The sequence below is a fragment of the Dermacentor albipictus genome, chromosome 4 (genome assembly GCF_038994185.2).
Source record: "Dermacentor albipictus isolate Rhodes 1998 colony chromosome 4, USDA_Dalb.pri_finalv2, whole genome shotgun sequence".
Taxonomy (NCBI): Eukaryota; Metazoa; Arthropoda; class Arachnida; order Ixodida; family Ixodidae; genus Dermacentor; species Dermacentor albipictus.
In genome coordinates this window covers 11,739,726-12,810,892 of record NC_091824.1, presented here as the reverse complement: position 1 = coordinate 12,810,892, position 1,071,167 = coordinate 11,739,726, and the positions used below count along the sequence as shown (strand labels likewise).

Sequence of the window (1,071,167 nt, the reverse complement as noted above, 5' to 3'; positions counted from 1 at the left end):
GTGCTCGCCCAGGAGGTTCCCTCTTAACAGGCTGTTTTCGAGGTCTGTTTGGCCGTGTGAGGTACTTTGGGCAATTCCGGAAATAAGGCGGGAACTGCGTCTTTAGTCAGTGCAGGCCTCTTTTCGGCGTTAAGCAGCCATTTTCCATTGAGCTTCGCGTAATATGTCCGGGATATCACGTCCTCTGAAAAATGCTTGGCGCAGACATGGTCGGTAGGTGTCAAAGTCCGGTCTGCCCTCGGAATCGCACAAGCCACTGCTCCAAACGAACATTATCGGACGGAGCTTTTAATAGGGGCACACGCTCCGTGCAAGTCCGGTAGCGCGAATTGCAGTTCGGGACGGAACGCTTTCTTCCCATTGCAAACACGTCTAAAAAAAAAAAAAAAGAAGACGCGCTGCTACTTTCGTCTGTGCAATGCCCATCAGAGCTCAGCCTCTATGGCAATTAAAGCTAAACACAACGTCATCAAGCACGGGAATAAAAAAAGAACGTGTTCAAAGTTCCAAGGAAGTGCAGCCGCACCAGCAAAAACTGCGAGGTAGCCCAGCACGCGCGTAGCAGCTCGCCACGATTTGGGACCGCATTTCACAGCGACCTCTACGTCGGCTGTGACCACGCCCACTCTCCTGGCTCGCTACCCCCGAACATACTTCTTACACCGTGGGCATGTGAAACGCGTCCTCGGGCTCCCTCTTCCCGCGCCCGGGCCGACGAGCCGCCGCCGCCAGCGCAATCAAGCAGGCCGCCATTTTTTAGAGCGCAGCTCTTTGGCGTCCGTTCCTGGGTTTCGCGTCGTCGTCGGCGTCGTCGTCGGCGTTGTCGGCGTTGTCGTCGGCCTCGTAACCAGCTCACCGACGAATCTGCTGCTCCGCCGCCGCGCATGCGCGCTGTCGGCTCTCCGGGCGAGGGAGGATGATGGAAGGGAGGAGGAGAGACTGTGGAGGAGTGCTGGCTACACCACGGCCGGACTCGAGCGGCAGCGGCGCGCGCGCCGCTGCCGCTCGAGTCCGGCCGTGGCTACACAAATGGCTCTTTGGCGTCCGTTCCTGGGTTTCGCGTCGTCGTCGGCCTCGTAACCAGCTCGCCGACGAATCTGCTAACACCCTGTTGATCTGCTCCGCCGCCGCGCATGCGCGCTGTCGGCTCTCCGGGCGAGAGGATGATGGAAGGGAGGAGGAGAGACAGTGGAGGAGGGCTGGCTACACAAATGGCTCTTTGGCGTCCGTTCCTGGGTTTCGCGTCGGCGTTGTCATCGGCCTCGCAACCAGCTCCGCCCCCCTTTCATCCCCCAGCGCTAGCAGCGACCGACTGATACCGCTTTCGTGAGTCCGCTACCGCACTCACGAAAGACGTCGTGCACTTCCTGCAACTCGCATTAACCGTACATCGATCCACACCGATGTTAGTAGTGGGGGACTTTAATGTTGACATAAAGACAAACAGCAATTTCCTAACACTTATGCGGGAGAACATCCCGTTCCTCTCGCTCGTAACGCGTCCCACGGCTGTGACAACCTCGCGAGGCACTTGTATAGATCTCGTCTTTGAGAATCAAGCATTGGTGTACCAAGTCGAACATATATCAGTCTATTTCTCCGACCACAAAGCTTCCTTCATGACTGTCAAGAACTGTTAGTGGAGTCTTTGTTAAAGGAATACGTGTGAAAAATAAAAAAAAATTCTGCGATAGCGCATACATGTGTTGCTCGATTTCTTTGCCTCAATCTATCGAAAAGGTGAAACAGCTTATTTGCTGCGCTCAAATTTCGCATTAGGAAGTAACGTAATCGTCGGTAATTTTTTTCTCTTCCAAACGGAACGGGGCACTCACCGGTTATTCCACGAATATGGCGGGTTTGTTCGGCATAATTAGGCATATTGAGTGCGTAAACGTCACTTTGACGTGGCAGTTTTTGAGCATGCCTGACGTCGCTTGAAAGGCAGGAAAAGTGGGCGCGGCCTAAAAAATTTAACCAATGAGCGAGCGGTGTCGGCCATTTTGGAATAGAAACTGAAGGGGATAGTTTTACGTTATACCGACCCTGAACCTGGCAATGTTTAACGCTAGAATGTTATCTAGTCAGGCGAGTCTAGCAGTGCTATTGGAGGAATTAGCGGGCAGTAAATGGGATATAATAGGGCTCAGTGAGCTTAAGAGGACAAAAGAAGCATCATCATCATCAGCCTGGTTACGTCCACTGCAGGGCAAAGGCCTCCCTCATACTTCTCTAACTACCCCGGTCATGTGCTAATTGTGGCCATGTTGTCACTGTAAACTTCTCAATCTCATCCACCCACCTAACTTTCTGCCGCCCCCTGCTACGCTTCCCTTCCCTTGGAATATCCAGTCTGCAACCCTTAATGGCCATCGGTTATCTTCCCTTCTCATTACATGCCCTGCCCATATTCATTTCTTTTTCTTAATTTCAACTAAGATATCATTAACTCGCGTTTGTTCCCTCACCCAATCTGCTATTTTATTATGTCTTAACGTTACACCCATTATCCTTCTTTCCAAAGCTCGTTGCGTCGTCCTCAATTTAAGTAGAGCCCTTTTCGTAAGCCTCCAGGTTTCTGCCTCGTACGTGAGTACTGGTAAGACACAGCTGTTATACACTTTTCTCTTGGGGGATGATCGCAACCTGCTGTTCATGATCTGAGAATGCCTGCCAAACGCACCCCAGCCCATTCTTATTCTCATTATTTCAGTCTCATGATCCGGATCCGCGGTCACTACCTGCCCGAAGTAGATGTATTCCCTTACCACTTCCAGTGCCTCACTGCCTATTGTAAATTGCTGTTCTCTTCCGAGACTGTTAAACATTACTTTAGTTTCCTGCAGATTAATTTTTAGACCCACCGTTCCGCTTTGCCTCTTCAGGTCAGTGAGCATGCGTTGCAATTGGTCACCTGAGTTACTAAGCAAGGCAATATCATCAGCGAATCGCAAGTTACTAAGGTACTGACACGTGTACTTGTCTTTATCGGGGGACAAGTTTTGTCGCCTAACAAATGTTATCGCACAGCGCGGAACGCGCCTGCATGTATCCGAAGTTTCTGGAAAGTTATCGATGTTTCTATCCGCTGTATGTTGTCGCAGAACCTTATGTTATCTGATTTCATCGCGTGACGCGAATGGTGTAGAACTTTGTGGAAGACGTGCGGGCCCAAGCGATTAGTCTGGAACATTCGACGACTGATCTATAAAAGCCGACGCGCTCGACCGGCTGATCAGATTTTCGACGATCGCCGAGCGTGTTCGCCGCTATCGTTGTGCTATAAGTGTAGCCTGTTTTGTGGGCACAGGTTCGCCCAATAAAAGTTAGTTTTGTCGTTCACAGTATTGCTACTGTGTTACTCAACGTCACCACCACGCGACATCTGGTGGAGGTGCTTTACGTTCATGCACCGGACGCCCCCGACAAGCCGTAATTCAAGCCCGGACCGCAAAGACAACACCAGCACCGTCCCGGAACATCGAGCAAGCCGCCGGCTACAGCAGCTGCCCCCGGAACACGGAATTCTACCAGAGATGACCAAGAAGATCGTCAGAGAAGTACGTCCAGAGACGACCAAGAAGACAGCCCCAATAGCAGCCGGAGCAGCCCCAATAGTTCTGCAGCAGCCCAGGGAGCCACCGAGGTTCCGCGGTTCCACATTTGAGGACCCGGAAAGCTGGCTGGAGACGTATGAGAGGGTCGCTACGTTTAACAGTTGGGACACCGACGACAAGCTGCGGCATGTCTATTTCGCATTGGAAGACGCCGCCAGGACCTGGTTCGAGAATCCAGAAGCCACCTTAACGACGTGGGACCTTTTCCGAAGTGGCTTCTTGCAAACGTTTACAAGCGTCGTGCGAAAAGAGCGAGCCCAAGCTCTACTAGAAACCAGAGTGCAGCTATCAAACGAGACGATCGCGATCTTCACGGAGGAGATGGCCCGTCTTTTCCGGCACGCCGACCCGGAAATGTCGGAGGAGAAAAAAGTCCGCTTCCTGATGCGGGGCGTCAAGCAAGAACTTTTCACCGGACTTATTCGTAACCCGCCGAAGACCGTAGCTGAGTTTTCTGCAGAGGCATCGACGATCGAGAAAATTCTGGAGATGCGCACCCGGCAATATAACCGCCAGGGGCTCACGCCGCAGTACGCCATCCAACGACTGGATTCCGAAGACCTTCAAGAGACCACCAGGGCCAATGCGCGCGAAGAACTGCGCAAGGTCCTGCCTTCGTCGCAGCCTCAAGTGGCCTCGATCGCCGACACCGTGAAAGATTAGGTTCAGCGATCACTTAGAGTTCCTGAGGTGCAACCTCAGTTATCGCAGCCCCAGCCAGGAGCGATGACCTAATTAAGCCGCCGTCGCACGCCGTCAAGGCCCCCCTCCGCGACCGCACCAGGGCCCTGTAACGCCGCAATTCCGTCGTCCGCCGCCGCCGCCGCCACCAGCACGCCCACCCGTCGCCCAGCGCACCTACGCGAGGAAGACGGATATTTGGCGAGCCCTCGACCACCGCCCGCTCTGCTATCACTGCGGAGAAGCTGGCCATGTGTATTGTCAATGTCCATACCGGGAGATGGGACTCCGAGGGTTCGCCGTTAACGCGCCGCGACCACAGATTGGCGAACGACCTCGCGATATCACCGACTACCTCGCCGCCACTCAGTGGAGCCCTCGACGACCATCCCGTTCGCCGTCACCTGGCCGCTCCCTGTCGCCGCAGCGCCGACCATACACCGGCCCAGCCCGAGGCCGCTCTGCGAGCCCATATCCAGAAAACTAAAAGCAGCAACCGATGGAGGTGCGGTTGCTGTTCGTCGAACTGACGAAGATCCTCCGCCGCCGACATAGACGACGCAGAGACCATCTCGACGACATAATAACGACACGCCGCCGTCCCGACGAAGTCAGGAAGCCAAGACTACACCGACGAAAGATGACTTGACGACGCGATGTTCCAGCTTAAGTTCAACACGACGCAGCCGTGATCCGACGCCAAGACCCAGCTGCAACGCCAGACAAAGAACCACCGACCTCGACGTGCTTCTCGAAGGCCACACAGTCACTGCCTTAGTCGACACCGGGGCCGATTACTCCGTAATGAGTGGGCACATCGCCGCCCAGTTGAAGAAGGTTAAGACTGCATGGGTGGGCCCCCAAATTCGGACCGCTGGAGGACATCTCATTACACCATCTGGAATCTGCACGGCAAGAATTACAGTTCATGACCGGACTTACCCTGCCACCTTCGTTATCCTGCAACAGTGTTCACGAGACGTCATTTTTGGCATGGACTCCCTGAACGAACACGGCGCAATCATCGACCTGAAGTCGAAATCGATAACGCTTTCGCAAGATCAAGCGATACCATCGGAGACCTTTCGTGGTCACCACACCTTGAGTGTGCTCGAAGATCAAGTGAGCATCCCGCCGCTCTCCAGCATTCTTATTTCCGTCGGCACCGAAACACCCGCTGACGTAGAGGGCGTCATCGAGGGCGACCAGCATCTACTACTCGACCGTGAAATTTCCGTCGCAAGAGAGATCGCTCGACACCGCGGAGGGAAAGCGGTAGTGATGCTAAACAACTTCAGCCAAGAGTTGGACAAGGTTTTAGCAGGGTTGAAGCGGCAGACCTGTCTCGTTTACTTGGATCACGTCGTTGTCATCGCCGGAAATTTCGACGATCACCTTAGGCAGCTTGCAACAGTACTAGAGGCCATCAAATCATCAGGGCTCACTCTGAAGCCGGAAAAGTGCCGCTTCGCTTACGATGAGCTTCTGTTCCTAGGCCACGTCATCAGCAAATCCGGAGTACGCACCGACCAGCAGAAAACAGCTGCCATCGCAAAGTTCCTGCAGCCCACCGACAAGAAGGCAGTGCGTAGATTCCTTGGCATGTGTGCCTACTAGAGGCGCTTTGTCAAGGACTTTTCACGCATCGCTGAGCCGCTAACGCATCTAACCAAATCTGATGTCGAGTTCAAGTGGCAAACGCCGCAGGCCGACGCATTTCAAGAACTAAAACGACGCATGCAGTCGCCGCCGGTACTTGCACATTTCGACGAAGACGCCGGTGCCGAAATACACACTGACGCCAGTAGCCTAGGTCTCGGTGCCGTCCTAGCCCATAAGAGAGACAGCCATGAACGGTTCATATCTTATGCTAGCCGGTCGCTGTCAAAAGCGGAAGGCAATTATTCTACGACTGAAAAGGAATGCCTCGCCATCATTTGGGCAACAGCAAAATTCCGCCCTTACAGATATGGCAGGCCATTCAAAGTCGTCAGCGACCATCACGCGTTGTTTTGGCTAGCTAACTTAAAGGGACACTAAAGGTTACTATTAAGTGAACGTGGACTGTTGAAATACCATCCCAGAAACCTCGAAATGCTTGTTTCGTGCCAAGGAGAGACTTATACTTTAAGAGAAAATGCGTTCTGAAGCGTCCGCGGCGTACCTCTAGCGCAGTTCTAATCGCCCGCCCTCCGATCGAGGAGTACTGACATCATGGTCTCATAGTGACGTTGTGCCATCGGTGAGTAGAACGGCGTCCGCAGACGGCGCTACGGCTTTTCTGTGCAAAACGCAAACGCGCGGCCAGAAAGAGAGCCAAGACGTACAGAGCCGACAGCAGAGCGAAAGCAGGAGTTTGGTGGCTAGCGGAAGGAGAATCGCGCGACCATAAGCTGGTACTTTATTCTATGACGCAACCTTGGATGCTCGTCGCAACGGACCCTGACAATGACAGATTGGCTCGCGATGCTGGGCTCAACTTCAGCGATTTGAGCACTGACGAGCGCGACCTGCTGCTGAGGGCTCCCCCTGCCGGCGTCGTTGCGTACTACGACGGCGACCTCAACACCGGCTCTCTGCAGCGGGAAAGCAACGAGGGCTTCCCACAACATAACAAGGACGTGGCATTCTCACTGCTTGTTCGAAATGAAAGTTTCGCGAGCCAGCAGAACCCGCACAGCACGACGCGATAACGAAACTACTGAAACTCCAAAGCGTGCGCGGCGCAGAGTCGAGCGAAAGCGAAACCTTTCGACAACCCATACTACTGTAGGGTAACGTCAAAATGTTATTTTTTCTTAGAATCGAGTAGACGTAGACAAGTGGCATTTTCCTCCGTCTTATAATCAAATGAAATGATATTTTTAATACGAGTAGTTGAGTATTAGTAACACAAATTATGAGGAGTGCTTTCGTCATCGGGATAGTTAGGAATGTCGCTGGGGGATCTCAAATCGTGTCATACATTTATCTCAATTTCTCGGTTACTAAAGCTCTGTTCGCGAATATATTGACGCCTTAGACGTTCTAGAAAATTGCTCTACCACTTTACCTTGACTTTCTGGTAACCTTTAGTGTCCCTTTAAAGGACCCTTCAGGACGGCTGGCGCGGTGGAGCCTCAGACTACAAGAATACGACATCACTGTAACCTACAAGTCCGGACGAAAACACTCAGACGCCGATTGCCTATCACGCGCCCCCATTGACCCGCCGCCGCAAGATGACGAGAATAACGACGCCTTCCTTAGAATGATAAGCGCGGAATACTTCTCCGAAAAGCAACGATCAGACCCGGAGCTAAAACGCCTTACTGAGCATTTGGAAGGGAAGATCGACGTTGCCCCAAGCACATTTAAGCGATGACTGTCTTCGTTCTCGCTTCAAAACAACGTACTCGTAAGGAAGAACCCTCCAGTGTCTGCCAAGGACGACCTTGTTGTTCTGTCGGCGCTGCGTCCAGAAGTAATGCATGCCCTACATGATGATCCGACCGCTGGGCACCTCGGTTTCTCCCGGACGCTATCGAGGATACAAGAAAGGTATTACTGGCCGCGCCTAACCGCTGATGTCGCTCGTTGCGTCAAGACATGTCGCGACTGTCAGCGACTCAACACACCAGCGACAAGGCCAGCGGGATTACTACAGCCGATCAAGCCTCCTTACCGACCTTTTCAGCAGATCGGGATGTACTTATTGGGACCATTTCCGACATCAGCTTCCGGAAATAAGTGGATCGTCGTGGCGACGGACTATTTCACCCACTTCGCTGAAACTAAAGCTCTACCTAAAAGCAGCGCAGCCGAAGTGGCGAAATTTTTCGTCGAGAACATCCTGCTGCGACGTGGTGCTCCAGAAGTCCTCATCACCGACAGAGGAATGGCTTTTACAGCAGAGCTCACCCAAGCCACTCTGCAATACAGCCAGACAAGCCACAGGAGGACAACTGCCTACAATCCGCAGACGAATGGTCTCACGGGGCGCCTGAACAAGACCCTCGCCGACATGCTAGCAATGTACGTAAACGTCGAGCACAAGACGTAGGACGCGGTCCTGCCGTACGTACCCTTTGCTTACAACACGGTGGTGCAAGGAACAACACAGATCACGCCGTTTAAGCTGGTTTACGGCAGGAACCCGACGACGACGCTCGACGCCATGCTGCCGCACGTCACTGACGAAGAGAATGTTGACGTCGCTAGCTATCTCCAGCGCGCCGAAGAAGCCCGACAGCTCGCCCGCCTAAGGATCAAGAGCCAGCAGAGGACCGACAGCCGACACTACAACCTCCGACGACGCTTCGTCGAGTACCAGCCCGGTGACCGTGTTTGGGTTTGGACCCCGATACGCCGACGAGGACTCAGTGAGAAACTACTTCGACGCTATTTCGGACCCTACAAGGTCATTCGACGTATTGGCGCACTGTACTATGAGGTCGTGCCAGACGGCATTTCGCATTCACTGCGGCGCCGCGCACGATCTGAAGTAGTCCACGTGGTGCGTCCTAAACCCTTTTTTGGACGCTGACGAACTTTCCTTATGTTTTCTTTGCTACGAGTGCTTCTTTATTACTTTCGTTTGTTGGCAGCATCGGGTCGATGCTTTTTAAGAGGGGGGTATTGACACGTGTACTTGTCTTTATCGGGGGACATGTTTCGCCGCCTAACAAATGTTATCGCACAGCGCGGAACGCGCTTGCATGTATCCGAATTTTCTTTAAAGTTATCGATGCTTCTATCCGCTGTATGTTGTCGCGGAACCTTATGTTATCTGATTTCATCGCGTGACGCGAATGGTGTAGAACTTTGTGGAAGACACGCGGGTCCAAGTGATTAGTCTGGAACATTCGACGACTGCTGTGTAAAAGCCGACGCGCTCGACTCGCTGATCAGATTTTCGACGATCGCCGAGCGTGTTCGCCGCTACCGTTGTGCTATAAGTGTAGCCTGTTTTGTGGGCACAGGTTCGCGCAATAAAAGTTAGTTTTGTCGTTCACAGTATTGCTACTGTGTTATTCAACGTCACCACCACGTGACAGTATTCTACGTTAACTCTTATCCCCAATTCTTCCTAATCCAGATCTCTGAATACCTCCTGTAAACACGCTGTGAATAGCATTGGAGAGATCCTATCTCCCTGCCTGACGGCTTTCTTTATTGGGATTTTCTTGGTTTCTTTATGGAGGACTACGGTGGCTGTGGAGCCGCTATAGATATCTTCCAGTATTTTTACATGCGGCTCGTCTACATCTTGATTCCGTAATGCCTCCATGACTGCTGAGTTTTCCACTGAATCAAACGCTGTCTCGTAATCAATGAAAGCTATATGTAAGGGTTGGTTATATTCCGCACTTTCTCTATCACCTGATTGATAGTGTGAATATGGTCTATTGTTGAGTAGCCTTTACGAAATCCTGCCTGGTCCTTTGGTTGACGGAAGTCTAAGGTGTTCCTGATTTTATTTGCGATTACCTTAGTAAATACTTTGTAGGCAACGGACAGTAAGCTGATCGGTCTATAATTTTTCAGGTCTTTAGCAGCCCCTTTCTTATGGATTAAGATTATGTTGGCGCGCGAGATTAATATTAAGATTCCGGTGCGCGCGAGGTCATGAGGCATTGAGTATACAGGGTGGCCAATTTTTCTAAAACAATCTGCCCACCATCCTTCAACAAATCTGCTGTTACCTGATCCTCCCCAGCTGCCTTCCCCCTTTGCATAGCTCCCAAGGCTTTCTTTACTTCTTCCGGCGTTACTAGAGGGATGTCAAATTCCTCTAGACTATTCTCTCTTCCATTAGCGTCGTGGGTGCCACTGGTACTGTATGAATCTCTATAGAACTCCTCAGCCACTTGAACCATCTCATCCATATTAGTAAGGATATTGCCGGCTTTGTCTCTTAACGCATACATGTGATTCTTGCCTATTCCTAGTTTCCTCTTTACTGCTTTTAGGCTTCCTCCATTCCTGAGAGCATATTCAATTATATACATATTATACTTCCTTATGTCAGCTGTCTTACACTTGTTAACTTCTAAAGTTCTGACACTTCTATTCTAGCTGTAGGGTTAGAGGCTGTCATGCATTGGCGTTTCTTAATCAGATATTTCGTCTCCTGCGATAGCTTACTAGTATCCTGTCTAACGGAGTTACCACCTACTTCTATTGCAAACTCCTGAATGATGCCCATAAGATTGTCGTTCATTGCTTCTACACGAAGACCCTCTTCCTGAGTTAAAGCCGCATACCTGTTCTGTAGTTTGATCCGGAATTCCTCTATTTTCCCTCTTACCGCTAACTCATTGATCGGCTTCTTATCTACCAGTTCCCTCCTTAGGTCTAAGCTAATTTGAGCTCTTAACCATCCTATGGTCACTGCATCGTACCTTGCTGAGCACGTCCACATGTTGTATGATGCCAGGGTTAGCGCAGAGTGTGAAGTTATTTCATTTCTAGTCTCGCCGTTCATGCTCCTCGACGTCCACTTTCGGGTATCCCGCTTGCAGAATAAGGTATTCATTGTCGAAACCCGCAGTAACTAAATCGCCGAGGAAAGCAAAACATTTCGCTTTTTCGGGAATTTCGTTAGCGCGAGAATGAGGCAGAAAAGACAGGGAAGGGAATTGGCTTGCAAAAAAAAAAAGCAATTTATTGCCAAAAGTCAGTCAGATTACTTTGCTGAGCCTTGCCTTGCAGCAATTTTACTGCTCTCGACTCGCACTGGAAGAAGTGGTCCATTGCCACGTTGTCATCATGCTCATCGAAAAGTGAACGAATTACGTCGAAGGCATTCAACACATCCCGCGGGTTCGCAGTCCTCTCATGATTAGGTGTCTGGTGGTCGTCGGCGCCTTGGCAAACGCTACTTATCATGACCTCATCAGTCATCTCTTCATGCACCAGAACACCTTCATCCACAGGAACAAACTCATCCATGCTGAGGCCATCCGGAGCACCATCTGTCACGGCAGAAAGCTCATCCCATGCGTGGGCCAGCGATGGCGGCACTGCGCCGCCAGCACTGTCATCGAGTGCGCCGTCAGCACTGTCAACTAGCGCACCTTCAGGCGAATCTTCTTGCGATGCAACTGGATCAGCGCATGATGCTTGCCGAGTGGCAATAAAGCCGGCATGTTTAAAACAATTAGCTATCACGGCTGACGTGGTCGCAACCCATGCGGCGGCCACCATCTCAAGCGCCATGAACATGTTCAGTACGGTTGGACGCTTCAATTGGAGGTTCAGCAGCAGGCGCTGAATCAGCCTCTCCCTGTAGGCGCACTTGACGCTACGAATGACGCCTTGATCAAGCGGCTGCAGCACGGAAGTGCAGTTCGGTGAAAAAAAACCAAGCGCACATTTCCCAATTCCACGTCATCGACATGATGGGCACTGCAATTGTCCAAAAAAAGGCAGACCGATCTGCCTGCCTTCCGCATGTCCGTATCGAAGGCCTCGAGCCAGCTGCCAAATATGGCCCGGGTCATCCATGCCTTCAGATTCGCGGTATATTGTACGGGCAGCCCACGATTTCCTATTGAAGCAGCGGGGCTTCTTACTTCTGCTGATTACAAGCAGTGGCCGTTTATCTGTGCCGTACATGTTAGTGCACAACAAAATTGTTACACGCCGCTTGCTGTGTTTTCCCCCACGGCATTTCTGGCCTTTTAAGTCCAGGGTCTTCGATGGCAGCATCTCGTAGAATAAGGCCGTCTCATCTGCGTTATACATGTCCGAGGGCTTGTACTAGTCCAATACTTCTTTGTTGGTCAGCAGCCACGACGACGTTGTCACAGGGTCGACGGCTGCTGCCTCCGCGTAAATGACTTTGGCCACTATGTCGTGGCAGGCTTTGAAACGGCTCAACCAGCCAGGGCTAGCCTTAAAATCAGCGTGCCCGAGAACGCACGCGAAGTCCAGCGCTTTCTGCTGAAGAACTGTGCCAGACAGCGGCACTTTGTTGGCACGCTGTTCACAAAAGCATGCAGACACCGCCTTGTCTACGTCTGGAAATACCGCAGCGCTCACCGTTTTGTTCTTCGCACTCACACCATTTCCGAGCGCGCCGAGAATGGAGGCCTTGTTTTTCAGAATCGTAGATATCGAATTGCACGCAATTCCAAATAACTCGCCGATATCCAGAAGAAGACGAAGAAGTTCCGGCAGAGCACGCTCATTCACATGGGCTACGCCGACTATCGACGTTTTAGCCGAAAACTCGTCAACTGCACCAGACTAGACTATCTTATCGGGTTCCACTCGACAAACGCTCCGTTTCAAGACCAAGTTCAAGTCCGTGAGGGAATTTTTCATCATTCCACGCGACTTTGAAAATTCGAAGCGGCGGAAGCCCCGTTAATTAGGCCTCGATAGGCTTAGCGCGTGAGCCACCGGCTCACCACTTAATAACCGGATCGCTTCTGCCGAGCGTACGAGATGGCTACATCAGAGGACATGGACCTCCAAATAACACCCCCGCATCCGGTTAACAACGCGGACGAAAACGGGGACATAAGAATAATTTCCGAAGCGGCGACTAGCAAAAGCCAAGAGATCGCCGTCCACAATCAGGCGATGGACGGCTGGCAGTTAGTTCAGTTGCGGCGACAGCGAGAGGCTGTCAAGCGCAACGACAGGGAAACGGCTTCCAACAACAAGAATAACATAAACGGACAGCCATCAGCAGGCGGCGCGAAAGGAGACGGGCAAATCGGTCGTTGCAACATGCGCCCGAGGAAGGGGAAGCCTCTGCCACCATTACCGAAGAATGACATCAAGATAATACTTAAGCCCCAAAAAGGACTAATGCTTGAGGAATATCTGAGAACAGAAATACGAAGAACAGAAATGCGAACAGAAATACTACAAGCGATTATTCGGCCGCCGTGACGATAATCACAGGAAACGGACCGAACCAACGAACAATCACTGGAGGATTTCATACTGCGAATCCGAGAGGGAACAAATATCATCATCTTCTCCACACCTTCACTGGAAGTGGCGGACGTCATTCGTCGAATCACGTGCATGGAGCTGCGAGGCAAGCCACACCCCTTCAACGTGTACGTAGCGGATCCAGATGATAGTCAGGACAGCTGCGCGTCAGGACCCAAGGAGTCACCATCGAAAGGGCCCGAATGCTAGGAAGCTCTAATACCGCTCTCCTCACCTTCTCGGGAGGCACGCGCCCCAAATGCTTGTACTACATGGGAGTAAAGATGCGGTGTACGGAGTACAGGCCAACAATCCAAATGTGCCTGAAGTGCATGCAAGAGGGACACCGCTCGGACGTTTGTCCGAGCCCCAAGAACATATGCCGTGGCTGCGGACTCGAAAATCCACCCCCACAAGCACACGAATGTGAAGTGAAGTGCGCCGTCTGCAGGGCGGCGGGGCACGAGACGCGTCGGTGCCCGAACAAACTGATTGCCGCCAAGCGCGTGAAGACGACTCGCCAGTCTCGATCGCGGGAGCGGTCGGGACAGAACACCAAAAAGGCACCGGGGCGCTGGTTCGAGTCCATGGAAGAGGAGGACTTCTACCGGCACCGATCGCGATCCAGATCTCCGCACGGAAGCAGAGCGAAGAGCAATACCCCGTCGAAGGACCCCTCCAGCTCTAGGGCTTCGCAGCGGTCAAATTCGCCACTGCCTAAAAAACAGCAGGTGAGCTGGGCGAGGGTTGTTTCTCCCACTGCTCCAAAACAGAATACTGGTGAAAATGATAAACGCATTCGAAAATTGGAAAAGGAAATTTGCGCGACTAAGAGAACAGCTTTCAGGAGAAGAACGCAAACGACAATCACTTGAGAAACAAGTGTCAGAGTTAGAGGCGCGCTTCAATAGCACAATACAACAGCTGGAAACGCTGCGTCAGTCTGAAGAAATTGCCAAAACGAAAGCGGCGGCAGGTATAAACTCCGTCTCCGCGCAGTCTCTGACAACCCAAATCTCAAATAACGCGCAGATAACGGCAACGCAGATCCAGACAATGATCTCGGAAAACTTGAAAATATTTATGCATGAAATGATGACGTTAGTTACCCAAAGGCTAACGGAATTTCAACAACTATGCACGAAGAACTTAGAGAAACACAAGGTATTCGCAGCGGAACAGCTTAAGACAGTCTCGAAGGCTGTTCCCACCAAAAAATGCGCAATTGCGATAGGAGCGGGTTTGGCAAAAACTAAAATAAGCCACTGCATAACAGAATCCGACGGCTCGGACACGGAAACGTCATGGGCTTAAAATAAGAGTGGGCAACATGGCTAATCACGCTAAAAAATCACAACGAATACAAAATTCAGACCAATTAGAGATATGGCAATGGAACTGCCGCTCCTTCTCCAGGAAAGCAGCAGTGTTCCACCAGTTTGTCAAAAACTCCGGAATCGCTCCGGACGTGATATGTCTGCAGGTAGTCGGGGACAACCCGGCCAAACTGCAGGAATACTACACACTGAGCGATCCTCAAAATTCGAAGGTCGCCACGCTGGTGAGCAAGCGATAAGCGCTCAATTATTAACACTTCCGCAAACTGAGGGAGAGACTAATTCCATATAGTTATCAGTGTGATGCCAAAGAAACGAAGTAAGGCACCCACACTAATTACAAATCTGTACAGTCTTCCCAAAAGCAAAGGGGACGACCTACCCCACATTATCTCAGCAACAAAAGATTTAGCGGGCACCAGGGATAAGGCGGTGATAGTGGGTGACTTTAATGCACCCCACATACTATGGGGATACGCGAAAACGTCGCCCAAAGGGTTCCTACTCGAGCGCGCCGCAAAGGCCTTGGGCTTACGGGCAATCAATGAGATCGGCACACCGACGCGCACGGGTAACAGCGTCAGCAGAGACACGGCGCCCGACCGTGCCTTTACAATTAACATCAGAGACGCACAATGGGTTTCCTTTGATGAAAATTTGGGAAGCGATCACGACATAATCCGAGTAGCGCTCTCCACGCCTAACATCTAGGACAATGCATCGCTCTCTTGGCAGAGCAAGCCCAAGGCCATGCCAACGAGCTCGCCAAAAACGAGTGGGCGACGTTCTGTGGAACCCTGTCATGAACTCACGGAACGACCAGTACGTGGCGAATACTACGAAGCATGCTAGACCCGATGAGCACGCGTACTGAGAATAACAAGAAGCTCCAAATTATAGCAGACAACTTCGAGGGTACAGACCAAGATTTCGTCCATGCGCTTCAGAAAAAGTACATAGGACCGTCACCTGCCACGGGATCGTCGTACGCGAGTAGACAATACGCGGGGGAGGCGAATCCTAAATTAGGCGAAGATATAACGTACGCGGAAGTGTATGAGGCAGCACAATCCGCAGTTAAAAACTCGGCACCGGGCCCAGACTCGATCACAAATGCAATGATTCGAAACATGGATTCGGTAGCCCTAGCGAAAATCACGAACATATTTAATAGCGAGTGCTGGGCCAAGGGAGACTTGCCCCAAGAGTGGAAATTGGCTAAAATAATCATGATCCCCAAACCAAAAAAGAATCCCTCCATTGATACACTACGGCCGGTGTCGCTCACGTCCTGCCTAGGTATGCTCTATGAAAGGGTTATCCATAGCAGATTGCAGCAATACCTGGAAGAGCGGAGCTGGTTCCCGCACTCCATGATAGGATTTCGCACGTGTTTATCTTGCCAGGATGCGTTCCTCCTACTTAGAGACGAAATTCGAACTAATATACCGTACGGCGACGAGAGACTAGTCCTAGCACTAGACCTTAAAGGAGCCTTCGACAACGTCTCTCACGCCGCAATATTGGAGGAACTCGAACTCGCGGGTTGTGGTGAGCGCACATACAATTACTTAAGAGCGTTTCTTTCCAACCGCGAGGCGAGCATCAGTATTGGCCAAATCACTTCGGATTTATTTAAAATGCCTGACAAAGGAACACCTCAAGGAGCTATATTATCTCCTCTTCTCTTCAACATGACGATGTGTCGCCTCGCGCGCGATCTGGATCGGATACCCGACCTAGGTTACACGCTCTACGCAGACGACATCACGCTGTGGACGAGCAGATGTTCACTAGGGGATAAGGAATATACGCTCCAAAGCGCAGTATTAGCGGTGGAGAAGTTTCCTAGATGGAGTGGCCTGAAGTGCACACCCGAAAAATGTGAGGTCATCCAGATACACGCAAAAGGCTACAAATCCAGAGGATTAACATCGTGGTTGAGGGCCAATCAGTCCGAGAGGTACCCACGATGCGAGTCCTGGGTTTGTGGCTTCATAGCGACGGGAGAGCAGTACAGACACTCAAGACCCTCAAATTCACAGCCCACAACATAGCCCAAATGGTACGTCGCGTGATGTATCGAAAAGTGGGAATGCGAGAAGACGATACCCTAAGGCTCGTACAGGCCTTAGTGGTTAGTCGAATCACGTATGGCTTACCGTACCAAATCCTGAACAGGGAGGAGGAAAAGCAGGCTAACGCAATAACCCGAACCGCTTTCAAAGCTACTCTGGGCCTGCCGGCCTGCCTTCAACGGAGCGCATGTTAGCTTCGGGAGTGCACAATACTTTCGACGAACTGAGGCAGGCCACCCTGATGCGACAGAGGGAGCGCCGCAGCTTCACAAAAACTGGTAGGGCAATATTGGCTAGACTCGATATCCCAGCATACCCCATTTATCTCACAGAGCAGGCCGTACCTCTCCCTCCTTCGATGAGATCCAAAATTACAGTAGCCCCAGTTCCAAAGAATATGCATCCCGAGTACAACAAAGAAAGGCGCAAAGCACGCGCACAAGACATTCAATCAGCGTACTCTAATAACCACAGGTACAACACGTACTACACGGACGCTGCTGTGTATGCAGAGGCGACCGGGCAGCGCTACCAAAGGAGGTACGCCCTGGCAGTCGTGAACGCGATCAGCCAACAGCAAATTACCGCGTCAGCCACGGCGGGATCCCCCAGCTCGGCTGAAATATTAGCAGTGGTGATCGCACTCGCTCACGCGGAGCGTTCGCAAAGGGACTCAGTCGTGGTCACGGACTCCCAGGAGACATGTCGCATGTTTCTCAAGGGGCACGTGACTGCGGCTAGCCTCGCGATAATCCCCAAATTTTTCAACCACCATCATCGCCTACACTGGTGCCCGGGCCACGCGGGGATACAGGGGAACGAAAAGGCTAACGCGTTAGCTCGAGGGTTCATTAACCGAGCGACGACGTCCTATTCTAACCCCAACCACCCACACTATCCCTCACAATATTCCACCAATTTAAATGCCAAATACATCCTTGCTCATCAGCGTGGAGTCCGCAGAAAATACCCGCCGCCTCACCCACAACTTAACGGGGAAGAGGCCGCCGATTGGCGTAAAATACAGACCGGGGTGTTCCCCCATTTAAAATTGCTAAACGCAATGTATCCCACTCGTTATAGGGCCAACTGTCCTTGGTGCAGTGGCATACCTACTGTTACGTTTCGCCTACGACGCGCGATATGGCCGGCGCGGATGCAACGGACGCCGGGGCTTCGTTCATAGCGGCGGACATTTTGGCCCGTTCGGAGCTGCCGCAGAGCCTCCCCGCCGAGCGCGTCCAGGCGTGTTTCAGTGCCACGTGTCTTCGTGTGTGCGTGTGTGTGTGTGTGCCCACGCTTGTCAAAGCGCGGCAGCCGGGGAGAGGAGCTCCCCCAGTGTGAAGCGAGGAGGTCTGACCGGCGCCGGCCCGGCTGATGCGTCACCTCCTTGTCCCAACGTGTCTCTCAGCGTGTCTGTGCCCCACCGTCACGTGACCTAGTCCCGTGACCTTTCCTCTTGCCCTCAACCCCGAGATTATAAGAGCAGCTGCCCCCGGACGCCAGGAGAGAGGCTCCGAATTCTTCCGTCGAGAAGCGTGCTCTCCCGTCTCTCCACTTCGGTCGACCTGGCCGGCCGCTCTTTTGCGATGCTAGAATAAACAAGTTGTTCTGTTAGCAGTCGACTCATGCTTTGCCAGGACCTTCGGATGCTTCCAGTTGTGCCCCAGGCCGCCAGGCCAACGCTACCCTTGGGGCTTGCGACCCAGTTGCAATAACGGGTGTCAACACTGAGGTTCCAACAACCGGTGCCATCGGTAGGATCCCAACAGCTGGTGGCAGCGCTGAGATTCCAATAACTGGTGCCATCGGTGAGGTTTCAACAGCTGGTTGCCAGCGGTGAGATCGCGACAACGGAGGCCAGCAGCGAAGATATGCGGTTGACTGTATGCTGAGCAGCACAACGACCATCCGGGAGCAGTGCAACGAGCCCTGTGTGATGACTGGTTGCCTGCAGCGGAACGACTGCGCCGAATTCTTGGCTGCGAGGTTTGGTGAGTGCGGGACTTTCTTCTTCTGAGTTTTGCCAGGCTTTTGTTAGTGTCAGAAACAGAGCTGGTAATTGTGGTTGTCATTGCTGCCGGGTTAGTTTGCGGCAAGACAATAGTAGGCAGTAGAGAAAGCAGCATTCAGAGCAGCCATGGATTTGAAGTCGTTGCGCAAACCGAAATTGTTGGAGCTTGCAAGAGAGTTGGGTCTGGATGTCTCAGACAAACTCAGAAAACCAGAACTGCTGAGGGCTATTCTTGAGTTAGAAGCTGAGGATGACGAGCTGTCGGAATGCCTTGAGACCATTGAGGAGAGGGCTAAAAGACAGGAGCGCGAACTAAAAGAACAAAAAGAGAAAGAAAAAGAGGAGCGCGACCGTCAACACGCTTTGGAAATGAAGCGTCTCGAGGTAGAGATGGAACGCGCTCGTAATGGAAGTCAGGCACACGGTGCAGGAGAACGAGTATTGTTCAAAATGACTGACTTGATGCGGCCGTTTAAGCTTGGGGAGGACATTGGTTTGTTCCTGGTTAACTTTGAGCGAACGTGCGAGAAGCAGGGGTTCTCTCGGGAAACGTGGCCACAGCGCTTGCTCACTTTGTTACCCGGTGAGGCGGTCAACGTAGTCGCTCGCTTGGAGAGAGAGGAGGCAGAGGATTTCGACCAAGTGAAATCGAGTCTGCTAAAAAAGTACAGGCTGTCCGCGGAAGCGTTCCGTCGGAAGTTTCGAGAAAATGAGAAGGGCAAAAGTGAGTCATATACAGAGTTTGCCTACAGGCTAATGTCAAACGTGCAGGAGTGGCTCAAAGAAGAGAAAGCGTTTGGTGACCACGAGAAAGTTCTGCAGTGTTTCGGGCTAGAACAGTTTTATAGTCGGTTACCTGAGAACGTGTGGTACTGGGTCTTGGATAGGCCAGACGTTAGTACGGTGGCTAGAGCCGCTGAGCTAGCCGAAGAGTTGGTGACGCGTCGGGCTCGCGGAGCTAAGGACGGTCAAAAGGGTGAATTTGGCTCCAAGTTTGAGAGGCCGAAGTTCACGCCCATGAGAGCAAAGGGGGACACACGTAGTGCGGATGCGAGTGAAAGCAGTCCGACCGAACGTAAGGAGACGGCGGCAGCCGAAGCCGAACGCAGAAAGCGGTTCGAGACTAGGCAAGCGCGCGTGTGTTATACGTGCCAGAAGCCGGGTCACTTTTCGGCGCACTGTCCGGAAACAAAAACAAAAGTCGTGTTTTTGTCATTATGCAGCACTGACGAGAACATGAAGCTTTTCGAGCCTTACATGCGAGACCTCCTCGTGAACGGGAAAGAGTGCCGAGTGCTTCGCGATTCCGCAGCTACGATGGATGTAGTTCACCCCTCTTACGTAGAACCCGATATGTTCACGGGCGAGTGCGCATGGATCAAACAAGCCGTGGAAGCTCATAGCGTGTGTCTGCCCGTAGCAAAAGTGCTCATTGAAGGTCCTTTCGGAGCACTTGAGACGGAGGCGGCATTGTCATCTATGCTGCCCCCCCAGTACCCGTACCTATTTTCGAACAGGTCCGATCACCTCCTGCGCGAGAAGGGGCTTTTGTTTGGTGAGGCTAGCGTTCAGGCCTTAACCAGATCGAGAGTTCGGGAGCTCGCTGCAAAGGCGGTAGTTGCGGGGCCGACGTTGTCGAACAATGAAAAAGGGTCGGAGGCGCAGCAAGCTGATATTCTGAGCAAGTCCGAACTGAATACAATTGAGCCTGTAGCGTTGAAGGCACCACATACTGGAGAGGAAATGCCCGATGCGGGAAAGTTAGAAGAGCTATCTGCAGATTTGCTCATCGCGTCTACGTCAGACGGACTTAATAGGTTGCTAAAAGTCAGCCGGGCGGCTTTGATAGCCGAGTAAAAAAAGGATGGCAGCCTAGAAAACATACGCTGCATTGTCAAGGAAGGTATCGCCAAGAAAAGTGCTTGTTTTGTGGAAAGAGGTGGGGTCCTGTACCGGAAGTATCTAGACCGCAGGGGAGGGGAGTTCGATCAGCTGATCGTGCCTCAGTGCTACCGTCAGGATCTGTTGCGCTTGTCGCATGGAGGTTCGTAGTCCGGACACCTAGGAGTTAAGAAAACTAAGGACCGTCTGTTGCAAGCGTACTATTGGCCAGGGTGTTTTCGGGACGCAGACCACTTTGTGAAGACATGTGACACCTGTCAGCGGGTGGGCAAACCAGGGGACAAATCGAGGGCGCCGTTGAAGTTGGTACCTATCATTACGGAGCCTTTTAGACGGCTCGTTATTGATACAGTGGGACCTCTGCCGGTAACAGCCACGGGGTACAGACACATTTTGACTGTGATCTGCCCAGCGACAAAGTTCCCTGACGCAGTGCCGCTTAAAGAACTCAGCTCAGTTGAGATAGTCAATGCACTACTGTCCATATTTGCGCGAGTTGGTTTTCCTGCGGAAATCCAATCAGATCAGGGCACAGTGTTTACTAGCGCTTTGACGACAGCCTTTCTCGAAAGGTGCGGGGTAAAGCTGCTACACAGCTCAGTGTACTACCCCCAGTCGAATTCCGTTGAGAAGCTCCACTCCGTCATGAAGCGCGTGTTGAGAGCATTGTGGTTTGAACAACAAACTGACTGGGAGTTGTTTCTGCCTGGGGTGATGTTTGCATTGAGGACCGCGCCGCATGCGGCTACGGGGTTTTCGCCAGCTGAGCGGGTGTACGGTCGATCGCTGCGATCTCCGCTTCGCATACTTCGAGACGGATCACTGCCCTCTCCAATGGCTGCAGACCATCTCTTTCACAAATGGCCGCCTCCTGCGCTGGAGCCTCGCTTTGCAACAATATTCATTTGAGGTGCGTTACAAAAAGGGGAGTATCAACGGTAACGCCGATGGCTTAAGTCGAAGCCCCTAACGTGGGAATCAGCCTCAAAATTGTTTGTTATTGATGTTTTTCTTCCTGACGCAGGATTTTTAACGTATTGCTTTTGTGTAGTGTTTCAAAGTGATGATATGCTTTCTAGTGCAATTTTCCAATTTGTGGACGCGTTCTGAGTGCTGCTATACTACTGTAAGGAACTAGGCAGTAGTATAAAAGGGGAAAGAGCCTGGCAGGGCTTAGTGAGGGTTGTGCCGTGCTTGCTGACTGAGCGGCTGAGTTTCGGCGCAGTTCTAACGCTTGCTGGGAACGAGAACAAAAATGGCAACTCTCCCGAAGTCACTTTGCAGTGTCCTATGTGAACCTGAACGTGAGAACGAGGCCTTCTCGGTGCGCTGCGCTCAAGAAACGCCGAGGGACGACCGACTTCGGTTATGAGCATCATCGAGCGACATCCCTCCGGACAGCGGATGCAGTCCCCTGACCATCGGGATCTCCTTCCCCCGGCGGGGCGGTCTGTTACGTTTCGCCTATGACGCGCGCTGTAGCCAGCGCGGATTCAACGGACGCCGGGGCTTCGTTCATAGCGGCGGACATTTTGGCCCGTTCGGAGCTGCCGCAGAGCCTCCCCGCCGAGCGCGTCCAGGCGTGTTTCAGTGCCAAGTGTCTTCGTGTGTGCGTGTGTGTGTGTGTGCCCACGCTTGTCAAAGCGCGGCAGCCGGGGAGAGGAGCTCCCCCATTGTGAAGCGAGGAGGTCTGACCGGCGCCGGCCCGGCTGATGCGTCACCTCCTTGTCCCAACGTGTCTCTCAGCGTGTCTGTGCCCCACCGTCACGTGACCTAGTCCCGTGACCTTCCCTCTTGCCCTCAACCCCGAGAGTATAAGAGCAGCTGCCCCCGGACGCCAGGAGAGAGGCTCCAAATTCTTCCGTCGAGAAGCGTGCTCTCCCGTCTCTCCACTTCGGTCGACCTGGCCGGCCGCTCTTTTGCGATGCTAGAATAAACAAGTTGTTCTGTTAGCAGTCGACTCATGCTTTGCCAGGACCTTCGGATGCTTCCAGTTGTGCCCCAGGCCGCCAGGCCAAGGCTACCCTTGGGGCTTGCGACCCAGTTGCAATAACGGGTGTCAACACTGAGGTTCCAACAACCGGTGCCATCGGTGGGATCCCAACAGCTGGTGGCAGCGCTGAGATTCCAATAACTGGTGCCATCGGTGAGGTTCCAACACTACCCTAATACACATAACCTGGGAGTACGCTAAGCACCCTCATAGGCCAAATACTAGTAGGACAATGGAGGACAATGGAGCAGTGGGAGGCACAGCTCGCCCGCTCCGACCTGGCAGGACAAAAGTCCTTAATTAGCCAGGTCAGACAGGCGGCAGAGGCCTGTGGGGCCCTGGACTGAGTGGCTCCGACCACCCCTCCTTCTAATCTTTACAATTGCAATAAAGTTTCTTTCTCTCTCTCTCGCCGATATCCATTTTCTGCCTGCCCTTTTCAGCTTGGGCAATATTTGCAGCCTTATCCTGCAGTGTCATGAATTTCCTCTTTTTGGCTGGAGGCGGCATCTTAGCAGGCTGTCAAAGCAAATGGTCTGATTGGCACACAGACACACGATTGACGCACTCTAGCACCAACGACACTGAGCACACGACCATGTGCGGCGGTACACAAAGCTCACTGATAAAGCGTCATCCGGGTTATCGGAGCCTTCACGTCTAGTAGATGTCGATTTGGCTGCCACGCACGCAGGCGCTTCACTCCGCATTTAGCGCATGCTGTGATGGCACACAGGAATAAATAATATGTTCTCATTGCGAGATCACCTACGGTTCTTATCTTTCTTTATTTGTATCATTTAAATACTAATAATTGCATTTTTGGCCCGGACACTGCGCAGTCACCCGTTGCGACGGGCGAATGACCACCATCATCATCATCGCTGTCGCTTGCCACGAGGCTGTGCGAGGCTTTTCTTATTGTAAACAGTGATGGCGGCGGCCACGCAAGTGTGCTGTGGCGGTAGTTAATGCAATTTAAGCGCACAACGAATGCATTTGAGCAGTTTCCGGACACAATTAGTGTTACGTGAGTAGATTATTTGCGGACTGTCGCTTCAGAAAATTTCGGTAATCAGGGATTGCTATAAATTGGATTGGATTGTAAAACTTTATTTGTCCAACAGATGTAGGGAAGGCTTTAAGCCTTCCCACCTAGACGACGGCCAGGAGTCCTTGGATCCTAGCGGCGGTTTCGGCCAGTTGGACGGTCTTCAGTTGAATCTCCGGATCGGAGCTGAGTAATAAGGTCTCCCATTGTTCTAAAGACTTTATTCTTCCCTCAGAGGGAGCCTGTGGGCATTCCCACAGAATGTGATTCAGATTAGCCCTGGCTTTACATAGCTTACACTGGCTGGAGTACTGACCCGGGTAGTAGAGGCTGCACGACACCGGGCTTGGAAACGAGTTGGTTTGCAGGCGACGCCAAGTGGAGGCCTGGCTCTTGTTTAAGGATGCATCAGCCGGAGGATATTTAACCCGCCCTAGTCTGTAGTGTTGTGTGATCTCTCTGCAGCACACTAAGCGGCCTCGCCCCGTGAAGCCTTCGGCTAGCCCACCAGCTCGGAATGTAAGTCCTCGAGCTAATTCGTGGGCCGCCTCGTTCCCAGCGAGGGAGGCGTGTGCAGGTGCCCAGATTATTTCAATTTTCCTGCTATCTCTGCAGGTCTTCAGGATTCTGTTCACCTCGGGAGAAATTCTGCCTCTGACAAAGTTCATCACCGCAACCTTGGAGTCGCTGACTATAATTTTGGCTAAAGTACTTGCAATTGCAAGTGCTAGGGCAGATTCTTCTCCAATCTGAGAGCAATCCGTTGGAACTGTGCCACTGGCTATCAAGCTAGTTTCAGCGCTCGCTACAGCTAGGGCCATGCGGCCGTTGCCATAGTCTGCAGCCTCAACGTAGAGCACGTACTTCGAGTTTTTCAAACGCTTTTCAAGAGCCTCGGCCCGTTTCTCTCTGCGTTCCTTGTGATGGATTGGGTGCATGTTTTGAGGTAGTGGTGGGATTATTAGTCGGTTCCGCACGCTTCGCGGCAGGTCGACTTTGATGCCTTCCTGCCCCTCATAGTTTATGCCTAGCCTAGCTAGGATGTTCCTGCCCGTAGGGCTTCCCGCAAGTCTCTCATACTGCGAGATCCTCACTGCTTCAATAATCTCCTCAAGAGTGTTGTGGAGCCCTAGAGCTAAAAGCTTTTCATATGCAGTGCGGATGGGAAGCCCCAGCGCCTGTTTTATACTTTTAGGTATGATGCCCTCAATCTTCTTCTTCTCTAATGACCTAAAACTGAGGAAGGGAGCAACATAAGCTATTTTACCTGTCACAAAAGCCTGGACTAGCCTAACTAGATTCGCTTCTCTCATCCCGGACCGCCTGTTGGCGATCCTGCGGATCAGCCTCATGGTCTGCAGTGCGCAGCCGTCTAGTTTCCTTATTGTTTCGCCATTAAAGCTGTTGGCCTGAATCAAAAGTCCCAGAACTCTAATTTTGTCCACTTTTGGAATGGGGATCCCCCCAGCTGTGAGAGAGGTTTGCGGTTCCTCCTTACTGGCCCTGCCTTTCGGCTGGTATAGAAGCAGTTCCGATTTTTGCGGTGAACATTTAAGTCCCCTAGGTCCGACGTAACCTTCAACTGCCTGGATAACCCTTTGGAGGGTTTCCTCTATTTGGGCATCGCTTCCCCTAGCTATCCACAACGTAATGTCATCAGCGTATATGCTGTGATTTAGTCCTTCAATAGCTTCCAGTCTTTCAGGGAGTTTGATCATGGCCACATTGAAAAGAAAGGGCGAGAGCACAGAGCCCTGTGGGGTCCCTTTGCTGCCTAATTTAATGTCATCCGATTGGCATTCTCCAATCTGTATTTTTGCTTCTCGGTCTGACAAGAAGTCCCTAATGTAATTGTAGGTTCGTACGCCTACTCCCAAGTCCTGAAGGTTCTCAAGAATGGCTTTATGTGTGACGTTATCAAAGGCCTTCGCTAGGTCAAGCCCTAGGATTGCCTTTGCATTCCCCGTTTCCGCATCAATGATTTGGTGCTTTAGTTGCAGCATCACGTCTTGGGTGGAGAGCCTGGGCCTAAAGCCCACCATCGAATGCGGATAGAGGCCATTATCCTTCATGTAGTTATTGAGCCGCGTTTGAATAACGTGCTCCAAAAGCTTGCCTGCACAGGAGGTTAGAGAGTTTGCTATAAAAAAAGTTTCGTTGTCGCGAGATAGGAAATGCATTGACTCTTATGGCTGTTCGCCGGGAATCCGAAAATATTTCGTTGCGGTGAGAATTTCGTTCCCTCGGGATTTCGTTACCGCGGGTTTCGGCTGTATCCGCATATTATTCTGTTCTGCAAACTCTACTAATAACTCTCCCCTGCTATTCCTATAGCCTATGCCATATTCCCCCACTGAATTGTCTCCAGGCTGCTTCTTGCCTACCCTGGCATTGAAGTCGCCCATCAGTATAGTGTATTTTGTTTTGACTTTACCCATCGCCGATTCCACGTCTTCATAAACGCTTTCGACTTCCTGGTCATCATGACTGGATGTGGGGGCGTAGACCTGTACGACCTTCAATTTGTACCTCTTATTAAGTTTCACAAGACCTGCCACCCTCTCGTTAATGCTACAGAATTCCTGTATGTTACCGGCTATATCGTTATTAATCAGGAATCCGACTCCTAGTTCCCGTCTCTCCGCTAAGCCCCGGGAGCACAGGACGTGCCATTTGCCCTACTGAGGGCGTAGCCAGGCTGATGATGATGATGATGATGCATCCATTGCCATACCGTGGTCGTCGTGCCGTCGTCGTCACGCCATTCCCGTCACACAGGCTTCATGATAAAATTGTCGTCACGCCACGGTCATCGTACATTTATTCTCCTCACACCGTTGTGATAGGCATGGTCGTCACACAGTCGTCGTCATGCATTCCCTGTCCAACCGTCGTCCTAACACCATCGTGGTTGTTTTCTCGTGGTCATGACGACTCTGGTATCCGACTGTCGTCATGACACCGTCGTCACGCCATCGTCGTCACCGTTACAGCATGTTGTCATTGCGTTGTCGGGATGCCGCCGCGATTGTTCCATCGGCATCATTCTCACTTCGATACGACCTCTCGTCATACCGTTGTCACGCCATCGGAGTCACACAGTCATCGTCTTACAAATGTCATGATGCCGTCGTCGTCACGCTGCCGCCTTACCATCGTCATCATTTCAGCACCGTCATCCCATTGTTGTCCTGCCATTGTCGTCATATCGCCTTCGTCGATACATCGACGTCATTCCTTCTTTACCCGCCGTGGTTGCTCAGTTGCTATGGTGTTAGGCTGCTGAGCACAAGGTCGCGGGATCGAATCCCGGCCACGGCGGCCGCATTTCGATGTGGGCGAAATGCGAAAACACCCGTGCACTTAGATTTAGGTGCACGTTAAAGAACCCCAGGTGGTCGAAATTTCCGGAGTCCTCCACTATGGCGTGCCTCATAATCAGAAAGTGGTTTTGGCACGTAAAACCCCATAATTAATTTTTTTATTCCTTCTTTATCATTCTATCGTAAGCAAGCTATCGTCATTCAATCGTGCTAATGCCGCAGTTGTCATCGTTACCATCGGTTGTCATCGTCGTCAGAGAGTCGGTATTATGCAACCGTTGTTATACTGTCGCCATGCTGTCGTAATCGTACCACCACTGTCATCCAATTCTCGCCATACCGTTGTCGTCACGCGATCGTCGTCAAGCAATTATCCTTACGTTGCTGTCGTCGCGATGACGTCATTACACCATTGTTGTTGCTATTATGTCGCTACTATTACACCGCTTTTTTCGTTATTCTATCATCGTCACAGCGTCGGCGTCGCACTGCCGTCATCCCGCCGTGCTCATGGCGACCTTGGCAAGCAAGCGCAATGGCAAAATGGAACGATAGCGGAAAATTAATAAATAAAGCTGTGCTTAAGGCGCTGGGCAGTGGGCATAGTGCTGGTGAAAGAGAAGACGGCGAGAATTGCTTGGCTTCCCCGTTTCGCCATAGTACCTCCCTAGAAGAGATTGCCGAAGGCTTAGAAAATCGGTTTATGGCCAGGCTTCCGGCTATTCATTCTACATTAGATCCTTGGGATGGCTTTACTCCTAGTTTCCTAAGCTGAACTAAATGAGACTGCACTAAGTTTACCGAATTCAGCCCCTGGCCCTGATGGTGTGACAAATGCAATGTTAAAAATATTGTTACAGGAATCGCCTAACGTTCTTTTAGACCTGGTGAATTATTCAATTAAATATGCTTGGATTCCGTTGCACTGGAAGCTCACCAATGTAATATTGATACTTAAGAAACAAGAAGGAAGGTATGTATCGGAGAACATTAGGCCCATTGCGCTTACATCAAACGTTTGGTTTGTTTCAGATTGGTTTCAGGGCCGGCTGCTCCATCTGGCATGCCCACGTGGACTTAGAAAGCCGAATACATGCTCGACGTCATAAGCAATACGCTGCCTTGGTGACGCTCGATATCGCTAAAGCATACGACACTGTGGAGCACACTGTATTGATCAATGGGTTAACTTCCTGTGGTGTCCCTGGGTATATAATAGCGTGGATTCAGTCATTCTTAGGTGAAAGAGAATTCTATTGCTACGAAAGCGGCGTTTCTTCTTCTAAACACAAACAAACGAGAGGCGTACCGCAAGGCTCCGTTCTTCCCCGGTGCTTTTTAATATTCTCATGAGCACACTACCTTGTCATCAAGAAATAACTACTTATTTTATGCAGACGATATTGCGTTTTTTGCATCTGAAAACGACATCCACACACTATACCAATGACTGCAAACATACCTTTATGCTCTGGAGAGGTGGTTAGATGTTAGTCACTTCACACTCAATGCCAGCAAATGTGCTGTTCCGGTTTTTCCGATACGTGACATAGTGCACATTTCATTGTCTTACCAGCTTCAAGACATACCACAGGTGGAATCTGTTAAATACCTCGGAATTATTTATAACACCTCTCTCAACTGGTGCTCACACATAGATCCTGTGACAGGAAAAGGTAGCCGTGCAATTGGCATATTGCGTAGGCTGAGCAGTCGTCGAATAGGATTAAAAAGAGATACACACCTAATGATATATCGTATGTACGTTCGCCCTGTATTAGAATTTGGTTGCGTGCTCTTCTCTGGAGCTCCAGCCTACATGTCCCGTCCTCTAATCCTCTTAGAAAGAGAAGTATTACGTATGTGTTTAGGTCTTCCTAAATTTGTTGCAAATTCTATTCTTTGTCTAGAATCCCGTGTTCCTCCACTTTCGTGCAGGTTCCGGCTTTTTACGGTGCCGACGTTCTTAAGGATTTATGAATCACCGCTGTGTCATCCCCAAACAATCTTTACTTCACAACCTGCATTGCTTTTCGGTGTCATCTGGCCGCGACTACATACTCCGCAAATTAAATTCGTGCAAAAATTACTTGACTCTCTGGGCGTGCTTATAGGCGATGTACTTCCTATTCCCGACAGAGCTGTTGCAACGGATATTCAATTCGATGACATTTTCCCTAATAATGCAAAATTACTTCCACACCGTATTATAGACGGTATATTACAAGATCATCTGAAAAACCTTCAAACAAACGTTACAAACGTTGTAATTGCTACAGATGCTTCACAATGTGAAGAAAAGACAGGTGTAGGAATATTTTCCCCGATTCTCGATTGGACATTTTCTCTTCAGCTGCCGGATTTCATACCCATCTTTTTAGCCGAATTCATGGCCATGGTGCTGGCATTAAGCAAATTAGGACGGTCAATTACGTCAGCCGTGATAGTCACTGATTCGTTATCATTGTGCTCATCCCTTACTGCTTCTAGTGATTCTCGCGTGATGAGGACATTTCATTTATTAGTACCTGGTTACTTGAGAAGCGTGCGTTTGATTTGGGTGCCTGGCCATAAAGGACTAATCATTAATGAAATTGCAGACTCTTTAGCCAAGGTATCGATAAGTGGTCCGATTCTCCCTTGCTGCCCTTTGACTGCTTATGTTACTGCTGCTAGATTTCGCAGGAGTGCCATACAGACAGTATCAGGCACCGCAAAAACAAACTCTGTGGATTACGGACATCTCCTACACCTTTAACAGGGATAGGTGGGATAGTTGGTGGTCGATGTTGGAATGCATCATGTAACCGCGTGGTTACATGATGAATTCCAATACCTCCTACACCCTTCCGCTTCGCCACAGAATGAGCATAATGGTGAGGGGACCAGACCAGACCTGTGGAGGTAGAAGTTCAATGTAGGTATACGGCAGCGCAGCTTCGTGATGGACACTTCAATTTTCTGTGTTCGGCAAAAATCTCTGTTCCAAGGGTGTAGGAGATATTGGAATGCATCATGTAACCGCGCGACGCTGCCGACATCTCTGTTTTAATGCCAGAGATAAAGCAGTTCATCCGTCAGGAAGTCGCACGCCAACTCTCTCTGTTGAATGGCACACCCGAGCCGTCGACAAGCTCGGCTTCTTCGCTTCATCGCGTCATTCAGACGCAAGTTGCCGCGGCGCTGCCATCTGCCCCTCCTCCGCAGCCTGCGGCTGCACCGCTACCTTACGCTGACGTTGTCGCCCGGCGTTGCGCTCCTTCGGCTCCTGATGCCTACCGGGACACCGGCACCTTCCATGTGCTGCCGCCACCTTCGCGTCCGATTGCCGTCGCTTACTCGGCCGCTGGGGCCCCGTCGTCAACCCGTGGCGCTCACCTGATGACCGGCCAATATGCTATTGCTGCCATTTTCCGGGAAACGTAGCACGATCCTGCCGCCGTCGCAGCCACTGTTTGCATGACAGGGGCGCTTCAAGCTACACGCCTACTCGACCTCCGCGTCAGAACCCATCTAACCTTCCTCCGGACTCATCCTACAGTCGCAACCTCTTCGATTCCCGCCGGTCGCCATCCCCACGTCGCCGATCCATTTTCCCGATGATTCGCCGACCCAGCCCAGCCCGAGAGGAAAACTAACAGTCGCAGTTCCAGAGGCAAAAACTGCGTTTACGTCGAACATTTCAAGGCCTCATTCTGCCACGGCGAACGAAATTGAACTGTCCGTAGACGGCGTCCCCGTACACGCACTTATCGACACTGGAGCCGCCGTTTCTATTATTAGTGAGAAGCTTTGTCGCAATTTGAACAAAGTGACCATTCCCCTTACCTCTCTTTCTCTGCTTACGGCAACTTCGCATCGCATTCAGCCTTCAGCGTCGTGCACAGCCCGGGTCGTCATTCAAAGCGTTATGTATGTTATCAAAATTGTGGTCCTATCTCGTTCCTCGCACGACGTTATTCTTGGATAGAATTTCCCATCTGTCAATCAAGCTTTTATCGACTGCGCTCGTGCCGAACTTACGTTATCAGTGCCGTGCTTTGACTCTGACGACCATTATTCTCCTTATGTTATTGCCGCCTCTAGCCTGTTTCACATGATGCGATTTTCGTCGCACCGGAAGTTCGATTTCCGTCGTTTGCGATGAAAATCGCAGTCGCAGTGCCGACCCCCCGATTTTCGGCTGCGACCAACCGGTTGGTCGCACAGTCGCACCATCGCACCGATCGCTGCGATTTTCCGTCAAAATTGCGCGGAGAGCTGTCAACGGAGCTATTTCGCCGGTTTGTTTTGGAAAGTGGCGTCTCGCCCGACAAGTGCAATGCGCGGAGACGTGGATCGTCGAATTCGGTACGTACGCGAAGGGAGAATAAAAAAAAAACTTGTACCGCAGATTGCATTCTCCGATTTCTATGCGTTTGTTGGCACGCTACACAGCAAATGAAGTGCATTTTCACGTTTGCTTCGTACGCCTTTGCGAGTTGTCAGTGCTAGCTAGAGATGTTCGATCCCCAGCAGACGACGAGGTCGCTACAATGTTTTGTTGAGTAGCATGGAAAAATCGCGCTTACGGAGCAGCTTGAATTATTTCAACCTAAGCAAGGGCAAATGACAAGACAGCAAAGTACCCGAAATTTCAACGTTGCGCTGAACGCGGTACCTTTCAGTTGCATTTTCTTGTCGGTTTTCAAGCATGAATTTCCCCATGCATCTTGAAAGCCTATCTTGCCTCTTATTAAATTTGACAGAGCAAAAGTGTAGGCTATCGTAATGAACTTGCTACGATAGCATTAAATCCGTGGCTCGAATAAAATATTACATGCACGTTAAGTTGCACCTCTTCTCTGAAGAATTTTTTTTTTCTTGCACAAAAACCAATAAACATCGACTATGTTGCGGACTTTGTATCCTTATTGCATCTGTATGAACACTTGCTCTGCAAGGTAATTAACTGTACAGTTAGTAGATTAAGTAAATTGCTTGCTATAGTGGCACAGTGACAACGTACCCCCCTGCACAATCATGTAGAACTTGTGCAACAATGCAAAAAGCAGGCAAACGGACTGTTCTTGTGGGGATAAAACAGTATAAAACGACACGCTGAAGAAAAGTAAATCAAAACTGTGCAGTGAAGTCAGCCAGTACAAGCAGTTCTTGCACGTTCACAGCTGATCAAATGTGCAGAAACATTCATGCCTTACATGTTTCTAGTAAGTTTCTAATAAGTTTGTGATCACATATATTAGTGTGTAAACCCATATAACGATATCCGCTGCGATTACTATCTTTATAAGTAATGAAATACCATGCTACTTGCAAGAACATGCATCACCCGAGGATCTTAGAACAAATTTCTGCATTTCAACAATACACAATATGTGGTTTATTCAATAAAGGACCACAAACTGGGCTTTTTTTGCAATGACAAATTTATTCCAAACTTTACTTGCATACAGGCAAGAAAAAAAATTATAGACAGAAATAGTGTTCTTCAATTTGTTCACCTGCCACTGTGTATATAGCATTCTGCTGCTAACACAAGGTGAGGGGTTGATTTGCCAGCCATGGAAGTCGCATTTCGATGGGAGTCATAGGTGAAAAAAAAAGCTCTTGCACTTAGATTTAGTTCATCACCTTTTATTGAACCCTTAGACTTCAAAATACTATTGCATAGGGGGGCATGCTTATGCAAAATCTAACACCAATAAAAAAGCAATAGCAAGCAGAGGGAAGAATTGTCAAACAACCATCTTTCGTGATAATTCGAGTGTGTAAATATTCATTGCATCAATATGTATTATTCAACAGCACTGCACAAATAAGCATGATCAGGTATAGCAAGTACTGTGCCAGGAAGCTGGTTCTACAGATGTATAAAATGTCAAGGCATGAATGCTCATACTACGTCGCACACATAGCACAAAGAAAACCTTTTTCAAGTGTTGTCCCTTCTGGCAGATATGAGTGGGCCATAAGCAGCAGAAACTTTATCGCAGGACATTATGTGATACCGCTTATGAAAGAGTGAAGAGGCCTTTAACTGCAGTACCTTATGCTGCTCTAATGAGAGGAACAATGGGCAAAAACATTTCTGGTACAGCACTTAAACAGTAACTTTCTGCAAGACAGGAAATTCCAGGTCAGAGTTGGAGGTACATTTGGCCCACACACACCAACAACACGGGCATACTACAAGAAACACTACAGCCTATGGCGTATTACAGTCTATGTGAAAGCTGTCTTATACAGAAATCAAGAATGATGCAACAAGCCCTCGACAACACAGCAGACTTTCTTGGCCAGTCTGGCCTCTCACTTTCTGATAAGTCAGCTCATATCGACGTCGGAAAAAAAGAAAGACTAGAATCAAGAACTACCCCAGATTGCACATTGTGATCCACATAGCTGGACAAGTATGCCCGCAAGTCAACGTCCACAAATCCTCAGCAAGTGTAAGCCCATGACGGCAGAGCCAGCACGTGGGTGAAACAATTATGCAATGCCTGGACGAAATAATGGGGGTGGATGAGTGGATACTATAGAAAATCGCAGATGCTTTGCTTGTGTCCAAGGTATGGTACGGTATGAATTACCTGCAGCACACAAAAAAGACAACTCATCGAATACAGGCATCGGGTAGTAATAACAGGTCTTTCCAACTGTACCATGCTTGAAGACCTCTATGAGAAAGAGCTAACGAACAAGCACCTAGATAAAGTAGAGTCGCAGCCTGCAGCACAAATTCTTTGTCTCAAGAGCTCAGAACCTCGTCCCAAGATACTATGCCAACTAGCATATGAGATGCAAAGACGACTACCCCTCCCTTCAGAAACACAACCTCGGGAGTACCTGAACTTGAAACACAACAGGCCCATACCATGGAATATGGGGGAAACAATTAGGCCAGGAGACTATATGCAACTGCCAAAACCACAGGGGAGGTTGCTAATCATGAAGATGCAAGCAAACATAAGGCACATATAGTACACTGATCTGGCAATAGCAGTGTAACAGTAGTATGACACTACATAAAACTAAACCCCATATAAGTGAGTACCATTCCAGGTCATCCTACACCTAGAAAAGCTGAACTGAAAGCAATCAAAGCAGCACTTGTAGTGCAGATTACACCCTGCACAACACCCTGCATGGATTCACCAGAAACGGTCTGGGCCTGCACATCACACAAGATTGTCAGGAAAATCGGGAGATTGACACGCGACTTGCAAGCACATGGCCAGAAATTAAATTACAGGATACATAGCCACGCAAATATTCCAGGACACAAGCGGGCTTATAAGCCTGACATAATAACTGAAAACTAGAGTTTGTGCGTATTCATTATTAACTAAAGTGCAACAGATAGACAACAGACAAGAACGAAGCGCTCTGTGTGTTCACTTCGTTCCTGTCCATTGCATTTCTGTTGCACTATAGTTAATGAATTCATAAGGCTGTACAGGAGAAGAATGACACCTCTGCCCAAGGGCCCGATCTCACATCCAAATCCACATGTGTGCACACACACGCACACAAGTGTTGCAAGAGTGCATAGCATGAAGCAGTATCAACAGGATGACACTAGATATGGATGAGGACTAACTTTCAACTGAGGTTCATTTGTAAAAATGTGGCGAGTTATACAAATTACCAGAAAAAGAAAGGACGACGAGCAAAACGAGAACAAGGTGAAAGCAGTAGCCAACGTCTCGACTAGTGGACTTGTCTTCTTCAAGGTCCACGTTTGGAAACGTTGGCTCCTACTTTCACCTTGCTCTCATGTTGCTCATCGTCTTGAATTTCCATCTCCTACCTTCCCCGAGTTTTCCCCAGAAAAAGAAAGACATCTTTGAAAGATAGATAAAAATTGGTGCTTGATGCAGCCAAACATAAATAAAAATGCTACAGAAAGAAAACAGAGAAAAATTCCAAGTGCAGGAAAAAATAATTACAATTGCCAATCCTGCATGCCAGCACCTTTCAAGAAACACTGTTGTTATTCCAATAGACAGACTGACAGCTTGCTTATGCAAGCACATTCTTCCAGTTCCATGCCATTGGGAAAAAAATGAGTTTCCTGGAAGGTAGCCACATGCACTTTTGGTGATCACAATGTTTTTTTCCCTGGACTTGTATATCTATATGTATTTTCTCCCTTTCCTGCTTTTATGTTTGGTTTCATCAAGCACTAGTCTTTATCAGGTTTTATTGTTGTACTACTTTGTGGTAACCTTTATAGATCATTGCATTTTCACAATAAACCTTTTAATTAGAAGTTAGCATAACCTGTTCTTACTGCTTCACACTGTACGTTCTTGCTAGATTGGCCAAATAAAAGATTTTATAAGGTCTCGTGAGGGCCATTAAAGTGACTTGTTGCAGTCTAAAAAAAAACGAATAGCCTGGCAGAAAGGTGTTCATTCTTTTTACAGTTAAGCTGTGTATGCCTAGGCGAAACACTCATGGTCCGATCCCAAAAACCCTAGTGTAGGGGTATGAGCCATTGGTTAAGGGGGTGTGAGCCATTGCATTCGTCTTCCATGATGGACGGAGACATTTCGTGTTGGGTAGACATAGAAATGCTTATGCATTTCAAACATACATTTATCTGCGTATTATTGCAGGGAAGAGACACAGAGAGGGATGGGGTTAAGACAAGATCATGATGTCATTATTATCTCGCAGCGAAGGTGTGGTGGGCCACTGGCTAGACCGATAGTGACGTCGTTTCTCTCTAGAGGCAGAGTGCGCGTGCAGCAGTCTCTCTCCGACTTCCCAAGAGGTTCGAAAATGTGTCCCTGTATTTAATTAAATGAAATGTGCAGCCCCGGTGTGTCACTTCATAACTACAGTGCATAACTGAGTCATAAACATTATTGACGCATTACAAAACACAAGTGCATAACATAATCCAGAAAGACTTTGATGGACCCGCTGGATTAACACAATGAACCACTCATTGCACTTTCCATGATGGTGATCTTGCAAAGTGCAATGTGTGGCATTCCAAACAAAGAATGTGATAAACCCAAGCCAAACATGTGCATAACCTCATTAAGAAACACAGACATAACCAATAAAATAGAAAGACTTGAATAAACCATTGGAATTAACTCAGTGATAAACACCGGGGCCGCACATTTCAGCTTCGCAGGTTTACCGTCTGTACAGGGTGCATGGGCAGTAACTTTTTCTGTTATTGTTTGTTAAGTATTGTATAATGTTGTGCCAGTAAAACATGTTGGGCTAGTTGGTGCAATGTATTGGTACTGCTTTTTTTCTTAATGTTGTGCCCTTCTTCCTTTTGTAACAACTTTTTTATTCCTCCTTGCATAATACTCCAACCTTGCAGCCTGCGAGGTATATAAATAAATAAGTACATAAGCACGTCATTCATTCATCTGCATACACCTCGCACCATTCCTTGCTCAACAAATGTCACTGTGTTGATGTCTCGCAGCATGCATCTACATTAACTGTCATTTGCGTTTCGGTATGGTTTGTGAACAGTGCAATGCATAAGAGAGAGAGAGCAAATGATAAATGAAAGGTAGGGAGGTTAACCAGGACTGAGCCCGGTTGGCTACCCTACACTGGGGAAAGGGAAAACGGGGACGGAAAGATTAAAGAAAGAAGAGAAAGTCCACCAGGGATATCGTTCAGTCACTCAGTCCGGATTACAGACCCCGACTCAATGCTGTATCTTTCAAATATCGCAGCAGCGCTTTTGTGGCCTTATGTAGCTGCGATATGCGAGGCCATGGTCCCAAGATCTTGTTCAAGGTGAGTGGTTTGCTATCTAACTGGTTGAGAGCTGTGCAGAGATCTTGTCTTTCATTTTCAAATGATGGGCAGTAGCACAGTAGATGGTCTATAGTTTCTTCGACACCGCAGGCATTATAAAGATTACATGACATTAAGGTTGTGACTTATGCGGTGCATAAGCAAACCTTGCAAAAGATGACATGTTGGATTGTTGAAAATAAGACAAATTGTATATATCGCAGTTACTTTAACCGCATTTAATTGACCACTTGACAAAAACTTTACTTCGCATAGATTCCAACACGTACACGGAATCTGCAGTTTTTTTTTTTGCTTATTAATGTAGTTGTTACTGCATGGCCACATTGTAGATTTGAAAAGAAAGTTAAACAAATTTGTTTGTTGCAACATAACAATATGTGTAGATAACTGCGATTGTAACACCAGAACTTGATACAAACATGCACACTATAGGATGCAAGGAAATGCTCAGGACAAACTCCAGAATGTTTGCATCCTGATACTTATGAAAGTGAACGGTTTCATTCCATGGCTGTCAAATGAGGGAGAGAGAAAACTTAATTGTGTTCGTGGTACAAAAACGCATTGATAGGCTTAGACATATAGTCATTGCTTAAAACTTTCGAAATGAATAATTATAGCTTGCTATCGACATTGAAGCAGCCTTTCGACAGCAAGAAAAGGAATCAGTTTTTCCAGCTCTGAACATTGAATTGCAGGAAATGCTAGCAGGCATAAAATTCTGCCAATATAATCTGTTTAGGAATACCAAATTCGAATAAACATTGAGACTTGCATTTGTACTTTCTCTGGCTGAGCAATCTAGTTTGAAATGACTCCCATAAGCATGTCATAACAATGTTTATCTAATACAGGTTAAATGCATGCCTAGCTTGAGAAATCTGGATGATTGCTGTAAAAACAGTGAAGAAACTATAATATCTAATAACATTAATAATATAAGAATAATATTTATTTCCACAAAACAGGCTAACCGTGAGAGAAGTGCGAGGCTGAGCAGAAAGCTGAAAAATTCTACGGCAAGTGCGAATGCCGCAGGCCTACGATCCTGCTTTATGAATGGCGCGTATTGATATGGTCTTCTTGTTAGGAGTTCCGAGTATACTGCCAGCGCGAGACACAGAACAACAAAGTGGACGAGAAGCGTGTCCTTTAGAATGATATGTTACAACGTACAGGTTTCTACAAAAGTGACGGTAACTGCTCGAAACATTTGATGCGTCGGCTTTTGTGCCTTTAGAAATATTTAGAGAGGGCTCCCATATATATATTCGCAGCGCAAGCACGGCGATGGACGAACCAGGATAGCGCTAAGGTTGAATTTCACAACACAATTTTCATTCCACGTCGTAATCACACAGATCATTTGAGGCTTCGTTCAGTGGCACACGCGTGCTTTCGGGTTGGTGCTTCTTGTTGCGTTTGGCGTAAGAATATGGCTAGTAGCAGGCACCACATATGCGCAATCACGGGCAATATACACGCATCATTTGTTCAGAAGCTGACGCTGAGCACGGGTAGCGCGAGGATCTTGTTGGGCTGACACGACGACTTCGTGGCAGCGGAATTCCGAATACTGCATATGCGGTGAGGGTAGCAATACGAGCTGGTCGATAGGTCATCTTGGAGATTGTTGTAGCGCAGGCAGAACGAAACGGTCATAGAAGGCAGATGAGACAACACACGGCGCAGAACCACCTGCGAACAGCTGTTTACGTGCGCCATGTCGCACTGAACTACAGAAACCGCCGTCGCGCACTCCAAGACAAATCTTAACTAACGTTTTTAAATTAGTAAACGTACATATGATTTGCTTCTAATCAAGAAAAGTCAAGAATATTATACTGTAAACGTTTTATTCATTACAATAAAAGAATTATGCAGCGTGTGCCACAAAACCTGGCAGTAAGCAACCCTGGGCGTCGCACCAGTCGCATTGTTGAAATCGCAATCATGTGAAATGAGCCCTCTAAAAATCGCATTGCGACGCGTGCGACAGCACCGATTTTCGTCGTTGCAGTCGCAGCATGTGAAACAGCCTTCTGACATCCATATCGCACTTTTCTCCGCCGCTCTGGTCCCTGTGTCATGTAACTCTGCTGCGAACTCACCTTTTCTGTTTACGCCGTCGGCCACTTGTGCGCGCTGCCGGAACTTTCTGCTTCCGTTTGCTGTCGTAACTTTTTGCGAAGGTTCTGCTGCCCTTTACGTGTGCAATCCGTCTGCCTGCCCATCATCCTTACTCCGCGGCGAGTTCCTGGTTACCTCTGAAGCCTTCGATTGCGTTATCCCGGCCACCATGTTTGGTGATACGGCATCACTTCCGATTTGTGCCGTCACTCCTCCCGTCGCGACCGATGCCCCTGTAGACGTCTTCGCTCGTGTCGTCGACGCAGAACTCATACCTGCCCAGCACACAGAAATCATCAAGCTCCTCCAGCGTTTTCGTGCCTCATTTGACATTGACCAATCATCCTTGGGCCGAGCGTCCGCAGTCGTTCACCCTATCGACACCGGTCAACAAACACCAATGCGCCAGCGTCCGTATCGTGTATCGGCTGCTAAAGACCGTATCATCGACCAGCACGTTGATGACATGCCGGAGCGTGGCATCATCCAGCCCTTTAACAGTCCCTGGGCATCTCCGGTTGTCCTCGTTAAAAAAAATGGCTTCATTCGGTTCTGCGTGGACTATCACCGCCTTAACCAAATAACGCGAAAAGATGTCTATTCTCTGCCGCGCATCCACGATGCCTTGGACAGTCTACAGAAAGCACGGTAGAGGCCGATCGCCAAAAGACAGCCTTTGTAACTCCTGATGGGCTATATTAATTTACCTTCATGCCGTTCGGCTTCTGCAACGCGCCTGCCACTTTCGCGCGAATGATGGACACCGTTCTTCGAGGGCCGAAGTGGAAAACGTGCCTCTGTTATTTAGATGACATTGTGGTTTTTCCCACTGACTTTGCGTCGCACCTCAGCCGCCTCGTGCAAGCTCTTGCGTGCCTCTCCACTGCAGGACTGCAACTAAATTTGAATAAATGCCACTTCGGCTCTCGCACGCTTACTATTCTCAGCCATGTAGTTTCAAAAGACGGTATCCTCCCGGACGCCACGAAACTTAGCGCCGTATCTGAGTTTCCTAAACCAACCACCATGAAAGAGCTTCGCAGCTTCATCAACCTGTGGTCATATTTCCGACGCTTCGGCCGTAACTTTGCCTCTATCATCGCCCCCTTGACGCAGCTTCTCACCGGCAGTTCTGACCTATTAGCCTGGTCTCCTGCATGCGGCGACGAATTCCAAGAACTGCGACGCGTTCTCAGCTCTCCTCCGGTACTGCGACACTTCGATCCCTCTGCTCCAACTGAGATTCATACGGACGCTAGTGGTGTCGGACTCCGCGCTGTTCTTGCACAACGCAAGGATGGCTTTGAAGAGTACGTCGTCGCCTATGCCAGCCGCACCTTTACCAAAGCCGAGGCGAACTAAGGAATTAGCGAAGAAGGAATTAATGTCTGGCCATCATCTGGGCTATCGGAAAATTTCTTCCTTGTGTGTACGGGCGTCCATTTGACATCGTGACCGACCATCATGCCCTATGCTAGTTATCTTCACTAAAAGACCCAACTGGTCGGCTCGCCCGTTGGCCATTGCGCCTACAAGAATACGACATCCACCTTCTTTATCGCTCAGGCCGAAAGCATTTAGACGCAGACGCTCTATCTCGGTCACCCCTGCCCTCTGGTCCTGTCCACTCGTCTATTTCCTCCTGTGGTGCCTTCGCCCTCAATATTTCCGACATGCCATCAGAGCAGCGCAAGAACCCATGAATCTCTTCGCTTATTGACTTCCTGTCTAGCCAGTCGCTAGTGCCGGTCTCTCGGGCGCTCCGTCGTCAAGTCGCGCACTTCATAATTCGGGATAACTTGCTGTACCACCGCAACTACAATTCGAGCGGCCGCAAGTGGTTGCTTGTTATACCCCGACACCTCCGCTCTGACATCTGCACCACGTTCTACGACGACCCACAATGCGGCCACGCTGGTGTATTAAAGACATACTCTGGCCTCCAGTTCCAGTACTACTAGCGCGGTATGTACCGTTTCGTTCGCCGTATGTCCGGTCATGCCACATATGCCAACGACGCAAGAGGCCAACTCGCCTCCGGCCCTTGCAACCCTTACCATGCCCCGCGCGCGCGTTCGATCGCGTCGGCGTTGACCTATACGGTCCGCTTCCCAACACTCCAAGCGGCAACCGCTGGGCTATCGACCACCTCACGCGGTACTCTGAAGCTTCAGCCCTAGCATCTGCCACAGCAAAGGACGTCGCCAGTTGTATCCTTCAATACCTCATTTTACGCCATGGAGCACCTCGAGAATTACTGAGCGACCGCGGTCACGTTTTCCTCTCCTACGTCATTTCAGCATTGGTAAAGGAGTGTCGCATCATCCACCGCACTACCAAGGCATATCATCCTCAAACTAATGGGAATACAGAACGTTTCAACCGCACCCTTGGCGACATGTTGGCCATGTATGTTTCATCTGACCTATCGAATTGGGATTGCATTCTGCCTTTCGTCACCTACGCTTACAATACCCTCACGCAAAATACCACTGGGTTCTCCCCCTTTTTTTTCCTTTACGGACACGAACCTTCATGTACTGTTGACACGATTCTACCTTACCGGCCGGATGCTTCGGAGTGGACGACTGTTTCTTGAGCGGCTGCTTACGCCGAAAAATGTCGCCAGCTCGCTCGTTCGTTCACATGCCAGGACCAGTGGCGCCAAAAGCATCGCCACCATTCATTCACTACGGCTACGTGCTTTGCTCCTGGCTCGCTGGTCTGGTTGCGTGTGCCCTCTACTCCTCCAGGCCTTCCCTCCAAGCTGCTCTCCAACTACCACGGTCCTTAACGGGTACTGAAACAAACATCCGCGGTCAACTACCTCATCGAGCCAATTGAAACGCTTTCCGACCAGCGTCGTCGGGGCTAGGAAATTGTCCACGTCTCCCGGCTCAAGCAGTGCTATGACCCCTCTGTGTTCTCCGACCCTTAGGTCTCCAGGATGGCTACTCTTTCGGTGCGGAGTGATTGTACTGAAGGCAGTGGGCAGTGTGCATAGTGCTGGTGAAAAAGAAGACGACGAGCTTTGCTTGGCTTTCCCGTTTCGCCATAGTACCGACCTGTTTAAGCCTACCACTACAACCTAGAACTAGTGCTGCTAGGCAACCCCCCCCCCCCCCCCCCATTGTAAAGCATTTATTACAGCGAAGCTGTTAGTCTCTGTCTGAGATTTATCGCGGAGCGTCCTCACAAACAAAGCACACCTTTAGCGAATACAATAATAAGTCTCGCTTTCGTCCGGATGACGAATAACTGAATGCCATAGCAAATGAGTAAACACCTATACGAAGTAACGATAGTACAATTATCGTCCGTTAAACATTCAGTTACTAACTAATTATAGAATAGAATTTAAGACAGGAAAGGCAGAGAGGTCGACCTGAGCTAGTAAGCTCTAGTCTGTTACTCTGCACTGGGTAAGAGGGAAGGGGAGTGAAAGTACTGGGATGAATGATGACGATAAGAGAAGTGGTGAGTGCTTATGTATATGAGACAGTTGCCTTGCTTGAGCGGCTCGTCGAGCTTGGTGTGCTGCAGAAACTTCAACAACACTTTAGTTGCACGCATTGAAGTTGCAGTGTCAGGCCACGGGCCGAGGATAGCTTCCTCCGACAGTGGTTGTCTGACAGCGCTGGCTAAGAAACTTTCTAACGTCCTTCGCTCCAGCAGTTAGACACTCAGTTAGGCACTGTTGCGTACCCCGGGGTAGTGTATCGTACTGCTGCCGAGTTGTAGCAGCGCCTGCCTATCGAAGCTCGACCGACGTTACTATTGGGTAGCGTGGCGTTGCCGGCGGGCTGCAGGCATCCGGTAGACCATGGCGACCAAGCGAGGATGAGACGATTTCTAGAGCGAAACTTGCATGGTTTATTGAAAGGTTGATGAAAGATGATGATAATGAAGTGATCAAAAGTACATTTCGGAGCCACTTAAATAGGCTCTCTACAATCGTGGGAGGGATCTTGCTTCCGTCAGCGTCACATGACCGGCACAGAAAGAGGGCCCCTCCTCCTCTGGTTATACCGAGTCTGCTGCGAGAAGGGCCTCCCACTTCCTGGAATTGTAGACGCTTGTCCGTCTCTTTTGCGCGTTGCTGGTTTGTGGAAGTTCTCCTGTAGAGTTTGGCCGTTCGAGGAAGGGGTCCCTCTAAAGTCGCACACACAAAAGAGGCCTGTAAACACTGCGGGGCCTCCGCGAGACCGACAGACACTCGAAATGGTCATGGCGAATTAGGAAGTCACGCTTCATTTTGTCGAGGCCTGGTGGATGAAGGTCGGGTGAGAGAAAGTCCTTTCTGCACGAGGTGCGGCATGCCAACCGTGGCAGGAGAAGTCACGCCTCATTTCGACGAAGAAGGTCGGGTGAAATTCTTCTCTGCACGTGATGCCAGACGCCAACCGTAACAGCATCTCCGGCGGGGGAGGAAGATTCTGACACGTAGGGGCCAGCAGCCGCTGTGCGAGGGATCGGCGTTTCAGCAGCAGAATTCCCCTTAGAGGTGATGAACCCTTAGTTCGTAGCTGGTAGATTCCTGGGAGTGGTCATCAGTCCTCGTGGCACTCTTGTGACTATTCTCCCCGGTCCTGCAATTGGTCGTGCAAGCATGTCTGGCAACTTTTCGTCTCCTGCGTGGGCAAGCAATCACTCCAGAAGAGTGCCGGACCCACAACCACAAAGCAGCAAGCACAAAGCCACCCTCCTCCAAGACACACCCGGCTTTTAAAAAAATAAAGAAAACCTGCTACACCTTTCCCATTCCTTATGCGCGTCCTCCCCCCCTGAACACTAAAAACAGCCATTTCTTGAAAGCGTTAAGACGTGGTTATTAAAATCAGCTAACAATCGACTACGCTTCGGAAAAAAAACGTATGAACGAACGTAAAAATGTCATGGAAACCCGAGTGAGCATCAGGCTTTCGTTACTCTAGGGGCAACGACTCAAACCGTTGGCATTGCAGTTAAGCTTACCCTTCTTGTAGCGAATATCTAAGGTGTACTGTTGAAGAGCCAAGCTCCAGCGCAAAAGACGACCGTTTTTCGTAGACGTGGAGTGCAGCCATGTGAGGGGACAATGATCAGCCTCTATGGCGAACCTTCAACCAGCGATATAGCAAGCTAGCTTCTGCACCGCCCATACTACGCAGGCGCATACCTTTCCTGATGCACTGTATGCTTCCTCACGAACTGAACGCTTTCTACTGGCGTACGGTACAGGGTGCTCATTCTCGTCGTCTCTCTTTTGACAGAGCACCACCCCCATACCCTTGTCGCTGGCATCACACTGAAGAATGAATGGCTTAGAGTAGTCGGGCGCGTTCAACACTGGCTGACTCGTTAGTGCTTTCTTCAGCATACTAAAACCCTTTTCTTTTGCGTCATCCCACTTTAGCGTTTGTGGTTTGGTTTTTTTCTGAGAGCATCCGTTAAAGAACTCGCAATCTCGGAATACCGCGGGATAATAACCTGCCAAGCCAAGGAATGATCTGATGTCCCGTTTGGTGCGTGGTTCCGGGAAGTTGTCTATTGCGGTCAGTTTAAACTCGAAAGGCCGACGATGACCTTGCCCAATTACATGACCTAGATAAGATACTTCCTCGTGCTCTAATTGGAATTTGAGAGCCTTAACAGTTACGTTGGCCTCTCGTAGACGACGCATCACGGTTCGCATGTGTTGCATATGGTCCGCCCATGATGAAGAAAAGATTGCTATGTCATCGAGAGACGGAAGTGCAAAGTCCTCCATTCCTCGTAGCACCTGGTCCATAAGGCCAGAGAAGCAATATGGCGCATTCTTCAATCCAAAGCTCAGGACTTTCGGCCGAAAAGTTCCCATCGGGGAAATAAACGCCGCAAGCATGCTTGCCCTCTCGCTCAACGGAACCTGCCAGTACCCTCTGACTAAATCGAGCGTAGAGATGAAATTAGCACTGCCCACTTTCTCAAGCCTTTCTTCGATATGCGGTATTGAATAAGTCTGGTCCTGCGTGATTAAATTGAGCCTGCGGTAGTCGATACATGGTCGCGGCTCCTTTCCGGGGACCTCAACTAAGAAAAGAGACGAGGTATAATCACTCTCTCCTGGCTTGATTACACCTAGCTCTTACATCTTGTTTATTTCAGCGGCCATGACTTCACGCTGACGAGGTGAAACGCGATAAGCTTTCGAACGAATTGGGTCCGATGAGGTTAACTCGATGTCGTGAACGATTGCAGTGGTCCTGCCCAGTGTGTCTGAAAATACGCCTTTAAATTCAAACACGAGTTCCCTCAGTTCTGCCCTTTGATTGGGATTCAACTCCGCCTGTTCTACTAACTTGTCAATGGTCTCATGAATGTCTTTTGCCTCCGTCACTGCTGTTAACTCTGGAAAGTCGACAGGCATCTCCTCAGGTTGGTTAAGGGACATGTTCACAATGGCTTCCCTCTGCCGGTAGGGTTTAAGTAGGTTGCTGTCCTTCGTTTTCCCGGTACCGTGATTACGTAGTTTGTATCAGATAAGTTCTGAATTACGTCCATCGGTCCTTCCCAGTGAACCTGTGGTTTGTTTTTCAATGAGAGTTTCAGAATCATTACCCTTTCCCCAACTTCAGAGCGTCGCGTTTGAGCCTTCCTGTCACAGTAATGCTTAGCATTGCTTTGGGCCTTGCGCATTTCCTGCCTTGCTAATTCTTGAGATGTGTGCCATCGGTCTAACAGCCCTAGCACGTATGCCACAACCGAAGGGTCATCCGCCTGGCCTTCCTAGGCTTCTCGAACAATGCGAAGAGGGGACCGAAGGCAGCGACCGTAAACGAGCTCTGAAGGTGAAAAACCTGTTGACCCGTGCGGCGCAGTTCGAAGCACGAACATTGCTGCATGCCAAGCAAACCTCCAAAAGGCTTTAAGCTCATAAGAAAGGGCTCGCAAAAGCCGTTTCATGACTGAGTGAACTTTCTATACCGTGTTTGACTGCGGGTGGTACATCGAGCTATTAATAATTTTAATACCGCACATTTACAGAAACATCGAGGTCAGTGTGATCGCAAGGACGGGTCCTTGATCTAACTGGATTTCTGCGGGAAACCACTCTCGCGCGAAGATAGCCAAAAGCGCATTGACGATCTCCACCGAGCTTAGTTCTTTGAGGGGCGCCGCCTCTGGGAATTTCGTTGCGGAGCGTTGTACAGTGAGAATACGCCGATAGCCAGACTGTGTTGCAGGAAGTGGTCCCACTATGTCTATTATGAGCCTGCGAAACGGCTCCGTGATAATGGGAACAAGTTTCATTGGCGCTTTAGCCTTATTTCCGGGCTTGCCTATGCGTTGACATGTGTCGTAGCTTCTCACGAATGCATCCACATCCTGAAAGCAGCCGGGCCAGTAAAATTCTTGCAGTAAGTGGTCCTTCGTTTTCCGAATGCTCAGATGCCCTGTCCAAAAGCCACCGTGGACCAGGTGTAGGGGCTGCTCACGATAGGGATGCGGCACAACGAGTTGGTCGATTTTCACTCCCTTTCGACTGGTGTACTGTCTATAGAGAACGCCGGCCCCTTTTAGGAATTTTACGTTCTGTTTGGGCACACCTTCTTTCGCATCCAGCCTTAGGTTACTCAGGGTAGAATCTTCTTCCTGCTCAGCAATCAATGTAGCAGGGCTTACGTTCAATAACTTTTGCCTGCATTCTGTCTCGCGAGACATTTCAGGCTCCACTGATTTCCTGACCTTTTCTTTAGCTGGTGTACTTTCCGCATTGTCCCCTATAGGGCTGTCCTGTTTAGTGCTAGGTGACGAATCCTCAATCAAACCTGTTTCCTTCACCACTGGACATTCGTACACTGCCTTGGCCGCGAGCTCCCTTGGCTTGGAACGAGTTAAGGCTTGCACTATCCCATCACTAAAACCGATTCACCTACGTCGCAGCAAATACTCAGATTTGTTAAAAACAAATATGGATACTGAGGCGGGAGATGTGCCGAGGCGGTAGCTTCAGTGTCCAGTACTCCCAAAGGGCCTTCGATACGAATCTTGGTCACAGGGAGACATACACTGGAGGTTTCCACCACTTGCCTTATCCAAGCACATTCTCCCGTGAACTGGCCTTCCACTACCTACGACGGGTGCACCACGTCCATTGTGGCTGCCGAGTCGCGAAGCACTCTACGTGGTTTGCCGTTTACCACGAGGTCTCGAATGTACGGTTCTAGTAATTTCAGATTGTTCTCGTTACTAGTTAGTGACATCAACACAAGTTCAGGATTTTTGCATCCCACGGCGATATACCCTGTTTGCTGGCAGTTGTAGCAAACTATTGGTTTCTTGGCTTCGAAAGCTTTTTTCTTTTGCCTTTCTGCCCACTGTTTGGCTGACTCCTCCCTTCCTTTGCTGTTCTCGTCACTACTTTTCCCCGAATTTGACCTTTGCTTTGATTTATACTGATTCGATTTCGACCATGGCTCAGGCTTGTCGGGTCTGTATTTATTCATCTCCTTAAGAGCTTCGTTGCCTTCGAACGCCCGGCGAGTTACGTACTCATCAGCGAGATTTGCCGCTCTCGTGATAGTGTCTACGCATGGTCTACTCTGAACCCAATACATTATGTTTATTGGCAGCCGGCGGTAGAGCTGTTCTAAAACAACGCACTGCATTGTCTTTTCGGCGTCACCGAGTGCACCCTCTTCTCTGAGCCATTCCTTCAGGTTTACCTCCAGGGTGTACGCAAAATCTGAGTATGACTCACTTTTGGTTTTGCTTCCGCTGACAATCTCTACCTTTTAAGCAGCTTCACTCTGACTTCATCGAAGTCCTCTGCTTCCTCTTTCCCCATGCGGGCAATGATATCAGCTACCTCACATGGCAGCAACGTAAGCAAGCGTTGCGGCCACGTGTTTCTCGCGAATTTTGCCTTCTCACACGTGCGCTCAAACTGTACCAGAAAAAGACCTATGTCCCCTCCTACTGCGTAGGGTGCCATCAAGTATGTTATTCTGCGCTCGCTTTCACGTGCCTCTGTGCTAGATCTTTCAGTATTTTGAGCTTTCAGAAGCTCAATCTCTAGGCGCGTCATTTCGAGGTTGCGCTCTTCTTTGGCCTCACGTGCGGCCCGCTCGCGTTCCTCTTTGGTGTCATGGTGCTTACGCTCTTCTTTTTCCTCTAGACGCTTACGTTCTGCCTCTTTCTCAATGCTCTCTAGGCATTCCTTCAGTTCATCGTCGTCTGTCTCGATCACTTCGATCGCCTCAATGATCTCAGGCTAATTGATTCGGCAATTTAGAGGCCCAACTCTCTGGCCAAGCTCAACAATTCCGGCTTCTTTAGTGCCTTCAAGTTCATGGCTGCCCTTAGTGCTGCTAACTCTTTACTTTATAACAACCTTGACGTACTTAGAGCTTCCGTCAACGGTTAAAGAAAAAATCACTGCACTGTACTTTCCAAAAAATACGTAAAACTAAGTGATACCTTAGTGGAGAAAAGCCGTGCACTCACCGTATGCAGTCATAAATCCAGACACCTTCCTTCCGAGCGTTGTCACCAGGACGAAGAGGCTACGGTCTTGTAGTTGTCCAAGTTGGTGTCTCCAGGGTTGCGTATCCCAATCGCTGCCAGCCAATTTGTTGCGTACTCCAGGGTAGCGTATCGCACTGCTGCCGAGTTGTAGCGACGCGTACCTATCGAAGCTCGACCAACCTTACTATTAGGTAGCGTGGCGTTGTCGGCGGGCTGCAGGCCTCCGGAAGACCATGGCGACCAGGCAAGGATGAGACGATTTCTAGTGCGAAATTTGCACGGTTTATTCAAAGGTTGGTGAAAGATGATGAGAATGAAGTGATCAAAAGTACATTTCGGAGCCCCTAAATAGACTCTCTACAATCGTGGGAGGGATCTTGCTTCCATCGACGTCACGTGACCGGCACAGAAAGAGAGCCCCTCCTCCTCTGGTTATACCGAGCCTGCTGCAAGGAGGAGGGCGTCCTGCCTCCTGGAATTGTCGACGCTTGTCCGTCTCTTTTGCGCGTTGCTGGTAAGTGGAAGTTCTCTTGTAGAGTTTGGCCGTTCGAGGAAGGGGTCCCTGTAAAGTCACACACACACACACACACACACACACACACACACACACACACACACACACACACACACACACACACACACACACGCACACACACACACACACACACAGACACACACAAAAGAGGCCTGTAAACACTGCGGGCTTCCGCCAGACCAGCACACACTCGAAATGGTCATGGCGAATTAGGAAGTCAGGCTTCATTTCGACGAGGCCTGGTGGATGAAGGTCGGGTTAGAGAAATTCCTTTCTGCACGAGGTGCGGGATGCCAACCGTGGCAGGAGAAGTCACGCCTCATTTCGACGAAGAAGGGCGGGTGAGAGAAGGTCGGGTGAAATTCCTTTCTGCACGTGGTGCCAGACGCCAACCGTAACAGCACTCATTTAGGCACGCTCCAACACGTCATTGGAGTATGCGATTTCATCTAGGCAATACCCCCACCTCTTACCTGCCCCACTAACCTACCCCATCCCTCATCCACCCTTATGGAGCGATAGGAGACCTTGCTAACCAGCCCCGCCCTGGAAGACCACCTCGTCCTGATCACCAGGGGCCAGGCGGCTAGGGAAGCATATGGGTCCCGTGAAGGGGGAACCACTTCCATAGACGGCGTCTAAGATGTTGAGCTCGGCTCAATAAAGTTCTCTATCTATCTATCTATCTATCTATCTATCTATCTATCTATCTATCTATCTATCTATCTATCTATCTATCTATCTATCTATCTATCTATCTATCTATCTATCTATCTATCTATATATATATATATATATATATATATATATATATATATATATATATATATATATATTATAAAGGAGGTTTATTGGGGTTCGTAGCGACCGCCGGTTCTACGATGCACCGAGAGCACAGTCCCCGAGCTCGATCTTCTGCTGCGCGCTTGATGCTGCCGATGCTGCTGACCCAGTGTGCACGTTTGTTATCTTCCTTACAATGGCCCCGCGGAAATAAAGGAGCCATCCTGGTGACTTAGTTTTCTGGAAGGGTGGTAGAATGGTGATACGGCTTGAGACGCTCAACATGAATGCCTTCGCGGCTACGACGTCACATGTCGGACGGTGGCGTTAGCGGCTCAATCAGGTAATTCACGGGTGATGTTCTCTCGAGAACGCGGTATGGCCCGTCGTACTTCGGAAGGAGTTTTGAAGCTAGCCCAGGCGTGCGGTGGGGCACTAACAACCAGACGAGAGTGCCCGGGAGAAAAGTTGGAGTCGAGTTCTAGGCATCGTGAACGGCTTTTTGACGGTTCTGGTCGTCCGAAGTGAATCGACGGGCCAGCTGGCGACATTTCTCGGCGTGTCTGGCGGCTTCCGAGATCGGCAGGCATTCGGATGGGTCTGGCCGGTAGGGCAGAATGGTGTCGATTGTGTGCGAAGGATGACGGCCGTAAAGAAGGTAAAAGGGTGAGAATCCGGTAGTGGCCTGAGTCGCGGTGTTGTAGGCATAGGTGACAAACGGAAGAACGAGGTCCCAATTAGAGTGATCAGGTGAAACATACATGGCGAGCATCTCACCAAGAGTTCGATTAAAGCGTTCCGTGGTACCGTTAGTCTGTGGGTGATAAGCAGTGCATTTACGATGAACGATAGCGCATTCAGCAAGCAGTTGTTCGATGACTTCGGATAAGAAGGCGCGGCCTCAGTCGCTTAAAAGTTCACGTAGACCACCATGACGAAGGACAAAACGGTGAAGTATGAAATTGGCGACCTCCTGCGCTGTAGCATTTGGTAGAGCAGCGGTCTCCGAATAACGGGTTCGGTGGTCTACCGCAACGATTATCCACCTGTTGCCGGTAGGAGTCAACGGAAGCGGCCCGTAGGGATCTATGCCCACGCGATCAAAGGGTCGGGATGGGCATTGTAAAGGCTGGAGTTCACCGGCGGAGTTGTGCGGTGGCACTTTCCGGCGTTGGCACTCATTCCCCGCCAGTAATAGCTGTGTCGAAGTCTTTCGTAGGTCTTGAAGACTCCCGCATGGCCACACTGAGGGTCGACGTGGAACGAGGAGTAGAGCTCTGCTAGCAAGATTCTCGGAATGACGAGTAACCAGGTGCGTCCTTCTGGGGCATAGTTGCGTCGATACAGTAGCTGGTCGCGAATCGCAAAATGAGGCACTTGGCGCCGAAGCGTACGTGACGCTGGAACTTTCGACGTATCCGAGAGAAGGTCGAGCAGAGATGCACTCCAGGGATCATTACGCTGTGCAGCAGCGATAGTGTCAACGTCCAGAGAGGATAATGTGCACTCGCAGGGGGAGTCGTGACTGGCCTTCGGGGGAAGCGGTGATCGGGATAGCGCGTCAGCGTCGGAGTGCTTTCGCCCAGAACGGCACACCACGCGGATGTCGTATTCTTAGATTCGCAATGCCCAGCGGGCAAGGCGGCCCGATGGATCTTTGAGCGTCGACAGCCAACATAGTGCGTGGTGGTCGGTCACTACGTCAAAAGATCGGCCGTATAAATATGGGCGAAACTTGCCAATCGCCCACACCATGGCCAAACACTCCTTTTCTGTAACGCTGTAATTGGTCTCCGCCTTGGTTAACATGCGACTCGCGTATGCGACGACGTATTCTGTGTGGCCAGGTTGACGCTGTGCCAACACAGCGCCAAGGCCTACACCGCTTGCATCGGTATGGATTTCGGTTGGCGCTTGTGGGTCAAAATGGCGAGGAACGGGTGGCGTCGTGAGAAGAGGGCGCAAGGTTGTGAAGGCGTCGTCACACTCTGGAGACCATGATGAGAGATCTCTAGCGCCACCAAGTAGCTGCGTGAGAGGCAATATAATTGACGCAAAGTTTCGAACGAATCGCTGGAAGTAAGAGCAGAGGCCGATAAAACTGCGTAGCTCTTTCATAGTAGTAGGTTTTGGGAACGCAGTAACAGCACGTTGCTTCTCGGGATCCGGGCGAATGCCCTCCTTTGACACAACATGGCCTAAAATTGTTAGCTGACGAACAGCAAATCTACACTTCTTCAAGTTAAGTTGCAACCCGGCGTTGGTCAAGCAAGTGAGTACGTGCTGGAGGCGGAGCAGGTGTGTTGGGAAATCAGGGGCGAACACCACAATGTCGTCAAGATAGCAAAGACATATTTTCCATTTGAGGCCACGCAGAACATTATCCATCATTCTTTCGAACGTAGCAGGTGCGTTGCAAAGTCCGAAAGGCATGAAGGTGAATTCATACAAGCCGTCTGGTGTAAAAAAAGGCAGTTTTCGGGCGATCGGCTTCTGCCATCGGAACCTGCCAGTAGCCTGACCGCAAATGCAGAGAAGAAAAGAACTCGGCTCCCTGCAAACAGTCCAGAGCATCATCGATGCGTGGTAATGGGTAGACGTCCTTCAGCGTGATCTTGTTCAACCACCGAAAGTCAACACAGAAGCGGATGGAACCGTCTTTCTTTGTGACGAGGACCACGGGAGAGGCCCATGGGCTTTGGGAAGGTTGAATGACGCCTCGACGGAGCATGTCATCGACCTGGTCTGCAATGACGCGACGTTCCGTAGCGGACACGCGATATGGTCTTTGTCGCAGGGGTGAGTGAGTGCCAGTGTCGATGTAATGCTTGACTGTCGATGCACGGCCAAGAGAGGTTTGCGCAACGTCGAAAGAAAGGCGGAAGTGCTGAAGGACTGCGACAAGTTGAGATCGCTGCGAAGGCATCAGATCTTCGGCGATGAATGGGCTGAACACACTAGTTGATGTTCAGTCTGGTACAGAGAGGGCACTCAGTTCATGGGTGGCAGTAGAAGACACTTCGTCGAGGACGGAGAGAATTCGTGTTGAATCGACCGACTCGACGTAGCCAAGGCATTCGCGGCGGAGCAGTGATAGCGGCGATGAAAGATGATTGTAAATGGGCATCGTGCTCACACCGGCGGCAAGGTCAAGAGCTGCAAAGGGCAAAGGAAGCGCCTTTCGGGTAACAAAGTGATGAGAGGGCATGAAGAAGACCGTCCCATCGGATATGGTACTACAGAAGACTGGTACGAATGCTGACGAGCACGGGGGGATACAGGTGTCTTCATTCACGACAATTTTAGCGGCAGGATGAGCATCGACCGAGGCCAGGTCAGCAAGATGGAAAAGTTCAATCTCAGCCTGAGCGCAATTGATGATGGCATTGTGGCGTGACAGAAAATCCCATCCTAGAATAACGGCGTGGGAGCACGATGAAAGAACTATGAATTCAATCGTGTACAAAATGTCCTGTATGATCACACGGGCAGTACAAGCAGCGGTAGGGTGAATGGGTTGAGCACTCGCCGTTCGGAGCGACAATCCAGACAGAGACGTCGTCACTTTACGAAGTGAACGGCAAAACCTGGCATCCATAACTGAAATAGCGGCACCGGTATCGACTAAGGCGACTGTAGCGACATCTTCAATAAGCACATCAATGACATTGGCAGGTAAAACAGGAGGACTTCGGCATGTCGACACTTGCGCAGTTCTTGCCTCAGGAACTGCGTCGTCTAGTTTCCCTCTTCGTAAGAGACGGGTCGTCGACGCATAGGGGAAAGCGATCGACGACGTGGGGAGGGTGACCGGAGGCGTTCGAAGCGAGAACGGCGATCAGTCTGGGAGCGAGCTGGTGATGGGTCGAAAGGTCCGTAAGGCGCACTTGAATCAGGCGGCACATAGGGCGCTCGGCGATCGTCATCGAACGCCTGCGAGCGGCGGCGGCAGAACCTTGCGACATGACCAGGACACCTACATGCGAAGCATATAGGGCGATTGTCCGGCGTACGCCATGGGTTAGCGACGGCAGTGGTGGTCCAGGGGACGGGAGGTGGAGGGCGGTGAACAGGCTGCTGGAAGCGACGCACGGGCACAGTGCGAGGGGCCATTGCAGGAACCGTAGCATAAGTGATTGGTGTAGCCACGACATCCTGCTGGTGAACAGCCGGCAGCGCTTCCGCGACCTCTTCATGGATCACGTTACGGATGTGAGACGGCAAAGTGCTGGCAGACTCCTGAGTGACGGACACCAGAGATAGATGTCGTGCGACTTCGTCGCGGACGAAATCCTTGATTTGCGTTATCAGGGAGGCTTGTTCTGGGCCGGTGGTAAGGCTGCAGAGTGATGCCGCATTTGGTGTGGGATGTCGCCTTGTCTGAGCTCGCTGCTTACGCAATTCATCATAGCTCTGGCACAAGCTGATGACGTCGCCAACAGTGCGCGGGTCCTTGGCCAGAAGCATTTGGAACGCGTCATATTCGATTCCCTTCATGACGTGCTTGATCTTTTCCGCTTCCGTCATAGCAGCGTTCACGCGCCTGCACAAATCGAGAACGTCTTCTATATAGCTGGGGAATGTCTCGCCTGTGTCCTGTGCGCGTGTACGCAAACGCTGCTCGGCTCGGAGTTTCCTAACGGCGGGTCGGTCAAATACTTCTGTAATCGAAGTCTTGAGCGCCGACCACGTTCGGATATCCCTTTTATGATTTCTGAACCAGACACTGGCCACGCCCGCGAGATAGAATGACGCGTAAGCCAGCTTGTCCGAGTCATTCCATTTGTTGTGAACGCTCACCCGTTCGTAGGACGACAGCCACTCTTCAACGTCATTGTCGTCGGTTCCGCTGAAGATGGGAGGCTCCCGCTGGCGAACGGTGCCAGCGCAAGGGACGGGTGGCGATGGAAAAGTCTGCTGGTCGGCGTCCGGCATGGCAGAGGGTAGCGTCCGAGAACGGAGTTCCAGGATGGTAGAGTGGAACGTTACCCAGCACAGCTCCACCACTTATAAAGGAGGCTTATTGGGGTTCGTAGCGACCGCCGGTTCTACGATGCACCGAGCACAGTCCCCGAGCTCGAGCTTCTGCTGCGCGCTTGATGCTGCCGATGCTGCTGACCCAGTGTGCACGTTCGTTATCTTCCTTACAATATATATATATATATATATATATATATATATATATATATATATATATATATATATATATATATATATATATATATATATATATATATATATATATATATATATATATATATATGCTGGGCTATCGCACAGTATGTGTTCCAGTGTTTCAGGCATCTGGCAATGTTCACAATCAGGGCGGTTCGATTGGCCGATGTGGTTCGCGTAGCGACGGGTGAAAGCAACGCCCAGCCGAATCCTGTGTAGCAATGACGTTTTGCTCCGTGTCATTTTCGGGGGCAAACAGAATTTACCGTCTGGGTCTATCATATGTAGGCGTCTGTGAATGTTGTCATCGTGGGCTCTGTATGCCTTTGTAAGGTCCTGCATGAGTGCCTTGATCGTGGAGTTGGTGTCAAGTCGCGGGTAGGCAATCCATACTCCACCAGAGGAAGAGAAGGCCCATCTTGCCTCACTGTAAGCGAGTTCATTGCCAATCACACCACAATGAGTAGGCACCCATTGAAAAGTGATCACGTGGCCACTTAACTCGGCACTGTGATGAAGTTCGCTGATTTCTATCACGAGCAGGTAGTATGGTCCTTTCTTTAAAACGCATTTTAGCGCCTGTAGCGCTGATTTGGCATCGCAGAATACCGTACATTTATTAGATGTCTGCGTTCTCATAAAACGGACAGCCTCCCGTTATCGAGACGGGACAAGTTTCGTGGCGGCAGTTACTAACCACCGAGGCAACCACCTCACGAGCGTCACCGTGAACACGGCACATGCCGAAGCGGCAGAGTAAGCGGCCATAGCACTGGCCCTCACACAAACCAAAGCGACATACGTGATCTGCGATTCGCAAACGGCAGTTCGCAATTTCGCAAATGGGCGCATCTCGCAAGAGGCGCATCGCATACTCCAGCGACATCCCATACACCAGGGAGAGGCCGTCTTCCATAACCGAAGGCATTTGCTATGAATTCCGGCACACACTGGATTGAGCACCTCCAAAGAAGCGGCTCACCGCGTTGCTCGAGGCCTCACACACCGACCATCGTCGGAGGAAGAGCCCACGCGGGGTACTGCAACCGTCCGGGCGTGGGAGGATCGTATGACCAGGTTCCACGACATCACGACATACTATCAGTTACAAAGACGCGCATACCCATTCCCTCACGTTAGGTGACACATGACGCAAGCAGTACATTTCAGACAATTACAAAAGGATTCTTGCAGAAACCCAGACTCATGCACGCCGTGTATCCAGACATATACACTACAAACAGATGCACATCGTGTGGCGAGGTTGCCACACTTAATCCCATGTTATGGGAATGTCAGCACTTAACAAGTCGGGCAATGCCGACCCCTCCGTCTCTTCTACCACCAGCCTCCGCTCGCGCTGGAAGACCGCACTGTTCAGCTCGAACCTGACAGCACAACTCTGAGCCGTCCAGCGAGCCGAGGAAGCCGCTTCGAGACAAGGTCTCGGAACCGCGTCCGCGGCGGGTGCCCGGACTCACTAAAAAGATGCCGGACTCAAATCTCACTGATTTGAAAATAAAGTTTACGCACTCTCTCTACCGTATTCCCGCAAGTTCTGCAGCCGTAGATGTCGATTTGTGGTCTAATTGAAATCGCCGAGTAATTCCAAGTTGTGGGATGACAAATGCGGCCGTTGTGGCAGATGGCGTGACCGAACCATCGATATCTACTTGTACAGTCCACCTATATAATGTAAATATATGGGACAAGGTGAGCTGTTTCAAGGCAATAGAGGAAACGTGGGATTTCTTCATAATTCCGGGTATCTGAAGCCTCACTAGTGATCTTCGCAATATCCACTGTGGTGTCTCGGGTATGTTGGTGGCCTGGAACCTTGCAGGTATAATGCTTGCGTGACGTGCAATTGCTTTAGAAAAACCACAGTCAAGGTCGATTCTTGGAAGTGTTGACAGAGGCTAGTGTGAGTGTCTGGTCAGCAGGCGAAGGTAGGTTCGCACAGGTTCACAAGACCTGTGTATGTCGATTGGACAAGCCCGTGCTTCCGCTATTGTGCCCTTAGTTGACGTGCAGCATGGCCAGCCAAGGCATATCCGCAGTGCTTGTGCCTGAAGGCTCTCCAGCGTGCTTATGCAAGGTGATACCATGTTAAAAAGCACAGGCATGCTGTAGCGTATGTAGCCCACAAAAAGTGCCTGGTACACTTGGAGCAAACTTCGCTCAGAGGTGCCCCATCTCAGTCCAGATATTACACGAAGAACGTGTATGTAGTTGGTCAGTTTAGCTCTAAGCGCAGTATTATGTTTGGTCCAAGAAAGGCTGCGGCCTATTATCACGTCAAGAAATCTGTGGTGGATGACTAAAGGGAGCGCCGTTCCGTCGACAATGATTGGATATGGTGACATTGATATGCGCGTGAATGCCAACACTGCCCACTTAGTTGCTGAGAGTTGCGGGCCTCCACGGCGCAAGTACTTCGCCGTGATGGTAGCCGCACGTTGAAGCCTTGCACGCACTTGTGGACCTGTGACCCCAGATGACCAGATACAGATATCATCCGCGTACGTGCTGATATGCGTTGTTTCAGGTAGCTCGTTTGCAAGGCCCACCAGTATGACATTGAACAATGTTGGGCTAAGGACGCCACCCTGCGGAACACCCCTGCGAACATCATGTCTATCAGTCTCGCCATCCGAAGTGCACATGAAAATGGTGCAGCCACTGAAGTAACTGTGCTGCCATGCATACATCCGGCCACCAACTCCAATATCCTCAGGCGCCCGAACAATCAAATGGTGAAAGACGTTGTCGTAGGCGCCTTTAATATCCAGAAATATTGCACATACCAGACGACGACGTCTCTTTTCCTGTTCAACAGAAATGCTAGGTCGATCACACCGTCATTGGACGATCGGCCTCTTCTCAATCCATTGATAAAATAAAGAAGCCCACCACTTTTCTCGAGTAGCCATTCCATTCTGCTCAGCACCATCCGCTCCATCCCTTTACCGACGCAGCTTGCCAAGGCCCATAATGTGAGAGATCATCTGGGCGTTTCCCGGGTTTTAGCAAAGCCACAAGACGACTGCACTTCCAGTAGCCAGGCACAGTTGCTCTGTCCCACGTAAAGTAGTAGAGCGTCAGGAGAATTTCTCGAGCTTCGATCATGACAAATCGCAGAGTATGTAATTCCATTTGATCCTGGAAGATGACCGGCGGGAAGTAGATCTTACAGCGTCGAGCTCGTGCATAGTAAAAGGCGCATCCAGACGGTGATTACTAGATGGTGGAAACGTCAGCCGTTATTGCGTTGGTATACCGCTAGAGGAACTCACAAGTATTTGCAGAAGTGATCGGCGACCTCACCTTCACGCCAGCCTTGCCGTATGGCCACAGCGCTGAACGGGTGCAGGTGTTGTGGAGGCGATCGAAGACTTCGCACAATTTTCCAAATTCTAGAGAGAGGTTTTCGCTTATCAAGAGAACCACAGAATGATCGCCAGCATTGTTTGTCGAGCTTGTCAATGTGGCGCAGGACATGACGCTGAGCCTAGTGTGATGCAGCGACATCTAATGTTGATTTGGTCCTTCTGTATTTCTGTTCTGCTCGACGCCGGCCGTACCACGCGAAGTCGCTCGTACTGGTCATCAATAGGTGATCGATGTGAAGGTGCGCTGAGGTGTTTTGTTGTGTCGCATAATGTTATCGCGATGCGATCTTCAAAATAGGATGGGGATTGGATGGCTTGATATGCGGTGTTCACAGATTCTCGAAATGTTGGCCAATCGATAGAACGCACAGTGTGCGGAGCTGCGGGATGTAACCATTTCAACTGAATACATGTTGTTAGATGGTAACTTCCATGGGTGTCGAGATCAGTACACCATCGTGTAGCATACAGCAGGCTCTTTGAAACAAATGCTATGTCAAGACAACTGCTTTAGTAAGAGCATCGAAGGTATTCATATTTAAAACAGCGCCAAAAAACACGGACAAGGGAGGACACAGGACGAGCGCTGTTTTTTTTTGGCATTTATCATCGCTACCTAAAACTATTTTCGGCGCCCGAGTGCCGACCGCAATTAAAAAAAAAAAAGAAAACGTGCCAATTACTCCGCGTTCTGTTACGCGAGGCAGACGGCAAGATGAATGGTATGTTGCACTTCAGTTTCTTTTTTTCTATCAGAGTACTTCCCGTAATTCCGACTACAGGGCGCCGGATGGGCCCGATATGTTTTATTTGTTTGAAACGGCAAGCAGGAAGCTTGCATATGTTTCTCCGTCTGCGCTTCGCAAGACCTACCGATGAATATATATATATATAATAATAATATATATATATATATATATATATATATATATATATATATATATATATATATATATATATATATATATATATATATATATATATATATATATATATATATATATATATATATATGCGCAAAAACGCACACGAGGCATACACACTGCTTGAAGAACAAGAAAAATATTTGTCCTCCAAAGGGAACTGTACAATAACATCTTATATAGAATGAAAGCCGACACTGCAGCCGCAATGCACGCGCAGTCACCGAGCAGCATTAAAAATCAATAAAATGAAATAAAGAATAGAAAGAAGTGGAGTACATTCCTAAGGCATAAATACATGTCATATCCAATTATAAACGCCATTTGAGCGGTCTGATCGCAAACACTACCGCGCGAAGCAGTACGAACAACCCCGCCGAGCAGAATCGGCAGCAGTTTTTAACGGCACGACCTTGATGCAGCCCTATGGATGGATGGATGTCGATGCATTTTATCAGCTACCCCTTTGGAGCGGGGTGGTGGGTCGCGCCACCAAGGTCTTGCTATTATACTGCCTAATGTCCTATCTAGGTTAAACAATAAAAAAGAAAAAAGAAACGCTAGGAACTCCCACAACCAAATTTTCTGGTCCCCTACTGTGCTTTTGTACGTCTCCGTTTTTTGTCGTTTCCTGACTTTTCTTCCACCAGTCCTCCAATCGCCTCTTACTAATCCCTATTGTGGACATGTTTACTTTTCCACTGCTCTCGCTGAACCCAGGGGCTTCAAGGAGGCCAGTGGTGCCTAAATCTACCGCTGGGTAGACGTCGTCACACTCTAATAAAATAAGCTCTATCGTTTCCTAGCTTTACCGCAGCAAGCACATGCTTCTTCTTCATTCTTATATCTCGCCTTATAGGTGCGTGTTCTAAGGCATCCCGATTTTGCTTCGAAAAGTAATGAGCTTCCCTTTGAGTTATCATAAATTGTTTCTTTCCTGATTTCATTTTTTCCTCTTGAGTAGTTACTCATGGCAGGTTTATTTTCCATTTCCGCCACCCATGAGATTAGTTCGACCGCTCTGACTTTCCACTTGACGTTCATTGTTGCTGTGTTGTCCACCCTACAGGCCACATACTTGCTGGTAAGCTTCCTAGTTCTTTTCCTCTACTGTGAATCAATGTTTTTTCTGTACAGATACCTCAACACTCACCGAGCCCATTTACTTTCTTCCATATTCCTCAGTCGTTCTTCATACTCAATTTTACTGCGAGCTTCCCTTGGCCCCATCCACTTCGATTGCAGCGCCGCCACAGCATTTTTCGCCGTCGCGCGCCTCACCGCAAAGCATGCGCCGCCCCAGCCGCTTGTTCCACTGAACCGTATTCTATTGCATTCGCACATACAGCATACAGCGCGCGACGACAATGTTATTCGCCCTTGGACTTTTTATGGAACATTACGGTGAGGGTGACGACGGCAGAAGTGCCCTGGAGTGCCCACATAATTGATATCGCACTAAAACCTAACGAAAAACATAACTCCGGTTATTTGGCGTTTTACTGATGCGTACGCTGCGTCGTGATACTGCATCCACTACTGTTCGCCGCCGTGGTCAGCCCATGTCAAGCAGCAGAGTCGTGCATTAAGTTCTTGCGGCGTCAGTTTACTGTCTGGGTCCTTCGACATAGAAAAGTTATTTTCAACGAGACCTTTATGCTTTTAATTTCTCCCGTCCCGTAGCGCCACGAACATTCGGCTTTGTGCTTACTTTCTTTCTGCGATTTCATGTGACCGCTATACTATTTGTGTCCCGAACTACAGTAATATCGCATGATCGGCACTAACCCAACAAGTACAGCAGAAGAAAAACTACCGTGCATTGTTCTCCTACGCTACATTGAAGAAAATTCAAAATAATTCTTATTCTTTTTTCAGATCGTCGAGATCTCAAAAATTTGAAGCAAACACTTTATAGAACAATATATGCTTAGTATATTATTCAGGTTAAAAAAAATAAATGGTGGGGCATTACGTATCAAGACCACTATCTGATTATGCGGCTCGCCGTAGTGAGGGAATCCGGAAAATTTCGACCGCATGGGGTCCTCCAACGTGCACCAAAATTTAAGTACACGGCTGTTTTCGCATTTCGCCCTCATCGAAATGCGGCCGCCGTGGCTGGGATTTGGTCCCGCAGCCTTGTGCATAGCAGTCCAACACCTTAGCCACTAAGCAACCGCGGTGGGTATTTTATTCAGTGTTTCCTCTACTTTTGTGGAGTTACATATCGCTATAAAATGCGACATCCTTAAGCGCGCCTGTATTCTTGGTGCAGACGACCGTACTGAAGACGTAAAATATCAAGTTTCACATGCCGCGTGGTCTTAACATACCTGTGCTTGGAGAATTGAGCCAGCGATTGCGCGGGCGCCACGTGCTCTAAAGCAACCTTCGGTGTTCGTAGATGTGGTGCTTCCCTCGGCTAGGCCTGACGTCGCTCACTCCGCCCGGAACGAGCCGCACGAACGGCTGATCCAATCGATGGCTTGCAGCACAGAGAAACAAGCAAGCTTCGCGTACGACTGCGCGCTCCGACTCGTACCACGCCTTAAAACAGTTCCTGAAGTCGACGCGAGCAGCCTCGTATTGGAATATATTTATTTCGCACGCGAAAGACTGGGGGCCGCACAACGCTGTGTACCTAGAATAATCGATGTGACCGCCTGCTTCGAGAATTATAGATGAATACGCGGGCTCCGCATTCACGAAATGTGCCTCACCTTTGTTAGTGGCGTTCGTAGCGCGGCTGAAAACCGTCACCTTCCATGGTTGCTCGCTGACCATGGTGTTCTCCTGCCGAGCACAATGCCGTGGGTTCAATTTCCGGTGACCGAGAGGCAGAGACGCTCGTGTGCTGCGGTTTGTGCGCACGTTATGGAATCCCAGTAGCCAAAGTTGTTCACTACAACATAGTCCGCGGCATTAAAAAAAAAAAACTCCATCAGCAAGCGAATCATTAAAAATATTTCGCCAAATATTTGCTTTTTAATTATTATTCGGGGGTTGCTCTCAGTGTCGCAATCCACAAAGTTTTCATTGCCGTAGTGTCTCGCGCTGGCTCCCACATCAGCGCATATCTGTACCGGCGATCAAGATAACGTCGTGCAGATATCGACTCATGATGGACTACGTGCAGTGCAACCAAAGCAGGCCTTGTCAACCAATCAGGATAATGCACGCTACACGGTGCATTGATCCCCCACGGTGTAGTCTGTTCTTGAGAGCAGACAACGTAAACGGGGCGTTCCGAAATCAGCCCTAAACATTATTGTTATGGGTCGCGTGAATTACAACAAAATAGTTTTGTTGTTTGATGTAGTGTTGCAGCTATAAAGAAAGTAACGCGCTGCTCTCTGAAGACCATTAAAGTAAAAATTTTCCAGTCTTGCGTTATTAGAGCGTGTACACTACATGGGACTCTCGGCACCTGATCTAAACGAACCCTTCACCGTGTCAGAGATTGTCAGAGATTGTTGACATGTTCTCTTGATCTAAATGGCAGATCAGCCCCGGGACCCGACGGAGGAACAAACTCCTCAGGAACCTAGACGATAGGGCAATCGAGATAGTCACGGCCGAAATCAGTGAGGTATGGGAAAGCTGGACAGGTCCCGGTAGATTGTGTAACATTCGCGGTGCTGGTTGCGTTCTACGTCGGAATTTGCAGATAAGATTGCCCCGCTTGCCGCGATATATTTTATTTTGCCCACCCCTGATTGGCTGTTCAGCGCTCAGAAGCGCGTCGCTGAAGAAATAAACGTCATTGCCGTCCTGGCGCTGCGAGGGTCGTCTGTTCCTTGGACCGATCGTCCTGCCGCCCTCGGAGTCTAGCCGTCGAATACGTCACAGCTGGTGGCAGCGGACAGCGGATGGAGCGCACGTTGGCGGTGGCCTTGGCATCCCGTTTGGTGAGAGTACGGCCTACTTGACTTAATTGGGAGCATTAGCGACATTTACTTGGTAGTCGAGGCACCTTGACTTTGATAAATACTAGTACGTGTAAGAGTAGCACTTGTTATCAGTGAACGTCATATCGTTAACGAAACCCAACCTAATATTGCTAGCTGAAGAGTTAGGTATACCTGTGCAGAAGTCGATGGGCAAACCTGCAATTATTGAAGCAATATCGAAATGCGGAGCGAACGACGACGAAGTCGAGGAACGTTGGAAGACAATTTCCCAACAGCTAAAAGAAACAGAGATAGAACTGAAGTTAAAAGAGATGCAGCTGCCTAGCCTTGAACCAACTGACAATTTCGACATGCGCGGATACATGGAACCTTTCAGGGCGGGTAGCCACATCATCTTGTACCTTGTCAACTTTGAGAGGACGTGTACTAGAGCAGCGCTTGCAGAGGAGACCTGGTCGCAACGCCTCTTGTCATTGCTTCCAAACGAAGCAGCGGACGTAATCGCGAGAATGCCAGATGAAGATGCGCGTGATTACAATAAAGTAAAGCTATAGCTGAGGCGAAGGTACAGCTTGTCTACAGAAGCCTTAAGCATGAAGTTTCGTAACACGAGGCGTATAGTCAAGGGGAGTCATTCTCGGAATTCGCCTATAAATCCATGAGCTTGTTGGAAGAATGGCTTAAAAGTACCAACGCATACGAGAACAAGCAACGTCTGATTGAAGTGTTCGCGCTAGAGCAATTCTATGCGTCTTTTCCGGAGCAAATGCGCCTGTGGATTCAGGACACTTCAAACGTGGATACGTTGCAAACAGCAGCTACTTTGGCTGACGAGCACTGTTCCTGCAGAATGGAAACTTCAGAAGTGCAAAAGAAACCGTCGGGATCATTCACGAAGTTGAAGAAAGGAGCGAGAGTAAGCAACCAAGGGAAATCCGACAACCTTCCCGCCCACGTGCACGCGGTCAACTCGAGTGAACCAAAAAGTTCCAAGTTTGAGGAAAAACGACCCTTAGTCAGTCACAAATGCAAACAACCGGGCCATATCGCAGTAGGGTGCCGACAAGCAACTGTGTCCGTTAATTTGCTAACTGAAGAGAGCGATTTAATTTAATTCTTACGAAGATTGCGAAGATTTCGAAGGGCTTCAAAGGTTTCATGAAGAGCAGACTCGCGTGACTTATCTGCATAACCTTGGCGTCAAGAAAACCAATATAGAGCGCTTCTGAAAACTGCTATAAATACAAAAACTTCCGCAAGAAATGGTACTCCGTTATACCCAGCGCATCTTGTCTTCGACAAATACAGGCATTACTAGTGACAGGCTAAATGAAACGTCTGTTCATGTAGACTTCTTGAGCCTTGAAGTAAGAAGCCGGGAACAGGCTATAATGATGACTTCTGGCAAGAGAGAACAAGCCTCAACCGCAAAACGACAGTCTAGTGAGCATTTCCATGGTTTTGTATCTATGTTAACCGGGAAATTGACTCCAGAGAGTTGTATACTATGCGGAGACAAAGATCACTCGGTGGATGTCTGTCCAACGGAACTAACATTAGACTAGAAAAAAATAGAAACTACACAAATTAGGATGCTGTTTCCGCTGCGCTAGACAATTTCATAAAGCTAAGGAATGCCGAAACTGCAAGAGACTATAAGCTGTGCGAAATGCAGAGGGGCGACATATCACCACTATGTGTGACCCAAAATGGAAGCAGAAGAATACAGAAACGCAGACAACTGTTTCCAGCTTGTCAACAGACTCGCTAAAGTACACAGTTCTTCTGCAGACCGCCCAAGTTCGGGCTCTGGGCACTGAAAGTAAATGTATTGTAAGAATGTTTACTGATGGTGGCAGTCAACGCAGCTTCAACACGGAAGAATTGTCTAGGAAGCTGAAAGCTTGCGTTAGCCGAAGAGCAGCACTGTGTTAGCCGAATAGCAGCTCACCATCCGTTTCAACACCGCGGAAATATTATCGGGAAGTATAAGTCACGCTGCATAGCCAGTACGACTCAAACTCACTTGAAGTAGAGGCTATAGAAGTTCCCGAAATATGCAATGACTTGTCACCCTTGACAGAGACAAATGTACTTGCAAAGTTGAGGAGCAAGAACTTACGTTTGACTGACGTCAACGCAGTTCAGGTCTCGCCTGAGCCTGGAATAGGCGTGCTTATAGGTTCAGACAATTACTGGCAGCTCGTCAGCGGAAGAATTCATCGACTGGACGACTGCTTGACCGCCATCGAAACTATAATAGGATGGACATTTCATGGAGATACCAGAAGTCCACCTAAGTTCTACAAGCCGGAACCTGTAAGGAACTTCAACATAGGCCTAACGGAAACAAATGTTTCCCAGCAACAGAGGTCTTTCTGGGAAGTAGAAAATCTGAGGGTGGCTAACGAAAATAGACTCTCGAAAGATCACGAATACGTCCTGAATAACTTCGTGGAATCAACTATTAGAAACAATGGTCCCTATCAAGTTGAACTGCCGTGGCGCAGCAAATGGTCCCAACTTAAAATGACCGGGATGTGGCGTTAAAGAGGCTGGAGTCTGCAGAGAACGCTGCGTCGAGAACCAGAGTTTCAGAAGGAATATGACACTGCCATTAGGAGCTACTATAACAAAGACTACGCTGAGAAGGTCACAATGGACCGTACTATTGAACATATCACGTACCATATGCCACACCGAGCAGTAGTCCGACGCGACAGAACTACGACTAAAGTACAGGTGGTATTCGACGCCTCCCCTCGTGCTTCGGGCTCACCTTCACTCAGCGACGTCTTGTGGACAGGACCGAATTAGAACCCCAACATCCTCTACTTACTGCTGAAGTTCCGCAGCTTCAAGATTGGAATTTCCACCGTGATCGAAAAAGCGTTTCTTCAAGTGTCGCTGGCTGAACACGATCGCGATGCGTTTCGTTACTTCCGGTTTGGAGAAGGGTCTTCCAATATTGAAGAACTGCGCATGACAAGGGTTCCTTTTGGCGCCTGCAGCAGTCCCTTTCTCCTTGCTGCAACTCGGCGACACCACTTCCAACTGGTAGAAGACAAATACCCTTCTACTGCCAAACTACTGAAAGATAATTTCTACGTAGATGACTTGGTCATCGGAGCACGGAAGAAAGAAGCGCAGCCAGTCGTTAGCGATTGCTTCAGTATCTTGAAAGAGGCAGGAATCTAACAATGTGGACGACAAATGATGGACGCTTACGAAACTTTTACAATAGTAGAGACTTAAAGGTACAGTTCGATTTATAAAACGAAAGGAAGATTCTTGGTCTCGTTTGGGATACCGACAAAGACATCTTAAAGCTATCACTAACGAAGATGCTTGAATCACTGAGCGAACAAAAGGTTACGAAGAGGCAGATCTTAAGCTTCGCCTCACTCATGTACGATCCTTTTGGATTCTTAACACCGTTCGTACTGGTAGTCAAGTTATTTATACAAAGGCTGTGCTTAGAGAAATACGCCTGGGACGCACCACTTCCTGAGTCCCTTCTTATAGAGTGGACAGCGTGGACTAAAGGCCTCAGAACTTTTAATCAGCTAGAAGTTAGACATTTTAGTCAAACACACCCGGACAAGAATGTGCAGGTTACCATCAAGGCCTTTAGTGACGCTAGCCCAGTTGCGTACGGCGCCGTGTTTTACCTTCAGACACGAGACTGCAAGGGAGCCGCAACAGTTCAGCTACTGCTAGCCAAGTCGAGTGTCACACCTCTACAAAAGATAACTGTGCCACGATTAGAACTGATGGGAGACCTCGTTGCAGACGTGCCCTAAATCTAGAGGGCATTGAAACAGTTATGTAGACAGATTCTATGATCGTGATTCTTTCGCTACGCCGTTCAGCGAAACGCTGGGGAAAGTTAGTAGCAAACCGAGTTACAGAGATACTCTCCCTAACTGATATGAACATGTGGAGACATTGTCCGGGTGATCAAAATCCAGCCGATTTACTGTCTAGAGGATCCACTGCGGAGCATTGATTGATCGATTGAAAACATCTTTATTTGCAGGATATTCATATAACTCGTGGGTGGGCCGCCTATTCCGGTAGCCCACTGGTTACTGCTGCTGCGCTGGCCCTCCCCACCAGTCAGCGCTGACGGTCAGGATCATCGCTGAGCAGAATAGCCTCCCACTGCTCTTTTGAGGGATTTGGAATGGGGTCAACTATGGGATTAAATTGGCAAGCCCACACCATGTGGTGGAGGTTAGCTACCTCTCCACAGTGTGGGCATTGCGGGGAGTATAGTGTAGGGTACCACTGGTGTAACTTAGCTGGCGTTGGGTATCTATTAGTTTGTAGTCTCCTAAGAGTGTTCTCTTCCAACTTGTTGAGGGATTTATGTGGTGTTGGGTACTCCTTCCTGGCTGTTCTGTATGGTGCGAAATTTTCAGCATGCACTGCTAAAGCCGTTAGGTCCCAGCACTCTTCACGGTCATCAGGGGGAGACGCCCGGTATAGAAGAGCTCGGGCATGCCTGTGAGCGGCTTCGTTTCCTCCTGGTAGTTCCAGGTGACCGGGAAATCAGATGACTGAGGCTTGGCTGGGTGGATGCTTAGTCAGCAATGACAACCCTGACCTGTGAATTAATCCATTATTGAAGTTGCGACAGGCGTTCTGGGAGTCAGTGAGCACATCGGCGTTGGGGTTAGATGCTATAGCTAATGCAATAGCTGCTTCCTCTGCGTGAGTGGGGTTGCACGTTTTCATCGAGGCGCAATTCACCATCAATCCTGAAGGCGTTGAGACCACAATGGTCACCACTCCATTCTTTGGCCCTGCGGCGTCCACATAGAGGGTGTTAGCTCATGGCTCTAGGAGTACATAATACCCTCAAAGAGATGTGGGAAGCACAATACCTTTCACAACTCAATAGGCTCGCACTCACAAAACCAGGTAGAGATCTGCTCGAAAAGATCCATATTGTTCTGCCCTATACGATAGATCAAAGGGAAGAGGTACCACGTGATGTGAGGAGACGCATCAACGTGTACCCCATTCCGCGGAACATGCATCCCGCATATAACATCGAAAGGAGAAAAGCAAGAGGGGAAGCCCTGCAGAAGAAATGGGACGAGCAACCTAACACCCACTGCCGAGCAACTATTACGAAGTTCAATTTGGTGGAAAGGACCAAACTTTCTCTACACTGAGACGACATTCGACGAGCCCTGCTACACCGAGGATACAGTCGAAATAGAAGAAACTGCCTGTACAACAGCAGCAATTCAGGATACTGTCGGCCTAGAAGAGGAAACTGCGTGTTTTAAAGCAGCTGCTCGACCAGTGCTTACAATTGTAAACATCAACGACTACAGCTCTTATAACCGACTGATGCGTATAACTGCGTGGATACAACGATTTGCTAGAAATTGCAGGTACACAGACGCCAGAAAGAAGGGACCTTTAGACGCAACTGAAGTACAAGGGGCTGAACTTTATAGGATACGTCGAACACAAGATAACGTGTTTGTACCGGATGTCAGCAGAATGGACATTACACTCCAGCGGTTCAGTCCATATCACGATGAATTAGGGCTTCTTCGCTTGGGAGGTCGTCTTCAGTTCAGCAACCTCCGGGAAAGTTCCAAGCACCCCAATCTGCTTCCTGCTTCAGACACATTCACAAAGTTGTTCAGTTCAGTTCAGTTCAGTTTTATTTCCTTAAAGACCCCTTTGCTAGGGGTATTACATAAGGGGTGGGTACAGTTGAATATACAAAAATAAACACAGGTATACAGAAAAAATTGTACATGGAAGCTACATTTTCGCAAGTGCAAAACAACAGAAATAATAACACTTGAGAAAGCAAGTTAATGATTAGCCAACAAGGACACATTTTCCAGAAACGATGTCGGGCAAGTGATTGCAGCTACGTGGTGGGGAAGGGCGTTCCAATCTGATGCTGTGCGGGAAAAAAAAGACGAGGAAAATGTAGTTGTGTGGGAGCGTGGGCGTAAGACTTGTAATGGGTGCCCAGTTCGTAGAGATATGCGTGCTGGTGGTGTGATATATGGCTCGTGAAATAAGGTACTGTAAAAAAACTTATGAAAGAGGCAAAGGCTAGCAGTAGCACGGCGACGTGCAAGGGGCTGTAAATCAGATTTTGCTTTTAAGGATGATACGCTTACGTCGTATGAGTATGAGGAATGGATGTATCTGACGACGCGGTTTTGAAAGGACTAGAGCTCGTTAACTAGATAGACTTGATATGGATTCCAGATGGGTGATGCGTATTCGACTTTCGGTCTGATAAGGGATTTGAAAGCTAGTAGTTTGACGTTCTGCGGGGCGCCACGCAAGTGTCGTCTCATGAAGCCAAAAGTTCTGTTAGCTGATGAAAGTATGTTGGAAATATGCGTACCCCAACTGAGATCACGAGAAAGTGTGACGCCCAAGTACTTAAATGATTCTACTGATTCTAAGGGAACGTTTACTATGGTATAAGAGGACAGGAAAGGGTTACGGCGACGGGTAAAAGACATATGTTTACATTTGTTGGGATTAAGAGTCATCAGCCAATTTTCACTCCAAGACTGCACGTTGTTAAGACTTTGTTGCAAGGTGTTTTCGTCAGTAGCATTAGAAACTGGATGGTAAATCACGCAGTCATCGGCGAAAATTCGTATCTTACAAGACACGTGTTGGGGTAAATCGTTAATATAAATTAAAAAAAAGAAGAGGACCGAGAACTGATCCCTGAGGGACTCCAGAAGTTACAGGGAGAAGAGTGGATGATTTGTCATTTACAGAAACGAATTGGTAGCGATCAGTCAGGAATGCTTCGAGCCATTTGAGTACGTCACTGTGTAAGTTCAAAGAAGAAAGCTTTAGTAGTAAGTGGCGGTGAGAAACTTTGTCAAAGGCCTTTTCGTAGTCCAGAAAAATAGCGTCAGTTTGTTGGTTAGAGTCAAGGTTTACATGTAAGTCGTGTAGAAATAGAGCTAGTTGCGTTTCGGTAGAAAAACCCTTGCGGAACCCATGCTGTGCCGAATGAAAAAATTGATTCGCGTCCAAATGATTTATGATCAGGGAGTAGATGACGTGTTCCATGATTTTGCAAGGGAAACTAGTTAGAGAGATGGGTCGATAATTTAGCGGTGTGTTCTTATTACGAGACTTGTAGATGGGAATGACCTTCCCCACCTTCCAGTCGTGAGGCATGGAACCTGTAGAAAGTGACTGCGAGAATATAAGACACAAAAATGATGAAGAAATATATTTTGTATTTTTTAGTAGTTTAGAGTTTATACCATCTATACATGCTGAGGATGAAAGTTTAAGTTTTTCAATTATGCGCAAAACACCATCAGGATAAAACACCACGCTCGGCATGCTAGAAACTATGTTGCAGGGGACATTAGTCAATGGCACGTTATTATCATTAGAAAATACTGACGAAAATGCGTTGTTAAATATGAGTGGGCACTCAGTTTCAGGCATGATTTCACCCATATCATCAACAAGAGTTACAGTGCGTGTGTTACTTGTGTTAATAACTTTCCAAAATTTCTTGGGGTTGTCTGTTAACATTTTAGGTAAGTCATTATTGAAAAGTGGTCAAGAAGGAACACCAACGACATTTTTAGAGTTCTTTATTGGGCATAATAATACGGTTACAAATGGGGATTATACATAGATACAGATGGAGGTCCCATAGTCAACAGACTGTACAGGGAACCTCCCATTACAAATGAGTAGGATATGTAAATACAAAGCATCTATATGCAAACAAGCAATACACTACATTAAGTTAGTCACTAGCTAACGCTGTAAAGTATTTGTGACGTTCCGGCGAAGAAGAAGAAGACAGAAGAGACATATATTGGGGGTACAGGGGCCCCTGTCAGGCGCTGTGCGCCTTTTGCCCCTGCACCTTTCTTGAAAGTGTATTCAAGATGAAATAAACATTCATTCATTCATTCAAGAACAGGAGGGGAAGAGGAAGAGAAAGAAGTGATCAAGATGGATACCTGTAAATAAATGAGTGTATTTTAACTCGTACTTTATATTTGGCGTAGCCGATCACGTGGCTTGAAGTGACCTTGCAAGAAGAACAGATGGGCAGACGACCGCGAAGACCTACCAGCTTGATGGCGAAGATCCAGTGCTTCTTCAGGAATCAGCGACTTCATTGGAACTGCTTCGCATCATCACTGACAAGAGTCAACTGAACGAAGCGGCCTTCGTTGAGAAAGGTGTGGCAAGTAAGAGCAGAATCGATGCTTCTATGTCTGAATTTGAGGTTATGTTTCCGGGACATTCAAGGATAGATTCCAAGAACGAGATTGAGCACACGAATAACACCTTGTTGCAAGCGCTGTTTCAGCAGCAGACCACGCAGTATGAACAACAGCGGGTGATTCTCGAAGCAGTTAGCGACTCACTAAGAGCACAGAAAGCACATCAAGAAGAGTTCAAGCCCGATAGTTTTGATGGGGTGTCTAATGCCGCCACCTTGTGGCTCAGATTTTATGAATACGCATGTGCGCAAAACCACTGGACGTCATTGGACGACATAGTGTGTAACATGCGCCGTTTTTTATCTGGTAATGCCAGAAAATGGTGGGACATGCGAATCGCAAGTCAATGCCGTGATTCATGGCACAAGTGGAAAGATAGTTTTCTTTCTGCTTTTGAGCGAAATCCGGTTGACAGAGGGGACGACGCAATAGCTTTCACACACAGAGAAGGGACAGTCATGGATTATTTTTTCGAGAGGAGGCGTTCACTCTACATTGCCGACCCTAATCTACCGGACTCTGCAATCGTTCCCTGTGTGATGACCCTAATATGGGGGCAGAGGTTCGTGTACTCAATGGTTCTGATGGTTCTCTTAGGCGGAGCCTCCGAGAATCCAATTGAGGACAAAGCCGTTCGTTTCGAACACACACACAAACGTTTAATGGAACTAAAGAAGGCTAAAAAATAAATAGAAGAAAATAGCAAACATAAAAGAAACTCTCACACATCAAGACACACATTTGGGGCTAGTATGGAGCTGAGTAGTGCGCCAGTCCGGGCTTGCCCCGACGGCAGGGACACACAACAGTCTCGACGCGGCGACGCGGCAACAAGCTGGCGAAAGGAGGGGCGCCGGTCTCACCAGAGGTCGCGGTGTAAGTTGACCGACCGGGCGATCGGAGCGCGCCAGCTCTGGCTAGGCGAGGTAAAGCGGGCGGCTTGGTGGCAGGAGTAGACGTCGGCAGCGTTCTGGCCGGGCAGCTGGGTGTAGAGCTCGGGCCCGTAGCCCGACTGCTCTTGCCCTGCCCACGGGCACAGAAGCTCGAACGCCGGCCTCGGGCAGCAGGCGGCACGACAGACGGGGGCGGCGTTCTGGCCGGGCAGCTGGCGTAGAACTCGGGCCCGTAGCCCGACTGCTCTCGTGCTGCCCACGGGCGCAGAAGCTCACCGGCCTTGAGGAGCTGGCGGCACGCTCAGGTAGACGGACGACGCACAGGAACAAGTTGGCAGGAGGCCCCGGTCGGGTGAAGTCCTGGTGGCTCGGGTCCGGAACCCGACGGCCCGTCTTCAACGCCCGCTCCGGTGGTTGACCTCCTCCTGCCGTCGCTTCCTGGGACTCTCCTGGCGTCTCCCATTTCTGCCAGCGCACCACGCTTTTTCTTCTTTCTGGCTGATTAGGCATTCTCGGATTGGCTGCCTGACGCCCCGTGGTCTTTTCTAATTGGTTGCTTTTCTTCTTTTTGTTGTTTTCCATGCACCGCGCGTTCTCGTACCGGACGCTCTTCGGCGTCGTTGTTTTCCTTCTTCCAGCACGGAATCCGCCACGGCGCGCGCACTCCTTGTCGTCTGCTCCTGAGATATGCTTTTGTTGAGCTGAGAAGACGACGAAGTTAGATTTGGCAGTATAAATGTGTAGTCTGTTTAGTCGACACCAGGTTACAATATTAGCCGCGTCGTGGTTAAGCTGACAAATTACTGAATCAATACTTTTGTCTGAGGAGAAGATGGTAGTGTCGTCAGCGTAAAGGATACAGTCAGAGGACTTTAGGTACTGTGGGAGGTCAATTATGTACAGTCGACCAAAAAAGTTTACGGACCACTGGATCTCAGAAAATTCAAAATATACGAGCAGCCTTTAAAAGCAGCCAGTAAAATTGTGCATCACAATGTTGTTCGCATATGCCACAAAAGGCTGGAAATGGGAATAACAGTCTGTGTTTTGAGACTGAGGAGATATTCAGCTTTTTGTCAGATCTCTTGGTCCGTAAACTTTTTTGGTCGACTGTACATTAAAAACAAAAGAGGTGCTAATATAGATCCTTGGGGTGCACCAATGTTAGTTGTTTTAGGGCGCAAGTAAGTGCTGGATATTGATACAGTATATGCTCTATCTTTCAAATAGTTACGTAATAATTGCAGTGCCGGGCCAGTTATACCAATAGAGTCTAATTTAGCAAAAAGGATATTATGAACAAGTGAATCGAACGCTTTAGAAAGGTCAATAAATAATGCGCCAGAAGAATTTCCAGTGTCAATTGCCTGCCGAATCTTGTCTGTTAAAAATATTAATGCCAAATCAGTTGAGTAACCCTCCCTAAACCCAAATTGGTTTGGTGATAGGATACGAAATAAGCGCGTTACGATTATTTTTTCGATAGTTTTACTAAAGAATGAAAGTATAGCAATAAGGCGGTAGTTAGATGTTAGTCACTTATCTCCCTTCTTGAAAACAGGGATTATTTTGACTTTCTTCAAAGGCAGGATGTTTTTTCAAGCTGCACTTGCAGCTTTTGTTCCCTGTCTCCCCCAATCTGTTGGAAATAAAGATATATTCAATTCAATTCAAAAACTTGGATAGATTCCTGTTTTAAAGATAAGGTTCACTATGTGACAGAATATTTCAGATATTAGGTACGCTATCATATTTATGAGAGATGGGCTGAAGTTATCGAGACCAGGCCCTCTATTTTTTAGACTGGAAATGACTGTGACTATGCCTTCAGGTGTTGCGGAATGAAGGAAAAAGCTGTAAGGCACATGGGGGTAAGTCTCGGTCAATGAATCGTCGCACCCTTTATTATCTGCACTGAAGAAATTCATGAAGGAGTTTGCAATGTCCAAGGAATTATCAAGGAGAAGATCCCCCGATTGTATCATAGTTATTTCGGAATTATGATTGGATCGACCTAAAAAAGAGTTTAATACTTTCCATTGCTTTTTGACATCATTACCTGTAGACTTAATTTCATTTTCATAATACATCGTTTTAGCCTGTTTAATTTTCCTAGTAAGTTAGAATATTTATTATATCTTCCGTGAAGTGCAGTGTTAACCCTTTGAGGGTCGATTTTTTTCGCCATATGCGACCACCCAGGGTCGATTTTTTTATTGCACATTTAAATTCTTCAGAGGGACCTATCTCGAAAAAAAATTTACCGTAATTTTTCTACAGTGACCGTAAAGGGAGAAAAAGATGTTTTGCGTTGGCATATATGTACTCTTTACTCATGAAAAACAATAAAAAATAGCAAATAAAGTTATAAGAAAACAAAAAATTGGCGCATTGTTATACACAATGTCCACACGAGAAAAATACACAAGAGGAACGCGCCCATGAAAATTTTTTGCAAGTCTCAAATGTTCCTCTTGCACTAATATTTCTTCAGCGTGTGGTAGTCCTTGAAGCATGGGTCCACACAGAGCGATTTGTTGCACTCAGCGCACATGTACCTTGTGTCCTTGCGATATTTTTGCTGCCGAGCGGTGTTGGCGCATACGTGGCACCTCCTCTGGGTACTGCTTGCCTGAGCAGCCGTGGGAGGGTACTTCTGAATAAAGTGCCAAAAAAGGAAACGCATGCACGGCGGCATCCTTCGTATGCGGACCCCTGTGAGCAACAAACGAGCGAGTAACAGGCGGTCACCCTTTGAGTCGAGAGAGCCAACAGTTTTGCGAGCGAAAGAAGCCGAAACCGCCTGCGGAACAAAACCAAAACTAACCGCCGCGCGCCCGCGAGAGCGCCAATGCGCCAGCGGTAGCAGACGCTCCGGAGCAAAACAACAACTATACAACGAAAACCGAAAGAGAGAGACGCGAGAAAAAAATTGCATGTATTCCCACATAGTGGCAGCACATGCCAGGCAAGAAAAAGTTAGGAAATCGGCGCGTGTTTTAAACGTACAGACGGAGCCGTAAATATACGGCTTCGACCATTTTCGGACCTGTTCGCGGCGCCGTATATTTACGGAAACGACCCTCAAAGGGTTAAATGGCTGTTTTTTTTTTCTGTAAAGGTTATAATTTTTTCCTTGAGCAATTTAGCAAACTGGTGGATAACCATGGGTTACGGGGAGCTGAAAACGTTTTTTTTTCAATTCAGTAGTGCCGTGGAATCTGAAATAGCATTAGAAATTATTTGTGAGAATGTGCTATAGGCAGTTTCAGGGTTATCACGTACCATTATTGGGGACCAGTCTAATGCGGCAATTATTTCAATAAAAATTGATGAATTAAACTTTTTTTCAGGTGACGCTTGCATCGGTAGTACTAGCAGTAGAAGTCAAGCGCACGAATGCTGGCTAATTATCGGGTATTGAAGCTTCGACAACACCACAGTCAGGGTTAGTAAGAAGATTGGATACTATGTCGATAAGCGTGCCCTGTTTATTCGTGGGACAACGAGTTGGAAGAGTAATTGGCTTTTCATATCCGAACCCATTTAAGCAGCTAATTTAATCATTAAGTAGTGGGTTGGATGTATCTAAAAGGTTAACATTAATATCGCCCTTGATAATGACATTTTTCTGTTCGAATGTTAAAATACGCAGTAAATTACCTAGGGCTAAGCAAAACGCGCTTCCAGATGATGAGGGTAAACGATAGATGCAGCCAACTATTAGGTTTTTCTTATCTTGTGGAAAGAATGTAGCGTTAAATTCGTCCCAGACAGATTCACAGTTCGCCACGTTGAGTGTCAAGTCAGATCGCATATGAAAACGCAACTCTGAGGACACAAAAATAGCAGCAGCACCATGATTACTGTTATCATAGTGGCAGTATTCGGATGAGTAGGAAGGAAAGCTATACAAGTTATTGTGAGATGCGGAGAGCCAGGTTTCACTAACGCAAATAACAGAGGAATTATGATGGGTAGATGACAAAAAATTCGTGGCGCCATCCATGTTTTTTTTTTTTCAGACTTCACACATTGAAATGGATCAGTGAATGGCAGTGCGATGAAAAATAAGCCTCAAGTTCTTCAGGTAAGAAGTACGAAGCCATTGGACACAGCTTCAAGATTGAAAGTTGGAAGGCTTATGCAAAGTTAGGTAATGATAGATAGATCGGAATCAGAAGCGATGCGAAATACCCGACTATCGGGAGATTTCCGCACTTTGATATGACAATTTTCTGTCCAGATGAACTGCCTACCTTTTTCCTTATTTAAGGCAAGTGTCCTTGAGAACAAACGCTTGTTGTCTGGCGATAGATGCTCATTGACGAATATCGCCTGCGAGTGCTTTCCTGAAAACCTGTACTTCGGGTATTCAGTCGGGCCCTTCGCGCCTTCTTCATGAATTCAGATTTTTTTTTTATTTTTTTGCTCGAGAGCAAAACCGCACGATTATATTCTTTTGACCAGACTGCTGGTACGCGATGAACTGTGTCGACATCTATGGCTAATACCCGTGACACACGGGCAACTCGGACCTCCTTCAAACTTCCTTCCCTTAAACGACCGCAAGGGAGTTTCACCTCAAAGGAGTTAGCTCCCTGTCGCACGGCCTATAAGCGAACATTTGAAAGCTGCCGCTGGGGGCCCATTAGGCGCTGCTCACCTCGTACGCAGTCATGAAAGAAACACGTTATATATTGCTAAAAAGTCTTGGAAAAGACGTGAATCCCTCATTCCGCATGCGCGAGACGTGCGATCGCGTTGACCAAAACAACAAAAATTGGCGAAGTCAGGGCAAACGCAGCAGCCATTCCGAGAACGCCCGGTTCGAGAGTCGAATGTTGCTGCTCAACTCAAATATATTTGTCAGTGCTCAAATACTATATTATATGCAATAAAAACCGTTATAATTGCTGGTAAAAGTGAAATTAATAAAAATGAGGGTGATTTCTTGATTTGAAATTCAAGCACGCTGGGAACAGGAGTACTCCCTTCAGTCTGCAAGGGAGGAACTTCCTTAAAGTTGCTTTGCTAAAGGACTGCCGTGTGACACGGCACGCATCTCCCTCTAGATAAAGACGTTCTTGGTTGAAGGGAGTTAAAAGGACTTTAGCCGCGTCCGCGTGACAGGGGTATAAGACTGTACAGTTTATTTTGCCGCCGATGGCAGTCAGGATTGCGGTACAATCTTCCCCCTGGGTACAGGACACCCCCTTTATTTCCAAGCTATTTAATCTTGAGTATTGCTCAAGGTCAGCGACTTTCCTTTGAAGGGCCTCGTTTTCCGCTTTCAGAACGCGGCTTACCGCAGATAACTCAAGCTGTTGAGACCGGGTTGACTCGACTGCTTCGTTTAGAAGCTCTAGGCTGTCATCCATGCGACCAACTTCAGTCCTCATCGCACCGAAGTCTAAGCCTGTGTCCTGAAGCTTAGTTTGTATGCTAATAACAAGCCAGTCGACTAATTCATTCAACCGATGTTTGAATATAGCTTCGAGCTCGTCCATTCGCTTACAATGTTCTGCATTTGTGGGCATTACGAGGATGGCTAAATAGTTAACACAATGTGAGCACAAAAGCAGAGAAGAACGATAGCAGCAACAGTAGCAGCAGTAATTGCAGAAATTGACAAATTCTAAAAAAATACATCGAGAGTAATAAAAGCAACCGACCTGTGAAACCAAGGAAGTTTGCTTAGATGCGTGCTTGAGAATGCAACTGCTGCTGCTACAACAGCGATGCCCTCGCCGGGACGGCTTTTATGGCCGGAATCCGGACTGCGTCGAGTGCAGCTCAGGGGTGGTTTCAGCGGAGTGCGCGCCGAGACCAGCAGGGTAGTCAGTGCCGCGCACGCACGTGTAAGATCCAAGGATGATCAGCCACGTAGTCACCGAAGCTATCGAGGGGACAGCTGATGCAGCTAGCCTGTGAAACCAAAGAAGCTTGCTTAGATGCGTGCTTGAGAATGCAACTGCTGCTGCTACAACACGCTGGACTCCGTTTTCTGAGTCCAGCGTGTCCAAAAGTACAAAAGAAGTATTGATGAGGTTCATTTCTTGTATAGTGGGCCCTTCTTTTTGTGTTTCACCTTCCTCTTCCACCATCGCCCTTCTACGGAGTCACATTGTTCATGCAACATATGCCAGGCAAGACGCTTCGCCTTTTGCATCCGGAAAGGACTCGTCCCTAATGTAGTAAGTGCCCTCTTCGACCCTATGAAACCAGTGTGGGGGCATGTGAAAAGACTTTGCAGAATAAGTCGCTCACAACTGTGGCCATAAGTCCGACTTTTTTAGGACTGGTTGCGTCTTCTGTGTCTTGAAGACCATCCTGACTGGCTCGCGATTAAGAAGCTCGCATATTTGAAGCGCCTAGCGGCACAGCTAGCTCATGGAGTGCAGGTGGAGGTGCATCTTGAAAGTTGCTCCGGTGTACAGGAGACAAGAATATGACGCAAGGTGGAAGCAACGTCAGCGTCACGGGGGACGTCCATATGCCAGAGAAGATTATGCGTCTTCTGCAGAAAGGCCCTAAATTTGGGGTCCAAGCTGATGTTCCTCCGCATGATCTCATTGCAATGAATCGAAATGTGGCCGATAAGGCAAAAAATAATCGGGACTGCTGCCTTCTTGAAGGTGTTGACTGTCTGCGAAAATTTGCTCCAAGAACCTCGGACTTGCACTGCACTAGATTGTTTAATGATGTAGTATCTTTTTTTTTAAGAGCAACGACCTGATGCTTACGCAAGCTGAAAAAGAGGGTGGGTTCGCCGTTTTACTCAAGGGAATTTACTATGAAAACGATTTAGTAGCGGTTAATGAGAACTTTGTCCCCGTGAAGAAAAGTGAAGTGCGTGTTGAAACCAAGTTCGTCGAGTTTTGTAAGCAATTAGACCTAGGCAAGCTTGCCAGGGACATATTTATTAGCAAAGTGAAGCGCTTGGGAATGTTTTTCCCAACCAAGACACAAGCCCGAAGTTCCGTTTAGGAGTATTGTTAGTGAAGAGGGATCGTGGCAGAAGTGTTATAGCCAGTTTTTGCTAAAGAACCTCAAGACGCTTGTTGTGAGCGACCCATTTCTCGCAAAAAAACAAAAAAGAAATCTGCCACAGTAGCACAGTTTTTAGAGGGAAATGATCATGTTAGTTTCGGTTTCCCGGTAGACGTGCAGGAGTTGTTTTTTTCTGTTCCACACAATCAACTGCTAGTGTGTGTCAAAGAGTCCATTGAAGATAACGGGGACGTATCCTTTCAGAACACCGTCGGTTTCTCCGCTGATAATTTTCTATATTTATTGCAGTTTTATTTGAACTCTACTTTTATTGTATTTCATGAGGAGCCGTTTTTGCAGCGCGATGGCGCCTGCATACGGTCTTGCGTAGTGACATTTTTCTGGCCAAAGTGGATGGCACACTAGAACAACTGTTTAATGGGGTGCCGGTTTTAAAATACTTTATGTATGTTGATGATTTTTTACTGCTTATAAAAGAGCCGCCCGCTTTCACCTACCCCTCTACTGTATGCGAAGTTTTATCTATTTTTAGCAAACATGGACGTAGGTAGCGTTTCACCCATGAACTCCCGGACCTTTCAGTTTTACAGCTTTTAAGCCTAAAAATCACGTTCTGTGATGGACACGTTTGCTGGGGCTACGGCGTATACATATACGGGCTAAGAAGGAGTTGCTGCCCTTTGACTCGGCACACTACAAGAAAATTAAGAGAGTGGTGTTGTGTATGGGCTCGGCTCTCCAAAAATTGTCCTCGTCAGATTAAGTCCAGTCTTAATAATCAGGTAAGTCGTCTTTTGGCTGCAGGGTTCCCCTTCTCGGTCTTGACTGCCGTTTCAGCAACCCTCCTTCAAACATTCAAGGGTGTATCAGGAAGTACAACGGCTCAGAATCAACGGAAGGCACGAAAGCTTGAGGGGGTCCCTTACATCCATAAGCTTTCCCACAACCTTAATAAGGTGGCAAGTAGGCACGGCGTGCCAATTTGTTTCTTTGCCCCAAATAAGCTGCGAAAGTTGTGTCCACGTATCTGTAACCCCAGAAAACGTATATTCCAGGAGAACCGCCAACTGCCGTTAGTGAAATGTTCCACTGGAGAGGTGTATTGTATTCCCATGTCATGCGGGATGTTTTACGTCGGCGAAACTTGTCGCTGTGTCAGTGACCGCTTAGAGGAACACGCTCAAAAACTGAAAAAAATAAGCTAGGTGTTAAATACGCACATTTAGTTGCGTACGTTAGCAAGTGTGCGGATTTTGTGGCCCGGTTAAAAGAGATGACGATTCTAGGAAAAAATTGTGACAAGAGCACGCGCATCAGGTAAGGAGCCTACCACATGGGAAACTTCGGTAGCAGGTGCCCTTTCGCACCCCTTGCTTTGTTCTCTTTGATGCTGGATTTGATCTTCTGAATGGCGGGGGTTCAAATTGCAAATAAAAATAATTGTTTGCGTTTTGTTGCGCTTGGTCGGCTATATTGTGCTTGCGTTCCCGTACAAAAAAAATTATTGAGAAGGCATTGAAATATTGTTGGTCAATGTTGAGTTTTTTATTGTGGAATTATTGCGAGTATGTTGGAGAATTGTTGGGTTGAGTGTTGAGCACTCTTGAATATTGGCCACTGAAATCGAATTGAAACACCATTGGGTACCTCAATGTTGAATAATTGTTAAGGTACCATTGAAAGTCCATTGTGCTTAAACGGCCCATTGTGTTCGTTTTGTTGAATGGTTGTTGAGTTACCATTTATTCTGCGTTGAACTAACGTTGTGGTAGTTTTGTTGACGTGTTGTTGAGTTATTATTGCCACAGCATTGAAAAGCATATCGTGGCACAGTTGAGATGCCATTGAGATTTCAGAAGTCGCCATTGAAATATGATTGACGTTTCGTTGGGCTAGTGTATTTTTATTCATATATTGAAATTGCTTCGCTGTTCACACTTGCATGCCCCGGTGCCTGCTCATAACTTTCCCAAACACAAACAAAATCAAAGGAGACTGATCAACTTGAAGTACCTTTATATACACTAAAGATGTTTGCACATGAAACATTATTACAGTACATAAGGCACCACTACATTGAACCTGGAGACACACGCTAGTACCTACAGCACTCTAGCAGTGTAAATACATCTGAAAAAACCTATACATATGAATCCAATCAAAACGATCATTGTGCTCTTCACTTTCGACTTAAGTTTATGACTAGGAGGCAAAGCGACTCAAAAGGCAAGGCTTAAGCATACCCTTGTAACAACCAACTTTAATAATAATATTTGGGGTTTTACGTGCCAAAACCACTTTCTGATTATGAGGCACGCCGTAGTGGAGGACTCCGGAAATTTTGACCACCTGGGGTTCTTTAACGTGCACCTAAATCTAAGCACACGGGTGTTTTCGCATTTCGCCCCCATCTAAATGCGGCCGCCGTGGCCGGGATTCAATCCCGCGACCTCGTGCTCAGCAGCCCAAAACAACCAACTTTGAACACATGAACACTTGGAGCTGCTTGCATGTGAATACACAAAACACATCTGAATATGTTACATTAAAATGTTGCGCACACTAACACATCACAGGAAGAGCTACGGCTGACTGTGAGAAGGCAAAATGACCAACTTGAAACAAATGACTTCACGTAAATATATGCAACCTTTAGCACACGTCTTTCACCGCGATTAAAATTTAATGAAGTACCAAAGTAGACTTGCCTGAGCTTTGTCCTCGAGAGATATATATTTTCATGTTGCCCAATTATTTCATAAAATAACATCACTCACCTTAGCTATTATTTGACGAGACATCATTTAGAAAGTTGTCGGGCATGATGAACACCAGAATCGTGTTTCTGACAAGCCAGGATTGCTTTCTTCAGAAATAAACTTGTAAAGCTTTTGTGTAACGAAAGCAGCTTATCTCCCCGGCACAAGTCAAGAACAAACCGTACACCATTTGATTATGTTAATTTGGGGTACAGAGGAGTTCGTTAGTGGCATTTCCTCAATTTAGTGAGCTCATTTTCAGGTAATCTTTCTGGACTTGCACAAAGCTAATTAAAGCCCTTTTTGGGGCCTTTTTTCCTATACCCAGCAACTAAGTGCTACCTCAGTCAATAAAGAGATAAGGAAAGGCTAATACCTTGAACGATAAGAGAAAAAATAATTATTTAGCACAGAAAATTGGTAGTAACACATGGCTAACACAATTCCAAACAGCCAAATAAATGGTCACCTGCACTTTCAGTATCAAGCACCCCAGAAATAGTCTTACAGTATGAGAAAAGGTTCCAATGACTCGACAGCCCGATTGCTGAGACAGTGAAAAACGCAAATAAATCATATACGAAACACCAATTACCTCAATTTCGCAGATAAAATGTTATTAAAATAGCACCAGAATTTTGCTGCATAAAATAAAGGTTGTATAAAAATTGGGACAAAGCAGTAACTGCAAGACAGAGGGAGCTACAGCGCACCCATGTTGAAAAAGATTACAAGGAAAATGATATATATGCATATTTAAGTTTACAATTTTCGCTCCAACATATAGAAAAAGAACGCATGCACTTAGAGCATAAAAAGGTTCATGTGCCTGGAGAATGCAGCGCAGTACAAAGAAGCGTCATGAGAACCGAAAAGTAGATCTTACTATGAATGCTTGCACCGTACAATCAGGTATGTGCCATGTCATGCCTTGAATGGATGAAATTCATAAATCTTACACACAGAGGAAGTTACCATCACTCTTATTGGCTTCCTCAGGGGACTCCTTGAAATTGAACTAGAAAAATGTACTCACTGTCAAAAACAAAGAGAAGATAAGACCCTATAGCGTTCTTCCTGAAATAAACAGCGCAAATAACTTCACGTATCAATTCTATGGACACTTTGCCAATTCGGTGTACATTTATATTTCACAACCACCCAAACAGAGACGAGAAGGATGAATTAAGGTAGGAACACACATGAACGCTGACTCAAGTAGAAGTTTATTCGTGAAGACGAAGATTTTAAACACACTGGCCAACTTCACAAAGAAAAAGCCATGGATGCGCAGCATACACAGCCCGGCACAACAAAAAAGGACCGAAATACGTCCTGTAGAATAAACATGTGCGTCAAAAACTAACAAAAACATGAAAACTGAAAGGTTTCTCCTCTAAGCGATAGTAACGAGAAGTACTGTAGCAACTCTTTCCCGCTAAGGGTCACAGAAATATTGCTTATGAATATTTCTTCGTGATCAATAAATAATGCTTCCATAAGTCCTTTTGTGCTCTGGTCTTTGTGATGAAACAATCGTTCTTTCTGCTCTATACCGCAACACCATAGGAGTTCCAGAGGCAATATTTATTGATCACAAACGAAACAATTGCGTAACCAAGTTATCTGTTGCCCTTAGTGGGAAAAAGTTGCTCTCAAAAGAGTATTTCCCGTTAGTTAGTATCACTTATCGGACAAATCTTTCGCTTTTTCAATAGATTTGACCGATAGTTCTCGTTTTTCACGCACGTTTATTCTACATGACATGGCTTTTTCATATTTTTTTCTTGTCGCACGTGGCTGTTTCTGCCACGCACGCACGGATTTTTACCTTTGCCAAGTTGACCAGTGTGTTTAATACCTTTGTCATCAAAAGCAAACATTTAGTATATATGTATATATATATATATATATATATATATATATATATATATATATATATATATATATATATATATATATCAAAACGTTTATTTAAAAGAGAAAAAAAATGCAGAAAGCGAGTGGGTGGAGCCCCTAGTCCAGGGCCCCACTGGCTTGAGCGGTCCGCCGTGCTTGGTTGAGGAGTGCTAGTTGCATCTCCCGATCCTCGCTGGCGAGCCAAGTCTCCCACTGCTCCCTTCCGGAAAGTTTGCCAGTTATTATTGGTGTATTAATTTTGGGTGGCCTGTTATGGCAGTCCCACGTAATGTGGGCGAGAGTTGGCCGGCCTCCGCACCAAGGACAGCGAGCGCTGTACAGCGTTGGGTGAATGGCATTTTTCAAATAAAGGTTTGGAAATGTGTGCGTCTGTATTCGGCGCCAGTCATAAGAGTCCTGCCTGGATAGGTCAGGGTGTGGTGGACTGTACTTTCTTCGCTCGCGCCGCTGGTGCTCAAGGATTTCTCGTGGTAAAAAGGGGTTTTCGTCAGAGTGGTCGGCCGCTCGGTTGACAAAAGCACGAGCTGCGCCGTCCGCTCTCTCATTGCCCTCGAGTCCTGCGGGACCCGGGCACCAGACGATCATGTGTTTCTGCGTTAGGTTGGATCCTAATAGGTGAGTGGTGCTGTGTGGTAGCCTCCCGGTGAGGAATAGTCTACATGCGACTTGGGAATCTGTAAGAGTTATCGACGATTGTCCCAGAGCGTCCTTAGTTTTAATAGCTAGCGCGATGGCTGAAGCTTCTGCGGTATTCGCAGATGCAACTCTAGCCGTGGCACAAGTCACAAGCCCTTGATTTGCAGCCGCTCCTACCACTGCGAGGGCGTATTTGTCAGCACCACATCGAGCGACATCTGTGTATACTGTATCCGGGTTTCCATCGAATTGCTGCATTAACTTTCGAGCTCGAGCATTTCTACGTCCCTGGTGGTATTTTGGACTCATGTTCTTAGGGATTGGGGCTACTACGATCCTTTCACGAAGGACTCTGGTCAGAGATTCGAGTTCTTCTCCCGCATACTGTGGATGAGTAGGGTAACCCACGCGGCAAAGTAATTTTCTGCCAGAGGTGGTTAAGCTAAGCCGCTCCCGTTGAGATATGAGCGTCGCTGCCCGTAGCTCCTCGTAGTTATTGTGAATCCCGAGGGCCAGCAGGCGTTCAGTAGAGGTTCCCTGTGGTAGGCCGAGAGCCGCTTTGTACGACGTTCTAATCAACGCATCTAGGGCCTTTAGTTCTGTTTTCGTGGGGTCCTGGAAAGGGAGGCTATATGTGAGACGACTTAGCACAAAAGCCTGAACGAGCCGGATCGTCTCTGTTTCCTTGAAACCTTTTCGGTGATAAGTTACTCTACGGATCATACGAGAGATCTGTTTCACCGTAGTCCTAAGGGTTTTAATGGTGTGGTCTACTCGTTTGTTGCTTTGCAGCCACAGTCCGAGGATTCGCATTTTTTGGACTTCCTTTATCTGGCTGTCTCCTAGAAAGAGGTTCACCGGCTCGTGAGTTTGACGGCCTCGCCCTCGTATCCTGATAAATTCTGATTTATCGGGAGCGCAGCTCATTCCACTGCTGCGAGCGAAGGTTTCAACAACGGTCGCTGCTTCTTGCAGGATTTCTTCTTTTTGTCCTAACGAGCCGCTGGTTGCCCATAGGGTAATATCGTCTGCATATATCGCGTACCCTAGCCCAGGTATGACGTCGAGTGTTTTAGCTAAGCGTCTCATACCGATATTGAAAAGAAGGGGGGAGAGTATCGCCCCTTGCGGTGTACCTCTATTAGGCATGGGAAAAGGGTCTGAGCACGTAGTGCCAATGCCTATTGTCGCGATGCGAGAGGTCAGGAAAGAGCGGGTGTAATCATAGATTCTTTGTCCACAACCGATGTCACTTAGCTCAGATAAGATAAGTTCATGTGAAATAGTGTCAAATGCGCTTTTTAAATCAAGAGCCAGGACGAGATGTTCCGCACCAACCGTGGTGTTGCATAGAACTTCTTCGCGAAGTAGCAGGAAAACATCTTGTGTCGACAGATGCTGGCGAAAGCCGAATATGTTAGTGGGAAATAGGTTGCGGTCTTCAATGTAAGACGTGAGACGTGTGTGGATCACCTTCTCAAATAATTTGCCAAGACAGGAGGTTAGTGATATCGGTAGAGCTTGCGCTCGTGTGTGCTCCTACCTATTTCGTCGTCCGCCTCTGTTCGTGCTGCTGTTTACAGTACCCACGTATCACTTGGTTAGGCTGGTAAACATTCTCATAAACAAAAGTAAATGCCTCCCCTCAAAAGGTAGCCCATCCTTTACAACTAAACGCCAGAGCAAATCGAAAGTAAGCCTTCACAGCGTCCATGCAGCAGCTAGTACACCACAGAGTAACACAAAAAATAGTTGAAAATCCCACTTGATGGAGATTGGCAACAGAGATGCGAGGTTGCTAGTGAATCAGCCACATATCAACGGGTGTCTCTTGCACGACGCCAAGGTGCTTTTGGCGTAGAACACTTTAGCATCTGGGAATTTACTGCATACGTAACCTGTGAGAAGGGAATGTGGACAGAAAATGAGATTGCGCGGATTAAGAATCTGCCACACACTGCACATAACTTCGCACGAAATAGAAGTACACACTATACTGGCAAGTAAAAATTTGCGACTCTTTACGAGTGCCGTCGAGAAAAGGAAGGAATGGGTTGCTACGGTAAATGTTAGCTAAAACACGCAGCGATGTTTCACAGTGGGGAAAATATTCCCCGCTCTCTCGCAGAACCAAAGACTACGCGACAGTGCATAGCCAATACCAAACAGATATCGAATCTTTGGGTAGAAGTCCAGTAGAAGGGATGACCTAAACATACGCCGAGAGCGATGCGAGCGTGAGCGTGCCTGTACGAGTGAGAACATGTACCGCTTCTTTAAAGCTAGTCGCGCTCCGGCGTGGCTCCGATCATCTCGCGCGATTTATGTGCAGAATGTCGCGTACACGCCCTTGCGCGTTTTGCGCGGTAGCGTCCGCGCAGTGAGCTAGCTTCGTGCACGCGTCATTCTTCACCGCGCAAACGGTGCTCGAGTGCGACGCTTAGCTCGAGGCGACAACGCGCCGATTGGCGCTCCTTTCGCTTCTGGAAACAACGCATATTCGGATCGGTCCAACTCAAAGAGGCAGCAGAGAACGGTGGCATGTTTCGGTTATCGCTTATGAAAATTGTACAGTACGCCTTCAACGGCAAACCGCCGCGCTAGATAAAGATGCTCACTGCGGTAGTTTTGGCGGTGATAGACGATAAGGTGAGCCCGTCGGCGGCTGTGTTCTTTGACCACGTCACCACACCTCTGTTCATTTGCGCTGTGTATCCGTGTACAGTCACCGCGCGGAAGCTGTGACTAATCGGTTGGCCGCTCTCCGAAAATCCCAGAGAGGGGAAATATATTTCGCGGTGCGCCGCATCATTAGGCGCAACCTAAATCGAGGCGCGCTTAACCGCCACGGCACAAAAGGTGATCACACTAACCGTATGGTATACGATGAGCCACTACGAAAAAAAAAATCCGATGTTCCACGTGCCAAACCAACGATCTGATTATGAGGCACGTCGTATGGGGACTCCGTATTAATTTTGACTTCCTGGAAATGTTTACGTGCATACAATGCACAATGCACGAGCGTTTTTGCATTCCGCTCCTTTGGAATGCGGCCGCTGCAGGGATCGTATCCACGACTTCGATCCCCAAATTGCCACGGAGGCCGCCATAGTTACGAAATGCGTAAGCGTGAAGTGCAACACTGCCTTCCGGTACGAGTGTGGTACAAGCGTAGCACAGCTGCACACCTGCTGCACGATTATTTGTCGCGGTTCTCCTAAACTCGTAGTGCCTGCCTAAATACCTTGAAAGGCAGCGCGCCTCTCACGTATCGGAACGCGATAACAAGCGCTTGGACGGCATACGTGAGCCCCCATAAAAGATGACGTGGCTACTGTACAAAATTATCACTGCGCAGAGAAGCCGATCCTTATGTTCCAATTGTGTTCTCTCATACAAATGAAGGAAACGTTATTAGACATGAACAAATGAAGCAATGCAATTTTACGCACATGGGGCGCCACTGCCTCTTCGCCTACCATTGTTTCAAACGAAGTGACGGCGGCAGCGAGAGTTACTATCGCGCGCATTTGCTCCGGGGCATGCGGTTTGCTTCAAGAAAGTGAACGGAGTGCTTAACATGTCACGCTCGTCAATATCAAAATAGAAAAGAAGGCTACGTGCCCAAGAAAAAGAGATCACTTACCTATCTTCAGAAGTGCGGCTGCGACTGTTTCGGGGTGCCTTCTCTCCAACAGGCATCATGGCCTCTGCCGCGCAACTCATCAAAACCGTCAGGCTCGCACATCAGTAGAAGACTAGTTGTTGGGTGAGCCAACCACTTCACCGGATAAACGTCCCACTTATCGTCGTTAAAGCATTTCACTAAAATGTGCGTCATGATGTCCGAAAAGAAATTACTTTCATCAAGAAGCACGAGGCTTGAACCACCGCACAACTGCAACCGAATAACTGAGTCCGAAAGCCGTTCACAGCTTCACATGGCTTCACTATCGTATTCAGTTATAAAAACCTTTCAAACACAAAATAACGGCACTTAAGAACCACTAATTAATTAGCAATAATTTTTCATCAACTAACCTTCATGAATTATTAAGAACTACCTAATATATAGCGTAAACAATAAATACTACGGCCAAAAAATGCGGCTACGAAACTAGCGGTAACCATGTGTACTGTTGCAAAAGTGTGCGCAAAACGAAGCTCGGTTGCGCCCGTTTGCTCGCACACATACACACCCGAACGCTACCTTAACGTTTGTTGCGCCACCTAGAAATAAAAATTACTACTAGTTTTGCTATTTTTACAAAAATAAAGTTTTTAAAATAGTTTGTAGCGCTTTTGCAGATGACCAGGTGACAAGTAAGGTGCAATAAGAGTCCGTTACCTGTATTTCTTTCATTTCCCTTTGGTGTTCTTAACTGAACATACGAGACCTGCAGGCTTGGGAGAGGACGACCCTGCTGCTTGCAAGGCGAGAAACGGGAGCAGCCGCAGATACAGCGATTAGCTGTGATACTGTTGCGGCTGTTGCTGAATCTGAAGCTCTTTGAAGTCAATGGTTATAGCGGCTGCGCGCTGCGATCTCAAAGCGCGTTCATTCTTTGATCTCTAGTACCACGGATATTGGACAAAAACTATATTTGCTTTACGGACAGAGGGTACCTCGCAGGAAATTCGAAGACCTCACCCGTCTATGTTTGTAGCGTGTGCGCGCTTGCATCCTACGGTTCCCACAGTGCGTCCGATGCTCGGAGGTAGCGTCGTCGCCTGTCGGCACCTGTCTTATCGCCGGCCGCGCTGCCGCCGTGTCACTTTTGGGGAACTCCACATGCGCTTAGTCACCGTGTTGGCAAGTGAATTTCGCATTCTTCTGCTCCCCGAAACGTGCTCATTTCGGATCGTACAAATGGTTATGTCATCTAGTGTATGTTAAAACGACGATGGCATTTGTACACCGGCGAAGAAATAAATCGTTATGAACTTGGCGGTCATGAATCTAGTCTAACGTTGCAGTTTTTACGTAGCGAAAATGGCTACGAAAGTGGGGCGGTCCCGGAGATAGGCGCTTCAAAGCGCCAGCTGTAGCGACAGCACCAGGAAGTGGCACGCGGCGCACACGCCAAGCATTTCAGAGCTTACTGGCTCTCGAATGAGAGGAGTATGCGCGCGCTCGTGGCCTATTGGTTAGAGTACCGGGCTCGACAGCCGACGTTCGATTCCACCCCATCGGTCACACATATTTTTTATTAATGAAAGCGAGGCGATAGAAGAACCTACCTGCCGCAAAGTGACAGGAATGAGGTTGGAACGCATGGCAAAACATGTTTGGAAGGTCTTCATATGCGAGTCCTAATTATTGTATACTGGACTAAACTGCTACACAACAAAATAACAACTAGAAAAATCAACACAAATTACCCAATAAATTGTTTATTGAGAACACTCAACGGTAATATTGTTGTGCAAGTGTTGAGTGAACTCAATTGCTCTTGAGAATTTGTTGAAGTCAGTTGTTTCAACGATTCCCCAACAGTATATCAATGGTTAATCAACACTCATTTTTGTACGGGTTGTTGGCACGCTATCACCCTTGACACGTTGCCACATCCAGTACGCGGCACGTAGAGGAAGACGAAGATCTCGGGCACTGCGAAAGAGAAGAAGAGGTCTCTGCGCGATCGTTTTTCTGCTCCAACTAAAGTGACCTGCCCTTCTTTATCAGTTCTGCTGCTTGTGAATTGTGACAATATTTTCTCCTTTCATTTCCCTTGCTTCACTCTGGCATATATAAGGTGTGATATCCTTACCACTAAAAAGAGTTATTAGTCTGCGCTTGTGTGTACGTGTAGGCCTTCTTGTGGTCGTCTGCTTGCGCTGTTACCCATTTGTCTCAAGATGAACGAACTCGCCCAAAAAGAAATGTTGATGAAGTTCACTTCTTATACAGTGGGCTATGGGCGGAGAGTTCTCATTTTTACGGGATGGGCTGGGGCCCCGACCAGCTTTCCGAACCCAATATATATATATATATTTAAACATATTGTGGTAGACAAAGGTGGTGATTCGGTATGAAGCGGTACCAGCGAAAGAGGTTCGGTGTCAGTAAAGCATGTCACAGTAGAGCCCTGGGAGAGCACAACTGGGGAAGAAGTAGGGTTATGAACAGCGACTGAGGCTCTACCGTCCTGAAACCGTACTAGGCTAGGAGCAAGGCTAAGCCCACCAGAAATGCAGTAACCACTCGGTGCAAGGAACACATCACCATTAATAATAGTGTCGGAAGTCAGCGTCAGAATATGCTCAGTGCCCGCGGGAATGAAACAGTCGGTAGACGTGACAAAACGCAGGCTGTGATCATTGAGAGAGGACGAAGATTCAGTGTCTGTCATATGAATAGTTCGCTGACGGCAAGAGATTAAAGCTGAGGCGGAGGACAGGAAGTCCCATCCCAAAATCATCGCGTAAGGGCACGAAGACAGCACGACGACCTGAATGTGGTGGAGGATGCCATCAATGAAAACGCGCGCAGTGCAAACACTGGAGGGCTGAACAAGAACTGCATTAGCACAACGAAGGGGAGGGCCATTATACGGTGTCTTCACTTTTCGCAATCGAGAACACAAGTCAGCACTAATAACGGAAAGCGATGCACCTGTGTCAACCAAGGCTTCGATTCGGACACCTTCAACAAACACCAAAAGTACATTTGACGGGCGCTCCGGAGGCGTTTCACGTTGTCCAAAAGATGCAGCTTTCCCTTTTGAAGCTGCACCATTTAGTTTTCCGGGCGGTGATCGGAGGACGAAGTAGCCGGTCGTAGAGTGGAAGAAGAGCGCCGCATCGGTGATGGAGAGCGACGACGCGGGAAACGCGATGAACTGGCAGTGTTGAAGTCCTGTGGAGATGGGGAACGTGGTGGATAATAAACGTAGTCAGAACGCCGACGTCGTGGTACAGGGCCAGAAAACTGATCCCTTTCAAAGCCGTCATAGCCACGTCTTTCATCTTGCTGACGGCGTCGGCAAAACCTGGAAATGTGGCCACGGATGCCGCAGTAGTAACGAACCGGTCGAGGTGGGCTCCATGCGTTATAAGACGGAACAGGCGATGGTCTTGCAGTGATAGGATTCAGGGACATGTGCGGTGCAGGTGCCTGTTGTGGTGGCTGCTGGGGGAGTGGCGCTATAGAGGCAACCTGAGCGTACGTTGGCGTATGGATAGGGTGCGGGCTCGTGATTTGCGGGCAGTTCACGGCAGCTAGCTCTTCCCTCACGATATGGCGTAGGCCGCCACCAGGAGGCGTCAGATGGACCTCAGGAGGGTTTGACGAAGCTTGGGCGTGCAGTTCCTCACGGATGATGGAGCGGATCAAAGCACGTAGCTCGCTGTCGTTGGACGCCTTGAAATCAGATGTGTCAGGGTGTAAGCGGAGCATATGAAGGTCATCGAGACGCTGACACGTACTGATGATGTCGGCGACCGTAGTGGGATTCAGCACTACAAGAGCATTGAATGCCGCAGTTCCAATACCCTTGAGCAGGTGGCGTACACGGTCACTCTCTGCCATCGAGGTGTTCACGCGGCGGCAGAGGGCGAGGACGTCCTCTATGTACGAAGTGTAGGACTCGCCTGAGTGCTGGACACGCTCAGCAAGCTTCTTCTTAGCGATATCGGAGCGGACAGACGAGTTTGCGAAAATCTGGCGTAGCTGGTTTTTAAAGATCCTCCAGTTGACCAAATCGAGCTCATGATTGTAAAACCATGTTTTCGCAACTCCGGTTAGGTAGAAGGCGACGTGAGCAAGTTTTGCTGATTCGTTCCAGTGGTTAAAGTCACTCACGCGCTCGTATAGCTCCAACCAGTCTTCAACGTCGTCACCTGGAAGCCCAGCAAATACCGGTGGATCCTTCTGAGGGGTGGTGACTGTCCAAGAAGGGGTTCCCGCAGGAGTCGGCAAGGTGGATGTCGTGGTACTGGTCTGCTGGTCTTGCGACATGGTCAAGTGCAGTTGGTAGAGGCGGCGACCCGAGCGGAGCTCCAGGGATGTAGCGTAGGTGAAGCTGGAGAGAGACCGGGAGCGAGAGGGCGAAGGGACCGGACAGCACACTCCACCACTTGTGAGACGAGGTTTAGGCAGCCAGTCTCTTCTTTATTCTCCCGAGACCGAGCCCCACCACCAGGCCCCAAAACGGTGATGATGAGTATGTACAGGTGAGAATATAAAGCGTATGAATAATGCTCACAATATATATATATTTAAACTATTTAAACGATGTATTTACACGATGCGTATAAAACAGCAGCCGAGAATCCCAAGAAGCTGTTGCCACCTCGTCGTCTTCACCGTCGACGACCTTGTTCTCTTTTGTCACCCTAACACGACCCCCGGCAGAAAAAGCACCGGCAGATGTGGCTGTCGGTAAGGGCATAGTGAGGCTTAAGCCGAGAGACGTTTACAACGTCAGGTGATGTGGAACCGGGTGGCATGTCGGAGGTCACGGGGATTATGTCGTGACATTGGTCACTTGACGTAGAACACGGTAAGGGCCTTTGTAGCACGGAAGAAGTTTCTCGGAGAGCCCCACTCGGCGCCAAGGAGAGAGCCTGGTGAAAAATATATGTCACGATGGCGGCGATTGTAAGCGTGCCGTTGATATTCCTGCGATGCCAACAGACGGGTACGGGCAAGCTGGCGCGCATGGTGAGCGTGGGCGATGGCGTCGCGGGCTTACTCGGTCCTCGAATCCTGCATCAAGGGGAGTGAAACGTCCAATGGTAATACCATTGGACACGGCTAGCGTACGCGATACGTTCATGGCCGTGTTGAACTTGTGCCAAGACGGCACCGATTCCGTGGCTACTGCCATCGTTGCGCACCTCTGTAGGGGCTGAAGCAGCGAAGTGTCCTAGAATCGGTGGGGTGGTGAGAATGGTGGTAAGGCGAGAAGAGGCGGCGGCCTGAGAGGATCCCCATAAAAATGGCACATTTTTCTTCAGGAGATGTGTGAGAGAGCGTGCTATGGTAGCAAGATCTTTAACAAAGCGGCGGAAGTAAGAGAAAAGGTCCACGAAACTTTCGACATCTTTTGCAGACCGCGGAACAGGGAACTCTTTCACGGCGTGGATTTTCTCTGGGTCCGGTCGGATGCCAGTCGCATTGACGACATGTCCAAGAACAGTAATCTCACGGTGGCCGAAGTTACATTTCTTGGAGTTGAGCTGTAGACCGGCCTTGCGAAAAACGGCAAGTACAGCTGAAAGGCGCTCAATGTGTGTGCTGAATGAGCGTGAGAACACAATAACATCATCTAGGTAGCAGAGACAAGTCGACCACTTGAATTCTTGGAGTAATGAATCCATCATACGTTCAAATGTAGCCGGAGCGTTACATAGCCGAAAAGGCATATCTTTGAATTGGTAAAGACCACCAGGCGTTATAAAGGCGGTCTTTTCACGACCTAGATCATTGACAGCGATTTGCCAATATCCGGACCGCAGGTCGATGGATGAAAAATACTGTGCCCCGTAGAGGCAATCGATGGCGTCATCGATACGAGGTAGTGGGTAGACGTCCTTCTTCGTTATGCGGTTGAGGTGGCGGTAATCGACGCGAAATCTACATGAACCGACCTTTTTAACCAGCACGACAGGGGACGCCCAGGGACTTGACGATGGCTCGATGATGTCTTTCGCTATCATCTTGTCTACTTCCATCTTGATGACGTGACGCTCCGAAGCTGAAACTTGGTAGGGTTACCGAAGGATGGGTGGCTTATCGCCTGTATGTATACGAAGTTTGACAAGTGACGTCTGGCCTAAGGGTCGGTTGTTGAGGTCAAATATATCCTTGTAGGAAAGCAATAGACTGCAGGGCTGTTCAGTGTACGCAGGAGTCAGATTTGGGGTGATCATTTTCCTAATGTCGTTGTCAGCACATTTGGCAGACCGGAAAGGCTCACAGGAAGCGTCGATGGCAAAAGTCTCAACGCAACAATACTTCGAAAACAGTGATTGTAGCCAGGGTGATATCTGTAGGTAGAATTTGCTTAGCGAGCCCGAAATTCACCACAGGGAGATACATGCGATTGTCTGTGACCCTCATTATTGTATGCGGAACAGAAACGTTGTGGGTGAGAACGATGGCAGTTATGGGAGCGGAGATGTAATCACCACCGGGAACTGGCATAAAAGGCGACATTTCGATGTATGTCAAGACCTGTGGTGGAACATGAACAAATCCGGCGGTATTAGGCGAATTTCGTGTGGTGTCGGAGGAACGTCCAGTAGAGGCAGGCCAAGACACACAGTACTGGAGGAACAATCGATGAGCACTGAATGGGCGGAGAGGAAGCCTAGGCCTAGTATGAGGTCATGGGGGCACTGGTAAAGCACAGTGAAAAGAAGGACAGTATGGCGGCCGGAAATGCTCACACTTGCACTACACATTCCGACCACGGTCGCCGTGCTACCGTCGGCGATTCGTACGAACCGAGTAACGGCAGGCGTAACAATTTTCTTTAAATGGCGGCGCATAGGCGGCTGGTCATAATCGATATGTGTGCTCCGGTATCTATGAGTGCTGTAACGGGTATGCCATCCACGTGGACGTCAAGAAGGTTATGTCTCGTAAACAGCGTCAAAGGAGGATTCTGCGGCGAATCCGACATTGCAGCACCACTTCGAGGTGCCGCATTGCCTAGTTTACTTGCTGGGACGGTCCTGGGTAGGTCGGCGACGGTGAGCGGTGAAGCTGGGGCGGCCGTGGCTGGCGACGTTGAGGCGAGGGCGAGCAAGCATAGCGGCGAGTCAAGGTAGTGGCGTCAGAAGCGTCGTAGAAGGGTGAGGAACTTCGGGGCAAACTTGAATTCAGGAAGGTGTTTCCAGGAGGGGACGGCCAACGGCTGTGGCAGTGATGGGGAACGTGACCGATTCGGCCGCAGCAGCAACAGATCGGCCTGTCGTCAGGTGTACGCCAGTCCGATGGATTCCTGGTAGTGAAGGGATAACGGACAATGTGAGGTGGACTGCGATAGGACCGAGGCATAAAAGCAGGGCAGGTGTCAGGGCGATTCAAGGAGCAGGTGCTGGGAAGATTGGTCGGTACAGGAAGAGGTCGCTGCAGTACTTGAAAGCCGTGCAAACTGATTCTATATACGGCGACATTTCGCTTGCTCGAAACGGCGGCATTCCTTCATGATGGCGTCGACAGCCGGTAAGTTTCTACAGACCAAAAGGTTGAATGCGTCGTCCGCGATGGCTTTGATAATGTGTCCAACCTTGTCCGCCTCTGGCATGGACGTGTCGATTTTATGACAGAGGACTGGGACGTCCTGAATGTAGGAGACATACGACTCGGTAGCAGTTTGAGCGCGCGTAGCGAGTTGTTGCTTGGCGACTAGTTGTCAACTGGTCGGATTACCAAAAACGTCGGACAGCTTTTCTTTGAACAAGTCCCAGCTGGTTAGCTCTTCCTCGGGTGTGTAAAACCACGTTCGCGGTGTTCCGTTGAGGTAGAACACGACATTGGCCAGCATTATGGTCGGATCCACCTGCTCACCTTGCTGACACGCTCATACATCTTCAATCATTCTTCTACGTCAACACCATCGAGGCCGGTGAACTTGCCGGGGTCTTGTGGCTGAGGTAGAGCAATGTAGTGGGTATGCGTAGGAGGAGTAAATTTTTAATGGAGAGAAAGGAGGAGAGGTCGGCCTGGAGAGCGTGTCTCTAGCCTGCTACTCCTCACTGGGGAATGGGGAAGTGGGAAATACAGGGAAAGGTAGGTGGCGGATGATTATGATATGGTACAATGAGATACTATATACACGTTGTCCAATATGCGGATGCGCACTGGAGACGCAATACACTAAGACTAATCTTGTCCATACAAAAAGTAATCTTGCCACAAAAAGTTTTGCGCAAACACATTTCGCACTGACTACACTTCTCACAGCTTCTAGAGGCGATCGTCTAAACCAGTCTCACTTAAAAAGTTCAAAAGTGCTTTTATGGCACGTTGGGCACAGTCAACACTCCTCCACGCGCCCAAAAGCTTTTCTTCTGAAAAGGGGCGGGAGTCCAAGCTGTCAACTGTAGATTTGAGTTTTCTTCGTTCGGCCGCATATTGAGGGCACACGCAAAGTACGTGAGCTATTGTCTCGAGAGTGTGACAGACGCTACATTCAGGGTCCCGTGTTTGTCCAATCTTGTGAAGGTATCGGTTGGTGTATGCCACACCCAGCCGTAATCGATGAATGAGCGTTTCTTGGCTTCTCCGCAACCGAAGTGGATGCCGGAATTGTAATCCAGCGTCCAGTCTATGGAGGCGCTCTTGTCGATACTCGGGGTTGTCCCAATGTTGTGCCGTAGAAGTTTTAAGGGAGGTATGGAGCAAGGCGTTAATGTCATACCGGGAAAAATGAATGTTTACAATAGTTCCGTCAGTGTGCGCCTGTTTTGCTTCTGCGTCAGCCTGTTCGTTTCCAGCTATTCCACAATGGCCAGGAATCCACTGCAGCACGATGGTATGTCCGGAATGAGACGCCTCAGCAAGCAGATACATGATGTCATAAACCAGGGGACTATATGCGGTTCTGTCACTCATATAATTGCTGATGAGTTGCAGTGCTGGTTTTGAGTCGCAGAACACTGTCCACTTCTCGGGGCTTTGTTGCAGTATGCAGCGAACTGCTTCTCGAACTCCGGTCAACTCAGCTGCTGTAGACGACGTCCTGTGTCCTATCTTGAACCGTTGTGCGATCCCCATTCCTGGCACAGTGTAGGCCGCTGCGGATGAGGTCTGTGTCACCGAACCATCTGTAAAAATATGTTCGTAATATCCATACATGTAAGCAATGTATGATAGCGCGAAATGCTTGAGGCCAGCAAGCGGCATCTTCGACTTCTTCGTTATTCCAGGGATTGAGAGCCTCACCATTGGCTTTGCCATCGTCCAGAGTGGAACTTCGGGTATGTCATACGGTTCGAAGTCCGACGGCAATAAGTCTTGCTGCGACAACACGGCTTCTGAGTAGGCGGCGACAGGCCGTACGCGTGTGACGTTCGTGAGTGGATGGTTCCTGTGTCTAGTCAGTACCCTTAGATGCACTCGCAATGGCTCATGTTGCAGATAAACTCGAGCTGGGCATGCACGTGCCTCTGCAATAGTGCCCCAAGTAGATGCACATCGTGGTAGTCCTAGGCAAATTCTCAGTGCGCGAGCCTGAGCACTTTCAAGTGTGCGTACAGCAGTTGTACTAACCCGAGAAAGTACAGGCGCACTGTAGCGGAAGTAGCCAACAAAAAGTGCCTGGTAGAGCTGCAGAAGAGATGACTTGGATGGCCCCCATGATTTGCCAGACATATGTCGAATGATCTGAGTAAAGCTGTCTAGTTTTTTTCTTAATCCTGAGAGGTGCTTCGACCAAGATAAGTCACGGTCGATGATAACTCCGAGAAACTTGTATTCGGTTACTGAAGGTATAATCTTCCCATCAATCATAATGGGGTAGCAGGCCATTGACTTTCGTGTAAATGCCATGGTTGCACTTTTTTCCGGTGAAAGCTGCAGTCCGCGACTGTTTAGGTATGTCGACGTAATTATGGGTATGGGTATGCGTAGTCGGCATTGCAGCTGCGGACGCGGTGCCTTCCACTGGAAGCATGTTCCCAGGCAGGGTGAGACGTCCACTGCGGAGCTGCGTGGCGAAGACGCGTACCCCGCACGTTCACCAAAATGTCACGGGTATAAAACTATTTACACGATGTATTTACACGATACGTATATAAACAGCAGCCGAGAATTCGAAGACGCTTGTCTTGTCTTGTCTTGTGGCCTCGAGAGCGGCGCGTACCCACTATGGGGGATTGGCCAAGAAGCAGGCGGTTTTCCGTATGGTTAGAAGTAGAGACAATCTAGATTTGTATAGTGGAGCGTGGGACGATAGTACTGTAAATTAGAAGTTTAATTTATTATTGGTAGGAATTTTAATAAAATAAGTAAACGTGAAGAACTTAAATAATATAAATTGTGGATAATTTTAGAAATTCAGCAAGGCACTCTTTTTGTGTCTCTGATGAAATTGTTAACTGCTAGAAAAGCATCCCTGTGGCTGGATCCCAGTGAAGTCGCCCCAAAAGAAAGTATGGGTGGCGAGGATAGCGAAAGGTTAAGTTTAGTAAATGAGTATTCTAATAGTTTTCTTTGTCTTAGAAAGCGGCGGCACGAGAGAAAGTAATGTTCGACAGTTTCAGGCTCACTGCAAAAAGAACATAGAGGGGACACTGCGAGACCAGACCTGTGTAAATAAAAATTTAGAGGAGGTATGCGACATCTCAATTTTGTAAAGGAAACTTCCAATTGCCTTGAAGGACACCAATTAGTATTCCATGGGAAGCCAAGATGGTGGAAATCAGAAGAGGGTGTTAGCATGGATATTGCAGAGTTTTGAGATAAAGCGAAATTTCTGTACCTAGCCGCGGTGACATAAGCCAATGTCGGCAAAACAGATATGATTGGGCCGTTCAGGGAAGCTCGTGCGAGAGAATCAGCCATTTCATTCAAATGCAACCCATGATGTCCGGGTACCCAAAGCAAACGTACTTTTCGTAAGTACGGAGGCACCATGGAACGAAATGTTCTTTGAATTGCTGAATTTAAAGATGCAGTTAGTGCAGTGCATACCGAAAGCGAGTCGGTCACAATAACAGCTAATGGGTCATTTTGGGGCAGTTTTCGTAATGCTAGTGTTATCGCTAATAATTCTGCCTGAAATATAGGCGTGAAGTCGGGAAGGCGAAGGGAGTAAGACCACTGAAGAGATTCAGAGAAGATCCCCACTCCTGCCTTTTCGTTGCACACAGAAGCGTCCGTAGCTATTACATTGTAAGTGGTTAGCTGGTGTAGGTGGCCGTTTAAGATATTAATTAAATCTCGTCTTGGTAATAGCTTAGCATTGCTGTTGCATTGCTTGCACGCTGTTGCCACCTCGTCGTCTTCACAATCGACAACCTTGTCCTCTTTTTCCACCGTAACAATATATATAATTTCTTGCACTTGAAGAAACTTCGTGTGACCTCGAAGAATTCAGCGCTGAAGTGACAGCGTTATATGTTGTTAGAAATGGTCTGCAGAGGTGCCGACATGCAAAGTTTTCCCAGCCAGCTGCAGCAGCGGGGTTGGCGTTTTCTAGGAACCGACCGTCATTCTCCAGCCGAACGGCGCCACTAGGTCTACTGTGGAGACTTGCTTTGAAAGGACGACAAGGCGTCATTCCGCAGCCTCTTGGCGTCACGATGCCTGCTGCGGTGACTGACTGTGTGAGGAGGACAATACGCCGAGTCAGCAACTCTTCGTCGCCGGAATGCCGAGACGAGGTCGGCGAAGCAGGCTTTGTTAGTGAACTCGCCATCACCGACCTGCTTTGTCGGGAGCGGGGGAGTGCCCGAAGGAATGTATTTGGCGGCACCGTTTCACGCGCCTTTCAAGACACAAGACAATGGAGAACCACGGCGGCCACTCTGCGGGGGTCAGCTCGGGGATTAAGAGGCGCCTCCTTAGTGGAAGACCCAGTTCTGCGAAGACCGTCCCGCCTCGGTGGGGGCAGTGAAACCTGTGCAGAAGTGTGCGTGTAAGCCCTCCCCCTCAAAGGCGGCTCGGCTACGATGCCTCTGGTCGAACGTTTTCCCTCATCTAGGGATCTAGGCAGGACAGAGTGTATTTAAGAAGCTGTTGCGCGGCTCCTCGGGGTGCTTCCTCTCGCAGTCATGAACTGCAACGTCCTTATGCAGATACTGTAAATAAACCCATATTCCTCGTTCTCAATGAGAACAAGTCTCTCACTTCAACAGCGTCCTCAGCGTGGATGAGTTGGACGACGGCATGGGCCAGCTACCATCTATTTCATGCCCGACTGCAAACATTACGATGTGTATGTACAAGACCTCATAGCAGGAGACGTCTCATTTTCACAGCCTGAGTGCTCTCGGTGGTGTAATCTTCCTTCGTGCAATTGTCGCATACTTGGCTATCACTAACAGTGCTTCGCCTTTCCGGCGAAGCTGCAGCCCCTCTCTCTTTCTGTTTCCTTTTTTTTCAGTGAGTCCGAGTATAAGCGATCCTGCGCATGACTCCTGTTGATTTCGATTTCGTGTGAATCCGGTTCAACCTCATTTCGGTTACTGAGTGAATTATACAGGGTGCCCCAACTATCATGCGCCAAGACTTAAAAATAGAGCAGTTGCATTACTCGAAGTAAACCTGGTGCTGTTGTTTCCAGTATAGTGAAAAAGCCACCTATAATTATTTGGCTACTGAAAATTAACTCGGTAATTGCAACTAATTATCTAACTCGAGAAGTACTGTCCTAATTTTCGAAGTGTCAATGAGGCATTTGTAGGCAACCCAAATGACACCTACTGCGATGTTTTCAGCGACGTACTAATTGCGAATATCTTTTTAAGTCTGACAAAGAAACCTCACGATGTATGAAAAATACTGCGTGACTGCGCTCCCACCCGCATCATAAAGCAGCGCCCTTCAATAAGTTGATTGAAAGCAACTGCATTGCCTGTCACAAACCCGACAGTGCATCAGCTTGATATTGCTACGGAAGGAGCACCAACAGCAGGTTTCGCGGTTTCGCAGCTATCCCTTCCTCTCATTTCTACGTCCCACTTATTATCCGTCTCTCAAGGCCGACGGATCATATTGATAACAAATCGCCTTGATAACGTGGCCGAAGCGCCGCTCTGACCACGCACGAAATGACAAAAGTAATGCAATAGGCATAGAATGCTTCAATATCCCGGCTTGGCTCGCACCGCATCGAGATAGTGCGCGCGAAACTATATCTTGCGTCAGAAACTTGCTTCAAATCAAAGCGAAATTAAAGTCACTGTTTTATTCTTCATGAAAGTGTATGTATGTGTTGCAAAAACAGGCTTGCGTCAGAAAATAAAACCGAAATAAACAGACCGGGGAACGAGAGAGAGAGAGAGAATAAACATTTTTATTAGGTAAATGCAGCTTTGGAGAGGCGTCCTCATTCCAGAATGCCTTGAGCTCGGGCCGCGTCCTGGGCCCTCGCAATCAGCCGTTGCTGATCCTCGAGGTCGGAGCTGGCCAAGGCTCTCTCCGAAAGCTCGTTAGTGGAGTAAGGTTTCGGAGGATTTAATGGTGCCGCTCTGCAGCCCCCTACTATGTGTCTGAGGGACCCGGGCTCTGCGCAGAAGCGGCATTGCGGAGAGAATTGTGTAGGTGCTGTGAGGTGATTTCTGGTTGGGTGGGGGAATGTATTAACCTGTAGAGCTCGGAGGAATCGCTCCTGCTCTCTAGGTAGTGCCTTGTGTGGGGGTGCATATTGTTACGAACTTGTACCGCTGCACCACGATTACGACTTTGTGGTCCCGTAGCGCTCGTCACCCGTTTTGTGACAGAGCGTTGGTAGCGAAGACTCCGAGCCAGGCGTCGATGAGAATAACGAAAGGGATTTTATACATTATATACAGGTCATTGTACAGGACAAGATCGGATCGGCACTGGGGCCGAGAGCTCACACAAACGCGACTGTTCCCGCACGGCGACGTCCGGCGAAAATGCGTGACACATCTCACCCCAGTCGGGAGCGACACTCTCTCCCGGTGGGTCGGCGGATCCTGTTTTCGAGGCGGCCTCCTCGCCGCTTTATAATCCCCGAGAACCATTGTCACTCAAACGGCCCAATACAAAGTCAGCACACGACGGTCGTCCGAGGGGTCCAACCAGCGACCGCGCTGGCCACCCGGTTCAAAGTTCGCGCGCGCGGAGACCTCCATGCAAAAGGAGGTGCGGCGCCGGGCTGTCTGGCACACGCTGACACGTCTAAACACGTCGCCTGCCGATGCTTCTCCCGCAGGACACCGCTGCCTGACGGCTCAGCATCTTGACTTGTGAAGGGAGAATTAGGGCGCTCGCAGGATAGATTCTGCATCTTGCAGATTCGGAATCCGGGCTTGTGGTAATGGCACAACAGCATCCCCGCCCTCAGATAAGGCGCCGGGAAGACGAGCTGCCTCCACGTGGCTCGGATGCCGGGCGCGCACGTTCGTCAGGCTCGTCCAAGTTCACGTCCAGTGTCGGGACGCCAGGTAACTTCACGTGCCCAGGTCCGACTCGCCAGGACAGGAGCTCTGCTCACCGCGTCGTCGCCAAGGCACCTTGACCAGCTCCGCTCGGGTCGTTCCTAAGACCTTGCTTCTCGCCACTGGTCCCGCTTGGTCGTTCTGCAGCTTGCAAAACCGACCGGCAAAAGGCAACACCCAACACGAACAAGTGCCCTCTGTCTCCCGTCAAACACCAGACAAGGCCATAATCCAAATCAACCTAACTAAATAGCTATCCCCCTTTTGCTCCCGCTGCAACAGGAGGCAGGTGTACGATCTAGTACACAAGGCTCAAACAACCAGTTTTCAAATTAACAACGCAACAAAATAGAAACAATTATTAATCAGCAATAGTAATTACAAATAGAATGGTCCCCTTGAAATCACTTGGACCGAAAACATACTTCTGAGGAAGCAAATGAGGTCATTCATTTTTCCCGGCGATATTTTCGCGGAATCCGAAGCTGCTTATATTTGCGACCCTGCTTATCCGTGTAGCGGCGGTACAATAAGCCAGATTCCTTGCCAAATGAAACCCTCTTTTTTTTCACTCCCCGTTTGACACTCTTCCTCAGATCGGCTAGTGAACAATCTTCCTGTTGCTCGCGAATCCGAGTTTCCCTTTCAACTGCAGCCTGCTCCTGCCAGCTGGCGGAAACCGGAGCGAGTGTGGAGCCCGCGTCGCCTAATTGCGGCGTCGCGTCTATATCGCGGCTAGCACTGCACGCGTCACTCCCACTCACTTCCAGGACCCGCTCGTCTAGGCCAGCCTCCGAGCTCTGCCTCTCCCGTGACTGCTCGCAACTCAAGTTACCTTGATCGGTCCGTGTGCCGCACCGCTGTTCGCTCACCGACGCAAAGTCAAGTTCCCTCGACAGCGGGCGCGCTTTGGATCTCGTGAGGGCCATGTACGCCACGTCGGCAAAGAATGATTTGCCCTGATCCCTCAGCAGCTGCTCCGAGCTATTTGAGAAGAGGTAGGAAAATTGCTCCGGGAGGGCGGCTGACACAGCGGCTTCGGTGTTAAGTTTCCCAAACTCTCCTTCAATGATAACCGTTGCGATCGGTAAACAGACACTCTCCTTCTCGGCCACTTGCCGTATCCTAACGCCCTCTCCAGTAAAATCACTCGAGGAGACGAAAGACGGGTGAACAACGTCCATAGTTGCTGCAGAGTCCCGCAGTGCTCGGCACTTCTTGCCGTTTACCTTAATTTCCTGCACATAGGGCTCCAATAGACGTATGTTTTTGTGAGTTTCCTGTATCGTTGCAAAAGCAATTCTCTCTGGGCAGCTTGCAGCGATGTGCCCTTGCTTTTTGCAATTGTAGCAGGTTAACGGTTTCCGTTTTTCAAAAGAACGCGTCATTTCGTTTCGCTGTTTCGGACCATCGTCATCATTCTGAGATGCATTCTGTCCTTCCCTTACAGTTTCTTTGGTAAGGGATTCGTCGTCCCGAAACTCGCGACGCGTGATTTGCTTCCGTTCGTCGGGCTTCCCGGAAAACCAATCTCTCCTATCAGCTTTTTCTACGCGCACTGCCTTGCTGTGCAAGCTGCGGCGTGTGTAATACTCTTCCGCTAACTCTGCTGCCTTGTTTAGCTTAACATCCTTTAGCCTATCTTGCAGCCAGAGCCGGACATCCTCATCAATGCAACGGTAGAACTGCTCCAACGCGATGCATTCGACAATTTTGTCGCGGTCGTCGTAAACCTCTTCGCCCTTCAGCCATTCCACCAGGTCGGCTTTTAGACGAAACGCGAAGTCAACATTCGACTCCTTGCCCTTTTTTGCATACCGGAACCTCTGCCGGAAAGCTTCGGGCGACAATTTGTACTTCCGCAGTAGCGCTTCCTTCACATCACTGTAGCTCTCGAACGCCTCTTTCGATAAGCAAGTTATTACGTCTGATGCCTCCCCAGGAAGCAAGGCTAACAGATTCTGTGCCCAAAGGGATCGCTCAATGCTATTCCGTTCGCACACGTGCTCAAATTTCACGAGGTATTTGGCCATATCCTCTCCGACGACAAAGGGTGGAAGTTGATCGCGTATTCTTGGAACGTTAGAAGTGAGACTAGGCGCCGGCGATCTATTTCGGGTTTCCAACTCTTTCATTTTAAGCTCGTGCTCACGTCGCTCCTTCTCTTTCCTTTCCTCCTCGCAACGTTCCTTCTCCTCCCTTTCCCGACGTTCATTGATATCCGCCCAGGCCTCTGCGGCTTCCTCAGCCGTTACGTCCCCAGTCCTCATGACCTCAAGGATCGCATTCTTTCTTTTAGTTGAGCCCAACTCAATGCCCAACTCCTCACAAATTTGGAGAAGTTCCTTGACCTTGTACTTCTCCATCGTTCACACTGTCCTCCTGCTGTTTACCCTTTTTGAATATACCTGCCGTACGCTACTATAACACTACTAGTAAGACATATGCAAGTATTTCACACACTGCCCCGTTTTACCCCTTCAGCATCCCCTGGTTTTCAAAACACTCTTACTAGGCTTGAAACACACAAGGTTATCACAATGCAACACCAAATCCTTCCCTAAGCTACTATAACCTGTGTCAGAGAAAGTCTGGTGTTTGAGGTAAACTTCAGGCACTCACCGCGCCGAGGTAGCTGATGCCGGTCAATCCCGTAGCTGCCATCCAGTGTTACGAACTTGTACCGCTGCACCACGATTACGACTTTGTGGTCCCGTAGCGCTCGTCACCCGTTTTGTGACAGAGCGTTGGTAGCGAAGACTCCGAGCCAGGCGTCGATGAGAATAACGAAAGGGATTTTATACATTATATACAGGTCATTGTACAGGACAAGATCGGATCGGCACTGGGTCCGAGAGCTCACACAAACGCGACTGTTCCCGCACGGCGACGTCCGGCGAAAATGCGTGACACATCTCACCCCAGTCGGGAGCGACACTTTCTCCCGGTGGGTCGGCGGATCCTGTTTTCGAGGCGGCCTCCTCGCCGCTTTATAATCCCCGAGAACCATTGTCACTCAAACGGCCCAATACAAAGTCAGCACACGACGGTCGTCCGAGGGGTCCAACCAGCGACCGCGCTGGCCACCCGGTTCAAAGTTCGCGCGCGTGGAGACCTTCATGCAAAAGGAGGTGCGGCGCCGGGCTGTCTGGCACACGCTGACACGTCTAAACACGTCGCCTGCCGATGCTTCTCCCGCAGGACACCGCTGCCTGACGGCTCGGCATCTTGACTTGTGAAGGGAGAATTAGGGCGCTCGCAGGATAGATTCTGCATCTTGCAGATTCGGAATCCGGGCTTGTGGTAATGGCACAACAATATGTTCTGCGGGTCATCTTGTAGTGTTGTGTGATGTCTTGGTAAGAGACTAGAGGGTGCATGCGCTCAGGTTCAGGTTCCTCGGTGTCGGCTCGGTGGGTCAGATCTCGAGCCACGTGGTTGGCGACCTCGTTGCTAGGAACGCCTTGTTGAGCTGGCGCCCAGATGATCATGACTGATCTCGTTGACGGCTTTTGATTGGTGATCCGGAGCGTAGTGGTATGAATTCTGCCGCTAGAAAAGTTGCGGCACGCCTGTTGGGAGTCGGTCACTATGACTTCAACCTCTGTTTGGGAGAGCGCGAGGGCTTTGGCCGCTTCCTCGGCTTGGAGGGGATTGTTTCGTGTGAGCGAAATGCTGCTCCGATGTTCTGTGTTGACGACTACGGTGGCTGTTGTGGCTGCGCGTCTGAGGTAAGAAGCCGCGTCCGTGTAGAGGGTAAAGTTCCGTATCGCTTGTGTATGGCCAGGGCGCGGGCCTCCCTTCGCTCTGCGTGGTGCACTGGGTGCATATTGCGAGGTAGAGGACGTACGGTGATGTTTCTCCGGATGGCATGGGGTAAGCTCACAGTCTGAGGCGGCGGATGGCTCAGAGGGGCAGAGAGCCCCAGGCGTAAGAGAATGGACCTCCCTGCTTCCGTAATCGCCAGCCTTGTTCGCTGACTGGATAAATGTGCCTCGATCAGCTCCTCGGCAGTGTTGTGCACACCTAGTCGTAGTAGGCGTTCTGTGGACGTACTGATTGGCAGGCCCATCACCTGCTTATATGCCTTTCTGATCATTGTGTCGATTTTCTTGAGTTCCGTCTCGTTGAGTAGTGCGTATGGAATAGCGTAAGTTATTCGAGACCCGACGAAGGCTTGGACAAGCCGAAGCGTGTCCGCCTCCCCCATGCCTCTTGTCTTGGTTGTTATTCGTCGGATCATGTGCGTAACTCGGGCTGTTGTATTCTTAAGCTTTTGAATTATTATTGTATTGGTGCGATCCGACTGGAAAACCATACCCAATATCTTTACGCTCTGAGACGGAACGATCGTGTGTCCCTCCAGTTGTATGTTGATAGTGGGCGAGTCGGATGTGTGCTTCTTTCGCGGTGAGACCAGGAGTAGCTCCGACTTTTGGGGGGCGCAGCTGAGCCCGCATGACTTAGCATAGTCGCTCACCACATCTGCAGCTTCCTGCAAGTGGTTCTCCATTTCCCCGATAGACCCTGTGGACGACCAGATGGTAGTGTCGTCGGCATATAGGCCATGCCGGATCCCTGGGATGTTATCGAGGAGCGGCGGTAGGCCTATTAGGGCGATATTGAAAAGGAGAGAGGTAACACTGCGCCCTGTGGTGTGCCGCGCCCGCCCAGTAGGAAGGGGTTTGTGGCTTTGTCCCTGACCTTTAGGAAGGCTTTTCTGAGAGGAAATCTCTGATATAGGAGTACGTCCTGGCCCCACAGCCCAGCGCGTTTAGCCTCTGTGATTGCTGTGTGCTTGACGTTATCGAACGCCCCTTTAAGATCTAAGGCGAGGATAGCCGTGGGGGAGTTGCATGTCGCTGGTACAATCACCTCCTCTTTCAGCTAAAGTAGGATGTCTTGAGTTGAGAGGTGGGGACGGAATCCTATCATCGTTGTTGGAAGTTTCCCCAAGTCCTCCAGGAATGGTTGTAACCAGTGGCGTAGCAACAGGGGGGGGCGGGGGGCCGTGGGCCCCGGGTGCAAGGGGCCAGTGAGGGGGGGGGGTGTCATATACGTCTGAAGACACCCCTCTTTCCGCCGGCTACACCCGGGGAGGGGGGTGACAGAAGACCTATGGGCCCCGGGTGCCAGACGACCTAGCTACGCCACTGGTTGTAACTGATTGAGAACGATGTGCTCTAGGAGCTTTCCTACACACGAAGTGAGGGAGATCGGTCGTAGGTTCTCAATGGCTGGTGGCTTGCCTGGCTTCGGTATCAGACGAACCTAGACGAAGTATGGAGGTTTCCTTTCCTCCATACTTCGTTAAGATGAGCGGTAAGCTCTAGTAGCGAGGGGCTGTCAAGATTTACAAGTGCCTTATTGGTAATTTGGTCCATTCCTGGGGCTGTGTGGCGTCTCAAGCCCATTATCGCCGCTGTTACCTCATGTAGATGAATGTCCTCATCTAGGAGCTCGTTAGGGGTGCTGCTGTAGGGTGGCAGAGGCTCCGATGGCTGTGTGAGGAAGTACTGGGCTTTGAGAGTCAAAAGGAGGTCCGCCTCGTTTCCAGGAAATTGGTGAATTACTCGGGCCATATTGTGGTGGGATTCCGTTTTGCTGCTGGCCGTGTTGATTAGATACCTCAATAACTTCCACGTCTTGGAAGACTCAGTCTTCCTCTCAAGCTGTCGCAGAGGGATAGCTAATTCTCTCGGCATAGCGTGGTAGCGTATTCTGCAGCCTCTTGTGTGAGTAGTGCTATTCGCCTCTTGAGCTTGCGATTTAAGCTTTGCCTTTTTCAACGCTTCAGCAGGCTACGCCGGGCTTCCCACATGTGGAGCAAGCGAGCGTCGATGCTTGGAGTGGTAGTGGATGTTTGAAGCATTTTGGTGTGCGTATTCACATTCTTGTGAAGCTGAGTGATCCAGTCCTTAATTGACTGAAGCTGTTGGCTCTGTTCGTTCGCAGCTCTTTCTTCTCTTATCTCCCACAGCTTGGTCCAATCCGTGAGGCGAGCCGTGCCTATCCTGGCTTTGTATTGGAGCCCATGGAGACTGGTGGCTAGCAGCGCGTGGTCGCTGCCTAGGTACTCCTCCAGATTGGCCCCGCAAGCTTGGGGGCTACTTCTGGTGAGGGTTAAGTCGGGGTTCGTGTCTCTTTGAACACTTGTGCCGAGCCTCGTGCTATTCTTTGGATCGTTGACGAGTGTAAGATCCATGTCCTCAATAACTTTGTGAAGCATGTTTTTCCCTTGGGGTTGGTGTACGTATAACCCCAGAAGGGGTGGGCTGCATTAAAGTCGCCCACAAATAAAAGCGGATGGTTGCCTGCTGCGTGCGTGGCTTGCTCCAAAGCCAGTTTGAGGACCAATGGCGCGCTTTTCGGCTGATAGTAGACGTTTAGAACAAACATGGGACCCTTCTTCTTTGTTGCCTGTGGGATACTTTCGAGCAGAATGGCAAGCGGTTCGGATTGCTGGAGATGGTGTTGAACGGCACTAGCTTCTTACTGACCAAGGTGTGAAGGCTGCTACCTATATCGGTGCCATAAGTGACGCATTCGGGTAGGCGGACGTGTCTGTTCGTTTCTTGCAGTGCGATGATTTCAGGTGGTCTTGTTGATGTAGCGATGTTTTGTATCAGTGATCCATACTTGTTCTTGTAGCCCCGGCAATTCCACTGCCACACCGTGGTTTCGCCTGGGGAGCCCCCGCGCTTACTGCATATATGTTGAGGCGGAGCCATCTTGGTTATCAAGGGGTGGTGATGCGTGCACAAGATGGGGTTCAGGGGAGCCCAGAGAATCTGGCAATTCTGGTAGGGTCTGATGAGCTGTTTTCTTGGGGCGCCGGCTTTGACGAGCTTCCAGTGCTAGTATGCGTTCCTCTGGTCTCATGATGCGTTCCGCCAACTGAGTGTTAGAGTGCTGTTGTTGAGTTGCGAATTGTTGTTGTGCCGCTGACTGTTGTATAGCTGTGAGTTGTTTCTACATGGTAGCTTGTAGGGATGTAAGGCTCTGAATAGCTTTTGCTACTACCTCTTCTACCTTCTGGAGAGTGGCATATTGGACGGGTATGACTCCCTGCGGTGCAGTGGGCTGCACGGTTGCTCCTTGCGGTGTCGGGTTTGAAGTGACCGTGTGAACTGGCTGCTCTTCCCGTTTCCGCTTCTCCGGAGGTGGGGTTGAAGTGTTTTGTGTGGGGGTAGTGCTATTTCTTCCAAGCAATTCATCTTTAAGTGCTATGAATTCTGCGTGTACGCTAGTGATTTCTGATTTAAGTTTTGCGTTTTCTTCAGTGAGACGCCTAATCTGGGCATGTGTCTGTGCCAGCTCTGTGTCAACAGGGGGGGGGGGGGGAGGGGACGAGCTTTGGGAGGGAAAACCTGTGCCCAGCTCACCTGCTGCGTGACCTGCGCTGCTCCCTTGCTTCCCATCCTGCCGCTTGCGGAACGACCACGGCTCGAGGTCCTGCCATGGGATAGCGTCCGTCGTCGCGATGAGGTCCTACGCCTGGAACCGGAACCGGAACGCGGCCTGGAACTGCTCCTCCCCTGGACAGCTCCGCGTCGTTTCGGGGACCGCGACTTGCGGGATGCTGAGTGCTCGCCACGCGGCCTCGGAGACGAGGAGCCTGCTCTCAGGGTCTGCTACGGTTTCCGGTGGTTGACGGGCGGCAGGAACCTGTTGGGGCAGGCTTTCGTTGCTGTCGGGTGATTCCCGCCGCACAGAGAGCACCGAGGGGGGCACTCGTGCTGCTCCGTTGCCAGCGAAGTGCCGCGGGCAGACGTCCTCTCTATGGCCTGTCTCGTTGCAGGTTCGGCAATGTGGCACGGTTCTCTTGTAGAGGTAGCACCGCAGAAGAAGGCCGGAAAATTCGATGTAATATGGTACTGTTTTTCCCAAGAATGTGATCACCATGATGGTTGTGTTTCCCAGTCTTCTACATGTTAGCGCCTCGTATCCGGGAGATTGAATGCGTTTAAGTAACATTTCGGACTTGGCGTCGTGATCGATGTTGTATATTACCCCTTTGCAAAAGTTATCGGGGGAAATTCCGTATGATGCAATATCATATGTTGTTGCATCAATTGTAATTTTTTTGCGTTTTGCTTAGTGCTGAGGCCGTAGCTTCTGAGGCAGTGCTCAGAACAAGGATGTTTTGGTCTTCGTCGATGCGTATTTTGAATCCGGTGGAGCCGATTTGTAGCTTTGCCTCATTTGTGATGGCGTCCACTAACAACCCTGGGCTCACCTTGTTTAGCTGCAGGCCGTTCCGTGGATGAATCGCCAACTTGTAATCATCGGCAGGAAAGGGAGGGGGAGGGGGGGTTGTCGGGGCATGCGCATCGCCGGTCGGCTGTGGCGGAGAATGGGCTTCCGTGGCGTTCGGGAAAGTTGGGCGTGGTCGAGTATGTCTGCAGCCGACGGCGACGGGCACGACTGGTAACATTGATCCAAGGCTCGTTGTCTTCATCGTTCTCGTCAGCATCCCAAAGGAGTCCTTGGGATTCGCGAATTTCCATGTCCTCGTCCTCCGGGGCCCCGGTAGATGATTGGTGGGCTTTGTCGGCATTGAGCAGCGCGCTCGCCATCTGCAGCGGTGCGGCGGCCGAAGCCTTTGCTAGGCCTCGCCACCAGCGAAGTGGGTCTAGCGGGGCGGCCCCGCTTCGAAACTTGATGTGGCCGTAAAATGCAAAATATAGCACTTACACCTTCAAGTTTGGTGCTGACGTGCTCTGGCTGACTTCAGGCACACGATGATTACGTAGAATGTGGATGCGGAGGTGATTTCGCCGAAAATGTAGCTTCTGTGCGGAGCAGATGTGGAGCCAATCCGACCCGTCGCCACACTTCGTCGTCAGACCGGGAAACGACCAACGTGTATCTTGATTGCCAACTCGGCTTATTCAGAAGCTGTATATTGACTTACATGAACGGGCATCGGTTTTGCCTATTCTCTACACGTAGACCGGGAAACGACCAACGTGTAGAGAATAGGCAAAACCGATGCCCGTTCATGTAAGTCAATATACAGCTTCTGAATCAGCCGAGTCGGCAATCAAGATATCTACACAAAAAAAATCAGATTTCAGTGTGCGCTTATTATCCATGAATTCGCAAGCTCGTAAGCACCAGCTGCTGCCTAGAGGACGTGGTCTAATAGGTCTCCTTTTGCGGCTACGCAGTTCTGTGTCCGTTTTGTCACATCGTTAGTGGCTTTCCTGATGACCGACGCCGGCAAACATCCGTTATCCTTGTCTTGAGCTGATCTGACGTCTGTATCGATCATGTAAGCACGATCTTTCACATAACCACAAAGAAGGAAATCGAGTGGAGAGAGGTCAGGTGAACTAGCCGGCCAATCTACCTGCCCGTGCCTTCCGATCTATTACGCATGAAAAGTCGCATTCAGCCAGTTTCGTGCTCGGCTGCTGCTGGGCGCTGGCGCGCCATCTTTACGCTACCCCAGAAGTAGAAGACGTGACCGCGGGACCTAGCTGAGAAACTCATCCACAACTTCTTCAAGGATTTCGGCTACGAAACGCTGTCCAGTCAGTGTGGGATCGAAGGTGGGGCCCATTATAGCACCGGGGTAATTTTTCACACCACACATTCAACGCCCTCTGGTACTGTGCCTTGTGCACTTTACCCAGTATGGATTGGAGTCACTGAAATGTGTGCATTATGCAAATTGGCCGTTTATGCAAAATATGACTTCCTCCGTGCCCATGATATTGCTCAAAAAGTTCGGTGACTCATCCGCTTTTGTGAGGAAACAATTCAAGAAATGTGCATGATTTTATAGGTCCCTATCTTCCAAGCATTGGTGCTGGTTAAGGTGGTACGAGTGAAAGGCCGAGTGATTTAGAATATTCCAAACTGATGACTTGGAAATTGATAACTGGGCAGCCACGTGCTTGCACGCTAGCATCAGGGTTTGAGGCCATGAATGCTAGAACATCCGTGCGTAGGCTTGGACTAAAAGATGGAGTCCTCCGCCGCTGTTTCTTGAAGCTGGCGGTTTGTCTCAGGTTTTCGTAATTCCTGATCATAAGTTAACTGAGTAATACTTGTTGGGGGGCTAGTTGGTGCATGTTTCCAGAAGAGGGTTGTAGCGCCGAAATAAGACAACACATTGCAAGCGATAAGGGACAAGCGGTGGGGTCTACATGGAAGTGTGGTCTACCGCCACACTTCCATGACTGATATATGTTTGCGACCTTCCTCTCGTTGCCATTTGAAGATCCCAAGGCAAGGGCCATGTTTACCGTCCGCTCATTAGAGAAATACATGGCGAATGGGACGAAACAAAACGCACCGCTAAACCTTTGCACTGACGTTGTCAATTCGCTTTTGTTGTGATAGATTTTGTGGCAAAAAAAATCCGTACATTTTCTCTACGCTAAGACAGCAGCTATCACAGCTTGTTTCCAGCTAACGCCAAACGCGACGTGTTACTTTCGTTCTCCATAACCCAGAGGGAGCCTGTTCGGGGCGCTGGTCCTGGTCGGATACAGTCACGTGGTATTCTCCATATTTTGCAGTGTTTATTTATCAGTCGGGAAAAAAAATTGTAAGCAATTAGTACCTCGCTGAAAATACTACAGTTACATGTCCCTTGGCTGTGCCTTCAAATGCCTCTTTGACACTTTGATAGTTAGGACAGTACGTCTCGAGTTAGATAAATAATGACGACTACCTAATTCTATCTCCGTAACAAGAAATTACTGGCAGCTACTCCACTGTACTGTAAAAAATTTGCACTAGGTTTCCTTCGAGTAACGCATTGCTCTTTTTTTTAAATCTTGGTGCGTGATAGTCAATTGGGACACCCTGAATATATCTATGACCTTTGCGTGCAACCGACGATGTTGTCATATGTAATAAATGTTGTAAGTTATTAGAAATGCTCTTTTGTCATGAGTCGTTAGCATTGCTTACTAGAAAGAGAAGCAATACACAACCTTCACGTGCATTTCACATGCCATTGATAAAACTCTGCCGAAGAGGTCACTGATGGCTATAGTTTTTTTTTTTTTTAATGGTCAAAAAAGCCCGCAAGGCAATTTGAAGCGCGGTGAACATACGAGCAACATATTCATTCTCTAGGCATAGGCTATCTATACCTTTAAAAATAATTTTTAATTGGCCAGCTCCATCTCTTTCAAAAATGTAATAAACCTTGTCCTGTGTGTATACTTAAATATATTGTGCATTGTGTATTGCGGTTACAGTGGAAATTTAAAACAATGTTCAAGTGAGAAAATACGTATGAGGTATATAGCCAGTGGTCTAGCTAGGTCGTTTGGCACCCGGGGCCCGTAGGTCTTCTGTCACTCCCTCACCCCCCTCCGGGTGTAGTCGAGGAAGGCGAGGATATCGACAATTTCCTGGTTTTAGCAGCAGTACAGCCGCCTTGGATACCGCGCGCGTCCCCCTCTCCTTCGCTTTCTTTCCCAGAGATCGCGAATGTAGCAAGTGTACACGCTGTTTTTTAGGCGCCAAACAACACGGGGTGCTGCACTGATAACTTGTGATAAGCGCATGTGTGCACATCTTCTGTCAGACTGTATAGCTTGGCAGCCAATAGAAATGCGGCATCGTGGAAAATATGGCTCACGTCACGAGTAACAAAAATACCTTTGTAAAGCTTTAATTGTTGTTACTCGTGACTTGAGCCATATTTTCCACGATGCCGCATTTTAGCAGCAATATTGCATTTGCAAAATTGAAGCTCGACATTTATACCTTGCCCAACAACAACTTCACAAAAATCATCGTAAGGAACTATGGCGCGCAGTATTTTGGCTGTGGGCAGCCCTGAACGAAAACGAAAATTATATTGTGTGTCAGTGACACTGATCTCCCCACACTATTAGGAAACGCCACCTGCCTCCCTGCTTCGCGGGTGCCAATGCTATGACAATTACGAGTTCTCTTCATTCGTATCACTATAGCCTTGTTTTTATTTGCAGCTATACGGACAAACGTGATTATCCGAGCTGCGGTACCACCAAAAGATTGGGAACAGAATAGAGCACGCTTCGCGTCGATTCTCGGCCTCACCATAAAAAAAAAATGAAAAGGCCGCGATGAATCCCGTGTCAGCGAAAGCTTGCACTACTGTTGGTCTGCACTCGCAATGGAGAGGATTGAGGGATCAACGTCACTGGTCCACTATTTCATATTTCTTTCGCTGCTGCCATACTGGGCGCCACCCGCAGTGCCAAAGCACTGTAGGCTGTAGCACCCAAAACGATATTTCAAAGAAGTTTTGTTGAGTTATAATAACATGACTTTGGGTCCTCAATTCTCGAATTGAAGTGCTTCCTCTATAAGTACTAATTAAGGGATTATTCAGGATGTGGTTATTACTTATCTGCCGTATTTTTCACGCTACCGAGTTCCTAGTACTCACAAAGACACACAACTTCATAGAATATCGGGAAATATCCTCACAGACTTCACCATATTTTTAATAAAATTCCGTGCAGCTGACACAGACACTGTAATTGTGACATGAAGTCACACAACAAAAAAAAATGATAAAGAAACCGTTATCTAGGACTAGTAGAAAGATCTTTTATTCAACACCGTGAAGCTGATCAAAAACTAATACAATGATTCAAGATTGATAATTAGAACATTGTATACATATTGCCGACACACACAGCATCGTGGGACATCGAGCTTTTTGCACTAAAGTAACGACCGCTAAGGACACATTTTCTTCAGAAGTTCTTTTTCCGTCACTTCGCTTCTGCAAACTCATTTATTACGGTAGTAAAGTTTATATTTTTTACATATTCTTTTTCTATATGGTCAGTATTGCCAAGTTTGACAGCCTTCCATCACTCATGGTGGAGCGCAGATACGTTTTGATCAGCTTTACCTTGGAAAAGTTCCTTTTGCATGATGCAACTGAGACGCAAATCGTGAGGAACAAGCGAAAGATAACGGTAAGATTAGCGAGGGACTCAAATAAGTTCCATTTAGCGATAAATTCCAGGAACTGTTGTGCGGTCAATGTCCCCGTGACATCAAGGTGATTTCTAGCGCCCTTGAGGTGCCGATAACTTTAACGAGCGCTCTGAGAAGCACAATGCGATTCCACTCTTCACGGAGACCGAAGAGTCGCGAGATCGCCAGCGTGTCTCAAACTAGCACGAAAGCAGCGGGCATGCATGTCCGAGAATCACGCTGTGCTTGCACAATTACCGCATTGAATTTCACCATGCGCCTTCTGCGGCGAAGCGTTCGCTGAACAGCAACAACAAAAAAAGTTTTCTGAAACTTTCGAGGTAGGCAGGAAAGCGTGAAACATAACGCCAGGTTTCGCAGCGGCTCCTCGGAGCGAGCGGGAGAGGAAAGTAAAAGCGAGCCGAACATCGCGGCGGGAGGAGGGGGGGGGGCGGGACGACTACAGCCTGTCGAGTCATACACCGCCAAACTCTTCGGGCTCACCGAGTCTGAAGACGATCCATAGAATCCCATTCGCGACTTCTCACGGCCGCACCTATGTATGCAACATCGTTCTCAACGAACGCTTCGCCGTAAACGCGAGGGCCGGGCGCGCTCGTTGAACGCCCTCGTGCTGCTGTCTTTGTTCATCTTCGCTGCGCGTTCTGAACGGAAGAGGGGCCCAAGAACGCCTCACAACGCCCGACTGTATGTTTAGTGACACCCGCTCCCAGCATGAACGCCCGGCACGAGCGCACCCCACATGAAACGTAGCGATAAGGCGAGTAGTTTGGCGACCATTTTGCGAATTAAGTTTTTAGCCCGAACATACGTGGAATTATTTCGTGGGGTGTTGATAGAGCTGCTGTAGACAATTCTGCGGCGCAATGCATCGGGTACATGAGCTCGGGCTACTGGATACTGGAGCATTCTTTTCATTTGCGCCCAGTCAAGCCGGCGGAAAGAGAGGTGTCTTCAGACGTATGTGACACCCCTCCCCCCCACTGGCCCCTTGCGGCCGAGAGCTGTGAGCTCTCGGCCCCCGTGCCGATCCGATCTTGTCCTGTATAATGACCTCTATATAATCCATAAAGTCCCTTTCGTTATTCTCATCGACGCCTGACTCGGAGTCTTCGCTACCAACGCTCTGTCACGAAACGGGTGACGAGCGCTACGGGACCACCTCAAAGTCGTAATAGTGGTGGCAGCGGTGCAAAGTCATAACACTACGCCACTGTAATATAGCCGCCGCTAATGCTTCTAATGCGCGCGTCCTCCTATTGCCAGGATTTGGATAAATAAAGCGGATGTATAAATTAAAAGCCGTGCACGTCCGCGCCACCAATGATGCAGTAAGCTTTTAGCCCAGTATTGCAAGTGAAAAGGTCGAGGAAAGACAAAATAAAGCTCAAATGATGTAGGTGAGAAACCTCTCGTAATGGCACTTTAGGTGCGTGTGTGTGTGCTTGGTGGGGGGAGGGGGGCTCAGCCCCCCCCCCCCCCCACTCGGTAAGCTCCGGAGGGTGCTTAGGTCCCAGAGCCCCCCCCCGTAATCGGCGCCTATGCGTCTGGTGGTTCCAAAAGACTTGCGAGACGACATTCTTTTCGCTTCCCATGACGAGCCTACATATGGCCATTTAGGCTCCTCACGAACCCTTGCCAGAGCATGCGAGATGTATTACAGGTCCGGGCTAACCACGCGCCTCATAAGCGATTCGACCAAGTCCAAGTCGGCTAGGACATTCTTGGGCCTTTTACTCTGTCAACCGACGGCAAGAAGAGGGCGATTTTCGCGACGGGCTATTTAACCCGCTATGGCGAGACAGAGGCGCTACCACGAGCCGCGGCTTCTGAGGTAGCGCAGTTCTTCATGTACCACATTGTATTGCATCCTGGTGCGCCGCCCACTTATATGTATATATATATATATATATTTATCTTGTAGTGAAGAGGAATATGCCCCGCACCTCCACCAGAATCTAATAGGAATACAGCACAAGAGAGCAGCAGGCAGCGTGACTCAACCAGAGCAGCTCAGGCAGCTCAAGAGGACTGCGCGGCGCCGCAGCCACATCGCCAGTCGCCCTGGGAGACGCGAGCTCGAGATTTCCTGAGCTGCTCTGGTTGAGACACGCTGCATGCTGCTCTCTTGTGCTGTATTCCTATTAGATTCTGGTGGAGGTGCTACCGTTTTCGAACCTTCGTCAGGTCATCCAGGAGCAAGTGTGCGCAGCTCTCCCTTCTGCCCGCGAGACTCCGCCTGTGCCGACTCCAGTTGCTTTTCCCGAGGGGACTGTACCTCTCAGCTATGCCGAGGCTCTCGCGCGGCCACCACCTCCGACCTTTGCGCCATCCCCATCGGTCGTTCCACTGCGTCCAGCTCCTCACTTCGTTCAGCCGCGGTACAACCGTGGACAGTGGCGTACTCCTGACAACCGGCCAATATGTTTTGCGTGTGGTGTACCTGGCCACGTTGCACGATTTTGTCGTCGCCGCGCAACGTCCTACCGCCGTAACTTCGACGCCGCACCATACGTTTCCCCATACCCGTCATCCTCCGCGTCTCAGAACCCCGGCCAGATGTCTTCCTACTCGAACCACCGCCATCTTGTTGACCACCGTTCGCCATCGGCTCGACGCCGCTCGCTTTCACCGATGAGCCGTCGTCCTTCTTCGCCGAAACGGGAAAACTAATCGTCGCAGTTCCAGAGGCAAGAACTGCGTCACCTACGAACAGACCAAGGCCTCTCCCTTCTCCGACTAATGTTATATTGACGCATATGTGGACGGCGTCACTGCACTCGCGCTCGTTGACACTGGTGCCGCAGTTTCAGTTATTAGTGCCAAACTTTGCCGTTCGCTCCGAAAAGTCACGACGCCACTGTCCAGCGTGTCACTTCGTACTGCCAGTGCAGACCGCATCACGCCTGCAGCTGCGTGTACTGCTCGCGTTGTGATCAACGGCCTCTTCTACATCGTCGAATTTTGGTGCTGTGTTCTTGTTCCCACGATCTTATTTTGGGCTGGGACTTCCTTTCCGCTATAAGGCCGTCATCGACTGTTCTCGTGCTGAAGTGGAATTTCAAACGCTGTGTAATGCCCCACTCCTTGACGCTCGTGAACCTTAAGATAAAGTATTTGATGCCGAAGATTCCACCGTACTCCTCTGCCCTTGCCACAGTGTCATGCAACACTGTTGCTAATGCCAGCGCACTTTTTACGCCATCTGCAATTTTCGCCCGTCGCAAATGTTCCTCACTGCCTTTCGCTCTTTTGGACGTTCATGCCGGCGTCAGCAGATTGCTTGTCGCCAACCGATTATCCTGTCCTGTCACTTTGCTTCGTGGGGAGTGCGTTGGCCGTGCCCAGTGTGTCGACCCTGCTGCCGTCATTGACATGCCAACTGGTTCCATCGCCGCTCATGAGGTCGCCGGAGTGGCCTGTAACCCCTCGCAGGAGCCGACTTCGCCCGATGTGTTACATAGCTCCATCGCCGACACGTTGACTGTTTCTCAACGCGCCCAGCTTCTACTACGCCTTCTCGACAAGTTCCGCTCGTCTTTCGACTGCCAGCATGTTCCCATGGGCCGCACGTCAACTGTTTGTCATCGCATCGATACGGGTACCAGGGCGCCACTGCGACAAAGACCATATCGCGTATACGTGACAGAGCGCCGTGTTATCGACAACCAAGTAGCTGACATGCTCAAGCGCGGCGTCATTCAGCCTTCGGACAGCCCCTGGGCATCTCCCGTTGTTCTTGTTAAGAAGAAGGATGGATCGATACGATTCTGTGTCGATTACCGTCGTCTTAACAAAATAACTCGTAATGTTTACCCTCTTCCGATAATTGACGACGCCCTTGAGTGTCTCCAAGGCGCGGAGTTCTTCTAAGTCCCCATGGCACCCGAAGACCAACCTAAAACGGCCTTTGTAACACCAGATGGCCTATATGAATTTCGTGTCATGCCTTTCGGGCTTTGCAACGCCCCGCAGCATTTGAGCGTATGATGAACAAGCTTTTGCGTGGTCTCAAGTGGAAAACGTCTCTGTGCTACTTAGAAGATGTGGTTATTTTTCCGCCCGATTTTCCCACCCATCTCTGTAGGCTGGAGGAAGTGTTGCAGTGCCTAACTGCGGCCGGCCTTCAGCTCAACCTGAAGAAATGCCACTTTGGCGCAAGTCAGCTCACCATCCTTGACCATGTATTATCTAAACATGGTATTCTTCCTGACGTCGCCAAGCTCCGTGCAGTTGCTGATTTTCCCAAACCTTTCTCCGTAAGAGAACTTCGCAGCTTCCTTGGCCTGTGTTTTTACTTTCGCCACTTCATTCGGAGTTTTGCATCCATCCCCGCTCCCTTGAATCAGCTTCTACGGAACTACTCGAACGACTGCGCCTGGTCGTCCGCTTGTGAGGATGCCTTCCAAGAGTTGCGTCGTCTACTGACCTCGCCGCCTATACTGCATCACTTCGACCCGACAGCTCCGACCGAAGTAGACACAGACGCCAGCGGTGTTGGACTCGGCGCTGTGCTCGCGCAGCGCAAATCTGGATTCGACGAGTACGTCATTGCATACGCAAGCCGCACCCTCACCAAAGCCGAGAATAATTATTCCGTTACGGAGACGGCATGTTTGGCCATAATCTGGGCACTAGGTAAATTTCGGCCCTACCTCTATGACCGCCCCTTCGACGTGATTACAGACCACTATGCACTTTGTTGGCTGTCCACGTTGAAGGACCCCTCAGGTCGATTAGCTCGCTGGGCTTTGCGGTTGCAAGATTTCAACGTGCGCGTTGTCTACAGGTCTGGCCGCCGCCACACCGATGCCGACGCGCTTTCCAGTTCGCCCGCGTCAACCGAAAGCGATGCCTGCCTCTCTGCCGTTGACCAAGTACTTTCGTTCCCAGCAGGCTGCGACATGGCTTCGCAGCAACGCATGGGTTCCTGGATTAGTGCTCTTATCCGCTTCCTTTCAAACCCGTCGACTGTTCCTTCACCTTCTCGAGCTTTGCGCCGTCAAGCATCTCACTTCGAAATTCGGGATGGACTACTCTATCGCCGGAATTACGTCTCTGGCACCCGCAAGGGGTTGCTGGTCATGCCTCGACATCTTCGTGGTGAAATATGTTCTGCCTTCCACACTGACCCGCAGTGTGCACATGCGGGTGTCTTCAGGACGCACACCCGGCTTCGCTCCAGGTTTTATTGGCGTGGCATGTACACCTTTGTGTGTCAGTACATTCGGTCATGCCCTCAGTGCCAACGCCGCAAGGTTCCTGCTCAGCATGTCTCTCGTCCACTCCAGCGAATCCCGTGTCCAGCCAGGCCTTTCGATCGCATTGGCATTCACCTGTATGGACCCCTTCCGAGCACGGCTTCCGGGAACCGCTGGATAATCGTCGCCATCGACCATTTGACGCGATACGCTGAAACAGCGCCGCTCTGCCTGCTGCCACCGCTCGCGATATAGCATCCTTCCTCCTGAAAAACTGTATTCTCCGTCACGGTGCACCTCGCGAACTTTTAAGTGATAGAGGAGGTGTCTTCCTCTCCCAAGTCGTAAACGCGCTCCTTGCTGAATGTCGCATCGTTCATCGCACCACTACCGCCTACCATCCTCAATCTAATGGTCTGACGGAAAGATTTAACCGCACCCTTGGCGACATGCTCTCCAAATAAGTCGCCTCTGATCACACTGATTCAGACCTCATTTTGTCATTCATCACGTTCGCCTACAACACTGCACCACAGGCGACCACAAATTTCTCCCCATTCTTCCTCTTGTATGTGCGCGATCCTTCGACTACCCTCGACACCATTCTTCCGTACAGACCCGACTCATCCGAATGTACACCCCTCTCTGAAGCTGCCCGCCGCGCAGAAAAATGCCGTCAGCTCGCCCGTTCCTTTACAGCTGTCGACCAATGGAGCCAAAAATCTAGACTTGACGATGATGACCCGCATTGTCACTTTCTTCCTGACTCCCTTGTGTGGCTTTGGGTTCCCGCCGTTCCTGCTGGACTCTCATCCAAGCTTGTATTCAAATACAAAGGAACCTACTGTGTTGTAGCGCAGACATCGCCTGTGAACTATATTGTCGAGCCTGTCCCGCCACCTACGGACGAACACTGTCGCGGTCGTGAAACCGTCCACGTACAACGCCTGAAGCCGTATTACGACCTCATGATTCTATGTTCATCATGAGTCGCCAGGATGGCTCCTTTTCCTATGGGGGGCAATTGTAGTGAAGAGTAATGCCCGGCGCTGCAGCCACATCGCCAGTCACCCAGGGAGGCGCGAGCACGAGATTGCCTGAGCTGCTCTGGTGTATCGCGACGACGCCTGCCCGTCCTGCGGCCAGACCTCCACTCTACCTCACATGCTCTGGGAGTGTGGGTCGACATACCCCAAGTTCATCAAGGAGGAGTGGGACTCGCTTCTACGTAGCCCCGCTCTAGAAAAGCAAATCCTGGCCGTCCGGCGTGCCCGCGACCGGGCCGGTGGGCTAGACCTGCCGGTCCCGACTTGGGACTAGCCGGGTGCGCGACGAGTTCACGTCCTCGCCGGACATGCAATAAAGTTTCTTCACTCATCAAGAATCTCCTTCTCTCTCTCTCTCACTCACGCTGACTGAGATGGCGTGGAAGAATTTAAGCCGGCGTCCTCAGCTTCAACTTCTTCTTCTTCAGCGCCCGCCTCTTGCCGAGCGCGCGTTCCAGTCCCAACTTCTTCCTCAGCGCTGGCTCGTGACACCTAGTGGCATTATTTCCCCCGCGCCAAAAGAAAGGCATCGACCCGATGCTTACTAAACTAGAAAGTAGAAGTGTGCAAGTCGTGTGAGATCGGATTGGCGCCGCCTTAACGCGCGAAATAGGGCTTGAGGCGAATAACATGCACTATCTCTGAGTGGTGCTGTCGACGCCGAGGCGACGCGGCACCGTCGGGAATGACCTCATTGTTCACTTCACTAACGCGGCGTATCACTTTGTAGGGTCCAAAGTATCTACTAAGGAGCTTCTCAGACAACCCCTGGCGACGGACTGGAGTTGGTCACCTGGCTGGTACTCGACTTGCCGATGTCGAAGGTTCTAGCGTCGTGCGTCTGTACTCTGCTGCTTCGTGATGTGTATGCGCGCGAGTTGACGAGCTTCCTCTGCGTGTTGAGTGAGTTGCTGGGCGTCGGCAGTGAGTGATGCGTCGGTGTCGTGCGGGAGCATAGCGTCTAGCGTGGTCTGGACCTCGCGCCCGTAGACTAGACGGAGCGGTGTAAATCGTGTGGTTTCCTGAATGGCGGTGTTGTACGCGAATGTAACGTACGGCAGGACTTGATCCCATGTTTTATGCTGGACATCCACATACATAGACAGCATGTCAGCAATGGTTTTGTGTAGCCGTTCCGTCAGTCTGTTGGTCTGCGGATGATAGGCAGTCAGTCGCCTTGCGATGCTGCGTGCAGCTCAGCTCGAATATGTCCTCTATCAGTTGGGCTGTAAAGACAGTGCCTCTGTCAGTGATGACATGTGATGGGGCACCATGTCTGAGGACTATGTGATCTATAAAGAACTTGGAAACTTCGTAGGCCGTGCCACGTTGTAAAGCTTTCGTCTCGGCGTAGCGTGTTAGTTAGTCCGTGGCGACTATAATCCACTTGTTTTCTCTGGCTGACAAGGAAAAGGGCCCCAGAAGATCCATGCCGATTTGATCAATCGGCGCGCTAGGTGGTGCGATGGGTTGGCGTAGCCCCCCGGGCTTCAAAGACGGCGATTTCCTGCGTTGACACTCACGGCAGCTTTGCACGTAACGCTTCACCGTGGTAGAAAGTCTGGGCCAGTAGTACGTCTGGCGTACTCTTGCAAGAGTGCGTGAAAATCCTAAGTGTCCAGACGTGGGCTCATCATGGCAGGCTAGGAGAATGTCATCACGGAAGGTGGCAGGTACGACCAATAGATACTCTTTGTCGCTGGCACTCGAGTTTTTCTTGTAGAGGACACCCTTTCGGAGGCAGAAGGTCGAGAAATGCGAGAAATGTGTCGTGGGATTGTAGCATTCTTGCCTTCTAGGTGATCGATGAGAGGGCGTATTTCGGCGTCCCCGCGCTGCCGTATGATCAAGTCAGATGCCGTGAGGGCCCCAAGGAATGCGCTGTCTTCGTCCATATCGTTATCGCAAGTTTTGACGGGAGCGCGCGACAACGCGTCCGCATCTTCGTGTTTGTGGCCCGATTTGTAGACGATGGTAACATCGAACTCCTGCAGACGGAGACTCCATCGAGCAAGTCGCCCGGACGGGTCTCGTAAGTTGGCTAACGAACACAGGGAATGGTGGTCTGTCACCACCTTGAAAGGGCGACCGTAGAGATAAGGCCGAAATTTCATGATGGCCCACACAGCCGCTATATACACTGTAAACGGAAATAACTGCGAAGTGGGAGTATAATGCTTGTCCTCTATAGCGACCCCCCGGTTCGGAGTTTATTATGCTCCGTATGATCGGAGTAGAATTTTTACTCCGTGCGAGCGGAATTTTTGCGCGGAATTATGGGAGTTTATTTTTCAGTCTTTTCTTTATTTTTTGCTTTGCAATGGACGGAGTTTTTTCGAGGTGCAACGGGAGTATAAAAAGAGGCATCGCGTGAGTTTGCGCGAACATCTTTACATGCAGAGGCTGCAGGTCAAATTTCTAAATACGCGCACGAGACCGCGTCAATTTCGACGAAACAAGTCAATGAAACACATATATCATGACATACATAAACATCTCAGAAATACCCAATGCAGAAATTTGAAAGACATTCTATGTACACGCGATACTCAAGAAGCAACGGTGCCAGTATATATAGCCACGATACTGTGGGCCTCAAAACCGCCTAGGGAGCAGCTGTGCTATTTTCAGAATTACGACTCACATGCTCGTTCATACGAGATCTCCCTCGCTGAAATTAACAGAATACCTTAATCAACACAAAACTGTTAATTCAAAATAGTGTGAGAAAAAAGTTAATGGCGTAATTTTTTAAAATTATCATGCCATTCTGTGAGTGCTGAAGCGACTTCGCACACTGCCGGCGTTCGCGGCCAAAAGGTAGTGCGTTAGTTACAGTAAGCAAGTAAAATGTAAGTGCGTGTGCTTCATAGCAAAATTAAATTTTTGCGATATAGTGGTAGCGTAGCAAGAAATTATTACGTGTGAGCATGACCCGCAGCAGCCGACGTAACACCAAAAAATGCGCAGTCATACGTTTTATAACCGCACTACTTGCTCTGCGTCCAAGCAATCTCTCTCGGCTGTGAAAAGGAGCAACATTGCTGATCCGACGAGTGAATACTTAAACTCGGAGCCAGCAGGCATGCGTCTAAATCAGTGTCTCGGATAGAGCGTAATGTTAATTCAATATCGGAAGCAACGACGTGACCAAAATCTATATGCGCGTTAACAATTCGATTCACATCGCTCCATAAGAAGCTTTATTTACAGTACGCATACTTATGTCCTACCGTTTTTCTTCGGGCGAGGATATCCGTTCCCAGATACATAAAAACAGTTGCTTGCACTCCGATCTTTCTCACTGGCAACAAAGCACCGCAACGAACTTGGGGTACGCCATTCATGCGCGACTAGCATGGATGTCGTCGCTCGAACAGTGGCTGCTGTTGCCACTGCTACGCGGTCCTCTCAAACATTACACCGGACGTTGTCAGCATGTATTCACAAGGACATACAAGTCGCATTTCACGTTCTGAAGAACACAAGCCAGGGTCACGCAGCACGGAAACACAGTCAGAACCTCAGCCGACATCACGAGCCAGTGAGCAGCTTCGAGGTATACCCACAGAACACCTATACAAACTTAGAGAAGGGAAACTGTACCTTCCACAGTGCTACGGAAATAAGCGTAGCGGTGGCGTCATGAACTAAAGTATGTGACCACGGGTGGCGCTGTACAACAGGAAACGGAAACGGGGTTTTGCACACGCTTTACTAGCTGTTCTGTGGCTTTACTGGGTTTCTGGCTTCTGCGCCTCGATCGTGCTCCCGCCAGTTTAGTTGCTATGTAGCAAACGTAGCGCCTATATTAAGTAGGCGCTACGTTTGCCACACAGCAACCAAACTGGCGGGAGCACGATCGAGGCGCAGAATACATGTAGCGCTGAGTCATATCGAGTTAAGGCACACTCTGAACTGACTTTTAAGGGCATCCCGAGCTGTTTTTCGTTTATTACGCCGCCGTTACGCCGAGTTGTGCCGCCGCGCTCCAGCTTTTGCATTTCGTGTAGGGCTACTGACAAAATGCGGTTTCCAGGTGGCACGATGGCCTCGACTGGAATAAACGCACACGACACCAAAGATTGAGTAAGCCTGAAAATATTTTATTTGCATTTTACAAGTACAACAAAAAGCACACGTCTACGCATCCACACAAACGCGGTTACATAGTCAAGAACATAGGCAAGAAATGGCTCATTAATAAGGGTAGCACAAACGCACAAGAAAGAAGACCTAAGCTACAAAACGTACGGTCGGCTGCTAAGTAGAATAATTTCCCTGTCACCGCGTGTCACTTTTATACAGCATCTTTACAGCACTACCAGGCCGGGTAGTTTGGCGGAAAGAACGCAACAGCTTACGGCCGTCAGCTGCCTCTGTCATAATTATCCTAATCTCCGCATCAACGTCGTCCAAGTCCGCATACAGGCATCTGTATCTGAACCATATATGTGCCAGCTTAATACATGTGTAGTGAAATTATGACAACCACTGCGTCTTATCAAACGTATTGGTTTTGCAAATGCGCATTACAGCTGACGGAACGACATACTGTAAGTGAAGCACAAGAGAACAAGGACAAAAGGAGGATACAACACTTGAAGAAATGAAGAATTAGTAGGCGTACAGCAAACAAGCGATGACGGAGAACACACAATGATCGGGTGTTCTGTGACATCGCTTTGCGTATTTACGGTGTTATGGAGATCAACGGCATAAAAACGTACCTTCAAGCGTACTCCCTCAACCTCCGCCGCATTCATCATGATAATCAACGCCTAAACAAAATGAGGCACTATTTTTTGCCAAGAGTAGACCTTTTTACAGCAAGTTTATGTAATGACTCGCAGACGAAACCAGCATGCTTTCGAAAAAGTTTTACCGCCGTAGTATTCGAACCATAGAGTTTCTCACTACATTACCTAGAGGGAAATCTGGCGCTGCTGCGCTGTGGTATGCATGGGAATGCCGGTATATTGTGGATTCGGATTGGCATCGTTCTCGTAGAGACAGGACGGCTTGAAGACGCGCTCGGCGAGTACCGTTCCGTCTGTCACAATGATTCATTTTCTACTAGAACAGCACGCAAAAAGATGTTTTAGCTTTATTATTACGCGAAAACATGTTTTGTTTAACTATGAGAACTTCTTATTGTGTGTACGACTACATGTTGCGTAAAAAGTATCAGCGGGCCGCTAAAGTTGGAGGACAGACGACAAGGTTCGCGCTCGCTTTGAAACAATTGGTCGTCTGTTCTTGCTTTTCTTCGCTTGGTCATGCATTGTGGGTGAGTAAAGATGTAATATGCGTGAATTGAAACATTTTATGAAGATTTTAGTTTGAGAACGCGTTATTTGCGTAGCCATATCCACGTTTTAGACGAAGCCTCTTACAACACCAGCCAACACGAGCCTCGCAGACACATATACCGTCATTCCCATGACGGCACGGTGCCCCCTTAAGAAACTCCCATAGACGGTGGCGCCAGATTACCCTCTAGGTGTTATAGTGAGAAACTCTATGATTCGAACGCCAACGGCCAGGAAACACATCGATGCCAATAGGCTGTCGGCTGTCGGTGGTTAATCAAGTACAAAAACCTTGACGCTATGACTAAAAAGCAGCTTCAACAATCAAATTTTAAAAAAATCAACTGCCTATTTGCCTGAGGTAACAAAACATCTTTAGACACCTCGATTGTTTATGTCAATGGTTTGTGTAAAGTAAAAAATTCACCATGTTTAGCGCCCCTAGCAGAGAAAGCACAAATTAAAGTATTCGACCAAATTACAGTAACTCCACTTGCGCGCTTACGCTGAAACGCGCCTCGATTGATTTTTCGCCCTCTGTGGCCATTTGTTGAACTTGAGAGTGTACGGGGCCTGGTATACCTAAGCCTTTTTCCGCACTTGAAAACGTTGCTCTCGCAATCATCGTTGTCAGCAAAGTGATCACAGCTAACGTACTTGAAGCTGAGCTACAGTGAGCTTCAGGCATGCCTATAACACTTTCTAGAAGGAAATACTGGAAACAAACTCACGAAACGCTGTCACGGAACGACACTTCACAGATGTAAACAAACCGTCAGCCATGAGCACTACCCGCTACGCCAAAAGAGCCCGATCCACGGAGGAAGGAAACTAAGGAGAGGCCCTACCCCCTCCGCGCGCTAGGAGAAAAGTGTGGCGGAAATGACGTAGTAGGTTCTCATTTTTTTGCTGCTTTTTTATTTTTCTTGCTGTATGGCCACGCCTTTTGGGCCACAATGGCGGCGTTGTCCTGATTTTGAGCGCTCACACGTGTTGCTCTGCTGGTATGTTTCGTGCCGTGGCAAAGGCGCTGTGTGGGCGGGTTTGCGTTAGTCATCGTGTCTTGTTGCGCTGTGTTACCTGCAGCGTGCTCTGCCGGATGTTGCGCGAGCGCGAGCGCTCCGCGCGCGAAACCACGCGCAGCGCGGCGTGGTTTCGCGAAAGATGTAAACAAGAGAGGAGGGTGGCACAAAAGGCGGAGCATCGCCATGAGCAACGCCAACTTCCGGCTTCACTTTTGCTTCACAAAGAGTGACGTCAGGGCCTCTCCTTAGTTTCCTTCCTCCGTGGCCCGATCGCTGGCAAGGCGCACAGCCTCATGGGAAGCGCCACGTGAGCAACCAGTTTCGGCGGAGGGGAGTTCTTTAAAACTCCCTGTCGGAGTTTCACGGGAGAACAAGATTTTGAAGCTGAGTAAAATCGCGTCATGTCGCCTTAATACTCCTGCAGCTAGCCAGCGGAGTGAAACGAGGGAATGGCGCTGTTTTGCTCCCATACATCGGAGTAAATATTTCAGGAGGGGAGGTTTTAGGGCACATCACCTGTTAAAAACTCCCAGGTGGGTTTATTTTCGTTTGCAGTGTCTAGACACTCTTTCTCGGAGGTGGAGTAGTTGATTTCAGCGCGTGAAAGGGTGCGACTGGCGTAAGCGATGACTCGTTCGACGCCTTCCTGGTGTTGAACGAGAACAGCGCCAAGACCGATGTTGCTTGCGTCGGTATGCACCTCTGTGTCAGCGTCCTCGTAAAAGTGAGCGAGGACAGGTGATTCCTGCAGACGTTGCCGTAACTCGGTGAAAGCTACGTCCTGCTCATCCGTCAAAACGAAGGGTGTGTCTTCTCGCGTGAGGCGTATGAGTGGTTCGGCGATGCGCGAGAAATTAGCGATGAAGCGACGATAGTACGCACACAGACCGAGAAAGCGGCGTACTGCTTTCTTGTCATGAGGAGTCGGGAAAGCAGCAACAGCAGATGCTTTGTCTGGGTCAGGCTGGACGCCGTTGGCGTTCACGACATGCCCGACAAACTTCAGCTCTTCGTAACCGAAGTGACACTTTTCTGGCTTTAGTGTGAGATTAGCCGAGCGGAGCGCCTCAAGTACCGCTTCTAAACGCTTCAGATGTTCTTCGAAAGTCGCCGCAAATGCGACGACGTCATCTAAGTATACTAAACAGCTGTGCCACTTCAGACCCGTCAGAACAGTGTCCATCATTCTCTGGAATGTGGCCGGTGCAGAACACAGGCCGAATGGAAGTACTTTAAATTCGTACAGTCCATCCGGGGTAACAAAGGCATTTTTTTCGCGATCTCGTTCGTCAACTTCGATTTGCCAATATCCGCTCTTCATATCTATGGATGAAAAATACCTGATTCGCCGTAGTCGATCTAACGAATCTTCGATTCGCGGAATCGGATAAACGTCTTTTTTTGTGACGTTATTCAACTTTCTATAGTGAACGCAGAATCTAAGCGTTCCGTCTTTCTTTTTGACGAGGACCACCGGTGACGACCAAGGGCTTTGGGATGGTTGTATGACGTCATCGTCGAGCATTTCTTTCACTTGTGCATTAATCACGTTGCGCTCTTTCGCCGATACACGATAAGGCGGTTGTCGTATGAGACGAGAGTCGTCATACGTGATTATTCGGTGTCGCGTGATGGGCGTCTGGCGTACCTTAGAAGAAGATGCGAAGCACTCCTTGAACCGAACGAGCAACTCGCGCAGCGCTTTCTGCTTTTCCTCCGAAAGGCCTGAATTGATGTCGATATTGCTGAGTGTCTGAGCTGGGTTCTCCTTCGTCATAGACGCAAAGCATTCAGCAACGTCGGCAATGGGTTCAGTGAAAGCGATAGTAGTACGATGAAATAGGTGCCGATGTTCCTGGCTGAAATTCGTCACGAGGAGCGCCGAAAGTCCACCTCGAAGCATAATGAGACTGCGGGCTGCACATACAACATGAGTCAGCATAAGAGAGGAATTGCCCTCTGCAACAGCTTCGCCGTCACGTAGGTCGTCGCATACGACAATTACCAGGACACTTGCGCGTCGTGGTACATTTACACTGTCGGCGTAAACCCGAAGCGCGTTACGTCGGCAGTTGTCGCGGCTGTTCGCTGCTCTTTCTGTCGAAAAAGTCACTGTGCGCTCCCGGAGGTCTATAATGGCACCATACTCTCGCAGAAAGTCGACGCCCAAGATGAGGTCCCGAGAACAATCGCGGAGTATAAGGCAGCTGGCTGGAAACGTGGACCCACGAATTTGAACTCTGACCATGCACATGGCCAACGGTGTTGCGATATGCCCGCCAGCAGTACGAATTTGCGTTCCAGACCAAGGCGTGATAACTTTTCTAAGTTCCGTCGCTAGCTTTCCGCTCAAGATTGAGTAGTCGGGCCCCGTGTCCAATAAAGCACTAACGTGGCGGCTGTCGAGTACAACAGATATGTCTAGAGAGAGTCTATCGCTGAGTTCGGCTGCTGTCGTCGTCGAATCGTGCGGAATAGACCGTGCTCGCGTCGATGGGAGGTCTTTGGAAGGGCGATTATCAGCGGCCTCGCCCGCGAAGGTCGCTGTTCTTAGTTTTCCCGGCGAGGGCTTGGCGATCGTCCCTGCGCTGCCACTGGAGGGCTTCTAGGAACTGGGGAAGAACGCCTAGGGGACGGCGAGCGCGACTGCCGCCGCGGGAACGGTGGCATACTCTGCTGGTTCAGGTATTCTTCTATCGCCCTAGGTCTTTCGCCATATCTGGGCCTTGCTGAATCCGCGGAAAAACCTTGCAGTCCGAGGCGGCGGTATGGGCATTCGCGGTATACCTGACCGGCTTCTCCTCAGTGATAGCACAGAGGCCGGGTGCGCCAAACATCAAATTTCATTTCGAGGGGGCGCCGATCCTCCATAAGTTGGATCGGTTGCACTGATGGAAGCGGCGGGACGTATGACGCGGCGTAAGACGTGGCGGGATCGAAATGGGTCGGAGCAGGGGCAGGGACTCGCCTCAAAACTTTCGCATACGACGGCCGCTGATAGTGTGCTGTCACAGGCGGCGCATGTCTGCTTGGAACGGGACCTTGGATCGCTTGCTGCACTTCATTCCTCACAAGGGCAGAAATGGAACCTAGCGTGGGCTGAGGCGTGCAGGTGAGCCAATGAAGCTCGTCGCGCACCACAGAGCGGATAAGGTCTCGGAGAGCGTCCACGTTTCCAAAGACAACCGCGTCCGTCAGGGAAGAAGCGTTCGCGTGCCTGTCATACGGAGCTGAGCGTTGGTCCGAAGATGAAGTTGCGTTCAATTGCCTTTCATATAGAGCTGAGCGCTGGTGTAACATCTTTTCCATCGTGGTGGCTTCGGTTACGAATTCAGCCACGGTCTTCGGCGGGCTTCGAACAAGGCCAGCAAATAGCTGTTCCTTAACTCCCCGGATTAGATTGCGCAGCTTCTTTTCCTCGGACATGGTTGGGTCCACCCGACGGAAGAGGCGCGTCATATCCTCGACGTACGACGTCACGTTCTCGTTCGGCAGATGTATGCGGGATTGGAGCGCCCGTTCGGCTCGTTCGCGGCGATCAGCATTGGTGAAGGTCTCCAGCAAGGCATGACGGAACTCGAGCCACGATTTGATGAGCCCGTCTCGGTTCTCCTACCAAGTGCGGGCACCGTCCTCCAAGCTGAAGTAGACGTTCCTTAACTTCGCCGCGTCGCTCCACTCGTTTATCTCGGCAACGCGCTCAAACTGGACTAACCAGTCTTCTATATCCTCGAAGATATCCCCGTGGAACACTTTCGGCACTCAGAGATTCTGCAGCAGATACTGAGTTGCCGTTGTGGCCGTACCTTGCCTAATGGTCGGTAGGGACGTCGACGTTCCTTCCATATCGGTGTGTGGGGGCGTCGATGTTGTTGCGGAGAGATTATCAAGGTCTGTAGGCAACCCTCGGATTCTCCTGCTTGCCCGGTGAACAGGTGTGTTCACTAGTAGAGGACTGGTAGTCCTGCTACCAGGAGGGGTTTGTGGCATCGGAGGAACCGTACCCCGCACCTCCACCAGGTTTGTCACGAAAAGACAATGGAAGATGAACCCGGCGTCGGCGAAGCAGACAGTTTTACAAGATGGCGTGCAAAAATTCAAGCCGGCGTCCTCAGGTTCTACTTCTTCTTCAGCGCCCGCCTCTTGCCGAGCGCTCGTTCCAGTCCCAACTTCTTCCTCAGCGCTGGCTCGTGACACCTAGTGGCAATATATATATAAATATATATATTGTAGCGAGATATAAGCTATTATTTGTCATCTGTACATGATCATCATCATGTGGGGCTCATATGGGGTTCTTCTTCATCATCGCTTGTGGGGCTGGCTCTCGAGTGTGCTCCTTGCTGTGGGCGTGGTCGGTTCGCCTAACCTTTTGACGCGGAATAAAAGCCGTGATTACTGCTGCCTCACAAGTGGTGGAGTGTGCTCTTCGGTCCCCCGTCTTCTGACTCCCCGCTCAACCTCCTGGAGCTTCGATCGGGTCGCCGATTGTGCCAGCTGTCCGCCAACATGTCGCAGGACGAGCCCACAGGCACTTCTACTTCCACCATCTCGGCCTCGACTACCCCAGCCGCTCCGTATTGGGTTGTCAGTGGGCACCAGCGTGATCCCCATCTGTTTGCTGGACTTCGCGGTGAAGACGTCGAGGATTGGCTGGACGACTATGACCGAGTGAGTTCGGCTAACCGTTGGGACGATGCGTCCAAGCTGCGTCACGTCGCCTTTTATCTGACAGGCGTAGCGAAGACTTGGTTTTTCAACCATGAGGTTGATTTCACGAACTGGGGTGCTTTCACACAGCAGCTCCGCCAAATCTTCGGCACACCGGCTGTTCGTTCTGCCCTCGCAAAAAAGACGCTCGACACTCGCCAGCAACAACCCGGTGAATCTTATACGTCGTACATCGAGGATGTGCTTGCTCTTTGTCGACGCGTGCACACGGCCATGACGGAATCAGACAGGGTTCGCCACATCCTCAAAGGCATCGGCGCTATTGCTTTCAATGCTTTAGCCATCCAGAACCCCACTACCGTCGCTGATATCGTCGCTACTTGCCAGCGCCTTGACGAACTGGAATCAGTACGGTTGCAGCCGGACACCACTGCAAACACTAGCGCCAACGACCCTACGTTACGAGCAATGATACGCGCAATTATTCGAGAAGAGCTCCAGTATCTTGGCTTAGCATCAGGACCTATGCCTTCTCATGCCTCCGATACGAATCTGCGAGATGTCATCAAGGAGGAATCGGCATGCATGGCTGGTGCAGCGTACACGGACCCTCTAACACCTAGGGCCCCATCGACGTACGCACAAGTGGCCGCAGCTACTCCAGTCATCGTCCCACCGATGCCTCCAAAACCAACACCGGCTCACATCGCTTCCATGACTACCAGCGCACCTACCCAAACCAGCTATCCGCAGTGGCGTCCTCCTCGTCCCATCTGCTACTACTGCGGCTATCGCGGCCACATAGCGCGTTTTTGCCGCAAGCGCCAGCAAGACGAGCGTCGCGGCTATGACGTATACGAACAGGATGACTTTTCGCACGGAGCTACTTTCCAACGTCTAGGGAGCTTCCATGACCAACGCCGTCCTTATGGTCCACCGCGCGGACGCTCTCCATCGCCTACTGTAGCATCCGAGACGGCTTACCGTCCTGCGAGACGCCGCTCGCCGTCACCCCTTCGCCGCTCTACGTCCCCACTGAGACCTGCTTCTCAATTCGCCGAGCGTCGTCCGGAAAACTAAATTATGCAGCTTTTGGAGGAAAAGCTGCATCGAACGACAGGACAGAAATTCCTCCATCGCGTCCGTACAATGTGATATTGGTTGTAGTAGAAGGTGTACAAGTAGAAGCTTTAATAGACACTGGTGCTAGTGTTTCAGTCATTCACCGTGATTTGTGTTCGCGACTTCGGAAAGTTACGACCCCCTATGAAGGACCTACGCTACTCGCTGCTCAAGGGGCCTCCATTCGACCTATCGCGATGTGCACAGCTCGTATTTCCATCGATGGACTTCTACATCACGTACAATTTGCAGTGCTAAGTTCGTGTGCCCAGCAGCTCATATTGGGATGGGATTTTCTTTCTATGGCCTCCGCCTCCATCTGCTGTGGACAACGCGTTCTCCATATGACCGACACGACCTATTCACTTCATGCAGATGACACACCCCTTCACTTCCTTGCTGCAGAAGATACCGCGTTACCTCCTCGCCATCAAAGCATCGTTACTATCACGTCTGATGTGATTGACTGCGGCGACGTGCTCGTCTTACCATCTGCACGCTGTCTTGCAAGAGGGATAGCCTTTGCATCAGGGCTCGTTAGGTTTGATGATGGCTCTGCGCTTCTCTACGCTACAAACCCGACATCCGAAAAGATTCTCATCCCTAAAGGCACTACATTGGCTTGCGCCACTGCATCAGAGTCTATATCTGTTATTTCCTTTAAACCAGCTTCCTCTGAAGGTCCTTGTACCAGACGGGCCGCATCTCCTTCAGCTCTTGCAGCTGCCATCAGTTCCGACCTGACACCTTCGCAGTCACAACAATTGCTTGCTTTGCTCCAAAAACATGAAGCTTCCTTTGACGCGCATTCATCTTCGTTGGGAAAGACTTCGATTACGACGCATCGGATAGAGACAGATGGTACATCCATCGTGCGCCGTAGACCATATCGCGTATCGCTAGCCGAGAGGAAAGTCATTGACGAGAACGTCACCGACATGCTCCAACGCAACATAATACGCCCCTCTGCTAGCCCTTGGTCTTCCCCCGTTGTTTTGGTTCGCAAAAAAGACGGCTCTGTTCGATTTTGTGTCGACTACCGAGCACTTAACAAGATCACACGCAAGGATGTATACCCTATGCCGCGAACAGACGATGCCTTGGATTCCCTGCAGGGTGCCGAGTACTTCTCCAGCATCGATCTGCGTTCCGGCTACTGGCAGATACCTATGCATGAGGACGATAAGGAGAAAACAGCGTTTTCAACACCAGATGGGCTCTACGAGTTTAATGTCATGCCATTCGGCCTTTGCAATGCGCCCGCAACGTTCGAGCGCATGATTGACACCGTTCTTCGTGGCCTAAAGTGGAAGACTTGCCTGTGCTATCTCGACGATATTGTTGTTTTCTCGTCAACCTTCTCTCAGCACCTGCAACGTCTGGATGAAGTTCTCACGTGCCTTGCCAACGCTGGACTTCAGCTAAACACCAAGAAATGTCATTTTGCGAGCAAGACGATCAAAGTTCTAGGTCACATTGTGAGCGAAGATGGCATTCGTCCTGATCCTGACAAGGTTTCCGCAGTTCAGCACTTCCCTCGTCCCGAAAAGACCAAAGATTTGCGTAGTTTCTTAGGCCTCGCTTCCTATTTTCGGCGATTCATACGGGGCTTCGCCTCCATAGCGTCACCTCTGCACAAATTACTGGGTTCTAATGTTCCCTTTGTGTGGTCTCCCGAATGTGAATCTGCGTTCACCCATCTGAAGCAAGCTCTTACATCTGAACCAGTACTACGCCATTTTGATGAAGCTGCTCCTACCCTCCTGCATACGGATGCTAGTGGTCACGGAATTGGTGGCATTCTCCTACAGCGAGACGACACTTTAGGTGAGAGGGTCGTCGCATACGCAAGTCGCGTTCTGACAAACGCCGAAAAGAATTACACCATCACGGAGCAGGAATGTCTAGCTATCATTTGGTCTGTGCAGAAGTTTCGACCTTATCTTCACGGCCGCCACTTTACGGTCGTTACAGACCATCATGCATTATGCTGGCTTTCGACGCTGAAGACCTTGTCTGGACGACTTGGTCGGTGGATTCTTCGTTTGCAAGAATACGACTTTACCATTACCTACAAGTGCGGGAAAAAACACCAAGATGCAGACGCGCTTTCTCGCTGTCCGCTTCCTACGACACCATGCAATGGAGCTCCAACTACCATCCGTGACAAGCTTTCGCTCAATCCCTCCTCAGATGCTTTCTTGTTGGCCACTGTCGACGAGATGCCTCCACACGACAACAAATCCTTCCAATTTCATCAACTTGCCGACTCTTACTGTCGGCGCATCATTGACCACCTTCAAAGAGCTTCGCGCCCGCCTTCGTCGGCAGCTGACGCAATTTAATATTAACAACCGCGTCCTATACCGTCATGTCTATCACCCTGACGGTCAACGCTGGGTTCCTGTTCTGCCACGCTCTCTACGTGCTCATGTCCTTCGGGCTTCTCACGACGACATGTCTGCTGGTCACCTTGGTTTCCAGAAAACCTATGACCGCATCAAAGGGCGCTTCTACTGGCCTGGATTGTCCGCCAGTGTAGCGAGGTATGTCGCTTCCTGCGCTCTATGTCAGCGTCGAAAGCTCCCTACATCAGCTCCAAGCGGACAACTGCAACCGGTTCCATGTCCGTCGCAACCATTTGAGGTCGTTGGAGTTGACCTATATGGCCCTCTTCCTGTGACTCTCACCGGTAAACGATGGATTGTGACAGCCGTTGATCACTTGACACGCTACGCCGAAACAACTTGTGTGAGTTCTGCCTCAGCCTCTGAAGTTGCTGCATTCGTACTTCAATCCTTAATACTGCGTCACGGTGCTCCTCGCGTCCTCCTGAGCGACCGTGGAAAAGCATTCCTCTCGCAACTACTAGACGAAGTACTCAGAGCCTCCGGAACCACCCACAAGACTACCTCCAGTTACCATCCGCAAAGCAACGGCCTCACAGAGCGATTTCATCGCACGCTGTCAGACATGTTAGCCATGTACATTGACCCGGATCACAGAAACTGGGACGCAATTTTACCATTCGTGACCTTTGCATATAATACCGCCGTTCAACGCACGACCGGTTACTCGCCATTCTACCTTGTCTATGGTCGTTCGCCTTCTTCCTGTCTTGACGTCTCTTTCTTCGCGCCAACTGTCCATCAATGTCCTTCCTCCTGCGAAGAATATGTGTCCCGCATTCTGCGTTGTCGCCAGCTCGCCCGCATCAACACCGAAGCACGGCAACAGGACCGCAAGCAGCATTACGACGCCTCTCATCGCGTCGTGTGCTTCCGCCCTGGCGAGGAAGTGCTACTCCGGACACCAGTTCGTACTCCTGGCTTGTGTGACAAGTTTCAGCTTCGGTTCATCGGCCCCTACAAAGTCATGGAGCAGACTTCTCCAGTGAACTATCGCGTGGAACCAGTTATTGTTCCAAATGACCGCCGCTGCCGTGCCGCTGAGATTGTCCACGTTTCCCGTATGAAACCTTTCACGAGACGTTCACCGCCCCTTTGAGTTGCGGCCAGGATGGCCGCTCTCGCGCGAGGGGACATTAGGGTAGCGAGATATAAGCTATTATTTGTCATCTGTACATGATCATCATCATGTGGGGCTCATATGAGGTTCTTCTTCATCATCGCTTGTGGGGCTGGCTCTCGAGTGTGCTCCTTGCTGTGGGCGTGGTCGGTTCGCCTAACCTTTTGACGCGGAATAAAATCCGTGATTTTAGCCCACCGGCCCGGTCGCGGGCACGCCGGACGGCCAGGATTTGCTTTTCTAGAGCGGGGCTACGTAGAAGTGAGTCCCACTCCTCCTTGATGAACTTGGGGTATGTCGACCCGCACTCCCAGAGCATGTGAGGTAGAGTGGAGGTCTGGCCGCAGGACGGGGAGGCGTCGTCGCGATACACGTCGGGGTAAGCCTCGTGGAGAGCGGACAGACACGGATATGTGCTGGTCTGTAGGAGCCTAAGCAAAACGGCTTGCGCCCTATTCAACTTGGGGTGAGGGGGTGGAAAGGCCCTTCTGGACATGTAGAAATATTTAATAATCTCGTTGTGAGTAGCGGGAGCGTCCCTGTGACCGTACAGAGGAGGAGTCAGTGATCCTTATAGAGGAAGCGCGGTCGGTGAGGTCACGCGCAGCCTCGTGGGCAGACTCATTGAGGTTCGGGGGAGCACCCTCGATCGATCCTACGTGAGCGGGAAATCAGTGAATTCAATGGTTTGTGAGAGCATGTGGACTCGAGCCGCTAAGAAGGCGAACAGCTTCCTTGGCGATGCAACCCTTTGGAAACGCCCTAACTGCCGTTTTGGAATCACTATAGATTTCGGGCCCACGACCGTCTAGCAGGGCGAGGGCGATGGCGACTTGCTCGGCGACTCCGGGGTCTGAAGTGCGAATCGGGGCGCTATTGGAAATGTTTCCGCTCGAGTCGACCACAACGACGGCAAAGGTCTTCCCGTCACTGTATTCCGCAGCGTCGACGAAGCTTGCGCTAATGTGTCGCTTGATCTGTTTGAGGATGGCTGCTGCTCTGGCCTTGCGTCTGCCCTCGTTGTGGACGGGATGGACGTTTCGGGGCACAGGGGCCACTACGAACTTGTCTCAAATGCACCTAGGGATCGGGGTACTGTCCATCGAGAATTCCGCAGGGTGGTAACCCAGCTCTTCGAGGGTGCGTTTACCTTCCGCTGTGGTGGCCAGGCGACTGAGTTGCGTGCATTCTTGGGCTTCGGCAATCTCCTCGGCGGTGTTATGTACCCCCAGCTTCAAGAGATCCTCGGTATGGGTCCTGATGGGTAGCCCGAGAGCCCTCTTGACTATTTTGCGGATAAGAACGTTGAGCTTGTCTCGCTCCGCTCTGAGCCAGTTGTGCATAGAAATCGTGTTCGTGAGGTGGCAGAGTACGAAGGCATTGATCAGCCTGAGAAGACTGCTTTCCTTCATGCCTCGATGCCGGTTTGTGATTCTGCGAACGAGGCGGAAAGCGTTATCCGTCTTTGCGATAATCTTGCGGAGAGCAGTTCCGTTTCCACCGTTGAATTCGACAAACATGCCCAGGACCCGAATAACGTCGACCCTGGGTATCACCCCCCCCCCCCCCCCCGTCACAAGTGCGAAGTCTGATGCTGCTTTCAGAGACTGGCTGCCAATCTTTGGGTCTGCCTCCCTTCTGTTTTCTGTAGAGTAGCAGCTCCGACTTGGCGGGGGAGCATCGAAGTCCGGTGGGGCGGAGATACTCCTCGATCACCTCAATCGCCTCCTGCATGGCTTCTTCGACTCTGCCCTCGCAGCCGCGGGAGCACCATATGGTGATGTCATCGGTGTAAATGGTGTGCTTGACATCCTCGACGCGCGCCAACCTCTCGGAAAGACCAATCATACAGATGTTAAACAATGTTGGGGATATGACGGCGCCCTGAGGAGTGCCCCGCCCTCCGAGGGGCACATCTTCGGAGCGGAAGTCTCCAATGCGAAGCTTGGCCTTCCTGTCAGTTAGAAAAGAGCTGACGTAGTTGTGGAATCTGGAACCGAGACCGAGGTCTGAAATGGTCTTGACGATGAAGGTGTGGAGCACGTTGTCGAAAGCCTTGTCGAGGTCCAGACTGAGCAGAGGCTTGACGTCTCTGGAACGGCCATCCACAATCTGATGCTTGATTAGTTTCATGGCATCCTGCGTTGAGAGTCCGGCACGGAAGCCGATCATGTTGTACGTGTAAACCTCGTTGTCTTCGAGGTACCCGTTAAGCCTGTTGAGGACGACGCGCTCCATAACCTTGCCGACGCAGGAGGTCAGAGAAATCGGCCTCAAGTTTTCGATGTTCGGGGCCTTGCCAGGCTTGGGAATGAGCACCGTGAGGTGCTCATTGAGCAATGAGGCCGTCTTCCATTCTGCAGGTACAATGCCGCTCTTCCAGGACTCGTTTATCTTGTCGGTCAGAAAGACAATCGACGTGTCGTCGAGGTTTCTCATCATTCTGTCGGTGACTCCGTCCGGACCCGGCGCGAAGATGGCCTGTCTGACCTCGGCAATGGAGAAGTCTTCATCCAGCTCGGGGCGTGGAGGGCCTCGGTAGTCCGGGAGTTGGGTCGACGGATCTCCGTCGCGACGGACAGGCAGGTACTTCTGTATGAGCTTTGCGGCGAGTTCATCGACCGTGTTAGACCTGGTGGCTTCGTGAAGGGCCCAGGCCAACGTATGCCTCTGATTTGACTTCGAGCCGCTTTCATCGAGAAGGTGCTTCAGCATACCCCAGGATTTGCCGTTGCGCATCTGTCCGTCGATGGATTCGCAGAGCTCGTCCCACTGCTGCTGGCATAGCGCTTTGCAGTGGTCTTCGGTGACCTTGTTGAGCTCCGAAATCTTCTTTCGGAGTCTGCGATTGAGCCTTTGACCCTTCCATCGGCGGAGCATGGCGGTTTTGGCCTCGATCAAGTGGGCGAGTCTGCTGTCCATCCGCTCGACGTCGAGATCTGTTTCCACTTTCTTGGTGGCCGCGGAAGCGTCGTTCCGGATACCTTCACACCATTCTTCGAGAGTGGCGGGTGCCCTGGCTCTCCCGGGTTCGTCACGAATCTTGCGAAAATGGTCCCAATCGAGGAACGTGAATTCATTGACCCTACTCCGAGACACATTGAAGTTGGTCTCGAGAATTTAGGTGTCACTGCCGAACTCCATGGCGGTGTTCTCTCAACCCACGTCCTCGACGTTTCTCACGAAGGCGAGGTCGGGTGTCGGGTGTAGTCCTGTGTGATGGAGTTGCCAATGCGCGTAGGAAAATTCTTGTCAGTGACTAGAGTGAGGTCCATCTCGTCGGCGTCTTGCCACAGGTTTCGCCCCTTGGTAGTGTCGTAGACGTAACCCCAGATGCCATACGGTGCGTTGAAGTCGCCGACGACGACGAAGGGTCGAGGGCCGGCCAAGTCGGTCGCCTTCTTGAGAATGGTCTTGAACTGCTGGCGCGAGTCTCTGGGGTTGCTATATACATTGAGGACGAACACGCTGTTTCTGCGCTGATTCCGTTGCGGAACGTCGAGCAGGATCTCAACCATGACATATTCGATTCTACACCTCGCCAGCTTGAGGTCGTGGGTGATATGAGTTAGCCGTTTATCGATCAAGGTGACCATACTCATCTGACCATACTACACTCCAAAATGATCTTAACAGTGTTTTAGAATGGTGCAGCAATTCGCTGATGACCCTTAACGCCAAAAAATGTAAATTCGTGTCCTTCTCCCGCCGTCGCAACCCTTCCTTCTTCCCATATGAAATAAATACCACACCATTAGAATCGGTACAATCCTATAAATATCTAGGTATAACCCTGTCTCACGATTTGTCTTGGCGCGCACATGCCACTAGCATTATCTCTGCAGCTAACAAAACCTTAGGTTTTCTAAAACGGAACCTACGACATTACTCGCATATAACGGAACCTACGGCAATTACTCGCATATAAGTCAATTGTCAGGCCGAAACTGGAATACGCGTCAGCTATCTGGAACCCGCATCAAGCATATCTCACCGACGCATTAGAATCAGTTCAAAATCGTGCTGTTAGATTCATTCATACCTCATATTCATACAACGTCAGCGTTTCATCACTGAAATCAGAATCGGGCTTGTCACTACTTTCATGTCGACGTCGCATTTCCAGTCTTTCCCTGTACCACAAGTTCTTCTTTTCTTCCCTTAATCAAGAGCTTTACATAACAGCAGCAGCACGCATATCTCATCGCACCAGCCATCCACTTCAAGTGGCACGCCCACGCGCACGGACAACCACCTTCGCAGCCTGCTTTTTCTTCCGTACCGCCACAGACTGGAATGGCCTTCCCGCCAACATCGCTAATACGACTTGTCCATCTTCGTTCACACAACTTGTAACCGACCATTTTGTTAAATAATTATTTATGACGATGTTTTGCTATCTTATAAAAACCCACCCCTTATGTAATGCCCCTACGGGGGACCTTTAAGGTAATAAACTGAACTGAACTGAACTGAACTGAACGTGCAAATCCCTCGCCCCCCTGGCCGGCCCGACACGGCCCTGTATCCCTGGAGCGAGGCGGCGGAGATTAATGTTTCCTGGGGAGCAATGACCTGAGGTTTCGCAGAGAAAGACCTGAAAAACTGCTGCAGAGGGGCTTTTTTGATAGAATACCCTCTGCAGTTCCATTGCCAAATGCGAAAACTCTCTTTGGATCTATCCATTATGGCTGACCTGACGGACTACCACCTAACGGGGCAGTTAGGCCTGCGCAAAGAATGGGTCCTCCTGTCGCCGCGCTGGTGGGATAATGAAGTGTAGCTTCCTTTAGTATGGCGGGAACGGTTAGCAGTTGTACGACGGAGGCGGATGAAGCCATTCGCGCCTCAATGGCGTCGATGCGATCTGCGAGAGCTCCGAGGCCCCTGTTGGGGTCCCCGAGCATAACCTGAATTTGGCGAACGTTATCACTGAGGCAAGCGACGCTAGCGGGAAGGAAGAAAGGAAGGAAGGAAGAAGCGTTACAGGAAGGAAGAAGCATTCGTCTATTTACAGATGGCTTTTAATGGCTGAGCCAACAGGCGTAGAGCATCGATACTGCTAAACACTCCTTCGATGACTCCAAGACTGCCATCAGCGTCGTCTTCTTTACACATTACCGACTGTGACATCACCTCCGTCGGAAAAAGCACCTTATTGGTGCTGCTCTTCGGCCTGAGAAAGGTAGGGTTTGAGGCGGCTGACGTGGATGATGTCAGAGAGAGGTGAAGGCACCGTGGCATCGAGCGGAGACACTTCATATGTGACAGGGGTCATCTGGCGAAGGATGCAGTAAGGGCCATAGTACCGCGAGAGGAATTTCTCCGAAAGACCAGCATGCCGAGCTGGATACCATACTAGCACAAGAGCGCCTGGTTCGTAGTTCACGTCGTGATGGCGCTGGTCGTAACGGTACTTCTGGCGTGTCTGGGAAGCAGACAGACGAATGCGGGCAATCTGGCGTGCTTGGGTCGCTGTGGCTATTACATCCCGAGCGTACTCTGTCGGCGAGTCGAGCGTGGTCGAGAGGAGTGTCTCGAAAGGCAAAGTCGGCTCACGGCCGAAGAGGAGATGGGAGGGTGAATAGCCAGCTGTGTCGTGGCGCGAGGAATTGTAGGCAAACGTGACAAATGGTAGAGCAATGTCCCAGTCGCGATGATCGGAGGAAACGTACATTGCGAGCATGTCCGTTAATGTGCGGTTCAGGCGTTCGGTAAGACCGTTAGTTTGAGGATGGTAAGCGGTAGTAAGTTTATGTTTAGTAGCACATGATAGAAGTAGGTCGTCTATGACTTTGGCAAGAAAGTATCTGCCGCGATGGGTGAGAAGTTGACGAGGTGCATCGTGGTGTAAGATTACGCCGTGAAGCAAGAAATCAGTGACGTCTGTAGTGCAGCTGGTCGGTAGGGCTCTGGTAATGGCATAGCGAGTTGTATAGTGCGTAGCAACGGCAATAAACCGTATTTCCGGCCTTGGATATAGGGAATGGCCCGAGGAGATCAAGGCCAACGCGAAAAAAAGGGTCGGCCGGTATATCCAAAGGCTGCAGCAGTCCGGCAGGAGGCACAGCTGGTCTTTTTCGGCGTCGACACGACTCACACGCGGCAACATAGCGCCGGACGGAGCGGTTGAGACGGGGCCAGAAAAACCGTCGCCGAATTCGGTCATAGGTCCGCGTGACGCCAAGGTGTCCAGCGGTGGGAACGTCATGCAGCTGCTGCAGTACAATCTGTTGCAGATGAGACGGAATGACGGTTAGGAGCTCGGGCCCGTCGGGGTGCATGTTGCGGCGATACAGGATGCCATTTTGTAGTACGAACATGTGAAGGGATGGGTCAGACGGAGCAGAGAGCAGGCGTTCGATAATGGGGCGTAACGACTCATCGCGTCGTTGTTCAGTGCCAATGTCTTGCAAGGCTGAGAGCGAAAGAACGCAGATCGGTGCGACATCCACTAAACCGTGCGGTACATCGACGGGATGACGAGACAGGCAGTCGGCGTCCTGATGTAGACGACCCGACTTGTAGACCACAGTGTATGTGTATTCTTGCAGCCGTATGGCCCAGCGACCGAGGCGTCCGGTGGGATCCTTGAGGGAGGAAAGCCAACAGAGGGCGTGGTGGTCGGGTGTAACTGTAAATGGTCGACCATATATGTAGGGTCGGAACTTGCCCACCGCCCAAATAAGGGCGAGGCACTCGCGCTCAGTAATCGAGTAATTGCGCTCGGCTGGAGGGAGGAGGCGGCTGGCGTAGGCGATAACGCGGTCGCGCCGACATTGGCGTTGAGCTAAACTGCGCCGATGCCGTAGCCACTGGCGTCAGTGCGGACTTCTGTCGGAGCGGAGGGGTCAAAATGGGCGAGAACAGGAGGTGTGGTAAGCATTGTGATGAGCTGCGAGAAAGCAGACGCTTGTTCAGAGCCTCAACAGAAAGGAACGTCTTTCTTCAGGAGGTCAGTAAGGGGACGGGCAACATGGGCGAAATTTTCGACAAACCTGCGGAAGTAAGGGCAAAGGCTCATAAAGCTGCGAACATCTTTGGCACAAGTTGGTACGGGGAAATTCTGCACCACATGAACTTTAGAGGGGTCGGGGCGAATGCCTGACGAATCGACTAGGTGTCCGAGCATGGTTATTTGACGGTGACCGAAGTGGCACTTGGATGAGTTCAGCTCCTAGCCAGCGGTGCGAAAAACAGAAAGAACAGATGAAACTCTTTCAAGATGAGTCGCAAAAGTTGAAGAGAATACGATGACGTCATCCAAGTAGCACAAACAGATGAACCATTTCAAACCACGCAAGAGCATGTCCATCATCCGTTCAAAGGTCGCCGGGGCATTGCACAAGCCAAATGGCATTACTCGGAACTGATATAGGCCGTCTGGTGTGACGAATGCGGTCTTTTCACGGTCCATTTCATCCACGGCAATTTGCCAATATCCAGAGCGAAGGTCTATAGATGAAAAATAAGTGGCACCGTGGAGACAATCCAGAGCATCGTCAATACGGGGAAGTGGATATACATCTTTCTTGGTGATCGTGTTTAGATGACGATAGTCAACGCAGAATCGCCAGCTGTTATCCTTCTTTTTGACGAGAACCACAGGGGACGCCCACGGGCTGGAAGAGTGTTCAATAATTCCTTTGGCAAGCATCTTGTCAACCTCGCTCTGGATAACTTGTCGCTCAGAGGGCGACACCCGGTATCGGCGTTCGCGAACAGGTGCTGCATCGCCGGTATTTATCCGATGCTTCACGACCGTAGTTTGACGCAAAGGGCGATCATTCAGATCGAAAATGTCGGAGTAGGACTCGAGGAGGCCACGGAGCTGTGCGGCTTGTTGGGTTGAAAGGTCCGCTGCAATCATCTTTGTAAAGTCGTCGGTCGGGACTGATGCAGAAGGCGCAGAATGAGCAGTGGTCGAAGACGGCGCAACAGATAGAGCAGAAATATGGCACTCGTGCGTTGGTGACAACGTGGCAAGAGACATGCCTCGAGGAACTACTTGCGGGCACTGTCCGAAATTTAGGATGGGAAGACATGTCTGATTGTCCGCAACAGAATCGATGGTGTGTGGGAAGGAGACATTGTGAGAAAGCAGGACTGACGTCGCGGGAGTAAAGACATAGTCTACGTCAGGTATATAGAGGTGGGCTGGCTAAACAGGGATGAAGCTTGCTGCAATAGATGGCAGGCGTATAAAATCCGCGGAACAAAGCTGAGCTGGAGCTTGAGCAGGAAGGTCAATGGGAACAGGCATGGGTAGGTCAAGTTGTACAACACCGGCGGAACAGTCAATCAGAGCAGAATGGGAAGACAAAAAGTTGAGTCCTAGGATCACATTGTGAGGGCAACGTTTAAGCACACTAAACAAAACGGACATGTGGCGACCGGCGACACTGACACGAGCAGTACACATTCCAAGCACAGCCGGAGTTCCACCATCGGCGACCGGGAGCAGTCGAGTCGGAGCAGGAGTAAGTACTTTCTTCAAGCGCGTTCGAAGCTCCGCACTCATGATGGAAATTTGGGCTCCAGTGTCGATGAGTGCTGTAACGGGCAAACCATCCACGTTCACGTCCAGAAGGTTCCGATTCGTAGGCAGGGTCAGCAGAGGAATTTCAGGCGGGTGTTCTAGAGCAGCGTCACCTCCAGGAGCTACCCCAGTTAGTTTCCCGTCGGAGAGCGGTGTAGGGGTTGTGGGACGGACTTCGGGATGAAAATCAAAACTTGGGAGTATTTATTCTACATTATTTACAAGGAGGTGAGCGACAAGTAACATTTGTACAGTCATTACGGGCCGGCAGCAACTCGGACGCTGCGGCCCGCGGTAAGAAGTTCGAGAGAGGTGAATCAGGGAATCAGGGACTGTCCCAGAATGCTCAGGTCTCTCTGGAAGGCTTCTTATAAACCCTTCGAGCACTGCAAGTCACGTCATGTTTGACCAATGGGAGAGTCCACTCCGATGACGCCACTTTCAGCCAATGGTAGGCGCCCGTGTCGCGGTGTCACACCTGGCGGCTCTGTGCGGTCTTGCCTCGCAGACTGGCAATGCACTTCTAACGAGGAGAAGGGGAGGGCTGCTCATGCTCCATTGTCGGAGGCCCACCTGCTAATCCCGGCGGCGCACGAACTTGTTGGCACGTGAACTTGTTGCCTTAAACTTGTTTGCTCGGCCGCTCCTCTGGAATGTGCTTTCCTGCTTCGGCATTCCTCAATTAGCTGTGCTGCAATCCGATGTGGTCTGGGGAACTCGAAGTAATCGCAGGAAACAGCTCCATATCTAACAGCTCGTCCTCGCCCCGGTTGTTCTGAATGGCCGGTGAACTCAATTCGCTGGCCATGAGGAACGCTGAAAGAAGCTGCAGGGTACTGGGGTCAAGCCTCGTTTGACAACCCTCGGGATCCTGGGCCCTGGAGAACATACGTCAAACAAACCAAACAACACAGCGCTGCACCACGCGTAAGCGCAGGCTCTTCACCCCTGACTCGCCAGGCTATTACTGAGTCAAAATCAACCCTGATCTTTTAGTTCCCCAATTTGGCAAAACAGTTGTAACCACCCTTCCAAACAGCTATGCATTTCTCCTCGATTGCCGACAAGACCAGACTACTATTGTTGTTGCAAACAAAAGGGTCGTTGACGATGCAAACAACAAATGAAAACAGCCGAACATAACTTAAGTGGTCTAACTGCACGAACAGCATGTTTCCAATCTATCGCAGTGGCGTACTTATCGCACGTATTGGTGCCACTGAACAATCTGGTCAACCTCACAAGCACGTAATCACAAGCGCACTAGCCTTGTGGTCTCTATTCAGAACGCATACTTGTGTCGTAGGCAAACTTTTCATTTATGCTTACTCACGTTTCTTTCCGAAAGTGCTACAGGACACGTGACATAAACGGACAATTAAACTTGCGGGACTTACACACTCCGCAGAACTCTTAAAATGATGCGTCTTCTACTAACTCTTTCCACGCACGTTCACTAAAGAAGTCAGAATACGGCTGCCCTCAACACACACGAGCAACCCAGTCATAAATCTGCTTCCTTCCGTCCACACAGGACACGCGCTAATGGAACTAAGAACGCTTCTCAGTGCAAATCATGCACTCACTCAAATCTACGCGCTTAACCTTACAAAATTCAAAAACGCTTAAAAAGAAAGAAGGTTAAATAACACACACGCTTTATCATAGGCCTTTCGACGATAACCTTGACCTTCAGGTTACTCACACACACACAAAAAAAGCCTATCTACTTATTAATGAGCATCTCGCGAGACTACAAGTTTACACAAACGCGTCTTTCAAATCTCGAGCTTCTTAAACGAAAACACAAAGCTCAAACCTTACACATTGAAAGAAATCCTAGTCTCAAATCGCGAAATCTTTCCGATGCTCAAAAATAAAACAAAATAACATTTCACTTCTACGGAAGCTCTCTTGGCTTCCCGTTCCCGATTGCTTACGACTGACTCATACTTTGAGTCGAACCCGTGGTGGGCGTGGTCTGAAAGCTACTCTGGCTGCCGGGAGACAACAAAAGGGCTGATTCACTATCAGCTCCCCCAAGACGTTACGGTCTCCTGCCAATTTGCGTCCCCGCGCCCCGCTTTCAACACAAACTCGATTGACCGCGTCGCTACTCCCCACCTGGTCTCGTCCTGCCACCTTGCGTTTCTTCGAACTGCACGCTGAGCTATGAAAAGAACTACGGAACGACGAGGTGTTTAACAGCCTCGTGCCCTTTGTCCGCGTCCGTGCAGAACATTCTTCGCGGTCCCCCTTTGACCGGTGGCTCGAACGTTCTGGATGCGTCAACATCGTCCTAGACGACCGCACCTTCTTCCTCGCGCCCTGCCCTTTTGGGTTTCTCGCCATTTTTGGCGGCGCTACATTAATTACCGACTTTCGGTCTTTACTGCGCTTCTTTTTACGGCGCTTTCTCTTTGCACTCGCTTTCATGTCGCCTCGTGCCTCGTGCTGGCCGGTACACATTTCGTCGGCCCGGATCGGTCTCTTACCCGCACAGTCTGAGTGATTTACATTTAAGTCAACACTCTCTCTGCCTCGACTGGCGGACAGCTCAACCGACTCTGGAACAATGCAGCAGGCTTTACTCGAGTAAGACAACTCGCACTCTTGCGAACTGCCCTCTACTACATTGCCCAGCTCACGCTGTGCATCGGCACACAGCCCGTCGGTATCGATCGCTGTCTCACGCGCGCAGTCCGAATGATTAACAACGGAATCATCCCTATCTAGGCTATCTAGACTGGCGGAGAGCCGCACCGATCCCTGAACAATGCAGTTGTCCTCTCGTGGACTACGGAGCTCGCCATCCCGAGAACTACTCTCAACTGCATCGCTCAGTTCGCACTTCATTTCTGCACGCACATCTGGCTCTACATGGGTGCTCGCTTCTGTCTGGTCAGCAGTACCCTTTTCTTCGCTAGCAACCTCGCTAACATTACCAGCGACGCACACGCTCGGTAACTGTGCCAATTTGTTCGCAGCTGGCCTAGCTGTCTCTACAGCCATCTGTTGGCACAGCACCTCGTCGCTTTCACTACGGCCTTTAACGGCCTCTGTTCCCACTAAGGCATCGTTAGCAGCTAGCCTTTTCCCTTTACTTACGAATCTGCAGCTAATCTCACAAGCACTACTCTTCTCGTCGGCTTCTGGCGAAAATCCGCTCGGTGCTGCCTCATTCTTTCGCTCTGTACTACGTACAGAATTCTCAGACAGCCGTTCTCTCTGTGCCAATAACTGATCACAATACTGTATCTCTTTGATCAGTGCTGCCTTCTCTCTCTCATACTTTTCGTCTCGCTCACGTTCGCGTTCATTCTCACGTCCGTGACGCTCACACCTAAGAGTAAGTTCTTGAAGCTCATGCTTCCGTTCATTCTAGCGTTCTTTACGCATACGCTTACTCCTAAGCTCACGACGCTCTCGCAAACGTACACGACGCACACGCTCCCGTGGCTCCTGTATCACTTCCCAAGCAAGCTCAATGCTTTTGTCATCATTGCCACTATCATTAATCGCCTTTATGATAGCTGGCGTTTCCATCCGTTCGTCCGCCTCAACTCCCAAATCGTCGCACACCAACAACAAATCTAACCTCGTCAACCTTCTAAGATCCATGGCAGCTGCCCCGACAGGTGGTTAAAACTGTTTTCCTTAATTAATTTGTGCAAAGACACAATGCAACAAACTCCCGATTCCCAGAACTATCAAAATTGAACACACAACCTTTGAGTCTGGCGAATCATAAGGAAAAAAAACCACGCGCTCACTTACGGTTGCAGCACCCTGCCATCCGGTTCATTCGTCCGCTGTCCCCGGTTCCTCCGGACTCCCTGGGTCGAAGGCTCGCTCCTTCTTCGCTACTCCCAGTTTCTTCGGACCTCTTTCGACGAAGGCTCTCTCTTCTTCGCTCTTCCCGGTTCCTTATGATCTTTCTCGACGAAGGTTGATCCGTAGCGCTGCCACCAGCTGATGCATTCGGAGGCGATCCTACCGCTGCCAACCAGATGTAGGGTTTGGAGGACGGGACTTCGGGATGAAAATCAAAACTTGGGAGTATTTATTCTACATTATTTACAAGGAGGTGAGCGACAAGTAACATTTGTACAGTCATTACGGGCCGGCAGCAACTCGGACGCTGCGGCCCGCGGTAAGAAGTTCGAGAGAGGTGAATCAGGGAATCAGGGACTGTCCCAGAATGCTCAGGTCTCTCTGGAAGGCTTCTTATAAACCCTTCGAGCACTGCAAGTCACGTCATGTTTGACCAATGGGAGAGTCCGCTCCGATGACGCCACTTTCAGCCAATGGTAGGCGCCCGTGTCGCGGTGTCACACCTGGCGGCTCTGTGCGGTCTTGCCTCGCAGACTGGCAATGCACTTCTAACGAGGAGAAGGGGAGGGCTGCTCATGCTCCATTGTCGGAGGCCCACCTGCTAATCCCGGCGGCGCACGAACTTGTTGGCACGTGAACTTGTTGCCTTAAACTTGTTTGCTCGGCCGCTCCTCTGGAATGTGCTTTCCTGCTTCGGCATTCCTCAATTAGCTGTGCTGCAATCCGATGTGGTCTGGGGAACTCGAAGTAATCGCAGGAAACAGCTCCATATCTAACAGCGGCGACGGTAAGCTGGGGATGGAGAGCGACGCAGCTGGGGCGTACGGGAGCGGCGACTGTGTGGTGATGGCGACCGGCTGGTCGCAGTGGCTCGAGCCTTGTCAGGTGCGTCTTCGACCTCGGTGGAGAGTGATGGCGGGCGAGGATTCAGTGGGGAGCGGCGGTAGGCGGGAAAGCTTGGTCGAGAGTGGGCTGGCCAGGAACTTCGACAGGGACGAGAGATGTGGCCCACACGTCCACAGTAAAAGCAGATGGGTCTATCGTCATGGGTGCGCCATTCGGCCGGGTTGCGATAGCTCGGATATGGACCGTATTGGCTCCGGTGAACAGGGGCAGAGGCAGCAGACGAAGCAAAGTCAGGACGGCTGGCGGAGCAGATGGATGGAAGACCTACATTGGCAAGTTCTTGGCGAATGACCGACTGAATGAGGGACACAAGCGGCCGGTAATCGTCAAAGCACTGCGTGACTGGCGTGGAAGGAGACGCTGCTTCCATTTCTCGCCGAACGATACGTACGACGTTCTCGCAGGAGGTGGACTCACGCGGTGGACAAATGTCTTCGCACGTCGACGAAGCTGCGGCATTAGGTAGACGCGTAAACTGTCGAACTATGCGGCGACTCTTCGCGTCTTCAAAGCGGCGACATTCGTTATCTCATTGACCGTTGTGATGTTCTTATAAACAAGCAGGTTAAACGCGTCGTCCGCGATGCCTTTTAAGACGTGGCTGACCTTGTCTGCCTCTGCCATATTGTTATCTACTTTGCGGCAAAGAGCGAGGACGTCCTGGATATACGCCACGTAAGATTCAGTGGACGTCTGTACACGGGTCCCAAGGTCCTTCTTCGCAGCACGTTTGCGGCCGACGGGTTCGCCGAACAAATCTCTCAGCTTCTGTTTACACTGGTCCCAACCCGTAATCTCTTCTTCATGTGTTTCGAACCAAACCCGTGCTGTTTTCTTGAGGCAGAATATTATATTAGCCAGCATAAGCGTGTTATCCTACCTGTTGTGTGCGCTGACCCGTTCATAATTCTGTAACCAGTCATCAACGTCAACGTTGTCAATCCCGGAAAACATGCCAGGGTCGCGAGGCTGGGCCAGGATGACCGTCGGTGGCGACGACGGGGCCGCGGTTGAACTCTCTCCTTCGGATGACATGGCGGCCAGGTTACGTCCGCTGCGAAGCTCCGTCTTGTTCAAGTGAGTACCCCGCACCTCCATGAATGATGTTACGGGAAGGAAGAAGCGTTCGTCTATTTACAGATGGCTTTTAATGGCTGAGCCAACAAGCGTAGAGCATCGATACTGCTAAACACTTCTTCGTCGTCTCCAAGATCACCATCAGCGTCGTCTTCTTTCCACATTACCGACTGTGACAATATATATAATCACAGACCCAGGGATGGCGCTCACAGAACAGCTCACGGACGACAATTTTCAATTGAGCAACTAGGCATCGAAAGAACACTGCTTACCACCCGCAGACCAACGGACTTACGGAGCGCTTAAACAAGACCATTACGTACATGATCTCCATGTACAGCTACGTCCAGCACAATACATGGGATTCACTTCAGTTTATTACCTGAAAGACCCCGGTTAGGGGGTATTACATAAGGGCTGGGTTTACAAATAAAGGTAATTATATCTTGCCTTACGAGACCTTCGCGTATAGTACCGCCGTTCAGGGAACGGCGCGCGTTACACCAGTTTGTCTGAATCGTCTCCTTTACGGTGGCGAAGTTCAGACGATGCCGGACGCTATGCTGCCGTGTCAAGACGACGAGCGCCTAAGTACTGACGCCGAAGAATTCGCTCAGCGTTCTGAGGAAGCTCGCCAGCTTGCGCGGCTGCACGTCGGTCAGCAGCAGCACGCAGATGCACAGCGTTATAACATCCACCGCAGACAAGTATGCTACAACACCGGCGACCAAGCGTGGATGTGGCTAGTTCCTGTTCGCCGCCATGGCCTCATAGTGAAAAGTTGCTCAGCCGGTATATTTGGCCCATACAAAGTGCTGCGCTGCATTAGTAATGTGAACTACGAAGTCTTTCTGGACAGTGCGAGTGAAACACGACGTACGACCTAGTCCGGACATCGTTCACGCTATACGCATGAAACAATATGGTGCGCGTTCGTGATTATTTTTTTCTTCATTTCTTTATGTTCGCGCTCATGTGCACCGTCTGCACTTCACGCTTCACCTCTGCCGCACTCGTGTCTTTCCTGTGGCTGTCACTGCGTTCTTTGCGCCAGCATCTGCCGTGGCCAGGTTTTGTTTCCCTTACAGCGCTTCCTAACCATCGAGCCAATTCTCCTCTTGGGGAAGGGGGGAAATGCCACCTGCAGTAGTGTGGACAGTGCAAAGGAAGAGGCAGGAAGGACAAGAAGGAAGAAGTGCGCGTTGTAAAGTTTGGAGTCGGGCATGAATTAGATGGTAGCTGGCCCATGCCGTCGTCCAACTCATCCACGCTGAGGACGTTGTTAAAGTGAGAGACTTGTTCTCATCGAGAACCAAGAATATGGCTTTATTTACAGTATCTACATAAGGACGTTGCAGTTCATCAGTCTAGCATGACTGCGAGAGAAAGCACCCTGAGGAGCCGCGCAACAGCTCCTCAAATACACTCTGTCCTCTAGATCCCTAGGTGAAGGAAAACGTTCGATCAGAGTCAGCGTAGCCGAGCCGCCTTTGAGGGGGAGGGCTTACACGATTGTGATACGATTGTGAGCCACGGATACGATTACACGGATACGATTGTGAGCCACTCACAATCTAAAGGATGTCGCCACTAGATACCAAATTCCGGTAGTGTTTTCCGCTCCTCAGAAACTGTCAATGTTGTGCAGCCGTATTTCTAAAACAAGTAAAAAACCTGATTGTGAAAAGAACCACGTGAAGTTTGTAGATTGCAGCGTCGGTGTGGTTTATAAGATTCCCTTGTCATGTGGCAAAGTGTATGTAGGGCAGTCAGGCCGCTGTGTTAACGAGCGCCTTAGAGAACATGAGCGATCCATACCAACAGGCACAGGTTTCCATTTGGCTCTGCATTGTAAAACATGCAAGTGCAAACCCATGTTTCGTGATACCACGATTTTGAAGATGAGCCGTGACACCACCGCCCGAGAGTTATCGGAAGCATTTTTCATTCAGTCATTGGGGTCACAGTGCATTAGTGTGCCTTCCTTAACTTTGTACAGCGCTGAATTTGTTTTTTTGGATTCTGTCGCATGAGTGCGCTCTTGGGATCGGATGTTGTTGGTGGCTCCACCGCATGGTGCTCACTGCGCATGCTCCTCTGGTTTGAACGGTGTATAAAGGAGTGACGCAATAAAATGATGTCAGTTGAGAGTAGCGCCTTGTCCTGTCGTCTTTCTTGTGTGTGTCGTTTTGCGCTAAACAAAGTATTCATGGATTTGCACCAACTAGCCCGCCAACGCATTGTGCAAAGCCTGGTTCGCCGACCTCGTTCCGGCATTCCGGCGACGAAGAGTTGCTGACTCGGCGTATTGTCCTCCTCACACAGTCAGTCGCCGCAGCAGACATCGTGAGGCCAAGATACTTTCTTCCTTTCTTTCTTTCTTTCTTTTTTTCTTTCTTTCTTCCTTTCTTTCTTTCTTTTCTTTATTTGTTTCCATTGCTAAAATACAATGACGAGGGCTAATATAAAAGCTGGGCAGCTTGAGGTACCCTTAGCCCCCGTATTACATGGTGGTAGTGAGTAGCGCAATCAACGGTACGCAAAGAACATTATATATAAATATTAAGTACAATCATTAATCAATTCAAGAAAAATTTCTATAGCGGAACAAACAAAAAAGGAACAAAGAAATGGGATAATGACAAATAAAAGCAATGCAGATAGTGCACACCACCACATTACGTACACTTGGGAATACGTAAATAAAAGTGAAAATCGCGTACACTTGACGATGCATAATTAAAGGTGAAAAGATACGATGGTCGATTAATATTGGAATAATTAGGAGAAAGAAAAGGACGAGCAAAAATTATGTCATTAGAAACATTTAACAACACACACATGTGAATACAGGTGAAAAAGAAATTACGCTTGATTCATTATTTAGGAGAAGGTTCTGATAAGTAACGACAGTTCTGACCGTGTTATGTTAATGATGTCAATGCCAGCGTCACGTAATGAATTAAGCAGTCTGGGTAATTTATTTTTCGTCATTTGCGAACCATAGTTCGTTCTTGAAGGGGGTATAGACCAATATTCTCCGTGACGGGTGATATAGGTAGCTCTATGTATTTGCAGACAAGTAAGTTCATTAAATGAATCTGCGGAATGACGCCTTGTCGTCCTTTCAAAGCAAGTCTCCACAGTAGACCTAGTGGCGCCGTTCGGCTGGAGACAGACGGTCGGTTCCTAGAAAACGCCAACCGCGCTGCTGCAGCTGGCTGGGAAAACTTTGCATGTCGGCGCCTCTGCAGGCCGTTCCGAACAGCGTGCTGCCCCGGCCCGCTCTACAGCCTGGCCCCCCCACCGCAGTTGTGTTTCGGGAGCCAGTTGTCCTCATTAGACGTCACCAGTCCTCTTTGAAAACACGTGACAATATATGACTGGAAGCACGTTCCACTCCGCGATAATCCCGCGCAAGTAACCAAGCACGTATGTAGTCAAGCACTCAGTTAAAATAAATTATAAAGAGAAGAAGGAAGAACCTTTAGAAAACAGTGTAAAGAAAACAGTACACAACATCCGATGAAATGGCAAGGGGTTCCTGAATAAAATGAAAAATTATAGAAAAAAAAGACGGTCACAAATTCACGAGGGTTGCAATGTTTTGCCATTCTAAACTGGTAAAAAGAGGAATTGCGAAAATGTGTTTTCCTAACGCACTTACTAAATCATGCCATCATTGCACTGACGAAACATGCACACAACAGGCCCTGCGGCTACATGAAGCAGGTTATCCCAATCATGTACTGGCATCAGTTGCAGAGGGAATATTTAGGCAAGTGCAGCAATCAGGGACTGCTGAACGAGGGGAAGGAAATAGTAACCGAGAGAAAAAAACCTAAAAAAATTGCCTGCCGAGGTAACACTGATGTGGTTTTTTCAGTACCCAACAAACTAATCAGCCTGTGCAAGAAAACAAGACCAGAAAAGGAGGAAAGTTCCCCTAGGTGCCAAGTTAAACACAGGGAGAAGTTTAGAGAATGTATTGTGTATCGCATACCCTTATCGTGTGGGAAGTATTACGTCGGACAGATGCATTAATGATAGACTGCGCGAACACAAAAATAAAATCGACAAACTTGTATCAGATCGGTTTCTCTCCCTACATTGTAAGCAACATAAGTGCTCCCCTCTCTTCGAATCAACAATCATTACCGGTAGAAATAAGTGCGACCTCACTAGACTTATAATAGAAGCTGAGCAGATTGATGCCCTTGGGGATTCATGTATCCCCAAACCGTCATTGGCTCTCTGAAAAGGAGCCGAAATTCTTGCGTATGGCTTAACATATCACTTACATGATGTTTCGCTCTGATTGTTTATCTGTTCACGTGGCTATTCTGGCTCATGTTGGCTAAGTGTATAAGTACGAGCTGGTTTTCGATAATAAACATTGTTGGAAGTTAGCGCTGTGTGTCTTCTTTTGTCCCGTCTTTTAATCGTGCTACCGTACTCCCCTTGAAGACGATCACAATGCCGTTGAAAGTGCGTCCCCGATGTGATGCAATTGGCGAAATGCAATTATTTGCATCTTCTCAGTTTCAAATGTCCTAGCTTATCTTTCTTTGCTGTCCTTCCATTACTGAGCGACTTCGTGAAAAACCGGAGATGCAGAAGAGGTTGGAAACCCACCCGCGCCAAGCGCTCGCGGTCCATGCAGGCAGTCAAGCAGACGAGATATGAGCGCGTAAATACTTGGATAAAGCTCCAAAAGTAGCGTCACCCTTGTAGATATTTCCGCCATCCCGCTTTCCCCGAAGTTTCCTCCTCCACGCCCCCTGTCGCCCCAGCCTCCTCCGCTCCCCCATTGGCCAATCTATGTCACGTGGAAGCAGGCAGCGCGTATTTGTATATTTTTTTTCTTTCCAGCGTGGAAGCAGGCGCCGTGCTTTTGTACATATTTTTTCCAGCACGCTCCGGCCGCCATTCTTGGCCCTGCGCACGGAGGAAGGAAACTAAGGAGAGGTCCTAACGTCACTCTTTGTGAAGCTAAAGTGAAGCCGGAAGTTGGCGTTGCTCATGGCGTTACTCTGCCTATAGGGCCAGCTCTCCTCTCTTGTTTACATTTCTCGCGAAACCACGCCGCGCTGCGCGCAACCGTGCTGCCCGGACCCGCGCGCTCAAGCAATCGTTAGCACGTTAGCATGATTCCGTGAAAGAGGGCAACATTTCCCGCGGACATTCCTTCGTCCGTAGCCACTGCCGTGGCGCGGTACATTGCGTACAGCGTTGCATGCGCGTTCGTTTCACAAAGTTTAGTTCCTACTGCCCCTACTGGCCACAGCAACATCCAGTAGAGCACGGTCCAGATAACGCAGCGCAACAAATCACGGAGACCAACGCAAACCTGCCCGCATGGCGCCTTTGCCACGGTACGAAACCTACGGAGCAACAAGTGTGAGCGCACAGAACAATAACAAAGCCGCCATTGTGGCCCGAAAGGCGGGGCCACTACACCAAAGAAATAAAAAACAGCAAAACAAAGGGGAACCTACTACGTCATTTTCTCCACACTTTTCTCCTAGCGCGCGGAGGTGGTAGGGCCTCTCCTCAGTTTCCTTCCTCCATGGCGCAAACGGACTGATCGATGCGTTAGCGGAACAAATCGAGGCGTTAGGGACGAGAGCTTAATTGTGATGCCTTGCTGCTGCGCCTTCGGTTGCCGCAACTGACACAGCCATGGCAAAAGCCTTCTTTCTTTATCATCCGGCGAGGGCAACGCACAAAAAAGTGTGGATACATAGGATCGGGCGGGCTGACTTCGAGGAAGTGGCAAAATACGCACGGCTTTGTGAAGTGTCACGGTTCCTCACAACCTCTTCCTTTGAGTCTAGTTCACGCCTGCCGCTTCGAAAAAGTATATGCGTTCATGCTGTGCGTGCTTTTAGCGTGTTTAAGTTGACTTTTTTTCGAATGTGCTCTCATAGCATGGAAGCTAAGATAACAAAACCGGAGCTACTCTCGTGCAGTAGATCTCGAAACGTGCACCGGAAGACGAAGGCGTGAGGATGAACTCTGAAGGCGTGGATGTCCTGAACAAATGTAAGCTTCAAAGTTCGAAGTTACCAGTGAAACATGTTGGATAAATAAAGTTGAAACATAAACAGTTGAAAATGCACTGTCTGTCCTACCTGCTGACAAAGAACGAGGCTTTGCATTCGTTTCACATGGTGACTACAACAAAAAAGCTAATGAAGCAATAACAGCCCTGTTCAATGAACACAAAGAAGTTTCACTGGCGAAAGTTAAGAGCGGAGCTGTTGCGATGTACCGGGACATGGACCTAGATAAAGTATTGAAAGCAATAGGGAATAGCAAGAATGACAGTCTCGATGTATTTTTTAGCGCGAAAACAGACAACGAAGGTGTCCCGTTCAGGGTAATCGTATCGGAGAAAGGCACGTGGCAAAAATCCATTGCAGTCTATTTATTATGCAATCTTAACCTACTCGAGATTAAAGATCCGTTCATCACGAAAAGTTCCGAGGAAGTTTTAGCCTTTGTAGAGGCCAACTGTAACGCGAGACTAAATGCCTTCTCAGCAAATGCGAAGGACCTCTATTATTCTTTGCCGCAAAATTAATTGTTCAGTTGTGTTCAGTCATGTATAGATGAATTTGGGGCTGTAAGATTTAGTACGAAAGCAAGTACAACCATTGAATATATTTTATAACTTTTAGACTTGTACATGAAGTCAACGTTTGTGCAAAGAAATGACATTCCGCACCTTCAAAAACCAGCGGTCTGCATAGGATGCTGCTTAACGCCTGTTTTAAGCAACCTGTACTTAGTCAAGACGATGAGCAAAACGTGAACAAGGTGAATGCAGGAGCCAACGTTTCGACAAGTGGACTTGTCTTCTTCAAGGCGACAAATACTTTCCTCGCCACAGTAGGTGGGGTTCTTCTAAAGGGCAGGGGGTGTGAGGGAGGGCGCGGAAACGAGGGAGAGTGTGTTAGCGTGTCGAATTAGTAAAGGAACGCTGTGTACAAGGTCAAAGCCAGGACCCCCCCCCCCCTCCCCTCACCCCAGTCTGTCAATACACGCGCGTTAGCCGGCGTGTCAAGGGCGTCTGACACGCCGGCTGACATAAAAAAAAGAGGAAGGAAAAGGAAAAAGGGGGGGGGGATACGCCAAGAAATCAAACTAAGTGTTGTTGCCTATAGCTTGAGGTTTAGCATAGCGAATAGATTCTAAAGCTCCCTTCGAAACGTTTATGCCTATTGGTTGCAATGTCTTGAACTTATGGATAAGGTATGATCCTCTGTATTTTCTTTCTCGTTCAGAACGGAAATTTGACTGTAAGATGTGGAGTTTAAGTTCATCAGAGCTATGACCTGGTTGGTTGAAATGCTCGGCGACGGCTTTGGGAAGCTTTTTAGCTGTGTCCGCGCGATGTCCGTTTAATCTGACGTTCATTGATTGTCCTGTTTCACCGATATATTGTTTCTTACAGAAGGAACATTCAAGCATATAAATCATATCCGAACTTGTGCAAGTGAAGCTAGATTTGACTTCATGTGTATAATTATTTGCGGTGCTTTTAATTTTAATGTCAGTTTGAAGGTGCCTGCAGGTTTTGCACCTAGGGCGACAACATGCTTTTATTATGGGGGAATGCTGCTGGCTGACTTTTGCGTGCACTAACATGTCTTTAAAGTTCTTGTTTCGGCGATAGGTAACCGTGGGTACATCCGGGAACGCTTTTCGCAGACGCTCGTTACTTGATAATATTGGGTGGTATTTTGTTAGGATGTTGTTTGTGTTTGGGAATGCATTAGAATATCTTGTTATAAAGGCCGGCGGCCTGTCAGATTCTAATGTGGGCTGTCTCTTCGCCAATTCCGACTGTCTCTCCAATCTTGACGCGGTATCATAAGCTCTATCGAGAGCAACTTGGGGATAGTTCCTTTCTGCTAGTGTTGATCTGAGGTCATTTAGGTGGTGGAGATAATCGTGGTCTTCGCTGCAGATTCTTCTTATACGTTTCGCTTGTCCGACAAAAATTCCTTGCTTACAATGTCGCGGGTGATGACTGTTGTAGTCTAAATATTGCTGGCTATCTGTAGGCTTCCGGTAAAGTGTCGTTCTCAGTTTTCCGTTTTCTATGTAGACCGTCGTGTCCAGGAAGTTGACCTGACTAGGAGAATGGTGAGCAGTATATTTAATACTCGGGTGAAAGCGATTGAAATGGCTAATTAAGTCGGTTAAGGCACTTGTGCCGTGTTCCCATATTATAAATATGTCGTCAATGTAACGAAGATAGGTGTGGGGTTTTAAAGGGTAGGATTTCAGCAGGTCTGCTTCAAGCTGTCCCATGAAAATGTTCGCATACGTGGGAGCGAATGGCGTATCCATGCTAGTGCCGAAAATTTGCAGGTAGTGTATAGAATCGAATTCGAAATAGTTGAGCGTGAGAACTAACCTAAGGAGCGATAAGTAAACTTCAGGAGCGTGCGCTTGGGGATTGATTGCGAGGGATCTAGAAACGGCTTCAGTTTCTTCACTCATGGGAATGTTGGTGTAAAGGGCAGAAACATCCAAAGTGACTAGAATAGCGCGGTCGGAAAGGATTTGGTTGGCGTTGATGCCGTCGATAATTCGAAGGAAGTGCGGCGTGTCTTGAACGAAAGATGGGAGGGTGGTGGGTATGTTTGACAGGTGGTGATTTAAGAATTTAGATAGTGACTCAGTAGGTGTGTTGTTATTAGACACAATAGGCCGACCTGGTTTTTCTGCTGTAAATATTTCTTCGACCGGAACTTTATGTATTTTAGGAAGAAGATAAAAGCGGCCTGCTGTTTTGTTTTTGGGCATCATGAAGCGATATTCAGATATCGTGATTAGGGGACGTATTCTGAAACGTTCGCCGCGGCGAAGTTTCGCACTGGCCACGCCTCCGCCGTTGCGGCGCGCTCTGAATGGCTGCTTTGACAAAACTGGAAATTCAGGTGGCGCAAGTGCATTTCCGGTTTTGTCAAAGCAGCCATTCAGCACGCGCCGCAACGGCGGAGGCGTGGCCAGTGCGAAACTTCGCCGCGGCGAACGTTTCAGAATACGTCCCCAGTTCCCTGGACCGGAGCTCCGCTATTGTGCTTAACACAATATTGCTGTAATCTGAGGTTGGGTTAGAGTCAAGTTTTCTGTAATGGGTGTGGTTGTTCAGTTGTTTAGAGGCCTCATTCTTGTACTTTTCTATAGGCCAGATTACGATACTGCCGCCTTTGTCTGCTGGTTTTATTACAATATCATTCCTTTTCGCAAGTTCTTTAAGGATTTGGTGTTGAGCGGGGGTCAAATTTTTTTGCGTTTCCGGCAATGCCGCGTTGACTCTAGAATTTCCTTTGATATCAGTTTTAAGTATAAATCGAGGTCTGGGCACTGTTCGTTTTCCGGTGTCCACGTGCTAGGTGGTCTAAGAGAGTCTCTATCTTCTTTTCCTTAATCTGGTCTACCGAAAAAGAATTCCTTGATGCGCATGCGTCGTGAAAACTCTGTTATATCTTTGTGGAGTTCGTATTCGTTTACTGCGTTGTTCGTCGGAGAAAACGTTAGACCACGTTTCAGGAGATCAACTTCTTCGGGGCTTAGACTCTGGGATATGTCTACTACATTGCTGCAGTGCTCTGGATGCTTGCCTGTAGGACTGTCGGTGGAGCTATACGTGCTGCAGGGGTTACATTAGTTTCTTTGGGTGGATCTGCAGCTCTAATATCTTTTCGCTGGTGTTTATCTAGTAATTTTTCCTCCTTAGTTTGGACGAATTGATTAGGTTCTCTTCTTTCCGTTTCAGTTAACTTTATGCTGTCGAGTTGATCCGAGATTATCCTAAGTTGTTCTTTGCAGTGTTCTTCGAGAATGTCGATAAGGGAGAGCGATGCATTTTCTAGGACAGCATTCCACTTTAATAATAGCCTGGGGGGTAAAGAACCAAGGGCGCATCTAACCTTAATTCTTAGACCTCTTGGGATTTTCCTCTGTTTAATGCAGCTAGTGTAAGTTTTTAGGTGAAATCTGTAATTTGTTTGTTTGGCGACGTGTTTGCGGGATTGGAGGAAAGTGCGAGATTTGTTGTTGCGTGTGCTATCCCTAGTGCGTGGTAGTCATTTCTGTTTGGTTCGGGCAGACCTTCGGGGCGAAAAATCTTCAGGTGGTGTCTTTTTACGCTTAATTTTCTTGTCGAGGCCTGCACCGATGTCTGTCTGCGTATCGGTACGTATCGTATCGTGTATCGTATCGGTACAGAGGTGACAGAGGAAAATCCCAAGAGGTCTAAGAATTAAGGTTAGATGCGCCCTTGGTTCTTTACCCCCCAGGCTATTATTAAAGTGGAATGCTGTCCTAGAAAATGCATCGCTCTCCCTTATCGACATTCTCGAAGAACACTGCAAAGAACAACTTAGGATAATCTCGGATCAACTCGACAGCACAAAGTTAACTCATTATCTCATTAACTCATTATCTCATTAATCTCATTAACGAGTATACCTTGCAAAATTCTTGAACACATCATATCATCAGCAATAATTAAGTACCTCAGTCAGCAGAACTTTTTTTTTGGAAACCAGCACGGATTCTTGAGTGGCCGTTCCTGCGAGTCACAGTTATTTGAACTCGTGGCCGACCTGCACGACGCTATACACCATTTAATGAGAATTGATGCCGTATCCATCGACTTTGCCAAAGCGTTCGACAAAGTTGCTCACAATCGTCTTATATTTAAACTTGGAAATCTAAACATAAACAATAATGTCTTGAACTGGATAGTTAACTTTTTAACTAACAGACAGCAGTTCGTGTCTCCGAATGAATTTTGCTCCGCACTAACCCATGTAAAGTGTGGTGTGCCTCAAGGTTCGGTGCTCGGGCCGATCCTCTTCCTTATTTACATTAATGACATAAGCAGCAACCTCACTTCTACAATTAGACTATTTGCGGACGACTGTGCTATTTACAGAAAGATTACTGACCCTCATGATACTAATGCTTTGCAATCAGATCTTGACAAAATCGCTAAGTGGTGCGAACAATGGCATATGGAAATAAACGTTTCAAAAACTAAACTTGTAACATTTACGACGGCTAGAGTCACGGAACCCATCTTTTATTCTATCGGTAACGTGGCCATTGAAAAAAATGGCTGTGGCTTAGGTAAGGTTAAGCCCAGGATGCGAAGCATACTAGCCTTTATTTTAGTTGTTGAACCACTGTTTAGCTTGGTGAACTGCTGTTGCTTGGCTATATTTGGTTCGGCTAGACGAAGAAACAACTCATGCGTTACTCTGCTTCGCCTTGGACGCCCCGCATTGGACGCGGTGAGCGTCGAGCAACGCAGCGTTCGGCGCGGCAACGAAATGTGCGCCTGAGCAAGCGACGCACGCCTGAGCCTTAGAAACAGCTCGTTTCTAAGGCAACACCGCATTCACTAGAGGCGCTTTTGTACCGCTTTGAAGCGTCGTACTCGTGGCTCAGTGGTAGCGTCTCCGTCTCACACTCCGGAGACCCTGGTTCGATTCCCACCCAGCCCATCTTGCAAGAGTTGAGCCAAAGCCACTTCTCCTCTGTCGTGACGTCACGGTGTCACGTGGTTTCAAGGCGACACCGCCGCGCCTGAGGAGCTGGGTTGAGCCCTCGTAATATGCTTCGCATAAAAGTTCCTGCAATCAAATACCTAGGTGTCCACATTACTTCTGATTTGACATGGCACAAACACATTGAATATATAACCGACAAAGCATCCAAAACCCTCGGTTTCATTAGGCGTAACTTGTACTTTGCAAATCAGGCAACCAAACTCTTAGCTTACACAACTTTAGTCAGATCTCAACTAGAATATGCCAGTTTCATCTGGAACCCGCATCAAGCTTATCTTGCCGATAAACTGGAATCGGTTCAAAATAAGGCTTCTAGGTTTATCACAAGGACATACGCTCGCTACTCCAGCATCACAGATATTAAATCATCTCTAAATTTAAGCTCACTTGAAAAGCGAAGACTTGTCACCCTGCTATGTCACTTTCACAAGCTTTATCACAATCCTTCAACGTTCACAGAATCTCATATCAAACCAGCACATCGCATTTTCCCCCGATTAGACCACTGCCTCAAAGTGCAACCCAAGATGGCACACACCAAACTTATGCGTCATTCACCATTGTTCCTTGCCATTTATCATTGGAATAAACTACCTGCAGAAATCGTTTCCGAAAATAATTACGACGCATTTGTAAACAAACCGAAGTGCTTATTCTGTGCTGGTACCTAATAGATTATCATAAGTGTATTTTTTTTTTCAATGTTTTGAGCATTGTGGTCCACTTGTGTACATCTTCTCAAACACTTGCTTTTTTATGTTCCCTGTTTTCCTGAGCGCATGTTTGTTTATGCTTTTCTATTTGTTCATTGTCTTACGCAATATGATCACTTTATTGTACTTTTTAACCCCCTATGTAATGCCTGTAAAGGGCCTTTAGGGTATGTGAATAAAAAAAAAACGGAAACGGAAAGAAGAGAACCTAATCAATTCGTCCAAACTAAGGAGGAAAAATTACTAGATAAACACCAGCGAAAAGATATTAGAGCTGCAGATCCACCCAAAGAAACTAATGTAACCCCTGCAGCGCGTAGCTCCACCGACAGTCCTACAGGCAAGCATCCAGAGCACTGCAGCAATGTAGTAGACATATCCCAGAGTCTAAGCCCCGAAGAAGTTGATCTCCTGAAACGCGGTCTAACGTTTTCTCCGACGAACAACGCAGTAAACGAATACGAACTCCACAAAGATATAACAGAGTTTTCACGACGCATGCGCATCAAGGAATTCTTTTTCGGTAGACCATATGTAGGAAAAGAAGATAGACACTCTCTTAGACCACCTAGCACGTGGACACCGGAAAACGAACAGTGCCCAGACCTCGATTTATACTTAAAACTGATATCAAAGGAAATTCTAGAGTCAACGCGGCATTGCCGGAAACGCAAAAAAATTTGACCCCCGCTCAACACCAAATCCTTAAAGAACTTGCGAAAAGGAATGATATTGTAATAAAACCAGCAGACAAAGGCGCCAGTATCGTAATCTGGCCTATAGAAAAGTACAAGAATGAGGCCTCTAAACAACTGAACAACCACACCCATTACAGAAAACTTGACTCTAACCCAACCTCAGATTACAGCAATATTGTGTTAAGCACAATAGCGGAGCTCCGGTCCAGGGAACTAATCACGCAATCTGAATATCGCTTCATGATGCCCAAAAACAAAACAGCAGGCCGCTTTTATCTTCTTCCTAAAATAGATAAAGTTCCGGTCGAAGAAATATTTACAGCAGAAAAACCAGGTCGGCCTATTGTGTCTAATAACAACACACCTACTGAGTCACTATCTAAATTCTTAAATCACCACCTGTCAAACATACCCACCACCCTCCCATCTTTCGTTCAAGACACGCCGCACTTCCTTCGAATTATCGACGGCATCAACGCCAACCAAATCCTTTCCGACCGCGCTATTCTAGTCACTTTGGATGTTTCTGCCCTTTACACCAACATTCCCATGAGTGAAGAAACTGAAGCCGTTTCTAGATCCCTCGCAATCAATCCCCAAGCGCACGCTCCTGAAGTTTACTTATCGCTCCTTAGGTTAGTTCTCACGCTCAACTATTTCGAATTCGATTCTATACACTACCTGCAAATTTTCGGCACTAGCATGGATACGCCATTCGCTCCCACGTATGCGAACATTTTCATGGGACAGCTTGAAGCAGACCTGCTGAAATCCTACCCTTTAAAACCCCACACCTATCTTCGTTACATTGACGACATATTTATAATATGGGAACACGGCACAAGTGCCTTAACCGACTTAATTAGCCATTTCAATCGCTTTCACCCGAGTATTAAATTTACTGCTCACCATTCTCCTAGTCAGGTCAACTTCCTGGACACGACGGTCTACATAGAAAACGGAAAACTGAGAACGACACTTTACCGGAAGCCTACAGATAGCCAGCAATATTTAGACTACAACAGTCATCACCCGCGACATTGTAAGCAAGGAATTTTTGTCGGACAAGCGAAACGTATAAGAAGAATCTGCAGCGAAGACCACGATTATCTCCACCACCTAAATGACCTCAGATCAACACTAGCAGAAAGGAACTATCCCCAAGTTGCTCTCGATAGAGCTTATGATACCGCGTCAAGATTGGAGAGACAGTCGGAATTGGCGAAGAGACAGCCCACATTAGAATCTGACAGGCCGCCGGCCTTTATAACAAGATATTCTAATGCATTCCCAAACACAAACAACATCCTAACAAAATACCACCCAATATTATCAAGTAACGAGCGTCTGCGAAAAGCGTTCCCGGATGTACCCACGGTTACCTATCGCCGAAACAAGAACTTTAAAGACATGTTAGTGCACGCAAAAGTCAGCCAGCAGCATTCCCCCATAATAAAAGCATGTTGTCGCCCTAGGTGCAAAACCTGCAGGCACCTTCAAACTGACATCAAAATTAAAAGCACCGCAAATAATTATACACATGAAGTCAAATCTAGCTTTACTTGCACAAGTTCGGATATGATTTATATGCTTGAATGTTCCTTCTGTAAGAAACAATATATCGGTGAAACAGGACAATCAATGAACGTCAGATTAAACGGACATCGCGCGGACACAGCTAAAAAGCTTCCCAAAGCCGTCGCCGAGCATTTCAACCAACCAGGTCATAGCTCTGATGAACTTAAACTCCACATCTTACAGTCAAATTTCCGTTCTGAACGAGAAAGAAAATACAGAGGATCATACCTTATCCATAAGTTCAAGACATTGCAACCAATAGGCATAAACGTTTCGAAGGGAGCTTTAGAATCTATTCGCTATGCTAAACCTCAAGCTATAGGCAACAACACTTAGTTTGATTTCTTGGCGTATCCCCCCCCCCTTTTTCCTTTTCCTTCCTCTTTTTTTTATGTCAGCCGGCGTGTCAGACGCCCTTGACACGCCGGCTAATGCGCGTGTATTGACAGACTGGGGTGAGGGGAGGGGGGGTCCTGGCTTTGACCTTGTACACAGCGTTCCTTTACTAATTCGACACGCTAACACACTCTCCCTCGTTTCCGCGCCCTCCCGCCTCACACCCCCTGCCCTTTAGAAGAACCCCACCTACTGTGGCGAGGAAAGCATTTGTCGCCTTGAAGAAGACAAGTCCACTTGTCGAAACGTTGGCTCCTGCATTCACCTTGTTCACGTTTTGCTCATCGTCTTGAATTGCCATCTCCCGCATTCCCCGTCTTTTCTCTGTACTTAGCCAAGCTAGACAGAGACCTGTGCTCACGCATCAATGATACGAAAGTTGTTAAAATACTTAGATTTGTTGATGAAATTTTAGTGTTTGTCAATGTTAAGCTAGAAAACTTTGACAGAGAGTGTTCAGCTGTTAGTAATACTATACGCGAGTGTCTTTGTCCACTGGAAGTTACGTTCGAAGTGCCCATATATATAACGAAAGATTAAGTTTCTTGATCTTAAATTTACCTAGGTGATGATCTAACTTGCTGGTGTTACAGTCCCAGGACAAATAAACCGTTGTTGTCATATCATTCAGCTCATTCTAAACTGGTAAAATAGGAATTGCGAAAATATGGTTTACTAACGCACTTACTAAATCATGTCATCATTGCACTGACGAAACATTCACACAACAGGCCATGCGGCTACATGAAGCAGGTTATCCCAATCGTGTTCTAGCTGGCATCAGTTGCAGAGGGAATACTTAGGCAAGTGCAGCAATCGGGGATTTCTGAACGTGCGGAAGGAAATGGTAACCGAGAGAAAAAAAGACCAACAGTGATAATCCGCCGGTTGTCGCACAACCTAGAGAAAATTGCCCGCCGAGGTAACACTGATGTGTTTTTTTCTGCACCTGACGAACTAATACGCGAACTAATACTAATACAGCCTGTGCAGGAAAACAAGACCGGAAAAGAAAGTAGGTGCTCCTAGCTGCCAAGTTAAGAAGTTTAGAAATTGTAAGACATCAATTATATATCGTATACTCTTATAGAGTGGGAAGTATTACGTCGGACAGTCGGGCAGATGCAAAGATGTTTCGCTCTGATTGTTTATTTGTTCACGTGACTGTGACTCATGTTGGCTGAGTGTATAAGTACGACCTGGTTTTCGATAATAAATATTGTTGGAAGTTAGCGCTGTCTGTGTCCCTGTGAGCCTTCTTTTGTCCCGTCTTTTAATCGCGCTACCGTACAACCCTTGAAGATGCTCTCTTTGTTTCATGTAGTATCACCTTGCGGCGAAAGTGTACGCATCTGCAGCTGGCCTGTGCCATTAACGTTTTTAACGTCCCGAAGTGACTAAAGCTTTGGGTGAGGTCGTAGTGGATGGCTCCAGATAACTTTATTTAGGTCGCCTGGGGTTGTTTAACGTACACTTTGATCGTAGTTGCACGGGGGCCGGTAAATTCCTCGTTAGCGTTTCGCAATTCTCGCGCTGTAGCGCTGCGCCAGAAGTTCGCGCCTCGGCGTGATTGTATCTGTTTATCAGATTTTATTTCGGAGTTGTAACAACGTGTCATTATTTCGTATTATTGTCGGCGCCTTGACCCGCCGTGGTTGCTCAGTGGCTATGGTGTTGGGCTGCTGCGCACGAGGTCGCGAGATCGAATCCCTGCCACGGCGGTTGCATTTCGATGGGGGCGAAATGCGAAAACACCCGTGTACTTAGACTTAGGTGCACGTTAAAGAACCCCAGGTGGTCGAAATTTTCGGAGTCCTCCACTACGGCGTGCCTCATAATCAGAAAGTGGTTTTGGCACGTAAAACCCCAAAATTTAATTTTTTTTGTCGGCGCCTTCAGGGCATCAAAGGTGCAACGGGAACACTTGTAATATATATATATATATATATATATATATATATATATATATATATATGTTGTAAGCACTATTAACGTACTTCGTCGTTTTCATTTGTACATAACCATCATCATCTTCCCAGTTCTACTTAGCTGGGGCGTTGCCTTTTTTGGAATAAACAGCGCTGGACAGCTTGATCGGTCTCGGTATTATAAAGTGGTGGAGATACGTCAAGACCCCGACGTCCTATCGCGTTCCCGTCCTCCCTGGAGCTCCGTTCCGGTCGCCGCCTGCGCCCAGCTACCCCTACAACAATGGACACTTCCAACCCCAGCCCTTCCGGCGCCTCTAACCTTACCACACAGACGAGCCCGCCTGCGGCGCCTTCTTGGACTGTGACGAGCCCTCAGCGAGATCCCCCTGTCCTTGCGGGACTCCGCGGTGATGACGTCGACGATTGGATCGACCACTACGACTGCGTGAGTTCTTGCAACAAGTGGAACGACGCCCAGAAATTGAGGCACGTCGCCTTCTACTTGACCGGTGTTGCAAAGACCTGGTATTTTAACGACGACTCCGACACCAAGGATTGGTCCACGTTTACCTCCAAGCTGCGGCAAATCTCCGCTTCCTCGTCTGGCCCTGCAGAAGTCGCCAAACAGAAGCTGGGAACGCGCCGCTAACTTCCACAAGAGTCTTACACCTCATACATAGAGGATGTCTTGGCTCTGTGCCGCCGTGCGAATCCTAGCATGACGGAAGCCGAACTCGTTCGCCACATCTTAAAAGGAATTGGGTCTGTCGCGTTCAACGCCTTAATCGTGCAAAATCAGGCTTCTGTCCAAGACATCACTTCAACGTGTCAACGCCTAGACGAGCTGCAGTCTATTCGTCTTCCACATGACAGCAGCGATCCTCAGGTTCCCCATTCTCCAGATCTACGTGCTCTTATCCGCACCATCATCCGCGAAGAGCTTCAACTACAAGACCGTAGGCGTCCACCTGCTGCTTGCGCCCCAAACCCCACCTTCGATTTGCGCGAGGTCGTAAAGCAAGAGTTGACAGCGATGACTACACCCACGACGCATCTTGCTCCGGTAGCGCGCCCCACACCTACCTACGCAGATGTTGCTTCGCTACCCACCCCTACCGTGACCTCCGTGCCTACTGACGTCCGTGCCTATGACCATTTGGCTTCGATGGGAACCAGAGCACTTGCTGCGCCGTCCTACCCTCCGTGGCGTCCACCTCGTCCGGTTTGTTTTTACTGTGGTATACGCGGCCATCCATCTCGCTTCTGCCGCCGTCGCCAGCAGGATGAAAGACGAGGCTATGCTGAGCACGAGAGAGACCGCACTCGGCGATCAGACGCCTACTATCCCGGATTGTACTCGTTCCCTCAACAGCATTCTCCGTCTCCTCCAGTTGCTGCCAATCTGCCTCATAGTTCCCGTTCGGCCAGACGTCGTTCTCCATCGCCTTACCGGCGCTCTACATCACCGCTTCGCCCCACTTCCCATCTTGTCGACCAGCACTCGGAAAACTATCTGCTCCTGTTTTTGGAGGGGAAACTGCTTCTTATCGGTCTTCACAAATTCCTTCTGTTCGCCCGGCTAAAATGCTTTCTGTAACTGTCGAAGGTGTTCCCGCGTCAGCTCTCATCGATACAGGTGCCGCCGTTTCTGTTCTTCGGAGTGATCTGTGTTCCCGGCTCCGTAAAGTAAAAACGCCTTATCTTGGACCTATTTTGCATGGTGCTAATAATGCATTCATTCACCCCGACGGACAGTGCACTGCTCGTGTTCTCATCGACGGCATACGCCACCACATTGAGTTTATCATCCTTCCAACGTGTATCCATGAACTTATGCTGGGTTGGGACTTCCTACATTCTGCTTCAGCCGTCATTTCATGTAGAGAGGATGTTGTCCACATCACGGATATAGAGCTTGCACCTGTTACGGACTCTTCACTTTCATGCGTGAACTTGGCCATCGCTGCAGACTACGTCCTGCGTCCTGGTCACGACGACGTTGTAGCCGTAACATCCAGTCAGATCGCCGACGGAGACGCCCTAGTCGCCCCTTCTTCCCGCTGTATTTCTCGCGGAATTCTCATTGCCACCTGTCTCGTCCGGTTTTCCCGTGGCCGCGCCCTTCTGTCTGCTTCCAACACGACCCCAGATCCTGTGATGCTACCCAAAGGGATGACTGTGGCAACCCTCGTCGACACTCAACCAACCTCTATAGTCGCGCTTTGCCCTTCTTCATCGCCAGCACCAACCTCAGGTTTGGATGATTCGTTCCCTCCTCCAGCCGTTCTTGGGTCTGACCTAACAGCCGCGCAATCCGAAGCCTTAATGGTGGTCTTGGCAAAGCACAAAGCCTGCTTCGATAGCTGTTCCCCTGTATTGAGCCAAACTCCTGCGGCTACACACCACATCGAAACCGATGGTTCCGCTATAATACGACGACGCCCCTATCGTGTATCGCCGTCCGAACGAAAGGTCATTGAACAACAGGTTGCTGACATGCTTGCGCGGAAGATAATACCACCTTCACCTAGCCCATGGGCTTCTCCCGTGGTCCTGGTAAAGAAAAATGATGGCTCTGTTCGCTTTTGCGTCGATTATCGAGCGCTCAATAAGATCACACGCAAGGACGTATATCCAATACCTCGAATTGACGGCGCTTTGGACACACTACAAAGGGCGGAATATTTCTCCAGCCTTGATCTTCGATCAGGATATTGGCAAATTCCGATGAACGAGACTGACAAAGAGAAGACCGCATTCGCTACACCGGATGGACTTTATGAATTTAACGTGATGCCTTTCGGCCTTTGTAATGCTCCTGCCACATTTGAGCGCATGATAGACAACGTACTTTGGGGTCTAAAATGGAAGACATGCCTCTGTTATCTGGACGATATTGTCATCTTTTCGTCTGACTTCAGCCAACATTGCCACCTATCGCTGCCTCAAGCAAGATCTTATGCCATATTTTTCAACAATCCCTAGCATCTGGAAAGTTACCCACCGATTGGTTAATAGGAAAAATAATACCAATTCACAAATCTGGAGATGTTCATACACCTGACAACTATCGGCCCATATCTTTAACCTGCATATGTTGTAAAATGCTCGAGCACATAATCACTTCCCACGTGTACAGCCACCTAGAAGCTCACAATTTCTTTTTTTCTAATCAGCATGGTTTTAGGAAGGGATTTTCTTGTGACACGCAATTGTTCGAACTAATGACTGACTTGCACTTTAACATGGACTGCAACCTTCAAACTGACTGTATCTTTCTTGACTTTTCTAAAGCTTTTGACCGAGTGCCCCACTGTCGCCTAATTTCTAAATTATCTGCCTTACGACTTGGTTCTTTAACATTATCCTGGATTCGTAATTTTGTTTCTTTTCGAGAACAGTTTACTGTTGTTAACAATTTCTCTTCCCCGCCTTCTTCTGTTAGCTCTGGTGTGCCACAAGGCAGCGTCCTCGGCCCCTTACTCTTCTTAATCTACATTAACGACTTACCCACCCAGATTACTTCCTGCATGCGCCTTTTTGCCGATGACTGTATAATCTACCGTCCTATTCACACGACTGACGATCACTTGAAACTTCAAGCAAATCTTAACCTTATCGCTAACTGGTGTAACAAATGGCTCATGACACTAAACTTCACAAAGTGCGAGGTGATGTGCTTCAGCCGAAAATGTGTAAATTCTAAATATTCGTATCATCTTAATAACACTATGCTTTCTCACACTTCATCATATAAGTACCTTGGTGTTGTTCTTGCAGAGAATCTTTCATGGGCCCCACACATCACTTCTACATGCGCCAAAGCATCACGTTCTCTGGGCTATCTACGACGCAATTTGCGAAATGCCCCGCCAAACATTCGAAAACTCGCTTTCCAAACATTCATTTTGCCACAGTTAGAATTCGCCTCCCCAATTTGGTCCCCTCATCAAAATTACCTAATAAATATGACGGAAATGATACAAAACAGAGCAGCCCGGTTCATATCGCGTAACTACAGTATAAACTCGAGCATTACAAAAATTAAACTAGACCTACTGTTGCCGCCATTAGATATCCGCCGCAACATCGCTCTTCTGTGCTTATTCCACAAATATATTTACACTAATAAACGAACCCGGTTGCAACTACAAATACCCCACTCTTTTTCACGCAGATTACATAACCAGTTTAGTTTCATGCGCATATACGGTAAAACAAATGCATTTAATTCATCGGCACTACCACGTGCCATCCGTCTCTGGAATGACCTCCCTGATAACAAAGCCTCCATATCTAATCTCGACACGTTCCGCTCTCAGTTACTCATGCTTTTCCCATCTAATACCATTCACGAGTGACCAATCTAGTGTAAGTTATCGTGCATTTTTTGCCATGTTGTATATCATTTTCATAAACTGTATTCCTTTGCTCTGTTAACAGTAACAAGTGTTCGTGTGCCTTCATATATTGCTTTGTATTCCTATTGCCTTCAATATTGTGTAACATGTCAATCTTTTGATAGCACTGTTCCTATTGGAAATTTGTACTTTTTATATATTTTACTGTTTAATGTGCCCCCCTTACTTTATGCCCTTCCATAGGGCCTGTAAGGTTCTTTTGAATAAATAAAAAAAACATCTTCATCGATTAGACGAAGTTCTCAAGTGTCTTGCAAATGCTGGTCTCCAGATCAATACAAAAAAAATGCAAATTTGCAAGCAAGACGATAAAAGTATTGGGTCACGTCGTCTCGAAAGATGCCATCCAGCCAGACCCCGAAAAGATTAGTGCCGTTCTACACTTTCCTCGCCCCCAGCAACAGAAAGATCTACACAGTTTCCTCGGCTTGGCGTCATATTTTCGTAGATTTATACGCAACTTCGCAGCAATAGCAGCTCCTCTACGCCAGCTACTAGTTACCGGTGCCTCTTTCACGTGGACTAGCGACTGCGAGTCGGCTTTTTAAGCTCTTAAGCAGCATCTTACTTCCGGAACATTGCTTCGCCACTTCGATAATCGAGCCCTACCATACTCCATACTGACGCAAGCGCACAAGGTATTGGCGCAGTACTTCTGCAACGTAATACAGCATCTAAAGAGCAAGTCATAGCATATGCCAGCCGAACACTTTCTCCAGCTGAGCGGAACTACACCATTACAGAGCGAGAGTGCCTGGCTATCGTTTGGTCGATTCAGAAATTTCGCCCATACCTTTACGGCCGCCACTTCACCACCGTCACCGACCATCATGCTCTGTGTTGGCTGTCATCAATGAAAAACATGTCAGGACGCTTAGGACGCTGGATACTCCGCTTGCAGGAATATGACTTTACTATAACGTACAAGTCTAGAAAAAGTCATCGTGATTCAGACGCATTGTCTCGCTGCCCACTCTCGCTCTCTGCCGGTAACGCGCCGTCGTCTTCCCTACCAAGTCATTCCGATGCTACGCCTGCCTCACACCAGCTCTCGATAACGCCCATGGACCAAGTTACACTTTCATCATGCTCTGATTTCGTCTCGCTTCAGCGGGCCGACTCTTACTGTCGAGCTCTCATGGATCACCTTAGTGGGTTCGCCGAACCACCCAACAGCCGCTTGCGACGCCAACTTCGACAATTCCGCCTTCAAGATGGCGTGCTACACCGTTACGTTTATCACCCAACAGGTCACCGGTGGGTCCCAGTTCTACCTCGCTGCCTTCGCGTGTGGGTATTAGAGGCACTTTACGACGACGTATCGGCTGGCCACTTAGGCTTCCACAAGACTTACGACCGCATAAAGACCCGCTGCTTCTGGCCTGGCCTATCTACAACGGTGGCCAAATACATTGCCTCTTGTGCGTCATGTCAGCACCACAAACGCTCGACATCCCCTCCTGCCGGTGTAGTAAACACAAAAATGCCGCGGATAAGCCGCGGTGCTGCCAGCGCGGAACAGAGCCGACCGCAGTCGACCGTAGCCAGCCGGCCGCCGATAGAGGGCCGGCGCACAAAGAATAAAGATCAGTTGGCACTGAGACTCCAAGCCCCACGCCTCGTCTCTGCTTTCCTCGCGCGTGCCAATAATTGGTGACCCGGACGTGATCGCCATGAATCAGCCAAGCGACGCCGACAGCCCCAGGGTAGCCGTACTTGATGTCAAGCTACCTCCGTTTTGGACTGGCGACCCGGAACTTTGGTTCGTGCAAGTTGAGTCGCAGTTCGCTGCACGCCGCATCACTGCTGACGGCACCGAATACCACCACGTGGTGGGCAACCTCCCGCCTGCGACGGCCAGCGAGGTGCTGGACCTACTGCTAACGCCACCCGCAGAGAACGCCTACCAGATGCTAAAAGAGACATTAGAGACTTTTAGCTTGTACGCTATTCCGGTAAACGGGAGCGGTTTGGGCGGATTACCGGTTGTTCGGGGCGTAAACGTGAGCGGTGAAGCCGCCTGGTGTTGTAGAGCTCAACCAGACAAACGCATAGCTAAAACTGCAGTAACTCACCATATCCTGCTTCGCCACTCGTGCAAATTTTTGGCAGCGGCGTAATTGTGAACACGATTACGCCACTGTCGAAAATTTACGCCAGCAGCTAAGCAGAATATAGTAATTTGCTCTGTGTTTGCTTTTAGCTTTGCTATTAGCTTTGCGCCACCAGCTGGCGCCACCAATCTGGCCGCTCACGTTGACGCCCCCGCTAAACCGGAAACCACCCGCGCTTACCCGAATACCGGACACGCTAGGCTGCGTTCACACTTGGTGTCGGAGCAGGCGGAAGCTAAATAAAGGCTGCGTTCACACTTGGTGTCGGAGCAGGCGGAAGCGGAAAAAACTTGACAAAATCCGCCCGCCTAGGCGGAGAAACGGGCGGAAAACCAGGCGGCGAAAAAATCGGTCTCGGACCGATTTTTTCGCCCAGGCGGAGCGGAAAGACGTTCCGCTTTACCGGAAGCTGCAATCGCATGTAAACATCCGGTCGTAAAGTTTAACATGTTCCATTGCTCATTGCCTATTTTTAGAAAAAGCAACTAGCCAAAGCTATCGAAACTGTGTCTCGTTTATCTTCCGTGGTGGACGAATCTATTGATTCGCCGTGTCACATCGACAGAGCCCGAGCGTCTCCAACAGCTACTGCGGCAGGCCGAACTTGGCGACCGCCGACCCAGCCATTTGCTACGCCACATGCAACAACTGGCCGGCGACGCGACAGCAAGCGACGGTCGTTTGGTGCGGGAACTGTTCCTGCAAAGGCTTCCCACAAGTGTACGGATAGGCCTCACGGCGTCGGGCGAGAAAGACCTTGCCAAGATGGCCGAGCTCGCCGACAAACTCATGGCTGTCGCAGTGCCCACAGTCGCGTCGGTGCACGCAGACGCACCGTCCGCCAATTCCTTGCAAGATATGCGATAGGAAATTTCTCGCCTCGCAGACACCGTCGCAGCGCTGCACTCGAGCGGAAACCAGTGACCACGACAGCGTACCGCATCACAACAACAACAACGTAGGGTGTGCTGGTACCACCGCAAATTCGGCAACGCTGCACGGAACTGTGTGTCGCCCTGTGAAAATTCGGGAAACGCCCCGGGCCAGCACTGAGGGTGACCAGTGCCCCCGCCCCGCCGGACAGTCGCCCATCGGTTTTCTTTCTGACCGATCGGGAAAGAGGTGCTCGTTTCCTACTCGACACAGGGGCGGAAGTTAGTGTCGTGCCGGCGTCGCCAGCCGACCGCAAACGACCGTGCGCAGCACCGTTGCAAGCTGTCAACAATACGACGATACCGACGTACGGGCAACGCTCCCTCTCGCTGGACCTGGGCCTCATGAGGACGTTTCGGTGGATTTTCGTCGTGGCTGACGTAAAATTTGCCATCCTGGGAGCGCACTTTTTGCGCAACTTCGGACTGCTTGTCGATGTCCGCAACCGGCGTTTACAGGACCCCATGTCACAAGCAGAAGTGCGCGGGAAGCCATCCAGGCATCCACCCCTCAGCCCCACATTCGTAGCACCGCCTGGCGCTACACGATTCACCGGCATCCTCGGCGATTTCCCCGAACTGACGCGGCCACCACAGGCCAGCGCGGCCGTTAAACACAATGTATGCCACCACATTGTCACCACAGGCCCACCAGTTTACGCACGCCCACGTCGCCTGTCCCCGCAAAAGCTGCAAGCAGCTCGACAGGAATTCGACCACATGCTCGAGCTCGGCATAATCCGCCCGTCCGCTAGTCCGTGGGCGTCTCCACTGCACATGGTGCCGAAGTCTACACGAGGAGACTGGCGACCCTGCGGCGACTATCGAGCCCTCAATCAAGCAACCGTGCCCGACCGCTATCCGATACCTCACATTCATGATGTCACGTCCAGCCTACATGGTGCGGCGATTTTCTCCAAGGTCGACCTCGTGCGGGCGTACCACCAGATCCCCGTGGCTCCAGAGGATGTAGCGAAGACGGCGATAACCATGCATGCCGTTCGGCCTGCGAAACTCCGGACAGACATTCCAGCGTTTTATCAACGGCGTTTTGCATGGCCTAGACTTCTGCCATGCATACATCGACGACCTACTCATCGCAAGCACTTCACCGGACGAGCATGAGGTGCATCTGCGATCCGTGTTTCAGCGCCTGGCGGAGCATGGCATCCTGGCGAACACGAACAAGTGCGAGCTGGGTGCCGAGAAGCTGACTTTTCTTGGCCATGTTGTTTCAAGCTCTGGCATTCAACCTCATCCAGACAAGGTTAAAGCTGTCGAGAAGTTTACACGACCCACCACTAAGCGCCAGCTCCGCGAGTTCCTTGGCCTTGTAAATCACTACCGACGTTTCGTACCTCGGTGCGCGGCCGTTCTACACCCTCTCCACCTCCTGCTGTCGACACACGAAGGTGCTGCTAGGGAGTTGCTGTGGACGGACGACGCCGAAGCGGCTTTTCAAGAGATCAAGAGACACCTCGCCGACGCCACACTTCTCGCTAACCCGCAACCGGGAGTCCCACAGTGCGTAGTGGTCGACGCCTCGGACGCAGCTGCGGGTGCTGTCCTTCAACAACTCAACAAAGGAGTATGGCAACCGATCGCTTTCTTTTCTCGGAAACTGACACCCACCGAGCAGCGTTGCAGCACTTTCGGACGCGAGCTGTTGGCCGTCTACGCAGCAATCCGGCACTTTCGTCATTACTTAGAAGGGACGGAATTCTTTGTAATGACTGATCACAAGCCTCTCACCTACGCCTTACGCTCCCTCAAATCTGATGGCGGCACGCACACAGCCCGCGAGCTGCGACAGATGTCCTACATATCGGAATTCACCACGGACATTCACCACATAAAATGAGTAGACAACGCTGTCGCCGATGCTCTGTCGCGCAACCCAGTAAATGCCATCACTCACACGGGAATAGACCACGCAAAAGTGGCGGCCGCTCAACGCGACGATGACGAACTGCGCCGTTTGCAGAAAACATCGACGTCACTCATCCTACAGTGGTTTCCTTTGCCCGGAGCAGGAGACATTTGTTGCGATACATCTACAAGTAGCCCTCGACCATTCGTGCCTGCTTGCCTCCGTCGGGAGGTGTACGCTTCGTTACACGAGCTTTCACACCCAGGAATCCGGGCGACCCAGAAGCTGCTCACGGCACGTTTCGTATGGCTTGGCATCAATCGCGATTCCCGACAGTGGACTCGCGAGTGTCTTAGGTGTCAACGGTCCAAGGTTCAGCGTCACACGGTGACACCGTTTGAGACTTTTCCAGGGCCAGATGCTCGATTCGACCACATCCATATGGACATAGTCGGACCATTGGCACCTTGCCAGGGCCAAACGTACTTGCTCACTTTGGTCGACCATTTCACGCGGTGGGCAGAAGCTATCCCGATTCCCGACATGACAGCCGAAACTGTTGCTCGCGCTTTTGTCAACCACTGGCTATGTCGTTTTGGTGCACCTTCCTCCATTACAACGGACAGAGGAAGCCAATTTGAGTCTGCGTTGTCCGCCGGTCTGACGAAAGTCATCGGCGCCTCACGCATTGGGACTACGGCCTACCACCCGATGAGCAATGGAATGGTCGAGAGGTTTCACCGGCAGCTGAAAGCAGCACTTATGGCAAGTGAACATGACTCTTGGGTGGAAGCATTGCCTATCGTGCTCTTGGGCATACGCACAGCGTGCAAGGCACATATCGGCTGCAGCGCTGCGGAACTTGTCTATGGCACGACGCTACGTCTGCCCGGTGATTTCTTCGCATCTGGCCAACAGCAAGCTCGCATTTCCGCCAGCGACTACACATCTCGCCTCCGTGACATCATGAACAGGCTTCGAGCTACACCTCCACGACAGCCCACAGAGAGGAGGACACACGTGAGCAACGAGCTTGAGTCATGTAGTCACGTCTTTCTGCGTAACGATGCTGTACGACGACCACTACAAGCACCGTACGATGGGCCATTCAAGGTTCTCCGTCGTGGGCGGAAGACGTTCACTATCGAAATGCGGGGGCGGCGGGAAGTTGTCTCGTTGGGCAGACTTAAACCTGCGTACATGGAAACGCAGTCCATGACACCCACCTCCACCCCATCGCCTGGAACCCATACAAAAGAGCCAGGGGCGTAGCCAGGGGGGGGGGGGGCTTATGGGGCTTCAGCCCCCCCCCCCAAATTTTTTCGTGCTGTCCATGCACCGCCGACCAAAGTGACCCCCGGCGCCGGAAATCACTCTGAATTTTGTCTAGAATGTCTTTTTGACGCTCGAAAAGACATTTAACCGCGAAGATTGCGAACTCGGGCTGGATTTCGTGGCAACGCCCATACACCGGCAGTCACATAACGCCAAGCAGTCCCATCCGAGCACAATGTTTCAAGGGCGCTTTGATGGTGAGCGGGCTCGCCGCGGCATCTCACTGAGGCCACGGAATCTATGGAGCGCATGGATATCAACTGCGAAACTTTATGGTTATGAATCTCATAAGCTCTTAATGTGAAATGTGCATTGACATTTCCAAAGTTGTGCTTTAAATTTTCAATTGCGGAACTTTGTGGGTTTAATGTTGTTATAAACATTTGACGCCAAAGGTCCATTGACTTTTCTAAAGTCTTACATCGGAACATACAACGAGAGAAGCCAAATCAACACACTAGCAGACGAGTTGACAAAGCACGCAGCGAGGTCCAATGAGACGATGTGTTGGGGTGGTTCATTTGTGCCGTCATGTCACATAAAATAATATCAACACTTTTTTAACCTACGCCAGAACAACCATGTCAAGACACTAAAGCCAGCCAAAGTAACTACGTTCTTATTTATTTTTTCTACTTTGACTTTTATTCGCCGAGAACACATTGAGCCTCTTTAATTTTTTTTTTTTTTTTGTTCTCGCTACCCTACCCGCGGGCTGCTAGAGCGAGCCAGAGCGCATATGTTTTTCTCGTATGGCCCCGACCACCGCGCGGTGCACTTCGGTGGGCGTTCGGTTTGCTCTGGCCGAGTGGATATTCACCTGACAGAGTTTTGGAAGCTTTGTGGCTAGCAGACGAGAAAAAAAAACAATGGTCTCTCGCCGCCATCACTGCGGGGACTCGAAGGATTGCACCTCGTTCCTTGAGCGGAACCTTTCCGGAAAGTCTTGTTTCGACGGTGTAGGATACTGAGCAATATGCGTACGGTTCTCAGTGGGCCAATCGTCTCATGTTTTCTTCGGTATTAATTCTGTAGCCCCATTAGGTTCCCGATGTAGGCATTCGATTCTGGCCAACATACTTTCCCATGCGTTTTTTTTTTTTTCCATTTCGGTGCCTCCGCCCCACAGAAAAAAAATACATTGTTGCGGCGCAGCGAATTGTCGCATGGTGAAAGTTCGATTTTGATACTTCTTTTGCGGAAAGTAATGGGCGACGGGACGCTTCCGTTGCCGAATACGTTTATTGTATTATTGCGAAAACAGTTATATGGACACTCCTGGCGCATTCCTGCCGTCGCCGTCACCCTCATGTTTCGTATATAGTCCAAGGGTGATAAAATCGTGACCACGCGCTGCATGCAGTATGTGCGAGTGAAAGCGTAGGGGGGGAGGTGGAATGGGTGAGCCGACCATGGTGGCTCAGTCTTGTGTGTGCAAAGGAGAAAAGCGGGGAGCAAGCGCGCCGCCTTCCGTCGCGCGCAATACATCGGGGGGAGTGGATGGAATGGGGGCGGAATCTAGGATTCTGTGAATCTATGATTGTGAAACATGTTTATTTGCCTTGTCTGACGCATTACATACAGTTACTTTTTCTTACATACATAGACTCATTCGAGACTTATACGTATACTTAAATATCTTGTTGCGATGTTTTGTGTATACATGCAGTGAACTATGTTTCCAGTGACACTTTTTTGTCCTTTATCAAGCCGTATTTTCACATTTGTACATCCCATTGTATCTTTGCATTTCTAATGTACGAGGGCGAGTCAAATGAAAGTGCGCCTACCCTAACCACGAAATAATGGTTCGGTTTATTATCTGCGAGGCATGTGCGTAGGAGAACGGCATGTCTCATTTACAAAAGTGACACGCAGGTGTGAAGATAAATGTTCTTTAATGCTCTCATACACTGGGTTGAATATGGTTGCGTCACATAATGGACACTTCAATAGTTGAACAGCTCGGTGTCGCGAAGTTTTTGACAGCTAAAGGTGTTTCCGAAACAGAAATTAATCGCCGTATGACTGCCGTTTACGTTGAACACGGCATTTCATTGACCACTGTGAAGCGTTGGAGCAAACGGTTTAAAGGACGTTGTAAAGACATTCCAAGACCGGGCCAAAACCATCGTGCAATCACCCCCCACACAATTTCAAAGGGTCATGAGCTGATGAAACATGAACGGAGGATAAGCATCGATGAACTGGCAGACCGTCTGAACATCAGTCACGGTTCGGTTCACGCCTTAATTCATGAGCTTCTCGGTTATCGGCTCTTTGGTGCGCAATGGATCCCCAAGATTTTGATCCATAGCGAGAAGACGGAGAAGTTTCGCGCTGCCCCAAGTAACCACGGATATCCGGGCGACGTCCGACGGACGTCCTTTCTGGATATTCGGGATGTCCGTGGGATATCCATGAATGTCCGACGTACGTCCGAGGGACGTCCCTGGGGAATCCAAAGGTAATCGCTTTGGCATCCGTAGTACGTCCGACGCGGACATCCAGCATGGACATTCAGGGGACGTTCAGGATATATATATATATATATATATATATATATATATATATATATATATATATATATATATATATATGTGTGTGTGTGTGTGTGTGTGTGTGTGTGTGTGTGTGTGTGTGTCTTCCCGGGGATATTCCAGATATACACATGCCTTGAAGCGACAGTAGTGGCCGGGACACATTCAAGCACCGGACCATTATATATACATATATTACATTGGTCTAATGCTTGAATGCATTCTTGTTTTAAATAAACGAGAAATGAACTTACACCAACTTCCAAATACAATTAAACGTTTATTGTCACCTTATACATATACATAAAAAGACCAATAAGCAGATATATGCGTACTGTTCAAAGAACAAATAAATACACGGATAAAGAAGAAAACTTGCAATTTCAATAGCACAACACAAGGTAGAGAACAGCAGAACAAAAAATACTTATTGCCCACCCTGCTTTGACATTTGTGTTTGCAGCATGGAATAAAAAGAAAGAGCAAAAATACATCAATTAGCATTATTAAGCAGCGAATGCAACAGAAATGACATGAAGGAATTAATCTTGACTACATCACTTCACTAGCACTCTGCGACACGGGCACAAAAAATGACATTAACTGGCTAATGCCTTAAACTTTAATGTCATTCGCGGGGTGCCACACGGACATGCTTAATGGTATTGCAGCTTAAATGTTATTCGCGACGTAGTGCGTTCTCGTAAGTCAACTTGCCGTCAAATGCGTACTCTCGTTCCCAATGTCTCCACATTCTGACGTAGCTAAACGAACTATTAGTGAACAACAATCAATATATTCTTCACTTTCTTTAAACAATAGCTCTTTCTCGTGGCGTAGTGCGTTCTTACAATTATTAAAACTCACTTGGCCATCGAATGCGTACTCTCGTTTACAATGTCCCCGCCGTGGCCGTAGTGACCATATTCTCACGATATTAAACAAACTTGTAGATAAAAACAACTAATATATTCTTCACTTTTTTAAAAGGAGCTTTTTATTTTTCGTAGAGATCAGCAGGCGATCTTGCTGCTACTGACGGCTACAGCTCTGATCATGAGCGCATTAGCCAGGAGAAGCTCTTTGCCAGGAGAATCAAAAGGGCGCCAATGAAGAGTCCGCGGTAGCTAAAGAAAAATGTAGACTCCGGGGTCCTGCTTACCAGAAAACCCGCATTGACTTGTGCGTACACCTCTCCTAAGGGATCCTGTTCCGTTCTCACAGCGAAGTGAACCATCCGAAGCGTCACGTAGAGTATATCCATCAGGGAAACAAGGCACATTGTCCTTAGTGAGCGTAGTGTCACAACCACCGTCCTGAACTTCCGATGTCGCCTCGGTGCAGCGACCAACATCACAAGGCGTACGAATGTTTGCAGGGACAGCCCGACCGCACATGTTAATGCATGCGTGCGGGGTATACGCGCCACTGCACAGTTCTAGACTTGCGAATTCTCGAGCTGTTGACTGCTGGCTGCCGGTGCGAGATCCGAAGTCCTCGAATATCGTCTTTGTTTCCAGCGACGCTCTTTTTTCGCGCGTGCGGCTTCTCCCGCAGTCTAGGCATCCTGGCACCTGTGAAGAAAACACATTTCAATACCCAAACGAATTAAAAAAGAAATCGATGTAGCTGTCATACCTTGGTAGCTGAGTAGGAGACTTCGGCAGGCACGGAAGGTGACAAACGCTGCTCCGCTGCCCTAAAACGATCGCAGAATGAAAAAATGGCGTGGCGACGATGGCTAGAGCTTGGATTGGATTGGATGACTGCAGCGTTCTGCTTTGCCAAGGTTCTAACACTTCCACGTGCATCTACGCAAACATAAATAGGTTTTTTAAATATTCTATTATTACACAGTTAAATATTTACTTATTCTGGGAATATTCGGTAACTGATTTTCGAGTTTTTTTAGTTTCTGCTAAAGCTGTCGGCGCCAGAATAACATAGCCTTTGAGATTACTGTCAATGCATGGCGGCTCTGACGCATTATAGCTTTCGTAATCGCTTTCAACGCATGCAGCCACCAAAAGCGTAGCCTTTGAGATTTGTTTTTGTTACCTATAATGATATTATTGTATGCACAATTGAACACTGCAGACAACTTCCTGTTTTAAGAAACCAGCCAAAAACAGGCGCACACAGGAAACATACGAGAAGACAGGAAAGAGGCTGGAAGAGGCCTGTCTTGTGTATGTTTCCTGTGTCCGTCTTTTTTTTTTGCTGGTTTTTTTCTTAATACAATGCACCAACTAGCCCAACAACGTGTTTTACTTCCTGTTCCAATGATAAACCTGAACCTACATGTTAGGAGGTCGGGACCAAAACTCTATGATCAGGAACTTTTCATAATGAGGGGTAACTTGAGTGCTTGGCTCTAGGTCGAATAAGTGGCTTCAAATGGGCGCTTATATATTCTGCTAGTCATCCACAAGCATTTTTTTAAAGCAAACTACAAATTGTTTGTATGACCCACCGATAGAAAAAAAAATCGTATTTTAATACTGCGATGTTAAAGTGGGCAGAATTTATATCAAGTTGGAAATATATTTATTTTGCTTTGAAAAAAGAATGAACTGTGTCCGATAGAGAACAAAAATAAACAAATATAATATGATCAAACTAAAATTTCCGGCAATATATTTATGCTAGTTTATATTTAACTCACTAGTGTATATCCTGGGCATGCCTATTTATGGACAGCCAGCGGACGTTCAAAATGGGATGTCCCATGGACATCCCGGTGGGATGTCCTTCGGACATCCAAACAGGATATGGACTTTTCCTGTACGTCCCACGGACGTCCGTGTTGGATATCCGGATGGATGGACGTTGGGACTTATGGTGGACGTCCCACGGATATCCGTGGTTACTTGGGGCCTTGACTCATCTGATCGGGTATCACAATGAGGATGACGACTTCATGTTCGCAATTGTGATCGGGGACGAACCTTGGTGCCACTACTACGAGCCTGAAACACGACGGCAAAGCTTACAGTGGAAACATTCGAATTTACCACGTCCAAAGAATGCAAAGGCCATCATTTCCGCTGGAAAGGTGTTGTTGACTTTTCTTTCGGTTATCAGGGTCCATTACTGAATTTGCTAAATCTTGAGAGGCTATCAATTGTTTCCGATATTGTGAAACGCCAGAACTGCAGCGTGTCGCAATCAAGAACGAACAACGTGGAAAATTGACGAATGGGGTCATCTTGTTCCACGACAATGCCTGTCCCCACGTCGCTTATGTGGTTAATACAAAACTGGCAAAGTTCAAGTGGGAAGCGCTGCAGCATCCACCATACAGCTCAGACCTGTCACCTTGCGACTTCTACATTTTGGGGCAACCGAAAAAACAGCTCAAGGGAACCAGATACAGACTTTTTGAAGCAGCAACCCAAGGAGTTTTATAAGACGGGAATCACGCGACTCGTTAGTCAATGGGACAAATGTCTAAATTCTCATGAAGACTACTTTTAAAAGAAGTACCCCGTTGTTGGCTCACATTCATTTGACTTGCCTTCGTATATCTTGCAGAATTCCTGCTTTTTATACGTGCCCTCTGTTGCGACTGATTCCGGTGCAATTACTCACGATACATGACCGGTGACAACTGTTTCTGCGTAATACATTAAAACAAATTACAGCCTCATTGAAATTTTTCACTGGCCATTGCATATATACAAGAATGTAAGCACGGTTCTTGAATGACAAAGTTTCATTAACATATTTGTCCTCAACTTGTTCAGTTCATTGCCTTTTAATTTTTCATATCAGTGGCATGCACTGCTTTCCTGGTTTCGAACTGATATAGTTCTAAAGTTCGTGTGATATTTTCTTTACTTAAATATACAAAAATATGGAAGCAGTGAAATCAGTTATTTTGGGCAATATTTTTGGCACATACGAGTATATTCTTTTATGAAAAAATACATATTTTATTGTTTTGACTGTGCGTAGCGTTCAAGAATTCGTTTGCAGCATCTTTGGCAATGACAATGCAGTTATTATTCATGGATTTGATCCCTTGACAAATTGTTTAAGAGGAAGCTTTAGCTCGGGCCCAAGCCGACGCGGCCTATTCAAATACTTGTAAAACGCAGAAACCCTTTTCTTTGATAACCCTGCTAATCGCTTTTATTGAAATTCGTTGCATTTGAGAGAGAAAGTTAAATCCTAGTTCTGTTGGAAACACAACTTCGATTTAGGGCCTGAATGTTGTTTAAAATATTTTGAAAAATTCGAAAGCTTGAAAATATAGAAGCACGACGTTTACAAACTAATAGCTATGCATGAATAACAGACATTGTGGTTCTGTAAACGGCATCTATTATAACACTCAAAGCGGACAAGTTTGCTATGTCAATTTGTATCTTACGTGAATTGGTTACGTTGTGTACAAGGGTTCTGCACAAGCCGTATTTCCACAATACTAAATTTTTTTGAGATTCATGTGTAACATATCCATTTTGTCCGCTGTAGGTGTACTATTAGATGCAATTCACAGAATTGTGATGTCATTTTTCATTGTTGAGTCACGGAGTTTTAAACTTGATATTTTCGTTTTCTGAAAATTTTCGATTTGGCCAATTTTTAATGAATAATTGACCACCTAAATAACAAATTTGAAACCAGTAGACACTAGAATTAAACTTTTTCTTTTAAATGCAACAACAAAATTTCTGGCTACGCCACTGGCCCCATATATATATATATATATATATATATATATATATATATATATATATATATATATACACACACACACACACACACATGAGGCCAGTGGCGTAGCCCCCCCCCCCCCCGAACAAAATTTCTGGCTACGCCACTGAAAAGTGCCTCTTCCCAGGGCAGCGGTTTCCACCAGGGCGGAAAACGCAGCCACGCCTGATACTCGCACCTACCACACGCGCAGTGGCTGACGTCTAAATGCGCCAAATCGCCTCAACCTCTAATCACACGAGTGTTTTGTCGTGTTGGTTCCGTTCGTGTTCTCACTAGGGGGGGAGTGCTGTAGTGAACACAAAAATGCCGCGGATAAGCCGCGGTGCTGCCAGCGCGGAACAGAGCCGACCGCAGTCGACCGTAGCCAGCCGGCCGGCGATAGAGGGCCGGCCCACAAAGAATAAAGATCAAGGGCTCTATTCTGGACACGCATGGCGGCTGCACGGCCGCCATTACCCGCCATGTTTACTCTCTGGTTGGCTGTCGAGAGGTCACGTGTTTTGAAATTTGTGCCGGGAAGCGGAAGTATTGCAACATGCAATTTTGCGTTTTCATCAAGATGACGAAACGTGACGTGGAGCTGCAAATGTTACGGACTAATACATTTTTTTGGTCCTTGGCAGATATATTGTGATGTTAGCGCTTCAAAAAGAATGTGAGCGGTTGCGTGCAGAAGCCAGTGCAATGCATCTGCAATTGCGCGTATATGTGGTGGCGATTCAAGATATGCGCCATGCGAGCTCGCTGATTGGCTGAAGGAATATCTCATGAGGAGCGTCACAGGAAGGGCTGTTTCGTAAACGTCATTTTGACGATGCGTGACGTTGCGCTGGGCCGCCATTGCTGAGATTTTCCGCCATAATTGTTGCTGCGACGAGCCGCGCGAACAAACGAAACGAATAGAAACGTAAACGAATAGCGCCCTTGGGGCGCTATTCTGGACATTCCGCCATTTTCTTCGGTGCGTGACGTAGGCGCGACGCAAACAAAATGGCGCTGGTGGCCCAGTTTTGCTTACGTAACGTGACGCCAACTTGACGTTTCGCCTAAGAAACTGAAATGAAGACACTGAATGTAGCGTTATCGGTAAAGCAAAACAGTTTTCCTCCGCAGTAAAAATAAAGCAGCTATCTCAAAGCGTATGATTGTTCCGTCGAAAACGCTTCGCGCTTCCGTCGTCTGCTGCGTACAAGCCGTCGTCTACTTCAATAGCTAGGATGCGTGTCCCCGGAAAATGGAATGAGTCATCGCATGTTGGCGCCAACGCGCTTGTTTTCTTTCTTGAGACAACATACGCGACCTACCAGTGGTGATGCGCGCACGTTCTAGGCCACGTTATCGCTATTTCGTGAAAAGCAAGTGACTCAGCCCGACTCGGCTGGCTGAGAAACGGCCGAATATCACCGATAACGTTGCGCGTGCCAGAGATATCGACTAGAGCGACGCAAGCGCCAGCGCTGCCATCTCTTGTTCATTTTGCTGGTTACTCGCACCACGGGAGGAAACTTCAAGGCGCCGCCTTGCGTACATTTCTTTTTATAAATTAGAAAGAGGCCGTTGTCATAACTTTTGATTGTGCGAAAAGGCATTAATCTTGATTACAATACAAATGCAGCAGTGAAAAGTGGACAACATTGCCGAAAGTTTGCTATGTTCAACCAATATTATTTCGTATAAACGCGTTCTTTTAAAAAATGATGGCCCCAAACACAAATGCCAACACCACCCGAGAGAGATGCAAATACTATGAGCACGCGTTATGAACAAAAGATTTTCGTGGTGCCAAACGACGGGGAAAATGTGGCGATAAGCATTCCTCTCGGCTGCCATTGCATATGGCTGCCCATTAGCATAATTCGCGCGGCTCGTCGCAGCAAGAATTATGGCGGAAAATCTCAGCTATGGCGGCCCAGCGCAACGTCACGCATCGTCAAAATGACGTTTACGAAACAGCCCTTCCTGTGACGCTCCTCACGAGATATTCCTTCAGGAAATCAGCAAGCTGGCATGGCGCATATCTTGGATCGCCACCACATATTCGCGCAATTGTAGATGCATTGCACTGGCTTCTGCACGCTACCGCTCACTTTCTTTTTGAAGCGCTAACATCACAATATATCTGCCAAGGACCAAAAAAATGTATTAGTCCATAAAATTTGCAGCTCCACGTCACGTTTCGTCATCTTGATGAAAACGCAAAATTGCATTTTGCAATACTTCCGCTTCCCGGCACAAATTTCAAAACACGTGACCTTTTGACAGCCAATCAGAGAGTAAACATGGCGGATAATGGCGGCCGTGCAGCCGCCATGCGTGTCCAGAATAGAGCCCCAGTTGGCACTGAGACTCCAAGCCCCACGCCTCGTGTCTGCTTTCCTCGCGCGTGCCAATACCAGTTTACTACAACCTCTCCCTTGCCCGGACGCACCTTTTGAATTTGTTGGTATTGATTTATATGGTCCCTTGCCGTTGACACCCTCCGGTCACCGTTGGATTAATAATTGTCACCTCGGTCGACCATTTAGCAAGATATGCCGAGACTGCCCCTCTGCGATCCGGCACCGCTTCTGAGGTCGCCGACTTTTTCTTGCGCTCCATCGTCTTGCGCCACGGGGCTCCTCGTGTTCTTCTCAGTGACCGTGGCAAGGCGTTCATTTCACAAATTCTCCAGGAAGTTCTTCGGGCCACTAATACCGTCCACAAATCTACTTGCAAACCAATGGCCTTATTGAGCGCAAACCAATGGCCTTATTGAGCGCTTCCACCGTACGCTGTCTGACATGATTTCCATGTACATCCGTACTGGCCACACTGACTGGGATAAAATTCTTCCTTTTGTGACATTCGCATATAAAACTGCTATTCAACGGACTACCGGCTACAGCCCTTTCTTCCTTGTGTATGGACGATCTCCTTCCACCATATTCGAACAGAGAACTCTTTTTCGCACGTTCTTCGCCTAACGCGTCGCTTCCAGAAGAATTTGCTGCCCGAGTTGCACATTGCCGTCAAATCGCCCTGCAAAGCACAGAAGCTACCCAAGCTGAGCGCAAGCGTTACTGCGACAACAAACGCCGTGACCCACGTCTTCACCCTGGAAACCAAGTCCTGCTTTGGACTCCAGTCCGCACCCCAGGCCTCAGTGAGAAGTTGCTTCCACGCTACATTGGTCCATACACCGTCGTGCAGCAAACATCTGCAGTGAACTATCTCGTCCGCCCAGTACACTCCGTCACTGACCGGCGCCGATTTTGTTCACGTCTCGCGGATCAAGCCCTTCACTCCCCGCTTCGACAATCTCTAACCTGCGGCCAGGCTGGCTGCTTCCATGACGGGGGCAAGTTAGTGTAAGCACTATTAACGTACTTCGTCGTTTTCATTTGTACATAGCCCATATCATCATCTTCCCTGTTCTTCAACTTCTTCGCGCGTGAGCTGGGGCATTGCCTTTTTTGGAATAAATAGCGCTGGACAGCTTGATCGGTCTCAGTATATATATATATATATATATATATATATATATATATATATATATATATATATATATATATATATATATATATATATATATATATATCGTCGCGATCAAAAAAGCACCCCGCAACGAAAAAGGCGCCCCGAGACTGGTGCAACATACCGCGCCCGTGCGAGCCCAGGTGAAAATAATTTCCATTCCCAGCTGGATTATGAAACCGGAAATGTTTCCCAGCTGGGAAAATTCCAGCTGGAAGCGACGCAATTTCCAGCTGGAAAGAATTTTATTCCCAGCTGGAAAGCATGCAGATTCCAGCTGAAAACCATATGATTTCCAGCTGGAAAGCGTGCAGATTCCATCTGCAAACCACATAATTTCCAGCTAGAATCTGCTGCATTCCCAGCTGCGACCAGTAGACATTCCAGCTGGAAATGGAAGAATCTACCAGCTGGAAGGCTCAGTGGTTCCAGCTGGAGCAAGAAAATGTTCCTGCTACATTTCCAGCTTTAAACCATTGACCAGCCGCTTTGGTGTTGAGTCATGCCCAAGTGAAATCCCAGGGTGTAAGTTCGCATAAAGCAGGATACAAACTGGCCAGAGCTCGCATGGATCTTAGCTCGCTGTCGCAAGTCACAGTTAGTTGCTAATGTGATTGGCCGCAGGACCAGCCGGTCCAGTGAAAATACACACAGCCAACGCAGCACAGTGCTGAAACTTTAAATCATTTATTTGAACACCTGCACCAAGGTTCACGGAAGCATATCTTGCATCTCCCTCAAGATGTGGAATTCACTTGCGCATCTCCTTGTACACCATCTGAAAGACATATTCAAACAGAGTGAGTGAAATTTAAAACAATCATGACGTTAATCCACACAGTTCTAGTAAACAGTGACCTTTACCAAAATCAGATGGATTGTATCAACAGCTTTTGGACAGTACCACAATTACGGAACACCAATGAGGAATCTCTCCACGGGCCTCTTGCATTGTGCCTCTATCCCGGCTGCTGCCGGACGTGTCCTCAATATTGGAGGCATGAGCAGCGGCTACTCGCACGTTTTGTGTGCAGGATTATAATGGCCGAGAAAGGCTACAAAGGACCGCAGGCCGGCTGATAAGGATTACCATTTGTACTGCTTATACGTTAACATTTTTATGCGCCCGATTAAGTAAATGGGTGTCGCATGCGTCATATGCACTGTATGTGAACCTACGAAACCACGTACACATACTTTCGCGCTGTCAAAGCCTGAAACTCTGGTAATTACGCGCGTGTTTGAGCACACCGTGTGCATATGCGTCGCGTTTCAGCAACACGAACTCTCAACGTGCGCCTCCACGCCTCAAATAATGGTCCTTTTCTTTATATTTTCCGCAATTCCAACACGACATTGTCAAGGCCAGTTACCGACTGACGAAGCAAGATCTCGATTGAAAAAACTGCTCCGCAGGGCTCGAACGAACATTTCCTCTGATTCCATCCGGTAGCGTGTTAGCCGTCGTCTGCACGGCAGGGCCAGCCCGGGCGGCGCCGCCGTCGAGGCCACGCCGAGCGGAGGAGGAGGGAAGTGGTTGGCGCTACTTTTGGAGATTGAAGGGTTTTACACTTGGACTGCTCGCAGCGCTCTCTACGCTTTCATTTAGCAAGCGTTCTGCCCACTAAAACATCTAAAACGTGAATTTGTCCAAATGCACGCTCCAGTTATGAAGCCCTCTGAAAAAAAAAATTGTTTGTAAAGGCTATGTTCTTTATGATTTCTTGCGGTGAAAGCTATTGCAAGAGCCGAAAACACGTCATAGACTTCGGGTTTTGTACACCACTTTTTAGGCGGATTATGCTCGCAGAACATAGCCTTCGAGATTTGTTTTTTGTAATTCGGAGGCAACCATCTCTCGAGCGTAACTTTGCACACTATAAGCCAAGCTATTCTATTATTTAGGGCGCTCGAGTTCCAGAGTTTAGAGGTTGAGGACCTCAATTTAACGAAAAAAAAAATAAGCAATAAAGAAAAGTCGGAAATATTGTCTACTCCTGAGGCCGATTTCTTGAAATTACTTGTTGAAACTCTTACGCTCGTGTTGTTTCTAAAAGGAAAGTCCCCAAGAAAAGGAAAAGATGTTTGTCTGTGTCTGGTCACGCGATGAAGTGGCGGAACTCTAGCAAAGGAAAGATTAGCGACAGCACTTTCCTTCTTTCCATTTATCAGGGTTGGTGCGGTGGACTGGCTTGCTAGCTGTGCGGACGGTGGAGTTGTTTTTGCCAGCGCTACGTGTGCTTCGTGTCTGCGGTCATGGCAAGTGGTATGCCCATAGTGCTGTTCTGTGCGTCGTAGTGCCCTATCCTGGAGCAGCGGTCCGTGGCTTGTGCATAAAATAAACGTGAACGATGGAATAGTGTGGAATTGGATACCACTGTGCATGGTTCTGTTAGGATAACAGCTGACGAGGCTCGAAGTGTTTATGGACATGTTTATTGACGATCAGTCTGGTGTTAGGCACATATCTGTTATAATGATCGTGAACGTTACTATATCTTCTACCTTGTCGCCTTTAGTGGGAAGCAAAGTAATTCAGAAAGCGTTGAATGATAAGAGCTAAACCAACCAATTCGTGGCAGGCGAGTTTTCCGCGAGTTTCCGCTGCCCCTAGAACAGCAGGATCGGCACGTTCAGCGGTGTTCATAATGCGCCAACTTATTCATTAGTTTCGGTTGATTTTGTGGCATTCAGGAGCGCTTAGCTGTTAACGTCATGGTATTTGCAGTGAACCCGTACAGTGACTGCGTGAGAACTCTTGGTGTGGATGGCAAGGAATACCGGTATCACAGTCTTCCCGACCTAGGGGATGCCCGTTATGGTGAGTCAATTCAGCACTTGCTCGTTCAGTCCATTCCATGTACATGCGCCTAAGTGAATGCAGTATTTACAGTCACTCTTGAGTGCAGAAAAAGATAGCCATCTGGCTGGGACATCCCCGTGGAAGAGGTACCAAATGTTATCAGTGTGCTCGCGCCACTGCCATTGTACAAACTAATGATCTGTTCTGGAGAAGCGTTTGCCAGCAGCTGCCTGGTTGACCTCTGATATGCTGTAATGAGGGAGGTATATTTTACAACAATTGTTAAAGCGGGTTTTATAGCAAAGCAACTGCATAACTGCAACCTGCATAATAGAAATAAGAACAGAACACCGACCAAAATGTGGTTGTCTAAAAAATGTTTATAAAAAAATTGGGTTGTCTATAAAAATTGTTCAGACAACCCCATTTTAGTCGATGTTCTGTTTTAATTTCTATTATGCGTTACTTCCCGGCCAGACAAGATTTCGTCAAACTCCTGATTTCGAAGCAACTGCCTGCCGTGAATCGAGAGCGTGCTTTTTGTTTACTTCAGTGTCTTGTAATCAAGGGTTCGATGAAAGTTCGTCTGGTCAGGCATGGAAATGAAGGGAATCACGCTCACTGACCAAGTCTGATGAATAATGTGACGTTTCGGAACCACGTACGGCTTCCTTGTTCACTGAGTTGGACAGCAAATCGTCGTCACTTATATAGCCAGCACGGGACGTAACGAATGTGCGTTAATGGCAGGCATAGTCCCTGGTGTCCGGTTCATCGTAGCTGCCGTCGATTGAATAATTAGAAATTCTAGCAGTCGTCGGGATGACATGTTCTTTTCTTCGTGTTCATCGTGCACATAATGCGAAAATGTGGGATTGTTCCCCACCTGCGGCGAGTTGTTTTCTTCATCCACTTTCATTTCCATTAATTTATCATTTCTTTAATTCAATTAGTACAAGTAATTTCCCCTATCTTGTCCTTAATGTCTTTGTTTGTTGGCTTCCTTTGATATGATTAATAAAAAATCGGGCTCCTCAGTTAACCCCCATCATTCTCGTTTAAAGCTGTAGTGTGAGGTTCTTGCATTGAAGCTAGAAAAATAGTTCTAGCACTTTGTGTTTTCTGACAATAGCAGAATTACCCATACAGCTTCGCTTGCACTTCTCAGAACGGCATTTGAAGCATACATCATAGTTGTAATCTGTGGCAGCAATATCCTCAAGTACACCTCTTGTGTGCACCACGCCATTCCCTGCATACAGACGACAACACGTGCAGGAGCACCATTCTACTGAGTGCATTGCCATTTTTGCATCTTGATGTGGAGAAGTTGTGAACTACAGTCAGTTGGCACACCTGCTCCTCTAGCTACCATAGCTAAGCAGTGCACCTCATTAGTGAAAGCAAGTGCAATGTAATTGCTTGTGACAAACATATTTTTGAACAACAGCAGCAGTAAAATAAACTGAGGCAAGTGTTTACAGCAAACTGTTGTTGTCATGACTGACCTGTCATCAGTGCTTTAAGTCATTCTCATGCGGCAGTTTAATAGTGACGCTGGCTTCGCTCCGTATATTATCACATTATTTTTCACCTCAGCCTCATGTAAATGTCCTCCCTGGGGAATTTCGGGTCTGGCAACACTTCTAGCACCTCTCAGGATGACGGCCAAATAAATAACAAACAAGTTTTTATGTTAGTGTACAGTATACAGAATGTGAATTCTGCACATTGCGAACATTCTCAGGCAGCAGCTGAAGCAAGTTCCTCTGTAGTAGTAAAACAACCACACACTTCTAGAGAACGCTTCATAAGCCAGAATGAAATGCAGATGGTGAGGCTGCCCTGGACACTAGCTTATATTGTTCATCATAGATTTTAACACCACTTTGTTGAGTATAGTGAATGTAGCATTGCAATAACAGCTCTAACGATGTGCGTTAAACAAGGCATATAAGACAGACATGACTGTCAAATCACGTTTGTTTGAAGTATGAAATACACATGACAGGAAGCCACATGCTTAATGCATGCACCTTCCCATTTTATATGTTGAAATCTATACGAATAAATGCCATTTGGCACCTCTGTTGTTTGCCTTGCCCACCTGTTGTACCGTTGATACCAAGATGCCATGGAGAAAGGAAAGCAACAAGGAAGGAGCATCACAGGATAAAATTGAAGCCAGGAAAAGCTTTCCCAGCAAGTGATCATGTCGCAGTAGTTTTTATTGTCTCTTACGGCCATGGCCAGTACACTTTTCTGAAGTGACAGTGGCTGCAGTGGCAACATATAGCATCTGCATTCGCACATTTAAATGTAAAAGATAAACATATATGTTACAAGAAATGGCCAAAGTTGCACAAGTGCACCAAGAGAAAATGTGCAGAGTGGTTGGCAAAGTAGCTTAATTAGTTTACTTCGATGGCAACCTGCGAGACAGCAAACACTGTTTTCCGAGTGCAGCATCACATTTGGGGCCGAGAGAAAAAGCGAAGGGTTGGCTTGCAAGAGCTGCCTGCATGATGTAATGCTTCCACCTAATGTCTTCCTTTTCATTGCTGTTAACTATACCTTTAACAAAAATGAATTCTATTTCATATTCATGCCTAAGCTGGGCCTCTCTGCAGGCATGCTCTCAGTTATCACCATGTCATAGGCATAAAATCTTGTGTAATAGTTTACAGACAAAAAAAACTTGTTTGCAGATGGCGTTGCAGAGCACGAAAGGGGCCGTTTAAGAAATATCCTTAGTTTATTGTATGCGTGGTATTGGCTACTTACGGGTCTTGTGAAATTTGTATGAGTGCACAGGTAAAATGTAGTACATAAATGGCAGTAGTTTTGGGGGACTGTATGTGTGAATTCCCTTCTTGAAAGGTTGGGCAGCCTTTCAGTGTTGTGGGAGTATGCAAACTATCAGAGCACGTGCAGCTGCTGTAAAGCTTTTAAAATTGAAAAGTTGTATTCAGGGGCCTTCACTTTCTGTGAGGTGTTCTGTACAAACCATCAAATAATACAAAGAGGTAGTCAGTCTGTTGTTTATATTTGCTTTCCGGACACTGCACATGCTAAGCACGAGGACGCAGGGGTGGTTGCACGGTAGTTACTTCTGAGATACAAACTTGAATGTGTTGTCTCTGCTACCATCTTCTGTGGCTTCATTTCTTCATTTCAGGTTGCTTGTTTTTTTAAAAAACACCATCTCCTATCGTTCATGTGGTGGAATGGTATCAAACCATAAAATATGCATAGACTTAAATTCTCCACTGTTTGAGAAATGATAGGATGGAGAGTAGGGGTCGTACAGATGCTGCGCAAACAAGCGCAGCTACCCTTATCCTGCACTATCTCGTGCCCTCAGGGCTATCGCAGGACTTGTACTGCTGATGAGCCCCTGTCTGCTTGCTCATCTTTGTTTCTCAGCAGTTGTCATACGAAGTACAAGCAAAGCCTTCGTGGGAGTTCAGTGGCTGTTGCATTTGGAGTATGATGTTGCATGTTGAGTTTCCCAGTTGCTGCATTCAAATGGAGATGGAGTGCAAGGATGCTGGTGAACCAGGCATTATGTGCATGTTAACAGTGTTCGTATAACTCCGTTAGGGAGGAGGATGGAAAAACGTACATACAGTAGGACGGGCGCTCAACCTCCAACTGGTGTTTATTTCAGACAGCTGCTTATTTAGCACCAGAAATAAAATTCTAAGGCCTCTAGATTGGCATCTCTCACTGTTCCCACATTGCTTTTGGATGTTAAATCTTATAAATTAAATCAAGTGGGGCGTGGCTTGCTATAGCTGCATTGTGAGGCCATGTGTGCCTGCCAAAGTAACATTGCCTCTCCGATACCTGTGCTGCACAGGGGCACATAAATTAACACTAAGTGCACAGGGCCTGAAGAGCAAGCATTGCCTCATACGCTTCTACCTGAACTGGCGGGAGAGAAGAGATTGTTTTGTTTGGTATCCACTGAACCCATTTTGATTAGGTTTGCTGCACCTAAACGGTCTGCCAAATATTTGGAACAGCTTTTTTTTATTTATACAATTGTTTTTTTTAAACGAAAATTCCCAGAAGTTGGAAAGAGATTGAAGCATAATATTGGCATCTGTTTCAGTAAAGTATAGAAACAGTGATGCAAATAATTAAAGTGCATATACCCTATACCACAATAAACACCACAAGCTTGTCAGCGGAATAATGGTGATGCATCTTTCTATGCTCTTTATAGTCTCTGAGATCAGCGTTTACAACAGATCAGTGCCATGGACATACAAAAACAAATACGGTGGTGCTCAATACTCGTAGAGCGGCATCATCTTGTCTGGGACTGAGAAAAGCATGTACCTAATTGATATCATTTGCTGACACCATTCAATCAACTTATCTTTTGACCCGCTGTGGTTGCTTAGTGGCTATGGTGTTAGGTTGCTAAGCATGGAGGTCATAGGATCGAATCCTGGCCATGGGGGCCGCATTTCTATGGGGGAGAAATGCAAAAACGCCCGTGTACTTAGATTTAGGTGCACGTTAAAGAACCCTAGGTGGTCCAAATTTCCGGAGTCTCCTATTATGGTATGCCTCATAATAAAATCAGGGTTTTGGCAAGTAAAACCCCATAATTAAATTTTTTTTTAAAACTTATGTTTCACCTGTAGGCTTTGCTCTGTACCGGTACACAAATAGAAATAAGTGAGTAAAGCAGTCGATAATTTCTCATTAACTTTATTAAATCTGGCAGCAAACATTTGCACAACATGTATACACAATCACAAGCATTTCAAGGTTTCTTCGTTGTCATTGTATGGAATTTATTTCAACAAAGATGTCTGTAACAGGGAACTCCTCTTGCACATCACTTATAATTAATCTGTTCTCACTTGCCAAACTTACTGTCATTCTACTGTAAAGGGAGGGCTGAGTGCTAGAACATTGTGCATAGCAATTTTCTGGTTTTAGTGAAAAAAAAAAACTGAAATAAGTTTCAAAAAGTTCAATTTCAAGCAGCAGCATCACAAGGAAGACATGTGGCATATTTGAACTTGGTTGCCCTGGATACCGGAGAAGGAGTTGCCCTTTGCAGTGCCTTTGGATTACAAAACTTGTCTGGTCAATATCATTTGCCTTGAGTTGTCTTGTCTGACGGGCAACCAAGCTGATGCTGGACGGAACCATTGCAGGCCGTTTGCCATTTGCGGTGCGCGTACTGCTCGAGTCTGCGGTGCGTCACTGTGATGGCTTCCAAGTCAAGAAGCGGGATGTGGAGGCACTACTGGACTGGCAGTCTCTGCAGGGTAAAGATGTCGAGATAGCCTTCAAGCCAGCACGGGTGCTTCTCCAGGATTTTACGTGAGTGAAGTGTGGCTCAGTAAATCTTGTTGGTTCAAAATGCATAGGAAGAAGATAACGTGCGATTCAGACAAGAGGGCAGAGATATGGACTAGCACAAACTTTCTACAGGTTTAATTTCCATTTGACTCATCTATTTAAACACACAACCAAAGAATGCATGCATGGATGAAAAGGAGCGGTCAAAGGGTCACACCAAATGTATATGATCTCTAGGCCAAAAGCATGAACCACAACAAACAATAAGCAGTAGAACTGAAAATGGCACCATCTGATACATCATCGTTGACTTTAGCAAAAAAATTTTTCTTTTCTGAAAAGCCATCAAATGGTGAGTGACGCATTTGTCCCTCATTCTGTGAATATCAATTGCTTCTAAGATTTCACCAGTGAGCTTGATTCCTTCACAGTGCATTGGTCTTTTCAGCATGGCCATAAATGCGCCTTGCACAGCAAAGAATTTCAGTTGCAGAGAATCACTGCTTATGTGTGTATGTGATTTAGCATTTGTCCATGACTGACCAAGTGTGCTGCTGCCATTGAATCGACAATGGGAGGCACGATTTGTTGTGAAAACGTTCTTCTTTGACTGAAGGTGCACCTGATTTGCCACAACCTTCATCAAACTGCAGAGGTCACGAAGCCCTCGCCACTCTGGGGTTTCATGGTAGTGCTTCTCACAGCTGTCTGCTCCTGTTAAGCAATGCTGGCAGTGTCGCTAGGAACTGCCAAGTTCCTCTGAGCTTCTTAAGGGTTGCATCGAGAAAGGTTGATTGAAAAGATGCAAAGAGTGCCAGTGTTACCATGTAAAGTTTTATCTTGAAATGAGCTGCTTAAAAGGTACACTAAGGGAAAATATTAAGTCGAGCTAGATTGATAGGTTATTCGTCTAGAAGTCTATCGTCATTTTCTGTGTGCCACTATATACCATTTTGTTGAATAGATAATTTAAACCACCTGAGCCAAAACGGTCAAGTTGACGTAATGTCCACGTGGCCTCCCTGTATGCCACTGCCTGTGAATTAGCCAGTGCTGACGTCACATTAGAGGTACCACAGCCCACAACAGTGACGCCACTCCGATTTTCGATTTTTGCCATTTTCTAACTTAAGAAAGCTTAATTCTCGCAACAAATGACAAATTCGTTATCGGGGAAGCCTAATCTTCCAGTCTCGCTCGACCTAATGTTTTGCTATTGAGCTCTTCCACATCAATGTGTGCTTGTCGTAATGCTACTTAGGAACTTGTCTGTCGTGTGACTCAATCTAGTAGTACCTCGTAATTGCATCTGTCCAATATGGCAAAGGGCGAAAAGGGACACAATATTTAATGCAGTCGCAATTTCGGCAGAAACCAGGGACGGAAACATCACTAATGCCTAGCCTGCTCAGCAGTTTTATGTGATGAGTGGTTCATGAGGTGGTGTGGCATGGGTGGCTGTTTCAATGAGCCATGCAATAGGCCACATTCACACGAATGCAGCACATCACCATATTCCAGCACTCTGTATTCATGTGCAGTGTTTCATTCTGGCGTCTTTGCCAGATCAAGATCTGGCAGCGTGGGCTGCCATCGTGGGAATGATGGGTCGTACGTGAATTGACCCAAGCTTCATCCTTTTGGCTTTGAACAGCCTTCTGGTTCGTTATACAGTTGACTCCCATTAATTTGACCACTGTGGAACAGCGAGGTTTAGTTGAATTATCCGAAAATCAAGTTGACAAATGGCAGCAAAGTGAACGAATCCAATAATCTTTTTAATTCCTTGAAGTAGATAGTTTGTAATGCCTTGTTGCTTCTTGCTTTTGAAGTGGAACTAACCACCAGGGCGCCAACGTGTCTAAACATTGCCTCTGCTTTGGACTGCCATCATGTTGCTGACAATGATGCCGTAGGTCAGTGGTGCACAGACCTCAACACTGTCGTTGGTGCTGACAAAATCGTCAGAAGAGAGAAGCAGTGGCGTGGTCAGCTGAATTTTTTGTTTTCAACCTTTTTGTAGCTGCTACGCATGTGAGGTGGTGCCAATGGGCTCGTATTACCCAAAGCAACACACAAATTAGGTGAGCTTTCATTTTGTAACAGTGTTTGGTTTCTTGCCAGGACTTTTCAGTATGTTCAAATTGAGCAAGAAGGCAAATTAATGGGAGCCAAGTGTATTTTCATGAAGCTAACTTGTTATCGCAAATTCCACGTTTAGCTTTATAATGGGGCTCTGAAACACTTTTCTAACTAATCACAGAATGGCCTCGCTATTATAGAACTTCACCTCATGAATCTCCGGCTGCAACCATTTTTTGAATCCTTCAAGTATAATTGAACTGATGTGCAGATTTCTCTTTTTGTCCTTTCTAGCGCGCTGGAAGCTACACAGGGCCCAGTCTAAAAGTTAGACATTTTCGTTTATTTTTTTCTCTGCGACGCTAGTTCTATGTTCAGGTGTGCACATAGAGAAAGCGATGCAAGATGGACGCTCAGGCTGCCTTGTGCCACCACGCTCCCCTGTAGTTATGTCATCCATGGAAACCATTCGGAGCACACGGTTATCAGTGGCCAGAGGACTTGTCGCGGTATTTCGTAGCGGCCACGTTATCTACACTACGCAGCACGTCGGTGCAGTCTCGCTACTCGCAGTGGACACAGCTATACACACACGGCTGTGTGTAGACCGGAAGTGTAAATGTGAAATACGTTTTTGTTCTTTTTGAGATGGCAGACAGATATATCTTCTATTTATTCAACTCAAGATTACAAATAACAGTATTACCGAGAATAGTATTCTTGCGATCATGAAAATTGCCAATACTGGTTGGTTGGCTGTTTGTGACGTAGCTGCTGACAATGCTGCAAGAAAGAGAGCAAGCAGTTTGTCACCGTTTTTGACAGGAAATTATATTGACACATGTAATTGTTTGTCTTTTCCGGGTGACCGCTTTTCACCCTCTAACAAATGTTATCGCGCAGTGCAGGATGCGCCTATGTATTGGAAGTTCCTCGAATGTTATCGATGGTTCTTTTTACTGTTTGGTGTCACCGAACCTTGTGTAATCTGATTTCATGTATGCGCGACGCGAATGGTGTAGAACTTTCTGGAAGATGCGCGGGCACCAGTGATTACTCTGGAACCTTCGCCAACTGACGTATAAAAGCCGACGCGCTTGATTCGCAGATCAGATTTTCGCTGATTGCCGACTGTGTTCGCCGCTTTCGTTGAGATTTGAGTGTAGCCTGTTTTTGTGGGCACAGATTCACCCAATAAAGTTAATTTTGCCATTCACAGTTTTCTTGCTGTGTCCTCAACTGGCACTACCACGTGACAATATATTCCCTGCTGCCATGCAGTTGAATAAGATTTGGCCAGCATGTTCACAATAGCCTCATCTACTGATTTCCAACATTTTCTTGCTGTGTTCAACAAGTGTTTCAGGGCTCCTTTCCTTTCTAGCACTGAACTGTTTTCAAAACATAGTGTGCCATAGCGAACCAGGTTTTTAAACCCACAATTTTTCTGACTGGCCCAGTTGCAGGGAAGATCGTTTTCGGTGCGCACTTGAGGTCGATAGAGCAGGTTGAGCGGGGAGGAAAAGAAAGTAAAAACAAACAAAAAGAAACTACTGGAAATATCACAACAGCTCGGTAGACGCGAATTAGAAGCTTTACCAACAGTCGGCATCATTCAACTTCGTTTTGTGATTGGTTGAGCACGTAGTGTTGGCTGTGTATGTTCATACGACTTTATTGTTGCTGTGGTGGACCCTTTTCGTGTGTGCGTGGGCCTAAACAGTGGGTACAAATGTTCGGATTGTACATACAGATGTTTCCTTTCGTGCAGTGGTGCTGATGGTGCAGATGGTGCAAAGCCTGCTCTTGCTACCAAGTGCAGTGAACATCTCGTTTAAGACATTCTTATACGCGTGGTTTATCACGTTAATGAAGCGATAAAGTTTATCCAGTGTTCCATATTTTAAACCAGTGTGTCTGAACCATGCCTGCGTTTCTGCAGTCCTGGATTTTCCCATTTTTGCGCCTACATGTTCTTACCGATATATGACGATACAAATTAATAATTCACAGTTGAGTAACATTACGAACTTGCTGCTTCTAATTATTCTATAATGTTACTATTTTCGTGCTAGACTTGTCTGGTTATGCAGAATAGCATTGAAACTACTTCAGCTCACATTTCTAGGTGAATGGAATTTTTATTGTTACTGATAGTGTCTAAGAACTGCATACCACATAATTATATTAGTGCTTCCTGCAAAAGTGAAATGCTAGTCTGCTTGTCTTATGTAAGCCTTGACAGGCTCGGCACTTATCTTGAAGTCTGGCCGGGAACATTCCTATTATTTTGATGTGCAGTCTGGCTGTACAATTTTTTTTTTTTTCCTAACTGGAGTTCTACTTTCTTTTTGGCAAAAGTATAGCTACATACCAGTCACTACCAGTGCTTGTCTGCGCATTGGAAATACACGAGAACAGCCTGCTTCTGTCGCAACTTAAATATAATTTTGTTTGACATATTTAACCATCATTTAATTGTTGCAGCCATTACACAAACAAAGTGCATAGTTCAGCTTCTTAAAGTGCATAATTTGGTTTTAAACACCAGAGAAACTTTATCACTTTATTAACATGATTGACCGCACAAATAAGAATGTCCGAACGAGATGTTCGCTAGACTCACAAGCATGAGAAGTCTTTGCGCTAGAAGCACCACTGGATAAAGTTCGCTTCGCCACAGTAGAGTTGGTTATGCGATGAAGCATATGAAAAGTGGAAAGGTTCAACTATAAGAAAAAGATATGCGACAGACTCAACTGTAGACTCAACCAAACCAGCTAAATGATTCGCCCAAGCTAATACAGTAGCAACCAGAACAGCTCACAGTCAATGCACTTGACGCTCAAGCCAACCATGTGCGACATCAAATCTGCAGGGCACGAGTGTGTGGGCTTGGGCGCAAAGCGGCTTCTCAAGAGGCAAACTGACGTCACGGTTGATAATTTCACTTATACGCAACCATGTTTGTGAGCCAATACTCCGAGTTCTGTGGTCTCCACATGACATACAAAATGACATCGATTGACATATATTGGTACCGGCACAACATGATTAGCTTAGAGAGAGAAATCACTTTATTTTATAATAAAAAAATGCATCGATGCCCTCGGTCCAGGGGCATTGCTTGCGGCATGCTTCAGCACTAGACCAATAAAGTCCGCAAGGAATCGTTGGCCATGGAGGGTGGTTGTGGCGGTCAGCCTCTCGGCGGAAAGATAGGTGGGAGTGATGAGGGTTTGGGTAAGGGGTTAGTTTTGGATGGCATTGCCATACGATGTGCGGTGTGTTGGGAGGATACAACTCACAGTGGCTACAGCGAGGGAGGTCTTCAGCAAGTAGGCCTTGCAGGAGGTGCTTCTGTGCTAGAGTGAGCAGGGTGTGTTCGTCTGAGCTTGTTGGATGAGCGTGCCCCGTTTGAAAGTGAAAGTGAAAGTTTATTTTCTTTTCAACGAAAAGAGGGCACCAAGACAAAAGGCAAGAGCCTGAGAAGGTCCTGGTCCCCTGTAGAATAGCTGGCATTGTGCGCGAGCTCTTCACAACAAATTCACAATTAATTTCTCAAGCGTTGTAAAAAGCATGACGCAGTAAGTTAACATGCATCAAATTTGTACTAGAAAAAAATTAATCGGATATGCAACTTATCGTATGAGTGATATAAAGATACATAATCTTTTTACAAACATAATAATGTCAGCCCTAAAACACAGAAACAATATCACAAAGCTTACAACATGTGCGTCATAGAAAAAACATTTGAAAGGTAGTAAAATAAATACAAATAAATACAAAGTCTGTCGACTAAATAAATATCTCATTCCGTATGTTTCAATAAGTATCTTTTAATTGTAGATTTAAAACTTTTTTGTGGAAGGTAATATTCAGTTTCAAAGAGAAATTGATTTATTACTGTGGGAAATTGGTAGCTTAGTGTTTGCTTGCCATAATTGGTCCATGTGGTTGGAACAAGCTTACGTTTCGTCCAAAAAGCATAATGGCTGCTGGAATTATCTGGACAATAAAAGAACAATGGATGATGATGTATGTACTTAAATTATTACTTCCTTTACTTTAAGGATGCCATTGTCACAATCCGCCCGCGTTCGTGAACAAGGGAGGGCTAGAGGCACCCTCCGTTAGACGGACACTCTGCAGCGTGGTGGTGATGAACGATGACTGAGCGCTGAGCAGCAGTGCTCGCCGGTGTTTATTGCTGCAGTGAAAAATGTTGCCTAACTGAGCCTGGCAGGCCACCGAGCCTGGCGGGCCAACGAAGGTTATGCCTGAAGGGGCGTCACATGCTTGCTACAGCCATGTTTATGAAATAGCGGTGACGTAAGTAAATCTGAAGGTCTGCCATGAAACCCCTCAACAGTACGCAAAGCGCGTTTCTGAAGTGAAATTAGCTTAAGGTAATTTCTGGACGTCGTAGTTCCCCAAACAAGGATACAGTATGATAACCTTGAATACAGAAGTGCGTAATACATGGATATCTTTAACCAGGGGGGCAACAAATGAGATATCTTATACAAACAACCTATTGTTTTACTTAGATCAGACATTAATTTGGTGGTGTGAAAATTCCAAGAAAGATTCTCATTGAACCAAGCACCAAGAAATTTCTGGTTTGAAACACGCTTTAATTCAGTATGCATATAGAAACTTTTCAGAGTGATACTTTCTACTGTACTAATAGGATGAAAAATAATGTAGCTTGTCTTTGATAAATTAAGGCTTAGCCTCTTGATCAATGACTGGTTACATAGCTTTCTTAAATATGCATTTGCCGTAGCCTCCATTTAGGACAAGGAGTGGGAGGAGGAGGAATAAGCTTTATTAGTAGAAATGAGCCGACAGTAAAATCGTCCGAGGTGGGCGGCGTCCCTAGTCCAGGATGCCGTGGGCCTGAGCTGATAGCTTGGCCCTGCTCATCAGGCGATCCTGGTCTTCAGGGCTCGAGCTTGTCAGCTGGGCCTCCCACTGCTCGACCGTTGGTCCGGTGATGGGCGGTGTCGATGGGTTTTGTTGACATTCCCATACCATGTGGTAGAGGGTACTGGGCGTAGAGCAGAAGGCGCATTTGTGAGTATAGCTCGTAGGATACATGGCGTGTAGCAGGGTGCCGTGCGGGAATGTGCCGGTCTGTAGTCTTCGGAAGATCACCGCCTCTTCTCTTGTCAGCTTGGGATGCGGGGGTGGATAGATCCTCCTACCTAGGAGTGGGATGAAAAGAATATATTCGTATCGTCAGCATACATGACCGGATTAGGCGATTCGGATATGCTAGCGATATCATTTACGTATACTAAAAACAATAACTGCCCTAATATTGATCCTTGAGGAACACCATGCTGAATTCCCAATTTCTCTGAGGGTATGCCATTAACTTGAACATACTGCAATCTGTTATTTCAATAATTCTTTAGCAAGTCAGATGCAATACTACGTATGCCATAACTGTTAAGCTTGCGTAGCAGGGTGTTGTGATGAACGCAATCGAATGCCTTTGGGAAATCTAAGAAAAAAAACCAAGAGTGACACACTGTTTCATTTCGATATTGTTAAGAATTTTTTTCTTTTACTGCTAAAAGTGCCTGCTCTGTTGATTTGTTTTTCAGAAATCCATACTGCAAGTAAGTAATATCATTGAACTTATGGTTGGCATGTAAACCTCTACGCAACTAAGATGTCGATCAGTCTCGTATTCGTGCAGCCCTTGACTTGACCTTTACCATGATTACGCTGAATTCTCATACGATGAGTCATTGTTCCTCCGGGCAAAAGCTATTTTGTCTTGCTCTTATAATCCTGGCCACTGGTATACTATATAAAGCTATATATAAAGTTAAGTGCAGATGTATCTCAAGCTTCCTTGAGAGACCTCTGCACACTGTTAATTGGGAAGCTCACCACAACATCGCGTTAGACTGCTCGTGAGCTAATTCCACAATGTACAATGAGCTTTTGCTAATGGAATAAGTCAGACATCACAACAGTTCACAATGCATTCAATGAATTAAAGGCGCAAAAGCAAAAAATGTGCCGTTATATATTCTTTTCCCATTATAAGCTGAAATAAAAATCCTTGTTTTCTGTCGAAACTATATAGATGGACACACTGCAATGAACGTGCTCTGGGCGGACGTTTCGTACTCTTTATTTTGCAATCGTACTGACGAAGTTATTGAGGTACAATCATGGCGCCATGTAAGCACAGCACTGGTATGACCGCCTGCATTGGCAGCAAAGGCTGCCCTCGCCACTTGTGTTGCCTCTCCATGCAAAGGGCAATCCGTCCTACGCATTGCTTTATTTTAAGGGCCTGTTTTAAAACACCCACTCCGTGAAACGTCACATGGTGGTTGTTGAATCAAGTGACTTCTGGTTAGCAATTGTCATTTTCTTCTCTTCCCTTCCCTTTCTCTCGACCTCAAGTATGCACTGAAAACCGTCTCCCCAATTATAGGACTGCTGCAGCATAGCCCCAGGTGGGGCCAGTGTCAAACGGCATTTGAAAATTCAGGCACTCTAAAGTGATTTTCTTGACCTTTTTAGACAAAACTCGCATGTGGCGCTTCAGAAAGTTGCTCTCGGTAAATGGCAGAGCTATCTGCTTTTCTCATTATAGGGTGATTTGCTGTTTGGCTGCTAGGGCAATCAGCAAAGAAATTTGGAATAGTGTTGGGGCTTTGTGGTGCAGAATTTGGCAAGCACAGTCACCATGTTGCAATGTTGTGACCTGCTAAGCTAGCGGTGGCTTATGAGCAGCATGTTTGCCTTTGTAACTAAAAATGCATTAGAAGAACTTTGTGCTATAATCACAGACTCCTGGCTGCATTTGCAGGCTGCCAGTGGTGCACAGTCACATCGTTTGTTAACACTTTGTGGACAACTACAGGCAATGCAACACAAAAATGTTGTCTTGCAGAGTTCTGGTGTTGGGCACGAACTTTCTGGATAATTGTCTTCTGCCAACGCCAAATGACATGCCACAGGTCTGATTTGTTGGGTTAGAGGATTATCTGATGGGGAAGACAGTCTGGTGCACGACTAAATTTTTTTTGAAGCCTGGTCAGAAGAGAAAGGCCAATGCAAGGTCCTCGGCTTGAGTGGTACCAGACCGGTATTGTAGAGGAAGTGCAATGTACACTCGCGTGCGACATGACTGCAACATGGTGCCATAGGTTGAAGGCACTCCAATACTACACCGCAGTGCTGACATATGATGAATTGGTTTCATAAATGCAAGTAATCGGAATGATGTTTACTTCTCCAGTGTTTTGGTATGTTGGCACTGGCATGCAGTCTTGGAGACCCTTCAACCATGGGCACAGTGTTGCAGCTCATACTGCATGCGGTTGTACACTTTTGTTTTATGCTCAGTGAGAACTGATTGTGCAAGTTCAAAACAGAGTGCAGGTGGCTAAGGGCGAAGCTCGTTTCTAGTATTCTGCCTTGTGTTGCCTCATTATTGCTGAAAGATTTTCCACAAAATACATTTTCTCGTACAATGAAAATGCTTATTCTAGGGGGATTTTGCATGTTTAGATGAAAAATAAGCTTTTCCTTCTCATATTGATATGTCTGGTCCTTAAAAGGTTAACTGTGCCTTCCCCACATTGCAACAACAACAGCGTACTGCTTAGAATATACTGACTAGTGTGTTAAGCACTGGTGTGCTGGCATGGAGTATGATGAATGCCAGTGGTGTGGGACACAACAGTGCGTGAGGGTTCCCTCAATCCATACACTTCTGGCTGACTTGGCAAGCAGACACTTGTAAACAACAACAGTATCTTTAACGCCAAGGTCCTGTGACATGCATTGTACAAAATTAGAGCCTTGCAGCGCCCCTTCACATACTCCCAAAATGTCAATTAGCTGAGAGATCACCAAGAGAAGTATGCAAAACTGCCGACACCTTAACTTGACTGCACAGGTGCAGTAGCTACAGCTAGGATAGTGCAGCAGGTGTTTACAGGCCACATTAGCCAGGCAATTGAGTTCCTAAAGCAGCCTATTGAAAAGGAAAGTTCATATTGTGTTTGGGCTTGTGTGATGGCCTTGCTTCCCTTCTGGTAATGTACTCTCAGGTACTTATTGTCATCTTACAGCTACATAAGTCTGTGGCTGTAATACCAATGGAAGCAAGCAGAGCTTGAAAAGGGCCTAGTTTGTGTGGCTTCATCGTTCTGTTGCGCTGTGGCAGGGAACCTGTCTTGTGTTCTTTGTTTTACACTAACTTCGTGTGTCACCGTGCCTGCCACAGCATAACAGAACAGCGTAGTATCAATGGCTGTACTCGTTGAGTTGGCCAGAATAGATTGGGGAGCTAGTTAGGTTACATCACTGATTTTTAGCGCACAAAAGCAGGACACAAAGATGCAGTGGTGTTGTAGGTGCACCTCGCCTTAGGTGCACTGTGTATTTGTGGTTAGTGAACCACAGGATGCATAGTTCTTTCCAGAGCTGCCAGGGTGTATGTTTCTTGAATCTTCCACAACTAGTGCACCCCTAAACTTGCACAATCAAGGAATGTTGTCTGTAGTGTGAAGTAGCTTATGGGAAACGGGCGCACATTTACCAAGGCTCTTGTTGCTGTCGCAGGGGTGTTCCAGCAGTGGTGGACTTTGCTGCCATGCGCGATGCTGTGCAACGGCTGGGAGGGGACCCCTGCAAGATCAACCCGCTCTGTCCCTCAGACTTGGTTGTGGACCACTCCATCCAAGTGGACTTCTCTCGCATGTGAGGGGCACGCCTTAGTCGGGTGCACATATGCGAGGCGCTCAGAGTGTTTTGCATGTGCCAGGGTAGGAAGCACGGCTGCACTTAGAGTGAGCAGAATGTTTTGCTCCGTCGACTGGCAGTAGCTGTGCAGTTTGTTGGCTTCATGTGTATGTATGCTGTAAGCCTGATGCGTACAGTAGGGAACCTGTTTGTCGGCCTGACATGCATGAGAGCAGGCCCAACTTTTGCAATGAGGAAGGGGGGGCCTCTGAATGGCGCCTGTTTCCAGCCTCTTGTGCCAGGCGCCCAACCCGGGGGGAGGAGGAGGAGGAGGCCCGCGGCCCCGCCTGCAGCACACCGTCTGCCCTTTTCATGGCCGCCCGGCTGTCGGGTGCGTCTTTCGCTGGGGCCCACATAAACTGACATGCAGGGCAGTGTTCCATGTCTCCCTGCCGGTGGGTGAGTCCCATAAGGGCACACAGCATCATTCGAGGAACAAGAGTTCTTGTTAGCCCAGCTGGTCCGTCTTGAAAGATTCAGCTTAAAGGAACATTAAAGGAAAATTTTAAGCGGAGCTAGATTTATGGATTATTTGTCTAAATGTCTGCCATCGTTTTCTGTGTACAAACATATAACTTTTTTCTTTTGGAAATTGCCACGCCCCGCTGCTGCTCCTCAGTTTGAACAGCCCTTGCAAAACGGACAAGTTGACGTGGTGTCCCTCTATGCCACTCTCTCTGAATTTGCCAGCGCTGTCGTCACATGAGTGGTACCATAGTTCACAACTGGTGGTGCCACTCTGATGTTTCTTTTTCGTAATTTTCTCATTACAGAAGCCGTATATGTGCAACAAATGATGAATTGATTATCACTAAAGCCTGATGTTTTAGTCTAGTTTGACTTTATATTTTCCTTTAGTGTTTACTTTTTGAGAGACAACTCTAGACAACAAAATCGGGATTTTCTTTGTAAATCGAAATGCCCTGCTGTCCAGGTGTCACATCCTGCCAACCTATTACACGCATTTCCTACATTATGCATATTGAAAGAGTACAAAAACGCTACAGCATAGACAGCTTATAACACAAGTCACCATAGGCGCGAGTGTCTGCGCTATAAGCGGCACCCCACTATAACCAAAACGGCATTTTTCAAAGGCAGTACACGTGTAAAACATGTAGACCAAGCAGCTTTCGAGATTCAAAGCATGCGACTGGGTTGTTTGCATCCATTTATATTTATGAACGTTGGAAGGTTAACATTCGAGAACATCTGGTCTTCGCATAAAGCAGACGAATGAGCACAGAGAAAAAAAGAAAGCCTGCCTATTATTCCTATTAGCCTAATAGAAAGGCTATTAGAAAGCCTATTATTCATATTTCCCCACCCCACTGTTCCACCAACTCCACAGAACTAATCTAGAACAGCAACCAAATTCCATGCACCATATGGTTCCTCGTTAAATTTTTCGAACTGATCCAAGTGCGTGTTGTCGAAAACATGGCGACTGCGAACCAAACTGCTGCCATTTGAGCGTTGTATGTGCCACCCGTGCTGCAACCGTCATTGTCGAGGTGGTTCCTTTGCTCTCCAAGTGCCCTCCGCTGTCAGCCACTGTGAAGTGTTTTGTTGCCTCAGCAGCAGACTGCAATTTTGGTTGCAGATTATTGGCGAGGCAGCATTGGTTAAGCCTAGCTGACGAGTGAGTCGTGCAGCATGCCGTTGCAAAAAGTTCACGCTTATGAAGTGCAGTTTGGGTTCGTGGGCGAACCAAAACCGCAAAGGCTAAAGCTAAGGCTAAATAGGCTAAAGCGAAGGTCCACCACACAGGCTAAAGCCAATAAATTGTTTATACAGCTATCTTATTGATCAAAAATAGTTTTCAAAGTTGGAGTAATAAGTTATGTTGCATTAATTGACTGACATGTCACTTAATTACAAGTGTACCAAGGTATTGAATTATCACGGGAAGAATGATGCCAATTTTGTTTAAATCCTTTCCTGGAAACATCTTCAAAACTTCTGTAATGCAGAGGCACCTCACAAAAAAAAACAAAGCTGAGAAAATCACATTAAAAGTTTTGAAAATGTTGCAAATTTTATTTGTTGACCTTATAATTAAAAGAAAGATTTTAAAATGAAGCCCAGCTTTTGCTGATCACAATGGAACTGAATTTATTGAAACCTGTTTAGGAAAACTTGAGGTACAGCAAATTATTTCTTGTTTTGTATGTCTAAAAGTGGGCCAATTCCCTGCTCTTGTGTCACAGCATTTGTTTTCAAGGTGCAAAAATGGCACCTGCGCTGCATGACTCGCCACAGTCGATGGTACATGCACGAGACCCACATCGTGTTCAACACATAAGCTGCGGACACACTCCGGTGCTGTTCGCATTTCCAAGTGTTGTGAATGTGCTGTCTTAGCTAATAGTGACATTATAGATGTACCTAGTCTCAAAACAGGGTCTAGACTTCAAGAACTCGCATTGCCGCAGAAAGTTGTGGGAACAAGCGCTGGTGCATTGTATGGTTTGCTAAGTAAATTGGCAAGTGCACGACCTCTGCATTGTTGGATAGTACGTGACTCCATGACACAAGGCTTTGCTTTGCTACAGCTAAACTGCCGACGCGATATGGGATTGCACGACGTGTTGATAACTTCTATGGTCCGGTCAGCCGCAATCCAATCACCTGCTCACATGCCAGCTCGTCTAATCCTTGCGACAAGTGCTTCCTCTTTCTCGCCGTGTGAACAGATAGTTTTTGCGCTTTGCTTTCCCTACGTGAGTCCTGTTTCATGCTTCTTAAAACGAGCGCCAAATAACTACTGCTTGCAATCGCAGTGTGATGAACAAAGAAACGAAGGATCAACTTCGAAGAAGGCCTAGCTTTCAAGCATGCTGCCCGAAGCGTCCTTGCACCGTTGCTGTAGCAACAACTAATCATAAGATGCCTCAGCGTGCTGGCATGCTGAGCCAAATGGCAGAGCCGCTTGCATCGCAAACCTTGTCAAAGTAGCATGCTCTGCAAGAACATTTGAAGCTGTTCTGTTTCTGTGAGCTCTCTAAAGACAAAGGGTTAGACAAACATACTGCCGAGCTATGCCTCTAAACGCTGAACAAGAGGCTAAATTTAGCTCTGAATGCATCATGCTCGGTGCTTCAACAGCACCATCTGTGTACATTGTGGGGATGCGCGACCCTCGCGCCTCTCCTGATGTTTTTCCCGCATAGCGCGTCTCCTGTAGTGCGGCTTCGCCGCGCACGCAGCGGTCGGAGTGGTACAGGCGCAGTGCGAGAGATGGCGCTAGTGTTGCGCTGCTGCGGGGTTACTTGGGTGCGGGAGAGACAAGGCACTCTCTCTTTGGGGTTCGAGACAGCAAGCGGGACGGACGTGCCGTGCCGCACGTGCAGCGACCCTCTTTCCCGGCGGGTCGGCGCACGGCGGGGACGTCTCCCGCGTGCGCGCCGACCCATGCTTCTGCGAGACCGCCTCGCGTGGCCGCCTTCAAACGCACCACCGCTGGCGTGACCGAACACGCGAACGACCAGGCGTTGGGATCCAGCATGGGGCGAACATATTCGCTCGCTTCCGGTCGCGGTGAGTCAGACTTCTAGATTTGTCTCGCGCCCATCGGCATGTTTTGTGGATAGCAACTCGGCTAGCAGGCATTGATGTATGAAAGGTGCAATAAATGCCCTTGTGATTGTTTGCACTACTGTATTGTTGTTCTTTTGTCCCAAGAGCACGGAGGAGAACCCCCACATCACCCCACAACGTAACCCTTTGCATAATTAAGTAGTGGCTCCTTTCCTTTACACAGCGATACCAAAGCAGGGCCCTTGGGTAGTACAGTTGCAGATACATAAGTGACCATAGTACAATGCTTTCGTAACATGCGGTTCAAGCAAGCTAGTCGCTATGCTGGCCAAACCAAAACACATTTCACGTCAAGAATTGTCTATATTGGTTGACGTTTTCTCAAGTGACATTACGCTTTGTCGTGCTTACACATTTTTTTTCGATTCAGGATGAAGCCAAACATGTCACTAGTTTATGACATCATATACTAGCCTATAGCTGCCTGCTCGTAGCCACTTAAGTAGCTGCACATGTGTCAGGCGGTTCCCGACCACAGTGCACGGCCGCATTTAGAAGGCAAGCAAGGCTTGCCTTCTAAATGAAGTTCCCAATTTCGAAAAATCTGTCGTTCTTCGAACACTATTTTTTATTTGAGTAAAGGAGAACAAAATGATCTTACACCATTGGGCGTGCCATGCATCCAGACAGATTATTTCGTTACTCTGCTTATTAACGTAAAAACAAAACACATTGATACGTTTATCAGGAAGAGCTTTTTTTTTTGTTTCACATCTACTGGCATGTTAGGTGGCCCCATTTTTTCCAGGAAGCCTCTCAGACCTCCTTTCATTGCACTTTCAAAATACTTGAGGGTATGCACAAAAACATAGCGCGCATCCTAAATAAATGTGCACTGTGGCGCGACTGCATGCGACATCATTCTTGGCCTCCATTGTGTCATTGGTCAAGCGTGCTCTCACTAAACCGAATCATTCTTGATGACTATAAGTTGCTGTATTCAAATGCACTTACACCTTGTAATTCAGAAAGGTTTTCGGGTTTTCAGAAATGTAGAATGTGCAGAATACCAAGTTGTTCATATGAGTATTTACAACGGCAGAGGTAATCACCCTGAGTTTGACAGCACAATAGCTGGTAGGAGAAACACAGTATATTGGCCAAGTCTAATTTAGCCTAAATAGTAAAGTTACCGGTTTTGTAGTTTTTTAGTTTTGTGTAAAATCAACATTTAGTGCTCCAGGACTATGTGCCCATTTGATTCCAACTCCATTCCGTAATTTCGGGCATCCATTCCATTCCCATTTCACATGCCTGACTGGTGTCGTCATTCCATTCCTATTCAGTTCCCTAGTGCCTAAAAATATTGAATCATACCCAAATCATTCTAACTTTAGATTTGCCACTCTGCAACTAGGGCTTTTAGCATGACCTACTGGTTGGGGCAGACTCCGGATTAATTTTGACACTCTAGTGTTGTCTAATGTGCACCTAAATATAAGGGCAATAGAATTTTTATATCACTACCGTTGAAATGCGGCTGCTGCGGTCAAGATCGAAGCCACGACGTCAAGCAATGCCATAGCCTCAAAGCTACCGTAGTGGGCACAAAAGTGTTGATCTGACATGTGACTGCTTCCGTAGTGTCACCTAGACCCTATGGTCCTTTTTCCGTTTGCACGCCCTGTATCAGTTGTCAAATTTGCAAGGATGTTTATTTTGCAGAAATAGGAGAAACATGCCATACCGTACTTTCACTTTGCCTGCAACTACATTCGTATTTCCTTGCTTTCGTTGTCGCCTTATGACTAGGCTTCGCTAGTTTTCCTTTTGAAGAAGCACCGGCAATGTGTCTGAAGACCATGCCGGTGACGTATAAAAATGTAAATATCGCTATTGCTGCTCAAGTGAGGAAGCCATTGCGACCCGTCAGAAACTGTCTTATTAAGCGGATTTTAATTAACCGTGTGTTGTGTCTGTGGAAAACCAACCAAACATCCCCATATTATTCGGTATATCCCAGAATTCGGCTCTACTGAGTTTATCACTGGATTTTACTGTTAGTTCTTGTAGCATACAGAATCGGTAGCACTAAAGGTGCTGAAAATGGCACTGGGCCCTAAAACAATGTTGTCAGGCTGGCTCATCTGCTTGGTCGGTCGTTTTCCAAGTAAAGTGCAGTTTATTGAAGCACTATCTGCAGGATTTGCCTCCTCTAGACGGCGTACTGGCCTTGGATGCAATGGCTTAACAAAGGGCGCCAATCCCGGTTATGGCAGTATAATCAGTATAAATGATGGCAGTATAAATAATGGCCACGTGATGGGGGTTTCTGTGTCCTACAGTCTTCACTGGCAGGCAGGTAAATACTGTGCTGCAACACAGTGTGCAAAACACAACAATTAGCATGGCAGTTATTTAACCGTTTCACGAAAGCTTCCCTTTTTAGATGCCAACATCATGTGGCTTGGATCCGCATAACTTTTCCATTTTAGTACTAGAGCATTCTTAGGACAAATATCTTTGAAATGTATATTCTGAAATTTCATTAGTTATTTCGTAGGTCTTTCAATATTCTTTAATTCAAGTTCCCACAGAAGTGGTAGCTTAGAAGTTTTTGTCTATTAATATTTTTTTTGCAAATTATGTTTTTGGAAATGACAATTAGTTTTCTCCATTCATAAGGCTTCACTATCTGCTAAAGCAATGTTTGTGGCAACTAATTATTTTTTTTTAATCACTGAAAGGTGGTAATTTTCTCGTGGCAGTGAAAAAGTTGGGCTTTTTAGTGATGCAACATGCATTTTATGGTGTGGAGCAAATGAGGAAAGCCCATTGTCAAAGTGGCTTGTACGGTCTGCCAGAGCGGCACCATATGCATAATGGGACCCAGGTGTTGCCATAGAGGGATGGAAACGGTAGAGTAGGGAATTGTGTGATTCTACTCTGTGTGGGTAAAAAGGGTGACATATTAATAGAGAGCACAGTTCTTATGCTCTTCCTCCCTTACCTGTCGTGCTGTGGACTAACAACCATTCAAGTTTATTGTTTTTTGTCTAGATATTTTATACAGCCCCCCAAAAAACAACAATGAAAAAGGAGGAGAAGGGTTGACATTGGGTTGGGAACACATGAGAGAAATATCGCAACACGTGATATTATTATTAATATGTTTTTTCGTGCAATAACAGTGATGGCATGCTGTATAAGAAGGGCTCCGAATATTTCTTGGGCACCTTGCTTTGAGTATTTTTGCACAATCTGAAACCTACGAAAACCTTGCTGACATTTGCAGCGACAAGAGGACGAAGAGATTGGCCACCTAGTGAACCTCTCAATGAGTTGGCTTTCTTTTCGTGTGTGCTTTGTCTAAGTGCCATTCTTTTGAAGTCTGAATCATGTTGCACCATCTAGCCCATGTTTTTGTCTTATTGACAAAGCAACAGTTCCTGTGGTTGGGGCCACTAAGGCACATTGTGGCATTGCGCATAGTATTGTGTAAATTTAAATTACGAAAAGCACTTATAATGTATATGGGAGGGATGGAAGTGCTGCGCCAATTGCGCCAAACTGCTCCGTGAAGCAAATCCTGCTACATGCTGTGCAAAATTATCGTTTATGGCAGGTATTGCACCAGGCCTGCACCGATCCGCACTTGCTCTGAATTGGGAACACATATTTTGCACACGCATGAAGGCGCCGTGCATCAAGCCACCCCCTCACCCTCGCACGCTTTCCATCCCAGCTACAGCATAGAGACCTAACCATGTTTGCAAATGGAAGGCACCGTCGATGTGTTCTTTAGTATTGTAGGGCCTATATTGCCATTGCATAGGTTCTGCCCACATTCGGCGCCCCCGCTTGAGCTTTTGGGGGTGGGGGGGTTGAAGTGCCGAAGCCACGATTTCATTATCAGGTTGTGAGGCACGTGGTAGTACGGAACTCCATACTAATTTTTACTACCTGTGCGTCTTTGACATGCACTCACTGCACGTTCTTGCATTTTGCACCCATCGATGTACGACCGAACAAGACGGTAGGCATATCTCTCTGACTACTACAATAATGATGACCGACAGCGCCTGCGACCTGGCCGCAGCTCGTCATAGTGTACTTATTTTCGACAACACGATTAATGTGGACTTAAATGAACTGGTTTTCTTGGTTTTGTCGGTGCAAATAGCAAACGAAATGTAGTACATATACACCCGAGCCGCCTCATTGATCAGTGTTTGCTCTCTGTCTGTGAGACGAAATGTCGGATCATTGCTGCTGATCATGCCAGTGGTTTAGTAATAGGCGCTGCTTTACGAAACACTCGCGCATTTGATCTAATGTTCTATTAAGTACTACGTTATGCAAAAAACAAACTGTAGCAGATTTCTGTGTCGCCGTGAGCGGCAATGGAAGTGATCGCCTGGGCTGGGTGATATGGGACTGGCGAGGTACTGGCCCTACGGTGATTCCGGTTGTGTATAGGCCCGCGTAATCCTAGCTGTTTGTCGCAGCCATGTGATCAACTAACTCTGTACTAACTGTACATCTTACTTCGCTCGCGGAAATTCATTAACACATATTTATTATTTATTTTCATAAATAAATATAGAAATGTATATAAATATAAGGAACACATATAGGCGCGTTGATAACATACACACTGCAATTTATGTAGCTTTGACCGTGCTGCCTGTGTACGTCAACGTGTGATAGGCTATCTACACTGCAGGTGGCTCAATTCCTTGAGATGAAAATAAATTATTTATTAAATTTTTTACTGAAATGTAGAATTAATGGTGAATTAGGATTAAGTTTAGGCTTTTCTTCATCTTCTTATATAACAACAATAAAAGGGAACAGCAAGTTGGAGAAGAAATACTTGCGTCTTAGTTAATACGTATTCAGTGCAACGTTTCAGAAAGTACTAACTTATACAGAGCTTCCTCTTTGCACCAGAGCAGTAAGTTGGTGCTCTAAAGCATTCTTTTCTTTCTCCAAACTGCATTTTTTTCTGCCCCAAAAGCTGCTCCAAAAGACCAAGTGCCACTTACAACACCGATACAGTGAACTACCCCTATCATTTGGGTGCAGAAATCTGGAATTAAATACCCAACTTTATCAAAAAGCTTTCAGATATTGTACCATCATTAAAATGTACTTTAAAGCATACATATAAGATTACCTATGTTTGTTTTTTGCTTTAGAGTGCAATTCATGCCAACTTTTATGTTGTGGGCCCATAACTAGCCAGCTAAAGATCCAGATGATACTGTTAGCCATATTGTATAACACTGAATGCGGTATGGGTGCAAGCTAGTTGGTATGGTACTTTCCTAGTGAAACAGCTCTAGAAAAACACGAATGGGAGAACCTGACTGCCTTTTGTTGGCTGTCGGTGCCCATCCTTGTGTTCTTCTCTCACCCATGTTTTTCTGGTGCTGTTTTACTATGAATGCGTAATGCTGGCTGTGTTCCAGTGCCCGCCGTAGACAGCAAAGTGGATGGCTAAGCAGACACCAGCCATTTCAAGTTTCGTTACAATTCTGAAAAAGCCGGCAAGGAGGACGGAGGCTGTCTAAACAAGATTGCGGCTGAGCAGAAGGCTTTCAAACTCAACAGGAAGGTTGTATGCACTCAGAAAAACTTAGTCACGCTTTCTTATGTGCTTAACATAATAAGCTATGTTGCGTTGTGTTGTGCAAAGAGCTCAAACACAGAGAAAATAGCGTGCATTGCAGATAAACAATACTAGCCTAAACATAGATTCCAGAATAACGGAACAATGATATCAGCTGTGGTTGGCCACCCATAGACAAAGTGTAAAGAAAATTCAGTTTAACGGAATTCATTTTTGGGGGGAACTTCGGGTAAACGAAACTTGAACCATAACTGCCACTTGCTTTACTGCCACCTGCTTTACAACTGCTGCACACCCCGTATCCCTGAAATTACGATTGCATCACAGGTCAGTGTGCAGCTCTCGCCATCTAGGGGCACACGGAAGTGCACAGCATGCAAGAATTTGCCGATGCGCGGGCGGCATCGAGGCACCGTATGCAAGTGCTTCTCTGATGTAACTTTTTCTTTTCGAAATTTTCGGCTGCCAAGTTGGGGGTATGACTCTTATGCGAGTCTGTACAGTACATATTACTGTTCCAGTGAACGTTACTGTTTTGGACCAGGCAGCAACAGAGGCAGCTGGAAGTCTACAGTGCTCTTTCGAACGCGAGAACTGTGCAGAATTATTGCCAATTCTTTCGCACATCAAGACAACTTCTCACAATAGAAGCTACATTATTAGAAGGGGGCCGCAGTAAAGTCTAATTTTTTATGTCGGAACACTCGGATATTTTTCAAATAAAATGATTGTTGGTAATTTTCGCATCCTTCGCTTTAATGGAACCTGGGATAAATAGAACACATTTTGCTGTCTGTTCGAGTTCAGTTTAAGCGGAGTCGACTGCATCTGCTTTTCTGACCTTTTTCTTGTTGCCATGAGCTGGCATCCTATCGCAGAGACTCCTTTCCGTCGGTTCCAGACGCTTTCATTACTCTGACTTGAAGCTTTCTTCTTAGCTGTCAATGTAGACTGTCTCCAATGCTGGTGAGATTTGGAACACACCTACTATGAAAGAATAAATTCCTTTTATGCAGTACACTGTGTGCCCTTATGAAACTCATCCAGTAGAACCCCCTCTCCCCCCTCATTGCAATTGACTAGCATTGCAGTATTGTGAGCTGTGATGAAAGAAGTGAGCAGGGTACTAGTGTCCTTTGTCTTTGCAGGGCCGACGCTCTCCAGAAGAACCAAGACCTGGAGTTCGAACGTAACAAGGAGCGCTTTCTCTTTCTCAAGGTATGCTCATCTTGCACCTGCCTTGCTGATATTTTTGCATTAGACACAGTTCGCTTCAAAGGGGGCAATAAAGAGAAAAATTGGTTAAATTCTTCTATGAGGTTGAGCTATTTGGTGCGGCATTAGACACGAACAACAGGATAGACACACGCAAACCTATGTGTCTCTATTATGTTGTCCGAAATCGATAATGTAACAGAATCTTGTCGGGTTGAGAGGCAGATTTATATTAGGAACAATAAACAGAATGCCGACCAAAATGGTGTTGTCAAAGGAGTGTGAAGTTTTGGCTTCCACACAGAAAGAGCCTCGTTCACTCATTGCCTTCTTCCCCGAAAAATTCGCAGTTATGCCCGAATGGCGAAGCACCGATTGTGATAGCAAATTAGTAGATAGCTGTATGAAGTAAGGGTAGTAGTTTTATTGGCCGTATAAACTTGTAAACATTCGCTTACTAATTAAATTAACAATGATAGAATGTGTAATTGTGACTCAATGAGGATGTAGAAAGAAACAGACACACGGAAACAGCGCTTCTTTCTATGTCCTTGCTTAGTCGCGCTTACTTATTCTATCATGCATTCAAACCAACTAGCCCATCAATGCGTTTTAACTAAACCAGCACGATGTCACGCGCGGACAGGTAAACATGAACACATTTCGATAAGTGACAGCGCAAACTGTCTGTGAAAACGATCGATTTAGGAATCACGGCAGCAGCTACGAGCCAATTGACCGTGCATCTGCTGCTTCCACGTGAATGAAATGTCGAAAGCACAGTGCATACGAAGCTCTCGGCACTGTGCATGCTCTGCAAACATTGTAGATTGTTTTCAAAATGAGGCTCGCGCCGGTACGCACTTTGGCCACGTCACAGATTGCTTTCAAGATACACGAGCGCCGTCAACACATCCCTACGGTGTCCACCAAAGGTGTCTATTATGGCATCTGCGATTTGTGTGGCCAACGCCGTAGTAGACGCCACAATGTCTCCACTCTGTACGGAGCGGCAGGTGAGGAGGACATCGAGACATCCTAGCAGCCTCCGGAGAACGCCCCTCTTTTCTCGCCTGACCCCATTGCCTCGCGCGCCACAAGAGAGGGCATGCATCCAGGCCGTGTTCCTCGCTCGCGTGCGCTAGATTGAACTGCGTTCGACGGCTCACCCTCACATGCTTTCACTCATACGGAACTTCACGGCGACAGCGACGCCGATGGCAGAAATGCGCCTGGAGTGTCCATATAATTGCTATCGCAATAAAAGCCTTGTTCACAAGAAGTTGACGTTTTGGCTTCCACACAGAAATCTTGCTCACTCATTACTTTGTTCCTAAAATGGCCTTGTTCACAAAATGTAAACAAGGCTTCCATGTGTAAGCCGAAACCCCTTTGACAACACCATTTTCGTTGGCGTTCTGTTTATTATGTTTTGAATATGTTGTGTTGTCTGGGTCTGATGCACTGGGAAAGCATTGATAGCCTTCTACAATTTCAAAAATGCCACTCTTACTGTTCTTGCTTGGCAAGTCAGAGGGGATGCTAGAAAAAGATAGGCAGTGATGCTGCCTCTGCACCACCTTGCCATGATGCCAACAGAGTCTGCTTGGGCCCAGTGAATTTTTTGTTGGTAAGGAAGTACTACAGTTGAACCAGACTATATTGAACCCGTTTACATCTAAATATTCTGTATATCGAACAATTTCTGAGCACGGTATAGTCACAATGAGTATATGCAGCAAAAATTACGCTTACATCGAACAAAAATACCAGTGGCTCCTGATATATTGAACGACAAGCGCCGCAAAAGTGCCTCCTGAAGTTGGCTTTCCCTCGCGGCGGCGATGAAACCTGGCGGCACGGCTCCATGCAACCACTCTCCCTTCTGTGACTGTGCTGCGTCGAGCGACCCATTGACACCCCCCTGAAAAAATGATCCTGGTCCGCGCACAGCGCTTGCTCAGACAGCCACTTGGAGGCTCTTGTGCCCTCGTCCTTCAAGATGGCGCAAGTGTCAGTTGTCTCGCTGCTTTTCTGGTTCATTGTGATTGCGCCTTGTGGGCCTTCTCTCGCAGTGTTGCCGTGATGAAGCAGGAGAACTTTCCTTTCGCCGTGATGCTTGAAATTATAGATCGGGTCAAATGCAGTGAGAAGTCAGATGACCTCGCAGCGTGCAAGATTCCGGGAGCACTCTTGGCACGATCTTGAAGAATAAGGGAGAGATTAGGGCTAAGCGGACAAATTTGTGACCTGGTGCCCGTGGCGCCCGACGCGTACGCATGGCCATGTACAAGTGCTTCATCTGAAATTGCTTCAGATGTGCCGGCTTCCGCGGGCTGGTGGTGACTGAAAATTCTGATGAGTGCGACGAAGCCGTTCCCGGTGTTGCCGAAGTTTGGAGCGAGCTGTCAGAATTTCCGGAAGTCATTGAGGGGGCAACGGCCGACGAGTTTGTGAGTACAGATGATGGTGTTGCGACCATGGGAGAGCCCAAAGACGAAGACTACCTTGCCGACATCGTACCGAGCATAAGTGAAAGCGGGCACAATGAGGAAAGCAATGATGTTCGTTTGCCCATATCCTCCGAGGTGATTGGTGCACGCGCCCAAGTCTGGTGCTTCTGCGGGAATGTGGAAGGTTGCGGCCTCGTCTGCTGCAACTCTTTACACAATATAGTGAAGTGAGTGTGTCACAGGCAGCGAGATTGTCCAAGCAGAAGAAAATACAGGGCTATTTTGTGCAAAGCTATGCTAGTTTCATCAATAAAGCGATGTTATGAATTTTATGTGCTTTTATGACATCCAATTCTTTAGCAGGCTTATATCGAATTTATGCCCTATATCGAACTGATAGGCATTTTTTTGCAAGTTTGATGTAGCCAGGTTTGACTACTTTGTATTCTGAAAGAGTGAAAGACTGGACTTAGCAAATTTTGAACACTATCAAGCACCACTCATCTCGAAGGTGGTGCAGTGCCTCTGTAAGAAATTTCTGGTGTGCATAATTGAAAAGTCCTCTACAGCTGGTGCTCCTATTTGTGCAGCATGTCTTGAGCATGTTAAAGCAGTTGAAAAGGATTAGTTACTGACAGCTTACTGCTTGTTTCTCCTGCCGACACAAATGGTTGTAGCCAGTGGCTGCATTTGCAATTTCTCTCTCTACCCAGTGGGGATCTCAGGCACTGCAGAACATGCGCATTGTGCCACCCGGTTCGGGAATTGTACATCAGGTGAACCTCGAGTTCCTGGGACGTGTTGTGTTCCACAGCGATGGCTGGCTGTACCCAGACAGCCTTGTGGGAGCTGATTCACACACGACTATGATCAATGGCCTCGGCGTACTGGGATGGGGTGAGTGGTGACTCTGCACTGGTGCTGCTGCAGCGCACCAGCTGGAACAACTGCACGCTGGTCCTTGTTGTTGCAACAGACCAAATATTGTAATGGTAGCACCAGCTACTCCTCTGGTCGTAGGTGAGCCCCAGAGTTCATAGAAGTCACTCATAGAAATCTTCTTTGTGCTTTTTTTCACACACGATAGGAAGATTCTGCACTTTGCATTTGCATTCATCAAGGTGAAACAGTGTAGGTGACAAGACAGATGAAAAAGACAAGATAATGCGCACTGTCTTGCCTGTTTTACCTGTTTTGTCGTCTTCGCTGTTTTGCCATGTTGAACGAAATCAACTAGCGCAGATTCTCGGAACTCTTTTGCATTTGCATTCATGTTTGTGCTGCCAGATGAAGGTATTGTGTTCATAACATCTCTGCGTCCCACAGGCGGCTGTTGCCACTGCACGGTTGTTAACTTCTGTCTTGTCACCCCTCCCCATCTCTGTGTCGCTTCACAAGTGTACCACAGAACCCAACGATTTGGAAAAAAAAAAATTATTATTTCATTGCATGCATGCACAAATGTACATGCACAGACAACAGCTGCATTTTGCATACTTGGGAGGAAGTGCACCATTGGTTTGAAGAAACATCTGCATTTATTGTATTTATTGCACTTATTTTTTATTTTCCACTTAGTTTTTAATGTTGCACTTATCTTTCTTATTATACAGGTGCAGTTGCTGACTGATAATTTCGACATGCTCAGTTATTCACGCAGCTTCACAGCGCTGCCACTGGCTTCATAGATGTAATATTGTTATGGAGCAACCAACAGTGGCGCCAGTCAAAAGACGACGATTTGATGTGTAGAGGTGGAATCGGTCTCAACAGTCATCTTGTTTATTCATTGTTGTCTCTCTTGTAAATATTGTAAATACATCTTTATACCGTATTTACACGATTGTAAGTCGACCCCCCATATCGCTGGACCGGAAAAAAAAAATTAGAGAGCATACCCGAGGGCGCATTCGATAATGAAAATTTATTAGTAGCTGACATGGTCACTCGACTACTCGTCTTCACTAGTGCTGCCATGGTCATCGTTGCTGCGGTCTCACAGCGCATAGTGGTCCAGCGAAATTTCAAATTTGGCAAACGACCGCACCAGGACATCTTGCAGAACAGCAGCCCACGCCAAATGCACCCAACCACACGCAGCCATCAGGGAGGCTCTTTTGACAGGTCCGGTTGGCGTAATTTCGCAGTCTTCTGCCGCCAGCCACTCGTTGTACTCGCGGCGGAGCAGTACCTTAAAATTAAGGCGAAGGTTTGTTTCATGACCACGTCGCACTTCAATGGCAGGGGCCGATCACGCATTTCAGTGATGTACGCCGCAAGCTTAGCCTACAGCTCCGGAAAGCGTCCAGACTTCGGCACGTGGGAAATTTCTCACTTGCCGTCACAGGGTGAAAATTATGCTTCGCTGCAGTCGCCACTCTCGCACCACCCGTTTAGAAACATCGAAATTGCGGCCCGCTGCGCAGCGATTTGTTTCTTCGGCGTAAAGGATGGCAGCCCTCTTGAACGCTGCTGTGAACGAGTGCCGAACGATAAGTGGGCCTGCAGCACTCATGACGACTGGGGAAGCATAGAAGTAGCACGTAGCCGGCAGTCAAGTGGAACGCGTCAAAAAGTTGGTCAAACCAATACCAATGCCTTTAAACAGAGAAAGAGAAACCCGCGAGCGGTGTCTGCTCTTCCGTGAACTACCGATACTCCCCACAAGCGCCGCCGTTCTGAGGGTGCCGCCGCAAATGGGAACAGCGGCGCTTCCATCAACTATCGACACCCCCCCATGAGTGTTGCATGCACTGCAAGACTCTCAAAAATGTTTAAAAACTCTTCCGAAAAGCAAACAAACATGCAGGATAGCGAAAAGATACGGGTAGGGCCATAGAGCAAACATAAAATTGTAACTACATACGTTGTAGCTCTTGTTGGTATCGCTTTTTTTTGCCGGGGCCATGTTTTGGTTTCAATTGTAAGTCGACCCCCCAACTTCAGACTTTCAAATTTAAAAAAAGGGGTCGACTTACAATCGTGTAAATACGGTATGTGACTTCTGCAACATAACAGATTGTTGAGAGAGGCGGAGTAGCCGTGATAAACAACACCAGAGCTCCGCAGTGGTGATCACCTCGGACTGGACAACATGACAGACAAAACAGGGACTAGACGTGGCGCGTCCCACATCAATGCCTTCAACCCTGACAGTTGTGCTGGCTCAGCCGCAGGATCCAGAAATGTTCTGGGGGCACCCACCACCTTGATGTGGAAGATTGGATCGCCAGCATCAGAGCACATATGAGTGTATAAGCGCCCACAACAAATGGCATCCAACAATTATGTTGGCTAACTTGATCTTCTACCTACAAGACACGGCGAAGGTGTGGTATGACAACTACGAGGAAAAGCTTCACGACTGGGAGACGTGCAAACAGAAGAAGCTGAGGGACTTGTTTGGCTGTCCCACGCGGCGGAAGAGCTCTGCTAAGAAATAACTAGCAACTCGCACCCAGACATCCACAGAATCATACGTCTCTTACATCCAGGACGTGCTGGCTCTGTGCTGTAAGGCTGACAGCGATATGGCTGTGTCAGACAAGGTTGGGCACGTACTGAAGAGGATCGCTAACGATGCTTTCAACCTGCTCATGTCCAAGAATTGTGAGACAGTACAGGACACCATAATAGAGTGTCAACGCTTTGAGCAGGCCAAGAGCCGCCGCATTTGCAACGCCGTTCGCACGTCTACCGAACATAGTTGTGACATCCTCTTGTGAGGACAGGCTAGGAGTGCAGCAACCATCATCATCAGATGACCTGATATGAATCACGTGGCGAGAACTTGAAGCCATGGCACCTGCAGCCCTTTTTCCCACCCCAGTGAGCCGGACAACTTGCCTACAGCACCATTTCTGCAGGCAATAGTCTGCGAAGAACTCGCTAATCTTGGAGTTCATTCTGTAAGTGCTGTTGCTGTTTCACAGCTGTTTCATATTCCAGATGCGTCAACTGGTCCGTGGTATTCTACATGCTACCGAAATCCAGCCGAGTGGTGAATCGCAGATGATCAGCTAATATGTTTTGCCTGCTGGCGTGTCAGTCACGATGTGCGTACAGTGCAGTCCACTTATAACAATATCAAGAAGAACAAAAAATCTGATCGTTTAACCGATCATCGCTATGTCTAGACTGCCATAAAAAAAATTTTAAAAAGAAGCTGCCAAACATATCTTTGCAGCTCCGAAACCGAATTTACCACCTACGATAAAAAAAATTGACGTTGTAGAAAGAAGGCTGTGAAAAATGAAATGTTTATTTATACATCCAAACATTGTGTCAAGCATTAGGCGTGCTGAAATAGTCAGAAATCTGCACTTGCTTTCGAGTGCTGGTGGGACGTGCTGCGCGGTAGTGGTGGCAGATACGAACTTGCGTAGACAAACTTTTCGCCTCGTTTTGGTTAAGGGAAACTTAGCAAAGCAAATTTCAGGATTATCCTGCATGGAAAATGCCGCTCAAAAGGGAGAATTTCGATCATTATATCCAACATGCGGTGAATAAAATATAGTCATATATGCTTTTTTTTCTCATAGTCCTAATGCATAAGTTGATACTCTGAAGTCAACTCATCGTTATAGCTGATATATTGTTATAACTGGTATCGTTATAAGTGGGCTGGACTGTACTGTCACATTTACCTATTGTAGTGGTCACATTGTAATGACCGTACTGTCTCCTCCCTTCTGCGACTGCCATTCACCAGTAATTATCGTCCCAAACAGAGCGAGCGTCGTTACCAGCTTCCATTGGTACTGCAACAGCCAAACAGTGACGCTTGTGCTCCTTGGAACTGTCCCTCGTCATCATTCCGATGTCACCAGTCCCATTTGCCACCCGCTCATTGAGCATCGTCCCTATCGCCACAGGCTCGTCGCCCACCATCCCCGACGTAGCCCCCAATGCCCATCTCCGGAAAACTAAGTGATGCAGCTCCCGGAGGTGACGCTGCATTGACGACTCGACCGCAAAACCCTCTGATCACTTTACTGACCAAACAGAACTTGATGGACGTTTTAGTCGATGGCGTCAGTGTCCCAGGACTCATTGACACTGGCACGCACGTATCTGTGATGAGTGCCAAATTGCGCCGATGCCTGAACAAAGTTCTCACACCTGCTGCATCATGCACCCTCTGCGTCGCCAACGGAGGCACGCTATTGTGCTTGATATGTTCACTGCTTGCGTTGGCATTGCGAGGCTCCTAATGACTGTTTTGTTTGCCGTTTTAGAACAATGTGCTTGCGACATTATAATACTCGGCTTAGAGTTTTTATTGTCCCATTCAGCACTCTTTCATTGCGTGTCTAGTGTCATTCAGTTTGAACTGCCCCACGGCTGCTATAGTCCACCAGTCACACAACCACGGTTATGCTGTCCCGAAGACATCCACCTGTCGCCTCAAGCCACTACGTACGTCACTCTACTGCCGTTCCCGTCTGTTCCTGACAGTGTCTATGTGCTATGTCCCACCGCTGACATACTGCTTGAAAGAAATTTGGCTGTTCCCCATACACTGCTAACTGTTACAGGCCATCAGACTTCGCTCCCCCTCCTGAATTTTAACTGCTCGACTCAGATACTTCCCAGAGTCATGTCTTTGGGTGACATCTTGCCTGTGAACGATTGTGCGGTATCGGCTCTTGATGCCAAAATTCCGTCGCCCTCTACAGCAGCCTCCAATTCACCAACTCTCACAGACGAACTTAGCAAGATGATTGCACATGACCGTCTTCCGGCACAAGCTGCTGACCTCTGCCGTCTCTTGGAAACTTACCGCTACATTGTTCACTTTGACGGCCGCCCTTTAGCCCAGACATCGGGGGTCACCCATCGTGTTTACACCAGAGACGCCAATGCGATACCCCGCCAGCCATACCGTGTTTCACAGTCTGGACAACAAGTGATACAACGAGAAGTTGATGAGATGTTGAATAAAGGCGTTATTGAGCCATCATGCAGTCCGTAGGCATCCCTGATTGCCCTTGTCGAGAAGGACGGCACTTGGCACATTTGTGTGGATTACAGACACCTCAGCGAAATCACACGTAAGGATGTCTACCCCTTGCTGCATATTGATGATGCTTTGGACTGCTTGCACGGAGCAGAGTACTTTTCATTGATCGACCTCCGATCAGGCTATTGGCAAATCTCAGTAGATAACACAGACCGTGAAAAAACTGCCTTCGTAACACCTGACGGCCTCTACCAATTCAAGGTTATGCCGTTCAGCCTTTGTGATGCCCGAATGATGCCCGAATAATGCCCGGACGAATGATGGACTCCTTACTTCGTGGCTATAAATGGTCCACATGTCTGTGTTATCTAGATGGTGTCATAGTCTTTTCACCAACTTTCACGAGCCATCTAATGTGTCCATTGGCTTTTCTTGCTGTTTTTCAATGCGCTGGCCTGCAATTGAAGTCATCCAAGTGCCACTTTGGATGTCGTCAAATTACCATTCTTGGCCATCTCGTCAGTGCCATTGGCATTCAACCCGACCCTTACAAGATTTGCGCTGTCCAGAACTTTCCTGTTCCGTCTTCCACTGCAGATGTAAAAAGCTTTGTTGGGCTATGCTTGTATTTCCGTCGTTTACAGAGAATTCCGCCGAAACTGCTCGCCCGCTCACCGACTTACTTAAGGAGGACGTTGCTTTCACAGGAGGCCTTGCTCAAATGAAAGCCTTCTCCGCCCTCGTACGCTTGCTCACGGCTCCCCCATTGCTGGCTCATTATGATCCATCTCCGCCACTGAACTTCACACGGATGCGAGTGGTCATGGAATTGGGGCTGTACTTGTTCAACGGCAGTGTAACGCAGAGCATGTAATTGCATATGCCAGTTGCCTCCTGGCACCCGCTGAGAGGTTTTATGCATTGTCGTCTCTCTTGTAAATATTGTAAATACATCCTTATGTGGGGCTTCTGCAATATAACTATATGTAAGGACATCTTGCAACAGGCTGCTGATATTTTGTCTACACAACCGTGTGTTATTTCAGCTGCTGAGTCGAGCAGGAAGAGCAATATTTTCACCTTGGTACGTTGCTGGCCATGTCGCTGGTGCCTCCTGCTAATCCTAATTTAGTGAAGCCTGGCTGATCTAGTAGTTGTCAACCTCACTTAACTCGTGACAAGCCAAGCCACTAATCATAGTTTGCTTCTTGCACTATGTACTGAAACAAAGAGACAGAAAAACGCGGGCAAACGAAGGACACCGCTACAGGTGCATAGGCTTAATGTATAAGGACCACCAAAATTTCTGGTCTACGTTTCCTGGTCTCCATGTTTCCATACATGGAGCGCAGAGAAAAGATGAACAGCCACCAACTATAGTTCCTTTCACTATCCTTTTCGAGCCACTAAATTTGAAAGGCTGCCTTTGCAGTTGGACGGTGTTCTGTCCATTATGTTTCTGATATGTTGTGTTTTCTGTGTCTAATGACAACGTAAGAAAACATAGTTTAAACGTAAGAAATTACTTCACCCTCGGCTGCCAAGAGTGCCGATGCACACCTTTGTTTACTGATTACTTTTCGGATACAGATAAGGACGTGTGTAAAATTATAGAAGCACAGGCTGTTAGATGGAATGGGGAAACATGTGTTAGCACCGTGTCTGTGGACCTGCTTGATAATTAGAGGTCGTTTTCGGAAAGAGCAGTATGACAGTTTGACCTGGAGTGGTTTGTGGGAGCATAGATGCATTCATTTTCCAGAGAATACATTTTTCAAGTTAGCGCATCATGGTGTACCTGTCTGCTTGCACAAAAAATGTTGTCCAACTTTGCAGTTTGTCATGCGAGTTCCACACGGCCAGCATTTGTTAAATAGCGACACAGTCCCGGGTGGCTCCTTCGATTGCTGTTATGAATGTTTGTCGCTCACAGTCATCAAGCAGCTTTGAGTGGCTGCACCCTCAATGTCTGCACTGACGGCTCAAGTGAGGGAAGTGTCACACGGCTGTTGTGAAGAAACAAGCAATCGTTCAGCTATTGGTGTGCAGTCAACCTTGGTTTTACTTGACATGGTATGGAGATTTGGCACATGGATCAAATGTACTTTGGCCTGTCTGTCTGCAGCCGCAGCACAGCGACAGTCGTTGAAATGTGGACTGACCAGGTCACAGGCAAGCATACGAGCACGCAGCAGCACAACGCATTGACAAGCTTTGTTGGCCACTAGTCAAATAAAATCACTTACTTTTTTTTGCAAATCTGATATTCCAGACTCCCAATTCTGGTTTTTAGGCAGCCCCTGTCGTGTCAGAGTTACTAGTCAGCGACTGCATTACAATTACAAATGCACTAATATACTATCAAAGGAAAGCTTAGTGGATCAGCAGGCTTAACAGTATTCCTGATGATGTCACATGGAAAGCCTATCAGATCACTCCCTCAAGCTATATGTAGATTAGGCAGAGGTGGGTGAAATAGCGTGGAGTGGTTTAAGCACTAGGAAATAAGTGACACGGTTTGTGCAGAGCACTTAAATTTGGCCTTTGTTGACCATAAGGACCTGCCCCGTTGACTCGGTGTTTGCACATAATTGTCACAATTGTTTTAGAGTCCATCTAAATAGGAGTGCCAAGTATGCGGGACTTTCCTGGCTGAATTACTGGCACATTCACACTCAAGTTTTGCACTGAGGTGTCACTTTGTGGTGGATGCAGTTTAATACTATGTTTGGGTGCATTAGTTGCTTGTTTCATTTAGAATAAATGGGATGTACACTCTGTCCGTGCTGGCACCAGACAAAACGGCAGAAATTGCCAGAACAGAGCAGTGATGCCATCTCTCACTGAAACAACAAAACAAAGCACACTGCATTTCACTCTCACAGTGACAGATAGCACAACTGTTCTGTTTTCAGAAACTGCATTTTGTCATCTGCATCGCAACAGATTGGCATGTACTTCAATTTCATTTTGGGTGAAGCAGGGAGTTCGGGGGGGGGGGGGGGGAGCATATTACTCTGAAACATCTGATTAGGGTGGTTTTCTGGACCGGTTGGTGCATGATGACAGTGTGATGGTTCCAGCAAGTAGAGATGGGGCCACTTAGAAACCAACTTTGTCTTGTGCATTTCTTCCTACTAAGTGTTCGCATCTCTACGTGCTGGAAACATCACACTGTCTTTCAAACATAGTCATAAAACTACATGCACTGCAAGATGCCACTTTTGTGTGAAATTTGAGCTCAATCTAACCAGGAGAGTCGTACATACCTGGTGCCCCTACTTAATGCAACATTTGGCAGTCATGCTTCGAGGTCAGTTTGCCAAGCTCTCCTGGAGCTGCTCAGATGCGTGCCATTCGTTGCTCAGGTGTGGGTGGCATTGAGGCTGAGGCTGTGATGCTGGGCCAGGCGACCAGCATGCTGCTACCTCCCGTGGTGGGCTACCGGCTAACCGGCCAGTTGCCAGCTGGGGCCACTTCAACAGACTTGGTGCTCACCATCACCAAGCACCTGCGCCAGGTGGGCGTTGTAGGCAAGTTTGTCGAGTTCTTTGGGCCGGGCGTGGCCCAGCTGTCCATCGCTGACCGTGCCACCGTGTCCAATATGTGCCCCGAGTACGGGGCCACCGTCGGCTTCTTCCCTGTTGATGCCAAGACCCTGGAGTACCTGCGACAGACAGGTACGTGTGCTGTGCTGGAAGTGCACTTATGGACCACACCCAACTGGACATCTCTTGCCTCTTAGACTGCATTCATAAGGCTGTGCAAGGCTGCTTTAAAGCTGTATTGCAATGATAATTGAGCCAGCTAGTGGTAATCGGGCTTCATTGTCACCTTTTGAGCCCATTTATGCTTGCTGTAAAAGCTTAGGTGATGTGTTGCATGATATTTGAAGTGCTGCCAGAATGCTCTGAAATGGCCAATCAAATATGCCTATACATTTCCTTGCAACGCTACCTACAAGAAAGAGGTCGCGGGATTGAATCTCGGCCACGGTGGCCACATTTTGATGGGGGTGAAATGTGAAACCACCTGTGTACTTAGCTTTAGGTGCACGTTAAAGAACCCCTGGAGGTCCAAATTTCCGGAGTCGCCCACTACGGCATGCCTCATAATCAGATCATAGTTTTGACACGTAAAACACCCTAATTTAATATCTTTTTTTACCTCCACAAAAATCTGGTGTCACTGGTCTCTGCAGGAATGTGTGAATATGGCTTTTGTCTAAAACATTACTTGACCTAAGACATAATCGTTGCTGTGCAGTTAAGCCTTTGTGAAATGTTTTGGTCGTTTCAGAGTACATTTCAGTGTAATGTTTGCTCACATAGAGTAGAACTACTGAATGAAAAAACATCAGCTTACATGGAGAGGTTTATACTGCATGAAAGGACGAGGACACAAAAACATGGTAAACACAGGCGCTGCGTCTTTCTGTCCTTGTCCTTTCATGCGCTGTAAGCCTCATCATGTCATGCCAACATGCCCAAAACGCTTAGTTAATTAACTTAAAATTGGAACCAATACACACAGAGCTTTCATGCTTGCCTTCTCGTGTTTGCTCCAAGCTTAGTAACCTCCTGGTACTCTTAACATTTGATACAACAAGGCTAAACTATTGCGACCTGTCTTCATGATGCACTAAAGAAAAAATGCCATTGCAAAGCCCTCGCTCTTTGCATTCTCCTGCATGAAGCAGCCCTGGATTGCCACATTCTTGAAGGCACTGTCTACAGCTCAGAACATGTCCTTGCATTGTGGATAGAATGAGAAGATGATGTGTCACATTAGCAAAAGTAATACTCCTGTCACACGGCAAATCTAATGTCATTTACAATGAATGGCATTCACTCATAATGCCATTTGTTTGCTGTCACATGGTATAACGTAATGAAATTAGTTGAAAATGACATTTCCAAATGCATGAGTTCACCAAACTCATTCGCGCTTGTTTTGGAACTGAATGTGTATCTTCGACACCAGGAGCCTACTGGTCAGCTTCACAAACAGTACGAGGTTTTTGTTGTTTAACAAAAAATAACTAGTGTTCTGTTGATTTTATTACTTTGTGGGAAGAGCTGCACAAAGCCACGGTTTATGGTGCAGCGAGATATCGGGGGCGGCTGACACCGCGGCTGCTCAGGTCGAGCGCGCTGGCGTGTTCTGTTCTTGCACTACCTGCGTGTAGAAGTAAACGAGAAGAAAGAGGTTAACCGAGGGGCCCGATTTTTATTAGTCATATCATAAGAAGCCAACAAATACTGACACCAAGGACAACATAGGGAAAATTACTTGTGCTTAAGAAATGAAATCAAGAAACGATAAATTAATGTAAATGAAAGTTGAGAAAAAAACTTGCCGCAGGTGGGGAACGATCCCACAACTTCCCATTTTGCGAAGGTTGTGGGATGCATGTAGAAGTGATGCACGTAGGAGTTGTGCTTGAGCTGAAGAAACTAAATGGCAGAGCTGGCTCCTGTAAAACTTTGGTAGGCCATGCATCCAAAGAAGGTGTGAGCATAGAAGATCGGAAGGCTCGCCTGCTGCTGCTTACAGTGAAATCTCGAATTCCGATAGCATCAGGATTGCTGTGGTCGCTGAATGCATTGCAAAGGTTGTGCTTGTGGTGCCTCCGTGGCTGCGAGAGTGAAATTTGCGCCTAGTAAGGCCAGTGGGATAGCCTCTGTGTCGGTGATGAGTGAGGTGCCCCCGAACGCAAAGTGGACAGCTTGCGGGAACGTCCAAGCAAGGAGAGTGGTGGCCCACAGAATAGCTGAAAGCACTGACGGTTGTCCCAGTGTATTCCTTGGAAAGAGTCGCTGCGCAGCTGCCTTTTAGCTGGAGAGGAGGTTCCCAAACCAAATAGAGGTCTGATGCTGGGGCCGGCATGTGCTGACGGTTGGCACGGGTGGACGCAGGCAGTGTGGGGCGACAGGACGTGGAATGACGCGACGGTTCCAATGGTGAGAGCTGTTGTGAGTGAGCACTTGAGGTGACATTGTGAGCAAGGACGGCTGCCCACAAGTTCGCATAGAAGTTGGGCCTGGGGGATGACATCCTGAGCCTGGAACGCAGCCGGAGCCTGAAACCTTGTTGAGAAAGAAATGGCTGTGCAGCTGGGTGAACCAGATGTCTTGTGTGTTGATGTAGAATACCCGGACACCCTACAACCATAAGACGCCGGCCAGACTGCGTGAGGCCACGTCACCGTCCTTGGTAGAGTCGGTGCACTGGTGCTGGCATGGCTGGGCTCGGTCGTCCAGTGTCACTAATTTGTGGGAAGGGCTGCGCGATGAGGTAGCTGCCGTAGCCATGATTTATTTAGGCTAGCCAGCCGTGGTGCAGTGGGATCTCGGGAGTGGCCAACACTGCAGCCGCTCAAGCTGAGTGCACTAGCGTGTTCTATTTTCACTCTACCCACATGTGAGCCCTCTCCTCCTTCGCTGGCTTTGGAGGTGGTAGTCATGCTACTTTAACCTAATTATTACTTTGATGACGTTAATTACAGAAAGCTACTCTCAATCCAGTGACTTGATGGCCTCTTTGGCTTTGGCTGTGGTAGTCATGTTTGTTCGCACTGGAGCATTGGCTGCGGCCACTTCAATTGACTTGACGTAAATGCACGTGCGTGTTTTGCTTTGGCACACTCTGACGATGTGTATATTAGGAGCCTACATTCACATCAGAGCTGTGGTCACAAGCAACTGCCGTTATCGTTCCTCGTCAGCAGAGCTAGCAGACGTTGTGCTTTCTGCCGTGTTACAGTGTACTAGAAGGGGGTTGTGGGCTTATTCACCGGCGGAGGTTATGCGGTGCGGCGGCTCCACGAACGTCGACGGTGTGTGCTTCTCTGATAGGCTGAGTGGTGGCACTGGCGTTGGCTTCAGTGGAGCGTAAGAGCGGCGGTGCAGCGGCCTGTGCTACGCTCGAACACATACGCCCAAGTTGCTGAGCTGTGTTGGTTTGCTGTGGACATTGTCGCGTGCGTTTTAAATGCCTAAGCATTTCTATGCCTACCCAATGAGAAACTTGCCCGTTACGTAGGACAACAAATGGATTATACCCACGTAAGATAGAGGCTAAAGCGCTCAGCATAGTGAAGCAAACAGTCCATACATTCATTAAAATCGCCCATACGACACACGCAACAGCATACGTTTCAATAAAGAACAAGCTCAAAACAAGCGTCTAAACCATCAATAAAGCATTGCTTACCCGCCTCAGCAAATGTAATGCTGGTTTTGCAACAGCTTTGCTAAATTAACCCTAATTCAGCTTTACACCAAAGGTCGTGCGTTCGACTCCCACCAAATGTAGAGGGTTCGAGTACCTTAATTGACTATATCTTAATTAAATGTGGCTTATTAACTTCAACATCAATGGGCGCAGGTTTCAGTGCCATAATGAACTCTCTTAATTAAATTTGCCTTATCATGTTCGCTGTCGAAAATGATAAGCGAAGGACCGATGAGGTTTGGTAAGGGTTTATACTGGTCGGATCAAGTTCCATAACATCAATAATGATGCCGGGCTGTGTGGAGATGAGCAAGTGGCACAATTCTTTCTCATGCTTCGACAACTACCAGAGGGGTTTCTGCGCGGAATTTTTTTTTTCCTGCAGTGTCTTTTTCGCACAGAGTATGCACGAGATGAGTATGCTTTTCAGTGACTGAGCCATGCCGTGACATCGACAAAACCCTTATATTGCTGTACATCATCATTGCCATTGTCATCATCATCAGCTGTCATCCACTGCTGGACGAAGGCCTCTCCCTGCGATCTCCAATTGCCCCTGTCCTGCGCCAACAGATTCCAAATAGCGTCCGCGAATTTCCTTATTTCATTGCCCCACCTAGTCTTCTGGCTAGTTCCTCGACTGCACTTCCCTTCTCTTGGTACCTATTCTGTAACCTTAATGATCATAAGCAAAACAAAAGTGTAACTGCATAATGATGATTAATAATAAATGCAGAAGGCTACTGTCACACGTGAAACAGCTCAAGTGAAACATGGAAACATTTAAGCCATGCAATTTTATTTTGGCTAAGCAGAGTAGATCGCCATAGCCACTGATCCACCACGGTGTGTGAAATGCAACTTGAACTCGCTGCTGAACACTTAATCGCTTTACAGTGGTATTCTTTCAAAATACTATCATAATTAATTTAGTGGAAATTAGTTGACTATTACTGATGAAAATGAAAGGTAAGCCTGTGAAGTCATTTGAAAGGTCTTTGAAGCAATTTTCTGGGGGTCCGCAAAACCCACTCTAGTAAAATAGATCAGTAAATCAGAGTAAGTAGATCAGAAATAAATCAGCAAAACACTGATTTCTTTTTTTTTCTTTCTTATTTTTTTTTCTGGCGGGCGTGGTCACCTCAAGCCATGAGGTATTCTAGTTGGGGACTGTAGAAATGTTTCCCCTTCTCCATAAAATGGCTGTAAAGCTTTTGCTTCGCTTTTCTACTACATATTCATGCGGGTACGCTTTTTTCAGGCTTGCATACTTGAAAAGCAAATACAGAAACAGGTTGAATGTGGCTGCAGATATGCAACCTTGCTTAAGCGTGACCACACCACTTATTGACAAGCAGTCCAGATTTCTTATATTTTTTTTTTATTTACAGATACTGCAGGCTCTTCTCGGGTCAATGCAGGAGTGGATACTTAAAATACAAACAAGAAAAGTAAATTTAAACTAACTTGACATAATTGCAAAAATATAATACATAAAAACGTGGAAAAACATGGTAATACACTGGACATAGATGACATAAATGAATGCTCGAGCAAGGAAATACTGTATCATCAACTCAGAGTGTACTCCACTATTGGACTCAAATTTCAACAAAAGTTGATATTACTAATACATTGAACAAATGATTCCAACGAGGCGGAGTTCACTGCCTCCTCAGATAACGTATTCCAATAATAAATTAGGAAATAAAGAGAACTTGTGACACTTTTGTTTGACGATTCCTTTCCGGGTAGCAAAAGAAAGTCCCAGGGTCTCTTATGTTATCCCGAAGACGACTTGAAGGCGAAAGCCCAAGTGCCGATGCATTAAAGGGCGCCTCAGCAGGTCACATAGCAAATTTTGTTTATACGCTGGAAGCTGTTACGTGCCTTTTAGTGAGTGTTCTACTGCAATTTTTCTAATTGTTTCATTAATAGCCTACACAGAAATATTTCAGTGTCACAAACCCACTATCTCAGGCCGCTGCCAAGAGAGACACTCTCGCCACTTGCCCCGCCTAACTTGAGCAGGTGAAATACCTTCCCTGCGTTCTCCCATACCGAAGCTTGAGTATTACGTGATGCATACTTCACGGGCACTGCACTAATTTTTTTTCCCCTCTCGATTTATTGCTGCGCGGCACACTTCTGTGGACGATGTCAGATGTGTGCTGTTGCATTGGTCTCATTTCGCGCAGCACGCAATTTTGTGCGTTGTGCACAGGAACACCTATCTAGCGGTATTGGTCAGTGCTACAGGAATACTGAGGCAGAACAAGCAGATCACAGAGCATGATCACGTGCTGGAACACGGTAGAAAATGACATACCGTAAAAACCCGCATATAATACGAATCTGCATATAGTACGAGGTGAAATTTTTGGGACTTGAAATGGAAAAAAAAGTTTTATCTGCGTATAATATGAGTTAAGAAAACTCGAGGAAAACATTTAGTATTTAAATTGCACTTCGCATTTCAATCACTGTCTTCCTCAGCTGTGCTCTCTTAGGACGGTTCTTTGTTGGACATATCTTCCCAGAGGTATTCATCCTTTGTGCCATCGAGTGTGTTCGAGATGCCACACTTCTTGAATGCGCGACGCACAAGGTCCTCTGGTATGCTGGCCCATGCGTCCACAATCCACTTGCATAGTGTGGCTGGCAAAACCCATGTCAGCCGCCCAGTCGGTGTCCTTGAACGGCTTGGCTTGTTTGTGCAAACATCTAAAGGCTGCAGCTGAGATGTCATCCCACCCAGGATAACAATGAGTTCAATGAAGGATTCGTGCAACAGCCTCTTCACTCAGTCCGCCAAATGGCAACGAAATACGTCCAGCACAAGGATGGATGGGAACAACAACAGTGTGCCAGGCCGCCTACACCAGACGGACTTTATCCAGTCAAGCACAAGATTCTCATTCATCCAGCCTTTCTCATGGCATTTCATGACCACATTTTTTTGGCAGCTCCTCACCTTTAGGCACTGTCTTGCACTTGAAGACGACATAGGGCGGAAGCTTGCGTCCATCGGCCATGCATGACAACATGGCATTAACTCGCGTTTTCTCGTTGCCAGTGAACCGGACATAAACTTGTTTAGATGCCCTTTTCATGCACGGTGAGGGGCGATGGCACATCAAGATAAACCGGCGTTTGGTCAGCATTGCCGATTTGCCCTAGCTGGAAGTTCTTGGACTTGCGCAGCGAAATAACGTGGTGCTGGAAAGCCACAAGCAGCTGTTCGAACGATTCGGGCAGCTTTTTCGAAATCGAAGTTCGGCGGCATAAGGAAAAACCAGCACAGCGCATGTAGCGATAAATACAGTGCCTGCTCACTTTGAAGGCGTAACTCGGTAGCCCTTTTTCTCTTTCAAGCTCCTTAGCTTTTGCCTGCATAAGCTCCGCGCTCACAGCTAGCTGCGTGGCTTGCTGTTCGCATACAAACTCTGTCAGGGCAAGTTCGATTTCCGCTGCACGTGAAAAGGGCTTCCTTCTGTCGACGCCATCCGCGAATGCTTCCCTCGTTTACCCCAGACTGCCTCCCGGCCACACTGTTGCCGATGTCCTGTGCGGCTAAAATAACCTTTCTCTTGAAAGCAGCCGAGTACTGTTTTCGTAGTCTGGACATCTTGGTCCTTCAATGCAGAATAAAAAATATGCACTTCACGAAGCGTGGTTTGCACGTGTGCTGCCAAGCTGCGCGCTCAACAAGAAAGAAACGATGCTGTAGTCACACAGCAATAAGGAAACCAAACCGTAGCCACGTAGCAATAACGAAGTCAAGCCATAGCCACATAGCAATAACGAAACCAAAACTTCTAGCCCAAATTTCTGACGGAAATTTTCATTTGGATCCGCATATAGGCGAAAATTTGGGACGCTAATAACAGGAAAAAAAAGCCCACGTTTTACACGCGGGTTTTTACGGTATTTTCAGTTTTTGCATGCGCGACTGCACGTGAGAACAGGCAGACGAAACGGAAGTGCATCTCTCTTCCTGTGGTGCAAAGTAAAACAAAAAACACGCACATATTCCGTTTCTGTGTTTTATTATTTCTCTAAACTGCAATTTGTCTATTGGAGCAACAAATCACACAAATAGCAGATGTTGCCTTGAATAATTCTCGAAGTCACGTGTCACCACGAGCGACGTCACACTGCGGACACAACTACATAGGCCTAGGGACACGACTATGTCACCGTCCAGCTTAGAGCACAGTCACCACAAGAGAAAGGGAAAACGGCATTTGGATTGAAATTTTAGACCTTTCTGCGGTGCGTAGCTATGCAATTCTTTGCAAACACGATCGTTAGCACGCATTGTATGCTCTGCGCTTGTCAGCTCAATGTGGCCAGACCTGGTGAGGGGGCTCTTTAACAACTATGTCTTCTTTAAAGCTGCCACAGGCAGCATCAGGTTAGGTCAATATGTGCAACATGTCTGAAATTTCTCGCATGCACAAATTTTAGTTATTTCTTTTTCTTTGAAAGTTGCACAGCCTATGTCTTAGTGCAGCTGCCATCCTTGTTTTTGCTCCAGGACGAGATGAGCAAACCCTGCGTTATGCGGAGGCCTACCTGTTGGCCAACCAGATGCTTCGAAATTACTCGGATGCTTCCCAGGACCCTGTTTACTCACAGGTAAGTTCCGTGCCGTGTTGCCATTTGATATGAGTGTGCAAATATAGTACATATTGAGACTGAATCAAATACAAATCAAATAATGCCAGAAGCAAATTGAAGTAATTAACAGTATTTTTCACAATTTGTATAACACAATGTTCACACCCTAGTGCAGTCACACCTCATTACCACGAAATTACATAGTTATCTGAAATTCATTATAAGCAGACATGCAGATATTGGTGAAAAGAAGATAAAAGCTCTCGATCAGTTCTGTATAGGAAACATTAAGAGAAGTGCCTCATTATTCAAAAGCCTAGCGCAAAATAGCAGGGACAAAGACAGAGAAGACGACAGGACGAGCGCTCGTCCTGTCGTCTTCTCTGTCTTTGTCCCTGCTATTTTGCGCTAGGCTTTTGAATAATGATGACACACCAACTAGCCCAGCTTTATGCCTTGCGCTTAGAAGTGCCTCCAATGGGTCTCCTGCGAATTTCAATGACCCATGAGCTTCTTGCCGAATTCACATGAGGCACAAAAACTATAATATATATTTGTATTTACTCAATTCTAAGCACCCCCTTTTTTTCACGACCACAATACCTAAAGGGGCATTCTTAGATTCGAAAAATCTAAAATGACCCCCCCCCCCCCTTCGCATTCTTCTCGCGGCGATATCTCCATAAGATGGGCACGACTAATAACATTTTATTTGGTGAACATTCAAAAGAAAAATGCCTTGGTGCAGACAGTGAACCGACCACTTGTGTCTGATACTTAGTCACTCTCAATGTCACTCGAATCCGCCACTCTCAGTATCCCACAGCAGGTCGTCTTCCATTCCGTCGAAGTGGTTTGTAATTGAACGCTTCTTCAGTGACTTGGCCACAATGTCGACTTAGACCCGCTTCCACGCGTCCGAAATCCACCTTGTGATGGTTGACAGGGGACCCTTCCTGCAGCTTTCCCGTCGGCATCATCTTCTGGTTAGGGTTCTGCACCCACTATTCGTACTTCTGTCGAAGATTAGCTTTAAAAGGTTTGTTGACTGAAACATTGACGGCATTCAGTACTGGCATCATGTCGCCTGGAATCACAACCAAGTCGCATTTGCTATTCTGAAGCTTCGGGGTAAGATGGCCACAAAATGGGTCCAACAGAAGCGTAGACTACGTACCTGTAGGTCTGCCGAGCAATGCTCCTGGGCGCTGCTGCCCCAAGGCTTGAATCTACTCTAATATCAGCTCGGCTGTCATCCACCCTTTTTGCTGGACTCTTACGATGACTTATTTAGGAAAACATTCATGTTTGGTATGTTTTTCCCTTTGAGGATGATGTATGGCGGAAACTTTCGGCTGTCAGCTGTTATGTACAGCATCACTGTGACACGCTGCTTCTCGTACCCTGTCATTTTCATGTTCACTTCGCGGGCTGCTACTTCATTAACTGTACACGCCCTTGGCATGTTGAAAGTCAAAATACACCGGTGTCTCATTGGCGTTGCCGATCTGGCCGAGCTCGTAGCTGTGTTCCCTGCGGAGCTATTTCACATACCGCTAAAAAGTGGAAAGTTTTTTTTGGAAATCGGCTGGCGGCTTCTGGCATATTGTTGTCCGGCATCTCAAAGAAAATCCGTTTCTTCTTATCATAAGCTCCACCCAGCCCTGCCCTGCGCAGAACACCGTGCGGGAAATCAGCATTCTTGTTGTGATCTCCTTCGCTTTCATCTGGTTTGCATTGGCAGGGACAGTGAAGCCCCTGCTGCATCGTTTGCTGCAAACAAACTTCCAGACTTCTTCAATTTGCAGATGTCAGCCCTTGTGCGGTCCCGTGAACTTCCTATGTGTTGCGGCGCTTTTGTTAATCTGGTCCCTCTGCTTCCTCCACCTGATAATGCAGGCGTGGTGCACACCGAATTCTGAGGTGGCACTGTGGTTGCCATTATCTCGGCAAACACAATTACAGTTTGCTTGAACTTCAAGCTGTAGACAGCCCTCCTCAAATACATTCCGACTTCAGTTAGGCCTGTCAAACAACTCACACCAAAAAAAGCAACATGCGTCCTCAGTGCCCGTGAAATCTGCCGAGCGCCACTGATATCAGGCCCACGTAACAATATGCTCATGGAGTTATGGAGTCGCTTTAGGACATTTTTTGGCGTCCTGTGCTGCCATCTGTCGTGTAGTGTCGGCTCCAACGGCTGCGGCTTGGCAACAGAGTGAGCAAGTGTGCTTGGCGGACTCGGCTATGTGCTCTTCTTTGCAAAAAAAGGTGGTGCTTAGATATGCATGCAAACTTTTCTCCAATTTTATTTGTGGAAGTATGGGGGCGCTCAGAATTGTGAAAATACGATGCATACATGTGTTCTCTACTGCCGTGATTACACAACTGTGCAATCAGTCGGTGTCATTGTGCAGGATTAGATTGTTGACTTGCCGACTGTGTTTCAACGAAACCAAGCTGCTGACCAAAACATGCATGCTGGCAACAGACTTTTCAGACACGGAGGGTACCACACCTGGATCCGTACTTTGCTACTACGGCTGTTAGTCTAGCATGTGTAACTGATTTCACGTTTGATCAGTGATAAGGTCTACTAGTGCGAAAATGTTGGTAGTGAGCTTCTCACGGCGGCTTGTGACCAGCCAGTCCACCAGCTGCACTGCTTAGTACACTAGGCTTAACCAACAGCACTGCTCCATTGGGAGTCTGCAACGGAAGTTGCAGTTTCGTGCCCAGTCGACGTGGCGGCAACTTTGTTCAAGGCTGCCATGTTTGCAGCAACACACGCATGCTTCGTGCTCAAAACACTATGAGGCATCCGAAATTTCGATTATTGCTATTAGTACGTGGTGATGCCACAGGAATTGTGCAGGTCTGAAAAGTCGGGGGTCTGAAAATTGTTTGGCAATGTATTTGACATTTTTGCTACCAGAATAGTGTGAGGCACAGACAAACAAAATAGGCTTCCCTACAACCAATACCGGGTCGGAACCCACATTTTCAATTTCGTTATAGCAGGAGAATACGCCATTGAATTTAAGGCTGACCAACTAAATTTTATATTTGCTTAGTTATGTCTGCTAAGGGTGTGCAAATATTTGAAACTTCCGAATAACTAATCAAATAGTGTACTATTTGATTCAAAGACTGAATCAAATAGTCACTAGTCATAAACGCAAATATTTTTGGAATATTTCAAACCATCAACTATGCCCAAATAACCATAAAATTAGTGCAAAAATATGGTAAATGGTAAATTTTCACCCCTGTGGGTATAATAAAGATAAAAAGCATAAGAACCTGCGTAGTGGAGCAGGCTACATCACTACAGGCCATACATCGATGATTCTCACTCTCTGAAGAGCCCTGTGCATGTGAGGAAACTCATTGTTTGCTCCTAATGCTCCATTTGTGCTTTTAATAAACAACGCATCATAAAGTACTATATAACGACAGCAACTTGTTAACTTTAAGAATACCGGGATATGAACATAATTTTATTATAATTGCGATACTGGCAGTGGCGTAGCCAGAAATTTAGTTCGGGGGGGGGGGGGGGGGGGCTCACATTGTAGCTCGGCCTCCTCCTCAAGAGAAAGCTTTAGCTCGGATGCTCCTTTGTAAATACACATTGAATGAGAATTCGTTTTTCGCGGCAACCACTGCACCTAATTTGACGAGGTTTGTTGGATTTAATATAAAAACTTAAGTTCTACTGACTTTTGGTTTTGAGTTTTTCATTTATGTTGTAAATTCCTTATTAAACATTGCAATACTGAAATTTTCAGAAAACTAACCTATCAAGTTTAAAACTCTGTAACCCAAGAATGAAAAATAATATCGTAATTCTGTGCATTGCATGTAATAGTACATCTACAGCGGACAAAATTGATATGTCACCCATGAATCTCAAGAACTTTAGTATTATGGAAATAGGGCTTTTGCAGAACCATTGTACACAACGTAAGAAACTCGCGTAAGATACAAATTGACATACCAAATTTGTCCGCTTTGACTGTTAGAATACATGCCGTTTACAGAACCGCGATGTCTGTTCTTGATGCAGAACTATTAGTTCTTAAACGTCGTGCTTCTTTTTTTCGAAGTTTCGATTTTTTCAAGATATTTAAACAAAATCCAGACCCTAAATCATAATTCTGCTTCCAGCAGACACTAGAATTTAACTTTCTTTATCAAGTGCAACAAATTTCAATGAAAGCGATCGAGGAGATATCTCAGAAAAGCGTTTCTACGTTTTACATGTACTTGAATAGGCCGCGTCGGAGTTGGGCCCGAGCTAAACCTTCCTCTTAAACAATTTGTCGAGGGATCAAAGACACGAATAATCACTGCATTGCCATTGCCGAAGATGCTGGAAACGAATTCTTGAACGCTACACACTGTCGAAACAAGCAAAATGTGTATTTTTTTCATAACAGAATATACTCATATGTCCCAAAAATTGTGCCCGAAATAACTGATATCAATGCTTCCATGTTTTTTGTCTGTCTAATAAGTAAAGAAAATATCGCACGAACTTTAGAACCAGATCAGTTCGAAACCATCAAAGCAGTGCGTGCCACTGATATGAAAAATGCAAAGGTCATGAAGAACAAGTTGAGGAAAAATGTGCTAATGAAACTGTCATTCAAGAACCTTGTTCACATTCTCGTACATATGCAACGGCCATAGAAAAATCTCAATGACGCTGTCATTTGTTGGAATGTATTACGCAGGAGCAGCTGTCACCGGTCGTATATCGTGAGTAATTGCACTGAAATTATAGTCGCAACAGAGAGCACGTATAAAAAGCATGAGTTCTGCAAAATATACGAGGGCGAGTCAAATGAAAATTAGTCAATGGGAATACATGACAGACGGGGTACTTTATTTAAAACTAGTCTCTACGAGCATTTAGACATTTGTCCCATTGACTAACGAGTCGCGTAATTTCCGTCTCATAAAGCTCCTTGGGTTGCTGCTTCAAAAAGCCTGCAACTGACTCTCACGTCATCATCCGACACGAATCTGGTTCCCTTGAGCGGTTTTTTCAGTTGCCCCAAAATGTGGAAGTTGCAAGGCGACAGGTCTGAGCTGTGTGGCGGATGTTGCAGTGTTTCTTACTTGAACTTTGCCAGTTTTATATTAACCACATCAGCGACGTGGGGATGGGCATTATCGTGGAACAAGATGACCCCATTCGTCAGTTTTCCCCGTCGTTTGTTCTTGATTGCGACTCGCTACCGATCCGGCGTTTCACAATATTGGAAATAATTGATATTCTCTCAAGATTTAGCAAATTCTGTCAGTAATGGCCCCCGACGATCGAAAAAAGAACTCAACACCTTTCTGGCAGAAATGACGGCCTTTACTTTCTTTGGGGGCGTTTAATTCGAATGCTTCCACTGTAAGCTTTGCCGTCGTGTTTCAGGCTCGTAGTAGTGGCCCCATGGTTCGTCCCCAATCACAATTGCAGATAATAAGTCGTCACCCTCATTATGATACCGAATAAGATGAGACAAGGCAGCGCCGCACTTCTCCGTCTTCTGGCAGTGGTTCAAAATCTTGGACATCCATTGCAGACACAAGAGCCGATAACCGAGATGTTCAGGAATTATGGCGTAAACCGAACCATGATTGATGTCCACACGCTCTGCCAGTTCATCGATGCTTATCGAGCTTGATAAAGGGCAAAAAAGTGTCACTAGAAACAAAGTTCTCTGCAGGTATACACAAAACTTGGCAACAATATATTTAATGGCGTTTTTCACTGGTCGATCTGGAGTGGCTGCCGAAATCCTCGAGCGAGCGCTCGGGTTTCACAAATCCAAATCAGCCAGCGGAGCGCAAAAACGCTCCACGGAGGATCATACATGAAGTCTGCGTACGCGTGACAAAAACCGGTTGCGGAAACCATGCCCAACTTCCGCTCTGTACGTTTCCACGGCAACTAAAGTACTGTATTTACACGATTGTAAGTCGACTCGAATGTAAGTCGACCCCCCCCATGTCGCGTGACCGGGGAAAAAAAAAAAAATAAGAGCATACCCGAGGGCACATTCGATAACGAAAATTTATTAGTTGCTGACATGGTCACTGGACTACTCGTCTTCACTAGTGCTGCCATCGTTATTGTTGCTGCGGTCCCACAGCGCGTCGGGGTCCAGCGAAATTTTAAATTTGGCAAACGACCGCACCAGGACATCTTGCAGAACAGCAGCCCACGCCAAATGCACCCAACCACATGCAGCGGTCAGGGAGGCTCCTTTGACAGGTCCAGTTGGCGTCATTTCGCAGTCTTCTGCCGCCAGCCACTCGTTGTACTCGAGGCGGAGCAGAACCTTAAATTAAGGTGAAGGTCCGGGCTTGTTTCATGACCACGTCGCACTTCACTGGCAGGGACCGATCACGCATTTCAGCGACGTACGCTGCAAGCTTAGCCTACAGCTCCGGAAAGCGTTCAGACTTTGGCACGTGGGAAATTTCTCACTTGTCACAGGTGAAAATTTCGCTTCGCTGCAGTCGCCACTCTCGCACCACCCATTTAGAAACATCGAAATTGCGGCCCGCTGTGCAGTGATTTGTTTCTTCAGCGTAAGGGATGGCAGCCCTCTTGAACGCTGCTGTGAGCGAGTGCCGAACGATTAGTGGGCCTGGAGCACTCATGACGACTGGGGAAGCATAGAAGTAGCACGTAGCCGGCAGTCAAGTGGAACGCGTCAAACCAATACCAATGCCTTCAAACAGAGAAAGAGCAACCAGCGAGCGGTGACTGCTCTTCCATGAACTACCGATACTCCCCGCAAGCGCCGCCGTTCTGAGGGTGCCGCCGTAAATGGGAACAGCAGCGCTTCCATCAACTATCGACACCCCCCCATGAGCGTTGCATGCACTGTAAAACTCTCAAAAATGTTGAAGAACCCTTCCGAAAAGCGAACAAACACGCGGGATAGCGAAAAGATACGGGTATACGGCCATAGAGCAAACATAAATTCTAACTACGTTGTAGATCCCGTTGGTATTGCTTTTTTTTACGGGGCCATGTTTCGGTTTCGATTGTAAGTCGACCCCCAAACTTCAGACTTTCAAATTTTAAAAAAGGGGTCGACTTACAATCGTGTAAACACGGTAGCCGTCCCCCGTGCGTAATTTGACCGCGGCAGTCGCAGAGTTCGTCATTTCCATATCGCACGTGCAAGGATTGTGCATGGACAACGTTCATAGAAGGCTTCGTACAGCACATGCGTCACTTTGTAATCGCTGTCATCCGAGCTCTCATCGCTAAAGGCGAGTTCTGCAGAAGCACCGAACGCGGCCATTTTGCGAAGCAACACACGGAAGTGACGCGATCTACTCCGCCCGAATCCGCGCCTCGGTGGCGGAGCAAGTGAGAGCGATCCGGCGCGAAGCGAGTTGATCCGAAACGAATAGTGGAAAACGCGAACACGCTTCAGATCGACCAGTGCAATTCGGATTTGTTGTCGCAAAGCAAAAAATCCTGCCCTGAATCGACCAGGGAAAAACGCCATAAGTATACGTTTAAGTCTCCAATAAATCTACCTATCTAAGAAAAAATTACAGTATATAATGCGTAAAACAAGGCAAATAAACATGTTGTGCAATCACAGATTCACAGAACTCTAGATCCCGCCCCGATGTATCGCGCATGACGGAAGGCGGCGTGCTTGCTCCCCGCTGTTCTCCTTTGCGCACACAAGACTGAACCACCATCATCTGCTCACACATTCCACGCCCCTCTCCCCTACTCTTTCACTCGCACGTGCAGCACGTGGCGCACGGTCACGATGATACCGCCCTTAGGCTTTATACAAAACATGAGGGCGACTGTGACGGCAGGAATGCGCCTGGAATGCGCCTTGAGTGTCCATATAATTGCTATCGCAATAATATAAGAGTATCAACAACTGAAGCGTCCCGTGGCTCATTACTTTCCGCAAAAGAAGTAACAAAATCGAAATTTCACCATGCAACAATTCGCTGCGCCACAACAAGACATATTTTTTTTTTACATTTGGGAGGCGGGGGCACCAAAATGAGAAAACGCAAAGTATGTTGGCCACAATCAAATGCCTACTTTGGGCACCTAATGTGGCTACCGAATGAATATCGAAGAAACCGTGAGACGCTTGGTCCACCGAGAACCATACTGACATGTGTACTTATCTTTATCGGGCGACCACGTTTCGCCGCCTAACAAAAGTTATGTCACAGCGCGGGACGCGCCTGCATGTATCCGAAGTTTCTGGAAAGTTATCGATGCTTCTATCCGCTGTCTGTTGTCGCCGAACCTTATGTTATCTGATTTCATCGCTTGATGCGAATGGTGTAGAACTTTCTAGAAGGCACAGGGGTCCCAACGATTAGTCTGGAACATTCGACGATTGATGTATAAAAGCCGACGCGCTTGACCCGTTGATCAGATTTTCGACGATCGCCGACCGTGTTCGCCGCTATCGTTGTGCTATAATTGTAGCCTGTTTTTGTGGGCACAGGTTCGCCCAATAAAAGTTAGTTTTGTCTTTCACAGTACTGCGTATTGCTACTGTGTTCTTCAACATCACTACCACATGACATCTGGTGGAGGTGCTTAACGTTCATGTACCGGACGCCCCCGACAAGCCGTAATTCAAGCCCGGACCGCAAAGAGAACACAAACGTAGTCCCGAACCATCGAGCAAGCCGCCGTCTTCAACAGCTGCCCCCGCAGCACAGACTTCTACCTGAGAAGACCAAGAAGATTGTGGCCAAGGCAACCCCAATGGCAGCCCCAGCCAGAAGCGATGACCTACACCGCCGTCACCCGCCGTCAAGGTCCCCCTCCACGACTTCGCCAGGGCCCTGTAACGCCGCAATTCCGTCGACCACTGCCGCCGCCGCCAGCACGCCCATCCGTCGCCCAGCGCAGCTACCTGAGGAAGACAGACGTTTGGCGCGCTCCTGACCACCGCCTGCTCTGCTACCACTGCGGAGACGCCGGCCATGTGTACCGCCGATTCCCATACCGCGACTTGGGACTGAGAGGGTTCGCCGTCAACGTGCTGCGTCTGCAGCTTGGGGAGTGCCCACGTGACATCGCCGATAACCTGGCCGCCACTCAGTACAACTCTCAACGACCGTCCCGTTCGCTGTCACCAGGCTGCTACCTGTCGCCGCAGCGCCGTCCATACACTGGCCCTGCCCAGGGCAGGTCAGCGAGCCCATATCCAGAAAACTAAAAGCAGCAACCGATGGAGGTGCGGTTGCTGTTCGTCGAACTGACGAAGATCCTCCGCCACCGAAGAAGACGACGAAGAAACCATCCCGACGACCTAATGACGACACGCCGCCGTCCCGACGAAGTCGGGAAGCCAAGACTACACCGACGAAAGACGACTTGACGACGCGACGTTCCAGCTTCAGTTCAACACGACGCAGCCGTGATCCGACGCCAAGACCCAACTGCAACTCCAGACAAAGAACCACCGACCTCGACGTACTTCTCAACGGCCACGCAGTCACTGCCTTAGTCGACACAGGGGCCGATTACTCCGTAATGAGTGGACACATCGCCGCCCAGTTGAAGAAAGTTAAGACCGCATGGGAAGGCCCTCAGATTCGAACCGCTGGAGGACACCTCATCACGCCGACTGGGATCTGCACGACAAGAATAACCATTCATGACCGAACTTACCCTGCCACCTTCGTTATCCTCCAACAGTGTTCACGAGACGTCATTCTCGGTATGGACTTCCTGAACCAACACGGCGCAATCATCGACCTCAAGTCGAAGTCAATAACACTGTCGGAAGATAAAGTGATACCTCCGGAGAGCCCTCGTAGTCACACCGCCTTGAATGTGCTCGAAGATCAAGTGAGCATCCCGCCTTGCTCCAGCATTGTTATTTCGGTCGGCACCAAAACACCCGCTGATGTAGAAGGCGTCATCGAAGGCGACCAATGTCTACTGCTAGACCGTGAAATTTGCGTCGCAAGAGGGATCGCTCGACTGCATGGAGGGAAAACTGAAGTGTTGCTGACAAACTTCAGCCAGGAATTCAAGCACATCAACAAGGGCACGACGATCGCGTACATCGAGGAAATTCTGGAAACCAGTAATGCGTTTGTCCTCTCGGATTCCGCCGCATCTGCGCCGACGACCATGGTTCCCGAACCAGACTACGACATTAATCCAAGTCTCTCCGTGATTAAGCAACAGCAGCTCAGAAGTCTGCTCCGACGATACAAAGACTGTTTTTCTACGTCATCGAGGATTTGACAAACACCAGTCGCCAAGCATCGCATAATCTCCGAGGAGTGCACTCGACCACTCCGCCAGAGCCCTTACCGATTTTCCCCGCGAGAACGTGAAGCTATAAGAGAACAAGTCGACGAAATGCTGCGCGGCAAGATCATCCAGCCATCGAAAAGCCCCTGGGCATCCCCTGTTGTCCTGGTAAAGAAAAAAGACGGAACCCTACATTTCTGCGTTGATTATCGCCGACTGAACAAGATCACGAAGAAGGACGTATACCCCCTCCTATGGATAGACGACGCATTGGATCGGCTTTGCAACGCTAAATACTTCTCGTCGATGGACCTCAAGTCTGGCTATTGGCAAATAGAAGTCAATGAAAGAGATCGCAAGAAGATCGCCTTCATCACCCCAGACGGCCTCTACGAGTTCAAGGTTGTGCCATTTGGACTGTGCTCGGCGCCTGCAACGTTCCAGCATGTGATGGACACGGTTTTAGCAGGATTGAAGTGGCAGACCTGTCTCGTTTACTTGGATTACGTCGTTGTCTTCGTCGGAAATATTGACGATCACCTTAGGCGGCTTGCAAGAGTACTTGAGGCCATAAGTCATCAGGGCTCACTCTGAAGCCAGAAAGGTGCCGCTTCGCTTACGATGAGCTTCTGTTCCTAGGCCACGCCATCAGCAAGTCTGGAGTCCGCCCCGACCCGCAAAAGACAGCTGCCATCGCAAAGTTCGCGCAGCCCATCAACAAGAAGGCAGTGCGTAGATTTCTTGGCATGTGTGCCTACTACAGGCGATTTGTCAAGGACTTTTCACGGATCGCTGAACCGCTGACACAGCTGACTAAATGTGAAGTCGAGTTCAACTGGGAAACACCGCAGGCCGACACATTTCAAGAACTCAAACGACGCATGCAGTCGCCGCCGGTACTTGCGCACTTCGACGAGCACGCCGATACCGAAATCCACACTGACACCAGTAGCCTAGGCCTCGCTGTCGTCCTAGTCCAGAGAAAAAATGGACATGAACACGTGATAGCTTACGCTAGCCAGTTGTTGTCAAAAGCAGAAGGCAATTATTCTACAACGGAAAAGGAATGCCTCGCCATCGTTTGGGCTACAGCGAAATTTCGCCCTTACGTATATGGCAGGCCATTCAAAGTGGTCAGCGACCATCACGCGTTGTGTTGGCTAGCTAACTTAAAGGACCCTTCAGGACGGCTGGCACGGTAGAGCCTCAGACTACAAGAATACGACATCACTGTAACATACAAGTCTGGACGAAAACACTCAGATGCCGATTGCCTATCACGTGCCCCCATTGACCCACCGCTGCAAGATGACGAGGATGACGACGCTTTCCTTGGAATGATAAGCACGGAAGACTTCTCCGAACAACAACGAGGGGACCCGGAGCTAAAAGCCCTAGTCGAGTATTTGGAAGGGCACACTGACGTTCTCCTTAGAGCATTTAAGCGTGGATTGTCTTCGCTCACGCTTCAAAACAACCTACTCGTGAAGAAGAACTTCTCACCAGTCCGCGCCAACTACCTTCTTGTTGTTCTGTCGGCGCTGCGTCCAGAAGTACTGCACGCCCTACGTGACGATCCGACCTCTGGGCATCTCGGTTTCTCCCGGACGCTATCGAGGATACAAGAAAGGTATTACTGGCCACACCTAACCGCCGATGTCGCCCGTTACGTCAGGACATGCCGAGACTGTCAGTGACGCAAGACACCTCCGACAAGGCCAGCGGGATTACCACAGCCAATCAATCCTCCTTATCGACCTTTTCAGCAGATCGGGATGGACTTGTTGGGACTGTTTCCGACATCAACTTCCGGAAATAAGTGGATTGTCGTGGCGACGGACTATCTCACCTGCTTCGCTGAAACTAAAGCTCTAACGAAAGGCAGCGCAGCCGAAGTGGCAAAATTTTTCGTCGAGAACATCCTGCTGCGACATGGTGCTCCAGAAGTCCTCATCACCGACAGAGGAACGACTTTTACAGTAGAGCTCACGCAAGCCATTCTGCAATACAGCCAGACAAGTCACAGGAGGACAACTGCCTACCATCCGCAGACGAATGGTCTCACGGAGTGCCTGAACAAGACCCTCACCGACATGCTAGCAATGTACGTCAACGTTGAGCACAAGACGTGGGATGCGGTCCTGCCGTACGTAACATTCGCTTACAACACGGCGGTGCAATAAACAACACAGATCACGCCATTTAAGCTAGTCTATGGCAGGAACCCGATGACGACGCTCGACGCCATGCTGTGATGCCTGTATCTTCCAGACAATCAAGCCTTTTTTTTGGGAGATGTGGGGTTCTCCTCCGTGCTCTTGGGACAAAGGAACGACAATACAGTAGTGCAAACAATCACAAGGGCATTTATTGCACCTTTCATAGATCAATGCCTGCTAGCTGAGTTGCTATCCACAAAACATGCCGAAGGGCGCGCGACAAATCTAGAAGTCCGACTTACCGCGACCGCATAGCGAGTGAATATGTTCGCCCCATGCTGGATCCCAATGCCTGGTCCTTCGCGTGTACAGTCACGTGAACGGTGGCGCGTTCGAAGGCGGCCACGCGAGACGGTCTCGCAGAAGCATCGGTCGGCGTGCACACGGGACGTCCACGCCGTTCCCCGACTCGCCGGGAAAGAGTAAGCACCTTGTCTCCCGGCGCCCAAGTAACCCCGCCTGTCGGCGGCGTTAGCAGCGCAACACTTGTGCCCTCTCCCGCACTGCGCTTCAACCACATCGACCGCCGCGGGCATCACGCAGGCCACGCGGCAAAGCCGGATTACAGGAGACGCGCTATGCGAGAAAAACATCAGGGGACGCGCGAGAGTCGCACCTCCCCACATCCCACCAACCTTAAATCACTACATATTCCGGCGAAACATGTGACACGGTCAAACATTAACCCGTGCTTCGCTTACAAGATAGTACATGCAACAGTGGCCGCACTGAGGAAATGTCCACACGCTGTCCATAGCATGCGAGCCGACATTGTCCCTACGTACACCGCTGGCATCCGCCGGTCACAGCAGCAGCTTTGTAGACTCGACGGCACGATTCCAGGCCAGGACTCTGGAGACGACGACGCAGTGGTTGGTACGAGCAAGCGTCGCTCGCGCTGACGCGCCCTGCTGGGAAGAGCCGCCGTAGCTGTCGGTGACCGCCGGCTCTTTTGTCCGCCGAAGTTGCTGCGCCGAACTGGCCACAGCATCACCATCGCACGAGATGGCTCAATTGTAGTCCGGGGCAGCAGCGCAGCCGATGTGCAGGTGACGGCAAACCAGGGGTGACTCCGCTCATCTGCATACACTCAACACACTCGGCAAACACTACAGTAGTGCAAGGGAAAGGAAGTCTGCATGCGCATCGCCCACGTGGTACGATGTTCTACTCGGCTAGCAAAAGATTGGGCAGCTACTCAGATGCTAAGTTCACGTGAACGAAGCTCGCTTCCTTGAGTCGAACGAGTAATTTCAATTGGTGCGAGGCGAAATAGAATGAGGGAAGCAACTTGCAACACCTCAACGCCACGGTCCACCAGGTTGTGTCCTTCCACGTGTGACAGGCAGCTTCGTAAAGCCTTAGGCCTAAAGCGTCGCTACCCTGACAACAACCGGCATCCAAATACAACACCCAAACAACATGAGCGCAGAACATGCAGCCGCGAGGAGACGTCAGCACTGTGAGGTGGTCCTACTCCGCTCGGTGCACACAGCATCCGAGTTGACGGCGCCCACCGTCCCAGACGGTGTCGGAGCGCCCGGTGCCAGGCCGCAATACCAGTCACCCGTAGTGGCACCCGTGGCCTGCGGCCACCTGGCTCCCAGAGCCGCGACTTCATCAGAGTCAAAGCGATAGAAGAAGCTATTTACATAAGAAATTCGGACCACCCACGAGGCTTCCATGCTCACTCGCTTCAGGCTTGCCAATGCTTCGCGGACGCTCTCGCTATCTCAGGATGCAGACCACGTGGCTCGCGTACCGACGAATGCCATTAAAAAAAAAACACTTGCGAAAAGGCTTAGCATGTTGACATGTTCAAACACACTACAGCCACCATTGCCTCGCTCAAGAAAGCATGCCGCCAACGCTAGCGATGAAAATCCGCGCTAGCCGTACGCTTCGGTTCAAACAAAGGTCTCAAACGAAGCAAAACTGTTAAAACTATCGTCCACGCAGGCCACGCGGCAAAGCCGGATTACAGGAGACACGCTATCCGGGAAAACCATCAGGGGACGCGGGAGAGTTGCGCATCCCCACACTTTCAGGGAAGCATGTCTTACCCACCCCATGGCATCTGCAACTGGCCTGACTCCTTATGCTGTACCTTTGCTTCATTGGGCCAATACCCATGAACAGCTCCAGGAACCACTGCTAAACATTGTTTAGCAAGTAGGGGTGTGCAAATATTTGCAACTTTCGAATAACGAATCGAATAGTGTGCTGTTTGATTTGGCGTTTGAATTGAATAGTCACTGTTCTTACGAGGGGCGTTCAATAAAGGTTTACCTTACCCACTTCCTGTGGACAGAGAGCAACGAAACTTTGCAGATTAATTAGTCCTCTACATAGGTGCCATCCAGGGACACACAATTCTCCTATCTTTTTATGCAACTGTAAACACCTCGTTTGTAGAAGTCGACAGGTTGCTCCAAAAGCCATGTTGTGACTTCAGAAATCAGTCTCATCATCTGGAAAATGCTTGCCCTTCAAATATTACTTCATTGTTCGAAAGAGGTGGAAGTCCGATGCTGTGAGGTCAGGTGAATAAGGGGGATGCGGTAGAATTTCAAAGCCGCAGCAGCATGCTTCTATCTGGGCAACATGTGAGTTGTGAACTGGGGCATTGTCTTGCAAAAGGTGGACACCTTTGGTGAGAATGCCACGTCTCTTGCTTTTGATGGCCTCCCGCAATTTCCGCAGCAGTGAAGCATAGTATGCCCCAGTAATCATGGCACCCTTTGCTAAGAACTCCATTGGGACTACTCCGTGCTGTTCCCAAAAGACTGTGAGCATGACATTGCCCACTGAGGGCTGGGCGCTTGCCTTCTTTGGAGGCGGTGAGTCCAAGTGCTTCCATTGCATCGACTGGACTTTAGTCTCCGGATCTTAGTGATGGACCCAGCTTTCATCCTGTGTAATCAGTCTGTTGAAAAAGTCCTCCTGGTTTTCATGGCTCATGGTCAAAAGAGCCTGGGAGCATTCCGCTCGTTCCTGCTTTTGGAAAGGTGTGAGCAGCCAGGGAACCCAGCGAGCGGATACCTTACGCATATGAAGACGGTCCTGAATTATTTTTTTTCCACGGACCCCACAGTAATCTTGACATTTTGGGCTAGATCTCGAACGATTATGCGGCGATTTTTCAAAATGGTGGCCTCCACTTGCTGGATGGTGTGTTCATCGATAGCGAAGTGGGATCGCCCTGCAGTTGGAGCCGTTTCCACTGTAGTTCAACCACATCTCAATTGACGATGCCAGTTCTTGACTACCTCATATGATGGGAAATTCTCCCCTTAAATCTCTTTTATCTCATCGAACCCTTGGAGTGCGGCCTTTCAAGTACAGGAACTTGATGACTGCTCTGTATTCCACTGCATCCATTATCACACCTCACACCACTTCAGCACCTGTAAAAGAAAGACCGTTATTAGTTCAGAGTTGCACATTGGCACGTGACCTATAGTGACTTATGTCATTACACATGCGCAGTTTCAGCATCCTGCAATAAATAGAAGTGAGTCAGGGGAAATCTTTATTGAACACCCCTCGTAAATGCAATTATTTTCTGAATACTTTTGAAGTATTTCAAAATGTCAACTGCGCCCAATTAAACATAAAATTGGAGTAAAAGTACGATGAAATTTTTATCCCTGTGGACGTAGTTTATATATATATATATATATATATATATATATATATATATATATATATATATATATATATATATGCACAAAGCATGAGAGGCTGCATCGCTTAGGTAGCCATACTTTACAGACTATACAGTAATCATTAGCACTCTCTGAAGGGTCCTGTGCCTGCAAAGAAGCTACTTGTTTGCTCCTAATGCTTTATTTCTGCTTGCAATAAACAATGCTTCATAACATACCATGTGTAATGAAGAAGAAGAGCACAAGGACAAGGCCAGCCAAATCGTCTGTTCCATGCCTGCAGTGCAACCAGTGGGCCAGCCGGATCGCCAGTGCTTAGCACAAGTGTGAGCTGTTTGGGCAACCAGCTGTTCCTGCTCTGCGTCACCGGCCTTCTCGGTTACGAACAGACGCTATCTGAACTCTTCAATATACCCCATTACACGTGTAGTAGCACAAACTTAATAACTTTAGGAATGCTAGTGTGTCAACACCGCTTTATACTAATTGTGATAGCGGCTGTTCATCATTCAAAAACTATTCAAAAACTGTTCGATATTCGATTCAATTTAACTTGCTTCAGGCACTATTCAATTCGTATTCGATTCGGTCTCAAAACTCACGATTCGCACACCCCTGTTAGCAAGGCCTCGTTCACTGTCCTCACTCTGTCCACCAGTCCAAAAAATGATTTTCATGCCATGCAAAACACTGGCTGGGAGCACATTTCCAATGTCGGCTGTTTCACTTCCACCATAGCTGCACTTTTGTTGGCTGTGGCTGCTACTTCATTCTCGGCCCTTGAAACAGTCTGCACAGGAGCAGGTTATGCTCCCCATTGTCTACTCTCAAGATCACTAGTTGACCTGCTATGTATCGTAGTTGGTAACCCCCAGTCAGGATGCTCAATGTGGATATCCTGTGAATATCCGCAACACACCGAAATCTCTGTCTTCCATCTGATTGATGTCTCAATATAATGAACATGGATGTGCAGTGAAACAGCATGGAAACTTTCCTCACTGTCGCGTTTTCCCGGCTGCTACATCGCATTTTAGTTCTCTTGTCCTAAAATTGTCTCCTGTGTTCCAATTTGATACATCGCCATTCTGTAATGTTCCCGCATGTTACGTTGGACTGGAAAGCAGTGGTCATGTAAATTTAGCGTCACAGAGGCACATTCTCTTGCACGTTGCTACGAAGACAATAAATGTACTATACCTACTCATGGTTAAGCCATGAGTAGCCATCCCTGCCCGTTGTCCCACCCTGAAATGCCAGAAGTACACGATCGTTAGTCCATCTAATAACTGTACTGTAATAACTATACTGTAATAAATGTACTGTAATAATATCTAATAAGTGTACTGGCAGTCATTCAGAGCCACTTCTGATGTTGCTGTGGCAATTTGTTACCTTCCTCACTGTTGTGTTTTCCCAGCTGTTACGTTTCTTTTTTTCTACAGTTCCTTGTTAAATGTCTAAACGGGGTTCGACTCTATATATCGATATCCACATGTAATGAATAGATGATTATAACGAATATTTGATATTACAAAAATATTTTTGTGTTGGATGTGACTTCATTATAACAAAGTTTGACTGTATTCAGTTTACACTTAGTTCCTGTTATTCATCTTCAGCTTGCACTGTACAACTTGCGTGTCACACTGCCCCTGAATGTGATGCATGCTGTGCTTAAGTACTTTGTATCCCAGAAGGAGTTGCGCTTTAACCATGGTAACTGAACAATCGTTCTTTTGTTTTGGTGCAGTTTGCTGCTTTTTTATTAAGGACTCAACTTAAGGAGGAAATGTGGTGCCTTTTTATTAAAGACTCAACTGAAAGAGGAAACAACTTCACACTGATTTTTTTGTTGTTGTGTAAAGTGGCGTGAAAACAAAGACCAAACTGCAGCTTTATAGGGCTAAGTGAGTTGGGAAGTGCTTGTGACTGGCGCAGAAAACACTATGAGTCGAGAAAAAGGAATGGACATGTAGAGGCTCTTCCTTCCTGCGTTTTTACACCATTCGCATGAGTGCAGAATGATATCTTGCCAGCTCGGTGTACTGAACCCTTGTGGAGGAATCGTTGAACTCGTCCCGTGTGCTGCCACTCTGTGTCCTGTTTGTGCAGGTGGTTGAACTGGACCTGGCCACCGTGGTTCCCTCGCTCAGCGGACCCAAGAGGCCTCAGGATCGGGTTGCCATGGAGACCATGCAGCAGGACTTCCAGCAGTGCCTCTCCACGAAGGTGTGCACTCCTCCTTGGCTGCTATGTCCAGGCACAGCTTGGAGTTGAACTATGGGCTTAGCATTGTGTAAATAAGAATCATGGCACCATCTGTCATTGTTTAGGGAAGACCTGGCGCATGCCTTGTTTCAGCATTGCAGTCAAGTGTGTCGCCACCATTCAGGAATTGCCACAAATGAGACATACTTGATATTTTTCTGAATGAAATGAGCTAGTAATGTGTATCCAGAAGTGTTCCGAATTTAGACAAGCTGTCAGTTAGCCAGAAGAGTCACATACTCCTGGCACCCCTATTCTTTCTTTTCGTGAAACTGCTAAGTTGTGCTACTTTTCCAAGTCGATGACAACTTTCCAATTTATGTAACAGCCTACGCCTTGCAGATTTCCACAGAATATATTGTGCTTTTGCGTGTTCTGACAGTTACAATATTAAATTAATAATTTGATTTTGCCCTACCGCCTACTTGCCTCTGGTTTAGCTCATTTGGTAGATTGAATGCTTCAGACTAGAATGAGTTCAATTACAGGTTTAAGACAAATGATTTTTCAACTGACAAATGTTCCTGAGAATCCAGATTTGATTGTCTTTGTAGGGTCAGGCTTCTTTCAAAGTGATGACTGTAAATGTGGACAGCTTCCTCTGGCAATGAAGCAACGAGAAGATCCATGCTTCTGCACATGTTTTACTGCACCAAGTAGTTCGGTGGAGTTGGACAGCGCTTTCAGTTTCTTGGAACAGTTGCTAAATTGGTGCAGCTTCCGCTTGCGACGGTTTCACATTTGTTCACACACAGAGGAGAAAAGTAGGAAAATAAATCAAGTTTAACAGTAAATTGTGCATTTTGTTTGAGTTTGCTGTTGTAAATAAGGCATTTACATTTTCTTTTCTCCAGTTTAAGCTAATGTGGATATAAAAGTGGGTCATTTTTTCAGGAACATTCCCACTTTATTTGCTGTTTGCCTCTGTAGGTTTCCCTTCATTGCAACAAAGAGTGGTCTGTGAGTGTAGTATGTTGCTTTCTTTAGTTAGCTATCATGGTGGTGGGATAAGCTGAGAAAAGAATAGGAATGGAGTTTAGTCGACCCTTGATGCTGACGGGATCAACGGAACTAGTAGAATTATCCGGCGGAACAATGAACATTAAACAACAGACTGAAAAAATGCCGGGACTCTCCGCCAAGATCCTTCAGTACTTTTCATTTTGTCATGAAACTTCCCCCAAAAGCTTCATATAGGGACAAAAGGTGACACCATAGGCGCTGGTATAAGTAGGTGAACAATCTCCCGCTTCAGATGGTCGGGCTGCGTGATCATACAAATCTTTCACGAGGAAAGGTGCCTCTCATGTTTATTACAGCATGTTTGTAGAGTGAGCGTGCAACGGGGAACTTTTGCAATGCATTTGTGTTTAAATTATACACGGCACCATTTTATGATTGACATCGTCCCCTCCCCCGCTAGTAGCCTTCCTTGTACAAACTGTTTCTTCCGGTGTCTGTATTTGCACTTTGTCTAATTAGTTGAATACATCAGTTACATCTGGTTAGCTGGATCCGCGTGTTAGTGATTAGTTGATTAGTAAGTTAATTATATTTGCTTATGATAGATTAGTGAATCATTTTGTTATTCCAGCTACATAACTTAGTTTATCAGTTGGTTAGCTTTGTTTGATTTGTTAATTTGTTTTGTTAATTACTTTGTGATTAGATTATGGTTGAGTTGGTTTTGTTACTGTATCTTGTTATGGTACTTATATTGAGTTAGTTAATGTAGTTGTTAGATTAGTTGGTTACTTCAACTAATTATTAGCTTGATAATTAGTTTACTAATTACCTATTTGGTTAGTCAGTTGGTTAGCTTTGTTTAGTAATTAGTTGGGATTATAATTTGTTGACAATTAATTTAGTATAATTAGTAATGGCTTAACAATAATTAGTAATACATTCAATAAATTCAAGATAATTTTAGTAATCAGTTGGTTTTGTTAGTTTGAAGCGGAGGTTTTCTTATTCACGATTTCATGAAAGTGTGATGTTAATTTGCTCTGTAGTCAGTTTCTAAAAATGGGCTACCCCATGTTTGCAATTTGAATTGTGTGTTAAGCCATTGTTGCGAATGCAATTGAACCTGGAAATGAAACAAGGCGTTGTAGTTGTTTGGAAATTGTTAACGTTTAAGTTTCTGAACAGCTTACACATACAGGGCAGTGATTTGCACATTTTTTCGACGATATTCACACACCAATGAAGGCAATCGACCCTTGTACAATAGCAAGCATATGCTTAGAATGCTTGGGGCGTCTGTTTGGCGTCCGCTCTAGTCCACTTTCTATTTGCGTCGGTGCCACGGTGCATCCACTGCAGGCACTATATGAAGCTCGCCCACAGCGTTACGGGGAAGTTTCATGACCAGATGAAAAGTATTGAAAAACTCCCAACGCCACTTATTAAACTTAAAATCAGCTTTTTAAAGTTAGCTTTGCCGCATCACAATTGTGTTTTGCAGTGAAACATATTAAGGAGGAGGAGGTGACGTTACAGGATATAGCATGTGTTTCTTAATTTATATACGCATATGAGCCATCTCCAGTCACAGTACAAGCACTGAGATGCCTAATAAGTTTACTGGCAGGCCCTCAGTTTTATATATACCCTCGCTCTTTTATTCGCTCCAAATTTTTCTTCGACTTTCCAAGTTTCTTCATCTTGCCGCCTTCCTTTTTGCTAGCTTCCCCACAACACAGATGGGTTTTCTCCACTTCTCAGTGTGCAGTGTGTGCAAGTGTGTGTAATTAAGGCACACATACTAGGCTCCATAAAGAAAGGGTCAGGTGGGGAGACACAATCTCTCCAATGCTATTCACTGCATGCTTGGAAGAAGCACTCAAGCTATTAAACTGGGGAAGGCTTTGGAGTAAGGATCGACGGCGAATATTTCAGCAACCGTTGGTTTGCCGATGACATTGTTCCATACAGCAACAATGCAGACGAGTTACAACAAATGATTGAGGACCTTAACAGAGAAAGTGCAAGAGTTGGGCTGAAGATTAATATGCAGAAGACAAAAATAACGATGAATAACCAGGCAAGGGAACAAGAGTTCAGGATCACCAGTCAGCCTCTAGAGTCTGTGAAGGAGTACATTTACTTCGGTCTATTAATTACAGGGAACCCTGATCAAGAGAAGGAAATTCATAGAATAAAAATGGGTTGGATCGCATACGGCAAACATCGTCAGCTCCTGACTAGAAGCACATCGTTATCATTGAAAAGGAACGTGTACAATCAGTGCATTTTACCGGTGCTGACATATGGGGCAGAAACTTAGAGACTGACAAAGAAGCTTGCGAAAAAGTTAAGGAACGCACAAAGAGCAATGGATCAAAGAATGCTTGACATAACCTTGAGAAACAAAAAGAGAGCGGTTTGGAGCAGAGAGAAAACGGGTATAGCTGATACTTTAATTGACATGAAGAGAAAAAAATGACCCTGGGCAGGTCATGTAATGCACAGATTAGATGACCGTTGGACCATTAGTGTTACAGAATGGGTACCAAGAGAAGAAAAACGCAGTAGAAGATGGCAGAAGACTAGGATGTTCGATGAAATTAGGAAATTCGCGGGTGCTAGTTGGAATTGGTTGGCACAGAACAGGGGTAATTGGAGATTGCAGGGAGAGGCCTTCATCCTGCAGTGCACATAAAATAGGCTTATGATCATGATGACCAGGCCTCATTAACGATCTCACATACAAGACATGCATAGTGGGCGAAATGAGGACTGAAATTGCCACAGAAGTGTCAGAAGCAGCTTTTAATAGCTGCCAGTATGCTTATTTAGCATCTAGGTGCTTTTAATGTGACCAGAGACGGCACACACACGCGTGTGTAGTTAAGGAACACATACTTTGTCCCGTGACAGTGGCCCCTTGAATTTTTGATATGCTTCACCGCATAACAACGCTGTATTGCAGTGAAGCTGATTAGTCATGTTTGAATTATTCGGCGAAGGCCAGCTTTGAAATTCAAACAACGAAAGTCTGGGCCATAGAAATGTATGGGTACATGCCAGGATCTTCAGTCTGGAACAAATAACTGAAAAATCGAATTAGCTGGAGCCGAATTAATGGAAGTCAACTGTGTCAGCTCAAGAAGCATTGCACAAGTGTGGGGAATGCAGCCTGTTGGGGCACAAATCGCAACAAGGTGCACATGGTATGAGGAGTCTTTACCAGCTGACTTGCCAAAGTTTACACCACAGCTTCAACTTAATCACCGAATGGGAAGTTTTCACAAAATTGCACTCACCTGCACTATCAAGCCATGCAGTGAGCACTGAAATTAGAAATCCTTGCAGTACTAGTTGACGTGTTATTTGCCCTTTGCAAACCATTCAGTGGTGCCTGCGCAACTTCCTGTCATGTCTGTAGCCAGGATGCCTAATAGGAATGCACTTATTCTGTGGCACACTAAAGTGTGCTTAAGTGTAATATGCTGACACAGGGCAACATTATTTATCCAGGCATAAGTCACTGCAATTCTCTTTCACAAGAATTGGCAAGAAAGTGTCATCATGGGCTTGACCGCCGCATTGTTCTTTATCATGTTTTTCGTGTTTGTCGAACTTTTGTTGTAGGAGTCTTTAGAGCTGTTCCTTTTTATGTATGGAAGACTTCCATCGACATTGAAAGTTGGTTTGGGAAATAGAGGCTGTCAAGGTAGGTGTGGTGGTATCTAAGAAGACAAAGTTAGTGCTTGCTTCCACATTTTCTTCTATAAATGCAGTTGTCATGCTTTTGTTGAGGTGTTTGTGTTCCTGGCTGAAGTTTGTCAGGATCACCTTCGCTTCTCTTCCATGCAACCGAGTGAATCCCCTTGCAATGCAAATTTAACAGTCGAGCAGCAGGTGTCAGTTGCATTCGACGACGCCATCTACATCTGAGGGACATTTGGTGCCAACAGAAATGGCGACGCTGGAGCAAGGACGGATGCTGACTTGATCTTCGGGTACATTTATGACGCAGTAACTGAGGGTCCTATCCCGTGGTATCGCTTGGTCAGTGAACAGCGTTGTTGACTTGGATCTTGGATTACTGTGCCTTGTTGGCTTAGGAAGTCCACACTAAGGATAACATCCTGCAAGCAATGTGACAACTTTACGAAGCTTGCAGGATTTGTCTGGTTATGAACCATGATTCTTGGTGTGCAGGCTTCAGCCGGTATTATTAACTTATCTCCAGCTATCCGTATTTCAGAGCCTTGCTATTCAGTCTTTTATTTCCTCAGTTAAGTGGTGAATGGTCCACTGACGGCAAGGTAGTCGGCACCTGTGTCGACTAGAGCAGTGGCTTTGTGGCCATTGATAAGCATATCGAAGTTGGTAATTCTTGGTTTTGCATTACAGTCTGGTCATCAGATCACAGCTTTGTCGCATTGTCCCACTGCTGTTACATGGCGTTGTCAGGTCTTCTTTAGGTGGCACAGTTTTGCCTTTGAGGCTTTGTTGTTGTGACATCAAGAGGGAACTTGAAGCAGCAGTGACGGATCTTTGGCATTTGAAGAACATAAACCGCACCTCTGTTGGTTGCTGCTTTCAGTTTTCCGGCCACAGGTTGGGTTAGTGTACGATCGGCACTACAACGACATGCATCATCCTAGTGATGGTGAATGGGAACTAGGTCAAGATCTCCACTTAGTTGCTTCCAAGTAGTCGGTGATGTCTCAGGGTCATTCCTCTTGTCGCAGGCACAGCGCATTTGAGATGAATCCTCGTAGTCCCATTTGGTAGTGCAGGCAATGGTGAAAGATGTGGCCAACTTCCTCACACTGATAGCAGAGTGGGCCGCAGTCAGAGGTACGCCAAACATCTGCGTTCCTTGGGGTGTTGCGTGATTTGATGGGCGGGCATGCTGGCGGTAGCAACTGCCACCAATAAAATTGCTGTGTTACGCGACCTTGGTGCATGCGTAGAGCAGAAACGGGACAGCGGTGGTGGCATATGTCATCGCTTGTGGCTCAGGCTGCAGTTATGGAACTTCCAGAGGCTGATAGATTTCTCGGCAGATGATGTCAGAAATTGATGCAACCTGGAACTGGGATGTTTCAAAAATGTTTTCTAGTTATTCACCGACAACCTGTCTTACAGCCTCCCGCAGGTCTTTGGAGCAGATTGCTTAAATTTCTGCGCAGCCTGGCATCGTGTGGCACTTGAATTGTCTAGTGCATGTTTCAAGCATCATCTCGGTTGTCGTGGCCTTGGACAGAAAGGTTGCTACGGTCTGGGAGGGTTGCACATCAGTCCAGCGAAGAGTTTTTGCACTTGAGAAAATGAACTTTCTTCTCAGGATATTTCTGGGTCAGCACAGCAGATAAGATGGGTCATCTCTTCTGTAAGGATGGCGATGCTCTTCTTGGGCAGCTGTACTTGGGTTTGTCACTGAAGTTTGGCCCTTTCTCTTGTGATGTTTGTGGAGATTTTTAGTAATGCACAGTAGAACAGGTCCAATGTCATTAGCGAGGACTCTTGATTTTCAAACCAAGTCCCGGTGGCATCTTCTAATGCAATATAGATGTGGCGCAGCTTGTCTTCAGAGTTACACGTGTAGGTTGACACTCCTTCAAACATTTTGAGCCAGGTCTTAGGGTCATCCGATGAAGCTCCGCAGAAGGCAGGTGGCTCCCTGAGTTGTTGAGTTGTGATCATTAATGGCGACGCTGGAGGTGTTGTTATCACCGTTGAACTTTTCATGTCTATTTGGAGAGGGGCCCGTACTCTGGCAGCAGTCCTTAAAGCTTGTGGCTAGCTCATTGGTACGTTGCGACATCAGTGTTATTCACAGCTTTGGCTTGGGGGGGGTGTCAGGTGGACAACAAAGAGGCACCTCCAACAGATGTCGCATTCTAGTGACAGTGAAGAATACCACTGCCAGAAATGCTAGCTGAGGATTTAACTCTTTATAAAGTGAACTTGTGCCCAGCAAAGTAAACAACACACAACACACAATGATGGCAGTTAGCACAGTAGTCGATTGTTGGAATCTGATGTATGGGTCAAATGCATGGGCTAATTATGCATTACTCATCATACACAACAGCATAACCGCTGGTGCCTGTGTACTTTTAGAATCTACAAAACTATCTAGTTCACATACGCAATTCGATTAGACAAAGATTATTTGGCTATAGAATTGGTGACAAAGTTGTGGTACAGGAAGGCATGCCTTGCGCCGAGCGATAACTTCGTAACAGTGGTCAGTTGACAAAAAAGGGTCACTGGAATAAGGTAAACACTGTGTGCATATCAATATTAATGAGCTATGTTTTCTACATGATGAAATGTGACGAAAAGTAAGGCATTGGTAAGCTCAAAATCTTCCTTTACAGTTGTTAATATATGATATCAGATCATTGCACAGTAAAACCTCGTTAAACCGTACCCGCTTAAACAGTAGTTTTGTTTTATAAGTAGTGAAGTCAAATCCCGACTCGGTGGCGACTGAACATAATGTGTTTTGTATCCACATAAACCGTACCAGCTTATTGCGTACGTGTCGGTTAACACATAGTGTTTCCACTTTTCATTGTGCGAAAACGGCAGTGCGTCGTCTCCAGTGGGCGGTCTGGCAGAAAAACAAGCTTCAGAGATCAAAACAACAGCCTCCAAGTGCCCTGTGCGTTTGCGCGTGAAGCTGCATCATCATTTCGGCGGCGTGCCAGAGTGTGTTGTGGCATTACGTACGAGGACTCGCGTCATGCCGAAGCTCGGATAAAAAAGACGCTGGGTGTTTAGCATAGAAGAAAAATTGGAGATCATTCGTGCTATTGAATGTGACTCAAAGAAGTCGGTGCTGGCATGCGACAAGGATCTGCTGTTGACTACGGTGTGTGGCATTTGGAGTGCAAAGTTGCTCAGCAGCACTGCTGCGACCGGGAAGAGATGTCGGCTACGAGGTTCAACTTTTCACCATTGTTGCCTCTGTTGTTGCCGAAGTGTCAGCTAGCAACAATGATGAGGACGGCACAGAAAGTGACAGCATGGGCGATTCAGGCCCAACAGTGGCAGAAGCTGCGCATTACGTCAGGCTCGTGAATGCAATCGTTGCGACGAGAACAGCACCCTGCAATGAAAAAGATGCCTCGCGACTTCTGCAGTGCTACCGCATGTGTGTACAGAGAATACGTAACGCCAACGAGGAATCTGCCATGCGGGTGTTTGCCGAGAAGAAAGGCGGCTGGCTGAAAAGCTGCCTCGCAGCTTCAGTAACTTTGAGGCCACTGTTATTGCTGCTACGCCGCCGTGGCATCAAACGAAAATAACACTTCAGTCGAGCGAAATAAATAAAAACTGCATGTTTTTTTCCTCTTTCATCACACTCTCTCTGAGTTCTGTTTTTGACAGGTAAGTGGTCGATCTCATGCTATTTCTGTTAAACAGTACTACCATTTAGTACATACTTTTTCTGAGCTCCGGCCAACTACGGTTTAACAAAGTTTCACTGTACTGTAAATGGTGAAATGGCGAGCGAGTTGCAGAATTAGTTTTATGACTGCTGCTGAAGCCTTCCCCTCATTTTGATGCCTGATCAATTCGCAGAACGCACAGTGATGGTGTTGTTCTGTCTTGCAGGTTGGCTTCAAAGGTTACGGCTTGAAGCCCGAGCAGATGGCCGCCAAGGCTGCCTTCACCCACGAAGGGCAGCAGCACACCCTGCAGCATGGCTCAGTCGTCATAGCGGCCATCACCAGTTGCACCAACACCAGCAACCCATCGGTCATGCTAGGCGCTGGTCAGTACGGGCATGCTCACATGCAACTTTGCACAGAAAACATGGGACAAGGATGCGCTTTTGCAACCATACCTTATGGAACAAAAGAAGCCCAATCTTATACATACATTCGACTTTCATTAATCCGACCCTGATGGGACCAACGAAATTGATCAAATTATCCAGCAGGTTGAATTAAACAAGATGCAAAAAAAAAATACAAAACACCGCAGATTCATTCGGCAGTATTTGCACAATCCTAACTTACCCTTCAGTTAAATACACACCCACTTTATAGGTGTCAAAAGTAAAAAACTAACATAGAAATGAGTGTAATGCTCCTAAGCAAAGTAGAAATTTGACATGCGTTCGTTTTTTCAGTAATAAAAATGGGCAAGGGTCAATATGTGCTGCACTATGGCTGCCAGTGTTCGAAAGTCAGCTTCGCCGCAATACATTCTTGTTATATGGTAAAGCATATGAATGCCACAATGGCAGTTTTGGTATCGTGTCCAATTGCATCGCACAGGAAATTTCTGGCTCAATTTTCTTAAGAAAAATAAAGATGAGTGTTATAATCACATAAATACCATAATCAGACATTGCGTGCTTTCGTTATTGCTTGAAAATCTTCCTAGGGCAGGCCGGAAATAGGCATTTGCAACGAGAGATGATGGGTGTTCCACTCTTTGATTGACCCCTAATATGTGTTCATTTTTCTTGCTAGAAAATTGGGTGCATGCGAGTTCTTACTTTGTTTAGGAGCTTTACTGTCATTTATATGTTAGTTTTCTACTTTCGACACATAGAAAGTTGTTGAGCATGTAATTGGGGGCGTTTAAGGATCGGGCAAGCACTGCTAAATGAATCAACATAGTGTTCTGGCATTCTTTCTGCACCTTGTTTAATTCGACTTGCCAGACAATTCAATCAATTTTGTCAGTTCCATCAGGGTTCAATCAACGGAAGTCAACTATAGTAACGAGGATCTGCACAGAGAAGTTTGTCCTGTCTGTTGCACTGTTTGATTCCATTCTAAACATACACCAACCAGCCCAGTTCAGCACACTGTTTCTGTGCTACCTCCATGTGGTGTTATGCAGTGCATAAAAGCATATCAGTGTTCTCTTGGGCTGTTTCCACAGTGGATAATTTCTTGATCAGTGGAATGCTCACTAGCTTAAGCATTGCTGTTGGCACGAACTTTGCAGCTTCTCCTGTTATGCTTTCCGCTTGTGCTGTTCACTGTAGACATCAGCATTTCGAGCAAGTGTGCCACACACACGGTGCACACAACGCTTTTTGGGTTTCGTGCATACGTTTCCGCATTATGTTTTTGCCACTCCTGTAACACCTGAAACCCACCTTTTTTTTTTCTAATGAGTAAAGATGTTCTCAGGCCTGGTGCTTGGCTTCTCATGGGGGTTCGCATCTCGAAAGGCTGCCCAGTAGAGATTTGCCAAGTTGCCTCTGGGCGCCTCTTGTCCAGCCACAGGCGGCCTTGTTGAAGAGCATCCACCGCAGCTGTGGGAGGCAAGTGCTGCCCCTGAGGACCTACCGGCAAAATAGGTACAAGCCATCTGGTGCTCTCCTGATCTGGTGCTAGGCCATTATGGGACCACAACGCTTGGAAGGGCGTGCTTGTTCCCAACCCAAAGGCGTCCCCACCTCAATAGGTCCATTTGAGCGCCACATGGGAAATTGCCGCCATGAGAGTGGCCCAAACCTCCTCTTATTTTCTTTCTTTCTTTTCTTTTTTTTGTGCTCACAATGGTTTTGATGGGAATTTGGGGCACAGGCTCCTTTCCCAAGTGTATCACTTCTGAAGAAAGCCAAACGCCAGGCTGGGGTGCACTTGTGCCCATCTGAACCAGTGGATGCTCGGCAGCGGTGGGAATCGAACCCACAACCTCCCGCAGCCAAGGCAGCCTCAGCTTTTGTCAACTTGTACATCCTGTTGGCATGAAACCCCTTTTCTTTTTCTGAGATATGGACACTCAAACAGGCGTTTCAGCACCGCTGCCTTCATTCGTGTTGTCACAGTATTGACGGCACATGCGGGGTCTGCACATAGAAGATTAGATCTCCACACACAAGCAATGAGTTTGGCTGCAAAAACAAAGAAGCCAAGTGGACAACACTCTGTTCACTTGGCTTGGCAGCAGAGCCAAGGCTGCATTCTGTTCTCGCCTACTCGCATGAGCATTGTGCAGATGCACATGCTGCCATTCCCACTGAGCAGCTGTGCGCAGAATGTCACAATGGGAGGCGTCTGCATCCCTTACGGCATGGATTTTTACTTTCATGTGAAAAAGTTAGACAGGCTTGAAAAGTGTGTACTAGCATTAGACACACAGATACACATGTCTAATGCCTTTTCTGTGTGTATGCGACCTTGTGTATTTGCTGGTACTCCTTTTTGAAGTTCATCATGCACGAACTGGCCCAAGAGCTTGCACTTAACTTAGACAGGCCTTTGTTTAGGCCAGATATGCCTAAACCAATCTCACTTTTCTAAAGAAACTCTTGGTTCCAAATTTCTGAGCAGAAATTATTGCATATTGTATATGATAACACAGCATGCAGTTAGGTATATTTTCTTGACCATGCAAAAAACATTAGGGATGTGCGAATACTTGAATATCACCAAATCAAACCAAATAGTGAATGTTCAAGGGATTCAAACCGCAAATCAAATACAGTCGCTCACCGATAAATCGGACACCGATAATCCGGACATGCTCGGTAATTTGGACAGCTTCGCGGCACCGCCATTTGCCCCATAGACTTAAATGTCTAAAAACAACTGATATTTCGGACAGCCTCCAGCCCTACATTCGATTATCCCAACTCCATCTGTGGCTGTAGTGTAAGCCGACTGTGCCTCCATTATCCCCTCTGGCAATTTCAAGACATCAAGTATGGCCTTAGAGATTACACGCTAGATGGAAATCTCTGAGGCCTTGCCTAGTTTGCTGCTCTAAGCCTCTGAAATTTAACTGCAAATGCCAATCTTGGAGGCTTTGCCTGAATTGTGAGGTCGCATCAACATCACAATCATCGCATCCTTTTTCGGCACCCCCACCCATGGCCCGTTATTGCCATTCTGTTTGTTCATGAAGTAGACACGAGACACTAAACACACTGAAGTGGACATGGGACACGGACACTAAACACAGGACACAGTATGGCAGAACGCCATCTGCAAGGCAAACTCGAACATACAGGGTGTGAGCCTGGGCAAGTTGGTGTTCCATGCTGAAGTGACTAGTGCAAGACTGAACATGGGACACTAAAAAGGTGACAAGGACAAGCGCTAACTTCCAACTGGTGTTTACTACAAAAGGCATGGATATATACTCTCGCGCACTTGATCATAATCAGTTACAATCGTGCAAGTCAACATGGTGATCCCAAATAAACATGAATTCGCCAAGGCCTAATGCGGCCTCCCACATACGAAACCCAAGTATGCAATTTTTTAATAGTCAATGCTAGGGATGGTTTGCTAATGTAGTTGCCTTCTGCGATAGCCGCTCCCTCAATGACGAGTCTGGTGCTTTCTTGCGCGTTGCTTGCTATTATTTCTGTTTTTTCAAAGATTGGATGACATTTTGCATTGCGAGCAATGTATTTCAAGGAAACCCTCTCTCCCTTTTTGCACTTTCTGATTATGTTCCTGTAGTCTCACATTTAGGCACCTTCTTGTTTGTCTGACGTGACACTGCCCGCAGCAAAGAGGTAGGCTACACCCTACTCCTCTCGAGCAATCGCCAAAACTCTTTCTGTGCGCAATGTTGCGTGATGTTGATTGTTTGATTGTCTGCTGACAGGGCTGGTTTTGGCGCATAACTGAGATAACTTGTGGGTCGCAGAAAAAAATGACAAACTGTCACCCTTTGGCCTATATTCTTTAGTTTATGCAAGATAGCGTGAATGTATGGGATGACCGCTAAATTCCTGCAAATAGTATCATGTGGGCCAGGAGGGGTATCACAAAATTGCAACTTCTTATGTATTGTCTCTGAAACTGAAACAATAAGGCAGCTGGGACAGCCAACAGCCTCCACACGAACTATCTGCGAGCTAAAGCTCTCTTGTACTGAGTGGTAACAGGATTAATGTACTTTGGCCCTGTGGGACTCGGAATGTTTTCACCATGTGCCGTTTGCATTCGTTGTTTACGGCCATACGGATGCACCTACCGTCTGGGTTATCAAGACGTGAACAGACCGTGCTGTACCGTCTATGGCTGGGCGTTGTGTTTATGAACTCATATGCTTTCATTATTGGAATGGTCATTAGCCCCATGTGCAACACATGCAACAGCGATGAGACACCCGCACATATTATCTGTGTCTGCCTGCGATATAGTGCCCGGAGACATGTGAGGCGCAGAGTACTGGATCAGTTGGACAATCGTCCACTTTCAAAACTGAAAGCATTGGGTTATTTAATAATGGGTTACTTGCATTATTAAGGTTCCTGCTGTCTACGGGGCTAAACGGTAGGCTTTAAGAACTCCACCCCCTACCGCTCTGTAGTGTATGCGGTTTGTTCGTGCTCGTCTTCCTTTCTCTCCAACTTCCCCTTCCCCTCTCTTTCTCTTCTTGTGCCCCTCACCCCTTTCCCCCGTGCAGGGTAGCCAACCGGAACTACCTCAGGTTAACCTCCCTGCCTTTCTATGCATCCTTTTCTCTCTCTCTCAGCAAGGCGTTTTTTAAGCATGCCTGAACAATGTCATGTTTGACCAATTTATTATAGGGTGATAAAAAAAGGCAGCAGGGTTTTTTTTAGTATGGGGCTCATATTTCCAAGAGACATGCTCGCCTAAAAAAAAAAAAAACTCAAATCAAGAAACTTTAGGGCACCATTCTCAGGATGTTCTTGTGTGAGAGTGAGCGGTTCCAAGCATTCGCTAAACAGTGCCAGTGCCTGCTGGAGGGATGAATAAAAGCCGGCATCATTACAGTCTAACAGAATAAGGTAATTATCAACAAACTGAAAACATTTTACTACATGTGTACCAGATAAAAGAGCTTCAACCTTCCTATCTAAATTTGCCAAAAGCAGATCACTCAGAATAGGGGCAATGCCTGAACCTATACACATGCTGCTTTTTTGCAGATAAACTTTTCCATTCCATTCAGCAAAAGTGGAGTTAAGGTAAATTGCTAGAACATAAAAAAAAAGAACGTTGACTGTGACGCCACACTCATTCTGGAACGCCGCAGCTCCAAATTAAAAAATGGCTTCTTCAACGATGCCCGTGAGCACATGATCTGGAATGGAATACAGTCAACGACCAATTTTTCGGACCCTCTAGGGAACGTAAAAACGTCCGAAAATTCAGGCAGTCCGAAAAAATGAATGCATGCAAAAAAACGCACCCTTTTTCTTTTTTTCTCAGATCTAGAGGTAGAGGGTGAAGTAACAGGCTTCCGAAACCCTGCCACAGCATCAGTGAAGTGGCTATAAAAAGAGGCGTTCAAAAACTCTGTATGCAGACGACTTGCTGTATGCAAAACTATGTATGCAGCCGGTTTATTATGTACATGTGCATCGTCGAGCAGCCGGTGTTATTGCTGCAGTGGCTTGAAGAACTTGTTGATTGTTGTTTTGACGGCGTTCTGGTTGCATTCGATCATATTCGCCTCGATCTGAGCAAGGGTCATATCAGCACTGTACACCGATAAGAGTCAACAGTGCTCGCGTCAACTCGGCGCTTGTAGGCGGCGCAGGCACTGGCTCCTCATTTTCAACATCGGAGTCTTCTGAATCCCCCACAACCTGACGGACTATTCCCTCGTCAGTGAGTTCTGCGGAGAAGTTGAGCTCATTGTCAGCGTCAACAAACTGTTAAAAAGTTATTTCCGTGGGTATGGAAACCCCAGCAGAGCGGAGGTCGTTGATCACGTCGTCCGACGGTACTACTGCTTTCCGCGCTTCGATGCCATCGGCGAGGACGACGAAGACGGAGTGGCCGCCATCGAAGACGAGCGAAATCCTCAAGTTGCGAACAGTGGAGTTCGCTGACGAGCGTCGAAGCACCTAGGCCTAGCGTCGCAGAGCATATTTGACACAACAGCACAACCACACACCACGCTAGCCAAAACGTGGCCTGTGCAAACAAACAAACAAAATGGCGCCGCTCCGGAAACTCCGCCGAAGGCGGAAGTGCGGCGATGAACATAGCCAGCGTGGCCAGACCAAATCAGTGTGTGACGGCTAGATTCGGCTAGTTGTGGTTCAGAGCGGTGATATGCTTCGGCTGCAAGTCGATTTCCTTCACAAGGGCGCTGTGCGAGGAGCCAAAAGTCCTTCCGTCCGTCAAAAAGTCCGGAAAATTGGACGGCGGGGGGTTCGAGCGTCCGAAACTTCAGATGTCCTTATACATTGATTCTATGGGGTTCGTGACGGTGCCGCGAAGACGTCCGAAATATCAGGCATGTCCGAAAATTTGGGCGTCCGAAAATTCAGTCGTTGACTGTAGTATAAATCTTTAATATCAACAAAGAAACCCTTATACGGAACATTGATGTTCTCCTTAAGATGATGAATTATCTGAGATGAATTATTAACTAAGAATGGGTCATTAATCTGGTGCACTTTTAGGTAACACTGGAGCAGCAGCCAATCGACTTTTCATCTCGGGTAATTTAGCATCTTAAGGAGAACGTCAATTGTTCCGTATAAGGGTTTCTCTGTTGATATTAAAGACTTATATTGCAGTCGAACACACTTATAACGATTTTAACAATATATCAATTATAACAATCAATGAAAAGCTGCTGCACCGTCGACTTTTGTATGTTTTCCATGGTGAAATAACCTGATTACTACAATGCCCCGATGCCACAGTATAGGTTATAACGATGAAGTCTGGCTGCAGGGTGTCCGAGCCAAAAGGTAGTGAAATGCAAAAACCTTGAAAAGAAAAAAAGAAAATGAGAAATTCGAGCTGCTCCACGATGAGCCGCTGCTTCAGCAGCTGCTGCGTGCTAATTTTGCAGCTATCTCCACGCGGCTCTTTCTCATTGCCTTTCCACCCCTACCAACACAAATGGGCTGCGCCCATAGCTCTATGCCGCCCCACCCTTCGAAACACCGATAGACTGCGCCAACAGCACTGCAAGCAGATTGCTTGCATCTTTCTTGCTGGCTTCTCATTCAGTGCAGTTCTGCGAACAGCTTAATCGCTCGTGTTTGTTTTGGTGGTTGTGTCGAAGTCGTTCCTGACTACGCGGTTTCTCAACTTCGCTTGACTCGCCGCCGAAATGGATGCTGGCTGATACGCCCGCTGATCATCAGCACTGCACGACGTTGCTGGTGAAAAGAAAGTGCACAACTATAGATTTTGAAACTAAGTGCTTCGAACTGATGAGACGACCGTCGCGAGCATGCTTTCATCGGATAGCAACGGCGACGATGGCAGCGATGATGCGGTAATGCAGGCGGCCTCAACGTTGCCCTCACAGGAGGCCCCCCTCCGGGGCTTCATTTTCATGAGAAACCTTCCGCTGCACTACGTGGAGCGCTTGGATGCCTTGAAGAAAGATGTTGGCAAGCTTTGCGTAAAGCATGCATGGCTGACATCACCATGTTGACTTGCACGATTGTAGCTGATTGTGATAAAGTGTGCGAGAGTATATATACATACCTTTGGTAATAAGCACCAGTTGGACGTTAGCGCTTGTCCTTGTCACCTTTTTAGTGTCCCATGTTCAGTCTTGCACTAGTCACTTCAGCATGGAATACCAACTTGCCCACGCTCACACCCTGTTTGCTCGAGTTTGCCTTGCAGATGACGTTCTACCATACTGTGCTTGTTTGTTTAGTTTGCATTCCAGGCAGCGCTCTGCTGGCTCCAAGAAGTCTTTCTCATGAAGTTATAGATAGGCCGCATCAAATGGCACCAACGGTGCCCTCGCACTCTGATATTGAGTCTTGAGTCGCAGCCCGAATGAGCCCAACTCCGCAACTGAAGAGGCTAAACCATTGCCTACCACGAGCTCAAATGCAAACATCATTGATGACCTGCTGAGCTGCGGTATGTCGATTCCTGCCGCCGTTATATTTGAAGACTTTGCAGACGTTGACAGCGTGGTTTCGCTGCATGCCGAACTGAACGATGACGAAATATTTGAGCAAGTTCTCCCGCCATCAAACAGCGACTCTGATTCGGATGATGATGTGCTGCATGCATCGGGGCTTTCCACATGCGGATGATCTGGCTCAAGCCTTCGTAGTCCTTGCATCGGCATACAGCGAAACTGAAACCTGGCAGAAATACAGGCGGACTTGCTTGCATGTAAGTGGAAGTGCATGCAGCAATGAGTTGACCACTTGCTCAGCACAATGCGTTGGCGGGCTAGTTGCTGCGAATCCATGAATACTTTGTTTAGCGCAAAACGACAAACACAAGAAAGATGCCTTGTCCTGTCGTCTTTCTTGTGTTTGTCGTTTTGCGCTAAACAAAGTATTCATGAATGACCACTTGCTCCTTGCACAGGGGCCTTAAAACGTAAATAAAGCAATTTTTTTATACATTCATTTTTTTTTTACCTTCGATATTTTGGATTTATTTACGTTCCCAGTGGAGTCCGAATCATCGGTAGTCGACTGTATCTGCTATTGGATTTTTCAAATATTCACTATGTTCAGTGTAGAGAACCATGCAGCGCCACATGTCGCGTGGTCCATGGTGCACCTCGTGCTCAGTGCTGCCCAAGCGTGCACTTCACATCCTTTTCGGTGCAAAAGGAACACCGAATGCACCATGGACAGGCTGCCCCAGGCTGATGTGGTAGCAGACTTTGTCGCTGCGAGCGCTCTCTGGTGTCGGCCCGATGCGGGAATCGTGCACACAAAGCACCCAAATGCCGCAATTCGCAGAATGGCGTCACATTGGTTAGGGCCATCCTTGTCGATACAAGGTTTGTCCGGGGCGACCGGACCGATCAAAATAATGTGACCCGAACAAAGGGGGCATGGCAACAAAAGCGATGCATGTTTTGGAAAGTCCGAAAATCTGGCGGATTAGCCAGCGATAGGCACACAGATAACCGTCAATCACTGATGAACATCCCACACGAACACATTAGCAGCAAGCATTCCATGATGGCTTGCGGCCCGTTACCACATCAGCCAGTAGCGCATTTTCGTCACAACCTCAATGCCTAGGCCATTACGCCTAATTGGGACTCCCATCAGGCGTTGGTGACTAACGTTGCAGTTTGGTGCTGAATTAATGCAGATGTGTTCCATAAATACTTCGTTTAGCACAAAACAACGGACACAAGAAAGGCGACAATTGTGTCCGTTGTTTTGCGCTAAATGAAGTATTTATGGATCTGCACCAACTAGCCCGCCAACACATTGTGCAGATGTGTTCCCGACAGCTGCGCAACACTCAGGATGCCAACAAATCGCCTTGCAAACGTTAAGTGAGTCAACTGGGGGATAACAAAATTGCTAACGGCCGCCATTTTTGCGACTGGCTCGACAGGCCTCTCGTTCCCAATGCCTTTTATAGATGCACGTCAGTCTCTTTTTGTAGCTTCGAGCAACCCATCAGAAGACTAGCTTGGCATTTACACGATGAGCACAAAAGTGTCGTGGCCTGTTGCCTACAATATTTTGCGGACGGCAGATGCCCACAAGGGGAGAGAAGAGTTAGGGGGAACCTTGCGTTAGCTTGCTGTGACCCTCCAAATTTCAGAATATTCAACCAGTGGCAAATCATGCTGAACCTGACAATTAAATGGTGCAGACAGCTCCTGCTCTTAACTGTCGGAATCGGCTACACGGGGAGCAGTGATCGAGTCACGTAATGTGCAGTTCTTTCGTCTGTCACGCATATTGATCTTACTACCATAACTCAACTGCCATAAAGTTGGTTTAACCCTTCTGTATTTTAGAAACTGGAACAAAAAGCTTTCTGTGCAATAAATAAAAGATTGCTGCAAGATACAGGTTAACTATTAAACTGATGACCTCATTGGTATTCAATACAACACAACGTCACTAATTCATTAGTTTCATAGGAAAAAATGCCCTTGATTCTATTCAACAGAAATTCTCTTGATAAAAAAAGATATTTTCTGGACCCTCATGTACTATGACTGAGCTGTAATCAGTGCTGGCATCCTAATTTGGTGTTCCTTTAATAAGAGAAGAGTGTATATATTATCTGGCATCCTAATTGGTGGTCCTTTAATAAGAGAAGAGTGTATACATTATATATGTTTCTTGATTTCTATGTACCTAAGTTGCTGATAGCGTGCCATTATTCTCATTTACGTTCTTGATAATATTCTTGTTATGCAATGCTGGAAAACTCCCCAACATGTGAAGAACCATATTTTCTTGCTGAAAATTTCTAAGCATAACATTTTGTGAAACGTTTTCAGATATTCTATATTCCGTTTGATATTTGGCTTTTATTTCTTGATTTGATTCAATATTCGATTCGAAACGTGCTATTCGGTAATTCGCACACCCCTAAAAGAAAACATCCGAATGGCAGAAAAATTGCAAAATATATCATAACCATTACACATTGCTTTTTAGAGATGGAGCTTTTTTCTTAAAGCTTTAGCTAGTACAAGTTTCATTAAAATTTGATAATAAATTGACAATAAATTTTGCTGCAAAGTTCATATTTACGCTGGGAAACATATCTCTTCATTCCTCCACAAGACACCTATAACAGCATGGCGTATCTTATATGATACAGTAAAATATGCTTGCCTCACAGAACTATGTGAATGTATTTCTTAATTGAAACATTCAGTAGGCTAATAAAGTGTAAGCAAATACCCTGATATATTTTTGCACTTTTTTGAAACGTGTAAATTATAGAAATAACCTGTTTATGCATGAACATTTTGCACATTGTGTGGGAAGCTCCGCCATAAATTTTTTAAGGAGAAATAACTCAAACATCATATCCAGTCCTAAGTCGCTATGTATTTCATTGATAGACAGAACACAGATGCAAGGTGAATATGTATGTAGGGTTTCCTGTCATTTCGATTCTGTTATGCTTGATGTTCCATGCGTATTGCTTTACTTGCACAAATATAACGCACACCTTTTTTTTTTTCTGGAGAGATGAGTCCGGAAATTATATGTGTGTTACAGTCGAATATGAAATGAAAGCCGGGCTCACAGCGTTGGCAAGAGCCTACCACCAGAGCCATTAGACGCAGTGTCATCCTCATCATATGACGGTGCCAGAGCACGTTTTCTTGAAACTTGTGGTGGGCTCATTTTGTGCTCAACTACGATAACTTTCCGAGATACTATCTCTTTTGCAAGATTTTACGCAACTCGGCACCAGATGCATTGGCGCATGCGGCAAATGGCACTGTAAGGGAGGAGGAGTGGACACTGCCGCAGCAACTGCAGGTACTTCCCTTTGTCGCCATCTTGTTGACGGCTACTCCCACGGACGGTGAGCCGGCCGCACATGCAATCTCGCTGGCGTCCTTGGCCATACCATCCATTGCCAGCGCTGCCTTCACGGTGTTGTCCAGCAAGGGGTCGGGAAGCTTCAGGAGTAGTGTCTGCATGGCAGAGTTGTTTATGGTGCAGACGAAACGGTCCCGGAGCAGCAAGTCCAGCTGGTCCCCAATGGCGCAGGCACTCTTTAACCCTTGTGGGAGATATGGGGTTCTCCTCCGTACTCTTGGCACAAAGGAACGACAACACAGTAGTGCAAACAATCACAAGGGCATTTATTGCACCTTTCATAGATCAATGCCTGCTAGCCGAGTTGCTATCCACAAAACATGCCGATGGGCGCGCGACAAATCTAGAAGTCCGACTCACCGCGACCGGAAGCAAGCGAATATGTTCGCCCCATGCTGGATCCCAATGCCTGGTCGTTCGCGTGTTCCGTCACGCCAACGGTGGTGCGTTCGAAGGCGGCCACGCGAGGCGGTCTCGCAGAAGCATGGGTCGGTGCGCACGCGGGAGACGTCCCCGCCGTGCGCCGACCCGCCGGGAAAGAGGGTCGCTGCACGTGTGGCACGGCACGTCCGTCCCGCTTGCTGTCTCGAACCCAAAGAGGGCAAGCGCCTTCCTTTCGGCGCCCAAGTAACCTCGCGGCGTTAGCAGCGCAACACTCGCGCCATCTCTCGCACTGCGCTTCAACCACTTCGACCGCGCAGGCGTCACGCAGGCCACGCGGCGAAGCGGGAGTACAGGAGACGCGCTATGTGGGAAAAACATCAGGGGAGGCGCGAGGGTCGCGCATCCCCACATCCCCCCAACCTTAAATCACTTCTTATTCCGGCGAAACATGTGACACGGTCTAACATTAACCCATGCTTCGCGAACACGATAGTGCAACAGTGGTCGTGCCGAAGAAATGTCTACACGCTGTCCATAACAGGCGAGCCGACTGTCCATGGGTGCACCGCTGGCGTCCGCCGGTCACAGGAGCGGCTTTGCAGCCTCGACGGCACGATCCCAGGCCAGGACTCCGGAGACGATGACGCAGTAGTCGGTACGAGCAAGCGTCGCTCGCGCCGACGCGCCCTGCTGGCAAGAGCCGCCGTAGCTGTCGGTGGCCGCCGGCTCTTTTGTCCGCCGCCGAGGGTTGTGAACTGGATACAGGAGGCCGCCGAAGTCGCCGCGCCGAACTGGCCACAGCATCACCATCGCCCGGGGTGGCTCGATCGTAGTCCGGAGCAGCAGCGCAGACGATGTGCAGGTGACAGCAAGCCAGGGGTGACTCCAATCACGCTGCGTACACTCAAAACACTCGGCAAACACTAAAGTAGTACAAGGGAGAGGAAGCCTGCATGCGCATCGCCCACGTGGTACGATGTTCGACTCGGCTAGCAAAAAGATCGGGCAGCTACTCAGATGCTAAGTTCACGTGAACGAGGCTCGCTTTCTTGAGTCGAAGGAGTAGTTTCAATTCGTGCGAGGCTAAATAGAATGAGGGAAGCAAATTGCAACACCTCAACGCCACGGTCCACCAGGTTGTGTCCCTCCACGTGCGACAGGCAGCTTCGTAAAGCCTTAGGCCTAAAGCATCGCTACCCTGACAACAACCGGCATCCAAAAACAACAGCCAAAATGAGCGCAAAACAGGCAGCCGCGAAGAGACGTCAGCTCTGTGAGGTGGTCCTACTCCGCTCGGTGCACACAGCATCCGAGTTGACGGCGCCCACCGTCCCAGACGGTGTCGGAGCGCCCGGTGCCAGGCCGCAATACCAGTCAGCCCGTAGTGGCACCCGTGGCCCGCGGCCACCCGGCTCCCAGAGCCGCGACTTCATCAGAGTCAAAGAGATAGGAGAAGCTATTTACATAAAAAATTCGGACCACCCCCGAGGCTTCCGTACTCACTCGCTTCAGGCTTGGCAATGCTCCGCGGGCGCTGAATCTCGCTCTCCCAGGATGCAGACCACATGGCTCTCGTACCGACAAATGTCATTTAAAAAAAAAAACACTTGCGAAAAGGCTTAGCATGTTGACATGTTCAAACACACTACAGTCACCATCACCTCGCTCAAGAAAGCACGCCGCCAACGCTAGCGATCAAAATTCACGCTAGGCCTACGCTTCGGTTCGAACAAAGGTGTCGAACGAAGCAAAACTTAAAACTATCGTCCGATGCCCCAAGAGCCCCTCGTTGGGCGCCAGATGTGGGAGATATGGGGTTCTCCTCCGTACTCTTGGGACAAAGGAACGACAACACCGTAGTGCAAACAATCACAAGGGCATTTATTGCACCTTTCATAGATCAATACCTGCTAGCCGAGTTGCTATCCACAAAACATGCCGATGGGCGCGCGACAAATCTAGAAGTCCGACTCACCGCGACCGGAAGCGAGTGAATATGTTCGCCCCATGCTGTATCCCAACTCCTGGTCGTTCGCGTGTTCGGTCACGCCAACGGTGGTGCGTTCGAAGGCGGCCACGCGAGGCGGTCTCGCAGAAGCATGGGTCGGCGCGCACGCGGGAGACGTCCCCGCCGTGCGCCGACCCGCCGGGAAAGAGGGTCGCTGCACGTGCGGCACGGCACGTCCGTCTCGCTTGCTGTCTCGAACCCAAAGAGGGCAAGCGCCTTCCTTTCGGCGCCCAAGTAACCTCGCGGCGTTAGCAGCGCAACACTCGCGCCATCTCTCGCACTGCGCTTCAACCACTTTCGACCGCGGCGTCACGCAGGCCACGCGGCGAAGCGGGAGTACAGGAGACGCGCTATGCGGGAAAAACATCAGGGGAGGCACGAGAGTCGCGCATCCCCACACCCTCATAATGCGGTGATGAACTGCCCAAGGGTCTCTTTTTCCCAGCGGCTCCGGTTGTTGAAGTGAAATCGCTCCATTTGTGTGGACGGCGATGGGCTCAAATGCGAGCGCAGTATGGTGAGCAGCTGACTCAGCGTCTTAACATGCAGTGTGACTGGCTTGAGAACGTCGAGCAGGAGACTGAAGGTGCGGGCCCCACAGCTAGCCAGGTGGCCTTAGGTGTGTCATTTGCCCGGAAGAACATGTAGACTTGCTTCTCGTAGACTGGCCAGGTAGGCATATCATTCTTGAATGGCTCAAGCTTTCCATACAGCGGCATGGCGGCAGCAACGGGGGGGGCATTGTTCCGCCGCTCGCAGCGGTGGTGTGGGTTGCCAGTGTCACGATCTGCCTGGGTTCGTGAGCGAGGAGGGGCTTGAGGCACCCACCTTTAGAGAGTTGCTCCGCAGCATGGTGGTGGTGGTGAACGATGACTGACTGCAAGCAGCTGTGCTTGGCGGTATTTATTTGGTGCGGTGACCAATGTTGCCTACCGAGCCTGGCTGGCCACTGAGCCTGGCAGGCCAACAAAGGTTATGCCCGAGAGGGCATCAGATGCTCATCGCACACCTGGCACTGAAATGGCACCTGACCAGCCCAATGCAGGCCATGCCGGATTTTTCAAAATCATGAGATATGTCTTGGCATGGTTTGTTTGACTGGGCATGAAGGCTGACATATCAAAGTGTGTGCAGTGCAGTGCTGTCTGTCAGCACGCAACAGCTCGATGCCAGTAGCCCGAGAACCTCAGCTCCCATGGAAGAGCTCAGGGTGTCTACCAACCGGAAAAACCGGGAATTCTTTGGGAATTTGAATAGCCTGGAATTACTCAGGGAAAACTCGGAATTTATGCTTTTATCCGGGAAAATTAGCTGCAACTTTATTGAGAAGGAACGAAAGTTGTGGTAATGTTGGCTCCAGTAACGGAGGAATCCCAACGAATCGCCAGTAACGCCGTGTCATCGGTACGAAGTATTGCCAGAGTAGTTAACGACCAATTTTCCAGGCGCCCGATTTTTCGGACAAGCCCGATAATTCGCACGGCTTTGCGGCAACACCACGTACTCCATATAGTCAATGTATATTGCCCTGACTGCAGGTCTGGAATGAAATTAATCAAAGCCACCACCGCCACCATATTGATTATCTCGCCGCCTCGAACCAGCACTCTCGCACGCAGATGCGCTGGCAGCCGTAGCCACCACCGCGGCTACGTTAGGCCTAGCTGCTTCTATGTTCGCTATTAAGCTTGACTTTGAATGGCCTGCCATATAGGTAAAGGTGGAATTTTGCTGTAGCCCAAATGATGGCAAGGCATTCCTTTTTGGTCATAGAATAATTTCTATCGGCTCTTGACAACGAGCAGTTAGCGTTAGCTATCACCCGTTCAAGTCCCTCTTTCCTCTGGACAAGGAAGCAGAGGCTAAGGCTACTGTTGTCAGTGTTGATTTCTGTATCGGCACCCTCGTCGAAGTGTGCAAGTACCAGTGGCGACTACATGCGTCGTTTGAGTTCTTGAAATGCGTTGGCCTGCGGCAGTGGCGTAGCCAGAAATTTCGTTCGGGGGAGGGGGGCTCACGTTGGAGCTTGGCCTGCTCCTTACGGAATTTGTAGAGGAATCAAATACATGAATAATAACTGCATTGCCGTTGCGAAAGATGCTGCAAAGGAATTCCTGGACGCTACGCACTGTGAAGACAAGCAAAATATGTATTTTTTCTTTAAAGAATATATTCGTATGTTCCAAGAATTGTGCCATTAACTGATATCAGTGCTCCCCCTTTTATTTATCTATTTAACAAGTAAAGAACATATCACACGAACTTTAGAACTATACCAGTTTGAACTCAGCGAAGTAGTGCATGCCGCTGATATGATAAATGTAAAGGCCGTGAAATGAACGAGCTGAGGACAAATATTTTAATGAAACTTTGCCATTGAAGAACCTTGTTTACATTTTTTTACATATGCAACGGCCAGGAAAAAATCTCAAGGACGCTGTCCTTTGTTTCACTGTATTGCGCAGGAGCAGCTGTCACCAGTCGTGTATTGTGATTGCACCGAAATTATAGTTGCAACAGAGATCAAATATAAAAAGCAGTAGTTCTGCAAAATATACGTTAGAAATGCGAAGATAGAATGGAATACACAAATGCGAAGATAAAGCTTGATAAAGGGTAAAAAAGTGTCACTGAAAACAAAGTTCACAGCATGTATCCGCAAAACCTCGTAATAAGATATTTAAATATACGTGTAAGTCTCCAATAAATCTATGTATGTAAGCAAAAGTTGCTGTATACAGGGTGTCTCAGCTTACATTAGCCAGAGTTTAAAAATATGTGGATGCACTCTAAGACAACGCAACTAAATGCATGTTGCTTGCTTTTCTATGTAGTGTGTCATGCTATTTTTTGTACTTTTGGTTAATTAGATTTTTAGTGGAGAATAATTAACGGATTTCTGAAGTAACGAAGCTAGAAAGAAAATTCCAATTAGAATGTTTTAGAGTGGTTTGCAAAACGTCCGAGTAAACAGTTTCTGTCTTTCTATCCATTAAGTATTAGTGTATTTCAGCTTACTGCTAATGCCCGCGAAATACTAAACACCACGTGACTGCCCACTTGCACGTCGTGATTGCACTGCTCCCAAGCATTCTGCGCACAAATAGCCATTGGTGCACTGACGCCTAAAAGGTGACAGGGCGGCGACATAGGTGTTGGCTGTCCCATTTACACCAGCGATGTGCTCCCCTCGCGACAGTTAGTTATAGCGATAAGCAAACGGAGTGGTTATCACTTGTACTCCCAAAAGCAACAAGACCATCACTTCACATAGCTGTAAGGAAATGTAATTGTAGCAAGTATGTGACGCCCACTCGGACATAATCTTGGTTCGCCCGCCAAGCTCGGCGACCTGCTAAAGCTCGGCAGGCAACATTGGTCACCGCACCACAATAAACACGACAAGCACGGCTGCTCGCCGGTCAGTCATCGTTCAGCACCACCACGCTGCGGAGCGTCCATCTATCGGAGGGTGCCACAAGCCCCTTTTTGTTCATGACCCAGGGTGGATCGTGACACTGGCAACGAGGATGGGATCCTCGTGACACTAGGTTTGTTCGATTCAGAAAAAGGTGCACGGCATCTCAAACGAAAAAGTGCAGGGGGTGCCGGGCTGCACCCACTCGCTGCAAGGTTCAAGGGTTCAGTGCACCACAGCGGCACCTTGCCTTGCACCCCATTCAATCGAGCATGGAGGTGCAGGGTGCACTGCTGCACCTCGGGGAATCGAGGGTTTAGGTGCAGTGCACCGTGAATAGGTGCAGAAGGTGCAGAGAAACTTGGCTGAATCGAATAGACGTACTGGCGATGAGGATGGCGACGACTACCCGCGGATTGTCCCACGGTGCCGCGAGCGGCGAAACACCGCTCCCCGTTGCTGCCGCCATGCCGTTGTACGGAAGGCTCAAGCCGTTCAAGGGAGATGGGTCCGCCTGGCAAATTTACGAGGAGCAAGTCCACGGGTTCTTCCGGGCAAACGACACACCCGAGGCCAAACAACGGGACATTTTTCTCGCCAGCTGCGGGACCTGCGTCTTCAGCCTCTTGCTCGACCTTCTCAAGCCAGCCACGCCGCACGTTAAGACGCTGGGTGAGCTGCTTGCCATACTGCGCTCGCATATTAATCCAGCACCGTCCACACTAATGGAGCGTTTCTGCTTCAACAACCGGAGCCGCCGGGAAGGAGAGACCCTTGGACAATTCGTTGCTGCGCTACGAGGGTTAGCGAGTGTCTGCGCCTTCGGGGATCAACTGGACTCGCTGCTCCGGGGCCGTTTCGTCTGCGGCATCAACAACCCCGCCATGCAGACGCGACTCCTGGAGCTTCCCGACCCGTCGCTGGACGCCGCCGTGAAGGCAGCGCTGGCAATGGAAGCTGCCGCCAAGGACGCCGGCGAGATTTCCCGTGCGACTGGCTCACCGTCGGTGGAAGCGGCGGTCAACAAGTTCGCGACAAAGGGCAGTAACTGTGGTCGCTGTGGTGGTGCCCACTCCCCTTCACAGTGCCAGTTCTCTCAAGCACAATGCTTTGCGTGCGGGAAAACTGGGCACCTGGCTCGTGTATGCCGAAGGCGGAGGACGAACAGCAAGCAGCAGCCTGATTCAAGCCCAGGTACAACACAGGCCCGCGGCCAGGGTAGCCGTATGCGGCGGAGGCGTGTAGCAGCAGGCTCAAGTTCTTCCGCGGCCAGGCTCCACGTGGTGGCCAAGAACCCGCCGATTTTCGACATGTGGCACACAGGCTTTGTACCGTCGTCTGTGCCACTGTACATGCTGGCCCTCCAAGGGGAAGAAACCCCTGGTGCAGATGGGGAGCCAGTGATAGACACTGGTCCGGTGCCAGACCTGAATGAGGCAGTACAACAAGCCAACATAGATCTGCAGACAGAGAACAAAAATCTGCATGCGCTGGTCACCTCATTGCACGAGAAGAACCACAAGCTCACCTTCAAGTTGTCAGAGCACCAGGACCAGGTGGACTAGCTGCAGAGCAAGAATGACGAACTGCGCAACCGAGGAGAAGAGCTGGAGTACGAGCTGAGCAAGGTGCGCGCGCGTGAGGAGAAGCTTGACTGTAACCTGGCCGACTGCCTGCAGCGCATCAAGAGCTTCCAGGTAGACGGCTTCGACACTTTGCCCCTGGTTGCCTCTGGCGGGGCTCTGGCGGTGGTGGCGGAGAAGCTTCCCTGCGCTTGGAGGACCTGCCGATGCCAGCTCCCGCTGTTCCTCGAGCTTGCTCTGCAGGTCCTCCAAGCGCAGGGAGCCTTCTCCGCCACCACCGCCAGAGCCCCGCCAGAGGCAACCAGGGGCAAAGTGTCGATGCCGTCCATCTGGAAGCTCTTGATGCGCTGCAGGCAGTCGGCCGGGTTACAGTCGAGCTTCTCCTCACGCGCGCGCACCTTGCTCAGCTCGTACTCGAGCTCCTCCCCTCGGTTGCGCAGTTCGTCATTCTTGCTCTGCAGCGAGTCCACCTGGTCCTGGTGCTCCGACAACTTGAGGGTGAGCTTGTAGTTCTTCTCGTGCAATAAGGTGACCAGCGCATGCAGATTTTTGTTCTCTGTCTGCAGCTCTATGTTGGCTTGCCGTACTGCCTCATTCAGGTCTGGCACCGGACCAGTGTCCATCACTGGCTCCCCATCTGCACCAGGGGTTTCTTCCCCTTGGAGAGCCAGCATGTACGGCGGCACAGACGATGGTACAAAGCCTGTGTGCCACACGTCGAAAATTCCCTAAAAAAAAGAACTCAGTTTTCAGAAGGCAGAAAATGGTAGAATAACATATCTTAAATGGTCAGACGCCATCTTTCACTGCATTTACACTTATTTTTCATGCGCTTTCCCAGCAAGTACTCGAAGAGGTCACCTTCTGCAGCGACACAACACTGGGATCTTCTGAAAAGGCTTGCTGTCGATGCCTTGAGCACCGTCGGTGAAATGCTGTGGCAGACTTCAATTATCTTCTCCTGCAAGGCTTCTGGAGAAGATTGCCGTCATGTATACGTAATCCTTAATATAGCCCCACAAGAAAAAGTCAAGAGGGTTGAGGTCGGGTGACCTCGCTGGCCACAGGACAAGCCCGTTTCTCCCTTACCATTGCCCTGGGAAGGATGACATCAAGCCATGCTCGTGTTTGACTGCAGGTGTGGGCTGGCGCCCCATCGGGCTGATACCACGTAGCGTCAAGCCCGGCTAGTGGCATGTTGCAGCAGAACTCTTCAACCGTCCCTTTGAGGCACTTACTTACATACCTATTGCTGGTCAGATTGTTAAAAAACACTGGGCCAATGACGGTGCTGTCATATATTCTGCACCAAACGTTAAAAGACCGCTGATATTGGTGGCGGGATATTACTAGCCAGTGGGGTTTTTGCTCACTCCAATAGTGTGCGTTGTGGATATTTACTTGGCAATTTACGGTTGTTAGCTTAAATCGAACAGCCAATGCTTGCGTTGCTGCCCTGTCTTTCTTTAAGCAGCAGCGCACTTGTGGCTATTTGTGCGCAGAATGCTTGGGAGCAGTGCAATCACAACGCGCAACGGGTATGTCACGTTGAATTAGTTTTTTTTTTGTATTTCACGGGTACCCGCAGCAAGCTGAAAAACACTAATACCTAATAGATAGAAAAACAGAAGCTGTTTATTCGAACATTTTGTAAACTGCTCTGCAACTTTCTAATTGGAATTCTTTTCTAGCTTCGTCGCTTCAGAAATAGGTTAACTAATCTTGACTAAGCATCTAGTTAAACAAAATACAAAAAATACCACGATACACTGCATATAAAAGGGAGCAACACGCATTTGGTCGCGTCGTCTTAAAGTGCATCGGCATATTTTTAACCTGGATAAAGTTAGCTGAAGCACCTTGTATAGTGCGTCAAACAACGCAAATAAACATTATGCGCAATCAGAGATTCACAGATTACAGAATCCTAAGCCCCCCCCCCCCCCCCCCATCTCCCTCCACTCACTCCGATGCACTGCGCGTGATGGAGGGCGGTGCACTTCCTTCCCGCTTTTCTCCATTGCGCACACAGGACTGACCCTCCATCGTCAGCTCACCTCATCCCCCCCTACGCTTTCACTCATAAAGGATGCGGCGTGCGGTGGTGATGTTATTGCCCTTGGACTTCATACGGAACATGACGGCGACGACAGGAATGCGCCTTGAGTGTCCATATCATTACTATCGTAATAATATAGTAAGCGTATCCGGCAACTGTAGAGTGCCGTGGCCCATTCCTTTCTGCAAAAGAAGTAACAAAATCGAGCTTTCACCATGCTATGATTCGCTGTGCCACAACAAGATCTTTTTCTTCTTTTTGTGGGGTCGGTCCACAGAAATTTTTTTAAAAAGACGCAAAGGAAAGCATGTTGGGCACAATCTAATGCCTGCTTTGGGCTTCTAATGAGGCTACCGAAGGCATATCGAAGAAAACGTGAGATGCTTGGTCCACAGAGAACCATATACATGCTGCTCGTTATCATCCTACACTGGTGAGACAAAAGACACTCTGGAGAGGTTGCGATAAGATCGAAATGAAGGTGATGCCACCCACCGTAATTGCTCAGTTGCTATGCTGTTGGGCTGCTGAGCTGCTGAGCATGAGGTCGCGGGATCGAATCCCTGCCACGGCGGCCGCATTTTGATGGGGGCAAAATGCGAAAACGCCTGTGTACTTAGATTTAGGTGCACGTTAAAGAACCCCAGGTAGTCGAAATTTCCGGAGTCCTCCATTACGGCATGCCTCATAATCAGAAAGTGGTTTTGCCATGTTAAATCCAATAATCAATTAAGTAAGGTGATGCCCTCAAGTGAACGTGTTGCAATCCGTCGAGATCCCGCAGTCGTGGCTGCGAGCGACCATTGCTTCTTTTTCTCGTCGGCTAGCCAGAAAGTGTCCAAAACTTTGCGAGGCCAAAATCCACTCGGCCAGAGAAAAACGATTGCGCACCGAAGTGCGCTGCATGGTTGTCAGGACAACACGTGAAAAACACATTACCTCTGGCTGGCTCTGGCAGCCCGCGGTTGGTGAGAACAAGAAAACTGAAGAGGCTCAATGTGTCCTCGTGAATAAAAGTCAAAGTAGAAAAAATAAATAAGAACGTAGTTACCTTTGCTGGCTTTATATAGTGTCTCGACATGGATGCTTTGGCGCAGGTGAAAAAAATGTTGATATTCTTTTCTGTGACATAACGGCACAAATGAACCATCACAACGCTTTGTCTCATCGGACCTTGCTGCGTGCTTTGTCAACTTGTCTGATAGTGTGTTGATTTGATTTGGCTTGTCTCGTTGTAGGGTTCGATGTACGACTTTAGAAAAGTCAATGCACCTTTGGCGTCAAATGTTTATGACAACGTTATACCCACAAAGATCCGGAATTGAAAATCTAAAGCATGACATTGAAAATGTCAATGCACCTTTCGCATCAAACGTTTATGTGATCTTTATACCCATAAAGTTTCGGAATTGAAATCCATGCTCTCCGTAGATTCCGCGAGATGCCGTGACGAGCCCGCTCGCCATCAAAACGCCCTTGAAACTTTGTTCTCAGATGGGGCTCTTTGCATTATGTGACTCCAGGTGCATGGGGGTTTCCACAATATCCAGCCCGAGTTCACAATCTTTGCACCGAAATGTCTTTTTGAGCAGGAAAAATAGATTCTAGACAAAATCCAGAGTGATTTCCGGTGCCGGGGGTTGTTTTGTTCATCAGTATATGACAGCACGAGCAAATTTCGGGAGGGGGGAGGGGGGCGGTGGCTGAAGCCCCATAAGACCCCCCCCCCCCCCGGCTATGCTCCTGGCCTGCAGTGTTTCCCTTCAAACTCGACATCACATTTAGTTAGATGTGTCAGCAGCTCAGTGATGCATGAAAAGTCCTTGACAAAGCGCCTGTAGTAGGTGCACATGCCAAGAAATCTACGCACTGCCTTCTTGTCGGGGCTGCTGGGGCTTTGCGATAGTGGCTGTCTTCTGTGGGTCGGGGCGGACTCCAGATGTGCTGATGATGTGGCCCAGGAACAGAAGCTCATCATAAGCGAAACGGCACTTTTCCCACTTCATAGTGAGCCCGAAAGACTTGATGGCCTCTAGTACTATCGCAAGCCGCTTAAAGTGATTGTAGAAATTTCTGGGGAAGACGATGACGTCATCCAAGTAAACAAGACCGGTCTGCCACTTCAATCCTGCTAAAACCATGTCCATCGCATGCTGGAATATTGCAGACGCCGAGCGTAGTCCAAATGGTATAACCTTGAACTAATAGAAGCTGTTTGGCATGATGAAGGCGATCTTTTCGCGATCTCTCTCGTCACCTTCTACTTGCCAGTAGCCAGACTTGAGGTCCATCAATGAGAAGTATTTAGCGTTGCAGAGCCGATCCAATGTGTCATCTATCCATGGGAGGGGGTATACGTCCTTCGTGATCTTATTCAGTCGACGATAATCGACGCAGAAACGTAGGGTTTTGTCCTTTTTCTTCAACAAGACTACAGGAGATGCCCATGGACTTTTCGACGGCTGGATGATGTCGTCATGCAGCATTTCTTCGACTTGTTGCCTTAATAGCTTCACGTTCTGGGCTCTGGCGGTCGAGCGCGCTCTTCAGTTATTATGCAATACTTTGCGACTGGTGTTAGTCGAATCCTCGATGACTTCGAAAAGCAATCTTTGTATTGTTGGAGCAGACTTCTGAGCTGTCGGTACTTAATGATGGGGAGACTTGGATTTATGTCAAAGTCTGGTTCGGGAATTATGGTCATCGGGGTTGATGTGGCAGAATTCGAGAGGCTAAATACATTGCTGGTTTCCGCAATTTCTTCAGTGTACGCAATCGTCCTGCCCTCGTTGATGTGCTTGAACTGCTGGTTGAAGCATCACTTTTGCTTTCTCTCCAAGGAGTCGAGCCATCCCTCTCACGACGCAAATTTCAATAGACGTTGGTCACCCTCAATGACGCCTTCTACGTCAGCGAGTGTTTCAGTGCCGACTGAAATAACAATGCTGGAGTGAGGCGGGATGCTCACTTGATCTTCGAGCACACTCAAGGCGTGGCGACTACGAGGGCTCTCTGGCGGTATCGCTTGATCTTCCGACAGCGTTATTGACTTAGACTTCAGGTCGATGATTGCACCGTGTTGGTTCAGGAAGTCCATGCCAAGAACGATGTTTCATGAGCACTGTTCGAGGATAACGAAGGTGGCAGAGTAAGTCCAGTCATAACTGGTAATTCTTGCCATGCAGATTCCAGTCGGCACTATGAGGTGCCCTCCAGTGGTCTGAATTTGAGGGCCTTCCCATGCAGTCTTAGCTTTCTTCAACTGGGTGGCGATGGGTCCACTCATGACGGAGTAGTTGGCTCCTGTGTCCACTAAGGCAGTGACTGCATGGCCGTCGAGAAGCATGTCGAGGTCGGTGGTTCTTTGTCTTGTGTTGCAATTAGGTCTTGTCTTTGAATCATGGCTGCATCGTGTTGACCTGAAGCTGGAACATCACGCTGCCAGGTCGTCTTTCAGCGGTGTATTCTTGACTTTCAAGCTTCACTGGGATGGTGTCGTCTTGTTGGTACGTCGTCCAGCTAGATCTTGAAGTGTTGTCTGCGGCGGTGGTGGATCTTTGTCATTTTGATGTACAGCAACCGTACTTTCATGTGTTGCTGCTTTTAGTTTTCAGTATATGGACTTGCGGACCAGCCCCGGACTGGGCCAGTGTATGGTCAGTGCCGCGGTGACAGGTAGCAGCCTGGTGATGGCGAACGGGACAGTCGTCTGCGATGTCACGTGGGCACTCCCCAAGCTGTGGACGCAGCGTGTTCACAGCGAAGCCTCGCAGTCCCAAGTTACGGTATGGGCATCGGCGATACACATGGCCGGCTTCTCCTTAGCGGTAGCAGAGCGGGCAGTGGTCGGAGGCGTGCCAAATGTCTGTCTTTCTCAGTGCATTTCACTGGCCGGCAGGTGGGTGGTTTCTGCAGTTCCACACGAACGACAGGTCTGATGGTCTCTCGCATGTTGTCGGTGCTGAGCACTTAAGCATTGGTGTAGTTTCAGTGGTTGTATTGCCTTGTCCCCATATCAAGCATCTCCTCAATGGTTGTGACTTTGGAGATAAATTCAGCAACAGTCTTAGGTGGGTTGTGTATCAATCCGGCAAAGCGCTCTTGCTTTTCACCCCTCGTCAAGATGCAAACTTTTTTCTCTTCTGACATTTCTGGGTCGACATGCAAGAAAAGACGGGCCATCTTCACCATGAAGATCGCGATAGTCTCATTGGGCAGCTGTACTCGGGTTTCTAGGAGAGCTTGGGCTCACTCTTTGCATACGACGCTTGTGAATGTCTGTGGGAAGCCGCTCTGGAACAGGTTCCACATCATGAAGGTGGCTTCTAAATTCTCAAACCACATCCTGGTGGTGTCTTCCAACACAAAAAAGGATATGTTGCAGCTTGTTGCTGTTCCAGCTGTTAAATGTAGCAACCCTCTCATACATCTCCAGCCACCTTTCCGGGTCCTCAAATGTTGAACCACGGAACGTCGGTGGCTACCTGGGCTGCTGTAGCATGATCAGTGTTGGTGACACTGGGGCTGTCATTGTAGCTGCTGTCGTGGCCATGCACTTCCTGGTCTCAGACAAAAGTTCGTGCTCCGGGGGCAGTTCTTGCAGCCTGTACCTGGCTCGCTGGTCCTTAGAGATGGTGTTGTCTTCGTGGCTTGGGCTGGGCTCACGGCGTTGCGGGGGCGTTTGGTACATGAACACACTAGCACCTTCACCAGATGTCACATAGTAGTGACGGTGAATAATACAGCGGCAAGTCTATGAATGATGAAACTAACTATTATTGGGCAAACTTGTGCCCACAATACAAAGTTACACTCAAAGAACAGCGATAGTGGCTAACACGGTTGGGGACATTGAAGTCGAGCCCAGTGTGGCTTTGCCAGGCCTGATGAATGTATTAGGTTGTATAGAAATAATAAAAGAGTTTATTATTATTATTATTATTATTATTATTATTATTATTATTATTATTATTATTATTATTATTATTATTATTACAGTCAACGACCGATTTTTCGGACCCTCTAGGGAATGTAAAAAGGTCCGAAAATTCAGGCAGTCCGAAAAAATGAATGCATGCAAAAAACTGCACCTTTTTTTCTTTTTTTCTCAGATCTAGAGGTAAAGGGCGAAGTACCAATCTTCCGAAACCCTGCCATAGCATCAATGAAGGTGTTATAAAAAGAGGCTTTCAAAAACTCTGTAGGCAGCCGACTGCCGGTATATTATGTACATGTGCATCGTCGGGCAGCCAGTAATATTGCTGCAGTGGCTTGAAGAACTTGTTGATTGTTGTTTGGACGGCGTTCCGGTTGCATGCGATCATAGTCGCCTCGATCTGAGCAAGGGTCATGTCAGCACTGTACACCGATGAAAAAGTCAAAGTGCTCGTGTCAACTCGGCGCTTGTAGGCGGCGCAGGCATTGACTCCTCATTTTCAACATCGGAGTCTTCTGAATCCCCCACAACCTAACGGACTATTCTTTCGTCAGTCAGTTCTGTGCAGAAGTTTAGCTCGTTGTCAACCTCAACAAACTGTTCAAAAGTTATTTCCGTGGGTACGGTACTGCTTTCTGCGCTTTGATGCCATCGGCGAGGACGACGAAGACGGGAGTGGGGGGCCATCGAAGGCAAGCGAAATCCTTTAGTTGTGAACAGTGGAGTTCGCTGACGAGCGTCGAAGCACCTAGGCCTAGCGTCGCAGAGCACACTTGACACAACAGCACAACCACACACCACACCAGCCAGAATGTGGCCTGCGCAAACAAACGAAATAGCGCCGCTCCGGAAACTCCGCCGGAAGCGGAAGTGCGGCCATTCGCGGCGATGAACATAGCCAGTGTGGCCAGACCAAATCGGTGTGTGACGGCTAGATTCGGCTAGTTGTGGTTCAAAGCGGTGATATGCTTCAGCTACAAGTCGATTTCCTTCGCAAGGGCGCTGCGCGAGGAGCCAAAGGACCTTCCGTCGCGTCAAAAAGTCCGGAAAATTGGACGGCGGGGGGGTTCGAGCGTCCGAAACTTCAAATGTCCTTATACATTGATTCTATGGGGCTCGTGGCGGTGCCGCGAATACATCCGAAATATCAGGCATGTCCGAAAATTTGGGCGTCCGAAAATTCAGTCATTGACTGTATTATTATTATCTGATCTGTGGGTCAAGCGCGTCGGCTTTTATACGAGTCATAGAAACTTCCAGAGTAATCGCTTATGCTCGCGTGTCTTCCAGAAAGTTCTACGCAATTCGCATCGCACATGCAATCAGATAACACAAGCTTTGGTGACAACAGACAGCAGATAGAACCATCAGTAACATTCGAGAAACTTCTGATACATGTGGGCGCCTCCCGCGCTGAGCGATAACATTTAGACGGTGAAAAGCAGTCTTCCTATAAAGTTAAACAAGCACACATGTCAATATGTTATCGACGGATATAAGCGCTGACAGGAAAGTGTCAAGGAGATCAGGTCCACATGATGAAATGTGTAATATTCTTTTTTTCCCCCATGCAGGGCTTCTGGCGAAAAAAGCCGTGGAGCGGGGCCTGACTGTTGCACCTTACATCAAGACCAGCTTGTCGCCAGGCAGTGGGGTGGTCACCTACTACCTGCAGGAGTCGGGTGTTGTCCCCTACCTGGAAAAGCTAGGTTTCAGTGTGGTCGGCTACGGCTGTATGACCTGCATTGGCAACAGTGGGCCCCTACCCGAACCAGTGGTGGAGGCCATTGAAAAGGTTCTCAGCCTTATTTCCTCACCTGGCATTGCGCATGGTCCTTTGTTGCTCATTGCTATTCCGATATTCCTGGCTATGCCTGTGGGCAGGCAGCTAGTGTTATAAAAACATATAAAGTAGAAATTGGCACATTGAACTGATACGCAGTTAAACGTCAATGTAGAGAACCTTGATACAGTTAAACCTAAATATAACGAACTTCAATATAATAAAATTCTTGATATAACGAAGTATTTAACTTTTCATAGCCTCTTGTGCATAGAACACCATGTATTTAGAACCTCAGTATAACAAAGTGTATTTGTATGCAATTTAAACATAACGAAGTATTGCTTCCGCCACAAAAGTATGTCGAGACAATAAATGGAAACTTCCGTGGCCGCCGATGGTCAAATGATCAAATTATAAGCGTCTGCTTGGAAATGTGCTTCTCAAGTTGCCCGCGGCAAGACAAGAGCGACAGGGGCAGTGGAGCCGCATCATGTTCCATAAAAATCCAAGTGTGATAAGATCCTATCACAGCTTGTGCACTTTGTACTTTAGGTGCGAGTAAAAAGTGTACGAGGGTGAGACAAGAAAGATGGTGTGGCTTCACGAGTGCCACCTTCCCGCACGAGCAAAAGGCAAGAGAGGAACGGAAGCTCGCTTGCAGTAACACAATCAAGCATGCGTGAGGGGTTGGGGGGTAAGTTGGCGCTTCACTTTTTCTGGCTCGTGTCTTGGCTGTGGCTTTGAATGGCTGTAAGCGCAGCTGAGCCCATTTGCAGCCGTGCACCCTGCTTTAGAGGTAATCTGCCGCGTGTGCAAAGAATGGGAATGCCGAGGTGGCATGGCATACTGTTAGATGTCTTCCAGCGCATTTAGTGTTGGAGGTCGTGTAATATTGAGTTTCGGTGACTAGACGGAGCGAGAGGCAGACGATGCGTTAGCCCCCCCCCCGCTGCTGGCGCTTTTCATGATAGTGTCGTTCCAATGCGGGCGATGCTATCAGCCGCGGGGGCGGAGTGCACGCAATAGCATGGCTGGTCTCGATTGCTTAAGGGGGATGCCGCTTTCGCATTGCGAAAAATGAACAAACAGTAGATTTTTTGAAAATAACATTTTCAGTTTCTATAACTCTTTTTCTATCTGATTCCGGAATATCGTCACTGTAAACCACGTAGAAGTGCTCTAAAAAATTGTTTTAATCAGCCAAGGGTGCGAAAAATTTCTTGGAAATCAAGAAAAAACAGTTTTTCAAGCCACAATATCTCCAATACAGCGAAACTGAGCGCCGCCATTTTAGTCTCATTGGAAAGCGCATTTCTATGTCTTCAAAATTTGGAATTAAGCTGTCTCCTCCATACAGAAACAAGCACACGAAAAGTAAATGATTGAAGGTCGTGCCAGAGTCTGCGATTGGCTGCGCCTGCCACGTAACTCCAGCGCGGTTCACCATTGGTCCGGCGCTTGCGTTGTCTATTTGGCTCATTAAACCTTGCGAATCTGGATGTTTCCACTCGCCGTAGTCTCAATGTGTCAAAACAGTGCTACGCAGACATTGGGGTAGCGTGGCCAATCCCTACATTTGTGGATGTCTCAGACCAGCGGCTAAGCATATCGAGCATCGGTGATGTGGACATTGCGACCAATATTTGCACGCGGAATCCTCGGACACATGGCTAACCCTATCAGCACTCCCAAGTCATCTGCCCATTGCCATGGGCAGATGACTTGGAAGGCTGCTGAGACTCGGAGCCTTCATTCAGTAACGTGATCGATTCTACCAAAAGAAAAAAAATGCCTCACTGATTGTACTGGGGACTGCTATCAATGAGGCAGCCTGCAGGTACAACATTGGAACTATATTCATGTCCACACAGAGTCCTGAACCTTACTTGGTTTGAAACCCGGGCACCATGCTCTTTGTAGAGCAGCAGCAAAGAACGCCATACAAAAAAAAAGGGGGTGTGGGGAACGAAGGCACACCAGACCAGAGGCCACACGTACAACAAGCCCCACATCACGCAAAACACCCAAAAGACTGCTAATTTGGGGCCTTTTAGAGAACTGAAGCGAAGGTGAAACTTTAAGAGCTGTTTTCTCAAAACTGTTTTTTGCCTTTGTGCACAGTTTCCGGACCTAATTCCTTTGTTACCGCTTAGCATATTTTGACTCCATCTTTTTTTGTCACGTTGCTTGGGCTACAGCGCAGGTCGTGGCAGTCTTGCTTTCTTATCTTGAATTTTTATAAATTTATGACATGGCTACTTGTCTACCTTGGAAGTGTGTTTGATGTGAACGTAAAAAAAAAAACTAAGAGAATTTGTAGTAAAACACTTTGTGGGGCTAGTTGTTACATAGCTTTCAATAGATGAAGCGCCAGTAGTGAAGGCACACTCAAAAGGAACAAGGACAGGACAAGGTGCCTTGTCCTGTCTTTGTTCCTTCCTAGTGTGTCGTCACAATTGGCGCTTCATCTATTGAAAAAAAATATATTTTTTGTCGCGAGAAAATAAATAGCGAGACTGTCACGACGTTCAGGACGCATTTAGCTATGCAGTCAATATGCAACAAGCCTTCTATTGCATGTTTTAACCTCCCAGGCCCATCAGAAAGTTTGAGGGAGAAAAATTCTGCTCAATAAAATTCAGTAGAATGTTCTCAAGGTATTGCTCTGAAGAAACTTTTATGGAAGTATCGGGGAGACATTCTAAACATTTGTGCCAATTTTCATCAAAATCCATGAAGAAATAAGGAAGTTGATTTTCAAAGCAATGCCTTCCCTTAGTTCGTACCACTGATGTGATGTGTGTCGAGGTGGCATGAAACCATGTCATTCGTCGCTGACTCCCAAATTCATGAAAATAAATTGTTTTCTCATTCAAATTTGCTTTTTTCGATTGCCCAATAATTCGAAAAACTCTGCGGCCCCTTGTAAGAAAAATCTATTGGTAACTGTACTTGCATAAAAGGTCAAATTTCAATACAGTAAAACCTCGTTAAACCATGCCCACTTAAATGGTAGTTTCGTTTTAAAAGTAGTAAAGTCAAATCCCTGACTCGGCGTCCATTGAACATAGTGTGTTTTGTTTCCGCATAAACCGTACCAGCTTATTGCATATGTATCAGTTAACACGTACTGTTTCCACTCTTCGTCGTGCCATCATGGCCTTGTGTCGTCAATTGAGCGGCCCAGCGGAACAACGAGCTTCAGAGATCAAATCAACATCCTCCAAGCACCCTGTGTGTTTGCGCGTAAAGCCACATCAACATAATTTTGGTGCTGTACTGCTGTGCCAGAGAGCGTTGTGGTGTCGTGCAAGCTAGGACTCGCGTCATGCTGAAGCTCAGATAAAAAAAACGTCGGGTGGTCAGCATAGAAGAAAAAATTGGACGTCTTTTGTGCTATTGAACGTGATACGAAGAAGTCTGCGCTGGTACGCGACAGGGATCCACCGTTGACTACGGTGTGTGGCATTTGGAATGCGAAGAAGTTGCTCGACAGTGTGGCTGTGACTGCAAAAACATGTTGGCTACAAGGTTCGACTTTTCTCCATTAATGCCTTTGTTGCCAAAGTGTTTCCTAATGACAGTAATGAGGACGATACGGAAAGCAACAACACTTAAAGCGACAACACGGCCGATTCAGGCCCGGCAGTGGCAGAAGCTGCGCGCGAACTGCACGGAGAAGCCTATCTCGTCAAGACGGACATCCTAATCCTTGCGTTTCCTAGCAAAGGCTGTGACCAAGGGCTTGGGGTTCTGATCAATTCACCCTGTTGGGTTGGCCTGTGGGTGATGCATGTTTGTCTTGCGGTGCTTAATGCCAAAAATGGCACACGCACCCACGAACACCTTCGCCATGAAGTAGAGCATATTGTCCGCTATCAGCTCTACTGGAAAGCCTAAACGGTGAAAGAGAAGGGAAGGGAAGGTTGCCTTCTAAAAAGAGGACTGTGGCTTGAGTGACTTCAACACCAATGATTAAGTGGTGCCCAGAGAGTTCCTTCTTCACCTTGAGGAAGAGGTGAAAGTGACAATGCAAAATCCATAAAGTACGAGGGACAATAAAACATAAAATCTGCACCAAAGAATGGTAGCCATCGCTGGATAAGTCTGGTGTGAAGGCAAGTTGTCTTGATGGAGAATGCCCCATTTGAAAAAGGCATTCCACATCATCTAGCCTTGATGGTGTCCACAGGCAGTAAATCAGGATAGCATAGTATTTGGCGATCGTCAACCCCTGCTGAAGAAAATTCCAGAAGACAGTAGCCATTACTTTGTGTTCTGGCAGAACACATCAATGTTCAGATCAAAGAACGAACGAGCCAATCACTCCACTTCTATGGAATGCATTCAATATGGAACAACTTGAATCAAAAGTTTCATGGGGCCCATTTAAAGGGTACTTACGAGGCTCCGTTGGAAATTTTGGTTATGCACTAGGAGTTGCAAAGTGCAATCGAAAGAGCATTCCAGAGCAAGAATTTTCAGAAAAGGTTTTTCTTTTAGCTGAGATAGAAGCAAATTAAATGGCTGGCTACCCTCTTCCAGCAGCAGATGTCCTCTCCTTTTGTCTTCTCATGACTACTGAGGGCCCTCCATCGGTCATGATCACTGCCTTGATTTTCTGTCTCAATTGTTTGCGTCCTGCACAGTGCATTTACAGAGGGGGTTCTGCATGGTCCGTGTTGAACTTATTAGAAAAATTAAGAATAGAGGGTTGCAATGAAATAGCATCATTGGCACGACAAATCCATGAGATTCAAAAGGCATTTGATTGCGTTGGGCGTGCATTATGAAACCCAATTTTGAGCTAAGCAACTGTTTTTTGAGATGCATAGTCCAGTGCATATTCGGAACTCTGAGCACTTATCCCTCCATGCTGTGGTGTGCTGACGACCCTGTGGGTGGGTGCAGGGTGACCTGGTGGCGGTGGGCATCCTCTCCGGAAACCGCAACTTCGAGGGCCGCGTGCACCCCAACACGCGAGCCAACTACCTGGCCTCCCCGCTCCTGGTGGTGGCATACGCCATTGCGGGCACCGTCGACATTGACCTCAACAGGGAGCCCCTTGGTATGTATGGCCAGCCACTAGGATTACTCCTCTAGCTATGCTATTGCCCACGTTTTCACTGAAGGCACGTACAACTCAAATGTGGGTTATGGACAACATATTGTGGCCTCAGGGGCAAACAGTGCAAAAGATCTTCATCCCGTTTTTTGTGCAGCCTGATTCTATTGGTGGTGCACCAAGGGGACATGTCAGCGCTCTTAGTACAGTCACCGACCAAGTAAATATGTAAACAAAAGTACATTTCAAAGCCTCCTTTACCACAACTTATAGTGAATCGTCACTGGTTGGTTGCCTATATTTAATGCGTTAGGAGTATACTTTGGGTGCTTCGGTGATGTAGTAGTAAAGGGGGGGTGTCATATTTGTATGAAGACCCTCTTTTTCCGAAGGCTTGACTGGGCGTAAATGGTAGAGAATGCTCTGGTAAACAGCAGCCTCAGCTTGTGTGCCCGATGTACCAGATTTGCAGTGCCGCAGAATTGCCGGCTGCAGCTTTATCAACATCCTACACAATTGCGCGAATGTGCGGACTAAAAAATTTAATTCGCTAAGTGGTTGCTAAAATATACAGTCGAACCTCGATATATCGAACAGCGCGGTGATCGCAAAATAGTTCGATATAGCCAGAATTCGATATATAAAATCACGTAGAAAACGCGTCAAAAACTAGCACAAATCAATCAATGAACTAATCGTGGCGCAATAGATACTCACATGAAGCTTCTAACAAAGTATTTATTTAGTTCGCTGAAAGTACTGAAGCAGCGTAGCCTGCTTCATATTGGCAACCGCGTGCTTGACCACGGCGTCCTCAACATAGTCCAAACGGTCCACAAGAGACAGTCCAGTGCCTTCTATTGCGCCGCAGTAACGGCGTACAACGGCCAAAGCAGCTACAGCCTCAGTTGCAGTTTCAGCGCTCGCTGGATCAGCCTCGGCAGCGTCTTCGTTTGGCCGCTCAGCAGTCACTTCTGCCGCGATCTCCACGTCTGTTAGCTCCGCCACTGTTCCGGTGCTGTCGTCACCGCCAGCGAAGTCCGCAATGCACATGATGTGTGGCTCAGCACCGACAAAGCGCTGGCACCGACAACTGGCTCCACGGCCGCCTCGATCACGCGCGCACGGCGGGGGCAAGCCTCGCCGTGCGCGCGTGATCGAGGCGGCTTGCCCCGCCGTGCGCGCATAGGTACGCGCGTGATCGAGGCGGCCGTGCTGGCTCCAAGCCGCCGCATGTGTACGCCGCTACGTTTAAATGGCGCCCTCGGCGCAACCGATGTGGGCAGCTGTCGTACGCAGCAGTCTGGAACGCCGATCGCGCCGCCGCTATCTTCGAGAGTGTTGTGGGAAAGCTCGCCTCCTGTCAACAGAGCGCACTTGGTCTGGGGCGGCGGAGTTCGATATATCCATTTTACATCCGGCCCCGTTCGAAATAAAGAATTAAAAATGCATGCGATTTTCCATGTGATATAGAAATTGTTCGATATACGCAATAATTCGATATATCCGTGTTCGATATACAGTCGCCGACCGTTTATTCGGACCTCACGGGGACTGCGAAAATATCCGAATAAACAGGTGTCCGAAAAAGCAGATTAAGAAAAAAAAAATGAAATCCTTTATTTCCACGCACTTATTTGGGCTCGGCAGTAAGCTTGAAGAAATCGTGAATGCGCCGTTGCATGCTGTTCTGTTTACGCGCAATCAGAAAAGCCTGAATCTCGGAGAGGGTCGTACGGTCACTATAGGCGGCTGAAAGCACAGTCACTGCTTGTACACGATCCGCATGCGACGGCAGCGTAGCACATGGTGCGTCAACTTCCGACTCGGTCATCGTCCGGCGGTGCAGCAGAAACCTGACAAATGATCTCGCCGTCGTCGAATTCTGCGCATGTCAGTACAGCAGTGTCACCACCTGTGAAATTGTCAATTAGACGGTGTCCGGAATCCAATGCAACCACTGCGCAAGTCTCGGCAGAACATTTTCCGCGTCGGTAGGGAGCACTTCGGAAGGCGACAAATCTTGGGCCTCTCGGCTCCCACTTGCCGGCATTCCGCAGCGCAGTCTGCGCGGGCACTGTCGGCGCCATTAGAGACTTGACGCGATGTTTCCGTATGCCGCATTGGATCACCGAAACCTCGACACAGCGGACAAAGCAAACACCACCGTGCCAACACCAGTCACACAAACAAAAAAACGCGGCCTGCTCGCTGCGTCGTGTGCGAAGAAACAAATCAGCTGCTGGATTGTCTTGACATGGCTTGTTAAGCTGAAACCGGAACTGCTGCAGAGCCACTCTATCGAACCAGCAGAAACGATGATGATGAGCGGGGATTTCCAGTAGCGCCACTTCGTGGGGCAGCCATGGGGCAGCAAGGAAGCTCCGTTCAAAACAAAAATGGCGTTCAGCAAGTCGAACCATGCACCGGTCAGTCGGTGCACGGTGCTCTCGACCGAGTTGGCTCAAGGAGAGTCCGAAAAATCAGACGAGAGGTTGCAAGGTGTCCGAACTTTCGGCAGTTGTTATACATTATGGTCTATGGGGAGAATGGCGGTGCCGCGAAGCTGACCGAATAATCGGGCATGTCCGAATTTTTGGAGTCCGGAAAATCGGTCGGCGACTGTATCGAGGTTTGACTGTATTTGCCTTAGCAGAACGCTTCATGTGCAGTGTGCTCGTGGGGTTCACTCATGCTCATGCTTCGCTAAACATGCAGTCTAGCAATGTGGCTCTTGGGTCCCTCTTCTGTACAGTCCGTGCAATCTTAAAATAGGATATGTTAAATAACTGCTTACCACATTTACACAATTGGAAGTAGACATATTTTTTAAAGTTTGAAAATCTGAAGTGGGCGGGTCGACTTACAACCGAAACCAAAACATGACGCCTCCAAAAAAGCAAGACCAATGAGATAGCAGGGGAGCTGCAATGTAGTTACAATTTTATGCTTGCTGTATGGTCCTGCCCGTAGCTTTTCACTATCCCGCGCGTTTGTTCGCTTTTTGGAAGGGTTTTTTAACATTCTTTAGAGTTTTACAGTGCACACAACACTCATGGAAGGTTGCCAATAGCTGATGGAAGTGCCGCTGTTGCATTCGTCGCGGCACCCTCAGAACAGAAGCGCCTGCGGCCAGTATCGATAGTTCATGGAAGACCAGACACCGCTCATGTGTTTCTCTTTCCCTGTAGCTCATAGTTCGATGCGTTCGACTTGGCTGCCAGCTACATGCTACTTCCATGCTTCCTCAGTCGTCATGAGTGTTCCAGGCTCTCTAAACATACGGCGCTTGTTCACAGCAGTGTTCAAGAGGGCTGCCATCCTTTATGCCGAAGAAACGAATCACTGTGCAGTGGGCTGCAAGTTCGATGTTTCTGAATGGGTGGTGCGAGTGGCAACTGCAGCGAAGCGAAATTTCAGCCTGTGACGGCAAGCGAAGAATTTCCCACAGACCGAAGTCTGGACACTTTCCGGAGCTGTAAGCCAAGCTTGCGGCATACGTCACTGAAATGCGTGATCGGTCCCTGCCAGTGAAGTGCGACATGGTCGTGAAACAAGCCTGTATCTTTGCCTTTTAAGGACCTGCTCCGCCGTGAGTACAGTGAGTGGCTGGCGGCAGAAGACCGCGAACTTACGCCAACTGGACGTGTCAAAAGAGCCTCCTTGACGGCTGCGTGTGGTTGGTTCCATTCGGCATGGGCTGCTGTTCCACAAGATCTCGTGGTGCGGTAGTTTGCCAAATGTGGAATTTCGCTTGGAATTTTGCTGGACGATGATGTGCTGTGGGACCGTAGCAGTGGTGACAATGGCAGCACTAGGGAGAACGGTGGCACAAGTGAAGACGAGTAGTCCAGTCACCATGCCAGCTACCAATAAATTTTTGTTATCGAATGCGCCCTCGGGTATTGTCACATGCGATATGGGGGGGGGGGGGGGGGGTTGACTTACAATCATGTAAATACAGTAATTAGCAATTATAGAGGAAACGCTGCAATTCTGGAATTGAGGACCCAAAGTCCCCAAACTAGACCTATGGGCCTATGGGCCCTGGGTCTAGTTAGGGGCCCATAGGCCCATAGGCCAGATGATCTAGCTACGCCACTGGGACACTTTCATCTATCTTTTTGTATGTTTCTGTGTATCAACGTACAGTTGAAACCCGATTATACGACTTTGAGGGGACCACGCGAAACCGCCATGTAATAAAAAACTAAGAATATATGCGCTGACACTCAGTCTTGCCAAAAAAAAAGGGCACAGATCACCTGAATATGCCTGCGGCACAAGCCTCCACTGTTCTAAGGACAAACCTGCACTGCTCCAAGGAAGGTAGAATAAATTATTTAAAAAAAAATTACAGCCAAGCATTTCATTGGAGGAGGTGTGAGCGATTAGTCTCACCTTAAAAAAAAGATTGGGGATCTTTTCTGGACGTTTGCTCAGCCACGATTCATCAGCTTCCTCTCGAGATGTGCACTATCTGGCAGCAAGTCACTGACATCATCGCATGCACAAACAAACCACCAAAGTTGTCAACGCTTCGTAACACGTCCTAACAATTGTAACAATCACAAGGGCATTTATTGCACTTTTCATAGATCAATGCCTGCTAGCCGAGTTGCTATCGACAAAACATGCCGATGGGTGCGCGACAAATCGCAGCAGTCCGACTCACCACGGCCGGATAACGAGCGAATATGTTCTCCCCATGCTGGACACCAACGCCTGTTCGTTTGCGCATACAGTCACGTGAATGGTGCCGCATTCGAATGATTGCTGTTTGTCCATTCTGGGGTAGGCCTCGTGAGACGGTCTCGCAGAAGCAAGGATGGGCGCACGCACAGAACGTCCGTGCCGCTTGCCGACCCCGGGCCAAAGAGAAAGAGCCTTCGCCTTTTTGCGCCCAAGTAAACCCGCCGTTAGGTGGTGTTAGCAGAGCAACACTCGCGCCATGTCTCGTGCTACCCTGCAAGCATACCGACCGCAGCATTAAAGCCACGCGGCGAAGCCGGATTGCAGGAGGTGGGAGCTATGCGAGAAAACGACATATCAGGGGACACGTGAGAGTCGCGCATCCCCACAGCTCATATTGCAAGATTTGCAACTTCATCTCAAGTAACACAGCATTGCACTTTGTGGCACCATCTTCTATCAACTGGGCTGACCGCTGCTGCTTCCGCAGTGAATTTCTGTGCTCGCTGAGAAGGGGACAGAGGGCAGGTGCCGCATCGCTTCTCACTTTTTTTTTCTCATGACGCATGGCTTGATCGTAGGCAAAATGGATGCGAAATGGCTGGTGGCATCTTCTGGCACGCTGCGTCAACGAGCTATTCTCTCTGTGGCTTTTGCAATAAGCACGCGGGCAGGATGCAGCAGAAGGCAAAATTTTGATTATTATATTCGATATGCGGTGAATAACGTATCATTATACAGTAAAACCTAGGTGATATGATCACGGCTGGTACGAATTTCGGGATAGTGTGAATTCGTACAATTCCCCAGCTGAAGCATGCTGTATACTGTCACGTGGTAGTGACAGTGAAGAAAGCAGCCAAACTGGGGAAGACGAAACTAGCGTTTTATTGGGCGAACCTGTGCCCTCAAAAACAGGCTACACTCAATGCTCAACGAAAGTGGCGAACACGTCGGCGATTGTCAAAAATCTGATAAGCGGGTCAAGTGCTTTGGCTTTTATACATGAGTCGTCGAATGTTCCAGAGTAATCGCTAAGACCCGTGTGTCTTTTACAAAGTTCTACACTATTCGCGCTGCGCATACATGCAATCAGATTACACAAGGTTTGGGGACAGACAGTGGATGGAGCCATCGATAACATTCCAGAAACTTCCGATACATGCAAGTTTCATCCTGTGCTGTGCGATAACATTTGTTAGGCAGTGAAACGTGTCGCCCGATAAAGACAAACAAGTAGACGTGTCAATACTATGAACCACATTTAGGATGTCCCAAACGCTCTCCCGCACTGGTTTGGGTGATACGAATGTGAGAGGCGCGACAGCCAAGCATGCAGTGGTGAGACAGCAGGCGGACCGTCTACATGTTCGCAGTGCGGGGATAGGCCTGCAGAAGGCGGCCGATAACACAGCAGCAACTGCGCGCTCTGTGCGGAGCGGAAGCATTCTGGCCAATGAGGGAGTTGCGATGGCCGCGACCGCCGGCAGCAGAGTGGCGAGGAGGCTGCTTTGAGCACGATGAGGCGGGTTGGTAGGCGGACAGTTTGTATGTTTGCAGCACAGGGGGAGGCCAGCAGAAGGCAGCCGATAATACAGTGGCAACTGCATGTACTGTACGGAAGGGAAACGGTTCGGCACTGGTGTCTCTCCCACATAACGCTGCTCGTGAGGCTCGCACTGTGCTGTATCCAACATTCTTGTGGAGCCAATTTTGTGAAGTTTGCGTACAACTTCGCGAATTCGCAGGTCAACTTGGCAAAGAAGAAAACCTGGAAAGACATCCGGGGCTTCTTCCATTGTGAATAAAGTCCTAGAAATTAGTTTCTACCTCTTTGACATGCTACTTCAATTTGTTTTTTGGTGATACAAATTTTGCATGATATGAATATTCTACATGGCCCTTGAGGTTCGTATCGCCAAGGTTTTGTTGTAAATGTTTTTTTTTTTTCTCATAGCCCTAATGTATAAGTCGACACTCTTAAGTCAACTCATCGTTATATGTAGTATCGCTATAAGTGGACTGCACTATAAAATGCTTTGATCTCTTAAGCAGAATACGGCCATGTCCTGCTAGTAGTAAAATATATCACAAGCTCTTGAATAAAAAATGGCGGCTGTACTTGCAGTTTCAAAATGATCAGCAATCGGAACCGGGTGCCGTTTCAAGACAGCTATACGACGTCACATTTCATTTTAGATGGAAGTTTCTAACAAAAAGTTGTGGCTAGGCATGGAAACACATTGGGAACAAAAATGACAATGAAAATCTGGTTTTCTGACCAAATTGCTGCCATATCGTAATTGCTGATGCCACTTTTAGTGTGGTTATTTCTTGACCATCATTAAGGGCAAGTCCATATATAGTGAACTACCAATATAATGACCACTTCTCACAGAACTGTGGTTTACGTTATAAACATATTGCACTGTAGTAGATTTCCAATCTAATATTGAATCAAATCAGGCAATAAAAAAAGCTGAATGTTAGGGTTCTGCAAATACTCGAATATTCTAATCGAATAGCAAACATTCAAATAATTCCAATCATAAATTGAATAATTAATATAATATTTTTCGAATATCGGTATCTTTGGTGAATCACCCCACTGTGGTCGGTTCCCTGACACATGCAGTGTTCCAACAGTGCACAATCTATATTGGTCCAGGTAGACTGGCCTGATCGAAATGGTCAGCACTAATCGAACAGAGGGAACAACCAAAGCAGTGCGTGGGGAAAGCACGGAACCATGTGTGGAAATTGGCCGATTAGCCACCGGAAGGCATGGTGATCGCATCGAACACACGAATTCAGTGTTCAGGCTTGCAGATTCGCACAGCTTGGACATTTTTACCCTGTAATAGTTGGGGTCGGGCATGAAATACAGTAAAACCTGATTAAACCGTACCCGCTTAAACAGTAGTTTCATTTAAAAAGTAGTAAAGTCAAATCCCCAACTCGGCAGCCATTGAACATAATGTGTATTGTATCCGCATAAACCGTACCAGCTTATTGCGTACGCATCAGTTAAAACGTAGCGTCTCAACTTTTCGTCGCGCAAAACACGGCGGTGCGTTATTTCCATCGGGCGGCCCGGCAGAACAACAAGCCTCAGTGATCGGAACAACGGTCTCCAAGCGCCCTGTGCGTTTGCGCGTGAAGCCACATCAACATCAGCATCATTTTGACGCCGTGCCAGAGTACGTTATGGCGTCGTGCAAGCGAGGACTCGCGTCATTCCGAAGCTCGAATAAAAAAGACGCTGGGTTGCTCAGCATAGAAGAAAAATTAGACATCGTCCGTGCTATCGAACGTGACATGAAAAAGTCAACGCTGGCACGCGACAAGGATCTGCTGTTCACTACGGTGTATGGCATTTGAAATGCAAAGAAGTTGCTCGGCAGCGCTGCTGCAACCCGAAGACATGTCGGCTACGAGGTTCGACTTTTCGCCATCGTTGCCTCTGTTGTTGCCAAAGTGTCGCCTAACAACAGGGATAAGGACGACATGGAAAGTGACAGCACGAGTGATTCAGGCCCGACAGTAGCAGAAGCTACGCATTACGTCAGCCTAATTAATGCAAACGTCGCGACGAGAACAGGGGCGCGATAATGTAATTCTATTCCAAACCAAAAGTATTCCAGACTCCGGCACCCAGCAGTGAAAATGTGCCCCCGGGACTTCTGCAGCACTACTGCACAAGTGCCCAGAGAATATGCAACGCCAATGAGGAATCTGCCATGCGAGTGTTTGCCGAGAAGAGGGGGCTGGCTGAAAAGCTGGCACGCAGCATCAGTAAGTTTGAGGCCACTGTTGTCGTGCTAGGCCGCCGCGGCATCAAACGAAAGTAACACTTTTGTCGCGCGAAGTGAATAAATACTGCATGTTTTTTTCCCCTTTCATTGCACTTTCTCTGAGTTCTGTTTTCGACACGTAAGTGGGCGATCTAATGCTATTTCGGTTAAACAGTACTACCGTTTAGTACGTAGTTTTTCCGAGCTCCGGCCAACTACGGTTTAACGAGGTTTCACTGTAGATGGTAGCTGGCCCATGCCGTCGTACAACTCATCCACACTGAGGACATTGCTGAAAGGAGGGACTTGTTCTCATCGAGAACGAGGAATATGGGATTTATTTACAGTATCTACATGAGAACGTTACAGTTCATCAGTCTAGCATGACTGAAAAGAGAATGCACCCTGAACAGTCGATGACGGCTGCTTAAATACGCTCTGTCCTCTGTACATTCCTAGGTGAGGGAGGACGGCCGTTCAACCGTCGACCAATTCGGAGCGTCCAAAGTCATCGTAGGCGACCCGCCTTTGAGGGGGAGGGTTTACACACTCGCTTCCACACAGGTTTCACTAACTACACCGAGGCGAAAGACTTTTCGCAGACACTAGTCTTGCCATGAGCAGGTGCCTCTTGGTCCCAGAGTTGACTCGGCTGACAGTGGCCGCTGCGTCTCTTCATTGACTGACGACTTCTAAGACCCGTGAGACGGCGCCGCAAAGCACCCTCTTCCAAGAGTTCCACCACTTCAAACAAACTGTGACGTTGACAGCAAACCCTCTAATACCTGGTCCGCCGACTGCATGTATACATCCCAGCGCTGTTCGGTTGAGGACTGTCGTATTGTCGTCCTTACGAAGCAAGTCGTTGCAGCAGACATGGTGGCGCTGATGGCCTGTTTACTCGGCACATTGTTGTTTTCACAAAGTGAGTCATCGCAGTGGGCCGGGCAGGTTTCGTCGGTCGCTTTTCCTCTAGTTCGCCAACCCTTGCAGGCTGTTCGTAACAACCCACATGCGAGCACACAGACAAACTTGGCATGCATGCTCACGGTAGTTGGTTGCCCATGGACCCGAACACCACTTTGTGAGCTACCCATAGGAACATAGTGTATTTACCCAATTCTAAGCGAACCACCATAAGACCAAAGCCAGAAAAATAAAAGAAAGAAAAACTTGCTCGAATTAGGCTGAACAGAAAAGTTTGGACAGCATTCACAAAAAGAAAGCAGCATTTTTTTTTTAATATAAACATGCCGAACTCATTCTATGTCATCATCGCTACTGTGGTCCGCTAAATGCCATCCTTGCTGCGGTGCACACAAAAAGCATCTCCCGTTGCCCCCTCCAATGACGGATGTTTTTCTCATTGATGCCGAAGTCCTACCCAGCTTGGACGTTTGATGGTGCCTCTGCAGCTAGCAGAACTTTTCATTTGAAAGTGGCCCTGTAGTGGCATCACCTGTTTGGTGCCATTACGATAACACCACACCGCACACCGATACGACACAGGCTAAAATGGCAATGTCGCTCATGTGCTTCAATTGGTTACTGGCGCGGCTAGTAGTGGCTACAATACTGACTTTTCTAGGTGGCGCTAGCTATGCACAACATTATCAATTTCTGTTAAAAACTGGCACATTTTATAAAATCCTCAAATCTAAGTCGACCCTAGAGTTTGGCATATTGTTCCGGTGAAGTGTGTGGGGACGCGCGAGAGTTTTTCCCGCATAGCACGTCTCCTGTACTCCCGCTTCACCGCGTGGCCTGCATGACGCCCGCGCCGTCGATGTGGTTGAAGCGCAGTGCGAGAGATGGCGTGAGTGTTGCGCTGCTAACGCCGCCGACAGGCGAGGTTACCTGGGCGCTGAAAGGAAGGCGCTTGCTCTCTTTGGGTTCGGGGAGCAAGCAGCACGGACGTGCCGTGCCGCGCGTGCAGCGACCCTCTTTCCCGGCGGGTCGGCGAACAGCGCGGACATTCCGCGCGCGCGGCGACCAATGCTTCTGCGAGACCGCCTCGCGTGGCCGCCTTCGAACGCGCCACGATTCGCGTGACCATACACGCGAACGACCAGGCGTTGGGATCCAGCATGGGGCGAACATATTCGCTCGCTTCTGGTCGCGGTGAGTCGGACTGCTAGATTTGTCGCGAGCCCTTCGGCATGTTTTGTGGATAGCAACTCGGCTAGCAGGCATTGATCTATGAAAGGTGCAATAAATGCCCTTGTGATTGTTTGCACTATTGTGTTCTCGTTCCTTTCTCCCAAGAGCACAGAGGAGAACCCCTCATCACCCCACAAGTGAAGGAAGAAGTTGGATTGGACGAGAGGAAGACGAAGTCTGGCACTTGCCTGAACGCCATTAACCTCAGTTGTAAATATACATTATTTTACATTCGTGGGCCTGCTTTCTTCCTGCAACATTTTGGTGGAAGGTGCGGGGTACAATCACGGAACTTCGCAGCGGACGTCATCTACCTGCCGCCACAATGGCAAATCAACTGACACAAGCGACAATTCCTCAGCAGCCCGTGCCAACGGTCATCCTCGCTCACCCGCGGGACCCGGGGACATTTTGTGGCACGGACAACGCCGACGTCGAGGACTGGCTTATGATGTACGAGCGAGTGTGCGACAACAACAGGTGGGATCCAACAACGATGCTTGCAAACGTGATATTTTATCTAAGAGGAACTGCGAAGGAATGGTACGACCCACACGAAGCTGACCTAACGAGCTGGGATGTCTGCAAAGAAAAAATGCGAGACCTGTTTGGCAGACCTGTCGGTCGTCAGCTGGCAGCAAAAAAAGAACTTCCGTGCCGCGCTCAGACGTCCACCAAATCCTATGTCGTGTACATACAGGATGTGCTGGCCCTCTGTCGCAAGGCTGATGACAACATGATCGAGGCAGACAAGATTGGTCACATACTTAAAGGTATTGCAGACGATGCCTTCAATCTCCTAATGTGTAAGGATTGTGCGACTGTGGATGCAATTGTAAAGGAGTGCCGGCGCTTCGAACAAGCGAAGGGCCGCCACGTCGCTCAAACTTTCGACCGGCTGCCCAATACTGCCGCGACATCTTGCGAAGACCCGCCGCGGTTCGTTCAGCCCGCAGGACCGGAAGAAATCACGCGCGTCGTTCGCCGTGAGCTTGAGGCCATGGCTCCGGCTCCAGTTCGTCCCGACTGTCGGGAAAGCGTGCCCGCTATCTTTCTTATACAAGCGGTCGTTCGGTAGGAAATAGCAAGTTTGGGCATTCCATCTCTCTGCTCGGTCCGCCATACAAACACCTACCAGATTTCTCCGGCCGCTCGCTCCCAGACGCAAAGCTTTCCGTCACGCCGTTGCAACCCAGCTGACTGGCGCACAGCAGATGATAAACCCATCTGCTTTAATTGTTCCGGTATTGGACACATCGCCCGTCATTGCCGTAACCATTGGTCGTCGCCTCCTTGGTGGTCGTCTCTGAGTCACTACCGCCAAGTACCAGACAATCGTACTTTCTCGCCCTATACGCCGTCTAGGAACATCAACGCCGACAGTGCTCCACCAAGATCTAGCCGTTCCTCGTCTCCGCAAGGTCGTAGGTCCCGTTCGCCTCTCGTTCACCGCTCTTCGTCCCCTTCTGCAACCGGTCGCTTCGCTTCGGGAAACTAGGCGGTGCAGCTCTCGGAGGTGAAGCTGCATCTACGACCCGGCCCACAAATCCTCTGTTGACCCTGCCTACATGTGGAAACCTACTGGACATTGAAGTTGATGGTGTTCCTGTTAGATCTCTCGTTGATACAGGAGCGCAGCTTTCAGTTATGAGCGCTGCTCTCCGCCGAAGGCTCAAGAAGGTTCTGACACCCGCCGTACTGGGCACTGTGCGAGTCGCCGATGGGAGTACTTCACCTGTCCGTAGAATGTGCACAGCACGTGTGACCATTGGGGGCCATTATACCGTTGTTCTATTTATCGTCCTTGAACACTGTCCGCACGACCTAATTCTCGGCCTCGACTTCCTTTCCAAACACTCTGCCCAAATTGACTGCTCCACAGGTGTTGTACAGTTGGATCTGCCACTTCCTGCTGACGCACCAACTTCCGCTTCACACCGCTTATGTTCAGCTGAGTTTGCCAGGCTGTCTCCACAAGCAGCTACAAATGTCCTCCTGACGTCCTGTCCTCCTGTACCTGACGACGAGTACGTCGTGTCGCCGCTTACTGACGTGGTTTTGTCGCGCAATATCGCCCTGCCGAACACCTTCGTCCGGATCCGCGAAAACTGCGCTCGCGTGCCCATCCTCAATTTTGGATTTTTGTCGCATGTGCTGCCACACGGTATCGCCATAGCGCATATCACTCCTTGGGCAGAATTTGAGGTTTCTTCTTTGACCTCTGAATCCTTCCTCAGTACCAACGGACCTTTGTCACCCACTCCTCCGTCCTCGACGCCTACGGACGATGTTTCTAAGATGATCGCCCCAGACGTTCCTTCCGAGCAAACAGCAGCTCTTCTTCACCTCCTGTCATCTTATCGGGACATCTTTGATTTGGACGACTGTCCACTTGGTCAGACATCTCTTGTCACGCATCCCATCAACACCGGTGACGCCAGCCCCATTTATAGGCGGCCATATCGTGTCTCCGCAACAGAAAGGGCCATCATACAAAAGGAGGTAGACAGTATGATGGACAAGGACATCATTGAACCTTCCAGTAGCCCGTGGGCATCACCAGTTGTCTTAGTAAAGAAGAAAGACAACTCGTGGCGCTTCTGCGTTGACTACCGTCACCTCAACAGAATAACAAAGAAGGATGTTTATCCCCTGCCTCGCATTGATGACGCTCTTGACTGCCTTCACGGATCCCAATATTTTTGATCAATTGACCTCCGCTCCGGCTATTGGCAGATTGGCGTCGATGAGATGGACCGCGAGAAAACCGTCTTCGTCACTCCGGATGGTCTGTACCAATTTAAAGTCATGCCCTTTGGATTATGCAATGCGCCAGCTACATTCGAGCGCATGATGGACTCTCTCTTGCGCGGCTTGAAGTGGTCTACATGCCTCTGTTACCTCGACGATGTGATTGTGTTTTCGCCGAACTTTGAGAGCCATCTGCGGCGTCTCACAACCATACTCTCCGTGTTTCGCAGGGCTGGCCTTCAGCTAAACTCCTCCAAGTGCCATTTTGGTCGCCGTGAAATGAACATGCTCGGCCATCTCGTAAACGCCGCCGGAATCCAACCTGATCCACAGAAAGTTCACGCCGTGCGAAATTTTCCTGTACCTTGTTCAACCAACGATGTCCGTAGTTTTCTGGGCTTATGCTCTTATTTCCAGCATTTTGTGAAAAATTTTGCTGACATAGCTCACCCTCTCACTGACCTTCTTAAGAAAGACGTCTCTTTCTCTTGGGGACCACTGCAGGAGAAAGCGTTCTCCACCCTGATTGAGCGGCTTACAACTTCCCCAATTCTGTCACACTTTGACCTTTCTGCGCCCACTGAAGTATGAACTGACGCGAGTGGTCATGGCATCGGCGCTGTCCTCGCTCAGCGTCAGCAGGGCCAAGACCATGTCATCGCTTACGCTAGCCGCCTTCTTTCCACGCCCGAGCAAAATTATTCCATTACTGAGAGAGAATGTCTCGCGCTCGTATGGGCGGTCGTGAAATTTCGGCCGTACCTTTTCGGTCGGAGCTTCTGCGTCGTAACCGATCATCATACCCTCTGCTGGCTCTCATCTTTGAAGGACCCCACTGGACGACTTGCACGTTGGGCCTTGCGTCTACAAGAATATACATTTTCTATTATGTATAAGTCAGGGCGCCTGCATAAAGATGCTGACTGCCTGTCCCGCAATCCAGTGGATCCACCGGACGATACTGATGCAGACTCGGACATCAGTGTTCTATCCCTCTCCGGCTTCCTCCATATTGGCGACGAGCAGCGCAATGATCCTGTTCTTCAAACGCTTATGGAACGCCTAAGCTCATCGCCCAATGACCCGTCCCTCCGGATGTTCACCTTCCGCGATGGAACTTTATATCGTCGTAGCGTTCGTCCTGACGGCCCGGAGCTCCTCCTAGTCGTTTCAAGCACCTTCGACTAGCCGTGCTCCAGCAACTTCACGACGCTCCTACTGCTGGACATCTAGGCATCACTCGAACATACGACCGCCTGCGGCAACGCTTCTTCTGGCCCGGCATTTATCGCTCTGTGCGCCGTTATGTCACTTCTTGCGACCTGTGTCAGCGCCGGAAGACGCCTGCTATGCCTCCCGCTGGTTTCCTGCAACCAATTGACACCCCTACAGAGCCCTTCTTCTGTGTGGGCCTAGACCTCCTTGGCCCCTTTCCATTTTCCATCAAAGGAAACAAATGGATTGCTGTAGCAACCGATTACGCCACGAGATATGCCATCGCACGAGCGCTACCAACCAGCTGCGCTACAGATGTCGCCGACTTCTTACTATACGACGTCATCCTGCACCATGGCACCCCTCACCAGTTGCTGACGGATCGCGGCCGCTACTTTCTATCGAAGGTCGTCGATGATCTGCTCCGCTCCTGTTCTACACGACACCAGATTGCTACCGTGTATCACCCTCAAACAAACGGCCTCACCGAGCGACTCAACCGCACGCTAACTGAAATGCTGGCCATGTACGTTTCCGATGATCACCGTGACTGGGACGTCGCTTCACCATACATCACTTTCGCATACAACTCGTCCCGTCACGATACTGCCGGATTTTCACCATTTTACCTGTTGTATGGCCGCGACCCCACCTTGCCCTTTGACACGTTCCTACCTTCCGCAGTACAATCACCCAGCACTGATTACGCTCGCGATGCTATTGACTTAGCCGCCCAGGCCCAAGAAGTCGCCCATCATCGCCTCACAGTCTCGCAGGCTTCTCAAAAGCGATGCTACGACCTTTGGCACCGAGACTCCCATTTTTCACCTGGTTCCCTTGTCCTTCTCTGGACGCCTTCACGTCGCGTCGGTTTGTCCGAAAAACTACTTTCCCGTTATTCTGGACCGTACCAGATCTTACGCCAACTGTCCGACGTGACATACGAGATCGCCCCAGTCGGTCAGCCTTCAGTGCATTCCAACGTCACCAGCGATGTTGTTCACGTCGCCAGGCTGAAGCCCTATGTCCCCCCATTAAGTGAGGCTCCATAACTTGCACCGGGACGGAGCTACTCCGCCGGGAGGGTGATGTTACGGTGAAGTGAAGGAAGAAGTTGGATTGGATGAGAGGAAGACGAAGTCTGGCACTTGCCTGAACGCCATTAACCTCAGTTGTAAATATACATTATTTTACATTCGTGGGCCTGCTTTCTTCCTGCAACAATATGATTATTTGAAAAAGCTATCGGCCTAGATTCGAATAAATCTGTTATTAATGACAAGCTTTCCACGACAGTTTGTGGCTCTTTATCCCATTAGACAGTTTTAGTTTAACGTTAGAGTAATAGCAGGGTTAAGAGAAAGAGTGTTGCTGTTCCGCAAACGAACTTTGCAGAAAGTGAGTTTTAGTAAAATGTGATAGCTTAGTTCATGTGCAGAATGCTATTCCATTACGCTTTCACTTTCTCATCTATCCTATCTATTTGCCAAGCCTTGTGTGTGTGTCCAAAAAGTGTGAGAGGCAGTGCAATGAAAGCCGGGAGCATGTTGTGTTTGTACTTTCCATATCTGCCGATTCATGGTGAATTCAGTACAAGCAGTACAAACTGTTGACCATAGCCTCCGAGTTCTTCCAATCTCGGAAGCCATATGCCATCGCACCTATCTCCTGACTTCACCAACAGGTGATGCTGCCATCTCAGAGATTTCTCTCATTAGGCCTCAAGGCATTTGAAACAGTTAGCAACCTTGAAAAATCAACAATACTATCCATAATACTCCATCGTCAAAGTGGTTTGAGACTAAGCAAAAGCCATTAACACTGTCATTTGCTAAGAACGAAGCAAATTCTGCAAAAGCAATGCCAAATTCAGTTCAAAGTGGGTAGCTGGGACCGCCGCCATACTTTACATAAACTACGTAAACCACGCAAAGATGGTAACATTCAATCTGAGAAATGGCATGTGTACATTAAACGCTATGGGTCGAATAAAATTCAGTCAAATAGGATTGGTGCTTTTCTCCCTCTGAAGCTGAAGAAATAGCAAAGTCATCCTAAACACCAATGGGGTTTCAGTAATAGTGGGCCATGCAATGCTTAATGGCAATCTACTATAGTTAGAAAGTATTGCTTTCCAGTTTTCTTCTGGGAAACAGGAGGGTTCTTTCATCTTTATGGCAAGTGGTTTCTATGTGTTAGCGTCAGCATGTTAAGGCTCATCTGTGCGACAGACAAAAGTGAGGAATGCACATCATGTCACTCGGCATTGCTCTGCACAGTCATTGGCGCCACACGCGTTAACTGCGGTGGCCACTAACGGTAGAGAGCTCTTAAATCTGGAGGCCCAATGCCAGTTCGCATGCCAGCTAATGGATTAGTTTTGCGTGTTCGGTGTAATAGGGGGCTTGGCGGAATGCAGTGGAAGGTTTAAGAGTTTTTTATTGAAAGTATTTGAATACAGGAAAGTATATGGTAAGTATTAGTACAGAAGGAGGTCCCAGAGTTTAAACTGCCAAGGGGACCTCCTGTGCTATATACAAAAAAACATAATAAAATACAGACAGCCACTGGTGTTGCAGAGCAGTGAAACAGTATTAGCAAAGATAAATTAATATAATGAGAACACATAACTTCAGTAGAACATCATTATACAGAGAAATATACATAAGACAAATTAAGTACTTGATGGTTATACATAATGTAAAGTGTAAAAAACAAAGCACAGTTCGTTGTCAATAGAGGTTACATATTACTAACAGGCTGTTGACCACAAGTGAATTTTCAATGCTTTATGAAATGAGTGTTCTGGATGCACGCACCTGATGTTCATGGGCAATTCCCGAAATGAGCGCTGTCTGCTTCCTGTAATTTGTGCGTACTTTAGGTAATAACATATTATTTTGTTACGAGAATCTTGCAATGTTACGGTTGAGTAGTTGGGGGGCAGAAATATTATTACTGACAGTACCTTAATGTCGGATGCAATAAATTAAAAGGCCAAGGTTTAGTTGTAACGAGTAAGGGAGGGGAAGGATTTTCCGACTTTGGTAAAGTGGGAGGGCAGATGCCAAGTGTGGACTAAATGTAATCAGGCGTACTGCTTGGTTTTGTAAGTGATGAATCCATGATATGTGTGTTTCATACGTGTTTCCCCATGAAGTGAGGCAATATATCAGGTGACTGTGTATAAATACGTAATGCAGCGACTGTAAGATATGCTGCTGAAAGTATTGTCGAGATTTGATTAATACACGTAAACCAAAACCAATTTTTTTAACAAGGGATGTGGTATGTTTGTTAAATTTCAAATGAGAGTCAAGAACAACGCCAAGAAATGTGGTCGTATCAGATGGATAAATTATGTGGTTATCTAGATTAAGACTCGGAACTAAATAGGTTTGCTTAAGATGAATATGAAAAAATAATGAAGCATGTCTTTGTAGCTTTTATTTGCAGCGCATTGTCAAGACACCAAGACGCAATTTTTCTAAGGTCTTTGTTTAGTCGTGTTGGTAAATTACTAAGGTCTTTATCTCCAGCAAATATACTTGAATCATCAGTGTAAAGTACTGTATGCATTCTGAATTGTTAAGGCAATTAGGCAAGTCATTAATATACCAAAGAAAAAGAAGAGGGCCTAAAATGGATCCTTGCAGAACACAGTGATTAGTAGTTATTGGCTGTGATATGGGCATCAGCGAATTGGACAACCTGGGTACGGTCAAGTAGATAACTCTGTAAAAGGGTTAGAGCATGTCCAGTGATACCCAGTGATTCTAACTTAGAAAGAAGTATGGTGTGGTTAATTGTATCAAATGCCTTAGTAAAATCAATAAATAACGCCACGGCCCAGCACCCATTGTTAATGAAGTTTTTAATGTGGTCAGTGAATTCTATTAGAGCAAGTTCCGGGGAAAATTAGGGTGGAAACCAAATTGATGCGCTGTCAAAAGGTTAAATTTTTCAGAGTACTTCATGAGGCGGTCAGCAAAGAGTTTCTCGATTAGTTTATTAAAACATGGTAAGATTGTTATCAGGTGATAGTTACCTAATACGCTTGGATCTCCTTTTTTAAAAACAGGCACAACTTTTCCTTGTTTTTGTACGTAGGGAAAAATACTTCTGCTAAGTGTATTACTTATTAGGGCAGCAAGGACACCCGATAGCTCATGGGCGACCAGTTTAATTTTAGATGGGTGAATGAGGTCTAACCCTGGGCCAGTGCATTTCAGACCACATAAAACACGTAAAACCTCTGGTGATGTAGGTTGTAAATGAAATGATTGGGAGCAGCGAGGATAGTGCGAAATATGAGTTGATTGGTTTGAGGTCACCGTTGAAAAAAACTTGTTGAATGCGTTAGCTATATCAGGAGGGTTAGTGAACGCCGGCCAGCATCATTAGGGTAAGTTCATTTGCCACAGGTCGTTGTTTAGGCATGTTAAAAAATTCTCTTATTAGTTCCTAATTTTTTTCGATTATTGTTCCCATTTTAATAACCTGGTTTTGGTAATAACCTCGTTTAGCGGCTTTTAAAATTCTAGATAATGTTCGAGAATATTTTTTGAAGCGATTTTCCAAAGGCAGATTAAATGGTCGCAATTTAACTTTTTTATGTAAGTTATCCTTTTACGAATACACCGCAGTAAGTTATTTGTGATCCATGGTTTTCTGGAGGCCAAGTATCGTTTGTAAGTAAGAGAAAATGTCAAGCATGAGCTAATTGTTTCCGTTATTTTAGCACAGAAATTGTTAAAAGCTGCTTCAACATTCGGTTCATGATGAAAACGTTCAAGTCAATTTGTGAAATTCTCTGTTGAAACAACTTGGCGTCGAAGAAATTTGTTTTTGAAGTTTTTACCTTGCATTGGTTGTGCGATTCAACCAACAAGAAAATGGGGTAATGGTCCGTGATATCAAAGATAACAACGGCAGCAATCTGAGGTGAAATGTTGTTTGTTAGAACATGATGGATGAGAGTACCAGGGCTGTGTGACATGCAGCGTATAGGTGATTGTAACAGTGATTCCATTCCATGGCCAATAAAGCAGTTTGTGTATTCTGCGCAACAGCTGTTCGTGATATCTGTAATGTCTATGTTTATATCACCAATGATAATTAAATTTTTGTTTTCACGATTCAGGCGGAATAAAATGTTATCGAGTTCTGCTCAGAAACTCATGTATGATGACGAAGGGGAACGATAAATGGATGCAATGATAGTGTTTTTGTCAGACGGAAAAGAAGCGCGGTCAAACTTAACCCACATGGATTTGACTTTATCAAGTTTAAATGTAATTTCAAAGCGGCATTTGTAGGAAAGCTGTTTTGAGATGAAAATGGCAGAACCACCATGGCGGTCACTATTTCGGTGGTTGTATTCCGGTTGTAAACCTCATTAAGGGAAAATGAGACATCCACCCAATCGTAAAAATTGTCACAAAGGAAACCCATAAGGGTTCCTCGAAAGAAAAGCCTTGCAGTTGAAAAAAAATTCGTCCTTGTCCGAGACTCGTACCCGGGGCTATCGCCTTTCCGGGGAAGCCGCTCTACCATTTGAGCTAACCAGGCGGCTAGCAGATGGCAGGGCGAAGTGGAATTTGTCAACAACTTGAAGCAAAGGCAAGAGTTTGATGTAATAGTTCTGCAAAAACTCGCAAGGTGGGGAGAAATAATTAAGGGAAAATGAGGGGGTACAAAGGAAATCCATATGGGATTGAGGAACCTGTATGGGTTTCCTTTGTAGCAATTGTTACGATTGGGTGGATGTCTCATTTTCCCTTAATTAATTACTTCTCTCCACCCTGCAGGTTTCCGCAAAACTATTGCGTCAAACAGTAAAACTTTGTTAAACTGTACCCACTTAAACAGTAGTTTTGTTTTAAACCTGCAAACTCGAACTTAGCAGGGCAATGTCATGTCACTGGGCTGCCACAGCAAGTAACATCAATGATTAAATTTGAACAGACTGTAATTATGGCGACAATGTTGCAAATATAGCCACATATTCTGGTGTCCCTCTTCCAAGCAAATGAAGGCCAGTCAGGAAGAGAGATCCGTGTTAGTTTTCTTTATCTTTTCTCTTTCAGTGCATTGGTGATTTAAAAATGTAGCAGTTTGCATGATTTTTGATACGTTTTGCTACAGTCTGCAGCAATACTGCATCAGGAGGACCAAACGAGTGTAGACTGGCAAACTGTTCTTTATGAACTATTTCTCTTTACTTGGCAGAAAAAAATTATTAGTGGAGAAATTAGGGGTCAAAGTTCTTTATGTATTCATTTATTGTCCACTGGTTCCTGAGATTCAATACATAAGTGTTAGTCACAATTTAAAAAGTAATTTCTTGTGCTTGGGTTGTTTGGGCACATGAAAAATTCTCAATACCTTCTAGGCAGGGCTCTGGTTCAGTTGAAATGCAATGTAGTCCTCCTTCTCTCAGGAACAATTAACTAACCTTGACCAGACTGTCAAAATCCAGGACATCATGACAAACCAGTACAGCATTGCAGCTTGCCCCCTCCCCCCTTTCCTCTTGCTCGCATGGGAAGACTGTGCTCATCAAGCCACCATCCTTCTCAGCTCAGCCTTGCATGCTTTTGCTCGAAGCCAAAGCATTACGGGTGTGGGAACCTGATTAGGATCTCATTGCCCTTGGACATTATACATGGCATGATGCTGTTCCATTTCAGTGGCCGCTGCTGCATATGAATCGATGAGTGTGTGTTTGCAAGCAGCTGTTTGTAATTGAACCATTTGACCATCTGCATCCACGGAAGTTTCCATTTATTCACTATTCAGTATTTCCATTTACTCAGTATTTGGGGTGACAGTGAAATTCTGTTGTATTGAAATCCTGCATAAGCACACTTCATTGTGGTGAGCATCTAAGTACATGGTGTTCTATGGTAAAAAGGTTATAATAAGTTAGATACTTTGTTATATCGAGGTGACATAGCGTTAAGAGGGTAGGCCAACGTGCTGGTGTTGCGGTGGTTTTTTTCCACTCCAGAAAAACTAGCAAAGCTTTGCAAGTTTGCTTCGCAAGCCAGGCGTGGCCATTGTACTGTGAAACACAAGAAGGGTTTAGTGCCCTGCATCAGTGGTGTGTTGTTTGTTGTGGGAGTATGTGGGACAGGCTGGAAGGGGCTTAAATAATCGTCTTAGAGAGCATCATAACAATGTGTACAACACGGTACAGGTACCCTACTTTGAAGAATAGTGAAGTGTTGGCTAAACATAGTTCACAGCTGACATGTGAAATCAGATTTCATTAGGAAGTCTGATAGCTCATGCGTCAGTTCTCCTTCGATTGCACTTTCATTTCGGGAAATGGCGTATCTTGACAAGGTTTGAGTGGCAAGCATTCTGTGTGCTGTGTAAGTCTATGGCTATCATTGTCAGCATTGCAAATGATATTCCAGGTTTTTTGCCGATCATTCACATATTGCGCATGGTAACGCTCTATATATTTGTTCTTTCATGGCTTCATTAATAAAATGTTGTAAGTCAGTGCTGTGTGCGTGTCGCTCTCTCATGTTCTTGCCTTTTTTGCACTGTGTCGTTTTTCCAGTTATATCGAGGATTTCGTCGTACTAAAGTTTTTTATATAGAGGTTTAACTGCATTCGTAAAAGAGCTGAGCTCCCTGAATCACAATTCTGCTTCCAACAGTTGTTAAAATTTAAGTTTCTTGCATTTCATTCAATTCAGTGCTTGTCTGATGAGAGAATTTATGTATTTCTCCGGTATCTGAACCGGTAAAACTGAGGTGGCCTAGAGGTAAAGCCTCCTTATAAGAAAATGAATGCAATGGCTCTGTGCCAACTCTTATTGTGCACCTGATAATCTCTTGCTGGATAGTTAGCAATGAATCGGTTCCCTGGTAGGATAGTTGTAGACAAGTGCTGGGTGCAATGCAATGGCGTGCCATGATGCAAAGTTAAGTCACTTTAGCTTACACTAAAGAGGATGAAGACGAAAGCCTGCGCACTCATGAGACAGTCATTAAATTACATGACAATCTCATTTGAATGCATTGTTACTTCCTGTTACTTGCTTTCTCCCATCAAAGGTTGTGGGTTTGAGTGACTTAGCTCTACATTAATTAACTGTGCCTGAATTAACTTTGCCCAAATTAACACCAAAAGTCATGGGTTCAACTCCCACCAATGTTTGTGAATTCAATTCGCATCAATTTTGGTGCCATAATGCCGAATGGTCAATTTTTAGACCTATGAGCCATTTAATTTAAGGCTTTCGCATTAAAACAGTGTTCCATGAACTATATCGGGCCCCTTAATATTATGACTAATTGGTGATTTCTGTTGGCAATGCACAGGGCACGGTCCGGATGGCAAGCCTGTTCACCTGAGGGACATCTGGCCTTCACGGGAAGAGATTCAGGTCAGTTCAAACAGTGTGAATGCTGCATCACTTGCATACAAGAAATCTGTCTTGCAAAAATACAGTACTACGCCTCTGCATCGGGCTGCACAATGAGTGAGCGCGAAGTACACTTGCAGCCTCAGCCATCGCAAAATTTGAAGCAGGTATTATGTCATGTTATCCGCTGTGCTTTAGTAGTAAAAAAACTGCGAAATTTATTTGGTTGATGACTTTAAATGTTCTGTAGCTCGTTATGTGTGTGTTCTGAGTGGGGGTGCACTTTGTCATGCTGAACAGCATGGAAGTTCACCATGCGATGGGCTTTCATTATTTCGAACCTTAATTCTGCAAAGGAATCCGGATATATTGAACTTGAAGCACCTGTCCTTGTCCATTTTGTTAATTTGTGCTAATGTACCATAATAACGCAAGGCCAATAGCCCAGCAGTCACTCCTCCTGAATATGAAGGGCATCGCGAAATAGTTCAATAATTTGAAATATGAAATATGCCTATGTGAAGATTATCTGAAAACTCTCTTCATCTCGGAATGTAGTATGTGAAAATGAAATGTAGATATCAAAAGCAGGAATTTACCGATCTCATACCCGGGCCACTCAGTGAAAAGATCAAGTGTCATCCATTTTTTTGTGCAAGATGTGTATTGGCCTTTCACATTCTTGAAGAAGCATGGCGATCCTCTTTTCGACAGCGAACTGCCGCAGGTAGTATGCTTCACTGCACAGTGCTTAGCTCTTCGTTATCAGTATGCTTCGCCACATTTTATGGCTGAAATGCGGTGAAGCTTATTAAGCAAATTATTAAGCAAATTTGGTATTATGGTGTGTAAATAAGACCCTTGCTGCACGATCACTCCATATTTTATGACAGAAACCTTGCTTATTTTTCCTCCATGGCATTTAGTGCCCTTCATATTCAATGCCTTGACAGCATGTACCAAAACAGTGCCGCTTCATCGACATGAATATTTCCAGTGATGCGAGATGGGTTGATTGTTGGGCTAGTTCGTTTTCCATAATTGAAGTAGTAACTTAACGCTATAAAAACTACAGATACAAGAAAGGTGGACAAAGACAAGCGCTATACTCATAACTGCTGAATGTAAGGATAGAATCGTACATATATATCCTCTTGTCACGCATGCGCATACCAAGCAAAAGAACAGACACATGTGCATGAAAGGCAGTTGTGCAAGAAGTCAAATTCAGCGTCAAGTAATGAGATAGAAGACTCACTATCTCTATTCTTCTTAATAAAAAAGGCCTCAAGTGCAAGCCTAGAAGAGGCATTGCCGCTCGAGCCCAGAATGGTAGTCTTAGAATATCGAGCGTCACACCCACATGGGGCAACATGAGCCACCATATGTGTGCACTTATCCTCCTTTTCCTTTAATTTTTGCGAATGCTCCCATAAATGGTCATTCACGCAACGCTCGGTTTGTCCGATGTACAGCTGCCCACAAGGGTGCAAGATAATTGCATATGCAACCCCTCTGAAGTACTTTACAGAGGGCTTCTCAGGCCTTGTGCGGCAGCCTCACCTGCTCCAACAGAAAACTCAAGAGCACAGCTTCGAAAGCTTGTTGGGTGCGGAAAAAACCAGAGGAATACCATGATAGTTAACAACCTTTTTAATGTTGTGTGACGTGTTGTGCATATAAAGTATAACCTCCAGTCTCACCTTTGGTCATTCAACCTCCGCTCTTGCCCTAAGTTGGACCGATTTGGACGCCTTTTGGCAGCTGGCTTGCCTTTGATGGTCGTCAACGCTGTAGTAGAGTCTCTACATGCTCCAAGCTTCATTTTTTTTTGCAGTAATGACTCTGCTCGTTGTCTTGTGAACGTGGCGACGCCGCAACAGAAGGGAGCCCACCAACCTGTTTATGACCAGTGGCAACGACTTTGTCGTCTTGATATGGCATGACTTGCATTAAAAATGCAGGACGAAGAATGTAAACATAGTGCCGATCTGTCAGCAGGCAAAGGAAAAAGCATGCAGAGTGAAGCAGCGGCGGAGGCCCAGTCCGGCCTCGGCAACTTCGCTGCTTCGGTGGCAGTAAGTAGCAGAGGTAATTAGCGCCATCTAGCAAACTGGCAGGAAAGCAAATCCACTTCCCTCCCGCCCTTCCCCGTAACTACGCTCCCCTCACCTTCCCTCTCAACTCTCTCATCTTCGATGGTCTCCATGTGTGCGTGCCAGCGCCGCCTGTGCCACTGGCCCGGTGCCAGCTTAGCCTGCTTACTGAAGTTTTGTTTTCTGCCGTTACAGTCGAACCTGGCTGTATCGAAACCATTTAAATCGAATTATTCATCATGTCGAACAATTTCTGAACACGGTATAGTAACAATAAGTATATATAGCAAAAGTTACACTTACATCGAACAAAAATAACATCGACTCCCAATATACCAAACGTCAAGGGGCGGAAAAGTGCCCCCAGAAGTTGGCTTTCCCTCGTTTTCGTGGGGAAGCCCGGCGGCGCGGCTCCATCAAACTGCTCTCCCCACCGAGCGAGCCGTCGACACCCCCTGCAAAAAAAATCCTGGCTCACCCACAGCGCTTGCTCAGACAGCCAGAGGCTCTTGTGCCCTCGTCGTGCAAGATGGCGCAAGCATGAGTTGTCTCACTGCTTTTCGGGTTCCTTGTGTTGGCGTCTTGTGGGCCTTCTCCCAAAGGGTTGCCGTGATGAAGCGACAGAATTCCCTGTGAAGCTCGAAATCATAAATCGGGTCAAACGCGGTGAGAAGTCGAATGCCCCGCAGTGTGCAAGTTTCAGAGGTGCACTCTCAGCACGATCTTGAAGAATAAGGGAAAGATTAGGGCTAAGCGGACAAGCTCGTGACCCGGTGCCCGTGGTGCCTGACGCGTATGCACGGCCAAGGGGTTCATCCAAAATTGCTTCAGATGTGGCGACTTCCGCGTACCCGGTGATGACTGTAAATTCTGATGAGTGCGACGAAGCCGCTGCTGGTGTTGCCGAAATTTGGCGTGAGCCGTCAGAATTTCTGGAAGCTATTGATGAATCAACGGTCCATGAGTTTGTGAGTGCAGATGACGGTGTCGCGACCACAGGAGAGTCCGAAAACGATGACTGCATTGCCGACATCGTAGCGAGCACAAGTGAAAGTGGGCACAATGAGGAAAGCAACGACGGTCCTTTGTCCACGTCCTCCGAGGTGATTGGTGTGCTCGCACTAGTCCAGTGCTTCTGCGTGAATGTGGAAGGCTGCGGCCTCAGCTGCTCCAACTCCTTACATAATGTAGAGAAGTATGTGCGTTGCAGGTGGCGTAACTGCCCAAGCAGAAGCAAATACAGGACTATTTCATGCGAAACTAAGCTGTTTCATAAATGACGTGATTTTATAAAGGGCATGTGCTTTTATGACATCCAATTCTTTAGCAGGCTTATATGAAATTACGCTCTATATCGAACTGAGAGGTATTTTCTTGTGAGTTCGATATAGCCGGGTTCGACTGTATCGGGAAGCGAGTGTTGGCCAGCGTGGGCAGTTTCATGGTCCTCACTCGCTGTGTACTTGCGCTCAACTTGCACACATTGCACAACTTGTACCGTTCATGCATCGTGCTATGGGGCACGAATACTTCAAGAACAAGTCCTTCTTTGACTTCGAACTTCTTTCAATTCGAACCTATTTTTGGGCGCCTTCGTCTTCAAATTATCGAGATTCGATTCGACATTACCTGGATTGGATTGTAGCAAGTTTTTGGTTCTCTTTGAGTTGTAACTATTGTGATTCAGCTGTCTGTGTATGTGGTGCGAGCAGCAAGTTGTGGGCATAGGGAAACATGGTTGCCCAAATACAGCCTTTATTCTTCCACACTTTTTAGCCACTGTCCATTTGTGCTCTATTACACGCGTTCTTTTACGAAAGTGCATAATGCTTCCACAAGCCAGTGGCTCCACACGGCATCTTGCATAACTCACCGCTCTCAGTGGTATTGTGGCATGCATCCTGCACATCTGCAAAAAGTACCTGTAGAGAGCTGGCCACATTTTCATTAGGCTCTTGACCTTGCTTATCACATTGCAATGCTGTCTTACAGACTGACAGGGGTCGATGTCCAGCAACGCACGCTGATGGCCGCTTCGGTGTCTTCTTAAGTTTGACGAGCCCATATGGGTCAGCGTGCAGTGACCATCTGCCAAAGCCGATGTGGAGAGAAACACCTTCCACCTCAAGGAAATCCTGCCCAAGGACAACATTGTGACACAGCTCTGGCAAAAGAAGAAAACGCTTCTTCCTGGACCTACCTTGCCAACGAATATGACAGCGAACCGATTGTGCAGTTTGTGACCAGCCCTGAGCAAGCCTCAGGGTTCGTGCTTCTTCACTGGAAGTGGCTCTCGCGCATTTGCCGCTGCGATGGCACGGCTACCTATTAAGCTCACGCTTGCCCCAGTGTCCATGAGTGCATAAAGGACACTGTTACCAATCAACAGTTAAAGCAGTGGTTCTTTATTCCCGGCTGTTACGAGCACTTGCAAGGACATCGCGTAGCCGTCGGCTGGAAAAGCGGCTACGCTTGTCCATTTCCAAGGCAATCTGCTTGCAGGTGTCCCGGGGAATCGCTGTGAAAACAGCGGAGTTGTTTGGCTCGAATCGTGGGATACCTTGCATTGCTTGAACCTCAAATTTCTGAGGCACTCTCCCAAGTTGTTGAAGTGCCGAAGTGTAGTTGCCCCGTGTGTTTGTACGAGCGAGTACAAACACACGGGTTGTACGAGTTTGTGCCATTCACATGAACGAACGGCACAGGTGAGGGGTCACTGTGTCCATGTAATCCCTCATACCACATCACGCCGACAGCAGCGCCAGCTTTTTTACGTGGATCTCGTCCCCATTACCAGCCACGAGTCTGCCTCTCCATTGTGGTCCCGGAGGTCGAAGCCAACAGTCATTGTACGATCGAAGAAGGCAGGAGAGGCCGCACGACTGGCTGGGTGGCACTAGACGATTCTTGGTCCTTCATGTTAGGTCCGGTCGGACAAGCCCTCACTTGTCAAGTACGTTCCTTATTTCGGGAATCCTCGGTGCACACACACACGCAGTCTGTGTTTTGTCCCACTGCACCGCACGCGGCTTGCTCCGTCGATTACTTCACTGACTCAGTTGTCGCACGCTCCCCGCATACCGACCGCGCTCACACGCCTTCCGTGTTCTCCCTCCCCGCCACACACTGTTGCCTGCAGTCCTGCACCTGCCACTCTACACAGATGCCTACTGTCTCATGCCTGCAACTCTATGCCACCCGGAATCGACTTGGTATCCTCACACCTCTTGCAGTGGACATGGCTATGTTACTGCCGCAGAATTGCCGATATTAACAATATTATTCATTACTGATCTGGAAGAAACTGTTTCAGTGCACATAATGGATTCACGCGAAGAAAAAAAATCTCTTTCGGTGTGTTCAGCTTGCTCCACCGACCGCCATCTTTGTTTTGGTGTCCCGCATACAGCGGCAGCCATGGAGTTTCATACATTAATTACTAGAGGGAACTCTAGCGCTAGCGTCTACGGGAGCTGCAATGGGAGCAGTTGTGCCAGCATTGGAATTATGGGAAGTAGATGGGTTCGCCTGAACTTCGTCCTTTTGGCTTCAAATGGCTTTGTGACTTTGTAAACTCGTCATTTTCAATGATGTACTGCCTAATTAATAATTAAATAACATTATTAAAATTGTCTGATGAGAAGATTCGAACACATGAACTCTAGCACAGATGCCTGATGAACCATTAAGCCACGGATGCATGTATCAACAAGCGAATGAAACGCCCTTATGAATTTATCGCGGGCATGCCAGTGCCTTGAGACGCTTGGCATGTTTCAATTTCGCCACCTGGACAAGCTCAATCGTTGCAATTAATGGCAATTGTGCATGTTCGCGGTGTCTTCTGCACTTCGAAAAGTATAGATTGTGCTGAAATTTACGACAATAATATTTATATATCGTAATATACAAAGCCACAAGAATGTCTGAATCCACAAACACGAAAATCAGACAAATCGATGTATTTCCCATCATTCCCATGGTGGTACAATGACTGCAGTGCCAGAGTTCCCTCTAGTAATTATTGTATGAAAGTCTATATCCAGCAGCCACCTGTCTGTTGACTTGTTGTCAACCCGCAGCAAATGCGGGATGAAAAATAATGTTTTTTCTTTTCGCTGAAAATTTTACCTGCGTAATGATTGCACCCGCTGAATTTGCGTCAATTTTTTTTACAAAGAAGTGTGATCATGATGTGAGTAAATACAGTGTCTTACATGTTTGTTTCTTTATTAGGTTGTTGCCGTGTTAACGATGCGGCATTTGTATGCTATATTTACTCTTGTAAGGCTAGCACTTCTTTTCTTCTAAATTTTTTTTGGGTGTGTGCCTTACGTGAGGCAGACTTATGGGGCAGACTTATGAGGCAGACTTATGGCAACTCACTGAAGCCACGAACTGTGCTTGCACTGATGTGCCAATAAATGCAGCCACTGGTGGCCGACTGTGAATGCATTTACACCCACCAACCGATTTTACGGTCACAGACTTGGGCCATCTTGTAGCAGCTTGCAGGAATTGCGAGTATGCACATGACTAGTGAAACTTTCTTTCAAAATTTTGTATGTACCTTACCGCTCTTATCGTGGTGCTGAGTTGGACCGATTATGTATACAAATAAATAAATAAATAAATAAATAATGAACCTATTTGAAAAATTCTTTTGGTAAGCACACCCTAGGCACAATGCCTTTCAACTCCTCATGTATAACCAAAGTTTGCCATGGGGCCTGATGAAAGGCCCTTTAAGAGGGACTGCTTGAAAGCAAGGTTCTGACCTGGAAGGCAGTATTATTACAGAAATTGTTGAATATGGGTGAAAAAAAAAAATTTAGTATAGAGCATACAATTCAATAAACCATATATAATTATATATATACTCAAACCCGCATATATTGAACTCGCAAGGAAACTGGAATTAGTTCGTTATATCATTTTATTCGACATAGAATGTATAAAGAAATTAACAGCATACAAAATGCACCTCATTAAATAGTGCTATTGACTTTCTAAATACATGTACCGCAGGCATATTAGTGCGAGAAATAGTTGCTTATCTTCTTCCGCTTTTTCAGTTTGAAAGTATTGTATACACTTTTCAACTTTGTCGAATGACTCAGAACAGCTGAACCCACAGCCTTCTATAGACGCGTAGTGGTGGAGAACAACACTCAAAGCATGAAGTGCATCGGAACACGTGAGTGGGTCGGAACTCGTTGGGTCCTCACAGTTACTTTCACCAGCGAGATCCCTAGCCAGGTCAGCGACAGTGTCTGCGTCAGCGACATTTCCGGTAGTCGCAATATGGTCGTCAACGGAGGCGAAGTCTGTATCCGCAGTCTCATCACAAATGGCACCCGGGAACTCGGGACAGCTGGCTTAACAAATCATCAAGTTCCTCGAGTGGTTCATCGCAATTTTCTTAAGAGTTTGCACCAGCCTCGCCGGAAACACCGAGCCCACAATGACTTTGATGTCGTTCCACAATGTATTCAACATTGTTATTGTGCCCAGGAGGTCAATTTTCAACTCCCGGCCAGTACGAAGGTTTAGCAATAGTCATTGCACAAGGCGCTTTCTGTAGCCTGCCTTCAGTGCATGAATGACATCTTGGTCTAAAGGCTGCAACATCGACGTTGGGTTTGGCGGCAGGAAACGAAGTTCGATGTTGCTGACGCTGACCTTACAAGGGTGAGCAGAACAGTTGTCAGGGAGTAAGACATTCCTACTTTTGTTTGTCTGGTAGTTGTCCCAGGACTTCAGCTACTTGCCAAAAAAGTTTGCTTATCATCTAAGGTTTCCCATTAGACGTGTAGATCACCTGAACCGAAAGTGCATTCTTTAGGCATCGTGGTGATTTTCTCTTTCCAATCACGAGTAGACGAAGCTTGGTCGATCCATCGACGTTGTTGGTGAGCAACGCGCCAGCGTTTTGTTTGGGAGCATTTGCCAGAGCAAAGCAGTCTCATCTGCATTAAATACCATATTTACACAATTGTAACTCACCCCCCATTTCGCGTGTGAAGGGAAAAAAAAAATAAGCATACCCGAGGATGCATTCCGTGACGAAAATTTATTAGTAGCTGGCATGGTCGCTAGACTACTTGTCTGCACTTGTGCCATCGTTCTCACTAGCGCTTCCATCGTCCTCGCTGCTGTGGTCCCACAGCGTGTCATCGTTGAATGTTGAAAAACCCTTCTGAAAAACGAACAAACACGCAGGAGAGTGAAAACTACAGGGAGGGACGTAGAGCAAACATAAAATTGTAACTATGTTGTAGGTCCCCTGATATCTCATTGGTCTCGCTTTTTTGGGGGTGCCATGTTTTGGTTTCGATTGGAAGTCGACCCCCACTTTAGATTTTCAAATTAAAAAACATAGGTCGACTTACAGTCGTCCAAATATGGTATATCGTGGGGATGGTGCCTTGTTGTGATGTCGCTCCAATTTTCTTCAGTCCACTTGGGCATGCTGTTGACTTTACTGCATGGCTTTCACTGGTGACAGCCCGGCCGACATTGCTGTTGCGTTTTTTGAAATGCTGCAGCCAACTTGAGCTGCCTTTGAAGTCGGGTCTGTTGAGAATGAAAGCGAGATCCTTCACTTTCTGTTCAATCATGGAACCAGAAACGGGGATGTTTCGTGACTTAACATCAAGGAACCACTTAAACACTGCTACACTGCTGCCTCCACGTCTTCATATGCAACCGTGTGGACTTGTCGGGCACCGGTGGCACCTGGCCTTTTGTCCGCCACAGCCCTAAAGTCATCCTTATTTTTTAATATCATACTCAGCATGCTTCTTGGGATGTTGTACGCTACGGGGACATCCGTCTTCTTTTCTCCGTGTTGAACTCTTCTGATAATCTCTATCTTTGCGGATATTGTCAGGTTCTGACGTTTCATGGCAGCCATTTTATAAGGAGCGGATGAGCACCGTGTTCCGAGTATGCAACAATGCACACAACCTTGTAACTGTACACTGAGGCAGTTGAGGCGACTGCATCATGGAGGAAGGAAAGCGTAGGAAAGGCCCCGACCAGCACGAACGGAGAAAGTATGGCAGAAGTCGTGTGCTTTTTATCGCAAAGGAGCCCTGGCAATGGTACTCCAAGTGTCAACGTTGCTGTAGCAACCGTGTTCCTGACCCTCTCGCTGCTGCTCTTGGCCTGGGAGAAAGTGTGAAGATTTTTCAGCCCGTGTCTTTCTTGCAGCACATTTTGTTCGCGAGACAAGCTGACTTTGGAGCGTGGTGCGTAAGCTTAAAAGTTGTGATTAGGGTCTATGAGTTTGTCAGCCAGTAACAGAGACACTCAAGTAATTACGGCGTGGGCCTTCGTTGTCTTCAACGTGCCACGGAAAAACACAGGCATGCGGCTGCTTCACTAAAACTGTTACAGAAGTTTCGTTCACTTTCTATTGACATGCGTAAGCAGCCCACACTTCTGGTAGCTCGTAGCAATGCAAGTTCAAAGCTCGTGCCTATATACTCGATCAAGCTGATTGGAGGCGCCAAGAGAGATGGCACACCCCCATGGCTGAATTTCTTACTTCAAAAACGTGACATCAAGGCCTCTCATATTTTTTTTCTTTCCTCCATGCAATCGCATGCAGGTGCACATGGCTGTGAGTGAGACAGAGAGAGAGAAAGGGGTCGGATGACTTTTTCTGGCAGGTGGCTGTCTAAGGGAGCGAGAGCAGCACCGCACACGTGTATTCGGGCTAAACCACTTTGTCTGGTAGGAGAGGTGTGGCAGCTCGCCTCGTTGTCACATGGAAAAGCCAACTTCTGGGTCAGTTTTGCGTTACTTGAAGTTCGATATATTGAGAGCGGCTGTTATTTTTGTTCAATTTATTCATACTTTTTGTTATATATTCTTATTGTAACTTTACGGTGTTCAGAAATTGTTCGATATAAAGAAGAATTCAATGTAAAAGGGCTCGATATAGTTGGGTTCGACTGTATAATATTGTCTGAAGCTCACTAATGTCAGCTTGCCTAGTGCTTGTTTTAAATGTCATGATTTTTTTCTATGTTACAAGTCCCAGAAATGTTATAAATAAATTAATTTTTTGCCTAAATTAAAAGTCTGCACCTAATGTCAGCACACTTTTCTTTTTTATAATAATAATAATCTTTATTCAGTATAGTTAAAACAGTATACAAAACGGAAGCGCCGAAGCCACAAGAGGGCTTGTGCGGCGACAACCGGCAGCCGCGGCAATCTACTCGCCACACCAGAACTCCATCAGAAGCTGGTTGTGCATTTGGCACAACCATCACACATTATCAAAGATGCACTAATAACATCAGTACATATTAAAGGTTCTCTAACGCTTGAACAGCAACTCTCATTGTTTTGCGGGTGGACAAAGAAAATACATCGTCCGGTAGTTCATTGAAGATAGCAGGAACATAATAGCGTCTTGTTGCTTTACCGTAGTGAGTACGCACTCTTGGTTTAAGATAACGAGGAACATGTCTCAACGTTACCGGTTTCGTATTTATGCGCCTGTATGCACTGCTCCAAAAATATTTAAGTACTACGATTTCTTTAAAAAGATTCTCAAAAGAAGGCAAACAAGCTGTTCTAAAGACACTGCTGGGAAAATTCTCCTGTGGCATGTAGAGGACGCTTGTAGCGATGTTTTTCAATATCCTAATAACTCGACATTTCCATGTGAAAGAGCAATTAAAAAAACAACACATACCGTATCTTAAAACACTATACCCCAGAGCCTGGGCGATTAGTTTTCTGATAGAAAAAGGCATCATGGTTTTTAAATTAAACAACAAACATGCAACACTTCTAAGTTTCTCACAAATGTGGGTCAAATGAGTATTCCATGTCAGATCACTGTGTATGTGCACACCAAGATACTTAACCGACTGGACGCTAGCTATAGGTTGACAAGAGCACAAAGAGGAATATGAAGGGTGTAAATATATGGAAGCGACGCTTGGTACATCTTGGTGCGGGTTACGAAAACAGATAAGTCTGGATTTGGTGCTATTTATTTGTATTAAGTTTGAGGCAAACCAATCACTAACTTTAATAGCGTCCTTTTGAAGGTTAGCCAGGGCACATGAAAACTCAGGGTTGCTTGACACTAGTAAAGTGTCATCGGCATAAAGGAATACGGTGGATGCTTTCATGTGGTCACATATATCATTCACATATAAGTTGAACAACAAAGGAGATAAGATAGACCCTTGCGGGACACCGCACACCAGACTTACCGCGTCACTGCAGATAGGCCCAAACATGACTACTTGTGAGCGATTGTGAAGATAGTTTTTAATTAGTGACAAAAAAGGACCCCTAAATCCACATGAATACAGTTTAGAGATTAAAATTTGATGATTTACTGTGTTGAAAGCTTTTTTTACGTCCAAAAAAAGCCCAAATGCCACCTCATTGTTTTCCAGGCTTTGGTGCAGTAAATCAGAGAGATTTTCTAATAGTACCTGTGTTCCAGACCCACTAACAGATCCGTACTGATTCACACTCATTAGGTCATGTTTAGCAACAAATGCATTCATCACAGAAAGTACGTGTTTTTCTAAAATCTGGGATATGCAGGAAAGAACAGAAATAGGGTGGTAGTTGGCAATATCATTCTTTTTCCCACTTTTGTACAGAGGAACAACACGAGCACTCTTCAGTGAATCTGGCCATGTACCAGTTGCAATTATGCCGTTTAAAATAAATAGCAGAACATGTTTCAGAGCTGTAATGTTTATTATCAGATCAGCTATGAAAATGTTGTCAAGTCCGGCGGATTTATTACGTTTCAGACTAGACAAAATGCTGAAAAGATCAGATTCTGTCATAAGAGGAAGGAAGGCTGATGGCGATACACTGTTTTTAATCTTTGTCGAGCTCAAAGTTTGTACTGCGACTCGTTGCTCAGCCGAAAATACGTTATTGAACTCATTAGCCAAAATACGCGACACTACACCAAAATTATGCTCCACTGTTTCTTGGACGGACAAGCGTATGTTACCACGTAACTGGTTTATCAGAGACCAAGTGTTCCTTACGTCGCGACGAGTGTTGTGAAACTGCTGTGCAAAGAACTTCCTCTTTGATAAGCGGATAAGTGCAGTTACCTTATTTCTGATGCAACAATATTCTGCTCGAAGTTTGTCATTTTTTGGCACCCTGCGGCATCGAGACCAGAAAGTGTCCTTTTCTTTGATAGCAGCCAGGATTTCCGCAGTCAGCCACTGGCAGTCAATTTTACGTTTCTTCCCAACCAAAGTTTTTTTGCACACTTTCTTTATTTCGCCTAATATCCTGACCAAGCTATCGTATGCAGTGTCGTTAGTGTTATGATGAGTAAATAAATCCCAATCATATTCAGTGACATGATTATCGAACTTTTTTTGGTCTAGAATGGTCACAACACACCTGGTAGAGTTAGCGTGCTGCATAGAGTCTGTTTTCATAAGGCGACACGCAATGTAATAGTGATCTGCCAGTTTCTGTCTGATTACAGCTCCGGACACTGAAGAAATGTCCGACGCACGGACGTTAGCGTGGTCAATGCAAGTAGTTGTAATGCGATTATTAAGAAATTCTTCTCTAGTAGGATCGGCGACATGTGGTTCAATGCCAAATTCTGCGAATACTGTTAAGTAACTTTCAGTGCCATGGTGATCACCCTTCATCAAATCGATATTGATGTCCCCTATCATGCACACGTTTTTAGCAACAAAGTTGGTTTTCAGTATAGTTTGTAATTCTTCAATAAATCCCAACACATTTTGACTAGGAGGTCGGTACATAGCAAGCAGATAAAATGAAATACCACGACAGGATACTTCAAAGGCCATGACCTCCGCTGTGCCGAAGGAAACGGTAACCTCGGAGATCATCAATGATTCCTTGAAGTATACCGCAATGCCACCACCCCTGCTGTTGTTGCATGTAATAAAATAGGCATTGTAACCGGGAAGCCTAAATACATCGGTTAGAGTGTCGGTAATGTTAATTTCCGTTAATACAAACACGTCAACAAAGTCACTGAGAGCACAGGCTGTAACCGCAAATTGATCCCAGTGTTTCCTGATGCTCCGAATATTAATGTGAAGAATGGTACAAGAACAACGCAACGCTGGCTGAAAGGTCTTAACAAAGGAGTCGAAATCTGGAAACGACATACTCTTTTGCGAGGAACTACAAATCTTAGGCCATCTTATCAATGTCGCTTACAGACGAGATATTTAGAGCAGTAGCACCCTCGGTCTTCCTCGCAAATATTTTCCCATTTCGCACCCAGACAAATTTAAATCCCTTTGCTTTGCCTTGAACCCTAGCCCTCCAAAATAGTTCACTGTTCGCACGAGTCAGGTTCTCACTGAAAAAAATGTCAGGAATCTGTTTGTTTTCGGCCAACGCCCTGAGTCGAGCCCTTGCCTGCAGCCATTTGTCTCGCAAGTCTGGTGACGTGAATCTAGCCAATACCACCGGTATTTTTCCCTGGCCTCCTGATAAGCGGTGAACAGCACATACCTGTTCCGCCGTATGGTCATGCAAATTGAGCTTCACAGCCAGGTCCGACAAGACCGCCGGCAAGTCCTCATTTGCCGTGACCGGTAATCCGCTTATTTCCAGGTTAGCTCTGCCAGTATACTGTTCACTGTCATTTAGTTGCGATTGTAAGTGACTGATCCGTTTTGCCTGCTCAGATACAGTTTCCTCAAGGCAAACCACTTTCTGATCAAGTCTCATGCTGCTTGCGAGTTGCTATTGCACTGTTCAAGAAGCTTGTCGTATTGTGACGACATGAACGTGACTGATGCTTTTAACTCAACACTTGTGGTGTGCAGGGACTGACAAGTGAGCGTCAGCTTATCAACGTGTATTGGTATCAGTGCAAGACTGTCAATTACGTCTTTTAGACCAAGGATAGCTGTCAGCTTGTCTTCGAGGGAAGATAACCTTGCCAATATGCCTGAAGAGCTGTCCTGCGACAGCTTCCCAGAAGCGACAGTGGCTCTAGAGTCTCCGCGACATGTACGACAACACCATTTCTCACGTTTCGCAGACCCCATTGACGTGTATGTCGACTCAGCAATACCAGAACAGTGCTGCCCAAAATGATGAGACAAACTGCATTCCGCACAAGTAATGCTACACCCATCTTCAAGAATCGCATTGCATAAACCACACTCTGCACTGCTATCAGTCATAGTACCGGATCAAACACTGTACGAAAAAACGCCTTGCAGTCAGCGGGGGGAAAAAGCCTATATATATGTATATATATATGCAGCTCACCTGCCAACAGACAGAGTAACATTCAGAGCACTGCAACAGATTGCCGCTGACTGCAGGGTTGAAGTGGCTCGCGTAGCCTTTTGTAGCTGCTGCAGGCTCCAGTAGCGCCTTCCGGTGGGGACTTTCTTGTCCTTTGCTCGCGTGGTTCCCCTGGTATGAAGCGGTGAACAGAAACGGCCTGATGGGCAGCCGGTTTAAATGCCGGTTTAACCGGGCAGGTTAACCGGTTTAACCGGGTTAACCGGGTTTAACCGGTTTAAACCGGGCAGCCGGTTTAAATGCAACAAACCCCAAAATTTTCTCTATGGACACTAAATAAAATTATTTTTCTACTCCCATTATTAGGTGAGATATTCTGAGGGAACACGTGCTGTTAAGGAAAAAACAAAGTAACAGTAAAGGCGTAACTCACTTATTTTACATTGCGGCCACCCAAGTTTCCAACCATCATCACACCGTGTTGTGAAAAATGAAAAGCACTAATGCTCCTTTTTTGTATGTGCGTGTTTGTCATAACGAAAAGAGCAAGTTATCAGGCAAGTGCTGTGCTTGTGATGTGCTGTTAACATGCAGGACTGACTGCCCTGCTTTTGTGTGTGATGTGTGGCAACGCATGTGTCTGCAGGCAGTGGAGAGCGAGCATGTGCTGCCACGGATGTTCAAGGAGGTGTACTCCAGGGTGGAGGTAAGCGCAGTATTTTCCTTCAGAAGAGCAGGGTTTCAAACACTTTTCGTTGCTTTATGTGCTGTCAGTGGTATGTCATGCCCTTGCTGGTAATCAATCAGCTTCTACGGCAATGCAGACTAGTGGTACAAACACGCAACTTTTTTTGTCAAGCATTCGAAATTTAAGCAGGTTGTGCACAGTTGCAGTTTCTACATAAATTTCTACACCGACCACACAGAATATTAGTGCCGTTTAACAGTGAGAGGGGCGGGATAAGCAACAGCAAGTGCACAAAGCTCTCTCTGGTGTGAGCATTGTCTGGTATGCTGCTCCTGTCAGGAGGACACACGAGTGCTGTTTGTAAAAAGCCAGTGCAAGTATAGCTCTAGGTGAAGATGTCTCATCTGCCAATGCACTTTCCAATTTTTCTTCATATTACTGGAATCTGTAAATGTGCCGGGGCATACACAAAAGAAGAAAAACGAAAAATGAAATTTATAAGCATGTGTGATGTACTATTGTGTTTAAAGTGGCCCTGAACCACTTTTCATCGAAGTTGAGAGATCCATTTGAAGTTGAAATAGACTATTTCAGAAATACTTTCCCGCAAAAGGTACTTCATTGCATTCAGAAGAGGCAGAGTTATCGGCAATCAAACGTCCCCTATGCGGTGCTTCAGCCCCTTTCTCAATGCCTTGCACTGTGAAGGTTACGATGGAGTGGGGCGTGCCCACAACGCTCTGCGTACTGAATGTCACCATGATGCGTAGTTCAAATTTGATTTTGATTCTTCATGTAGACGTCACTACAGTAAAACCTCTTTAATACGTACCTGCTTAATGTGTAATTGCAGCTTAAACGTACAGTCAATGACCGATTTTTCGGACTCTCTAGGGAACGTAAAAACGTCCGAAAATTCAGGCAATCTGGAAAAATGAATGCATGCAAACAACTCACTTTCTTTTTTTCTCGGATCTAAAGGTAACGGGCGAAGTACCAGGTTTCCGAAACCCTGCGAGAGCATCAGTGAAGTGGCTACAAAAAAAACGCATTCAAAAACTAATAAACCATAATAAACCGCCGACTGCCGGTTTATTATGTACATGTGCATCGTCGGGCAGCCGGTTTTATTGCTGCAGTGGCTTGAAGAACTTGTTGATTGTTGTTTGGACGGCGTTCCGGTTGCATGCGATCAAATTCACCTCGATCTGAGCAAGGGTCACGTCAGCACTGTACACCGATGAAAGAGTCAACAGTGCTCGCGTCAACTCGGCGCTTGTAGGCGGCACAGACATTGGCTCCTCATTTTCAACATCGGAGTCTTCTGAATCCCCCACAACCTGACTCCTTGCTCCATGCCGAACTCCTTGCTCACGTCAGCCTGCGATGGGCCGCTTACAACTTGCCTAATAATAGCAGATTTCTTCTCCATCGTTAACCGACGGTACTGCTTTCCGCGCTTCGATGCCATCGGCGAGGACGACGAAGACAGAGTGGGGGCCATCGAAGGCAAGCGAAATCCTCAAGTTGCGAGCAGTGAAGTTGCGAACAGTGGAGTTCGCAGATGAGCGTCGCAGAGCACACTTGACACAACAGCACAACCACACACCACGCTAGCCAAAACGTTGCCTACGCAAATAAATGAAATGGCGCCGCTCCGGAAACTCCGCTGGAGGCGGAAGCGGAAGTGCGGCGATGAACAAAGCCAGCGTGGCCAGACCAAATCGGTGTGTGACGGCTAGATTTGGCTAGTTGTGGTTCAAAGCGGTGATATGCTTCAACTGCAAGTCGATTTCCTGCGCAAAGGGGCTGCGCGAGGAGCTAAAGGACCTTCCGTCGCGTCAAAAAGTCCGGAAAATTGGACGGCGGGGGGATTCGAGCGTCCGAAACTTCAGATGTCCTTATACATTTGATTCTATGGGGCTCGTGGCGGTGCCGCGAAGACGTCCGAAACATCAGGCATGTCCGAAAATTTGGGCGTCCGAAAATTCAGTCATTGACTGTAGTCGCGAGGATTCTCCCACCCAGCCCCCATTGAACCCCACGTATTGGCTGACCGCTTAAGCCCCAGTCGCTCATTGCCCACCAAACGGTTAGCGCATACTATTTTCTTTCTTGTTCTACATGCACAGGCACAAAATTGGCAGAATCTCATGTGTGCAGACATTTGAGTGTCGAGTTGCGACACCCAGACAACAGCCACCAGCAATAGTGACGTTTAAACATGGCCACCATGACGTAGTTTCTGCTCATACAGCTGTTGCCAATTGCAGCGTACAAAAGCATGACCTTTGAGATTCGCTTCCGGTAACGCAAATAAGCTGTTGGTAGGGGTGTGAATTTGCATTCGCTGTCGAACCCACTTCAGTCCAATTCATGTAGTAGCCGCACAGAAGCAGATTTTTTTTTAATGCATAGGAATTTTTATGCTTACCCAACGAGAAAAATGTATCTCCACCTTTCTGTTCCGTAAGACGAGCGCTTTCAAGATAAAGTCCACAGCAGGGAGTGACTGTACCAGACTGTACCATCACGCTGCCTGTCGCTTCAACGCGAACAAGGCGGCGAGAACACAGCACTAACGAAGCTTTCGGCACAAACTGCACCCTGCCCCTTTTGTAGGTCGCTTTCAAAATATGGGCCCACATGTCTCTCTTCAGCGCGCAGTGGCAGAAATGCAGTGCATGGACCTATTAGCAGTCGGTACTTTCTGCCCGCATCGCAGATCGTTTTCAAGGCACGGTCCGCGTGGCTGTGCCATATGCGCAGGCACTGCCGGTGTACGTTTGATCACGGTTCTTAATGGTTTGACGCGGATGGATAAGGCGCTAATGAACGATAATGGCTTATAATGATCGGAACGTCATCAGCGCACCGAGCGCTGCCACCTGCAGTACTTTGCTTCCGTTACCTTGCGGCACTGTGCGCACCAGTTCGTGTCACTGTAGCACTTTCTTTGTTTGTACTGGCCACTCCAAGTTTCATAACATTGATAATGACATCGGGCTGCATGGAGATGAGCAAGTGGCACAATGCTTACGCATATTTGTACAACTCCCAGAGAAGTTCCTGCATGAATTTTTTTTCTTCATTCCGCCAGTGTGTTTGCAGTCGTAGTGCTGTCGTGGTGTTCAACAATCTTTGCTGCAGTGTGTGGTGTTTATGTTATCGAGAAGTCGACGTTATTACATGCGCGGAGTTTTCAGATAGCGACATTGTTGCCGCCGTCGTACCTCAGGTCGGCCACTTCAACCCTGCTAGCACCGTGTCCATGACACGCTGGAATGTTGCAGGCCCCGAGCACAGTCCTATTGGCATGACCTCGAACTCGTAGAGGCCTTCTGGCATGATGAAGGTGTTCTTTTCACGATCTTTCTCGTTGACTTCTATTTGCCAGTAGCCAGACTTGAGATCCAACGGCGATAAATATTTAGCGTTGCAGAGCTGATCCAATGCATCGTCTCTCCGTGGGAGGGGGTGTACATCCTTAGTGATCTTGGTCAGTCGATGATAATCAACACAAAATGTAGGCTTCCATCCTTTTTCTTCACTAAGACAACAGGAGATGCCCACGGGCTTTTAGACAGCTGGATGATGTGGTCATGTAGCATTTTGTCGACTTGTCTTATAGCTTCACATTCTTGCGTCGAAACTCGGTAAGGGCTCTGGTGGAGTGGTCGAGTGCACTCTTCGGTTGTTATGCAGTGCTTTGCGACTGGTGTTTGTCGAATCCTCGATGATGTCGAAAGGCAGTGTTTGTGTTGTTGCAGAAGATTTTTGAGCTGTTGCTGTTTAGTCAGGGGGAGACTTGGATTCATGTCAAAGTCAGGTTCAAGAACTATGGTCGTTGGGGTAGATACGGCAGAATGCGACAGGACAAACGCATTGCTGGTTTCCACAATTTTCTTGATATATGCGTTCCTCTTGCCCTTGTTGATGTGCTTGAACTCCTGGCTGAAGTTTGTCAGCATCACTTTCGCTTTTCCTTTGTGCAGTCGATCCCTCTTGTGACGTAAATTTCACAATTGAGCAGTAGACGCTGGTCACCCTCGATGACACCTTCTACGTCTGCAGGTGTTTTGGTGCCGACGGAAATGACTATGCTGGAGCGGGGCGGTATGCTGACTTGATCTTCGAGCACACTCAAGGTGTGGTGACTATGACAGCCCTCTGGTGGTATCGCTTGATCTTCCGGCAGCGTTACTGACTTCGACCTCAGGTCGATGATTGCGCCTTGTTGGTTCAGGAAGTCCATGCCGAGAATGACATCTCGTAAACACTCTTGGAGGATAACGAAGGTGGCAGGGTAGGTCCGGTCTTGAACTGTAATTCTTACCGTGCAGGTTTCAATCGGCATTATTAGGTGTCCTCCAGCGGTCCGAATTTGAGGGCCTTCCCATGCAGTCTTAACCTTTTTCAACTGGCTGGCGATGTGTCCACTCATGATGGCGTAATCGGCTCCTGTGTCCACTAACGCGGTGACTGCATGGCCTTCGAGAAGCACGTCGAGGTTGGTGCTTCTTTGTCTTGCGTTACAGTTAGCTGTTGTTGGCGGCGGAGGATCTTTGTCACTTTGACGAACAGAAACTGCACCTCCAGCAGTTGCTGCTTTTAGTTTTCCGAATATGGGCTCGCAGAGCGGCCCCGGCTGGGCCAGTGTATGTATGGCACTGTGGCGGCAGGTAGCGGCCTGGTGATGGCGAACGGGATGGTCGTCGAGAACTCCACTGAGTGGCGGCGAGGTAGTCGGCAATGTCACGTGGGCGCTCCCCAAGCTGTGGATGCGGCCTGTTGACGGCGAACCCTCAGAGTCCCAAGTTGCGGTATGGGCATCGGCGCTACACGTGGCCGGCTTCTCCGCAGTGATAGCAGAGCGGGCGGTAGTCGGGGTCTCGCCAAATGTCCGTCTTCCTCGCGTAGCTGCCCTGGGCGAGGGGTGGGTGTGCCAGCAGCGGGGGGGGGGGGGGTGGGGGGGTGGGGGGGCAGTGGACAACGTAATTGCGGCTTTACAGGCCCCTGGCATGATCGCGCAGGGGTCCTTGACGGCAAGCGACGGCACCGTAGGTCATCATTTCCGGCTGGGGCTATGGCGATGACGGTTGCACTTCAGTAACCCCCAAGTGATTGCTGAACTTCCTCTTTGACAATGTCGGCGATTGAAGCCACTTGAGCCTGCGACCTAGGGAAGAGCTTCTGAAGTTTCTCACGAACAACCACTCTGATGGTCTCTTGCTTGTCTTCACTGCCGAGTGATTGAACATCAGTGTAGTTTTGGCGATTATGCTGCCATGTCCGCATATCGAGTGTCTTCTCAATGGTTGTTGCTTCGGAAACAAATTCAGCAACAGTCCTGGGCGTGTTGCATATCATTCTGGCGAAGAGTTCCTGTTTTACCCCACGCTTTAGGAAGTGAATTTTCTTCTCCTTGGGCATATCGGGGTCGGTGTGGCGAAACAGGCACATCATCTCCTCAGTGAAGATCGCTGTGGTCTCGTTGGGTAATTTTACTCGGGCTTTTAGCATAGCCTCGGCCTTTCCTTGTGCACTGTGCTCGTAAAAGTCCACAGGAATCCGCTACAGAATAGGTCCCATGTTGTCAGGGTTGACTTCCGGTTCTCTAACCACGTTCTGGCAGCGTCTTCTAAGATGAAGTATGCATGCCCAGTCTTCGGAGTCCCAGTTGTTGAAAGACACGATTCGTTCGTAGGTGTCTAGCCAGGATTCTGGGTCTTCAGTCGATGATCCATGGAAAGATGGTGGGACCCGAAGTTTTTGCAGCAGAATGGGGCATGCTGGGGCAGTCATTAGAGTTGTCTTGGCCACGCTTTTCTTGGTCTTCTCAGGTTGAAGTCCGTGCTCTGAGTGCAGGTGTTGCAGTCGGCGGCTTGCTCAATATTCTGGGACTATGTTGGTGTTGTCTTTGCGGTCTGGGCTTGGATCACGGCTTGTTGGGGGTGTCCGGTACAAGAACAAACCAGCACCTCCGCCAGATGTCACATCGTAGTGACGGTCAAGGGCACAGCAACAAAACTATGAATGGAAAAAATAACTTTATTGGGCGAACCTGTGCCCACAAAAACAGGCTACACTCAACACTCAACGAAAGCAGTGAACACAGTCAGCGATCGTCGAAAATCTTATCTGCGGGTCAAGCGCGTCGGCTTTTATACATCAGTTGTCGAATGTTCCAGAGTAATCGCCGGGACCCGTGTGTCTTCCACAAACTTCTACACTAATCACGTTGCGCATACATGCAATCAGATTACACAAGCTTCGGTGACAGACAGCGGATGGAACCACCGATAACATTCCAGAAACTTCCGACAATGAAACGCGGTCCTCCGATAAAGATAAACAAGTACAAGTACACTTGTCAATATTGACATGTATACTTATTTATCTTTTCCAGGTGACCGCTTGTCACCGCTTAAAAAATGTCATCACACAGTGCAGGATGCGCCTGCATGTATTGGGAAGTTTCTTAAATGTTATTGATGGTTCCATCCGCTGTCTGTTATCACCAAAGCTTGCGTAATTTGATTGCATGTATGTGCAACAGGAATTGTGTAGTACTTTCTGGAAGACACGTTGGCACCAGCGATTACTTTGGAACCTTCGATGACTTATGGGTAAAAGCCAAGGTGCTTACCCGTTAATCAGATTTTTGCCGATCGCCAACTATGTTCACCACTATCGTTGTTCCTTGAGTGTAGCCTGTTTTTGAGCTTACAGGTTCGCCCGATAAAAAGCAACTTTGTCATTCATAGTTTTGCTGCTTTCTTCACTGTCATTACTACGTGACATCTGGTGGAGGTGCTTTGCGTTCGTGCACCAGATGCCCCCAACAAGCTGTAATCCAAGCCCAAACTCTGAAGACAACACCAACATCACCAAGGACCAGTGAGGGGGCCGCAGGCTGCAAGGATTGCCCCCGAAGCATGGACTTATGCCTGAGATGACCAGGAAGATTGTGGCCAAGTAAACAACCACAATGGCCCTGGTGCCTTACCCCTACCTACATGGCAGGCCATTCAAAGTCATCAGCGGCCATCACAGGTGTTGGCTAGCAAATTTGAAGGACCCTTGAGGATTCCTGGTGCAGGGGAGCCTCAGACTGGAAGAATATGACATCACTGTAATCGTACTAGTCTGGAAGAAAACGCTCTGATGCTGACTGCCTGTCTCGCGTTCCCATGGACCTGCTGCCCCGAGATGACCAAGACGAGGACTACATTTTAGGTACATAAAGTGCAGACGACTTTGACAAGCAGTACGAGTGGACCCTGGACCCTTAGCTCAGAAGCCCCGCTGAGTACTTGCAAGTGAAGACCGACTTTGTGTTGAGGGTATTTAGGTGCAGATTATCTTCGTTTTTCTTACAAAATGACGTCCTGGTGAAAAAGAACTTTGTGCTAGCCCTTCTCGTTGTGCCCACAGCACTCCAGTCAGAAGTCCTGCACGCCCTGCACGATGATAAGACAGCCGGGCATTTTGGGTTTTCCGGTATGCAAGAATACAAGAGAACTACTATTGGCTGCGCGTGACCACCGACATCGCCCGTTACTTCAAGACATGTCGAGACTGCCAGCCATGCAAGACACCACCAGCAAGGCCGGCGAGATTACTACAGCCGGTCGAGCCTGCTTGCAACCGTTTCAGCAGATCAGGATGGATTTGTTGGGGCTCTTTTCGATGTCAACATGTGGCAATAAATGGAGTGTCTACCGACTATATGTTATCCACTATGCCGAAACGAAAGCTCTGCCTAAAGGTATATATAGTGCAACCGAAGTTGCTAAATGCTTCGTCGACATTTTGCTGCGACATGATGCCCCGGAACTACTCATCACCAACAGAGGAACGGCCTTTGCTGCTGAGCTCACCCAAGTCATTTTGCAATTTACAGCACATTTACATGATCTTAAGAACATGTTCAGATATGTTTCCCAGGTATTACTTTTTTTCTCACAGTCCCATGTAAAACATATTAGGGGGGATTCTACTGATAATCGTATTCCCACAAGTTGTTTAAATCAGCTGTCCAAAAATCCAACACTTCTCACTGCAAATTAATCATGGTTTCACTGATACGAACACAGGCATTGTTGCGGATATGAGAATGCTCTGAGCAATTCTCACGCGTACACATCAAGACATCCTGATATCAAGGAGCATTTGTGTTTGTGCTGGTAGTGTGGAGCTGCTCATACTTTCTTCATGTGCTATGTACTACGAAAAGACGAACAGAAAAGAATGCATGGACGATTTGTGCATTTTCTTTCTTCTTTTTTTTACTCTTCTATTTCAAGCTGATCCTCACCTTTTATGTGTATATATGTGACTTCACACTATTAACCCAGTTGTGAGGTTCCTCACCACTTGTTTGTCCATTTTTTTCCCTGTGCCCATCTTCTCGTGCTACATAGTGCCATAAGAAAGTGTGAACAGCCACCAACTTTAACCTTTTCCATCGCCCTTTCGAACTCCCTGTGTTACAGACTGGCAGCAAACACTGGCAGACCTTGGATGCACCCAAGTCCCTCCTCTACCCCTGGGACTGCAATTCTACCTACATTAAATGCCCACCATTCTTTGAGACAATGGTAAGCACAATCCTGGCAACCATGGCTGACTGCTGTCCTTATTGCTAGAGAAGTGCACATGGGTTACAGCTCGAGCATGTCCTGCTCGGAATCTTTCAGGGAAAATTGTCATTCAGGTTGCAGTTGACCTCCATTAATTTAACTTTGGCAGGATATGCCCGATTGACTGGAATTACTCATGAGTGCTTGAGCTCTATCTACAGGGGCTCCACAGCCACCATGATTCTTCATGAGAGAAGTAGGAAAGATTGAGGATATTAGTCAGCAAGGTCTAAGGCTATCAGTGATGCTACCGCTGTGCCAGTTGCGCCGAACTGCGCCAAGAGGCTAACTGGTATATTCTTCTACATTTCAGCAAAATATGGGAAATCTGCATCCACTCTGTGCCAAAAGGGTTGCTTGCGCTTTCAAAAAAACGGGACTGTGCCCTCAAGCGCCATTTTACCACACCGCCTAAGTGGAATGGCATGGACCAGTGGCTGCATTAGCTCCATGGCATGCTAAGTCAAGGGATCATACTGATCATAAGAAGCCAACAAACAAAGGCGCCAAAGACAACACAGGGGAAATTACTTTTACGTACTAGTAATCAAATTAAAGGAACGATCAATTAGTGGAAATGAAAGTGGATGCAAAAACAATTCCGCAGGTGGGGAACGATCCTACATCTTCGCATTATGCATGCAATGCACTACCAATTGAGCTCCCGTGGCGCCCTTTGCCCATTTACTTTCTGGGGTATTTATGTGTTACTACTAGAACTAACCCTGAAAGTGTTAGCCAGCGCCACCACTCACAAACAGGTGTCACGAATACATGATCTTTTTGGGTGAAGGCAACTGGTCAATAAACCCACATATGCTACCTGAAGGCATCAATGTTGCCGCATTCGAGACCCTTGTTATGTAATGAACGAAAAGAAAGGGGGTTAACTGAAGGGCCTGATTTTTATTAATTATATCACAACAAGCCAACAAACAAAGACAACACAGGGGAAATTACTTGTACTTACTAATTGAATTAAAGAAATTATAACTTAATGGAAATGAAAGTGGATGAAGAAACAACTTGCCACAGGCGGGGAACGATCCCACGTCTTTGCATTACGCGTGCGATGCTCTACCAATTGAGCTACTGCGGCACCGTTTGCCCATCCACTTTCTGGGGTATTTATGTGTTACTGCTGGAACTAACCATGGTAGTATTAGCCAGTGCCACCACTCACAAACCTTGGCGGAAAATGTGCAACTCCCTTTCTGCTGCCGCAGCCATCACGAGTACTTGGTCTTTTGGGTGAAGGAAAAAAGTGAGTAAACCCACATATGCCGCCTGAAGGCATCAGTGTTGCTGGATTTGAGACCCTCGTTATGTAATGAATGAGAAGAAACTGAGTTGAGTGTTTGGATTTAAGAACCAGTGACCACTTACTGCTTTTGCATTCATTGCCCACTGTATAAAAGCTCCATACAATATAGCTTGCAATTGCATTCATAAACCTGCTCTGAAAGTCCATTTTACTGCTCCAGAATGCATTTTTAGCTGCTCCGAAATGGGTTGGGCTTGTAGCATCGCTGAGGGTTATGGATTATACGCAAAAGACTGGATTGATGTTCGCTACTCTGGCCAGGTAACAAAAATCTGGGATCAATAGTTCCTTCAGGCAGTGCAGAAGTACATTTATTTGGGCCAAATTGTCACAGGGGTCGCAATCGTAAAAAGAAGTTCTCCAGATTTATAAACATGTCGCAGTTTCAGCTGAAAGATGAAACATTGATTGAGATAGTAAATTAGTAGACAGCTATACAAAGTAAGGATAGTGGTTTTATCATCCATATAAACTTGTAGAAGAAGAAGAAACGTTAGCAAAGAATACTCCGGCAGTTCTTCATGTGGCGGCCTCAGGTGATGGCTCGAAGTTCTTGGACTCGAGTGGCATCTTCAGCTTGCCAGAGCATGCAGGCAAATTCGAACACATCACACTCAATGACCGCTGACACTCGCTGTCAAAACACTGGCATGGGGAAGTGCAGCAGCAGCAGTCAGCGAAGTGGCCTTCGTGCTGTCTATTGCTTCAACACAAGCTGAGTGGCGACAACATCGCACACACAAAGGTATGAGCCATCGGCGCACTTAAACTATGTCCCTACGCAGATCACTTTCAAAATACGGCCTGCACCAACTGCACATGGCCGCGCAATACACAGTTGCTGCCAGAGTACAACACTGCCACCCCCTCCTCCTCATCCTCCAACGCCTTGTGCATGATGGAAGGTGGCGCGCTTCCTCCCCGCTTTACTCTTTGTACGTGTTAGATTGGGCTGCGATTGTCAGCTCGCCTCATGCGCTTTCACTCACAAATACAGCATACGGTGCGCGGTGATGGTGTTATCGGCCTTGGACTCTACAGGGAACATCACGGTGACAATGGCAAAAGGGTGCCTGGAGTGTCTACATAATTGCTATCGCAATAAGATCGATTTAACCAGATATGATTGCCAAGACAAGAATGGCAGCTGAAGGGAATCCCTGTAGATTACAAAATCTGTGCTTTCTACCACTAAGCAAAACCTTGTTAATTCGAATTTCATGGGACCGAAAAAAACGTCACAATTCAGTGAATGCCAAGTTATCGCGGGTATCAAGAAAACAAACAAATGCCTACTTTGTCACCTTGCTTTCCTGTACTGAATGAATAGCAATTCCAGTTTCTGTTTTGCACGAAAGCAGTGGGCAGTGTAAAAGCTGCAATTCTCATTGTGTCGTGACTGATTAATGCTCACAGAGGCAAAGGCTTCACGACTTCCTCCACAGCACAGCCGCCGTGTGTGTTCGTATCCCAGACATGCTTTTCACTTGCTAACACACATCCTGATTATATTTTCATCATTGAGCTGTTTATCAGGTGATCGTTCAATTGTGATCGTCAACACTGCGGATAAAACCGTGGTCTCTATTGATGCAGTCATAGATAGCGACCACACATTTCTGAAGGCAAGTGGAAGATGCGCGCACTGGGAGAAAACTTAACTACTGCTCATCAACACCGCTGGGGACAAATCTGGGACCGCTATTCATGGATGGTGCCAGAGTCCTTCAATGCCTTTTTTTTTTTTTTTGTCATGAAACTCCACCTGCAGTTTCATATAGGTAGAGAAGCTGCCGCTAGGGTTGCCGCTGTCAACGTGGGGGCATTCCATGTCCGCGCCCACTGCGCTCTGCTGAAACTGCTTATACCGGTTTAAGGCAAATGTTTGTCTTGCATCGAACTTCTAATATTCCATCACTCATAATTTGCCTGACATACAATGTGGTTGTTGCATCCAGGTGTGAAAAAGTGACTTTCGCGTACCTTTGCAAGATATCAAGGCTACGATGGAGCCAGTCATGCTGACACAGCTATATTGAATGTGCGTGTTGCAGTGCAGTTCCTTATCTCAGGCAGGGGAGCAAAAGATTATTTATTTAAGCATAGACTGTTTACTTGGGCTCATGACCCTGTGCAAGCCTAAGAAACTCGCCAGCTTGCAAATTTAAGCCTCACAGCAAGACTTGAGGCAGGCAGCGCCAATTGCGCTAGTTATTTGCAACCAGACCGTCTATGCCATGGAAGTCTGCCACTGCTGCATTACAAAATAGAAAAGCTATAGATTTCCCGTGTTTACAGTTCATAAAACCTAACTTCACTCTGCTGCAGCCTATCACACAGAGCTTCAGCAAGATTTCAAAGGGGGAACAACAAAGCTTTCGTAAGGTAACTTCCCTGTGTCACGTGAATACACGATTTCTCTAGGATCTAACCTAGTCGTAACTCCGAGTTTGCAACTACCTTCTGTACAATTCCAACGTGTAACTTTGGCAAGTTCATGTTACGTAGGCATTGCACGAGCAAAAGTGCGTTTCAGTTTACATCACGCAGCTATGCAAGGGCACCTGTGGAGCTCTCATTTTCACATCGATTGCGCTTTCACAAATGTCTGACCTTCTGGCACAAGTCTCACCACCACCTGCACTCCAATTTGACGTGCTTTATATTGACAGCATGTGTTGCTACAACGGACTACGCTTGCACAGTGTGATGCAATGGATTGTGTAATGAAGACTGCGCCGGGGAGACTTGATTAAATGAAACGAAGCCATGTTTCATGTCAGCAGAGTCCTTCAATGCTTTTGAGGGGCTCTGATGTCACTAATCTAAACAAAAATAAGCACGCCTCTTCACAAGCATGAAACTGCTGCATTGCCAATTTATTCAGAATGTGAACCACATAACATGTGGCAAAATACCCCAAAAGCTGAGGAGACATTAACGCCCATTGCGTCAACAAACTTCAGTATAATGGCATATTTCAATATATACCTTCACGAGCATGATATTGTTGCGCAACCAATTTATAGTAAATAAGGCAAGAATGCAAAATACATAATATGATGAAAAGCACTTCAATAAACAGCAAGATGTGAAAGACAACCTGTAAAGTAAATTAGTATATATATACAAGGCCAGCAGATAAAACGAGTAGACTACTGTTAAAAACAATGCAAGCTCTAATGAAGTACAATTTAAAAGTACAAAAATGAACATGGTTGACATATTAGTGAAGGAAAATTGTAAAGAATGCTTATTTTTTACAACAGCAAACAAGACAACAATGCAAAGTACATAATATGCTGGAAAGCACCTGAAAAACCAACAAGCAACGAAAGGCACATTTTACTAACGCCAGAAAACTATCTACAAGGTCAGCCATGAAGTAAGCAAACTACTGTTAAAAATAATGTGAGGTGTAATGTAGTACAAATTAAAAATACAAAAATGAGCATGGTTGACGTATTAGTGAATGAATATAATAAAGAATGCTTTTTTTTACAAGAGCGAACAATTATCTAGTGCATAGAAAAAAAGCAGTGAAAAAGAAACTGCTGCTTGTTTGCATGGCTGAAGCTGTTGAGGAAGCAAATCACTTTCTTTCCCCCATTGGCTGGGAATGTTGCATGCTTACTTACCTGTGCAAGTTTGTTCTTTTCCCTTGTAAATAAGTGCAGACCGCACTTGAGAAAAAAATTCACAACTTCAGCTGTGGTGCTTACATAGTGGGAGCCACAGCCTATAGTTGCTGCTGATGTCTCGTTATCCAGCAGAACTCTCTCCACAATTTTTGTGTAGATGTCCGCACAAGCCACTCTATTCACACTAAATTCATCAACGTAGCTCTCCACAATCTGCAGGAAATGCAGTTAGCATGACGGCACCTGAAGGAAACCTCTTGACATGGCTAGTATTAGGTGGCTTGCGTGCCAAGACGAGTCTTTCAGAGTTTCCATGCAGCTAAGGCAGCTCATGGTCAGGAACTTTTTGGTCACATATCCAGTTACTGTCACATATCCCGTGAGGTAGTCCAGTATGTATTCTTTGGGAGAGAGCACTTGGCTTGAAACAAAGGCACCCTTAACGCTGTCTGATGGCTCCAATAAAACGTCGAAAAGGACTGCCAGGGCATCAACCTTAAATGCACATTTCTCGTTTTAATGCTTCAGTATTGTTTTTGAGAGCATGGGGGCGTGAGTGGTTAACACTGAGTGAATGTGAGTGATACACACACGTGAGTGGCTAACATGTGAAAGCTCTGAGCTAATTGGTTGTTTATGACTGATATATTGAAAGCAAAATACTGGACAAACGGGAACACATAAACCGCCAAGTGTTTGCCACCTCCTTGTTCTCTGGTGTTCTAGCTGTCTGTTAGAAGACTCTTCCTTTTCAAAGAGGCTCTGAAGCTTGAAGAGAAGCTGTGGCCCATCACCATCAACAAAACCATGTTTGGGTGGTCGCTCCAAGTTGTTTACATATAGAACACAGTAGATGAATAAGAAAAATTGGATGGTAATCTGCTGTCGATTGTCAGCAATGTGCCTCACTATCCCAGAGAAGCGATGGAAGAAAAACCAATTTATAATAAACACATTAGCTTGAAATGTAAATACAGTTACCTCCAAGAAATCTTGTACAAAGTTTCCTACGAGCACATAGTGGAAACCAGAGCTCAGGAGGCTCTCGACTAGTGCTACTGTACTGTGCAGCATTACTCTAAGCGATGCACGCATTGGCTTGGTCGGAGGACATGCCTGGCTCTGCGCAGGCAACGACTCAGTGTACTTCGTCCAGCCAACCTATATTCTCCTTCAATATCTGAAATTCAATAATATTTTCAGCATCATCAAAAGGAGTGCTATTAATACAGTAATGATTTGTATCAGTTACTTACAGCAATGTGCTTGCCCTCATTGTATTTTACATGCCCTGGCATGCTAGAATTAAGGCTGTCAAACAGCTTGTTCATGCATCTTATGAAGTCTGACGTCACGGTTGAGTGATGTGGCTTCTTGTATGCCTCATGTTTGCTGTGAACTCCATGGCTGCAGCAATGCTTTCTCTAAACAACTGTAAAATGCACAGAATAATTTTTAGGCCACAACGCTTCCCTGGATTCAGTGACACAAACTTACAGAGGTTGTGGGAACGTATTTTGTTTACAACATAAACATTAGCTGAGATGATTTGCCTGGACAGCAAGCCACACACTCATATTTTGAAATGCATTAGGGCCAATGTGCACTTTAGTCAGCTTGTACACGGCGCAAAGCCCAGCCTGCTCCTCTTCATCCTATAGCAGGGCAGAATAGTGGCAGTGAAAAGCGTCTTGGCTTTGGGGCAGCTGTTACAAAAACAAAAATATATTTTGCGCAAGAAAATAATTAATCTACAGCACAAGCAGTGCACATGTGAGCACTTGATTGCTTACCAGAAACTCGCCAATCTTCTGCAGATTGTTCCGAATGCACTTGAATATATGTGGAGGGCCTATCACCACGTAACCAAATCTTGACGGATCTCACGGGTGTTGGCACGTGTTCTTGGTGCTGTTTGTGTTGCCGCTGATACCTGAAGAGAAATTATGGTTGTTAGCTCAGTTGTTTCACTATACAACTGAAAGCTGCAGGTATAATACTTATATATTTAATCACGGACCTCATAACTGATTGATTTGATGTGGAATTGTGACGTGTGATGGCATCCACCACAACATGAGCATTTGTGAGGTGCACAATGCACTGAAGCAGCACTTTTGCTACTATTGAGCCCGGTGCAGCATCAGACTCACAGAAACGACATCAGACCCAAGAAAGGGCCGGAACAAAAACATGAGCTTGTTGTTGCCATCCTTTTCATGGTTCGCTGGTCTCATGTGTCTCGTATGCTCAGAAAAATCCACCTTCTCCTACAGGGACATGTCGGATTTTCTCACGTGAACACTTTCCCTCACACTCATTTCATCAAACATGAGTACACCTGCAAAAATTGTTTGTTTAGTTACTGTAGTATAATGTCGCCCCCTGTCAGATCTCTGTGTCATCGTACATGCATGTTCTATAGTTTAGCTAGATGGCGCACCCCCCTTCTGTCATGTGACGAGCTTGGACCAATCAGGGGGTGTCATCTGGCGTGTGAAGCCTTTATTAGTAATAAACGACCACGGGTCGGCTGAGTCTTCGTTCCGGTTTTCATCGGGAGCAGTTAGCTCCGTGTCTCCTTCACTGCGTCGGCGCTCGACGCGCGTTCGCTGGCCGGGGGCCCCCACTTGCCTGCCGCTGCCGACACAACAGTTACCCTGCTTATTTGAGAACAGAACAATTGTAAGTTAATGTCCAATGGTGTCTAACCTTGGCATTCTCTTTCAGGAACTCCTTGTAGTTTTTTTTGCAAGACAGCAAATGAGCTTGCATCAAAGCAGAAATCGACCTTGAAGCTTCTCAGGTAGCCAGCCACACAGAGTGAAAGGGTTGGGAAGGGGAAGGAAACTATTTTCTTGTAAGAAAGTGTAAACAGCTGTCTACCTTAAGAAGTAAGCAATTGTATAGCCACTCCTTTTTGTACCTGGGGAAGAAGTAGAGCATGCGTTTTGCATTCATAGGCATGCTGATAAATGTGCAAGTGCGATGCAATTCACGTCCAATGGCTAGCTTGGCCACCAAATGTATGTGTGGATGGGGAGCAACATGCTGCATCACCCATGCACACACATGCCGAGCTTTAAAAATATAAGCATAAAGTAAACAACAAAAAGGATTGCCGTCTACTGTAGGCTAAAAAAATGCCGCCGTGCAAGTACTGCTCATTAGCTTTACACTCCCCATCATTGTAGATGCGCGTGCACAGAGCAGATGTGCTACGGAGGTGACCGATTACAACATGACGGACCACCTGCCGTGGTGAGCTGCAGGCACTTACCAGAGGCCACCAACAATCAGAGTTACATTCAATGCAGTGCTAACATCACAAGCAACAACTAAAGGTTTTGTCTCTCGTACAGTCGAATACTACTACTAAGCATCCTACACCACGGAAGACTTACTGTTTTTTTTTACGTTTATCAGAATGCTTGCACGCATGCAAATTCAATGCAAAAAGAAAATGCAATGCCTGAATGAATGCAATGCAATTACCACAATTCATATAAACTTGTGCATGATGACATGTAAATGACTCCTAATTACAACTCCTTGCTTTAAATAGGCATGCACATTCCTCAGAGGGTTGAGACAGCAAAGTATTGCAAGTAGACGAATATGCCCATTCCAGATACAGCATAGATCACTTATAGCATAAGTCGCTGGAATCGCGAATATCCACACTATAAGCAGTACTGCGCCATAACCAAAACAACAGTGTTCAAAGGCTGCACATGTGCTAAACATGTAGATCAAGCAGCCGCGCGTATGTGAGAATCAAAGCATGCGACCGGTAGTTTTTCATTCGTTTAAATTTAAGAACGTTGGAAGGTTAATGTCCAGGTACCCGCAATCATAGCATCAAGAAGCCAAAGTAATGATAATTAAACAAAAAAACTGCAACCGAAATTTTAAACACACTACAGTATCTCGTCCGATTTTTTGGTCTGACTGGCATATGCACCTTGTCGAAAACATGGCGACTGCAGACCAAGTTGCCGCCATTTGAGTGTCGCCCGTGCCCTCATTTTCATTATCAAGGTTGTTTCTCCACTTTCAATGTGCCATACCGTCACTGCAACGCTTTTGTTGAATTGGCACCAAACCACAACTGTGGTCGCCGAAGAGGCATGCTGTTTAGGCCTAGCCGGTGAGACTGTCTGGCCGCGTGTGGGGCGGCATGCCGTCATGGGAAGTTCGTCCTTGATATATTCGTGCCCGTAGACAATTGCATAAGGATTGCACACCTAGATTGGGCTGCTGCGATTTTTTTTTTAATTAGTTTGCTCGCTCCTCATCTCATGCTCCTCCTCCACATCACTCTTTCCTCTTTCCATCACCCTCTTTCCCATCGGCCTGCGCACCTAGTTGAGAAGCAGGCTCACTACTGTGCTTGTGAGCGAGATTTTCTCGTGGAAGCTGCCTTATAACTGGTATTCCATCTCATGCGGCTGCACTGTAATTGGTACGTATATACATGGAGTTCTATGGGAGGGCAAATGGGAGTCAGAAAAGGCCACATTGTAGCCACTTCTGCGCTATAAATGGTTACATTATAAGTGGTCTAAGCTGTAGCATCCCAAGCTGACTAGGCCGATGCACTAGACACCTTTTTTTTTTCCCCAGGAGCTTTGGTCATATCCAAGTCCTTCAAAAGCATTGACCGACACAGATCGCAAGAGGAGGTCATTATGAGTAATACAGCATTTGCACGCATCTCAGTAGCTTACCTGACAGCTTTTGGAGACTTCGTGTTTGCTTTCATCAGGCACTGATTTAATATCAGCTTTTTGCAAGCAGACAACTTCCAAATGTTCTGATCCTATCCTTTTTGTTTGCTTACTAACATGGTCATCTTCGCGAGCTTCATCTGGTACTGGCGGAGTTGCTGCATTGTGCTCTGGAGCTGGCCCTTCACTGCCTGCAACTCTGAAAAGGAACAAACGACTTGTTCTGTTTGGCAGGCTACGTCCTCGCACACTTAGATGCCCACTTTCGCATCTACGGAACAATGCAAAACTCAGTTTAAGTACACCTTAGGCATGCAAAGTACACCTTAGGCATGCAAAGTACACCTTAGGCATGCATGGTCGTGCAAAGCTGTTTAGCTTGCCTTTATTGCCAGCCACGGTTGCATCGGATGTTTCCCTGCTTGAACAGGGTGGAATTTCTTCTCCTGCAGCGTCAGGTGATTATAAACGACACCTTTTTGCTGCTGGCTTAATCCTCGCTGACCGGGATCGCAGCTTCGGCTTGCTCAAGTACACTGGCAGCCCTTTGAAAAACCTACAGCTACGGGCTACAGCTTAGCCTTCTTGCATTGCAAGGACACAGCGTCTCCTTTCATTACAAACTCGTCGCTTCGAACAAAGCCCGTTGCGTCAAAATGTTTTTTTGCACGCTCGGATATGTCGAGAGTAAAAGGTAAAGCTGGCAGCTTCCTGTTGTGGTATTGCACATTTCCATTTCTCCCGCTTATGAGCATAACTACGTAGACAAAACAACGCAATGTTTTTGCTCATACCTCAGTAGCCGAAGCGACAACCTGGTACACAGCAAATTTTAAGCATCGTCACTCATGTGAGCCATACCTGTGTCCTCGTACGCAATGCTCAAAGCCGCCAAATCTACAAGTTATATGAAATGAGGACAACTGACTGCTGATGCCGCCAGATTCCTTGGGCACCCATCTCTCCTGCACAGCACGCAGCTTTTGTCTAGGCCCCACCGTGCTCCCATCGCCGCCATTCAGCAGCTACGCAAGCTCTTCCATAGCATTACGGCAGAATTTTGTGACCAAAAAAGCATTGAAGGACTCTGATGGTGGCCACGAAGCTTTTAAGGCATGCAGCCGACGTGCACACCGAGTGAAAACAAAACTACTGTTCGCTGCAACCGCTGCAGACAAAACCATGGTCTCTATCGACGCGGTCATGGATGGCGACCCCGCTGTTCTGAACGTAGCGGCCGACATATGTACAAGATGAAAGCAGAACTGCTCGCTACAGCTGCTGCATGCACTGGCGTACACATTTTACACGGAGTGCCTAAAAGTGTCACTTAATGATCTGAAGAACCTACCCTAAAGACTCGATAGGTTTGTACAAAATCGTCTAATTTTCAGGGTCCCTTTACCCCTTTCAGGGTCGATCTTTTTTTGCCATATGCGACCGCTCAGGGTCGATGTTTTTTATTGCAGATTCCACTTCTTCTGAGGGACCTATTTAGCAAAAAAATTACCGTAATTTTTCTGGGTGACCGTAAAGTGAGAAAAAAATATTTTGCGTTGGTTTATATGTACTCTTTATTCATGAATAACAACAATAAAGAAAGGAAATAAACTTATAAAAATTAAAAATTTGATGCATTGTTATAGCTCAAGGCTTAGAATATGTGCACACAAGAATATTTTGCAAGTCTGTTATGTTCCTGCTCTTACATTTATATCCATAGCGTAATTGAACTGCGTAGGTGAGCGCACTCAAGAAAACTGTGTGGTTGTGTGCCCCATCAAAAAAAGCAAAATGTGAAAAAATTCCGCTTATCTTCATCTTATCGCCAACCATATGCAATTAGATATCGCGAGTCTCAAAAAGAAAAAAGGAAACGTATGCACGGCGGCGTCCTTCCTATGCTCATCCCTGTGAGCACTAAACGAGCGAGAAGCAGGCGGCCGCGCTTCGAGCAATTATAAAGAGATAGCCATCAGTTTTGCAAGTGCAAGAAGCCGAAACTGCTTGCGGAACAAAACCCAAACCTCCGCCCGCCCGCACCAATGCGCGAGCGGTAGTATATAGATGTGCCGGAGCAAACTAGCTCTAAAACAAACCATGCAACGAAAACCAAGAGAGGGAGGCGTGAGAAAAAAAATTACCTGTATTCCCACATAGTGGCAGTACATGCCTGGAAAAAAAAATCTGGAAAATTGCATGCTTTTTAAACGTACAGACGACGCCATAAATATATGGCATCAACCATTTTGAACTTGTTTGCGGTGCCGTATATTTACATCATTGACCCTGAAAGGGTTAAGGAAACATCTGTAGGCAGCAGCATTGACTTAAGGCTTCTCGGAATGACCGCGATGTCCATGCGCAGTTCCTTCAGCTAGACCCAGACGCTCTTGCCAAAATGCGTATAAGCTGTCCAGCAAAAGGAGGCTAGGAAGGTGAAGTACCCCCAGTCATTGTCCCCGTGCAGTTACTTAGTCAAGCATGTGAGTTCCGTGGTCATGCAATGTCTTCTTTAGATCTCAAGCGTGTCAAGTGTGTCAATCAAGCGTGACAAGCGCCTTGTCCTGTCGTCTTTCTTATGTCTGTGGTTTTGTACTAAACAAAGTATTCATGGATTCGCACCAACTAGCCCGCCAACACATTGTGTCAATCTTAATTGTAAAGGTTGCCATCAGTGGGGTCATCTGCCTGAAAATCGGAAACAGGGGCAGCTTTTGTCCACCTGATGTCACCTCAAACATAATGTCACTCTTTGCTTCTCAGTGCCAGTCGCCTTTATTTAGATGCTCCATGTGCCCTTTTGAGCTGTCCTGCTCCATGGCATATCAGTGTTCAGTGTCACTTGATCAACATTCTCAATTTGCAAGAACACAATATTCTTATCTTGCCAGATTCTTAATATGAATTGGAGAGAGTCCAAAATTTTTTCTTGGTATGTGGAAGGCAGCGGTTGACACAGCGTCTTCTTTCTTCAAAAAGAAAGCTCATGCCACCACTTGAAGCTCTTCGTTGTCCCCTTGCTGCTCTCCTTGAAGTTCTCAGCCAAGATGTCATGCTTTTTTGGGAGTGGACAAGCGCCTTTTTATATTGTTCTAGTTGCTACAACACAGTCATTGTTCCAAATGTTTTTCATTTGTTCAAGAACTGCTTCCCCAATCTGCTGTTAGTGGCTAATCCTCAGTGCAAAAATGTGCTTCAATGAAACTATTGTAATCAATGTGCCTTCCTTTTCGTGGGTGTCCTATTTGCGGCAAACATGTCCTTCAGTCTCAAGAAGGCTTGGCATGTCTCATTGACAGCCTTCAGTTTCTCATGTTGTCATCCCCGATAGTGAATGTGTGCCTCATTGACACCATAGCGCCTTCCAGATGCACAGTTGCCATTTTCTGAGGCGCTGTCAAGAGCTTTGAGCTTGAGGAAGGTGGTGTAGCTTACCTAGCACCCCATTGTGCGGAAATGCCAGAAGTTTGATTACACTGTGCATGTGCCCTTGTGACCGATGGGAATGGCAATTAAATCATTAAGGAGAGTACCGGCTTTTTACAGAGGGCACTAGGTAGTACTGGAAAACACCTGACCGCTATCGTCATCATCATCATCATAAATTGAAACCAAACCCGGCAGACCAATACTTGTTGGTGCAGTTGTTATGCCAAATCAAAAATTGATTATTTTCAGTGAACATTTCAGGGGTGTGTCCATTTGCAACTGTGTTCATTATGCGAGTAAATAGAGTGTAAGGAGCATGGCTTAAGTATAATGTAAAGTGCTTTCTAAAGTTAGCAGTTTCACCAAAAAGTCACAGGCCTGTGCAGCACGCACACCACAGTCACAGCATAAGCTGGAAAAGTGGCTCTATAGGAGCTCCATTTTTGGTACCAAACACAACAGGGTCCTCACGGCGAAGTTTCTTTGCATCGTTTTTTACGAGAACAATCTGAACTGTCCGCCCAGCGTAAAGTAAGCTGTGGCTTAAGCCACAACACATCAAGCTCTGCACAGCAGTCTCGTTAGCCCAACTATAGCTCTACAATTCATGTCTTCAGCAGAGGTTCGTACCTTGCAAAGAGGCGGCATAACGTGAACCGAAGAGTAAACACAAGCATCCAGACTACATGGCACACATGTTGCATCCCTTGACCTGTGGCATGATGCCATGCTGTTAATGATGATGACGATGATGATTTATTGGCCTCCCCTTCGAAACGGAGTGGTGACAAATGGTCACCTAGACTACTTGAGTTAACCAGGTGCAGCTACATGCCACATGCAACTGCTATGTGCAACTACATGCAAACTGCTGCATGTTGGGACACCTCATAAAGTACAATGCAACTGCAATGCATTGCTTGCATGTATTGACGCTATGTGGCATGCATGTCACATCGTATGACAAATGGCACGATACAATGCTGATGATGATGATTTAATGGCATTCTCTTTGAAATGGGACGGTGACAGTCACCTAGCCTGCTTGATTTATTCAGGTATGCTATAGTACGGGTTTTTGATTCTAGCATTTTCATATACATCTCCTTAACCTTCTTTTTCTTGTGCAAAGATCTATGCAACTGCTACATGGCATGCCACCTGGTGTATTAATATTGGCACGCGCTAGTTACGCTAGATGTCGAGGAAGAAGTGTGCGTGGTAGCTGCTGCGAAAACGAACTGTAAACGGCCGTTCGCTTAAACTGACTGACTGGTTTTTCCTCTCGTGACAAACTGGTGGACGTGCTGGGTACGCATCCATCGTATGCCTACAGGTCCTCAACCAGAAGCTACCGACGCCAGTACCTCGGGGACGGCAGAAATCTATCGAAGCAGCCGTCGCCTCCAAGGTCTTCCACCGCAATACAGCCCCCTGGCAAGCTCCGTGAGGAAGATGTCAACAACTACCGCACGCCAAACCGAGGGGATCCCAAATGCTGCCGTACCATGCATTCTCAACGCGCCTCGCACGCCTAACCCGTTCCATGGCGACGCCTTTGAAGGCGTTGAAGACTGGTTGGACCATTTCGACCGGGTCGCCGCCTTTAGCGACTGGGCCGATCGCCGTAAGTTGAAGAACGTCTACTTTTCCCTTTTAGACGCGGCGAGAATATGGTACGAGAACCACGCAGCCTAATTTACCAGCTGGCAGGAGTTTTACCAACTGCTTTGCGAATCATTCAGCACTCCCGAAAGGAAAGAAAGAGCCGAACAGGCACTGTCTTCGAGGTTCCAAATGCCAAACGAAACCGTCGCCATGTTCGTCGAAGACATGACGCGATTGTTCCGTCGGGCCGATCCACTAATGCCAGAAGACAAGAAGGTGCGTCTCTTAATGCGAGGCGTAAAGGAACAGCTTTTCGCGGGCCTCGTGCGCAATCCTCCTACAACAGTCTCTCAGTTCGTTCGTGAGGCAACAGTCATGGAACGTATGCTTCGGCAGCGGCTCTCGCAGTATGAACGCCAGACCACCATGACTGCTGCATGCTCTCTCGTACCTGCAAATGATGACAGGGAGTCCCTTACCGAGCTAATACGACAAATCGTTTGAGAAGAACTGCAGAAGTCCTATGCATCAGCTCCGGCACCTCCCAGTGCCGCGGTTCTTACGGATGTCATTCGGGAAAAAATCGGCAAAGTGGTTCATCCCTCGCCACCAACACGACCCGAACCTCCCACGTTCTCGTACGCGGATGCTCTTCGGGCTTCCGCGCCATCGACGGGCCGTTTTTCGCAGCCGCCTGCTGGGATTTCTCGACGCTCCCCAAGTCCGATCCACCGCACGAATCCGCAAGCACCTTTTCATCCTGGTCCGCGCAAATCTACAGTATGGCACACCCCCGACAACAGTCCATTGTGCTATCACTGCGGGGAGGCTTGTCACATGTATCGCGACTGCCAATACCGACGGATTGGTCTGCGGGGATACCATCCGGACGCCCGTTGCCCGCGCTATGGCGAACGCCCGCACGACATCGAGCAATACTTAGAAAGTAACCGGCTTCCTCCTGCCCAACAGCGAAGACAGTCACGGTCGCCTTCACCTCGTCGGTACGCTTCACCAAACCGTGCTCGACCCGCCTTTGATTCCGCTGGAGTCAACGGTGGAAGCCCGCGCCGGGGAAACTGAAAACGGCGACCTCCGAGGGTGAGGCCGCTGTCATGCGAACCGTCAAATATCCTCCGCTGACGCCATCCCCTCGCGACGTACCGCTGACACCTTCATTCGAAACTGCAAAAAGAACTTCTGCTGCTATTACTGCTTCAATTGACGGTTATACGGTAACTGCACTTGTCGATACGGGAGCTGACTACTCGGTTATGAGTGCCTCACTGGCCACTCGGCTACGCAAGGTGCTGACAGCGTGGCACGGCCCACATCTGATTACGGCCGGAGGACACCTCGTGTCACCCATTGGACGATGCACCGCCAGACTTGCACAGGGTGTCTACCAACCGGGAAAACCGGGAAAACCGGGAATTCTCAGGGAATTTGAACAGTCTGGAAAAACTCAGGGAAAACTCAGGGAATTTGTGCTTCCATCAGGGAAAATTAGCTGTAACTTTATTGAAAGGGAACGAAAGTCGTGTAATGCTGGCTCCAGTAGCAGAGGAATCGCAACGAATCATTATTGACGCCGTGTCATCGGCACGATGTATTGCCAGAGTAGTTAACGACCGATTTTCTAGACGCCCGATTTTTCGGACATGCCCGATAATTTGCACGGTTTTGCGGCACCACCACGTACTCCATATAGTCAATGTATATTGCCCCGACTGCAGGTCTGAAATGGCATTAATCAAAGCCGCCACCGCCGCTATTTTGATTATCTCGCCGCCTCGAACCGGCACTCTCGCAGGCAAATCCGCAAATCCGTAACCACCACCGCGGCAACGTCAGGCCTAGCTGCTTCTATGTTCGCTATTAAGCTTCTTGCCGTGCGGTGCCGTGTTTTTCATTGAAAGAATTCGCCGCTGTCTGCAATGGCACCGACTCCGCCTTTGTAATCCTCGCGATTGGCTTCAAAGCTCGCAGAGCACAGCGCGTTGCGTAATGCCAGTCACCAAAAGTTAGTTTCGCCTCAGTGCAGTAGTGCTAGGCAGTGAAGCAAAACAAGGGTGGGAAGGAGCAATTGTCACGGGACACAGTATGCATTCCTTAATTACACATGCGTGCACGTCGTCTTCTGTCACAGTACAAGCCCTGATATGCCTAAAAAGCGTACTGGCAGGCCTTCAGAGCTTTTTGAGACGTGCCTGTGGCAATTTTAGCCCTTAAAGGCAGGTAAAGACATGCATTAATTTTTTTCAGACTGCCCGTTTTTTTCAATTTTTTTTTTGCGGCCCCTCGGAAGTCCAAGAAATCAAATGTTGACTGTACAACTGACCAAGAGGATGCTTCAGATGATCCATGTGGTGAAAGCGTGGTAGAAGGAGGTTGAGAACAGAAAGGACCGACGCACTGAGGAATTAACGGGAAAGGAAGGGCGCCGCCACCTTTTTTGAAGAAGCTTGAGCTAAAAAAACTAAGTGATGGCTGATGCTGAGACACAGGTGTCCCTCATCCAAACCAAAATAAATTGTCTACGCAGTGAAACCCAACACTGAGATGTTGTGTACGGGCTGAGAGTATGTCAGGACAGTTGAGGTTGACTTCCCAGCTGCTGAGAGAGAACCTTAGTTGTGACAAAGTTCAGGAGCTCATACAGATGAGCTTGCTATCAGTTGATAGAAATAGCTGATATTAAAAAAATGTTTACTTATGTATGCATCTCCTTTTCATTCGTATTTGAAAATGTTCGACTCAATTTGGAATGGGCTTTACCATTTCTTTTGCTGTGCATTTTACTAACACCTTCCTTCTGTTTTCTTTTTAAATAAAATATATATTACTCCTTACTATTCAAACTGGATTAAGTTATTTTTTTGTTTCAGCATGCTTACTAGAGAGTGACAGCATCGGGCAACGTGGTGTCAGCCTGTCTTGACATAAAACAAAGATCTGACTCATTCAGGGAATTTCACAAAGGTGCTCAGGGAAAACCTGGAAAACTCAGGGAATTTGGAAATGTCAACTTGGTAGACACCCTGTTGCAATTTCTACTTCGACTTTCGTAGCGTCTTTCCTTGTGCTGCCCAAGTGTTCTCGGCTAGTTATACTGGGCATGGATTTTCTCCAGGAGTATGGGGCGATCATTAACCTTCGTGACTTGTTCGTGACTTTTTCTAACTACGTTTCTTCGGATTCGAGTGTGGAGGATGAACATCACCGCGCGGCTTTACGCGTGGTCGATGACTGCGTGACGTTACCGCCTCGAAGTAGCATCTTCATCCTCGTTGAATGCCCCCAAGAACAACTAGGAATAGGCATTGCCGAAGGTAACCTCACCATATTGCTGGATCGCGAAGTCGGCGTCGCACGAGGTCTCGTAGAGCTCCAACATAGGCAAACCACGATTCTCGTTACCAACTTCAGTGGCGAATACAAGCACTTTGCGAGGCATACCACCATGGCCTACTTTGAAACGGTGGCCGATTCCAACGCCTGTGCTTCGGTAACGACAATCTCGATTCCGGAACCCAGCGATGTAGACTTGACCAGTCACATCAACGTCAACCCACAGCTAGACCAAAATGAGAAGCAGAGGCTCCTCACTCTGCTATCATCATTTAGCGACTGTTTTGCCACCACGTCGAAGGTCAAACAGACTCCTTTAATCAAACACAGAATCATCACTGAACCGACCATCCAACCTGTTCGCCAACACGCTTATCGCGTGTCGCAAAGAGAACAGGATGCTATTCGTCATCAAGTTAAACAAATGCTCGACGATGATGTCATTCAACCATCGAAAAGTCCTTGGTCTTCACCTGTTGTATTAGTTAAAAAGAAAGACGGTTCACTACGATTCTGTGTCGATTACCGCAAACTGAACAAGGTCACGAAAAAAGACGTTTACCCACTTCCTCGAATTGACGACTCCTTGGATCGCGTGCGACATGCCCGTTACTTGTCTTCAATGGATCTGCGTAGTGGGTACTGGCAAATTGAAGTTGACGAACGGGACCAGGAAAAAACGGCGTTTATAACACCCGACGGTCTCTATCAATTTAAGGTCCTCCCTTTTGGATTGTGTTCCACTCCAGCCACATTTCAACGCATGATGGACACAGTTTTATCTGACCTCAAGTGGAACTCGTGTTTAGTCTACTTAGACGATGTAGTTGTTTTTTCCACCACGTTTGAACAACACATCCAGCGGCTTGAGGCGGCTCTTCAAGCTATCCGCACCGCCGGCCTCTCCCTGAAGCCCGAAAAATGTCACTTGGGCTACGAGGAGCTCAAATTTCTAGGTCATATTGTCAGCAGCACCGGTGTGCGCCCCGACCCTGACAAAGCCATGGCAGTCGCTCTGTTCCCGATACCGAAGACAAAACACGATGTCCGCCGATTTTTAGGGCTTTGCGCGTATTACCGCCGTTTTGTACCCAATTTTTTTTAAATTGCCGAACCTTTGCAACGACTCATCAAGAACGACGTCACATTTGTTTGGGGCCCGGCACAATCCGATGCCTTCCACGACCTTCAGCAACGTCTACAGACACCACCGATCCTTGGTCACTTTGACACCGAGGCTGACACAGAAGTGCATACTGATGCTAGTAACGTTGGTCTCGGAGCGACACTCGTACAGTTTCAAGCTGGTGTTGAGCGCGTTATTGCGTATGCCAGCCGAACCTTGTCTGCTGCTGAAAAAAACTACTCAGCAGTTCTTGACTGACTCAATAAAGTTCTTGACTGACTGAGCAACTGAAAAAGAATGTCTGGCAGTCATACGGGCTATCCAGAAGTTCCGCCCATACCTGTACGGACGCCCCTTCCGTGTCGTCAGCGACCACCACTCTCTCTGCTGGCTGGCGAATATCAAAGATCCTTCAGGCCGTCTCGCAAGATGAAGCCTTCGGTTGCAGGAATTTGATGTGACCATCGTCTATAAGTCTGGCCAGAAACACACTGACGCCGACTGTCTCTCCCGCGCCCCCGTCGAACCCGCACCACTAGATACTGACGACGATTCGGGTTTTCTTTGTACTCTTCCGTCTTTAAACCTTGCTCAACAGCAACACCAAGATTCCGAGCTCCAGCCCTTGATTGAATACCTTGAAGGAAGCCGCCCACAACCCCCACGGCAGTTCGCGCGTCACTTGTCATCTTTCTGCCTACGTGGCGACATCCTATACAAGCGGAACTTTCACCCTACGCAACCGTTTTCCTGCTCGTTTTCCCCGCTACTCTCCGCGACGACGTTCTACGTGCATGCCACGACGAACCAACGTCCGGGCATCTTGGTTTCACACGTACTCTCGCGAGGATCAAGCAGAAGTACTATTGGCGAAAACTCACAAAACCCGTGAAGCAGTACGTCAGAAGTTGTCGAGATTGCCAGCGTCACAAAGTTCCACCACTGAAACCAGCCGGACTGCTTCAGCCTGTCCGACCTCCTTGCTCACGTTTTGAACTAGTTGGGATGGATCTACTCGGCCCATTTCCCAAGTCTTCGGCTGATAACTGCTGGATCGTCGTCGCCACCGATTACCTCACTCGATACTGCGAAACACAAGCCGTTCAGCGAGCTACTGCATCAGATGTTGCTAACTTCTTCATCAAAAATATCGTCCTTCGACATGGTGCTCCCGCTGTCGTCATCACAGACCGTGGTATGGCCTTCACTGCCCAGTTGGTCCGAGATATGCTGCAGCTGAGCGGGACAACGCACCGTACGGCAACTGCGTATCACCCACAGACTAACGGTTTAACTGAGCGTTTCAACAAAACGATTGTGGATATGCTTTCCATGTATGTTGCCACGGACCATAAAAATTGGGACGAACTGCTCCCGTATGTGACATTCGCGTACAACACTGCCCCACAAGAAACCACCGGGTTTCCTCCTTTTCGTCTGGTCTACGGACGCGACGTCACCACTGTGCTCGACGTGATGCTCCTGCCAACTTCGTCGCTACCTACCGCACCAGATACAGACGCCTTTGTTCAGCGTGCCGAAGCAGCGCGGCACCTTGCGTGGCAACGAATTGTATCCCGACAAAGTCAAGATGCTCGTCGATACAACATATGCCATCGGGACGTCACATACAACTCGAGAGATCTTGTATGGGTTTGGACCCCTATACGTCAAAGAGGCCGGTCAGAAAAATTATTGCGCCGATACTTTGCACCCTACATAGTTTTGCGTCATCTAAGTCCTGTCAACTACGAAGTTGTTCCAGCCGACAGTTCGCACCACTCCCGTAGACCACGTTCCTCTGACATTGTTCACGTTACCAGGATGAAGCCCTACCATTCGCGCCGACTCTCATCCACAAACTTTGTGATGCGGCCCCTGTCGTCTCGTCCGTTGTCTTTCTCATTTCTTTTATTTTTTCCTTGTGGCATTTAACATCTCCCCAACTTTATTTATTTACTTATTTGGTTTTTCTTTTTTTTTTTAATGAGGGAGGGGTAATGGCACACGCTAGTTACGCTAGATGTCGAGGAAGAAGTGTGCGTGGTAGCTGCTGCGAAAACGAACTGTAAACGGCCGTTCGCTTAGAACTGACTGACTGGCTTTTCCTCTCGTGACAATATGCAACTCCAATATAAAGTGTGCGCATAATGATGCTATGCGGCGTGCATTGCGTGACAAGTAGCACACCACGATGCTAATGAAGATGAGGATTTATTGGCATCCCCTTTGATACAAAGCAGTGACAAACAGTCACCTAGCCTGCTAGTGATGATGATTATTATTATTTATTTGCATTCCCTTTGAAATGCGGCTGGGACATAGTCACCTAGCCAGCTTGATTTATTCAGGTACACAATATACAGTAAAAGCTCATTAATTCCCAACTTGTTAATTCGAAATTTCGGATAATTCGCAGTAGCTGCTGCGGTCCGTCCAGCAGTGTAGTGAAAGCAATATTCAACATATCCCGCTAATTCACAATGAAATCCACACTGTCACCAATAATTCGAACTCCGCGCCATCGTGGATTGGGAGAGTGCTAATGCGTGGGAGCATGTTGGTGATGCTGGTGTGGCCGTACAGGCCCCGCGGCTTTGCTTTGTTTAGGCCTGACTGGAGAGAGATGTGTTTGCACCTGACCAGGCATGACCAACACCTCTGTTGCCAGTCGCTTCTCCCCCGTGAGGTTCCATCCAAAGCTCAAGGGCGATAAAATCGCCGCCGTGTGCCGTATGCACGAGCGAAAGTGTGCGAGGGTGAACTGGCGCACGTGGCTCAATCTTTTATGCGCGAGCAAGGAGCCCTCTTTTGTTGCATGCGAGGCATGGGGTTGAGGCGGAGGGAGGGAAGAGGGGGGGGGGGGAAGGAGGGGTTGATGTTCTTTCCCGGTGGCTGCTGTTTATGGCATGGCCATGTGAGTACTGTATCTTGAAAGCAATCTGTGACGTGGCCAAACTGCGCACCCGTGTAAGCCTCACCTTCAAAGCGATCTGTGGTGTTCGCAGAGTGCGTGTATGGCCAGTAGCTTCGTATGCGATGTGCTTTCTACGTTTCGTTTGCACTGAAGCGATAGCTGGTACAAAGGTCAATTGGCTCGCTGCTACTGCCACGATTCCTCACTCCAGCGTTTTTCGGCGAGTCCCCGCGGTCATCGAGCGAGATGTGTTCATGTTTACCTGTGCGCGCATGACACCAGACTTGTTAATTTAGTTAGTAAGCGAATGTTTACAAGTTGTTACGGCCGATAAAACAACTACCTTTACTTCGTATAACTCTCTACTAATTTGCTATCACAATGAATGCTTCGTTTTTCAGGCGAAACCGCGACACTTCCGTTTTTCTCCACGCCAGTAGGCGCGACGAATGCACGGATGGAGCTAGAGCCATCTCGATGTCGGGCACATCGACCTGCGTTGGCTCCATCCGGTTATATTGGCTGCGCCAGAGATTCGAACTACAGACAGTGTTGTTCACGCCAACGTGACGTAGCATGTGTGTGCGCATGCTCACACCGCATCGGGACTATATATGCGCTTTAACTGAGTGATTCTTTTTCTCTGACTTTCATTAGTTAGAATTTTGTATAATTCGAGTTTTTGTAGCATCCTCGTGGAATTCGAATTAATGAGCTTTTACTGTATACAGAGTGTGTCTGGAAAGTAATGCAATTTTGTCCATAGAAAAACGTTTATTCAAGATATTGTTACAAACGTTTAGAATTCTTCGAACTAGTCTCCTGTGACATCTGCACATTTTTGCCAGCGACTCTGCCATGCACTGTATGCATCCTGCAAGGCGACAACGGGAACCTCTTTTAGGGCCTATGTCACTGCAGTTTGCATGGCTTCAGCAGCCTCAAAACGGGCTCCTTTCAGGGCACTCTTGATTCTCTGGAAAATAAAAAAGTCTGCTGGAGGCAGGTCAGGACTAAAGGGGGGCTGAGACGGTGTGACCAAGTTGTGCATGGCCAGGAACTCCCGTACGCGCAGAGAAGTATGGCTGGGAGCGTTGTCATGGTGCAACTGCCAGATGTCGGCAATATCCTTTCGCGCTCGGAGGACCCTTTTTCTCCATCTCTTGAGCACATCGACGTAGTGGGCAGCGTTGACTGTCTGCCCTTGGGGTATGAATTCTTCGTGAACCACACCCTTGGCGTCGAAAAAGACAGTTAACATTGTTTTCACTTTCGACTTGCTCATTCTTGCCTTCTTGGGGTGAGGGGACTCCGAGGTGTGCCACTTGGAACTATGACGCTTCATCTCAGGATTGTTCTCAAATACCCATGTTTCATCACCGGTAATGACACTGTCCAAAATATAAGGTTCAATTTGCATGCATTCCAGAAGTCCGCTCACGATCCCCACTCAGTTGTTCTTGTAGCCGTCAGTCAACAGTTTGGTTGGGCATCAGCTTGGCACACTTTCCGCAAGTTCAAATGGTCGCTTACAGTGTTGTGCATGGTGGAATATTGAGAATCTGTGCTATCATCCACACACTCATTCGACGGTTGGTGTTCAAAACATCATGAACACGAGATACATTTTCGTCACTTTTGCTCGTTGATGGCCGTCCAGAGTGGGATTCATCATCCACGCCTTCTCGGTCCTCTTTAAACGCCTTCAGCCACCTTGAAACTTGAGAATATGACAAAGCAGAATTCCCATAGGCTTGCTGAATCATTTGGTAGGTATTGGCAGGACTCTTATCGAATTTAGCACAGAACTAGATCGCGCACCGTAGTTCGCATGCGAATGCTATCGCACGTTGTGACAGAGCACTATGAGGTGGGTCATGGAAACAGCGATCCTGACCCTCCCAGAGTTTGGAGCAGGCTGCGATAGGCAATGATGAAAAACTAAGAATTCCCGTACCTAACCCACCCAATCCGATCATGGTATGTCCAATAGCAGCGCCGGAAAAAAAATAATGGCATTACTTTCCAGACACAGCCTGTATATTTTTTAGCAGATTTGTGTACATTGTCTTAAACTTGTTTTTCTTCCACAAACGTTCTCTAACTACCTTGTGATGCTACCTGTGCATCACCTACATGGCGTGCCACCTGGTGTAATAATATGCAAATGTAATGCAAAATGTGCATATATTGATGCTATGCGGCACGCATGTCGCATCGCATGTCTCCTCGCGTGCTAGGGCACGTTTATGGGGCATTCTTCCCCCTGCAAGCTAACAAGCATTGGTGTGGCTCAATGGTGGAGTAGCTGACTTGTGCACAGTGGTCCTGGGTTTGATCCCAGTGGGAATTGAATATTTCTTTTCTCATTCTTGATGATAGCTGCTACGGACACCACTGGCAGTGGCAGTAGACACCATCGTCAAACGAAACGGCTATTGGAATGAGCCCATAACAGCCAATGCTGTAAAATGTGTACTCATGCCAGTATGGTGCATAAAGGTTTGAATATTGTGCCCAAACTATTAGTGTTACAGTCTTTGGGATTCACACCCTGTTATCTTAGACATGCACGATCACAGTCTACACAGTGACAACCACATATGAGTGTCTGAGTACTTTCAAGTTGTTTCTTACATTGTACACGGCTGTGATGCATGAAGAGTGTTAAATGCTCGTGGACGATGATCGTGTCTATGCTTAAGTTGATGTTAAAGAGGAACTGCGCTTTCTTCATTGCAGGAGCGTGACCCACAACCAACGCTGTCAATAGAAGGGGCTTATGTGCTGCTCAACTTGGGTGATTCTGTCACCACAGACCACATCTCGCCAGCTGGTAGCATTGCTCGCAACAGCCCGGCAGCTCGCTACTTGGCTGCCCGTGGGTATGTAGGCTCGCTAGTTCACCTCCATACTGCGCACAGATCCTACCGTTCAGTACAGTCAAACCTGTTTGCATTTACCTCACAAGAAAAAGCTTCCACTAGTTAGATGTGGCCTGTAATTTGACGTACAAGTGTAATAAAATATGACTACTAAATGCACATATGGCTAATTTCTTATGTGCAGTGACACTCTGTTAATTCTGTTACTTCAATTAACTCTGTTAACTCATATCTGTGAAAATCGGGAAGAAGTGGGAATTAAAACGAGTTTTGAGACAAGCAAAAAAAAAAATGAGTTAGGGAAGACTTCAGACAAAAAGCTACAAAAAAGTATCTTGAGAACACCTGAAGCCTACTGGCCGCTCTAGACCATGTGGAGCGTTTCCAAAATGACACCAATAATATCCTCGCTCAATCACTTCCACATGACTCAGGCACCGAACACATAGGGCATCTATAGGCAATAACGTTAGTTGGCACTGTGCCTAGACAGCATGCTTGGCACTGAGTCGGACAACAATTCTAGTGGAAATTGTGAATCCCGTCATCCGTGGAGTTCATAACCAGTTCTGAACATGCAAAAAGTTGGCGCTACTAATTTCTGCAGTGTAATGAATTCCAGACAACTGTCATGCCTTTAGCAGATGCCTGCGAGTTACGTGCTGTTTATGTCTCACTGTTGCACGAGCAGTAAACAAGCATTCTTATCAAGCTGCGATTTCACTTTAACTCTATTTGCTGCGGGCTTGCATGAGTGCCTGTTCACCTTTTTTGGGAGCACCGTGAAAGAACTGATTATGCCGACTCATAAGCACCAGTCGTCTTGTTCAACGTCATGATTAGTATGCGATGTAATTGCATTGATGTGTAATGGACAGCATCTTAAATGAGAGTGGGGAAATAAAGAAGGACTATATTTCCAGTTCAACACTCTTAACACAAGGCCACAAAAATGTGGAAATGAATAGACGAGCAAGTGCGTGCAAGCAATGGAAAGAGAAGTTCTTGTTTTGTTTGTTCATTTTTTTTGTTTTTCTTCATGGTAACATTCAGCAATCCGATAACTTCTCCAAGAGCCGGTGCTTGGGAAGGCTCGTTAGCATCGGTGTCGGCGCTGTCATCTCACATGGTTGCATCAGCGGTCGCTTCACTCTCAAAGTCTGAGTAGCACGTTTGTTGATCATTTTCAAATTTCAGATGCTCGGCAAAGCCGGGTGCTCGGGAGGGCTTATTAGTATTGGCGTCGCCGCTGTCATCGCACATGGTCACATCAGCGGTCGCTTCACTCTCAAAGTCTGAATAGCACGTTTGTTGATCATTTTCAAATTTCAGATGCTCGGCAAAGCCGGGTGCTCGGAAGGGCTTATTAGTATCGGCGTCGCCGCTGTCATCGCACATGGTCACATCAGCGGTCGCTTCACTCTCAAAGTCTGAGTAGCACGTTTGTTGATCATTTTCAAGTTTCAGATACTCGGCAAAGCCGGGTGCTCGGGAGGGCTCATTAGTATCGGCGTCGGCGCTGTCATCACACATGGTCGCATCAACGGTCGATTCACTCTCAGATTCTGAGTAGCACGTTTGTTGATCATTTTCAAGTTTCAGATACGCGGCAAAAGCCGACTGCACCCGATTCGCTATCCTCTGCGCAGAGTGCATTGATGCAGTCGCGATACTCTGCTCCTTCTTCATCAAGTGCACATGAATTGTGAGCATCAGCATTGACGGTGCTTTCCTGTGAGAAGCCATGGTGTTGGGCTGCTGAGCACAAGGTCGCATGATCGAATCCCGGCCACGGCGGCCGCATTTCGTTGGGGGCGAAATGCGAAAACACTCGTGTGCTTAGATTTAGGTGCACGTTAAAGAACCCCAGGGGATCAAAATTGCCGGAGTCCTCCACTACGGCGTGCCTCATAATCAGAAAGTGGTTTTGGCACGTAAAACCCCATAACTTTTTTTTCCTGCGAGAATCCAGCGTGTTCAAAACACCGCATGATCAAAGTGGGTTCGACTTGCTTCCATGCATACACAATAAGACATGTGGCCCCGAGGAAGTCGATGGCGTACTCCTTGCCATTGTCGTAGCAAAGGAGCATGCGCTTCAGCAGGTTATGGCGATAAATCTTCCTTGTGTGGTGAATAACACGTTGGTCCATTGGCTGCGAGATCGACGTGGTGTTCAGAGGAAGAAATACCATCCTGATAGCTTTCAGATGTGGGATGTCGCCATGCGCCGGGCAATTATCAACAATGAAGAGTACATTCCTGCCTGTGGCTGCTAACTTGCGGTCAAGCTGCCGAATGTAATCTTCAAATATTGTGCTTGTGACTCGGGCTTTCTTGTTGTGCCGGTAGATAAACTCTTCCCTTGAGGGCAGCCGTGCATCTTTAAAGCAGTGAGGCTTCCCACTCTTTCCATCTACGAGTAGCGGCAGCTTGTGTTTACTGCACATGTTCATGCCGAACAGAACGGTAATTCTTTCTTTGCCCTGCTTTCGACCCTTGACCACGGTGTCCTTCGCTGTGAACGTTTTTGTGGGCAGCATCTTGTTAAAAGGGCTGCCTCGTCAAGGTTGTACACATCGTCTGCGCCGTACTCGCTAAGCAACGGAGCCAACGTGTGTTTCTTCCAGTTGTCGACGACACTCTCGTTAGCGCTGCCGCTCTCGCCACAGACGGCTGCGAAAGTCAAATTATCGCGCTCTTGAAAACGGCTGAACCATCCATTGCTGCACTTGAACTCTTCGTGCCCGAGTTGTAGAGACAAGTCGTTGGCCTTCTCCCGCAGTACGATTCCATTGACGGGTAGGTGGGCTGCGTTTGCTCTATGCAGCCAGCGAAGTAAGGCTGATTCCACATCTTGGTAAATGGGAACTCGTACTCACGACTGCTTCAAGAATATATCTTGCTGTAGGCTTCTAGTACCTTCGACTTGTTCTTCAATATTGTGGACAACGTCAAGAGGGGCACGCTGTGCCTTTCAGCCTACTCGATCTTGGAACACATGTTCTTACCCGCTTCTTGGATCAAGCAGAACTTCTGCTGCAGCGTTAAAGTCTTATACTTTGCCATAGTCGCTCACTGAAACTTCTGCACAGTTCAGAAAAAAAAAACGCCATGCTAGCTGCAACACCCCTAACCATACATAAAGAAACAGCGCAGACCAGCATTGCGCGCACACACGTCGTTGGCGTGCAACACACACTGTCGTTGTGTGTTGCACGCCTCAAACCATGTCACTCTCCTGTCATCACCGATATTTAGATGCACCGGGATGGTGCTTCTGCCGCCGGGGATAATGATAAATGCATATTGCATGTTTCTTGTGGACAATGCTTGCGGGCACTCCGACGAAGACGATGAACACTCTCTGGCTCTCGAGCTGTCGGCTGAACTGACCAATGCTGCTGTTATCCTTTGCAAATAGTCTCCAGTTGTTAATCCTTCGTTGCATAACAATATCATAGTCTCTGACACATCAAAGAAGACAGTTGCACTACAAGTTTGCAGAATAGTTACGGGCAACTTATCTAGAAGCCTTCGTTTTCGCTCCTTGCAGACGGGACAGTGTGGCAGGAAAACTGTCACGAAGTTGTAACTGCGTGAACGAAATACAAAACTACTATCGGGTGATTTGTCGCCATTGTATAAAATTTTAGACCTTTCTTTAAACATGCTAGATTTCCATTTTAGTACATTTCAAAAAGATGTATGCCTGTGTTGCATCCTAAAATTAAGCTGCGATTTGTTCCCAAAAAGGGAACATGGCGCAAAATAGGACATCGTCTCACAAATATTGCGGCAGAAAAATTTTTCCAATGCTTCAGCTACAAGTAGAGTTGTATACCCGGCTTTCTCCCTCCTTGATCTCTGCTAGCGCGCTGGAACCTACGCAGCTGAGAAGCCCCAGTCAAAAGTTGGGTGTTACGTCAGCTCATCGTGGCACCCCATGGTGGCCGTGGTAGACAACACTACGCAGCACATCGCTGCCACCTCAGAGGCCACACGGAGGTGGCAGCGATGTGCTGCGTAGTGTGCGCAGCCACTCAGAGGTGCGTGTAGCCGCACCTGCAGCTACACGCATTGCAAAGATGAAATGATCTTCCCGTCTTTTTCAGATCACAGGCATATATATATTTCATTCATTCAACTAAAAATTTGCAGTTGTGTATTACCAAGAATGCTCTCACGATTGCGAAATCAGCCCATAGGATCGGTGGGCCAGCTGCTTTCGATGATGCTACATGGCGACATTGCGAATGCAAGAGCAAGCGATTTTTCATTGTATTTGACAGTAGATTGTAAATTCTCCACTGCATGCGGTACAGTAACATAGTTGGCTCACATGTTCACAGCAGCCTCTACGACAGATTGGCAATGTTTCCTTACTATGTTCACAGTGTGTTGGGGCACTTGTAAATTTTGAGTTGGAATTACTGATGAGGAACAACTCGTGCTGTGCACCTTTTAGATTGTAATGTGTGTGAGAATTGGAAGCAAATGTTGGGAGTTAAAGATTCGAGTGAAGAAGTTTAATCAACATTTAAGTTATGAATTGGTTTGCGAAGTCTATCTGGGCATCATTCGCAGGCTTACCCCTCGAGAATTCAATTCGTATGGTGCTCGCCGAGGGAATGATGATGTCATGGCTCGGGGCACATTTGCCAACATCCGTTTGGTGAACAAGTTCTTGGACAAGCCTGGCCCGAGGACCATTCATCTGCCATCTGGTGACGAGGTAAGCGCATGAACCAGTAAAAGGTAAACATGTGTTGAGGAATGTAAACAGCTGGAGTGCTGGTGTGGATGGCACATGTTGTCTTCCATTTTTCATTTTAACATGGCGAAATACTAACAGCAGGTCCTTGAACCTTGACTGCACAAAATGAGAACTGGTGGTTTGCTATTGCACTCCTTCTGGTGCCTGCTTTACTGGTTGCCTACTATGGCAAGTACAGTGCAGTCCACTTACAACGATATCAAGAAGAACGAAAATTCTGATCGTTATGGCCAATCATTGCTATATCTGAGCTGCCTTAAAAAAAAAAAATATGCCGAACATACCTCTGTAGCTCCGAAACTAAATGTGCCACTTGCGCTAAAAAATAGGTGCTGTGAAAAATAAAGCATCTATTTATACCTGTAAACAAGCGTATAAAGGGTTAGGCATGCTCAAATAGTAGAAATCCGCACTCGCTATCGCAGGAGTTTCAGGCTCACAACTGCAGTGTCCCGCTGCTGTGCGAACGCTAGCAGCATTAATTAAGCTTGCATGAAATCAGTAAGCGACTCAATCGATGACAGTACACTTTGCTTGAACATCACGGTCGGTGTCTAAGACGAGTCATTGTCAAATCTTGTCACCCCCTTTGCACAATGCCACCGTCGGTTCCAACAATCGCCCCATTGGAGATCTCTTTGCATATCTTCACTCAAGCTTTTTCATCTAAGCACCTCCTGTTTTATCGTCATTAGCAACCTGCTCCCAGAGCATCGGTAATGTCAGCAGCATCCACTGTGTTGGTTCGAGAGGTTTTGCACAGGCACACAAAGCCCGCCTTTTCCATTGATTGGCATGGCCCCTGGTTGCGGATGTCATGATTGCGGCACTCCTGTGTGAGCTCATACTTTGAGTCTTGCAAAATTTGCAGCTTTGTCTCAAGCGCTACAAAATTGCACTCTGTCGGTGCCATCTTCTATCAACCGGGCTGTCTGCTGCTGCTTCCGTGGTGCACTTCCGCACTCGCTGAGAGGGGGACAAAAGACAAATGCCGCTTGCTTCTAGCTTTTTCTTTTCTCTCCTCTCTCCTCATGCGTAGTTCGATCCAGCGTTACTAGAACCAACTCAGTTTTGCCACTCCGCATATTGGCTTGCGCAAGCATGTGGCCCAAGCGTTGGTCGCAAAAATTAACAATGCTGTGATCGAGTCCGGCTATTGGTTGGCCACGTCAGCTGCTGCTGCAGCCCAACAGCTTGGTATTGCACACACTCATCTGTGTCAATTTATTACTCTGCTGAAAAGCTATACTGCCTTCGTAATTAGACCTAACGGTTTTCAACATGACTTACAGCTTCGCAAGCGCAGTACGAAACCCAAAGACAATGTGATCGCTTCAATTTCAATGACTGTGCTATATTGCGAAGGTACCCCAACATGAATTGCGACTGGATGTGTCCGCCAGATAAAGCAGTTCATAATCAATTGTGTGGGAGGGGGATAGAAGCAGGATGGCTAATGAGGGAATAAGCAAAAAAAGAAAACTGCTGGACTGCATGAAAACAGTTTAAAATTATTGTTTATCGCACCATCTGCAAATGGAGAGAAGCCTTACATCCTATATAAGCTATGCATTTCCTTGGAGAAAGTTAGTCGTACCGTATTTACTCGCATAATGATCGCACTTTTCTGTCAAAAAAAATTGACGCAAATTGAGGGGCGCGATCATTACGTGGGTTAAATTTCCTGCAGAAAGAAAAAAAAAAAACTTTTTCATCTCGCATTTGCTGTGGGATGACAACAGGTCAACAAATAGGCGGCTGCCGCTGTATGTAGTGCGGGACACCCAAAAAAAATGGAGGCCGGTAGAGCAAGCCGAACGCGATTTTTTTTTCTTCTCGCGAGTACATTACATGCATTGAAACAGTTTCTTCCGTATCAGTAATGAATAATATCGTTAATATCGGCAAGTTTGCGGCAATAACGTAGCCATGTCCACTTTGAGGGGACAGAAACAGATGGCCGCACTTAGCTGCCAGTGACATAGGAACACGTAGTGGGCATGCTGCGGAAACTGTGGCATTTGTCTTCACTACTACAGCACGTTTCCACTAAGGGCGGGCGAATAGTTTAGCTGTGTTACAAGTGTCGGCATCTGAATAGGGTACACTTCTAACATATGAGTGTGAACGTGGCTGCCATCATTGCAGCTTGCGATTTGTTGCGTGCCCACGAGTGCAGACGAGAAGAATCGAAAGGCACCTTTTTTGTTGTTGTTGTTGACCACAACCATTATAAAACCTACACATAATAAAGGCAAGTTTAGTTGTAGCTTGTTTTTGTCATGGAAGTGTGGAAAGTGATGAAAGGAATGAAATGAGGCATCTGCTAAAGAATGTTTGGTGCATGCAGACCACTTGGTTTGTCTTGAAGAGTCGTTCGCGTAGCATTCAACAGATGGTAAGCGTGATCATTATTAGCTAGACTTGGCACACGACATATCGCTGCGGCAAGTTTGGCGTGCGATCATTACACGGGAAATTTAAAAAATTGAATTTTGACGACAAAATTTAGGGGTGCGATCATTATGCGAGTAAATACGGTATTGCATGCTGGCCCACTTAAAAAAAAAATTTCAGCTGGCTTCATTCAATTTTCAAGTTAGCTCACCCCCAATTTTCAAGTTGGCCCACCTCCAAATTTTAAGTTTGCTTACCCCCAAATTTAAGTTGGCTCACACACAAATTTACGTTGGACTACCCCCAAATTTCAAGTTGGCCCAGCCCTACTATAAGCTTCCCCATGCATTTTCTATGGAGCCCTATGTATCCCTGTGAGTATTCTATGTGATCACTTTTATTAGTTTTTTGGTCAAATTGTTCCTTATCGCTTATAAAGCTGCCAATCATCTACATTGATATAATTTTAAGGATTAAATGTCTTAGCAACTTACGCATTTTTGTGCGGATGCACGGCATTACACCTTTCATGCGATGGACCTGTGGTACTTGCCGAAGAATGCTTACATGTTAAAAGTGGCACTTGGCTGACGACTTGCAGCCTCTTTTTCATCCCGGAGCAAAACATGCCTGCATATTGCATGCTCAACACAAGCCAGGCTTTGCACTTCCGCAGACCAGCATGAGCTCTGAAACCTCCACACAAACTTCCACAGGACGCAAATGCACAGTAACAAAATAGCCAAATGGGATTCAGCCCCCGTGAGTGAGGTGTGCAACTGGAAGCACTGCCAGTAGTGCGACTAAATCACGGTGCCGTTAGTTGTTGTGAACGCCACGTGGCCCATGTTTTCAGCGGAGCCGTGAAACTGAGTCGGTTCTAGTAACGTTGGCTTGATTGGGGGCGACGCGGATGTGAGGAGGCTGTCATCATCTTTTGGCACACTGCGCCAACTAGCGATGCTCTCCATGGCTTTCGCAGTCGGCACACGGGCGGGACGCACTGCGTGATTAATGGTGGCAGGTATCAACTGGCGTAGGCAAAGGTTTTACCCCGTCTTCGAATCATTTGTTTAAGGGAAACTTAGTAATGCAAATTTCACAATTATTCTGCATGGAAAACAGCGTCCGGAAGAGAAAATTTTGATCGTTACATCCAATATGCAGTGAGTAACGTATCATTATGTATAAGGTTTTTCTCATAGCCCTAATGTATAAGCTGACACTCTTAAGTCGGCTCATCCTTATAACCGATATATCGTTATATGTGGTATCGCTATAAGTTGACTGCACTGTCACAACAGTTCTTTTGTGCCGAGTAGAGGTTATGGAATGCTGGTGCACTCACTAGTTTTATTTTTTGAGGTTGACAGCAAAAATGTTGAGCCATTTTGTACCTCGTGGCTCCTCCAGAATTACCCATTTGGAGGAAATCGGCACTTGCCTTTTCCTGTCCTCTTCATCAGTCTTCATCTTTCTCTCTCGCTTTCAATATTTCCTGTCTTCTACTCACTTTCTTTTACTTCTCATTTTCTTGGCGGCAAGGGTTAACCATGTGTGAATAGCCAACCTTGGGTAATACCGTATTTGGTTATAGTGGTGTCGTACCGCTGGCATAGGCAGAACCTGTCTCTTCAAGGTCCTACAGCTTTGGGCTCCATGGTGGGTGGCGCTGCTGCTGAAAATTCAGTGTGCATCTATGGCAAGTTGTTTCCCCCCACTTCCTGATCACCCTCAGAAACGAGGGCGCACAGAAGAAGTGTTCAAGTTTTTTGGCGGTCAAAGTGAGAATTTTGCACGATTTCATGTCATACACTCCAAGAAAACAGAAAAGGCAGTGAGAATGATACCCCTTTTCTGGTTTCAATATCACTAACTGAAGCTCTTGGCCACGGCTTTAAGGTTTCCAAGTTAGCAAGGCAAGACCTCCTTCTGGAATTCCACAATAAGAAGCAATATGGAAGGCTGCCAAATCTTGTGTCTTTTGGGGATGTTCCAGTGAGTGTGACCGCACATCGTACCATGAACACCAGCCATGGTGTCATATCCAATAGTGATCTGATTGATCTGACAGAAACTGAACTACTTGAGGTCTGGAGTGAGCAGAATACGATCAGTGCAAAACGATCCAAATGAGGCGTTATGATAGAGACAAACCAAGCCTCTTATTCCGACATTCGGTTCAAGTGTGCTGCCTGAGACAATCGAGGCAGGCTATGTCAAGATCAAGGTCATGCCATATATTCCATATCCCCTCAGATGCTTCAAATGCCAAAGCTTAAGCCACAGTCGGAGGCAGAATGCCAGATACTCGGTACGCATTTGCTGCTTGCGGTCGGCTACACGAGCCTGTTCTTGTGCCCGGGCTGCAGCATCGGCACGGCGTAGACGAGCTTATTCCCAGTTCTGCTTGCGGCGTTACTGATCGAAAGCTGCCAGCTCCTCAGAAGTATGTATGGCGTGTGGCCTACTCGTTTTGGAGCCTTCAGCCACAGTTCTCAGAGCTGCAGAGGCCAACTGACCTGTGCCAAATGTAGGGACCATGAACATCCATCTGAATCATGTGAGAACGCTCCACACTGTGTGAATTCCGATGAGGAGCACGCCGCATACTCGTGGTCCTGTCCTTGGAAAAAAAAAAAAAATAGGGGCAATGAAAGTCAGAGAATATCTCATTTAAGGAGGCATGAAGGTGGGTATCCTTCCTGCCAAACCTTTGCCTAAGTGGCGCGCGCGTCAGTGGGCAGTGCCACAATGGCCTTCGGCGACTGTCCAGTTAACACACAGTGAGTCGGCGGCGACGCCTTCCGCCCCTTGGTGGCTGCAGCCAGCGCTGCTCCGCCATCCCAGAAGAAGAGATCACCGACTTCTGGCCTGGTGGCCTCAAAGGTGTTGTCTCTCTAGACAAAGTGTTCATGTCAAGCAAACCGCTTGCAAGAGTGCGTGTCCAGCACTTCACAAGGGGTGATGGGCATAACCAAGCAGGTGGTGCTGCCAGCGCCTAAGGAGTGGCAAGATTCTTGCAGTTGCTTCAAAAAAGAAAAACCTTGCATAACAAGGCCCGAAAGGGGCTCTGTAAGTTAAGTTAGCCTTCTTTTATTGGACACATGGCAAAAACATGTTCTGCAATATGCATACACAGATACTACAGTGTGTTGCAGCTAGGGTGGCGTTCAGGGTATGGAATCCACCAAGTCCATCGACTACTACGTGAGGTTGTAAAAAATGAAGGAAAAAGGGTTTATTTAGCTTAGTTATATGGCTGCACTATGGAAGCCCACTCCATGCAAGAGCAAGTTAAACGTCCAAGTTCACATCAGGACCCTCTGTCCTCACTCTTAGAAAGTGTCTGCTTTTAATACTGTCGTCTTCCCTAGGCGAGTCGACTAGGGAATCTGAAGACTGTCCAGCAGCAAATAACCCTCGTCAACACTGTCTAAGAGACTGGTTTGGAATCTGTGGCGAGAAAGCAACTGGCGACTCCCTGTTCATCATCGTCGTCCCCCCTTATTTTCTTTGCTCAGGCTGCCTGGTAAAGGGCAGGGTGAGGGCCTTTGGTGGAACCCTGCAACAGTCGGTGTCCACTGCTGCATTGACGTCTGGATAAGTACTTAAGGACGAGTGGTGATTTGACTCGTCACAAATGTCTAATTAATTGTGCCTTTCAGTTAGTTCTCCTGGTTCCCTCCTTTTCATCCTCTGCTCAGGTTTCCAGGTAATGGTGGGGTGAGCACCCTTCGTAGGATCCTTCAGCCATCGGTGTCCACGCTGCATTGACGTCTGGATAGGAGGGGTGATGGTTTGACACAAGGCAAATGTCCAGTTGACGCCTTTTTGGTGTTGAGACGTAACAAGTGGAAGGTTAGAGGACTACTTCGTAACCACGACGGCATCACAGAACTCGTACATAAATTTAATCCGAAGGTGCTATGTGTCCAAGAAACACTTAAAAAGCCTACACAGTCGAACTTTCTAATGCAATGTGCCATTTTCCCTAAAGACCGTGATAATGCTTCTGCCTCGTTCAGTGGTGTAGCTATAGCTGTAAATAAGTCTGTTGCTTGCCAACAGTTTGCCTTTCAAACGCCCCTTTAGGCTGTATCTGTGCAAGCAGTTTTGTTTAGTAAGCTCATAACCATTTTCTCTATTTATGTAATGCCTAATTATCAACTTAGTAAAAGAAATTTTACAGCCTCATTGACCAACTCCCAGAAGCCTAAATGATCACTGGCGATCTTAATGCCCATCGCACTCTTTGGCGAGGCTCCCGGTGCAATACGAGAGGCCGGCAAATAAAGAGCTGTATCATCTCGTACATGCCTCTTCGATAAAAAGGAGCCCATGTGTTACAGCGTCCGACATAATTCATATTCAATAGATTTAGCAATGGCAGGGTGTCTACCAACCGGGAAAACCGGGAAAACCGGGAATTCTCAGGGAATTTGAACAGTCTGGAAAAACTCAGGGAAAACTCAGGGAATTTGTGCTTCTATCAGGGAAAATTAGCTGTAACTTTATTGAAAGGGAACGAAAGTCGTGTTAATGCTGGCTCCAGTAACAGAGGAATCGCAACGAATCGTCATTGACGCCGTGTCATTGGCACGATGTATTGCCAGAGTAGTTAACGACCAATTTTCTAGACGCCCGATTTTTCGGACACGCCCGATAATTTGTACGGTTTTGCGGCACCACCACGTACTCCATATAGTCAACGTATATTGCCCTGACTGCAGGTCTGAAATGGCATTAATCAAAGCCGCCACCGCCGCTATTTTGATTATCTCGCCGCCTCGAACCGGCACTCTCGCAGGCAGATCCGCTGGCAGCCGTAACCACCACCGTGGCAACGTTAGGCCTAGCTGTTTCTATGTTCGCTATTAAGCTTCTTGCCGTGCGGTGCCGTGTTTTTCATTGAAAGGATTCGCCGCTATCACCAATGGCACCGACTCCGCCTTTGTAATCCTCGTGATTGGCCTTGAAGCTCGCAGAGCACAGCGCGTTGCGTAATGCCAGTCTCCGAAAGTTCGCTTCGCCTCAGTACACTATAGTTAGGCGGTGAAGCATAACAAGCGTGGGAAGGGGGCAATTGTCACGGGAAACAGTATGTATTCCTTAATTACACATGCGTGCACCCCGTCTCCTGTCACAGTACAAGCCCTGATATGCCTAATAAGCGTACTGGCAGGCCTTCAGAGCTTTTTCAGACGTGCCTGTGGTAATTTTAGCCCTTAAAGGCAGTTAAAGACATGCATTAATTTTTTTCAGACTGCCCTTTTTTTTCAATTTTTTTTGCGGCCCCTCGGAAGTCCGAAAAATCAAATGTTGACTGTACAACTGACCAAGAGGATGCTTCAGATGATCCATGTGGTGAAAGCGTGGTAGAAGGAGGATGAGAACAGAAAGGACCGACGCACTGAGGAATTAACGGGAAAAGAAGGGTGCCGCCGCCTTTTTGAAGGAGCTTGAGCTAAAAAAACTAAGTGTTGGCTGACGCTGAGACACAAGTGTCCCTCATCCAAACTAAAATAAATTGTTTAAGCAGTGAAACCCAACACTGAGATGTTGTGTACGGGCTGAGAGTATGTCAGGACAGTTGAGGTTGACTTCCCAGCTGCTGAGAGAGAACCTTAGTTGTGACAAAGTTCAGGACCTCATACAGATGAGCTTGCTATCAGTTGATAGAAATAGCTGATATTAGAAAATATTTACTTATGTATGCATCTCCTTTTCATTCATATTTGAAAATGTTCGACTCAATTTAGAATGGGCTTTACCATTTCTTTCGCTGTGCATTTTACTAAAACCTTCCTTCTGTTTTCTTTTTAAATAAAATAGATATTACTCCTTACTATTCAAACTGGATTAAGTAATTTTTTGTTTCAGCATGCTTACTAGAGAGTGACAGCACCGGCCAACGTGGTGTCAGCCTGTCTTGACATAAAACAACGTTCTGGCTCATTCAGGGAATTTCGCAAAGGTGCTCAGGGAAAACCTGGAAAACTCAGGGAATTTGGAAATGTCAACTTGGTAGACACCTTGAATGGGCCCTGTGGCCATCTTTCCTTATTTAGAATGGAGCATAACAAATTTCATTGTAAGTGACCACTTCCCTGTAACAATAAAGCTGATACAGCAATACTAATGCCCTCCAAATGTTCCTCAGTGGAAACTATCATTGGCTGACTGGCATCATCTTAAAGAACGACATTTAGTTGCAGTTACTAAATTAACGACATTTAGTTGCAGTTACTAAATTTGGATTCCAAACTGCTTGCATGGCTCGAATGTTTCTTACTAAATCGTTCCCAGTTTGTCTCTACTAATAACACTGACTCTCCTACGAGTCCTGTTTCCTCAGGAGTACCACAAGGATCGGTGCTTGGCCCTCTCCTCTTTCTAATCTACATTAACGACTTACCTTCCTGCGTCTCTTCCCATATCAACTTGTTTGCAGATGACTGTGTAATATTTCGAGAAATAACTAGTCCTAACGATACTACTATTCTACAGTCTGATCTTGATTCTGTGTCCGCTTGGTGTAAGACTTGGTGCATGGAATTAAACACTAAAAAATGCAAAGTCATGCGTGTAACTAGATCTACTAATGCAAATATTTCATATCATCTTGATAACTTTCCTTTAGAAGTAGTATCGTCATATAGATATCTAGGCGTCACTATATCATCAAAACTAACCTGGAATGATCACATTGAATCCATAATTGCCAGCGCCAACAAAACACTTGCATATCTTCGCCGAAATTTCTCACGCACTCCTCAGGCTCTTAAACTTTAACTTTATAAAACACTGATTCGTTCGAAGGTGGAATACGCCGCCTCTATTTGGGACACTTTCCATGACAATCTAATCTACTCACTCGAAATGGTTCAAAATAACTCTGCACGTTTTATTATGTCTAATTATGCTCGAACTGCAAGTGTGACTAATATGAAATCGAGCCTTGAACTACCATCACTAGCATCTCGCCGTAAGTTTTATCGCTTGTGTCTTTTTCACCGCATATTTCAGCATCGTTCTCTACACGATGATTTCGTCTTTCCTCCCCAGTACGTATCACCACGCATTGACCACCGACATAAAGTAGCCGTTCCTTTTTGCAGGACTTCTACTTTTCAATATTCATTTTTTCCCAGGACTTGTGAAGAGTGGAACCACCTACCAACCACTACTGCAGAAATTACAGACCATCAACATTTCAAAAATGCTTTAACAGTAACTTATTAGTTTTTTACCTCATGTTATTTCTCGTTTTTTCTCTTGTTTGCTTGTGCTTGCCTGTATCATCTACTCATTTTACATTGTTTTGTAGTTTGGTGATTTGTATTGATTTGATTTGTTAATTAGAGTATTTGTATTTGCATTGGTACATTATATAACTCCATGTATAAGTATCTTTTCACAGAAATGATTTTTTTTTTTTGCCACTCCCTTCTGTAATGCTTCGGCCCTGAGGGTACAATAAATGAAATGAAATGAAATGAAATTATTTATCCCAAGATTTTATCAGTGAATTCAGCATAGATGATGCAGTTGCATATTTTACAGCTTTTATAATAGACGCAGGAGTAGAATGTACCCTGCAGAGGAATGGTAACAATGACTGTAGGCAGGCACGTAAGAAACAAAATAAAGCATGGGACATTCTCTATCAGTATCCTAATACGTAGAACCTAATTGCTTTCAAGCACATTAAATCGCAGGTAAGGAGGACGTGAAGGCAAGCAAGGAGGGCAAGCTGGGAGAGGTTTCTCTCCGGCATTAATTCATACACACAGGAAGCTAAAGTTTGGGATGGACTGAGAAGGCTGAAGGGGCTGCAAATCTATCCATTGCCCTTGGGTAATATAGGAAGTTGGACGTGGAAACAGTGGGAAGGACCAGGCCAACGCTCTTGGTGAGCCCTACGAGTGCATTTCTTGTTCTGTGCACTATTCATTGTATTTTCTGAAAGACAAGCAAATGGAGGAATGGAAGCCACTCAGCCGTAAATGTAGCTCAAGCTAACCTTTCAAGCAGCCTCTCTGTATTGCTGAGCTGAAAGCTTCCCTAATTGCAGGTCAGAACTCTGCTCCGGGTCCCGACAGAGTTATGTACGAGATGATAAAACACCTTCACAGATACATGCAAACTACATTACTCGCACTCTTTTATAGTCTCTGTACACCTAGGCACATTCTATCTTCATGGTAAGAAGCTATTGTCATCCCTGTGTTGATACAGGGTAAAGATCCCACCTCAGTAGCAAGCTATTGTCTGACAGTGCTAACAAGTTGCCTTTGCAAGTTGTTTGAAAAAATGATAAATTGTTGCCTTCTACATTACCTTGAATCAAACAGAATTCTAGATCCACACCAATGTGGATTTAGATAAGGCCGGTCAACGACCGATTATCTCATGCATGTCGAGGCTAATATTCTGGATGCTTGTGTCCATAAACAAATAATTTTATAGATATTTCTTGACATGAATAAAACCTACGACACCACATGGCATTATGGAATCCTCCGAGACCTGTCATGAATGGGTATCAGGGAAAACATGCTGAATGTTCTGGAGAGTTACCTCTCAAAGACTACTTTCCACGTAAAAATAGGCAACACACTCTCGCGTCCATTTATGCAGTAAACTGGGGTACGCCAGGCGGGCGTCCTCAGCTGTACGCTTTTTATTGTCAACATGAACACATTTCGTTATTCACTACCCCAACCATTTTCTATTCTGTTTACTTAAACAATGTACAGATATGTTTTAAGTGTAGCCTTGCAGTCTGCGAGAGGCAAGTTCAGCTGGGGCTGAAGAAATTATCTAAATGGGCAGGCGAAAATGGGGTCAAGGTCAATCCACATAAAAGCTTGTCCTTTTTTTCAAGAAAGAGAGGATGGCTTTCTGATCCCACTATCGCGCTGGAAGTACAGGACATACCTGTGAATAAAGAAAATAAATTCTTGGGTGTCATACTCAGTTCAAAACTGAGTATGACACTGAGTTTCATCCCCCACATCAAATACCTCAAGGCGAAGTGCTTGAATACAATTAATGTAGTGAAAATTATCTCACACACTAATTGGGGCAGTGACAGAAAATGCTTATCAAATCTATCTCTAGGCAAGTCTTATACGATTGCCTTTAGGCTACAGGGTTGTCGTGTATCAGTTTGGTACACCGAGTGCCCTAAAAATGCTTGATCCTGTTCATAATTTAGGCATATGCCTGGCCACGGGAGCTTTCAAAACTAGCCCAGTACAAAGTCTATACGTAGCATTCAATGAATCGTCACTCTATCTGCAAAGGTCTTTGTCCAATTTTATGTATTTCACGGAAGTACACTCTAACCATGAACATCCTTGTAACAAAGCCATAAATGACACGATTTGTACCGCACTTTTCCATCTTCCAACCGTGAGAGAACCCTTTTCACTGCTTGTGAGGAAGCTCAGCAAAGCTGTGGCTGCCCCACTTCTTGAAAACCCAGTAATGGCTCTATCCAAGCCAGTACCACCGTGGCTGTGGCAGCTAATAGATTGTGACGCATATTTTGTAGAAGTTACAAAGAACGCCCCATATAAAGCCAACAGACAACGAAGCCAAGAAAAGCATTGGGGAAATTAGCTGTAGTTGAAATTGAAATGTAGAAAGTAATGAAGGAAGGGAAATGAAAGGGAACGAAATGATAATGTGTCGCCGGTGGGAGCCAGTCCCACAACCTCCGCATTACGCTTGCGTTGCGCCACCAATTGTGCTACGGCGATGGCCATCAAACCGTCCACCATCTTGGGCATTTATGTTTACTAGATCTAGGAGTGTTAGCCAGCACCACTCAGAATTGCCAAGGTGTGCAGTTGTGGAACATCCTTTTTTCACCCGATGGCATCACGTGTTACGTGACTTGCTCAACTTTATTCAGTCTTCTGCATTTTGTACTCTTCTCATCAACATATCATAATACGACGGTTACCTGGCCACAGAGGCCTTGAGGGCAATATGCTTGCTGACCATATAACCACATCAGTAACTGCAAAACCAAGTAGATAATTCTTCCATAGTTGTCCTTGTCAAAGACTTAAAGCCCTTCCTATGCAAAAAACTGAGGGGCCATTGGCAACATACATGAGGCACTGAAATATTTAATAAACCTCACATTATCAAGCCAAATGTAGGAAACTTGCCACCAATAACAAAAATTAGAGGACACTTAAGCTGCGCCTTCAAGAGTGGAACGCGACAGCTTCCCGTCAACCCGCCAAGGGGTGTAAGACAATGCGCTACGCCGCAGCGATCACTTACGAGGCGCCCTGCATCGGACTTTGCGCCCACCTATCACGCGGTGAGCGTCAAGCAACGCAGCGTTCGGCGCGGCAACGAAACGTGCGCCTGAGCAAACGGAACGAACCAAAGAACTCGGTGTCTCGGAGGGGGAAACGATCTATGCCAGCCAAACGCCGTGATCGGCACGGGCAGAGAGATAGATAGATAGTAATCTAAAGAAAGGAACGGCGCTTGATTCTGCAACCCGTGTGGGAGCACGGCGAAGCGTCGTCAGGGGAGAGGGAGTCGGGGCCCAGCGCGCCTGGCACCGGTCCGCGCACAGCCCCAATGCGCGCGTGGCGCGCCACCTGTCGGGGCAGCACCGTACATTGAGAGGAGGGGGTCTTCTGGGTTTGCCGCAAGATGGCTCTGCATGTGCGGTAAGCACAGAAAAAATGTAGCAGAAACGTACTTCGCTACTTGTCGCGTGGTTGGTGCCGCGCGGGGCACGAGCATGCAGGGATGGACCGAAACGTGCGGCCGCTTGACGAAAAGGGAATGCCCCTTCTTTATTGGGCCCGAACATATTGACACGTGTACTTATCTTTATCGGGCGACACGTTTTGCCGCCTAGCAAATGTTATCGCACAGTGCGGGACGTGCCTGCATTTATCCGAAGTTTCTGGAAAGTTGTCGATGCTTCTATCCGCTGTCTGTTGTCACCGAACCTTGTGTTATCTGATATCATCGCTTGACGCGAACGATGTAGAACTTTGAGAAGGCATGCGGATCCCAACAATTAGTCTGGAACATTTGACGACTGCTGTATAAAAGCAGACGCGCTTGACCCGCTGATCACATTTTCGACGATCGCCGACCGTGTTCGCCGCTACCTTTGTGATAAAAGTGTAGCCTGTTTTGTGGGCACAGGTCCGCCCAATAAAAGTTTGTTTTGTCGTTCACAGTATTGCTACTGTGTTCTTCAGCGTCACCACCACGTGACATCTGGTGGAGGTGCTTTTTGTTCATGTACCAAATGCCCCCGACAAGGCGTGATCCAAGCCCGGACCGCAAAGAGAACACTAACGCAGTATCGGACCATCGAGCAAGCCGCCGCCGGAGCACGGACTTCTACCTGAGAAGACCAAGAAGATTGTAATCAAGGCAACCCGAATGGCAGCCCCAGCTTCCCCCATCGTGCTGCAGCAGCCCACGGAACCACCGACGTTCCCCGGTTCCACATTTCAGGATCAGGAAAACTGGCCGGAAACGTATGAGAGGGTCCCTACAATTAACAGCTGGGCAAGCGACGGCAAGCTGCGACATGTCTATTTCGAATTGGAGGACGCAGCCAGGACGAGGTTCGAGAATCGGGAAGCCAGCTTAACGACGTGGGACCTGTTCCGAAGCGGCTTCTTTCAAACGTTTACAAGCGTCGTACGTAAAGAGCGAGCCCAAGCACTACTGGAAACCAGAGCGCAGCTGCCAAATGAGACGATCGCGACCTTCACGGAGGAGATGCACCATCTTTTCCGGCACGCCGACCCGGAAATGTCGGAGCAGAAAACAGTCCGCTTCCTGATGCGGGGCGTCAAGCAAGAACTTTTCGCCGGACTTATTTGTAGCCCACCGAAGACTGTGGCTGACTTTTCTGCAGAGGCGTCAACGATCGAGAAAATTCTGGAGATGCGCAGCCGGCAATATAACCGCCAGGGGCTCACGCAGCAGTACGCCATCCAAGGACTGGGTTCCGACAACCTGCAAGAGACCATCAGGGCCATTGAGCGCGAAGAACTGCGCAAGGTCCTGCCTTCGTCGAGTACCAGCCTGGCGACCGTGTTTGTGTATGGACCCCGATACGCCGACGAAGACTCAGTGAGAAACTACTCCGACGCTATTTCGGACCCTACAAGGTCATCCGACGTATTGGCGCTCTGGACTATGAGGTCGTGCCAGACGGCATTTCGCATTCACAGCGGCGCCACGCACGATCTGAAGTGGTCCACGTGGTGCGCCTTAAACCGTTTTACGGACGCTGACGAACTTCGTCATTTTTGTTCTTTTCTTTGCTACGAGTGCTTTTGTTTATTACTTTTGTTTGTTTGCAGCATCGGGTCGATGCTTTTAAGAGGGGGGTAACGACACGTGTACGTTTCTTTATCGGGTGACACGTTTTGCCGCCTAGCAAATGTTATCGCACAGCGCGGGACGCAACTGCATTTATCCGAAGTTTCTGGAAAGTTGTCGATGCTTCTATCCGCTGTCTGTTGTCACCGAACCTTGTGTTATCTGATATCATCGCTTGACGCGAATGATGTAGAACTTTGTAGAAGGCATGCGGATCCCAACGATTAGTCTGGAACATTCGACGACTGCTGTATAAAAGCAGACGCGCTTGACCCGCTGATCAGATTTTCGACGATCGCCGACCGTGTTCGCTGCTACCTTTGTGATAAAAGTGTAGCCTGTTTTGTGGGCACAGGTCCGCCCAATAAAAGTTAGTTTTGTCGTTCACAGTATTGCTACTGTGTTCTTCAGCGTCACCACCACGTGACAATATATAGACAGACATACACAGGTCACAGGGGGCGCCACACTCTGGTGGCAGCCTAACAAACGCGGCTGAACTGTGGCGACCTCTACATCTCCCCCCTTGAAGCATTGGAGGTTAGACGGGAGAGATTCAGGAAGCCAAACACGTCAAAAGTTTCACAAGTTCAAACGGCGCGGCGGAACAATAGGCCGGCCGTAAGGTGTTCGTGTCACACCGTCACTGAGGTCCCTGGCTGCACGGGACTGTTGCACAGACTGTCCGAGGGGGACCGTTGATTCCACGATGTTGGCAGGCCGAGGCTCCTGACAGCGAACTTGCTGCAGTGGTGGTGGTTCCTCTCCGGAGGCAGTAGGCCCAAAAGGCACTAGGTGACGCCGGTTGCACTGTAGGGTGCCACCTCGCTCCGTTTCGACCACGTAGCTTCTTGGTCTTTGCCCCGGACTGAGGACCGTAGCCTGCACTTGATCAGGTCGCACCCAGACACGCTGACCTGTTTGGAGTGGCAGCAAGCCTTGAGCTCCATGATGCCTGTTGTAGTTGTCGGCCTGCTTCTGCTTGTAAGTCGCATCCTTGGCGACGACTTCTTTCATTGGGGGCCAGTTGGGACCTAGCTGGGAGCCTTGCTTTGGGACTCTGGTTCTGAGTTGACGTCCCATCGACAGCTGGGCTGGACTAAAGCCATTGACTCCTGGAGTATCCCTATAGCTGAGCAGAGCCAGATAAGGATCCTTTGACTTGCGAAACAGGTCCTTGATAGTACGCACCATCCTCTCCGCCTCTCCGTTCGATTGAGCATAGTGTGGACTGCTGGTCCTGTGGTTAAAGCCGTATGACGCTGCAAACGCCGTGAACTCTTGCGACGATAACGGTGGGCCGTTGACTGACCTGACTTCTTACGGGATTCCATGACGGGCAAAGATGGATTTGAGAGCGTCAATGACTGTCTGAGCTGTCGTGCTCCTTAGGGTCACCACCTCAGGGAACCTTGAGTAATAGTCCACCACCAGGATGAACGTCTGGCCGTTGAGGTGGAACAAGTCCATTCCAAGGAATTCCCAGGGATGTCCAGGTAGGGCTGTGGAGAGCAGGAGCTCGGCAAAGTTCACGCGGGTGGAAGCGCACTGTTCACAGTTGGCAACGAGAGAGGCGATGTCTGTCGAGATACCGGGCCACCAAACTGACTCCCGAGCTAGGGCTTTGGTCCTGTTGATGCCTTGATGACCTTCATGCAACAGCGTCAAGACCGCTGGCCGAAGGGACGATGGGATGACTAACCGGGCGCCTTTCAACAGAACACCGTCGCAGACAGAGAGCTCGTCTGCCACTGAGGCGTACTTTGTGAGGTGCAGTGGTATCGTGGTCTTTTTAGGCCAACCATTCTGGCAGTAGGAAGTGAGGGCTTTGCACTCGCCATCGGACTCTTGTGCCTGTCGCACGTCTTTAGGGCTGAGTGGCAAGACTTCCGACGTGCAGCCGACTACCTGTGCTGCAAAAAGTTCGATAGTGTCTAGAGGAGTGGGTGGCTTGTAGGTGATGCGCGACAACGTATCAGCTGTGGCTAGCAGCTTTCCTGGCACGTGCAGCATACGGAACTGGTATCGCATGGTCTTCAGCCGTAGCCTCTAAATACGAGGCGGCAACACGTCCAGTTTCATCTTGCCCAGAAGCGAAACGAGTGGCAGGTGGTCAGTCTCGACGTCGAAGGGGATGCCACGGACGAACTCGTCGAACCTTTGGATAGCCCACGTCGTTGCCAAAGCTTCTTTTTCAGTCTGGCTGTAACGCTGCTCGGTATCGGTCATTGACCTCGAAGCGAATGTGACTGGGCGGCGCTCTCCTGAGGGTTGCGTCTGTAGCAAAACTGCGCTGAGTCCGAATGAGCTTGCGTCTGCAGACACCGTAGTGGCGTACGACGGGTGGTACTTGGCCATGCACCTGTCTGACGTCAAGAGTTCCTTGATTTTCTCGAATGCTGCCTTTTGCTCGTGCTGCCACACCCAACTTGCAGACTTGTTCAGTAAGGCTCTGATGGGAGCCATGATGTCCGAGATGTGTGGCAAGAACCTGGCAAGATGGTTCACCATTCCGAGCAGCCTTCTAACGCCACCGACGTCTGTTGGGGCTTCCATGGCTTTGACTGCTTCGACCTTGCCCGGATCTGGCCTGATGCCCTGTGCTAAGACGACAACTCCGAGGAAGGAGACCTCGGGTACCCCAAAACGACACTTGTCCTGGTTCAATGTGGTACCTGCTTTTGCAAGGCGAGATAGCACCTGGCTCAGTCTGGCGTCATGTTCCTGGCGGGTGCATCCAAAAACCAAAATATCAACTATCATATTGGCGACTCCTTCTTGGCCCTCCAGGATTCTTGACATCTGCTTTTGGAAATACTCTGGTGCGGAGGTGATGCCAAAGGGGAGCCGGCAGAAGCAGTATCGGCCATATGGGGTGATGAATGTCGTAAGCTCTTGGGAGTCTTCAGAGAGCTTCACCTGGTGGAAGCTTGCGGTCGCGTCCAGCTTCGTAAAAACTGTTGCATCGCCGAGGAGGCCAAGGACTTGCTCGACAGTTGGCAGAATATGTCTTTCACGAAGGACGACCTTGTTGAGTTGTGTTAAGTCGACGCAGAGGCGGTAGGAACCATCGCCGCTCTGGACGATGACGAGACCCGAGCACCATGGTGTTGGCTTGTCGACCCTACGGATCACGCCTGTGCTTTCCAATTTGTCCAGCTTGCGACGGACGATCTCGAGCAGCGGGATGGGGATCCTGCGAGGTACGCTTAGCGAGAAAGGTACGGCATCAGGTTTCAACCGGATGGTGTACTCGACCTTGAGAGTGCCCAATCCATTGAAGAGCTTGGCGTGCAGCGTCGCTTTTGAAGTCTTGAGTTGATCAAGAAACCGAACTACTTGGAGGGCTTGGAGCGCTGGCAGTCCCAGAAGAGGCACAGTGAGAGACTGGATCACGTAGAGGCGCTGACAGCTTGTTTTCTCTTGCCACTGAAGTCGTGCCACATACGAGCCCAGCACGCGCACTGGCTGTCCTCCCGGGCCAGTGAGCAGAGTGTCGACTTGATCGAGTTTGGCAGGCAAGGTAGGAAAGTTGCTGGGAACAGCAGATACTTCGACTCCGGAGTCGACTTTGAACTGCGCTGTGTAATCGTCAACGGTTACGTCGACGAACTTTGCTGAGGCGGGCGTCGCGACGGCGTGCAGGTGAACGGAGCTGAGCTTGTACTGCTTGAACTTCCGCGAGCGGCATACTTTGGCAAAGTGGCCTTTCTTTTTGCAGGAGTTGCAGGTGGAGCGACGGGCCGGGCAGTCTGAACGTCGATGAGGCACGCGGCCGCAGAATTCACATGTGGACGGCTCGCGTGAGCGCTCTGCTAGCGTCTGCGGCGAACGAGGCTTAGCGGCGGAGCGGCGGCGAGAGGGGAACTTGCTAGCTTTTGCGGCGTTGAGGTTGAGCTCGCGGGAGTGCTCGGTGCGGTTCTGGGGCAACGCCTTTTCCCTGTCGGCGTCTTCGGATTGACGGGCTTGTGTCCAGGCGTCCTGTAGTGTCAACTTCGCGTTCCGGCACAGCTGGTCCGAGAGACTGGAGTCGCGGAGGCCAACGATGAACCGGTCACGTACGAGCCTTTTCTCAACAGCAGCTGACGGATAGTTACAGCGCTTAACCATCCTGCGCAGTTCTGCGTAGTACGTGTCGACGCTTTCGTCGGGCAGCTGAACACGTCTGTGGAACCGTGATGATTCGTAAAGCTCGTTTGCCGGGTGCACGAAGTGCTCAGTGAAGCGGGTGGCAACAACTTGGTATGAAGCGAGCGACTGGGCGTCGAGCGAGAAGGTCTCGAGAAGCAGGCGGGCCTCCGGGCCCATGCAGTACAATAGCGAGCGTACCTGCATGTCTTCCGACGCTTTCGTCAGACCTGAAACCGCTGCGTAGTCTTCGTAGCGGTTGAGCCATGTCGCCCACGTTGGCGGGTTCGCGAAGTCGAACGGTGCCGGCGGCTAAAGTTGACGCCGTACAGTTTCGGCGGCTCGCCAGGCTCGAGGGACATCTTGGTGCCTTCCTATGAGGTGAGGGCTAAGGCAGGGGGGCGTTATCCGGCCACTTCCGACACCATGTCGCGTGGTTGGTGCCGTGCGGGGCACAAGCACGCAGGGACGGACCGAAATGTGCGGCCACTTGCCTGGACGAAAAGGGAATGCCCCTTCTTTATTGGGCCTGAACATATATAGACAGACATACACAGGTCACAGGGGCCGCCACACTCTGGTGGCAGCCTAACAAACGGGGTGAACTTTGGCAACCTCTGTCGTAAATGTAAATGGGACTTCTGTAAGTTACATGCTCATAATTACCGATATACACCGCAGTATAACTTTCTACGGCACGTTTCTAAGGCAACACCGCATTCACTAGAAGTGCTTTTGTACCACTTTCAAGCATCGAACTCGTGGCTGAGTGGTAGCGTCTCCGTCTCACACTCCGGAGACCCTGGTTCGATTCCCACCCAGCCCATCCTCGAAGTTGCTTTTTATTTGTGAAGTGCCTGCCGTGATTTATCGCTCACGGCCGATGCCGCAGACGCCGACGACACCGGCTTTTCTGCGACATGAGCTCCTTAACGCTATCGCGTTAAAAATACAACAAACTGAGGTTACTTTTTGCCGTCTTAGGATAGGCAACACGTATGGCACACACCTACCGGTGACGGTCCTCCTGTCTGCAATAAATGGGGTGATACGCTAATGGTCCTTCACGTTATGCTAGAGTTTTGGGAAGTAGAAGCCCAAAACAAAAAAGTATTTTTCTCCAGCATACGAACAACTTCTTCTCCATCTGGCAATGTTTCAGGGCATTGAAGAACTTTTTGACTATAGCTAGTTTTAAAGTGTTCACGAGATATTAGTACCTTGAATGTTATGAGCCCAAGGTATACGTAGCACATCCTCTCAATAGAGGCTGCAGCTGCTGTGATGGCATTCTAGAGCACATGCCTCCCAGCCCTTGCATTCAAGGGCTCGCAGGTGAGGTACAAGTGCTACTGTTACTCGCACATTTATTACATCACCCTTTACAATATAACTTTTATGCTCATAGTATAAACCACTAGTCATTGTCATTATTTTAATACCTGTACATGTTATGCACTTTACAGCGACAAATATTTAGGCTCTCTGCAGCCAAGTTGCACCTCCCATTCGCAATTTATACTTACAACTCTGACGTTTTTCACATTATACCATCGACAATCCATTTGTTATCTTTTGCTTGGCACTCTTTGGCCATACTGGCCCTTGCATCAATAAAATCCATAGATCTTCATCAAAATACTTGCAAGTACAAAGGTTTCTCCCATCCGGTGAATACTTTTAGCAAGGTGTGGTCTGCATCTTGACACTGAAGAGACGACGATGGAAGAGTGGCTCAAGCTTGATTTCGTGCTGCTCTTCACCTTTTGCCACAGCATTTGTAAATGTGTCGGTGTAGCTCTAATACACCTCAACAGTACTATTCACCATATTTCTACATGAATTCCTGTCCTGCACCTGTCTTTCCACACAGCCTGTTTTCATGTGTTCTTGCCCATGCAGATGGACATCTTTGATGCGGCCGAGCGTTACAAAAAAGAGGGGGCCCCTCCACTCATGGTGCTAGCCGGCAAAGAGTACGGCTCTGGCTCCTCTCGGGATTGGGCAGCCAAGGGACCCTACCTGTTGGTGAGTGGCTTTGCTCCGTGATAGAAACCATGTGCGCTCTCTGATGACTCTGATGTAGAATTCATATGTTGCACAAGTACAGTAGGCCCTCATTCATTAGTTCAGTAAAAGAACAGAAGAAAAAAACATACAAACTGGGAAAATGTGCGATCCTAAGCCACTACAAAGGTTCAGGCTCAACTGTAGTTGACATCTAAGTAATGCAAAGCATTGCGCACATTGTTGCGCACATTGTTGTAGCCCGAGCGGCCCGACACATTAGTAACATCATGGGGAGGGCTAGTGGGCTCATCTTTAAAGCTATACTCAAAAAGTGCAGCTGAAACGAGGACATAGAGAAACAAATACCACAGAAGCATGGCCCATTTGTTGTTTTTACAGCGTTGGCAAGCTTACGTTCGCACTCCTCGAATTCGGCCTGGTGAGCAGCTTTTTGGAGCCAAACATTTTGGCAGGAGGATTTGATGTGCCCGCTTGGCGTGAATTGTTGTGGATGGTCCTTAACCCGTTAAGGAATAGACATATAAATACCCAGAAAAAATGTTAATTTTCTATCCAAATATGCAAAAAAAAATCAAGAATAAGCATAATCGACAAAAAGAAAAAAATATTTTGCGGAAACTTTTCAGCAGTCAGGGGGGTTGAGGGCAAAAAACTGGAAGTGGACTTCATCCCAAGCCACCTAAGGCTTCGTTTTCAATTTGTAGGGACAGGTCTCATCATATGTGAACCACAGGTGTAGAGTTCAATTGCTTTACATCTTATGTGACACCACTGCAGCTGGATGTCTTGCATTGGCCTGTCTCCTCTGACCTTGCTTTCAAGAGACATTGAGTCACATGCCACACGTCTTCCTTGTTGTTGCTCTAAACCAACCAATGACGCTTCCTGCCTGTCATTCAGTGTTGGCCAAACACATTTAGCTAGAAAATTCGTACGCAATACTGAAACTCGGCAAGAAAAAAATAACTTTTTCTGGTATGTTGCCTGTACACAACGCTCGTCAATAAAGGGTTAGACATGTGTTCTTTTTGTGTGCATTCCTCGAATGCAGCCTGGTCAGCACCTTTTTCAATCGGGGATGTTTTGGTGGGAAGATTTGATGTGCCCGCTCGGCATGAATCGTTGCAGCTGTTAAGGCTCAAGTGACCCGAGGCATGTGTTGCTGTCTTTAACGCTTTGGCAAACATACGCTCGCACTCCTCAAATTTGGCCTGGTCAGCAGCTTTTTCGAATGGGACATTTTGGCAGGAAAATTTGACTTGCCCGCTCAGCCTGAATCGTACAGCAGGAGACACTGACGTGTATTGAGCTGATTGGACTCCAGCAAAGCATCATGCTAACATCACACTGCCTGCAGCAAGGGACGGCAACACATTTAGATTATCGCCCTATTAAAAAGCCCCTCACTTAGTCCAGATATTTTGAGCTGAAAAGAGCAGTGCATACAATGCATGTTAAAGATTGTGCTGCAAAGTATTGCACCACTACGCACCGCGAAATGAGATGGAATTTCAAACCAAACACTGTGTGCCCTTCTCCTTGTAGGTGCCGCTCTCCCAGCCAGAGAGTCGACGTCAATTGCACAAGTGCGCTTACGTAAATTGCAGTGCTGTGATGCCACTCACAGTGACAACATAGCACTGCAGTTACGCAACTAGAGAATTATTCAAGGCAACATCAGCTATTTGTTCGATCTATTCCTTCAGTAGACAATTTAAAGTTCACAAAAATTATAATATCAACATACCGAATGTCTACGAGTCTTTGTCTTACTTCGTACCATAGCAAGAGGGACGTACTTCCCTTTCATCTCCTTGTTCTCACGTGCACAGAAAAGGAAACTATCTGCCATTTTCTACTGGGTTCCAGTGCGTAATCGTGCTCTTATGGTAAAACACAGAGAAGGAATTTTGCTTGCGGAAGCTAGACGGGACCAAGTGGAGAGATCGTCTATGTTGGCGGTGACGCTTGCCTTCTGAAATCATGGATTCACAGCGCTTCACATAATTATCTCTCTTCATTATTTTTATGCTCATGCAAGCAGTTTACTTGGGTTAATAACACTTCATCTCCGTTTTCTGACGTTGCGTCTGGTATTCCTCAAGGTAGCGTTCTGTGTCCTTTATTATTGCTTATCTGCATTAATGACCTTACATCTCATGCAACATCCATTTGTTTGCCAACGATTGCATAATATACTGTAAAATTATGACTCGCGCAAATCATCTGGTACTACAACAGGATCTTGACAAAATCACATTCTGGTGCTCGCATGGCAAAGGACCATTAACATTGACAAATGCAAACTAATCACGTTCAGCCAAAAGCAGTCAAACTCAACTTACGTGTACTATGTTAACAATAACTGTATGTTTGTAATGCCCAGCTACAAGTACCTTGGCTTAACTTCACTTCTAATCTTTTCTGGTCAACACATATTAAAAAAATTACTGCAACGGCATCATGCACACTAGGATACCTCAGTGTTTAAAGACAGCGCTAAAGATGTAAACCAGACAGCAGAGTAGAGGATGGCACACGCACAGCACTGACTTACAACCGGCGAATTTAACGCCCCGCACACAGTTTGGGGATACCAAACCTGCACTAGGAAAGGCAATGCGCCACATTCAGCGACAAGTGACTTAGAACTTACACTCATCACTGACCCAGATAGGCCCACGCGTATCAGCAACAGTGTAAGCAGAAATACCACACCCGACTTATGCTTCGTCAAAAATGCCAATGGGGCCCTTTGGGATAACACCGAAACTAGTCTTGGGAGCGATCACTATCTTGTTGTTATCACTATCCCTTCCAAAGGGCATAAAAGGAAAATGAAGCTAATTCCACATACCAAATGGGACACATCCCGATACGTAAGAAACCGCAAACAGCTCACTGATATAGCAGACCTCACTGCGTGGACGAATGAGCTTATCCAGGACGTGGACAATGCCACCACCATGGCACCGATAGAAGAGGAAGGCCTCGTGCCAGACTCAAAACTCCTAGGTCTATGGGAAAAGCATCAAGACCTTCAGCAGAGATGGCTAAAGAATAAGATCTACCGCACGCTGCGCTACAAACTCGCCGCCCTAGAGAAAGAGATTCAGGACTACTCTAGCGAGCTCAGCACTATGCAGTGGAACCAATTATGCGACAACATGAATGGCCAGTTGAGCAAAAAGAACCCCTGGACCCTGCTTAAACACATGCTAGATCCACAACACTCTAAAAGTGCTGCTCATAAAAGGATTCAGAAAATCGTACACAGTTTCCCGGGAACAGACTCGGAATTCGTAAACCTCTTGATCGGGCAATATCTTAATACAGAACGGGAGCCGGGTGCATATATTGAGTACAGAGGAGACGAAAACACAACTTTAGACGAAGACATCACCGAGGCCGAAGTATGCGCCGCTCTCAGCTGCCTACGCACGACATCATTAGCCGGTAAAGATAAGATCACCAACGAAATGCTCAGGAATCTAGATGACCCTACCATAACAATGATCACCAAGCTTTTTAATCAGCACTGGCAAAACGGTACTATCCCGCAAGAGTGGAAGCACACTAGCATGGTCTTCATTCCTAAACCGGGCAAGTCACTCAGTCTAGAGAACCTCAGACCCATATCCCTTACATCTTGTCTTGGTAAGGCTATGGAGCATGTGGTTTTCAATAGGCTGGTTGACTATGCCGAAACCAACAACCTCTTTCCACAGACAATGATCGGCTTTCGACCCAAACTGTGCAACCAAGACATACTGTGGCAAGTACAAAATGATATCCTTAACCCAGCGCCTATACGCGCAACTCAAACAGTGTTAGCATTAGACATACACAAAGCGTTTGACAATGTCTCACATCGAGCCATTCTAGAAAACGTATCCAACATGAACGTAGGTAAGAGAACATTTACCTATATTACCACATTTCTCAAGGGACGTACTGCCACCATAAACATAGGCGATATTGAAAGTAAAACCATAGAGCTCAGCACTAGAGGTACACCACAGGGAGCAGTACTTTCTCCTTTCCTCTTTAATACAGTCAAACCTCGATATAACGAACACGCATATAACGAATTATTGAATATATCGAACTCTTCCGAAATATTTTTGTCAAACACATGTATTTTTAACTTCCTATAGCGAACGCGGTTTGGCATAAAACGGATATAACGAACTTCGCGACGCCAAGCCCTACCTCACTTTAATAGCAGGCGGCAGGCTTCGTTGCACTACAAGTGTGTTATGCGGCGCAGCAAACGTTCAGGACAACCTCGCAGGCACTGACAGCGCCGCAGATGCCACGTCGTCATCGAGAGTTGACAGCCAAAGAAATCGTCCGCATCTCACAACCGCTGACACCGCCGCTTCAGCAGCGGCGGCAGCGGCGTGATCAAATGTTGCTTTTGCGTTTTAGTGTTAGCAGTGGCGTGGCCCTTGAAGACATGCCCACCAACGGCCATGTTGGTGTTGGTGACATGCCCGCAACAATGACTGTAGAAGACTTCGTAGGTGGCGACGACATCTCAGCGACCACGGCTGTACTGACGGACGCCGAAATCGCTGCGGAAGTCTCAGAACATCCCGCATGCAAAGCTCAGGCTGACCCTGTAGACGATGAGAACATTCCGACTTCACAAGAAGCACTTGCTGCGTTGGATTTACTGCGCCGCCACTGCAATGCTATTGAGGGCAGTGGGTTTGCCCTTGTTGAGTGTTTGAAAACTGTGGAACAGGGCGTGATACCGAATGCGATGAACACCAAGAAGCAGGCCGCGATAACGCAGTTCTTTGTGCGTAAATAAATTAACGTGACCCAAGTAAGCGTCGTTCGAGTTGCTGTGCCTTCTCTGATTGAATTTTGCTCCTCTTGCATGTATTTTTTACGAAATTTTATATTACGAATTATGGATATAGCGAACTAATTTCCGACTTTTTAACTGTTCGTTATAACGAGGTTTCACTGTACCACCATGAGTAGCTTATCCCAACAGCTCAAAGAGATTCCTCATATCAGGCACGCCATCTACGCCGATGACGTAACGATCTGGACGTGTGCTGGGTCGGATGGAGAAATTTCAGAATCACTGCAGGCAGCGGCTGACGCAGTGCAGAAACACGCTCGCAACAATGGCCTCAGCTGTTCGCCGAAAAAATCAGAATTGCTTATAGTCCAGAACAAAAATCCCGCAAATCCGGCTGCCAATATGCCCACACACATTCAGGTGCAGGTAGCTGGACAACCAGTCCCGCCCGTTCCTAAAATCAGAGTGTTAGGATTGTGGATCCAGCAAAACACACACAAACAAGAAGCCGTAGCACAACTCCAAACCACAGCTAGGCAATTACAGAACCTTCTCAAGAGGGTCTCCAACTGACGGCACGGAGTTAAGGAGAAAGATGCCTGCAGGCTAATGCCCCGTTCACACTGAGACATTCGGCGTTTGGAGCGGCGCCCAGTTCGGCGGAACCCAGTTCGGCGGCGGCGAGATCCGCCGGAATAGCCCCTTCCGCGCCGATCGCTCCCGTACCGATTTTTGCGGCAGCTGCCGCCGGATTGCCTCGCCGCCGCGCGGCGCTGACCAATCGGGGAGCGCGAAACAGAACTTCCAAAGATGGCGGCCGAGTCTCGCGTCATGTCGCAGTCGTCGCAGTCATCAAAGTCCGCCGCGACATCCACATCCGAAATGCTGATCGAACTGGTGCGCAACCACCCAGTCCTCTACGATAAGCGCCACTTGAAGCACAAAGACAACGTGCAGAAGGACGACTTGTTGCACAACATCGGTCGCGAGATTGGTGGGCGAACCCACCAACGCCGCTGCCGCCGTCTCATCGGCGAATGCTTCTGCGCGTCATGCATCGCCAGAAAGATGCTTGCCAACAGGCCGAGCAGTACTCCCTCTTCTTGCTCGGGGTTCATCATTGTCTTTCCAAGCAATGGTGGAGACGCGCAACATAAACACACGAACTCGACGCGAGCGGAGACAACTGCTGCGCAATTTCGAGCCGCGCGAACATCCGGGACATTCCGCGCTTGATTGGAGGTTAGCATTTTATGGGGCAGATGGCGCTGTATGTCTTTCCGGCGGCGCGGTCCGCAAGCAGTGTGAACTACGCGATTTTCGGCGGCAGGAGAATTCCATTCGCTGTAGACGCCGGATTCCTCAGTGTGAACGTACCATAATCCAGGCTTTTTTTCTGAGCCGAGTGGCGTATGTCTGCCCTTACCTGCATCTCAGGAAGAGGGATTTGGAACGGATTAACGGTCTAATCCGAACGTTATTCAAACAGGCTTTTGGGCTACCAAAATGGACTAATACAGAGGCACTCTTGAGTCTAGGCGTGCATAATAACGTTGAGGAAATCATAGAGGCCCACAAATGGGCTCAAACAGTTCAATTATCCGGCACACACGCGGGACAGCAGATCCTCGACCCCTTAGGGTATCGCCCCCCCCTTAGACATCCCGCAACGACAGCAGATACCTAACGCTATCCGGACCAAGATCATTATCCCCCCGCTTCCAAAAAACATGAGCACTGAAAACAGCGGTAGACGCAAAGCTAGGGCGGCAGCACTCTGGCAATGCTACAAAAATCAACCCGTCATATACGTGGATGCTGCTCGCACCAGTGATGATCGACACTCCATAGCCGTCACTAATGGCGATGGACACACCATCAGCTGTGCGACGGTAAACACATCTTTCATTGTGGAGCCGGAAGAGGCCGCCATCGCCATGGGCACCTCCATTCCGGGCACCAAGATTATTATATCCTACTCAAAAACAGCGATTCGTAACTACACCTCAGGTTTCATTTCCCTCGAGCATTTAGAATTATCAACAAAAATCTTAATCAATTGAAGTTGGTGTGGGTACCCGCTCATGCGGGCAACCCTGGCAATGAGGCCGCCCACCTAGCCGCCCGAGCAGCTAGTAACCGGGAGGTGGGCTTGCCCGACGGGGTTGACTGACACGAAGGTATCCGCACCTATAACGAAATGACCGTTTCTTACCGCGAATACAGGTGAATATATCCATCCCCGCACGAGACACTAACAAGAATACAGGCCACTAACCTCAGGAGAGTACAGACTAGATCTGTACTTAGTCCAAAAAGGCTAGCTGCAATGACCGGTGGTGAATATCCACCAAGCTGCAAACATTGTAGCTGCCCCCTGGCGGACCAAGCTCGCATCTTGTGGGGGTGCCAAAAGAACCCTCCCCCGAGAGAACTCTTTAGGCGAGCTCCCACACATGACGAGTGGGAGACGACGACAAAAACTTCCAGCCCACAAGACCAGATACGGTTGGCGGAATGGGCTGATAGCGTCGCGGCAAAGCAGACGCCACGCTAGTCCACACCGCTGGGAAGGAAAACTCCACTCAAACTTCACAATAAAAGTTTTCTCTCTCTCTCTACAACCGGCATTTGTAAGCCAGCACCGTGTGTGCCCCTTCCTTTAGTCTGTGGTCCTGCGTGCGTCTCTAGCGCTGTTTTTAAACATTATGGAAAACCACCAGCTCACCAAATCTGCCGTGCTTCTTCAGGATGCCTCAAACGTAATCTTCATGCAGCACCTGCCATAACTCAGAAACTAGCATACCAGACACTTATTGGTCCACAACTCTAATATGCATCATCTGTCTGGTCACCTCACCAAGTCTATCTAATCAACTTACTGGAATCTGTGCAACACCACGCTGCACGTTTCATCACTCAAGACTATAACCGACACTCCATTGCGACTAACATGAAGACTTTATTATCACTACAATTCTTGGAATAATGCAGGAAGTTAGCCATTCTCTGTGTATTGCTTAAGATAGTCTACAGTGAGCACGCAAATATTATGCCACTATCAAAATCACATCACATATCTCGCAGGCTTCATAATCAACATGCATTTCCACGTGCAATTGGTCAATGGAATGACCTCCCTGATGATGTCGTCTGTATTCAGGACCATGTGGCACTTAGAAATAAAATACTAATCATCTGTGACGGTTTTTGCTAACTATATTGTCACATAGTAGGGACAATGAAGAAAGCAGCAAAACTAGGAATTACGAAACTAGCGCTTTATTGGGTGATCTTGTGTGCTCAAAAACAAGCTGCACTCAAAGAACTGTGACAGCGGCGAACACAATCAGCGATCAGCGAAAATCTGATCGGCAGGTCAAGCGCGTTGGCTTTTCAGTTATCGAAGTCATTACAGGTTCCAGAATAATTGCTGGTGCCCGCGTGTCTTGCAGAAAGTTTTATACCATTCACATCATGCATACATAAAATCAGATTGCACAAGGTTCGGTGACAACAGACGGCAAAAAGAACCACCAATAACATTAGAGAAATTTCCGATATGTGTGGGCGCGTCCCGCGCTGAGCAATAACATTTGTTAGACGATGATCTCGCAGCAGGAGAACTCATTGCACTGTTACATAGCGCACACAGTTCACAGGTTCATAGTAGACAGTCGACAGAATGCCCACAGTTCACACAGTAAGAAAAAGAAAAACACGCACTTGTATATAAGCAATAACAAAAGCTAGGTAGGTTAATACACATATAAGCTTGAAGAACTAAGAAACTCTGCTTAGGTAGTCCGCTCCAATATTGTCACTGCCTTTGATGTATTAGACAGTGACGTCATATTCCATAATCAATAAACTCCAGCGCAATAATCTGTTGTTCGCATGCTTGGCGAAATTAATGTATGAGAGAGTGGTTCATGGTCCATTTGCAGCAAGAAGAGCTTGCCATAGAGAAAAACATGAAACTTTTGGATTGCCCAGACAAGAGCGAGGCCTTCCCAATCTATGCAGGGGCGTAGCCAGAGGGGGCTTATGAGGCTTCAGCCCCCCCCCCCCCCACCCCCAAATCTTTTCGTGCTGTCCATGCACTGCCAACTAAAACAATCCCCGGCGCCAGAAATCATTCTAGATTTCGTCTAGAATGTATTTATCACGCTCAAAAAGACGTTTCAGCACGCACATTGCGAACTTGGGCTGGATTTCGAGGCCACGCCCATGCATGGGAAGTCGCATAACTCTAGGAGCCCCGTCTGAGCACAAAGTTTCAAGGGCATTTTGATGGCGAGCGGGCTCGTCGCGGCATCTCGTTGAGGCCATGGAATCTACGGAGCGCATGGATTTAAATTCCCAGACTTTATGGGTATAATCATACCTTGCTGGTGAAGCAGCGCACTGACATGGACACAGTGAAGACACACAAGAAAAGACACTCACTGCTGGAAAGCGAGTGTCGTCTTTTCTTGTGTCTTCACTGTGTCTGTGTCAGCGCGCTCCTTCACCAGTTAGGTATGATGATCACTCACCAACTAGCCCAACTTTCCACTTTATGGGTATAAAGTTCTTGTAAACTTTTTATGCGAAAGATGCACTGACATAATTGCAATCTTTGCGCATAATTGCAAAGGCTGATGAGCTGATTAAACAAAGTCGTGCTTTAGATTTTCAATTACAGGACTCTGCCTTTATTGTTGTTATAAACATTTGACGCCAAAGGTGCATTGACTTTTCTAAAGTACATCAGAACATACAGTGAGACATGCCAAATCAACACACTATCAGACAAATTGACAAAGCACGCAGCGAGCTCCAATGAGACGAAGCGTTGTGGCGGTTCATTTGTGCTGTCATGTCACAGAAAAGAATATCAACATTTTCATTCACCTCCATCAAAGCATCAATGTCACGACACTAAAGCCAGCAAAGGTAATGGAAGTTCTTATCTATTTTTTTTTTTACTTTTATTTGCGACGACACAGTGAGCGTCTTCAATTTTCTTGTTCCTACTACCCGCGGGCTGCCAGTGCCAGCCAGAGTGCATGTGTTTTTCTCGTGTTGCCCCTACCACCGCGCGGCACGTTCGATGCACATTCGTTTTTCTCTAGCCAAGTGTATTTTAGCCTGGCAGAGTCTTGGACACTTTCTGGCTAGCAGACGAGAAAAAGAAATAATAGTTGCTCGCCGCCATCACTGTGGGGACTCGACAGATTGCAACGCGTTCGCTTGAGCGCAACCTCTCCGGAAAGTCTTGTCTCGCCAGTGTAGGATACCGAGCAACATGCGTATGGTTCTCTGTGAACCAAGTGTCTCACTTTTTCTTCCATATTCCGTGTGTAGCCACATAGGTGCCCAAAGTAGGCATTTGATTGTGGCCAACATGCTTTCCCTTGCGTTTCTTCATTTCGGTTCCCCCACCGCACAAAAGAAAAAAAAGAAGACGTTGCAGCGCAGCGCATTGTCGCATGATGAAAGTTCGAGTTTGTTGATTCCTCATTTGCAGAAAGCAATGGGCTCCAGGACGCTTCATTTGCTGCATACTCGTATTATATTATTGCGATAGCAATCGTATGGACGCTGCAGGCGCATTCCTGCCATCACCCTCATGTTCTGTATAACGTCCAAGGGCCATAACCTTGTGACCGCGCGCCGCATGCTGTATGTGCAAATGAAAACGGTGGGGGAGAAGGCATGGGTAAGCTGATGGTGGTGGTTCAGTATTGTGTGTGCAAGGGAGGAAAGCGGGGAGGAAGCGCGCCGCCTTCCATCGCGCGTGATAGGTCAGGGGGAGTTGACGGAGGGCTGGCGAGCGATAGGATTTTGTGATCTCTGAATCTGTGATTGCACAACATGTTTATTTGCCTTGTTTGGCGCATTATATGCAGTGACTTTTTCTTAGATACGTAGTTTTATGGGAGGCTTATACTTATATTTAAGTATCTTCTTGTGAGGTTTTGTGTATACGTGCAGCGAACTTTGTTTCCAGTGGCACTTTTTTGCCCTTTATCAAGCTGTATCTTCGCATTTCTAATGTACGAGGCCAAGTCAAATGAAAGTGAGATAACCAACACCGCTCAATAATGGTTATCCGTGAGGCATGCAGGTAGCACACAGGCATCTATCATTTACGAAAGTGACACGCAGATGTGAGAATAAATGTTCGTTAAGGCTTTCATACACTGGGTTGAATATGGTTGCGTGACGTAATGGACGCTCCTAAAGTAGAACAGCGTGGTGTCGTGCCAATTTGACAGCTGAAGACGTTTCCAAAAATGAAATCAGCGGCCGTATGGATGCCGCGTACGTTTAAAATTGCATTCCATTGGCCACAGTGAAGCGTTGGAGGAAACGGCTCAAAGAAGGAAGTAATAGTTGCAAAGACGATCCAAGACCCGGTTAAAGCCACTGTGCAATCACCCCCAACATAATTGCAAATGTTGATGAGCTGATTAAACATGGAGAGGATATTCATCGATGAATAGGCAGGGCGTGTGAACATCAGTCACGGTTCAGTTCACAACATAATTCGTGATTATCTCGGTTATCGGCTTATGTGTGGGCAATGGTTGCCGAAGATATTGAACTGCTGCCAGAAGACAGAGAGGTTCGGCACTGCCTTGACGTATCTGATCCGGTATCAAAATGAGGGTGACGACTTCTTGTCTGCACTTGTGACCAGAGACGGATCGTGGCACCACTACTACGAGCCTGAAACATGATGGCGAAGCTTACTGTGGAAACATTCGAATTGATCACCCCCAAAGAAAGCAATGGCCGTTATTTCTGCCGGAAAGGTGTTGATTTTTTTAGATTGTCAGGGGCCATTACTGATCGAATTTGCTAAACCTAGAGAGACTATCAATCATTTCCGATATTGTGAAACGTCGGATCGGCTGCGTGTCGCAATCAATAGAGACTTTTGGCGTGTCCGCTATTCCGGCACACCGGGGCGGTTTGGGCGGATTACTGGATGGTCGGGGGTGTAAACGTGAGCTGCCGAAACGGTGCAGCCGCCTAGTGTTGTAGAGCTCAATCAGGCAAACACAGAACTAAAATTGTAGTAACTTACATTATTCTGCTCTGCTGCTCGTGCAAATTTTCAACAGCGGCGTAATTGTGTTCACAATTACACCTCTGTCGAAAACTTACACCCCAACTAAGAAGAATATAGCAATCGGCTCTATGTTTAGGTGGTTGAGCTTTGCACCACCAGCTGGCGCCACCAATCTGGCCGCTCACGTTTACGCTCCCGACCATCCGGTAATCCGCCCAAACCGCCCCGGTTTGCCGGAATACCGGACATGCTAAATGTCTCTAATAACAAACGACGTAGAAAATTGATGAATGGGGTCATCTTGCTCCACGACAATGCCCGTCTCAACGTCGTTGATGGGGTTAACATAAAACAGGCGAAGTTCAAACGGGAAACGCTGCGACATCCACCATGCTCCCCAAACTTGTCGCCTTGCGACTTCCACATTTTGGGGCAATTGAAAAAACAGCTCAAGGGAACTAGACTCGTGTCAGACAATGACGTGAAAGAGTCAGTTTTGGACTTTTTCAAGAAGCAACCCAAGGAGCTTTATGAGGCGAGAATCACGCGACTCGTTAGTCAGCAGGACAAATCTCTAAAGGCTCAAGGAGACTACTTTTAAATGAAGTACCCCATTAGTCATATTTACGCATTGGCTCACTTTCATTTGACTCACCTTCGTATATTCTGCTGAACTCCTGCTTTTTTATATGTGCTCTCTGTTGCGACTATAATTTCGGTGCCATTACAACACACGACCGGTGACAACTGCTGTGCATTACATTAAAACAAATGACAGCATCATTAAGATTCTTCCCTGGCCTTTGCATAAGTACAAAAGCGTAAACAAGGTTCTTGACTGACATGGTTTCATTACCATATTTGTCCTCAACTTGTTCATTTCATGGCCCTTACATTTTGTTCTCATATCAGCGGCATGTACTGCTTTGCTGGTTTCAAACTGATATATTTCTAAAGTTGGTGTGATATTTTATTTACTTATTAAATAGACAAAAACATTGAAGCATTGATATCAGTTATTTTGGGCACAATTTTTGGGACATATGAGTATATTCTTTTATGAAAAAATCATACTTTACTTGTCTTGACAGTGCGTAGCGTTTAAGAATTTGTTTGCAGCATCTTTGGCAATGACAATGCAGTTATTATTCATGTATTTGATCCCTCGACAAATTCTATAAGGAGGAGGCCGAGCTGCATCGTGAGCCCCCCCCCCAAACAAAATTTCTGGCTACGCCACTAGTTCTGTGGTAGAGTAACGTGCTTCTCTAGGCAGCAGCTTCAACTTGCGTACGCAACCAGGTGCAGAACAGCTCCATGGCGTCGTAGAAGGGCAGTTCAGAGGCTTGTCAATGACGCATCTGTACATAGGACAAACGGCTGTTCTAAATCCAGAGACCGAAGAATAGGCTGATCAGAGAGTAAGCGCCATAGTTTGTCAAATGCTTCCTAGTGATGCGGCTCCCAGACCAGTTTTTTGGGCACACGCTTGCGGGTCAGTTCTGTGAGGGGTGCTGATACTTTTGAATAATTTGGCACGAAGTCTCAGTAGTATCTAGTAAGGCCCAAAAATGAGCGAACTTTTTTTTTTTTTTTCACAGCTTCAATTTTCTCGAGGGTCTCGATCTGCAGGCGTGGGGCACCGTGGCCTACAATATGCCCTAAAAATTTCAAGGAGGTAAAGCCAACTTCACTTTTGGAGACAGGCGTTTTCGACTTGCTGGAAGAAACCCCTAAGAGTGTGAACATGTTGTTCCCATGTTTCCGTGGCAATTAAAGTGTTGTCGAAGTAGTGGTTGATATTGGATATACATACCGTGCATTACTTTTCTCATAAGCCTTGTGAAAACAGCTGGAGCCGTCTTAATACTAAGCGGCATAAATCGGAACTGATGAAGCCCCGACGAAGATTGAAAGGCTCTCATGTGTTTGCAACCGGACTGCATTGGCACTTGCCAATACCCTTTCGTAAAGTTGAACTTTGAAAAGTACTGACTCTTACCCAGCTTGGCAAACATCATGTCTACTCGTGGTTTTGGTTCGTTGTCCATTATGACCACTCGATTTAGTTGTCTAAAATCAATGCACAAGCACATACTGCCGTCTTTTTTCTTCACTACCACCACCATTGACTGGTAGGCAGAGTTCGACGGTTCAATGATCTCTTGCTTTAGCATTTCTTGCACTTCATCTTCGACGGCATTTTTGATTGCAAAAGGCACCGGATATGGCCGGACATGCATCGGCGTGTCCGTTATCACTCTTAGCTGGCATTCTACGAGGTGGGTGTTTCCAGATATGTCCGAGAATATGTCTTGGAATGTAGACAATGGGCGCTATAACGCAAAGCTATTCCAAACTTTTCTATTCCAATTCAGCAATCAGCCCACCGCGATTGGTCAAAAACTTTTTTGGACCACCCCCACTTCACCTGTCTGTCACGCGACGTCACGAAAACCGCAATAGCTCCCCATCTGATATGACATGTATACACTGATTATGCATAATTTGACTGCACAAAACAAAAATAGTTATTTCTGATTCGACGCCTTTTCACTATTAGCCCTCGGCTATTGGTCAGAAGTTTTCGGGCTGCACCCACTTCACCTGCCTCTCACGTGACATCACAAAACCGCAAAGTCTACCGCGTCAAAGTGACATGTATGCGATAAAGATGCATTGCTATGCCGAACAAAACTGAATTTTCTTTTGAATAGCCGCAGGCTGCCCCGTTCCGAAAGGAATAAAAGATGGCTGCCGCCGATCGCTCCGCCACTGGCTACCCGCCCCTGCCGGAGAGCATGGGTTTATTTGCATGTAATAAAACATTTTTCGTGGTCGTGTAACGTTTTCGAGAACGTTTGGCACGTTTACAACCTCGTTCTGCCAACTCTTCTTTGCTGAGGATCCGTTTTAGCGTCATTCTTAAGCTTCCATTGCATGCCGCCGCGATTGTCGACGAGCCACCGCAAGCTAAGTAAGAGAAAATGGACCAATCACAGATACCGGCACCACCCTCTTCATCCAGTTATCGATATTCAGTGCAGTGGCTCGGCCCCATCGAATCCTTCTCCACTTGAGCATGCTCCTCACCTCTTGTGAGCCAATTAAACAAAACAAGCAGCTCAGTGCAGGCAATGTTATTCGTTTTTCAAGCGAACAAAAGTGACCTCCTATGAACGAGGGGAGCATTTGATTGGTTTGTTCAGACAACCCTGTGGGTGACCGCCCGATGCTTGCGTCGGCGGTTACACAAATTTGACGTCAGGAGATTGGAATAAAAACATATTGGAATAGTTTTACATTATACGGTCCAATGTTTCCTTTGCTTCTACGGCTTGCTCGGCAAGCAATTCAGTGGCAATTTTTATGTCCCGGAAAGTTTCTTTCTGCTTCAGTACAATAAATGGCGGGTCGTTCCCTTCATCTTCACGGGTGTTGACAGCTACAGCGGCTTGGTGATCAGCTGACAAAAAGGGACATCTTCCCTCATATTTTTTAAGCAAGTTTATATGAAAAGCACTTAGGTATTCGCGTGCCCAAGTCAACAATGTAATCAAGGTCGCTTGTGTTCTCAAGAACGGTGAACAGTCCCTTCCACGTTAGGACTAACTTGTTGTTCTCGGATGGTAGCAACAGTAATACTTTGTCTCCGACGGCAATGTGGCGTGCCTTTGCCTTGCAATCATAATATTGTTCTTCTGTAACTTTTGCTTTTGGAAGCTCCTCGTGGGTGAGTTGACATGTCTGCTGCAGCCGTTCTTGCAGCTCTACTACGTAACTGTACGTCGTTTTTGTCTCTTCGTCCAGATGTTTCCTTGACCACAGCTCCTTGAGGATGGTCTTAGGTCCACGTATGTAACGGCCATAAAAAAGATCAAAAGGCGAGAAGCCCAAGCTTGTCTGTGGGACTTCTCTGTATGCGAATAGCAATGGGGCCAAGTATCGATCCCAATTTTTGAGGCTTTCTTGGCTCATTCGCCAAATCATTTGTTTCAACATTCCATTGAAACTCTTCACTAAACCATTTCCTATTGGGTGGTATGGCGTAGCCAGTAGTTGCCAGAACGAAAGCAGCCGGCTTAACCCTTTCATGAGTTGCAAGGTGAATTGTGTACCTCAGTTGGTAACTATTTCTCATGGAATTCCAATGCGGGAAAACATTGTAAGCAACGCCTCGGTAATCCTTTCCGTGTCACTGCTTGGCAAAGCAACTGCATCTGGGTATGCGTTGCAAAGTCCACCATAGTTAGAACAAATCGGTTACCATTAGTGGAAGTAGGGGACAGTGGTTTTATGGTATCAGTAGCAACCCACTACAAAGGAGTGCTGATTATCGGCATGTTTCCAAGAGGTACATTTCCTACTAGATGTTTTGGGACGGTTCTCTCACAGATGTCGCATGATATCACGAACGGAATGACATCTGCTTGAGCGCCAGGCCAGTAGAATTATTCTGAGATCCTGTCGGCCATTGTCTTTGTCCCTTGGTGACCAGAGAGAATTCCTTCATGGCTATCTTCAGGACTGATCCCAGCATGTCTCTCAGAGCAGCAAGCTGTTCCACTTCCATTTTTGTCGCAGATTTATAACGCCGAAAGAGAATATCATTGAGGAGCATAAATGCGACAGTCGCAGAATGCATGGTTTTGGTCTTGCCTACGTCTGCGAAGCAAACGCCGAGTGTTCAATCATCCTTGTGCAGCTTTGCCAATGCATCAGGACTGATATCTAGCGGGTTTACAAGGGCTACTGGCAGCCTTGTAAGGGAACGTGATGCAGCAACTAATGCACTATCGAAAACAGGGCAGGCATTTTCCTTGTCGAGCAGGCCACCCTCTGCACTTTCTTGTGAATGTAGCATGGTAGGCTCCATCTTCGAATCTGTGGCTCCCAGCAACTCGAGAGAGGGGCAAACACCGTTAACATTGCCTAACACAACATCATACAGTGGGTGCTCTATACATATGGCACGCATGGTTCCTTTAAAGAATAAACAGGCCACTTGGACTTCAGCTTCGGGAAGGTATTGTATGGAACTATCTAATAAATAGACATTGCTTGTTTTCCCAGTAAACTTGTTGGCTCGCACGAGAGAATGCTTTACTACAACAGTGTCGCAACTGGAATCTCGCAAAACAGTTACCGGTTGTACTTCAAAAGGATAGACAGATGGGCGAGTTGGTACTGTTGGTATGAGTGTCCCTGTTTCACTTCGCGCTAGGAGGTTATACTTCCAGATGCCCTTTTGCTGTCTGCATACTTTCCTGTCCTAGTTTTTGCCTAACGGTGCTTTGCACACCTGACCCAATCTTTTCAGAACTGTCATCTTCAGTATTTACAGCATGTGCATGCCGTTCATGCAACCTATCTTCTCGGGTTGGTTGGTCAGGTTCAGAAAGTAAACACGAAGCCTTGTTGCGTTGCAGGCCTCGTAGCTTTCCGGCAGATTTTGAGGCTTCTTCTCTTTCCAACTGGTTGCAGCCTTAGATCCACTAGCCCTAGACCAGCATTCTGACGGCTTGTGTCCTCGCTTGTTGTAATGAAGCAATGGGGCTTTGCTTGACTGCTTGATGGCTCGCTGGCTTGCGTCCCACACATACATCTTTTCTTCTCCACCTCTAGCCAGATTTGTCAGACCTTGAGTTTCGAAGTAGTGATCCGCTGTTTCCGCCAAACTTTCAAGATCTTTGCAACTTCGCTCCTTTCAGTTTTGGCCAACTCTTGCCAGTGATGAAATAACCAAGCAGCCTGCATCTAAACTGGCGACCTGTTTCACCATTGTCAGGCTTGGCCTCTCGAAACTTGACTCGATAGCCCTCTTCAGTATACCAGAACCTCTGGAGCAGTGTTGCCTTAAGCTTTGCAAAGTTCGTTGCGTCTTCAGCGGACACACGTCCGACGACAGTGAGAGCCTCCCCCGTTAAACACAAGCTCGGAGACAGGGACCACTTGTCGCTAGGCCACCCTTGGTCCATGGCCACTCGCTTGAACCTCAGAATATATGCGTCCAGCTCATCCCGAGCTTCATTGAAAGCTGTAATTAACTTGTGGGGACTTCAGAAACCTTGATTATATATTTCTCGATCACTTGGCTCTGCTGCGACTGCTTGACTTGGCTGTTGCAATTCTTGCATGTGCATCCGTAGTTCTAACTGGCGTTCTCCAGCTTGCCACTCCAACTGTCGTGCATGGTCCTCTTTGGCCGCCTTACGCTCTTCTGCACAGCGCTCTCTTTCTTTGCTAAGCTCCTCATCCATTCGCTGCTGGAGTGCCTTTCCTGCGAGTCCCAACTCTTTACCAATGCCTATCAATTTTATGGCCTTTCCATTCTTAACCACCCAATTTTCCATCCTTAACTACCGCACATAAACAAAGTGATACTCTCAAAGGTGTTACAAGAGTTTAGTCCTGTAGCGGACGCCAGATAATGTAGGGTAATAATGCGGGCCGTCAAATTTGTTGACGTGAGGTGCGGTGAGGAAAGACTCAAAGGTGATAGTCGGGCAGGTTGCACCAGTGGACATACAATTAACAACACTGCACTGATACAAAACTTCTTAGCATGAATTAAGGCTGTCTTCTAATGCGGCACTGAATACCTCCAGTACCTCGCCCACTAACACGCGAAGTCCGGGCGTCGCACCATATGGTCCAACTGAGTTCGCTCACATGTGGATGTACTCATCGCTGGCCCGCCGTGGGCGACAAAGAGGACTTGGGTCGCATAGGCAGTGACAGTGACACGGCGACAAGCCGCTGAGGTAGTGGCTCAGGATCCCTGGTAGTGCCAGAACTCCGAAAGCACAGGAACCCTGAAAGCACTGGAGCCGGCTAGGCACAGGACACGGCAAGACCTGGCCTCGATGGCCTTTCACGAGGCTGCCCAGTAGTCCATCCCGGGCAGCCCTCTCGGGACTCGTTCGAACCTCCTCGGCTCGTTCAATCCGTGCCCGCAGCCTCCCGCTCACTTGTGTCTTCCGCTTCTTTCTCTTTCACTAGCCCTCGAGTGCGTTTCTTATTTCCCGCATCGGGCCATGTGTGCCGTCGTTGCCTTTCACAGAGTACTCGCTCGTGCCCACATGTCTTCCAGAAAGTTCTACACCATTCGTGTCGCACATACATGAAATCAGGTTGCACAAGGTTCGTTAACAGACAGCAAAAAAAACCATCAATAACATTCGAGAAACTTCCAATACGTGCAGGCGCATCATGTGCTGAGCGATAACATTTGTTAGACAGTGAAAAGCGGTCACACGAAAAAGACAAACAAGTACACATGTCAAATGATCACTTGAAATCATGTAGTCCCAAATTGTTGTAATAGTTACTCAATACAGTGGAACCTCGATTATACAGCTTTCTCGAGACCACGAAAAAGCATTGTAAAATGCGGGCGTCGTAAAATCCGAACATAACTTATGCCTATAAAAATACAACTTATTTCGCGCCACGGATTTTTGAGAAACTTCAATGTAAACTACTAACGTACTCCGCAGGGCTTGGAAACCCAAATGACCAAAAAAGTAAATGCGATAAGAATTATTGCTGCAGTACAGGTACCAACCATGCTTTATTCAAACGAACCTTTACGGCACTCCACTGCCCACTGCCGCGATTCCCGCCAGCCGGCGCGAACATTAAAATGAGTGGGTAAGTTTCTTTTGGACCTTGTTTGATCCGGTAACCAAGAGCTTTCGCTCGAGTTGGGCAACGTCCAAAAGGAGGTCCTCTGCAGCGTCGCGTGAACAGATGAAGTTCCGGATGCCGTCGATGTGCCGTAGCACCTCGGCGAACGTGGTAGACACAGGCACAGCGTCTGTGGCGTCGTAATTGTCCTCATCCGATGTTGCAGTAGTGTCGACACTAGGCAAAGCCTCCTCGATGGCGTCATCCAGCCACACCTCGCCGTAGATCGCATTGTTGACGTCGGCCTCCACGTACTCGGCGAAGGTTGTGGTGAGGTTTAAACCCTCAAAATCGGCGGCGGCGAAGCCTTCATCAAGCTCGAGTGGCATCGAGGTTGCGTCCCCAGCAGAGGAGGCAGTCTCTCGCTTAAAGCCACAGTGCTTTAACGAGTTAGTGATTGTGCTTCACAACACTGCATTCCACGAACTGGCAATAAAATGCATGGTGTCAAACACAGTGATTTTTTTTTTTTTTTTTGCTGACTCGCTGCACTCTATAGCCGCCGGCTGACGCAGCACTAATCGCTTCCGGTACCCTTGCTTGACGCACCTAATGATCCCGAAGATTCAGGTATCTTAAGATCCTGGCCAATGCTGGCTTTCGTGGCTCCATGCCGCTTTTCCGCTACCTCGATAATATTCAGCTTATCGCCGAGCGACAGAACTGTCTGCTTTCAGGACATCGTGCGTCACGTTGCTCCACACAACTCAAAAGCTCCGCTGAACACTGGTCGCTAGGATTATGATGAAGAACATGTGCGATAAACCTAGGCCTCTCCGCGCTACCTTGTTGGCGATCTGCTGCTGGGAAACTGGAAGGAGAGAAACGCTTCCCCAGCAAGACGAGAGGCGACGCCGCTGAAAAGAGAGGGAGAAAGTGATTGTGGAGAAGAAAAGGTGCTATTTCAGCAGAGCGGGCATTGCAGGCGGCTGCTGGTGGGGGAGAGAGAAACGAACGCACTTCGCAAGGGTCGTCGTGTAACACGGCTCAGGCGTAAAATTGCATTGGATAACCAGGGTTTTTAATGCATTGCTTCTATGGGAACTTTGCCGAGACTGCGCTAATCTGTCGTAAAACCCGGTGGTCGTATAATCGGGGTTCCACTGTATTTGTTATTTCAATGTTACACCTATGCTGCACCATATATACTCACATTTTACCATTGTATAATATGTGGTTCTTGAAGTTCCCTTTTTTTGTTTTTGTGTTCTTGTTAAAATATTACTGTATGGTCCCTCTCACATAATACTCCTACATGGAGCCTGTGAGGTACAGTAAACTCTTTAAACGGAACCTCAGGGGACCAGAGAAATTGGTTCCGTTTATCAGGAGTTCCATTTACTGAGAAACAAAGCTGCAAGCCACCTTTTCAGTCAGCCCCCTCTTCTCGGCAAACACTCACATGGCAGATCCCTCATTGCATTGCATATTCTCCATGCGCGGGCGCGGCAGCGCTGCAGAAGTTGCGGGGCGCCTTTTTCATTGCGGGGTGCTGTTCTCGTCGGGACAATACAATACCAACCAACCACGAGGATGGTGTTCCATTTAAAAGGCAGTTCTGTATAAACTCACTAAGGCAACTGTTTGGGCATGTTGGTAGGACATGAATGCAGCTTTTTGTGCACAAGACGAGGACGAAGAAGAAGCTAAGACGCATGAGCGCAGTGTGTCTTAGCCTCTTTTTCGTCCTTGTCTTGTGCACAAAAAGCTGCATTCTGTTTAAGCGATTTCCATTTATTGAGACTTCACTGTATCTGTAAGTAAAATGAAATATTAATAAACTACAGTAAAACCACGTTAAACCATACCCACTTAAACAGTAGTTTCGTTTTAAAAGTAAAGTGAAATCCCTGACTCAGCAGCCATTGAACATAATGCGTTTTGTATTCACATAAACTACGCCAACTTATTATGTACATCATATTGGTTAACATGTAGTGTTCCACTTTTCATCACACAATCACGGGCAGTGCGTGGTCCCCATTGGGCGGCCTGTCAGAACAACAATCCTCAGAGATCAGAATAACAGCCTCCAAGCGCCCTGTACGTTTGTGCGTGAAGCCACATCAACATCATTTCGGTGTCGTGCAAACAAGGACTCGCGTCATGCCGAAGCTCGGAAAAAAAAGCACCAGGTGCTCAGCATAGAAGAAAAATTGGACATCGTTCGTGCTATCGAACGTGGCACAAAGAAGTCAGCGCTGGCACACGACAGGCATCTACTCTTGACTATGGTGTGTGGCATTTCGAATGTGAAGAAGTTGGTCAGCAGCGCTGCTGAGACTGCGAAAAGATGTCGGCTACAAGGTTCCCCTTTTTTCCATCGTTGCCTTTGTTGCTGCCGAAGTGTCACCTAAGAAGGGTGATAAGGACGACACGGAAAGCGACAGTACGAGCGATTCTGGCCTGACAATAACAGAAGCTGCACGTTACGTTGTCATCATCAATGCAATCGTTCCGATGAGAACAGCACCTCGCAATGAAAAATACGCCCACGACTTCTGCAGCGCTGCCACGTGCATGGAGCATATGCAACGCCAATGAAGAATCTGCCATGTGAGTGTTTGCCAAGAAGAGGGGGCTGGCTGAAAAGGTGGCTCACAGCTTCAGGAAGTTTGAGGCCACTGTCGTCGCTGCTAGGCCACCACACTATCAAACGAAAATGAAAATAGCAGACTTTTGTGGCGCGAAGCGGATAAATACTGCATGTATTTGCCTTTTCATCACACTCTCTCCGAGTTCCGTTTTTGACAGATAAGTGGACGACGATCTCATGCTACTTTGGTTAAGCAGTACTACCGTTTAGTATGTACTTTTTCCAAGATCTGACCAACTACGGTTTAACGAGGTTTCACTGTAATTTGAAAATTTTCTTTCGGTAGAGCACTCCTTAAAGGGCACATAACTTCCAGCATATAACCGAAGTTTGCTATGTGTCCTGGTGGTGGTGGTGGCGTTATTACAATTGCTAGTAGGTACAGCGGGGCGTAGCGTTTCTCATGGCGCTCTACATTTCTGCGCAGGCGCGAGTGAGAGTGGGTGTGAGAGAAAATCTGGAGGCCTTTGCTCCTTGAATATGCGAGTTTGCCAAGGCGCTACGGAAGATGTTTGTTAACGTGTGTTGTATGTGTTTGTCTCCTAGGCATGCCGGCATTGTGGAGTGCGGTCCAGTTTGTTTACGCTCTGCCGCTGGCTGCCCGTGTGGTACCCTGTGCCCACTGTGTGTGCCCACTGCAAGAGGCAGTGGGCACAGACACCCCATTTGGTGATCGCTGTGTCTGGAGGGGCAAGGTTCTGACTGGTGTTGTATAAGCCGCGGGTTGCTTTTTTAGTCGCGACGATAGGTTGCATTTTTTTACAAGCACTGCTCCAGGAGGGCACATGTAACTGGCAAATGGAGGCCTCAGGAGAGCACCTGAGGTTATATTAAAGCAGGTGTGCAGAATCTCCAGGGCACCCAAACGGTAGCGGGGGATCAAAGCTAGAAGCAGGGCTGTCGGTGGGTTGGAGCTGCGAAGGGTGAAGCATGCTAGGGGGTGTTCACATAAAAAATTGGCTGTCCACGATATCGGACAGCCAATCTTATACTCCCCTGGCATGCGCAGGCCTCGGCGAGCCTCAACAGTAGCCGCTGCAGGCGGCTACTGTTCTAGATGGTGCAAGCCTTGCGTCTTTTCTTGTTTAGATATATAGCAGCTGGAAAACGTATTATCTGGTTGCAGTTTGGCAATGTACTAAACGTTGGTTCCAAAAGGTTATGTTTTGTGGGAACCCATGAACCAGTAAAAAAGAAATGTAACTGTACTGGGGCATTTCCTGGATTCTCAAAAATGAACATTGGCGCCAGGTAGTCATATGTAATGGGATCATATCAACAAGACTCTGCTATACGTTCTCGGAGACAGTTGTTCGGTTCATTTATTAACAACCTAAAATGGTCTGCAGAGTTATCGGGAAAGAAGAAAAGCTAGTCCTGTCTCCACATTCTCTTTTTCAGTTCATTTTGAAAAATGTTTCAAGGTTCTTGCTAAAATTCATGTATCAGGTAAGCCTAACGAAATTATCATAAATGTACATTGCACATTTCTTGGAAAGAAAATTGCTTCAGTGCTTCATTGACTGTGGCATTCTGCTGCTTGAGCATAGTGTCATGGAGATGAACATAGTCTGCATTGCTATGCAGGCAGGTGCAAAACGCTTCGATTTAGCTCAGCTAGTGTCTTCTGTAATCTTCCATAAGATTTAGTTGCCCGCCAGAGAACCATGGGGGACTGGTGGCTGTTTGAGCTAGTCAGTGAGTGGTATTTGCTAGTCTTCGTCCCATTTATCAAGCTGTTCACCTGCAAAGAAACCTCTAGGGCATCAAAGTTAATCTGGTTGTTATTACTTAAAAGGGATGCTAAGGAAGACAGTAAACTATGCTTCTACAGTAGCAAAACAATCACTTTTACTACGAAAGGTAAGCCAGCAAAGGTGCGTAAATGAAAGACAGGCGACAGTGCCATCAGCTCCGCCCAACATCACGAATTTGGATGTCTACTCAGGTCTGCTTAGTTGTTTATCTTTCAGGAAAGACCATGTTGCAAGTGTGAAGAAATTGTTGCTTGAAATTTTTGAGCTTGTTCTTAACAGTAAATTTGCTTCTGATCACAGATTGGGCCTCTGTCCACTGTCTGAAAGGCACATGCAAGAGAGGAACCTAGCTGCAGTGCATAGCTCATACATGACTCGTTTTGCCTATTTGCATACCTGAATAGTAATTGTAGATGAGTTCTGCAAAAATTTTAATGGGATTAGCATTCTTAGGATAGATTCATACAATCACCGCTTTCCAATCGCTTCGAGGAAGCCTTGGCCTCCTTTACTCATGTACTTGCAGTGGCTCACGCACTTGCTGTAGCTTTCTATTCGGCGTCTAACCATTTTCATGCCAACTTGTGCCCCTGGGTAGTCCATGCTCTAATGGGCAGTGCAATGGACTGCTTTGCTGAGGCAACCGGGTTCGAGACTATCTGTCGGACCAAGATGGGTCACTGGGTATGTGGCATTGGATATGTGCTGCTCCTCAATGGGCCTCTCTGACGCCAACTTTGGTCACTGCGTGTGCCACTCCTTATTCACAAGCAAGAACCCTTTCAAATTCATCCAGTACTGGGAGAAGCTTAACCTAACCTGGCTGCATATGCACCTCCTACGCGTTTTTGTGTTGGCAATGCGGTGTGTTGTTACATTGCTTCAATGCTAATTGCTTTAAAGTCAACATTCATTGTGAGATAGTTTCTACCATAATTTTTTATTAAACAGAACAACCAACGCCTCAACCTAGCTTGTTCAAAGTTTTCAAGGCCCAGGAATGATGGTGCAGGTACAAAAATGCACATTTGGTGGTGGCTGTGTCTGCAGGGCATCCGCATGGTGCTAGCGGAGAGTTACGAGCGCATCCACCGCAGCAACCTGGTGGGCATGGGCATCGTGCCTCTACAGTACCTGCCAGGCCAGAGCGCCCAAAGTCTGGGCTTGACGGGTCACGAGCGCTTCACCCTCCACCTGGGCAAGGACTTGGTCCCAGCACAAAAGGTCACCTTGCAGGTCAGGCATCGTCTGGCTACAGTTTGGCCTGGTTTGATCGTTGTGAAAAGCTCTTATTGAGAGTTTCGCCGTTTTAAAACTGCTGTTGTCTTTACTTTGCTACAAGCATCTCAACACTTTATCAGATAAAGTGGACACATTGATAACATGTAGTTTATAAGATGTTCCGGCGTAATAAATTGTATGTTTTGTGTTACTGTATAGCTTGTGTCAACGTGTTGCAAGGTCAATGCTAGAATGCTGTGATAATGGCCTTGAAGTGTAAGTGTGCTACATACGTGTAAGTGTGACGTTACGGTGCGGTAGATAATGCAATCAGCAAACATACGTGTATTAGAGGATACGTGCAAAGGTCAGTTTGACAATGATCAGCAGATTCTTTTTCATCCACTTTGTTGGCACGACAACCAGCTATGCTGTGACTGCTTGGCAGTTTGTGTCAGCATAGCATGTGTCTGTCAGCTGGATCGTTGGCATCAACATCATGTCAGTACAAAAATGTGCTCGCATAGGGTGAGCGAATCACACGTGTCAAACACAGTTGCACTCAATAGCTGCTGGGAACGCTCAACGACAATACTAAATTGTGATAGCTTCTTATGTGCTCTGTCAGCAGCTGAGTGTAGCCAGGTGTCTATGCATTGCAAATGATGCGCTGGTGCACTGCATGTTGCAACGTCACGCACTGCATGACTGTTGAAAGCCAGAGGGAAGAGGTCCAACCTGGAAAAGGTCGTAATTCAAGTAGTAAATGAAACAGAGCCTGTAGAGCTCTGAAACAAACTTATGGATTGGATGACCATGTTTCTATACTTCTCATTGCAATATAATACAGTCGAACCCGACTATATCGAACCCGTTTACATCAAATTATTCTATATATCAAACAATTTCTGGACACGGTATAGTTACAGTGAGTATATATAGCAAAAATTATGCTTACATCGAACAAAAATAGCAGCGATTTCCGATATATCGTACGTCAAGCAGCAGAAAAGTGCCCCCGGAAGTTGGCTTTTCGTCACGGCGGCGGGTAAACGCGGCAGTGCGGCTCCATCCAACCACTCTCCCTCTCGTGACCGCGCTGCCTCGGATGAGCCGTCGACACCCCCTCCCTGCAAAAAATTATCCGGGCCCGCCTGCAGCGCTTGCTGAGACAGCCAATCATGGACTCTTGTGCCCTCATCGTGCAAGATGGCGAAAGTGCTAGTTGTCTCGCTGTTTTTCTGGTTCATTATGTTTGCGTCTTGTGGGCCTTCTCCTGTAGTGTTGCTGTGATGAAGCAACAGAATTCGCCTTTCGCCGTGAAGCTTGAAATCATAAATCGGGTCAAACGCGGCAAGAAGTTGGATGCCCCGCAGTGTGCAAGATTCCGAGGTGAATTCTCAGCATGATCTTGAAGAATAAGGGAGAGATTAGGGCTAAGCGGACAAACTCGTGACCCGGTGCCCGTGGCGCTTGACACATTCTCACGGTCGTGTACAAGTGGTTCATCCAAAATTGCTTCGGACGTGCCGGCTTCCGCGTGCGCAGTGATGACTGTAAATTCTGATGAGTGCAACGAAGCTGTTGCTGGTGTTGCTGTAGTTTGGCACGAGCTGTCAGAATTTCTGGAAGCCGTTGACGAATCAGCAGTCAGCAAGTTTGTGAGTGCAGATGATGGTGTCGTGACACTAGGAGAGCCTGAAAACGAAGACTACATTGCCGACATCGTGGCGAGCACAAGTGAAAGTGGGCACAATGAGGAAAGCAACGACGGTCTTTTGCCCACGTCCTCCGAGGTGATTGGTGCACTCGCACTAGTCTGGTGCTTCTGCGCAAATGTGGAAGGCTGCGGCCTCAGCTGCTCCGACTCCTTAGACAATGTGGAGAAGTGCGTCCATCCCAGGCAGCAAAATTGCTCAAGCAGAAGAAAATGCAGGACAATTTCATGCAAAACTAAGTTAGTTTCATCAATAAAGTGATATTATAAATGGTATGTGCTTTTATGACATCCAATTATTTAGCAGGCTTATATGGAATCATGCTCTATATCGAACTGATTGGCGGTTGTTTTTTTTTTTTTTTTTAGTTCTATATAGCCGGGTTCAACTGTGCTCCACTATTGGTTCATAGTTCAGGCTCATATTGCATTGCTGAACCAATAATCCATCAACCATGTCATTAGGTCACCATTAGGTGGAAATGCAAGAACAACATTCACATTTACATAAATTAATTATTACTGAGAAACACGCACTATATTCATATAGCTGGTGTGAAGGCAAGACATTCCATCGCAAAACAGTCAGCAGAAATTAAACTTCATACAATTTGTTCGGAGATTAAACTAGCATATCTTACTGCTATTGTGTCTGCACTTTTCAAGATCTGGTGAGGTGTAGTGTGGTATCTGAATTTCTTGATCCCTGTTATTGTTTTAGATGAGGTGTGAAAAGCATAACTAAAAAGAGGAGCCCTAAGCACAGAATGTGGAGATGTCGAACTCTTTTGATATGCGCAGTGATAAGGCTACATTGTAGGCAAGCAGCAAAGTTTTAAAGAATCATTGGTGCGGAGACATTAGTTAAAGTGTGATGCCCAACTCTTAGGATTTCTTGCACCCAAGAAAAGTTCCAACAAGAAACTTTGGTTACCATGGGCGAATTAGTACTTCCAAAGTCTACTAGTTGATTGAGCTGTTAACAATATGCAGCTCCTTCAAGTCACATGCCAACTGCCAAAATGACAGTCTTCTAATGCAAATGTGTCCGATTCCACTAGGGGTTTGCACAGAAGAAGGTACTGAACGTGTCATGTATTCATATAATAGCACAACATACGGTTTGACCATGCTTTTCTTTTTTTTTTTCAGCTGTGACTAATTTAAAAGCCTTGGTCCATCCATTTTTGTGTTGGCAAATGCCTACTGTATTCAAATTTTAACATTTACTCGAAGAGGCACCCACTGACAATATACACTTGTGTGTGCATGCAGCTGAGTGATGGGCGCAGCATGGAGGCCCTGCTACGCTTTGACACAGAGGTGGAGTTGGCCTACTTCCACCATGGTGGCATCCTTCCATATGTGCTGCGCCAGATGCTCTGAGGGGAACTTGATGCCTGCACAGCCAGGGGCCCCTTTTGCCTGGCAGCCTGCCAAGAGACCCACGACCAACGAGTTCACTTCTGACTGAGTGAACAAGGATACACCTAATAAATATGAAGCATATATTTTCAATCTCTTCTCTGGCACTTATTTTCGTCCAGGCAACAGTAAGCCTGTCATTCTTGTTTGGTGGTTTTTATCAGTGCGTCACGTGGCATCACGATAATTGGCTGGGAATGCATATGCCATTTCCACAGACACCTTACAGCGATTGCCTCCTGAGCACACTTGACTTACTGAATCATCATAAGGTACAGTGCTTGCCTTAACTACAAGCTCATTGTCTGTGTGTTACTAGGCCTAGAGGATATTCAAAATGCACCGTTATCTGGCAACACCAGGCTTCATCGGACTCCCCATTTCTCCCCTGTTGATGAAATATTTATTTATTTATTTATTTACCCTCAGAATCAGACATTACAGAGGGGAATGGTCACAGATTCAAGAGAAGTGGTCATTTCTAATTACACAATACAGCTTAAAAATAAATTTAAATATATGCAATAATAGCACAGATTACCACAGTATATAAGAAAAAAACTATACAGCAGTTACAGTAAGTTAATATATGCAAAAGAGTTATAACATCACTGTTAAAGCATCCAGGAACAGTTCACAATCTTTAATTTCAGCCGTTTGTGCAGAAAGGCGATTCCGCTGTTTCAATGTATGCGGTATGAATGAATTAAGGAATGCGTTCTACATAACAGAATTGTAATTTTATGAATATGATCTAGTCTATTAGAAACATATTAGGAGACAGAAATTAGTTCGTTATGCAAGTGTGAATGGTAGTGAAGCTTACAGAACAGAACTAAACAATGTATTTTATGTTGGAATGCAAGAGAAGGTAGATTAAGATTAGGTTTCATGGCAGTGCAGCTGTATTCTGAGAAAGTAAAACGAATGGAATTGTTCTGAACCATTTCAAGTGCATGCGACAGATTTTCCTGAAAGGGGTCCCATATTGATGTGGCATATTCAAGTTTTGATCTAATTAGGGACATATAGGAGGTGCTTTAAGGAAGAAGGTGACCTTGAAAAATCTCGATCAACATAGATGAGCATGCGATTTGTGTTATTGTAATGTGTGTTATATGATCATCCCAGGTTCGACGTTATGTGTACACCAAAATACTTTTGCGATGATACAGGGTCCAGTGGTATGTTATTTAGTCTGTAGATTGGTAGCGTTATTTTCGATCTGGTTACGCACATCAGTTTACATTTAGTTATGTTTAATTCAATTAGCCTTATCTTGCACCATAAACAGACTATGTTAAGGTCAGATTGGAGAATGGTTACGTCATTATCGCAAGTTATTTTCCCAAAGGCTACACTATCATCTGGGAAAACGGGAATATTTTAGAAGATGCAAGAAGGTAGGTCATTTATGTATACAGTAAAAGCTCGTTAATTCGAACCGCAAGGGGGAGCCACTTCAGTTCGAATTAACGAAAGTTCGAACTATTGAAAGTGAAGGAGAGCAACAGTACACTGCGATTTGGAAGCAGTAGGGCATGTCAGAAATTTGGCGTGTGCCGCGGGCACACGCCATCTTCAAAGACGAAGCTCTGGGCCCGACTGTGCCACACCACCGATGTCCACCGAAACGAACATTAGCCGAGGCTTAACACCATCACAGTGAATCGCGACGGCCGATACCTCCTAAGGTGAAAACAGAGGTGCACAACCGATGAAGACTACCGAGACAAAGACGCTGAACATGTGAAGGTGGCGAAGGCCCTAATTCGTTGGTTCTTGATTGCAAGCGCAACTGCGACGTACTTGATTCGCTGTGTTTTGGCGCTTGCCGTGCCATCTCCGCTTAACATTAGCAGCTGTACAAGATTTGCAATGCCTCCGAGATTCGCAACGGGCAAGAAGTCTCGGAGGTTATGTAGAACAGAGAGGCAGCAGCCGCCGCTGCCTTCTGGCTGACCCCGCGTCGGTTAGATCTCGCCGTTCTCTCCGTTTCGGAGGCAATACAGCCTTCTCTGTAGGCAGTAGGCGCGTTTCTCTGGCCGTGTGCCAGGCGAGCGTAGTTCGAATTATCCGTGAGGGGATCCTTCTCGTGTTCGAATTAACAGACTTTTTTATACACAGACTGCTGTGGAGCTTGGCCGGACCGAAACGTACAGTTCGAATTATCCATAAATTCGAATTATTGAAGTTCGAATTAACGAGCTTTCACTGTATTAAAAAAAGAGGACCAAGCACTGAACCTTACGGAACAACAGATTTTGCAGTGCTAAGTTGTGAATTAGTGTTATTAGCTGAAACAAGCTCAGAATGATTATATAAAAAAAATTCAATTCAGGTCAGAAATTTAGGATCGGTGTTAAGTAGACTAAGCTTATATAGAAGTAGTTCATGGCAAACATCGAAGGCTTTCGAGCAATCAAGGAAGATGCAGTCGGCTAAAGAAGAGTTATCCAGAATAACATTTAACTTATGTATGAAAGTCATTAGTCATCTTTCACAGGAGTAAGTTTTACGAAAGCAGTATTGTGATGATGAAAACACGGTATGCTAGTAAGGTAGATGGGCCAGTAGTTAAGGGGGAATGCCTGTTAGGTGATTTATCGAGTGGAACTACCTTCCCAATTTTCCAGTTTGATGGAAGAGAACCAGTATCAAGAGTCCGTTTAGAGATCACAGTTAATAAGACAGATCAATAGGCCGCTGTACTTTTTAAAAATTTTAGTTCAATTTGATCGGATACTGTCGTGGAAAATGATTTCTGTGACCTAATAAGTTTTGTTACACTGTCGAAGTTGATTACTACAGGAAACATGGCTGTGTAGTTTTAAGTATTCGAGGGTGGTACTGAGGGATTTGAATTTGAGGAAAAATTATTTAAGAGGACCTCATTAAGAACTTAATGGCATGCATTTTCTGGAATGGTGCAGCCTGAACTATTAGTTACGGTGATGCAATGATCTTTGCTTTTCATTATTGTGCACCAGGATTTCCTTGGTTTGCTTGCGAGCATGGTTGGAATAGTTGTGTTTGAAAAGTTATCCTTAGCTTCTTCTACTGTTTTTATGTAGTGGTTAGTTGCTGTCATGTAATCTGTCCAGCAGTCATACACAGGCAACTTCTTAGCAGATCTAAAAAGACATTTCTTCTTGTTCAATAGGCACTGTAGGCGTTTGTTGTACAATGGGGCGTTCGAATCCATGCTTGTGGTGACAACTGGAACATATTTATTTGTGAATTCATTAATTTTTTGCGACAAACATACTCCATTTAGTGTCAACATTATGACTGTCAAAATCGATTGCGAAATTGCCAAGGCAGCAAGCTCTTCGTTTATTACATCAAAGTTATCATTTTTTTAATATTTAATCTTTTTCTTTTGTTTAGAAAGCCTGGGTGAGACTTTGTTCATTTCAAATACAAGTAGGGAATGATCGCTGAGACCAGGCAGGTATGTAATGTCAGAAACGAGGTTGGCATTAGATTTAAGAGCGAGGTCCACGGTGTTAGCGAATGACAATGTTATTTGAGTTGGTTTCTTAACAATCTGGGTTAGTGAGAAAAGCGAACATGTATTGTTACGACTTTGCACCGCTGCACCACTATTACGACTTTGTGGTGGTCCCGTAGCGCTTGTCACCCGTTTCGTGACAGAGCGTTGGTAGCGAAGACTCCGAGTCAGGCGTCGGTGAGAATAACGAAAGGGATTTTATACATTATATACAGGTCATTGTACAGGACAAGATCGGATCGGCACTGGGGCCGAGAGCTCACACAAACGCGACTGTTCGCGCACGGCGACGTCCGGCGAAAACGCATGACACATCTCACCCCAGTCGGGAGCGACACTGTCTCCCGGTGGGTCGGCGGATCCTGTTTTTCAGGCAGCGCGTCGCTGCTTTTATAATCCCCGAGGAACCATTGTCACTCAAACGGCCCAATACAAAGTCAGCACACGACGGTGGTCCGAGGGCTCCAACCAGCGACCGCGCTGGCCACTCGGTTCAAAGTTCGCGCGCGCGGAGACCTCCATGCAAAAGGAGGTGCGGCGCCGGGCTGTCTGGCACACGCTGACACGTCTAAACACGTCGCCTGCCGATGCTTCTCCCGCAGGACACCGCTGCCTGACGGCTCAGCACCTTGACTTGTGAAGGGAGAATTAGGGCGCTCGCAGGATAGATTATGCATCTTGCAGATTCGGAATCCGGGCTTGTGGTAATGGCACAACAGCATCCCCGCCCTCAGATAAGGCGCCGGGAAGACGAGCTGCCTCCACGTGGCTCGGATGCCGGGCGCGCACGTTCGTCAGGCTCGTCCAAGTTCACGTCCAGTGTCGGGACGCCAGGTAACTTCACGTGCCCAGGTCCGACTCGCCAGGACAGGAGCTCTGCTCACCGCGTCGTCGCCAAGGCACCTTGACCAGCTCCGCTCGGGTCGTTCCTAAGACCTTGCTTCTCGCCACTGGTCCCGCTTGGTCGTTCTGCAGCTTGCAAAACCGACCGGCAAAAGGCAACACCCAACACGAACAAGTGCCCTCTGTCTCCCGTCAAACACCAGACAAGGCCATAATCCAAATCAACCCAACTAAATCGCTATCCCCTTTTGCTCCCGCTGCAACAAGAGGCAGGTGTACGATCTAGCACACAAGGCTCAAACAATCAGTTTTCAAATTAACAACACATAAAAAGAAACAATTATTAATCATCAATAATAATTACAAATGGAATGGTCCCCTTAGAATCACTTGGACCGAAAACATACCACTGAGGAAGCAAATGAGGTCATTCATTTTTCCCGGCGATATTTTCGCGGAATCCGAAGCTGCTTATATTTGCGACCCTGCTTATCCGTGTAGCGGCGGTACAATAAGCCAGATTCTTTGCCAAATGAAACCCCCTTTTTTTCCACTCCCCGTTTGACGCTTTTCCTCAGATCGGCTAATGAACAGTCTTCCTGTTGCTCGCGAATCAGACTTTCTCTTTCAACTGCAGCCTGCTCCTGCCGGCTGGCGGAAACCGGAGCGAGTGTGGAGCCCGCGTCGCCTAATTGCGGCGTCGCGTCTATATCGCGGCTAGCACTGCACGTGTCACTCCCACTCACCCCGAGAACCCGCTCGCCTAGGCCAGCCTCCGAGCTCTGCCTCTCCCGTGACTGCTCGCCACTCAAGTTACCTTGATCAGTCCATGTGCCGCACCGCCTTTCGCTCACCGACGCAAAGTCAAGTTCCCTCGACAGCGGGCGCGCTTTGGATCGCGTGAGCGCCAGGTACGCCACGTCAGCAAAGAATGATTTGCCCTGATCCTTCAGCAGCTGCTCCGAGTTATTTGAGAAGAGGTAGGAAAATTGCTCCGGGAGGGCGGCTGACACAGCGGCTTCGGTATTAAGTTTCCCAAACTCTCCTTCAATGATAACCGTTGCGATCGGTAAAGAGACACTCTCCTCCTTGGCCACTTGCCGTATCCTAGCACACTCTCCCGTAAAATCACTCGAGGAGACGAAAGACGGGTGAACAACGTCCATAGTTGCTGCAGAGTCCCGAAGTGCACGGCACTTCTTACCGTTTACCTTAATTTCCTGCACATAGGGCTCCAATAGACGTATGTTTTCGTGAGTTTCCTGTATTGTTGCAAAAGCAATTCTCTCTGGGCAGCTTGCAGCGATGTGCCCTTGCTTTTTGCAATTGTAGCAGGTTAACGGTTTCCGTTTTTCAAAAGAACGCGTCGTATCGTTTCGCTGTTTCGGACCATCGTCATCATTCTGAGATGCATTCTGTCCTTCCCTTACAGTTTCTTTGGGAAGGGACTCGTCGTCCCGAAACTCGCGACGCGTGATTTCCTTCCGTTCGTCGGGCTTCCCGTAAAACCCATCTCTTCTATCTGCTTTTTCTACACGCACTGCCTTGCTGTGTAAGCTGCGGCGGGTGTAATACTCTTCCGCTAACTCTGCTGCCTTGTTTAGCTTAACCTCCTTTAGCCTATCTTGCAGCCAGAGCCGGACATCCTCATCAATGCAACGGTAGAACTGCTCCAACGCGATGCATTCGACAATTTTGTCGCGGTCGTCGTAAACCTCTTCGCCCTTCAGCCATTCCACCAGGTCGGCTTTTAGACGAAACGCGAAGTCAACATTCGACTCCTTGCCCTTTTTTGCATACCGGAACCTCTGCCGGAAAGCTTCGGGCGACAATTTGTACTTCCGCAGTAGCGCTTCCTTCACATCACTGTAGCTCTCAAACGCCTCTTTCGATAAGCAAGTTATTACGTCTGATGCCTCCCCAGGAAGCAAGGCTAACAGATTCTGTGCCCAGAGGGATCGCTCAATGCTATTCCGTTCGCACACGTGCTCAAATTTCACGAGGTATTTGGCCATATCCTCTCCGACGACAAAGGGTGGAAGTTGATCGCGTATTCTTGGACCGTTAGAAGTGAGATTAGGCGCTGGCGAGTTATTTCGGGTCTCCAACTCTTTCATTTTAAGCTCGTGCTCACGAATCTCTCTCCTTTCCTCCACGCAACGTTCCTTCTCCCTCTTTTCCTCCTCGCGACGTTCCTTTTCTTTCCTTTCCTCCTCGCAACGTTCCTTCTCCCTCTTTTCCTCCTCGCGACGTTCATTGATATCCGCCCAGGCCTCTGCGGCTTCCTCAGCCGTTACGTCCCCAGTCCTCATGACCTCAAGGATCGCATTCTTTCTTTTGGTTGAGCCCAACTCAATGCCCAACTCCTCACAAATTTCGAGAAGTTCCTTCACCTTGTACTTCTCCATCGTTCACACTGTCCTCCTGCTGTTTACCCTTTTTGAATATACCTGCCGTACGCTACTATAATGCTACTAGTAAGACATATGCAAGTATTTCACACACTGCCCTGTTTACCCCCTCAGCATCCCCTGGTTTCCAAAACACTCTTACTAGGCTTGAAACACTCAAGGTTATCACAATGCAACACCAAATCCTTCCCTAAGCTACTATAACCTGTGTCAGAGAAAGTCTGGTGTTTGAGGTAAACTTCAGGCACTCACCGCGCCGAGGTAGCTGATGCCGGTCAATCCCGTAGCTGCCATCCAGTGTTACAGCTTTGCACCGCTGCAGCAGGCACCACTATTACGACTTTGTGGTGGTCCCGTAGCGCTTGTCACCCGTTTCGTGACAGAGCGTTGGTAGCGAAGACTCCGAGTCAGGCGTCGGTGAGAATAACGAAAGGGATTTTATACATTATATACAGGTCATTGTACAGGACAAGATCGGATCGGCACTGGGGCCGAGAGCTCACACAAACGCGACTGTTCGCGCACGGCGACGTCCGGCGAAAACGCATGACACATCTCACCCCAGTCGGGAGCGACACTGTCTCCCGGTGGGTCGGCGGATTCTGTTTTTCAGGCAGCGCGTCGCTGCTTTTATAATCCCCGAGGAACCATTGTCACTCAAACGGCCCAATACAAAGTCAGCACACGACGGTCGTCCGAGGGGTCCAACCAGCGACCGCGCTGGCCACTCGGTTCAAAGTTCGCGCGCGCGGAGACCTCCATGCAAAAGGAGGTGCGGCGCCGGGCTGTCTGGCACACGCTGACACGTCTAAACACGTCGCCTGCCGATGCTTCTCCCGCAGGACACCGCTGCCTGACGGCTCAGCACCTTGACTTGTGAAGGGAGAATTAGGGCGCTCGCAGGATAGATTCTGCATCTTGCAGATTCGGAATCCGGGCTTGTGGTAATGGCACAACAGTATCTAGGAAATCTTAAGCCAGAGAACAAAATGGATGAATGCTGGAGGGATTGCAGGACCACCTTGCATTAGGTCTGTTAAAATCACCAAGTAATAGGATAGGAACATTGTGGTTTGAAGCCACAAAATTTAGTACATCATGTAATTCACTGAGAAAACACTATTATATAAGAAGGATGACAGTGTATGCCTAGAATTATTTTCTGATAGGCTATTTGGGTTACTACCCACATGGTCTCTAAACTACTTGCTACTTTAATAAAGTGAGAAGGTTGGTCTTTGTGTATGCCTTATAAAACTGCCACCCTGACGTTCACTGTGATCATGACAAAGTATTGAAAAATGACGTGCTACGAAAAAAGATATCACCGTCTTCAATTTCGGGTATGAAGCCATGTGCTACGATATCAGTGTTACATGTGCCAATTGCAGATGCTAAAAGTGTGCTCTTGTTAAGGATGCTACAGATGTTCAAAAGAAGAAAGGTCACCTTTCGTTGCACCGGCCTGCTTCCCCTCAATGATTCCTATGTCGCATCTTGTGATGCAGAGGAGGACTGATTTCTATTGGGTGTTGGTGGTGCACGCATATGCCTTTGATGAGATAGAGGGTTAGATACGGGTACTGTGGAAAGTTGTTTTATAGTAGCAGTTGCAGGGTCGTATACATACTGTTTCTTGTTGATTACAAGCTTTTTATAACGCAACTCGTAGCTTGATTCACTGGGTTGGTTTTTAGCAAAGATAGTAACCTCCTTGCGAACCTGGCTTGTGGCAGGTGAGAAATCCTCACTGACTGTGGCGAGCGGAAAGCATTGCACTTTTAGTGCCAATGTTAGAAAACTTTACAGTTATGAGGCGGCATTAGCTAGTAGCATAAGTACCGAGACGGTGCACACAATCAATTGAACTTTCAAGCAGGTCGCATGGTAGTGCTCTCAAGGGTTGTTTTACAAGGGCCTCAAGTTGTTCGCATGTTTCCCTGGCGTCGGGGATCCTACGTAATGGCAGGTTACAGTGCTGGGATCGATCCTCAATTTTATCGAATTATGAATCTGCAGAGTGAAGCAAAGTGTCAGCTGCCTTAAGCGAGCATTGTATATTGCATGTAGACTGCTGAAGTTTGTCAGTAGATTTCGTTTTTGCTTCCAGCTTGTCCAGTCTGGTATAAATGGTACTAATCTTTCCATCAATGCTTTTCTGGTATTTCTTTATTGATTGTATTTCAGATGCCAGCTCAGTCTGGCATTCTAAAGATTGCGTAATACGTGGATCTTTAAGAATTAAAAAGAACATTCATTTGCTCCGAAGAATCCTCAGGTACAGACTGGGTCCTGGATTCAGTTCGATATCGCTACATCCAAGAAGAAAGAACATCATGGAAAAACAATCGCACACTGCTGAATAAAACACTTATGTCTGCCAACGCACCAGTAGACAATAAGTGCCACCTTTCTTTAGCACACAAAGGTGAACTTTTACGCACCTGTAACATGCAAAAGCGTGGCACATCAGTGATGCTGCCCACCATGGTGCATCCATGCCCACTTAAGAGAATGGCGTTGTTCCAGGCCTTTATGTCGTCCAGTGAATCTGACTTCAGTACTGGCACCGTGGATCCGCAAGGGAGTGGCGACCTCGTGGCGCAGAGGAAAGCCAGATTGCAAGTTCATGTGCAGGTAGGTTGCTTGCGTGTAGCTGCAGTTTTCTTTCAATGATGGCCGGATGACTGTAGGTTCCATTTTAGGGTTGGACGTCAGGAAAAACGTCACAAGAGCCGCAATTGAAACCTGTAACATGCAAAAGCGTGGCACATCACTGGTGCATGCGTGCCCACTGAAGAAGGTGTCGTTGCTACAGGCTTTCATGTTCGCTAGCAAATGTGGCGTCAATACTTAGGCCTTGGAGGTGGAGACAATGGGGACCTCGTGGCACAGAGAAAAGCCAGATTGCAAGTTCATGTGAAGACAGGCTGCTTGCGTGTAGCTGCAGTTTTCTTTCAATGACGGCCGGATGGCTAAGATCCATTTTAGAGTTGGACGGCAGGGAAAACGTCACAAGAGCAGCAATTAAAACCTGTAACACGCAAAAGCGAGTCACATAAGTGATTCTGCCCACTGTGGTACATCCGTGCCCACAGATGAGTGTGTCGCTGCTCCAGGCTTTTATATTGGCTAGCGAATGTGACGTCGGTACTGGCGCCGTGGACACGCAGGAAGTGGCGACCTCGTGGCACAGAGGAAAGCCAGATTGCAAGTAATTCACAGGTAGGTTGGTTGCGTGTAGCTGCAGTTTTCTTTCATGGACGGCCGGATGACTGTAGGTTCCATTTTGGGGTTCGACGGCAGGAAAAACGTCACAACAGCTGCAATTTAAACCTGTAACACGCAAAAGCGCGTCACATCACTGATTCTGCCCATCCTTGTACATCCGTGCCCCCAGAAGATCGAGTGTGTCGTTGCTGCAGGCTTTTATATTGGCTAGAGAATGTGACGTCAGTACTGGCACCGTGGATGCGCAGGGAGTGGCGATCTCGTGGCGACGAGGAAAACCAGAGTGCAAGTACATGCACAGGTAGGTTGGTTGCGTGTAGCTGCAGTTTTCTTTCATGGACGGCCGGATGACTGTAGGTTCCATCTTGTGATTGGATGACAGGGAAAACGTCACAAGGGCCGCAATAGAACATGTAACAGGCAAAAAGTGTGGCTCATCAGTTATGTTGCCTATCCTGGTGCATCCGTGTTCGCAGAACAGTGTGTCGTTGCTACAGGCTTTTGTGTTCGCTACAGAATGTGACGTCAATACTGGCACTGTCATAGAGGAAGGAAACTAAGGAGATGCCCTGACGTCACTCTGTGAAGCTAAAGTGGAGCCGGAAGTTGGCGTTGCTCCGCCTATCGGGCCAGCTCTCCTCTCTTGTTTACCTTTCTCACGAAGCCACGCCGCGCTGCCCGCGACTGGGCTGCTCGGACGCGCGCGCTCCGCAGCAATATTAAACAATCGCGATGGTGTGGTATGATGAACTTTATTTAATGTCCTGAAGATCAACCCTTAGGTTGACGCAGGCGGCTCCCACGTCGGGACAGTAAGGTTTAACCTTACCCCCGTACCATGGGACTTCTGGACGGCCTGTACTTGATCGGAAAGAACTCCACTGTGTAGGACTCGCCGCCACCAGTCTCTCTCCTTGTCACAGTCTGTGAAAGTCATAGGACACTGCCAAAGCATGTGATCCAGAGTAATGATGCCATTACACTTCTCGCAATTGATTGGTATCTCTCTTTCAGGATATATCTTGTTAATAAAGTTTGGACTTGGATAAGTTCTTGTTTGCAACAATCTCAGAGTCACCGCTTGAGCTCTATTGAGCTTAGCGTGTGGCACTGAGAATTCCCTTCTGTTCATGTAGTAATGCCTTGTGATTTCATTATATGCAAGTAATTGGTCCCTGTTCTCCTCCAGTATATTATTAAGGTCCTGGTCGCACAGTGCACGGATAGTAAGTCCTCGTGCAGCTGCGTTAGCCATCTCGTTTAAATTCTTCCGAGATGGATCGACAGACCCCATGTGCGCAGGAAACCAGCAGATTTCGATCTCTTGGCTGTCCAACTAACCGATCAGCTGGGCAGCCCTTTTGGTTACAAAGCCATTGGTAAAGTGTCTAATAGCCATCTTAGAGTCGCTGTAAATCTTCGTCCACTTATTGTTCCTTAAAGCCAATGCTATCGCTACTTGTTCCGCGACTGTCGTGTCTTTAGTCATGATTGTAATAGCATCCCGAGTGAGACCATCTGCATCAACTACTACTGCCGTAAAGGCTTTCTTTCCTCTGACCCACGCAGCATCTACAAATGCCGCATGTTCTCTGTCGTGTTCTATCTCTTGCAGGAGAGCTTTGGCCCTTGCCTTTCGTCTTTCCAGGTTGTTCACTGGGTGCATATTTCTGGGGAAAGGAGTCGTCTTGATTATCTCTCTTATGCTACCTTTTAGTTCTACTGTGCCTTCACCTGAAATTTTGGATTCGGTTGGGCACCATCCTACCTCTTCTAGTATTGCTCTAATTGTTCCAGAGAGCCTCTCTCTGTGGGCAATTTGCTGAGCTTCAATTATCTCGTCTATTGTGTTGTGGAGCCCCAGTTCCATTAATTTGTTACCCGGGGTGTTAATCCGTAACCCCACTGTTGTTTTGACAAGCTTTTAATTAATCTGTTCAACTTGTTTAGCTCTGTCTGTGTCCAACTGAGCATCCCAGCTACATATGAGAAGTGGCACAAGGCGAAAGCGTGGACCAGTCTCATGGCGCTCTCCTCTCCCAGCCCTCTTTGTCTGTTAGTGATTCTCCTTAGCAGTCTTATTACCTCCACAGTCTTGCTTGTGATGTGTCGTATTGTTCTTCCATTTGCCCCGTTTGCCTCCAAGAATAACCCTAAGACTCTTCTGGATTCTAATTGCTTAATAGATTCGCCTGCGTTCGTGGTTAGTACTAACCTGGGTTCTTCCTCGGGAACGTATCCCCTCGGTTTTCTACCCCTTCTGTTCTTGAGTACAAGGAGTTCAGACTTATTAGCAGAGCATTTGAGTCCCATGTCTTCTAAAATAGACTCTACCTCATAAATGCTCTTCTGAAGTCTGCTTTCCGCATGTCCCATACTTCCTTCAGCGGACCATATCGTCACATCGTCTGCATAAATGTTAAAGTGAATGCCCTCTATCCTTTTTAGTCCCTTTGCCACTTTTGACATGGCCAGGTTGAAAAGCATAGGTGACAAGACCGACCCTTGTGGCGTCCCTCTGTCACCGAGATCCATCTTCTTTGATATAATATCCCTGAATCTAAGGTGAGCTGAACGATTGCCAAGAAAGGCTTTACCACTTCATAGAGTTTTCTCCACAATCCCAGTTTGGAAATCACTTGAAGTATTGCTCTATGCTTAATTCTGTCAAAAGCTTTTTCGACATCCAACCCCAAGAGAGCTCGAGTGTTTTTTGGTTTAGCCAATAGCAGTTGATGTTTGATTAATAACATGGCATCTTGTGTGGACAAGCCTGATCTGAAACCAATCAGATTGTACGGTAGGATGTCATTGTCCTCCACATATTTCGTTAACCTGTTCAATATGACATGCTCCATTGTCTTCCTTAGACATGATGTTAAAGAAATTGGCCTCAGGTTATCCAAGTTGAGTTGCTTGCCCGGCTTTGGTATTAAGATAGTACTGGCCGTCCTCCATTCTTCTGGATATACCCCATCTTTCCATAGGTCATTAATGTATGTGGTCAGATATTTTATTGATTCGTCGTCCAAATTCTTAAGCAATCTGTTAGAGATGCCATCCGGGCCAGCTGCTGACCTACTATTCAGATCATACAGTGCCGTGCGTACCTCACTTTCGGAGAATTCCTGATCCATATATTTGCATTCTAACCCTAAGTAATCGGGATAACTCACATCCTGATCTTCTTTCCTGAGAGGCAAGTATTTAGTAGCCAGTCGCTCCATTATGCTCTCTGCGCTTGCAGTCTGACTTTCCTGGTGTACCAGTTTCGCCACTGCCATGCGTCTATTCGATATTTGAAGTAGTAACTTAGCGCAAATAAAACCACAGACACAAGGAAGACAGACAAGGACAAGCGCTTGTCCTTGTCTGTCTTCCTTGTGTCTGTAGTTTTATTTGCGCTAAGTTACTACTTCAAATATGGACGACCAACTAGCCCAACAGTCAACTCGTCTATTCGATTTAGTGCCTTTTCCATTGAGCAGATGCCTGAGCAGACTGCAATTGCCTCCATGTTTTATCCTTCCGTCTACACATTTACACACCTCATCCCATTTTTGTTTCTGCAAATATTGTGCGTGTTCCTCTATATTCTTATTGAGCTGAGCAATTCACTTCCTAAGTCTCCTGTTTAAGCGTTGTGATTTCCATCTTTGTAAAATCGATTGCTTGGCTTCGATCAAAGGCGCCAATCTACTATCAATTTGTTCGACCTCTTCCTCTGTCTCTATAGCCTTAGTTGCTGCATTCAAGTCGTCCCTAAGCTGAGCCACCCACTCTTGTAGTCTGATGCGCCCCTTTCTATCTGTGTCTGCTCTGTCTTTTCTGATTTTTCTAAAGTGATCCCAGTCTATGTAAGTGAAATGCTTTACATTCCTCCCCCCCCCCCCCCGTCGTTTCTACCATTATGTGTAGTCTATAATGGTCGCTTCCTAGGTCCGTGCCAGAGCTGATCCAGTCTGCCCTGGGTAAGTTATAAGTAAAGGATAAGTCCGGGGTAGTGTCCCTACACGTGGAACTGCCACACCTGGTGAAAGGCTGGGTCCGTGATAAGAGAAAGGCCTAAATCTGTGGCGGGTTGCCAGATTCCATACCCTTTCTTTCTACTCCAATGGTAACCCCAAGGTTGGTGTGGGGCGTTGAAATCCCCTCCTATTATGAGTGGCGCAGTTTTGGCTACCCTCATGGCCTTATTAAAGATGGCTCTGAAGCTCTGTCTCATCTCTCTGGGACTGCTATATATGTTGAGGCAGAACAAGCTTTGCGCTTTACCTCTGTGCCGTTCTAGGACCAATTCTATAAATATGTATTCAATTTAACTCGCCCCTAATTTTAGATCGTGCTCTATGTAAGGAATTTTCTTGTCAATTAGGGTGGCAATTCCTCTGCCTGGTTCTTTGCCTTTGCAGACCGAGTTGAAGCCGGACAGCCCGATCTCCTCCACTACAGTTTCCTGCAACATTATTAATTTCGGCCTATTTTTAACCGTTTTGATTATCTGAGCTAGTGACGCTCTTTTTTGCTGAAATCCTCTGCAGTTCCACTGCCACACACTAAGTCTATTTCTGTTATCCATTATTATTGTCGTTGCCTCCTCACTTGCTACCCCTTGTCACTGTTCGCTTGACTGTACCACCTGCCGCTCCTGGGGGTGTTCTAGCGCTTTCGGCTTCCAAGGGCATATATTCTTCATCTTCTCCTTGGGCCTCTAGCTTTTTCAACCTTTTCTCGGCTATTAACTTCCACTTCCATGTTTTATCCACCTTAAGGTTAACGCTTTCTACCGTGTCCTTTAGGTCCCTAATCGCATTCCTAATCTCCTCCAGAACCGAGCACATCGATTCTGCCTCCGGAACTACAGCTCTCTTTTTAGGCGCCGGTGTGTCTTCTTCCTGGCTGTTACTTATACACACCGGCTTAGCTATTGCCACACTGCCGCTTTCTGTCTTCAACCCTTTTTTAATTTCCTGAATCTGCTGCTTAAGTTCTTCATTTGCTTTCTTTAGTGATATAACCTCTCTGATCAGCTGTTCTACTCTGGCATCATTACTTTGTTCCTGCGAGGCTAGCGCACCTGTGACTTTCACAGTACCTTTGACTTTCTCGGCCCAGGTCGCTCCTGGCTCCTTTTTCTTGTTTATCTTCAGCTCCTGCTCGTCGAAGCGCGCCTGCGCCTCCCGAGACTTGGAACGGTTTCTTCCCCTCGATGTTGAGCGCTGTCTTGATCTTGATGTGCTTCTCGAGCGTGAGCGCCTTCCGGCGCCTGGAGGGGTTTCCTTTGTAGGTTGGGCCAATTCCATTTCGGTCTCCACTTTGGAGCGTTGTCTTCTTCTTACTCTTACTACATATGGTATTTGGTACCGCTGATTGCACGCCCTGTCACCTCTGGGGTGATCTTCACCGCAGAACTTGCATTTGGGAGAGCAGATATGAGCCTCCCCTGGGTCTTGCATACCACTTCCCCTGCACTGCACAACATCAGGTGTTGGACAAACGTCTGATCTGTGTCGGATTCTTCCACATGCGTAACATACGTCAAATTGCTTCCTGTACAGATAGCACCTCACGAGGGTTGACCCATATTTGATGAAGTTGGGCACCCTGAGTCCGTCGAAAAGAACAATAACCGATCCCGTAGCTTTGATATGTTGTGCAGCCAACGTCGGGTTGTATTCATGCACAATCTTTTTCGCGATCACATTCTGACTGTCATTGAGGTTCACTCTTCTAATAACCCCCTTGCACGTAGAGTGGGGGGCTGTTTCATAAGCGCTCACTTCATATTCTGCCTCCATGATCGTAATGGACTCGATTCTCACATACCTTCCAGCATGAGAGGAGTCCGGTGTACTAACCACCACAATATTCTGTGTGAAGTTGGGGCAGACGATGTCTTCTCTAGCTTGGTCTGCTGTAAGTCCGGCTGCCTCGACGATCGCTTCTCCAATAGCTGTGCAGACCTTGTTCAGGTTGAGGCCTCCCCGAGGCCTAACGATGATTTTCCTGTGCTCCTCCGGCAGTTGCGGCATTCTTGACGCCTTCACGATCCGGCGCTTGAGCTTGTCGGCCCCGGCAGCGCCTTTGTTGGCCATCTCCGTTCCTTGTGATTCTCGGATCGAATTGGCGGCTCCACCAGCTGCCCAGGTCTTTTTCGCTGATCGCGATCTTCGGTTGGTGACCACCTGCCAACCCATTCTTTCCTCGCCGTCTTCTGTCTCCGAGGAGAGTTCGTCGTCCATGCGCATATCGGTCATGCCGGCTTGGCGGGCTCGCTAGACCTACGTGGCGTTAGGCCCAGCGTGGCGTTAGGCCCAGCGTGGCGCCCACGCGCGATGCACAGAAAAGAGGCTGTAGAAGTCCAAAAAATGCTGGCCCGCCTTGTCCAAAGATATCCACCGATTCGGGTTAACCTCACGAATCCGATGATGAGCTTCAATGCGTGGTCCTGCCAAAAGTACCTGCAGAATCATTCAAAAAGAAGGAGCCGATGCGGGGCACATCCGCTTTCTTCTTCTGCTGCTTCTTCCAACCAACAATCGCGATGTCTCATTGCATTACCGTTGCCGAAATCATGTTAAAATAAGTTCATAATTCAGTTCGCAAATCGGGCCGTGAGGTTGAATTTGCTGCTTTTACCGGCTTTTATGAAAATAAACATGCATTATAAGGCCAGCTAACTAAACTGTTCTCATCAACCGCAGGTACCGGCCGCTGCCCAGTTTTTGCGTGTTTTTTAAGTCGCCTTTATCGCTGCCTTCTACTTGCTTTTCTCTGCTTGGGCTTCCTGGGGCTCCCCGACGTTATTGCGAGCTAGACGTCTGGCGATACGAAAAGATGTGCGCATTCTCACTGCACAGGAGACACGTACGACACAGCGACCCATTTGCGATTCAGTTGGAGTCTATGAGCACAAACACATCCTCGCTTGAGGAATCGTCGTGCTTTATTGAACAAACTTCGGGTGGCAGCGCATCACAACGACAGCGCGCCGGCGAGGAGCCAGAATGTTATTTCTGACACCGCGTTTTGATTCATTGACTGCAGCCTGAGGTGCCTTCTTAATTACCACGGTAAGTGAAGCATCACGGAACCAAAGTTTTGCGATAGCCGGCGCACGGTGCAGAACAGTAGCGCGTAGAACCGGCCGACATGCGACCACGGAACAGCCGTTTGATGTTTTCGCAGGCGTACGTTCTGTGGCGCCTTGCCGACTCTTGCAGCGCATCCGCTAACGTTCACTTTCCTGCGCTTCTCGCGCGCACAGATGAGATACGCCTGCGGTAGCGAGGACTCGTTCCTTAAGTCAAAGCACTCGCTTCTTTCCCATCTTGCATGATATGAAGCGTCGGCTGGCAGGCGCAGATGTCGGGGAACACGAAAGAAATGTGCAAATTAAAGAGGGCCCAAATTTCCTTAAGCCCATCGGGACCTGTCCCTCACGCTCTTGTGAATCACGTTTTTCATATGTGCGGACTATTGCCCGAAGTACTGATACTAGAGCAAGGGAATTGGTTGAAGCCAATCACATAGGCAAGAAAGGCAGGTTGTGCGTTAGCGAAACTTCGTGATCATTATATAAGGGCCAGAAGAGGTTTCTTGAGCGTTGTGTGTCATGAATGTTTGATTAGATGCTTGAATGAAAGTTTGCTCTGCGCATGTGTTGACCGACGGTATATATGCATGTGCCTGCGTTCTTTGAATAAAACAGTTGCGAGTGGCGCCCTGTCCCGTTCTCTTATGTGCGCCCGTTTATTTGACGTCTTTCTACTTCATAATTGATTGCAAGAGACTAGAAGACATATCGACAGCAACCCCTGGTCCATCGATTATCACCGGAGATGTTAAGACACAGCCGAGGGCAGCAAAATGCGCATATTCTGCCTAACGCTCTATCACCACGTGTATTGAGGTACACCGGTGCAGGTGTGCTTGAAACTCGAACGCGCTCTGCCTAAAAGACTTGTGCTGTCGCGAGTACTGCAAGGAACAAGCAGCATGCAGTTAAGCAACATGTGTTTTAATATGCACGAAAGCAAGTTATTGCTGAACACGAACTATGCATTCATAACGCACGTTCTCATGCCGCAAATGCAGCATATGCGCTGTCAAAAGCAGGAATCACTGACCTGCAAGACGTTCATTGTACAGATTCTGAAACGCATCGGTTTCGGCCTGCGATGGCACGTTAGCATGATTCCGCCGAAGAGGGTAAAATTTCCCGCGGATATTCCTCCGTCCGTTGCCATTGCCGAGGCGCGGCACATTGCGTACAGCGTTGCATGCGCGTTCATTTCACGCATTTTAGTTCCTCCTGTCCCACCTGGCCACAGCAACATACGGGAGAACACGGTACAGATAACGCAGCGCAACAAAACACGGAGACCAACGCAAACCTGCCCGCACAGCGCCTTTGCCACGGTACGAAACCTACGGAGCAACACGTGTGAGCGCACAGAACCATAACAAAGCCGCCATTGTGACCCGAAAGACGTGGCCGCTACAGCAAAGAAATAAAAAAAAACAGCAAAAAAGAGGAGAACCTACTACGTCATTTCCCCCGCACTTTTCTCCTAGCGCGCGAAGGAGGTAGGGGCCTCCCCTCAGCTTCCTTCCTCCATGGACACGGTGGATGCGCAGAGAGTGGCGACCTCGTGGCGCAGAAGAAAGCCAGATTGCAAGTTCATGTGAAGGCAGGCTGGTTGCGGGTAGCTGCAGTTTTCTTCCATTGATGGCCGGATGACTGTAGGTTCCATTTTGCGGTTTGACGGCAGGAAAAACGTCACAAGGGCCGCAATAAAACATGTAACAGGCAAAAAGTGCGGCACATCAGTGATGTTGCCTGTCCTGGTACATCCGTGCCCCCTGAAGAGGGCTTCGTTGCTCCAGGCTTTTATTTTCGCTAGCGAATGTGGCGTCAGCACTGACGCCTTGGAGGCGCCGGAAATGGGGACCTCGTGGCGCAGAAGAAAGCCAGATTGCAAGTTCATGTGAAGACAGGCTGCTTGCGTGTAGCCGCAGCTTTCTTTGATGGATTGCCGGATGACTGTAGGTTCCATTTTGGGGTTGGACTGCAGGAAATACGTCACAAGGGCCTCAATTGAGACCGGCAACATGCAAAATCGCGGCACGTCAGTGATGCTGCCCATGCTGGTGCATCCGTGCCCACAGAACAGTGTGTCGTTGCTCCAGGCTTTTATGTTCGCTAGCGAATGTGACGTCAGCACTGGCACCGTGGATGCGCAGCGAGTGGCGACCTCGATCGTGGCGCAGAGGAAAGCCAGATTGCAAGTTCATGTGAAGGCAGTCTGCAGGGTTGCGGGTAGCTGCAGTTTCATTGATGGCCAGATGACTCCAGATTCCATTTTCTGGTTGGACGGGAGGAAAAACGTCACAAGGGCCGCAATTGAAACCTGTAACACGCAAAAGCGCGATATATATCAGTGATGATGCGCATCCTGGTGTGTCCACGCCCTCTGAAGAAAGCTTCGTCGTTCCAGGCCTTTATGTCGGCCAGTGAATGCGACGTCATTACTGGCACCATGTATCCGGAGGGAGTGGCGACCTTGTGGCGCAGAGGAAAGCCAGATTGCTAGTTCATGTGCAGACAGGCTGCTTGCCTGTTGCTGCAGTTTCTTTCATTGTTGGCCGGATGACTGTAGGTTCCATTTTGCGGGTGGACGGCAGGAAAAACGTCACAAGAGCACGAATTGACATATTGTAACATGCAAAATTGCGGAACATCAGTGCTGCTTCCCATCCTGGCGCATTCGTGCCCACTGATGAGAGCGTCGTTGCTCCAAGCTTCTATGCTGGCTAGCGAATGGGACGTCAGGACTGGCACCGCAGAGGTGCAGGGAACGGTGACCTCGTGTCGCAGAGGAAAGACAGATTGCAAGTTCATGCGCAGGATAGGTTGGTTGCGTGTAGCTGCAGTTTCTTTCATGGATGGTCGGATGGCTGTAGGTTCCATTTTGCGGTTGGACGGCAGGAAAAAAAGCACAAGGGCCGCACTTGAATCCCGCAACACGTAAACTGCGGCACATCCGTGATGCTGCATATCCTGGTGCATCCGCGCCCTCTGAAGAGAGCGTCTTTATGTTGGCTAGCGAATGTGACGTCAGTGGTTGTGCCAATGCTGACCTCGTGGCGCATAGGAAAGCCGGATTGAAAGCTCACGTGCATGTAGACTGGTTGCGTGTAGCTGCAGTTTTCATTCCTGGATGGCCGGATCACTATAGGTTCCACATATATTGTGGACGGAGGGTAGGAAAAACGTGTTCCTAGGGGTGGGCAGTGCAACCTGGCTGAAGGACAAAAGGATGTGGACGATACGAGTGCAGGGTTGCGTCGTCGTCGGTGTTGCGCTGGCCACCACTAGGAAGATGGTCGGTCACCAGCTTACCCAGCTTGCTGTGTTGATTAAGGGGAAACGTCACAAGGGCCGCATTGAAACCTGCAACATGCAAAAGCGCAGTACATCCGTGATGCTGCCCAGACTGGTGCATCCGTGCCCACTTTGCGTCCTTACCCGCTTATTTGATTTGAACACAGGCTGTGTGTCTACCATTTTTCCTGTTGTGTAGCTGGAAAAGTATATTGAGTGGCTCGGCTATTGTTTCCGTGCAGCTTACCAAGACCCTTAAAATACAACAGTCGATTTCATTCTTCCGCCGTAATGCACAATGAACTTCACTGTCTTGCCACAGATCAACAAAGCTACGCCACCAGCCGTTTTTGCACCCTTCGATATCCGGACGGACGGCATGTTTAAAAGGTACGCTGCTTTGAAACCGAAACTAATCGAGTCTTTGCAAGACGACTTTGAACCTAAGATGAGTGCTCTGAAAAATAGCTCTTTTGCTCTCACATTTTCACATCAGACATCGAAAACAAGTGTGCATTGCAGTATAGTACTCCAAATTCATTGCATCTGCAAGAAATTGCGTCGCATGTGTGTGCCACTAAATCAAATTTTGGTTCGTCGAAACTGATAGAAAGCTCTGTGCATGCAACATATCAGCTCTGTTTGTTGTTGTGTTGTCGTTTCGAATGTGCAGTGCACCTTCGTTCACTTGAAGATGTAAGTCTAGTGGGATCAGCAAGTTGAATATCGGATTTTTATTCCACGTGCTAAATGTTTCCTTTGGCCACAGAAATTATCAAGTTGAACTTCGCTACTTTAGCACTACAGAAATGCGCGTGCGTATCGGCATATGTTTCCCACGCACATTTTTCGTTGCTGCTCACTACTGTGCTTTCAGTCTAAAAATTAACCTCATTCACTGTTAAAGCGCTGTGGCTGGAACTCCGCGCAGCATGAAAACCTTGCATGAAAGCGCTGGGCCACCCAAGAACTGCATCAGAACCAAATGGATTCAAAAGCTAATACTGGACAGGGCGTCCCAGCAATCAAGCTTCACGTTAAAAAAAAAAAAAAAACTGGCCATTTTACGCCAAGTTAGCCAAGTGCATATTGTTCATAGTCGAGTCGAGCAGCAACCAGCGATTATTTTGTACATGCCAATTTATTAATTCTAATGAGCGAATTATTTAATTACTGCTCTGAATGGTGGGCTGTCCATCTGTCAATGAAGAATTTGTATGAAACTAAAGTAACTTCAAGCTGACGTCTTTTCATCCAGGTACTTCTTTCTGATTAATTTTTTTCCGGCTGATAAAGAATGCCCGCAGTAAATGAAAAATATCACGTGTATGACCGTCCCTCTGTATCAAAAGGCAGCGGCCTCCAATGTGCCCCAGAGACGTTAGTAAGCGCACTCTTTCGACAATGCATCAACCACCAGTTATCGGCACACTTATCAACACCAAAGTGCCCCGTGGGCGGGGCTCACCGAATAAAGCGGCAGCGCAGCCACTAAATGCTATATGGAGCTTGCTTAAGGGTGCTGCTTTTTGATGCGGGCAGATGTTTAACCACGTGATATTTTTTATTTGGCATGGGCTTTATTAGCCGGAGAAAATAAATGAGCAAATGTTTTCTTCGATTAGTGTGTCTGTTCTTTAATATTCGACCAATAAGAAGTGGGCGTGAAACAGCACGATAAAATTTTGTAATGTAGCTCTGACTTTGACTTTGTTGAAATTTAGACAACATACAATTGTCTAAGTGAAGAGGGCTAAAGGTGACACACGTGATCACCTGACTATGCCCTAGACACCCTGCATTCATGCAGGCACCGTTTCGACATAATTAGTGACGAAGTACAAACAAATTTTTACAAGAAGGTTACAACAATTCACATACAGTAATATACATGTGAAAAGTGTACCGTACATTCAAATCAATCTAATTAAAAATTTGTAATAACCAGAAACATGTTCACTTGACAAAAACAAAGCAAGAAATCCTGACTGGATCTCCTAAACGACAATAAAAAAGTTCACTCGACAAAAAAAAAGAAGGAATCCTCACTGGCTTATACACGATTCAAGAAAAAACTATTTGCCTGTTTTCGGAAAGTAGGCGAAGAGGAACAGGTTTCCATGATATCAATCGGATCAGGATAAAGGTTTAACAGATTACGAATTTGCCAACTTCATGTTGTGGATTGGTGGCTGCTGTGAGGAAGTTACTTTTTGCATTTAGAAATAGTGTTTAACAAGAGTATACTGGGCTAAAATTACAATTGCCAGCGGTCGAGATGAGTCATGGCCGCATCACAGCAACTAAAGACAGTGAGACAGACAGACAGACAGACAGACAGACAGACAGACAGACAGACAGACAGACAGACAGACAGACAGACAGACAGACAGACAGACAGACAGACAGACAGACAGACAGACAGACGGACGGACGGACGGACGGACGGACGGACGGACGGACGGACGGACGGACGGACGGACGGACGGACGGACGGACGGACGGACGGACGGACGGACAGACAGACAGACAGACAGACAGACAGACAGACAGACAGACAGACAGACAGACAGACGGACGGACGGACGGACGGACGGACGGACGGACGGACGGACGGACGGACGGACGGACAGACAGACAGACAGACCTTTATTTGCAAGGTCCTGAGAAGCTTTAGAGCTGCGGGCTGCTCCCAACGTGGGGACTGGTAGGCCAAGCTCTCTGGACAGCCCAAGTTTGCCGTGAAAATTCTGAGCTCTGGATGGCAGAGCTCCATTCTTCTTCCGTGATGCGATTGGGTCCCTGTAACGAGGGGCATCCCCGGAGCATGTGTGCGAGATTGCTAACAGCCCCACAGTCGGGGCAAGTAGAGCTAAAAGCCTCTGGAGTGATCGTATGGAAAAGGGCCAGGTTTGGGTAAGACTTTGTCTGAAGCATGTGTAAAGTGGACGCCAGAGTTCTAGCCACTTTACTATGAGGGGGAGGATAAGTCCTCCTATCCAAGTGATAGTGCTTAGTGATTTCTTTGAAAGTAGTGAGTGTCCCTAGACTCGAGAACCGTTGAGTCTGAACTGGACCCTGTTCCCGCGCGGTGGGTTAGAGCGCACGCTTGGGAGTGGGCGATGTCATTGAAGTTGGGAAAGGAGTCAAGCTGGCGGTCGAGGTAACACCCTCTAGAGAACTTAAGGCCTTCTGGATGTACCCTCTCCCCTCGAGCTACGTCACGCAAAAGAGGCCCACATAGGAGTTCCGTGCAGCGTGCTACGAACCTACGAGCGGCGCACCTGTGTTGCAAATGAGACGCGGAAGACCGAGTGGGTGACGACGGCGATAACAATTCGATTAGTTCAGGGAACCCTGCCACTCCTTGGATAGCTTTGTGGTTAGAAAAGTTCTAGCATGCTGCGACATGCTTCCGAGTGCACTTTTTTCTCTGGACGTGAACCGTGCATCTAGTCTCTGGGCTTGTGCTGCGATTGCGGTTGTGTGTCCGGCAAGCCTTCATTGCCGTGGAATGTAGATTACGTTCATGCCAGGATATATCTAATAAGTGAAGCGCGCCCAATTGATGGAACAATTACAAATCGGGGCCGAAAAATCATGCGTTCATGTTTCCGCAACATTAATGACAGAATATTGGATGATAATGCTAAGGCAAAGAAGAGAAAAGCTAGAATTCTGCGGAATAAGGCAACTGTTTCTTTGTAAATAGTTGCACGAATGTTTTGTATCTCCATTGCTAAACTCATTTGAGGTGTTGTAAATATGTGGACTGCGGTACTGTATGTAATAATGCCTCGAAAGCGAAATTATTCGTATAGAGCCTAGAGAGAGAAAGAAGTTTAATGACACGAAATGCCGAGAGGTCGGCCTGAGGTATATTCCTCTAGCCAGCTACTCGGCATTGGGGGAAGGGGAAGAGGGAAAGAAAGAGGGAAGAAAGAGGTGCATGATGGGTGACGATGACGATAGAAGGAAGATGTAGAACATATGGCAAGCAATTTGGCATGCTCAAAGTCTGCAATCCAGGCCCGTAATTTTTAAAAAAGTTCAGTAATGCCTTGATGGCCTTGAAACTCGACTGAGCGTCTGGCCAAGGGCCTAAAATAACGTCCTCCGACAACGGTGCGCTGTCGAGACGCGTAAGGTCCTTGACCAACCTATCACGCTCTTCCACAAACTTAGGGCAGTCTGGAATAAATACATGTGTCCCGAATATGAAGAAGTGCACACCAGTGAAGTTGTCATGAGATATGTGTTATGGTGCAGTGCTAACGTTTTGTTGAAGAACTTTTGTGGTCGCATGAACTGCAAACTCTTTGACGCCGACGATAAATCAAGGCAAAGAAGCCACCCCGAAGAAGAAGGCAGCACTGTGACTTTTCAATATAGGCCATGCTCCCTGTCATCATTTACCCGAAATTCGTTCTCAGTCCTTGGGTTGAACCGTTCCATTTTTTATGGACGGGCTTTTTAATAATGCAGCGCGTAAATAGTTTCGCATAAATAAAATAATCTTAAAACACCCTCTGTTCACTGCGGGCCATCTGCTCAACTATGCCTAAAAAAAATAACTGCGTTCTGCATGGTTAACGTTGCACATAAGTGCGCGATCCCTTCATTGAACCCGTATCCCCGAGCACGCCGCCAGCCTCTTCTCCGTGACGTCACTCGCCGAGCGCTCAGGCCTTCTCGTCTAGGTGGTGTTGGTCGAGGTGCGCCGGAAACCACGTGATGGTGTGCGGAGTGATTATCTTGTTTTTGAGAATCTTGCGAGCCTCTTCAGCGATGGAACCTGAAGCGGAAGCCCCAAACGCCGATCTCGAATCAGTGAAATTTGTGATCTGCTCTTATCTAGGAGTGCTATAGCCCTGAGCACTTCAGGGAAGCTGCATTCACTGTGATCAACGAGGGCAATGGTGAAGTTAGATGACTGTCCATATTGGGCTGTGTCGCCAAAACATGCCGAGTAGGGATCGTCTTTGGTACGCATTGAGGAGGGCGAGGGCTCTTGCCCTGTGTCTACCTAGGTTGTGTTGATGATGAACATTACGGAGAAACGGTGCGACTTGTATGTTGTTCCTTCTAATCTTCTAAGATTTGACATTTCCGCTCTTTCATGAGGATAGGGTTGATCCCAAGAACCGCCAGGATCTTCTTTTCAGCCGGGGTACAGGATAGACGGGCCAGTTGGGCTGACTCCTGGGCCTCGATTATCTCGTCCAATGTGTTTTGCACTCCTAGTTGCATAACGAGGTCCGTGCTCGCCCGTAGCGGAATACCTAGTACAATTTTGATACTTTTTCTGATGAGCGTGTTTAATTTTTTCTTCTCGGAGTTTTACCAATTGCGCATGTCTGCCACATGAACTATATGACTCATAACGAAGGCGTGGAACAACTTGAGGAGATTATCTCCCTGAAGGTCTCCACGCCTATTCGAGACTCTGTTGATGAGTCTGATCATGTTCTCAGTCTTTGCTGTGAGCTTGTTAAGCGTCGTATTGTTACTGCCATTGGATTCAATGAACATGCCCATGACCCGAATGGTGTCTACTCTGGGGATGACACAGCCGCCTTTAGTGTAGAGTTTCATGTCTATTTCAGACAACAGTTTCCAGCCTCTAGGTTTTGGACCTCTTCTGACTGGCCTGTAGTGGAGGAGCTCAAACTTCCTCGGGGAGCATCTAAGCCCGTATTTTCCAGCTACATCTCTGTTTGATCTACAGCCTCCTGTAAGCCTAATTCAACATCTCCTTCGCTTCCTCCGGTGCACCAGATTGTGATGTCATCAGCGTAGAGCGTATGATTAATCCCGTCTATGTTGGTGAGCCTTAATTTTTTGCGATAGTTTCTTCATGGCAATGTTGAAAAGCAGTGTTGAGGCTACCGCTCCTTGTGGCGTGCTTCCGGGACCCAAACTGAAATAGGTCACCGATTTTGAGCGTGGCCTCTAGATCCCTGAGGAACGAGCTTATGTATCTGTGGAAGGCGTCTGCCAAATTTAGCTCTGAGATAAAGTTCAGAATGTGAGCACGGGATGCATTGTCAAAGGTCTTCTCCAGGTCTAGTCCTAAGATGCCTCTTATATAGTGGCCCGCACTAGTTACACTAGAAGTCGAGGAAGAAGAAGTGTGCGTGGTAGCTGCTGCGAAAACGAACTGTAAACGGCCATTCGCTTAGAACTGACTGACTGGCTTTTCTTCTCGTGACAAACTGGTGGAGGTGCGGGGTACGCATCCATCGTATGCCTACGGGTCCTGAACCAGAAGCTACCGACGCCAGTACCTCGGGGACGACAGAAATCTATCGAAGCAGCCGTCGCCTCCAAGGTCTTCCACCGCAATACAGCCCCCTGGCAAGCTCCGTGAGGAAGATGTCAACAACTACCGCACGCCAAACCGAGGGGATCCCAAATGCTGCCGTACCATGCATTCTCAACGCGCCTCGCACGCCTAACCCGTTCCATGGCGACGCCTTTGAAGGCGTTGAAGACTGGTTGGACCATTTCGACCGGGTCGCCGCCTTTAGCGACTGGGCCGATCGCCGTAAGTTGAAGAACGTCTACTTTTCCCTTTTAGACGCGGCGAGAATATGGTACGAGAACCACGCAGCCTAATTTACCAGCTGGCAGGAGTTTTACCAACTGCTTTGCGAATCATTCAGCACTCCCGAAAGGAAAGAAAGAGCCGAACAGGCACTGTCTTCGAGGTTCCAAATGCCAAATGAAACCGTCGCCATGTTCGTCGAAGACATGACGCGATTGTTCCGTCGGGCCGATCCACTAATGCCAGAAGACAAGAAGGTGCGTCTCTTAATGCGAGGCGTAAAGGAACAGCTTTTCGCGGGCCTCGTGCGCAATCCTCCTACAACGGTCTCTCAGTTCATTCGTGAGGCAACAGTCATGGAACGTATGCTTCGGCAGCGGCTCTCGCAGTATGAACGCCAGACCACCATGACTGCTGCATGCTCTCTCGTACCTGCAAATGATGACAGGGAGTCCCTTACCGAGCTAATACGACAAATTGTTCGAGAAAAACTGCAGAAGTCCTATCCATCGGCTCCGGCTCCTCCCAGTGTCGCGATTCTTACGGATGTCATTCGGGAAGAAATCGGCAAAGTGGTTCATCCCTCGCCACCAACACGACCCGAACCTCCCACGTTCTCGTACGCGGATGCTCTTCGGGCTTCCGCGCCGTCGACGGGCCGTTTTTCGCAGCCGCCTGCTGGGATTTCTCGACGCTCCCCAAGTCCGATGCACCGCACGAATCCGCAAGCACCCTTTCATCCTGGTCAGCGCAAATCTACAGTATGGCGCGCCCCCGACAACAGTCCGTTGTGCTATCACTGCGGGGAGGCTGGTCACATGTATCGCGACTGCCAGTACCGACTGATTGGTTTGCGGGGATGTAAACCATCCGGACGCCCGTTGCCCGTGCTATGGCGAACGCCCGCACGAAATCGAGCAATACTTAGAAAGTAACCGGCTTCCTCCTGCCCAACAGCGAAGACAGTCACGGTCGCCTTCACCTCGTCGGTACGCGTCACCAAACCGTGCTCGACCCGCCTTTGATTCCGCTGGAGTCAACGGTGGAAGCCCGCGCCGGGGAAACTGAAAACGGCGACCTCCGGGGGTGAGGCTGCTGTCATGCGAACCGTAAAATATCCTCCGCCGACGCCATCCCCTCGCGACATACCGCTGACGCCTTCCTTCGAAACTGCAAAAAGAACTTCTGCTGCTATTACTCCTTCAATCGACGGTTATCCGGTAACTGCACTTGTGGATACGGGAACTGACTACTCGGTTATGAGTGCCTCACTGGCCACTCGGCTACGCAAGGTGCTGACAGCGTGGGACAGCCCACATCTGATTACGGCCGGAGGACACCTCGTGTCACCCATTGGACGATGTACCGCCAGACTTGCAATTTCTACTTCGACTTTCGTAGCGTCTTTCCTTGTGCTGCCCAAGTGTTCTCGGCTAGTTATACTGGGCATGTATTTTTCTCCAGGAATATTGGCGATCATTAACCTTCGTGATGTGTTCGTGACTTTTTCTATGTTTCTTCGTATTCGAGTGTGGAGGATGAACATTACCGCACGGCTTTACGCGTGGTCGATGACTGCGTGACCTCGAAGTAGCATCGTCGTCCTCGTTGAATGCCCCCAAGACCAACTAGGAATAGTTATCGCCGAAGGTAACCTCACCATATTGCTGGATCGCGAAGTCGGCGTCGCACGAGGTCTCGTAGAGCTCCAACATAGGCAAACCACGATTCTAGTTACCAACTTCAGTGGCGAATACAAGAACTTTGCGAGGCATACCACCATGGCCTACTCTGGAACGGTGGCCGAGTCCAACGCCTGTGCTTCGGTAACGACAATCTCGATTCCGGAACCCAGCGATGTGGACTTGACCGGTCACATCAACGTCAACCCACAGCTAGACCAAAACGAGAAAGAGAGCCTCCTCACTCTGCTATCGTCATTTAGCGACTGTTTCGCCACCACGTCGAAGGTCAAACAGACTCCTTTAATCAAACACAGAATCATCACTGAACCGACCGTCCAACCTGTTCGCCAACACGCTTATCGCGTGTCGCACAGAGAACAGGATGCTATTCGTCATGAAGTTAAACAAATGCTCGACGATGATGTCATTAAACCATCGACAAGTCCTTGGGCTTCACCTGTTGTATTAGTTAAAAAGAAAGATGGTTCACTACGATTCTGTGTCGATTATCGCAAACTGAACAAGATCACGAAAAAGGACGTTTACCCACTTCCTCGAATTGACGACTCCTTGGATCGCCTGCGACATGCCTGTTACTTTTCTTCAATGGATCTGCGTAGTGGGCACTGGCAAATTTAAGTTAACGAACGGGACCAGGAAAAAAATCGGCGTTTATAACACCCGACGGTCTCTATCAATTTAAGGTCCTACCTTTTGGATTGTGTTCCGCTCCGGCCACATTTCAACGCATGATGGACACAGTTCTATCTGACCTCAAGTGGAACTCATGTTTAGTCTACTTAGACGATGTAGTTGTTTTTTCCACCACGTTTGAAAAGCACATCCAGCGGAGGCGGTTCTTCAAGCTATCCGCACCGCCGCCCTCTCCCTGAAGCCCGAAAAATGTCACTTTGGATACGAGGAGCTCAAATTTCTAGGTCATATTGTCAGCAGCACCGGTGTGCGCCCTGACCCCGACAAAGCCATGGCAGTTGCTCTGTTCCCGATACCGAAGACAAAACACGATGTCCGCCGATTTTTAGGGCTTTGTGCGTATTACCGCCGTTTTGTACCCACTTTTTGTGAAATTGCCGAACCTTTGCAACGACTCATCAAGAACGACGTCACATTTGTTTGGGGCCCGGCACAATCCAACGCCTTCCACAACCTTCAGCGACGTCTACAGACACCACCGATCCTAGGTCACTTTGACACCGAGGCTGACACAGAAGTGCACACTGATGCTAGTAACGTTGGTCTCGGCGCGACACTCGTACAGTTTCAAGCTGGTGTTGAGCGCGTTATTGCGTATGCCAGCCGAACCTTGTCTGCTGCTGAAAAAAAAAAGTTGGAGGACGCTTAAGCTTCGCCTTCAAGAGTGGAACGCGACAGCGTTCCCGTCGACCCGCCAAGCGGTGTACGACAATGGGCTACGGCGTAGCGACTACGCGCCCCGCATCGGACGCGGTGAGCGTCGAGCAACGCAGCGTTCGGCGCGGCAACGAAATGTGCGCCTGAGCAAGCGACGCACGCCTGAGCCTTAGAAACAGCTCGTATCTAAGGCAACACCGCATTCACTAGAGACGCTTTTGTACCGCTTTGAAGCATCGAACTCGTGGCTCAGCACTTCCTCTTCAGCCACCGAGGTGAGCGGACGCGGAATGTCGGGCTCTTCGCGAGCGGCTTCAGCGGCCCTTTTGGGCCGCGGTATCAGGTCAACGGAAAAACCAGGTCAGGACTACCAAATGATTTTACCAACGCTGCCAACAGGTGCATCCGTTCTGCATACGGTTTTTTTACATGGTGACGTTAAGGCGAGGCCTTACAGAGTGGAACATTTTCGAGACGCTCTTACACGGCTGTCTCTCATGCCGGAAGTGGTTGCGCTGGGTGCATATCAAATGAACCATCTGTGGGCGGTGACTTTCAAGGACGAAGAAGGGAAGAAGAGGATTATCGCTGCAGACGCGTTTGATGTCAAGGACCACCGCTGTGTGGTCGTCGACCCGTGTGACAGAGGCGTCCGTATCAAGCTCTACTGGCTCCTTCACGGTGTACCTGACGACGACGTTCGCACTGCCTTGTCGCCTTTTGGAAAGGTGACTGAGATCACGAGGGACAGGTGGCGGGTACAAGGATGCGTTGACAAAGGGTCAACCACCCGTACTGTCACTATTAAGCTGAAGGCAGGCGTCACCGCTGAAGACTTGCCCCACCAGCTGCGAGTGGCGGAAGATGTTGCGCTCGTGCACGTCCCTGGCAGAGCTCCCCTCTGCCTCCGATGCCGTGGCATCGGGCACATACGACGCGAGTGCCGTGTACCCCGCTGTGGGCTTTGTCGTCGTTTCGGCCACGACGAGACCCAGTGCGTCCGAACCTATGCCACAGTGACAGGCCCGGCATTGAAGGAAGATGTCACAGATCACTTGATGGACGTGGTCGACGCAGTGGAAGCCGCAGGTGAAGGGAAAGAGACCCAGCCCTCGGTGTTAACGCCCCTCAAGAAGGCAACGACTGTTAATGATGACAAGCCATCGGATGGCTGGAAAGACCCATGGGATGACACGGTGCAACCAACTAACTCAACAGAGGTCGAGGTAAAAGAGGCCAAAGAAACGTGCACATCAACGGAAGTGACGACCGGCGAACAGCATGACACTGATGACACCGTGATGCCAACGTCAAGTAGTGCACCTGCTAAGAGGCTTCACGAAGAGGCGGATGAGCTAGAGGAAAAGGATCAAGAGACTGGGAATGACGAGCCTCCTCCAAAAGCTACCCCGGGACGCCGACCGGCGTTCAAGCCCAAGCCCGGCGTTCCAGCCAAACGCCGTTCTACAACCCAGACGCCTCCGCGTTAGCGGATGCGTTCCTGGGTCAGAAAAAATTGTTGTTGGGGTCTGGGGACTGGGGTTTGTGTGCAGGATGTGCATCGGCCGTCGTCATTGGGCTATGTAGTCCAGAAAATCATGGTCCGCCTCCCTAGACCGTCGAGTCATCGTATGTGAGACGGACGATGTGCGGTAATTGGTTTAGATTTCCTCCTGGTAAATGGTAGCTAATTTTTCGACTGGTCTTTGTGTCGCGACGTTGAACGTGCGTGGACTTAGCGGGCGTAGAAGGCAGTGCCAAGTTAACCGTATTCTTATTGAAAATAATATTGACTTATTGGCCATTCAAGAAACAAAAATTGCAACTGATGAATGCACGGAGCAAATGGTTAACGTTTTCCGCCCTAGATATACCGTAAGTGTATGTCATGCGGCGGGTAGGTCTGGAGGCTGCCTTATTCTTTTACGTAGCAGTATTGCTGTAGTTGAAGCCGTCACGTCATCCGAGGATGGTAGAATGGTCCTCTGCGATTTTACTTTCTCAGAGATGCCTTGGAGGGCTTTATGTGTTTATGCTCCGAACGTAGCACGGGAGCGGGAAGCCTTTTTTGGTAATATTCAGCAGTACTTGAATTGTGAAAGACATGTCATATTACTGGGTGATTTTAATTGTGTTTGCTTTCCAGAAGATAAATCTAAGTTGACTAGTGTTTGTGATAAAAAGTGCGTTGCTTTTAAGTTCGATTGTAAGGCAACAAGAGCTCGAAGACATTGGTTATGTGTTGTCAAGCGAAAGTCATACCATGTATACGCACTATCAAGGTCAGTGTCATGGCAGGCTAGACAGAATTTATGCTCCGTTAACCTTTGTACCGTTATTTTCAAGTTATCAAGTGCTACATGTTAGTTTCAGCGATCATTGCCTCGTTATGTCAACCATAGGAAAGAAACAAAAACCATCGAAATTCAGCTGGGACTTATGGAAGCTAAATGATAAGCTTTTGCAAGACGACGTTTTTGAAAAGGTAGTTCAAGAAAAGCTCGAAAATTTGCTCAGCATAACTACGTCAGCGTTCTTCATTGCAGAATGGGAACTCTTCAAAAGAGACGTTAAATTAACCGCGATTGAAAGAGCATGCGTAGTCCATCACAAACAAAAAGAGCGTGAGGAGGAATTACACCTTAGGCTAAAATACATGCTCAGCGCAGAAAGCTCTTCGCCTGGCTTATTTTCGAAAGAAATCAAAGAAGTTAAGTCTGAACTTGAAGTCATGGATGAAGAAAAGTACAGGGGTGCGGTGTTAAGGGCAAGGGCGGAGAGTTTATGGATGGGGGAGACGCCTACCAAGCGAGCAATAAGTGACGAGAAGAAACACGCGGTTTCCAAAGAAATAACAGAAATAACTTATCAAGGGGAAGTCACTAGGGATGTTGGAATGATTGAGCACGCTTTTGAGTCTTATTATGAAAGTTTGATGGGGAAAAAGACATGCGATATCGAAAGGTATAGAACTGACTTCTTGCCATTAATGCCAACATTATCAGACGAGGTCTGTGAAGCGCTCGACAGACCAATAAGCCTTTCAGAAGTTGAGGATGCGATTGACGAACTTAGTCCCGGCAAATCACCGGGGCCTGATGGTCTGGGAGGGGCTTTCTATAAGAGCTTTAAGAGTGAAATAGCTGTAGCATTACATCGCGTGATAAGGGAGATGTACGAGAATAAGGAAGCACCTCCTTCTTTTCGGACATCGCACGTTATTTTAATTCCTAAAGCAAAAGATCCTGCACGACTTATGGCGGTTGAAGCCTACAGACCAATAAGCTTGACGAATACGGACTATAAGGTTTACACTAAAGTACTGGTGCGACGATTGCAGACCGTTATAAAAGAACTTGTGGGCCCCCATCAGACATGCGGTATCAAAGGCAGATCGATCTTTTCGAATATACATACTGCAAGGACCATACTGGAATGCTGCGATGAAAGGGAGGACAGAGTCGCAATGATACAAATTGACCTTGAAAAGGCTTTTGACAGAGTCGTCCATGATGTCATATTTTTGCTCTTAGAACATGTTAAAGCCGGTGCAGTGATAACAGATGGAGTAAGAATGGTGTACAAAGATTGCACTGCAAAGTTAGTAATTAATAGGAAATTAGGCGCCAGTATAAAAGTGGAGTCATCAGTAAAACAAGGATGCTGTTTGTCTCCTCTTTTATTTGCCTTGTATTTGGAGCCTTTCTGTTTGAAAATAATTAAGAGCCAATCTATTCGTGGGTTTATCTACGCAGGAATTGAGACTAGAGTTCTGGCTTATGCAGATGACGTGGCAATTTTTTGCCGTGATACAGAAAGCGTGAATAACACTATGAAAGAGGTTGTTTCTTTTTGCGCCGCAACTGGAAGTGTTGTCAGCTGGACTAAGTGCCTAGGTTTATGGCACGGCAGCTGGACACAGGTACCCGAGTATTTTTGCAATATGAACTGGAGCGTTACCCCTGGAAAATATCTTGGGGTGCCATTACAACATTATCGTGACAGTGCTGCGTATTGGATCGAAGAAGTAAAAAGAGTTAAAGATCAGACAGAAAAGTGGGGCGGGCATAATTTTTCGATGTTTTCAAAAGCTAGTGTTTGCAATTTGTTTTTAGTTACAAAGGTGTATTATGTACTACAAGTGTTATGCATGGCAAGGATTTCGGTGCAGAAACTTCACAGAGTGTTTGCGGTATATATATGGGGATCCACTTGGGAGAGAACTAGCCGGTGTAACTTGTTTCATTCGGTGAAGAATGGAGGACTAGGATTAACACATTTGTTTTTGAAACAGATTGTTAGTAGGTTCTTTTTCTTAAGGGACCAAAGTGATATATTTCTGCGTACTGTTATTCAAGTGAGATTGAGTTCTTCTTTGCCTGAGTGGGTTGTCTCATCAACAAATGAACGCACTCGAACACCAATAGGCTTTCTGAGGGAAGTTGTTATGTCCTTTTCTTTATTGAAATCGCATTTTTCGAATGAATTTCTGACTTCAGTGACGCGTAAGAAACTTTATAGTGATCTGGTTGATGTTTTCTTGCCGCATCCTGTTTACCGTATGATGTATAACTTAGGACCTGAACGCAATGTGCTGAAACGCGTTAGAAAAATGCCGGTTAGATCTTCAGCGAAAACCTTCTTTTTTCAATTGCATTCGGGCACTCTCCTTGTGAAGCCATGGCTGCAAAGCAAGGGCTTCTTTGTTCCATGGTCTGTTAACTGCATCATATGTAAGAAACCTGAAACTATTGACCACATCTTCTTGGATTGCCATGACTCAGTTTTCTTGTGGGATGTTCTCAAACGGACTCTGAAGAAAGACCTGCCGTTAAGTCCTTTCGGTATTCGGTTCTTACCGTGTGCAGACACAGGGGGAGTGCCGGCTGACTTGATGATGCTTTTGTGTATGAGCAGCGTGTGGAAAACGCGTATGGATGTCAGGAATGCCCGCGTGGATGAAAGGTCTGCGAGGGAACACCTAAATGAAAGTCTTACATACACGCGTGATGCCCTCAAGCACATGATTGAACCCCCAGAGTGGTTTCAGGAGCTTGACACTTTGGTGTCTGTGATATCCTCTTTGAGTGCCTTTTAAAAAGGTAGTCTCTCGAAGTGCTGTAATATTATTTTTCTGCACCCAGTGACCTACTTTGTGCGCGTTTGATTGGTGTTGAAATCAAGGTAATAAAAAAAAAAACTCGTGGCTCAGTGGTAGAGTCTCCGTCTCACACTCCGGAGACCCTGGTTCGATTCCCACCCAGCCCATCTTGCAAGTTGTTTTTTTATTCATGAAGTGCCTGCTGGGATTTATCGCTCACGGCCAACGCCGCCGACGCCGACGACACCGGCTTTTCTGCGACACGAGCTCCTTAACGCTGTTGCGTTAAAACTACTCAGCAACTGAAAAAGAATGTCTGGGAGTCATATGGGCTATCCAGAAGTTCCGCCCATACCTGTACGGACCGCCCATACCGTGTCGTCAGCGACCACCACTCTCTCTGCTGGCTGGCGAGTGATGGAGCCTCGCAAGATGGAGCCTTCGGTTGCAGGAATTTGATGTGACCATCGTCTATAAGTCTGGCCAGAAACAAACTGACGCCGGCTGCCTCTCCCGCGCCCCCGTCGAACCCGCACCACTAGATACTGACGACGATTCTGGTTTTCTTTGTACTCTTCCGTCTTTAAACCTTGCTCAACAGCAACGCCAAGATTCCGAGCTCCAGCCCTTGGTGGAATACCTTGAAGGAAGCCGCCCACAACCCGCACGGCAGTTCGCGCGTCACTTGTCCTCTTTCTGCCTACGTGGTGACATCCTATTAGCGCCGAGAATTAGGAGTGGCGCCCTCTCGCGAGTGACGTCACGGCCAGGACGCCGCTCGCTCCGGCTCGCTCGGCTGCCGCGCGCGCTCGTTCCCTTCGTGTATGCTTGGGGTATGGGTGGCTCGTGCCGTACGTATTGAAGAATACGTCGGCTTCTTCAGCTGCCATACCTTAACCACAGTTTCTTCTTCAAAGGCGTGTGAGTCGAGAAACTTTGCGGCTTGGATATCGCAAGCTAAGTAGCGTTAAAGGGGTCTACTAGGTTTTGCAATGCATATATGCGCCGTGTCTATCGGTAAATTTTGACTAAAAAAAGAATATCTGCAAATTCAACGCGCGAAGTTGTGTATGATGCTTCGCTAAACATTTAACATTCCTTTATTATTTAGCTATGAGAGGCATTGCATTTTACGTGGAAGAAAAATTTGGTAATTGGCGTCAACATGTTATCTGATTTTAGAAAGACACTGCCCAGCGAAGCTCTCATCATGATTCCTATTACTCTGGTGTGTTGTTCTATTCAAATATGGCCATTCATTAATGCGTAAAAAAATAGTTAGGCGCGCATATCTTATGAAAAAGTTTGCTGCTACTTTCATCCCCCTCTGAAACAGGCCTAAAAAAACGATTTGCTCATGGCTGCTAACACGACGGCGCGTCATGTAGAGTATTAACATAGTTAATTCACAAACACCATAGTAGCAATCACCTGAGAGAAAAGTTTCGTTGTTAAGATCGAGAGCCACTCAATCGAAAGTGATGAAATGTTTCGTAGTGGCCCTCAGTAGCCTTTATCGACAATATGGCACACCCCTGATCACGTAACGGTAGCAATCGACTGTCCGTATGGCGAGGCACGCTATGTTCGCGAAACCCATCAGTTCACTACAACTTCGAAATAAAACCATAAAGCATGTTTTTTACAGCGCCAACTGGAATGGCTAAAGTATTCTCGAGCTACTACACCGCAGCTTAGATTTCCTGTATACAAAAGGAAAATTCAAGCACCTTCTGTCTCACCATGTCTCGATCCAGCGTTATTCAATTATACAAACGGATAACTATTCGCGTCGTCGGTGCATAAAAGAGAACCTTGCAGGCAAATTAACTTTGCTCCAATCCAATCGCAAACATTCATAAAGAAAGCACCACAAGCCTTGCTTATACTTTCACTTGATTTCTGACCCTCCACCGGGGGAATTTCGATATCTTCAATATGTCCCATACTACTAATCATTGACGCTTCGACTTCTTTCTGGCTGCAGCGATGCGGTCCAGCAGGCATACTTCACTAAAAAAATTGGGCCGAGCAGCCTGTGTCAGTTCGCCAAACAGATTCGTCATGTATATTCCTAAAGCAGCAAGCACCAGTAAATTTCTCAAGTGAGTTTGATTTGATTTAATAATTTCTATTTACACACACACATGTACAGAGGCGTGGTAAGTGTAGGTGGATGAGGGAAAAAAGTCGCACAGACGCGGCTTGAGGTAACCTCACCCCCTTAGGTACAATATGGCTGCATGGGGTAACACATCAAGCGCCATATAAATTACATTTATATAGTGGCCATAAAACATTGCAGTTATACAATATATGAAAGAACAGTGAAATATTTCCACAATAACAATGCAAAACACACTGCGGCATTGAAATAAATAAATGATATACACTAGGTAACATAGACAAAAAAAGAGGAACATAACATACATTATTAATCATTAGCAAACGCGCTCTAAAGAGGTGAGTTGAACGTGTAGCACGGAAAAGGGAATATATATTGGTACATTCCTATTTGTACTCTGTAAATAGCTGTAAGCCTTCATTAACTTTACTTCAAGTTTCCGCCGCTTAAAAAAAATGAACACGTGAAGGACCGCCTAATGTTGACAAGCAGTTAAAAAAGCAAGTGAGGCGTGTAGAATCTAAGCTCGAATATTAGTTAAGTCCCCGTGCTACTGCCGAGCGTTTCTGTGAGGAAATGCAAAAATTCGATATTATACCATGAACTACTCGTCGTGAGCAAACCTGTTTTAGCGGAATAAAATCAACGTAACTGCTATAGAAGTCATATATAGCCAGCTTTGTGACATACTTGTTGCACCGCGGCAGGTATGGTATCATAACTGGATTCCTATAGGCTATGCTCTTGCGATTGTCTATCCGCGTATGAAAAACCCGCAATGGGCTGGTCTGCGTCGCTTCGGCTGGCACTGTAGCGTTGCCTTCGAGAACTGCATTATTGTCTAAGAAATTAGCTCTTTGAATAAATGTTCGCAAAGGAAGACGTCGAAAAATATATTTGAGACGACCACCCTAAGTATACAAGCAGAGAGAACGAGGGCGAACAAACGAAAACACCGCAGAAAGCGCCCGGACAACGCCCGAACTGTAGCAGACGACAGGCGCGAGTCCGTGCCCTGACGTCACGCGAACGGCGCTCGCAGCGCCGCTCGTGTTCGTTCTCGGGGCTAATACAAGCGGAACGTTCACCCTACGCAACCGTTTTCCTGCTCGTTTTCCCCGCTACTCTCCGCGACGACGTTCTACGTGCATGCCACGATGAACCAACGTCCGGGGATCTTGGTTTCACGCGTACTCTCGCGAGGATCAAGCAGAAGTACTATTGGCGAAAACTCACAAAAAACCGTGAAGCAGTGCGTCAGAAGTTGTCGAGATTGCCAGCGTCGCAAAGTTCCACCACTGAAACCAGCCGGTCTGCTTCAGCCTGTCCGACCTCCTTGTTCACCTTTTGAACAAGTCGGGATGGATTTACTCGGCCCATTTCCCAAGTCTTCGGCTGATAACCGCTGGATCGTTGTCGCCACCAATTAGATTACCTCACTCGATACTGCGAAACAGAAGCCGTTCAGCGAGCTACTGCTTCAGATGTTGCTAACTTCTTTATCAAAAATATCGTCCTGCGACATGGTGCTCCCGCTGTCTTCATCACAGACCGTGGTACGGCCTTCACTGCCCAGTTGGTCCGAGATATTCTGCAGCTGAGCGGAACAACGCACCGTACGGCAACTGCGTATCACCCGCCGACTAATGGTTTAACTGAGCGTCTCAAAAAAAACGATTGCGGATATGCTTTCTATGTATGTTGCCACGGATCATAAAAATTCGGACGAACTGCTCCCGTATGTGACATTCGCGTACAACACTGCCCTACAAGAAACCACCGGGTTTCCTCCTTTTCGTCTGGTCTACGGACGCGACGTCACCACTATGCTCGACGTGATGCTCCTACCAACTTCGTCTCAACCTACCGCACCAGATACAGACGCCTTTGTTCAGCGTGCCGAAGCAGCGTGGCACCTTGCGCGGCAACGAATTCTATCCCGACAAAGTCAAGATGCTCGTCGATACAACATATGCCATCGGGACGTCACATACAACACGGGAGATCTTGTATGGGTTTGGACCCCTATACGTCAACGAGGCCGGTCAGAAAAATTATTGCGCCGATACTTTGGCCCCTACATAGTTTTGCGTCATCTAAGTCCTGTCAACTACGAAGTTATTCCAGCCGACACTTCGCATCACTCCCGTAGACCACGTTCCTCTGACATTGTTCACGTTACCAGGATGAAGCCCTACCATTCGCGCTGACTCTCATCCACAAACTTTGTGATGCGACCCCTGTCGTCACGTCCGTTCTCTTTCTCACTTCTTTTATTTTCTCCTTGTGGCATTTAACATCTCCCCAACCTTTTTTTTTTTTTGGAGAGAGGAGTAATGGCACGCACTAGTTACGCTAGAAGTCGAGGAAGAAGTGTGCGTGGTAGCTGCTGCAAAAACGAACTGTAAACGGCCGTTCGCTTAGAACTGACTGACTGGCTTTTCCTCTCGTGATCTTGTGGTGTTGTCAATGATTTGACACTTGATGAGCTTCATCACTTCCTGCGTCGACAGGGCCGGATGAAAGCCGATCATGTTGTATGGAAACAATCCTTATTTCTCGATGTACTTAAGTTGGAAATGAGATTGTGTATGACATGTTTCGCCACCTTCCCCACGCAGGACGTGAGGGAAATGGGTCTCAGGTTTGAAAGACTCGGGGGTCTTCCAGGCTTTGGAATGAGGATGACCGAGGTCATTTTCCAGCACTCCGGGACATCCCCTCGTTCTCATATTCCATTGATCTCCTCTGCCAACACAACCATTCTATGGAGCCGCCGTCCAGGTTTCTGAGGGCCCGGTTGGGATGCCATCAGGACCAGGCGCCAATCTGCCATTTAGATTCTGGAGGGCTTCCCTTAGTTCGCATGTTTTGAAGGGGTTATCTAGCTCGGGGCAAGGTGAGCCTTTGTAGGGCGGATAGTCTTCGTCACTCGGTTTGCCCAGCGGCAGATACTTGCGAGCGAGTCTTTCGTGTACGGTCTTTACTGTCTCTGATTGTGATGCCTCGTACAGAACGTTTGCTATCACTTGTCTTTCGTTTGACTTGCTATTGATATCATCGAGCAGATGCTTGAGTAGGTTCCATTTAGCTCCAACTCTCATCTGGCCATCCATGGAATTGCAGACCTCATCCCACTGTTGTCTGCTCAGGGTTTAGCAGTGATCTTCTATAGTTTTGTTGAGCTCCGAGATCTTTTTTCGGTGCCTTCGGTTGAGTTTCTGCCCTTTCCATTTGTTCAACAGTGACGTTTTAGCTTCTAGAAGATGAGCGAGGCGGCTATCCATCCTGTCCACCTGCAGTTCAGTCTGGACTTTCTTTGTCGCCTCAGTGATATCCTCTTTTAACAGTTCAATCCACTGCTCTAGCCTAAATGCTGAGTCATGTGTTTGTGCTCGCTCTTCCCTAATCTTGCGAAAGTAATCCCAATCTGTAAAAGTGAACTATTTTGGTCCCCGCTTCTCACGTTGACGGAGGTGGCCAGGATATTGTGATCGCTGCCAAGGTCCACTTGGAGGTTGGACCAAGAGGCCGACTCTATATTCCGTATGAAAAAGAGGTCAGGCGTGGTATTCCTAGAGCAGGAGTTGCCGATCCTAGTCGGGAAAGCCGGATTTGTTATGAGCGTGAGGTTATTATTGACTGTAGTTTGCCATAGGTCAACATTTTTGCGGTTAGCTTGTTGGTACCCCCATGCTTGATGCGGAGCGTTGGTCTCCGGCCACCAGGAGTGCGAATGTCTTGGCCTAGTTAGTAGCCCTGTTGATAATTGCCGCAAATCTTCGCCTGGGGTCTTTAGGCGTTTTGTATATGTTAAGTATGAATATACTGCTCTTGAAATGTCCGCTGGGGATGATTTTAATGAGCGAGTGTTCAATCTTATTGGATTCAAGATTGAGATCGAAGGCTATGAACGTAAATTTGTTGGTGATTAATGTGCTGATGCCCCTCTTTCCATAACCATATTGGGTATGCGATTTACAGCCCGGTAGGGTGACCGTATCCGTGAGCGTTTCTTGTAATAGGATGACATGTTGCTTTTCCGGGTGGGTGTGAATGAACTGTTGGAGGACATTCTTTTTACGATGGAGTCCCCTACAGTTCCACTGCCAGACAGTAATTACCCTGTGATGTGCCGCCACGGTGGGACGTAGTAGTTAGCTTTATTATAAAATTCTACGGAGTGCAGCCGCTGCCGACCTTTCAGTGTCGGTATATTATTCAGTTTGTCCAACGACGTAATTGGAGCCGTTGCAGAAACGTGGCGCTCCAGATTATCGCATCTGACCCCTCTGATCGAGTTTGTCAATTACAATTTGAACTTTTCCGAGGGATTCGTCAATTGTATCTCGTTTTTTTTTCAGTTTATGAACACTGGCGCTCTTGTGTGAGGCATGAACCGCCAACGCCCTGTTTTGGGGTAAACCATTGGCAGTTGGTTCCGCTACTGGGATCTCCATGGGAGTTTCTGCCGCAGGCGTTTGAGTGGGTTGAACTGTCTCGCTTGCTGGCCTTTTTGAGTTCTGTACTTTCTGCTGTGAGCTGCGTCATTGCGTATTTTAGCTATGCGTTTTCTCTTTCCAACTGTGCTATCCTATTGTGCTCTGGCGATTGAACCACAGTTACGTTTTTGGTGATTCCTTGACCCGGTCAGCCCATGTGGTACCACGACCAGCAGGCTCCTGGATCTGAACTCCTGGTCCTTTGGAACGAGAGTGGCCCTTGGAAAGGGAGTGGGTCCTGGGGGCCTTGCGGCCCCTGGAAGACGAGCGTTCTGTCGAGCGACCCCTTAGAAGGGGCACGGTCCTGGTAGCCGCCATCCTCGCCGCCGGGGTCTCGGGATCGGCTCCTAGATGTGGGCGAGCTGCTGAGAATCGGCTTCAGAGGGATTGGCTGCCCAGTTGGTTGGTTGGATTGTTGGCGGTTGCGTCGTTGTCTAACTACAAACGAAATTTGAAACCTTTGCAAGCAGGTTCTGTCCGTTGTGGGATGAAGGCGTCCTCAGAGGGTGCACTTCGGTGTACATTCGTGCCTATCGTCGGGGTTGCTCGTACCACAGCCGCGGCGGATTGCATTTTCAGGGGTTGGGCAAGGGTCAACTCTGTGACCAAGCCTTCCACATGCACAGCAAACGTCAGTGTGTCTGCGATAGAGTGAGCATTTGACCAAACTGGCACCGCATTTTACGTAGTCCGGTACTTTGAGTTCATCAAACAGGATGACTACCGTGCTTGTGTTCTTGATTCTTCTCACCTGGAGGGCGCTTAGATTCTTGGGTTGAATGATGAGGCGTTTCAGCTCTTCTCGCCCGATGGTTGGATCAATGTCGCGAATAACTCCTTTGCATGAGTTTTCGTTGACTGCGAAATATGCACTAACTTCGTAATTGCTTGTCTAATGAGTATCGCTTTCACATCGGCGTAGGCCATGGCATTGCGCTTTGATGATGTGCTTGCCACTAATATGTTTTGCACCATGTTCGGACATATGATATCCTCCGCCGTATCCGCCTCCGTAAGTCTGGTGACGGTAGTGAGGGCCTGGGCAACACTGAGGTGGCCCATCTTGATGTCCATGTCCTCCACAGGGACGGATTATGACTCGAACATGCTCTTTCGGTAGTCGAGGCAACCTCGAAGCAGTGGTTAGCCGTGTCTTAGCACTCGCCAGAGCCTGGCTTTTATTCCCGCGACGTGGCGTGTCGGTGACTCGGCCGCGCTGCTCGAGCGGGTCCTTGCTGATGGATTTTCATTTGTATATTGCCATGGTCAACCCAGCGCTTTCACCGACTTCGTCGGGAGAGATATCCTGACCCTCAATGGTGATTTGCATAGCGGCAAACATCGTGGCTTGAGCGTGCGGAGCCGCGCAGACCTCGCCCGCCGAGCCTCTGCCAGGGAGTAGTCGCACAGAAAAGTCCGCGAACAATTGGGAAAATATCCACCCACCGTTGAAAACTTGGTATCGGCGTAATCCTTGCAACTTTAGGCGTCGATTGGTGCCAAAATCTTCAAGATTGAACCAAATTTTCGACCGTAATCATGTAGAGAAGCAGGACACGCAGATATTGACACGCGTTCTCGTTTCTTCTTCTTGTTTCGTGCAACTAAAGACATTAAGAAATTTACTGTTACAGCAAAAACAGGGCGTCCGCGCAATGAACGCATGCTCGCTTGCAGACGCACTTCGTTTTTTTCTTTATTGCATGTAATTATGAGTAGTGTCAAAACAGTATTGTTACGTTAGAATTGAACTTAGATGAGAAACAAATGCACACATGGTACGCAGTCCAATTAAAGTTCAAAATTCGGGCAAACAAACACAAGCGCCCAGACGCAAAATCCATTCAGGTACGGGATCAAAAGTAGCAACCACACTACGCACGTGAGCAGTGTCTTCTCAAAAGATAGACCTTGTCGAGCAAGGTTGCTCGGCATGTCTCTCGATTATTCGGCTTCTCCATAATGAATGAAGGCCTAATAAAATAAACAAACCATATGGTGTACTACTGGCTGACTTTTTGAAAGGAAGGAACCGGATACAATAAGATGTGAGAGAAAGGTCTTATTAGATAGTTATTTGTAACATGTCCCAAAAATGAAATGCGTCAAGACAAAGTATAAAGCAATGTTATATTGTCTCGGGTTGAATGCAGAGTCTACAATTTGTATTCCAGGGTACATATAGTCATTTTTCCTGAAGCCGCGTTTTAACTGGCAGGGTGGAGTTGTGCAACTTAAAGAAAAATATTTTCGCTGCTGGCCTAATGCACATTCTACGGACACGGCAAAGAACATCTTGACCAAATAGAGACAGATACGGCTTTCGGTACATAGGTTGAGGCAAAAAGATACCTATAAGTGCTACATTTAGCGACGCTCGATCAACGGTAAATGAATATTCTAGAGTGAATCTGGCTTTTAAAAATGAAATATATAGTGTCGACAAGTTCCTTTAGGAAGCCCCATAACGGCAGCTCCTGAGCAGAGTTTGTCGTGAAAAAAAAAGGAGGTGTGAAGCAAGACGCATTTTGTTAACTGCGAGAAGGAATGTATGACGGAGTTTTTAAGGTAAGATAATCGCATGACCAATTGTCACACAAACAAATGCACAAGGCTTAGGCCTCCCTTCTCAAGCGGAAGGGAAAGGTTGTATTCCAGGGTACATATAGCCCTTTTTCCTGAAGCCGCGTTTTAAGTGGCAGGGTGGAGTTGTGCAACTTAAAGAAAAATGTTTTCGCTGCTGGCGTAATGCACATTCTACGGACACGGCAAAGAACATCTTGACCAAATAGAGACAGATACGGCTTTCGGTACATAGGTTGAGGCAAAAAGATACCTATAAGTGCTACATTTAGCGACGCTCGATCAACGGTAAAGCTTTAGATGAGCAAAATGGCTACCGCCTTCACCCTCTCCTTATGTGTAGCGACACTCAACGCATGTTGGCTACGCAATATGAGGCGTCAGAAGCAGTTACTTAATGTTAAGCTGCATGAAATTGATGTTGGTGCAGTGCAAGAGACCAAGATTTCGTCTGCTGGTGATGCCAACCTTGCGCTGCAAGCTTTTCGACCAGATTACGAGGTGTGTATTAGCTAAGCCTGTGGTGCTTCTGCTGGATGATTTTTGTTAATCAGAAAGCAGTTAAAGCATTCTTCATTGTCGCTACGTGTTGATGAGGAAGGCCACCTTATATGCTGTGACGTCACTTTTCGTTCCCGTAATTGGCGGTTTATTTGCGTTTATGCTCCCTCAAAAGTGAGCGACAGGAAGGCATTCTTCCTATCTTTTGTCTACTCATAGATAGTGACAGAGATTTAGTACTGCTGGGAGACTTCAACTGCGTTTGTCATTCCAGATATCACTCATACCTAACCAATCATTATGATGCAAGTGCTACTTTCCTGCATCAGTTAACGGAAGATCACAATCTAATAGACGCGGGAGCCTACACACCTTCTTGGGTACGGTTTACGCACTCTCAAGGCGTCTCTCATGCTCGACTTATTCGTGCGTACGTTTCGACGAATCTCTGGTCTCACATTCACAACTACGCCGTCAAGCCTATATTTTTCACAGACGACCGCTTAGTAGCTGTTTCATGGGGTCCCCAAAAGTTTCGCAAGTTTTCTCCAAACTTGTAACTGTGGAAATTTGATGCACAACTTTACGAGAGGAAAGTTTTGTAAACAAAGTGAAATAATTATTCCTAGAGATAACACAATGTCAACAGCTTCCATTGTTTGATCAATGGGAAATCAATGGGAAAATGTTCAAAGATAGAGTAAAAAATGAGGCGATTGACATTTCATGTGAGGTGTCTCAAAGAAAAAAAAAAAGCTGTAAAGCATCACCTTCATGATCTACTTCACAAGCTGCACGCTTTCGAAAGCCAGGAATCAGGGTTGTATAGCGATGAGATAAATACAGTTCGCGCACAGATAGAGAAATGCGAGACGGAAGTGCATAAAGGAGCAACGGTGCGTTCACACACAACCCGCTTCACAGGTGAGCAGCCCACAAAAAACTCTTCGTGATGAAAAGCGATGCGCGCTTTCCAAGCAAATATTACAAATTGAGTCTCGAGGTTCCACATACACAGAAACGTCTCAAATAATAACCGTATTTGAAGCTCATCATGAAAGTATTTCCACTGCAGTTAAGCCTCAGAATGATTACGAAGAAAAAGCTGATCAGTTTATTTCGCTTATGCCACACTTAAAAGAAGATGATCGACTCAGCGGTGATGGACGAATAACTCGAAAAGAAATCAAGTTTGCCGTCGAAACTCTACAGAAAAACAATACGACTGGCCCTGATGGCCTTAGTACTGAATTTTATATAAAATTTCAGGAATTCCTGTGCCCTTGAGCAACTTTTCGAAGATGCCTATAAATATAGTGAGCGTCCTCCATCTTTCTATCAGGGCCACACAGCCTCACTACTAAGGAGCACTGATAATGAAGTAATAGAGAGAGTAAACGGATATAGGCCGATATTGTTATGTTACGCCGATTACAAAAGATTTGCAAAGTACTGACAAATAGGTTGCAGACAGTAATTACTAAATTAGTAGGTAACCACCAAACATGCGGAATTCGAGGACGCTCTATACAGACAAATGTTCATATTGCAGGTTCAGTCCTTGAGTGCATAGAGGGTAGTACGGATCAAGTATCTCTTCTCCAGATTGACCTCGTCAAAGCCATTGATAAGGTTCAGCACAATTTTTTGTTCCAACTACTGCAACATCTTCAGTTAGGGTATGTAGCAAGCATGTGACGCCCCCTCAGGCATAATGTTCGTTTGCCGCTAGGCTCGGTGGCCTGCTAAGCTCGGCAGGCAACATTGGTCACCGCACCGCAATAAACACAATAATCTAGTAACGTTGATAAACACCGACGAGCACGGCTGCTCGGCGGTCAGTCATCGTTCAGCACCTCCGCGCTGCGTAGTGTCCGTCGATCTAGCGGAGGGTGCCTCGAGCCCTCCCTTGTTCACGAACCCGGGTGGATCGTGACACTGGCGACGAGGATGGCGACGAGTACCCACGGATTGTCCCATGCCGACGCGAGCGGCGAAACACCGCCCCCGTTGCTGCCGCCATGCCGCTGTACGGAAGGCTGGAGCCATTCGAGGCAAATGGGTCCGCCTGGCAAATTTACGAGGAACAAGTCCACGTGTTCTTCCGGGCAAACGGCACACCCGAGGCCAAACAGCGGGACATTTTCAGTTCAGTTCAGTTTATTACCTTAAAGGTCCCCCATAGGGGCATTACATAAGGGATGGGTTTTTATAAGATAGCAAAACATCGTCATAAATAATTATTTAACAAAATGGTCGGTTACAAGTTGTGTGAACGAAGATGGACAAGTCGTATTAGCGATGTTGGCGGGAAGGCCATTCCAGTCTGTGGTGGTACGGAAGAAAAAGCAGGCTGCGAAGGTGGTTGTCCGTGCACGTGGGCGTGCCCCTTGAAGTGGATGGCTGGTGCGATGAGATATGCGTGCTGCTGCTGTGATGTAAGGCTCTTGATTAAGGGAAGAAAAGAAGAACTTGTGGTACAGGGAAAGACTGGAAATGCGACGTCGACATGAAAGTATTGACAAGCCCGATTCTGATTTCAGTGATGAAACGCTGACGTCGTATGAATGTGAGGTATGAATGAATCTAACAGCACGATTTTGAACTGATTCTAATGCGTCGGTGGGATATGCTTGATGCGGGTTCCAGATAGATGACGCGTATTCCAGTTTCGGCCTGACAAGTGACTTATATGCTAGTAATTTTAAATCTGATGGGACCTGCCGTAGGTTCCGTTTTAGAAAACCTAAGGTTTTGTTAGCTGCAGAGATAATGCTAGTGACATGTGCGCGCCAAGACAAATCGTGAGACAGGGTTACACCTAGATATTTATAGGATTGTACTGATTCTAATGGTGTGGTATTTATTTCATATGGGAAGAAGGAAGGGTTGCGACGGCGGGAGAAGGACATGAATTTACATTTCTTGGCGTTAAGGGTGATCAGCGAATTGCTGCACCATTCTAAAACACTGTTAAAATCATTTTGGAGTGTAGTATGGTCAGATGAGTTATAGATAGAGCGGTAGATGACGCAGTCGTCTGCAAACATGCGTATATTACTGGAGACACACTGAGGTAAATCATTATTATATATTAAAAATAACAGGGGACCAAGAACAGATCCTTGGGGCACGCCAGAGGTTACTGGGAGGGGACTTGATAGGTTACCGTTTATAAAAACCATTTGTGCGCGATTAGACAAAAATTCATTTATCCAAATTAGAACGTTAGGGTCCAAGTTCAACAGCTGAAGCTTTAGTAGCAAACGTTGGTGGGATACTTTATCAAATGCCTTTGCAAAATCTAAAAAGATTGCGTCAGTTTGTACATTGATGTCAAGGTTAGTATGCAAGTCATGAACGAAAATAGCTAATTGAGTCCAGTCCAGTCCTGTCCAGCTGCGGGACCCGCGTCTTCAGCCTCTTTCTCGACCTTCTCAAGCCAGCCACGCCGCACGTTAAGACGCTGGGTGAGCTGCTCGCCATACTGCGCTCGCATTTCAACCCGGCACCGTCCACACTAGCGGAGCGTTTCCGCTTTAACAACCAGAGCCACCGGGAAGGATAGACCCTCGGGCAGTTCGTTGCTGTGCTACGAGGGTTAGCAAGTGTATGTGCCTTTGGGGACCAACTGGACTCGCTGCTCCGGGACCGTTTCGTCTGCGGCATCGACAACCCCGCCATGCAGACGCGCCTCCTGGAGCTTCCCGACCCCTCGCTGGACGACGCCGTGAAGGCAGCGCTGGCAGTGGAAGGTGCCGCCAAGGACGCTGGCGAGATTTCCCGTGCGACTGGCTCACAGTCGGCGGAAGCGGTGGTCAACGAGTTGGTGACAAAGGGTACCTGCGGTCGCTGCGGTGGTGCCCACTCCCCCTCACAGTGCCAGTTCTCTCAAGCACAATGCTTTACGTGCGAGAAAACCGGACACCTAGCACGTGTATGCCGAAGGGGGAGGACGAACAGCAAGCTACAGCCTGATTCAAGCCCAGGTACCACACAAGCTCGCGGCCAGTGTAGCCGTCCCAAGGGTATGCGACGGGGGCATGCGGCAGCAGGCTCAAGTTCTTCCGTGGCCAGGCTCCACGTCGTGGCCGAGAAGCCGCCGATTTTCGACAAGTGGCACACAGGCTTTGTACCGTCGTCTGTGCCGCCGTACATGGTGACTGTCGAAATCTGCGGGCACCCCACTTCCATGGAGCTGGACACAGGGGCCAGCGTATCAGTAATGGCCGGCAAACTCTTCAAGCGTACTTTCCCCGCCGTGTCCGTCGAGGCTTCGGGCGTGATGCTGCGCAGCTACTCCGGGCAACTCTCCCAGGTCCAGGGTCAGGCACAGGTCAGCGTTCGCTTTGGCGACAGGGATCCAACCCTTCCCCTTTACTTAACGAAGGGGTCGTCGCCGACGCTGCTGGGCCGAAACTGGATTCATGCGCTGGGCGTTCGTCTGCCAGAGTACCAGGAAGCCAGCGTGCATGTGGTGAAAGAAGTGCCCAGCCTTCTGACCGAGTTCAAGTCCCTCTTCCAGCCAGGGGTGGGCGCATTTGCCGCACGACGGCTAGCATCTATGTACCTGAGGAAGCCCGGCCACGTTTTTTCAAGCCTCGCCCACTGCCGTTCGCCCTGAAGAACGGGGTCACCCAGGAGCTGCAACGGTTAAAGCGAGAGGGCATCCTGGTACCTGTCAAGACATCTGAATGGGCCGCTCCCATCGTACCAGTCCTCAAGCGAGACGGCAGTGTCAGGATCTGCGGGGATTTCAGGGTTACCATCAAACCCCGTCGCTACCGTCGAGAAGTACCCGCTGCCCATGACTGAAGATCTCTGGTCAGCATTGTCCGGTGGACAGAAGTTTACCAAGCTCGACCTCAGAGATGCTTACCAGTAGCTGGTGCTCCTGGATGCCTCCCAGAAGTATGTCACAATATCGACAACCTTGGGGCTCTTTCAGTACACGCGTTTACCGTTTGGCGTGGCCTCGGCCCCAGCCATATTCCAGAGGCAGACGGACAACCTCTTTCGGGGGCATGAGGCACGTGGCGGCGTACTTGGACGACATACTGTTTACTGGCAGCGACGACGGGGATGACCTGCAGAACCTGCACAACGTCCTGACACGACTGCAGGAGGCCGGCCTCAAGCTCAAGCTGGAAAAGTGCGTTTTCCTAGCCCCCAGCGTTGAGTACTTGGGACATGTCATTACCCAGGCAGGCCTAGCCCCGGCTCCCCGCAATGTTGATGCTGTGCTCAAGGCACCTAAGCCCCAGAACAAGAAGCTTCAGTGCTACCTTGGCCTCATCAACTTCTACAGGAGTTTTCTGCCGAACCCGTCGGAGCATCTACAGCCGCTCCATCTTCTGCTTCGATATGGTCAGCAATGGGTCTGGAAGGAGCAGGGCCGGGCCTTCAAGCGCAGCAAGGAGCTGATCACCAAGGCTCCAGTGCTGGTGCACTTCGATTCTGCTAAGCTTGTCATCCTTACATTAGATGCGTCGCCGTACGGTGTGGGAGCCGTCCTGGCACACTGGGACAAAGATGGCCAGGAACGTACTGTGTCGTTTGCTTCTCGACGGCTTCATACTGCAGAGCAACGTTACAGCCAGCTGGACAAGGAAGGTTAGGCCCTCATGTTTGGTGTCGAATGCTTCCACCAGTTTCTGTGGGGCCGGAAGTTCGAGGTGGTCACGGACCACAAGCCACTGTTGGAACTGCTGGGGCCTGACAAGGCAGTTCCTGTGCAGGCATCACCTCGAGTGGTACGCTCGGCCTTGAGGCTGTCAGCCTACAGTTACCAGCTGGTTTACCGTCCGGGAAAGGACCTGGCACCTGCTGATGCCCTGAGCCGCCTGCCCCTGCCAGAGGTGCCTGATGCTGTTCCAGAACCTGCAGAAGTGTTCATGCTGGGACACACGTACTCGGAGGTGCTCTCCAGAGCTGCGGTATCTCAAGCGACCAGCCGGGACCCAGTCCTGTCTTAGGTAGTCAAGGCGGTGTCCCGTGGAGAGGAATTGGTGCAGCAGGCCTATAGCCACAAGGCCGCTAAGCTGAGCTAGCAGCAGGGCTGCCTACTGTGGGGTTCGAGGGTGGTGAAGCCACAAAGTCTCCGGTCCAGGGTTCTGCAGTTGCTGCACGCGGGTCAACCAGGGATAGAAAAGACCAAGATGGTGGCCTCGTGCCATGTTTGGTGGCCTGGTCTGGACCAGGACATCGCTCATTTGGTGCAGAGCTGCCAAATCTGCCAGGAGCATCAGCGAGCCTCGCGTCATGTGGAAATCACCCCCTGGCCGTTCCCACAGAGACCCTGGTCCCGCCTACATGTAGATTTTGGGGCACCCTTCAAGGGCCATTAGTTCCTGGTGGTGGTGGACGCCTTTTCGAAGTGGGTGGAGGTTCTACTGTTACCACTCCATCAGCAGGCGCGACCATTGCAGCGCTACGACAGGTCTTCGCCGCCCAGGGGTTGCCGGATGTCATCGGGTCCGACAATGGTCCTGCATTCGACAGCACAGAGTACCTGGCCTGGCTGACGAAAAACGGAATCCGCCGGATGCTGGTTCCGCCGTACCACCCCGCTTCAAATGCTGCAGCCGAGCGGGTGGTGCAAACCATCAAAGACAAGCTCAAGAAGAGCCAGACTGGGGATTTCCGGACGCAGATTGCCCGGATACTGTTTCAGTACCGGACCACGCCCCACGATGTCACTGGCCGTGGCCCCTGTGATATCCTGCTGGGTCGGATGGTCAAGACACCCTTGGACGTCATGCATCCGGACCTCCGATCCACAGTGCTCTTGAAGCAGCTGAATCAGAAGCTGGCTGCTGACCAAGGGTTCCGTCCCGAGCCTTTGTCAGAGTCGGGAGCTCCAGTTTTCGCCACGAACTTCCGTCCTGGCCCACCCTGGACTGCCAAAGAGGTGGTGTCTCCTGCCAGTGCCTCATCGCTGCTCGTCCGCATGCCAGAAAGGGCCATGTGGCACAGACACGCCGACCATGTCAGGCCTTGCCTCGGCACCTGGCCAGCACCCTCGACTGCCACTTCTGAGTTCCAGCCCGCAGGAGGACTAGCAGCAGCACCAGTCACTTCCAGCGGAGCACCACCCACCTCGGAGGCAGCAACCGCTGCCAGTGGTGCGGCACCCGCTGGACCGGTGTGGAGCCCTGCATCACTCACGAGGCCGACCACTACGGACTCTCCGGATGCAACGAGGCTGGCTCAGGCAGCACCCGGCGTTGCCACACCCGACCCATCAATACCGGTGTCCAGGCGGAGTGCTCGATGGCGGAGGCCACCGGAACCTTAATCGCCTGTATAGCGGGCACCGTCGACCCAGCTAGGGTGGAGGCAGATCCTCGTATTTTGAACATAGACGTTTGTTTCTGTTATTTAACAAACAAATTGGGGGTAAGGAGGTGTAGCAAGCATGTGACGCCCCCTCAGGCATAATGTTCGTTCGCCGCTAGGCTCGGTGGCCTGCTAAGCTCGGCAGGCAACGTTGGTCACCACACCGCAATAAACACCGACGAGCACGGCTGCTCGGCGGTCAGTCATCGTTCAGCACCTCCACGCTGCGGAGTGTCCGTCTAACGTAGGGTGCCTCGAGCCCTCCCTTGTTCACGAACCCGGGTGGATCGTGACAGGGTATGTATTATACAATGGTATAACACTTTGTTATAAACATTGCACTACAAAGTTATTGTGAACGGTACCCTCTCGGATACGATACAGGTACAATCATCCCTTCGTCAGAATTGTCCGGTCTCGCCTTTACTCTTCGCTTTACACTTGGAATCACTTTGCTTAAGCGTGCTTTGCGACTCAAGCATTAAAGGATACATGTATGCAGATGAGGAAATTAAAGTGCTAGCTTATGCAGACGGCATTGCCTTCTTTTGCGTCGATAATCCAAGCATAACTAGGGCAATAAACGCTACCCTGCGTTTCTATGAGACTGCAGGAGCTAGTGTAAATTTTGACAAAAGTAAAGGCTTTTGGCTAAGCATGTGGGCGCTCACTCCCTCTGGATTCGCGAATATTCATTGGAATCAGTCTCCGTTACGATACCTTGGTGTGCATCTCGATAACTTCAGTAAAAGAGAGAGAAAGGCAAATGAAAGACAGGGAGGTTAACCCGAGATTATCTCCGGTTGGCTACCCTGTACTGGGGGAGGGGCAAGCGGATGCAATAGGTGAGAAAGAGAAGGATAGAAAAGAAAAACCTAAACACACCCACGCACGTACACACGAACTGTTTCTGTGGGCACTGTCACGCAGCCCGCAAAGGCGTTTCTAGTCTTACGCAGCGTCACCGTAGAGACCTCAGACCGCAATGACCGCACAGACCGTCCCACATTGTACAGTCACATTTTGTCCGAAATTCCCGTGTTTTTCAAGCATCGCAGTAGCGCCTTCATAGCAGATCGCGCTGATGTTCGCGTAGGCCAGCTTCCAAGGATCTTGTTTTCTCACATTGGGCGTTTGTCCAGTTTGTCTAGGGTGGCTGAGAAGACCACTCTTTGTGGGTTAAAACGAGAGCACTGACAACAAAGAAGATGCTCGATTGTTTCATTGCATCCGCAGAAGTCACAAAGTGGGCTGCTGGCCATTCCGATAAGGAAAGAGTAGGCATTTGTAAATGCTACTCCAAGCCATACACGGACTGCCATACCATACAATGGTGCAGTCACGTCGTGGAAGCTCGGGTGGAATACGGAGCTGTAAATTAGGGTCCAGGGTATGAAGACGTACACTTGTGAAATCGGATGAATTCCATTGGGCTAATGTTAGGTCACGCGCAAGTGCGGAAAGTTTGTTCGCTGCGTCAGCTCTCGAAAGAGGAATGGCCACGAAGTTGGCGCCGTCATGGGCAGATCGGGCAGCTGCGTCTGCTCGACCATTGCCATGTATGCCACAGTGACCAGGCAACCACTGATATATTATATCGTGTCCTTCGTCAACTAGTCGATGGTGGACTCTCTGATCTCTGCGACGAGGTGCTCATGTGATCCATGGCGCAGTGCTGAGAATACACTCTGTAGGGCTGCCTTGGTATCACAGAAGACTGACCATGCGTGGGGTGGTTCCTCCTGAATGAAATGAAGAGCCGCACGCAGGGCTACCAGTTCAGCAGCTGTCGTTGATCATACATGTGCCGTTTTTAGCTGTATTTTGACGGATCGTCTTGGTACCATCACAGCGGCAGCTGTACTTGCAGATGTGACTGGGCCATCGACGTAAACGTGCACGTGGTCACTGTGACCGTCATGTAAAAGTTCTAATGTGGCCTGCTTAAGGGCAGACGACGGCATGTTGGCTTTCTTCATGATTCCTGGGATGGTGAGGCGTATTTCATGTCTGTGCAGGCACCATAAAGGTGAGGATGGTCTTTCTGCAGGCATGTAGTTCGATCGATGGCAATGAGGTACGATTGGCATCAATTATACTACTGAAAGTGGTGTGCGGCCTTTCTGTGGGTAGAGCGGCAAGATGGTGAGAATGTAATCGGGCAGTGTGCCGAATATGCGCCCTGAGAGCATCGGTTGCCAAGTACGTTGATATTGGATGATCTCGAGCTATGACAATTGTTGCCGCTGTTGACGGCAACGATTGTTGACGCACACTTCGGAAGACCGAGACACGACCTTAGGGCTTGAGCTTGTAGTCCCTGGAGTACACGCAGGTTTGTTTTGCAGGTGTTACCAAGCACAGGGAGGCCGTATCTTGTGAAACCGAGGAACAAGGCGTTATAAAGCTGCAGCATTGACCGCACCGAAGTGCCCCATGACTCACCGCCGAGAAAGTTGAGGAGATGTATTGTTGTCAATAATCTCTTTTTCGGGAATGAAACATGCGGGCTCCATGATAGGTCGCGGTCAATAATTACCCCTAAAACTGGTGTTTCCGTGCATTTGCAACCGCCTGCCCATTGACATTTACAGTGTAACGCTTCATTGACTTCCGAGTGAATGCAACAAGGCAGCATTTCTCTGAAGACAGCTCTAAGTTCTGTTTTCGCAAGCACAGTGATGTTAACGTAGCTGCCTTTTGTAGCCGTGCTCGTACCTGCAGTCGTGTTACAGCAGACGCCCAAATGCAGATGTCGTCGGCATATGCTGATACATGAAATGTGTTGGACAAGCATCTGACTAGGCCAACGAGCACTAGGTTGAATAGCGTCGGGCTCAACACTCCACCATGCGGTACTCCACGGAACGTTTGGTGTTGAGTCGTGGCGCCATCCTCGGTCATTACGAAGAAATGCCTACCGGTCATATAACTGCACAGCCACTGAAAAGTGCGGCCATCGATTCCGGCTTCAATCAGAACATTTATAATGGCAAAATGTGCTATTGGACGCCCATTGGACGTTCGCTGTAACCACTGTCCGTCGAAAAGTGACAACCTGGCAGGGACGTGATCTCTCCATTTTTGCGAGAGCTAAGGCATGCAGTACATTTCTCGCTTCTAAGCTTCTTGATGTTCTGCAGGTCTTGCACTGCTCACGTGTCCATGTTCAAACATTTCTTAGAATATTTGCATGCTTTATTTGGCATTCATCATGGGAAGCCATGAGAAGGGACAACCTTTTTCTTCCGCTTGAGAAGGGAGGCCTGAGTCTTGTGCATTAGTTTGAGCGACAATTGGTCATGCACTTATTTTACCTTAAAAATGTCCATCATCCATTCCTTCTCGCAGTTATTCGAGCACGTCTTGCGTCACACCTCCCTTTTCTTTTTGTCACGACAAACTTTGCTCAAGAACTGCCGTTATGGGGCTTCCTAAAAGAACTTCTCGACACTATTTCATTCTTAAAAGCCAGATTCACCCTCGAATATTTGTTTACCGTAAATCGCACGTCGCTAAATGTAGCACTTAAAGATAACATTTTCCCTGAACCTCTGTACCGAAAGCCGTATCTCTCGCTATTTGGTCAAAATGTGCTTTGCCATGTCCGTAGAATCTACATTACGGCAGCAGCGAAAACATTCTTTTCTTTAAGCTGCACACCTCCACCCTGCCAATTAGAACGTAGCTCCAGGAAAAAGGACTGTATGTACCCTGGAATACAAATTGTAGACATTGCAATCAAACCGAGATAATAGAACATTGCTTTATACTTTGTCGTGACGCATTTCGTTTTTGGGACATCTTAGAAATAACTATAAAAAAAGACGTTCCTCTCACATACTATGGTATCCGGTTGCTCCCTTTCAAAAAGACAGCCAGTAATACACCATATGGTTTGTTTATTTTATTAGGGCTTCATTCATTATGGAGAAGCCGAATAATCGAGAGACATGCCGAGCAACCTCGCTCGACAAGGTCTATCTTTTGAGAAGACACTGCTCACGTGCGTAGTGTGGTTGCTACCTTTGATCCCGTACCTGCATGGATTTCGCGTCTGGACGCTTGTGTTTGTTTGCCAAAATATTGAACTTTTATTGGACTCCATACCATGTGTGCATTTTTTTCTCATGTATGTTGAAATGTAATGTAACAATATTGGTTTGACATTACTCATAATTCCATGCAATAATGAAAAAAAAAAAAACTGGCGTGGCGTAGCAGCAACCTACCGGGCTTGGGATCTGTAGGTCGGACGATCGAATCCTGGTCGGAGCAACTTTATATTTACGTTTTCTTTTGTTTTATTGCACCAAAACGCTCTCTGTTGCTTACGGTATTAAAAAATGTGTATGCGGTGTCCAGGCGCCGCATATTTAACGCGCTAGAGCTGTTTTTCGCACCAGTATCCAGCGCCTCCCAGTACGCCGAGCCAGCCCAGCGGGTTTTTCTTTTTTTAACATAGGTAGGACATTATGCAATAAAATTAAAAGAGCTTGGTTGCGCAACTTACCGCCCCGTTCCGAAGGGGACGATCATAACATCGATCCATCCATCCGCATTAAGATGCGGGGCGTACAGTGGGCGCGGTTGATCACTGGTACCGTTTTCTCCGTGGCCAAAGAGCGCAACTGATGTACACTAATCTGTGCGGCGTACAACTGCTGTGTCGAGGTTTGCCTACGTCGACTTTCCTATAAACCGACAGACACCACAGACGTAAAATATGCATAGGGCCACAGTTTTTGTAGTCTTCAGTTTTGTGGAGTTGCAAATAGCATGTCCGGGTCTAATTCGGGCTCGACTGAGTTCGGGGCCTGATTCGAGCCCGAAGTTCCTAGGTTTGTGACCGAGTCAGCAATTGCTTACCCGGCCCGAGATTTCGGGTCAGTCTGGGCCCGTGCAGTGTTGTAAATTCCAAAGCCCCGCATTTGTTTCCTCGCGTAAAGAACATCAACTTAAACTTAGGACGCACCTTTGCAGTACTGACCTTTTAATGCGATGGGCATTCTTGCCTACTTCAGGCGTTTTATAGCTATCGTATCTATACTCATTCGCCAAAGCAATGGCCCAAGTTGTCTACCAACTTGGGCCACTAGGTGTATGATCAGGGTCGCGATGACGTTATGGTCGTTCAATTGTCGTCATTCGAGCTTTGTTATGTGACTCTCGTCATGCCGCCGTCGTCCCGCCTTTTAAGCCGACCCAATGGGCCCGGTCTCATGGCTGGGGCCACATGCAAGGCGGTGATACCGTCGTGTTGGTTGCAACACCTTCATTCAAGCTTCGTCAGCCGCCTCTCGTTACCCGGTCGTCGTCAGGCCATTGTCGTCATACACTCGTTGTCATCCGATTGTCCTCATACCTTTTCATGCAATGGTCGTCACTCTGTCATCATCATGCATTCGTTCTCATACCTTGGTCGTGATGCCGTGGTGGTCGTTATATCGTAGTCATTCTAGCATCGTCGTCCAGCTATCGTCGCGGAGTCGTCGTCATACCATTGGCGTCATACCGTCGTCGTCACGCTATCGTTTCACCAGTGTCACCACCAGGCACGTACGCAGGATCATTTTTCGCGGGGGGGGGGGGGGGCAACCCAAGGTAACTTTTCTATGCAAATGAGTGGAGGGTGTTTTCCTAGTACAAATGTGAATAATGCCCACCATTTGCCATAAAGACGCGTAAAGCCGCAAAAGAGACTTGAAATAACGTGTATCTCACAGGTACGCCTGTGAGATACACCTTTTCTTTACTTGGCAAACAAAGAACCAGATCAAATAGACTCGCGCATGAAAGATGCGCAGGAAGAACCTTGCCAAGAACAAGTTAACAAGCTTAAGTGCAAAATAAAGATTTTTAGTAACGTTTTTTTGAGTTAGCTCTGGAAGAATTTCAGAGAAATATATTTGCTGAACAGTAACAGTTTTTTGCATCCCTCGTTTACTGCTCTACCAACTAGCAAAACCGACTCGTGTTGTTATTTGGGAAGTTGCGCAAAGATGCGTGGTCACCAGAGCCGTACAACCGCGTAGAGCGCAGGACTCTGCGGTTCTAGACGTACTGCGCCCACTGCGGAAGGGTAGAACCCCCCCCCCCCCCCTCCTTTAGCACAGCAGAGAAGTGGCTACGTCAATCGGCTCGATTGATAACTGTATAGGCGTCATTGAAAACACACGGAATTATTCTCCTGTTCCGGCGGCGCTTTCTCTACTTTCTTTTTAAATAAAAAGATGTTGACCCATAAATATTTTCACAAACAATTTTCGCTTTTCCTCCCTGTTTGGCTGTTGCCTTGGCTTTCTTCCTTAGTAGATCACTTAATTTCTCATCTCCTTGCGACTCTTGCTTCCAGTTGCCAATTTTGCACGAAAAGTGCTGTACAATAAGGGAAGAAGCAGATGACGTAATGGGTGACAGTCATATTGCTTATGGGTGTAAGGGTTATTGCAGGGTCTGATGATCGACGCTGTTTCGCAACATTTTATTTTCCACCTTATCTAACCCATATCGGAGGTATGGGTTCCCACATGTATTCCCATGTATGTATGTATTATGGAGGTATGGGTTCCCACATGTATTCCCCACATGTTATCGGTGTTACTGAGACCTGGTTGCATAGCGACATCCTTGACTGCAAGGTAACTCCCCCAGGATATAACGTCATAAGAGTAGACAGGAATGCGGGCAGAGGCGGAGGCGTTGCCTTGTTTTTGCGCTCTGATCTACAGTTTTCTGTACTACAATCCCCACTTGAAATCGAGACGGTCTGGTGTAAGGTGCACATTGGTAAAACAAATGTAATCATTGGTGTGTTTTATCGTCCTCCCAGACATACCTCAAATGAAATAATGATCCTTAACGCGTTCATCCAAGAGCACGGTTTTGGCTAATCAAATTTAATCTGCATGGGGGACTTCAATGTACCTAACGTTTCGTGGGCTTCATTATCGATAACTGGTGATAACGTCCCTCTTTCTAGAGAGTTGCTTGAATTTACACTATCCCTTGGATTGAAACAAATTGTATCTAACCCTACTAGAGAGTCCTCCATACTAGATTTGATTTTCCTAAGTGCACCGCTCTTTACGAGTGGCTTTGAGTGTGAGATTACGGAAGGTATTTCCGATCACAAAGCTGTTATTACTACTATTAATTTTTCAGTTTCAAGGCGCCACTATGAATATACCAGTTTTTACGATTATAATCATGCAGATGATACGTCCATACTTGATACATTAAGCATTTCATTCGACAGATTCTCCCAGTTATGCACTACCAGTGATATCAATGCTATAGTATCCCATTTCGAAAACATTGTCCATACTTGCATAGAGCGCTATGTGCCATTGAAAACAAAAAAGAAAAATCTAGATCTTCCTTGGATGACAAGGGAAATACTGCATTTGAAGCGTCGAGTAGCCAGAGCACGTCGGAAGCGCCACATGAATGCCGAAACAAATGTCCAGTTCCGCTTTATGAAGGAAGAACTCCGTCAAAAAATGGACGCAGCTAAGAACTTTTATTATCAGTTCGCTCTACCTAACTTAGTTAAAAATAACCCACGAAAATTTTGGAGCTCAATTTCGCCAATAAAGAACACCACCCAGACATTTCTATTAGATGATTCCGAAGTAAGCGATCCTGGACCTATTGCTAAAGCATTCAATGAATATTTTCAGTCTGTATTCACACAGGACAATGGCGTAATTCCTCCCTACTCCACGACAACTAACATGTCCCGTGCAATTAACAATGTTACAATATGTAAGCAAGGAGTCCTGAACCTTATTTTAAATCTTGACACCAAAAAAGGCTGCAGTCCAGACAATGTCAACAATGTGTTCCTTCATCGTTATGCGCTCTGGACGTGGCAATACCTCACCATGATTTTTGAGAAATCTGTATCCACTTGTACAGTTCCTTGTTCATGGAAACGGGCTAGAGTCATTCCATTGTTCAAATCTGGGCAGAAACAATCTCTACTAAATTATAGACCCATTTCGTTAACTTCTCATGCATGCAAACTCCTTGAACACATAATTTATAAACACATTATCACTTTTCTCGAGTCTAATAATATTTTATGCAGCGCTCAGCATGGATTTCCTAGTGGTTTTAGCACAGTGACTCAATTAACTGAATTTACACATGACATCGCTTCTGCTCTTTATTTAGGTCATCAATTAGATGCACTCTTCATTGATTTCTCCAAAGCATTTGATACTGTACCACATCCTAAACTATTACATAAACTAAGCTCTATCCTTAATAACCCTCTTCTCGTTGACTGGATCCGTAGTTTTCTTTATGATCGTTCACAGTATGTTTCTTTTAATTCATTCAACTCTCCTGACGCATCAGTATCTTCCGGTGTGCCCCAAGGTTCTATTTTAGGGCCATTGCTTTTTTTGCTTTACATTAACGACATTCCAAGCTCTGTTTCAGTAAAAATTCGGCTTTACGCTGACGACTGCGTTCTCTACAATGTCATTTCCTCACCTAACGATCATAACACTCTGAATCAATCTTTTATAAGTTTTTGTGAATGGTGCAAACTCTGGCAAATGAACATTAACTTCAAGAAAACAGTCGCCATGTCCTTTCACAAGCATGCTAATTGCTCATATTTCAACTACTCCTATAAATCTACTTTTCTGCAGCGCGCATATGAATATAAGTATTTAGGCCTCCTTTTCACTCCAAGATTATCCTGGTCAGAACATATTCTAACAACTTGCAACAAAGGACTAAAAAAACTTGGTTATCTAACCCGAACTCTACGTGCTGCCCCCAAAGAAACTAAACTCATCACATACAAAACACTTGTAAGACCTATTCTTGAATATGCGTCTGCCATATGGAACCCTTACAAAATTTCGGACATCCACAAAATTGAATCTGTTCAGAAAAAGGCGGTTCGTTTCATATACCGCCGATATGATAGAATGTTTTCACCGTCATCTCATCTGAATATGCTTGGTTTAACCCCTCTTTCCCACCGTCGTCACATTAATTCTCTGAAACTTCTACACTCTCTATTTTACTCTCCACATTATGCTTCCCCTAAGACATATCTGGCCCGTGCAAAGCCCCTAATCACGAGAAACAGCAATGACTTAAACTTATCCGTCTTTTTTGCTCGCACCAACACTTTTAAATATAGTTTTTTTCCTCGTACAATTGAACTCTGGAATGACCTGCCTGGTTCCATCCGTTGTTTACCACATAGAGAATTTGGGGATGCCATTGAATGCTCCCCTTAGTCATGTTACTCACGTATGCTTCCTTTGTATAATGATTTTCTTTCTCGCATTTGTATTCACCCACTCCTGCAATAGCCCTTCTGGGCTGCAGTATTTGTAAATAAATAATAAATAAATAAATATGGTTCCGAGGATCTGTCAGCGTCGCGGCGAGCTTTCACTCGAGGAAATAATGAATCAAAACAAAAAGTTCCACGGAACTGGCATTTTCTCCGGCCATAACTTATTCCACGAGCATACAGACCAGCCGACTATGAACCAAATCCCTTTCCTGGCCCCTGGATCAGTCTAAATAGAGAAGGTAGAACTAACGAAGCAACAAGGATGCCCGTGATCGTTGAATAGATGGTGACATAAAAATTGTGCTGGGCATTATAAATAAAATAAAATATTACAATTAAAACAATAAACTACGCCCTGCCTGCTGCAATAGATAGCGACAACTGAATTCATATTGAGTTAATGGCGTGGGCACCGAATCAATGACAAAACTGGCCTCCACACCCCAGTCGATGCCGATAACTATACGGCCATCCAAAAGGAGTGAAGAAATTGACAACTATTCCACTCCGTGAAGATGGAATGGCAGCGAAAGCTGACAACAGTCAGAGCTCTCAAACGAAAAACAAAGTGTTTCACATCCGCGGCGGGTCGGCCTGAAGAAATTCCAATACCGGGCCCACCTGTGGCGGGGTAAAGCAGGCGTTAAGCGCTCCCCTCGCGTGGGTCCATACCGAAGGTAGTGCAATGCCGGGCCCACCCGCGGTGGAGGTGAAGCACACATTAACTCCCCACACGTCGGCCCATCCCGAAAATATCGAAGGGCGCGTTATAGGTTACCGAGTCCACAGGGGTATGTGCCATTGATGTTGGACCATTTCTGCACTGTCACCAGGATAGGCCCACATGATTTTTTCTGTGAACGGACGTCGAAAATAAACTACGGAAGTTATATAGTCTGTGGGGATGCGCGACTCTCGCGCGTCCCCTGATGTTTTTTCCCGCATAGTGCGTCTCCTGTAATCCGGCTTCGCCGCGTGGCCTGCGTGATGCCCGCGGCGGTGGATGTGGTTGGGGCGCAGTGCGAGAGATGGCGCGAGTGTTGCGCTGCTAACGCCGCCGACAGGCGAGGTTACTTGGGCGCCGAAAGGAAGGCGCGCTCTCTTTGGGACGGGACAGCAAGCGGGACGGACGTGCCGTGCCGCGCGTGCGCCGACCCATGCTTCTGCGAGACCGTCTCGCGTGGCCGCCTTGGAATGCGCCACCGTTCGCGTGACAGTACGCACGAACGACCAGGCGTTGGGATCCAGCATGGGGCGAACATATTCGCTCGCTATGCAGTCGCGGTGAGTCGGACTTCTAGATTTGTCGCGCGCCCATCGGCATGTTTTGTGGATAGCAACTCGGCTAGCAGGCATTGATCTATGAAAGGTGCAATAAATGCCCTTGTGATTGTTTGCAGGACTGTGTTGTCGTTCCTTTGTCCCAAGAGTACGGGAGGAGAACCCCACAAGTCATACACTGCTTTCGCTATAAAAGGCAGCAAAATGTTGATCGCCGAGTAGATTGATTTGTCGACGCTTTAGGAATGTTTCTGAGGAGTGCTGCCTTGGGCGGATAAGGGGGGTATGCCACTTGATTTCGGGGGCGGGGGCGCCCTCCCCCGGGCCCCCCCTTGGTTACGTGCCTGGTCTTCTGTCGCAGAGGTGACAGAAGAGAGAACAGAGGCTTACTTCCTACAGTTTATTTTCTTTTCAGAAACCATAGCAAGTTTTGTAGCCACACATTAGCGCACCGACCATGGGCAGAAGGCCGCGACAAAGCCTTACAAATTCAACGTGGCATCAATAGCCCGAGGTCTTTACAAATTTTAGATTGATTGATTGATTGATAATTGTCGTGCCGTCGTCATCATACTGCCTTCGTCGTTCCATCGACGTCAATCCGTTTTCGTGATTCTATCGTAATTGTGCATTCGTCATTCAGCAGTGATTATGTCCTGCCACCGCTGTCATGGCGTCGTTTTCAGGCAGTCGCAATCACGCATTCATGCCATCGTGGGCAAACTTTGTCCAATTGTCCTCTTCATGAAACACTTCTGAAGGCGGGAGCCAAGGTTTCGACAAGTGGCCTTGAAAAAGACAAAGTACACTTGTCGAAACGTCAGCTAGCACGTTTACCTTGTTCTCGTATTGCCCATCGTCTTGACCATGCCACTCCCATTGCCACGGCAATGGAAGTGGAGTCGGCAGAACGCCGACGCGACGTGTCTACTTCGGCAGGAACCGGCCCGAGGAAGAGAAACTGCCCTCGAATTCAAGCTGACAGCGAGGACACTGTTGTATGCGTGCTCAAGCGATGCCGCCTCAGATGATGAAGTAGGCTTCTAGAGAGAGGTACAGCGGAAGGCCAAGGGAAGAAACGTCAGCGGACGGTCTTCGTCAAGTAAGTCAACTGTCATGTCACAGCGAAGGCCATCGGCGCACACAGTTCCTTTTGTGCCGGACACACCTGCCGACAACCTCAACCGCTTTAATCGACAAGCGGTTTCCGTTTCTCAGAGGTTCTTGTCCCAGGAGAAATCAAGGATATCAGAATTATTAATCGAAAGAACGTCCTGGCTATTGATGTCCACAACCGAAGCGCAATCGATGCTTTGATGGCAGTAAAGCTCTTGGGCAGCATCAATGTCCACTACCTCATTCCGCAGGACAACGAAACCACGGCTGGTGTTGTTTATGATATTGACGCATCGATTAGCGACAGCGACCTGCCAATTTCAATGAAACCTTCGACAACTAGTGTTGCCTTACTGTAAGCTCGGCACCTTGGCAATTCATCCTGTGTAAGGCTCGTCTTTAAAGGCGACTGCCTACCATCACATGTAAAAGTCCGGCCACTTTCGGTATGTGGTGCGGCCTTTCGTACCCAAACAACTTCAGTGCAGAAGGTGTCAAAGAATTAGACACGTGAGTGCTGTCTGCGGAAATTCAACGATATGCCCACGGTGTTCCGAACAACACGACACTGACACTTGCCGTGCAACGGAGCTGAAGTGCACAAATTGTCAAGGCTCGCACGCCGTATCCTCAAAAGATTGTCTACGCCTAAAGAAAGAGCAGAAAATCTTGAAAAAAGGAATGGCCAGAAACGGATCATCACACTGAGATGCTTCTGCTTCGATAAGGTGATATCGGAAATGAAAGTCTACGAAATCCTCTTCCAGTTCAAGGGAGCTGCCTCGTCCGGCAAGGCCGCCTCCTGTTCCATCTGTCTCTAATAAGAGCTCGAATGTAAGCGAAAAAAGCGGCCATGCTATTCATGGTTCATCAAGTGAGCTGTGGCCAGCACTGCCGAAACATGCCATGCACCAGAGGCACAGCACATGACTCGCCACCTGAATCTCGCTGCAGTTGACCACATGCGAGACAAGGATTCACAAGTGATTGCTATGCTAAAGTCACTCACGAATGTCTTGCGTCTACTACAAACATATACGCTCCGGCTGCTCGTAGCGCACTGCAAGTGCTGGACGCGCTGACTCGAGTGCTCCAGGGGAAGGAGACTAGCATCCTTTGCCACACAGCACGACCTTACTGCCTCAACGATGGTAGTCCGACATATTTACGAGGGCTTACAGCAGCTGCCTAGAGTTGACCCCGCTTTCTCGGGGCTAATCGCATTACTATCGACAGTCATCATGAGATCAGTTCTGCCGTAACATTTTTAAATATTCTTTTTCTCTTACGTACCACTGTCGCGGGGATTCCGTTACCTGCGGATGCGGTGTACCTCAGCAACGTTGATGTCTTTCACCGCCCCTCGAAGTAATGCCTTAAAGGGCAACTCCGGCGATTTTTTACCATTTCAACGTAATGGAATATTTAGGTTCCCGAGACCCCCCTGTCACGCGTCTGATAGTAGAACTGTTCCGCAAATTCGGAAATAATATTAATTAAGAAAATAAGCACAAAAACGAAGCCAAACCCAGCCAAGCAGCCGAGCGAACTTGTGACGTCAAGAGTATCCCCAGTGGTGAAGGCGCGCAAGGCATGCCGGTTCGGCCGGCTGGGCGAACGAAACCAGCGTCGAGTAGGCGCTCAGTTGATTCGCGATCGCGCCGGACAGCGTCAGCGTGTGCTTCCTTTTATTGTGTTGTGCGTCATGGCATACGCCATGTCGCGAATTTCGAATTCTTTAATGTCGATGCGCCACGCGGTGGGGAAAAAAGAGAACTGAACGAAATGTCCCTAATTCCTGTCTATGTTATTTATACAAGTACCGGCAGCGCCACAAGGGCATTACTTCAGGGGGACATTTGCAGTGAAAAGGAAAACCCAAGCAATAACTGAGCTGATTCAAAAAGCAGTCATCAAGATACAAACGCAACATAACAAAAATATAAAGAAAGAAGAACCGTATTCTTTTTTTTTTCTTTTATGGGCGTGTTATATTTTATCATGCACTTCCTTGTTCTTTGTTTAAATTAAGAATACGTACTACTCAGCGAACGTTTTCCCGTCATATGTGTTACTGTATAGAGTGTTTCAAATCATCCGCGCAAATATGTGCTGAATATGCACGTTGTAATTGCATATTTCTATGTATATGTGTGTATGTAAAAAGTATCATATATATATATATATATATATATATATATATATATATATATATATATATATATATATATATATATGTGTGTGTGTGTGTGTGTGTGTGTGTGTGTGTGTGTGTGTGTGTGTGTAGAGAGAGAGAGAGATATTCTCATTTTTACAATGCACGCTCAATATACCGACCTGTTATACTCTCGATCGAGAGCGACAGTATAGTAAATAAATAAAACCACGCTGGCATCACGACGGAGGAGGAGGATCGATGAATGGACGGAGGGAAAACACCTGAACTTCGCAAAAAATACTTCATATGAATAAAGACATTCTGTGTTCTTGGCTTTCCTTGTTGCAGTCCATGTCTGGAAGCACAAGTGGTCCGAAACCAACGTTGCATCAGAGTCCGCAGAACCGTAGTCTTTCAATACTCCCTGCGGTAGGTACCGTGCTAACGCTGTGCTTGGTCTGAGTTCGCACGGAACATGAAAGTAGCATCGCCTGTGTGAAGAACAAAGACAGATGCGATCGCGGTGCCGCCAAGCCCACTTTTCATGCAAAATTATGAGCTACGAACGCGTCCTTATATGATGCTTTGCCTGAGAACTAAAATTTTCGTTGGCCTAGATAAAAAGGCCAAATTCATTTATGAGCCGCTTTGCCGAACCAATAAGAGCCACCTGCTTATATTTCACCGAACGTTTTGTTCCAAATGACTGCTCCTATCTCTAATGTCGGAGTGCTCTAGTTTAATAAATGCCATTGATTGAATACTTCAAATTGCCGACCCATTTATTTAACATCCGCCTTTTCCAAACGCATGAAACATGTGCTTTTTAATGATTTAGCCTATTTTTTACAAAAATAAAGATATTTCTCATATCCCTCTCGGCTTTAGAAAGGTTTGTCTAACATCACACAACTAGTTACTACAATTCATAAATGGGCTCTAGCATTACAGATAGAGGCAAACAAATTGCCGTATTTTTAGATTTCAGTATACCGCATTTGACCGCGCTAACCACATGAACCGCGACTGCCGTTACGACATTTATACTTCTGAATATTGGTCTTCCTTTACCTTTCGCCAAATTGCATTCCTACTTTTGTAACCGATTTCACTTTGTTCGGGTACAGGGCTGCTCATCCGGGGTCCTCCCGATATCCTCTGTTGTCCCCGTGCCTCTCCTGTTCTTGATGTACATAGGTGATATTGACGGGGCTGGTTGTAGAGCGCCCGCCTCGGCTGCGGGTTCGATTCCCACCGCCGTTCTGAGATGGCCACACCCTGGCTGCATGGCGTTCGGCTTTCTTCGGGGGTGGGAAAGGAGCCTGCGCCATAGATTCCCGTCGAAACCCTCCCGAGCACAAAGAAAAAAGTCATGCTTGGGCCGCACCCATGGCGGTCATTTCCCACGTGGCACCCCCAATGTCCCACAATGGCCGAGCACCAGGCCCGCTCGCGCCTATTTTACCGGCGGCAGCACTTGCCCCCCCAAGGCCGATCTGCAACTACGTCTACAACAATCTACAACTGGGCTTTATGTTCTTCGTGTAACACAGGTGCGCCAGTACTAAGGCGTAAAGCGGTTCTTGGGCACTTTCATAAAATAAATAAATGAAATGAGATAGCCAGGCAGCAGGTTATTTACATTGACTGCCTTCTCTTTGAAACTGCCACTTCATTTCGAGGCTAATAGCGCTTACATAGTAATCATAATGTTTTCTTCAGGTGGTGCCAAGTCCGGAATTAAATGACATTAAACATGTCTTCCTTCGGCTCACTAATAAGAAAGATGCACTGTCATTTAACTATAAATTAAACGAGCGTCTACTGCCCCGGCCAAATTATCGAGTGCAATTCTTGGGTTGGCTATTTCAGATTACGTGGTCCAGTCACATTAAAGAAACATTGTTCCTCTGCCTCGACAAACTTTGGTTTATTCGACACAAACTAAGAACCTTTACGTCTCAAGTAAGAAAGCTTGTGAAGCTGCGGCGAAAATACGCGTGCATAACATGGTTTCCTAACCTAAGAAAAACTATCATTCTGTTTTTAGATAACTTGCTAGAATGAAATGTTTGTTTTTACTTTACTCAATTCAGTTTAATACCAGCCGCTTGATACATATTTGCACCCCCGTTTATCACGAACCCACCCGGCACGCTCATAATCTTGAGATAGCAATTTTTCAGCATTTGTTTTTTACCCCACGCTATCGCGCTATGGAACGCCTTGTCAGAAAAAGTTATGTTTGAGGACGTTAAAACGTTTGCAAATTCATTAAATCCTTTGTCACTGTTAGTTAGGGGTGTGATGATATTCGGAGGCGGCCTAGCTGGGACGGCGGACATCGATGGCCCCAGTTCACGATGCCTGTGCGAAGGAAGAGCCGAAGGCCAGTGGAGGATTTCTCCAGCAGCAAAGAATCTGCCGCGGCGGCGCTACGACATTCGCCCCCCTCCATTCAAGGGCGCCCGTTTTATTGCGAGAGCAGTTATGCGGACCCTCCAGCCCTTCCCTCGACGTCGCCGTGAGGTTCCGTATAAAGTCCACGGGAGATGAAATCGTCGCCGCGCGCCGTGTGCTGTATGTGCGAGTGAAAGCGTGCGAGGATGAGCCGGCGATCGCTAAAGCCTCCTAAACTTCGTCAAGTAGCGACGCTCTCCTCCTCCGCCTTCACTCCTCCTCGTTTCTCCTCCCTTTCACACACCCTCCTCGACCGTGGCGCCGCCTACACTGCTCGAGCGTAGCAACGGCGGCAACATGCACTCTTCGATCGCCACTCCGTAGACGCTTCTCGAGCAAAAATGGCGCTGATGCACGGCGCGAGGGCCCACGTGATGCTATTAGGCCAATACCGATGCGGCGGCGGCCTCGGCCAGAGCGCGCGAGGAGGAGGCGGCATTCTTCAAAGCGTGGCACTACTTTAGCGATTGCGGCTCAATCTCGCTCACGCAACGGCTGAAAGTTGGGAGAAAGCGCGCCGCCTTCCGCAGCGCGCAAGGCTTCGGGGGGAGAGGGTAGAAAGAGGGGAGGAACGCGTTCTACTACGGGCCACTGTATCTTGAAAGCCATGTGCGACGGATTTAACCCATTAAAGACCAGCGTGGCCATATGGTCACGTTAGTCTGCACAGTGGATTTCAATTATATAAAATTAACAAAATGGCACCGAAATCGCCTTTGACATGCCGATTGACAGATTAGAGTCCCCTTTATGGATACCAAGTATCAACAGCTGTCAGTCGTTTTGTGGGAGCCCCTCGCAAAATCGGGAATAAGTGTTGCTCTGCGAGTAGCGTCGGGATGCATGGCTCCAAGGGTTAAGTGTTTTTTTTTTCACTACTTGCTTAAGCAATAGTCGGATATCGTTACCTCCATATTGCTCTTTGAATATGTGACCTTCGATGAGCATTTGGGAAAGAATTATATTTGATTTATCCATGAACGAGCACGTTATCTTGTGCGTTGCCATATGGTCACGCTGGGCCTTTAGGATACCGAACTTCCTATTTTTTTTTAAATTGCGTTCTCATCTCTTGCACGGCTGCTGGAACATTTCCGCAGTGGTTATTTGTTATTTAATTGTCTGCATAGGTAGAAGTTGGAAGAAATAGTGAAAATACTCGAAGAGGAAGATGAGTATGTGTCAGTAATTTATATCGAGCTGCCAGAGGCTAGCACCTATTCGGATGAACACTCGGTTGATGAAGACTCAGACAGGCTCATTGACAATCTAAGTGGGCGGCAGCTATGAGCCGGCGCTGAAGCTGTTTTCTCTGACGGACGCCGCATTGGTGGATGCGAGTCTGACCACAACGACCCCGGCGGGCAAAGTAACAGAACATCAGAGGTTTCTTCTGCTGCAGTTGATGCGGCCATTCCTGAGAAATAATCCACTCCTAAGTGGACGAAGGGTGATCTCCAGAAAAGCCTTGGCATTTCTCCCGACCCAAACTTTGCTGCTTACAGGGACTTTTCAGCTGTTGAGTTGTTCGAGCTCTCTTTTGACGAAGCCGTCGTGGAGCTGCTAGTCGAACAAACAAGAACGTTATTTTGAATATGCCTGATCGAAAGGTTACCAAAGAAGAATTAAGATAAGTTTTGTTGGAGTACTGTTTTTCCGGCTATAACTGCTTGCCAGAGAAAAAGCGCTATCCGGACAGCGGCACGGATATGTGCAACACAATGGCCGAGAATGCTATGCGAAGAAGCAGCTTCATACAGATAATGTGATTCCTGCATGGAGCGAAATGCAAGCCTAAGACTTAGTGACAAGTTGGCGAAGTTGCGCCCATTGATGGCACTATTGAAAACAAGGTTTCTGGAGCACTTTCAACCTGTGCGTCACCTGAGCTATGACGAAAGTATGATTGAGTATTATGGTCGTCATGACTGGAAACAGTTCATACGCGGAAAGCCTATCCGCTTCGGGCATAAAGTATGGCGGCTAAATGCCAAGAACGGATACCTTGTAAACTTCAAAGGGTATCAAGGCAAGAAGGGGATCTCGGAACATCTCAAAAATATGAAAAGGATTTCGGAAAAGCAGCGGCGCCACTTCAAATCGTGGATGAACTCGCAGCAGAGACGCACTACCTTCCTTTCTTTTTTCTATTTTGATAATTTATTCACAAGCATGCAGCTACTCAGGCATCTCAAGGCACAGATCTACGAAGGCACGGGCACCAGTGAAGCAAAACCGTGTTCCCAAAGAATGCCCTATCACTGGACCAGAACTCGTCAAGCGCCAACCTCGCGAGCACGAAGAGCCCGTGCTGAGCGACAATGGGATAATTGTGGTCCGCTGGATGGACAATTCTGTAGTAACGAGCGTAAGCACCATTCACGGCGTAAAGCCAATGTCATCTGTAGACAGGTACTCTCGTGTTCAGAAGAAGCGAATCAAGGAGGCCCGTCCAAACACTGTTGCTCAGTACAAGATTTATGGGATGTATGGACCAGATGGATGCAAATGTAGGTGCCTACAGGTTTGCAATCCGTGGCAAGACGGGGTGGTGGCAGATTTTCACATGACTGTGATGTATCCATCAGCAACACTTGGACGCTAATTCGTAGCACAGGGTTCAATGTCAAGCAGGTGGCATTCCGCATTCAAATTGCGCAAAGCTACCTGATGCGATGGGACAATAAACCTAGAGGACCTGGTGAACGCAGAATCCCAAAGACTGGTGATGTCCTGACTGGTACAGGGTATGACCAAACCCGCCGTGGTTGCTCAGTGGCTATGGTGTTAGGCTGCTGAGCACGAGGTCGCGGGATCGAATCCCGGCCATGGCGGCCGCATTTCGATGGGGGCGAAATGCGAAAACACCCGTGTACTTAGATTTAGGTGCACGTTAAAGAACCCCAGGTGGTCAAAATTTCCGGAGTCCCCCACTACGGCGTGCCTCATAATCAGAAAGTGGTTTTGGCACGTAAAACCCCATATATTATTATTATTAGGGTATGACCAAGTCGCCCACTTTGTTGCAGCAATACCTAATGGCAAGAGGTGGAGGTGTGCATGAGATAACTGCAACAATGCGGTGCACCAAAAACGCACCAAGTATGACGTCGGCATGTGTATTCCATGATTTAAACCATATCACACTAAATAAGGGCTCGACTATTCGCTATGTATGTTTTTTGTGACGTTTCATGGCTTGAAATAAATGTTTTTCACTTCGCGTATTTTGCTGTAGCGTAAGGGCCCAGCGTGACCATATGGTCACGGGCTATATTTCAAAAACCAATTAGGGAAGAGTAATAACTTTTTGCATGTGAATTATTAGTGTACAGGTAAGTTAATATATTACATTTATTTCAAGATAGCAAGAAAAAAAGAAACCGGTCTTTAATGGGTTAAAGTCCACGCTGCGCTGTGTTTTCGCGGCGTAGTTCGCGTTCGTGCGAGCGGATGTACGATGGTGAGTTCGCTCGCTGCTCCTGCGTGTGTTTTGACAGCGAGTTTCAGCTGTCATCGTGTGAGATATGTTCATGCTGGCTTGTGCGCGCTTGACATCATGCTTGTTAATTTAGTTATACATGCAGGCAACTTTCTGTGGCCATGAAGTGAAAGCTACGGAGGCAAAGCGCCACCCAAGTGAGAGCGCTTCTAAAGAGCTCTGCGTTTTAAACGACGTTAGTTTAGCCTGGGGAAGAGAAAGCATAAACATCTTATTAGCAACGGTTAAATAAGACAGAACACACCACTGAGTTTAAATGTTTACTTATTTTCCTATTTTTCCTTTCCGCGTCTGGGGAAACAGGAAACTGTCGCACGTGGAAGACTGCGTGGAAAAGCACTACGTGGAAAAGCGCTGTCAAACGCTGCCGGGCTACTTGGCGCAGTAACACATGTGCAGCAGCCACGTGCTGTTGTGCCATCACCACAAGCCCGGATTCCGAATCTGCAAGATGCAGAATCTATCCTGCGAGCGCCCTAATTCTCCCTTCACAAGTCAAGATGCTGAGCCGTCAGGCAGCGGGATCCTGCGGGAGAAGCCTCGGCGAGCCGCATGTTTGGACGTGTCCGCGTGTGCCAGACAGCCCGGCGCCGCACCTCCCTTTGCCTGGAGGTCACCGCGCGCGCGAACTTTGAACCGGGTGGCCAGCGCGGTCGCTGGTTGGACCCCTCGGACGACCGTCGTGTGCTGACTTTGTATTGGGCCGTTTGAGTGACAATGGTTCTCGGGGATTATAAAGCGGCGAGGAGGCCGCCTCGAAAACAGGATCCGCCGACCCACCGGGAGACAGTGTCGCTCCCGACTGGGGTGAGATGTGTCACGCGTTTTCGCCGGACGTCGCCGTGCGAGAACAGTCGCGTTTGTTGTGAGCACTCGGCCCCAGTGCCGACCCGTTCATGTCCTGTATGATAACCTGTATATAATGTATAAAGTCCCTTTTGTTATTCTCATCGACGCCAGGCTCGGAGTCTTCGCTACCAACGCTCTGTCACGAAACGGGTGACGAGCGCTACGGGACCACAAAGTCGTAATCGTGGTGCAGCGGTGAAAGTTCGTAACAGTGCCCGTAGTTTCCCTTAAAAAATTAAGTTATGGGATTTTACTGGCAAAAGCTCTCTCTGATTATAAGGCACGCCGTATACGGCGTGCCTTTCGGAGTCTTCTACTATAGTGGAGGACTCCGGAAATTTCGACCACCTGGGGTTCTTTATCATCGGCATCATCAGCCTGGTTACGCCCACTGCAGGGCAAAGGCCTCTCCCATACTTCTCCAACAATCCCGGTCATGTACTAATTGGGGCCATGCCGTCCCTGCAAACTTAATAATCTCATCCGCCCACATAACTTTCTGCCGCCCCCTGCTACGCTTCCCTTCCCTTGGAATCCAGTCCGTAACCCTTAATGACCATCGGTTATCTTCCCTCCTCATTACATGTCCTGCCCATGGCCATTTCTTTTTCTTGATTTCAACTAAGATGTAATTAACTCGCGTTTGTTCCCTCACCCAATCTGCTCTTTTCTTATCCCTGAACGTTACATCCATCATTCTTCTTTCCGTAGCTCGTTGCGTCGTCCTCAATTTAAGTAAAACCCTTTTCGTAAGCCTCCAGGTTTCTGCCCCGTACGTGAATACTGGTAAGACACAGCTGTTATACACTTTTCTCTTGAGGGATAATGGCAACCTGCTGTTCATGATCTGACAATGCCTGCCAAACGCCCCCCAGCCCATTCTTATTCTTCTGATTATTTCCGTCTCATGATCCGGATCCGCCGTCACTACGTGCCCTAAGTAGATGTATTCCCTTACCACTTCCAGTGCCTCACTACCTATTGTAAATTGTTGTTCTCATCCGAGACTGTTAAACATTACTTTAGCTTTCTGCAGATTAATTTTTAGACCTATTCTTCTGTTTTCAATAGGTGAAGTGCCAATAGTGACGGCACACAAGAAGAAATACAGACAGGACAAGGCACACAAGGAAATACAGACAGGAAGCGCCTTGTCCTGTCTGTATTTCTTCTTGTGTGCCGTCACTATTAGCGCTTCACCTATTGAAAGCTATGCGCCAACTAGCCCCACAACGTGTTTTACTGCAGTACCACTCTTCTGCTTTGCCTCTCCAGGTCAGTGAGCATGCATTGCAATTGGTCCCCTGAGTTACTAAGCAAGGCAATATCATCAGCGAATCGCAAATTACTCAGGCATTCTCCATTAACTTTTATCCCCAATTCTTCCCAATCCAGGTTTCGGAATACTTCCTGTAAACATGCTGTGAATAGCATTGGAGAGATCGTATCTCCCGGCCTGACGCCTTCCTTTATTGGGATTTTGTTGCTTTCTTTATGGAGGACTATGGTGGCTGTGGAACCGCTATAGATATCTGTCAGTATTTTTACATACGGCTCGTCTACACCCTGATTCCGTAATGCCTCCATGACTGCTGAGGTTTCGACAGAATCAAACGCTTTCTCGTAATCAATGAAAGCTATATATAAGGGTTGGTTATATTGCGCACATTTCTCTATCACCTGATTGATAGTGCGGATATGGTCTATTGTTGAGTAGCCTTTACGGAATCCTGCCTGGTCCTTTGCTTGACAGAAGTCTAAGGTGCTCCTGATTCTATTTGCGATTATCTTAGTAAATACTTTGTAGGCAACGGACAGTAAGCTGATCGGTCTATAATTTTTCAAGTCTTTGGCGTCGCCTTTCTTATGGATTAGGATTATGTTAGCGTTCTTCCAAGATTCCGGTACGCTCGAGGTCATGAGGCATTGCGTATACAGGGTGGTCAGTTTCTCTAGAACAATCTGCCCACCACCCTTCAACCAGTCTGTTGTTACCTGATCCTCCCCAGCTGCCTTCCCCCTTTGCATAGCTCCCAAGGCGTTCTTTACTTCTACCGGCGTTACCTGTGGGATTTCGAATTCCTCTAGACTATTCTCTCTTCCATTATCGTCGTGAGTGCCACTGGCACTGTATAAATATCTATGGAACTCGTCAGCGACTTGAACTATCTCATCCATATTAGTAATGATATTGCCGGCTTTGTCTCTTAACGCATGCATCTGATTCTTGCCAATTCCTAGTTTCTTTTTCACTGCTTTTAGGCTTCCTCCGTTCCGGAGAGCATGTTTAATTCCATCCATATTATACTTCCTTATGTCAGCTGTCTTACGCTTATTGATTAACTTCGAAAGTTCTGCCAGTTCTATTCTAGCTGTAGGGTTAGAGGCTTTCATACATTGGCGTTTCTTGATCAGATCTTTCGTCTCGTGCGATAGCTTACTGGTATCCTGTCTAACGGAGTTACCACCGACTTCTGTTGCACACTCCTTAATGATGCCCACGAGATTGTCATTCATTGCTTCAACACTACGGTCCTCTTCTTGAGTTAAAGCCGAATACCTGTTCTGCAGCTTGATCTGGAATTCCTCTATTTTCCCTCTTACCGCTAACTCCTTGATCGGCTTCTTATGTACCAGTTTCTTCCGTTCCCTCCTCAGGTCTAAGATAATTCGAGTTCTTGCCATCCTATGGTCACTGCAGCGCACCTTGCTGAGCACGTCCACATCTTGTATGATGCCAGAGTTAGCGCAGAGTATGAGGTCTATTTCATTTCTAGTCTCGCCGTTCGGGCCCCTCCATGTCCACTTTCGGCTATCCCGCTTGCGGAAGAAGGTATTCATTATCCGCATAATATTCTGTTCCGCAAACTCTACTAATAACTCTCCCCTGCTATTCCTAGTGCCTATGCCATATTCCCCCACTGCCTTGTCTCCAGCCTGCTTCTTGCCTACCTTGGTATTGAAGTCGCCCATCAGAATAGTGTATTTGGTTTTCACTCTACCCATCGCCGATTTCACGTCTTCATAGAAGCTTTAGACTTCCTGGTCATCATGACTGGATGTAGGGGCGTAGATCTGTACAATCTTCATTTTGTACCTCTTATTAAGTTTCACAACAACACCTGCGACCCTGTCGTTAATTCTATAGAATTCCTGTATGTTACCAGCTATATTCTTATTAATCAGGAATCCGACTCCTAGTTCTCGTCTCTCCGCTAAGCCCCGGTAGCACAGGACGTGCCCGCTTTTTAGCACTGTATACGCTTCTTTCGGCCTCCTAACTTCACTGAGCCCTATTATAGCCCATTTACTGCCCTCTATTTCCTCCTAGTAGCACTGCTAGACTCGCCTCACTAGATAACGTTCTAGCGTTAAACGTTGCCGGGTTCATATTCTAATGGCGGCCTGTCCGGAGCCAGGGATTCCTAGCACCCTCTGCTGCGTCGCAGGTCTGACCGCCGCCGTGGTCAGTCGCAGCTGCTGGGGACTGAGGGCCGGGGTTTGGTTATTGTGTTCATATAGGAGGTTGTGGCCAAGAACTGCACCAGGGTGGCCAATCTTGCTCTGGTGAGGGAGTGCGTTTCCGGTTCTGGTCACCGGGTATCAGGCCACACTCCAGGCCTCTTTATGCAATTTTATCAACACGCGGACTTTTTTTTAGTCTGGTGGAAAATTGCGCGGCACCGGGATTCGAACCACGGACCTCTTGCATGCGAGGCGGGTGTTCTACCTCTACGCCACCGCTGCACTCAGGCTCTTTAACGTGCACCTAAATGAACTACACGGGTGTTTCCGCACGTCACCTTCATCGATATGTGGTCGCCATGGGCGGGATTTGATCCCGCGATCTCGTGCTCAGCAGCCCAACACTATAGCCGCTGAGCAACCACGGTGGGTGCGTAGCTTTTCTTCGTGTCCGCGAGTATATATTATGCCTATGTTTGCAAGTTCATACGGGCGATAAAGCTACTATCCTTACTTCGTATAGCTGTTCACTAATTTGTTATCTCAACCAGTGCTTCGCTTTTCGGGCAAAACTACGACTTTTTTTAAAAACTCGGTCTAAATCACCTGAGTCAATCTGCACACCTTCGAGGTGAGTCACAGCAGCCACAATAACACAAGTAGTCGCATGTTCTTTGACCGCATGTGTCTGCCCACGATATAGTGCCCAGAGACAAGTGTTGTGCAAAGTACTGGACCAGTGTGACAATTGTCCACTATCAGAACTCAAAGCTTTAGGTCAGTGCTCCCAAAAAACATCCGCGCTGAAGGCCTAGGCACTGCTGTCCATCTCGACCCTCAACGACCAGCTCAAGCTGATCCAGAGAGCTGAGAAGATGGCAAGAGCCAACGGAGCCCTGGATTAGGGGCCCCGACCATTACCGATTATTCTGATTGTTCTTTTATTAAAGTTTATATCTCTCTCGCGCGCGTTATTAAGGTTCCTTCGGTCTACGGGGATTCACGATAGACTTAAAGAACGCCACCCCCTACCGCTTTATAGTGTACGCGGTTTGTTCGTGCTCGTCTCTCTTTCTCTATATCTCCCCCTTCCACTCTCTTTCGCTTTTCATCCCCCTTAGCTCTTCCACCTGTGTAGGGTAGCCAACCTTAACTACCTCTGGTTAACCTCCCTGCCTTTCTATGCATCCTTTTCTCTTTCCCTTTTGACCGCATTCTAGCGCCCTAAGGGAGCGACATTCCGTCACACCCCGAAAGAAATTTTCGGTCATCGATCCTCTGCATTTTGCGGATACATGCAAACTGCTGTAACTTTCAAGGTGACTCTCTGTTGACGTGTGAACCTACCAAGTATCCTCCCTTTCTTGGGACGTCAATGACGTGGATTCTGTTAGTCTTTGTTTGTTTGTTTTGTTAGTCCTTTAAATGCATTAAAATTGTGTTCTTGTTCTATATTCTTGTATTTTATTGCCGGGCCTCCTGCTAGGTCTTCAGATAACAGTGTATATTAAATTATTTAATGAATGAATGTACATGGGCATTTAAACGTACATGTCTCTGTATTGAGGAAGTACACATGCGATACAAGAAACAGAAAAACTCTAGCTTGAGCCGAGAGCGTTGTTCGGTGAACGCAGAGGAGAACGACGTCGGTGCGCGCGGGTGGCGTGCGTCACGTCGGCGCTGCTCCCGTCGGACCCCCGAGGCTCCCGCTGCGGCTTCGCGCTGAAGTCGTGCACCAAACAGCCCGGCAACGTGTCCTGCACATTTGGCTACCTCAGTAGAATGCGAAGAGGGTCCTTACAAACGGAAGAGCCGCGGTGTAAATTGCCACGAGTCCTTTTTTCGTCGACACCGTTGCTCGAAAGGGTTCGTGAATTTTTTCGACAAAGAAAATTTCAAAATGGAAGCATCTTCCTATGTGCCACCTATAGCAAGTAAAAAACAACTTTCGACTGCGTAAACCAGCCAGCAATTGTGTTGATTGATGCGGAAATTATTCTTTTTGATTGATTCAACGGGCAGTCTTGCACTTATAATTGCTTTTAGTGACGCTGGTATTTCTGTACTGAAATTGACACACGTGTGTGTAGATAGGTGGAACGTCTTCAATGTCATGACCGTCCCCGGCGTCATGACACTATGACGCAAACATCATGTGGCGCGTATATATATACATATCCTTGATTGGGAATCAGCGCTGTGTCTGTATTTCAGCTCCCTTATTGCGGTCCCGTCCGTTCGCGCACCTTTTCCAAGATCACAAAGTCGCTACTAATGCGTCCGCCATCGTGACTGACTTATTCGGGAGCACGGCGGTGCGTCAGAAGCCCTCCCCCCCCCCCCCCCCCGGCCAACGGCGCCCGCGCGGGGGGCGCCGCGCGATCGATGGTCGGCGCCGCCGGGACGTCCCGCCGGGAGCAGGCGCCGATCGATGCGCGCGCCGGGAAGACGGCGGCCCGGACAAGATGGCTGTGCACTTCGCGGCAGCGCGCTTTCAGAGAGCGAGAAAATAAAACAACGCCGAGGCGCGCGTGCGTTCAGCAGGCGCGGTTTCCGAAAAAAAGGAGAACACGCCTCTTCCCGACAGCGCGTCGGTGCCGGGTGGCAAGTTCGTGGCTGCGTTCCCAGCAGGGCGGCTTGAAATATTCCCGGCTGAGGGCCTTTCTGTCTCCGTCACTGAGCACATCTTCGTGGCAACAAGGTGCTAGCGAAGACACGCGTCGACTTTTAGGATCGTTGGCTGCCGATGACAACGCATAACCGTGCTTCAATGTTACCGTCGTCGGCCTACTTCCACAAACGCCTTTCCCGAATCTCTGAACTCTGGGAAACGAACCTCCTTAGGCCGAGGAATTTCCCATTGCCTTTCCCTCCACCGCACATGCGTGCTACTAACCTAAGAGTCCGCGCTTATCTCTTTTCCTCATCGTTCGACCTGCTCATGTTCAACTTCTCGGTGTTAGCGAGAATACAGACTGTCAAATACCTAGGAGTTATTTTTGAAGAACGCATACTCTGGATATACGCATAATTAAAGACTGGGACCTTTAGCTGCTACACGCATAATCCTGTCATTGTATTTGGTTGTCAGTGCACTCAGTCGTGCTCTCTAAGATGCGTTAATTTGTTTACTTCTTTACAAAGGGCGCGCTACTAAACTCCTACCATAAACTCCCATCGCTCTCAATTGTCTAAATGTAAACATTTTTTTCGCAGGCTACGCATGCCGTGTCTTACAATATTTTCAAACTACAATATATGTATAAACAGCACATTCAGCACTTACTTCTGGCTAACAATTATTTCATATTTCATGGTGCTCAACTTTAAAACATTCTGCGAGCGGTAAAGCTTCGAATGTGTTTAATTCAGAAATATTTGTCAAATCATTGTTTATTTACTTACTCTTTTCGTTAATCGCAGTGGGAAGGTTATTTGCGAGCGATATTTTCTGCTCCCAACTAGCGGAATGTTGTCAACAAATGAGTTTTTTTTAATGTCATTTATTCACCGAAAGTGACTCTGATAACTTCTCATTCACCCTCAAGTGCCCCACAGCTGTTGAATCAAATATTTCACTACTGCATCGACAATGCCACCAAGGTGAAGGTTAATCCTAGGGTGCACACGAACCACACACGCTCTATGCCTAATCCTTACTATCGTACTTCGATCTCTTAACACTACGCCAACAATTCCTGTTTGCATCATTCGTCGCCGGGTCCTTATCGTCCCCTCGTCTTCTCGTTTACTTCCCGGTTTCAGCGCCCAGCTAGAATCGCTATGTGCTCATTCTGCCCGTCTCAGCTCATCCTACGATAACGGAGTCGCGGACGAGTAATTGGTGATATTACGTAATCAGTTTTCACACTAGTAAGAAAATACTGGGAAGCTCTCGTCACCTTTCCCTGAAGGAAGCCAGGCATACCGTGAAAACATTTGACGCGCCTTGTGGCGCTTCGCAGCAACTGCAGTGTGTGCAGTTGTTTTTCGAAAACGCGGCAATAGCAGCCAGCTTCGCGGGAACCACAGACGGGGAATAACTTACCGCTATGTATTCTGCTCCGCAGCACTCGTGAGAGCGCCGAAATGTTGTCTCTCCACCGAACTTGGAACCGAGCTTGTGCGCTTTTTTTTTCTTTTTTCTTTAACCGTACATGGCCCAGACAGTCTGTTGCTAATCTTCCTCGTACACGTATTTGTGCTCCAAGGTAGCTCATAATTTTGATCTTATCTCTGTGGGAAACAGAACAAACACGTGGCACATGCTGCCATCAGCTGCCTATGTAGTTACAGCTTTCTTGCAAGTGGCGACGTGGCGCGGTACAAACTTTAGTAAGCGCGCTACATTGATAATGCTGAATTGCGCTTTGCGCCCGTACTGCTGATGTATTTCAAACTACTTGTAGATGTCTTTTTGAGAAACCTGCCTCCAAGTCTATTCAAATGAAAATGAATCAAATATGAATTCACATATCCAGGAGGGTTGACTGTTGGGCTAGTTTGTCGTCCATATTTGAAGTAGTAGCTTAGCGCAAATAAAACCACACACACAAGGAAGACAGACAAGGACAAGCGCTACTCATAACTGTTTAATGGAAGGAAGGATAGTGCGTTATATATATAACCGCCTTTGATGTGCATGTACCGGCTTCACTTCTGCTTGGTAGGCGCATGCGTGACAAGAGGATATATGTATAACGCACTATCCTTCCTTCCATTAATCAGTTGTGAGTAGCGCTTGTCCTTGTCTGTCTTCCTTGTGTCTGCGGTTTTATTTGCGCTAAGCTACTACTTCAAATACACATATCCAGAACTGACGCAAAGCGTTTAGGCTATGCGCCCGCAAGTTTTTCCACGTTCTCGACGTTCAAATCGCGTCCCATATGGGGCTTTCAACAGACGGAAGTCCCAAGCAGAGATGAGAAGCCAAGCTATGCTTTCGGTGATCGAGTCGTCGAACGAAGACCACTTTGCGGGCGGCCTCCGCCAGCGGGATGGCCCCTCGGAGTCCCGTTATCGATCGTCGGTCGTGTGAGGGAATCTCCGCTGTGTGCGGGCTTACGTCATCGCCCCCGCCCGGCTCGGGACCGTCCCGAGCGGGCGCCGCCGGAGCAACTCGAGCGTGGCCGGGACGCCGTGGCGCCGCCGACCGGCGAGGACGCCGTGTTGCTTCGGAACGCACCGCGAATCCGTACACCGATCCGCTGGCGTAGTTCGCGATTTCTGGTCAAAGTGCCTGCGATAATGTCGGTGCTCGTGCCCCCCCCCCCCCCCCCCGATTTTCAGGCCCTCGAGACTATCGACAATAAAAACACACCACGTTACCTGACAGGCACTATCACTACTACGGCTGCCCGGCCGGCCGGCAAGAAAATAAAAAGAAGCTAACATCAAAATGTGGTCATTTGGCCCCGGAACGCTCAACCACAGAACAGCGCACTTAAGAATCATCAAAGATGCTCTGTAAACGTGAAAACAAGAAGAGAGATAGAAAAAATCCTCAACAATAACAAAAAACGACAGTAACCTTCGCAAACGCCACAGCCCGAAACAATAGCATACAAACATAGATTCCTATACTTTCTTTTGCCTTTCGCGTTCACAGATATGTTTCGCTTCCCTTGTTCTGTCGTGTGTGCTGCATTCGTGAACCAACCGTCTATGTAGCCTGATTTCTCGTGGACCCCAAGAAAGCACTGTATCGCCGCGAGACCGACCGGCTGGTGTTTCAATCCGGGCTGGCTGCATGCACGGAGTCTCGGAGCGATACTGTGGCGCGTACAAACAAGCACGCAAGAAGGCACGGCGCGTGTGCCTTTCATGTGCGTCGCCATAGTAGATGTCATACCGGCACGCCTGCTGCTAAGGCTATCTGTGTTCTGCCCTGCAGTTCTAGCAAATGACTTCAATGCTGTGAGGAGCTAATTCTCAGAATTTATGCGAATGCCTTAGAGTCCGCGAACAAAGCAATAATGCGAGTGGTTAACATGTAGCCTTGTGGTTTTAGCCCTCGATTATTCTTCGTGCCTACAGCTTCCGCTCGCGCTATAGACTTTGTTAGCACCTCTGTATTTCGCGCTTGATGCTGCACAACTTCGACCTTCAACTGTCCGACCAAACGTTGTCGCGTGAAAAAATCGCGTCACGTTCCACTGAATGTCTCTCTTTCCATTTCGAGTTTTTGAATTATTTCCAAGCTTAATAGCACCACAATCGCGAAATGTTGAGCTTCGTCTTCAGCGGTGCTCTTTAAGGGGGTCATCGCTGTAACCAACGCACGCTTGTGCTGCTGATCATTTGCTCTCGAGTTCGGAACAATGTGTGAGACCAAAATGACGAATCTGCTCGACGAAACTTTTTCTCCAAGTCTCTTTGCTACTATCATCAGCCCACCTTCCTGGCCTAGAAGGGTGCTCACTCAGCAGTTTGACATTTGCTCAAGTTATATTTGGCCGTCAGTCTCAACTTTTCTGGGCTCTTGATCTGTAGATTGAAACTTATGGGTGGGGCCTTCTTTTGAATAGTCTAAATTGCGATTACCCTGAATAAGCTGTTCGAACAGGGCAGTAGCCACTCGAAAGGTCACATGTATTGTTTACTCGTATGCCATGCGGGGGCAAAGTTTTCTTTGATCGCACAAGTGTGATAATGAGGCACAGGGATAAGATGGTGAGGCATATTGTCGAAACGTTTCGTGCTGGCAAAACCTTGATATAGGATAATTTTTATGTTTTGCAGAATTTTTAATAGTTGCCTGTGGCAGATTATTATTATTATTATTATTATTATTATTATTATTATTATTATTATTATTATTATTATTATTATTTGAAGAGGCGGACATTAATGGAAAAAAATCCTGCCGTCTTACGTTTGAAAACCACGATCTTATTATGACGCCCGCCATGGTGTGGGGCTCCTGGTCAATTTTCACGACCAGGGGTTCTCCAACGTGCACCCAATGCACGGCACATGGGCGTCTCCGTATTTCAACCCCCGTCGAAATGCGGCCACCGAGATTCGACCCGCGCCAACGGACTCAATAGCGCAACGTCATATATAGCCACTACGCCACCATGGGGGGTCAATAAATCGATGCATAGATTCAACTAATTAACGAAAATTCTCCAACTAACCCTTTAATTAGTTACTTTACGGCGCACGTGGCAATTAACGAATTGTAGCCGGTGAGCTTGTAAGACGTTTTCACTTGAAATGAGTCTCCCGAATGACACCAGTTTGAAGATGTCATTTCCCAAAGTGTGGGGCGAAATACATGGGCGTTCCAGTTACTTTTGTGCTTCAATGCATAAAACAGCGTTGTGGTAAAAAAAAACACAGATGTAATAACAGAACATTCTTAGGCTAGTTGGATCGCCTATGTCTCCGAACTGGTGTGTCATTCTGGAAATTCATTCCAAGTGCATACGCCTTGCAAACTCACCTGCTACAATTCGTACATTGCCATAAGGGCCGTAAAGTAATTGATTAGGAATCTAATTACTTATTTTTGTTAATCAGTTGAATATGTGTTTCCATTTCTCTTGCAAGTAATCTTTGCCTCTCTTAATAATACAGCTCATGCACTAGAATTGCGAAATCTGCAACAAGCGCGATTTATAAAATTCCGTAATACTTAAAAAGAATCACCCCTTATATGTGTAATTCCTTTTGTACAGCAACGCTGGTTTACTTGATGCTCTGTCCCTTTTGTCGTGTGTGAGCTAGAAGCTCGCATTTATGATTTATATTAGAGTGGGCACGGCGAAAGCGCTGGGCGCAGGTCACTCGTCATGTGTTTCGTTGTCGTCCTGCAAGCGTTGTTGCTGTCGACAGACAGCGCCCTGGTCCCTGCCTCGCCGGTACCCGTGTGTGCAGCTAAAGACGCCGACGCGCTGGGCAGTGAAATCTGCGGAGTCATCGAGGATGCCCCGCCCCTTACTTCAACCTGTGGCCCTGTGACGTCACCAGCAAGTTACCCTATAAGGACTGCACCGTTCCTGATGAACTTCAGTGGGCACGGCGAAAGCGCTGGGCGCAGGTCACTCACCATGCGTTTCGTTGTCGTCTTACAGGTTAGTTGCAGTTCCAAGGCGGATTTAAAGTGGTGGCGAAGGCTGGGCCGAAAAGTGGTTTAGCGCGACTGCAGCACAACCAGAGGATGGGGGGCAAAACACTCATATAAAGAAATAATAAAGCTACAAAATTGGAATGTAATCTGCCAATAGAAAAGAAAAAATATATTAGCACCTTGTTTTATGAAAGAGGTAAGTCATTTTATTAAAACCTGGCAAATTTTGTATTTTTGCAACACTCTTGACCTGCCCCTATTCATGAGTGTGCGGTGCATTACAGCGCGTCTTTGCAGGCCTTTTTTCGATACCCCGCTAACACGGCCACAGTGGCGGGAGCTTACGAAGCGATTTCTTATCGCCAGCTGTCTGCGATGGCGCGCCTGGTAAAGCGTATAAATTTAGCTCGCCGGTCTCAAAATGCTCCTTTTGCGAAGTTTTCGTCGTCCTTGCACGTCGCTTCTTTGTCACCGTTCGGTAAGATTTGCAGCCCGCTGCACCGCTGCGGCAGTTTTCTCGGTTTTGTCGTTTCCTTCGGCGTGCGGCCAGTGCGAAGTCTTTTTCCGTCTTTGCACGCTTCGCGCTCTTCTTTTGAAACGCTTAGCGCTTCATTTCAAGATGAGCTTGCGGCATGTGAAGAAACGATGCTCCGTGGTACACTGCGACAGCGTGGATAGTACCATTGGTGTCACGCTACACCGATTCCCGCTGGACTTTTATCTGGCTATATTGTAGCGTACAGTACTCTGATTACATGCTTTACTGCCCCGCGAATGTCCTTGCACTTCACTGTACGCTGTACTTCATGTGTACTTTTGTTGACTTCAAATTGATCCGGCTAACGACTAGAAGTACTCTGGAGATGGTACGCCGGCTCAATGTATGGTATTTGCTCCTACGTTGAGCACGTTTGAGGGTGCTAAAGCTGGCTTTAACATTGCCTTGCAGATGTAAACGCACCTGCTATATTCTTTCAGCTGAAGAAATTAAATGTGAAGAATAATCCCAGTGTGCTTTATGGTCTGTGTTGATGCGCCTACTTATGTCATGTTATGTTTGCTTCAGTTGAAGCTGTCGTAGCATTGTTTTGTATACTTTTCAATTTCCTAACTGACAACGTTCGTGGCACTTCAGGGCTTTTTCCTATCTGCACTGTGACTATTGAGATGATTAGCCAACTTAAACAATACTGCTTGTGCTGCCTGTGACATGTATTTTTTGTTTGTGTGCCAAGGGTGTGCTTTGTGACTGTATTTGTTTGGTTGCTGCAATAAACAATGAATATGAAACTATGAAAACCATACTTACCGTACACTCTATTGCGAACTGTGCACTTGAGCCAGTGCTTTGTGCATCATACCTTGCTGTACTCAAAAGCTCTCAAAAGTACTAGCACCAGTATTTGCACTACGAATCATGCATGCTTCGCCAGTGTCTGGAAGTGTTGCTGCCTTTCTATGCTGCCCCTCCTTTACCAGTCACTTTCATTGCGTTCCCAATTGCACATTACCAAGGCCATAACTAGCAGGAACTCGAGCACATTTGACTGGCAAAGGTTGGGGCGCGCTGAAAGGCAGCAACCTTCGAGAGGTACGGGCTCGAAAACGCGGATTCTACAGAAAGACCGCTTTATAATTCGCGCCAAAAGCATACGTATGCGTGACGTCATTCTACGTCACGTTTGCCTAGTTTGCTCCCCAAAATCCAGGGGGCGCTGGAGTGCCCACGAGCCGCCATTTTTTGGACCAATGGGCGTCTATGGAGCCTTCGCTACCAGTACATCTACCTTGGCAGTTCCCTGAGAAGTGATGACAGATTCCTGGTTGTGCCATGCCCGCACGCTTTCGTATGCATGGCGTGCGACTGTTCTTGTGTTTGCAAACTGTTAGTTTGTGGCGATGTAGAGGAAAATCCAGGACCTACGGTAGAGAAGATGTTAGCAATGCTTGTGGAAGGTCAGAAATGGATTAAAGCTGACATATCCCACTTGAAAGACTGCCAGGAGACTACAGAAAAATTGATATATAGCTTTGGTTTGTTTGACAAGACTAGAAGACGAAGTAAAAGAATTAAAAAACAAGACTTCCCTGAACGAAGGTATTGGCTTAGCGGAAATAGAAAAGTTGTTTCACATGCAGCAGGAAAATTTAGTTGATTGAGAGGACAGAAGCCGCCGGTCAAACCTGATTGTGTATTTGGCGTTCCTGATACACTTGCAGAATCGGAAGCAACCCTGCGAACTTCCATTATAAGATAACTATTTCAAGATAAAATGGGCGTCACCTGCTTGTCGGTCGCCCGTATTCACAGGCTTGACCGGCCAAGGCGCAATCGCCCGATTGTCCTTTATTTCCAAGATTACAGGGAAAAGCAAGCGATCTGTAACATCGTAAAAAAACTAAAAGGAACGCAAATTTCTATTCAAAATTACTACTGCGCAGACACCCTCAGAAGGCGTAAGTTACTTTGGGCCAGGGCCAAGACTGATAAGGAAGCCGGAAAGAAGGTGTCTCTAGTACACGATAGGCTTTGGGTTGACGACTGCCCTTATACATGGGACGATGGCTCCCATTCACGCAAAGCAGTACCAAAAGCCGGGAGTGTTTGCCGAAACCTTCCAACGGTTGCACCTAGCTAGCGACTACAGCCTTGCCAGCTACGCTTGCTTCCTCTGAATTCCCCAAGTGTTGTAAATAAATTAGATAAACTTGAACATTTGTTGCTGCTGTATGATCCACATGTTTGCGTCCTAAAGAAACTTGGCTAAATGAGTTTATTCGAAACTATGAAGTTGTTTCGCCGGCCTATCAGCTGTACAGACGGGATAGAGGCTCACGTGGTGGCGGCGTATCTGTCATTGCTCGAAAAGGGGTCAACGTCGAAGTACTTGACCAGATTGATAACCACAAAAGCCTGTTTTTGAGAGTCGAGTTTTTTTATGCTACATTTGTTCTTGTCGCTGTTTATCGCCCTCTCGATACTGATGACTTGTATTTCACCCAATTGTACGATCACGCGCTACAATTTCAGGGAAAAAGTCTCATAATAAACGGTGATTTTAATTTGCCCTTCAATAATTGGCAAGAGCTTCATTATGGTTGCTCCACCCCTGGAGACATCATCTTCGGCATTACGCTTTCCCTTAACCTCGAGCAAGTCGTTAAAGTAAACACAAGAAGAAATGCAGTCCTAGATCTTTTATTTATCAGAGACATTCTCGGGGCAGGTACTCTGCTAGTTGAGGAGGGTATTTCAGATCACAAATTATTTTTCTACTCATTGATTAAAGACACTGATAGGCAAAAAAAAAATGCTTCTGTGATAAAAGTTATTAAGGACTTTGCTCGGGCGGATGATGTGGCCATAATAGACTATTTGGATACTCATCTATGCGGTCCTATAAGTAATATAGAGGCAGCATGGAAGCGAATTCGTAATGTTATTCACCACTGTATCGAAAACTTTGTGCCACTAAAAGCGTTCCGTCAGCGTAGATTAAATCCATGGATTACCAGACAAATAATTCAGAGTAAAAGAAAAAGAAAACGATGGAGAAAGAAACGTAAAACAAGATCCGAGCAGTTCAGACACCTTAAAGACGATTTGTTATGGAAAGTTAGGCAAGCTAGGAATATTTTTTTTCAACAGCCTTGCGGAGCTCATTAAAAACGATACTTCTAAGTTCTGGCGTTACCCAGGGAACACAAAAGTCGAAGTGTTCAAGCTGAATGTCGATGGTGTCATTCAGACAGATCCTTCTAGCATAGCGGATAGCTTTACCGAGTACTTTCAAAGTGTATTTTCTGAGTATGAAGAATATGAGCCACGAACCACCGCATCGGACCTCCCGCAGGACATTCGGGTAACGCGTGAAGGGGTTTTGGCGTTGATTTTAAATGTTGATACGCGTAAAGCTACTGGGCCGAACGGTATCTCTAACCTATTTTTGAGGCGATATGCCAAACAAATTTCTTGGTACCTAACAGAGCTCTTTAACTTTTCACTAGAAATGGGCGAAATACCTGATGATTGGCGTCTGGCGCGAGTAGTCCCCATATACAAAAAGGGCAGCCGTCTTCTACCTTCCAACTACCGCCCTGTCTCAATGACCAGTCAATGCTGCAAGATGTTAGAGCATGTGATTGCTAAGCACATACAAGGCTTCCTCTCCGAACATGAAGTTTGATCGGTTCATCAGCACGGGTTTAGAAAGGGTATGTCTACAGTTACACAGCTGGTATCGACATTGCATAATTTGTTTAGTGTTCTTGACATGACTGGCCAAGAAGATGTATTGTTTATGGACTCTTGCAAGGCATCTGACAAGGTACCGCATGATAAATTATTGTTTAGGTTGGAGACCATTGTACTTCCACTCTTTGTTGTTAGGTGGATTTTCGCGTGCCTTAATCACAGGCAACAGTTTTGTACAAGTGCAGGATTTTTCTTCCAGTGGGCTGCCGATTACCTCGGGGGTTCTACGGGGGAGTGTGATAGGGTCGTTGTTGTTCTTAATTTATATAAATGATTTAACGGAGGTAATACCAAAGGATGTCTCAATCAGGTTATTTGCTGATGATTGTGTGCTTTTTAAGACAATATTGAATGCAAATGAACACGCCTTTTTACAAGCAACTGTTCTGGCAATTCACGACTGGTGTGAGAACTGGGGCATGGAACTGAATAGGGAAAAAAACTGTTCTTATACGTGTAACAAGGAAAAAATGGCCGAGTACCTTCACTTACCACATTAACGGCAGCACTATAAAGAAGGTTGATAAATATAAGTGCCTAGGGGTAACTCTTACCAGTAATCTTTAATGGGGTGTGCACATTTCAGACATCTGTGCGTCAGCTTTTTAAAAGCTATGTTTTCTTAAAAGGAAACATAGAAATGCTCCTGTAAGTGTTCGACTTCTAGCTTATAACGCATGTGTTAGGTCGAAGTTAGAGTACGCGTCTGCGCTGTGGGACCCTTATGTGAAGAAAGATATAATAAAACTTGAGGGAGTACAAAGAAAGGCTGTACAGTTTATATTCGGAAAATATAGAAGGACGGATTCACCATTGTCTCGGATGAAACGTAATAACATTACAACATTGGAGATACGTAGAAAAATCAACCGACTTTTGTTACTTCACAATTTTATATCCGGAAAAATCGCCCTATCTGAATCAAGTTATTTATTTATTTATTTTATTTACAGAGTACCTACATCGCCATAAAGGCATTACGTAGGGGGGAACAAAATACAACCAGTAATACAGAGAAGCTTTCGGACAGATATACTGACAAACAGAATCACTACAATAGCTGTTAGAGAAAGGCATACAAGTGACGTGAAACAAGCATGTTCCAAGATATATAACACATGCATTTGTTTTGCAAGAGCGCCGTCACAGCATTGAATAGAATAGTTCGTTATTTGACACATTTACTATATCATTTGATAAACTGTTCCATTGTCTAATTGTGTTGGGGAAAAAAGAGTAGTAAAAAGTGTTTGTTCGGCAGTTATAGGCTGAGATCTTTTTGTTGTTATCACAGCGAGTCGATATATAATCTGGTTCCAGGAGATAGTTATAGCGATTAATACCTGTTTGATTATTATATATTCGGTGCAATAGTTTAAGCCTTAACTTCTGCCTACGCATATGTAGTAGATGCCATCCTAAAGTGGCCTTCATTTCGGAAACGTTAGAGTACGGGCTGTAATTATTGCAAACAAACCTTGCTGCTTGGTTCTGTAGTTTTTCCAGTCTATTAATGAGGTAATCTTGATAGGGACCCCATATTACACAAGCATAATCAAGTATTGTTCTAACATGTAAGAATATAACGTTTCTTTAACTTCGCGTGTTGCCTGTTTAAAATTTCTGCGAATAAAATGTAGCATCCTGCTAGCTTTTGCTATGACAGTGTCAATCTGTTTATGCCAAGTGAGTGATTCGGTAAAATAGACTCCTAAATACTTATATTCCGACTGTATGTCGATAAGTGTGCCATTGATGTTATATCGGTGCTGAAATTTGGATAATTTTCTGGAAAAACTTACGCTACTGCACTTTCTTATATTTAAATTCATGTTCCATTTTTTTACACCAGATCGCTACTTTATCTAAATCTGTTTCCAATGTATCTATGTCATCTTCAGTGGTAATTTCTCTAAATCACACAGTCATCAGCAAATAATTTTATGGGTGATGTAATTAGTTCGACAATGTCATTTATGTAGATTAAAAATAGCAAGGGCCCCAGTACGCTTCCCTGAGGAACGCCCGAAGAAACAGTTATAGGACAACAGACTGGGTTCTTCCGTTTAGGTAGTTGCGTATCCAATTTTGAACGTTTTCGTTTATATTTAATGCAGCGAGCTTTACATCTAGGAGCTTATGGGACACAATATCGAAAGCTTTTTGAAAATCAATAAAAACCGCGTCTACCTGACTATTGTTATCAATGGTTTTAGATAAGAAGTGCTGGAATTCTATTAGTTGTGTGTTGCAGGAATAACCTTTTCGGAATCCGTGCTGAGAAGGTGTAAAAAAAGCGTTTGAGTCAAGGAATGCAGATATGTTACTGTATAAAATGTGTTCGAATATTTTGCAACATATTGACGTTAGTGAAATCGGCCTATAGTTTTCTCTGAGTTTTCTATCGCCCGATTTAAAAACGGGTGTCACGCTTGCCGTTTTCCAATCTTGGGGAATGAGGTCTGTTTCAAGGGAAAGCTCTTAAATGATCGTTAAATACGGAGAAATGATGTCATGACACTCTTTCAGGGCTACTGGGGATATTCCATCAGGTCCAATTGCTTTTGTGTCATCTAAATGCCGTAATAAAGCGTCGATGCCACTAACATCAAATTCAATGTCTGGCATCATATCGATTTGATTGGCGTTGTTCAAAAGCGAAGTCTCCCCAGCAGGTAATAGCGAAAACACAGATTGGAAGTACTTGTTGAAGCATTCCGCCCTCTGATAGTCCGACGTCACGGTTTTGCCGTCAACAGTTAAAGATGGTATCGATATGTCTTCTTTTCGATTTTGTTTTACATATTTCCAAAAAGATTTTGGGTTTTCTCTCAAGTCCTTGTTTAATTTAACAAAGAAGTTATCTTTGGCAGCTTTAATTGTTGCTTTCAATAGCTTATTTATCTCTTGCAAGCGTTTCTGATTTGCCAAACTGGTGTCGGCAGAAAATGTTTTATATGTTTGTCTTGCTTTCCTTATAAGTTTACGTATTTCTACGTTAAACCAAGGTTTTTGTTTTTTTCGTTGCCGCAGGTACCTGCATGGAACATGACTTTTGACTAGTTCAAGTATTTTGTCCCGAAATGCTGACCACGAAGTTAACGGACAGCGTGCGTTTGACATATATTGGAAAGTAGGAAAGAAATTTTCAAGTTCGGTCCTGATAGCAGCATAGTCTCCTCGGTCGTAGCTGTACACTTTTCTTTGCGGAATTTGTGCCATCCGTACTCGCTCTATGTTAAGCTCTATGACAACTGCCCTGTGGTCACTAATATCTGGGCAAACAGTAACTTTTGATATTATGTTCGGCTCATTGCAAAGTACTTAGTCTAGAATTGCATTTTCTCGCGTAGGTTCCAGTACGTACTGCTGCAATCCATTTAATCCGAGCAGTTCTTCGAACTCTGTGTAAATACGGGACCTATTGCCAGCCACACATCCGGCATTCCAGTTGAAGTCTGGCAAATTGAAATCCCCCCTAGAAATACGCTATTAGGCAGGAGACATAGCATCTCAGACAGCAATCCGAATGAGTCGCTGCTGCCGGGTGGGCGGTAGAATGTCCCGTAGACTACATTGTTTCCGTTAGGAAATTTCACAAGGCACCATACAGACTCAGAATCGTTTTCAAATAAAATTTGTGTACTTGACAATGCATTTGCTATCAAAAGGAATACTCCCCCGCCATGTCCATGCCTATCTTTCCGATAGACAGTAAAACCAGGCGGAAAGATTTCTACATCAGGTATATCCTTGTCTAACCATGATTCGGTGCCCATCACAATCTGAGGTTTAAGAGTGGCTACTAAAGACATGAAGTTATCGACTTTGTTCTTTATGCTGCGACAATTTACAAGCAGGACAGAGAGCCGTTCAGGCTGCGAGCAACGTGCTGAGTTATCTTTCGGAGGAACGGAATTTGGAATGCGTCATTTGCCTCTGTCCAGTCGCGCATGCGCCTGAAGTGGAACTGGCATCCACATATCGCTATCCCAGACGAACGTTTGCCCATTGATGATCAATTTATCATAACTCAAGCGAACACGATTTTCTTTGTTCTCTCTTTTTTCTTTCGCATAATTCCAAAGCTGACGTCTTTTTTCTTGTACGGCTCGGCTGAAATCTTCAGAGATGCCGTACGAAGTCCCTTTTAGTCTGTAAGCGTTTTTAAAGACATTTTCTCTAGCCTTCCACCTTGAAAAGCATGCTACTATGGGCCGGTTTTTGCCTTCTCTGAAAACGCCTACGCGATGAGCCCGTTCAACCGAAATAACATCAAGTTTCATCACATCTTTGCATATTCCAGTTATTAGTTTTTCAGACGCCTCCCATGTCTCGTTATGCTCCCTGTCAGGCAACCCGAAAAAGACCAGATTTTGTCTACGGCTTCTATTTTCCAAGTCGTCTAGTTTAGCCATAAATTTATCTTCCGTTTTTTCCACCCGAGCAATAAGACTTTCTACATTGTTTGTCTTCTCTATTAAGCCCGTAATTTTGGATTCTAATTCACATTGTCTTGTTGTAACTTCCGTTAACTTCGCAAGCACAGTTTCCTGGCCTGTTTTCATTTCTAAGAGAATCCTTTCAATGTTTGTCATTTGGTCACGTTCAACTGCATTCATGGGCCCTGAATTTGGTTCTACATCCCCCGATAGGAGCAGTAAAATTTGGGAAAGCGTCAGGCAGCCGTCGTAGAGAGAGAATAGTAGAGCATCAATGAAGCAGAGGTTGGCATGTTCAAGACACTCAACCATTTGTCGCTTGCTAATGGGGCACGACACTCTTAAAAGCATAACGTTGCTAGAGCGATAACACTTAGTTCCATTTAGGTAACTGACCTGGTACATGAATAAGCGTGAGTTTGTGCCGAAAAGAGCGTCGTGCCCCAGTCGCCCTAGGCTTGGCTGGTCCTTTATATGGCCCGCGCGCAGCGGAACCGGAAAGGTTCCCCGATGCGCAGATTCCACTTCGGTGCGTCGGAGATCGTACACGATTTCCAGCAAATAATCTTGCGGACCGTGTAAGACATGAGCAGATGATTGCAGATTCGTTGTAGCAGCATCTGGCCAAAGTTCGGTGAAGCCATGTTCCACCGCGAAGTCGGCGTTCGCCACGACAGCGAAGAATCCGAGCAGCACCTGGTACATGAAGAAGCGTGAGTTTGTGCCGAAAAGAGCGTCGTGCCATTATAAGTTATGTTCATCTTGCTGCTACTAGGAAAACAAGGCACACAGCAGAACATTCGCTGAGACCTATTTTTGCGAAAACTAATTTCTACAAATACAGTGTTTCCCTAGAACAGTTAAAGAGTGGAATGAGTTGCCGCCAAGTGTTATCAAGGCCGAAGACTTTTCGGCAGAACTGGAACGTTTCTTTTGTGAGCAATAGATATTTGCAATTGTATAAATGTACGTTTTTGCTGCTGGTTTAGTTCTGTTCTGTCTGTTTTGGTGCTTTTTGTTTTGTTGAAAATTGCTTCTTCATTGTGTAAGCGCTGTTGCTTTTGCCCCTTTTGCTGTTTGCTAATTTATTGCTGTTATTTATTGTTTGTCATTCCGAAAATACCCATCCTGCTAGGGCCAAAGAATTGGCCTGCAGTATGGTTAAATTAATAAATAAATAAATAAATAAATTTGTAGCTCTCGCAGTAGCTTAATTAATTATTTACTTAAGTAATTATTAATGATAATTTTACTTTGCTTACTTATTAGACCTTATGTGGTGCTATGACACGAGAAAGGAAAGGGAAATGGAGCGAACATGTTAAATAACAGCCTTTGAGTGAAAAAAAATAAAACAAAATAATAAAGGTAACCGTCGTAGGGAAGGACGGCAAAGTTGCAATGAAGGCGCAGCATGCAGGACGATGATAATATGAATACATAAACAAAAAAGAATGTTAAAAACACACTTTCAATGCACAAGAATGAACACGAAGAAACAGGTAGGCAGTGCTGCAAAACTACTGAGAAACGCTTGACAGAGCACTTTCCCAGTGAAGTACGAGCCCGTCGTTTGAGGCGCGCCCATGCAGGGCCGTGACGTGCGTCGCCGGGCCCGTTTCCGCCAAGATGGCCGCCGGGTCTCGGAACGGCACGTCTCCGGCAAAGATGGACGCGACGCGTGTGGGCACTCGCTCGCGAGCAGCTGAGCGCCGTCCCTGTTCGGGGACACTTTTTTCGCGTGACGCCCCATTGCAGCGACGGGCCGAGAGTTGTCCACACGCAGCAGTATTCCGGATCGACCGAGTGCACGGACGGTGCGTCGCTACATTGTTCCTCCCTCCAATGTGTCCGCTCTTCTTGCGCACTCTTGCACCATTCAAAACCTTGACACGTCTGCAGAACGCAAAGCCGCAGTGCACGCGAGTACTTCTACCGCGTCGAGGAAGGCATCGGCATCCTGCTCAGATAGCTTGCGTCGAAAAATAAGAGTAAACAGGTACTAAATAAACAGGTGCCGCGAAAAACAGGTACTCCGATAGAGAGAGAGAGGAAAAAAAGGAACTGAGGCTCCCCCCTTTCTGAGAGCGGCGAACAAAATGCAACGGTAATCGCCAAAGAAAAGGCACCCCCGTTTCTTCTGATAAATACGCGAGCAATTAACACAGCCCGCTTAATTAGGTTATTTCCAGTGTCTTGACAGCCCATGACGACACGGAGAGGCTGCTCGTTTACATGCGTTTCCTTTGAAATGCATTTCAAGTTTATTCTTCAAAAAAAAAGAAAGCCATAACAACTCACTGTGAGTTAGTACGTGAGTTAGAAGTTTATTTAGGTCCTGAGGGGAAATAAATCCGGCGGCTCCACCAAGGTCGGGGCCGGTATAGACAGAGTCCTTCGGCGACGGCCGGGCTCTCTGGACAGCCTTGAGCTGAGCGGTGAGCTCTGTGCTTCTGAGCGCCGAGTCCCAGGAAGACTGGTCGGGAAAGTCCGTGCTCGCGTTGGCAGGGCACAGCCAGAGCATATGTTCGAAGTTGTTGTATTCGTGGCCGTGAGCAACGCTGAGCCGTGAGCTCACTGTGAGCAACGCCAGATTCCGGGTATATACGCGCGAAATGGCACGCGCGTCGAATTGCGCAACATGCTCCTGCTGTCTTTCAACAGCACTTGCACGACGAACACATACTTAGCGTTGAAGAAGCCAGAACTCTGGAAAACACTGAATCTTCAATCACTACACCACAAAAGAGAGAGAGAGAAGAAACATTGATCCACGATTACGATACTCCCTAATGCGAAATTTGAGTGCAGCGCTATACTTGTTTCCATTCCACGATATATTGGCTGGCGCGGAAGTCTGTCTCGTGCAGCACGTTGCAAACGGAGCGAAGTGTCGCGCGATTGCCTCGATAATCGGGAGATCGCGAGAGGCAGCGTGTGGGTGACGCGTGGGCGCGATTCACAGCAGCCGCCACAGGCAGACTTCTGCTCACACACAGCGCTTTGTATTCATATGTGGTGTCGGTAGACGTGCTCGCCGCGTGTCTTATCGATGGCGACATCGGTGAACAGATGACGCTCGCTACTCTGGCGGCATCTCGTAGCGATCCTCGCCGCAGAACATGTCTTGCGTGGCACTACGCTTCTCTTCTCAAGCTTTCGCCCCACCTTCCTCCTCCGCTTTCTGCCTCACGGTTCCGCTGCGCCCTCCTCCCCAGCTTTCCTCCTCGGGCTCTATTTGCTCTCGCCGTCTTTCATCCCTCGCTGGGCTCCGCGTTCGCTCTTTCGTCCTTCGCTCGGTTACGCCGAAGTACGCCGAGGGACGCCGATGCTCAACGCAGGAACGGGTGCTTAAAAGCCGCGCTCTAAAACCCGCCTCCATTCCGCCATGTGAAAGTGGATGCACCGCGAAGCTGTTGCCGACGTTAGACAAGCACAACCAAAGCTAGACAAGTATCACCGCCTCAACAGACGTTAGACGACGTTAGACAAGCACCACAACCACGACGTTAGACAATCACAAACTGCTGATATGGTATGAAGAACTTTATTTGGTCCTGAAGGTCAACCATAGGTTGACGCGGGCCGCTCCCACGTTGGGACTGTCAGGCCGAGCCCTTCAGCCACATCGCGGGCCTTCTGGACTGCCCGTAATTGGTCAGAGAGTGACTCGCTGTGTAGCATTTGCCGCCATTATTCTTCTTCCTTGTCACAGTCTGTGAAGACCGCGGGGCACTGCCAAAGCATATGGTCAAGAGTAATGATGCCATTGCACTTATTACAGTTGATTTGAGTTTCCCTCTCAGAATAGATCCTGTTAATAAAATATGGACTTGGGTATGTTCTAGTCTGTAGCAAACGTAATGTGACCGCTTGGGCTCTGCAAAGCTTACCGTGTGGCAATGGGTACTCCCTTCTGCTTAAATAATAATGTTTCGTGATTTCGTTATATGTTAATAATCGATCCCTGTGTTTCCCGGGTGAAGTGTAAGTTGTTCGGTCTTGAAGAGCACGGCTGGAAAGTCCTCGTGCTGCTTCATTTGCCACCTCATTGAGGTTTCTCCGAGCTCCGTCCACTACCCCCAGATGTGCAGGAAACCAGCGGATTTCAATCCTCTCACTGTTGACGTTCTCTAGTAATTTTGCTGCTATCCGTGTCACATATCCGTTGGTAAAGTTGCGTATGGCTGTTCTAGAGTCGCTGTAAATATGTGTCCACCGATTAGCCCGAATGGCGAAGGCGATTGCTACTTGTTCTGCTACTGTTGGGTCCTTGGTATAGACGGTGATGGCATCCCGTATGTTACCTTGAGTGTCTACAACAACGGAGGTATACGCATCCTTATTTTTAGCCCAGGCAGCGTCAACGAACACCGCCTGCTGCTTATGTTGATCTATGTCTTGAACGAGTGCCTTCGCCCTTGCCTTTCGTCTCTCGAGGTTATGTGTCGGGTGCATGTTCCTAGGGAACGGGGTCGTCTTTATTGTTTCTCGTAGTCCCGCTTGCAATTGTGTTAATAATTCTCCTTCGTTGGTGTGGTTGTTAATTTCTACGCCAATTTCTTCAAGTAGCGCCCTCCCAGGTCGTGTCCCCATTAGTCTCTCCTGGTGGGCCACCTGCTGAGCCTCAGCTATCTCTTCTAGTGTGTTATGCAGCCCTAGGCGCAATAAGCTATCGTTAGCCGTGCTGATGGGAAGTCCTAGTGCAATCTTTATAAGTCGTCTGATTAAAGCGTTTAGCTTGTTCTTATCAGCCTGTGTCCACTGTAGCATGCCAGCCACGTACGAGAAGTGGCAAAAGGCGAATGCATGTGCCAATCTTATGGCACTATGTTCTCCTAGTCCCTTATGCTTGTTGGTAACTCTACGCAGAAGCCTAATGACTTCTTCTGACTTGTTAGAGATGTGTTGTATCATCCTGCAGTTAGATCCATTCGCTTGCAGGAGAAGTCCTAGCACTCTAATAGTCTCCACCTGCCTGATTGGTTCTCCATTCTTCGCGTATATGTCAATGCGGGGTTCTTCCTCTGGGATATATCCGTTCGGTTTGCGCCCACGCTTACTGCTCCGTAGTACCAATAGTTCAGATTTCTTAGCAGAGCAGTTCAGTCCCATACCCTCAAGTGTTGTTTCCACCACATAAATGCTTTCCTGTAGTTTGGTCTCTGTTTGTCCCATATTACCTTCGGCACTCCAGATTGTTACATCATCTGCATATATAGCAAAGTGGATACCCTCAATCTGCGCGAGACCTCGAGCCACTTTTGACATTGCCAAATTAAATAACATGGGAGATAGGACGGACCCTTGTGGTGTCCCACGATTCCCAAGTTCCAGAGTTGTCGATTGGAGTTCGCCTAACCTGAGACAAGAAGAACGGCCACCGAGAAAGGCTTTAACTATATTGTGCAATCGTTTACCCAATCCCATCTCCGAGAGGATATCCAATATGGCCCTGTGCTTGATGCGATCAAAGGCCTTTTCTACATCTAGGCCTAGAAGAGCTCTCGTATGCAGCGGGCTAGCAAGAATAAGGTGATGTTTGATTAAAAGCATTGCATATTGAGTCGAAAGTCCAGGACGGAAACCGATCAGGTTATGCGGAAGAAGATTTCTGTTTTCTACATACTTAGTAAGTCTATTGAGTATGACATGCTCCATGGTTTTGCCCAGACATGATGTTAACGATATGGGTCTTAGGTTATCTAGATTTAGTTGCTTGCCTGGTTTGGGAATAAGAATTGTGTTAGCAATTCTCCATTCCTTTGGATAATCACCATTTTTCCAGAATTCGTTGAAATACCCTGTTAAATATGTTATAGATTCATCGTCCATATTTTTCAACAGCCTATTGGAAATGCCATCTGGACCAGCAGCAGATCTACTGTTGAGGTCGTGCAGGGCTGCGCGAACTTCGCTTTCTGTGAAGTCTTGATCCATAGGCTCACAGTCTTCCCCTGTATATTCAGGCGGGTCTGTAGTGCTGATGCAATACTTTTATTTAGTTATAGTTGTAACGATAGCCTTCTTGTCTATATCATGCACGGCGATGGGCTCGGCGACCACGTCGGGCACGTCTGCAGCCAAGGCAAAATCCAGGCACGATCGGTGCCGCGTTATCGGTTGCTATCTTTTCCCTCTGCCATTGCTCGTGCTGACGCTGCTCTTAGACAGACCTACGTATACATAGTCTACCAATAGCGCAGCCGCAAGGACACTGAAATGCGTTGCTAGACTACTCCTTGAAAAGGTATCGGCCATCTGCCATAGGGTTGCGCCGATTGACGTCAGTCCACACGCCGCCAACTGCAGGTGAGTATTGTATAGTGGCGTAAGCCCATACGTCCCCTTTTCAAGCTGCCCTTTAAGGTCCGTCTGAGTGGCCGCGGTGTGTAGACTATGTAGTTTATAATATTCCTCCTTCGTGCAAGCTTTTCTATATCGGTCAAACGGGGCGGTGCATCAATGACCGCATGCGCGAACACTCAAACAAGTTCAAAAACAAACTAGAGACAGTCAATTGTCAACGCATCTTTTAAAGATATTACCCTCTTGTCAAACTACCACGATAACCGCGCACGTCTTATTTCTGAAGCCTCTTACGTCCATAATAGCGTCGACGCATCTCTAAGCCTCCCCTCAATTTCTCTCCTTCCGAAGGAGATAGCCTTCCTGTCTCAATGATTACAATTTATTGCCCCTGCGCATGCTGAATTTGTGTTGCTTTTTTGTGCTTCCCGGTAGTGGTCGAGTCTATATATAGGCTGACGGAAAGAATAAAGACACTTAGTTGTTAGCGCTGCGGTCTGTGTCCCTCTCTTCGTGCTTTCGTCTAGCGTTTTTTTTTTCTGCTCTATATAAAGTTTATGTACATGTGTCTAAGAAGTCAACAGACTTTCTATAGATATTTCTTTAAACTAGTATATAGACAATATCACGACTTATCACCTATCTAACATTTTTTTGTAGACTAGTCTACAAAATGTCTGAGTCTATATACTGACTATATACGGTCTATAGTATAGCCAGATCATAAGGGAAAGGCAGGGAGGTTAACCAGGTTGAGCCCGTTGGGCTGCCCTGCATTGAGGAAGGGGAAAGGGGGATGGAAAGAGGAGAAGCAAGAAAAAAGTTCACATTTTGCATTGGTACGTGCGCAAGCGTTCATCACTGAGTCAGTCACAGGCGGTCGTACAGGCTAGTGCATTTCAAGAAACGCACCAGCGCCTTCGTGGATTTGCACATAGCAGACGCACGAGGCCACGGGCCCAAGATATCCCCTGTGGAAGGACGGTCGTCTAAGTGCTTGAAAGCTGTACGATGGGTGCCCCTCTCGTCTTCGTATGCAGGGCAATCACACAGGAGGTGGTTTCTTCGACACCACATCTGCTGCAATTGAGACTGTCCGCCCTTCCAAAGGTATAGGTGTTTGTGAAAGAAACTCCTACTCGCAAGCGGCACAGTAGCGTTTCTTCCCGTTGGTTATAACCAGGTAAAAGTTGCAATGTCATATGCAGGTCCATGGCATATAGGCAACTGCGGTGTGTTACATTCCCTTACAGTAATAATATGGGCAAGACTGCTGAGGTGCCGCGCTGCATCCGTTCTCGACAATGGTATCGAGGTGCTTTCACATACATCATGTGCCTCACGGGCAACTTTGTCGGCGCTTTCATTGCCAGTAATGTTGCAGTGTGCGGGTAGCCAGCTGAATACAATGTCGTAGCCTCCGTACACCATTCGATAGTGGCGTAATTGTATCTCTGCTTCCAGTTGTTCATGTAGGCTGCGGCGCAGAGCTGATAATACTGATTACAGGGCTGCCTTTGAATCACAGAATATAGCCCAGTGATTTGGTGATTGTTGCTGCGCATACAGCACGGCGCTACGGAGGGCGGCAAGTTCGGATCCTGTCGATGTTGTGACGTGGCTGATTTTGAACTTCTTGCAGACTGACATCGATGCAATGACTACTGCACCAGTAAAGCTGGCTAATAGGCCTATATAGTTCTACTTTTGTAGCTAGAAGTTCATGAAATGTCTATGGACGACCTATAAACTATTTTTATAGACCAGTCTATAGACAGTATTATGACTTATCACCTTACATTTTTTGTAGGCTTGTCTACAAAAAACGTCTGAGTCTATGAACTGTCTATAGATGGTCTATAGTTTAATAAAAATTCACTTTTGTAGACAAATGTCTGCAGAATGTCTATAAACAAAAGTGTATAGGCCTATATTGGCACGTGCACTTGACGCGAATTGTGTCGAACTTTCTGGAAGACACGCGGGCACCAGCGATTATTCTGGAACCTTCAATGACTGAAGTATAGCACTTCAAGGGGAGTATGGTAGCGCGATTCAAAGACGGGACAAGAGAAGACACAAAGGGACACACACAGCGCTAACTTCCAACACTGTTTATTGTCGAAAACCAGGTCGTACTTATACACTCAGACAACATTAGTCACAGCCACGTGAACAGATTAACAATCAGAGCGATACATTTTGTGATATGTTAAGCCATGCGCAAAAATTTCAGTTCTTTTTTAGAGAGAGCCAATGATTGTTTGCTGATACATGAATCCCCTAGGGCATCAATCTGCTCGGCTTCTATTATAAGTCTAGTGAGTTGGCACTTGTTTCTACCGGTAATGATTGTTGATTCGAAGAGAGGGGAGCACTTATGTTGCTTACAATGAAGGGAAAGAAACCCATCTGATACAAGTTTGTCGACTTTATTTTTGTGTTCGCGCAGTCTATCATTAATGCATCTGCCCGACTGTCCGACGTAATACTTCCCACACGATAAGGGTATACGATATATAATTGAGGTCTTACATTCTCTGAACTTCTTCCTGTGTTTAACTTGGCAGCTAGGGGCACTTTCTTTCTTTTCTGGTCTTGTTTTCCTGCACAGGCTGATTAGTTTGTTGGGTGCTGAAAAAAACCACATCAGTGTTACCTCGGCGGGCAATTTTCTTTAGGTTGTGCGACAACCGGTGGATTTAAGGTATCACTGTTGGTCTTTTTTTCTATCGGTTACTATTTCCTTCCCCTCGTTCAGCAGTCCCTGATTGCTGCACTTGCCGAAGTATTCCCTCTGCAACTGATGTCAGTACATGATTGGGATAACCTGCTTCATGTAGCCGCATGGCTTGTTGTGTGAAGGCTTCGTCAGTGCAATGATGGCATGATTTAGTAAGTGCGTTAGTGAAACACATTTTCGCAATTCCTCTTTTTACCAGTTTAGAATGGGCTGAATGATATGACAACAACGGTTTATTGTCCGGGGACTGTAACACCAGCAAGTTAGTTTATCACCGAAGGTAAATTTAACATCCAGAAATTTGATCTTTTGTTCTACAGGCACTTCGAACGTAACTTCTAGTGGACAAAGGCACTCGCGTATAATATTACTGATAACTGAACACTCTGTGTCAAAGTTGTCTGGCTGAACATTCACAAACACCAAAAAATCATCAACAAATCGAAATATTTTAACAACTTTGGTATCATTGATGCGTGAGCACAGGTCTCTGTCTAGCTTGGCTAAGTACAGGTTGCTTAAAACAGGCGCTAAGCAAGATCCTATACAGACCCCTTGTTCTTGAAGGTACGCAATGTCATTTCTTTGCACAAATGTTGACTTCATGTACAAGTCTAAAAGTTCTAAAATATATTCAACGGTTGTGCACGCCTTCGTACTAAATTGTTGCCCCAAATTCATCTATACATGATTGAACACAACAATTCATTCTGTGGCAAAGAATAATACAGGTCCTTAACATCTGCTGAGAAGGCCTTTAGTCCCGCGTTACAGTTGGCCTCTACAAAGGCTAACACCTCCTCGGAATTTTTCGTGAAGAGCAAGTGAGGAGCAAGCGCGCCGCCTTCCGTCGCGCGCGATACATCGGGGGGAGTGGATGGAATGGGGGCAGTATCTAGGATTCTGTGAATCTGTGATTGCGCAACATGTTTATGTGCCTTGTTTGACGCATTATATACCGTGACTTTTTCTTAGATACGTAGATTTATTGGAGACTTACTTATACGTATGTTTAAATATCTTGTTGCGAGGTTGTGTGTATACATGCAGTGAACTTCGTTTCCAGTGGCACTTTTTTGCCTTTTATCAAGCTGTATCATCGCATTTGTATATTCCATTGTATATTCGCAATTCTAATGTACGAAGGCGAGTCAAATGAAAGTGAGCCTACCCACCCCGCGCAATTATGGTTCTGTTCATTATCTGCAACGCCTGCGCGTAGCACACAGGCATCTCTCATTTACAAAAGGGACACGCAGGTGTGAGGATAAATGTTCTTTAATGCTCTCATACATTGGGTTGAACATGGTTGCGTGCCGTAATGGACTCTCCAAAAGTTGAGCAGCGTGGTGCCGTCAGGTGTTTGACAGCTGAAGGTGTTTCCCAAAAAGAAATTAATCGCTGTATGGCTGCCGTGTACATGGAACATTGCATTTCATTGGCCACTGTGAAGCGTTGGAACAAACGGTTCAAAGAAGGACGTGAAAGTTGCAAAAACGATCCCAGACCGGACCAAAGTCATCGTGCACCCCTAACAAAATTGCAAGGGTTGATGAGCTGATGAGACAAGAACGGAGGATAAGCATCGATGAACTGGCAGAGTGTGTGAACATCGGCCACGGTTTGGTTCACGCCATAATTCATGAACATCTCGGTTATCGGCTCTTGTGTGCGCAATGGATGCGCAGGATTTTGAACCACCGCCAGAATAAGGAGATGATCGGCGCTGCCTTTACTCATCTGATCCGGTATCACAATAAAGGTGACGATTTCTTGTCTGCAATTGTGATCGGAGACGAACCATCATACCACTACTACGAGCCTGAAACACGACGGCAAAGCTTACAATGGAAACATTCGAATTCACCACCCCAAAGAAAGCAAAGGCCGTCATGTCTACCGGAAAGGTGTTGTTGACTATTTTTAGATCGACAGGGACCATTACTGATAGAATTTGCTAAACCTTGAGAGACTATCAATTGTTTCAGATATTGTGAAACGCCGGATCGGCTACGTGTCGCAATCAAGAACAAACTAAGTGAAAAATTGACGAATGGGGTCATCTTGTTCCACGACAGTGCCCGTCCCCACGTATTGACAGTGCGTAGCGATCAAGAATTCGTTTCCAGCATCTTTGGCAATGACAATGGAGTTATTATTCATGTATTTGATCCCTAGGCAAATTGTTTAAAAGGAAGCTTTAGCTCGGACCCAACTCCGACGTGGCCTATTCAGATACACGCAATACGCAGAAACGCTTTTCTGAGATAACTCCTGAATCGCTTTTAATGAAATTTGTTGCATTTTTTTAGTTTATTTCTTTAATAAGGAGGAGACATACATGTTTACATAAGTATACAGAAGGAGGTCCCAGAGCATGTGGCTGAAAGGGGACCTCCTGTCAGAAAATGTATACATTAAAGGAAATACAAGGCATAAAACAGCAATACAGTAGTCACTATGAGAAAGAATATTCAAAGTATAAGTACAAACTGTAAAGTAATATAAAGTCAATAGCTAGTTGTACAATTAAAACAGTAGTTTAGGGCATTCGCAACATAACAAACCAAAATACTTACAAAGGCTATAAATGAGAGAAAAAGAAAACTAAAGAAAAAAGAAAAAAACGGCAAGGAAGTGAGCAGGAGTGAGGTGAATAGCTTAGATACGTCAATTATTTTGGCTGTCTAGTAGAAAAGTGAATAATGTTTTCTTGAAGAAGCTCAAAGACGAAGAGTGCTTGACATTTAATGGGAGGCTGTTCCAAGTGGATAATGCTGCGAAATATCCAGATTGTTTTCCATAATTAGTATGTACTAGTGGCAATAAGAAATTGTTGTTAGCTGCAAACCTTGTGCGGTTCAAGTTAACCAAAGTAGCCGCAGAAAATATATTTACTAGAGAAGGATTACGTATTACCTTAAATAACGTTATGGCTAATTTATATTTAACAATATTTTTTACTGAAAGTATTCTGTGGTTGAAAAGCATATCAGAAGCACTGCAGTTGTATGAGCTGAATGACAATATCCGGATGGCTTGATTCTGCAAATGCTGTAGTGGTGCTATATGAGTTGGATATGTCCCCATGCTGTAATGCAATAATTAAGATGGCTGTGAATAAAAGAATAATACAAGGTCAGCAATGTTGGTTTGCTAAAACAATATCTAGATTTAAGTAAAATTCTAATACCGGGAGAAATTTTGCGCTTTAAATAGGCGATATGCTTCGTAGATTTTAAGTTTGAGTCAAGAATTATTCCAAGAAATGAGCATTCATTGACTGCGTTGATGTTAAGAGAGTTTAGGTTGACAGTGGGAATGAACTCTGGTGTCCTATGATTCGAATGAAAAAGCATAAAAGACGTTTTGGTAGGATTTATGCTTAGCGAGTTAAGCTGGCACCACGTTAAAATATTTTTCAGATCAGTGTTTAGCTTAGTAGTCAGGGAAGTTAGTGAACGAGCCGTAACAAGTAATGTAGTGTCATCGGCGTAAAGAAAGGCCTCAGTTTCTGTTAAACAACTGGGTAAATCATTTATGTAAAGCAGGAATAGTAGCGGGCCAAATACAGACCCCTGCGGGACCCCTTTATTGGTTATTCTGAAATTAGAAAGTGAGGAACTAACATACACAGCTTGTTGTCTATCTGTTAGGTAACTTTTTATAAGTGCTAATGCTGGGCCATCGATGCCTACTGCTCGTAGTTTAGTAAGTAAGATGACGTGGTTTATTCATTCAAATGCTTTGGATAAGTCGACAAAAATTGATCCTGCGTAGAAACCGGCATCTATAGCGCCTTTTATTTTATCCGTGAAAGAAAGTATAGCACAATCAGTCGAGGATCCTACCCTGAAGCCAAATTGATTTGGCGAAAGAATGTTAAATTTTGAGAAGTACTTGGTTAAGCGTTTTTCAAGACCTTTTTCGATAATCTTGCTACAGAAAGGAAGAATAGCAATAGGGCGATAATTAGAAATGTAGGAGTGGTCACCCTTTTTAAATACTGGAATAATTTTTGATTTTTTTAGTTGACTAGGAAATACTCCAGTCTTAAAGATTAAATTGATAACATGTGATAACGGGCGAGCGATAAGATGAGCTACTAATTTAATATTAATAGAACTGATTTCGTCCAGACCTGCTTTAAATCTTGTATGATATTAATTATTTCATCTGGGCCAGTTTGAAATAGGTACAATGATTGTAAGCATCGCTGAAATGATAGTTGATTATCAGTGGTATGATCAGAGGAATGGTCACAAAAGAACTCATTAAATGCGTTCGCGATTTCATCTGCTTGTTCATACGTGGCGTCTGATGAATGAAGCGTACTTATTGGTTTAGCCCTATGGGTTCGGTTCAAGAAGGAATTTATTACATTCCACTGCCGTTTTGAATCTGTGCCGGCTTCAGCTATTCTTAATTCATAATATTTTCTTTTGGCTACCCTGAGCAGACGGTTTACCAGGTTACAATAGATCTTATAGCGAGTTTTGAGTCGAATGTTAAGAGGGCGGTGTTTAACTTTTCGGTACAGGTTACCTTTTTTACGTAGGCTAGTGAGTAGATCATTGGTTAACCAAGGGCTCTGTAAAGCTGGGACATGTCTTCTGCATTTTACAAAGCTTGTAGAATTAGCGATACATTTCTTTATGTTGTCCAAGAAGCCATTAAATGCAAATTCAGCTTTGATTCTGAAAACACAGAACACCAATTTAGCTCACCAACGCGAGCGATGAAGCCGTCTTTATTAATCACGGCTTAATAGAATCCATGACAAGGTTTATGTAATTGATAAGGAAGTTTTAAAAAGACAGGAAAATGGTCAGTGATGTTAATTTCAAGTATACCGCAAACTGGAGGGCACATAAGGTTGGAAAATATGTGATCTATTAAGGTGGCCGAAGCCCCTAAATTACATCTAGTTGGAAGCGAAAACAATGATTCGAAGCCAAATCCATGAAGGCAGTTAGTGTAGGCAGTAGTAGCAGAGCTGCAGTCATCCAGAAGATTGATGTTAATGTCACCAAGAAGCACAACGTTGTTCTTTTCTGAAGACAAGTTACCAAGTATAGCGTTCAGGTCATTGCAAAAAGCAGATATGGAAGTTGAAGGTGAGCGATACAGGCAACCAACAATTGTCTGGTTTGCATCTTCCAGTTCGATCCACACAGCTTCACAGTTTGGCATTGAAAATGATATGTCATGTCTTCGTTTGTAACGCACATTTGAAGATAAAAAAACAGCGACACCTCCGTAGCTTTGATGAGAGCGGTAGCAATACTCCGAAGCATAAGAGGGAAAGCCAAATAAATCATTATCTGCATCTGAAAGCCACGTTTCAGAAATGCAGATGAGAGAAAATGTGTGGTCTAAAGATGCTAAAAAGTTGTGGATTTCATCATGGTGTTTTTTCAGACTTCGAGCGTTAAAGTGAATAGCAGATAGGCATGGGTTCCTAAAAAAAGATTTAAGTTCTTCAGTCGAAAAATAAGATGACATTATCAAGCGCAACAAAATAGGTTAATATTCTGACCCTCCTACAACTACCGGAAGACTGATAAATCACCCTCTGACAAGATACGAAATACTCGACTGTCGCTTGTCTTTCTTGCTTTTATTTGGCAATCCTCGGTCCATAGAAATTGCCATCCCTTTTCCCTTTTCAGGGATTGAGCCTTCGCAAACTGCACTTTGTTTTCTCTGGTCAGGTGATCATTAATATAAATGGGAACATGATTCGGCCCTGCGAAGCCGAGATCTTTAGAATTTAGGCGAGCCTTTCGTGCCTTAGAGACAAAATCCTGCTTCTTTGTCCTTGAGCAGAACCGAGCAATAATGTTCCTATTGCCCGTTCCTGACCTCGTTGGGACGCGGTATACAACATCGATGTCGTCGTCAGAAATGGGACAGCATGTTTTTTACCGACGGCTTTCATGATCGCAAGACAGTTCTCGCCCTGTGTGCATGCTAGTCCCTTGAGTTCCACATTGTTTATTCTTGACCGCTGCTCAAGTTCAGACAGGAGTTTGCCGAGTGCTGCATTCTCCGTTTTTAGTTCTTTGTTAGCTGCGGTCAAAGTAGCATTTTGAGCTCGGGCTTCCTCAACCATTGAGTTGAGTATGTCGACACTTTGAATCAGAGATGCCATATCACGCTTCATTTCAGCAACGTTTGGATCTGTTGGCAGCTTCAGTGAACACTTTTTTACAAGAACAGCGACTGCCTCGTCACATCGACCCTTGAACATGGCCTCTAACTGATCAATTCGTTTCGCGAGCTCCGCACAAGTAGGCATAGTGACAAGCACAAAAATAATACGAGCACCTGGAGCAGCAGCAGTCACGAAAGAAACGGTAAATTGAATGAATGCTTGACCAACAGCGGCACTAACCTGCAAAAGCAAGCAGAATATTTTCCTGAAGTTCGTAGTTTCCGGCCGTGACCAGTGCTGCCAAATGATGCCAAGTCGATTCTGCCGTCCTTCTTACACCAACAAGAGCACGACGTCACGATCAGGAAGGTGCGCAGAGGAGGCTATCGACTCAGGTGGTCCACGCAGCCAGCTTGTCCCGGTGATGAACGAAGATTGATGACTAATACGATGCAGAGGACGCTAGCACAGCACGTGGGCCGAAGTGACCATGCATGGCTTGCAGGTATAGAGGGCGAGCACTGCAAAAGCAAGCAGAATATTTTTCCTGAAGTTCGTAGTTTCCGGCCGTGACCACTGCTGCCAAAGAGTAAGTTAAATTCTAGTGTCTGTTGGAAGCGGAATTTCGATTTAGAGCCCGAACATTGTTTAAAATATTTTGAAAATTTCGAAACTTCGAAGAAAATAAAAGCACGAAGTTTACTAATTATTAGCTCTGCATCAAGAGCACATATCGCGGTTCTGTAAACGGCATCCATTACACTATTCAAAGCGGGCAAATTCGATATGTCTATTTGTATCTTACGTGAATTGGTTGTGTTATGTACAAGGGTTCTGCAAAAGCCTTATTTCCATAATACTTAATTTTTTTAGACTCATATGTAACATTAATTTTGTCCGCTGTAGACGTACTATTAATTGCAAATCACAAAATTGTGATATCAATTTTCATTCATGATTTACAGAGTTGTAAACTTGATTGTTTCGTTTTCTGAAAATTTTCGATGTTTGCCACTTTTCAATAAAATATTGACGACCTAAATCGAAAATTCGAAACAAACAATCACTAGAAATTATGTTTTTCTTTTAAATGCAACAAATCTCATCAAATTTGGTGCAGTGGTTGCCGAGAAAAACGAATTCTCATTCTATATGTATTCAGATAGGAGCATCCGACCTAATGTTTCCTCATAGGAGGAGGCCGAGGTGCATTGTGAGCCCCCCCCCCCCGAACGAAATTTCTGGCTACGCCACTGGTACCCGTGTATTGTTGCGTGAAAAGTGTTCACAAACTGTCTGCTGCCAAATACTGTAGATGCAGGGGCCTTTGTCAAACCGCTTAAAATAGCGGCTTTTTGTTCCTGTCCTAGCATTTGTACATTTAAAGTTGAATGCTGAAATAAAGGAATGGAATGGAATGGAATGGACTTGCTGGGGCCCTTTCCGCGACTTCGACATCTGGAAACAAGTGGATCGTCGTGGCCACAGACTACCTCACCCGCTACGCCGAAACGAAAGCTCTGCCTAAAGGTAGTGCGGCCGAAATAGCCGAATTTTTCGCCGAGAGCATCCTTCTGCGTCATGGTGCGCCAGAAGTCGTCATTAGTGACAGAGAAACAGCTTTTACTGCTCAGCTAACTCAAGCCATCCTGCAGTACAGCCAGAGAAGTCATTGGACGACTTAACGCAGAAAGTTGGGCTAGTTCGTGTTGATGTATTTGCTGTGACATAGTTACTGGCGCCCAGGTAGCACACAAAGTCTTGAAAACGTCGTATTAAGGGATTCAACGTCTGAAACGGATTTTTCACCAGAATCGACGCATCAAAGACGTTCCAAACAAGATAGCTTAAAAACGAGGGGTGAATACGTTTTGATAACGTTGGAAGCCAGGCAGCTTAAAAACGAGGGGTGAATACGTTTTGAAAACGACTCAAGGCGCCACCGCCACGCCACGGCGCGTCAGCCTCTCTAGCGGCTTCTACAATATTCAACAGCCCATCAACGCGATCCAACCTTGCGCAAGGTGGCGATACCGTCGGGAAGTCATGTGACCAAGGTGGCCACGTGATTCGTGATGCCGGGCAGCCGGGCGAGCCGGGCATAGTCGCGTCGTCAAGGCGTCGTCGCATCACCGCGCTCGCATTGCGCTGTGGTGTGTTTGCGGCTGTTCTGAATGTGCTGCCGCTGCCCTTTGCTATGTAAGTGTTGCAGTGTTTTGCTGTCAAGAAAACGATATTCTGTGATCAGTTTGGGTTGTGCGATATGTTTGTGTGGTTTTAATTTGGAAATCAGTAGCGTTTTCAATTGTTACGTGACCAAGGCGGCCACGTTATTCGTGAAGCCGGTCATAGTTGCGTTATCGCATTCGCATGACACTATGGTCTGTTTGCGACTGTTCTGAATGTGCTGCCGCTGCCCTTTGTCATGTAAGTCTTGCAGTGCTTTGCTGTCAAGAAACCGACATTCTGTGTTTAGTTTAGGTTGTGCGATCTGTTTGAGCCGGGCACAATAGCGTTATCGCACTTGCATTGCGCTGTGGTATGATAGCGGCTGTTCTGAATGTGCTGCCGCTGCCCTTTGTCATGTAAGTGTTGCAGGGCTTTGCCCTCAAGAAAACGACGCTCTGTGATTAGTTTGGGTTGTGCGATCTGTTTGTGTAGTTTAATTTGGAAATCAGTAGTGTTTTCAATTGGAGGGTGCGGAGTGGAGGGCACTAATCAGCTCTTCAAGTTCATTGTCATGTTATGTGAGGCGCCTTTTCACTGACGCTGTAATTAAGGCGTTAAGGGCAGTATAAGGATGAAAGTTAGAGGGACGAAATCGTGCCTGTGTGTCCCTAGCGTCGGGATCGGCCGCTATGCGTGATCCTAACAAGAAAGCATTTTGCAGAATGCGAAGAAAGGCGGCAAAATTTGTCTGTGCGCACCTTGCCGATCTCCACAATAGAGCCGTCATCGTGGTATTTTAGTCTCCCGTTTAGCAAGAGTGTTGCAGACAAGGGAACTGGTTCAAACAGGCTTTTTTTTTTTAATGATTCAGTACTAGTGCGGTATCCCAAAAGGTGAGGTCAAGTGCTCGCCCTATTTTCTTCCCTCGCGCTACAGCGCACTGACAGAATTTTGCGTGCACCATATATACCGTGCTTTTATCGTTTGCGCTTCAGGTTCTCGATTGTGTTTTCGCCCCCTTTACCCACGTGATGGGTATTTCATGGTATTACCGGGTACCACATGTGTCCATATATTGTGTCCGATATATGAAACGGCCAAATTCGACTTTATTTAACGCCTCAAATGGTAGTAATGTATTGAGTCCCTTGTAGCTTTGTGCTTGTTATCAATTTTACTATTTGGCGAATGGATACAGCATGTACACTGCATAACTCGCTTGTGGATACTGTATACGTGAGTCGAGTATTCCCTTGGTATAAAATAACTTGTATGCTTTAAGTAGTACGATTGTTTGCAGTTTGGGACATGTGTCGGGAACGTACGCTGTGCGCCCTTCGCGCTTTACGGCTGCCTGCCGAGTTCGTGCGGGTGCCATGTGTGCGCATGGTGTTCGCGATGCGCTCTCGCAGTTTATATATATATATATGTATATATGTCGCAGTTCTTTGTCCTTGTGCAACACATTTTCCTAGCGTACGTCTGTGCATTATTTGATACCGGTTTCACACGGGGCTCTTTTAGCCGCTATCCAGTCCGTTACAAATCAAATTTCTCGGTCGTGATTGGCTCCTCTGCGCAAGCTACGAGAGTGAGCCAGTCGCATCGATAATTTCAATCCGGATCGGGCTTGATCGCGATCGAGAGTGGTCGTGTGACACCTGTTTTACACATGGCTCCAACATAGGGAACACTTTAAGTTCAATGCTACTGAGTGAAGAGCAAGTGCATATATATGCCAGTGGTGGTATGTGGGCAAGTCTTTCTGGTGAAGCCAATACTTGTGCATTCAAAACATTTCAATTACCAGCGTAGTGCATCAATGTGTCTACTTCGACAAAATGGAGCACCACTGCAGATATCTGAGCATACCTGTCCAGGGCAGCAACTGTGTCTACATTGAAACCACTACCAGCATGTGCGGCAGTTCTATTTCCAGCAGCGGGACTGCACAATAATCAGTAGGGTGCTCTCAAGCTGTTTATCTATGAAGCTCTGCCTGGACTGTGTGCCAAATATTTTTGGACGTGAAAGTGGGGGTGAATTGGTAAACATCAGTGGAAATGTGCCTGGACTTTGTGGCAAATGTTTTTGTATGTGAAAGTGTGAGTGAACTGGCAAAGAATTTGCTCTGGGCTACATGTGTTAAACGTTTTTCTCATTCAGAGTGCTTTTTTTTTTACTTCAGGAGACTGGAGATGTGCGCAAAGTGTGACATGTCAATATGCTAATTATAGTATTTGCTGGTTTGCAAATTATTCGTTGCAACTTTGTTTTTGCCAGAGAGGCACAACTTTGCCTCTTGTAAAGGGCTTTATAGATAAAACACTTACTATTTATTATGACCATTGCTTCCTTTGTTACACAAATGCAGCTTCCAGTGCATTCCAGTTTATTTCCATGTTTATGTAAGTTTCTAATATGAGGCTTGCATATTCATTTCTCACGTTCTGGAGTGGCAAGATGCAGCATTACTGTCTCATCGTTCGCTGTACTACAGTAGTGTTCACTTGTTACACTGAATCCCCCGTTTAAGTATTCTGTACTAATTTCACTTTATTGCTTTTTTGCTGTATGGTTATTTTTTCTCGCCATTACCTTCTTTGATATATCTTAAAGGCAATATTTCCAATTTTGCATTGTTCCACTTTTTTTTTCTGTCACAGGATTGTTTTATGATGGTATGCGGTGGTATTTCTTTTTGTGCTCTTTTCAAGCATCCAGCTGATTGGTAACATTGCTTGGAGTCAGTTACCATCCGATTCATACTCTTGCATTTTTCAGTCTACTTCTTCCATTCGCTCCGATGTCACTTCTGCATAACACTAGTCCATCTAATAGCACGTGCACTTTACTATGATAAATTAGACACTTTAGTACACTCCAGGTTTTTCTGTTCATTTTTGTATGTGTACTTGGAATTTTGTTTATGTGCTAGTGAATGTTCACTGTCGAGTTCATTACGAATCCTTTCTGCGACTTTTGTCATTGTTTATGTACTTTTACTTCTGTTTGCATTTCTCACACAGTTTGTTCGAACCTTGCATAAGCATTAAATTTTATTAATGTGTTTTTGCTTTGTCACAATGTTCTCATTTCATGCACTCTTGGCATGAAGGGCTTGGTCTGGCCACCTGCCAAGACGTGGCCATTTGTTCTTTGCAGGATGTCATTCCCATTGTGGTTGTAAGCATCGTAGCTTACTAAAGGCGGTATTAAGGATTTATTATTCCTAACAGGCTCATTTTCATGGGACTTGGTAGAGGATGCGCCGGCCATGCGGGGAACAGTGCTTGGCATTGCGCCATGGCTCTTACAGTCAACACCGACGCTTCACTTCATCTGGGGCGCGATTGGAGATCGTTGTTCGAAACGCCCGATCAGTTTCACGTCACGCGATTGGCCTAGGCCGTGCCAACGGGTGTGGCTGACGACGTCTGCGCGGCATAGGCCAGTCGCGTGAGGCGAAACTAAGCGCGTGTTTTGAACAACGATGTCTGATCGCGCCCGTCACCCGCGAAAATTAGCTTCAGATGATCGTAAACCTTTCAATACCGCTTCTAGACCAGCTTTTTGATAACGTTCTATAAACGTTTAGAAATTGGTTACGAATAGTTTTGGCAAAGGGATTACTTGTGTCTTTCCCAATCCTATTTCTAGACCAGCTTTTCGAATACGTTTTGCAGACCTGTTCTAGCTCATCTCAAGAAAGTAATTAAGCCGGACATTAGCAGAGATATACGACGTTTTCCCGCCGAAGTTATCTCATTCGTGTCTTCTTTAACCCGTTTTTATCGTCTTGGATAAACGCTACGAAAACGTTACGTATCTCTTTTGTGCTACCTGGGCGCTAACAAGACTAAAGGCTGTTTCACATGCTGCGACTGCAACGACGAAAATCGGTGCTGTCGCACGCGTCGCAATGCGATTTTTAGAGGGCTCATTTCACATGATTGCGATTTTAACAATGCGACTGGTGCGACGCCCAGGGTTGCTTAGTGCCAGGTTTCGTGGCACACGCTGCATAATTCTTTTATTGTAGTGAATAAAACGTTTACATTATAATATTATTGACTTCTCTTGATTATAAGCAAATAATATGTACGTTTACTCATTTAAAAACGTTAGTTAAGATTTGTCTTGGGGTGCGCGACGGCGGTTTCTGTAGTTCAGTGCGACATCGCGCACGTAAACAGCTGTTCGCAGGTGGTTCAGCGATGTGTGTTGTCTTATCTACCTTCTATGACCGTTTCATTCTGCCTGTGCTACAACAATCTGCAAGATGACCTATCGACAAGTTCATATAGCTACCCTCACCGTATATGCAGTATTCGGAATTCGGCTGCCACGAAGTTGTCGTGTCAGCCCAACAAGATCCTCGCGCTACCCGTGCTCGGCGTCAGCGTCTAGAGAAATGATGCGTGTATATTGCCTGTCATTGCGCATATGTGGTGCCTGCTCCTAGCCATATTCTTACGCCAAACGCAACAAGAAGCACCAACCCGAACGCCCGCGTGTGCCCCTGAACGAAGCCTCAAACGATCTGTGTGATTACGACGTGGAATGAAAATTGTGTTGTGAAATTCAACCTTAGCGCTAGCCTGGTTCGTCCATCGCCGTGCTTGCGCTGCGAATATAAATATGGGAGCCCCCTCTCAATATTTCTAAAGGCGCAAAAGCCGACGCATCAAATGTTTCGAGCAGTTACCGTCACTTTTGTAGAAACCTGTACGTTGTAACATAGCATTCTAAAAGACACGGTTCTCGTCCACTTTGTTGTCCCGTGTCTCGCGCTGGTAGTATACTCGGAACTTCTAACAAGAAGACCATATCAATACGCGCTATTCATAATGCAGGATCGTAGGCCCACGGCAGGCGCACTTGCCGTAGAATTTTTCAGCTTTCTGCTCAGCCTCGCACGCCTCTCACGGTTAGCCTGTTTTGTGGAAATAAATATTATTATTATATTATTAATGTTATTAAATATTATAGTTTCTTCACTGTAATTTATGGCAATCATCCAGATTTCTTAAGCTAGTCATGCATTTAACCTGTATTAGATCAACATTGTTACGACATGCTTATGGGAGTCATTTCAAACTCGATTGCTCAGCCAGAGAAAGTACAATTGCAAGCCTCAATGTTTATTCCAATTTGGTATTCCTAAACATTATATTGGCAGAATTTTATGCCTGCTTGCATTTCCTGCAATTCAATGTTCAGAGCTGGAAAAACTGATTCCTTTTCTTGCTGTCGAATGGCTGCTTCAATGTTGATAGCAAGCTATAATTATTCATTTCGAAAGTGTTAAGCAATGACTATATGTCTAAGCTTATCAATGCGTTTTTGTTCCACGAACACAATTAAGTTTTCTCTCTCCCTCTCATTGACAGCCATGGAATGAAACCGTTCACTTTCATAAGTATCAGGATGCAAACATTCTGGAGATTGTCCTGAGCATTTGTCTGCATCCTATAGTGTGCATGTTTGTATTAAGTTCTCGTGTTACAATCGCAGTGATCTACACATATTGTTATATTGCAACAAACTAATTTATTTAACTTTGTTTTCAAATCTACCATGTGGCCATGCAGTAACGACTGCATTAATAAGCAAAAAAGAAAACTGCAGATTCAGTGTACGTGTTGGAATCTATGCGAAGTGAAGATTCTGTCAAGTTGTCAATTAAATGCTGTTAAAGTAACTGCAATATATACAATTTGTCTTATTTCCAACAATCCAACATGTCATCTTTTGCAAGGTTTGCTTATGCACCCCATAGGTCACAACCTTAATGCATGTCATGTAATCTTTATGCATTACACTGTTCACAAACCATACCGAAACGCAAACGGCAGTTAATGTAGATGCACGCTGCGAGACATCAACACAGTGACGTTTGTTGAGCAAGGAATGGTGCGAGGTGTATGCAGATGAATGAATGACGTACTTATGTACTTATTTATTTATATACCTCGCAGGCTGCAAGGTTGGAGTATTATGCAAGGGGGAATAAAAAAGTTGTTACAAAAGGAAGAAGGGCACAACATTAAGAAAAAAAAAACAGCAAAAAAAGCAGTACCACTACATTGCACCAACTAGCCCAACATGTTTTACTGGCACAACATTATACAATACTTAACAAACAATAACAGAAAAAGTTACTGCCCATGCACCCTGTACAGACGGTAAACCAGCGAAGCTGAAATGTGCAGTCCCGGTTTTTATCACTGGGTTAATTCCAATGGCTTATTCAAGTCTTTCTATATTATTGGTTATGTCTGTGTTTCTTAATGAGGTTATGCACATGTTTGGCTTGGGTTTATCACATTGTTTATTTGGAATGCCGCACATTGCACTTTGCAAGATCACCATCTTCGAAAGTGCAATGAGCAGCGGTTCATTGTGTTAATCCAGGTGGTCCGTCGAAGTCTTTCTGAATTATGTTACGCATTTGTGTTTTGTAATGCGTTAATCATAATGTTTATGACTCAGTTATGCACTTTAGTTACCAAGTGACACACCGGGGCTGCACATTTCATTTGATTAAATACAGGGACACATTTTTGAACCTATAGGGAAGTCTGAGAGAGACTTCTGCACGCGCGCTCTGCTGCTAGAGAGAAATGACGTCACTATCGGTGTAGCCAATGGCCCGCCACACCTTTGCTGCAAGATAATTATGACATCATGATCTTGTCTTAACCCCATCCCACTCTGTGTCCCTTCCTTGCAATAATGCGTAGATAAATGTTTATGTGTTAAATGCATAAGTATTTCTATGTCTACCCAACAAGAAATGTCTCCGTCCCTCATCTCCGTCCCTCAAGACGAACAATGGCTCACAACCCCCGAAACAATGGCTCATACCCCTACGCTAGGGTTCTTGTGATCGGACCATGAGTGTTTCGCCTAGGCATATACAGCTTCACTCTAAAAAGAATGAACACCTTTCTGCTAGATACCAAGATAATCTCATGAGGTGTACTAACAAATGAAAGTTTATTGACCATGCCGAGTAAATGCTGGTCGACAAGCAATAAATCGAATTTACACAAAAAGCAGAAGCAAGATCTGATGCGTGTCCATACAGATCCCAACAGGAAACGCATCCATCTCTGAAAGTGTAACAGCAGCCATGCTGACACAAGATTCTCCCAGTGTATTTGCATCTACAGCATCCATAATTTCTCTAGGCAGCCGATCTCCACAGAATGCTAGCTTCTTCCTCTACAATGCACTCTCCACATCTGAGCGTGCATCGTAGAGGAAGAAGCTAGCATTCTGTGCAGATCGGCTGCCTAGAGAAATTACGGAAGCTGTAGATCTAAAAATGCTGGGTTAATCTTGTCATCACGGCCTCCGTTAGAAATGGATGCATTTCCCGTCAGGAAATGCACATGAATTTTTGCTTCTCCTTTTTGTGTATGTTCAGTCTATTGCTTGTCAGCGAGCATTTACTCGGTGTGTACATTAAACTTTTGATTGTTAGATCATCATGGTTTTCTTGTTTGTCCTATGTGTTCTTTGGTGCCATTTGCAGCCAGGCTATTCGTTTTTTTTTTAGACTGCAGCAAGTCACTTTAATAGCCCTCATGATACCTTATAAAATCTTTTATTTGGCCAATGTAGCAAGAATTTACAGTGTGAAGCAGCAAGAACAGGGTATGCTAACTTCTAATTAAAAGGTTTATTGTGAAAATGCAGTGATCTATAAAGGTTACCACAAAGTAGTACAGCAATAAAACCTGATAAAGACTAGTGCTTGATGAAACCAAACATAAAAGCAGGAAAGGGGGAAAATACATATAGATATACAAGTCCAGGGAAAAAAAACAGTGATCACCAAGTGTGCAAGTGGCTACCTTCCAGGAAACTCATTTTTTCCCCAATGGCATGGAACTGGAAGAATGTGCTTGCATTGCATAAGCAAACTGTCAGTCTGTCTATTGGAATAACAACAGTGTTTCTTGAAAGGTGCTGGCATGCAGGATTGGCAATTGTAATTATTTTTTCCTGCACTTGGAATTTTTCTCTATTTTCTTTCTGTAGCATATTTATTTATGTTTGGCTGCATCAAGCACCAATTTTTATCTATCCTTCAATGATGTCTGTCTTTTTCTAGGGAAAACTCGGGGAAGGCAGGAGATGGAAATTCAAGACGATGAGCAACATGAGAAAAAGGTGAAAGTAGGAGCCAACGTTTCCACACGTGGACTTTGAAGAAGACAAGTCCACTTGTCAAAACGTTGGCTCCTGCTTTCACCTTGTTCTCGTTTTGCTCATCGCCCTTTTACAACTCGCCACATTTTTACAAATGAACCTCAGTTGAAAGTTAGTCTTCATCCATATCTAGTGTCATCCTGTTGATACTGCTTCATGCTATGCACTCTTGCAACATTTGTGTGTGTATGTGTGCACACGTGTGGATTTGGATGCGAGATCGGGCCCTTGGGCAGAGGTATCATTCTTCTCCTGTGCAGCCTTATGAATTCATTAACTATACTGCAACAGAAATGCGATGGACAGGAACGAAGTGAACACACAGAGCGCTTCGTTCTTGTGTGTTGTCTATCTGTTGCACTTTAGTTAATAATGAATACACACAAACTCATCTAGTTTTCAGTTATTATGTCAGGCTTATGAGCCCGCTTGTGTCCTGGAATATCTGCATGGCTATGTATCCTGTAATTTAATTTCTGGCCATGTGCTGGCAAGTCGCGTGTTAATCTCCTGATTTTCCTGACAATCTTGTGTGATGTGCAGGCCCAGACAGTTTCTGGTGAATCCATGCAGGGTGTAATCTGCATTACAAGTGCTGCTTTGATTGCTTTCCGTTCAGCTTTTCTAGGTGTAGGATGACCTAAAATGGTACTCACTTATATGGGGTTTAGTTTTATGTAGTGTCATACTACTGTTACACTGCCATTGCCAGATCAGTGTACTATATGTGCCTTATGTTTGCTTGTATCTTCATGACTAGCAACCTCCTCTGTGTGTTTGGCAGTTGCATATAGTCTCCTGGCCTAATTGTTTGCCCCCATATTCCATGGTATGGGCCTGTTGTGTTTCAAGTTCAGGTACTCCCGAGGTTGTGTTTCTTAAGGGAGGGGTAGTCGTCTTTGCACCTCATATGCTAGCTGGCATAGTACCTTGCGATGAGGTTCTGAGCTCTTGAGACAAAGAATTTGTGCTGCAGGCTGCAACTCTACTCTGTCTAGGTGCTTGTTCGTTAGCTCTTTCTCATAGAGGTCTTCAAGCATGGTACAGTTGGAAAGACCTGTTATTACTACCCGATGCCTGTATTCGATGAGTTGTCTTTTTTTGTGTGCTGTTGGTAATTCATACCGTACCATACCTTGGACACAAGCACAGCATCTGTGATTTTCTATAGTATCCGCTCGCCCACCCCCGTTATTTCGAGATTATTCTTTTCACCAGGTGTGGAAGTTGCGTCCAGGCATTGCATAATTGTTTCACCCACATGCTGGCTCTGCCGTCATGGGCTTACACTAGCTGAGGATTTGTGGATGTTGACTTGCGGGCATATTTGTCCAGCTATGTGGATCACAATGTGCAATCTGGGGTAGTTCTTGATTCTAGTCTTTCTTTTTTTCTGACGTCGATATGAGCTGACTTATCAGAAAGCGAGAGGCCAGACTAGCCAAGAAAGTCTGCAGTGTTGTCGAGGGCTTGTTGCATCATTTTTTATTTCTGTATAAGATAGCTTTCCCACAGAGTGTAATACACCATAGGCTGTAGTGTTTCTTGTAGTATGCCCGTATTGTTGGTGTGTGTGGGCTAAACGTACCTCCAACTCTCACCTGGAATTTTCTGTCTTTCAGAAGGTTAGTTTAAGTGTTCTACCAGAAATGTTTTTGCACATCGTTCCTCTTATTAGAGCAGCATGAGGTACTGCTGTTAACCCTTTAATGACGAGACATATAAATACCGAGAAAACATGTTTATTGTTCTATCTAAATATGCAAAACACGTCAAGAGTAAGCATAATCAACAAAAAGAAAAAATATTTTGCAGAAATTTTTCAGCAATAGAGGGAAAACCCCAGGCAGGAAACTGGAAGTGGGCTTCACCCCATTGAAGCCACCTAGCTTTATTTTCCATTTGTATAGACAGCTCTTATCATATGTGAACCAGAGGTGCCCATTTCATTTGCTTTACATCAGATGTGCGACACCAATGCAGCTGCATACGTTGCATTGGCCTGTCTCCTCTGAACTTGCTTGCACAAGACAGTGAGTCACGTGCCAAACTTCTTCTTCCTCGTCCAGTGTTCCTGCTCTAAACCAACAAATTGACAACCAACAACGCTTGCTGCTTGTCATTCAGTGTTGGCCGAAGACATTTAGCTAGAAACTTCGTACTCGATACTTAAACTCGACAAGAAAAAAATTCTTTTTTGGTGTGTTGCCTGTAGGCAACACTCGTCAATAAAGGGTTAAAAGCCTCTTCACTCTGTTCATTTTTTCATAAGCGGTATTACACAATGTCCTGCAATAAAGTTTCTGCTGCTTATGGCCCACTCATATCTGCCAGAAGGGACAACTCTTGAAAAAGGTTTTCTTTGTGCTATGTGTGCGACGTAGTATGAGCATTCATGCCTTGACATTTATACATCTGTATAACCAGCTTCTTGACAGAGTACTTGCTATACCTGATCATGCTTACTTGTGCAGTGCTGTTGAACAATACATATTGATGCAATGAATATTTACACACTTGAATTATCAAGAAAGATGGTTGTTTTACAATTCTGCGCTTTGCTTTCTATTGGTGTTAGATTTTGCATAAGCATGCCCCCCGTGCAATAGCATTTTGAAGTGTAAGGGTTCAATAAAAGGTGATGAACTAAATCTAAGTGCAAGAGCTTTTTTCCGCACCTATGACTCCCATCGAAATGCGACTTCCATGGCTGGCAAATCAATCCCTCGCCTTTTGTTAGCAGCAGAATGCTATAGCCACAGTGGCAGGTGAACAAATTGAAGAACAATATTTCTGTCTATAATTTTTTTTCTTGCCTGTATGCAAGTAAAGTTTGGAATAAGTTTGTCATTGCAAAAAAGCCCAGTTTGTGTTCTTTTATTGAATAAACCACATATTGTGTATAGTTGAAATGCAGAAATTTGTTCTGAAATCCTCAGGTGATATATGTTCTTGCAAGTAGCATGGTATTTCATTACTTATAAAGATAGTAATCGCAGCGGATATCGTTATATGGGTTTACACACTAATATATGTGATCACAAACTTATTAGAAACTTGCTAGAAACATGTAAGGCATGAATGTTTCTGCACACTTGATCAGCTGTGAACGTGCAAGAACTGCTTGTACTGGCTGACTTCACTGCACAGTTTGGATTTACTTTTCTTCAGCGTGTCGTTTTATACTGTTTTATCCACACAAGAACAGGGCGTTTGCCTGCTTTTCGCATTGTTGCACGAGTTCTACATAATTGTGCAGGAGGGTACGTTGTCACTGTATTTACTTAATCTACTAGCTGTGCAGTTAGTTACCTTGCAGAGCAAGTGTTCATACAGATGCAGTAAAGATACGAAGTCCGCAACATAGTCAATGTTTATTGGTTTCTGTGCAAGAAAAAAAAATTCTCCAGAGAAGAGGTGCAACTAAACGTGCATGTAATATTTTATTCAAGCCACGGATTTAATGCTATCGTAGCAAATTCATTACGATAGCCTACACTTTTGCTCTGTCAGATTTAATAAGAGGCAAGATAAGCTTTCAAGATGCATCGGGAAATTCGTGCTTGAAAACCGACAAGAAAATGCAACTGAACGGTACCGCGTTCAGCGCAACGTTGAAACTTCGGGTACTTTGCTGTCTTGTCATTTGCCCTTGCCGAGGTTGAAATAATTCAAGCTGCTCCGTAAGCGCGATTTTTGCATGCTACTCAAAACATTGTAGCGACCTCGTCGTCTGCTGGGGATCGAACACCTCCTAGCACTGACAACTCGCAAAGGCGTACGAAGCAAACGTGAAAATGCACTTCATTTGCTGTGCAGAGTGTCAACAAACGCATAGAAATAGGAGAATGCAATCTGCGGTACAAGTTTTTTATTCTCCCTTCGCGTACGTACCGAATTCGACGATCCACGTCTCCGCGTATTGCACTTGTCGATCGAGACGCCATTTTCCAAAACAAACCAGCGAAATAGCTCCTGTGGCAGCTCTCCGCGCAATTTCGACGGAAAATCGCAGCGATCGGTGCGACTGTGCGACCAACCGGTTGGTCGCAGCCGAAAATCGGGGGGTCGGCACTGCGACTGCGATTTTCATCGCAAACGACGGAAATCGCACTTCCGGTGCGACGAAAATCGCATCATGTGAAACAGGCATAACAGAAAAAATGTGCAGATCCTACGCACTGTGGGAATCGATGTGCGCGAAGCTTTGTATGCTGTTTGCGTTCATTGACGTTATTTGGTGATGTTATATTGACGGCATACCATAGCCATGACGGAATGTGAAATGTTACTTTCCCTGCTCCACTTCGCTTGTTGTTCTTGCTCCGCTCGACGCTTTATGCGAGCCTTCGTCTCGTCGGCACTAAGTGCACGGTTCGGCGTCATTCTGGGTTGTAGCGTTGTAGCTCACAAAACTGGCTCCTCTATCTCTCTATTCCCTCGCTAACATTCTCCCCACCTCCTCTCTCTACTATCGCTGCTGTTTCGGATGAGAACGGAGACAAGCGCGCCAGCTCCTGCATAACATTTGTAGGGTGTCACGCCTAGTTAGGCTTCCAGAGGGCATTGTGCAGATGTGACGTGGCGCAAATCGGACCACGCCGTTACTACGGCGGAGCTGAGACGCAGTCTTGGAACCTGCCCCAGCGGCCTAGCGCCACAGCGTGCGGTGGCGTGCCACGAGCTGTCCCGTGCCGTAAGTGCCCACGTGCAGTTGGAGACGCCTCGCTCGCTGATAATGGGTCTTACCCCGCCTGCCCCCGCAACCAATCAAGCCAATGTAATGGACACTCAGCAAAACGAGAACGCTGCTGAAGACGGCTGGACATTAATTCCATACAAGAATAAGAATCTTACCTCCTCCCTGCACCCTACTGCGCTCCACACAGTCGTAATTCGAGCTCAGAGTGATGTGCACCTCCCTCAACACAAATTGTACCACATTCACAGGCCCTACGGCAACAAGCCCTCTTCGCCCCACACGAAGCCCTGGATCTCTCACTGCATATCAAGCCACGAAATAATATAATCGTGATCAAGGCCTCAAGTTCAATGGCAGCGGAGAAAATCGCTACAATGTCTAAAATCGCACTTGGGCCAACCACGCACATTGTCACAGCGTACGTAACCACACCGACCAACTCCGGAAGGGTGGTTATCCAGGGAGTGGACGCCGGCACATCTTCGGAGCAACTGATGCAGAACTTGGACACCTTTGGACCCACCATACTAGCCGCCCAGGTGATCGGCCGTTCAGAGACTGCTATTATTACATTTGAAAGAAGCATTGTCCCCAGGGAAGTACTCTATCATCGAGCTATGTTCCGGTGTTTGTCCCACCACCCCAAAGCCCAGTTCTGTTCCTTATGCCTAATATATGATCATCGTGCTTACAACTGCCCCGCGAAATAAACCGTTACCAGATGTCCTGACTGCACGACACAACTCAAGCAAGCAGGAGAAGAACATCGATTCTGTCTCCTCTGCCTGCACTACGGTGGACATCATAGGACCAACTACCCCAGCTGCCAAATCAAAAGGCAAAAAAAAACAGAACAATACAGGACGAGCCTAATTACAACCCATCAAACTACGCAACCAGCTGGTTTGGGTGCGCCTTGTTAAGAACGGCCAGCTGCAGTGCAAGTTTTGCCAACCAGTTGCGACTGTGGAGGCAACATTCCGGGAGCGTCGCCGCCAACCTCTAGCCACGGCGTGGCTAAGTCTACTTTGTGTCGGTATCAATACGCGCATCCTCCACTCTCCGTCGCTTCAGCTAGGATGCGTTGTAACTGAAGGAGTTCGACGAAGCAGGCTTTGTGCGCAACACGACAAAGTGGACCTGAACTCCTACGGGCGGGAGAGCTGCCGCGAGAACGCCGACGGAGGCTCCTTCCCACGCACCGACCAAGACGCAAGACAACGCGCTACCCGGAACGGCTCCGAGTTCTATGAAATTCGTGTGGTGTCGGTTTTAGACCGTGAACACGTGTGTGTGTGCATGTGTGTGTGTAGACCGTCCTGCGGAGAGGCGGCTAGTTCGCGATGACTAAACGAACGTTCGCGTCACCTTGTATCGCGGGAGGACCGAGTGTTGAAAAACTGCTGTTGTGCGGATGCTCGACACACTTCTCTCAAGCAGTCATGTTAGACTGATGTACTTTCTCAAACAGTCATGTCATTCATGTCAGTCAGTCAGTCATATTAGTCTAGACTGATATAAATACTGTAAATAAACCCATATTCCTCGTTCTCGATGAGAAGCAGTCGTTCCCTTCATCAACGTCCTCAGCGTGGATAAGTTGGACGACGGCATGGGCCAGCCACCTTCGAATTCATGCCGGACTCCAATCTTGACAACGGATCACGAGCGATGGGATTGAGCCCCCAATCCTGACAGCCTCCACTTGGTTCCAGCGCACCCAACATCGCAACCTCGGCCGATTACCATCGCGAATACCTTGAATTATTATCGCACGGACAGCAACTGCAAACAACGCAGACACAACAGCTCCAGAAGAAGCAAGAATATATGCGACCTAACGCCCAGCTGTCACAGCCAACGACATCGGCATAGGCTACTGTTACGGTTGGCGTCTGGCACCACGTGCAGAAAGGAATACCACCCGACCTTCTCTCACCATGCCTGGTCGAAATGAGGCGTCACTTCTCCTGCTACGGTTGGCATCCAGCACCTCGCACAGAAAGGACTTTCTCTCACCCGACCTTCACCTACCATGCTTCGTCGAAATGAAGCGTGACATCCTAATTCACCATGACCATTTCGAGTGTCTGCCGGTCTGGCGGAAGCCCCGCAGTGTTTGCAGGCCTCTTTTGTGTGTGTGTGTGTGTGTGTGTGTGTGTGTGTGTGTGTGTGTGTGTGTGTGTGTGTGCGTGCGACTCTAAAGGGACCCTTTCCTCGAACGGTCAAACTCTACAGGAAAACTTCCACGAACCAGCAACGCGCAAACGGTACGGACAAGCGTCTACAATTCCAGGAGGCACTGTACCACCAGAGATGTGGTATAACCGGAGGCGGGGCCCTCTTTCCGCCAATCCGACTCTGTGCCGGTCACGTGATGTCTACGGAAGCAAGATCCCTCCCACGATTGTAGAGAGCCTATTCAAGGAGCTCCGAAATGTGCTTTTAGATCACTTCATTTTCTTCTCATCATCTTTCATCAAGCTTTCAATAAGCCGTGCAAGTTTCGCACTAGAAATCATCTCGCCCTTGCTTGGTCGCCATTGTCTACCGGATGCCTGCAGCCCGTCGACAACGCCACGCTACCCAATAGTAACGTCGGTCGAGCTTCGATAAACAGGCGTCGTTACAACTCGGCAGCAGTGTGATAAGCTACCCTGGAGTACGCAACACTACACGGAGCGTGCAACGACTGGCCTCGAGCAAAAGCTCTGAGCGCACCCCACAGTGTGGGAGAACTGACACACCCAAGGCGCCTGGTAAGCCAAGCACTCCTATCATCCCACAATTCCCATCCTTCAATACCCTAACCTCACAAGCACATTCTACTACTCCCATTTACGAAGCACCACAATATCAGCAACATATCCTGCACGCGCATTCCCACAAGACACCTCCAACTATAGAGCCTCGTCTAAACAAATCAGAGACCCTGTTAGCATGCTTTGAAAGCATGGAAAAGAAACTCGATCGCCTCACCGACGTTGTCGAAAAACTTGCCTCAGCCTACGGACGTCACGAAACACGCCTGATCATGCTAGAACAACGAGTAGACCGCATGATTAAGCGCCTTCTCCTAGATGAAAATCTTAGCTGCGAAGATATGAACCACATATCTCATTCGCAAGAGAGACAACTTCCTGATGACCCAATCGACACCTCCAGCACCAAATCTAAGACCGCAAAGGTCGCTAATCCATGACACAAGTAAATTGACGGAAACTTTTGCATTTTGCAGTGAAAATGCCGCGGTTTCCGTAACAAAAAAAGCAATAATGACGCAATACTTCCTAAGATCGAAAAATCCCCCCCCCCCATGTGTTACTTGTTCTAGAAACACACAAAGAAAAGGACATCCGGGGATACAAAGGTGCACACTCGGCGCACAATAAACACCAACAACCATTCATTTCGATGTACGCTACACATTATATTAAACGCTAGACTTAAATAGCACCAGACTCTTTAGCAAAGGATGCCTTAATAACTACAGTTATTAACAACAACGACCTGTCAAGTTGTACAACGTCTAAAGTCCACCGAAATCCACGCACAACCTTAGTCACATCTTCAAGCACACTAAAAAAGATGAGAAGACACTTGACGTTTACATCATGGGAGACTTCAATGCGCCCGACACATCGTGGGAGTACAAGGCGAATACGAAAACGGGCAGGTTGCTGGAAGACAACATAGGCAAATTTCCGTACACAGTTCTCAGCACTCCTGGGGTAACAATGCGCACAGTGACGCAGAATCAAGCTCCTACTACACAGGACCTCGCCTTGCACAAAGGAGAATATGCTACAAGTTGGGAGAACAGCCACGAAAACTTAACTAGCGACCACTACATAATAAACATCACTATACACATCACACCTCAAAAGTGCCGTGCTACAATCACCTTCACGAACTGGGACAAAATCCGGAAACTGAGGCAGAATATCACTCACACAAGGCCCGACTTACGCACATGGGCTAAAGACCTTATAGAAACTAAGACAGCAGTTACAGAAACGCATGCAACTACAGCGCCGGCAGACCGGCCCGACCCGCACCTCACACGCGTCTGGAAAAAACGCAGAAAGCTTTTGAGAGCCTTATCCAATCAACCGCATAACAATCAGCTTCGTGAAAGGGTAGATGATATAACTATTCAAGCGATCAATCATGCCTGGGTGCTCGAACAGACAGAATGGAACCATATTTGCGAAAGCATCCACACAAAACACACACGTGGCATCTTTTGCGTGCCCTGCTCAGCACAAAGAAACAAGTGACCCCTACTGTAGAGAAACACACCAGCACACAAGGTATAAACAAAACATTCGATGAACTTCCGACCCTTCACATACCTGCGGCACACCAGTCACTATACATAGACTATACGGGGATGCCGAACGGCAACATCGACGACGACTTCACTGTGGCAGAGCTAAACATAGCATTGTTTCAAAACAACAGGGCGACGGCTCTGAGTTCTGATGGCATCACATTACTCTTCTGCGTAATCTGCCCGACGGAGATAAAGAAACGCTGCTCTCGCACTAAACGAGCGTTGGAACACGGGCGCCTTCCCAGACGAATAGAGAACATCACACACTACCACGATCTCAAAACCAGGGATGAAAGCCACGCTTTGCAACCTCAGATCAAAAACCCGCAACATCATGTATGAGCAAAACAATGAAACGGCTTGCATTGAACAGACTAGACGAAGATCTGGATAGCACGAGACATTTTCCGCACCAGCTCATAGGCTACCGCTAGAACATTTCCACTCAGGACTAATTTCTCCTAATACAGAACATGCTTCTGCAACCAAAAACAGCACGAACCCAAGCTCTTCTCGCAATAGATATAAAAAAGGCACTTGATAATGTTACACACGATCACATACTCAAATCCGTTCACGACACTTAATGCGGCGCGAACATGTACAATTACGTACGCAGTTTCCTCAAAGGAAGGACAGCATGCTTCCAGGCCACGCAGTCTCTTTCCTTCCCCTTCAAAATTTATCATGGAACACTTCAAGGATCGAGTATATCTCCCACCCTCTTTATTCTCTGCATGGCAGCGCTATCAAGGCTATCTGCAATCCCCAACCTTCCCCACACTTTTTACACAGACGATATTACCATATTGTGCCAAAGCGGATCTCCATTGGACGTCGAAACGTCCCTCCAGGAATGCGTAGACACCATAGTTGACCACTTAAACAAAGCCGGACTCCAACCTTTAGCAGAAAAGTCGGAACTTCTCCTCATGAATTGAACACAGTACCAAAAGAAAACAAACGCCCTGATGCAACTCACCCTATTAGGCAAAGAGATACCAAAGATGGCATTGTGCCGAATACTCGGATTTATCATAAATCACAACAACAATGCTAAATTTAACGTTATACAATATCAAAAAGATTGCCAAGATCTCACGCACCTAGCGAAGCATCATTAGCAAAAAACATGGACTGAGAGAAGAACAAGCAAGACAGCTCGTGGCTGCGTTCGTGTATAGCAGGCTTCTGCACACCGCCCCGTTCCTGACGCTGACAAAAACACAAGCTCGAAAACTCGGATCTTCACTCAACACCCTTAACAAGGCCACCCTGGGTCTACCGATATGCACCTCAAATCATCGCCTTCACCACACGGGCCTCTTTCACACTTTCGCCAAACTAACACAACAATACCTAGACAGACAAGTAGCGCGCTTGTCTTGTACGTAGCAAGTATTCGACACCCAGAAACGAGCAGAAATCACCCCTATCCAGTTGAAACCAGTTAGGCAAAGCCCTCAGCTATCACGTAACATAGCATTTCCAAACATACAAAAAATGTGACACCACCCCTACATATGACACCACCCCACTACCCCTACATCCCCACATAGACAGAGAGAGAGAGAGAAATTTATTTACAGAAAGGCGTCGGCCTGAGCTATAACTTGCTCTGGCTTGCTACTCTACACTGGGGAAAAGGGACGGGGAGGGAAAGGGCTGATGAATGATGATGGTACAAGGAAGAGATGCGTATATACAAATTCGCAGAGTTGTGGCATCTCTAAAGCCGTGCGTCCAGCCCAGTGACTTGGAGAAAAGCTATAGCGGCTCTTATTACCAGGGCTGCGCTGTTTGCATTAGGCCAAGAACCTAAAAGAAACTCGTCTGATAGCGGTCTCTCATGGATCTTTGCAATGGAAGAGACTAGTTGCTGTCATTCTTGCGCGTACGCGGGACACACACAAAATATATGTTCAAGTGTTTCTGGCACCTCACAGCATTCACAGTTTCGGCTAGTATCACTGCCACCTATCATATGTCTATAACGGTTGGTGAATGCGACACCAAGGCGAATCCGGTGCACCATGCACGTGTGTCTTCTTTTGAGCTTGTGAGGCATACGAAATTTCATTTCCTGGTCCCATTTGTGTAATCGCTTGTGTCGTCGATCTGGATGGGTCCAGTGTTCTAACGTAGAGTTGCGGTTTACGCGACGAAGTAGGGCGTTTGTGTCTGTTCGTGAGAACGGAATGCGTACTTCACAAGCATTATCTAAAGCAGTTTTCGCTTCAGCGTCTGCCTGTTCGTTCCCGATCAGGCCACAGTGTGAGGGTATCCACTGAAAGGTGACATTGTGGCCATTTCTATTTGCATGGTCGAGACGCTCTGTAATTTCTACGGGCCGCGTCTGAGGACACAGTCAATCGTTTGAAGAGCTGGCTTGCAATCGCAGAATATCGTCCATGCGTGAGGAGGCTCCTCGGAGAGAAATCGAAGTGCCTCCCGGATAGTAACAAGTTCTGCGGCAGTTGATGTTGAGCTATGGTCTAGTTTAAACCGGTGAGCAATGATCATATGTGGAATGACGAAGGCTGCAGTGGAGGCATATGGTGTGACAAAGCCATCGGTATACACGTGTGCAGTATCTCCGTACTTTGCAGAAATGTGCAACAGGGTGAGTTGCCTGAGGCTAATAGATGCAACGGATGATTTTTTACTAATTCCAGGCATCTGCGATGTAACGACAGGTTTAGGCAGAACCCACGGGGGTATTCTCGGAATACAGGCGGGATAAAATCTTGAGGGCAAAACACTCTGATAACGCGATATAGTCCTTGAAAAGCTGGAGCCTGGATGGGTGGCAGGGAGCGATAACAAAGGATGGTGCCTGTGTCGGGTCAACACGCGAAGGTACATTCGAAGAGGCTCACAGAGCGAGTATACCCCAATAAAACAAGCACGGGCTTCCGCTATTGCTCCATTGGCTGACGTACATCGTGGGAGGCCTAAACATGTGCGCATTGCTTGAGCTTGAATGCTTTCAAGCGCGCGCACAGAGCTAAGCACACAGCTTGAGAGCGCCGGAATGCTGTACCGTATATACCCTACGAATAGTGCTTGGTACAATTGGAGTAATGACGACTCCGAGGGGCCCCATCTTGTTCCTGCAACGACGTGAAGGACGTGAACAAAACTCTTCAGCTTTGACTTCAATGCGGCGACGTGTCTTCACCAAGATAATCCCCTGTCTATGACTAAGCCAAGGAATCTGTGGTGTGTAACCGCAGGTATCGCTACTCCGTTAACGATTATCGGATACCTGGTCATTTGTTTTCGCATGAATGTAATCACGGAACATTTTTCTGTTGAGAGTTGGAGGCCTTGACGCCGCAGATACACAAATGTGATTGTCACTGCACGTTGAAGCCTAGCACGCATTTGAGGACGGGTGGCTCCAGATGTCCATATGCATATGTCGTCCGCAAATGCGCTAATCTTCACCGTGCTAGGAAGTTCGGATGCAAGGCCAATCAATGCAACATTGAAAAGAGTTGGACTGAGAACTCCCCCTTGTGGAACATCCGGCGTCGCCATTGCCGGCATATACACCGTGCGGCCACTGAGGTAGCTAACAATCCATGCATATAGCCGGCCACCGACGTCTAAATCTTCCAGTGCATGAAGGATTGCATAATGGAGTACATTGTCGTATGCACCCTTAATATCCAGAAAAACAGCTCCAACAGAAATGCACCGCGATATACGCGGATGCCACACGCTCTAATATGGGGTCATACCCGCATGCAATATTGACACGTGTACCTGTTTATCGAATGATGGCGTTTGATCGTCTAACAAATGTTATCGCTCAGTGCAGGACGCGCCTGCATGTATAGGAAGTTTCTGGAATATTATCGATGGTTCTACCTGCTGTCTATTGTCGCCGAATTCTGTAATCTGATTGCATGTATGCGTGAAGCGAGTGGTGTAGAACTTTCTTGAAAACACGCGGGCACCAGCGATTAACCTGGAACGTTCGATGGCTCATGTATAAAAGCTGAATGAAGGAATTATGGGGTTTTACGTCCCAAAAGCACTTTCTGATTATGAGGCACGCCGTAGTGGAGGACTCCAGAAATTTTGACCACCTGGGGTTCTTTAACGTGCACCTAAATCTAAGTACACGGGTGTTTTCGCATTTCACCCCCATTGAAATGCGGCCGCCGTATAAAAGCTGACGCGCCTTACCCGCTGATCAGATTTTCGACGATCGCCGAGTGTGTTCGCCGCTATCGTTCTTTGAGCGTAGCCTGCTCTTGAGGGCACAAGTTCGCCCCATAAAACGCTAGTTTCGTTAATCACAGTTTCACTGCCTTCTTCACCGTCACTACTACGCGACATCTGGTGGAGGTGCTATACCGGACGCCCCCGACAAGCCAGGATCCAAGCCCGGACCGCAAAGAGAACACCAACGTAGTCCCGGACCATCGAGCAAGCCGCCGTCTTCAACAGCTGCCCCCGGAGCACGGACTTCTACCTGAGAATACCAAGAAGATTGTGGCCAAGGCAACCCCAATGGCAGCCCCCGCATCCCCCTTCGTGCTGCAGCAGCCCAGGGAGCCTCCGACGTTCCGCGATTCAGCATTCGAGAACCCGGAAACCTGGCTTGAGACGTATGAGAGGGTCGCTACGTTTAACAGCTGGGAAAGCGACGACAAGCTGCGACATGTCTATTTCGCATTGGAAGACGCCGCCAGGACGTGATTCGAGGATCTAGAAGCCACCATAACGACGTGGCACCTATTCCGAAGCGGCTTACTGCAAACATTCACAAGCGTCGTGCGTAAAGTGCGCGCCCAAGCGCTACTAGAAACCCGAGTACAGCTTCCCAACGAGACCACAGCGATCTTCACGGAGGAGATGGCTCGCCTTTTCCGCCACGCCGACCCGGAAATGTCGGAGGAGAAATAAGTCCGCTTCCTGATGCGGGGCGTCAAGTAAGAACTTTCCACCGAACTGATTCGCAACCCGCTGAAGATCGTAGCTGAGTTTTGTACAGAGGTATCGACGATCGAGTAAACTCTAGAAATGCTCACTCGGCAGCGTAGCGGACAAATGCTCACGCCGCAGTGCGACATCTAAAGACTATGCTCCGACGACCTTCAAGAGACCATCAGCGCCATTGTGCGCGAAAAACTGCGCAAGGTCTTGCCTTCGTCGCAGCTTAAAGTGGCCTCGATCACCGACATCGTCAAAGAAGAGGTTTAGCGATCGCTTGGAGTTCCTGAGGTGAAACCACAATTACCGCAGCCACAGCCGGAAGCAATGACCTACGCCGCCGTCGCACGCCGTCGAGGTCCCCCTCCGCGACCACGCCAGGGCCCTGTAACGCCGAAATTCCGTCGTCCACCGCCGCCAGCACGCACACCCGTCGCCCAGCGCTGCTACGCGAGGAAAACGGACATTTGGCGCACCCCCGACCACCGCCCGCTCTGCTATCACTGCGGAGAAGTGGGACTTGGGACTGAGAGGGTTCGCATGCAACGCGCCGCGTCCATAGCTTGGGGCGCGCCCACGTGACATCGCCGATTACCTAGCCGCCACTCGACGATCGTCCCGTTCGCCGTCACCAGGCCTGCCGCCAGGGTCGGATGAAGAAAAATGGGGCCCCCTTTCTCTATACTGAGCCCCCCCCCCCCCCACTGTCGCCTGCTACGCTATTGGAAATATGCCATATTTCAATTCCACCAAATTAAAAAGAACGAAGTGCGATCAACGGGATTATTATTATTATTATTATTATAAGGAAAACAACAAAACTTGCTTGAAACGCGTGCTGTTGTAAACACCAACACATATGATCACTTTGTTATTAGTCTGCATTCTGTTTTCAGCAAAAACTGGGCTTTAAGGAAAATTTTTGTGCACTCAGAACGAACAAGAACGTAGAAAGACAACACAGCTCTGATGTCGATCCTTCTGAACCTAGGCTTTGTTTGCATCCCTAAGTTTAATCCCGTGAGGAGACGCATGGTTGTATCCAAAACATTCTTTATTAGAATTCAAGCATCAGACTGCAGTAATCGTTATACACGTTGCTCTGTAAATATGTGATAGATGTATACAATACTTAAGGCAATACAAGCACCATAAAAATGCACTACAATGTAGATGAAAATTACCAACTGTTATTACAAAACATTATTTGAAAATATTTTCGTTAAAGGTAAGACAAGCAAGGACGACACTAAATAAACGTGGCACTATCAAAAACAACAAAAATACTGTTCTTTATAAGCACGCTAAATATCGCAAGAACAAACAAGAGACGAACAACGAAGATTTGCATATCTTGAATTACAGTTTTCAGCTAGCTCAGCGTTTCATTGGCAACGTGGAGGCTGGGAGGCGACACAACGAACTTATTGGAACTATTCATGTATAGCACAAACAGTCCTCTTTTAAAATGGCATCTTTCGCGCCATCGCTTTGGCGAAATCGGATGTAGTCTGTTCGAAAGATAGATCGCGGAAGAGGTCACTTTCAATGGACATGATAGCAAGCGAGTTCACCTCGTCGTCAAGGGGACTCGAACATAGGCGATTTTTATCAGCGACAACTTGGAAAACGTTCGTTCGGACTCACAGTTTGCCACGGGTATGCTTAAGTACATTCGCAAAGCAATAGAAAGGTTCGGAAACACATCAATAAATTTTCTTGCGTGCAGCAACTTCATTACTGCCAGGGGACTCGTGTCCTGGCACACAGAGTTGTGCAGAATGTTTGCAAACTGAACAATTTCAGCGGAAAATGCTGGCTCCAAATTGTTTTTGTAGGTTTTCACCAACTTCACAGCCTGCTGTGCCAGAGAGACCTCGCTCCCAACTTCTGTCAGCAATTTTAAGAATCCGAACCTTTCGCACTCGTAAAGCACAGCCTAGACTGTCAAGTACAACATTGTAGGTCTCTACGATAAACGTTTTTCTACCTTATAGTGCACTATCGCTTTTTCCGTCCAGGTGCTTACTCAAAACGATGCGTTTCCCTCATCCTGATAACATTGATTGGTACTTAGCGTGCGTGCTCTCTCTTCGAAGGTATCAAAGAGAGGTCGCAAAGAATTAACAAAGCTTTCTAGAGAGCTCAGCAGGCCTGTCTACAGCAGTTGAAATGCCTAGGCCTGGTTTCTGAAGTGCTACGCTCGTTTTGTGAAAGCGCTCCAAGATTTCACTCCAGAAAATCGCCATGAATGCAGTCTCTAGTTTTGTCATTTTCTTGAAGAGAGAGTGTGCTTCGTTCCTAGTGTCACCGTTTTCTTCCTCGTTCTTTGATATAGCTTCAAGGCAGCACAAGACTGCATAGAAATTTTTCAGAATGGCCTTACATGATTCAGCGTGTCTTGACCATCTGGTCTCAGAGAAACTTTTCAAGACAAGCTGCTGGCCAGTTCCGCCCATGCTGTCCAAAAGATTCCTCCATCGCTTACGTGAGGCAGCAAAGAACACATATAGTCTCTGAATTACAGTGAAAAATTTGACTGCCTCAAAGCAACTGTCAAAGCTACACTCGCCAACTAAGTTCAGTGAATGACCAGCACACGGGACATAGATTGCCAATTCGTTCAGGTGTTTGATTTGAGCTTGCAGTCCTTTGTATTTTCCTGACATATTACTCGCATTATCATAAGCTTGGCCCCTACAATCTCCTATTCAAATGCCATTGGTCGTCAAGAGGGACATCACGGTATCGAAAAGATACAAGCCGGTATGCAATTCAATTGGAACAAATCCAAGAAAGAGTTCGTACACTTTCCCATTTAAATAGTATCGTAAAACAACTGACAGCTGATCAACGTGAGTAAGGTCTGTAGTCGAATCAACAATTAAAGAGAAGTATTTTGCGCGTTTCACTTCGTCAACGAGACGTTCCTTGACAGCCTTTGCCATATGCTCGATAAGTTCATCACAAATGGTTTTTGACAGATACGATGGGTGACCTTTTACTTTGTTCCCGTAGCGTTTGATGTGCTCCTTTAGAAGGGATAAAACTTGGCAATGGCCTCAAGCACTCACATATAATTGCCATTTCTCGGTGAACCAAAAATCTCCTCACTGTCCCTAAACGCTAGGTTGCGCTCAGCTAGAAGCTTAACTACAGCGACTACGCGCTTCAATACCTCTGTTCAGTAGGCGGTCTCAGTGACAAGATGCTTAACGAGCTCCTTGTCAATTGAGCTGCTATAGTTAGAGCGGGCGAGCCATGCTGCCACGTAGTTCCGATGCTCGACGCTATTTTCATGTGCGCAAAACTTTTCTTCTGCTCTTTTCGAATCAGAAAATTCTTGCGTGGTGAAAGCACTGGGGTTGCTTGAAATCGAAAATAGTTTGCACATGAAACAGTAAACGGAACCTTTGGACGCTGAGTACATTAACCAGTGTCGCTCGTACGCCTGCCCATTTACAGCCTTTCGCACGAAAAGATGAGGTGAACATATAGCGTTTCTGAGTTTTGTATTGCCTTTCGGAAGACGGAAAATTTTCTGCCCAATTTTGAAAATACAATGGCCCTTTCTCAAGGCATACACTCCAAAAGCTGGCAGTAATAACGTCCGGCCACTTAGCAGGGTCACTTCGGAGAATCTCGCAACGTACCTCTTGCTGCGGGGGTGTCTGTACTTCTCTGTTGCCGCAACGAGAAGCCGTCTCATTCGTCCTCTCGAGGCACACTTTGTGGGTGGGAGCATGATTATTTGAAGCCAAACTAACAGGAAACAAGTGAGTCGGTTCTTGGAGTGTTGTTTCCTGGCGCTCGTCAGTAGAAGGAGGCTCATCAGGAAGGTTAGGCACCTATTGATCAGCAGTAGTAGAAATCGGGCGTGGCGGACCGCACACCTGGAGCTTTGTGTCAGGGCCCGGCCGAGTAACATAGACGTTGCTGACTCAGGAACAGGACAGGGCTCGGTTAGCGTCGGTTTCTCAGAAATATGGACGACCGAGGTTCGACCGAGGTTGGCACCGTTTTCACAGGATCCAGACAACCAAGATGAGTGAAACCTTCCTTCCTGCCAGGAAACCGTGATGATGGAGTTGGCAAGTCCTCCACAGAAGCACAGTCGGTACTATTGGGAGTTTGACACGGACTCTGGGTAGAGCGATCATACTGCTCCGTGGAAGCTACATTCAGTAGGTACTTTGTCATCTTTGGTAGCTTCTTTTCACGCTCTTCTCTTTCTAACTTCGCCTTTCGTTTATACGCACTACTTTGATGCTTCCGACCGAGCATTTTCGCATGAATGGATGCTAATTGTTCACCGGGCACTTCGTCAGTCCGACGCGACCGCAGGTGTCCAACGGTGGCCGTCCCGATGACTGGCGCACGATGCCTGGATGGTCCGTGGCTGGCCGAGAGTGGTGCGTCCCCCGGGAGCTCCTCAGCGGGCGGGATTATGCAAGCTTAACTGGCGGCTCGGGGCTGAATTGCAGCCCGCAATCAACTTCCTTTTTATAGACGCTCACCGCGTCTGTCTGTTACTAGCGCCAAAGCAGGCGTTCACATGCGCATAGAGTTCCTTGTACAAATTCCCTCTTTCTTCGTGCAAACTTACTCCTTCTCCCGTTCCGGTCTCGTCTTCCTATTGGCTAAGGGCAATCGTCTGTTCTGGAAGGTTCCTAATTTTTCTTTCACCCTGTCGACGCCGGGCGCGAGAACGAAGGGGAGAGGGCGACTCGTAGCGCGGGCGAAGTTACGCGCCCTCCATTGCCTCTGAGCCATCTTTTTCTACTTCTTTCTGGAAAGTTCGGCGGCCAGTCTGACCTACTTTTTCCGTCGAGCGCGCGCGAGAGTGCGCAGCCACTAGGTAGGAATGGGCCCTGGAGACAGGCCTTTGTGTCCAGCTCTCCAACTTCCCCCTTCACTCTTCCACAACCCTAGCCCGAACAGTGAGCATTCCATGTCCCACGGCACGCGGCCAAACGCACGTGTGACGCCTTCTTTCCTTTCCGGCCTAGACTCTGCCATCAGACTCATCATCATCTGCTATCAGACTCATCCTTCCCCACCCAAATTACCGTCACGGTAAAGAAAGGTCGAGTGGGAGGCACTGTTGGGTACTGCAGCACATCCTTTCTATGAGGAGTGGTTCTTGTGAGGAAAGGAGGAAAGGCTACCACTATCTTCTGCAACCCTTGCGGGAGCAACGCTCAGCGCCAGCAGGGGGATGGATATGGGAGTGAAGGAGATAGACGGAGGGATAAAGGTAGAGAGTCGCCATGGCAGCAGCGGAGCAGCCCGGCCGGGAAAGCCCAGTGGCTTGGTGATAGACCATAGGAGGTGGCCCAGCAAAAGCGAAGTTGAGGCGGATAAGGAGGCCCGAGGTGGTGAATAACCGTTAGGCTATCCGTCTTTGAAGAAATTTCCTAGGGTCTCGCCGAGAGCCCCGACGAGTCGAGGTACTCGACGACACTTAAGAACGCTGCTAGCTGATTACGACTGGGGAAGAGGATGTCTTCCTGTCGTGAACGTGGGAGCCCCAGGCGAAAGAACTCCTGCAGAAGTCGGCCGCGATGCTGCAGGTGAGCAGGGCAGGCCAGCAGAAGGTGCTCCAGAGTCTCTGGGTCACCGCAGGAGGCACAGGCTGGCAAGGTGGCTTTCCCAAGGCGGTGCCGGCGGGCTGCCGTCCAGTAGCAGCCAACCCGCCGTCGGAGGAGTAGCGAGGTATCCCTTCTATGAGAAGGACAGCGGCGGAACTATTTGAGAGGTGGAGGGTGGCGTGGTGCTGACGAGGGGCAAGGGAGATTTAGATCCTCATCCCACATTACAAAATTTAGGTGTTTCCCCCTTGCCCCTACTCTTCAGACAGCACTGGACAGACAGACTGACAGGAAATCACGAAAACTCTTCTAAGCAAATGCACCTCGCTTCGTAAGAAAGAGGGCCCCACCGGGGTGGCGGGGGATTCCTGTTTTTGCAGCTCGACAAGCTCCCCTCAAATGATAAGGCTAAACGCATGCTGTTACGTTAGGCGGGGGCCCCGTCTGCTCGTTCTGGTTTTCTCGCTTCATACCTGTCACTCGAAGTTCCGTTGCCCATGGTTCCATGTACTAATCAGGTTCGAAGAAATGGGCCTCCTTCTCCTACTCTCCGAGGTGAGGCCCTGGGCCGCCGCCCCCTTAGCCCCCTCCCCTTTTAATCCAGCGCTGCCTGTCGCCGCAACTACGTCCATAGACTGGCCCAGCCCGGGGCCGGTCCGTCAGCCCATATCCGGAAAACTATCTGGAAAACAGGAAACTGTCCGAAAACTATCCGGAAAACCTATCTATGTCTCTCATGAGGAAGAAGAAAAAAGAATATTTTTTGTCACTTGTAGAGGAGACTCGGGGTAATACGAAAAAAATGTGGGACAGAGTTAATGATGCAATTGGCCTTCGTTCAAGAGTGGGTGTATTGCCTGAATCAGCTAACGAAGACAATAGCTGAATTATTTAAGGCCCATTTTGCCTCTATAGGACCTTCGCTGGCTTCACGGATTATTATTGATGTAGCCTCGTTAAGAATGCCTGAGCGTGTTGACAATATTTTCGCATTGCTTGACTTATCTATAGAGGAAGTGACAATGGCAGTCAGCATTCTCTCAATAGGCAAAGCAGCAGGCCTAGACGCGATACCTGTGACACTTAAAAAAAACAATATTGATATTCTAGGTACCCATTTGTTGCATCTTTTTAACAATTCCCTGAGAAGTGGAGTGTATCCTCATGAGATCAAAGCCGCGAAGGTCACGCCTGTCTTTAAAGGTGTTGAGCGGTGTTCTATCAACTATAGGCCAATTTCGGTATTAAGTGTAATTAATACAGTATTCGAAAAGGTGTTCTGCAAGCGAATACAGAGCTTTTTAACTAAGTACAATGTCTTCTGTCCAAATCAGCACGGTTTCCGACCCCAAAGATCCATTTCCTCGGCAGTTCTGGTCCTTACACAGCTGATAAACACCGCATTACATAGCAACAAACTGGCCGTAGTTGTTTACTTAGACATATCAAAAGCCTTTGATACGGTTGACCGTTCTATATTACTACAGAAAATAGAGACTTATGGTTTAAGGGCGAAAATTTATGATTTAATTAAGAGTTACTTTTCCGGTCGAGAGCAATGCGTTGTTACCAGAGACTATATCTCCGCTCCTCAAAAAATCACACTTGGCGTGCCACAGGGCTTTGTGCTCGGGCCCCTCCTTTTTTTCTATATACATCAATGACTTTCCATTGTTTCTGAACTATTCTGAAGCTGTTATATACGCTGACGACACTGCGCTATTTTTACTGGAGATACATTAGAGGATCTGGAGGGCAAAATTAACGAGGAACTTAGTAAAATTTCGCAGTGGTTCGTAAACCATCGGCTCACATTTAACAACGAGAAAACAAAGTATACTTTATTTCACTCAAGAAGAAAGAATATTAGCTGTGATAATTTATTTTTGACCTTAAACGGTACGTGTTTGCTTAATGTCCCCCACACAAAGTACTTGGGTGTAGTCTTTGAATCGGACATGCATTGAAAGCAACAAATTAAAAATGTTTGCTCTAAATTAGCTTATGGCTGTCATATTATATTAAGGGCGAGGGAATGTTTTCGTGCACCGATTTTACGCATATTGTACTTCGCGTTTGTCCATAGTCACTGATGTTACTGCTTAGAGACATGGGGCGGTACCTATACAACATATTTAGAATCAATTTTACGCTTGCACCATAACCTTTGCAAAGACAACTGACCCTAGCCGACCACTCTTTCAAGAACTGCGAATATTACCGGTATCAGTTGCATACAAAGTAAAGATAGCTCAAATAATAAACACAGCTGATAAGAACTAATGATGCATTTCCTCTTACACTGTTTAGATCGCCACTGAGACAAACAAGAGCCGCCGCCAATAACAGATTTAACCTACCGCCTCGTCATAACACTTACGGTCAAACGCTATTAGAGTAAAATGGTGCTCAGATATGGAATGAGATTCCCGATGACATCAAACTCAAATATAGTTTTTCATCCTTATTGAAAAACATTTTTTTCTTGCCTGTCCAGAACTGTGGGACTAAATATCTTTGTGTTTGGTTTTGTATATTCATAAACCTATTTTTGTTGTTTTTCAGAATATGTATGCGCTTTACATTGCAATACTGCTATTGTAGTATCTCACGTCTTTTTGAACATGTAGTTTGAATGTCTGCCATTTCTTTAGTGAATATCTTGTATTTGGACCTTTCACTAGCCGAGCTGGCTATGGGTCCAATCATGTTTTGTTGTATTGGTTTTATAAAATAAAATGATGTTGATGATGAAAAAAGGAAAAAAGCAACGGGTGGACTTGAAGTTGCTGTTCGTCGAACTGACAAAGATCTTCCGCCGCCGACTAAGACGCCGAAGAGACTACCTTGACATAATAAAGACACACCGCCGTCCCGAGGAAGTCTGGAAGCAAAGGATGCGCCGATGAAAGACGACTTGACGACTCACGTACCAGTCACAGGTCAACGCGACTCAACCGTGATCCCACGCCAAGACCTAACCGTAACGCAAGACAAAGAACCACCGACCTCGACGTGCTTCTCGACGGCCACGCAATCACCGCCTTAGTAGACGACACAGTAGCCGATTACTCCGTCACGAGTGGACCTATCGCCGCCCTGATGAAGAAACTTAAGACTGCATGGAAAGGTCCTCAAAATCGGACAGCTGGAGACAGGCACGTACCCAGGATTTTTTTTCGGGGGGGGGGGGGGGGGCACCACCTTCATCATCATCATCGTCGTCGTCGTCATCATCATCATCATCATCATCATCATCATCAGCCTGTTTTAAGTCCACTGCAGAACGAAGGCCTCTCCCTGCGATCTCCAATTACCCCTGTCCTGCGCCAACCGATTCCAACTAGCGCCCGCGAATTTCCTAATTTCATCGCTCCACCTAGCCTTTTGTCATCCTCGATTGCGTTTTCCTTCTCTTGGTACCCATTCTGCAACCCTAATGGTCCAACGGCAATAAATGACCTGCCCAGCTACATTTTTTCCTCTTGATGTCAATTAGAATATCGTCTATACCCGTTTGCTCTCTGATCCAAACAACTGTCTTTCTGTATCTTAATGTTATGCCTAGCAATCTTCGTTCCATCGCTCTTTGCGTGGTCCTTGCTCTCAAACATCTTTGTCAGTCTCCGACTCTCTGCCCCATATGTCAGCATTGGCAAAATGCACTGATTGCACATCTTACTTTTCAATGATAATGGCAAGCTTCCAGTCAGGAGCTGGCAATGTCTGCCGTATGCGATCCAACTAATTTTTATTCTTCTGTGAATTTCCTTCTCATAATCAGGGTTACCTGTGATTAATTGACCTAGGTAAGCGTGCTCCTTCACAGTCTCTAAAGCCCACTGGTGATCCTGATCTCTTGTTCCTTTGCCCGGCTATTTATCATTATTTTTATCTTCTGAATATTAATATTTAACCCCACTCTTACACTCTCTCTGTTAAGGTCTCCAATGATTTGTTGTAACTCGTCTGCATTGTTGTTGAATAGAACAATGTCATCGGCAAACCGAAGGTTGCTGAGATATTCGCCGTCGATCTTTACTCCTAAGCCTTCCCAGCTTAATAGCTTGAATTCTTCTAAGCAAGCAGTGAATAGCTTTGGAGAAATTGCGTCTCCCTGTCTGACCCCTTTCTCTATAGGTATCTCCCTGCTTTTCTTGTGTAAAATTAAGGTAGCTGTAGAACCTCTGTAGATATTCTTACGCGAAAGACGAGTCAGTAAGACGAGAAACTATTTATAGGTTATATTTACAACAACGCTTGCAGCGCTGACCGGTTAGATTCACAGCGCGAGAGCAGTTCGTTCTTCCTCCTCTTTTCTGGAGTGATGGCACCCACGCGCCTCGTTCAAACAAATACCACATGCATGTAGAAATATTACTCCGCCAGTTAATCACAGAAGCAAACAAAATCATCGTCATGCGGCCTTATCAAAATGGCGTCGTGCTTGATAGCTCCGGATCGTCCGCTGTTCTTGAAGAGTTTTTCCATCGGCGGAACCAATGAGGTATGCAACAGATGTGGACAAAGTGTACGGAGTCTGAGTATATTTCACTCTTCAAAAGTCTGCGGTACAGTTCTTTTCACTGCTGAGCCGGTTTACTCATGAAACTTCACTGCCAACTGAAGCGAAGCTTGACAATAAATAGTTGCAGCGAAGCAAGCATTTCAGTTCAATAAAGAATTAGGTTTTCGTCATTCCACTGTAATGGGCGAGGGAAAACGTGTAAAATTAAGCGCTAATAATTTTACTTTTATGTGTTTACCGCCTTATTTGGGTAACAGGAAAAGCTTGAAGTACGGATTATTTGCAGCCTCGTGGAGGAACAGTGGCTGGTTGTAATGAGGGCGTGGGCGAGGCTTCACTGTAGACTTAAGTTGTCTCCGACTATAGTAGCATTTTTTGTATTAGCTCTTGAAGAATTACAGCGAAATACATATTTGCGGAACAATCACAATTCTTTTGGATTCCTCATTTACTGCTCCAAGTGCGAAAACGATTCGTGTTGTTATTTGGGAAGTTGCGTACCGCTGTGTGGCCGCCAGTCCCATACAACCGCGTAGAGCGCAGGATACTGCGATTGTAGACGTACTGCGCCCACCGCGAAAGGTTAGAAAAACAGCCACATAAGCACAATAGAGAAGTGGCTACGTGAGGCGGCTCGACCGATAACTGTAGAAGCGTCATTCAAAACACGTAATTGTTCTCCGCTTCCGGCGGCGTTTTCTCTACTTCCTTTTTAAATGAAAAGATGTTGATCCATAAATATTTTCATAAGCAACGGTTATATTTGTTAGATTTGTTGTTAAATTCGCTTTTCCTTGCAGTTTGGTTGTTTCCTTGGCTCTCTCCCTTAGTAGATCGCTTGATTTCTCAACTCCTTGCGATTTTTGTTTCCAGTCCAATTTTGCACGAGAAGTGCTATACAATTAGGGAAAAACCAGACGAGGTAACGGGCGACAGTCATCTTGATTATGGGTTTGAGGGTTATTGCAGGTTTTCGTGATGGACGCTGTTTCACATTATTTTATTTCCCACCTTATCTAACCAATATCACGTGTATATGATTTCGGGCATCTGCCAGCGTCGCGACGAGCTGTCATTCAAGGAAATAATGAAGCAAAAGGACAAGTTAAACGCAATTGGCGTTTTCTCCGCCCGCAACTCGTTCCACGAGAGTACAGACCAGCTGACTAACAGCCGCACCCCTTTCCTGGTCCCAGGATGAGCCTAAACAAAGAAGGTTGAACTAACAAAAGCAACAGCTATGTGCGTGACAGTTCAATGAATGGTGACAAATGAACGCATTTCGAGTTAATCTCGCGGGCGCCGAATCTATGAGAAAACTGGCCTTCACATCCCAAGAGATGCTGATAACTACCGCCATCCAAAAGGAGTGAAAAAGGCAGCATAATGCTGACCGATGAATAGCTGCCAAGTCTCAACATTGATCTGGCAGCGCTTTAGGAATGTGTGAGGAGTGGTGGCGTGGGTGGGAAGGGGGGGGGGAGTATGCCATCTGATTCCGGGGGGGGGCCCGGGCCCCCCCTGCCCCCCCCCTGGCCCCCCCCTGGGTACGTGCCTGGCTGGAGGACACCTCATAACGCCGACCGGAATCTGCACGGCAAAAATTACTGTTCATGACGGGACTTACCCTGCCACCTCCGTTATTCTCCAGCAGTATTCACGAGACGTCATTCTCGGCATGGACTTGCTTAACAAACACGGTGCAATCATCGACTTGAAGTCGAAGTCGATAACGCTGTTGGAAGATAACGCTGTTGGAAGAGCCACCTACAAGAGCCACCTTCGGAGAGCTCTTGTAGTCGCCACGCCTTGAGTGTGCTCGAAGATCAAGTGAGCATTCCGCCTCGCTCCAGCATTGTTATTTCGGTCGGCACCGAAACACCCGCTGACGTTTGTAACGAGCGTGAGTAACGACACGCACACCAAGGCGAGTGCTAAACAAAGACTGACTTTATTGCAACGCACGCCGATGACTCGAGAACGCGCAACAGCCTCTTGGGAGCTCAGGGTTGCCGGCTGGGCAATGCGCTCCCGCTAGGCTGGGCTACGTTACACCTCCCTCACTCCCACGTGAGGGTCCAGGTTCTTGCTCGAAGTTCTCATCGTAAGTTAGATGCACTCGCGGGTTCCTTGCCCGCACAGGGCGGCGCATGGGAGTTGCTGCGTCGTGCAGGCCAGAGGCTGGTGGACGTTCTGGGGTGCCTGCAGGGCTTGTTTCTTGGCCGCTGCCATTAGCTTTCTGAGGATGGTGGGGGCTGCCCGCTGTGTAACTAGGCGAGGGGTACGGCTCTGCCGTCCGCAGGATGTGCTGCCGATTTCGACGCAGTAGGCTCCCGTCTTCGGTTTCCATTAAATATGATCGTGGTGTGACCTGCCGCGTTACTTTGGCTCTGCTAGTCCAACCCTGATCTTCTAGAAGGCGGGCCGTGTCTCCTGTCCTGAGTGGCGGTAGTTCCGGCCTTGGCCGGTGCCTTTGTGTCTGCTTCTTCACCTCGGGTGCCTGAGGGGTGGAGAAGTCTGGAAGACGGCCTCGAAGTTGTCTTCCTATCAACAGCCGCGCAGGGCTCCTTCCATCCTCTAGTGGCGATGACCTGTAGTTTAGAAGTCCAAGCCACAGAGGCTCATTAGCATGCTTTGTTTTCTTCAGGAGTCTTTTGAACACTTGTACTCCTTTCTCGGCTAGCCCATTTGCCCTTGGAAACCTCGGACTCGAAACCACGTGTCGAAAGTCGCATAGCTTGGCAAACTCTAGGAACTCCCTCGAGGAGAACTGCGGTCCCCCATCTGTGCACACTTCTAAAGGTATCCCATGCCTGGCAAACCACATTTCCAGTTTCTGGATGACTTGGTGGCTCGTTGTTTGAGTCAGCTGTTCTACTTCTGGGTAGTTTGAGTGAGCGTCATAGCCCACTATGTAGTGCACTCCCGCATGCTCACACAGGTCCAACCCTATTCTTGTCCACGGCGACAAAGGGACAGGCTTCATTAGCACTGGCTCTGATGGCTGCCGATACGCGTAGCGACAGCAGGTCTCACATTTTGACGTTTTTTCCTCAATGTCCTTTTGCATAGCCGGCCAATACATTAGGGCTCTAGCTCTCGCCTTTGCCTTGCTCACCCCGAGGTGCCCCTCGTGCACGCGGTCCAGCATTTCTTTCCGTAGCTTCTTAGGTATTATTACTTTAGCGCCTCTCATAAGGATACCATTCACAACCGACAACTCTGCTGCCACCGGCGATAACTGCCCTTGAATGGCCTCACGATTCTCGAGAGCGGTCATCACTCGCCTGAGGTCTTCATCTTCAGCCATCGCTGCCTGCAGCCTCTTTACCATGGCGTCACTGACGAGGGTTGAAAGTACGTGCACAGCATGTATGGCTACATCTTCATATTCCTCTGCCCGAGTTGAGTCTGGTGGGATCCGCAGACGCGACAGCGCATCCGCCAGTAGGAGCTGCTTTCCAGGCACGAACTGCAGGGTGAAGTCGAACTGCATCAGACGCAAGAAAAAACGCTGAACACGAGGGGGCATTTCATTCAGTCCCATTTTCGCAATAGCTAGAAGGGGCTGATGGTCTGTTTCTATGGTGACATGAGACCCCACGATGAATTCTCTGAAGCGTTCGCAGCCGAATGTTATTCCTAGTGCCTCCTTCTCAATTTGAGAATACCAGGTTTCCGCTTGCATTAAAACACGCGAGGCATACGCCACCGGTCTCCGACCCCCCTCATGTAGCTGGAGGAGAGCAGCACCCAAGGCAAAGTTGGACGCATCGGTTGACACTTTAGTGGGCCTCTGAGTGTCGAAAATGGCCAACAAGGGGGCAGAGGATAGCATGCCGCACAAGTTTTTCCATTCCTTGTCATGCGCCTCTGTCCACTCGAATTCACTGTCCTTCCTCACGAGGGAGCGTAGCATGTGTGTTTTTTCAGACAGACAAGGCAAAAACTTTCCGAAATAGTTAACTGCGCCTAGGAGTCTTTGCACCTCCTGTTTGCACGTGGGTGAGGGCATGCTGGCTACGCATCGCACCAGATCCGGATCGGGCCGTATTCCTTCTTTAGAGAGGACATCACCTAGGAACTTGATCTTGTCAGCGGCCACTACACACTTCTCCAGGTTAAGGGTAAAGCCTGCAGTCTCAATTGCTCTGAGCGCCGCCTTCAGTCGGGCGTCGTGCTCCTCCCTGGTTGCTCCCCATACTAAGATGTCATCTATGTAGACTCGCACCCCCGAGAAGTTGTCCAGGGCATCACTCATGGCTTTCTGAAAAACCTCCGGCGCTGAACTCAGCCCAAATGGAAGCCTCAGGAACCGGTACCTGCCAAACGGCGTGCTAAACGTGCAAATGCAGGACGTATAGTCATCTAGAGGTATCTGGTAGAAGCCTCTATTAGCGTCCAGTTTGCTAAAATACCTGGCTCCGGCCAGCTCTGCCTCAATGTCCTCTCTTCGGGGCTGCTCGTAGTGCTCCCTTCGGATACCCTCATTCACACGCCGCGGGTCCATGCACACTCTTAATCTCCCATTTTTCTTAGTTACGATGACAAGCGGGCTTACCCAATCAGTTGGGTCCTGCATCAGAGTTATAATGCCCTCCACCTCCATGCGGTCCAACTCCTGGCGCAGGGGCTCCTTCAGTGCGTGTGGCACCCTCCTCGATGGTAGCGCTATAGGTCGCGCATCGTCTTTCAGGCTGATCCTGTATTTCCGCCTCGTACATCCTAGGCCACGGAATAGAGCGGGAAACTCTTCAATAATCCGCTGCTTGTCCATTCCTTCCTCTTGTGACACTGACCGGACCCGTGCTACAAAGCCGAATTTCTCACATGCCTCAAGGCCGAGTAATGCCTGTTTGCCCTTCTTCACCACATAGAAAACCAGCTGTTTGCATTTATCGCCCACTTGAAGAGGCAGCACCCGTTGTACCAACATGCTGTATAGCATTGCCTCCATAGCCTGAAAGAACAGTCGGGCTGGGGCGCAACGGTGGCTTTCGCTTGAGTCTCCGGTATAAAGATAACGGCAACAAATTCGCCTGGGCTCCCATGTCGACCTTCATGTGCACTGTATCTGTGTCAACTTTAACCGGGACGATCCAATCGTTCGAGCTGGCGACGCCGGCTATATGCACGTCTAATATTTCAAAATCATCTTCCGACTTTTCTTCCGGGCACTCAACTTCTTGAACGCTTCTCTTCGCTCTGCAGCACGCCGCGAGGTGGTTCAGTTTTCGGCACACCACGCACCTCTTTCCCCATGCCGGACATTTTCGCGGCGGGTGACAGCTGCCGCAGAAGTTGCACCACCACAAAGTCTTGCTCCGAGCCGGCCCGTCTAACGTTCCTTCCACTGCGCCGATCACCTGTGCCGTCTCTGCCTGCTCCCATACTCGCGCCTGGCTCGTGGCAGCCTCCGCCGCTTTGCAGAAATCAATGGCCTTCTCGAGTGTCAAGTCCTTCTCGCGCAGCAGCCTGTTGCGCAACTTTTTGTCCCGAGTTCCACAGACTAACTGGTCACGCACCTTGGAGTTTTTGAGATCGCCAAAGTTACACGACTGCGCCTTGAGCTGCACGTCCCGCAAGAACTGTTCAAATGGCTCACCTTCATTCTGGAGTCGCATGCGGAAGACGTATCGCTCAAATGTTTCATTCTGTTGTGGTGCGCAGAACTCTTCGAACTTGCGCACCAGCACATCGTAGTCCTCCGCTTGGGCAGAAGTAAGTCGAAAAGTGTTGAAGACATCAATGGCCTCCTCGGCCACATGTAAAAAAAATGGCAGCCTTCTCCGCGCTGGTACGTTCCTTTCCTGTGGCTACGAAATATAGCTCGATGCGTTGCCTGAACTTCTTCCAATTGGCTGCCGCGTTCTCAGCGAGCACCAGCGTAGCAGGAGGCGGTAGGGCTTCCATGCGCAGGCTTGTAATTCGAGCTTGCTATGCAACGGTCGCTTGCGCGGGAACGGCTACCCCACTTCTGACACCATGTAACGAGCGTGAGTAACGACACGCACACCAAGGCGAGTGCTGAACAAAGACTGACTATTGCAACGCACGCCGACGACTCGAGAACGCGCGACAGCCTCTTGGGAGCTCAGGGTTGCCGGCTGGGCAATGCGCTCCCGCTAGGCTGGGCTACGTTACAACGTAGAAAGCGTCATCGAAGGCGACCAACATCTACTGCTCAACCACGAAATTTTTGTCGCAAGAGGGATCGCTGGACTCCACAGAGGGAAAGCGGAAGTGATGTTAACCAACTTCAGCCAGGAGTTCAAGCACTTCAGCAAGGGCACGACAATCGCGTACATCGAGGAAATTGTGGAAACCAGCAATGCCTTTGTCCTCTCGGATTCTGTTGAATAAAACCCAACGACCACAGTTCCCGAACAAGACTTCAACATAAATCCAAGTCTCCCCATGAGTAAGCAGCAACAGCTCAGAGGTCTTCTCCGACGATACAAAAACTGCTTTTCGACGTCATCGAGGATTCGACAAACATCAGTCGCAAAGCATCGAATAATTACCGAAGAGTGCGCTCGACCACTCCGCCAGAGCCCTTACCGAGTTTCTACGCGAGAACGTGAAGCTATTAGGCATCAAGTCAACGAAATGCTGCGCGACGACATCATCCAGCCGTCGAAAAGCCCGTGGGCATCTCCTGTAGTCTTGGTGAAAAAAAAGGACGGCGCTCTACGTATCTGCGTTGATTATATCATCGACTGAACAAGATCACGAAGAAGGACGTATACCCCCTTCCACGGATAGACGACACATTGGATCGGCTTTGCAACGCTAAATACTTCTCGTCGATGGACCTCAAGTCTGGCTACTGGCAAATAGAAGTCGACGAGAGAGATTGCGAAAAGACCGCCTTCATTACGCCAGACGGCCTCTACGAGTTCAAGATCATGCCATTCGGATTGTGCTCGGCGCCTGCAACGTTCCAGCGCGTCATGGACAAGGTGTTAGCAGGATTGAAGTGGCAGCCATTTCTTGTTTACTTGGATGACGCCGTTGTCATCGCCGGAAATTTCGACGATCACCTCAGGCGGCTTGCGACAGTATTAGAGGCCATCAAGTCATCAGGGCTCACTCTGAAGCCGTAAAAGTGCCGCTTCGTTTGGAATGAGCTTCTGTTCCTAGGCCACGTCATCAGCAAATCGGGAATCCGCTCCGACCCGCAGAATACAGCTGCCATCGCAAAGTTCCCGCATCCCACCGAGAAGAAGGCAGCGCGTAGATTCCTTGGCATGTGCGCCTACTACAGGCACTTTGTCAAGAACTTTTCACGCATCGCTGAGCCGCTAACATACTTAACCAGATGTGATGTCGAGTTCAAGTGGGAAATGCCGCAGGCCGACGCATTTCAAGAACACAAACGACGCATGCAGTCGCCGCCGGTACTTGCGCACTTCGACAAGGACGCCGATACCGATATCCACGCTGACCTGATACCGATAGGAAAAGGGATAGGGAAAGGGTGACATGAGAAGGCAATGGAATGCTGGATAAATTTAAGTTCAAGGTACCGTACGGTGCGTTTCTGCTATTTCTGAAAAATAAAACCATGCAAATATGTCTAGCGGACAACTTACGCAGGGCGTGCAGAACCAGAGCCACCAGAGCCGCATTGACTAAGGCGCACCACCGCACGGTCTAGGCGAGACAGCGGAAGCGGTCGCACGTCAAATCAACACTTCTGTGCACGCCGCGAAAGCTTTGGGGTTATGGCATTGCTCGAGGTCGCGAATTTGGACGAGACAGCCTCATTTCGACGGGAGCGAAACAAAAAACGCTCGCGCACTTCGGCCTACGGACACGTTAAAGAACAGGTGGAGTGATGAAATTAGAAAATTCGCGGGCGCTATTTGGAATCGGTTTGCGCAGGACAGGGGGGGAGGGGTTGGAGATCGCAGGGAGAGGCCTTCGTCTTGCAGTGGGCATAAAATAACTTGATGATGATGATGATGATGATGAGAATGATAAAAGAAGAACACCACGGTGCCAAAATTAAACCGAAATGCGCCTATTGTGGTTTCCGATTCTGGTTTTGGCACGTACAGCCCCATAATCCAATTCAAGTTTAATGTTTGTGCCACGATGCGATGCGCCATGTGAGACAATGACAGTGCTCTCAGAGGCTATGAAATATGGCGCCCAGCAACGCCTGCAGCAAACACCTCTTCTTTTGTGTATTGTGTACTACGCAGACAAACAGCAGTGGTGCACGCAGGGTGACGTTTAACATCAGTTCACCACTTTTGTGTTGGGCAAAATGAAGAAACTAAACATTCGCCGTCAACATCCCCGTTAATTATCATCAATCAAAGCAAACTGCACAGAAACCTTCGCTTACGTTGATTCCCACCGTGCGTGCGATTTGCATAATTATTTTCTTTTCTTTAACGTAGGTAGGACATTAGGCAATATAACAAAAAGTGGCGCAACTCACCACCCCGTTCCAAAGGAGACGCTCATAGTATCCATCCATCTATCCATCCATCCATCCATTCATAGTATCCATCCATCTATCCATCCATCCATCCATTCATCCATCCATCCAGCCACCGTCAATTCCCAAGTGCGATCAAATAACAACGTGTGTCGTGTGATGACGATACCATGATCGGAAAGCACTTCCAAACGCCTCATCAAACAAGTCGGACAGCAGGTCGCCGAAACTGAGTGAAATTTGCATGATATCATACTATCAAAGTTCTAGCGCAAAGCTTCGCTCTTATCTTTTAAAACGAAGCTTTCTTTCCCTCTTCCTTCGACTTTCCCACTGCTGCTGCTGCAGCTGTCTGGCACACCGCATCGGAGGGTGGTTCAGAGCGCGTGTATCAGGTACCTACTCAAGATTTTTTTCGGGGGGGCGCCAACCCAAGGTAACTTTTCTATGCGAATGAGGGGGGGGGGGGGGTAGGTACCTTTACTAGTACAAATGTGAATAATGCCCACCATTCGCCATAAAGATGCGTATACCCGCAAAATAGAATTGAAATAAGGTGTACCTCACAGGTACGCCTGTGATTTACACCTCTCCTTTACTTGGCAAACAAGGAACCACATCAAATGGACTCACGCATTACAGAAGTGCAGGAAGTACAGTGCCAAGAAAAAGTAAGCAAGCAACAGTGTAAAATAGCGCTTTTCTAATTAGCCCTGGAAGAATTATATATATATATATAGCGCAGGACACTGCGGTTCTAGACGTACTGCGCCCAATGCGGAAAGCTAGAAAAACACCCACATAAGCACAGCAGAGAAGTGGCTACGTCAGGCAGCTCGACCGATAACTGTGGAAGCGTCATTCAAAACACACAGACTTATTCTCCACTTCAGACAGCGTTTTCTCTACTTCCGTTTTAAATAAAGCAATCTTGATCCATAAATATTTTGACAAAGAAGAGTTAAATTTGCTAATTTTCGCTTTTCTTTCCTGTTTGGTTGTTGCCTTGGCTCTTTCCCTTAGTAGATCGCCTAATTTGTCAACTCCTTGCAACTCTTGTTTCCAGTTGCCAATTTTGCACGAAAAGTGCTGTACAATTAGGGAAAAGTCAGACGATGTAACGGGTGACAGTTATATTGCTTATGGGTTTAATGGTGATTGCAGGGTCTGATGATGGACGCTGTTTCGCATTATTTTATTTCCCACCTTATCTAGTCCATATCGCGGGTGTATGGTTCCGAGGATCCGCCAGCGTCGCGGCGAGCCGTCACTCGAAGAAATAATCAAGCAAAAGAAAAAGTTAAACGCCACTAGCGTTTGCTCCGGCCGCAGCTGGTTCCACGAGCATACAGACCAGCTGACTACGAACCGAATCCCTCTTCTGGTCCCTGGATCGGTTTAAACGAAGGAGGTTGAACTAAAGAAGCAACAGCGATGCGCGTGACCGTCGAATAGATGGTGACAACTGAACGCATATCGAGGTAATAGCTCGGGCAACGAATCGATGAGAAAACTGGCCTTCAAACCCCAGGAGATGCTGATAACTACCGCCACTGAAAGGGGTGAAAAAGGCAACAAAATGTTGACCGCCGAACAACTGTCAAGTCTCAAGATTGATTTGGCGGTGGTTTAATCATGTGTGTGGGAAGAGGTAGCGTGGGCGGGGAGGTGGGTGGGTATGCCGATTAACTTCGGGGGGGGGGGGGGTTGCGGGCCTGATTGATGACGTATGATTTAATCGGGATGAGTCTGCTAATAGTCTCGTAAAAACGCTCCCGATTCATTACCCTCGTGCTCTCTTTGACTACTTCATCCACAGGTCCACAAGCTTGCTTTACTAAACTTAAATGCCCGAGGTATAGCGAACAAGTTTCGCTATCATCTGTCATTAACAACTTTGCATTCGCCACATATTGTTGGCATAACCGAAACATGGCTGCATGATGGTGTACTGGACTCGGAATTTAACCCCCTGGCTATGTTACGTCCGTTCAGACCGAAAAACTGGCATTGGTGGTGGTGCAGATAACTTATTTTGTTCTCACCTGAATTTCTTAGTTATTGCGGGACCTGCAAACGTTTAATCGTTATGGTGCAAACTTTACCTGAGCAAACAAACTGTAGTGATATCTGCTATTTATCGACCAGCTGCTTACACGAACGACAATCCACACGGGCCAAAGAATTTGTGCAGAGCCATAGTATCGACATATCGAACTTGATACTCATGGGAGATTTTAATGTGCCTAGTGTTGACAGCTGGCACAAAATTTCAACATCTGGTCGCTGCGCTTCATTATTTCTTGGACTCAGATTAGTTGTATCACTCAAGTTTCACCGACCCAAAATATAGTGCTAACCTTGGAAGTCTTTCACCACGCCGCAGCATAGCACGTCCGTGCCTATTCTTCAAGTTGAATCACGCGTCACCCTGTATTCCTGCCATCAAGTCAGTCCATTCTAACTCAGATCGCACCAATCACGACACTAGCCGCCATCTGCTCGAACCACTGCACAATTTTCATTTTTTTTATCAAGGCATCACAGGATCGCAATGACCTTCCAGCTCACGTTGTGCTCCTCTCCAGTAGCACCGACTTCAAGTAGGTCGAAGAATTATATAACATTTGACACGTCTGTAATAGCCCACCCCTAACGTAAAGCCCCTTCGTTGGAGCCCTTGAGGTATTGTAAATAAAACAACTGATGAACTTTTCTTTGTTTGTGGGTTGAGTCCAATTGTCGAGGGCCCTGCTCGAGGCAGTGCCGTTCTTGTTCATGTTTTTCTAACACTGCCGCTCTTGACCTTGTTTTTCTAAGCTCTGGTTTTTCAGCGCTTTGCTTCGCATGCGAAATAGTCGATAGAATTTTCGATCACAATGATGTACTTTTTTCTATCAGTTGTGGCGTTCCAAAACAATGATTTCATCTTACGAGATTCTCTAATTTCGGAAGAACTTCACTTTGGCCTAGTTGGAATTCTCTAATTTCGATCATGCAGACGATACATCATATTTTGGATCGGTTGTCTGGCTACTTTCCCCAGGATCGTGTCCGTGTTATCACGACAAAGCTATCATCATCAGGATTCGCTCCAGCGTCATCGTCGTCTTCCACAGCTGCCTCGTTGGCGCCCCTCGGCGCTATCGCGCGAACGCGCTCGTGACTCTTCTCCCGCGTTCGCCATCTTAATTAATTATTTAATTAATTAATTAAGAAACAAGGACAGATAACCAGTTTTACAGCAAAGCTGTTAAGGGCTAGTTCCCGATCGTGTCCACTGTAGACACAAAACTCCCAATACGTGGGCCGATCCTGAATATAGTGCAATAGCGGGCGGAGCCGCGGCGGATGTGAAGCAGGCTTTAAGCACTCCCCATACGTGGGCAGATCCCGAAGATAGTGCAATACCGGGTCCACCTGCCGTGGAGGTGATGCAGGCGTTGAGCGCTCCCCATACATGCGCCGATACCGAAGAAAGTGCAATGCCAGGCCGACCCACGGCAGATGCGAAGCAGGCATTAAGCATTCCCCATACGCGCGCCGATCCCTAAGATAGTGCAATGCCGGGCCGACCAGCGGCGGAGGTCATGCAGGCGTTATGCACTCCCCATATGTGCGCCGATAGCGAAGATAGTGCAACGCCGAGCCGACCAGCGGTGAAGGTTAAGCAGGCGTTAAGCACTCCCCATTTGTGCGCCGATCCTCAAGATAATGCAACGCTGGGCCAACCCGCGGCGGAGGTCATGCAGGCGTTAAGCACTCCGCATATGTGCGCCGATCCCGAAATTAGTGCAATACCTGGCCGACCAGCGGTGGAGGTGAAGCAGGCGTTATGCACTCCCCATATGTGCGCCGATCCTCAAGATAGTGCAATGCTGGGCCGACCCGCGGCGGAGGTCATGAAAGCGTTAAGCACTCCCCATATGTGCGCCGATCCTCAAGATAGTGCAATGCTGGGCCGACCCGCGGCGGAGGTCATGCAGACATTAAGCACTCCGCATATGTACGCCGATCCCGAAGTTAGTGCAATACCTGGCCGACCAGCGGTGGAGGTTAAGCAGGCGTTATGCACTCCCCATATGTGCGCCGATCCTCAAGATAGTGCAATGCTGGGCCGACCCGCGGCGGAGGTCATGCAGGCGTTATGCACTCCCCATATGTGCGCCGATAGCGAAGATAGTGCAACGCCGAGCCGACCAGCGGTGAAGGTTAAGCAGGCGTTAAGCACTCCCCATTTGTGCGCCGATCCTCAAGATAATGCAACGCTGGGCCAACCCGCGGCGGAGGTCATGCAGACATTAAGCACTCCGCATATGTACGCCGATCCCGAAGTTAGTGCAATACCTGGCCGACCAGCGGTGGAGGTTAAGCAGGCGTTATACACTCCCCATATGTGCGCCGATCCTCAAGATAGTGCAATGCTGGGCCGACCCGCGGCGGAGGTCATGAAAGCGTTAAGCACTCCCCATATGTGCGCCGATCCTCAAGATAGTGCAATGCTGGGCCGACCCGCGGCGGAGGTCATGCAGACATTAAGCACTCCGCATATGTACGCCGATCCCGAAGTTAGTGCAATACCTGGCCGACCAGCGGTGGAGGTTAAGCAGGCGTTATGCACTCCCCATATGTGCGCCGATCCTCAAGATAGTGCAATGCTGGGCCGACCCGCGGCGGAGGTCATGCAGGCGTTAAGCACTCCCCATATGTGCGCCGATCCTCAAGATAGTGCAATGCTGGGCCGACCCGCGGCGGAGGTCATGAAGGCGTTAAGCACTCCCCATATGTGCGCCGATCCTCAAGATAGTGCAATGCTGGGCCGACCCGCGGCGGAGGTCATGCAGACATTAAGCACTCCGCATATGTACGCCGATCCCGAAGTTAGTGCAATACCTGGCCGACCAGCGGTGGAGGTTAAGCAGGCGTTATACACTCCCCATATGTGCGCCGATCCTCAAGATAGTGCAATGCTGGGCCGACCCGCGGCGGAGGTCATGAAAGCGTTAAGCACTCCCCATATGTGCGCCGATCCTCAAGATAGTGCAATGCTGGGCCGACCCGCGGCGGAGGTCATGCAGACATTAAGCACTCCGCATATGTACGCCGATCCCGAAGTTAGTGCAATACCTGGCCGACCAGCGGTGGAGGTTAAGCAGGCGTTATGCACTCCCCATATGTGCGCCGATCCTCAAGATAGTGCAATGCTGGGCCGACCCGCGGCGGAGGTCATGCAGGCGTTAAGCACTCCCCATATGTGCGCCGATCCTCAAGATAGTGCAATGCTGGGCCGACCCGCGGCGGAGGTCATGAAGGCGTTAAGCACTCCCCATATGTGCGCCGATCCTCAAGATAGTGCAATGCTGGGCCGACCCGCGGCGGAGGTCATGCAGGCGTTAAGCACTCCCCATATGTGCGCCGATCCTCAAGATAGTGCAATGCTGGGCCGACCCGCGGCGGAAGTCATGAAAGCGTTAAGCACTCCCCATATGTGCGCCGATCCTCAAGATAGTGCAATGCTGGGCCGACCCGCGGCGGAGGTCATGCAGACATTAAGCACTCCGCATATGTACGCCGATCCCGAAGTTAGTGCAATACCTGGCCGACCAGCGGTGGAGGTTAAGCAGGCGTTATGCACTCCCCATATGTGCGCCGATCCTCAAGATAGTGCAATGCTGGGCCGACCCGCGGCGGAGGTCATGCAGGCGTTAAGCACTCCCCATATGTGCGCCGATCCTCAAGATAGTGCAATGCTGGGCCGACCCGCGGCGGAGGTCATGAAGGCGTTAAGCACTCCCCATATGTGCGCCGATCCTCAAGATAGTGCAATGCTGGGCCGACCCGCGGCGGAGGTCATGCAGACATTAAGCACTCCGCATATGTACGCCGATCCCGAAGTTAGTGCAATACCTGGCCGACCAGCGGTGGAGGTTAAGCGGGCGTTATGCACTCCCCATATGTGCGCCGATCCTCAAGATAGTGCAATGCTGGGCCGACCCGCGGCGGAGGTCATGCAGGCGTTAAGCACTCCCCATATGTGCGCCGATCCTCAAGATAGTGCAATGCTGGGCCGACCCGCGGCGGAGGTCATGAAAGCGTTAAGCACTCCCCATATGTGCGCCGATCCTCAAGATAGTGCAATGCTGGGCCGACCCGCGGCGGAGGTCATGCAGACATTAAGCACTCCGCATATGTACGCCGATCCCGAAGTTAGTGCAATACCTGGCCGACCAGCGGTGGAGGTTAAGCAGGCGTTATGCACTCCCCATATGTGCGCCGATCCTCAAGATAGTGCAATGCTGGGCCGACCCGCGGCGGAGGTCATGCAGGCGTTAAGCACTCCCCATATGTGCGCCGATCCTCAAGATAGTGCAATGCTGGGCCGACCCACGGCGGAGGTCATGAAGGCGTTAAGCACTCCCCATATGTGCGCCGATCCTCAAGATAGTGCAATGCTGGGCCGACCCGCGGCGGAGGTCATGCAGACATTAAGCACTCCGCATATGTACGCCGATCCCGAAGTTAGTGCAATACCTGGCCGACCAGCGGTGGAGGTTAAGCGGGCGTTATGCACTCCCCATATGTGCGCCGATCCTCAAGATAGTGCAATGCTGGGCCGACCCGCGGCGGAGGTCATGCAGGCGTTAAGCACTCCCCATATGTGCGCCGATCCTCAAGATAGTGCAATGCTGGGCCGACCCGCGGCGGAGGTCATGCAGACGTTAAGCACTCCGCATATGTACGCCGATCCCGAAGTTAGTGCAATACCTGGCCGACCAGCGGTGGAGGTTAAGCGGGCGTTATGCACTCCCCATATGTGCGCCGATCCTCAAGATAGTGCAATGCTGGGCCGACCCGCGGCGGAGGTCATGCAGACGTTAAGCACTCCGCATATGTACGCCGATCCCGAAGTTAGTGCAATACCTGGCCGACCAGCGGTGGAGGTTAAGCGGGCGTTATGCACTCCCCATATGTGCGCCGATCCTCAAGATAGTGCAATGCTGGGCCGACCCGCGGCGGAGGTCATGCAGACGTTAAGCACTCCGCATATGTACGCCGATCCCGAAGTTAGTGCAATACCTGGCCGACCAGCGGTGGAGGTTAAGCGGGCGTTATGCACTCCCCATATGTGCGCCGATCCTCAAGATAGTGCAATGCTGGGCCGACCCGCGGCGGAGGTCATGCAGGCGTTAAGCACTCCCCATATGTGCGCCGATCCTCAAGATAGTGCAATGCTGGGCCGACCAGCGGTGGAGGTCATGCAGGCGTTAAGCACTCCGCATATGTGCGCCGTACCTCAAGATAGTGCAATGCTGGGCCGACCCGCGGTGGAGGTCATGCAGGCGTTAAGCACTCCGCATATGTGCGCCGTACCTCAAGATAGTGCAATGCTTGGTCAACCCGCGGCGGAGGTCATGCAGGCGATCCGCGGGGGAAGTGCCTTTCGCCATTAATACACAGCTTCGCTGGTAATTCTTCAAAAAGTGGAAGGGCACTGAGTTTTTTCTTTTTTTACAATTTCAATGACATCAGTCGAAACAGTTGTACTGACACGCTTTCAAGACTCAGGTGAAATCGTGTATTCAGTGCATTGTTCCACTTAAAACAAATAAAGAAAAAGATATTAATCCCTTGGATGAACCAAGACCTAAGGAACCTTTCGACGCCGAATAAGTAGACTCAGGCATGCAAAAAGCTACAATGATTATGTAGCCTCACACGATTCAGCGGTGCGAAGGAAGCACTTCGGAGTAAGACAAACATGATAAAAATATTATATCCACATGGATCATCGAGTTTATAAGGGACAAACCACTGCCCACAACCCACAAGCCTAAGAAAGGGGACTCCAAAGACTTGAAAAGTTGTAGACCGATCAGCTTACTGTCAGTTGACTACAAACTATTTACTAAGGTAATCGCAAATAGAATCAGGAACACCTTAGACTTCTGTCAAGCAAAGGACCAGGCAGGATTCCGTAAAGGCTACTCAACAATAGACCTAATTCACACTATCAATCAGGTGATAGCGAAATGTGCAGAATATAACCAATCCTTATTTATTTATTTATTTCAATATTACTGCCAGCCTCTGGTTAGAGGCCTTAAGCAGGAGTGGTTACATACAAAACGAGTAAGACTGAGTACAAGGTGTGAAGCGTGAGCAAAATGAAATAGCACTGAATTTGAAAATATAAGCAGCGCGTCATTTGCGAGAACGTAGCAATTAGCGCTAACAATGTGAAATTATTCCAGAAGAAAATGTAAAATACAGCTATATAGCTATATACAGTTATACAGTTATATACAGTTATATACAGCTTTCATTGATTACGAGAAAGCGTTTGATTCTGTCGAAACCTCAGTAGTCATGGAGGCATTACGGATTCATGGTGTAGGCAAGCCGTATGTAAAAATACTGAAAGATATCTATAGCGGTTCCACAGCCACTATAGTCCTCCATAAAGAAAGCAACAAAATCCCAATAAAGAAAGGCGCCAGGCAGGGAGATACGATCTCCCCAACGCTATTCACAGCGTGTTTACAGTAGGTATTCAGAAACCTGGATTGGGAAGAATTGGGGATAAAAGTTAATGGAGAATGCCTTAGTAATTTGCGATTCGCTGACGATATTGCCTTGCTTAGTAATTCAGGGGACCAACTGCAATGCATGCTCACTGACCTGGAGATGCAAAGCAGAAGAGTGGGTCTAAAAATTAATCTGCAGTAAACTAAAGTAATGCTTAACAGTCTCGGAAGAGAACAACAATTTACAATAGGTAGCGAGGCACTGGAAGTGGTAAGGGAATACATCTACTTAGGGCAGGTAGTGACGGCGGATCCGGATCATGAGACGGAAATAATCAGAAGAATATGAATGGGCTGGGGTGCGTTTGGCAGGTATTCTCAGATCATGAACAGCAGGTTGCCACTATACCTCAAGAGAAAAGTGTATAACAGCTGTGTCTTACCAGTATTCACGTACGGGGCAGAAACCTGGAGGCTTACGAAAAGGGTTCTACTTAAATTGAGGACGACGCAACGAGCTATGAAAAGAAGAATGATGGAACGTTAAGGAATAAGAAAAGAGCAGATTGGGTGAGGGAACAAACGCGAGTTAATGACATCTTAGTTGAAATCAAGAAAAAGAAATGGACATGGACAGGACATCTAAGGAGGAGGGAAGATAACCTATGGTCATTAATGGTTACGGACTGGATCCCAAGGGAAGGGAAGCGTAGCAGGGGGCGGCAGAAAGTTAGGTGGACGGATAAGATTAAGAAGTTTGCAGGGATGACATGGCCACAATTAGTACATGACCGGGGTTGTTGAAGAAGTATGGGAGAGGCCTTTGCTCTGCAGTGGGCGTAACCAGGCTGATGATGATGATGATGATGATGATGATGATGATGATGATGATCCCATGAAAGTTTTGGTGCTGAGTCTTGCCTGCAATTCGTCGTCTAGCACTTCCTTCATGCTTAATGATAAAATTGTCAGTGACTCATTGACAATCACTAGTGCATTCAATTCCTACTGTCATTCCGTTTTTGCACCTCACGATACCGATATCCCCTCCTTTTCTTCCTTTTCTTCTTGCTCTGTTACGGATGTTGCAGTCAGCATATCTGGTATACTTAACCTTATTTTTGAGCTGGACACTGTAAAAATGCACTGGCCCCGATGGAGTTCCCTACTCCTTTCGTGTTCGCTACTCCGTGTGGACAGCTCGGTATACGGCAGTAGTTGCTCAAACATCTATGTTATCTGGCGTGGTGCCCTCACCTTGGAAATGAGCTAGTACTGCCTATGGTGAGAAGGCAGACGAAACGCGGGGCACTGCGCCGACCAGAGTAAATTGAAAGGAAGAGAACAAGGAAAGAAGACGGTCGGCGTATAGTGCGCCGGGTTTTGTCTGTCTTTTCACCATCCCGACCAGACGGGCTTCCGTCCAACTTCATTAGGGTTGTCTGTTCAGATCTGGTGACAAGCATACCTTGAGTAATTACCGACCCACCTCATTTGGACATCCTATTCCTGCAAAAGTCTTGAGCACATCATTCACAAGCATGAAATTCACTTTCTTGAGGATGACAATTTCATGTCTAACGTACAACATGGTTAGCGGCGCGATTATAGTACTGTAAGCCAACTCACTGAATTTACTCATGACGTTTCCTATGAACTAGATCTCTGGCTTCGGGTCGATATATCTTCAATGATTTCTTGAAGGCGCTTGACACCGTGCTTCACTCCAAACTCATGTTAAAACTCTGTGATATATTCTCAAGAACCCTCAAATAATAGACTGAATCACTACTTTCCTCAGCAATTGCTCACAATACGTCAGCTTTAATTCTGTGACCTCTTCTACTGCTAGTGTTCGTCGGGTGTCCCACAGGGCTCAGTACTAGACCTTTTATTATTTATCATTTATATTAATAATCTCGCAAATAACATTACTTCTAAGGTCCGTCTGTATACTGACGATTGTGTACTATATCAGTGGTGTAGCCAGAAATTTCGTTCGGGGAGGGCTCACGTTGCAGCTCGGCCTCCTCCTTATAGAACTTGTCGAGGGATCAACTACATGAATAATAAGTGCATTGCCATTAGCAAATATGCTGCAAACGAATTTTTGAACTCTACTCGCTGTCAAGAAAAGTAAAATATGCACTTTTTCATAAAAGAATATATTATATATCGCAAACATTATACCAGAAATAACTGATATAATATGCTTCCGTTCTTTTTGTCTATTTATTAAAGAAAGAAAATATAAGACGAACTTTAGAACTATATCAGTTCGAAACCAGCAAAGCAGTGCATGCCGCTGATATGGAAAACGTAAAAGCGATGAAATGAACAAGTAGAGGACAAATATTTCAGTGAAACTTTGTCATTCAAGAACCTTGTTTACACTTTTGTACCTATGCAACGGCCTGGAAAAATTCTCAATGGCGCTGTCCTTGGTTCCAATGTATTGCGCAGGATCAGCTGTAACCGGCCGTGTGTTGTGATTGCACCGAAATTATAGTCGCAACAGATAGCACATATATAAATCAGGAATTCTGCAAAATATTCATTAGAAATGCGAAGATACAGTGTAATATACATATGCGAAGATACAGCTTGATAAAGGGCAAAAAAAGTGTCACCGGAAACAAAGTTTAGTGCATGTAAACACAAAACGTCGAACCAAGATGTTTAACTATACGTATAAGTCTCCAATATACCCACGTATCCAAGCAAAGGTGAGTGTATATAATGCGTCAAACAAGGCAAATAAACATGTTGCGCAGTCACAGATTCACAGATCTCAGAATACTAAGGCCCGACCCTCCTGTCTCCACTCTCTCCTGACGTGTCGCGTGCGACGGAGGACGGCGCGCTTCCTGCCAGCTTTTCTCTCTGGCGCACGCAAGACTGAGCCACCATCGTCGGCCCACCCATCCCTCGCTTCCATAGTACGCTTTCACTCGCACATGCAGCATGCGGCGCGCGGTAACGATCGAGTGATCGCCCTCGGACTTTGTGCGGAACATGACGACGATGGCAGGAATGCGACTGGAGTTCCATATAATTGATATCACAATAATATGATAAGAATATCCGGCAAATGAAGCCCCGTGGCTCATTACTTTCCCCCAAAAAAGTAACAAACTCCAATTTTCACCATGCGATAATTCACTGCGCCGCAACAATGTCTTTTTTTTCTTTTGTGGGGCGGGGGCACCGAAACATTAAAAAAAAAACGCTAGGGAAAGCACGTTGGCCACAATCGAATGCCTACTTTGGGCATCTAATGTGGCTACCGAAGGAATATCGAAGCAAACGTGAAACGCTTGGTCCATCGACAGCCATACGCATACTGTTCGGTATCTTACACCGGTGAGACAAAAGACTTTCCGGAAGGGTTGCGATAACATCAAAGTGAAGGTGATGCCCTCAAGCGAACGCGTTGCAATCCGTCGAGACCCCACAGTGATGGCGGCTAGCGACCATTGTTTATTTTACTCGTCTGCTAGCCAGAGAGCGCGCTAAACTCTGTCAGGCCAAATTCCACTCGATCAGAAAAAAACGAACATGCACCGAAGTGCACCGCGCAGTTGTCGGGGCAACACGAAAAAAAAAACGCATGCGCTCTGGCTGGCTCTGGCAGCCCGCGAGTAGCGACAAGAAAAATTGAAGAGGCTCAATGTGTCCTCGCGAATAAAAGTCAATGTAGCAAAAATAAGATTGGGTGAGGGAACAAACGCGAGTTGATGATATCTTAGTTGAAATCAAGAAAAAGAAATGGGCATGGGCCGGACATGTAATGAGGAGGGAAGATAACCGATGGTCATTAAGGGTTACGGACTGGATTCCAAGGGAAGGTAAGCGTAGCAGGGGGCGGCAGAAAGTTAGGTGGGCGGATGAGATTAAGAAGTTTGCAGGGACGACATGGCCACAATTAGTACATGACCGGGGTTGTTGGAGAAGTATGGGAGAGGACTTTGCCCTGCAGTGGGCGTAACCAGGCGGATGATGATGATGATGAGCAAAAATAAATAAGAACGTATTTACATTTTCTCCGTTTCTGTCATGACATCGATGCTTTGGCGCAGGTGAAAAAAAAATATGTTGATATTATTTTCTTTGACATGACGGCGCAAATGAACCACCACAACACTTCATGTGATCGGACCTCCCTGCATGCTTTGTCAACTTGTCTGATAGTGTGCTGATTTGCCTTGTCTCGTTGTATCGTCCGATGTAATACTTTAGAAAACTCGGTGCACCATTGGTTTCAAATGTTCATAACAACATTAAACCCGCAATATTCCGTAATTTAAAATCCAATTGTATGTACGACTTTGGATATGTCAATGTACCTTTCACATCAACAGTTTATGAGAACTTTATACCCATTAAGTTTCAGAATTGAAATCCATGCGCTCCGTAAATTCCGCGGCCTCCGCGAGATGTCGCGACGAGCCCGCTCGTTATCAAAACGCCCTCTAAGCTTTGTGCTTGGATGGGGCTCCTTGCGTTACGATATGCGACTCCCGGTGCATGGGTGTTGCCACGAAATCCAGTCCGAGTTCGCATTGTTCGCGCTGAAATGCCTTTTCGAGCGTGAAAAAAGTCATTATAGACAGAATCCAGAATGATTTCCGGCACCGGGGGTTGTTTTGGTGGGTGGCGCATGACATCACGAAAAAAATTAGGGGGGAGGGGGGGGAGAGAGGGCACCTGAAGCACCATAAGCACTCCCCCACCTCTGGCTGCGTCCCTGAATCATATATATGACGTGATCAAGACCCCGGAGGAACGCTATAGAGGCTTTGCAACTCTTTTAGCATGTTTTGCGCTTGGTGAGAAACCTGGCAGATGAATATTGGCGCCTTCAGTGGACGTGCTATAACGTGTGAGTAAACACGTGTTGTGAACACGTACAGTCAACCGCAAAAGTTTACGGGACGCAGGCTCTGACAAGAAGCTGAATTCTCGCGAAGCGTTGTCACACAGCCTCACATTAAATGTTCCAGCATATTCCTTCGCCACCTACACAGTGATTCATTAAATACGAAGTGTCATGGCTTAACAGCGCAGGAATTCACATTTGAAGGGGGGGACCACATTCCGCGAACTTTTGCTGTGGACTGTACGTGTTAGTGACACGTGAACAAATGTTATCGCTCGGCACAGGACGCGCCTGCATGCATATCGGAAGTCTTTCTCGAATGTTATCGACTGCTATGTCCGTATGCGTGACGCGAACCGCGTTGCACTCGGGCACGCGGGCGCCGGCGATTGAACACTCGGCGAGCACCCGACCCGCCGCGGAGGGTTCGACGATCGCGCCCGCCGCCGTGCGCTTGTCGAGGTGAGCTTGCTTTTGTGGGCACAGGTTCGCCCATTAAAGAGTTTGTTTTGTAAGTTACACTTTTGGCTGCTGTGTTCTTCGAACCCTTACTACAACGTGACAATACCAATTTTACTAAAACAGTAGTTATATGTCCTTTACTAACATTGCGTCCCCGCTGTAGCTTCACTATTCATTCAACAACTTTTCGTTAACTTTACACGCGCCGTATCATGATCAGAGCATGTGGTACTTGTGGTATAACCGGTAAAGCACTGTAAAAAACACGTGTATATACAAAGCGCGCGCTCTCTGCTGCTCCTACATCATCATCAGCCTGGTTACGCGCACTGCACGGCAAAGGCCTCTCCCGTACTTCTCCAACCCCGGTACGCTCGAGGTCCCAAGATTCCGGTACGCTCGAAGTCATGAGGCATTGTGTATATAGGGTGGCCAGTTTTTCTAGAACAATGTGCCCACCATCCTTCAACAAATCTGCTGTTACCTGATCCTCCCCAGCTGCCTTCCCCCTTTGCATAGCTCCCAAGGAGTTCTTTACTTCTTCCGGCGTTACTTGTGGGATTTGAAATTCTTCTAGACTATTTTCTCTTCCATTATCGTCGTGGGTGCCACTGGTACCGTATAAATAAATTTCTATAAAACTCCTCAGCCACTTGAACTATCTCATCCATATTAGTAATGATATTACCGGCTTTGTCTCTTAACGCATACATCTGATTCTTGCCAATTCCTAGTTTCTTCTTCACTGCTTTTAGGCTTCCTCCGTTCCTGAGAGCAAGTTCAATTCTATCCATATTATACTTCCTTATGTCAGCTGTCTTACGCTTGTTGATTAACTTAAAAAGTTCTGCCAGTCCTATTCTAGCTGTAGGGTTAGAGGCTTTCAAACATTGGCGTTTCTTGATCAGATCTTTCGTCTCCTGCGATAGCTTACTGGTATCCTGTCTAACGGTGTTACCACCGTCTTCTATTGCACACTCCTTAATGATGCCCATAAGATTGTCGTTCATTGCTTCAACAGTAAGGTCCTCTTCCTGAGTTAAAGCCGAATACCTGTTCTGTAGCTTGATCCGGAATCCCTCTAGTTTCCCTCTTACCGCTAACTCATTGATTGGCTTCTTATGTACCAGTTTCTTCCGTTCCCTCCTTTAGTCTAGGCTAATTTGAGTTCTTACCATCCTATGGTCACTGCAGCGCACCTTGCCGAGCACGTCCACATCTTTTATGATGTCAGGGTTAGCGCAGAGTATGAAGTCTATTTCATTTCTAGTCTCGCCATTCGGGCTCCTCCACGCCCACTTTCGGCTAACCCGCTTGCGGAAGAAGGTATTCATTATCTGCATATTATTCTGTTCTGCAAACTCTACTAATAACTCTCCCCTGCTATTCCTAGAGCCTATGCCATATTCCCCCAATGACTTATCTCCAGCCTGCTTCTTACCTACCCTGGCATTGAAGTCGCCCATCAGTATAGTGTATTTTGTTTTGACTTTACCCATCGCCGATTCCACGTCTTCATAAACGCTTTCGACTTCCTGGTCATCATGACTGGATGTGGGGGCGTAGACCTGTACGACCTTCAATTTGTACCTCTTATTAAGTTTCACAAGACCTGCCACCCTCTCGTTAATGCTATATAATTCCTGTATGTTACCAGCTATATCCTTATTAATCAGGAAACCGACTCCTAGGCCCAAAGAATGAAACGGTCCTTTCCTTCGAGCGCTTCCTAACCTTACGTGAGGCCTCCTTACAGCGAAGCACCGATGGAGGAAGCAAGCGTACTGTGAAAGCTCCCTTCACCTGTCCTCACGTAAGGAGCGGTTGCCGCATGCCTGTGTTCGAGATTATCTCTTAAAAGCTTTATGCGAACATCATTATTCTAAAAAAAAAATTTGTATCGTCGCACAATCTTTAAATTGAAGAGCTAATATAGAGAAGCGTGGACGCTTTCTTCTAGTTTGGTTTACTAAAGTTAAAGAAAGTAGTGCACAACAGTGCAAAACTTGATGTGCTCCATCAACGCTGGCACGCCGGCGTCGTTCAACGCCTAGCAACGTTTTCATGCTCCACGCGTGACTGAAACGAACATGCCTGGCAAGACGTACCGTGCTCGCGCTTCTCCCCAGGTGGGCGACAGCGTGCATGTGCAAGCAAACGTCACGTGGTTAAGCAGTGAGGTGAAGCGCTCGTTCAGGGCCAGGAGTGGCGTAAGGACGCATGAAGGCAGCTTTGGAGCTACCTTATGCTGAGGAAGCACCAAGGAAGCCTTCACCGAGGGCTCAGTAAGGAAGCTTTCAGAGTGACATAAGGTAGCCTCACCGCAATGAAGGCTTTCTTACTGAGGTAAGGAAGATTTCATTGCTTGGCCCCTAGTTCTCGTCTCTCCGCTAAGCCCCGGTAGCACAGGACGTGCCCGCTTTTTAGCACTGTATATGCTTCTTTTGTCCTCCTAACCTCACTGAGCCCTATTATATCCCATTTACTACCCTCTAATTCCTCCAATAACACTGCTAGACTAGCCTCACTAGATAACGTTCTAACGTTAAACGTTGCCAGGTTCAGATTCCAATGGCAGCCTGTATATAAAGACGGCCTATATATAAAGCGGCCTATATATAAAGACGCAAATAGCTGCTGTTATACATAAAACGCTGATCCGACCTACAGTGCTCAAGCATGGCTCTGTTGTTCGGTGCCTTTTCAACCCGAGCGATATCAGTAAAATTGAATCCGTGCAAAAAAGATGCCTGCGCTTTGTATGCGGCAGGTACTTCTCACACTCTCTCGACACCACTCTCGGCGCACCGCAGTGGAAACTCCCTAAAATTTATCTCCACTTCGAAGCGTATCTTCCGGTGTACCTCAAGGCTTAGTACTCGGGCCTCTTTTGTTTCTCATTTATATTAACGACCTCCCTTCGTCCCTATAATCGAACATTCACTTATTTGCTGATGATTGTGTTATCTTTCGTGAAATAACTAATGCAGAGGATGCTAACCACCTTCAGTCTGACCTAATTAGTGTGGCAAACTGGTGCAAAGTCTGGCTAATCGAACTAAATTTTGGCAAATGTAAAGTGATGCAGGTATCCCGAATAACTAACAGCATGCCTACATATTACCTAAATAATGTTGCCTTGAATTAGTTCACTCTTATATATACCTAGGGGTGCATATCTCTGATAATTTATCTTGGAATGTACGTGATTCGCAGTGCCAACCGCTTGCTTTGCTACCTACGCCGTAACTTTTCAACTGCACCTTCATCTCTAAAAATGTTTCTTTACACTACCCTTATACGTCCGAAACTTGAATATGCATGCGCTGTTTGGTATCCTGTAATTGACAAACTAATTAATTCATTAGAACTAGTGCAAGATAATTCAGTTCGTTTCATCTTACGTAATTACAAGAAGTGCAAGTGTGTCTGCCATGAAAACCAGGCTTGCACTTACCACACTTTCCTCTCGTCGTAAAATCGCACGTTTAGTCCTTTTTCATAAATTATACCATCACTCAACACTCAACAACGATTTCATTTTTAGCCACAATACGTATCGCCTCGAATCGACCGACGTGACAAAGTTGGTCTTGAAACATGTCACACAAACTTTTTTGCAGTAATTTTTTTTGCGGTCATCTACGGAATGGAACGATGTTCTTGGTGAAGTCGTGTCCATTTACGATTACCAAAGATTTCGAGTAGTTCTAGCTAACATTGTGTAATTGAAGCACTTTTTTGTTGTTTACTGTATGGTTGTAACCTAAGTACTTTTGTATTTTGTACCGCTTTACTATCCTATGGTATCAAGCGCCACTTACAGCGCATACATAGACGAGGGAGAAAAAAAGGACGACGAAGACACGCGCTGACTTCCAACTGATTTTTATTTTGGGAAAGAAACATGTATGTATACTGAGACACCAAGACAAAAGCATCAACGCGACATGATTATGCATTCAAAATTCATGACCTAAGATGAACGAGAGCGCATGTGCAACCTCAGAAAAACCAGTTCTTTGTCTGTTAATGCAATTGATGGCTTGCTAACTGAGTCACCAGCGGGAATCGCTGCTGCTTCAATGATAAGTCGGGTGAATTCAATAGAATGCCTGGCTAAGTGGAATACCAACTAGACCGTACCCAAACTTTACTATCCTAGTTTGCTGCCAATTTATCATGACGTTGTTAAGCCCAGCTAAAACTGTATAATCGAATCATCATCATCATCATCATCATCATCAGCCTGGTTGCGCCCACTGCAGGGCAAAGGCCTCTCCCATACTTCTCCAACTACCCCGGTCATGTACTAATTGTGGCCATGTTGTCCCTCCAAACTTCCTAATCTCATCTGCCCACCTAACTTTCTGTCGCACCCTGCTACGCTTCCCTTCCCTTGGAATCCAGTCCGTAACCCTTAATGACCATCGGTTATCTTCCCTCCTCATTACATGTCCGGCCCATGCCCATTTCTTTTTCTTGATTTCAACTAAGATGTCATTAACGCGCGTTTGTTCCCTCACCCAATCTGCTCTTTCCTTATCCCTTAAAGTTACACCCATCATTCTTCTTTCCATAGCTCGTTGCGTCTCCCTCAATTTAAGTAGAACCCTTTTCGTAAGCCTCCAGGTTTCTGCCCCGTAGGTGAGAGCTGGTAAGACACAGGGATAATGACGACCTGCTGTTCATGATCTCAGAATGCCTGCCAAACGCACCCCAGCCCATTCTTATTCTTCTGATTATTTCAGTGTCATTATCCGGATCCGCCGTCACTACCTGCCCTAAGTAGATGTATTCCCTTACCACTTCCAGTGCCTCGCTACCTATCGTAAACTGCTGTTCCCTTCCGAGACTGTTAAACATTACTTTAGTTTTCTGCAGATTAATTTTTAGACCCACCCTTCTGCTTTGCCTCTCCAGGTCAGTGAGCATGCATTGCAATTGGTCACCTGAGTTACTAAGCAAGGCAATATCGTCAGTGAATCGCAGGATACTAAGGTATTCTCCATTAACACTTATCCCCAATTCTTCCCCGTCCAGGTTTCTGAATACCTCCTGTAAACACGCTGTGAATAGCATTGGGGAGATCGTATCTCCCTGCCTGGCGCCTTTCTTTATTGGGATTTTTGTTGCTCTCCTTATGGAGGACTACGGTGGCTGTGGAGCCGCTATATATATCTTTCAGTATTTTTACATACGGCTCGTCTACACCCTGATTCCGTAATGCCTCCATGACTACTGAGGTTTCGACAGAATCAAACGCTTTCTCGTAATCAATGAAAGCTGTATATAAGGATTGGTTATATTCCGCACATTTCTCTATCACCTGATTGATAGTGTGAATATGGTCTATTGTTGAGTAGCCTTTACAGAATCCTGCCTGGTCCTTTGGTTCACAAAAGTCTAAGGTGTTCCTGATTGTATTTGCGATTACCTTAGTAAATACTTTGTAAGCAACAGGCAGTAAGCTGATCGCTCTATAATTTTTCAAGTCTTTGGCGTCCCCTTTCTTATGGATTAGGATTATGTTAGCGTTCTTCCAAAATTCCGGTACGCTCGAGGTCATGAGGCATTGTGTATACAGGGTGGCCAGTTTTTATAGAACAATCTGCCCACCGTCCTTGAACAAATCTGCTGTTACCTGATCCTCCCCAGCTGCGTTCCCTCTTTGCATAGCTCCCAAGGCTTTCCTCACTTCTTCCAGCGTTACTCGTGGAACTTCGAATTCCTCTAGACTATTCTCTCTTCCATTATCGTCGTGGGTGCCAATAATCGAAGCCTTTGTACTTGAACGTTCTAACTGCTTATATTTGTTTTTCTTTTCTCATTTACTGTAACCCACTCCCCTCTTTAATGCCTTTGGGCCTGAGGGTAATACTTAATAAATAAATAATAAAGAAAGAAAAAATAAATATAATTAATTGTTCCTCCAGTCTATCAAACTGTGCGTACTTAAAGGCCCCTCACCAAGCCCCATAGTAAATTTTGGTTATACGGTGGAAGTATATACGTGTCCTCTAGGAAGTGTCCTGCCGCAAAAATTTTTCATATCGGCCCATTAATAGCTGAGATGTAAATATTTCAGTGCCGCGAGCCCATGATTTCACAAGGCGAGCTCCACTGCACAGCGAGACTCTCTCCACTCGTCCCGTCTAGCCTCTGCAAGTGAAACTCCTTCCCTGCGTTCTGCCATACAGGAATACAGGACCTCGAGGTTCACGTGACGCTACGTCACGGGACCCGCCTTCATTTTTTTTCTGCTTGCTTTTTTTTTCGGTGCTGCGCATTTGTGTTACGGTTTTGCGCGCGAGCTGTTGTGATGTCTCGTTTCGCGCAGTGGACGATTTTGAGCGCTTTGCACACGGACACATGACTAGCGGTATAATTCAGTGTTACACGAATAGTGAGGCAGAACAAGCGGTCGCAGAACATGCTCACGCGCCCGAACACGGTAGAAAATGGCATAGTTTCGTTACCTGCGCACGTCACTGCACGGCCGTGGGAACAAGCAGACGAAGCGGAAGTACATCTCTTTTGCTTTGGTGCGAAGTAAGACAAAAAAAAAAAAAACGCAGACATTCCGTTTGTGTGTTTTGTTATTACTCTAAACTTCAATTCGTCAATTCAAACAGATCATGCAAATAAGAGATGTCGCCTTGAATAATTCTCGAAGTCATGCGTCATCACGAGTGACGTCACACTGCGGACCCGACTACGTAGGCGTTGGGACGCGACTACGTCACCGTCCGACTTGGAGCGCGGTCGCGACAAGAGAAAGGGAAAACGGCGTTCGGATTGAAATGTCAGACCTTTCCGCGGTGCGTAGAGATGTAATTCTTCGCAAATGCGATCGTTATGCGCATTATATGCTCTGCGCTTGTCAGCTCAACATGGCCAGACCTGGTGAGGGGCCCTTTCACATCCGCTTAGAAAACTTCGACCAGAAATTACCCCTAACTCAACCTGCAACCTTTCTACCCACGCATATATATAGTACATTTAAGTAAAGATTTTGCCCCCAGAACAATTGATCTTTGGAATCTATCACTTGGTAATGTGCGTTCCCTTCCCCATAAAGATTTTATTTCTGCATTTGATTCTACTATGCCTTGTTCTGTTATCTACCGTTTTCGTAACATCCACGTTCATGTTCGTTCTTTGTGAATCCTCTATTGTACCCACTCCTGATAGCCATTGTAGGGCTGCAATATATAAAATAAATAATGATATGTGTCATCGGTTTAGATATACCTTTCTTTTTTTTTAGAAGCCAGAAAATAGAACAAGCTACGACAGGCACCACATAAAATGCAAAATACCTTGCCTGCTGAAGAGCAAGCGCTTAATAACTGATTTAACAGACCACACAAAGTCTATGTTCTCATTTCTGAAACTGACTAAAACAATTCCTTTCGGGAAAGCCAAGTTTAAGTTCAAAGTCTCAGAATTTCCACCAAAGCGGATCGTAAACGCCAGTCGTGTTTTATCATTTCAACTTTCCTTGTGTATTAGAATCCAAATGTATTCCTAAATTACACTCATGTGAACAGCGTTCGGTGCAATATGTTTCGTCTTCTGTAAACCTTAAAGAAAAAGAAAACCATAGCGAGCCCTGCTTGTAACTTTGCTGATCTACCACTTGCTGTACTTTTTTGGTTGTTTGTTTACAATTACGTTTTTGTGATGCGTATCCACGCTCACACACGTTAAGCTTCTTTTTCTTTTTTGTACAAACTTGCGTTGTTACAGATGTTGTTCTTTTGTACTTTTGCTCCCATTGTTGAGTCGTTGCTTGTTGCTGTGACTCCCTCCTGCCCTATAGTGCCCCATGCCGAGCCTGCAAGGTGTTTTCTAAATAAAAAATAAGAATACCGTAATATACCGGCTGCGGCCTCAGCTGGCGTTTACAGCCAAGGAGTCACCACATCTGAGTCGCGCGTATATATTGATTGCGGATAAATACAAACTAATCTCACGTTTCGTTTTTACCTTTCACGTCGGCGCACCTCCCGCAGCCTCCTCCTCCTCCGCTCGACGCCCCCGACCCGAAGCCGTGGGCCGCCGCCGACGACGTACCGCGCGCACTGACTTGATCGCCGTCGGGACAGCAGCAGCACAGCCGAAGCCGACGGACCATGATTCTCGAAAGGTGAGCCCAGCGTCCGAAACCGCCCTCGCCGCCAAGTGCTCGCGCTCGGGTCTGCCGCGGCTGTGCAGTACGCGCGCGCGCCCGAATAGCGGCCGCGCCCACGCCGTGCACGGCGCCAACAGAGCGGGCTGTGCCGGTGACCGAGTGCGTGTACACCCACCGCGCATCAATTTTGGGGCAATTTGAACGGGAAACTAGTTCGAGGTGGTTGCCTGCGAGAATGACTCGGACATTTTTGTAAAGCAAAGCTATCCTTTTTTTGCAATCTCACTAGTTCTCTCTGCACATTTAGCATATCAACTACAGTAGAGCTACTTCATCGTGCGCTGTGCTTAATTAATTTACAGTTAATATCAGACAGCGCGATAATCAATTATTTCTTCCGCTGGCCACTGAGATCGAGTGTCAACGCGGTGGTAATTCCCGTACATGTAAATGAAGATATAATAGATCAAAGCTCCGCAATTGGCGTATCCTAAGTCAAGGTGGGAGAAGACATGCAGGCAGCACGAAAATAGTCCGGACCCAGCTGGTTTAATTCCGTTGCAGCAGGTAGCCTGAGAAACTCATTACTTCCATCGCCTCGATGAGCTGACATATAATTGACGTAGTACTGGTTTTAGAAAGAGGTACAAAAGCTAGGAAGAGCTTCCTTTGCTATTTTTTCTTTCATGGCAGCACTATATACATATATATTTTTTGAAGTTATGGTGGGTGTACGTTGACACCCCATTAGCGCTGCACTTGCAGCAGATGTGTACAAAAACAACGGTTAATTTATTCGCAATTCATTTCCGCGCTCCATTACGAGATCACTTATATATAAGGGACGTAAAAACACTTTTCGCGAGTTATCGACTGGTGAAATGTTAAAGAGAAGTGCACCTGCCGCAAATATGAACCCGCTGAGCGTGTCGTAGCCATTTTACGTCCTCTGTACAGCGGCAACATTTTTCAGCGAGCAGTGAAATAAAGCGCGCACTACCGACGCTGCTCGCAGTATATGGGACAGGAAGACGCGACCCCCCTTATAAGGCGGCGCGCCTCAAACGTATCGGGTGTTGGAGGAGGGAAGCTCATTTTTTTGGACCACCGCCGTTCACTTCGCGTTTACTCAACGGTATTCGTGGCATTCGACGTGCTGCTCTAACCCGCACGACACCACGGTTCCCTTTTGAGCATTTGCAGGACTAGTGCTATGTACAAGGCATGCCTATGTACAAATGACCACCCACTATCCATCGCACCCTCTTTCATTCGTGGTCACGAAAGAAAACAAGAAAACAGGAAGTAAGTCAGTTTCCGGTGACGTCAGATTCGCCATATTGGTTGTGGGGTGTTGCCGTGAGAGGGCTATCGTCGGGAAAGCATCCGCAGGTAAGGAGAATTTTCAGTGATTATTATCGTTCTTTTGAGACTGATAGCTGTCCATTTAATTGTTTTTGACAAACTTTGCATGCAGCTGCACTCTTGCAGCATTTCAGGGGCCATTGACGGCAGAAAATTGAGTTTGCGCGAGCAGTTGACACAGCTGTACGAACTTTTTCTAAGAGTCCGTGTAGTTTGTTTTCGGCTGCTTTCACGGCCTTCGTCGTATTAATGAGCATTTTTGCCTCCACCTCTGGGTGGCACGGGTTGTGTGAGGGCACCAGGCGGGCTAATCGCTCGAATTTCTTTCGCCGATGACACACCGGCACTTCAAGTGCTCGCTCGCTCACACATGGGCGCGCCGTAGGCTTGACCTTTTTCACGGACTTCCTCCTTAAACGTATTTGTGATACGTTTCGAATGTTCTTGCCCACTGACTGATGCGTGAGCTGGGAGACGCAGAATACCCACATATGCTGGTGGTGTCAACGGACTAACTGGGGCGTAAAGGTGCGCCTAAACAGAGGCTCTCCTTGGAACCGTTCCAAAGACGTAACAAGAAAAGGAGCCTTCGGGAGCACTCGCCTCGCATCCTCTTGACGGGGGAGCACACGTGCGACATCATGGTTGAGTGACGAGTATGGGGCACTTCACGGTTCTTAAAAACAAGAGCGCAGGTCACCGTGTCGAAATGCAGCATTCGATCGGTGCCTTTCTTTCCTCCGTGAGCATGAAATTCTTCCGTTGTGACTGAGTCATTTGGTGATATTGCGGATAGACGCCGTGACTGCTTTGGTCCGAAGGTTGTTTCGCTGACATGTCACTAGTCTTCTTGGTGCTAGTTCGATGGTATGCATGGCATGGGCTACCCTGACTGACTTGTATCGAGCTTGTATTGACTTGTATGAATGGCATTGCTTGTAGTGGCTTGTGGTGACCTCAATATGAGGCATGATGAACAGTGAATGACTGGGGTTACAATTAAAACTACAGCCTCCAGTAATTACCAGCGAAATGCTCATTTTGTGTATCAAATATAGGCATAGTGCATAAGTGCCAACATCTTTCTGCTAATGTAACAACTCCTGGTCTGACTGCAACAGAGGTGAAGAAATGTAGAACAACCAGCAATATTAGCAGCAAGCTTGGCAGAAAAGCTCGCCCTCTGAACAGAGATCATTACAGAAAGAGGGACACATACTTTATCATTAATGTTTTACTTACGAGCTAACACAGCTTGCAATGCATATTTAATGTGTGGAGTTGTGCACATGGCAACGATGAAAGACATCAGGGGTGTTGACTGTTATTCAGTGGTTTATTTGGAACATTGCGATATATAAAGCGTTAAAGTAACAGCAAAGAATGCGTTGTAAATGTAATCGAAAGGAAAGGAATTCACTGTTAGTCTAGAAAGCTTAGGCTCATTGATGAACTGTAATTATTTTTCACATTTTACATTCTACAGCTTGGCTGACTGTTGGAGAAGCTACTCATGGGCAGGATAATGCTGTGATTGAGCTATAAGGACAAACCAACATAGGTCAGCTGCAACAATATTGCCACAAAGAAATCAACAAAAAGTCAATTTGAAACATCTTACATTTATTATTATTATTATAATCATGATAAATGGTGATGACCTGATGGCAAGCACATGAACAAAAATATTGGCGGCACATCCTGCCTTTGAGATGATTGGCAACATTAATGTGATTACCAATCTATCTTATGGTAGGTGCGAAATTGGTGATGTCATGGTACAGTTAGCCAAGCAGGAGGACACAGCGAAAGAAACACGATGAAGGTGCGCCTCAGCTCGTGTGTAGATTTTGCCACATTGCCTATAATACATATGCTACTGTAAATACATCTCCTCTCACCTTCCTTATTACAATATGTTTTATATGATGGTCATATGAAAAGCGGCACATATTCAGTAATATATAATCTGTGACCCAAGTTGGTGTTGGAGAGGTTCGTTGAAGAGTGGCACATACCCACGAACCCAAGTTTGTCTGGCGGTTGGTTTCGCTCTGTTCTCTCAGCACAGCAGCCCATTGCTCTAGCCAGTTCACCATGGACTCCCCACTGACCCACATTGTTGCAAAAGAAGTTAGGTGCAATCATTCATACATACAGACACTGCAAACTGTATGAAGTTCCCAAAGAATGCTAACCACATTAAAACCACAAAGACTCAAGCTGTGGGCATGTTGAATAAGGTGCTGCCTCCTTCTGATGGATTACATATTCTCCCAAATCTTGTATGATACTTAAGGGCGACTGCAGTAAAATTTTACTAGCTGATTTGTAAATGAGTACTATATACTGCTGAGTCAATCTTGACAAAGCTGTAGGACTGGTAATTGTCCAAATTTCTTATTAGCAGCCTTTGAACAGCACCTTAGCAGACGACGTGTGCAACTGGTGGTTAGTGGATATGGCGTAAGCATACTCCCACAGAGGTTTTTCAGCGGGCCAAGGCTGCCACACATCTTGAGCCACGCGTCAGTTCTTGTGAGCAGTAATGACGTTTTTTTTTTTCATCCAGTTTTGGTGTGAAAAATGTCTACTTTTGCTAGCTTTTCATAACACGTCCACTTGTATTTCAGAGGTAAAATTTTGCATGGAGGCTGCTCTAAATCTGTGCTATCTGAAACCAGGCTCTCTACACAAGCCAAGATTTTGTTGGTGTCAGTTGCCTGTAAATAATGTACTGAAGTTTAGGGGGCAGGAATGCAGTGGTGTTTTGTCCTTTTATTTCACATCCAGGCAGCTTTCCTTTGTCTAAAGCATGTGGGACTTATAAAAGGTCTGAATTCCCCTGTCTGTCACTTCAGAGAGTGTGGGCATTAGTGTACACTAAATGAAAGTAATGCTGATTGCAAGTATCTCATTTCTGTATAATTTATTTCATCATGTCTGCTGTCTTAGCTAATAAATGAACACTGACGGAGATCAATTAAGAACATAGCTTCTGTTTTCAAAGGAATCTGTTTATTTGGCAATGCATCTGCTGCCAGTGCTATTTTTCTTTATTGTCATGTTTATAGTTGTACTACCCGTAGGAAACTAGACCTACACAGCACAATTGGATGGATCTTCGCCTTATGCACAAGCGTCACTGTGGTTGCTGTGGCTTACAAAGTTTTCCCTGTTCACTGGTACGAATTCTTATGACACACATTACGCACCATACACAAGACCTTCACAGAAGTTTCCACTACTCTCACTGCCTGGGCTATTTACCTGCAGAGCATCAGCTTGTTCCCACATTCCACCTACACTACAGGACATATTTTCTGCCCTCCCTATCCAACCCCACACCTGGAGAAGATGGATCACTCCCTCTGAAAACTTATGACAAACATTGTAGAGTGTTCTAGTACAGCATGTAATACTTGATCTAGACAACTCCCCCAATGTATAGACTAGTCCTCAAGCAAAATTTTTATTTCTCTCTTTTGGGAACAAATGTGTTTTACATTTGGAAAGCATTGGTCAAATTGACAGTGGACCTCCTACAGTTTATTTCTCAGCTCTGTCCACTTTCTACTATCATGCCATTCATTTAGCTTCCCTGATTTCTTGGCATTGAAATCGTCACCATTTTTTTTTCTTGCATGTAGCTTCAGTAAGATTGTTATGCCAACCCAGTTTGTATCTCTTTGGATCACATGGTCTTCCACTTGAACCTCGGCTTCAGTGTCCCGGAATTTGGAAAAACCTCGGATATCTGAATTCGGGTTGTTTTTCTAGAAATTGAGCTCAGCAGCATCACTTCAGCTGCAGGGAACTTTTCAGTGTTAAAATTCCTCATAGGAAATGTTCTGGTTCCTTATAGCATTGAAGGGGGTAAATGGTTTCACAAATTGTGCCTCTCAAAATTGTGACCAACATTATTTGGAAAAACAAGTGACACAGTGTCAAATGTGAGAAGTTAGGCACAAGAAATGTGGTTTAAGTAATTTCATTTATTGACAATGTCAGCTCCAAGTTTGTGGGTGTTGGGGAAGAGGTATGTTATGAAAGCTTAAAAATCAGATTACTGTGTGAAAACCTTATCAAATATATTTTTAAGTCTATGATTGTATCAGTTTGCTGGCGTGCTAGTTACATAGAAAATAGAAATCATACAATGGTGTGAAAACAATGAAGTGTTTCAATGAACTGTGTTGCAGAGAAAGGCCTCTTGTAAAGTTATGTTAGTTTGCAACATACTTTAATTCAACATACAGCAACATACTTTAATTCTAGAGAAGCTAAATTGCTTTGCAATCATTCTGTAAAAGCTTGCTGCACACTGATATTGTCAACTTTTTGGCAATATTGGTACAATACGTACAGTAATTATTTGCATATGACTGCAGTCTTTGAGTTCAGGAAGTACTGTAACACTGCACTAATCCTCCAGAAGGGTGTTTTCTGAATGATTCTGCAAAAGTAATATTCGTGTAGAGGAACACCTAACTGGTGCTATTTTGGCTGAGAAACTTGGTTGTTCCGTATTGTTCGTATTCCAAAAGGAACAAAGACAAAATATAAATCATTTAGCCATACTGGCTTGCTTAGCCATGTGGCTTGTCAGGTTGAAGAGAAAGATGACGCGAGAGGACTGCCTTGAGGAGTTGAGGAAGAAGCGAGAATAAGCAGTCATGGCGACTGTATGACTAGTTGTTCTTGGTGTTGTTACAAAGTTGGCACAGTCTGCTTCACAATCCTTTGTTAATTGCCTGATGGACCACTATGATTTCCCGAGGACAATGTGTGTCAGCGTCACGGCCACCGATATAGATGGTGTCCAGCTGGTGAGCGGTGCATACTGTCTCTATGGTGGAAAGCTGGCCTGTTAGCGTCAACTTTGAAAATTTTTTTCCTAAAATGTGCATACTTGCTTTCAGCAACCAATTGGCGATAAGTGCCCTCAAGAGAAATAGGGACCACGAACATGAAGTGGCTATCGCGCATGTTAGTAGGGTGCATTGCGACACGAAAGTGCAGGGAAATGGGCTCACGATGGCAGAATGGCAGAATTCCTAGAAAAAAAGGCAACAATGTTTCCAGAACATAATATATTTTGCAAGGTGTGATTGATTTGCAAGAAAAAAATAGCCAGTGGCAACAACAGTTGTTGGAACTCGTAAGGCAAACAGGCCTCCAATGGTCTCTGACGACACCAGCGGAATTTTATGAATCCGATGTCTTCAAAGGGGTATTGACGAAGAGTGCTCAGGCTTGGCTTGATTTCTATGAATATGCATGTGACCATAATTGTTGGCAGGATGATGTTGACAAGGTTATGAAGATGCGGTTGTACCTCGGAGGTGTCTCAAGGACTTGGTATGAGATTTGAGTGGTCGAAATGGCAGGACATACTTAGACGGACTAGAGGAAAAACATTTCGAAAGTTGGGACAGGGCAGTAGCTTTCAAGTACGTTTCTAGCCCTTTTCATAACTATTTTTTTCAAAAGTGGAGGCTATTGCGTGTAGCAGATTCTGCACTGTAAGACTCAGCGCTCGTGCCCCTCATCATACTGGGACTTCCTAAGTGGAGACAGCATCAAGTTCAACTTGGGGCACTATAAACACTAGAAGACCTACTACCAATTATGAAGCAATAATATTTTCAGGAGTGACAACATGCAGCGACAGAAGTTAATGCCAGTGAAATATTTCTGAGTACTGGGGTTCCGAGGTGACAGTTTTTGGAAGGCAGGCGGCAAACCTGGTTCACTTGTGAAAGGCGTTTCTAAACATCAGAAAAAGAACATATTTAAAATGATGCCTGATGACCTTTCACCACCTCTACAGGAAACAATTTTCCTCACTGATCATGCCAAGCTGATATATGTTCCCGAACAAGTCAATGTAAATTATGTGAAAGCACTTGTGGACAGCGGAGCGTCAATCACTGTGGTCAACAAGAACGAGATCCTAGAGTTAAATATAACCAAAGAGTGTCTGGTCATCATCTGTGGGTGTGATGAAAGAAAACAAGTGCACAATGAATGGACGGATGTGCTCACCTAATGTCAGGGCAAGAGCACTTCTGTAAAAGCCCTACTTCCTAGTGGTGTGAAGTGCCAGATGCTTTTGTCCCATATGGTTATGCAAGAACTGCATTTGAACTTCTACTGAGATGGCCAGGTCACAATGCAAGACGATCGCTGGTTGCCTTCCTTCACAGTCCTGGATGAAAGCCCTTGCAAGCCCACTGCTGCAGAAGACGTCACTCGGATGTACCCAGAGCTACTTTGTGTCGGAGGCTACCCAAGAGCAACATCAAATTTCAAGTCCCTTTCGATCCACAAGATACGCCAGTAGTGAAGTGGAAGGCCTACAATACGTCGAGAGACAACGAGCTTTATCTTGTTGTCTCTTATTGTTATATTGTCTCTTGTTGTGACTGTTACTTTGGTCTTGTTCATGCTCATCACATATTTTGTTGTGTAATCCCCCATCACTCAATGCTCCGATTGGAGCTTGTGATGTACCTTTAAATAAATAAATACCATTGTTTCAATCACTAACTGCGAACTTTTCCACGAGCACTTGTATGCACATTTTACGAACTGAGACTATATAATAATGCTTTATTTTGTTCTGCTTACTGTTACTTTTCTTTGTTTTTGTTCATGCGCATCACGCATCTTGTATAATCCCCTATCACTCAATGCTCCAACTGGAGCCTGTGATGTACCTTTAAACAAATAAATAAAAGAAGAGCTGCAGAAAATGCTTGACACTGGTGTCATTTGCCTCTCTACCTCTTCTTTTGCTTCTCCAATCACGATTGCGCCTAAAGAGGATGGAATGTTTCATCTCTGTACCGACTACAGGCAGACAAATAAACAAACTGACCTCTTCCCATTTCCTATGCCACATATAGGCGAAATAATTGACGAGACAAGAGACTGCAAACTTTTTTCTCGTCTCGACCTTTGCAAGAGCTTCTGGTAAGTGCCTCTGCCAGAAGAGACGAACAAGTTCTCAGCATTCATCACACCCTTTGATGTTTATCAAGACAATAGACTCCCATTTGGCTGGAAAAATTCTCCAGCCTGGTTTCAAAAGATGGTTGGTGTTTTGAAGCCACACTTGGGACTCTTCTGCAACATTTACATTGACTATATCCTGGTGTACTCACAATCAGAAAAGGAACACCCTGAACATCTGGCAAACGTTTTGCAAGCACTCAGTGATGCAGACCTCAAGATAAATGAGAAGAAAAGCGAATTCTTTAAGTCAAAAGTAGTTTTCCTTGGAAGAGTGTTTGATGGAGCTACCAAGAGCACCAAACAGGAAAGGAGTCTGTCCAAAGGATCACGAAGCTTACAAAACCACACAACATTCACTCCGTCACAATCTTCCTTGGACTTGCGGGTCACGTCAGGAGTTTCATGAAAGATTTTGCCAAGATAACCAAGTGCTTGACGGAGCTCACAAAGAAAGATGTACCTTTTGTCTGGACTGAAGAATGTGAAAAGACTTATCAAAAACTAGTACACCGTATATCCTCGGACCCTGTTCTTACCCTGCCATACTATAATTTATCTTTTGAGATGAACGCGGACACATCAAATTATGGTACAGGGTAGTTCTATATGAAAGGGATTTGAAATGTCATCCCACTGAGCAGCTGCGTGTTATAGGATACTACTCCTATACATTCAACCGTACTAATGCTGAATTGGTCGACAACTGAGAAAGAAACACTAGCCGTTTTAATGGCTCTGCGGTACTTCTGTTCATACATTCATAGAAGGAAGGTCAAATTGTACACCAATCACCAAGCACTAACCCATCTTTTATTTATCTCAGAGCCCAGAGAGAAGGTGGCCTGTTGGGTCAATGAACTTCAGCTGTTCAACTTTGAGGTGTTTCACCGTGCAGGTAGTCATCTTACAGAAGCAGATGCCGTGTTTTGATTGGCAGTTGAGGTTCCATAAGGAATAGTTGCTTGACAAAATTATGGGAAGGGTATGCGCCCTTGCACTTTGAGGGTAGAAGGTTCGCTGAACAGAGATGCTGATACCAAAAGTACTTCACCCATATCATGACAGCCCTGAATCTGGTGGTCATGATGGCTTTTGGCAGACGTATAATAAGCTTCTTCAGAGGTTCATATGGAAAAATATGAAAAAGGACATCAAAGACTGTCAACTCATGCAACTTGTGCCAAGAGAAAACGCTAAAAATGTTATGGCCCTTTTTAATCGCACAATGTTTTCACAGCTTAAAGTTGCAATATCAGACAATGGACCCGCATTTATAAGGAAGAAATGTCAGCAGTGGGCAGATAGCTGGGGTGTTACACTATGACGTTGTGCTCCACATCACCTACAGGCAAATGGAATGGCTGAGTGATTCGTGACCTCAAGCAGTTCATCTCCATGTACCCAATGTTTAAAGGAGGGTAGAAATGCTACCTAGAAGCTAGAAGTGGCAGTGGCTCACCACAACAGGGTGCACACTACTTTACTCGGGTACAATTTTAGAAAAAAGGGGAGGCCCCGCCCAGATGATTGAACCGTAACAGCTGATTGCTTCTGCAACTAAAATAGTCCTGTTCAAGAAAACGTGCTTCTAAAATGCGTAATACTTGGTATAAATAGAGCTGTATTTTGATGACTGGATTGGTAGAGCTCACGTGATTGGAATTCTATCGCACATGCCAGATCGTGAAAGAAAAATAACCCCGTGCCTTCGACAAGGCTGCGTGTCATCTGCTTTTTAGCTTCGTTGCAAGGGACAAAAAAAGAGAGCAGCGCATGGCTTTTGCGCTGGTTTACATGTACACGGCACATTTACGACTAATTTTCCGAGTTTAAAATGAATCAGTTGCCATTTAACAAGTACTTAAAAAAGAACAATGCATTTATTGAAACCATTACAAACTTGGGGCAAGAAGACGATCGAGGCAGGAAAGGCACAAAAATGCTTCATTCATCGTTTTAAATGAATACCCTAGGTTTTAAAGATAATAAGATTTATACTTTTTTGGTTTTGTGTTTTCACAAACCTGTTTTCAAGAATGTGATAGGTTCTTTTTCAGTCTTTTCACTTTTTCTTTTTGCACGCCTGTAGCCTCGACAGTTCGCATAGCGTAGCATCAGCTATGCTTGCTGCAATCCTTTGTCGCTGGATCACGGCTGAGAATAAACACACGCAGCACAAATGGTGCATCGTAAGCTCACAATGGTATTTCCGGTATGATAGACCACCGCAAACAGTTTGGGAATTCACTCTGATGACGGGAAGATGCACACGACTAAAGCGATTTGGCTCAGTTCGAAGCTCGGGTGGCTATCTTCTCCATCGGCGCGGTCATTACCGTCCAGTTCGTGACGTCAGTAGAGTGTGCACCCATTGGTGGAGGCTCATGTGCATCCGCCTTAGAGGCATAAATGCCCCCCTTTTTTATAAAGTTGTACCCGACTTTAGTCTTGGTTGTAGCTTTCATTTTGCTGCTTATGGCAAATTACCGACGTCGACAGCTGACAAAGAACTTGGAATTGAAGACATTTGTCTGTTTGAGCACCGTAATAGCAACGAGGAGCATATTAGATATTGAAAAGCGATGAAGCTGCAGTTATACCAGTGCCACCAAGGATAGCAAGTTGATGTTTCACTGAACGATCTTGTGGAACGACCCTGCAGCAGTACAAGAACACTTGGCCCTTTCAAAGTCATGGAAACATTGACACAGCAGGGTCTGCTGAAAGGGCACCTCACCATGCCATAAAGCGAATTTTGGTTATATGCTGGAAGTTGTGTGTTCTTTAGGGAGCGTTCTGCCGGAAAAATTTTTCAGATCAGTTCCATAATAGCCGAGATAGAAATATTTCAGTTCTGCAAACCCATGTTTTCAGGCGGCGAGCGCCCCTGCCATGAGAGGCTTCTCTTCACTTGCCCCATCTAGCCTCCGCAAGCGAAATTCCTTCCCTGCGTTCTCCCATACCAGAGCTCGAGAAACGCATGTCACATACGTCACGGGCCCCGCCTTCATTTTATTTCTCCTCGATTTTTTGTGGCATGGCACACTTCCGCTGCCGGCGTTGTGCGCAAGCTATCTTGTTTCACGCAGCCCATGATTTCGCACGCTGTGCACGAGGACACCCGACTAGCAGTATAAGTCAGTGTTACATGAATACTGAGGCAGACACAGTGGATAACAGCGCATGATCACGTGCTGGGACATGGTAGAAAATGACATAATTTCAGTGTCTGTGCGTGCGACTGCACGACATGGGAACAAGCAGACGAAACGGTAGTGTATATCTCTTGCTGCGGTGCGTTATAAAACAAAAACATGCAGACATTCTATTTGTGTGTTTTATTATTTATCTAAACTTTAATTCGTCTATTCAAGCAACAGATTGCTTATATATAGTCTATATATTGCCACGGGTTGCCGTGAATAAACCAATTGAAAGTTACCGCCTGTGTCATTTTTGTGTTCTCCTTCGCTGTCCCCGTCTTCATTTGGGGTCAATATGATATGCAGATTACACAAATAACAGGTGTTGCCTTGAATGATTCTCGAGGTCACGTGTTGCTACAAGTGATGTCACAGCACAAACGTGTGCGTAGGCGCACTAGCATGTGTACGTCACCCTTCGGCTTGGAGCACAGCGGCTTAGAGGAGAAGGGCAAACAGCGTTCGGTTTGAAATTTCAGATCATTCCATGACGCTTAGCAAAGTAATATTTAGCAGACATGATTGTTAGTGCGCATTGTATGCTCTGCGCTTGTCAGCTCAATATGGCCAGACCTGGTGCGGGGCCCTTTAAGACTATTGGGTACCTCAATAACGGACAGCTGGAATTCACACTAGAATGATTTCTGCTTATGTTTTGCTTTGTTCAGTTTACATTGTTGACAGGAGCTAATGTAATCACTCATATGTAATCACTTCATGCCGGGCCATGTAAATCTCATTTTGTAGTATGTTTGCCAGAAGCCGTCATGCCCCTCTGACTCTCGGCTGTCGTAATATAGGTTAAGAGCTTTTGTTTTCAGTGCATCCAGTACGTGAAACTTTACGTCTAAATACATCATCTGTTTTGTGCCTTCCCACATTTTAAGTGAGTTGACGCTTTCCTCGTTCCTACAGTTCCTAACAATGGGAAGTTGAGAAATTGCATTAGCATCTGACAAATCTTTTCCGCTCCTATGTGCCACCTCAAAATCAAACTTGAATTTCACTGATCCAGTGACCAACCTGCCCTTTCGGTTGAGAACCATTCAGGGAATGAGTAAGCACCTGATGGTTAGTGAACAGTGTGAATTTCATGCCTTTTAGGTACGATCAGAAATACCTAATCACTAGCACAACAGCCAATGCCTCCTTTTCAGTTGTGCTGTACTTTTGTTTGAATTTTGTGAAAGTATAAGAGTAATATCCAACCACTTGACTTCCTCTACCACTTGTGCCTCTTCGCTGGTACAGTACACCACCTGCGCCGTAGTTCAATGCATCCGTCATAAGTTCAAATGGTACAGTCAAGTCCAGTATTGTGGGGACTGGATCTGATGATGTGACTAATACCAAATTTCTGTACGCCTTCTCACATTCCTCAGTCCAAATGAAATCTGAGTTTTTACAGAGTAGGTTGTTCAGCAGTTTAGCTCGTGCTGCAAAATCCTTTATGTAATTTCTAAAATGTCCTGCGAGGCCAAGAAAAACACTGACTGCGTGTGCATTGTCTGGCTTGTTAATCTGTCGTACAGGTTCCATGGACTCCTCTTTCATGCTCTTTGTGAATTCGTTCAAAATGTGACCGAGAAATGTAATTTTGTGTTTAAAAAATGCACTTTTCTTAAAATTCAATTCAAGTTTGGCATCACTTAATGCCATCAAAACAGATGTCAAGGGTTCAGTGTGTGATGTTTCATTCTTGGAGTAGATCATGATGTCATTTACACACACTTTACAGAATAATCCAAGAAATGGCTTGAGAACGCTATCATATTTTGAAAACATGCTGCATCGTTTTTTCATCCAAAAGGCAAACGATTGTATTCGTATACGTCAAATGGAGTGGCAAAGGCCATGCGCACTTTATATTCTTCAAGCAGAATCTGCCAAAATCCTTCGCAAATGTCTACACGGGAAAATATTTTGCAGCCTCCAGTTTCTTCAGTTATCTCATCAATCCTTAGCATTGGAAAAGGAAAATGTCCATTTGGCTATTCAAGATCCGGTCAGCAGTGCACAGTTGCAGAGATCCATCTTCCTTTGGAGCCAGAGCAATAATAGGCGAGGCGAACGTGGATGCAGATGGCTGTATTATTATAGCATCTAATATATTTTGGATCTGATTTTTCAACCAGAGTTTCTTTGTTTTTTCGCCAGACATACTGTAAGGCTTTTTTCTGACTGGTGTAATATCTCTTAGTTTAAAGGGAACAGTAGATTTTATTGTGGCCGGTGGATAGTTGCTTAAACAGACAAGTTCAGGGAACTTTTAACAAACGCCTTTTTCGCACTTAACAAGGTAGTCTGCAATGTTCGAGGACGTGCATGTCTCTTGTGCCACAGTTACTTCATCATTCTGATAAAAATTTAACTTCAGTGTTTTCATATCTGTTCTTGAAAGTAAGAATTTATAGTGGCATCCGTTCGCAATATGGCATCGATATTAGCCTTCCGGCCTTGACAAGAGCTTTTGCTCATTCATCATATATTTGGTTCATCCATTCAAAACTCTGTACTTGCACCGGTGTTCCTTGAATTATTTCGTCACTTTTAACAACAGCCTCATTTATTAGATACAGATGCACCACTACCAACCAATGCATTAACGTTGTAACCATTGATATTGAGTTTAATATCAACAAGGCTAAGAGCAGTTTGAAAAACAGTCCCAATTTTTGTCATCAGGTAGGACTGGACACCCTTTTTTATTAGGTTTTTGGTGGCACTTCCTCTGAATGATAGGCAACTGGTTCTGCATCACTGCTGGTAGTAAACATTAAGTTGACTCGATTTCTGCTGTGAGGATTTTCGAGCTTGCGACACCTACATGGCGCCATTTCAGAAGTCTGATCTGTCTGACACAAATGTTGTGGTGTATAAATAGTACAGATGTTTCTGCAACATCCCAACAGTTCCTCGATAATTTTAGGTGACTTTACTTGCACTTATTTGTTAAATTCCTTGGGTAAGCCATGAACAATCAGTGGCACTGCTGCGTACTCCAGTAGTTCGGTGTCTGCCATATGAAAAAGCCGCCTTTTCTCGAAAAAATATTCTAGGGGCTTTCCTGAGCGATATTTGTAAAAACAGCTCGGTCTCACCTTTAAACTGGGTTTTCATCAAAAGCTGCCAGAAAGCTCATTCTCCACTGTTTCTATGTATGTGTCGTATGTCCAGCTTAATGGATGTCATAGCACTTCTTGGCAAGTCCGCTGAGAAACTGACGCATGTTCCTGATGCAATTGCATGGTTTGTCCTAGGAGTTCTTCTCACATGCTTGTTCATAGAACTGTATCCAAGTCTCTGGGCTTGAGCTCTCTCCATCAGGAAGGTCGGGCTTTACCGTCGGCTTGTTTTCTCATTGGGGGCTCAATAACAGCCAGAAGATTTTATGTGAGTTACTGCTGTCACTCTCCGTGTTGCTGCTGTAGCCAAAGCATTTATAGCAGGTGCGAGTCCATGGAAGAGTCGGTCTTGCTTGGTGAAGTTCTTGTCGTCAGCCGTACCAGCAGCATCATGATGTGTTCTTGAAATTTGGGTTGCTTCATTCTTACCTTTACTGATGCTTGAACATCAATCTTGTGCAGCGTTTTCCCAGTCTTTTGGGCAACGAACTTTCGAAGCTTGGGAGCCGTGATGCTTTCGGGTAAATCACAGTTAACGTCTTCATCCACTTCACACGTTGAAAAATATGACTGATGGCGTGCATCTGTGGCTATACTCAGTGTTATCCACATAGTAGAGGCTTCTGTACTGTCATAGACTGCACCAATGTATACCCGGTATCCTTGGTAAGCTAGATATTACGAACTAGAATGAATCTTAACACCTAATGCATTTATTAGTGGCTTTTTCATGCTTAAACAAAAATTAACAATGATTATCTTACAAATTTCCAAAATTTTTGAATTGCTTGCAGAGAGATTATATTGAATTCGAAAACATATATCTCTCTCAACTTTAAATGTGTTAGCATTCTTCGGGTACTTCATGCAATTTCTGGGGGCTATGTATGTATGTATGTATGTATGTATGTATGTATGTATGTATGTATGTATGTATGTATGTATGTATGTATGTATGTATGTATGTATGTATGTATGTATGTATGTATGTATGTGTGTGTGTATGTATGTACCTATGTATGTACCTATGTATGTATGAATCTATATATCTATGTTTGTATCTATGTATGTTTGCTTGCATCTAACCACTTTCCTACCTAACTGGGTCATCAGGTAGTTCGTGGTCGAATCAATAGCGTGGCAGGCTGCTGTGCTGAGGTAACAGGGTTCGAAACCAACCATTGGACCAACTTGGGTCACTGAATATGTGCCATTGCGTACATATGAGCCATTCTTCAACGAACCTGTTTTATGCCGACATGGGTCACTGTAGATGTGGGATTTAGTAGGTACCACTGTTCTAAAAAACTCTTTGATGCTTACTTTGAGCATTTGGTATGTGCCGCTCTGTCTGTGCCACTCTTCAGTGAACATCTTTGATGCTAACTTAGGTAACTAGGTATGTGCCACTTGGAACGTGCCGCTCTACAATGACGAAAAGGATTTTTAAAATTTCTCGGATGCTGCGCAGGATTGAACCCACGTTGCAAGGGTTGCTCAAGGACAGCAACCTGATACTTTAGCAGGCTGCACAACTAGTGCACTGGGTATGTTCTGCTTTTCAATGAAGGTCTTTCCGGCCAACACTTCAGTGAGCTGCGCCATGAATGCACTGGTTGTGTGCTGCTCTTCAATGAACATCTTGCCAACTTGGGTATCTGAATAAGTGCCACTGGGTGTGCGGCAAGCGAGGAAACAACTCTTAGCATTTGCGGCGCATGCAACAGATGGCTCTGCACAGGTAATAATAGTAGATATCTGATTTGCCAGTCAAATTATATGAATGTTCACTATATGATTCGGTGAGATTAGAATATTTGCGCACCCCTAATTTTCAGCATTTGCAGGCACTGGCACACCACACTTATCTTTGCGGAGGTCACATGCAAACTTCTTGGCCGTGCCACTAGATGGCACAGTGAGTCCAAAAAGAAGTACGAGAGAGGAGCACAGTTGCTGCATGACGTGTATCTCAGCATTCGCATACACCGGCGTGCCATGCACTTCGGATGCCGCCCAAGGCTTTGTGGCGGTGGCACTACATGGCGTTGAGTGTTGTAGGGAAGATTGTAGTATGTAGTAGATTGTAGGGTGGGCAACACAGCAACAGCAACAAAGAAGGTCATCCGGAAAGTCAGAGAAGCTGAAATAATCTCATGGGTGGCGGCAATGGAAAAGAAACCTGCCATGAGTAACAACTTAAGAGGAAAAAACGAAATCAGGAAAGAAACCATTTATGATAACTCAAAGGGAAGCTCATTACTTTTCGAAGTGAGATCAGGATGCCTTAGAAAACGCACCTATACAGCGAGATATAAGAAGGAAGAAGAAACATGTGCTTGCTGCAATAAAGCTAGGGAAACGACGGAGCATGTTTTATTAGAATGTGAAGTCGTCTACCCAGCAGTCGATTTAGGCACCGCTGGCCTCCTTGAAGCCCTTGGGTTCAGTGGGAGCAGTGGTAAAGCAAACATTTCCGCAGGAGAGATTGGTAAGCAGCGATTGGAAGATTGGTGAAGGAAAAGTAGGGAAATGACAAAAAAAATGAAAACGTACAAAAATTGCTGAATGTCGAAGCTATTAGCGTATCACCTTGAATGAAACACATCTACGAGATTTGGAGCTGCTGCCTGCTATTGACAATTTTGTATTAAAGTGGTACAACAGAATGAATGGGTCATGGAAAGGCAGAGGCGCAGGCATGCTAATTAGGCAAAGTATGCAGTTGCAAGGGATAAAGGAGACATGTAAGGAGCTATAATGGATTAGCCGCAGATGGGAAGGCATAAAGATGGGGCTTGGAGTAGTTTACCTGTAGACAGGTAGTGATAGCAGAGATAAAAATGATGAATTGCTTAATTGCCCTAGAAGTAATATTAATGAGTTCAGATGTCTGGCCAGGTGGTACTAGTAGTAGATATGAATACACACATGGAGGATTTAGATGGATGTACTGATTACAACGGTTCTCTAGTACTGGATCTGTGCGATGAACAGAACCTTACAGTAGTTAACAGGAAGAACAGGTGCCATGGCCAGGTAATGTAGCAATGTGGAAACAGGCAGTCATGTATCGACTACACCTTACTCTCAGAAAGGGTCTGCGAACGACTAGACCAAATGATAATAGACGGACATCAAAAATATCCTAGATAGCAACCATTTCAGACAGATACTAATGAAAAGGAAGAAGAAGAAGTGATTCTATTGCTGAGTGCTTGTTCTCCGTCACCAGTAATTTGTGGTAATTCTCGCTTTCTTCCGGGCATCACTGTTCCCTGCCCGACGGGAATGGAAGTGGAGCCACCCGCGCTCCCACCTGATGTAGCGGCGCCCGCGTCGGCAGCCTCAAGGAAGCGGAACAGCCTCTCGAGCGACAGCGAGGCTACCCTGATAGACTCGACCGAGAGCGACGACAGCTCCGACGACGACTACGTGACTGTCCTGAGCCAGAAAGCAAAGCGGCGGATGCTTAGGGCCTCTGTGGACACATCTACTATGAGGACTCCGCAGAGTTCGCCGAAGTACACCATCCTTTTCTTACCTGTGCTACCCTCCGACAACATGAGGTTCCTCAACAGGCAAGTTGCATCGGTTGAACTCGAGAGACTGTTGCCGAATAGCATTGAGGACGTACGAGTCAACCCTCGGAAGAATATTGTCGCGGTAGACGTCGCCCAAGCGTCGGCGTTAGATTCTCTGCGAGCCGTCACTGTTCTCGGTGGCATGAACGTCCGTACCATCATCCCGATGGGAAAAGAGACTACTACAGGCGTCATATATGACATTGATGCGGCCATCTCAGGCGAGGATTTACCCCTTTTGATAAAGCCTGCCAATCATGGGATCCAGATACTACAGGTGGCCCGTCTCGGAACTTCCAGATGCGTGAAAATTGTCTTTAAAGGTGACTGCCTTCCATCGCATGTGAAGGTAGGTCATTTTCGACATGCTGTCCGGCCCTTTGTTCCGAAGCCGCTTCAGTGTAGAAACTGTCAGAAATTCGGTCACGTGAGCGCCGTATGTGGAAAGTCTGCTGTATGTTCCCGCTGTGCAGCGCAACACTCTGCAGGCAACTGCCAGGCAAAAACTTTTAAGTGTCCGAACTGTCAAGGGCCCCACGATGCCTCATCAAAGGAATGTCCTAGAGTTAAGCGAGAACTCTCCATCTTGAAGAAAATGGTGAGGGACCGGTCGACTCATCGTGAAGCAGCTGCTGACGTCAGGCGACGTCGTTCTCGTCGCAGACGCTCATCAAGGAATTCTGCTCTCCGCACACAGAATACGCGTGCCGCACAGCCTCTTGCTGTTAAATCTGCTCCAACCTCAGTGCAGAATGTTTCCAAACCATGTATAGATAACGGAGCATCTCAAAAGAATGCCGTGGATGAGGAATGGCCACCACTGCCAAGGATAAGCCCTGTGGAAAAACCCCAACAAGGAAAGGCACCACAATGCTCCACCCCTCACCCAGATGAGCTGACAGAGCATGACCGCCGAATTGTTACAATGCTCAAGTCTTTGATACATGCGATTCGCACTCTTGTGGGCAACTCGAATACGCCAACAGCTCGAAGCGCAGTGCAAGTGTTGGATGCCCTGAGCCCAGTGCTTGCAAATCTTGCATAAGCACAATGGCTCTTCCACTGCCTTCATTCCGTGATGAAGTGCGTAGCGCGACGATTTTCCAGTGGAATGCCAGAGGACTTAAATCACGGATTTCATGTTTCCGCCAATACGTTTTCACGCACCAATTTCCTGTAGTGGTAATATGTGAACCGAACGTCTCCAAAGCGCTAAGACTCTCTGGATACGAAGCCTTTATGGCGTCGACGTGCGGGCAATCCAGCAAAGTAATTGTTTACATCCGTACAGAACTGACTTACATTCCCCACTCCGTGCAGCCTCATGATGGAAACCAATACGTGTGTCTCCGCATTACAAAGAATAAAGTGGCCTTCACCCTTATCGGCGCCTACATATCCCCATATAGTCGGTTCGACGGCGACCGATTGCGAGACATCCTGACGGCGACTACTGGACCCTGGATTATCACGGGAGACTTCAATGCTCATCACTTGGCTTGGGGAAGCTCCAGAATAGATTCGAGGGGCCGGAAACTTGTGGAATTTGCTTCCGACCATGAACTTAGCATTATGAACGATGGCAGTCCGACGTACTTGCGTGGTTCAAACTACAGCAGTTGCTTAGACTTGACCTTGGTGTCACGGCAACTTGATCAAAATGTTCGATGGTTCTCTGACATCGAGACTCATGGTAGTGACCATATTCCCACCTACTTAAGTATCACTGGATTCGGAAGCTTCTCCTCTTGTACTTCCCGACAAGTATATATAAGGTGGTCAACGTATAAGACAAAGGTGGAAGAGGCATGCAAAGAAGGATTTACCGGCACCATTGAGAATCTTATTACAAGTGTACTGGAATCGTCTAAGTACACATTTACATCCGCTAAAAAACGTACGGATTTTGACATGGAGCTTGAGCGACTTCGAACCATTCGCAGAAGAGCCGAGAGGCGATACAGGCGCACGAAGTCAATTCATGACCTTAGAGTCGCTCGACGTATACAGAAGAAAATCCAACGTCGTATGGACAGGCTGGAGGAACAACGGTGGAAGACGTTCTGCGAATCACTTGACCCCCGCAAGCCACTGTCTATCATATGGAGGACGGTGCGCGGCCTTGGCTCGTCTCCACAGCAACGACACCCATTCTCATCCCTAGCCCTCTATCAAGGCCGCTCACAGGTCGATATAGCCGAAGACTTCTGTGTGAAGACTGCGGGCAGTGTGGTCACCATCAGTGACGAAATTCTGGGTGAGGTTCCTGCGACACGCTTCCCGGAATTGAATGTGTCCTTCTCACTTGAGGAATTGGACGCTGCTCTGGCCTCATGCAGGCGCTCATCGTCGCCAGGACCAGACGGCATCACCTACGCTGCTTTATGCCACCTAGGTGAAGATGGCCGAAACAGACTTCTGGAATGTTATAACCAGTCATGGACTGATGGCGTCGTTCCTGAGCGGTGGAAGTCCAGCCGCTTGATACCACTCCTGAAGCCTGGAAAGTCGCCACTTGACCTAGCGTCCTACCGACCCATTGCGCTGTCCAGCTGTGTTGGGAAGGTCATGGAAAGAATGATTCTCACCCGCCTAGAATGGTATCTTGAGCGCCACAACGTATACCCCGATGCCATGGCTGGTTTTAGAAGAGGCCGTTCGTCTATTGACAACGTCATCGATCTAGTCACGTCTGTACAACAAGAAAAACACCACAAGCGTATACCGGTTGCACTATTCCTCGACGTGAAAAGCGCCTACGACAATGTAACACATGAAGCCGTCCTTGATGCCCTGGAAAATAATGGAATTGGTGGACGCATGTTTCGGTGGATTCGGAGCTATCTATTCAAAAGATCCTTCTTTGTGCACAGTGCAGATGGCCGAACTACTGACCATTACACTTATCGTGGCGTCCCTCAGGGTGGGGTTCTTAGCCCCACTTTGTTCAACCTTGCAATCCTTGGCCTTGCCGACGTTCTACCGCATACAGTAAACCTCTCAATGTATGCTGACGACGTATGCATATGGGCCTCGGCAGTTACACGTCTCCAGGTGCGTGCACGGCTTCAAAAAGCAGTGACTCTAACATCATCGTACCTGCGTGCGCAAGGCCTAAGCATTTCGACCGAGAAGTGCGCCTTAGTCGCCTTTACCCACAAGCCCATGACCTGGTACCCCATTTCTATTGACCACCAACCAATTTCGTACGCAAAAACTCACCGATTCCTAGGCGTTATTATAGACAGAGACCTTTCATGGAGCCCCCACATCTCATACTTGAAGAAGAGGCTTACTTCTATCTCCCATATACTAAGGTTTCTTGCCGGTAAAACGTGGGGCGCATCCGTGGCATCTATGCTTCAACTATACAGGACGCTCTTCCTAGGATACTTGCGATACAGCACACCAGTGCTGTCCAATGCTAACAAAACTAGCATCCATGTCCTACAGAGCATTCAAGGCCAAGCCCTTCGAACATGTCTGGGGCTACCTCGAAATGCTTCAACCGTTGCAACAATTGCCCTCGCGAGAGACAACCTAATAAGGACCTATATAGATATCGACACACTCCGGGCGCATGTTCGCCATATATCCAGAGTCCCTGACCACCATCTCGCTCACTTGCCTGAGAAAAGACCCAAGGCAGCGTTCTCCAGATCGATTGCGGCTAACCGGCACTCTTTGTCTTTGAGGCACTCACCCGCAACAAGAACGCCATCCCCTACGTGGTGCTTGAAGAAGCCTCCTGTGTACCTTGCTGTTCCAGGAATAGTGAAGAAAGCTAGCCTGCCCACCGCGGCTCTCAAGCAGACCACATTGGAACTTCTACATTTTTCATATGCTAACCGAATTCATGTTTACACGGATGGTTCCGTGTCCGAAAATTCTACGGGCGCCGTTGTTCTACCATCTCAATCGGTCGTCATCAAGTTCAAAACTTCTCACGTAACGACATCTACAGGTTCTGAACTGGCCGCTCTTCGCGCTGCTGTCGAATACATTGAAAAAGAACCGCCCAACAAATGGGCAATATTTTGTGACTCGAAAGCAGCCCTCCAGAGCTTGCGAAGCTTACGACGTGGCAATTATGAACAGCTGGTGTCACAAATCAACGAAACCTGCCATTGCGCATCTGAACGAGGACATGACATCATATTTCAGTGGCTGCCGGGACACTGTGGCATCGTTGGTAATCACCTCGCCGATGACGCTGCCCGACGTGCCCAGGCTGGCTCACCGACAGTCCTTATACCTTTATCCAGAGTCGACGCTGCAAGAGAGCTTCGCAGTCTTGCTCGTGCAATCACGTTAGGTTGCTGGCATACACCACAGAACTCTAAGTGTCGTTTACACAGTCTCGACCCATCACTAAAACTTACATTACCAGCGAACCTTCCACGACGTGACGCAACACTGCTGTGTCGGCTGTGGGTAGGAGTAGCATTCACCAACTCCTACAGCTACCGCATTGGAATGGCGGATTCACCAATGTGCGCTAAGTGCAAGTGTGAAGAGACCATCAGCCACCTTCTGTGCCACTGTTCTCGCTTCGATAATCAACGTGAGACTCTCCAGTGTGCATTAAATAGACTGGATGACAGGCCATTCACGGAAGCGAAAATCTTGGGAGCCTGGCCTCACAGCTCATTGGCCCAAAAAGCAGTTAGAGCGCTTTTTCGCTACCTGAAGGCGACGGACTTGAGTGCGCGACTATAGACAACCTACACTTAAGTTCTCTCTCTTTCTCTTTCACTCCCCATTCCCCTCCCCACGCGTAGGGTAGCAAACTGGACTCAGTCTAGTTAACCTCCCTGCCTTTCCGTCTTCCCTTCTCTCTCTCTCTCTCTACTAATGTAAAAAATGAATGAATCGCATCGGAATTTATAAAAATGAATCAAAAGCAAATAAAAGAGATAGCAAAAAATATCAAGAAAAAGTTGGAGGCATTTTCTACAACAGTCTAGAAATATAAGAAACTGGTAGACGTTATGCACAAGGAGGTAAGACAGACAAGGATAAAAAACAGTTGAAATGAGAAGAGGAAAACATGTAAGTGGTGGGAAAATGAAATAAAGCAAGCTATAGAAGAGCATAAGCAGCATCTAGATAGCATCGAGAAGCAAAAAAGTTGGGATTACACGAAGAAGAGGCACTCCTTAGATGGAACAAATACTGAGAAAAAGAAGGTTGGCAAGTGAGGTCGTGCAAGAAAAAAATTAAATACACAAGTGAACGTTGGGTGCATAAAATTTGCAAAAGAGACAAAGGCGCCCCAAAAAGATTCTGGAACAGTCTAAGTAAGAGCACTCGCAGCACCAACTAAACATTTGCAAACGATTATAGGGAATCAAGGCACTAACATCTTCGAAGGAAACAATGTGCTGCGATACATCAGAGACGCTATTAGGGATAACTTCGGCACAAACGAAAGCCTAGTTCAGACCCAAACAGCTCTGGTAGCTACAGAGAAGCCTTAAAAATCAGACCTTAGCATAGAAAACATTTACTGGAAAAAATCTGAAGAATATATTCCAAATAATACGGCTGCAAGACCCAATAAAATCCCATTACAGGTAATCAAAAACCTCATCATTCCAAAGAGCAAAGCATTGCTCACTAATTTCATAGAGCAAGTGATTAGAATCGAGAAAATTCCAGTTGGATGGCTTGAAAGCAAGATGAACCTCATCTACAAATGTAGATGAGGTTCATCTACAAATCTCATCTACAAATAAGGATAAGAGGAGCTCGTACAGGCCAGTTACAGTAATGTCAATGATATACAGAATGGCAATGCAACCCATGAAAATTAGAACTGTCGAAGTGGGTGGAAATAAATGATCTACTGGAGGAACTATAGAATCGGTTCAGACCAGGCAGACGCTTAGAGGATATGTTTGTATGAACTCAGTGCATAGAGATTTCAGTAGCTCAGCTTAGACCTTTATGGATAGCCTTTCTAGATATTAAATGAGCCTACGAAAATGTAGCCAGGAAATTGTTAGGGGGTATTATAAAGCACGAAGGCACATATGACGATTTCGGAGAGCTGCTGAGGGAGATAGTTAGAAACAGTTGACTGCAAATTTTATCCAAAGGTCAAAATTGTAATGAAGTGGTGGAAATTCATTGAGGACTTAAACAAGGATGTCCTCTGTCTCCATTTTTCGCGGTTTATGTTAAGGGCACAGAGAGATTACTTGAAAACAGTGAATTAGGGTTTAATTTACCCTACACGTGTAATGGAGAAATCATGCAACAGAAGGTCCCTGTACTGATGCATGCAGATGACATAGTACTAATCGCAGACAATGCAAGAGATTTACAGTTACTGGCCAATATGTGTGGCAATGCAACAACAAATCTAGGCCTTAAATTTAGCACAGAGAAATCGGGAATTATGATCTTTAATGAAGAGGCGAGTAACTACATGGTGTCGATTCAACAGCAAGTCATACCTATAGTCAAGCAATATAATTACCTCAGCATCATCATCATCACCCTATTTTATGTCCACTGCAGGACATAGGCCTCTCTCTGCGATCTCCAATTACCCCTGTCCTGTGCCAACTGATACCAACTAGCGCCCGCAAATTTCCTAATTTCATCGCTCCACCTAGTCTTCTGCCATCCTCGACTGCGTTTCTCTTCTCTTGGTACTCATTCTGTAACCCTAATGGTCCAACGGTTATCAAACCTGTGCATTACATGACCTGCCCACCTCCATTTTTTCTCATAATGTAAATTAGAATATTGGTTATACCCGTTTGCTCTCTGATCAAAACCGCTCTCTTTCTGTCTCTTAACATTATGCCTAGCATTCTTCGTTCCATCGCTCTTTGTGTGGTCCTTAACTTGGTCTCAAGCTTCTTTGTCAATGTCCAATTCTCTGCCCCATATGTCAACACTGGTAAAATGCACTAATTGTACACCTCCCTTCTCATGATCAGCATTCACTGTGATTAGCTGACCTTGGTAAACATACTCCTTCACAGCCTCTAGAGGATGACTAGCGATCCTGAACTCTTGTTCCCTTGCCCGGCTATTCATGATTATTTTTGTCTTCCACAGTTTAATCTTCAACCCCACTCTTGCACTTTCTCTGTTAAGGTCCTCAATTATTTGTTGTAACTCGTCTGCAGTGTTGCTGAACAGAACAATGTCATTAGCAAACTGAAGGTTGCTGAGATATTTGCCTTCGATCCTTACTTGGAGCCTTCCCAGTTTAATAGCTTGAATACTCCTTCCAAACACGCAGTGAATAGCATTGGAAAGATTGTGTCTCCCTGTCTGACCCCTTTCTTTATAGGTATCTTCCTACTTTTCTTGTGTAGAATTAAGGTAGCTCTGGAATCTCTGAATTTTCCCAGGTATTTACACAAGTGGTCTGTACTCCTTGATTGCGTAATGCATCTATGACTGCTGGTATCTCTACTGAATCAAATGCCTTTTTGTAATCTATGAAAGCCATATAGAGAGGCTGATTGTACTCTGTGGATTTCTCGATTACCTGATTAATGACACGGATGTGATCCCTTGTAGAGTATCCCTTCCTGAAGCCAGCCTGTTCCCTTGGTTGGATGAAGTCCAGTATTGCCCTTATTCTATTGGAGATAATTTCGGTGAATATCTTATGTAATACTGGGAGTAAGCTAATGGGCCTATAATTTTTGAATTCTTTAACGTCTCCCTTTTTGTGGATTAATATAAGCTTGCATTCTTCCAGTTTTCTGGGACCCATGCAGTCGATAAACACCTCATATGAAGAGCCGCCAGTTTTCCAAGCATTATGTCTCCTCCATCTTTGATTAAATCACCTGCTATTCCATCTTCTCCTGCTGCCCTTCCTCGTTTCATGTCTTGTAAAGCCCTTCTCACCTCAATGCTAGTTATAGGAGTTTCTGTATCTGGTTCATTGCTGTTTCTAATGGCGGTATCCTCACTCCTTTGGGTACTGTACAGGCCAGTATAGAATTCTTCCGCTGCTTTTACTATACCTTCGAGATTGCTGATGATATTACCCTGCTTACCTTTCAGTGCATGCATCTTGGTTTGTCCTGTGCCAAGTTTCCTTCTCACTTATTTCAGGCAGTGTCGGTTTAGAAATCATCAGGAAGGTAGTGGCCTAATACTGTACCAGGGAGGCGAATTCCTGTTCTGGGGAGGGAGTGTCTTTGTCCAAGCTTAGTGGGCCTTCCTAATTTGGTTGTACCTGGATTAGTATAGCCCCACTTGTTCTCTGCATCTTTTGCTGGTGTCAGGCATCACTCCAAGCCTGCAGATGTACCTCAGCATATACATAATGCTCAGCGTATACATAAACAAAAGAAAGACTCAAACAGCCACCAAGATAATCTGAAAGTAAAGGGCAAGTGGAATGGAGCAGTAATGAAACATAGAGCACTTTGGGGGTATAATAAATATGAGGCAGTGCTTGGAATCTGGAAAAGAGTAATGATGCCAGTGCTAACGTTCACAAATGTCATTCTGTGCTTCAAATCAGATAGCTTGTCATGGTTAAAAGTTAACCGAAGATCAGTAGGCTGGCTGGCTTTGGGAGCCCATGGTAAAACCACAAGTGAGGCAGGGCAGGGTGGCATGGTTTAAGCCTCTTTTGAAGTCAGAGAAGCGCAGAGCAAGATTAGTTTTGAAGAAAAACTCTGGAACATGGATCGAAATAAATGGGTGGCTAAAGTGCACCCATGTCTGTACCTGAAAAGCATGTACACAGAATAGAGGAATAAGTCAAGAAAGTTGGCAATTGAGTACAAGCTAATTGAATGTGTAACTAGACAACCAAGAGTAATCAGATAGAAAGTGAGACAAACAGATACTGCGAATTCGATGCAAATAAGAGAGTGGAAATAATGTGCACATGGAGATTTACAAGAGTGAGAAGAAAGAAAATGGAAGGGAAGATCTGTACGATAACACATAGGGCACTGCCCTGCTTTTTGAGGCTTGAGCTTGTTGCCTAAAGACAAAAACATACCAGAGCAAATATTCACAACAAGATGCGGCATGTGTATGCTGCAGCAAAAATTCGGAGGCCACTCGGCACATCCTCGTGGAATGCGAAGGGATTCACCCAGTGAGACCTGAAGGTAACGTACACCTTCCAGAAGTGCTTGGAAAAAACTTTCTCCGATGATTGTGATACTCCCTAATGCGAAATTTGAGCGCAGCTGTATACGTGTTTTCATTTGACAACATATTGGCAGCTGCAGACAATCTGTCTCGTGCGGCACGTTGCAAACAGATCGAAATGTACCACAACTGCCTCGCCAATCACGAGGGGCGGTGCGCGGATGACGCATGAACGCAATTCACAGCAGCCGCCACAGACAGACTTCCGCACAGGCAGCACTTTATTTCCATACAAACAGTGCATGCTCTTTTGGCGCCATCTCATTGCCGCAAAGTGGTCTTGCATGGCAGTACGCTTTTCTTCTCACGCTTTCACCATATCTTCCTCCTCCGCTTTCCTCCTTGCACTCTGTTCGCTATTGCCCTCTTCTGTCTTCCGCTGTGCCCTGCGTTTGCTTTCAGCTTTTGCTGTGTTCATTCGCTCAGTTACGAGGGGCAATGCCAACGCTCGCTGCAGGAACGGGCGCCTAAGAGCTGCACTCTAAAAGCATGGAAGAGACTGATACGACCGGATCCGTTACCCGCATAGGTAGCAATACAAGGTAGATAGAGAGATGCTCAGGAACAAGAAAGTATTTAGGAGATGTACGCAAAAATGCCAGAACAAAAAAATGTGTGATGCATACCTGATTGAATCACGCAGGTTAGGTGACTATTGTCACTGCCACGTTTCAAAGGGGATGCCAGTAAATCAACATCATCAAAGCGGGAATGAGGAGTCCGGCTGCAATACACACCACATACGTAACTTGTTTTGACAATGGCAATATATTGTACCGCTATATATTGATTCAATGCTAATATATTACCATTAACAGCCATCATGAGATGGGTTCTGCTGAATTTATTAGGGTGTTATTGTTTGCATTTGTGGGATTCATCTGTCACCTGAATAATTCACCAGCATTGGTTTGCACGGGATGTAGAGTTCTTTTCTGCATAGTGCATTATATTCTGTATTTCTGCACATAATTTATATGCTCTGTACCTATATTTTTGTATTGTATTACATTGTACATGTCCAAAAGTGGACTGAATTTTTCTTTTCTCTTTGACCTTTGAAGAGCTCTGGTCGTTATGATAGAGATTTGTTTGCACTGGTCTCTTTGTGAGAGTAATGGTCAAGGTGTCATCATGCTTGTTGTAGCATTTACCCTTGACCCGCCCCATCCTACTGGAGAAAATAAACCTTCTTTGTCTGCTAGCTTTCTTTGTGTCCAACTCAAACAGCTGAAAAACACTTTCTCAGTTGATAGCGAAGTTCTTCGTCTGCGTGGTTAAATGAAGTTTGTCATAATCAATGCCATTGTCTGTATCTTTCATGTTAACAAAGGGGAAGAAAAATGGGATTGATGTCATCTATAAATCACTGAATATATGGCTCCTGCAAGAGTTGCACATTTGTTTTCCGTTTGGTTCTCAAACCCCATTTGTCAAACGTAGTCACATGGTTCCAAAAGTAATAATGCGGTGTGGAAAAGTTGCCACAAAGGCCCAGATAAATAAAGTTCGTGATGGCAGCGCCACTGTGTCACCACAGTTTGGTGCTTTATTTTATGACCACCGTCCAGACAACTGCTCCTAAAACTAAAGGTGTCCCCCCCCCTTTTTTTTTTCAGTGTGACAATTGCTTGATGGGCACTTTTTTTTTTTGTATCTTGAACCCGTGCAGGGCTGTGTGCAAAATTGTGTGAACCAAAAGATCCATTGCTAGGCAACATCTCAGGACATGCAGTGAGATAGTTGATTTTCTAAAAAAAAAAAAAAAGAGAACTTCACTGCTACCATAGCTTGTATGTGCGAGTTTCTAGTAAAGTGGACCTTGAGTGTCTTAGATAAAGCGGGTGGACTGTAGGCATAGCACAAGTCAACCACGATCATTCATGTCGGAACGATGTTGGCTCCTGCGAACATGCCATGTGGCTTTCCCATATTGGATTGTATTGCGTGCAAGATGGTGGGCTTCTGTGCAGGTCTGCTTCCTGTGTGATCATATGCAGTAATTTTAGCGTCACCCACCCCTCTGAAGTTGCTTGATTTTATAGGAAAAATTTATTAGTGGTGCATATTAGCAAGATTCGCAGTGGACTTTGGTGATGACTGTGCCTCACAACCATCAGCTCAGGCGGCGAAGAAACATGGCACAGTGCCGCCTCTGGGCCATAGCATCTAAACCTTCAGACACCTCAAAGCATGCGCGCCTTCTAAGCTAATTGGCATTCGACAGCAAACACACCTCTCAACTCGGCTGCACGAAAGCGTGTGCCCTTTGCATCAGCAGAGAAAGTCCTGCCGCCAACTAGGCATGACGATGTAAAAGAGCCAAGGAGAGTTGTTTGATTTAAAAGCCACACCACGAGTCCATGTCCTGCCAAAACTCTGTGTATTCAGGAAGAACAACACGGTCACTGCAGAAACCATAATGCAACCATGCTTTAAATATTACTGCCACATAAAGGCTGTGGGAAAAGTCCTTCTGCAGCCTTTATTGGCACTTAGCGCAATACTGTCCAAACATGGCGTACATCCCAAACAGTCCTTCTCTAAACAGCCCTCACCCCACTATACATTTCTTCGTCTTCTTCGTGCCACTCGTGATTTCCAACATCCTCTTCCCCCACAAATTCACTCGCATATTTCTAGCGGAGATAGAAGTTGTATCGGTCTCGTAATCTTAGTGCTGTTTGCTAGCCAGATCCGGCATGCTCTAACGTTTCCGTCAGTGCTCTCGTATACTTTGGAAATCCTTCCCATATTCCAGAATGCTATCGGCACTTTGTCATCGCTTATGAATACAGTGTCATCAACCTTTTAAGTTATTTTGATGGGTCTTTCCAGAAGTGTGTGCTTCTAAGAGCCAACAGGTAGCCTTTGTACCAGCAGTTCCAGAAAACAGTTAGTCTGTGTTGCCGGTCTCCAAATGTGCAATGTGTCAGTGTGATTCTTTAATGCTTCACTAACTTCATGTGAGTAAGGGCTGTAAGTCGTCTAAGGCCTAAAAAATGAGCAGGTGTAAGAACTTCAAAGCCTGTAGCGTCAACAGAAACATGTTAATGGTCTAGAATTTACCACTGTCTCGATTTGTGCTAAAAGCATACTGAACTGTTCAAAGTTGAAGCTACCTTTTCCTTATGTTCTCCTGAAGCATTGTTTGACAGCCCCAATGTTTTCCCAAAAGCCTCCCCAACAAGAAGCACACTCTGCAATAAATTCCACGTTATGTGGCTTGTCGCGCAAAATTTCTGTGCTTGTATGTCTCGAAGAATCTGGTATATGGAATTGAGCTCATGACTGGCTGCGTTAAATGTTAGAGCATTGTCGGGATATAGGACACTTGGTATTCCACGGTGGGCAACAAAACGATGGAAAGCTATCAGAAATGACAGTCATGTCACTGCATAGCTCTAAATGCACTGCTTTATCTACTGCGGATGTAGAAACAACAATGTAAGCTTTCACGGTTAGATCTCCTTGCACAAACACAGGCCCAGCAAAGTCAATGCCGCTGGCTTGGAACAGCTGTGATTGGTACACTTTGTCCTTTGGAAGTGGTGCATGGCCCGAAACGTCACATTCTTTATTTTTATTTTAACCTTGGCAAGTGCATGTTTTTTTTTTTGGCACCATTATGTTTCCTCGCGAGATGAGTTTTCATCAAACACTAGACTATAGAGATGCAGGAGATTTATGCTTGAAAAGCTTCTGGCCTTTTATACACAATGTCTCCCAACTGCAAGTGTACCAGAAAGCTGGAAGAATGGCAACATTATACTGATCCATGAGAAGGGAGACGTTAAAGAATTGAAGAAATATAGGCCCATTAGCTGGCTTTCAGTATTGTGTAAAATATTCAGCAAGATAATTTTCAATAGAATCAGGGCAAAACTTAACTTGAATAAACCAAGAGAACAAGCTGGCTTCAGGAAGGTATATTCTGCACTGGATCACATCCATGTCATCAATCGGGTAATTGAGAAATCTGTAGAGTACAATCAACCTCTCTATATGGCTTTCAGCGTTTATGAAAATGCACTTGATTCTGTAGAGATACGAGCATTCATGAAAGCATTGCATAATCAAAGAGCTCAGGAGGTATACGTGAATGTCTTGGGAAATGTCTAAAAAGATTTCACAGCTGCCATAATTCTTCACAATAAAAATGGAAAAATACCTGCCAATAAAGAGCTCAGGCAAGAAGACACACTTTCTCCAGTGCTGTTCACTGCGTGCTTAGAAGTATAAAGCTATTAGATTGGGAAGAAGTGAGAATCGACAACGAATACCTCAGCAACCTTCACTTTTCAGATGGCATGGTCCCGTTCACCAACACTGGGGACGAGTTGCAACGAATGATTGAGGACCTTGACAGAGAAGAGTAGGGCAAGGGAACAAGAATTCATTATCACCAGTCAGCCTCTAGATTCTGGGCTGCATTACGTTTATTTAGGTCAGGTACTCACAGGCCACCCTGATCATGAGAAGGAAGTTTACAGAAGAATAAAAAATGGGTTGGAGTGCATGTGGCAAGCATTACCAAATCCCGACTGGGAGCTTACCACTGTTGTTGAAAAGTGTACAATCATTGCATTTTACCGGTGCTAACTTATACGGCAGAAACTTGGAGGTTAACGACTAATCTCGAGAACAAGTTAAAGGGGTTGGGACACCAAATTTTGAGGCTGTAAAAAGCATGTTGTAGGCTGCTTCGGTATGCAAGGACACCCCGAACGAGGTATCGGACGCTGCAAACATTTCAAAATAATTTTAATTCAGCTCCAAAAAGTCATGAAAAACTCCTCGTAGTCGAGACCCATCGCTAGCGCGGCAGCTACTACGTCACAGAGGAGGAACGAAAATATTGACGTCATAGCACACCAGCACAAAAACGTGACGTATGATGAGTAGCGATGAAATGCCGAGCCTGCTGAGCCGAGCGACCGAGCATAGCCTCCACTATGACCGAGCTACAGGCATATAGAAATCCTTTCTTAATGCAAAGAAGGGGTAAGGCGTGCAGACACGGACACAGGAGGAGAGAAGAGACAACACGAACGCCGCACGGGGGCCCGCGAATGGCAAACTGCGTGCGGCGAGTTGCCGTGCCGACGGGCCGTTGCACGTTTGAGTGTAAAACAGTAGCCGGCCGACTCCGAAAGGGACCAGGATATGCGGCGTTCGTGTGGTCCGCTTCTCTCCTCGCATAGTCGCATAGTTCGGCAGCTCGGAGCGGTCTGTCCTTCGCTTGGCCTTTCTCAGTGTGAAGGCCCGTCCACGTTACCGGCACGGAAACTCGCCGCACGCCGTTTGCCGTTCGGGGCCCCCCGTGCGACGGCGGTTTTGCTTGCGCACGGCGAGATTTCCTAGCCGTAGAGAGCACGGGCCCGGGACCCATTTGTGCGGCAGCCGTACGGCGAAGCGGCCAATCAGCGTCCGAGGAGTGGTCACTCTGTGCACCGACGGCAGCTTCACCGCCTCTGATCGTTCGGCGCCGCCGATATCGTGGCTAGGCCTTTTCCGGTTCACTTCGAAGCTAACGCTAACGGCGCTTCGGAATGAATCACCGACTCTCACAAGCCGCAATATGTTCTTACCGTTGTTGTGGCTCTTCGCAATAATTATAATAATCGCGACATGCACTTCGAACCGCCAGTTGACCTCTGCTGGCAGAGCACGCGTATGCGCGAGCAGACGACGCAGCATAGTTTTACGTCACTATTTTTTGTGGCCCACGTGACCAAGCCATGTTGCGTTTCCTCCTCTGTGACGTCATAGCATCCCCCGGAGCCCAGAAACCGAAATAGCTCGGTATAATAATGCGATTATTAAATTATTTATCGGATATATATGAATCCCGCTGTGTGTATCGTGCTCCCTGAAGCATGACGCAACGTTTGAATCAACAAACGCATGAACGAAAATTTTGATGTCTCCACCCCTTTAAGAAACGTGCAAAGAGCAATCAAAAGAAAAATGTTAAGCGTAACGTAATGAGACCGGAAGAGAGCGCTGTGTATCATGTATCAGAGAGCAAATGGAGATAGCCAATATTCTAGTTGACTTTAGCAGAAAAGAAAATGAAGCTGGGCAGGTTATGTAATGCTTAGGGTAGATAACCGGTGGACCATTAGCCAAGAGAAGGGAAGCGCATTTGAGGAGAGCAAAAATATGGGTGGGAGGAAATTAGCAGGCGCAAGATTGACTCAGCGCAAAGGAAAAGTAATTGGAGACCGCTAGGAGAGGTCTTGGTCCTGCAGTGGACATAAAAATAGGCTACTGCTAAGTTAAAGTCAAGGTTGGAGCAAAGAAATGCAAATGTTATGAGCAGTTGCTAAAATTTCATCACTTACTTTCACGGGTAGTAATTAGTAACTGTAATCAAATATCTTTAAATCAGGCAATTTTAAATGTGATCGGTTACTTTTTTCTTTAATGTGTAGAAATCTGAAAATGGGGAGCATGTGAACTGTAGTCTGTGAAAAAACTAGCGTTTCTGGTTTAATTATGAGCACTGCAAATAATTACGGAGCCCTTTCTACCTATTTTCATGCGTGCCTGCGGCTTCCTTCTTCTTTATAATTACGCGTCAGGTTATGGGTTGCGTGCAGTATGCCGTGAAAACATCTCACACAAAACCCCCATGGCCTGGGAGGAGTCTGCCAGCGAAGCAACGTGACACACGTGACATCGCTCCCCCTTATTCCTGCAACGTGGCGATTCCCGTGCAACGGCGTTTCGCTTTGAGCTCGCTTACTGTGGCCAGTTTGCTTTGGTTGCCAGCTGAGAGGATGCGATCGCATTAAAAACCTTATATAAAGTAAGGATTAAAAGAAACACTATATTTTCAAGGTAATTATATTTCTGTGGTAGTGCAGAAAGAATACTGTGGGTTCGATGTAAGTTCTGAGTTTTTCTTTGCCATCTATGCAGTTTTCTTTCTCTATTACATGGCAATGCATGTTGTGGAATTCTAGGTGTATGTATATGGACATACTTAGGCACTCTCATGTTCTGCCTGTCTGGGTAGGCTGTATTTATTTAGTTCAATAAAATAGCTTTCTACAGCTCTTTATTTGCAGTTTTTTGGCCCAGTTATGCTAATATTTTCTTTTTTTCCCTGTTCGCTGTAGATCAACAACTTACTACTTAAGTAATACGCGATTCAGAAAATCTTGGTGCATGATGTTTATTTTTATTTGTTATGCGTAAAGCATTCGCATTTCCTTGCTCCCATCATTCTGCAGGACAACGTCCCAACCCGTGAGAGGATGTTGAAATGTGTCTCCTTAAACTGTTTTTTTTTTAAATCAGTTTTTGTGTTAGTAGATAAACCGCATATGAGATGGCAGTAGCTGTGCTAAAGGCTTTATGTGTTTAATGCATATTCAAATGTCTCCTTACACTGTTCTTTTTAAAATACAGTTTTTGTGTTAATATATAGATCATACATGAGAAGACAGTAGCTGTGTTAAAGGCTTTATGTGTTTAATGCTCGATGACTGATTTTGAATGTTCAAATACACTGAGGCTGAAACGTCTTCTACTGCTAATGAACGAAAGGACAGGAAGCAGAGGGGCTCGATTTTTGTTATTCATGACCGTATGAAGACAACAAGCCATGAAAGCATAGAGATAATTTAAATTGGTTGAAATTTAAATGTAGAAAATAGTGAAGACAAGAGAAATGAAAGTGGACAAAAATATAACCTGTCCCGGAGGACCAAACCCGCAACCTTCGCATTACGCATTGCTACTGATATCACACAAAATGGCGCTTTGAATTGCAGCTTTGAATCGTAGAATCGAATTTCAGTTCTGGTGCTTGGCGCCTTGAACACCGTATTATTTATTCGATCTAAGCGGACCCCGATTCTAACCTGATTTCCAGAAAATTGGAAGAAAAAAGAAATCCTACAATGTAACAGTGTAAGCCGACACCCTCCCCTGAAAGAGATATAATAATAGCGCTAGACTTCCCAAACAATGTTTATTTCGAACATGCGACACCACGGGCGAATCTCTTGCTGCGTGCAACCCGTCACTCATCGTCCACGTCGAGATTCCTTGCGGCTCTCCTCCTGCTGGTAATGGGTGTTGTCTCCTGTACCGTACAGCTCGTTGGAAATTCAACACTTCCTAAATGTGCGCAGGATCCCATGCATCCGCCACCTGTCCTGCAGCGACACGCGACCGCAGGTGGCCGCACGAGCCAAATACTCGGATCTTTGCCGGCCCGTGACTTTTGTCTCCCGCTTTCTTTCTTTTTATTTTATAGCTTCGGCTTAGGATGGAATAAATACGGTATGTGGTGCTGTCGCTGCGACGGAGCCCACATACAGGATTTAGATGGCTATACCGACAACAACGGGAAGTCAATGCTAGACCTTTGTGAGCAACATAACCTCGTTATCATGAATACAGGGCCTAAGTGTGAAGGGCAGATCACGTGGGAAGTGGGAAACCGGCAATCAACCATTGAATACTGTCTGATGACAAGGAATTCATGGTAAGTTGAGAGAAATGGTCATTGACTAGGAAGGGTATAGCAGCACAGGGAGTGACCATAAACGCATCATTTTAAAAATGGGATATGTAGTTGTGAAAGAGAACAAGGAGCACAATATGGTCAGTCCAAATTTGAAGGCTGAACAAATAGCAAATATAGTCACTAGAGTCGTGGAAGAAATTGGCAAATGGCCGAGTAAAGAGTGGGAATATGGTGAGCTTCTAAGTGTAATAACGACAGAAATACGGAAAGAGAAACAACCTGTTCGTTGGAAAGGAACAAAGAAACCGAAAAGCTGGTGGAACAGGGAGATACGAGAAGCGATTGCCGAACGACAGAAAGTATCCCGAGAGCACAGGCAGGCAAAGAAGGCGCAGTTGCCGCAGGATGAAGTAACCAGTAAATGGGAAATATACCGGGAGAAAAAGTCTATGGTTCAAATAATGGTGCAAGCAAAATTAAAAGGTGAAAGTGAACGTTGGTTGTCAGAAATACGTGAGAACGCAGGCTTTTCCAGTTCTGTGATCACTTCAGTATGCGAAGCCATTTTGCAGAAAGAGAAAAGAAGTTCCGAAACTTCCCAAAAAGAAAAGAAAGACAAAAGACAAGCGCACGTGTTGCCATACTTACACAAGTTGTCACACAATCTTAAGAAAGTTTCCAATAGACATAATATTAATTTGGTTTTCAGTGCCCTGTGTAAGCTGTCCTCGATATGTAATCGCATGAACAAGCGCGAAAAACACCTGTGCACCACAAATCGTAAAACTCGTTTCACTGAATGCAGGCGCAACGTTATTTATCAGATACCGCTCAGTTGTGAAAAATCTTATATAGGTCAAATGGGACAGTGCTTTGATGAAAGAGCTCGTCAGCACAGCAGTAACCTAAAATATGGCTATGGGAGTCCTTTAGCCGGACACTGTAACAAGTGTCACTGCAGCCCCATATATGAAAATACAAAAATCATGAGGAAAGGAAAAGTGAAGAGGGAAAGAGAAAAAGTAGACGCTTATCATATTAGAAAAGAAGGAGATAAATGTGTAAGCACTCCCTCTCTTGCCTTGTCCGGAAAAGAAATAACATTTTTGGATGAAAGATTATAATGTTGCTAATTTGCAGATGTTTTTGCGACTGGTGTGCGCATGCCTATTCTGAAAAAGGTATAAATGTCCGGTGAATTTCAATTAAACTTCCAGCTGGCAGTCAGCGCGTGTCTGTGGTATTTGTTTCCTTGTGTCCTCGTCTTTTTCGCGCTGTTTAACCTCAGTTCTAAGTATGAACCAACTAGCCCTCATCAAGATCTTACTAACGTGAGAAAAAGAAGGCCGCACCTAGAATATTTTGGAATCACATAAAATTATTAGGCAGGAAGTCAACAACAATACAACAACATATCCTAGACGAAGATGAAAACAGACTGGAAGGAGAAGCGGAAATAAATTACATCTGAAAAATAACAGCCGAATCTTTCCAAGCCAATGACAAGGTTGTATTTGAAGAAAAAAAGCGTGGAAGAGACCCAGGTGGAAAAGAAGCTGGTGCTGAAAAAATTCAACTGGAAGAAAGCCGAAGAAAAAATTTGTGAGCACACAGCCGCAGGGCTAGACAAGGTTCCTATTAGGCTGATTAATAAACTGAAACCAAAAAGTAAGGAAGCTCTGGTGAAAGCAGTGGAAAATACTTTAAAAGATATACGAATACCAGACAGTTGGCGAAAAAGTAGAATGAATTTAATTTATAAAGGTAAGGGGGAGAAGGATAGAATTCACTCGTTGACCATTACATCGGTAATATACGTGCTAGCAATGCAGGCAATAAAATTAAAGCTTCAAGCATGAGTACAGAATAATGGCATTTTGCGAGAACTTCAGAATGGCTTCAGAATAGGTAGGCGCTTAGATGATAACCTATTTGTTCTTATTCAGTGTATTGAAATATAGAAAGTAGAAAGCAGACCGTTATATGTGGCCTTTTTAGACATTACAGGAGCCTATGACAACAAAGACCGCAACATTCTGGGGGATGCTCTGGAAGGGGAAGGCTTAAGTGACGATTGCCTACAGCTTTTGAGAGATATTTACCTAGAAAATACCGTTTGCGTTGAATGGGAAGGGATGAGGAGCGAGGAGAAAGTTCATATCAACAAGGGACTGAGGCAGGGGTGCCCTTTATCCCCGCTTCTGTTTATGATGTACGTACATGGTTAGGATGGAGAGGGCGCTAGAAGGAAGTAATATTGGGTTTTAATCTCTCATACAAACAGGCGGGTACAGTAATAGAGCAGCAGCTTCCAGATTTATTTTATGCGAACGACATTGCGTTGCTAGCTAACAAGCAAAGTGATTTGGAACGTATGGCTAATATTTATGGACAGGAAGGCAACAATTTAGGTTTGAAATTTAGTGTGAGAAAATCAGGTGTTATGGTAGTCAATGAAAACAGTAAACAGACAGTGGCGATATAGGGCCAGGAAATACCTCGGGTAACAGAATATAAATACCTTCGTATATGGATAAACGAAGGCAATAGATATATGGAAACACAGGAAAAAACTAACAGTGAAGGGGAAGAGAAATTCAGCCATAATGAAGTACAAAGCACTATGGGGATGCAATAAGTACGAGGTCCTCCCAGGTATGTGGAAAGGTATAATGGTTCCAGGGCTTACTTTTGGAAATGTGGTTGTTTGCTTTAAATCAGGGGTACAGCCGCGGCCACGTCTGTGTAGAGCACGCGAGCAGATGGCCCAGCTCTGCGGGGCGACACCGTGCGACAGGTGCGGGATTTGACGCACTGTGACCGGGAGCATGCGCGGCCTAATAGACATGCAGGTCGGTTCACGCTGCTTTAAACCAGAAATTATGTTGGTAAACGCACGTGTTTTGCCGGTTGTGCGCATTACCCGAGGGCGCCACCTTACTACGCGCGATGACAAGGGAATTGCGCACGTGGGTGATAGCGTGTGCGATTCTGTCAGGGCACTTGATATTAAAAACTATGTCTTCACCAATCCTAGATAATGTTATCGACCAATCAAATGACAACATCGCACGCGTGCTGCCTATATTAGACATAGAAGTCAAACCTCTTCGCAGAATTTATTCGCACTGGCTCCCTGACTCACAGTGGATGAGCGACGCGCAATTGCTATTATGGGGCGCACAATGACGCTGCTGTTGGCGTTATCATTTTTTCGTATCACCGCGTAATCGGAACGGCCAGAAAGCACGCATAGTTTGTCGTGAGAGTCGGGCGCGTGTTATCAGCTGAAACGCGTAATCTTTTGGCATGGCGATACCGAGAGCGCCCTGAGGAAGCGTACATATTCGATTAAACAACTGCCCGTTTCAACGTTGCCACTCGTGCAATGCAGTTCTGCATGTATATTAGGCCGCGCATGCTCCTGGGCACAGTGCGTCAGACACCGCAACTGCCGCACGGTGTCGCCCCACAGAGCAAGGCCATCTGCTCGCGCGCTCTACACAGACGTGGCCGCGGCTGTACAATCAGGGCTCGACGGGACCCAAAGGTCAGGTCAGACTACATATGAAGCTGTTCAGGGTGATATGGACTGGACTAGTTTTGAAGTGAGGGAAGCTCGCAGTAAAATTGAGTTTGAAGAATGGCTGAGGAATATGGTAGAAAGTAAATGGGCTGGGAGAGTGTTGAGGTATCTGTACAAGAAAAACATTGATTCACAGTGGAGGAAGAGAACTAGGAAGCTTACCAGCAAGTATGCGGCCTGTAGGGCGGGCCTGAAAAATGCTACTTCGGGTACCAAGAGCTCGAATTTCTTGGTCATGTCGTCGGTCCTAAAGGAGTCCGACCCAAGTTAGCTGCCGTCGCCGAGTTTTCGCCACCAACAGACAAGAAGGCTGTCCAACGCTTCCTTGGTTTGTGCGCATATTATAAGGCGCTTCGTCGAGGGATTCTCGAGAATTGCTGAGCCTCAGCCTCGGCTTACACGCGACGATGTGCCTTTCATTTGGACTGACGAGCAGCAGCAGTCGTTCAACGAATTGCGCAAGCGTTTGCAAGCGGCCCCAATACTTGCTCATTACGACGAAGACGCTAACAGTGAAATTCGGCCACGGCGGCCGCATTTCGGTGGGGACGAAATGCGGGAACACCCGTGGTACTTAGATTTAGGTGCATGTTAAAGAACCCCAGGTGGTCGAAATTTTCGTAGTCCTCCACTACGGCGGGCCTCATAATCACAAAGTGATTTTGGCACGTAAAACCCCATAATTAAATTTTTAACACAAATTCATATTGACGCCAGCAATACGGGCGGGTCTCGGCGCAGTTCTTGTGCAGTGACAACCTGGTGCTGAACGCCCCATTGCTTATGCAAGCCGCAGTCTCACCAAGGCTGAGAAAAACTACTCAGCCAGAGAAAAAGAACGCATAGCGGTTGTGTGGGCGATTCGTAAATTCCGACCCTACTTGTACGGTAGACCCTTTAAGGCTGTCGGCGATCACCACGCCCTGTGCTGGCTTGCCAACCTCAAGGATCCTAGAAGCGTACGGTGAGGGGCTAGTTGGTATGACATTATGGGAACAAAGAAAAACTGCGCAAAAAAGGACAAGACAGAGAAAGAACCACACGACACAGGCGCAGGATCCTCAAGGATCCTTCAGGCAGACTAGCCCGTTGGAGCCTCCGCTTACAAGAGTACGGCATGACCTACAGTTGTGTATATATATATATATATATATATATATATATATATAAACGAGAAGGAAGGGGGTTAACCGAGGGACCCGATAATTATTAGTCATATAATGAGAAGCCAACAGACACTGACACCAAGTACAACATAGGGGAAATTGAATGTGCTTAATAATTGAAATAAAGTAATGATAAATTAATGGAAATTAAAGTATATATATATATATATATATATATATATATATATATATATATATATATATATATATATATATATATACTGATCTGGAAGGAAGCACAGCAACGCTGACTGTTTGTCACGCGTACCACTCCGTACGACGTGATCGGACCCTGACCATCACTTGTCATTAGTGGGTGTTATCGACGCCATAAAGGTGGCTGAGCACCAGTGCACTGACCCTGAGCTGCTGCCGCTGATCGAGCACTTTCAAGGAGTCGAAGGTGTTTTACCCGCTCGCTCGTGCGCGGCTTATCATCGTACTATTTGCACAACAACGTCCTTTAGAGGAAAATATATACGTATTTCCTTGTCGTGCCGTCGGCGCTCCGCCAAGACATTTTGCAAGCCTGCCGCGATGAGCCATGCGCGGGACACCTGGGATTCGCTAAGACATTAGCAAGGATACGACAGAAGTATTACTGGCCCCGGCTATTTTCTTCTGTGCACCGGTACGTGAAGACCTGCCGTGATTGTCAGCGCCGCAAGAAACCACCGGTTAAACCGGCTGGCCTTCTCCACCCTCTGGACCCTCCTCAAGCACCGTTCCAACAAATAGGAATGGATCTACTTGGGCCATTCCCAGTGACCTCTTCGCGCAACAAATGGATAGTCGCCGCTACCGACTATTTAGAAAAGGCGTTCCAGTTGGAAATAGTCCGTGGGAAAAACTGTTTAAATGCATTTGTTTTTGCAAAAATTGGTTTCAGCGCACGGACACGTGTGTGTCGAGTCTTTCTGGTACTTAAAGGTTGGGCATCTGGAAGTACGAACCTGTCTAGTTTACCGTTGAAGGTATTATGCAAATATAGTCGGATACAACTTTAGAAAAAAGGGGAGGCCCCGCCCAGATGACCGAAGCGGCGAAGCCACCGGCCATCCGGCGCATGACGTCGGTCCAGAGTGCGCGTCCATTGGTGGATGCTCGTGTGCATCCGCCTCGGAGGAGTAAACGCCCCCTTTTTTCTAAAGTTGTATCCGACTATAGACTATGCGAACATATTTTCTACGCATTTGTAATTTTGGAATCTCATTATCACGCATAAGCTTAGTAGGGGAGTAATTCCTTTAATATTTCCCATAAATGATTCTGGCAGCTTTCCTTTGTAATAGCTTTTGTATACGCTGTTTAGTTTGGGAAATCACGGAAGCATATTCTATTTTAGACCTGACGTAGTCATTTATATCTGAGCTTTGTTTGAGCTTCTCATTTACTCCTTAAGGATCACGAGTGCCTAAACACTGATGCACAAATGTTACAAACATGAGTTGAGCAGGAAAACTATTTTTGCGCGATAGCTCAGTGATTGGCGCGCTCGACGCCCAAATGCACATTCCTTCACTGGCATGGGCTCAAATCCCAGTGAAGGCGGTTGTGCAGAAGCTTTGTTTTTCTTCATGCATTGGCGAAGCTGGGAACGGCCAGGTGGCCTTGCGACGAAAAAAAATATCGCCGTGGTTTCTCGCCAGTGAAGCAGAGCGGACAAGGCAAACCCAGTTTCGAGCACTCAACCGCAGTCGCAATGTTCGAATTCAACCCCCGTATTCATAAGTGCACCTTAACTTTAAGCCCATGCTTGACTCGATTTCAAGGGCCCCTGAAACGGTTCGGATAAATTTTGTAGACGCGTAAGGTACAGCTTAAGTAGAAAATTCGCACCACAATTTAAGTGAAGCGTTACGTATTAATGGAGCTACAAGCGACTCAAGTTACCCTCCTCCCTAGCCATGCTTTTCCTCCTCAACTCGGTCACCGAGCGATCGGGGCTAAGCTCGGCCTTCACTGGTTCTGCGTCACGATGCGACGTCACATCGTCCACTTCCGGTTGTTTTGGAGCCTGCCTCCGCCCGCGCGGAACCTCTCCGCTAGCCGCTTGGCCGTCTACCCCAAGCGAGAGCTGTCGAAGCAGCGTGCGTTGCGAGCATTCTGTCGCAGCGCCGAACGTGTCTGGTATTCCGTTAACCACACAGTAGCGGAACGTTTCGACGGAACGGTTGAAGCGTAAACTCAAGCTGATGAAGGAACTTTAGCGTAGACGTACATGGAACTGCCTGATTGGTCTCCATGGTCCAGCCACCCGTGGCGCACAACTTAACCAGCCAAAGAAAGAGCTAATATTGCTCTAACCAAGTGTAAAAAATTTTAAACATTTACAAAAGCAATGTGTTAACGATTGCACTCCTGCGAAAAATTTACACCAGCAGGAAATTTCGTTACTGCTACTGTGTCTGGTTGAGCTCTATGCCACCAGGTGGCTGCACCGTGCAGACCGTTCACGTTTGCGCTTCTGTGCATCCCATGAAACGACACGCTAGGGGACACGGCCAGGCCCTGTCCCCTTTGCTCTTGCGTTTACGCTAATACCGGACTCGCGAAACGCTATTGCGTTAGTAATCTTCCGGTGTAAAGTGACGGCCGCAATCGCGCAAATCCTGGCGCCGATCGGATAGCGGCAGTCCGATGCGCTGCAGCCAGTCCGATCGTCTACTGGCTTGCAGAGCGACACGATGTCGCAGCTTGACATTTTGCCAGTCGCTACGTTTGCAGTCCACAACGCAACACAGTCGAATCATAGTGCTCGCGAAAAGACAGACCGACACTGACGGCAGAGCTCTCGTCAAGCATGGGGCACGTTGTAACACAAGCAGATGACACTTGCTGTGTGCCGGAAGTGCTTAAGTGTACTGCAAGATTGTTCTTGTGCATTCCCTTTATGTTACTTTGTTTTTACAAAAACAAATTAACTAACATTCCAACTATTACGAACATCATTTGTTCACCATAAAGTTGGAAAAAATCATCGATCACGAGCCCCGGTCAGCCAATCGGATAGATGGCCCCACTGACGTCACATGGGTGATTTGCGTCATATGGGTAGGGGCGGCTTAATATTTCGCCGCGCACTGTGCTGCGATAGGCGGCGATGTGCATTTTGAAAACTTTATAATAAATTACACGCTTTGCGCGGAGCAGTTAGATGCGTCAATTAATGATCAGAAGGGCCTACTCTAACGGCTCAGTACGTTTGTAGAAAATGGTCAAAATCGTTTCAGGGTCCCTTTAAACGACGCGTGCCGTGAACGCGCCAAAGGAAATGCAATGCGCGTCCTGGGCACGTTCATGCCAGGCATCGCTTAGATCAAGTCAAGGATGGCTTTTAACGTTGCGATGCATTTGTGAATACGGTGGTTAATGACGTTCTCAAGTTAACAGTGGATGACACAGCTTCGTGCTGCGGACGGGGCCTCGCACTACACTCGTGACATTGTATTCGCATGTCTCTTCTACTTCGCCATGTGTCTACGCTTCAGCAGTAATTGGCTCCTGGTACAGTCCCGGTCCGCGTCACAAATAAATCGAATGCGGTAAACACTAATCGTGACTGCCGGTGCAGTGGTGACTTCTACAAAAGTTCGATGCCTCCCGAGGCTCGGAGAAGGCCATGGTTTCCGCCCGTTCGACTAGACCTTGGACATACTTGGCACAGGTGACATTACCACTGCTTCGATCTGGTTCACCTGTGGCCGCCGGTACTCGCGAGCGAGAGCCTTGAATCGATGTTGCCCTTGATGGCCGTCATGTTCCATGGTGCCACCTCCCTTTAAGAGGAGTCCTACGCACAAACGCCGGCATCGCTCCTGTGTTGTCGGTTCTTGAATGGGGACGCTCCATATATAGGACAACATTTGCGCCGAGGAGAGCTTTGTTTGGGTTAAAAGTTATCCTTGCTTTCGGGGTGAGACGGCCATTGGATAAGTTTCATATTGCGATATAAAAGCAATGGGCACAAAAGATCGCACGAAAGCTTCCAGGGTCTACCGAGGGCACTGTGTGACAGTAAACACTCTTCGCCGGATTTAGTGAACGAACTGATCGCTAGAGAAATCATTGCGCTGGAGACAGTACGCGAAATGGACAAGCATTCTCGGTGAACGTGTATGGCAGACGCGGAAAACATCTGCCGACCATTGTGCATGCACCAAGCCCCGAAAGCACGTAGCGAGGCCCGGTCAAGCAGGCATATCGCCCGTCCTTGTCATAGGGGTTGTAAGCAGCTCAGCACCGCCACAGAGGCACGCCGATTTGTGCTCTGCGTGCAGCAAGCCCGTCCCAAGAAATCGTCGTCAGAGGCTCGTCAGCAGCCGGTGCGACGCGGGAACCGTACAACTGAATGCTCGATCGATGCGCGTTTGAACCGAACAGCGCGAGGCCAACGCTCGCTCGCACACGTTCCTCGGCATTGTTCGAGACTCCTTGTGAGGAATCTTTTCGGGAGGCGCGTTGTTCGTCTTGGCATGTTGCCGCACTTTAGGGAATGCTCGGGCGAACATCGCCAAAGACTCTCCTGCAGTTGACTTGTTTGGGCTGCGATCACTCGATGGCTGTCGCTCTTGCTAGTAAGCGAGAGTTGGACACAGACGTCTGCCTCGTGCGCCTTTTTTGACTCCAGCAGGCAAGTGCTGCTCTCCGGCGTTGAGCCAGGCCAGTAAGAGAGAACGAAACGTGGCTCCAGCGAAGCGGGCGACTTTCAAATCCGCTGGTCCACCATTGTCGGGGGGCCGGCACTGGACGCGGCGCCTCATCGACCGCCGGCGGGCGGTGCCGGCGCTTTGTCCCCGAGCGGCGGATCGAAGCCGCGGGCGGCGCCCGCGTGGGCGGGGTCGCGCGCGTTCCGGCAGCGCGCGCCGCCCCGCTCGCCAGTGCTGCTCGCGCGGGACGCGTGCGCGGACCTCGGGTCGCGGCGGCGACCGCGGCCCGGCGGCACGTGACGTGCGGCTCGCCGGCGGGATGGGGCCGCCGCCCAGGTGTTCTGGCACGAGCCAATCCCGGCTGGCCCTCGTTGCCTCGACACGCCCGGTCGCCGAGGGATTTGATCGCCTGCGTGCCGGAAGCTGCGGTAAGCCGTCGCCGAAGGCCGCGGTACTCGACGCCTTGCCGCCGGTGCTCGTGGTGAGCGGCCGATGTTTGCGACGCCGCTAAAATGCTCGTGGGATGCACATACGTCGGCGCTTCTCGCTGTAGGGTCTCGCGTGTTGTGGCCTACGTTTTTTTTTTTTATTTTAGCTGTGCGGTCTAGCCACTGGTGGATCCCGAGGCGTCGGGGGATGTGCACGGGCCTCAATTAGACCGAGACATGTTGACAGTTCCGCGCTGGCAAAATTCAGCCGTGCGCCCTCCCCGTTGTTTATTTGTGGCGATGAGTCTCCTTTCCTTGGTTCTACAACGGTTCCTGCCCTCGGTCAAGCTGTGCCGCAGGACACGGCCTTTGTTGGCTGGCGCCAACGACGAAGCCGCACCGGTAGAGAGGCACGCGACAATCACTCTGCATCGACACCGTCATCGTGCGAGTTTCGTATTCGGGACGCTCGTTTCACGTACGTATGCCGTGTAGCTACCTGCTCGTAATTCAGCGGCCATCGAGCAGTCGTATTTTACTTCTTACGAGTCCGGTCGTAAGTGCGGAATTTCGACGCCCCCCCCCCCCCCTTTTTTTTTATCTCGAAATATCGAATCCCCTGCGTCGCCTACAGTCCGAGTGGGTGCTCGGGAGATGCAAGCGACGCCGTGTCACCGTAGCACGATTTGTCGCGTGCACGCATGCGGTCAGCGCTTGCAGTTTCTGGACCTGCCTAGTGCGCGGGAAATGTCGACGGCTCAGCTCGTAAAGTGTGACCGGCGTGTTCTTGCAGCTAGCTGTGCGCGCCAAATGCGCGTGCAGTGCGGTGGTCGAGAATGCTTTGTTACGGGCTGCCACCAGCGTCTGCTTGGAGCTTGAACCAGCTCGACCGTCCCACAGGGTTCGGCAGAGAAGGCGAGGTAATGCAACAACAAATAGCGCAAGTTCAATACGTCATTCCGGGTGAGCGGTGCGCTCCAAGACAAATGTTCAGCGCGCGTGCACCCGCACGCCAGGGCAGAGAAGACGGCGCTGGGGTTCTCGTATACCCTCCACCATCCGGGCAACCTCATTTTCCCTTGCTCCCTGCTAGAGGGCCTTGTCAGGACACGCCGGGTCAACACACACGGATAGAAACCACTCCTAGAAGGGATGAACGTGGGACAGAGTAGGATTTGCACATTCCGCTCATAATACCGTCGCGTGCGCACCCCGTACGGACGTCCTTTTCATGTTGACGAGCGTGACGATTAGGCACGTCGTGTCTCAGGCGCTTGGCATCCGTTACATTCGTTGCCGCACAAAGCGTGAACCGTATATGACCACCGTTCAGCCACCAAAAGTGGCCGGCTGGCGCGCTTTCGCTGCTGCCGTTGTATCGGTGCGGCTGCAAGCGGTGAAGATCCGGTCAGCCTATTTCCAAGAATGACAGCGGATTCGGAATGGCCGACCGCCATTCCTGCACCGGAACACTCCGCCACAGCGGATCGAGGCCGACATCGGCGATTGAAGCACGAGCGCACTTCCGCCTCCGAAAGCGCCTCGGGTTATTCGTCGTTCTCAGCCTTTTAGGCTTGAACTCGCGCGCACGTTGTGTGTACAAGTTTTTTTTTAGCCCAAAGTCACGGCGCGTGCGTGTGTGCTTTTCTCGTCCGCCGGGATTGTGTGTCGCGCACATCGGAGACGCAGATAAACCCGCCATCAGTTCGCTGGTGACACGTCGAGACAGTGCCTTCGGAAGTAAGGGTTGTTGGAATGCCAATCTTCGTCCGAATACTGGCGAAGCGCGTCACTTTCGGCCGAAACGTGGCATCGAAAGCTTGCTTGAACACTTCTTACTCCCTCGAGTGCCCCCGCTGGTCGGTGCGGAACTTAAGCTAGAGGACGCATCGCGCTCTGCAAGCAGTACAAGCGCAAGTTGACGATGCGAAGCACCACTTCCGAGACACCGCGTTCACGGGCGCGTGCACCGTAGCGGCAGTTGGCTGTGGGTGGCCTGACCACCAAGCGTCTTCCAGTGGACTCCGTCAATTGTTGCGGAGTTCAGAGCGCTGCTCCGTGGCGTGGATCTTGCGGCGGAGCTGCTTCCAATCCGCCATTGAAAGCTATGTACGGGAGGCACCGTCCATCACCCAGTGGAATACGCTTGCTCCGCAAAGAGCACTACTACTACCGGAAGTGCTCCGAATCTGCTATTGAAATTCACCATGAGAAAGTCCGCGTGTCGCCGAAGTTACCCATCGTCGTTCTAAAAAATTAAACGAAATGCGATCTGATTATGAGCTCACTAAAGTGACTGTTTGGGCATGTTGGTAGGAAACGATTGCAGCTTTTTGCGCCCCAGGACGAGAGCAGAAGCTATCTGTGGGTATCTGCGCTCGAGTGACTTAGCCTCTTACCTGTCCTCGCGTCTTGTGCTCAAAAAACTGCATTCCTGATTGAGGCATGCCGTAGTTGGGGACTAGCAAATGTAAATTGAGTAAAAACATACCGGTGTACAAAGTAGGATTATTTAACAGGTGCTACCGTGACACCGACACTTACAGTAGTACATTCTGATGCATATGAAGGCAGCGAAGTATCCTCATCCGCGCACTTGGGTAGGCGACAAGCGGCACTAGCTGTCGCACTGCGACGCGCGGGCACGGTTGTGCAACCAGCAAATTAGTGAACAAACAGAAAGCCCGCTCGCTGCACGCCCGGCACAGGCAACGCATCTCTGGATGGATGCTATGAGCGTCCCTTTCGGAACGGGCCAGTGGGTTGCACCATATTGCCTACCTGTGTTAAACAAGAAGATAAGGCAAACACGATGAATTCCCATAAGCAAAGTTTCTAAACCCTTTTTGTGAACTTTGTTTTTGTACGCCTCCGTTTGTCGTTTCCCTACTTCCACCATTCTTCCAATCGCCGCTTACTAATCTCTATTGCCGACATGATTACTTTTCCACTGCTCTCGTTGAACCAACGCCTCCTCTAGAAAGATGCCTGCAGCGTCGCTCGCTTACCCATTGTAGCCGTCGCGCCTTGAGTTGCGGTCGGTTGTCAAGAGATGGCGCCACCTACTTCCCTATCTCCGCTGAGGTGTCGCGGCCGTAGCGGCGGCCGCGCTGCCATGCGGTGATGTGCGCATGCGTGCATGTGTTGCAAGCGACCACCGCAAAGATCGCTAGCTACCACCTCAAGTGGAAAAGAGGAAAGGTAAGGGCAGCAGGTTTTCGGCGCACGCGGCAGGTATCTTTTTAAAGGAGGCGTCGGTTGAACCCAAAGGCTTCAAGGTGGCCAGTGGTGCCTGAATCGACCGCTGGGCAGATATCCTCACATTCTAATCAAACATGTTCCATCATTGCCCTCGCTTTACCGCAGCAAGCACATGCTTATGTCCCGCTTATAAGTGCGCGTTCTGAGGCATCCTGATCGCGCTTTGAAAAGTAATGAACTTCCCTTTGAGTTATAAATTGTTTCTTTGGCGTAATAGTTCTGTGGAAACACGCAAGGTGGAGAGTAGTAATTAACTAAGGAAAAATCAGACATCCACCCGTTCGTAGAAATTGCTACAAAGGAAACCCATACGTGTCCCTTGAAAGAAAAGCCTCGCAGTTGAAAAATTCGTCCTGGTCCGGGACTCGAATCCGGGACCACCGTCTTTCCGGGGCAGCCGCTCTGCCATCTGAGCTAACCAGGTGTCTAGCAGGGCGAGGTTGAATTTGTCAACAACTCGTGGGGATCGACGAAGATGCGGAGCAGCACCACCAACAAATACACTTTGTCCGTCGTCAGACAAAACCAACAATGTATTCTTCGTCTCCAGGCTTAACCTAAAAATCCCGCGCTACTTCTACCTCGTCCCCAATGGCACATACCCGCGACAATATAGTTGTGCCAAATATACTGTGCTGTTTGCTCCCCCTTTCGAAAAAGATCATCGTCCCTATGATAGAGGCTTGGAAAACAGCGATAAAAAAAAACTGCGCAGTCTTGTCAGTCTTCATAGTACGCCTTCATACGAAGCACGTGAATGACCTCGGGTAAATGCGTCGGCGCTTCGAACAGTGAGAGCCGTCTGGGGCGACTTCGTAGTTGACGTCACTGATGCCTTGAACTATGTACTTGCGCAGGAGCTTTTTCGGAGCCCACGCTGTCTCACACTTCGACGCCCGATGTTGTATGTTACGGGTCTTTGCCGAAGATCTGCCGTCACAGTCCTGTTTTCGTGGATTCGCAGACACGCACATCCTCTGCTCGTTGTGGGATCTCTTCAGCACCCGTCTCCTTGTCATCAGAATCATGAGGGAGCATTGCGTCTCGTGTTGTCGTAACCTCACGGCCGTATACGAGACTGAAGGGTGTCTTGCGAGTGGTCTCTTGATGAGCCGTATTGTACGCGAAGGTGACATAAGGTAAAACCTCGTCCCAGTTGTTGTGCTCTACATCTATGTACATGCTTATCATATCAGCCAGTGTCCTATTGAGTCGTTCCGTCAGTCCGTTTGTTTTGCGGTGATACACCGTTGTCTTCCGGTGGGCGGTACCGCTTAGACGTAGAACGATATTAAAAAACCTGGCCACGAACGCAGTATACCTCTGTCCGTGACGACTACTGCGGGAGCGCCATGCCTTAAACCGATGGATTTGAGAAAAAAATAGAGCCGCTTCATGAGCTGTTGCCCGTTGCAGAGCACCTGTCTCGGCACATCTAGTGAGATAATCCGTGGCGACGATTATCCACCTATTGCCGGTAATAGACGTTGGGAAGGGGCCCAGAAAATCCATGCCTACTTGTGAAAATGGTGTGGCTGGTACTTGAACAGGGTGCAGTAGGCCGGCTGGCTTGACGGATGGCGGTTTGCAACGTTGGCAATCCAAACATGTCTGAACGTAACGTTTAACGACCGCACTAAGGCTCGGCCAGTAGTAATTCTGCCGAATCCGTGCCGATGTGCGAGTGTAGCACAAGTGCCGAGCGGTCGTCTCGTGGTGGCAGGCGTGCGAGATTTCACGTCGGAGCGATGAGAGCAAGCAGTTGCTGCCGCTAGGTGAGAAGTTCTTCTCGTAGAGGACGTGCGTGGCGCAAGCGGTACGATGTCAGCCCTCTTGCAAACAGCCTCGACACGCTGTTGAAGATAACTTGGGCGATTTGGTGTTTACTTAACATGTTGCTTTTTAGCGCAATAAACTCGAAAAAGAGAGGGCAGTGAGCGGCGCAAAAAAAAAAAAAGAAAGACGAGCGCTACACTTACAACTGTTTATTCTGAAAAAAACAGAGCATCCTATATATGCACAAAAATGCACATGCGCAAACGCATAAAACAAGCAAAAGACGTCAGTAAACCGAAGGCATTATCAATTTTTATATGCTAAGCAATCTGAATTCCGAATCATAAAGCGTCAGACCTGCTTGGGGTCTGCGCTTAAGAAATCGCGTGTTCATGTGATCAAGACGAGTTTTGACAATCTGATCGAGCAACTTTTAAAAGCCGGTTACTTTCGCTTGGTGCCGACGTCAGTCAGAAGCTGAAAGGCAACGAAAAGGTGGGCGATGAAGTCGTGCGTAGCACTCGAAAAAAGGCACAAGTAGTCACATTGGTACAAGTGGCGCAAGGGTTAGCCAGAATCTTAAGAAAGTGGCGAACAGGTATGGAGTACTTTTGGTCTTCTCCGCCCCGAACAAGCTGGCCCGTTTCTGCCTCGAATTACGGGTGGCGCTACGAACGGGTGTACAGTACGGCACGTCGAGTTACGTGCATCGCTCCACTGGAGTGGTTTACCGGATTCCGCTCAGCTGTGGCAAGCGCTACATTGGGCATACTGGGTGTTGCGTCAACGACCGAATTAGAGAGCACGCAAATATTTTAAAGAAAGATACGACTGCGCACCTGTCTGCGCACTGCAAGTCTTGTTCCGACTGTGAACCACTGTTTTTTAATGTCAGGATCATAGGTAGAAGCAAAAACAAAACCGCACGTGAACTGTTACAGGCATTCCATATCCATACCACTGGTCTAGCTTGCGTGAGTCAAACATCTGTTACGTTTTATGATTCGGTATTCACATTGCTAAGCATATAAAAATTGATAACAATGCCTGCGGCTTACGGACGTTTTTTTCTTGTTTTATGCGTTTGCGCGTGTGCATTTTTGTCTATATACGGGATGCTGTTTTCAGAATAAACGGTTATAAGTGTAGCGCTCGTCTTTCCTTTCGCCTCTCACTGCCTTCTTTTTTTCGAGCTTTTGGGCTAAAAAGCAACATGTTGAGGCACGCTATTTGTTCGTCCTTCCAGGTAATCAATAAGCGGCAGCAATTCAGTGTCATCCCGTTGCTGGTGCAAAAGATCGGCGGTGTCCACGAGTCCCAGAAAGACCGTGTCGTCATCTCGTGCTGCCGGCTCAACAGGAGACCGAGAAAGGCAGTCGGCGTCTGCGTGCCGTTTTCCCGACTTGTATGCGACAGCAAAGTCGAACTCTTGGAGTCGAAGCGTGCGAGCCGGCCGGAAGGATTTTTCAGAATAATGAGCCGGCAGAGTGAATGGTGACCGCTAACGACGGTGAAAGACCGACCGTACAAATATGGACGAAATTTCAGAACTGTCCGTACCATTGCGAGGCATTCTTTTTCAGTGGTGGAGTAGTTAGCCTCGGCTCGGAATGGTGTTCTACTAGCGTAAGCGATCACGTTTTCGCTGTCGTCCTGCCATTGTACGAGCACCGCCCCTAGTCTGGGCAACATCGTCGGGGCGTCTTCGTCGAAGTGTGCGAGCACGGGAGGCGCTTGCATGCGTTGCCGGAGCTGCCCGCTGCTGGTCTTCGCCCCGAGCAAAAGGGATCTTCTCTGGTGTTAACGGCCATGCGATGCGCGAGGAATTCGCATTGAGTCGCCCGTAATATGCACAGAATATCAGAAAACGTCGCATGGCCCTTTTGTCTGATGGGGTCCGGAAATTAGCGACGGCCGCAATTTTATCCGGATCAGGCTGGACTCCTTGGTTACTGACAACGTGCACCGATGAACTGGAGCTCGTGCTAAGCAAAATGACACTTCTCAGGCTTCAAAGTGAGACCGGCAGAGCGTATCGCTTCAAAAACAGCTTGCAACATTTTTAAGTGTTCGTCGAACGTTGCGGAAAAGACGGTCACGTCATCCAGGTACACCAGGCATGTTTGCCATTTGAGTCCAGAGAGGACAGTGTCCACTAGACGCAGAAATGTTGCTGGTGCCGAAAACAAACCCAAGTATCTGAAATTCATCAAGTCCGTCAGGCGTCACAAAGGCGGTTTTTTCACGGTCTCACTGATCCACTTCGATCTGCCAATAACCGCTTTTCAAGTCCATTTACGAAAAGTAGCACGCGTTTCGCAACTTATCCAAGGAATCATCAATACGTGGCATTGCATAAACGTCCTTCTTTGTGACCTCATTGAGCATCCGATAGTCGACGCAGAAGCGCAGGTTACCGTCCTTCTTTTTCACTAAAGCTGCAGTTGATGCCCAAGGGCTATTACATGGCCGAATAACGCCATCTTCCAGCATCGTGTTCAGTTGTTTTTGCATTGATTCACGTTCCTTTCGGGCCCCCCGATAAGGGTTTTGTCCAATGGGTCTGGCGTCGACATCAGTAATGATTCAGTGTTTGGTAAGTGGCGCTTGACCAACTCTTGACGCAGATGAGAAACAGCCCTGGTACCGATTGATGAGTTCAAGAAGACGGTTTCGCTCAACGGCCGGTAAAGTCGGATTAACGTCTACAATAGGCGCAGCTGTGTACTTTGTAGAGGAGGCTGCTGCGCTAAGTGGCCGCCTTCTATTTGTGTTACTTCGTCGAAATAAGCGACGGCAGTGCTTTTAACGATGTGTCGACGTTTCTTACTAAAATTCATCAGGAAGAGTTGGGCGATTCCGTCGATTACATTGATAAGTGCTCTGGCAATGGAGACGCTGCAGTTCAGTGCTAGAGCATTGATGTGTTGAGCTGCTCCAGTCCCATTCTGCAGGCTGTCACAGTAAACGGGCACGAGAGAGCAACTCCGTGGCAAAAGTATGACGTCGTCCGCAGCAATACGTAAGCGAGGTTGCTTCTCATGAGTGACATTACCTGAGCTCGAGGTAAACGTGACGCTTCTGTCACACATGCTAATCACGGCGCCGTACTCACGTAGGAAATCCATGCAAGTTCCTTACAACACTCAGTAAGACTGACGAGGGTGGCAACGAAGGTTGAACCGGCGAAGAGTCGGGCCGTGAATTTCCCGACAGGTGACCTCCGGCGGTTCTTATGTTGCATGGGCCCATGGCGTCTTCACCTTTCTTAGTTTGTCGGCGAGCTTATGATTGAAACATGGCAGCCAGTGTCAACATGAGCGGCTACTTGGTGACCGTCAATGCGAACGATGCGGTCGGCGCTGTAACGACGTCAGTTACGTCTTTCGTAGTTGTATTCGTTGCATTCGGTGTCTTCGTCATCGGAGTGTTCACGTCGTCGTTCGTCGGTTATGGTGGGTGTGGAGAAGTTGGAGAATTGGCAACCTCACCCATGGAGGTCGCTGCGGCTAGTTTCCCCGTCGAGGGCTAGGGGACCTGCCCCTAGTGACGTCGGTAAAACTGCGACGAGTCGGCGAAATGTAGCGCGCAGGAGAAGGAGAACGTGGTCAGGGCGGGCGTCGTCGTATTTTGGGGCTTCACAGGAGCCTCGTTGCAGGCGCGTCGGCCGTCATACGTACAATCGGCATGGTTGGCAGGAGAGCTTGGGTATTGATAGTTCCATTTGTGGCAAGCTCGATAGACGTGTCCACCTTCGCCAGAATGGTAGCACTGGTCGACAGTGCGCCACAAATCGGTTTTCCGACGCTGATAGTTCGGCGGCAACACGCCATGGAACCAAGGAGTGGCGTGTGCGTGTCGAAAATACGGCATTGTTTGTGCTGGCGTGATCGGCGGGGTCGGTAGAGTCGACGGGGTGACGATGTCGACTCTGTAGCACAGGTGATGTTGTAGTTGTGGGTCAATGACGTCGAAGTTGTGTTGATTGGACGGCGAACAGCTTCCGCATAAGCAAGGCGCCGCGGCACGTTACCACAGTCTGGCGATGAAAAAGCTTGCCGGACTTCTTTCCGGACCACATCAGCTACAAAAGATAACGCTGGCGTCGGTTTGTAGGCGCAACAACAAATCCGAGCTGCCGAAGCTCTTCTCGCACAACCTACTCGGATAACTTCACGCAGAGGCCTGTCGTTACTTGCATCCAGAACAGATGCGTCCGCCGTCGAGTTAGTCATGTCATGCTGTTCGTATTGTTGCTGTAGACCAGTTCAATGGCTGTAACCTCTTCTGTGAATTCCGTCACTGTTGTCGGTGGATTTCTCACAAGGCCGGCAAACAGTCGCTCTTTCACTCCTCGCAAGAGATACCGCAGCTTTCTTTCCTTTCGTATGTCGGGGTCTGCCCTACGGAAAAGACGGGCCATGTTTTCTGAGAACATAGCAACGCTCTCATTGGGTTTTTGAATGCGGATTTCAAGAAGACTCCCCGCATTTTCTCTCCTGTCGATGCTTGTGAAAGTGTCCAGCAGCTGCCCGCGGAAGTCGTCCCACGTGGCAAAGCTGCTTTCCCTGTTGACGTGCCGCGTACTAGCATTGCCCTTCAGATAGGAACGAGAGTTTGTCCTCCGAGCTGGTCTTATGGTTGTACTTGGGGACGCGCTCGAACTGGTTTAGGCAATCTTGGATGTCTTCAAATGCATCAGCATGAAAGTTCTCCGGAACCATGGAATTCTGCAGTGTTACTTGCGATGGAGCTGCGGTGACCATGATTGTTGTAGGAGGCAAACGATTTCTCGATAGAAAGATAGAATAAACTTTAATGTCCAACGGAAAAAGGTGATCTACCCACCCCCTGACGCACAGGTCAGGGGGTGAGTGCCGCCGCCTCAGATGCAGGCTGGGAGGTCTTGGGTCCCAGCAGCCTCTTCGGCCAGTTGGACGAGCCGGAGCTGGAGCTCAGGGTCCGAGCTGCGCAGCAGGGTCTCCCAGGTGTCTCTACTATCTATTTTGTGCGTTCCCCCGGGAGAGTACGGACATTCCCATATTATGTGGTCGAGGGTCCCTCTCGCCCCACAAAGATTACAGCTATCGCTCCTGGCCTCGGGGAACATGTGGTTCGCCATAACCGGGTGCGGATATGTATAAGTTTGTAGTCGTCTCCACGCGACTGCTTGTCTGTTGTTTAATTTTGGGTCTGGCGGGGATACCAGTCTACGAGCCAATCTATAATGCTGCGTGATCTCCCCATATTTTAGCATGCGCTCTCCGCTCCCTCGGTCATCGAGGGGCCCCGTAGCGGCTCGGCGGTAGAGATCTCGAGCCAGCTCGTGGGCCGCCTCGTTGCCGGGGACGGCTTCATGCGCCGGAGTCCAAATTATTTGAATTTTTCTATCTAGCTTTCTCTGGCCTAGGATTCTGGCCGCTAAGGGCGAGATCCTTCCCTTGCTGAAATTTTGTATGGCAGTTTTGCTGTCACTGATCACAAATTTCGCGTCCGTTCCAGCGCAAGCTAATGCGATCGCAATTTCCTCGGCAACTTCTATGTTGCGCCCGCGCAGAGTGACAGCAGTCACGGAAATACCCCGGCCGCTGACGGCCGTTGCCACCGTAAAACTGCCGCTACCTCCCGCCGCGTCTACATAGGCCACCTCATGCTCCGAGATATTACCGAATCTAATTTTTAATGCTTCGGCTCGTTTATGCCTCCTGTCTTTGTTATGTTCCGGGTGCATGTTTTTTGGCAGAGGGGGGATAATCAGATTTTTTCTCATTTCCCTATCTACTTCCACCTTTTGGGTGGGGCCTCTGTCCGGGTTTATTCCAACTTTGGCCAATATGGCTCTTCCTGTCTTCGTGGTGCTAAGTCTCTCAATTTGAGAGGTTCGCACCGCTTCCGCCAGTTCTGCCCATGTGTTGTGCACTCCTAGAGCCATCAATCTCTCTGTTGATGTACACATGGGCAGTCCCAGCGCTCGTTTTACGCATTTTCTCATTAGAGAATCAATCTTTTCTCTTTCCACCACTTTCAAATCGAGATATGGCGTTGCATAGCTCACCCGGCTGAATATGTACGCCTGTATTAGCTTAAATAAATTTTTTTCCTTTAGCCCTCGACCTTTGCTGGCCACCCGCCTAATTAGGCTCAGGGTCTGTAATGCGTGATTCTGCAGCCTCTTGAGGGTCTCGCCATTGTAGCCGTGTGACTGGAGAATCAGGCCCAAGATTCTAATTTGCTCTACTATTGGTACCTCTTTACCCGCCACCTTAATTTTGATCTCCGACGGTGCCTTGCACCTTAAGTGTTTCGGATTGTATATAAACAATTCTGATTTCTGCGGCGAGCATGCTAGGCCTCTCTCGGCCGCGTAATCGACTATGATGTCGGTGGCGGCCTGGAGCAGGCTTTCGACGGCTGAATCACTTCCCCGGTTGACCCAGAGGGTGATATCATCCGCATATATACTAAATTTTAATCCCTCGAGCTTTGCCAATTGCTCGGGGAGTTCTCGCATAGCCACGTTGAAGAGTAGGGGAGACAGCACTGATCCTTGGGGCGTACCCTTACTCCCTAGCTCAATTGTGGGGGATTCCAGCGTTTGGAACCTCATGCAAGCAGTTCTTCCCGTCAGGAAGTCCCTGATGTATCGATATGTCCTGGTACCTACATTAATCTTGTTCAGCCCTTCCAGGACCGCCTCATGCTTTACGTTGTCAAAAGCCTTCGTGAGGTCCAGTCCCAGAATTGCTTTTGCATCTTTAGACCTTGAGTCTATTATATCATGTTTGATTTGGAGCATGACGTCCTGCGTACACAATTGAGGTCGGAACCCGACCATCTCATGTGGCCACAGATCGCCCTGCTCCATGAAGCCCATCAGTCTGGTCTGGACGACGTGCTCCATCAATTTCCCCACGCATGAAGTTAAGGAAATTGGCCGTAAGTTTTCCAATTGCGGAGGCTTCCCGGGTTTTGGTATTAAAGTAATGCTTGCCGTCTTCCACTGTTGTGGGAGCTCGCCTTTTTCCCAACATTCCTGCATGTACTTCGTTAGATAGCTAATGGAATCATCGTCTAAGTTTCTGAGCATTTTGTTCGTTACCCCGTCAGGGCCTGGAGCCGACTTCGTTCTGAGTCTTACAATCTCTGCTCGCACTTCCGCTTCTGTGATGGGGGCGTCCAACGCCTCGTTAGGCGCTCCACCATAGTCGGGTAGTGGAGTTCGCGATGTTTCCCCCACGAACGTCTCAATTAATTTCTTCATGAAATAATCATCGTTCCCTACGAACGCGTGCCTAGCTTTTGCCAATCTTATACCGGATTGAGTTTTCGAGCTTGCAGGGTCCAACAAATGCCGGAGGATGTTCCACGTCTTGGAGAGGTGCATGCTCCCCTCCATTTCGTCACACTTGTTGGCCCAATTTTGTTCGCATAATGTAAAAGTATAATCTTCGATTTCCTTATTGTGCCTAGCAATCCTTCTTCTGAGGTTCCGGTTCCATTTCTGATTTTTGAGACGACGTTCCATGCTTTGCTTAGCTTCCCACATATGCAGAAGACGGCTGTCCGCTATCTCCGGGGCGTTATCCCCTTCGAGCGTTTTTGTCGTCCTTCTAACGTCCGATTTGAGCGCCGTCGTCCATTCCTCGATGTTTCTGATGGGCCCCAGTTCCTGCGCACTCCTGATATCTCTAAAGTTATCCCATTCAACGACGGCCGGCGCGCGAGCCCTGCGCGTTTGAAGGCCCACTTTCAGTATGGAAACAATTATGTAGTGGTCGCTGCCAAAATTTTGATCCGAATTATGCCATTCTAGATCTTTAATGTTTTTCGAGAATGTTAGATCTGGAGATGTATCCTTACTAACGCTATTGCCCACCCTCGTTGGACTCTCAGGGTCCGTGTGCAGAGTGAGCCCTATGTCATGCGTATCTTCCCACAGCTGTCTGCCTTTCGGGCTTTGGTGCGGGTACCCCCATTCCTGGTGATGTGCATTAAAGTCCCCCACTATCAACAGTGGCTGGTTGCTTGAAATTTTGAGGGCCTTGCGAAGCAGAGCCCTGAACCTCACCTTCCTTTGCCTGGGTGAGCTGTACAAATTTAGAAGGAATAAACTAGGGTCCTTCTGTTTTCCGGTTAGAATTTCGACAAACACGTTCTCGATCTCTCTTGACTCTAAATCGTGTTCAATGGCCGCGATATTTCTTTTCACGAGTGTTGTGACCGAGGATTTCTCCCCCCTGCCACTATGAAATGCCTGATAACCTGACAGTTTTGCGGGTCCTCCAGTTTCCTGGAGGGCAATCGCCAAAGGAGTCTCATCTAATAGCGGAAGGTACTGTTGCAGAATCGACCGCTTGCGCCGGAAGCCGCGACAGTTCCACTGCCAGATTTGATTTTCATTTGCGCGCCTGGCCATTTTGCAGTTGCGTGACGATCTGCTCCATATTCTGTTGCCACCCGTTCATGGCGACCATCTCATTCCTTAGCCTTTGGCATTCCTCGGCCTGTTTCTGAACTGCCCCGAGGACAGTTTGAATTTGGATGTTGATATGGTTCATAAATTCATTCATCTTGGCCTCTAATCTTACCAAATTTTCGACCCTTTTTTCTATAGCCTGAATAGGATCGGCGTCTTGAATTTTGCGTTTCGTTGGTGGCGGGAGGGACGCCTCTGTGACCATCTTATCCTCTCCTTGCGGCTGTTGACGTGCCGCTGGGGGGGTCATCTGTCTAATGGGTTGTTGCGGAGGAGGGGTTGCCTGCCTCTGTGATTTCTTTAAGTTTTGGATTTCGGACCGTTGCGAATCGACTATCCCCGTTAATTTTTCGACCATTTTCTTTAATTTCTCAATTTCCTCGTCCCGTTTATCCCTCTGATTATTTTCCTGGGAGACCTTGCCCGCGAAATTCACACCCTTACGCTCCTTGCTCCTACCTCGTCTCCATGGGTTGGCAGGGTCCCTTGAGCTAGAGCGCCCCCTGGACTGGCTCCTGGCACGGGAACCGGAGCGTCCTTTGGGCGGCGGCGATGGTCTGCTCTGATTTGCTTCCAGTTTTGGGAAAGAGTCCTCGCGGAACTTGAAGTCTTTTCCCTCTTTGGGTTCGCGTTGTCGACTCTGATGTCCCCCACCAGTCGTCGTTGCTTGTCCCATCTCCCACTGTCGCTTCTTAACTTCGTAGGGAGTGCGGAAGAGTTCTCGGCACTTGGGATTTCCTAGGGCGTGGCCTTTGCCGCACAGCTGGCATTTCAGCTCACACCTGTGGTCACTTGACGGGTTCTCGAGGCCGCAGCCCCGGCACTTGACGTTCGTCGGGTCTGGGCACACGTCAGCGCGATGTCCGAGTCGGCCACAGGCGACACACACTTCGTATTTTTTGCGGTACAGCTGGCATCTGTGCGGTGCCCCGTTGAGGTAAATCCACCTTGGCACTTCTTTCTCCTTGAAGAGGATAAAGATCGACTGTGAATCTTTTCCCAGCCTGCGGACGCCTCGAATCTCGGGGTTATCCTTGCGGTCTAGGCGGTATAGAATTTCTTCGATGGAGTATCCGAGTGGAACCCCGTGGATGACTCCCTTTCCGCAGTGCTCGGGGGTGGCCACGTAGGCGAACGTCTCCACTTGTTCTCCGTCGAACATGAGGTGTTTCACGCTCGCGTACTTCAGCTTCCTCTCCGCACTCGTAGTGATGACGAGAACGGAGTGCTGCTTCATATTTGGAGTTATTATATCTTCCTTCTCTTCGCGTGGGTTAATCCCCGCCGACATTTTGATGACGTCAGTCAGATATGCTGTTCCATATTTTGTAAGCTTAACTAAGCCGCCACGTGGTCGGAGAACAATTTTCTCGGCGCCGTCTGGAATGCGCGTATGCTGACGCTCGATCGACTTGGCCGTCATTTTCCCTGCTTGCCTCTGCCGGGCTAGGCCTAGCCAGCGACGACTGAACCGGTGCACCGGTCTTTCGATGCGCGATGGCGATTCCAAACTCGATCGTCGACTCCGCGAAGGGGCGCCAAACATTAAGAATACCCCGCACCTTCACCAGTGCAACGACGTGGAATCGACGAGGATGCGGAGCAGCACCGCCAACACTTTATCCGTCGTTGTTGTGTCGTCAGAGGTACGCTATTCCTTATGCGATGGCGCACACCCACTGTGGGGGATTGGCCAAGGTTTGGATGAAATTAGGCTATCTTTATTAAAAACTGAAAATGGTAAAGCTAACTGGAGGAAATGAATAAAAATGAAATGTTTAAGAATTCAAGACAATCTCTTTGTAGCAATTATAAAATCCTCCACGGTTGAGCAAATATCCCTGTGGCACTGTCCAAGAGAGGAGGCTCCTAGAGAAAGGATATTTATAATTGAAAAGCTCAAACCAAGCTGTGTAAATCTTGATTCTAGATTTTTTCTTAAAGAAGTAAAACGGCGGCAGAATATGAAAAAAAAATGATCTATTGTTTCATCTTCTGCACAGACTGGGAACAGAGGGGAGGGCACCAGACCAGCCCTGTGACGATAGAAGTTTAATTTTGGTATTCGACAACGTAATCGGGTAAAGATGACTTCAGTTTTTCTGGTGTGAAAGGAATTTTTTGGCCAAGGGAATAGGAGGTGTCGATATTCTGAAAAATTTGCTACAGCTGGGTTCAAAAAGTCTTGAGTAATTGTATATCTCCTGAATCTAGTAGTCGTCAGGTAAGCTATTGTAGGAAGTAATGGTAATACAGGGTCACTGAGGGCCGCTCTCGCGAGACTGTCAGCCATTTCGTTCATGACTAATCCTTTATGTCCAGGCACCCATAGCAATCTAATTAAATTTATGTGGGCAGGCACTAGAAAATGAAATGTACGTAAAAGGTTAGTGACACCATTTGCTGTGAGCGAGGAACATAAGGATAAAGAATCTGTTATAATTACTACCGCCAATGTTGACAAATTTAGTTTGCGTAAGGCTAGGACCACAGCTAGAAATTCAGCCAAAAATACGGAATAAAAGTCCGGAATCCTGATTGCAAATGACCAGTCTAGAGCGGGAGAGAAAATGCCAATTCCAGATTTTTCTTCACACTGTGAGGCGTCTGTCGCAATGACCGTACTTATAAACTCAATAAATGGTCCTGTAATAAGCCGTTTAATATATTATAAGAGAGATGTTTTGCATTATTTGGGTAGAGGTCATCACATATAATTTGTAGGTTCTCTCGCACATCACAAATAGTCGGTACCTCCCAGAGACTTACATTTAAGGGATGTTTGTACGAAGACCACCTGTGGTGTATGAAAACGATGCCAGTGTACTCCGAAGACAAGTGCAGGCTGGGAAATGAATATGTATTTCAATCTTGTAATAGGGGATTCATACAATTTCAAGATTGTTTGCACCGTCAGTAACCGAAATCTACACAATATTGAGGGTAACTTGACTTCTTGGTGTAATATGTTATTGGCAACATATTTCGGTAATCCGCAACACAGTCGTAGGGCTTCCCGCTCAAGTAGAACAAGGGGACGTAATTTATAAGCTGGGGCACCAGAAAACAAAACATCCAAATTCTAAAATGGGCCGCACATACATGTTGTATATCATTAAAAGTGGATCTCTCCGCATTCCGGACCGACTATTGCACGGCTTACGTAGCATACCAACTGCTCGTACTCCTTTTTTAACTATATGGTCAATATGGCCGAGCCAATTGAGGGAACCGTCATATACTACACTTAATTATTTCACCGACTCCACTTGAGGTATAGTCTCGAGGCGATAGGATATCGATATATTAACGGGATTGTCAAGAGGGAAAACCAATATAGAGGAAACCAACAACGTCTTCTTCGTCTCCAGGCTAAAGCTAAAAACCCGCGCTACTTCTACCTCGTCCTCACTTGCACATACCCACGGCAATATAGTTGTGCCAATATGTTGTATTGTGCCAGACTTCCTGCCTAATAGGTTTATGTGTTTCCGAAATATTCTAGGTGCGGCCTTCTTTTTCTCACGTATTTATGACAACCAACGTTCACTTTCACCTTTTATCTTTGCTTGAACTACTATTTGAACCATATATTTTTTTCTCCCGCTATATTTCCCATTTTCTGGCTACTTCACACTGCGGCAAGTGCGCTTTTCTTTGCCTGCCTGGGCTGTCAGGATGTTTTCTGTTTTTCGGTTTCTTTGTTCCTTTCCACCGAGCATGTCGCTTCTCTTTCCGTATTTCTGTCGTTATTACACTTAGAAACTCACGAAATTCCCACTCTTTGCTTGGCCATTTGTCAAGCTGTTGCTCGACTCTTGTGACTATATTTGTTATATTTGTTCAGCGTTCAAATTTGGACTGGCCATTTTGCGATCATTGCTCTCTTTCCCAACTACTTTAACCCATCTTCAAAATAATGCGTTTATGGTCATTACCTATGCTGCTGTACCCTTCCTAGTCAATGACCATTTCTCTCAACTTATCGTGAATTCCTTCTGTCATCAGACAGTAATCAATGGTCGATTGCCGGTTTCCCATTTCCCACGTGGTCGGCCCGTCACACTCAAGCCCTGTATTCACGATAACGAGGCGATGCTCACAAAGATCTAGCATTTACTTCCCGCGGCGGTGAGGTGTCGTGGGTAACCAGTTTGCGCGCCATCTATGATCAGGATACAAAGCATGTGGCTCGCCGGGACGCAAGTAGGTACGCGTTGTCTGTCAGGCCAGTTGGCGCTCCTGTTGGACGCCCATGTCTTGCGCGTGGCAGCACTTTGCAGGGGCGGCTTGTATATCTGTCGCAACCGGAGCACGAAGTTGTTCGCCTGAGAGAGAGGGTGCACCCGGGGGTGGAAGGGGAGGTTTGCGACTGTTGCTTGGCACGGAATATGCTCCACCGCACTTGGGTCAATTGTAATATTCCGTAGACTTGTGGTGAGCTCGTCCGCTTGCTGTCTATAGCTCATCGTGCCTCAACGCAGCGATCAGTTCCTTCCCCGTGGTCTTGTCAGTGGCAAGGTCAATTGAGCCGATATTCATCATCTTCAGCCTGTTTATGCCCTCTGCCGGACAACAGCGTCACCCAGCGATCCCCTGCCTGGCGCCAGCTGACCCCATTTCATGCTTACAGATTTTCACATTTTTATTACACCGCCGAGTTGTTCCATAGCTGGGTTTCCGTTGTCTCGGCACCCATTGTGTGATTCTAATGGACCACCCAGGATTACTTTCCCTACGCATTGCATGCCCTGCCAGACTCATTTTCTTCCCCTTAGTGTCAACTAGAATACCGGCTGCCCCTGTTTGCTCTCTAATCCATGCTGCTGCCCATCGCTCGTTGTGCGGACCTTAAAGGACCTCACCAGGCCACACAACATACTTCGGTTATACGCTGGAAGTTGGTACGTGTCCTATAGGTAGCGTTCTGCCGCAAAAATTTGTCATATTGGCTAATTAATAGCCAAGATAGAAATAATTCAGTGCCGTGAAGCCATGATTTCAGGAGGCGAGCTCCACTGCCAAGCGAGACACTCTCCGCTTGACCCGCCTAGCTTCCTCAAGCGAAATTCCTTCCCTGCGTTCTCGGGCCTCGAGGATCGCGTGACGCATACGTCATGGGCCCCGCCTTCATTTTTTTCTTCTTCGCTGTTTTGCGGGCTGCGCACTTCCGCTGGCGGCGTCGCGCGCGAGCTGTTGTGATTGTCTCGTTTCGCGCAGCGCACGATTTTGCGCGCTGTGCACGAGGACACCTGACTATCGGTATAAGTCTGTGCTACACGAATACCGAGGCAGACACCAGCTGACCACAGAGCATGATCCCGCGCTGGAACACGGTAGAAAGTGACATAGTTTCGATGTCTGCGCGCGCAACTGCACGACGTGGGAACAAGCAGACGAAACGGGAGCACACCTTCCTTGCTGCGATGCAAACTAAAACAAAAACACGCAGACATTCGGTTTACGTGTTTTATTATTTCTCCAAGCTTTAATGCGTCTATGCTAGCAACATATTACGCTATTGACGGATGTTTCATCGAATAATTCTCGAAGTCGCGTGTCACCACGAGCGACGTCACAGCACGAGCACGTGTACGTCATCCTCCCTCTTGGAGCGCGGCGGCCGCGAGAAGGAAAGACGACGTTCGGTTTGAAATTTCAGGTGTTTCCGTGGCGCATAGCGATGTAATAGGCGGACACGATTGTTATCGCGCATTGTGTGCTCTGCGCTTGTCGGCTCAATACGACCAGACCTGGTGAGGGGCTTAAGTATAAACCCCACGCAAGCGATGTTGCGCGCGACAGCGACAAGCTATCCGATGGAGATGGCTGTCGCGTTCGCTCGTCGCCTACAAGTCATACCCCATGCGAACTGCGATATTGAGCGACTTCTCCCCGGTGTTGCCAGTATGACGGCAGCAACGTACGCGCCGAAACTAGCGTGAAGCGTACTTTATTACTTTAAGTTGATGTATTTTACTGTAAAAAGCAGCATAAAATATTTCCGAGGGTCCTGCAGTAGCTCCTTATCCTTGCACGTATAAAAATTCAATCGTTTTCTCCTTCCGGGCGACAATCGGTAGTATTTGAATGATGTATGTCCAGTTCCGGCTTCCCGCTATTGGCTAGTCGCTCATAGCACTTGCGGGCAACGAGCGACAGATTCTAGGTTTCTAGAACCGAGCGATCAAGCGACAATACCGAGCGATCTGTTCAAGCGACGGCCCGTTTTGTCGCTAGAAGCCGTTGCACGCAATATCGCTCTCATGGTGTTTAGCCTTTTCATTTCATTTCATTTATTTCATTTATTGAACCCTCAAGGCCAAAGGCATTAAAGAGGGGAGTGGTTACAAAACAGAAATACATAAATAAATACAATGCATATTACAGAACAAGTATTATCATCTTCCTGTTATACAATGTTAGCTAGTGCAGAACGAAAATGCTGGTTATCAATTATGTCGACTATATCAGCGGGAAGGCGGTTCCATTCGCGTGATGTGCGAGGCAGGAAAGACTGAAATGCAGTTTTAGTGTTGCATGTTTCAATGCCAACTTTGTGACGATGGTCAATGCGACTTGACACGTATCTGGGGGACGAAATGAGGGAATCGCGTAGCATGGGGTGATGGTATAGTTTATGAAAAAGGCTCAAACGAATTGTCTGCCGGCGGGATGCTAGAAGAGGTAAAGAAAGATTAGCTTTCATGCTTGTTACACTTGCGGTACGGTTAAAGTTGGACAGGATAAAACGAGCAGCGTTATTTTGAACCAGCTCAAGTAAAGTTATCAGTTTTTCATGGTGCGGATCCCATATCGCGGCGGCATATTCCAAATTAGAACGTATTAGTGTTTTATAAAGCAGTAATTTCAAAGAAGATGGAGTTTTGGAAAAGTTACGGCGCACGTAGCCCAACATGCGGTTAGCTTTGTTAGTAATGTATTCAATATGGCGCGTCCAGTTAAGGTCAGTAGAAATATGAACACCCATGTATTTATATGAAGTAACCGCTTCTAACGCAACGTTATTTAGGTAGTATACAGGCGGAGAGTTGGCACTTCTTGATATTCGCATAATTTTGCACTTATTAGTATTAAGTTCCATAAGCCATTCATTACTCCAACGAGAAATGTTAGAGAGGTCACGCTGAAGAATGTTAGCATCGTCGGGGGATTTTATTTCGCGGAAAACAACACAGTCATTTCAGAAAGGGACTCTGAAATGATTTTCACGTTCTTGTACAAGCGAACTGAGTCGTTAGGGCAGGTGTTTGGGATCATTAAGTGACATGTTTAAGCGCTGTGTGTAAAGCGTGTATTTATAAAGTTTTAAAAACGTGCATCGCTACCGATGCAGCGGCGCCGCTCCCCTGAGTTGTCAGCCGCCCTCTTACAATTGAGTTATAGTCGGATACAACTTAAGTCCGCAGTGAAGCCCCGCCCACGCCCTCATAACCGCCAGCCACTGTTCCTCCGCGAGACTGCAAATAGTTCGTACTTCAAACATTCCCTGTTACCTAAATAAGGTGGTCACGACAAAAATAAAAATAAAAGTGCGTAATTTTGTACGTTTTCATTCGTCAATTGTAGTGGAACGGTGACCGCGTAATTGTTTACTGAACTGAAATAAAACGCTTACTTCGCTGCAACTATTTATTGTCAAGTTTCGCTTCAGTTAGCAGTGAAGTTTCATGGGTAAAAAGGGTTCGCAGTGAAATTAACTGTACCGCAAACTTTTGAAGAGTAAAATGCTCAGTCTCCATACACTTTGTCCATGATTGTTGCACACCTCGTCGCTTCCGCCGATGAATAGACGCTTCAAGACAGGCACGTACCCAGGATTTTTTTTCGGGGGGGGGGGGGGGGGCACCACCTCCACCACCACCACCACCACCACCACCACCACCACCACCAGCATCATCATCATCATCATCAGCCTGTTCTATGTCCACTGCAGGACAAAGGCCTCTCCCTGCAATGCGATCTCCAATTACCCCTGTCCTGCGCCAACCGATTCACAACTAGAGCCCGCGAACTTCCTAATTTCATCGCTCCGTCTAGTCTTTTGTCGTACTCGATTGGCTTTTCCTTCTCTTGGTAACCATTCTGTAACCCTGATGGTCCAACGGTTATCTAACAGGCGCATTACATGACCTGCCCAGCTGCATTTTTTCCTCTTGATGTCAATTAGAATATCGTCTATACCCGTTCGCTCTCTGATCCAAACCGCTCTTTCTCTCTCTTAACGTTATGCCTAGCAATCTTCGTTCGATCGCTCTTTGCGTGGTTCTTAACTTGCTCTCAAGTCTCTGCCCCATATGTCAGCACTGGCAAAATGCACTGATTGCACACCTTACTTTTCAATAATATTGGTAAGCTTCCAGTCAGGAGCTGGCAATATCTGCCGTATGCGATCCAACCTATTTTTATTCTTCTGTGAATTTCCTTCTCATGATCAGGGTTGCCTGTGATTAATTGGCCTAGGTAAACGTGCTCCTTCACAGTCTCTAGTGGCCGACTGGCGATCCTGATCTCTTGTTCCTTTGTTGTTGTTGTTGTAGCCTGTGGCACGTGTGGCTCCTACCCACGATGGGGGATTGGCCAAGAAATGGGAGGATTATTCCAAAATAATATAGAGCATAAATTTCCTAATATCTATGCGAATAGCATTTAATAGGGTTGAATTACCGGCTAAAATAAAATCAGGAAGGTGCTCTTCAATGAGGAATAATTAATTTAAAAGTAATAAAAAATAGAATTTATCAGGGCATTCGTTTAGATTCTGTAAGGAATGTTTGGACAGCGAAGCATGCATCCCTGTGGCTGAATCCCAAGGTGGACGCCCCGAACAAAAGGATTGCAGGTTCTGTCAAGTCCAGGCCAATTCTTCGGAAAGGTATCTCCAACAATCTTTTTCTTAACGCAGCAAAGTGGCGGCAAGATAGAAGAAAGTGCTGTATCGTCTCCTCTTTCTCACAAAAAGAACAAAGGGGAGAGGGAACCAAACCCGACCTGTATAAATTGAAATTTAAGGAGGGAATGCGGCAGCGTAATTTGGTGAGGCAGACCTCAAGCATCTTTGTGTAACAAGATTCGCTATGCCAGGGAAATGCCAGGTGTTTATACTCTGGAGAAGCTGTCAAATGTGGGTTTCTGGGTTTCTGTGGCTTTCAAATGTGGTTTCTGTCAAATAGGAGTTTCTGTATCCTGTTCATTACTGTTTCTAAGTGAGGCATCGTGACTCCTCTGGGTATGTATACAGGTCAGCTTAGAATTTTTCCGCTGCTTTTACTATATCTTCGAGATTGCTGATGATATTATCCTTCTTATCTTTTACTGCATACATCATGGTTTGTCCTATTCCAAGTTTCTTTTTTACTGATTTCAGGCGGCGTTCATTTTTTACGGCTTCTTCAGTCTTTCTCATGTTATAGTTTCGAATATCAGTTATTTTCGCCTTGTTGATCAGTTTTGACAGTTCTGCGAATTGCGTAACGCTGTGCGGCTGCCAGTCCCATACAACCGCGTAGAGCGCAGGACTCTGCGATTCTAGACGTACTGCGCTCACCGCGAAAGGTTAGAAAAACACCCACATAAGCACAGCAGAAAAGTGGCTACGTGAGGCGGTTCGACCGATAACTGTAGAAGCGTCATTCAAAACAAGTAATTGTTCTCCACTTCCGGCGGCGTTTCCTCTACTTCCTTTTTAAATAAAAAGATGTTAATCCATAAATATTCTCATAAACAACGCTGAACTTTTTTATTATTCGCTTTTGCTTGCAGTTTGGTTGTTGCGTTGGCTCTCTCCCTTAGTAGATCGCTTAATTTCTCAACTCCTTGCGATTTTTGTTTCCAGTTGCCAATTTTGCACGAAAAGTGCTATACAGTTAGGGGAAAACAGACAAGGTAACGGGCGACAGTCATCTTGCTTATGGGTTTAAGGGTTATTGCAGGGTTTCATGATGGACGCTCTTTCACATTATTTTATTTCCCACCTTATCTAACCCATATCACGTGTATATGGTTCCGGGCATCTGTCAGCCTCGGGGCGAGCCGTAACTCAAGAAAATAATGAAGCAAAGGGATAACTTAAACGCAATTGACGTTTTCTCCGGCCGCAACTCGTTCCATGAGAGTACAGACCAGCTGAGTAACAGCCGTATCCCTCTCATGGTCCCAGGATCAGCCTAAACAAAGAAGGTTGAACTAACAAAAGCAACAGCTATGCGCGTGACGGTTGAATAGATGGTGACAACTGAACGCATCGCGACTTAATCGCGCGGGTGCCGAATCTATGAGAAACCTGTCCTTCACATTACAAAAGGTACCGATAACTACCGCCGTCTAAAAGGAGTGAAAAAGGCAGCATAATGCTGACCAATGAACAGCTGTCAAGTCTCAATATTGATCTGGTGGCGCTTTAGGAATGTGTGAGGAGTGGTGGCGTGGGTTGGGAGGGGGGGGGGGCGGGGGGGGGTATGCCACTTGGTTTCGGGGGTGGGGGAGGCGGCCCCCCCCCCTCCCCTGGGTACGTGCCTGCTTCAAGAACAGCAGACGCTCCGGAAGTATCAGGTACGACGCCATTTTGAAATGGTTGCATGATGACGATTTTGTTTGCGTCCCCGCGCGGCCCGTGTGCCTTGGTTGCCAACTGTTCTATTTTTTAAAGTTGTATCCTACTACAGCCCATTTGATGTCAGTTGGATGAGCTATCCGATTGGCTACCGAGGTCTGGTCAGCGATAATTTTTCCAACCTTATGGTGGACAAATGTTCGTAATAGTTGAAATGTTAATTTGTTTCTGTAAGAAAGAAGCAACAGACAATACATAACGGCAATGTACCACTACGCTCAAGCACGTACGGCACACAGGAAGTGTCATCTGCTTGTGTTACAGCGTGTTCCGTTTTAACGCGAGCTATGGAGTCAGTGTTAGTCTCGAGGTTTCTTTTTGCGTTCTGCTCTGCAAATCTAGCGATTGGGGACATGTCAAGCTCGTGTTCCTCTCCAAGGCAGCAGGTGAGCGGAGTGGCTGCAGCGCATCGGGCTGTCGGCGCCTACGCCTTTGCGGCCGGCACTTCACGCCCGAGGATGATTACTGCACTAGAGAGATTAGCGTGTCCAATATTCTGGTAAACGCAGGCGTACTGGGCGTTTTGCTAGATGGGCGGAGGCGCAAACGGGAGCGGCCGAAGGGTGCAGCCACCTGGTGGCACAAGACTCAACCGCGCAAACAGAGAGTTAATATAGCAGTAACCAAGTGTATTCTACTTTGCTGTTTGTTTAAGTTTTCGGCAGCAGTGTAATGGTGAACACATTGTCTTCTTGAATGCTGGAAATGTTTGACGCTTGGTTATGGGAATAGCTCTGTGTTTGGCTTCTAAATTCTGCGCCACCAGGTGGCTGCACCGTGCAGGCCGCTGAGGCCGCTCACGTTTACGCTAAAGCCCCTTCATCACAGCGGTAGTAGTATGGAGAAGTTTACGCCTCCGCCCATCCGTCAAAACGGCCTACTTGCCTACGTTTACTAGAATACCGGACACGCTCGGCGCTGACAGAACGCTCGCAACGCATGCTGCTTGGATATTAACGTCGGCTTGGATAGCTCCCGCTTGAGATCGACGGAAAAACGGCTAGCGGAAAGGCTGAGGCTTCGCGACACCGGAAGGAACCGGAAGTAGACACGACGTCGCATCATAACACAGCATGGGGAAAGGAAAAAGTAGGAGGGAGCATCGCGCAGCGTGATTGAAGCCAAAAGTGCCTCTCAACACGTGGTGATAACATCAGAGCACGGATGCTACGTCAGAGTGCGCGGTAGGTTTTAGAATTCCCGGTTGATTTCTAAATATTTTTTTACAATAGCCATTCGCACGGAAGAACCAAAAAGTTACTTCATGTCGGCAAATCTCGATTCTTGCCCAGTGATCTCGACGCAAGAGGTCATGTGTGGGGCCGACACCACGAAGCAAGAAACTTTTTTTTAGGAGTGGAAACTTCGTTCTTTGCGGCGACCAGAAAAGGTCACAAGCCCGCGGGGCCACTATCATGCTGGCGGCCGAGAAAAATTACCGCCGTTTCGGTTGCCAAGGCAACCGGTCGCGTGTGTTGCTCGCGTTCGGCCGCGCGCCTGGGACAAGTTCTACTGAGGGCACTCGCGCGCTTCTTTAGCGCTGGTAGCCTGGATAACAATAGGTGCTACGCTTCAACTCTTTGAGCAGAGTAAAAAAATTCACCGCATTCCTTTCGATGACCTCTATAATAAGGTGATCTGTAACTTCCGGTTGTCCGTGGCCCTATTGTTTGACGCCCACACGATGACCAAATGGATGAGTGTAAGCGCTGCTAGCATTCGTCGAAGGCAAACGTGCTTTCAATTTCTTCGAGTATGTGGCTTAGCTGATTTTCCTCAAGCTCATGGACCTCACAACTGCGTCAACATCGCTTTCGTTCACCGCCGCTGATGTTTCTGGCTTGTCGTATACACTCCTGCTTGATATTGAACTTCAACTATTGATATATGAACGGTAGCACGACTGATATTTGATGACGCTTCCCGGGGAGTCCGCTTCTCCTTCGGAGACGGAAGATAGGTGCAGGTGTAATGAAGCGGGCGCGCCTCGTGTTTCCGATAGCAGCTCGGAGACCACGACCCGTGCTGTGGCTTGCAAGAGAGCTCGGGCTGTTCGTTGCTGCTAGGCTGCTATTGATCTGGTGCTTCTCAGCTTTAATTAAGCAGCATTACATTTGGTCGAGGTGCTAGGATACCTCAAGGCACCTTGGAGCTCCACAATCGTGCGTTGCCCACCAACACCGTGACTTATGCGACCTCCGCACCGACTGTAACCCATGGCTACCCCTGTCACTTGCGCCGGCGTTCTGCGTCAGCGCGATCCGACCATCTTTTGCGGGACCGGAGGACACGACGTGAAAGGCTGTCTGTCTTCCTATGAACGTGTAAGTGCTCACGATAATTGGGACGACCAATCTAAACTGAATAACGTCGTCGTTTACCTTGCTGACATCGAAAATGCTTGGTTTAAAAATCATGAATCTGACATTTCGAGTTGGTCAGCATTCAAGACACATTTCACCGAAGAGCTTGGCCGCCCCGCTGTCCGCAAGCTACGCGCCGAACAGCGTCTACGCCAGCGAGCACAGCAACTGGGCGAGACCTTCCCCAGCTATATCGAGAACGCAGCCGTCTTTGCAGCCGTGTTAATCCAACGATGGCGGAGGACGAGAAGATCAACCATATTCTGAAGGGTATTTAGAACGACGCGTTTCAAATGCTGCTGGTCAAGAGCCCAACCAGCGTCGCCGAACTCTTCAACCTGTGTCAGAGTTTCGACGAATTGCGCCGCCGACGTAACATCGCCCGCCAAAACGTCCCACAGGCTCACTCGGTCTCGGCCATTGCACTTGCCGCTGTCCATACCGATCCTTCTGCTCGTCCTTCAGCTCAAGGATTTCATTCGCGAGGAAGTGGCCCGGCAACTGTCGCTGCTCCCTCCCACCCAGGAGCCTGCCCCAACACTGTCTCCGGCCGTGCAACAAGCCATCCGTGCCCAAATATCTGACGCACTAGCCCCCGTTCGTCCGCCAGCTCCTGTGACGGCACCGCTCTTCAATGTTGACTACCAGCCCCTATTTGCACCTCCGACGGCACCGCTCTCTTGTGCCGATTACCCGTTGCGGGTCACACCTCCGCCACTCAAATATGCTGCCGCTGCCGCACGGCCACCCCCATCGTCATATTCCGTACCAAGGCACCAGGTTCCCCGTTCCACGACAGTTACCCCAACTTCGTCCAGCCGACACGTGTCGCATGCCAGACAGCAGGTCCATTTGCTTCGCGTGTGGCATTGGTGGTCACGTTGCGCGCTTTTGTCGTCGTAACATGTCCTCGAACCGTAACGCCTTCGACCAGTTTCCCTACGCGCCACAACCTGCCGCCGAGATACGCTGCCACGATGCTGCTGACTCGCCGCTGAGACACTTCGATCGTGACCGCCGTTCAGACAGTCGCCGTTCTCCTTCTCCACGTCGACCTTCGTTGTCACCTATGCGTCGTCGGCCACCTACTGCCGAGGGAAACTGACTAACGCAGTTTCGTAGTCAAGAACTGCAAGCTCATCGAACTTTCTAAGGCCTCAACTTTCACCGCAGAGTGTCATTGACGTCCTTGTCAAGGGAGGATCCGCCCAAGCGCTTATCGATACCGGGGCCGCCGTTCCCGTCATCCATGAAAATCTTTGTCGCAAGCTGAAAAAAGTCCCGACCTCTCCATCTGGCATGGCACTCTGCACCGCTTGCGCACAACGCATTCATGCTACAGCTGTATTCACAGCCCGCGTAGTCATCCAAGACGTATTGTACAACGTCGAGTTTTTTGTGTTTCCATCCTGTTCTCATGATTTCATCCTCGGTTGTCACGTCATAGTGCCATTATCGATTGTTCTCGCGCGCAGTGGCCCTTTAGCCGCAATGTGACTCGCCATTGGTCGGCGCCGACTTCAGTGTTCGCAACGTCTTCGGTGATGATGGTACTGATATACACCATTACACAGGGAACAACCTCTGGACACAGTCCATGTTTTTTTGCGTGGTCCAGGATTACCTCCCCTCACAGTAGTATTTATCCCGTCCCGTCATGTTGCTCGTGAAGTGCTTTTCGCAGACATAATCTCTCGATGTGAGCTGACGGCCGTCCCCAGGAATCGCCGCAGCACATGCTTGCAGACGTTCAGGATCATTCGGAGCATTGAAAAAGCTAACCTTCTCCTTGCAAGACTTGTACCCGCTTTTGTAGTTTTCAAGGAAATACCTGTAGCCCATCTCGGGCTAGCAAATTCCGAAGAAGGGCATTTACGCGTAGCGGCGCTTTACGACCCTCTGACATGCACCGACGAGAACTGTTGCTGTCCGACTTGAAGGAACCCTGAAACGATTTTGTACAAACGTACTGAGTCGTTAAAGTAGGTCCTTCTGTTCAATAATTGACGCATCTGAGTGCTCCGCGTAAAGCGTGTAATTTATTATAAGGTTTTAAATATGTGCATCGATGCCGATCGCTGCTCGGCGGAACTTACAGGCGCCCCTACCCATATGACGTAGATCACCCAATTGACGTCAGTAGGGCGAGCTATCCGATTGGCTGCCCAGGGCGTGTCATCGATAATTTTCCCACCTTTATGGTGAACAAATGATGTACGTAATAGTTGGAATGTTAGTTAATTTGTTTCTATAAAAAGAAAGAGAATGCACAAGAACAATTTATCACTGCACTTAAGCACTTCTGGCACACAGCAAGCGTCGTCTGCTTGTGTTACAACGTGCTCCATTTTGACGAGAGCTCCCGGTCAGGGTCGGCCTCGGTCTTTTCGTGAGCGCTATGATTCGACTTTGTTGCGTTGTGTGACGGTAAATGTAGCTACTGGCAATGTTTCAATCTGCGACAGCGTGTCCCTTTGCAGAGCAGCAGACGAGCGGACTGGCTGCAGCGCTTTTACTGCCGCTATCCAATCGGTGCCAGGGCTCGTTTGCGGCCTTCACTTTACACCGGAAGATTACTAACGCAATAGCGTTTCGCGAGTCCGGTATTACGGTAAACGCAAGCGCAAGGTGACAGGGCTTGGCCATTGGACCGTGTGGTTTCACGGGATGAGCAGAAGCGCAAATGTGAATGGTCTGCACGGTGCAGCCACCTGTTGGCACAGAGCTCAACCACACACAGTAGCATCATTCTTGTTTGCTGTTGGTGTAAATCTTTCGCAGGAGTGCAATCGTTAACACGTTTTTGCAAATGTTAAAAATGTTTTACACTTGGTTAGAGCAATATTAGCGCTTCGTTTAGCTGGTTAAGCTGCGCCAACAGGTGGCTGGACCGTGCAGACCGATCAGGCCGCTCACGTACGTCTACGCTAAAGTTTCTTCGTCAGCTTGGGTTTACGCATCCAGCCATCCGTCGAAACGCCCAGCTCGCCTGTGGTTACCGTAATACCAGACACGTTCGGCGCTGCGACAGAATGCTTGCAACGCACGCTGCTTCGATAGGCACCCTGCAATGCAGTTTGCCTGTACATGTCGCGCCACCTGGCAGCGGCGGTGAGCATCCGCGGGTAGGCCGTCACCGTCATTTCACCAGTGACCGCGGTGCGTTCAGGCGCGCCTGCAAGCCTGCTTTTCCAATTTTCCAATAGATTCCCCGCGGCCTCTTGGCAGCTCCTTTATGAGAAGTGTGAACAAAAAGAACAAGCGCAGATACTGCTGCGTTAAGAACTGTCACAATCGCGAAGGGGATGTCGGCATCAAATTGTACCGCTTCCCTTCGAAACCGGGGGAAGCAACCCGGCGGCTCCACTTGTAATTGGTGTGGGTATAGATGAGAATTTTATTTCATCAGATGCGTTATCATTGTTACCGGTTACAAATAAATTAAGTTTTTATTTAAAATGTTTTAATTTTGCTGTTAAGCAATAAAAAATTATTATTTAACAATAACTTTTTATATAAAATGGTGAGCTAGGTATATAAATTATGCAAAACCTATAAAAAACTAGTAAGTTCTACAAAAGTGGATCGTCGTGGTTCGTGTCGGTCTTGCGAATTTCTGCTTAACGAACTAAGACGTAAGTGCAAAAACAAGAAAAAAAAATGAAAAAGAGCCAGGAGCGGCATCTGTAAAAAGTCACAATAAGGCGTCAACTGCATGAAAATGCGTGAAATGGTTCCTGCTGTTGTAAATCAGTTTTGATAGTTGTTTAGCTCTTCTTGCTCCAAAAAAAACCCGCAGTGGTTGTTAGGTGTCAAATCTAGCTTCGTAAGCGCTCCGTGCTGGAGCTTTGCATGCGCTTGCTTCCTCCTGCGCCAAGATCAAGACGCGAATGCTGGTACCGAGCTCATTCGTGCCGATGTTTTCTCGCGCTTAGAACAACAGAACTATAAGGTTGGAGTACACTGCAGAACACGACGAGTATTCGAAAATTAGCATTTCCCTCGAGCACACAAGAGCATATTTCTTCAATCTTCACGTTGTTTAGTCTCAGCTGATTGCTCTCTATGATTCTTCAGCGGTAATATCTTCTGACATTCGAGCCCGAACGACAATACCAGAATATGCTCGAGGCACTTCGTCAACGGAGAAAAAAGCACTTACCTGCCAATTCGCCAAAACTTCTACAATGTGAGGTGCAAGGCACGCTCCAAGTAAGAAAGCGACAAATGACAGTTCAAAGACGTCCACGGCCGTATTTGCTCACTTAAGTGGCATAAAATAATGATTTGTTAACGCACTTCGAAATCGACGTCGTAAGCATACTTGCTTTGTTGTGAAAAATACTTCGCTACCCGCGGTGGTTGCTTAGTGGCTACGGTGTTGGGCTGCTGAGCGCGAGGTCGCGGGAATAAATCCCGGCCACCGCGGCGGAATTTCGATGGGGTCGAAATACTAAAACACCCGTGTAATTAGATTTAGGTCCACGTTAAAGAACCCCAGGCGGTCCAAATTATTCCGCAGTCTCCCACCACGGCGTCCCTCCTAATCAGATCGTGGTTTTGGCACCTAAAACACCACAATTTATTTTAAGCACCTCACTGGGATGTCCGGGCTGTTTACTTCTTTGACAAGGTATACGTGGTTGTAGTAAAAGATTTCACGTCCTTTCTCAAGCGTCGGTGGTCCAAAATGGGCCTCGACGTTTTCGATTGCCAATAACCGCAATTTAGAACGTCCGAAAGCTTTCAAACGAGTGCCGCAAAAGCATGCCTCCGTAGCAGCGGCCGCCTCAGTGTTTCGCGCAACTGACACGGTGGCGCTGACGGCTGAGCCGATTGCCGCGCCGCCTGACCATTGCAGGGAGCCCATAGCTCTCGCTAAGGGGTCGACTGCCAAGCAGCTGGTGGAGAGTTTGGAGAGGCTTCGCGCCACGACATACAGTAGGTCGTGCTTCGCACGCTCGCTCTTAGTGAACCGGAAGTCGACAACACGACGTGCCATCATGACACAGAGCCAGTGAAGCCCCGACTAGGGTGGCTAGAATGGGGAGGTGTGAAGACCGGCCTCCGGAAGCTGGCCCCAAAACGCGTTCCTGCCGCATGGCGGCGCTGCCGGCCGGGGCACCGTTTAGGGCGCCATAGTTTCTCGCGGCATCTGCATACCTCCGGGCGGGAAAAATGATTTGGTAGCGCTTAGTTATAGCGTTTGAATGCGTCAGAATCTGACCAGACTTCTTTCTCTACATTGTAGATGCAGAGACAATTTAATGTTTCGCTGCTCTCATTCCACATGGAAACACCGAGCACGGACTACGCAGCCGACACAGCAACGGTTTTTGCGACCACCTCTTGTCGAGATTAGCGCGCTTATTCCTTGCCGAAAGTATAGCTCATAGGAGTCGCCGCGCAAGGCCAGCGCATTGGAATAACCTTGAATGTGTCGCCCGCACATAAGTCACATATCTGGGATTGTAACATTGCTTTAAATGGAGGAAGTTCATGCAATATATCAGCATCTTGGTGAAGAAATTCTAGAAAGTACAAAGCGCTTGCGATTTAATACATACTTATTGGAAATAACACAGTTATTGCATAACATCACATTTTTACAAAACACAGGGCTTAACATTCTTGGCTTTGTTGTGGATGACACACTGATTTAAGCCTTTGAGGAGAAAGTGAATGCGTGTTATACAATAAAACCTAGACACCGATCCTGTTAGATCAGCGGAATGCTTCCTGCAGCCAATCTGTGGCACATTGGCTGCTAGAAGCAAGAAATTCTTGACAACTTTTGCGTGCACTCGCGTAGTGCTAAAGGCACGAGTGAACCTGTCCTCGAGTGTCTGAATGAGGTTGTATAGACAGACTGAGGGATACAGAAGCCCCCCCATGTCCCCATGCACCCCCAGACTGAAAGGCATATGCTTGCATGCTTCATTATAATGATGAACTGCGCAGGAGTGGTGTGATCATTGGCTCCGCTGGACTGTCTCACAATACCAAATGAACGCTCCAAGCAGTCCTGACTGAGGCGGGAAGTCATCAAGAACCTGAACCCAACCTTCTCAGTTAGATACGTCAAGAGGTCTTTAGTGGAATGTATGGGCACACGCAGACCTTCTGATGTGCCCTTGCTTAAGAAGCCGATCCCTTTTGCATGGGCCTACCACTGATCCAGAAATGCTAGCATGCTGTTAGGTGCAGTTTCTTGAGCACTGCCACGTCTGAAACACGAAAAGCATTTACCAACGGCACACGAAAATAAGCACAGTTGCTGTGGGCATACCTCAAAGCTTCAGCTGGAAACCGTGATGTCATGGCTTCAATTGCTTGAGCCATCACGTCAATGAACACCCTTGTTGGCTCCAGATTTGAGTACTGTTGCTCAATTTTTTCTTTGTGTAAGTCCATGGCGTGCACATCTGCACTGTTGAAAATATTGAAGGCCAGATTTACCAGCATCTTTTCAAATCCACTAGAATATATGTGTGAATATGTCAACTTCAAGGGTGCAACTTTCAATGTCAAGGCACTGCTGTCGACCTTCCATGTCGTTGTAACATGTTCACAGGGTGTCAAGGGATAGCCACAGCAGCTTACACCACCTGCTTTGAAGAAAAACTCAGGAAACGTGCGAAAAACACAGCTGCACTACACCGACCACGAGAGTTACTTTGCACTGCACCGTGGCTACTGACAAGCCATACCCGCGCCCCCGACGGAAGCGCCAAATTTTCCCCCAGTGGGAGGAACGCTCAGCGGGGCCTCCCTAGGCAATGGCGGCGGCGCCGTGGTCTTCACACCTCCCAATTCTAGCCACCCTACCCCGACACTCGGCGAACGAGTTGATGAGAAAATGCATGACTATGGAGGAGGGTAACTTGTAATCGTCCGTAGTTCTGGTAATTTGAGACGTTTCACACAAATTGTGGTGTGAATGATTAACTTAAGCTGTACCCTACGCGTTTACAAAATTTGTCCGAACCATTTCAGGGGCCCTTTAAGGGCGCGCAAACTCAACGTTACGGCGTGCCCGCTGAAGCGAACGTCCGTGTCGTTTGCTTGTTGTCTGCTTTGAGCGGGTGCCGCCGAAGAAAGCGCGCCCGAGCTGCCCGCCCGGACGCGTTTTTACAATTGCTAGTAGGTACAGCGGGGCGTGGTGCTTTTGGTGGCGCTCGGCGCTTCTGCGAAGGCGCGAGTAAGAACGGGCGTGAGAGAAAATCTGGGGGCTTTTGCTCCTTGAATTATGACAGCCTAGTCACTATGGAGGAGGTTTCTTAGCGCGCGTTGCATTTGTTTGTCCCCTGGGCATGCCGGCATTGCACTCTAAGAACAGTTTACACCCTTTGGCGTGCGCCTTCTGCCACACAACGATAATCGTCATCTGCCTTGATGCGTTTCCTTTCTTTACCGCTGCGAGCCCGGAACTTTCCAGTAACGAACGGCATGCGCGTTATCAGCATATAACAGTTTACACCCTTTGGAGTGCCCCTTCTGATAACGCGCATGCCGTTCGTTACTGGAAAGTTCCGGGCTCGCAGCGTTAAAGAAAGGAAACGCATCAAGGCAGATGACAATTATCGTTGTGTGGCAGAAGGGGCACGCCAAAGGGTGTAAAGTGTTGTTAGAGTGTGCGGAGTGCGGTCGAGTTTATACGCTCTGCCGCTGGCTGCCCGCGCGGTGAGGCAGTGGGCGCGGACGCCGCTTGGTGATCGTTGTCTGAAGAGGCAATGTTCTGGCTGGTGTTGTATAAGTCGCGGGTCACTTTTTTCGTCGCGACGATAGATAGGATTTTTTACAAGCACTGCTCCAGGAGGGCCTCAGGAGAGCACCTGAGGTTATATTAAAGCAGGCGGCGCAGGATCTCTGGGGCACCCAAGCGGTAGCGGGGGGATCAAAGCTGGAAGCAGGGCGGCCCGTGGGTTGCGACCGTGGAGCCTGAAGTGTGCCAGGGGGTGTTCGTATAAAAAAAATTGGAGGACGCTTAAGCTTCGCCTTCAAGAGTGGAACGCGAGAGCGTTCCCGTCGACCCGCCAAGGGGTGTAAGACAATGCGCTACGGCGCAGTAATCACTTACGAGGCGCCCCGCATCGAACTTTGCTCCCTCCAATCACGTGGTGAGCGCCGAGCAACGCAGCCTTCGGCGCGGCAGCGAAACGTGCGCCTGAGCAAGCAGAACGAACCAAAAAACTCGGGTGTCTCGGAGGGAGAAACGATCAAGCGAGCCAAATGTCGTGATCGGCACGGACAGCTGTGCCTAAACGCGCCTCGCACCGGTCCCCGCACGGCTATAAGATGCGGGCGAGTGGCGCGCCACCTGTCGGGGCAGCGCTGTACATTGCGAGGGGGATCTTCTGTGTTTGCCGCAAGAGAGCTCTGCGTGGGCGGCAAGCGCAGAAGAAATGTAGCGCAAACGTACTTCGCTGCGAGTTTAACTGCGACTTCTGCAATTTACATGCTCGCAGTATAACTTTCTATGGCGCGTTTCTAAGGCAACACCACATTCACTAGAGGCGCTTTTGTCCCTCTTAGAACTATAGAACTTATGGCTGAGTGGCAGTGTCTTCGTCTCACACTCCGGAAACCCTGGTTCGATTCCCACCCAACCCAAGTTACAAGTTGTTTTTATTCATGAATTGCCCTCCGGGATTTTTTCGCTCACGGCCAACGCCGCCGACACCGGCTTTTCTGCGACACGAGCTCCTTAACGCTATCGCATAAAAATTGGCTGTCCGCGATCTTATACTCCCCTGGCACGCACAGGCCTCTGCGAGTCCCAACCCACGGACCAATCCGGCTTCTAGCTTTGATGTCCCCGTTGCTGCTTTGGTGTCCCGGAGGCGCCACCAATTATGCGAAATAATGACACATTGTTTTCATTAGTAAAAACATGATTGAATAAATATAATTGCGTCGAGCCGCCAACTTGCGATGCTAAATTCAGCACTACCGCGACTTCTGCCGACACGCTTAAGGAGAAGCGCTTACAACGCGCCAAGAGACTCCTCCGTAGTACCTAGGCAGAGTTGTATTTTTAAGGAGCAAAACTCCCCATATTTCCCCTCTCGCATCCGCTCTTACTCGCGCATGCGTGCAAATGTCAGTCGCCTCTGCAAGTACCATGCCCCGTTGTGCCTGCTAGCAATTGGAAATACGCCACCCAGATGTCTGCATAGCCTTTTTTTTTCGCTTTGGCCTGCATAACTTGCCGCAAGGCACCGCCACTGCATGCGCCTCCCCCGGCACATATTTTTGTGATGTTATCTGGTTGCCCGCGCTGACGCGAGTGTAAACTCCTAAGTATCCCTCCCTGGTCGACACTTAGCAGAGGGACTGGGGTCACGTGACACTCGCTTGTCAAGGCTAGCTGCTCTCTTGTACCTTTCAGAGCGATAGCTCTGCTACTCCAGGAGGCACAAAAAAAAAAAACGCCTGGTTCCCCAAATCTGACCTTTAGGCTCAGCCAAGGTCAAACTGGGGCTTAGCCTGTCACTACCGGGGGCTGCTGAGTACGCCGCGTGGGCGCCTATATCTTCAAAGTGATCTGCTATGTGAACAGAGGGCGATGGGTGCTGGTAGCGTCGTATGCGCTGTGCTTACGACGCTTAGGTCGCGTTGAAGCGAGACGCAGCATGAAGGTCAATGTGCTCACTGCTGCTGCCACGCTGAGCAGCGTCTGTGGATTGTCTTGTGTTGTAATTGTAGATGCGGTAGTTGCTGACGGCGCCAAGCAGCATCTATGTCCTTTCCCAAAGCAAGCAAAACCTTGCTATCGCTCGACAACCTTGGTTCAACTGCGCTCAACTACTGCAATATTTTTTTCTGTAAAGAGCAGCATAAAATATTTCTGAAGCTCTTGCAGTAGGTTTTTATCCTTGCGCTTATCAAAAATTAGTTCTTTGCTCGTTCCGTGCGACAATCGGTAGTGCTTGACTGATGTACGTCCAGTTCCGGCGTTGCGCTATTGGTTAGTCACTCGTAGCACTTCTGGGCGACTAGTGAATTCTATATTTCCGAAACCGAGCGATTGAGTGACAAGAACAAAGCTGTTCGCGCAACGGCTCGTTATGTCGCTCGTCACGCACAAAATTGCTCTCATGGGGTTTCGGCTTTAAGTAGATTGGGCCACATCAAGGTTACACTGTTTGAAGCTGCTGGTGGTACTGCTCGGCGGGTCGTTAACCTTACGCGTCATTGTTTGCGATCAAACCGCTCAAATGGTGTTCCTAATTATATGTGACGCATGTATTGATCTTAAGATTAAATCCCTTTCTTTTCTTCTTAAAGCGAAAGCCTTTCTAGGTTCATGGTGAAGTTTGTGTCAGCAGACCTGACCGCCAGAGTATCCGCTGATCCGCTGAAGCATCATTGCGCCATATGAAGACAGATTAAAGAATGAAAAATGATTGATACTGACCGCTAACTAATGATAACTTTATAATAGAGATTGGCTGAGGTTAATAATGACTAGTAATTACTAATAATGACTCCAAAATGACCAACATGTCTAACGATGGCGTGTAATGGCAACAATTGATTAGAAATGTCTAGTAATGAGTACCAATGACTAAAATGACTTAAGGCTTGTAATGACTATGAAATGACTAATATGTCTAATGACGGGTTGTAATGACCACAATTGATTACAAAGGACTAAAAATGCTTACTAGTGAGCAGTAATAAATAATAATGACTGTAATGACTATTAATGACCAACATGTCTAAGAACGGCTTGTATGACTACACTTGGTTATACTATGACTAAAATGCTTAGTAATGGCTAATAATGGCTGAAATGACTTGTAATGACGACTGATGGCTATGATACGACCAACATGTCTAACGATGGCTTGTATGACTACAATTGATTACAAGTGACCAAAAATGCTTAGTAGTGAGCAGTAATGACTAATAATGACTGAAATGACTTGTAATGACTAGTAATGACCAATATGTCTAGCGACGACTTGCAATGACTACAACTCATTAGAATTGACTGAAAATGCTTGGTAATGGCCAGTAATGACTAATAATGACTGAAATGACTTGTAATGACTACTAATCACTATGATAAGACCAACATGTTGAACGATGGCTTGTAATGACCACAATTGATTACAAATGGCTAAAAATGCTTAGTAGTGAGCAGCAATCGCTAAAAGAAAGAAGACAAAGAGGCGAATGATAAGAGGAGGAGGAGTAGGCTTTCGCCGTTCACCTCTTAAGAGAGGACCCTGTAATTTTCCATCAGTAGGTCTTGCAAAATGCATAGAAAGTAAAGAAGCTAACCTCGCTGCTTGCCACTTTAATCAAATAAAACATACGAGGTGTGTTCAAAAAGAAACCGAACTTTTGCTATAACACCTGTACTGCTTATGGCACAACAATTTAAGTGCTGTCCCCTTAAAAGTAGTCCCCTCTACGTGCAATGTACTCTTCCCATCTTTTCTTCCATTTTTGGAAAGCCTCCTGGAACGCACTTTCTGGAATGATGCACAGGTCTCTTCTTGCATTGTCCTGGATCTCTTTTACGGTTTGGAAACGACGTCCTTTCAAGGTGGTTTTCAGCTTGGGGAATAAAAAAGAAGTCTGCTGGGACTAGGTCCGGAGAATATGGTGGGTGGGACACAACAGGAGTGTGGTGTTTCGCTAAGTAGCTGTGGACAAGGAGCGACGCGTAAGCCGGGGCATTGTCATGATGCAACATCCATGTCTAATTTTCCTACAATTCAGTCCTCTTACTGCACGCAGAATTTCTTAAACGTGCTAGGATTCCCTGGTAAGCTTCTTTGTTTATCGTCTGACCATGTGGTACAAATTCCTGGTGGACAATGCCTTTGCAGTAAAAAGCACAACCAACATCACCTTCATTTTCGACTGACTCATGCATGCTTTCTTTTGGATGAGGAGAACCTTTGGCCACCCGCTGCTATGGCTGCACTTTCGTTTCAACATCATCGTCATAAACCCATGTCTCATCGCCTGTTATGATGTTCTTAAGAAAATTTTCAGCGTCATTGGCAGCAGCGAGCAGTTCCTGGCTGATTTCAACATGGGTTTGCTTCTGCTTGTCAGTCAACAAACGCAGCAGGAATTTTGCACTGACACGACGCATTCCAAGTTTATCACTCAAAAATTTATGACATGATGCTGTGCTGATACCCCCTTCTTCAGCAACTTCTCGAACAGTCAAACGATGATTTCAACGAATCACAGTTTGAACGCTCTCGATGTGGTCATCATCTGTGGATGTGGAAGGTCGTCCAGGCTTGGGATCGTCACCGACCGACATTCTTCCGTGTTCAAAATGCTTGAACCAATCGTAGCTTTGCATGAGACTAATACAGTCCTCCCTGTATTCTTGGCTAAGCAACTGAAATCCTGGGTACGTGCCTGGTACAAATAGATTTGAAATCTTTTGTTCCGGATGAGCTCACTTGCCGAGCAGAATGATTTCTTTGGAAAGGGGCCCCCCAGCATGTTATTTCGTTGGCTATCTTTCAAATCGCGAATAATTAGCTCCAATGTTAATGTGCTGAAAACATGGCTCAGGAATCCTGTAACGAGCTGCTCACGAAAGCGAATTTTGCAGAGTTCACAAATGCGTATACTTTCACACAGCTGCGTGAAAGCAGCCACACACGACAGGAGCAGCACTCCTGTTTGTGCGACGTGATGGGGACATGCAGTGTTTCTTTGCACACGTGACGTCTGTCGGAGAGCACCTCTCTCTGTCTCTTTTTTTTTTCTACTGCCTGTGCAGGTATTTGGAACAGGGTTGGGCAGAGTTCACTCGAGGCCCTTTACAGCACAGAATGCGTGCGATGGGCGCGGATCAATGAACTGAATGAACAGTGCAGTGGAGTAGCCGCCAGTAATTGTTCCGTTACTGAGATTTGATTCGGTATTTGCAATTAACTGCAACCTGAACAGTACAACTCGAGGTGTACTATCCTAAATTAATTATGAAAGTGTCAATGAGGCATTTGTTGGCACCTCCAAATGGCATCTAACTGCGGTGTTTTTGGCGGCGTACTAATTGCGTACAGTTTTTTCCGACTGCTAAAGAAACTCCATGAAATATTAAAAATACCACATGACTGTGCTCTCACCCCCATCATAAAGCTGTGCCCTCAAATAAGCTGATTGGAAGCAACTGTTTTGCCTGTCGTAAACCCGAAGAGACAGCACATCACCTTCCAGTGCGGCCTCCTCCTCATAGAATTTATCGAGGGATCAGATGCATGAAAAATAACTGCACTGCCATTGCAAAATTGATTTTTCAACGCTACACGCTGGGAAGAGAAGTAAAATATTTATATGTCCCAAAAGTTGTTCCAGAAATAACTGATATCAGTGCTTCCATGTTTTTTGTCTGTTTATCAAGTAAAGAAAATATCACACGAACTTTAGAACTATATCAGTTCGAAACCAGCAAAGCAGTGCTTGCTGCTGATATGAAAAACGTAAAGGCCATGAAATGAATAAGTTGAGAACAAATATTTTAATGAATCTGTGTCATTCAAGAACCTTGTTTACCTTTTCGTACATTTGCAACGCACCTACCGCCCCCTCGCTCATGCTTTCACTCGCACATATAGCATGCGGCGCGTTGATGATGTTATTGCCCTTGGACTTCATACAGAACATGACAGCGATGGCAGGGGTGCGCCTAGAGTGTCCATATAATTGCTCTCGCAATAATATAATAACAGTATCCGGCATCTGAAGAGTCCCGTGGCCCATTACTTTCCGCAAAAGAAGTAACAAAATTGAAGTTTCACCATGTGACTTAACAATATTTTTATTAAACTTCTAAATCACATTTCTTTAGTCCCACGCTCTATTATCCAAATCTAGTTTTGTTTTGTTTTTAAATATACTGGAAACCACCTGCTTCTTGGGTAATCCCCCATAGTGGGTGTGTGCAAGTGTTGGGAGACAAAACAAGACAATTCGCTGTGCTGCAACAATGTGTGTTTTTCTTTTGTGGGGTAGGGGCAGTGAAATGAAAAAAAAAAAGAAAATTGGAAGGAAAGCATGTTGGCCACAATCGAATGCCTACTTTGGGCTCCTAATGTGGCTACCGAAGGAATCTTGAAGAAAACATGAGACACTTGGTTTACTGAGAACCATAAGCAACTGTCTTATTCTAACAACAGCTCCAGATTTTGTGCATTCACTTGCTTTTTGTTTTTTTACCAGGATTGAGTGACCACTGTGTTATTAACTTTTAAATTAAAGCAAATGTTAAACGCCACACTGGTGAACCAAAATCGATCAGAGATTATAAGAAGGCTGATTTTTCAGTTACTAATAATGAACTAGCAGTCTTCTTGGAATGCTGCATGCCGAGCTTTTATGAGCACGCTGTTGAGGAAAACTGGTCAATGCTTAAAAAGAAATTTAACTCATAATAGTCCCTTGGCGGCAATAAAGTGCCAGAAGACGGTGATGAGCAACTCATTCTTTCCCCGTGCTGTAACACTCTGGAACGCACTCCCGGATAATATTGTTTTGTGCAGCAGCAGCAAAACATTTAGTAAAAAAGTAACCGATTTTGATAATGCCAACGTTACCACCTAACTACCACACTTGTCTTATAATATTTATTTATCGCCTCATTGGTATTTTTTAGGTTCCTTTTTCTTTCTTTTTTGTAATTTTCTCTCTTTTTTGTGCCTATCACAATCAATGTGCACTTTCTTACTGTTACTTTCTTATGAAGCTGTGCAACTTTGATGTGCGCCCTCCCTTATGTAATACTTCCGGGCCCTTAAGGTTGAATAAATGAAATGAAATGAAATATGTACCTCTACGGGTCATCTGTTGCAAGTGAAAGTCGCCTTGGTTCAATGTGTCCTTAAAGCGCCTTCAGCATCGGGAAAAAAATATGCTTTTTCCGAAAAATAAAGTCCAGAAACGGTCACGGTGATGACCGTATATCAACAGATTGCCTGCAAATATAGAAATGCGATTAAAGATGCCAAGCACACTTTCATTGGCATTACTTTACCTGCTTTGTTAAAAGACGATCCCAAAAAGTTCTGGAGTGTTGTTAAGGGTGCACTCGAAAACGTATCGTCAATAACTGACGACCGTAGCATAACCGTTTCTCGTTCGCAATGTTGTTACGTATTCAACAAAGTATCTTCAAAAGCATTTTTAGATGAGTGTGCTGAGTGCCTGCCAGAGTTTTGTGACGTAAACTTTCCTACAATGGTTCCTGTACTAATTGATTACGCTGGTATCGTTGCCCTTATTCACAATTGAAAGGTTTTGTGATCATACGCCATGGCGTCAGTGGTGTAAACACAAAATTTTTTAAAAGTATGGTTGCTTACTCATCCATTTTTTTAATAAACTTTTCGCTCAGACTTTAAATTCTGGTGTGGTGCCTTGTGATCGGAAGGTGGGCAAAGTGGTGCCATTGTTGATATCTTGTTACACTCATACTGCACTTAATTATAGGCCAATATCATTGACAAATGTCCGTTGTAAAATCTTTGAACATTTCATTTATTCATAGCTGGTTAACTTTCTTGAAGCTAATTTTTTCACATCTCGTCAGCATGGTTTCAGGGAGACATTCTCCTGTGAAATGCAATTAATTTCATTTCTATTAGTAGCTCTTGACTTGGAATTTTATATTGATTGTGTGTTCTTAGATCTCTCTAAAGCTTTTGTCCTTGTCTGCCATGAACTAAATTATCTTAAGCTCAGTAAACTAAATCTTGTCTCAAACATTCTTGCTTGGATAAAAAAACTTTTTGTTAAACTGACAGCAATTTGTAACTGCTAATGGCTATGATTCTTCTCTATGTCCTGTCCTTTCAAGAGTGCCCAAGGTTCTGTCCTTGGGCCCATTCTTTTTCTAATTTACATAAGTGATTTACCTGATTGTATTGACTCCTCTATTAGGCTTTTTGCAGACGTCTGTGTTGTATGTCACGTGATTTCCTCTGATAATGACACATTACTACATACTGACCTTGACAATATTTCTGATTGGTGTAACACATGGAAAATGAAATTCAATGAGATGAAGTGCAAACCAATGAAAATTTCTAGTAAACTTTCCACTAATGCTTGTAGGTATAACATAAATGGTTCCCCTCTCGAAGAAGTGACTACTTACGTATACTTAGGGGTCCACATTAATTCTAACCTGTCTTGGCAATCACACATTAATTATATTGTCAGCAATGCTAACCGCATGCTTGGGCACCTGCGCTGTAATTTTTCAATGATCCCTTCTTCTCTTAAACTCCTTCCTTATAAAACATTTGTTCGTTACAAACTAGAATATGCATCCATTTACTGAAGGTCTAATTAGTCACCTTGAAGCTGTACAGAATTGTAGTGCACACTTCATTTCTTCCAACTACTCCCGTCTTTCCAGTATTTAATATACGAAAACAGTGTTACAGCTTCCGTCCCTTTCCTTACGCAGGAAAGTAGCATGTCTCTCCTTATTTCATGAGATTTACTTCCACAACCCTCATCATAAGCAAAAATTACTTTCCCAGCCTTCATTCATGTTGATACAAGGCAGAAACATATTTAAACAATGCGCGCAGGTTCGTGCGCCCCCTTCAAGAGGACAACGGCGTATTGGAGGAAAATACGAAATAATGGCACGTGTTTTTGCCGCACACACTGGCATCGCAGGTGGCCGTTGTCGTCGTCTGGAAGAAAAAGATGAGGTGGTGCGACGCTCGAGAAAGAAGAAGGCCTTCCTGATCTCCCGTTTAGAACGCGGCAGTGCTTTTTGTTTACCCCCAGGGCACAAGTTAGCCCACAATAAATAGCTGTATCTGGACTCCCTTAACTGTCCGTTAAAATTCTGGTGGTAGTGCTGGGTAGTGATTTCCAGCCCAATTCGATCTGGAGAAAGCAGCACGGAACCACGCCATCTCAGACCCAACGAGCTTATGCCTATCCACCAGCGCATGAGCCGTCACCTACATGGTGAGCCGCCTAAGTTTCCTCTTTTGCTGGAGTAGACTATAATAGCAGCAGCGGACAATACTAAAATGACATCCCAGACAGCCTCAACCTGCATCGTTGTTGATCAGCTGCGAATGCCCGAGCCTTTTCGCGGCGATACCTTCGAAGACGCCGAGGACTGGTTGGAAGGCTTCGAGCGCGTCGCTGACTACAATGGATGGGATGAAAACCGAAAGCTCCGCAATGTTTACTTCGCATTGCTTCACTTCGTTTACTGTGCGCGAACGTGGTTTGAAAACCACGTAGCTGTCCTCTGGTCGTGGGATGACTTCCGACGGGAGCTGTTGGCCACGTATCCAAGCACAGACTGCCAGGAAAGGGCTGAAGCCGCTTTGCAAGCAAGAAGCCAGTCAATCAACGAAAGCGTGGCAATGTATCTCGAAGATATATCCCACTCATTCCGCCGAGCCTACCCGAGCATGAGCGAGGACAAGAAGCTTCGGCACCTGATGCGCAGTGTGAAGCAGGAGCTTTTTGCTGGTTTGGTTCGCAGCCCTCCATGCACCGTTGCCGAATTCCGCTCCGAGGTGACAACTATGGAAAGGACTCTTCAACAGCGTGTGAGACTCTACAACTGCGATATGAACGTCGCCTCTATGGATGCAATGTTGGCAATGTTCAGGAACAGCGTCGAGGTCTTATGAGAACTCATAAGATCTGTGGTTCAAGAAGAGCTCCAGAGGCAACAGCTGAACAACAACCCCACAGCGGTCTCTTCGTTAGCAGAAGTGGTTCGCGAAGAAGTGAGACAAGCAGTCCGCTAACAGCACCTGCCAGCACAGCCGCAAGCGTCGTCACTGGTACGGCCGATGGTATCGTACGCCGAGGTACTCAGAGGATCTCCAGGACGTACTTTTGTCGCGGCAACTGCGCATGTACCCGAACCTCAGTTCTTGCCGTCTCTGCCGGAGACGAGATTCCTCAAGGCTGACATATGGCGCACTCCTGATAGAATCCCGCTGTGCTACCACTGCGGCGAAGCTGGTCATCTCTACAGGATGTGCGAATACCGCAGAGCGGGACTTCGGGGGTTTTCCGTAAACGCTCCTTGCCCAAGAAACGGTGAACGCCCTTTTGAGATCCAGGAGTATTTGTCAACGCGCCAAAGCTCGCAGACTTCACAGCAACACCAACCTCGGTCAACACTGCTGCTGAGGTATTGATCACCGAGCCCGCGTCCATCCTCAAGCTCCCCAAGGCGACGCCCCCAAAGCCCACGTCGGGAAAACTAATACCGGCGACCCGTGGAGGTGAGGCCGCTGTCGGCGCAAGAATGGAGCCTCCAGCGCTGATTCTGAAATATAACGACGGACGCGAGAGCAGTTGTGAAAAGAGTGACGTAGCTTCCGATTTATGTGTGTTTATAGACGGCTGCAAAATTACTGCTTTAGTAGACACAGGCGCAGACCATTCCGTTATGAGTAAAGTACTTGCCAGAATACTGAAAAAAGTGCTGACTCCTTGGAGAGGATCGCGAATTTAAACCGCCGGTGGACACCTGATCAACCCGGTGGGCAGGTCCACTTCTAGAATCGGAATACGCGGCTTTACATACGTCGCCTGTTTCATTGTCCTATCAGAATGCTCAAGGGATTTAATTATTGGAATGGACTTTTTGCAGGCGAATAGTGCAATTATCAACTTGCAGGAATCCTGTGTGTCGTTCTCAACGAAGCACGCCATCGCGACGTTCGAGTGAGAAGAACAATTTGATGCACTTCAGATTATAGACGATGACGTCACGATAACCCTAGGATCCAGCATAGCTGTCGCCGTAAGAAGCACCGTATTCAGTGACTATGAAGAAATAGCAGACAGTAACACTGGGCTCTTACTCGAAAAAGGGATCTGTATGGCAAGGGGTCTTGTTCGGCTGTGTGACGGGTCTTCAAATGTCTTCCTGACTAATTTTGGAAATGAAGTCCAGCATGTTGTGAAGGGAACCGTCATTGCCCGCTTTAACGATTATGAACAGATTACGGATTTGAGCCCTTTCGATGCTGCACTACTGGAGTCTGACAACGTAGACTCCATACTCGCATCCGTCAACATCGAAGCTGCACTATCACCGAGCCAGAAGCAGCAAATAGAGAACCTTGTACGAGAATTCGCCTCGTGTTTCTCAACGACATCGAAAGTCCAGAGAACATCCATCACCAAACACCGTATCATTGTCGACGAAGCTGTGAGGCCTATTCGCCAGCATCCCTACCGAGTGTCACCGAAGGAGAGAGAGAGATCATCAGCAAACAAGTCGATGAAATGCTTAGAGACGACGTAATTCAACCATCGACCAGCCCGTGGGCTTCGCCTGTGGTGTTGGTAAAGAAAAAGGATCAGACCTTGCGCTTCTGCGTTGATTATCGGAAGCTAAACGTCGTCACAAAGCGGGATGTTTATCCCCTTCCGAGGATCGATGACACCCTCGATAGACTACGGAATGCGAAACTCTTTTCCTCTCTCGACCTCAAAAGCAGATACTGGCAAATAGAAGTGGACGAACGGGATCGTGAAAAGACATTATTCGTCACACCAGATGGACTATATGCATTCAAGGTACTTCCGTTCGGCCTCTGTTTCGCACCTGCCACCTTTCTGCGGATGATGGACACTGTGCTCTCCGGGTTAAAGTGGCAGTCCTGTCTGGTGTATCTTGACGATGTCGTGATTTTTTATACCACCTTTGCTCAGCATGTGGAATGACTAAGGACTGTGCTCAAAGCTATTAGTTCAGCAGGGCTGACGATAAAGCCACAAAAATGTCACCTCGGCTTCCATGAGCTCCTTTTCCTCGGCCATGTGATCAGCTCCGAAGGCAACCGTCCTGACCATAAAGAAGACCGAAGCAGTAGAAAAGTTTCCTAGTAAGTACAAAAAGGCCGTTAGGCGATTCCTAGGACTTTGTGCCTACTACAGGCGTTCCGTCAAAAATTTTTCGAAGATTGCCGAGCCATTAACGTGATTAACGAAAGAAGATATGCCGTTCATATGGCACAGAGAACAAGAAGATGCATTTAATGAGCTGCGACGGCGACTTATCGGCACGACGACGGCACTTTGATGAGGAAGCAGAAACAGACATCCACACAAACGCCCGCAATTTAGGAGTCGGTGCCGTCCTCGTTCAGTGGAAAAACGGAGAGGAAAGAGTGATTGCATACGCTAGCCGCACTCTTTCGAGGGCTGAAACCAACTATTCAGCCACAAAAAAAGAATGCCTGGCAGTAATATGGGCCATAGGAAAATTCCGACCATACTTATATGGTAGACCGTTCTAATGAATCAGCGACCATCACTCATTGTGCTGACTTGCAAACCTGAAAGATCCTTCTGGACGACTTGCTAGATGGAGTCTTGAGGCTGCAGGAATATGACATATCGGTCGTGTACAAGTCAGGTCGTAAGCACAGTGATGCTGATTGTTTATCACGTGCGCCGGTCGAATCTGCTCCTGTGAAAGTTGGACATGAATTTCCATTTCTTGGAGCCGTAACCACATCTGAGATGGCCAAACACTAGCAGCCTGACGCCGAGTTGCTTCTACTCATCAGGCACCTCGAGGGACACCCATCCCGTCCATGTTCCACGAGTTTTCTGCCGGGGATTGTCATCGTATGTGATGAGAAATGGCGTCCTGTACAAAAGAAATTTTGAGCACTGCACAGAGAAATTTCTACTCGTCGTTCCTTCAGCTTTGCGTTCCGAAATCTTGGAAGCCTGTCACGATGACCCATCAGCAGGACACCTCGGAGTGAGCAGAATGTTCGCCTGAATTCATGCTAAGTACTACTGGCCAAAGCTATTGAATTCCGTACGGCATTATGTGCGAACATGTCGGGATTGCCAAAGACGCAAAACGCCTCCATTAAAACCCGCAGGTCTCCTTCAACCAATAGAACCCCCAGGAGCCCCGTTCGAACAAATAGGAATGAACTTGCTTGGTCCCTTTCCGACATCGTCATCAGGGAAACGATGGATTGTAGTAGCGATGGATTACCTAACCCGATATGCCGAGACATCCTCTCTAATCAGTGCAACGGCCGTTGAAGTGGCTGAATTCTTTGTCACCTTGATAGTATTACGACATGGTGCCCCTGCTATTATTATCACGGACCAAGGAACTTTGTTCACAGCCGATTTGACGCAATCCATCACGAAACTGACTCATACCAGCCACAGGAAAACAACTGCCTATCACCCTCAAACAAATGGGCTAACCGAGCGATTGAACAGGACGCTGACCGATATGTTGTCAATATACGTAAACTTGAGGCACCGTACATGGGACGAGATCCTACCCTATGCGACATTCGCCTACAATACCGCATTGCAAGAGACCACTCAAGTAACGCCATTCCAACTTGTTTTTGGACGAACGGTCACCACACCCTTGGATGCAATGCTGCCTGTCAGCGATAGTACAGAAGAGAACCCTGACATCAGTGACTTTACGCAGAAGGCCGAAGAAGCTTGTCAGCTGGCGCGACATTGCATTCAACAAAGGCAGCGCATCGATGCGGACCAATACAACCTGCGGCGAAGGGAAGTCGAATATACACCAGGCGACAGAGTATGGGTGTGGACCCCCGTGCGGACGCGCGGCCTGTCCGAAAAGCTTTTGAGCCATTATTTCGGCGCTTACCGAGTACTTCGCCGCATCAGTCCCCTGAACTACGAAGTTACGCCAGAAGGTCGAGTGAGCTCATCACGATGCGGGCGTCGCACAGAAACCGTACATGTGGTCAGACTGAAGCCGTATTATGACAGGAAGTGAATATTCGACCAAACATCTATTCCGTGCCATATACCACTTTGGTATAGACAACAGCTTGTGAACAATTTTGTCGCTTTACACATCGGGACAATGCGTTTTGGAGGGGGGATAACGATAGAAGGCAGAAACATATTTAAACAACTCGCGCAGGTTCGTGCGCTCCCTCAAGAGGACAGCGGCGTATTGGAGAAAAAGGCGAAATAATGGCACGTGTTTTCGGCGCACGCACTCGCATCGCAGGTGGCCGTTGTCGGCATCTGCAAGAAGAAGATGAGGTGACGCGACGCTCGAGAGAGAAGAAGGCCTTCCTGATCTCCTGTTTAGAACGCGGCAGTGCATTTTATTTACCCCCAGGGCACAAGTTAGCCCACAATAAATAGTTGTATCTGGACTCCCTTAACTGTCCGTTACAATATAATCTCGTATTGAGCATCGTTATAGAGGGTTTGTGCCTCATTGTCACGCTAACCAACACTTTCATTCTTTCATTCCTCAAACTTGTAATGATTGGAACCACTTGCCTACCTCCATTGTATCTATTATGGACCCCAGTGACTTTAAAAATGCGCTTGAATATGTTACTTAATACTTGCTTTGTGTTTTTTTTCTATTTATTGTTACCACTCCCTTCTGTAATGCCCTATGGGCCCTAAAGGTATTCATATAAATAAAAATAAATAAATACTGCTCGGTATCCTACACCAGCAAGACAAGACTTTCTCAAGAGCTTACAATAACATCGAAGTGAAGGTGATGCCCTCAAGCGAAAGCGTTGCAATCGGTCGAGTCCCCACAGTGATGGTGCGGGAAGCAGGGATTACTCTGGAACCTTCGATGACTCATGTATAGAGGCCGACTCGTTTTGCCGCTGGTCAGATTTCGCTGATCGCCGACTGTGTTCGCCGCTATCGTTGTGCTTCAAGTGCAACTTGCCTTTGTGGGCACAGGATCAGGATCAGCCAATAAAGGCCGTTTCGTCATTCGCAGTTTTGCGACTGTTTTCTTTGCCGTCACTACTACGTGGAATACAACTGAACAATAGTATGACAAAATCCTTTACACCATGAAGCTCACTGCAGGTTGCCTTTGCAGCGCCACTTGATTAGTGTCTATTTAGCAATCTCAGTAGTGTGAAGAAACACGACACAAAAGAAAAGAAGGGTAATCTGTCGACCTCAGTGTCTCCGTGACAATCAGACATTACCGGAAAGACGAATGCGTCCGTGTCCTGGGTTCTTTTTCTCTTTTCCTTGTATTTGCGACCGTCTGCCTGGCCGTCCCGACACACTTACCACGTCCAGATCACAAGGCGTGGATTTTATTCGTGGTTGTGAGAAGAAAAGGCTGAGGGAAGTTTTGCTTGCCTGACAATCCGTATGGCTGACAGCTGAACATCAGCCAGCAGGAGCATAGGGTAAATAGTAGAGAGGAGGGAAAGTGATAACTCAGCGCACTCTCGCATTGCGTAGCCAGCTCTGTCTTGTTCCGCGCGACATGTAGGCGACGGACAAAAGCACGCACGTTCGCTTTCGTCTGCTAAGAGGATGCTGTTCTCGTACACGTCGAAAATTTGAAGATATCTCGTCAAAAAGGCGCATTCTTGTAGAGCAAATTTCGCTATTACTGCTTTCTTCCTTTTTTTTTTATTTGAAGGCTTTGCTAAAGCAGGCGTTCGTCTTCTTTATAGATATGTGATGCATGTAATGTTTTCACTGTATTACATTCCTAGCTTACTTAAAGGTCGTAAATACCTGCTACAATAGATTGAGGTACAGAAAAGCGAAGATAACGGAAGCACGTAATGATTTTCTTTGTCACACTTTCTCGACACGTATAGTATTGTGCAAAGCAACACATGAACGAGACACTATAGCTAATAAGTCTGTATTTTGGATCCCGTTTTTATTTACTTGTTTCGGGAGGAGTGGGGTATGAGCTAGCGAAAAAAAACCTAAATAGACGAGGCATTCACAATAAAGCTGGCCACGAGGCTCCCTTTTCATCTTTCTCGTCCGTTGATTTCGGGACCCTCGTCTTCATACTGTATGTACTAAACTGATGTTTTATTATGTATTCATCATTATCACATATGAGCTGCTCTTTTTTGTGCGCTTCGTCACATGTTCTCTCCTTGACGTTACTTATTATGACAATGCAATATGCAAAACATTTTGCAATAAGTTCGCGCTCGACTTTTAGTGAAGTGTTAGAATAGTTCATTGAAAGGCGAAATTGCACATCAGGTTTGAATAGCCTGCCAAAAGATGTCGTAATCGATAAATAGGATCTCCGCGGCGTTCGTTTTTTGGCATGGTGCACTTGTTGGCGAGTTTTCTTTAGAAGGTAGAGCGTTTTCGGGCCGCCAACTCCCATATATTTGCAAATTGTCTGTTAGGCTCGTTTGTAGTCACAAATCAAATTGTAGGGCGCGTGCGAATTCCACTTCAGCAGTGCATACTCAGGTCGATTTTATGCCAAAACACTGCCAGGGCGCACGTGTGCAAATGACAAAAAAGAACGTATCGATTAGAAACGCGTGTCAAAATAGGCAGGATCCCATTATCTAAAACACGACACCTATAAGACAAAGTGGAACCTCTGACAGCATTTTGTTTTAGTTTCTTTCTCTCTCTTTGGGATCTAGACCTTGAGGTCAGCTATTACAATTTATGTATCCAAACGAAGGACAAAGGAAAGAGCGTACGTACAACAAAAAACCCATAGTACACTGCACAGCTTCATCACAGTAATATATATATATATATATATATATATATATATATATATATATATATATATATATTACCGGGGTTGTTGGAGAAGTATGGGAGAGGCCTTTGCCCTGCAGTGGGCGTAACGGGGCTGATGAAAAGGGTAGGTCGCTTGGTGGTGTTCTTGCCCAATTCGAGATAAGCAGGCATGAAACAATCTTGTTAGTAGAATATTATTCGCGCCTATTTCACAACATGTGCTTCCTTTGTCATGTCACTCAGGGTTCACAATGCTTCAAACAAGGGTAATTTTGCAGATTGCCAACATCAAAATGCAGCCGGTACGGCCTGGTGTAGAACCAGTGACCTTTACTTCAGCAGCGGACACAACGTCACACGAGTCAATAATATTTTTCTCAAAAAATATGGTGAAGAAATTCTGTTGGACACACGTTCAAGTATCATTGCACTGAGCGCGTCTCTGGTTTGGACACGCCACTTTGTGCTGCTTGCAGGTGACAGCCGTGTCATTGCTAATTTCTGAAACCTCTCATGAAAAGTATTCCCACGCTGGTCATAATTCATCCGTGTCGAGAACCATTTTGTCGAGGCTGTCGGCCCTTTCACCATAATCGTGCGAGCCGTGACCGAGGGGTGTCGCGGAGTGAACGGCCGATCACAACAGCCCGTCCACCGGCTCGAAAGGAGGCAGCTCATCGGTGCCCATTGAAAAGGCCTTGGCCGCTCAGCAGGCGCAGCTCCCGCTCGAAGTCCCAGGCTCGCCAGGAGGATCGAAAGGCCGATCACAACAATGCGTTACCCTTTATTCTATGCTAGTCTTATCTACCGCTCACGTCTGGTTGATCCCGTTGATAACGTGAGCGGACCGTCGTTCTAACCACTGACCAAGCGCGAAAAGCATGAAAAGGCATTATCATCGGAAAGGCATCGCTACATAATACCGGCCCAGGCCAGTGGGGGAAACCAGGCGGTGTGGATGGGGTGCGATTTGTTCTCTACAGTCTCATCTTACTGCACGTTGAGTACTACAGCATGCGTGCTTTTCGCGTTGCTCATACAATCAGATTACATAAGCGTCGGTGACAACAGACAATGGATAGAAGCATCGATAATTTTCGAGAAATTTCGGATACACGCAGGCGCGTCCTGCACCCGGTGAAAAGCGGTCACAGGTGAAAGATAAACAAGTACACGTGTCAATACAACTCCATTCCACTGCGTTGTGTCAGCCAAAGAAAAAAGGGGAAGATTCCTCTATTGTGTTACTGTAATCGCGCCATCTACAACGTCGACGATTGAACAGAATTTTCACGGAGTCATTTTAGCGCACCATGGGTGAGGCCTCCTCCCTTCTTCGGCCACACAGGCGGCTCTCATGCTTGGCTGGCACGTGCTTTCGCCGTGGCTGCTATGCACGTGCTAGCCCAACAAAAGCAGGAAACAACAGCGTGTCTCGCGGTGTTGGCTATGCCTCTGGGAGTGGTTCCTCTAACTATTCAGGATGATTGACAGGCATTGTGGGGGAGTCCAGGGGTGCAATCTTATAACGGTTCCAAATGCGAACCGAGGCCGCTATTCTGGACATTCCGCCATTTTCTTCGAGGCGTGACGTTGACGCGATGTGTTCAAAATGACGCTGATAGCCCCTTTTGCTTTCGTAACGTGGCACAAGCTTGACGTTTTGCGTAAGAAACTGAAATGAAGGCATCTAACCTAACGTTCTTGATAAAGCAAAGCAGCCAAGGATGAAAAAAATGTATTAGTCGACAAAATTTGTAGCTCCACGTCATGTTTTGTTATCTTAATGAAAACGCAAAATTGCATTTTGCAGAACTTCCATTTCCCGGCCAAAATTTCAAGGCACGTGAGCACTTGACAGCCAGAGAGTCAACATGGCGGATTATGGCGGCCGTGCAGCCGCCATGCGTGTCGAGAATAGCACCCCGGTTCGCTTCACCGCTTACGTCACTAAATAGGCCACTCCTAATCCGGAGGTGAAAGACGCGACCAATAAACGAGAGGTTACCACCTCTGAAGTTTACGTCATCACATTCAGAATGTTTCTTCTTGCTCAATAAATATGAACTATTTAAATATTGTCCTGAAAGTTTTCAATTATCGTCGCGTGTTGACATATTCTTTTATTGTACATTAGGCAATATAATTTTACCATTTGTTTAATTGTTCGCCTCCATGTGGTAATCCATGCGTTAGAAATTCTTACCACTCGAATCAAAGGAAATAGCCCCATCGCCATCAGTTGTGCGGAAACTTTGAAAGTTGGTTCTTTATTCTATGATGTCGTCGCACAGGGACATTTTCCTCGGGCCGCACGTCTCGCACCGGCAAAGGGCGATGGCTGCTCGTCTCCTCCAGTTCGTCGCAGAGCCATAGGATGGTTCCCTTTCACAGACGATAATGACGCCGAAACTCCTCATCTGTCAGCTCTGATAACACGTCTAGCACCTCCAGTCGTTGACGGGTCCGGGAGAGCAACCCGAGGCAAAGAATGTGGGGGCGCCGCCATGTTTTCATGTCTATGAAGTCGCACCTCAGAGATGATAACCGCGCGCGAGCGCGCACCACCCGCGATTCTTTGAAGGCGGCGCGGCCATGGTCTCAAGCAAACATCCAAGCCACAGCAATGGAACCCAAAGCAGAGAACCTCTTCGCTGGTTCCACTTATGGCCGACGACGGGTTCGCTTCTAAAATTATTGACAGGTGCGTGTCGTTTTCAAAATTTGTGGTACCGCAGCGCTGTCTCTGACAGCCTCTGATGCAACCACAATTCTGACCAATCACGTGAGGGCAAGGGAACCGTTTCCCCTTCGGAATCATTATGAGATTTCGCCCCAGGAATCCTTCGGCAAAGAAGTCTAAAACGTTTGTTCCTGAGGTAAAATGTTTTGGCCCGCCACATTCGGAGAAACTGTGAACTTCCTGGTCCAGCACTTTTGTGACAGTCGTATAGATGGCACTAGGTGAAAATTTTGCATGTAAGTGCAAAAATAGTATAAATTTCTTCCTTTCTTTGCAGTTTGTTGCTGTGATTATAGCATATTATGATAACAAATGACCATAGCTGCTAATGTTTGAGATATGAATCCTTAGATTGTGGTACGGCTTGAAGATTGCGTCGACATTATCGATGTTACCAGTGAAAGAAAAATAGTAAAATTCACGCGTCCCGTACAGCGTTTCTTTTTGCTTAATTGGAAAAGTTTGCGTTGAGATTTTGAATTCAGGCTTCTAATTGTTTCATCCAAAATGGCAGCTTCGTACCTTTAGTACCTTTCCGCAAAAATGGGCATAAGTAGGACCAGAATTCTAAATATTGCTAAATGTCGGTCTCATCATTAGGAAAACTAATAGAAATACATAAATGAAATTCTGTGTCCTAGATGTAAAATCCTTGAACTCTAATTTGTCGAAAATTTAGCTTCCTCAAGCGTGTAGTTTCCGGGCTGTTTACAACAGAAGTTGCGATATTTGGCAATCTTCAAAAGCAAATTATCCAAAAAGTAAAAATTCAAAATTATTTTGCTGCGTCTAGGAAACAGATAAATATGTCCTAAAGCTACAGAGCAAGCCGCAATGCAGTAGATGCGGTAGTTTCTTCTAAATATGGTCACAACTGAGACACAGTTCGCGGAAACCATGTATCTCATGCTTGTTCTTGAACATTTATTTCTAAATCACGATAATCAATTTATTTATATTATATATAGTTGGAATATACAAGAATTAAGCTTTCTTATGGTATGTACGACAACTTTATATCCTAGTCGAAGAGCCGCCACGGTTGCTCCGAAAGTACTGAAAACGGCGTGCTCGTGCCGCCGGAGTGGGACAGCCACCTTAAGGTGGTACGGGTGAAAGGCCGAGTCATTTAGGACCCTCCAAACTAAACTAAACCGTAGTTTGTATGAAGCGTATCTTTCTTGGAGACTATGTGTCGTAGATTGTGGCTGTGATCTTTCTCGATAAATTTTTTAAAAGTTCAGTTGGGTTAGATTTAACTTCATGGTTTACAACCACAGCACATTCTATATATAGTATATTATCTATTATTAATAGTCCATCTTTTTTGAAAAGTGACACTGTATGTGATCTAAAGGGCAGGTGTTCAGTTAAACACAGAGCTCTTTTTTTTTTGTAATGAATATAAATAGCCGAAGTTCATTTTTGTCGTTGTCCCCCATATAAGAAGGCAGTAGTGAAGGTGCGAATGTATTGTGTAGTAAGTTTGCCTTTTAGCCATGCTGGTTATTAATAAGTGACGTAATGTGTAGAATATGCCAACTGCTCAGGAGTTGTTTTTTCTTAAGTAGATGTGAACAGACCAGTCTAAATTTTTGCGTAAGAAGACACTGAAGAAATTGTGTGATGTAACACGGTCAATAGGCTGTCCCTGAAAGCTAATAATCTTTTCACTTGTATGTATCTTATAATGGTGTCTAAGTACAGTATACTTTGCTGCTTTAGTGTTTAAATTTAACCTATTTGCCCTTCTGCCAGCTAGATTTTCTTACCACAGATTGGCCTGCGACTTAAGAACTTCAACATATCCAGCCCGGAGAAAAATACATTGATCTTGTCAGCATACAAAATAAGTCTTGAGTGTACATTCTTAGAAAAGTTTACACCTTCTGGGGCTTACCTCGTCCCAAAGGGTGCCTTATCCGCCTTGCTTGCATTTCCTTTCTTGAAAACTCGGCACTCGCTACTTTGCTTTCGAGAATGCTGTGTCATCCTGATAACCCACATGCCGTTCGTGACTTGGAAGTACCGGACTCGCAGTGTTAAAGAAAGGAAATGCGGGCAAGACAGATGACGATTATTGTTGTGGGACAAGGTACGACCCAAAGGGCGTAAACTTTATTAAGAGTGTAGTGATAAATTTTCCTTTTGGATTTTCTTTCTGTTGCTTCTTTCTTATAGAAACAAATTAACTAACATTCCAACTACTACGAACATTTGTTCGCCATAAAGGTGGAAAAATTATCGATGACACACTCTCGGCAGCCAATCGGATAGTTTACCCTACTGCCATCATATGGTCACTTCGCATCACCTGGGCAGGGGTGGCTGAAAACTTAGCTGAGTGGTGTGCTATGATCAGTAGCGATGTACATTTTTAAAACCTTATAATAAATTACACGCTTTATGCGGAGCGCTTAGATGCATCTACTAATGATCAGAAGGATCTGCCCTAATGACTCAGTATGTTTGTACAAAATTGTTTCAGGGTTCCTTTAATACAAATCATTTTATGGGCAACTGGCTATTAAGCATTGTTTGAGATTTTTGCAAAGGTTATCAAGTGGACAGGCGAAGACTAAACTTTTACGACGATGGCATGACTTAGTTTCACGTTATATGCGCTGTATGCTGTGGGCGCGATGGTGAGCCAAGAAGGATGGTGGCTTGATGTGCGCCGCCCTCCTACGAGCTCGTAAGCATGCGCTAAAAGGGGAGGTGGGCGAGCATTTCCTCTTCTAGCTTGGCCTTGGCTGCGCACAGCTTTCCGCTCCACATAGCGCAGTCTTGGCCTATCTTGGAGCTAAACTTCGGCGGGTGCAAAAGTTGGGCGAGCTGAGACAACTGATCGCTTCATGTGCACTGTGTTCCTGCGTGCCTGTGTTGGAGGTTGCATAGTTCAGAGATGCGTTGAAGCAAGATGCAGCACAAAGTGTTTGCTCCTCAATGCGGGCGCTCTTTATCATGCCACCAAGTTCATGGCCACCAAGTGATATCCGTTCATGTTTGCTTTGCGCACATGCACCACGCTTGGGAATTTAATTAGTAAGCGAATGTTTACTGCATCTTGTAGGGCTGATAAAATCTACGGACCTTATTTCGTCTAGTTGTCTAATACTGTTAAATCGCTGTCTACGCCTTGCATTTCAGACAAAACTGCAATTTCTTTTTTCCATCGCTAAAGTATAACAAAACGCAGATAGCACTTTTTTATTGCACACATAAAATTCACCTTCTTGAAAAGAGTGTTTGACTTTATTAAACTGCATAACAAGCGCTGCAAGATACATGTGTCCATAGCAGTGGTGTTTTTACGAGCCAATAGATGTCGCAACTACCCATTGCACAGACGTTTTCATGAGCTATGCTTCCTTGCTGTTGTCATACAATGATTAATTTTGAATAAATCAAGTAAACACTACAAATAAATGTCAAATAATTTAATGTAAATTAATTTACAGGGAGCACGCTTGCGTTGGTCATCTATATGCCAAATTACACTGGGAACAAGGCAGTGCACAACAGAACATTTCTATTCATGTCCCCAAAGGTGACAAAATGACCAGGGACAGTTATATAAGAGGGTTTTATTGAAGGGAAACATGCTACAACATACACAGAATTAGCAGAAATACGCATCAGAAAACGAAAAAGACTTGAGACCCTGAATTGCATCAGGGAACATAGGAGGTACATCATATAGGCACTAAGACATAAAAAAAAATAATAACAGTGAGAATTGGTAATGATGCAAAAATTCAAGTTTTGCACAACAATGATGACGAGTCTATGTCCCTAAAATACTGCGAACTCTAGGTAAGACTGGTATAGCATAAGTGAATACTTATTTCAGGTGTTGGTGCTCTCAGCAAAGGTGTAACCAGCCCAGCATGGGTCGTTGAGTTAGCGTCTTTGCCATGTGATGGCGCTTGTCTGGCTGCAGTAGTAGCATGTGGAAAATGGATGTGCAACTCTAATCCCATACAATAACTGTAGGTTCAATGAGTAGAAGTACTTTCATAAAACGAAGTGACTTGATATCTGCTTCGCTCGCAGAAGTGTCGGCCTGTATATGTTGTTACGTGATGTCACAGTGGGATAGCACTGTGTGCCCTAGTAGATTATGTTCTAGATGCTCTGGTCAAGATTTGCTGTGAAATCGATCAAAGTTGCCACCTGGCAGACCAAAGCTTCATGTGGATTGACTCCATGCTTTGTCTGATAGCTGTTTGTATTTACTAAAATGCTTACAGTGGGAACATCTACTAAAGACGGATTTTCTATTGCAATACCAACTATATGGACACTCCAGGTGAATTTCCACTGGTGTTGGCATCGCCATGATGTTTCGCATAACGTCTGAGTGCGATAAGGTTGTGGTGGCACGCTGTATGTGAGGATGAGCCAGGGGAGTTGGTGGCTTGGTGTGGCGACATCTTCTTGTGCGCACAAGGGAGGAAGGCGGAGAGCGTGCGCGCCGACTTTTCGCACACGCAAGGGGAGGCTGGGGAGATGTGCGCATGCAAGGAAGGGGGGGGGTAGGAGGGGGGCAGGGTAGCGCATCTTTGGCTCTGCTGCAGCTGTGGCTGCAGCAGAGCCTTCTCTTGGAAGTAATCTGCAGTGAGTTCGAATGCTAGCCTTCCCGAGATAGCTGATGGCTTCGTGTGCCCTGTGGTCCTGCGCGCCTAGTTTGCATTGAAGCGAGGCAGCATGAAAGGGAATTCGCTTGCCGCTGCTGCTCTTCACACCAGGTTTCTGACAGCAAGTGCCCACGGTCATTGAGTGAGATGTGTTGTTTTCCTCTGTGTGCATGGCACTATGCTTGTTAATTTAGTCAGTAAGCCAATGGTTACTGCACTTTATACAACTAATAAAACTGCTAACCTTACTGCATAGAGCTGTCTATTAGCGATCACAATCAATGCTTCGCTTTTCGGATGAAACTGCGACTCTTCTTTTTTTAAGTGAGGGAAAGCATTTGGCTTTACACTTTTGTCTTGATGTTGTTCCAAGATCAGTAATGGTCATATCAAACACACAGAGCATTACTGTAGCACCATTTGTTAGCCACAGACACTTCCATTTTATTGCTACTTAGTGCCTGAGGCACATTCATGGGTGGAAAATGTTTGAGGCCGATATAGACAAATTAAGCGACTGTTGTGAGATGAGGGCTGAAAGCTTGTTTCACAAAATTAGTTGGAAAAATGTACAGCTATGTTACTTTAACGAGGAGAGGCAATAAATGATGATGTTCCTCTTTCACTGTTGCCTGACCTCTTCACTCCTTGCCACATTGCCTCAGAAGTGCAGTTCCTACCTGTTTAAGCATGATCATACAGGTAATGCACACATCTGTGTACAATGTGCCTGCAAAGGGCCAGTGTACATACTGTGGTAGTAATTGCAGCTTGAGCGAGGGAACTTCCTACTGAAGAAAGTTGGCTGAACTACTAACCTCGGAAGAAGTGCCAAGCACATTGTTTGCCAGGATGGGTCAGAGTTGTTGAGCTCATGGGGCCCTATGCAGTGGGTTGAGGACATTATTAGAGAGTTTTGGTTTCTTTGCAAGCTCCTTACTGTTTATGGAGTACTGGGTTACTGGAGGCGTGAACGTGAGTGTTTGGTTTGGTGGCACCGAATTCAACCAGACAGACAGACAATTGTAGTAACCAGGTATTTTCTGCTTCACTGCTGGTGCAAATTTTCAGCAGTGGCATAAGTGTGGACATGTTGCCTTTTAACATTATTTTTTAGGCCAGAGCACTCACAGCACAAAGAAATGTGTCTATAAAACGTAGTGATTTGATGAAACGTCACTAGATGTTGCTGCCAGCGTTTGATGACCTGGTATTGTGCAAATGCCCTTGTGTATACTGGAATATCAGACATGCTAAAATGTTCAATTCTTTGTGCAGGCAACTGCCAGCTGGGCGCGGAGGCATGGCGATGCTCTCTCTCAAAATCAGTGTGCCTGACAACAAGGTGATCAAAACTATCCAGTTTGAACCTGGCACATTGGTCTACGATGCCTGCCGTATCATTCGCGACAAAGTTCCAGACTCTGCTCTTGGTGACGGTGAGTGCTTGTTCGTGCCTTTTCATCCCATCGGGCCAGAGGTCATGGCTCGTCCTTTCAGCATAGACAAGTTACTTGGGCCATGGGATGATGCATCATTGCAGTGATCAGCTCTGATAGATTTAATAACCTTCTTCAGTGAAAGTGAAGGTATGATCATTCCTTAAAGGGGAAAAGATGCAAGTGCAAGTAGAAGGTGGACACAGGATGAATGCTGTACTTACAACTAAGTTTTAACCCAAAGGAAATCTCATTGGCCCCTGCCACGTATGAGCAATAAAACAAGCAAAAGAAAAAGTTAAATGGCAATAAACACATGCTCAGCACAGCATCTTTAGCATGTGGTTTAAAAATTCACTTTTTATCACTGAGTTGGACGGAAGGGTCACTTATGCACAATTCTGTGCATCTGATATAGATAGCTCTCATTCCAATCAGTCTTTACCTACACACGTGAGAAGTCTGGGCTGCAGCCACAATTCTTGCAGTGCAGGGGCAGATCTCCTCCTGTACCCATAGGAAGCATATTGCAGTGCTTGTGCAGCCGCTCATTGAAAGTGACATTGTATCTCTGTATGGACACTTGGTATGTCCTTCTGTGCTCATTTATTTATTTCATATTATTTGTTTGAATTGATAGACTGGCTTGTGTTTAATTGCAGAAACTGCAGAATAAGTCAATTTGTTGCTCTTCTTTTTCTATATTAAACACAGTTGTAACACAGTTGTAACATCATCTGTTCTGATGCTTCACATACTCTTGCATATTTGAAATGTAACCTGAAAACCGCATCACCTGAAATTAAAAGCTAGCATAAATAGCATTTGTACGTCCGCAGTTAAAATATACATAGTCTATCTGGCACCCTTCCCAATCATATCTTACCTGTGGCATAGGAGCAATACAAGATCGTGCTGCTCTGTTTATAACTTCCAATTACTCTTGTGAAACCAGCATAACTGCACTAAAACGTACACTTGAACTACCATCACTTGCTTCCCGCCGGATCATCTCTTGTCTCTGCTCGCTTCACACCTTTTATTACCATCCACACTTGAGGCATTCCCTGTTAAATTCACCCTTGTCTACATGGAAACTAATCCTTGCAATGTTTAACACCCAAACCCTCTTGAGTGAGGCTAGCTTAGCAGGACTCTGAGGAATTATCAGACATTGTTTCGGATATCATCGGCCTTAGCGAGATTAAAAGAACTGGTGAGGCCTATACGTTGCTGAATAAAAGACATGTTCTCTGCTATAGAGGGCTCCTAGATAAGAAGCAATACGGGGTAGGATTCCTAATCCCCAAGGATGTAGATAGCGGGCAACATTGACGAATTCTACAGCATTAATGAGAGGGTAGCTGTAATCGTAATCAAACTTAATAAGAGGTATAGATTAAAGGTAGTGCAAGCCTTTGCTCCCATATCCAGTCACGATGATGAGGAAGTAGGTCAGTCTTATGAAGATGTTGAATTAGCGATGCGAAAAGTGCAAACTCAGTATACTATAGTAACGGGCGACTTCAATGCAAAAGTGGGGAAAAAGCAAGCTGGGGAACTAGCAATAGGCAGCTACGGTGTCGATTCAAGGAATGCTAGAGGAGATATGCTAGTTGAATTCGCAGATAGGAATAAGCTTCGAATAATGAACACCTTCTTCAAAAAGCCTACCAACAGAAAGCGGACCTGGAAAAGCTCTAATAGGGAAACAAGAAATGAAATTGACTTCATACTTTCTGCTGATCCCAGCATAGTGCAGGACGTAGAAGCGATAGGTAGGGTAAAGTGCAGTGATCATAGGGTAGTGAGGGCTAGGGTTCACCTCAATTTGGAGAGAGAAAGAGCAAAATTGGTCAAGAAGAAACAGATCAACCTTGAGGCAGTAAGGGTTAAAGCAGACAAATTCAGGCTGGTACTTGCAAACAAATATGCAGCCTTAGAACAGAGAGATGATGATGATGACATAGAGCTATTGAATGAAACTGTAACGAGGATGACTTCAGAGGAAGGAACTGAAGTGGGAGGCAAGGCACCAAGGCAACCAGTTGGCAAGCTCTCTTAAGTAACAAAGGACCTAATAAAGAAACGGCAAATAACGAAAGTGTCCAACTCAAGAGATAAGATAGAATTTGTGAAACGGTCAAAACTGATCAACAAGGCAAAAATAAGTGATATTCGAAATTATAACGTGAGAAATACTGAAGAAGCCGTAAGAATAGAATGCAGCCTGAAATCAGTGAGGAAGAAACTTGCCATAGGACAAACCAAGATGTATGCACTAAAAGATAAGCAGGGGTAATATCATCAGCAATCTCGAAGATATAGTAAAAGCAGCGGAAGGATTCTATACTGACCTGTACAGTACCCGGAGGAGTTGGGGTACCTCAATTAGAAACAGCAATGAACAGGATACAGAAACTCCTCCTATAACTAGCAATGAGGTCAGAAGGGCCCTGCAAGACATGAAACGAGGAAGAGCGGCAGGAGAAGATGGAATAGCAGGTGATTTAATCAAAGATGGAGGAGACATAATGCTTGGAAAACTGGCGGCTCTTCATATGAGGTGTCTATCGACTGCAAGGGTCCCAGAAAACTGGAAGAACGCAAACATTATACTAATCCACAAAAAGGGAGACGTTAAAGAATTAAAAAATTATAGGCCCATTAGCTTACTCCCAGTCTTATATAAAATATTTACCAAAATAATCTACAATAGAATAAGGGCAACACTGGACTTTATTCAACCTAGGGAACAGGCTGGCTTCAGGAAGGGATACTCTACAATCGATCACATCCATGTCATTAATCAGGTAATCCAGAAATCCGCAGCATATAATAAGCCTCTCTTATGGCTTTCATAGATTACGAAAAGGCATTTGATTCAGTAGAGATACCAACAGTCATATTGGCATTACGTAATCAAGGAGTACAAAATGGTCATGTAAATACCTTGGAAAGTTACTACAGAGGTTCTACAGCCACCTTAGTTCTACACATGAAAAGCAGGAAGATACCTATAAAGAACAGAGAGAGCGTGAGAGTGGGGTTGAAGAATTATATGCTGAAGACAAAGATAATGATGAATAGCCGGACAAGGGAACATGAGTTCAAGATCGCCAGTCAGCCTCCAGAGTCTGTGAAGGAGTATGTTTACCTAGGTCAATTAATCACAGGGAACCCTGATCATGAGAAGGAAATTCATAGAAGATTAAAAATGGGTTGGATCGCATACGGCAGACATTGCCAGCTGTTGACTGGAAGCTTACCATTATCATTGAAAAGGAAGGTGTACCATCAGTGCATTTTGCCAGTGCTGACATATGGGGCGGAGACTTGGAGACTGACAAAGAAGCTCGATAACAAGTTAAGGACCACACAAAGAGCGATGGAACGAAGACTACTAGGCATAATGTTAAGAGACAGAAAGAGAGCAGTTTGGATCAGAGAGCAAACGGGCATAGACGATATTCTAATTGACATCAAGAGAAAAAAAATGGAGCTAGGCAGGTCATGTAATGCGCAGGTTTGATAACCATTGGACCATTAGGGTTACAGAATGGGTACCAAGAGAAGGAAAACGCAATTGAGGACGACAGAAGACTAGGTGGAGCGATGAAATTATGAAATTCGCGGGCGCTTGTTGGAATCGGTTGGCGCAGGACAGGCGTAAGTGGAGATCGCAGGGAGAGGCCTTCGTCCTGCAGTGGACATAAAACAGGCTGATGATGATGATGACATCCTTCTGCTTAAGCCACAGTTGTCCCCTAGCACACATTATCACCTGATCATCTGCCATGAATACTTCATTCTTCTCTGACGCAATAACCCATTGGAACTAGTCTCCCAGAACGTATCATCTTGTGCACTGACCATAAGTCATTCTGCGAAATGTTAAATAAACACATTGCTTAATTATCGTCCCTACTCACCCTTATGCCCCCCTTTTCACGATTGTTCCTGGCTTGTTTTTCTGTATTCTTTCTTTACTGCTCTGTACATTTGTTCTAACATTGTCGCAAGGATTAAAGCCCTCCCTTATGTAATGCCTCCGGGCCTTCAAGGTGAAAATAATTAAAGTTAATGAACTAATGAATTAATGAACTGTTTAAGAGGAAGCTTTAGCTCGGGCCCAACTCCGACGCGGCCTATTCAAATACATGTAAAAACGCAAAAATGTTTTTCTGAGATAACCCCTGGACCGATTTTGATGAAATTTGTTGCATTTGAGAGAGTAAGATAAATTCTAGTGACTGTTGGAAGCAGAATTTTGATTTAGGGCTTGAATTTTGTTAGAAAGATTTTCAAAAATTCAGAAGTTTGAAAAAAATAGAAGCATGAAGTTTACAAACTAATAGCTCTGCATCAAGAACAGATATCGCGGTTCTGTAAACGGCATCTATTAGATCATTCAAAGCGGACAAATATTATATGTCATTTTACATCTTACATGAATTTGTTACATTGTGTACGAGGGTTCTGCAAAAGTTGTAATTACATATTAATACATTTTTTGAGGTTCATGTGTAACATATCAATTTTGTCCGCTTTAGATGTGCTATCAGATACAATTCACAGAATTGCGATATCATTTTTTCTTGTTGAGTTACAGAGTTGTAAACTTGATAGTTTCGTTTTCTGAAAATTTGCAATTTTTGTCATTTTTTTATAAAAAATCCACGACCTAACTCAAAAATTCGAAACCAACAGTCACTAGATTTTAAGTTTTTCTTTTAAATGCAGCAAACCCAGTCAAATTTGGTGCAGTGGTTGACGAGAAAAACGAATTCTCCTTTTACATGTATTTAGATAGGAGCACCCGAGCTAAAGCTTCCACCAGAGCACGTTTATGAAGGTGCTCTGGTGCCGGAAAGCTTTTTTGTATCAGCCCATCCTTTTATCATTGAAGAGTTTATTGTTTGTGAAGTAGACGAAGTCACAGTAGTTGCCAACATTTCCAATTGCATGTAAATAAATCACTCACCGCTCTCCAGGCAATACAAACTGTGAAAATCTGTAAATGCTTTTCCTCTGAGGCATTGTCTCTGTGCCACAGCTACCGAGCCAGCATCATGGTTGCCATCTCACTCGCTTGGCACCTTCTTTTGCAGCCAAAGAGTATGGGTTGTTCCTGACAGACGATGACCCAAAGAAGTCTGGCTGCTGGCTAGAAAATGGCAAGGCCCTTGGATACTACCTGCTCAAATCAGGGGCAAGTCTCGCTTGTGATCTTACCGCTTAACTGAATGTGGCATTCCAATGATCTGGCACTTTGATGGATGAGTCTTACATTTCCTGGTGGAAAAGGGGGTGGGAAAGGGGGTGGGGTAACTCTTGTAAACCTCCCCCTTCTTGGGGCACACTGCAAGCAAGACGCATTTAGAAACAGAAGATCCTCTGCTTTGCTCACATTTTGACTTAAGTTCACTAAAATTTGATGATTACCAATTTCTTACAGGCACATTGCTCTGTAGCCATTTTTACACGTCGCTGCTAATGAGCCAAATAAGAAACATGTATGTAAAGCTTGTCTGCCCCTTAACAAACTCTTGGCAGTGGATCCTTGGCAGCCAGATCACACACTGGAGTCTCTTAACGTGGGCTTGTTGGATCTCTGAGAAACATTGGCTATGGCTAAGAAAAGTGACACAGACCATGCTTGTTACTACTGGCTGAAGCAGAAGACAGGGTAAAGACACTGCAATTGATAAGAATCTTGAAAAGGCATTTTTTTTTGTGGCACTGCCACAGATGGCTCCTTTTTGTGGCACTGCCACAGACACAGGATATTGCAGGTGGCACATCGCCGCAGGATCTCACAGTCATGTAGGAGGTTCTGTCTGTAAGCGCAAATAAGGTAGTGGCTTGAGTTAGAAGGTCCATCTGTAGTATAGGGAGCGGCCAGCAGTACTTGTCACCCTGAATCTAGATTCAGCTGCTATTTTAGATGTGCACTAACAATGCCAGCAGACTGTGAGTTGTCAGCCAATGACTTAACGTGATTGCCATCGTTGAGTGGAATCTTCATTGAGCACTTATGGTGCGCACACCAGTCTGGTTCTTGCTGGTCACCACACAGTGTGAAAACTGCACTGCAGCATGTGATAGATGTAAGGCAAAAGGAAAGTGCAGTGTGCATGCCTTGTTTATGTGGAATAGCCAAAGCACCGTGTCTGACGATCACTGCTAAAGGGCACAAAAGGTGAAAACCATGAGAAATGAGACTTCTATTGCAGGTGGAGTGGTGGGAAAGGCACATTCCTTTGTCAGAAACTGTTAGAAAAGGGGGAGTGCAGTCCTCGTACTTTGTAAGAATCGACTTGCTGTGGTTGCCGACACTTGAGGGCAAGGCTGCTTCCATCCTTGAGAAGCACAACGGACTGCACGTGCCATGTTGTGCCATTGCACAGGCATCGTAGAGACCCTGACTGACTCTTGGCCGGTGCAGGACACCCTGGAATACCGCAAGAAGCTGCGGCCACTCCGTGTGCGCATGCTGGATGGCTCGGTGAAGACAGTGTTGGTGGACGACAGTCAGCCAATTGCCAACCTCATGGTGGTCATCTGCACCAAGATTGGTGAGTCGGCACACGGCCACACAAATTGCTCGCTTCATTCACTTGCATGAGGCTAGGCAAGGGGCCATATCAGACCTTCTCCTGTCCGCACTGGGTGTATTGTCATGTACAGTGGTGTATGCACAAACATGACAAATTTAGGGGAAAAAAAACCTTCGTTGTTTAAGACAAACTTGTGTAACTGTTACATTTATATCCTGAATGCCTTTAGTCTCTGCCACCCGCAGGATGATGTGATTTTCCTGCAAATAAAAACTGACTGACTGACTGAATGACTGAATTATAATTCTGCTTCTTAGAGTTGCTGTAATTACACTTTTTCCCTCAAGTGCAACAGATTTCATTCAAACTGATCGAGTGGGTGTTTCATAAAAGCATTTCTGCGTTTACATGTATTTAAGCAGAGAAATTGGAGTTGGCTTCATGCTAAAGCTTCCTCTTAAACACACCTTGACACATGCATGGGCTGTATACAACAACACCATAGATGATGTAATGCAGCCCAACAGTTTTCACAGGTAAGGAGGGAGTAAAGTTTGATGTCTCACGTGAATGTGTTAGTAATGCTCAGACTCCTTTGATTTATGCAGGGACACATGTGCTTCAAAAAATCAACTCGTGGGTACAACTTTGCTGTGCTTTAAATAATTTCGTAATTAAAGCTTTCGGTATTCAGAAATTAGATCAGATTATTTGATGAAATAGTATTTGATTTGAATTCAAAACTCGGAATATTGGCATAATTCTGTGAATTACTATTTTAGTTGAAGTTGCTCGCAGTTAAATGGGCGCTAAATTGCCAAATGGTCTGAACCAACAGTGAAGGAGGAAAAGTAAGGCTATTTGAAAGCAGTGTGGGTTTGCAAGACTCGCTACCTCCTCTGGCTGTTGTGCCACATGTGAAACAAGCCTGGCCAAGCATACGCTTGGCCAGGGTGTGTGTTTCAAGCTTCAGCTTCACACTAAATGCAAAATGATATCAGCAGAGCAGACTTACCTGACGAATGCGGAGCTGTCTGGAGGGACGGCTCTGCACTCTTGTCTTAGTAGTTGAGTCAGGTTCTGCAGTGGCGTTCTTGTTTAACAAATGAGTGAAACAGGTGGGCAAGAATGCTGATTGCGATCACTCTATTACAGTTCAAATGCAGGCCATAGTGGTAGAGTCCATAAAAATGTTTATTTTTAGTATTGCTTTTGGCATCGTACTGGCATTGTGATAAGTGACTGTGCAGGTTGTACAGGAACGTTTGCTGCATTCACCTGAGGTGTTGAACCAATTGACTTTTCTGAAACATGCTGCAACAGCCGAAGCACAGCATGGGGCTCTAGTGGAGAGCCCCGTGCAGTGGCCAGCAGGTTCACAGCTCGGAGCAGGCAAGCGAGTGGGCTGTGCTAACGACGTTACTCGTTTCCTTGGGACAGGCATCACCAACCATGACGAGTTTTCCCTGGTGCGTGACCTGCCGGACGAAAACAAGGAGCCCAACACGGGAACGCTGACGCTGCGCCGAGTGAGTTGCACGTGCCTGCCTTGCCTCTTTTCTGGCACTTTGACATTCCCAAGCATCTGCTAGCTTGATTTTGATCACTGAAAACAGGCTCTTATGAAAGGGAGAAAAATGATGGCGTGTAAACACATACTCGAATATTCAATTTTGAATAGAATAGAAATCGTGGAAATAATTTGATCCACAAATTGAATATCCAATATTCAATTTCTAGAAGATTCGATTATTTGAATATCGGTACCTTCGGTGCCCGGCTGTGGCAGGTGTCTTGATGCACACAGCGTTCTCACGGCATGCAATCTCTACAGTTTGCTACAAGGTTCATCCATGACGACTATACCGATCGAAATGATTCATGTGACAGAAATGGGGGGAACTGTAACAGCAGCGCGTATGGAAAGAAGGAGAGCTAATTGATAGGATTAGCCACCAGAAGGCATGCTGATTGCATTGAATACGTGAGTTCTGTGTCCGTGCATGCAGATTCGCATAGTTAGGAGCTCTCTGCCCACATGCGAGCACACCTTGGCACACATGCTTGCAGTAGTTGCCATCTGGTCGACTGCAGGCCTGAATGCTGCTTCAATGACCGTCAGTCTTACCCGCACGCATGATTTTGTGACCGATACACATTGGTGTTAAACTTTTCGCAACGGTTCGGGGCCCGTTATCACATTGGCCGGGGGCAAATTACCATCACGGCCTGGGTTGCCAGGTCTTCCGGAGAAAAAGTATCCGAAAAATTCCGATAAGTAGCGAAGAAAGTCACCAAGTGCGGCAAAGGCTTTAAATGGTAGCCAAAGATGGCAGATGGATGCACTGCAGACGAAAAAAACAAAATCGGGGGAGGCGGCAGCACGGGCGACAACGTCACTTGCCGTTCACCTCCCGATTTAAGAGCTCTTTACCGCGAGCACCAACTGCGGTCGACGTGTGCGGCGCTGATGACCACGGTGCCGAGTGACACGGTGCACTTTCGTCTGCCACGCAGACTGGCCTCACCGAGCTGGCGATAACCCACAGAAACCACCTGCCATAGAAATGGGAAAACCGTCCTGTTTTCTGCAAGGAAACTGGAAAGCAATACTTTCTACACAATAGAAGATTGCCATTAAGCACAGTATGGCTTTAACTATTTAACTTTAACTTTAACTAGAACTATAAAATGGAAAATCCCGTGCGTATTTAGGACAACTTTGCTATTTCTTCAGCTTCAAAGGGAAAAAGCACTTCATTCTATTTGACAGATAGTCCATCAATAAAAAACATTTTCCACACTTTGGTAGACGAACTGAGTTGTTATCATTTCAGGCATACTAATTTGGTGTTCCCTTTAATAAGAGTCTAGCATACTATACATCTCGACTCATAGGTATTCAATTTACTGATAGCTAGCAAGATTCTTGTTAAGTCATGTGATTAGGCTCCTGAGCATGTGCAGCACTGTGCTTCTTGCACAAAATTTGGAAGCATAAATGCTTGTGTTAAATATTCTGATATTCGATATACGACCTTCTTTTTATTCGATTCAATGTTCGATTCAAAATCAGTATTTGTACATCCTACAAAATAATAAAGGCACTAATTGTTGTAATCGGTAGCAGTCGTGTGCTGCCACAAGCCACTTCATTTAATATGGTGCAGTCTGGTGAGGATGACCTACAGGCAATTAAAATTGATTCGTACAGGTGCCATCTTTTGACTGATTGACTGTTTTGATTTGACTGATTTGACTTTTGACTGATAAACAGTGCAGTTTATTTCACAAAGTCACCCAGAGAAGGGACAACCATGGAATTTACATGACAATGTCTGAAATGATTATCGAACTGTAGCTGAAAACAAACATGGAAGCCTGACATAACCAAAAGTGATGGTCCTCCAAAAATGACGCCATAGTTTATGTGCTTCTGCATTGTAGCATCATTTTAGTTTTCGCTACTGCAGTCAAGACAAGGTCAGTTGTGTCTCTTGTGAGGCGGGAGGGCTCTGAGCTGGGCTAGTTGGTTTACGGTCATCATGTGATACAGTGCGGACGGCAGTATGGGAAGGTCAACACATTGTCTCGTGTGTTTCACCCGTCTCGTTGTCAACTGTTTCGTCATAGTCACCTGAGGCCTTACCAGCAATGTTTTTGCTTATCAGGAAAAGAAGGACAAGGACCGCGACCAAAAGATGGAGCAGCTGAAGAAGAAGTTGAAGACTGACGATGATTGTGAGTGAATACGTCACGCCGGGCGTGTGTGTGTGTGCCTCATGAATGTGTGCCTGTGCAGTGAACTGGGTGGACCACTCCAAGACACTGCGGGAGCTGGGTGTGGATGAAGATGAGATGCTGACCTTACGGCGAAAGTACTTCTTCTCTGACTCGAACGTTGACTCGAGAGACCCTGTTCAGCTCAACCTGCTGTATGTTCAGGTGGGATGCCCTCGATGCTGATGTGATGAGTCGCCTTGTATTAAGCACAATGGCTGGCTCATTAAGCTTGCAACAGACTGCTCGTAGCTACTGTGGCTTACCGAAGTACCTTGTTAAGGTCCAGCTTAGCAGGTTGCATAAGTGAAGGCGTGAACTGCTGTGCAGAGTGACAGAATCGATTACAGTGTTGCGCAGAAGTACTTCGTCAAAACACAATGTGCCAAATCAAGGTGTAGTGCTTAGAAAGTGACAGGCTTTAGAAAGCCTGTGGCTTAAAAGCATCATCATGGCCACCTGGAACTTCGATCGTGAAAAGGAAACCTACCAGAGGAATAAAAATCTGTGGGAGCAGGGCTACAGGCACTCCCAAGTTTTGAACTGAAGTGTATTGACGTCCTTGAAAAGAAAATGATTCAATTAATTCACTTGGCTAGTCTAACCTTGAGGCAAAAACTTGAATAACGAAACTTGAGGAGGAGCTAAGGACTGCATGATGAACAATGGTATGAAAAATGCCATTTGTTAACTGCAAGTTGCATAGATATTCCCCATTAATCCTTACAGCTAATTCTAAGAGGGAGAAGTGGGGTGGAACTGGCCATGTACCATAATATTGAGTAAAGTTTTTAAAGAGAAAATTGTCATCCATCCAGACTGCAGCAGGAAGCTACTAAGGGTTCCTTTGTATCTTCTTGCTACCGTAGGGGTGGCTGACTTTCAGGAACCTTCCACCACCCTATAGACTTCTGCTGAACAAATTTGCCGAGGTTGTTTATTATAGCAATGAAATGGGTACGAGTGGGGGACTGGGTGGATCGATGCGATGCAGGCATTTGATAGAATGGGCTGATGCAAGACCGGGAAGTTGCTGTATGTGGCAAGGTAATTGGTAATTGTTGTGCAGGCTCGAGACGCCATCCTGAACACGACTCACCCCGTGACACTAGAGGAAGCTTGCAAGTTCGCCGGCCTCCAGTGCCAGATACAGTTTGGCGACCACAATGAGACCAAGCACAAACCCGGTTTTCTGGAGTGAGTGCCGGGCCGGGTGCCAAGCTCCCAAAGGGACTCTAACGTTTTCTATCTTGCAGCTTGAAGGAGTTCCTGCCCAAGGACTATGCGAAGATTAAAGGCATTGAGAAGAAGATATTTGCCGTGAGTGCTGTTCCGTACTTGCCAACTCTCCCCAACTTTTTGTAACATATACAAATTTGTGTTCATTCTACGATATTATGAATGTTGCATGAAGTTTTACAAAAATAAATTATGTTTGCAAAAATATTTAAAGCTCTCGAAAGATTGGGCAACTCGAGGTAAAGAGAATGCATGCAAAATGATAAATTATGATGGTACTTGTGCTATCCACTTAGTAGTCATTTAAAGTGTGATGCACCAAGACAGGTACTACAGTAGAACATCGCTTATACGTTTTGGAAAAAAATACATGATCTGACGTCACTAAAAAACTTGGCTGCCTCAACTGTAGTTAACATTTACATAAGGCTAAGTGTTGCAGCATGAGAGGCTGCAACACTTAGCTGGTAGGGCCCTGAGCTGCCCAAGCTGTGCACTGTCGTTTTGCAATAAGTTAGTGTTTATAGTGTTTTAAGACAGCAACGGGAAAGCAAAACAACAGTCACCTTGTGGGCAACGCTGGAATATGATGGCGCCAGAACTAAACGTGATGCTCACTTCGTGTGCCTGCACCTGGTAACAGAAGTGTGCTTGGGTAATCACCTATTAAAAGCGTGCAGTACGCTTCCAACGGCACTATATCACGTGCACTCAGAAACAGATAGGTGACAACACTTATCGCAGTAGAGTTGGCAGTGATAGCTGTGAATGCGATGTGCAACAACCTGCGAAGTCTGCTGGTACCATGAGAGGAAACTGAGTGCATGCCACCATTTTCACGTGACACGGGCAGGCGGGTACTGTGGGGTAGCTGCCGTGCCTCGCACCTTTGCTTGCTCACAGGGTGTCTACCAACCGGGAAAACCGGGAAGTTTCAGGGATTTTGACTAGTCTGGAAATACTCAGGGAAAACTCAGGGAATTTGTGCTTCTATCAGGGAAAATTAGCTGTAATTTTATTGAAATGGAATGAAAGTCGCTGTAATGCTGGCTCAAGTAAGAGAGAGGAATCGCAACCAATTGTCTTTGACGCCATGTCATCGGCTGGAGGAGTTGCCAGTCAATGGCCTACTTTCCAGATGCCCGATAATTCGGATGGCTTCGCGGCACCACCACGTACCCCATAGAACATGTCTGAAAATGTATCTAAAATTTTGGATGCGAGAACCCTTAGCCGTGCGATTTCCCGGACTTTTTGCCTTGACCGAAGGTCCGAAATGGCATTAATCAAAGCCACCACCGCTGCCGTTTTGATTGCCTCGTCGCCTCGAACCGGTGCTCTTGCACGCAGATCCGATAGCAACCGTAGCCACCACCGCCGCAACACTAGGCCCAGCTACTTCGACGTTCGCTATTAAGCTACTTGCCGTTCGGTGCCGTGTTTTTCATTGAAAGAATTGCCACTGTCAGCAATAGCACCGACCCCGCCTTTGTGGTCATCGCGATTCCATGGCTTCGACGCTCGGAAAGCGCAATGCGTTGCATAAATCCGGTTACCGAAAGTTAGTTTTGCCTTGGTACAATAATGTATTGCGGTGAAGCATACCAAGTAGGGTAAGGGGCCATTTTTACAAGACACATTACGTAGAGACAAAGCAAAAAAAGAAAGAACACGAGAACAAGAGAAGGAAACGAAGACACAGCGCTTACTATGTAGTGCCAACTAGCCCACCAATCGGTTCTCTTTAACACATTATGTATTCCCTAATTATACACACATGCACCCGTCATCTCCTGTCAATGTAGGAGCACCGATATGCCTAATAAGTGTACTGACAGGCCGTCAGAACTTTTTCGGATGTGCCTTTGGCAATTTAAACCCATAAGGGCAATAAAAGACATGCACTGTTTTTTTCGAACTGCCCAATTTTTCAGACGTTTTCACGGCCCCTAGAGTGTTCGAAAAATCGGACGTTGTCTGTACAACTGACCAAGAGGATGCTTCAACTGGTCCGTGGGGCGAACGCGTGGCGGAAGGAGGATGAGAACATAAAGGACCTTCGCAATGAGGAATGAACGGGAAAGGAAGCGTGCCATCGCTTCTTTCAAGAAACTTGAGCACAAAAAACAAAGAGGTCGTTGACGCCAAGATGCAGGTGACCATCATCCAAACCGAATAAACACTTAAAGGCAGTGAAACGCAACAATGAAGCATTGTATGCGAGCTGACAGTATGTCAGGACAGTTGAGGTTGACTTTCAAGCTGCTGAGAGATAATCTCACTTGTTACAAAGTTCGGGCCTCATACCAGTGAGCTTGCTATAAGTTGATAGAAACAGCTCATATTTGAAAATAGTTGCTTCTGTATGCATTTCCTTTCTATTTTTATTTGAGAATACGAGATTTAATTTGCAATGGGTTTTACCATATTTTTCAAAGATATTTCATTCGCTGTGCATATTATTAACACCTGCCTTCTGTTTTCTTTTGGAGCAAAATAAACGCTGCTCCTTAATTTAAAACTAGATTAAGTCGTTTTTTTAACATGCTTGCTAGAGAGTGACAGCATTGGGCGACATGGTGTCAGCCCATCTTTACATAAAACAAATTTCTGGGTCACTCAGAGAATCTTGCAGTGGCACTCAGGGAAAACCTGGAAAACTCGGGGAATTTGGAAATGTCAACGTAGTAGATACCCTGAATCTAGCAGCCGGAAAACATACTATACGGTCACAGCTTGGCGATGTGTTGAACGTTGGTGCCAAAAGAGTGCATTTTTCTGGGAACATGTTAACTGCTAAGAAAGAAGTATTGGGTCTTTTTTGTGTTCTCATTTGTGAACATTTGTGGCGGAAAATTGTGTGAAATGGGATCATATCGTAGAGGTTCAACTGTACTTGCTTTGGGCAAGCTTACTTGAATAAGTTCCTGAAACAGGCAAAATTGGCAGCAGCAAAGGCACTGGAAAACTCACTGTGTTCTAAAAGCAGTGTTGTCATCCTGTTTTTCTAAGTTTTAATCTGAATGTGTGCTGGGTCTAAAGATAAAAAAAGTAATCAATAAAGTGTGTACTAAAATTAAAAAAAAAAAAAAAAACATGCCATGCTGTCCCCTCCATTATCCCCGACGTGTGATGTTTTGCTATTGTTGACCAGTTGGCAGGTATGCATCCCCACTCTGCCACCTCGGCTGGTGAGTGAAATGCCGTGCTTTCATTTCAGGAACACCGCAAGAACATTGGCACCTCTGAGCTGGATGCCAAAGTGAAGTATGTTGCATTGGCTCGCTCCCTCAAGACGTACGGCGTCACCTTCTTTCTCGTCAAGGTGTGTCACAGTCTGAAGAATTTGGAGTAAATGGCATTCTCTTCTGTGCTCACACACCCTCGTTCTGTTGCAGGAGAAGATGAAAGGGAAGAACAAGCTGGTGCCACGGCTTCTGGGAGTGACCAAGGACAGTGTCATGCGTCTTGACGAACGCACCAAGGAGGTGGGCATTCCGCTTAGAGGAGTACTGACACAAAAATTTTTTGTCTTGTTTTTTCCACTGAAATAAGTGACTAATGATGGCACGAAACATAATTCGCTTCAGAGCATGACAGGTAATTATTTGGAGTTGTTTGTAGCGACCAGTCCAAGTTGAGAGCAACAAGATGGGCCAAAGAAGGAATGTAAACACAGTTGGGCACGTGATCGCACAAAGCTGACGTACGCACGCCAGCGTGTTTGCCGGCGTGCGAGTTCCGTGTTGTTAGTTTGTCTGCTACACCTGCGCAAGCTGTGCGATTTCCACGCCGTCATTGTCGTCTTCATTTTCGTCCTCCAGCGGCGACTGTTTCTTGCAGGCGGGAGTTGCCGCCGTATTAGACGTGGCCAACTACTTTTGATTGGATCCATTACAAAGCAGCGACTCTGAAAGCACGGCCAGTGACAGCTATGAATATGCGTACGTACTGCTACAAGTACTACGAGCCATTTGTTGAGGGCGCTTTGGGAATTAAGCATATTCCGGAGCAGGACACAAGTCGGGGTAAAAGTCGGCACAGCATCAGGCTTGGGGGTACGTAGTCATGGTGGGAGATCATTGGACTGTGCTAAGCTAGGCGGGTTTTGTTTGTGCCAGGCATGCTCGAAATGAAAGGAGCAAATCTAGCTGCTCATCAGCGAGGTCCATTTATGCATCCAGGGCGCGCACGAACTTGGACCACTTCTGCTGCTCATCGACGGCGACGGTAGCGAATGAGCAAGCCAGGCGAGCTGGCAATTGCTGGGAAACTATAGGCATAGCTCGCTGGCTGTCGGATCTGAGGCCGACAGCCGTTGCAATCGGTCGAAGCTTGTAATAAGGCACCTATATTCGTCGACACAATCAACGTCTGCACACTTATGCCACTTATAAGTGACAATACGATTAGTTTTCCCGACGCCGTTAATAGCGATGAGAAAACACGTTAGCCAGGCTATCTGCTTGGCAGAGACGATTGCAGCGGCAGCTGCGCTGACCGCTTACGAGTCAAAATCACGTCCATGATTTACTGTTTTGCGCAACGTTTTATGACATGCATACTTCGAGGTCACTTCACTCTGAGTTATTTGGTGTCGGAAACAAATTTTAGCTAATTTTTTTTTGTGCTTCCATCAGCGGCAAAAAAGAAAACAAAAAAAGACCGGGGCTATCAGAGCGGTGAGAAACTTGCTCACAGGGCCCGCCCCGACGGCGCAAAAACTCGTGACGTAGCATTTTCTCAGTTGTTTGCATTCCTTTCTTAATGTTGATGTGGCGAGGTGCCACGTTTTGTGGTTGGCTACGCACACACATACTTTAAAATTTATTTTAAATATGTTCAAAGCTATATTTGCCATTTATATTTTGCATACGATGTGTGTGTGCGCACATAAATCGATCTCGCTCGTTAACTCGACTTGGAACTTTTGTGTCAGTACTTCTTTAATATATGTTGGCACTGAAATTAAGTGCCCCTGGGAAAAAAGTTTTCACAAGGCTTTGCCGTCTCTTTTTCAACAAAGCACAGTTTGTACATCATAGGTGGTTGCATTTCCTTGTTTATCGTGTTGTGGTGGTGAATTCCCAGTACAAGGCTTTACAGGCTTTACAGCTGACCTGTTTTCCCAGCTCTCGTGGTTTTTCGTCCATGTGTGCTTTTTGTTTATGGTTGTGGCATCAGGTGGGTGCCACTGTTGCACTGACCCAGTGCAGTGATGCCAGCATTGGGTGCGATTCTAAACACTGTGCAGATCATGAAGGTGTGGCCCCTAACTACTGTCCGCCGCTGGGCCGCCTCACCAAACAGCTTCACCCTGGTAAGCTCCAGTTTTGTGTGTACGAGGTTCTTTTTGCCCAGGCCTTGCAACAAGCCTGTGCTTGGGGACACTGGCAGTGCCATGTCGGCATTGTTTCTTTAGAGCTTTTTGTCATCTCGTTGAGCAACGAGGCCACAGCTTCACCTGTACAGCGTGTCTTGCTCCATGCCACAGAACAAGTTATTGATTATGGAGCATTGGATACCACGTGTGTTAAACATTATCGGATAGAAAATTGATGAAAACCTCAACTTGGAGAGTACTTATAATCACAGTTATTGTGCAAATCAGTCATGACCTTTATTTATGCCATCATAGTTTAGTAAAATGCTCTTTACAGGCTTTATATGCAGGGTGTTTTAGTGAACACTTTCAAAATATTTAAAAATTTGTCTGTGGTAGAAGCTCAGTCTTTAAGTAGACCATAAGCTGGTCTACTCGAAGAGGCGGATATTATTTGTACAAAAAATTTAGATGCCTTATCGACTAATTAACAAAAATTCACTGTTTATGTTATTAATTATCTTATGACACATATTGCAATTTACAAATTCTAGCATGTGAGACTGTAAGGCATATCAACTGGAAAGGAATTGTGTGGATGACACCATTTATGATATATGCGCCATCAAAATTGTGGTAAAAATGCACTGTCATTCCACTTATTTTCTTAACAAAACATTGTTTATGCATTGAAGCACAAAAGTAACTGGAACACCAATGCATTTCTCCTCAAAGTTCTAGAATTAATATCTCGAAGCTGGTGTTGTCCTGAAAATTCATTTCAAGTGGATCCGCCTTGCGAACTCTCCGGCTGTAATTTGTAAATTGCAATATGTGCCATAACACAATTAGTCGAAAACTTCACCAGTGAATTTTTGTTAATTAGTCGATTATGCATTTCATGTTTTGTGCAAGTAATGTACGGTTCTTTGAGTAGACCAGCTCATGGACTAGAACTGTGCTGTCTGCTACAGGCAACTTCTAAAAAATTTGGAAGTGTGCACTGAAACACCCAGTCCATATTCTGTGTTGTATGTGTAGTGCACTGAAACGTGTAGCCTAAAAGTGCTAGTAACCAATGCATATTCGACTATGTTGCATAATAACAATGATTTCTATTGCTATGACATTCTGTGAACGCACCTGAGCACTGAATGTGCCTGCATGCTGGCCAGGAGCTGGAGCGGTAGTTTTTAGCTGCTCCTCCTCCTGCTAGGAAGAAACTCGATAAAGACGCCATGCCATGTCTTTGCCTGCTACAAGAAGTGTACTTGAAGGATCAGATAACATGCTCACTGGGGCTGCTGCAGGACTTTGGGGACTACTCAGAGTCGTACTACTCCGTGCAAACCACCGAGGGGGAGCAGATATCCCAGCTCATTGCAGGCTACATCGACATCATCCTCAAAAAGGTGGGTGCTACTCGTGGCTCACACTTCATAGTTGCACTGAGTTCATTGCACTCATTGATTGATGGGATTTGAGCACCCCTGGTTCACGACACTGGCTCTGTTTTAATTTTTGACCTCCTGGGTGTTGCTTAACGGGCAGCTAAGCATAAGTACATGGACAATTTTGCATTTCATCCTCTATCGAAACAAGTGCTGGAACATCTGAACATCTCGCCAACAAGGCATCTGCATCGCAACAATTGTTGATTACTGTCATCCCAGGTGCCACTAAGCACACCCAGCACCGTATTGGAACAGTAGTCCTCCAATGCAGAAATGCAGTTGCATGTGACCGCCTGTTTATACAAGGGGCCAGATTTAAAGCTGCTCCTATGCTTAGTGTAGACAGCTTCTAGTGCATGCATGCGAAGCACAGCAATACGAGGGCGCTGCATTTGGTAAACAATGCGGGACTTCAATGGCACGTCGGGAGTGCCAGTTAATATAATGCAACAACAGCAGTTACAGAAGCTGCCTGACAGTATGTGCAGTTTCTATTCAGTTGACCTGACGCAGCGGCTGACCACATGACGACTGTGTTCCTGGAAGCCGGTCGTGTGCCCCCAAATTGTCCTTTTCACCCTTCATTTTATGCTTCTCCACGTTCAACATGGGTTTAAGCCTAGTCCTGTGCTGTTGCTTCTCTGTGAATGCAAGTGATGCTAATAAAAAATATTAGAAAATGTTCTTCTCACCATAAGTGGGCTCCCAATATTTCTTACTCAACTTCAGCTGACAATCTTTAAAGTAGCTTCTTGTTTGTCGTTGCCATGCTCTTTCTTTTTGACCAAAATCTCAGTTGTAAAGAAGCATGTAAATAATGTAAATGAAGATGATTCCTCTCAACATCTTTGCCCTCTTGTCAGGCTGAGTGCATTCGGCTTTCAGCGGTCCAATTGCGATGTGGGTGGACTTGTCAGTGGTGCTCGGTACCACATAACCACAATGTCCAGTTTCCACATTGTGACCAGCCTCCTGCTGCGTGCATTGCATTTAGAACTAGTCGGACTAAACAGTGTTTTTCATTGATTATTTGTTGTGCTAATTAGGCACTTAGGCATCATATTGCAATTCGCAGTGTTGGCATGTATCTATTCGAGAAAAAATAAGTTTAACCAGCACGATCTGTTGAAATGGTGGTTGGCCAAAGTGGCCGTCTTACAAATTGCATGTTGTGGTGTGCACAGCCTGAGAAATCTCTGCACGGCTGTTTGTTCGTGTCTGCAGAAAAAAGCCAAGGACCACCTGGGCATTGACGGGGATGAGGGCTCCACCATGGTGGAGGACAGTGTCTCGCCAGCCAAGTGAGTCGGGCTGCTACGGGCCCGGCTTGGTCTGGAGCATAATTCAGACTTTCGATTGGCCTGGCCGGAATGCTCGTCCTTTGTCTCCACATCACAGTTCTATAACCTGCATCTGTCACAACATCCAAAGCGGATGAATTTGATATCTTACGAATTTATATATGTGAATTTGATGCGTGGGAGGAATTTTATATCTTACGTGAACTGGTTACAATATTTATGATGGTTTTGCAATAGTCCTACTCACATGTTAGTGGTGTACTTGAGAGCCATGTATAATTTATCAATTTTGTCCGCTTTAGGTGTAACATTAGATTCATTTGACAGAACTGTGCTATAATTTTTCATTGCTGTAAACTTGATAGGTAGTTTCGTTTTGTGAAAATTTGCATGCGATCTTGAACAATTTTTGTTAAAAAGTTGATGGCTTTAATAAAAAATCCGCTTCCAACAGTCATTACATTCTAGCTTTTCCTTTCAAATGCAACAAACCTCATCAAATTTGGTGCAGTGGTTGCCAAGAAAGACTATTTCTCCTTTCCCCTGCATTTAGATAGGAGCCCCCCCACCCGCCGTGGTTGCTCAGTGGCTATGGTGTTGGGCTGCTGAGCACGAGGTCGCGGGATCGAATCCCGGCCACGGCGGCCGCATTTCGATGGGGGCGAAATGCGAAAACACCCGTGTGCTTAGATTTAGGTGCACGTTAAAGAACCCCAGGTGGTCTAAATTTCCGGAGTCCTCCACTACGGCGTGCCTCATAATCAGAAAGTGGTTTTGGCACGTAAAACCCCAAATATTATTATTATTATTAGGAGCCCCCCCGCTAAAGCTCCCCCTTAAGTCTCGTACTTTTGTGTCACGAAATATGATGAAATGCTCCACATATACGAACCTATTTATCGCTTCAAACGAGCAGAGTGGCACGTTCTGCGGCCATAGTAAACAGGTTGCTTTGCTCGTGCACTGGAAGCACAGAAACGCACAAATGCCTAATTTGATGTAACTTTGTGTCCACAAGTTGTAATATATGGAGCGGATCAAAAACGACTGCACTGCGAAATGCGTATAATGGGTCGTTACTTACTGCACTACTTATGTCGGTCAGGGTGGGGCCCCTCTCATAGCGTGCCTCGCCTCTCTCCCTCCCCACCCGTGCAGGGCCACCATCCTGCAGCACACACCCGCTGCCAAGCCCTCCCAGCCGGCCGTGGGTTCGGTCGCTCTCCCAGCAGTTGTCCGCCCTGGCACCAAAGGTGAGACTCTTCACAGTGGTCCGGCAAAACAGGCATGCAAACCACGGACACACAAACAAAGGCCACAAGCATTGCTTGTCCATCCACTATAACAGAGTCGGTCGGACCCGACACGAAACCTTCATTATGTTTGATATTTGTTATAAACATGTACTTGTTATGTGCTGATATTGGTGAGAAACGTATTATATTTACATGCAAACGAAAGCCACTCTGAGAATGACTGAAAAGTTGAGCAAGTTGGTAGGGGTTCAGGGTAAGGAAGGGCGAATTATCAGAACAATCTGAAGAAACTAATTATCAGAACAATCTGATAATTCGTTGTACATGCATTTGGCTGATAGTTCGTTGTACATGTATTTGTGTTCCTTATATCGAGGATCGACAGTATTGTGTCCAGGTTAGCATGCCTGCCTTTCCTTACTGTGGATCCCCTACCAACTTGCTCAACTTTTCAATCATTCTCAGGGTGATTTTAGTTTTCATAGCTAAGACATGCAGGTGCATGCCTTGAAGCTGACGATACGCAGGTATAGGTTTGTAACTGAATGCATTTTATCGATTGTATCTCAGAGCATATATCTGAGATATATGCTCCTCCGGGCGCCCGCTGCCTGTTTGCAGCATTTCCGCTGTAAGAGTACAAAAAAAAAGAGAGAGAGAGAGAGGGAACAAGACACCACTTCTTTCTTGACGCTCCTCACGGCATAAATACACATGCCTTCATATGCAAAAATAGGAGGGGGATAAAAAAAACAAAAACAAAAATTGGAGGACGCTTAAGCTTCGCCTTTAAGAGTGGGACGCGACAGCGTTCCCGTCGACCCGCCAAGGGGTATAAGACAATGCGCTACGGCACAGCAATCACTTACGATGCGCCCCGCATCGGACTTAGCGCCCACCTATCACGCGGTGAACGTCGAGCAACGCAGTGTTCGGCGCGACAACGAAACGTGCGCCTGAGCGAACGAAACGAACCAAAGAACTCGGTGTCTCGGAGGGGAAACGATCTACGCCAGCCAAACGTCGTGATCGGCACGGGCAGAGAGATAGATAGTAATCTAAACCGGAAGCACGGCGAAGCGTCGTCAGGGGAGAGGGAGTCCCGCGACGCGCCTGGCAGCGGTCCCAATGCGCGCGCGGCGCGCCTCCTGTCGGGGCAGCGCCGTACATTGAGAGGAGGGGGTCTTCTGTGTTTGCCGCAAGATGGCTCTGCGTGTGCGGAAAGCGCAAAAGAAATGCAGCGGAAACGCACTTCGCAACTCGTGTAATTGTGACTTCTGTACGTTACATGTTCATAATTACCGATATACACCGCAGTATAACTTTCCACGGCTGGTTTCGAAGGCAACACCGCATTCACTAGAGGCGCGTTTGCACCGCTTGGAAGCATCGAACTCGTGGCTGAGTGGTAGCGTCTCTGTCTCACACTCCGGAGACCCGGGTTCGATTCCCACCGGGCCAATCTTGGAAGTTGCTTTTTATTTATGAAGCGCCTGCCGTGATTTATCGCTCACGGTCAACGCCGCCGACGCCGACACCCGACGCCGACGACACCGGCTTTTCTGCGACACGAGCTCCTTAACGCTATCGCGTTAATACACGATGCCCATGCACCACCAGCAGTTACAAGGCAGTGTGATAATGTGTGCCATCATCTACGTCTCCCTTCCCTTAGCAGTGCAGGCGGTGTACTGATCTTTCACGTGTGCAAGGCCACAAAAGCTTGTGGTGGCTTGGGGCTTTTGGCCAAGCTAGCACAGTTCGTCACAGTCTCCACTCGAGCTTCAGGCACCTCAGGCTCAGCCACATTGCCTTGAATTAATGATGTGGGTGAGGACAGGCTACAGGTGTCAATCTCTACTGCTTGATCTTTGACTTTTTGGTCTGTGTCATGTGATACTGCACTTCGCCATGTATGTACTTGGACGATGTGCCGTTTAATTGGATAGGTTGGTGTCTGTGTGGTAATCATTCAGCATTCTGTCATAGACTTCACAATTCCTAGCATCCATTTCTCCCCTGTGCCTTAGTTATGGACGTACACGGTAGCTTCTTGTGGTGGCATTGTCCACTCGTCTGGCTCACAGACTGACGTTGCCTGCATGAGGGGAAAGCACATATCGAAGCAGAATCAGATTTGGTATCCGAAAAGCAGTTTCGGCAATGACTTCCTAGAGTTGTTAGGCATTATCCTGTCATTTAAAAGCAGCCTGGACAGCTTGTCTTCTAGTCACTCTTCACCAATCTTCTGAGGCCGTCCTTAATGGTCTTGACAGCCCTTTCAGCAAGGCCGGTTTATTGGGGATGATATACAGCCATCCTGATGTGTTATATTGTTGTTCTTGACTAAGGGTGCGAACTTCTCGTCAATGGTGGGCTGGATTCTGTTACTAGAAACGATGGTCTGTCTGCGGTATGTCCAATCTGCTGAACATACTGCGCAAGCAATTGACTGTAGAGACTGAGTGGGATTGTTTCAAGCATATGGCTTCTATCTACTTTGTATGTGCGTCTACGGCCATGAGGATCATGCTTCCTGCATCAGACCCAGCAAAATTACAATGTGAATCCCGGCCCCCCTTGCTACGGTTATGGGCCAGTTAATTGTCACTGCAGCAGAGGGCTTGCGCTGGTTCCCTATGCAGTTTTCACATGTTGCTGACAGTCGTTCAATATCACAATCCAAACCTGTCCACCAGAATGATGATCTGACAACAGCCTTCATGGCAGACCACCCTTGGTGCGTCTCGTCCAACATGTGCAAGACACTGCATCTTGCTTTTGTTGGAATGCCAGCTCGGCAGCCCCAGTACAACAGTCTGTGAGCCAAGGGGACAGCGCCCATTTGCATCGAGCTCTTGCTTGCATTGAGCCTTTTCACACAAGATAACCAGCCATTCTTTGTGAATTCCATAACCTGTTCCAAAAGTGGGTCACTTGCTGTTAGCTGTCCTAACTCTTTGACAGACATAATTTCTTCATTGAACCCAGCCAAAGCTAAAGCATAGTCAGGTAGGTCCACTTCCAATGGCTCAGGTTCCGGTGATCATGGCGGTAGTTGACTAAGGGTGTCGGTGTTGAGAAGCTGCTTACCATGTGAGTATTGAAGCTTGTAGTGCAATCCGTCAAGATATAGTGCAATGCTCAAGTTGTAAATAATTCTTCCCTGTCCTCATTAATTTTTTAGACCTGAAGCCAATAGGCTTGATCTGATCACTGCCTGTGTGGAAAAGCACAGCACCAATTCCTCCCTATGAAGTGTCTCAATCTAGTTAAGCAGATTCATATTGTGCCAACACGCTGACTTGTCGCAGCACTTGTTTTGCTTTGCAAAAAGCTGCCTCTTGAGCACTTAACCAAAGCCAAAGTGTGCCATTCTCTAGATACAGTGGTATGAGAAAGAGACATGTTGGGTATGAAGTTTGAGCAAGATGAAAGCATGCCCAGAAATCAGCACTATTCCTGGACGTTTGGGGGCTGTTGCGATTGCTTCGATGTGTTTATTGATCAGATGCAGGCCTTTTCAATCAATTTTATGCTTTAGCTACATGACTGCTGCTTGATGAAAACTGCACTTGTTAAGCCCGAGCTTTACTTCGTGCTCACAAAAATACTGCAGCACTTGTTTTAACTTGTTGGTATTCCCGCTGTTCTACGATACAAAAATGTCATCAAGGTAAGCTTCTACACTTGTTATTCCCTGCAAAACAGTCTCAATTTTCTGCTGTAATAAAGTAGGTGCTGAGGCTATGCGGAAAGGCAGACTGTTACATCAAAATAGCCCACGGGGTGCATTGACAATGCATAGCTTCTTTGAGTCCTCATCAAGGGGAAGCTGGCAATAAGGCAATAAGCATCTTGTAGGTCCAGTGGGCTGAAGTAATTCCCACTGTTCAAACATGAAAAAATGCCGTCAGTGACTTGCAATGGATACTGCTCGAGCTCGCAGATGGTGTTTAAGGTTACATTAAATTGCCACATGCTCTGACTATGCCATCCTTCAAAACTGGCTGAATGGGTATAACCCACTCTGCATGCATTACATGTGACAGTATTCCAAGCGTTACCAGTCTCTCTATCTTGTTGGAAAGCTTGCCAGGCAAAGCAAAAGGAAGGGAACGAGCATTACAAGTCTTCGGCACCGCTCCTTTCTTGAGTTGCAGGTGTTCTGGGGGCTCAATAATTAGGCCAAGTTCCACACCAAAGACATTTTGAAACTCCAAAAGGATAGCAGTCATAGCCCTTAGCATTCATAGCCCCAGAATGGTGGTCCCTTGCACTAACCTTCTGCTGTGCTGACACATCTAGTACCAGTGATCCCGCATCACTCAGCCGGAAATGAAATATAGACCTATTTCGGGCAATCCCCCGGTGCCTCACTGGCGCCTGGTGCACTATGGGGAAAGAACGAATGGTGAGCAAGCTGGCTTGCCCGGGTGCCCGCCGCCCGTTTGCCGCATTGCCACCATGGGAGTACGAAGAAAATAAAAAGGGAGAGAACAAGACACCACATTCTTCTTGACGCTCCTCACGACATAAGTACACATGCCTTCAGGCATCTGCATTCGTATCTCTATGCAAGAAATGAGAAGGAAATAACACGCTTGTGCAGTAATCACCGAGCTGCCGCTTTTTTGTAGAGAGCTAAGCGCCACCGTAAACATATCGCCTCCATTGTTTAAAACTTCGCCTATAGAATGCTGCATTGTTGAATGGCATGAAAGCAAGCAGGCTTCCTAGAAGAAAAGGCGTCTGTGCCTCCTTTGCTGCCACAGTGGTCGAATAAGAGAAGTGCACATACGTTGCGAGATTTCAGAAACGGCCAGGGCGCTCGCTGGCTGGTAGCTCGTAGGTGGGGCACCCATGTACTCTTATTCCCTAAAAATAAATATATAAATAAATAAAGCAGGGAAGAAAGCGAAAGAAAAATATGTTTGTTGTTCGAAACAGTGTCCCGAGCGAGGCCCGGTTTCAAGGGAAAAAAAAGATTTGCCTATACTCCCAGTCTCTTTCATGAGGGAAACATTGTTTTAGGATTGAATTTACAGCCCGGCTACTCCCAATAATGCATTCACATGCCGCTATCCACCAAAACTATAGGTAATGAGCAAACCTTGTTCTCGTTTCGCTCATTGTCTTGAATTTCCATCTCCCGCCTTCCCCGTGTGTTGCCTGGAAAACTATAGGTGGTAGCTTGCAAAATTATTTTATTTGAGTGCATTCATTGGTCACATGTGAAGCAGGTTGCTGTTTTGCGATGACAGTTTCTTTGAAAGTTGTTCTAATTAGCTGCACTACATAAAAAGTTAGTAGGCAATTTTCCTTGTGTTTTTGGGCAAGTGCTTTGTGCAGCATGGTTCCGACATTAAACCACCGATCGCAGCTAAGCGATACGCTTCACCACAACCCTTGCGCAACATCATGAGGCAGATTAAAAAATTTCACATTGATTCTCAGACACTAGACATTTATGAAGTGGTGCACTTTACGTTACTGCATAACAAACACAGAATGAAATGAATTGCTTTTATTAAGCTTTAAAAAAATTGTGTGAGAAATGGTGAAAAGGACTCTTGTCCCTCCACCTTGCATTGAAAAGTCAAATAATCTTCACTTGTAGAAAACAGAGTGTTAGACAAGGCAGTCCGTTAACCTAATCTATCTGCAGTTGTGGAACGTGCTGCTGGGTTTAGTATTTGATCTACACATTGTTTATTACGCCTGATTTCCAATTTCGACCATACCTAATTGTTATTCAGAGTCAAAGGATGTGTGCAATAAATAGCTGAAGGGGGTTCTCAGCTGGAAAAAAGGAAGCAAGAAAACAAAAAGCAAGGTGCGCAAGATTACCACGGCTGGCATCACAAAGAGGCTAGAGGTTGCTGTCACAGCTAAACAATAAACAAGACATTCTTGTTTGAATAAGGGAATAACATGCACCATCTTGCCAAATTTGATTCAGTTAATACTGCTAACAGGTGCTCGCACGGTGCAGGAGTAAAACAAAAGTGTGACGCCTGCCTCTGTGGCATTCACACATTTCCCAAAAGCGTTTGCGCGGCTGTTAGTGGCGCTCACATGCCAGAAAAAGGTCTATTGCACCCGCAGAGGCTCAGCCCTGAGCAGTTCAGTACTATCAAGAAACCTTGGCCACCTTCTTGTTGTAATATACAGGCATGGCTAATTTTCCAAGCAATGGCAATTTTCCCAGATAACAGGAAAGCTTGATGTGCTGGGTTGTAACAGGGGCCAATGTTCTCTGTTTTTGTCATACAGTTCTCTAGGCACGATGCAAACGGGTGAACTGGTGTCAACAGTCATTGGAATGTCAATGCCATACCACATAACTGTGCGATAAATTGGAGGCTCTAGCTGACCTTTACAAGGTCCGGTTAATGTCTGAATGCGCTCATCTTCGGGGTTTGCTCTGATGATTATACTGCTACTGCTAGTGCTTCTCGCTACTTATACTGGAAGCGTCCTCTCGGGCATTCTCTGTGTATGTCGCTAAGACATATCTTCGTAATATTAGCTTTCCCATTGTTGTACCAGTAACAGTGAGCTTTTGCCCAGCCGCACTTGACCTGACACCGCAGACTATCCAGTCACGTAGAAACCGGTCAAGCATGTCTCAAAAATTGCAGCTGTCTGCAATCCGACGTGTTTAAACAGTGAAGTCTTCAATGGGCTCGCCTTCCAACTGGTACCAGTTAAAAAGAAGTTGCAATTTCACTTGAAAGGCAAAGCATCGATTGCGATCGCAAATTAGTGGACAGCTATACGAAGTAAGGATAGGGGTTTTACCAGCCATACAATGTTGTCAACATATGGACACTAACTAAATTAACAAGCATGGCGTCACGCGCCCACAAGCAAACATGAACAGATCTGACGGAAAAAATTCGCTGTCAAAATGTTGGCATGACACAATGCGGCAGCGGCAGCGAGCAAAGTGACATTCGTGCTGTCTATCGCTTCCACTCAAAGTGAGCGCCGAGAACACGCAGCATGCACAAAGCTGTGAGCCGCCGACAGAGCCACACCGCCCCCCAACGCAGATCACTCTCAAGAGGCAGCCGTGCGACCGCACGCAGCCGCCATATGCGCACTTGCAGCCAGAGTAGAACACCGCTTCCAGGTGCCTCGCGCATGACAGAAGACTGTGTGCTTCCTCCCTGCTTTCGTCTCTTTCACGCAGGCGAGGTCGAGCCGCAATTGTCGGCTCCCATTGCAAGGCTCCACTTGCACATACAGCACAGGACATGCGACGACGGTGTTATTGCCTCATGGAAATGGCACAAATGCACTTGGAGTGTCCATATGGTTGCTATCACAATAAAAGCAAATGCTCTTGGTTATCTTCGTGACGTCTGGGATCAAAATATTTGTCCAGAACTTTGACAGCTTCCTCATACGTCAGGACAGTTGGCTTCCTCAGGGCAATTCTTCCTGAGAGCGCTCATACGTTCACGTGGTGTGTGTGCTTAACGCAGCCAGTAATGACAGCCTTTCCATTGTTGCCCAGAAATAAGCTTCCACCTTCGTCATGTACGCCTTCCAATTATCACTTTGGTTGTCATACTCCAGAAGCTGGTGACAAGCCATGGTCTATGTTCTTGCTGGGATAGTCTTCTGCTTTACTGTTTCACTTTTCTCGCTCTTCGGCTCGAATGTTACTATGGTGGTTGTTGCCATGGTTGCATAGCTAAGACATGCAGGCGCGCGGGCTTCTTGGAGCTGACGGCACACAATTTGAGGTTTCAAACAGAATGCATTTTATTGATTCTATCTCGGAGCATATACAAGCAAAAATAAGGTGTGGGGGGGGGGGGGGCAAGAAAAGAAACGAAAGCAGGATGTGCATGCGCCACCAGCACTTGCGAGGCGGCATGATAATGGGTGCCATTCTCTACAATACTTTTGCAAAAACCAAGTCCACACTCACGGCTGCAGCTAGAGCCTGTGTGGTTCTAGCTGCAGATAGCTTTTGAGGCTGCAGGAAAACCTGAGAGCCTGTTAAGGCTAGATTTACATGGCCAAAAAATGTGGAGTGGGGGGCAGCATGAACAGGGTTGTGGTGAGGATTCTCGCTTCGTTTATTTCTTTCTACTGCAATTCCCAATGGAAACATCACCAGGGTGGAAATGCTGACACATTGTTACTTAAATACAGCACAACACGAGAACGAGAATGTTCTTTGAATAATGAGGGAGTGTAGTTTGCAGCAGAGAAAATGCAGCATAATATAGTACATATAGTATGGTAGACAACATGCTGCAAAAAGAAAAGAAATATCATTACAGTAAATTGGGCAGAAATGATGTGACAGTGAGTTATGAGATTTGCCTCTCAATAAAGGCGTTCCAATCAGCAACAGTTTGTGGCATGAAGGAGTGCTCAAAACCATTGTGAGGTTGTGTGTTGGGGTGGAGGGGGAGGTGTATTTGGTAAGAAGGATCATGTTCTAATGTCTGTTTCATGATTCTCTTTAATCTTTATTTCTTCTTATAGCAAGAGTGATGAAAAACTGAATGATTTCTTACCACTAAAACCTAAATTTTCATGTTTTATTTTGCATCATTGACTTCTTTTTTAATAATGATAGCAGTACTTATTCAGCTGCCCCATCTGTTTCCTTCAGTTGCACCTTTATCGAAATCAAATGAGGGAGCTCAACATCCCACACATGAGTAACAGCAACACGATAAGGGACTCTGGAGTAATATTCGTTACCTGACGTTTTTACTGTTCCTCTAGGCATATACAAGTGCTTGAGTGTGTTTGGATTCCAGCTCCATTGAAGTGCAGCTTTCTACAGACATGTTGCAGGGAAAATGTGCAAATTCCAGGTGTGACAGGTGGTCAAGTTGGCGGGGCTTTGCAAGATATGTTCAGGGTAAGAGCGGCAAGAGAAGATGGAGTAACAGGCTCCTTGATATTGTGCTCCAGAGGCTTGTGCCCCTTTGTAACAGCGCTGGCTCGTCGCTTACCCAAGGCTTGGAATCCATAATGAATGAGGCATAAAAAAATTGACTATTAATAGGCTTCTTGTCAGTATTGTACAGAGTATTCGATAAAGTGATCTTGAACAAAATCAGCCAACACCTGGCTTTGGTCATCCTAGAGAACAGGTCAGCTTTAGAAAGACATATTAAACAAAGAATTGCATCCCTGTCAATAATGGGGTAACTGAAAAGTCTACAGAATATAACCAGCCTTTCTATACAGTGTTCGCAGAATACAAAACGGAATTTGACTTATTAGGGTTACCAGCAGTCATGTGTGATCAAGAAGTAGAGGAAGTATCTTAGGAAATATTTGCAGACATTTTACGGCTACCGTAATTCTTCGTAAGTCTGGTCAAGAAGGCTGTCAGGCAAAGATAATTAAAGAGGAAGTGTTCAAGGTCAAAAAAGAAAAAAGAACTCTTAAAAAATATGGGGATTAGCGTCCTGAAAGTGGCATAGTGGGCTGTGAGGGACAGTGTAGTAAACAGTTTTGGAATAATTTTGATCACCTGGGGTTTCTTCAGCATGCACCGAAAATCCATTGTGTCATGTGGTTTACCTCGGGACCAGGTCCGATTTTCTAATTTAAATAGCACGTGTGAAATGCAGAAATTCACATGTTACACAACCACATACCTAATAGACTTGAATAAAATTTGTTTTGCATTTAAGAGTGAAAGCATAATTCTACAAACTGTAAGAAGCAGAATTCTGATTTACAACCTTATAGTTTTTACAAAGGTTTTCCAAATTTCAGCTAGTTAAAAAAATTTAACCACAAATTTTACTTGTCCACAACTTTGCACCAAGACTAGATATGAGAGTTCTAGAAACTACATTATATTAAAGCATCTGAGGCAGGCAGATTTGATGTGTGCGGTGATGTGAAATGGTTACAACATTTGCAAGAGTTCTATGAAAGCCTTGCTCAACAAATGAGTGGTAGACTTTGCTTCAAAGCAACTTGAAGGGACATGTTCCATTTATTCCAAGTTTCATTTAAGACAGAAAAATCTCCGAAGATTGTTCCATTTGAAAAGCGTCCATGGGTTTGGATAGGGAAAAAAAAGGCAGTACTGTGCTCTGCTTCTAGTATTGTAGCTTTTCTTGCACAACATTGTATTTACGCTTGAAAGGATTCCCAATAATTCAATGCAGCCATCACATTTTAAATAGTGCTGCAGAGTTTCAACTCACTCTCTTGCCGTCTGGTATGAAACAGCAACGTGTGCTGGAGCAGTAATACCTATGTTTTGGTCAATAAAATCATAGTCCTTGCCACATACTTGACTGATAATATTTTCGACTGTCTCCTCAGAGCAGGTAACAAGGGCATCATCGGATGTCTCTTATTCCTGGCAGTATGAACTGTGGTGTTCTCACACCTGCTCTTGGGACAAAGGAACGACAACACAGTAGTCCAAACAATCACAAGGGCATTTATTGCACCTTTCATAGATCAGTGTCTGCTAGCCGAGTTGCTATACACGAAACATGCCGATGGGCGCTCGACAAATCTAGAAGTCCGACTCACCGCGACCGGATATAGCGAGTGAATATGTTCGCCCCATGCTGGATCCCAACGCCTGGTCATTCGCGCGTACGGTCACGCGAACGGTGGCGCATTCGATGGATGCCACGTGAGACGGTCTAGCAGAAGCATGGATTGGTGCACGCGCGGGGCGTCCGCGTCGTACGACGACCCGCAGCCAAAAAGCCAGCGTGTTCTACCTTGCGCCCAAGTAACCCCACCGCAGCTTGCCGCAGCGCAACCCTCGCGCCATCTCTCGTACTGCGCTTCAACCACTCCGACCGCCGCGGGCGCCAGGCCACGCGGCGACGCCACACTGCAGGAGATGGAGCTATGCGGGAAAACAAGATATCAGGGGACGTGCGAGAGTCGCGCCTCCCCACAGAACGGAGCACTAGTGGCAGCCTGGTTGCAAAATCCTATCTGCCTCCTCTGCAAGGATCCCTGCTTGCCTAGCGAAATCCTCATGATGGAAATGCTGAGTGTTTCAACTTAAACATCTTTACTCTGTGTTAGCTTTCACATCTGGCAGACTGGAATTTCTTGGCTCTTTATAACATAACCATTTGACATGTTTGTCAGACTTTTCCTGTTCCATACGCTGATGAGGTAGGTGGTAGTTTGGTTGATGCTTTGTTTAACTGGGAGCTCACAAAAGGATGGTTCTCGTTTAATCGAAGTCTGTTAACATTGCGTCTGTGGCCGTTCAACCAAAAGTGATAACATTGTTTAGTTTATCTGTCATTTCGGTTTAAGTGAGCTTCGTTTATCCGAAGTCCGCTGTATTTGACAGCAATGTATAATTAATAAATTTTTGCCGCTTTATTTGCCCTATTAGGTGCAGTTTATAGGACACTCTGATATCATTATTTACTGCTTTGTTACAGAAGTTGAAACATGCGATTCAGTTCTTCTTCTTCTTCTTTTCATTTGTCATTTCCAAGAATATTGTGCAAAAAAAAATTTATGGCCTAAATGAAAGATCAGCTTCTTGTTGGTATATTTTAACTTTTCCTTTATCCAATGCATCGTATTTTGTGCAGAACAATTCCCCTTCTGCCATATACTTAGGCAGGCCCTCCTGAGGGAATGTCCAGGTGCTGTATACAGGCTATTAGTGGCACCATGGGAAGTGGTGAAGTGCCTAAAATAATTTCAGCCACCTGGGGTTTTTTAACATGCACTTAAATCTAAGCACTCGAGCATTTTGCCGTTATCATAATGTTGCTACTGCAGCCGGGAGACAAACTGCTGATTTTCTGCATAGCTTTTTCATGAACGGTGTTGTCATTTTGTTCTGCTTGGCGGCTGGGCATTGCATCTTGGACCAGGATCTTTAGTTTCCTTTGTCCAGTAAAGCTTGTTCACAATATTTCATTGGACAGGAAAAGAAGTGGCCAAATGAACTAAACATGTAGTTTTCATTCATGTACCATGTGTAAATCGATATGAAACCACTGCAGTAAATGCAATTTTTCTCTACTCATACGTCACGATGCAACACTTGCAACCTGTTCCAGAATGGCCAGGGCATCAGGCATGTCTCATTCACAGAGTGGTGACATGACACAGGCATCTTCATCTGAACAAACATTTTTCACTTGTTTTGTTAGCCAGGTTAGCCAGGTGTCAAACAGGCTTCTTCCGTCATCCCAGTTCCAAAACATTGGTGCAAGCTCAAGGGTTGCTCTATGCATCAGTCTACAGAGGCGAATTGACTGGAATGAAATGGCATCAGTGAAAGAAGGTTAAACTTCACTTCAATGCATTGTTGCTTATTACCTGATAAAAAGGTGTTCAGTATGGCAAATCTGACTGACTGAAAAAATGTACCCATTAGAAACAGCCATTTGTTTGGTTTTACTTACAGCTCATTTGTAGATTTCTATCTCTTGCTCTAAGTTTTTCTTTATTTCTGCACTTAATAAATGTATATTCTATACAGTCGGCTCCAACAGAACCAATGAATTTGATCTAATTATTCGATAGGTCAAATTAAACTAACAAGAGGCAGAAAGAAACACCAGGAAGCACTGATTCATTTGGCACAATTCTAACATACCCCCACATTGAATGTGCACTCAATTTGGATGAGTTCGAAGTATAGAACTAATGTGTAAACGACATAAGAGCATCTAAACAATCTAAGAATCTGACACACACACAATTTTTCAACAAGAAAAAGCTTGCATGCATCCGATTCTGTTCATCAAAAAAAAAGATGAAACTAGTGAACTTTACCTTCACAGAATAGAAATTTATTTACACTTATTGTCATCGTTGTCACTCTCAGACAGCACTTTATTGCTGTCTGCAGAACATAACATGTAGTCTTCTTTACGGTCAATTGCATGCTTTATGTTCTGCATTTATTAAAAATTTATTGAAACACTTAGTAGCAATTGCGGAGGAGATGGTAGCCCATGCCTAGACTAACCCGTTCACTAGTTTGCCCTGCAACGTGTACAATTCTCTGGAACACCAAAAACATGTAACTTGCTTAGCATGCAAAGCATCACTTAACCTTTGAATAGGCTGAAAGCAGGCTGATAGCCTGAAAGCAGCAGATAGTCATTACCCTGCTACAATGAGACTCAGTTGCTACAGTGGCTGTTGCAAACACTACGAGCTTGGTTTTGGTTCATATTGTCACATGGTAGTAACGGAGAAGAAAGCAACAAAACTGTGAATGGTGTGCTAGTGTTTTATTGAGCGAGCATGTGTCCTCAAAAGCAAGTTACACTCAAAGAACAGTGATAGCTGCGAACACTGTCGGCGATCGTTGAAAATCTTATTTGCAGGGCAATCGCATCGGCTTTTATACATGAGTCATCGAAGGTTCCAGAATAATCACTAGTGCCCCCGGGTCTTCCAGATAGTACTACACAATTCGCATCGCACATACCATCAGATAAAACAAGGTTCGGTGACAACAGACAACGGATAGAACCATCGATAACATTCTAGAAACTTCTGATACGTGCGGGTGCGTCCTGCGCCGAGCAATAATGCTTAACATTTCTTAGCCGGTGAAAAGTGGTTACCAGTGAAAGATAACCAAGTGCATGTGTCATTATCTAAAGGACCTACCCAGAAATTTGCATGCAACGTTGAGTGGTGGCCGTAAGGCAGTACGGGAAGTCGTAGCACCGGCCACCGGAGACTCTCCTTGCCTGTAGCGTGTGAGCTGCGCACAGCCTGGCGCTCCCTTCTCCAGTGCCTTAGGCCTAAGCACCAGCGGATAGGTGCAAGCAGTGGCGTAGCAATGGGGGGGGGGGGCGGGGGGCCGTGGGCCCTGGGTGCACGGGGCCAGGGGGGGGGGGGGGGGAGGGGCGAGTCATATACGTCTGAAGACACCCCTCTTTCCACCGGCTACACCTGGGTGGGGGGGGGGGGGGGTGACAGAAGACCTATGGGCCCCGGGTGCCAGACAACCTAGCTACGCCACTGAGTGCAAGGCATTATGGGAGAAGGGAGCACCGGGATGCTGTGGGCAAGGCAAACAGGAGAGTCTCCGGTCGCCACGACGGTTGGCCCTCCCGCTTCCCACGCTAGACCTGCAACCGCCGCTGACGGTGCACGTGCATTTCTGGAAAGGTTCACTGCACGACGCAGACAATTGTCAGACCAATTCTTATGGGCCACACATTACAGTTGGGTAAATACTGTGTTGTCAGCTACCATTTCTGCTTGAATATTTTCCTGGAGCAGACCTAAAATAGGTGTTTTTGGCGGCACATCTTTGACACATTCACCATCCATAAGTATGACCAAGGCAAACACTGCTGCAGCCATTAGGGAAGACAGTTGGAAAAGTTTGTGCCAACCAATTTCAGGATTGCAATAACGAAAGTATTGGCCCATGGAAATGTATGGGTGCTGGCTGAGACTTTTGGTCATGGTAAAATTCGTCAGAAAATTTTGTTAGCCATTGATGAAATAATGAAAGTCTACTGTAGTTTGTTCTGTACTCCATAGGCAACATTCAGCAGATCCCCAAGCATTTTTGCCTATCACTGTGTCTGGATTCTGAAACATGGTGAGTTGTGGAACTGGTATGGTTGCAAACCTCTGGAGGCATTGTGTACTGGTAGGCAAGTTTAGCATCAGCGTGCCTTTCATTCTCTTCAGCATCCGTCATGTTTCACACCTTGCAAACCAAACTAAGTGTTTTCTCATCAAACCCATTGTCTCGTGTGGGGCTTACATGCGTGCATTGCAAAATGCAGTAAGAAAAAACAAACAATGGGTCTGGTATATCCCTGCAGTTTCTGACCAAATGATAATTGCCGCAATGCACAATCTGTCACGTGGCTTCAGTTGGAGACTAAGAGTGCTTTTTCATCACTCACTGCAGTACCGTATGTTTGACTGCACTCTGCTGCTTGTCCTAATCAACCATTACAAGGCCAAATACCTTTGAATTAACAAGTTCCTGATTTCATTAAGCAGCACATACACCTGGTCAGTCCTAATTGATCGGTGCTCTAAAATAAGCCAGTAATTAATCGGAGTAATCCTGGTCAAAGAGCTGGAAAAAGGTCTGAATGATAAATGATGTCCATGCTTCTCGTATTGCAGGGCCCCAGCTGGGGGTCAAGGGCCACATGCCAGCACCACAGCAGCAGATGGAGACGGGCCAGGCTATCAGTGCACACAGCGGGGCCACGGTGAGTTGGGCTGTGATCCACTGGTGGGACCCAACATCTGGCACTGTCACAGTGTGGCATTTAAAAGGAGGCAGAACTCATCTGTTTGTTTTCATATTCATCTATCGTATTTCTTCAAATACAAAGGCAATGTGTACTATAGTCAGGCAAGTTGGTGTATAGTTAATCCGTTATGCTGTGGTGCAAGGTATAAAACCTGTAGAAAAAAAAAAAAAAAGGGGGAGACAGAAAGAATGCCGCGGCACTCTTTTTGTCACTGTTTTATTTATTTATTTTTCCCCCATGTGTTTTACACTTTGTGCCACAGCACAATGTATTACAAGGGGAATCTTTCCAAAATCTTTAGCCTAAGAGCCACCCCTGCCCCTTTTTGCCTTGTATGCGAAGTTGTCACTTACTGCTTTTAATATTAAATATTAATATTGTGGCAGCAGTACTGTATTTTTGGTGCCTTAGTTTCCAGATGGTACCCCGAATCGTAGCAGCTAACCAGCTGTGACAGTGGAGGCGGCACTTGCCTCCATGCAATGCAAAGGGTAGTATGCTTTTGACCATTACTGCCGAGCCATCGAGAAAACCAGCAGTGCATATGAAGTAAAAAGGCGACCGTTAAGAAACTAGAGAGATTTACTTTTTTAATTTCAATTTATTGTTGCCTTCATATGTGCATACAGTTTTGGCCAGCCCAAACACCAAATGCTTGTTTGCCTAGTTGGGCCAGCAAACAAACGTCACCCACAGTTAAGGCACACAACAGTTTACAAACACATGCTCTCGACATATAAACTACCGAGAACTTCATAAAAATATGCATTACTCATTTCTATTAGTAGTAAATAATATTAGCAAACCAATATTGCCACAAGATCATTTCAAACAAGGAAATATAAACAAGAAAACAAATACAAATATTGCATAATGTCACAACTTTTCTATCGCTCCTGTACACAACTTTCTTATATTTTTCACCATGCCAAGTCTTCATGTAAAGTTGAGCATATCTTCGTTAACCCCTTAATGTCTAATTTTTTGGAAAAATTGTTAACTGAAATTGCCTATCTTTTTTTTTATTGCCGATTTTGAATCGTATTGATACATGCATATTGCATGTTTCTTGTGGCCGATGCACGCAGGGGCCTGGCTAAGACGATGAGTGCTCTCTGGCTCTCGAGCTGTTGGCTGAACTGGCCAGCGCTGCATTATCTTTTGTAAATATACTTTGTAAATAGTCTCCAGTCTTAATACTTCGTTTGTGTAACAATATTGTATAGAAAGCAACTACTCAATGTTGAAAAAATATTTTCACCACATACCTAGTCAAATCAACGCAATACAGTTTATTTCTGAACATTCCATAGGAAACCAGCTGCCTGCTGCTAATAAATAGTGAAAACCACATAAAGAAACCAGTCGCAAACACCACATCATTCTTCACTTGTGTAGGCTAATCAACCTTTTGCTATTTCACTCGGGACGCATTGTGAATGTGTGGTAAATTTCTAAGCAGAGAGTGATTCTGGGACGAGCGCATTTTAGCTTTTCAACCACGTTGCGATTGGTGCACTCGAATGTTCACTTCAGAGATGTTGTCATCATCACCAGAAGAACTGCTCAATTCAGCGTCATCGCTGCCTTCTTCACTTCTGGACACAAGGTAAACATAGGTATCTGAGTGATCAAGGAAGATGATGAAAATGAAAAGCTTCTTTTTGGGGTTGACGGGCCTGCTGTGAATTTGTCGCCGCTACTGGACGCCATGTTTTCACACAAAAACTGCGCTCCTGCCGCAGGAGAAACTGAAATCGTCAAGTAAGTGCTTCCATCTGGTGAGCGACATGCGATCTAAGCCGTAGACGAACACTTCTCATTCTGAACACTCAAGAGGACAACCTAGTCTAGTAGGACGGGTTCTGCTCGTTCAAAGCACTTAAGGGGCTAAAATCGTTAAATAGAGTGTTAAATAGAAAGGGGACGTAGCATTTCCTGATTTTTTGTATCATGGTTAATAAAAATATGCAGTTCAATGTATCTTTCAGTTTTTGTTAGTGTTACTGATTTGTGAACGGGCACTTTGATATCACTTATAAAGTAGCGTTGTGTTGAAACCACAAAATGAAAAAGCTCTTTTACTTGAATAATTCCTAACTTACAATATTTTTGTTGAGTAGGTACTTTTTGTAAATGTGTTCCATAAGTAGTAATGCTGTTTACAATCTTTTTTATTATTCTGTTTATCATTTGCATTTTATACTCGGAGCAGGGCCATATAAAGTTATTCCGTACAATAAAATCGATTCTAATAAAGCTCTATACATGCTAAGTCTCAAGTTAATCGGCGACCTCTCCTGGAGAATATAGATCATAGCTGCCATAATTCACATCATTTCACGAACATGCATTATATGATTATGCCAACTTAAATGCTGGTCTCTAAAGAGCCCAAGGCACTTTGCTTCCGGTTCACATTGCAGTGGCATCACGGATGGCAGTGAGATTCGTTCTGTGCTAATGGGAAGTGTGCCAGCCGAGGTCCAGCCGAGGTAAACGCACCTTGCGACCCTTGCAGCCGGCCCAGCAGCCGCACGTGCGGGAGCTGCAGTCGGAGCCGCAGCGTGCCCTGCTGGGAAGCCTGGGTGCCGGTCGCGATGCCGTGCAGGCCTCGCTGCGGGAGCTCGAGGTGCCCCAGGCCCGCCCCCAGCTGGGCTCGGACCCAGCCTCGCTGCAGTGGCGCCAGAGCCACCTGGACACACACCGCCAGAATGTCAGCTCCCAGATTGCAGCCATGAACGCAGCCACCGCACAGGTCGTCACCCTCACCGCAGGTGTGTGCCTCTTGTTTTGCCACCGACTTTTGCTTGCCATAATGGTTGCTTGCTTTTGTGCGTGATTTTTACCCTCCTCTCTTTGTTTACTGTGGATGCAACCATGCTGTTCTCACCCAGTGAAACTTAGTTAAGGCTCGTCTGTGCTCTCGTCCGTGTTTGAGCCATGCAGAGCCACTTGGAGTTTCATACTGAGATACGTTCATCCACCATGGGAATTGTTAGTAGCATATAGATTTTTCAATAGCTCACACATGCAACATCTCTTTAGGGCAAACAAGTATTATACCTAAATGTCCGAATAAATTTAAACTGAGGCATAATTTTCACTACATAAGTAAATCACAACACTTCCAAATGGCACTCAGTTGCTCAGTTGCTTGAACTCAGTTTCGAACTCAGTTGCTTGAATTTGCAGCAGAATTACATTCCAGCATGAATAACAAACAACAGACTGACTGTGTATTCTTTGATTTTTCCAAAGCATTTGATCGTGTCACTCATTGTCGCCTCATCTCAAAAATATCCGCGCTCTGGCTGGATTCATTAACTTTATCTTGGCTCCAAAACTTTCTCTCCTTGCGACAACAGTTCACTGTTGTTAATAACCACTCATCGCTTACGTCTGACGTTACTTCTGGCGTACTGCAAGGCATTGTCTTTGGTCCTCTTCTTTTCTTAATTTTCATTAATGACCTTCCACAAAACATATCTTTTCGCCGACGATTGCATTTTATACTGTACAATAAAAATGTCTGATGACCATTTAGTATTGCAGAATGACTTTAACCTTGTCAGTTTCTGGTGCAGTACGTGGCAGATGACCTTGAACTCAGACAAATGTAAAGTTATGTCCTTCTCGCGAAAACATTCAAACCCTCACTTTTCTTACATCCTAAATAACACCGCCGTGCCTCCGACATTGTCCTACAAGTACCTTGGCATTGAATTTGCAACTCATCTTTCCTGGAGTACACACATAACAGCTATCTGCGCAAGAGCTTCGAAAACTCTGGGTTATCTTCGACGGAACTTGCGTAAATCCCCTGCTACAGTTCGTAAATTAGCATATCAGACTTTTGTTCGCCCACAGTTAGAATTTGCGTCATCAGTATGGTCACCACATCAAAATTATTTATTTGATATGCTAGAAAAAATTCAGAACAGGGCATCGCGCTTCATCACAAGTAACTACGACAGAACTTGCAGCGTGACCAAGATTAAAGCAGATATTTCGCTCCAGCCACTTGAAACTCGTCGCACGATAAGTCTTCTTTGCCTTTTCCATAGATACGTCCATGGTAATCGACTTCATGTGTTGCCGCTTGAAGTACCAGCGTGCACGTCACGTCACCTTAACAATAGCCATAGTTTCATGCGCATATTCGGCAATACACTGTCATTTAACGCATCAGCACTGCCACGTGTCATAACCGTATGGAACAGTCTTCCTGATAACATTGCGAGCATAACAAATCATGACGCTTTTCGCGAAGAATTGCAAAGTTTCCTGTAGAAACATTGTATAATGATGTTATTGACCTGCTTTCCTTCCCTGTTTCTCACACTTGTGTTTTTGTATTTTTGTGTGCATGAGTATATTACTGTGTTTACGCTCTCTAAAGCTTAGCCTAGACAAACATTTATTGAACTTCGCTTTACTTATCTTGTGAATGCCTGTATTGATATTTATATTGTTTACTCCTGTTGAAACGCTTACTTTGTGTCCCCCCTTACCCGATGCCCTTAAATGGGCCTGTAAGGTATTTTAAATAAATAAATAAATAAATAAATGTGCATTCGCTTGATCTAGATTGTGATTGAGAAGCAACGGTCACCATCGGTCATTGGTAAATACAGTAAATACTCACTGTATTTACCAATGGCATGTGGCACTGGTTGACCTGTATATGGATTTTGGTGGTACATGGGGTTATATGGTGCGCGGTTGTAATTTGAGTGTGGCATTGATATGGAATTATTGCAGGTCCCCCAGAGGAAATCGACCAGCCAGCTGTTGGAGCGGCCATCACCAGCATGTGAGTTGCTTGCTTCGAACGTGCTGGCACAAAGTAGCACGGGCACGTGCGCACATTTTGGTGTCGCCAGGGAGTTGAGTGGCTGTTCCTTTGCAGTGCCAGCAATCTGCCAGAGATGTCAAAGGATGTTAAGATGATTGCTGCCCTGATGGACGACGAGGACTCTGGCGAGAAGCTGCTGGATGCAGCAAGGCGCCTCTGTAATGCCTTCTCTGATCTGCTTCGCGCTGCAGAGCCTCAGAACAAAGAGGTGAGACCGGTTCGGTGGCAGATACGTGCTCGACTACATCTGCAGGCTTTGACACAGGCGAGGTCCCTCTGTGAAACACCTGACCTTTATTTTGGGGAAGACTACAAGGGACAGGTTTAGCACACTGCGTGACATGAAAGGAGGATTCATGATGTTGCACTTAATCTGTACGAGATGTGACCTTCACTTGCATCTGCTGATGTGCAGGAGCATTTGGGTTGAGTAATGTCGCCTTGTCTCTCCCTGATTCTGAGAGGATGGAATTGACAGAGGAAATAAAACTGTGATACTGCGGAAAGTTCTCTGCTGAAGCTTGGTGATACTCAAGCTGAAGCAATTTGGAAGATTTGAGCAGCATTTGCAGTTTGTGGGCATGAAGCAGATAAACATGTGTTAGAAATTTAGGCATGTGGAAATAGCTTTTGAGACAGAATCGAATTCTAGTTGAATAGTGCCAGAAGTCAATCAAATTGAATCAAATATCAAATAGTTTTCGAATTATGAAAAGCCGTTTTAACCATTATTATAAAACAATGTTGACATCCTATAAGGTGGTGATTCCACTGTGGTGGCAGGCACTCCACATTTTAGACAACGTTCGTGGACACACTGTGCTTTCTGCGGGCATTAGGCAGATGGGAGTCATATTGCATTAGAAAGCTTACTTTCGGCGCTTTTCAATGACACTTGGTAATAGCACCTAGCATAAAGCGTTACCTGATGGCAGTCAAAACAGTAGGAGCAAAATATGGTGTTCTTGCTATAATAGCCCCCATTGTACATAGTGCGTTTACAGCAAAACTGTTCCACATAAGAAAATGCATTTTTCTGTGCCTTTAGCTGAAATGTCATACAATATTTCTATGGAGAGATAGTGCGTGCAATGCAATTAGAAATTGATATAGACCCCAATAAAAATGGGCAAAAAAAAAGGTTTTGGAATGAATATCTTCCTTCCTTTTCAATGCAGAACAAGTTTTATTAGTATTCTTGGCAACATTCTAGGCATCATTCTACTTATCATGTTTGCATAGCTTTTTTTTTTTGTTTCTTCTGATAATTAGTTCACGAGTTATTCTTACTTCAAAATTGCAATTCATAGCTATACTTGGACAACAGTATTCAAGCTGAAACTTTTAGTAATCACGGAGCAAGCCTTTCTCTCCAATTCTATGAAGAGAATATTGTCTTATGTTTATTAGGAAATCTACACAGGGCAGTGAATTTAGCTAATTTTTCTGCTGGCCAGGCAAATTGACATTCTTTTCGATGCACACGCTGATTCACTATGGGTGTTGCCCATTGAAGAGAATTGAAAACTGGACCAGTTGGCATTGATTAATGCCAAACAAGCAACAGTGCACTGGGAACGAAGACGAACGAGTATGTGGACACCGCACAAGCGCTGACCTTAAACTGGAAAATTTATTGAATGAAAGAGTTAATATAATCTGAAACTGCGCATGCACCTGCAAGGCAGCAAACAATTCATGACAAGCACTCGAAATTAGATCACGTGACACTAAAAGAATAATAAATTAACAACGATCTAAAGTGGTGTACTGTTCGGCTATCAATGATTTGCGCAGTCTAAAAAGGCAATTCCTTTTCCTTCGAGGGCTGTTGAAGGCTGGCTTAACACAACTTGGTCCTGCTTTTTCTATTCTATAGGCCTCTCAAATTTCATCTGCTCTCCGCTTTCTCCTTCGTGCACGCACCAAATTGAGCCGCGATCATCAGCACATACAGCATACAATGCGTGGCAACACTGTTATTGTCTTTGGACTTTATACGGAACATCATGGAAACATTGGTGGCAAAAGTGCGCTTGGAGTGTCCATATAATTGCTATCGCAATAACAAATTTTCGTTGCATAAACTTTTTCAATGTTGCCTCCCTGCGGAGGCTACTGCCAGAGGCTGAGGGCATTCGCGACGCCGACGGGGTGTGCCAGCACTGCTTTATGCGCCTCAGGGAAATTTTGTCTTCATCTAGTGACACCCGCTATGAAGCAGACGAGGCATTCCTTCAGGAAGAAAAAGCGATTTGATGACTTGAACAGGTACAGCCACGTTTCTTCTGATGTTTCACCATTGAAGCTCCCATCTTCCATTCACAAACGCAGCAGACAATCTTATGGAAAGACACAACAGGCCGAGATTGATAGCATCGAGGTGACAAAGGTACGCTAAACTTTAAGAGGAGACGCGGGTCTTGAAATGACAAAAAATCGCAAAAAAGTCGGTTTTCGGAAAAGTGCGTTTTCGCTACGTTTATACATTCAAGAATGCCTTCGTGAAATTTATAACCTAAATTTAATCGGAAAATAGTAAAAAAACACTTATACGGGCCAGGGTGGCCGCGGAATTAGCAAAAAATTGCCAAAAATGTTCGAACTTCGTGCCGTCGTCATTTGCGAACGTGTTGGCCGGCGGGCGCCATTTTGAGCTTGTTTGGGTTTGGAAGCTGCTTTCTTTGGGCGTATCTTGCGCCAGTTCAAAATGGCGTGCGCATCCTTCAAAAATGACGCTATCGCGTCATTTCTGAAGGATGCGCACGTTTCGCTGATTGGCCAAAGCAAGCATGCTCCCCGCGCACCTTGCTCCTATTGGTCTGGCACCGTTTGAGTGCCAATTCCCGCGTGCCTGACGGGCTGGTCACTCTCGTTAGCGCTGCGTGTTTGTCTGTGGTTTTATCGTGCCGCTGTGCACGTTTGTTCAGCCGCTTGCTTCTCGACAACGTTCGATAAGGTGTCTTTTTCGCTGCCCGAATGGCTGGAGGAGATCGTCGTCTGAAGACTATCATGCGTCAAGCGTTCGGCAAGGCGCAAAGGCGGCCATGGAATGCGCGACAGAAAACGGAGCCTGTCATGCACCCGGAGTTGCCGGCTGCTGGTCTGCCTGAAGATTCTGCCGGATCGAGTTTCGAGCTGCAACCCGGTACATCTAGCATCAACACTTCGTCCACCCACGCCTCGCGTGTTGGTGCAGACCGTGTAGATACCGTTTTCTTCACTACCGAAGAAAGAAGCAAGCGCGCAGCGATCGCTGATAAGTCGAAAATGTGCCTGGTGTCGCAGTCTGCAACGGAGCGAAAGTTTGAGCTGCTGGGTACTGAAACGAAAGAGGACATCAATGACAGCGGAACGGAACTTGCGATCGTGGATATATTCGTGGTACAAGACTTTTTTGGACTTATGCCGTGTCCTGTGTGCGGCAAGAAAACGCTGATGCTTTTGAAGGACCCCGCCAAGGAGTATGCGCTCTGTGCCAAGCTTGTGCTGGAGTGCTCCACGTGTGGCATGCGCGAAAGGATCGTCGGAGGCTTCACATGTCCAACAAGGATCACACAAACAGAAATGCTTTGACAAACAAGCTTGCAAAGAGGCACAAGCCAGCAACAGACTCTGCCTACAGTCCTGGGCTTTTATAGGTATAGGTGTGACCTTTTGCTGAATGCACAAATGTGAGTGTGCAAGAGAGATCAATTTTTAAAAAATTTGAATTCTGGGATTTTTTGTTCGAAAACCACGATATGATTCTGGATCAATTTTGACCCCTTGGGAAGCGCTACAGCACAAGCACATGAACTTTTTTGCATTTCGGCTACATTTAAATGTGGTGACCACCACTGAGATTTGATCCAAATTTTTTGTTGTAGCCATAAACTTTGTGGAAAGGACATATTTTGTTGTGGCCATGAACTCTGCGCAACATTATCTGCATAGGGATGCCATTTGTGTGCCTTCTGTTCAACAAGGAACTAAAATAGGAATGTGAAGCTCGTGGCGCTAGCTTTCTGGCATTGCTTTCAATGACTATGCATGATTTTGCAACCAATATCTCAGTGTTATTTTTGCACAATGGCCATATATATGTCATGAACTTGTTGCTGAAAGACAGGGCTACATGGTGATGCAATTTATATTGCCATATTGTTAGACCATTCAAAGTTACAGTGAACTGAAAGTTCAAACTCGTTTTTCTCAGCCTCATTTTTTTGGACAGTGCACACTGCGTTACGGGGCATCCTCATATGTTCTTTCTAAGTACCAGCAAAATGTTTGGTATCAATATATTTGCGTCAAATGGATCTAGCCGGTGATGCTATTTATTTATTTCTAAAGTTGCCGGCTAAATTTTAATTGCCACTAAATACAAATGAAAATTAGCAAGAATATTGAAAGGATGTTTACATCTGTTCTTTTTTTGCATTATAATTGCACTGAGAACAATAAAAATAGCATCACCGGCTAGAGCTACTCTCTGGCGTTCTGGCCGTGTACTTTGTTTTTCCTTTTGACAAAGTTAAGTTTTTGAAAAGTCCTGTAAGAAATTGATTGAATTTCTGTATTAAAATTTTGTATCATTTGTTCTAATGAAGATATACAAAATCAAATTACATATTTGCAATAAGCAGAAAAAAGTGAACAATACTGTTAAATATCGTCCAGTTCACACTAAAATTAACAAAATTGGTTTTGGAACCCACGTCTCCCCTTAAGCGCTGCATACAGAAGCGTTGGTGCACTTGAAACGTCTGTGACAGAATGTCGTGCATGCCCTGGCCGGTTAAATAGCTTGAAGCAAGCCTACAAGGCTTGAAAGTCCTATCCAGAGCACCTCCATCTCTTGAACATTGTGCCACCAGAAGTTGAAAACAAATGCGTTCAAGAGGCAATCCCAGCTGTTGCAACGTACATGGTCAGAAAGGCCCGAAATTGGTGCTAGAAGCATGGAATGTGGTCAGCTATTGATCCATACAGGAGGTCAAAGTTAAGCCCATTGAATGTGTGAGGGATATTCGGAAAGTAAGTTGCGTAATTTTTTTTTTTAAAGAGGAGATAGTACACCAGGTGAAACAAACAATTGCCATAAGAATTTGCAGCCATTGCCGGTTAAACCATGGAAGGAGCGTCAGCGGAGGAGGAATGGCACATGCGCAGAGTGCCAAAGTAGCAGCAGGCAGGCGGTGCCTGAGTATAAATCACTATGGCAGACAGACGTGTGCTGACGATGTGGTCGCCGCCCATGGAAGTGCGTGCTGTTATTCAGTATGTGCATTGAAAGCGGCTCTCTCGGAACATCACCTCCAAGACAACGCTGAGATGGAGCAGGCTGTGCTGCAATTTCTCGCATCGCAGGGGGATCGAGTTTTACCAAAGCGGTTTCTTCAAACTGATAGCACACTACAAACAATGTCTCAATGTCGGTGGCAACTATTGAAAAAATGGTATAGTTCATGATGCCATGGTATATCTTTCTTGGCAATAAAGTGGCCTGTGAAAATTAATGACAAAGCTTACTTTCAGAACGTCCCTCACATAAGCTATGCTCGACTAGTTTACCAAGGATGAACTTGGGTGCTCTCGGCAGAACCTGAACAAGAAGGACGTTGTGTCAGTCTTCACGAACGACCAGAGACAGTAAGTCTCAAAGTGGTTTATGACGTGCTCTATTTGCAAGGTGTTCAAAGTACTTCATCCCAATACAGCCATCGCCATATCAAATATTTACAGCCTGCATCCAAAATTGCTGCTGTTCGCACCAGAGCAAGAGGTTTGCATTTGTGTTTACTGCACTAATGCCAACCTGTGTGTCTCCATGCTTGAGAACGTAGCTGGCATGGAAGTCTCATTTGAAGGCACGAAAGCATGGTGGGTTTGCGGCTCCCTGACGACAGATTGTACGTTAGGTGAATGTGGGCGCTTCCCACGGAGTGAAAGCCTCACTTTGGCCAGTCTGGGAATGGTCGACGAGGATGAGGCCACATTTGCTGTTTGGAAAAGCGGCGGCTTGACCAAGAAGACGTCGTCTCCAACACTTTTTGTGAAAGAGCTCGGCAAATGGGTGACCAAATGGATTCGTCACGAATACATGCATAAGTCTCACTCAAGCTGCAGCTATTCATGAGGCCAAGAAGTGCGAGTGCACGGAATTATTGTTCTGCATTTTGATTCTGCGAAAAACTGGACTGTCCTTCTCTCAAATGAAACACAAAACAAGCCCAATCTGAACAAGAAAAAAATTTTTATTTTCACCTGTATCACCACGACAAAGAAAGTAACAGACAGCTGCTGTCATGAGTGATTACATGTATCATGACGCAGGGCATGCCCGCTACGGCCTAGGTACACTGCACGAAGTGTTAGACGAAAAAGCACTTATCTACTGTCACGTAACTTACGTTAGTGATGGTGCAGCGAGCCATTTTAAATAGAGATACCAACTGCATGAGTTGTGCCGCACCAAGTATACGTCTGTGAGGTCAATATTTTCCGCTACGGAGCATGGGAAGAATGCTTGTGACTTGATGGGTGGATTCCTTAAGCACCAAGCCTCCCTGTACCACCTGAGGTCATCTAGAAATGCCGCCCCATTCTGTCGGCACATGAGATGGTTTCCCAACTTAGCGGCAACATCAAGAATGCAGCCCTGCTTCATGCGTCTGCTGCACCTGAGGAGCATTGTCAGCAGAAGTCAGTAGAGTGAAAGTCAGTGCCGTATGTGCCAGCAATTCAGTCACACCATGTGGGGATGTGTGCCGGCGATCAAGTGGACATGCGTTATCTGTTGAGAGAACTGCCGCTAGCCAGCTGACGTTGATTAAACCCTTTTAGATACTGACAGCGAAGGACATGAAATGAATATTTTCGAGGGCCGCAAGAAATGTCGAGTTTATTCTCTCTTGCTTCCCAAAAAACAAGGCAGAAAACATGTTCTCTGTTCTTGCCACAATAATAAACCCAGGTAGACCTTCCTTCATTTGTGGCAGCCGTTGCCTTTTCTTCTTTTAAAAATGAGGAAATGTTAATAAACTGAAACGAGTCATCGTGGCGCCATAGAATAAACAACCAACTTTAGAGAAGGGAAAGTGTACCTTCACAGTGGTACGAAAATAAGAAGCGGCAGCGCATGGAACTTAGCGGGGAGCCCAACAGATAGCGCTGCTCATACAGGAAGCGGAAATGCTGTTTTTTTTAGTGCAAAATTCAATATGGCTGCTCTCTAGTGGTAGCGTACACAGGTACATGCCGGGCTTGTCCTCCTAGCTTTGTGGCTTGCTTCATTGCTTTGGCTGCCACGTAGCTGGTGCATTCCAACTGCCAAGAGACCAAAGAGCCTCTACTGACGCCCATACATACAAGCCAGAAGTGAGTGAACAGGACTTGCGACTTCATTGACAGAAGATAAGCAGTGCACTTTCTTGTAGAAGAGAAAAAATAAAATTTGCATATTGAGATACGCTGAAATCATTAACGTGAGTTTGTAAACTGCTCAATTTCGGCGTTGCACATGACGGCCTGGTAACAAGCGGCAACCAGTATCGCTATCAGATTGGACAGTGCCCCACCTGTTGACACCGATAGTTGCTGTTGTAGATTAGCAACTTGCATTGCGAAACAATCGAGTGACTCACGCATCTACTGCCGTGGTCAACACAGCAACACGGACTACCCTACATTTTAACGTTACCTCCTTTCCAATTTGTATGTTTCTTTTTGTTATTTCGGGGGCCGCTAATGTGTCGCTCACGCTTGGTGCCCCACGTTCACTCAATATGGACATGGTTGGTTTAATTCGTGGGCATCACCTTTGGCAGCCACTTTTGGGGGCCTTTTTCCACCCACGTGGCTATCAACTTCATATACTTTGGACCATGTAATCATGTATGCTGGTCTCCGTTCACGTCACATCACGGCTGATGAAGGCCCACAAGCATAATTTGCCCATGGCTGCAGCAGGAAAGGACGATTGAGGAGCACCACTTACGGTGCGTGTAAATTAGGAGTCTTTGTCGCTCTGTGGACTGCAGGAGCAGATGCTTGCCTCGAGAGTCTGTTGATAATAGCAGCTGACCAGGCTGCCACATCCGAAAAACATTACATGGCGACCATGATGAAGTGAGACTCAGCATTCCATCACCGCATAAGGCTTAGACAATGCACTATACATTGGCTAAGATCCACAGGACAACAACGAGCATTCACGAACCACGGGTCGCTTACGGCCCATTCAACCATCTGACTTCGGGCACAGGGCTTGCCTTCATTGCACATGGTGGTCTGGTAATGAGCGACTACCAGCAGTACAAGCAGATTGGACAGAGTATCCCACCTGTTTGCACTGACAGTCACCGTTGAAGATGAGCAACTTGCACGGTGAAGCAATTGGGTGACTAAGGCAGCTGCTGCCGCGGCTAACACAGCAACATGGACTACCCTGCCTTTTAGTGTTACGTCCTTTCCAACCTGCACATTTCTTTTTGTTCTTTCGGTAGCAGCTAACGTGTCGCTCACACTTGGTGCCCCACCAAGTGTGGACATGGTCGGTTTTGTGGGAATCAGCATTTTGCAGCCACTTTTGCAGACCTTTCCAGCCATGTGGCTGTCAACTTCACACACTTCGGACAATGTAAGCACGTATGCTAGTCTCTGTTCACGCCAAATCGCGGCCAAAGAAGGCCACAAGCACACTTTGCACATGGCTGCAGCAGGAAAGGACTAACGAGAGCACCAATCATGGTGCGTGTAAACAGGTAGTCTGTGTTGCCGTGCGGACTGCAGGAGCAAGTGCTTACGTCGAGAGACTGTTTTCGAATGAAACTGACCAGACCGCCACATCTGAGAAATGTAACACGGCAACCATAACCAAGTGGGACAGCATTGAAACGAGACTTTGCAGTCAATCCTTTCAGCGTACCTCTAACATAACATTGAGACTATACGCTATACATTGTCTAAGATCCACATAGCAGTGAGCATACAGGCACACAGGTCGCTAACGGCACATTCAGCCGTCTGACTACAGGCATAGTGCTTGCCTTCATCACACATGGTTGTCTGGTAACAAGCGACAACCAGCAGTGCAAATAGATTGGACGGAGTGTCCCATCTCTTTGCACCGACAGTCACCGTGGAAGGTGAGCAACTTGCATTGCGAAGCAATCGGGCGACACAAGCATCTGGTGCCGCAGCCAGCACAGTGACATAGACTGCCCAGCATTTTAGCGTTACCTCCTTTCCAAGCTGCACGTTTCTTTTTTCTTATTTCGCGTGCCGTAATGTGTAACTCACACTTGGCGCCCCACGTTCCCTCAATATGGGCATGGTTGGTTTTGTTGGCATCGCCATTTTGCAGCCATTTTTGCAGGCCTTTCTACCCATGAGGCTATACGCTTCATACACTTCGGACCATGTAATCAGGCATGCTAGTCTCCATTCACGCCAAATCACGGCTGAGGAAGGCCACAAGCAAATTTGGCACACGGCTGTAGCAGGAAAGGACGGAATGGGGAGTACCGATTACGGTGCATGTAAATTCGGAGTCTATGTCGCTGTGTGGACTGCAGGAGCAGGTGCTTACCTAGAGAGACTTTTTCCCAATGGAACTGACCAGGCTCCCATACACGAGAAATGTAAAATGGTGACCAGGACCAAGTGGGTTGTCAGTGAAACCAGCTTCTGCAATCAATCACTTCAATCTAGCTTGCGCAAAAACCCAGGCTATCGAGCAAGAAAAGCAATCCTCAATGAGACTAGGAATTAAATATGGGAATGGGAAAGCTTGCGTTCAAGAAAGAGGCCATTCTACCCTGCAAGCACTGAAGGCCAAAAACATTAAGAAACGTTGAATGCTGCATAACACACCGTTTAAAGGTTAATGCAAGACAAGCCAATGCCGCATCAGCTATTTCAGGAGAGGAATTGCACAGGGCAACGTACACTAGAAAATACTGCTACAAATATGTTATGCTACTAGACCGTGACTGGTATTAAGTATAAGCAAAGAATCGGTTGACCTTTATGTTTTGGTGAGGAAGAGGGATTAGGCTTAACAAGAATGAAGAATGAAAAAGCTTGCATTCATTGAAAAAAAAAAAAAAATACTTGGCACACTTGGCATACTTGGCACAAATAGAATTTGACAAGCCCACGAAGCTGATTAAGAAAGGGCAAGCTGACGGAACTTTTTCGGCCAGCATCGTCCGTCTTGTTTAGAGGTTGCAGGTGCATCTGAACATACAGATTTTTTTTGTTTGGGTACCTGGATGATTCGGCCAATATTCGTGCTGGAGGAATAATGGCCGAGGCACTTTTAACTCTTGACACAGTCCTTCGTAGGCTTGATATCTCATCTTAATACTTCTGGATTGTCTTCTTTGTTCGTTGTGTAAAAGCCTTGCGAGTTCAGCTCCAGCTCCTTCCTGTTGGTGTAGATGGGGGCTCCTTTGATGAGGACCATGATGTGCTTCATGCAAGCTTTATTGGAGCAGAACAATAACACACGAGATACAGCACAAATTAGCTAAACTCATGCAGTGTTTTCTTTTATGTTTAAACAAATTATGCTTAACCATAAATATGAACTAACATTCATATCATCTGCTACAAAAAAATGACATGTATCTCAAGACTAGCAAGCCAATACAGCATATATCAAGCATATTTATTTGTGAACCAGGTGTTGTTTACCTTGTAGTAGCAGCCAAAGTCCACACAATGACCTTGTTGTAGCAGGCAGCGATTTCTCTTTAGTGCGTGGAGTTTTTTGCTTTATACTGGTGCTGTCCTCATTACTGCATGTATGGAACAGAAATTTTGGCTGCATCAGAAATTGAATAAGCACAATTTTGCAATATGAAATGCGAAAAGGTGTGACATATAGATTGTAATAGTTTGTGACTACAGAACACATGAAAATGTGCACTGTTTGTTCTAGGGTGCTTAAACAGCATGGCAAATAAATATTGCTACTCTCCATAAAATTGATGCCTGCCTAACTACAATGCATGTCAACAGCTTAAGTATTATTAAGGTCACAAATGAGAACATTTGTGCACTCATTTATACACTAGAAGAGATCACACTGCTGGTTTCAGAAGCAAATGCATGAAAGACATGAAGCTATTAGAAATGATGCAGTCTTTTTCTGGATGAAAGTGATGCACTGTTTCATTACTGCAAAAATAAATGTCTTCAGGTAAACCAAAGTGAACAGCAAGAACATCTTGAACCAACAGGTATGAAATGTGAGTGAATTAGGATGTGTGCAACACTTTAATGCATTAAATTCAGTACTTGAGCTTCAGTTTATCAAAGGGTTATTCGGTTTTATGGACAAAAGAAGTTGCAGGCGTACTCAGAAAAAAAAATATATATATATGTATAAGGCTACTTATTCACCCATGGCTACGGCTATAAAGAGATGAACAATGTTGTGCGCGTTTCGATATCAATTTTTCTTTCGTGATTGTGTCTGTATAACGACGGCCTCGCAACTAAACATTTATTTAGGAAACAGCAACGGAGGGTCTTGACTGCCCATTTGTAATGCAGGATCTAGTTCATCAACTTGTCTATGCCTCTAAGTTAACGAGACGAGTATTACATAACGATTCAAGCAGCAATGTTAAACGACTCATCGTTATTGCCACAGTCAGTCGCAGCAGAATACGGCTCCCATTCTGATGCAGACGTGTTCCGCATGGCTCATGACTGAAACCTAGCTTTTGAGCTTACATCTCCCGTCGCAAACCCATCACTGCACCCCAAGTTAAACAACGCACGTTATAGAAGCGCAATAAACTGGTTTTAGCACAAATTAAGCAGCCATCTTAAGTGTACGAACCAATGAATCCGTGCCTGCTGTGCATGCGAACATACCGGTAAAAATTTTGATACAGGCCAGAGATCACGTGGGTGGTCGATGATACTGAACGTTATTTTGCATTTACAATTACTGACAAAAAGCAGAGTAAGTACTCAAAGGTACAGTGCATAATTAGGAATAATAACTTTGTACTCTTTGTCATATATCAAGATTGCTTCAATTAGTGTGGATGAACGTCTGTAGGTTAAAATTGGGCTTACTACAATGCCTCTAGCAGGAGATATTGCGCTCACCGGGAAACATTTTTAATCGGTATACTATGCCTGTTTTCTAGCAGTGCCGCGCTGCCTATTTTTTTGCCCTCTGTGGCCATCTGTTGAACTTCAGTGTTTGGGGCCTGGTGGCACTAAAGCCAGCACGCTCAACATGGGCCATTTTGGCCCATTACATTCTGTGAATGACATAAATAAAGAAGCGTATTATCCCACCCATGTTTTGCCCGACATAAGCGAATTTCCATCCCAGATTTTTTCATAAATTCGAACCGGAGTTATTTTATCTAATTTCTTGAAAATGATTTTTTTTTAAGTCTTGTTTGTTTAACTTTTTTCTTCTTGTGCTTAATCTAGAAAGATAATATTTTGCATAAATGTTGCAAAGAGAATATTTTATGTTTGACATTTTCGTCAAGTTTCTGTGTGAAATAGAAAATGCACCAAAACGCATCAAAGTTTAAAAAATTTTCTGATTTGAGCCAGTTCGGAACTTTTTCACATTTTTTTGTTTCTGGACAGCATAAAAAAAAGCACATAAAACTAATTTACTGTAAAGCATATTAAAATAAGAAGAAATCTTTTCCAAACCAATGTTTTTGGTTTGCATTTAATTCGGTCGTGAAATTGGAAAATATTGTGATAAGCAATAAAAGGACGCGCGCTGCCTCCTTCAAATACTTTTGGGCTTGCTGGGAACGCTTGTCAGGAATAAAATTTTCGGTTCCAAGCAGATTGAATATTCATACATGACATAAAAAAAACCCAGAGAAAACAAAAATATAAAGCAGATATGCATGTTTGATCTGTCTAGTGGAATCTCCCTATAAAATGTTGGCTGAGGATAAAGGTATTTTCAAACATGTTTCCGCCGGAAAACTTCAAGCTGCAAAAAGCGATGGAACAAAAAAATGTTAGGCATAACGTTAAGAGACGAGAAGACAGCATTGTGGAAACAGGTAAAGCTGACATTAAGTGAAAAAATGGAACTGGTCAGGCCATGTAATGCATAGGGCAGACAACCAGTGGTCTAATAAAGAATGGGTGCCTAGGGAAAAGAAGGGCGTACGAGGACGGCAGAAAATTATGTTGAATGATGAAATTAGTAAATTTGCATGCGCAAGTTGGAACCAGCTGGCGCCAGACAGGGGTAATTGGAGATCACTGGGAGAGGCCTTTGTCCTGCAGTCGACATAAAAATAGGCTGCTTATGATGATGATGATGTATAGTGAGTATGCAATTGAAGACTGAATTAAATAGGACAACATTCGATTCATCATTATAAAGGTATATTCACACACCCCTAGGTAGAACTACTTCAAGGTGCATACCTTGAGAATGAGATATGGTTGATTAACTGTTGGAGAAATTGCACAGCTAGTGGATAGCATTGAAGATGGAGTCAATGCCATATTAAATTTGATTTGGGTGCACAGCAGGTTTCTGCAAAGTTTGTGCCCAGGATAACACTTCTGTTCATGCAGAGCATGGGTTTCAGTCTTTTTTGGCACAGTGCAGCTTTTCAGTGGTTCAGACAACCCCATAACTTTTGACTGTTTTCTAGAACTAAAAGTCTAGAACTAGAACTAAAAGGAATGCGTTTTCATGATCGAGAGGACATAAGCACAATACGATGGCTGCCTTAGCTCTGCTTGAGGAGGGGTTCAGGAATGTTTCAAGAGGTGGGTGGACCGCCTGACTCAATGTGAGAAAGCGTAATAATAAGGCATGAATAAGTTACTTGAGTTTAATTTTTTTCCTTTAGCTTGGTCGGATACTTTTCAAACAGTTCCAGCCACTATGCCTAGTCAGATCTTGACTGAGCTCAATCGCTTCTGTGCCAATATACTGAGGTGTGCCTGCACAAGGTATGTCCTGTGTTTGAAGTGGGCACTGGCTATTGCAGCCTCGCCAGAACCTGTTGAATGCTGCCAGCCGAGTGGGTGAGGCCAGTCATGCTGTCCTCTACACCATTGGCGAGGAGGATGAAGCAGACACGGAGCTTCAGGTGGGCTTCACTTTTTAAGAGCTTCTTGTGTTGTCAACGCTGTTGATGTCAGGCAAGCAATGAGTGCCCTTTTCCTGCAGGATCAGCTCCTGGCCGCAGCCAAGCAGGTTGCCAATGCGACGGCAGCCCTGGTGCTGCAGGCCAAGAATGTGGCCTCGACCTGTGATGATCAGGGCCAGCAGAACAGGGTGATTGGTGCTGCCACCCAGGGAGCCCTGGCAACTTCCCAGCTTGTAGCCTGTGCTAAGGTGGACCCATCTTTCACTTACGCTATCTACCGGGGCACCAGACTGGTTCTTGTGGCCCAAGTGACATATTTCTTTTTGAGGAACGGCTCATCTATATGCCATGTGGCTAGACTTTTGTGTCAACATTACAGTCAATGGTGGCTCCGCCACGTACCCGAAAAAGCCACTGTATAAGAACGTCTGAAATTTTGGATGCTGAAACCTTTGGCTGGCCGATTTTCCAGTCTTTTTCCCATGACTGCAGGTCCGAAGTGTCAATAATCAAAAGCCATCACTGCTGCTATCTCTATTAATGCGTTTAGCATTCTTAGTGTACTTCAAGCACTTTCCGGGGGCTAGCTGTGTTTGTACGTATGCTTGTATCGAACCATTTTCCTGCCTACCTGCGTAGATCATGGTCGAATGGGTAGTGCATTGGGCTGCTGTGCTGAAGGAACAGGGTTTGAGACCAACTGTCGGACCATCTTGGGTCACTGAGTATGTGGCAATGTGTGCAGTGCAGCTCTTCAACAAACCTTTCACGCGCACATGGGTCACTGCAGAAGGGGGACTGGGTAGGCACTGTTGTTCCATGAAAACCTTCAACACCAAATTGGAGCACTGGTTATGGGCCACTGGGTCTGTGCCACTCTTCAGTGAAGGTCTTTGACGCCAACTTGGTTATGTGCTCATGATTATATTGCGCTTAGTGTTACACTGACAATTTAAGTGAAAGACAGGACTTGGATGTACGTAGTGTGGACGTACGTAGCGTGATTGTGCTACGTACGTTCACGTCTTGTCCTTCACTTAAATCATCAATGTAACTCTAAGCGCAATATAATCATGAACATCCACCAACTAGCCCCCTTCATTGCTTCACTAATGGGTATGTGCTATTGGAATGTCGCTCTACAGTGATGAAAAAGACCCCTTAAATGTCTCCCATGCTGAGTGGAATTGAACCCACATCACAAGAGTTCTTCAACGACAGCAACCCGACGCTTCAGCAGGCTGCGCCACAAAACCACTGGGCATGTGTCGCTTTTCAATGAACATATTTCATGCCAACACTTCAACTAGCTGCGCCATCAATGCACCGGGTATTTATTGCCTTTCAGTGAATGTCTTTCACATCAACGCTTTAGCAAGCTGCACCATGAATGCGCTGGGTAAGGGCTCCTCTTCAATGAACCTCTCGCCAACTTGGGTCACTGATTATGTGCCAATCAGTGTACAACAAGCGAGGGAACAATTCTCAGCATTCGCAGGCCCCAGCGACACACTTCTCGTCTCGGAGGCCGCGCGCAGACTTCTCAGCAGTGTCACTAGATGGTGCAGCATGTCCAGAAAGAAACACGAGACCAGAAAGGAGCACAGTTGCCACATTTCACGCACCGGCACACCGTGCATTTTAAAGGTCGCACACAGGCTTCACGCTAGCGGCACTAGATGGCGCCGATGTTGTTAGGGAGCGCGAAAGAGGAGTGCCGCTGCAGTACAAGCCTCATTTATAACTTGTTTTGATGGTGGCAATACATTGTCACTATAGTGATTCAATGCTAAATTCATTGCTGTCAACATTCATCGTGAGATGGGTTCTGCTGAATACTTATATCACGACTCTGAACCGGTGGTCTGGCACACTGATCCGCAGCAACGCTAAGCCTAGCTGCTTCGATGTTTGCTACCAAGCTTCCTGCTGCTTGGTGCCGTGTTTTTCATTGAAAGAATCTGCCGCTGTCAGCAATGGCACCAACTCCACCTTTGTCATCTTCACAAATGGCCTTGAAGCACAGGAAGTACGGCAAAAGTAAAACATTGCATAATGGCGGTTTTTGGATATCGACTTTGCTGCAATACAGCGGTATTACGCAGTGAAGCATACGCACTGTCGTGCGGTGAAGCGTACCTAAAGTGGAAGGGGAGTCAAGAGAGAGAGATTAACTCTATTGAAATAATAATCAGAGTTTTTGTGGGTGGCCCCCGAAGGGGAAATCACTAATAGTCGCTGCTGCTAGTCCAGGGCTCTGTTGGCTCTTGCCATCTTCGCCGCTCTCTGGAGCAGCTTGAGCTGGTCGTTGAGAGCCGTGCTGGACAGCAGTGTCTCCCATTGCTCCCTCGTGGTGTTCGTGTTGTGGTGTTCTGTGTTGCATAGCGCACACCCCCACCTTGTGTAGTACAGGGTTGGGGTGGCCCCGCACCGTGGGCATTCGTTCCTGTAGGCTGTGGGGTGTATGCGATGTAATATGTGTAGGTTTGTGTAGGTGCCTGTCTGGAGCCTACACCAGGCAACAGCATCCTCTGTCTTTAGTTTTCGGTGGGGTGGTGGATATCACAACTTGTGATATCGCTTGTGACAAGCGATTCCCTCAATGGTAGTTCAGCATGGCTGAATACTTGAGGTCAACTGGGCCTGGGTCGCGTGTTTCTATTTACGCCCAAGCCCACTGCTCGAACGCTGCGCTGCCGCGCGCCGATCACATGTACCACATTTCTAGGTACCTTTTTACCCGAAGTGCCACAGCAAGTGCCCTAGATCCTTCTAGGCATTTGGTACGACTAGGGAGATGTTATGCCTGGATGCACAATCTGCTCATCCAACTGTCGCTAAGAGAGAGTAGGTTTTTAAATACACGCCGCCTAGGCTATTTTGAAATAAATGTTGCATGTGGAAGCTGAAGTACACTTGACGAAATTTTTCAGTGTCGATAAGAGGATAAAGGGACGTGATAAGTTAGCCATGGTGTGCGTGGCGATTCGATCTACAAAAGCCAGGATAATTGGGGGACATGGAGGGTTTCTCGCACCATGAGCCATATCATCGCTGCAATCAAGCGTCCTTTCCTTCTTTACATCACTATCTCTCTTCCAGCTGAAACAATAGCAAGGGGCAGATGCCACACACGACGCATAATAAACAAACTATCGTGTGACATCCAAAAACAAAGAAACAACAACAACAACAAAAAGAAAACGCAGAAATTTTTCTGAGAGGTAGACTAAGTATGTGGAAGCAGCATAAGCATTGTGCCACTTGTTCATCTCTATGCAGCCCGGTGTCATTACCAATGTTATGTAATTATGTAACTTGATTAGGCCAGTACTAATGACAGTGCAGTGGCAACACGAACTGGTGCCAACGGTGGTGCAAGGAGCATTGATGACGTAAGCAAAGTACTGTACGTGGAGGCGCGAGGTGACACTGATAACGTGCCGATCATTATAAACAGTTACAGTAAAGCCTCGTTAAACCATACCCGCTTAAACAGTAGTTTTGTGTTAAAAGTAGTAAAGTCAAATCCCTGCCCCACGGCCATTGAACATAATGTGTTTTGTATCCGCATAAACCGTACCAACTCATTGCATTTGTATTGGTTAACACGTAATGTTTCCACTTTTCATCGTGCAAACACGGCAGTGCGTTATCTCCATCGGGTGGCCCAGCAAAACAACAAGCCTGAGAGACCGGAATAACGGCCTCCAAGTGCCCTGTGCGTTTGCGGGTGAAGCCACATCAACATCAACATCATTTTGGCGGCGTGCCAGAGAGCGTTGTGGCGGCATGCAAGCGAGGACTCACGTCATGCCAAAGCCCGGATAGAAAAGACGCCGGATGCTCCGCATAGAAGATAAATTAGACGTGTTCGTGCTATCGCACGTGACACTGAGCAGTCGGTGCTGGCACGCGACAGGGATCTAGTGTTGACTACGGTGTGTGGCATTTGGAATGCGAAGAAGTGGCTCGGTAGCACCGCTGCGACCGTGAAGAGATGTCGGCTACGAGGTTTGATTTTTCGTCATCGTTACCTCTGTTGTTGCTCAAGTGTCGGCTAGCGACAGTGATGAGGATGACACGGAAAGCGACAGCACAGGTGATTCAGGCCTGACAGTGGCAGAATCTGCGTGTTACGTCAGCCTTATGAATGCGATCGTCGGGACGAGAAGAGCACACCGCAAGGAAAAAGGCACCCCACGACTCCTGCAGCGCTACCATGCATGTGCATGGAGAATACGTAACGCCAGTGAGGAATCTGCCATGCGAGTGTTTGTCGAAAGGAGGGGGGCTGGCTGAAAAGCTGCCTTGCAGCTTCAGTAAGTTTGAGGCGCTGTCGTCACTGCTAGGCCGCCGCAGCATCAAATGAAAATAACACTTTTGTTGTGCGAAGTTTTTTCCCCTTTCATCACTCTCTCTCAGTTCTGTTTTTGACAGGTAAGTGGTCAATCCCATGCTATTTCGATTAAACTGTACTAATGTTTAGCACATACTTTTTCCGAGCTCCGGCCAACCACGGTTTAACAAGGTTGCACTGTATTGCTCTTTAGTGCCTTATCCATCTGCATCGAACCATTATGAACCGTGAATGTACTTGGCCTGCATATGCTTCATATAATGCTTCATATGGCACTGCCGTGCGGGCCGTACCTTGAAATCGATCTGTGATGCCCAGAAAGAATGCTGACTGCTAGCTTTGCACGCTGTGTTCTTACTGCTTACTTAGTTTTGAAGAGATGCGCGTGCCCGTAACTGTGGTAGTGGCAGAGTGAGGCATGCGTGCGCTGAAAACACTGTCAGTGCTGTGTCCTCACCGCTTCGTTGGCATTGAAGTGAGAGTCAGTGCAAAGGCAAATTCGCTTGCTGCTGCGCGTGCTATCTTGAAAGCAGTCGTTTTATTATGGGACGGATGGAGGGACAGTTTTCTTGTTGGATAAGCATGGAAATGCTTACGCATTTAAAATAAAACTTGCCTACACTGTCTAAAGTCTGTAAATGCGGGCTGGGCCAAGCAGACTGCGTACCCAGCACAGCTAGGAACGTAAAACCAAATACTTAGAAGGCTCTAGGGTGTGTGCCGTGGCTCTTCGGTGAAAACGTACCTAGAAACATGGTACCCGCGGATGGCGCATGACGGTGCAGCGCTCGAGCACTGGGGTCGGGCGTAAATAGAAACACGCGTCCGGGTTCTCTGCAGTCGGCATGTTGAGCTGCTCTCTTGGCTTGCAGGTTACCTGTGAGGCCAGCGTAGCTCAGTATCTAGATGATGGTTTGGGTGGTGAGGTCCTCAGTGTCCTCCTTTGGCATTGGGGCTAATGACTTGTGCAGCAGCTCTTCCGATTCTCCCCTGTAGGAAGTTGTGACGGGCCTACTGAGAACCTATGAGGATTGTCAATGATTTGTTCATCTGTTGGCCTTTGCGGATGGCTAACGCGATGCCAGCTCTTCGGCTTCCGTGATCGTGCAGGGGCGGATCGATGCAGTGAAGGTAACATGTCCTCGGCAGTCACAGACCACTGCCACTGCATCCTTATCTTCATCCCAGACATGGCAGCATCTGTAAAAAGGGCGGTGGTTTGGAACCTGAATGTTTTCACTATGTACTGGGTCATCATGCTCCTCCTGCCAGAGTGTAGGTTAAAATCCATGTTATGTTAGCCTCGTACCAGAGAAGCCATGGCTCAGGGTGCTGCGCATGTGGCTGCAGTCTAACCAGCGGGCCACCCACACCCTTACACTCCTCAAAACCAGTGTCAAGGTGATATTGCTCATGATATCCCACGTAACATCCAAGAACAGAGGCATAAAGTAAGGGGACACCCTCCGACTTGTCCGAAGGCTGGTGGTGAGCAGAATTACATACAGCCTACCCTACTACCATCTCATACAGTCTGAGACGAAACAGGCAGACACGCTCTTGAGGATGTCTTTAAAGACTGCTCTCCGCCTGGCGACAAGTACATTCACTGAGAAATTGGCACGGGTTACACAACACCCTCAGCGAACTCACAGAAGCCCTTCACGTCTCGCAACAACAAAGATTTGTGCAGTCTCGCACGGGGTGGCAGGTCCTACAAACTTTGGGCATCCAAGCCGCAACAACATGAACCCAAGAAATCTGCACAATACCTCGTCACATCCAGGAAAGGTATCACATTGCCCCAATACCATGCAACATGAAAGGGGGTCACTGTCACGAGACACTGTTGTACTAATTATACACGTGTGCACTTCCTGTCTCCTGTCACAGTACGGGCAGCTATACACCTAATAGATGTATTGGCCTGCCTTTTAGAGCTATTTTGGACGTGCCCTGTTCCAATTTGAGGTCTTTGTGGCAGCAAGAGGCATTTATTAATTTTTTAAGCGTGTCTGATTTTTCAGATGTTTTTGCAGCCCATGGGAGTAAAAAAATAGGATGTTGACTGTATAACCACCGCGGGTGGGACATAAGCTTGCATATCCTGGCATGCTACATGTCACCATGATATACAGCAGGCCCCTAACATTACTGGGTAAATCGTTGGGCCAGGGCTGCGCTCTGCTGCTTTGGATGGGCATCAAAAAGCCTTCATTTTGAAAGTTCAGGCCAGTACTGACTTTTGTTGTACTTGTTATTAGTGAAGTTTTGGTAAATTCGAATTGCTTTTGCAGTTGAACAAATTTTGCGTGTCCTGATAACAGTTCTGGTGACTGCCATGGGGCAAACGAGTGTGTTTGACTTAGATCATATTATAAGCCTAAGCAATAGTTCCATGTTTAAAATGTCCACTGTGAACACATGTACAAATAAATAAATAAAGTATAATACTGCCAGCTGCCCTTTGGCTACTGGCAGCTAGGGCAGGAGGGGTTAACAACGAAGTAATAGCCTTACATTAAGCAGAGATACATACATTTCAGAGCAAAATAGCAAAATAAATAAATAAATAAATAAATAAATAAAAAGAAATAAAAAAATACCAAGAGCAAAAAGCATAAAGAGCAAGAAGGTTTTCGAACACAAAATCAACATCACTTTCAAATAAGAATCCGAAAATATGTGCGCGTAATGAAAAGCAAAGGTTCTATGATAACTACATTACAAAAAAAAAAGGGAGGGGGACACAAATTATTAGATGAGTGTACTGAAAAAAGGAAAATGGCTATGAAAATAGTAAGACCACACATAGTGTGCACCGTTTATATGACACAAAGAAATTGGTGTAGCAAGTCTGATATATTACACTTGGTCAGGAAGGGCAGCTAAAAATGATTCAACGCTAGCTAAATTTATTACTTCTTATGGAAGTGAATTCCACTAGGCGATAGTTCGTGGGAAAAACGAAAAGTGGTACACCGAAGTTCGTGATTGTGGTATTAGAATACTCTCTTCATGCTTACGTCTCCTGTGTCTTGATTTGTTTGACTGTGTGTATTTATCAAATTCCAGTTTTGTGTGATTGTTCACCATGTTATACATCATTCAATTTACGGCGTGAGTCAAGTGTTGGAAGGCCTGATCGAATTTGGAGTTCACTAACAGATGTATTTCAGTTGTAGGCATTATAAATAAAACAAATTGCATTTCTCTACACTTTCAACAAGGGCAATATTTGTCTTAGAATGCGGGTCCCAAACGACATCAGCGTATTCAAGTATCGGTCTCACTAAGGATGTGTAAGCGACAAGTTTTGTTTTATTTGTAGCATGTTTCAAACAGTGCCTTAGTAACCATAATTTATATAATGCTGCTGATGCTATGCATTTAATGTGAGCATTCCAGTTCAGTGTTTTGTGTATGATCACATGAAGGTATTTGTATTTGTCAACTCTCGTAATTGCAACATTGTTTATGGTGTGTGTGTGTTTTAGTGGATTCCTCTTTCTTGTTAATGACATGTATGTGCACATTGAAATATTAAGGCTCATCTGCATTTTCTGGCACCAGTTGTCAATGGCTTTTAGGTAATCATCCAATAGTATTAGTTTATCTTCAGCTGACTGAATATTCAAGTAGACAACACAGTCGTCTGCAAATAAATGGCAACACACTGGTGCTAGAACGTTTAGGTAAATTAAGAAGCGAAGTGGCCCAAGGACTGAACCTTGCCTGAGAGGACGGGTGCACGTGGTGAGCCTGATGCGAGCATTTTGCTTTCTCTTAGGTAAATCGGAGTCAAGCCATTATTGAAGAAGCTATTTAGTTTGAAGAAGAAATCCAAGTTTAATCATTAAGTTGGGATGAGATACACGATCGAAGGCTTTTTGGAAATCTAAAAAGGTTATATAAACTTGCCCTCCTTTGTCTAGTGCTGCCATTAGGTCATTAGTTGTGTGGAACAATTGTGTAACACTTGATAGGGCACGCCAAAACCCATGTTGCCTCTCGGAAAAGAAGTTTCTGTCTTCTAGATGGGTGCTTAGATGCTTGTAGATTAAGTGCTTGAGTACTTTGCGCGAGGTGCATAAAAGTGAGACCGGTCGGTAGTCAGGTACAGAAAATGTATTGCCGGATATGTGAATCGGGATTACTTTAGCCAATTTCCAGTCCATGGGAAGCTCCCCTTTCAGTAAACTTTCGTTCTATATGACGCCAGGGTGCTTTGAACACCATTCAGCATATCTGTAAAAGGAAGGCGTTTGATATACGATTCGGGCCCACAAATTTTTTTGTATGTAAATGAAGCAAAGCAGCGAATACACCCTCCTTACTGACAGCAAGCTCTGGAACGTCAATACCTGGCCTATTGAAATTGACGAGCTGTGTATTACCCGCCAGAAAGACAGAGGAAAAGCATGTATTGAAAGTTTTAGCAATGACGGAGCTATCAGTGACAGTGTATCTTTGATCTGTATCTTTCTTGTAATGGCTTTACTTCCTGTAATGTACAACCAAAACTTACGCTGGTCTGTTCTTAGGAACATTTAGACCTTGACATTGAAAAAGTGGTGTTTGGTTGACTTTATTTTCTCATGCATCTCTGTTGCAAAGAGTTTGCAAACTAATTTTGCAATGGCTGACACTTGAACATGAAAGTTGTTTTATGCAACATTTCATGCAACACCAGACGGGCTTCCGTCAAAACCTCGACTTCATGCAACATTTCATTTGAATGATCTCACGAGTGATTCACGGGTTGACGCGTATTCTTCTTTTTGTACTTTTTTTTGGCACATATTCCTTGATGCATTGGTGTACGGCATTTTTAAATTGTAACCACAACGCATTAATGGTAGCAAAGCCAGATGTATGTTTCCGTGAAAAATCATCATACTCCCTTTCCAGAAAATCAAGCAAACTTTCGTCTTGAGCATTATTGAAATCTAAATGTTCTTTAGGTTCCTCGCTTGTCTGAATTCTATGTAGTTCGCTCCTAAAAAGTACTGTTGCGTGGTCCGATATGCCAGGCAGAATTTCGACCGTAAACTCGCATTCGCCGACAACAGATGAGACAAACACTAGGTTGAGAAGTGCACTTGAGTTTGGCTGAGCATGTGTTGGCTCATGTACAATCTGTTTAGGATTAAAAGAGAAGGCTAAATCCAGTAGCGATTCAGTGTGCATACTTGATGGCTCAGTACACAAAAGGTCCCAGTTTATCATTGGCAGGTTAAAGTCTCCACACATAATGATGTACCTAAATTGTTTACTGTGTTCTTGTAAAAAATCGCATAGCGATTAAATGACAGTGATATCAGCATTGGGCGGCCTATACATTCCACTGATAAAAATGTTGCAGTGACGTAACTGAACGGAAACCCATACCATTTCTACATTGGTACTGTGAGGCACAAGCGAGAAAAAAATTTTCATTTTTTAAAACGATTGTAACACCTCCCCCTCTTGAGCGACGATTGTGGTGAATAATTCTGTGCGTCTTAGATCAGCATCAGGCATGTTATCGCTCAGCCACATTTCAGTTATCGCAACTAAACCCGGATCATATGTCAAAAGAAGGCTTTCAAGTTCGTCACATTTATTCGCAATGCTTCTTGAATTAATGCTCATAACAGAAAATAAGTTATAATCGGCCGGTATTGTAGACATATTTGGCCTCAGTTCGAGACTGAAACCCGTGGTGCCATTGCTAGAGTGGTAGTTTGGGTCATTTTGGCGGCACTGCAGGCACCGTCTTGCTCAGTGCATCATCCCATCGAAATAATTTGCCGTTGATTTTTACTTTGTCAAACGACGAGGCTACTCTGTGTCCCTTTGATCTGTTGTCTACTGTACTCGCCCAGAGCTTTTTTTTTTGAGGGATTGCACTCTAGGAGAGAAGTCTTCTGAAGTACTGTAGTCTGTGCCCTTAAGCGCCAAACAGCTTTTAAGTATCCTGGTGTTGTCTCTGCCGTCTAATAACCTAAATATTACCGGTTGATACTTATTCTCAGATGACCCATCAATTCTGTGAATCCGTTCGATGTTCATGTTTGAAACTTGAAGTGGACCTTCAATAACAACCCTTCAATAACAATAGCCGCATGAGCTAGAGGAACACAGCCATGGCAGTACTTTGGTTGCCATCAACAGCTGTTGTGACAGTCATTTTGGGAGTGTATTGCTTTAAACCAGGCAAATCATATCACTGGCTACATGTATAACTGTGTCACATCAAAACAGGACATGCGTAATGGCATGATGCGTCTTGACAATAAATGTAGGAAGTGGGCACTGCAGCTGCTAGACTGGACTAAGGGGAAATGATGTGAACCTAAGTCACTAATACCTAAAACTAGCAGTTGCTCGAGCATATGAACACCACCGCTACTTATAATTTGTGTCAGATGTCGAATGTTATTGTCCTGGGGAATCTAGTGGAGGATGAGATGGGGCACATGTGGGGCTTGATAGGGCGTGATCGGTTGTTATTACTGAAGCTATGTGGCCTGGTTGCATTGTGAAGGTACTCGCACTATATTCAACGTGGCGAACAGTGTAGATGACTAGAAAAGAGAGATAGGGTACAAGCAAAACAGACTGCTGCATTTGCTCTTGTTATCTGTGCTGTTTTCCTTGTCAAATGAAAACCGACCAACTTAGTTTCAAACTCTCATGCTTGACCCAGTGGTGGTGCGTTTATTACAGATAGTGGCACCAACTATCACAAGTCCGAGCTGCCAGGAGCAGCTGACGGAAGCCTCGAAGGAGGTTGGCAAGAGTGTCGATGCCATTGTGGCCAGTTGCGAGGATGCGACCCGTCAGGAACCCCTCCTGTCAGATCTGCGGGCTGCGGCTGCGCAAGTGAGCCGGGCCCTAGAGGAGCTGCTGTTGCTGATCCGAGGGGCACCGGAGCGGCGTGCGCGGGCTACTGTGGCACAGGACGGTGCGCTGGACACCATTCTGGATGCCACTGACCGGCTTTTCTCCAGCACTGGGGATGCACCCGAGATGGTGCGACAGGCGAAGGTGGGCAGGGGCCTTGACGGGCCTAAGTGCGGCAGCATGCACACTGTGATGCTAAAAGATACGAGTCCACCAGATAAGCTTTCTTTGAAGTGGCATTTGCAGTGCTGTCATCCACTGTGGTCTTCCCTACTATCGTCCAACCTCAGTGAGAGAAGAACACAAAAATATTCTTCAATACTGTGTCAATCCACCACATGCTTCCTTTGTTCAAATTTTGTTATGGGTTCAACAATGTAAAACTATATTTGTTAGCTTAAATATGTCAGAATGCAGGTGTCACGATCAGATGAATTTAGGGGAAAATGGCTATGCTTGTCAATACTTGGTAAAAGCAGATCTAGGGACCTTCAGGAGAAATGCAAGGCAAGCAGGTAAAGGGCCACCTTGGATGTTCCTGGCACGTACATCGTGCCACGGAGCAGGCATGCAGGCACAGCAGTGCAAGAAAGATCTTAAGAGAGGCTTTGTGGCCATCCTTGTCATTCTTGTTTGAACATATGTGTGAAGCTCAAGTACCCATGCTATATAATGTTTGAGGAGACCTGAACGAAGTTTCTTGCATCTGAGAGAAAGCTAAAGTGTGCTGATATTGAAAAGTACATCTTTATTTAGGGCGAACATTTTTATTACAAATGCACTTGCAGTTGGTTCACGTGTGTACCAACCAGCCCAAATAGGTGCAGCACGTTTCTTCTGCACTGGGCTAACATTTTTTGTTGGCAGTCCTCTCTGTTCACTTCATCCCGGCGCTGTTCCTCATGTCGAGGTTTGTGATGCGATGTGTTGTAGGGGCCAAGTATGTGCTCGCTAAGTCGAATGCTGAATAAAGGGAAAATCAGACATCCACCTGTTCGTACCAATTGCCACAAAGGAAACCCATACGGATTCCTCGAAAGAAAAGCCTCAGAGTTGAAGAAAAATTCGTTCTGGTTCCGGACCAGGACGAATTTTTCTTCAACACTGAGGCTTTTCTTTCGAGGAATCCGTATGGGTTTCCTTTGTGGCAATTGGTACGAACAGGTGGATGTCTGATTTTCCCTTTATTCATTACTTCTCTCCACCTTACGGGTTTCCGCAGAACTACTATGTCTGCGTTGAATGCTGTGCAGGTTCTGGCGCGAGCCACAGCCCAGCTGATCCAGGCCATCAAGGGTGAAGCTCAAGCCGAGCCAGACTCAGACCAGCAGAAGCGGCTCCTAGCAGCCGCCAAGGTCCTCGCCGATGCCACTGCCCGCATGATTGAAGCTGCCAAGGTGAGAATAGCAGTGTCTCATCATTCTCTTTCTCGGCTGGTTGTGGAGGCTGCACCATCATCTTCTCGTATTGTACAGTCAATGTGGGACATTCTGCAGAAAAACTCAGTTTGGGCATGCAACATCTAAATGAATGCAGTGCCGTAAGAATCACATTCACTGCCGCAGACTTTGCATTTCCAGATGTGTGCTTAGCATTTGCCTAAAATCAGCCATTTTTCTCATTGTGTGCCTCGCAAGGTGCCAATATAGAGGGAGGAAATTGCAGGAGAGGAAGCTAGCTTGACTGCAACTAATGATTCTGTCCATGTCCTTTTCTATTCACTCAGCTGTTTTCCTCATGGATGTTTTGATTTAGTGAGGGCCTTCTTTCAGTAGCATTATATATGCGAAGTAATATCATCATCCTCCTCCACTTTACTTTGAAAATCAACTTCCTTATTTCTTCATGGATTTTGATGAAAATTAGCACAAATGTTTAGAATGTCTCCCTGATGCTTCCATAACAGTTCTAGAGGGATATCTTGAGAACATTTTATTGAATTTTATTGAGCAGAATTTTTCTCTCTTGAACTTTCTGGAGAGCCTGGGGAAATTAAAAAACATGACAGAAGGCTTGTTAAGTAGACTGCATAGCTAAATGCATGCTGAGGTATGTGACATTATTTCTTTTTTTTTTGCAACACAAATTTTTTGGAGTGTCACTTCCTATGTTAGGTTCACATCAAGCACACTTTCAAGGTAGACCAATAGCCATATCATGAATTTATAAAAAGTCAAGATAAGAAAGCGAGACTGTCAGGACCTGCACTGTGGCCCATGCAACGTGACAAAAAAAGATGGAGTCAAAATATGCTAAACGGTAACAAAGAAATCAGCTCCAAAAACTGTGCAGAAAGGCAAAAAAACAGTTTTGAGAAAACAGCTCTCAAAGTTTCACCCTCACTTCTGTTCTCTAAAAGGCCCCAAATTTGTAGTCTTTCGGGTGTTTTGTGTGATGTGGGGTTTCTTGTACATATGGCCTCTGGTCTCGTGTGCCTTCGTTCCCCACAACCCCTTTTCTTTTTGTATGGCGTTCTTTGCTGCTGCCCTACAAAGAGCATGGTGCCTGGGTTTCAAACCAAGTGAGGTGCAGAACTCTGTGTGGACATGAATATAGTTCCAGTGTTGTACCTGCAGGCTGCCTCATTGATAGCAGTCTCCAGTACAATCAGTGAGGCACTTTTTTCTTTTGGTAGAATTGACCATGTTACTGAATTAAGGCTCTCAGTGTCAGTAGCCTTCCAAGTCATCTTCACCTGACAATGGCTGTGGAACTTAGGATCAGAGAGCCAGTGATAGATATGCAGGTGCTAGGTGCTTTCCAGAATTTTACTTTTGTAGGATGCCTCGATCACTTTTGCAGCCAGGTGTCTGTGCCAGCCCAAGGGGCCTAGTGAACAGAGCTCACGATGAGGTTCTCTTTATGAAAGGGTGCTATGATAGATATTGTTATAAGCTATTGGGGCAATATGATAATAGAGGAAATGCGCAGTATACTTGTTTGCGGGTCCGAGGTGCCGATGTGTGAAATGCCTATCCACAGATACAAGGAGTCGACGCTCGACATGCTCAGTCATGCAGTTCAAGGTGCTCACGTGGGAAGTACCTAGCTGCACAGTCCAAAGTGCCAATGTGTGAAATGCCTAGTCATGGGCTCGAGTAGTCGACACTCAATGTGCTTAGTAGTGCAATCCGAGGTGCTGATGAGCAAAATTACTAGCCGCGGCCTCGAAGAGTTGACACTTGATGTGCTTAGTCGCGCATTCCGAGGTGCTGACGCATGAAATGCTTCGACGCGGGCTCAAGGAGTCGATGCTCAATGTACTTAGTCATGCAGTGAAAGTGCCGATGCACAAAATGCTTAGGCGAGGGTCCGAGATGTCCGCGCGCGATGTGCTTAAAGACCGAGTCGGAAACTCATATGCGCGAAATACCTAGCCACGGGTCTGAGACGTCCACAAATGTGGGAATCGGCCACGCTACTGCGATGTCCATGTAGCGTCCATTTACAGCGAGTGGAGACGTCCAGACTTGCGAGGTGCAAAGAGTCGAGCAGACGACGCGAGCGCCGGACCAATGGCGAACCATGCTGGAGTCACGTGGCGGGCGTGGCCGATCACAGACTCTGGCATGACCTTCAATAGTTTGCTTTTTGTGTGCTTGTTTCAGTATGGAAGAGATAGTTGAAGGGGCAAATTTCAAGACTGAGAAATGCACTTTCCAACGAGACCAAGATGGCGTCGCTCGGCTGCGCCGTTCTAGAGATAATGTGGCTTGAAAAACGCTATTCTTTCTTGATCTTCGTGAAACCTTTCTCTACCTTAGCTGATTAAAAATTTCTTAGAGCACTTCTACGTAGTTTACAGTGATGATATTTCGGAATGAGACAGAAAAAGAGTTATAAAACTGAAAATGTGATTTAAAAAAGAAAGAAACTATTTTGTTGGCCATTTTTCGCAATGCGAAAACCGTGTCCCCCCTTAAAGACCCCCAGTGAGGCATTACATAGGGGGGTGGGAGGGGGGGCAACACGAAACATTGCAGTGCAAGATGTGACATAAACGACAACAGTGAACAAAAAGGACCGAAATAAAGACATGATATATATCATGAACTGTACACAGAAAAAATATTGTTAAGGGAAAGACAAAAAGCACAGCAAAGCAGTTCGGTAATAAAAAGGCTGCAAGACTATCTTTGAATTTTGAGGGATTTCTCTCATTGGCAATAGACTCTGGAAGTTTCTTCCAGTCTTCAGTAGTTGATGGCAGAAGTGATTGATTAAAAGCTTTGTTAGAGCCTTGGAGTCAGTGCAAACTACAGGAATTATGATTAGGAGGAAGCAGGAGAGCACCATCAATCTCCAGAAAATTGTAGCATATCTTATGAAAAAGATGAAGACAGGTAATCCTGCGGCACATTGCTAAAGTTGCTAAAGATGGAAGGCCAAGGGATGAATTGATATTGGTAATTTTTAAATTTTTTTTCATTTATTGAAGCCTTAAAGGCCCGGAGGCATTACATAAGGCGGGGGCAAACAAAGTAATAGGAACTCTTCATCAAGCTAAAGAGGGAAAAGAGGAAGAAAAGATAGACGAAGAATAGAAAAGGAAACAACGCTACTAATAGTAATACTAAGATACTAATATTCATATTATATTTAGAAGTGATAAATCATGAAGCTTGGTTCTGAATTGCTTCTAACAGTTTGGTTAAATAAGCTTGATGGGGCCTCCAGGTGGAGGATGCATAGTAAAGTCTGGTGTGGATAAAAGTTTTGTAGGCTAGCTGAAGAACGGAAGAGGGAGAAAGAGTGAGGGATCTTCTGATGAAGCTGAGGGACTTGGAAGTATCAGCAGCGGGCTTGAGTATGTGTTCTTACCAGGATACATTGTTAGTTATTGTTACTCCAAGGTAGCGATAAGAATCAACTTGCTCAATACTAACTGAATTGAGGGAATAGGGATAGGTATCGTTTTGCCTATTCCGAGAAACCTGCATAAATTTACATTGAGATATGACTAAAGACATTTGCCATAAAGTGCACCAATTGTCAGTTTTAGGAATGGAACTATCACAAATTGATTGCATAAAAACAGTTTGTAACACTTTGCCAGAAACCAGTTTAGTACTCTTTGATACCGTTGGGGGAATGTCATACTCTGAGCTTACCAATAAGTTTCATAATTGCTTCAGTGGTAATTAGTACAGAATCCATTTGGACAAAAGTATAATCTGGTAGGAAGCTAGTGGGAAGTGGGGTTTCCTGAGTAAAAACAGAATTAAAGTAGGAGTTCATAACATTGGATTGGTGTTCAGGAGGAACAGGGGACTTATAAAGATTAGTTAGAGGAATGTTGGTGCGTGCACCCTTTTTCAGTGAAAGTAAGCTCTAGAATTTTTTTTTTTGGTTTACTATAGAGTACATTCTGCAGATCCTGGTGATATAATTTTTTTTTTTATTGAATGCTTTATTCCAATCCTATAATGGTGTAAGCATGCAAATTGCTTCTGTCATTTATCACTACAATTTGTTTGTTTAGATGCTTCTTTCTTTTCAATAATCTCCTGACGTCAATCGTGAACCAGGGTCTGCTGACGTCACCGTTTACGCTAATAAGTGGCTCATGAACTTCTATCAGAGGGAGAATTTTTCGCTTATATAGTTGATACAATTGAGTATGGCCCGTGAAGCGCAGCCACCGAAGAAACAGGCCAGCACGCCTAGTAGTGACGAACTCACATCTTTATTGCCAAAACGCAACTACTGCGGCCCCTTATATATTGCCCGCTAGGCATGGCGCAGCAGCAACACAAAAAGCAGGGCTGCCAGGGGGCGCTGCATTTAAGAAACTTTTAACATTGTGTCACTCCTCCCCTCTTAAGATATATGCTACGGGGAGTACTTGACCACTGGTTTTCGAGTTCTTGTGCTACGGCGCAACTGTGGAGTGCAAGGTGCAGCCATGACAAGGTTCTCCACGGCACAGTTACTTCCAGATATGCTTTCCGGCGACTGTTCCTCATGTAGCACGTTGGGTACAACTGGGAGATGTATAGCTGGTTCTCTCTCATGAAGCACATCCGGGACGGCTGGAGAATGGGTGGGCGGTTTCCCCAGTTGAGAAGAAGCTTCTGCTCCAGCAGGACGAAGTGGCGCTGTCTGCGCAAGGTGCAAGTGGTCATTGTGTCGGCACCATGTCGAACCGTCTTGACAAAGAACCTGGGCCGACGGTGGATTGACGTCTGAAACACTGGCAGGTGCCCATGGTGCACCTGTGCGGAAGTTTCTCGCATACACTTCATCTCCTGGTTGGAGTAATGGAGCCTGCCGTGACCCTCTGTCAGCATTCAACGTCTGTTTCAGTTGTTTAAATAGCACCGATGCTTGTAGGCTAGGCTGCAGGACATCCAGAGGAGTCTTGAACATCCTCCCCTTTAGGAGCTCACATGGTGGCCGACCGGTTACTTCATGTGGGGTTATCCGAAAATGAAATAAAAACCTGGAAATCTGTGTCTTGAAGTCGCCATAGCCAGACTTCTTGAGTTTGTTCTTTACAGTCTGTACCACTCGTTCTGCTGCACCGTTGGAAGCGGGGTGATACGGTGGTACAAGCATGCGGTGTATTACGTTTCGAGTTAAAGGGAAGCTGAAATGGTTTTCAATTTCCATCAATTGCTGGGATTGGGAAGAACAGACCTAATAATTTACGGTTCCGAAAATTTTTTTCGTTTTGTTAATATAAGGGGCGGAAATCGCTTTCTAAATCACCCCCGCGAACACGCCCCCATCGCTTCCCGGAGCGCCGGGTGAGGTGGTTGCCAGAGAAAACTGGCGAGAGTGACGTCATTCGCGGGGACCGAGCTGCCGGACCGGCGTGCTGGCATGTGCTGGTATGCCTCTTTCCGTCCTGCGCATTACTGAACGACGCTATGAGAGATCTGCCGCCGCCGCTGCTCATGTTTGTTTTCTTTTGCGATTTTCGCAAACTGTTCTTTCCTTCTGTGCTGCTTGAGTGCCTACAGCCAAGGGCGCCCAACATGCCCTCGTTCTGTGCAGCATTCGGCTGCGCGAACACAGGCGGGTGAGACGATGTGATGTTTCACAGATTCCCGAATGACAAGAAGCTTGCAGCGCAGTGGGTCCGTGCGGTGAGGAGAGATAAGTTCATGCCGACGAAATCAACTGTGCTGTGCTCGGACCATTTCCGCGATAGCCCGATAGCCTTACGACAAATGTGGAAACGCGTTGTTGCTAGCGTTGCTACACTCCGTTTCATACATCAGGTACAACACTGTGGAGGCTTGAGATACTTCTTGCAGTGGCTCAGTTCGCACTTTGAAAAAGTTCGGTGTTGCTTGACCCGATTTTTGAGAAAATTTTCCATATATAAGCTCAGTTCTCAATGAAAAAAAAAAAGAATTTGCCCATAGAAACAATCCGTGTATTTATATGGCTGCTAACACGTTCTTTTAAATAAATTTTCTTTTCGGCATTTTTTAATTGCAGCCTGTCGCGGCAGCTTCTCGTGCATGCTCGCGCGAGCAAACGCTGCTGGCACTCTGTGAAGCATAGACGGAAACGCGCGCAGTAATAAATTTTGGTGACCGGACTTCGTGCGTAGCTTCAACAGCATTGCACCTGAGGTATGAAATGGAGTATAGGCTTGCCTAGTGACATTCGACGTACGGTTGCAGTTATCGTGTTTACCACATGGCGGTGCTAAAACTGCCTAATATCTTTATGTCAACACTAGCATAGAGCACGCATACCGATTCTTGATCGAGCCACAATCGCAAAGTCGTCGAACCATAGTGTGAATATTGCACATATAATACCTCTGGCCATCTCTGGATGTGTATGATAAGCAACTTCCATGACTGTACCTTGCAGCACTGCATGTGCGCGCTTTGAAACGCGGCACTTGTGTTCGTGATCGTGTATCAGCCCTCAAAAAACCATGGGACTTTAGACAAGCAGCGGCAAGGTGCTTGACATTGCGGAATTGCACTCGTGTTTACAATCTAATGAAAAGTTAGTGCTTTGGCATTCTTCCAGCAGCATGTTCCCAGTGACACTTTAGCGCATTTTTCTCCCGTCATTGAAACGTGCAGCTACATGAAAAAAAAAAAAACAACAACAACATACGTACCAGCTAAAATTCCCAACGCGCGAGAGGGTGCACACATCGCTCTCGCTGTTGGCACACACTACATCGTCGTTGCCGCCATCGTTTTCCGTATCAGCTGTCGATTTGAACATGTACGGCGAAAATACAAGCTGCCCGAGCTTGTATTTACAATTTGTAAGCATTTGTAAGCATTTACAACTCATAGCTGAGTTGTAAATGCTTACAGCTCAGCTATGAAGCCAGAACAGAACAGCGTGCTACGCTCTGAAATGGCGGCGCCGACCGGCGACTGCTGCGAATAACGTCACAGCGGCCCCGACCAATCACGGGCAACAGCGGCGTTCACGCGATGCCCTGAGGCGCTTGTGCGCGTTTTCATCAAAAAACAGCCGCTTGCGTTTGTTTCTGCCCTTTTTGAACCAGATATTCGTGTTCAGGGGACTCAAAACTCTATAATGCCGCAGAGAACTCATTTTTTTCGAAAAGTGTTTCAGCTTCCCTTTAAGAACTGAAGGTACTGTGCACTGGTAAACGCAGGGCCATTGTCAGAAACTTACGTCAGGGAGGCCATGCTGAGCGAATGCAATTCTCAGGGCAGAAATGGTAGCTTCTGCAGATGTGGATGACACAGCGAAAACTTCTATCCACTTCAAGAAAGCATCCACGATGACTGAGAACGTGTGTCCTAGAAATGGTCCCCGGAAATCAATGTGGAGCCGTGACCAGGGTCGTTTTGGAAACGGCCATGGCATCTGTGGGACCGGCTGCGCAGCCCGTTGTTGAACCTGACACGTAGCGCAGCTTTTCACACTGTTGGCAATGTCATTGTCTATGCCTGGCCACCAGACATGGCTCCTGGCAATCATTTTGCTTTTTTCAATACCAGGGTGACTGGTGTGAAGTACTCCAAGAACTTGGGCCTGCAGTGGTTTGGGAATCGCTACTTGTGAACCCCATAGTAGGCAGCCTTCATGGAGACTGAGTTCTGAGCTTCTTGTGCTGAAAGGGTTCCACTCTGGCCCAGCTGGAAGGCTCTCTCCTTTCAATACAGAATGCACAACGTGACCCAGAACTGGATCGTTCCTGGTGGCTCGTGCCACCACAGCAGGTGAAAGAAGTCGTGGATAGGCCTCCCCCAACATGAAAATCTCGGCAGGGGCAGGCAGTGTGGTGCTGTCGTTAGGTAGTGGTAGTCTGCTAAGAGCATCAGCAGGGCCAAGCTGTCTTCCAGGCTTGTATACAAGTGCGTACTTGCACGCAGGTAGCTTGAGAGCCCGCCGGACTAATCTTGGTGATGCTTGCACAGGGACAGGCTTGTTGGCACCCAGCAGTCCGAGAAGTGGCTTGTGGTCAGTGTATGCTTCAAACGGTATGCCCCACAAGTACTGCTGGAACCGCTCTACACCAAACACGAGTGCCAGGGCCTCCCTGTCAAGTTGACTGTAATTTCGTTCTGGTTTTGACAAGCTCCATGAGGCAAAAGCAATGGGATGTTCTCGGCCATCAGCATCTTTGTGGGCCAGAACTGCACCTATGCTATAAGGTGATGCGTCACAGCTGAGGCACACAGGCGTGTCAGGGCGGAAATGTACGAGAACTGGAGCTGAGGCCACCAGGTGTTTGCAGGCTGTGAATGCATCTTGCTGGTCCTGCCCCCACTCCCATTTCTTTCCATCACAAAGAAGAGAGTGTAGGGGAGAAAGAAGTGCAGAAAGATTAGGCAAAAAACGTCGATAAAAATTGACAAGTCCCAAGAAACTCTGAAGTTCTTTGACGTCTTTTGGCACAGGGGCATGCAGAATGGCAGCCACCTTGTCAACGTTCGGGGAAAGGCCTTCCTTGCTGATGATGTGCCCAAGATACTCCACTTGTGGCATGAAGAAATGACACTTTTCGAGTTTCACTTTGAGGCCAGATTCTTGAAGCTTGCGAAGCACAGCACGAAGGTTGTTGAAATGCTCAGCATCATTAGCACCTGCGACAAGAATGTTGTCGAAATAGATGGCCACATGTGGTGGTCCTTTCAGCAAGTTCTCCATCTCAAGTTGAAATATAGCAAGAGCTGACGAGACTCCAAAAGGCAAGCGGGTGTACTGAAACAACCCCATGTGTGTCCAAATTGTGACATACTCTCTGGAGGCCTCATCAAGAACTACTTGCTGATACGTGTCGCGCAAATCCAATTTGGTGAATTTCTCACCTCCTGCAAGGACAGTCCACAGGTCCTCAATCCTTGGAATTGGATATTTGTCCACTGTCGCTACTGGGTTGATGGTGACACTAAAGTCTCCACAGATTCTAATGCGCCCATCCTTTTTTACCACAGGAACGATAGGTGCAGCCCACCTGGATGTTTTTACTGGAACAAGGATGCCATCTCTTCTTAATCGTTGTATTTCTTGTGTAACTCCATCTGTTAAGGCATATGGCAGAATGCGTGGCTTGAAGAACCGAGGTAGGGCATCTGAAGGAACATGTAATGACGCTTCAGCACCTTTGTATGTACCAAGACCTTCTTCAAACACCTCTGCGAAGTCTTGGACTAGGTGCTTGATGTCAGAAAGTGCATGTATATTTACTTCAACATTGGAGAGGCCAATGCCCAGCTCGTGCATCCAGTTGCGTCCTAGCAGAGTAGGTGAACTGTCCCCGGTCAGAAAAATGGGTAGATCCGCCTCCTTGCCATGAAACTTCGCAAGGATGTCAGCCTTGCCTTCGACTTTTTTCAATTCCCCGGAATAGCTTCGCAGAAACACTTGTGACGGCTGCACATTAACTGAAAGCAGAAGCTGTAGGAGCTGCACTTGGCAATGACGGAGACGCTTGCCTCCGTGTCCATTTTCACGCAGAGTGGCTTGCCGCAAACGTCAACGGTGACGGTGAAAGGCGGAAGCGGTTCGGCGTAGTTAATATGCCACATGTCGCAGACTTCTGAAAGCGAAACTGCAGCGGCATCTCCATCTTTTACAGTGTGCACGCGAAGGCGGTTGCTTGACGCCTGCGAACTTTGTGCAGTGGGCGAACGCTGCTCGTGAGGACTGCTGCTTCGGGCTTGGCTGTCCTTTCATTTCGTATTGCAGACTTTCGCCAGATGACCTCGTTTGTGGCAGTAATTGCAGACGGTCTTCACATGCTTGCATTCGGATGCAAGGTGTCCACCCCCGCAGCGATAGCAGGTGACGGTCTCGTAGCCTGACGAGACGCGGTGGGTCAAAAAGGTGCCGTTAGGGTTAGCTTGTGTAATCTCCCCCGGCGTCCCTTTTCGCTGCTTCCATTGCTAGGGCTGTCTGCACGGCATCCTAGAAAGTGAGGTCTGCTTTTTCCAGCAATCTTGTTTGAATGTCTGCGTTATTCACACCACATACAATACGGCGCGTATCATGTCTTCTAGTTCGGCACCAAAGTTGCAATGCTCAGAGAGGCTTTTCAGCGCTGCAATGAACTCGCTGATAGATTCACCTTCCACGCGAACTCGGGAGTTGAAACGGAAACGTTGCACAACTGCAGACGGCTTCGGGCAATAGTAGTTTCCAAGAACCAAAAGAATCTGTTGGAATGTTTTGTCACTCGGCTTGTCGGGTTTCACCAAATTGCGAAGCAACGCATATGTCTTCTGTCCGCAACAACTGATAAATACGGACGTTTGTTTGTCTTCGGCGATATCGTTCGCCGCGAAAAATGCTTCGAGTCGTTCCACGTAGCAGGGCCAGTCATTTCCTCCACCCTCGAATGGCTCAAGACTGCCGCAATTTGGCATGTTGAACGGTTGGTCGAACCTTGTGGGAACGTAGACTCACTTAAAACGCAGCAGGCGCTGGCGTTCGTGGACACGTCGCAGCAGAAGCGTTCGAAGTAGGGTTAGCATCCGGGTAGTGTCTCAGCAGCGGCGAAGTCCCTGGCATCCATCACAGAAGTAGAATCCAAAGTAGCAGTATCGTAGCAGTAGTAAGGCTCGGACGTAGTGCGCGCAGTAGTAGAAGTACTTTTCACCTTGTCGCCAGTTGATACAATTGAGTATGGCCCGCGATGCACAGCCACTGAAGAAACGGGCCAGCACGCCTAGTAGTGACGAACTCGCATCTTTATTGCCAAAACGCGACTACTGCGGCCCCTTATATATTGCCCGCTAGGCATGGCACAGCAGCAACACAAAAAGCAGGGCTGCCAGGGGGCACTGCATTTAAGAAACCTTTAACATTGTGTCAATAGTGACCAGTTTTAATCTACAGACTTAGAGTATGCTGACTGGAAGATTTAGTGATGGAGGATATCAAGTTCCACATTGATTGCTGATGCTGTGATGGAGGATATCCAGTTTTGCATTGATTGCTGTAAAATTGGCTCTGTTGTAGTCAAGTATGACCTTTGTCAGAAATTGGTAGTTGGGAGTCATGATAGAAATGTTGAAAAGAATCAGGTTGTGATCACTAAGCCCTTTTATGCACTGCAGCGATTAGATCATGTCAGGATTTGAAAGTAGAGCAAGGTCGAGAGTGTTAAAACCATGAGTTGGATCTGGTTGTTTGGCAGGGGTTAAACAAAAGAGCGAGATCTAAGGAATCTTTTGATTGGCGACTTGTTTCAGTAAGAGCAGACCAGTCATTGTCAGGAAAGTTGAAATCCCCACATAATAATGAATTTGCTTTAGGAAGGGGTGACTGCAAGTCTTATAGAACTGTATAAAGCCCATTAATAAGCAAAATATTGCGATCTCGCGCACGGTGGCATGAAACAAGTAAAACAGATTGTGAAGCAAGTGATATGTTAACGCAGAGAATTTCATGTTGGCTGTTTATTGCAGCAGGATTCGAAGCCAAGTTCGCTTTCACAAGAACCAGAATACCACTGCCTACCCTTTCAAGTCTATGAACAGTGTAGGACTTATAATCAGGAACTAGTTCATTATCTTTCACTTTGGGAGATAGCCACGATTCAGTAAAAACAGCAATATCAGTAGAGTGAGTCTTCATTAGCACATGCACTCTTTTTTTGGAAGATTACTTCGAACATTAGCTACCATCACAGACACATTATGGTAGGACGGCAAAACTGTTTTAGCAGTAGTATGACAGGCACATGGCATGGAGGGCTATGAAAAGAGTTTTGAAGATCATTCCAGTTGCTATGGTTAGGTTTCAATGACGGAGTCATGGTCAGCATCATAAATGTACTGTTTATTATCAATGCGGAGTTTATTGAAGCAAATCTTAGGTGGGGTTTTCAACTGCTCAGTGCATGCATAAAGTTTTCTGCGAGCTGTTTGCACTTGCTCAAAAAAACCTTTGCAGATCGAGAACGATGATTCCTTCAGTTTAGAAGGGACGGAAAGAATGTTGGATTTGTCTTTGAAGTGTGCTCTAATGGGGCGGTGCTTGCTTTGTCGGAAACGCCCCAGCCTGTGTGCATGCTCGATGCCAGAGCTAACGACAGGAGTGTCAAGCGTTTGAGCAGAGAAACAAATTACTTGTGCCTCGGATTGCTCCCACAATTCACTATGCTTATCTGGGATACCAAAAAATAGTAAATTTGACCTGTGAAGGCAGTTTTCAGCGTCATCACATTTCTCTGCCAGAGCCCTGATTTTGGCAGATAGTTTTGCAACAGCCAGCCATGCTGGGGATTGATTCCGAGCACTCACCAGCAGTTTTAAGGTCTGCTACAGTTTTTTTCAAGAATGTCAACACACGACGATATGCTGCTAATGAAGTTTTCGATCTTGGTTTGAGTTGCTTGGATGATTGTAAGTTCATTTAACATTTTGTGTGTGTTCCAAACATGCAAGAGAGCTGACAGTGGTTTCTAAAATAGGGGGATTTGGGTCAGGATTCAATTCAATGTCTCCCAAGATAACTAGTAAAAGATGCATGGCTAGAGCTGTGAAACAGTACGAAATAAGCATTTCATACAGCGTTCAGTGACAATAGCAAAGCAAGTCAGTGGGGCACACTGGCGCTAAAAGAAAGGAGTCATGGCAACGGCAACAAGAATCTTTTGCCAGGTCACTAGCCTGCAAAATGAAGGGCATTGATTTCAAAGAAGCCATAGCAGTGGCGTGCCATCCAGACTCGTGGTTGCCAGCCGAGATGACACTCCAGGGCGGGAAGAGGCGTTACTGATGAAACGGTGTCACTGCAGTCAGTGAAGATGTCTTCGGAATCATCACAGCAGGTTTGGCATATCCGCTGCAGATGGGCAGTGTTGGTCCAAACCAGAGCCAGCCCGATGGTCCACGAAAGGACAGCCTACAGAACAAAGGGCATCGATTTCCAGGAAATCATAGCGGTAGTATGCCCCCTCACAAATAAATGGCAAACCAAAACCAAACAGCACGCTCAATGTTAAAAGAAATTCTGGGGTGTTACGGGCCAACATCACTATCTTAGTATGGCACACGCCGTAGCCTGGGACTCTGGAATAATTGTGACCACCTGGCCTTTTTTACCGTGCACTTAAGAACACGAGTGTTTTTGCAGTCACCCCCATCGAAATGCACTCTCTGTGCCAGGTATTGAACCCGTGACCATAGCCACTGAGCTGCCACAGCGGGTAACGGCCTGCTTGCTATTGCCACTATAAGGTCTGTAAGGTATAAGGTCCTTTATGTGCGGGCACAGCAGATAATAGAAAGGGAACAACTTAACCAGGCTGCATGGTTTCTCATTAAGGAGACAGTGCCAGTTAGGAGTGGCATGACCACCAGTGCAGCTGTCAAGAAGGGCCTGAAATTGACGGGAACTGCAAACTTAGCTGGATGGATGTCCAAAAGACTGTCAACAGCAAGCAGTGAAAAATGGGGAAATGCCAATCTCTGGAGATGGATCCTGGTCATTTGATGCCCAACCCGCAAGCAAAACAGCAGGGAATGTATTTCTGCCCATGTGTTAATGTGCCTCTAACAGAGTTTGACGGCACTGTTTCAATATCTTGGAGCACATAATTAACAGTGGCAGTTTTGCATTTGTCAAAAGCACGAAAATTAAATTCAGATATGACACTGAGTGATGTATTTTATGTCCTATATTAATTTGGAGCCCTGTAGTGTGTGGGGACGCTCAACTCTCACGCGTCCCCCGATGTTGTTTTCCCCGCATGGCTCTCGCATCTCCTGTAATCCGGCTTCTCTGCGTAGCGTAATGCTTGCGGCACTCGGTCTTGTTGCAGCACATTACGAGAGATGGCAAGAGTGTTGCGCTGCTTATGCCACCTAACAGCGGGTTTAGTCGAGCGTGACAGGGTCTTCCTGTTGGGCTCGGGGGTTGGCAAGCTGGACGGACATTCCGTGCGTGCGTCGGTCCATGCTTCTGCGAGACCGTCTTGCGAGGCCTACACCGGAATGGACGAACACGATCATTCAAATGCGCCACCGTTCGCTTGACAAGCAGGTGCTGGTGTCCAGCTTGGGGTGAACATATTCGCTCGCTATCCGGTTGCGGTGAGTCAGACTTAGATTTGTAGCGCCCATCGGCATGTTCTGTGGATTACAATTCGGCTAGCAGGTACAACAAATGCCCTTGTGACTGTTTGCACTATTGTGTTGTCGTTCCTTTGCCCCAATGGCACGGGTGAGACCCCCACAAGCAAACAACATGTTTTTGATTTCTGTTTCCTAGCTTAAACAAACGTGAATGACACTGGGGGGCTATTTCCAGGAGCGCTGTCACACGTGCACTTCACCTCTGTTGCTTTCTCTTTATAGCTACAGAAAGTTGCCCACAAGTGTAGTCTGCATGTATGCATATCATTTTTGTGTTGTTGAAAATAAAGTTCCATTTATTGACTGATGCACTACTGTTGCTTTCCGCTCTGGTCTTTCTCTACATGACGTTGCTGCATGCGGGTTCACTGTGTGCAGGGCTGTGCCAGCAATCCGCACGACTCGGAAAACCAAGCTGCCCTGCGAAAGGCAGCGGAGGAACTTCGCAATGCGACCAATGTGGCGGCTAGCAATGCTCTCAAGCGCAAGATTATTGTTCGCCTGGAGGTGAGCTCACACTTCTTCCATAACCTGCCGTGGTGGCATAGCGTTGGCGTAGCGTTGGCGTAGCGTTGGCGTAGCGGTGGCGTAGCTGGTCACGAGATCAAATCTGGGGCACAAAGGCCAAATTTCAATGGAGGCGAAATGCAAAAAACACCCATGAACCGTGATGCCAGGACCCCAGGTGATCAAAACTAATTTAACCTCTCCTATCTCCCACTATGGCATGGTTCATAGTCGTCTCATGGTTTTGGCACGGTACCTCTCCTATCTCCCACTATGACATGGTTCATAGTCGTCTCATGGTTTTGGCACGGGAAACTCCAGAATTCATTTTTTTTTTATTTTAGGATTAAAATAACGAGAGTTTGAACCCATAGAAATGTATGTGTACCAGCCGGGACCTTTGGCCGAGATTGAATTAACTGAAAAATCAAATTAACCGATGTCAAATTAACAGAAGTACACTGTAATGTCAAGTTCGAAAATAGCCCAGCTTTCTGCAGTGACAATTTTGACGACTGGTTGAAGAGCTTGGGAACAAGATATGAAATATAACTAGCCTTGGTTTCGCGTGTGCTATGCTCACCAGTGGAGCTGCCAGCAGGTCCTGTCATGTTTTGAGTCAAGCGTGATTTTCTTGGCATCACAAGACTAGCTCTCTGCGTGCCAAATTTCAGTACTATGTGCTCACAGTGCTGTGTGCAGGTGGTGAGAAGGAATCATTCCCTTCTGGAGCACTCTGTTGGAAAAGAGCTGAGATGCGAATTGCGTGCTCTTTCGCATATTGTTCCATCATGCAGAGAGTTGACTGCCTCTTTAACCCTTTCAGGGTCGATTTTTTTCGCCATATGCGACCACCCAGGGTCGCTTTTTTTTATGGCAGTTTCCAGTTTTTAGGAATTTTGATTTCGTAATCTTTTAAGGTGACTGTAGAGTGAGAAAAAAATATTTTGCATTGGTATATATGTACTTTTTATTTATCAGTAACAACAATAAAAGAAAGGAAATAAACTTATGAGAATGAATAATTTGATGCATTGTTTACACATATAGTCAAACCCACTTATAACAATATTCAGGTGCCACGAAAATATTCCATTGTTATAACCGATAATTGTTATAACCTGGTTGCATGAAAAAAATCAAAATAGGGGGATGGCAGAACTGTTTTGAGGAAACTATAATAGCGGGGAGGCCGGTGCCCCTCCCCACCACATTCCTCCATCTTGCTGCTGATTATGTTGGCTCGTTTAACTGCTTCCTGGGCACTCCGATCGCATGAAACAAGCCACAGCTGTCGGCGTTAATGAATGGGACTGCTATAACAACTGCAAAGAGGTGTCACGGGCGGCAAGCAATATGCGAGCACTGCCGAGGCATCACTTTGGTGGCCCCTGCAGGGGCCTCTTATACATTGCGAGAAGGCTGCCGCGGCAGCCTGTCAGCTTGAGAAATCCAGAAGAAACACTGCGGAGAGATTGCCACAAGCATCTCGCCAAGTACTTCTCACTGGCTTGTACCAGAAAAGCCAATGTCCCTCGGCCTTGCATGCTTTATGCGAAGCTTGCCGACATCCTTCTCCAAGGCATCCAGGTGCTCCCCATAGTGCAGCGCAAGGTTCCTCGCGAAAACGAAGCCCTGGAGCGACTGAATCACTGCCGGGCCTCCTGTGAGAACATCCCGCATCATACTGCATACCGCATCATCGCTGTCGTCATCGCCGTCGCTATCTGATGCAAGCACGTTTGCAACGATCGCATCATCGGTTAGAAGCACTTAGTTTCCAACTCTGTAGCTGTGCGCTTTCTTTTCACCGGCAACGTTGCGCATTGCTGATGATCAGCGGGTGGATCAGCCATCTTCTGTTTTGGCAGCGAGTCCAACGAGGCTGAGAAACCGCATGGCCAGGAACGATTTCAACGCAACCAGCAAAGATTAATGCGAGCGATTAAGTTATTTGCAGAACTGTGCTGACCAGCAAGCAACAGAGCAACATACGAGCAATCTGCGAGCGGCAGAGTTGGCGCGGTCCATTTGTGTTTCGGAAGATGGCGCGGCGTAGAGCTATATGTGCAGCCCATTCGCCTTCGGAGGGGTGGAAGGGCGACAGGAGGGAGAGAGCCGCGTGGAGATGGCTGAAAAATGGGTGCGCAGCAGCTGTTGGAGCAGTGGCTCATCGTGCAGCGGCTCAAATTTCTCATTTTCTTTTTTTCTTTTGAAACATTTTGCATCTCACTATCTTTCGGCTTGGACACCCAGCTGCCAGACTTCATCGTTATAACCGATAATGCGGCATCAGGGCATTGTAGTAAACGGGTTATTTACCATGGAAAACATACAAAAGTTGGCGGTGCAGTAGTTTCTCGTTGTTGTAACTGATATATTGTTAAAAGCGATATCGTTATGAGTGGGGTCGACTGTAATTCAAGGTTTAGAAAATCCTCACACGAGAATATTTCGCAAGTCTCAAATTTTTCTGCTCTTACTAATATTTACATTCATCACGTAATCGAACTGCGTAGGTGAGCACACTCAAGAAAACTGTGTGGTTGTGTGCCCATCAAAAAAGCAAAACGTGTGACAAAATTCATCTTCTCACCAACATAAAGCAATTAGTTCTCACAAGCCTCAAAAAAAAAAAAAGAAAGAAGAAGAAGAAAAGAAAGAAAAAAGATGAAAAGGCAATGCATGTAAGGTGGCATCCTTCCTATGCGCATTCCTGTGAGCACTAAACGAGCGAGGAACAGGCGGTCATCCTTTGAGCAATTAGTAACGAGATAGTTATCAGTTGTGCGAGTGCAAGAAGCTGAAACTTCGCGGAACAAAACCCAAACTGCCGCCCGCCCGCGCATGCACCAATGTGCGAGCGGTAGTATATAGATGCGCCGAAGCAAACAAGCTCTAAAACAAACCATGCAATGAAAACCGAGAGAGGAGGGAGGCGCGAGAAAAATATTCCCTGTATTCTCACATAGTGCCAGCACATGTCAGGGAAGAAAAAGTTAGGAAATTGGCGTGCTTTTTAAACATACAAATGGCCCCGTAAATATACGGCATCGACCATTTTGGACTTGTTCGCGGCTGTATATTTACGTCATTGACCCTGAAAAGGTTCAGTTGTCGTAGCATTTACGACTTATTACGACTTATTACGACTAAGCAGATGCCATGTGCTTGTAACCAACCCAGTGAGACATGTGGCGCCTCTCTTTCAGAATGCAGCTCGCCACGCATCTTCGGCTGCAACACAGAATATCGCAGCTGCCCAGAACGCAGGCCCATACAACAGCAACATAATGCTTCAGGAAGAGCTCATGAGTAGCTGCCGGGTGAGTGCTGCTAGTGCATCTGTTGTTTAACTCTGCCAGCTTGAAAAATTACGCAAATCCCACACGCTGTGGGAATCAATGTCATGCAAAGCGTTTTTCAGGTAGCCAGCTATCCAGCATCGTTTGGGGTTCCAAAAAGCTTTCCCAGGTTTCACTCATGTCATATATATATCCCGTTAAAGAAACGACCACAACAGCATTATGGCCTTGAGCATAAACCTAGTGGCTCGAGCTAATAGGTAACTTAGATCAATGGATCAGCGTAAGAGGTTAGATGGATAGATGGATACACAGAGTTTCATACTACTATAACTGGAAGGAGATCTGGCGCTAGCTGCAGTCGTTCAACTATCATGGGAATGACGGGAAGTATAGGCTACGGATTTGTATTCTGTTGACTGGTGAACTAGTCTACAGGTATTTTTTTTTGGCAGTTTTGGTTTCACTCCAAACACGGTTGCTGTAACTTGCAGTGGAGGAGTGCACCAAAACGCTCTCTGCCTTTGTTCTGTTGCTCGAAGTGGCGATAGTGCGGTGGGCTACCAGCTGGGCCAGTGTTTGTGTCGCAGTGGGGTGACGAAGCCCTGACGAGAAAGTGACGGCATCGTAAACAGCGACAGAACATATTTTGGTTGTTGTGTTCGGTTGGCACTGTAGCATTACCTGTTACCAAACTTTAGAAGAGCAAAAAAAAGGTACTACTGATACAAGCACAATATTATGCACATGTTTTATACTTAGAACCTTTAAAGCACATAGAAAATGTGGCACGCCTACTAATAAGCTTAAGTGGGGCTTTCATAAAGATGTGTTGCAATTCTCAGGGTGTCTACCAAACGAGAAAACTGGGAATTCTCAGGGATTTTGAATAGTGGGATTTTGAATAGTAGGATTTTGAATACGCTCGAGTAAAATAGAGGGATCGTAATGAATTGTCTTTGACGCCGTGTCGTCGGCTGGAGGAATTGCCAGTGTGCAGTCAACAGCTGATTTTCCGGACGCCCAATTTTCGCGAAATGCCTGATAATGTGGACGGCATCGCGGCAACACCACGTATCCCACGGAATCAATGTGTAAGATCGTCTGTAATTACAGACAGAATGACCCTTCGCCGTCCGATTTTCTGGACAGTTTGCCAGGACCACAGGTCCGAAAGGGCATTAATCAAAGCCAGCACCGCCACCATTTTGATTATCTTGCCGCCTCGAACCGGCGCTCTCGCATGCAGATCCGCTGGCAACCACAGCTGCCATTGCGGCATCAAGAGGCCTAGCTGCTTCGACGTTCGCAGTTAATGTTTTTGCCATTTGGTGGCATGTTTTTTATTGAAAGAATTTACCGCTGTCAGCAATGCCACCGACTCTGCCTCTGTAATCCTCGCTATCGGCTTCGAAGCTTAGAAAGCACAGCATGTTGCTTAGTGCCGGCTCCCTAAAGGCCAGCATTTAGTGGTCCACCCGTTATATGCCCTACACATTCCATGGCTTGCCCATCTCCAATATCCTCTCTTAAAGGGACACTAAAGGCAAATACCAAGTCAACGTGGACTGTTTACAATACCATTCTCAAAACCTCGCAACGGTTGTTTCGTGCCAAGAAAAAACTTATTTTTCGAGGAAATTGCATTTGAAGAGTCCAAATACTTTTTTCGAAATACGAATCTCCCGCCGCCTAAGCAGGGATGTGGTGATGTTGCGTACACCATCACCACCCTTTGCTGTTGTCAGTGAGTAAAACTGCGCCTGACAGACGGCGGTACTGAGCCAAGACAGAGCCGAGGATACACCGCTGCAGCTGCTTTTTGGTCAGATGGCATAGACCGTTTGGGCGAGTGTCATGAGCCAGCAAAACCAGCGCAGCACTAAGCAATAATCAAACTGCTGAAACGCGAAAGCGTGGGTGGTGCGGAGTCGAGCGAAAACGAAACCTTTTGACCGTCTGTGTCATTGTCAAGAGTAATCTCAATGCATTCACTTTTCTAAAAATGAAATAGAACTGGACGAGTAGCATTTTCTTTTGTTTTATAATACAATACAAGGATGTTTTTTGCATTGAGTGTTTGAGTACTAGGGACAGAATTTAACTGTGGAGTGCTTTCGTCATCGGGCAAGTACTCTGATGTCCCGGGCGAGTCTCTAATCATGTCCTAGATGTACCTCAATTTCTCAATTACTAAGGCTCTGTTTGTGATTACATTGACGCGTTAAAGATTCTCGAGCACTAATCTATCACTTTAGCTTGACTTAATATTTGTCTTTAGTGTCCCTTTAATGTCAAATAAAATCTCGACATTCCCCATTTGCTCTCTGATCCACACTGCTCTCTTCGTGTGTCTTACCATTGCATGTAACATCTTTTGTTGAGTCGCTGTTTGCGTGGTCAGTATGTAGATGCAACTTACTGCTTGGCTAAGCTCTTGGGCTTCTATTTGCAATGCGAGCCTTAAGCTGTAAAGTAAAGCTACACACATGCGCTGGGTGTTTTAATAACCTTCCAGTACCTTTTTTTCTACTTGTGATGCAGAGTGCAGTGGAAAAGACTGTTGACTGGTTGCATAACGCATTTTGTTTACTACATAGACAGTCGTACTTCTAGTGGCTTGACAATCAAATTTGATTGAGGGCTTCATTAGTCATTGCTCGTTTATTTGTTTATTGAAACGCGTGTTTCAGGACATTCGAGAACACAAACTTACTTGTGGTAGGAAAGGTTTCTGCTTCCTGCTGTAGTCGGCTGTCGCAAAACGAGTAAGTGCAAAGCCATGCAATAACAGTTGCTGTCGTGCGCTTCGGAGGAAACGGTATGTCAATATAAAATATAATGAGGCATATTCATAGCAGGCTGCAACTGTCCTAGCTGGCGCTGAAGCAGATGTGCTTAAAAGTACTTGAAGATGTTCAGCAATCGTAACAGCTCATGCAGTCTTTCAAAAGAGCGAGAGAGTTCGCAAGTGCCTACCGTCTGCAAGAAAAGTTCTTTTCTCGCATTCGCAGCGAGGAGGAGGCATAGCAGATGGCACTTGTAGCACTTCTCTCAAAGGTGCAACACTTTTCTCGCTATACAAAATTTTTATTTCCATAAATATTTGATGATTATTTTTATGTAATCACATGCACGGTTGTTACTCCTGTTCTAAAAATAAATAAATAAATAAATAATTATTCACTGGCGCTCAGCCAGGAACAGAATTGCAGAACAATGCATACCCTGGTGCGCCCTTCTGGTAAACCGTGCTTCGATGTCAAAGTCAAGGAAATGTTATGCAATGTATTGGGCATTAAATAAAATATTGCAGAAATAAAATTACCCGCCGCGGTTGCTCAGTGGCTATGGTGTTGGGCTGCTGAGCATGGAGGTCGTGGGATCGAATCTCGGCCACTGCCGCCGCATTTCGATGGGGGTGAAATGCGGAAACACCCATGTACCTAGATTTAAGTGCACGTTAAAGAACCCCAAGTGGTTGAAATTTCCGGAGTCCTCCACTACGGCGTGCCTCATAATCAGAAAGTGGTTTTGGCACATAAAACCCCATCATATAATATAGAAATAAAATTACATTTTACATAAAGATATTCTAATACAGCTTTGTTTACTGTGCTGCAAGCAAACGCCACTAGTCTAATGATCGAAGTCAATCTATAATCTATGTAATCTATGGTCAACCTGTACTTCCCATCCTTCCCGCATAGGTTGAGGCTGTGCTCAGAAGAGCCCCCGTAGACATTAGCGCCACATTTCCACATTAGGGTATTTATTTAGAAATGATATGGACGCACGGATGGACCACGGATGGAGTCCTCCATCTGTGGCTGAAATTTTGTCGATGAGACAGCAACTGCTGCATGTACTGAGTTCATCTGCCATGAATGTGCTGTGGTCTGAGAGAGCAACGTTTGATAGGCCCTCTCCCATCGTGTGGTGCAGGACGTGGCTGGCGTCATCCCCCGAGTGGTGCAGGGCATCAAGGGCACTGTGTCTGAACCCGACAATCCCGTGGCTCACCACAAGCTGCTCACTTCCTGTCAAGAACTCATTCCGGTTGGTCATGTCACACGTGGGCTGGTTTTGGCTAGTTTAGATCCCTGCCAGGCAAATTGCAGCTTGGGTGTTGAGCCAAGTGGCAAATAATATGAAGTGTAGCATAGGACTCTAGATGAAAGTGTGGCAGAACCTTAAAACAACTGTTTGCTTTATACAAGAGGGGAATTTTAGTTTGGTGAAACATTATGGAAGTGTGTTTAGACTATGGCTAAGCTTTTTGTATGTCTCTTCAACATGCCACAGCTAGTTTCAGATGTTACTGCATCTGAAAGTACCCCATGAGAAACACTTGTCTAAGATTTGTTCTACCGTGCTCGTTTTAGAAGTTTCCAGGTTGGAGATTAACTTCACTTTTCACATGGGTTTCCTTGTTTGATGAACAATGTACTATTACTCATGAATGTCTGTAGGACATAAAAGCCATGAGAAGCATGAATGTTCCTGCAGAGTTGAATGCATACTGAGAATTGCAAGTTCACTGTTGCAATCACTCATATTCTCAGTTAGACTAGCTTGTGATGGAAGTCAGATTCCTTATGCTCCTGTGCCCTGCGAGCATGTAATATTTGTTAGGCCCGTGACACTGTGCGGAATGTTAAAGCACCATGTCTGTTTCGCGACAGCCGGCCAGCCAGATGGTGTCGTCATCCAAGGGCTGTGTGCCTACCATTGTGGAGCCAGCCTGTGCCATGCAGCTGAACAACGCCACCAAGCAGACGTCATCTGCACTATCTGACCTGCGCATTGCCCTTGACAAGGTGAGTGGCAGGAAATGTAGCTGCTAGGGCTCACTCACAGCAGTGACTGACGAAGGTCCCGCAATCGACTGCAACTGGTGACCTAGGAGGAGTGACTCGCAGCGATCTGAAATCTGAAAGCTCTGCCCCTTGCGCAGCTGCATTGATACGTGGCTGCAGGGCCTGCTTTGGTCTGGCCACAAGGTTTCTGTATTGGCTTGGAAGCATTACAACGAGGCTTCTACAGGGGCTAGTTAGTACAACATTGTTTGGACTGCTGTGCTGCTATTCCACCATTACACAGCACAAAAAAGTGAAGACAACTGGCATCATGTTTATTAAGTGAGGGTGGTTAAGTTGCTTGGCACATGGGGGAGAACTGAGTGGGCCAAGCCCATGCAGAGTGCCATTCGTCAAAAACCAGCAGTTGCATGCCTTGCTTTGTGAAGGCTGCTTCCAGCAGGTAGTTTAAGGGCATTCGTTGCCCTTGGGACAAAAGGAAGCAGACTATCAGTGTCTGCAGTTAGCAATGCACACATCCCCTCTCTCTGGGAGAAAGCAGGCCAAGGTGGGTTTTCAGCAGCATCCATAATGCTCTGCTTATTGGTCCTGAAATGGAGACTGGCTGCTGTTGCTGCTGTTGTCCCAGTTTTAGTTTGTCTAGGAGAGGTGGAGGCATAAACTCTTTTCTAGGCTGTGTTTTGTTGGGATCCACACCGATGTGCATTCCCACTTTACGGCATCTGTACCCAGGCTGACCGATCCTTCTGGAAAGGTTTATGCAAGCAAGGCGTTAGCATTGTGTCGTGTACCTCTAGTTTTGTTTTGCAAATGGTAATTTGCCTTTTTGTTTCAGTAATCGTCAGTTTCAGTTTTGATTTTGTATTGTACACTTCGTCATCTAATCGCACATAAATACATGATATGGTTACGTAGGAAGACGCAGACGAAAAGCTATATACAAGTATATTTACAAGGAAACATGCCGCACTTGGCCAAGAGGCAACAGCCCGCTCTAGCCTCCAATCGTCGTCGTCGTCTTCACATTGCTCGCCTATTCGTCATCGGAAATACTGTTCCGTAGAAATATGTTCGCCAGAAACTGGGTGCTATCAAGGATAGACGTTTATAAACGAAGATCATGCAGCTTATATCAATGCACACATGGCTCATGAATAAGCTAGTTTGGGCATGGCCAGCCAGCTAGCTACTGGGTGAATATCACGGTGTGTTGACAAGAATCACAACCGCTTGCTCTGACTATGTCGCCTTTTTTTCTGTTTATAGTGGAAGGCTACAGCACGGGAACCGACTGAAATGAAGGAGGCACACAAAGTACACAGACAAAGCGCTGAACTTTGCGTGCCTCCTTTGTCTCCATCGGTTCCCGCACTGTAGCCTTCCGCTGTGTCGAACCAACAAGCCCAACTAGTTGCTCTGCTCAATATTTTTTCCTGTTCATTTCTTTTCTTTTTGTACGTGTGTTAGAATGTATAAGCCAAAGCAGTCGCACCAACCGGCCCGCTTCCTTGGTAATGCTAGCAAGAGCAGCAGTTCTGCTTGGCCATTGTGTTATGCAAGTGGAGGCTGTGCATCCGTGGCAGAGGGCTGGTCTGTCTCCAGGAGCACCTTCAGTGAACAGTAAGGCCTCCTGCTGTGCTCGGGGGGGCCTCAATGCACACCTCCTCCCCGTGCAGGGGGGCAACGTTCTTCGAAGGGGTCGATGCCGACCATTCCCCTCACAACCTGTTTTCTTGGCAGGCTCCACCACTTCACCTCAGACGCACGTGTGTGTGGTAAACAGCCATTGCAATCCTTGTGGCCCTGCAGAGACTGTTATAAAAGTGCTCCAGTCATTTGTCAAAGCTGGTGAATGTATCGATTTCTGAGAGATAAGAAAAGGGTTTCGATGGATGGTGAATATTAACCCTTTCGCTGTCACGGACGTACCGGTACGTCATCGCACTTCCCCCCCACAGTGTCACTGACGTACCGGTACGTTCTCTATCGTGCGTTCAAAATTTCGCGCCAGAGCGCAAAGCTGGCGCTCCTGGATTGGCCACGCTATCTGTTGACTCTTTCTACAAGCTCGTATATTCGCCCCAACCTCTGTTACTCCATGTATGGAAGAGTACGGCGCGACTGCCACTCCCCACTTTTTCTTTGCTGAGTGGCGCGGTGGCTCCGTGTTCGCTGTATCATGCGTCGCGCGCGTATGGTTATGGGTTCAAGGGTTGTTCTGCCATCTCCGCTGGTTTGAAGGTTTTTATTTTTCTTCTGTTGGTGTGCCTGCTACGGCGCGTCAAGTTCAGGCGCACGTGCCGTTGCCTCTCCGAAAAGAGTGACTCGTTGCTGCTTTCGCTCTCACGCCGCACCCTCGCTTTCGACTTGCAGCAGTAAACGTAAAGCCCTTCGAACTTTGTTTAGCCTTTTTCCATCTCTCTCTGTCATCTTGATTATGCAACGTCCCATTTATCTCCGTTGTGCGGGCGACTGAAAGCGCATCCTCCCTGCGCGCGGTTACTTTCAGATGGCTCAGCGCGCGGGATCTTCGTCTGCTCATTGGAGCGGTGGCTCAATTCCGATTCAGAATACGAGCCGAGCTCGGATTCGGACTTGGACAGAGTCGCATGCGAGGAAGAGCGTTCCACAGCGTCAGATTCGGATGTGAAAGGGATTTTATAGTCAGGCTGATGATGATGATGATGTTTACTAACAACAGCTGCAGAACACTGAAATGTGTATATTGCATTGACTATGTTATTTGTATACCAATCATAATCAAAAATAAATTGCTATGTTCATTCCCTGTTATGCTCGTTCCCTGAAACCAAGCCGACACTGGGGGTGCGTCACGGTCAGAAAGGTCCGACAGCGAAAGGGTTAAACAGACCACTATAGACTGCCACAAACACCTCGTGCGTGTGCCCCGTGAGTCTTGCATGTTCTGCTTTCATTGAACTGATTTTTAACCATGAAATAAGGTTAAGGAAAGCAGTTTTTGTACAGTAAAAATAATTTTGTCGCTACCTGTCTCGCCCTCCAAAATTCTTATTTTGCAGGCACATTCTCAAATGTAATTGCTTTATTTGTTGTAGCTATTATGCGTTGCAAACCTAAGCTAGTAGTTTTTCGTAACCCTTCTATATTGCTGCGCCTGTACTCCAATGAAGAAGAGGACAATGCGAGTAGGCATGAGGGTTTTTGTCAAGGCGCAGTGAAGAAGAAGTCGCAGTTGTGCTCGGTATTAAAAAGGCGACCCACCGCTGTGCCTCATGAATAGCGCTCTACGACTTCTGTTTTTGACATTGCGACATTGGTGGAGGTGCTGGAGCCTGCAACCCCATGCGGGCAACCCCTGTTCGGAGCCGTACACCCAGTCCCGAAGCTCCACCTCTCATAAAGACTCCAGTCCACCGTTTCAGTCGGTGCCTGCTCAGCCTCAGCCCGGAGTTCCCTCCCGTTGTGACTCTCACCGACATGGCTAGATCATAGGTGCTTCTCCCTCCTTCACAGATGACGCCTAGCCTTTCCCAGGTGACTCTTGAACACCTTCGCCTCCCTGACATCTTCCACGGCGATGCTTTTGAAGATGTTGAGGACTGGCTTGACCAGTGCAAACGTGTTGCTCTGGTCAATCGCTGGAATGACCAACAAAAACTCACCCATGCTTATTTTGCGCTTGAAAACAGCGCTCGTACATGGTATGCAAACAAGGTCCAAACGTGGGGCAGTTTTCGTCGTCAGCTCCTCGATACATTCTCGAGCTCGGACCAGTGCAATTGCACGCAACAACTTATTGAGGCTCGGATACACAAACCCAACGAAACCGTCGCCATGTATGCAGAAAATATGGCCCGTCTGTTTCACCGAGCTGACCCTGATATGACCGAGGCAAAGGAGGTGCGTCACCTTATGTGGGGAATTAAGGAACCGCTGTTTGCCAGTCTTCTCCGAAATCTACCAACAAAAATCAAAACGAGTTTATTTATCAAGGAAGCGACTGTCATCGAGTGGACACTTCAGCAACGTTGCCGCCACTTCGACCGCCAGCCAAACAACACACCATCAGTTCTGCAGCTCTGATTGTTGACGACACATATTTATGGGACATGATTCGTGACATGGAATCGCCGGTCGTTTCTGTTGACGAAGTCCTGTGCCACGAGTTGCGGCAAGCCTTCTCCTCTCCAGCCCTATGTCCGGAAACACGTCCCCCGACCTATGCCAACATGGTCCAACGTTCTCCCCCTTCACCTATGGTAGCACCATTTCAGCCATGGCCCGCTCCCATGCCGTAGTGGCAACGGGAGTCTGTGAGACGACCTCCAGTTTGCCGTACCGACTTGTGACGCGCGGCTGACCATCGATCACTCTGCTTCCACTGCGGCAAACCCGGCCACATTGCCTCCTACTGCCCCCATCCAGACGCTGGAGTCGGCTCCTTTTCACCTGCCGCTTCCGTGCACTTCAACGACCATCGGGCCCCATGCAGTGATCAGTTGTCGACCAGCCAGGCAGCTTCACCACGTTGGTGCTGGCAGCCCCCGTCACCTGTGCGTTACACTTCCCCAAACAGTCAGAGTTTCACCCCTGTCGTTGGCAGGGGTGGTCGCTTCCCTAGTCCGCGCTGGAGAAACTAACGGCAGCAACAGGAAGGGGGGGGGGGAGGGGGGGAGGTCGCCCTGCGTCGAGACGCCAAAAATACCCCCCACGCTCCCCACGAAGATGACCTGATGATAACGACTACTCACGCCGGCGACACTGCCCGTGCCGATCTCAGCATTCTGGTAGATGGACATCACATCACCACCCTTGTTGACACTGGCGCAGACTTCTCGATTAAGCAGCAAGAGCTGGCCGACTGAATTAAGAAAGTGAAGACGCCGTGGACAGGGCCCCACATCAGAAGTGCTGGGGCTGAGCTAATGACACCAATGGGAACATGCATCGCCCGAATCTACATTGGTAATTCCAGCTTTGTTGCCACATTCGTCATTCTCCTCGACTGCTGCAAAGATCTCATCTTGGGGATGGATTTTCTGCGAGATCATGGAGCAGTCATAAACATTCCGGAACGTATGGTGACATTTTCTGCCAGCCCATACGGCGACACAATGAATGACAGGCAACATGAGCGTTTGTGAATCACCGGCAATGTGACCATTCAGCCGCAATCCTGCTGCTTTGTATCTGTATCATGCAAGAAGCCCAACCATGGGGATGTGATTCCAGAGCAAATCATTGCACTAATGCTCACGCAAGGTGTTTCCATTGCTGGAGGCGTACTTGACATGACTCATGGGCATGCGGAAGTCCTTCTCACGAACTTCAGCAATGAACACCGTCACATCCAGAAGGGTACTGCAATTGTGTACTGCGACGACATCACCCAAGCGAAAGATTGTTTCGCTCTACAAACAACGACCATCCCGCCCTCGACTCCTTTGTCTGTCGACGTCAGCTTCACCTAGTCGCCTTCCCTGCGGCAGCACCTCTTAGAGCTGATACACCAGTTCAAAGATTGCTTTCCGACTTTGTCAAAGGTCACACAAACACCACTGACCAAGCACTGTATCATCACGGATGATACTACGCGACCGATTCTACAATATTCCTACTGTGTAGCTCCAAAGGAATGCGAAGAGTTTCAAAATCAAATAGAGAAGATGCTCGAGGATGATGTGATGCAGCCTTCAAAAAGTCCCTGGGCGTCACCCGTGGTCATAGTCAAAAAGAAAGAAGGCATTTCTGTATCGGTTACTGCAAATTAAACCAGGTCACGAAGAAACATGTCTATCCGCTGCCACGCATCGATAATTCGCTGGACAGGCTGCCGCGTGCACATTATTTTTTATTAGTGGACCTACGTAACAGGTATTGGCAGATCGAGGTCGATGAGAGAGATCACGAGAAAACTGCGAATTTAAAAGTCCTTCCTTTCGGTTTGTGCTCAGCACCTGCCACTTTTCAGCATCTAATGGATACCGTACTTTCAGGCCTGAAGTGCCAAACATGCTTGGTCTATCTAGACGACGTCATAGTGTTGTCAGCTACATTTGAGGAGTACCTAAGCCGGTTACTCACTGTTTTCTAAGCCATACGCTTGGCTGGCATGACGTTAAAGCTCGAGAAATGTCATTTTGGTTTCAGTTAACCGTGCTTCCTCAGTTACGTCGTCAGTCACGAGGGTGTACGACCTGATCCAGCCAAAGTAGACGCTGTGGCAAAGTTCCCCACACCATCTGACAAGAAGGCAGTGAGATGCTTCACGGGGCTGTGCGCCTACTATACACGCTTTATGGCCAATTTTTCATGTATTGGTGCACTGTTAACACGCCTAACATGAGACGATGTTCCCTTTCTGTTGGGGGAAAATGAGCAAGTAACATGCAACGAACTACGCTAACGCCTGCAAACGCCTGCTGTTCTTGCGCACTTTGACCAAGATGCCTCTGCAGCACTTCACACTGATGCGAGCAATGTTGGTCTGGGTGCTGTACTGGTGCAGTGGCAAGATGGCTCCGAAAAAGTAATCGCCTATGCTAGCTGAACTCTCTTTCGCACGGAGGAATACTACTCAACTACCGAGAAGGAATGCCTCGCCGTGGTGTGGGCGGTTATCAAATTTCAGCCCTATTTGTACGGCCGTTCATTCAAGGTGGTCAGCAATCATCATTCTCTTTGTTGGCTGACTAACAATACTCATCTGGCCGTCTGGTGCGCTGGAGTCTTAGGCTTCAGGAGTTAGATATGACCACCATTTACAAATCAGGAAAGAGGCACACCGACGCCGACTGCCTCTCGTGGTCACCCATTGAGTCCTCAGGTAACGATGACATGGATGCTGCATTTTTGGGCGCCGTCGATGCTATCACTATTTCACAGGAGCAGCACCACGACCCAAAGCTGCTCCCACTCATTAATTTCTTGGAAGGCTGAAGTAAAGACGTTCCGCGACTCTATGCCAGGGGACTGCCGTCGTTTTGTCTCCAGAACGATGTTCTATATAAGAACTTTTCTGCCACGTACCTGCTTGTCATGACCACATCACTTCGAAAAGAACTACTAAAAGCATGCCATGATGAAACCACTGCAGGTCATCTAGGCTACACGAGAATGTTGTCCCGACTCCGACGGAAGTACTACTGGCGAGAGCTACCCGCTGCTGTAAAACGTCACATACAAACGTGCGGACTGCCAAAGATGCAAAGCGCCTCCCGGCAAGCCTGCAGGTCTCTTGCATCCGGTTCGTGTATCAGGCCAGCCATTCGTCCGAATTGCGATGATTCCCTGTGCCCATTTCCAACTTCTACAGCCGGCAACAGATGGATCACTGTTGCCATCGATTACCTAACGCGCCACACGGAGATGAAAGCTACACAGCAAGGCACAGCAGCCGAAGCAGCCCATTTTTTCATTGAAAACATCGTCCTTAGGCACGGCACCCCAAAAGTAGTCATCGCAGACAGGGGAACTGCCTTCACTCCCGAACTTCTTGACTCGCTTCTCAGACTCAGTGGTACAAGCTACCCGAAAACAACCGCTTATCATCCCCAGACGAACTGACTAACTGAGCATCTTAATAAGACTCTTGCAGACATGCTATGCACGTATGTCGACATAGAACATAAGAACTGGGATCAGATTTTGCCCTACCGAACACTCACCTACAATACCACTCGACAGAAAACTGCTGGAATGACACCATTCAGCTTGGTCTATGGTTGCAAAGCCACGACAACGCTGGATGCCATGCTGCCACATGAGTTTGTCGACATACCTACCGACGTTGACGAATTTACCCAGCACGGCGAAGAAGCCAGAAAGCTTGCTTGCATACGTATCTACTTTCAGCAAGACCAAGATGCGAAACAGTACGATCTTTGACGCAGGTCCATTTTCTACATCCCCGGCGACAATGTATGGGTCTGGATACTTATATGCCGTTGTGGACTCTCCGAAAAACTCCTAAGATGGTTGTTTGGACTGTACAGAGTGATCCACCACCTGAGCGATGTGAATTACGAAGTCGTTCCCGACAATGACAATAGCTCCAGTCGCCACAAGCACTTACCCGAAGTGGTGCATGCGTACGGATGAAGCCGTACCTGTCTACCTAACTTATGCTTTCTTTATTCTCATTTTTCTCGTGTGTGTGTGACTGTGTCCTGTTGTACTCTGTCTCGTTGTCCTGATTAAATTGTGCGTCGGGACAATGCTTCCTTCGGAGGGAAGCAAATGCCACACCAGTGCTCCGATGAAGAAGAGGACAACGCGGGTAGGCATGAGCGTTTTTGTCAAGGTGCAGTGAAGAAGAAGTCGCAGTTGCCCTCGGCGACCCACGCTGTGCCTCCTGTAAAACACTTCTATATAAGGAATGTTTTATTTAATTGTTAATAGAGTTTTTAAAAAATCACTCATGGTATGTAGCACAATTTTACTTATTGAGCTAGATTACTCTCGAAGGCAGACATTATTTGCACGAAAAGTAGAAGTGAATATTTGGCTAATTAACAAAGTTTTGCTAAATAACCATTAAACTAATTACTTAATGCTACATGTTGCAATTTAGGAATTGTAGCCGGTGGCTTTTAAAGTCATTTTACTTCGAACCAATTGTGAGGATGACACCAGTTTCAAGATGTGCGTTCACAAAGTTTGCAACTAAATTAGTTGGTTTTCCAGTAACTTTTGAGCTTCAGTGCATAAAAGCATTTTGTTAAAGAAGTACGAGGAACAATATTGCATTTTTATAGCAAGTTTGATTGTGCTTATCTCAGAACTGGGGCTAGTTACAAAATTCGTTTGAAGTGTATGTGCCTTGTGAAATCACTGGCTTCAATTCGTGCATTGCAATATGTGCGCTAAATTAATTTGTTGGAAACATAATTAGTAAAGTTTTGTTAGTTAGTCATTTGTGCATATCGATTTCTAGTGTAAGTAATGTATACCTCTTCTAATATTCCAGCTCAATAAGTAGATTTGTGCTAAATGCCACAGGTGACTTTTTAAAATTTTTGTTAACATTAAAATAAAACACTCAGTATAAACAGGGTGTCCCAGCTAACTTTAGCTTAAGTTTATAAAGTGCGAATGCCATGTAGCTAGACAGAACCAAGGTAATGTGGTTTGCCATCGCTTAGAGATACACAAATTATTTTTTTAAATTCTGCCTAAATAAATAATTAGTTCTAATTAATTAATCAACTTCTCAGATACTACATAGAAGTGTTTTGCGAACGTTGAAGAAGCCTGCGAATACACGCAAAGTGCCTCGAGCGGCCAGTCGGGTGGTAATTTTGTGTGCATTTGCGGGCTTTTTTCACGCTCAGAAAAACAAAGCTGTATAGGAGTTTTTCATGTTGCTCTACAATCTTCTCATTGGCACTTTTCATCTAATTATAATATTTGATGAGGTGATTAATTAATCAGGACTAATTATGTAACTATAATGTAAAATTTTTTTTGTATCTACAAGCGATTGAAAACAACATTACCTTGGTTCTGTCCAGCTACGTGGCATTCACATATTTTTAAACTCTGGCTAAATTTAGCTGGAACCCCCTGTATAGAGCCCCAAAGTGGGTCCGGACAAGCTTGCCATTGCTGAAACTGGCATAATTTCTCGCAATGCAGCTAATTAATCCACATGCTCGTGACTTTGTCTCAACATTGCCTTTATCACCCCGAGATTGCCTACAATACCCAGCTCACTCTGTGCCATTTGGTTCTGCAAATTAGTTTGCAGTTTGCGCTTATGCACCTCTGCATGTGCGTTTGTTTTTACGCTTCCTTCGTTTACTCTTGCATGTCTGAGTTTGCTTTCTTCGGTCACTTCTAGTCACAATAACATGTCCAGTGCAAAATATGAATATGAAATGTATAGGTATTCACTGGCGAATGGCACCGGGGTCACGGCAAATCTTATTCTGTAGAGCTCCAGACTGGGACTTTTGTCAAGTATCAGGGATTTGTCCATGCACAATTGCTTATCATTACAAATAAAGCACGACAAGCACACGCTCACAATCTTTTGTCAACTGTTGGGGATTTGTACATGCACGATTACTTATCATTACAAATAAAGCACGACGAGCACACACTCACAATCCGAGACTGTCCAACAGTGTTTCGAATGGACTGCAGATACTTTTCTTAGCTTTTTGTTTGCATGCATCATTCATGAAATCAAGCGAGAGCAATGGCAGTGGTAGCCCCAGCCAGGCTTATCACCTTGAAGTTTCCACTTGTCTAAAGTTTTACAAGGTACCTGTAATCACTTTTGGCCAATGGTTATTTATATTAAAGAAAATAGGCAGATAGAATCTGTAGATTTGGTGCAGAATCGTAAAGAAATAGAGAAAGGTTTTTGAGGCCCAGCAATTTTCAATAAACCAAGCGAACAAGGGCTCCAGAGATGTTGCGTTGAAGCTCTGTTCAATCGAGATGAAAAAAAAAAAAGAAAAAAAGAAGATCGATAAGCAAGTATCCTGAATTGCAATACATCATGCAATATACCTTCTAGGATTGCTTTAGCACAGTTATTCCTTGCTCAAACGTCTCTACAGTAGAACCTCATTCATACAATCCCGTTACATACGATTTCCTGGCACCAACGTTCGCAATTGAGAAAAAAGAAATAAATAAAATGACCCAATACAGTAATGCTTACTTTTTACTGATTCATACATTCTCGAAAAACATGATCTTTTGGCACCAACATTAAGTATATTGCCAAACTGCAATCCTGTGATATGTTTTTCAGTTGCTAGATCCCACTTAAATAAGGAAAGGCGTGATGGAAAACAGTAGCTGCCTGCTGCAGCAGCTTCCCCACAATACTCGTGTGAGAGCGCTGGTGCGCACCAAGTTTCTTATGGTGGTGCCAGAAAATCTCATCCCGGGTCGTTGCGCACTGCATTCACACCTATTGCCGCCAACCCTATTGTGATGAGCATTTTCACTCATCTGTTTCATAGCACATAAAGCGTAGTGTCGTTGGAAGCGTACTGCGCACTTCAGTAGACAATAACCCAAACATGCCACCATTCCCTGCTGCAAACAGCATCGTAGGTATTGAATTCCAGTCTTTCCGACCAGGTCGATTTCGTTTATATTTCCCGTTACACTCTTACAATACTACTCAATTGGAAAACGACAAAGTGCATCATGGGTTTCTTAGGCCCTACCAGCTCGACACGCGTCCACATCTCGTGCCACAACGAATTGCGCTGAGTGGGCACATCAAAACTTCCCACCAAAATCCCCCGCTCAGAGAAGCTGCTGATCCAGGTTGAATTCAAGGAGTGCAAAAGTAAGATGGCCGGAGCTGTAAAAAGTACCCATGTGTGCCTGCCACACAAGCCCCACTAGCCTGGCTTGCGTCTCAAGCTGCAGCGATTCACACAATGCTTCACATTACGTAGGTGTCAACTAGTTGAGTCGGTCAATTTTTTAGTGAATTCCGATCATACATTTTCTCGGTTAGTACGTTTCTTCGCGCTTTTTTCAAAGACTTATGAATGAGGTTCTACTGTATATACAGAAAAACTATCTCACGTCACCATGCTCGGTGCACAGTACTGTGGAGTGAGAATGAACATGGCGTGTGCTGTAGCAGACGACGCAGTTGTTGCCACCTTGCACGGAGCCTTGAGCAAGGAGGACGTTGAGGCACCCTAACTGGGCTGGAAACAACATCTGCTGGACCCAGTGCACAAGAAATGATTGTGAATACACTTGGCTACAGACAACTCTCGAAAAGAACTTCACTTTGTCAGCACCTTATGGCCGCTGGGGGATAAAGCGTGACCAGAAGTTGTTGACGCTTTAAAAAATGCATTTAGAAAATGACATTTTCTTTATTGCACATCTGGATAGCAAACTTATTGCAGGCTCAAAATACATAATCCACAATTGTGTCTGAAAATACACAATTGCTGGCAGAAGGTTCCATTCGTCTAACTTGGTTCACTGCCACTCCATATCAAAACTATTGTCAGAGTCAGTGATGTCAAAGTCGGCGATGTCATGCATCTATAGCCTTGAAAACATTACCATCACTGTCAATGCTTTCATGCAGGAGCAAATCATCTTTGTAGCTTAGCGACTCAATCAAATGAAAGCCTTGCTTTCATGACGGGTGAGGCAATACGCGACTGTCGGCCACCATTTTTACAATCTCTACTGGATGAACCTAGGTGGAATGGAGTGTGTGAGCCCCCTAGCGGGCCAAAGAGGGAGCTCGCTAAGATGACAAAATGAATTGGGCCAGCCTGGCCCGTAGCTGGCACTCGGAAAGAGTGCCCAAACACGTAGTTGAAATAGACCACGAAGAAAAACAACAAAGAAAAATGACAGAAAAAAATAATTGTAACCAAGTAAGGCGTGCCCATGGGACTAATGTGCCAGGGGTTAATGTACTTGCTGCCTCTCCAGCCTTAACCTACACATGGTCAAGGCTGCATCCACAATGCACAATGTGAAGGTGTGTGAGATTATCAGGAGCAGATGAACACTCCATAACTGTCTGCACGCTGTAAGAAAGCAAGAAGCTCAAGTAGCTGATAAATTATCTGCCAGTGCTTTACAACTATTGACTGTTCAAACAGGTGCAAAATCAGCGGCAGGCAGCCCTGGTCAGCTGTTTAAAAAAAATGTCCCTGCAGTAATATCCCAAGTTTTCCAGAGTGAAGCAGGTGAAAAAAATAAAAAAGTTTCCTTGTTCCTCTTTGAGCTGGCGAGTGTAATGTTGCTAGTTGCATCATTTCTGAAAGGTGAATAACACTGTCAAAGATGCTTCGGGGAATGGAAAGGACCTGAATTTGTTCCTTTTTCTTTTTTATATGATGACCTCCTGCCTTTTTGTACCTTTTATTTTAACAACTACTAAAAAGAATGTTGTGCTTACCTCTGCTTTGTTTTCACTAAAAATTTGCAATGAAATTGCATGTTTTAGTACACATCGGAGACAACGAAAAATCATCATCGTGTATTCTTGCCATCAGAGATGCGAGCTGCCGAAAATGCACATGTTGGTTTCACTTCCAATTGGCAAGAATGTCTGGATTAACCTAAAGAGTAGTGTTGCCAAGTGCTTTTTTAAACAATGTGAACATGCAATCTTGTAGTAAAATTCCAAGTGAAAGCAAACAAGCAGTAGGCATTCTTCTTTTTCAAGTTTGAATAAAAATAAAAATCATCATACAATCTTAATGCAGCCCATAGTGATGAAATGACTGGGTTATTCATTGCTGTCGCTTTCTATTTGCCCATAATTGGCACTTGCCTGCTGCTCTTTGTACTTAAGTGTAGATTCACATGACCGACCAAATCATGTTTCATTTCATGGAGCAAGATGTGGCCGAATGGCAAGGAATCAAGTCCATGTGCATTTGACATGTTTATTGCAGCATGAGTGGTGGTTTTATGCATGAATCTACACCCAGCAGTGTGCCACCCTTTGAGCCAATCTCGCCCCCCCCCCCCCCCCCTTCTACCTACAGGCCCAGGAGACCTGCGGACGTCAGCAGCAGGAAATTGACAGCGCTATGGACCGCATCCGGGAGCTGGACCAGGAGCTGGTGGACATCCGCAGGGCAGCACTGGCCAACCAGCTGAGGCCCCTGCCTGGCGAGAACGTGAGCATCCTTCAGTCTAGTCAAGGGTTCGCCGAAAGTTTGTCTGGTCAGGTAGCACGAAGAAGTTGCGGGCACTGGCCGAGTGAAGGTGAAAAATACAGAGACGCTTCGAAGCCCGTAAGGGCTCGTTTGTACCGGTTTCTTGAGTGTGACCAAAGAACCGTATGGGCTCTAAAGTGTTTGTGCATCAAAGGCACGGCACTGTGAACAAAGTCCCAAATGGTCGATGCCTTATACTTACAATGCCCTCTGTGTGTTTGAAAAATGTGCGAATTTTTCAACTCCTTGTTGTCCCGCAAGTGCTGCCAGCCCGAACAGATACAAGACATCTTTTCCTCTCCATAGTCTCTTGCTTTTAATTCCATAGCTTGTTTATGCTAGTGTGGCAGTTAGTTCTGGTTTTGTCTCACAGGCTGTTTCATTTTTCACGCTCGCAAAAACTTATGTCTATCTGGTTTCTAATCTCTCAAAGGGTCACCGTTAGATGCTCGCTCGTTTGTTGCTCACTGGGTTGTGTGGAGATAGGTTGGCACAAGGCTCACCCTATGTGCGACGGTCAAAAAACGGCACGACACTCCTCCATTCCGCAATGCACAAAGCCGCTGCGACAGGGTTCGTCGACTCTCTGACACAGCGCAGAGAAGGTTGCAGAGTCAGATCGCCAACATAAGGGTTTATTCACCCAGGATACAGCACAGTGCAACAGTCACAGCGCGCTTACGGGCAAAGGCTCACTGCAAGACTGATTGAGTATGTGTGCCTGGTGCGCTATGGCTAACCGGTAAGTGGTCCATCAAGCACAAGAACGAGGAGTCACGGGAGCAAAGGTCCCATGTAGCGAACTTGTCGCAGGCCTGTGAGCATCTGCCACGACGATGAAGGGCTCAGTTGAAGAGAGCTCGGATGGAGAGGGGCTCCGAAGGCTGTCACTCGGGAGGCCAATCAGGACGCATCCCAGTGACACTTACTCATGTGATAATTCAACCCTGGGAGGGAGAAGCATAGTTTGCACGGGAAATTAGCTCCGGTGCGCTAGCCGTGTCCGCCATGTTGCTGTTACGACGGTGGTTCCCACAGATCGAGCTAAGCACAACATGCGAGCTGGGGCACGAGGCGCGGGAAGGCAACTCAATCCCCCATATTCCCCGCTCCTAAAGCCTGAGGCCTGCCTGCAAAGGAAGCTGATCGAGGCCAAGTGGCAAGGTTGACTCAGCCAAAGTGGGCTAAGCCAACAGGGCAACGTCCAAAGGGAGAAGGTGCCACAGCAGTTTGAAGAGGCGAAGGTGTCACTTCTCTTGATGCGAAGCCAGTGAGGCCAGCTTTGGTCCCAAAAGTTCCACACACCAGGAAGGGCCCACTGCCAGGAGGAAAGATTGGCAGCCCAGGAAAGATGGGGTGGGGCAACACTGTGGGTCAGCCAGCAATGCTTAAGGTCCGCCGGACAAGAGCTGCCAGGGACGCGCAAGGCGTGGCTTTCATTTTGGCACAGCGGCCACAACGAAAGTCACTGGGCTCCCTGGATTGCGTGCTGACAAGAACGGCAGACCGGCATGCAGTGGCGTAGCTAGGTCGTCTGGCACCCGGGTCCCATAGGTCTTCTGTAACCCCCCCCCCCCCCCCCCCCCGGGTGTAGCCGGCGGAAAGAGGGGTGTCTTCCGACGTATATGACACCCCCCCCCCCCTCCACAGGCCCCTTGCACCCGGGGCCCACGGCCCCCCGGCCCTCCCTATTGCTATGCCACTGCCGGCATGACTGGCAGCCAGGCTAGCAGCGGCAGCCGGAGTAACCACCCTCGGCCAAGGGCTAGCGCTTGAGTGGGCGCACCAGCCGCAGTGAGCGGTGGCCTAGGCAGCAGGAGGCAAGGCTGGCATAAGTTCGTGGCCCCCCAAGGTAGGAGTCAAGTCATGGCGGCAGGACCAGGGACAGCTGGCATCGTGGTCAGCAAGACTGGTGGCACAGTGGGACGAGGAGGAGGAAGAAGACTCGACAACACTGGGGAAAGGACAGGAAAGGCCCCTGGCATAGCTGACTTGCCAAAAACATGCCCACCCAGCTTATTGCCCAAGAAGGGGCGTTTGCCAGGGTGAGGCTTGGGCAACACGTAATAGGGTATACTAGGCCACAAGAGTCTGTCACCGCTTTGATTTGGGCCCTCACACTGTAGCTGCATTTCTCCGTTCACCTGCCCAGTAGGGAATGAATTCCAGCTTCGAGCTGGTGGAAGAGAAGCTGTCTAAGTGCATTTCTGCAGGGTGTACCGGTGGCATGGCCTGGGGCCAGGTGTGTCACGGCTTGCCTACAATTCGTTGACTGCCTCCCCCTCTACCCAGTCCCTGCTTCCGACAACGAAAGGTTTGATGTTCGAGACATGAACTGGACCACCAACTGGTCTCCCATGGGGGTCGGCCAGCTTGTATACCAGAGGGGATATTTTGGTCTCCACTCGGTACGGTCCCAACCCTTTGGCTGACAGGGAGGCAGAGATGCCTTTGCCAGAGTCACTCAAGACATGGTTGCGTCTGAGGACGAGATCGCCAACACTGTAGTGCACGTCCCTATGTGACCGGTCGTATTGGGCCTTCTGTCCAGCTCGCGCTTTTGCCAGGTTGGAATGGGCCAGGTCAAGGGCCGCATCCATCCATGAGCGCAGTTCTGCTACATAGCCGGGAAGACTGGCTTTCATGGCGCATGCCCTGCTGCCGGTCTGCAGAACGCGGTCCATAGGGTTTGGCAGCTCTCTCCCGAAGTTGAGGAGGGCGAGCATGTACCCAGTGGAACGATTCACCGTGGACCGGAAGGCGAAGCCTATCTCGTTAAGACACATCCCAATCCTTGTGTTGCTGGGGAAAGGCCGTGAGCAAGGGCTTGAGGTTCCGGTTAATCCGCACTGTTGGACTGGCCTGTGGGTGATACATGGTTGTCTTGCGGTGCTTAATGCCAAAAGCAGCACACGCATCCACAAACACCTTGACCATCAAGTTGGATGCGTTGTCCGATGTCAGCTGTGCCGGAAAGCCGAAGCGGTTAAAGACCTCAGTCAACTTGTCCCAGATTGCGCATGCCGTTGACTTCCCAAAGGGAAAAAGTTCAATCCATTTCGTGAAGCGATCTGTGACAGCCAGGCGAAAAACGTAGCCTTGCCAGCTTCTGGGAAAGAATCCCATAATGTCACAGGCTGTGGTTTACCAGGGTAGTTGGCTGTTGATTAGCTGCTTGAGCCCAGGGGATTTGCCCACGCGAGGCTTTACGCATTGGCACACGTGGCACAAGCGGGCATAGTGAAGAGCGTCACGCTTCTTACCTGGCAAGGTAGCAGAGCGACACAACGTTTGGAAATTATTAAGGCCACTCACATGTCCAGCCAACCGCGAGTCGTGGAAATAGCTCAGGGTTGCTTTCTTTAGACTACGAGGTATCACCACCTTGAAAAACTCCTAGGGAGCCTCCTCAGACGGGATATAGTGCAAGAGAACTCTAAGGGTGTCGAACAGATACATATCCAGCGTGCCAGCAACAGTACCAGCTGCGTTGCACTTGGCACCAACAGCAACACCAGCTGTCCATGTGCACCCGGTTGCTTTGCTACCCCGCTCTTCCTAGGAGCTCGGCTCTGTGAGCCCGTCAATGATTTGTCAACAAAATGGATCGCTCTGCTGTGCGTTTAGTAGTTCTTGCGTGCTGAAGATGATACCGGAGGAAGTAACGGGTTCCACCAGGCAAACGTTTCCTCCCGAGGCTGGCAGTCTAGGGATTGCTTCACCATCGGGGGTCGCGCCGTTCGAGTCATTGGAGACACAAGCTCTGGTCTCTACTTGGTGTGAATGCTCATGGGAGGGACGGACCAAAAAAGAGTGTAACGCTAAAATTGGGGCGTGCAACAGGGCATGAGCCACCACGTTCGAACTCCCTTTCCAGTCAAGACACTAAAGCCAGGAAAGGTAGCTATGCTCTTGTTTATTTTTCTACTTTAACATTGAGGTTCTTCAATTTTTTTTTTTTTTCTTGCTACCTGAGGTCTGTTGGAGCCAGCCAGAGCACATGCATTTTTCTTGTGTTGCCCCGACTACCGCGTGGCGCACTTCAATGCACGTTCGTTTTTCTCTGGCTGAGTGGATTTTCGCCTGGCATAGCTTTGGACGCTTTCTGGTTAGTAGACAAGAAAAAGAAACAATACATGGTCGGTTGCCACCATGACTGCGGGGACTCGATGGATTGCAATACATTCGCTTGAGCGCAACATCTCCGGAAAATTTTGTGTTGCCGGTGTAGGATACCGAGCAATATGCATATGGTTCTCTGTGGACCAAGCGTCTCACTTTTTCATCGCTATTCCTTCGGTAGCCACATTAGGTGCCCAAACTAGGCGTTCCGTTTTGGCCAACTTGCTTTCCTTTGCTTTTTTTCATTTCCGTGCCCCCACCCCACAAAGGAAAAAAAAAAAAAAAAACGTGGCGCAGCAAATTGTCGCAAGGTGAAAGTTCGATTTTGTTACTTCCTACTTTGCGGGAAGTAATGGGCCACAGGATGCTTCAGTTGCCAGATACCCTTATTATATTATTGCGATAGCAATTATATGGACACTCCAGGCACATTCCTGCTGTCGCCATCGCCCTCATGTTCTGTATAAAGTCCAAGGGCGATAACATCGTGACCATGCGCCGCATGCTGCATGTGCGAGTGAAAGCATGAGGGGTGGGCATGGGTGAGCCGGCGATGGTTGCTCAGTCTTGTGTGTGCAAAGGAGAAAAGCGGAGAGCAAGCTGGTCATCTTCCATTGTGCGCGATACATCAGGGGGAGTGGAGGCTGTGATCTGTCAATCTGTGGTTGTGCAACTTGTTTATTTGCCTTGTTTGATGCATTATATGCAGTGACTTTTGCTTAGCTACGTAGATTTATTGAAGACTTACATGTATGCAGTTAAACCTTGTTAAACTGCAGTTACCCAGAGCTTGGAAAAAGTACGTACTTAGTGGTAGTACTGCTTAACGGAAATAGCTTGAGATCGCCAACTTTCCTGTCAAAAACGGAATTCGGAGAGAGTGCGATGAAAGGGAAAGAAAACATGCAGTATTTATTCACTTCGCGCAACAAAAGGGTTATTTTCGTTTGACGCTGCAGTGGCCTAGCTGCGACGACAGCGTCCTCAAACTTACTGAAGCTGTGAGCCAGCTTTTCAGCCTGCCCCCTCTTCTCGACAAACACTCGCAGGCAGATTCCTCGTTGGCGTTGGATCTTCTCCGTGCACGCATGCGGCAGTGCTGCAGAGGTCGCAGGGCGCCTTTTTCATTGCAGGGTGGTGTTCTTGTCGCGACGATTGCATTCATGAAGCTGATGTAATGCGCAGCTTCTGCCACTGTCGAGCCTGAATCGCCCATGCTGTCACTTACTGTGTTGTCCTCATCACTGTCCCTAGTCGACACTTCGGCAACAACAGAGGCAACGATGGCGAAAAGTTGAACCTCGTAGCCAACATCTCTATGCAGTCGCAGCAGCACTGCCGAGCAACTTCTTTGCATTCCAAATGCCGCACATCGTAGTCAACAGTAGATCCCTGTCGCATGGCAGCACCGATTTCTTCATGTCACATTCGACAGCACAAACGATGTCTAATTTTTCTTCTATGCTGAGCACCCGGTGCCTTTTTATCCGAACTTTGGCATGACGCGAGTTTGCACGACGCCACAACGCTCTCTGGCACGGTGCCGAAATGATGTTGATGTTCATGTGGCTTCATGCGCAAACGCACAGGGCACTTGGAGGCCGTTGTTCTGATCTGAGAGGCTTGTTGTTCTGCCGGGCCGCCCGATGGAGACGTATGGAGACGTAAGAAAGGCGTATTGCATAAAGGCAAGGAAACATCATTATACATTTGTGAATGCCATACATTACTCTGGCTCTTGACTCTCTTTTCCTTGACGAACAAAAAGCAGGTAGATAAAGCACTCGTCTTTTTTTTTTTTCAGTGAAGATATAAATTGCAACAACATTTAAACACATGACAAAAGATGAACATGTAACTCAATGAACTGCACAGCAGCCAAATACCTGGACATCTGTCCAAGTTTGGTACATAAAAATACAATAGTGACATGAAATACGAACATCGAGAATCTAAGGAAATCATGGAAATAAAGATCATGGAACAAAATAAGTTAGGTGGCGCGGTTTGTAGTGCCGCCTTTTTGACCGCCACGACGATCGCAGTACAAGAAGCTGCATATTATCCATAGGGGCTAGTAATGGCTCCGAAGTTGGTTTTGAGCTATGCTGCTCAGCTAAGCAATCATCAGACGAAACTGGCGTTAGAGACGAAGACTCGACATCTGAGCTCTTTAGCTCTCTGAAGCACCCGTCAGACGACTCTGAAGGCAAAGAACAAGTATCAAAATAATCTGAAGAGTCGGTGACGCGCTTCTGAGACACAGCTTGGAGCGAAGACTTAGGAAGGACTGTATCTGAGCACGAAGGCACAAAGACATGAGCATTAGGTGTTTCTGAGAAAGCATGGGGACTGGGCACATCAGTCATTCATTGAGAAGGTGCCTGCATAGCACCACTAGGTTCAATTACACGCCTATCAGGCGAAAGAGCATGTTGGCTGGGCACCACAGTCGGATGAGAAACTAGTGCCTTCATAGAATCCTGAGATACTATGAAGCGCTCAGCAGTCAATGCTGCTAGCGGATCAATTTGCCTAGGCATGTCAGTCGGAATTTGATCACGTACCTGATCATCTTGCCTATCGGCTAAAGACAATTGCATTGCAAGAATGGGGATAGCTGCAGATAGGGAATACAGCGAAATAACCGCATATCTCGAATGATGGCACTGCAGCCATCTATTCTGAGTTTGTCAGTGACCATACTTTTTTATTTGTTAATTGTGGTACCTGACCAGATGAGGTTTCATCGAATTCTTGACTAGTAGAAGAAAAATTGTCAAGAAAATGTCATACACATAGGCAAGGTTAATGGCCTGATTTAAACTAGTAATAGAGGTCACTGTCTTCGTCATATTGCTTTTATGTACTAGCACTAGCTAAGCTGTTTGGTCCTAGGGCCACAGTTGAGTAGTCTCCTCGCTGTTTTTGCGGCTGCAGAGTGACCTGTGTGCTCTCAAGCTGGGTGCTACATCCAAGGTGGTTGGATCCTCCATGGCCCAGCTTCTCACTGCTGCATCCCAGGTGAGCGTTTTTTGCTTGTGCACACAATTACAGGCAAGCGAGTGTTCCCGTAGATATGTCAGCAGGCATTCCATGCTGTACCTGATGGGAGAGCACACTAATCAATTGCTAATGTGGCACAATTGAAAAGTGCACTGCTTACATAGTACAACGTACAGAAAATATACTAGGAAAGGAAGCACTGACAAAAATGTTTATCTCATGCATAAGAACACTGTAAATCAATCAATTTATCTCGATCTATTTCAGCAAACAAAGGCAGGGTTGGTAGATGAAAGCTGTCATTCAGTACCTTGGTGATTCTCGAAACCCTGCTTTTATTTTCCAAACAAAAAACTGAGAGATACTGTAAATTTCCTTCAGTTTTGAGTTTGAATCGTATACTTAGCTGATAGAGGTACAGCTGGTGGTTTCTAATGTCACAAGCATTGTGAAAGATATTAGCAGTTGATGTCCCAAAAGGGAGCGATGAATAGGTCTAGTTGTCATGACATTGTGCCTAATAACTGGGCTTATAAGGAATTCAAGTTAAGGCTAAGGAGTAGATGTGAACATGACAAATCCAAAGGGACAAGGTTACCTTTTGTAAGGGCTATCACCTATATTTGAGTACTTCAGAAAAATACTTTATTTATAATGTCTGCAGTGTTTTGTCCATGTTTATTTTTTTCACGCCTTTGATTTTAGCTATCTAGTATTTGAGTTACATGCCTGTAACATTGTCTGAGATAGCAGTTGAAGCTAAAGGGAGGACATCCCAAGGTAGCCAAAAACTTCCCAAGAACTTGACTGAACGGGTCGACCTTCTAGAGCAAGGTTGCTCGCAGTCCAGTTACTCTTCGGCCGCTTCAAAAGCCCCGTCTGCAGAAAAAGCTGCTTTGAAAGCTTCCACAGATGATGCCAAAAATAGGCTACGAAAGAAAAACCTTCTCTTTTTTGGTTTTGAGGATAACCCATTGGAAACCTGGAAGCAAGCTGAAGAAACTGTTGTTGCGTTCTGCTTTGCTAAGCTAGGTGTATCGCTTGAACCATTAAATATTGATCGAGCGCATAGACTGGGCACTTACAGTGAAGATAAAAGCTGCCCCGTAATTTTTCACTTTGTTAGATTCAAAGATAAAGATGTGGTATTGGGGGAGGGTCCGAAGTTGAAGACAAGTGACATTTCCATCAGGGAAGACTTCTCTCGTTCAGTACGCTTTCCGAATTTCCAAATTTCCGAACTTTCCGAATTTGCAAAGGCTCGGTCCTCCTCGTACAAACTGAGGCACGATAAGCTTCATATGGATGGACGAAACTTCATTTACAATGCTGATAGTGATAATATCGTGCTGCAAAAAAAAGTGAACTTGAAACAGCGTCGAGCAATCCCTGTTACTGAAGTTAACGGTTCCGTCAGCATTCCCCGATGCCGCCCCATTGAGCATGTGCCGTGCCGTCCTTCATTGGTAAACGTTATGCTTATCAGTTGCCGAAGCGTCAAGAACAAAACCGACGAGTCAACAGGGCTCGTATCATCTTTTGGCTCTGACATTGTTATCGGGTCTGAATCTTGGTTGGATGAATCAATTTCCAGCTCTGAAATATTTCCTGCAGAATACGTGGCCTATCGCAAAGACCGCAATACGCATGGTAGGGGCGTTTTTGTTCTGGTCACGCACAGCTTGCCAAGTTTCGTAGTTGACTTGGGGGATAACAGCTGTGAATCTGTTTGTGCAAAGTTGTTCTAGAACATAGCAAACAGCTTACAGTTGGAGCATTTTATCGTCCGCCTAATGACAACAGCAGTCACACCTTTAATACCCTTTCTCATTTATTACTAACGGTCTCAACTGATTACTTTCTCATTGGTGCTGACTTTAATATGCCAGATGCGCAGTGGATTAATAAGCTGCCAGTACTTCCTTCGTGCTCATCCCTGTCGTTGGCTTTTTACGATCTTTTCGCCACGCATGGTCTTTATCAATTCGTGGAGGGACCAACGCGGCGCCATGGCGATGCCACTTCCACCTTAGACCTTCTGATTTCAAGCTCTCCTTCGTTGCTGCAATCTGTTTCCATAGTTCCCGGAATAAGCGACCATGATGCAGTGGTTGCCAGTCTCGTTGCTCCCAAGCCGTACATACCGCCACCGAAACCCAGAAAAGTTTATTTCTTTGATAGCGGAAATTACTCTCGTATTTCTGAAACGCTTGAGTCAAACTTCGATACTTTCTCAGAACAAAGCAGCACTGAATCTGTCTCCGAGTTATGGCTGCTGTTCAAGGAACAACATTTACAGCTCATTGACTTGCACATTCCATCTAAGCTTCTTTCTATGAAACACCGAAAAAACAAACCTTGGTTTGATAAACCCATAAAGGTACTACTTAATAAGAGGAATCGTATGTTCAAACGGTATAGAGAAAAGCCCGATCCACTGCAATTTTCTAAGCTTCGACAACTTGGTTCTGAAATCCAGATGAAAATCGCAGAAGGAAAAAGCGGTATTTGACTCTCTTGGTTCTAGAATTAAAGAAAATCCAAAGGACCTTTGGAAACTAGTGAAATCAAACAGTAAAGAGGATGTTGATATCCCTCCGTTAATTCACAATAGTGCAGCTGTTACTAATGATAGAGGTAAATCAAGCTGTTTTAATTATTACTTTGTTTCTGTGTATTGCACGCTAGTACCTCAACATCTTCCAGTCTTCTTGAGCAACGTGCTTGATGATATGCTGGATATTGCTATTCACTACTTCGGAATAGTCAGCCTTCCCCAAAAATTAAAACCACACTCGGCACCAGGTCCAGATAGGATACCCAATTTTGTTTTGAAATCCTGCGCCCATATCATATCAAGGTATCTGGAAGTACTGTATAAAAAATCTCTTGAAACCTCAGAATTACCTGAAGACTGGAAGATGGACGACATTGTTCCGCTTCATAAAAGCGGACCCCGTGACAGTGTCATGAATTATAGACCTATATCTTTAACATCTGTGTGTTGCAAAACCCTGGAGCACATAATTTACACTAACATCTTTACCCACCTTCAAAACAATAGTTTCTTTGTTCCTTACCAACATGAGTTTAGAGCTGGTCACTCATGCGTAACTCAGTTAGTGGAATTTACCCATGACATATTCACATCATTTGACAAAGGTTTACAAACAGACTGCATACTATTAGATTTCCAAAAAGCGTTTGACAGTGTCCCATGTTCTCTTACTTCATAAGCTTTTCACATCTTGGTTTACCAGAAAGAATCCTTTATTGGCTCAAAAACTACTTGACGGATCATTTACAAAGAGTGGTAATTAATGGCACAGAATCAGAATATGCATGCATATCTTCTGGCTTTCTGCAGGGTTTCGTCTTAGGTCCTCTTTTATTTCTTATATACATAAATGACATTGGCACAGAAATCACCTTGAAAATCCGGCTGTACGCAGACGATTGCGTCCTTTACAGAGAAATTAATCATGATTCCAAGCGAGTAGTATTACAGACAGACCTAAATAAAATTTCTTCATGGTGTGACAGGTGGCTTATGTCCCTCAACATCTCAAAATATAAGCATATGTGTTTCACCCGCAAACGGCAACCAATCCGTACACAGTATTACTTGAACGGCTCCCCTTTATCAGAAACAAGTGAAGCTAAATACTTAGGTATCACATTTTCCGCCAATCTGACATGGAATCGTCACATTCAAAGCATCACTTTAAAAGCAGGGCGAGTACTTAATTTTATCAAACGGAACTTTAGGCAGGCGCCACTAGATGTCAAGAGAACACTTTACCTAAGCAACGTTCGCCTGATTCTCGAATACGCGTCTATTGTGTGGGACCCGCATACACAAATTCTTGTCAATAGCTTAGAAGCGATACAGAAACGTGCGGCCCGTTTCATAACCGGCATTTACTCATTTCCAAGCAGCATCACAGAAATAAAACGGCGCATATGTTTGGAAGATCTTTCACTACGCCATGTTGTTTCCCGCCTCTCTTTCCTTCGAGATACTGTCTTCAATCGCGCACCACTAAACAAAGAGACTTATCTACAAATCATCATCATCATCATCAGCCTGGATACGCCCACTGCAGGGCAAAGGCCTCTCCCATACTTCTCCAACAACCCCGGTCATGTACTAATTGTGGCCATGCCGCCCCTTGCAAACTTCTTAATCTCATCCACCCACCTAACTTTCTGCCGCCCCCTGCTACGCTTCCCTTCCCTTGGGATCCACTCCGTAACCCTTAATGACCATCGGTTATCTTCCCTCCTCATTGCATGTCCTGCCCAAGCCCATTTCTTTTTCTTGATTTCAACTAAGATGTCATTAACTCGCGTTTGTTCCCTCACCCAATCTGCTCTTTTCTTATCCCTTAACGTTACACCTATCATTCTTCTTTCCATAGCTCGTTGCGTCGTCCTCAATTTGAGTAGAACCCTTTTCGTAAGCCTCCAGGTTTCTGCCCCGTAGGTGAGTACTGGTAAGACACAGCTATTATATACTTGTCTCTTGAGGGATAATGGCAACCTGCTGTTCATGATCTGAGAATGCCTGCCAAACGCACCCCAGCCCATTCTTATTCTTCTGATTATTTCCGTCTCATGATCCGGATCCGCCGTCACTACCTGCCCTAAGTAGATGTATTCCCACACGACTTCCATTGCCTCGCTGCCTATTGTAAATTGCTGCTCTCTTCCGAGACTGTTAAACATTACTTTAGTTTTCTGCAGATTAATTTTTAGACCCACTCTTCTACTTTGCCTCTCCAGGTCAGTGAGCATGCATTGCAATTGGTCCCCTGAGTTACTAAGCAAGGCAATATCATCAGTGAATCGCAAGTTGCTAAGGTATTCTCCATCAACTTTTATCCCGAATTCTTCCCACTCCAGGTCCCTGAATACCTCCTGTAAACATGCTGTGAATAGCATTGGAGAGATCGTATCTCCTTGCCTGACGCCTTTCTTTATTGGTATTTTGTTGCTTTCTTTGTGGAGGACTACGGCGGCTGTGGAGCCGCTATAGATATATTCCAGTATTTTTACATATGGCTCATCTACACCCTGATTCTGTAATGCCTCCATGACTGCTGAGGTTTCGACAGAATCAAACGCTTTCTCGTAATCAATGAAAGCTATATATAAGGGTCGGTTATATTCCGCACATTTCTCTATCACCTGATTGATAGTGTGAATATGATCTATTGTTGAGTAGCCTTTACGGAATCCTGCCTGGTCCTTTGCTTGACAGAAGTCTAAGGTGTTCCTGATTCTACTTGCGATTACCTTAGTAAATAGTTTGTAGGCAACGGACAGTAAACTGATCAGTCTATAATTTTTCGAGTCTTTGGCGTCCCCTTTCTTATGGATTAGGATTATGTTAGCATTCTTCCAAGATTCCGGTACGCTCGAGGTCATGAGGCATTGCGTATACAGGGTGGCCAGTTTCTCTAGAACAATCTGTCCACCATCCTTCAACAAATCTGCTGTTACCTGATCCTTCCCAGCTGCCTTCCCTCTTTGCATATCTCCCAAGGCTTTCTTTACTTCTTCCGGTGTTACCTTTGGGATTTCGAATTCCTCTAGACTATTTTCTCTTCCATTATCGTCGTGGGTGCCACTGGTACTGTATAAATCTCTATAGAACTCCTCAGCCACTTGAACTATCTCATCCATATCAGTAATGATATTGCCGGCTTTGTCTCTTAACGCATACATCTGATTCTTGTCAATTCCTAGTTTCTTCTTCACTGTTTTTAGGCTTCCTCCGTTCCTGAGAGCATGTTCAATTCTATCCATATTATATTTCCTTATGTCAGCTGTCTTATGCTTGTTGATTAACTTCAAAAGTTCTGCCAGTTCTAGTCTAGCTGTAGGGTTAGAGGCTTTCATACATTGGCGTTTCTTGATCAGATCTTTTGTCTCCTGCGATAGTTTGCTGGTATCCTGCCTAACGGAGTTACCACCGACTTCCATTGCACACTCTTTAATAATAATATATGAACACAACAATCTACAAATACCAACATACATATCCGGGCGCCGCGACCACTTACTTAAGATAAAAGAAATATGCGTGCGCATAACAACATACCAAAACTCCTTTTTTCCCCCTACAATACAGGAATGGAACCTGCCGGCTCCTGAACTAATTGAAGTTGCTTCTGATGTCACATTCCCCACTGCTCTCCAAGCATATGCTTGTAGATAAAAATGCACTCGCCATTTCAAACTTTCTTTGATGTTTATGTTTTGCAATGTTAGCCAGCGTGCTGTGTTAATGAGTGTATCTTGTTACCTGGGCGAAACTTGTTCTTAGTGCTGTCTCATGCGCTCCCTCAGAATGTAACACTTGTGTGATTAGTAATGTACCCATGGTCTGAAGTGTTTAACCTTTTTAAGAGTGTGCAATCTTGTATTATATATTGATTATCTGTCCTCCCTACTGTAATGCCCAATGGGCGAAGTAGGTATGCAAATAAATAAATAAATAAATAAATAAATAAATAAATAAATAAAGCTGCATATGGTATCAAGCACATCTGTTTTTCAAAGCAGATATGCATTCACTTTTTATACTTGTAGGAACTGCACCCAAAAATTTGAGGTGCTATTTCAATTTAAAATATGTGTGGCCATATACGCGAGAAAATGCAGTACATTATTCTTTGTCTATCGTACCATGGTGACCATGCAGTGACTACAGACTCATTGAAGGCAAATTACTCACGAAGAAATGGTGGTTTGCATAGTTGGGTTCAGTGGCCTCAGTTATTCATTCCACTCACTAGAGGCAGTGGGTACTTTTGTCACACACCAGCACCACATTCTTTGTTTCACGTTGCTTCATTGCAAATGTTGTGGCAGGAACTTGTGTTTTATTTGAATGCAAAAATACTAACAAGCATGGCTATTTTATTTGAGCGGGATAAATGCCACCGGCCTCTTGGCATGGCTCTGTTGTCAGTGTTAAAACCAAGTGGATTGAGGCCGACACAGTACCCGGCTGTGGTGTTCGCCTCTGTGATGAGGCGGTCCCTTGTATCACCGAGAGTCTGGTGGGGACCCCTATTTCTAGGGCAACGAGAGCTACACGGGTACGGCTGCCCGGGACACCGCCAGTGCACTCCAGCAGCTGGTGGAATCGGTGCGCGGTGTGGTGGCCACCAGCGGAGAGGGCGGGGCCCAGGCAACGCGCCTCGTGGAGCCTGCCCGCCAGGTGCTGGACCGGTCGTGCCAGCTGCTCGAGGAGGCCCGCCAGGCCGTGCTGCGGCCCGACGAGCCGGACAAACAGCAGCGACTGGCGCACGTGGCCAAGTCGGTCTCGGCAGCCCTCAACGCCTGCATCAACTGCCTGCCGGGCCAGAAGGATGTGGACGACGTCATTCGCACCATCACCGAGAGCTCACAGGTCGGAAGTGTGCCTTTTATGAGTAGTGGCACTCACGTGGCCTGGTGTGCACTTAGTCAAAACTTTGTAGTCCAAACCTGGTTGTGCCATTTGTTCAAGTTGCACATGAGGTAACGTGTGTGTGACACCAATCAGTTCGGGGGTGTTTGCTAGCTGGCATTTAATGAGCAGGTCCCCTCGGAATACTTAAACATTAACATAATCTTGGGTTGCAGTGCAAAGGGACACGGACACAGACTAGAAGCAGACAGGACGAGCGCTTGTCCTGTCTGCTTCTAGTCTGTGTCCGTGTCCCTTCGCACTGCAACCCAAGATCATGTTACCGTACCAACTCGCACAAGTTCCTATCCTTTTGCATTAAACATTAACGCCTTCTGTGTTGTGGACAAGCCGGGTTGTCCATCTGTTTCTGGTAAAAAACAGCCAAAGATGAGCTCGGCTTGTTGACGATGCTTTTAATTTTTTAGCCATGCCACAGATGTGCTGGTTTCGTGTCGGTGCATTGTAGCTTTTTTTTTTTGTAGATGGCAGCACACAATCTGTACGACATCGCGAGAGGGAGCAAATTTATTCCGGTGGAGGAAGTAAAATACGTTGACACCTGGGCTGTTTGAAAATAATTTAGGCATTTTCAACCAGGATTTGGAGTAATAGCATGGCACGGAAGGGGATAAAAGAGTATCTCATTACTATCATGACATTTGCGATTTGTCATTCTTTTGTGTGAAATCAACGGATAATTGCCCTTAGCCTTAGAAAGAGCCAACATGACTTAGAAAAAGATACTGGCAAGTACCAGAGTGCCCTTAATGATTTGCTAAAATATGGTGTTTGTTCGAATATAAGGTGAGGTTTTTTCACTGAACCCTTAGCCTCAAAGTCACCCCCCCCCCCCCCCCCACCTCCCCTTATATGCGAGACTGATAGATTCAGTTAGCATAGACTGCTCATAACATAAGTGGTGAATATCTGCACTATAAGCTCTGCAGCACTACTACTACAGTATAATGAAAACAACATTTTTTGAAGGCTGCACATGTACGAAACATGTGCATGCCAAGCAGCTGTACATATCTGGGAATAGAAGCTTATGACTAGGATATTTGCATCTCTTTTAATCTATGAATGTTTAAAGGTTGACATTCAAGGACCTGCAGTCTTTGCATGAAGCAGAAAAAGTAACACAGAAAAACAAAGAACAATATAAAGGAAGGTTCTGGCTAATTTTTCAGGCCTGCTTTCGGAATTCTCCACGGCAACAACACCAGCTTCACAGAACTAACATAGAAAGGCGACCAAAATTGTCTTGTTCGTTTTCTGTTGGCGATGTTGGAAACATGGTGGCTGTGGTCCAAGTTGTTGCAATTCGAATGTTGCACGTGCCATTCATGCCCTCATTTTTGTTGTCGATATGGTTCCTTCGCTTACCAAGTTATGTACAGCCACTGCGAAGCGTTTCGTTAACTGCCAAACTGGCTACCGGTTGCCGGCTACTGAAAAGGTAGCTCTGTTAGGCCTAGCCTCGTGGGAAGCTTACTTTGATGTTTTTGTTTTCGTAGACAATTAAACAGAGGCTAAACAGATGGCAGCACGTTGGAGCTTGCGGGCGATCAGCCGTGACAGCTCCTGCGAACATCTACCAAGTTTGTAGCTGCATGTACTGGTAGAAACTGCTGAAGCTCTCCTGTGAACATCAAGCCCAAAACCTCGCAACTGAATTTGTGGAAGCCTGCGTAAACTGACAGCATTGGGAAGTAAATGTCGCACGTGCGATGTCTGCGAACGCAAAGTGCGTTCAAATAGGTATTATTTTCAAATGGGTATTATTTTCAAATAGGTAAGTATTTTCAATGAAGTACAGCATACAGCAAAATTCTGGAAGGTATTTTTTCATGATGCTGGAATCGTAAAACACTTTATTTGCTTTCCTACACACAAACCGAAGAGTCAAAGAGCAACAACATGCATACATTCGGTGCGGAACGCATGCCACTTTGTAGCAAAGGTTTCTGTGTCGCCTAGGCAATGTGTGTGCGCCTGTAGAGCGCCTACATCCAACATATTGCCACCACTGCCACAAAATCTTTCTTTCCCCCGTTCCTTGTTTGTTCGCTTTGTTTATATCGCCTTAGATTAGTGTACACACTAGTTCTTTTTCTCGAGTCCCCCAACTGCACCCTCGCCTGTAATCATGGCTACCTTATCATTGAGTAAATACGGTACTTGTTTCTACAAATTAGTTTGTTTCATTGCCCAGGAGGTCGATGCGTCATGACATTACAGTGCAATGGCTGGCATTATACCTGTAATCGCTGCAGCTACAACAAGCCAGAACAAACAAGTACAGCATGCTTGTTTATTACCTTACGAGCAACACCATCGAATGTAGTCGTACTGCTACACGACATCAACAAATTTTGCTCTTTGTCATGACGTTGCAATGATGTCAATGATGCTAGGTCTGGCACTTTAACAACTCTAGCATTGAGTTACACTACCTTATAATTCTTTCCCAATGCAAATACTTGCTAAGTGGGATACCTTTTCATGCAACAAGTGTGTGGTGGAGCTTTAACAACTTCGAAGGTATTTGTTGGCACTCCTTTAAAAATAATTGGCTCAAAGCCTTTCGTAACTATGAGGAGGCTTGTTTTTTGTATCAGTGAAGCCTCTCTCATCTTGCAGAATGAGGAATGCGAACTTTTTGAACAGCTTATTTTTGTACAAACGGGAAGTAAAGCGCAAAGAAAACATGCACAGCAGAGGTGTGTCTTCTCGGGTTCACTCTCAGTAGGTCATACCAACACTGCCCTTATATGAACAAGTTTGATTAGACAATTTTTATGCCAGTTAATGGGTAGGTTTTAGTATTTTCTCTGTCTCATTCTATTTGTCATTCTGTTTAAGTTTACCAGTTTGAATTGCTGATGCTTGTCATATAAAATATTCGTAAGGTGGCGCTGTTCCTGTCTACATCACAGACATGTTCTCTCTGCTTGCACGGTTTTTATATTGAAGTATGAACCAACTAGACCAGCGTACGTTGCTGAGCCTCCTTGGCATGCAATCTCCTGCAGGCCTTGAATGCACGCGAGTTCCCGACCAGCAGCCGGTCGTACGGTGAGCTGCAGGCCAACCTGAACGAAGCCGCCGCGGGACTGAATGAGGCCACTGGCCACGTGGTGCAGTCCTCGCGTGGCAACCCTGCCCAGCTAGCGTCGTCTGTGCGCCACTTTGGCACTGCTTTTGGCAGCTTGCTGGGCTGCGGCATGGAGATGGCTGGCCAGACCCAGGACCAAGAGGTACGCCACTGCGGCCACACTAGTGTGTGCTTGAGGGGTTCTCCTGTTGGCACATCAGCTTCACAGTGTGGCGATGCCATAGTTTCCCAGTTCACTTGCTCTGGCTGATGATCGTAGTGCATGCCACCAAGAGGCTTCTTTGGTGGAAATATGAGTGCGCTCCCCTGCAGTGCTTGTGTCAAAAACACTGCGTAGACAGTTGTGCAGCTAGAAGCAAGTGGACAGTATGTTAGTTCATGTTTAAAGTGAAGCTTTCTTCACCTACCTTTCCGTAATTTGGCGTGTTGTTTATTTATTACTTTCTTTAACACGAAAAGGTTTTATGCCAGGGTCCACAATGAACATCCTGTAACAGATGTGACATCAGTGCCAACAAGTGAAATATGCTTTCTTGACAGAGTTGGTGCCGCCATCTAGAAGTGTTGAAGCGAAGTATTGCATTACGACACTAACGAGCGCCGACAGGGAGCACTTCAGTAGTCACAGCACAGTGGACGCTTCAATGCAGTGTAGCCTCATGTAGGCAGTTCCCGCACATGGTTTGTCTTTCAGTTCGGATTAGCTCATGGCACCTCGTCACCTACGGAGTGCAGCTTCAACGTGCATCAGCAGTGCTTACATGCCGCCTAGTGCTTCGCTTGTGATAACACCAGCTAAGAAAACTGCTGCGCTATGCGGCACAGAAAGGCAATGACATTGCCCCGGGTGAACCTGGCTTTGTTCTGGCGCGAGACAGGCCGGCTTAAGCGGCACACGGTGTGAACTGTGCCACTCACATTCCTGTAGCTGAGCTCATCGCAGTTCAATTGGCTGCCCTAGACACTACGGAGCCGGACCAGAATGCTTGCACCTTCGCCCAAGTGACTCGGCAGCAGAACGGTGCTCGCCAACAGGACACCGCATGCCAAACATACCTGCAACACGGTCGCCAACTCACGAATTGTGCGCCTTTCACTGCAGCAGACTGACTTCACGAAGCAATTTACAGTAAAAGCTTGTTAATTCATAACTCGTTAATTCGAAATTTTGAATAACTTAAAGTAGCCGCTGCAGTCCGCCTAACAATGTATTGAAAGTGATATCTAATGCATCCCGCTAATTCTTACTGAAATCCGCACTGCCACCAACAATTCGAACTCCACGCCATTGTGGATGGGGAAAGTGCTAGTGCGGGGGAGCACGTTGGCGACGCTGGCGCTGCTGCGCAGGCCGCGCAGCTTTGCTCTTTCCGTTTGCAGCCCTTTGTTTAGACCCGATTGAAGAGTGACGCATTTGCACCTGGCCAGACATGACCAGCGCCTCTGTTGCAGGCCAGCTCTCTTCTTCTCTCAAGACCTTCAAGATAAAAACACGGATGTGACACTGCATGTTTTCTTTTTCTTTTTTTTCTTTCTTTTTCTTTCTTTACATCTTTCTGTTCCATCTTGGAGGCTATGCTCTTTCTCTACGAGGTGTTCTGCTGAGAAGTGGCACCTCGTAATATCTGAAACATGGCGGCCGTGACATTTATCAGCACTCGCAGTACCAAAAAGCATAGCCTTTGAGATTTGGGGTTATTACACATGCCCCAGCATTGCTGGGATACATGTTTGGACACCACCTATACGTATAGTGGAACTCAACAGCATCCAGCCGGTACAGCTACGAAAGCACAACGGAGACCAACGTCGCAGCAGGTTGTGTGGTGCGTTTCACAAGTGCATTTTAGAACACAGCTCTTGTTTCCGCGGTGAGCGTAGGCAGAGCAAAGGGGTATTTAACGCCGACTTTCCTGGCACGTGTTTCTTGTGGCCAGTCACGCTACACCGTTTGCGCTGTGCCAGCCGAAATGACGTCCCTTCTAGAGACTTCGACGTGAGCGCCACCGGCTGTTCTCTTCGGAGCATGTGCAGAACAATCCCCAGCCCGCGCACTGCTTTGAACACTTTCAACGGCTGTCTGCAACTGTCAGTGAAGCGACGTGGGCACCATTTTTCTCCGCGCCATGCATTGTGGGTCGACACAGTCGGCACGACGAACACGCGGATGGAGCAAGAGCCATTTCGACATCGGGCACGTCAAATTGCGTTGGCTGCGTCCGGTTATGTTGGCTGTGCCAGTGCTTCGTGTGTGCGCGCATGCACTCACACTACGTCGAACTATATACACGCCTTAACGGAGCGACTTTTTCTTTGATTTTCATTAGTTTGAATTTTATTTAATTGTAACTTTCGTACCATTCCAAAATTCATAACATGACTGTTGCAGAAACGGCTGGCCTGGCCTACAAGGTGTCCCTTGTGTCCGACAAGAAATACATGATAACTTCCAACATTAATGTTGTCGTCTGTCTCACCATGTGCACTCCGAAGCACATTCAGTTTCAAGAGGAAGACCTTCTCCACAGGGTTTGAGTTCAGGGAGATTTCAGTAAGGTGGGCATCACGGCAAAATCAAACGGGTTAGCTTATGCCACCTCAGTTGGCATTAACACCAACTGGTTTCCCATTCACCTCCAAATGGCAACCATTCTTAGTAACCCCATTTTTAAATGTTGACGAACCCAGCTTCCACTAGCTGTATCAGGGGCTGTCACGATACACAAGTCGCAAGGTGGTACACACACTAGCGTCGTACATTCGAACCTCGTTAATTCGAACACGCTTAATTCGAACATTCGGTTTATTCGAACTGACAGCATGGTCCCGTCAAAGTTATATGTATTCCAATGGGTGAAAACACCCAGTAATTCGAATGTGCAAGCATTTGCGACGGTTAATTCAAACATTCTGCATTCCGACAATGCTCCCAGCAGTGTGCCAAATCATGCAGTGTTGCCTCCGACCAGCATTCCTCTGACCCCACCATAGAGGAAGGGCTTAGGAGAGAGACTCCTCAACGCCGCGTGCGAAGCAAAAAAAAAGAACAAATCCTGTGGTGTAAATTTGTGCGCAGGCACGCACCACCGATTGCTTCTGTTAGTGGCAGGTCAGTGACGTGTGTTAGTATTGCGGCATGGCCATGTACCCCTAGAATCAATGTATAAGAACGTCTGAAATTTCGCACGTAAAAAGCTTTCACCGTCTGATTTTTTGGACGTTTTGTCATGACGGCAGGTGCGAAATGGCATTAATCGAAGCCACCACCACCGTCATTTTGATTATTGCGCCGCCTCGAGCCGGTGCTCTCGCACGCAGATCCGCTGGCACCCGTAGCCACCACCCTCGGCAACGCTAGGCCTAGCTACTTCGACGTCCGCTGCCAAGCCTCTTGTTGTTTGGTGTCACGTTTTTCATTAAAACAGTACCCCGCTGTTAGCAATGGCGCCGGCTTCGCCTTTATAATCCTCGCCAATGGCTTGGGAGCGCGGAAAGCATGGCGCATTGTATAATGCTGGTTCCCGAAAGTCAACTTCGTCCCATTACAGCAGTTTTACGCGGTGAAGCATACCAAAAGTTCGAAGAAGCAATTGTGACGGGACATGGTGTGTTCCTTTTAATTATCCACGCATGCACTCGCCGTCTCCTATCACAGTACGAGCACCGATACACCTAATAACTGACGTAATCTGTAATTTGTAAATATGTGTGAATTAATATTGTGGAACCTCCCACTCATGTTAGCTCAGTGCATATTTGCTCCTGCAGGTAAGTCCTCTATTCAATTAGCTTCCTTTAATTCGAACTTCTTTTAATTCTAAAAAATTTTCGACCCCCTTCGAGTTCGAATTATCGAGATTCAATTGTATATAATTATGCTAAGTCACATGACCAGCTGTTTTTGTACGTTGCTTTGTCAAGAGCTTCCACTGTACTGGGACTATTCATCACCCATGACACCAATGATTTAAGTTTAATCATGCCAGAGGTCGACTCGATCCAGATCTCAAAAACTACAAACTCAAGACAGACACAGATGACATGGTGGCATTCCTCCATAACCACTTCAGCAGCACAACATTTTCACTCCTCAGCCTAAATGTGGGCAATTCGAAAACACACTTGCAAGATGTTATCGTCGAACCTGTTCTTACATTAGTAGACTTTATCCTTCTCAGAAAAAATTGGACAGAAGCCACTTGTTCCAGTTGTGGGCTGTTTCCAGTGCCTATTACAAACGACCCAGCCATCAAGCAGCAGGTGAGGCACTGTTCAACCATAATGGGGGTCACATTGAATGCTGCATATATTGCTGCATACATTGCTGCATACATTGCTGCATACATTGCTGCATACAATGCTGCATACATTGCTGCATACAATGCTGCATCTATGCGGACAGCACTGCAAAGGCAATCACCACTGCCGCAGACATGTGTGCAGGCGAGACTAACATAAATGGCGTGCATGTGCTCTTTTTCGCTATTTACATATCTCCTAGCATGACACAAGATCACATCAAGACCTACCGTATTTACTTGCATAATGATCACACTTGCGTAATGATCACACCCCTGAATTTTGTCATCAAAATTCAATTTTTTTCTTTCCCATGTAATGATCGCTCCCCGAACTTGCCACAGCGATATGTTGTGTGCCAAGTCTAGCTAATGGTGATCGCGCTTACCATCTGTCGAATGCTGTCTAATGCTACGTGAACGACTCTTCAAGAGCATACCAAGCGGTCTGTACGCACCAGATATTTTTAAGCAGATGCCCCATTTTATTCCTTTCATCACTTTCCACACTTCCATTAAAAAAAAAAAGCTGCATCCGAACTTGTTTCGGCTTTATTATTTGTAGGCTTTATAATGATTGTGGTCAACAACAACAAAAAAGACGCCTTTCGATTCTTCTCACCTGCACTCGTGGGCACACAACAAATCGTGAGCGGCAATGATAGTAGCCACGTTTACACTGATACGTTGGAAGTGTACCCTATTCATATGCCGATGTTTGTAGCACAGCTGAGATATTCGCCCACCCTTAGTGGAAACGTGCCAAATGCCGTAGTTTCCGCAACCTACCCGCCATGTGTTTCTATGTCACTGGCAGCTAAGCACACCCATCTCCGTTTCCGTCCCCTCAAGGTGGACATGGCTACGTTATTGCCACAGACTTGCCGATATTAACAATATTGTTCGTTACTGATATGGCAAAAACTGTTTCAATGAGTGTAATCTACTCACGAGAAGAAAAATATAACGTTCGGCGCATTCAGCTTGCTCCGCCAGCCGCCATTTCTGTTTTGGTATTCTGCACTGTTACAGCGGCAGCCGGCTGTTTGTTGACCTGTTGTCATCCCGCAGCAAATGCGGCATGAAAAAAATTTTTTATTCAACAAGCAGTGGTGCTGAATAGATGTACAAATATTTGGCGTCTGAAAAATTGCTTGTTGATTGCAGCGTCATGTTTGTGCGCATGTGTCGCCGTAGGTCCGCTCCCAGATGGTGGTGAGCCTGAAGAATGTGTCGATGGTGTCGAGCAAGCTGCTGGTGGCAGCCAAGTCGGTAGCGGCCGATCCTAGTGCCCCCAACGCCAAGAACCAGCTGGCTGCAGCTGCCCGCAATGTGACGGAGAGCATCAACCACCTGGTGGACGTGTGCACCTCGGCTGCACCCGGGCAGAAGGAGTGCGACAGCGCGGTGCGTGCCATTCAGGTGCGTTTCGGCTCTTTCTGCAATCCTTCATTTTCTACACAACACTAGCAGGACATCACAGCCAGCGGGAGAGTAAAACAACTTTATGGACAGCCTATCGCCACATAAATGAATATACAAACACTCCACAGAAATAACAATTCAGAAGGAATACAGAGAGGTTTCATGGCATCACAAAATGACCAGCATGCAGTGAATGGTTCTGTTGGAGGACTCTGCAGCCTAAAAGCAGATCAAGCAACATCCAACCGGCCAACCCACTGCACCCATTGTCCTTCTCACCTCGGTGTATTCCTCGCCCAGTTGGGAACAGAAACAGCATCGCCGAACGTCGTCGATTGCAAGTTTTTATCACGTGACGTGGCAGTGTGTCGTGCAGTCTGCATTGAATGTCCGGCGTGCGGTAGCAGCTCAACACAACCACTCTGAAGGCATTGGAAGAACCCTAATGGCAAATATTGAGTCAGTTTAGACAGTCATATTGCTCATTTTGAAACGCTTACTTTTTTCCCAAGTGGTGACTTAGCTTCAGTGAGAAAACGCTAATGCTTATTTAAACAGCTACAAGCTAATAAAATATCAACTGCAAAAACAACCGAAGGGCAGTCCAATGTGCTTCTGTGGCTAGTATTTAAATAGTGGCCAACAAACAGAATACTTGCGAAGGAGGAAACGGACCCCATACATGAATAATTTTGGAGATACTTTTTTCTGTATTGTTAAGGTCCATACTTTGGGGTAGGGCCCTTAGACAAAAATTATGGTATTTCAGTGCAAGAGAATTTTCATATCATAAAACATAGTGTAAATTCTAAAGCATAGTGTGAATTCTTACAACTTTGTTCTGTCAAAGTTTGTGTACATTGAAGCCACATTGCAATTATGCATTGCATGTCTTTCACGCAAAATCTGCCTCATTTGTTTTAAATAGAAGAAGAATAAAAAAAAGAAGAGCTCGCGTTGCCTGACAAAATTAATTCTTGCCGCTTGCTCCCCACTGGTACCAATAAACATTTTTTCATAATTGTAAACATAGCTTTTCTGCGAGGCAGTTTGCTCAAAGATTGGTGGCATAGTCGTATATGCAAACAAGCCCAGTTTACTTGTAATATGACACGGAAAGTGTTGGTGTGGCTCTAGCAATGAAACTGTGCACAAAAGAGACCCCCAGCGTTTGTCTACTCCATTGGAGCCTTATTAGTCGGCCACACGTGCAGTGCACAGAGTGGCACTGGTGAATGGTGGTCTTTACTGTAGCGGTGTGCTGTGAATAGCCATCTTTGAGGCCTTTAGAGTAATTTTCGAACAGTGAACAGCCGTTATCACAACCAATGCGTTGTTCACACCCCAGTATTCTTAAAGTTAGCAAGTTTCTGTCATTGCATAGTGCAATATGAAGAAGTGTTGTTTATTAAAAGCACAAATAAGGCATTAGGAGCAAACAAGTACTAGCTTCTTTGCATGCTCTTCAGTGAGTGTGACTGACTGCTGTACAGCCTGTAAAGTATGGCTACCCGAGTGACGTAGCCTGCTTCACTACGCAAGTTCTGAAGTTGTTTGTCTGTACTATGCCCACAGGGAGGGGGGGGGGGGAATTTACTGTACTTTTGCTCCAATTTTATGTTTACTTTGGGGTAGTCAATGTTTTAAAATATTCAAAAAAAATGTTTTTTTCATTTATTCGATGTGATGACCAAATAAGACACGATTCAATTCGTTATTCGAAAGTTTCGAATATTTGCACATCCCTGGCCTATTGTGAACAGAGTTTGAAGTGCCCATTCCACTTGGCTTCGGTACAAGCTGTCCCCAACCGGTGAGACCTCCTGTGTGGGTAAATGTTAATTTACGTGAAGACACAGGAAATGCGCCCAGCAGAAAGAGCATACGGTGCTAGGCCATTAATACACATCCACCTAAGTCCACCCAATTTGTGTACCCAGGCTCCAGGTGCGTGCTACTCTTTATTTTAAAAGGAAGAATTGGAGACAAGGACACACCACGAAGACTTACCATCTTGTTCAACTTTCTGTTGTTCTAGGGGCAGTCCAGTTTCTTTAAGTACCGTATTTACTCAAGTCTAATATGCAATTTTTTTTCTATGAAGTGGGTTCAAAAATTGCTTGTGCGTTAAGGTCGAGCACGACCTTAAATTTCCATTACCATATCGCCATCACCATTTCAATATGGCCACCTCGTACGCGCTTCGAGCCTAGCTGCTGTAGCTTTCTGTATGTGCTGGTCTTCCCGTTTTCTGCATGGAAGCATGGAAGTGCCAATTGTGAAGACACGGCAAGTTCATCTTGATGGTGCATTTAAGGGGGAACATGGGTTTTAGAGGAGGAGGAGGAATAAACTTTATTAGTAGAAATGAGCCAACAAAATCGTCCGAGGTGGGCGGCGTCCCTAGTCCAGGATGCCGTGGGCCTGAGCTGATAGCTTGGCCCTGCTCACCAGGCGATGCTGGTGTTCAGGGCTCGAGCTTGTCAGCTGGGCCTCCCACTGCTCGACCGTTGGTCCGGTGATGGGCGGTGTCGATGGGTTTTGTTGACATTCCCATACCATGTGGTAGAGGGTATTGGTCGTAGAGCAGAAGGCGCATTTGTGAGTATAGCTCGTAGGATACCAGTCATGTAGCAGGGTGCCGTGCGGGAATGTGCCGGTCTGTAGTTCTCGGAAGATCACTGCCTCTTCTCTTGTCAGCTTGGGATGCTGGGGTGGATAGATCCTTCTACCCAGTCTGTAGTGGCTCAGGATATCAGCGTATCTCTTGGGGACGCTATCTTGTTGGTCTACCAGTGCTCGTGAACCTGGTGGAATATCCCGGAGCGGGTTTTAGAGACAAAAAAAAATCGCTAAAAAAATAATATTTTGAAAACGGTATTTTTGGAATTTCCAACTATTATTCTACCACTCCGGTAAATTTTGCACATTCTAAATCAATATTGTAGCGGTAATATAAATTTTTGGCATTAGTGTCGGCTAAATATGAGCCAAAGTTTCTGTAAAAAAGTGCTTTTTTCATGGCGCGTGACGGCCCCCGCAGTCGTTTGGTCGCGCCGACCCATATATCGTTTGAAAGAGCAGTCTCTCGTCTATTTTTCCGCCACCACCGGCTCCGTCCGCACCTTGGTAGTGAAGAAATTCCACCTCAAAAAGAAGTCCCAATGCATGCCATAATTGGTCGACAAAGGCACATGGCCCTGAGCTAGCCACACCATTGGCTATACTGGCGCCATCTGCATCACTCCGCGAATGCTGCGCACATGCCGTGCATGCCAACGAGGTTTCCCACGCTGACAGCGATGCCGACCTCGACTCCGAAGTTCGCTATGAAGTACAAATTTGAAAAAAAAAAAGGGGAAGAGGAAGTCGGCGTACAACTTCGAGAAATGACACTCAGCCACGCCGCTTCCCTATGACATTAATGGCCTGCTCCTGCAGTTGAGTGACCCCGGAGATCCCGATAGCGAGCTAGGCCTAGTCCCCCGAAGCGCTCCTGACAACGGCCGTGTTTTATCGACATTTCGGCACGACGTTACTGTTCTGCAGCCGAAATTTTCACATTTTATATACAGAGAAGCTCAAGGAAAACTTCAAGCATTAGCGTCAACTCGTGCTACTGACCGAAAATTGGAACTACTAGATTGTGTTAACGACACTGCTGCTAGGACAAACGAGCTGACTACGTCTGCTGAGCATGCATCTGCTGAAAACTTGCAGCGAGTGCTCAGAAGGCGTCACCGTAGTGACACTAGCCAGACAGACTACATTCCTGGAGGCTGTTAATGCAATAGCAGTTGTATATATTGAAATTTTTTGTGGGGTTGTGTTATAAAAATAAGCTCATTCTGTATTTCAAGTTTTCTCAGATTCTCATTTTTGGTGTTTTTTAAACTTGCCGAAGCGCTATCTCACTCGTTTATGCTATTACCTCGAACAGTTCCTCGCCTACTCCCCACGAAATTTGCCAGCTTGCATATATCTCCGAATTCACTACTGATATTCGGCATATCAGTGGTGTCGATAATCCCATCGCTGATGCTCTGTCACGGATTCATATAAATGCAAGCCAAGTAAATCGTTCTAACCTTGACTTTGTCCGCCTCGCTACCGCTCAACACACAGACCGTGAACTTCAAACACTTTGGACTGCCAATGATTCTCTGCACTTCAAAGATATCTTACTGCCTGGCTGCAACGTCACAGTGATATGCGACATGTCTACGGGTCATCCTCGACCGTACGTTCCACAATTTCGGCAGCAAGTTTTTGACGTGCTACACTCCTTATCGCACCCTGGAGTAAGTGCAGCACAACGTCTGGTCTCTCCCGCTATCTGTGGCCGCGTATGAACACTGACGTCCGTTGCTGGGCTTGGGCATGCATACAGTGCCAGTGCGCCAAGGTCAGTCAACACACTATGAGTGCGCCTGGTCATTTTCCACCACCAGACGTTCGTTTCAGCTGCGGTCACGTCGATATCGTTGGTTCGCTACCACCGTCCTCGAACCAACCATACACATTCACTCGTATCGACCGCTGCACACGCTGGCCTGAAGCAGTGCCACTCTCTCGCATAACTGCAGAGTCCATAGTCCAGGTCATTCTAAATACCTGGATTTCTCGTTACGGCGTACCGCACACCATAACGACAAACAGAGGAAGACAATTTGACTCGTCCCTCTTTCAAGCTCTTTCTCGTCTTCTGGGTGTAACGCATATACGAACAACAGCTTATCACCCGATTTCCAGTGGCATGATAGAACATTTCCATCGTAAACTAAAAGCAGCACCTCATGCCCATGACTCCATGATTCCATGTACAGAGCGCCTGCCTTTGGTTTTACTAGGTCTTTGCATAGCTCTGAAAGCAGATGCACAGTGTTCTTCAGCAGAACTAGTTTTCGGCACGAGACTTCGCGTACCCGGTGAGTTCTTCGTCTCGGAACCATCATCTGCTGACCTACAATCCTACGCCCACCGCCTTCGGATTGCAATGGCCACTCTTATACCACCGCCGCTTCGTAACGACCGCAGAAATGTTTACATGAGCCCATCTTTACTTCATAGCAGTCACGTATTTGTCCATCACGATGCTACTCGTGCTCCTTTACAAGCTCCGTACGATGGTCCCTTCAAAGCCTTCAAACGGGACGCCAAGTTTTTTACAATTCTTGTCAATGGACGCGAAGAGACAATTTCTATCAACCGCCTGAAGCCAGCTCATCCAGACTCTGGCTGTGCCAACTCCACAACTTGAACTGCTCAATGGCAGTGCCTTCATCGCTAGTGGGGGAGCCATGTAGCGGACATTGCTCATAGACCCCCGTGGTGGAGGAAGAAGAGACTGGACTAGCGCTATCGGGCATATAGGCTCGACGATGGTAGCCGCAACATCAACGCAGTCGCCTATTTAATAAATGGCAATTCTTTGGGGGCCTTCTGTTCCCACAGTATAGTCGACAGGTGAGGAAAGGGGCCCATAGGAAATGTCTAAGCAACTGTATTTCTCTTTCTTAAAATTGGTTTTGCCCTAAATTATATGCAAATGATATATTGTAAGATATTTGTCTCAATACGACAATAGTAACAGCGCTATAAATCTGCCATTTTACCCATAGAAGTTGGCAGGCATGTAATTCTCTGGAAGTGGCCTTAAATGGATAATAAATGATGATGATGATAAATGAATGCCATGGCAAATCGAGTGGTGATATGTGCCCAACTTTCTTTCTGTCCTGCAGATGATGCGCCCTATGCTGGATCAGCCCAACGAACCTGTCAACGACCTCACCTACTATGACTGCCTTGACACCGTGCTGGAACGGTCGAGGGTGAGCACAGGGGGGCAATGTGCATACCAAATGTTGCGTCTGTATGAGCACAAAGTGTAGACAACTCTTCCAGGTGAACCGCTGGGGCCATTATTCTTATGCGGTCACTTTCAGGGTACTTTCACTTACTCGTGTTGTCGTGTGGAAACACCGGGCGTGTTAACGTCTGTGCGCGACAGCGTTCCCTATGCTGTGCTAAGACAGCATGCTTGGCACTGTGCCAAGCTCAGTAAAATGTGTCGCTGAACTAATTGGTACATATTTGCAGATCTAACAAAAGCGCAAACCTTGCAAGGGATAGTGAAATTGACTAAGCATTAACCAGCGCATGACTTGTATGTATTTGACTGTCCTGTCTAAGGTGCGCACTTTTGCTAGACCTGCATAAAATGCTGCAGCTCAAACACACTGATGCATCCATTGCCATTTACGCTCAATCTTACAATAGCGCTTCAGTTTTGCACCAATGTTTTGCCGGAAGAGTTGTGCAACTGCTGCGTGACATCTTGGTGCGTCACAGTGTTTTACTTCAGGGTCATTCACACAGGGTCTTTGTGAACATTGCCAAACAATGGTCTGCGCAGAGCCTGGGTGACGCTATGACTGGCATAGCCAACCATGCCAAGCATGGTGAACATGAGCAGTTCAGCGAGAGCGTGCGGGAAGTGTCTAGCACCATCTGCACCCTGGTGGAGGCTTCCGCCCAGGTACGTGGATCACTTGGCAGTACTTGAGTGGTGAAACACCTTTCACTATTGGCACACAGTCGTGTCTGTCTTCTAGAAGATGCACAGGATGAATCACACTTTTTTTTTTTTTCCCCTTTGGTGGAGGGTGCAAGCTGGTTTTACTTAAACTTTATATTCACTAGAGATCAAAGTCAGCGTGGGATGAAAGATGGTGTAGCCGTGTCCACTGGATGCAAACAGGCAACCATCATGTATTCTCTTGTAGGAACCACACTCTCTTCTTAAATTTGAGTTAGACTTTCTCAGGCAGTACACGAGTAAAAAGTAAATGCATATCTACATTTCAAAACAAGCCCACTGTAAACAAGCCTGTAACTGCCAAGCTGTAGCCGGTGGAGTCTACTCAAAGGTGAAGCCATCCTGAGACACACACCCAGGCCTCATGCTGCGCATAAAGTTGCGGGATCAAAAATATGCCAGAGTTCTCACATGAAAGATTCATGGTGTTCGAGAGATGCGAGCGTCACTGAAGCAGTTGGACACAAGCGATATGTGCAAGTTGTGCAGCCATACAAGTCTCACTTTGTACATTTTGCAGGGCAGTTGCTTTTTGTAAAGGCTTCTGCAAAATACCTATTTCATACAGTAAAACTTTGTTAATTTGACCCTCTCTTATTTGAAAAATCAAATAATTTGGACTCGTCCTCTGGTCCCAACAGGCATATGCAATACGGTAGAATCTCCGTTGCGGTCCCATTTCGTATAATTTACAGGTGCCAACGTTCATGTTGGAGTATTGCACAGCTCAAACGATCATGGCTCAATCTTGTTTGCCGTCTTTCGTCGCCCAACAAGCCCTGGGGGTGGTTGGGGGGGGGGGGGGGGCAGCGTTGTACTCTGGCAGCAACACGCATTATTGCACGGCACTGGCGATTGTGGCTCAACCTTGTGCATCATCTTTCGTTGCGCAAAAGGCCCCCAGGAGGAGGGGAGGTAGGGGCGGCAGCGTTGTACTCTGGCAGCAACACGCATACGTATTGCACGGCACCAACAATCATGGCTCAATCTCCCGCCTACAAGGGAGGAAAGCAGCAAGGAAACACGCCGTTTTCTGTTGCACGCATGGCGCTAGGGGGATGGGATGCGGGGGGGGGGGGGAGACAACATCTTACTCAGGCAGCAACTACGCATTGCACGGCCGCGGCGCATCTTAACTCGAGACTGATCTGCGTCAGGGGCTGAGTCAATGGCGGCTCATACCATTGTGTGTGCTGCATTCTCGCCACTCGGTTTGCATTGAAGTGAATGTTTGCAAGTTTATACTACTATCCTTACTTTGTGTAGCTTTCTACGCATTTGCTATCGCAATCCATGGTTCGCATTTTAGGTGAAACTGACTTTTCTTAGAGGTGGCCACAGAAAAAAAAAATTGCTAAGAATTTTACCCCGCATAATGAACGCACCCTGCAACTTTGCGCATGCTTTTCGGGAAAAAAATGTGTTCATTATGTGACTAAATACGGTAAGTTCTTTCTCACATATTTTTCCCAAAGTGTATCAACTAGGTTGTGCTGTATATAATGGCATCCAATTCTCGTTAGTTTGGATATATTTGGCCGCACACAGGTAATTCAGAGAAGCCTCAGAGCATGGCGAATGTGGAACGCCACAAATGCATCACATTAAAGGGCAAAAGCGGCACTAGCGTCCGCTCAAAACGTGGCGGTGGAGTCCGTATCCCCAATCATCAGCAGACAATGGCAGGAATGCTTTAACACTTCGTGTTTATTTGTCGTATTTATAATGTGATCCTTCTTTAGCACCTCACAACATTTGTTCATTTAGACTCTACATGGGTGACACGTGATAGCATAGCCAAGGACCCATCAAAAGATCAGTTGTGTGGCTAGCAAACCTAGCTCTACTACTGAAAATGTACTCTGTGGATGCCACTTTCATTCCTGCATTTTCCTGCATTTAATTGCTATATGTTATGCATTATACGAGTGTAGATACAAAAAAAAGGTCCCTTGCTGGTAAGATGATGTCTTGCGGTGTGTACACAAGGGAATAGTCAAGAGATCAGGTTTCGAGCGCTGCCCCGTGTACAGCGACTTTCTTGCAGGCAGCATACCTCGTGGGTGCATCCGACTCCTCCAGCATGGCAGGCAAGCCCGGTCTGGTTGACCTGTCACATTTTGCACGGGCTAGCCAGGCCATTCAGATGGCCTGCCAGCAGCTATCCAACCCGGCCAGCAGCCAGCCACAGGTGGGGCCAATTAACGCTTCCCTTTCAAGGTCATCAGCCAACATAACATGTGTGAATGGCTACGTGACTGTTGCCATGCTCAGCATCTGTGGCAGCTGTCGGCTCATACGAGTACAGTAGAACCCTGGTGATGCATCTTTGAAGGGATCGCTGGAAGAAAAAAAAAAAACCTAATGCAACAGCTGGGAAAACGCAGCAGGGAGGAAGGCTACAAATCGGCACAGCAACATGAGAAACAGCTCTGAATGGCTTCCATAACAGCCTACGAACCACCGGACCAACTTGGGTCATTGAGTATATGGCAGTCTGTACGTACGTGCCACTTTTCAATCTGTAGATGCGGGACTGGACAGGTACTGCTGTTAGCAGAAACTCTGACGGCGACTTAGAGTACTGGGCATGGGCCACTTGGTCTCTGCTGGTCTTCAATGAACCTCTTTGATGCAAACTTGGGTCACTGGGTATGTGCCGGTAGGTGTGTGCCACTCTTCGATGAGCGCATTTGACAGCAAAGGACCGTCATTGTTTTCCTCATTGTACCCGCTTTCACTTGTGCTCGGTACGATATCGGCAATATAGTCTTCGTTTTCAGGCTCTTCCATGGTCACGACACCATCGACTCCCAAATTCGTCCACCGTTCATTAGTCAATAGCTCCCAGAAATTCTGACAGCTCGCTCCAAACTTCGGCAACACCAACAACGGCTTCGTTGCATTCATCAGAACTTGGTCATCCCCGAGCACGCGAAATCCGGCACAGCTGAAGTAATTTCGGATGAACCACTCATACACGGCCGTGGGTACGCGTTCGGCGCCACTGGCACCGGGTCGCGAGTTTGGCTGCTTTAGCCCTAATCTCTCCCTTATTCTTTAAAATCGTGCTGAGAGCGCTCCTCGGAATCTTGCACGCTGCGGGAACATTGGACTTCTCACCGCGTTTGACCCGATTTATGATTTTGAACTTCACGGCGAAAGGCAAATTCTGCCGCTTCATCATGGCAACACTGCGGGAGAAGGCCCACAAGGCGCACACGCAATGAACCAGAAAATCCTCGAAATAACTCGCACTTGCACCATCTTGCGCGATGAGTGCACGAGAGCCTGATTGACCGTCTGAACAAGCGCTGTGTGTGGACCAAGATCATGTTTTTTAGGGGGGTGTCAACGCTCGCCTGACGCAGCGTGGTCACAGTAGGGAAGAGAGGTTAGATGGAGTCGCGCCGCTGGGTTTCCCCACCGGCACGAGGGAAAGCCAACTTCTCTGGGCACTTTTGCATTGCTTGACATTCGATATATCGGGAGTCACGGCTATTTTTATTCGATGTAAGCATAATTTTTGCTATATATACTCATTGTAACTACACCTTGTCCAAAAATTGTTCGATATATAGAATAATCCGATGTAAACGGGTTCAATGTAGTCGGGTTCGACTGTATTCTATTTTTTGAATATTCAGTACATTCAGTGTAGAGACTCGACTCAGTGCCGCATGCACCGCAGAGCTTCTCATGTTAGATGCTGCACATGCCAGTGCCAGGCGTGTTGCAAACGAGCCGCCCCGGCTGATGCAGTTGCGTATTTTGTTTCTACGAGTGCTTTTGCCCTACTCCTTGCACTCTGTGGGCAGTGTGATCCAATGTGGGCACAATGGCTTTTATAGATAACTGAGGTTTTTTAGTGCACGAAAAGGGTTGAAAGACAGTGGCACTATCTTTCGTCCCCTTTCGTGCGCTAAGAAACCTCAGTTATGGAATACCAACACGCCCTAACCTACGCTCTCTTATAGACACTTGGATATTGTTACATGTAGGTTGGACTGTAGACTCAGTCTTGTTAATAGTATCGTTTTTGTGAAAAATGTTCCAAACCATAGTATTGAATCAAAACTTTTTCGTTCTAGCTCTTCAAAAACGGTTCGGTTCTGGTTCAGCTGCGGAGCAAAAATGTTGTGGTACAAACAGAATAAGCGGTGTTTGTTTGCATAACCTAAAAATAATTACAGAAAAACAGCATCAATTTATTTTGTACAAAGACTTGACAGCGCTCCTAAGCTGCATGGAAAAACTAAAAAAAGATGGGGGGAGTATGCATGCTGTTCTTTATTTCACAATTAGCAAAAAAATAACGTCTTAGAAGCCCGCCCACGGAAGCAGTACATCCAAAGCAACACATCATTTCTGTTTTACCTGCTTCTGTTTACGTTTGTGGGATCAGATGTGGGATTCTCCTCCTGTACCCTTGGGACAAAGGAACGACAACACAGTAGTGCAAACAATCACAAAGGCATTTATTGCACCTTTTATAGATCAATGCCAGCTAGCCGAGTTGCTATCCCCAAAACATGCCGATGGGCGCACGACAAATCTAGAAGTCCAACTCACCGCGACCGGATAGTGAGCGAATATGTTCGCCCCATGCTGGATCCCAACGCCTGGTCGTTCGCGTGTACGGTCACGCCAACGGTGGCGCGTTCCAAGGCAGGCCACGCGAGGCGGTCTCGCAGAAGCATGGGTCGGCGCGCGCGCGCGCGGGACGTCCCCACTGTTAGCCGGTCCGCCGGGAAAGAGCAAGCGCCTTTCTCTCCCGCGCCTAAGTAACCCCGCCGCAGCGCAACACTCGCGCCATCTCTCGCTCTGCACCTCAACCACTCCGACCGTGGCGGGCGCCAGGCCACGCGGCGGGCGAAGCCGCCCTGCAGGAGACGAGCTATGCGGGAAAACTAGATCTCAGGGGAGGCGTGAGAGTCACGCATCCCCACACGTTCCAGTATCATACTACGCAAATGCCCAACTAGGAAGTGCCTTATCATTTTAACATCTGTATATGTAGGTCTCCCACCACCGAAGAACTGTTGACAGTCGCCAATTTCAAATGTTCATGAGTGTATGCTAACTTGCCCGTCTGATGAGGCGACATGTTGAAAACTGTGCTAACGGCGCTGCCACTTCCAATGCGATGGCAAGCTCATGTGTGTATACAAATAAGGTAACCTGGTTGAGACACGAGTGCAGACAGTGCATGGATGAGAAACTCCAATGAAAGTGGCTAGCCTGAACCAAAAACCATTACTTTATTTTTGGTTTTGTTCCAGATTTCTGATCGAATTCAGCCCTGCGCAGCAGAGCTGATTTATCTATTTCTTTTTTCTGCTTCTCAGTTCAGGTTTGATATAGTGTTCCAAGCTATAGATTGGGTGAATTAGAGTTTCTTATGTTAGCAGTTTTGCCAAGAAGGTGAGTTGGAGGTAGCAAAATTTTTAAGCACTTGTATATTACACGGATAGGCTCACAACCAAGACAAATTATGAGGGAAAAGGAGCCCAAGGTATTTGTATTCAATACCTTTAGTGGAAAGGAATTATTGAAGGCATATATCAAAAGAAAGGGAGTTAAACACCCAATTAATGACATAGAGATGATCTCGCAGAAGTTAATACAGTTAAACCTCGATCTAGCGAACTTCAGTATAACGAAATTCTTGATATAACCCAGCCATTAAGTTGACGTGCGTCGCGATTTCCGGCACACGTCTCGGCTGTGGCTGGGCATGGCTGTAAGCATGGCTCAGCGCATCTGCAGTCGTGCACCCTACTCAAGAGGTAATAAGCTGTCTTCCTACGTGCTTAGTATTGGAAGTAGTGTTCTCTCGAGTTTCGGTGGCTCATTTGAAGAAGAGGCAGATGAAGCATTTGCTTCCCACTGCCGGCACTTTTCGTTATAGTATCGCCCAGTACGGGCAACGCTATCAGCTGCAAGGCCCGAGTGTATGCGAAAGCTTGGTTGGCTTCGCTTAATTCGTCGATATCGTCAATGTGGCATGAAACCGTGTCATTCATCACCAACTCCCAGATTCATCAAAATGAATTGTTTTTTCATTCCAATTTGTTTTCTCAATTGCCCAATAATTCAGAAAATTTTGCGACCCCTTCCGTGCAATAAGAAGTGATCTGCGACTGTACTTATTTGCATAAAAGGTCGAATTTCAATAGTCGAACCCGACTATATCGAACCTGTTTACATCTAATTATTCTGCATATCCAACATTTTCTCAACACGGTATAGTTACATTGAGTATATATAGCAAAAATTACGCTTACATCGAACAAAAATAGCCACAACACCCGATATATAGAATGTCAATCTAACATGAGAAGCTCTGCGATGCATGCTGCACTGAGTGGGGTCTGTACACTGAATGTACTGAATATTCAAAAAATAGAATGCAGTCGAATACAACTACATCGAACCCGTTTACATCGGATTATTCTATATATCAAACAATTTCTGGACAAGGTGTAGTTACAATGAGTATATATAGCAAAAATTATGCTTACATGGAACAAAAATAGCCGCAACTCTCGATATATCGAACATCAAGCGGTGCAAAAGTGTCCCGAGAAGTTGGCTTTCCCTCGTGCCGGCGGGAAAACCCGGCAGCACGGCTCCATCCAACCTCTCTTCCTACTATGACCACGCTGCGTCAGGCGAGCGTTGACACCCTCCTGTGAAAAATGATCCTGGTCCACCTGCAGCACTTGTTCAGACGGTCAATCAGAGGCCCTTGTGCCCTCGTCGTGCAAGATGGTGCAAGTGCCAGTTGTCTCGCTGCTTTTCTGGTTCATTGTGTGCGCGCCTTGTGGGCCTTCTCTTGCAGTGTTGCCATGATAAAGCGGCAGAATTTACCTTTCACCGTGAAGCTCGAAATCACAAATTGGGATAAAGTGAGAGTGGGCACAATGAGGGAAGCAACGATGGTCATTTGCCCAGATCCTCCGAGGTGATTGGTGCACTTGCACTATCCGGCACTTCTGCGTGGATGGGGAAGGTTGCGGCCTCAGCTGCTCCAACTCTTTAGACAATGTGGCGAAAAGTGTGTGCGTCACAGACAACAAAATTGCCCAAGCAGGAGAAAATGCTGTACTATTTCATGCGAAACTAAGCTAGTTTTATGAATAAAGTGATTTTATTAATAGTATGTGCTTTTCTGACGTCCAATTCTTTAGCAGGCTTATATCGAATTATGCTCTGTATCGAACTGTTAGGCATTTTTTTTTTGCAAGTTCGATATAAACGGGTTTAACTGTACAATGAAATTTCGATATAACGAAGCAAATTGTCAATTTTACTGACTTCGTTATAGTCAGCTTTAAGTGTGTAGTACTTGTTGGTGTTGGTGCATGTTTCCAGATTTAGAGGGTTGTAGCGCTGAAAAAAAGACAACACATAGCAAGCGAGACGGGACAGCCACCTGTCCCGTCTCGCTTGCTATGTGTTGTCTTTTTTCGGCGCTACAACCCTCTAAATCAGGTTTAAGTGTACTTCACTTGTTTGGAACAGCTGACGTAATAACATTCTCACTTAGATGGAAATATTGTCTCTACAAAATATCAACTGAAATGCGAAAAAAGTTTTTTCTGGGAAGCAAGCTGTGTCTTACTCCCGTAAATCTTGTATAGTTGCCAGGAGTGTGATTAACAGGAAGTTTTATTCAAAATATACTTGTTTTGAAATATACTTGGACCTCGAAATACCTACTTTATGTTGTGGTTCAGGGTGTGTAGGTCTGGGCATATAGGTCGTCGAAAGGCTGGCTGTCCTACAGGAAAAAAATAAACCTTTGTCTCTTGTTTCGCCTTTTCATTCCTGTGCACTGCAGATCTTGTCAGCAGCTACAGTGATCGCCAAGCACACATCGTCGCTCTGCAACGCTTGCCGGGTGGCTTCATCTAAAACCACCAACCCTGTTGCAAAACGCCACTTCGTCCAGTCAGCAAAGGACGTTGCGAGTGCCACGGCCAGCCTCGTCAAGGAAATCAAGGTCGGTGCTCTATTCTTTCATCAACTGCAGCATCGTGGCTCATGGCTGCCTTGAGCACTTTGTCCAGCTTGGGTACCATGACTTGTAGTTGTGGTATACTTATGGTAGGTAAAAAGAAGTAAAAAAAAAAATCATTTTTACGTTACTGTTATCATGGTGGCCACGTCCTTCCGATGGCAAAACACTACTAGGTAGTGGCGCTCCAAGGTGGACAGAGGTGCTTGTGAGCCAATATGTCCATTCCCTCCGCCAATAATTAAGCTTTGGCTTTTTGAAAGCAAACAGCTGGTAACATTAGGTTCAGTCTCATACAATCTGCAGCATCCCTTCTTGCTTCAATACCACTGTTTCACTGCATCAAAATTACACGTTATTTCACCTAGAATTGTATACTGTCTGTACTTATGAAATGAAAAAAAAGTCTTTAAAATGGCCTTTTTTTAAAGAAAATTATTTGCACATTCTGGCATGTTTGTGAAAGCAAATGCATTCTAATGGAGCTTTAAAAGAGATGCACCCTTGAGGACAAGTGACGAACACTGGACTGTTTGGCATAACTAAAGGTACAGCGTATGTCGTTGGCCAGTCATTGTGGACATGTGTGGCCATGTGTTTCTTGCGCAGAGTGCAGCACTACTCGCCCTACTATGATAAACATCACCCATGTTTTGTCCAAAAGTTATTTTCTCATCTCTTCGCAGCAGTGCCATTTGCCTGCACATTTGCCTGGAAAAACATTTGCCTGCACTACAAAATTGACCGGCCACAGCGGCCGCATTTCGATGGGGGCGAAATGCGAAAACACCTGTGTAGTTAGATTTAGGTGCATGGTAAAGAACTCCAGGTGGTCAAAATTTCCGGAGTCCTCCACTACGGCGTGCCTCATATTCAGAAAGTGGTTTTGGCATGTAAAACCTCATAATTTAATTTTTTTTTACAAAAATTGACCTGAACGTTTTACAGACAGAGAAATTAGTTTTGACTAGATTACATTACTCACACTTCAAATCCTTTTGAGAAATAAATTGCTACATTAATGCTACCATGCTCCATGTGGGATAAATTACCTGCATCCGTAGAATGGAGTAATATGAAGCATAGTGTAGCCTATGCCACCTTGATGTCCAACGAAAGTATTGCCATTGTTCAAGCCACAATAAAGATGAATGAAGTCTCTCTTGAGCAATTTTTTTGCGCTACTGTCGAACCCACTTATAACAATTCCGGTTTTAACAATATATCGGTTATAACAACAAGAAGCTGCTTCACTGTCAACTTTTGTACGTTTCCGTGGGGAAATAACCCACCTACTACAATGCCCCGATGCCACATTATCGGTTATAACGATGAAGTTTGGCTGCTGGTTGTCCGAGCCGAAAGGTAGTGAAATGCGAAATCCTTGAAAAGAAAGAAAACGAGAAATTTAAGCCACTGAATGATTGGCCGCTGCTCCAACAGCCACCGCGCGCTCTCTCCTGTCGCCCTTCCCCCCCCCTCCGAACATGAGCGGGCTGCACGCAGAGCTCTGCTGCGCCCACAGCTCTACGCCACCCCACGCTCCGAAACACGAATAGATCATGCTGACTGCGCCGCTCGCAGGTTGCTCGCTGGTTTCTCATTCTGCAAACCGCTTAATCGCTCGCGTTGGTCTTCGTTGTTTGTGTCGACATCGTTCCTGGCCACGCGGTTTCTCGCAGCCGAAACAGACGATGGCTGATCCGCCCGCTGATCATCGGGAATGTACGACGTTGCCAGTGAAAAGAAAGTGCACAGCTGTAGATTCGGAAACTACTAAGTGCTTCTAACCGATGAGGCGATCGTCGTGACCGTGCTTGCATCAGATAGCGACAGCAGCGATAATGCATTAGGGCAGGCTACCTTAACATTGTCCTCACAGGAGGCCTGGCAGATGATTCAGTCATTTCAGGGATTCGTTTTCGCGAGGAACCTTCCTCTGCACTATGGGGAGCACCTGGATGCCTTGGAGAAGGATGTCGGCAGGCTTCGTGTTAAGCATGCAAGGCTGAGGGACGTAGGGTTTTCTCGTGCAAGCCAGTGAGAAGTACGTGTCGAGATGCTTGTGGCGATCTCACCTCAGCGATTCTTCTGGATTTTTCAAGCTGCCAGGCTGCCGCGGCAGTGTTCTTGCAATTTTTAAAAGGCCCCTTTTTGAGCCACCAAAGCGATGCTTCGGCGGTACTCACATATCGCTTGCCACCTATGTCACCTCTTTGCAGTTGTTATAGCAGTGCCCTTTTTTAACGCCATCAGCCATTACTTGTTACACTTGAGCAGAGCGCCCAGGAAGCAGTTAAACGAGTCAACACAGTCAGCAGCCGGATGGAGAAATGTGGTGGGGAGGGGAACTGGCCTCCTCGCCGGTATAGTTTTCTCACAACAGCTCTGCCATCCCCCAATTTTTTTTTTTTTTCATGCAACCCGGTTATAACAATTATTGGTTATAACAATGGAATTTTCGTGGCACCTGATTATTGTTATAAGTGGGTTCAACTGTATAAGCAAATCCGTCCAAGCCTGTTTCTCCCTAGATCTATTCATTCAAAGGGCATGAAGACATCTAATAATGACAGCTGTGTATTCATCTTCTGTGTATTCTTGTGTTGCGCATGAGGCACCGATACGTGTTGGCTTGGTGGTGCTCTGGCAGCCCGAGACATGTTTTGTTGTTTTCCTATGGCGTGCTTTTTTTAAGAGGGCGACGGGAAACCGAAACAAAATGAGCTGGTGGGCGACGCCGGATGCCGCCAAAGCAAGACAGGATGCCCACATCGTGCCGCCTGTAACAGGGAATCGTGGCGAGTTTGTATTATCGCCACTTACTAAAAGCATACACTATGCTACCAATGGCACTAGGCACATCGTTCTGTAAAAAGATGCTTATCGCAGTAGCTATGGTGGCGATAGTTGTGAATGCGGCATGCGATGACCAAGGCGGAGATTTGCTAGTACTGATATAAACTGTGGGTGACGTCGTTTTCACATGAAACGGGCGGCTATATACTGTGCGCGCTTCACGCCTTTTCTTGTTTACATGGGATCTAATGGCCGGAAACTGTATACGATTGCAGTCTGCGGCAAGGAGCGGGGGGCACATTTTGGTTATTGCCTATTGAAAGTGTGCGCTACACTTCCGAGGGCACCATGCGCTGTGAAACAGTTAGGTGAAGATGCTTGTTGCAATAAGATTAGTGGTGACAGCTGTGAGTGCCATGTCTGACGACCCCAGAGAAGATGTGGTGGTACCGAAATGAGAAACTGAGTGCGCACCTGCGTTTTCATGTGAGACAGGCCGGCAAGGCGAGTATTGCGGTGAAGCTGCCGCAGCGGAAAGCTCTATACTCCATGATAGAGTGTGTAAGTGCGACTGAACGAGGATGTAGGAAGAAACAGATGCACAGAGACAGTCTTGTCTCTCTGTATCTCTTTCTTTCTAGGTTCAGTTAGGCTTACACACTCTATCATGGATTCAAACCAACTAGCCTGCCAACGTGGTTTAACAAAGCTATATACTGTTCTTCATCGCATCCACCTCGCATATTTTCTTGTTTACGTGGGATTTAGTGGCCGGGAAACGTATCCCAGTGAACCATTTATGTCCCGTAGATCTCCATAGAACATAATGTTTTGGGCATTGAACACATCGTATATATATTTCTCCAAGCAACATTGCAAATACCCAGGGAGCCATTTATGTCTCATAGATGCCCATATAACATAATATTTTAGACATTGCACACATCTTGTAGATATCTATTGTCACGATCCACCTGGGTTTGTGAACAAGGGAGGGCTCGAAGCACCCTCCATTAGACGGATGCTCCGCAGCATGGTGGTGCTGAACGATGACTGACCGCCGATCACTGGTCACTGGTCACCGAACACTGGTCACTGCACCGCCGCTCGGCGGTGCAGTGACCAGTGTTGCCTGCCGAGGTTAGCAAGCCACCGAGCCTGGCGGCTAATGAACATAGGGTCGTCACGTGATGCCTGAGGGGGCGTCACGTGCTTGCTACACCCCCTTACCCCCAGTTTGTTTGTTAAATAAAAGAAGCAAACGTCCATGTTCAAAATATGAGGCTCTGCCTCCACCCTAGCTGGATGGACGGTGCCTGCTATCCAGGCGAGTAACGTTCCGGTGGCCTCCGCCGTCGAGTACTCTTCCTGGGCACCGGTGTTGATGGGTCGGGTGTGGCAACGCCAGGTGCTGCCTGAGTCAGCCTCGTTCCATCCAGAGGGTCTGTAGTGGTCGGTCTTGTGAGTGGGGCCAGGCTCGACACCGGTCCAACGGGTGCCGCACCACTGGCAATGGTTGCCGCCTCTGAGGTGGGTGGTGCTCCGCTGAAAGCGACTGGTGCTGCCGCTAGTCCTTCTGCGGGCTGGAACTCAGAAGTGGCAGTCGAGGGTGCTGACCAGGTCCCGAGGTGAGGCCTGACGTGGTCGGCGTGTCTGTGCCACATGGCCCCGTCTGGCATGCGTCTGAGCAGCGATAAAGCGCTGGTAGGAGACACCACCTGTCCAGCAGACCAAGGTGGGCCAGCACGGAAGTTCCTGGCAAAAACTGGAGCTCCCGACTTTGGCAAAGGCCTGGGACAGCAGCCTTGGTCAGCAGCCAGCTTCTGCTTCAGCTGCTTCAAGAGCACTGTGGATCGGAGGTCCGGATGCATGACGTCCAAGGGTGTCTTGACCATCCGACCCAGCAGGAGATCACAGGGGCCACGGCCAGTGACATCGTGGGGCGTGGTCCGGTACTGAAACAGTATCCGGCAATCTGCATCCGGAAATCCCCAGTCTGGCTCTTCTTGAGCTTGTCTTCGATGGTTTGCCCCACCCGCTTGGCTGCACCATTTGAAGCGAGGTGGTACAGCGGAACCATCATCTGGCAAATTCCATTCTTCATCAGCCAGGCCAGGTACTCTGTGCTGGTGAAAACAGGACCATTGTCGGACACGATGACATCCGGCAACCCCTGGGCGGCGAAGACCTGTCGTAGCGCTGCAATGGTCACGCCTGCTGATGGAGAACAGGTAGAACCTCCACCCACTTCAAAAAGGTGTCCACCACCACCAGGAAGTAATGGCCCTTGAAAGGTCCCCCCAAAATCCACATGTACGTGGGACCAGGGTCTCTGTGGGAACGGCCAGGGGGTGATTTCCACATGATGCAAGGCTCGCTGATGCTCCTGGCAGATTTGGCAGCTCTGCACCAAGTGAGCGATGTCCTGGTCCAGGCCAGGCCAGCAAGCATGGGACCGAGCCACCATCTTGGTCTTTTCTACTCTAGGATGACCCGTGTGCAGCTACTGCAGGACCCCGAACCGGAGGCTTTGTGGGATCACCATCCTAGAACCCCACAGTAGGCAGCCCTGCTGCAAGCTCAGCTCAGCGACTTTGTGGCTATAGGCCTGCTGCACTAATTCCGCTCCACAGGACACCGCCTTGACCACCTGAGACAGGACTGAGTCCCGGCTGGTCGCTTGAGATACCGCAGATCTGGAGAGCACCTCCGGGTACTCGTGTTCCAGCATGAACACTTCAGCTGGTTCTGGCACAGCATCGGGCACCTCTGGCAGGGGCAGGCGGCAGGTCCCAGGTCCTTTCCCGGACGGTAAACCAGCTGGGAACTGTAAGCTGCCAGCCTCAAGGCCGAGCGTATCACTCGAGGTGATGCCAGCAGAGGGACCCGCATCTTCAGCCTCTTGCTCGACCTTCTCAAGCCAGCCACGCCGCATCACTGTATCAGCATCAGGCCCCAGCAGCCCCAACAGTGGCTTGTGGTCCGTGACTGCCTTGAACTCCCGGCCCCGCAGATACTGGTGGAAACGTTCGACACCGAACATGAGGGCCAAACCTTCCTTGTCCAGCTGGCTGCAACGTTGCTCTGCTGCATGAAGCCATCGAGAAGCAAACGACACAGGGCGTTCCTGGCCATCTCTGTCCCGGTGTGCCAGGACGGCTTCCACACCGTACGGTGACGCATCTACTGTAAGGACGACAGGCTTGGCAGGATCGAAGTGCACCAGCACTGGAGCCTTGGTGATTAGCTTCTTGCTGCGCTGGAACGCCCGGTCCTGCTCCTTCTTCCAGACCCATTGCTGACCATCTCGAAGCAGAAGATGGAGCGGCTGTAGATGCTCCGACAGGTTCGGCAGAAAACTCCTGTTGCTGTTGATGAGGCCAACGTAGCTCTGAAGCTCCTTCTTGTTCTGAGGCTTAGGTGCCTTGAGCACAGCATCAACTTTGCAGGGAGCCTGGGCTAGGCCTGCCTGGGAAATGACATGTCCCAAGTACTTAACGCTGGGGGCTAGGAAAACGCACTTTTCCAGCTTGAGCTTGAGGCCGGCGTCCTGCAGTCATGCCAGGACGTTGTGCAGGTTCTGCAGGTGGTCCCACCCTCGTCCCGGAGCAGCGAGTCCAGCTGGTCCCTGAATACATAGGCACTCTCTAACCCTTGTAGTGCAGCAACGAACTGCCCGAGGGTCTCTCCTTCCCGGTGGCTTCGGTTGTTGAAGCGGAAACGCTCCATTAGTGTGGACGGTGCTGGGTTGAAATGGGAGCGCAGTATGGCGAGAAGCTCACCCAGCGTCTTAACGTGTGGCGTGGCTGGCTTGAGAAGGTCGAGCAAGAGGCTGAAGATGCGGGTCCCGCAGCTGGCCAGGAAAATGTCCCGCTGTTTGGCCTCGGGTGTGTTGTTTGCCCAGAAGAACACGTGGACTTGCTCCTCGTAAATTTGCCAGGCAGACCCATCTCCCTCGAACGGCTTGAGCCTTCCGTACAGTGGCATGGCGGAAGCAACGGGGGGTGGTGTTTCGCCGCTCGCGGCGCCATGGGACACCCGTGGGTACTCGTCGCCAGTGTCACGATCCACCCGGGTTCGTGAACAAGGGAAGGCTCGAGGCACTCTCTGTTAGACGGACGCTCCGCAGCGTGGTGGTGCTGAATGATGACTGACCGCCGAGCAGCCGTGCTCGTCGGTGTTTCTTGCGGTGCGGTGACCAATGTTGCCTGTCAAACTTAACAGGCCACCGAGCCTGGCAGCGAACGAACATTATGCCTGAGGGGGCGTCACGCGCTTGCTACACCTATATTTCTTCAAACAACTTTGCAAATGCGTACTATAGATAATCTAAGTTCCATTCAGGTCACGCTGCTTTAACGTTGATAGGATGGCACATTTGGACATAAGTGATCTCTAATAGATGTCCCTTTTAGGGATACAGGAGGTTCACAGAACATCTAATGAATCTTTCCTGTTCGCGCTATAATGAGCTGCATGCCTGCAAGTCCCACAGTAGATGTACTATCAACTACAAATTAAATGTAGACAGCAGAGCGTGTGGCCGAAGCATAACTGAACACACATTGTGTGGTGTAGGCCAGCCATCATTGTACACATGCATATGCATGTGGTTTTGATGCGGAATGTGGAGCCGCTTGTCCTAGTGCGATTACGTCACCTGTATTTTGACAGAAGCTTTTTTTCTCACCCCGCCGTTGCAGTGCCATTTCTATCTACGATTGCTGTCAAGGTGGCTAGCATTGTTGATGCTCCTATAGTGGCAATACATTTTTGGTGCTACTGAAATTACGTTTAGACATTGGCAGCTTTGATGGTGGTAACAAAAGCAAAGCAATGGACGTTAGGAAATTGTGTGCATGTTAGCTATACTATGGTAAAGATGCGGCCATGGTGCTAGCCACCATAACAGTGTCCTGCCAGGTGGGAATGGCACTGCTGCGAAGAGATGAGAAATAACTTTTGGACAAAACATGGGTGATGTTTATCATAGTAGGGCGAGCAGTGCTGCACTCTGCGCAAGAAACACATGGCCACGCATGTCCACAATGACTGGCCAACGACATTCGCTGTACCTTTAGTTATGCCACACAGTCCAGTGTTCGTCACTTGTCCTCAAGGGTGCATCTCTTTTGTGTTAAATAGAGCTAAGCGAATCACAGCACAGTTCTTTGTGATTATGACTTAATTATGACTTAATGAAGGCACTTGGACCCATGTCCTTTGTCGAACTCACTTGGAGATATGGGTGAACCAGCCATATCTCCAAGTAGGATTACAATTGACGTAGTGAAGGTCAAGAGTGGAACCCTCGACCTTTGGTGGGAGTCGAACACGCAGCCTGTGGTGTTAATTAAATCAAAGTTAAGGCATTCGAACCTGTTGTTTGCGTGGTTCGCGCAAAGGAGCAGACAAGTTTCCAGGGGCCGAGTCACGTTTATTGCCACATGTTCATTGGTGCGTGGCTGGTCGAGATAAGCCTGCGGGCAGGTTGTAGCGCACGCTTTTTATACGTTTCGCGAGCTTGCGCATTATTGATCTGATGACAGACTGCAGCACTAAGCCGGACACCACAAAAACCATGACCCAACATGGAGATATGGGCAAACCGGCACTCAATCCCACGACCTTGGTGGGAGAAAGCAAGTAATAAGAAATACATTTGAACGAGAATGACAAGTAACTTAATGAGTGTCTTGTGAGCAACCAGGCTTTTGCCTTCGTCCTCTTTAGCATGTGCTAAAGTGACTGTCAACTTTTATATATTGTCCTAGCGCTCATGAAAATGTGAAAACTGGGCTCCCAAAATAGGAGATTGTAATTTAGTTCCTTGTGAATTATTACAAATTCTGCAATGGCTACATGAAGAAAGTGAGTTCAGTAAGCACTAGGTAAAGCGCACAAGTGAGACTCACAATGTCATATCAACGTTACTTTTTATTTATACAATGGATGACGCTTTATTGCAAAAATGATTGGCATCCAGGCAAGGCACATGTATGAAAATATTCATTGCAAGTTCTGGCTGTATATAAGCAGGTTAAATGTGGATCTAAAAAAAAAAAACATAGAAGAACTTCAATAAAATATTCTTGAAAATTCAGCTTGACTAAAACAAAACTAATGAGAAACAGGTGTTAACACTCAGATAACGACTAGCAGTCACAATGCCACAATTATATTTAGAAAATAAAACTGATTAGTAGGAGCTAATAATATTGCATACTAATGAATGACCAAAAGAGTATGGCCTGCGTGCCAGCACCTGCTTCTGGGGCCACGAAATTCAAGATAGAAAGTCACTACTTTCAAGCTATGTTTAAAAAAATATACTAAAGGAAATCCACACAAGCAGAATCCAGAAGTGGAATAGTATTCATCTTGATAAGCAGCTTGCTCAGGCAGCTTCTCACACCACGAGAGTGCCAAAAACATAATGCTGCTGGGGACTTCGAGATAAGCATTGCAAATGAGAAATATCTCTGACACTTGAAGAGGTTTGCTAGAAATCAAGCGATGCAAACATGTCTGAAATTGAAATACTAAAATGTTGCCCTCGGGACATTTCTATAAGTGCTCCACAAGGCACACAAACGCACCACAAATAGTAGTCAGAAGCACTGCTCTAAATTTCAGTACACACCTGTACAGTTCTGCCTAGTATTTACGTACTTGGGCCATGGTCAACCCAACAAAAATTGAAAAACACACCAATAAAGCGCACTTCATGCTGCTCGCATGCAGTAAATTACCCTGCACTTGCGTTACAGTGCACTTGCGTCGAGGCGCGTACTGATTTTATATCTGTGGCAATGTGAAGTAAAAAATATTGCAAGTTCAAGCTTGTTTTTTCTTGAGAATCTGTCCAAATATATCAGGAAGTTAAAGATTACATATTTTTAACAGTGTACTAATAGATATGACTGAAAAAGAAAGCATTTATGTATGAGAAAAAAGATGACGTAACCAAAACTGAAAGTTTTCGCTTTTCATGCACGGTGTCCAGCAGCGCGACAAAGGTCGTGCGGAATTGCTACTGATAGCTACATTACAAACGATAAATGTGGTCATAACTGAAACTCTCGGCTTTAATACTTCAACATTAATCTTTTCAAAATGAACAGATGAATATTCCGCAATTCAGGAGCACATAGTCCCTCTCATAGGATCTCGAACATGCACATGATGGAGAAAAACAAAGTAAATGCCCGGCCAAAGTGCTGGAACAGACGGAGCAGACAACCGTGCGATTTTTCCTTTCCCAGGTTCTCATTGTTAGGCATTAGAGACAATTTGATGGTATTTCTGCAGCATGGTGCGTTCATCTAGTCACAACGCACGATGTACAGCCAATGCGCGGAAGCTTTGGATGTGCAAGAGATGTCCAAATCACAAAGACATTCAATGTCCTTTTGATGATGCGTGACTGCCATTTACTAGCAAAACATATTACAGATGTGAACTAGACATTGTTAAGTTGTGGTACATCCAGTGGATATTTTTGGTTTGCTGGTATACGATCACAGTCGAAAGGAATGGCGGTGCGTTTTGGTTATCGCCTATTAAAAGCATGTGCTATGCTTCCGACGGCACTCGGTGCTGCGAAACAGATAGGCGAAGGTGCTTATTGCAATAGGATTGGCGGTGATAGCTGTGAGTGCCGTGTGCAACAACCCCGGAGAAGATTTGCTGGTATGAGAAACTGAGTGCGGGCGGGTGGGCGAGTATTGTGCAAGCTGCCGCGGCGGGCAGCTATATACTGTTCTTGATCGCGCACGCCTCGCGCATTTTCTTGTTTACACGGGATCTAGTGGCCGGAAAACATATCATACGATCGCAGTTTGGCGACACACTGAACGTTGGTGCCAAAAAAATTGTGTTTTCTGGAAACATATGAACCGATAAAAAAATTACCATAACTCTATTGGGGCCATTCTTTGTGTTCTCGATTGCGACCGTTGGCACTGGGAAAATGTACATAGCAGGACTGTATCAACGCAGTTCTACCTTATTTATCTATATTATGTCTAATGAATAGAATCAAGTGCTATTTTTTTTTTTCTCTGAAGCTGAAGAAATAGCAGTTTTTCCAAGCACCAATGGGGTTTTCAGTTTTCAGTTTAATAGTTGGCGATACTGTGCTTAACAGCAATATTTTATTGCTTAGAAAATTCTGCTTTCCAATTTTCTTCTAGGAAACAGGAGGGGTTTTCATCTTTATGGCAGGTGGCTTCTGCAGGTTATCATCAGCTCATTGGGCCAATCTGCGCGATGGACAGAAGCGGGAAATGTGCTTCATGTGACGATTGGCACCACTATGCGCGGTGATCGGAGCCGCATGGGTCGGCGATGGCTGGTGCCTACGGTAAAGAGTTGTCAAATCGGGAGGCCCATGGCATGTTTGCGCGGCACCCCTCTCCCTCCCTTCTTCCCATAGAGTTTCATACAACAATTACTACAGGGAACTCTGTTGCTAGTGACATTGATTCACAGTGGAGGAGAAGAACTGGGAAACTTACCAGCAAGTATGCGGCCTGTAGGGTGGACAACACAGCAAAAAAGAAGGTCAAGCGGAAAATCAGAAAGGCTGAATTAATCTCATGGGTGGCAGCAATGGAAAAGAAACCTGCCATGAGTAACTACTTAAGAGGAAAAAACGAAATCAGGAAAGAAACAATTTATGATAACTCAAAGGGAAGCTCATTACTTTTTGAAGCGAGATCGGGATGCCTTAGAACACGCACCTATAAAGCGAGATATAAGAAGGAAGAAGAAGCATGTGCTTGCTGCGGTAAAGCTAGGGAAACTACGGAGCATGTTTTATTAGAATGTGAGGACGTCTACACAATGGTCAATTTAGGCACCACTGGCCTCCTTGAAGCCCTTGGGTTCAGAGGGGGCAGTGGTAAAGCAAACATGTCCGCAATAAGGATCAGTGTGTATCCACACGACGGACGGCTCCGCGCAAATCTGTGCCGCGGACGCTTATTCCGCCGCCCGTCCGGCTGCAAAGCGCATCCAGACGACGGATGGACTGAGTAGGCGACCGCACCGGAAAAATAAAGATGGCGGCTACGCCCGAAGCGAGTGCCGTCCGCCTCGAACCTGTAAAGTCGTCGTTGTCCACTGTGAGGCCCGTAACTTTCAAACTGAGGATTGTATTTGGTTTAAATTTGTGTCCAGAAGCTTCGACAGCAATATATTCGTGATGAGTGGGCACCGTTTCCGAAAGCGATACTCAGATTCTCGGCGTGTAGGCTTAGAGTGGCTGTATTGGCTGAACATGGCCTCGAAGATGTTGCGGCGGCCCGGGCGGATCTCAGTGGCCGCAAGTTAACATGATTGTTTGTTTCTACTCACTCTAGATGGCGCCATCGGTATAACAAACACTTTGTCATAGGTGTTTTTCAGTTTGAATGAAAATGGAGATCGAAAGGAAACGACGGTTGGCCGCAATGGCTGTTGTTTTGTCCGAATCAGTGCCTCCTCTATTTTTCTGTGCCTGGGAAATGGAGCGGAGAACCAAGGGAACCGGCCGTCGGCTCTAGTACGGCTTTTCGCCGCCACGCGCCGCCGCCGGAGTAGGATCATCGTCGCTCATTGAAACGCAGGGCGCGACTGTATACGCAGTTGTTAAATGGTTGAGCTTTCGACTGTATTCGCATTGTTTCAAGTACAAGCAAGACCTTTGTAAACACGAACCCTGAAGCACTTGTCGCTCTGGGCAACCAGCCTATTTTAGAGGCATGTGTCGTTCGCGGCTATTGCTGTTCGATGCGCTTGCGCGTCGTCTGCTGCGCCGATACGAGAGCGCGCGCCAGTTGAAATCCAATGCGTGGAAAAATGTTCTGTCGCCGTTATGTTCGCTTATATGAAAGTCGATATTTGAAAGCAGTGCTTGTCACCATATAATGGGAACGCTTGGGCGCTGAAAGAGCCCCTAATGTCTACTCGTGTAGCAGGCTGCACGCAAGCCGGGAGTTCACGCGCTAAATGGCACGTAATGTCGTGAGACTGCTCTACGGCAAGACGTGATGCCACGTTTCCTTCTTAAAGCTTTTGAGAATTACATTTGTTGCCACCGCAAGGAAGCCACAGCTGGCGTCAGAAAATGAGGAGCTGTGCCGTGTCATTTAGGAACTCAAAGCTGTTGAATCGTAACGATGCAAAAACAAACAAAAAGCGCGTTCTGCCGCGCGATTCTGCTACACATGAAGTTCTGCAGAACCTGCATGCAGACATTACTCCGCAAATAGGGAGGTTCATGTCTTCAATATCAATGAGTTGCGAGTCATGGCTCACATTGATTTTACCATTTCAATGGTGGAAATAAAAGCATTTATTGCGGAAGGAAGCTACCACATGTCATTGAAGCGTATGCCACTCTCACAGTTTCGCGTGCTTTCGCGAAAGGGGCTTTCTTACAAAATGTTTAACTGCGTCGTGCCTATCAGTAACATTGAAGGCGTAGTTGCAGAGGAGTGGCCTCAGGAAACGAACCGATATGAGGTTCATGAGCTTAAGCCTGTGCTCGTTGCTGTCAATGGTCTTGCACTTTAGCAACTTTGAAGAACAAAGAGCTGGGACGGCGTACTCCACTAAGGTAGTCAATGGCTTCTGCAAGGTCTGGTGCTCCTGCAGTGCACGGTCAGCAAAATCTCTTAAACAGTCCAGGACAAAGAGAAGTTGGCCCAACGGGTAGAGCAGCCCACCTCGATCTTGGCTCCGAGTGAGCTGAAAGAGCGGCTGATTGCTCACCGGCTTCGTACACAAAGTAACACAGTTCTCGCAGTCAATATGCTCGCCTACAACCCTTGCAATGTAGCCCCCCACATAGGCGGTAGCCGAAATCTGAAGCGATGACAGCTGCTGTGGCAAAATTGTGGTATTAAGTCTCTGCAATGCCAATCTTGCTCTCGAGAGCTGGGGCACTGCTTGCACAGTCGACGGCAGGGGAGGTATTGAAGCTGAAGCAGAAGTTGGTTGTGCAGAGGAATGTGCATCACACAGTATGTGTCCCGACATTGCACCACATTCTTTGTGGGCAATATTGGAGGCTGCATTCGACACAGCAATCCCGGTCTTCAGTAGCTTTTCGAGGCCTGACAGTGCAGCCCGAACGTCCAACATGTCGTTGCACCCGGATGACATTCGCAAACTTCCAAAGAGCGATTCAATTGGATCGCTGTTGAATTTTCGAGTGAGCACAAAAGAAAACTTCTCTTCTGTCAACAGATATCTGATGCACGCCACTGTCGAATAGGTGGTTAACAGAATTGCTTCATACGTTTCGGCTGTGAGGAATTCATGAGCATGTCCAGATCTTTTCTTTAATGTCTCCAAGTACACAGGAAAAGTGACCTCAAGCCATTCAAGCCGCGGATCAGCACTGTCGTCAAATTGACGGCCATCCGAAAAATTGTGGCGTATGTGCTGCGTCGTGTTGCTGACATCGTGAAGCACGAACCACCGATAAACGTTCTTCATGAACGTAATTGTTGGGCCTGCGGCTGAAAATTACAGTGCACAAGTGTGTCCAGCCTGATCCTTGAGATGTTCCAAGGCAGCGGTTACACTTGGACACATGAGCTGGACAGCTATTGCCACGTTCATCTTTTCTATGTTGCTCGGATAAACATGCTTCCTGCTTAAAAACCGAACAGGCTTTACAGACAAGCCTTTCTGCAGTTGGTAGAGGTCTTTTATGTGTGAAGCAGAAATCTCACCTTTCGGGCCAAAGTCACGCGATAGAAACTATGACCTCACGTTCTTCAGCACGTGGCACGGATCAAAGCTAATGAAAAGAATCCTGCTGCGGTCACAGGGGTGTTCAATCCGGTAGGTAAGCAGGCCATTTCCAAGCAGTTTCATGCAATTCACGTTCACTTTATGATTGTCCATGACAAGGCGAACAATCCTAAACCCACAAGCTTCCACTTTTTGCATGACGAAAATCAGCAACTTGTGGAGTTGGGGGCCCGTTAGCCCTTTTGTAAAATAGTAGGCAACTGGAATTCGAAACTTTGTTGTCAGTCCACTGATGACAAAGCACAGGCGCGAATTGGCTAAGACAAGGTCACCGTTTTGCTCTTCCACCCCGATGTCTACTTGCCCAACAAAGCAGTCACGTTGCTTGTTGTATTGCAACTTCTGCTTTACCCTCATCTCGTCAACGATGAGCGAGCAGACCTTTGATTGCGGTTTGTCAAAGTTTTCGGCTTCACATATCAGCCGAGCTTCCACCAGTTTGCTGAAGCCAGTCTCACCACTTGTAGTTCCAATATAGTTGGTTAGGGTCTTTCGGTCTGGAAGCTTCAAAAGCATCTCCCCTCGAATATGTTCGTAGGCTTTCGTTGATAAATGCCTCAGCACCACACAACGTCGAGTAGTTTCTTCAGACCAGGTAGGCCTTTTTTTTTGTAATTGGTAATTTGGTCCACGAGAAACAATGCTGAAGCCTCTTTCTCTGCTGCTCTTTCTCTAATGTAGGAAACGTCTGCAGTCAAAGAGTCCTCCTGCAGTTTCTTGAGCTCCTCTTTGTACTTGTCAATTGTCTGATGTAGTCTCAGTATCTGGCTCCTCAGATCTCTTTCTTTTCTCTTCCATTTGGCCTTTTCGGTAGTGAGCAAAGCAGAGGCCGAATTGCTGTCGACCTGGACACTTTTGTCGCATGAGGCAGCCTGGTCAGCCCTGTGCACGCATTCATTCTGGCACTGTAGACCATGATGGTCTCTTGTTTCGCAGGTAGCGCTTGTAGTATCCATCAGCTCCGATTCTTCAGCTTCGGGACCTGTTGTTGCCTGCGTTGCACATGACAGCGGTCGCGAGGCAGCATGGCTACTGGTGCAATCATTCGTTGACTGTTCGTTCACAGCACGGTCACGTTTAGTGATACTTGCCATGCTTCGTTTAATTGTTGCCTTCGGCTGCAAACGTGAAGGGTAGTCTGCAAAGACGGACGGAATTGCATCCTTCTTGAGCCGCCGTTTTTTTCCTTCTATGAAGTCTTCTGTTCTGAAATGGCGGCTGCATACTTTAGTGTAGTTTGAAGTTGTATTAGGCGACCAATCACCCCGCCTAATTACTGCAAGCCACCTCTCTCGTATACCAGCGGCAGCTGGTATTTCGTGGAACGACAGCCCGACAGTCTTTTTCTTTCCGTTCGATCTGCACAATGGTACGCAACAGTAAGACATACTGAGGCATAGGGAACACGTGCTTGCAAAATCCTGAAAGAAGAACAATACGAATTCAAAGTTTCGCAGTGTTAGCGCGGCCGGACAGGCTGCATGTGCAACACGTGCGTGCAAAAGCCTGAGAAAAAAGAAAACGGATACTATGAAATACGAATGCAAGTTTCGCATTGTCAGCGCTACCGGACAGAGTGCATGCAGAATACGTACCTGCAAAAGCCTGAGAAAAATCGGAAATGCAATCAAACGCGAATGCAAACACGAATTCGTCAGCTTCGTACTGCGCGCGGCCCGTCAGCGCCAGCTTACTATCCTACTCACACAGCGCCGCCACGCGGCGGCGGCGACGCGGGCGCCCGACGGCCTGGGGAGATCGTTCGCCCAGGCACTGAAAAAATAGAGGAGGCACTGTCCGAATTGAACACGAATGGTGTCAGCAGCGATGAAGCTGTTTCAGAAATATACCAAAGCAGCGCTTGTTGCCAGACTGTAGAGCATGCTAGGCTAAATCCGCAGCATTCGACCCCCAAAATCCGGATGCGAAAAATAGCTCGGCATTTTCCGTCCGTGGGGGTTGCGGACGACGCGCGGACGGCACAAATCCGTGACGCGTAGTCACGTGATGCGCAGTCCGTCGCGGAAAAGACGGATTTCGTCCGTCGTGTGGATCCACCATTGGTGAAAGAAAAATAGGGAAATGACAGAAAACGGTGACGTACAAATGCACAGTTCGCGATAGGGGATCGGAAAATTTGGTTGTGGGAGTTCATAGTGTTTTTTTTTTATGCGAAGCATACTAGCCGCACAACCACGCTCTTCCTTGCTGCGCCGCGTGCGGCCGCGTAGCTAGCATATGACGTCATAACAGCTGCAAAAGCGGAGGCTCAACTCGTGCGCTCGCTTGCGGCCGCGTAGCTACATAGCCGGGTCTCAGCTCGTGCGCTCTCCTGCATGAGTTGTTTCTTCGTCTAGCCGAACCAAATATAGCCAAGCAACAGCAGTTCACCAGGCTAAACAGTGGTTCAACAACTAAAATAAAGGCTAGTATGCTTCGCATCCTGGGTTTAACCTTAGCTAAGCCACAGCCATTTTTTTTTCTTCTTTTTTTCTTGCTTAACCTGGGTAAGGCATTAGGCAGTATAATAGCAAGAGCTTGGTGGCGAAACCCAGCGCTCCATTCCAAAGAGGACGCTCATAACATCCCTCCATCCATCTTACAGGAGCTGCAATGGGGTGGTGTTCAGCCAGTATGGGAATTATGGGAAGTACATGGATTTGCCTAAACTTCGTGCTTCTAGCTTCAAACGGCTATGCGACTTTGTAAACTCGTAATTTTCAACTAAATACTGTGTATTAAACATTTAAATAAACATTATTAAGACTGTCTGATGGCAAGATTCAAGCACAGGACCGGATATAGAAACCATTACGCCACGGACGCATGCATTGACAAGCGGCATAGAACGCCCTTATGACTTTCTCGCGGGCAATTGAACGCGTTGATATGCTTGGCGCACTTCAATTTAGCCACCTGGACAGGCTGGACCACTGCAATTAGTAGCAATTGTGTGCATTTGCAGAGTATTCTGCACCTAGAAAAGTATGCATTGCTCTGAAGTTTTGGACCATGAAGATAGGTAAAGCTTGTGAGTGTCTGAATCCATAAGCATGAAGATCAGGCAGGTCCGTGTACTTCCCATCATTTCCATGGCGGCTAAACGATTGCAGTGCAACAGTTCCCCCTAGTAATTATTGTGTGAAACTCTCTGCTCCTTCCTTCTTTTTTTTTTTCCGTCCACGTCCATCTTCCACTGTGCAACTGCATCTGCAGCCAGCACTCATCCCATTATGGCCACATGACAAGTTTGCGAGCCTGCCATGTAAATCAAATGATAGCCTTGTGACAAGTCGCTCGAATCTACAAAAAGAGACTGATATGCATCTATGAATGGCGTTCGCAGCAAGCTCGGGGACTTTGTATGGTGTTTCACAAAAATTGCGGCCGTGAAAAACAGTCATTCAGTACACTCGCTTTCGTTGGCGAGGCGGTTTGTTAGTTTTTTTAGGGTCGTGCAACCAATGTGAATAGATCTGTGTTGATTCGGTACGAAACCGTAATTATAGCCGCCGACACCCAATAACGCAGCTCTGATTAGGTCTAACAGGCTAGGCAGGGCTGCGAATGGTGTTTCTGTGACGAAAATTTTCCGCTCACCGATGTGATAGTGGGGCCACAGACTGTCACAGAAAGCTTGTCACTATTATTGTATTTACTCTAATCTAATGCGCACCTTTTTTCTGGTAGAACGGGTCCAAAAATTGCTTGTGCATTAGAATCGAGTACGGACCCTAAATCCGCATTACCATATCGCCATCGGCATTAAAAAAATGGCCGCCTCGTACGCGCTTCTAACTTAGCTGCCATAGCTTCCTCCATGTGCATACCTCCATGTTGTGCGTGTAACCAGGCGCTGGTGTAACTTAGTCTACCGCTTGTCTTCCCATTTCTGCATTTATTCAATCGGCATGGAAGCACCGACTGCGAAGATACGCCGAGTCCACCATGATGCCCTATTTAAAAGGAAAGTTATCATATGCGCGGAGATTGGATGGAAATCGGGCCACACCACGGGCATTCGGAGTTCCCGAAACTTGCGTGCGGGGCTGGTGCAAACAGAAGGAGAATATTTTTGCCAGCAAAGCGACAAAGAAGGGTTTCAGTGGACCGAAGCAGGGCCGTTCGCTGAAATAGAAGAGCTGCTCGCGGAATACATGCAAGAGCAGCGAGTGGCACAGTGGCCTGTGATGACCAATCTGCTCAAAGTACGGGCGATGCAGTTAGCCTTACAAAAAGGGCTAATGTGGAGTGACTTCAAAGCGAGCAGGTGCTGGCTATCAACTTTTATGAAAAAAAAAAAGGCTTTTCTCTTCGAAGGCGGACAGGGATATTCTTCGGGCTAAAAATTGCCCGAAGAATATGAAGAGAAATTATTCTATAGAAACGGCTACCACTTCAGACAGATTGGAAACGCCGATCAGACGCTGCTCTACTTTGACATGCTTGCCACCACAACCGTTGAAAAGAAGGGGGCAAAGCAAGTGTGCGTTTTATCTTCTGGCCACGAGAAAACTAGTCACCGCAATGCTTTGTTGCACTGCGGATGGACATAAGCTGCCCCCGTATTTTATCTTCAGACCGAAGACGCTTCCGAAAGGAATCGTGTTTCCGAGTGGCGTGATTATGTGCACAAATGAAAATGACCACGTACTTGGTCGCTGACTGGATTGATAATGTTTGGCAGAAGAGACACGGTGGCAGTTTGGGTCTGCGCGAGATGCTTGTGCTCGACGCGTTCAGGTGCCACCTTGACCAGCGCATCAAGGACAAGCAGCTGGCTGCATGCAACACTGACTTTGTCATGATACTCGGTGGCACGATATCGCAGCTCCAGCCGCTCAATGTTTGTTTGAACGAGCCAGTGAAAGATAGAATTCGGGCGCTCTACACCAAAGGGCCTGTCAGTGGCTGCCACGAATTCACGCCCGCCAATAAAATGAAGCGTGCCTTGCTGCAGGACTTTGCTGGATGAGTGCAAGATGCATGGTGCACGATCCCGTTTGCCATGGTCAACAAGGCCTTTAAAAAAGTGCAGGATTTTGAGTGCCATGGACGGCACCGAGGATAAAATTCCTTGGCCTGTTGATAGCGATAAGGAGTTGTCTGATAGCGATGACGAGTGTTATCTGTTGCCCCACACGACTCATACCGGCGCAGTGAAAATCTTGGCAGCAAGGTACGCTGCTTCCATTTGTGTTTTTATTCGTCGCAACTTTAGTGTATTGGGAATAAATCTATTTTTCCCAATGAGCGAAAATAGTATTTCTGTATGAAAGCGTGAGGTGCACGGTATTGTACTCTTTCTTTTTTTTGGTCATGGAAGACAGGTGCACGTTACAATCGAGGTTATAATTTTTAAACATTTTTTGGCCACGGGAAATGAGTGAGCATTACAATTGAAGGCGCGTTAGAATCAAGTAAATATGATACATTCCTACATCAATGATTGGTTGCGAAGTCATATGTAGCAGTTAGATTGACGACTGTTGACGTGGAGTGTGGGTCTGCGGGTGACAATTACCGCAAGTATGCATGGCATGGTGTCAAATGCTCAATTGGGCAGAAAGTTCTCAATTACGCAAATCTGCATGTGTGAGCACTGAACATGCATATCTGATATGGTCGGCGCACCTTCCGGTGTCTAATCGGCCCAGTCTTCGCACAGGCCTTCGTGCTTTGCATGCGCACTGTTTTTGTTGTTCCCTTTGTCCGTGTAGCGTTAACCGTTTTGATCGGTCCAGTCTACATGGTTGAATTTAGTACCAATAGAGATTGCACGATGGGGGAAAGCTACATGCATCAAAGTACAGGCCACGGCCTGGTGATTCATGGAACATACAGGATATTCGAAAAATTGAATACTAGATATTCAATTTGTGAATCGAATTATTTGAACATTCATTATTTGATTCGAAATTGAATATTCTAATACTCGCACGCCCCTAGTTTATAAAACAGTGATGGGAAACCAAAACGAAATTGGGCTGGTGGGCAATGTGATGCCACGATGCTGCCAGAGTGAAACATGGTGCTCACTTCATGTGACCTGCAGCAGGGAACGGTGCCATGTCCGGCTTATAACCCATTAAACACGTACAGTATGCTTCCTATGCCACATGTGTTGTGAAACAGGGAGGTGAAAGTGCTTATCGCGATGGGTTGGCGATGATCACTGTGAATGGCGACATGCAATGACCCACGAGGTGAGTTGGTGGTACAGGAATAGGAAACCGAGGACAGGCGACATTTTCATGTGATGCTGACAGGTGAGTATTGTGAGAAAGCTGCCATTGTGGGTGCCTACTGGCCTCAGTCGCATCCGCCTTACACTTTTCCTTGTTTACATGGAATCTAGTGGCTGGAAAACGTATCATATGATTGCAGTTTGGCAATCTACTGAATGTTGGTGCTGGAAGACTGTGTTTTCCAACAATGTACCAACTGGTAAAAGGAAGCGTAACTGTATTGGGTCATATTCTGTGTTCTCAATTGTGTACCTTGGTGCCGGGAAATCGTATGAAATGGGATTGTATCAATGAGGCTCTACTGTATGCGCTGACGCTCATTTTATGTGGCGATGGCAGTGTAAGCAAATGCGAATGGCACCAATCGCATGAAATTTTATTGTGGCGATGAGCAGCTCACGCTTGCCTGTGTGAACGTCACTTGCCACGAGTCACTCCTTTGAAGCTACTCATGATCAGTCATGCAACATTTGTCACTCACTGGTGTGAATGCGGCTGTGCATGGCTTTGCCACTGCAGGTGCTGGACCAGGACCCAAGCGATTCCAACAGACAGCGGTGTGGAGAGGCTACTCGGCCGTTGATCGAGGCCGTGGACAGCCTTACCACATTTGCCAGCTCCCCTGAATTTGCTGGAGTGCCTGCCAAGATCAGCCACAAGGTGTGTGCCTGTACTGTGCTTGCTTCATTGCTGACTATCAGCTTGAGGTTCATGTGGTAACATGCTCTTGCCAACTGTCAACCATAGAGGACTGGCCTTGTTGATAAGACGTGTTAAAAAGCATTCAAACGCATTAATAGACGTGGACAAAGCAAGTGGACACACACAGACACTATCATTTAAATACAGTGTTGGGTGTGACCAACAATAAAGCTTTCTACACATAAGATTAACTGATATGTGAGCCATTCTTTGTAGTTTAGAAGCACATTCTGTGCTGTTTGTGTGTGTCTAGTTGCTTTGCCTGTGTCCTTTATTGCACTTCAGTAATATTGAACTTGTTTAGTACTACAGTTGAACCCCCTTACAGCTTAGACCCCTCGTAACGTAACCACTTATAGTGAAGGACCAGCTATAATGCGGTCTTTTCTGACACACTTTTACCTCCCGTAGAACTACATATATACGCATACCACTTATGGTACAGTCGCGCTGTACGAAATACTGGTCATAATACGGCTTATGTGAGAAAATTGATCCCAGACATGCAAGGCTCTCAAGCAGAGAACCTTTTTTGACAATAAAAGTGCAGCGAAATTCACTTTTGCAAAAATATCTATAAATGAGTAGCATATAACACTGAAGCAATCTTAGCAAAGCCACAGGGCTGGGAATTGAATAATTATTTTTGTTAGTGGCCTTTAAGCAGCACCTATGCCCACAATGGGTGCACCTGGTGATTGCCGTTATGACGCATGTGCCAGCACTCTGCCTCGAAGGTTTTTCAGTGCGCCACAAGCACCGTCTTATCTCAGAGGTCATGCTGAAAAGCCGCGCATTCTAGGTCACACATCACTTCCAGCTAGCGCTTATGGCGACATTCTTTTCAGTTCCAGTATCATATTTCTTGTGAACGTTTCATAGCACTTCTGCTCATACTTAAAATGTCAAATATTGCACACAGGCCCTTCTCACTATCTTTAACTACACATTTTACGCAGTTCAAAATTTTGTTGCAGTTGCCCTTTAAGGTGAGACTATATACATTTTGAGGATTGTAGCAGCAGAACTTATGGAACACGTAGACAGAAGGAACGACTAGACGGGTACACAACTGCATCGTCAACTGATTTCTTTATCAATATTTCCACGGTTTTTATTTTGTCGCCATCTCTCATCTCTCATCTATCTGAGGCTGTCTCAAAAGGTGACTTCCTTTCTTGTCAAGGCCATTGATGGTGTGCTTACACATTGCACTCCTGTTTGACTTATCTCAAAGGCATCAAGAATCTCCTGAGTTAGCCCATCGTCATTCCTTTTCAGGTCTTGCACATCGTGACATTCGGGGAAGCACATCCATACTTGGGTATCTTTTCCCTTCTTGTTCATATCGCAACATTTGCAGTGCAAGTCCAGATTACTGCCAAGGGTCCCCGAAAGCGACGATGCGTGCTCTCTTGTTCGATCATTAAGGCATGTTCCTGTTTGCCCTACGTATTGTTTTCCACAGGACAGGGGGATGGTGTACACTACTCCTTCGACGCAATGGCAGTATCTGCTCTGGCGTGCGAGCTGGCATTGTGGTTTCTTCTTTTCCTGGTTCACTCGTACAGGCATACTTTTTCCCTTGTTTGGTGCTGAGCACACTACTCAAACTTTACCAGTCTTTTACCAGTCTTGATGAGATTGTGGGTCAGTCCGAGCACATATGGAATTGTTGCACAATTATCTTTTGCATCTGCAACTTCATGTCCCCTTTTGCTTTCTTGTTTTCTTTTATTCTTCTCTACAAGGCCTTCAGCTATGCTGCATAGCATTGACACAAGATACCCTGCATTTTACGGCCTACTTAACTGCCGCTGAAAACTTTGTTCAGTCTGATGTTGGCACGATTTATTCAGTGCTGAACTTAATACTGCACTCGCTATTGCCCGGTTGACAGTCTTGGAATGGCTTGACGTGAAGGGAAGAAATAGTTTCATTGCTCTGGGCTCGTACCTCGTACCTCCAGGTTTGAATTCTAGGAAAATGTCGAGGAACTGCAGAGAACTATAGTTCGGAAGCTCATAAGTGAAGTTCAGCTCTGGGCACGTTGATCGAAACGACTCCAGTACGATGTCCTTAAGTTGTTGGTAATCGGTTACATTCTCTGTTTGGTACAGTATCGAGAAGTCGTCTACCTATCGATAGATCCATGTGATATGCGTTTCCTTGATGGACCCCAAATTTTCTTGTCACATGCTCCCAAGTACAAATCACTCAGGATTGGTGCTATTTTTGATCCAATGTCCTCTTTTTTGGTCGAACAAGGTTCCATCATGCACAGCGATTATGGCAGTGAGATAGGCACTCAACAGCTCTGAGAAGGTTTCCACCGACATTCCCACTGAGCTTTGAAATGGAATGGCTCCTTGGTCCTCAATGCTCGCTCTCTTACATTCATCAAATCTGCATGCGGTATCGAATAATACATGTCTTCGATGTCGATCGAGAACCTGTACCAATCATTCATTTCGTACTTGCAAGGTAGAAAATAAAGACCTTAAGGAAGTGAAAAGAAAGGTCAGGGTGCTTCTAGAAGAAGTAAATAATAGTTGCCAGCTGTGCAATAAGGTAAATAGCAAAAACCAGCACGCTGTCGGTGTTCTTCACCGCAAAAACCCATACAATTGGTACCATCTTCCGTGCCATTTTATCGGAAGCAGGCACGTGGCAATGGCTGCTTTTGCCACACCTTTTCAAGCAACTTTCCCAAGATAGGGTAGAAGATCCGTTCAGGATTAGGAACTCTGAAGAACTAACCTCTGAGATAAGAAAATTCCAAGCTGAGTCTGAGTGGTGTGCTCAGCACCAAACAAGAGAAAAAGTATGCCTGCACAAGTGAACCAGGAAAAGAAGAAAACACAATGCCAGCTCACACGCCAGAGCAGATACTGCCATTGCATCGAAGGAGTAGTGTACATCATCCCCCTGTCCTGTGGAAAACAATACGTAGGGCAAACAGGAACATGCCTTAATGATCGAACAAGAGAGCACGCATCATCGCTTTCAGGGACCCCTGGCAGTAATCTGGACTTGCACTGCAAATGTTGCGAAATGAACAAGAAGGGTAAAGATACCCAAGTACGGACGTGCACCCCCGAATGTCATGATGTGCAAGTCCTGAAAAGGAATGACGATAGGCTAACTCGGGAGATTCTTGATGCCTTTGAGATAAGTCAAACAGGAGATCAGTGTGTAAGCACACCATCAATGGCCTTGACAAGAAAGGAAGTCACCTTTTGAGACAGCCTCAGATAGATGAGAGATGAGAGATGACGACAAAATGAAAAGCATGGAAATTTTGATAAACAAATCAGTTGACAGTGCAGTAGTGCACTCGCCTAGTCGTTCCTTCTTTGTCCGTGTTCCATAAGTTCTGCTGCTACAATCCTTGAAGAATGAACCAACTAGCTGAGTTAAACACCCTTTTGACATTGTACACACATTCACTGTATACAGTCTGCACGTGTGACTAAGTGAGCGCCTGCCTGATGTAACATGCACAGGCCAGGGCAGCTCAGGAGCCCATCACCGCAGCTGGGCGGGCCATCATTGATGGCTCGTGCAGCATGATACTGTCGGCCAAATCCCTGGTGTTGAACCCAAAGGACCCACCAGCCTGGCAGAGCCTGGGTGCCCACAGCAAGGAGGTCTCGGATGGCATCAAGAGGCTTGTCTCATCCATCAAGTAAGGGCCCCTTCTGCATGAGTATACCACACTTGTAATTAGAAATTGAGTCCTGGCTCTAACTGTACTTGGGGCAAGCCTATGCCTTGAGGCATTGGTTTAATTTAAAGAAGTATAGTGACACGGATTTTTGGAGTTTCAGGAACTCAAGCACATACTTTTTGCATGTACAAGCATGAAACTTAGCAGCAAAATTCAGTTGACTGCATTTATTCTGCGTCAGTCTACAATAAATAATGAACACACTAGACAGTGTTATAGTTGTAATTCAATAACATAATGAAGTCAGTAAAATCGGCTCTTGTTATACCAAAATTTTGTTATATTGAAATTCGACCTTTTATGCAAATAAGCACAGTCTGCCAACCGATTTTTTTTACATGGAAGGGCCCATAGCAATTTCTAGATTATCGGGCAGTCGGAAAAAAGCGAACTTCATTGACGAACAAAATTTTATGAGAATCCGTTTCACAATGACTGTCGACGGTAATGCCATAGCATTGAATCAGTGTCGCCACACAGCGCATGGCCACTGTCGAAACGAGTTGTGTGTGAGCCGTGTACTGCAGCGGCACTCCTTTTTTGAACTTCCCTGGTAGCACTTGGCACCATCTAGCATTGCCACCGTGAAGCCTGCGCATTGCCTTCGAAATGCATGGTGCGCCAGTACTTGTGAATGTTGAGAAACGCATAATGAAGTAACCGGGCTCCACAATCATGCTTCTTTCTGGACACACTGCACCATCTAGTGGCACTGACAAGAAGTTCGCTTGTGGCCTCTGAGACAAGAAGCGTGGCGTGCTAGTGCCTGCAACTGCTGGAAATTGTGCCCTTACTTGCTGCGCATGCAGTGGCACATACTCAGTGACCCAAGTTGGTGAGAGGTGCATTGAAGAGCAGCACGTACCATACCCAGTGGCACAGCTTGCTAAAGCATTGGTGTAAAAGGCTTTCTTCGAAAAGTGGCGCATACCCGGTGCACTTGTGATGCAGCCTGCTAATGTGTCGTGTTGTTGTCCTTGAAGAACCCTTGTGACATGGGTTCGTTCCGCTAAGTATCGGAGAAATTTAAGGGATCTTTTTCGTCATTGTGAAGTGGCACATTCTCAATGGCACGTGCCTAGACACCCAAGTTGCCGTTAAAGACGTTTATTGAAGAGCAGCACAGACTGAGTGACACATACCCAGTGCTCCAAATCGGCTTCAAAAAGCTTCGTCAAACAGTGCCACCTACCCAGTTCTACATCTTACAGTGACCCATGTCAGTGCGAAAGAGGCTCATTGAAGAGCTGCACATATGTACACATTGCCACATACCCAATGACGCTAGTTGGTCCAATGGTTGGTTTTTGAACCCTGTTACCTCGGCACAGTGGCCTTCTGTGCTGCCCGTTCAACCACAGACTGTCCAGTGACCCAGGTAGGTGGGAAAATAGTTAGATGCAAACGTACATACATCGATGCAAGCATAGATAGATGCATACATACGTAGCCCCCAGAAAGCGCATGAATTACCCTAAGACTACTAACGCATTAGAAAAAATGTGTTTTGTTGAGTGTAAGAGTCTGCGACCAAAGATACGATTTCATGCCGTGTCAACAATACTTTCACAACACTGGTATGAAGCGAAGCCTGCAAAGCTTTCACGCCTGAGTACACGCCTGAGTACATTACATGCTTTGAAACAGTTTCTTCGTTATCATCAATGAATAATATCGTTACTATCAGCAAGTTTGCGGCAATAACGTAGCCATGACCACTTTGAGGAGACAGAAACGGAGATGGGTGCACTTAGCTGCCAGTCACATAGAAACCCACGGTGGGCATGCTGTGGAAACTGCAGCATTTGTCTTCACTGCTATCCTAATACGGCACGCTTCCACTATGGGTGGGCGAATATCTTAGCTGCATTACAAGCGTCGGCGTATGTATAGGGTACACATCTAACGTATCAGTGTAAATATGACTACTATCATTGTCGCTTACGATTTGTTGCATGTCCACGAGTGCAGACGAGAAGAATTGAAAAGCGCCTTTTTTGTTGTTGTTGACCACAACCAGTATAAAGCCTACAAATAATGAAGCCAAGGCAAGTTGGTTGTAGCTTTCTTTTCATGGATGTGCGGAGAGTGATGAAAAAAATAAAATGGGACGTCTGCTTAAGAAAGTTTGGTGCGTGCGGACCGCTTGGTATGTCTTCGAGAGTTGTTCGCATAGCATTTGACAGCATTCGACAGATGGTAAGTGTGATTATCATTAGCTAGACTTGGCACATGACACATCGCTGCGGCAAGTGCGGGGTGCGATCATTACACGGGAAAGGAAAAAAATCAAATTTTGACGATAAAATTCAGGGATGTGATAGCGCGATCATCATTAGCTAGACTTGGCACATGACACATCGCTGCGGCAAGTGCGGGGTGCGATCATTACATGGGAAAGGAAAAAAATCAAATTTTGACGATAAAATTCAGGGATGTGATAGCGCGATCATCATTAGCTAGACTTGGCACGTGACACATCGCTGCGGCAAGTGCGGGGTGCGATCATTACACGCGAAAGGAAAGAAATCAAATTTTGACGATAAAATTCAGGGATGTGTTCATTACACGAGTGTGATCATTATGCAAGTAAATACGGTAAGCATGGTGGCACATGCACTGAAAACATGAACAGATCTCACTTGATGACGGCGAACACTCGGTACCGCAAAGCTGGTGCGATGAAACCAAAACACTGATGGGCAGGCAGTGGGGAACGAACACTTCATCTGCCTCTCAATTCACCGTGTCTCCAAAACTTGAGATTACCGTATTTACTCAAATCTAACGCGCACTTCTTTTCTGATAAAACGGGCCCAAAAGTAGCCTGGGCGTTAGAATCGAGTACGACCCTAAATCTCCGTTACCATATCGCCATCGACATTTCGAAATGGTTGCCTCGCACAGGCTTGTAGCCTAGCGCCCGTAGCTTTCTCCATTTGCTATAGTATGTTTGCTTAGATTAATGCACCCTCTGTCTTCCTGGTTTTCCTGTTTTCCGCATTTGCTCTATCAGCATGGAAGTGCCGACGGCAAAGACATGCCGCGTTCATCACGATGCCGCAATTAAAAAATTGGAGGACGCTTAAGCTTCGCCTTCAAGAGTGGAACGCGATAGCGTTCCCGTCGACCCGCCAATGGGTGTAAGACAATGGGCTACAGGGCAGCCATCACTTACGAGGCGCCCCGCATCAGACGCGGTGAGCGTCGAGCCATATGGTTGAGCAACGCGGTGTTCGGCGCAGCAACGAAACGTGCGCCTGAGCAAGCGGAGCGAACCAAAGAACTCGGTATCCCGGAGGGGGAAATGATGCACGCCAGCCAAACGCCGTGATCGGCACGGGCAGAGAGATAGAGAGATAGTGATCTAAAGAAAGGAAGGACGCTTGATTCTACAGAGGGAGCAAGGCGAAGCGTTGTCAGGGGAGAGAGTCCGAGCCGCGACAGCTCCAATGCGCGCGTGGCGCGCCATCCGTCGGGGCAGCGCCGTACATGGAGAGGAGGGGGTCTTCTGTGTTTGCCGCAAGATGGCTCTCCTTGTGCGGAAAGCGCAGAAGAAATGCAGCGAAACGCACTTCGCTACTCGTGTAATTGCGACTTCTGTAAGTTACATGTTCATAATTACCGATATACACCACAGTATAACTTTCCACGGCTCGTTTCGAAGGCAACACCGCATTCACTAGAGGCGCGTTTGTACCTTTTGGAAGCATCGAAATCGTGGCTGAGTGGTAGCGTCTCCGTCTCACACTCCGGAGACCCTGGTTCGATTCCCACCCAGCCCATCTTGGAAGTTGCTTTTTATTTATGGAGTGCCTGCCGTGATTTATCGCTCACGGTCAACGCCGCAAAACGCCGACGCCGACGACACCGGCTTTTCTGCGACACGAGCTCCTTAACGCTATCGCGTTAAAAGGAAAGTGATCACTTGTGCGGAGATGGACAGAAATCGGGCCGCATCATGGGTGTTCAGAGTTCCCGAAACTAGCGCGCGAGACTGGTGCAAACAGGAGAAGTTTTCTTTCATGTTTTTAATTTTCCCCAGGCTCCCCAGAAAGTTTGGGGGGGAAAGATTTTGCTCAATGAAATTCAATAACATGTTCTCAAGATATCACTATGGAACTATTATGGAAGCATCAAGGAGACATTCTAAACATTTGTGCCAATTTTCATCAAAATCCATGAAGAAATAAGGAATTTCATTTTCAAAGCCATGTTGCCCCTTAAGAATTCATAGGGTATCATATCAGGACCTGGGGATTTTTGGGTGTCTAACTTGAGAAGCAATGCCACTATGGCTTCTTTCGAAATACCGAGGTTGCTTTTATCACTCGATTGTCTAGTTAGCTCTGAAGAATTTTTTATTTTTTGAATGTAAACAGATATGAGGATTTGATTAAATGATTCTGCAACCAGTTTAGGTTCGCTAAACGTGTTTCCATTCAAGAGTACACTTTTTGCTGCACTTTGGAATCGCTCGTGTACCGCCAAAACTTTTGCAGTGATGTTGCCTTGTATTCGGATAGAGTATTAGTTATGAAATACATTCGAGCTGTTTTTAGCTCACTGCACACCTGAGAACTTAAGTTTGAAATCACTGCAGTATTTTTTGGCTTGTTCTTAAACGCACGGTGCAGTCGCTGTTTGAGATAAATAATGTTCTGCGTTACCCACAGATTTTTTTTTTTTTTCCGAAGTGCTTTGTTCTTTGGGGTACAAAACACGATAAGCAGTCTAGTATGGTAGATTTGAAAAAATACCAAAGCTGGTTGATATCATTTGTTGTAGGCATTACATCAAGCGCTGTCTCTAAATAATCTAGAGTGGACGTGTCCTCTGCACTATTGAAATTTTTCACTTTTGTTGTCGGGTAGCTTACTAAATGCTTGTTATTTTGTCTCAGGGTGGTTATGATAAGTTCATGGTCCGAGATTTCTTGTTCGATGCTGTTTTCATGCTGAAAGGATCCTTGGGATAGTAGCAGTAAGTCAAATAGTTACTGGCAGAACCCTTGAACTCGTGTTGGCTGGTTAACAGTCTGTAATAAGTCATATTTCAACATTGTTTCGAACATGCTTTCAGCATGTAACTTATCTAAAGATCCTGGAATGCTATCATCCCAGTCCACACCAGGTAAGTTAAAATGGCCTACTAATGTTATTTTACTTCTCCTGTTTGTCACATCTGATAGGTGGTCATGGAGTCTGTCAAAGACCTCCACTGAGCTTCCAGGAGGCCTGTAAATAGTGCCAACAATTAACGGTATTTCATTCATGAATAACCTGCACTACACATTTTCACATCCGTGGAATCTCAGTAGGGGTTCATATGTGAGAGTCCTTCTAATTAGTAGTGCGACACTACCACCCCTCATCTGTCTGTCGTTACAAAGTACATTGTACGAAGGAAGAAACACATCGGCGTCTGCAGCATCAGTAGACAACCAGGTCACAGTAATGGCAATCAAATCGGGGTCATGTAGTAGTACCGAACTCTCTAATTGTTCACTTTTATTAACAACACTTTGTGCATTAACATTGATTAGTCTGATTTCATACAGCTTTTGACGTCACTCTTACAGCTTTTGACGTCAATGTTATAATTGCTTGCTAGCTTCACCTGCTAATTGGACCGGAAGTCCCACGTGTAAGCAACGTGGTTTACATAAAGTTTGTCACGGACCAGCATCACTTTGGCACCATTGCTTTTATCTGCCTGCACAGAGCGCCCAAGCAACATTCTTTTTTCAAGTGTTTCACGTGAGTAATCATCAGAAATGCGAAAATTTGTTTTTAGTTTGCTGCAATTCTTGAATACAGCTATTTTTTCTTTGTAGTCATATAGCCGCATAATTATGGGCCTGTGTCCTTCTTTTCATTTGACCAATTCGGTGAATTCGCTCTACCGATGATACAGTGATGCCAAGGGTGTCCGAGAAAATTTCTTCCAGCACATTTTTTCAATATTGTCACGTAGTAGAAATGGTGAAGACGGCAGCAAAACTGTGATTGACGAAATGAGCATCTTATTGGGTGAACTTGTGCCGTCAAAAGCAGGCGGCACTCAAAGAACAACGATAGCGACGAACACAGTCGGCGATCGGCGAAAATCTGATCAGCGGGTCAAGCGCGTCAGCTTTTATACATCAGTCGTCGAATGTTCCAGAATAATCATTTGGACATGCATGTCTTCCACAAAGTTCTACACCATACGTGTCGTGCGATGAAATCAGATTACACAAGGTTCGGTGACAACAGACAGCGGATAGAACAGTCAATAACTTTTGAGAATTCCGATACATGCAAGCGCATCCTACGCTGTGCGATAACATTTTTTATGCCGTGAAATGCGGCACATCACCCGATGAAGACAAACAAGTACATATGTCAATATCTTTTCTTGTTTCATTATTTCCCTCGGGGACACCGAACGCAGTAACATTATTTCTTCTACCTCTGTCCTCCAGTTCAGTCTGCCTTTGCTGTTGTTGTTTGCCTGTGCGCTGAGGACATTGGACTATACATTCGAAGATTGTTAGTTTAGCAGATAGCTCAGGAAGAGGTTCAAGCTTGGCCTCTATACCGGACAGTCTAGCCTCCATATGCATTTGCTTGTCTAGAATTAGTTACAACAGCTCTTCGTTTCTTGGCCCCGGGTTGGTTTCGACGTCTCCAGAAAGCAGAATAGGGAAATGCGGCCGCAAAACGCTAATGATTCCAAAAATACCTGCAGGGAGTGGCAGTACAAGAAGAAAAAAATTATTTGTGCAAAAGTGTGATACACGAGTGCAATATCCAACTTGTAAAATAATCCAAGCATGCTTGAATGACATGATCGCTGCTGTAGTGCCACTCCCACTGAAGACGGGTTGAAGAAGTGTTGCTTTTATATCCACGGCATCAGATGACATGCCTCGGTTTGGGTGTTTCCACAGGCTGCTGTCCGTCATGTGATAGTGTCCTAGGAACGATGAATCGGGCATGACTCGAAGTCTGTCGCTGGCTCCTTGCTTACTAATCAGTAGCGGCACCATCTGTAAAATAATCCAGGCATGCTTGAACGACATGATCGTTGCTGTACTGCCACTCCCACAGTTAGTTGGTTGGAAGTGAGAACTGCTGCAGCATGCCGGCATTATGCCGGGTCTTGCCGTTACGGCTACACTACTGGCTACACGTGCGCTGAGACTCACAAAGTTAGTTTTTTTTTATGTTCCTTTAGTCAAAAATGTGCAAATTTTAAAAGGTGTAATGTCATGAGAAACCATTATCAGCTACAACGTAAGCGAAGCATCAACGAATTGTAAACACCGACCCTTTCTAGCTTTGTGTGGCAGCAGCATTCGTGCTGACTCAGGCCACGTGATTATCGATAGAACTGCTTGAACAGCCATCCATTGGTCCAAATCATCCGGGTAGTGTGCGTAACGTGGTGCACATGGTGCCGCACAAAGAACATTCAGAAGAACTCGGAAGCAATATTTTTGTAACTTGTTTGGGGAGTGACTAGGGTATGTAATGCGGCTTTGACTGGTTGCCCAGATGATCTCATTTTGTTCTCACCACTTGCCCGAATGTTCTTGTTTGAGTGCTCGGATAACGGCTCTGGCTGTTGCCTCAAGGTCACTAGAAGGTCGCCGACAATGGTAGCTAAAAGCCTTTCATGCTTAAAACGAGAGTGTATCAACAAGAGCCAGTGCATCTGGCGTCCATCAGGAGACGTACAACTGAAAACTATGACCACTAAACATGCATGCCCGTTGAGTGCTCAAGTGTGCTTCATTTGAACTTTCAGAAGTAGTCAATGGGAGTCTATAAATGCTGATTGCATCTTTCAAATGTAATTTAATACAAGAACTATACGATTGAACTCTGGTACTGCAATCGATCAGCTATCATGGAGAGATGATGGGTAGTACTTGCATGGATTTGCTAATGTTTATGTTTGTGACTCTAAGCATTCTTATGGTGTGACTCAGTATGCCTTATCATTATGAATTTCCAAGTGATCATAATTTTCTTAACACAGCAAGGCAACAAGTCTCTCCACACACGCTCATTACAACGGACCTGCATCAACAGACTTTTGGGTATAACGAACCATATTTCAACCTTATTCTGCTCTACCTAGTTTATTAATGCAACGAAGCTTGCTTTTAACGGACCGTACTACAACGGACTATTGGCTACAGCAGACGAAATTAGCGGCAATTTTTGTCGTCATCGGGCATATAAAGTGGACTTTACCGTGTCGACATGGGCTGGCAACTGAGTTGTGAGAGTCAGCCGATGATCACGGCTCAATATCATGCGCGAGACAAAGGGAGGAAAGCGGGGCGGAAGCACGGCATCATTTAAACGCGAAGCACGGTTGGAGGCGAGGGAGAGGGGGCATTTTACTCCAGTAGCTGCTGTTAACGACACAGCCTTGTGGGCACCATTTCTTGAAAGCGACCTGCGATGGGGACAAAGTGCGTGCCCATGCGGGCACTGTATCGTAAAAGCGATTTGCAATGTGGCCAAAGTGCGCTGCCCAGTGCCGATAACTTCGTATGCGCTGTGCTTTCGATGTTTAGTTTGTGTTGAAGCGAGAGATGGCACGAATGTCAATTTCCCTCACTGTTGCTGCTGTGCTTCCTCACTCCAAGATTTTGACACAGAATGCTTTTGGCACAGTATCCCCAAAGCGGGGGAACATTCCTTGACATGAAAGTGCCTCTCTCCTGCCAGGAATGAGGCCCCCGGTCAGAAGGAGTGCGACGAGGCCATTGACAAGTTGAACGCCGCCATCCGGGAGCTGGACCGTGCATCGCTCAGCATCCTCAGTCAGGACGCCACACACCAGGCCGACAGCAGCCTCCTCAAGGTGAGCCCTTTCTTTGCAAGCCCACATTTAATGTCGCGGAGTGGCATCCTTGCGCGAGCATTTCACTTTCCGAACATTGCTTAGCCTCTTACACACCAAGTAGGCGTGGTTAAATAGGCGTTCCTGCATGGCCACCCTGATGACCGCTGATGAAAGCACAGCACCATTGAATCACGAGAGGGCAAACATACTTTTGGAAAGCAAGATGCTTGTGCAATCAAATTTAATACAAGCTGTGCCTGGTAGTGCAGAACGTTGGACAAAAACGAAACCGGTGATGGCATCCAGCGTGATGGCAGCCACGCAAACATATTGTCATCAACATGAGCTGACTGAATGCTTTTTTTTTTTTCCAACCAATTCTTGCGGCCAACATGAAGCAGTCATTTGTTGAAAGCATACTTGACAGCACTGCAGTTCAGACAAGTAGATGTTGGAATGACTAAAAGGCAGGTAAATGGCACAGAGTACTTGTAGCGAAGTTTTTTTGTCAAAGAGCAACACTTACATACGAGACTAAGAGGAACAGCATAAGCAAAAAGTAAGGACAACTGGCAATAGCAGTTCAATGACAATGTGTGGTAAAGCAGAGAGATAAGAATCATGGCTTATCACTCCTGTCTTGTGCATACCATTCCATTTAAGGAATGCAATCCTGGCCATGAGAGTCACAGAAACTTTGCTAATGCATTTATCTTTTAAAAGGCTTCATGCTTGTTGCTTTCTTAGTAGGACATGATGGGACAACTGTGTCATATTTAGTATGCATATACAACCACATGCACAACAATGACTGGCTGGATGGGAACAAGGCTCATAGGAAAAGTGGTGCTTATGCAAATGCATATTGATGCATCTTTAACCAACATACAACTTGCCACAGAAAAAGCTTGATCCTTAGTGTCTTGTTGAAACTCACTTTGACACATGATAGTTTAAAAGCCAGATCGTTTCATTTTACACCTTCTCCAAACTTTTATTCATGAGAGGGCAAATGTTACCAAACTTTGGAAAAAGCAGCACTGATCTATTTTCTTTTGACATCCTTAAGGCTCTGTGAGAAATAATGTGCTTGTCAAATCATGTAAGATTCAAATAATTTTTTTTCCTGTCGCATCGAGGCTCTCATTGTCCTGTTTTACACATTTAGTTAAGGTTATTGCATTCACAAATGATCATGCGCTTACAATACCCACTGCGTTCATTCTTTGTAGTTGAGCACAAAAACTTTCTTTAGCCATACAAAACCAGGCCAGTGATAGTGAAGAAGGCAAATAATGGAAAAAAAATTTTTGACTACCTAAGAGTGACTGTAGGTAAAGAGCATTAGTGTTTTTCTTTTTTTCATCTTTGGTGGTAATACTCATTGAAGGCTGAATGAGAGTTGGAATATTGAGATGCTACAGTTGATTCCCATCTCTTATTGTGATGGTTGAATGGAAAACAAAGGCCACATTTACAGAAAATCTTTTAAAATGTTGTCATTCTGCTGTTGACTTCAATATAACAAAGCTGATGAAGTCGGCAGCTTACACTGACATATCGAAATTTTGTTGTATTGAGATTCGACCTTTTTGGCGATTGAGTGCAGTGGCCGGTAAATTTTTCTTGCACTAAAAGGACTGCAATACTTTCCGAATCATTGGGCAGTCAGAAAACACAATTTCCAAAGAGAACAGAACTTTCATTTTGTTCAATTTGAGAGTCGACAATCAAAGATGGTGGCTTCCTGCTGTGTCGACAATATCTTCACAGAGGCAGCACGAAGCTAAGCCTGCAACACTCGCACGTCAACTCCGCCCGCACGGCAGATACTGTCACCGGCAGTGAGACGACGCTATTATGGAAAGCGCAGGCGAATGGGAGTGAATGCATGGTCTGCCTCTCACTTCAGTGCATCTCTGAAATTCGAGATTACGCGGCCTCCAGCCTTGGCACCTGTGAGGATCCACACATGTGCTCAGCCGTGGCTCCCTCCCTTCTCCGGAGCTTGCTCTCGGGCTCACACGTATCGCACTTGGACTTAACACTAGGGGTGTGTGAATACTCAAATTGAGTCGAATAGTGGACATTCAAATAATTTGATTTGCAAATGTAATATCTGATATTCATTTATTTGAATGTTTAGTAAATTAGGTGTACTATAGACCTGCACAGTGCTGTATGTGCCATCGCGATCACAGAATTTGTCCCTGTGAGTCAGGCACGTACACAGGATCTTTTTTCGGGGGGGGGGGTGGGCCCAACCCAAGGTAACTTTTCTATGCAAATGAGGGGGGAATTACCTTTACTAGTACAAACGTGAATAACGCCCACCATTCACCATTAAAATGCGTAAACCCACAAAAGATAACGGAAATAAGGTGTATTTTACACGTACGCCTGTGCGATTCATCTCTCCTTTACTTGACAAACAAAGAACTATGTGAAATTGACTCGCGCAGGAAAGAAGCACCAAGAAGAAATAAAGAAGCAAAAGTGTAAAATAAAGATTACGTTAGTAAAATAGAACCGAAAAAGCAGCAGTTGGCAACAAAGGCAAACAGACCGCGCGGAGTTAGGTTACTCCGCCAGCCAATCACAGAAGCCAACAAAATCGTCGTCATGCGGTCTTTTCAAAATGGTGTCGTACTTGATACCTCCGGAGCGTCTGCTGCTCGTGAAGAGTCTTTTCATCGGCAGAAGCAATGAGGTGTACAACAGACATAGACAAAATGTATGGAGTCTTCAAAAGTCTGCGGTGCTGTTCATTTCACTGCTGCCCCCGTTTTACTCATGAAACTTCACTGCCAACTGAAGTGAAACTTTACAACAAATAATTGTAGCGAAGCTAGCATATTATTTCAGTTCAATAAAGAATTAGGAATTCGCCATTCCACTATAATAGGTGAATGAAAAGGTATAAAATTACGCGCTAATAACTTTATTTTTGTAGTTGCCGCCTTATTTGGGTAACAGAAAAGTTTCAAGCACGAATTATTTGCAGCCTCGTGGAGGAACAATGGCTGGTGGTTGTGACGGTGTGGGCGGGGCTTCATTGCAGACTTAAGTTGTATGCGACTTGTGGGCTCACTGTACGTCTCCGCGCACGGCGTCGCCAAGTGGCCCCCGAAAAGTGGAGCCCCACGACGCGGCAGGACGGCGCACGGCGATAGACCCACCGCAGGTTCGAGCACCGAGCCGAAAGACCTGGCCGGCTCTGGCCATACGCATGGGCGCTCTCCCAGGAACACAAGGCGTCCAGGACAGTTAAGGCGTTTATTGATCACAAATGGCCAACATGTATCGGACTGCACCCAAACACACGGAGTACACTCAGCGCCCGCGGTTCCCGATGGCGAGGAAGGCGGGTTACACGCCGCGTCGAACAATGGTTTGCGCGCGCGGGCCGAAATGCGTTCGCAAACGCTACCTAGCGCTTCCCGTCACCGACAATGGTCTGCGGCGGTTCGGACACGCAAAATGTGACGCACTGAGCACCTGCGACTACCGCAAGGGCGGAACGCAGAGCCACTCAGCAAGCCACACTAACGCAAGCTGACAAAGCACGTGAACGTCCCCAGGCCGGGGCGTTTGGGACACAAATAGCTGGTCGCTCATGTACCTTGCAGCTTGCCTCTCGTGACCAGCGCTCGTCCCTCTCGCAGCACGACTCCCGCGCGCACGGCAATCGTCCCCAGTCGGGGCTTCTTCCCTACGTCATGCCCCCACGACCCAATCGCAGGGCCGCGTAGCGTGACGTCGCGGGACGCGGTCGCGGCGCCCGGGGAAAACGGCGCACGGTCGAGGGGCAGGCATTGGGGAGGGGTTTTCTTCGCAATGGCGAATAAGTCCGGAGCCTTAGGCACAGCAACGACTGCGGCCCGGTAGACCGAAGGAACTCCTACAGACTATAGTAGCGTTTTTTGAATTAGCTCTGGAAGAATTATACAGAAATATACATTTGCGGAACACTCACAGTTCTTTTGGATCCCTCATTTACTGCTCAAACAAGTGCCACAACCGACTCGTATTGTTATTTAGGAAGTTATGTAACGATGCGTGGCCGCCAGTCGCGTACAACTGCGTAGAGCACAGGAAGCTGCGATTCTAGACGTAATGCGCCCACTGCGAAAGGTTACAAAAACACCTACATAAGCACAGCAGGGAAGTGGCTACGTTGGGCGGCTCTAATGATAACTGTAGAAGCGTCATTCAGAACTCACGGAATTGTCCTCCATTTTCGGCAGCGTTTTCTCTGTTTCCTTTTTAAATAAACAGGTGTTGATCCACATATATGTTTTCATAAACAATGGCTAAATTTGTTAATTTTCGCTTTTCCTGCCTTTTTGGCTGTTGTCTCGGCCCTCTCCCTTAGTAGATCGCTTAATTTCTCAACTCCTTGAGAGACTCTTGTTTCCATTCGCCAATTGTAGAGCTCGAAAAGTGCTGTACAATTAGGGAAACACCAGATGAGTTAACGGGCGACAGTCATATTGCCTATGAGTTTAAGGGTTATTGCAGGGTTTGATGATGGATGCTGTCTCGCATTGTTTTATTTTCCACCTTATCTAACCCATATCACGGGTATATGGTTCCGAGGATCTGTCAGCGTCGCGGCAAGCTGTAACTCGAGCAAATAATGAAACAAAAAGAAAAGTTAGACACAATTGGCATTTTCTCTGGCCGCAACTCGTTCCACGCGCATACAGACCAGCTGACCACAAACTGAATCTCTTTCCTGGTCCCTGGATTAGACTAGACGAAGAAGGTTGAACTAACGAAGCAACAACAATGCGCATGACCATTGAATAGATGGTGACAACTGAATGCATCTCGAGTTAATCGTGCAGGCACTGAATTGATGAGGAAACTGGCCTTCACATCCCAGGAGACGCAGATAACTACCGCCATCCAAAAGCACTGAGAAAGGCAACAAAATGTTGACCACCGAATAGCTGGCAAGTCTCAACATTGATTTGGTGGCGCTTTAAGAATGTGTGTGAGAGGTGGTGGCACGGGCGGTGGGGGGGGGGGGGGGGGGGGGCCCTTGGGTACGTGCCTGCTGTGAGTGCCTCTGCCTTGCTGGATCGATGTAGATCTGTTCACAGCAGTGACGTGACGCTCGGAAAGCTGACAAACCACCTGGCAAATCAAACTGAGTGTGCCGGATGGCAGCAAAGTTGTTCACGTCTGCCATCTTTGCGACTGTCAGGATTGGGGGCTCAATCCCATCGCTCGTGATCCTTTGTCAAGATTGGAGTCCGCCATGAATTCGAAGGTAGCTGGCCCATGCTGTCGTCCAACTTATCCACGCTGAGGACGTTGATGAAGGGAAGAACTGCTTCTCATCGAGAACGAGGAATATGGGTTTATTTACAGTATTTAAATCAGTCTAACATGACTGAGTTTCTCACAAAGGCCAACTTTACGTGATGGTGACCAAAGCAACACGAGGGTGCTGGGCACAGAACGGACATCACGGTGACGGAGGTCGTAGCGGTGCTTCTGTTTGTCTGGAGACACTTGTAGACGTGCGTGCGCATGTTGGTGAGCATGGTCAGCACGGGCGATTGCATCACGGGCATAAGCGCTAGTTGAAGCTGTGGTGGACGGAAGCACAGTGTCTAGTAGTAGCGTCAGTTCTCGGCCATACAAGAGGTAAAATGGAGAGAAGCCAGCAGTTTCGAGACGGGAAGAGTTGTACGCAAAGGTAATGTAAGGTAGAGCCAGGTCCCAGTAACGGTGGTCATCTGAAACATATTTCGATAGCATGTCTGTAAGGGCGCGATTCAAACGCTCAGTGAAGCTGTTCGTTTGAGTGTGGTAGGAGGTGGTAAATTTCTGCTGTATTGAGCAGGCACGCATGATGTCGTCAATGACTTTGGCCAAAAACATGTGGCCACGGTCTGTTAGCAACTGACGCGGAGCACCATGCATCAAAATGATATCATGTAGAAGGAAGTCCGCAACATCAGTTGCACAACTGGTTGGAAGAGCGCAGGTTATAGCGTAGCGGGTCGCATAGTCAGCTGCAACTGCAACCCACTTGTTTCCTGATGTAGATTCTGGAAATGGGCCGAGAAAATCTAAGCCAATACGATGGAAGGGTTCCGCAGGGATGTTGAGCAGCTGCAGGTAACCAGCGGGAAGCTGGGAAGGCTTCTTGCATCGTTGGCAAAGTTCACAAGTGGCGACATAGCGTCGTACGGAATGGGCAAGGCCCGGCGAGAAAAAACGGCGACGTACACGGTCATGGGTTCAATGCGCCGAGGTGTCCTGCCATTGGTGCATCGTGAAGCTCTTTTAGAACGGTTTAGTGGAGGTGTTTAGGTATGACAAGTAGGACTTCAGAGCCATCCGGGTAAAGAGGCGTAGAGTAGCATCGGCCGGAGAGCGTTCAAAATGGTCAGTGAGTGCTCTGATGTAGGCGTCACAACGTTGCTTGTCGGCGAAATGAAGCTGCTGCGATACAGAGAATACGCAAGCAGCACTGGTAATATTGGAAGAGTCAGGGTCGTCAACAAGGTAACGGGACAAGCTGTCAGCGTCTTGGTGCAGGCGGTCAGACTTGTCGACCACGGAATATGAAAATTGTTATAGCCTGAAAGCCCATCGACCAAGCCGGCATGTAGGATCTTTTAGCGATAAGAGCCAGCAGAGAGCATGATGGTCAATGACTACGAAAAAAGGGCGACCGTAAAGGTAAGGACGGAACTTCGCAACCGCCTAGACAACAGCAAGGCATTCTCGTTCCGTAATGGAATAGTTGCACTCCGATGGTGCTAGGAGGCAGCTCACATAAGCAATAACGCGATCCTGGCCACACTGACGCTGGGCTAAGAAATCACCTACGCCATGACCGCTGGCATCTGTACGCAATTCCGTAGGGGCATCAGGGTCGAAGTGGGCGAGAATGGGTGGTGAGGTTAGAAGAGTGACAAGACGAGAGAAGGCGGCAGCTTCTGAAGTGCCCCACAAGAATGTATGCCTTTCTTCAAAAGATTAGTGAGGGGTCTAGCAATTCTCGCAAAATCTGGAACAAAACGACGAAAGTACGAGTATAGCCCTAGAAAACTTTGGACGTCTGCGGCTGTCTTTAGAACCAGAAAGTCTCGGACAGCGCGAGTTTTGTTGGGATCAGGCTGTACTCCGGAAGCGTCAATGAGATGTCCCAGAAGATTAATTTGATGGTGGCCAAAACAACATTTGGACGAGTTAAGTTGCAGCTTCGCCTTTCAAAGTACATCAAGTATAGTTGTTAGACCGCTCAAGGTGAGTGTCAAACGTTGGCAAGAAGATGACAACGTCGTCAAGGTAGTAGAGGCATGTGGACCATTTGAAACCTTGGTGCAAGGGGTCCATCATACGCTCAAAGGTGGCAGGAGCATTGCATAATCCAAACAGCATTACTTTAAATTGGTATAGGCCATCAGGTGTGATGAACGCAGTTTTTTGTCTGTCCATATCGTCAACAGCAATCTGCCAGTATCCAGAACGAAGATCAATAAAAGAGAAATAGCTGGTACCGTGGAGGCAGTCAAGGGCGTCGTCTATACGTGGGAGCGGGCAGACATCCTTAGTAATGTTTTTCAGATGACGGTAGTCCACACAAAAGCGCCGTGTGCCATCCTTCTTCTTAACCAACACTACAGGTGATGCCCAGAGACTCGAAGAAGGCTCAATGATGTTTTTATCTAGCATTTTGTTCACTCCACTTTAAATTACTCAGCGTTCCGATGCAGAAACTCGATACGGTCGTCTGTGAATAGGCGTAGCATTGCCAGTAAGAAACCGTGAGCATCTGGCCGCGAGGGTGATCGTCGAAGTCAAAATGTCTCGGTTGGACGATAATGCTTGGCAAAGGTCTTCAGCCTGTGCAGAGGACAAGTCTGTCGCAACCATTTTCTTTTATGTTGGGATCGGCGCCCGTGGCTGGTGCAAGGGGCCTGCTAAGTTCGCAAGAACAATCAGTTGATAATGCTGTCACGTGATGGTCGCTTAGACAGTCAATGTTGGCAAGACATATACCTTGTAGTAGAATTCGCTTTGGCAATCCAAAGTTAAAGATAGGTATGAGAGTGTGGTTAGCAGTAATAGTAAGTATACTGTGAGGCACGGTAACGTCATATTGCAGTGGAATGTCGGGCAGAGGAGAGACGAGGTACTCGTCATCAGGAACTGGTGGGGAAGACAACAGTTTAATAAAGGCCATTGACTGTGGCAGCAGGCGAAGAAAACCGGTGGGGCGTAAGCGGCACTGGGGTGCCTCAGAAGGTTCTGCAAGAATCGGCAACTCAAGGCGAAGGGTACTGGCACAGCAGTCAATAAGAGCAGAATGCGCCAAGACTAAGTCGAGGCTGAGAATGAGGTCGTGGGGGCAATGAGCAATCACGGTGAAGAGGACAGGAGTGTGGCGGCCGGTAATGCTGACATGTGCCGTACACATGCCGACGATAGGCACAGTACCGCCATCAGCAACGTGGACGACGTGTGCCGACGCTGGGGTGAGGAGCTTTTTGAGTCGTCGTCAGAAGGCAGCACTCATAACAGAAAGGTGTGCGTCTGTATCGATGAGTGCAGTGACAGGATAGCCATCAATGTCAAGAAGATTTTGGTTTGTAGGTAACGTGAGCAGAGGATTCGAGGGCAGGGTCGACAGTGCAGCTTCACATCCAGAAGCTGCAGAGCCTAGTTTTCCGGCTGGACCCGGGAGGCGATAGGCGGCGAAGAGAAGCAGCGGGGTTGGAGCGAACGAGACTGATGGCATCGAGGTGAGGGCGAGCGGCTGTAGCGAAGGTTCAGAGCAGGGGTGGCATCAGTGGCAGTGGGTTCATGGTGGGTGGCATAGGGAACAGAAGGTCTGAAGGTGCGGGAATAAGTGGTTGCGTATGTCCGAGGAGGTGGTGGCCATCGGTTGCGCCAGTGACGAGCGACGTGGCCGATGCGACAGCAGTGGAAACAGATCGGCCTGTCATCAGGGGTACGCTGTTCGGACGGGTTGCGGCGAGCTGTGGCAGAAAAGGACTGCCGGGGACGAGGAAGGCCAGTAAAGAACTGGGTAACGCTGGGTTGAGACATTGAACACACAGAGCTCCGACCCATGTTCTCAAATTATTGTCTGACTACGGCCTGAATCATCGCAATCGTGGTTGCTGGCGGATCGGGAAGCGTCGCGGAGAAAGCTGGCGAACAGGTGGCTTTCAGCTCGTGGCGAATGATACGGGTTATGTCGTCACGGGTGGTGGTGTGACGCGGTCGGCCCTCACATGTCGACATAGCAGCAGTGTTGGGTAGCCGCGTGATGTAGTGTGTGATACGGCGGCTCTTAGCTTGTTCAAGGCTGCGGCATTCTTTTATTATGGCGTTGATAGTTGAGACGTTGCCGAAAACAAGCAAATTGAAAGCTTTATCGGTGATGCCTTTTGGAACATGTGACACTTTATCTGCTTCAGACATAGCATCGTCAGCTTTGCGACATAGAGCCAAGACGTCGAGGATGTATGAAACATACGGCTCTGTAGATGTCTGAACACGAGACGCAAGAGCCTTTCTCGCGGCAACCTTGCGCCCAATGGGGTCGCCGAGCAGTTCCCGTAGCTTTTCTTTGAAACTGTCCCAACTGGTTAGCTCGTCGTCATGCATTTGGTGCAACACGCGTGGCGTGCCGCCGAGATAAAAGATGACATTGGGGAGCATAATCGTTGGGTCCCACCTGTTATTAGCGCTGGCGTGTTCATAGTGCTTGATCCAGTCGTCAACGTCCTGTCCAGGTGTAATTGGAGATCGCAGGGAGAGGCCTTCGTCTTGCAGATCGCATGAATTAGCTGTGGCCCTTCTGATTTCAGTACGTTCAACAGGAGGCAAGTTACACTAAACCCACCAATGAAAAGGCGCCTGCCCTTTACCGTTGGCGTCGACCACGGTCAGCCTGCACATCACCAGCCAACTATGGCTATGCTCGGTGGGGTGATTGAGTCATGTGAAACGCAGTGCGCACTTCCGTCTGTCATGCAGATTGGCTTCACGATAACCCACTTGGCATATAGATAGAAAGGCTTTCTTCATTTTAGAGGAAAACTGAAAACCAAAACTTTATAACCAGTAATTAAAATTGCCATAAACCACAGGTCCTCTCATCATCATCATCATCATCATCAGCCTGGTTACGCCCACTGCAGGTCAAAGGCCTCTCCCATACTTCTCCAACTACCCCGGTTGGAGAAGGCGGGAGTCCACTATGAATCCTTTAAGATGGCATATGTAAAGACCCCCCCAAAATATTTATTTTTTACCTAATGTGCAAAACACACAGAGAATGAGCATAAGCAACAAAAACAAAAAGAAAGTATTTTGTGGAAGCTTTTTCAGCAATAGGGGATGAACACCAGGAAGAGAACTGGATGTGGGCTTCACCTCAAACCACTTATAGCTTCATTTAGAATTTGTACAGATAGCTCTTATCATACGTGAACATTTCATTTGCTTTACATCACGATTGTAACACCACTGCAGCCGGATATCTTCTATCAGTCTGTCTCCTTTGACCATGCTTTAAAAAAAGTGAGTTGCATCCCAAACTACTACTTCCATGTGCTGTGTTCCTGCTGTAAACGAACAGATGATATTTGTTGCCTGTCACTCAGTGTTAGCCGAAGACATTTAGCCCAAAGCTTGATGCTCATTACCGAAACTCAGCGAAAAACAAAGAAACAACAACAGTTTATTTAATATTTATTTAGGCACCTCAAAATACCCCTGTTCCGGGGTTTTACACGAGAAATGATCAAGCATACATAGAAACAATTTAAGAGCAGGAAAGAAGTGCCAATTACAAGAATGCAAAATAACTGTAAAAAACAAATTCAAGCAAGTAGCAAATGCAACACATATAGCAGTAAAATAAATAAATCTGGACATCTATAATATTTAACACAGTAAAAAATAAAGAAAGCTTAGTTTACTTGATGTATATATATATACATATAAAGATTTCAATTCAGCCCATTACAACATAGAAAGAGCAAGGAAGGCATAACAATATGTAACAATGTCCACTTATCAAAAATTTATCAATGTCAGTGTTGTTTACAGCACCTATGGGTACTTGTTCCAATCTTTTGCCATTTGGATGAGAAAGGAAGTCAGATGCGCAGAAATGTGGGCATGTGAAGGATAAATCACTTTTTGGTGACTGAGGCGAAGCGGGAGTGGTGATGGCGGGGTTAATCGACGAGTGATAAAATTTGTGAAAAGTGGGAAGCCTCAAAATTTTGTGGTGGCATTCAAGACTGGGAAGGTTGGCTTGGGATTTTAGTGCAGTGACACTAGTTAGATAAAAGCATTCTGAATAAATTAACATTGCAGCATGATTTTGGACTGATTCCAACGTGTTTGAAAGGTTAATCTGATGGGGGTCCCAGATTGCGCTGGTGTACTCAGAATTTAGATCGTATCAGTGTTTGGTAAGCAAGTATTTTTTTTACAGAGGATGCGGTGTGATGCAAGTCATGACGTAAATAAGCGAGGGTGCAGTTAGCATCATTTGTGATGTTAATTATGTGAGACGACCATTTAAGATCACGAGATAGGCTGACGCCAAGATATTTGTATCAGATTAAGGAAGATACTTGACAGCCGTAAGTTGTGCTACATGTTGTCGATTACGAGGATGGACAGTGGAAGGAAATGAGTGCAGTTTTCTTTGTGTTGAGGTACATCGGCCACATGCCACACGCCATTTTTTGACGTGAGGCATATCATTTTGGAGTTTGTTAGAGTCTAGGCTGTTATTGATACTGCGGTAAATCGCGCAGTCGTCGGCAAATAAATGAATGTTAGAGGAGATATTAATTGGGAAGATCATTTATATAAATTAGGAAAAGTAAGGGACCCAGAACCATGCCCTGGGGCACACCTGAGGCAACTGGTGTGTTATGAGATGCACGATGGTTAGCCCACACAAACTGTTGACGATTAGTAAGGAAGTCATGCACCCAATTTAGGACAGTGGGCTAAGCTTTAAATGCGAGAGTTTCAGTAGAAGGCATTGGTAAGCAACATTGTCAAAAACTTTTTCAAAATCTAAAAAGAGATAATAGAAATTTTGTGGTGTCTGAATGTGTTTCATGCTGTGTGAATGTGTATGTTGCCTGTAGGCAACAGTCATCAATAAAGGGTTAAACTGAGAGCCTCATTAGTATTCAGTACAACATAACATCATACATTCTTTAGCTTCAGAGCAAAAAAAGTGCTTGATTCTATTCAATCGGCATTCTAGCGGCGAAACAATATTTTCCAAACCTTTATATACCAGAACTGAGCTGCAATCAGTGCTGGCATACTAATTTGTAATTAAGAAGAGCTATGAATTGGGCTAGTTGGTGTGTATTCATTTTTCTGGCACCTAATACTGTAAGACGCAATGGGGACGAAACGAACACTGTATATGAAGCGGCCATATGTTGGGCTAGTTGGTCTAACATTGTGCTGTATTTAAAATTTACAAGGATATGAAGCGGACACGAGATGACCTACCTGTGTCACAGGTAGGTCACCTCAACAGTGTAATATTCCTGTCACACTGGCGTTTGGAAGGCCTTCCAACCGATAGTCAGTTGACTCAAAGGTCAAGCTCGAGCTGCTACACGGGCGTTTTCGAAGGCCGTCCAGTCAATAGTCTATCGAGTCAACGGAGCACCCTACAACTCTATCGAAATCTCGGCAGCCTTTGAGCAACGGAAGCGGAAACGCGTTAACATGCCCTCTCGTTCGCAGTGTGCTCGTACTCATGGGTTGAAAGAACAAATCAAACCAAAATGCTCTAAAAATACTATATATGAGTGTTATCAATTATTCAATGAAGTGTTTTTGCCACTTGATATGTGTGAACTGCACATACTCTCGACAACAGCGATGTGCTTGTGTTCATTCCTTCCTCCATGTTGTCAAGTACATTCTGCCTCTACTCCGTGTGCTGCCGGCTGCCGTAATACCGCTGCCATAGCGCTTTTAAGTGGTTTTAATTAATGTTGTTTTACTTTTCGTGACATGAAAATGAAAATAAAGATCCGCAGCGCCACACAATTTTGCGAGAAACGCCTGAACCACTCAACAGCCTTTCAGAAGGGCCGTGTAGCAGCGTGACAACTCCTTTGAGTCGATAGAGTTGCGGCGTTTCGAAGGCAGTCGACTGGAACGCCTTCCAAATGTGCTCGTGTGACACAGGTATGAGCGAGACAGAGGAGTTTGGTCACTGGGTTCACAGAGGCGAGGCAGTTCAAGGTGGAGGACACCGGCTGAGCAGCATGTGTCTGCACTTGCCTACTTGATACTTAATATTTGTATTCGAACATTCGCCCACATCTATCGAATATGCTAACATGTACGTGTAGAGTACACTTCGAGCATTGCCAGCATATTCACTAATTTCTTGTTTGAGAACTGTACTTGCACATAAATAATGCGAGGGGGACTTTCAATCTCTCGAAACATATTGTTATGGGAAAGGACAAAAGGGAAACTATTTACAGGGTGCATTTACAAAGGCAGCAAGCGCTGGCCAACATAAAAGCCAGCTAACATCAAGCAAAGCATGTCGTCGCCGTCAGATCAGCAGTGGCTGCTTGTGGGTACGTCACGCTAAATCCAAGGGTCAACATCATCATCTTCGAGTAGCACGTAGCATGACCTCTGGCAGCAGAAGCGCTAGCCTGGCACCACCAAAGAACCACAGCAGAGGAAAGGTAGTAACGCTTCTGTCTTGAAATGTGGATGACATCGCTGGGCAACGGAACGGAGGATGTAGTGGGACTGGCGGACACAGTTTCGTATGTGAAGTCAGTCACTTTTCAAAGGACGCAGGATGGACCCTTGTGGCGAGGAAGGAGCTTTTCAGAAAGGCCCAGACGTCGGGAGGGGGACCAAAGTAGCATGAGGACACCCGGGAGAAAACATTTGTTGCGGTGTCGCTGGTCATACAGGCACTTCTGATTGTCTTGGGAAGCACCAAGTTTACGACAGGCTACCTGCCACGCATAATCAGCCTGGGCAATGGCGCCACATGCATATTCACAAGTCGAAGTTGCAGGGGAAGGAAGAAATGGGTTCAATGGTAAAGTTCGTTCACGTCTGAGCAAGAGGTAGAAGGGAGAGTATCTCTCAAAGTAATGGCGGGAGGAATTATATGCGAATATCACATATGGCAGTGCAAGGTCCCAATCATGGTGATCAGCCAATATGTACTTGGAAAGCATATCTGTTAAGGTCCGATTCAAGCGCACGGTGAGCCAGTTTGTCCGCGGTTGGAATGATCTTGTGCTGCACGTAGCACCGCAGGATATTGTCAATGAATTTCGACAGGGAGGTACGGCCACGGTCAGTTGGCAATTGACATGGTGCACCGTTTACTAACATTACATCACTGAGGAGAAGGTACAGCATGTCTGTAGCACAGCTGGTCACCAGCGCTCGTGTCATTGCGTAGCGAGTCATGTAATCGGTAGCCACGTTGACCGATTTGTTTACTGAAACAGATGTAGGAAAGGGTTCGAGAAAGTCCAAACCAACATAGAAGAAGGGCTCAGCTGGGACGTCGATGGGCTGAAGATACCTGGTAGGAAGCACAGACAGTTTCTTTTGTCGTTGACAGAGCTTGCAGGTGCTGACATAACACCGCACTGAGCAGGCTAGGCCAGGCAAATAGAAGCGATGGCACACGTAGTCATGTGTGCGAGTAACAACTAAGTGGCGAGCAGTTGGGGCATCGCAAATCTCATCAAGAACTGTGGAGGACAGGTGTGATGTTACAATGAGGAGGAGGTCAGCGTACATCTTATGACGATATAAAGTACCATCCTTCAGGATGAACATGCGCAAAGAGGTGCCGCTAGGAGAGAATTCCAGGTGCTCGATTATTTCTCTTAACTAGGCATCCCGACGCTGCTCCTTGGCACTGTTAAGCAACTGGCTCACTGAACAGATGCAATCGAGCGATTCAGCGCGCAGAGTCACAGTCAGCCACTGGGTAGCGAGACAAACAATCCGCATCTTTGTGCACGCTCCCAGTCTTGTATACGACCATGTAGGTGTACTCTTGCAGGCACAGTGCCCATCGAGCCAGTCTGCCTGTAAGGCTTTCGAAAGAGGCGAGCCGACAGATGGCATGATGGTTGGAAACTACTATGAACGGTCTACCAAATAGATAAGGATGAAATTTTGCAACTGCCCACACGAGAGCGAGGCAATCATGTTCTGTAATTGAGTAATTTCACTCCAATGAGCACAGCAGCCTGCTCGCATAAACGATGACACAGTTCACTCCACGTTGACATTGGGCCAAGACAGCGCCTATTCTGTAACCACTTGCATCACTTCAGACTTCAATTTAAGCTATTGAGTCGAAGTGGGCGGAAATGGGAGATGTGAGGTGTGTGGGTAACTCGAAGAAAGCCACGGCTTCTGCAGGACCCCAGGTAAAAGGGACGTCTTGTTTAAAGAAGATCTGCGAGCGGTTTCATGATCACTGCAAAGCTCTTCACAAACTGGCAAAAATAGGAGCAGAGCCCCACAAAGCTTTGAACATCTTTGGCAGACTTTGGCACAGGAAAGTCTATCATGGTTTGAATTTTCTCTGCATCAGGTTGTACACCGGCAGTGTCCACAATACGGCCAAGGGTCATAACGCGGCAACAGCCAAAACGGCACTTCGATGGATTCAGCTGAAGTCCGGCATGGTGGAACACGTCAAGAATCACTGAGAGGCATTCGAAGTGTGTATCATACGTAGGCGAAAACACAATTACGTTGTCTAAGTAACACAAGCATGTATACCACTTGAACCCATGAAGGAAAGTCGTTCGTTCATTCGTTTGAATGTGGCTGGGGCCTTACACAGACCGAAAGGCATTACTTTGAACTGGTAAATCCTATCAGGATTTACAAAAGCTGCTTTCTCTCGGTCCATGGGGTCCGTAGTGATCTGCCAATATCCACATCGAAGGTCGATAGAAGTAAGTGATACCATACAGAAAATCAAGGCCATTATCAATAATAATGGGTAAACGTCTTTCTTCGTAATGTTTCTGAGGTGGTGGTAGTCCGCACAGAAGTGCCATGATCCATCCTTTTCAACTAAAGCAACAGGAGACGCCCAGGGATTGGAGGATGGCTTGATAATGTCGTATGCAAGAATCTTGTTGCCCTCTTGCTGGATGACGCTTCGCACAGACGCAGACATTCGATAGAGGCGACAGTGAACAGGGCTGGCATCGCCTGTATGTATGCGATGCGCGACAACTTACATCTGGCCCAAAGGCCAATTATCTTGGTCAAAAATGTCTTGATACGTATCAACTTCATGGCGCATACAGTAGGAAGGAGGCCAAGGTCTGCAAATTTCTGGTGAACAACAACAGCCGGCATAAATGAAACAGCTGGCGTGGAGGTGTCGGATACCGTGGGTTTATAAGAAGCCGGATAGGCGGCCTCCAGTTCTCGGTGGACGGCGCATGTCACATTGTCTGATGTGCATGCTTGACAAGGCATTGCCTTGCAGAATGACGTTGCAGCGGTATCCGGTAGATGCTCGAACTGCAGCGAGGTACATTGGTATTTTGCTTCCTTGCTTGCTCTTAATGACGGCACTCTTTCATCACGCTGTCAATGGTGGTTACGTAGGTGAAGACTAGCAGATTGAATACGATGTCAGCGATACCTTCAAAATGTGGGCGATCTTGTCAGCCTCAGACATATTCTCGTCAGCTTGCAGACAAAATGCCAGCATGTCCTGCATATACGACAAGTAAGGCTCAGTTGATGTCTGGGCACGTGCCGACAGATGTTTCTTGGTGGCAAGCTGTCGACCAAACAGGTTGCCGAAAAGCTCGCAGAACTGCTGTTTGAATGTGTCCCAGCTGGTGAGATTGTCCTCATGGGTCCGAAATTAGCTACAAGGGGTTCCGCCAAGGTAAAATATGAGGTTTGCCAGCATATAGTTGGATCCCAGTGATTCTGTTTGCTGACTCACTTGTACAAGCTGGGCCACTCATCCACGTCAATATTGTTCACCCCAGAAAAGGTCCCGGCATTGTGGGCCTGTGCGAGGGCGATCAACTGGGTAGTGGTCGCAGGTGTAGATGGCGGCAACATGTCATCACCTGGAGGCATGGCAATAGGTTCGAGGTGGTGTCCGCTGCGTAGCTCTGTCGTCAGAAGAAGTACCCATTACCTCCACTAAATAAATGGTACATAAAAGCACAGTAGAGAAACATGGAATCCAGCCAACCTGCAGCAAAGCACATCGTCGTCACCAGATCAGCAGTGGCCGCTTATGGGTGCGTCCCACTAAATCCAAGGGTCGATATCATCATCTTAGAATAGCACATAGCAATATTTATTGTCATTAATATGTCGTAAGCACATTGATGTGGCACTAACAGCAGTTCCAAATCAGGAGGAAAAATACTGAGCAAAATGTGCAGTGGCAAATCCCTGCTCACCAATTTTGTGCGAGGCAAAGTGGCAGCGGCCATGAAGGGCACAGCCAGCAGGTGAAAATAAATTTTAAATAAACGCATTATATTTTTGTCATAAACCTAAATGTAATGCAAGGCACGTTATGAGACCACACATATGTAGAAAACTCGCATTATATTCATGCAAATACAGTATTTCAAGATAACAATCCTTTAGTGTTTTCTGGTTTCTCAAAACATAATTTCTTGCTTTTTTGAAACTTTCGAGCCTTGATATCGTGGCACTTTGAAGCAGCTAGAACCACATTGTTCTTTTGCGTTATGGAAAGTGCTTGTGTGACAATCACTTTGTCAACGCAGATCCCCTAGGTGCACTTTTAATTATTTTACTTTGTTCTCACTTGGTTTTTGTGCTTTGCAGATCTGTGTGAGATTTGTGTTGAAAATTTGGCAGCAGAAGTAAGGTCAAACAACTGTTGCTAGAATTGCATTCCTCACTTTTTTGGGCTCTCTGGAAAATCCTTTGAAACTCTTATTAAACCCTTCCATTTAGATATGACAACATGCAGTCTTTCCTGAGAATTAATTCATGCACTCAGAAGTCGATTATATACTAGGACTGTTCCATGTTCTGCAGTTTTTCTTGTTGCTTTCACGATTGAACATGTTGTGGTAAACACTTATTCTCCAGCTGCGAGAATCCCACTCTCTCGTTCTTGTCTTCACTTATAAAAACTATCGCACTTCCTACATCATAATTTTGCTTTGTTTTTCATTCAGCCACCTACGTACTTCTTTTTTTATTCTTTTTGGACCAAAGAGAATGTTCAGTGTTTGATTTTTACATGCATAGCAGTTTTCTTTTTCTCAAATCTTCATAATATTTGGCTCAGTTAAAATGCTGCACTACATGAACGTTCCCAGTATATGCATATGTTCATTAACTGGTGAACAACTTTCTCAAATGCTGTTTGCCTAAAGCTGACGCTGCCGTTTCTTTGGATGCAGACTTATCAGGAGCAAATGGAGTCAAGTGCCTCAGAGATCTTGGATGTTATCGAGCCACTTCGTTATGCTGCCAAGGGAGAACCTGAGAAGCTGGGGCACACGGTCAGTACTGTGCTCAGTCATTGCTTTTTTGCACACTCGGATTTTCTTCTCTCTTTTCTTAAGCGTTGCACGGAAAATGCGCACAGGTCATGTGCAGTGCCTGTGATAAATAATAATAATAGCAATAATAAAGCCCTCTGCAGTGAAATTAAGCAGATAAAGTGGGGTATTTGAACTATGCAACATTTGAAGAAGCTACATATGAGGCACAGGACCTAGTGTTTGTCCTTTGCTTTTCTATCTTCGTCCAATCTGTGTAGCGCTGTGGTTAACAACATTACACACTTTTGTGCCTTTACATCTTGATCAAAGCATTGCACACCCTTCCTTGAACCTTAGCGGTGCTCTTCCCTCAGGTGAACCAGGCAGTTGGCTACCTAAGCCCACTGGTCCAGAATGTCATAGCAGGGGCTTCTCACACTCTACACTCCAAGCGCCAGATGGCGCTGCTTGACCAAACCAAGACTGTGGCAGAAGGCATGCTGCAACTGGTCTACGCATCCAAGCAGGCCGCTGGCAACCCGAAGGTCAGTTGGGCGCTGGCATGGGCCGTGTTACGTACATTCCGGGTTTTTCATAGAGAAGCACTGCTGACACGGGAGCAGAATGCATCATGGTAAACAGGATAGTCTGGCAGGACTTTCTAAACAGAAATACTTTTTGCAAACAGAGTAATGCTTTAAACATTTAGGCAACAACTATACTGGCAAGTTGCAGAAGTTGCACAACCAAGTTGGGCACAAAGCGATGCTCATTTGGGTTGAAAAGTGACCATTTCGAGTCAGTTGCTTGCTGAATTTTTCAGCTCCACAGCTGATGTTGCAAAGCTGCCAAACCAATCAGCAGTGCAAGAGTGGGATGGTATGTGCTGGTGATGGTATGTATTTTATATGGCAATGGCTGTGCGAGCAGACGTGAACAACTCCAATTGTGAGACATTTTAGTTTTAACCGTTGGTGTGCTTGCCGGTATGAACTTCAGTCTCCATGAGTCACTTGTTGATTGCCAATCAGGGTATGCCACAGGACTTTTGTCAATTGCTGGTGTGAATGCCACCTTAAATGAAAAAGAAACAAAAATTTTGAGGATGCTTAAGCTTCGCCTTTAAGAGTGGAACGCAATAGCATTAAAAGATCCCTGACTGCTGTTCACGCTTCCCGGCACCTGGAGCATATGTAACCGTAATGTTTACTGGGAAACACTGGCCGCGAATGCTATGCACAAAGGTGGGCTTTGTGGTAGAAACATCGCCTCTTGCATGGGCAGCGATGTGGAGGAGGCTCGGGCCAGCTGTAGGTATTGCAAGGAACCGGGTGCACCGTTCTGTCGCCCCCGAGACACCCACGCGCCAGCGTGCACAAATTGCAGACGCCGTGGCTGGTCTGTGAATTGTAGAAGCGCTGGAAGAGGGGTTTCTTTGAGCTCTTGCATAACACAATTATGTTTCACGTATAGTCAAATTACAATCCGAGAGCTATCATGTCTGTAGGTTGTGTACGAGTCGTAGTTTACGATTTTTCCACATATTTTACCTTGAGAAATTTAATTAGTTCAGAGAATTCCTTGCATCACTTGGATGGTCTGGGTATGGGTCATCCAAAAATCTTTTTTTCTGGAATGACGTGTGATGCTGAATGCTGACGCCGGACGCCGATGCAGGATTTTCTGGGACACGGGCTCCTTAATGCTCTCGCATTAAAAAGAAATTTGCTTCTTTTTTTTCTTGGCCACGCATTGTCAAAAACAGCTCTAAATGGCTGCAAGTACCATTACTAGACATCTATGTGCCTGCGCTGTGACCGTAAATGGCATGTGCACGTGTCACATATTTAATTAAAGAGCACATACTGTGTGCTGTGACAGTGACCCCTTTCTACTGTTAATATGGGTCATCGCCTAATGCAACTGTATAGTGGCAAAGCTAGTTTAAAGGAACCTGCCGTAATGCAACACATGTTAGACTTTTGCCTCACGCACACTCCTCAACACATGTCTTGGTCTGAGGTCAACTGAGTTAGGCCTACACTGCCTATGCACGAACACCTTGGATTTGATTCTGCCTTCGTCTGGCAGCTTCGTCTAGCTGGCAGGCGTGCGTGCCACTTCTGGAGGCGGCCATTTTTGCTTTCTATTTTGACGATTGCAAAACTTCGGAGTGCGTTCAAAAATTAACACCTGGTGGGGCAAAAGCGAACTGCTTAAAAAAACAAAATTATAGCTTTCCTCCTTCATGTCCTATACCACAGCGTGTCTGTGAGTGGCGTGGAAGGTCTCAAAAGCGGCGTTTCAAACCATCAATAGCGGGCGGCCATTTTGCTTTCTACTTTGACGATCGCGAAAACTTCGGAGCATGTTCAAAAATCACCAGCTGGCAGAAAAAAGTGAACTGCTTAGAAAACAAAAGAACAGTTCTCCTTCAGATTCGATAGCACAGTGTGTTCGTCAGCCATGTTAGCGGGCTAACGATGCCTAATGGGCATGGCACAGAAGGAGTTAAGGTGGTTAAAAAAGAGAAACAGCAATACTTGTTTTCAGCTGCTATCTAGAACTCCCTTGCTTGATACACGTCGCCTACCTTATGTAAAGTTTACGCAATGTTTCTAATAGTTTAATTTTGTTGTAAAAGTGAGTGGTTGTGGCTCCTGTTTCCTCTTCAGTTGTGTATTTATTTTCTTCATTTTGTGTTCAAGAGATCCATTCAGTGTTAGGGCTGCATGTGTTCCCATTTTCTTGTGAGCACTTTGCCCAGGGATTGCCATTGAGTTCACCACAAATGACTTAGTCGTTACGCAAAACTCATTTGTTAGTTTCTTGTCGTATAATGAGATACCTGCCATATTTATTTTGCTTGTATTAGGAAAACTGCACATAGGTGCAATGTAGGTAGTCATCCATGATCACAGTATGAAAAACCGTGCTTATAGTTTTTCTACTTTGTTAGGCAAGGCAATAGGTGTCCCTTATAATACTTTAATGTGCCTCGAAACCTAATGAATAAACAGCATGGCATGCCACAGCATGGATTCTAGAAGGTTAGCTGAAACATATATACTGAACAAGAACACAAAGCACACACTCATGTGCAGTCAAAACATTTGCTAGACCCACATTGTTCATGCAAACGTTCCGGTGTGCAGGCTGTGCACGCGCATGGCGACGTGGACGAGGCGGCGGACAATGCCCGGGATGCCCTTCAGGAGCTTCTGCGCACCCTGGAGTCGGCAGCCACCGAGGCTGGTGTGGTCACGGGCCTCGTCGAGTCTGTCAGCAAGGCCATGTACCGGCTGGAAGAGCGCTCCACCATCACCATCAGCGGCTTGCGCACCAGTGGAAGGTATGCAGTGGCCGTGACTCGCACCAGCTTAGATGACACAATGCGGCACGATGCTAGTCATTCAAAACACTGTGGAGCATTTTAGTGCGATGAAGATTCTTGGGATGCCTCACGAACTTTCCGGTGTCCATCTATCTGTCTGTGTACCTAACCTTTTTCCTGCCCACTTGGGTCACTGGGTAGTCCATCGGTCACTGTTCTGAGGGAACCGGGTATGACAGTAGCTGTCGGACCAGCTGCGGTCTCTAGTACGTGCCACTCGACATGTGCTTCAGTGACAAAAAAGTTGCCCAAGATTTCTCCAGTACTCGGATCGGAACCCGCGTCATATACATTCAGACAATGTTGTCTGAATATATTGGGCATGCGGACCACTGGCCCAATACTGTGCCAGTCGAAGCATTGGCACTGCAGTCATTCTTTTCTATAAACTGGGATCGTGTGACGTCATTTTCCCACGGCAGGATTTAGGAAGAGTATTTTATTTTGATTGTTCATAAACGGGGCTCCTTGTTGTTGAATAGTACTGGCTTTTGTATTAAAACAGAAAAGAAAGTTGTGCGAGGCCTTCTAAATGCTTTTTGGTACGTTCATCATGGAATATATCCAGCAAAAGCCGGAATTTGTTTTGAGATTGGTTGGATTGTTCATTTAGAAAGCAATGACAAGACCTGGTGTCTGCAAAAGTAAACTGGTCATACATTTTTCCAACAACCTTAAATAGGTTGTTGTCAACTGTCGTCAGTGTTCAAGACATGGCTGGGTTGATGTTTGTGATAATGTTTGCCTTAGTAAAAAAAGAAGAATTTGACTCAATTTTAATGGGAAAGCATAAGCATTATATGCCCCATTACACAAAAGTCCATTGTAGTGGGTGTGACTGAAAGATGGTGCCAAAAATGGCCGACGGCGCTAAAAGTAAAGACTCATAAAAAGTGCCTGGATTGACTTCAAATTTCTCAGGGAGGTTCCTGTAAACAAAGTAAATAATGTCTTTGAAAAGAAAATGGAGTACATTTTGGTCTGGGTGGTAATCAAACCCAGGCCTCTGGGGTGCTAGACGAACACGCTTCCCCGATGCCACGGCGGCTCGATGATTCTGGCTCACTAAAGGTGTGGCCTAGTGCTAAAGGTGTGATGGTGCAGCCATTGGGGAGGAGGAGGCCCCTCGTCATTAGTGGTGATTAGTATGAGTGAGTGCGTTTGTGACATTCCAAGGTCTACAAACAGTATAATGCTTTCGTATTCCCACACGTATAATGTCTTGACCGAATTTTTAAAATCTTTTTCATCAACAGTACAAACAAAGATGGCCTTGACTATTACATCATCCAAATATAAGATAAAAATCACGCCTCATTGGGCATTTTCTAAGCTAAATACAGCAAATTACAGCAATATATTACGACGTTCCTTATGGGTTACATCAAGTCACCAACGTTACAAACGAAATTGAACCAGTCGTTGAGCCAGCACCGTCTGCGTGACTGCCATCTGCTATTGTGCACCTTGTGATACTTGAGCTATACGTGACAGCCCCTCTCATTTGCCCTAAAATGCGCCGGGTCGGCACTATTTCCCAGAGAGGGGGCTGAAGTGCCACGATACAGTGAAGGGGCTGCTATTGTCGGTCGGATAACGATGTCGAAGTGGACAGAGGCACGCCAGAGCCTTGCATCCATCACTGCTGCTTGTGGCTGTTTTAACCTTGTATGTAGTAATTTGTAAATACATGCCATTCCCAAAACAATATTGTCTGTGTTATCATGTACTGTGAGTGCAACTTGAATACCTACACGATTGTAAGTCGACTCAAATGTAAGTTGATCCCCCCATATCGTATGTGACAGGGAAAAAAAAAAGAGAGCATACCCGAGGGCGCATTCGATAACAAAAATTTATTAGTAGCTGACATGGTCGCTGGACAACTCATCTTCGCTTGTGCCATCGTCCTCACTAGTGCGGCCATCATCATCGCTGCTATGGTCCCACAACGCATCGTCGTCCAGCGAAATTTCACATTTGGCGAACGACCACACCACGACATCTTGTGGAACAGCAGCCCACGCCGAATGCACCCAACCACTAGCAGCCGTCAGGGAGGCTCTTTTGGTCTGTTTTGCGTAAGTTCGTGGTCATCTGCTGCCAGCCACTCATACTCACGGCAGAGATGTTCCGTAAAAGGCGAAAATCCGGGCTTGCTTCATGGCCATGTTGCACTTCACTGGCAGGGACTGGTCACGCATTTCATTGACGTACGCCGCAAGCTTGGCCTACAGCTCTGGAAAGCATCTAGACTTCAGCCCGTGGGAAATTCTTCACTTGCTGTCACAGGTAAAAATTTTGCTTTGCTGCAGTCGCCACTCTCGCACCACCCGTTCAGAAACATTGAACTTGCGGCCCGTGGCGCAGTGAATCGTTTCTTCGGCGTTAAGGATGGCAGCCCTCTTGAATGCTGCTGTGAACGAGCGCAGAATGTTTAAGAGGTTTGGAGCACTCATGACAACTGAGGAAACATGATAGTAGCACATAGCCGGTAGTCAAGTCAAACGCATCAAACTAAGAGCTACAGGGAAAGAGAAACACGTAAGCGGTGTCTGATCTTCCATGAACTATCGATACAGTAGTCCCCATGTACTCCCTGCAAGCACCGTTCTGAGGGTGCCGCCGCAAATGGAACAGCGGCACTTCCAACATCTATCGACTCCCCCCCCCCCCCCTTTCCGTGAGTATTACAGTCAAATACGGATATATCGAACTCGAAGGGGATCGCGAATTAATTCGATATATCAAAAATTTGATATAAAAAATACAGGCCCAGAGACTTTACCTGTGGCGGACGATGACCTACCGATCGGCGCATTCAAGAATGACAACCATTTCCGCACACACGACGCAACATAATGCTTTATTTGCGTGAAAACAAATCGCTTATGTTGGTCTGCTTCTTCGCCTTGCAAATGAAATTAAAGACGCCAACCTCGATCTTATCGAGGCTGTTCAGGTGCGAAAGCCCGGTTCCTTCCATGTCGCCGCAACAACGGCGAATCAAGCTGAACGCTGCCGCCACTTCAGCAGCGGAGTACGAGCGTGTAGCCGCGCCCTCGTCCGGACGATCTTCGTCGCCACTCGAGCTGTCAGCCTGGGTCCCTCCAACTGCAGCTACAATGTCCTCGTCGGCAAGGCTCGCAACAGCCTGAACATTGCTGTCAACGTTCACATAATCATCAGCAGACACTTCGGCTGGAACGGCAGCCGGGAAAAGGGACGACAACTCGCGAAACGCGTCGTCCATGCACTCGTTGTCGCCGTCGCCATCTTAGCAGGTTTCAGGAAGTTTGGCTGTCACGAGGCCTGCCTTCCGGAAGCAGTTGGCCACAGTATCCTGCTTCACGTCTCTCCAGGCGCCCGTCATCATTTGAATGGCCCCCAGCAGGTCAACCTTAAGCTCGGTGCCCATGCGGAGGTTCACCAAAAGCCTATCAATGAGTCGCCTCCTGTAGCCGACTTTGAACGACTTAATGATGCCCTGGTCGAGCGGCTGCAACTTTGCTGTAGTGTTCGCCGGCAGAAACTTGAGCGCGATGTTTTCGAGCTTGCAGGTGGTGTGATGGGCCGAGCAGTTATCGACGAGGAGGCAAGCGTGACGCCCCGATTTGCCCAGTTCGGCGTCCCACGCTTGCAGCCATTCTGTGAACAGCTGACGCGTCATCCACGCCTTCTTATTGAAGGCGTAGCGAACGGGAAGCTGCTTACAGTTTTTGAAGCAGCGCGGTGCCCTTGCTTTGCCAATCACAAAGGGCTTTTGAGAGCCATCCATGTTAGCAGCGAGCAGAACGCTCACGCGGACTTTGCTCATCTTGCCCCCGTGACACGTGCTGCCCCGGACGTCGAGCGTCTTGCTGGGCAGCATCTGCCAAAACAACCCGGTCTCGTCGGCGTTGAAGATTTCCGCGGATGAAAACTTCGCGCAAATTTCCAGCCATTCCTTCGAAATCAACTGCTGGATATCCTGGCTGATGACGGCTCCGCTTTCCCCAGAAATGGTTTTGCCAACTATCTTATGGCGGTTCTTAAACCTCTGCAGCCACCCTGTGTTGTTGGCGAAGTTGTCATCACCGAGTGCAGCGGCAAACCATTTGGCTTTAGCCATTAGCATTGGGCCATCCACCGGAATGTTCTTAGCCCGCACCTCTAAAAAGCACGCATAGAGGGCCTTTTCAACTTTCTCGTGGGCAGGCAAGCTCCCGACGTTCGTAACTCCGCCGCTTTCGACTTTATGTCCGCCTTGTTTTTTAACAAGTTGCTTAGAGTGCTCCGAGGAATCCCGAAGTCGTCTGCCACCGTCGCACTTTTTTCGCCCGCCTCAACACGCTGAATGGCTTTCAGCTTTGTCACAAAGTCCAGGTTCTTGCGCTTCTTGACGCTGCTTGTGCTTGCTGCGGCCATTGCTTCCGCGTCAGCTCACCACGATCCAGTCACACGTCTCGTGAGACGCACGCAAAACAATAATGAACACGAAACACAAGAACGCGCACAAAACACAAGAATTCACGTACGCAGCCACCGCCAACAAAGCGCTCGCGATGGCCACCTCCGAGGGCGACAGCGACGTACGAAAGGCACGAGCTGTGGTTGGCTGAGCAAAACTCGTGAAAAAGCAACAAGAAAAAAAAAAAGGCAAAAGGAGGAGGCCACCGCCGCCTTCGTTCCTGGCTACCTTTTCCGAGCCGATCACTATGGTTACGCGGGGGAAGGATGAGAGACATTGGGAGAGAGAAAAATAAAAGCAGTTCCGCAAGCAGGGTGTTGCCGCAAGTCGGAGAGCGTGCGCAGCGGGAGTACCGTCTGAGCCTCCCTCCCTCTCGCTCTCACATTTTCCGAGCCTTTCGGGGGAGGCGCGGAGCACGCGGGTGCAGCGAGTGCCGAAATTGCGCGGCGTTCTATATATCCAATGGCGGGTAAAAATATCGTTCGATATAAACGTACGAATTTCTATACTTTTACACAGACTTTTCAAGGGGATAATTTACGACTTCGATACAGACAATAATTCGATATATGTGGGTTCGATATATCCGTGTTCGACTGTATAACTACATTGTAGCCCCCCTGATATCTTGTTGATCTCGCTTTTTTGGCGGTGCCATGTTTTGGTTTCGATTGTAAGTCGACACCCCCACTTCAGATATTCAAATTAAAAAAGATTGGTTGACTTACAATCGTGTAAATACGATACTTATGTAGGCTAACAAAGGGGCTTACTGATCCCAATGGCTCTGCATTGCACGGCTGTAAAATTTACTGTTACAGAGGTTTATTGACCAACAATGTTGCTTGTAAGTTAAGGGAGATGGTACTAGTGAAGGCAAGGCGCAGAAAACCAGGACTCAAGAAGAAGAACACAAACGACAGGACCAGCGCCTGTCGACAGACGGGCGCTGGTCCTGTCGTTTGTGTTCTTCTTCTTGAGTCCTGGTATTCTTGCGCCTTGCCTTCACTAATTCAAGCATGAACCAACTAGCCCAAGCAAGAGTTTTACCGGAGATGGTACACTTGAAAGCCAACTTTCTTATTTAGAGATAGCTAACTCAAGGGGGGGACATGGCAATTGAAGTAGTCAAATTGTCAAAATTTTCGATTTTCTGATTAATTTTTTTTTGTGATCCACAGACCTTCATTTACCACGTGGCGAAATGTAAGAAAATACGTGGTAGAAATAGAAAAAACAACACTTTCCTAAAGTACTGTCATCAAAAATTGTGAAAAAATAGGGCTTCGTAAGGCCCCGCCTCAACGCGGATCGCCCGACTATTTGTTGACGCAGTGCCGCCATCTTGTTATCATCATAAAGAGGAGAGATCGGAGCTAAAGACTGCTGGAGCGACGTATTTATCCACCAAGAAATAAACCGGCAAATGCAAGCCAAAAAAAAGCAAAGGAAGCATTGCGATTGGGCACAGATTGGGCACTCCTTTTGGCTGTTGTAGATTGGAATTGCTGACAAACCTCTTTCCTGTGCATTTGTGCAGCAGCGAACTGCGCGTTCCGATCAACGTGATTGACAATCGTGGCAGCCTAAGCACGTTTTCTGTGATGAGCCCCAAAGGAATCAAGTTCCGAATGACCCACTCGTACGGAAGACCACGAAAGGCGCGGAAAAGAGGGAGGAGACCACTCATGTACCGCTCGTAGAGTGGTCTCCTCTTGTTGACAAGGCATGACCGGCACACGTGGGTGACCGGGAAAGCGTGCCTGATGCGGTGCTGACGACACGACCGTGGGCTACAGTGACGGCGCATCCGTGAGCGATGGTGACGGCGCGTCCACAAGCGATGGTGACGGTGCATCTGCATGTGGTCATGACGGCGAAGCAGAAGTATTCGCGTCACATATTCAACTGCAGATTTCAGCTGCAACTCTCACTAATAAAGAGGTTGTGCAATGAGAGGCAAGAGCGGACATTTTGAATGTGCTGTCATCTACCTCTGCATGACGGATGAATGCACAGTGATCAAAAAGGCAACTAAGGTGCACGAAACTGCTGCAAAAAAGCGAAAAACTTCATCAAAGTGTAAAAAAACGTGTGTCCTCACAGGCAAAGGACTACATCCCAGGCAGGTTTTAGGTGCTCAAAGTAAAGATTGAAATGTTTACAAGAAATGAAACTTTGAGCTCTATTTTCTCGGCTTTCATTTGTTGTGCAATTGCTTTCAGTCATCCCAGCGCCATTTCACAATGAATGAAGACAAAATCATTCTGTCTTTTGCACTTAGATCCTGAAACATTTATGAGTGCAATAAAGCTGTCAATTTTTAACTGCACCTCATAAAAAAATTTATAATGGGTTTTGTGCAAAAGTCATTAGACAATATGCGTAGGAAAGCAAAAAAAAAAATATTTTTAGGCTCATTTCGGCATTTAAAAAATAAACCAATAGCTTTACTGCACAGGATAGGCGTTTTTTTTATGTGAAAATCTTGGCAAACTTATGTGTAATTAATTTGGGGATGCTCATTAGAGGCTGCCAGTTGTTGTAACTCGAAAACTATAACAAATAGCACAAAACTAAATTCAGTTATAATATCAGCATAACAAATCACACGTGCATGCCCAATTTCACCAATTTATTCCCATAAAAAAAAGTTTTCATCGCCACATTCCTCCTTAAAGAAATTTGCGCACTTTGTGTATTTTGATGTGTTCATTCCAAAAATGTACTTATTTTCGTCCTAGGACAAACAGTTCCAGATATGCAGCAGAAACTGGGTTGTTTGGTTTGGAGAAAAATTAGCATCATGGAAAGAAACAAAACACAGTGACTAGGATATAGAAATAATCTAGAATTTCTAAGGTGTGCGTTAAGGTATGAACCAATGTCCTAGGTCAATTTGAACTTGAGCTAGACCTATAAAAGCTGTTTGAAAAGCCCACCTGTACATTGCTGCTGATGTTCAAGGATAACTAATATTCCATTGCACGATGTCTTTGAACTGGCACTGCAGCTTTGTACGTCTATAATGAAAAGTATGCAGACCAGCAGTTCTGTGAGAAAACTTCTTCCTCGACGGTGGGGCCTGTAATCTGAAACTGTAGACTGCAGTTCAAACCTGGTATTGCAAACATCGCTTCAAGTTGTCAGTCTTAAGCTGCTACGAAGTTCTTTTTTTTTTTCTTTCTTTTTCGCAGAGCACCTGGTCTGCATAGTTTTGTTCATAGGTGTACATAGAATATGTTGTGAATACTTGGAATAGAAGAAAATTTGACATGGTAAGTTTTCAGGAAACATATCATAATACTGTATTTGAATGAATATAACACAAATTTGTTTTGTGCATTAAATTATAAACATGAGAAAGTGCCTCACATTAAGTTCGAAACCATCCTGAATATAAGGCAGGAAAGTCCCCCTGTCTCCCACTCGAATATCACGCTTCAAAATGCAAGCTCGACAACTAGGCCATGCTGGAAAGGTGACAGCTCCGTGTCCTTGTGGGGTGTAATACAGACAGAAACGCGAGAGGGAGCATGTGCCTGTCGTTAAAGTTGCCTGTAGAGGAGGCAACTGTGCAACACATACGTGTGAACCTGTCTCCACTGTCACAGTGCTTGCACATGTAGTTTGAGTCCGGCTCATTGGGCTATTCGATGTTGTTGTTTATCTGCCCAGCATGTGCACAGGTCCTAAGCAGGCACCTGTGTGTGCATGCCTTCCCATAGAGGATGTGTATTGCACTGTCCTAAAGTGTTTTATTGTAATGCTGCAACTACTGATGTTACGCACCTTTAGTCCACATATAATAACAATTCTAAATTTTCTGAGTCAGGAAAGATAAAAGTAAGTTTTGTGGTAATTTTCCATGGGAACTACCACTAAAGTAAAACTTCGCTAATTTGACCCTCGTTATTTTGAAAAATCCTGTAATTCGGGCTCTTCCTCTGGTCTTGGTTAGCATATGCATTATTTAATGAATTAATTAGAGTTTTATTCTTCTAAATCAGACATATTTGGCCGCACACCAATTAATTTGAACAGCTCTCGAAGCTCAGTGAGTACGAAGCGCTGAAAATGTGTGACGCAAAACAGCAAAAGCAGCGCTAGTGTCCAACCGAAACCAAGCAGCATCACCATAGCTAGCAGTGGAAATCGTACGAGAACAGCAGCAACCCCAGAACGATTCTTGCCTATTCATGCATTTATAACATTTAGTCTTGCGTTTACCGCCACACACAACACCACGTTGCCAATTTACCTTCTTCTCTGCATGGTCACCCTTCATGATCGTGTTGATAGCTGCCGCAGTTTTATGCACAGCGGTTGTGGCAAACAGTAGTTTCGCTTTGACTCAGTGCAGTGGTTGCACATGATGTCGCAAACATGGGGGACAATCTGTTGGCGAGCAGCTCACTGGTGAAAAAAAAATAATCGGGATGTGTGTGCCATAGTGAAAAGCATATCTCGGATGAAGACTCACATTGCGGCTGCACCATGAAGGAAGTCGCAAATCAGTCATGATATGACGAGAATTGCAGGTTCCAGACTGCTTTTGCATAAAATAGAGACATCAAAATTTGCCGATTCATTCAGTAAATAAAAGGGTGTTGACGTAGTAAACATTTGTTTATTGTTTCTTTGATAACCTCGATAATTCAACATTCAGTTAATTTAGGCATTATTTTCAGACCCATGGTATTCAAATTAATGAGCTTCTGCTGTATCACACTTTTTTTATTTCTGTACTAGTGCATGTTCATTTGCGTGAGACTCTTTCAGCGCAGCTGCTTCTGTTAGCAAGTCCAGTAAATGGGCCAGATTTCAGCTTGTCCACCAGTGTTGTTTTGCTTTGGGCTCGTTCTTCAACAGCTATGGTGGTGGTGTGGTGGAGCCGGAGCTGTCGTACGTGGACTACCAGACGCGCATGGTTCGGTCGGCCAAGGAGGTGGCCCGAGTGGCACAGGACATGGTCACCCATGCCAGCCACGACCCAACCCGCCTCACACCACTGGCTGCCGACCTGTCGCACCACTACGCCGCCCTAGCTGGGGATGCTCGAGGGGCCATGGCCACCAGCACCAGCGTGGAGGTGCGGCAGCCTTTCGTGGGCTCTTGTGATGCAATTCTTTGGGAACATTGCCCATTTTTGTGGTATGTCTGTCTCTAAATGCCCGCTTCGGCAGCTGAGTAGTCCAATGGGTAGAGCATCAGGCTGCTGTTCTGAGGTAATTGGGTTCAAAACCACCTGTCGGGCCGACTTAGGCCTCCAAATATACAACACTGGGTATTTGCCGCTCTTCAGTCGCAAAACAACTAAAGAACTATCCTTGAAAATTTATCCAATGCTGGGCGCAATCAAAGCTGCATGATAAATATTCCCACAATCTTGTCAGAAAATACAGTCAATTTTCAGTCTTTCAGACTCCCTAGGTGCCACGAAAACGTCTAAAAAATTGTTCAGTCCAAAAAAATTATTGCATGTTTTTTACAGCCCCCAAAGGCTCAAATTGCCACATGCACCATCAAAATAGCTCTGAAGGCCTGCCAGTACACTTATCAGATGTGTCGGTGCTTGTACTGCTACAGGAGGCAGTGGGGGCACTGCGTGTATAATTAAGGGATGCAATACTGTGACCTATGACAGTGGCCCCTTTCCACTCTCGGTATGCTTCACTGCAGCGCATTGTATGTGCTTAAAGGGCCCTTCACCAGGCCTCATAGCAAATTTTGGTTATACGATGGAAGTTGTTAGGGAGCGTTCTGCCAAAAAAAATTTTTCAAATCGGCTTTAATAGCCGAGATAGAAATATTTCAGTGCCGCGAACCCATGATTTCAGCAGGCGGGCTCCACTGCCAAGCAAGACGCTCTCTCCGCTCACCCCGTCTAGTCGTGCACCAAATGACTTCTTTCTCGTCCTCTGTTCTTGCTCTGATCCAACAACGGACGCTTGCTGCCTGTAATTTAGTGTTGGCCGAAGGTATCTAGCCATAAACTTCATACTCATCACGGAAACTACCTTCCTTGCATATTCTTTCCATCATGCTTCATCATCACCATTAGTGAGGCTGCACATTAATTGGCCATCTCCCTGTTGCTATTTGTATAATTTAAGTTTTGCAGTCACATACAGGCTTTGATTAAGGAAATGATTTGTGCACAACTATGCAAAGTGGGGAGTGATTGAAAGGGAAAACCCCCCAAAGGAGACCCAAAGCTCAGAAGAGAAAACCCACACGAGTTTGTCAGAAAGCTTTGAATTTTAAGAAATAATCGTCCCAATTCAGGATGGCGTTACCAAGTTTGGTACCACTAGAGTACTTGCACTGCAAAATTTTCTTTGTAAAAGAAGCAGTTTTTTTGTTTTGTTTCTTTTCTTTTTTTTATTTTGTAGTTTCGTGCAACATTTTGTGCAGCATTTCAATAGCTATATAGCTATATAAGAGAGGGAAATCAAGGACAGGCTAGCCAGACTAATGGGCTACCCTGCACAGAGAAAAGGGGATGAGTTATTGAAAGAAGAAAAAGGCAAAATGAGAGAAAGTTCACGGGTGCTGTTGCAGACCCTTTGCAGAAGCAAACATCCGGAATACATGGTCTCACTCCTAACGATCCCTGAATTCAGGGGTGTGTGAATACTGAATGGTAGATCTCAAATTCAATATATTGAACATATCAAACATTAAATTGAATCAAGAAAAAATGCTGACTGTCGAATCGAATATCGAATATGTTGAATATCGAAACTGAACACCAATGAGATTTTCAGTTTAATGTGTACCTTTGTTTTATGTCATCATTTTACTGCATAGAAAGTTTTGCTTCCCAGTTTTCCTCCAAAATACAGAAGGGCTTTCCCATCTTTACGGCATGTGGATTATTGCAAGGCCAATCTGCACAACATACGAAACCATGGACTGTGCATCATGTGACTCGATCACCACTATGCGCATTGTCATTGTCGGTGCTGTGCAGGACAACCATGATTGATGTTGATGCTAAAGAGCAGCTAGGCGCCCTTTCGTTGTTAAGTTCAGTTTTATTCGCCACCTGTCAAAGATTCTTAAATCAGGAAGGTCATGGCAAGTTCGTGCACTGCTTCCCTCCCTCCTCATCGATCCACCGTCCACGTAAATGTATGCAACCGGGCAGTTGGCACACTAGTCACGTGACACTTTCCCGCCCACCATGTAAATCCAAACCTTCTCTTGTGACACGTTGCTCAAAACTACAAAAAGAGGCTGATGTGCATCTATGAATGGTGTCAGAAACGAGAGGTTGCTGTACAGTGTGTCACTATGATGGCAGCCATCTGTGAGCAACTTTGTTGCCATCCCATCCACTTGCTTTCATTTGCAAGGCAGTTTGTGGCTTTCCTAGTGTCACACAGGTTCTGCGAATAGATCTACGTTGATTCGGCACCGAAATGTGACGCCTGGCGAAACAGCGCCAACGGCCCTGGCAGCAAGGCTGTGACATAAATTTTCCACTGACCGAATGGGGTAATGGGCCGCAAGCCGTCGCAGAATGCTTGCCACTAATATGTTCACACAGGTGTCTCATCAGGGATCGGTTCCGAGTTTACGCGTGCGGGTTAGATTGACAGCTGTTGATACGATGTTAATTTTGTCGCCATGCCACGTACCTTTGTCTTTGGCCGTGTATCCAGCACAACCTGTGGGCCTTCTGGTGGCCGATTAGCATGATCTTCGCTCATACTTTAGCACTCTCCAAAATATGCACTGTTTTTGTTGGCGTTCCCTCTGTCCACATCGAGTTATTATTTCGATCGGTCCCGTCAACCTAAATGAACCTTGTACCGACAGAGATGGTCCCGGTCGATAGAGCACCGTTCTGTGAATTGCAGAGTTCGGGCGCTGTGTATGCGATCCCCACATTGTGCCGATGTCTGGGAGCGCGTGCAGTAGAGTAAGTCCGATACTGCGTAAGCCGGGGCGGCCAATCCCTGGTGCATTCAGTGCTCCTTTTGCGATGAAAACAACGAAGTGAGACGCCTTTGGGGTATTGAGCATGAGAGGCTCCAGAGCGCACACGATGTGCGGTATAGCCAGAGTCTCTACACCGAATATACCGAGTATTTGAAAAATCAAATAGTAGATTATCGATTCACGAATCAAATTATGTACCATTCGATTTGATGATACTCAAGTATTCGCATATCCCTACCGAAAAGCTATTCAATTATTATTATTATTTTTGTTTATTTTTTTTAAGAATCAGCGAAGCGGAGAAGTCACATGCTGTAGAAGCATCTTGGGTTTTGAGCCCTAGTCTGTTGGACATCTGTGGTGTGTGCAGGTTCCCGGACGCATTCGTGCCGGGGTGCAAGACCTGGGCAAGGCGTGCATCAGCCTGACCAAGTCAGCTGGCGCTTGCCAGAGCAGCCCCGGGGACATCTACACCCAGCGGGAGCTGGCCGAGAACGCCCGCTTCGTCTCAGAAAAGGCACGTCTCCAGCTGGAACAGTTGAGGCAGGAGAGTGGTTATGCAACTGGTAACAGCATCGAGCAGCAGATGTGAAATCTCGCCTCCAAGCGGGCATCGAAAGGCTCAATTTCATGGAAGTCATAGAGGAAAAAAAGAACAATGAAAACAATGCAGATACAGGAACAGGGCATCACTGGGTTAACAACTGCATTTTCTTAAAAATGCAGTTCCTGCAAGGAAAAGAAAGTGTGCATACAGAAAGTCAGAGGGCTGATGTGAAGATAACAGTGAACAAGGGTAGCGAGGGGGGCTTTTTGGTGAATTGTCAGGAAGACTTTTGGTGCAGCGTGAAACGTGACATGGGCACAAGAATTCACATATAAAAAGACAACACATAGCACTTGTGTTGTCTTTTTATATGTGCTTTCTTGTGTCTGTGTCGCATTTTGCGCTGCTCTGAAATCTTCCCGATAACAGTGAGCAATCTTGAAGAAAACTAATCTAATTTTGCATTGCAAGGTAGATATTCAAATAATTTTCTTTTCTTACCAAATTTAATGAAACTGCACAGTCTCGTTCAGTCTGCGTAGTCTGTACTTTTAAGGCTTTTGTTACAAGGCAACTAATATTCACCAGTGGCGGGACAGTTTCAACAGTCTGGACAGTAGATTATAGGGTTGCTACCCCTGAACAAACTATTGGTGTGAGAATAGGGAAATTTCCTGTTGAATCAAATTTGAGTCGAACTGTGCCAGACAGTGTTGTAAAAGCCCTTGGAGACTGGGGATGCAACACACAGTGTTGCAGTTACACAGAGAGCACCTTTGTTGCACAGCCAGCTGCTGGTTGACAGAACTCAACGACCGTGCTGCAGCATGCACTAAGAGTGTTTGCGGCATGCCGCAGGTGTCGCACATCATGGCAGCCCTGCAGGCCGGCTCGCGAGGCACCCAGGCCTGCATAAATGCAGCCAGCACTGTGAGCGGCATCATTGGTGACCTGGACACGACCATCATGTTTGCCACCGCGGGAACGCTGCACTCGGAGAAGGAGGGCGACCAGTTTGTTGACCACCGGGAGAACATCCTCAAGACGGCCAAGGCCCTGGTGGAGGACACCAAGACCCTGGTGGCCGGTGCAGCATCCAGCCAGGAGCAGCTGGCCGTGGCTGCGCAAAATGCCGTCTCCACCATCGTGCAGCTGGCTGAGGCGGTCAAGCTGGGTGCAGCCTCGCTGGGTGCTCACAACCCGGAGGCCCAAGTGCTGCTCGTCAATGCCGTCAAGGACGTCGCTGCGGCCCTGGGTGACCTGGTGCAGGCCACCAAGGCAGCCTCGGGCAAGGGCATCGACCACCCGGCCATGGCGCACCTCAAGGACTCGGCGAAGGTGCGTGTCCTTGGTGCAGGCCCCGTTGTGTTAGAAAGCTGGCGAATGCGCTCGATGCAGCACTGACACAAAGTAAGATGCATAGCAGGACATTAGCTGACTCACAACTAAGCTTCTTGGCCTGCTAGTCACACAATGCAAGTATGCATCAGGTAAGCTAGACTAGTCGACATGTACACATGCCTGCAGTATACCCGAGTTTATTATCACTCGCAGCTCAGGTATGCTTGTGTGATGCAAGAGTTTCTTATCCTCCTAATGTGTAAAAGCTTCAATGATATTCAGGCTTTCTGCTGCCAGCGACGGGACGATATGACTGTGTTGCTGAGAACAGGACTGCAGTCAGACACGCGCATTGCTCTGTGTGTGGTACAGTCGACTTCCGTTAATTTAACCCAGACGGGACTGACAAAATTCATTGAGTTATCCGGCGGGTCAAATTAAACAAGGTGCATAAAAATGCCAAAATACATCGCCAATTCATTTGGCAGTATTTGTAGAAGTCGAACGTGCCCCCGAATGAAATGCGTGCCCACTTTCTATGGGTCCAAAAAAGAAAAGTAACATAGAAATTACATTAAGGCTCCTAAACAAAGTAGAAATCTAATGTGCACCCAATGTTCTAGCAAGAAAATGTGTTGCAAAATAGCAGCCGTTTTCCTAAACTCAGCTTCGCTGCAGTGCATTTGTGTTATGCATTAACAAACCTTGCAAAGGCTGTTTTGGTTTTGTATCCGATTGCACCACATAGCCAATTTTTGGCCTAATTTTCATGGCAAAAGAATGTGAGCATTAGAATCGATTTAATACCATAATCAAACATCGTGAGCTACGGTTATTACTTGAAAAATCTTCCTAGGGCAGGTCAAAAATAGGTGTTTTTGATGGCAGATGACGTATGTTCAATGCTTTCACTTTTCCCTAAGCCCCGCTGAGACAAACACTATGCTAAAGGGATCGCTGTTGGGGTCACCATAGGGGTCAGGTGCATGCATGCTAATGGACCCATTTTATAATCGAAATAGGAAATGTTTTGGCTCGCAGAAATGCATGGATGCCAGCCAAAACCTGTGGTTGGGATCAAATTAATAGAAAAATCAAATTAACCAGTGTTAACAGGTTTGCTGTAGTAGCCCTGTTTTCAATCATTGAAGGTGGACTAAAAGGCCTTGGAAGCCATTGAAGCTTTTCACATTAGAAGGAGAAAGAACATGTGCATCAGCCTGTTTCTCTGAGTGATGAAGAACTTGTCGAGTTAAGGCAGTTTTTTGCTTCCTCATGTGCATCTGCATTCCTAATGATATTGTCAGCATTTCTTGTTACTAGCATACTCATTTTATCTGCCCAGCAAAATGTGAGTGAGCAGATGGCCTCAGTTTGATACCTTGACTTCATACAGCAGTGAACAAAAACATTTGGTTTGAGGTCAGCTGTTGAGAATGTTGGTGCTGCTTTATGCCAGACTGCTAGCCTAGGGCAGTAGTGTCTTGAACACCATCATTCTTTATTCGCACTGCATAGCCCACCCACAATGGAGCACCTGCGTGAGCTGGCAGTTTGTGTGTTGCGACACCACGTGCCCGAGCACATGGGGGTCGAACCTTCCCGCACTTAGCCATGTCCGGGGAGAAGGGAGACCTGGAGGTTTAGCCAATGCCAGGGGCTTGGACCTTGATGGCCCTTTGGCAGAGAGGACACACCTGTTGACTGTGTCAGTTGTAATGACCACATTTCGGTATATTTAGGAATTTCTGACACTGCCGATTGAAACTGCTTCCAGATATAACAAACATATTTTAATTACCTTACTGTTACCTTACCAGTCATCTTGTATTACCTTACCAGTAAGCTGGTTGCGTGCACAATGAACGCTTCTGTGGCAGTGCAGGAAAAAAATGCTGCTATGTTGAAATGCAAGAACCAATTCTTTTTTTTCTCCCCGCACGTGCTCCTCCGCTCGCCCTGCTTTCACAGAATTTTGTCTTCGTCAGTACGTTGCAACATCGGTGCTGCGGCAGGGTCCCCCGCCGTGTAGATGGCGTCTTTATTAGTTAAGCACCACAACTACAGTAAAAGCTCGTTAATTCGAATTCCGCAGGGATGCTACGAAAATTCGTCTTATATAAAATTCAAACTAATGAAAGTCAGTGAAAAAAGTCGCTCGGTTAAGGCGCATATATAGTCCAACGAAGCGTGAGCGTGTTCACGTTGGCGGGAATGTCTGTAGTTTGAAGCACTGGTGCAGCCAATGTAACCGGATGCGGCCAATACGGCCCGACATCGAGATGGCTCTTGTTCCATTCGTGTGTTCGTCGCACTGACTGCGCCTACCCACAATGCATGGCACGAAAAAGAAAGGTGCCAACGCCGCTTCGTGATGGTTGCAGACAGCCGTTCAAAGTGACGCACAGGTTGGCGATTGTTCTGTGCATGCTCCGAAGAGAACAGCCGACTGTGTAAGTGTTGAAGTGTAAAGGGGACGGCATTTCGGCTGGCGCAGCACAAGTGCTGTTGCATGACTGGCCGCACGCAGCGTGCGCCGGCGCTCGCCGCAGGAAGTAGAGCTGCGCTTTAAAATGCACTCTCGAAATGCATCACAGCCTGCTACGATATTGGTATCTGTTGTACTTTCGTAGGTGCACTGCCTGCACGCTGCTGTGTTCCACTATACACATAGGTGGTGCCCAAACAACTATCCCAGCGATGCATTCCTTTGAGTAATAGCCACGAATCTCAAAGGCTATGGTTTTTGGTGGCACGAGCACCGCTAAACGTCACGCCCGCCGTGTTATAGACATTACGTAACATTACAACAACGTTACAACATTACAACACCTCGTAAATAAAGAGCAAAGCCTCCAAGATTTCATATGGAAAAAAAAAGGAATAAAAAAGACGCAGTTTGACTCAAAAGGCGAAGCATCGATTGCGATACCAAATTAGCAGACAGTCGTATGAAGTAAGGATAGTACTTTTATTGGTCGTATCAACTTGTGAACATTCGCTTGCTAACTAAAATACTAAGCATTGTGTTACCGCGCACAGCAAACATGAACACATCATACCCGATGACTATGGACATTCACTGTGAAAACACTGACGTCAAAAAACGCAGCAACAGCAGTGAGCGAAGTGACATTCGTGCTGTCTGTCGCTTCAGCGCAAAGTGAGCGCCAAGAACACACAACACGCACAACACTATGAGCCGCCGCCGCAACTAGACTCTGCCCCAACCCAAATCACTCCAAAATACGACCGCGCAATCGCGTGCAGCCTCCACATGTTCAGTTGCAGCCTAAGAAAACGTCCCCCCCCCCCCCCAACCTGGCGCTTTGCAACGCTGGATACCTCACGCGCGAGAGAAGACAGTGCGCTTTCTCTTCGCATTCATACTTTTTGCACGGGCGAGATTGAGCCGCAATTGACGGCTCCCCTCGCACACTTTCACTCGCACATACGGCGTAGAGCGTGCAGCGACGGTGTTATTGCCCTTCGACTTTATACAGAACCTCATGGTAATGCCGACCCCCATGCCCGCAGCAGAAAGCAGTTGGAGTCCCCATATTATTGCTGTCGCAATAAGTGAATATATAAAAAACACGCAGCACCACGTCTGCATTTTTATCTTGGAAGGTCATGAGAGAAGGAGAGAACCGACCTGCAACAGATGGCCGGAGATGGAAAGAGCAAAGCTGCGTGGTGAAGATCATCGCCAACATGCTCCCGCATGCTAGCACTCTCCCCATCTACGATGGTGCGGAGTTCAAATTATCTGTGGCGGTGTGGATTTCTGTGTGAATCAGTGGAATACATTACATACATATTGCTTTCAATACATTGTTGGACGGACCTTGGCAGCTACTTCGAATTGTGAGGGTACCAGGCTGACGCCAGGTGGCGTTGAGTCGCAGGCATGAGACGGTAGGCAACTGTGTAGAGTAGCAGGCATGGGACGGTAGGCAACGGCATGCGGCGGGCAGGGAGAACATGGAAGGCATGGTGCACGGTCAGCATGCGGAAGCGCGCGACAACGAATTGAGTGTGTGAAGTAATCGGCGGAGCAAGCCGCGTGCGGTGCAGCGGGACGGAATGCAGACTGTGTGTGTGTGCGTGTGCAGAGGATTTCCCGAAATAAAGAACGTACTTGACAAGTGGGGGCTCGTCCGACCGGACCTAACACGGAGGACCAAGAATTGTCTAGTGCCACCCAGCCAGTTGCGCAGCCTCTCCTGCCTTCTTCAATGGTCCAATTACTGTCAGCTTCAATGTACTTGACAGAATTATCTGAAATTTCGAATCAACGAGTTGTGAATTAACAAGCTTTTACTGTATTTACAGGCTATGTACATGGTCGAAAATTCAACGTATCTGTCAGACATCCCATGCAAGGCAATAAAGGATCGAACATAGTTCTCTGGTTGTCATGGCTGAGAGTGGTGCTGCACATGGCTGCATGGCCTTGTGACACGAGGTACGCAAAATAAGTGGACGCACATGTAGGTGACACACAGTTGTGTCGTCAATGCTTGCATCGGTTTGACGGGGACGCCTGCAACCTGATAGGCATTGGAAATGCGCTTGAGTATTGGGACTTTAGTTATGCACTTGGTGCGTTGCTCACGCATGCCTGGGTGGCGTCGGCATCACTGCGACCAGAAAGCGCGCAGTGACACTAGTGGTTGGGCACGACCAATGAGGGGGCATGAGGGCACACGCTGGAGATCACTCGAGGCATACTCGGCTGTGCGAGTGTTGACCTTGGGCATGTGGTAGGACCCGAATTTTGAAAGGGCTTGGCTTTTGGTGACACAAATTGTGGGTGCTGAAGCAGAACACCTTGAAAGTCGACTATAATGGTGATGGGCTGGGTGTGAGGCATGTCACCCTGGTGAAACATGGTCGACTGAGGCAGCTCGGGAAACTTGGGAGGTGCGGGGTGAGTAAGGACAGGACCTGGGCACAGTCTTGGTTGACTTGCGTTTTTGGGAGGCAGTGCTGGGGAGAGACTGGGAGCTGTACAAAAATCAGGTGGAAGATCACAGGCTTGTGCAAAACAGGGTTGAAGCAAGGGGTGGTGGCCATTGGGGTAGAACTCAATGGAGCTGGCGCTGTGGTGGACGAAAGTAACTGGAGTTGTGGCTTGACGGCAGTGAGAATGTGTCGCGGTACTGCCAGTTCTGGTAGGGCCAGTTCTGGTAGGGCCGTAGGGCCAGCACGATGGTCCGCAGCGCATGGTAAGCCTGAGGCCCGGGAGGTGGGACATCACAGCGCAGAACAGGCGGGAACATTGCTGCCATCATTTGGTACTTGTCCTGCTATGACGTTATGCTATGGATGTACAAACATGCCTCCAGTCTGCAAAGCCAGATGGTAGGGCTTGCAGTCCAGAACTCGGGGAACTGCAGTGGTTGAAGGATGCAGCGCACTGAGGTTTCTTTCAGTTGGAGCACCATAATCATAGACGGTGCCACGGCCTCAGCTGACTCGGTGCTTGTTGAATGCGCAGTGGAATCTTCTGGAAAGCGATGTTCATGGTCCTGTGCCACCACTGTGCCAGTGCAGGAAAAAGATGCTGCCACGTTGAAATGCAAGAACCAGCTCTTTATTTTTTCTCCTCACACGCTCCTCCGCTCGTGCTGTCTTCACGGAACTTCGTCATTGTCTGTGCGTCGACACATCGGCGCTGCAACACTTCAAACCCAATCATGGTAAAAAGAAGGCTTATATGGCTTATGTGAAATACCAAAGACAGAAGCGCGACGAAAATGGGCACACAGCAGCGCTCGCCCCGCTCCAGTCCAACCGCAACGATGATACGGCCTTCAAGATAAGTGAGTGACTGCCACATGCAGATTTCAGAAGCCACAAAGAAACTCGGTCGCTCTCAAAGCAAGCAAGGCATACAGCATAAACAGCACGGCATGGAGCATGCAGTGGCACCTGCACTGGGGCATTGTCGGATGCCACGATGGCGACACTCTCATTTTCACACAGTTGTCCATGCGGCAGTATGTGCATTGTGCCTATTTTAACGATTTGAAACAACCATTCATGTCCTTCTACCGTAGGAACAATGGTCACTTAAGCATCACTATCATTAATGTCAATATTTACGTGACCTGAATCGGCAAGAATGCTGCTCCTCAAGCCTCCGCCACACAACGTTGCAAAGGGTCTGTGGTTACTACGTCGTTATCAGAAAATCACGATTCAGCAACACTTCATTTAAGCATTGCTGATTGCTCATATTCATTCGCAGTGCCATTCTGCTTTTTGAACATCAAATTTTTTTTTGCCTGAACCAATATAGGTAACATAACTTTACGGCCCTTGTGTGGCTGACACTCCAAGACCACGATGTTCAAGACCTTAGCAGAATGGCAGCATGCCACAGTAGTTTCCGAAGTTTACACTTCCGGCCAACAGAACGCTTCGCTCTCATGTGCAGAATACAGTCATGTCCCGCTGGTAGTAAAATATATTATAAGCTCTCAAATAAGAAATGGCAGCTGCGCTCGCAGTTTTTAAATGTCAGGTAAGCAGAACCAGGCACCATTTTGCAAGAGCTCTACGACACCACATTTTGTTCTTTAGATGGATGTTTCTAACAGAAATTTGCAGCTAGGTACAGAAGCACATCGGGACAAAAATGGCACTAAAGATCTGGTGTTCAGACAAAAGTGCTGCCGAATTGTAAACGCCGGTGCCAGCTCCAGTGCCATTAATATTTTAGCATATTTAAGGGTGAGTTCATAGTTAACGAACTACTAATATAACAACCACTTTTCGTGGTACTAATTGAGTTTGTTATAAACTTGTTTGACTGTAACAGTAACATACAACTGGCATTTACAGAACCTGTTTTACTCGTTCTGTGGCATCCGCTTGTTGGGCTCCATGGTGGGTAGCTGACCTTACTGCTGAAATAAGAATACCTTCATGGCTAGTTCCTTCACCCAACTCTCAGATTTCCCTCAAAAATGAAGGCACACCGAAGAAGTTTTCAAGTTTCTTGGCCACCAAAGAGAGAATTTTCTGCATGGTCACATAATGCACAGTGAGAGACCAGAGAAGACTGTGAGAGTCATCTCACTGTTTCTCATTTCCAAATGTATGACAGAAGCTATCGGCCTAGGCTACAAGGCTACGAATTTGGCCAGCGACGACCTCCTCTTGGAGCTCCATGATAAAAAGCAGTATGAAAAGCTATCTAATCTAGTGTCATTCAGAGAAATTACAGTTACAGTCACCCCTCACCGTACCATGAACACCATTCGAGGTGTCACCTCTGATGATGACTTGACGGAGCTCACTGAAGAAGAGCTTTTGGAAGGATGGAAAGAACAGAATGTGGTTAACGTAAAACAAATGAAGATGAGGAGCGATGGAAAAGGTAGTCAGGCAAAGCATATAGTTATCACCTTTGGATCAAGTGCACTACCCAAGAACATTGAGGCCGTGTATGTAAAGATCCGTGTCTGACCATACATGCCCTCTGAGATGCTTCAAATGCCAAAGATTCATCCATAGTTCCCAGAACTTCCGAGGTCGACTGACCTATGCTAAATGCAGTGCACATGAACACCCATCTGAAACATGCGAGAATGATCTGCACTGTGTGAACTGTGATTGAGAGCATGCTGCATGCTTGTGGTTGTCTCCTACCTGTAAAAAGAACAAAAAATTGTTACACTGAAAGTCAAGGAGAATGTATCGCTTAAAGAAGCACGCAGGCCACCTTTTCACGTCCACTCCGCCCCTGTGGCTGATAGCGTCGCCGACAGTGGGACGAGGCTATCGCATAAAGTGCTAGCAAAAATCGAATGTTTTGTCTGCCTCTTGCTTCAGCGTTTCTCTGAAACTCGAGATTACACAATCTCCAGTACTAAACGCGTGGGAAGACAACGCACGTGATGCGTCGCCATCTCGGCATGCCCACTCTTTGCACATGTGGCAGATTACCTCTAAAATAGGGCATGTGGGCTGTGTATGTGCTTGTATGACTGTGTTGACAGCCATGTGGAGCCACGGCGGCACTAGAACAGGAGAGACGGTCGTCAAGCTGCCCTCTACTCCTCTCGTGTGCACTCCTGGTCACGTTACCGTGAGTGAGCTCCCCTCCCTCCTTTCCCCTTGCTCGTGCGGGAAGACTACGCTCATCAAGCCACCATCCTTCTCAGCTCTCACTCGCACCTAAAGCATACAGTGCACCGATCACAATAGGATCTTGTCGCACTTGAATCTTATACAGAACATGACACTGCTGCTCTTCACCAGTTGCTCTTGGTCGAACAGCTCAAGATTTGAGAGGTGCATCCACAAGCAGACGCTTGTAGTGGAACCACTCCACCATCTGTGCCTGCAGATGTTTTCATTTATTGTCTTAATATTCCAATGAGGCGGCAGTAAAATTTTGCCATATTGAAATCATGTATAAACACACTTTGTTATATTGATGTTGTAAATACGTGATGTCCTATGGACAAAAAGTTAAATACCTTATTGTATTGAAGTTTATTATATCGAAGTTTATCTGTATTTTGACGCACATGCAAACAACAGTTTGCTTTTATATATAACTGATACCATCTCAGATTCTGCATTTTTGCTTTCTTTATAGCAAAAGAATACTCCATTAAAATAAAGCATGACCATCGAAACTTCATGTTTACTTTGTTATGTCCAATAATTTGTTAAATCTGTGTTTATTATATTGAGGTTAAATTGTATTATGCTGCAAAGCTGCACATCTCTCTTTGCTGGTCTTGTGCTTTTAATATGTTTAACTGATCATCCTGTTGGAAGCAGAAGTATCGGTGGAAGTGGTTGCAGGGCGTGGAACCACTGGGTCTTGTTAGTGAAATAATATCTTGAATACTGTAGGTCTTCCAAAAATACTGATACATTGCATTGGTAGAGTTAGGTAATGCCCACAAAGAATATATGAAAGCACCTCAATGATGAATAACAATATCAAGTATGCACGCAATGTGGGTTCTTGTGCCCACAGTTGGACTTCTGGCACGAACAGGAAATGAACAAAGCACTGGTAAGCTAGCCCTTTCCCTGTTTGACAACTGGTGGACGTGCTGCAAAGTGCAAGTTGCGCTGCCCTCCAGCCGTCTGTTCTTGTGACCATTTTCAGTGGTGACAGCATTCTCTCTGAGATAATAATAATGCACAAAAAGATGTGGAATAACTTGGAGTAAAAGTGTACTCATGCCAGTACAGCTTGCAATGTAGTCATCTGCATACTTTTCTAGGATCACTGCATAGTTTTGCATTAACTTTGCAAATGACAAATTAGCGCTTTTTGCTTTAAACAATTCTGGAGTTCTTTTTCTGCTCTACATGTTTGGCAGCTGACACCTGTTGTATGGCTTCCTCAGCACCGCCTCGACTGAAACCAAGACCCGGGATGTTGCTTCCCAGCTCGGATGCTTCTATTTAAACACTCAGCTGCATTGAACCATTTTATCATGTTACTGTACAGATCAGTTGTGCTGCCTTGTGCGATTGTTGGAAAGTAAGCCTTCACTCAATTGCTGTTTGGTGCATGGATCCACCTGAACTCAGATTACTCAGTCAACCGAATCTGACCAGTCTTTGCATGAAGGTGCTTGTCATTCTTGCCTGGGATGGTACAGCATCAGCTACTGTACATCATTTGCTACTCTCACAACAGAATGCGGCCGTAATAAGATGGATGCATTCGGCAGACAGCTGCTTCACCTTGCCCCCCGATTTCTTGTGAGTTGCTGCTGCGTTCTATTCTTAGTGGGCCCAGGAGGAGCTCGCCTATGTGACTGTGTAGCATAGTTTGCTCAGCTCCATTACTAGGTGAAGAGTGGCAACATTTGGAAATGTGTGCAACCAGGTGCAATGTGATGCTTTATTCATAAAAATACTCTAGAAGAAAAGCAATAAAATCAAGGTTGTGTCTAAGAGTGCTTGCTTCCTATGCTGTCAAAGATGCAGCTGCAGGTTGCAAATTTTTATACTATTTTAGTGTGTGTATACGTTTTTTGTTCACTTTCAACAGTATACGTTTTTTGTTCACCTTAAACAAAGTGGGAAGGACATTGAATTCAGAACTTTAACTTTTCAGAACTTTAGACTTTAAAATTCAGAACCTTAACTTTTAAGCTTCTTGTGTCGTCTGTTTGGCGCTTTTGTACTTCAGTATCACTAATTCACATTAGCTCATCCACCCATCTCACTTATCCACTCCAGTGTACTTGCTAATTTGCATTAATTTACTTTAATTCGTGCGCCCCTTAATTTTAAGGTTGAACAGATGATATGAAAAATGCTGTCACATCTTCTTTAAATGTAGAGTTAAGCGGCCCAAAGTCTCCTTTTCTTTTAATTCTCATACTCTCTTAGAGCAGTAAACAAATGCCAAAATGTTACTGCACAAAGAAGTGCCAGTGATGTTGGAGGACTGTGAGTGTTTGTGTCTCAGTGCTGTTTGTATATTGTCACGTGGTTGTGACATCAAAGAACACAGTAGCAATACTGTGAAAGCAAAACTAGCTTTATTGGGCGAACCTGTGCCCACAAAACGGGCTACACTTAAAGCAGAACGAGAGCACAGTCGGCGATCGTCGAAAATCTGATCAGCGAGTCAAGCGCGTCGGCTTTTATACATCAATCGTCTAATGTTCCAGAGTAATCGATGGGACCCACGTGCCTTCCACAAAGTTCTACATTATTCGCGTCGCGCACACATGCGATCAGATTACACAAGACTCAGTCACAGACAGCGGATAGAGGCATCAATAATGTTCCAGAAACTTCCGATACATGCAGGGGTGTCTTGCGCTGTGCGATAACATTTGTAAGGCGGTGAAACGTGTCGCCCAATAAAGACAAACAATTACACGTGTCAATAGCCCCCTCTTAAAAAGCATCGACCCGATGCTGCAAACGAAAGTAATAAATGAAAACACCCGTAGCAAAGAGAACAACAAAATAAGGAAGTTCGTCAGCATCTGTAAAAGGGTTTAAGGCGCACCACGTGGACCACTTCAGATCGTGCGCGGCGCCGCTGTGAATGTGAAATGCCGTCTGGCACGACCTCATAGTCCAGTGCGCCAATGCATCGGATGACCTTGTAGGGTCCGAAATAGCGTCGCAATAGTTTCTCACTCATTCCTCGTCGGCGTATCGGGGTCCATACCCAAACACGGTCGCCAGGCTGGTGCTCGATGAAGCGTCGTCGGAGGTTGTAGTGTCGGCTGTCGGTCCTCTGCTGGTTCTTGATCCTTAGGCGGGCGAGCTGTCGAGCTTCTTCGGCGTGCTGGAGATAGGTAGCGACGTCAAGATTCTCCTAGTCAGTGACATGCGGCAGCATGGCGTTGAGCGTCGTCGTCAGGTTCCTGCCGTAAACCAGCTTAAACGGCGTGATCTGTGCTGTTTCTTGCACCGCCGTGTTGTAAGCGAAGGTTACGTACGGCAGGACCGCATCCCACGTCTTGTGCTCGATGTCGACGTACATTGCTAGCATGTTGGCAAGGGTCTTGTTCAGGCGCCCCGTGAGACCATTCGTCTGCGGGTGGTAGGCAGTTGTCCTCCTGTGGCTTCTATGGCTGTAGTGAAAAATGGCTTGGGTGAGCTCCACTGTAAAGGCCTTTCCTCTGTCGGTGATGAGGACTTCTGGGGCGCCATGTCACAGCAGGATGTTTTCGACAAAGAATTTCGCCACTTTGGCTGCGCTACCTCTCGGCAGTGCTTTAGTTTCAGCGAAGCGGGTGAGGTAGTCCGTCGCCACGATGATCCACTTATTTCTGGACGTTGACGTCGGAAACAGTCCCAAGTCCATCCCGATCTGCTGAAAAGGTCGGCAAGGAGGCTTGATTGGCTGTAGTAATCCAGCTGGCCTTGTGGGTGGTGTCTTGCATTGCTGACAGTCTCGGCGTGTCTTGACGTAACGGGCAATGTCGACGGTTAGGCGCGGCCAGTAATACCTTTCTTGTATCCTCGATAGCGTCCGGGAGAAGCCGAGGTGCCCGGCGGTCGGATCTTCATGTAGGGCGCGCAGTACTTCTGGACGCAGTGTCGACGGAACAACAAGAAGGTAGTTGGCGCGGACTGGTGAGAAGTTCTTCACGAGTAGATTGTTTTGATGCGTGAAAGAAGATAATCCACGCTTAATTGCCCTGGGGACGACGTCGGTGTGCCCTTCCAAATATTCGATGAGGCCTTTTAGCTTCGGGTCTGCCCGTTGCTGTTCAGCGAAGTCTTCCGCGCTTATCATTCCAAGGAAGGCATCGTCATTCTCATCATCTAGCGGCGGCGAGTCAATGGGGGCGCGTGATAGGCAATCGGCATCGGAGTGTTTTCGTCCGGACTTGTAAGTTACAGTGATGTCGTATTCTTGTAGTCTGATGCTCCAGCGCGCCAGTCGTCCTGAAGGATCCTTTATATTCACTAGCCAATACAACGCGTGATCGTCGCTGACGACTTTGAATGGATTGCCATATAGATAGGGGCAAAATTTAGCTGTAGCCCAAGCGATGGCGAGGCATTCCTTTTCGGTCATAGAATAGTTGCCTTCCACTTTTGACAGCGACTGGCTAGCTTAAGCTATCACCTGTTCGACTCCGTTTCTCCTCTGGACTAAAACGGCACCGAGGCCTAGGCTACTGGCGTCAGTATGGATTTCTGTATCGGCGTACTCGTCGAAGTGCGCAAGTACCGGTGGCGACTGCATGCGTCGTTTGAGTTCTTCAAATGCGTCGGCCTGCGGCGTTTCCCACTTGAACTCAACATCACATTTAGTTATACAGGTCAACGGCTCAGCGATGCATGAAAAGTCCTTGACAAAGCGCCTGTAGTAGGCACACATGCCAAGGAATCTACGCACTGCCTTCTTGTCGATGGGTTGCGGGAACTGTGCGATGGCAGCTGTCTTTTGCGGGTCTGGACGGACACCAGATTTGCTGATTACGTGACCTAGGAACAGAAGCTCATCATAAGCGACGCGGCATTTTTCCGGCTTCAGAGTAAGCCCTGATGACTTGATGGCCTCTAATACTGTTGCAAGCCGCCTGAGGTGATCGTCGAAATTTCCGGCGATGACGACGACGTCATCTAAGTAAACGAGGCAGGTCTGCACTTCAATCCTGCTAAAACCGTGTCCATCACACGCTGGAACGTTGCAGGCACCGAGTACAGTCCGAATGGCATAACCTTGAACTCGTAGAGGCCGTCTGGGGTGATGAAGGCCATCTTTTTGCGATCTCTTTCGTCGACTTCTATTTGCCAATAGCCAGACTTGAGGTCCATCGACGAAAAGTATTTAGCATTACAGAGCCGATCCAATGCCTCATCTATTCGTGTGAGGGGGTATGTGTCTTTCTTCATAATCTTGTTCAGCCGATGATAATCGATGCAGAAATCTAGGGTTCCATCCTTTTTCTTCACCAAGACTACAGGAGATGCCCACGGGCTTTTGGACGGCTGGATAATGTCGTTGCGCAGCATTTTGTCTACTTGGTGCCTTATAGCCTCACATTCTCGCGTAGAAATTCGAAAAGGGCTCTGGCGGAGTGGTCGAGCACACTCTTCGGTTATTATGCAATGCTCTGCGACTGGCGTTTGTCGAATCCTTGATGACGTCGAAAAGCACTCTTTGTATCGTCGAAGTAAGCTTCTCAGCTGTTGTTGCTTAATCATGGGGAGACTTGGATTTATGTCGAAGTCTGGTTCGGGAACTACGGTCGTCGGGGTACATGCGGCAGAATCCGAGAGGACAAACGCATTGCTGGTTTCCAGAATTTCCTCGATGTATGCGATCGTCGTACCCTTGTTGATGGGCTTGAATTCCTGGCTGAAGTTTGTCAGCAACACTTTTGTGGTTCCTCCGTGCAGTCGAGCGACTCCTCTAGCGATGCAAATTTCACGGTCAAGCTGTAGACGTTGGTTGCCTTTGATGACGCCTTCTACGTCAGCGGGTATTTTGGTGCCGACCAAAATAACAATGCTCGAGCAAGGCAGGATGCTCCCTTAATCTTCCGACAGCGTTATCGATTTTGACTTCAGGTCTATGATTGTGCTGTGTTGGTTCAGGAAGTCGATGCTGAGAATGACGTCTCGTGAACACTTTTGAAGGATAACGAAGGTGGTAGGGTAAGTCCGGTCATGAACGGTAATTCTTGTCATGCAGATTCCAGTCGGCGTAATGAGGTGTCCTCCAGCGGTTCAAATTTGAGGGCCTTCCCATGCAGTTTTAACTTTCTTCTACAGGGCGGCGATGTGTCCACTCATTACGGAGTAATCGACCCCTGTGTCCACTAAGGCGGAAACTGCGTGGCCGTCGAGAAGCACGTCGAGGTCGGTGGTTGAACTGAAGTCGTGTGAACTGGTTGAACGGTGGTTGAACTGAGGTCGTGTTGAACTGAAGCGGGAACATCGCTTCGTCAAGTCGACTTTCATCGTCGTATTCTGTGCTTGTCGGCGGCTTGTCGTTATTATGTCGTCGAGGTAGTTTCTTCGGCTTCTTCATCGGCGGCGGAGGATCTTCGTCAGTTCGACGAACAGCAATGGCATCTCCATCGGTTGCTGCTTTTAGTTTTCCGGATATGGGCTCACTGACCGGCCCCAGGCTGGGCCAGTGTATGGTCCGCCCTGTGGCGACAAGTAGCGGGCTGGTGATGGTGAACGCGATGGTCGTTGAGAGTTCCACTGAGTAGCAGCGAGGTAGTCGGTGATATCGCGAGGGCGTTCACCTTGCTGCGGGCGCGGAGCATTGACGGCGAAACCTCGCAGTCCCATCTCCCAGTATGGGCATCGTCGGTAGACGTGACCCGCTTCTCCTTAGTGGTAGCAGAGTGGGTGGTGGTGAGGAGCGCGCCAAACGTCTGTCTTCCTCCGGTAGCTGCGCTGGGCGACACGTGGGCGTGCTGGCGGCGACGGTGGTGGTCGAAGGAATTACGGCGTCACAGGGCCCTGGTGCGGTCGTGGAGGGGGACCTTGACGGTGGGCGACGGCGGCGTAGGTCATCGCTTGCAGCTGAGGCTGCGGCGATGCAGGGGCTACCCCAAGTTGTTGTTGGAGCTGCTCACGTACGGCGTCGGCAATCGAAGCCACTTGAGGCTGTGATGATGGGAACAGCTTTTGTAGCTCCTCCCGCACGAGAGCTCGGATAGTCTCGCGTAGGTCGTCGGTGGCCAGTGACTGAACTCCGGTGTAGTTTGTCGAGTTCGTGCGGTGGTCGAATTGCCGGTTTCGCATCTCGAGTGTCTTCTCGATGCTGGTGGCATCGCGAGGAAACTCGTCGACGGTTTTCGGAGGGCTTCGTACCATTCCGGCAAAAAGTTCCTCCTTTACATCACGCATGAGTAGGCGGGCATTCTTCTCCTCGGGCATTTCAGGGTCGGCGTGGCGAAAGAGACGGCTCATTTCCTCCGTGAAGATCGCGGTTGTGTCATTAGGTAGCTGCACCCGGGTTTCTAATAGCGCTTGGGCTCGTTCTCGGCGCACGACGCTTGCGAATGTCTGCAAGAAGCCACTTCGGAACAGTTTTCAGGTCGTTAAGGTGGCTTCTCTGTTCTCGAACCACGTCCTGGCAGCGTCTTCCAATGCGAAGAAGACATGTCGCAGTTTGTCGTCGCTGTTCCAGTTGTTAAATGTAGCGATTCTCTCATATGTCTCGAGCCAGCTTTGCGGGTCCTCTAACGTTGAACTGCGGAACGTCAGTGGCTCCCTGGGCTGCTGCAGCACGACGGGGGACACTGGGGCTGCCATTGGGGTAGACTTGGTGGCTATCTTCCTGGTCGTTTCAGGCAAAAGTCCGTGCTCCGGGGGCAGTCCTTGCAGCCTGCGACTACCTCGCTGTTACTTGGCGACGTTGGTGTTGTCTTCCGCATGCTTCGGGCTTGGATCGCGGCTTTGTGGGGGCGTTCGGTACATGCATGCACAAGCACCTCCACCAGATGTCACGTGGTCGTGACGTCAAAAAACACAGTAGCAATACTGGGAAAGCAAAACTAGCTTTTATTGGGCAAACCTGTGCCCACAAAACAGGATACACTTAAAGCAGAACCAGAGCGGCGAACACAGTCGGCGATTAGTGAAAACCTGATCAATGGGTCAAGCGTGTCGCCTTTTATATCAATTCTCGAATTTTCCAGAGTAATTGATGGGACCTGCGTGCCTTCCACAAAGTTCTACATTATTCGCGTCGCACACACATGCAATCAGATTACACAAGGTTCAGTCACAGACAGCGGATGGAGGCACCGATAACATTCCAGAAACTTCCAATACGTGCAGGCGCGTCCTGCGCTGTGCGATAACATTTGTAAGGCGGTGAAACATTTCGCCCGATAAAGACAAACAAGTACATGTGTCAATATAATGGCTTATTCAAGCAGAATAAGTGGAATTCGAATTCATTGTTTATGATGTCCCTGGAGGCCTTCACAAGGAAACGGGCATAGATTCACATTAACAACACATTGAAAAGGTTACACATTATTAAACACCGTGTACATTGAAACCATGAAAAATAAGCCATGATATGTTGCCTCGGAATATACGTTCTAACTTATTCTAAATGCAAAGGAAAATTGGGGCAGATGGGCAGTATTTAATGCAAACTGATAGTATATATGGACAACCTTACATCAAATTGAGGTTAATAATAAGAAGAGAACCTGATGGGCTGTGGAACTACAGACTATGCATAATATTTGGTGGTGCTGTTGGGCGAGGAGGAAAAATGCCAGATGCAAGGTACAGCACCATAATAAATAAACTAGAAATTACAGTTTTGAAACGTCGCTAACGGTTTACCTATGCACAGGAATAAAGCAACTAGGAAACCTTGGGTATAAAAGGAAACAGCACAATTCAGTATTGACATAGCTGAATTCTATCCATATTCAACTATCTTAAAGCTCTTATGAGGAGAATAAACTGCCCATTTAGCCAAATACAAGGGCTTTAAGAAAATTTATTTGCATGCTTACTGAGCACTTTACCTTCATCACTTGTGTGCATTGCATATCTTTTACATATATTAATGGGCATTTCTTGCAGTAAAAATCAGCAGAATTTTGTCGGATGTATGGAATAATTATCTTGTGGGTACAGTCGAACCCACTTTAATGATACCAGTTTTAACAATATATCGGTTATAACAATGACAAGCTGCTACACCGTCAACTTTTGTACGTTGTCATGGTGAAATAACCCGCTTACTACAATGCCCCGATGCTGCATTATCGGTTATAGTAATGAAGCTTGGCTGCTGGGTGTCTGCGGCGAAAGGTAGTGAAATACAAAATCCTTGAAAAGAAAAAAAGAAAACGGGAAATTCGAGCCGCTGCATGATGGGCCGCTGCCCCGACAGCTGCCGCATGCTCATTTTCTAGCCATCTCCGTGCGCCTCTCTCCCGTCGCCCTTCCCCCCTCCGAACACGAATGGGCCGCACGCACAGTTTGGCTGCGCCCAAAGCTCTATGCCCCCCCACCCTCCGAAACACAAACGGACCGTGCCAACTGCGCTGCTCACAGGTTGCTCACATGTTGATCGCCGGCTCCTCATTCATAATTCTGCAAACAGCTTAATCACTCGCGTTCATCTTTGTTGGTTGCATTGAAATCGTCCCTGGCCACGCGGTTTCTCAGCCTCGCTTGACTCGCCACTGAAACGGAATATGGCTGATCCACCTGCTGATCATCAGCAATGCAAGGCGTTCCTGTTGAAAAGAAAGCGCACGGCTATAGACTTGGAAACTAAGTGCTTCTAACCGATGGCGCAATCATTGTGAACATGCTTGCATCAGATAGCGACGGCAATGACGGCAGCGATGATGCAGTACGGCAGGCTGCCTCAACGTTGTCTTCACAGGAGGCTTGGCAGGTGATTCAGTCGCTCTGGGGCTTCGTTTTCACAAGGAACCTTCCGCTGCACTACGTGGAGCACCTGGATGCCTTGGAGAAAGATGTCAGAAAGCTTTGCGCGAAGCATGCAAGGCTGAGGGATGTAGGGTTTTCTCATGCAATCCAGTGAGATGTACGTGTCGAGATGCTTGTGGCGATCTCACCTCAGTGTTTCTTCTGGATTTTCAAGCTGACAGGCTGCTGCGGTAGCGTTTTCGCAATATTTAAAAGGCCGCCTTTTGGGCCACCAAAGCGATGCTTCGGCGGTACTCACATGTCACTTGCCACCCGTGACACCTCTTTGCATTTGTTATAGCAGTGCCATTCTTTAATTCCGACAGCTGCGGCTTGTTACACGCGATTGGAGCTCCTAGCAAGCATTTAAGCATGTGAACACAATCAGCAGCCGGATGGCGGAAGGTGGTGGGAAGGGGCACCGGCCTCCTCACAGTTTTCTCACAACAGTTCTGCCATCCCCCTATTTTGATTTTTTCTTGCAACCAGGTTATAACGATTATCGGTTATAACAATGGAATTTTCATGGCACTTGGATACTGTTATAAGTGGGTTCGACTGTATTACCTTTTTCAATTTTATTCCGTACTGATTTTTTCAAGCTCTAAGAGCAGTCTTCCAATGCATCTTCTCCCACTTAGGTTAGAGTGCAGTGTTGGCTTGTACGATTACCAATAAGCATTATGTGACAACTTTGCAAATGTTTCCAAACATTCTATTATATGCTCAGTCAATGCTGCAAATTTTTACTTCGCAGAATAAAAAAAGCGAAGAAAGAGGACGCCACCTAGGGCTGTTGAATTCAACTTCGTTCGATGACTAGACAGGATGTACTTAAAGGGACTATAAAGTGAAGAATGATTTCTTCTGCATCAGTAAGTTACCGTTTGTGGGGTCTCCTCCATGCTCTTGGGACAAAGGAACGACAACACAGTAGTGCAACCAGTCACAAGGGCATTTATTGCACCTTTCATAGATCAATGCCTGCTAGCCGAGTTGCTATCCACAAAACATGCCGATGGGCGCGCGAGAAATCTAGAAGTCCGACTCACCGCGACCGGATAGCGAGTGAATATGTTCGCCCCATGCTGGATCCCAACGCCTGGTCGTTCGCGCATACTGTCACGCGAACGGTGGTGCACTCCAAGGTGGCCACGCGAGATGGTCTCGCAGAAGCATGGGTCGACGCACGCGCGCCACGGCACGTCCGTACCGCTTGCTGTCCCGAATTCAAGAGAGATGCGCCTTCCGCTCCCGCACCCAAATCACCCCGCCGGTAGCAGCGCAACACTCGCGCCATCTCTCGCTCTGCACTTCAACCACATCGACCGCCACGGATGTGGGGATGCACGAGAGTCACGCATCCCCACATCCCCCCAACCTTAAAATCACTACATGTTCCGGCGAAACATGTCACTCGGTCCACATCAATGCGTGCTTCGCGAACAAGGTAGTACATGCAACAGTGGTCGCGCCGAAGAAACGTCTACACGCTGTCCATAGCATGCGAGCCGACATCGTCCCCGGGTACACTGCTGGCGTCCGCCGGTCACAGCAGCAGCTTTGCAGACTCGACGGCACGATTCCAGGCCAGGACTCCAGAGACGACGACGCAGTAGTCGGTACGAGCAAGTGTCGCTCGCGCCGACGCGCCCTGCTGGTAAGAGCCGCCGTAGCTGTCGGTGACCGCCGGCTTTTCTGTCCGCCGCCGAGGGTTGTGAGCTTGATGCAGGAGGCCGCCGCAGTCGCTGCTCCGAACTGGCCACAGCATCACCATCGCCCGGGGTGACTCGATCGTAATCCGGGGCAGCAGCGCAGACGATGTGCATGTGACAGCAAGCCAGGGTTGACTCCAATCACGCTGCGTACACTCAACACACTCGGCAAACACCAAAGTAGTGCAAGGGAGAGGAATTATGCATGTGCATCGCCCACGTGGTACGATGTCAAACTCGGCTAGCAAAAGATCAGGCAGCTACTCAGATGCTAAGTTCACGCGAACGAAGCTCGCCTCCTTGAGTCGAACGAGTAATTTCAATTCGTGCGAGGCTAAATAGAATGAGGGAAGCAAATTGCAACACCTCAACGCCACGGTCCACCAGGTTGTGTCCCTCCACGTGCGACAGGCAGGTTCGTAAAGCCTTAGGCCTAAAGCGTCGCTACCCTGACAACAACTGGCATCCAAAAACAACACCCGAAATGAGCGCAAAACAGGCTGCCGCGATGAGACATCAGCTCTGTGACGTGGTCCTACTCCGCTCGGTGCACACAGCATCCGAGTTGACGGCGCCCACCATCCCAGAAGGTGTCGGAGCGCCCGGTGCCAGGCCGCAATACCAGTCAGCCTGTAGTGGCACCTGCCTGTGGCCCGCGGCCACCCGGCTCCCAGAGCCGGGACTTCATCCGAGTCAAAGAGATAGAAGAAGCTATTTACATAAGAAATTCAGGCCACCCACGAGGCTTCCATGCTCACTCGCTTCAGGCTTGCCAATGCTTCGCGGGCGCTAAGCCTCGCTCTCCCAGGATGCAGACCACGTTTCTCTCGTACCGACAAATGTCATTAAAAAAAACACTTGCGAAAAGGCTTAGCATGTTGACATGTTCAAACACACTACAGCCACCGTCGCCTCGCTCAAGAAAGCACGCCGCCAACGCTAGCGAACAAAATCCACGCTAGCCCTACGCTTCGGTTCAAACAAAGGTCTTGAACGAAGCAAAACTGTTAAAACTATCGTCTGATGCCCCAAGAGCCCCACGTTGATCGCCAGATGTGGGGTCTCCTCCGTGCTCTTGGGACAAAGGAACGACAACACAGTAGTGCAACCAGTCACAAGGGCATTTATTGCACCTTTCATAGATCAATGCCTGCTAGCCGAGTTGCTATCCACAAAACAAGCCGATGGGCGTGCGACAAATCTAGAAGTCCGACTCACCGCGACCGGATAGCGAGCTATTATGTTCGTCCCATGCTGGATCCCAACGCCTGGTCGTTCGCGCGTACTGTCACGCGAATGGTGGCACATTCCAAGGCGGCCACGCGAGACTGTCTTGCAGAAGCATGGGTCGGCGCACGCACGGCATGGCACGTTCGTACCGCTTGCTGTCCCGAATTCAAGAGAGATGCGCCTTCCGCTCCCGCACCCAAATAACCCTGCCGGTAGCAGCGCAACACTCGCGCCATCTCTCGCTCTGCGCTTCAACCACATCGACTGCCGCGGGCGTCACGCAGGCCACGCAGCGAAGCGGGATTGCAGGAGATGGGGGAAAACAAGATATCTTGGGACGTGCGAGAGTCGCGCATCCCCACACTTTCTGCAACACCAGAAACACCACTCTTACAACGATAAGACATTTGGTAAGCCAAGAAAAGTGAAAAAACGAAATACGGGTGGCAACGCCTACTTAAGTTCCCGCACCTGGGGGCTGTGGCGTCTTCGATTTTGATGGCATCTTCTAGGGCCTACTAACTATATATAGCGGTACAGATTGACTACATTGTGTTCTAAAGGAACCAAATATTAAACATGGCAAGTTGCGGGAACCTTTATTCAGCCAATGCAGCCCAAATGTGAAAACATACTTTGGAATTCCTGACATCATGCTGACGTACCGGCGCTGGGGTTTCGGCGTGAAATTCAAATACTGATACTTGAACCTTCATTTTCTCATTTTATAACGAAACTATTTTTTTGAAATGACTGCCTCCTGGCTTCTTAAACAATGCTTTATTAGTCTAAACTTATTTATTGTTTCACTTTAGTGTCCCTTTAAGCCCTGAAAATGCCCTCTCAACGCTAACTTGTATGACCGGCATCGCAAGTTCTACTGTAGCAAGTGAATACTGGTCTGGGCGCTGCGACTTTTCTTTCTCCCAATAGCCCAGTACATTCGAATCCTTGCTTATTCTAGGCACCTTCTCGACGGCATCAAGTAGGCTGTGTACTTCTTTGAGTTTGAGTGAACTGTCACTAGCTGCTTGCAGGCAGTCCTCTTCTCTTTCCATAAGGAAGGCCTCAAGTTCAACCCCAGCCCGTAATGAGCTCCTAGAAGGATATTCTGCTGCCGCTATTAATTGTACTCGATCGCCTCCAACAATTCCATGTAGCTGCCTCCATGTGGTCACCAGGTGCTGTTTTGCTCATCACCTTTCCTCACTAGCCAACGTTACATTATAGCGAGGATCTAGATAAATAACTGCCCAGAAAAGATCGCAGCCTAGCAACAACTTCTTGCGCCTCTTCATGGTAGTTGCCATGTTGCTGGCTATCGAGGTGTCCATTTTAGAAACCTCTAGGCGACATTTAAGCCAAGTGTTATAAGAATCACATATCGTGAGGTGCTCCCTTTGCAGTTCAACAATGGCTTTCTCAGCGGGAGCCGGTGCAGCCACTTTGTTTTTGATGCCCTACCAGTCTTCTTCTGTAAGAGAGAGCTCACCTTCATGGCTAAAGAGGTTGTCGCAGAATTCTCGGAGTTCCAGCAGCCATTTAAGCATGGCGCTTGTAAACATCCACTGTGTCAGACAGTCCAAAATTGGTTTCATCAATTTTAGCTTGCAAAGGAGGGACATCACTGCTGGTGCCTGTATTTTTTCACTATGTTGCGTGCTTTGATAACAAGGTCCTCCACTGCTAAACATTTCAGCGCATCGTGCACTGCAAGTTGCAGTGTGTGAACGGCGCACCTCATCCCTTGAAGGAGTGGTCCATCATCCGAAAATGTGAAGCCTCCTTCCAACTCGTTTAGGAGTCGCTTAAATCACCAGTCGCCAGTCGCTTAAATTCTCATATGGCATTTCCCGTTCTTCATTCTCGAACTGTGGCACGTGCCGGACATCTTCGTCTTCAGATGCTGGCCCTGCTAGAAGAGCAACCACTCTAACCATATTCGCTGCATTGTCCATCGTTACACTGTACACTTGGTCCAGAGCTACTCCATATTCAGAGAGCACGCCAAAAACTCGCGCTTTAAGTTTCTGCGGTGGGCACTCAAAAAGTTATTTCATAGCCAGTGTCTGCAGGCACATCCTGCCATTTTCAATAAATTGTACATTGATGCCAAGGATTGCTCGATCAAGGTGTTTGTCCATTTTTAGCGAAACAAGATGATTTTGAAGTGACTGTGAAATCAATTTTCTCGCTTTTTTCGCTTCTTGAGCCACTCATAATCGAACACTCTCGGCACTCATAGTCGCTCTTTTCTTAAGGTCTTGCAATATAGGGTCATTGATTTTTGAAACACGGAGTTGTCAATCCTGCAAAATGGTCGACCATCCGTAGTGGCCAATTCGACGCTAGCATTCATGACGGCTTCTCCGGTTATGTTTACGCTCACACCCGCGCTCACCTACAATGCGTGCGGGAGCTGTGTCTGCTTCATTTCCTTGCCCTTCCGTAGTCGGAGAACCTGCTCACTGCCAGACCCTTTCGAGGATTTGCTACACGACAGCTTCTCCAGGACTAGTGCTTGGTATTCTGCACTGTGATGTTCAAGGTTAGCAGCATGCTGTCCCGATGACCTACTCTGACAGTCTCCAATCTGACATATAGACTGTCCTTTCTCGACATCAAACTGGAAATGCTTGCGGACTGAATGATGACTGAAGCGACCCATCTTTAGAAACAGCAGCACCGGCTGCACACAAGAGTAATATACAGGAATAGTTAGTCACTGTATGACTACCTTTGTAGAAACATTTGTGCCTAAGACCCCAAATATTATGTGCACGAGCAAAAAAAATAAAAAATTGTTTTGCAAGGTCTAAAATAGGTGTGAGGCATGAGCAGTAGGTTCCAATTATGGCGCCCCACAGGCAGTGTTAAAGCGATGTGTCCTGGCTGTTCTTTTCTTTACCTCGCAAAAACAAAGATATTCGAACAGATGCTTTCTTAACGTCTGTAGTTTCTTTTCTTGTCAGTATAGTTAAAGTCTGGGCTGGAACAAGGTCTAGTAGCTCACTTAAAAATTGGGACATAGCGCAATAGCGTACCATGAAAAGGAGCATGCATATGCTTATGAGGACCCTGTGACTTGAGTGGAAGATAGCGGGAAGGGACATTTGACGAAACTGCTACTTGAAGTGAAGAGTGCACGAAAAGCGATGGCTAAAACTCGGAACTAGCCATCTTGCTCGACATCCCTCCCTCACTCTTCACTCGAAAACATGCTTTGACAGAGTCATTGCTGCTTCCATTTAAATTTTAAGAAATTGGTTCAGTGTTGTACAAGAAAGCCTATTTCAACAATGCACTTCCAATTTCTTGCTGTAAACATGGAGAAAAATGCAGCTTTCCTCAGAAAATATCTAGATGGGGAGTGCCAGAAGAAGGGGGGGAGTAGTCTACAAGTATATGAAGCCTATTTTCAGTGAGAGTAATAGGACAACAATGACGTTAGATTAACAACGTAAATATTAAAACTAAAATGTAGAAGCGAAATAATTACCAAAGAAACCGTTTCAGTTACAATAATAATTGCTCATTAAACGCTCCTCAAGGCACGCATAAAAATGCAATTAAAAACGAGTGATTACAATTACAGAAATTGATTCAATTGCCCGAGCATAACCCAATAAATGTTCAAAGGAATGCATAAGTGAGAATGTAATGTACAGTGACACGAGCGCATAGACAGTTCACTCACCCAGACGGGTTACGGAGAGCAGATGCGACGTCAGTGACGACTGGAGTTCAACGGAGCATTAGGCAGCAGCCAGCCCTAAGGAGCGGACTGGCTCAGGTGGCGATTTGGCCTTCTTTTAATGCTATAAGGTGTTGACGGGGAGGGCACTCATGCACACTTAAAAAAGAAACGGTTCAATTCGCGCACAAAGCGGCGGGCACATGCACCTTACACTTCTTTGCTGCACGACTGCCATGTTGCAGCTGAGAAATATTAAGACAACTACTCTTGAGCTTCTGCTCTGGTTAGGGTGACTTCGCAGCAGAGAAGTGAGACACAGCCAAAAGAAGCGTCACGTATACCCACACTTCTATGCTATAGGGGGTCATATCAGGAGCGAGAAAAGTTTACAAATACACAAAACAATATCAAGAGCTCAGCCTTAGTTGGGTGCGACTTTGAGCCTAGGAAAACAAAACTAAAGTACACGGCAAGTACACTTTCATTTGTAAATGGCGAGGGGTAACGTTTCCAACCGTGTCACCTTTCATGCTCTAGTAGAGCACTCCCAGACACCCGAGAGCATGTGGGAGTAGCAATTCCAGTCTCTCAAGAGATCCCCACGACTTAGCATGACAGACTTAGCCGAAATCGAGCTACAAAGTGACACAGAGAGGTACTCGTTTGGTGCCCAGCATTTACTGGTTGCAAGCCAGAGAATGGATTGGAGTGAAAGGTTGACAAACAAATCAAGCCGCTTACAGCAAAGAGATGATACAGAGGAATTTCATTTAACTCATCACAACATACACACAGTGTTCTCCAAAACAATGCAGCGCATGCAATACAACACTTCACAGAGGCTACAATACACAGAGATCTTGTAACAATATTGCATTGCTACACGAGGGAGGCAAACATAACACGATTTGCTCACTGCGCATTGCATCAGACTGATGTGCGGAGGGTCACAATGTGGCCGTGCTTAGAACAGGCGCGTGCTCCCTGCAGGCCCGTGGCTGTTGACAGTGGCGTTGACCAAGAAGTCGAGCGGAAGCACTTCCTCAAAGTCTTAAAGGTTAGGACTTCAGCAAGGGCTGGTCGACAGCGCTAATCGTCCTTCTTTTATTTGGCACGCCACATCTGTTCTACACTTCTTGCGAAAGCAATGGCGCACATACACATAGCATCTACACTGTAAAACAGCATTCTCACTCTCCCACTGGGGTGCTCGTCGCTATTGGTCAGGCACGTAAACAATTTCCAGAACGTTCCAGTCGGTTCTCTCCGACGCGGCGCCACCTGCCTGTGAGGAAAAGTGGAGATGGATCCACTTAACACTGTAAAGGCTACACGCTGTCTGCAGGCCACACATCGATTTCTCTCAATCTCTCTGGAGGCTTCTACGGCGCACACCAGCAGGTTTATTCGAGCTCCGTAGGCTTTTTCATATGTGCACCAATTTCTTATGAAAAATGGTGACCATAAGATGCTGATAACTTGATAAAAATCAACTTGTTTATTACGACTTATGATGGTTCTGTCAGGATGTGCAGAGCATGGACGGACAATGCTGCTGCATTATCTCTCAGCAGCATCTCCCGTTTTTCTCAACAATGCTTCAAGCAAATAAAGGTCTCTTTTTTACCAGACTGCTCTGCTCGAAATCTCTGTTCCCGGAACTGGTTTGGAATGGTTCCTTTGATTCATTCCGGTTCAGGTTCAGTTCCAAAATGTGGGTTCAGTTCGGTTCTGGTTCTGGGCAAAAATTTAGGTTCATTTCCATTTTTTTTTTTTCAGTTCTGGTTCGACACCCTGCCTCTAGCACAGAAGACCGACATTGAAACTGTTACGCCACAGACGCATGCATTGACAAGTGGCATACAATGCTCTTATGAATTTATTGCGGGCAGGCCAGCGTCTTGAGAGTTTGGCGCATATAAATTTGCACACCTGGACAGGTTGAGCCACTATTAGTAACGATTGCGCAGGTCTGCAGAGTATTCTACAGGCGCGGAAGAGAAAAGCCCCAAAATAAGTAAACTTTTACTTTCCATGGTGTGCTTTGTTTAGCTCCTCTGGTAGCCCACATTCACAGAGCGTAATGACTGCGAATTTTTCTCTCTGTTGATTTTTTGTAAGGATGTTGCTTACACCCTGCAGGAAAGCGCTGCACAGCCACACAGGGGGAATTATCGCTGTCACTCACCTGTGACCCACATCACGGTGAACATGCCAAGCAGGCGTACAGGGACTTGAGCCTAGAAAACAGCATAAAATAGCAGTTTCAGAGTATAGTTTGCGGCCACATCTGTAGCCCCTCTTCTAAAGCTTATCGAAACAGCTTTAATGAATCTCAACAATTGCTATTTTTAAAGTGCATCACAGCCTCAAGAAAGTTCAGATAGCAAAAAAATTGTAAAGGTTAGAAGAATAACATAGGTGGAAGACAAATGTGTTCCTGTGTAGGTATTTTTAAAGTATTGCACAATGAACTTATGAACATCTAAGAGTGGAGAAGATGGGAGGTTATGATGTTTGGTATAGAAATGTACCATAGTAGGGTCTGAATCTAAACTAGTTTGTAAGGTAAGGGATGTTGCCTTAACAACCAGCTTGGATTCAGAGCTTAGAACACACGAATGTTTTTGACAACCATGTGCCCAAGAATATGTAGATGTACAAATGAAAGTGATAGAGTGCGTGCAGGGTTTTCACTGTATTCAGAGCTGAATTCACTTTGGTTCCTTCGTCTCTCTGAACTAAGGTTGTTGCTTGGGCTACCTGGTATGTCACAACAGCCTTAAACAGCACAAAGGACAGGACGAGAAGCAAATACACAACATCGCTGCAATCTCAACTATTCCCATTTTTCAACTGCCCACGACAGCATTTGAAATGCACTCAGGCAACTCAGAGAACACTAGCAACAGCACTGTCGTGTGTTTGCTTCTTGTCCTCTCCTTTGTACTGTTTAAGTTTCTCTCTAAACCTACTGCAAGATCTCCAGTTATGCCTGTTAGCGAATGCCATCCTGCACCTTCCTAAGCTCCATATCATGCTTTGCCACTTCATTTGCCTATCCTTGCCCCCGCTCGAATAGACAACTGGTTACCTGCCGAATCCATTTGTTTCCCTTGAACTTCATGAGGACACCAGCTACATGTGCTTGCCCTCTTAATCCTTTCAGTGTCGGTTTTTTTTATGAGATATAAAATGAACACATTGGTTTATTTTCACTTATGCAGAAGGGAAAGAAATGACGTGGATAATGGCAAATCCACTGTTAGTGTGGTCCTAAAATTTCTATCTTCATTTTGTATCTTCTACCTAGTTTCATTCTAATGCACATGCTTTTGCAATAATGGTGCCAGCTTATGGTAAAAAAAAAATGTCCTATAAATCCAGAGAAATGAAATATAATGTTCAAAAGAACAGACTGGTGGGCTGGTTGGTACATTTGTTAGCAGTGCTGTGTCTTTGTTCCGTTCTGTTGTCGTATGCTTTACCTCAAGTTACAAGAAATTATGATTGTAGAAATATACCACAGATGTACCTCGGAGCCCGTCAACTTTGCATTACTGCTGCACACATCAGCTGGAGGGAGTGGAGAATGTATGGGTGCGTCAGTGACACGGTGGGACAAATACGCAGAAATGCGCTTTTACGTCAGTGACACTGCAAGGTGTCAGCGCTTGTGTTTTCTACTCTCTATCAGTCTTCGCCTTGCCGTACTGTTTCCCCCTTCAAAATCATGCCATACGAACGTAGCTCACTGCTACACTGAAAGGCATTAGCGCAAGCTCCACCCGCCATGGTTGCTTAGTAGCTATGGTGTTGGGCTGCTAAGCACGAGGTCATGGGATCGTATCCCGGCCACGGTGGCCACATTTCGATGGGGGCGAAATTCGAAAACACCCGTGTACTTAGATTTAGGTGCACATTAAAGAACCCCAGGGGGTCAAAATTCCCGGAGTCCCCCACTACGGTGTGCCTCACAATCAGAAAGTGGTTTGGACACGTAAAGCCCCATAATTTAATTAATTTAAATATTTTAATGCAAGCTCTTGGGCCAGTTGGTGCCTGATCAACTAGAAAAAGAAGGTACCAGCGTGCATTGACTGTGCTCGTGCAGCAGTGTACTTTTCGAGGTGATATCAATGCACATGTCTTGGGAGCTAGGAGGTTACTAATAAAGTACAGCTGAAAGTCCAGCATTCGTCCATCTCTAACGCCTTTTCCTTGTGTGTACGTACACTGAAAGGATTAGTGCATACTGCAGTCTGGCTCTCGCCATACATTACGGAATTATTTTCTCATTCATCACTCGTTACATGGCCCCTAGCTTCCTTTTTTTTTTGTCCTTCATGTTTTGTTCAACAGAGTTTTGGGGAACACTGGCAAAATGCCCGCAACAGTAGGTCAGTGGCATTCTGTTTATAAGCATGAGGTCACAGGTTATACTTGAGGTGGCATTATGATGGGCATGGAATGCAAAAGCACATGTGTACCAAGCACGGTATGTGTGCTAAAAGGCCCCAGGTTGTCAAAACTATTTGGGAGGCCTACATTATGGCATCCATCATAGACCCTGTCTTTCTTTCTTCTTTTTCAAGTTCAAGTTCTTTATTTTGGCAAAACAGGTACAAGGTTTACCCACAAGGTAAGGCAAAAGGAGGGCTTAAACCTCCTGACTAAGGCCTTTACCTCACTGAAGCAGCAGAAGTAGCAGTTTACGAGTATCAATACTAATAAAACCAAATACAACTAAAAAGACAGAAAACATCAAAAATATTTACAGCAATATTTTAAAACACACTGCAATGTATCAACTGTTTGCAAAATAGCAAGTATATAAATAAATACACCACTGCAAAAAAAAAGAGCATTCTGTTACTAACATAATTTAAACATTTAGAATATAACATTTATAACATCACTATTGACATCGAACAATTTAAGAATTCATAGCATTCATTAAACGTAGTCATAAGAAGATAGGATGTTTTTCATTGCATATTTAAATTTGTGAATTGTTCTACAATTCATAGCTCCGTCAACAATGTTAGGGTACGTATTGCATACACACATAGTTTCATATTCGATAGTTTGAATGCCATATTTTGTCCTTGGTTTCCTCATTACTATTGAAGTTTGACGTAGGCTGTATCCTGTGTCTCTACTCAGTTAACGATTGAAAATTGTTTAATGTTGCTGGATACCTCTTTATTTAGCCGTATGCAGATCTTTGTTTTGTAAGTGTCTTTAATATTAGAAATGTTGAGCGTATCATTAATATAAAAGGTCCTATGTATTGTTTTGAGGAGTTAAGCAACCGAACAGCCTCGCCATTGCAGTACTGCCAATTTTTCTATATCTGTTTTATTACCATTTTCCCGTTCTAAGAGGCAGTAGCTAAGATCATCATCATCATCAGCCTATTTTATGTCCACTGCAGGACAAAGGCCTCGCCCTGCAATCTCCAGTTACCCCTGTCTAAGCTAAGATGTGAGTGAACAAATGAAGAGTACAGTTGTCTGAGTTGCCTGACAGGCACAAAGTATGGGATCCTTTGCAGGAAGACAACACATTGTGCAACCTCAGTGCGTACCTTAATTATCTATGTGCTCTGTCCAGCTTAGGTTTTTATGAAATGCAACACCCAGAAACGAATGGCTTGAAACTTGTTCAAGTTGCGATTTACAATAAAAAAGTTTACATCGTAATCTATTTGCTTATTCTTTAAATAAAAAATTTAAAACATTGTTTGTTTTTTTTTCTTTTTTTTTAAGTCAAGTTTATTTAGATATAGCCACTTGCTAAGTTCTCGTAACCAATCAGTTACAGTAACTTATAGTTCATGAAAGTCTACTCTGGAAAAAAAGACATTAGTGTCATCAGTGTAGAATATGATTTTGTCTGTCAGTGGAATGTTTATGTCATTTATGTAAATAATAAATAATAAAGGCCCTAAAATGGAGCCTTGTGGTACCCCATATTTAATTATGCTCTCTTCAGAACTGTACGCTTCCAAAGAAGTATACTGAAATCGAGATTCAGGGTAGCTATGCATAAGTTCTAATGCTATTCCTCGAATGCCACATACTTGCAGTTTCTCTAGTAATATGTTATGTTTTATGCTATCAAAAGCCTTGCAAAAGTCTAGGAATATACCAATGGTAAAATTTTTTTTCTTTGATAGTATCTACAATTGTATCTCAGACTCTCAGTAATGCCATTTTGGTTGGTTTATTCTTCTGAAAACCATATTGCTTATCCGAGGTAACGCCTTTATCCAGCAAAACTATTTAGATGCTTATATGTAATATGTTCAGCCACTTTGGAAAATACCGGCAATACTGAAATTGGTCTATAATTATTCAAGTCATCGTGTTAGGTTCCCACCCTTAAAGATTACAGTGACACGAGCTATTTTAATTTTTTCAGAAAAAAGTATACTGGATAATATACTGTTACAAATGTGTTCCAGCGGGCCACATATTATGTGAGCAACTGCTTCAATAGGCTTGGCTTTAATTTTAACCTCACCAGCAGCTGATTTGTTACTCAAAGAATTAAGAACAGGAAAAATCTTACTTTCAGACGTAGGCTAAAGAAAAATAGTCTCGCTGACACGATGATTTATATAACTTTGAATATTACATACAGGGTAAAAAGCAGATGTAGAAGTTGAAGCACCGGCATTAACAAAATAATTATTAAATAAATTAGCTGCATCATTACCACAGTTCTTATCCCCATTTACAACAATTTCCTGTGGCATACTTGGTCAAGATGACCCTATTAGCACGTGGTGTATGTTCCATGTTTTATGACCATCACTCATAGAGGCTTCAATCTGCAATTGCTTGCATTTGCAAATTAAAAGCAATATTGCAGTTTTGCTTTCTTTAGCTCACTGTTCAACTTGTTTGTAACTAGTTTAAACTCTTTAAACATTTCAGGGTTGCAACTCCTTAAGAAGTTATTGAATAATTTGTCTTTGTGTTGAATGCGCTTGTATAGTTGTTGATTTACCCATTCCTTTCTAGCTTTTTTATGTTTGACCACAGGGATGGAAGGAAATGCTACACTGTATATTTGTTTCACTTTGGACACAAATGCATCATATGATGCTGTAGAATTTTCTTCAGCATAAACATTAGACCAATTTGCACTGGAAAGTAAAGTTTGAAATACCTATACAGTGTGGTATTTATGACCCACTTGAAGTCATGTTTGCTATCTGTGCGCACAGAAAATGGGAATGTGGCAAAAAACGGCAGATGATCACTTATGTACCCTAACTGAGCACTCCAGAACATGTGTAATATTTTGTCATAGAAGTAAAACCTAATCAATGTTTTTGAGTTCAAAGTTATCCACGCAGGAAGTTCAATAAGGTTTTCACAGCCATTTGCTAGCATAGTTTCAATATGTTGGATCCTGTCATTATTTTTTGAAAGTAAGTCACGCCAACAATTACCGAGTGCAATTTCTTCGTGCTAGCAAATAAAAGTACCGAATCCATATAATGAAGTGATTTCGTTAGAGCAGCTTGAGGTGAACGGTAAACAAGAATCATAATATTTCAAGAAACTACTGCAACACATTCAAAATCATTCAAACTCTTGATTTGAGATGTCAAAACTTGACAATTCCATCGATACTGGCAGAGTAAATTAACGATGCACATTTTTTTCAAGATGTCAGTAAGGAGTACATGATTTGAGAGTCCCTGCCAAATGTATTTGAACACACTGTTATCTATGTGGAAACTTCCTTCTCGTGATCTGGGTCCTCCACGGTGACTTGGTTTCGATAAGTCTTCCCTGCATCAAGCAGCTGGCTTAGCCTCAAACTCTTGTTTTATTGCTAGTCTTTTAGACATTGTTCCGGTAGTCTCTGTGTCTGTTCTTAAGCCTACCCTTAGGCTTATCAAAGGTGGATATTGCTGTGTCCTTGAGCAGAATGCCTTTACAAGTTATGTACAGCACCACTGCCTTGACTGAAACACTCTCATGTGCACGAATGGTGCAGTGCAATGCCCCTTGTTCACCAGCCTTCGCTGTGGAATTGAAGGAGGGACTCCCTGGCAGTTGCCATGTTGGCACCACTGTGAGGCTGAACAAGTTTTAAGGGTGTTGGGAACCTATCAGACTGTGCCTGCAAATTTTAATTTTGGTCTATCTTGTATAATATTGTGAAGAGATTCACAACACGAAATAAACAAGTGTCTCAAATGCTCAGTAATCTCCACCAGAAATGGTCAGCTGTGATGACAACATACCCAGATGCAATAAGGTGCATTTTTAAGCTTGCTCTTATTACTAAATATGTTATCCATCCTGAGTATTATATGGTAAGCCAGCAGCTCACCTTACAAATTATTCTGCATTGATTGATCTGCTTCTTTTCAAACAGTTTATTGAAGTCATTTGAAAACCTTCTCTAAGAAAGCTTACGGTTGTTTGGAAAATGCTGTATATTTCAGGTAGAAAACTTGAAAAACATGCCAGTTTGGAATATACTCATTATCAAGCTACAGCATTTTATCCATGTTAAGTTCCCTTTCTGCGTAACATTGGGGTTCAAGGATTTTCAAAATATTGTGCTCTGTGGAATGCACGGCAGACCATAGGTTATGGTACCCATGTTTATGTAAGGGAGTTGAGCACAAAAAAAAGAGGAGGGGGGGAAACCCAGAAGAAGTAATAGGGCCATGACAGCATGTTTTATTTTGCTCCATTTGCACTCAGCTCCCTTACATAGCTGTGGTTAGCCAACTAATCCAACAGCATAATCAACCATGTCCCTCCGAGCCTACATGGAAAATCTGCTCAAGGTCAGTCGCAACTATGTCAGGATTAAAATGGCGGCGTGCAGTAGGTTGCAGATGACTTTATGTTGTGTATTGCACAGCATCTGTGTAGCGTTCATGGTCCAAGTTTCGTTTCCTTGCCTCTATATGCTTTATTACAGCTTGGTCATTTTGTGCTAAAACTTAGTGTAAGCTCTCACGGCACAAATAATTTTGTGTGGGGACAAAAATGGGAAAGGATGTCACAGAGCCTTAAGATTTGCATGGCAGTGATGATTTTTGCTGATAAATACCTTCGCACATTGCAGCACCACCGACTGGTACAGTGGTAGTTTGCAACTTGTAAGGGCACGGGCAAATGTGTGACCTTTGTGGCCTCCCGCGGCTCTGCACAGATGAGCTGACGCTCATTGCCAGCTCATTTGCAGTGTTGAGATACGAGCTCTGTTGCTCGGCATTCTTGTGGCCCGAGAATGAGGTCAGAGCACCAGTTGGCTGAGGCAGGATCCCTCTGCTCCCGGCAGGTGGCGGACACCACGGACACGGAAGGGCTGGCCTCCGATCAGGAAGAGGAGCTAATCTGCTTGCTCTCACTCGAGAGGGACTAGCTGAATAGTGCAGAGAAATAAATGACTTGGTTCGCTTGGACAGCTTGGTGTTTTTTTATTTCACTGGTGGCGGGAAAAAGAAACCAAAGATTGGGCACCACAGTTTCAACTAGCATGCAGGCCCTTGGGTCACACACGCGGCACCAGCCACGGCTGTCAAGCCATTGGAGCAGCATTGACACAAAAGGTCACCCTTGAAGTTTTGCTGCTTGCTGTGTGTGCATGGCACGACAACATCCTGACGGAGGGCCTCCTTTGTCTGAGTCATCCACTAACTGGGCTTCTGCATTGCTAGCTGCTTTCTAACTCGCACCGTGTGCTGTGGTTGTGGACTCTTTGCGAGCTCGTGTTAGCCTGCATTCCTCACTATGTACGACTCCTCGAGGCAAAAATGGGCTGGCTGTCTTGTTTTTCTGTGCCCTCTGTAAGATCCCTTTACAGCTTGCGCCCTTTCTTTGTGTCGTACGAAAGAAAACCATCCAACAGTTGACGTAGATCAAAGTGTGTTTAGTCTAGTTGTTCTATTCCCACTGTGGTTGTGTGCTTAGTCGTGTCGGCACTGGAATGCTGATGGCCATGTGCTTTTTGTCGCCTTCTGGATTTTCTGAGGACATTAGGGAATCTGATATTGTGAGAAAGCATCTGGCATTGGACACAATCAACGCTGGGCGTGCATTGATGTGTGCAGCCTTTGGCTGGAGAACATCCTCTCAAAAGCACTCTGGTTTTTCCTCTGTAATTCTTCAATTTGTTGTGTGCCTAGTTCATGGCACAGGTGGGCAATGGACAAAAAGAGAAAAATAAAGTTACACCAGCATGTTCTTTGTTGTGGCACCTGACAGAGGCAGTATTTTGTGAGCTCCACACACAGCACTGTTTTTGTACCTACAAGAAGTTGCTCCTTTTGAAGTTTTTTTTCTCTTGGAAGCAACTAGTTTGAACTGATTATGTCATTTTTTATTTTTTAATGAAACCAAATCTCCATCTTTTGATTTTTCTTTGTTATAATTGCCCATTCACAATAAAAATTCCACACCACAGTAAGTTTTTTTCTTTTACTTTTAAAGCATCGTGCAACAGATCTGTTTATGATGTGTCCGTGTGAGTGTGGTCACTGCTCACTAGTGAAGCTTCTGCCTGTCGGGTGACTCACGTGGTCATGATGTTGCCAGGTTGCTCATGCTTGGTGCATGTGGCACCTGGTCGGTGCTGGCATGTGTTGAAGTGTGCGGTGTTGCTTGGTGCCCAGGTGATGGTGACCAACGTAACGTCGCTACTGAAGACCGTACGGGCTGTGGAGGATGAGCATGCTCGTGGCACACGTGCTCTCGAGTCCACCGTGGAGGCCATTTCACAGGAAGTTCGGGTGAGCCACCGGAGGCACGCCGTGATGCCAGCCCTCCAGCTTACTTATGATTTGTTTTGGGGACAGCAACTGCCACTGTGACTGATGCTCCAACTCAACACATGGCCCCTCACAAGTGGAAAAGTCCACACGTTCTCGCCCGGCATGAACATTTGGCTAGCAAACATCCTGAGACATATCCCAACTTTTTCCTCGCATTGCTTGGCTTAAAAGTTATTTTGCTAGAAGAGCTATTCTGTTCTAGCACGTTCTCTTTCTTATGCAGGCCATACACAATCAATGTTATGTAGAGCATTTTGCAGCTAGCTGACTATCTAGCATAGTTTGGGGTTCTGCAAAGCATTGCCAGATAGACCACTATGTTTGGGTAAACAATATGGCTTATTTATTTATTTATTTATTTATTTATTTATTTATTTATTTATTTATTTATTTATTTATTTATTTATTTATTTATTTATTTATCTATCTATCTATTTACTTATTTATTGGCTTATTTTTATACCTCACACGCTTTTCATGGGCTATCCATGTTTATTTATGTATCTATCTATCTATCTATCTTAGTTGGCACTGGTCTTTCCTAGTTCAAGTATGCACCATCTAGCCCAAATGAATGTTGTTCTGAACTATCTGCGTTTGTATCTAAACATTTTTCTGCCTACCTCGGTCACTTGCTAGTCCATAGTTGAACGGTTAGCACATAGGGATGCTGTGTCGAGGTGACAGGGCTCGAAAGCAACCATCGGACCAACTTGGATCACGAGTGTGTGCCACTGTGTACGTATGTGCCGCTCTTCAACGAACCTCTTTCACGCCAACCTGAGTAGGTGCGAGACTGGGTAGGCACTGCTGTTCGAAGAAACTGTTTGATGCCGACTTGGAGCACCAGGTATATGCCACTCAATTTGTGCTCGTCTCCAATGAATCTCTTTGATGCAAACTTGGATCACTCTGTGTGTGTGCCAGTGCTTCTCTGCCACTCTTCAGTGGACATATTTGATGCCAAATTGGGTTACTAGGTGTGCGCGCCGCTGGGAATGATCCATTCTAGAATCACGGGAAAGGTCTCTTACTTTTCTCCGATGCCGAGTGGAATCACACTGCAAGGATTCCTCAAGGATAGCAACCTGACCCATTAGCAAGCTGCACCACAAATAAACTGGGTATGTGCCGCTTTTCAATTAATGTCTTTTACACCAAACTTTTAGCAAGCTGCGCCATGAATGCACTAGGGTCACTGAGTACGTACCGCCGGACGTGCGGCAAGATGGGGAACAAGTCTTGGCATTCGCACGCAGCGGTGCTCCGCGCTTCTCGCCTCTGAGGCTTCTCGGCAGCACCACCAGGTGGCACAGTGTGTCCAGAAAGAAGCGCAACAGAGGAGCACGGTAGCCACATGACGTGTTTCTCAGTGTTCGCAGGCACCGGCACCGCATGCATTTCGGAGCCCACGTGTAGGCTTCGCGACGGCGGCACTAGAAGGCACCGAGTGTTCTTAGGGAAGCGCAAAGGAGTGCTGCGTGTCATGCATAACTCGCTTCGACTGTGGCGATACATTTGTCACTATGTTGATTCAGTGCTAACACATTACCGGTAACAGTCACTGTGAGATGCGTTCTGACACAATTTATTTATTTATTTATTTATTTATTTATTTATTTATTTATTTATTTATTTATTTATTTATTTATTTATCATGCCCTACAGGCCTGTAGGTGTGGCATTCAGTAAAGTTGTTACAGAATGAAATAAGAGCACAAAAAATTGATTTAATAAGATGAGTAACATAAACAAAAAACATTAAAATGCAGTTTTTAATAAATGCTAGTAGATATTTGGCTGACAATATGTGCAGAACTGGACAAAGCAGCAGAATCAATCCAGAAAGAAAAAAATTGCAGACATCCTTATGTGAGGAACAATGTTTTGAAGAAAAAATGCTTTCTTGTGCAAGCCGTCTCAAAATGTATGGCAATTAGATATGTATTTGGGAAGATCCTTCCAGCAGCAAATAACATAAGGCAATGCAGGTGTATTAAATGGTTGCGTGTTTCTGCAGATCTTCTGATTATTGCTCAAGTCCACTGATTACAGTACTTGAGTGAAAAGATGTTACAACCTGTTCTTTTACAACCTTGGTCAGTCTCGAAGGTAGCACAATATGAGGGCAGCTGGCACACTGTCACTGTTATAAGCAGCTTGTTGCTGTGCGATGTGACACATGCAAAGGTCAGTGGCAAGGTTGACAATTATTACGCATTGCAGTCCACCATCTGTGATGTGTGCACGCTTGTGCTCACTTTTTTAAGGAAACTGTTGCTATCAGATGTGAGACATGTGTTGTTGGTTGATCATCTGGTAGGCTGAGTCACAAGTGGGGAAAATGAAAACAGGAAACACAATTCACAGAAATCTTTAGCCTGAGCAGAAAAAGGCTTTATGCTGGGTAGATGTCTATTCCATATTAGATAAGGAAAATTAAAGTCGCTGAGTAAGAATAACGGTGTTGTGGGAAAATGCAAAAAAAGAAAAGAATAATTGCATCGTGTAACATTTCAGTAAATGCACACTGTAAATGTGGCAGATGACGAGGGTGAGTAGTAGCAAATGCCAAGGATTGTCTTTGTGTAACTAAGGGTCAGGCAAGTGCTCGTTATTTCAAGTTCAGTGTTAATATCTATATGAAATGATGAAATATCTTTAAATATTGCAGGAAGGACGCCTCCTCCTCGACGTGCAGATCGGTCACAGCGGTAGATAGCCTAAGAAAGTATCATAAATGCACACATGTGCAGGAAACCAAGTTTCTGTCAAGGCAATAATTTTTGCATCGCCGAAGATAAAGAATGAGAGTTATTCACAATACTTCTGATATCTGTAAAAAGAATAGGCAAGTAAGGTAAAGCTGTTTGTGATGTTCGGCCACTACCCCTTACGTGTCCCTATTGTGACGCACATATTGGAACCATATGATTCCGGGATGTGCCAGATGCATTCTGTGCTCTTTCATGGATGGTGTCGGTAGGCGCGTCACAAATATATCATTTATTGTTCATAAGCAATTTATTGTAGTAGAGATTAAAGTTGGGAGAACTGGGGTGACTGGTGCCAAACTCAGTTAGCTTTTTGCGAGCAATGTGGGTGGCTACTGAGAAGTCTGAACTAATTGTAACATCATTTTGTTTGGATTGATTCATGGTTATATTGCGCTCGGTTTTACACAGACGATATTAAGGAACGACAGGACGTGGACGGACTTGTGCTATGTCCGTCCACGTCCTGTCCTTCCTTAATATTGCCTGTGTAAAACTGGGCACAATATAACCATGAACATTCACCAACTAGCCCCCTTCATTGCTTTACTAAATTGAATTGATAACTCAGCGCGAACACTTGCTCCCGTGTTTTAGAATATGAAAGCTTTGCAACTATGGGGGGGCAACACTTGTTAGGTTCGAAAGAGCCGAGGTGATTTGCGCTATGGAGTGTGTCACCTGGAAAGGCATTGCAGAATGATTTAATCATTGACATTAACTCGGTCTTGGTTTCCTGCCATGATTCTTTGGTGTGAGGGATACCGCAAAATATTTGGTTATCATGGTGTGATCTGTCTTCAAAGTCAATAAGGCGTAAATCAAGCACTTCCAAACGACAGGTCGTACTGTTTACCTTGGCATGCATGTCTGAGATTTTTTTGGTTATGTGGTCGACGTTTTAAAATTTTTCTTCGAGTACATCTAAGCGATCTTGGAGACCGGTAATATTTGTTTCAATTCTTTTCTGGCCATTTTTTATTGTTTTTGTGTCAGCAGCTAATTCGAATTCTGTTTTGGAATTTTCAAGTGATCGAGTGTGAAGATCCATAAGTAGTTTGAACAAAACATTCATTTGTTCTGAACTGTAATGAAACATATGGGCAACAGCACAAATAGACGACCACAAGAAGGAAGACGCTTACACACAGGCACTTGTGTGTCTCCCTCCTTGTGGACGTCTGTCTGCATTGTTACCCATGCGTTTCAAGATGAACCAACTCGCCCAGAAAGAAGAAGCTCTGAACTATCAGCGGGAAGCAATTCAACATCAAGCAGAGATTCGGAGTGCGTGTTAGGTCCAAGCTTAGTCTCGACATCCCCCAAACGTAATAACAGTAGGCTGAGAGAAAAACAATCGTCCACTGTGTCTAATAACACTTGTGGACACGGGGACAGTACCAGGTAGCGATTATAAAATTTTTTACCATGAAGTGAGGCAATTATACTCACCCGGAAGGCAAGACGATTAGGAGTGGTACCGTAAGCACTGTTCCCGTGTCCACTGATGATTAGATGCTAATGCATTACTGACACCAGTCATCGTGAGATGGGTTCTGCCACAATTTTTCGTCATTGTAGAGCAGCACATTCCCAGTGACACACACAGCTAGTTACTCAAGTTGGCGTCAAAGATGTTCATTGAAGATGTGGCACGCACCTGCTGGCTCGTGTCCAATGACCCCCATTGGCATCGAGGACGTTCACTGAAGGCCAGCGCAGACCGAGGGGCACACACCCATTGCTCCAAGTTAACATAAAAGAGTTTCTTCGAGCCCACCTAGTCCCGCATCTACAATCACCCATGAAAGAGGTTTGTTGAAGAGAGGCACGTAGGCACGCATTGCCACAGACTCAGTGACATAAGGTGGTCCAATGGCGGGCACCGAACCCTCGGCACAGCAGCCCAATGCACCACCACGAACAACCCAGATTTAAACACAGATACAAGCATAGCCCCCAGAAGCTGCGTCAAGTACCCAAAGCATGCAAACACATTTATACACCCTGTAAGTAGTCACAGTTAGTGTTCTGTTTATGTAAAAATATTGTTTATGGGTGTAAACTGCTTATTGGCACGCAGTATTGTCTGCGCCAGAGATGCAAGCGCTGCGTGGCCTCTTGTGCAGGCATTTGACTCAAGTGAGCCGCCCCTGCGGCAGGCCAGCCCCGAGGACCTGGTGCGTGCCACACAGCCCGTGACGCTGGCCACTGCCAAGGCTGTGGCAGCTGGCAATAGTGGACAGCAGGGAGACATCATTGTGGCTGCCAACATGGGTCGAAAGGCCATCTTTGATCTCCTCTCGGTCACCAAGGTACACAGACCACACTCGCTCTGTGTGCTCTCTCTATGATACGGTCTCGGTGATATGACCATGGCTGATGCTTGTGACGATGTGAATTGTGAAATTTCTATCATCCAACATGGGCATTGTATACAGTGCACTTTTGGATTGATTGTGAGTGCATTTTTGCATGGATTAACAAAAGTGCGTTCAAAGTGTTAAAAATTTTAAGTCCTCTTTCCGATCGTTGTGGGTGGCTCCTTCTTGTACAGAAGCATGAATTTAGCATGAACCCCAGCAGCAATGTGTTGAAGAGACCACCGTGGCTTTTTCTTTTCTTTTTGTCTCTTGCATCCAACATTGGTCAGTGCCTTTGCTGTTGTTGAAGGATTGTCACTTTACTTTGGCACTGCTCTTTAGTGCCTTCACTGTGTGACATGGCCACGTATTGACAAATCGTATCTCATACAAGGACAGCTTGAGCAGGTGACCACTACTGTCAGAAGTCATACACCATAACAGTTTTTGCTCAAAGGAACCATATTTTTGCATATACAGCCAATTTAGTCGTGTTATGCAATTACAATATGACCAACTTACCTGTGTAATGAAGCGCATCAACGATCAACATTCTTGTACGTAGCCTCACTGTTCGCCTTTGTGGCACAGAAGAAACGTGTATTGCTGGAAGACACTGGTTTGACCCTGAATTCTTTTTCTTTATCTAGTATTTCTTATTTTTGTTATTTATCCAAATCCTCTCTCCCATACTTAACCCCACATAGCCGAACATATCAGTTTTGATACACTGAATTTGATGTGCTAAAAGACCAATGTAGAGCCTATACTAGCTTCTTTTTTTTATGTAAGAGGCAGTTTTCAGTTTTTTTTTTATAATTTAATTTTTATAATAATTTTTTTTTTTTCAATGTCCAATAATTCAGAAAATTCTATGGCCCCTTCCGTGTAAGAAAAATATGTCACCGACTGTACTTATTAGCATAAAAAGTCAAATTAAATATAACAAAACTTTTATATAACGAAGCAAAGTAGCGATTTTACTGACTTTCTTATGTTGAGGTTTAACTGTAGCACATTATAAATGGTGTGAAAAGACCTAATAGCAATTTAACAGTGCATTAAAAGATTTGTATGTGAGTGCAGGTATGCATTCTGTGCATGCAGTGGTAGCGTAGGAATTTTTTTAGGAGATGCATTTTATTTCATTAAGAAGATCATCTGTGGGGCAGAAGAATGCAGAATTGTTAAATTTTCTCTGAGTACAGGCATCTCCCAATACTTTTGTCATAAGCATGGAAACACAGTAATGTTACGATCACGCATAGATGGCACAGAGCACCATGTTGTTAACCATACGCTTGACATTTGAAGTGAAGGGAGGGAAAAATAATTTCGACCCACGCCACCTTCTTGAGTTGCAGTGTTGATGAGCATCTTTCCACAGTGATACCTGCTCAGTGCAAAATGCACCAGCTATTGTAATTCCAGGCAAAAAAATCGGTGGCCTCTCAGTGGCAGCATCTGTGTTTGCATGCAGTCTGCATCATGCCTAGCTGAGACCCAAGAGCTCAAGTCCCGAGTGCTCACCTCAGGCCGGGAGTGTGCCATACGCTACCGACAGCTCCTCCAACTTGTGCTTGAGGTAAGGTGGCTGCGGCAGTCACTTTTCCTATCCTTTTTTTTTTAATACATACTGCCAATCATTTGCAGGATTTTAGCAGGAGGGGCATCCATGAATGAAACACGTAAGAATAATGAAAAATAAGATACTGGTGGGGACAATGCAATTAACGAAAGACAAGGACATTATAGAAAATGTTATAATAACGACTCGGGAATCTCAAGACACACTTAGAATGAGCACTCATAATAAACACTACAATATTGCGCTCGTAAAACAAATTAATAATAGCGAGAGCAGTATACATGAACAAGAATGTGTTACAGTAACAAAAGTAAAATGGTGAAAACACAACAAAAACAATAAGGATTCAGGAATCGGAAAACACACTTGGTAGAGCGACCACTTCTAATGCAACAAACTAAACAGGATGCGTCATTGTGTCGGCACTTCATAATTTATAGTTGCTGATGTTACCTGGGATGCCCATGGAAAAATGCATTTGGGCGACAGTTGCAGGCTACAAGTGCCAAAACTTGCGAGGATGAATGAAAGCAAACCAAATGAATTGCTTCACCCAGACTGCATGCAACTGTGTTTACTACTACTGGTGCTGTCCTCCTTATGAGATTTTGCCTCATCAACCATCAGTACAGAGCATGAGACATGCCTATAATGTCTGTGCTCCTTAGTAGTTGAGGAAGTGCAAGCAAATTGAATGGCCTTTTAGTGAATGCTGCAGACTCGAGTGTGCCACTGGCGATTGGATCAAAGCATTCTATTTATTTCATAGTTTGTTTCTGTACAATTAATGTCGTTTTGGCTTATTTATTTTGTTTCTGTTCACTTAATGTCATTTTGGCTTATTGCAGTAAGACCTCGTTGATACGTTCCTGTTACATGCATTTTCGACGCACCACCATTCTCAATTGAGAACACAAAAAATGGCACATTAAAATTATGCTTATGTTTTACCAGTTCATACGTTCCCGGTAAACATGATTTTTCAGCACCAACGTTCAGCACATCGCCGAACTGCGATCATATAATACATTTTCCGGCTGCTAGATCGTGTAAACAAGGAAATGTGCAAGGCGCAGGTGATTGAGAACAGTATATAGCTGCCCGCTGTGGCAGCTTCACCACAATACTCGCCCGCCCATCTCACGTGAAAACATCGTCGCACACTCAGTCTCTCTTTTCGGTACCAGCAAATCTTCTCGGGCTTGTCGCATGCGAAATGTGCAGCTATCACCGCCAATCCTATTGCGATAAGCACCTTCGCCTATCTGTTTCACAGTGCCTGGTGCCATCGGGAGCATAGCACAAGCTTCTAACAGGCGATAACTGAAACGCGTTGCCATTACCTGCTGCAAGCAGTGCGATGTGGGCATCACATTTTGCTTTGGTGACGTCCGGCATCGGCCAACAGCTCAATTTTGTTTCGTTTTCCCGTCGCCCTCTTAAAACACTATGCAATAAGGAAACAACAAAGCCTGTCTCGGGCTGCCAGAGCACCACCAGCTCCGCGCGCGTCAGCATCTTGTGCCACAACAATCTGTGCAATGCTTCGCATTATGTGCGTGTCAACAATTCTTGTGTCTAATTTTTTAAGTTACTTTTGATCATACGTTTTTCTAGTTAGTATGTTTTTTCTTGCTGGTTTTTCCAAAACGTATGACTGAGGTTCTACTGTATTTAGTTTGTAGACTTAGTGTACCAATACATTATGATGTTCTTGAGGGGACACAACAAAAGTTATTTAAGAAAAGCTTTGGTTGTGGTTTTGAAGTGGGTGACAAATTATGATGCATTCACTCTCAACCTGGTTTCTTGTAGGTTGTCCATAAGCCTACTGCGGAGGGTAAACAGGCACTGGTGTCGACATCACGCAACATTGCTGCAGCCGTCACAGACATAGTTGCAGCTGCTGAGGCCCTTAAAGGTACTCTTTTTCCAGCAGCACCCATGCTCGCGACGTTTTCAAGTTTCAAACACACCATGAAACACTTGAGCAAGGAAAATGCACATGGTTTGAAAAGTGCAACACCTGGCTTGCCACCATAGTGCCAGGGAGCATGGCGTACAAATAGGGTGACATCAAGGCACCAATCACTGAATAAGTGCTGCTCTACAAGCAATAAATTGATGACACACATTAGCACAAGGGTACAGAAACAGCTACAGCGTGTCTGTGCCAGATCTCCATAGCAATTCAAAAGGTGCGGCACAACTGGGACGGACACAAAGAAATACAACCACAACACAAGCGCTGACAAACAACTGGTTTTATTTGGACTGAACTCAGCCTATTTATGCGCAAGAGGCTTATCATGTAACACTGCAGTTAGCTCAGATATGGTCACACATGATCAGCTAAACACAATATACCGCAAACGTTTAAGAACACGTTATTAAATCCATAGAAACAGTAAGAACAAGATATGTTCATAGAACATAGTGTACTATCACCACTTATCTCCATGCTTAGGGCTAAGGCAAAGTCACTAGGCAGAAAAAAATGATAATGAAAACAAGAAACATGCGCACAGAATAAAGTATCCACACACTTGGTTTGAACACGCTTCTGTAACGAAGAAAAAAAAATGGCACCTTTAAAAGAGGGTGAAGCATTTAAGACCTAAACAACACCTTCAAGAAATTCAATCTCATCGTCATTTAAAAATATGGATGGCTTGCTGACGCATTTGTTCGCGGATCTTTTAATAAAAAAAGTTTCCACAATTTATCGCTCGGTCCTGTCTTTTGCTTTCCTCAGAAACTTAGTGTCATGAAACTTTGGCTTGCAGCAGCACAGCTTGCAATACTCAGCAAGAAAGCCACCTGGCTTATTACGTACATTAAGATTATGCTCCCTGGCCTGCTCGTTGAAACATCTTCCCGTTTGGATGGTCTATATACTGGTGACCGCAACCCATTGGAATTTCAAAAAGAACATTTGCCATACAGTCTGTGAATTTATTTCTGTGCTGAGTAGTGCATTGTGGCAACTTCTCTTTGTTTGTCATTGCACAAATTTTTAACAACTTGCACGGCGCAAGAAACACAATCAGAACTTCATGCTTTGAAGCAATTTTCTTGATGCTGTGTGACAGGTTATGAATTTATGGAATCACTTGCACCGGCCTCTTTTGCTTACCAGGCTTCGTTTTTGCACCGATGCGTATCCGGCTTTTTCCAACTGTGTTACCTGGAGGACGAAGCTTTCGCTCATTAAGTGGAAACATGTTTTTGTTAGGGCTGATTGAAGACAATTCATTACAATTCTTCTTTTGACAAATTTAGAATGGGCGCTGTTAACCCTTTGAGGATCGAATTATTTTGAAGAAAACTTTCCCGGGTGGTCAAATTATTTTATTGCGGATATTGAATGTACAAGATGTATAAAGTCGGGAATAAATAGTAAAAAAAATTAGGGAACAGTATTTTGGTGTCGGCATCACTCAGAACTGCAAAATGTTAAATAGTATTTCAGAGTGTGGTACTCCTTGAAACACGAGTCTCCGCGCAGCCGCAGAGAGCGAGAATACCTCATGAGCGGCGGTGATAAATGAGCTAAGAGCCGTGCCAATCAAGATAGAAATCAAATTCCGCCGCCCCTGCGATAGCGTGCCGACAAAGATAAAAATCATGTTTCGCGTGCCTCCGTTGCGCCGGAACGGAAACCGCGTTGCCGCTGAGAGCGAGAATACCTCGCGAGCGGCGGTTATAAACAAGCTAAGAGCAGCGCCAATCAAGATAGAAATCAACTTCCACAGCATCTGCAAGAGAGTGCCAACAAAGAGAAAAATTACGTTTCGCACGCCTCCGTTGCGATCACGCGGCGAAACCGAAACCGCAAAAGGGGGTGTGGCCGCAGTCTGCGCGACGCGCTGAAGCATGAAGTCAGTTCTGTTTATCTCCCCAAGAAGGTAGCACAAATTTCAAACGCTTCTTGTAAGACCTAAGAGGTGGCAGCACCTCCCAGTAAGCGTGCATCGTCATTATGGTGCGAAATTTCAAACGGAGGGTCGAAACCGTACCCGTACGGCGAAGACCTTGCGGGACAGAAAACCGCCGCCGTACATGTACGGCAAAAACCGTCAAAGGGTTAAAAGGCGGCAGCCCCTTCTTGGACCTTGGGTAATATTGCCAGCATATATGGTCATCCCTAAATAGCAACAATAGGTCCAGAAACTGTAGTTGGCAGTTCTTTGAAGTTTCCCAAGTGAAGCTAAGCCTGGCACTCTTGGATGGAAACACCTTAATAGTGTCGTGTCATGTGTTCTGTGCGCATGTTGCTTGTTTTCATGATCATTTTTTTCTTCTGCATAGTGACTTCGCCTTAGCCCTAAGCATTGAGGTACGTGGTGATAGTACACTATGTTCGATGAACATATCTTGTTCTTACTGTTTCTATGGATTTAGTAACGTGTTCTTAAGCGTTTGCGGTACCTTGTTTTTGGTTGATCATATATTACCATGTCTGTGCTAACTGCGGTGTTACATGGTAAGCCTTTTGCGCATGTATAGGCCGGGTTCGGTGCAAATAAAACCAGTTAGTCAGCGCTTGTGATGTGGTTGTGTTTCTTTGTGTCCGTCCCAGTCACGCTATGCCTTTTGAGTACAGTAAAACCTCCTTATAACGAAACGAGGATATAGCAAAGCGATTGTGATTCCCCTTGAAATTCTAATAGATGCCCACGTATTGAAAACTTCATTTTAACGAAGCCAAAATTTCCTCGCAATGGGTATAACGAACCTTTTTTTTTAGACTGCAGCTCTTTGGCGCCCGCTTCTGCGTTTCGCGGCCCCGTCGTGTCTCGCCATAACCAGCTCCGTGGCCAGGGCCAGTGCACTGCTCTAGCTGCGCACGCTCCTGGTGCCATCTCTTGCACATAGCGTGAGCCTTGCTCTCTTTGCTCCTCCTCCAATGCCACCCTTGTGTAGAAGCAGTCAGAGCGCCGGCTCAGTGGCGGCTGATCTCGATGATGTGCTGCTGCCCAAGCCGAAACGCCGCCACCGTTTGCCACTGTGTGTACCCCCCTTCCCCGCTCCTTGCTTCCGTGGCAGCGATTGCACGAGAGTGCACGGTGTTGTCCGGTTGCCGAAGCACCCGCTCGGTATCAGCGGATCACAGTGCGCGCTTCCCAAGCCGAAACGCAAAGCCACTTTCAGTTGACTCGCTAGAAACGTCAGCGGCATCAGTCAGTTGCTGCCCTCTCTTCGCCGTGCAACGTTCCTAAGTGCCTACGCGCTGCCTCCCGCAACCTCCCAATAAGCGAGGCAGCTGTGCCAAGCTACGCTTCGTTTGTGGCGGCTGGTGCGAAATGTTCCACACTGGGTGGATTGTCCGAGGCTCACAGTCGGTTTGTATCGTAATATAATCCGTCTGCCTATATAAGTAGTTTATTCTCAGCCAGTTCTTTCTGAGCCATGAGCGAGGCAACCACTGGAAGTCCTTCGTCTGCCGCTGCTGCTAAACGAGCTGCCAGAGCAGAGGCCGAGCACCATCACTGCCAGAATCCAGAGGTGCGCTACGCCCAACCAGGCATTGGCGCAGCAAGTCTACCGTATATCCATCTATTTCTCCGACCACAAGGCTACCTTCATGGAAATCAAGAAATGGGAGTGGAGTGTTTCTTGAAGAAGTGAAGAATAAGAAGTTGTAACTGTATGTACATGTCTTGCGTGAATTATTTGTCTCAGTATATAAAAAAGTTGAAACAGCTGGAGAGCTGCGCTCAAATTTCACATTGGGAAGTAACGTAATCGTCAGCAATTATTTTTTTTCCACAGTGAGCATTTAGTAACCATTTTGGTACCCGTCATGTCAATGTCTTATTGCGCACGACATTCAAGTCTCCCATGCATGTCTCCCGGCCTCCCCTTTCCCGTGGAACTGGTGGACCTGCCCGCTCTTCCTCTGCGTGTGTGGGGCGGCGCTGACTGCAGTTTTGTTGTTGCTTGTCGTTGCCTCTGTGTGCACCAACGATTTCAGTGTTTCTATTGGTTCGCCCTTGCAAGTTCCCGCTGCGAGAAAGGAGATGGACGACGGCAAACGGAAGCGCAAAACGATATCAATTGAGCAGAAGGTGGCTATGCTGAAAGCCGTTGAGTCTGGCATGAAGAAGAAAAAAGTGGCAGACGATTTTGAGCAGCAAAGAAGCTGTCACCACTGCTGTCGCACGTGGCGTAAAAGGCGACAGAAACAAGCTGCAAGCCCGAGCTTTCGAAGCTGTAGAGAAGGCGGTCTTCAAGTGGTATTTTGACGCAAGAACAAGCGGCACTCCTGCCTGTGAGTGGGGCACTGTTGCAGCGCAATACGAGGGACTTCACGTGCATCATGGGGAACAACGATGTTGTGGCGAGTGTCGGCTGGCTGCAGCGTTTGAAGGAGCGCCACGACATCGTCGGCAGGGCTGCCAGCGGGGAAGTGCAGTCTGTCGAATGCGAAGCTGCAGTGGTGTGGGTGGAGACAAACGTTGGACAGCTGCTAGAAAAATACAGTGCCAAGGATTTGTTCCAACATGGATGAGACAGTGCTGTTCTACCATATGCTGCAGCAAAAAACCTTGGGCCTCAAAGGTGAATGCTGCCAGGGCGGTAAGCAGAGCAAGGTCCACGTAACCGTATTGCCTTGTACCTACATTGATGGGTCAGAAAAGGTGCCGGTCCTCGTGGTTGACAAAAGTGCGTTACCACGATGCTTCAAAGGCAAACGAAAGCTCCCAGTTAGTTATGTATCCAACGGTAAGGCTTGGATGACACGAGAAATTTTCGCGCAATGGCTGCGGGAGTGGGACGAGCGGCTGGGCAAGCTGAACCGGAAGATATGCCTCGTTCTGGACAACTGCGTGGCCCACCACACTGCCACTGGGCCCAAAAACATAGAGCTATGCTTCTTGCCACCAAACTGTGCTGCAGTTGTGCAACTCCTCGACCAAAGAGTTATCATGAACTTTAAGTCGGGCTACCGCAAGCATGTGATTGACCGGATTCTGTTCAACATGAGCATGAAGCGCGAGTCCACGATCGACTTGTACATGGCAATCGAGATGCTACAGGCTTCTTGGATGGCTATATCGACAAAAACGATCGCCAATTGCTTCCGGCATGCCTCATTTGGCGTCAGCAGTAGTGGTTACAGTGAAGATCTCGGTGCTGCCGTGAATGAGGGTGCAGCGGACAACCAGGCCCTAGCATTGTCGGACGCTCTCCTTGATGCCGGCGTTGTGCCCAACTGTGACACCTACACATACGTCACAACCGGTGCTGACATGGTGACTATGGAAACGCTAACGGAGGCGCAAATTGTGTGCATGGTGATGCTGGTGCCTAATGACGACAATGACAAATGTGTTGATGACAGCCCAGAGCCTAATATTGTCGAACCCGACGTACCGATGCCCACACAAGTGCTGGATGCAGCAGGCGTGCTGTGCCGCTTTTTTGGCTCTCACGATGACAGCGAGGACAGATTCGAAATAGCGGCTGCAGCTGAAAAAGCCATCATTCACCTGAAGAAGATGCGACAAAAATCTATCAAGGACTTTTTTTCTGCGAAGTGAGCTGCCAGCTGCTGTGCTGATATCGATCAGTGATGAGCCGTTTGGTGTGTATAAAGCAGCAATTCCTTGCTGTCTTTTCTTTTTGCTTTTTTTTTCGTGTGACGGCTGTTTCCTTTTTCGCATGGCGGGCTGCTTTGAGATTTGGTAGTGAGTACATCCTCTCTTGCTTGCTAATTGTGGATAGAAATGGATAGTGGCTATAACGAAAGAATGGTTATAATGAAGGAATTACGACTCCCCTTTCAACTCTGTTATAACGAGGTTTCACTGTAGCTAAATAGCAAGCACATATCCTTGGCTGATGACAGAACAGAATGTCTCTTTTTTTATTTTCAGTGCTGTTTGTAAGCCATAACAAATCGATTGGCAATGTTTGCAAGCCATGAAACTTGGCAATGTGATGATGCTGTTACAGGTACTGATTGGGCCGACCCGAATGACCCAACAGTGATTGCGGAAACAGAGTTGCTGGGTGCTGCATCTTCGATTGAAGCAGCTGCTCGAAAGCTTGCCAACTTGCAGCCACGCAGGAGCGTCAAGGTAGGCTCTCTTGTTTGAGGCTCTGCCACTCACATTGCCGCTCCTTGGTTCTGACCTACATTTGGGGCTAGGTGTGGCTCATGCTACTCATCATCATCATAATCGTATCAGCCCTGTCGTGGATGCTGGGGCACTCGCAGCACTGTAGCAGTGTATGCCTTTTGAGCTTTTGCAGCGAAGCTGTATACTCTACCGTCCAAGGAAATTTTTGTGTCGTTGTGGTAAGCAAAAAACTCCCGATACGTGGGCCAATCCCGGAGATAGTGCAATGCCGGGCCGCCTGACGCTGGAGGTGAAGCAGGCGTTAACCACTCCCCTTACGTGGGCCGATCCCGAAGAAAGCGCAATGCCGAGCCGACCCGCGGTCGAGGTGAAGCAGGCGTTAACCACTCAATTAAGACGGCAAGCTGGGCGAGTTGGTGATTGAACATGTTCCTATGGGTGGGCAGCACAACGCGGACGAAGGACGAGAGGAAGTACACAACACGAGTGCACAACTGCGAGGAAGTAGAACACAACACGAAGATAGTGCAACGAGGATAGTGACCCGCAACGGAGGTGCAGTTCGCCATTAAGGCGCCCACATACTCAGCTTCACTGGTCATCCTTCTTCACAGAGTGGAAGGGCACTGAGATCTTTTTTATGCTTTGTGAACAATTTTTTTAAATTTCTTGTCTGCTCAAAAGGTAAAACTGGTCACTTTTCAAGCCTTTTCAAATGCATCCAATAATTTGTCTGGCATTCTTTTTCAAGGTACTGTAAAGTCTCCAGAATAAAATTTTCCTTTCTTGTTTAAGAGTAATGATGCAGGAAAAGCCTGATCCCATCTTTTTTGTCTTGAGTTCACTGAAAATGCTGCAGAACATGTTTTTGTGACCGCTCTGTGCTTTTCTGATTTTGGTGACGTTCATTGCCATTACTCAGCACTTGACAGGCACTCCCATGTCACAAACAGCAGCTTACCCATGTCCTTGAAATACGAAATCCTGAGAGATGAAACCACGCAGTCTGTGCAAAGCTTCACTTTGAGCATGTTTTGGCAACTTGTGCGAGGCTTGGCTGTGATGACTGGAAAGCCATGCCGCACACTGGTCTAAACTGGCACCGACCAACCGTGCCCTTGGTCCGGTACCGTACTGGACGCACAGAAGAAGAATGGCCCAGCTGTGAGATATGTTTGATATTCTTGGTTGTGCCTCTTAACCAGCCAGGAGTCAGACATATGCCCACAGAGGGTGCCGACTGCTCCCTGGGATGCTGCTACAGTGTTGCCTTTGTGACCCATTGTGAGCAGCTGCCTTCAGGTACAATCGACATCAAAACTTTACAAAACTGCCCAATGACTTCCATTAATTCGACCCTGACAGGAGCAACGAAACTGGTCAAATTAAACAACATTGAAACACACCACCAGTTCCTTTTGCAGTATTTGCCCGATTCTAACACATCCCAGAATTGAACACGCAGCTACTTTTTATTGGTTCAAAGTAGAAATGGCATCAGCTCCTAAACAAAGTAAAAATTAAGCATGCACCGATTCTTTAGCAAGAAAAATGTGGCATGCCTCCGATTCTGACAACAGGAAAAAGATGAAATCAGCGAACTTTACCTACACAGTGCACAAATTTATTTACCTAATATAAATGCTGTAAATAATTTTCTGTGAGCTATCATTCTCGCTTTAAAATCTTCCTAGGGCTGACATGTGTTCAAAGCATTCACTGCATTGCCAAGCTGCCAAGACAGACGCTGCCACCATTGGTGCCACCACTGCAGTCACTATTCGGGTCAGGGACACGCTTGCTAACCTCCCAAGTTCAAGTTTGACCGATTCTAGGACCAAAGTAACGAAAGCGTGAAATGTATGGGCATCAACTAGGACCTTTGGTTAGGATCGAATTAAACAAAAAATTCAATTAACCATGGTCAGATGAATAGAAGTTCAGGTAGGCAGCCTCTAAATGAATGCAGCCCTGTCTTGGTTACAGTACGACTGTGGGCTCGTCATGCTGTGTGCCAGGCTCCATGAAAATTCACTCTTTTAGCAAAACTCATGGACTAATTTTCACACCAAGAGTACAAAGTTGTAGAGAACAGACGTACAACAATATGTTGGGCAAATCTCTTCTGACTGTGAATACTTTGTTTAGCACAAAACGACAGACACAAGAAAGACGACAGGACAAGGCGCCTTGTCCGGTCGTCTTTCTTGTGTGTGTCGTTTTGCGCTAAACAAAGTATTCATGGATTCGCACCAACTAGCCTGCCAACGCATTGCGCTGAACTATCTCTGCTGACTGGTGACAGTGAAGAGCTGCCTCGACTGGTGCAACAGTGCGATTCACACTGGTGTGAAAACCATTCTATGAATAGTGGGAACCACAGTGGGTGCTCTTCTAGTCATTGCTGTTTTTTACGCTAGCGCGCTTTGTTGGTGTTGTTTTGAGATTGTTAGCTGAAGTGTCAATCTTTACAAGGTAATGGCCCTGTATCAGTGTCCATAATGTCCTCCCCAGATCAGTTGCAGTTCCTTTTTCTTCCTAATCATGATGACCATTCCAATAGTGTCACATGAATGTCACTGAAATTCCATGTGTGAGCTTATTTGCTTTAACATGTGCGATCTAAACTTCTTTTGGAAGAATACTCCTCTGGCTGAGATGCTGTTAACATGCGTAATTAGGTCTTTTAAACATTGCAGGGAGATGAGACCACTGCTTTTACAGTGTGTTAATTATTGTTTAATCTTTCACTATCCCTCAGAGACATTATTTGCTGACTTTCCAGAACCCCCCCCCCCCCAAATAACTGACACACCTACTTGCACAATATTTGTTGTATATTATTCTAGTACATGCAGGTGTAATAGGCACTGCCAGTTCATGAGGTTCTAGTATTGAGATAAATTAAGGCTAGCTCTACAATGTTCAACAAACACTGGTGTATACTGAATTCTCGGTAGTGTTCCTGTCTGTGTTTCAGGACTAGTAGTGGCCGCTTCTAAAGGCTTTCCATTTCGAGGGCCTGCTATACTGCTCACGTGTGGCGTGCACAGGGGAGCAGTCCAGCCTTGCCCTAAGGCTCAGCACACCACTGTTGGCTCACTGAATGGAGTATACTTGGGAACAGTAGTAAGAGATGCTGTGGCACCCTGTAGGCCCTGAAAGTGTTAGAACAGGTATGCTATGTGAAAGATGGTGTGAAGGCACTTTATATAGTCAGCATGGGTTTGGAAAGTGGGATCAATTTCAGCAAGAGTTGATGCATCACTCTTTTGCAGGAAGCAGACGAGAGCCTAAACTTTGATGAGATGATCCTGGAAGCGGCCAAGTCAATCACAGCTGCCACGTCTGCCTTGGTGCGGGCTGCCTCAGCTGCCCAGAGGGAGCTTGTTGCAGCTGGCAAGGTGAGTTGTCTCTCCCAAACAACACATGTGCAGGTATTATAACAGGCTCACTCTAAAATATCATCATCATTGTCATCATCAACCTGTTTTATGTCCACTGCGGGACGAAGGCCTCTCCCTGCATTCTCCAATTACCCCTGTCCTGTGCCAACTGATTCCAATTAGCGCTTGCAAATTTCCTAACTTCATCGCTCCACCTTGTCTTCTGCAGTTCTCGACTGCATTTCCCTTCTCTCGGTACACATTCTGTAACCCTAATGGTCCAGTGGTTATCTAACCGGCGCATTACATGACCTGCCCAGCTCCATTTTTTTTCTCTTAATGTCCATTAGAATATTGGCTATACCCATTTGCTCTCTGATCCAAACCACTCCCTTTTGGTTAACATTATGCCTAGCATTCTTTTTTCCATCACTCTTTGCACAGTCCTTAACTTGGTCTCAAGCTTCTTTGTCAATCTCCAAGTCTCTGCCCCATATGTCAGCACCGGTAAAATACACTGATTGTACACCTTCCTTTTAAATGATAATGATAAGCTTTAAGTCAGGAGCTGAAAATGACTGCCGTATGCAATACAACCCATTTTTATTCTTCTATGAATTTCCTTCTCATGATCAGGGTCCCCTGTGATTAGTTGACCTAGGTAAACGTACTCCTTCATAGCCTCTAGAGGCTGACTGGCGATCCTGAACTCTTGTTCCCTTGCCCCGACTATTCATCAGTATCTTTGTCTTCCGCATATTAATCTTCAACCCCACTCTTACGCTCTCTATTAAGGTCCTCAATCATTTATTGTAACTCGTCTGCAGTGTTGTTGAATAGAACAATGTGATCGGTGAACTGAAGGTTGCTGACATATTCGCCGTCAATCCTTACTCCTAAGCCTTCCCAGTTTAATAGCTTGAATACTTCTTCCAGACACGCAGTGAATAGCATTGGAGAGATTGTGTCTCCTTGTCTGACCCCTTTCTCTATAGGTATCTTCCTACTTTTCTTGTTTAGAATTAAGGTGGCTATAGTGTTAGGCTGCTGAGCATGAGGTCGCGGGATCGAATCCCGGCCACGGCGGCCACATTTCGTTGGGGGCGAAATGCGAAAACACCCATGTACTTAGATTTAGGTGCACGTTAAAGAACCCCAGGTGGTCGAAATTTCCGGAGTCCTCCACTACGGCGTGCCTCATAATCAGAAAGTGGTTTTGGCACGTAAAACCCCACAATTTTTTTTGTTTAGAATTAAGGTAGCTGTGGAACCTCTGTAGATATCTTGCATGGTATTGACGTAAGCGGTCCACACTCCTTGATTGCGTAATGCCTCTATGACTGCTGGTATCTCTACTGAATCAAATGACTTTTTGTAATCTATGAAAGCCACATAGAGAGGCTTATTGTACTCTGTGGATTTCTCAATTACCCGATTAATGACACGGATGTCATCCATTGTAGAGTATCCCTTCCTGAAGCCAGCCTGTTCCCTAAAATCCAATGTTGTCCTTATTCTATTGGAGATTATTTTGGTAAATATTTTATATAATACTGTGGGAGGAAGCTAATGGGCCTATAATTTTTCAATTCTTTAATGTCTCCCTGTTTGTAGGTGAGTACAATGTTTGCATTCTTCAAGTTTTCTGGGACCCTTGCAGTCAACAGACACTTCATATAAAAAGCCCCCAGTTTTCCAAGCACTATGTCTCCTCTATCTTTGATTAAATCAACTGTTATTCAATCTTTTCGTGCCGTTCGTCCTCGTTTCATGGCTTGCTAGGCCCTTCTGACCTCATCCCTAGATATAGAAGGAGGTTCTGTATCCTGTTCATTACTCTTTCTAATTGAGGTATCCTGACTCCTGTGGGTACTGTACAGGTCAGTATAGTATTTTTCCACTGCGTTTACCATATCTTCTAGATTGCTGATGATTACCTTGCTTATCTGTCAGTGCATACATCTTGGTTTGTCCTATGCCAAGTTTCCTCGTCACTGATTCCTTGTCACGCGTCCATTTTTTACGGCTTGTTCAGTCTTTCTCACGTAATAGTTGCAAATATCACTTATTTTCGCCTTGTTGATCAGTTTTGACTGTTCCACGAATTCCATCTAACCTCTTGAGTTGGACGCTTTCATTCTTTGTCATTTCTTTATGAGGTCCTTTGTTACTTGGGAGAGCTTGCCTACTGGTTGCCTTGGTGCCTTGCCTTCCACTTCAGTTGCTGCCTCTGAAGTCAGCCTAGTTACGGTTTCATTCATTACCTCTGTGTCGTCTTCATCTCTCTGTTCCAAGGCTGCATATTTGTTTGCAAGTACCATCCTGAATTTGTCCGCTTTTACCCTTACTGCCTCTAGGTTGACTTGTTTCTTCTTGACCAATTTTACTCTTTCTCTCTTCAAATTCAAGTGAATTCTAGCCCTCAGTAACCTATGATCAGTGCATTTTACCCTACCTAGCACCTGCACTATGCTACCTTACCTAACATTCTGCACTATGGTGGGATCAGCAGAAATTATGGAATCAATTTCATTTCTTGTTTCCCCATTAGGGCTTTTCCAGGTCAACTTTCTGTTGCTATGCTTCCTGAAAAAGGTGTTCATTATTCGAAGCTTATTCCTTTCCGCAAATTCTACCGTCATCTCTCCTCTAGCGTTCCTAGAATCAACGCCGTTGTTGCAAATTGTTGTTCACCAGCCTGCTTTTTCTCCACTTGGGCATTGAAGCCATGGACATACAGTATAGTGAGTTTGCACTTTTCTCATCACTAATTCAACATCTTCATAAAACTTATCTACTTCATCATAATCGTGACTAGATGTTAGAGCGTGGGCTTGTACTACCTTTAATCTATACTTCTTATTAAGTTTAATTACGACTACAGCTACCCTCTCATTAATGCTGTAGGATTCGTCAACGTTGCCCGCTATGTCCTTATAGATTAGGAATCCTACCCCGTATTGCTTCCTATGTGGGAGACCTCTATAGCAGAGGACATGTCCATTATTCAGCATTGTATAAGCATCACCAGTTCGTCTAAACTAACTAAGGCCGATGATATCTCAAACAATGTCTGATAGTTCCTCAAAGAGTCCTGCAAAGCTAGCCTCACTCAACAGAGTTTGGCAATTAAAATTTGACAGGGTCAGTTTCCATTGGCAGCCGTCTGGACCTAGAGATTCTTAGCACTCTCTGCTACAGGTCTGACCACAGCCTTGGTCAGGTACTCCGCAACTGCTGGGGACTGAGGGCCATGGGTTAATTGTAGGAATCATCAGGGCGGTAGTGGTTGAATACTGCACCAGGGAGGCCAATTCCTGTTCTGGTGAGGGAGCACCTTTGATGACGCTTAGTGGGCCTTCCTAATTTGGTTGTACCTGGATTAGTATAGCCCCACTTGCTCTCGGCATATTTTACCAGTGTCAGGCATCACTCCAAGCCTGCAGATGTTGTGCACTGGAGGAGGTGAACTTCAAGCTCACCATCGTTAAAAAAAAAAAAGACCTCATAGAAGGATTCGAACTTCCAGCTATGGTAACTGAGCATTCGACATAGCTCAGTCAGATTATCGCATAGGCAGTGAGGCTACCTTATTGCCAACAAGTACTGCCCAGAGGACCTCCCAACCTGACCTCTCGTTAAGTGTTCTCAGGATCAAATAAAGTTTGTTGTCTGTCTGTCTCCGTCCGTCTGTCTCTGTTCATCCATCCATCCATCCGTCGGTCTGTCTGTCTGTCTGTCTGTCTGTCTGTCTGTCTGTCTGTCTGTCTGTCTGTCTGTCTGTCTGTCTGTCTGTCTGTCTGTCTGTCTGTCTGTCTGTCTGTCCGTCTGTCTGTCCGTCCGTCTGTCCGTCTGTCTGTCCGTCTGTCTGTCCGTCTGTCCGTCCGTCCGTCCGTCCGTCCGTCCGTCCGTCCGTCCGTCCGTCCGTCCGTCTTATTTTTCCATGTCGTACAAATTATAGGTATAATTTAGATCAGTGTATGATATATAAATTTTGTCCACATAAGACATCCGAGTGGTGGAATTTACAGAACTGTGATATTGCTATTTATTGTTGAAATAAGGAAATGAGAGAATTGGAGATTTTTTTTTTCATATTTTCTGATTTTCAGCAAGCTTTTATAAAAAATGGGCCTATATAAGAAATCTACTATTCCAGACAGTTGGTTGATCCGAACATATTATTTGAAGTGAAAGCTTTTTCTCGTGGACAATTCCAATGCCAGCTATTCAAACAAATCTAAAGTGCAGAAACGCTCACATGAGACAACCATTTGTCCGATTTTAATGAAATTTGTTGCATTTGAGAGAGTAAGATAAATTCGAGCAGCTGTAGGTGGCATAATTTTGATTAAGAACCTTATACATTTTGCAAAATGTTGATGAAAATGAGTAAGTTCCAAGAAACTTGGAAGTTTTACAAATCTGTAGTTCTACAGCCAAGAAGATAATGTAGTTCTTTAAACTGCTTCTGTTAAAGCATCTCAAGCAGACAGATCTGATATATGAGTTTAAATTTTACGTAAAATGGTTACAATGCTTATGTGGGTTTTGCAAAAGTCATGCATAGTCGCAAGTTAGTGTTAAATTTTAGAGCAATGTATCATAAGATGCCAGCAAAGACACCAAGGACAACATAGGGGAAATTAGTTGTACTTACTAATTGAATTAAAGAAATGATAAATCAATAGGAATGAAAGAGGATGAAAAAGCTACTGGCCGCAGGTGGCGAACGATCCCACGTCTTTGCATTACGCGTGCACTGCTCTAACCAATTGAGCTACTGTGGCGCCGTTTTCCCATCCACTTTTTGGGGGTATTTATGTTTTACTACTAGAACTAACCTTGGGAGTGTTAGCCAGCGCCACCACTCTCAAACCTCTCAAACATTCTTTCTGCCGCAGGCGTCAGGAGTACGTTATCTTTTTGGGTGAAGGCAACTGGTCAATAAACCCATACATGCTACCTGAAGGCATCAATGTCGCCAGATTCGAGACTCTCGTTATGTAATGAACGAGAAGAAAGGAGTTAACTGAGGGGCCCGATTTTTGATTAATCATATCATAAGAAGCCAACAAACAGACACCAAGGACAACATAGGGGAAATTAGTAGTGCTTACTAATTGAATTAAAGAAATGATAAATCAGTGGGAATGAAAGAGAATGAAAAAACAACTTGCCGCATACATATGAGGAACGATCCCACGTCTTCATTACCTGCGCGATGCTCCAACGAATTGAACTACATTGGTAATGCGTAATGCAGCATTATAAATTGTAGGCTACTAAACGGTGTTCCCAATACATATGTTGCAAGAAATTTATTCTTTTATAAATATTAAACGAAAATTGGAAAGTCCACAATTCCATGAGAACTTGAAAAAACAAGCTGTAAGAAAATGTATATATAATGCAAAAAAAGTAATAAATGTCAAATGAAATTCAGAATATATGTCTCACAAAGAAATGGTCCAAGGACACATCTTTAAAAAGTATATTGGCCCACAACTGTTGTTTGGGTAAAAAACACAACACCTTGCCTTGCAGCTCCTTACCACCCTTCAGCACTGTCAGATGTGACAGTGTAATGTTGTCCTGACTGGAGCTTTGATCACGAAAATCAACTATCAGTGTGGTGTAATGCATACTTATATTTAAAGGCAGCACAGGGCAGAGGCCACACGAATTTTTGCCACAATGCACAAGCCTCAGTTTACCTCAAGTTGCATCAGTATTCAAATTTTCTGCAGTAAAAACATTAAACTGTTTCTCAGAGCAACTTTTCTTTGCTAACTTCTAGATAGTGTTGTGTATCTGGAAAGCGTTTCCAATGTACTAAATTTGGCATTTGAAATTGCCAATCACCGGTGATGACTTGAATGGGCGTGGTAAAGAGAGAGTTAAGGTGCAAACAGCTTGATGTTAGACGCAAGGGAAGTTTCTGTGTTAATCAGTTGCTGCAAGTGCAAATAGTGTCCGCATGCTTTGGTGAGGGTCACTCATAGAGTTAGACGTGTGGTAAATTTTCACAAATGCACTTTTTCTTACCATTGTTTCAGCTGGGTGAGCGGTTACCATGCAGTTCAGTTGATGGCCAATGGTCCGAGGGCTTGGTGTCTGCGGTAGGTACCTGCACTAAAGGGTGCTGTCAATCATTCCAGCCCAGAATATTTGCTACTGCATGGAGCCTGTTTTGTCGTATATTAATTATGGCTGTGCGAGTACTAGAATATTTGATTTCGAATTATGTATGTTCAAATAATTCTATTCGCAAATCAAATATCTAATATTCGATTTCTCGAATGTTCGACTTTTGAAATATCAGTACCTTCGGTGAATGACCCGGCCGTAGTCGGTGCCTGACGCGCACAGCGTTTGCACGGTGCACAATATCTATCGGTACAAGGTTCGACCAGGTCAGGGTTGTGGGGTTCTCCCCCCATACTCTTGGGACAAAGGAACGACAGTACACAGTAGTGCAAACAATCACAAGGGCACTTATTGCACCTTACGTAGATCAATGCCTGCTAGCCGAGTTGCTATCCACAAAACAAGCCGATGGGCGCGCAACAGATCTAGAAGTCCGACTTACCGCGACCGCATAGCGAGCGAATATGTTCGCCCCATGCTGGATCCCAACGCCTGGTCGTTCGCGCTTACTGTCACGCGAATGGTGGCGCATTCCAAGGCGGCCACGCGAGATGGTCTCGCAGAAGCATGGGTCGGCGCACGCGCGGCACGGCACGTCCGTCCCGCTTGCTTCCCGAACCCCACAGAGAGAGAGCGCCTTGTCTTCCGACGCCCAAGTAGCTCCGCCTGTCGGCGGCGTTAGCAGCGCAACACTTGCGCCATCTCTCGCACTGCGCCCTAACCACATCGACCGCCGCGAGCATCACGCAGGCCACGCGGCCAAGCCGTACTACAGGAGGCGCGCTATGCGGGAAAAACATCAGGGGACGCATGAGAGTCGCGCATCCCCACAAGGTCGAAGATACCGATCAAAACTATTAACGCTACATGAACACAGGGAATAACAAGAACAGCGCGTGTGGAAAGCACGGAAGAATGTGTGAGAATTGGGCCACCAGAAGGCGAGTATGCGAGTTCAGTGTTCGCGCAGTTGGGAACTTTCTACCCACATGCGGGCACACAGACCAACTTGGCACGTGTGCTCGTCATGGCCACGCCATCAGCCACGCTTTCTAGTCCATTAGCCCTAATCAAAGCTGCACCGTCGGGTGTTGACAACTAAAGTTATGGTTACCGAAATAACGCATATCTATTCAAAGCATTCGCACAACCTTCAGAGAGCCGACACACCGCCTCGCCAACAAAAGCGTGTGCACGGAATGACCGTCATGTTCAAGGCTGCCATCTTTCTGAAATACTATTCGGCGGCCCCTTGTTCCAAACGATGTACGTAAGCGCACAATGGTCTCTTGTCGTAACTTCAAGCGACCTGTCACAAGACTTGCTTTGCATTTACATGGAGAGCTGAGAAATACCACATGACAACGCGCTGAACCCCCGCCACAGATGCATTTACATGGGCAGCAGATGCACGCGGACGAGGGAAATGGGGGAGGGGGAGGGGAGGACTTCATGTGCAAACGTGCCCTGGGTCTCCCATATTGCCTCCCATATTGCACCGAGTGGTGCCAAGTGACATGATGTGCATTCGCCACTTTTGCCTGTCACGCAGGTGATCCTTAACATGCTGACAATAACCCAAAGAAACCACCTGCCCTAAAGGTGGAAGAACCCTCCTGTTTTCTATAAGAAAACTCCAATGCAGTATTTCCTAAGCAATAAAAGATAAAAGATTGCCATTAAGCAGAGTATGGTCCACTACTAAACTGAAAACCCCATTGATATTTAGGACAACTTCGCTATTTCATCAGCTTCAGAGGGACAAAAAGCACTTAACTCGATGAGAGCAGTAGCAGTAGTAGTGGTAAACCTTATTTTAAAAAAAAAATGTGTGACAGACATCTTATCGATAAAGCATAGGGGTGTGTGAATATATATATTTTCAAATATCGAATTGAATAATGATACGCATGCGCATTCATTAGCAAGTTGGGTTGATTTGTTATTTGGAACATTGCAATTACAGTGTCAATGTTAAAAAATATAGACTAGTAAGCCATTATGCTGAAACATTGTGTATTTGGCTCATGTCAACGTGAAAAATTTAGTAATTAAGAAATGTAGCACTTGGTCTCTTCGCCAGCCTGTGCCTTATTATACCGCATTGAATTCCCGTAAAACCTGAGGCATTTGACCCTGTGCCAGTCGCCACTCATCGCACTTGCTCACAAGCAATAAGCTAAGAATTGGAGGCGGCGCTGTAAAAGTAAAAAAAATACGAAGTGCACCCTCGCTGTTCGCAAATCCATGTCCCTTGCTACTCAGAGGCTGGCTTTCCCGCAATGTTTAGACAAATAATGGCTAAGTGTGCTTTACCAGCAAAAATTCGCTAGCAGGACGAAATCATCGCAAAATTCAGTGCAAGATCACCCCATATATTCTTAGATCTGATCGAAACAAATGCTAAGAAGTGTTTGCTCCTGCACAGCGAGCAATATAGTCAATTTCATTCGGATATTCGTATCCAACCAAATATTCAAACATTTTCAAATATCTATTTCTCGAATTTAATACGAATACTAGAAATATATTATCCGACAACATTCAAACTTTGTGAATATTCACGCACCCCTAAGAAAGATATTTTCCTGACCTTTGCATATGAACTGAGTTGTTATCAGGGCTGGCATACTAATTTGGTGTCCCTTTAATAAGAGTAGAGCATACTAGCATCTCAATTTATAGGTACCTAAGTTACTAATAGCTTGCAAGATTCTTTTTAAGTAATGTGATTAGCCTCCCGAGCATGTGAAGCACTTGGTTTTTTACAGAGAAGCTGTATATGGCTATGGCATTTTCGTCCTCCGCAGACTAGCTTGTTGGCGCCCCTCGGCCCAACCGCGCCAATGCACTCATGCCACTACTCACATGTCCATCGTTGTAGTCTCCTTCTACAGCTGGCTCCCTTTCCGCTTATTCCTTAAGGGGGTATGAGCCACTCATTGGCAAAAGGAAACTATCGTCGTCGCGACAATCATCATTGACTATCATCACCAGCAGGGGCTCGAGCATCGTCGTCTTCTTCAACAGCTGGTTCCGTTGCCGCTCATCATTCCAGTGTAGAATTTCATTTCTCTTCTGTCATCGTAATAGGGAGGCCGCATTACATTTTTTTTTCATTTCCAGTGGTTCAAACATTGCTCAAGGGGTATGAGCCATTCATTGTCTTACGTGACAGATGCATTTAATAACAGAGGCAACACGAGAATGTGTGTTCATCCCTATCATCACCATGACCACCGATTAGGACAATAAATATTGTTATGCAAAGGACGAGTCAGTAAGACGAGCAACTATTTACAGGTTATATTTACAACAGCGGTTGCAACACTGGCCTGTTAGATTCACAGCGCGAGCCCAGTTCGTTCCTCCTCTTCTTTTCTCGAGTGATGGCACCCATGTGCCTCGTTCAAACAAATATCACACGCATGTAGCATTATCCCCCGGTGGCAGATGCGACGTCCCGGAGCATCTAAATGTCATCTCTGGGAGATTGATATTGCTTCAGTTGTGCAGTGCGCAAGACATCACTGGACTGAGAAGCAGATGGGGCATCAGGGGCGATCTGATAGGTGACGGGAGTCACTGCACGAAGCACTCGGTATGGGCCTGTGTAATGAGACAGCAGTTTTTCTGACAGGCCGACAACCTGATGCTACGGAGGCCATAGAAGCACCAAAGAACCAGGCGGGAAGTGCACGTCTCGGTTTCGCTGGTCATGCAAACGCCTTTGACTCTCTTGGGATTTCAGAAGGCGGTCACGGGCAATTTCCCTCACGTGGGCACCACGGGCGATGGCGTCAAGTGCATATTCACTGGTCGGTGCCGCATGAACAGGGAGGGTTGTGTGGAGAGGCAGTACTGGTTCTCAGCCGAACAGAAGGAAAAATGGGGAATAACCGGCGATGTCGTGGCGCTAGGAATTATAGGCAAATGTGACAAACGGTAGAGCGAGGTCCCAGCCAGTGTGGTCTGAAGAGACATATTTCACAAGCATGTCTGTGAGAGTGCGATTGAGACACTCCGTGAGGCCATTTGTTTGCAGATAGCATGACGTGGATAGCTTGTGCCTCGTGTCACGGGACTGCAGGATGTCCGCGACAACTTTTGATAGCAATGTCCGGCCACAGTCTGTGAGTCGTTGTCGCAGAGCTCCATGTAATAAAATTACGTCACATAGAAGAAAATCAGCGACATCTGTGGCGTAGCTAGTAGGAAGCGCTCGGGTGATGGCGTAGCGCATGGCGTAATTCGTGGCCACAGCGATCCACCAGTTCCCAGAGGTAGAAAGAGGAAAAGGGCCAAGTAAGTGCAAACCAACCCGAAAGAATGGTTCCGCAGGAATGTCGAGTGCTTGAAGGCACCCAGCAGGGAGCGTCGATGGTGTCTTGCGTCGCTGGCATTTCTCACACGCAGCTACATATCTTCGAACAGAGCAAGGAAGCCCTGGTCAAAAGAAGCGTTGGTGGATCCGGTCATAGGTACGTGACACACCTCAGGTGACCGGCAGTGGGGAGGTCATGAAGTTCATGGAGAAAAGCCGAGCGAAGGTGTTTAAGAATCACAAGGAGTAATGCAGGGCTGTCGGGGTGAACGTTGTGGTGGTAGAGTACGCCATTTTGAAGTGTGAATAAGCGAAGGGAACTGTCGGCAAGTGACAATTCCAGGCGGTCAATGATGATACGCAAGGATGGGTTGCGGCGCTGCTCGTCAGCGACATAAGAGCAGTGCAAAAACAGAAAGCCGTCCTGCTGTTAACAGCAGGATGGGAAACCAACAAGCCCAAGCTGCTATTCTAGCGAAAAAACAGAAAGAACACAGGCGCTGTGTCAGTATCAGACGTAGAGGTTGCGTCTTCGACTGGGTAGTGAGAGAGGCTATCTGCGTCCTGGTGTTGGCATCCCAACTTGTAAGCCACTGTGTAGGGATATTCTTGTAGTCGGAGGGCCCAACAACCGAGCCGGCCAGTAGGATCCTTGAGCGACGAACGCCAACAGAGCGCATGATCGTCTGTGATTACTGAGAAGGGCTTGCCATATAAATATGGGAGGAACTTTGAAACATCCCTGACGAGAGCAAGACATTCACACTCAGGAATGGAATAGTTGTGCTCTGCAGTTGTCAGGAGCCGGCTAGCGTAGGCTATAACGCGGTCGTGTTTGTGTTGGCGTTGCAATAAGACGGCGCCGATCCCATAACCACTGCCATCGGTTCGGACCTCTGTAGGTGCGGACGGGTCAAAGTGGGCCAAGGCTGGTAGATTGGTGAGAATCGTGATAAGGCGTGAAAATGCGGCAGCCTGAGGGGAACCCCACATAAAAGGCATGTCTTTCTTCAGAGGTTCAGTGAGTGATCGAGCGATTGCTGCGAAATCTTTCATGAACTGTCGGAAATAAGAACAGAGCCCCACAAAACTCTGGACGTCTTTGACAGACTGAGGTACAGGAAAAGCCGTTACTGCTCGAACCTTCTCCAGGTCGGGTTGTACTCCGGAAGCATCAACAAGATGGCCTAGCACTGTAATCAGTCGTTGCCCGAAGTGGCACTTCAATGAGTTTAATTGGAGCCCAGCCTTGTGGAAGACGTCAAGTGTAGCTGCGACGTGCTCTAGGTGTGTCTCAAATGTAGGAGAAAACACAAGGACGACGTTGTGGTAACAAAGGCTAGTTTACCATTTGAAAACCTAAAGCAGAGAGTCAATCATCCGTTTAAAAGTGGCGGGGGCATTGTATAAGTCGAACGACATAACCTTGAATTGGTAGAGGCTGTCCAGAGTGACGAAAGCGGTCTTTTCTTGGTCTTGCTCATCGGCGGAAATTTGCCGATAACCAGATCGAAGGTCGATGGACCAGAATTATTTGGCACTGTGAAGACAATCAAGAGCACCGTCGATTCCTGGCAAAGGGTAAACATTCTTTTTAGTAATTCGGATTAGGTGGTGGTAATCAACGCAGGAATACCACGTGCCATCTTTCTTTTTGACAAGCATGACTGGCGATGCCTAAGGGCTCGACGAGGGCTCAACAATGCCTCTGGCGGGCATCTTGTTTATTTCCTGCTGAATAACTTGCCGCTCAGCCGTGGACACGCAGTACATTCGGCGGTGAATAGGAACAGCATCACAAGTGTTTATCTGATGCTTAACAAGGTACGTCTGACCAAGTGGTCTTTGTCAGTGTCAAATATATCACGGTATGAACGCAAAAGGCAGTATAGGGTGGCTGCTTGGTCAGGTGCGAGGTCTGGAGCGACCATGGGACATAATGGGCCGTCGAGGTTCAAGGCATCCTCCGGGTAATCAGGAGGATCTGGAGATGCGTCGGCTGCAAAAGCAGTGACGTGATCGTCTGTCACTGACAGGGGCGTGGCCACTGCTATGCCTTCAGGTAACACTTGCTTCGTCAAGCGAAAATTGATTGCTGGGAGACACATCTGATTAGCGGCAAGGGTTACAATGGAGTGTGGCACAGAGATGTCGTGCGCTAGGAGGACATCACGAATAGGTGCGACGACATAGTCGCCATCAGGCACGGTTGCCGTTGAGGCAAATTTGAGGAAGGTTGGGGCTTTTGGAGGTAAGCGAATAAACGCTGTAGGGCAGAGGGTGTTCGGTTGTTAGGGGCGAACGTCTGAAAGAAGAGGAAGCTCGAGGCACAGCGTACCGGTGGCACAGTCGATGAGGGCAGAATTTGTCATTAGAAAGTCGAGCCCAAAGATTAAGTCATGAGGGCAACTGGTCAGCACGGTGAATAGGACTGGAATTTGCCGGCCAGCAATTCCTATGCGAGCAGTGCACATACCCCTGATGGCAACAGTGGCGCCATTGGCGACGCATACGGCTCAAGTGATGGCAGGCATAAGAACTTTCTTGAGGCGACGACATAGGTTAGCGCTCATTATGGGCACTGGGGCTCCAGTATCAATTAAAGCCGTCAACGGAGCACCATCTACGCCTTTAATTAGGTTCGTGTTGGTGAGGAGCGTCAATGAAGGATTTGGGCAGGACGAACGTGATGCAGCACTACCTCCAAGAGCTGCATGGCCTAGTTTTCCGTCCGGGATAGTCCATAATTGGTCGGCGAGGAATAGTGGCGTGGCTGGGGGGACAGGGACCAACAGCGCTGAGGTGACAGCGAGCAAGCAGGACGAATGACGTCGACGGATTGATCAGAGGTAGGAGGCATACGGCGAAGCGTGTAATGGCGCGGGTCGGCATATGGGCGAGGAGGCGGGGAAAAGGAGCTCGAATACGGCAACGTCCAGGAGGTGCAGCAGTGGCGAGCGACGTGGCCAATGCGGAGGCAACGGAAGCAAATGGGCTTGTTGTCCGGAGTCCTTCACTCAGCAGGGTTGCGGTATCTGGGAGGGGGATACAGATCGCCATGAAGCAGAGCAGTCGGCACCAGTCGGGCCTCAGGTTGGAAGACAGAGCAGGCAGCAGGAAAGCTTATGTTTGCAAATTCTTGGCGTACAACTGCCTGAATGAGTGAGATCGCTGGGGCTGGTTGGTCAATGGTGGGTGTGAATGGAACGGCGCAGGACTTGTAGCCATGAGTTCGCGACGAACAATATGTGTGACGTGCTCATTTAAAGGTGGTGAACGGTAAGGTCAATGCAAGACGACATCGCAGCCGTGTTAAGGAGCCAGGAGAACTGTGGAATGACGTGGCAGCTTCTGGCGAGCTCAAAGCGGTGGCATTCCTTGACAGTGACGTCGATGGTGGACACATTTTTGAAGACCAACAAGTTGAAAGCATCGTCCGCGATCCCTTTAAGTACGTGGCCGACTTTGTCAACCTCTGGCATTTTCTCGGCGACTTTCCGGCACAGAGCGAGCATGTCTGGTATGTATGAGACATATGATTCTGTAGAAGACTGAACTCGGGTAGCAAGCTCTTTTCTAGCAGCCAGCTGCCGCTGGGGGATTATGCTACATGCGTGTAGCAGTATGTTCGTACCTTTGTTAAAAATTCTGTCGCCTCTGTGTCATGTGCTAAACAGCTTCACTGGTCATCCACCTTCACAGAGTGCAGTGGCTTATAATTTTTTTGCACAAAGTTTGGAAGCATGAAAGTTTGTGTTGAATTTTCTGATATTCAATATTTGATTTGATATTCCACCTTTTTTTTTCTTGATTCAATTCAATATGTCAAGTACGTTCTTTATTTTGGGAAATCCTCAGCACACGCACACACACGCAGTCTGCGTTCTGTCCCACCGCACTGCACGCAGCTTGCTCCGCCGATTACTTCACTCATTCAGTTCATTGTCGGCCGCTCCCCGCATGCCAACCACGCACACATGCCTTCCATGTTTTCTCTGCCCGCCACACACCGTTGCCTGCGGTCCCGTGTGTTGCCTACCGTCTCGTGCCTGCGACTCTACGCCACCTGGCGTTGGCCCGGTACCCATACAGATTCCCCCCCTTTATCCTGCAAAGCAGGCTTACAAGGCACATGATAAGGGCTCAGCTGGTCTGCATTAGCAAGGCCTTTCTGTTTCCCTGTAGCCGGGTCTCCAAGTCTGTAGGTATTGCAATCAATGTGTGCAGTCACTCTAAATGGCCCTGTGCGTCGAGGGGCAAACTTGGCTGTGAATCCAATGGCTGCCTTACTTAGCGGCTGCATGTCCTCGAGAACCAAGTCTACAACCTGGAAGGTAGCTGGAGTGTGCTTTGTGTTGTAATACTTTGCCTGGCTGGCTTTTGCCAAAGTTTGGTGGTCCTGTGCAAAGGCCCAGGCATCTCGAAGGTACACATCCAGTTCAGCAGCTAGGGCATGAAGTGCAGAAGGGGGCACCTTGTTGCCAGCCGCCCGATTGTGATTGCTCCACAGGTTTTATAGTTCCCGCCCATAGCGCAAGAAGGAAGGCGTAAAGCCAGTAAGTACACTTTCAGACGTGCGCATTGCAAACGCCACTTCGGGCAGCCTTTTGTCCCAGTCCCTGTGGGAAGTACAGTAGCCCACCAGGCATTGTTTAACCATTGTGTTATGGCGTTCTACAGTCTGTCCCGGTGGTCTATATGGGACTGTGTGGCTCTTCTTGATTCTCCAGTGCTGGAGAATTCCTTTCCACAGTTTGCTTATGAATGGTTTGCCATTGTTGCTAGAGATGGAGCTAGGCACACCATGCCGGCAAGAAACATAGATCATTTTATCGATGATCAATTTGGAGGTAGGTTCACGTAATGGGAAGAGCTACACAAACTTCGTGAACTTGTCCAGCACCACCAGGATGTACTTGTGGCGCTGATGGGTTGTGGGCAGTGGCCCAATAAGGTTCACACTTAGCTGAACATCTTGAAGGGGCAGCGCAATAAGACGATGACGGAAGGCAGGAAACACACAGGACAGCGCTGAACTCACAACTAACTTTATTCGAAGGCATACACACACTTATGTACACAACCCATCGCCACGTGCTCTCCCATCCATGGCGTCATTATCAGTGCGCAGGCAAAAAAACACGAAACACCATTTAATCTAATGCTACGTTATGAAGCGGCTTAAAAATTCAAATTCACTATCATGCAAGTTTATTGATGGCATGCTTACACAACGCGACCCTTTTTTTCTGATATAGAAGGCCTCAATAATCTCCCTCGTAGTCTGATTTTTGTGCGTGGAAAGTACTGTGGTGTTTTTATATATTGGAGTGCACCCATGCTCAGAGCAATGCCGCGCGACATGCGAGTAGGCATTACCCGTTAGTGAGCGCCTATGTTCAGATAATCTAATATTGAGGCAGCGACCTGTTTGACCTATGTATACGTGACCGCAGTAAAATGGAAGTTGGTAAACGACTCCCATTCTACAGTGCACAAACGGGGAAGTATGCTTAATAGTGCAGCCTTTCCCAGCATGAGAGGAGGCAGCCTGGGCCAATTTCCTATTGCGAACTGCGAGCACTGCCCAACGTCAGCCCAGTGCGGGAATAATCGCAGAATGCCTGAATGGTGCCGCGTTGATGTGAGCCGCCTTTATCGGTACAAGGTTCGTCCGGGTCAACGAGACTGATCGAACTGATAATGCGACGGCAGATAGAGGGAACAAAAACAGCACGCATTTCGTAAGGTGCGAAGATCAGACTGTATAGTTGCCAATAGGCACGCAGATCTTGCTGAATACGCAGTGACGAACTTCACGTCGCTTCAACAGTCGTCAATCTAACCCACATGTGTCATCTCGGTACCAACACGGGTGAGCTAGCATTCTGCGATGGCTTGCGGCAAATTTTCGTCACGGCCACACTGCTTTGGCCATAAGGCCTAATCGGCACTGCTTTGTCAGGCATAGGCGACTAAAGTTATGGTTTGGTGCTGAATCAACTTAGATCTATTCGCAGCAGCCATGTGACACTCGGAAAGCCGACAAAGAGCCTTGCAAACAAAAGCAAGAGATCGCAGATCAACGAGGAGGAGGAGGAGGAAGAAAGGAAAGGGTAGCGAGCACCACACAAACTTGCCATGACCCTCCAGATTTCAGATTCTTTGACAGGTGGCAAATCACACCAAAACGAACAATGAAACAGCATGGATGGCGCTTGCTCTTTATTGTCGATGCCAGTTACATGCGTCGTGGTATCATGTTACATGATGCGCGGTCCTTTCGTCTGTCGCGCATATCGGCTTTAAGATAATCCAACTGCCATAAAGCCAGCATACCCTTCTGTATACACTGGAATAAAAAGCTTTCTGTGCGATAAATAACAAATTGCTGCAAAACACAGGTCCACTATTAAACTGATAACCTCATTGGCATTTAGTATAACAAAGCATCACTAATTCTTTAGTTTCATAGGAAAAGAAAAGTTCTTAATTCTATTCAACAGAAATTTTATTGATAAAAAAAATATTTTCCGGATCTTCATCCTAGAACTGAGCTGTAATCAGTGCTGGGCCGGTATTTTGTAGAGATGCCTTTTCCGATTCTATGCCTTTTCAGGCTTTTCACGCTTGGCCACTGGTGAGAGCAACGGTCTGCCCACATTATCAATGCGATCAGGCGGCCGTGATAAGACCGATGATAAGAATAGCATAGAATAAGGCATAAGGCATCGCTACAAAATAGCGGCCCTGGCATACTGATTTGGCGTTCCCTTTAATAAGAGTATACTGTATATCTTTAATTTTTATGTGCCTAAGTTACTGATAGCTTGCAGCATTCTTGTTATGCAAAGCTATAAGACTCCTAAGCATGTGGGTGCAGCACCTAATTTTTTTGCCCGAAATTTGTAAGCAATAAATTTTTTGAAAAATATTCTGATATTCAGTATACGGTATCCGGCTTTTTTCTCTCAATTCAATTCGATATTTGATTCAAAATTTACTATCGTATTTCCTCGCATAATGATCACACTTTTTATTTTAAAAATTGACGCAAATTCAGGGGTGCGATTATATGCGGGTTAAATTTCCCACAAAGAGAAACCTTTTTTTTTTTTTCATCCCGTATTTGCTGCGGGATGACAAGCAGGCAGCTGCCGCTGTCAGTGCGGGATACCAAACGAAAATGGCAGCCAGCGGAGCAAGCCGAATGCGCCAAATGCGATTATTTTTCTTCTTGTGAGTACATTATGCGCATTGAAACAGTTTCTTCCGTATGAGTAATAAATAATATCGTTAATATCGGTAAGTTTGCGACAATAACGTAGCCATGTCCACTTTGAGAGGACAGAAACAGAGATGGGCGCTCTTAGCTGCCAGTGACATGGAAACACATGGTGGGCATGATGCGGAAACTGCGGCATTTGTCTTCACTGCTATCCTAACATGGCACGTTTCCGCTCAGGGTGGGCGAGTATCTTAGCTGCGTTACAAGCGTCAGTGTATGAATAGGGTACACTTCTAACGTATCAGTGTAAACGTGGCCACTATCGTTGCCGCTCACGATTAGTTGCGTGCCCACGAGTGCAGACAAGAAGAATCGAAAGGCGCCCTTTATGTTGTTGTTGTTGACCAAAACCATTATGAAGCTTACAAATAATAAAACCGAGGTAGGTTTGGGTGTGGCTTTTTTTTTTTTTCATGGATTTCCGGAAAGTGGTGAAAGGAATGAAATGGGGCATCTGCTTAAGAATGTTGGGTGCGTGCAGACCGCTTGGTATGTCTTCAAGAGCCGTTCGTGTAGCATTCGACAGATGGTAAGCGCAGTCATTAGCTAGACTTGGCACACGACATATCACTGCGACAAGTTCAGGGTGCGATCATTACGCGAGTGCGATCATTATAGGGGTGATTACGGTATTTGGTTTTTGCACACCCTCAATAATAGCAATGACTGAAAATTCGGATGCCACACACTGTTCTGGGCATAAACTGCATGTGCAATGCTACAAACATGGCTGCCACGTTGTCTGACACGAAACCGTAACTTTTGTTCCCAACTCCCAACAAAGACGGGCTGGTTCGGCCTAGTGGCCTAAGCAGTGTGACGTTTATGACGGAAGATGACATGTTCAACGCACTCATTCTCTCTTAGCACTGCCAAGGCACCTTGCAGCCATTGTGTTGACAGTTGTAGCCAGGCACTTTTGTGCCAACCAGTCAAGTTGGAATAATGTTTGTCTTTTGTGCTGTAGATCACTATTTGGAAGTGTTTGGCACAGGTTCATCGAGGAGGTCTCTGAGTTCTGCACCATTTGTGCAAGTTGAAGAAAATGACAGTTTTCAGGCAGATTTCATGCAATACATAGAATTCTTCAATGAGCAAAACTACATGATGCAGTTCAACAAACTCGAGTTGTTGCACATCGAGTAGGTAGGGTTCTTAATTTTTGGATTTCTTGCAGAGGCCTGCTTTTCCTAAAGTTTAAATGTTCATAATTGTTTTCACGGCCATAAGGTGCTCATTTATGTGTCATGTTTATGTATATATTATTTTTTTTTCTCTCTTCATGATTTATGATGATTTCTGGTTGATGTTTTGCCAGTGCCTGTGTAAATCGTTTTTATCCCCTCCTGCATGGGCCCTAGCTTGGGCCTGCAGTATTTTGTAAAAAAAAAAAAATCCACTATAGTTCAACAACAGTCACTGATAAAAAGTTCGATGATTTGTATTTATCAAAAGAACTTGAAATTTTGTGGCTGCATGTTTGGTTTAAGAAGGAGTGCTTCTCTTGATCCTTCTTCATTGTTGCAGGCTCGCCTCGTGGCAGCGGCCACCCACAGCCTGGTGGAGTCTGCCAACTGGCTGGTGCAGGGCCAAGCGTCTGAAGAGAAGCTCATCTCCTCAGCCAAGCAGGTGGCCAGCTCCACGGCACAGCTGCTTGTTGCTTGCAAGGTGGGCACTACTACTGGGCACTACTGGTTTGAAGACCATTGGCATACGGGCCAATGGTCTCACATCACTCACATCTGTTGGGTGACTCACGGTGCCTTCACTTTTCCTGAAGGTCATGAAAACATTTCGAAGCTTTTAAAAACTGTGTGGAGAAGGATTGGAAAGGTATAGTGGGTCATCCTCTTCAGCGCTTTTGCTCGTGGATGCCGCTCGCACTTGGAGTCCGTGCTGTGCTTAGACTATTGCCGCTGTGCTGCTCCTAGTCCGATCAAATAATCGTAATATTTGGTGGAGAGTGCTGTGCCCTCCACCTCCCATTCTGTACCCTGCCATCTGCCAAGCCTCAGGACACATCCCAGCAAACACCTCCTCCTGCACCGACCACGTATCCTGGTGCACTTTGTCACCTGCCATCTTCCCTGGCACGGCTGACATCAATGTGGAGGACTGGGTCACTACATATGAGTTGGTCACCGGACATAACAAGTGGAACGAACCAGCCAAACTGAACAATCTGCTGTTCTACCTCTCAAGTGTCGCCAGCCTACGGTATGAAGCAAATATTCCAACCAGGTCCGCCTTGTCGATGTATTTGGTCGCCCCACTGTTCGTAAGCTGCGTGCCAAGCAACATTTGCGGGTGCGCTCTCAACAGCCAGGTGTATCATTCACCATTTATATTGACGACATTTTGGACTTATGCAAGAGAGTAAACTCGACCATGGCACAGAGTCTGATCGAAGACGACGCCTTCGAATGTTGCTCGCCAAGAATCCTCACTCCATGGCTGAAATCATCACACTGTGCCAAAGCTATGAAGGGTTATGGCACCAGTGGTTATGGCACTTTTCGCTCTTTATCGTGCGACGAACCCCTTGCTGGTTTGGCTACAATTTCAGACCAGTCTGCATTGCTCGAGGAAATGAAGGCCTTCGTCCATGTGGAGGTTGCCCACCAATTATCATTGCTGACCTTTGTGCAGCCGCAGCATATGCAGGAGCCCTCCCCGCATTGTGTGCCTGCGCTCCGCCGCACCACTGAGCACGAGCTCGACGTGGCTTTGCCTGAACTCTGCCACAATGTTCCTGTGGCTGCACCTCTCAGCTCCGCAGACGTCGTCACCTGGTCCCCACAGATCCGTGCGCCTGCACCCCTCGGCTGCACCGATGTCGTCGCTGGCCCCAACCAATTCTGCAATGGGCGCCTCCCTGCTACGCTGACATCATGCTTAGACTCTGACTGCAGCCTGTTGCGACACCATTCTACCAGTCGCCCGATACAACGCCTCCTGTGCCATGGATGGGACCTGCCACAGCGAATAGGTGACACACTTCGGAGACTCAATCAATATGCTTTACATGCAGCTATGCTGGCCATGTGGCATACTGTTGCAATTGCGTGCAGCCTTCTAGTGCTACATCATACCTGACAAGTCATCTTGTCGGTTCTCCCCGCTCATACAATGACCCGCCTTCTGACTCGTCACCATCAGTACCCCCAAAGCCCGTCACTCGCCGTTCACCTTCTCCGCGTCGCCGCTCACTATCACCGATCCGGTCTCATACCTTTGCTTGCAAGGAGGAAAACTAATTGGCACAGTCCACAAAGCCCATCGAATGTAATACGCATGTGTCACGCATCTGCACTTGCTTCAAAAAGTAATGACGCCACTTTCTGGACTATCCCTTCGTACAGCCAGTGCCCAGCGCATTCATCCTATAGCGGCCGGTGGCACTCGTGTTTTGATTGTGGACGTTTATATGCCGTCGAATTCATCCTCATTTCCTCATGCTTGCATGACCTCATCCTAGGCTGGGATTTTCTCTCCCGCCACAATGCTGTGATTTATTGCGCACACACTGAAATATAGCTCTCGCTGTTGTCAGACTTGACGCTAGCCAACAGTCCTTCGGCATCGAACAAGCTACTCATCAAAGACAACACCACAGTCCCCCCAAACTGGTTAACGATTGTGTCCGACTATTGTAGCAGTCTCTCCGACACCGCTGCACTACTTTCTCCATCCGACCGCTTTCGCACCTGGAAAGGTCTGCTGCTACTTTTCGTGACCGTGGAAATCGTTGAGAGTTCCAGCGTTATCTTTGTCAGCAACTCGTCCTCATACACTGTGATGATGCTGTGAGGGGCATGTCTTGGCAGCATGGAAGCTATTGAAGCCATGCAAGTTATGGACATGCCCTATGACACGCACTGCACCACCCATGCTCAGTGCTATTTCTACGTCTGTGCCATCACCCTGTGATGTATTTGGTTCCTCCATTGCTGATAACCTTACGCCGGCCCAACGTTCCCAGCTTCGGTGCCTGTTAGAACTTCATTTTACTTTCGACGTCAGGCAGCGTTCCTAGGGCCGGCTGTGCACTGTTATGCATTGCATCAAGATTGGCTCCCAACCGCCACTGTGGCAATGCCCGTATTGCGTGTCTCCCGCAAAACGTCTTGTAATTAATGAGTGAATAAATGACATGGTTCGACGCAAAGTGATTCGACCTTCAAACAGCATGGGCATCACCTGTCATCCTTGTTTTGAAGAAAGACTGTTCTGTACGGTTCTGTGTAGACTTTCGGCACCTCAACAAGATTGCTTGCAAAGACGTTTACCCGCTACCTGAATTGATGATGCCATTGACAGCCTAAAAGGAGCTATTCTTCTCTCGATGTGCGCTCAGTCTATTGGCAGGCCCCCATAGCAGACGATTGACCAAAGACAGCATTTGTCATGACGTCTTTTATGAATATAACGTCATGCTGTTTGGATTTTGTAATGCACACGCAACTTTTGAGCGCATGATGGATACCGTTCTACACAACTTGAGATGGCATACATGCTTGTGCTACCTTGACGACGTCATTGTTTTTGCTCCAGACTTTCCCACGCACCTTCAACGCCTCCAGCGTGCTTTGACATGCTTGAGAAATACTGGTTTCTTACAACTAAACTGAAAGAAGTGCCGATTTGGGGCACGGCAGCTGGCCATACTAGAGTACATCATCTCCATGGATGGAATTCTCTCCAATCCAGCCAAACTTAGGGCCTTTGTCAAATTCCTTAAACCTACATCCGTGAAAAGACCTGCGCAGTTTGTAAGTTTGTGTTCCTACTTTAGACGCTTCATCCAACGTTTCACCACCTTCGTATCGCCTCTGATGAAGCTCCTTGGAAGCAGTGGGCCCCTCACTTCGTGGTCATCAAAGTGCGATGAGGCGTTCGCAATCCTGCACCATTTGCTGACGTCACCTCCAATTTTGCATCACTACGACCTGATGCCCCTTACAGAGGTGCGCACTGATGCCAGCGGTGTTGGCCTCGGCGCAGTCCTTGCACAGCGCAAACACAGTTTTTCTGAATACGTTGTGGCTTATGCATGTTGCATGCTTATGAAAGCTGAGAGTAAGCACACTGTGATGGAAAAAGAATCTTTGGCAATCACCTGGGCTCTTATTAAGTTCCAGCCATCATCGCCCGACGGTCGTGGTATATAGTATAGCATACGAACTAAATTGAGTGGCAGATGGTGCGTGAGGTGCTCGCCATGCGTGTACGGTAAAACAAGTAGAAAACTGGAAAAAAAGAGATACAAGCAAATATCCCTATTATGCGCTTCTTAAGCGCATATTTTTGTTATTGGGCGGCAAACAGATCACCCGGCACTCGTGGTATATAGTATAGCATGCGAATGGGCAAAGTGCCCGTTGAGCACTTTGTGTACAGTCAACGTGAACAGCCAGTGTACAGTCAACGACCGACTTTCTAGATTCCTGATAATTCGGACGGCTTTGCAGCACCAGCACGTACCCCATAGAGTCAGTGAGTCAGAACGTCTGAAATTTCGGACGCAAGAACTCTTCGCCGTCTGATTTTTCAGACCGAAATGGCATTAATCAAAGCCACCATCGCTGCCATTTTGATTACCTCGCCGCCTCAAACCGGCGCTCTCGCATGCAGATCCACTGGCAGCCGTAGCCACCACTGTGGCAACGCTAGGCCTAGCTGCTTCGACATTTGCTATGACGCTTCTTGTCGTTGGGTGCCGTGTTTTTTATTGAAAGAATTCGCCACTGTCAGCAATGGCATGGACTCGCATTTGTGGTCCTCGTGATTGGCTTAGAAGCTTGGAAAGCACATAGTGTTGCATAATGCCGGTTCCCGGAAGTCGCCTGTGTGCAGAAATGTTACTTGGTGTGCATACGCAAAAGTATTGTAGTGAAGCATAACAAGCGTGGGAAGGGGCTATGCCACGGGACACAGTATGTATTCCTTAATTATACACGCATGCACCCGGTATTTCCTGTCACAGTACGAGCACTGATATGCCTAATACGTGTACCGACAGGCCTTTAGAGTGTTTTTGAATGTGCCTATGGCGGTTTGAGCCCTTAAGAGCAGTGAATGACATGCATTTTTTTCCCAACTGGCCGATTTTTCTGATGTTTTCGCGGCCCCTAAGGAGTTTGAAAAATTGTACGTAGACTGTGCAACTGACCAAGAAGATGCTTCAAATGGTCCGTGGGGCAAACAAGTGGTGGAAGGAGGGCAAGAACAGAAAGGACCTACGCACTGAGTAATGAATGGGAAAGGAAGCGTGCTGCCACCGTTTTTAAGGAGCTTGAGCTCAAAAAACGAAGTGTTGGCTGATGCAGAGATGCAGGTATCTCTCATCCAAACCAAGATAAACTCTTTAAAGTAGTGAAACACAACGCTGATGCGACGTGTGCGGTTTGAGAGTATGTCAGCACAGTTGAGGTTGACTTACGAGCTGTTCAGAGAGAATCTCAATTTGACCTGATCTCCAATACTGACCAATACTGATCTCAATTGTGACAAAGTTCGGGCGTCATACCACTGAGCTTGCTATCAGTTAATAAAAATAGCTCATATTCGAAAATATTTGTTTCTGTATGCATCTCCTTTTTATTAGTATTCGGGAATGTCCAATTCAATATGCTTACTAGAGAGTGACAGCATCTGGCACTATGGTTTCAGTCCATCTTGACATAAAACATAGTTCTGCATCAATCAGGGAAAACCCAGAAAACTCTGGGAATTTGGAAATGTCAGCTTGGTAGACACCCTGGCAGTTAGGCGAGGTCATGGTAGGGAGAGCGGTTGAATGGAGCCGCGCTGCCAGGTTTTCCCGCCGCTGCAAGGGAAAGCCAACTTCTGGGGGCACTTTTGTTCCGCTTGGCATTCGATATATCAAGAGTCACTGCTATTTTTGTTCGATGTAAGCATAACTTTTGCTATATATGCTCATCGTAACTATATCGTGTTCAGAAATTATTCGATACACAAAATAATTCTATGTAAACGGGTTCGATATACTACTCGGGTTTGACTGTATTGCCCATAGCAACCATTTTGCACTGCACGTCAACATTGATGCCACACCATACATCTTACTGTCTCGCTGTATCTTAATGCTGGCGACCAGCACTGAAATACAGTGAGATATGTGCCTTTCTGCAAACTTTCCCACAGTGCACCTCGCAAAGCCAGAACATTCATTGAATGTTTGCTGATGCAGTAGTGCATGTTAACGAACTTGTCAAAATTAATATAGAAGTGAACCACATGTGGTGACCCTCATACTTTAGTGCACATAAAGGCCGTAACTGTTATTTGGTCACACATTTTATTAGCTGCAACAAAGCATGAGCTTAAGACTCCTGGACAAATAATTCCACGGACAAGCACATCCAGGGTGTCTACCAAGCGGGAAAACCGGGAAAACCGGGAATTCTCAGGGATTTTGAGTAGTCTGGAAAAACTCAGGGAAAACTCAGGGAATTTGTGCTTCTATCAGGGAAAATTAGCTGTAATTTTTTTAGAGGGTCAAAAGTCGCGGCAATGCTGGCTCGAGAAACAGACAGGGCTCGTAACGAATCGTCGTCGGCTGGAGGAGTTGCCAGTGTACAGTCAACGACCGACTTTCCGGATTCCCGATAACTCGGACGGCTTCGCGGCACCACCACGTACCCCAAAGAGTCAATGTATCATAACCTCTGAAATTTCAGACGCAAGAACTCTTCGCCGTCCGATTTTCTAAACGTTTTGCGTGATCGCAGGTCCGAGACGGCATTAATGAAAACCACCACCGCTGCTATTTTGATTACCTCGCCGCCTTGAACCGGTGCTCTCGCACGCAGATCCGCTGGCAGCCGTAGCCACCACTGCGGCAACGCTAGGTCTAGCTGCTTCGACGTTCGCTGTTAAGCTTCTTGTCGTTCGGTGCCATGTTTCATTTCTCCGCTGACAGCAATGATTTTGTCTTCGAAGCTCGGAAAGCACGGCGCATTGCATAATGCTCTTTCCCGAAAGTCTGCTTCGCTTCATTACAGTCGTGTAACGCGGCGAAGCGTAACAAGCGTAGGAAGGGGCAATTGTCGCGGGACACAATGTATTCCTTAATTTTACACGTGTGCACCCGCCCTCACCTGTCACAGTAGAAGCACCGATATGCCTAATAAATGCACTGACAGGCATTCAGAGCTTTTTCAGACGTACATGTGTCGATTTTAGCCCTTAAGGGCAGTAAAAGACATGAATTTATTTTTTCGGACTGCCTGATTTTTCAGAAGTTTTAGCGGCCCCTAGGGGGTCCGAAAAATTGGACGTTGACTGTAAATTGACCAAGAGTATTCTTCAAATGGTCCGTGGGGCGAACGCGCGGCGAAAGGAGGACGAGAACAGAAAGGATCGACGCGCTGAGGAATGAACGGGGAATTAAGTATGCGACCGCTTCTTTGGAGGAGCCTGCGCTCAAAAAAACAAATTGTTGGCTGATGCTGAGATGCAGGTGTCCCTCATCCAAACCAAAATAAACTCTTTAAAGCAGTGAAACACAACACTGAGGCGTCTTGCGCGAGCTGAGAGTATGTCAGGACAGTTGCATGACACTGAGAATGCTATCAGTTGATAGAAATAGCTCATATTCGAAAATATTTGCTTCTGTATGCATCTCCTTTTTATTTGTACTAGAGAATGTCCAACTCGATTTGAGAATTTTTTCGAAGACATTTTATTTGCTGTGCATTTTAATAACCCCTCCCTAATATTCTTTTTTTGAATAACATAAACACTCCTCCTTAGTATTCAAATTGGATTAAGTCAGTTTTCTTTAAAATTTTTTTCATATGACTTACCTATGACTTACCTTTTCAATGACTTACCTAACCGCATGTCGTCCAGAGTAAGACTGTTCGCCGATGATTGCGTAATTTACCGTACCATTTCTACTGACACTGACCCTCAAGCATTGCAGTCAGACCTCAACGCAATTAACAGATGGTGTTCAGACTGGCTAATGACTCTAAATCATACTAAAACTAAGTGCATGTCATTTACGCACTCCTCTTCCCGTATTCCAACTTCATACTTTATAGGTAACAATGTTGTCGAACTTACTACCACGTACAAATACTTAGGAATCAACTTGCAATCGGATCTAACATGGCATCATCACATCAACCTTACTCTTGCATCTGCTAACCGTACTTTCAGAATCATGAAACACAGACTAAAGCAAGCGCCTTCACACCTAAAGAAACTCGCGTACACCACGTTAATCAGGCCTAAAATTGAATATGCATGTACCATCTGGGATCCGAGCCAAGACTACATTATACGTAACATTGAATCCCTGCAAAGCCGTGCTGCTCGCTTCATTTTTTCAGATTTTTCTCCATACTCCAGTGTTACATCTTTAAAAATTCGTGCCGAACTGTCTCCGCTATCACTACGACGGAAACATGCCCACCTATCTCTCTTTCACAAACTTTATCATCATGATCGTTTGCGCGACGACTTCTTTCAGTCACCCCCTGTCATTTTTCCTCGCCGTGATCACCCTTACAAAGTCAAACGCCCAGCTTGCCACTCAGCTCATTACGCACAGTCCTTCATCCCCAAAACCATAGCTGACTGGAATAACCTACCATCTGATATTGCCACTGAAGTTAACACCGATCAATTTCATCAAATGCTGTGGACTCATTTCAGAATTTGATGTCTCTGTGCATCTTTGGTGTGAGCTATTTTTTTTCAGGGCTAATTTAATACCTTTGAATCTTGTTTGACATCGTATTGCAGTTTTTTCTCTTTTTGTATTGGTGTATGAGTATTTTGTGGTGTTATTACTATGTTTGCTGAATTGTTCATTCTTCACATTTTTTTCGTATTCTTATTAGTGTGTTTAGTGTGCCCCCCCCCTATGTAATACCTGCTCCAAGAGGGCCTTTAGGGTATTTGAATAAATAAAATAAATAAATAAATATGCTTACTAGAGAGTGACCACACAGGGCGATATGGTTTCAGCGCGACTTGACATAAAACATAGTTCTGCATCACTCAGGGAATTTTGCAACAGCACTCAGGGAAAACCTGGAAAACTCAGGGAATTTGAAAATGTCAACTTGGTAGACACCCTGACATCAGTTGGAGTTCCCAACACAGTTGTAATGCTCAGCTAGCAGTGAAAGCACGGACAACATCAAGAGGGATCTTTGCAATGATAACAACAATGCCTCAATAATTTATGCAGCATTCACTTTCAGTACCAAAGCATGAGCTTTCTTTATCAGCAAAGTTTCGTCTCTTTTGTGGCACGCTGGACGTTTTCACTACTATTTCTACAGATGGCATGCCTGGGCCAGCTCTAGCGTATTTTTCACTACAATCCTTATGGTGCTCTCTACTGCATTCACAACAATGGATCTGTCATCTGAGCCATAGGCGTCTGGATCCCGCCAATGATCCCACCAATCTTTACAAAGCTCAGTCATCAAACTTCTACCACAGCTTGCTGCACTGTAAGCAGCCTTCACTTATATTTCGCAGTGGCCAGATCCCTGGTAGTTGATCTTCAGTTATTTATGAATGGCTCTGCAGTGCCCGAGGTGATCACACTGCTTATGCACAGTAGCCAGCAGATTGAGTCAGTGTTGCATGCACAGCTCTGATCTTGATCTTGGAACTGCACACAGTGTTTCATCCAAGCTGACCCTGATTCAAGAAGTGGCATCTTCTGTTCCGTGGCACTCGCAGTGTAGCTTGTGGGGACATACAGTGGCAGTATGGGCAGTAATCATTTTGACCCAACCTGTGACCTTTGCATGCCACGTGGTCGTGATAGGCGCTTTTGTATAGCAAGAGAACCGTATGGTGGGCATGTTGGTAACCCATGGTTGAAAATACAGTGTGAAAACTATGCTGGGTGAAGAGAAGACAAGGTGGACAAAACGGTAATGTTTGTCTTGCCTTCTTTTTGTCCAGTGTGTTTCTTGCACCGTAGTTCCACGTAGGCCTAACAGCCTATAGCCAGTGGGGCCATGACCAAAAATTCTTCACATGTATATGCCAGTCTCATCAACTGATACATCGAAGACAATGAAGTCGGTTTGCTATCCTCACTCGAATGCAGCAGCAGTTACTGCTATGCTCTTGTGACTGGCTGTTCGAGTGCAATTTGCGTGAGAGCCGTACGCAGGTTGTATTCAAGCAAGGCTGCCATGTTAGTCACATTGCAGCAACACGCTGTTACCGTTGCAGCTGTGTAAACTCCTAGCTGACCTCCAGCGTGTAGTTGGTATATTGCAGGGTGAGAAAGAAAAATTGCAGATTACCGGTTAAAAAAACATGCATATAAACTATTTTCCATTTTAACGAGATATAAGTAAGGTTTATTTTGTAGTCATTGATCATTACGTTTCAAAGCAAAGTCGGGGCTCCGACACATTTTGTGTTGCATTTACGTTTCATATTGTCACGTGGTAATGACTGAAAAAAAGCAACAGAACTGTGAATGGCGAAACTAACTTTATTGGGCGAACCTGTGCCCTCAAAAACAGGCTATACTCAAGGCACAACGATAGCGGCGAACACAGTCGGCAATCATCGAAAATCTGATCAGAGGGTCAAGCACGTCGGCTTTCATACATCAGTCATCGAAGGTTCCAGAGTAATCGCTGGTGCCCGCGTGTCTTCCATAAAGTTCTACACGATTCGTGTCGCACATTCATGAAATCAGATTACACAAGGTTCGGTGACAACAGACAGCGGATAGAAACTTCTGATACTTGCAGGCGCGTCCTGCGCTGTGCGATAAAATTTTTTAAGCAGTGAAACGTGGCCACCTGATAAAGATAAACAAGTACACGTATCAATATTGACCATCCCGCCGCACAAAAACGCTTGTGGAACTCCTCTTAACAGCTTCATTGTAAAATTTATCACTGGCTGATGTTTGAACGGCCTGCAAACCATTTTGGAAAGCTTTCCACTAATATTGTTACAGTGGAAAAAGAGAACAAGGTCGTCGACGTTGAAGACGACGAAGTGGCAACAGCCTCTCGGGATCCTCAGTTGCTGTCTATATAAACCATCTAAATACACCGTGTAAATAGTCTTATACCTGTGACATTTTGGTGGAGGTGCGGGGTATCGATCCCCGTACCTCTCGCTATGTAACTTCGGCCATTGTGAGATAACTGTTCTTGGACATGTCGTCAATGCAGCTGGCATCCGACCGGAGCCAGAGAAAATTCGCGCCGTGAAAGAGTTCCCTATCCCACGGTCCACAAAAGATGTCCGAAGTTTCGTGGGCCTTTGCTCTTGCTTCCGCCGCTTTGTAAAAAATTTTGCCACTATAGCACGCCCTCTCACAGATCGCCTGAAGAAACGTGTGCCGTTCATGGGGATCCTCTCAGGCCACTGCCTTTTCACTCCTTACCACAATGCTCACCACCCCACCAATTCTAGGACACTTCGATACTTCAGCCCCTACAGAGGTGCGTACCGATGCCAGTGGCTAGGGAATCAGTGCCGTCTTGGCACAAGTTCAACACGGCCATGAACGTGTCCTCGCGTACGCTAGCCGTCTTTTGTCACCTGCAGAGCAGAACTACTTTATTAACGAGCGTGAATGTTTGGCAGTTGTCTGGGCAGTGGTGAAATTCCGCCCATATTTATACGGCAGGCCTTTTTCCATTGTAACAGATCACCACGCTTTCTGTTGGCTTTCGTCCTTAAAGGATCCCACAGGGAGGCTTGGACGATGAGCTTTGCGGCTAAAAGAGTATTCCTATTCGGTGGTGTATAGGTCCAGTCACCTACAAAAGGACGCCGACTGCTTGTCCCGTTGCTCTGTACACACGCCAGCCAACACCGACATGGACGCCTCCACAAGTGTTCTTTCCATTTCCCAGCTTTTGGACATGGCCAACGAGCAACGCCATGACGCTACTTTGAGGACCCTCATTGACCGCATGGAATCTGCTCCTACTGATCCATCATTACGGTGGTTCGTTATCAACGACGGCATATTGTACCGACACAGTTTTCATCCGGACGGTCCTTCCCTTCTCCTTGTTGTCCCTTAACACCTCCGCTCAGCCGTGCTTCAGGAGCTTCATGACGCCCCAACTGCTCGGCACCTTGGGTTTGCTCGCACTTACGACCTCATGCACCGCCGTTTCTACTGGCCCGGCCTCGCACGTTCCGTACGGCGCTATGTATCTGCTTGCAAGCCCTGTCAACTTCGCAAAAAGCCAGCGACGCTTCCTGCCGGGTACTTACAGTCGATCGACATTCCACCTGAGCCATTCTTTCGCGTGGGTTTGGATCTCCTTGGCCCTTTCCCCGAGTCCTGCTCCGGCAACAGGTGGTTCGCTGTCGCTACTGATTACGCGACACGCTATGCCACCACTCGGGCACTTCGCATGAGCTGCTCAACCTACTCCGGGATATCATTTTAGTACATGGCACCCCGCGACAGCTCCTTACTGACCCCGGCCGCACTTTCCTCTCCCAAGTCATCGCCGATATCCTACGCTCATGTTCTACCAAGCACAAACTGGCTACCTCCTATCATCCCCAGACCAACGGCCTTACTGAGCGACTTAATCGGACCATTACTGACATGTTATCAAATACATTTGACCTGACCACAAGGACTGGGATGTGGCCCTCCCTTATGTCACGTTCGCCTATAATTCATCACTCCACGATACTGCTGGGTATTCCCCGTTTTACTTACTCTTCGGTCGTGACCCTGTATTACCATTGGACACTTCACTCCCCTTGACACAGGATTCGAGGACCGAGTATGCCCGCGGCTTGCCCGTACTCGTCTGTTGGCATCGCAGGAATATCAACGGCACGCTTACAATCGCCGCCATCGTGACACCTATTTTTCATCAGGCTCTCTCGTGCTACTTTCGTCCCCTTGCCGCCGAGTGGGGCTCTCCGAGAAACTCCTTCCGTGCTACAAAGGCCCTTACCATGTTCTATGTCAAGTGGCCAATGTCACTTACGAGATAATCCCCGAGACCTCCGTCATACCACCCGGTTCTACATCACCTGACGTTGTACATGTCTCTCGGCTTAAGCCTTACCATGCCTTCACCGACGGCCCCGTCTGAAGCACCGGGACAGTGCTTTTTCTGCCGGGGTTCGTGTTACAGTGGCAAAAGAGAACAAGGTCATCAACATTGTAGACGACGAAGTGGCAACAGCCTCTCGGGATCCTCGGCTGCTGTCTATATACACCCTGTAAATACAGCGTGTAAAAAATTTTATACCTGGGACAATATGTTCATATGGGTTACTTATGTTGACGAGTTCAATCACTCAGTGCCAAGGTTAGACTGACGATTGTTCTCAGGTACGTGGGCAACCAGCCGGCAACTATCACAAGTGCATCTGTGCTTAAAGGGACACTAAGGGTAAATATAAAGTCAAGCTAAAGTGATAGATTAATGCTCAAATATGTCTAAGGCATCAGCGTTATTAAAAAGAGCTTTAGTATGCGAGAAATTGAGGTAAATTTGTAGGGCATGATTTGAGACTCTACTGGGACATTCTAGTACTAGCCCAATGATGTCATTATGCTGCCATTTAATTGCATCACTAGTACTCATTTACTATATAATAAAAAGATCACTGCCTTCCATTATAAGAGAAAGGAAAATGCTACTTGTCCATTTCTATTTAGTTTTTATAAAAAAAGAACTCATTGACATCACCCTTGGCAATGACATGGGTGTCGTTTTCCCTCGGCCTCGTGCCATCCACACTTTCGTACTTTGGTAGTATCATGGGGGGGGGGGGGGGGGGGCTGCGCTGGTTTTGCTGAACTTTGAAGAGTGGTGCGTCGTGTGTTTACAATCAGCGCGCGCTTTCCTTTGGAAAGTAACTGCACTGTTGGCTCTGGCTTGGTTTGGTTTCAGGCTGCCATCTCACGCAAAAAAAAAAACACAGTGCTGGCTCTTGAACTCCACTTTACTCACCGATGGCAGTAAAGGGCAGTGATGCAGCATCACACCGCCTTGCTTATGGCAGGCGATTTGAATTGAGAAGTTGTGATTTTCTGTGGAACCAAGTCTTTTCTTGGCACAAAACAAGCGCTGCAAGGTGTTTCAGGAATGGTATATCGACATTCCATGTCTACTTCATATTTGCCTTTAGTGTCTTTAAGCTTACATCTAGATAGAAAGTTCTGAACTATGTGCGTGGATGCCTGAATCTGCATCCGTGGTACAATCCAGTCGGCCTAGTTTTTACGCAGGCTTTAGCACTTTTCACATGTGCTGCTTTTTTCTCCATTACCTCTGTCTGCATTGCTTATGGAAATTGTTTAGGTTGGGCGTGCCAACTTGCACAAACCTTGTACCAACAGAAGCCATGTGCTGTTGAAAGGCTGCATGCATCAACGTGCCGACCATGGCAGAGTCTTTTACTGAACATTCGAGAAACCTACCTAATAGTAGCTGTTAATTTTCGAACCAGATTAGTTGAACATTCCCTATTCGATTGCATGTGTATATAGAGTATTTGCACATCCGTAGTATTATGTCTAATATATCAGCTGTTATAGATGTGTACTAGAGCCTTATAGAGGTGTGTAGATGAATGCTCAGTACATGCAGGAGCGTGTCAGAGTATAGGCCTAAGAAAGGAAAACATGCAAAATTTGGCCGTTTCACATATTTTCATGGTAATTGGTGACGTTTGGACTTTCACCACCGATAAAGAGGTATCACATGAAGGTTACCGATGCATTGCCCAACTGAATTGCAGGGTGTGCCTTTCTCTGAACACCAACTATCTTTGGGACACACTTGCTGTCACGCGAGAGCTGTGGGACGTCTGAAGGTTTGGGCGCTGTTTAGATGCTTGGGACGGACGGCCATCCCCATGTCCTGCGGTGACTGCAGGATGGCAGTTGCTTTCCACACTGGCGCTCACGTCGCTGGGGTCAACATTGATATGATGAACTGGCTTGTATGTGCTGGTTTACAGCTCTGTTCTCTACAGAATTATTCAATGAAACAACAAACGCTAACTAAATATCCTCATAGCAACAAATGTATGGCTTTAAGTGCGTCATCCCTTTAATAAAGTAAATAGCTTTCCAAAGCGTTGAGCAATTCGCTAATATTGACAATCATCATCAGTGTATTGTGCACAATTTTTTTGTATTCGGAAAGTTGTACAAGCATCTCTCAGTGCTTTCTGGCTTGACAAGCAGCTTCACTTTCCAGTGGAACATTTCACCTACCATTCTAGCCAATGTTAATCTCGGCAGATGGGTGCACAAAAGCAGGCGGGCATTTCGTGCGGTATCCTCGCTGCATTGAGCAGGCAGTGCTTAATCGTCACTGTTGCAGGTGAAAGCAGAGCCAGACTCGTCGTCGATGCGAGGCCTGCAGGCAGCAGGCAATGCAGTCAAGCAGGCCACAGATCACCTGGTGCGAGCAGCTCAGCGATCCATTGCACAGGAACAGGAGTTCCGGCTGGTCATAAACCAGCGCATGGTGGGCGGCATTGCCCAGGAGATTGGCGCGCGCGAGGAGATCCTGCGCAAGGAGCGGGAACTAGAGGAGGCCCGCGAGCGCCTCGCACAGCTGCGGCGTGCCAAGTATGGTAGTGCTGGTGATGGCATGCTCTAGCGATGCTGCCACATCAGCCAAGTTCGTTCTGCTTTGTGGTACAGTGATCTGGAATATGGGAAGTAGTTGCTGATACAGGCATGCTACAGAGGCAAGTGCAACCCTTAGTGGCCCAATGGTATTCAAATGAAAAAAGAGAAAAATGACAGAAAATGCTGTGGGCTAGTACTTAAGACAGGAAGTTGTTCATTTGTGGATGCTGTTTAAAAACATATTCATCAGTATGCTGACAGGACGTTGAGAAGTCTAGAGTGTTGCGTTGCCATTAGAGAGTTCTAGAATAGTATTTGAAAGCAAACTTAAATGTCTTACGTACAAAAGCATAGAAAGTTGGCCGAGTTGGCTCATACTCATAGTCAGAACATTGAAAGCAACATGAAAAAAACCTTGACACAGAGGCAGAGAAAAGGACATGACAAGCTTGTCTTGTCCCTATCTCTGCCTCTCTGTCCACATGTTTTTCACATTGCTTTCAGCATCTTCACATGTGTAAGGAAATGGCGTTATTCTCACTGTGCATGTGCCATACGCTATTGGATTTCTTTGGCTTATGTGCACTATGTTGGCATACATTAGTTAAAGGTGCATAATGTTGTGTATTTTTTTTTTTTTTGTATGCTATGACATGGCAAGGGGCATTGTCAAATGTGGCAGCATTCGTGACTACCATTTCAGTGTGTATTGACCTGATGACTGGGCTGTCGCTATCACTGATCAGCAATAAATTGTGAAATAAGGTTTTGCTTTCTCTGAGCTTGCCTGAAATACTAGTAATGAGTAACTAGCATGCCCAATTTCTGAACTCATTGGGTGATTCTGGTTTCCCTAGGCCTTATGAGGCATGTCAGCACAGAAACGACAGGATGGTTGCTAATGGATTGTCTTATCTTGAACATGTTGTGCGCGAGACACCAGAATGCATCCTATCTTTTAAAATTTTATTTACATTTCTATTCCTACACATAAGACCAAAAGGGATCCCCACCGCAGCGTCTCGCAAGTGCTTGCCTTTAGCGAACGGAAGGCACCAAACACTACTCTAAAACTGTCCACCATGTCATTAATTTTCCAGCCAGAGCCACCTTTCTGTTCAGTAGGCACTGCCACTGAGGTAAACAGGGTAACTTCTGTAGAAACTTTTGTAAGTGAATGGTTTTAGTTCAACGCCAGTGGCATATTTGGAGTCTGATGAGTACCAGCTAATAAGTGTGACTGAAACCAAGTACAGAATCAATGTTGTTGCCGGTTTCTTATATGGAGGCTGTATGATGACTTGAGAGTGTTGCAATAGGGAAAGGATTACGCTAAACCATAGATTAGTATGGCCTATGAGCCTGTATTTTAGATCACTGTACTTTAACTGGTCTCAGGACAAGTTAGTTAACTAAATGGCGACTGCAAGCTGGTCCTGCTTTCTTGGCAAGGCAACTGGTTCTGCAGTGTGTAAGTTTCATGTCTCATTTTTTGATGTTTGATAAGGACTGTTTCCTTGTGGGAGGAACAAGGTAATGCAAGTGCCAAGTTGGTTTAATATGCCTGTGTAGTAACAGGACCGAGCATTTTATTTGGTGCATAAGCTTGCATTCAGTGTCTGGTACCTTGAGCTTTGTGCGGATACTCCACAGGAAGCATTCTATACAATTTTTGTGTTCAGAACAAATGCCTTCAGTTGTTAACAACTCGGAATAGATTAGTCCCTTAGTTTTAAGTACATATTCTTATTGTGCCACAGTTTACTTACTAGCAGATTGAGTTTTGTAACATTGGTGACACTTGTTCTTATGTATTTACTTAGAGTGAGCTGATGCATCTTCCCAATAGTGTAGATTGCAGTGTGGCAATATTGAGCCTGGCTATGAAGCCAGACGGTCTGTGGAGATCCTGACCGATTAAAGTGTTCTGCCTATCTTTTTCCAGCTTGTTTCTGGAAATACTGTTCTTTATAAGCTGTTGAAATGCTGTCAAAGTGCCTTGTACTTGGGTGTGATTGCCCTACTTACAGCCTCAGATTCACATAACCATCGTGCCTGCAAATAAAGCTTTATAAGCAACTTGTTTGACCACTCGCACCTTTTCATTTTTTAAAAAGTGCAAAGAAGCAGCATGGCAAATTGGTCACTGCAAATGCCTTTACATTGAAGCACTTGGGACTTCCATATTTTCTCATTATACAGGTAAGTTTGTCATAATGATTTTGCACCGTACCACTCACATTAGAGCAGGCTAAAAACACTCAGCAAAAGAAAACTCTCTTTAGTAAAGGGACACTAAACAGAAACACTAAATCGGTATCAACAAGTAAAGCTCTATTTTCGTTAATTTCACAGTAATAGCATGGTCCTTCAATACTTTCCATCTGGTCATGAAACTTCCTTGAAAGTTTCATATAGGGACAGAAAGTGGCACTAAAGGCGCTGCCGTGAGTAGAAGGGGAATAATCTGCCATGCCAGATGGCCGGGCTGCAACAATTAAAGGCGCCTCTCCCACATTTATTAGAACATGTTTGTAGAGCGGACATGCAACTGGAACTTTTGGCAAAATAATGCGATGCATTTGTATTTAAATTATACACGGCACCGTTTTAGGATTGACATCACCTCCCTCCACCTTACCAGCCTTTTACTGTTTCGTTGAGCTGTCTATATTTGCACTTCGTCTGGTTAGTTGGATAACTCAGTTAAATTTGATTAGCGGGTTCAGTATGCTAGTTATTAGTTTAGTTGGTAAGTTAACTATATTTGCTTAGTTATATTTAGGTAGGTTATTAGTGAATAGCTTTTAGTTACCTTGTTTAGTTAGTTGTATTACTAAGTTATTATTAATTAGTTTATTGGTTGAGTTGGCTTTGTTACTGTAGTTCGTCACATTATTTATTAAGTTTATTTAGTTAACATAGTTGTTAATTAGAAAGTTAGTTGGTTATTTGTTTTGATAATTATACAGTAATTGCATATTTGTTTGGTTAATCGGTTGGTCAGCTTTTAGTTTGAAATGCAAGTTTTTTTTACGTGCAATTACGTAAAAGTGCGATGTGAACTTGCTCTGTAGCCAGTTTTTCTAACAATGGAGTAGTCCAAGTGTACAAATTGAATTATGAATTAAGTTGTTACTGTGAACGCAGTTGAACCTGGAAATGAAACAAGGTGTAGTTGTTTCGAAATTGTTTGCATTTAAGTTTTTGAACAATACGGAAAGGGGGTGGCGATTTGCGCATTGTGTCGACAATATTCACACGCCAACACAGGCAGTTTACCCTTGCACAATAGCAGCGGGCGTACGCACAGAATGCCTGGGGTATTCGTTCGGCATCTGCTCCAGTCCACCTTCTACTTGTGCCAGCGCTGCAATGCGTCCACTGCAGGCGCTATATGAACTTCTCCCATAGTGTTATGCAGATGTTTCGTAACCAGATAGAAAGTATTGAAAGACCCTGGTAGCAGGTTGACTATTCCGACATGAAAATGAAGCTCAACGTTTCGTTTTTCAAATATCATACTAATACTGTAGCACAGTGGTCCTCAACCATGGGTGTGTCGGGAACCCCTTGTGGGTTGACTCAGCATGGAAGCATTTGTAATGTGAAATGAACACTGTTTATTTATTGCACAAGCAACTCGTCGTGCACGATACTGCAGCAAATAATGTGAGTATTCACAAACATGAAATGGACACTATTTATTGGCGCACACATGTAACACATCAAAAGATCCTCTTCGCTTTTGCTGGCTCATGAATTCGTGGCATGGTTGCACTTAAGGGGGGAGGCTACCCTCGGATACCAAATTTTTGTTTATCGAGAAATCTTAATGAAATTTTCAGAATAAACTCATAGCAAATGTATTAGTAGAACTCCAAAATTTAATGCAGTTACGTTCACTGGTTCTCAAGTTACAGCAATATGTCAGAATGGTGCACATAGTTTTCTCATTCCAGGCCTGGAGAATTTTCAACAGGTGCTGCATCTCTGAAATTCACTATGATGATTCCCAGAAGGATACCGCAAGGCAAGACAGAACCATTTTTTAAAATTTCCTTGCTAAAATATTTTAGCAGACCACCGAATTTAGTGTTGGTGATTAAAATGTTATCAATCAACTTTTGAATAAATATCACAAATGACTGGCACAATATTTAAATAAAATGGACTTGTCCCACCCTCAGAAATTTACTCAGATGCACAATTAAAAAAAAAAACCTGGAAATCTGATAAGCGGTTACAGAGATATGGCTGGAACAAGCAGCCTCACCAGCCAAAAAAGCCATGTTGAGAAAATGAACTTTCCAAGTTTTGAGCACATATATTGGTCTAAAATGACCATGCAGTGTAACTGGAGATATCCTTAGGCACTCTCTTCTTTTTCCGCCTTTCCACCTTCTCTTGCGATCGCTTCTTGGCCTTTTTCAAGTGCAGAGAATCTTTCTTGGCTCACCATTGAATGGACAGGTGGCCAGGTGTTAGCCCCACTGATGAACATAGCTCTTGGGTGGCCCTGTGGCAGCCAGGATTATATTTTAAAACTGCCTCATGCGGTGCTGTCTCCACAGCAATCGGCGACGCATGCTGCTCTTTGGGCTTCAGGGACCACAGCACGGAGTGAAATGATTCTGATGCATTCTGCATCTTTGCTCCCAGGCAGCGTTGCAGAAGAGAAGCCAGTGTGAGAAGCACTCATAAACAGGTAGCAGTGCTTGTGCAACATAGCCTGGAAGTTTGTACCGATGCCTCAGAGGTGGCACACCATCAACCTTTCTGGGGTTATGATGACACCACAAGTCTGCACCCTCAGGGCACAAGTCGTGGTGAGGGTCTTCGTTCGTCGATGTCACGTGGTGGTACGATGCCATCACTGCACGCTGCATTGCAGCCACATTGTTGGAATTGTTCCGTAGGGCCCAGCCATAATAGTCGGTCAACTTGTCGATGAGGGCCTTTGTCAGCCTGCCCTTCCCTCCTAAAGCCTTGTCATTTTTCTGCACAAGGTTGCACAGTACTGTCCCCATCCTCTTCTGGGCGTGGTTCAGGCATTCCTCTTTCGGATTGGGGACCAGTCCATAAACATTTTCTTGCACAAGAGCAGAGAAGGTGGCACTATCTCCGTCAGACACGAGCGTTGTGTAACGGAGGTTGCGCTTTGGCACCGAACGTGAGAAAAGGAAGACAGCTGCCTCAACCTCCATCCTCCCAGACTTAGAGTCAGTGTTTTTCTGGCACAGATGATCCTCCTGCTGGCTTGCGTAGCCTGGGTCTCCAGGCTTTGGTACTAATTGGCAACCAAGGCACTGGTTCGATAAAACAATGGCGTCTGTATGATATTCAATTATTGCACCAACTCCAATATGGGATGTGTGGCCAGGCTTGTGCCATGTTCCATCAAAGTTTACTGTGATATCTCTGCTGAAATATGGATGAACATCTTGAAGGGGCAGCGCAATATGACGAAGGCAGAAGGTAGGCACACACAATTTTTCGTCATATTGCGCTGCCCCTTCAAGATCTTTAACCAGTACCAACTCGCCCAAATGTCGATCCTTCTGAAATATGGATCCATTTCCTTGTAGGTGGTATTTACAGCAGAAGCAGTTCTGCATAGAACTTGTCTATGCACTGTGTCTGCGGTCCCCTGAATTTCTTCAAGTGCTTCTGAAGTCTTATGATGCAGGCCATGATGGGACACGTTCATCGCTGTCCATAAGTAATTGAGGGCAGTTTGTCCCTTCCCTATCTGTTTTGTTGCCACAATGGCTCTTATATTCACGTCAAAGGCCATTGAGTCATCCTTACGAGCAGAACTCCACGAGCTTGCAACTACTTCACAATGTAAACGTAGCAGCTCAAGCTTTGTTGCAAGTCCAAGTTGGGTGCCTCCTTCATCACAGTCACGAAGCGCCGCTGGCAAGGGGTCCTGGATAGCAGGTTACCTAGGGCATCCATTTGCACAAGGAGAAATTTTTCGCCTTCACTTGTAGCGGTGGCGGCTTCAGGATCGCGCTCCATTGCTTGAAGTTTTCGCTCCGTCGCTGACATGGTGCCAAGTCCTCATTGCACAACGGCGCGTTTTTTATCCGCTGCCTCTTTTCCTCACACGTCAGGGAACGTGTTTTCAAGTGCACAGTGGACAATGCAATCGCACTGTCCGAGGCACATGAAGGAGGATGTGGAAGCCGCTGTCGATGAGCACGAGACACCAGGCGCACTCGTCACGACAAATTCTTGCGTCGGAAGAGCAGGAGTCACGCTGCTAGAGGTGTCGACACAACCACGCTCTTGCGTAGATGAAGCAGGATCTGCCCCACAGGAACCATCGGTGCGATCATCGTCGGTACGTGGACGAGCGGTGAGCTTCATAGAACGCTTCCTTGCGCCGAGCGCGTGTAGCGTCTTTTCTTTGGGCGCATTGTGGCGGACCACACAACAACTGAAAGGCTAAACGCAACAACAGTCTCGTAACGGTTGGAAATCGTTTCGTAAAGACTGTAGAAACTTGGGAGAATATGCGAACGGCTGAAAAGGTAGACCATGGGAAGTGGAACACACAAAGGGCGCCGGCGTTGGAGGAGAGATAGTGATCTAGGGAAAGGAAGGACGCTTGGTTCTGCAACCCGTCAGGGAGCACGGCGAAGCGTCATCAGGGGAGAGGGAATGGGTAGTGAAAGATGATAGAGAAAGAGGGAGGATGTGGCCTAATAGACTCCACTATACGCGACAGGTGGCAGTCCTCAGTAAAGTTGCCAGCGTTGTAGCGGCCGCTTATAGGGTGTCTATTCCCGTGGAACTTATAAACTCCAGCAGGCTTCGCAGCGCAGGGAGCTGTGGACACACTGGGAACAGCAGGTCAGACTCTGTGGCCGCTGGAAGGCCGTGGCGTCTGTAGGTGTTGATCACTGTGGAGCGTTCCTGCGCCAAGGATGGGCAAGCACACAGAAGGTGCTCCAGAGTCTCGGGGTCCCCGCACCTCTTGCAGGCAGGCGATGTGGCGCGGCCCTTGGCGTACAGCCGGGCCGCAGTCCAGGTGCAGCCAGTCCGCAAGCGCAGGAGTGTGGAACGGTCTCTTCTGGAGAGGCCGTTCTCTGGGAGTGGCTTGGGGGCTTTGCCACTAGCCACTCGGGGGTCCGGGTGAATGGAGGTGAGCAGGCACCGTAGCCGATGTCTCGTGTAGTCCGAAGCCGCTACCGCTCTGGTTACCGGGATTACATCATGATGGGCAGCTTTGGCATAGGTATCTGCCTCCTCGTTACCGGCTACCCCGACATGTGAGGTCAGCCAGTGGAAGGATATTGGGAGTCCGGCGGTGGCTAGAGCCGTTAACTTGGCAAGCAGCAGCACCACTGTAAGTCCTGCCCGCCGAGGGTTGACGAGGGCCTGAAGCGCTGGCTTGGAGTCGCACACCACCGCCACCGGCTGCTGGGGAAGGTGCTCAGCAAGGAGGTCGGCAGCCAGGTGCAGCCCCGCGAGCTCAGCTGCAGTAGAGCTTGCTGCAAACGGGAGCCTACACTGCCTGTGACAGGCGAGAGTTGGAGCTGTGCATGCCGCTGCAGCCGACCTGCTGGGGAGGACTGAACCATCCGTGAACACCAGCAAGTGTCCTTCCAACTCCTCCTGGAGCTTGCAGGCTGCCGCCTGCTGCAGGGCTGCGGTTGGTGCTCTCCGCTTGGCTAACCCCCTGAGGGAGAGGTGCACATCCGGAGGTCCGTGATGGGGAGGAGGAAGAGCCACTGCCACAGGTAGTTGAGGAACTGTCTCCTCATAGAGGCGACACAGGTTGCCCATACGTGAAGCCGGCAGGCTCCGGAGCCGGTCTAGAAGAGCCTGGCCGTCTGGTGCGCGATGTAGCCTGTCAATATGCCCCAGTCCCCGTTGCAACATGAGCAGTGACAGTGGCCATTCGCCGGCCTCAGCCAGTGTTGCGGCGATCTTGGAGTGCCTTGGAAGCCCCAGGACATTTCTGATGGCCGTCCTGTGCAGAACCTCTAGTTGTGCTTTCCTGAAAGCACAACTAGCCTGAAGCCTGAAACCAGCGTGAAACCAACCTGAAACTAGCCTGAAGCCTGAAACCAACTAACAAGCCTGAAACCAGCGGCAGGGCATACAACAAGGACGATGTTGCTGCAGCCTTGTTCAGGCGCAGGGCCCACTTCGTGGAGCATCCTCGGCCTCGTTGAAGGAGTCGGCCCACGGCTGCATGAACACGGCGCACCTTGGCGCTGAGGGCTTTAGTTGCCGGGATCCACGTCAGCCGGTGGTCTATGGTGAGGCCAAGGTACGTCACTGTCTGCTTCCACGGAAGGGGGTCGGTGCCGATTCTCAACTGGTGGACGCTGAGGCGGGAGGCAGCCCTCGGGTGTATCAGTAGGGCCTCCGTCTTTGCAGGAGAGACGGTCCGAAACACACGACGGCCGGACGTATTATGCAGGAGACCACTACGTCATCGCAGGCAGCAGCCAATGGGAGTCGCGGGCTCCCCTGCGGCCTTGAGAAGCATGTGCTTCGCCCAATCTCAGCTTCGCGTCTCAGCCAGTCTCAGCCACGGGAAACTTGAAAGCTCTCGTGAGCCCTCCAATCATGATTGACTTACGCTTCTCCAACGCTGCCGGCGCCGCGGGTTAAAAAAAAACACAAGAATGCACGAACAAAACAACACCAAAATGGCGGTGCTCGGGGCAGCGGTGGAGCATAGAGTTTCTCACTGTAGTACTTATAAGGAAATCTGGCACTGATTCGCTGTGGTCAGTGGCGTAGCAACAGGGGGGGGGGGGGGGGGGGCCGGGGGGCCGTGGGCCCCGGGTGCAAGGGGCCAGTGAGGGAGGGGGGGGGTGTCATATACGTCTGAAGACACCCCTCTTTCCGCCGGCTACACCCAGTAGGGGGGGGGGGGGGACAGAAGACCTAAGGGCCCCGGGTGCCACGTGACCTAGCTACGCCACTGGCTGTGGTATGTAGAATTACTGTATATGCTACCAAAGGTAGCTTTGGTAGCATATACAGTAACTCTAGTGGTATGCATGGGAATGCTGGTATATTGTGACTTCGGATTGGCGTCGCTCTCGGAGGGCCAAGCAAGTACCATTCTGTCTGTCATATTGATTAATTTTCTACTAAAATAGCACGTAAAAAGATGTTTTAGCTTCATTATTACATAAAAACATGTTTTAATTTGTTTATCAACGAGAACTTGTTATTGCATGTACAATTGTATGAAACGTAAAAATTATCAGTGGGCCGCTAGAGTTGGAGGACAGATGACAAGATTCGTGCTCACTTTGGAACAGTTTGTCGTCTGTTCTTGCTTTCCTTTGCTTGGTTATGCATTGTAGGTGAGTAAACTTCACTGGAAGATTTAATATGCGTGAATGGAAACATTTTATGAAGGTTTTACTTTAAGAACACAGTATTTGTGTAGCCATATCCACGTTTTAGACGTAGCCTCCTACTACAACAACCAACACAAGCCTCACAGACACGTACCGTCATTCCCATGACGGCACAGCGCCCCTTAGGAAATTCTCATAGACAGTGGTGCCAGATTCCCTCTACGTATGATAGTGAGAAACTCTATGCGGTGGAGAAACGAGATGTTCATTTGAGGGATCACCAGTCGTTTGTGCGCAGGCGCGAGTAAGAGCGGGTGCGAGAGAGAAAATCTGCCTAGGCACCTAAGGAGGTGGTTGTTGGTGGTGGTGGTGAAAACTTTATTGGACACAGGGGAGTTGCGGACACGCAGGTCCTTGGGCCCCCGCACGGTCCCGCACTCAAACGTTCATGTCCCGGAGGCTCATGACGCTGGCAGCCCGCCCTGTGGCGATGGCTTGCTTGGCCGGGTCCTCGGAGCGCAGTAGGGTCTCCCAAGCCTCCCAAGTAGTAAGGTGCTCCAGGCCCCGCGGGGGAGGATCCGCCGGGCAGAGGAAAAGAATGTGATCGAGAGTGGCTTTGGGGTGGTGGCAGAGGGTACAGGAGGGGTCGGTGTGGACATGGTGATAGCGCGAGCGTATATAAGGGGAGGGTAAGGTGCGTGTTTGGAGCCGCCTCCAAAGTGTCTGGTGATAATTGTCGAGGGAGGGATGGGGTGGGGGGTAGAGCCGACGCTCGGTTTTGCAGGCTTGCGTCAGTTCAGTGAATGAATGCATGCGCTCCCGTGAGAACCCTGGATCGGAGGCCGCCGGTGCCCGGTTGAGCAAACCTCGGGCCAAAGCGTTGGCAGCCTCGTTTCCAGGATTCCTCGAGTGGGCAGGCACCCATATGAGCTCCATGTGGCGGGGCGGGTGTGCAGCGAGAGAGTTCAGTATGCGAAATGCAGGGACGTGAACTCTCCCGCGAGCAAAATTTAGTATGGCAGTTTTAGAGTCCGATAATATATACCGGGCCTCCGTGCGCATAATAGCTACGGCAATGGCGGCCTCTTCAGCCTCCTCCGAAGTGGCAATTGGGGAAATGTGAAGGGTGGTAATCGGTTGTAGGGAGTTCGTGATGGCAACAACCGCGTCCTCACCTGTGCATGCGGCATCCACCCACACAGCATCCGGTTCCGTGCCATAGTATTTGTGGAGCGCCCGTGCGCGAGCTCTGCGGCGAGGTTCCTGGTAGGTGGGGTGCATGTTTTTAGGGAGAGGTTTAATAAGAAGTTCGCGGTGAATGTGGTGGGGGACCTGGAGCTGTGTGGGATCCGTGGCTGGTATCCTAGCTGATACCGAGGGTGTGTAGGATGTGTCTGCCGGTGGTGGTTCTCGCGAGACGTATGTATTAACGCGATAGCGTTAAGGAGCTCGTGTCGCAGAAAAGCCGGTGTCGTCGGCGTCGGCGGCGTTGACCGTGAGCGATAAATCACGGCAGGCGCTTCATAAATAAAAAGCAACTTCCAAGATTGGCCCGGTGGGAATCGAACCCGGGTCTCCGGAGTGTGAGACAGAGACGCTACCACTCAGCCACGAGTTCGATGCTTCCAAGCGGTGCAAACGCGCCTCTAGTGAATGCGGTGTTGCCTTCGAAACCAGCCGTGGAAAGTTATACTGCGGTGTATATCGGTAATTATGAACATGTAACGTACAGAAGTCACAATTACACGAGTTGCGAAGTGCGTTTCCGCTGCATTTCTTTTGCGCTTTCCGCACACGCAGAGCCATCTTGCGGCAAACACAGAAGACCCCCTCCTCTCAATGTACGGCGCTGCCCCGACAGGAGGCGCGCCGCGCGCGCATTGGGACCGCTGCCAGGCGCGTCGCGGGACTCCCTCTCCCCTGACGACGCTTCGCCGTGCTTCCGGTTTAGATTACTATCTATCTCTCTGTCCGTGCCGATCACGACGTTTGGCGGGCGTAGATCGTTTCCCCTCCGAGACACCGAGTTCTTTGGTTCGTTTCGTTCGCTCAGGCGCACGTTTCGTTGTCGCGCCGAACGCTGCGTTGCTCGACGTTCACCGCGTGATAGGTGGGCGCTAAGTCCGATGCGGGGCGCATCGTAAGTGATTGCTGTGCCGTAGCGCATTGTCTTATACCCCTTGGCGGGTCGACGGGAACGCTGTCGCGTCCCACTCTTGAAGGCGAAGCTTAAGCGTCCTCCAATTTTGTGTCTGTCTGTGGGCCTCAATAAGCTCACCTATCGTGTTATGTAGGCCTAGCTGGAGGAGTTTTTCGGTGGAGGTATTTAGGGGTAGGTGTAGTGCTGTCTTAAATGCTGTTCGGATCATGGCATCCAGGGTGGAGATTTCTCTGCCCTGGAGTTTAAGGTAGGGGAGCGTGAAGAGAAAGCGGCTGAGGACGAAGGCATGAATGAGACGACATAAGTCATGCTCCTTCATACCCCGGTGGTGTGCAGAAACTCGGCGGATTAGGTGGGATTACCGCCGTCCGCTTGAGTTTGTGGATGGTGAGAGTGTTTTTCCCATCATTTTGGATGTGGAGACCCAGTACCTAGCGCATGTTGTATGCGTTTGTCCCGTAGACATGCCGGCAATGCTGAATGCGGTCGAGTTTTTCTTACTCTCCACCGCTGGCTGCCCGCGCCATGAGGCACGGCACGGACGCCCCATTTGGCGATCACTGTGTCTGAAGGGACAATGTTCTGACTGGTGTTGTATAAATCGCGGGTCGCTTTTTTCGTCGTGACGATGGCTTGGACGTTTACAAGCACTGCTCTGGAAGGGCACATGTAACCGGCAAACTGAGGCCTCAGGAGAGCACCTGAGGTTATACTAAAGCAGGTGGCGCAGGATCTCCAGGGCACCCAAGGGCTAGCTGGGCGATCAAAGCTGGAAGCATGGCGACCCGTGGGTTGAGGCCGTGGAGGCTGAAGCGTGCCAGGGGGTGTTCACATAAAAAATTGCCTGTCCGCGATAGACAGCCGATCTTATACACACCTGGCACGCGCAGGCGTCGGCACTGTCCTAGAGGCGTCATTTGGTGTCCCGGAGGCACCGCCAATAACGGGAAATAATGACGCGTTGTTACAATTAGTAAAAAACATGATTGAATAAATATAAATATGTTCAGCGCCAACGCGCCCCGCGAATTCTGCAATATACCAGTCAGAACTTTGCCTCTGAAGGTACGTCGGACAGACTTTCTCGCACCTGCGGCGCTGGTGTTGGGCCAGTCATCATCACTGGTGGCCTTTCAGCAACTTGCGTTCAACTGCAGTTGCTAAGACACTCTGCTTTGCATTCTAGATATTCAATATATGCGGCCCAGGCTCTACTGCAGTCGCTACTGCTCCCACAGAAACATCTGTGATGTTATTTACAAAGTACATTGCCGTAAGGCACGAGAAAGCTAAGATCCACCACGACTGACTTAGCCCGCTGCTTCACCTACTTTACCGCGCCGGCAGCGAGCTTCCGAGCGTAAACAAACCCGATCTCACTCCGCATTGCCGGCACGCCTAGAGTCAAAAGCTTACAACACGCGCCACAAAGCTTCCTCCATAGTACCTAGGCGGAGTCGTATATTCAAGGAGCAAAAGCCCCCCCCCCGAGTTTCTCTCTCGCGCCCTGTCCGCGCACAAACGACTGTCAATCCCTCAAATGAATGTCTCATGTGGAGAAAGGGCGTTCGTGCCAAGTAGAGGTATTTTGAGCCCTCGCTCGCCACTCGAGAGCTGCCACGGCTCGTTATGAACTTTATTTTAAATAGTTTCACGATGACTTAGACGTTGATATTTACAGAAATGGTAGTTTATAATACATACTGCCCAAATATGTGGTTTTCCAGGAATAGACTTTTTCATGATTTTTCGGTTTTCAAAGGCCGCGTCCCCCCTTAAATACAGCTGAATGTCTGCACTGACATTCAGCCAGTTGCAATACTTGCTTTTCAAATAAGCAAGTCTTGAAAATGCATGCTCATATGCATATGTTGTTGAAAACTGTAACAACAATCTTACAGCCTTCTTGTGTAGCAGAAAAAAACATTTCAGCTGTCCCCAACCAAAACGTTTCGAGCTCCACGGCAGCAAACTTTGCCACCACAGACATTCACTACAGCATCTTCTAGCAGCTCATTTTCTGCATCAAAACTATCACGAGGGAACCAAGTTACATTTGTCTGAAAAAATGGGAGTGGCAGCGGCAGTGGGAGCGCAGGGCTGGAGCGACCATGTCGCCTAAATATGCCTGGGTTATTTTACAGATATTGCCGTTGATTACGAGTTACGTCAGCACAAGCAACGGAACAACTGTCTTTTTGCTGGAAACGCCGGCTGACCGTCAAGAGAACAGCGCCACCCTGTGGCATCATCCAACCGCAGGGACGTCACCGACGGCCTGAAACCATATAAAGCCTGTCCTGCAGCCGACAACCTTCAGCGGGAGCGGCAGCGCTGGAGCGACCATGTCGCCTAAATATGCCTGGGTTATTTTACAGATATTGCCGCTGATTACGAGTTACGTCAGCACAAGCAACGGAACAACTGCCTTTTTGCTGGAAACGCCGGCTGACCTTCAAGAGAACAGCGGCACCCCGTCATCATCCAACCGCATGGGACGTCACCGACGGCCTGAAACCATATAAAGCCTGTCCTGCAGCCGACAACCTTCAGTGGGAGCGGCAGCGCTGGAGCGACCATGTCGCCTAAATATGCCTGGGTTATTTTACAGATATTGCCCGTTACGTCAGCACAAGCAACGAAACAACTGCCTTTTTGCTAGAAACGCCGGCTGACCTTCAAGGGAACAGCACCACCCCGTGGCATAATCCAACCGCAGGGACGTCACCGACGGCCTGGAACCATGTAAAGCTTGTCCTGCAGCCGACAACCTTCAGTGGGAGCGGCAGCGCTGGAGCGACCATGTCGCCTAAATATGCCTGGGTTATTTTACAGATATTGCCGCTGATTACGAGTTACGTCAGCACAAGCAACGGAACAATTTACTGCCTTTTTGCTGGAAACGCCGGCTGACCTTCAAGAGAACAGCGCCACCCCATGGCATGATCCAACCGCAGGGACGTCACACGACGGCCTGGAACCATATAAAGCTTGTCCTGCAGCCGACAACCTTCAGAGGGAGCGGCAGCGCTGGAGCGACCACGTCGCCTAAATATGGGGCGCTATTCTGGACATTCCGCCATTTTCTTCGGTGCGTGACGTAGGCGCGACGCAAACAAAATGGCGCCGGTGGCCCAGTTTTGCTTACGTAACGTGACGCCAACTTGACGTTTCGCCTAAGAAACTGAAATGAAGGCACTGAATGTAGCGTTATCGGTAAAGCAAAACAGTTTTCCTCCGCAGTAAAAATAAAGCAGCTATCTCAAAGCGTATGATTGTTCCGTCGAAAACGCTTCGCGCTTCCGTCGTCTGCTGCGTACAAGCCGTCGTCTGCTTCAATAGCTAGGATGCGTGTCCCCGGAAAATGCAATGAGTCATCGCATGTTGGCGCCAATGCCCTTGTTTTCTTGCTTGAGACAACATACGCGACCTACCAGTGGTGATGCGCGCACGTTCTAGGCCACGTTATCGCTATTTCGTGAAACGCAAGTGACTCAGCCCGACTCGGCTGGCTCAGAAACGGCCGAATATCACCGATAGCGTTGCGGGCGCCAGAGATAACCACTAGCGCGACGCAAGCGCCGGCGCTGCCATCTCTTGTTCATTTCGCTAGTTACTCGCACCGCGGGAGGAAACTTCAAGGCGCCACCTTGCGTACATTTCTTTTTATAAATTAGAAAGAGGCTGTTGTCATAACGTCTGATTGTGCGAAAAGGCATTAATCTCGATTACAATAGAAATGCAGCAGTGAAAAGTGGACAACATTGCTGAAAGTTTGCTATATTCAACCAATATTATTTCGTATAAACGCGTTCTTTTAAAAAACGATGGCCCCAAACACAAATGCCAACACCACCCGAGAGCGATGCAAATACTATGAGCACGCGTTATGAACAAAAGATTTTCGTGGCGCCAAACGACGGGGAAAATGTGGCGATACGCATTCCTCTCGGCTGCCATTGCATATGGCTGCTCATTAGCATAATTCGCGCGGCTCGTCGCAGCAAAAATTATGGCGGAAAATCTCAGCAATGGCGGCCCAGTGCAACGTCACGCATCGTCAAACTGACGATTACGAAACAGCCCTTCCTGTGACGCTCCTCACAAGATATTCCTTCAGCCAATCAGCAAGCTGGCATGGCGCATATCTTGAATCGCCACCACGTATTCGCGCAATTGCAGATGCATTGCACTGGCTTCTGCACGCTACCGCTCACATTCTTTTTGAAGCGCTAACATCACAATATATCTGCCAAGGACCAAAAAAAATGTATTAGTCCATAAAATTTGCAGCTCCACGTCACGTTTCGTCATCTTGATGAAAACGCAAAATGACATTTCGCAAAACTTCCGTTTCCCGGCAAAAATTTCAAGGCACGTGAGCTCGCCACAGCCAATAAGAGATTAAACATGGCGGATAATGGCGGCTGTGCAGCCGCCATGCGTGTCCAGAATAGAGCCCATGCCTGGGTTATTTTACAGATATTGCCGCTGATTACGAGTTACGTCAGCACAAGCAACGAAACAACTGCCTTTTTGCTGGAAACGCCGGCTGACCTTCAAGAGAACAGCGCCAACGCGTGGCATAATCCAACCGCAGGGACGTCACCGACGGCCTGGAACCATATAAAGCTTGTCCTGCAGCCGACAACCTTCAGTGGGAGCGGCAGCGCTGGAGCGACCATGTCGCCTAAATATGCCTGGGTTATTTTACAGATATTACCGCTGATTACGAGTTACGTCAGCACAAGCAACGGAACAACTGCCTTTTTGCTGGAAACGCCGGCTGACCTTCAAGAGAACAGCGCCAACGCGTGGCATCAACCAACAGCAGGGACGTCACCGACGGCCTCGAACCATATAAAGCTTGTCCTGCAGCCGACAACCTTCAGTGGGAGCGGCAGCGCTGGAGCGACCATGTCGCCTAAATATGCCTGGGTTATTTTACAGGTTCGTTACTGTCCTTGCCTATCATGTTTTCGTTCAGACGATCCTTGCATTATTGTGCTGCCACTCCCAATGAAGTGTCGTGAAATTTTGAGTATGTTATGGTTGTACATTGAAATTTTGCTTGCCGGGGATGTGGAAACTAACCCGGGTCCTATTGTTGAGGAAATGCTTAAAGTATTAGCCAACCAAACAAAAGCAGAGGCTAAGCTAATAATCCTTGACGAAAAAGTCGATAGCCTGTAAGATGTGTGCAATAAGGTTCAAGAACTTGAAAGTACTGTTAGAGATCTTGAGCGGACGATCAGAAACCAACAAGAAAGGATAACTGACTTAGAAGACAGATCAAGGCGGAATAACGTCATAGTTTACAGTGTCAAGGAAAACGCGAAAGAAACACGTGATGATATTGAACGCGAAGTGTTAAAAGACATTTTTTTTAACCGCCTTGAGGTTGACGTGTCGTCTGTAGAGCGAATTCACAGGCTTGGGAAGAAGAAAGATGACAGGGATCGGCCAGTCATCATGAAGCATTATAACTTCAATGAAAAAGTAGCACTTTTCAAGAACTGCCATAAACTGAAAGGCTCACAAATGAGCATTTCTGATGATTACTCGCCGGAAACACTCAAAAAGCGAACACGCCTTTGGGAAACGGCGAAGGCCGATAAAAGTCGAGGAGCCAGAATAATAATCACTGGTGACTTTAATTTGCCTGGTGTAGATTGGGAGGCAAGAATCCCAAGTTCCACTGATAGGATTCATGCAGACAGTATGTTAGAAACAATGGCTAAGCTCGGTCTTATTCAGGTGGCCTCGTCTCCAACGCGAGTACGTGCGGCAAGTTCGACGACGTTGGACTTATTGTTTCTGTCCGAGGATTATGAAATTGATGTGGACGAAGGACTATCCGACCACAAAGCAGTAATTTTGTCTCTTAAAGTCAGCAATAAACTCTTAATTAAGAAATCGGCCAGTGAAGTATTTGATTTTTTTCGAGCCGACGACAGATCAATTCTCGACCGCTTGGAAATCGGTGTCGATGAAATGCCACATCATGAAGACGTAAATGGGATCTGGCGTCATTTCCTGGGAGTCGTAAATGATTGCTTGCTCAAATATGTTCCCCAAAAAACAAAAAAGACAGATAGGCCAAACCCATGGATTACACGAGATATTATTCATCTAAAACGGCGACTGCGCCGTCCACGTCAGAGAATTGAAAGAGACGTGACAGCTATCAGTAACCTCAGTGCGCAAGTGCGTAGCGAGTTAAAAAAAGCTAAAAGCTTTTTTTCCTTTCCAATACGTTAACTAAACATATGCAAGAATCGCCGCATAAGTTTTGGCGATACATGTCAAGGAGTAGAGACACAATCGAAGCCGTTCTTGTGGATGGTATGTCGAGTTCTGAACCCTCCCTCCTTGCTGAAGCATTTAACAAGTACTTCTGCTCTGTATTCACTTCAAAGGATGATAGTACTGTCGTAAAACACTCGGACATGAATCTTTCCAGCAACAATATTGTTATCACCAAAGAAGGTATAATTGCTGCCTTGCTAAGACTAGACGACAAAAAGTCACCGGGCCCGGATAAGATTCCAAACGCTTTTCTTAAACGTTATTCTGAGTGGGTGGCATGCTTTCTCGAAAAGCTTTTTTTGTCATCGCTTCTTAGCGGTATTATACCTACTGACTGGCTGATAGCAAGGGTAAAACCAATTTTCAAATCTGGAAGCAAGCTTGCCATTGGGAATTATCGCCCGATTTTTATTACGTGCACAATATGCAAGGTCCTGGAACACATAATTGCTAAGGAGTTTGTTCAGTAGATAGAAAATAATAATCTTTTCTACAGTAAGCAGCATGGCTTTCGAAGAAGTCTGTCAACTGTGACCCAACTGTTTGAAACTATCCACAGCTTTGCTAAGGCAGTCAACTCGAAAGCACAAGTTGACGTAATTTCAATTGATATGTCAAATGCATTCGATAAGGTCTGTCACAGCAAGCTGATCAGCAAGCTTTATGACTTTGGGGTCAACGAACAAATTATTAATTGGATTCAGGCGTACTTGACAAATAGGCTGCAATTTGTTGAAATTAATGGCCAACACTCCCAAAGTTTACCCGTTTCTTCTGGTGTACCGCAAGGGTCTGTGTTGGGGCCGATATTATTCTTGATTTACATTAATGATATAGCCGAGCATATAGATACTGGTGTTGAGGTTCGCTTATTTGCGGACGATTGTATATTGTACTGCCCAGTGAAATCAATAGATGATCAAAAATTACTGAATAAATCCTTGGAAGGAATCGACAATTGGTGCTCCAAATGGAATATGGAAATTAATTTTGAAAAGACCGCTTGCATGACTGTCTCGAACAAGAAAATACCACTGTGTTTTAATTACTTTGTAGGCAACAAACAAATAGCCCGCACGGCAAAACTAAAGTATCTTGGTGTCACCATCTCAAATAACCCCAATTGGAAGAATCATGTAAACAACATATGTGGAGCTGCTCAGCGATAACTTGGATTTTTGAAAAGAAAATTGGCGCATGCAACGCCTGCAGTTAAACTTAAGGCCTATACAGCTGTTGTACGCCCTTCTTTGGAATATGCTAGTGTTATATGGGATCCTCACCAGCAATATCAGATTAACCAACTTGAACGCATTCAGAGACTTGCAGTACGGTTCATATTTTCAGCGTATCGCAAAACAGTCCGTAACCGCTTTGCTTGCTAGGGCAAATTTATCGACACTGGCAACACGCAGAAAAATCGCACGACTGAAGTTTTTGTACCAGCTCTCTACTAATACATTTAACTTAGATCAGTCACGCTATTTGCTACGTCCTGGCAGAGTCTCTCCCCGTGTGAATCACCCTTATGTTTTTATGCCTTAAAATGCCAGAATTTATGTTTAAATATTCCCCCCTTGTTAAGACAATTGAAGACTGGAATGGCCTTGATGTACAAATTTTTGATGACACAATGACTGTGCAATCATTTGAACGGAAGCTGGAAATGTACCTTTCGTGATGTATTTATTTTGTTTCATTGCTTGATGTGTTGACAAAATGTGTCAATCCTCCCACCCTGTACCAGCCCGAAAAGGGCTAACAGTATTCGAAATAAATAAATAAATAAATAAATAAATAAATAAATAAATAAATAAATAAATAAATCGCCATGTGTCTAGAGCAGGCTCCGGGAAGTAACTCATTAGGTGGCACCTCAGTCTGCTCAAATGTGTCATTACTGTCTCTTTGTCCCAGCTGTTGAAGAGCTCACCAACTGGAATGAAAATAACTTTCATAAAGTTGAAAACGGCTTGGATTGAATGTGGCAACATGAAATAAAACAGTCTGTAGGCGCATCGACAACAGCACCCAGCGTAGGTAACGATGATACATAACACACTAAAGCAGCAAAATGGTTAACCAACAAACTAATTTTGCAGTTCTGAATCTTCTAATGCGCCGGCTGTTATGGCTGCGGGAAACTAGCAGATAGTCGGCAACCGACAAATAAAGCAAGAATAATTGCCCGCCTCTTATAAAACTGGCTAACATAACAATATGAGCTTACTTTGTCGTTGCTTAGGTTATACTGTTTCTGGAACTCTACTTTCCATTTTTTCACTTTGAAGAAGTTACGGTCCTTATCTCGATAAGCTGGGTGCTTTGTTTGAAGGTGGTGGGCTAGCTGGATTGGCACTAGAGAGCTTTGTGCAAGCATTTCATCCCACAAAACTAATTTCTGCAGATTCGAACTTCAGGAAACTATCTTGGCACCCTCGTAACTTCAGCATTGTGATGGCATATAGTGCGCATCACGCCAGGCATTAGTGTGACAAGATCATTAACCTTGTCAACACTACAAATAGGAATGGTTCTTGGTGTGCGCCGAGTGCCGTAATAAGGCCGGTTGTAATGGGATAGTAGTAGCAACAATAGCAATGATGATGGTGGTTCCCCTTTGATTGGCACAGTGGCGAGCACCACTTTTCATAGCAGTGCGAAACGTGCTACAGACCGCTACACTCTACTCTTGAATTCGGCATGGTTGAACTCGCGGTGGGCGTGCACACGACGGTACCACGGATTCTAGGAACGTCATTGCAGAACACTGATTTAGAACCGCTGCCCTTGCATGTACATCAGTGCGATGTCGTGTATTTCAAAGTATTTTTATTGTGAAAGCAATTATATGGGCACTCTAAGCACATTTATGTCATTGGCGGCGTCGTGATGCTCTGTATAAAGGCCAAGTGCAGTAACATCGTGGCCGCGTGCCGTATGCTATAAGTGCGAGTGAAAGCGTGCAACCATCATGTTCAGCTCACCCTCGCAGGGTGAGCTGACGTTGGTGGCTCGATCTCACATACGCAGAGAGGAAGCGCGCTGTCTTCCATTATGCGCAAGGCACTGGGAGGGTGAGGGCCGGGTCCTACTCTGGTGATGGATTAAAATAAATGGGCAGCTAAAGTATACAGGTATCTGTACTTGAGAAGCATGTACGCAGAATGGAGGAACAGGTCAATAAAGTTGACAGCCAAGTACTGGGTGACTGAAAGAGACAGCCAGGAGTCATCAGAAAGAAAGTGAGAGAAATTGGATGAAAAGAAAAACAACAAAACATTTCACAGACGATTACGATACTCTCTGATGCGAATTTTGAGCGCAGCTGTTTAGATGTTTTGAATTGGCAATACATTGTGGCGAAGAATTTGATTCTGAAAGCCGGGGTGTTCTTGAGGGTGGCACTGAACCTCTGCCCACCCCAGTGCTTCTTTTTCGCACTGGCCGCATGCGCTGCTGGCACTGCGCTTTCCTCCTCACCCTTCTGCCATACCCTCCTCTGTTTTGAGCCTCATGGTTCTGGTGCACCCTTCTCGGGCCTCTTCGCTTTTTTAATCCCCCACTCTGCGTCGCGTTCGCTCTCATGTTTTGCTGTGCTCGTTCACTCGGTTACAAGTGGCACCGATTTTCGCCGCAGGAATGGGCGCCTAAGAGCTGCACTTTAAAATGACCATGGCGATTTACAAGAATGGGAAGAAATTAGAAGGGAAAGTCTGTATAATAACACAAAAGGTGGTGCCTTGCTGTTTGAGGCTTGAGCTGGTTGCCTAAGGACAAAAACATACCAGAGCAAATATTCACAGCAAGATGAGACGTGTATGCCGCAGCAATAATCGAGGACACCATTCAGCATATCCAAATGTAATGCAAAGGGATTCAGCCAGTGAGACCTTGAGGTAACGTGCATACACTTTTCAGAAGAATTTGTGTTTAAAGTCGACGGAAGCATATCAATCGGTCAGCAGTCAAGACAAATTTAACAGGGATAGGCGGGCTAGTTGGTGGTCGATATTGGAATGCATCACGTAACCGCGCAAACAACAAAGGACGAAGAAGGAAGTTCTTGTGGCAACAGCTACATAGGGCAGACGGGACGGTGTCTAAACGTCAGACTGCAGGAGCACCGCGCAGGGGTAGAAGGATTGGCGGGGGTGGCAAATTGGCTGACCATTGTCGCCACTGTCGTAATTGCACGTCTAGGTTCCGCGACACTACAGTCTTGAATATGTTCGCTTCACAACTGAGCCGAGAAATCTATGAAGCTTACTGTTGTTGGATTCTCACCCGTGCTCTTGGGACAAAGGAACGACAACACAGTAGTGCAAACAATCACAAGGGCATTTATTGCACCTTTCATAGATCAATGACTGCTGGCCGAGTTGCCATCCACAAAACATGCTGATGCGCGCGCGCCAAATCTAGGAAGTCCGACTCACCGCGACCGGATAGCGAGCGAATATATTCGCGAACCAAAGAGGAAGAGCCTTCTCCTTTTCGCGCCCAAGTAACCCCGCTGGTAGGCGGCGTTAGCAGCGCGACACTCGCGTTATCTCTCGTACTGCGCTTCAACCACACCGACCGCCGCGGGTTTCTGGCCACGCGGCGAAGCTGCATTGCAGGAGACGAGAGCTATGCGGGAAAACAAGATATCAGGGGACGCGTGAGAGTCGCGCATCCCCACATCCCCCTAACCTTAAATGACTACATATTGCGGCGAAATATGTCACACGGTCTAACATGAACGCGTGCTTCGCGAACAAGGTAGTACATGCAACATTGGCCGCGCCGAGGAAATGTCCACACGCTGTCCATTGTCCTTACATTGTCCTTGGGTACACCGCTAGCGTCCACAAGTCACAGCAGCAGCTCTGCAGACTCGACGGCACGATCCCAGGCCAGGACTCCGGAAATGGCGACGCAGAAGTCGGTACGAGCAAGCGTCGCTCGCGCCGACGCGCCCTGCTGGCAAGAGCCGCCGTAGCTGTCGGTGACCGCCGGCTCTTTTCTCCGCCGCCGAAGGTTGCGAGCTGGATACAGGCGGCCACCGAAGTCGCTGCGCCGAACTGGCATCACCATCGCCCTAGGTGGCTCGATCGTAGTCCGGGGCACCAGCACGGACGATGTGCAGGTAACAGTCAACCAGGCGTGACTACAATCACGCTGCGTACACCCAACACACTCAGCAAACACTAAAAAAAAAAAAGCGCATCGCTCACGTGGTACGATGTTCAACTCGGCTAGAAAAAGATCGGGTGGCTACTCAGATGCTAAGTTCAAGTGAACGAAGCTCGCTTCCTTGAGTCGAACGAGTAATTTCAATTCGTGCGAGGCTAAACAGAATGAGGGAAGCAAATTGCAACACCTCAACGCCACGGTCCACCAGGTTGTGTCCCTCCACGTGCGACAGGCAGCTTCGTAAAGCCTTAGGCCTAAAGTGTCGCTACCCTGACAACAACCGGTATCCAAAAACAACACCCAAAATGAGCGCAAAACAGGCTGCCGCGATGAGACGTCAGCTCTGTGAGGTGGTCCTACTCCGCTCGGTGCACACATCTGAGTTGACGGCGCCCACCGTCCCAGACGATGTCGGAGCGCCCGGTGCCAGGCCGCCATACCAGTCAGCCCGTAGTAGCACCCGTGGCCCGCGGCCACCCGGCTCCCAGAGCCGCGACTTCATCAGAGTCAAACAGATAGAAGAAGCTATTTACATGAGAAATTCCGACCACCGACGAGATTTCCGTACTCACTCGCTTCAGGCTTCCCAATGCTCCGCGGGCGCTAAGCCTCGCTCTCCCAGGATGCAGACCACGTGGCTCTCGTACCGACAAATGTCTAAAAAAACACTTGCGAAAAGGCTTTGGATGTTGACAAGTTCAAACACACTACAGCCGCAGTCCCCTCGCTCAAGAAAGCACGCCGCCAACGCTAGCGATCAAAATCCCCGCTGGCCCTACGCTTCGGTTCAAACAAAGGTCTCGAACGAAGCGAAACTGTTAAAACTATCGTCCGATGCCCCACGTTGGGCGCCAGATGTGGGATTCTCACCCGTGCTCTTGGGACAAAGGAACGACAACACAGTAGTGCAAACAATCACAAGGGCATTTATTGCACCTTTCATAGATCAATGCCTGCTAGCCGAGTTGCCATCCACAAAACATGCTGATGGGCGCGCGACAAATCTAGGAAGTCCGACTTACCGCGACCGGATAGCGAGTGAATATATCCCCATACTGGATCCCAACGCCTGGTCGTACGCGCGTGCCGTCACGCGAACGGTGGCGCGTTCGAACGAGGCTTCACGAGACGGTCTTGCAGAAGCATGGATCGGCGCACGCGCTGCTTGCCGGCCCGAACCAAAGAGGAAGAGCCTTCTCGTTTTCGCGCCCAAGTAACGCCGCCTACCGGCGGCGTTAGCAGCGCAACACTCGTGCCATCTCTCTTACTGCGCTTCCACCACACCGACCGCCGCGGGCCCCCGGCCACGCGGCGAAGCCGCATTGCAGGAGACGAGAGCTATGCGGGAAAACAAGATATCAGGAGATGCGTGAGAGTCGCGCATCCCCACACTGTATAAAAATGCAATCTGGCAGCTGCGTAAGCAGCTCTTCAGTGTCACTGAGTGATAAAGAGTTCAAATATTTACATGCAATTTTGTGCCACTCACGCCCGCATGCCAACGTCGAGTGATGGTTGTCTGATGATTAGCAAGTGTGATTATGATACATGTATAAATGTGGGATTTCCCGGAGTAAATCTCAGTTGAAGTTCCGCGCCTGTCCTGTGTGTTTCCTTCTTTGTCCTTTGTTGTTTGCACGGTTACATGATGCATTCCATATCAAGACAAGCAAGTGACAGTTGGAGTATTGTTGGAAAAAAGGCAGGGAAGAGATTAATACATCCGGATCCGTTACAGGCATAGGTAGCAGTACGAGGTAGATAGATTTTGAGGAAGAGAAAAAAGATTAAGGAGATGTATGCACTAATGTATAGCACACCTGAGTAACTCGAGCAGACTAGGTGACTGTTTGTCACCGTCCCATTTCAAATGAGATGCCAATAAATCATCAGCTGCACATGACGCGGCTGTGCGGGCCCTATGTTGAAAGCGATCTGCGATGGGAACAGAGTGCGCCGAGTGCTGATAGCTTCGTGTGTGCTGAGTTCTTGCCAATTAGTTCGCATTGAAGTTAGAAGCAGCACGAAGGTCAATTCGTTTGCTGCTGCTGCTGCTGCTGCTGCTGCTGCTGCTGCTGCTGCTACTGCGCTTCCTCATGCCAGTGTTTTGACAGCGAGTGTCCACGGTCATCGAGCAAGATGCGCTCATGTTTGCTTGTGCGCGCGTGACACCATGCTTGTTAATTTAGTTAGTGAGGGAATGTTTACAAGCTTATTCAGCCACTAAAACTACGGTGCTTACTTCGTATCACTGTCTAATAATTTGCTATCACAATCGATGCTTTGCCTTTATGGCAAAACTCAGACTTTTTTTGTATGGCAACTAGACAGAATGCATAACTTGACGCCTGGTAACACAGCCCAGTATCTGACGACTCGGAAGGTTGAGTATACCTCAGTGGAGTAACTAGCATGTTCGCTACAAAATACACCCCATATCTTTATCAACTTAAAAAAAAAACTTTAAAAAATTTTTTTTCACGGAACTTCAACTCTCTTGAGCTGTTGTTTTCAAAGTCTGGGAAACATCTTTATTAGCGACAGTGCCACACCATGGGAGGCGTCAATAAGTAACTTTCTAAGGCTGTAACGAACCTACACAGAGTAAACATATATTGCCTGTTGCTGTAGCGCTGGTAACAACAACAGACGCAGTAGGTTTAAGCAATGGAATGGTTTATTGAAGATATCGTGGCTGCTTTTATTCTGTACGAATCAGTAGGTGCATGCGCACTTCGTCATGTGATAGGCGGACTTGCAATGACGCGATACGGCACTTCGTCCCCCTTAGAAGCCTAGCCTGTCGGATGGTCACCTTGTGCGCGTAGAACGCCTAGGAAGTCCTAGGCCCGCCGATACACTTGAGGTTGCAGCCTCAGCCAAAGGGGAAGCGCCTTCTCCTTTCCGCGCCCAAGTAACCCCACCGTGAGGCGGCGTTAGCAGCGCAACACTCGCGCCACCATCTCTCGTACTGCGCTTCAGCCACACCGACCGCCGCAGGCCCCAGGCCACGCGGCGAAGCCGGATTACAGGAGACGGGAGCTATGCGGAAAAACAACGTATCAGGGGACGCCTGAGAGTCGCGCATCCCCACACCGTCCGTTAAGTTTCGCGCGCACGCTTCGAGATTCCAGTGGCAGTTATAACTAACGAGAAAGCGAAGAGGCGGGCCCTCGACGTCCGCGCTTGCTGCTTTCACGACAGCGGACTATTTATCTGTTGTACTCGAACTACGCTTTTGGTGCACCGCCACCAACTACGTGAAAATATCCACAAAAGCATGACGACGACGCTATAACGAAGATGGAGTGACGAAGGTGGTATGACGCCGATGACATGGTGACGACGGCACGAAGACAATGCGATGACGGTTCCCGTATGACGCTGAAATAACGATGGCGCAACGAAGATACTGACATCACGACGACGATATAGCCATGAATGCATTATTGCTGCTTATGACGACGACGCTATTATGCGACAATATAGAACAACGAAGACGGTGCGACGGCAATAGCATGACGACAGCGGGATGCCAATTCTGAAGTGACGGCGAAAGTATGACGACGACGACGACGAGATGACGATGACTGCAAGGCGAAGATGGCGATGGCACGGCGACGATCGGATGACAAAGCATGAATGACGAAGATGGAATGATCACGACGGCATCGCAACGACGGTTAGACCACGAATGCATGACGATGACTATATGACGGTGAAGCGATGACGATGTTGGCGTGCAACGGTATCATGATCAGGATAAACTCATGACTGCATCATTGCGGCTGCGTGATGACTAGGGGATCTTGACGACGGCATGAAAACGAAGGAATATCAGAGCCGAACGAATTTGATGAAATCGAATTCATTCGGTGTTTGTGTTGGAGCTCAAGTCCGTGCTTACGTGCATTACCTGCCACCCCGGCTCGCCTCGGTTCGCACTAGATCCGATGCCGGTTTGCAATATTGCCACATGGTGTGGCGCAGCGAGAGACTGAAGAAGAGGAGAACGAGGTTTGTCTCGGCATCGCACGTCGCCGCTTGCGTTTTTGTAAAAGTGCAACCGCCTGTATCCGATTCAGCTTGTATACCCCAGCAGGGTATACGCGACAATTTGGTGGAGCTTGCTGGGTACGCTCAACTTATTCAGGAGACCCCACTGGGCAGCAAGAACCTCGCCCCACAGTTGGAGTTGACTCCAGTTCACCGCACAAGCCGGCGAATCCGAGGCCTCGCCCCAGAGTTTGGAAACCTGCAGGAAAAAGTGATGACTGCGACCACTGCGACTTCTACGGAACGGGTGACACCAACTTACCTAACGCTGCTGAACCCCCAAGTGCCGATGGCTTTTCATGGCGACACATTTGAAGACGTGGAAGACTGGCTGGCGGAGTTCGAGCGCGTGGCTGCGTTTAACGAGTGGGATAACAACGCCAAACTCAGGAACGTCTACTTCAGCCTCCAGGATGGTGCTCGCACGTGGTTTATGAACCGCGAAAGTGCCCTGTCATCCTGGCCTGAGTTCCAGCGCAAGCTACCGGAGTCTTACTCCAGCCACGATCGCCGAGAAAAAGCGGAACGGCCCCTTCAGTCACGCGTCCAAAAGCTCAACGAGAGCGTCACGATGTACTTGGAAGACATGACGCGTCTCTTTCAGCGTGCCCATCCGAGCATGTCGGAAGAGAAGAAGGTGCGTCATCTGATGAGAGGCGTAAAGGAGCAGCTCTTTGGCGGTCTTGTTCGGAATACGCCCAAGACTGTTGCGGAGTTCCTCACCGAAGCCACCGCGATGGAGAAGACCCTTCAGCAACGGTCGAACTTGTACAACCGACAAGTAAATGCCGCCTGCACTCCGGATACGCCGGTAGGCTTCATGATGGTGTCATTCAGCCTTCGCACAGTCCGTGGTCCTCCCCGGTCGTTCTAGTCAAGAAAAAAGACGGAACGCTTCGTTTCTGTGTTGATTATCGACGCCTCAACGATGTTACCAAGAAGGACGTGTACCCACTACCACGTATCGATGACTCTTAAGACAGGTTGGACCCTGAAACGATTTTGGCGATTTTCTACAAACGTAGTGAGTCGTTAGAGTAGGTTCTTCTGTCATTAATTGATGCATCTAAGTGCTCTGCGTAAAGCGTGTAATTTATTATAAGGTTTTAAAAATACACATCGCTGCCGATCGCAGCGCACTGCTCGGCGGAATTTTAAGCCGCCCCTACCCATATGATGCAAATAACCCATATTACGTCACATGGGCGAGCTATCTGATTGGCTGACCAGGGCGCGTGGTCGATAATTTTTCTAACTTTATGGGGAACAAATGATGCTCGTAATAGTTGGAATGTTCGTTACTTTGTTTTTGTAAAAAGAAAATAACTTAAAGAGAATACACAAGAATAGTTTTTTAGTACACTTCAGCACTTCCGGCAGACAGCAAGTGTCGTCTGCTTGTGTTACAACGTACTCCATTTTGACGAGAGCTCCGCGGTCAGAGTCGGTCTCAGTCTTTTCGCGAGCACTATGATTCGACTTTGTTGCCTTGTGGACTGCAAACCTAGCGACCTGCAAACCGCGAGTCCAGTATTAGGGCAAACGCAAGCGCAAGGGGACAGGGTCTGGCCGCTTGACTGTGCCGGGATGAGCCACGAGATGAGCAGAAGGGCAAATGTGAACGGTCTGCACGGTGCAGCCACCTGGTGGCACAGAGCTCAACCATAGACAGTAGCAGCAACGAAGTGTATTCTTTGCTGCTGGTGTGTGTTTTTCGCAGGAGTGTAATCATCAACACGTTGATTTATAAATGTTTAAAATGCTTTACACTTGGTTAGAGCAATATTAGCGCTTTGTTTGACGGGTTAAGCGCTGCGCCAGCAAGTGTCTGGACCGTGTAGACCGATCAGGCCGCTCACGTACGTCTACGCTAAAGTTCCTTCATCAGCTTGAGTTTATGCCTCCAGTCATTTGCCGAAATGACCAGCTTGCCTGTTTTTAGCGGAGTACCGGACACGTTCGGCGCTACGACAGAATGCTCGCAACGCACGCTGCTTCGATAGCTCTCGGTCGACGGCCAAGCGGCTAGCGGAGAGGTCTCGCGCGGGAGGGTGCGTGCTCCTAAACAACCGGAAGTGAACGATGTGACGTTGCATCGTGACGCTGAACCAGTGAAGGCGGAGCTTAGCGCCGCTCGCTCGGCGAGCGAGTTGAGGAGGAAAAGCATAGCTAGGGAGGAGGGTAACTTCTAATCGCTTGCAGCTCCATTAATACGTAACGCTTCACTTAAATTGTGGTGCGAATGTTCTACTTAAGCTGTACCCTACGCGCCTACAAAATTTGTCCGAACCGTTTCAGGGGCCCTTTAAGTATTTTTCGTCTCTCGATCTAAAGAGTGGTTACTGGCAAATTGAGGTCGATGAACGAGACCGCGAAAAAACTGCTTTCGTCACTCCAGATGGCCTTTACGAATTCAGAGTACTTCCCTTCGGTCTCTGTTCGGCCCCAGCAACTTTCCAGCGAATGATGGACACCGTTCTCGCTGGTCTGAAGTGGCAAAGCTGCCTCGTCTACCTTGACGACGTGGTTGTTTTTTCAGCGAGATTTGACGACCACCTGAAACGACTGCGGCAAGTTCTCGAAGCCATCCGATCCGCTAACCTCACCCTTAAGCCTCAGAAGTGTCATTTCGGCTACAAGGAGCTGATGTTTCTCGGACACGTGGTCAGCGCGGAAGGCGTTAGCCCCGATACCGCGAAAACTGCTGCTCTAGCCTCGTTTCCAACACCGACCGACAAGAAAGGTGTCCGACGCTTCCTGGGCCTTTGCGCATACTACCGGCGTTTCATCGAAAATTTTTCAAAGATGGCAGAGCCGCTTACTCGCCTCACGAAGGGCGATGTATCGTTCGTCTGGTCCTCAGAGCAAGAGACTGCTTTCACCAAGCTTCGACAGCGTCTGGTGTCAGCACCCGTTTTGGCCCACTTTGACGAGGAGGCGGACACGGAAGTTCACACAGACGCCAGTAACGTTGGTCTTGGTGTGGTCCTTGTACAACGGCAGGAAGGTATTGAAAGAGTGATCGCCTACGCAAGTCGCACACTATCGTTATCAGAGACCAACTACACCACCACGGAGAAAGAGTGTCTTGCCGTCGTATGGGCGCTGGTAAAATTTCGACCTTACCTTTACGGCCGCCCATTCAAAGTTGTAACTGATCACCATTCGTTATGCCGGCTTGCAAATCTCCGGGACCCTTCTGAGCGATTGGCACGGTGGAGTCTACGTTTGCAGAAGTACGACGTGACCATCGTGTACAAGTCGGGCCGCATACACGAAGACGCTGACGCACTCTCGCGCGCCCCTATCGACCACGACATTGAGGACGACGGCGCTTTCCTTGGGGCCGTAAGCGTTACTGATCTGTCCACACGGCAGCGCGCAGACGACGCACTACGGCCTATATTCGAACATCTGGAAGGACGAAACCCAACAATACCCCGGCATATCACTCGAGGATTGTCGTCTTTTTGTTTACGACATGGCGTCTTATACAAGAAGAACACCGCTGCCACCAACAAGACCTACCTTTTAGTCGTTCCAGCCGACCTCCGTGCCGAAGTTTTGTTCGCCTGTCATGACGAGCCTCCGTCTGGCCATTTGGGTTTTACGCGAACGCTTGATAGAGTACGTGCGCGAATCCTACTACTGGCCGAGACTTGCCGAGTGTGTTAAGCGGTACGTCCAAGCCTGCCGTGAATGCCAGCGCCAAAAGTCGCCAGCTGTGAAGCCTGCGGGATTGCTGAATCCGATTGACCCACCTGGCAAACCTTTCGACCAGGTCGGCATGGATCTTCTGGGCCCGTTTCCATTGTCATCTTCTGGAAACAGGTGGATAATCGTCGCCACGGACTATTTAACGCGATATGCTGAGACAAAGGCGTTGCCTCGAGGCACAGCTTCCGAGGTTGCCCAGTTTTTCATACAGAGCACCGTCCTACGGCATGGCGCCCCATCGCACGTGATCACAGACGGAGGCAAAGCCTTTACAGCACAGCTAATTGAAGACGTTTTTAAACTCAGCTGCACGACCCATCGAAGGACAACTGCCTATCATCCACAGACAAACGGCTTGACCGAACGACTGAACAAAACGATGACTGACATGCTGTCTATGTACGTAGACGTACAGCACAAGACGTGGGACGAGATACTCCCTTACGTAACGTTTGCCTATAATACTGCTACGCAAGAAACAACACGCTTCACGCCGTTTTACCTCGTTTACGGCCGTGAAGTGCAGACTATGTTAGAAGTAATGCTGCCGTGCGACAACATCGATCATCTCGACCTCGCCCAAGATGCCGAACTTTTCGTACAACGAGCGGAAGAAGCCCGTCAGCTTGCCCGAGTGCAGATAAAGAAACAACAGAGCATCGATGCGCACCATTACAATAACCGCCATCGACATGTCGAGTTCAAACCTGGTGATCAAGTTTGGGTCTGGACTCCCGTGCGCCGAAAAGGACTATCCGAAAAGCTTTTGAGTCGCTACTTCGGACCTTAAAGAGTGTTGCAGCGAATTAGTGACGTGAACTACGAAGTCCTTCCTGACGGAAGTCAGCCTCCCCGACGTCGACAACCGCAATCTGAGATTGTGCTCGTTGTGCGTTTGAAACCGTACTATAGCCCCTAGTATTCGACGTTTTCAGCTGCTTCGATTAGTTTTGTGGTTGCTCGTCCATCAGTGCCTTATGACTATCTCGCACAGCACAGTGATTGTGACTATAGCCTATGTGTTCGTCCTAAACCATCTCGGCGCTCTCAGGTCAAGGCTATGCATGCTTTCCTTCTTTTTCTTTTTGAAGAGGGGGTAATGCCACATGGAGTGGCGCAGCGAGAGACTGAAGAAGAGGAGAACGAGGTTTGTCTCGGCATCGGGCGTCGCCGCTTCCGTGTTTGTAAAAGTGCAACCGCCTGTATCTGATTCAGCTTGTATACCCCAGCAGTGTATACGCGACAATATATCTAGTAGCGGACAATGGGGGGGCACAAGACAGCACCTTTCGCATACGCATAAGTTCACAAATATATCCGACACACCAAACCTGTGACGGACGGGAAAGAAAGCTTCGTCTAAAGATAAGTCGCCTTTGATATCTCGAGGTCTTCGCTCGTCGAGTCCTTGCGCTCCGCAGCTGGCGAACAGACTCTACGCAACCAAAGACAGATATGGAGACATTGCGGACGACTCCGAAAATAGCTGCTCGGATGCCTACTCCAGTAGCGACACGCTCTTTCCCCACTCCAGTGTCTCCGCCATCGCAACCTGCCGGCGTACTGGGAACGGAGCCGTGTGACACGAAGCTCACTGGAAGCTTTAACGCATCACGTGTGAGACGCGGAAGTTTCTCGTGCATGGTTATCAACGCTACTGTAGCTATCGTGGATGAAGTCTTGCTCCTCCCGTTTCGCACCAGCCAGCTGGACAGGCATTACAGTGACACTAAGGCCGCCATCTTGGAACTAATCACTGCGCCTGAGCGGTTGCGCATCCAGCAGCTTCCGTCACCGGAAGAACTGTGACCGTCGTCCTAGCCAGCTGCTGCGCCGCATGACTCATCCCGCTCGTACCTCCGGCAACACGCTGCTTCGCCAGCAGCTCTTGCAGGGATCCAACGTTCAGATGGTTTCACAAACGAAATTTAAATTTCAAGAAGGCGCAGAACGCTCACAGAATATAACTGTCGTAGAATCAATGAAATTTTTGAAATTAACCATAGTCGCAAAATCTAGCGTTACAGAGATGTTGCTTCCAAATGTGGAACGCCACGATCAAAGCAGCATAGCGGCGTGCGCAAAGTGCGTCGTCCTGCAGAGTTGGTCAGCGCTTCCTGCGACCGGGGTAGCAGAGGCTGTCCATCAGAGCGGCGCGCACGCGCAGCTCGTAGGCCCGCGCGTCGGGCCGCCGGGCGGCCGCCTCCTGCATCTCCCGCTGCAAGGGTCCCCGGCGGTGCCGCGCGTAGCCCTGCGACAGGCTGTCCAGCAGTGCCCGGCGAAGCGTACACTGCGCGTCGCAGTCGGGTGGACGCGGCTGCACGCGAAGACGGCGCATGGTAAAGGCGCCAATACACTCCGACGTAACGCGCGCTCGTCATGGCGACGTTACGTTGGCGAAAACACGACCCCCTACAGTCCGGCGGCATTCGGCGCGCTCGGACGTCGTCCGGCGCCGAATGCAACCGACTGCATTTCGCGCCGACCGCGCCGAGCACGGAGGAAGGAAACTAGAGGCCCTGACGTCACTATTTGTGAAGCAAAAGTGAAGCCGGAATTTCAGCGTTGCTCATGGCGATGCTCCGCCTTTTGGGCCACCCTCCTCTCTTGTTTACATCTTTCGCGAAACCACGCCACGCTGCGCGTGGTTCGCGCGCGCTCGCGCAACATCCGGCAGAGCACGGTGCAGGTAACACAGCGCAACAAGACACGGTGACTAACGCGAACCCGCCCACACAGCGCCTTTGCCACGGCACGAAACCTTACCGGAGCAACACGTGTGAGCGCTCAAAACCATGATAACGCCGCCATTGTGGCCCAAAAGGCGTGGCCATACAACAAAAAATAAATAGAAAAGCAGCAAAAAACGAGGACCTACTATGTCATTTCCGCCACACTTTTTTCTCCTAACGCGCGGAGGGGGTAGGGCCTGTTTCCTTCCTCCGTGGCGCCGAGCAAGTTAGTGTTCCTGCATATGCTCCCTGCGGGAGCAACGTTACTAGTAGCGTTGCTGCGGAAGCATATACAGGAACACTAGAGCAAGTTAGCGCCTAGCGCCCTCTCTCGTCGAGGTTGAGACTCACTCGGTCGGTCAGAGTTTGCGCAATCGCGAGCTGATTGTCGTAAAAGGACCATTTATCCAAGCGCATGCATGATAATACGGTATATTGCCAGGATTGAGCGTTGGAAATCGGTTATGAATATTTCGAATTAGGTCAAGTTTTCAAGATTAAAAAAAAAGCGGCACATGAAAACGTAACTGCCTCTAAACTTTCCATGTAAACAGTACCCCCAGGGCACAAATAAAAAATCTCTACATTTCTCTTTATTAGGCTTCTGAAACTCGCGCTATTCACCACGAAGTATGTACGCCCAGCCTAGGAGCTCCTCTGCAAAAACAACATGTTCGCTACGCTCATAGCCTTTTTATAAAAGATATATGTAGTATAAAAAAGGGCCTATATGAAGATATGAACATAATATACATACATGATCGAACAGCGGAACATAGCTATGTCAATAAAGTAAGTACAGCACTTGTGATGCTCTTTCCTTGTCTGGCCAGCGCTGCTGTTTGCCAAATATGAACCTCCATCGGCTCGCACAAGTCTCGCTAATATAGAATACTAAATCAAGCTTGCGCATACTCCAATAATGCGGGCAACTATAATTTAAATGAACTAATGAAAGATCATTTTTAAGGTCTTTGAGGAATGTGTTCCACAATGATGCTGAAGCGAAACTGGCAGTGAGTTTGCCATAATAAATTCATGCTCTATGCAACAAAACGTTTTAGTGAGAAGAATTCCGTGCGAACTTCAGGCGCTTTGAGTCTATATATATATATATATAGATGGCGAACAAAAACGAGGTAGGGAACGATCCCTCGCCTTCGCATTACGCTTGCGATGCTCTTACCAATTTAGTTACCGCGACGTCGTTTCCCCATCCACATTGTGGGATGTTTGTGTTTTACTACTAGAACTAACCCTGGGAGTGTTAGCCATCACCACCACTCAAAAAACCCAGGCACGGATGTGGAACATCCTTTCTGCTGCAGCTCGGTTCCTTTCGGGCCCCTCGGTTCCCTTTCTTCTCGTTATGTATTGGGTGGTTTCTTAGCTTTCCTCTTGCTACGCCAGGTGTCAGCACATGTCTTACTGGTTTGCTTTGCCTCCTCATAGAGGGCGCGGTAATTTTGAGGCATGGACATTTAAAAATGTATGGGCGGGTAGACATATAGAGCTCCGCTGTAAAAAAAAATATGTATTCTAGTACAATTGTACAATGTCAAATTTCCTGAATGCGTCAGCTGGTAAAACAGGAGCACTTAGGCAGTACCACTTGATTTCAACCCGTTCCCTTCTGCACAACAGTCAGATGCTCTAACCATTTGACAATGCACTACACAATCACCAGAGTTGACAAAAGTGCATTTAAGTACACACATACAAACATACTAGCCCACCGGGAAGTGCGCGAAATATCTTAAGAATGTTAACGCAATAAAAGAATGCCGCCACACCCTATCTTACCATGAACGTCAACGTTAATACGATTAGCATTGAAGCAATGTAATGATGCAACGCATTGCCACCACCGAAACGACTGGTATATCAGCCATGCATGCAGCCGTGTGGAGTCTTCTTTCTCGTCGAGCTCCCGTAGCTGCTTTTGGCAGCGCCAACAGGGTGTCGCAATGAAATGTTCTTCTATATGAGCTTGTTGATAGGTGAGTTGGTGCATATTAGTAAACACTTTTATAACTGCGCGAACAAACGACCACACAGAGAGCACACAAGGACTGCGCCTGTCCTTGTGTGCTCTCTCTGTGGTCGTTTGTTCGCGCAGTTATAAGACTCTGTGAGATGTTTTCAAGCGAAGCTTGTATTGGCTCACAAGTTTTGGTGGCGTTGTGGTCACGCAAAAAACACAGCTGCTCCCGGAGCAGATCAGCTGCGGAATAAGGTGGTTTGATGAATTGACAGCTGTGCCGGCGCCGGAGCGTGAGCCCTTAGCAAAGATTCCAGCTGCATATACGCGCGCAACCAGTCGGAGCCGTTTCACTTCCCCAGGGGAGGGAAAGGGCAGGAAATGGTTTTGCGCACACTGCCGCCGGCTTCATTTCCATTCAGTCAATTCTCAGAAAACAGCTGGGACGGCCACGCGTCGTGCGTTCCCACGAGGAAGTGGCAGCCTTCGACGAGCGGCGGCGAGAACTCGCCTGTGAAAGGGGTCGCCGACAGCGCGCCGATCCAGCCGTTGGAGTCGCCCGAGCCCACGCAATCCGACAGCAACAAAAAGAAGATCCTGAGCTGAGGGAGCGGGAGGTCGAAGCGATCCGGCACCGTTACCTGGGGGGTACTTAACTGTGACGAAGGTCAGGTGCACGCAGGAAAAGCTTCGATTATCCCCACTTTACGGTAGAGGAAGGGTTGGTCATTTTTTTTCTTTCTGCTTTTAGTTTAGTTCGACTGAACCACGTTCCGTTTCACTTCTGTTCCGGAACGAAAAAAAAAAATGATCCGTAATGGTTCATAGCGGTTCTGTTTTTGCCTGCAGGAATTTTCGAAAAGAAGTAACGATAAAAACATAGTATTTATTTCTCTCAATATGTGAATTATGAATGTCTAAAATCATGCTCAGTTCCCTGAGTTAAGGCATTGAGCATGATCTCAGAAGCAGCACGTCGTCGAGTGTACTCGACGAAATGCGCGGCTGCTGTTCCAATAGAACGAACTTGGACAAATGTGAACGACAACCTTGCCGTAGGAAATGAAACGATGAGCTCTTCAGTGCGCAAACCCTGGGTTTATCTACGATGCCGATCTGCTAGTGCACCAAGCGGCAGGCTTAGATGAGTGGAGCGCTCGACCGGCTACCGCTCACACTATCCCTGCCAAAGATGCGCGCTAATCCTGACGTTGCCTAACGTCGGTTGTTTCGGACTGCCAACTTTCCCCAGGAACCGAAAACCAGTCAAAAATATTTCGGTTACACTAAGCAAAAAGTAATAAACAACATTCCAGTTATGTTTTTGCTCCGCTGAAAAATGTCGTTTTTTCTCCGTTTTTTTTTATTCGCTCTGTTCCCACACACTGGGAAGTGGTCCGTGTGGCTAATGTACACTTAGCACAGCGGAGCCGAACCTCGCAGATTGCGTCTCGAGCGCCAGTTAGTGGCTACGGTGTTGCGCTGCTAAGCAGGAGGTCGCGGTATCAAATCCCGGCCGCATTTCGATGGGGGCGATATGCACGAACGCCCGTGTACTTAGACTTAGGTCCACGTTAAAGAACTTCAGGTGGTGCACATTATACTGGAGTCCCCCACTATGGCATGCCTCATGATAAGATCGGGGTTTTGGCACGTAAAACCCTATAGTTTCAACTTCTCGGGCACAGCAGATGAAAGAGATTGTTTATTGCTAATCGCATTACCGTTTACAGTCACCTTCCATTTCGAGATCCCACTGCTGCTTGCGTCCGAAAGCAGCACTGATCGAAATTGACGTCAAATAGGTTCATTGAAGAGCGCAACATACACAGTGGCACATACCCAGTAACTGATGCTGGTGTGAAAGAGTTTCATTGAAGGGTGGCGCATGCCCGTGCAGTGTTACATGCCCAGTCATCCAAGTTGATCCGACGGTTGGTTTCTTACCCAGTTCACTCAAAACAGCAGCCGGATAGTTGAGTATGACTACCCAATGGGTATGACTACCCAGTGGGTAGTGGGAGAGTATGACTACCCAATGGCCAAAGCTGACGGGTAAACGTTTGGGCGCGGACAAGATAAGCAGCCTTCCTCGAAAACAAAATGACATACATACATACAGACAGACAGACAAAGTGCGAAAAAGCAGAGCAAACTGAATTAAGTTCCGAAATGATGCTAATCGCAATAAAAAGTGATGGCAAACGCAACGAAGTGTGAGCCCAAGAGTAAATCCAGTTATGCGCTTGATACGTGTTTAGTAACCGTGGCTTATTCGTGGTTGATACCCGACAAACTCGACAACGATCCCCTTGAGTATTCGCATTCCTTGGCTGGGCACACTGCGCACATTTGCCGTCCGCCACTGACTCACCCTCGCCGTAATAGTTTGCAAGAGCAACAGCACCAGGTGCAGCAGCAAAAGGGACCGCATTACTTCTTCAGCGCCCAGCAGCTCCTTGCATCTCGGAATTTTTTTGGTGCTGCTGCCCCTCAGACATGAGCCATACCCACTACGAGGGATGGCCCAAAGATCCTATAGTAGGAACGAACGCAACAAAACATATATACATTAACAAAAAAAAAGCTGAATTGAAAAGGGATCGATAATTGAAGGTATTATACGTAGTTGAATAAGCAGGCACATGCGAGCGTAATAGATATAATTTAAATGGATGAAAGCTTCGTTGAATGGCTCGGATGGCCATTCAACGAAGCTTTCAAAGTGGCAGTGTCGCCCGAAAGACAAAGCATCACTTGCGATAGAAAATTAGTACACAGCTTTATACGAAGTAATTAAGGATGGTAGTGTTATCGGCCATTTATAAAAACTTGGAAACATTCGCTAATTGAATTAACAAGTCAGCGCTCACAAGCAGGCGTGGACACATCACACTCGATGAGCGCGGACAATCGCTGTTAAACACCGGTGTGAGCAAGGGCGGCAGCAGCAGCGAGCGAAGTCACCTTCGTGCGGTCTGTCGTTTCAACCCACAGCGGTGTGAATACAGCGCCCGCAAAGCGATGAGCCGTTTGCAGATCCCTTTCAAGATACGGCGCGCGCGGCCGTGCAAACTACACTTAACAGCTGCACCCTTTGGGAGGTGTATTTGTCCCACTACGATAATCGTCCTCTACCGTGCTTGCATCTGCTTCCTTAAAAACACTGTGCTCGCTACTTTCCTATCGAGGATCTTGTGTCACGCTGATAACGCGCAAGCGTTTCGTGACTTAGAAGTACCGGGCTCGCAGCGTTAAAGAAAGGAAATGCGGGCAAGACAAATAACGATCGCGCTAAACTGGTGGTGTTCGCAGTGGATGATGACACTCAACCCTAACAAATGTAAGTACATGTCTTTTCACCGCCGTCGCAACCATATTGTTTTTGAATATACCGTTTCTAACTCCCCTGTTGAACTCGTCCTGTCTTACAAATACTTAGGTATCACCATTTCTGATGACTTATCTTGGCGACTGCACGTAACTAACCTAATATCATAGCTAATAAAAGATTAGGTTTCTTAAAACGTCACCTGCGGGAAGCCCCTCAACACGTCAGACTACAAGCATACAACTCACTTATCAGAAGTAAACTGGAATACGCATCACCCATCTGGAACCCTCATCAAGCATATTTAACAAATGCCATCGAAGCTGTACAAAACCGAGCTACCAGATTTATTCACTCTTCATACTCATACTACGTTAGCATATCATCTCTAAAATTACAATCAGGTTTGTGTGATCTTTCTGCTTGCCGTCACATTGCCAGTCTTGTTTTGTATCACAAGTTTCTTTATTCGCCCCTAAGACAAGAACCATACATCTGCGCACGCCCACCACGCTGATCCCATCGCATCGGTCACCCTCTTCAAGTTTTGCATCCACGAGCCCGTACTACTACCTTCATGAACTCATTTTTTTCACGAACGGCAACTGACTGGAACGGCCTTCCCCACCATATCGCTGCCATAACCTGTCCATCCACATTTTCGACTTCTGTAAACGCCTGCATCTTGTAAACCCCATACCTTATGTAACACCCCAGAAGGGGTCTTTAAGGAAAATAAAGTGATCTGATGTGATCCCAATTCTGCGGTACAAGTTCCTCGGCGTAACGCTCTGGGTCAACCTGAAATTTGGGGTAGGGCCAACTTCACATTTGCAGGTAGGACAACTGGAATTGTCAGGTCGCGTCATTTTTCATTAGCATAAACATTTCCAGCTAGCATATCGCACTTTGCGCTAAAGTTGGTTTGGTAATTGCGGAACCCTATTATTCCAATTTAGCAGCAAATATTGCCAGCTTGAATTTTTAGAGGTAGAACTAGCACCCCTACTTTTAGATGTTTCTGTACGTGCGCATTTTTCTGCCCAAGTTTTTTTAACCACTTCGTCAAAAGTACTTCCTCTGGTCGAAGTCGACTAAAAGCACTGGCAATCAAGATTGCTGGCCTGACGAAGATCTTGAAAGAGCAATCTGTAAAAATACGTGCCGCGCTAATAAATGCTTCTAGCAATTTTAGTAATTACGCCTGTTTTTTGTTCTGCATCTGGTACATTGCAATGTTTTCTATCATACCAATAGACGTATTAGACTAATACACCAATATACCAATAGATCTATAAGACTGATACACTAATAGCCCTAATAGACTGTATTGGTGTCAATAACCTCATAGGCTATTAGCTTTCCTGTCAGAACTTTTGCTAGGGAGTGAATTAGTCTGGAATTGCTAAGCCGACACCCGTGACACTCTATAGACAGGCTAACCGTGCTTCCATTTGTTCTGAATGAGATTGTGTTGAAGCAATGTGCTTTATGTGAAAAAAAAATAATAATACAGACCTCCTCTATGACCAATTTCTTCCGGGTTCAGAGCTTAAAGGGACACTAAAGTGAAAAATGATTTCTTCTGCATAAGTAAATTACCGTTCTACAGCACAAAAAACACCACTCTTAAAACGATAAGACGTTTGGTAAGCCAGAAAAAGCGCAATAACGAAATACGGGTGGCGACGCCTACTTAAGTTCCCGCACCTGGGGGCTGTGACGTCTTGGATTTTGATGACATCTTCTAGGGCCTACTAAATATATAGAGCGGTACAGATTGACTACATTGTGTTCTAAAGGAAGCAAATATTAAGCATGGCAAGTTTCGGGAACCTTTATTCAGCCAACGTGGCCCAACATGCAAAAACTTACTTTGGAATCCCTGACGTCACGCTGACCCACCGGCGCTGGTGGTTTCGGCGCGCAGTTAAAATACTAATACTTGTACTTTCATTTTCTCATCTAAGAATCAAACATTTTTTTTTAAATGACTGCCTGCAGGGTTCTCAAACAATGCTTCATTAGTTTAAACTGATTTATTGTTTCGCTTTAGTGTCCCTTTAAGCTGTCAAGCAATTAGCAGATGTTATAACGTGCCTTAGAGACCGAACTATAAGTGAAATCACTTGTTCTGAATATTATTCACCCTTTGCTTATCCAGGGAAAACAGGGGGAAGGCGGGAGGTGGAAATTAAAGACGATGAGCAAAACGAGAACAAGGTGAAAGCTGGAGCAACGTTTCAACAAGTGGACTTGTCTTTTCCAAGGCGACATATACTTTCCTCGCCACTGTATACAAAGGTGGCGTTCTTCTAAAGCGGAGAGGGCGTAAGGCGGGTGGGTGCGGCAACGAGCGAAGGCGTGTTAGGGGCGACGGTGTAGAATTGAGAATGAAGGAGTACTGTGCACAAGGCCAGTGACACGGCCGTCTGTCAATCACATGTCAACGGCCGTGTGTCAGCCGGCGTGTCAGCGTCGTGCACAGCACCCCGCTATTACCTGTTTCATATATAAAGCAAATGTCGCCTTGAAGAATACAAGTTCGCTTGTCGAAATGTTGGCTCCTGCTTGCCCCTTCTTCTCGTTGTGCTAATTCCCTTTGCTTGTGTAACTTTTCTTATAAGGTCCTTTTTCCCTGAAGAAAAAATAATCCAAATACTTTTTTTGTGCATCAAGGGAATTTTTTTTATGTTATGTTATGTTATGATGCGGTAGAAAACAAATTTTCTCAATTTGTTAACTTGTCATCATCAGGTTGTACGAACGAAGTGTATAAGAGTAGAAATGCAGGCATTTCTCGGATGCACAACTATTTCCAAAAAAAAGAGAGTTCTTTTTTATATGCTTGTCGAAACTGTTTATAGTTCAGTGCAGCTATCGTTGTCAGCTGCATTCATTTTTTATATGAAAGCTATACAGAAATAGCACCACGCAGTAGATATCTAAAAATATTTTTTTAGACGCAAGAATGTAGAAAAGCTCCTTCGAATGCAATGACCAGAATAATGCGAAAACTTCCAACCGGCATCTTAAACACATCGGGGGCATAAATTTCTATCTTACTACAAATTGCACCTCTACATTGATGCCGCTATCGGACATATCGCCACTTATATCCGCCACCACAATGCCTACGACCCTAAAGCCGTGATACCGATGTTCTGAGGCCACAGTTTCTTTTCGTTTCGCCATATTACTCTTGTGGAAAAGTTTCGGAATCCCACGTTGCGCTGACTTGTGACGACACGCATGAGCAGACGTGTGGAGAGCAGGGTTACTTTCGTTTCTATTGTGTTGTTCATTGCTCGCCTGCTTGACACGATTGTATACTTGAGGTAGGCCAACCAATTGAACTAGTCAGCACAAAATCTCAGACGAAGCTGGGTATACCCATTCGTATAGCGCGTCGACCTCGCCAACAAGGAACCTCGAGCCGCGTTCAACGAACGCTGAACGGACGCGCCTCGCGTGGCATCGGCGCACACCTCTACTCTATAGTGAACTAGAATACTCTAGTTCACTATAGTTCACCATGGTGAACTAGTATTCTAGTTCACTATACTCTACTCGTAGGCATCCATACTCACAGGCCTAGCACGGCTTGGCTTGGCCGGTGAAGGCACGTAAATTTGGTTACTCAAAACTAAGCGCAAGTAATTGTTTGCTGCTAATGGAATAACCACTAAATTGTAATTAAACGCTAAAACGCGAAAGCCAAAATTGCTATTCTTATCATGAACTGTATATTTTATTTCATTATTTCTAATAGCCTTTCCTTGTCGCCGTAGTTGCGCTGTCAGTGCAAGACGCGGTTTTTTCCAGGGCCCCGTGGTGCCGACAAAGTCACAAGTGTTTTGTGCATGGTTTGAGCTTGCTCCTGGTTTTGATTTGCTTATTTTTTTAGTCTCTAAATAATAATTTGGTAGTTTCCTTCTTTTTTCTCTCTTTTTTCGTGTGTGTGGGTGTGTTTCTTGTATAGGATAGTCAGAGCGCCCTCTTGCGCCGCCTGCTTCAACACGTGTAACCAGGTCGGACGAAAAGTCTTTATAGCCTTTAATAGTAGCCTGGACGTGGCAAGACTAATAACTATTAGTGGTTTTACTGTGTGTGCTTTGGTATCAGGAATATTGCTTTGGTAGGAAAGTGAGAGCGTGGCCGCGTGGTTGAACATGTGCGAAAACGTGTCATACCTTAAGCCCGTGCGGCATCCATTGCTTTTAAAATATTGGTAAGAATTACTTTGTGGCATTTTAAGGATTTAGATTCAGTGCATGTCGGGTTCTCCTAGAAGGCACGCGCTCTGCAATATTGTCACTGTCGGTAATGTGGGAAGAAAAGGACGCTGATGGTGGCCTTGGAGACGACGAAGAAGCTGGTTCACTGCTTCTTCTGATACTTGGCCAGGTTTTGGGTGATATTAGGCTTTATTAATCTTATTTGTTCAGCTCTCACTGATTCTAACGCCAGCTTCAACCTAGGCTGATGTCGATAAACTCCCCCGGCAGGGGTTTTTCCCCATGGGCGGCCTCTATTCCAACGGATGAATTACCTCTACATTTGTTCATCCGCAGTGGTGTGAGCAGCATCCCGGTGGCTCTGGTTCCTTCAAATGGAGGCTTTATACGTCTGACCAACACCAGGTGATCCAGAAATCTCTGCATGCTGCTACCTCTTCATACCAGACCATCACGGAAGTGAGGCAGTTCGGCCGCGGAGGTATCTTGTGTCGGTCGCCAGACCAGTCCTGTGTCGCGGATTTGCTTAAGTGCTCATCATTCGCGTCATCACCGGTGAGTGCCTACATCCCTGCGCACCTCGCCTGCACTAAGGGAATACTCAGAGGTGTCGATGCTTATCTTCCTCCCGCTGAAACACTAGAGAGATTCTCTGGGACTGGAGTAATTGTTGTTTACCGATGCATTCGAATGGTAGGCAAAGCGCGGGTCCCAACAGAATCAGTCATAGCAACTTTTGCTGGAATGTCCTGCCCATCAGAACTAAAGGTGTGGCCCTTGTGTTCAGAGCTGAACCCCTGGCGTCGCGTCCGATTCACTGCCGTAATTGCTGGCGATACGGCCATAGTATGGCGGGGTGTAAATCAAGACAACGTTGTTGCCCATGTGCGGAAGCACACTCTCAAAGTGATTGTAGTGCCCAAGAAGAGCGATGCTGTCTCTGTGATGGAAATCATCGAGCCAATTATTATGCGAAGCATACTAGCCGCACAACCACGCTCTTCCTTGCTGCGCCGCGCGCGGCCGCGTAGCTACCATATGACGTCATAACAGCTGCAAAGCGGGCGCTTAAGCTTCGCCTTCAAGAGTGGAACGCGACAGCGTTCCCGTCGACCCGCCAAGGGGTGTAAGACAATGGGCTACGGCGCAGCGACTACGCGCCCCGCATCGGACGCGGTGAGCGTCGAGCAACTCAGCGTTCGGCGCGACAACGAAATGTGCGCCTGAGCAAGCGACCCACGCCTGTGCCTTAGAAACAGCTCGTTTCTAAGGCAACACCGCGTTCACTAGAGGCGCTTTTGTACCGCTTTGAAGCATCGAACTCGTGGCTCAGTGCAATAAAGAAAATAAAAAGAACTCGTGGATCAGTGGTAATGTCTCCGTCTCACACTCCGGAGACCCTGGTTCGATTCCCACCCAGCCGATCTTGCAAGTTGTTTTTTATTCATGAAGTCCCTGCTGGGATTTATCGCTCGCGGCCAACGCCGCAGACACCAACGACACCGGCTTTTCTGCGACGCGAGCTCCTTAACGCTGTCGCGTTAAAATAAAGGCTAGTATGCTTCGCATCCTGGGCTTAACCTTAGCTAAGCCACAGCCATTTTTTTAAACTGTTCTGTTAGGGCTCAAGAATTACAGGGGATTGAAATCATTGATCGACGACGCTGCTCTAGGATGAAGGTCATAAACATTGTGAAAGAAAGGGCATCTGGCTATGCGGGGATAATAGGCAGATAAAATCTTACCACGGACCTATCACTTACTGCAACTATAGAGGCCGCTGTGGAAAAGGCAGTTACAAAAGCTATAGAAAGGTTGACAATGAGCCTTGGTGAATGTATCTCACATTTCTAGTCATTTATCTCATTTGATGCAAACCATACCGCCCAGCTCCTGTACCAACGCAAACAGGTGATCCTGAGCACCAAAATAACCATAACACTTAACCTTAACCTTAACACTTAACCTTAACCTTAACACTTCCAAGACAGGTGGCAATGTTATCGTTTGATCACATCATGAAATACTTTCAATTTTGTATGACGCGTCATCCAAGGTGTTGCATCATTTTTGTGAGGCATTGCCCTAAGCCAATTAGGGTCACATGAAAATATATCAACAAAAGTGATTGATCCAGCTAGGAGTGTTGCTTTGGAACACTACTTTATCACCAGTCCTCCTTTGCATGCTGCCTGATTACTCTACTGTGCCATGTTTAAGTTTCAGTTCAGTTCAGTTCAGTTTATTACCTTGAAGGTCCCCCGTAGGGGCATTACATAAAGGGTGGGTTTTTATAAGATAGCAAAACATCGTCATAAATAATTATTTAACAAAATGGTCGGTTACAAGTTCTGTGAACGAAGATGGACAAGTCGTATTAGCGATGTTGGCGGGAAGGCCATTCCAGTCTGTGGCGGTACGGAAGAAAAAGCAGGCTGCGAAGGTGGTTGTCCGTGCACGTGGGCGTGCCACTTGAAGTGGATGGCTGGTGCGATGAGATATGCGTGCTGCTGCTGTGATGTAAGGCTCTTGATTAAGGGAAGAAAAGAAGAACTTGTGGTACAGGGAAAGACTGGAAATGCGACGTCGACATGAAAGTATTGACAAGCCCGATTCTGATTTCAGTGATGAAACGCTGACGTCGTATGAATGTGAGGTATGAATGAATCTAACAGCACGATTTTGAACTGATTCTAATGCGTCGGTGAGATATGCTTGATGCGGGTTCCAGGTAGATGACGCGTATTCCAGATTCGGCCTGACAAGTGACTTATATGCTAGTAATTTTAAATCTGATGGGACCTGCCGTAGGTTCCGTTTTAGAAAACCTAAGGTTTTGTTAGCTGCAGAGATAATGCTAGTGACATGTGCGCGCCAAGACAAATCGTGAGACAGGGTTACACCTAGATATTTATAGGATTGTACTGATTCTAATGGTGTGGTATTTATTTCATATGGGAAGAAGGAAGGGTTGCGACGGCGGGAGAAGGACATGAATTTACATTTCTTGGCGTTAAGGGTGATCAGCGAATTGCTGCACCATTTTAAAACACTGTTAAGATCATTTTGGAGTGTAGTATGGTCAGATGAGTTATAGATAGAGCGGTAGATGACGCAGTCGTCTGCAAACATGCGTATATTACAGGAGACACACTGAGGTAAATCATTAATATATATTAAAAATAACAGGGGACCAAGAACAGATCCTTGGGGCACGCCATAGGTTACTGGGAAGGGACTTGATAGGTTACCGTTGATAAAAACCAAATGTGTGCGATTAGACAAAAATTCATTTATCCAGATTAGAACGTTAGGGTCCAAGTTCAACAGCTGAAGGTTTAGTAGCAAAAGTTGGTGGGATACTTTATCAAATGCCTTTGCAAAATCTAAAAAGATTGCGTCAGTTTGTACATTGATGTCAAGGTTAGTATGCAAGTCATGAACGAAAATAGCTAATTGAGTTTCGCAAGAGAAACCTTTGCGAAAACCATGTTGTGAAGGGTGGAAAAAAGTTATTACTGTCCAAGAAGGCAATGATTTGAGAGTAGATGACATGTTCCATGATTTTGCACGGCACGCTCGTTAGTGAGATGGGTCGATAATTTAATGAAGAATTCCTGTTACCGGTTTTGTAGACTGGAATGACCCTTCCCACTTTCCAATCACCCGGCATGTTTCCTGAAGAGAGTGACTGTAAGAATAGTAAGGATAAGTATGATGCAGCCATGTGTCTTGTGTTTCTTAGACGTTTAGAGGTAATTTAATCAATCCCAAATGACGATGATAGCTTAGTCTTCTGGATTATGGATGAAATTCCGTCAGCACAAAATGTGATGCATGGCATGTGACCTTCAATGTTGTACAAAGGTAAAGAAATGTTTGTTTTGATTTCTTTCGTAAATACTGTTGCAAATGCGGAATTAAACGTGTCAGCGCATTCAGTATCGGTAATTGTCTTGTGTGAGTCATTTGTGAGCGTAATAGTGTGAACAGGGTGAGGATTTATGACTTGCCAAAATTGTCTTGGGTTAGTGCGCAGTATATTTGGGAGTGTAGTGCCATAAAAGGAACGCTTTGCGCTGCGGATTACAATGAGATATTCGTTTTCAGCTTTGTAGTAGATTTCCCATCGATGCGAGTTCCCGTTATTTGTAGCCACTCGGTAAAGACGTTTCTTTTTATTTTCTAGTTTTTTTAAGGCGTTAGTAAACCAAGGTTTTTGATTATTGGGGCGAATGTGAACTTTAGGAATATATTTGTTAGCCAAATCTGTTAACTTATCCTTAAACATCGACCAGTTATGGAATATTGACCGATTGCGATACGCGGTTTCAAACGTGGGGAAGAAGGTCTCAAGTTCACGGTTAATTGCGTCATAGTCACCCTTTTCGTAAAGCCTTATAGTTTTCTTATGTGTCTTATTTGGTGTTACAGGAAAAGAGAAAGTAGCATGAATGACTTTATGGTCACTAATTCCTCGAAGGTGTGTAATTGATGAGAGGGTACTTGGATCATTAGTCAGGATGAGGTCCAGAATGGTTGCGGATTCTGGTGTGACACGTGTTGGCTCCGAAACTAATTGTGTTAGATTAAAGTTCAAACAGATGTCAATGAAATTCCTTGTCTCTGGGGGACCTACTATTGAAGAATATGTTAAGTTGCTCCAGTTTATGTTTGGGAAATAAAGTCGCCGAAAAGTAAGATGGTGGCATTAGGGTAGATGGCCGTTAGTTGTATTAAATTGTTATTGAGCTCCCCACAGAATTCAGGAGTGGCATGTGGAGGCCTGTAGCAAACCCCCAGCAGCACTGTAAGTGGTGATGTGCGATATAGTAGCCATAGTATTTCGAGTTTTGTTGCGATGTTAATAAAGGAACACAAAATTTGCCGGTGAACTGCTACAAGAACGCCACCGCCTCTTGTGCCTACACGGTCAGTTCGATAAACATGGAAGTCGGGTAGCTCGGCCAAAACTTCAGTATCAGTGACGTCATTGTGTAGCCAGGTTTCTGTTAGAATGAGCAAGTTGCTGCCTGTTGATGATATGATGTTAGATATAAGCTCGCGCTTCGGGAAATAACTACGTGCGTTAGTGAAGACTGCGGAAAACGAAAGATCTTTTCTAGGTGCAAGTTCTGGTTGATTCCTTTTTTTGTAGAGGACGGGATGATTGCTACAGAATTTCTTTTACAGAGTTAGATGATTCATCAAAAACATATCGTTTAGGACCAATGTACAAAGTTTTATAGCGTAGAGAGTATTGGCGAAATGCGAAAGGGCCTTCCGTGCTTTCTGAGTCAGGCGAGAGAAATCTTCACCTACACTATAATTAGTTCCTTTCAGCATTCGGCCTTTTGACAGAAGGGCGTCTTTCGTATTCCAATGTGCGAATTTTACTGTTATTGGACGATTTCGATCTTCGGTGTGTTTTCCTAAACGATGTGCCCGTTCTATATCTGTGGGGTTGATGTCGGTTTGTAAATGATTACGGCAGATCTGGATTATTAATTCTTCAGACTAAGTAAATGTTTCATTTGTAGTGGGGTCAGTAATTCCGTGGAAGATCAGGTTATTGCGGCGAGATAGGTTTTCGGCGTCGTCGAAACGAGCCTCTAACGCTGTGACTAGGCGAATTGTTTCAGTTGATGTTGTCTGCAGTATTTCTATGTCTTGGCGTAGAGGCATGAGAGCCTGATAATGGGCCTCTAAGTCGGTCATGCGCTTATTCAGGTCACTTATTGTTTTGTCTGTGGTGGTCAGCTGCAGTTTCAGGCCCTTTAGCTCCTGCACAAGTGTTGTTTGGCCTGCGGTTAGTTTCTGCAATTCGGCCAGTACAGTGTCAAGGCTGGCAGGACCAGGGTTAGTCTCGACGTCACCAGATATGGTTAGTAGCAGACGGATGACATAAATGCACTCAGTGGCAATCGCGACGCAGCACCGTGGGCTCGGGAGCTGTACCAGAAGATAATTGCTTGATTTTTTAGCAAAAAGTGCATATGTTTGACTAACCTGCATGGCGAAAGCAAAGCGGTTAGCGAACTGCACCAAGGTACAGTCACCGGGCCCACGGAGCTGCGTCGACGGTGGTTGTTGCTTTATAGCTGGTAGGGCTTTCGATGGCGATGAATCTTTCCAAGTTCGCTCCAGGACCGGTAGGTGGCATTCAAACGGTGAGGCAGATGGAGATGGCGATATTTGGGAACCAGGCAAAGGATTGCACGTGGCCGCTCCGTCTTCGTGACAAGGGGAAGCCTGCACTGACGACGCACTCGAGGATGCGCATGCCAGAACAGGAAGCAGCAGGTTGTAGATGAGGTAGACGACCATCTGCATGGCGAAAGCAAAGCGGTTAGCGAACTGCACCAAGGTACAGTCAGCGGCCCCCCCCCCCCCAAAAAAAAAGGCAACAAAAAAGAAAGAAAGGCAACAGCTAGGCAGCACAAAATGCCAAACTTGATTTTAGTTCAACAATATGAAACACTATTTAACTTTTTTTTAAAGTTAGTACATCATTTACCTGCAGAGTGAATTACTGTTTTAAACGGATTATATTTTGCAGGAAGCTTCTCAGACTTGTTTTACAAGTTGATAAGTGGCTTTTTAGCCACAAAACACCATATAATAATTTAAAGGCTGATTTTGACTCTGCTATGCAACTTAATGACTATATGCCAGGAACAAGGTCTCTGAGTTGTGGCGCTGGCTAACACTCCCAGGGTTCTGCTAGGATACATAAACACCCAAGAAAGTGGATGGGAAAACGATGCCACTGCAGCTCAATTAGTAGAGCATAGCACGCGAAATGCGAAGGTTGTGGCTTGGGTTCCCACCTGCAGCAAGGTGTTTTTTCATCCACTTTCATTTCCATTAATTTATCGTTTCTTCATTTTGTTTATTAAGCACAAGTAATTTCCCCTATGTTGTCCTTGGTGTCAGTGTTTGTTGGCTTCTTATGATAGGGAATATACTAGTAATTTTAAACATCATCGCATACATACCTTATGATACCCGTAATTTAAGAGAAAGGAATGCTTAAATTTATTTTTAATGTGAGCCAAACTTCTTACTTAGCACATATTCCTAATTGAAGTTCCAATTTCAACATTCCCATTCCCTCCCATGCCTTTTTTCCCCTCTTCTGTGCAGGTATTGCTTGCCTATGTCTACAAGAACCGTCACGCGTGGCCTGTGACAGCAAGCTTTTGTAGGCAGCAAGTGCTCTCCTACGAAGGCTGGCCTACTCTGGCAGCGGAGACAATCATCTTCAAGATTTATCCATGATCACCTTTGCTGCTATTTGTCACTCTTGTTAATTGCACTTTCTGCATCTTTTCTAATTTATTAGGTAATAAAGTATGAGTACGTGACATGGTGTGAAGTTGATGTCTTGCTGCATTTTCGCTTGCAATCATCTTTTATGCATGAAAAGCACATCGTACTGTTTATGAAAAAAAAACAGCATATTATGATTTATCTTTCAGTTCTGGTAACATGCAACGTACAAGGAATTCACTAATGGATGGTATGCCGAAGAACTGGCCATTATTTCTGCGTGATGCTGTGCATGCATGTGGCTTTACCTTACAAGAGGCACCCACAAAGTAAGTTACAATTTACTTTTAAATGAAGCATGGACATCAGAAAAAATATATTTATATTACTAGTTGGAGTGGTTCGCAGAGTGTTTTTCCAGATGTGTACTATCCTTTATTTCTTAACTCATTGTAGCACAGTGTTGTTTCGTATACTGGTGTACGGCTATTGTGCCCCCTGTAGCTTAAACCAGGATGTAATTTTTGCCTGAACTGCAGCATCACTGATAAAATTTTTCTTTACTAGAAACTATTTCGATTTGGCGGAGATCCAGCAAGGCGAAGTTTTGTCAGTAATGACGTGTTTCACGCAGAGATGTTCTTGTTTAGGTCAATGGGTGAATATTGGAATTATATTCCAATATTCACCCATTCAGCTGGACAGCTGGACAGCTGGACAGCTGTCCAGCCGGTAGCAGCCGAAAATGCGTAAATTCTAAATATTCGTATCATCTTAATAACACTATGCTTTCTCACACTTCATCATATAAGTACCTTGGTGTTGTTCTTACAGAGAATCTTTCATGGGCCCCACACATCACTTCTACATGCGCCAAAGCATCACGTTCTCTGGGCTATCTACGACGCAATTTGCGAAATGCCCCGCCAAACATTCGAAAACTCGCTTTCCAAACATTCATTTTGCCACAGTTAGAATTCGCCTCCCCAATTTGGTCCCCTCATCAAAATTACCTAATAAATATGACGGAAATAATACAAAACAGAGCAGCCCGGTTCATATCGCGTAACTACAGTATAAACTCGAGCATTACAAAAATTAAACTAGACCTACTGTTGCCGCCATTAGATATCCGCCGCAACATCGCTCTTCTGTGCTTATTCCACAAATATATTTACACTAATAAACGAACCCGGTTGCAACTACAAATACCCCACTCTTTTTCACGCAGATTACATAATCAGTTTAGTTTCATGCGCATATACGGTAAAACAAATGCATTTAATTCATCGGCACTACCACGTGCCATCCGTCTCTGGAATGACCTCCCTGATAACATAGCCTCCATATCTAATCTCGACACGTTCCGCTCTCAGTTACTCATGCTTTTCCCATCTAATACCGTTCACGAGTGACCAATCTAGTGTAAGTTATCGTGAATTTTTTGCCATGTTTTATATCATTTTCATAAACGGTATTCCTTTGCTCTGTTAACAGTAACAAGTGTTCGTGTGCCTTCATATATTGCTTTGTATTCCTATTGCCTTCAATATTGTGTAACGTGTTAATCTTTTGATAGCACTGTTCCTATTGGAAATTTGTACTTTTTATACATTTTACTGTTTAATGTGCCCCCCTTACTTTATGCCCTTCCATAGGGCCTGTAAGGTTCTTTTGAATAAATAAATAAATATCAGCATACAATACAGATCTTGTTTTATTTGCAAAATAACTCTGACAGGCGGCATTCAATTGATTGGTCTAATTAAAAAGCACTAATTGACCAATGAGGCTGTACTACACTATTCCCATGGTTCACATCTGGAAAAACTACCTGTGCCTCACTCTATCCGACAATATAAACTTTTTTTCTGATGTCCATGCCTCGCTTAAAATAAATTGTAACTGTGGGCCAACGTCGTGTTACTGTTCAGCTGCCGCAAACATTTTAGGGAATGTCTAATAAAAGTCTTCAGTTGTTCTTGTCAAGCTGTCCATTAGTTAACATTTAGCGTAACGTTAGCAGGGCTTACTGAAGTACTTCTAGACGTCCATGGCTACAAAATGTCTTGATCAAGACAGCTCCTAGGCTTTTGAATTAGCCGTTCAAGACATCTTTTAGACATCAAATAGCTGCTTGCGTGTTTCGTGAGTAGATCGCATATTTGATGTCGGGGATGTCTCGTAGCGCTCTTTGGACTACGCACATGGCAATATTAAAGAGTATGGGCGAGATCACGGAACCCGGCGGGATACCTCTCTGCGGATGGGGATACTGTTGTGAGGTGATGTCGCCTACTCGTAGCGTGTACGTGCGGCTCCGTAAGAAGTCCCTGACATAGTTGTGAAGCTTGGTTCCGCAGCCGGTAGCTTCGAGCTCTTGCAGCATAACATCGTGGTTAACGTAGTCAAAAGCTTTCTTGAGGTCGATGGCGAGAATAGCTTTAAGCTGAGCGCTGCTTGTTTCCTTCGTGATTTCTTCGTGTAGCTGCAGCAGAACGTGTCGAGTAGATAAGTGATGTCTGTATCCAATCAAATTATGGGGTAGGTGTTGGGATTTCTCAAGGTGACTAAGAAGTCTGTTAAGCACGATGCGCTCCATTAGCTTACCGACACATGATGTTAGCTATATTGGACGCAGATTCGCTATGGCTTGGGGCTTGCCAGGCTTCGGAATGAAAATGATGCTCGCTGTCTTCCACTCTTCTGGCAAGGTGCCCGTGTCCCACACATCGTTAATTTGCTGAAGTTAGAATACATGATCGGCTTCTGTAAGGTTGCGGAGCTGTGTTGTCGCAATTTGGTCTGTTCCTGGGGCTTTATTTGGCTTTGCTTCTGCTAAAACACGCTGTAGTTCCGCTAATGTGATTGGGCCGATGAGACCCTCACTTTCTGGCTCTGCGCTTTTGTAGTCGGCATACTGTGGTTGCGCTGGATCCGCAATGTGTGTTTTCTAAGCTCGTTGAATAGGTCGTCGGTATGCTCAAATGTTTCTAGCAGCTTTCGGCGCTTATGGGACGTTTCTGACTTTGTTTGGGTTGGGTGTATGAGTGATCGGATGAGATTCCACGTGGAGCTCATATTCAATGTGTCATTGAGCTTGCTGCACCTATCGTACGACTTCTCACGAGTGAGATGTTCAGTGTAGTGGACGATCTGTTCGTTGAGCGTGTTGATGCGTGTGCGTAGTTTGCGAATGAGCTTATTTCTTTTCCATCTCTTGATGAGGGCATGTCGTGCCTCCCAGAGATGAAGATACTTGTCCTTGCTTGGTTGCTCCCACTTCTCTATTATCTCCTTCCTGTGTGTCTGGATTCGTTACCTGACCATCTCTACCCAATCATTCAGGTGCATGTTTTGGAAGTCTCCTACATGCGTCATGCGGAACAAGGGCTTACAGAGCCCACCCTGATAACATTCACAGACGTCTACATATGATTGACCCAGGCGGTAAAATCTGTTTGCCCACGAAGCTTACACGGAGCAAAACATCATTGCTACACAGGATTCGGCTCGGCGTTGCTTTCACCCGTCGCTACGCACACCTCATCGGCCAATCGAACAGCCCTGATTGTGAACACTGCCACATGCCCGAAACACTGCAACACGTACTGTGCGACTGCCCAGCATATATGCTGGAGCGAAGGACGTTGGACAGTTTCCTAGCCAGCGTTGGCAGACAACCACTGTCGGAGGAAGCTATCCTCGGCCCATGGCCTGACACTACAATTTCAATGCGTGCAACAAAAGTATTGTTGAAGTTCCTGCAGGACACCAAGCTCGACGAGCGGCTCTAGCGAGGCAACTGTCTCATGTACATAAGCACTCACCACTTCTCTTATCATCATCATCCATCCCAATACTTTCACTCCCCTTCCCTCTTCCCCAGTGCAGAGTAGCAGACTAGAGCGCACTAGCTCAGGTCGACCTCTCTGTCTTTCCTATCAATGAATTCTATTCATTCATTCATTTCAATCCAGGAAGCGATGCTTGCGCTGGCGCTTTGTGAATCCTTTGATTTGCAGAAATATCTGTATGACAGTGTGGTCACTTGTTAAGGTATCGTGCGTGTTAAGCCATTGTGCTGACAGTCGTCCTTTAATGAAGGCCAAATCGGGCGTGGTATCTCGAGTCGGGGATTCGGTCTCGTTAAGGAGAGTAAGCTGGGCCTGTTCCATATGGTGTAGTAGTGCGGATCCTTTGGAGGAGTTTTTTTAAGTATCCCCATGAAGTGTGTGGTGCGTTGAAGTCGCCTGCTATTAGATTATCAAAATACTTCGTTGGTCGCAGATTCGCAACCTCCTTGAAGTAGTCTACTTTCTGTATTGGTGGGCTATAAACATTCGTGATAAATAAGTGGGGCTCTGCCTTGCACTTGACAATCTTAGTTGGAAGGATGCGTACAGTGAGGCTCCGCTCCATGCTGTGGACAACATTTGCCGTTATATCTTTGCGAATAAGAATGGCCATTGCCGAATTATGGCTCTACGCCGCATAGCCTGAAAGATGAGGCGTTTGGTTTGTTTCCCTAGAGTAGGAGAATGTCTGGTCGACGTCCTTGAGCGGCAATGTACTGCTTGAGAAGGCCCCGTTTTCGAGCAATCACTCTACAGTTCCACTGCCACACTACCAGATTAGTCGTCATTGTTATACTGATAATTTTGCGGAGCGTCCGCTGTAGGGTGACGAGTGGGTCGCGTTACGCTGGTAGATCGACGTACTTTGGGTCGATCGCACTCTTTTCGGCCCGGTAATGCGTCCATCGCAGCCTGCACTTGTGTATAGACCATCGCCTCTGCCTTGTTGCTGAGTATCTCGTTGAACAAGGAGCGAATTTGGCTCATTATTTGTTGAGTGTATGTTTTAGCGCCTCCCCAACTTGAGCAGCAACCTGTTGAGATATCTTGGCCTCTATACTGGTTTGCATTTCTTTCATTACGTCGCTTAGTTGCTGAAAATCTGCTTCAAGGTTTTGTAGGGCTGTGGTGTGGTGTCTTGCTTTTTTCATTGCTGGTTGCAATGACGCTGGTTCTACTTCTTGTACTAAGGGTTGCATTATATCACCTAATGGTGTGGCTTCAGGTGCGTGTGCCTCTGCTTGCATGTCCATGTCTTCGGTAGGCTCTAGTGATTGTGACGATAGTGCTGACATTTGATCAGGTGTGCGAGTTTGAAGCATAGCGTTCTTATTATCCTTGGCTACGTTTTGAGCTCGTGTTTGGACTTTAGACGCATAGGTCACGGGCGGGGGCGGGAGGAGGGGGAGGTGCCCGGTGACTGACTTAGGTTTCGCTGTTTTGCGGGTTGCTCTCCTTGTTGGCCTCGAGAATGGTTGTGATGCCGAGACTGGATGCCACCTCCGGGCCGATTGCTGTCCCCGGACTGGCCGCAGCTCCCGGACTGGCCACTGCTGCCGGACTGGCTTTCGCTCCCAGGCTGGCTATGGCCCCCGAAGTGGCCCCGGTCCCTGGAATGGCTGCGGCCCCTAGATCGGCTGCGGCCCCTGGATCGTTCTGCCTCTGGAGCGGCTGCGGCCTCTGGACTGTTGACGGCTTCTGGAGCTACTTCTGTCTCTCGATGTGTTGTCGGAGTTGCGTTTTGCGCTTGCGCTTTGGCTTGCGATGGTGACTGTTTTCGTTTGCTTGTCGTCCTTTCGTTAATTGTTTCAAACGCTTCAGGTAGGCCGCCTCTCTGACCGCTTTATCAGCGGCTTGTCGCACTTCACAAGTTGGGTCATCGTCATTCTGGTCCTTGCCACAGTTAGGGCAGCCTGGTTTGCAGTCATGATCCTCTACAGGATCTCTGACAAACTTTCCACATGTTCTGCACCTTTGTTTTCAATTGTCGCGACAAGCGTCTGATCGGTGTCTTATAGCAAAGCATGTTGAGCTAAATTGCGCCTTGGGTCGGTGAGGGATGTAGCAGTCTACACCTCCGCCGAGGATGACCTGGCGAGGCACATGCGCTCGAGCCCTTGATAGTTATGACGCTCATCATACGAGCCGCAATAATTTCATAACTTGGGGCTCGGAGTTCACACCTCAATCCTTAGGTTGGGGTGTTCAGTTCCACGTTGTGGATCACACCTCTACACGAATTGTGGGGCGATGCAATATAGGTGTGAACAGGGTAAGTTTCGCCATTAAGAGCGGTTTCGTTAATGCGCTGGAGCTTTTCTGTCGCTGAGGGGTCACCACTGGTTATAAAGCCAAGTTCTTTTATTTTTTGATGTCTACTGTAGCGGCGTGAGCCTCTGCAGCGGTCAGGGCAACTGAGACGCTAAGCGCGTCGTGAAGCGTTCCTGGGCTCCACTGAGGTAGGAAAAGGACAGTTGGCGGACACAAAATTAGCGTTGCAACGTGCTGCGTACCTTGGGAATGTTTTAATACTCGGATGGTTTACCATCAGCGTCGGTGACGAATTTCGGGGCCATTGCTGCTGCAGGAGTGCGGGCCTTTGGCGTACTTGACGGTAGACCTACTCGCCCAGCCTTTAGGGATAGCTGATGTTACGTTTCGCCTACGACGCGCGGTATAGCCGGCGCGGATGCAGCGGACGCCGGGGCTTCATTCAAAGCGGCGGACATTTTGGCCCGTTCAGCGCTGCCGTAATGCCTCCTGCCATACGCGTCCAGGCATGTTTCAATGCCACGTGTCTTCATGTGTGCGTGTGTGCATGTTGGTGCCCACGCTTGTCAATGCACGGCAGCCGGGGAGAGGAGCTCCCCCAACTGTGAAGCGAGGAGGTCTGACCGGCGCCGGCCCGGCGGATGCGTCACCTACTCGTCTCAACGTGTCTCTCAGCGTGTCCGTGCCCCGCCGTCACGGGCGCCTCTCGCAAGCCGTTCCTTCTTGCCTCGGCTCCGAGAGTATAAAAGCAGCTGCCCCGGACGCCAAGGGAGGCTCCGAATTCTTCCGTCGAGTAGCGTGCTCTCCCGTCTCTCCACTTCGGTCGACCTGACCGGCCGCTCTTTTGCGATGCTAGAATAAACAAGTTGTTCTGTTAGCAGTCGACTCATGCTTTGCCAGGACCTTCGGATGCTTCCAGTTGTGCCCCAGGCCGCCAGGCCAACGCTACCCTTGGGGCTTGCGACCCAGATTGCAACAACTGGTGCCAGCGCTGAGATTGCAACAATTGTCTGCCAGCGGTGAGAGAGAAGAGCGCGACCACGCTTTGGAAATGACGCATCTCGAGGTAGAGATGGAACGCGCTCGTAATGGAAGTCAGGCACCCGGTGCAGGAGAACGAGTATTGTTCAAAATGACTGACCTGATGCGGCCGTTTAAGCTTGGAGAGGACATTGGTTTGTTCCTGGTTAGCTTTGAGCGAACGTGCGAGAAGCAGGGGTTCTCTCGGGAAACGTGGCCACAGCACTTGCTCACTTGTTACCCGGCGAGACGGCCGATGTAGTCGCTCGCTTGAAGAGAGAGGAGGCAGAGGATTTCGACAAAGTGAAATCGAGTCTCCTAAAAAAGTACAGGCTGTCAGCGGAGGCGTTCCGTCGGAAGTTTCGGGAAAATGAGAAAGGGTCAGAGGCGCAGCAAGCTGATATTCAGAGTGTAGTAGCGTGCGGCAACCTTGAAGCCGTACTCCAGAAAACGACAGTGGCAGGTGCAGAACAAGGAATCGGCGTTTATTCTTTAGCACACGCTTTTTATAGGCAGCGGTTACTTATCCGCTGCTGATATCAGTGCCCGTGATGACGAAGTCGCACGGCATGCGCTTGGCGTTACGTCATCACATTCCTCCCCCCCCCCCCCCCCCCAAGATCGTCGTCGTCATTACTATTTTCAGTGGCGGACATCGTGAGACCCATATCGGTCTGGTGATTTCCTGGCACGCTGACTTCGGCGCAGTACTGGTGCAGGGTCGGAAGGTGCTTCGGCTTGCGTCTGAGGATGGTCATTGTGGGGAGCAGGCAGTGGCAATTCCTGCCCGTCTGGTGGTGGTGGTTCCGGCGTTATTGCATGCTCTGGGGGAGGTGCTGCCGTGTCCGCTTCATGATACGCCTGCTGGGGCATGGCTGGGGCCTCCCGATGACGCACAACGTCCTCAGTGCCGTGTCTTCTCGGGGCCCACACCCACGTTTGATCCTGCATGCTGGAAACTGCGCGAGCGTAAATGGTCAACATGAACGTGGCGGACTGTGTTCTGTGTTTTTACGAGATAGGTCACAGGGCTAACTGGCCGCACCGCACACCCTTCAGTCCACGACACTTTCTCTTGCCTGACAGTCTTTACGTATACGCAGTCCTCTGCCCTGAATGAACGGAAACTCGATCTTTGTTGGTCATGCTGCCGCTTTACCGCTTCTTGCTTGCTCTACATGTCGTCTCGAAATGAGGGCCTTAGCAAGGACAATCTAGTGCGCGGTATTCGTTTCAGAAAGAGTTCGGCTGGACACTTGCCTGTTACTGTGCTAGGTGTTGTCCGATATGCCAGCAAGAAGTCGTCCAGCCTCTCCCGCAGCGGTCTGCCGTTATCTCCCTTGTCGTGCAACAGCTGCTTGCGGAGGCTCCGCTTAACGGTTTGCACCATCCTCTCGGCAGCTCCATTGGATTCCGGATGGTATGGCGGGCTGTACGTGCGCCTGATGCCACAGGCATCGAGGAAGTCCTGGAACTCCTGTGATGAAAACTGTGGACCATTATCAGAAATGACTTGTTCAGGGAATCCGTAAGAAGCAAATAGACTCCGCAAACGCTCGATAGTCTTCGCGGCCGTAGTTGAGCTCATAGGGAACACCTCAATCCACTTTGAAAACGAGTCAACACACAAAAGGAATGTCGTTTTTTCAAATTCGAAAAAATCCAAATGCACTCGCTGCCAGCATCGGGCGGGAAATGGCCATGGCTCGAGCGGTGCACGAGGAGCACTGTTTTGCATCGCTTGGCAGATGCTGCACCTTTTTACCACTCCTATGTCTGCATCTAGGCCTGGCCACCATAGTAGGCTACGAGCGAGCATCTTCATGCGTGATGCCCCGGGGTGTTCTGCGTGCAACAGTCCCAGCACGGCGTCTTGCAACGTTGTTGGCACAATAACACGACTTCCCCACGTGACGCATCCCGATTCTAACGATAGCTCCGCGCGTCTGCTATAGTACGGTATTAGTTCAGCGTCTTTGACTTGTGCTGGCCATCCTTCCAGTGTATATCGGTAAACCTTGCTTAGCGTGCCGTCATACTTGGTCGCTTTAGCAACATCCATAGCCGTCAGTGGCGTAGTTTCAAAAACAGCGAGGGTATCTGTCTCCTCTATACTGGTTCCACTTAAAACAGGTAGTCTGGACAGTGCATCTGCAACTTGCATTTGCGATCCTTTCCTATACTTCAAGTCGTAGCGATAAGAAGCCAAGATTAAAGCCCATCGTTGCATGGGAGCGGCTGCCAAAGATGGAACCTGCTTCCGTGGCCCTAAGATGCTTCTCAGCGGTTGATGGTCCGTGAACAACGTGAATGTCCGCCCATACAGATAGCGATGGAATTTCTTGAGGGCAAAGATTATCGCCAACGCTTCTCGCTCGATTTGGGCATAACTGCGCTCAGCTTGCGATAGGGTCCTGGACGCAAAAGCAATGGGTTTTTCTGTACCATTTGGAAGTATATGAAAAAGAACCGCGCCGAGCACATACTGCGACGCATCACAGCTTAGCGCCAAGGGTTGCTTTGGATCATAGTAAGCAAGTACCGGACTGGTCGTGAGCAAGTTCTTCGTTTCTCAAAACGCGAGAGCGCATTTACTTGTCCAATTCCAACGCTTGCCCTTCTTTAACAGCTCGTAGAGCGGCGCGGCTACGGTTGCCAAGTCCGATAGGAACTTAGCGTAGAATGTTACCATTCCAAGAAAAGACTTAAGTTCTGTACCATTCATGGGCTCGGGCGCATCCTTTATCGCCCTTACTTTCGATTCCAATGGCTTGATTCCCGCTGCTGAAATTCTGTGGCCCAGGTAGCGAACTTCGCTGCAAAAGTGCTTGCATTTTTCCATGCGCAGCGTGACATTGTGATCCTGTAATAGTGTTAACACCTCTTCCAGCTTTTGCCGACAGTCATCAGCACTCGTACCCCCAATTATGACATCATCAATGTAACACCCTACTTGAGGGACGCCTTTGAGAATCCTGTCCATGAGCGACTGGAATATGGCAGGAGCACTTGCAATGCCATAAGGGAGACGCTGGTATTGGTAAAGACCTTGGTGTGTGTTCACCGTTAAAATCGCCTTCGCAGCTTCGTTAAGTTCTACTTGCTGGTAAGCGGTAGCAAGGTCAAGCACACAGAATACCCTTGAACCTGCTAACGTTGCGAACAAGTCTTCTGGCAATGGAAGAGGGTAATGCTCAGTGAGAAGCGCCGGGTTCACAGTGACCTTGTAGTCGCCACAGAGCCGCACTTTTGCTCCCCCATCCTTGGGTACTACCACTAACGGAGTTGCCCAATCGCTTCTGGTGACTTTTTCAATACCCCAGTCCGTTCTAAGGTATCAAGTTCTTCAGACACAGCTTGCTTCAATGCAAAAGGCACAGGACGGGCCTTGCAAAATACTGGCGTGCTATTTGGCTTCAAATGAACTTGTGCCTTGTAACCCGTTATGAACCCTATCTGCGGTGAAAACACTGCCTCAAATTTCTTCTTTAGCTCATCCACGGCATCGTCTTGCTCTACAGCTAGAAGTTCTTGCCAGTTCAATTTAAGCTTTGTCAACCAGTTGCGACCAAGCAGACATGGCAGCCTTCTTGCCCCGTCATCTACTATCAGCACAGGTAAAATATCAGTTTGATCGCCGTGCTCGACTCGCACGTTCACTGATCCTACAACTGGCACCAGCTCACCCGTATACGTCCTTAAAGGAACAGTCGCTTTCTTGATAGTCAGTTGCGGAAACTTGTGCTGAAAAACCGACTTAGGCATGACGGTGACGGAAGCCCCGGTGTCTATCTGCATCTTTATGGTTTGTCCTTCCATCCGAACAGTGACATAGTACGCCGAATTATTATTTGTCACACTGTATATTTCTTGCTGTTCGTCCGAATCGTCTGCCGGGCTATTGATTGCATTCAGTGCCTTTGTTCTGCCTGGGCGCTGTCTGCACATTGTTCTCAAGTGACCTTGCTCACCGCAGTTATGGCACTTATACTTGCGGTACCGGCAGCTTTCCGCCGTGTGACGTTTACCGCAACGGAAACACTCTAGGCACTCATTCTTGCCTCGATAGCGGTCCCTAGCTTGACTGCCTTGCTTTAGAACATCAACTTCTAATCTAGAATGCCTTTGTGAACTGCCTTGGTGCTCTTCTAATGCCATTTGCCGAGTCTGTGTGGATGCTAGTTCACGGTTTAACGCGATTTTGCACGCTTGTTCGAATGTCAGCTCTTCAGCTGTAAACAGCTCCCGTTGTGTATCGGCGCATCGCAGTCCTGCAACTAGTCTGTCTCGAAGTGCTTCGTCTAGAAATTTCCCAAACTCGCAACTTCTGGCCAGGTGCTTCAGCTGAACCACAAATTCGGCTACAGTCTCTTGCTCAAGTTGCATCCTTCGGTTAAATCGGCACCTTTCTGCTATCACGGCCTTTCTGGGACTGTAGTGACTTTTTAGCAGAGCCGTTACCTCGTCATACGTTTTGCTTGATGGGGAATGTGGAATCAACAGGTTCTTCAATACCTCATACACTCGAGGACCCACTACCGTCAAGAATGCAGCCAGTTTCCTGCCTTCAGCTATGTCATTTGCCGAGACGTAAAGCTCAAATCTTTCCAAGTAGGACTCGAAGCTATCGCTTCCTTCGTCAAAGCTATCACTTTTTCCCACCTTCGCCATTGCAGCGCCGGCCCCGCGGTAGTCGTCTTCAGCAGCAATCGAAGAAGCAAGTGACAAGCCGTCCTGATCCCATCCTCGTCGCCAGTGTAGTAGCGTGCGGCAACCTTGAAGCCGTACTCCAGAAAACGACAGTGGCAGGTGCAGAACAAGGAATCGGCGTTTATTCTTTAGCACACGCTTTTTATAGGCAGCGGTTACTTATCCGCTGCTGATATCAGTGCCCGTGATGACGAAGTGGCACGGCATGCGCTTGGCGTTACGTCATCACACAGAGCACGTCCAAACTGAATAAAATTGAGCCTGTAGCGTTGAAGGCACCAGATACTGGAGAGGAAATGCCCGATGCGGGAAAGTTAGAAGAGCTATCTGCATATTTGCTCATCGCGCCTACCTCAGACGGACTTAATAGGTTGCTAAAAGTCAGCCGGGCGGCTTTGATAGCCGAGCAAAAGAAGGATGGCAGCCTAGAAAACATACGCTGCATTGTCAAGGAAAGTATTGCCAAGAAAAATGCTCGCTTTGTGGAAAGAGGTGGGGTCCTGTACCAGAAGTATCTAGACCGCAGGGGAGTGGAGTTCGATCAGCTGATCGTGCCTCAGTGCTACCGTCAGGATCTGTTGCGCTTGTCGCATGTGGGTTCGTGGTCCGGACACCTAGGAGTTAAGAAAACTAAGGACCCTCTCTTGCAAGAGTACTATTGGCCAGGGTGTTTTCGGGACGCAGACCACTTTGGGAGGACATGTGACACCTGGCAGCGGGTGGGCAAACCTGCAGGGACAAATCGAGGGCGCCGTTGAAGTTGGTACCTATTATTACGGAGCCTTTTAGACGGCTCGTTATTCATACAGTGGGACCTCTGCCGGTAACAGCCACGGGGTACAGACACATTTTGACTGTGATCTGCCCAGCGACAAAGTTCTTTGAAGCAGTGCCTCTTAAAGAACTCAGCTCAGATGAGATAGTCAATGCACTACTGTCCATATTTGCGCGAGTTGGTTTTCCTGCGGAAATCCAGTCAGATCAGGGCACAGTGTTCACTAGCGCTTTGACGACAACTTTTCTCGAAAGGTGTGGGGTAAAGCTGTTACACAGCTCAGTGTACCACCCACAGTCGAATTCCGTTGAGAAGCTCCACTCCGTCATGAAGCGCGCGTTGAGAGCATTGTCGTTTGAACAATAAACTGACTGGGAGCTGTGTCTGCCTGGGGTGATGTTTGCATTAAGGACCGCGCCGCATGCGGCTACGGGGTTTTTGCCAGCTGAGCTAGTGTACGGTCTCTCGCTGCGATCTCCGCTTCGCATGCTTCGAAACGGATCACTGCCCTCTCCAATGGCTGCAGACCATCTGTTCCACAAATGGCCGCCTCCTGCGCTGGAGCTTCGCTTTGCAACAATATTCCTTTGAGGTGCGTTACAAAAAGGGGAGTCTCAACGGTAACGCCGATGGCTTAAGTCGAAGCCCCTAACGTGGGAATCAGCCTCAAAATTGTTTGTTACTGATGTTTTTCTTTCTCAGGCAGGATTTTTAACATATTGCTTTTGTGTAGTGTTTCAAAGTCATGATGTGCTTTCTAGTGCAATTTTCCGATTTGTGGACGCGTTCTGGGTGCTGCTAGACTACTGTAAGGAACTAGGCAGTAGTATAAAAGGGGAAAGAGCCTGGCATGGCTTAGTGAGGGTTGTGCCGTGCTTGCTGACTGAGCGGCTGAGTTTCGGCGCAGTTCTAACGCTTGCTGGGAACGAGAGAAAAATGGCAACTCTCCCAAAGTCACTTTGCAGCGTCCTGTGTGAACCTGAACGTGAGAACGAGGCCTTCTCGGTGCGCTGCGCTCAAGAAACGCCGAGGGACGACCGACTTCGGTTATGAACATCATCGAGCGACATCCCTCCGGACAGCGGATGCAGACCCCTGACCATCGGGATCTCCTTCCCCCGGCGGGGCGGTCTGTTACGTTTCACCTACGACGCGCGGTATAGCCGGCGCGGATGACACGGACGCCGGAGCTTTGTTCAAAGCGGCGGACATTTTGGCCCGTTCAGCGCTGCCGCAACCCCTCCTGCCATGCGCGTCCAGGCATGCTTCAATGCCACGTGTCTTCGTGTGTGTGTGCGTGTGTGTGTGTGTGCATGTTGGTGCCCACGCTTGTCAAAGCGCGGCAGCCGGGGAGAGGAGCGCCCCCAACTGTGAAGCGAAGAGGTCTGAGCAGCGCCGGCCCGGCGGATGCGTCACCTACTCGTCTCAACGTGTCTCTCAGCGTGTCCGTGCCCCGCCGTCACGGGCGCCTCTCGCAAGCCGTTCCTTCTTGCCCTCGGCTCCGAGAGTATAAAAGCAACTGCCCCGGACGCCAAGGGAGGCTCCGAATTCTTCCTTCGAGTAGCGTGCTCTCCCGTCTCTCCACTTCGGTCGACCTGACCGGCCGCTCTTTTGCGATGCTAGAATAAGCAAGTTGTTCTGTTAGCAGTCGACTCATGCTTTGACAGGACCTTTAGATGCTTCCAGTTGTGCCCCAGGCCGCTAGGCCAACGCTACCCTTGGGGCTTGCGACCCAGATGCAACACTGAGTTCCCGGCCAGGTCCTTGACAAAAGCACAGAAACTCACAGTACGTTGGGCCGATCCCAACACAAGTTGGCGAGAATGTTCGGAAGATGTTGTAGACGAGCCGAGCCGTGTCTGAGGACTGCTCCTTGTCGAATAAGTTGGCATTCGGGTCTTTCCTGTGGAACGATACGAAGACACGTATGCTCGGACAGGAGCGACGCTCGCCCCACAGATCGGTTTGAAGATGAGGCTCACGCGGGCGCGCACTTTGGCCACCAACGCGCTTGAAGGAAGTACTTACTCCTGCTCCGACTCGACTGCTCGAGGACACCAACGATTGAACTCCGGCTGTGCTTGGAATATGTACTGCTCGTATCAGTGTTGCCGGTTGCCACACGTCCGTTTTGCTTAGTGTGTTCGAACACGTGGCCCTCACAATGTGATCCTCGGGCTCGACTTTTTGACCACCCATTCTGCTCTGATTGACTCTTCAGCCGGTGTTGTACAACTTGACCTACCCCTACCTGTTCCCGTTGACCTTCCTGCTCAAGCTCCAACTCAGCTTTGTTCCGCGGATTTTATTCGCCTACTATCTCTAGCAGCAAGCTGCACCCCTGTTTAACCTGCCCACCTGTACCTGACGGAGACTACGTCATTACTCCCGCGACTTCAGTCCTGTTTTCTCACAATGTCTCCTACCCACACACCATCGTTTCAGTAGCGGACAATCAGACATGTCTTCCCTACCTAAATTTCGGGCAGTGCCCACAAGTTCTTCCTCGAGACATGTCTCTTGCCACGTTGTCACCGTCGCACGAGTGCCACATTTCCGCTCTGTCTGTTGCGCCGTCTTCCACCAATGCCCATTCTGCGCCTTTTGCATCTGCCTCGACCGACGACTTTACAGATATGATTGCACCGGACCTCTCAACCCAACAAGCCGCAAAACTCCATGGCCTCCTCAAGTCCTACTACGACATTTTCGACCTGAAGGATCGCCCTTTGTGTCAAACTACGGTCGTGAAGCATCGTATAAATACCGGCGATGCAGCACCTGTTCGCCGACGCCCATACCGGGTGTCGCCCTCTGAGCGACAAATTATCCAGGGCGAGGTTGACAAGATGTTTGCCAAAGGGATTAATGAACACTCTTCCAGCCCATGGGCTTCCCCTGTTCTCGTCAAAAAGGATGAAAACAGATGGCGGTTCTGCGTTGACTATCGTCATCTAAACACGATCACCAAGAAATATGTATATCCACTTCCGCGCATTGACGACGCTCTGGATTGTCTCCACGGGGCCACTTATTTTTCATCTATAGACCTTCGCTCTGGATGTTGGCAAATTGCCGTGGATGAAATGCACGGCGAAAAGACGGCATTCGTCACACCAGACGGCCTATATCAGTTCCGGGTAATGCCTTTTGGCTTGTCTAATGCCCCGGCGACCTTTGAACGGACGATGGACATGTTCTTGCGTGGTTTGAAATGTTCCATCTGTTCGTGCTAGGTGGATGACGTCATCGTATTCT

At 47.1% G+C, this 1,071,167-nt stretch overlaps 4 protein-coding genes, 3 long non-coding RNA genes and 1 pseudogene across 14 annotated transcripts; 3 read left to right on the top strand and 5 right to left on the bottom strand.

The window, feature by feature from the left end:
- Positions 1-182,275: 182,275 nt before the first annotated feature.
- LOC139059593 (uncharacterized) lies at positions 182,276-183,825 on the bottom strand. The gene is made up of 2 exons (XR_011514221.1): positions 183,654-183,825; positions 182,276-183,589 (listed from the first exon to the last, which is right to left on the bottom strand). It is a non-coding gene; the product is annotated as an uncharacterized lncRNA (long non-coding RNA).
- An 8,457-nt stretch (positions 183,826-192,282) lies between these two features.
- On the top strand, positions 192,283-425,614 carry LOC135917012 (cytoplasmic aconitate hydratase-like). 5 transcript variants are annotated; one of them, XM_065450478.2, is made up of 22 exons: positions 192,283-192,519; positions 192,982-193,074; positions 198,237-198,405; positions 206,085-206,099; positions 209,074-209,211; positions 209,483-209,584; positions 219,577-219,646; positions 222,810-222,993; positions 231,427-231,738; positions 239,835-239,935; positions 258,208-258,324; positions 266,950-267,109; positions 294,526-294,746; positions 299,649-299,805; positions 322,755-322,819; positions 337,808-337,867; positions 346,348-346,452; positions 371,366-371,508; positions 376,096-376,243; positions 397,106-397,231; positions 422,209-422,394; positions 425,372-425,614. In XM_065450478.2, exons 1-22 carry the CDS (start codon positions 192,510-192,512, stop codon positions 425,480-425,482), a joined length of 2,793 nt encoding a protein of 930 aa, XP_065306550.2. In that variant the 5' UTR covers positions 192,283-192,509; the 3' UTR covers positions 425,483-425,614. The 5 variants fall into 5 exon arrangements, with proteins under 5 accessions (XP_065306550.2, XP_065306569.2, XP_065306559.2 ...); XM_065450516.2 differs by lacking the exon at positions 192,283-192,519 and adding an exon at positions 192,645-192,672; XM_065450497.2 differs by lacking the exon at positions 209,483-209,584 and having other exon boundaries at positions 192,286-192,519.
- Positions 425,615-448,584: 22,970 nt separating this feature from the next.
- Positions 448,585-598,740, bottom strand: LOC139059032 (uncharacterized). The gene is made up of 3 exons (XR_011513818.1): positions 598,609-598,740; positions 534,043-534,323; positions 448,585-448,709 (listed from the first exon to the last, which is right to left on the bottom strand). It is a non-coding gene; the product is annotated as an uncharacterized lncRNA (long non-coding RNA).
- On the top strand, positions 455,910-457,000 carry LOC135917663 (uncharacterized). Its single transcript, XM_070537873.1, has one exon. The coding sequence runs from the start codon at positions 456,008-456,010 to the stop codon at positions 456,998-457,000; it is 993 nt and encodes a 330-aa protein (XP_070393974.1). The 5' UTR covers positions 455,910-456,007.
- On the bottom strand, positions 512,730-518,106 carry LOC135916767 (uncharacterized; annotated as a pseudogene).
- rhea (Talin_middle and talin-RS domain-containing protein rhea) lies at positions 598,632-1,007,054 on the top strand. 4 transcript variants are annotated; one of them, XM_065450432.2, is made up of 54 exons: positions 598,632-598,768; positions 704,222-704,382; positions 709,494-709,594; positions 710,831-710,960; positions 712,383-712,471; positions 714,614-714,683; positions 714,745-714,887; positions 715,792-715,919; positions 715,979-716,042; positions 719,182-719,286; positions 719,360-719,449; positions 721,216-721,281; positions 722,595-722,696; positions 723,963-724,039; positions 725,198-725,292; positions 740,416-740,504; positions 743,071-743,326; positions 745,314-745,365; positions 745,462-745,615; positions 759,408-759,509; positions 759,590-759,757; positions 770,581-770,901; positions 772,011-772,154; positions 786,681-786,809; positions 790,022-790,135; positions 794,060-794,173; positions 794,800-794,934; positions 808,422-808,556; positions 815,658-815,741; positions 822,814-823,146; positions 826,224-826,448; positions 831,802-832,026; positions 837,774-837,863; positions 838,448-838,570; positions 840,678-840,821; positions 846,477-846,638; positions 868,028-868,168; positions 871,717-871,898; positions 880,670-880,805; positions 899,267-899,368; positions 899,725-899,895; positions 902,506-902,702; positions 912,067-912,286; positions 915,515-915,661; positions 916,550-917,029; positions 952,236-952,352; positions 957,298-957,483; positions 959,012-959,116; positions 960,935-961,040; positions 967,082-967,206; positions 970,488-970,613; positions 976,655-976,717; positions 989,885-990,025; positions 1,004,710-1,007,054. In XM_065450432.2, exons 1-54 carry the CDS (start codon positions 598,755-598,757, stop codon positions 1,004,989-1,004,991), a joined length of 7,761 nt encoding a protein of 2,586 aa, XP_065306504.2. In that variant the 5' UTR covers positions 598,632-598,754; the 3' UTR covers positions 1,004,992-1,007,054. The 4 variants fall into 4 exon arrangements, with proteins under 4 accessions (XP_065306504.2, XP_065306527.2, XP_065306519.2 ...); XM_065450447.2 differs by lacking the exon at positions 598,632-598,768 and adding an exon at positions 599,990-600,145; XM_065450440.2 differs by lacking the exon at positions 598,632-598,768 and adding an exon at positions 650,050-650,149.
- Positions 1,007,055-1,037,632: 30,578 nt separating this feature from the next.
- On the bottom strand, positions 1,037,633-1,042,939 carry LOC135904942 (uncharacterized). Its single transcript, XR_010565261.1, has 2 exons — positions 1,042,810-1,042,939; positions 1,037,633-1,038,039 (listed from the first exon to the last, which is right to left on the bottom strand). It is a non-coding gene; the product is annotated as an uncharacterized lncRNA (long non-coding RNA).
- A 17,619-nt stretch (positions 1,042,940-1,060,558) lies between these two features.
- On the bottom strand, positions 1,060,559-1,063,297 carry LOC139059490 (uncharacterized). The gene is made up of 2 exons (XM_070537916.1): positions 1,063,136-1,063,297; positions 1,060,559-1,060,795 (listed from the first exon to the last, which is right to left on the bottom strand). Exons 1-2 carry the CDS (start codon positions 1,063,295-1,063,297, stop codon positions 1,060,559-1,060,561), a joined length of 399 nt encoding a protein of 132 aa, XP_070394017.1.
- Positions 1,063,298-1,071,167: the final 7,870 nt, after the last annotated feature.

Excerpts from the sequence above, each read along its gene's own strand:
- LOC135917012 (XM_065450478.2), top strand. Across the intron at positions 239,936-258,207 it reads AGGACCCTGTTTACTCACAG|GTGGTTGAACTGGACCTGGC; the intron begins GTAAGTTCCGTG and ends CTGTTTGTGCAG. Across the intron at positions 371,509-376,095 it reads CGCTACTTGGCTGCCCGTGG|GCTTACCCCTCGAGAATTCA; the intron begins GTATGTAGGCTC and ends CATCATTCGCAG.
- LOC135917663 (XM_070537873.1), top strand. The coding sequence starts at position 456,008 with ATGCCGGAAGTGGTTGCGCTGGGTGCATATCAAATGAACCATCTGTGG.
- rhea (XM_065450432.2), top strand. Across the intron at positions 719,287-719,359 it reads TCACCTTCTTTCTCGTCAAG|GAGAAGATGAAAGGGAAGAA; the intron begins GTGTGTCACAGT and ends GTTCTGTTGCAG. Across the intron at positions 790,136-794,059 it reads AGCTCATGAGTAGCTGCCGG|GACGTGGCTGGCGTCATCCC; the intron begins GTGAGTGCTGCT and ends CGTGTGGTGCAG.
- LOC139059490 (XM_070537916.1), bottom strand. The coding sequence starts at position 1,063,297 with ATGCCCCAGCAGGCGTATCATGAAGCGGACACGGCAGCACCTCCCCCA. Across the intron at positions 1,060,796-1,063,135 it reads CACCTTCCGACCCTGCACCA|AGGCAGAACGATCCAGGGGC; the intron begins GTACTGCGCCGA and ends CAGCCGCTCCAG.